Raw genomic sequence first — 1,153,433 nt, 5'->3', positions numbered from 1 at the left:
CTTTCCCGCTCACCTCTCTTGCGTCGCACTCCTCCCAAGGCAAACACGCCAAAGGTTTACATAAATCATTTTAAATTTAGCGCGTTCCACTACTTCAGGAAGGGTGTATCGATGTCAAAGCTGCCGTACGGTGAAGACGCGCGTGAATCGAGGCGCCGTACTTCAACGTTTATAAAACCGCGTTTCCCTACTCCACGTGCGTTGCAAGCAGAACGTGGAACCTATCTAGTGGAACCTTTCTTAATTGTTGTCGGTTGATTTCTTGAAATGGCGCCAGAAGCTATAGTGGGGCGGGTGACAGCAGGCGATGGCAGAGTGAATTTGTTTTCTGCGGTTAATGAAGTATTTAATTTCGCAAAAATCGAGCATGTATGATTTTTTGTAAAAGAAAACTGCAAGTATCACTTCTGTATTCATTTGTTGTCTTATAATTGCATAACGTCTTGTTCTTCTTCAAATGTGTTGACATGTAGGAACATTACACCGGACTTAAACAGGTAGATTTAGCTGTGACTATATAAGACAATTGCGCAGGCATTGTTTTACTTTGGCCGGGTGGCTGAATCGAGTCACAGACAGACAGACAGACAGACAGACCAAAATTTCTGGGTACCTCATCCTGGCGCGCACCTTGCACAAGGCAAAGCGAGAGCTTGGCGAGGCGGAGGTCCGCCGGCGCCTGAACAACAAGTACCTTCCGTCCACCCCGCCAGACTCCCTCCCGAGCTACGCGGGTGCAGCCAACGCCCGGCTCGACGTAGACATCGAGGAGTGGGAGGTCCGCGCGGTGCTTCAAACGATCAAAGGCAGGTCGGCGTCGGGGCCGGACAAGGTGTCGAACAAGGCGCTGCGCAACCTCAGCGACGCGGCGGTGACGGCGCTGACGGGGTACTACAACGGGTGCTGGCGCGCCGGCAAGCTGCCCAAGAGCTGGAAAGACGCGCGGACGGTGCTGATCCCGAAGCCGGGCAAGCCACCACATATCGAGAACCTGCGGCCGATCTAGCTGACGTCCTGCGTGGGGAACGTGCTCGAGCACGTGTTGTTCAACCACTGGCAGACGTACCTGGAGGAGGAAGGGCTGTACCCGGACACGATGCTGGGCTTCAGGGCCAAGCTAAACACGCAAGACGCGATGCTGCTGATCAAGCACGAGATGATGGACCAACCGACCCGTTCCATGGACAACCGCGCGATGCTGGGCCTGGACCTGCAGAGCGCGTTCGAAAAAGTCCACCACTCGGCGATACTCGAGCAAGTGTCCCGACTGAACATGGGAGAACGCACGTTCGCTTACGTCAAAGACTTTCTGACGGACCGTACGACAACGATCGTGGCCGGCGACATGGAGCTACCAAACAAGACGCTGGGGAGCGTGGGCACCCCGCAGGGCGCCGTGATCTCGCCGGTGCTGTTTAACATGGTAATGATCGGGGTGGCCGTGCGACTGCGGAGTCTCCCGAACGTCAAGCACACTATATACGCCGACGACGTAACACTCTGGGTGACCGGCGGCAGCGACGGCGAGATCGAGGCGTCACTGCAGCGGGCGATCGACGAGATCGAAGACCAGCTGCGGGGCACGGGGCTGGTGTGTTCGCCGGCGACCTGAGCCGGATATCAACCTGAGAACGCGGCATGGGACGGCCATGCCGCACGTGAAGACGCTACGGGTGCTGGGGCTGCACATCGATGCGATGAGGCACAACGGCCTGACAATTGCGCAGCTGGACACGAAGGTGTCTACGGCCATTCGGCTCATCAGGAAGGTGTCGACGCGGCACGCGGGAATGAAAGAAGCCAGTCTCTTGAAGCTGGTGCAGTCTTTTGCGGTCAGCCACGTGGCCTACGTCGCGGCTTTTCACGACTGGAAGGGGGCGGAGCGCCAGAAGGTGGACGCGATTATACGCAAAGCATACAAGGCGGCACTGGGGCTTGATTGATTGTAGGCTTTAAACGCGCCGACGCAACGCAGGCGATGAGGCACGCCGTAGTGGAGGGCTCCGGATTAATTTGGACCACCTGGGGATCTTTAACGTGCGCCGAAATCTCGTATACACGGGCGTTTTTGCTTTTCGCCTCCATCAGAAAAGCGGCCGCCGCGGCCGGGAATCGAACCCGCGACCTCGTGCTCAGTAGCGCAACGCCTTAGCCACGCGGCACTGGGGCTGTACACGCACACGAGCACAGAGCGACTCCTGGAGCTGGGGGTGCATAACACGCTGGATGAGATAGCTGAGGCGCGGCGAACGGCGCAGCTGGCTAGGTTAGCGAGAAAAAGGACGGGGCCTTCGATACTGGAGAGAGTGGGATACCGCGGTGGGCTGCAAGGGAGTGTGGGCCGGTCTCCGTTGCCGTGCGGGCTGCTCCGCTCGTTGCATGTGCCGCCGATCCCGAGACACATGCATCCCGAGGTGGACCGAGAGCGTCGACTGGCGAGGGCGAAAGCCCTCACGGCCACGCACGCGTCGGACAACGGAGCCTTCTACGTGGACGTGGCGAGGTACTCGGACCGCCCGGGCACGTACGCGGCGGCCGTGGTCGCGGCGACCTCCGGGGAGCTGTGCACGGCGAGCAGCGTGCGGGCGCAAAGCCCAGAGCATGCGGAGGAGCTGGCCATTGCGCTGGCGCTGACGAACCCGAGGTGTACGACGGTGATAAGCGACTCGCGGAGTGCGATCGTGAACTTTGCGACGGACAACGTGTCCCCGTGCGCGGCGAGGGTGTGCGGGGCCCTAGGACACAGAGCGGAGCCGGTGACGGTGAAATGGTTTCCGGCACACATGGGCCCGGTGAGCACGGGCGAGAACCGCAACGAGGAGGCGGACATGCGGCGGGCGCGCTCACCAGCCGCGGCGCGAGCCCGAGCCCCCGACCTGCGGAGGACAACGACGAGGTGGTGCCGATCGACTCGTACAAGGACGTGTTGGACTGGTACCGGGAGGGCAGGCGGACGTACCCGCCGCCCCACCGTAAGCTCACGAGACAGGAGGCCGTGACGCTGCGGCAGCTACAGACGCGAGCGCTGTGGACACCGGTGGTGGCGATACATGTGTGCCCGGAGGTGTACGCGAGTGACGTGTGTGCGGTGTGTGGCGAGGACCGAGCCACCATGGCGCACATGCTGTGGAACTGCAAGGTGGAGGACGGTGTTACAGACGCGCTGCCGCCGCGCCTACCGAGTGCGGTGGCGAGTGTGGACTACGACGCACATCGCGAGGCCGTCCAGCCAGCGCTTGAGGCCCTGGAGCGCCAGCGGCGGACAGCACTGTCTCCTCGGAGGCTGGGTGCGAGTAGGTAGCGAGCGCCGGGTGGCCGTCCAGCGTGACGTTTAGGCCGCGTCTTTTTGCCGGACAATAAAGATGTTGTTTCTCTCTCTCTGTTTACAGTGCCACGGAGCAGTGAAATCCAAGCGACGAAAAGGGAATCCAAACAACAAACCCAACATATTTTCTGTTCCCAAGTTTACATGGCGAAATTGCTCTAGTATCAGGCCTGCTTTCAAAACACTAGTGCTGGGCGCGCTGCTCCTCGCCGCCCAGCACCCCCTCCCCCCTAAACAGCGCTTCAGATGCGTTTAACGGCTTCAAACATATGTGCAGGTCACACCATGGCGTGGTCACACAGACCTCTCCACCACCCTGCCCAACTACAGCTGTAACTTAAAGTATCATTGTCCGTACTAGCTAAGTACCCAACCACAACGCCCCTGTATGATCAGCCCTTCAAAGCAGTACGCTGACTTCTCTCCCCGCCTTACCCCCCAAAACAAAAAAGCACTGCTTCAGGGCTTTATACACGCGTGCAGGCTGCACAGACCTCCCCACGCCCTCCGAAACAGCTGTAGTGAGTTTAACATGGCTGAAACCAGCCTCAGACCCGCTTTGTGTGCCAATTTCAGGTCAGCGGTCCGAGGCTTTTGTTCGCACGGTCGTGGTGCGACGAAACCCAGTTGACAAAAAATTACTCCCACCTCCCCTCGCGGGAACCCCTGTGTAGATGCGACGCATAGGGGGTTCCGTTGTTGTTGCCGTTAGGTTGATTCTCCCATCGCGTGAAACGTGCCGTGAACCCCCTGCCGCGGCTATGACGCAACGTGGCGCGGCTATGACGCAACACAATGCAACACAATCCACTTTAATCCAATCCAATCCAATTCAATCCAATCCAAGCCAAGTCAAGCCAATCCAATCGAATCCAATCCAATGCCCCTCGCGAGAAAGTGTTCGCTATCGGAGAGGAGAGGGGGTGAGCGGCGGGGAGCGCAGCTCGCGCGGCGAGGAGAATGGGGGAGGGGTGTGGACGGACAACGACAACGCCGTATGGAGGGACAAGGCGAGTGAATGAGATACCGTCGCATCTGAAAGCAGCTTGTCCGAGAGTTCCTATCTCGAGATGGCATTGTACGAAAAGGCCGGTGTGACGAGTTGGCTCCGGTGACGAGCGGACTTGTGACGAGCGGGCTCGTTGCCAATGAAAACACAGGCCGATTGTCTTGCTCGCCCCATCAGGCACCGGAGAAGGCCGATGCCGCGAGCAACTGAGAAACTTTATTCTGAAAGAGAAGCGTTTGTACTTCTTTTTTTCTCTGTTTATAGTGTACTGCGTGTATAGTGTATAGTGTACTGCGTACGTAGTGTACTGCTTGTGTATAGTTGCCGTACCGTATAGGCACGAATGTACACAGATTTCAGCATTGAAGACCTTGCTTTTTTTAGTTTATTTTTATTACTAATATTATTTCGTGTCCTTTTGCACTGAACAATTGCTATCGGGTAGAATAAACCGCTTCTCGTTTTTTTGTGCTTTGTTTATAGTTTTTCTGTGTGTCTCTATGCGGGTGTGCAAATGAATATGATTTTGCGTGAATGCTCTTCGAGAACTTCATGTGGCACTGTATATCTCCCTATTTGTATGTGTTGTTTAGCCTTATGTCCACCTATTTTTCGGTATTTATGTGCTCTAGCTGAATTAGCGTTACTTTGCACTGTATTGTCCTTGCATTGCAGGACATTGGCTTTCTGGGTCCGCCTCGTGGACGGCTGTTGCGTTTTACGCAGGAAAACGTTTCCGCGATTTCACTTCATGTGAACCCACGTGTCGTTTGGGGCTTTCTTCGAACCTCTTTCGTCCCCTCTTTCCACCGCTGCGGTTCCCGCGCCCCTTCCGCTCCAAAACCCCTCCTCCCTTGTCTTTCCCCCTCTTCCTTCGTTTTTTTTTTCTTTCTTTGTTAACGCTTGCACAAGGCGTCCGTAATTTACTCTGGGCTATCCCACCCTTTTCTCGTAACCAGTTAATTTCCTCTGATTCTTGGCATAGTTCTGTATTTTAAAAACTCTCGTACCTTGATACCTACATGTGGCAGCAATGTTTTCCAAAAAATAGCGGCTGGTTGCCGTACGAGGCAGCTGCCGCCAGAAGCAGGTCAAGAAACGAGCAGGAAACGAGCCCCGCCTTAGTCCCTCGCGTTCTTGCTTTCACGTGGTGACTTCAGTGTGATACAACACTTACCTGTTATCCTATAGCCTCGCCTGTCTTACATACGCCCCCTTTCCCCTCTGTTCCCCGGCACAATTCCAACTCCCTCCGCTCCCCCTCCCCCCCCTTGCGTTCTGGGGTTTCGTATGCTTCTGTGTCGCGTAAAGCCTGCGTTTTGCTTGATAAATTTTCTTGCCCAGCTTACAAATGAAATTTATTTAAACCCAACTGATCTGCATTATTCATATCTTTGAAAAAGAGCGGCCCCGGTCGAAACGTTAGAATAAATATTACGTTTTTCAATGTGTCTTCGCTATCGTACATATATATATATATATATATATATATATATATATATATATATATATATATATATATATATATATATATATATATATATATAAATATATATATATATATATATATATATATATATATATATATATATATATATATATATATATATATATATATATATAGTCGTGAACTCGAGTCCTTAGTTGCTGCAGGAATACGCACAAAGTAGAAGTACGCTCTTCGGAGACTTTATTTCCAACGTTTCGACCTGAGACAGGGAAGACCTGTCTCAGGTCGAAACGTTGGAAATAAAGTCTCCGAAGAGCGTACTTCTACTTTGTGCATATATATATATATGTATATATATATATATATATATATATATATATATATATATATATATATATATATATATATATATATATATATATATATATATATATATATATATATATATAGAGAGAGAGAGAGAGAGAGAGAGAGAGAGAGAGAGACAGAGAGAGAGAGAGACAGAGATCATGAGGTTAGATGGGCCAGTATAAAATAGTGAAAGAAGACGACTGACACGTTTCCCGTTTTTGTTGCCAACAGTTTCGGGGTTAGAAACTCCATCTTCAGGGCTAGTTTCTAACTCCGAAACTATTGGCAACAAAAACGGGAAACGTGTCAGTCGGCTTCGTTCACTATATACGGGTCACTTCCTCCGCGAGGTTTCGAACCTAGTTGTCCCACCTGGCAGTTTTCTCGTCACCATGGACGTTCATCATCATCATCATCATCATCACCAGCCTATCTACGCCCACTGCAGGGCAAAGGCCTCTCCCATTATTCTCCAATTACCTCGGTCCTGTGCCAACTGTGACCAATTTATCCCCGCAAACTTCTTGATCTCATCTGCCCATCTAACTTTCTGCCGCCCCCTGCAACGCTTGCCTTCTCTAGGGATCCACTCTGTTACTCTTAATGACCAGCGGTTATCTTGCCTTCGCATTACATGCCCTGCCCACGTCCATTTCTTCTTCTTAATTTCTACTAATATGTCTTTAACACCAGTTTGCTCTCTGACCCACTCCGCTCTCTTCTTGTCCCTTAATGTTACACCTATCATTTTCCGCTCCATTGCGCGCTGAGTCGTTCTCAATTTAAGTTGAACCCTCTTAGTGAGCCTCCAAGTTTCTGCCCCGTAGGTGAGTACCGGTAAGATGCAGCTGTCATACACTTTCTTCTTCAGCGACAATGGTAGGCTGCTATTCATTATCTGAGAATGTCTGCCGTATGCACCCCACCCCATTCTGATTCTTCTAATTATCTCTGCCTCATGGTTGGGATTGGGGGTCACAACTTGGCCTAAGTAGATATATTCGCTTACCACTTCCACTGCCTCGCCACCTATCTCAAACTGCTGTGCTGTCCCGATGTTATTGATCATTACTTTAGTTTTCTGCATATTAATTCTCAGGCCCACGGTTCTACTCTGTTCGCCCAGTGCGGAAAGCATGCTTTGCAATTCGTCCCCCGAGTTACTTAGCAAGGCAACGTCATCAGCAAATCTGAGGTTACTGAGGTATTCTCCATTAACCCTTACTCCCACCTGTTCCCAATCCAACGTTCTGAATACTTCTTGTAAGCATGCTGTGAATAACATTGGAGAGATTGTGTCTCCTTGTCTGACACCCTTCCTTATAGGTATTTTACTGCTCTCCCTATGGAGGATGATGGTAGCTGTAGACCCACTGTAGATATCCTCTAGTATTCTTACATAATGCTCATCTACCCCCTGGCTCCGTAATGCCTGAATGACTGCTAGGGTTTCGACCGAATCAAATGCTTTCTCATAATCTATGAAGGCTATATATAGGGGTTCAGTATACTCAGCGCACTTCTCTATCACCTGATTGATCGTGTGAATATGGTCCATTGTTGAATAACCTTTACGGAACCCTGCTTGTTCTTTAGGTTGACTGAAATCTAGGGTTGCAGAGATTCGGTTAGCGATTACCTTGGTAAATACCTTGTAGACGACTGACAGTAAGCTGATCGGCCTGTAATTTTTCAAGTCCTTCATGTCGCCTTTCTTATGGATTAGGATGATGTTCGCGTTCTTCCAAGATTCCGGTACCATTGCGGTCATTAGGCATTGCGTATACAGGTTTGCCAGTTTTTCAAGTACAATTTCTCCGCCATCCTTCAAGAGGTCTGCTGTTATCTGATCCTCACCAGGTGCTTTGCCCCCTTTCATTTCTTTCAAAGCCTTCCTTACTTCTTCGGTCGTTACTGGTGGGATGTCTATCTCCTCTGAACTGCTGTCTCGTTCGGCATTATCCTGTATGTCCCGGCTACTGTACAGATTCCTATAGAACTCCTCAGCCACTGTGACTATTTTATCCCTATTTGTGATGACATTGCCTTGCTTATCCTTAAGTGCATACATCTGATTTTTCCCCACGCCAAGACGTCTCTTCACTGCTTTCAGGCTACCTCCGTTCTTTACAGCGTATTCGATCCTCTCCATATTATACTTCCGTATGTCAGCTGTCTTACGCTTATTGATTAACTTCGAGAGCTCGGCTAGTTCTATTCTGTCAGCTGCGGTAGAGATTCTCATGGTTTGCCGTTTCCTGATTAGATCTTTCGTCTCCTGTGAAAGTTTACCAGTATCCTGTCTAGCCATAGTGCCCCCGACTTCTATTGCACACTCCGTGATGATGCGTGAAAGGTTATCGCTGGCTTCCTGGGTCGTAGGCTCGGCTTCCTCGTTAAGGGCGGAATATCGGTTCTGCAGCGCGATCCTGAATTCTTCTACTTTACGTCTTACTGTTAGTTCGTTTATCGGCTTCTTTCGTACTAGCTTGTTGCGGTCCCTCCTCAAATCTAGCCTAATTCGAGATCTTACCATACGGTGGTCACTACACCTTACCCTTCCGAGCACTTCCACATCCTGCACGACGCCAGGGTTATCGCATAATATGAAGTCTATTTCATTTTTGTGCTCCCCATTCGGGCTCCTCCAGGTCCACTTCCGACTCTCCCGTTTACAGAAGAAGGTATTCATTATGCGGAGGTTATTCCGTTCTGCAAACTCAACTAGTAGGTCCCCCCTGCTATTTCTACAGCCCAGACCAAAGTTCCCAACTGCCTTGTCTCCAGCCTGATTCTTGCCTACTTTAGCATTGAAGTCCCCCATAACTACGGTATACTGTGTTTTTACTTTAGCCATTGCCGATTCCAAATCTTCATAGAAGCGTTCCACTACTTGGTCGTCGTAGCTGGATGTGGGCGCGTAGCCCTGTACCACCTTGAGCTTGTACCTCTTATTGAGCCTAATTACAAGACCTGCTGCCCGTTCGTTAATGCTATAGTATTCGTCTATGTTGCCAGCTATGCTTTTATTGACTAGAAATCCAACTCCCAGTTCTCTTCTGTCCTCTAGACCACGGTAACATAGGACGTCCATTTTTCAGCACCGTAAAGGCTTCGCCTGCCCTCCTAACCTCACTAAGCCCTATTACATCCCATTTAATGCCCTCTAGTTCCTCGAACAACACCTCGAGACTTGCTTCGCTAGATAAGGTTCGTGCGTTAAACGTTGCCAGGTTCAGATTCCATTGGCGGCCTGTCCGGATCCAGGGATTCTTAGCACCCTCTGCTGCGTCACAGGTCTGACCGCCGCCGTGGTCAGTTGCTTCGCAGCCGCTGGGGACTGAGGGCCGAGGGTTAGTTGGCGTATTCATGGGAGGTTGTGGCCGTTACTACACCAGGTGTGTGGTCAGTTGCTTCGCAGCCGCTGGGGACTGAGGGCCGAGGGTTAGTTGGCGTATTCATGGGAGGTTGTGGCCGTTACTACACCAGGGTGGCCAATCCTGCTCTGGTGAGTGAGTGCATTACCGGCAATGGTCGCCGGGGTCAGGCCGCACCCCAAGCCCCTTTGTGCAATTCCATCATACGCGGATTTTCTTTTTTTTTTTTTTTTTTTAAATCCGGTGGGAATTGTCCGGCACCGGGATTCGAACCACGGTCCTTCTGCACGCGAGGCGGGTGTTCTACCTCTACGCCATCGCTGCATCCTCTTGGATGGACGTTACGTCTTCCATGGACGTTACGTCGCTCTATACTAACATTCCTCATATTGATGGCATACTGGACGCGATTTCATCTTACGGTGACTCTAATTTTTGCTTAGATGTCAGCCCTAGCACATTAGAAACCCTCCTCCGCCTAGTCCTTGAATACAATCACTTTGAATTCGACAGTGAACACTACCTTCAAATTAACGGCACAGCCATGGGGCCTAAAATGGCACCAACATATGCCAATATCTTCATGGTGTCATTGGAAACGGAATTCATTGGAAAACGCTGCCCTAAACCCGTAATTTACAAGCGCTTTCTGGATGACATCTTCTTCATTTGGGACAACGATGAGGCGAGCCTCACGGAATTCATTTTAGATATCAACTCCCTGCATCCTTCAATAAAACTAACCCACCAGATCTCAACCAAAACCATTAATTTCTTAGATGTCACGCTGCTCCTGGACAGTGGGAACATTTCAACAACATTGTACAGGAAGCCCACTGACCGCCAACAGTATCTCCACTTCTTTAGCAGCCACCCTCGCCATTGTAAAACAGGCATACCGTATTCACAGTCACACAGGTACGGTAGAATATGCTCTGGGCAGGAGGATTTCGAGAAAAATGCACGTGAACTTAAGACCTCCCTGATTGGCCAAAAATACCCAGAAGGAATAGTTGACGATGCAATTGAGCGCGCTCGCAACTTAGAAAGAGAGGACATTCTAGCTGAAAGCCGAAAAGAAAACCACCCCGAGACTAATTTGGTTCTCACCTACTCTTCCAAAATTCCTAAAGTAAATGACATCTTGAGAAGAAATTTCAATATCATGAAACAGAGCGACCGGTTGTCGGCCATTTTCCAGCAGCCCCCTGGTGTTGTGTACCGACGTGGCAAAAACTTCAGGGACCTCTTAGTCAACGCTAAAACAGAGCCACCTGAGCGAGCTCAAGGCTGCCGACCATGCGGCAAGCCGCGCTGTAAAGTCTGCACCCACATCGAGACGACTAATATTGCCCAAGCCAGCAGGTCAACCTTTAAATATGCTATCAAAGAAAATTTGAATTGCGACACCTCAAACGTAATCTATAAACTTCGTTGCTCGTTTGTAATCAGGAGTACATTGGACAGACCGAAACGCCCTTCCGCACCAGATTTAACAATCACAAGTCGCATGTAAAGGACTTCCCGGTCTTCCACTGTCCAGTCACCTCCGCTGCCCGGATCACTCCTTCGAAAGAATACAAGTAGTGTTAATTCAGTCCGGCTTCCGCAATACTTACGAGCGGGAACAGAGAGAATCGTTCTTTATACATAAATTTCGGACCCTTACTGAGGGTATAAACGAGAGCGCAGGGAGATTGGGCTGCCTACGAGACCATAAGTGAACTTTTTTTTTTATTATTATTATTATTTTTTTGGGGGGGGGGGGGCGGGGGGCGTGCGGCGAGGGAGCCAAACGAGTGCTGTTAGCAATAAATCTGCGGTTCAGACCTACTTTTCTTCTCATTATCGTTTTGCCATTTTTAACAAAATAGAGAACACGCGCCTGGCGACCACACGGTTACGAGCTTCGGGAAAACGGGGGGGGGGGGGCTAGGGGGGTGCGTTTCCGCACGGGAATGACTCCTCCGGCGACGTTTCGGCGCTCCGCTAGCGCTTCTGCACCAATAAATCTCCGTGGCGCGCCGCGCCGACTCGGGCTATCGATTACAACACGACTTCGGACCATGTTGAGTGCGCGGACCTTGCCCGACGCCGCAGCCTCCGTACTCATGTTTCCTCCGCTCCTCTCGCTATGTGTGTTTAGACCCTGTATTGGCATTCGTGAGCTACTGGGGGCCATGTGGCGCCTATCTACATTCGCAACAACGTTCTTCAAACATAATTCACTCCTAGGGGTTTTTCTTCCCTTTGTTTTTTTTTATTTTGTTTTTGTTTTTTTTTTCTTCTCTCTCTTTCTACAGTACGCGGAATGCGGCACGTCACGTCATTCTGAGCCGCTGAGCGGTCCCTCACTCTACCTTTCAAGTTTCCGCTGTTCGACCTTCGTATTCGTCAGTGTCTGCTTCTGAGAACCCCCCTTTCTTCTGCCTCTCCTTTTCTCCCCTCTTTCTCTATTTCTAATTGCCTCCTTCTTTATACTCCTTTTTTCTCCTGTTTTCCTTTTCCCCTCTCCTTGCTTTGTATCGCCGCTCGCCTAGGGAGAGACGTGTATATGTGCCGCTGAGATTATTGTACATGTTTGCTTTCATTTATTTGGTTTCTTTTCTGGCAAGAAAGAGAGGTAGAGGGCAAAATTCCCCTCTCTCGTGAAGTGTGTATCGTAGAGCATATTCAGTCACTTGTAATTTTCCCTGAAGCAGACCAGACCACTGGTCGAAACTGTCGAAATAAGGTATTTGTTAGTGTTTGCCAAGTGGTCGCACCCAAGTTTTTGAATATATATATAGATATATATATATATATATATATATATATATATATATATATATATATATATATATATATATATATATATATATATATATATATATATATATATATATATATATATATATATATATATATAGACAGAAAATAAGGGTTGGCAGTCAAGAAAACATCGGAAATCAAAGGGGAGGTTGTGGTGGGTCATAGAAAAAGATGAAGAATTTTTCGAGTCGGAAAGAAAGTTGGGAAAAAATGCCCGCCGGGTGGGATCCGAACCCACGACCTCCAGAATGCCGGTCTGGTGCGATAACCACTACCCTACCGGCGGGGCTGTTTCCCCAGCACTTTCTCGGGTATTTAGGTTAGGGTATTTTTCTTTTGCTGCATTTGGGGGTGGTAGCCAGCGCCACTCGGACTACTCGGGGTGAAGGAGACCTTCTTTTTAACCCCCGGGCCGTGACTCGAATGTCTACGACATGTCGAGAGTGGTCGACCAGCGTTGAACCCTCTTAAGCTCCCTTTGGCACCAAGACTGCCAGAACAGAGGCCCTCGCTAAGCATGTAGCGAATGAGAAAATGGGAAATGAGGGGCTCCGTGAAATAAGACAGAAAATAAGGGTTGGCAGTCAAGAAAACCTCGAAAAGCAAAGGGGAGGTTGTGGTGGGTCACAGAAAGAGATGAAGAATTTTTTTAGTCGAAAAGAGAGAGAGAGAGAGAGAACCTTTAATGAAAAGGATGACCACTGGTCACGATGGGGAAAGGAATGGGGAGGGAGGGTAAGAGAAAATAAACAAATTAATGCTGGTCGTTCTCAGTAGTCAATAACTGGGCCAGTTCTTGGAACCTGCTGCTTCATGGGCCAGTTCATGGTGATCGCAATAGGGTTTGTGCACATACACCAGTTCGTTCGGGGGAGGACCCGCTCAAACAACCCGTGCCAGACCGCTTTTGATTGAATAAACCGCTATTTCATATAATAGTTGTGCATCAGTTTGTTGTGGATCGGGATGGGGCTGAGGAGATTGAAATGTACGGTGCGTGGCGAAAGCTGGGCACCACCAAACTAGGTGTGTGAGGTCTGATGGTGTTGTGGTACGGCAGTAAGGACATCGAGGGGGCAGGTGAGGGGTATACCACTTGCGAAGCGTTTCAGGTGTGTACGCTGAATTTGCAATATATTTGTTAATAAAAATTTCGCCTGAGCGGGGAATAAGAGGTAGGCGGCTCAGGTAGCCAGCTGGAGTTAGGGCTTTTAGACGTGTGCGTCGGTCCTTCTTGTGCTGGTGAATACGCATCGCTGGGGAGGGAGAGGGGGACCGCGACGGCCTTACCCCAGGCACCAGTGGAGGATAAGAGGGAGAACTCTCCTGAGCGGCCATATGAGCCGCCTGGTTGCCTGAAGAAAATGGTTCGTGGCCAGGTACCCAGTCGACGCGGATGTTGGTGTTGTTCCGTTTGAGGAGTTGAATTTGAAATAGAATTTCGTGGACGACAGGGTGGGTCGAATCATATGATCGCAAAGCTGTGAGGGCCTCGTACGAATCTGTGAGTATACGTATGGAGGGCGGTAGAGGTGGGTCACAGTCAAAGGCGATAGCTGACACTGCGTTGTTAATAGCGTACAGCTCCGCATCGAGGCTGGAAAGTTCTTTGCCAATTATGGTAGTGTACCCTGAGAGAACCGGTGCCTCAGGGCATGTCCAAGCAAGGCCCGCGCCGTACTGGTTTACGCTTGCGTCCGTGAAAATGTCCAGTTCGTTCTGAAGGCGATCCCTTTGGAGGCGTCGGATGCGCCGCTGTCGCAATAGAGTATTAGTACGCTCTATAGGTCTGCTATGCGTAGCAGTATCAATTGCTGGTCGCTGCCAGGGTGCTATGGGGACTGGGTAATTGGAAGGTACTGGTGGTCTTCTGGCGTCCCACGCTACTAAGGCGTGTCCCTGGTGTGTAAGGGGTCTTTTGAAGTCCGCCTGGGCTTTGGCCTCCTGAATGATGGCTTCAATAGGAGGAAGAGGTACAGCTTGCTCCAGTTTACCAATGGGTGCATGCTTTGGTAAGCCAGTGACTGTCCTGAGGGTCGCCCGATGTAGCACCTGAATGGTTTTGGTGTCGGTCTTGTTGAGGTCGTAAGCCGTTGCACCGTACGTGAGGGTGCTCACAGTGACAGCCCTGGCCATATTCAAGATGGCTTTCTGCGATGCTCCACCATATTTATTCGACAATCGACGAATGGAGTGCAGTATGGCATTCCATTTCTGTTTTAATCTTTTGAGCCAGATGCCAGGACTGTTTTTTGTTCCACTGGGAAGGCCTAGGAGTGTAATGGGCTCAGTTGAAGCAGATACATCGCAGTTGACTAGGTTGACTACAATTTCTTGGGGCGGGTCAGGTGGCTTACAACCGTATACTGCCAAAAATTCGGTTTTTTCAGGTGCGAGTTGTAGACCTAGCTGAGCCAGAGTGAGCTCAAGGCTATTAGCCGCAGCCTGTAGCTCAACAACCTGGCCCTCTAAAGAATCAAAGTCGGCCGCTTCAGTCCAAACCGTGATATCATCGGCGTATATGGTGAAGCGGGCGCCTGAGTCAATTTCAAGTTGTCGAGCTACTCTGGTCATGGCCAGGTTGAAAAGTAGAGGGCCTAAAATCGACCCTTGGGGAACACCGCGGTCGAGGTAGTAAGTCGTAGGTTCCCATCCAGGGTGCGAACCGTGAAGGCGTACAGGCCGGCTTTGGAGAAATGCTCTAATCCAATTTTGCGTGCGGGCACTGGGGTAGGCGCGAGCAAGTTCCTCTAGAATGACCAGGTGGCTAACGTTGTCGAACGCCTTTCTCAGATCAACCGCCATGGTCAGGTCAGGAGTGCCGCGATGGTAGTGAGGGCGGTTAATTACCCTACGCAGAAGCCAGAGGCTATCATGCGTGCCAACATTTGGCCGGAAGCCTGTTTGGGCAGGGTGAAAATACGGTTGGACATATTCCAAATAATGTGTGAGCCGATTGTTGATAAGGCGCTCAATCAATTTGCAAATAACGGGCGTGAGGGATATCGGCCTAAGGTTCTTGATTTCACTGGAATGCTTGTTGGGTTTGGGAATAGGAAAAATAAGTGTTAGTTTAAGGTGTTCTGGCACTTCTCCGTGCTCCCAGAGGTCATTGATCTGACATAAAAGGTGTTCCAAGGCCTCAGACGGGAGGTTTCGGAGGTGCTGCCACGTGACACCGTCATGACCAGGCGCAGAATGAAGCCGTCCCTGGCGGATTGCGATGCGTAACTCGGCCATTGTAAAAGGTAGCTCCAAGTCAGGGTCAGGCTGAGGAATATCAATAATTGGAAGTGGAGCGGGGGGAGAGGTGGAAGCATGGGGAAAGAAGGTACTTATAAGTCGCTGCTCCACTGTTGATGGGTCTGCGCTGAGGGTTAGGGTAGCGAAAAGAGGGGTTCGTTTGGCAGTCTTCTGAGTGAGGCTGCGGTGCAGACGCCAAAGCGCCGGTAAGCCTCTCGCGTGACTGAGGGTGTCACATAGAGTTGTCCAATAATATTGGTTTAGCTCTTTTTGATAAGCGGTAATAAGTTGGTACTGTTTACGAATCTTTTGGAGATCTTTCTGGCATTTTCCATTAGATCTGTAGGTGCGAGTGAGCTTATGTACTTTTTTCCAAAGGTTAGCCATGTGGTTGTCCATGTGCGGTGTTTCCATAGCACATTCAATGTCCTCCTGTGCCCGGATAAATGTTGTGGTGATTAAGGAGCAGAAATCCCGTAATGAGGCTGGGGGAGATGCATTCATTATAGCCTCCCGGAAGGCATCCCAATCAATTCGCTTCATGGTCTTCCGTCGGCGGATCTTCTTCCCACGGAGATGGATAAGTATTGGGAGATGATCACTGCCCCAAGTTGTAGAGAACGGTAACCATTTGCGAGTAAGGCCAGGAGTAGCCCAGGTTAGGTCAGGGGTCGTATCTTGCTGCGAAGAATGAAGGCCAACTCGAGTGGTCATGCCTGGTTCATTAATTAAAATGAGATTTGAGGCCTCGGCGGCGTCTTCTAGCGCTTGTCCACGAGAATGAGTGTGGGCATAGCCCCATGTGGTGCTGTGTGTATTGAAGTCACCACCGAGAAGGATTGGGGTACCGGGAAATTGGGCCATGAGAGCAGGAAGCCAGGCGAAAGAGACGTTAGTTTTTGCTGAATTGACAGGTTTGTAATAGGCAGTGGCCACGATAACAGCCTTACCGCTAGGTAAGCGGGTGTGCACCGCGACGACTTCATGGTTGCTGGAGTTAAATTCGCTAGAAAAAATTTGCTGGGTACCTACGGAGGAACGCACCAGAACTGCAGCGTAACCGGGGAGAACAGAAGTGGTAAGAGAACCACGGCGGATGTGATGAGGTATAGAGGGGTTAGAAAACGTAACATACTCAGCTACGTGAGGGGTACAGCGCGTTTCTTGGAGAAGAATATAGAGTGGTTGAATTTGTTTTATTTTCTGTTTGAAGATAGTTTCTTGTTGGCAGAAGCTTCTGCAGTTCCACTGTAGGGCAGTCGCGGGTGTACCTATTGTGGCTGTTTGGTGGGTCGAGATGGGACTTTGCGAGGGGGTTCTTTGGGGGGCTCTTGCTTGGGCAGTTTCTGAATAACAGATTCAATTAGGGTTCTGATCTGGCTGAGTTGGTTGTCAAAGTTTTCCTGGTCTTTTTTTCGATCTGCCTGGCGCGCGAGACGCTCATAATGAATGTCCGTGCGGACAGCCTGGAGGGCAAGTTGAAGAGGGGAGTCGTGGGACGACTTGGAGGTTGGTGTGCGCTTGGTGCTGGGGCTACGGCTGGGTCGGTTTTGGGAGGTCAGACGGAGCTTGGAGTTAGACTTCGCGGGAGGCTTTGTTCTGTCAAGGAGGCGGCTTCTGAGCTCTTGGTTCTCTGTGCGGAGTTGGCGATTTTCAGTTCGCAGCTGTTGAATGTCGGAACGCAATGCAGCCAGTTGCGAAAGTATGGAGGCCAAAGTTGCATCCTGGGGCTTACTGGAAGAAGATGCGACGGCATCGGATTGATCCGCCGATGCTGAATTAGTTCGAATGCGGTCAGCCCAAGATACACCCCGCGATGCATCGCGTTGAGGGTTGTTGGCTGGCGGGGTAGGGATTCTGCTGGGGCATGTGGGGTTGAGGGCAATGTGTCCAAATTCCTTACAAGAAACACAGTAAATCTGAGGGCCACAACCATCATCTTCCGAGTGCGTTTTGCCGCAGGAGTTACAAACTGCCTCTGCCGGGCAGGAGCGAGCCATGTGTCCGACGTTGTGGCAGTTGTAGCAGACTAGCCTCTTGGGTTGGTACGGGGAGACTTTCACAATGGCCATATAATATTTGACTACCTTTGGTAGCGTGGGTGTATCGAATCGGAGCAAGGCACGGTTTGTGCGGCCGAGACGGGTACAAGATAGGATATTGGCCTGCTCACAGCGGAGCCACCGGAGTGTTTCTTCGTTGCTTTCATCGGGCTCTATTGTGATGATTCCTCTAGAAGTGTTGGGCTTGTAGGGAGACAGTTTGATTTCTACTGGGACATTTTGACGGGCACCTTTGAGGTCGAAATGTAGTGACGTGACGAGTAGTAGTCTCGATGCGTGCGTGTCATCATAGACTGTTATGTAAACACAGTTGCCTATGGTGTCATATTTGTGCGAGGCGAGTTCAGCTAGAAATGGTTGGGGGGCAGTTGTTCCAATGACATGTGCGAAAGTATGCTTGGGAATGTCGTTAACACTGAATCTGATGAGCGGTCGTAGCACAAGTTGAGAGCGGGGCCTACTCACCCGGTCGGTGCGAGTTACTCGATCTTCAGCTCGTATCTTGGGTCGGCACCACTGTCGCACTGGTTGCACGAAAGATTGCAGCGTCGATGGAGGAGCTGACTGCGATGGGTCAGGTTGGATGGGGTCGTCTTGGGAACGGTTCTCGTCTTGAGCCTGACCGTCTTCATCCATTGGAGTCACAGATTCCAGCTGTGATGGAGGCACAGTTCGTGAAGTAGGCACTCGATTAAGAGAGGCAGGCCGCAGTGGTGTCGAGGCTCGATTTGACGAGGTAGAGATGGGCCTCATAGAAACCGTTGTGGGCAGTGACAGCTGAGAGGCACAAAGCAAAGGTGGGGCAACACATTGAGGGGACGACGCTAAAGCTTGCGACAATGTCGACAGGGGTGGCTGCTGCAGCAACGACGGCCGCAGCACCAGGCGAGAGGCTGGTGGCGCGGACGTTGCGCTGGTGTTAGGCGTAGCGCAGACGGAAACGAGCTTTGCCCCACAGTTCCGATTGAGCTGCGTCCCCTCAAAAGTCCAGCGGCCAGATGACAGCGATGAACTTCAAGGAGCCATTGTCACCAAACAAAAGTGCAGCACATGAGTAAAACAGGTCAAAAAATCAATTAGAAAGGAGCCGTTGTGCAGCCAAAGCACGGCGACCTTCTTCTTCTTCTTCTTCCCCAGTCGAAAAGAAAGTGGTGAAAAAATGCCCGCCGGGTGGGATCCGAACCCATGACGTCCAGAATACCGGTCTGGTGCGATAACCACAACGCTACCGGCGGGGCTGTTTCCCCAGCACTTTCTCGTGTATTTAGGTTAGGGTATTTTTGTTTCCGCGTGGTCTTGTGCCCCGTACGTCACTCTAACTTTATCTTTTCGTTTTTGAGTTTCAGGACAGGCCTCTTCCAGGAATATTGCCGTGGGTGACACGTGCCATTTCAGTTGCCGGGTCATTGCTTTTTCTTTTGTGTGTGGGTTCATGTGGTTTCCCTCCCTGTTTTTTTCTCCTTTCTTTTCTTTTTTCCTTGTCCTAGTTAGTTTACCCCCGTCTCTACCTTTTCTTTTCACCTGAGGCTTGCAGATAGTTTCTGATAAGGACCCCACCCTCACCGCCTGGTCTGCTTCCGGCGGTTCTGAGATCCTTCCGTATACCCCGCGGCGGGTCAATAAACCTCCTCTCATCCTTTCTCTCCCAAAATTCCACGAATATCAACCACCAGCTGACTTCCGTGTGACCTACTTCGCGGCTTAAACTAGACAACCTTCTTGGCACCTCAATCTCTCCCCCGACATACTCCCATACCAATCAGCTTGCTCAATTTCCTTCCATCTTTCCCTCTCCTTTCACCTGGGGTCCTACCCCTATATAAACCGTGCCTGCCAGGCGAGAGATTGCCCTGAGGAAAGCAAGTGCTCTTTGCTGAAACGTAGGTCACAATCGCGCTTTTACCTTGTTCGAAGTCGTTCTTCTCTTATATATATATATATATATATATATATATATATATATATATATATATATATAGCAAGGAAATGAGGGGCTCGTTGAGGAAATACAGAGAGATACGGCAGCAGTCTACAACGCCAAAGGAGGCATAGGGGTGTGGTTAGGCTCTTTTTTCTTTTTCACTATGGTTAATGAAGTAAACATTTTTTTTAATATACAGAAGAAAGAAAGCAAGAAAAACACGCGCCCAGAGTGGGGACCGAACCCGCGCCTTTCGATTACATGTCGAATGCCTTACCAATTCGGCTATCTGGGCGACTGTGTTCTCCTTCACTTTCTGGGCTATTTATATTTACTAGAAGTGTATCTGACGCTTGAGGGTGGTAGCCAGCGCCACTCTGACTACACGGGGAGAAGGGGACCTTCTTTTCAACCCCCGGGGCGTGACTCGAGCGTCTACAGCCTGTCATGAGCGGGTAACTGGCGGGAAGCCCTCTTATGCTACCAAGGCATCAAGGCTGCCAGAGCCGAGACCCTCGCTAGGCTTTCGCAGAATAATACAGCAAGGAAATGAGTGGCTCGTTGAGGAAATACAGAGAGATACGGCCGCAGTCTACAACGCCAAAGGAGGCATAGGGGTGTGGTTAGGCTCTTTTTTCTTTTTCACTACGGTTAATGAAGTAAACATTTTTTTAATATACAGAAGAAAGAAAGAAAGAAAGAAAAACACGCGGCCAGAGTGGGGACCATGTAATCGAAAGGCGTGGGTTCGGTCCCCACTCTAGGCGCGTGTTTTTTTTTTCTTTCTTTCTTCTGTATATTAAAAAAACGTTTACTTCATTAACCGTAGTGAAAAAGAAAAAAGAGCCTAACCACACCCCTATGCCTCCTTTGGCGTTGTAGACTGCTGCCGTATCTCTCTGTATTTCCTCAACGAGCCCCTCATTTCCTTGCTGTATTATTCTGCGAAAGCCTAGCGTGGGTCTTGGCTCTGGCAGCCTTGATGCCTAGGTGCCATAAGAGGGCTTCCCGCCTGTTACCCGCACACGACAGGCTGTAGACGCTCGAGTCACGCCCCGGGGGTTGAAAAGAAGGTCCCCTTCTCCCCGTGTAGTCAGAGTGGCGCTGGCTACCACCCTCAAGCGTCAGATACACTTCTAGTAAATATAAATAGCCCAGAAAGTGAAGGAGAAGACAGTCGCCCAGATAGCCGAATTGGTATGGCATTCGACATGTAATCGAAAGGCGTGGGTTCGGTCCCCACTCTGGGCGCGTGTTTTTCTTTCTTTCTTTCTTCTGTATATTAAAACAAAATGTTTAATTCATTAACCGTAGTGAAAAAGAAAAAAAGAGCCTAACCACACCCCTATGCCTCCTTTGGCGTTGAGAAGACGAGGAAGTGGACTGTGCAGCCCAGTGCGATGGGCATCTTACACCGACGAAGACGACAACGGTTGGCGTGGGGTTATCACTCGTGCTGTGATGGCCGAATTGTAAATAGCTTGCATCTCTTTCTGTAAATAGATCGCTTCAGCATCGACCATGGTTCATGTCGTCCGTCCTACCGCCACCTAACATGTTTTGGTGGAGGTTGCGGTTCTCATCCCCTTCGTAGACCTCCAGCTACGCCCGTGTCGGTTTCTGAAGTGACCACCTCAAGGATCAAGGATCGCGTCGGTCCGCCCCAGCCCCGGTGAGCCATTGGCCTGCGAATTCCCCAGCCCTGTGTCCACTGCCAGTGATCCGACGAGACCAGCCGACCTGACTAGCCGTGACCAGACCAGAAGCCAACGACATTCCCTTGCCCAGTTCTCCGGCGCGATTCCAAGAGCTTGAGGTTCCTTCGTGGCGTCGGCGGCATCGCTGTTCTGGGGCCCATCTTCATGAACCGATCAGCGTGTGCAGTGGCGCCAAGGACTTCACTGTTTATATTCATTTCATCTTCACCGCACGGGTTCATTGACTGTGACCTAGACCGGGACGGTCGTTTTGGATGGCGGGGGGATATCTAACGAGAAGACGAGGAAGTCGACTGTGCAGCCTAGTGCAATGGGCATCTTACACCGACGAAGACGAAGACGGTTGGCGTGGGGTTATCGCTCGTGCTGTGATGGCCGAATTGTAAATAGCTTGCATCTCTTTCTGTAAATAGATCGCTTCAGCATCGACCATGGTTCATGTCGTCCGTCCTACCGCCACGTAACAATATATATATATATATCATCATCATCATCATCACCATCACCAGCCTATCTACGCCCACTGCAGGGCCAAGGCCTCTCCCATTATTCTCCAATTACCTCGGTCCTGTGCCAACTGTGACCAATTTATCACCGCAAACTTCTTGATCTCATCTGCCCATCTAACTTTCTGCCGCCCCCTGCAACGCTTGCCTTCTCTAGGGATCCACTCTGTTACCCTTAATGACCAGTGGTTATCTTGCCTTCGCATTACATGCCCTGCCCACGTCCATTTCTTCTTAATTTCTACTAATATGTCTTTAACACCAGTTTGCTCCCTGACCCACTCCGCTCTCTTCTTGTCCCTTAATGTTACACCTATCATTTTCCGCTCCATTGCCCGCTGAGTCGTTCTCAATTTAATTTGAACCCTCTTAGTGAGCCTCCAAGTTTCTGCCCCGTAGGTGAGTACCGGTAAGATGCAGCTGTCATACACTTTCTTCTTCAGCGACAATGGTATATATATATATATATATATATATATATATATATAGATATATATATACATATATATATATATATATATAAGAGAAAAAAAAACTTCGAACAAGGTAAAAGCACGATTGTGGCCCACGTTTCAGCAAAGAGAACTTGCTTTCCTCTCTACCATCTTCAAAGTTCTACTACTTCCTATATCTATATATATATATATATATATATATATATATATATAGATAGATAGATAGATAGATCGATAGATATATATAGCGAATCAGAAATGGGAAATGAGGGGCTCGGTGAATTAAGACAGAATAAAGATTGGCGGTCAAGAAAACCTCGCAAAGCAAAGGGGGGAATACGGTAGGTCATATAAACAGATGAAGAATTTTTTGAGTCAGAAATAAAGTGGTGGAAAAATGCCCGCCGGGTGGGAGCCGAACCATATATATATGAAAGATGCAGTCTTTATTGACATTGTTATCCCGCTACTTGAAGGCGCTGTATTGCGCGAATTGCGAAGATGATCATGTTTTTTTGACACTAGGGATAAAGAAATCAAAGTCGAGGACAAATCCGCCGTGATCGGAAGCAGGAATAGAAACCACGGCCTCCAGATAACGCGTGCGGTGCTCTTCCAACTGAGCGACCTGGCTACGAATTTCTTGTGGCCTTCAACGGGGTTTATATTTAGAGATGCTCAGAGTTCGGCCAACTAGCGCCACCTCTCGATCACCGCAGCAGACGTGGGCACGCCTGTCCAACGCCTGGTGCGGTTTTTCCTTTTGCGGTTTTTTGTTCATTTTGTTCTGGTCAAATCACGGTTCGACGTTCTACGGGGTCACGTACCTAATCGGCTCGCGAATCAGTTCGGTGAGTTAATGGCTTATTGGAGTACGAAACATGTCTTGTAGGTAACAGATACCATAGATAAATTCAAATCTTTTTCATTTAGAACACTGCTTTTTGTCAACAATAGTTGTACAATTTCCTAATAAATGAAGGAAGCTCACACTAACGCGTGAGACTTGATGGTAGCGAAGCTGTACGCAGCCTTCACGGCCATCACGACGGTTTAAGACCACGATACCACCTGATTTGCTTCTTATTCGCTGCCACAATGACCTTTACTCCATCATTGTTGCTATAAGTGTGAGCCTCCTTCATTTATTTGGAAGTTATAATAATTGGAAATCACCTTGGAGAGGCATACGCTATGACGTGCCTTTCTCGTTCCGAGCAAGTGTTGCCACGATTACGGTAAAAGCTGGTGTGTTTTTTTGCCAATCGATCCTACACCTGAGGCAGAACAGGACACTCTCTTAGCAGCTGCATAAAGTAATCGAAGTGTTTCAAGCGAAGCACTTGTTCTGGCTCTTCTGGAAGACTTGTGGCGCTTCAACAAGCGTTCAATGCCTATGTTGACTGGAAGCAAGCTGGTTTGGGTATAACATACGGTTCCACATCACATCGACCCGAGTACCCACAAACTATTGCGGCAATGACCTTACCTAGTGCCGGCACTTGAAGGTAGCCTTATTAGTGAACATGTCGATGACATGCTCCTCCGTGGGATCATCCGACCATCGCCTCGCAAAGCCTTTGGTCTTTAAACCGTGGGGCGTCTCGTTTTGGACAAAAAAAATGGATCCATCTGATTACACATGGGCTATCGCAGCGCTAACAAGTTTGTCAGATCAGGCGTTTATCCGTTACGTCGAATAGACGACACGCTCTAGGTTTCCATTGCGCCTAATTTTTCTCCTGCCTCAATTTACTTTTCGTCTATTACCAGGTACCGGTTGCGGAATCTGATAGACAAAACAGCTTTTGTGACCACGGACTAGGTATACCAGTTCAAAGGTGACGAAAGTCTCAAGACAGTTCGCGACAGGGCACTGCACGGCAATGAAGTTTTGCAAAAGAACTGCTGCCGGGGAACGGGAAGTGTAAAGGCACTCACAGGCTGCCTGTTACCGCAACCACCAACACAAGTCAATTCTCAAAGCCATGCACAGAGCATCGCAACTTTTCTTGGCTATCTAGTGCGAAGACATTGTCGCCAAACACAGCCAAACAACTGTTACTTACCTTTCGGTACTGCAATTGTTTCTTTGTTTGTTTCTTTATTTCTTTAGGTACTGCAATTCTTTCTTTCTACGTTTGCTGTTGTGATTTCATTTCGTAAATGCGCATATTTTGTAACCTTAATACACTGTTTTGTTGGAAAACGTTTCGTAAAATGATTAAAGGAAGTATATTCCTCCCGAAAGACCACAAATTTTATAAACGGGGTACTCAAGTTGGCGATTTGTGGACTCATAACCCCAATTTCCTTTTTTTCTTTCTTGCAGGATTGAAACAGGTTCAGGGGACATGGTTATATTGAACGACTTCGATTCAGTAAAGAAGTTTATTATAACAAGAAAGGAGATGTTATGTCGTCCACAAAACTGGATATACAGAAGCGAAAACAACTACAGGAGACATTTTCTTGCTTTTATATACTCCGCTTGTAAAGAACTCTATTGGTTATAGGTTTATCGCTCGGGACAGTATTCTTAAAATTCTGTGTTATGTTCACTTAAAGTACTTTCCTCCTTGTCCTTCTCAGAAGTATTTTGCAGCGTTCTCGTTCAACAAACAACTTGGAATCCCGTAAATAGAAATTGCAGAATTTCCGATTAGTTCGCTTTTTTCGCAGCTGCGTCGAAAAGTATTGTCCAAAAAACTGTTTTTACAATGTACGCAAATTATCAGAGCTATTGAGTGAGAAAGTTTGTGTTAAAAACCAATTAGTGTACAGGGCTAGTAAAGACTGAAAGTTCACTTCGGGAAATCTGCCAAACTTGAACGCAATGCAAGTACAAAAAACTCTTCTATGTTATCTATCTAGATTTCGAATTGTATATAAGAAATTAGAAATTAAACAATGCTAGGCTACGCGTATGGGGTATGCGCTTTGTATAACAAAATGCTAACTGGAATATGTTCACCCCACATTCGATTTAGGAAACAATATATTTATATTTGTTTCCACTATATTTCTTTCCTAAATATACAAAAAGTATATTTAGGAAACAATACAAAACTGCATCCGATTGTCTTAGCGTCAGGATTTGCGACCATTTAAGTTGAGCAACGGGACAAATTTTACCCCAGGTAGTCAATAAAAGCGCATAGCGGGTGCACCTATTAAATAGAAATACTGCAAGAAATTTCGAGGTTGACAGATAACTTGCCTAAAGCCCCACTACAAGTAAACCACAACTGAAATTCAACATTGACAGAACGGAAAGTTCGAAATAAAGTTCAAATTTTTAGTTGCTGAGTTTTCGAAAGGGGTATCGCAACTCAATATGTGAGCGATAATCATCAAACACAGTAAGCACCCAGACAGCCTATTCTTACAAAAGTGAGTCATTGTTACACATATGTTCTTCCCAAGGTCAGTCATCGCATTGTGGTTTCACAATGTTGGACAATCTTCGCGTGCACGTCTGCTTTCGGTAGGCGAAGGGTTAAAATTTTCTTTTTGTCATTGGCATTTCGGAAGAAACAGCAATTGTTTCGCGTGGTAAATCGCGTGGTAGTTATACTTCGTTTGCGTGGGAATAACCAGACGGCGATGAATTCATAACAGCTTGCCATACTTGCTTACGGTGGGGCCAAGGTTTTAGAGAAGCTTCCTCATGCGAGAGTGACCTGGTGGCTCGAGCATTGTAACAACTTCCGTCCGGAAAGACTCCCCTTCAGTAGCGTTATGAAGCCGAGGATAGCGTTCCCTGTATTATCAGCCACTCCGTATATAACCATGTTTATGGACTGACAGCGTTCACTACTTCGACATTGGAAGGGCGGTTGCAGTACTTTATGAAAGCGCTCATTTTGTGTCGATGTTTAGAAGAAGACAACTGACAGTCGTTACTAATAAATTCCCTTAGACAGTACAGACGATGGCGGAATTAAAAAAAAATTTAAATATAACACTCAAAATTACCCACCTGCAGTAGCGCACCCATTTTCTATTTGCCAGATATTCACGAATTGCAAGGCTGAGATGCTGTTAAACTGATAGCATGATAACATTAGCGTTGCTTTTGCACGAACGGTTTGAGACTACAGTTTTTCGCAGTTATTGTTGAGGGTAAGGATGAGGCATTTTGTAGTGAAATAAATATAAACGAATAGATTCAAACCGAGCCTTCTGCATTCACTCAGGAAAATCGTCAGATCTCTGCGATGTCAATTAAAGGCAGGCGAATGCTGCTGGACCCAGACAACTTGGATGTGACCAGGCCATCGTTTGTTTGCATACCTGGTATTCCAACGCCGCATGTGCACCGAGACTTCAGGTGGACGAAAAGAACGCTTTAGAGGCAGCCGAAACTAGAATTCCGCCCTATCCAGACTGTCCAGGCTATTTGCGGAACTCTAGTTCCTTCCTTCCTTCCTTCCTTCCTTCCTTCCTTCCTTCCTTCCTTCCTTCCTTCCTTCCTTCCTTCCTTCCTTCCTTCCTTCCTTCATTCATTCATTGATCTTTATTTGTGCGTTCCCACCAACAGCGCGTAGCTTTCGACAGTGGTGCATAAAATAAAAAAGGAAGACAATAAAAGAAAATACCATTGAGTTGAGAAGAAAAATTAATACCAATACATGGAATTACAGGTCTGGGTCCATAAATCAGCGGACAAACTTGGGGTTGCGCTATTAGGGATTAGTGTAAGTAACAACCTGTTTGAGAGGATGTGCACTCCGGTTATCTTCCACAAATCCAGCACTGTGGCCAAGTAAACATGGATTTAGGGTGTTTGATTATTGTCCATCGCTCACACCGTCGTTAAGCACCACATTAAAACGAACGTTCACAAGGGCCTCGGAATGGGGACCATCGGACAATGCACTGTATTGAAACTGTTTGTATTACTTTTCTCAGCGGGTTTCATAAAGGCATGGACTACACACGAAGCGTCATAACATATCAGCATGTACCTGCAAAAACTAACCTCCAAAACGTCGCGCTAGGGTAATAAGCGTTCTTGATTCGCACAATCTCCGGTGTTTGCTCTTATATCTTTCCGTTACTTCCTCCCTTTCCTCAGCAAGTATATTGGACGGGCACCGACACTTATTCATTCCAAGTTCATACATCATGAACGCTTCAATAATTTCGCATGCCTCCTCCATTTTCAATGTGCAAGCACTCTGGCCTCCTCAAACGTTGGAGTGAATACGCAATTTCCGCAGTGCGAAACTAAGCTCTCTAGGGTGTTCACCTGTGCGTACACTTACCGATTGTGCCGCAGCAGTTCACTGAATGTTCGGACTGTCCTGTCTAAGTCAGCTTTTTAGAGCGAAGCTATTTAGCAAATAGTTATTTTGTATGTCCGCAGTTAAAAATAACTAGAAAATGGCGAGCGCTTGCGTGAGCGTGCCTCAAGGTGACCCCCGAGCATACCCGGCGCAAGTTTGTCAAACCAAGCATACCCACTTAAGAAGATTGCCCAAGATTGCCCCCCCCCCCCAAAAAAAAAAAAAAAAAACTCCAGCGTTCGTCGTAATCGTGGCAACACTTGCTCGGAGCGAAAAGACACGTCATAGCGTACGCCCCTCCAGGGTGATATTCAATGATGACCATTTGGAAAAACATGAAGCACGCCCACACTCACAGCAACAATAATGGATTAAAGGTCGATGCGGCAGCGAAGAAGAACCAAATCGGCTAAAGTCTTCGACTTAAACCGTCGTGATCGTAGGGGGGGGGGGGGGGTTCACACAGATTCGCTACCTTCAAACCTTGGGCGTTAGTGTGGGCTTCCTTGATATTTTTTTTTGCTGGATCAACAATTTTTTCGCACAGCAGCTGCGCTACGTCAGTCCCCTGACCTCAAACCTCATATGAAGACCGAAAACTCAAACTTTCTTTCTCCACTATCATTTCTTATTACCTTCATTCGCACGGTCTATGGCCTTCCTACTCCTAATGAATGTTCTACTGACCCAAGCACACAACCACTTGATTTTTGCACGTACTGCACAGGGCTTCCAACAACCGCCACTGCGTCATTCAGGGATGCAGTAGTCATCAGCGAGCCAGAGGAATCGGTGTTTGCAGCATAATACCGGCAGAACGACAACGCATAGCTGTTTTGGTGTCATCTCAAATCTTTCACCACACCTTGACACACAGCAATATTTTTTGAACTTATTAGAGCCATAGCACATCGTGCAACACCTTTCACACCAATTGCAAAAATTAGCACAGTAGGTTAGGCGTATGAAGGCTTGATAAATATCAATGCTGTAGTGAACAACTTATTTCGCAGTATTTATATTGCCGCTAACCATGCATTGGATTTTTGTATTTGTGTTTTACCTTTTACCCCTCCCCCCCCCCCGGCTGCGCCAGGCTGTGTTATCTGTGCCCCAAATGAAGCTCATCTTCTTTCCTTTCTTTATTTCTTATGCCGCACGGGTTATCTCATTTGATAGGGAGAATGTTTCGCCCTAACGCCACTAGCCTAGAATAGTCTTTGTTTATCTACAGTGTTCTCGATGTAAATCGACGGTTCTAGAAACACCCACGCCGAAAGATAGATGGCCGCAGAGAAGACGCCGCGGCATTCAATTTGGCCGACACGCGCCTGCGCACGTCACTTTGTTGACTGCTGCTTCGCCGCCTGGGCGTTCTTTGAGTTGTTAGGGGGAGCACAAGTTCGCTCGAATAATCTTGTTTTTCCTTCAAGGTAGCTGCGTTGTCTTTGGCTACGTGACAATATTGAGGAATACTAAATGTCAATATAAATTCAGGGAATTCACGCTAGGTGGACCATTAAAGATAAAAGCGACCTTTTTGCAGTAAATATACTATCTGTCATGGGCTAGGTCTTAGCGTGGTTTATATCAAAATGGAGAAATAACATTTTTTCGACAACTACAAGTGATTGCCCGTTATCAAATGCACGCTTCATTCTCGGTTCGGGCCTCCCCTAGATACCGAATTCCTGCTGATTATTCAAGTGCCAGCGGTTTGGGAACAGCAATAAATGTACGGCCTGCCTTGTGGAAATAAGCGCCCGCAACGCCACGTGCTAAAAAACGCGTGCCGCCTAGATTGCCGTGGTTCGCTGCCATGATTTAGTCTCCACCTTCCCCTAGTAGACTTAAGGGCACGCAATTCATAGAAATGGGAAGAGTAGAAACGGTTTTCACCCCCGCCTGACCACACGTGCCCTCCGTGGTGCTCTTGAAGTCCTCGGCGTTGGCGGATGAGGCAAAGAGCAGCCGGAAGTGCGTACGGTCCAAGGATCCCGATCCGCCGGTAACTCCCCAGGCATCTCAACAAAACATGGCCTTCACACATTGCCTGCCTGCATGAATGCATAAGTAACGGGGTGCGAAGTCCAAGTCTGTGGAAGAAACAAAAAACCCCCGTACTAGAATCCCCAGCCAAACAGACCCTGTGTAACCACGCACATTCCGGTGGCTCTTAGGACAAATAAAGGTGAGAGAAAAATTAATACAATACAACTGCTGAGGCCTCAGTAAACGTATAGTGATATCTAGACGGCACTGCATTCCAATTACCCAGCGATCGCATTTCTCCGAGAAACCGACCTGACTAGCAAGCACACAAACTGCATAAATACGTACTTGCTTTTCAAAAAGGACACGGATGGTTTCAAATACTTTTCAGGACGGTGGCCGTCATGACCAGAAAATTCTTAGAATATTACACCATCCCCTTACAAACCGTCCTTGCAATCCTTAAAGCAATTTTCAACAGGCTAATAACAAGATGTTCCCTTTACATCATATCAAGTTTTCATTTTCTAGCTCTGATTTTGAGGCTCTGACCGATCAGTTTCACATGTACAGGACGATAAATAGCAGCACGTTAACTCAACGCCCATGACCCACTCCGGTGCTCTGCCCGCCAGGAGGGCTGGGGTCGCCTTAGCGTGCCTATTCACCAACAAATAGCTTACTTACCATATTATAGCCCAGAAGGCTTACCCACATCTCGATTGAGCTGCTGTCTGCGCTGTACCCTTTCCATCGCTATAATGGGATGTAGACATCCACCTTTACGGTAGTGACCGCTTCGAAACTACATTACCATACGTATGTAAAGGTACAGGCAGTTCACCTTAAAGGAGTACTGATACGAAATTTTCGTGTTACGTTTTTTTTTTGCTGCTATGCGTGCCTACCAGCCCACTAATCATAGAATGACAGATTAGACGGTCTAGCGCAGCGTAAACATTCATTTACGGCGTCGTTTATTCGTGCCAGTTTCGGTTTCGACTGAAAAACGCCGAGTGGCCGCCATAACAGGATGTATCACATGACGTCACCATTCTTGCCGCATCGCTGCCTCTCTGGAAGCGCGCGCGAGCGAGCGCACGCGCGCGCCCAGACCGGCCGAGGTCTTCGCCGACCCCACAGGCCCGGGCAGCATGATGTCAGTCCCAAAACCACGGAGCAAGATATAAAGAGGAGCGCCGACTGTGGCCCAGAAAAAGTCTTTTGCTCGGGCCGATAATGTCCACGCGCCGCCGGCCGCCCAGCTTTCCCTTTGCTCTCTTCCTCCTTCGTTTGCCCTCTCGTCGCTGTGCCTCTGTACATGGCTCTTCCCTTCTTCGCTCTCCCCAGAGGCGTCGTTTCTTTCGCAACGAGGTCTGTCGTATGCCTGTCCTACTATGCAGGAGGAATGCCTGCACGCGCGGAATTTAAAACACCCGTGCGCAGCCGGAATAGACGACGCAGATAATCGCACGCCACCGCATACATGGCGATCGCTTATTACCTATCGGGGGGCGTTTATTCGGACATTATGAAGACCCGCTAAAGATATTGTACTAACCCAGCAGATGTAAGACGCAACTGAACGACGACGACTTTAGAATCACCAAAGAATGAGTAAGAGTAATACAAAACGCCACAACATGCAGTCTAGCGTGATTCTGCTTACGACAAATCGATGCAGCGCAAAAATTACCCTCTGTTGTTGGCCCCCTCTCCGGCCGCCTGCTTAATTATTTATGCCGCTTCTGCGCACGAACAATGCTTACAAGGGTCGCCCGGAGTCTCCATCGGCAAACGGCAATGAGACACACATTTCTGTGCCAATGACTGAATTGGACGGCTTCCCTGTTGTAATAAGTGTACAAAAACACTGTCATCTTGATAAGGCACCCAAGAATATCAAACGCAACCTTCATTGTAACTCATACCGCAACTTACCGCCCGATGTTCACTGTCGCTCTACGGTCGTGTTATCTCGTCGATAACGCCGTGGACTCCAAATAAAATGCTGCGATTTGTATGGCTGCAATTTTGGGCCTACGAGGGTTCCCGGCGCTTTTTTTTTTTTTTTAGTGGCTGACTAGCAAAACAACCGGCTCGTCAAACCTTTTCTTTTGACGAGTCATCACCATAGAGATATAGGGTCCGGACGAATTCAAATATCGCGAAATGAAGGCTTGTGAAAAGACCGCACAGTCAGGGCCTCGATCTTGAGCAGATTGCTACGTCGCGGGCAGTCGCGGGTGATGTTATCGCGTTTCTGTTATTTTCTGATGAGCGTGTGAGTGCCGGTCCGTGTCTAGGCACACTCTGTTTTGGACTAAGTTGGAGAACGGCGAGAAAGCTGAGGCAACTTTTATAATCGCTAGTGATCAAAACCAGTAATTGCTCCTTTCGCCTTTTGTAAAACCTGTTAAAACACAGCCGAATTGGTGTTCACAAATTTACAAAACGGAGTCACATTTTCGGCAAGCACTGCGCAAAAGGTAGTGTTTGAATAGCAGCCATATGTCTATATGTGCGCTCTACATTTTGTTTTCCCGCCATGCAAACCAATCCTTAACGCATCTTTGCCGTGCCGTGCGACCACTCAATTCCTTCGGGTTCGGGTTACCCAGAAGGTGCTGTCGAACAAGTTAATGAAGCCGTGCGAAGGAGGAGCGCAATGAACGCGAAGCGGCGCCAACGCAGGCCCAAAGCACTCCGTGGGCAAAACTACCGTCGCCGAAGCAGACGACAAAAGCCGCCGACGGAATGCGTTCCGCCAACGCGCCCGCCGGCGCACGGGGAACGCCAGCCGCTTAGCCGCCGGACCATTCGCTGCGCCATCTACATTGCGCTCCGCGAGTAATGGACATTAAGAGCCCGCAGGAGAGAGCGAAGTCGGCGCTCCTGTTTATTGCTCCGTGCCCAAAACCATGACGTGTACACACGCCCGAGCAGCGCGCGCCAACCACAGCCAGCGCGTCGGCTTTGTCACGGGAGCCCCGACGTCGGCAGTTTGGGGCAAGTAGCACATGATGTCATGTCGGCCCGCTCTGGGCTTTCTCGTGCGGGCGGAGATTAAAATGAATTTTAAATATGTTTCGCTGAACTGTTGCTGTTGAAACTTGCTGGGAGATATCTCCTGATAAAAAGGAAGCGTTTTACATAGTTATCACAGCTTTGAAATTTCGTGTCAGTACTCCTTTAACATTCAATGAAGCCAGATCGAGCTTAATGCATTTACAGAAACATTTATAGGTGGCGACCCTACTTATCACACGCACGTCTTCGACGCCGCCTGAAAAGTGATTCCAAAGTTCTACGGTGTCACATGAACCCAAGTTGGCCCTGATGCAACCTGGACTATAAGAGGGTGCAACAGGAGCAGAACGAAGCTTGGGGCAACCTTTGTCGGTAGCCCGCATCAGATAACCTCTTTCCAACGGGCACAAGCTCTTGGAAAACGTGCCAGCTAGCCACGAAGACCGAGTCGACACATAGTCTGCGCCTCCTTAGCTCGACAAAGAACGCACTTGAAGACGAGGACCATGCCCTTTCACAAAAATTTAAAGGCGTGTCTAGTTCTCACTACTACGCCAACAGTTTCACGTAACATAAAATGTGTAGAAAAGAAGTCTACACAACAACAGCAAGCCAAACACCTCTTACAAGTGCAAGTTTGCGCTAATTGAGCGTAAGGCTGCTCTCAGCACACGTCAGACATCAGCTACACATTCGGGCACTATTACACGTCTTATGATACAACACCTACGTGAAGGCACTGTTGAAACGCTTTTAAAGACGATAGTCTTTTTGGGCTACTAGAACGCGGAAACTCTAGTCGGGGGAAGGGGGGGGGGGGTTCTGTACGTCTGTCCCTAAACTCAGCCGCCCGACCGACATTCGGGAAGTTCTTGAATGGGGCGTTTATATAGAACGGCCATTTATGAATATTTAAATCCGGTGGCAATGCTCATTCGTGTGAACAATGTTGAGCAAAAACAAAGCGTTACGCATATCTGAGAATAAAAATAATACATAAATGATATTTGCACTCGGCTTTAATTAAAAAATACATTAATGCTCGATTTCAGCGATGCCAAATGAAATACTAGCCCCCCTTGCAAAAATACGAACCGCGGAGCGCACCGCCGAGGGTGCTGGCAGCACCACCTACCAGTGGCCTTGGGTGTGCATACCCATGTGTTCCCCAGGGGCACTGCCAGATGGCGCCATCCGTTTCACCACTATTTTGTTCGGCGGTGCCTTCCCCACTGTGTATTTGCTTATCTATGAATTTACGCGGCGACGAACTGGTACTGAGTCGGGCATTAGTGCATACATGGTGCGCGGAGTGCACATAACTCTGGAAAGCAGGGCGTCAGGTCACGCAGTTTTCCACCCTTCAGCGACTATGGCACTGGTCATGAATTGCCAAATCTAGGCGCGAACGCATGCCGAGACAACGCAAAGAAAACACCGAAGAGGTCATTGGGACGCACAAGCGCGGGCTTGCCGACGCTCATGTAGCAGGGCTGGCCGAAGACTATCGTCTTTCGACGGCATGTACAGCGATGAAGCAGATGCACGGCATCGCGAAACGGGAGTTAATCTACACTTGTGACATAGTACTTATGTCAACGGGCATACTATCGGAATAAAAAAGATGCACGGCAACTTCTTGTGTTCGACAGACTCCTCCGTTGGTCATGCAGGTCTTGGCCAGATCAATGGAGAACAGTGGGATGACAACCGACGGTTTTGCCTTCACACGTTGAAGGACCTCGGTTACGGCAAGAACTCCATGGAACAGCACGTGAAGGTGAATATTGTCACCTTTGTGAGACAGAACATTTCCCGCTCCAGAAATATCTTGCCTGACATTAGGTGTATAACAAAAACTCGATGGTTGTGATCAAATATTTATTCGGGAATTTGTTTTGCTCATTTTAAAGCACACCGAGTTGTTCTAACAAATAGATGTCATTATAAATGGTGTCTCAGGCTACTGCACGTCAATCTCATGTGAGGCGACAGGCACTACCCAGGGTACAAAAGGGCGGGGGCAGCAGAAATAACAAAATTATGGATGAACCTCCGGATTTGTGTAATGCTTCGAACAAAGTTTGAAACCGCCATGTTGTGAAGTTAAATGTGTTTTGTTTCGTGTCGCTCACGACCGCACATGTTGCTTGCATTAGTCTGCGACACGATAAGTGCGTAACAGTGGACTACGTTCTCAACCCATTAAATATGTTAAGTGTTCTCCGCCAATTAAATGTGGTAAGTGTGTTTTGTTCTGCGACACGATAAGTGAGTAACAGTGGACTACTTTTTCCACCCATTAAATGTGTTAAATGTGCTTTGTTGTGTGTCGCGCACGACCGCACATGTTGCTTACATTAGTCTGCAACACGATAAGTGGGTAACAGTGGACTACTTTCTCTACCCATTAACTGTGTTAAATGTGTTTTGTTATGTGTCGCTCACGACCGCACATGTTGCTTACATTAGTCTGCGACACGATAAGTGGTTAACAGTGGACTACTTTCTCCACCCAATTAATGTGTTAAATGTGTTTTGTTCTGTGTCGCTCACGACCGAACATGTTGCATACATTAGTGTGCGACACGATAGGTGGGTAACAGTGGACTACTTTCTCCACCCATATTTCTCCACCCAGTTTTCCACCAACAGCTCTCAATCTACTGAGACATCAGAAGGGCAATTTCGAACGAAATCAATTTTGCATAAATGCTCCGAGTGAACGATAAAACGCTTGCTATAGAAGAACTTCTGAAGTGCAAGCAAATTCCAATACATGCATAAAATTAGTTCGAAAATTACGAAGGTATAAGGGCTGTGTACGTTTAGAGTCAATAATAGAGGCGATAAGCGGAAGCGTTAGCCCGTAGGTGGATGGCTTCTTTGGGCTGACGGTATTCTCAGTAAAGAAATTTGCAGAAAAGACATACGTTTAAGTTTTAGAATATCAGCAGTGGTAGCCTTACTTTATCATCCAAGGCGCGCTTTACAACAAAACTGCTGTGTCCACCACCGGGTCGCCCGAAGCGACAGGGCGCAGGCGACCATGACGTCATATGGGCTCCAGCGAACAAGGAACTACTCCCAACTGGTCCCAGGACCCACTTCAGACGCTCAATAAACGTATTCTCTCTCTCTCTCACTCCCGAAGCGCTAAAGGCCATCTGATAGAGCCAGCCCAGCAGCAACGGTTTTGTAGCCACCATCCACTGTACGGAGGCCACTGAAAGAACACCACTTTTTCTATAAGTTGACGCTTGAGTGTGTGCTACGGACTTATACAAGAAAGCGAATTTCTTGACACGCTATTATTTTGTGCCCGACGCCACGTGACATCGTCTTGGCGTACGCGAATTTAGGTGACCCCGCATAGGCCAACCGGAGAATAAAAACAGGTAAATTATGCACAGATGTCTATCTTTATTATACATGCATAATTTGGTTGGCCGCAACAAAACCCTGTAACGTCTTGCTAGCTTCGTCACTTGAAAGGTCGTTATTTTCTCACGGCTTTTATTACGCTGTTAAGCCTGGTTTCTTTTCAGTCCGACAGAGCCCGACATGGCCCGACTGGGCCTGTCGTGCTCAGTCGGGGAGGCCCTGTCGGACCAAGTTGGACGCCGAGGCCGAATTCGCTCGGCGAGCGAATTCATCCGGCTGAGCCGTCCGGCTGGGCCATCCGACTCGAGTTGGCTCCGCCCATCGGCCTTCGGCAACATGGCGGCGGCGAGCTGCGGGGACGGTGTACGTCGCACAACTTGATTGTGATATCAAAAACGACAACGACTTGCAGAAGTTACGACAGACCACCCCGGTCCTGAGTCGGTACTGCGATACGCGTTTATCGTTCGTCTATTTCAAATATTCGCGCTTTGTGTGGAGCCGAGGCAGAAAAGGCACCAGTACCAGCGTCTGCAGAGTGGTGCGCCGTGTTTTCGTTCTCTATCAAGTGTGTAGAGATACGCTCGTCGCGCTCATCGCTAGCGCGAGACGATTGATAAGTCCAAATTCATCGTGGCCCCGCTCTCGCGCGCTCCGAGCTGTCAAGGTCTGTCTCCGCGCTTGGATCATCGATAAAGTTCAAAATATGGTCACTGTGAGTGAAAGCCACGCGCAGTGGCGGTCAGCGCTTGTGTACAGTGCAAGTTTTTCATATCAAGTGTGTACGCCGTGCTGTTATCTGTTTGATGTGTCGAAGTTCGGCTCTCGCGATCAGCCGTGTGTGGTGCGTCGCAGTTCTCCCGGAGTTGAATGTGTGTCTGTGAAGCTGCGGCGCCGCTAGCTCCGATACTGCAAGATACACATCGCATCCGAGGGGTGCACCTTTTACATAACTTTCCCGTTGTATATCTGCGCAGTTGGTAGCGATGTGTGGCGGTGTTTGTGCGTTTTGAAATGTGAGGGTGTTCCCAGTGCTTTAGTGCCGCTGGTGGACTGCAGCGTTCCCAAACCAGTGTCGTGAGTGCTCTGCTAGTTCGCCTATTCTAGTGGCCGCGTGATGTGGTGGCAAGTGTGCTTTGTGCAGCAACTGCAGTGTGTGTCCAGGCTGTGCTTTTTACGTGATGTGTGCTTCATGCGAGATGCTGTTTCCGTTTGGGACTAGTTTTCGTGGTCATTTCACTTGCAGCTGTTGCTTGTTTACGTATGCCGCATATATGCGCTAGGTAAAGCTTCCATGCACCACTATCCGAAAAAGCACCTTTACTAATGAAGCACATGGCTATTGTAATGTAATCATGCAGTCGTGACATATTCCTGTCAGTAGTGTTTACACACCGGGTTCACAAAATGGTTTCTATCATAAACCTTTTCAAATGCCCATTTACGCTTTTGTTATAGTTGTTTGCTTTAAGCCACACCAAAGTTGGCTATGTTGTGGTCTTCCCTGAACTCTTAAAATGCCAGCACTGTCAATCATCAGTGAACACTCTTAAAGCTGAATCGGGGGTAATTCGTGTTCCGTGGGCGGCACACGTGACTTCTTTTGAGAATCCCTTTTTGCTCCCAACATATTCAGTATCGTTCAGCTTGATTAAGCTCGTCGGATATGAGGGGTCCCAATTTGCTGCTTTGTTGTTTGGTTCTAGCGATGAACTGAAAAACCCGAGCTGTGACTCTGATTAGCTTTAAGATTTTGCCGTAGTCTTCCAGATCGATCACGCCCGACTCGGTGGCGATGTTGCCGCTGGCAATGATCTTGTTTTCTTCCTTTCCCCTAGTTCGATTTCATCGTATATCGCTTTCGGAACCACTAATTCCCAATATGCATGCGGGACAAATCCACAGTGCTTTGCTCCGCTACAGTGCGTTTTTGGCCAGCTGCATGGCTGGGATGTCGCGAGCTAGATTTTCTCTTCCCGGATAATGTCTACATACGCACTTGTTCGCGAGGCGTTGAATTTTAGTGACTCAGTTGCGTGTGAACTGCTTCCAGCGGCCAACATCTTCATGAATCCAATAGAGTGCTGTTGTTGAATCTGTCCGTAGGTAGATGTTTGATGGCTGTTGCTTGAGGGCTTCCAAAATATAGCCACACAATCGACCAGCGAGCAGGCATGCCATCAGTTCCAGTTTCGCCAGTGTAATTTCCTTGCCTGGTGCAACCCTTTGTTTGCTTACCAGAGTTGTCGATCTTGTACCGTTTTCACCCTCCAGGGTGAGGTAGGCAACTGCCTCATATGGCATTGGACGGGTATCAGCAGAAATGTGAAAGCAGTCCGTCCTCCCTCCATTTGTTTGCGACCTGTAGTACCGGGGTACTTGAACCTCAGGGAGATAGGGAGTCCGTCTAGCTACCTTCCAGGCCGCCGTGCTGTTGGTAGGTAGCGTGTTGAAGTCGATGTTTTTACGCCACACTTCGTGGAACAGGACCTTGGCATGGACAATAAAAAAAAGAAAGCCCCCTCCCCCCCCCTCCTCCCCTCCCTTCCCAGTGGTTCATGTTGAACCTCAGCGCAAATGACAAGACGCAGTACGATAGCAACAGGACACACGAAGCGCTGCTTTGTCATGTCGTTTACGCTAGGGTTCAACATGCTTACCAACACTTCCAAGTTTTCACGTTGCGCCCTAGTGGGTCATATATCCACGCCTTTGTTTGTAGCATGGGCCAATTTGTGAATGGTTCTATGCCATGAATACAATCCATACATAGAGAGAATGTTAAGTGGTCGGCACACGGGTCCCACGTACGTCGCAAAACCTTCAGCACACCCGACAAATAACCGAGATGCATGGTAGCCCGGGAGTCACGTTGAAATCACTGGAATACCATTTTACTGCTTCAAACATTTCAGTGGCATTTCTGTACAGCTTCACGGAAGCATTCTCGCTTCCAGCTCCTGTGAGCACGTCATCCGTGTATGTCTCACAGTTTAAAGGTACTGCTCTTTGTTTAAGTGGTGTTGAAGCATTTCGGGAAGTAGAAATGGGTTAGCCATCACTCTGAAAGGGATGCGGGTCATACAGCAAGTCAAAACTGGTGAAAGTGGTACACCCGGTTTTGGTATTGCTTGAAACCACAGGAAACGCAATGCATCTTTGTCCACCGGTTTTATGCCAACCTTTAAGAATGTTTGTTTGATATCCGACCCCATGCGCCACTTGGTGTCTTCGGGAGTTCAGGAATAGGGTGTATGCACTCGGCTTTTGGCCGTGCAGCAATGCTACGTACACGACGGCCCCGACACCATATCCACAGTTGCATTCTGCCGTGCAGGCAGCATGTTTCCCTATGCAAAACGTGGTTTGCGGCGTGGTGTTGGTAAGAACGTTCGCGTGGGCAGTGTTTTTTGCGATTCGTGGGTTTGCGGATGCCTTGTCACAAGGAGTAGTCAGCATTGTTTTTGTTTCGAAATTTCGGACTTTGCTGTGCACACTTCTGCAACCGCAGATCCGAAAGCAGGCCGCACAACAAAAGCAAGCGTTTCGCTTTTTTTTCTGTCATGAAGCGATAGCTAGAGCAGTGCTTCAAGACGATCTGACTTCAGGCAACGAATTCACAAAGAAGCTATCGATGATGGGTTTAATCAGTACCGAATCAGGCGTGCCCATTTTATTTCAGGTGGAGACGACGGCCGTCAAAGCTTTCACCTCATACCTTGCACATGCTTGTAACACGATGTGTTAAGGTAGCCGGCATACTTTATCAATGAGGCTAACCCGACTGTGCATCCAGCCGCAGCCTTGTCTACTTCCAGTGTTTTTAGGTGAATACGTGTACATGAAATGCAACCTTTTTTTCAGGTAATTGTGGGAATCCAACTCTTTTGTCGTCTTCGAGTGCTCTTTAATGACCAAGCGCGTTCTGTGCTTATGCACTAAAGCTTGACGTTGGCTATCCAATTTGACTACTTCAAGAACAGTGCAGAGATGAAGACTTATGGATTGGCAAACTAGAGTAATATGGTTTATCGCTTGTCTCTACGCTGTTTTTGCAGTATTCAAAGCGTGTTCCATAATCTTGTTTTGCTTATAATTTCCACCTCGTCTACAATAAAAAAAGCACTTGAAAACTATCGATCGAATCTTTGTCGACGTGGCTGCACATAATTTTATATACATATGTCGCGATTGCTTCCACCCAGAACCTCTGCGTAATTGCTCACCATCATTGGGAGCTTAGGTAGACGTCAGTCATACGTTCAACACACCAGAACACTGTTCCCAGAGCACCTCACCGTCTCTCGCACTCCCCAAGAAGCGCGCAGCATGCCTGGGTGGCTCGGTAAAGCCAGTGCCTCGTCCCGCACGCCGCCACCATATCAAATATTGTTGCAGCTTTGGGTGGAAAAATTTTCCTAACTCGAGACACGGTCCTTTGAAGCAACACAAAAATAAGAAAATCAATGCATGGGGATCACACGGAGATAGTGCAAAGCGGACTACGTTATCAGCGCCTGTCCAACGGTTAGACAGGCGCGGACAGCGGTGCAGAGAGCACTGCGCAATGTTTCAAGCATGTGACAAAGTGTGAGGTGAAAGCTTCAAGGCCCGTCGTTTCCACTTGGAACGAAACAGGTGCAACAGATTCAGTACTGATTAGTCCCATTATCGATAACTTCATTGTAAATTCGTCGCATGAAGGCGGACTGTCGTCAAGCGTTGCTCTATCCTTGGCTCCGAAGCAGCAAAAAAAAAAAAAAAAAGAGCGACACGCTTGCTTTTGCCATGCGTCCTGCTTCGGATCTTCGGTTGTAGCAAGCGTGCACAGCACAGTCTGGAATTTCTACGCAAAAACAATGCTGACTACTACTTGTAACAAGGCATTCGCAAATCCACAAATCGCTCGAAAAAAAAAACGCTGTCCACATGGACGTTCTTGCCAACACCACACTGCGAACCACATTTCACATCAGGAACGCCGCGGCCCATGCGGCAAAATGCAACCGTGCAGATGGCATCGGTGCAGCTAAGCAAATAGCACCACCACGCATTCGAAAGCCCATTGCATACACCGATAGACTGACTAAATCGGAGGTCAGGTTCAGTCCACTTTCAAAGTTGTTGAAATATTTCGGTGAGTTACTGTGCGATGAAACGTTAAAAACCACCTGAAGCTTGGGTGAGTAACGTGCAACAGCCTAGTGCAGCATGTAGTAAACGGCATCAGCTTCACTCGTACTGTCCGTACGTTTTGCTATCCCTAGCTGGTCGTAGTTTCTGATCACAGCGTCGGTAGTCCTGACACAATTCTGGGGAGTTTAGAAAGTGCCTTATCAAGTGGTATAGTGACATTGGCTTCCAAGGAAGCGCCTTCTTCTAATGTCCATCCATTTCTTTGATGGTCCCGCCAAACACAGAAAAATACAATAGAGGCGTGGAAATTTCTGAAATTTCAAACACTTTGCGAATGCTATTTGCTATTCGATTTGCAGTGCACTTTTATCATTCAAAGTGCTGAATGTTTTCGAGTATTGAAAATTTGGGAATAATTGAGCAGTAAAAGTTGGCTTTGCCGCATGACATTCAAATTTTCTAGCTTCACTGCATGGCATGCCCTCTTTCGTTGACTTTTTCCATGACGCTGAAGTTGTGCAAAAAAGCTTAACAAGCGGTCATACTATCACACTTAAAAATAAATGAACAACTGTATACCAACTGGTAGAGGTTTCAGAAGTGTCAAAGGCGGTGGCGGTCAAGACCATTGCTAATGACATCGAGGTTTTCCTGGCTTTAAGACACCATTTGCTCACTTCTCATTTTTCTTCCACTCAGTTTTTATGTGTACCAACTTTCAGCCTTTTGTCCACCTGCTTGAGGGTCTAGCTTCATTCAACAGCACAAGATCAAAAAATAAACTAAAAAAATCACTCCACAAAGTGAACACCCTCTTCCAAAACGCTTATGCAGAGGCTGGACGGGCTGCAGAATGCAGAACGCCCTTACTCTATGAAAGAGAACATGTGTCATTTCTTGTGCTACTGCACGCAGCATGCAACCCAACACGAAACAGCGAAAAGAACTCTTGTGCGATTGCTACGAAAAAACTTTTCAGAACTGAATCACTTTTGTGAACTGTAGCAGTCATGCTGACACTGCGCTACGGACAAAGGCTCTAGATTGGTCGACGTTCTATAACTTTGAGATCCTGAGATCTGTTATCCTACTACTGCGATTTTTTCAAATGTTCCTGATTTATTTCATTCTCCCTCTTATTCATTGTTCCTACGTACTCCTTCCAGATTTTTTTTTTCATTTACTGTGTTCACCCTATCTGACGCAGCAAGCAACGCCATTTGTGGAGCTAATATCTTCAGTATTCATTTCCCAAATCATTTATCTAACATCACTGTCATCATCTGGAAGGCTCCCGCGCAATTACAGCTTTCAGCCCTATTTCATGCAGCAATGGCCTCGGTCTGCCTTACGTGGTTCTTCCACTACACCATCCCTGTTGCACTAAGCTCATGTGCTTGCGCTTTGTGCATAAAGTAACCGACAGGTGTCCTGAGCTCGAGAATGCCTAGATTGGGCTGTGTGTCGACCTGCCATTCCAGGTGCAGAGGCACAAATCAACGGGTGTAGCACTTTTGTCTTCTGTCTGGCGCCAAGCGTAGGGAGAAGTGGAAAAGGGCACTAGAACGGTCGGAAGCTGACTGTTTTAGCTGTGATTGTAAGAGCGTTTGATTTTATGAGGAGTACTTTGATGGTATTGGCATTATAGTAACTTGCAGCTTTATTGGCAGCGGGCATGTGTTTTTGCAAAAAGATAAAGCAAGGCGCTGCAAATGAACTGTTTTCTACCTCTCAACTGGTTACATTGATTTGATTGATTATGGGGTTTAATGCACCAAAGCTACACTTGGACTATGAGGCGCGCCGTATTAAAGTACTCTGGATTTATTTTGACCTTCTAAATATCTTTAAAATATGCCAAAATCTCGACATGAGCATTTTTGCTTTTTGCCTTTATGGTCGGGTCCCAGTCAGGCTGCTCGTGCAATCAAAGCTCCTTTGGAGTTTCTTCGAAGCACAGAACTGGACAAAGTTTTGTCATTGAAAATTTTGGCCGCATCAAAAGACATCTTTTCGTCTTCACGTTTTTTTGTTTGTTTGTTTGTTTTTCTTCTCTCATTTAGCGTAGCAAGCCAGCCCGACGGCTCGGCTAACATCGCTGGTCTCCATTAAAGTTATTCTCTCTCTCTCTCTCTAAGCCATTGTATTGGTGTTGAGTGCATAGAATTTTTACTGATTGCAAGAACATAGTGTATGTGATGATGCTCAAGTATCAATTTATATTTAAGGAACCCAGGAGAAGAAAAATATGAATGGTGCAAAATGAAAGGGTTCACCATGCATGGGACTACTTGATCATTACGAGTTGTGTGCCTATCGATGAAATGTCAATAAATGTCAATAATGACACTAAACTGCAGTTTAGTGTCATCTAGTGCTGATTTTTTTTTTCAGGTCTGCATAAACTTAACTTAATGCTGTATGTAGTGTTGTTCACTTAACCTTGTGTGTTTCAATTCTGTAATACTTAGTACATTTGGTAGCATTAAACAAAGGAACTCATTTTGTTGTCCCTTTACTTGCCTAACTTTGGCCGAAAGAGGCTTCATTTCAAAACAGAAGACCGCGTTATAAGTGGAAATTACGGAAATGAACTAGATCTTGGTAACCCATTGAGGCATCACTGCTCTTAACAAAACGTAGCCAGTTTTGTTTATAACTAAGGCTTATTAATTGATGTATCTATAAATCTCTGGGGCCTATCTGTTTTTGTACATAGCTGTTTCGTTTTGAAATAAAATTATATCGGCGAGTTTTATTTTGTGTGGGGTATACACGTCGTGTTCTACCGTGAGTCTTCTGCAATTAGTGTGAAGCCAATTTTTCTTCAGCACCTCCAGCTGCCCTTGTCACTAATTTTTTAAATTTTTATTGAAGTGCGTACTGCGAACCAGAGGCCCAAGAAGGAAGGGCATAAAGGTGTGAACAAGATCATAGATACCAGCAGTTCAGGATACAACATGTGGCAGCAATGAGAAAGAACAAAAGGTTAAAATAAACTAAACATTTGCTTCTATGTATTCAAATTAATTAAGACATATGTTCAGGCGTATTTTTCCAGTCGATAATACATGTGGGAAAAAAATTCAACCGGTGTGTAGAACGGGTGAAAGAATGAAAATGGTAATGATGAATATTATTTTGAAGTAATGTCGTGGTCTTGTATCTAGGCCAAGTTTGTAGCATAACAACAGCAAAAAATTTAAGGCATTAGGATTTCTTTTTTTCCCTAGTGTTTCAATCGCACCAGTTTGCATGAGCTCATTAACAGAATCCTTGTGCCCATAGTTAAATTCTGAACAGTGAACAAATGTAAGAAGCAAAAACTTTCTCCTTGACTAATATTCGAATCCCATAAGCTTATATGACCTCACAAAGAGAATTTGTGCAATTATATTTAGAATAAATAGTCAACAGCCTTTCTTAGAGCTTTTTCAACCAATTCGATATTATTTCCTCTATAGGGGTCTGAGACGGTGCAGGCATACTGAAGTTTCTATCAAATTAAAGTAGGGTACAAAAGTAATCTAACTTTTGCTGGAGTATCGGTGAGTTTATGCTTTATAAAACCGACTTCATGACAAGATGAGGAAACATTGGTTTTTATATGTGACCTCAGCTCAAGTTGCTAGTTTATACAATAGCTAGACGAGTACATTTCTGAGCTTCGGGCAAGTTTTCCTGAAAAAGGGTAAAAAAGTGTGAGTGGGCTCTTTTAGTTGATGATATGAAGGGAGACTGCAGTCATCCGGTTTTAACCCCGTAGCCCACACATGACTTCAGGAGGGAGGAGGGGATATTATAAGAAATAGTGAAATTGCCAGCATATAGCGAAATCTGTCTAGGCTCATTTACAATGGAAATAATTCATTACAGAAAATTTAAAGGAAAGACCAAGGGCACTACCATGGGGACCATTAGAACTAGGAGGAGAGTGTCAGCTATTCACTCCAATCCGATGAACAAGCAGTAACCCAGGCTGCAAGAAAGGAGCGGGGAGGGTGGGAGGCAGTATGTGAATTGATTTTTTGAAATTAATTTGGCCAGACGGCTGGTACCCCCAGTGAGTGCAGGTCTGCTCCTGTGAGGGATAAAAAAAAAAACTTCCATTCAGCTGTATGAATCGCTCATGCGTTCTGGTATATGGCCACCATATGCAGACGTGTACGGACGCCTGCTTTTACAAACCCCGGACCAGGTTCTAAGCCTGTGCTAATTTGCAAACAAAATCTGTAGTGTCGGAATCAGCATAATTAACTGTAAACAAATGTACTTGAAACATGCAGCAAAGCGTTAAATGTGCCTAGCTGTGTTTTCTGTGGAAGTTATTAGTAAAACTGTTGACCTGGATGGGAGCCTTCGTACAGTCGTCCAGAAAAGGTAATCTCGTTGTAGAACACAAAGGTCAAAGCCGGCATCGCCATTAAAAAAAAAAAGAAAACACTGCGGCGATGGTCGGTGGAACTATCCGGTGTTTGCCAGTTCCTAAATACGATCGCTGACTGTCGTAGTTCCACAGGCGCGTAATCGCAAAATGAGTACTTAAATATGTGTTTAAGAGATGCGGACATGATGTTAAGGTAACAACTATGCTGCCGATATTCCCATACCAAAATTTTTTACCCTGCGTCGCAGAAAATTAAAAATACCAGTGCTCATTGCAATTGACGAAAGAAGCGCTAACATTTGCCGCAACGACGCAAATAGACAGCCCGTGCGCACCGTATCAGAATGCGATGCGCTGAACGGTCGAGAGCTTGTTTCTGCGTAATCATAGAGCGCTGCTACGTACGTGGACGCATGTTACATTGCTGGGAGAGTGATTATGCTTCAAAGAACAGTCTTGCCGCATGAGATTCGGATAAACGGGAAGATTTTGCGCCGTCGCCGCTTCATAATCCAAGCCAGAGTGACCCTGCCCGAGCCAAGCTGCAGCATCGCCGCGCATGAACTGGTTTATGGGAAGCTCTCCAATACGCTTGCGTCTACATAGACGTTACGGCTGCAGGCTGATTAAGTCTAGTGAGATCAACATTCGCGCCATGCTGAGGGAAATAAACTCAAATTTTCTCAAATGACCACAATAGCAGTTTGAGCGTAAACAAAAAGTACTATAAGGTCGGACGAACCAATCACAATATTCGATTCAAGTGACATGTTTGGCCCGACACTGCTGTCGGGGTCCTGCTCCCGAACGCAGAAGAAAACGGCCGCCCGACACAAACTCGCGTGTCGGACCGACAAGTCGGACCCGACATGTTGGATCCGACTTGTCGGACTAAAAAGAAATACCCCTTTAGTCAACATGCCTGCTTTCGTGGGGATCGGTGACTTGAGGCCTGGGAAAAGTGACGGTTGAAAACTCAAACCCGGTGGTGGTGATTACGTAGATTGAATTTCATATGCTGAGGTAGCTCTAGCACGCGATCTGTTCAACAAAATTTACTTCTCAAGCCACCATGGTCTGTAAAATGTCCTTGCCGCTTTGGTGGTATTAATAAAGCTGCCGACACGCCATTTCATGCGGAAGTAATTTAATTTTGTGCAAGAGGATCTCCGAGGGAAAAACGAACATTCCTGCGTAAGCATGGCGCTAGGTAAAATTACGTACCCATTCTCTTTTTTCCGCCGTAGAAATCGTTGTGGGAGAGTTTAGCGGCGGGTCGGTTCCTGCTTTCCGCAATCCAGTTGTCACCGTGCCCCATTCAAGCTTTTTCGGGCACTCGCTTTTGGCTGCCGCCGTCACAGTTTCCCCCTTACGCCTTTCTTGGAAGCCTCATTACACGGCTAGTAACCCCGGCTGGCGACAACGATATCGGCGAACTACGTGCGCCCACTGAAAATCGCTCGAAGAACCTAGCAACTCTATCACGTTGAAACCCTGTGGAACAAAGCGAACGCATGCGCTACGAAACACTTCGAAACCCGTTGAAATTCAGCGCAGCCCAAGTGTGTTTTCGTGTTTTCGTTTTTACGTAAATGCTTCTATGAAAAGTTTCGCCGACAGTGGCAATTGAGCTACCGCCAAAAGTTCCGTGGTTTGAGGCCTTTTGTTTTTTTTACGGACGCCAGCTTAATGCGTGACCTGCTTTGGGTAGTCGGACTTGAATGTTCTACCTCAATAAGTTTCTGCAACAAACAAGACCTGGGGAGGGGGAGGAGGCGCTGTCGTTGGTCCCATCATTGCCTACAACAGCGATCACAGAGCGGCTATTACTACAATTACTCTAAGTAAAATATTTCAAACCTTAAAACCTAATCATCACACTTAATATTGCCAGGAAGAGAACTTAGTTTGGTTTATTAGGAAGACAACTAGAGAAGGCCTAGGTGAGAGGGCAGCATTCGTCATTGCAGATGTAAGCTAGAGACATGGCAGTGCAGGCCATGTGACGATGGCATATATTCTCCTGCCTTTCCATGCCGTATATGCCTATATGCCTTATATGCCGTATATGCCCAAAAACGCACACCAACCTTTTCTCGACCATTCGAGCACGCGCCGCTGTTTCTGTAGAAGGGATAATCGGGTATTTATTTCTTTTTTACGCTTTTCTCTGAAAGGTACAACATTAAAACCGCATTTGATCATGCAACCGCGAAGACTCATCTTCAACGTTTCTTACCCCACTGGTCTGTGGCGCAGGAGGAATGCCGATGCCTCGTGGAGAAAATTGCTGAGGCATGGCGGCCACATCGCCATCCAGGAATACGTCGTACCCAATATTTCCAACATCATCATGGATTTGGTGTACGGTAGACGCCTTCCCTCTGACCACCCTGACCGCCGCCGCCTTGACCAGCTATTTTGCCAGCCCATCGAGTTCGACGGTGCTGGCACGCTTGTCGAGTCCCTGCCTCCAATCCTGCGTAAAATTGTGTCTAAGCTGCCTTCCTAGCGTCGAAATGCCTACATCTCCGGAATGGGGCAGTTCATCGAATACGCCAAGTAAGACTCCTCTGAACAACACAATCGCATCTAATTGGCATTTTACCCGCGGTGGTGGCTGAGTGGCTGAGGCGTTGTGGTGCAGAGCGCAAGGACGCGGGTCCTCTATAATGCCTTCATATATAGCCTATAGCTTCCCTATATACAGCCTTCATAGATTATGAGAAAGCGGTTGGCTCTGTCGAAACCTGAGCAGTCCCTCAGGCATTTGGGAATGAGACTGTAGACGAGCATTACGTAAGAATACTAGAGGATATCTACAATGGGTCCGCAGCTACCATCGTCCTCCATAAGAAGAGCACTTAAATACCTAAAAGTAAGGACGTCAGACAAGGAGACACAATCTCGCCAATGTTATTCACAGCATGTCTACAAGAGGTATTTAAAACATTGGCTTGGGAAGAGTGTGCGCAAGGGTTAATGGAGGATACCTCAGTAACCTCAGATTTGCTGATGACGTTGCCTTGCTAAGTAATTCTGGGAACACATTACAAAGCATTATTACCACACTGGACAAGCAGAGTAGAATTGTTAGCCTGAAAATTATTATGCAGAAAACTAAAGTAAGGCTTAATAACCGTGGGAGAGCACAGCTGTTTGAGATAGGCGGCGAGGCACTGAAAGTGGTAAGCGAATATATCAACTTAGGTGAAGTTGTGACCCCGGATCCAAACCATGAGGCAGATATAATTAGAAGGATGAGGATGGGGTGGAGTACATTCGGTGGGCAATTTTAGATAATGAATGCCTGCCTACCACTCTCCCTGAAGAGGAGAGTGTATAGCAGCTGCATGTTACCGGTACTAAAATACGAGGTTGAAACCTCGAGGCTCACTAAAAGAGTTCAACTTAAATTGAGGTCGACTAAGCGAGCAACGGAATGGAAGATGATAGATGTAACATCTTGGGATAAGAGAAGAACGGAGTGGGTCAGGGAACAAACGCGTGTTAAGTATGTATTAGTAGAAATTAAGAATAATAAATAGGTGTGGGCAGGGCATGTAATGCGAAGGCAAGATAACCGTTGGTCATTCGGTTATCTTGCCTTCGCATTACATGCCCTGCCCACACCTGCAGGGCATGCAGTCAACGCATGCAGGGCAGGGCATGCAGAGACATGCCGTCAACGAGCATTCTGTGGTGGGAGGGGTCTCCACACCAGAAGCCCAGATATTTACAACAACGCTTCGCGATCACACAACCAGCTGAGGAACGACAGGCCACTTCATAGGGCAAGAATGGGTTTAGGAGGATGAACTCCCCTTGCGGTGGGATTGTACGAGCGACGAGATTAGGTCAGAATTCCACTAACGCACCAGGCTTTGCTGGTGCGACGGGTAACGAGATAATAGTAGCCACATACACAATTCGGCAGTGCGATGGAATGCCGACTGTGGCGTGCGCGCGGTTTCTGCGCTCACAAGAGACCCGACCAGCTTATCGCACGCAAAGTGCTTGTGACGTTACGTCACCATCCAGATGGCGAAGTTTCCTCTTCTGTCTTATGTTCACATCTACATATTATATTGCCTGTCTAGGGTCCGCTTGTTCACGTACCTTCCTATGTGAGATTGGTGTTTGCCTGCTCCTCTCATCATTTCTTAGGGGGTCCATGTTCCTAGAAATGTCACCCAGCAGTTCTAGCTGCCCTTAACATGAACAGCTTCTCCACAGTAGCAGACAGGACGTTTCAGGGCCATGAGGTACCACAACTAAAACTCTCCACAAGATTCAAGCACACAAGCTATGCCAGTTATTGTATTCACATACTCGCAAGAAGCATGTCGGCAAAATATACAGAACGCTAACGCAGAAGACACAGCTGTTCTATTAAATGGGCACACCAAACATACATTCGACATTACACGGACCCATGGTCACTCATGTCGGAACGCTTGAAATTGAAAGGGCAGACTCGCTGGCTCGTGAAATGACAATCCAGGCAGCAGGTATTCGGCATGCGGAGGTCTACCATTGTCCGAAAATTGTTTAAGAGGTAAAACTGAATAGAAGATAGTTTTTTATCCCACACCATCACCTAACTAGACATCAAAGCACACTACTTCATCAGCACAAACAAACAGCCTACTCATCCCGGCCAGATCACACATCCTGAACTTTCATGGGACCGAACCATCACGTTACAACTAGCGCGGTCAGTGGCGTAGCCAGAACGTTCTTCGGGTGGTGTTATACGCCGCCCGCTCAAAAGGAAAAAAAATCTATAAGAAAAGATATCCTGCGCGGAAAAACAAAATTTCATATCCCTATCTATTTTCTTATTTTGTTTTCAATATTAATCAATATACCGAAAAGAATTGCTAACGGCGTGGGCGGAAAAAAAGCAGAAATTCGGAGGGCAATGACACGCTCAGAAATTTGTGGGGGTGTTTTGACAGCGAAACACTCCGCCTGGCTACGCCCATGACCGCGGTGGTTATCCCAATATCAGCCACGTACTTCGGGAATGCCCCCGCATTGTTTCCGAGATATGTGCAGTCCACCCAAAAAGCAAAGCAGCGCAACCGTCTTATTACCGTCTGGCTGACTCAGGCTATCTCCTTGCCTTACCAGCTACCTCTGGTAACCCACATCAAGAAGGCGCGTGATTTCTGCACTTCAGAAGGCAGGTAGGACTAGGGCTGTCCGGATCACGAAAAACTGGTCCTGAATAAAGTTTACTTTCTCCCTCCCTCCCTCCCTCCCTCCCTCCCTCCCTCCCTCCCTCCCTCCCTCTCCTTCTGTCTGTGCCAGGTTTCTTTGCTGGCCAGGTAAGTTCGAGCAGACCTTCTCCGAACTCTAACAACTCTCCCGACAGTGACACATTGAGGTCCTTTGCATGCGCCCATGGCACCGTGGCAAATTTCGACACCCCACCAACGTTATTTTCGGTCGTCAACGTTGAGTCCACCCCAATTCATATTTGTTACTTGCCATGCGTTTTGTATAATCTCACACGTTTTTTAAAAATGGCCTAGACATATAATATAGCTCATGCAAAGAAACTGGTGATATTAGATAATAAAGCTCTCATGAAATAGAAAAAGGGATCAATAATGATGAGAAACCCTGCGGAACGGAGCAAACAAAAGCGTTGCGTCTGCTGAGCAACCTAAACTAAAAATTTTAAAGAGCGCGTGAATTGAACTGATCAGTTGTGTTGGGGAACGAAGTAAACGAGTGTGCATAACTTGCAGTTAAAACAGCCCGTGCATGTGTCCAGCCACAGTGTGAACCAAGTGTTTGAAATCTCAAGCTGTTACAATGTCTTCTGCTTCACATTCAGCGGTGTTTAAATAACCGACACTAGTGGGCGGGGGGTAAAAATGCCTCAAACTTATTTTATGGTGGGGGTTGTGTGGCATTTTACGTTTGTGACCACATGTCTTTCCAACGACCTTGTGCAGAAAGCAAGTGGACCAGCACAATAGAACAATAGATCCAGACGTCAACCATGACTTTATAGACGGCTACCTGAAGAAGATCAAGGAGCATGAGAGGGATCCAGATTCCAACTATTGCGTAAGTACTTCTGTTTGATTGCGTAAAGAAATATGAACAGGACGTTAAACGAGTTCCACCAGAAGAAACATTTCGGTGTAGCGTATACAGTGCGCCGCAAGTCTACGTTCGCGTGCTGAACTTTGTTTTTTATGACTCTGGAAACAATTATCTTTACTATACAAACTGAATTAAAATGCTATATACCCTCTATTGAAAGTTTAAAATTTCCGCTCGCCTCTTAAGTGGCCTGCGGTTTGACGCGAAATGTACACCACGTTGTGAAATATCTCACGTTGTCGGGTTGAAAATTACTGTCCCATCCATGCTGGTCCTCTGGAAAATTTTGCAGCATACTCGTACGAGGCTTGTTTTCGCAAGCACTATTGTTGGACAAGTCGTTTATATCCCAAAACGTTCCTAGTTACTCGCCAAATACATTCGCGCCTGTGGTGGAGTGCGGCACGTTCTCCAGTGGAACAGATGCTGATGATAGAGATCTGAATAGCGGTTGAAAATGTGAAAAATTCACAACAATAAGATTACGCCACAGTGCCAAATTTTAGCAGAGTTTTCGGTGTTTAGGAGTTTTCGGTATTAAGCCAACGGAAGACAACCTTTAACTCAAAACCACGACTCATATAAAGTTATCCAAGACACACCTAAAGAAGCATAAATTGATTTTCATCATTTTGAGGCAGTAATCAAACATTTACATTAACCTCCTAACGCGAAAACACATTCCAAATGAATTTCACCTATACAGCGTAGTTGAAGCTTTTGCGGCAAGCAAAGCTCGAGATGTCTAAGCCAGTGTCGTTACTTTTCCAGTTATCATGGGAAACCCATGGTTAAAGCCGAATTACTTCCCGGTAGCAGCCACCACATATTATATTAGAAAATAATTTTAACAAGCAACAGCTACGTCAGATCAAGCTGGATTTGGTGAGCTGTTGCTCAGCCGGGTAGTTCAATTCAATGATTTACAAATGTATTGTGTTCGCTGTTTTACCAGTGCATTACGACCACTAAGTTTACTGCACAGCCACAACATTGCGCACGTTCTCTAGTACGAAAATTTGGTTGCCATTATAGAATACCCTATTTATGTAAACCTCATGAACACACTCCCCGAATCGGTTGTTTTTGCTGTGTAATCAAGCTTGCAATATTGAATTGGCAGGAACCCCGTGGAAATGGGTAGGAGCCCCGTTCAAACTACTTTGCTGTAGCTTTTTGTTCTTGTCTAAGCATTTCTTCTACTTTGTTTTGTAAGAGGAAAAATGTGAAAAACTGATTGATTGATTGTGGAGTTTAACGCGCCGACGCAACGCAGGCGATGAGGCGCGCCGTAGTGGAGGGCTCCAGATTAATTTTGACCACCTGGGGATCTTTATCGTGCGCCGAAATCTCGTACACACGGACGTTTTTGCTTTTCGCCTCCATCAGAAAAGCGGCCGCCGTGGCCGGGAATCGAACCCGCGACCTCGTGCTCAGCAGCGCAACACCTTAGCCACTGAGCCACCGCGGCGGGTAAATGTGAAAAAATAAAGTTGAAAATAAAGTTGAAATGCGTGTCATCAAATCAGGGATTCGAAAGCCTTGAAAACTGCACGATGGGCCACCAGTTTGACAAGTTCAATGGTTCAGTTTCAGAAATCATCTTCCTTTGCGAGCAAATAACCTAAGTGTGCTTATGTGAGCATAAACCCATTATTTTCTTTTATACATACGTTGTATGGAATAAATTAAATAATTAAATATGTCATCTCGTCCTCGTAATTCGCAATGCAGTCTACCTCATGTTCGATACAGTTCAACATGCTTGTCTGCACACACACACTTATCCGCGCATGCGGTTGTAATCGCGAATTGGCTATCTTCGTTCTAACCCATTTTTGCGAAAAGGGTAGAAATGTACTAACTAAACCTTGCATAATTTGTTGCCGTTGTTCTAAGAGATGAAAAAAAGGGAAAATAAACCTGGTGTTCTCAATTCCCATTGTACTGCCGGCCCGTGGTCACAGAAGCCACAGTGCAGTTTGATGAATGGCCGCGGAACGCTGCAGCCTCGACGAGGTGCCGTATGCATTCGCAATATTCCTTGCATCGCCCTCGCAGTATACACCCCACACGTCTCTGTTTGTCACTGATGTCATTACATCCTAGAAGTGGGAAAGCTAATATATTTTTGAGGTATCTCTACTTTTATAGAGTATACAACGAAACATTCACACCAGTTAAGGCCCGACGAATACGCAGATCACGAGGCGGACAATAGGCTAAGTGCTTATTGACAGATCAGTTATTGCGCTGTCAACAAACCTTGGCACTGAACATCTTTCCGTCGTTATTGGCACTTTCATAGCAGGTAAGCCAGCATATAAGTTTATCAACTTCGCCAGCTGCTTGCATTGCTCTATGTTATAAATATGCGCCATCATACTCGACTTCAGACCCTCCAGAACGGGGCGAAACTAACATTGGCACGAAGTAGATTTAGAAGTTCTAAATCGGCTTCTCGACAACACAGAGGTCACGTGCATGATCGCGTGGTACACAAGGGGTCGAGCACCCGCGGAACCAGGGGCGCAAAGGTTGCGAATTTTGGTTTAGAGGTTACAAACTAATGGTTAAAACTATAGCGCCACAAAATAACCTTTCATTCAACGAGAGGTAAAATGGCTTGTAACGTTTATTGAATTGACTTGTAACCATTGATATAGTAGTTACAAGCATTATACGTGGCCATAAAGGTTACGGCGCTTAGAGTGTTGGGAAGGGCACCGAAAGCCACACGAGCGAGCCGAAATCAAACGTGCTATCCGTTGCGACGGTTCTTCTGGTGGTGCGGATCGCTGGACGTAAAGACCGGTCCAGTTGACGACCTTCTTCTGCATTGCATGACGGGAAAGCTGCGAAACTGGCGTGTATTCGGTAGCGTCGGTCTTGCACGGTAGAATAGTGCCGCATGTGCACTACGGCTCACGCCCGTTTAAAAGGAGAATGGAGACAGTCACACGGTTGTCTGCGTGGCCATGTTGTAACCAAAAATAACACATTGCAGTACGACGTCCCACTTCGACTAATTGGAAAGACGTGCATGGAGAGGACACCTCCAAGGCTACTGTTTAAACGTTCTGTTTGCGCCTTTGTGGTGATATGACGTGGTGCCCCGGTGAACAATACGGCATCGAGTAAGGAAGGCTTCAACAACGTTGCACTAGAAGGCTAGTGCTCGGTCGCTCAGGAGCTCTTGAGGCGCTTGATGTCAAATATCGATCAAGATGGCGGAGAAGGAACGTTACAAAGACACTAGCCGTCGCAGACGCTGGAACAGCGGTTTCGGCGTACCAGTTAGGGTGGCCCCCAGCGACTATAATACATAGGTTTCCTGCTACAGTAGGACGTAGTGGACCCTACAGGTCTATGCCAACACATTCGAAAGGTTTTCCTGGGCAGCTTCGTGGCTGCGACTGATCGGTAAAAGAGGAAGGCGGGGATTTTCAGCGTCGACATAGCGAGCACGAGCCAACGTACTTGCGCACGAAGTAATGCTGTGCCTGTAAAATCTCGGGCGGAGCCGCTCGTAAGTCTTTACTACTCCACCACGACCGCAACTGGGATCATCTTGGAAGGAGGCGCATATGTCGGTGCGCAAATAACGTGTACTGACCAGGAGCCACTTTCACCCATCGGAGGAGTAGATGCGACATTATAGCAACTCGTAACGGAGTGAGAACTTGGAGGCTTGTCTGATGAAGGCCGGGATCTTCCTCGATGTGACACACCGGAAATCAAGACAATTATAGATGCAATCCAAGGGTACGTGCGCTGCTTAGCGGACAGGTCCGTGGCAACAAAAAAAGACAAAAAAGCGTCTGTGCTGTCGAGGTAGGAACCGTCAGCAGACATGAAAAAGCTTGAGAGGGTGTCAGCATAAGACTGCTTGAAGGCTAAGCGGTAGATTACCCGAATGTCATACTCTAGCAATTGAAGAACCCACCGAACAAGGCGACCAGGTGGATCTTTAAGGGACGACAGCCAACAGAGGGCATGATGATCGGTGACAGCTTCAAATGGGCGGCCATACAAGTATGGGCGAAATTTTCCCAGCGGCCATGGGATGGAAAGCATTCTTTTTCTGTAACAGACGAGCAGGCCTCGGCTTTCGTAAGCATGCGGCTCAACTATGCTACAGTGTGCACAAATAAGGCGGACTTTTGCTGGGCGACTGTGGCCCCGGGGAGAGTTCTGCTATCTCCAGTGTGAACCTCCATTGGGGCCTACGGGATAAGCTGTCGTAAGACAGGCGGTGATAGGAAACGACGCAGTGTCGCAATCGCCTCGTCGTAGCATGGTGATATGAAAGTCCGCTGGACCTTCTGGGAACTTTCGGCTAGAGCGAACGTATCGTGACGAATTTTTGTTGAAAGGGTTGGAAGTGAGGGGAACGGCGACAAAGCTTCGAAGTGCTTTCATCGAGGTCAGCTTGGGAAACTCTGGTACGGCCCGAAGCTTCGAATCATCCGGAAGAATCCCGTGCTACGAAACCCGTTTCCCGGGATGGTGGGTTAGCGCTCGGCGACGTGGCACTTTTTAGGATGATACTAAAGTCCTGTATTCCCAAGGTATGGCATCACTTGGCTTAGGCGGGCGAGGTGCGTTTCAAAATCTTGGAGGTGAAGCACATCATCCAAATCGCACAGGCAAAGAGAGCGAGAGAGAAAACCGCTTATGAAAGCTTAAGAGGTCAACCCGACTAATGGTAGGGCTTTCTACTCCAGATGGGGTGAATACATACCGTGAGATGAAAAGGGGAAAGAGAGAGAGAGAGAAGTGAAAGAAAAGAAATAAAAATGGTAGAGGAGTGAGGGGAGATGTACACGTATATGAAATGTATTTGTTCAGAGGGTTCACAAGACCTCTTCCAGCCCTGTTTCCGCAAGAAAAGTGAACAGAGTTTTTGTCCCCAGCACTCCCTCGCCATGATCTCGCCAGGGTGCAAGGAAGTCTGACAGTTCTAGAACACTTCCATGTCGGGGTCACACACGTGCTTTCGGCGGTGTTGCCCGTTGACTACCATATCACGGGCCGCTGCATAAAATGTGCCTTATGTCCTTAGAGCACACTGAACAAAATGGCAACTCTTCCTAGCCCAGATTATACCTGAAGCTTTGGGTGCAGGCAACATTCAATCGCAACCGTGTAGCACGCCTTCAGTGAGCTTGGGCAGACCCCGCGGATACCGGAAATCTCATTTGTGGTCTGCCACATGGTGAGGCGCATACCTTCTCAGAAGATCCTTCCAAGTCGGTAGCTGGAGTTTACATCTTAGGTCAAATGCAGCTGCTTTGCTATCCTCGTTGGAGAATGGGATTCCAACGGTTAAGTTTAGGCCGTGGGCTTCTCGGGCAGCCGCATCGGAGATGATGTTGCCCGCTATACCAAAATGACCTGGTAGCCAGTAAATGCAAATTTCATATCCTTCGCGCACCGCACTTGTCTATATTTGATTAAAATCCTAGGCAAGCTGGTTGCGGCAATCAGGCGGCTTATTTAGAGGTTGAAATGCTGGCCCGGAATGGGAAAGAATTACCAACCACGGAGCAGGACTTCCGCAAATGTAGAAGAGGACTGTTTTTAAATTTTTTTTATTTATTCCGCCTACTCTTACCCTAATAAATATTGCTACAAATCAATAATCAGTCGTTATGCAGTATATTGTTAATCCACCTAGTCTCATTTTGATTGTCACCAACCCCCTTAATTCCGTCTTATGTCATGTTACCAATGGTTTAGAACAATAAGTATTAAATATTAAGTGACTTTGATAATCATATTTCATATATTATACCCGGGTGGCAGGCTTCGGTTTGTTTTTATACTTACTTGGGTTTTGTGCCGTTGTGTCAACGCTGTGGTCATTCAATGGCAAACGTCGTTCACCTCAATCAGGAGACGGTTGTCCCCAACCTGCGCGAGCAGAGAAGATGTTGAGCGGCGCTCGCATGGTTGCTGCTCTCCCGTGCCCATTTAAAGCAGAAAGTCAAAGCACATATCCTCTATCCTAGAGCAATGCCGCTGGCGCTTTAGGTACTGTGGCCTTGTCTTGGGCCACAACGGGCGTGGCGCACTGCCTTTGTTGCATCGCACGGGTTGATGATGGGTGCTCGTAGGCGATGCAGAAAAACCCGGAGAGGTGAGGACGCCCACTCGCAAAGCATGCTAAACTGAAGGAGACCGAAGAGAATGTTGAACAGTGTCCCCGTGGTTACCGCTCAATCGCTCTCACGGTGTGGCATCATCCAAAGGCGTTGCAGTAGGGTTCAGTAAAAGAGTTGCGGTATACAATAAAAGGCGCTTGTATCTCAGGTCATCCAGTGAAATCCTAAATGTGAAGGTCCTGTAAGGACCTACAATGATGAGGAAAATGCCAGCCATGTTAGCTGAAACCCATGCTGATTTATGGTATCTTTGTCTGTTTGTCTTCTTCTCTTCTGTTTGTTGGTTGTTGTTTGCTTTCCTTCTTTCTTTCCTCCCTTTAATTTTTGTCTTCTCTCTTTTTCTCTTCTTTTTCTTCTCTTTTTCTCTTTTTTTTTGTTTGCTTGTCTTTTTGTCGTTCCCTTCCTGTTCAGTTACCACTGTCAATGAGTGTTTTTTACAGAAGTGAAGGCCGTTGCTGCCGGGCGACGCCGCACAAGCCCACCTGTAGGCTTTGGCGGCCCCATTTTGCTTCTGTATGTACTCCTTGATATTAAACAATGATTGATTGAATAGACAAGACACGGAGAGTTTGTAGCCAGAGTGTGTTTGGAAGGTGCAGGAACACGGGCCGGGGTAATACTGGACAAGGCAGTGAAGGGCGCGTTGCCCTGCTGACCTTACCACCTCATTCACATTCCGCAGCACGATTCCCGGTGGGCAACGTAATAAACCTCTTCGTCGCCGGCTCGCACACCGTGGCCATCGCGATCCACTGGCACATGCTGAACTTCGCCAAGAACCCGGACACGCTGCAGGCTGGGCTGCAGCGCGAGATCGACGACGTGGTTGGCCGGGAGCGACAGCCCACGTGGGAGGACCGGAACAAGATGCCCTTCACAATGGCCTGCATGTGGGAGATGCACCGATGGAAGCCGAGCGCACTGCCCGGCGTTCCCAGGGGGTGAGTACCGGAGGGGCTGAGTCGATCCACGGGTTCGTTGGGCAGCTTTCACCCAAGAACGCGCTGTAAAGCTACCTTAGGGATCATGACGCAGCGGCAGTGAGGGTCTTTCGCAGATATTGGGTGCAGACATTTATGGCTAAATTTGAAAGGTCGCTTTTCTTCATAATCCCCACTGATTTTATTAACTTATGCTGAGATGCTAAACAAGGGGATTGCATAACCTTTTATGAAATGCTATATTTTACGCAATATGCTGCCCAATTTAGAGAAAAGTGATTCGGGCTACTCTCCAGTTCAGAATGTCCTGCTCTTGTGTGACAACATATTAATGCTTTCCTTTTTACCTGAGTGCTGGCATTTCAAGGATGCTAACAATTGTTTCCGAAATTTACGGCAAACAGGGAAGGAGCACTGCCTTCCTAAAGTCGTCCTGTAATACTTGCTCCTTACCTTTTACTTAAAGACGATAGTCTTTGTTGGGCTGCTTACACGCAGAAATTTTGGTCTGTCTGTATGTTTGTTTGTGATTCGATTCAGCCACCCGGCCAAAGTGTGTGTGGTTATATATATATATAAGTGAAGTGGGAGGAAGCCACCCGGTAACTGTCTATCTTAGGATGACACCTCAACCGGGAGGAGAATAATGAGAGGATAGGGAGGGAAGGAGGTGAGAGAGAAGTAAAGGATAGTGTATTTATAGAGGAATGAGGAGGGGGGTCGGGAGGGGGAGGGGATTAGAGGAAGGTATGAAGGGGCGTTTCGGTCAGGAAGGTAATGAGGGACCGGAGTGCTTTCTCTTGTTCTGGGGGGTGGGCCTTGGGAAATAGGAGATCCGTGGGCGTGGTGTGAGTCAGGCGTAATGAGACGAACGTTGTCAAGAGTTTGGAGCGTGGACCAGAGTATTGTGGGCATTCTAGTAGGAGATGGTGGAGCGTCTCTTCAGCTGTGCAGTTGCGACAGCTAGCCTTGTCTGCGATGCCCAGCCTGTGGAGACGGAAGGCGTCCCGATGGGAGCCAACTCGGAGACGAAGGAGGAGGCCGATTTCACGGCGGTATAGGCCCTTGTATGGTAGGGGATGGAAATAGAGGCCTGATGCGATGCGAGGGTCGGGGTGTAGGGAGCAGAGTTCTCTACGAATGTTGAGACGGGCCTCGTCAATCCGGGCTACGTCAGTGCAAGGGGTCGTGGGGGTATTGTGTCCTTCTTTGGCCAGAGTATCTGCCGCCTCGTTGCCAGGGATGCCGACGTGGGAAGGAACCCACTGGAAGGCCATGAGTTTCCCATGGTGTTTACTGAGGAGGAGGGCCTTATTGAGCAGACTTTTGATGGCTGGAGTACCTTTCCTTGTGAAGGCGAGTCTGGATAGGGCCGCCCTGGAGTCGGTGAGTATGACTGCCTTCTTGATGTCGGGGTCGTTGGAGATTAGGTCGCAGGCAAGGTGGAGTCCTGCAATTTCCGCCGTAGTGGAACATGCGTTAAATTGTAAGTGGCAGAGGCTTCTTGCTCCGGTTGAGGGGATGATGCAGGCAGCTGTGGCTGAGCATCTCCCGTCAAGAACCGAGCTGTCGGTGAAAATTTGGGTGAAACCGTTAAAGTGGTCATGAAGGCGTTCTTCGACGTCCTGGCGCAAAGCGCAGTGTGGAGCGTTGCGCTTGGAGCGACCACCTGGGAGTGACGTGTTGACCTGGATGGGTGCGGTTAAGTTGGGGGGGGGGTGGGGTCGTAGTGAACAATTGGACTAGTCTCACCGATGAGGATTTCGAATTGTGCAACTATTTCCCCCATGCGGGAGTGTGGGCGACTCCTAAGACGTGTTAGGAGGAGTGAGCCATCTGAAGTTCTGTGGAGTCTGTCAATGTGGTTTAGAGCCGTTTTAGTTGCCAGAAGCGAGAGGGGCCACGATACTGCTTCGGCGTAAGTTGGACCAATTTGTGAGCAACGGGGGAGGGCAAGACAGCGCCGGAGGACATTACGTTGAAGAACGTCGATACTGTTTCGGTGTATGCTTGAGAGGTTGACGAGGGGGAGGGCGTAGAGGAAGGCAGAGCCTGCTAGGGCTTGAAAAATTCGAACAACCCAGGGTGGAGGGCACCCTCCCGCTATGAGTTGGGAGGTTATCTTCTGAGTTCTTCGTAATGTGCTGAGGACAGCAGAGACGGCAGGGCGCCAGGAGAGGTCTTGATCGATGAGGAGACGGAGGTACTTCACCTCTCTTGCCCGGGGGACCTTTTGGCCCGAGACACAGAGGGGAGGAGGACGGTGGTGGCTGGAGAGCCTCCTCCCCAAGCGTGACACAGAACGTATTGCGGAGCTCTGTAACGCACCGATCACCCTATCGGAACTCCAAACTGCACTGAACTCCTCCAAGAGGCGTAGTGCACCTGGCCATGACGGGATTTCTTATCAGGCACTTAAAAACCTTGACACCCCTCAAGTATCCCTCCTAAGAGATGCCCTCAACAAAATCTGGCTCTCTGACACCTTACCCCCTGACTGGCTTCTCACAATCATTGTCCCAATCCTGAAGAAAGGAAAGCCACCCCACAAAATCTCCTCCTATAGACCCATAGCCCTCACATCAGCCGTTGGGAAAATTCTCGAGGCCATTATATTAAAGCGCCTGGAATGGATAGCCACCATAGCCGGGACACTACGGGAAGCAACAAACTGGCTTCCGGGAAAACAAAAGTACTGCTGACTCCATCGCTGACCTGGTGTCTACTCTCGAGGAAGGAAAACATAACTCAGAGTCAAGCATCGGCTTCCTCATGGACGTAGAGGCCGCCTTCGATTCTCTCCCACATGATACCATAATCAAGACCCTAGAACTCCTTGGCATCACCGGTCACCTTAATCATTACATTCGAAACTTTCGCGCGTTCGCACTGGCCTCGAGGCACCCGACTTGGAGCAGTGGAAAGCGGTAAATTTAAAATGACTTCAGCAAACCTCTAGCGTGTTATCTTGGGAGGAACGAGACGGGAGAGGAAAAGCATGAGAGGTGAGCGAAAAGGAGAAGGGAGGCATTTACTTGCCAGGGGCGCCAGTCGACTGTCGTCTTTCGTCGACATTTGCAACGAATGGAGCAGATGAACCTGAGGATTCAATGTGCATATTGTGGAATTGTTATATGTCTTATTTTGCATTTTATAGTGTGCATATATTTTATATTGCTTACTGTATTTCTTACAAGAAGAGGAGGACGTGGTTACACCTTATTTGTGCCATCGTTCGAATACTCTGAACTGCAACTCCTACCTAAATTTATCCGCAAAATTTCCCTTTGTTTCATTTTACCAACTTCGTCCGCCCTTATTAGCATATTGCAACCTATGGTTACTGTTTTTTGATACACCTCCTTTTGTTGTAAGTCGTTACATTGTATGTTGTAAAACCTTCATGTACCCCATACATCTTAGAGGAACGCCCAGAACTGTTAGAGAACAGGTCCAACAAATAAATCTACAGCAACTGCAACTCAATGCCCAATTTTCAATGCTCGTGAAATTTGAAGGCTTCAGCCGGAAGCGACGCAAAGCATATAAATTCTACAGAATAAATAGCGCCATAGAAGATGCCCTTAGTAATTTCCATAACACGACCACTCTGGCAGGCATGGGGCTGCTACTAACTTGCAACGCCTTTAAGGGGATGCGTGTTAACATTTAGTCATGTTTCTCATGAACTTCGAAATGCATGCTGACATCCAAGTGCCTATTCCTGAACGAGCAACAGCAAGAAGACGACAATGGCGCATATTTCGTTTTTGGGATTGCAAACTTTTAACATTCCTGAAAACGCTTTTGTTGTTGAGAGCCTTTAAACCTGAAAAAAATCTCTTTTCATGACGTAGTAACAGCATAGGACCTGAAACACGCAATAAATACTTCCATCTCTGTTTTCTGCGGGTGTAGCTCAAAACAACACTCTCCCTTCTGAACTCGTACCGGCCTAAACACCCTTAGCGCTTGACCCGTCCAGTGCCTGCCCGTTTCCAAAAGTATCTTCCCGTTTGAGCGCTTCCTGTTTGTTTCAACCCATTCCATAAATACCCTTGCTGTTTCAACCCTTTCTCAAAACTCCCTTTCCATTTCAGCGCGTAGTTTTGACCCATTCCAATTCTTGAATATATGCGCTCGCGGTATTGAAAGCGTTCAACAACATCTGCACGTAAAGGGTCATGCACTACTGTAAACTCTTCGACTACTACCGAATTTGAGCATTCGACACATATTTCCGGCGAATAAAAATGTCGGCCACCTTCGCAATTGAGACGCGAAGAATTAGGAAGCAGCGTAGGTGGTCACAAGCTTTAAATTCGCTTTTCTTAGGTCTGCCCATCTTCTCGGTCGATCGAGCACAGATGCCCCTGAGCGTACGCTGTCTCTCTCAGAGTTACGGTCTCTCTCAACTAGGAGAACACCTGCACATCAAAGCTTACGTCATCACTAGGCGCTGCAAATCCCCGACGCGCTCCTGCCCTCCTTAACATCTGAACTCAGCCAAAGTCAAAAGCCCATGCCCGCGCTACGAACCCGAAATAATTGCTGTGAGCAATGGGATAGACGGCAGTTTCATAACTGGAGGGACTCAGGTTCGATTCCCGCCACGAGAAGGGTGTTTTTTCTTAAGGTGCGCGCTCCTAACACCCGCTCGTCGGCTCCTCGCTTCCTCGCAACTTTTACTCACTCTTCTTGGCCTACGATTTCCCTCGTCTTCACTTTGCTGCGCCGAGTTTTGTGTGACGCCACGAACAGAACACCTCAAGCTTATACACCTCCGCTGGTAAATTTGTGCGAACGTCTGAAGCCGAGATTGTGCCTTGACTCAGAACTGGCAGATGCGGATATGTAGTGCAAGAAATACTTATGATCCTGAGAGGGGCCGTGCCTTCGTTTCTTCTGCACTCGGTCTACGTAGTGGGGCTGAAATGAACAACCTCTCAGGACGCGGCGGCCGCTTTTCTGGTGGAAGCGAAAAGCAAAAATGCCTGTGTGTACGAGATTTCGGCGCACGTTAAAGATCCTCACGTGGTCAAATTAATCCGGAGCCCTCTACTACGGCGTACCTCATCGCCTGAGTTGCGTCGGTGCGTTAAACCTTACAATCCATCGACAGATCAATCAATCAATCAATCAATCAATCAATCAATCAATCAATCAATCAATCAATCAATCAATCAATCAATCAATCAATCAACAGCCTCTCAGGAGCTCAATCTTTAGAGCATTACCTAGTATTTGTCTGCGAAAGGTCTATATGAGCAATTATAAAAACCAAAAGATGCAGAAATTCAAAGAATTGTCTAGTTATGGGCAGCCTTCTTACGCCACTTGTCTTCACCTGTGTGTTAGTAGCCAAGTAGGCTAGGAGCTTTCCGTTGTTTCTTTTTGCCAATGTCCAAATTCGGTTTGCTTTCGTGCTATTACAGTGATTAAATGGGATAACTCTGCCAATTATGCAAAGCAAAGCAATATACGTTTGGAAAGGTTTCCCACTTTATTGGTTTTTTTCGTCATTCTTTTCTGGGCGTTTTTATTTTTTCCTAGTTCTGGGGGCGGAGTATAATATGCCTTTCTTTGATCTCGTTAGTTGGCTTCTACATTTCTTAACTTTGTATTATTTTTCGGCTTCCAAAATTCATTTTGACCATATATCTTATTTACACTATTGTAGCCATTAAATCTGTTAACTGTTTTAATTTGACCTCTTGGTGTAATCTGTGGCTAGCGTTCCGTCCAGACGGAACGGCAACTGTCACTAAAGTTCCGTCCAGAGGAAACACAACTCGCGTTGAGAGCAGTCTTTCTTGATTTTTACCTAACCGGCCAAACCGCTACCGCTCACTGACTAGCCAGAATCACTGATAATTATTAATCATTACTAATAAGTACAGATGATACAGATCCGGACGGATCTCAAAGCCGCCACCCGACGCCTGCTTCACAACATTTCAGCGAGAGCAGTCGGTCTTGATTTTAACCTAACTGGCCAAACCGCTACCGCTCACTGACTAGCCAGAGTCACTGTTAATTATTAATCACTGGTAATAATTACAGGAGATCGGGCGTAACTGGCGATGGCTACGTCGGCCTTGGTTCCAGTGAGCGGGAGCTGTTCGGCCGCTTGAGTAAAAAACCAAGACCGACTGCTCTCATCGCGTAAATTGCAAAGCGGGCGCGGAGTATATCTATTACAAAACGCTAACCACGACAGCCAAAAAAAAAATTCCAAGAATCGAACCAGGGACTACAGCGTCCGTAGACAGCGGCGGAACCGCTACACCAAATCCCAGGATGGGACATGGCGGCTAATCGGCTGGTTTTGATTTGGCTTTCAGTCTGGACAGAACTTTAGCAGTTTTTAGTGTTCCGCCTAGACGGAACGCTAGACACTTCCTTTTGTGTAATGTATGTTGTTATACGGTTGGGGCTGTGCAGGTATTTGGTGAAGCGCGATACGCATAAGAACCAAAAAGGTACTTACCTGTGTTTATAGGAAGGGGAGCCAGTGACCACGGATACAGACAACCAAAAACGTCCTGTGCGATGGAAAGGGGTCAGTAGGCCCGGCTGTAGCAAATGAGGTGAAAGGGTGGGAGGGTCATGCTCTCCAACATTTCCAAGCGTTCGTTCTTGACCACGTGTTCCTATCTGGGCAAAAGAGTGCCTCCGTGGAGAAAAGGAGCATAGGTAACCGGTAAAAAGCGCGAAGGCTCATGGGTAGATTGTCTTCTCCCGCCACTTCCAGTTCCAGAGCCCTCTTCAACTCCCGTTTGCCTGTGGCTTTCACGCCCGTGTGTTCGTTTTGCTTACCTGTTTCCACACAAAAAAAAACGCTCATGCAACGCGCATTCAATTAATACCAACGATTAATCCTACTAGGCCTAAGCGCTATGTGACAGACAGATCTGACTGATAGCTAGGCGCTATGTGACAGATAAACAACACGCACAAACGCGTCTGAAAGCAGCCGGCGTACGGGAGGCCTGGAGAGATCCTGAACCGCATGTGGAGGGCGCAGACGACGTACCCAAAGGGGACCCTTTTCACCGGTCCCCTTTTCGTTCCCCCGTGAGTGTGTCCTTCTCATCTGCCACCATCGTGGCCAGACACTTGCCGGACGAAAGTTAGGGTACCTCGGGTGTCACTCCGTACTCAGGTCAAGGAAATCCCCGAAACGTTCCTCTTTTATTTCCCGGTGAACATTTCCAAACATATCCACAGAACAGTGCTTGGCTGAAGTAAGGGCATCTCGGTGGGCGCTTTCGCTCCCGTGATACAGCTAAAACTTCTAATGCGGAGCATTCTTTGTGAAATACCGCCCTAGCCAGTACCATGTAACGCCTTGTGTTTCCACAAAAAAGTACACATATTGTAAAAGTAACAACTGTAATCCTTATAACAACATAAATGGAGACAACTGCTCGGACACAATAGTGAATAAGCAAAAATTAAAAAAATAGAACACATATAAATTTCACAAAAATGATGTTACAAAATCAGGCATATGGATAATACATGTCCCTAAGAAACCGAGGACAAAACAGAAAAAGGCGCAAAAGAACGTTGGAAATACGAATAAAAAGTAACGTAACCGGACCAACTCTGCAGTACGCGTTGCATCTTCGGAAAAACAAAATAATTAGCGAAGTAAAGGTGCTTCCTCGCTATAATGGTGTAAATTTACATTGGCGCAAATAAACAAAAGAAATTAAGTAAAATGATTAAACTATTCCAACGTGTTCCGCTACTAATACCAATATTTGGATGTAAACGTGGCACTCTAGACAAGCGGAACAAGAATGCTATGTATTAGTAGGCAATTGTCTGAATTTCTTCAGCTTTTTAAAAACGAAATGCTGTGGCATTTTTGTTCGTCTGTCTTCTGAACAAAGGAGGAAATTTTGTTCGTCCATTCGTGGCTCTCCTCAGAAACACAACAATAGCACTCAAACAAACGCATGTGCTCAAAAGGCCTAATAAAACAAGTTCAAACGTTCATCAGCATCAAAATAAACAGGCAAACAAATCAACGAGGTAAAAACAACGTAGCCGATCGAAAATCAGCTTCATAGCCATCTTACACCTTTTTGGACTTGCCCCGAAGAACATTTTGATGAGTAGCAGTCTTTGCCGATTACCCTAACAGCCTAAATCGTGTAACGCCCTGTATTAGTACAAAAATGCATAATTTTGTATTAGTACAAAAATGCATTACCTTAAAAATTTAGTTTTATTCAGGGGTGATGGTAACTTCGTCGCTTTTTGTTCGAAAGAACTTCTAATGAACCGATATAATTGGTTCTAGCTTCGAATACTCGAGCGACTTTATGGAGTTGCATGTAAAATGGCCGGGACCAAAACATCACTTTAAAATTAATTCCAGTTAAGCGGCTTCGAATAATCGAGATTCGATTGATGAGACACTCGACGACATTGCACGTAACTCTAATTTAGTGAGTAGAACTTCTACCAAATGAAATGTTATTTTGCCATGCAGACGCACAACCGGACATGCAGAGAATCTCAAATTTTTGTGAGCTTTCAAGTGCCGATTCCTCGTCACTTATCGATTCGCTGCTGTTTTTCACCATTATTCCAGCACCTGTGAAGATACTGTTGTGGAAGAGTTCTTCATACCTAAGGGAACGACAATATTCACGAACATCTATGCGGTGCATCATGACCCGAAGCTGTGGAAGCAACCCTTCAAGTTCGACCCGTACCGATTTCTAAACAGGGACGAAACGATCATCCATCCCAATCCCTAGTACCTTATGCCTTTGTCGATTGGTAAGGCCGCACCAAATTGGTAACACTTACTCAATTAGATTCAGGCATGAGAAATGCCCGACTGATTGCGTGTATCAGCTCGCCTTCTCGATGTTTCAGTACAACTGATTTTAAGTACAGTACAGCCTGATTTTAAGGCCCGAGCCCGGCCCGAGCCCGCTTTGTGAAGCCCGAGCCCGACCCGGGCCCGTAACACCCAGCCCGGGCCCCGCCCGGGCCCGGGCATTTTTAAGCGAGTCTGGCCCGGACCCTCCCGGGCCCGTCATCTCAAGCCCTGGCCTGGCCCTGCCCGGTCATTTATTTTTGAACCTAGGGAGGGCCCCCGTGTGTGTGACCAGGCCCAGTTTTATACGCTGAAGAAAATTTGTTTATTATATTTTTCAGTGTCTTCGTAGCGGGCAATTAGACGGAGCATCTGGTCTACAAGCACGTCATCAACTGAAACGCAAAAAATAAGGATTAAAAGTGCACGTAGTTTAGCTTACGTCGTCTGCAGTTCACGCCGCATCGGCGTAATGGCTCGTATTCTTAACGAGAGACACCATCAACATTGATGACCAGACTCTTGGCAACTTTACTTGGTTTTCTGGGCCACAAGTTGGTATTGCTGAAATGTTTCGCTCCGCATTTGAATCCTCGAATGCGTACGTGCGTTAAAATATTCTACCTGCAGTGGTTGGTAAGCGGTAGTGTTTCTCTAGCACGTGAGTTTGATTCCTGGCAACGGCAGCCGCATTCCCATTGGGCGACATATAAAAGACACATGTACACAGACATAGGTGTACAGCTCCAAGTTGTCTGAAATAATGCGTTCCACGCTAGGGTATTCATTCTAATCGTGTCTTTGGTATGTTATACACCGAAATATAAAATCGTGATGCAGTGCATAAAATGTCATTAAAATTACAGTATAGTGACTATCAGACCTAGCAAAACTCGTTTTTAAAACATTTCGTACAACTAACATCAAGAAGCGCGCAAAAATAAACTCAGAATATTCATTTTAATGCTCTTTTCTACACTTCGCGTCGGAACTATAAGGGGCCGGGCCTGTGAATTCAAGCCCGAGCCCAGCCCGGGCCCACGGCGTCGAGCCCGAGCCCGGCCCGGGCCCGCGGCGTTGAGCCCGGGCCCGGCCCAGGCCCGCCGATAATCTACTTCGGGCGGCCCTGCCCCGCCCGCGGGCCGGGTCCGGCCCGGGCTTTCGGGCCGGCCTGGGCCCGTGCAGTGCTCTACTTGAAAAGTACACACAACCAAGGGCCACATGTTTTTGGCTAGTTATTTTCGGAGAAATGAGTTTTCAGTCATGAAGGCCCTAAAGTGGTGATTTGGGTGGCTGAACACGATGTCTCGGCATGGGCTTGCCACATAATTTCACTTCTTGACCAACGTTGGAAAACAGGAAGGACACACCTCTTGGTGGTGTAGCGGCTTGGGCACTCTGCTACGTAGCACGAGCGGGCCTTTTTTGGGGCGCAGGCGGTTTCCAAAGAAAGGACGGTTTCTATGGTTTTCAGATTCCGCCTCTCTATATCTTTATTGGCGGTGAGATGTTTGAGTGGCGCCCCCTGGCTCTGACGTCGGCTTAGGGATTCGCGCCGCTGTCGTCTGCTACACTCCGCTTGTGAGGGGCAGCAGTGCCTGGGCTAGAAATCACCCGCTTCGTTGCTTTAGTGCGTTAAAAAGCGTATTTCTAGCGACTAAGTTATTTTGCCAGCTTCTGACGCATCTGAATAATTTGAAGCTGTATCCCCCGCAAGTTTGCAACACACGAAGAGATAGAGAACATCTTTCTTCAAAGTATTCGTCAGAAGATCGTGTGTAACTCGTCCTTTCTTGCTTATTCGCGAGGGTCAGCGATCAGAGCTTCTCGATAAGTATTCAAAATGCGTAGGCTTCCCTGCAGTATTTTTGTGATGCTCCTATGAAGACTCAACAGTTTAATGCTACGTACCAAGCAGCGGCCTCTACACGCGCATCGCACAGCAGGAAATAAAGCGGCTTTCTTCTGTTTCTTTCGTTGTTGTCTTGTATCAGATTAATGTTTCTTGCTTTTTTTCTGCCCAACGCATTAATTTTTCTGCGCCGTCACCAACTTCTTATTGGGAGGTTTCGGGATGTTTGGGAGGCTCACAAAGGTCGTGTGGATACTTCCTTCATGTTGTATGTCATACATTCCCTTCTTCACAAATTGGCTTTCATTACGGCTGCGTGCAAGAAGGTTCATATCCGCAGCGTGCTTTGTTTATTCACATGCAAATACAATGAGAAGGTTTGTGCTACGCCACCGCGATCGCGCCCTAAACAACGTGGTCCACAGTACTCGAAGGCGGATTTTGTGCTCCGAATTTCTATCGTAATTATATCGTTACCATAACGAACTGACTCTCAACTCGAACAATGATGACATGATTACAGTGATGAAGGCATGATATACTCGCTAACTAACGTAATAAATTGTATACCTGCATATATTACAAGAATCGAAACCGAAGAGGAATTCCAAGTAGCTCTTTATTGCTTTTCAAACCCTTCCAGGCGCGAAGAACAAATCCTATTCTACTCGGGATGGCGTTCTATGATTTGAAGAAAATTGCTTTTACTCTCTTGTCCTGGGCTGAGGAATTGTTAAATAAAGTTGTTAAATAAATTGTTAAATAAAGTTTTCCCCTCCTCCCCTTGCTCCTCCTCTTGAGTGCAGTTTTCCTATAACGCATATCCGAATATCGGGAAGATATGGCTGTGCAAAATGTTCCGAAATATCCCCCCAGGTCTTAACAAACATATATGTGTTACTATAAATTTAACGAACACGTGACTCGTTTTGCTCACTAAACCCCCATACTGGTTAGATGCCTGGTATAGAATCAGCACGCGCGTATATACACACTGGGTTATTTGGAACTCAACCTACAGTTTTTGCAGTGCATGTCGGCAAATTTTCATGCCTTGACAACGTAAAGTGATGTGACAAAACACGTTCGAGCGTTCGGCAAGGTTGCAAAAACTGTTTTACCTTACATATGATTACCGGGAATCGTAATGCCTTCTGCCAAAGTCAACAGCCCTGAAGGCCTAGAATTTGTTTTGGTCTTTCATTTTCGCTGTTGTCGGTCATTAGCAGCTGACTGTTCCTTTTGTACGAATGCTTACTTGAGAAGCTGACGCCTAGCTCCGACTCTTCGCGCTCCGCTCAGGACCGGCTTCGCAAGGAATGGGGTGGCGCCGGCAATGTTTCTCCCGTAGCGGTATCCAAAACTATACTTTAATTGACACCATGAGTTAGTGTATGCGATTTTAAGCCTATTATTATGATAAAAAGTTACCCACACGCCAATTCTGGTGCGGACAAGCATCAGACGTTGACCGAGCGCAAAGAAACAGCAGGGTGAGCGAGCCTGAGTGAAGCAGACGACAAATGCGAGAATCCCTAAGCTGACGTCACGGAGGCGGGCTTCGCAGCGCCGCCTGTGTTCGCGCTCACCGCCAATAGGCCTCCTGCGCTGGAGTTTTGGCGACATGCAGCGCCCCTAGCGGCCGACGCCTCTGGGTAGTACAAAAGCAGACGACCATCGCCGCCCTCCATGTGTTTTAATTTACAAGCCAGAGTGAAAGTTGGTTGAGGCGCTTTGTGGTGTGTTTAAATGACTGCATAATGTATGAAATAGCCCTTAAAGTAGTTGCAGAGGCTAAACAAAACAATATCCGCTAAAAGAATCCGATTTGTCGGACTTCTTTTGAGCGAGCTGTCGCGGTGATCGCGGCGTGGGGCAGTATCGCCAGGTCGGGTGGTTTAACTGTTTGACGACAGTTGCAGTTTTTTCTTCTTGCGTGCGGTCCACAAAGGAAACTTCACGAGTAGCATAAACACGGAACGCTGCTCCTCCTATATCCTGAGGTAACTGCAAAAGGTTGCTTCAGGTGGAGCATGCAAGCGAACGCAAGAATTGCGCAGCCGACTCAGCTGACACTGCTGGCCTGGCACCGCCTTTGAAACAAGTGGAAATTTTGTTTTGCATTTTCGCAAACTAAATGATTCTTCCGTAACGTTTTACGCCGCACGATTTACGAACGGCAGCTGGGTACATGTATAGGTGGGGCAACAGCGCGAAATACACAAATTGAGCGCTATTAAAGGACGCAAAACATGCACCAAATCACACGCCCGCTGCCTGCAGAGATGTGTACTTCTATAACATCACATAACACAGCATAACATAACACAGCCGCATACATGGCGCGGGGCCCCGAATATTTACATATATGTATCGTATACGATCATCACTGACTGTGTTGGTTTTCTAGTACAGGGGTCGTCGAATCTGAACGCCGACACGCCAGTTTTGTCCTCAAATGGAGTTAGACAGCGAGACAAGAACAAAAAATTGGTCGCTTCCATTTGAATTGTCCCCCATCTTCACACTTCGCCAGATTATTGCCAAATATTAGTGGCCATTCGCTGAATTTTTTCGCTTTGCTTTCAAAGCCCCCCTCCCCCTCCCGCCCTATTTGGCGTCCAGCCCTCCGCCGTGTCGGCTGCATGAAACTAGCCCTACACTTCAAAACGTTGCTGACCCTCATTCTAGCCTATTAAGTGCGAACTGGGAATATATGATACAAGACCGTAATTAATTAAACTGAGCACAAACAAGGAAAGCGAGCGGCATCTCGGTTCGCCCGACCACTTTGTTTTACGGCCACTAATTTCGTAATCGCAAAACAGATTTCACGCTTCTTACGCTCGCTCAATTTTCTCACTTAGACAAGCAACAAAACGGCAAGTTAACGCTGCACCATGTATTCGTAACGGCGAGGCAAACGAGCACTGTGTAATGAAAGTGCACGCATAGTGTGCAGGTACGCAAAAGAGCGGCGCACCGCAGCAGGCGAGACTGCGGTCCGCCGGACTCGCTGGCTTTTTGAAGCGCGATCATCGCCGATTGCGTCACTCTTCTGTTTTGATCGGCTGTTCTTGAGAAGTCTTTTTCACCTAGAGTATTAGTTTAAACTAGAAATTTCACTTAAAATTTCACTTCGAACGACCATCGATCGGTGAACCCGCGAGTAGCAGACGCCATCACGGTCCCGGCACTTTCATCGGCGCTGTAAACGTGTTTAGCACTGCAAAGATTTTTCCCCTAATGCCAAGTTGATCGCTGAAATAGATCGGACGCGTCGGGGATGAGCTGGTGACCACGTCTCAAAATAATCGGGAGCGTCGAGCTCATTTTGCTTCTGTCAACACGGGATCCTATGGGACCCGCGCAGCTTTGTACTACCCGGAAGTACTGCCCTGAAGCCGCTTGCGCAGCGCCCCCTGGGCAGTGCAGGAGGCCTATAGGCGGTCAAATATAATCCGGAGCCCTCCACTACGGTGCGCCTCGCCGCCTGAAATAGTGCCGGCGCATAATGCCCCGATATTCTTTTGAAGAATTTGAGATTTCGACCCGCCTCAGAGACGGCCGGGTGCTTTAAAATATTCCGTAGCGCTGCGCCACGGCGCGTGTAATAACTAGGAGCAGCTTCGCCGGCCTGAACCCCCACAAGATATAAACGAAAGTGCATGTGCGGCTTATATCGAACAAGAGTTATCAGACCAGAGGCGTTAACATATGTGAGTTACAAGACAAACACATTGGGTACCATAACGAGTTTTCTAAATAATATGATTTGAAAAGAGGCAAGCAAGCTTCGTCATAAAAAGGTCGAAGTTGCTGAGGTTTGTTTAATTCAAAACACTCGCGCACTGCGAAAAGTCGAGCCTATTATGAACACCTGTTTTACCCCGAGACCATCGGACATTGCATGGCAGTTCCCGAGGAACTACCGTTTGCTAGGTGTCAAGCGTTTGATAAAAATGGGATGACGTTGATAACGCAGTGTTTAAAATGCAAGAAGCACGCAATTTACGCGATGCAGCACAATGTTTAGACGTAGAGTTTAGAATGCTCTTGAAATAATTTTTTATTTACCTTTATTTTCTTTGTCGCCAGGAAAACCCATGCGCCCTGGGGAGATTTTGGCAGTCGTGGAGATCTTCTTGTACATCACGTGCCTCCTCCAGAAGTATCGCATTGTGCCAGAACTGAGAAAGATTCCTGAACTCGAAGGAGAAATTCTTCTTGAGCAACTACATCAGTACAAGCTCATCTTCACCCCACGATGAACACGTTAGTCCACTATTAAGAGCACCATTTTCTTGGATGAAAGTTTCTCTAGCAACACCGGTGTCGTTATTTAGGTTCCTAATACTTGTGCCTCTACGACATCCTAAAAAAAGGATGCTGTGAAGTAGCTTACACTTTTTCCACGTGGTACGTCTCAATGGGGATTCTCGTGTTAAAAACTAAAAGTATATTTTCCGTTAGACTACGAAACAGAGATTCTTTCGATTGTCAGACAGAAAATAGTTCAAATGAAACCCAAGGCGACGCATTGCAACAGGTATTGAAGGCGGACCAGTCGGTGTAGTTTCGTGGACCTAGGGCGTCCACGATACCGCGAGTATGTGCCACGTAAATTGCTCCTTGACCAGCAGATGCCGGTCCTCAAGGATGAAGAGGGTCAATGCTCTCTTCCTAAGCGCGAGCGCGAGATAGGGCTGGGTGGTGTGAGCGTGGTTTTACGGCAGCCCCCCGCGAGGGGAAAGAGTGCTTCGGGGAGCTCGCAAAATAGCAACGGTGACGAAATGCGTGTAGGAGATAAAATGTCTATCCGCTTCGCATCAAGCAAAGCGTATTGCCTGGAGAGCGCAAACCCGTAACTGCTGCTATATCAGGAGTTGCCTCGATCAGGGGGTAAGGTCTCTTAAAGCAAAGTTTTACTATAAGCCTAGTAGAGCCGAGTTCACCGTTACCCGCAATTTGACCTTCATTTGACTTCAGATGCGCTGTAGGTTAGTCGTCTTGTGCCCTTTTTGTCGTCACTCCTCCGTTGTGTACCAACCGGCCCGACTACAATCTCTGCTGCAGAAATTTGTCCTTCTTTTGACCGCAGCTGCGCTGTTTTGGCAATGCATCAAGTGACTCGGCGCGCCGAGCTCAGCTGCCGCCACCGACGTGGCGAATGCGTTCTCCGTAGCTGGGTCGCCACCTTGCCCCGTGAGGTCTTGGATGGGGCGGAGGCCGAGCAGTCTTTCCTGAGCGTTGCGCGGGAGCTGGAGGCTTTGGCCCTGCGCCGGAAAGCGTCGTCTGACCACCCACGAATATCACCCGGCGAGCTGCTTCACTGCAGAGCATTCGGAATGCCCAGTGCGCCAACCCAGCGCCGGAGACTGAGGAAGCGGAAGAGGAAGCGGGGCTGCAACGGTTGCCTCGCATGATCGATTGCAATAGAAACATAACCCTTCTTGGCCAATCCCCCTAAGTGGGTATGCGCTATTTTTGGGCCACCACCACCACCAACGGTAGAGAAAGGCAGGCTTTGGACGACTAGTATAATATTTCCCCTAAACCAAAGGTTAACCCAGTGAAATCAAGATTTAACCAGGTTAAACTCTGCTTTCGCTTCGTATATCCAGGGTTAGCTGAGCTAAGCGGCAGCCACTTTTTTAGGGGCTAGTGTGAGTTTCTTAGTATTCAAGGGAGCGTGAGAAGAGGTCCCGCCTTCATTTATTGAAAAGGGCCGAGAGGTTAACAGAAGGCGAACAGCGGCGGAGACGAGCGAGCCAGGGCGCCGGTGCTGATCCTGCGTGGCAGAGTCGAGCTCGGTGCTGTCGGCTCGGTGTCTGGATTCCAACTCGCCAGCCGTGTGACTCGTGCCTCGTGGCTCGCGGCTCGGGACAGGATCTGCAGGCACGCGATGCACTTCTCCGCGAGCTCCCTCGGCTGCCGCAGCTGAGCTGCTAAATCTACCCCTTCCAGTGGGCTCGCGGTGGTGAGACGCGAGAAAACGAACAAACAAGCACGCTTTCATACATGTCGTAACGGGCAAATGAAACGCGATCGTGATAATAGAACCTGGGACACACAAATTCTGCGATTTCTACCTATATATTTGAAATTGAGGCGTGGCCGCCCTGACAAACTTGGAAAATGTGGCTTTCCTATTATACCAACAGTGCGCCATTTTAGCGCCTCCGCGAACAGCATTTTTTAATTTTGCGTGTTCTTGTTCATAATTTCGTGTACGCACTTCATGTGACCAAGGCTGTGCATGATCACCAAAACTGCACACAAACACCAGAGATTTCGGACAGGTAGACTGGACCAAAGGTTACTACTCGCTCCGCTGTTCTGCTCACGAATTCTTTGATCATGTCCTCTAACCTGAGGGCCGTTGTTCTTTCCTTATGCATGTGCATGCGACACCCTTTTATGAGTCATACGGTTGCGGAAATAAGTTTTTACTCAGCACAGAACACTAAAAGAGCGCTACCCAGAAGCGGCCGATGCAGGTATGGACAACAAAATCTGAACATACCGCAGGACGTGATCCATCACCTCGCGAATGTTTTCCGGTTTGCTTTGCAGCATCTTCAAAATGCCCTGAGGTGTGGTGGAATCGGCACCGTGTAGAAGAGTTGGTAGAAGGAGAAACTGCGCCGAGAACATGCAATGGTCATAATCTGCTGCATGCACTCTAACTGGAGGCGTGTCGTGGTAATGGGCAACGTCTGGAGCTCGTGTTTTACTGCAACTCCCGCTAGACATATCCTACAAAGATGCTGCGGTCAAGCTAGTGTTTCAGAGAGTAAAAACGTTTTATTGATCCGGTGAAGTGGGCGTGGTTCCTTATTCCAAGAAGGCATGTGATAAGCCGGCGACCATCGCTATGGAGGCCGAACGTGTCTGGACAACCAGATCACTGTTAGTCACCAAGCTCTCCCACAGCTCACGGGTGGGAAGGGGGAATGGAAGAGGGGGGGGATATTGGGGTTTTGCTTGCGCTCTAATATATGAGAAGAGGGCCAGGTTGTAAATAGAACTTGCATTCGGCAGGAACTCGCTTTGGGAACATACGATGGAGGTGGATTGGGTAAGGGAAGGTATTCCCAGCCATGGGAAGTGTTATCTCAGCAGGTATAAACGATGCTCAGCGGTCACAGTTCTATGATAAAGGACATGGCCTCCTACGGGAGGCGCGTGGTTGTAGAACTTGCCAAGAGATGGCGAGCGCCATCTGAATGCGGGAAAATTCAACTGAATGCCACGCCCAGGGGGAAGTAAGTTAAAATATTGAATACTTAAGACTTTAGAAATCAACTTTTTATTTCATTGTGGATTTTGATTAACATTAGCACAGCAACTCGAAATGCTTGTGTGATAACGCTATAAAAAAGCCAGCAGTGTCAGCTGAGTCGGCTGCGCAATTCTTGCGTTCGCTTGCATGCTCTCGCTGAAGCAACCTTCTGCAGTTACCTCAGGATATAGGATGAGCAGCGTTCCGTTTTTATGCTACTCGTGAACTTTGCTTTGTCGACCGCATACAAAAAGAAATCCATTTTGTAGAATTCAAATTTGGCACCCTTCGAAGACCGCCTCATAGTCTCTACAATGGCAGAAAGAGGGCGCCAGGAGTCCGCTAGAAGTAGGAGTTCCTGTATAAACATCCCCCTCGCGAGGGGCACGATCAAATGCAGAGCATTTCCGGGGGCGCACGACGTTAAGTAGTTTGCGTTACGTTAATGTTGTTGCACTTGTGGCAACTGCTGACGAGAAAGCGCTGATGACGATATAAGGCGCGTTGGTAGCGTCCGATTCCGTGTCGGCTTTGTGGCGTAGTGGGCAAGGTGATCACTAGCAGTTTTATCGTTGCAGTTTTTTGTTTGATGGTGCTTGTTTTGTGCTGAAATATTGCAATAAAAAAAAAGCTTCGTGGCATAGTGGGAAGCGCACCATGTACATTGCGTTCTGCCCGCAGGGTCGAGGGATCGAAACCGGGCGCCGGATAGCATTTTCTTTTTATATAGTAGGGAGGGGTGCGGTGCGGACTACGGACGCCAACGCGGGTGACATCGTGAGTTACTGAAATGCTCTGCATTTAAAATGAACAAAATACTCACAACAAAAAATGTCCTATGTGCACTGTACACTATATACCAGTTCATTCCAGTCAAAGTCCCAGAGGGAGTGGAATGGCATGCTGTAAACTATTTACAAGTTGTGTCCAGGTCTGGTTCGGCCGTTGAAGCTTGCCGGTGGTTTGCCGTTAGTTCGGCTGGTCTTCCCAGGGTGCTCAGCGGTGGACGAGTCACCGGTCGCAGTACTAGTTGAAGAGGGTAAGAAAGCAGGGTCTTCAGATTTGGCGGGATGTCGCACAGGAGCTCTGACGGTTCTAGGTGGAGAAAACAAAGCTGTTTGGTGGCCGAGCGGTTGCTGCACCAATAGTAGGAGGCTTCTGATCTGGGAACACGCCGATGTGGACGTCGGCAAATCTTCACTCGAGCTGCGTGTTTAGAACATTCGAAGTGGAGGGCCTTCTTTTGACCGTCGTGTCCTAGGTGGTACCGTTTGGTCAGGCGTTTGTGTTGACACTGGTGATTGTAGCCTCGTGCCGGAGGTCGTTAATGGCGGTGACCGATTGGCGGTTGGTGCGCAGTCGTGGCCATCGTTCTTACAGGCATGATAGTTGCGTCTGATATCTGAGCGTAGGGCTTGCCTTCCAGAAGGCCTGCCCCACCAGCTGCCTCTGACTGCTGAGTTGAAACTGGCGACGGGCTGCTTGTTCGTTGCGGTGATTTGCAATCACTCGGATTCGAAATGGCAGAAAATAAAAGGCCTCTCTCTTGGGTGGAGGACGTAACACGTTCTGGTGCATCAGCGCAGACTGAGTGGTCAGCGTCGCGGGCGTGGTTCCCAGTTGGCGCTGTGATCATGGTATCAGCAGGCGATGCGGAGCACAGAACTGATGGCGATGTCTTCGAAGTCGGCGAAGGGGTGCAGCCAAAAGTGAGGGAAGCACTGGGCTTGTTGTCGGATCCCAGTTGTGAGACGGGTACCGAACCTGGCTTGGTTGTTTGTCCATGTGGGGAGAGTTTAGATGGTCCAAACTCGCTCGCGGTCGCAGTCGAGGATGGGGCCGAGACATACTTGGGCATGCATGTCTGACTCACTGGTAGGACGAGGTGGAGACATCAGGGAGAATCCGCTGCTATGTCGTTACGTGTAATAAGGTGCTAGGCGAGGATAAGATCGCCGGGCCAGGTGCTGAGGTATGTTGATGGAAGCATTTTCGCGAGAGGATCACTTGCTTCAACAGGGAGTACTGGACTGACGGAGCAGACAGCAGCTTGTAGCGAATGAAGGACAGGCGATCGGTTGGCAAGGCTGGAATCACCAGTTTGCACTTAAGAACGTCACTGGGAATGCCGTCGACGGAGAAAAACTCTGCGGCCTGAGCCAGCCGTACCTCGACATCTTTGGCGTAAAATGGCTGTAGTTGTAGTTACTGGGCCTAGAAACATCAGTGTTATCATCCACAGCACGAAAAAGCTCACCGAAACTGTTGAGCTTTGTGGTGGTATCGACGGGCGTGGGCGTGGATGGCAGTCAGGTGCGTATCGGCGTCATGTGAGGCCGCAGTGTGTTCTCGCGATGCGGTGGACGGAACTGAACGTGGCGTCTCCGCAGTGGCAGTTGATGGTCCTGGGGCTGTTGCGGCAGGAGACGTTTGCTGACGATGAAAAGGGCTGTTCCAGCCGAAATGAACCAGGACTGCCTTTTTGAAGTCGTCGTACACATTGGGGCTCTGCAGTGGAAGCCCAAGTTGCGCCACGATGCGTTCTGGAACAGCCTTGCTGGCGATGTTGTAGCGCTGCGCCTGGTCGTTGATGCCTCGGATGAAAAAATGGCTCTAAAGCAGCGCGAAACACACAGGAGAGTCTTTCTCGTAAAACTCCTGTAGTCCCGGAAGCGTGAGGTTGGGCGGCTGGACGAATAGGCTTGGGAATCCAGACCGGCGTGGTAAAGCCATGGCTGACGTGTCCTAGAGCGCGGTCGCAACGCTGACGTACCGTTGGTGATGCCGCTGAGACCGTTGCCGTGAACGCCTTGAGCTGCGGTGCAGGCTCGTTTTCCGGGTCACCAATTATGAAGAGGGCGTGAGAAGAGGTCCCGCATTCATTTATTGGAGAGGGCAGAGAGGTTAGCAGAAGGCGAACAGCGGTGGAGACGGGTGAGCCATGGCACCGGTGCTGATACTGCGTAGCAGAGTCGAGCTCGGTGCTGTCGGCTCGTTGTATGAATTCCAACTCACCAGCCGCGTGACTCGTGCGTCGTGGCTCGCGGCTCGGGACAGGATCTGTAGGCACGCGGTGCACTCCTCCGCAAGCTCCCTCGGCTGCCGCGGCTGAGCTGCTACAGTATGTTATCATCTAGTGCATGCGCTGGGGCTCGTTTGCGGTAGCAGTGTCTCGTAGGAAGAGCACTTGGTCGATTGATCGATTGTAGGGTTTGACGCGCCGACGCAACGGAGGCGATGAGGCGCGCATTGGTGGAGGGCTCCGATTTAATTTCGACCACCTGGGGATCTTTACGTGCGCTGAAAACTTGTACACACGGGCGTTCTTGATTTTTGAGCCCATCAGAAAAGCGGCTGCCGCGGCCGGGAATGGAACCCGCGTGCTTGTGCTCTCCAGCGCAACGCCTTAGCTACTGAGCCACCACGGCGGGTAATAGCACTCGCTCCGTGACCGAGTTCGAGCGCAGTGTTGAAAGCTTGACTGATGACTGGAACAGGAGTCACGTGGTGTGCGTGTGAGTGCGTGCGTGCGTGCGGGCGTGCCTGCGTGCCTGCGTTCTTGCTTGGGTGCGTGCGTGTGTGTGTGTGCGTGTGTCTTTGTCTGTGCGTGCGCGCGTGTGCGTAGTGCGAGTGTTTTCTGACGCAAGAGCAACAAAGCCGTAAGAGCGCCAATACCATGGTTGAGTCGTTTATGTTCTAGTGTTATATGTAAAAAATAGTGATGTGTTGAAATAGTGTAGGGTTTATAGAACCCTTATTTAAAAGACAAACGTTTAAGTTGGCCAAATGATCAGGAGGTTAGTGTAATGAATGAAAGTTCAATGAAAGCTTTCCGCCTTTGTGACAGGCTTTGTGGTCATGTGCGTGATGAGATGCCTTTTAAAAATCCGGTATCCCCAAGGTTAGCCGCAAGACGTGTACTTAGAATAACCGGTTGACCACCTAAAAAGAATGGTCGATGAAGTGAAATAATGTGAGTGTAGCGTTCCTGAAAGTGCATTTTCTCACACTGTGGAAGTACCAATATTCAACTACTACATGCATTGCTGAAAGACGATGTCCAAACCTGTTGTATCGTGGCACTGGTGCTCCGTTTATAATATGTGGACGAGTATCATATGCATGGCATACGTATGAACGAGTATCATATGTAGGCGAGTGAACGAACCAACGAACGTGCGAGCGAGCGAGCGAACGAATGAACGAAAGAACGAAGAAGCGAACGACGCAAGGAGGGAAGGAAACCACGCGAACGCAAGGAACAAAACGTATATAAAAAATCATGATCCATTGCACTCTGCGAAGGTGGATGATCCAGAAAACTGAGGGGACAGAGAATATTAAGCAAGGAAAGTGGTGCTGCCACAATCCGGTCGTCACCGTCATTCAATTTCGCGAATCGTCTGTAATGGAGGAGCAAACGCACCCTTTTGTAGTGAAGGATAGGAAGGCCGCACCCTTAAGAAGAGAGTTTACATGTTTCACGTACTTGGATATCGTTCATATCCTCGGCGTATCTGAGTTCAAAATATACGCTCCTTACCCAATACGACCAGGCAAGAGAAGTGAAATGCAAAATTCAAAATGCCATCTTTGTAATTTCCTCTCACGTGCTCGTCCGGTAGAGTATGAAGTTCCTGTACTGGCGGATTGCCTGCTTCGGGATCAGCAGCCTCTGAGCAAGGATGCATGCAAACAAATACAAATGCTCTCCCATGAACGCCTTGCCCTTGATAACACGTGCGAACAGTTGGCTTTGCCACAAGGCGGTTTTTGAGGATGGAGAACAGGAATGCACGGGACCAAAACCATAAGCAGCTTCGATGTAAAGGAATTGGGTGCAAGTCACCTTTCCTCAAGGTCATTTGTTACTTACACGGGGCCTAGCACACCCTCCAGCCTAGATCCTCTCTGGCATAAGCACTCAGCCCATTGCAAGGGTTTAGTATCCAATATATACTTACAGTTCTTTGTAAGCTGTGCTAGTCTCATGGCCTAGCAAGTATAGCTGTAAAAAAATCTGCAGCGAAAGCTGTTTCCGACTTCATTGGAGTAACGGAAGGATGTAGTAGCAAAAGCAAAAAATTGAGCAGACAAGTTTTGCGACTGCATAATTCGTGTACCCGGGGGAAATTTTCATATCTCTGAATCCATATGAATTCTGAGTGGACCTGATTCCGTCTGAGTTCTTAATCAATTTTGGGTTCTGAGTCCATCTGAGCCTTGTGAGTTCTGAGTCGATTTGGGTTTCGAGCCCCAGTGAGTTCTGAGTCCATTTTGGGTTCTGGGCCAAAGTGAGTTCGCTGCCAATTTTGATTTCTGAGCCCAAACTAGTTCTGAGCCCGAGTAATTCTTGAGTGCATTTTGAGTTCTGAGCCCGAGTGAGTTCTGAGTCCAGTTTTCGGTCTAAGCCCAAGTTGATTCTGAGCCAGAGTAAGTCCTGAGTTTTGCGCTCGTTGTGAGTTTGAATTTGAATGAGCGTAGATGAGTTGTTCAGCACTCATTCTGAGTTTGAGTGAGTTGTGATTCCAAAAAAATCTTGTGAGTGAGTTTGAGTCACCGGGTTCAACTTGCTGAGGTATGCTCATGCAACGTAAGACTCATGCAACGAGTCTTACGCAACGGCAAGACGCCTCACACAACAACCACGGTGTACCACCCTCGAACGGGCGGGTTTCCCGAACGCCTCAACAAGCCAATCCCGTATATGCTTTCTGTATCCATCGAAGTTATGCATAGGTCGTGCGACAAAGTTTTTTTTATGTGACGTTTGCGTAAAAGCCAGCTACCCAAGAAACTACGCCAGGAGCTTGACTTCGGAAGGCATCCGACTACGAGGCTCGGCGCCATACAGCCACATTTGGAAGACGACGACGTGGACGACGGTATCCAAACGTACCTGCAAAGTTCTGAAGCGGCCCGCCAGCTTGCTTGAGTTCGTACAATGGCTCGCCATTGCAGGACGCTACAACTCTTGACACCGAGATGCTGAGGATCACCAATGTGATCTTGTGTGGCTTTGGAACCCGATTCAACGAAGCGGCATGACCGAGAAGCTACTGCGACGGTACTACCGACTCTACGGAATTCAAATACGTGTAGGCCAACTTGTCCAGGAGGTTTTTCCTGTTGGTGACTCGGTACACCACGACGACGCACGCGGCCCGAAGTCGTCCGCGTAGTAAGCCAGATGACGGACTTTTCGTTGTTTGGACTACCATTCTCGTAGTATTGGGGCGATGCAGTCTCAGAAAGTGTAATGTGGTGAAATTCCCTGTTGAGTTGTCTACTTTTGTCTTTTCACCAGCTCCTTTTCTCGGCAGGCTGTCCTGTGTTTTAGTCAAAGGACGCCTTTTTTTAAGTACTGTTGCCTTTACAAAGCCCAAGGAGCAGTTGCAAGACAAGAAGAGGTACAAGAGAAGTATACAGACTTCACTATGTGTAAAACTAAAGCAAAAAAGTGCAGAGAAAAAAACAGACAGAATATCGAAGCACCAGTAAAAATAACGTCAAAGAAAAAAAAAGACACTATCAAAGGAAAAAAACCGACGAAACGAAGGAACAACAATGCACCAATGCAGCAGACTCAGTTCGGTACAGCGTCACTTCGGAACAGATACACCACCACGTTTTCTAGTGATGAAAGTGCAGTTGCGGGCAACAAATTTCAACCTTCAATGGTGCGAGGAAACAATGAAAATTTGAAAGTGTTAGTTTCGGCAAGAAATGGGGCTAAAGAAAGGTCATGGGTGTGATGCCTTTTTCTTGTTGAAAGGGGTCTAACATACGCAGTACGTTAGATCCAATCTTAAAAAGTATGTTAAAAAAAGTAAAAAAGTAAAAAAGTACGTTAAATCCAATCCTATTTGTTAACAATTGGAGAAGGACCTTCAAGCGAAGAAATTTCCGTCTTAACTCCAGAGTAGGGATGTTATTACTCAACATAAGATTTGTAGCAGACTCGCGGTTGTATTTTGAGTTAACAAAACGTACAGAGCCCGTCTTTGGATTTTCTCGATACTATTGATGTTAGATTTGGTGTAGGGATCCCAGACTATAGAAGCATATTCTAGTTTTGGTTTAATAAAAGTGGTATAGGCGAGATATTTTACATGAGACGAACATCTTTAGGCGAGGGAATTCGGGCGTAATTTTGCGCATACACATGCAAATGAGAGACGTTGTTATTGTCGTTTAGACGGAGGCTTTATTACACAGGAGAACGATGGCTTTATGGCCCGTGAAATGCACCGTCAGTGGTTCGCGTAGCACGGGCGCGATTAAGTCCTTGCGATCAGTAAACACCAAGTCCACGCACGACCCATGGATGGTGGTGGGGTACGCAGTGTCCGAGACAAATTGGAATCCGTAGACGTCGGCCACGTGTCGCACTAACCAGTCGTCGGTCTTGACGCCGGCGTTAAAGTCACCGGCAAGCACAAACGGTCGTGCGGAGTCGTAGGTCTGTGCCACGATGGTCCCTAGCCGTTGCCGCACGTCGTCGCGCTAGAGCGAAGGCGAGACGTATACGGCGACTGTGGTGACGCCGTAGACGTCGACGACGGTGCAGCAATTCTCGCCACCTGGCATCGGGTCCCGCATCTCCGCCTTGACGCCACTCTTGACGTACGCAGCAACTCCGCCGGCGACAGTGGTGTCGTTGGACTTGGTGCGCGCTATGGCGCTGTAGCCGTTGAAGTCGGGATACGCGTTCCAGGTCTCGGTGAAGTAGAGCACGTCGGGTTTGGTCACGGCATAGAGCACGCGATCGTGCTTGATGTCCTCGACGCGTGCGTTGAGGGAACGCGTGTTGAGGACGACCACCGTGAATTGCGAGGCCGTGTCCACCCGCGTCTCGAAGGGGTGCAGGTAGCGTCGGGTGACGGTGGTTAGCCGATGCTGCTCGAGGCGCTGCATTTCGTCGACGAGCGCCTTGTCAGGGTTGGCCTTGCAGTGGTGGAAGCGGTGGTCGCCGTCTTTGTTAGTCAAGTAGAGCCGATTCACTTCTGTACACCGCGACAGCGCAACATAAACCAACTTCCGGTAGTGCTTGGCCGAGTATTCGTACAGAACCTCGCTGTACGTGCGCCCTGCGACTTGTGCACGGTGACTGCGCTCGCCTGCGCGACGGGGAACTGCGTGCGCTTACACGCCACGCCTGCCTTGCGGTCCACGGTGCGCGTGACCATGCGAATGAGGATGGGCACCCAGGCGGGGTCGACGTCGTACCCCTTGCACCTGGCCTCGGCAAAGACGTTCTTGGACCGCAGGCGAGCGATCTTTCCGGCGGCATCTTCTAAGGCGAACCACAGTCGCACCGGTATCATGTCGCCCACGGCACCATCGTCGTCCTCCAACACGCACCCGTGCTCGTCCTCGTCGCCTTCGTCGCGAGCGCGCATCAGCCGCCATTCGGCCTCTTGGCGCGGCAGCCGGTGCGCACAACTTCAACGTGCCGACCGCGCAGTTGGCGAGCCCGTCCAGAATGTCGGTATTCACCGTGATCATGCACGGTTTCTCCAACGCAAGGTTGAGTTGCTTGTGCAGGCCGCCAAACTCGGGCGGTTTGAGCGCGTCAACCTTCTGCTTGGCCGCGCGCAGCACGCCGTCCGCCTAGCAGCCCAGGAAGACGTCGTGGGCGCGCACGCACCTGACGCACTGCAACTGCGCATCTCCCTGCTTCGCGACGAACTTGTTGTTGTAATCCTCGACCTCGTCGTTGGTGAAGATGCGCGTCGCCGTCGGTGCGAGAGTGATGGACTGCTCGCGCGTCACGAAGCGGCTCTCGAGCAGGCGGACGTCGTCTTCGCCCAGCGCGCGGCCGTCGCTGATCTTGGTGAGTAGCGTGGAGAAGGTGACGTCGGCCTGCCGCAAAACCTGCACCAGCGGGAAGTAGTCGAGGTAGTGCCACGTGATGACGTCGCCAAAGAGACCGCTACCTCTGTCTCTGCACCGCTTGAAGATTTCTCTGGCGCGGACCGGCGGCAGTTGGCGCAAGTCGCCGCACATGATCACGTCTAGTCCACCGAAGGGCTCGTCGGGGCACTCGGCAATGTGTCGCAGACGAAGGTCGATGGCGTTGAGCTGTTCACCTGACATCATGCTCACTTCGTCGATTATGACGCACCGGACGTGGTGGAAGGCAACGCGGAAGGTGTTGAGTTCGCTGGGGCTGAGTCCCGCGTCGTCCGCGTGCGCGAGAGCTTCAAGGCCGCGTGAGCGGTGGTTCCGCCAACCACAGCGGCCGCCTTGTCCGTGCTAGCGCAGATGACGTACGCGTTTTGAGCAGCGGAGGAGCCGTAGTTGCAGTAGCGGTTGTACACATCCATCGCGAGCCGCAGCACGAAAGTCTTTCCGCAGCCGGCGGGTCCGGTGAAGAAGGCGCGCATCGGTTCCACACCTGGCGTGGTCACTCGATGTACGATCTCGCGGAGTACGTCGTACTGCTCGGCGTTGGTCATGCGCATGCGGGACACGTGCTCGTTGAGGCCCAGCACGCCTTCGCGCTTACGCACGGCGGTTCAAGCGCTCACTCCTCGCATGACGCGCGTCAACTGTCGACCGGGCATGATGTCGGCGTCGGCACCTTCGGGCTGGACTCGACATTCTTCGTCGTGTTCGTCTTCACCGTCTTCGCTACCGCGCTGCTGTTCGGCTTCGAGCTTCAGGCGCTTGCTGTGTTCGGCGAGCATCTTGGCAACGGCAAGATCGTCGTCGGCTGGGTTGTACTCCTTGCGCTTGCGAGTGATCATCTCAACATTGTCCGCGTACGTCTGCCGGTACTTGCAGTTGTCGAGCACGTTCACAGCTTCGTTACGGAAGGCCACGTACAGCAGCACTTTCTCGCGCACGTACCAGTCGGGAGCGTCGGACGGACTGTAGCTCCTGTAGCCGATGATCACCGGTTGGTCGCGCAGAACGTACTGATCGGAGTCGCCGGAGCCGCCGCTGCTTCTTCTATACCTACTGAAGAAGTCGGCGAGACACACGTCATCAAGCCCCTCCTTCGCCTCGTACTTCTGGACGACTTTGCGCTTCCAGACGTCGGTGGAGGAGAGGCTGAGCTTGGCGAGTTCCTACGTGGTCTTTCGCACGCGCACGCGTTCCTCCGGGAAGCAGGTTAGGATGTAAATGACGTCCCTACTCTTGTGGGACATCTCCTGCCTCAGGACGAACCACGCAGCTTCTTGCGCCGACATCTCGATCGCCTTCATCATGTTGACCGCGAGCACGTGCAGCACTTCTCTGTACTCTAAGTCGGGGTTCTCCAGCAGGATCTCCCTGACGGACCTATGTAAGCTGCTCATGCCACGGTCCGCCTTGTTGACGTAGTCGACGACGTACGTGGCACAAGCGTAATGGTCGAGGATCACCTGCAGGTCCATGTTGGAGTCGAGAACGCGACCGATCCACGGGTTGAAGACGAAGAGTGAAGACGCGGTCACATCAAGCTTCAGAATTTTCGCCTGGCACAGCACTCCTGTCCCCTCGAGGATTACCTGCAGGTCGAGAACGCGACCGATCCACGGGTTGAAGACAAAGAATGAAGACGCGGTCACATCAAGCTTCAGATTTTTCGCCTGGCACAGCGCTCCTGTCCTCTGGACGGTCGCCCAAGCTTGTCATCCTGTACATGAAGTCGCCAAGTACGGCTTTCCACCCGCGTCAAGCCTTTACGCAACTCGGAAGCGATCTTATGCCTCTAGATCCACCGCTGTGGAGCTAGGCCTAACGGCGGCTACAGCGTCAGCCGCGGTGTTCGGAACCACCTGGATGCTGCAGTAGAAACTGCTTTCCCTCATAACTTGCCATGATGAGTGCACCTCCTGAAGACGACGGTGAACAACCATGGATAGAGGTCCATCGCTCCCGACGTCCACGCCTGAACCTAAAGACGATAATCTTCCACCCCACAGGGATAAATCCATCCAAATTTGACACTTACGCCATCATCGAACTCATTACCTCTTCCGCACAACTGACCGCAAGTGAGATATCGCGCACCGTGGTGGAGCTGCTCCCTGCCAAATACCTCATCAGTGTACAAACTTTTCGGGAATCTGCAGCACCAAAGCTACTGAAGCTCACCAGCCTGCACTCAACGATACCGTTGTCAACCTTCGGCCTTACGAGGCTTCCCCAGAAAATTCATGCCGGGGTGTCATTCACGGTGTGGCACAAAATACCGCCGCGGCATCGTTGATGCGATACCTTGTCCAGACCACGCCTGCCCGCATCCTGGCCGCTCACATGATGGGCGCTACGAAGTCGGCTCTCATCACCTTTGAAGGTACTTCTTTGCCCCGCTACATCATTTACCGCTGCCGCCGATACCGATGTTACCCGCACCCGCCAAAGGCACAGTTATGTACCCGCTACCACACACTCGGCCACCGGGAGGACGTTTGCCCCTTGCCACACACCACCCGGCTCTGTCCTGTGTGCTCCTTGGACATCACCAACTTCACCCCAACGACGACGCATGACTGCGTACCGAAGTGCCGCCTTTGTAAGGGGTCACTCGCCAGCACCTCCACCGACTGCCCCACATGCTAGCAAGCAGACGCTTTCATGGCCCAACAAGCCAAGAAACGCATCCAGGCCCTCCGAACAAAGCACACTTCAGGCCACCGATCCCGTTCACGTTCCAAAGTACGTCAACACTCCTCATCCAAAGGTAGGTAAAACCTAGCGCCGCCGCCACCACCCCCTTCCAAACACAATGGTCATATCCAATGGCCGAAGCTCCCGCCGCCAGGTCAGCCAGGGACACAAGCGACGTCCCAACACACCTATTTGAGCAAGTCGCCTCCTCCCGGTTCCCATCAAGGAGCACCGACCAAACTTTCGTCATCCCCGATCACTGAATCACCCGTCTACCGCGCAGCTCTGGCAGCACCCCAGTCCATCGCCACTTGCAGCATCACTGTCCCTGCGAAAGGCCCCGAAACGGTGGCTGATTTATTTCCATTGCTAGTGGAGCTTATCCAGGCTGTTAACTCCCTAGGAGAGCGCCTGCAATGAGTGGAAGACGCCCAGTGTCGCAAGCCTGGAAAACGACCCGCGCCTCATCATAGCTCCAGCCTCGACCTACACCCCCCTAACTTGGACGGCGATTCCGGTAGCGCTGGAAAACGCCCCGCTCATCTGCAAAGCCCCAATGCCGAAACATGGATGTCGACATCAGCTCCGACGAATTTGACTAATGGGCAAGCATCCACCTCTCCCTCCCCATACTTTGTTATCTCAGTGTGGCAATGGAACTGTCGGGGTCTCAAACGGAAACTCTCTTCTCTTAGAACATTTATTCAAACTCGCCCTACCCCCCCGGACGTAATTCTCTTAAAAAGAAGCTTTCTGCCTGCCGCGAATCCCTGGGTATGCGGTGTATCACACAGGGAACTCCACGGATCCTAGCTCACTCTGCTTTATCACTCTTATAGCCTCTCACCTTCCATTTACTCCGCCTGTCGATTCCCAACCATCCTCCCCAGATTTTATGGCCCACGGGGTAGTCGTCTCATTTACTACACTTACCGCACCCATACAACTCGTTAATGTGTACCACCGTCCAGGCAAGAGGGTTCCGCCCCTAGATTCACCCACAAGCGCTCGTCAGACCCCACCACGTCTAGTCCTGGGGGACTTCAATTGCCCCCACCCCCTTTGGGGTTACCCTCGAATCGGGATTCGTGGCCGTGCTCTAGCGGAAATAGTACAGTGCAAATCGTACTCGCTCCTCACAGATCCTGATGTTCCCACACGCACTGGCCACAGTGCTGCCCGAGACACAACTCTGGACTTAGCTTTCTACATAGGCCCAGGCTGCCCAACATGGTCACACACGCATGAGTTCCATGGCAGTGACCATGCCATCTTGAAAATCACGTTATCATCCACTCGTCCACGCCGGCGAGCGCATAAGCCTACAAAATTGACAGATTGGCATGCAGTCAGACAGGCCTCTTTTCCCCCTTTCGACCCCGTGGACCCAGATTCCTGGCTTCAACCGATACAGGATCCTTGTCAGCGGCACAGTTAACGCGTCTACCCGAACACGGAGGCGCCCTACATCGACACCCACCTCCTGCACCTAAGGGATGCCCATCGTTCTCTTCTTTGGCCTTGGCGCCACTAGAAGCACAATCGGAAACTGCGCCTCCGTATAAATATCTTGACCCGCCCCAACGTATGCTAATGAACTTGTTCACTCCAACTGGTGAATCTCTGTGATGAACTTAACCCACGAATGAACACTAAACGTGCTTGGCGCCTCCTCCGTGTCCTTATTAACCGCTCCTGCCATTTTCAACCCATATCTCGTATCCTGCTCAACCCTGGGGCTTCTCCTACAGAACTCGCTAATGATCTGCAACTCCTCCACTTCCCTGCCAGTTCAGATAACCCACCTCCCGCACTTCCAATTCACACATTTCACCATCTCCTCTGGATACTCCCTTTACGTTGACCAAACTACTCAACGCTCTCGACCTTCTACGACGAGATACCGCACCGGGTGAGGATGGAATGCAATATAAGCTCCTCCGAAACTTCCCAGATGAGGGTATTAAAGATCTTCTCCGCCTTTTCAATAACATATGGGAAACTGGCCGAATTCCAGAAACTTGAAAACATTCAAAAATTGTTCTCCTTCCTAAACCTGGTAAGCCCCATACGCCCACCACCTTACGGCCCATTTCGCTTACCTCGTGTGTCGGGAAGCTGCTCGAGCGTATGGCTCTCACTCGTCTTGAGTGGCATCTCACACATCACGCTCCCTTGCCTGCCACCCAGACAGGCTTCCGAGCCAACCTCTCCACCCAAGACACCCTACTCCGCCTAAAAGAGGATGTGTACGAAATTTCGAGCTCAGCCCAACTGCGGGCTATTCTAGCCCTATACTTAAAAACAGCTTTCGATCGCGTTGCTCATGCCCCCATCCCTGACACATTGGCATCAACGGGGTGCGGCCGCTGCATGTACAATTACTTTCGAGATTTTCTCTCGAACCGCAATGCCGCTTACTCGATTCCCGGTTCACAGGCTACCCCTTTTTATCTCACATCAGCGACCCCCCAGGGCTCTATACTCTCCCCCACTCTTTTTAGACTTGCCCTGTCAGCACTGCCCTCGCGAATAGCCAGGATCCCCGGCCTCAACCATTCCATCTACGCGGATGACACCCTTTGGGTGAACTCCGGTAGTCCGGCACATATCGAGGAAACCTTACAATTGGCCTGCGACACCATTCTCGACCATGCATCTTCCATCGGGCTAAACATATCAGCATCTAAATCTGGCCTTTTAGTGGTGTCTAACCGACGAGGCCGTGACCCAGATCGCTCTTTAATACAGCTGTCGATTGGCGCAGCCTCCATACCACAAGTGGATCCACTAAAAAATTTGGGCCTCACCCTCACACGCAATAGATCTGCTGTTCCTCAACTACAAATACTCCACTCCCAGATCTCTCAGGTCTCTCATCTTCTCAAGCACACAACCGCACACAAGGCCTCAAAGAGCCTCACCTTCTCCGCATTTTGGACTCTTTCGCGACATCTCGCGTCCTGTACACTGTGCCCTACCTCCGCCTCTCACTTGCCCACACAAACCGTCTTGAAGGAGCCTTCCGTGCCCTGTACCGTTTGGCACTAGGGATACCTCATTATGCCACCACACAAGGCGTCTTAGCCCTAGACATTCATAATACCCTCGAGGAACGGATCGCATCTCACCTCCAGGCCCAGCTTGAACGCTTAAAGCTCTCGGTTTCAGGTCGGACGATTCTCACCCTCTTAAACTACCCAACAAACAGTCTTCCCCCAATCCCTGCTGAACCTCCTCCCTGGTCTTTTTTCCCAAACCTGGTAAATGAGCGTATTCCTCGCCACATGCACCCTGCTCACAACTTGGTCCGTAGGCAACAACGCACAAAAGCATTGAACAGGCGCATTAATTGGCTTAAACAGCATGGTGCGGCAATCTACTTCACGGACGCCAGTTTTGACTCCACTTCTAGAGATAGTGCTATCGCCCTCCATAGCCCTACCCGATCTGTAGACAACATTTTCAACTTAAAAAGCGCCCCAACTTGTACAACCGTCGAAGAATTCTCCATAGCCGGCGCCGTCGAATACGCTGTGAACTTTGAGCCCCCTGCCGCCCTACTTTTCGTGTTTAGTGACTCACAGGAGGCTCTACGAAATATTTCCCGGTACACAACACACCCTCATACCTCTGACACCCTCAACTGCGCCCTTCACGCCTATCCTCCCCACAAGATAACGCTGATATGGGTCCCCGGTCACGCCAACTTGGACGGCAATGCTCGAGCACATGAGCTTTCCCGAGTACTCTCCCCGGGCCCGCCCATGTTGTGGCCCTATGTGTACCACCCTGGCAATCAAAATATTTCAGAACATCAGGCACGCCGACAGCATCTCTACGCGCTACGCGCAAGCAGGCAGTGTTTCCCGGTCCCCCACCTCGCCCTCTCCCGTGAAGCCGCATCGGTGGTCCGGAAAGCACAGACCTCATCTCTTATCACTTCATCCCGTATCCAGTACACGCATGGCATCCTCTCGCATGCAACTTGCTCTACACCCAACTGCCCTTCCTGCCCATCAGTACGACACCTTTACTGGGAGTGCCATCCGCCAGACCTATCACCACACCTGCGTTCCCGCATCGCTTCCTGGGAGGACTCGTTAAACCCGGGTCCTGGAGTGTATGTCAAATCGACGCAAGAACTTCTGGCGGCCCACTGTCTTCGTGTCAGTGCGAACCTCTGGGAGTTCTACAGACAAGCCATCTCCTAATGAAGAGACTGTGGCACGACGGCCCGGACTAGGGCTGTTTAAAATATAAAGTTTTCTCTCTCTCGCTCTCTCTCTCTTTACGGGTTGAAGGGATTGATCTTCTGCTGCGGCATACGCTCGTGGAGAACGCACGGTCCAGCGAGGCCGGGGCGTAGAATCTGCAGGTATTCCTCTTCGTATGGAACGTTGAACACGCGCAGGAAGGAGTCGAGCGAGTCGAAGTCGCCAAACTGGAGCGCCTCGTGCATCTCGGTGAACTTGGCTTCAATTGGTTGGGCCGCGCTCGTTCGGCGGGATCGCAGTCGTCGGAGAGCGGAGGGAAGGGAACCACGATCCTGGTGGTCGAGCTGGGCATTAACGGCGCGCCGAATCTGCACTTGGTTCCGTTTCCCTTGTAGCAGGTGTTTGTGTGCTCGTGCTGCTGCGTTCTGGGTCGAGCCAACGTCGATGTGTCGAGCATCAGCAGCGCGTTCACCATCTTCAAGGTGTCGGTCATGTCGCCACACAGCTCCTCGTCGGGCGCGTTGTCGAGCCACAAGATGGTATGTATGTGCGCCGTGCCGCGCTGTTGGGACTCGACCCGTTTGAAGTAGTCGCGCACGACGTAGGGCTTGAAGGGCGAGCAGCGCTTGCCCGCGAGGACGTTCATGATCACGTCGAAGATGCGGGTCGCGTAAATGGCGCACGTAACCGGATCTTCGTTGACGAGCTCGGCCCGATGCAACGTGTCGCCGACGACGTCTTTCACCACGCGAACACGCGCTTCCGGTTCGACGCCCAGGCGTTCCAGCGTTTCGAGTAGGCGCTCCCAGCAGAGCTCGGAAGCCGAGAGCGTCAGGAAGGTGTGCGGCTTGCGCAGTTGACGAATCATAATGAAGAGCTCCTTCTTGCGGTGCTGCCAGTACTGAACCGTGTTGGGAACTCCCCGCATGAAGCGCAAGTCTCGGTTGAGCACGTCATCCAAGAACTCTTGACCGCCACTCTCGAGCTGCTGCCGCGTGAAGGAGCTGGTGACGGCGTTAGTTCGAAACGTCATCGTTCGCTGGGAGACATTGAACCGTATGGCCTTCAGTGCCATATAGAGCACGGGGTCGGGCTTGAGTCCGCGTCGGTCGGTCCGTCGGATCTCGCTACTCGCCTTGCTCAATGGAGTGGAACGGTGGCCCGCGAACTTGCGAGGCATGCCCAGGTAGATGGTGGGAAACGCGAGTTCCTCACCGTACGAATCGCAGAGAAGCGAGATGGGTGTTTCCCCTTCGCCCGGAGCAAGCACGAGCGGAGCCATCGCGTCGTACTCGGCTTCGTTCACCGCAGCGGGCCGTTGCCGACGTCGTCGTCGTCGTCGTTGAATTCCTTCGCCGTCGTCTTCGAATTCGCCTTCGACATCGCCTTCGCATTCGGCGACAAAGTGATTCTCGTCGAGGACCAGACTCCGACTCATGGCATTCAGGAGAAGCGCAGCTTGCTGGGGATCGTTTACGTCGATATCATCCGGGAGGACTTCACATCCATTTTCTTCTCCATCGTCAACGTTCACAGCCGCGTCAGTTGGCTCGGCAGCTTCCTCGGCAGCTTGCTGGGCAGTTGGCTCAGCAGCTTTGGCGTTGGCGTCACCGTTGTCGTCGGCGACGTCAAATTGAGCCAACCTATCCCAGTGGATGGTGAAACCCGCGTACTTGTACAGCGGCGTGTTCTCGAGGTACTTTAGCCAGGCGTGGATGTTGCGTCGCTTGACTAGACCGCGCTTGTACGAAGACTCATAGACGCGTCATCGCCTGATGTCGACGTCAATGGCGTCGTCTTCGCAGATGTTGCGGGGTAGGCACCGTACGACATTGGGGACCTTGATCGGCACGTTTACCACCTAGCCCTTGATGCCGTACTAGCCGTCCCTGCGATTCTTGGTCAGTCGGCGAATCACCATGAACGGTAGACGACGCGCGATCAGGCGTTCTTCGACGTTGTTGAATCGGGGTAGGGGTTCTGGAATCAGCGGGTAGCGGTAGCCGTTGGTCACGCTGAAGGTTGGGACCTTTAACGAGACCAACGACGACTTGCACGTCGAGCACAGCTTGTAGGCGGCGTACTTGCTGGCCGGCTCGCACTCGTCGCTACATTCGTCAAATTCGTGCGAAAGAACTTCCAGCGCGTTTCGGCAGTGCAGGTCGTTCTTGATGTCGCAGACGCGCTGGAGGTTGTTGTCGAACCACACCCGGTCGCACGCGTTGCAGTTGTGTCCGAAGATGTGGTCGAGGAAGTCGCGCTTGAACCTGGCGTCTGCGGAGGCGTACTGCTTCGCGCGCGCGGCCGCTTTCGCGGCACGCTCGCGCTCGCGGACAGTGTCGGGTGCAGACTGGCGTACGCGTCGCTTGGAGGCGACTTCCCGCTCGCGTACCGTCGTGGTTCGACGTCGGCGCATGGAGGCGGCTTCGCGTTGCCGTACCGTCGGGTTCACAACGCGCTGACGACGCATGGCAGTCGCATGCTTCTTGCGTTCTTGTTCAGCCGACGCAGGCGCAGCAGCAGCTCGTCGTTGACGTTTCCAAGCAGTGTCGCGCTGCAGGAGCTCGGCGTCGGCAGCGCGCTTCTCACGCACGGCTGTAGCTTCGCGCTGCCGGCGCTCGGCGTCGGCAGTACGCTTCTGACGCTTGGCTGTGGCTTCGCCCTGTCGGAGCTCCGCGTCAGCAGCACGCTCCTCACGCACGGATGTGGCTTCGTGCTGCAGGAGCTCGGCGTCGGCAGCACGCTTCTCACGCAACGGCTGTGGCTTCGCGCTGACGGAGCTCCGCGTCAGCAGCACGTTTGAAGCGCTTGCGTGCGGCATCACAAGCTCTTCGCAGATTCGCCCTGGCTTCTTCGTCACCATCATCGCAGAGCGTGGCGCTGCCCTGAGGGTTTGGCATGATGCTAGTTTGGCATGTCTCACTCCACCGGTGGGCGGCACAGTGCGCTGCGCGCCGCGGTGCGCGCTGCGCCACACGCTACGCCGTACAGCTGTAAATGTTGAGAGAGGCTGTTCGCTATCGGAGAGGAGAGAGGGAGAGTGGAGGAGAGACGCAGCTGTGCGGACGCCGACGACGACGACGGACGCACGCAGGAAGGACAGGGCCGCCGACAAGTGGGCGGCGCGCAGTGCGCACGCACTGCGCGCCGCCCACTTGTCGGCCGCACCCCAGCGCCGCCCACCGGCGGAGTGAGAGCGGGCTGCGCCACGCCGCACACCCACAGATGTTGAGAGAGAGTGTTCGCTCCCACCTGGGCACGCGCCGGCGCCAGTGCGTCTGCAGCGGCTATGACGCAACACAATCCAACACAATCCACTTTAATCCAATCCAATCCAAATCCAATTTAATCCAAGCCAAGCCAAGCCACGTCACGCCAAGCCAATCCATTCGAATCCAATCCAATGCCCGTCGCAAGAGAGTGTTCGCTATCGGAAAGGAGAGGAGGAGAGTGGAGGAGAGACGCAGCTGTGCGGAGGCCGACGCCGACGACGACGACAGACGCACGCACGGAGGACAGGGCCGCCAACAACATATGCTCTCAGAGTCGCATCTAATACCCCTGTCACACGGGCACTTTCAATCGCGATTGAAGTGAATCGCTACCAAGTTTTCGAGCGCGCTCGACGCACTGCCGCTGCTACACGTCCCGTTTCAATCGCGATCAAAAAGTTGCACCGGTTGCACTCGTGTACGCTAGATGGCGCTAACGTTGAACCTGCGGCCGGCGTCTGGTAACTTCTCGCGGTCGTAGGTATACGTAACTATGTAAATATTACCTCACGCTTATTAGGGTCAAGTTATTTGACACAGTTTGTGGCGTTAGTTTAAGTTTTCACCTTCTGTGTCACTACTGAGCGGGGACAAGAGTATCGCCACTTTCGTTCGATCGCGCTTGGAAGCCTCGATTGCGCTTGAGAAACCAGGATTGAGTTCGAGCGGGATCGTGCTCGATCGCGATTGAAACTGCCGCGTAGCATGCGCCCGATCCGGATTGAGCTCGATCAGGATCGACTCAATCGCGATTGAAAGTACGCGTGTCACAGGGGTATTCAACGGCCTTGCCAGGCATCGGTTGCTTCCTCGCTTCGCAGGGAATAAATTGTACTCGTTAATTACGTCCAACTACGCAAGAAGAACGACAGGGCGGGCGCGGAATCAGCTCCTATCGTTTCTCGCTGCGTTGCCGCAACATAAATTAATAAAAACTCTTTATCAGATACTTCTGCTTTACATTCTCTATATGCCATTTCTTCTGATGCTAATAATACATTCAGCGACGCCTACGCTGATGTTTTCTGACGCAAGCCTGTTGAATACTCTCCTTCATACACCTTTACTTTGTCCAAATATGAAGCACAAACCGATCACGCTCCTACGTAACGATGGGGAAATGGCCATACACACAAGCAGAACCCCTCGAAATGCGGGATGCACTGTGATATATGCACAGATTGTTCAGCTTCTGCCCGAGAGCTCAGACGGAATCTTACGTTCAATGCATATACCATATAAATCCAGGACACTTATCATTGAATTGCCCACAACACATGGCGCCAGCGCCAGAGCCGCCCCGGGATTCCGGCTGCAGATGTCGGTAAACACGCATGCCTGTGCAATATCCTGCCCCCCTGGCACCTCCCACCGTAGTTATTCGCATCACCAGGGCTACGAAACGCCTTCGGCAAACCGCGCGCGGTATGGAACCTTGGCGGGTATACCCGTCTTGCTTCGACGATTTCGCCTGCGGGTGGCACTGGCACCGGCTCTAAGGAGGACCTGGGCACCTCAGTACCATGCCCCATTTACATCGACGTGCCTACTCTGCCTAGTTCATGTCCAAAACACCACCTCAGAACACTAGGTGAGGAGATGTCCTACCGAAATATGTATTGTGTTGACAGCAAATATTTTTAGTAATAGAGATTATAATTTGGCAGGTTGTTTTCGCCAAGGATGCACCGCTGTCGTCTCCTTGCGTTCAATAGCTAATGCTAACCAACTGGAGTAATGTAGTAATGTGGAGAAACGCAGCCGGGCGACACAAAAGTCACACAAAGACTCCGTTCGCCCCAGTGTCCGATCAGCTGTTGCGCGAAAAAGTGTTCAAGGTCGAAACGCTGCTGAAAGAGAAATCCAGTGAGCTCGTAGCGAATGACGCTAAGTGGGAGAGTACCGCCAGCACCGCCGTCTCGGAGAACAAAGGGGTACCTAAACGAGATAACACACTTGCTGAGACGTCCGATAGAGGGCTGTACGAGTCCGCTGATCGCGTTGATGGGTCGGCCTCGGGTTGAGCGATCTCGGCAGAATCAACAGTATGCTCAGAATCAGAGGAGGCCTTCGAAGCTGCTTCCGTCCGGTGTGCGCGCAGTGCGGGAGATAGCGAGGTTTTGCGGGAGTGTGTGAAGGGCGAGGCAAGCCAAACGAAGCCGCACGAGCCCCGGGAAATAGAAAGTGTTCTTTCGGGTGCGAGCTCTAACTCGGGGGATGTGGTGGCAAAGCGTGCGAGCCAGACACGAAATACGCGCGAGCAACGAAGCCTGAGCGGCGAGCTGACCGAAAGCTCTGGGAGTAGTTTAGTGGAGCCGCCGACGGCCGAAGCAGAGGCGTCATCCCTATCGGCGGGGAAAATCACCTGGTCGCGCCGTGCGAGGCGAACTCGACATTGTTCCCAGTCCCGGATAGCTGGCATGCAATCAAGGTAGTGCACAGTTCTGACTTTCATCCGCATCCTACCCCAATGAAGCGAAGGCACTAAGCGCGAAAGCGAGAGTTGAGAGCTCTGTTTTGAGCAAAAACGCGATTGGGAGGCCTGCGTGCCGGCCGCTATGTTGGCCTTGAAGTCAGCTCCGCGCGACATTACGGGCGTCAGCCGTGCGAGGCTTGTATATGACCGGGAAAAGAGAACGCGTTTCGAATGACGAGACGAGCCGGGGGTTGGGGGGTGGGGGGGGGCGCAAATCGCTAGTTTTAAAGGGACACTGAAGTGAATTTGTCAAGCTCCCGTTTTTGCTTGCACTGCGTAGACTGGCTCAAATTAGCACACTTTTCATCGTTTATCCGGTCGACAAATCGGTAATTATTTTACACAGCGCGAAAGAAGAAAAACTACTATGCGCGGTTTGCGGCGGCAGCACCAACTAACGCTGTGACGTTGGGAGGAGGGAGCACCGTGATTGGACGATGCCCAAGGTTAGCAATCAAACAAGTTTCGGTTTCGGTTTCGGTTCTGTAAAACACAACCGATGGCGTTGTTGGATGGGCATTCTCAATATCTCAGCAATCATCGTACCGCGCTTCTGCCATGTTGTCAGCTGTAAAATGCGTAAGATAAGCCTCCAAGGACGGCTTGGAATCGTAGCATTCACTAGCCGACGCCTACGCAGTGCATGAACGCCCTCCGCGTCCCCGCAGACGCTCAAATGCCGTGCGCTTTTCCCCCATATTTGTAGCTTGCCTCACTCATGCCTGTATCGTAAGAAGCGTCTTCGCACCAGGCCAAGGGTCTGTTGATTCTGGCCTGTGCCCACTGCCCGCAATCAGTCGGTGCTTATGGCAACAGCACGCCAACGAGAACTCGCTAGCGCGCCAGTGCCAGCCTGCACGCGTTCTGTGAACTAGTTCGTGGAGCAATGAACGTTGCGGCCCCAAAAAAGGTGAACTCAGTATAGAAAATATCGGCAGAAAACGAAAACGTTAACTTGTAAAAAAAGAATGTACGTACCCGCGGGGATTCGAACTCGCGACTTGCAAAACACGTCCGATCACATACCTAGCGCTCCAGCCCACACGGCCACGGGGCGGGTTCTGCTGACCTTCGTAATATAAGGTATATATTGTATAACCAGTTTACACTTTTATTTAGTTTCGGCATTTCAAGCAGCTTAGGTGACTATTTGTTGTTTTGCGCTCGTGCAGTAAGCATCCCCCAAGTTTCCACAATATATCACGTTTAGCAATGGCATTTCTTAGACGTAAAAGCGTTCGCAGATGCGTAGTCGTGCTGCTGACCGCTGTGATTGTTCGTCGCCCAGCGCAAAAAAGTGCTTCCCGCACCCTAGTTTTATGCTGTACGGTAAAAATATCAGTTGATTTTATTTCCTTAGTGCCTATATTGACTTCGCTAACTCTTCTCCCGCCTTCAAGAGGCCTTACATTTTCCTACTGGCGTACCAGTCAGCGAAGCGTCGCATGTGCGCTTGTGCAGCGCTTGTGTGAAGCGACCTAGACTTGGAGCTGGATACAGTGTACAAACTAACCAAGTAAAGAAAGGCACATTCTTCCATTCACAAACGTGTCCTGGCTTCGTTTCAACTGAGCGAACGAATTGCGACGACCCGTCGGCGACCGGCGGACGAAACGCTGGGCCGACTGACTCTGTCTGAAGGCCGGGGAGCCGTGCAGTAGCGCAGCCAATTGCGAGCTCGGCTCCTCCAGACGTCACACGAAAACGCCACAGAAAATGGGCGAGCGTAAAGAGAGGAGGACAGCAATTTCGAATTAGTTTTTCTACTAAATAAAATCGCGTAAACGCGCCCAGAGTCGTCGAAACATGGCCTGGGGACTCCAGACTACAATTTGCGCTAGTAATCCCGCAATGTTTACATATCACTTCAGTGTCCCTTTAACGCTGCGTTCCTTTCCCCGTTCGGAACAGTCCATCCCGTCATGTTGAGCTGCGGTATCAAAAACGCGCCGTATTACTTCTCGAAACTAATGGATCGGGCGTTTCGTGGCCGGCCTGAGTACGCCCTCCTTTACCTCGACGATGTCGCCATCATGGGAGGAGCATGTAGAGCACTTACGAGTCTTGCTGAACAGGCTCAAAGAAGCAGGCCTATCAGTGAAACAGTCGAGTGTCACATAGGTTGCGCCGAAAGGACGTAACTAAGGCAGCTTGTGGTGGTAGCGCGGCCGACGGAGACCGTCGGAAATCAAAGTAACCGTGGTCGTGAACTATCACCGACCAACCACCAAGTCAGAAATCAGGGCTTTTTCGGGTTTGGCTGGATATTACCAGCATTATGTGAAAGATCACTCCACACTTGCCAGTGCTTTAACTGATGCTCTTAGAGAGACGGAGCCAGCAAAGGTGGAATGGGACGCAGAGAAGGAGGACGCGTTTCAAACGTTGGAACGAGCCTTGAGCGCGGAGCCAGTTCTAATGGGACCCGACTTTTCAAAAGGTTCGATATACAGTGCGATGCGGGCGATTGTTGCATAGGAGCTGTACTATGCCAAGAGGATGCGAACGGCTGGGAACGACCAGTTTTGTACTTAAGTCGCAAGCTAACTTGCAGGGAAGAGGCGTACAGTACATCCGAACAGGAATGTGGCTGTGTCGTGTGGGCAGTGCAGAAGTTTGCGTGCTTTGTATCCGGCTCCCAATTTTTTGTAGAAACTGATCATTGTCCGCTAACCTGCAGGGTAAATAAAATGTCTACCTAAAAGCGGTTATTTGCTCAGGTGGAGTATGATCCTCCAGCAGCACAATCTTGTCGTTCGCTATAAGAAAGAAAATTTGAACGCTAACGCAGACGCACTAAGCCGTGCGTTCTAAGTAATGCTGCCTTCGTCCTCCCCGTGTCTTTCGTTTCGCCTCTTTGTGAAGCTTTTAGCTTAGCAGCTAGATGGGAGCAAAATTATCGCCCTTAATTGCTGCCTAAGTTGATTATTTCCCCACCGCGTGATTTCAAGTAATTAATTTTAGTTACCATCATTTCAGATCGTGCGTTACGTTTGACACATAGTGTGAGTTCTTATTTTGAGAGTCTTGCGTCCCGTCTGGGCCTCTTGGTGCGGAGAGTCCAAATTGGGGATAGACACTTAGCAGGAGAGTTTATCACGTTTTTTTAGAGTCTGGTGCTCTGACGGAGGACAGTGGGTGCTTTCTTGCGCTGGCTGTTGCCTGTTGTCGGTCGGTTCTTTGCAAGCTGCAGAACGATGAGCGACCGGTGCTGAGAAACCAGGCCGGAAGAGCCGGGCGAAGCTGGTCGAGACACCTGGGCAGTACGGCGATGTACCTGTAATCCGGACAGGGCAGGTGGTACCTGGTCGTGAAAGGAGCGTGGAGGAGCCGCCCTTTTCCCGGGAGCACTGGAGGTGAACCTGGATGAGCCTGGCGAATGAGCGCGCCCGGCATTCGACCCACGTGTATGCAGCTCATCTTCCTGGTGAATTGTCTGGCAGCGGGGTGCTGTTCTGCCAGAGCGCCCGTCCCAAATTCGTTGCACGGGGCGGCGCGCCGACAGCGGGGGCGATTCACGACATGTCCAAACCAGACCAAACCGCCCGCGGCAGACAGGCTGAAACGAGCTGAAACATGCATCGCCGCAGAGTCGCCTCTCCTTTTTCGTCGCGGCGGCTCGGCCGAATCAGGCATCGGGTGAACGACGGGCAACTGACATGTCGCTACTCGCCTGGAGGCGGGTTCGCGGAGATGGCGTGGGCGTCCCCCTCCTTTTCCCCATCGTGGCGGCTCGGCTGACGCAACCTCTTCGCTTCCATTTGTCGGATTTCAAACTTCGGCCAGCGAGAGTCCTGATTGCAGCGATTCAAACTTCTCGGGGCTACAACGGAATTCTGGGGGTATAAAAACCCGCTCGGAAGTACTTATCGTCGGCATTCTCCGGCGGCATTCTTAGGCGGCACTTTTTGGAGGCACCGAGTTGAGAGGTGCTGTCGCTTTTGTGCGAGCCATGTAACGTTTGCTTACCCTTGTACATACTGCATATAAATGTTCCGTCAACTTTTCGTCGGCTCGAGAATTTCATCGCTCTGGTCTGCGCCACGTCGATAGCGGACGGAGCAAGGCAACGCCGCGACACCGGTGGCTGCGCTCGGATGGCCAGTCGCAACAGTGGTGGCTGCGGTGGGAGGGCACTGGTTTGGAGCACTAGTTTGAACTCGGATGGATTCGAATCTTCACAGGTTTTCCTTTACTGTGTGCGTGCCCGTGGATAGCGTTTTGTAAGAGCTATACTTAATGCCCACTTTGCGATTCACGTAGTGAGAGCAGTCGGTCTTGATTTTTACACTACTGGCCAAACCGCTATTGCTCACTGAAAGCCAAGACTGACGTAGCCATCGCTAGATTTACGTCCAATCATATGTTTTTATTATTAACAGTGGCTCAGGCTAGTCAGTGAATGGAAGCGGTTTGGCCAGTTGGGTAAAATCATGACAGACAGCTCTTGCTTTGTATTATGAAATGGCCTCAGGGTAGCAGGTTGGAGTTCCACCCGGATTAAGCCAAAGTTAGTCCAATCATTAGTAATAACAATGATAAATAATTACCAGGGGCTCTGACTAGTCAGTAAGGAGACGAATTTGGGCAGTTTGACTGAATATAAAGAAAAACTGCTGTTGCTGCATGTTGTGAAGCGGGCGTGGGGTAGCGGCTTGGAGATCCGTTTGGACTGAGCTAGAGTTAGTACAATCATCTTTACAGTTGAACCTCATTATAACAAACACTGATATAGCAAATTATCGGCTATAACGAACTAAATACAAGCTTTGGTTGGTCACGCATTATTTCAGTGCCAGAAAGTGGAACTGCAAGAGCTGCACGCGATATCGGCAGTAATGAAGGAAAAACTCGCGACGCCCAAAACTACACAACTAGAAAAAGCCCTTTCATGTGTGGTCACTGCGGAAACCTTCACCCTGTTCGGTGCTACGAAAAGTCACCGTACGAAGATCACATCCTTCTTCAAAGAAATAATAATGCAGGCCTGTTCTGTCAAATGAACTTTGTACTGTTGTAATTTCACATTCTTATGTTTGGGTCTATTTAGTTTGAAATGCAACAAGGAGACAGCTAAGGATTAACTCATTTACAGTAAGTTCAAAGCCTAGAATAGTGCGTTCTAGTGGCTAGCATTTTTCCACCAGCCAGATTACCGATTCGTTACAGCCAAGTTTTACCTCTACCATTACAAAGCCTATCGGGTTCAACAAACTTATTTACTGCCCCGGAACTACTTTGTTATAATGAGGTTCGACTGTAACTATTATTTTATTATTATTGAATAATATTTAGCAGTGGTTATGGCATGTCAGTGTTCCGAAATGGCTTGGCCGGTTGATTAAAAGCAAGAAAGACTGCTCCCACCATGCGTTGCGTTTCCCTTGGACAGAACTTTACTGACAGCTCGTGTTCTGTCAGGACATAACTGTACGGAAAGCATCGAAATGTACGAGATGATCACGTGGCATTGGAACAATTATGCCCAGGCTGGTGTCCCAAGTGGCTTAAAGCTCCTGGATCAGCTCGCTCAGGCGGAAACAATTAGTGGTTGATAATCGAAGAGGTCGAGTGCAACCCTGTGCGTCAACATACCTTTAAAAAATTTTGCCGATACGTCCGGCGTATCGCTAAGAAAATTTCCGGGTACGTCCGATGTACCTTTAGATACAGCAAAAATTAAAAAGGAGTGATAATAGAGGACGCTAATCGGTACAAACAGCATTCAGTGCTGTGCTCATGCGCATATTTGCGGATCAGCCCGCAGGTACAGTTTTGATAGGAGAGAGGCAGGTCGCTGGTCTAGGGTCCCATCCTGCAGCTCTACCAAAAAGCCTGTTTTTACGCAATGATCTGCACTTATAATACTGCCCTCTAAAAAGGAATATACAGGGTGTTGAAGTACACAGTTTATATGTTGCGACACCCTACAACATACCTGAAGGGCTGCAGCGCACATGAAAAAAAAATGTTTTCAGCAAAACCACTGCCATTATCGTGCAAATTTTGCACTAATGTCACATTGCAGTGAAATATGCTGTTGGGCTAGATGGTGCATATCGCCTGATAAAAAACACGACACAGAAACAATAACGTTTCAAATCACAACAACCATGAAGCGATCACATTTGAGATTAGTTAAGAAACAGGCCAGGCAACAGGGCCACTTGGTTGCTTCTTGGCGCCGAAAAGTCACTTTTGAAAGTGCAACGAGGATGATAAAGGCCAGACATCAGTATGCTCGAACGTTTTAAAGTGGCCATTTTAAGTTGTTTTTTTTACTTCCTTTTGTTTCTTTTTTTAACTGTCTCATTTGTCTCCAATGCCAATGCTGGGTAAAAATTATTTTTAGGAGGCATTGACATAACTTGCGTAGGCATCCGATTAGCCCACCGCGTCAACCCGGCGCATACGCGGAGAAAACGACACTCCCTGGGCACGTAACACGATCGCACACTTTAGAAGACGGAAACCTTCGCGGGACACCAAACATTGGTACCGTTCGCCGTCGTAACAAATTCACCCGGCAAACTGAGGCAGATTTCTGAGCCCAGCTTGAATGGATCACAAGTGGCGTTGCAATACAGTAACAAAGGCGCCGATACAATTAACTAATACTTACACGTTGAGGGCCATCTACAAATAATTCTTCTTTTCCTCCCCGTAGCACCTGTAGCAGCACGAACACGAGGCATCCCACACTTCCACAGGGTCGTGTGCTCGACTGCTGAACAGGCCGAACTGGCTGGACGTGTATTCCTCCTCTCCGTTTCAGTTGCGTGCGAAGTAGAAATAAAAATTGTTGGCACGCGGCATGCGAACTGGAGTGTACTAGAAGTTTTAGAGTGGCCCGACATACCGCCCAGAGAGGTGCTCGTTTCGCGCAGAAAATAGCGGCGGCGCTGTAGTCAACGCCCACTGAAAGCGGCCGCTGGCCGCGGTCACGGCCACGCGCCCCGCCGGGCCAAGAATTACAAAAGCTCCTGCTTTAAGCGCGGAGCCCTCGAAATTTGTTCTGTGGGACATCCAACTGCCTAAATATACTGTAGGTACAGTGAACTGTGGGTAACAAAGTGAGAAATAAACGCCGCGGCGCATTTTGCGTTAATTTTGCCTTTTCCACTCTACAAAACCGAAAAAAATTTTTTTTGGTGCAGCATTCTCAGCGGATTGTGAATAAAGTAATTGCAGCGACAGTTCCCCTGTTCCAACTTCCCATCAAAAAGTATTTTGCGTGAAATTGCTGATATGAACATCTTTATCATTGCTTTATGATCGTGCCCTTGTTGGGATTCTTGATGGACATAATTTGTCGGCGCAAATGACACGAAAAAATATGAGGACTGGTATCATGCATGATGGCTTCTCATGAGAATTTTTTATTGTTTCGCAATTTACGCTTGGACTGCACTTATGTGGGTTAATATCATAAGGTGCGTTTGTTTTTTTATTGCGTGAGTTCTTGTTATAGCAGTAGGCAGTGGCCCGCTTGTGATAATTAGGGATCGCCGTGGTGTTAATGCTGGCGCCTGGCCGAACAGAAAATGACACGCGCAAGCGAGATATTTTCGTAACTTAAGAGGGGTTAGCCCAGCCGTTAGCTCAGTTGTCCCAATGGCTGTCTTTCGTAGAACTATTCTACTAATCACACCATATTTCACCTTATTCAGTCAAGAAAGGAGTTGAATCAAATAAAAACAAATTTCATTCACAATTATGCTGAGATTACAATTACACGCACATACAACTAAAGGAAAACATAGATCAAAAAATATATTCACCGCGACCAAAATGAACTGTAGCAGAGGAAATCATACACAAAGTCTACTATAGAGGTAAAGGTTCAAGAACGCTATCATGGAGGTTTAAATAAACGGAACTGAAACAAAATACACATTTTGTTTTCATCTCCGATAGCCCAGCGAATTAAATTAAACGCGGGAAATCATGCACAAAGTCTACACAGGTAGAGGTTTAGCAACGCTAACATGGAGATTTAATTTGACATTTTCGGCCAACGCATATTCAAAACTCGTCCTCGATCATTAGCGACGGCTAAGTTTAAGGTGTTTCTCCCACATTTGCATGTAATCACGGAACTTATTTAAACCTTTTATATAGAAACAAATCCGTGTCATAACGTATACAGAACCCAACCAAATTTGTGGTCAAGGTCTCACTCTGCTGGTCACAATCAAACCGGTAAGGTGTTTGTTGTGAATAAGGGCCAGCATATCCATAACGCTGTCATGGAGGAGCTCCTTGTCGCTAAAGCAACCGGTAAAAACGTCCTAGAGGTCACTAATAAACTTTTAACAAATGCACGGAAGGGCTCAGAAGTCCCTCCAAATTACAAGAGGTAGTAAAGACAGCGGCATCTTCCTCGGGCATGCAGGAAGCAGCAGCTTGTCCTGCAGACTTGGCACTTCGTTTTCAGTACACACGTCCTGAATTGATTGATTGTAGGGTTTAACAAGCCGACGCAACGCAGGCGATGAGGCGCGCCGGAGGGGAAGGCTCCGGATTAATTTTGACCACTTGGGGATTTTTAACGTGCACCGAAATCTCGAATACACGGCCGTTTTTGCTTTTCGCCTCCAAGTACACACTTCCTTACCAAATGCCTGCTACATGGTAGTTTAATAAAATAAAACAGCCCACTAACGACAATACAAGCATCAACTATACGGGTATCCCAGAAGAAGGCTCTTGGTATTTTTGTTCCGAATAAGAACGTAAAACAACAGTAAACTTCTCCGCCGCTTTTGGTTCATCGCAGAGTCAAGAAGGGGAAGGGAAAAACATTACTGGTGCCTGTCCGTCAAATTAATCCCTCGTTAATTCGAACTCTGCAATCTCAAAATATCCTAAGTCGATACTTTATCTCACCGTGTATTTACCTCCCATAGGCGTTACGCATTTGCCCACACTATCCCGAAACGTTTCTTTCGGAGGACCACGGGTATCTCGAAATACTGGCAGAGAGGAAGGACACAAGGTAAAGTCCTCTACAGGTGGCTGATAAGGTCGCTGTTCGAATGCAAATAGCTCCCATTCACGACCGCGCCGAACGCGGTCGTGGAGTGCAATGTTACGCGCACTACGAACCCCCGTTACCGGAACGCTGTCTGGCACGTACATCATTGAGATAGCTGTGGACGACGCAGCTGATCATGCGGACGACGACGAGCCTCCAGAAGTGCCTAGAACGGCAGAAACAACATACATGCTCCGTCTGCTTTGTAACAAGGTAGAATGCAGTAGTGGCGACCAACAATTGATGAGATTTATTAAAAAGCTCGAGTACGCCTTTCCGGGATGCAGATGCGAATCAGGCGAACACAACACAGTTGTTTTTTCTGCAAAAATAAATGTTTTTTTTATTACAAAAATTCCCCGCATTTCCCCGAGGGGAAGAATGTGAAAGTGCGAATGCACGAGTTGAATTTGCGCGGTTCGGTAATGTTCGCGAAAGAGAGATCACACACACACACACACAACTACAAAGAAAGAAAGATGCATTTATTCACAGACACCTATTTGTGTTGTCGTTGTACTTGATTGCTAGAGCGGATCTCAGCTTTGAAATTTCGTGTCAGTACTCCTTTAAGCGGGTGCATTAGCCCTTCTCACGCCCGATTCCTGGCCAATCCCCCACGTGGGTATGTGCCATGTCAGCGGCCAGGCAGCGCGCGCCCATCTTCCCCCGTTGCCAAGGAAGACGAGGAGATTCCTGGCCAATCCCCCACGTGGGTATGTGCCATGTCAGCGGCCAGGCAGCGCGCGCCCATCTCCACCCGTTGCCAAGGAAGACGAGGAGATTCCTGGCCAATCCCCCACGTGGGTATGCTATGCGGACATCGCCGGTGGACGCAGGTTCAGGGTCGCTTAAGAAGTGCATTCGCACTTAAAAGCTCCCCTGCTGTGCAACAGTGCTTTTGTTAGCAGCACTAGCTATTATTTCAGGCACCTGGCCACAAATTTGCACATTTGACTTAACTCGAAACTCCGCCTTGTCTCAAAAGTTTCGGCTAATTTTACGACTTTGAGGAAAGGAGGGATTACTATATCAACAACATTCCCGGAAGACGCATAAAAAAATGAGCAAGTGTCGTTGGGGGGGGAAGAGGAGGGGGGCGATAATCTTATGTCGGGTCGTACTAGTTTTGAAGTTTGCTCAAGCGGAGTCATGAAGTTCTGCGTCAAATTTGTAAATCAGCTGACCAAAGACTCAGGTTCAATTCCCGGGCACGGCGGCCGCTTTTGTGGTGGAGGAGAAAAGCTAAAAACGTCTGTGTGTCCGAGATTTCGGCGCACGTTAAAGATCCCCAGGTGGTCAAAATTAATCCGGACCCTCCACTACCGCTTGCCTCATCACCTGTGTAGTGTAGGGACGTTAAACCTCATAATCCAAAATAAATCACCTGCGTAAGCGCAAAACACCGCAGCGAGCAACGTAAATCTTACCGCGCGCAGGCTGGGAGCTGGTGCCGGGGAGCGGCGGCTGTTCAGTGGTCGAGGACAGCAGCGCCGCCGCTATACCGGTATTATTTTCTGCGCGAAAGTAGACCCGGCGGCACAATGGGAGAGGCCGCCGCTCGGGCCACTCGTAAACTTCTAGCACACCCCTAAAAATAAAAATTGTTCCCACGCGGCGTGCGAATAGGGACTCAAACCGCGACTTTACAATGAATGATCATGATGATGGTGATGCTTAGCGGCTTCCCCTTTGTAACGGGGTGGCGTTGCACAGCGGCCTCAGTTGCAACTCCATAATCACCTCGCCAAAAAATACAAAAAAATAAACAAAAAATAATATAAAAAAAGAAAATACTTTTACGAAATTTTGGCGCTATTCTGACTCATTTGTTCTCATGTCTTCCCAGATTGTTCTCTGCTCTTTTCCCACCAACATTGTGACCTTCTTTTACTATCCTCTAGTGCTGTCCAATTCACTTTTCCGCTAACCTTAAAGCCAAGGGCCTCCGGAAGCTGGATGGCTCCCTCACTGAGAACTGTACGGATACTTTTGCCCTCCGTTACAATATGTCGCATGGTTTCTGGCTCCTTTCCGTAGCGTGCGCACAGTTCTTCTTGCACCGGCTCGCGGGTAAGCGTTTTTGTCCGCAAGCAACCCGTCCGGGCTTCAAAAAGCAATGCCTTTGGTATTAGGAGTTGCGTGGGCGGTGGCCCTCTTGCGGGGACTTTTATCTTGTGAGAACCTCTCTGCGCCGTGAAACCAAGAAAGCTGTATAGGGACCTCGTGGAACAATCCTCCCACCAACCATGTAACGCCTACCACCCCTTGGTTCGCTGAAAAGTGGGCGAGTACAGAAGCTCCCTATCCCAATCGGCTCTAAGGATTTCTTCTTCCGCTTTCACACGTGTGTATACTGCCTACTAAGCCAAGACAAGAGGAGCGGGGTTTCTTTCTGCCGGGAGGGGCCAACTGTCCACTGTGTGGGAGGCGGAAGACGGGCGAGATTGGTTTCGTAACACGGCATCTTCAACACTCCTTGCTCCCTTTCCAAACTTCAACAGGCACTGGAGGTCCACCTGGACGAACTTGAGGTTGTTGGATACCGCCTCAGGGTTCCCGCTTCTCCGCGACTGGGTCCATCTAATAGGGCTCCACTCGCTATGGAGGGCGAGAGTCGATGTGGTTGAATGTGCCGAATGAACCAAACCGCAGTGGCGGCATTTTGTGCGAAAGACAGAATGGGCAGTGGCCGCCCTCGACGAGCCTGATTTAGATTCCTAGCTGTGCGACGCAGTGACGAGGGGCTCGCCAGCTCTCATGCTCGCACAACAGCAGAGGAGATGGGAGGCGATTTGAGGGCTAGTTCCAGGAAACACTGGAGCCTACTTCCACCGAGAAATGGCTTTACTCAAGAGCTCCATTTTCCTCTATTCGGTGTATCCCGCTCACTTCAAACATTGTGCCACGACAGAGCTGCACTGAAGTCAATCTCTCTAGCATAAATTCCACAAACTGTACACTGCTTTGTTAGCAATACTCTCCGACTGGCCTACACTTTTCTGGCTCGCTGATCGTTCTCTCACATGATACCCGAAGATGTTTTTTTTACGTATAAGTGAACCCATGCTATACTCTGGAACCCCTGCAATCACTCGATACGGCTTTGTATCTATATTTGTAAATAAAGTTACTGTTACAAAACAAAAACACCTGGGGATTCTATTTTATTTTCTTGCCTTTCGTCGCGCTGAGTATTATCCTCGCTGAGTCCATCCGCGCACGTTAAGGAGATGCACTGAGCACGCGCTGTCACGCTCAGAAAGCAGTAGGGCAATCGGGATTTTCGTATGCGTATGCGCACCTCTTACTATATTATTTCAAAGGTACTAGTCTTTTTTGGATTCTAAAAGGCAAAAAAAAAAAAAAATTGGCGCAGCTTGCAGTAGTGGTGCAAGGCTGGAGAAACAGCTTTGCTGGGGGCCGACCTAGCTTCTTTCCCCCTTGGATCCCCTGGCAGGGGGGGGGGGGGGGGGGAACTGGAACAGCCTTGTAAAATCCGGTTAAACTTGCCCTCACCCCTCAGCGGTCATCCTAGCTTATCAAGAACATTGCAAAGCTTAGCAAACATAACTAAACTTAGCAACAGCGGAAGAAACTAGGTCGACCCCCCGCTCCGCTGTTCTCTTCTTGTAAGTGAACACCTATTTCACACCGTTTCAACAACCTACATTAAGCCAAGCTGTTGCAGTCGGCAAACACCCTTTTCGCCACACGAATATCGCCTTTTTTTGTAATTTTCAAGGTTCAAATTGGTGTTTCACGTGCCAAAGCTAAACTTGGGGAATGAGGTGCACCGCATATGGAAACGAGCGATAATTGCATACGAGCAATTTTTTTTTGCGTTTGAAAATTTCTTGCGAGTAGAGGAGTATATGAGGGGATGTCTTGTTCTTAATAGCGCTATTATGCATCCAAGCATGGCCTTATTAAATGAACAGCTGAACACCTTTTCCACACCCTTTCAACACCTTAAGAAAAACCAAGGGTGTTCAAGTTGATCAACACCCTTTTTTTCGCACAAAAAGGGTGTAGAGCTAGGAAATAGGTGTTGAGATTCAAGAAAAAGGGTGTAAAGGCCTCCCAACACCCTTTTTCCACTTATGCTACAGTCTTTTTGGCTAAAAGGGTGTAAAAAAGTTTAGTGTGTATACTCTGTAATGTATATTTCCCTGATTTTCCGTCTTTTTATCTGTGTAACAAGTGTTGGTGTTCGCCAGTATGTTGAAACTAATTATACCTGATTTTGTATCCACGTTCCTATGCGGATTTAATGTGCAATTCGGAATTCATTTATCACCCACTAAACATTTTTGCTAAACCTGTAATTCTGTTCTTTTTATGTTCATCCAAGCCTACTATTGTACTTTATGTTTATACACTGTATTCCATTCCAAATGTTTTTTTCAGGACCTCACTGAAGCTGTTATTAACAGCTTTTTGCCCAGGGGTCTCTCTTTAGCCATAGAGAAAATAAACTGAATTCAATTTATTTATCGTGTTGCATAATGCCACTTTTCAGGGACGCGGGCGAGACACGGAGGAGGGGCATTAACACTCCAGTCCGAATCAGAAGTAATGGCATGTAATTCAGTTCCAGTTGAAAAGAAGGACTTTAACAACGAAGTTGTACCCTGATGCAGATGCAAACTCACACATTGACGAAATCAACAACAGTGGAACCTCGATAAACAGAAATAGCTTGACCGAACTACCGTTTGAACGGAACACGCGCTTCACAATTGGTTGGTTTTGTATTAACGCAATGTAAAAAAAATCGTTAATCGGAACTCACATTTTCCAACCACCGCGTAAACGGAACCGGAAATAGACTCGAAACTAACTACAACTATTTTTGCAAGCACAGCGCAATCGGGGTATGCATCGCCTATTCTACCTATTCAGCTTGGCTGCATTGCTCCCCATTTCGGGTCCTTTATGTTGACGAAGCTTTAAAGGAGACATGATGACGAAATAAAACTTTGTTTTATTTGATAGAACTACACATTGGCAGCGCACTGAGCTCCATTCTAGCCACGAAACACGTTTCTTTAACTGAACAAACGCAATAAATATTGAACCCATTTCAAAGTTCGCGCCATGGTGACGTAATGTCGGCAGGAGCGATGTGTTGTTGACCAGCACTGAATCCTTTTTACTGGAATATTTGTATGAATAACAGCGCTTTACCATTCAAGTAATACGATCAAACGGAACTAGAGGCACTACTACGTGCTCCCAGTTATGTTTTTTGGCGTGGCTTAGGTCGGCAAGTGGCTAATCGCACAAACTTGATTCTGCGACGTCATGGAAATGTTGCCAGAAAGTGGCAGGGGAGTCGCCACGGTAGACTATGTTTTCTGTAATATTTGTAATATTTCTTTGAAGTTGGCGGTGAAATTGGTGCTGTTGTTACCGGGATAAAGCAACCTTAATTTTCAAATGACCCCAACTTGTACTTTGTCTTCGTGGCCCCTTTAAGCGTCTGCCAACTACCGCTGACACGCACCCTCACAGACCAGATGTATGCTCTGCGCTCCAGTTAAAGGGACCCCGCAACACTTTTTTCAAATGTCTTTGAAATCTCAAATGCTTTCAGAACGCAGTCACCCAACACACCCAGTAATTACATTAAGGGGTCGCAAAGTACCTCAGCCAAAAATTACTGTTCCATGCCCATCAGATAACTTGTAAACTCGCTCAAAACATTTTTCTCTCTTTCCCGGCGGTTCGAATTACGTCACTAAGGCCATGTAGCGGCTGTTGGCCGGTTTTCCTTCAGTTGAAGCAATGAACGCTTTTCGATAGCAACATAAATAAAGCCACAAAAAAAAAGCAAATGGAAGGCGTATCTGGTGCGATGGGCAAATCACGCAGTGCCGCTCCGTGCTGGCGATAACTACACCTTTCTCAGTGGTTCCAGACGCGAAGGAAGGAGTGAAAGCGCTTACCGAAAGTGTTTCACGCTCCCTTTGAGCTTGAGGTTCGATATGAAGAGATTCATAATTGCCCCTGTTGCGTGACAAACGGAATGAAAACCTTAAAGATAAAGAAGTCTCCTAACACGCTTCCGAACGGCGGCACCTTTGGGCGCTTAACCAGCAACGCATTCATATCCGCAACCTGATTTTAATATGTCCCTAAAAAATGCGCCCATGCACTCCGTACAGATGGCTAACCGCAGAAGCTGTGACGTAGGAACTGAATTTAATGGAATTGAGTTTATTTTACAACTGCGTTACAGGAAGACAACGGGAGAAAAGCACTGACGGTTACAATACTCCTTGATGCGAAATTTGTCGCAGCGCGAACTGCAGTCTTCTCGGTCACGGCGCATACATGCTGCCTCTCCGGAACTGATCGTGTCGTCAGCGAACTTTCAAGAGCGGCGCGCGCTACGGCGCTGCTATCTCGCACCGCGTCGCCGCAGCTGGCGGCCATGTTATTGCAAATCGTGTTTCAAACCTCCCGCGCGGACGTCACTTGGTTAGCTTGAGCGCCCAGGTTGATGCCGTCGCCGTCGCCATCGCCGCCACCAAACCGCAGTAGCAGCCGCCAGAGGGGGTGCACACTAAAAAGCCGTTCAGGCAGCTTTTTCTACCTACCTACCCTGATTGATAGGGCTTAACGCGCCGACGCAACGCAGGCGATGAGGCGCGCCGTAATGGAGGGCTCCGGATTAATTTTTACCACCTGGGGATCGTTAACGTGCGCCGAAATCTCGTGCACACGGGGGTTTTTGCTTTTCGCTTCCATCAGAAAAGCGGCCGCGGCGGCCGGTAATTGAACCCGCGTCCTCGTGCTCAGCAGCACAACGCCTTAGCCACTAAGCCACCGCGGCGGGTCACCTACCCACCCTACCTCCATACACACGGAGCAGTAAGTCAAGCATGACAGAGCAATTACAATACGCCTGGCTTCCCCATTTCGATGTAACGTGCGGCTGGTGTATTCCATTGTCCCGTTGACGTTGCTCCGCCCGTACCATATATGAGTTGTGATTCATGCACTAGCTCGCTGCGTGCGGGCTCGCTGCGAGAGGGTTAGGCCCAGCCAGACTCTCTCCGTTTACTTCTAACTGCTTTCCAACCTGTTTTTCTTTTGCGCATGCGCATAGGGATGCTCCGGAGGAGTTTTCTGCCCACACAGGAGGGCCGGAGTTTCCTTTCGCCCAGCCATATACAGCTTCGACTTAAAACAGTTACGCACAGTTTTTCAGCTCCCACTACAGCCTTTTGTGAGGAAACAGCATGCATTTCTGCTTATACAGTGTCGCCAAATACCCGAAAGAGGGCACGTGCTACTCTCTGGGTACGTGAGACTCTAGTACGCTTCAGCGTACACATAAACAATTCGGATTACGGGCACAGATCTCTTGTGGGCGATCCTCTTATCGCTCGTGCTCTAATTGATTTCATGAGCGCGTCGTGCATGGTCCCACGTCCACCAAGCCTATGAAACGTTTTGCAAAGTATCTCACCGAATATGTATCCGTACGGACAGGCTTTTGGATAGCGGCCTGCACATGCTCGGAGATTCCATGCGCCGAATTTGTTTTTTGCTTGTTTGCCTCTTTTTGTTCTTTTTGGCAGCGCTGCACAGGTTCGGGCTGCATTTGATCCTTGCTTGTCAAATTGGCCGTACTTTGTCGTCGGCTGTTTGTTCGCTGCATACATGCTTGCTCGACCTGCGATCGATGTTCTTGCTTTTTTTCTTGGTCCGTCGCACTTGGGTTTTGACAATTCTCCCTGGGGGCAGTGCACACCTACTGTGAGCTCGACAGTGGGCCTAAATGTGGCTGGAAAATGGTGCAGTACAAAGATCCGAGTGGGTAAGAACGGAGCGCTCTACGTGAGGTGGCACTGTTCGAATTGGGCAGAAAGCGCTGCGGGCGAAGTGCCTTCTTGCCGACTAAGAGCGCCGGATCGCATAGGCGACACTTTCTGGAGTTTAATTCGATTTTTTTTTCTGTGAGCACTTACCGACAACGGTGCAGAAAAGAACGCGCGACAATAAATTCAAAGTATCTTATGGAGTCCTCGCAAGAGAGGCGTGCCCTGTTTGTTCTTTTATTCCCGCGTTCCCTCGTCCCTCTCAATACGTCAAATGCAATGAACAGAAGACGGGCGGCACTGCGCAACACAGCGCCTGTGTTCTGAAGTGCGTCGTTTCAACTTGTCATTTCATTGCAACGTCGAAGAAGCCAATGGGGGAATCCGATCATGTTTACATTTTACGCTAACTTCCAAGAACGAAATAAAACGTTTTAGGATGTTGCGGCGATAGCCATTCGACCGACGGTACTGCTAACGAGTGCGTACCAGGAATTCACGAGGGCCATTTTTGCTGCTGATTTTATTATTTTCTTCATGCCCGAACACCTGCCACGTGGCTGTTTTTTGATAGGTCTAATCAGCACTTTGTTGATCACTATGCAGTGGCCCAAACCTGTGCATTAGCGCATCCAAACATTTGACGGGGCTCCAGAAGTTGACACGGTAAGAGAGTAAAGGGAAAGAAACGTGCCTTGCCAGGCATCGGTTGCTTCCTTGCTTCGCAGGCAATAAATTGCGCTCGTTAATTACGTCGAACTACGCAAGAAGGGACGACACGGCGGGCGTGGAAGCAGCTCCTGTCGTTTCTCTCTGCGTTGCCGCAACATAAATTGATAAAAACTCTTTATCAGATACTTCTGCTTTACATTCTCTATATGCATTTCTTCTGATGCTAATGATGCATTCAGCGACGCCTACGCTGATGTTTCCCGACGCAAGCCTGTTGAATACTCTCCTTCATACACCTTTAGTTTGTCCAAATATGGAGCACAAACCGATCATGCTCCTACGTCACGATGGGGAAATGGCCATCCACACAAGCAGAACCCCTCTAAATGCGGGATGCACTGTGATATATGCACTGATTGATCAGCTTCTGCCCGAGAGCTCAGACGGAATACTACGTTCAATGCATACACCATATAAATCCAGCAATTATCATTGACCTGCCCGCGATACATGGCGCCAGCGCCAGAGCCGCCCCGGGATTCCGGCTGCAGATTTCGGTAAACACGCATGCCTGTGCAATATCCTGCCCCCCTGGCACCTTCCACCGCAGTTATTCGCATCACCAGGGCTACGAAACGCCTTCGGCAAACCGCGCATGGTATCGAACCTTGGCGAGTAGCCCAGTTTTGATTCGACGACCTCGCCTGGGGGCGCTCCTCGCCCCGGCTCTAACGAGAACCTCGCCACCTCAGTACCACGCCCCATTTACATCGACGTGCCTTTTCCGCTTGGTTCATGTCCAAAAACGTCATCTCAGAACACTTGGTGAGGAGGTGTCCTGCCCAACAAAACCTACGCCTTGTGCACCTCGTCCATTGCGGCCCGCGCACGGCCGTCCGCGAGATTTGCATATTGGCCCCGAGGACCCACCATGGCGCCACCTACGAGTGACGTCACTTATAGGACGCCGGGTTATGCTGTCGTCTGCTCGAACACATTTTCTGTGCTTATGCAAGCGTACGTTTTTTGTTGTGGCCACCGTGTGCCCCCTCCTCGTGGTTTTGATGCAAATGACACAGAAGTTGCCTACAGACCAAATAATCCGGGGCAAGCAATCAACGGCTCGCTTGTTCCCGACGACACCTCCGAGGCTGGGTAGTTGCTACCATCGCCACCGACAGCTCGTACGGAGTCAGCTAACGTCAAGGACGAAACAATTGGTGCCGAGAAAAGTACGCTGTTAATTTATTATGAAATACTTGTGACGTGACATGTACGCGACTGTGTGTGCAAGAAAATAGACCTTGCAACAGCGACATGAACGTGCCGCTCGGTTGTGATCTCACCACGCGTACTACGCGCATTGCCTGGTAAATGAATGACTACGTGAGACTGAGACCGGTGAGCGGATTGCTTCACCGCACAGGCTTAACAGTGCTGGTACGCTCTGCACTTTGGCTTAAGCATTGCCAATTTCCCCTCCAATGTTTCCTTTTATATTTATGCCCTAATTTGATTACGATCACTACTACTCTGTACCACGACGTGCTCTGCACTGCTGATAGGTTTACTTTTCGCGACAACTTGTCCGCAATGTAAGAATGGTATTAACGCGAGTTTTTAAATCCTTCGAGTGAGTTATAGCTATGGTTAGTGGCTATGTTTATATTTAATTAAGACCTCTGCAACACGGGCTTTTGTCTCTTTACAATGATCCTTTGCCCTTCTTTAGCATCAAGTTCGAGAACTCACAATTGCTAACAGAAGGCGCGGTTGCGTACGACGCGAAACACGTCGTGGGGTAATGGGGAGTTTAAGAATAGGGGAACCAATCGTTGGAGGCCCCCAAGAATTTCGGGGAGCCCAAAGCAACAAGCTTGCGCTCGGCGAGTTTTAGAACTCCAAGAGCTAGCTCGCCGCCGGTTTCGGATGCGCGGAGTCCGATGTCGGGAACTTTAGCCTTAGCGTCGCGGCAGATATTTCATCGCAGCTACCGTTACAGTCGCGAATTACAGTTCCTAACACAACTTTTCACCGCACTGTCACCCCCTTTCTCGTATGTGGAAGTTTGTATCCCTGGTGACTGCCTTAAATTTAAGCGACCAATTATCAAGAGACCTGCCACGGCCTCGGCCGATTTTTGCGCGCGGGTATCGCTACCCTTCGGCCGCTCGCCGCACCGTGCGCGAACGGGCCGGCGGTGCAGGGCCGGACATCCGTGGCGGGTCGGTGTAGATCGCGGCAGATATTTGAGCATCGCCTTGAGCATCGACAGTAAAACCCGGCGTCCTATAATTGACGTCACTCGTAGGTGCTGTCGCGACCGACGTCGGTTCGAGCCGCCGGCGGGCAGGCACGGCGGACGTGTGTGCGGAGCGTTTCTGCGAGCAGTAAACGCTTCATGATTTCCTGCTTCACTTATTTCTTGAGAACGACAACCGAAATCTATAAATTTAGCTCGGTGATCGTCGTAGCCGAGCTAAATCTTTATCGGGAAAACGAGCCGCAGCTTACGCTTACACCGGATTCGGGTGCATACGTCCGCATACGCCACCACGCTCCAGTCGTTTGCGGGCAGCCTGCGACGGTTATTAGGTCCCCATGAGGTCACACTACGCTTCACGCAATGATAATTAACTTCAAACGCAGAAAATTAGCACGAAAATGCACTTACAAAGTGCGTCCTAAACGAAATGTCACTCGCTGCAAGGCAACTACGCAGCAAGGTAGGAGCGGGAATCCTACAAGTGACGTGAAAACGATCGCCGCACCGGCCTCTCCAGTGGTGGCCCTCGCGGCCAATACAGATAGTGTATTCACATCGCGGCTCCCTGCTGAGAGCTTTTCCATAACTCTATAATCGGGAGGGCTTTAATATTTGTAATTCAGTATGCCGTGTGGCAAGCTTTAGCAAAAAAAAAAGACAACTCGCCCAATGAAGCGTTGAGCAGAGCTTCACAGAGCGAGTTTTTTTTTTTTTTTTTTGCATACCTTAACGCCAAAGCTCGCTGTCGTCACGAACATTCTGTCAATGAAAAACGCGGTGACTATATTTGCAACGGCTCAGTGGCGGCATTTCGTTACTTACGCGTCAGAAATAAAAAACACGATTAATACAGTGTGGCACTAGCCGTAAAAACTGCAGCAGCGCTTTTGCCTTCCCTCTGCCGAACTGTTTCGCAATGTCAAGAAAGTTTCTTTTCTTCTCTTCTGTGTCTTCCTATAGTAAGCAGAAAAAGGTTTACAAACTGTGGCTTGGCCCATTAGGGCCCCCAAGTAGAAAAGTGTCAAATTTCAGCATGCTGAAGGATCTTGCAGAGCCTGCGATGGAAACTGCCACGTTAAGCATTTTCCCAATGGCGAGGCGAAGGTTGAAAAATACGCTCTCACATTACACCGGCAGTGCGAATAACAGGACTAACTTGCGGTTTTATGGGGGATTCCTGTGCCCGGTTAAGCCTGAAACTGGCGTTAGCGTTCTGCCGAAGCCCTCGAACTGCTGGTGGGCGCAATTTCGTTCGAATAAAAAATCCCCACTCATAGCTCTATACAAAACAAAATAAGCTGATAAGTAATAAATAAATAAATCAGCGGACAGGCTGGCCTCGACTGATTTTCTCAACACTGTTGTGCGCTCGACGTGGGTGCGTAAAAGCGACTAACACCTCTGTTGAGCACTGAGATTACGACCGACCGATAATGGCATTACATTTTCTTTTGGGTAAATAAGCATTGCACGTGAAGTTTTGCTGCACGCACTATTTGCGCCCAAAAATGAGTCACCCTCGCCTTGTACCAACGAATCGCAACGAGACAAATCCGAGGTCACAAGCGCTTTTAGGAGCTGATAATACGAAAGCATTGATATTCAAATTAACGCCGCTGGGTCTCCAGTTAAATGGGTCAGCAGAACGTTCTGCGCCGCGCACTAGCCGCCTGTCTCCCTGGTGATTGGTGCGCAGCTGGACGAGAGCAGCAGAAGCGTTCGGTCGGTGCAACGCAGTGTTGAAATCAAAGCTCGTTTAACAGGCCTGACGCCCCCTCATTTTCACGTGGCTCTGGCATGCCGAAACTCTTTGTGCTTTAAAAGGGCAGCTGTTGCTGCTGGCTGCAATGTGTGCGGTGTGCAACGTCACCAGGAAACCGGACGTCAGAGCGGGCCAGGCAGCCGGGCGATTCACGTTGTCTAACTGCTCGCCCATTCAATGCAGGTGGGCTTTTTGGACGCCTGAATTCTTTCATGGTAATCACTTAGACCGGTTGCTGGTCTGCTCTGAGAAGTTCTTGTGCCTCTGCTGTTGTAACTTGTTCTTGCATTTTAGTTGTTGCCATGGGTGATGCTCTCGCAGATTTTGCTAAGGGTTTGGCCGAAAAAAACGCCGGGCAGCATCAAGGAAATAACAAAGGTTTTGGTTGAACTGACAACTAGATTCATGGCGGCGATGGCCGACCTCAAGACTGAAGTGAAGAGTATGGACGTTTCTAACAACGCCATCAAAGCTGAGCTCGCATCAGTCATCAAATCCGTGGAATTTGTTAGCAAAAGCTTTGATGAGTTTAAAAATGACATCAAATTGTTCCGGCAAGAGGTTGCAGAATTGAAGAAACAAAGCGCAGACACTCAGGGCGCAACGCGAAGGCTCAAGAAAGAGCTCCAGGAAACCAAGAAGCAGCTACTCGATCTAAAACAGTACAGCAGAAGGAACAATATTGAGTTGAAGGGAGTTCCTGTGGTTCAGAACGAGGATCTTACAAGTGTACTTAACAAGGTCGGCTCATGCCTGAACGTACAAATTTCAGCACAAGACATACATGCTGTACACCGCGTTCCAACCAAGGGTCTCCCAAACATCGTAGTGAAATTCCTTTCAAGGTCACCTCGTGATAAAGTACTGCTTGCTGCCAAAAAAACCAGACTGAACGCGTCAATGCTGGGCTTTCAATCGGATGACCCGATTTACGTCAACGAACACCTCTGCCCTGAATATAAAGTACTTCTGGGCAAAGCTATCCAAGCGAAACGAGAAAACAACTGGAAGTTTGCCTGGGTGTGCGATGGCAGAATACTGATGCGGAAAGCGGAAAACACTAAGGTCCTTCACGTGACATGCGAAGATGATCTTGCGAAAGTCGCCTGAGTCGTACCAATCGTATCTAGTCTCCTGCATGCACCACCTCCTTCGTCATGCTCCTTACCAGTAAAAAGGCTGATAAGTTATTTAAAAGCAAAGAATTTTCCATCTTTTATTGTAATGCTCGGAGCATAAGGAAAAACCTTAACTTGTTGAACACTTATCTTTCTCAACATGAGAAAGCGTTTGACGTCATCGCGGTATCGGAAACGTGGCTGAAAGAAGGCGAAACTGTGGTCATTCCTGGCTATTCCGCATTTTCCATCGCGCGTGCCACACACAGCCGCGGCGGGGGTGTGGCAGCTTTTGTTAAAACTGTGCATACTGTTACCACCATGCCATCTGCATCCTGCAGCTGCGCAGATCTTGAGGCTATTTTTGTCAGAGTAGAATGTTCACTGACAATTGGCGTAGTCTATCGCCCTCCGAATTCCAATCTAGCTTCCAGTCTTTACAAACTTGAAACCGTTCTGTCTACGTTAACTTTAAACAACGATGCACCTGTGGTGATTGTTGGCGATTTTAATATCGACTCCTGCGGTACAACGAATCGAGATTATGAGTATTTGCTAGATTCCTATAATTTTCGAAACCTAATTACAACGCCCACGCGCATCACTAGTACGACGGCCACCCTAATTGACCATGCATTAACAAACATCCCAACTGGTGTACGAGCAAGCGTTTTTAACGAGCCTATTGCAGACCACCTTCCTCTTTTTGTAAAGCTTGAACACAGAACAGACACCCAGCACAGTTGCTTAAAACATTCAGTCCGAACTAACCACCAACAATTGCGCAAGCGTATATTGGCTATTAATGCTGCTGATATTATTAATGAGGACGTTAACATAGAGGTTGACAATTTCATTCATGCCCTTATGAATGCCCAGGCTAAAAGCAGTGGTGCCCAAACATTCATATGAGAACCCATTATGCCCCTGGATGACCAGTCAGATTCTTGAAATGCTTAAACAGAAAGATTACTGGTACAACAAATGGCGACGTAATAAAGCTAGCGAGAATAACTTACGGCAGTACAAGAATATTCGCAATATTTGTGTATCGGCACTGAGAACGCAGAAAAAACAGTACTATGCACACCTTATTCATCAAGCAGCCGGTGACACCAGGAAAATTTGGAAGATAATTAGGGAAGCCACCGGGAAAGGAACTGCGCAGCGTATTGCCCCAGCTAATATAAGTGAAAATACCGTAGAATCTTTTAACACATATTTTACAACCATAGGCTTTTTCTTGTCAAAGAATTTTCAGTTCGGTATTGATGAACCATCATTTTCAAGCAATATATCTAACAGTTTCGTAATGCAGGACATAGAAGTGCAAGAAATAACGTCTGTGGTCTCCAATATAGGTCTAAGCAAAGCGGCCGGGATAGACAACATTTCTACGCGTCTAATCAGAGATAATGTTGACGTTCTGAGCCCCATCATGTGCCATTTGTTTAACCGCTGCTTGCGAGATGGTGTCTATCCTACCTCGCTGAAGATTGCCAAGGTTACACCGATATATAATGACGGGGAAACTTCAGACACGTCAAGTTACAGGCCAATTTCAGTCTTAAGTGCGATTAATATAATTTTTGAAAAGCTTCTTGCAAAACGCATTACTTCGTTTTTTGGTAAGTACCAAATCCTTTCCCCAGAACAGCACGGGTTTCGTTCAAAGCATTCCAATTCATCTGCTATAGTCAAGCTCACTAAAAACATCAACACAGCACTAAATGGCAACAAACTTGCTACAGTCGTATTCGTAGGCTTAAAGAAGGCGTTTGATACCGTCGATCATGAAATCTTGCTAAAGAAATTACAATGCTATGGATTCAGAGATCAAATGTATTACTTCCTCTCTAGCTACCTTGAAAATCGTCAGCAAGTGGTTGTGATGGACGGTATCAGCTCAACCCCACAGCTAGTGCACATGGGCGTTCCGCAGGGCTCGGTGCTGGGGCCTATGCTATTTTCATCATTTGTAAACGACCTCCCCAAAGCACTAACGCACGCAGATTTAGTAATGTACGCAGACGACATGACGCTTGCCGTAACCGGTGATAACGAGCAGGAAATACAAGCAAGAATTAATATGGAATTAGAAAACATTGCTCAGTGGTTGTCGCTTAACAGACTTACTATCAATGCGCAAAAAACAAAATATATGATATTTCATTCTCGAAAAAAGAACGTTCGAAAAGAGCTGGTCAGAATATCAGTGAACAACTGCTTACTTGAACAGGTGGACTCAATTAAATACTTAGGAGTTACCATGGATGCTCATTTGCATTGGCAGAATCATGTCGATGCTGTCTGTGCAAAGCTAGCATCTGCTTGCTACGCATTACTGCAAGCCCGTGAGTTATTTGATAACAAAATACTAAAAACGCTTTATTACGCTTTATTCAATAGTCACCTGTCGTACTGCATGGTTTCTTGGGGTTGGACGTACAATACCTATCTTAATCCTATACGTAGACTACAAAAACGGGCTCTGAGAACAGTCACACGCTCAAGACGAGACGCACCTAGCAAACCCCTTTTTGACGCTCTTCAAGTTTTGACATTTGATCAATTACGTCTGAAAAATACAGCTGAATTGGTATACAGTATATTAAATTATAGCCATCCTTTAAACAGCTCAATATTTTATTCTTCATTGCGCCAAACAAGAAGTTCTGCTGTAGGCAACCTTAACCTGGCACCAGTTAGTAATGTGTACGGGCAGCGACTGCTACAATTCATTGGGGCCAAAATATGGAACGATATACCACTAGAAATAAAAGAATAAAAAAGGTTTAGTTACAGCTTGAAAAGACACTTGCATAACGAAACGTAGCAACAATGAGTAATAATACGAGTGTAGAGCCTATGCTACTTTACTGCTCATTCCGTCTTCTTCCCACACACTATGTATTAAATACAAGCCTTCTTAACCCACATTTATTTTATTTTGAGGCCCGTGCGAGGTTTTAGTTGGCTGTAAATATAGTGCAAATGTATTTTTATATGTACCAACATGTTTTGTTTTTTTATATTTGCAATGAATACTCTTCATAAGCACATGTTCTTCTTGTATAGTCGGTGTATTCGGTGTATAAGCCTTCCTCGCCTGTATACATGTGTGCATATATGTGTGTACGTGTGTGTATGTATATATATGTGTATATGTGTATATACATATATATGTGTATACACTTGATGTTTGTTGAACAGCTGAATTAGGAAGCTACGATTTGATGCGACCGAAGTGCCCTTGTATTTTGTTTGTGGACCCTAAAACTAGCCTCTGGCTATTGGGCCCAACACTGTTTTTGCGTATGTTGCTCTGCAAAAATAATGAATAAAGCTTTAATCAATCAATCGATCAATAGTTACTCGCACCGTTCTCCGCGCGTAAGCGCGTGCCTTACGAGGAGTTCCAGGCGTCGTCCAGTCATCCTTGTGGAGCTCGCAAAAAATACCAAAGAAAGAGTTCACGAGCGTCCGATTTTCGAGGGGGGAGCACACGTCAGCTGGCCGTACATAAGTCCAGTTTACGCAGCCGGTTGCCGCCGGTTCTAGCACATGCTGACGCGTTGCACTTTGGCAGAAATGCGAAAACCTGCGGACAAAACACTCCGGGGCCACCAGTAATGCATGAGGAAGACGACTATATAGATGGATATGACGATGACTACGACTGCCACAACGCAAAGCGACGACGAAACATGTAAAGGAACAATTTCAAACCTAATGCCGTGCTTGGTGGTGGGTCCTTCAGTGCTTACATAGAAAAAAATCCTTCAGCCTCGCTATGGTTCAAGCGTAGCGCAACTTATCAAGCATCGCCAGTTTTTTTATTTCCTTTTCGATTCAGGCGCAATGGAGCACGTCGCCGCAAATGGGAATTTAGGCGCTGTCATGTCGCCAGAGCCAGTTTTTTGCTTATTAGGCCATTTATTGATTTGAAATGAGAAATTGACTTAACGCGCACTCGAACAATATTTTCAGCATTATTCTGATATTTTGAAAAAAGTGCATGCACGTACATCGACAGGGATGTGTGTCAACGGCGACATGTATAGAACCCCTCCAAACTCAACTGCTTGAAGTTCCGAGCTATAATGCCATCTTCCCTGTAATTTTACCGACTTATCGCGAAAGCTTTTCAGCCGCTGTTTAATTAACCCGAAAGCTTGTGTGCAATAGCCCGGAAGAACATTACGACCCGAAACAAATACTATAGTCAGAGCGTCTTAAAGGGACACTGAAATGGTTTGTAAACATCGCGGGATTACGAGCGCAAATTGTAGTGTAGTGTCTCTAGGGCATGTTCCGGCCACTCTCGCCGCGTTCAGGCGACTTTATTCACTAGAAAAATCAATTCGAAAATGCTCTCCTCCTCTCTGTATCCACGTCCATTTTCTGTGGCGTCTCGTATGACAATAAAATTGACAGTTGGGCTAGTTGGTTTTGATTCATCGTAAGTAGCGCTAGAGACGGGACACAGAAGAGGAGACACACACGACGGCGCTAACTCGCAACTGACTTTATTAGGCGAAAACACGAATATATACCCAAAAGAAAGAACACGTGCCCAGGTCAAACCCGAAAATGCAGTTTGATAAACACAAAGGTCACAGGATTACGATTCGAAAAAAACACACAAGATAGTCAACACATAGTCAACACATAGTCAACATAGTGCACATAGTCAACAACCAACCAGCGAAACATCTAAGTTAATGCATTTGACAAGAACAGAAATTCCTTTTCATGAAGTGCTACCGACGCGTGGCTGATATTCTTATCCTCGTGTTTTCTTATATAAAAAGCTTCGATTACCTCGCGTGTCAATTGGTGCCTGTGTCGCCATAACACACTGGTGTTTTCAAAAAGTGGACAGCAGTGCGCCTGAGTCTTATCTTTGTGGGTCGCGCAATGTCGAGTGATATGTGCATGAGGGTTGTTTTTGAGCGAACTCCGGTGTTACATCAGACGAACATTGATGCATCTGCCTGATTGGCCGATATAAACGTTGTCACATGATAATGGCAATGAGTACACAATTCCTGTCTTGCACGGGACAAAAGGCGAAGCATGCTTAACATTGCAATATCTGTCAAACTTCTGACCGGACAACCTTCTTTCCACCATGTTACACAACTTACCAAGTTTATTCGGAGCGGAAAAAAGGACTCTAACCCCGAAACGCCCGGCAACATTCTTCAAACCATGTGATAAACGGTGGATATATGGAATCACAGCAGTTTTCATTTTTTCTGCCCCGAGCCCATCTTTTCTAGATTGCGCTGCCGCACCCACTACTTTTATTAACTTCTGGACAGTCTTGTGCATTATGTGCACCGGAAAACCGGAGGCGTCCAGCCTGGTAATTTGCGCCTGGAAACTACTTTCAGTTTTATGCAAACAGGACTTCAACACCGCAGGCCTTAACACAGAAAAGGCTATTCCACTTTTTACCAATTTGGAGTGCCCTGAACTGAAATTTAGAAGTGGTTTCGCAGATCTAGGGCAATACTCCCAGCAGACATGTCCAGGTTTCAAATGTAAGCGCAAATCAAGGAATTGTAGGCATCCCTTTGTCGGAAGCTCACACGTGAAATTAAGTCCAAGACTGTACTGTTTAAACAATTTAAGCACATCAACGGCTTGGCGCGAAACATTACAGTTCTCCACAAACACAAGAAAGTCATCCACTTATCTCACTATTTTGAAAGCCAATCCACACAGGTTTTGCTGTATATGTCTGTCAATTGCACTCAGAAAAATATTGCTGAGGACGGGAGCAACCCTGGAACCTATACATATTCCAGTTTTCTGCAAATGCAACCCCCCGTCCCACTCTACAAAGGTGGACTGTAAGTAAAAAGACAGGATTTCGAGAAAACCACTTATAGGAACAGCGCAATTACTCGCAAACCGCATTTCATCATTTTCCTCGGTAATGCACCTTTTCACACTGTTCATCAGTTCATCGTGAGGAATAGAGTAATACAAATCTTCAACATCTATGCTGAACATTTGGCACGTGCCGGGGTTGCTCGAACTCAAAAATTCTACAAGGCTGTCCGAATTCGGGATCAAAAACGGATCATCAAACCGTAGGCAGTCCAAGTGCTTTTGCAAATACCCCGACACTAACATCTGCCAGAAGCAGCTCAGAGACAATGGCTCGAAAAGGCACATCGGGCTTATGCGTTTTAACGGAAAAGAACAAATCTAGCGTCAGACCTTTTTTGATGCTTTACTTTGCCCGCAAGACGCTCAAGGTTGTGCGTATTTAGTAGGGAAATCGCCCTTTCTTTTACCTTTGAGGGCGTACAACATTTACGTACACCTCCTTCAGTGTGCTAACATTTTCTGAAAAGTAAGAATCCACTGGCCTGGCATTATCATCACTGTTTCTGACATCGATTTTGCTACGCAATATAGCATGGAGGCCGAGGAGGAAGAATACATCGTAAGCAGAACGTCAAGATGATAGCTATCGAACGCTCTAGTCAGGTCTGCCGGGAAAAAAAAGGGAGGAAAATGAGCTCCGAAACCTCTTGGCCCAGCCCACCACGGAAGAAAATAAGATGCCCGGAAGCTTCACTACGAACATCAAACGTGTCAAAATCTAAATAGAAGCCAAGGATGCCGAGAAGTATAAAGGAGCGGCAATAAGGGCGAGAGGGGAAAAGTTATTGGCGGGGGAGCAGCCCACTAAACGCGCACTGGCAGATGAGAAGAGTTAACCACGCAAGCAAGAGATAAGCCAAATAGTATATTTCAGCGGTACCGGTTGACGACGTTAGACCTTAAAAAGTAACGTCAGGCCTAATGTCATATGTTTAGGCTTAACGTTAGGTAACCTTGAAGTTGACATCACGACGTGACAAGCCAACATGGCGTTAGGCCTAACACTCACCTTTGCACAGCCGTGTGTCACTCTCCTTGACTGTGCTTTGTTGAGATTGGGCATCCCACCCCAGTCACCAACGGTTGTGACTCGCATCCCAGCTTGTCACCGATGTTGGGAATCAGCCATCCCGACGCTGTCTCCGCTGTTGGGTCTGGGCCCGCTCACCGCAGCCACCACTGTTGCGACTGGCCATCCGAGCGCAGCCACCGGTGTAGCGGCGTTACCTTGCTCCGTCCGCTTCTGACGCGCCGCAGAGCAGAGCGATGAAGTTCTCGAGCCTACGAAAAGTTGAAGTAACATTTACATACAGTATTTACAAGGGTAAGCGCGCGTTACATGGCTTCCCCAAAGGTGACAGAACCTCTCCACTCGGTGCCTCCGAAAAGTGCCGCCGAAGAATGCCGCCGGAGAGATTCCGAGAGAATGTCGCTCAAGAATGCCGACGATAAGTGCATCCGGGCGGGTTTTTATACCCCCCGAACTCCGTTGGAGCCCCGAGAAGGTGAATCGCTCCAATCAGGACTCTCGCTGGGTGAATTTTGAAACCCGACGAATGGTAGCGAAGCGGTTGAGTCAGCCGAACCACCTAGATGGGGAAAGGGAGGGCGACACCCACGCCGTCTCCGCGAGCTCGCTTCCAGGAGAGTAGCCACATGTTCGTTGCCGGTTGTTCACCCGATGCAGGATTCGGCCGCGCCGCCGCGACGCAAAAGGAGAGGCGACTCTGCGGCGGGGCAAGTCTGGGCAAGTCGGCCGCGGGCGGTTTGGTCTGGTTCGGACGAGGCGTAAATCAGCGCCGCTGTTGGCGCGCCGCCCCGTGCAGCGAATTTGGGCTGGGCGCTCTTGCACAACAGCATCAAGCTGTGCGCACGCAAGTTATAGACTAGAAAATACGGAAGGCGTCAGAAAAGACGCCTCACGAAAGAAGCTTTACGAAACAGACCTTAAGAAAGATGCTTAATGAAACAGGCTTTACGACGCCGACTTCATAAATTCCTCCATAAACCGGGAGAGGTTGGCTAATAGGTGTTCCGAATAAAAGATTAATTACGCCAGGAAGTCACCTTTTTTCGATAAAAACGGCTACCCCTGCCTCGCGGAAATGATGAATACAGGTGAGTAGGGCTCAACATTTTTTGAATTAATTTTGATGCTAGCGATCCGCACCCAGTATAAGCCCGATCCAACAACTCAATGCTCCATTGTATAGCTGCATAATCACAGAAAGTTTTCCTACCCAATTGCTTACATCAGCTTACCCGAAGCCTGTAGGCTTTTGGAAGAGGACCGACGAACGCGCGTTTTAATGAGCGGTGCTCATTAGCTACGGAAGAGAGGCCGCATTTTATGGAATGCTAGAGGTTTTGAATCCGCAGTTTTGAGAGGGAATCGAATGCCGCATGTGAAACCCAAACTGTTGCATCCGCTTTTTGTAAGGAAATCTCAGCAATTAAGAAGCGCACGTAATACAGCCCTGATGCTTCCACTAGATGCACGTACGTAAAGATGCAATTTGAAGTGCTGCATAGGAAATCAAGAACAAATGAGTGCAAACTGGTAAATAAAGCTGCTGCGGTAAATTTTGAGGAGGCACAATGTAACCTAAGTACATTCCTCTGCAAGAAGTGCGTACGTGCTCACACGTGCAAATAAACAACACAGCACATAGATGAACGAGCATCGACGGAGAGTAATCTTCCAAGTAATGCCTCCTTAAAGGCACTTCATCAAGAAAGTCTTCCTCTGAGGTTACAGCATTGGTCGCATACCGCGCAGCCACAAGTTGGAAGTCACCCTTGATGCTGCACGCTTCGGCTATACCATTGCGAAGCCATTTCAGCAACCTTCGTAATGACTTGCGGCTCAGTGGCGGCCCCATGGTAGGGCATCATGACAGGATCAACATCGTTATACTCGACGATGTACCGGCACTCTGCAATCGAGCTAACTGTGAGCTAGTATGGTCGCTGTAATACTGCGTCAGTAACGACGATATATTAGCCGGAAAGCACTGTTTCTGTTGCACGAAGTGGTGTCGTCTCAAGAAAAACGGTTCCGTTGCAAATCGAAGAGTTAGGAACTCATGCTGCAAGAGGACTTCAAAAAGAAATGGTGCGAGTAAAACTAGGCTAAAATGTAGACTAACGGCATGTTGAACACATCGCAATTTTCGCGAGACCATACATATAGCCGCACTAACCCCAGCAGGGCAAATTCAGTGACGTTTAATTCATAGACAAGACTCGACGACACAACGCAGCGAGAAGTTAAGCTCATATCAAAAGACAAACGATAGGTAGAAAAGCATTTTTTTTTTGTTTCTGGCACCTCGCAGGAGGATGCGTCCGCTGGGCCTGTAATTCATAGAAACGCCGACTTTTTCCAGGAGGAGATGCCTACACCAATTTTAAATTTCCAGTTAAATATACGTGCACACACAACAGAGTCACCGAAGGTTTTCACGTAAGCTATTCACTTTTCCCTTGAAGATCATGCAGCAATGTATGAAGCTTCACAAGCAGGGGTAAATGTCATGGGAAAATGAATGCCGGGGTTTCAAGCCTTGCAGACTGCCATGAACTCACAGTGCACAGCATACCTACAGAGCTGTATTAGATAATGATCTAGAAACCTGCTCATGAAGTCGACCATCTTAGTCAATCAGGATAGCTCCACATCAATGTTAACCACGTGGGAACTTTGACGAGTGCCGAGATACCGACACACGGGCGTTTTTGCTTTATGCCTCCATCTGAAAAAACAGCCACAACGGCCGGGGTTGAAGCCGCTTCCTAGGGCTCAGTAGTTCAACGCCTTAGCCACTGAACCACCGCGGCGAGTATCCCCAAGTCCCGACAGGTAATCTGACTCAGCCAGATGAATGTTAGCCTCAAAATGCAAGTAGCACACGACGCATGCGCCTCGTGCATGCCGATTAGTCCGTTGAAACGGCGCGTAATGAATTGTGCCAAGAATAGCGGAGGAGGGGAACGCTGAGAACTCACGCTACGGAGCCACTCGACTGGGCCTGTGCAACCGTCACGGGGAGTACAGAAAGAAGTAACAGATGCGGAAACAGCCACAGCCGTCAATAGTACAACGCGATCGACTGTTTTGTCGAGGGACCCGGTATTGGCCTGGAAGCGTAGCTATCATAAGATAAATGATATCATTGCGTTTCGAGCGGTCCCTTGGCGCAGAAAGTATTTCTTGGCGCGTTTTCCCTGGGCAAATATCGAGTCAATACTTTTTGCTTGACAGGTACCCAGATCAATGGCCCTCAGGCATGTTATTGACAAAGCCCGCTGAGAGGTGCGCCAGAGTTTGAAGCTGGAGAGCCAAGACACTTGCAAGAAACTCATCAGCACGCACGCAAGCAAAAAAAAAAGAAAACCAGATTATTGGCTTGTAAGGCACGCGCACTCGGCGCAAAGTATGTGCGAGAAAAATGGTGTGGCCACGTTGAACAAAATTGCCGCCCAGTGGGCGTGGTCTCGATTAAAACATAATGACCGAAGCCCTAGAATGCCGAAGCGGACATTTGTCACATATGCTTATGGTGCAATATCTTATGCGCTTATTACGAGAAAAAATGCCGCGGAATGCTGTTGGTTAGTGTCGTAACTAGAAGCCTTTCTGAGGTCCTGTGTGTGGGGTTTTTTTCGCGCAAAGCCCGTGTTCAATCACCAATACGCGGCTGTGCCGCGTTCATGTTTTGTTTGCGGTCTTTTTATTTCGTTAGCAATAGATTTGGCACGTGGGCAGAAGTTTTCCCTGTTGGTCTGTGGACACAGCACGCCGGAAGGGCATAGAACGAAACAGCTTGCGCGGACCGGGGTGACGACGGTGAGCTTGGCTGCGGTGTCGTTGCGCACGCGTTTCTGGCGGCTCGGCCGATGTTCCGACTTCGAGGTGGCGGCGGCTTGGGCATGGTTTGAGCTTCTCGGCGTGTTTGGCACGACGCGCGGGTTTTTCTCGCAAACGGCGTGAAACAAACGCCCCGTTCCGGTTAAGGCATAAAGTTGGGCTACTTGGTTATCTTACTGCATTTTACTAGCGAAAAATAGACGCGGACAAAAAAAAAATACACAGGACACTCGCTAGCGAGTGTCTTGTGTACTTCTTCTTCGTCCGCGTCTATTTTTCGCTAGTAAAATGCAGCCCCGTTCCAGGCTTCTGAAGCGAGAACAGTGCCTGCAGAACATCGACTCAAAAAATCCAAAAGAGGCATACATAACACAAAAAACGCATTTCTAGGCGCCAAAAATTCCATATACTCAAAATAGGCACGAAAAAACTCACATAGTCAAAATACGACTATAGGTACAATAAACTACTGCTTAAAATGCTCCCCTTCCCTTAATTCGCGCTTATATATTACATAGGCTTGATACGGACTGAAGGAAAAAATAAGCATTTTCCCTAAAGTTCCGGTCTCTAGTTATTACACATGAAGCAATCGCATTGCCTGTGGATGACGTATAGCTATTCTGGCTTGTTTGAAGTAACTTTTTTCCCACTGTCCATTATGGTTATTGATTTTCAGCAAACTGTACTCCACCTTTTGTCTCCTTCTTACGGCAAGACACACACTCACCAGAACAGGTATAACCTGTGACGTCACTTCTTAATATGAACGTTGCATATGTAAATATTCTGAACTGTCGTGGTTGCATATCAAACAGACTGAAAATATTAACATAAAACGTATTTAACTAGCACACACTGATTTCTGTATGGCTGACCATTCGTCCGATTAGAGGCTACATGTGTCCTGGCAGCGTGACGTCAACGTGTATTCCGTATAAATATATTTCATAATGTCAATCTGTGCCTATATAGAACAAATAATCAATCTTTGGGTTACACCGGCTGTGAACTTCATTTATACATACGAGTAGTGAGCCTTTAGTAAGGATGAAAGCTTCGTTACCCTTTGTGTTTACAAGTAAACCCAATATTTTTAAAATATGTGTGCAAATGATTAATTGCCACCATGGGGTTAAAACAAGTTCAGCTTATTGGGTGATTAAACTGCCGGTAATACAAAAACGGCGCTATCACTTTCGTTGTGAATAGTTTCACTGGGCCCGCCGACTTCGGTCAAGTAGTTTTTTCCCGCTTCCTGTTGCAGGGATTTAAAAAAATTACACCATCTTCCCGAGGGGAATCATGGGAGGGATGCGAAGCATCATGGGGGTTCCCTGAAGGTTCCACACCGGAGCAGACTGAACGCCGCGCAGCGCGCGCACTTGCTTTTATACAGATAGAGGAGAGGAGAATGGAGGAGAGACGCGCATGCGCAGTGGGGGTGTGGACGGCGCAACAACAAAGGAGGGACATAGCCCCGACCATGAGATGGCTGCTGGAGTGACAGTGTTGCCGGTGTCTTCCTGGGCCGGCACGAGATGAGCACGATTCCCTTTAAGGGCTCCTGGAACGACAGTGTCGCCGCTGTCTTCCTGGGCCGGCACGAGACGAGCCGAGCATGCGCAGTAGAGTGCGGACGGCGGACAAGGCAGGGAGGTACACAGCGCCGAGCATGAGATGCTCCGCATCTAAAAATAGGCTTAATTGCGTGTTTTTAGGGTTGTATTATTGGCTTCCTGGTCTTTGACGCGTGTAGATGAAAAAATAACGCCTAACAACAGCATCATAGTATATTTAATATGCCGTTTTGTGTATGTTTTGTAAAAGGGGGTTTCATGTCAAGCGTAGATGATACTTGAAGGGCGACTCGAATTCTACACTGTTTGAATAAACTTTGATTCTTGCGATCTACATCCCACATTAGCCATAAGGAGATCAGCAAAATACCCACAAGGAAGGGCGTCAGACAAGGAGACACAATCTCTCCAATGTTATTCACAGAATGTTTACAAGAAGTATTCAGAAAATTGCATTGGAAACAAGTGGGCGTAAGGGCTAGTTGAGAAAACCTCAGAAACCTCAGATTTGCTGATGACGTGGCCTTGCTAAGTAACTGGGGGTAAGAATTGCAAAGCATGATTACCGCAATGGACAGGCAGAGTAGAACCATGGGCCTGAAAATTATTATGCAGAAAACTAAAGTAATGATCAATACCCTCGGGACAGCACAGCGGTTTGAGATAGGTGGCGAGGCCGTGGAACAAGTAAGCGAATATGTATACTTAGGCCAAGTTGTGTCCCCGGATCACAACCATGAGGCAGAGATAATTAGAAGGATAAGAATGGGGTGGGGTGCATATGGCAGACATTCTCAGATAATGAATGGCAGCCTACTATTGTCCCTGAAGAGGAAAGTGTATAACAGCTCCATCTTACCGGTGCTTACCTACGGGGCAGAAACTTGGGAACTCACTAAAATGGTTCACTTAAATTGAGGACGACTCAGCGACCAATGGAACGGAAGATGATAGGTGTAACGTTAAGAGACAAGAGTGCGGAGTGGGTCAGGGAGCAAACACGCGTTAAAAACATATCAGTAGAAATATAGATAAAGAAATGGGCGTTGGCAGGGCATGTAGTGCGAAGGCAAGATAACCGTTGGTCATTAAGGGTAACAGAGTGGATCCCTAGAAAAGGCAAGCGTGGCAGTTTATCGTATGAAGTGCTGAATGCCCGACGCAACGCAGGCGATGAGGCGCGCCGTAGTGGAGGGCTCCGGATTAATTTTGACCACCTGGAGATCTATAACGTGCGCCGAAATCTCGCCCACACGGGCGTTTTTGCTTTTCGCCTCCATCAGAGAAGCGGCTGCGGCGGCCGGTAGCCGAACCCGCGCACTGAGCCACCGCAGCGGGTGCAAGCGTGGGAGGGGCCTACAGAAAGTTAGGTGGGTAGATGAGATCAAGAAGTTGGTGGGGATAAATTGGTAGCAGTTAGCACAGGGCCGGGATAATGGGAGATCTATGGGAGAGGCCTTTGCCCTCCCGTGGACGTAGACAGGCTGATGACGATGATAATGATGATATCGCATAATAGTTTAACTATAGCTTGATGTGGGCCAGTTGGTGCGACATGATCACAGGGTTTTAAGGCGCATATAACATATAACATATAAATGCTGTTTGTTTCTTAATTAAGTTTAGTTGGACGTGGCGCTTCGTATGTCCTGCTCGTTTTTTCTTCCAGTGTCCACGTTTTTCTTGCGCCTGAAAACCCTGCGAGTGTGTAACTAGTGTGCCTTATGTTTTGGCTCAAAATTGTTGTGCCCTTCAACTCCAAAATTGAATTGCCCGTTAACCGCGTTGCAGTTTCATCGCGGCGTAAATCTCTCCTTTCGCCATATTCGAATACGAGGGAGCGTTCATTACATAGTCGACAAAAATAACTGGCCCCAAAACAGCGATTTGTGGAACCGCAGTTAATATATCAGCCCGTCAAGACGTAAATGATCAATAGCAACCGACTGTATAGGTCTATCAAATAAATTGTAATGGTTCCGAGAATACAACGCAGCTGTGGTGTTTAAAAATAACGAGATATTCAGAATGTCAAAATGTTTACTTCCGAAAGGAGCTTTGCCTTAGCATGCTGCCACGAAGATACATTATAATTTGGGCAATTTAGGCAACTGCAGGTAACCACACAATATAAAACCATGTGCCTTGTTGAAGACAATTGTATTTGTGTCGAGGTATTGTTGTAATCGTGCACAATTTATTTGTCTAATATTGTATTCCTTGCTGATATTGCCGTAAGTCGGCGTTAGCTGGTTGGGTCATTAGCGTCCACGTTTGTGTATGCAAGTAACCATGGCAATATTTAGGATGTATATACTTCTCTTCATAAAATGATTTTACCTTCAAGTAAAAGGGTTATATGTCAGCATTGTTGGGGGCCTATAAGGGTATGACATCATTGCCAGATCCTTTATTACCATTCATGCTCAGAACTTCATGATGGCTCGCAACAAATTGGGAGCATCGGAACAAATGTTCCCGCAAGATTTTAAGCAGTAGAATCTGTCAGGTGTCGGCCGATATTATCAAACCTACGAATCGAAAGGTTGTGATTAGTAGCATTGTGGGTTAAGTATGAAAGGCCTCCTCCGAGGCCCGCCTACGTATTTTTTGCTCTGCCAAACATTTTTCTTTGGGTTGTCTTGTGCTAGCTCTATTTGCACAAAAAAAAGGTGGTCTTTCTTGTTTTCTGGTCATACCAACAACCAAATTCCAGAAAACTTAAATTAAGGCACATACGCAGACTCTCTCCATGGGTATTCCGCCTGTGATATTAAGGGTCTTCATTTTATATACGTATATAGAGTTGTTGAAGGATATGCTGGTAAATCATGCTTTTGTGATATTTTGCTGGTATTTTTCGCCAGTTGAGGCCCGAGCACTAACAAGATTCGAACATTCCGGTTGCATTTTGATGTTGTACATGGGAATAATATTACTTATGTTGTAATAGTTTGAGAGTATAGAGTAATTGCGACCGTTTGGGGTAAATGTGTGCATACTTTGTTCTTGCCCTCTGTGCATATCGATCCCTTGCGGTGTCCCAGCTATCATGCACCAACATCTTTAAAAAGAGAATTGGCGCTACTCGAAGAAACGTACCGTATAATGTTTCCAGTGCAGAGGAGTAGCGGCCAGCATTTTTTTGTTAATGAAAATTAATTAATTCTTTGTAATTAAATCCGCAGCGAGGCGAGCGCCCATTAGATTTATGGCTTCAAAAGCTCCGATCCGGCTCGAAGTAAACCCAAGAGCTTCTACATTATTAAACGTTTATTTCTCTCTCTCTCTCTCTTAATTGTAATCAATTATCTAACTCGAGAAGTACAGTCCTAATCATTAAAGTGTCCATGAGGCACTTGTAGGTACCCACGAGAGGAATCTAACTGCGGTATTTTCAGCGAGTAATTGCGTACTCATTTGTTCTGACTGATAAAGAAACCCCGCGAAATACGAAGAATACCATGTGACGGCGCTCCCGCCCACATCATAAATCACAAATTCTGGCTAACTTAGACGCAACCTGTTCAAGGGCACTGTTTTATGATGCGAGGGGTAGTGTCATCGCGTGGCATTTTTCATATCTCGCGTTGTTTCTTTATCAGCCAGAATAAATGAGTACGCATTAGTTCGTCACTGAAAACCCCACAGTTAGATGCCCCTCGTTGGTACCTACAAGAGTCTCATTGACACTTCAATAATTACGACAGTACTTCTCGAGTTAGATAATTATTTATAAATAAATAATTAAGTCCCATTAACGAAACAATTACTGGCCGCTACTCCACTGTACTGGAAACATTACGCGCTAGATTTTCTTCTTGTAACGCCATCGTTCTTCATAAAAATGTTGGTGCATGATAGCTGGGACACCTTGTATAGACACCAGTTCTGAAAGTAAAAAAACCTGTTGTGGTTTGCCATGATACAGTCGTGCACTCCTGAAACAGCAATGCGACTATTACTTGAAACGAAGTTGGTGGTTGGGACCGGTGTAGCTGTTCACCGCTGGTGTCCTCTCCCTCCCTTCTCTCCCCAGCCGTGATGGTTTGAATGGAGATTTCTTTATGGCAATCCCTTTTAGCGCAGATAGTTATGACGATCTGGTGCTTATGACTTTAGAATAAAATCGGCACACGTTTTGCACCACAGCCCTCACCTAAAACTAACTGCAGGGTGAGTGAAATATAATCAGCGATTGGAATGACTGCGGGCAGGCTTTGTGCGCGGATCACGGGGCTTCCCGGGAGCTGTGTTTCATACTCTCGTGTCTATCATACCTGAGCCTGGGTTGCTACGAGAGCTCACCGGTTCGAAATTCTAAGGGAACCAAAACAACGGAAAAGTGATGGTATAATGACGCAGCTTCAGTTTCTGTTCTTTCGTTGGTCGACATATCCGTTCCGGTTCATCCTAGGTGATTTTTGATGGTGTTTGGCGCTGGACGAAGGTGTGTTTGTGTGGTGATAATCGCGGGCGCAGCGCTTCGAACCAACTAATCGCCAGAATGGCGAGATTAGGAACGTGGTGAGTACTTGCAGTTTTGTGCGATTCACTGCTTTCAATAAGTGTATGCGTTCTTCTTCGTGTTCTCGCCATCGCACTGTTGTCGCGAGGGCAAATTAGACGAACATCGTAAATTTTCCACTCCTCCTCATTACTTTTGGAATTCCTAGCACTAGCTGTTGGTAGGTAGAGTCTCAGCTGTTTCGAAAACCAGCTGGCTTCGTAGCCTGAATTCAAAGAACTGATAACACAACTCAAAGATTAGGCGTATAGGAAGGAAGGAAGGCGGAGTAGAGAGCTAGCTGCCTTGACATTTAATTACAGCTAAATTATTTGCAGCGGCTTTTCCTTTAAACTGGAGAAAAATTAGCAGCATAAAAAAACTGATGAGCTGCCTGGGACGGAATTCATCCTGTTAGAACCATTTTATCTCTATGTACCTTAATGGAGGTTGCGATTGCTTTATCGTGTTGACGCAGTGCTACGACATATTCATTTGAGAGGTTTTTTTCGAGGCCCGGGTCGACGCTTGGCCAACGTCGCGACGCTTTGACCCGTAGGTTGCAGGCATTTAATAGAGTTACTCCTATCCTATCCTGTCCTTTCGATGCCCTGTCAACTGCCTGTTGCGGACTTTTCCTTGTGTGCTCTCTGTCAGCATTTCGGAATATCCGTGGTACCCCCGAAAAAACGTTCCGTGATTAAGGGGGCAAATAAATAGCACCTATGGTAATTACTAAATAGGCAGAGGGATCGAAATTTTCGATTTAACCGCTACTTCGAGATACGCAAGTTTTAGTTAACGAGGCTTTGATGTATTCTCATTGTTCGGTTAATTAAAATTACATTGCTGCTTGATTTTTGCGATAGCAAATAATTGATTGTTAGGTTTAACGCGCCGACGCAACGCAGGCGATGAGCCGCGCCGTAGTGGAGGGCTCCGGATTAATTTTGACGACCTGGAGATCTTTAACGTGCGCCTAAATCTTGTACTCGCGGGTGTTTTTGCTTTTCGCCTCCATCAGGCGATAGCAAATAAAAAAAAACGTGCCTTGAAAACATGTTCTGACCAGAAAATACAAACAGCGCTCCCGGCACTTCCTCGTGCCAGCGTTCAAAGTTCAAAAGTAACCACAGATTCCAGTAGACGGCGCGGGCAGTGGAACACGACAAAATTGATTTGGCGCAAGCTGGGATCGAACCGCTGTCTTTAAGAAGTTGTATGGAGCATAGACTTGCGATTAGGTAAGAGGAATGCCGCTTCACTGTTACCATCAGCGATCGCGACATTAAGTCAGTGAAGCTGGGCTAATGTTTTAATTGTTTTCTAATTAACTAGGTCCGTGGTATTCTTGCTCTTAGTGTTAAACAAAAAATAGATCCCCAATAGCGACCCTTGTGGACCCGCCGCGGTGGCTCAGTGGCTAAGGCGTTGCACTGCGAGCACGAGGTCGCGGGTTCGATTCCCGGCCGCAGCGGCTGCTTTTGTGATGGAGGCAAAAAGCAAAAACACCCATTTGTACGAGATTTCGGCGTACGTTAAAGAACTTGAGGTGGTCAAAATTAATCCGGAGCCCTCCACTACGGCGCGCCTCATCGCCTGCTTTGCGTCGGCGCGTTAAACCCTGTAATCAATCAAGCGACCCTTGTGTAAAGTTTAAGCGCGAACAAAAGAGCGGTTCGCTAGGGAAATTTGTTTTTAAAAGACGGCCATTTATCAATGCAACACCCTGTACCTTCAGTATCGTTATACAGATTACGGAAATATGACTATTGTGAACCAACATATAATCTTTTGCTGAATTACTCATTTAACCAAAAACAGCATGTTTCTTCATAAACTATTTGCCCTTAACCTATGGCCGTATAACCCGGAGTGACCCAAGTATCCGTGCTAAACCCAGCGTTATATTTCTCCCATATCAAGGACTTTCTTAACATCCTAACTCACTCCAAGTCAGTGTCCTTGGCCGATGGCATCGTCAAAGTTAAAAGCACTGTCTGACGTTGAACTTGTTATTAATCCAAAAATAGCACCCCTTTTTCGCTGGTGCAACGTCAATAACCTAACTCTCAATAGCGCCAAAAGTAAATGTATTCTGTTCATGAAGTAAAGACGTAAGCGATGCCAACCTGAAACGTTTGGTTGGTAACATCGATTGAGAACACATTTATACAGTAAATACCAAGGCGTTATGGTAGACGGTTACTGAAACAAGAACACTTGCATAAATAACGTATGCTCAAAACTAGCTTCTGCGTTGTATATATTGTTAAGAACTCAAATTTATTTTTATCGCAGCACGTTGAAAGTTATTTTAACGCAGCCCTCAAAGGCACACTGAAGCGATTGGAAATTAAAGTCTGGAGTACCTAGGCTAAGTTTCGGCCACTCTCGGGGGAGGTACGCAACATTATTCAGTAGAAAAACGACTCGAAAGTGCTGTCCTCCTGGAAGTGCTGAAAGTGCTGTATGCGTCTTCCTTGCCAGTTTCCTATGGAATTTCATGAGACCCTTACGCTAGGGGGCGCTTGGCTTGACTGTGCGGTCGGTGTAACCCCCCACAGAGTCAGTCTACCATCCACCGCCGTGTGCTTGCTATGCATGGGCTTCGTTAAAACTAAGCCACGAAAAGGTTTTTGCCCGGACGACTGTGTCTTTAGTTTTGTTAGGTTGTAGATGTATCAAGCTTAGTAAGGTCTATGAAGTCAAAGAAGCTCCACACAAGCGCACACGCTTAGCTTCGTTCAACTCGGTTCACTAGAGGTGTAAGCTGCATATGACTGTCCGGCTGGTGAACTAGCACAGCAGTCAGCAGCAGGACCACACATTTGCGATCTCTATTTCTACGTAAGGGATGCAGTCGCTAGTCATAAGATATTCCTGGACATTCGAGGGACGCTCACTGCACAAGCGTTGCTCAAGACATAGTCATCTAAGCTGCTGGGAAAGTTAAAATTAAAAACCTACATTTCATATTTCCTACACCGACATATACTTCATATTTCCTGGCTTGTTACGACCTAGTGTTCTGAACCACCGTATAAAGTCCGTCGCAATGAGCAACTTCCAATCCCCGAGTGCACGTGTTTTTACTGCAGCATATGTCTAACACCCCCCACCCCCTCCGCCTCCCCCTCAGTTTTCATTCCGGTGAAGACGATTTACTCAGCGCCCTTACGGTGCTCCTCTTCGCCACCGCCGACCTGTATATCACAACTTTTATTTCCCTTGCAACTGCCGATGCTTCTTTCACAAGTTTCCCAATTGCCTGATAATTGCGCCAGCACTGTTATTAGCAACTGACCTTTTAACTCGCACTGAAATGGACGCGTGTCGTTCATCGGAGGAATGTTAGCGGCAATTAAGGGACCATCTGCACGTACTGTAGCGTGAACGGACGCAGAAACAACACGCTACTGCTACTTCAAAACATGGTGAAATGGAAGGCAAAGAAACAACGACAACCAGAAGGAGAAAATACAACGGAACGGGGCGCTGCTATCAACTAAACTTCTATTTAAAAACACTAAAATATATACATGAAAATCAGCGATAACACACAAATTAAGGTACTGCATAGCTTAGGCCGAAAACCAGCTAACCTTGTTTCAAGTTGAATCCAGATACTCAACTTTAAGGTTAGACGCAGATACGAAGGGCGTATTGAGGCACTTGTCCAAGATCGCGGTGGTGCCCTACATGCATATAATTTCACAGACTGAAAAAGTGACGAAACGTCTTGATGTTGACGTATTGTTTGGTGTCCCTCGTAAGATTTCTCGTGTTTGGCGGCTCTCTAAAGAAAGGCTATGTCGTGCTCAGGGTCCGGCCTTTGTTCTATCAAACCCACTCATAAGTATGTGGCCTGCCGCGTAGCGGTGGTCTATAAGATACCGTTGAAATGCACACGTCATTATACCGGTTAAACCGGACGCTGTTTGAATATTCGGCGGCACGAGCATGAAAAGGCTCTGAACACTGATAAGCTTTCAAACCTATCTGTGTATTTCTAGTCGTGTGGATGCCATCCACTGTTCAATATAACGTCAATTTTATTTCGGCACCATAATGAACAGACACGCGAAATCGTGGAGGCAGCTCTTATCGCGAAAATGGATGACAAGTGTGTCAGTACTCCCTCGTATCTGTGTCTAACCTTGAAGTTGACTATCTGGATGCTACTCTAAGGAAGGTTCGCTTGTGTCTAGCCTAAGCTATGCAGTATGTTAGTTTGTGTGTTATCTATTTTCTTCGTGTATATATTTTCGTGTTTTCTTCATTAAAAGTTTCGTTGATGGTAGCCCTCCCTCCCTTTGTATTTGCTCCTTCTGGTTGTAGTTGTTTCTACGCGATTTGTTTCACCATTCAAACTTACGAGCTCGCCCAGCTTTTTTTGTCACACCAAACATGCACCGCGATTTTCTTCATTTCAAACGCGATTTCGTCAATCGCCGTTTCGGCGCCACTCTGGAAATTTACGATACAATATGGTTCGGTAACGACTTCATCAAAACGGGAAACGCTAAAAATTCACACGTAAAGGAGGCGGCGGTTCGGGTTCTGGTCAAACGAATCCCGCAAAGCACATCCACCGTTGAATAGTTCATGGTGTGCAGAATCTGCGAGGCCTGGGGCAGCCACAAGTCATTCGCTCCCTGAAGGAACAGCGACCATTCGATGAACAAGGCCGCGAACTTCGAAGGGAAAGTCAACGACGCCGTAGAGAACCACGAACCGACCAGGAACAGGAAGCTGAGGCAAAGCGCCGATGGTTGAGCCGTCAAGGCGACGCACAGTAACGGAGCACCGACAACGCCACGAGAATGCGCCGTTACCCCAACGCCCGGCAGGACAACGCATTCAAAAGTGCGCATTCAAAATTCAAACGCGGTTTCCTCGATCACCATTTCGATGTCAGTTGGGAAATGTGCGGTAAACTCTGGTTCGACAACGACACCCGCAAAATCGGAAACGTTAAAGATTCGGGCGGGAAGGAGGCCGCGCTTCTGGTGCTGGCCGAGAACGTCCCGCAAAGGCTTTCAACATTAAGTTGATGGTGCGCGGAATGTGCAAGGACTCCCTACTAAAGAGTGTCATTCCCAAATACGCGACCACCTTTGGCTAGGCATACTCGCCACACACGTCTCATCTCCCTCGCCAGAGCGCGGTCGAGGAGAGCCTGGTCGCACCCCGTTGGCCTTTTTTGTGCATAAGGCGTCTCTTTCACGGTCGTGGTAAGTACGGCATCTGAGGTCAGATAGTGAACGCTCCCATCGAACGATCAGGGAACCCTGAACCCTGCAGGGAACCCTGCAGTTCGTCTCTCGCCACATCTCGGACAACAGCGCTGTGGAGGTCTACATCAAGAGCCGACTCCTACACAAGCCGACTTACAAGTCTGGAGTGATTGGGCTGGGAGTGGGAAGCGGAGGGAGAGGTCTCTCACACTCATTTATAGGTTTCATGCGCTTACTGATGCTATGTCTGTTGTCTGTCGGGAGGTTCAAACTAGGGTGTCAAACGTCCCAATGCCACCTGAGCGGTGTCGTCCGTGGTCGAGCGGATTGGGTTGGCTTGTTACACAAATGTAAGATGCCTAAGACGTGGAAGGGAAGCAGACAGCTCGATGTTGGTCCGCGAGAATAAAGCTCGGGTCATTTCAAGTTGCATTCAAGTAATTGGCTCGGAAGTGTGCTCTGTAGGAAATTACAAACAAACATGTTTCGTTTCCTGCCATCCGTGGACTGCGTCCAGCTTCGCAGGTCATCCTACTTCATAGAGCGGAAGGGCCAATGTTCTGTGGTTGATTTTTTAGGTAAGGTTTTCTATACTGCATTCACCATTTTGCGCTGCTACACTCATTCCTCCACTATCGGGTTGGCAGACTGCGTGCAGACCGACAGTGGCACGCTGGCGCGTTCTCCGTGTCGTGCAGTCGATATAAGCACCCACACCTTGCGGGCAAAATGCTGAACCCGTCGACTGTTGGTCTGGTGCCAACACACCTCTTACGACACAGGGACGAGCCAGGTAGGCTCCAAAAGTGTACGGAAGTGCGTCGCAGTTGAGCCGATGATGCGGAGGGCGTTCAGCCACTGCGTACGCCTCGGCTAGAGAACAGTACGATTCTAAGCGGGGCTGGCAGGCTTATCTGAGCAATTCTAAATTCTGACTTGGCCGAACCGCGATACAGCGATTCCTGAGATATCGGAAATGCACAACCAACGGTAACGTCGGATGCCAAGCATGTTGTTTCACGAAACGGAAGATTGTCCAATCACATCGCAAGACGATTACGTGGCACTGCTGTTAGTTGTTGCGGCCACATAAATGTCACACGGTAGCTTTGTTTTCTGTAATGCGTTTTAAGTAAATGCTGCTTTATCTACCGGATACACGAGGAAACGAATGTTTATTTGAGCGAGTTTATGCAATGCAAACAAAAGAAATTGGACAAATAACTTAAATGTCGCCTTGGGTGGTCGCTCCTGCGGTTTTGCCTCGCCGTCGGCCTTCCTTTAACAGAGCGAACGATGAGGCTACCGAAAATGGAGCGAGCAGGAAAGCGGAGAAGGGAAGTTCGGAGAATGTTTGAGGAGGAAGACAGTAAGCCGAGGCCTCGCGAGGCATGTTTTGGCGAGACACATAACACCAGAATAGCGCGCACCGAGGTGTGTTCGCTGATGACGCGATCTCAGCGCTATCGCTATCGATATCGCTATCTTTCAGCACCTCGCTGACATTCAGCACGTCGCAACAATTAAGCTAAAGAAAAGAGTCTTTTGAAGAAGAAAAACCTGGACGCCGACCACACGTTATTTCTAGTTTTAAAAAATTAGCGTTTCAGCTTCGGCTTGATTGTGACCAAGGGTTTCATGTGGAAGCCCAAACATTAATTTCTTTTAAATTCGAAATAACTTGTGGTCAGCGTCCTGGTCTTTCTTCTTCAAAATGCATCCCGACCAAACGGGCTTCTGTCATACCCTTGACTTCAAGAAAAGAGACTTGCGTAGCATCACATATGCAATTCCGCACTCCCAGTTAATATGTTTTGCGACCTTCTGATCCCGCCCCTTAAGGTTAGTTTCTAAATAAAAATCGCAAATATATTCAACAAGAGTTTTCATACTAGTTACAAATTAGATTATCATTTACCTAGCCACGCAAACTATGCAAATCCTAACCTACAAATAAATCGTAATACATATGGCGTACGATTATTCGAGCACTTTGGAGCCAAAGTAAGAAATTCTATATCCCTTAAAATAAAAATGGCTAGCAATATTTTTTTCGCAAAACTATTTCCCCATTCGAACGTTGGTTTGAAAAGTCGCTCATCTTTAATACTTGGCAACCTTGTTAACACTTGGAAACCTTTCACGATGCACATAGTGTATCGTGAACGTTTCTCTTTGCTTGAGATTTCCCAGCCAGCTATTGCTTGTATTCACTGGCGAGGCACGCATGCAGGCAACCGTGTGAGTGCGCCGTCAGTCGTTACGTAGGGCTCCGCGGGAAGGCGGTACTCGTCCGTGCTAAACACATGATTGTGTCGTACGTTAACAAAATCCACCACACCCAACGCAAAGTATTGCTTCGAGTACAATGTGAGTGCGATAATAACATCTCTGTTGACATCGCCGTTGAGAATCGGGGTGAAAAGGAGAAGACGACGCACGCCGGTGTTTTCTTTTCATCGGCGTGCGGGCAAAGTGGCCCAAGCCGCGCCATGACCGTGGCGCATCGGCCATGTCTGTGCCGTTTCCATTGTTGTCAAGCGAATAAATTGACAGCTAAACGTTTCTACGAATATCACCAATATCTACTGGATGATTTGGTTCGGCTTTTCGCTTGCGCTCAAGAGTACGCACTGATAGCCCAGACGGCGCGCCATCAATGGCGAAACAGTAACCAAGCGGCGGCGAAAGATCCGTTAAACCCTCGCCGAGTCACGAGGTTTTCTTGTGCTGAAGCCCACGTGCATCCGGTGGCAAAATAAGCCGGGGCACGCAAGCACGTGGCAGAATGCGTCGCCGCGCCATCTGACGTCGAAATTCGGCTGTCGAGACACCTATGCGCGCATGCGCGTCCAGTCACGCACCCTATCATGTCTTTCCCTTCACTTCAAACGGCAAAGCTGATCACATTCAGCGTTTGGCGATAAGGAAACTTTGCTAATTTTAGCCCACTCGCAAACTCTTCGGCGGCGAACGGCGAGGGTGAAGTGGACGTTGCTGACTTTGCCCCTATCCGAGAGATAACATATCTTGCCCGTCTCGGTGACGAACTTGTGCCACATATAGTCCATCGCGTCTTTGTATGTTTTGCCTAAAACATGGTGGTCGGTAACTAAAAATGAGCAGACTGAAACGAGAAGAAATGGAGGCGACGTTTATTTTATTCGATTAAAGATTGATGACAGGTCACTTTGAACACGTACTAAAACAGGTATTGACAGGGAAAAAACGCGAGCAGATATCGACGCAGTCGTGGGTTTGACAAAACAGAACCAAAAGAAATAATAGATTGCAATTCACATTGAATTCATTGACAGACACCGACCGAAATTACCCTCTTAGACACTCGAACAAACCCTATCGCCCTAAAAACTAACATATCAAAACCTTGTTGCAGTGCCTCCTATGTCAGAGCCAGGTAGTTAGAGCAAAGAAGTGCGCCAGGGAGATGTGTTGACCATAAAAAGTTTCCCCTAGCGCCAAACCCTCAACGATTAGCGCCAAGCGCTATCAGCTTTGCCGCTTGAAGCGAAGGGAAAAAACAGGGTAGCACACAGGGGCTTTTACGCGCAAGCGCACATCGGTATCTCGACACCAGATGTGCAACGGCTGATGGCGGGGCGGTGCATTTTGCCACGCACCCGCTGATTGATTTGATTGATTGTAGGGTTTAACGCGCCGACGCAACGCAGGCGATGAGGCGCGCCGTAGTGGAGGGCTCCGAATTAATTAATTTTGGCCACCCGGGGATCTTTAACGTGCACCGAAATCTCGCACACACGGGCGTTTTTGCTTTTCGCCTCCATCAGAAAAGCGGCCGCCGCGGCCGGGAATCGAACCCGCGACCTCGTGGTCAGCAGCGCAACGCCTTAGCCACTGAGCCACCGCGGCGGGTCGCCACGCACCCGCGTGCCCCGGCTTATTTTGCCACCGGGTGTACATGCGGCCCAGCCGGCACCGAGTGACCAAGTGCACTCTAAGCATCCGTTTCACCCTCACCAATTCATCTACAGCGGTGATGCTTCAAGCGAGAAAGTGATAAGCACAGATTAGGTTTCGCGCCAAGCAGTACTTAAGTAAAATGAGATAGACAGGAGAGAGGCGCAGTAACAACTGCGATTTATGTCGCATTGAAACCGATTTTAAAGCGCGGAAAAGACATCATGGAACACCACTCCAATGACGCTTGTAAAATAATGACGGCAGCAGCACACTCAAATCATCCAGATCGTCATAGTCCATCTCGCATGAAAATAGATCCACCGCATCTAGCTCCCATCATAGATGCGTTACCACACGCTGATAAGTTCATGCGAAGCACGTAAACGTTGAAGCTTCCTCATCGAAACGCTATTAGGCGTGTTTGTGCTCCATACATCATTAGCCCTTCGTTAAAGCAACAAGGTTAATTTTTCTTGTCATATGCAAAACAGAACGGCGTTAGCACTGAAGGAACATGACAAGACTGTGACGCTCATGATACACGAAATTTACTTAGTCTTCCATCGAAGGCGGTTTCGTCACAGGGGCACCCAAAAGCAGCAATACTGCAGCTAGGACAGCTTACGTCTTCATGATTCAAAGTCCTTTGTCACCAAACAAGGACGTTGCGCATATTCTACCCGTTACGAAATTCGACGCAACGGACTTGCATTTCTTTTTTTGGTGCCTCATTAAAGAGCTAGAAGATGGTGGTCTTCCCGTGATCGCAGTCACTTCTGACAATAATTCTATGAACTGGGAAGCAATGTCCTTTTTTGTGATTCCCTCAAATGTAACATTGTCTATGCAAGCCCATCTCATCTCTCAAGACTTTTGTTATTTGTCTTGAACAGTGGTCACGTTCTGAAGTTCATACGTAACAACTGGCTTAATCAGCGTAACCCAGGGACCTGCATGGTTTTTTTTTCTGAAAACGGAACATTACAGTTGTGGGCTGGTGTTAACGGCATCATTTATTGCTTGGAGGAAGGTACATTTACAGGAATGCAGTGAGCTCTGGTGGTTGGCCCTGACATTATCCTTAAAAACATTAAATCCATCCAATTGGGAGCGGCAGAATTTCAAGCTGGTTCTGAAGATTTTCAACCTTTCCAAATATTGCAGCACTGAACAGTTCGAAATTAGCTCAACTACAAAATGCCGAATGAACAGCTGAATTTATCCGCATCATCTTGACATGGTTGAACGTTGTAATCATCAACACACCTCACAAAGGGTAGCGCATGTGTAACAGCTTTCAAGAGCCTGTCAGAAGTCTGTCTTCCCCTCAGATCGACTTCTTATCGACTTCTGGGAAAAATTACTGGTAATTTTCCATTTGTCTTTTTATTCTCTTCAAATTATTTTCTCCGCCAACACTTCATTGCGAATACACATATGAATTCCACAACCTATGCATTCTTGTGCAAACGAAGCGCGTTTCATGGTTGCCCTATTCTCACTGTTTTTTTAAGTGCGGACTGCGGAGTACCTAAGGACCACGCAATGTCCGTCCGCGTCCGTTGGCATAGCATTTGCAATCGCAAAAAATCACACAGGCACCGGCAGTGTTCGATACTGTGTATGGTAGACCAGGCAGAGTTAGTGTCAGTCATCATGCGCAGTGGGCTACGACCGCTAGTGAGTACCCGCAAGTCAAACGGATTATGGATTATTGCCTCGTCTGTAACCGTGCGGAGTACCAATGTCCGTCCGCGTCCGTCCGTGCGCACACCACCACCAAGAGAAAATCAAGCGAAGTTCTGTATGAGACGTCAGTGGCAGTTTTTTTTTAGGGAATAATCAAGGTGCAACTCACGGATCAAATCGAATGACGGTAGGGGCGCAAATCGGATGTCACCCGGGGCGCAACTTGGACGTCATTTCGAGTCCCCGTACTCCGCACCTTCGCCACCATCCACGGAGTGGAGATGCTGCCATTTTTTTATCTGTTTTTATTTTTGACTTCGTTTTATGGGACGGCGGTATCGAGGTACGTACTCTTGGCTTCATTGCTACATTTTTGTTTTCTTTTATTTTTTGATGATTGATTGATTGATTGTAGGGTTTTAACGCGTCGACGCAACGCAGGCGATGAGGCGCGCCGTAGTGGAGGGCTCCGGTGACCACCTGGGGATCTTTAACGTGCGCCGAAATCTCGTACACACGGGCGTTTTTGCTTTTCGCCTCCATCAGAAAAGCGGCCGCCGCGGCCGGGAATCGAACCCGCGACCTCGTGCTCAGCAGCGCAACGCCTTAGCCACTGAGCCACCGCGGCGGGTTTATTTATTGATGCCTATCTGGTTTTTATAATAACATATACTAGCGGCTTCTCTTTGCTTAGCTTCAGGTATCTTACTTCATACACTACTTGCGAAACCAGACAACACTGCAAAGCATTTCTCTATTGGTCACATTTGGCGTATACCTAGCATATATCAGGTATAAAATATTTAGGTGCACCACACCGATAAAAATAGCTTCCTGCGTTCCAGAAATTAAATTTTACAATTGCAACTCTGTACATTTACTCCAAAATTCAAACAGTTCCTTCTTATAATGAGGAAAACAGATAAAAGAAAGGCTACTCAATAGCCGCTGTCTCACAATGACTTTCTGACGTCACAGAGAGTAGTTTATCCGATGGCAAGCTGTCGATGGCGGCCCCAGTCAATAAACATGACTGTCGGAATCTCATCGTGTCACCGTCCATTCCGCAGTAGCCATTCATTACAATGCCGTTGGAACCACCTAAATGAGTTTGCTGCGGACATTGTGGGGAAACTGTGTAAATATTTCCACAGTTTCTGCGGGAAAACCTTTTCCAGGGACACATTGGCGTTCACCGGGTTGTGAAAGACTTCTTTGTTAAAGTGGTTTCAGGATGGCTCCTGTCGTTGTGTCAGAAACTGGTTCAGAAAGGATCCGGACGGGGCACCGGGGATCGACGTCTTTCGTGGTTGCAACGTGTGTCAATAGCTATTCATATATTGGTCTATACTCCAGTAGAAGTTAGGAACGGCATTCGCCCACGCAGAGAATCACTCCAACAATGCGATGCACTCCCGACGTAAGCTGCACCAGCATTTCAAAAAGCGATTGCGCTCAATACGTCACATCGTCTGCATTTCTCCCTGAGCTTGTCGTCGCCACAGTTACTTGCAAGCAGATTAAGAAAGATTGGTATGGTGTGCGTGAAATGACGGTCATTGTAATTGTTTCCGTATGGGGTGCATAATTTTTGAGTTGATCGATGGTACATACCTCGCCTGACGAGTTTGCGGAAGCCACGAAATGTTATTGTTGCGTAACAGGAGCTAAAATAATTGTTTATCTTGCAAAACACAGGGGCCTAAGAATTATCATGTTACAAGATAGATGCTGTTATACCTACATAAAGGAATGCCGCTGAAACTCCTGGTGAAATGTGGTGCTCATTCTTCAAGCAGCAGATATTTTTTAAGTCCTTTAAATTTCCTGCAAGGCAAATTTGACAACTTTGTTTACAAGACAACTTTGTTCTACAAGACAACTTTGTTCACATAACAAAGTTACAAATTTTAATGCATACATTAGGGCGGCTGCTGAGAACCAAACTGGCCACAGATCACTACTGGCAGCCCTGGGCACATAAAAATGAATATACAGGTATACTGACACATAAGACATTTAGGCCATCACAGAACGCGCAGGAGTAGGTATACGATGATGGAAGTATAGTTTTATGATATCACATGCCGGGTCGACCATAAAGGGCCAGGTCGGCCCCCAACTTCACATATACTTCATACACTGTAGCCGTTAACACTGCAGCGTAGTCGCGTAGTTGCCTGATTGACAGAAAAGGTAGACGTGGTGAATGAGCAGAATTTCCAGGAAGAATAGAACCGGAAGGGGGGGGGTGAGTGCAAGACGCAAGTTAAAAAAAGGCCGTGGGCCGAATAGAGATACTATTTGGCGGTTTTTGTTGTTGCTGTTGTTACGGGTATAAGGGTTAAGGTTCAATCGGTATAACAAAAGGCAATGCTGCCTGGTGCATGGCTGCACTAGTGCCACAACGCTACCAGCCTAGACACTGACGCCTGCGAACGTCCAAAGAAGCAATAAATTGACGTTGGTTTAGAACGCACTTACGTGCTCACTTACGTGCTCCTAATTACGTGCTCCTAAAACTGACAAGAAATTATTGCTTTCGTCGTATCGGCCAATTTCAATATTGTGCTCTTCAGCGAAAATCCTTGAGCACATAATTTGTAAACATTTATCTCTTTTTCTTGAAGAGCACAACCTTATAGATTCACGGCAACATAGTTTTCGACGGGGACTTTCCACGACTACGCAACTCCTGGAAACGATTCACGACTTTACGGCAGTTCTAGATCAACAGGGTCAAATCGATGTTGTTTTTTTTAGATTTTGGAAAGGTCTTTGATCGCGTTTCCCACCCTAAATTATTGCTAAAATTGCGGCCTATCCTGAAAAACGATCCATTACTTCGATGGCTACATTCCTATCTGTCTTCTCGATGCCAAAGCGTGAAAATTGACGATTTTTGCTCAAGTCCACGATCCGTACTATCAGGCATCCCTCAAGGATCTGTGCTAGGACCACTGCTTTTTCTCGTTTTTATAAATGATATCGCGCAGCAAATACCGGTAAAAATGAAGCTATTTGCAGATGACTGCATTCTGTACCACGAAATTCATAGCCCCAATGACCAAGCGGTCCTCAATTCTTCCCTTGGTAAAATCTAAAAATGGTGCGAGACGTGGCAAATGCGTATCAACCTCAAGAAGACAGTGGCAATGACGATAACTCCAAAACGGCAACCTTTAAATCTTTCATACTCTATTACTGGTCATTCCTTATCATCTGTGCAGAGCTACAAGTACTTGGGCGTTCATCTCACTTCGAATATTAAATGTAACGAGCACGTATCTTTGCTTCAGCAGAGGGCAACTCAGAAGCTTATGTATCTTAAAAGGTCATTGTCAAAAGCGACGCCGGAAATTAAACTATTAGCTTATAAAACCTTCATCCTTCCGATACTAGAATATGCGTCAGTTGTTTGGGACCCTTAGACGCAAATTAACATTAACAAACTAGAGAGCGTGCAGCGTAAGGCCATAAGATTCGTCTATGACTCGTATTGTTGGCATACATCACCCAGTGCTCTTTTGAGAAGTGCCCAATTAGAAAGCTTGCAGTTGAAACGGTACCGCGGGACAGGCTTAAATTTATGTACTTACTTTACCACAATAAATTAGGACTTCAAAAGCTTAAATACATACAACCAGTAACATTACGTCCGACACGGTCAAATCACACTAAGAAACTGATCAACGTTTCGTGCAGAACAGATGCGTTTAAAAACTCGTTTTTCCCACGAACTGTTCGAGAATGGAGCGCGCTTTGCTCCGATGTCATGGAATGTTTGACGGTAGATGCATTTATGTCATCTCTGAAAAAGGAAGCGTCGCCCTGAAGGTGTGCAAAATTGCTATGCCTTTGTTCTTTATACTTTCTCTCATTGTAGGGCATGGTTTATCTTGTCTGGTTCAGACTTCGTCTTTCTTTGTTACTTTCCCATGGGCTTCTTTTCTGCTATATTAATAACAAGACTGTTCACCGCCTGTGTCGTCATTATCAGGACGAGGCCCCGGCTCTTGTGCACACTATGTGTGTGCGCAGAAGACTGCGCACCTATTTCTTTGTATCTGTCTACCCCGTCATATCGTTCTTTTCTTGCGTGTATTATACTGCGAGCGTGAGAAACAAACATGCTGTTACGTTTCTTCTTTAGTTTTGCATTCCTGCACTGTTTTTGCTTGCAATCGCCTGGTCATTCTGCAGCTTGTGCCTAACTTGCATTACTTATCATGTTTTGACTGTATAGATTTTTCCTTTTTGTGCGTGTTACAATGTACACCCAATCCGGCCGAGGGCCTTTTGTAAGGCTGGCAGTATTCCTGAAATAAATAAATGAATAAATTTTGAGCCGATTCGTTAGTTAAATTTTCATATATTTCACGCACCTGCACGTACCAATTCCTGTCGCCGCCACGGAGGCCGGGTTGCCCTGAAAATTCAGGGTCTTCCCATTTTCGTGCAAGCATTCGGCATGGTGTGGAGGAGTAAAAATTCCACCCCATTACATCTGTTTGCTTTTCCTGCCGTGAGTAGAGTGCGGGTTCTATTAACATAATGAAAACTAAGAAATGTTACGCATGACTTCGGTGTTTAGCTTTCCAACTTGAACGGCGCGACCGCTTTGATAGTTCTGAAACGGAGTTGTAGCATTTACATTTATGCTTCTAATGGGTGGTTCCCTATGGCGAATTGCAAGAGGGTGTCTCCAAGTTCCGCTCCTTCCGTTCCTGTGTGTGGGAGAGACATGCAGTCTCAATTTGTAGGGAGGTCTACGAGGCCAGTTGTTGTCTTCGAACTTTGGTACATCATGGCGTCCGAGCATACTATGTTTTTGCGGCTTTCGGGCTACCCTCAAAAGAATTTCATCCCTTCTGGCTAGTGCCGTTCTGTCGGCTCTCATCCATGATGGTGTTTTCTTCGGTTTTCTTCTTTCGATCAGTGACACCTTTATCGTGTGGTACAGCCATATCATCTCCGGGGGTGTCTATATTGCACACATTGGCACGTCCTACTTTTTTTTCGTAACAGACGAGGCCTTCGCTTTGCAGTGGACCTAGTTAGAATGTTGATGATAAAACGCTAACTTTGTGCTAGGAAAGTGGCTTCTCAAGTATCTCTAAAGCTGATATAGAAACCCAATTTAAGGTCTTTTTCAGTGGCCGTAGAAGTTTGGACGTTCAGGTCTGTTTTATATGCATATGTTGGCCTGATAGCACTGTTTATTGGGCTTCCTGAAGTAGCAGTAAGTTCGCGGTAGCTGCAGGTTGTACAATATGCTGCTCGTGCATGGTAACTGCACGAGTTTTATGGTTTCTCCTTCACACACTCCAGCTCGTATCCTGGTCAGGCATTTTGGAATGCGCACCAGTTGGTTTGAGCATTGTTGCGTTTTGGTGGCTGCGAAACGGGCTATGCCACCTCTGAGGGGGTCAAGCCGGAGTTTTCTACTTCAAAACTCTCTAGGATAACCTCCTAACCTACTGTAGGGATGATGTTTAAACTTGGCAGGCCCGCGTCCTTCATTGTTCTTCTGACAGAGCTTGCAGCGGGGACAGTTGCAGGCGCCGGGAAATTTGCATGAGTAAAATTTACTCTTTTTGGGCGCCATTTGCGAGGGGTGTTTTAACACGAAGCTGTTTAGCAAAGCGTAATTTTTTGTGTACGCAGTTAAAAATACAAAAAATTGCCGACCACGCGCACGGAAGGGCGGGACGCGCGGTGACAGCCCGGCAGTTAGCAAAACCAAGAAAATTCCTATCGCTCGTGTGTACGTGCCTCGCGGAGACCGTGCTTCGCATTAGTTCCAATGGGAAAGGCGGTGTGGCGTGATTGCGTCAGTTTCTGTCTCCATAGCGTTTCTTGCTATATGCACTAGAGAAGATGATGGGGTGATGTTAAATGGGGTGATGTTAACATCGTGTCTTTGCGGCTGTCTGTGTCGTCATGGGCCTCCATCATGCTGCACGTTCACCTTAGCTACGGCATTGGCTTGGATTGAAACGTTTAGGTGCCCTTAAATTTATATGCAGTGCCACAAAGACGCAAAAAAGAATGTTGAATTGTACAAGTGAGAAATAAAACACGCTTTTTTAAAGGTAAGGAAATTGAAAGTAAACGGATTGCATTTATTGAGATTCTGCTGGAACAGTTGGGCCTAATACACTGCAGATGAAGTTGGAGTTAACAATCATGTAACTTTGGGTAAACCTCTGTATTGGTTCTTATTTTGCGAATATTTCAAATACTAAATTGTTTAAAAAGTTCAGAAAGGTTTTATGCTCATGCCTGTTAAAACATCACCTTCGCTGTGAACCGCTGCGCAGACCGTGTGCTAAAGTTTCGAGGCAGCAAATTACCAGCTCATACAAGATGTCTAGGCGATGTTAACATATGTACTCCTGCTGCACAAAAGTACTGGGAAGCCACCTCTCCTTGCCACAAAATAGCGTATCTGCACTGTGGGTTGGTACTGATGTAAATATGTACCGATGGCTGCTCGGCTACACTACTCCTCAAACTTGCTTATAAGGAGGCACAGCTGTCTTAGCATAAACTAATAGAACAAACGCCGTGTTTCCAAGCGAATTGATAGAAGCGAAGCAAGATTCGTCCATTAAAAAGACACTGAAGTGAATTTGTCAGGCTCCCGGTTTTGCTTGCACTGCTTAGACTGGCTCAAAATACCACTTTTCATCGTTTATCCGGTTGATAAGTCGGTAATTATTTTATAAAGCGGGAAAGAAGAAAAGCTACCATGCGCGGTCTGTGGCGGCCGCACCAACTGGAGGCTGTGACGACAGGAGGAGATGTACCTTGATTAGACGGTGTCCAAGGTAAGCATTTAAACAAGTTTCGGTTTCGGTTCTGTAAAACCACATGCTTGACATCCGACGGCATCATTGGATGGGCATTCTCGATATCCCAGTAATCGTCGTACCGCGTTTCTGCCATGTTGTCGGCTGTAAAATGCCTAAGATATGTTTCCCAGGACGGCTTTGAATCGTAACAATCACTAGCCGAGGCCTACGCAGTGGATGAACGCCCTCCACGTCACCGCAGACGCCGAAATTCCATGCGCTTTTACTGCATATTCAGAGCTTGCCTCACTCATGCCTGTATCGTTAAAAGCGTGTTCGCACCTAGCAAAGGGTCTGTTCATTCTGGCCTGTGCCCACTGCCCGCAAGTAGTCAGTGCTTGTGGCAGCAGCACGCCAACGAGAACTCGCTAGCGCGTCAGTGTCAGTCTGCGCGCGTTCTGCGAACTCGCTCGTGGAGCAGTGAACGTTACGGCTCAAAAATGGGGAACTCAGTTGAGAAAACATCGCCCGCAAACGAAAAATCAACTTACAAAAAAAGCTTGTACCCTCGGTGATTTGAACTTGCGACTTGCAAAACAATTTTTCTAGCACTTCAACCCACTCAGCCACGAGCCAGCGTTGCCGAGGTTGGGTATATATAAGTTATATAATGTACAACCAGTTTACAATTTAATTTAGTTTTACCATTTAAAGTACCTTAGGTGACTATTTGTTGTATAACAATCGTGCAGTAAGCGTTCCCCAAACTTCCACAATATCTCACGTCTAGCAATTGAATTCCTTAGACGGAAAAGCGTTCACAGATGCGTGGTCGTGCTGCTGACCGCTGTGCTTGTTCACCCAGCGCAAAAAAGAGCTTCCTGCTCCCTAGTTTTGTGCTGTACGGTAAAAGTTTCAGTTGATTTTATTTCCTTAGTATCTGGATTGACTTCACTGACTCTTCTCCCGCCTTCAAATGGCCTTAAGTTTTCCTACTAGCGTACCAGTCAGCGAAGCGTCGCATGTGCACTTGTGCAGCGCTTGTGTGGAGCGACCCGGACTCGGAGCTTGGTACAGTGTACAAACTAACAAAGTAAAGAAAGGCACAGTCTTCCATTCACAAACGTGTTGTGGCTTAGTTTCAGCTGAGCGAGCGAATTGTGACGACCCGTCGGCGGCCGGCGGACTAAACGCTGGGCCGACTGACTGTGTCGGAAGGCCGGCGAGCCGTGCAGTAGCTGAGGCAATTGCAGCCAGCTCATTTCCTCCTGACGTGACACGAAAACGCCACAGAAAATGGGCGAGCGTGCAGAGAGGAGGACAGCATTTTCGAATTGATTTTTCCATTAAACAAATTCGCGTAAACGTGCTCATAGTGGTCGAAACATCGCCTATGGACGCCGGACTACAATTTGCGCTAGTAATCCTGCAATGCTTACAAATCACTTCAGTGTTCCTTTACGTCTACCTCGTAGACATAGCGATTCATAGTGAAGAAAGCAAATGAAAAAAGACGCTCAAGAATCCGAAAGACATGCCAAGCCAGCAGCTGTGCTCTTGCAATAACTCCCCACGCCGAAATAAATTCCAAGACGCACTTTCCTCTCTGTATACATATTCACCGTTTGTGTTCTTCCTCAGCTAGTTGGTGTTCGCCTCCAGTGACCTGTAACGACGCTGTAACATCTCTGGCCCTTCAACGGTCCGACGGCAAGCGAAAGGATTACCCTTCGGTGCTTTCCTCGGCATCGGATCCCGCCCACCGTTCACTAAGGATAAGCACTCTGTCTCACAGTCACTGCGGGTGCGACACCACCCACCTATGTCATGCATGTCGCAAAAGCTCTGTGTAGGGAAATCCACTCAACCTGGGACGACGCTCGCTGCATCTGACGTCGCTTGAAACCAGGAACTGGACGACCCGCTGCCAATGGAGGTAACGCTACCGTTCCCGCTACCCCCGGCTGACCCCTCTACTTTATCGAAGAAGCCATTGGAGAAAGGTGCGGCGAAAGGAGATTATAATGTCATCCGGTAAGTGGCTTTCAAAGAACTCGGTTTTTGGGCTTTCCACATCGATGAATACCCCCTAACCTGCCGGACAAATGTCCGCAGGACACTGAATAAAACTTTTGGCAGGTCTTTCGCTGAGCGCCACACTGCCCGCATTCAGGCTAACCCCATCTATATTAACCAGTGAATCACTGTAACCATCCCGATTCCGCCTTCAATTTCTCCAATTACAAGGACGTAAAATTGAAACCCCAGGTTTTGGAGGTTCAGTTACTTTAAACATAAGTACATCATGTCTTCCTACGAAGACATGATGCAAAAGCACGCAGGTCAGATTCATATACTCTCGTCCAAGCACGCGCAGCCCGGTCGTGCCGCACGCAGAACTGAAGCCTTAAAGCTAAAAGTCTGTCACGATGCTCAAATAACATGAAACATGTGGCCTTCTTGGGGATTGGCCAAGAAGCTCGAAAAATTTTGCTCGCCCAAACCGTCAAAAAATGGAGTTCGGTCGGCACCAGAATCCCGGGACGCTCGCCGCCGAATCTGTCCACAAAGCAGACGCGTCGGCGGATTGCCTCGAAAGCGCGTCATCCCTATTTCATATTTGCCGCGCTTTCGAGGCGCTTTTTTAAAGAAAGTGCTATGAGTTGTGCCGCGCCTCCGCCAGATGCGCCACGGGTCCCGCGACCGAGAGAAGACGCAGTGAAACATCCCCCTCGCGAGGGGCACGATCAAATGCAGAGCATTTCTGGGGGCGCACAATGTTAAGTAGTTTGCGTTACGTTAATATTGTTGCACTTGTGGCAACTGCTGACGAGAAAGCGCTCGTCAGCAGTAATTTGAATGAGTCAACGATATAAGGCGCGTTCGTAGCGTCCCACTCTGAGTCGGCTTTGTGGTGCAGTGGGTAGGGCACCATGTACATTGCGTTCCGCCCGCAGGGTCGAGGGATCGAAACCGGGCGCCGGATAGTATTTTTTTATATAGTAGGGACAACGACGGTGCGGACTACGGACGTCAACGCGGGTGACATCGTGAGTGACTGAAATGCTCTGCATTTAAAACCCAGTGCTTACAAATCAACTTTGTAGCGATGCACCGATGTTTGACCATAAACGTACACTCCGCTGCACGCTGCGAAGGTCTTTTCTTGATGTCGGGGTGTTATATGGCTGTTCCCTGGTGGCCTAATTACAAACTACTTATGTTAGCAGAGCTGTTGTACAAGCCATAAGTTCGGTATCGCAGGAAAAAAAATACTAAGAAAATTCCGAGAGCTCGCAAGCGCGTATCTAGCGGCGACCGCCCAGTCCCCGGTTTGCGCAGTGGCTTTAGCAAAAAAAAACAGCGCTTTCGTCAAGCGATACCGCGCCTTATTGCCTGGCATGAGCCACACAGTGATATCTATGCATATGACGATGACTACTACTAGTACAGTGCAAAGCATCCACGGAACATGGAAATAAATAATTTCAAATTGAAGAAATGCGTGGTCACGTGTCCTTAGTGCTCACGTATAAAGAAATTCTGCAGCTTCGCTACGGATCAGGCCTTGCGCGGCTTAGTGCAAGCTACACCAATTTAGCTGGTGTAAGTCCACAATGCTGGGGATGACTTTTCATCCAGTACTAGCCGCGAAGAAGATGACAACCACTTCGATGCGTATGAAGGCGATTACTAGCACCTCAACTATGCCCAAAGATACTGAAACTTAACGTTGTGTGAGGCAATGCTCACCTGCAACAGCTTCGAATATAAGTCTTGCGCGTGACGCCAAGAGTCCCTGAGTTTTTTTTTTCATTCGAAATATTTTAACGGTACTTTTATAGGTTCTCCAGAGCTCAAAGGGTTCAACAAGAGTGAGGCTGAGTTCAGGGTAGCAGTAAATGTGCTCAGTTAGCCGCTATTAATCATGCTGGCATTTTTCAGGCGGTCATCCATATGATTTGACCATGCGACGCAGGCCTTTCGCCGCCATGCCTGCTTTGCCCGACACACTGCTTTTAGCATGTCTTGAAGCTGCGCAAAAGACATCTGACCACGCCAGAGAACATAAAACTGCAACGGGGCAAAAAATCTGGAGTGGGCACTGTTGCGACGCTGTCATCCCACCGCTGACAACCCGTTGCTGCGTACGGGAGGGCTGACCCAAGCCGAGCTCCCTCGCCTCCGACATACGTGTGGTAGCGTGGTTTGAAGAGAACGGCCAGCCAACATTGCTGCTGTGAAGAAGTTCAGAAGCCGTAGGCAAAACGTAACTCGTTTACTTCATCGCGAGAGATGAGCCGAAGCCAAAGAACAATGCCCCGACGGGCGAAGTTACAGTACAGAACTCGCGCAGAGTGACAGCATTGATTCACTGCTCAACCTGGAATGCACTAAAGAGCTGGGAGGAATCTTATTTATACCCAAAGCGCTAACGGTCGAAACAAGCGTTCCCTCTAGATTATGCACCAGACACGATCGGCACAGACACACAATACTCTTTCCAGAGTTCGTGAGCAGTCGCTAGTAGCGGCGCACGCTGAGTCTGAGAGAGGGGAGAGAAAAGGTCTCCGCAGCGGTCACGGGGCCTCTGCATTCTTGGTATTGAAGCGTGGCTCGTCTGCGAACGTCGGTTTGAATCGCGCCCATAGATAGGCGCCAGAGATCCAGGCACCTCGGAGCTTGTTGCAAGCGTGAGTCACCGACAAAGGGGGCCTGCTTGAAAGACGCACGTAGTGGAGGCGTCGCCGCACAGCGAAGGAGTATTGAAACAAAGCCCAGGGGTGGGCTCATTCGTAACAGCTCCGCCGTGGGTCCGAAATAAGGGTCTTCAACCGTTTTCCGGAGGGTTGCATTCAGAGAGAAGTGCTCGCCAGATGCTTCACTCTAGGCCTGGGCTGTACGACACCGTGCTGGAGCTTCACCGGGCCGGTCAATGGACTCCCCAAGAACGTCCCCGGCTTGGTCAGGCAAGCAACAGAACAACACAGGAAGACACAACCGCATCGCCGGTAAGTGCGAAGACAATTTCACACTGAAGCTCTACCGGACTGTTAGTTGCGATAAAATACGCTGACAACTAATTACACTAGTTATATTTTAGCTAAGCAGTACTTTAGCCAAGCACACAAACTTGAAAGGTAACATTTCGCATGTTTGAAATGTCCCACAAAAAGAAACGTAATCGTAAAGGGCGCAACCTGCGTCAGGAAAATTAAATCAAACAAGAAAATCAGGCGTCTACAGACCACATCTCGCTCTAAGAGCCGCGATTTGAGCTCTCTTCATTGCCCTGAGCTTTCCCCTTTTTTAATCGCACCTTAGGTGCGCCCGTTTTCTGAAATCTGCTGCGATCGGTCGAGAGAACATCGGGCATCATCCGGGACGTATCTCGAGCGCGCGGCGAAAACTGCTCTACTTTCCACCGCTCGAGGAAGGCGTGCGCCTTCTATCTCGGCCGCTCCGAGGTCCGCTGAGACCCGCCGCAAAGCGTGGGTGCGGCACTGCAGCTCGGCAGACCCGCATAGGAGCTCTTGTCGCATTTTTTTGCAGCACTGTCGGTAAGCGAACACCAGAGGGTGCTTTCGCTCTCCTTTCCGGCTGTCAAGGCTAATCTAGGTACGCGCGTCCTGGTCTCAACAGACGGCTCACCCTCAGGCGACACCGGAATTGTTACTGGCTGGGCTGGCCGTGGCTCGACATCGAGTATCTGAGTTGGAGGTGGAACGCTGGCGACTCGCTCAGTTGCGGCGTCGTCCAGCTTAGCTGCACCGTGAAAACCGTTCAGTGTCTCGACTGCCGGCTCCGCCCCAGCGTAGCTCAGTTCTCAACTCGCATCCGGAGGAACACCTTTCGTTTCAACGGACTCATGTTGCCTCCTTTCGCTAACGCCACGGTTTTGCCTTTCCCGCGGAACGTCAGCCTGCGAACTGCGCCCGTTCGGGTCGGTAGCCGTTTTCAAAGCCTCCCGTGAACCTGAGCACTCCGCACACGACGACGCTGACATTCTCTGCTCACAGTAGAGGCCTTACACACAGTGTGCTTACGCTTCCCTCTGTCGTGAGCCTCCGGAAATGCCCCATCCTCGCAATCTGTCTTAGTCTCGCCAGTTCTCTCAGAGGTGTCGTTACTTGAGAACTTCGCAGCGAGCGCAGCTGATTCTTTCCTCGGCAGTTTCTCGAAATTGTACCCCTTGCCGCGTAACAGCTGATCCGACCTGTTCGAGAATAGGTACCTGTATTACGGAAGAAGTTGTGCGGATACCGCCACCTGCGTGACAAGTTCACCAAACGGACCTCCGATGCGGACCTTAGCAATCGGCAGGCGCACGTTTCGTGCTGCCACGGCCTGTTTCACCCGAACACTCTGTCCCGTCAGCTGATCCGGTTCAACGTACGAAGTGTGGACCATGTCTACTGTCGCCGCAGAGCCGCGAAGAACTCGGCACGTTTTACCGTTGACCACGAGCTCACGTACGTACGGCTACAGAAAGTGCCTGCTATCCTCACTGTGGTCTAGCACGTGAAAGACGAGTTTTCCCTTGTTGCAACTCGCAGCGAAATGCGCCGTCTCGCCGCAGTTGTAACACGAGGCCTCTCTGCGCGCTTCAACAACTTTTTTTTTGCGCTGATCCTCAGCGTCTGCGCTCTTTTTGCTTTCACGGTTGGTTTAACTACCGACAGCGACTTTGCTCGCTCCACCATCATCCTGGGGAAATCTGCCTTCCGGCCCTGACTTATCAGGCCTCGGCCTGAACTCGTTTGGGCTGTATTTCGGCCCCTGCGCACCTCGTCATGCGACAAACTCGTCAGGTAACTGAGCTGCATGATCCGCAGTATTTACGCCTGGCCTCTCTTGCACCCAGAGTCTTAGGTTTTCTGATAGACGGCGGTAAAACTGCGCGAGACCGAAGCACTCAACTGCTGTGTCGTGCTCTCCGAAAGCCTTTGCCTCTTTAAGCCACTCTTCCATGTTCGCCCTCAGCTTATAGGCGAACTCCGAGTACGAATAGCCCTTAGCTTTCTCGGCTGCACGGAATTTCTGGCGAAACGCCTCTGCTGACAGCCTGTACTTGCGCAGGAGGCTCGACTTGACTTTCTTGTAGTCCTCCGCCTCCTCCTTTGGCAAGCGTGCCATCACGTCGGATGCCTCACCTGGCAAAAGCGTAAGCAGCTTATGCGGCCATGAGTCTCGGCTAAACTGGGCCCTCTCTCACGTACGCTCGAGGTTGACCAAAAAAAAGACCGATGTCTTCTCCTACCTTGTGGGGTCGCATTAGGCCACTCAATTGTAACTTAGGTCGCTCAGTCGCCGCAGGCTGCACGTTTGCGCGCTGCTGTCACTCTCATGCCTAGACCGAGATGTCTCGATCTCTGGACGCTGCCTTTCCAGCTTATGCTGTCGCTGCCGTTCTCGGTTTCTTTCCCCGCGTTCCTGTTCTTGTTTTTTCTCCTCGCGTTCCTGTTTCTGTTTTCTTTCCTCGCGTTCCTATTCTTGTTTCTGCCTTTCGAACTTCTGTTCTTGCTTTTTCTCCTCGCGTTCTGCCTCTGCAACCTGCCGTTTAGCGGTCTCCCTGCCATTGATCAGCTCAATGCATTCCGACAGCTCGTCATCGTCAGCCCCATAAACGTGTATGGCTTGTATCAGCTCCGGCTTTCTCAGCACGACCGAAACATCCAAGCGCAACTGTTTTGCAAGCTCCAACTGCAGTTTTTTCAACGCCTTCAAATTCATGGCCGGTCTAGAGTACTGCTTTCCCACTGCTCCAAAAATGTTTTGTGCAAATAACCCACGCGACAAAAACACACGCCCTACCAGCTATCCTCAGAAGCCTGGTAAAACTCATTGAAGAAAAGTCCCAAACTCACCATTGACCGCCGTGAATTCTGCGAAGTCAGAAGCCGCCTCCAAGTCCGTGCAGTTGGATCTCGCACCGCTGGCTCCAGGTGTTACGAAGTTGCCATCCGACCACTGCCAACCAGTTGTTGCGACGTTGTCATCCCACCGCTGACAAACCGTTGCTGCGTACGGGAAGGCCAACCCGAGCCGAGCTCCATCGCCTCCGTCATACGTGTGGTAGCGTAGTTTGAAGCGAACGGCCAGCCAACGTTGCAGCCGTGAAGAAGTCCAGAAGCCATAAGGAAAACGTAACTGGTTTACTTCATAGCGAGAGATGAGGCGAAGCCAAAGAACATTGCCCTGACGGGCGAAGTTGCAGTACAGAACTCGAGCAGAGTGACAGCATTGAGTTACTGCTCAAATACGAATGACCTAAAGCGCTCGGAGGGGTCTTATTTATACCCAAAACGCTAACGGTCGAAACAAGCGTTCCCTCTAGATTGTGCACCCGACAGGAACGACACAGACACACACAACACTCTTTCCAGAGTTCGTGAGCAGTCGGTAGTAGCGGCGCACGCTAAGTCCGAGAGAGTGGAGAGAGGAGATTTCCGCAGCGGTCGCACGACCTCTGCGTCCTTGGGGCAAGTTGGAGCGTGCCTCGTCTGCCAACGTTGGTTTGATTCGCACCAATATGTAGGCACCAGAGATCCAGGCACGTCGGAGCTTGCTGCAAGCGTGAGTCACCGGCAAAGGGGGCCGGCTTGTAAGGCGCACGTAGTGGAGGTTTGCCGCACAGCCGAGGAGTATTGAAACAAAGCCCTGCGGCGGGAACATTCGTAACAGCACCAACTGTTACGACTGTTGGATTACCACATACCCTTCGTTATCCGCTTTTGCAGGTCGAACTTACATTCTCGGGCCGAGCAACAGAACGCCTCTAGCCACTGGGCCACGGCGGCACAGAACAGGGGACAAGGGTGTCGATGGTGGTGACATCGCTGTTTTGCGCAAGGGCTAAGTTCTGAAAAAAGCAGGCTGATTACAGGCTAAACTAACTGGACAAGTTCGTAGCGTCTACCAGGGTGAATGTGAACTCAAGGAACGTTCAAGTACATTGTCTTCTCCGCCGTTAATAAACCAGTTCATCTTAATACATCTATAACGTTTAAATCATGCCCGCTAGAACAGACTTCAGAATACAAGTTTTTAGGGGTACTATTTCATGAAAATCTTCGGTTGTAGCGAAGACGACGGGACAATCCCTGACAGCGCCATTGCCGTGCATTATCGTGGATCATCATCACTGTCGTGCTTTTGGCACACCTCATCTATCATCATCAGAAGGAGCTTGTGAAGAAGAGGTTCAGCTGGCTCGGCATCACCCCTTGTCTACTGACTGCTTTCTCGGTGTTCCAGAGCACCAATAAACCCCTTAACAGTTTGGTGGAGGTGCGGGGTATCGATCCCCGTACCCTGGAACTTCGAAGTCGGACCATCCCTACGGCCATGCCTGACCCGCCCGTGGATCCTCCGGCCCAAACCATCATCTGTTCTGGCGCGACCCGGCAACGAGATCCTGCCAAGTTCAGCGGAGCGGAAGACCAGGATGTCGAGGACTGGTTGTCGGCGTACGAACGCGTGAGCACGTACAACAGGTGGGATGATGTGATGAAATTCAACAACGTGGGCTTCTACTTAACTTTACTCGCCGAGACGTGGTTTAATAACAACGTCGCGGGCATAGACACCTGGTCCGAGTTCAAGACGCGCTTCTTGAGAGCTTTTGGCCGTCCCGCCGTGCGCAAACTGCTCGCAGAGCAAAGCTTGCACACCCGTGCGCAGAAAACTGGTGAAACGTTTACCAGTTACATCGAGGACGTTCTGGACCTATGCAGGCGTGTCGATCCATCCATGGCCGAAGCTGATAAAATCAAGCACGTCAAGAAAGGTATAGACAACGATGCCTTTCAGATGCTCTTGGCGAGGGACCCACGTTCAATTGCTGACGTAGTAAACCTCTGACAGAGTTTCGACGAGCTTCGGCGGCAGCGAAGCCTCACGCGGCGGCCTTCAGCTCCTGACGACATTTTAGCAACTTTGATTGGTCACCCCGAAAGCCCTTCCTTGTTGTCGCGCATAAAGGAACTTGTCCGTGAGGAAGTCGCTCGTCAGCTTTCTCTGCTGCCTTGCGTTGCCGAGACTCCGTCCCCTGTTGTGCCGACACTCAGGAGGGTGATTCAGGAGCAAGTAGCTGAAGCCCTGCCGCGTACTGCCGTTGTGGATCCTCATCACATGACTGCGTTAACCGCGCCGATGACGTATGCAGAAACTGCCGCCCGGTCGCCCCCGGCGCCGATTATGACGTGTGCTGACACCATGGGAGTCCCTCCACGTCAGGCCGCACCATCTTATCAGCGCCCGGTACCACCGATGGCCCCATTTCCCCCAGTTCGGCCTCCTGCCCAGCTTAACAATGGCTGGCGAACGTGGGACAACCGCCCAATTTGTTTCCTTTGACGTTATGCCGGGCATGTCGCGAAATATTGCCGCCGCATACCGCCAGCCACTGCTGTTGTCCAACCGCCGACTTATGGTTTGTCCAACAGGCCGCCAGTCCCCCACGACGTCTCCGACGGATATCACATCAGCCCCTCACCTGCTGACCACCGCGCTTCTGGGAATCGTCGCTCGTCGTCTCCGCGTCGCCGCTCTATTTCTCCGATGCGTCGACGGCAACCCGCTTCCGAAGAGGAAAACTAGCAACCGCAGTTCCAGAGCAAGAACTGCGTTACGGTCGAACTCTTCAAGGCCTCGTTTTTCTCCCCTGAACGTTATCGACGTATTAGTAGAAGGCAGACCAACACAGGCGTTAGTCGATACAGGCGCTGCTGTGTCAGTGATTAGTGAAGACTTTTGTCGGATGATCAGAAAAGTGATGACGCCTTTGGGTGGCTTCTCGCTGCGTACTGCGAGCGCGCAACACATTCAAGCATTGGCGGCGTGCACAGCTCGTGTCACCATCCAAGGCCTCTTGTACATAATCGAACTTATCGTGCTGCCTTCGTGTTCCCATGACGTTATTCTGGGCTGGGACTTCCTCGCTCGCCACAATGCCGTCATTGACTGTGCGCGTGCGGAGGTTGAGTTTACTTCACAGTGTGACGTGTACAATGACAAAGCGAACGCCGTTAGACTTGTCGTCACCGAGGACACTACCATTCCGCCGCAGTGCTCTGTTTCCGTGCTTCTGGGCTGTGCCTCTTATACTGACGCAACTGTGCTCTTTACGCCATCTGTGCTCTTCAACCACCGCAGGCGTCTTCCGCTGCCGTCCGCTCTCTTATCGACCCACGCTGGTGCTAGCCGCATGCTGGTTACGAATTTGTACTCCCATCCGTTATCTTTGCTGCAAGGTGAAACGCTCGGCTGGATTGAACCTGTCGATCATAATGCCGTAGTTGACGTGCCCGATGATCCACCTCACCTTGATATTCTGGAGTTGAGCCCAGTGTCAGCAGAAGACGCATCTAACTCCGACGTATTTAGTAAGGCCATCGACAACGACCTCGCCCCAACTCAACGAGCTAAGCTGCTGGCACTTCTTCAACGATTTCGGTCGTCTTTTGACTGCGTGAAAGCCTCGCTCAGTCGAACATCAGCAGTGGAACACAACATAGACACTGGCTCGCACCCACCGCTACGACAACGACCCTATCGTGTTTCTCCGAAAGAGCGTCGTATTATTGATGTCCACGTGGATGACATGCTCCAACGCGACGTTATTAGGCCCTCAAACAGTCCCTGGGCGTCACCAGTCGTTCTAGTGACGAAGAAGGATGGATCTATACGCTTTTGCGTCGACTATCGCCGCCTCAACAGGATCACCAGAAAGGACGTCTACCATCTACCGCGTATTGACGACGCACTTGACTGCCTACAGGGAGCTGAGTACTTCTCGTCGCTTGATTTGCGTTCGGGATACTGGCAGGTGCCTATGGCAGAGGCTGATCGCGCAAAGACGGCATTTATAACACCCGACGGACTCTACGAGTTTAACGTCATGCCGTTCGGCCTTTGCAATGCACCTGCCACTTTCGAGCGCATGATGGACAACATTTTGCGCGGACTAAAATGGAAGATATGTCTCTGCTATTTGGACGACGTCGTAATTTTTTCCCCAGATTTCGACACCCATTTACGGCGCCTGGAGCAAGTTCTGACCTGTCTTGCCGGCGCAAAGCTACAACTAAACCTAAAGAAATGCCACTTTGCTGCACGGCAGTTAACCATACTGGGTCACGTTGTGTCGAAGGACGGTGTTCTGCCCGACGCGTCTAAGCTAAAGGCTGTTGCTGAGTTCCCCAAGCCGACCTCTATGAAGGCACTGCGAAGCTTCCTAGGCCTTTGCTCCTACTTTCGACGATTCGTCCGCAACTTTGCCACCGTTGTTGCGCCATTGACGCAGCTACTCAGTAATGCTTCCACCGATCTCTCTGCGTGGACCCCTGAATGTGAGAAGGCATTCGTGACGTTGCGGCGACTTCTTACGTCACCTCCTATTCTCCGACATTTTGACCCTGACGCGCCTACGGAGGTCCACACTGATGCCAGCGGGGTCGGCCTTGGAGCTGTACTGGCCCAGCGAAAGTCAGGCTTTGATGAATACGTCGTTGCCTACGCCAGCCGTACCCTTACCCGAGCCGAATCCAACTATTCCGTGACGGAGAAGGAGTGCTTGGCCATTGTTTGGGCGCTGGACAAGTTCCGGCCCTATTTGTACGGTCGCCCTTTCGACGTGGTCACAGACCACCACGCACTTTGTTGGCTGTCCACACTGAAAGATCCGTCAGGGCGGCTCGCACGGTGGGCTTTGCGGCTCCAGGAGTACGACATAAGGGTTGTATATCGATCCGGCCGCAAACACTCCGATGCGGTTGCCCTCTCCCGTTCTCCGATGTCAGTGTCCCACGACTCCGCGTGCCTCCGTGCTGACCACGCTGACATGTCACCACTTTCTTTCTCCGACATCCGAACAGAGCAGCGAAAAGACCCCTGGGTTGTTTCCCTCATCTCTTTGCTTTCTGGCACGTCACCCGCTCACGGATCTCGGGCTCTGCGCAGGCAAGCTTCGCACTTCACGATTCGCGACGAGTTGCTGTATCGCCGCAACTACGACAACGAAGGACGGAAGTGGCTGCTTGTCATTCCTCGTCATCTGCGCATCGACATTTGTGACACTCTTCATGCCGATCCCACCTGTGGCCATGCAGGGGTGCTCAAAACATACCAGCGTATCCGCCTGCGCTATTATTGACGAGGCATGTATAACTTTGTGCGCAAGTACATCCGATCATGTGCTACCTGCCAACGCTGCAAGTCACCGCCGTCACGTTCTATTGGTCCGCTGCAGCCCGTTCCTTGCCCGGCGAAACCATTTGACCGTGTAGGCATGGACCTGTACGGGCCTTTGCCCCACACAGCCGCCGGGAATCGATGGGTCATTGTTGCGGTCGACCATCTCACGCGCTACGCTGAAACCGCTGCACTGCCTACCGCCACAGCACGAGACGTCGCCTCCTTTCTATTACTTCGCTTCATATTGCGCCACGGAGCGCCTCGAGAACTCCTAAGTGACCGAGGACGCATCTTCTTATCCGATGTTGTCGCGAAGCTCCTCACTGAGTGCCGTATTATCCACCGCACAACAACTGCGTACCACCCGCAGACTAATGGCCGCACTGAGCGTTTTAATCGAACTCTTGGTGACATGCTGTCCGTGTACGTCTCCTCCGACCACGATGACTGGGACCTTGTGCTCCCGTATGTGACGTACGCATACAATACGGCCATACAGGCTACAACCGGCTTCTCCCCTTTCTACCTACTCTACGGACGAGAACCATCGTGCACTCTCGATACCGTGCTTCCTTATCGTCCGGATGTCTCGGAGTGCACCCCAGCATCAGAAGCCGCCAAACACGCGGAAGAGTGCCGACAACTTGCGAAAACCTTCACAGCTGAAGACCAGTGGCGGCAAAAATCTCGCCACGACGCCACAGCTGTGGCACCGACTTATTCGCCGGGGTCATTGGTTTGGCTATGGATTCCCTCGACCACCCCGGGATTGTCTACGAAGTTTCTCGCCAAGTATCATGGTCCCTACCGCATCTTGGAGCGTACGTCACCCGTCAACTACATCGTTGAGCCTATGGCCCTCTCTACGGACCTCCGCCGCCGTGGGCGTGAGACTGTCCACGTGCAGCGCTTAAAACCCTATCACGAGCCTCTGGTTTCGTCTGCTCCGTAATTCGCCGCCAGGATGGCGTCTTTTTCCACGGGGGGAAATTGTAGCGAAGACGACGGGACATTCCCTGACAGCGCCATTGCCGTGCATTATCGTGGATCATCATCACTGCCGTGCTTTTGGCACACCTCATCTATCATCATCAGAAGGAGCTTGTGAAGAAGAGGTTCAGCTGGTTCGGCATCACCCCTTGTCTACTGACTGCTTCCTCGGTGTTCCAGAGCACCAATAAACCCCTTAACACGGTGGACAAGTGACGTGAACTTCATAAAAGGTATCATTGCAAAATCACTTGGTATGCTAAATAGATTTCGGACGTTGTTACCAATACGAATAAAACGGCAACTTTATTTTAGTACAGTGCATTCCCGTATACAATATTGTTTATTAGTCTGGGGGGTTACATCGAAGTATAATTTGGAACGACTATATATAATGCAGAAAAAAGGTATACGATTCATTCAAAATCTATCTAGTCATGATCACACATTTCCATACTTTTCCCAGAACCGGATCCTTCATATAGAAATGTTGTACAAACAGCGTTTGCTGGAAATGGTTTTTCTTGAATTCAAAGCAAATCGTGAGCTCTTCTTTGACACATATACAAACAAGGAGACACCATATAATTTCAGAAATAAAAGCTTTGTCAAAATTAAGACGAGAACTAAATATGGCATGCAATTATTAAAATGGCAAATTCCGAACCTTCTGAATTGTTATCCAGCATTTCTGGATACAATAGACAGTTCTCCCTCCTTGCTTGCCTTCAGAAAACTTAGTAAAACTTATTTCCTCGAACAATCGTGACTTTTTTGTATATTTTGTTTTTCAGTCCTAAAGAACATGTTCTTCTTTTGGCCTTAATGGTTATGTGACATGTTGGTGATGTATGTGTTGACCACAAATTCTGTCATTTTTTTTCACTTATATTGCCTTATCGTGTTTGACACTCTGTATGTGTTTTTTTTATTGTATGCGCTTGATAATCTGCAATGCGTTTGAACATTTTATATTTTATTCGATGTAATGATTGATTCGATGCAATGTTTGATGTTTGATGATTTAGTGTGTTTTGAGCGTTTGAGATCCAGCAATCTGGTTTGAAGTATGTCGCGCTCATGTTGTCTGCTGCGTGTACTGTCTGGTGTCGAAGGCCCAGTCAGGTGGCTTTCAATGCCGCCTCTTGCCTTGGCACCAAGACAGACCGCTATTGAACATCGTTTTTTTTCAATAAACAATAAACAAACAAACTAAATAAATCGTGCAGTAAAAAGTAATTTCCATGCGGTAGACGCTGATCGGAACATCATCGTAACCAAGGACGTCCTGCCTAACAAAAAAATTACACCATCTTCCCGTGGGGAACCCTGATGAGGATGCGAAGCATCGTGGCGGTTCCGCGTGGTTCCATTGTGTTGCCGTTATGTTGAGTGACCTGGTTTTTACTAGCGCCAGAGGGAATTCCGCATCCGGGTCCACACCGGTGGCAATGGCACGCAAGTGCTGTTGTGTTACGGTGAGTAGGCGGTGGTTCTCGAGGCACCGAAACTCGTCCATCATGTTCTTGTCGATGTTGTCTCTGTGGTAGAATCGGTACTCTTCGTCAGCTGTGGTGAGGTAAAGGTTGTTGACATTGGTGCACCGGCTGAGAGCAATGTACACGCCCTCCTCTTCGCAGCTTTGATATCTCGTTCTTCTTCTTCGGCGGTTCCCCTACGGGAAGATGACGACGGTGGTTGAACGCGAACCTATCTCATGATGGATTCTTTGGTTGGCCAATCACTAGGGGCATCCTGCCACAATCAGCATCAGAGGCGCTGCGGACGGGGCTGGTTGAGCTGCATGGCGCGTGGCGCTTCCAGCCTCAGCTTTCCCACGGGAAATTCGGCATCCCCCTCTAAAGTTTTCAGTTCGTCGTTTCCGTTGACGTTCAGCTTCACGTGCCTTCGTTGTATCTGTAGCTTCTTGATGTAGTTTGAATGAGTCAAGGACATAAGGCACGTTCGTAGCACTTGCTCCTGTCCCGGATTTGTAGCGTAGTGGGAAGAGCACCGCGTACCTCCCGTTGCGGCCAGAGAGTCATGGGATCGAAACCGGGCGCCACTAACTATTTGGTTTTTTGTAGTGTAGTATCGCGGAGCTGTGGCTCTAAGGAGGAGAGTTGCGCAGCTGTGGGTGTAAGGAGGAAAGTTGCGGATGCGCAGTGAGCGTGTGGATGGCGCCGCCATCAACGACGGAGGACAAGGCGAGCCTAAGAAATGCTCCGCATTTAAAAGCGAAAACTGCTCGCATTTCAACAGCCACCTGGTGCGCAAAAGACTGCCCAGTTTTTTTTTCTCTGACAACTACTTAGTCAATGACGAATCAATTTCTTTGGAGGCCACAAACCAAATTTAAACTATTTGCAGCCGTGACAAGAGAATGTGTGCGATCGAGGAGCACGGAAAGCCTGTCTTAGGTGCGATAGATTGGCTTCTCTAAGAACGCATAGTATCCCGTTCCCGCAAATACTCAACTCAGCGGCAAAAAATTAGCAGTGGCTTAGCTCGGCTATGCCAGGATATACGTAGTGCGAGCTAAGGTCAGGTGGCTATTCTTAGGTTTCCTGGTTGGCTATGATTAGCTGATTATCATGCTTACTGCTGCTGAAACGATTTCCAATTCAGTCCAGTCCAATACAATCCAATTGAAACGAATCCAATCTAATCCAGTCGCGGTGGCGGCGGCGGCGGCGGCGGCGGCGGCTCCGTCGCGCCAGCTGGGGGCCGTGAGACGCCACTGCTCCTCGCGCATGCGCAGCACGGCTCTCCAGGAGCCACGCGAAACTGCTCAAGCTCGGCCAGTGTAGCTCACGCTAAAAAAAAGAAATAGTTTGCCACGAGCCTTGCCCTCGAAAAGGAAACTCCTGGCAGTGCTCTTCTTAATTAAGCAGCACACTGAGCGAACAAACGGGCATCCTGTGTAGGTTATAGAAGCGGTTCCTTCGGAAGCTTTGGAACCAGGAGTCGTTCTATACGGTGAGCCTAAACGAGGCAATAGGATAGGAAGGAAGAGAGAATTTCATTAACTAATAGTGGAAGAGCGGTTCCTCAGTCCAGAAGCCCATGTGCTGTCCGGGCTGTCGTAGCCCTAGGTGGCTTTTAGGAAACGTTCCGTCCCCACCACGAGGCGTGCTTTAGCGCGAGCATAAACTCGAAGTTCCTAAGTATACCTAGAATACTTATCTCGAACAATCCCGTGTAATTCTGGCGTACTGTGTGTCTGGCGCCTAGTTGTAATAGTCGCAGTTTGCTATGAAGAAACTTGTGAGCACAACAAAATCCTTCATTCTTGTTGGATTTTCTTGACTGTGGAATAAGCAGCATACCCACGGTACATACGAACGCACTGCAAGAAGCTTCAGAAACAACTTTCAATTTTCTCGTTGTGGGTTATCAGAAGCGTTCCGCATTTTCACCGCTTCTGTATGCGGTTACAGCTGCGTTGTTTGGCAGCATCCGTGATTACCAACTCGCCAAACTGTCCACCTCTCTACATTTGGTGCAGCAAGTTGGTGTTTTATTTTTACGTTTCCCTTTGCTGCAGCAGCTGTAAAACTGCCCTTGGAAGTGAGCAAGCTGTCCAGACCGCTTTTATTTTACGTAATGCAGGGGAATGACTGCAAGTTGAGTTTTTCGCCATTGTACAGAAGTAATAAAAAGCAATACAAGTTTGGGTTGAGAGAGTCAATTATCATTTTCGTTAAAAACCTGCTGGGTCTTGGTCAAGCGTAAATCAGTTTCGTGTATGCACCAGTGGAAATAGGGAACGAATTACAGGTTTTTATTTCTTCATATTTATTAAAAGATTATTTTCTCCGTGTCTGCAACAGCAGCAATTACCCGCGCACTTCTGAAATAAGGAGACGCCAATTAGTTTGTTTTATATTTACCGGCTTCAAGAAGACGCATATCAGATTAATTTTTTATATTTCCCGGCTCTAATATCGCTTTTTACCACCCCTGTGTTTTTTTGTTTAAAAAAGTGGTATTTAAACCTGTGGAATGGCAGCTACTAAGCGTTTCATGTGACTGAGCAGCGGCAGCAACGGAGTGGCTGAGATTCCAAGGTAGCGCGGAGGTAATGTCAGGACTGCTCACTTTGTGTGTTCGAAACACATTCATGGTAACTAGTGACGCAGTATGGTGAGACAGAGGGCAAATGGTTGCGGAAGCTAATGACGTTCCAATTCATGCTAGTTGGTATATTTAGCATCTTGTTTATTTATTGCTTTTACATTATTAGGAAAATTCTGCATTTGTGGCAAAGGTCTTGCACAAAACGCTTCTATACGAGTTGGGTTTACAGTTCACACAAAAACCGCAGACGCATGCCATTTCTTCGGAAACGGCCAAAGAAGGGGACAATGTTTTAAAGGCTAATCCTCCGACTTTCCACACTGCATAATATCCCATTTTGCACTCCTTAATGGCACTGTGCTAACCTATTTTAGATAGTGACGCATTCAGGAGCATTGAGGTGTGGCCGACGGACATTCATGGTAGGCGCATTACACAATATTCGTACGACCTGAGCTGGGCTTTTGGTTTACGGCAGTATACAGGGTAACACTCAAGCAATTTGGGCAGTTTCTTTACTCAGCACGGGCATGGGGTGCATTAAACATAAAAAAGGAGGAATCCCACGGAGTGAGTCTTTAATGCTACGAACAGTCGAGATGCTTGTAAAGTTAATTTCACTCTGCAAACTGGTACTGCTCTTTCTAACAAAAACTGGCGGTGTACAGCTGCCGTCATGAGTAATTGAAACAAGGATTTGTGAATATCACAACAGATTTGTCTTACTGGCTTTCTGACGGCTATTACCTTCTTACAGAAAGCGTTTCCCATTAAGGAGTTCTCCTTCAAATGCACACCAACGCAGCCAGGCTGTTCTGGAATGAAGAAATTCCTGTGAATTTAAGAGACCATGTGCAAAAGCTTTTGACGGCACCAGAACATGCGTACCAACTTCCATTATCACCATAGCCTTTATTCATGCAAGGTGGTTGCAAATGGTTTTTCTGGGACGCCCGCAAATGGGCTCAATCCCTACATCATTAGCGTTCAGCGAAACTTCAGACGGGAACTGGTATCACGTTATTTACTATTAAACACTAACAATATACGTACTCATGTCAGAAAAACTTTATTGAAAAAAGCCTATTTTTCAATCATTTAACACTTGCAATGGCCCATCTAAGGTTGCGGAAATCAGCGCTCGTCATAAAAAACTAATTGTGTGAGGGGCGACAATATTTCTGACGGTGCGCGGTAGATAGGCATTTTAATTTTATTTCTATTCTCTACTTCAGCAGATAAATCATTTCTTTCAATATTATCTCTTTCCGTATCTTTTCTCTACTTCAGGGAATGAATCATGTCTCTAACGATATGACATTTTGAATTACTATTTGCGGTTGATGTTTCAGGACAGACGAGAGGTGCTGCGGCAACAAAACGAAGGCATCGGATGCAGGGTTCCTGCAATCTAGTATCGCCCCACTACAACCCTTCCTTCGAGTTTAAGACGGTAAACTGGGCTTATAAATCTTACTCACTTGTAAAGGCGCAGCTTTATGACTGCTGAATAACAAAATGAAAAAAAAGTGCCAAGCTTCTGCATTATAAGAGTCGTTTCTGCGGTGCCTTGCTGTGTGCGTATATGTGTAGTAGGTATACTGTGTATTTTACCGCAATTAATATCGCACGAAAACTAAATATTTGACCACTACCACCACCTCTGTGATTGCAGTATTGGACTACTATTTACGTGGGATTGTGCGAGGCAAGTATTGCAACTATACATGGAAAATTCGCCAAGTGGTGCACTGGCATAAAGGGGAAGCCAAGCGGCCGATCTGATTGAAGGGGATTATTTCCATCGGACTTAAAAGCACAAGTGGAAAGCGAAATGTTTAGCAGCAGAGTAGAGAATAGTCCGTAGGAACTATTACTGAACGTAGGCGTCTGGGTTTAGGGAGCATGCCCATAAAACACGTCCGATGACTTGTGCTTTCAAAAAAAGCTTCTGGGTACCTAAAACCACTTGTAAACGATAACCGAATAGTACACTCTTCTTCTCTTCTCCCCCTCCATTTGCTTTTTGAAATTCCCGTGATGTGTATGTCGACTGGCCGCATTTAGCATGTGCTCTCTTTCGTCCTGGATACATGATGCATTATTGAAAATGATTATCTTACTATTATGTGTATTTTATGGGTGCAAGGACGTCTGAGGCCAAAGAGCGGCATACGATTATCTTCCTGCGTAAGACCAAGGGCTTGGCTCAGGCTAGGACCGTAAAAAAACGGGGAAACTTAACATTGGGGTACAGCGTGAAACTCCCTGGACTGACTTCGTATCAGCGCATACCGACCGCGTGCTCCTGCAGACAAAGCAAATTTGTCAAGTCACACCTGCAACAATCTCCCACGTATTCCAAGCCTGCGGTACGACGCTGAGATAAAACGGAAAACTGCGTCGAAAATAACGCTGCTAATGAATACGTCATAGTACTGCGTCAATCCAACAAAATAATTGCATTCTCAATTAAGGCACACAGCAAGAACGTGGTTCTAACCGGATGAATACCGATTCCGACAGCTCATCACTTTCCTTCATGCAAATTATTTCGCCCATATTAAAAGGAAAAGTAGCTGTAAATAATTTTGCTGTAATTGAATGTCAAGGCAGCTAGCTCTTTACTCCGTCTTCCTTCCGTCCTATCTGCCTAATCTTTGTGTTGTGTTTTCATTAGGTTACTCAGCCAGCTTATTCGGGAAACAGCTGAGATTGGATATAGTAACAGCTAGTGCTAAGAATTCCAGATGTAATGAGGCCCGCCGAAAATTTGCAATGTTCGTCTTATTAGAGAGCTTTAGCAGACCGTTTTCGACGGTCCGCTCCGGTATCGGCGGCCCGCTCAGCGCAACCGGAGCGAATGCCGTTCGCGGTCAAGCGCGCCACGCATGCTCAATGGCGCTTCCGCTTGCTATCGGAGTGGAGCGGACCGCGAAAACCGTTCAGCTAAAACTCACTATTTGCCCTCGCGACAACAGTGCGGGGCGAGAACGCGAACAAGAAAGCATAAACCTATTTAAAGTAGTGAAGCGTAACAAACTGCAAGTACTCACCCTACTTACAATCTCACATTGCTGGCGATCACTTGGTTACAACGGCTACGATCGCTATTGGAACCACACAAACAAACAAGTTTTCGGGAGCAAACACCCTCCTGAGTCGCCGATGATGAACGGGAACTGATCTGGAGGCGAAAGCACACTGCAAACAACCAAAAAACATAAACTGAAGCTGCATCATCAAGACTTTATTCACTTTTATTTTATTTGTGTTTTCTTGAAATGTCGTACCGGTAATCTATCGTGGCAACCCGGGCTCGGAAACGATAGGGGCGGTAGTGCGAAACACAGGGACATTGGCTCACGGGATGCTTCGTCATCCGCACATAAAGCCAACACCCTCTTATTTCAATCCTTCATCTTGATTGATTGATTGATTGATTGAATAATTGATTGATTGATTGATTGATTGATTGATTGATTGATTGATTGATTGATTGATTGATTGATTGATTGATTGATTGATTGATTGATTGACTGACTGATTGATTGATTGATTGATTGATTGATTGATTGATTGATTGATTGATTGATTGATTGATTGATTGATTGATTGATTGATTGTGATGTTTAACGCGCCGACGCTGCGGAGGCGATGACGCGCGGCGCAGTGGTGGGCTTCGGATTAATTTTGACAACCTAGGGATCTTTTACGTGCGCCGAAATCACGAACACACGAGCGTTTTCGCTTTTCGCCTCCATTAGAAAAGCGGCCGCCGCGTCCGGGAATCAAAATTAACTTCAATAAAGCTTGGTTTTGGGCTAGTTGGTATCGAGACATCCAACACGAAACGCTTCAACCGCTTCGTGTGTCCTTCTATACTGTGGTCGTCCTGTAATGTTCAGCGCTCTACGTTTCATCATGTCGGGAATCGAATCCACGTCCTTGGTCTCAGCAGCACAACGCCTTCGCAAAACCTTCATTTTGATTTCTTCCTCCTGCAGTCAGTTTTAAGTGACGCCCACATCATCATCATCTTCATCATATGCATCTGCGCTAAAATGTACTGCGTCAATGATTCTCCGTTGAATCCATACTAACTAGACCGGGAGCCGGGAGGAGGAACCTGAGGGGTGAGAACTCAGAGCGAAGGAGCAACGTGGCGGGGGCGGCGGAATACCGTCGTCTCTCGATGAGTTTTTGGTGGAGCTAGCGCATACGTGGCAAATTTTTTTTGCGCTGATTTTTTTTAATATAAAATACTAATATAAAAGAGATGCAGCGATGGCGTAGAGGTAGAACACCCGTCTCGCGTGCAGAAGGACCGTGGTTCGAATCCCGGCGCCGGACAATTCCCACTGCATTAAAAAAAAAAATCTGCGTATTGATGGAATTGCACAAAGGGGCTTGGGGTGCGGCCTGACCCCGGCGACCATTGCTGGTAATGCACTCCCTCACCAGAGCAGGATTGGCCACCCTGGTGTAGTAATGGCCACAACCTCCCATGAATACACCAATTAACCCTCGGCCCTCAGTCCCCAGCGGCTGCGAAGCAACTGACCACGGCGGCGGTCAGACCTGTGACGCAGCAGAGGGTGCTAAGAATCCCTGGATCTGGACAGGCCGCCAATGGAATCTGAACCTGGCAACGTTTAACGCGCGAACCTTATCTAGCGAAGCAAGTCTCGAGGTGTTGTTCGAGGAATTACAGGGCATTAAATGGGATGTAATAGGGCTTAGCGAGGTTAGGAAGGCAGGCGAAGCCCTTACGGTGCTGAAAAATGGACATGTCCTATGTTACCGTGGTCTAGAGGGCAGAAGAGAAGTGGGAGTGGGATTTCTAGTCAATAAAAGTATAGCTGGCAACATAACGAAAGGGCAGCAGGTCTTGTAATTCGGCTAAATAAGAGGTACAAGCTCAAGGTGGTGCAGGGCTACTGCGCCCACATCCAGACACGACGACCAAGTAGTGGAACGCTTCTATGAAGATGTGGAATCGGCAATGGCTAAAGTAAAAACACAGTATACCGTAGTCATGGGGGACTTCAATGCTAAAGTAGGCAAGAATCAGGCTGGAGAAAAGGCAGTTGGGAACTATGGTCTGGGCTGTAGAAATAGCAGGGGGGAACTACTAGTTGAGTTTGCAGAACGGAATATCCTACGCATAATGAATACCTTCTTCTGTAAACGGGAGGGTCGAAAGTGGACCTGGAGGAGCCCTAATGGGGAGCACAAAAATGAAATAGACTTCATATTATGCGATAACCCTGGCGTCGTGCAGGATGTCGAAGTGCTCGGAAGGGTAAGGTGTAGTGACCACCGTATGGTAAGATCTCGAATTAGGCTAGATTTGAGGAGGGACCGCAACAAGCTAGTACGAAAGAAGCCGATAAATGAGCTAACAGTAAGACGTAAAGTAGGAGAATTCAGGATCGTGCTGCAGAACCGATATTCCACTCTTAACGAGGAAGCCGAGTTTACGACACAGGAACCCAGCGACAACCTTACACGCATTATCACGGAGTGTGCAGTAGAAGTCTGGGGCACTATGGCTAGACAGGATACTGGTAAACTTTCACAGGAGACGAAAGATCTAATCAGGAAACGGCAAACCATGAGAATCTCCACCGCAGCTGACAGAATAGAACTAGCGGAGCTCACGAAGTTAATCAATAAGCGTAAGACAGCTGACATACGGAAGTATAATATGGAGAGGATCGAATACGCTGTATAAAGAAGGGAGGTAGCCTGAAAGCAGTGAAGAGACGTCTTGGCGTGAGGAAAAATCAGATGTATGCACTTAAGGATAAGCAAGGCAATGTCATCACAAATAGGGATAAAATAGTCACAGTGGCCGAGGAGTTCTATAGGGATCTGTACAGTTACAGTAGCCAGGACATACAGGATAATGCCGAACGAGACAGTAGTTCACAGGAGATAGACATCCCACCAGTAACGACCGAAGAAGTAATGAAGGCTTTGAAAGAAATGAAATGGGGCAAAGCACCTGGTGAGGATTAGATAACAGCCGACCTTTTGAAGGATGGCGGAGAAATTGTCCTTGAAAAACTGGCAAACCTGTACACGCAATGCCTAATGACCGCAATGGTACCGGAATCTTGGAAGAACGCGAACATCATCCTAATCCATAAGAAAGGCGACATGAAGGACTTGAAAAATTACAGGCCGATCAGCTTACTGTCAGTCGTCTACAAGGTATTTACCAAGGTAATCGCTAACCGAATTTCTGCAACCTTAGATTTCAGTCAACCTAAAGAACAAGCAGGGTTCCGTAAAGGTTATTCAACAATGGACCATATTCACACGATCAATCAGGTGATACAGAAGTGCGCTGAGTATACTGAACCCCTATATATAGCCTTCATAGATTATGAGAAAGCATTTGACTCGGTCGAAACCCTAGCAGTCATTCAGGCATTACGGAACCAGGGGGTAGATGAGCATTATGTAAGAATACTAGAGGATATCTACAATGGGTCTACAGCTACCATCGTTCTCCATAGGGAGAGCAGTAAAATACCTATAAGGAAGGGTGTCAGACAAGGAGACACAATCTCTCCAATGCTATTCACAGCAAAAACTATTCACGGGGCAAAAACTTGGAGGCTCACTAAGAGGGTTCAACTTAAATTGAGAACGACTCAGCTGGCAATGGAGCGGAAAATGTTAGGTGTAACATTAAGGGACAAGAAGAGAGTGGAGTGGGTCAGGGAGCAAACTGGTGTTAAAGACATATTAGTAGAAATTAAGAAGAAGAAATGGACGTGGGCAGGGCATGTAATGCGAAGGCAAGATAACCGCTGGTCAATAAAGGTAACAGTGTGGATCCCTAGAGACGGCAAGCGTTGCAAGGGGCGGCAGAAAGTTAGATGGGCAGATGAGATCAAGAAGTTTGCGGGGATAAATTGGTCACAGTTGGCACAGGACCGAGGCAATTGGAGAATAATGGGAGAGGCCTTTGCCCTGCAGTGGGCGTAGATAGGCTGGTGATGATGATGATGATGACTAATTCAAAATACTGAATTCAAAATACTAATATCAAATTATGCTTACAGTAGCTTAGCTGCTGCTCTTATTCCCAGATTTATTTGTCTTTATAGAGTGAGTTTCGTACTTCTCAGTCGATCCTTCGAAATCAAAAGAAAAAGGAGCATTAGTGGCATTAGTGAACCGTCCGTTTCACTGTTTGATAAGGAGATTGCCTACAAGACATGACTAGCTGTCGATAAATCATCGCGGCTAAAAGTGTTGTTGCCGTCTGAACAAATCTTTTGATATATTTTTCGTCAGATTTCATCTCGCGTTTCAATCGGGTTTTCTTCGCTTTTCAATATTTTCCGGCCGCAATAAAGCGCCCTCTGCTGTTCGTCAGCGCCTGAGTTGTGTGTATCTTGCTTGATTCCGTCTTCCGCGCTGTATTTTTTTTTTTTTTTGTCGCCTGAATGTGATATACGGCCCAGTGCCACTCCAGGAGTGGGGAAACGGGGACAAATGTTTTGGGAAGCCACCAAAAAAAGGGAGACCTGTTTGAAGGGGCTGCGCGTTAGCGCAGTAAGTTCGTTCCACGGCCTGTCGGTAGGGCATGCTTCGCAGATACGGTGGCCATACGTGACGGCTCACGCCATCGCACTAAAGCGCGGCTCTCCTGCCGCAACTGACGGGGGCGCCAACATTGCGTAACTTAACTAAAACGGAGATGAAAGTATTAACGCCAGGCTCTCAAAAATCAAACAAGGCCCAGATTGTGAACACAAAAAACTGAAATGTGTTCTGAAACAAATAAAAATACAACCGAGTAAATGGTGTCCAATTACAAGAATATTTAAATTACTTTTTGAATTTTTCGCTGTCTTGTCATAGCATCCAGCTCTGTGCGGTAACCGAACGATGGCGTCAAGCGACCAAATTAAAAATCATCCTTAAAATAGATCAAGACGTCAACCCAGAGAGCGGTCACGTAAGAATCCTTGACATGGCCTGAAAGCGAACCAGCAGAGCCTATTTCACAATCACCCATATGCAGAAACACCCTAATCATTTAGACCACATTTTGAAATGCATAATCAGGGGAACAGCAGGAATGAGGGAAGAAGAAACGACGAGACTTAGGTAAGAACTGATAATGAGCCGGATATTGTGCCGCCCATCGAATAGAAGCTCAAATATTATTGCACACTCAAAAGCATGTGTTGGCTCCGGGCCGAACACGTAAACGCCTGAGAAAAATCGTCACATTAACAATGAAAGCTCACATCATGTTGACACTCAGTCAAAATGGTATGAAAGCAAACGACTCCGCCGACCAAGAAGTACGCTAATTCGCATTCCGTTTGCCCCGCGACCACAAATAATACACTCCCTTATACCAAAAATATGGAGAACGTCTGCTCATTTTACGCGTATGAACACCAGCCTTCTATATGCTTCTCAACGCCAAAGAATCAAAACCACTGCGCAACACATATATCTACAAATCTATCTGGGAGACGATGTTTGGTAGGATACGTCTGACATAAACTTCAAACCGTTAAGGCACATTCCCACTGGCGATTTGTCTCGTCGCGCGACGGCGCGAGTCGCGCGATGAGGCCTTGAGGTGGTGTTCGCACTTGCGATGAGCGATATGATGCGACTGCGTTCAGCGCAGCTGCTTCCCGACTTGTGCATACGACCTCGTTGGTGCGTCAACCATTCGAAGTCAAAGAATACGCGACAAAAGCAGGTAGAAATCAAACTAAAACACATGCTACTAACCTGGAGCAATGCCGAAAGCATTTGCGGGTTGCGGGAGGAGCAGAAAATAACAAACTCACGAAGGCTCTTTTCAACATATTATTGCACGAAGAAATGCACACGGTTGTTTTTACGCCACAACACCCGCATCACGGCCCACAAATGTCGCTTCTTTTCACAGGCGCAACGTTCTGACGCCTCCGAACTCTACGCGTGTTTACCAGTCGCCGATAGACGAAGAGGCTGCAAGTCAACCTACCGTCTCGCTGTCCACCTAGCTCTATTTACAATCCATACACGCTTCTCCACACTGATGAGTTCCACGCTATTCGTTGATTAGTGCACGCGTACGCTGAAGCCACTGACCAAAGAACCGATGCACACGGGAAGTTGCTTGCCGGCCCGACCCGGCGGGTACAGCGATAGTGGGCCAAGCGCCTGGCCGCCTGGCCGAGCGAGCCAGCGGCGGTGGCGGCGCTCGCCCGCCCGCCCGCAGCGTTTGCATACCGGATGTAAAGAAACGTTTCGTTTCCGGCTACGTCAGCCTACTCCGCGGCCATGATTGGCTTACCGGTTTTGCGGGGCCGTCGCGCGACGAGGGAATTCGGACCGAGAGCGATCTACTCCGCCGTCGCAAAACTCCAAAAAGCGACGGCCGGCTCGTCGCTTTGCGACGTCGCTTTTCGTCGCGCGACGAGGCGCATCGCCAGTGGGAATGTGCCTTTAAAGTTCGGGTAAAGATCCCCTCTTCCACGCAACCCGCTCATTTCCGAGAATATGCTCAAGGGATAACCGCTTAAACATTACGTATTCCACTTCTTTCGAGAAATAAGAGGCATCGCTGACAGGTCCATTCCGACACCAAACTCCCTACAATCTGTTTAGCCCCTTTTCATGAACTGCCACCACATCCTACTCTAAGTCAATAAAGATTCCTGTTTCTGTTTCTGTCTTTCACAAAAAATTGAAAAGAAAAGTTCCGACCGGCCATGACACTATATGACACTTTGAAACATTCGCACTGTCACAGCCTCGCTCAAACTAACCAACCCCCCACAACCGGAACCTTTTACGCCCACACTTCAACACACAAGCCAAGACGGCCTCATTTTTTTACCGTTCCGCCGCGATTAAACCGTTGCGGATAGTCTTTCTTTCCTTACCGAACTACAGTGCTTGCAAAGAATAAATGGTGAATGCCCGAACACCGTTCCACAACGCTCCCGCTGCGTTTATGCAACGCGGTCGCGTCGCATATCCTAACACCACCACGTAAACGTCATCTGCAACTGTTTCCTTTTGTATTCGTCGTGTCAGAAAGGGTCCTGCGTTAAACCCAAAATTAAAAAAAAAACGTATTGTTTGGTCTTTGTGAATGTGTTATAACATTGATAAGTGCAACAATTAATGGTTTGGTAAGAGCCTAGAATAGCTCTGTAACCGCACAAAAACGCCTTTACCGAACGATCACTCAAACTGGAACCCTGCACCGTGCGAACACTAACAAAGACGCGCTAAACAAGATGCTCAAGCCATACCAGCAGAAAAAAAATTTCAAGGAAATCTGGTTTCATTTTTCAGTGAAACTCTAGGAAGTTCCAAAGCGTCTTGTCATCCATGTCCAGACACAACCACAGGGAGCTCACGCCAGTAACACTCCTGCCGTCACTAAACAGGGCCCTCGCAGTACCCAATAGCTAAATTTATAACCAGCCCTTACGGTATATATAGCTTTCTAACCTATGAAAGCTCCTACAATTTCGCATTGACCCAGCCGTGGTCAGCTTCGCGATAAACATTTTTAAAAATGTTTAACTTGTATCTAGTACCAGAGTCCTTCAATGCTTTACTTGTCACGAAACTGATCCGTAACTCAATGGGAGAGCTTCATATGCTGCGTTTGGCCGCCGCGTGGTGGCGCCACCCTCTCAGTGAGGTCACTCCTCGGCGTTGCACTGGCTCGAACAGCGGAGCCGCGGCGAGTTGTGTTTGTTTTGTCACGGCCGGACTGGAGGAGCGGCGAACGCGCACTTTCATAGTGCGCGCCCGCCGCTCCTCAAGCCCGGCCGTAGTTTTGTGCGGGAAAAACATGTAACGTGCATCTCGCGCTCTTGTGATGCGACTTAAGTAGTGCAACGACGATGCCGAACATGTGTTGCGTCCCGGAATGTCGTTCCTTGTACAACGATACCACAGAAAATGTTTCCTTGTCTGTTGACCACGCGACGGGGAGCTGCGTGAGAAATGGAGGCGCGCCATTCCAAAGCACGCAACGGGAGATTTCAGCTTCAGTTATACGTATATGACAGTGTGGGGAAACGCACTGTATGTGAGAATGGAAAAAGCAATGTACCCTTTTGAGAGCATCGTGTACGTATAATTGTAAAAGGCTAACTTAGCTAACTTAAAGCCGGATTTTGTCAAATCATTCAGGTTGTAGCGGTGCTTGATTACCTGTTTGCAAACTTGTATTATGTTGGGCTCAGGCTCGCGTGTAAAAAAGCTGTGGGACGTCCTTGTGCATTTACTTTTCATATTTCCACGAATTATCCCTTAGGATTCGTTTTGTGTGTTTTGTAACCTCACGGGGCCGATTCCGGTTTCTTACCTGGCGTTTCAACCGGAGCGCCCGTTTGCTCTTTTTGTCGTACGTCCTGTCGGACAATATTGTTTCATATGAAAAGGGTGCCACCTTGTCGCTAACTTGATTATTTATTTCTTCGACAATGTTGTCGATCCTATTTCCATAGATCGAAAATTATTAACGTTCCGAGAGTAATGTATGCCTAGCAAACGCCGGAGGGTTTTTTTTTACGGAGCACGCTGTAGATGGCGGCGAATTCACCCAGCGCGCCCCCGCGGGAAGGCACCTGTGTGCCGGTGGGCACGTCAGCGGTACGGCTTTGTCGTCTGCTTTGCCGACGGTTGTTTTGGGCCTGTTTTGGCACATATTCGCGTTGATTGCGCGCTTCCTTCGCAGGGCCTGATTAACTTGTTCGACACCACCTCCGGCGTAACCCGCACCCGACGGAATTAAGTGGTCGACCGTAAAGATACGCTAATGATCGGTTTGCAGGGCGAGAAAGCGAAATGTAGAGACCACGTACAGACATCTGGCCGCTAGAGAAACGCTACCTTTTGTGCACCGCTTGCCACGAATGGGAATCTGTTTTCTAAATTGGTGAATACCAATTCGGTTGTGTTTTACGAGTTATTGCAAAAGGTGAAAAGAGCAACTGGTTCTGAAAAATAGCGGTTATAAGAAGTTCCTCAGCTTTCTCGCAATTCTCAAACTTGCTGAACTAACTAGTTTCCATCGGTATAAATGTGAATCACTAAGCTGATAATGGCGAATTGTTTCGGTGTCTGCGCTTGTGTCGCGCAGTTGTGTAGCCCCGAGCTGGCACAACGGGATGGCTAGGTTCCGCTGTATCCCCCTTCGAAAGACACTCCTCTCCGTGTTCCTTCTGCCTACCCAAGGCTGGGCTACAGCGACACCGTCCGCCACTCTAGCAGGCCGTGGCCGATGCTGCTGCGTGCGGGACTCCGCCCCCGCGAATTCCAGGTAATGGCTGGCAGAATCTCTGGTTTAACTCTTTGTAGAGCCACGTGTGTGAATTGAAGTGACGTCGCATGGGCAATTGCTGTGGGTGGCGTTTAAAGCTTTTCTTTCCAACCACCTTCACAGCGTGGATTGAAACAAATTTCTCTCTTTCTCTCTCTCGCACTGCTGCTTTTTCCAATTTACGATGAAGTTCTACCAATTATATTCGTACCACATTAGCCATTCGAAACTGTGAAGGCAGCCTTAATCTTCAAGGTGATATCATACTAATGATGGCAAGGTCAAAAAAACAAGGAGAAAAAACATAGGCAAATGTAGAATACTATCATTCACACGTAAGTACACAGCACTACAGTTCTCCCAAAATTATCTCTCTGCCGATTGCCCAGGCAAGCAGGGACGACAAATACCACGTGCTTGGTCAGCGTCATTATTATCGGCATTGCGCAAAAACTTTCGTCAGATGCTGCACGCACCGTTTTCTCCTTGCGCCGGAACCAGAAGCTTGCTTCTGTTGGCATCAAGACGGTAGCCAAAATAACATTTCCTCGACGTAAGTTCTAATAAGCATCTTGAATTTGGCATCCAGACAAGCAGACATTACACGCAAATCTGTTTTTTTTTTGCCCGCTTTACTTGCTCACAGTACCCTACCATCATATTTGCAGCACAAAAGCAATCTCCGAAACGTATTTACTGGAGTCATGGCGGACCACATCACGACTCGGCGTTCTTCATGCCTTTGATAACCATGTGAATAAAGACAAACACTTCTAAAACCGCAAAAGCAAAACTGATCTTGTTTCAGACACAGCAGCGAAATATCCCGATCTAAAAACCGTAATTTTTCTCCGTGGAACTCAATCTTCACCGACAAATATCCACCTTAAGGAGTTTACCAGACACCATATCCTCCTGCACTGAAGGCAATTCATTAAGCGACTGTTGCACTTTTATAGTGCTCTGTAAGGGTTGCAGGCGCCAGTGGCGCGGAATGTGTCGGACGCAGGGGCAGCGGCTGTTCCGCGAATGAGGAATGAGTGGCTTTATGACAGCCAGCTTGTTAAGAGCGAACGGCCTCTGGGTCAAGCCTCTGGTGTGAGGACACAATGTCTCGGGCCTCAACCGCGTTGTCACGCTTTTCTGGTCGGCGCGCGCGGTGCGACTGTGGGAAAACATTGGTAGCCCGGCGGCATGAATGGCATTCCGGGAACTTGGCGGCAGCTGGTTCTGTGACCCGCTGTGTGTACATCTAGCGGAATGGCCGGCTGTAAAACCATTCGGCCCGTCGCGCCGCCGGAGACGGGGAGCTTGTAGCTGTCAACTGTGGTAAGACAGTGGCCGATTTATGGCGCTAGTTCTCCCTTTGTTGGCCCGTCAACGCGCACAGTGAGGGCGTGCGGGGGTGTTCCGGTAGCGGCCCGGGGTGGATGCGGAATGATGCGACGCCTGCGGCGGTCGCCGTATCCTGTATTCCCTATGCGTTGATTCTGGCACGTGGTCCAATTAACTGGGCATCATCTGTAAACGAGGGAGAATCATGGAGGCGCGCCGGGTTTTGTTAAGACGGATGGTTATGGGTTCCAGCTGGTTCCGAATGGCTGTCCGTTCTTGGACGAGAAACGCGGAAACGGGTGACGCGGGCCGCGTTCGTGGAAGCTCGTCCCTGCGCTTGCACGTGTCTCCGCGGGTTTTTTAATTGCTTCTTATGTTTGTTTGGTTTGCTTTTGATCTTTTCCTTTTTTTTCTGGTGAGCGAGAGTGACCAGCGTTTCAGGGTTACAGGTGCGTTGCCCACGATGGTTTAGGCCCAGATTTGGTAATCCATCCAATCAGGGCGCCAGGTGATACCGATTGGCCTCTGTTCCGGGGGAGGAGCCTAAGTAACCCATCAAAACCACGAGTCACGATGTTTCGGGGTCGAATCCTCAAGGTTTAATGTGCTATGCGCGGCCGGCGTATTGCCGGTCTAGCCAGGTTCGGCTAGGGAGGATCTCACCACCTGGGTAGTCTTAGGTCAAGCTCCGTCGCTGACGGAAGTGCCGCGTGCACAAAGTTTTAGCCGGCTTAAGACTCTCACTTTATTTCTTACTTTGTTAACTGTATCTTCAGTCTGTATATTCTGTGTATGTCTTGCGCTTAAATATACAGTTTGAAAAACCTTCACAAACTATCGTCGTCATGTCAACAGTGACGCAACCATCTGGCGCCAACGCAGACAATCATCAACAACAACGAACCAACATTTATTTGCTCTATCGTTTGTTTTTTCATGCTCTATTTTAGTGCACTTTATCTTGTATCCTCTCTTATACCTCCTCTTTCCTTCTTTATTTCTTTCTTTATTTCTTCCTTTCTTTCGTTCTTTCTTTTCTGCTTTTTTTTTCTTTCCTTCTTTCTCTCTTTTTGCCGGCGTCTCATTTTTGCTTTTCTTTTTTCGTTATTATGCGGTATGCGTTTCTCTACGCCCTCTATGCAATGCCGTTCGGCTTTTGGCATGAAGGTCAATGCAATGACATGTAACATATAGGTTTTGCTTATTTCGGCCTTGTTCTGACAGGCTCTTGACACGTTTATCATATGCTTTCGCAGAACCCCAGCCGCTGAGGTATTCGCTGCTTCCCTTTCTGTCGAGTGGGAACCACAGGCTCGTGAGTACAACCCCTAGGTCCGGGTAAGTATTTTTTGGAAATATGCTGTCGTTAGTTGGTAATGGTATTCGCAGAAACATTTTTTAAGTATTAAACATTTTGTTGACGATACCTTTTTAAATGCTATCCAATCCATCTAATATTCATGAAGTGGCTCAAAGAACATCTACACAAGACCTACCTTTATTTTTGTCGTGCCTTCTGCAGTATGCGACCTATTATAAACTTGTGAGAACGCATGTGTTATAGTATGGGCAACATCTGTTGACTATAAGTTCACATTTGGCTATACATAACTTTTTTTGGAATCTAGACATTTTTAATAGGTTGCAGCATGCAAATATGTTTTCGCCAATTTTACAGTAAGCTTCCTCCTCGTTTGAAAGTTTACAAGCCAGAGCTCTCCTTAAGAACACCATAATAACAGCATTAACATGTCTAATGAGAATGATGCGACTGGCGAGTAAAATATACTCCAGGTTGAGAAAATGCCACCGGCAGTAAATCTACCAACCGCTCGTTCAAAACAAGAAGTGAAAACAATGCAAGATTGTAGATGCGTCAAGTATGTTCTCATTACGTAAACCCCAGAGCCGCCCCAGTATCAAGTGCCGCTCAAATTTACACGTGGTACTTTCTGACTTTCACGGTGACCTTGTAATGAGTGTTCGTTTTCGAATACGGAGTTGGCGTTTGCGACACAATACAGCAGCGTGTTTTTTGCAAGCTTCATAACCTTGCAGCGAGTATGACACGCCGGTACATTTTAATGTAAAAACAGCCTAAAGTTTACTGCAAAACAACATTTCGCTCTTTTCAAAGTGAGGCCCAGTAGGCTCCAAATGTTGAAAACTGTTTAGATGTTGGCATGCGCCGTTTCAGGTGAAACATAATGTTCCTTAGCCTTAGTGACGTATTATAAAGTAATTCTCGTCTATTTTTCTTATTCTCTGATATTTTCGCTTACCAAGAATTAGCATACTCGTAATAACAAGTATTTCTTACATTCCTTTCAGGATCGCTACACAAATCCCAGTAAATTTTATTTTGGATGTTTCATCAGCAACTGACACGGATTGCTCTTCCGTTTGCACTTCATATTCTACAATAAGCAAGAAAAATATCGTAGACGGAGCTTTTGATTGCAACCACTCTTCTCCACCCAGTCTGCAACCACCTGGAAGAATCATGGACTGGCTGACGGTGGTTTTGAGCGGGGTTCTGGCGTCCCTGCTCTATTTCGCTGTGCATCGGTGGATCCGGCCAGAACAACGTGCCCCTCCGGGAACAAGGCTGCCCCCCGGGCCTCGTGGGTGGCCATTTGTGGGCCATCCCCAGTTCACCCGCAAGGATTTCCACACAAAGCAGGCCATACAGTGGGCGAAGCAGTATGGGCCTGTGTTCAGGTGAGCCGCCCTTGTTAACACACTCTTGGGGAGGTTCGGAATGTCTAGGAAGTTCGTAATAAGGAAAGAGACATACGTCACTACGGGAGGAAATCTGTAAAGTGCTTATCGTGAACTCACCCTCAGCTTTCTCGCTCAAAATTCCGAATTCTTAGTAACCTAATGGAACCACTGCAGGAAAGTGACAATTCGCATGGAGCAGGGAGTCGACTTGAACATGAGGAGTGTTAAAGTACTTTCCACAACTCCGAAAAGTTTTTGCCTTACTCGCCGTCAAACGTTACCACCCATAGAATTCAATGGGATAGTTTCCTTGGTTCTGGAACGTAGTAGATGTAAGCTCAAATCTTGAAACTTAGGACAATGCAAGCTGTCGAACTCGCAGCTCTGCGGCTGGCCTTGGCTTATATCATCGAGCAGCCTGCACGCGTGTGGGCCATCTTCACGGACTCTCGGGCTGCACTGCAATGTCTGGCGTCTTTCCCCAAAGATGAGCTTATGCTTGATGTACATGCTTTGCATCTTCAATCTCTGCAGGCGCGTCATCAAATAACACTCCAGTGGATTCCTGCCCATTGCGGAATAACTGGAAATGTGAAGGCGGACGCTGCTGCATTCATAGCGCATAATAAACGTGGACCACAAGTACCGGTACTATTTTCTCGGAAAGATGCTTCAGCACTTGCATCCAGTGTGGCACGGAGCATGCAGCGTTCGATTTGGACAGACGCATCCCATCATTACGCGCCCCTCCACTCTATCGACCGGCACTGTAACTTTAGCATGCCACCTGGAATATCGAAGCACGATGAAGCAGTACTCTACCGCATGCGGTTGAACATCACCTACACGCGATACTACTGCTACAAAATCAATCAGTCCACCTCGCCTCTGTGGCCACAGTGTGGTGTCCGTGAATATCTGCAACACCTCATTTGTGACTGTGCGCGATTTAGTACGCAAAGAGTGTGCCTTGCAGTGTCTCTTAGCCGGCCGCTGTCCGTAGGGCTAGAACTGAGAGACGTATTAGGTTCCTAGAATTCTTCCAAACGTGCCTTTCGTGCCACAAAAGCTTTACTGGCCTATCTAAAAGCCACAAGCCTTGATCAGACTTTGTAAATAGTTCAAATCATGTGTTCCTCTTCATCATTAAAATCATCATTGTCACAGCATTCATCTGGCGTAGCAAGCCAGGCGGTTTAGCTCGGCTGACATCGCCAGACTCATTAAAGATTGTTCTCTCTCTCTCTCTCTCGCCTTCAGTATTAGCAGTGCCCAAAGTCTTTAAATTGCGCTAAATAACTGTATAGTAGTTACGTCTGGAAGAATTGCGACGAGCCGGAAAGGTGCACATGTTATAATGTTATAGTTGGCGCCATTGGTGTTCGAAAAAACTCTTCTTAGGAGTTTTTTAGACTGTGTCTGGCCTTTCCATTATTAATCACATCATAAAACTGCACCTTATAACTTTGAATCGCAGAAAATTTTATAATATTGTGTGCAAGTTATTGCCTCCTTAGTTTAAGCGAAAGAAAACGCGCATTGTCACTCCTGCGAAGTTGAGAAGATGTTCTCGGTTTCTCGTGCAGTTAAGAAATTATCCCTTGAATCATTTTCGTCGTACGCTACTGGGCCGCCAAGCGTCTAAACTTGCAGTCCCCCCTATGCAAAGCACATAATAAGCTATCGCGAAACTTGCATACTGCTTCCAAGCTGTCGACGAAAACACTATTGCGCGATTGAACACCCGTGGATGCTTCTTCGAGTTTAGCCCTGTGGAGAATTTTTTCGGCTTTTAAACGGGAGTCTCTTGGTGTACTTGTGTGGATGGCCACGTTTCGCTACTGCCGAACTGGCGGCTGCCGAAAATGTAGCTGTTTCAGTGCCCATAGCGCTAAGGTACCAGCTGTGCCGCGTAAACTTCCCAGCGCGCTAGCAACTATTCCGACGCTGCGTGAGGTATTAATGTATTGCTGTCTGTGTGCGAAGCACTGTGTGCTTTGGAACCAACACGCAACAAAATTTTCGTGTATAAGCGTTCGCCAATAATGATTTTCGAATGTATTCTATCGCTCTTTTTTGGCTTATCCTTAGGTAGCACTAACGTTTAGTCTGACCACGTGCTAAGCAAAGTCAAACTCTCTGTTCCTCTGCGGTGGGTGCCTGTTAAAATTGTTAGTAGAACGGAAACTTGACCCATATCCAAACCGCAAACAGGCGTAACGCAAGATGTAGACAACACGAGCGCAAGAACATGAGAGCTGGAAGCGCACGTATTGTCTGCTTCTTGTGTTACGTCTGTTGTATTGCCGCTGGCGTTTATTGGGCTGCGGTGTGCGCGCGCGCGCGATATCTGATACGCCATCTGGGATCACTTGAAAGCGCCGTTGTGTCGGTGGTGTCGCCGTGGTGGTGCGAACCGTGCGATAGCCAGCTACTGTGGTTATGAAATGTTCTGTGTTCCGAGGCAGCAAGGCTGCGGCTCATAAAATGTATGTATGTATAAATCTTTATTAAGAAAAGGGGTGGCTAATGGCCTAAGAAAGGGGGGGGGGGTGTTTGGAAGGAGGTGCAACACTCCTCTAGGCCCTAAGTTAAATAAAAGTTAGAATAAGTGCCAACATGTCTCCGATATTATAACGTCTGTTGGCGCTTCAAATACACGCAAGATCTTTGCACATAAAAGCGAAATATTAAGCCTATTTAAGGAAAGTCGCGAGAAAGCGTTGCCAATGCATTCCTGTGAATATCAGGTGCGGGTTCCAGCCAAACGAAGGTTAAATGAGCCGTTTGGTTTCAACAGATGCCATACACCGGATGCCGGCTTTTTCGATCAATGCTTCATTTGCTGCTTTCGCAACGGGGTGTTTTTTACATTGTTAATTTTAAAAGAGCGAAAGTTGTAACCACTAAGTGCACACGTTCACACACATCCCTATACGTGCTGAATCATCGTAACCATGCACTTGTGCCAACATCTTCGAGCAAAACCGTTTCTTGGGATCTTCGCGTCAAACGTTCAGGTTTAAAGTGCGCGCGAGTGCGAGTGCAGTGAGTTTGTGTGAATCTGCACGTGAGTCTCAGCGAAAACTACTTTGTCCAGATATCACACGCATATCGCAGCGAGCACGCCCCGCAACTGCCCCTGCGGCGAGCGAAGGCCGAAAAGAAGGGAGACGCAGAACGCTTTGTATGCAATAACGAAGTGTGGACACCAGAGCGGTCGGGACACCGCGAAACTAGTCGTCCCTTTCTGGGGTGCTGTGCGGTACATCGTCGCCGGTATTCTCTCTCTCTCTCTCTTTCTCTCTCTCTCTGCGCTGTACTGAACAAACAGCGCTGATTGCTTGGCGTTCCTGGCTTGCTCCTGCCATTTTAAATCACTAAAGCACGTTTCCTACCTCGTTGCATTTTTGTATTTCTAAAAATATATCTGTGCAAAGAAGTCTGGTTATAAGAACAAAGCTGCGCAAAAGACACCGCTTCGATCAACTTGCGGAATCTTAAAGGCTACACTTTGAATTATCACGCAGATATTTTTTGTAACGTATTTAGAGGATTACGTCGCATTACGTCAGTGGCGGGTTGTTTATAGTGCTCGAACGTTGAGTCACTACTCCGTTCGGGCCATTAGAGAGAGACGCTTGTTCACCAAAGCCCTATGATTCGTTTGGCGACACCGGCGAAGATTGCACCTTGTTCTTACGCTTCTTGTCTTAGACCTGTGCGAGCTGGGATCGTGAGTAAATGGTTGAAGCAATTAATTAGCCCACGTCTTCAACTGACTCGATAACCTTACATAAGTTAAAAACGACACATCATTTCCCCCGAAAGTTCTGCTTTTGCCTTCATGGTATAAACTCTAAAATAGAATAAGCCATAGTTACAACGAGGTACACAGGACTGCGAAAAAAACTCGTACATGCGGTAATTCTATATATGCGACTGGTCCCGGAATTCTCGGTAAGTACAGCCGAATTAACCACGTGAACTTTCGCGGAAGTGGTCATTGCGAAATATCCAGAGAAACAAACATTCATTTGTGTTCAAATGACAGCAAAAGGGCCTGTCAGGTGCTTCTGCGCTGCGCGAGAAGCGCCTGCTTCAGCTTGTTCAGGCACACCAAGAGGTCGTGGTGGCTACACGCGCACTTGACCCTTGGGTGCGTTGCAATTTCCCCTCTAGACGGCTTCGTTGCCGTCTTCGCGGACAGCCCGCCACATTTAGCACCGTTACAATTCGAACGAACCAGTCAACGAAGACTGCTTCGAGGAGACGGCATCAAAGTCAACAACGTTGCAGGCTACTTTCCTGTATAAGCTAATAAGCGCCGCCAGTGCCACCTTTTTGCCTATTAATGTTACAACAAAAGCACTTGTTCATTTATTGAAGAATTTACTATAATTTACAAGTGGTGAAGATTACTTTGGTCAATTTTAAATTACGTAATGTTTGTAATAATAAAGGTAATATTATTTACGAAACCTGCGGCTTGTCTGCTACAAGGCTGTCGTCTGCGTTGGTGTTGCGTTTAGGCCCGCGGCACCCTTCCAGTTTTATTCCTTTAAACGTCTAGTAAGGCTGCTTTGTAACCTGTCTATCAAGCTGTCCGCGAATTGGAACGCAGCCCTTGTTGCGCCATAGAGCGGGGCTATCCAGCGTCTCCACCACAACTTTCGGAGAGCTATTCGTCTGTGGCCTCTTTTACGTCGGAGAAATCATGAACTGAGTCTACAACGTCGTAATTCTTACCTCAGGCGAACACGGCAGTGTCCTCTTGAGCCACCGCGAATGATTCAATTTGCCCTCCGCCTCTTGGCCTACGACTGTGTGCACAGCTTCGCGAATCCTGGTCATGAATGGAGAAGTCACTTCACTGGCGATGCAAAGTTGAACCGTGGGTTTCTGCGTGCGGAAAGTGTCGGCGGGTGCCAAAAATCCGGGGCGTGGAGAAAAAATCCCGGGCCATCTCCACTAACGTGAAACCTGGGGAGGGACGAAGCATGCAGTGTGTAAGTTTATTATTGACGCCTTCGCGTTTTTGCCAAGGGAGAAAAAACCATTGGGGGTACAGGTATACAGCTTTGCTGCAAAAGCCCCTTGTCTCTGAAGCACGAAGCTCTCTAGCGCCAGGTATAAACGAGTGCTTCGGTGTGTTTGTACCGTGACTAAATGAGACGACGATTACGACGACGATGACGACAGGAAACGCCAACAGCCGAAGCCCCTAAGGGGCTTCGCTCTTAAAAGGGGCCGGAAGCAGTTCGCCGGCGACGGGGATGTTCGCTGGCCAGCTATGAACGCCGTCTTGAGTAGGCGTTCGGGACGTGCAAGATTTTTCTTGGCAGAGAAAGCCATCGACATGCGTCGAGCAATCGAGTATAGATGCTATTTTACTAGGGACTGCGTGACACTTCGGTAAAAGTGATACAAGTGAGTGCTAAATTTGCTGTATCATTTATGTTGGCAATATAGGCGCAAAACGTTGAGAAAATAATGTCCCAGGTGCGTTTTAGAAATGGTGTTTCTACTGTCCATGCGGTCTGGCTTAGTTCCGCTTGCGTCACCCAGGACAATCGTACGCACTTGCTGCGAACGTCTATAGGCAAACGCAGCTAGCCGTATAATGGCGGGGAGCGGCTTGGTCGCGCTTGCGTCGCACAGGACAGCTGTGACAGGACGTCGCACAGGACGCACTCACCCCAAACGCATGCAGATCGTAGCGCAACGTCTACAGTCAACTTGCCACCATGGAATGTTTAATTAAGCAGGGTAACCTGCGCCGCAGTGACGTGTTATTAGCTCGTTTGATCGATGGCAAATGCAGCGCACTCGCATTTCGATTCCCTTTTTCACTAAAGATAACTTATTCCAGCAGTAGTGCCATGATTTGGCGACGCTAACCTGTTCGTCACGCCGCAACTGACAGCGCCGAGGACGAGCTCAGAATAATGCAACATCTCTTCCGTTCAGACTGCGCTGCAGGGGCCATAAAGTGGGCATTAGCGCTTCCATGCTCTCGTATACTTTTCGCCTTGTAAGATGTCGGAATGGCATTCCGCTTGTCGTAGGCGTCTAAAGGCATAAAAATAGCATTCTCCATGGCTTCCTCAAGATTAATGATTATGCAATGCTGGTTGGTTTCCTTTAGCGTGCAAAGGAAATGCCATTAAAGGGGTCCTGAAATGCCTTCCGCCGATGCATGGATGTACATGTAACCAAATAAAGCAATGTATTAGCAATCTCCTCCTGCAAGAATTTTGTTAAAGCGATGAGTATTAGCTGAGAAATCGTAAATCAAAAACCGCGAATTATCGTCGCGCCGTATTTCCTCCTCCTTTCAACTGTTTCTTCGCTGTTGGCCTACCCTCCCATGATGCTCCGCTCCTCAGCGGTGACGTACTTCCGCTATTGCGCTCCCACAGACTGCTGTCTGCTACGGGCCAGCTCTTTCGGCTTTTTCATCTCTGTAGACACCATGGACACAGGCTGGAAAAGCGAACGAATGACCTGGCCGCATGTGTGCGGCCTGGCCTTGCCCTTTCGCGGTGTACGTAGGTGCAGTTGGTATCGGCGGCGAACTCGCAGCCGCGTGGGGAGAATCGTGCGCTCGTTCCCTTTGGTGCACCGCGCACTGTTTATCCAAAAAGCGCGGTCTCAGATGTGGCCCCGCTGGTGCCGGGTGTTATTTTGCGGTGGTTGTAATTCCTACTACCGGCGGCATGTGAAAAAATACATTTTCAACCGACACAGAACCCGTGCACAAAACGCGCCGGATCGGATCGCTTTATCAGCGGCGATGAACGTGAAGGCGAAGAGCAAACCAACGCTGCACTCGATCAGCGAGAACCCGTGTTCTGACAAGCTGCACCCGTGTGTTGCATTCAACACTCACGGGAAAGCGTTTGTTTGCACTTGTTTGGATAGTCGTAAAATGTCCAAACACTCCGGCACTCCGCTAGCAGATCAGCCGGCGAGACATTTCGGAAAACATTTGACAGATGGCGCCGTATGCATTAGTGTGTCGCTACGCAAAACTGATGAGACGCTCTACTAAAACCCCCATCGCGGTGTCACGTAGCGGGACGCAAAAATTTAGCGTTTAGCGTATGCAAAGGCCACAAACGCTGTACTAAAACTCTATTAGCAGCAAAATAGCGTGCGTATGTGAAACCGCTTGCGTTTACAAAGCTGCACGCCGAGCGCGTACGTTTCAAACCTAGTGACATCGTTTAAATACACTGGCAAGCACAGTGTAACGTAGTTAGATATCAACCGTATGCTCAGGCGACAAGCAAGAGCTTGTTTTATGTGGGGCGGAGATTGCGCATAAAGGCCCCTTCGCACTTGCGATGAAAGCGAGTGAGAGCGGCAGGAATTCCGTCGCTTTGTCGCGCGACGATCGTTTTTGTCGAATGGTCGGGACAAATTTTGGTTGCGCGACAGAATTCCCGTCACTTTCGCTCGCTTTCGTCGCAAGCGGGAATGGAAAGTTCTGCCGCTGCCGTCTGCTACGCAGCTCGGAGGTAACCGCGCGATCTGCTCGGGCCGGATGAACGCGCACACTCCCGCACGGCAGCGCCCCAAGCGGCAGACGGCCGCGTACATCGCTCCCGGCGCCCGCCTGGAGCCCGCCCTCGGCACACTAGCCAGTATATTTCAGGCACTATAATGGAGGAAAGATTTTTTGCTTCCGATGAACCTAGTTCTTTGCCCCTGTGTTTTTAAATACGTGAAGTGGTTAGCACGTCGTCCTCACGCAGCTCTGTATCGTCGTAGCATCGCTGATTGTCCGAACGAAGCTTGCAGCTAAGCCAATGCAGCGACCGAAGCTGTGTGTGTGTGTGTGCATCGCCTCCTGTGTGTTGTGGACGCGTTCGTTTCGCGATGAAATGCGACATTGTACTTCTGCGGGTGGATAGTGCTTCCCATGGTCTGGATTATCTTTCTCGAACGACGTACCACTCAACCTCGCATGGGGTATGTGCAGTGTGCCTGGCTAAAAGCTTTCTCGCTTGCGCGCCAGAGTTGTGACTTGCTGCTCGTCCCCGCAAACCGGGTGTGAGGTGAGTGCCGAATTTACGACGGGCAGGAGGAGGCAACTCATCGTCTGTCAATCGCGGTTCAGACTTGCAACGCATGTTGTGACGTTGCGTTCGTTCGAAACGCATCTCTGGATTGTTTTGAAGTTGAATAAAATGTCCGCGTCAAACCCGGGCATTCGGCTCAGGGCGTTCTCTGCGATTGCACCAAAGAAGTGCCACGGGACTTTCTTTATGGTACATACTCACGTAAGATAAAATCCACGTCGTGTTATGGCCGTGTTGCATTCAATACAAACGGTTAGGCGTTTGTTTACACTTGTTTCGTTTGTCGTAAAATGTCAAAGCACTCCGGCACTCCGCTGGCAGATCAGCCGGCGAGCCGACGCTGAGCAGACGACTCATCTCTTTGCCGGAAGTGCGTGAAAAAGCCGCCCAATAGCAGGATGTCTAGCTCATGACGAACATCTGGGAATCGATGATGTAGACATGTGAAGATGGCGGCGTCCAAAAACACGAAGGAAAGGGTGAGAAAAAAGCGACAAACTTTGCAACAAAAGTGTGAGCTTTCCGCTGCGCGTAAAAGAGTAATACTTGGCACAGGTGACGTTGGCGACCCAATCTAGCGATTGCGCTAGTTCATTTAGTGTGCTCAAAATGCCTTTCAGGGCCCCTTTAAAGAGTGAAAAAGAAATGCACATTATACGAACACTTTTAAAATGAACGTATTGTTCTACCGCAATGATAATGGACGCGGCAAACAGCGTGACCTCCCGTGATTTTACCAATGTATATTAACGTAGAAAGATGACATCATCGAAAAATATGCGAAGAGTATGCATGGACTCCAGTACTGTGTTCACGCCAGCTCCCTTTCGTAAATCTGGTTCAAGGCATCGTGCAGAGTTCCATCTTGTAAGACCAGTCCCTGAACGATGCCTTCCGGGTGCTCTTTAAGGACCTTCGTTGCAGTTGTTTAGCGCTGTTACTTGTTCCAAAGCAATTTATACAGTCAAATCTCGATCTAACAAAACACGCTGGACCGCCCAATATCATTGGTTATTTTTAAATATCGTTGTAATGAAAAAAGTGCGGCTGTATGCCACTGCTCATACCTAGAATATACGCGTGTGCAGACAAGCAAACTCTCAAATCAAAACGTCGCACTCCCTTCAAAGCAGCCTTATTTGAATAAATCAGATATTTTCTTCTGAAGAATGCGGCACGCACGACGAATTCCACGCTACGCGATATCTCATCGGGTACATTATCGCAACGAGCGATGAAAGTGGGAAGTTTGTTCATGTGCAATAAAACATCAATTTTCGACAGTATCCAATCTCCTGTGTTCTGTGACCCACAGACGTCTTCGTTTGCGTCAAGTCTCCTTGGCTGTGTCAGTACCTGCATTCATCGTTGGATCTCGCACAAACTTCGCAGCAATATCACTCACTACAAAGAAATACGTGCAAGCAGACGTGATTACCGTGTGAAAAAACCGAATCACCAACCGGCCACCGACTGATCCATAAAGCAACGAGAAAGACAAGGGGCAAAGGCGGTTATAGGCTGTCTAGGCTACTGCACATTAAACTGCAGCTTTGTGGTGGCGCTAGCTACTGGCACTGAACATGGTGATGATGATGGCTACTCCACTTGAAGGAACACACACAGAAACCGCGGTTTCTGTTTCACGCGAGAGTGACGGCGCTGGTACTTTCGCCGAATTCGTAATGCTGATGTTCTAAGACTGAAAAGGGGAAAATAAGTTAGGTGCGTTATTCTGAAATGTGCGCTATACTAAAATTCGTAGTTTTGAATAATTTTTACATTGCAAATGTAGGTAGTCTGGCGGGGATTTCGAAAATGTGTGTAAATGTAAGAAATTCGTTAATGTGGGGCTCGTAGTAACGAGATTTGACTGAGGAAATTCACAACTCATGCACACGCACGCTTATACTGAACGTCCACCACTACTGGTTCTGCGTCCACTCTAGAGATGAGGTTCGACCTGGGCGCGAGGCGCCGCCCGTGCTTCGGTAAACGTAGCTCATTCAGATCCGGACAGCTGCATAATTCGAGAATTCTCTGCAACAAATTGTTGTAGAGGCCCCGCAGCGTTACCGCTGCGTTTGCGTCATGATTATCTGTTGGTTGTCAGCGATGTGATCTCCAAAGAAGGAAAAAAAAAAAGACGCTGAAGTTTTATACAGCCATATTACAAATTAAAAGAGGCACATAGACTAAGATCATTACAATGAGCATGTATCTCAGTGTTCTAAATAAGTTGGTTGCGTTATCCTTCACTCTAAGATCATTACAATGAGCATGTATCTCAGTGTTCTAAATAAGTTGGTTGCGTTATCCTTCACTGTCATGGTGAACTTGTTGAGTATTTCGCACTACGTCAATGCCCGCAGTGTGTACCAGCGAGCACATCGTAAGTGGGGCGTCCTTTCAGGCGCGTGCATGTGAATGCGAAATACCTCGAGCTGTCCTCATGCAACCCATAAGCGGGGCGCACGCGGGCAAAACTCACGACACACAGCACTATCAAGTGAGAAAAGATCATTACAATGAGCATGTGTCTCAGTGTTCTAAATAAGTTGGTTGCGTTATCCTTCACTGTCATGGTGAACTTGTTGAGTATTTCGCACTACGTCAATGCCCGCAGTGTGTACCAGCGAGCACATCGTAAGTGGGGCGTCCTTTCAGGCGCGTGCATGTGAATGCGAAATACCTCGAGCTGTCCTCATGCAACCCATAAGCGGGGCGCACGCGGGCAAAACTCACGACACACAGCACTATCAAGTGAGAAATGTCCGCAGTACTAGTTATAAAAAAGACTGCCTTCTCTTTAATACGGGAGGTACTTCAAGATATAAATATTTATAAATTGGTCGTCCGAATTAAAAAAATTCTGCAGAAATTCAGGGAATTATCTACTAATGCGCCGCATTCTAATGCTGCTTGTATTGAATGTGAGTTCTCGGAGTCATATTTTTTGGTTTTTCTAAATTCTGTCCGACCAATTATCTCAGTTTACGCAATTATAACGACTACAAGTGGAACATTCCCGAAACCTTCATTATTGTGGAAATGCAAGGAGTTATACTATGTGAAATTTTCCGTAATGGCTTAATCTTTTTTTTTTTTTGTAGTTTTTTCAAAAATTTTGTGCTACCAATTATTCTAATTTACACTGTATAACGATTACATTTGGAACACTCGAGAAATGTGCGTTAATATGGAAATGGAAGGCGTTGCACGGTTCGCTATTTTCTGTATTTTTTATATTTTGCTTCTTCTTATAGTGTTTCAAAACTTCTTTCGACCAATTATCTCATTTACACTAATATAACTATTATAGGTGGAACTTTCGCGAAATCGGCCTTCTGGTGGAAATGCAGGGCGTTACACGGTTCGCCATTGTTCTTAGTTGTTTTATATTTTGCTTGTTCTTTTATTTTTTCAAAATTTTGTTTGACCAATTACCTCCGTTTACGCTATTTTATCGATTACAGGTTAAACTTTCACGAAATCTGTCATATTGTGGAAATGCGATGCGTTATACGTTTTGCCATTTTCTGTAATTGTTCATATTTTTCTCATTTTCTAGTTCATGAAAATTTGTCCGACCAATTATCCCCATTTACGCTATTGTAACGATTACATTTGAAACTTTCTCGAAAAATGCAATTTTTTGTAACATTTCAAACTTCCGAACCGTGCGTACATGGATGGGAAGTTTCCGCAATTATTTTATATTTTTCTTATTTTTTAGTTGTTCAAAATTTGGTTCGACCAATGATCTCAATTTACGCTATTATAACCATTACAGGTGGAGCTTTCGCGAAATCCGCATTATTGTGGACATGCAAAACGGTACACGTTTCGCTATTTTCGGTATGTCTCGTATATTGGTACCTTATAGTTTTTTTTTCAACATTTAGTGCTACCAGTCATCTCCATTTACGCAATTATAGCGACTACAGGTAGAACTGCCGCGATATCTGCACTTTTGTGGAAAAACAGAGCGTTACATGGTCGGGGCTGTGAGGGTACTCGTCAAACAATGCTACGCATTAATAAAAGTGTCAAGTCTTGATGCCGTTTCTAGACGAAGCGAGTCAGAGTCCAGCTGCTGGCTGCGGCTAAAAAAGGGCGTCGAAACAAGCAGCCCACTCTCGCGCCAGGGACATGAGCCCGGCACATAGCGGTATGTAGCACTCCTCCCCCTGGTATTTCGAGACTCTCTATCTTGCAGGATTCGTCCGCCGTTGCAACGCTGGCTGAAAGCATGCTGCTGCGCCTTCTTCCGCGTCGACAACCGTAGTGGGCGGCGCTAGCTTTTCTCCGGAAGGGCTCCCAGCGGGTGTGCTGCCTTCATCATCACGTCTCTCGTTCAAGGTTCCTTCTACCGCTTCGGCAACCGCATTGGGCACTAGATTTTCTCCAGAGCGAATTGTCTTTGGACCCGATGTGTCCAGGGCTAACGGCATCGGTAAAGAGCGCGGCTGATTTGCATACTCGGTCCGCTTAAGGAGTAAATAGCTCAGATGTCGGCGAACCTGTACAGCAGACGACTGTACTAACCACGGGCGGTGTCCTCTTCTCTCGAGTAGCACGCCAGGAATCCATCAAGGCCCATTTTCGAAGTTTCTTACGAAAACTTGCCTTTGTGACTGCCATTACTTTTTCAAAATGTCAGACTGTTCTGTATGACGGTTGGGCTTAGTTGACACTAGCAACTGTAGATTTGTGCGGAATTCCCGACCAAACATTACTTGTGCTGGGCTTTTCCTCGTTGAGGAGCTAACAGTGGAGTGCTGTTTAAAAAGGAATCTTGCCAAGCGCAGGTTGATGTCCGTGTCCTTCTCTCGCGCCAGAGCCAACTTAAATTCATACACCATGCGTTCCTCTCGGCCGTAAGTGACCGGGTGGTATGGAGCACTTGTAATTTTCTGAATTCCGTTCTTCTGACGAAAGGTTGTCATTTCGGCTGTAACGAACGCAGTACCGTCGTCGGTGACGAGCTTTTCCGGAATTCCAAAAGTCGAAAGCAGTCGACGCAGCTCCAGGATGACCCTTGATGAAGTAGCGTTTGGGACGCATCGCACTTCTCAACCATTTGGTGTATGCGTCGACGATGACCAAGAACATTCGCCCTTCTTGCTATCCTGCAAAGTCCAAATCTAGCCTCTGCCAAGGGCGTGATCGGTCTTCGCACGTAGGCAAAGGAACTCTGGCTTCGTCCCTACGGGGCTGTTGACACTGAACATATTCAGCTACCGTTCCCTCAATTTCTCGGTCTATAGCAGGCCACCAAACGTAACTGCGTGCGACCGCCTTCATTGCGGCTACACCTCTGTGACCAGCATGGATAAGTTTCAAAACTTCAGGTCGAACCACCGTTGGTGTCACAACCCGTGACCCCAAAAGCATGCACCCACGCAGTGTCGACAGGTGTGTCCTTTTTACGAAATGCTTGGGAGGTGTCCGTAGTTAGGTCATGAATCCTACCCTTTTGGACAGCATTGTAGACTTTGCAAAGCGTCGGGTCTTGCTGCGTCAATGAGGCTATACTTTGAGCAGACAGCGGGGGATTCGGAAGTGCTTCCGTCATAAGCACGTCAGCCACCTGTGTCCAGCTGTGTTCTCAAATGCAGCCCGACAGCTGTCGCTGTACTTCCGTTTTTGAATTTGTTTCTCGAATTATGTACCTTTTTATCTTGTAGTGAATGGTTCTATATGTGCACACTTTATGTCGCAAATAATTTCACTTTCTTGAAGAAGATTTTGTAAACTTGGTAAAACTAAAAACGTCTTGTGAAATTTAGTCCACAAATTTTATTTATGTGCAACCGAGGGGAGTGATGGCTGCACACATAAATGTCATTTTCTTCTCTCGCGCAGGATACAAACCGGGTCAACGGATATGGTTATTTTAAATGACTTCGAGTCAATCAAGAAGTTTCTGACAAGGAAGGAGATGTTATGCCGGCCACAGAACTGGATGTTTCGAGCGGAAATCTACGGAGGTACGGGAGATGTTCTTCTTAATTCAAAAAGCTCAGTTTCTGAAGTGCTGCATTTCCAATGTTGGTTTATTGCTTTGAGCACGCACGTTTTACTGTTGCCTTAGCCTTACCTGAGGCATTTTCTTCCTGCCAAGTTTACAAATATGTTTCAACTCTTTTTTAGTCAATGCCACTGGCATGCCCTAAACAGAAAAGACAATTTTTTCCCATACCTTGCTTTTTTCCGTGCTGTATTGAGTGGTTTCGTCCCACACATCTATTAAAGCAGCAGCACCCCATAAAATGCAGGTGTTTGGGTCAGTGCTAGTAAAGACTGCAGAGTGGCGTAATGAACTTTCAGGGCATTAAGCGCACGACCAGGTAAGAAATCGTACCAACTAAAACATACAAACTGAATTGTAGGTACTAAACCATGATATTCAGCCTCGTGAGCTTGAACCCTGGCGTATTTTAATTGTTTATAAAGTAATATTATAAGCATTTGTTGTACCTAAAATTGGGACCAACTACGTCGAAACCTACGTTTCCGTAATTTTTCTAAGCAATGAATAGATCACACCAAGATTAAGCATTTTAGCTATTTTAATCCCCTCACTGGACATTTAGAGCCAAAATAATGCAATCGAGGGCATAGCCGGAGTAGTTTTTCTACAAGAAACACTGCGAGAAGTTGCAAGCCGAAGTTATGACATGCTTAAGAAAACTACGCAAGTAAACAGAAGCACCAAATAGGACTTGAGGTTTTGCGATCCCGCAAGAGATATTTAAATGGGAATTGCAATAGCATCAGCGAAATGCGTGAGTGACAGGGAATATTTGTAGGGATCCAATTGCCTTTGAATACAAGGGGAAGTCTTGTTTACAGATTATAACAAAAAAAGTCCTTATGCCGTGTCCAAGCTGCCCGTATTAGTTGACATGAATTCTAAGTTTCTTCTACTTTTAATGTTTGGATCAGGCGGTGGTAGCCTCGTAAAATGTCCCGAGTTTGCTCCGCCGTAGCGCTACCTCATTTAAAAAGTATGGCCTATATTATTTTAATCATACGAATTTGTGCGCTTGAACCCGTGCACCAAAGTAAACCCGGCTCTTTGGTACAAAAGTTCAGAGTCGCAAAAACAAACTATGAAGCTGGCGCAATACGTCTCCATGCGTTGTGTGATGCGCTTTTTTTAAAGATCATGCTGAGTATATGAACTCGCTGTGACGTTTGCGCCTGTCTAAGATTACGTGAAGCGCTATTTTTTGCTTACGAACTCGCGAATGCATCTCAGCGGTCGCCGAGCCTATCAGGCTTGATGCCTTCATTGGCTGCCTTTGCGACATTGGGTGCCCCGCTCAGGCTTTGCGGCGTTGACACTGCCCTGAGAAACGTACCGAGACGCTGTGCACGAGGCCCCGACGAAATCACCAACGATAAGCTCTGTGGCTTGCGTTGAGGACGCAAAATAGACCTTCTCAGACATTTTAGTCACACCTAGGTTGGGTATCCGATTCCGTTGTAGTATAGACTAGCCCGTGCGGAGCCAGTTCTCCAGCCTGTAAAAAACGAGAATACAACACATCCACAAGGGCCTTTTTCTGTCACATCACGTTGGGCAGAAATACTGGAGAACCTTATTAGTGCAAATTTAACCCGTCGGTTCGAACATTTAAAAACTGCTGTCCAGTAGGACTTCCTCGAGGCAGCGTTCAAGTGCCTAAGATGGTGTTGTATCTTATCGGCCACGCCGAACATGACCAAGCTCATGGACTGTCACATTTCGCGACTTTCACCCAGGGAAGGGGATTCCAGTACTTTATTTCAATGAGAGAAAGCATCTTTGGACTAGAGAGCAGTTCAATCTTTCTGACAGTTGTCAACTGAGACAATAAATTGTCCCAGCCAAACGCTGGTCCCTTTTTAAACAAGCGTAGCTTATATACGCTTCACACGGTATCCTTAGTTCAACGCGTATATACAGAGCGCCAACGAATCGCTGCTACATGAAATCAGCGGAAGCGTCCACTCCCACTCGAAGACGTCGTTAAGTGCTCAAGATGTGTTCCACTCTTGGGAAGCAACACTCGGAGTTATCAGAGAATACTTCATGTCAACGGCCTTTTTTTTATTTTTTGGCGTGCATGCATTAAAAAGCGGCAATTTTGTGTCCTAGTTCGTCACGCTAAACGGTAGACGCTATTGTCGATTGGCGCGATTATTTCTTAAACATACATACCCACATTAGCTACGTGGCAGAACGTCACCATTTTTTTTAGGTCAACCATTTGCGAAGTGCAGTAAACAGGCAGAATGGCCATTAAAGTGGTAGCTTTGTTTACAAGTCCCTTCGCACGAATGCCTCGTAGACGTGAAGAGCGCACACATCAAACGAAGAACGAGGGAGGACAGCAGAGATAAGCGCCTGTCCCTGTCGTCTCCTTCGTCCTTCGTGCAATTTTTGCGCTTTACATGTCAACAATGAAATAACAACGTGCCCACAAGTCCGCCCCAAGGAGGTTGTCCGCCCTAACCGCAAATGACTGTCAACCTTTAGTTGAACGCGGATTCAGACTGAAGTTTCTCGCAACAAGTGTTGCAGGGAAGACCGACGTCCGTTAGCCGATCAAATCAGGCATTTTTAGTCCGAATAAAGATGAAAATGAGAACATTCAAACTGAGCCTGGCACGCTGATGTTATGTTATTTTTACGTGGTTATTTTACTTAGTTGTGCTATCATTGCATAGTGTGCCCGCACCTTTAATTTTTGAATATCAACTATTCGGAGTAACTTGTTTGAGTGTAGTATTTATAATACATTTTATGCCTCGCTAGTGTTGCTCAAAGTGCTTTGAGGTTTCTACCAAGTGGCAACGGGTAGCCCGTATAACTACGCCGGAGAATACGCAGAAAGAAAGGCAGCTGCTCCAAGCAACTCCTTTGAGCCCTGACATTGCTCCTCTCAAAGGCACGTGCTATGCTTCTCGAAATGTCACCGCACTTTCCTCTGAACATTCGATGACACCTGTCATCAAATATATTGACCTTCTTGCGTTACCAGCTTCTTAAGCCGCATTCGAATTCATAGACAGCTTGGTAGACAGCTTAGCACACATTCTAACTAGACATCTAAATGAATAAAATTGGAAGGGCGCAGCGATCCCGAACGCAACACCAACGCAGACGGCAACCTCGTAGCACACACGTTGAGAAACGCAAGTCGCACAGTTCATGAATTATATTACGGTTATTATTACAAACATTACGTGATTTTAAGACGAAACAAAGTCATCTTCATCACGAATAAATTATACTAAATATTTCCATAAAAGAACAACTGCTTTTGTTACAACATTAATACTCAAAAAAGTGGCGCTGGCGTCACTTATTAGTTTCCTGCATCGTTGCTGACTTTGATGCCACCTCCTCGAAGCAGTCTCGTCGTTGACTGCTTCGTTCGAATTGGAACGGGGTTTAACATGGCGGGCTGTCAGCACACTCCTCTGGAATGTGCTGACCCAATTCTCTACACACCCATATTCCAATTGGATTGCATTTCGAATCCAATCCAATACAATGCTCACGCTACAAAAATTGTAGTGTAGCTCACGCTACAAAAATTGGCCGGGTGGCTCCTCATTTCGCTGCAATATTCGTCGAAAGAAGATAGCATTTTGCCGGTACTGACACGTAACTGCCACGGTTCTCTCTTCTGTCCATGGACTTTCCATCCTGTTCTCTTAACGCGTCGGTCCTCCCGTGATAAACACAATGACGTTTTGCTGAGTTCAGTGCAGTTTTCCCCCGTTTGCACTGCTGCTGTGCCATCGGGTTGGGACCTTTTGTTGTTGTTCCAAGCCACCAACCCAAGGCTGCAGCCCTAGCCTTTATTGTATTTGTGGATACAGTATTGGTTTAACGCATTTTTTTTGCGTAAGCATAAACTACGCTCACGTCTACTTCTCTTCAAATGAGCATTGGTAGTATAACTGATGTAATAACGTTTTGCTTCAAATATTTGCTTTATTTTCGCTGAAAAACATTGGCAGTATGAAGTCTGCTACCAAATTTAGTCATTTAGAAATTGTATGCCTATATGATCAGACAGACAGACAGACAGACAGACAGACAGACAGACAGACAGACAGACAGACAGACAGACAGACAGACAGACAGACAGACAGACAGACAGACAGACAGACAGACAGACAGACAGACAGACAGACAGACAGACAGACAGACAGACAGACAGACAGACCAAACGTTTCTTGCTTAGGCAGCCCAAAGAGATTAACGCCTTTAAAGACGGAAACATAAGCTAGCTAAATGCTAATTAAGCGGGCGTCACCAGCTGACGTGAGATGGGTGAGAATGTTTTCGCAGCCTGATCCCACAGTAAGGTACGAACGACTGCTGCAGCACGGAATGCAAGCCCGCTGTGTGTGTTATGACATAGCCATGCTTCCCGTTGAAATATTTAAGCAGCTTTCAGGACCTAAGCTTTCCTAACTAACCACACCTCACGGGAAACAGAGCTTCACAAAACAAAAGGTACCGTGATAGATCTAAGCACTACAGCCGGCAAAGATGCCTTATAGAAGTCCTGTATATTATTGGCGGAGAATACGCCTTCTGTTTTGTTTCATTTTCTTTTTGTCACCGTCGTCTGGTTGCGCGAAACTATATTATCTGTTTTCCAAGCAAGCAAAGTGCGTCTTCGCGGAGTTTATCTCATTTTGACAGGGACAGTGCATCGTCCTGTCGTAGCTAGCCTATAATAATCGTAAATGTTCTCGATCTAGTTCGACTGTTCCACAAATGGTTCCCAAGAAAGATAAATTCTCACCGTGGAAACTCAGCTCTCTTCGATTCGCCGACACTCACCTGTTCATGTCATGTTTCTGACTGCTTCGTCGCGCTTGTGTGCTTTGCTTGACCAAGCTTGGTCAAGTGGGTATGCTTGGCTTGACAAACGTACGCCGGAAACGCTAGGCGGTCGCCGCGAGGCATTTTCTTGATTTTTTTACGTGCCGGAAGGTCTCCGCAATCTTGGCCAATCTCCCCAAGTGGGTATTTTTGGCTTGACGAGCGTGCGCCGGGGACGCTGGGCGGTCGCCGCAAGGCATGCACACATGAGCGCGTGACATTTTCTTGGGTGTTGTAACGGCCAGGCGGTCTCCGCAAGGCACGCGCTCACGTGGGCGTGCTCACATGCGTTTACATTTTCTTGGTATTTTTAATTGCGAACACCAGGCTCTAACGATTTGCTATACAGCTTCGCTGTCAAAACGGCAACCGTGGCCCGGATCAAACCCGCGTCTTTCAGCTTAGCGGCACAACACTTTAGCCACTGAGCAAACGAGACGGGGGAACACTAGTACTTCTGGCAAATCTAAGCAAACGCCAACTATGGAACTTTGATCTTTAAAAGATCGAATGAGAATGGCCCATTGACTCTAAAGACGTTTTACATCCAAAGGCGAGGAACTTTTCTTGGGTGATCAATCGACTTTCTCGGGTGAAACAGCGCGAGAACCTGCGTGTAGCATTGTACACACCTCATCCCACCAGTGATTTTCCCTTATGCAGAATTTTTCGGAATACAGCGGACATTTTGTTGAACATGCCTCTAGAATACTTCAATGCCACAACACGAAAACATGGAGCATTTTGACCACGAAAATTGCAGCAGTCTCCTGGTGTCTTGTACCATCAATCAGGCGACTCTTTCTCGTAGCATGGTTTCTCTTAGATTTTGCAACAAAGCTGAGACGAGGAAGATAACAATCAGCCCGTTTTCAGCGATAGCTGAGAACCAAATATCGATGTGGTCACAATGTTTTCTAAGATCCCCTACTTTCTTGTACAGGTGTCGGCACACTGAACGGCCAGCCCTGGGTCGACAACCGACGGTTTTGCCTCCACACATTGCGTGACCTTGGCTATGGAAAGACCTCCATGGAGCAACACATCAAGGTGGAAGTTCACATCCTTGTGAAGCAGCACTTTTCACGCTCTAGACCACGCGCACGCGGTGGTTGTGACCAAACGCGTCGTGTGGTATTTTGTTTCTTTATTTCAGTGGGCACGCCATTTATATAAACATTACACCTACTAAGAAATCAAGTCAAAAGCTAATAGAGATTTATAAATTGTTGGGTAATATACTTATACGGAAATGAAGACCAGTTCAACAAAAGCAAACCACAGAAGTGATCAGCAATCTCTGTGTTCTTCAGTGTTTTTTATCAAAGCATGAGACCACCAGGGGCTAACGTTGAGCGCGTTGCGCGCCGCCGCTTTTCTCGGCGCAGATTACTGAATTTCTAAAACTAATGGTAAGCACACATAGCACGTTACCACTGGCCATTTTGCCTTCACTAACAGCCCTCACCATAATTTTAAATCAGAAGGTAAATATATTAAGGAAAAGTTTAAACATAAAGGCAGTGTAGGGCAAATTTGGCAGGTCATTTGAGAAGGGCGTGAGAGGTCCATGCAATATATACGCCACCTCTTCTAAAACTATTTGGAAAATATCGACACTAATAAGGGAGCCTAAGTTTTCGAGCCAAACATTTTTGTAGCGTAGCTGTCACTCCTTAAGGTCAGTGGCCCCATGCAAAAACCTTTATGTATCGAAGCGAGTGCGTGCTGTGCAGAACATGTCACCGATTTGAAATTCAGCTCGCGCAGAGTGCTTCTGTGAGTTTTATTTTTTCTGCTGCACGCGCCGCTGTGTATGGTGTTGGCTGTTTTGTAGACGCTTCTTGCGGCCGCCAGAGGGCTGCCCGCACCGCTATAATCTATACAAACCACGTCTATAATCTACACAAAGCACTGATATAACGTACACAAAATTATGGGTACCGAGAATTCGCGTGAAAGCGAGGAGCGGCAAAATGGGTTGCGATGAAAAGTTGTGATGAAACTTTTTTTTTATTTTCATTCCGAAGAGACTCAGCGCTTGGAAGACAAATATTTATCTCAGGAACCTCTGGGCAAGATACAAGCCTGGCGCGATGTTATCGCAGACCCCATCACGTTCTACTCGAGAGACCATTAAAGTAATTAGGATACCACTACTTAAGTAACAAACCATTTTAACGTCCATCAGTAAGTCTAGTGGTTCGCTTCGCAGTAGCTGCGCTTCACATCCACCTTCGAAAGCCGTAATAACGAGTCAGTTTTCGTATCGCGTATATCTCCACCCGATGGATTTGCGAAACCTGCTGGTTTCGGAGCTTCGGGGAGCAGGCACCCTGTTGAAGGAAAACGTGCACCTGAAAAAAGTTATACGTCAATCGTCGATCACCAGAACCTGGCAGATGGGCGTATATTCCATGATATTTGCCAGTTATTTACAAGTACTATTTACAGAGCATAATATGGCCGCTAAGAATTTGAGCAAAGTTCGCGCGAAAGCAAGCTTAGTCTCCCCAAAAGCACCTATCATCTTGGGGTCATCACAAAAGCCCTGCCTCCTAGTTGGCGTAAGGACCGAGAGTAATAACAAGGACGTGTTCATTAATCCACAAGAGGCCGCTGATTCGTCGCACTGACCACCAATCGCACGTGCGTGCAGAAACAGTTACGGGGCCAAGCAGTTACTCTCTCTTATGCGTGAGGTTTTCAAATTTCCTCAAAAATAAGTTAAAATGAACAAACCAACGGAAACGAAAAAAAAACTGACAACAAACTCTCAGCGCTGAGCAACATAGTTCGGTCCGTGATGTCAGTAATCCGTAAAATAAATGTCAATAATCCCACTCCGCGCCGAAATGTCTTAATTCGTTAGCGCTACTGGCCTTTCGTCAGTCCGCTACAGGCAGCCACAAAAGGAGGGTCGTCCCGGCATTGACGAGTCCCCTTCGTTCAGGCGATGGACTCAGAGGTGTAACGAAGTGGCACGCTATCTCCTAGCTTGGCCAAAATAACCGCCACAGAACCCCCGTCGCATTTCCTCATTCATACCTTCTGACCGCTCCAGGGACAAGGGGCCTAATTCTCCAAAAACGGGACGTCGCTTTGAAAGGACGCTGTAGCGCCATGCAAATTCGTGTGTTCTTGATCTGTGGCGCGCTTTGAGGGCTTCAAGAAACCATGCGAATGTCGCAGAGGAGCACCGGCAAGAGGGAGAAAAGTCGCAAGAAATATAACGGCACAGCGCGCGTCGCTTTTCGCGCTCTTGCCGGTGTTCCTCTGCGGCGTTTTATTTATTTTTGTTTTTTTTATTTATTTAATACATACTGCAGACCACAGTTATGGTCGCGGCAAGGCAAGCACTTGAATATCATAACATTGCAAAAATACCAAAAGGCACAAAAATCAAGCTGCAGACATTTCATTGGAATTGCCAATACCAATACACAAACAGCAACAACAACAACAAAAAACGGGGTTATACAGAATCTAGTCAGTATGGCTCAGTAATGGAATTCCACTCAGCCAAATTACGCGGGAAAAATGAAAACTTGCAAGTATCAGTATCCGCATGGTATGGTGTTGGCGATCGAGGGTGGTGGTTCTGCGTGTGTCTTGTAATCAGGGCGGACATATACACGGAGGGGTCGACAGCCAATTCATGGTTAGTAAGTGAGCAGACGAAATCGATACGAAGTTTCTGTCTTCTTAACTGGGGCTTGGGAATGTTATTGACAATCAATAATTCACAGCGGGAATCCGTGCGACGAAATTTTGAAAAAATGAACCTAACAGCTTTACTCTGAATCTTTTCCAATTTATCGATGTTATTTTTGGTGTACGCGTATAATACTACAGCAGCATACTCAAGTTTTGGTCTAACGTATGAATGGTAGCAAAGAAGTTTAACAGTTGGAGGCAAATTACGAAGTTTTTGTCTCAAGAAACACAGTTCTCGAAAAGCGAAGGAGCAGATGTTGTCGATGTGCAAGTTCCAGGATTGATTATTAGTAAACCTTACGCCTAAATACTTAAAGCTGTTGACGTGGTTCACAGCACACTATCACAGTGTGTACTGGAATTCGAATGGAGATTTTTGGCGCGTTATGCGGAGGGAAAGAGTTTTTTCTGCGTTGACAACCACGCCCCAATTCTTGCAGCAGCTGTATATATTGTCCAGGTTTGTGTTATGTTCTATTTGATCTGGCATGCTTGAGATTGCACAGAATAAAAAACAGCCTAATGAAAAGCAAAAGGCCGGATATGAGTGGTGGGCGCAACTACAGTGGCGATATCATTGATGTACAAAAAAAAAGCAACGGTCCCAGAACACTACCTTGGGGCACTCCGGGTGTGACGGGAAGACAGCTCGAGGCACAACCATCAACCAAAACATACTGCTCTCTATTCATCAAGTAACTAGACACTCATGCTACTAAACTTTGTGGAAGATTTAAATTTCTTAATTTTTGAATTAATTTTTCATGAGGAATTTTATCAATTGCTTTGCTAAGATCAAGAAATATTGTGTCTATCTGAACATAATTATCCAGGGCCTTCGAAAAATCACGTGTGACGGCGACCAGTTGAGTCACAGCCGAATAGCCTTTCCTAAAATTATTTTGGAAGCTTGTTACAATTGAGTGTCTTTCAAGGAATTCAATAATACGGTTGGCGGTGATATGTTCAATTAATCTGCTGCATGTTGAAGTTAAAGATATGGGACGGTAGTTATCCGGACTTAATGGATCTCCTTTTTTAAAGATTGGTATACCTCTAGCTATCCTCCAGTCATGTGGTAGTGTTTCAGTTAACAAAGACACTTGGAATATGAAAGCAAAAAAATTGGCAATGCACTCGGATTAACGCCGAAGAAACACACTCGGAAGGTCATCAGTACCGCCGCATTTTTTTTTTTTTTGCTTTCAAATTTAAAAGCATTAAGACCAAACCAGTATAAGAAATTAAATTTGCTTCGCACGGTTCAAACAAAAACGTTTCAGGCACACATACTGCTGAATTTGCATACACGCTCTAAAAATAAATGTTGAAGTCATTTGCGATGCCACTGCGGTTTGTAACTGTGCGCCCTTGACAGAAATTGTCATCACTGGCTTTTTGCTATCGGACAGATAAGTCCAGAGCTTTGTTGGGTCACTTTTAATAAAGTTTGGCATTAACGTTTTAAAGTAATAGTCTTTGGATTGTAGCACTTCACTTGCAGGGCTTCTTTGTAGCTTTCGCATCACATTTGGCTGGGCGTGCCTCTTTTTCAGTCGTTTAATTTTCCGCTTTAGATGGACGATACTCCGCGTCATCCAAGATGTGCGTTTGTTCACTTTTTTACGGTTTGTTCGATACGAAGTTCGGGATATAGTGCCGCATATTTCTAAAAACCGATCCCAACGACCACATGAGTCATTAACAACATCGGTGAAATCAACTAAGGCCGCTTCTATATGTTCAAAGAAAAATCTTTAAGAGTTTCAAGGGACGGTTTTTTATAACAAACGGATTCCAGAAGCGGAATAGAAACGCTATGATCAGATAACCCTTGTTCTACCAATGCAGTATGTTCAGAAAAGTCGCGATCCACAAACACAAGTCTAAAATAGAGCTCGACTGTCCTTGTACACGGGTGGGTTGTTCAACTAGTTGAATTAGGTCGTGTTTGAGCGTGATGTTGAAAATATATTCTTAATTTTGCTAGGCTGTGTACAAATTTGCAACCGCTCCCATACAATAATAGGCAAATTGATATCACCTATCAAAAGTATTTTTTATTAAGATACAGAACATATGTTCTTGCAACGTGATTCGATAATCTGGAGCCGAATCAGGAGACATGTAGCACGCGTACAAAAGAAAGCTGTGGCCCCAACACGTAATCTGTAGGCATAAACATTCAAGATTGCTCATATTGGCTAGAATCTTAGCCTCTCATGCATGCTTTACTAAGACGGCTACGCCCCCCCCCCCTCCTCTGGTGGCCCTGTCTGCGAAACACGTTGTAATATGGAGGGAAAACTTCATCTCCAATTTCACCTCCTAACCAAGTTTCAGTTACTACGCCAATGTGCGGATCATGTTGCAATAACTGAATTTCCAGTGAGTCGATCTTATTGTTGACACGGGATGCATTTATATTCAGTAGCCTTAGTTGTTTTTCAATTATTACATTTTTTTATGTTTGAGTGAGACGATGCGATCCTCGCAGTGAGTGAATCGGCGGAGCGTACAGTTGAGTCATTGACATGCCTTTCAATTAGCTCTGCGGTTGCCCTTGGCTTCGCGTTTTTGGGCGGTTTGACTCTGCGATTTCGTTTTTTTTGGACAGGAAATTTGTCGTTTTTCTCGTCATCCCAGACATAAGCCTTCTTGTTTATGTATAATCTATGAAAAATGAGCGAAGTTTTGTCTCCGTTATTTCGGTTTTCCTTGGGACTTTGCCAGAGCTTCCTTCTCAACTCTCTCAGTCTTTTTGAAAAATCCTCGGCTATCGAGTAATTTGTGCCTTTTAATTTTCTTCTATTTTTCAAAATGACCGCTTTATTCCTTGAGTCAAGCAGCTTTAAAATAGCTGGCCTTACGTTTCTGGGTGATGGCCTTCATAGCCTATGAATGCCCTCTATACCCACGGGACACAAAGCAAGAATGCTTAGACTGTATCTTGGTTTACAGTATGCTCCATCGTGTCGCTACTTTCGTCCTCAGCTTCAGGTAGCCCGTAAATAATGAGGTTGGACCTTCTGCTTCGATTCTCGAGGTCGTCTAGTCTGTTCTCAAGGGCATGAATTGTAGTAGACATGCAAGCAATTTCTTCCTGGCATGAGGAGACCTTGGTTTCATGTACTGTGGAGGCATCAAGTTTCCTTTCAATATATCGTACTCGAAACATTGCTGGCGCTAGGCGGGACAGGGACGACGCACTACACAGTAATGTTCCGAGTAAAAAACCAACCAGCCCCATTTCAAGCTCTGGTTAAATATATAATAGCCGTTTTTCTTTGATTTCACTAATATCATTAGCGATTAACGTTGAGTTGTTTTGCTATTTTCGCCAGGCGAGGACAGGGTTGGTATCAATATCCTCTCCTAGCAAGAGCATCTTCCGGCACGACGAAGCAACGTCATATAGCAAGCAACAAATCTCTGAACAGAAAAGCCGTGGGCACGGCAGCACCACTACAAATGGGTCGCTAGAGCAAAACCACTTTCCATAATGCTTTCTCACCTGTGTGATAAACAGGAACGGGCTAGCAGCGGTCCGCATGTTCGTGGCGCCACCGTGCCCAGTTGCATGCTTTCCTGCACCCCAAGGGGCGTCGTTTCAAAACGATGCCCCTTTTTTGGAGAAGTCGACCCCTGGTGGCCCCCGTCTCCGTACTGAGGGCGTCTATGAGACCAGCCTCACGTTCAGCCGAATTAACAACATTTTCTCAGCGCGAATACAAAAAAGGTGCCGCTCAGTCTCTTTAAAAAGAAACGCAGATTTCTACATCATCCAGACTGCGAATGGCTCTGTCGGCTACGCTTGGTCACCGCACGTCCACCCGGTCCGCGCAAAGCCGGCCGTACAACTTCGCCCTTCGGGGAAAACGACGTAAAGAGAAAAGCGTTCCCCAGGATGCGCTTCTCCTCCCTCGTACACACCACGTACCCGTCCGCCATGAAACAAAGTAACGAAACAAGGATGAACAACAACGGTAATCAATGTGCTGGCCGTGTTTATTAATAGGGTGCGCCCGCCGTTACCAGGTAACCTGCTCTTCAGGCTATGTGACCGATTCGGCAGAACCAAGAAACCTGTAGTCATGCACGCATCGCTGAAGAGGGGTTACATTGTGTTTATCTTTTGAAGAGGTTAACCGTAAAAGGAGTTTTCAACAGCAATAGGACAGGAATGTGCGCAAGTTTGTAAACATTGGCAGACTGAACAGGCAGAATGTTCACAATGAATAGCGTAGAAAGAGAAGGATGACCACGTCGTCATGTCTTCGCGTTTACTCTGTATTGCTTGCGTACAGGTTCTGTCAAAAGCAATTAGAAATACGGTCTCGTTAATTTACAGTAATTTCTTCTTCCGTAAACTGCCTCGTTGCATTGGTGTGTGTTTGAAAGAGTCTTTCCTAATAGAAAAAGCTTCCTGTAAAACGATAATGGCTGTCGTAAAGCCAGCAAGACGAATATTTATTGGTATTCACGAGTTTTTGTTCCAATTACTTATGATGGGACCTGTACATTGCGTCAAAGCTCTTAAATTTGAGGGGGCGGGGATATATTTGATTCTCAGACGGCTTGGTGAGAAGCGTTTGAAAGCACCAGACTGCGTGAACAGCTGCGAAGCTGGTTTGTGTGGGCAACGCATCACTCAGCCAGCACGCGTTGTCCTTGTAGTCCCATCAGAGTGGTTGTACTCTTGAAGTGGCGCAGGCCACTACGGAGGACAAGCTAAGCAGGGAGGACAAGCTAAGCCTACCAGAGTCGACCGACTAAAACGCATAAACAATAAAGTTGTGGCGCCCGTTAGCCGTCGCGGTGTAAACAATTGTCACGTAATCCTAACTGCCCAATGCTCCTGGCGGCGGCAGGGAACAACAGGAGAAAAGAGTGCCGATACTCTGTACCCTGTTCTTGTGACACTAGCCGACTGCAAGTGACAGGCCCTCCGAGACGACGAGGAACATTTCATAACCTCCTCCATCACCATTTGTAGTGGTTTACAACAGCTCTGCTGGATATCCACTTTTGCAGGGCGGGATGGCGAACAATTTTTTTCTTTTCACTGTTATTCTTGATACGTGGGCGGGGTATATTGCCATGTTATATTTTATTATGGGATGGCTAGGTATCTTACGAAATTAGTACTTCATCGCTCTGCTGTGCAGGATGAGTGCCGATGTCTCGTGGAGAAGGTTGCTGAAGCGCATGGCTGCCCCATCGCCATCCAAGACATTGTCTTCACTAGCATTTCCAACAACATCATGGCGCTCGTGTATGGTAGGCGCCTCCCCTCTGAACATCCTGACCGCCGCCGCCTTGACCAGCTACTCAAGCAGCACTTCGACGTCATCCGCGCTGGCGCGCTTGTCGAGTTCGTGCCTCCATTCCTGCGAAAACTTCTGTCAAAGCTGCCTTCTGCGCGTCGAAATGCCTACCTATGCGCAATGATGCAGTTCATCAAATACACCAAGTAAGCATTCTCCAAACAACATTGTATTCACGAATAAGGGTTTTACATGAAGTTGCTTAACCGTGCCGTACGCGAGCACCACACATTAGCCCGGAGTAGCAGGCACGCTTTGCGTGCGATAATATCCTCTATAGCAGACCTATTTTACCTTCGCTGATGTCAGTAATTGGCTGCTGCTTTTCGCAACGTAACTCCCGTCCTGCCACGCAGGTGAAGAATGTCTTAATCATTGAGTCAGACCAACGGCCACAGTACTAGCTGTGACCCCTTGCAATATCGGTAGCATATGCGCCAGAGAACCGCTCCTGATCTTCTAGAGTTTGGAGGGGGATCACAGTCTCTAGGTTTGGGAGGGAAAACTAGACACAAGCCTAAATTTTGGAACTGAACGTATCCGTAAACCAGACTGAACTGAGTAAAGGTTACCCATCGGAAGTTTCACCGGCGCTATTGAGAAAAAGATTTTGCGCTGTGCGGTTCACCGTGCACCTTTAATACAAACTAGGAATACTAAATAAATGCTGCGGCCCCTTAAGCATCCCAGCTGAGGCAGAAGGAAGAGAACGATGTTGGTTAGTTTTAATATGGCATCTTTTAAACAAATTTTAGTCGTTTACAGCTGGCGTAGTAGGAATGTACAGTCGTCAAAACTGTTAACAACAACAAAACACCAGGTGGCTGCCTACGCATAGAGGGGCAGTTCACGATAGCTACAGCCGCATCTTTGGCGCCTGGTTATCGGCACTCACTATGCTGCCCTACTGCACTCAGGTGCTTCAGGGCATGCGCACAGCCTGGCTTAGCAGCCCGAGCGCTATCGTAAGCTGCCGCTCTGTGCATATGCTGGCACCTCGTTCTTTGTTGTTGTTAAGAGTTTTGACGACTGTACATCGTTTACGCTGTACTCTAATTTCGCTTATACTCTTTCCCGAGTAGAATGACACTTTTAAGCAAAAGAACGTTGCGCCATTTTTTCGTTCTCCGAAAATGACGGTGAATAATTAGGACATTGTGATGCGGCCGCATTACGCCATTATTTTCTACATGGGGTTCCGGTTTTATAGCTCGCAGTGCAACGCAGTTGAGCGCAAATAGCTCGCAGAGCATACGAGAATCGTGATTTGTATTCGACTTGTTGCTCTAGTAGCCAGCACTGCAACAGCACTACCGCGTATGCCCTCATCGATGTGTTGAATAAATATTGTGAAAATTTAGGAACGAGTGTATATTTATGTTGTAGTGAGCACGCTACCGGCAAAAAGTAATAGTGTTTCAGTTACGGCTACCTAAGTAAAAAAGTAACTGCTACAGTTATAGTGACAGAGCTTCCCAAACTATAATTTGCCACTATTACAGTTACCGTGAAAGAGTCGCGTGGTTACTTTTCCACTCCTGTGTAAAACTAAGCAACAGATCAGAAACCAAATTAGAGACTTTATGCAATTGAAACATACGAGCGCATGCGGGCAATAATAATTGCACGGGGTGCAATTGCACGGGGTGCAATTACCTAGATAAAGGAAACCTGAAAGGGGGCACGCTCTAGCCCAGCACTAACAATCGTCGTGTACGCCTCATTTTTGTCGTATCAACTTTTTCGTTGGTGCATCCTTGATGTCATTATAAGGTGCACACACCGTTTAGGGTGGGCGTCTCCGCGGTGGTCTTTTTTAAAAGAGTCGGCCAGCTTTTTCCTCAGCGGAGGTCTAATTGCCAGTTTATTGTTTTTTTTTTGTTTCCGTTCGAGTCAGGATGATGGAACAGTTTAGTAAAATCACCTTGAAGACCGACCTCCTACCTCGGTCTTCCACAGTGAAACTATTCCTCTTAGCGACCTTCCTTCCTAAACTGTGAGGGGAGCCGTGTTGTGGAGAGGTAAATGACAGAGAGGGTATGGGAAAACAGAAAGTTTGAAAAAGTGGGAAGAGTGAAAAAAGTCGGCCTTTCCCGAGTGCTGCTGTCGGGTAATTTTTCGAGAGAGGGAAGTAACTGTAACGGTATTTTCTGTTACAGTGACTGTGTAAAGAGTAACACTGTTGCAGTTACAAGTTTCTCCAGCTTACAAATAACTAGTGACAGTTTTAAAAGTTACCGAAAAAGCAGCTAGTTACTGGTTTACTTTTAAAAAGTTACTTTTAACGTCAGACTGTGAGTGCTGCATTTTGTATTGCCTCGCTGAGTCTCTACTATACTTAGAAAAACACGTTTTGCTGAAAAAAAGTTTATTTTCCCAGTAAACGTAGTCTTTGTTCGAGCTGCTCACTTGTTTCACCAACATTTCGATTCGTTATTGCCGTAACGAAAGTAAGAATAATCACTAATTTCAAGTGCTGGCAACATGCGGACTGAATGGGGCACATTTATAGAAGAAACAATTTCTCCCACCTAACCAGATTTTCAAGTCTACGACCAGGAAGAAATCAGCAGGCCGAAATCTGTATTGTATGGGTGTGGAAGAGTGATTTGGCATCTAAAGTAATGCAATTCTGTCATTGCAATGGTCAGACGGTGCTGGTTCGCTTAGATAAAACTTTACTTGTGCGGCTCCCTCGGACGGTATAAAAACGAAGCTTTATGTGGATCGACATAAAAAAAAAAATCCTGTGGTTTCGTCCTTGTGGAGAAAGCTCCTCCGGCGCAACCCCATGCACATTTCCAAAACAAAAACACGTCGGAAAAAAGTTTAGGAGTAAGGAGGGAGAGATCGGCTTGACTGATAGATGTCGTAGCTGCACTCCCGCATCTACCGACACTAGTAGCAGCATAAACGGCGCATCGGCGGGAGCGAAACAAATGGCAGCATCTTCACTCCGTGGAAGATGGCGAGGGTGCGAAGTACGGGAACTCGAAATGACATCCAAGTTGCGCTCCGAGTGATATCCGATTTGCGCCCCGACTGTCATTCGATTTGAGCCGTGAGTTGCACCTTGATTATTCCCTAAACGAAACTACAACTCACGGTTCAAATCGAATTTCGCTTGATTTTCGCTTGATGGTGGTGTGCGCACGGATGGACGCGGACGGACACTGGGAGGTCCTAAGGTACTCCGCACCGTTACAGGCGAGGGAGTAAGCTTCACTCTCGGGTACTAGCTCACGGTCGTAGCGCAATGGGTAAGACGACTGATGCTAACTCTGTCCGGTCTACCAGATCCAGGCTCGAATCTTGCCGGTGCCTGCGTGATTTTTTGCTATTGTAAATGGTATACGCACGCACGCGGACGGACATTGTGCGGTCCTAAGGTACTCCACACCTAGAAGAGCCGCTCTCGCATCAGAGCAGGCGCGCAGTGGGCTTCTGCTTACAGCAAACCTCAAGCGACAACGCCGGTCAGGGGCGGAAGCGGTGCGGGTGGAGCGGGGGTCATTAGAAAGTTTTAGCGTAGCGGCTAGTGTAGGCTACGCTAGGGTCGGCGTGTACCGGCACCCGACTGCACATGTGCACGTGGGCACGGCGAAGAAGGCTATACCTCATCGGAGAGTAGGTGATGGCTCGGCAAGTAAGCCGCCCGTCCCCGTGGAAGGAATGCACACCTGCCCAGTCGGGGTCCGGTACCCGCCGACCTTAGCGTAACGTACGCTAGCCGATATGCTAAAACTGTAAATAATTTCCGCATGTTGCAGCCTCGCTGGTTAACCATCTTCACGGAGTGCGTAGCGGCAGTTGTTTAGCCTTTCTTCAAAAAAAAAAGGGAGCCCAGCAAGATTGCATAATATTCGCCAGGTCCTGCTTTGACATGTTACCAGTAGTCGACAAAGATTGTTAAAAAACTTGTGGCAGCACTTGATAGGCCAGCAAAAATGCCCGTGTTTTCCCTGGAGCGCTCTATCTTGTCGCTAATCACGCCATTGGCACTGCTTTAACGAGGATTAATATTAATTTAAAGCTACTGCTTTAAATAGTTTCATTTACGGACACAAATCGACGAAAAATCTCGCGGATTGCTTTTAAGTCTTTCCGGACGTGAAGGTATCCTTTCGACTGTACTTTGAAGCGCTCATAATAATCGAGTGACCCACGGCGCAATCATTTTTCTATATATTTCTTCGTTGTGGAGATTGTGAAGTCATTCGTTAGCAATGCGCACAGCATCGGCAAATCTCTTCAACTGGTATTCGGCGATTCCGCACATCAGTTGCATCAATTTTGACCGTGGGTAGACTCGTGATCTCAACTGGACGTTCAGCCTCTTCCTAATTTTTAGTTGCTGTACGTATAAGTGTAAATTTGTTCGCCTAAAATGGCCAATATTGACTGCGTGCGCAGAGTGTCGCTAAAGTCAGCTATGTTGGTCTGCTTTGATCTTCGGCGGCGACGTCGACTGCTTTAAAATGTATTGTAATGTGAAAAATCGCCGCTTTTCATTTTCTTGACCACCGCTTGGATGCTCGCTTCAAATATGTGTAACAAAAAATAGCAGCATGCTTATCGTTATGATTGTCCCTGAGCCAGAACAGAGAATGATATCTGGCAGCTATTGCTTCTGAACAAAGAATCTGGCGGCAGTTCACAGCAAATTAGCAGGCCTCTGAAACGAACTCCGTATATCAATCAACAGTTTCCCATCCACAAGCACACGGTTCTAACGTGCGGGCCCTGCTTAGGTAAAGTGAAATATTAGGTTAAATCGACGGAAAATGAAATACGTAACCAGAAATATTCTAATCTTCACCGTAAAAAAAAAGCTCCCTTGGTTGCTTTCGATGACATCGAGCTAAAAGCGCGATTTTAAAAAACAACTGTTTTTAAAAAAGCCGAGGTAAATCAATATAAAAGTCGCTGGCACGAACATCCGCAGGAGCGGTACCCTTGGCGCTGCCAATTCCCCGAACGGTGAATAATGTTCCACCGTTTCGATTACCTAGCCCCATTTGAGTGGGCCTGATTGATTAACCGCGAACTCTTTCGTCAATCCCCCCGAATCACGTATCTGACGTCTGTGTCACGTTCTCACAGCACTATAACTATTCAGTCGCCTACCACCGGGCGAGTACGCAAAATTGACCGCCTTTTGCGTGGCCTTGCGTACCCTTTTGTCTCTGACTCGGTCTAAGACTCAGTGGGTAGATTGTGGCTCGTTAGAACAAACTAGCGCTACCAAATCATACACGCAGGTCCACCCTGCGTGTATGATCATCCACCCGATCATACCTGATCATCCACCAGATCATCCACCCAACTTACCCACAAAAAGTTTAAAGAGACGTAACAGTCGAGGACAGGAGAGGATAGCCCTTATCCTTGTCTGTAACGTCCGCTGTCGCAAAATCTCTGCTGTTAACTGTTGCGGACCCTGGAATACCAACTGGCTCTCATCCGTTATTAGACGTTATGAAACGAGCCAACGGATCACTCATGGCGACTACCGGAACCCACTCCAGCCACCATGTATGACTCGTGTCACCTGAGGGATTCTCACAGAGCTCTATCGTAATTTTACAAAAAGCGGGCATACATTGACTCATAAGACATCGAACGCCTCAACTACGTTGGGGAACAGATATTAATATGCGCACCCGCCTGACATATCGAACGTCACGCGTCTCGTTTGTCTCGATCGCTGAGGCAAATGTGTGTTTGGAATCTCAAGCTCACTCAAACCTGCATTACATTTTTCAAGATGTAAATTCGAGGTTTTCTCTCAAGCGTGTGGAAAAACGCTGAATTTAAAGTTTCGGTGGTGGCTTTGCGGTACCGAATTTAACGTTTTAATGTCTTTTCCACTACTTCTTGCAGAGACCAAGTGGAACAGCACAAGGCCACAATGGATGAGGACGTTAACCGTGATTTCATAGACGGCTATCTAAAGAAGATCAAGGAGCACGAGACTGATCCGGATTCCAACTTTTTGCGTAAGGACTACTGTTTATTACAGAGCTTTACTAAATTACGACAGACAAAGCATGCTCCTTTTTTATGGTACAATGCCGTTGGCGTTTCGGTAGGGTTCCCTCTTCTAGGACAGCCGAGGAAATGGTGCCATTGCTACGCGGACAGAAACCGCCCAGTTGTATGGTCGTCGCTGGTAGCAAATACGCAAATGTTTCCATAAAAAGCGCAGAATGCAGGAACGACGAGGGCACGCAACAATACGCCAAGCGTACTTGAGCTGCAATAGACGGAATGGGGTCACTACCGGCATCCGCAGGGGTCACCATACCCCGCGCATAATCTGATATACTATACTCCGGGTAACTTTCCCTGGCAATGCAGTCAAGGCTGCAGACCCTAACCATGCCTTTTCGCAGCACCGCTGGAAGTAGCCCAACAAAAATAATTCGCTGGTTTTCAAAACTACATGCAGTTATTATTTTTATCATTGGCGTGACAAAGCCAGGAAATTATTGGCCAGAATATGTAAAACAGAGAGCATCATTGTTTAGTTTTTTAGGGTTTTTTTGTTGTTGTGACGTTCGCCATTGGCTTCCCATAGGCCAAAAAAAAAGTATTGAAGAACATGGCGTCCTTGTTGACTGCGCCAGCTCCCTCCGGTACCTTCGTCACTTCATTCGCCACATAGGATTTTGAAGAAGCTTCAGAACCAAAAACTGTAAAAACAAACTAATCAAATCGTCTGCAAGGTGTCCACCCAAGTAAGATTGACGCATCCAGGTGCCTCCGTCATTTCCGCATTTAGTTCTCTGAACCAGCTTACTTGCGTAATTGGGTGCACTGTCAAGGTAGTATCCTGAAGTCTTCGTTTGGTGGCTGCAAAACCACCTAAGGTTAGATAAAAGATAAAAAAAATATTTAAGGCAAGTGTGCAACTTTAAAGACAAGAGTGCAGTGGTATGAGAGTTTCACACTTCAACGCAATCAATACGATCAAAATGGAATTCCGCATCGCGTTGTGCCATTTACTCTTCCGGCACGCCGCGCTCGCGCTATATAAGCACGCTACACATGTCCGTTTTCTGCTCCAGGAAGGTTTACATATCAGTGCGCGATCTCAAGACTGCAGCGCTGACGAAATTGACGTCATTTCTGAACGATACAGGGCTGGACGGCACAGTCCGCGGTATAGTTTAGTTCAGAGTTCTCAGAGTTCAGAGTTCTCCAGTTAAAGCGCACGCTTGCGTTTAGAAACAAATGATGCGCAGAGAAGGAGACGCCAATATGCCTACAGACTCAGGGATTGTGGTTCAGCGGAGCTCATGCTAAGAAATAAACTGTTGCAAATGCCTATCTCTCACGCCAACGCCACTGAAAACGAAACCAGTTTATTGGGTACTCTGACGCAGTAACGCAATGCAGTTAGCTTCGCCTTCCCCCTGCACCTCTCTCTCCATTGCCACAGAAATGTGTCCCCGAATATACAGTGCACTACAGTGAGAAAACAGAGAAAGTGCAGTTGCAATACAAAAAACAAAAAACGCAGTCCGCAAATGACGGCTCGCAGTGAAGTTTTCAATTGCGAAATTTGTGGATTCAAGCGCGACTAGCCAAGGCGTGGATATTTACTCCCGTATTCACAGACTAAAGTACGTATGACTTTTGTCTTGCAACATATTACGGTGCTTGAAATCGTTGCAAGACTGGAACTTAAGTTGACAGCGCGTCTTTTCACAAACCGGCAAGAGAAAAATTCGCCGTTTATCCGCTTGCTTAGCGAAAATGTCGAAAGACGATAATCTTCTGCTGCCCCTGCTGCGTCAGGCCTCGTCTCTCCCCGCCCCTCCGTGATGCTCTTCGTCTACCATTTCCGTCGTGGCAATGGAGGTTTGTCTAAGAAGAGTTCATTCGCTGCGCCGGTAGGTCGTGTGTCGGTAACTTCAGTACATTTCAACGTTTGGCTCGCTCGTGGTACTTTATAGGGGCCGGACGGCCGTTGTATGGCACCACCGTAATGATTGATTTGATTTTGATTGCTATTAGTTTCCCCTTTGTAGCGGGGTGATGACATGTCATCCTACAAAAAAGGACTAATATACCTATGTTTTATACTCTTGGTTTAATACTAGCGCTGCTTAGGGCAGGCACAAAATACTGTTTTTTTTTTTCTGTTACAGGAGGTAACTGTCGTAGGCAATATTCCCCTCCCTACGTTTCGTCCACGAGCATTCTAATGTCCTTTTCGTCGCCTCGACAGCCTTGAAGTTAACTTCCTCTGTACTACCCTTAAATCCTAGGGCTCCTGGAAGCCGAAGATTTCCTTCATGTAGGTTTCAGCGAACAGCACCACCCATGGCGAACCGCTCGTCAGTGGACTGCCGGTGGCCGTCAGCGCAGCGTTGTTGTGCATGGCTTTCTGTCGTTCTGCTGCGGTGCGGCTTGCACAGCGTAGATAACCACAAGGACTTTTTTTCAGAACGGAAAATCCTGAAAGTAGAGGCCATCTTTACGAGGCATGCAATGTGCGTGTTTTATGCCCATACGCAGTAATTACAAATAGCAGAGGACGCTCAATGCGGAAAGCTGGAAGTCAAGCTGAAAGCGAAAGTCCGTTCCTTCGTGCGAATTTTTCATGCCTGCATGCAGTTTGGCGTATCCAGGAATGTATTGCAGCCAAATTCCCCTACAAAGCTGGTGTGTTCCGCCGATCCATGCAGGAATGGTGCGGAGCTGGCCTTTGACGGTTGGTGACGGAACGGCGCGTGCACAAGCGAAAGACAAAGTTGGGGGGTGCCTTCTAAGATTAACCCCAAAACAAAAATCGTGATGGAAGACGCTCCCTGGCTTCCTTATATCCGGTAGAAACGGGTTTATTTCACAGAAATACGCTTGCTAGAGTCATCGGGAATTGTTTACAGAATAAATGCCCCATTAAAGTAGAACGCTATTGCTTGAGGAAAAGCGTTGCTTTACAAGAATTGAAATGGCTGCTGGCTAGTTTGTTAACCGTTTTTCAAAAAACTGTTCCTGCGTGGATGAAGGACAAGCGAAAGGAAGGTGCCAGAAACCTGTCCTCATTTTCACAACTGAATGGTGCGGTCGTTTTACAAGCTGCCACCTACTCCTGAAAAATCATGCACTCCTCCGTCTAACGACGATGAGGGTTTATCGCAAAGCTTTCGCGTGTGGGTTTGCTTGCTTGTATTCTCGATTTAAACTTTAGCTAGTTCATCTTTGAATGTGACCAGCATGCAATTTCGTCTTTTGATCACAGCGTCATGATTTTGACCCTTTCGCATACGATTTCGCACAAAGACAGCTCTTGAGTGCGTCTTCCATTACCGTCGTTCAAGGGAGGGCTCGATGAATTTGCTGTTTAATTTTGCAGTTCCATGCACCCCTCTCCCAATCCTAACGGCTTCCAGCGGGTCCAGAATGCGTCTGTGCTGGAGGGCTGGTGCTGGTGCACCCCTATTTAAGGCTTTCAACTATATAATCGCGCGTTTTTATTTTCCTCAGCAGGCACTACACGATTTTTTAGGTACTCGGTAAAAAACACTTAGGCATTAAAAAAAACAGCCTGACGTTAACACTGCCACTTTTTAACTATCCGTGCCAGCCTTTATTCCACGCAGGTGGTAAAACGGGAATGGGAGCGGGGATGGTTTGCAGCTTGGGCTCTTGGGGGGCTGAATAACTTTAGGTCTTGATAAAATTACCCCTGCAAAGGTGGGAGTTCCGCTTCGGCTGTCAGGCTCCCATGTTGTCACAGTGTCGCTCACCAAAGCCGAAGGCACAGAAAGAAAGTGTAAACTGCCGTGATAATTGCGCGGCCACACGGCAATCGATCTCGTACGGAAGTACCTTTCTCTTCAAAACACACGTATCGAGGTGTCCCAGCGTTGAGGCTGCCGCGGAAACCGTAGACATTGAAATTAGTGAAGATAATTTAGAGTGGTAGAAATGGATATTAATATTAATAGTTTTATTCCCACTCAGATCGTGCGGAGCCAGGAGCAGAGCGCTGCAAAAAGGGCTGATGTCAATGTAGCCCGTTCCAAAACTTACAAGCGTCAAATAAGTTTACGTAGCACGTAGTGCGTTTAAGAAATGAATATTAATAATAGTATCTTTATTCGTACTCAGAACGGGTGGAGCCAAGCGTATATCGCTGCAAAAAGCGCTGATATCATTGCAGCCCATACCCAACTTTAGAAGCGTCCGACAAAGTTTGCGTAGCTGTTACTGCATCTACGAACCCAGCACATCTATCTAGACTTTGTTTCACCGCACATATCCACTCACAAAACCACCAAAAAAGTCAAAGCACCGAAGCAGACACGGACAAAACAACGAGAGGCTGCGTAGCCCAATGCAACGACTCATTCCACTAACGAGGGGAGCGCCGAGTGGTGGCACCACCCGTACAGCTGCCCGGTCCCTATAGCATTAGTTTTCGAAGATGAAGTATTTTTTAATCATGAATTTATTTATTGCGTGAAAGGGTGTCCATGTATTAATGATGCGCCAAAGTACACGCCTTGCCGCCTCCGGCGGCGCCAGGGTGTAAATGCTGCGCAGTCGCACTGGCACCACTGGCACCGTGAGTGTCACCATCACATTCCTCGTCATCCGACGCGTTTCTAGCCACGCAGAACATAGGTCTGCATACGCTGGAGTACGAGGCGTACTTCAGTGCCTCGGCGTTCTTTTATCCATGTTGAAAGACGTGGTCGAGTGTCGTTCCAAACCGGGTTGATACGAACGACATAGTAAACTATAAGTACAGTCGCGTGCGATTTGAAGGTAATCACGCGAGCGTCGACCGACCACGACGATAACGCCCCCACGCGGCTTGTTTTAGACTGCCTGGTTCCTGGTTTACGCATTCTTCTCTCCCTCGGTCGCTGTTTATTTCAGCAGCCATCACTCCAGCCGCAAAATCAAAAACCCCTTCCTCTTGTTTTATCGCGCACGCAGCGACGACGTCGCACTCGTGGTATTTTACAGCAGTTCTCGAAAAGGTGCGCAGAAACGCATTCTCTGGAAATACTGGACATTTATAACAATGGGTGCTATCGTTGCTCACGATAACCAAGAAAAAAAGGCACACGTGATTGCAACCACACAAGATCACCACAGAGCGGAAAGGGTGGTTTACTAGCAGCGGGAGGGATCACTGCTTGATGGAACAGCGACCCAGAGAGAGGAGAATGCATAAACTAGGTCCCAGTCGCTCCGAAAAAGGCCGCGCGGGGGCGTTATCGCCTTTATCGGTCGAAGCTGGCGCGATTACTTTCAAATCGCACGCGACTGTACCAAAGATAGGGCAGCGAGACCGGTGGCGCCACTGGCAGTGGCGTTAGGAGACCCACGGAGTTACCCGCCCAGCGCCACTGCCAGATGGCGCCACCATAGCCAATTAATTTGGGGCGCCGGGCGCTCCAAAGGTTATGACTGCGAGGTATCTCTCTATCTATCGGAGTGCCCCCGCGGTTTGCACTTATACCACTGCGAGCATTTCATTTGCTATCGCAACGATCAAGGAACCATGCCAGTTTTTCATAAAGGAACATTGGAAATACCACCTACTGCATTGATGTTTGGCCTCAGTAATCCGTAATGTTTTGCTCTTGCTCAACAATGTTGACAACAATGAACATTGCCCCCCGATTTAGATATTTACACACGGCTCTGGCTATATAAACGTTTTGTTCAACACATAGTTCAGAATTTTTCGCCGCTCCCTGGGAGCCGCCATTTTCCTGCGATCGGTGCGCTGCCATGCGGGTGCTTCCTCGGGGACTGCGCGAAGAGCAGCCGGATGCCGCATGCCTAGCCGCATGCCGCCGTTCGCGTTGGACTGCGTATCGGGAGGCTTATTCGGGCGCCTCATTTGGTTTGCAAATTAGTAAGTGCCTTTTATTTGCCGTTTCTGCCGTCTGCAGCTTCACCTTTCAGCAGAGAGCGCAATAAAGGCAAGCGAGAACTAATTCTATGCGAAGTTTGACGATGCTGTACAGGGAAAGCGAAAGCAATGTGCCGCGCGTTGTTCTCGCCGAAATCACGACCTTCTAGGCTCTATTTTGCCGTGCGAGGCTTTTTGCTCTCTAGTTCTGCACCCTGGTTTTTACAGTCACTAGGTTTCTTCTTAAATCGCGCGTGCAGGTCTCCCTGCCCCGTGCACGCTAGCGTCACTGCGCCGTTGTTTGCTGCATTAGGAACCCACGCACGCGCAGGATCCTGGTACAGTCGCGTGCGATTTGAAGGTAATCGATCGCGCGAGCTTCGACCGATAAAGACGATAACGCCCCCGCGCGGGATTTTTCGGCGTCCCTGGGACCTAGTTTACGCATTCTCCTCTCCATCAAATGCTGTTCCTTCAAGCAGTAATCACTCCCGCGGCCAGTAAACCACCCTTTCCGCAATGGGGTGAGTTTGTGTGGTTGTAATCGCTCGTGCGCTTTTTTCTTGGTTACGGTGAGAAGCGATACTACCGATTGTGATAAGTGCTCAGTATTTCTAGTCAATGAGTTTGCGCGCATCTTTCCGAGCCATAAAAAAAGAGGTATGCGTCACTGGTTTTGCCGTGGGAGTGATGGCTGCTTGAATAAACAGCGACCGCGGGAGAGGAGAATACGTAAGCTACGAACCAGGCCCAGTAAAACAAGCCGCGAGGGGGCGTTATCGCTGTGTTGGGTCGACGCTCGCGCGATTACCTTCAAATCGCACGCGACTGTACGAGAAATATCGCCATGAAATATGCGTATTTACGTGATAAGTGTAATCACCTAATACAACATCCTGGGTTCCAGAACACTGCCCCTAATGGATCGTCATTCTGAAGCGGAAATACTCGTAATCTAGCAGCTTTGCAAGAACTAGAGCTGTCCTACGCCGCCTTTAGAAGCCTGCTTATTGACCCCCATGGCGTTGTCTATCGGAAATTTTTTAAATGTTAGCTGTATTCATTTCATGGACGCAAGGCCAACGAAGAGCAACCCTCCACTTCTGTTGCTGGGTGCCTACGCGAGAAGGGTGAGCACAGCGCTGATTCTTCGGGTACGGGAAAGTCGGCTACAGCAATCGTACCGAAAAAGCCAGCGCGGCATAATAGAGCCTGGCAGGCCGTGATTTCTGCGAGAACAACGCACGTCAGGCTTGTAGAGAACCGAAGTCGACGATGGACAGCATCAGGGGAGTGAATAACCGGACGGCTGAAAGCCGCGTACGACCGCACTTGTTCTTGAAAGACTGCTCGATTACGAGTATTTTTGGTTCAGCAAGACGACCCATAAAGGCAGTGCTCTGGGCCTCAGACATTCTGTCAGGAGATTAGACTGTCACATGCATACACCATTTCATCGAAATATTTCTCGCATCAGGATCCAGCGTTTGCGTTGCTTCTTAGGGCAGCAAACGACGGCGCAGTGATGGTATACCTCGAACGGGTAGCTTCCATACATCGCCAATTTCACGCAGGGCACGGTGACCTGCAGGCGGGATTTAAGAAAAAAGCGAGCGGCGGTAGAAAAACCGCGTGTACAGCAATGAACCGCAAAAAGCGTCGCACGGCAAGATTGAGCCTCAAAGGTCGTGATTTCGTCGAGAACAAAGCACTACACACTGCATTCGCGATCCGTGTATACAGCCTGAGCAAACCCGGCATACAATGAGTTCTCGCTCGCCTTGAATGCGCTCTCTGCTGAAAGGTGAAGCTGCAGACGGCAGAAACGGCAAATAAAAGGCACTTACTAATTTGCAAACCAAATGAGGCGCCCGAATAAGCCTCCCGATACGCAGTCCAACGCGAACGGCGGCATGCGGTTGGGGCGGCGGCTGCTCGTCCCGCAGTCCCATTTATTTCCATTTAATTCATGTCCTCTATTGTACACACAAAAAAAACAAAAAAAAGTCAACGACAAAACCCGCACCAACAAAGCTATCGCAGATTTAAAATAATTCAAAATAAATCAAATAGGCACTAGGCCAAAAATAGTTTTAGAAAAAAGCCGATTCGATGGTGATGAAACAAACTCGACTCCACATGCTTCAAAAACATGTGTTAACACATATAATGATCTGGAAGTTCTTGCGCCGCCCGAATAGCAGGCTGTAGTGCCCTTCTACGCTTTAGCCCAACTCGATGGGAATATTGATCTATTTGTCCTCCATTCTTCGCCGCTGATGAGGAAATTCATCAGCGGCCCCAAGAAAGCACCCTCATGGTGGCGTCCCGATCGCAGAAAAGTGGCAGCGCCCTGGGAGCGCTGAAAATTACTGTGTTCGAGTTTGGCCGTGTAAACAGACAGACCAAAATTTTCACGTTCAAGTAGCTCAAGCAAGCCTGCTGTCTTCAAAAAATGAGCCGTACCTAATGTAGCTCCCGCCGTAACATAACTTTTTTTTCCCGAAAAGCCTTGCGGAGCGGTGTTTGCAGATTCGCGTGGGGTGTGCGGGAAATCGGTAAAGCTCCAAGGAATCAATCGTCCTCTACACGAAAAAATGATTCCCTCTATCGCCAGCACTTTTGACACAGAAGTGTGCACACCAGCACAGCAGCGGGGACTTGGTGTGACGCTGCAAGCGTAGGCACCATTCTGGCAGGTGCAGCTGCAGTCTTGTGCTGTTCTCCGGAATATAAGCGATGCTGACAAAAATTTCGACTTCTGGGGTTTTACATGTCGAAGTTACACCTGGACTATGAGGCGCACCGTAGTGGTCAGGTTCGGGTTAATTATGACCACCCGGGGATCTTTGCCGTGCGGCGAGTCCTCGATACGCGGCTGTTTTTGTTTTTCGACAAAAAAAAAAAAACGCCCAGCGGGGATGGCGTGGGCTCTGCAGCACAACGCCATAGCAACTGAGTCGCCGGGGCGAGTACGACAATGCGCGAAAAAAGATCGACTTCTGAGAAAAGGGGCGATATTATAGGCCTCCTGCGCTGCCCAGGGGGCGCTGCGCAAGCTGCTTCCGAGCAGTACTTCCGAGTATTACAAAGCTGCGCGGGTCCCATAGGATCGCGTTTTGACAGAAGCAAAATGAGCTCGATATTCCCGATTGTTTTGCGACATGGTCACCAGCCCGTCCCCGACGAGTCCGGTCTCCTCCGGCGACCAACTGGGCATTAGGGGGAAAAGCTTTGCAGCGCTAATACGTTTACAGCGCCGACGAAAGTGCCGGGACGATGACGGCGCTCTCCCACTCGCAGGTTCACCGACCATTTGAAGTGAAACTTCTAGTTTAAACTAATACTCTAGGCGACAAGGACTTTTCAACAACAGCCGATCAAAAAATAAGAGGGACGCAATCGGCGATGATCACGCTTTAAAAAGCCAGTGAGTCCGGCGGACCGCTGGCTCGCCTGCTGCGGTGCGCCGCTCTTTTGCGTACCTGCGCACTATGCGTGCACTTTCATTAAACAGTGGGGCTCTTCGATTTACAGTCTCAGACTCACCGCGGATAGTCCGCTGTTAGTCCGAAGATTCCCCGAAGCCATAGGGATACATGCGAAAATCGAACGCCGGGCTGCTTCTCTGGGAGTTCTCGGTGAGTCCGAGACTGTAAATCGAAGAGCCCCAGTGCTCGTTTGCGTCGCCGTTACGAATACATGGTGCAGCGTTAGCTTGCCGTTTTGTTGCGTGTCTCAGTGACAAAATGCAGCGAGCGTCAGAAGCGTGAAATATGCTTTGCGATTCCGAAATTAGTGGCGGTAAAACAAGGTGGTCGGGCGAACTGAGAGGCCGCTCGCTTTCCTTGTGTGCTCTCACTTTACTTAATTACGCTCTTGCATTATAGTATGTTCCCAGGTCGCACTTAATAGACTAGAATGATTGCAAGCAATGTTCTGAATTGCAGGGCCGTGTTGCATGCAGCCGACATGGCGGAGGGCTGGACGGCAAATGGGTGGGGTGGGAAGGGGGGCTTTGAACGCAAAAAAAAAAAAGAAATCGTGAATTGCCAATAATATTTGACAATAATCTGGCGAAGTGTGAAGATGGAGGACAATTCAACTGGAAGCGACCAATTCTCTGTTCTTGTCGCGCTGCCTCACTCCATTTTAGGACAAAACTGGCGTGTGGCCGTTCATATTGTCAGCGACGACCTGCACTAGAAGATAACCAACAGAGTCAGTGATGATCGCATGTAAATATTCCTGGCCGCGCGCCGTGTATGCAGCTGTTATGTTATGCAAATATAGAAGTACACATCTTTTCAGGCAGCGGGCGTGCGATTTGGTGCTTGTTTTGTGTCCTTTAATAGCGCTTAATTTGTTTACTTGACGCTATTGCCTCACCTACTCGCTAGTATACATGTACCCTGCCGTTCGTAAATCGTGCGGCGTAAAGCGTTACGCAAGAATTATTTAGTTTGCGAGAATAAAAAAAACTAAATTTCCACTCGTTTTCATGGCGGTGCCAGGGAACAGTGGTGTCGGCTGAGTCGGCTGCGCAATTCTTGCGTTCGCTTGCATTCTCCTGCTGAAGCAATATTTTGCAGTTTCCAGCAGGGTTCAGTGTTTATGCTACTCGTGATCTTTCCTTTGTCGACCGCACGCAAGAAGAAAGAACGGTAATGGTCGTCAAGAAGTTAGACCACCCGACCTGGCGATACTCTACCACGCCGCGACGACCGCGACAGCTCGTTTAAAAGAAAGCCGATAAATCGGCTTGTTTTAGCGGATATTATTTTGTTTAGCCTATGCAACTACTTTAAGGGCTATTTCATACAGTGTGCAGTCATTTAAACGAGCCACAAAGCGATTAAACTGAGTACAACAAACTTTCACGGTGCCTTGTAATTGAAAACACATGGAGGGCGGCGAGGGTCGTCTGCTTTTGTACTACCCAGAGTGTCGGCCACTAGGGGCGCTGCATATTGCCAAAACTCCAGCGCAGGAGGCCTATTGGCGGTGGGCGCGACCACGGGCGGCGCTGCGGAGCGCGCCTGCGCGACGTCAGCTTAGGGATTCTCGCATTTGTCGTCTGCTTCACTCGGGTTAGCTCTCCCTACTGATATTTTTTTTTTTTTTTTTTGCGCATGGTGGACATCTGATGCTTGTACGCACCAGATTTTGCGAGTGCGTAACTTTTCATCACAATAATAGACTTCAAATCGCTCACCTAGCTCAAGGCATGTGTTAAAGTAATTTTGTGGATGCCGCCACGGAAGAAACATTGCCGGCGTCGCCCCATTCCTTGCGAAGCCGGTCCTGTGTGGAGCGCGAAGGGTAGGAGCTAGACGCCAGCTTCTGTATTAAGCAATCTTTCGAGCAAAGGGAACAGTCAGCTTATAGTAACCGACAACAGGGAAAATACCAGACCCAAACGAATTCCGTGCCTTCGGGGCTGTCGGCTTTGGCAGAGGCTTTACGGCTTCACGATTTCAGGTAATCATTTTTAACCTAAAACAGTTTTTGCAACCTTGCCGAACGTTCGAAAGTATTGTTTCCCATCACTTTACGTTGTCATGGCATGAAAGTATGCCGACATGCACTATGGCGCGCAAAAAGTGTAGGTTGAGTTCCAAAAAACTCACAGTGTGTACAGACGCTTCCTGGTTTTACATCAGGCTTCAAAGCAGCATGGAGATTTATTTAGCAAAACGAGTCACGTCTACGGTCAACATACAGTAACACTATGTTTGTTCAGACCTGGAGGGATATTTCGGTACATTTTCCACACCCATGTCCTCCCAATATTCAGATATGTGTAATAGGAGAACTGCAATCCAGAGGAGGAGGAGCACGAGGAAGAAGAGAGAACTTTAATGACCAGCAAAATCGAGCTGATTAGTGGGCCGGGTCCTCAGTCATAGAAAAGTAATTTTCTTCAATTAATAGAACGCCATACCGAGAAGACCAGGATAAGTTCTTTACTCCTGGAAGGATTGCAAAACAACGAAGAGCTGCTTGGAAATATTCATCGGTTTCGATTCTTGTAGTATATGCACCTATTCATTGCGTTCGTTAGCGAGTATATCAAGCCTTGAACACCGTAATCATGTCATATTTGTTCGGGTCAACGGTGAGTTCGTTATGATAATGATAGTTACGATAGAAATTCGGGGCACAAAAGCCGCCTTCGAGTACTCTGGACAACGTTGTTTGGGGTGCGATCGCGGTGGCGTAGCACAAACCTTCTCATTGTATTTGCATGTGAATAAACAACGCACGCTGCGGATATGCACATTCTTGCACGCAGAAATAACGAAAGCCAATTTGTGAAGGGAATGTATGCTATACAGCCTGAAGAAGACATCCACACGATCTCTGTGAGCCTCCAAAACAACCCCAAACCTACTAATGAGACATTTGTGATGGTGCAGAAAAATTAATGGGTTGGGCACAGAAAAAAAAAATAAACGTTCATCTGATACAAATCAACAACAACGAAAGAAATATAAGACAGCCGCTTTATTTCCTGCTCTACGATCTGTGTGTAGGCCCTCCCTGCTTAGTACGTGGCATTAGACTGTTGAGTCTTCATAAGAGCATCTCAAAAATAGTGTAGGGAAGCCTACGAATTTTGAATATTTATCGAGGTCTGAGCGCTGAACCTCGCGAATAAGCTATAAAGGACGAGTTACACATGATCTTCTGACCGATGCTCTCTCTCTCTCCTCGTGTGTATCGAACTTGTGGGGGATACAGATTGAAATTATTGAGATGTGTCAGAAGCTGGCAAATATAACTGAATTACTAGAAATACGCCTTTTAGTGAACTAAAGCGTCAGAGCGGGCGATTTCTAGCACAGGCGCTGCTGCCCCTCACATGCGCAGTGTACCAGACGATAGCGGCGCGAGTCCCTAAGCCGCCGTCACAGCCAGGGGGCGCCACTGAAACATCTCATCGCCAATAGAGAAACCTTGCTTAAACATGCGGCGATGGTAAGCCTAAAGTGCTCAATATGCGTGGACCGGCCACGGACGGAGCTGGCTTATCGGAGTGCTTCAAAACTATCGCCACTGGGGCGTGCTTACGTATTGGAGCAAAATGCCCGCCCGCACATCGTACTTGAATCGGGGCGTCGTGCGATAGCCTCATTTGCAGTTGCTAAGTTGCTCAGAAAGAGATTCTCATAAGAGCGATAGGGAGGGTTTCGAAAACGGGGAGCGGTTTGGACAGTCTTATGAAGGCAGGTTGCTTTCTGAACGCTTATGTTAGTACACTAGGGGCTTTAAGAAGGTGCAGGAAGGTGGGAAAAGCTGTTAGCCGACAAAGCAGAGAAGCGCATGTCGCCTTTGTGAGCCCATCTTCTCATTCACGTTCCGCAGCACGATTCCTTGTGGGCAACGTGATCAACCTCTTCGTCGCCGGCTCGCACACCGTGGCCGTCGCGATCCACTGGCACATGCTACACTTGGCGAACAACGCGGAGACGTGGCAGGCTCGGCTGCAGCGCGAGATCGACGACGTTGTGGGCCGGGAGCGGCAGCCCACCTGGGAGGACCGGAACCAGATGCCCTTCACGATGGCCTGCATCTGGGAGATGCACCGATGGAAGCCGAGTGCACTGACCGGCGTTCCCAGGGGGTTAGTAGTGGTCGAACTTAGGTCCTATGCAGGTTCATGGCTAAACGTGGTCCCAGTGACGCCTTGTATACCGTATTTTCGAGCGTATAACCTGTCCCTGCATATAATTAGCACCGCCACTTTCAGCCCGTCGAAAAAAAAAATCCTCGCGTATTGCCCGCACATTTGAAAGGCTGTACCAACGCTACTACACAAGCAACATATCACATGCTATGTACACAGAAAAAAGCATGTATTTAGGAAGTAGGATACACTGCCTGCAAAGCGGAAGTCACAATTCACTGATAAAATTCAGTGCGCTCGTCCTTGTTTTTTCTTCCCGGTCCTTGTATGTTTTGCCCAGTCGCTGCCATAGAAGGCTTAGTTAGTGTTACTGCGTCGGAGCTTCCCGGCACAACGCGCATTGCCGTGAAGCTGCACTAAAGGAAATATATCAGAAGGATTCCAATTGTAAAGCAGACTAACAACTAAGCTAGACAGATGAAAAAGTCGCTACTTACCATCCACTGTTGCACTGCGATTTAAAGTATCGGACTTTCTAGGGATAGCCCTCAGATAGTCCGAGGATTATCGGGTATTGTGAGACGTAGGATACGTAACAGGAGCAGTCAATATTAAAGAATGGATTGGTACTCCACACCCTTGCCGTTTTGCAAAAGACCTCATGCTAACTCGTGTACCTAATCCGCAGGTACCCAGAATCAAGACACTTATGCTATGGGCATTGAAAAAGCCCTGTGGTTTAGCTGCATAAAGTACAGCACGTCACTTAAATCTGGCGCACAAGCCGAGATGGCTTTTAGCCACGCACACTGCACATACCCCATGCGAGGGTGAGTCATACGTCGCTCGAGAAAGATAATCCAGACCATGGGAAGCACTATCCACCCGCAGAAGCACAACGTCGCATTGCATCGCGAAACAAAGGCGTCCACAACACATACACACCATTGCCTCCTGTAATGTCAAACGTATCTCGCACTTCCCAATGGGAATGAGCGGTACGCCTGCAGTGCCCACATGTCGCGAGGTGGGGCCCCGAGCTGAACCGGATCACGCAACCGTAACTGACTTCTAGAGCGGTTTGTGCCTTGTTGCCAAGGCAACCGATGTTTGAGGTTGTCAAAGAAATGCCGCTCGCTACAGCGCTAGAAAGCTCAGAGCCGCGGCGGAGCATGTTTTGCCAACGTTGCCGCTCTCCACCACGCGTCTCCCCAAGCTGGACTAGTCACATGATTGAAGCGTTTTGTGCACGGGTTCTGTATCTATTTAAAATATCTTCTTCACATGCCGCCGGCAGGAATTACCACGGCCGCAAAATAAGACCCGGCACCAGCTGGGCCACATCTGATACGGCGCTTTTTGGATAAACAGTGGCGGTGCATCAAAGGGAACGAGCGCACGATCCTCCCCGTGCGGCTGCGAGTTCGCCGCCGATAAAAAGTCATGTGCCCCCGATAGCAACTGCATCAACGGTCACCGCGAAAGGGCAAGGCCAGGCCACCGCGCACATGCGGCCAGATTTTTCGTTCGCTTTTCCAGCCTTGAGCGGAGTGCGGAATTCATGGTGTCAACAAAACTTGCCCGTAGCAGACGGCACTCGGAGGAGCGTAATGGCGGAAGTACGTCACCGCTGAGTAGCGCAGCATCATGGGAGGGAAGGCTCGCGCGAAGTCAACCGGTTAAAAGAGGAGGAAACGCGGCGCGACGATAATGCGCGGTTTTTGATTAAAGATTTCTCAGCTAATACTCATCGCTTTAACAAAATTCTTGCGGGAGGAGATTGCTAATACATTGCTTTATTTGGTTACATGTACATCTATGCATCGGCGGAAGGTATTTCAGGACCCATTTAAGTACCAAATCAACAAAGGAATTACTTGCCGACAGGCGTAATAACACATGAAAAGAGCTGCAAGAACCCAACAACTCGGCACAACTTCACCGTCTACAATTTACACCGCCAAGATGACCGGCGCTGCAAGTCCTGCGTAATTACGCCATAGCACTGAAAGACCACATAGAGCGCATCCCTCTCGTCGTCCTAACAAACGGCCATGTAGCAGGCATAGCTCATTATAACTCCGCTAAGTGCAGTAAAGAAATGTTCGGCCAAGTAGCGTCTTCCTGTGGTTTCTACATCGGCAGAAAGAGGGAGACAGCAAAGAAAGACGTGCACCGGCGAAGCGGACGCTGCTCGCCAAGATCTGCTCACCCCCCCCCCCCCCTCTCAGGCTCAACGAGCACCCCTACTGCCGACCCTCACAAAGTGAAACGCACGCCGATCAACGAACGCCCGCGCAGCTCCCCGGCAGTGGTTTGAACCGTGGCGACACCGACCGGAGCGGGCGGAAACTATAATGGCAAACTGTTCGCATGGCGACGCAGTGAAACATCCCCCTCGCGAGGGGCACGATCAAATGCAGAGCATTTCCGGGGGCGCACGACGTTAAGTAGTTTGCGTTACGTTAATGTTGTTGCACTTGTGGCAACTGCTGACGAGAGAGCGCTTGTCAGCAGTAATTTGAATGAGTCAAGGATATAAGGCGCGTTCGTAGCCTCCCATTCTGTGTCGGCTTTGTGGCGCAGTGGGTAGAGCACCATGTACATTGCGTTCCGCCCGCAGGGTCGAGGGATCGAAACCAGGTGCCGGATAGTATTTTTTTTATATAGTGTATAGGGAGGGGTGCGGGCTACGACTACGGACGCCTACGGACGTCAACGCGGGTGACATCGTGAGTTACTGAAATGCTCTGCATTTAAACCCGCGTATTACCCGCACCCCTACTTTGGCACTGAAATTTTTGCATTTTTGGTGCGGGTTATACGCGCGAACACACGGTATTCAACATCGCCAACGTGACCGAACGGCAATGCGAGGCTTTTGTAGCAGTGGATACGTGTATGGGCACACGAACACGAAGCTGTTATTTTTCTCTTGCTATCGTGACTGACTGCATCAACTAGTACTCAGATCCCCTGGACATGCGATGACCGCAACATCTTTTAGATGACGCTATTGTACTCGTCTATGTTTAACACGACGCGGCGAGCCGTACCGCTTAGCCACAACGATGTGCCGCTCTGTGAGAAAATTGTCCAGATATGTTATAGCCGCGGACGGGTATTGCAAGTAATGGCGAACAATTTATTTCAAAAAACGTTTCTCATTCGGGGAGGAGAAGGATTCTTCTGAAGTGGTCCTGCAACTCTTGTTCATCAGTCGACTACTTCGCACTCGCAATACAAAAATCTACAAAATGGTAGTACATACCTGACGAATACGTAGTGAAATACTTGTGCGAAAAGGGAAGCGTGTCAGTAAAACTGACCGCACAGAACAAAGTTACCGGGATTTTGACACGCTAACAGTCAAATAATATTGCCGGTGCGGCGTCACGAAGCCTACCGGTGTTCCAATTAAAAAGAGTTTTTCGTCGAAGTGTGGACGGCGAAGGCGGGCTCCGACGGGTGGATCGAGGATTCTTTGCAGCGTGCGACCACGACCGTGGACGAGTACGCCAAGTCGTGCGGGTTGAGCTGCGCACCGCAGAAGTCTGAAATTTTACTCATGCAGCCGGGCAGACCCCAAGAAGGCTCCCCAACCGGCCGTCACGGTCAGAATTGACGGCATAGAGATCAGGCCTGCACAGCACTGTGGGATTCTGAGCCTGCTGCTGCAGAACAACGAGAAAGGGCACGCCGGCCTCGTTAAAACAAAAACCACCACACAACAGATAGTCGGCATGTTACGCCGGGTGTCTAACAGAAACAGAGGCCTGAAAGAGGACGACGCCATCCACCTGGTGCGGGCGTTTGTCGTGTTGATGGTCACCTACTCGGTACCGTATCTCCTGCTGAGGAAGACGCAGAGAAACACCCTCGACACGGTCATTTGCAAGGCAACGAAGCAAGCTCTGGGTGTTCCCATATACTCGTCGACCCGACGACTGCAGGACATATGGCGTCCACAACACGGTGGACGAGGTGGTTGAAGCTAAACTCTCTAATCAACGCGTCAGACTAAGTAGCACAGAACATGGACGCGCCGTCCTGCGCAAGCTGGGATGGCGGATCGAACCACTACCCACTACGACGCCCCTACCCGGGAAGTGGAAGGTGGCAATCGAAACGAAGCACCTACCCCGGAACATGACCCCGGGTAAGGATGACGGGAGGCGCGATACGTGGGCCAAGGCCCTGGCCCGACATCTGGAGGAGGATCTCCGCGTTCTATACGCGGACGCCTCGCTTAGGAAAGGCAGCGAGCGGGCGGCGGCAGTCGTTACGACCACGACCAGCTTTACTTGTTACGACGCACGACCGACTAATCGCCACAGCGTCGACGAGGACGAGAGACGCCGTGACGGTAGAGAAGAGGTGGTTGTGGCTCTGGCGCTCGTTCAACCGGGCGTCGAGGTCGTGGTCACGTACTCCAAGACTGTGTGCGGCAGCTACAGGAGGGGACGAGTTTCCTCCGCGGCATTTGCGATCTTGAACCAGGGGACACCGGGACGAGCCGTTGAGCTCGTGTGGGTCCCGGCTCACTCGGGGGTAGCAGGAAACACCATCGCTGACTACCACGCCCGCGAAATGACGTTCCGGGCAGCCACCGAGTCGCGCGATGATGCGGACACCCCGACTCCAATAACAAGCTACAGAGAGATTACTCGAGCGTACAGAGAAGAACGGCGCACCTTACCCGAACCACACCGCACTCTAACCAGGCAACAGCAAACGATCCTGAACAGAGTGCAGGCGGGCTCGCTTGCGCACCCCATTCTGCTCCATCGCATGTATCCACAGTTACGCGACGCCACCTGTGCTTCCCGCAAGCAGGCCAAAGGCACCCTGTCGCATCCCATGGCGGAATGCACGTTCCCCGAGCGTCCACTTTCCCCCACTCCCTACCCTACACCCCCCAATCCAACCTCCACTTCCCCACCTCCACTCCTTGAGCGATGAGAGACCTTGCTGTCGAGCCCCGCCCTGCCGACCCAGCTAGCCCTGACGGCCAGGGGCCAGGAGTTCTTGGGGACATATGGGTCCCGTGAATAGGGAACAACCCTGGTCTCGTGCCTGTGGGCACCACCAAATCGTTTGGGCTCAAAAATGTTGTTTCATCATCATCGAAGATGTATGCAAATTACTTAACGGCACGACATCGTAAATACACGCCATCTCCTAAGCATTTTTACCCAGAATTTGTACTTTCTCGGAGTGATTACTATTACCTTAATCTCAAAACAGCATTTAAATCATAAAGTCACCACTTTTTTTACACCTGTGAAAATGGTATGACCGTGTGAAGCACCCCGTATTAAAGCGAAGCTTGTTTTGTCTAGCTGATGGAAGTGTCGTCCCCAAAATGCACTGCACGAATGCAGAAAAAACAACTTTACACAAAGGGAGGGAACATGATGATGATGGTGATGAAAAAAACACGTTTCCCGTGGCCGGAATTCAACTTGTGCATCTCGTTTTAAGAAACCGACGTCTATCCGATTGCGCCATCATCGTATTTGGATCGCTCAGCATTTTCTTTGGGCTGTTTCACAACCGTTTTCCTTGAACTTTGAAGTTTAGCTGTTTGGATTTTGGACGAAAACGATGGTCTCACGGTGACGACAAGGGGGGGGGGGGCGGCGCTTAGTTTTCCCGAGAGGGATTCGTTTGCTTCCGTCTGAGTTTGGACTTTGACTCGCAGGCACTTAGCACTGTGACCGTTTACGTTGGACTTTGGCTCTCACACCGTTCGCACTTTGATCGTATGCACTTCGACTTTGATTTGCAGCGGCATTGACATTGGTACTCCTCCATTTGATTTTCGACCTCAAGAAAGCTTCGCGTTTCAACCATCGTCGTCGTTATACGTTGTAAATTTGAATTTTGTCCAGTTTGTAGCTCGCTTGCGCACAGGTTAATGACGGTTAGAGGGAGGGGTGGCCGCGCGTGCTTGACGGGCCGGACCCTTACAAAAATGATTATTGAGATTGAATTGAAAGTCAATCGACTTTACTCAGTACATTGTGTTGACAGTAAATTGACTTTGAATAGAAATTTTGTATTGAGTTCTCGTTGAAAATTGGCCGCCGCGTTTCAATTGAAACTCAACGCTGAGTTTCAATTGGAAGTCTATTGACTATAGTCAACATGTCTGTTGATTTCCAATTGACTTTCCGTTGACTCTCAATACACTTTTCCTGTTGAGTTCCCGTTGTGACGTGTCAATTGAAAGTCTATTGAGAAAAGTCTGTTGAGTTCCAGTTGAGTCTGTGTTGACTCTCTATTCATTCTTCTGTTGAGTTTCTGTTGAGAAATGTCAAATGAAAACCTACTGAGCATATTCCAGACAGCCCGTTTGATTTCCTGTTAGTTTTTTGTCAAGTTATTTCAACAATTGCATAGTAAAGTTCAGTTAACTGTACTAAATATATCTAAGTCTGCTTCAATATTGCAAAAACATTCTAAAAACTGTCGTCAAGGTGTGCAATAAGCAGGCGAAATAGTGAGGTGTTGCATGGCAAAGCTTGCTTTATTGCTCACGAAAGCATCATGGGAGGGCTGGAGCCTCGCAGGGTCCACTTGCCTACTTGACTGTGTAGCCTGCAAAATACAAGAAACAAACTTGTTTGTTTGCACCAGTCAAGTACGAAATGATGATTGCATCCCTTCTCATTAAGCATGCTGGTTTAAGTACCTGGCTATTTTAAAAGTTACCTGGCTTGTATGTTTGGAAAGCAGGGAGACAGCAGTTCAACAAATGTATAAGCTTTCCTCAGATTTTAATGCCGTAAGCGAAGCTAGCCCCATCAATTAATTCTACAATTGGTAGGGAGTGGAATGCCTTTAGTTGAATGCCTTCCGCATTAAGGCGCCTGAAATCTACCGGAACGACTATGTTTCAACGCGGCAGGGAGCCAAAAAATCACCCGCATGGGTCCGTAATCGTGTCTTCCACATCTTTCAGGCCCAAAAGAAATCCAAATAGGCCTATCAAGACTGGTTGAGCCACTACCTGACAGGAGAAACCCCAAACCTGTGCAAAAGCATACCTGTCAACCTGTGGATTTTGTTTTTTGAAATTTTAATGCTTGAAATCTCGTAAAACAAAATTAGAAAATTGTCAACTTGCATGAACTTGTTTACAAAACTAGCCTTGATTAAAAAAAAACTTGGATCAGATGGTACTGTAATCTAAAGTTACTACATCAGGCAATCATCGCAAATGGCTTTATGAATGGTTGAGCGCATAATACTTTGTGCTTACCGACTAGTGGAAAAAAATACATGAACCGTGATGGAAAAAAACGTGCCAAAAAGAACGTGACAGGAAAAATACATAACTTGAATTTCGCAGTCTTTTACACTCTTGTAACGCTGAAGTATGGTGTGTGCCTTGCAGTACGTTTACCAAACAAGTAGCACTAAGCAGCACCTTAAAGGGATCATATGAGACATGGGTATATCCACATTTTTGCCTTCATCATAACAATGCCAGAGGGGTATACCAGTATAACAAGGCCGTCTAATGCCAGTTTACACACAAGGAGAACACGAAACAGTTTTGTTTGGTGAGGGGAAAAACATTAGTTTCTGTAAATGAGAAATAATTTAAAAGCTTGTATCCCTTTGCTTGGCGAGATTTTCTATACACTAGCAGCACTAAAACAGTATAGTGATACCATGCCGACCAATCATTTGGGTAATTCCTAGAGGCAGAAAATCTGTCAAAACAGATTGACTAAGCCCTCGCGCAATGCCGGTGTAGCATCAGTCAGTGGCACGTCTGATGCCACATTCAGCCAAAATGTTATTCAGTGATTTTGCTATTACTCACACCACATTAAGCCCAACTTATTCAAAACTGCTCCGAGAAAGGCAGTCAGCAGGTTGTGATTAGAAGCAATGGCAAATTTCAATTTATGCTAGCAAGTCGAGCAAGTGCTTAAGTCAAAACTGGTATTCATCAGTTTGAAAGTTTGACGCCTGTGCATGTTCTAGTGCAAGCTGCCTAGCACCTGTGACAAAAATTGGCAAATGAGAAATTCACGGAAAGATACATGGAGAGAATTGGTACTTAGTGGTAAAAGACTAATATATGACAACAGTGTGCAGTCTGTTTCCAACTACTACTAACGCAGCAGGTTTTTTCTGCATTGGTTTTAAAGCCAAAGTGTCTGCTTGCCTTTAGGGTGCCGAGGTAACACATCAGACTTGTGTAAAGATGTTTTTGGTCAAACCCTACCTTCTGCGGATACATGGTCTCTATTTTCCAAAAGCAATCAATGAATTTGTTATATTCTTGGGCATTATTTTTTTAGCTGGAATGAAGTACGGTTTAGGCCACATTTGTCAGTGCTCTGCACTCAGGGAACGCTCTTTCTCCAAGCAATCGTTCAAATTAATACGCAAATATATTGCTGGCTGCCAGCACTTTAGCTTGCAAGTATATTTTACCGCCATGTCTTCTAACTGGTTGAACACACTATCCTATTTGTGACTGGTAGATCTGCCTCTCAGCCTAGCGCTGTCAGGTGTGCCTGCATGGCGCAGTATTCGTGCGTCTGTTATTGATCCGACAGGCACTTGTTCGATTCAACCTCCTTCATTTTTTTTTCATTTTCGTTAATTTCGTTCGTCAAACATTTTATTTATCTTCATCATGGTGTTCTTTCTTTTTTTATGACACTTCGTAATAGGTAATTCATGGCTGCTGCTCCGTTCTGTAGCGGCACTGCATCTGGGATTTTATTCATTCGTCAATTGCCTTCAAAGGTTTTGTTAGATCTTTAGCTTAAGATACATACAAATATAGAACACGCGAAAGCAATACAGCAGCGCGGAAGACAGCAAAACACTGATTGATGTCAAAATGTTGTGTGCCGGTACAATAGCCTTCCCCTTCAATTTTTGACACTTACGTACAGTATTTTTGAAAGGCTGAAGTGAAATCATACCCTTTAGGTCGATCTGGAGACGGCGGGAATAAAAACACTGTTCATATACCGACAAATAACCAAGTCGTGAGTATCGCCATTCAGGTAGGTCTGCACAACATTTGTCATGATGAAATGTACAGTGTGCGTCAGGCTTGTCTAGGGCAAGCGAGCGCACGGCTCCGGAGCGTGCTGGCGACATCTGCTGATAACTGCTGGGTTAGAGATAGCTTGCCATTGCGCGTGCGCGGATCTCGGACAGGGTCGGGCCGGTCGTCATTTCGCATGGGCCACTCTTATTTGCAGACGCCACCACCCACGAGGGGCACTGGTCTTCCCCAGTGCCAGCCATGAGCGGTGACTCCAGATAGACGCGCCGTTTGACGCGTTTATCGCAGGCAGTTACGTAATCGCATAAAGCAACGTGCGTCAATCTTCTGAATCTCAAGCGCACCAAACGGAAAGCACGCTACAAGAATATGCACCGCGTCAAATTACGCACTGATCTCCGGCGTCACCGCTCACGGCTGGCACGAAGAAAACAAGCACCCGTTTCGGGTGGTGGTGTCTCCAAATTTTAGAGGCCAAAGCTGAACGACGACCGGCCAGGGCCTGTCCGAGATCCACGCACGCGCAATGGCAAGCTATCTCTATCCCAGCAGCTATCAGCAGATGTCGCCAGCATGCTCCGAAGCCGCGCGCTCGCTTGCCCTTGACAAGCCTGACGCGCACTGCACAGGAGCGCTCGGAAAGAATAAACTCACCTTATAACAACGTCGCTCCCAGCGGCGCTCCCAGCGTGGTGAATTTGACGGATTCCAAAGCGTTGCTAACAGGGAAGGTAACACCTCACTTCGCAAGCTTCCTCACCGTACGATCACAGCGCACAGACACAACACGGACACAAAGGATGTTCACCGGCGGTAAAAAAGCGCATACGATGGCTTTTCCTTCAATAAATTCGATGTATCGCCAGCTGCACTGCAATGTATGACCTTTGATGCTCGTTGAAAAGATTCGCACACGGCACATAAATCGTCAACAACACGAGCAAAGCTGTAAATTTGCACAGAACAGTGAGAACGACCGCACAGCGTTGGTGCCCGCACATCCGGGACTGCGAACAAGCGACTTTGGCTTGGCTTCAAGTGGGTTTGCGATGGCTATGCCACGGCTACGCATTCTTGTGAAAAATTGAGCGTGAAAACATTGACACGAGATATTAAAAAAAGCGACGGCGGCTTGTGAGTCCTATGTTAATATTTACGATCATTGTTTATAGAATTATTACCAACCCGTCGAGCAGCAGTAATATTATTTTGCAGATAACCGAACTCCGCCGAAGTCGCGATGTTGGCTGTTAGCTCCACTGGCGGCAGTGGCAACTCCGCGTACTAGACATTCGCGGGGAATCTCGGAGGCCATGTCGCGACAGCGCGGTCACTTTAGCTTAGCGTGGGAGGATGCCAGAGGAACCAGAAGAACTGGTTATGGGCGGGTGTGGAGGTGGATGGTACGAGTCAGTAGTATTAACTCTATGGATGGTACGTCTTTTGTGTCCGGGCGCCCGCGCCCTTCCAGGTTCCCCGCCTCGGCGAATGGCAGCAGAACAGAGAATCCTTCAAAACAGCTTTGAAGTTCGTGGTCTGCTTGCGGGCGCAGGATATTTGCGAGCGCTTGTGTTTGAGAAACATTCCGCGGGCGCGTTGACATCTTTAAAATACTTTTGTTAGCGAGAGAGCGGTTCGGAGTGTAACAAGCGGCACGCCAGCTCACTAATTTGTTCGGTTTCTCTATTTTGTTTTCTTTTTTTGTAGTGACGTGCAGCAGTGTCAGGCTCGTTCTTTCTTTTTGTGTCCCTGTGCAGTAGAGATGAGTTGCTAATCAGCGCTTCAGTTTGTCTTTCTTCTCTTTTTTCTTCGTTTGTTCGTTTAGTTCGTGTGAGCGGGGGCGCCTTGTGAAAGTCTCTTCCGCTTACGAGTACAGATTTCTTTTGCCGTGAAAGAACTGTTTTCACCTGTTTTAATAGAACATAGATGCGTGTTTGCTCCTTGTGGGATTCTCTGTATTCCACACTGCAGTTCTACAGTTGTTATCGTAGACAGTTCACGGTATCCTCAAGGAAAGTTATGTATGCGGGGGATATTGATTTGTTTGACTACGAAATTTAAGGCGCCGACGCTACACTGGCGATAAGGCCCGCAGCAGTGGAGGGCCCCGGATTCACAGCCCGAGCCCGGGGCAGTCCGCGGCATCTTATAGCCTTCAACCCAGCGTCCCGCCTAATTGTGGTCGTAGCGCCAAATCCTCCCCTGGCGAGCCTGGGCGGGCAAAAGTGAGTTGTAATTGCCATAGCAACGTCACCGCCATCTTGAGCTTGGAGGCGTACTAATTGTCATGGCAACACAGCGAGGAGGCGCAAAAAAGGGGGGGGGGGCTGATGCTTTTTTCCCCCCGCTTCTTCCCGCCGCTCCGCGGCTCCGCTGCCGGCCCCGCTAGCCCCGCGCCGCCCGCTAGGAGTCGCCGAGACTGGCGCGCCTCCATGCAGGCGTACGTACGCAGCTGGGACAGTAAGACGGCAGCAGAAATCGCACTTCAACACTTTATTCATGTTACGAAAATACGACCGAGCACAAACGCAACGTGCCGTGATAAGCACTGATGTTCGACACGGCATAGCACAAGTTGACATCGAACACGGTACACGTAGTTGTACAGCTCACGACACCGCGATATCGTTCAGATTAAATTCACGCTTTAACGAGTGTCTCACCTTTTGCTAACACGAAGCAAAATCACTTCTTGCTGCGCTTCCTCCCTGTGCATGGGGCATATAACCTTCTGTGGTATTCAGAACGCTGTCACGATATTTCCGCTATGATACGACTCGCACGCGAGCCCCGCGGCTACTCTCGCGCACCGGCGCCGCTGTTGCTCCGGCAGCTGCAGCGACCGTTACCCTGCTGTCGCGCATGCGCGCCTAAAGTCGCGCCGGGAAGAGGCAGAGTGGGAAAAACAGTGAGAGAAGGAGTGTTTTGCTTGCCCCGCGCCGCTGCGACTTGGAGCGCGTAAATCAAAGAGGAACTAGCAAACAGTCACCTCGGATTGCCCGGGGTCTTAACGTGCGCCTAAATGTCGAACACATTGGCGTTTTCGCTTTTTGCCTCCAAGAGAAAAGCGGTCTCCGCGATGGGGAACTGAACTCGCGTCCTTGGGCTCAGACCACGGCGGGGTGTAGTTCTGGCTACCCTAATGAAGTTCACGAGTGAACGACGACGAGGCCAAGCTTGCGTTCGCTTGATTTGAAGGCTTGTTTTAAAAGTTCGCTGTATACAAAAATTTAATTGTTCTTTTTTCGACGTGTAGTGATTTACACCAACGTTTTGCTATTTTTTTTCTGAGTATGTATAGGCACATTTTCGTTACTGGAATATTCTTTCGCGTTTGGGTTTGTGAGATAAGTATTCATTTCTGCAAAACAGCGCTGTTATTATCGTGCCTCCACAGAAAAACACTGAATCATCGCACTAGGATGCGATGTCACATATGACTTTTGTAGATGTAGCAGATGAAATGACTTTTTAAATCTACCTCCTTCCCCCGCCCCCCCGTAACACAACGTATCACAGCATTGTATGTGTGAAAAGAGGGAGGAGGAGTTATGACTTTTTTTTTTTGTCCCCAGAACTGGGACCCGAGATGTGTAGCCCCCAGCCCCCCCGCCTTTCTGTTTTTTCCCGGCCGAGATATGCATGCTTCATGATTCCGCACCAACCTTCCCGGAAGACTGACTTCGAATATCTCCACTGCCGCTAAAGCGCCCCAAAGGGGAACCTTAGCAGTACTGGAGATTGCTCACCCATTATGTCAATGTGTGCTAAGGTATAAAGAAGAAAATCAGCTGCTATAGCAAGGAAACGTTTCCGCGGGAGTTATTGAGGAACTAGACCCGCGCCATGGCTCTGCTGAGAACACCTCTTTAATCCTCCTTCTCTTTACTATCTAATGATGATGATCTGTACATTGGCAAGGGGGCTTCTTCCTTTTCCGCAACATCCTCCCGCCCGCGACAGTGATGCAACTACGGATAAAAAGGACTTGAGTAGAAAAAACATGCCAAAAAAAAATAAAACGACGGTCAGTTCAGCAGCCTGGTTTGAATTCGTCTAGCCGTTCGGTGACCGTTAGTGAGCAGCTTAGTTTTCCATCGGTGCTTTGTCATCCGATGGTGCTTTCTAATGACGGTCTTCGTTAGGATCGGCGATGAACGTACATCAGCACTCTGTTGTGTTGCAGGGAAGAAAATTCGGGCTGGCTCGCGCCGAGCTGGTCGTTCACATCGTCTTGGTCGGGATCGCACTTTCCTCGACCGAACCTCCCGTGTCTGAACACGCCTTGTAAAGGTAGAGGCACTAGTTGCACTCCGCCTGGCGGAATTGGGTCGTAGCTTAGGCGAATGTCCACAAACTCTGCGTCTTGTCTTTAGTGAGGCAGTCCTTGTCCTTTTGCTGGGCTTGTCCCGAAGTCTTCGCTTCTTGCGCCGGTTCATGTCGGTGTTCCTGGCATCAGTGTACGTGATAAGATGCATTGAAACAACGGGCTTCTGATGATCGGGATAGGACTCTGGAGGTTGTGTTAATCGTTCTTCACTCGGTACAGAATCCATCCGTGATCCCAGCGTAGCATTTGTGGACGCACTCAAGGTTTTTACTGGCAGTGGGATGATTTCCGCCGTTGCCGTATCCGTTGTGAGTAATGGGTCTTCGCACTCAGATACTTCATTACGGGAAGCTGTAGAGGTAATCCACGACCTACATGATGTTTGGACGGGTGCGACTTGAGTGGGTTCCAAATTCGTGACGCGCTGCGTGATTATCTTTTTCCGCATCAAGCTCATCTTCGATATCTTATCAGTAAGCAGCCACTTCGCACTGAAAATCATATATAAGTACTTGTCAGATTCTTCGTAATCCTTTTCGTAATCCTCGATATCTAGGAGGTCTCGTATCTGTCTGTCAAGATTATTTATGTTTTCAAGCACTTCTGTAAGCGATTCGAGGAGGATTTTAAGCATACTAATTCTCGGAGTTGTTGATTCTACAAGGTTGTCTGTTGTTCTGACGAGTTCGGTTATCTTAGCACGGAGAGTGTCCCTCAGCTCTTTCAGTTCACTCACGGCCTCCCTGTGCTCAGTAGGCTGAAGGTCCACAGGGAGGGTCTTCTGTATAGGGTGCTGCTGCTGGACACTACCGGGTTCCCAGTGGTCGGTGCGGTGCGTGGAGCAGCCAGCCATGGGGTGCGCCGTTCGAGGGCAAGGCCCACGGGATCAGGACATCAAACGGTTTCCCGGGCCTCGCGTGCCTCGAAGTCGCTGTGCGCCGTCATCTCGTGTCCACCAGGCCGTTCCTCCCGGGTTTCACGGCACCAAAAATATTGAGGAACTAGACCCGCGCCATGGCTCTGCTGAGAACACCTCTTTAATCCTCCTTCTCTTTACTATCTAATGACGATGATCTGTACATTGGCAAGGGGGCTTCTTCCTTTTCCGCAACAGGAGTCACGTGCCAGAAGAGATGAGTCACTGGAGTTTTGTCAATGTTTATTTCATCCATTGTTTTGTGCAAACCATGTTGCGGCAGTATTTGAGGAAATGCATTCAAAAATTGTCCATTACAGTTGATTTCCCCACTTAGCAGGTATAATTATTATTTGTGCAAAGATATGCTGCTGGTAAAGGCTACTGGATTACCCTACGGAGTTTCATCAGTGTTGAAAATTAAGCGCGAACCATAAAACATGGAAAAGAAAGAAGGACACCGGTATAATTTTCAACAATGTATGTTCACCAACTAGTTCGACTCTCAATCCTACTTAGTTTTGTCAGTAGAAACTCTATTGAGTTTCAATTAAAGGAAGTCATTTGACATTCTGTTGAGGTTTGTCTATTGAAACATTGTTGACTTTTTATTGACTACACTCAATAGAAATGTCAATGTAAAATAAAAAAATCATAAAAGTAACCTAGTAGTCTTAATTCTGTAGACACAGTGGGCAGCGCTGAAAAAAATAACCCTTCAAAGTGTATGTTTGAGCCTGATGAGTTTTGTCCATTTGTTCTCCAAAGAGTTTCAATTGACTGGTGTCAATTGGTTTTGTGTTGCGTTTTCTCAATAAAAATCCTTTTGAGTTTGTACTGACACATCTCAATAGCCAATTGAGTTTGAATTAAGTTTCTGTTGATTCAATGAAAACTCAACAGGAAAAGAATTGAAACTCAAAATCCATTTTTGTAAGGGGAGTTTCGCCTGACTTCATCTTTTAATGTCTGACTTCGTCGATAGGGACCGGCAGCTCCACGCCCGACGAGTGTGGCATTTCTTGCCATGTGGTAAATTTGGCTTAAGGTTCACCTAAGATACAGCATAGGATGGCAGGCATAATGTGGAGGCTTGAGTTCCGACGTCATCAATCGGCACGCATTGAAAATAGCCCTTGTACAATATATACACAAATATTTCAAATTTAGATTATTCCAACTTCTCCATAATTCCAACAAATTGCAACATTTTGGTTGGTCCGCTATATTTGCAATGTATTTTAAAGCCGCTTAATTCAAACTGCTTAAATTACGTAAATAAGGTTAATTTTTACTTTTTGGTTGTCCATGCCGGATAATAGCTGCGGCATTTGCCGATCCGGGCTGCACATTGCCATCCTTATATAACTAACTGACCCAAGCAAAGCCGAGTGCCTCATTTACATCTCGAAGCAATGAACTTCCTGCCCTTGCTGGCATAGAAAATTGTTTCGAAATTTTATGCAAAGACAAAGCAGTCATTCATTAGTCATTTCTTCTCAGTGTGATTTGCACTCCAATAGTGCGTCCGAAAGTTGTATCAATAAATATACGTGAACGTTTCATTACAACACAAGTTTGCATGTTGCGCCGAGTCCTATTTATGAGAACTTCGGATAATTCTGGGGTCCCTTCGAGATTGATCTATCACGAGTATACGGTAGTACTCAATGGGCTTCAAACTGCATGCAACGGTTGACGAACTACAACCCCAGGTTCAAGCTCTAAAACTGCAGCGCATATCGTACAGATGATACCGTTACACAAGCAATGGGAGACATACCCAAGAACTGGCATGTACCCAGAGCGGATGGGTGAAAATCCCTCCATGAACTGCAATGTATACGGCCGCAACAAACGTTCCCGCAGATGTTGCTTGAACATTGGCGTCGAGCAGTCAACTAATAAATCAATCAAGGAATTTCCTTTGCCGCAAGCACTAACAATGTCGGACACAATTTTTTCCCCTGCTCTGAATCCGAGGCGCGTGCTCTGAATCCTAGAAATTTGTCACACACATTGAGTGCATGAAAGTTCAAAACAGTTTTCAATGCCATTATGGGCAGGCAGTTCATTGCTTTGACATGTAAATGCAGGCACTCGGCTGTATTTGGGTCTGTTAGTGATATATGGATGACAATGTGCAGCTAAATGCCGCAAACGCCGCGGATATTGCAGGCATAACGGTATGTCGATTTCGCACAATATTCCATGGTTAAAGCAGCGCCACCGTCTAATCAAACAGTTAGAGCATTTCACGATGTTTCACGTAACCCAGGAAAACACCAATAAGACTTTACTTGGCGGACAGACACAGACAGCCAAACGTAGAACTTAAGATTCCGGTACCCGTCCAAGAGTCGAATCTGCGCCCTCATCCATTCGCAACTGTTTTGTCTATTCTTCCAGCACCAGTGAAGATACCGTTGTGGGCGAGTACTTCATTCCCAAAGGAACGACAATATTCCCGAACATCTGGGCGGTGCACCACGACCCGAAGCTGTGGAAGGAGCCGCACAAGTTCGACCCGTCGCGATTCCTGAACGACGACGGAACGCTGGTTCATCCCAAGCCCGAGTACCTTATGCCCTTCTCTATCGGTAAGATAGCGCTAACCTTGCAGGCAATCACTCAATACAGTTTGAGGATAGCATAAATGCATCGCTCGGCAGGCCTCCACAACGTTTTAGAGCGCAGCTCTTAAGCGACCGCTCCTGCGGTTTCGCCTCCCCGTCAGCCTCGGTGCAACCAAGCAAACGAAGAGGACACCGAACAAACATGAGGAGGCAGAGCGAGAAGTAAAGCGGAGGAGGAAGGTGTGGCGAACGTATGAGGGGAGGGAGGTATGCCGATGCTGCGCGATACATGCTCTGCGGCGGCGACAAAACAACGCAGATCATACACACCAATGAACTATACAAGTTCACTTGTGTGTATGTTGTAAACTATACGTCGGCACGGCGCATGCGGTGAATGGATGAGCACTCCATCCTTATCATCAGGCCCATGCGAAATCGTTTTTTTTAAGAAGCGCCCTCGCCCAGAGGCGCGCGAGAACGAATCTGAAACTTAAGCCTCCGAAAGTCCACTTGTATATTTCACGGTCGATTTCTTGTGCGTTGCTTTTTTCTCTTTTTTCCGTCTCCACTGCCTACGCTTCTCCTCTTTTATTTGATTTTCTTTTCTTTTGTGGCCAGCCGCAGGAGGTGCTTTAAAGAATAAAAACTTCATAGATTGCGCCTTCCCGTTTATTTTGTGCGTCCTCGTCTCCGTCCGTGTCTCGCACAGCCTTACGGCGCAAGCGTTTTAGCATACGTTGCCGTACGTAAAAAAAGCGTTGCCACGGTGAAGATTGAACCCGCAGCCTTCGACTCAGCAGCACAACGCACACGCAACTGAGCCACCATAGGGATATCTCACGATTTGACAAAAAGGTGTACCTGCCCCTCATAGCAGTCATCGTTGCCACGATTTGACTAAACGCATCATAATGCGCCACCGCAGATATGTGTTTTTATGATAGCATACACGTACAGCCGAGCACAGGGCTTAGCTGGAGCTTAAGATTTGACTTTAGCGTAAAATATCTAAAAAATTACTAAGAAAAAGTTCTCAAACTAATGAGCAATATTTAAGTGCCCCCTTAAACTCGAAACAAATGCAAGCAATTCTTACTAGATTACCTAGCACCACAGAAGTGGGTAAAGCGTTGCTCTAGCTAAGATTGTGGATCTTTGAGTCGGTGAAGCGTTTATGCGCCCAGCTTCTTTGCGCTCCGTTTTCGTGTACGCCTTTATAGAGCTCCCGTTTTAAGTAACTTTTGTCAGGGGGCGGTATCTAAGCCTTTAAACTTGTTTCCCCGCTAAATCTTAGACTAGCGCCAAATTCCTCCCTAGCGGAGCTGGAAGGGCATAAATGAGTTGTAACTGCCATGACTACGCTGCTGCCATGCTGAGCCAGAGGTGGGGAAGGAGGCGCGGCCGTCGTCCTCTCGCGTCTCCCCGCCGCCCGCAAGGCCCGCCGAGACCCGCCCTCAGCCCTGCCGCCGTACGCCGGGTGGACAGACAGACAGACAGACAGACAGACAGACAGACAGACAGACAGACAGATTTTATTAAAGGTCCTGAGGGACTATCCTAGATGGCCGCTAAGCGTCCGGATCAGATAGTCGCTGCCCACACCCGCGTAGGAAATAAGATTTTGGTCTTCCCCCCTCTCGCAGGCCCTCTGGACAGCCAGGAGTTGTTTGCGAGGGTCGTTGCTTGAGAGAGCGTTCGTCCATTCTTGCGGGGGGTTGTAGGCCGTGGCCGTAGGTAACGCCGGACATAGCCAGATCATGTGTTTAAGATTGCAGTAAGGCTATTAGAACTTAAGACAATGAGGTTCGGTGGAAGGCGGGATCACGCTGAGCCTGCTACTAGTGGGAAACGTATTCGTCTGTAGCGCTCGGAAAGCTATAGATTGTAATGATGTGAGCTCCGGGTGAGGTTATGGAACTGTCCCACGTGATAGCTGATAGCGGGAAATGATTCCACGGAAAGTGAGTAAAGGGTCTCTGTACTCGCCAAGCCTGTCACTCGGGCTAGCGATGGGATTACGCAGTGCATTTGCTGTAATAAGGGTTTAGCGACGATAAAAGTAAGTTAATTACCGTTCAGCGTAACTCTCCCGCATGCAAAGTCGACTGCCCCAACCACGGTATACGCAGTACCTCCGGCTCAAAATCCGTAAGAACTGGCAAGCTAGCTAAAAAAAACAGCGTCGTCGTCCCATGTGCGACTCACCTGCTGAAGTAATCATGGTAACGACGACATACGCGGGTAGAAACACCGCCGTCAAAAATCGCGGACATAGAAGGGAATTCAGGCGGCCAACCATGTCTTGGACGAGGTTCGGACTTCTACGTCAGCGCAAGCCGCCGAGCCAACAAACAGTTCTGTCTCGTCTGGGTACTAACTTCTATTATCGTGAGAAAATATGCTTACTATTATTAGACCGACCTCTAAACGAACTAGGCAGTATACCTCTGACACAAAAAAACAACACTTTGAAATTCATCTCAGGAGCCCTTTAATCGAAGGGTTTATACTACAGGCAAAACTTTTTCGAACCACTAAATCTCGAAACACACGGCATACTTCTCAACATGGTTCAGGAAGAAAAAAACACTAAGCAGACTTGAGGCAAAAGGTCAATTTACAGGTGGTATTTTAAGTGTTCTTTTAAATTAATTTGCATGGCTGCTTGATTTCCCCCGTAGCAAGTAAACAAGCGTCTCCCTCAAAACAACGTTTTGACCCAAAATACAGAAAGGGGTTGCTTAAGGCTTTCTAGTAAACTGACCTGAATTATAGAGTCAACAGGTATCAGCTTTATGCCAAGGTTTTCATTGCAGAGCACAAGCAGAGAGGTCGATTGCATCTTACCTGCCAAAAATATTTCTTTAGAGGGTACATAAGTAACTCAAATTGTGATTAAGGATGAAAGCTTTTCGGCACCTTTTCCGAGCGAGCTAAGGTGTGCATGTCTTCTATAAGGAGGTTCAGTTTAGTATTTGCTTTAAATGACTCGTTTTCTTTCTTTCTTCTCTCTGTTGCCAGGAAAGCGCATGTGCCCTGGCGAGATTCTGGCCGTTGTGGAGATCTTCTTGTACATTACCTGCCTCCTACAGAAGTATCGTGTTGTACCAGAACTGGGGAAAATTCCTGAATTAGACGATGACATTCCCCTCGAGCAACTAAGTCACTACAAGCTAATGTTCACCCCACGATGAACGGCTTTGCTCACAAGAATAATGTGCCATATCCTCGGTAAACATTTTGTGTGCGAGAAACACTGAAAAAAAAAAAACAGAATAATGCCCCATATCCTCCGATAAAATTGTTGTGCGTGAAAAACAGTGAAATAAACGTGTATAACAATGCATCATATCATTCGATAAAGATCTTGTGCTTGAAAACACTGTAATAAAGAGGAGAATAAATCACCATGTCCTCCGATAGAGTTCTTGTGTACGAAAAACACTCAAATAAACAGTCGAATATTCCCCCAAATCTTCTAAAAAAAATTTTGTGTGTGAAAAACACTGAAATAAACACCAGAATAATCCTCCATTCCTCTAATAATTTTTTTTCTGAAAATACACTGAATTGAACAGTAGAACAACCAACCATATCATCCGATGAAGTTTTGCGGGTGAAAAGCAGTGAAATAAATAGTTATTCATACAATTCGTTTGCCTAAGCTACACTCTCCGGTTCTATTCACGCTCCGAAAGTTCTATCACCTAATGAACCACGTCCCTCAATGTCGTCTCTTCTGTGAAGAAAACAGAAGACACTCTGTTGAGACACACTAAGAGGTTATCAGGGAGAAACTGTTTCATTCCAATATGTACGGGGCTATTTCATGCGTAGTTTAACCACAGGGATTTGAATGAGATGTAATTTTTATTCACAGTGTCTCTGTCTTGTGGCAATAATGTCTTGCCTGTCTCAATAAAGTTTTTTACGCTGTGCAATGGTTAAAAATGAATTTCGGTACAATGCGCAGTAAGAATCACGTCTAGCTTAGCCTTTCTACGCTATCCACTCACCCTTCACAAGCTATACAACTTGAATTTCTTCCGAAATTTTGCAATAATTACAAACTGGAGTCATTGCAACATAACCTCCAATTTCTACTGAATAAATATCAATGCTCTTCTAAGTTTTCAAAACAGGAATTAAGGACGTTTTTTTGTTTGTAAACAATAAATATTTGTTGGTACGGTTACTAAAATTATATGGTTGTATTACATTTGTATAACGCTTTTCTTGTACTTCCAATGTATTGTGACGATGTTTTGTTTTTTTAGTGTGCAATCGTGATGCCTTGGTTAGGGTTCTCAGGCCCAGTCAAGCTGTTCATACTCAGCTTTTAGCCCTTGAACCCTTCCAGAGTGTATTTTTCTGGAAAAATAAAATTTGAATTGAATTGAATTAGACTGAAGGGCGGGTACAAGGCGCGCCCTCATTTACTACGTAGCATGAAGCGTTGCCTAGTCGAGCGGTGGCGACGATATGCTAGAGAGGGAGTAAACGTCTTTATCAGGTTAATGTTGGTGTTCGGGATGGTTTCGTCAGTCCAGGATGTTGAGTGTACCTTGAGCAGAGGCCGTGTCAGCTTTCCTCCCGAGCAGCTAAGGTGGTCAGTGACGGTGTTTGCGGTCGTGCCTCTATCAAAAATGTTTTGCAAGGAGGATATGGCCGAAGGGTGGGAGCGGAGTTTGGTGTAGCCGCCGTCTATTATGTGAAAGTGTGCCCCGGGGTCTTTGCTTAACCGGCACTGTGGGGTAACAGACACATTCCAGAATGTCAGTTCGCGTTGGATAGAGAAACGTGTTTGCCTAAAGGGTGAGGAAGAGTCGCTCTTGATTTCTCTCTAGTTCGTTTTCTGGGTGTATTGCAGGGTGGCGACATTCTGCGACACAAACATGGAAATATTCGTTCTAAAACAAGCCAAAAAAACAAAATGCGGCGAGGCTTATGTGAGGAAGCCCAAAACCAGCGGGAGTTCTTTAAATGCTAGCACACATAAAGGAAATTTATCAATTGTAATTTTACAAAAAAATGTCCGTCAAGTACGATTAGAAAGGGATAATTAACATAAATAAAATTATGAACGAAGGCACTTATTCAAACTATGTCATAGTCCCCTATGTAGTCCTAATTCGCCCTGTTCAATGCAGGTTTGTCAGCAATGTAATCATGCCGGTCCGTGATTGCCTTACATGTGGATACCTCAACTAAACACAGCAGTTGTCGCATGTGTTTATTTATTTATTTATACATACTGCAACCCGTAAGGGCTATGGCAGGAGTGGGGAACAGGCCGGTACAAAACAAACATGGTGTAATACTTTGCGAAGGAAAGTAAAATACAAAGTGGCAAGACATGGCATCACATGGTGGCATAATGAAGACATGGTGGCAAGGAACAGAACACAGCAAACATACTGTGCAAAACTGTGCATACTGTGCATACTGTGCATACTGTGCACAGCAAACTTAAACAGCAAAAAAACTGTCAAATGGTATTTATGGGTAACAAGAATTCGTTTAGGGCAAAGAACGTGTGTCACCGGATAAGTTATTACAAAGTTCAACAGTTCGTGGAAAGAAGCTAAATTTAAACGTGTTAGTACGGGCGTAGGATGGTGCCATATTCAAAGGATGGTAGTGGCGTGTTGAAGAAGGTCTGTAACATGTTAAGTACAGATCTTTTGAAAGTTTGCACGTCGAAAAAATTATAGAATGTAATACCTTGAGAGACTCAAAGTTCCTTCGCGATGAAAGTAGAGATGGTTCAAAGATGGTAATGCTGACGTAGGTGAAAAAGCAAAATCATATCGCCTAAAGATGAATCTAATGGCCTTTTTCTGTACCGATTCAATTTGTTTTACTTCGCACTGGTTGTAGGGGTTCCATACAGGTGACGCGTATTCGAGCACTGGGCGGATAAGGGTCCTGTACACAGTTAGTTTTGTATCGCTAGGGGCCGCAGATAGTGTAGGCCGGAGGTAACCAAGTTTTTTTAGGGCTTTAGAAGTAATGTAATCAATATGGAGGGACCAGGACAGGTTAGGAGTAAAAAGCACGCCAAGGTAATTATATTGGTAAACTCTAAGCAGGGACCGTCGATTAAATGAGTAGTTGAAATCTGAAAGAACTAATTTATTGGTAAAGGACATGAACAGTTTTTTTGTAGTTAATATTCATTTGCCAGGAACGGCACCAGTTCCAGAAAGCTGCAAATTAATCGTTGAGAAGGATGTGATCACTGGGCGAGTGAATTACATGATATAAAACACAATCATCAGCGTACAAACGAATCTTAGAGTGAACAATATCAGGCAAGTCATTAACCTAAAGCAAAAATAACAGAGGCCGGAGGACTGAGCCCTGCGGAACACCAGAAGTGATTTTGGCCGGGGAAGAAGCAACGGAATCAAAGTACACAAATTGAGATCGGTTCAAAAGAAAGCAAGAAATCCAGTGAACTAATTGTGGGTTATTGAGGATCTTATTTAATTTGTGCAAGAGCTTTGAATGAATAACAGTGTCAAAGCCTTTAGAGAAATTGATAAAGATGGCGTCAATCCGATGTCCTGCGTCAATGTTCATGGAAATGTCATGTGAAAAGGCAATAAGTTGGGTCACCGTGCTGAACCCGCGTCGAAACCCGTGTTGAAAATTGGACACAATATTATTAGACTCGAGGAAGTTCATGATATGTTTAAAGATTATGTGTTCAAGCATTTTACAAGAGTATGCGGTTAATGAAATAGGTCTATAATTGGAAAAAGAGTGCTTATCGCCAGATTTGAACAGAGGAAGAACTTTACCTATTTTCCAGGACGAGGGAAGGGTACCGGTGCGGATGGACGTGTTAAAAATAATTTCAAGGTACCGAGCACACCACTGGGAATACCGGAATAGAAATGCATTGGGAATGCAATCAGGACCACTGCATTTTTTTGCGTCCAGATTCAATATAAGGTTCAGAATGCCCTCTGCGGTAATTGTAATATTCCCAATGGAGATATTAGAAAGGCGATTTCGGAAGGGAGGGACAACGTTATTGTCAACAGAAAAATTGGAACTAAAATAGTCATTGAAGGCATTTAATATGTCAGCTGTTTCACATAACGTTTCGCCATCAGAAGTAAATGAAGACGGTAAAGTGGATTTGGGAAGGATAGAACGCCAAAACTTTTTGGGATTATTTTTAAGCAAAGTTTGAAGCTGTACACGATAATAAAAATCCCTAGCCGAGTTTGTAATCCGTCGAAGCTCTTCTTTCGCGAGTTTGAACTTGGTGATAGTGTCAGGGTTATTGTTACGTTTAGATCGCCTGAGGCGATTCACACGGCGTGATAAGTGTAGAATGTCGCGATTCATCCATGGAACACTGGGATTAGTCTTCTTCGTCTTTACTGGGATAAACTGCCGTATGCAGGAGTTAACAAGCCGCTCGAAGAATTCTACAAGGGCGTTAGTGTCACCACTGAGACTGAGCTCGTTGAACGCCTCAAAGCTATCGAACAATTCCTCGATAATAGAATTATCATCAGCGTTATTGAAGTCACGGAAAGTTGTGAACAATGAACCAGGTTTAGGCAATGAAGAAGGAAGGTTAACAACAACTGCACTGGGGTCAGATATTCCTTTAATTACCTCATGAGTGAATCCATTCTGCGCAGCACGAACACTAAGAAAATCTAAATCCAGTAGGGCGTTGGACCTTGCGGTGCCGGTAACGATCTGGAGAAGCCCAGCAGAGAGTGACAAATTTAGGAGTGCTTTGTTAATAATGGTATCGCGGCCGCTGCAGGTCATTGCCGACCAGTTAACCCCAGGTGCATTGAAATCACCCATGCAAACGAAATGAGCCGCAGAAAAGTTATGTTCAAGAATGAATTGGCTGAGGGAGTGAATGCTTTCAACCGAACAACCAGGAGGGCGATAAAATACGCCGATTACAATTGACTTTTTAGGAAGATGCAGCTTGCACCATACTGATTCAGTCGCAGCTGGAGAAGGCAACACCGAAAACTTAAGGTCAGAACGCAGTAGCAACGCAACACCACCACCTTTCATATTAGAGCGATCAGACCTAACTGCGATGAATCCTGGTGGGGTAAATTCTGAATCAAGTATGCCATCATGTAACCATGTTTCGGTGATCCCAATCACATGGGCGGAATACGAGGAGACAAGAGCAAGAAGGTATGAAAATTTATTAGCGATACCTCTGGCGTTTAGATTAAGGAGGGTGAGGTTATCTGGTAGCTTACGTGCAGGTCAGGAAGGCGACGAACAACTAGACTGAACGGATGCAGGCACAGAAGGGGGGCGGTTTACTTTATCCCGACTTTTAACTAGCATATTGAGGTTAGTGTCCCAGTCATGACGAGTGTCGTCAATGTAAACATGGTCGAAACGTATTTTAACTGTGGAACCATTGCTACGATGAGATGAGGTGGCCTCCTAAAGTTTCCTACGTAACGAACGTACTCGTGCAGAATAATCTTCAGCAATGCGGAAATCAGTACCTTTTAGCTTTGGAGCATTGCTCAGAATATCCATTTTATCTCTGAAACCCAACAGTTTGAGAATGACTGGACGTGGAAGACCATTATGCGCCGTACCGATTCGGTGACACCGCTTAGTACGAGGCACACCATTTCCAGATGCTCGGACATAAATTTCGCAACGGTAGCGAGTAAAGAAACAGTTGTTTCTTCTGATTCTTCGGGCAAACCATGGGTGATAATGTTGTTCCTTTGAGAGCGATTTTCTAGTTCGTCGTTTTTAGAAACTTCTATTTGTGATAAGTGCAAAATCTCGGAACGTTCTGGCTCAGACAAACTGTTCACGGAAGATGCCGGCTTTGATTCGAGTGCAGACACACGCGCTTCAAGAGACTCAAGACGGGCGTTGAAGGACTGCTTAATATAAGAGATATTGCGGGATTTGCTTTTGACCAGCCAGTATCTGCGAAAGAGTTTCCGCGAATGAATCAAGAACGCCCGGAAAAGGAGTGGATACCGATACATTAGAAGCTGATTTGGCGCGAGTCGATGGTCGTTTTTGTGTTATTAGTAACCTTAGGACGGGATTCCTTGAGAGGGCCCGGGTTCAGTTCAACGTCACCGCTTAGCATAAGACGATGTAAGCAAAACGCAATGTGTGAATAACAGAAAACAACACTTCGTGGACAGGCACAGAGCAGCAGAAAACGTTCATCGCTTCTAAACCACGCAGCATCTGTGAGGTAACATACCTGCAAAAGCAAGCAGCGATCAGGCATCGTGCTCACGCCGCTCCTGCCTAGCCCACTGAAGAAAATGCCGGGATGAAGTCCTTTTAAACGGGTCGAGTGTGACGTCACTGGCCAGGAGTTGGTCGCCTTCCAGGGGTCGTTGCAGGCATCCCGGCAAGGTGAGCGAGGCAGACAGCCCAAGATAGGACTATCTAGCATCACCAGTCTGCCGGGCACGTCGTCGATAAGAGATTCCGGAGGGACCGCGAAGTTCACATGCGCAGGCCAGGGTGATGGGTCAGGCACGATCCTTGGCTCAGCAGAACACGGCAGCAGGGCGGCGGACCGAAAAAATTCCCCCGCATTTCCCCGAGGGGGAGAATGTGAAAGTGCGAATGCACGGTTGTCGGCCCGCTTGCGGCGCTTGCGCTCGGCCCCCGCAGCCCACCGCCTCGCCGCCTTCTCTTCCATCTCTTCCATCGGGTTTGTAGTATCACGTGTACACCACGCAGTTATCAAGCCGCTATAACGCCGCTGAGTCGCCAACGCACGCCGCTGACGACGTAGTTTGAATGCGTTAAAGATATAAGGCGCGTTACTAACACTGATATCAGCGTCGCGTCCGTGGCTTAGTCGGTAGAGCGTCGCGCTGCGACCGCAAAGTCCTCGGATCGAAACCTGGCGCCGGATGCTGTTTTTTTTTATATAGAGAGGAGGACTGCGGACGCCGCCGCCACCGCCGACGCCGCCGCCGCCGCCGGCGGTGGAAGGTTTGGGGTCGCTTATAAAGTGCATTCGCACTTAAAAGCGAACTGCAAAAACAAGCAGCCATCAGGCATCGTGCTCACGCCGCTCCTGCCTAGCCCACCTCAACTCATCTGTAAAATCCTCATCTTCCACTTGAACGCGCGGACCTGGCGCACATGTTATGGCAATGTTGCAGGCGATCACAAATGGCCGCACAATCACCAACAGTGAGCAGTGGGCAACCTTGTTGCTCAGCTGCTGCCCGGAAGAACAACTCCTGGACGTCCAGCCGGCTGAGGACGCTGCGAGTCCAAGGGCTTACAGCCGACGCCTAAGCGACACATTTGGCAAACTGATTAAAGTTTTTCTGTCTCTCTGTCACCACTTCGGCTGAATAATGCACATCTATTTATTAGATTTCTGGCAATGGCTCCGGAAACGAAGCCACCCTGACATACTGCCATCACCACCGTCTATAGAGTTTCGTGGATGCGCCAATGAAATGACTGCTGGCAATGCGACAGTCTCAAATCGATCCGTGACAAGCATCGGCCCATGCCTGTGCTGCTCTACGAACACTGGATACGGCCACGAATCGATGCCAAAGAGAGGCGTAGTGCACTGCGGGCTTTCGCCTCGGAGGCTTCCGTGCACCCTTATCCCTCCCAGCCTTCCATTTCCCAAGTAGACCACACGCCATGCCATTTAATGAGTTATTCTACTATTACTACTACTTTCCCGCGGAAAAACTGCACCATTTTTGCTGGCCATTCGAAGCCTCGGCGGGGACACTTCGAAAATTGAGGCCATAACATGTGTACAGAATTCCGCTCCACTGTTTCGACAGCGCGACATGAAGGCGTTTATTTATTTATCTGTTTTTGGGGGGGCGCAGCTCGTTGACGCCCGTTCGTGGGCTGAGGGACGTCGCCGTCGGTGGCATCAAGCGAACAATGGCAAGTCCAAGGAAGGAAGGAAGAATGTAGAAGAAAGGCAGGAAAGTTAACCTGGCTAGAGCCTAGTTTGCTATCCTGCACGTGGGAAAGGGGAAATTGGCAAAAAAGAGAGAGAGAAAAAAAAGAGGAAAAGTTGGACCAGACACGTATGCCCAGCACTGAGGCACTGACAGTGATTGACACTGGAGGCTCCCAGTCTATAGCCTAGTGTTCAAGTTCGTCGCCCGTAGAAAACGTAATAGTCCAAAGGGTGAAAGACAGCAGGGGAGGAGACTGTCAAGAAATTGGGAGGGGAGGGCGGTTCGCCGAGGCGGCGCGAGACGCTTCTCCGAAAGTGTGCGGAGGGAGGGGGCAGTAGGCTGTGCCCGCACGAGACTCTCGACGGCGCGATGCTTGGCGGAAACGTGAGGGGGGCGTGCGCGTGACAATTGTGTGCGCTCGCTTCCTAAGCCGTAGTTTGCGGTCCCTTCCTGAGACGCACTTCGCGCCGCCGACGCAGAGGCTCATCATCGCTGCCGTCGAGAGAACCAACGAGTGAGTGCTGCCTCAGCGCACTGAATTGTGCCTTGTATTGCATTGTGACGCGTTTATGAAAGTAATAATCTAGCGTACGGTAGGTGAATAATGTGCGCCTGGATTCAGCTTCGGTTCTGTGAAGCACACTGTTTATTTATTTATTTATTTATTTATTATTTTATTTATTTATTTATTTACTTGTTTGTTAGTTAGTTTGTTTTATACCTTACGGGCTCATCGAAACGCACTCAGTAAGGATTTCTTTCAACACAGAGTGGGATAATGCAAAAACAAAAGAATGTGCCAGATAAAGAGCAATAAATGATATTCTTACTCAGTTCCTGCAACTAAAAAATTATGCGATTCAAGACGTTTCCTCTGGCAGAACATCGTGTAGACGCTTGGTTTGAACGAAATAAGTGCTCACGCGCTGATCAGAGCATATCTAACTTAATAATGCGTAGCATTCTTCGCCAAGTACCTCCACAGCCAGGACCGCGTAAGGGCCTGCATTTCCACAATAATGCAGATATCGTGGAAATTCCATATGTAGCCGTTATAATAGCGTGAATGGAGTTAAACGTTCGAAGCGTGAATGGAGCTAAATGTTCTAAGGAAATTTTGAATAACTAAATAATCGCCAAAATATGAAAAAAGTTACGACAACGGGCGAAACGTTTAACGCCCTACATTTCCACAATAATGCAGATTTTAGGAAAGTCCCACCTGTAATCGTTAAAATAGCGTAAATAGAGACATTTCGGCGAACGAAATTTAGAAAAAGTAAAAAAAAATACATAAAAAATTACTGAAAATAGCGAACCGTGCAGCGCCATACATTTCCATAATAATGCAAATTTCCTGGAAGTTCCTCCTGTAATCGTTAAAATAGAGCAAATGAAGATAATTGGTAGAACGAATTTTTTAAAAGTAATAAAGAATAATAAAAACAATTACGGAAAATGGCTAGCCGTGCAACGCACTGCGTTTCAACAATACTGCAGATTTCGCGGAAGTTCAACCTCTAATCTTTATAATAGCCAGAATGGAGGTAATTGGTCTGACGGGATTGCGAAAACAGAAAAAAATTGGCGGTAAGAAACTCACACTCAAGACAAGCGGCATAAGAATGCTACGCATTAGCAGCCAATTGTCTCAAATTTCTGCAGATTTTTATTTACGGCGGTAGCGAAAGAAATCATGACTCGTAGAGGCAACGACGAAGTTTAGATATCCGTAAACATGGTGTACGCGTAGAACTTTTACAATCCCTTGAAAAATAACGACTTGCCTTCCATCTTTCCCTCCGTTACATTTTTTTTTTTTTACTTTTTCCGTGCACTTACGTCACTGCACAAACAAGGCGCCAATGCAACTTCCTCAATACGGGACGAACGTCTCCGTGATGGTTCGCTGCACCTTTTGTTGGACCATTCAACGCTTCCCCGTATTTATTGATGTTTTTTCAAACGATTTTCCCGTTTCCCCTTGGTTGGCGGTTGTCTCATCTCGTCCGTGTCGCTATGTGGGACCCAGGCTTCCGTCCGCAACCGCTGCAAGGGCATTCTTTCTGGAAACTCCCTTTAGAAAAATAACGCCTTCTCAACAATTACCTATTTCCGTTCGCCAGTTTAGGAACTTCTACATCAACCACGGCGGCCATTACCTCGCTGCCCTAATGAGGATACGTGTACTTGTCGAAACATCAGCATGGAGCTATAGGTGCAGCCGTTGTTGTATTTTCCTTTTGCCAGTTAGAAGCCATTTCATTGTTGGCCATGTCTGATTATTGTATTTACTTTGCCTGTATCTATCCGTGTCGGTGTTTCGTTAAGCCGAATCTATAGCTGTGTAGATTGAAACCAATAAAACTATTAAATTATGTATAATTTGGGCATTTAGGATAGCTTCTTAGGATGCACACAAGAAGCACACGGAAAAGATCACCTTAATGGGATAATCTGTAAAGATTACCAGCATGGTACTTGAAGAAGAAATTCAGGAATCATACGTTAAAGATCCCCAGGTGGCCAAAATTATCCCGGAGGTCAAAATTAACACTACGGCGCGCCTCATCGCCTGTGAAGCATCGTTACACCCCACAATCAATCAATCAATCAATCAATCAATCAATCAATCAATCAATCAATCAATCAATCAATCAATCAATCAATCAATCAATCAATCAATCAATCAATCAATCAATCAATCAATGGATCAATCAATCAATCAATCAATCAATCAATTCAAGAATAATTTTAACCAAAAGGTTGAAAATAGTTAGGTATGACATGATAGGTTCATGAAATTCCAGCGACCACTTTTGTCTTGCATGAGACCGTCGAAATACGCATTTCATAAAAGAAAATATGGAACAAATAATGGTATCACTTCGGATATTAGACATTAAATTGAGCTGTAAACTTCAGAGTTCGTAAGCGATGTTCCGGGATTTTTTTTATCCTTTTACGCGCTTATTACCGGCAAAACTACGTTAGCAAGTGTGATTGCCGTGCACTTAGTTGATAGGACCGTGGAGCCGGTTTCTCGGCCCGTGCTCTTAAAGGGACACTGAAGTGATATGTAAACATTGCGGGATTACTAGCGCAAATTGTAGTCCGGAGTCCCCAGGCCATGTTTCGACCACTCTAGGCGCGTTTACGCGATTTTATTTAGTAGAAAAACTAATTCGAAAACGCTGTCCTCCTCTCTTTACGCTCGCCCATTTTCTGTGGCGTTTTCGTGTGACGTCAGGAGGGGATGAGCTGGCAATTGGCTGCGCCACGGCTGCGCTACTGCACTGACTGCACGGCTCCCCGGCCGACAGAGTCAGTCGGCCCAGCGTTTCGTCCGCCGGCCGCCGGCGGGTCGTCGCAATCAAGGAGGTTAAAAAAAAAAATTGCTTGGTCGCAATTCGTTCGCTTAATTGAAACGAAGCCAGGACACGTTTGTGAATGGAAGAATGTGCCTTTCTTTACTTGGTTTGTTTGTACACTGTATCTAGCTCCAAGTCAAGGTCGCTTCACACAAGCGCTGCACATGCGACGCTTCGCTGACTGGTACGCCAGTAGGAAAATATAAGGCCTCTTGAAGGCGGGAGAAGAGTCAGCAAAGTCAATATAGGTACTAAGCAAATAAAATCAACTGATATTTTTACCGTACAGCGTAAAACTAGGGCGCGGGAAGCACTTTTTTGCGCTGGGCGAACAAGCACAGCGGTCAGCAGCACGACTACGCATCTGCGAACGCTTTTCCGTCTACGAAATGCAATTGCTAGACGTGAGCTACTGTGGAAACTCGGGCGACGCTTACTGCACGATCGCAGTACAACAAATAGTCACCTAAGCGGCTCGAAATGCCAAAACTAAATAAAAGTGTAAACCGGTTGTACAATATATACCTTATATTAGCCAGGCTTCCGCAACCCGCTCCGTAGCCTAGCAGTCTGGGGCGCTAGGACTTCACCCTATATGTTTTGCGAGTCACGAGTTCGAATCCCCGCGGGTACGTGCTTTTTTTTTTTGTAAGTTAACTTTTTTGTTTTCCGCCGATGTTTTTTATATTGAGTTCACCTTTTTTGGGGCCGCAACGTTCATGGCTACACGAACTAGTTCACAAAACGCGCGCAGGCTGGCACTGGCGCGCTAGCGAGTTCTCGTTGGCGTGCTGTTGCCATAAGCACCGACTGCTTGCAGGCAGTGGGCACAGGCCAGAATGAACAGACCCTTGGCCTGGTGCGAGCACGCTTTTTACGATACAGGCATGAGGGAGGCAAGCTCCAAATATGGGGGAAAAGCGCATGACATTTGGGCGTCTGCGGGTACGCGGAGGGCGTTCATGCACTGCGTAGGTCTCGGCTAGTGAATGCTACGACTACAAGCCGTCCTGGGAGGCTTATCTTGTGCATTTTACAGCCGACAACATGGCAGAAGCGCGGTACGATGATTACTGATATATTGAGAATGCCCATCCAACAAAGCCATTGGTTATGTTTTACAGAACCGAAACCGAAACCGAAACTTGTGTGATTGCTAACCTTGGGCATCGTCCAATCACGGCGCCCCTCCTCTCAACGTCACAGCCTTAGTTGGTGCGGCCGCCGCAAACCGCGCATGGTAGTTTTTCTTCTTTCGCGCTTTGTAAAATAATTACCGATTTGTCAACCGGATAAACGATGAAAAGTGTGCTAATTTGAGCCAGTCTACGCAGTGCAAGCAAAAACGGGAGCTTGACAAATTCACTTCAGTGTCCCTTTAAAACAACTTCCTGGAAAAAAAAAAAAAACGGCACGGAAAACGCCACTAAAGACACAGATTGGCGGAGTGTTTGTGTATCTACGTATCTAGTATTTCATTCTTGTTTTTTTTTTTTTTTGCGCGTTGTGGGAAATTGTTTCATTTAAGTAATGAGGTCACCCTCACAAGGCCTCTGGGGTAAATGTAGATTGCTTGTATGTTTAACGTGTATAATCTTTGCGCGAATCCACAAAAACGTTAACCACAAAATGTGAGAAAAGTCAACTTTTCAAGCCTAAGTGAGCACTAAGATACGTCGTCAAGCGATGTACGAAGTTACGGCTATAGTGCAGTGGGCGTGAACGACACATGATGTATCCCTCCTTCCGCACATAACAGATAGACAACGGGTGAAGTGTTCAGCTATAACTTCCGCTAAATAAACAAAAATACACCGGCTACACCGCACCACGCCGGCCTACAAATGATTCGATATATCGATAAAAAACTTGTGTGTGTGTTCAAAGTGCAGCGCCAACCAGAATCAAAGAACGGCCGTAATTCTTCCCCGAGACTGGAGCGAAAATGTCACCCAAAATTGGGCAATACTGGACAGGGCGTTCTGTCGGAATCTTCAGATCAGACGAAAAAGAAGGGCGTGTAGTACGTTTCCTGCTGAGTTTGAAGCCCAGAACCTAGTTTGAAGCAGTCTCATTCGATTATCCTAATTAACTCCCGACTCCATCAACGTGATTGCCGGACTCACACAGAAGCGCAACAAATCCTCAGGCAATGTTCTGAAAAACTCTGCGCGTTCCTTGAACTGCTCCTAATGTACCCAAGGAACTCGGGCCACGAGCTTGCTCAAAAGGGTGTTCAAAGCGTACCAGCCGACAGGCTGTTGCGCAGTAGAGCGAGAGTAAAAAAGGCTGAGCACGAAGAGAGGGAGAGAAAGAGAGAGTGACAAAAGAAACGCGGGAGAAAGAGCGATAGAAGGAGAAGCGGTGAACGGAGGAGAAGGCTAAACGTTTTCAGCGGCCGCGCGCGCGCGCCCGCAGTCCGAACCCCGGGCGGTGCGGCGGCGGGTGTTGGAAGCTCTCCGGCTCCCGTGTTTCGCATATCGCGAGCTGTGTGCGAGAGGTGTGTGCGCATGACTCGGCCCGGCAGCGTTCGGTGTTCACCGTGCCATCGTTGCTCGATCGTCGGCAGCGGAGTTGCTACCATGGCTAACACGCACGCCATGTGCCGGACACGGGGTCTGGCGCTTTACCTGGCGCTGCTGCTGTGTTTTCTGTCGGCGTGGCTGTCTACTCGACTTAGTTTTCCCTGCGCGGGCGCTTCACCGGCTCAGGGGAGGCCGTCTCGCGATGCACGTGAGTGGAGCTCGTTTGGTCACGCTTGTCTGTTTACTCAGCGACTACGCAAATAAACAGATAGCACTTAGAGGTGACGGAAGTCGTACAATGGCACCTGAGCAGGGTACACGATTAGAGAATATTGATGGCCGAAATTTAAGCACCCGCATGCATTGCAGGTCATGACGTCGATATAACAAGACCCAAAAGATATACCGCAACATTTGTTACACACGCTGTAAATTTGATTAATACATCCGTAAAGACTGAAGTGTTACATTTCTGCTGAGTATCTATTAAAATGGGCTGACGAGTTTAAGCGAGACTATATGACGATGGGTCAAAAGGATATAAGAAGTTATTGAGTTTAAGTAGAATTCCTTCTTGCGGAGATTTTGTTAGAATTATCTCAGGAAACTTTGAATTAAACCCATGTTGAGGACACTCATGAAATTTTATTGTTCATGCCACAGGTTGGGTTTTTTTCTGTGAAGATACAAATCACTGATTTCCAAACTATTTTAATAGCCCCTCTCAATCGGGGTGGAAGCAGAACATTGTTGATTTCGGAATGACTTCCCAAACAAACGGGATTTTCCAGGTTTTCATTCAACCTTTCTCCTAGAAACCTTACCAATAAAGGTCAGTACATTAGTATAGAGTAAAACAAAAGAGAGAGAGAGAGCTTTTATTTGGACAAGGCGATATTTAGGGGAGTGGGAATCACGTCAGCCTTTTTGTGAGCTGTTGTCACTCTGGTCTCAACAATTTTCATGACTATATAATGTCACTGAGCAGCAGCTCCTGCGTTGCTGCCCGTGTTGAATATTTTCACCAACCAGAAGAAATATGTACATAAGACGTCCAATTTACAATGCACAGTGGTATCGGGAGCAGTGCAAGAAAACAAAGCTCGCTCAAGTTCATGCATACCCACACAAGCATAACTTGTTTATTTTGTCTTTGTGTATTTCAAGCGTGCCTATTTTCGAGATGTCATACATGCCTTTAAAAAGAGAGTTATGTAGGGGTACCTTAAAAACTAAACATACTTTATTACCGATCCGCAACTACGTTCCCAGCATGCCGCGCGGCGCGTTTTCTGGCATGAGGTGTCCAGCTTGTACTCGGATAGTCTCTTGGATAATAGTAAAACACGGAAAATTATTCTTCCCTTTCTTAAACAACAAAGTAAAACGCCAAGGTAGATGGTAAACACGCAATCCACAACGGCAACTGCGGCCTTCGTCGCTTGTCGGCCTCCATTCCCGCCTGATGAACTTCGGGGTCCGCACGCCGCTCACGAGCACGGTCACGATTACGCTCACAGGGAGCTTGCCAGCATAGCCAGCTGCGTTTCCTCCCACCAAATCACCCGTAGACCGGTGAACGTGAATTCAAGTCGTTGTCCTTAAGGTGGACTTTACTGTATGGCATTGCGATCAAACATTGCACGTTCAAGTGAGTTAGTTCAAGGTTCGCTTGAAAAACAGAATTTCGCATGCGCGAACAGCCTTACGCGAGGCTTAGAAGGTCGTGCAATTTTTGAAATGTTCAATCATTGAAAATTATTACAATAAACGTACAAGCTTGAACCTGTTTAGCGCTAAAAATACCTATGGGGGTATTCACGTTAGCTGTTTGAAATAAAATTGCACGAGATACAAACAAGCAAGACGAACCACTGGATTCCATGTTAAAGGAGCTGTGTCGGGAACACGCACCTGTCTCGCTAATCGTGTTCGGTAGCATGAATCGCTGACTTCGCTGAGAAATTTAGCCTTGAAAGGCGAATTTCTGGTTCTTTCTTTGATGATGTTCGCCGGTACAGAGGGAACTGTGTTCTTATAAATAGGCAGCCAAAAAGATGTGATCGGTAGGCTACGAGCAGAAACGGGTTTGGTTTAGCTCCAACCCAGAGGGCGGTACCTCAGTTCAAATGTAGTAAAATATATTGGGGCATATCACATCAGAATGTAATAGCAGAGACTTTGGTGTACGCTGAGGTTCATTTGGTGAACCGAGTTTGAATTAAACAGTCGTAGCCATCCTGAAGCGTCACACAAACAAACAAAAATACCCGTTGGCGGAAACGATATCGAGAAAACTCTAGTGCATAAAAAACATGGTGCAAAGTTTTTGAGTTTAGGGTTTTTGATACTAGATATTGTCGACATCTATGCCGTGTTTGCACTGTATATATTGCCTACGGCCTCACCACCAGAAAAGGAGGTAACTTCATATTTGAATGCTTTGATGTTCCAACCGCAAGGCCATAATAGAATATTAACATGCGATTGCGTTCTTAACCACAGCCAGTGTGCAGATGAGCGACCGTGTGGCATAACAAGAAAGCGCGGGTAACTAAAAATGAGTCGCCATGCTTTCTTCTATGTTTTCGCTTTCTAGAATTACTCTCAGCACTTTCTGTTGATATTGATATCGGCTAATGAATTGCACTTGACGCTAACACAGAAACGGATGCGATAGAAAAAGCCTGCATTCCTCGTGAAGATTGCGCTATGACAAATGTTTTATTGTAAATTGGCCAGCAACATAAAACTAACAGAAACACACAAAAAAAGGAAATTTCGATAGAATGGGAAGGCACTAATGCAATTGATATGTTACGCTTGCGAAAGGTCGTGCCGGTAGCGCGTGCTGCATTTACAACGACTCCTCTAGAGACACGATGTGACGTTTGGTGATCGCAAGAGATTGGGAGCTAATATCCTCTCGATCCTTTCTGCCTCGGTGCATAAAAAATCCTTCAAAATTTTCCGAAGTTACTTGATATTTTGATGGGAACAAATTAAGTTTTGTCAAAAGCGGCTGCATTGATGTACCTTGCTCGGTGCGCGGCACGATTTACTGCTGCGGGTAGTCGCCACACGCGACATGCCCTTTTTAGGAGAATCGTAAATTCATTACGTTGAAAGTGCGCCACCTCCGTGACATTTCGCACATGTCGCACGTCTCAGTTGCATCATTTCCTTTCCCTCCCGTCTGAATTCCTTTATATTTTTGGGTTTCTTGTATATTCTATACGTGGTTATGCCATAGTTGTAAATGCGAAGTGCTAACGATAAAAGAACACTTCTTTTTCTTGCGCATTCGTTCCTGTGTTAGCCTCAATAGCAATACTTCGAACTATGTTCCACCAACCAGCATAACACCAAGCTTTGCTTAAGTTCATAAAAGTGGCTTCGGTCACCTTCGCAATGGAGTTGCGAAGACTGGGGAAAGAGCGTAGCTGTGGGTACTCACTACCTTTAACCTGAATTTTCTTAGGTCTGCCCTTCTTATCGGTAGATCGGACACTGATTCCGGCGAACGCACGGCGTCTGTATTACAGTCAAACCCGTTTATAACGAACCCGGCTAAAGCGAATTGATGCTATATATCGAACAAAAAAAGAAACAGTTACGAAAACACATGTGAAACACATTCCTTATAACGAACGGCACATCTGATATATCGAACTCCGTCCGCCTAGAACTGCCTCCGAAGTCATGGACTCGGAGCGGCGTCATTTCGGCTGAGGAGGGAGGGCGAGCGGCGCAGCCAGGTTGTTGCCCTCTAAAGCGAGGTTTTGGCGCGACAACCTCTCTCCTACACAGACGAGCGCAAACGTTGAGAGCGGTCGTGCCGACAAGCGTCGCTCGTCCGCGCATGGGTATCACGTGATCGCGCACTGAGCCTATCCGGCCACGGCATTTCGCTTTCTTCTGCTGGAGCGCCGGGGGCACTCAGCGTCCCGTTGGTTGTGAGAGAGCACGTCTCCACTGGTTGTTCTGTGTTTCCGTGTTGCGACGCCTGATTGCGTGAGTACGAGCTTCCACGCTTCCACTGCCCTTGCAATGGCGGCGGGTAAGCAACGGTGAGTGTTGTCGCTTGCTGAGAAGATGGATGTGATCCACCGCGTGGAGAGCGGGGGAAAAAAATGGAACGTTGCCGCTGCGTTTGGTATCGCGAGGAGTAGCCTAAGCACAATCCTGAAGAACAGGTCGGCCATCGTAGAGAAGGCTCGTGAGAGGCCGAACTCAGACAACAAACGTATCCGGAAGCCGGCGTACGATGAGGTGGAAAAAACCCTCTATCAGTGGTTTTTGGATATCCGCGCACGCAACCTCCCGTCTCCGGCCCAATGCCACAGCAGAAGGCGAAGAGTTTGGCCGTCGTACTCGGAGTTGAAGATTTCACTGCAGGGACGGGCTGGCTGCAGCGGTTTAAGGACCGCTACGGGATTGTTGGGAAGGTCGTGGCCGGCGAAGGCGCTGCAGTTGACATGGACATCGTGAGCAAGTGGGTCTCAGAAAAGTGGCCGGATATCACCGCCAGGTACAATCCTAGCGATATCTTCAACACGGACGAGACCGCTCTGTTCTGGCAGCTACTGCCAAGCAGAACTCTCGCGCACCGTAATGAGAAATGTCATGGAGGCACACATAACAAGGTGCGCATTACGATCCTGCTGGCTACTAACCTGGACGGCTCGTCGAAATTACAGCCGCTTGTGATAGGAAACTTCAAGTCGCCTTTGTGCCTGCGACGGCGCGCGTATCTCCCTGTAACCTACACTTTCAATAAGAAAGCATGGATGACGCGTGCCCTGTTCGAAAACTGGCTGCGCGAGTGGGACCAGGAGCTTGCGAAGACTAGGCGCAAGGTGTGCTTGTTGCTCGACAATTGTTCGGCGCACCACTGCGGAGTATCGCTGAAGCCCATTGAGCTGTGCTTTTTCCCGCCCAACGCCACCGCAGCAGTCCAACCCCTCGACCAGTGCATCATTCGGGCTTGCAAGCACGGCTACCGAAAACGCCTCGTTGAACGGGTGCTTGCAAAGCTTCGTGTCGTCCACGAGCTGAAAATAGACCTACTGGCTGCGATTGAAATGTTGAGCAGCGCATGGAGCGACGTGAGGCCTGACACGATCCGTAACTGCTTCCGGCGTGCGGGACTCACGACGGAACCCGCCCAGGCAGCTAGCCCGGACGAAGACGACCAACATTCTAGTAACGTTGAACACGACAGCATCGGCGCACTGTGGGGAGAGCTCGCCAACGTTCCCGATGCTGGGCCGGAAGGAGTGTCCTTCGAGGATTTTCTCGGTGTTGACGACGACGTCGCAGTCACTGGGAGCCCCTCGGACGCTGACATCGTCACCGATGGGATGGCAGCTGGTGCTGCTGAAAGCACCGAAGAGGCAGAAGATGTCGCTAGCGAAAGCCGTCCAACGCTTAATGAAGCGCTTTCAGCAGTCGATGTTCTCCGCCGATATTGCTTTGAAATTGAAGGACACGGACTCGAACTGGTTGAAACGATGTCTCGTGTAGAGAATGTTGTGCTCGCTGACGCCACCAAAATGAAAGTGCAAAAAAAAAAAAGAAATCACCGCTTTCTATGCGAAGTAGGCAAATAGCTTAAGTAGCTTTATTGCTTATTAATGAATCGTTTTGTGTGTGGTAAGTGGCATACTTAATTGTGTTCGTTTCAGCACGCAGCGTTTGAAGGGGGGGGTGAGTTCCGCGTATAGCGAACTCGTAACGAAAAATTCGTTATAGGCGGGTTCGGCTATATCGAACTATTGGATATATCGAACTCATCGCGGCACATATTACATTTCGCTATAACCGGTTTTCACTGTAACTAGGAGAACACATGCGCGTCAGGGCTGTCATCACAAGGCGCAACCAATACCTGACGCGCGCCTCCCTACCCGAACATATGCGCCGCGACGGGCACTCCCCACACGTTGCCGTCGTCTCCTTTCCTCCTCGCCACTTCCCCCTCACACTTCTTAGCCATGCATTTTCTTTCTCTCCTTGTTGCTACGTCGATTTTTGAGCGACTAGCGGAACGGCTTGAGCTCAAGCTTGAAGGGACCCTGCAACACTTTTCTCAACTTTTTCTTTTGAAATATTAAATGCTTTCAGAACGTAGTCACCCAACACATCCAGTACATAGATTAGGGGATCGCAAAGTACCTCAGCCAAAAAGTACTGCTCTATGCCCATCAGGTACCTTGGAAACTCACTCAAGAGGTTTTTCTCTCTTTCTCAGTTTTGACGGTCTTCGACGGCCCGAATTACGTCACTGAGGCCATGTAGCGGCTGTTGGTCGGTTTTCCTTCTGTTGCAGCAATGAGCGCTTTTCACGGCGTTCATGAACGCAATGAACGCAAGTTTAAAAATAAAGCCAGAAAAACAAAGCAGAAATAAATGGCGTATGTGGTGCGGCGAGCAAATCACGCAGTGCCGCTCCGTACTGGCGATACTAGCTTTCGCAGTGCTTCCTGACGCGAAGGAAATAGTGAAAGCGTTCATCGAAAGTGTTGCAGGGTTTCTTTAAGAATTCCGCTGCTAAAAAAGCAAAGCAGCGTCTGTTGGTCGTTGCCGCTATAAGTTGAGCAGCATATTCACAAAAGTAATTCGAAAATAACTTTCAGCGTTGGCTGTAATTAGGCGGTTTACTGCTGAGCCGGGGATTGCTTGCTTGCTTAATCATTCCCTACCCGCCACTGTTTTGTTTATGGAAGAACAACACGACGCATGTTTCGAAATTTTGGCAAAAGTTAAGCAGCTGCAGGGGCTCTTTATTCGCCTGTAGCACTGCACCCCAGGGTTCCTCATCGGTACACTTGCTAATCAATCACAGAAAGCCGCAGAAAATTATCGCATGAAAAACTCGCTTTTTGAAATGCAGAAAAGGAACTTTGAAATCAGGGAGAAAGTTTAAAATACGGGAGAAAGACTTTAAATCCGTAGCAAACATTGATGAGCTTGGTAAACGCGTTTTGTCGGTGGTCCAATTTATTCCGAACCCAACTACTCAAAAAACTCGGACGCTTAAGAATACATTTAAACCTGGATGTAACGGAGTTGAAAAAAATTCGCAATTTATGGTTACGTGCAGGTTTGTGTTACATGCAGGTTTCGAGTTAAGGCTCCCGTAAATGAAGGAGAAACTAAATCAAAACGCTAGACATCATGGATAGTGAACTCTCCCTTTAAGAACGTATTTCACACTTTAAAAAGGCATGCTTTGCGCCTCAATTCTTCTTACCCACGAAGTTATTCAGTACACGGCACTCCAAAGAATCAAGGTCACTTGCCCATGTATTCACAAACGTAACTCAAGTATCAATTTTGCCTTTTTACACTCTTCGGTGCCTTAACTAGTTTCAAGCACCATGCGTATGCTGAAAGGGCGCCTTTTCGCGAACGTTATGCTCTTTGCCGCAGTCAGACTCTCTGAGAGGGTGTGAGCTTGGACACTGTACCGGACGACGAAATTTATCATCTTGCCAGAGGAGACGACATCTGAAATTGCGACCTTGTCTTGTAAAGACAAATCTGTTCGTTTTCTCACAGCAGAACTCGTCACTGACGAATTTGTACCTCAGAAAGCAGCGGAGACGTGTGACTACACACCGACAGGCGGACACTTAACTTGTGGTAACTACTCGACACCCCACTCACATTGGAAACGACCGGTAGTTTGCGGTGCGGGTAATGTTTGCTAAATTAGGGCCCATATCCAGCCGATTTTTCAAAGAAAGTGCAAAAAAACAATGGCTCATCAGCGAAACGAATTGGTTACATCAAGGCTAGCCGTATCCGTCGCCATGCCTTCGTTAAATAGAGGTCAGAAACACATGGTTTTTCATGGGGCTGACGATTGAGAATTTAAAAACTTCGTTAAATCCAGGAATTCGTTTCATTGAGGTCCGTTACATTCAGGTTTAAATGTACCTACGTGCGTTGCAGGCAATAGGCTTCCGGGCTAGTTCCATCGAGTGGATGAGTGAAATATGTGCGTGGGTATATTGACACCGCGGCCAGAGATCTGACGAATCGGCGTGGGCTTCTCAGTACACCTGTGGTCGTCACCGGCCAGTCCCCCGTTCCGGGGATTTGATAGTTGTGGGTGAGCACATTGACCCCGCAGCCAAATGGGAATGGGTACATGAGCGGTGAGCTTCTGACGGCAGCTGTTATCGCCGCTGGCCAATCCAACTGATTGAGTATGTTGTTAGGCCAATCTTCAGCCTTAATGTTATCTACTTTGCCAGTGCGCTTAATGACCTGCCAAGCAATTCTCGTCGCATTTCAAGCGGCGGGTGGCGGTTTGGGACGTTAGATCTGAAACAGTAACGTTATGTCTAACGCATACCCAATTGGGACATCAGGACACCGCATATTTGCGTTCTCAGATGTAATCAGATGGAATCAGAATTTGGAATTGTGGGTCGGTATGTTCGCATTTCAGCAAATCGGCATTTTGCGGCCATTGTGACCACGACAGCGCTTGAACCGGATTTTTGTAGCACAGGCCATATGAGGCTGTTGCTTTAAGATATTGAGGCTAAAAACTAATGTGTCTCAACATACGCCGAAAGTGACCGTTGTCTTCAGCGGCGTCCACCAAAACGGTGCCAAAGTTCGCGTGATCTGAGCTTCGGGAACTGCGCATTGGAGAGCACCGTGCGGTGGCGCACTGGTGCCGTTTCTCGGCTTTCTCATTCCTACACGCAAGCAAAGTTTTACGAACCCCCAGCCTCCCCCCCCCCCTCCCCCTTCCCTTCGGAGTTTTCTTCGCCCTCGCTGTTTACGGAAGAGCTTCTCAAGGTCGGTGGTTCAGGTGTGTGCTTTTAACCTTTTCTGGGATATTCCTATCCGCCCACTAACTGCCCTCTCGCATCTCTCCGGCCGAAAACAGATGATTCCCCTTTATTGTCACCTCGTACAGGAACTCGCAGAAGCTGAATGATTTTTTTCAGCGACGACATGTTATTACCGCTCTTTTTTGTCATCCTACAGCTACGCGTTGAATTTCAAACAGCGGCCTTTACGTCTGTGTTTCAGTTATCGCGCAGAAATGTTTTGGGGCATTAGAATTCTTTTTCATATGAGTACATTTTGTGAAAAAATCACTTTTTTTATGAATCAAATCCATGGATTACTGTGTGCACTTGTTTCTTTTTTTTTGTAGATATTTGAAATAAACAAAACTACTAACCCTCAGAATTTATTAAAGCAGGAAAATGGCTTCCACGTGCTCTCTTTTCAGCTGGGTGTCGAAACCAGAGCCAAACCGAACCAAAAACCCGAACGGAACCGCTATTTTTTTCGGAACTGAACCCGACCCCGACCATTACTATTTGAGCCCGCTGAACTCGAACCGGAACTGAACTGAAAAAAAGAAATAACCGTTACGAGTTCACTGCGAAACGTTGCGGCCAACCAGTTGTTGATAGTGACCGTCAATGTGATTTGGGTCCTTCTCTTTCACGCAAGATCAACTTCGTAACCTCGCATGCACTTTTCCTTTTCAAGGCAATCGCATATTTATCTACATCTCTACTAACACTCTATACGGCGATGCAAGATCGGGAATGAGACGCGCACCAGTGTTGCAGTGGTATGGTCGCGCGCAGAGTGCAAGACTGTGGGAAACAAACGACGCCCTTTCAGCACTCTGCACGCGAAATGAATCATCGACTTCACAATACCGTCGTTGTTACTCTACAGGAGCATTCAGGCTCAAGGTTGATACACTGGGCAACGGCGAAGGCCCAAACTCTAACCGTACCTCCTTGCTGGACCTCACAATTCGCTTAAAAAGAACGCATGCCTTGAAGTACACATACATGACAACTGCTATCCCCAGGTGGTAAAATTTTTTTACTGTCCTGCTAGATATGGTGCTCTTCATATCATAGGAGCGTCGGGCGCGGTAATAGTTTTCGACAAATGCGTTTTAGGGAAAAACAAAACGAAAAGGTTCACCACTTTGTGTAAGTTGTTCCCCGCAAGTTCAAACAGGAATAGTTATTGCTCTTTTTCTCTGCGTTCAGTCATTCTATCTGCGAAAAACAAAGGGGTGGATTTCTCTCTAGGCCTCCCTTGTTTTGCCCTACCTCTGACCTAACGACGCTCGTCGTCACTGCGTGTATAGCCCAATATAATTGTTGGTTTCCCAGGACGCGTAAAGTGGGCAAGTTTTTACCCCGCATTTCTCTACTTACGTTGACGTCAGGAGTTTGTTACAAACCAATCTTGCATGTGACCGCAATACAGCTAACAAACGATATTTCGTGTTTGGTAGCTGCAAAACTACGCAAGTAATGCGACACGTTTTTGAGGCATGCGATAAATAACAACCTTGGTTTCATCTTTGACAGCCGTAAAAAATTCAAGACAACTTTTTTATATCGGTTTTTAAATTAGAGCAGAAGGGCGGACTTATCTGCAGTGTTGTGAATTTTTGAAACTCACCCATTTTTGTTGCGAAACTAAAATTGGCACAAAGAATAAAAAATGAAGACGAATCTTTCTATAAATTGAACTCCCCAGATTGTTTAGATGCAGAATAACGGGTCTCAAAATTTTGGGAATTTTTGAAAATGTCATATTTGTAACTTTTTATCGGGAATAATTTCTTCGACCTCTGAGGGCCGCGAAAGTACTAGTGATCAGCAGTGGGAGACGGTACTGCTGCTCAGCTCGGACCAAGCGGATCAACTCTGGGCGGTCCAGTTAGCTGAACACGCTGCTAGGATCCTGCGGATCCTGGCTGACGACTAGATGGAGGGCTAGCCCTCCCAAACAAACTGGACGAGTAAATGTTCTTTCTTTCTCTCTCTGGAAAAAGAAACTAGATGTTACGTTAACTCATCTCATTTAGAAGTATGCAAAGCCTCAACAGAAAACAAATATGCCATGATAGCTGCAATAGCTCATGTTTTGCAGAACTGAAAATTTCTAATTTTACATGATGCCTCTAAGGCGTTTAATACGTCTGTGACACTGGCCGGCTTCGGGGTATCGTTTTAAAAAGGGAACATCTTTTCCCTGTCCATTTTCAGACATCTTATACCCTAAGCACAAGTACCTATTTACAAATTTTTCGTTCGAAATAAAAATGTCGACAAGACACACCTGTCCTACCTCTCGAGAAAACACCCCCGACTGGGATGATATCAGTGTCGCTGGGATGACATAAGGGCTGGGCAAAAGGCGGCTCATGGGCTCTCAATTCTTCGTTTGTTTTCTCTAATATCTACGATCATGGTTGTGTGTCCGATCACAGAGACGCACGAGCGAAAGCTATCTTCAAACGGTACGGTGACAACTGCAGCACTGTGTACACAGACGCAGCCACCAACCCCGGAAGGAGAGCTATGACCGCTGTTGTGACTACAGCTCAAGCCCTCCTCACAAGTGCATCAATTCCTACCGCCCATGCACTACAGGTAGAAGAAGGGCCCATAGCCCTAGCAATTGCCCAAAACCCAGCAGATATCATTATTACGGACTGCCAACGAGCGCGTAGAACTTTCTAGAGCTGCTTCATCTCACCTCCCGGCAAGCAAGTCCTACTGCAACATCCTCCACAACACCACGTACGAATTATTTGGGGTCCGCCCTATGTCGATGTTCGTGGCAACGAAGCTGCCCACCAGCATGTCCGAGATCTGACACACCGGGCTAGTCAGGAGTTCGGCGAGCAGTGGCACGTCTTTCCCCTCTTGTCCTTCAAAGATACCACGGAGCACTGCAGCCTGAAGCGAACGATATACCCTCCTCCACACAAAAACCACACAATAAGAACAAGAAAGCCACCCTCGAGGCATCGAAACCAACACCTTTCCCCACCTAACTAGAGCCCGCATTCTCGCCCCCACCCTGCATTCCTCGCAATGCCGCTTCAGCGAGGTTCGGGGCACCCTCTTCCATATTGTTTGTGGCTGGGATAAGAACCATACTTACCCCCACCCCTGCCCATCCCCGCTTTTGAGCACTGGGGGAATGAATGAATGAATGAAACCACGTTCATTCAACATTATAAATTGCGGTGGAAAGGGAGACGGTGTGATAGCAGAGGGAAAGGGTAGGCCTGCCTCCGCTTTATTGACGGACGCCTCGGAGGCAGCTAAGTGGGGGCCGCTTGAATCTTGTGGCTGTCGCGGAGCCGATCACCAACAGGCTCTGGGAGAAGGCACTGTCCAGCTCGGACCCTGACGATCAGCTTTGGCTGGTGGAGAAAGCCAAGAAGCTGGATGGTGTCAAGGGGTCCTAGAATAAGGACTCTTCCCCAAGACTAACCGCTGACGTTTATTCCCCCTCCTGCTCCCTAATATCTAGCTGAAAGGTTTAAAGTTGTTTTTAAAATTGCACCACTGTATTGGTAAAAAGCAGGATTTTCAATTTTTGTTCATAATTTTCTTTCTAGGGTCGTGTTAACCTACTAGGTATTGTCGGCTGACTTCGCCGATAAGTAAAACTCAAAACCGGTTCTCAAACCGGTTCACAGCTTCCGAACCAGTTCGCGAACCAGTTCGGTGCGTGATTTAGTCAAACCGGAACTGAACCGGAACGAAATGAACTCACCCGAACCCGAATTGTAACCGAACCGGCAATTTTACCGCTAGATACTCCTTTTCAGGATACTCGTAAACAGAATTAAATCCATTATTTATCGTCTTATCGAACATTGTGTAATAAATAAAGAGGTATTTGATCGCTTCAACCATAACGGTTCAACCACGCTGTAGGTGTAAAATTTTTACAACTTCCGCAACTCATTTTTAGACATTGGAGTTAGTAAACACAAATTAGGCAATTTACATCGATTACTTTATAACTATCAGCAGTTCTCTGCAGTTAGGAAAAACCGCTTGAAATTCAATTTACCATCCAGCCTCGCTAGGAGGGAAATTCAAATATACTGAATTTGGTTAGTTTTGAGGTATTCGTATGACCGACTTTTAGGCCCCAACTACGCTTTCAAAATTTCACTGAAGGCACGTTTGCGTCTTTTTTCACACCCCAATACATATAAAAAAAAACATTCAAGAAATCTCATCTTGTTCATCTTCCGCTCCCCGGAAAAAAATGTTCCAAGGTTATTTTTCGCGCATGCCCCTTTGTTGCAGCTGTGCTATGATAAAACAGTGAGTATTGTGTGTCTTTTTTGGCATACTTTGGAACATCGCCATGTACGGATACCAATTTGTCCACCTTGCATGACTGACAAGCTTTTCGAAAATAAGCCTCCGTTACCTGAAATTGCAGGAGAGGGGCAGTTCGTCTGCACACTTCTGTCACAATTTGAGGAACGCTAGGGCCTTGTGTAAACAGCAGTAATCAGCAATGGTGTAGGTCTCAACCTTTCTTGGAACTTTTATTGGCGTCGGAAAGCGCGGGAATATGCTCTTGCGAGCGGGAGAATTACGCGGTGTGTCGCACAGTTCTGCGTCAGCAGCAGCCCCCGACTTTTGTTTTGTAGCGTAGCCCTCGGGCGACCGTAATGCGGAAGAAAACAAGATCACGTAGGCGTACGAACTCGGTGTCACGTATACAGGCATAGCAAGGCCCTTTCAACTCCCATTCGCAGGTGAAGCATAAAAGTGCAGAGAGACAATTGAGAGTGCTTTCGTGTGGGAATGCCAAAAGCATTCCATACCCTGGTGAAAATTGTTAACAACATTGAATTAAATGTTTCTTTACAAAAGTCGACAAAAGCTACCAACATCGAGTAGACTGCCTACTTTCTGTCATTAGACTTCCTAGCAACAGCCTACCAACTTTTTGTCAACCATTGGCCACCGTGCTTTAAATGAAACATTTCTGTAAACTTTCTACAGAAAGTTTTGTGTCGACTTTATACTCAATCGATGTTGCTAACCCAAGCGTTTTTTATAAGATATTCAAAATGTGATGCAGTGGGAAAAGCCAACCATTGGTAGACCGTGCTGTCAATAGCTTAATTGAAGGTCGTCATTATTCCTCTCTAAAAGATCGTGTAGTGGCAACAAAAACGAAACAAAAGGAAACAAACAGGTTAGGTTAATCGGGTTCTTCAAGGGACAAGCGTTGATATTTTTCGGAGGCGAACATTCACACGCTAACTTTCTGAAATGTAGCATAACCTCAGAAACGTATCACAGCCGAAGAAACACAAGCGCAAACAAGCACGGCACCGCCAACGCACATTCACTAGCAGTGCACTTAATTTATATATAGCCGCCATCATAACCGCCATCGGCGGGATGGCGACGCTGCGGTGAGGCGTGTCTCTCATTGCATGTTTACAAAACTGCACGTTATTATTTCCACAATACAATACCGGGAAACACTGGGACGTAAACGATTGCACATATCTTCTTGTTTACTTTATAGTTGCAAGCTGTAACCAAACAAAACGGAAAACTGGAATGGGTTGCCTCGGGTGATTGACGCGTTTCTCCCGGAGGTACGCAAAGAGAGAGGGGCGCCGGTGGCGGTTGGTCGAGAGCAGCCAAAGCATCTGCGCCGGCCGGATTAGGTTAGCATGCGGGCGATTTTCGATTATCGCCGTTGTTATAAGCGCGTCCAGCAGTCTGTCGCGAAATATTTACGCACATAATTTGTTCCTTTCAACCATGTAGCATTTAGCTTGCGTAAATCAAAACGCAGTAACGAGCGGTTGCGCGTGGTTGATGCCGCTGGCTGGCGCTTGTTCGGAACCGCTGATTAGCCATGTTGATCACCGTGAAGAGTGAAAGCGAGCAAGTCGTGAAGGACCAATCCGTGCGGCTGAGAGACGAACTGGTTATTCCGAGGGAGAAACTGCGCGGCTCGAGGTACGAACAGTGAAAGTTGCTCCCTTTTGTTACTTCTTTTTCCCTGGAGTGCACAAGTGTGAAGATACATGCAGAGAGAGACGGAGAGAGAAAGATACGTGTGTGTGTGTGTGTGTGTGTGTATGTGTCTGCGTGTGTGTGCGCACGCGGGCGCGTGCAAGCGGGCGGGCGGGCGTGTGTGTGTGTGTGTATGTGTGTGTGTGTGTGTGTACGTGCGTGCGTGCGTTTGTGTGTGTGTGTGTGTGTTTGTGTGTGTGTGTGTTTGTTTAAAACCTGATTCGAACAAAGTAACGTAATTTGGTTAGTCAACCACCAAAAACGTTTGTCCAGAAATATTGTGAACCTGTCCAGGTATTTAAAAAAAACCAATATGAATTAATTCAAATCGGACTCCAGGATGAGGGAATCAGATGTTTGCGTTCAACTAGCGAGCGCCTCAAAAACACTTTCAGTGGTCATCCTACAGACGCTCGTCAATAGACAAATGTCAACATAAATTCGATAGACTTTCTATCTAATGTCTACGTAAATTAAGTAGACTTTCTATATACAACAGTCAATGGACGAGTGCAACATACATTCAATAGACTTTTTGCAGACAACTGTCAATAGATTGTAAGAGTATGTAGGATAGCAATAAAGTTGGTAGGATGTCAACAGAACGTCTACAGAATGTAAAGAAGGCGTTTTTGTAAAGCTAGTATTTCAAGCTAAGCGACCCCCTCTGTGTAATTACGTCACCTTCTGTTATGATTACGTCACCTTCTTCATCGTCATCAGAGGAAAATACGCGAGGTATGTAATCTTCCCGTCGCAACGCTTGACGTGGTGTCAGCTGTTGGGGGTTTTTTAGCTGCAGCGAGCGCTTGCCTCATCGTTCGCCACGCGGAATTTTTGTGTTCCAATGCATCTTCTCCTGATGTGTGCTTCCGTGAATAACCTCGTTTCCACCTCTGCCTGCCAGTGACCCTCTCTGGAAATTCCGTCTGGAGGAGGGTCTCAAAGAACCAAAGGGTCGGCAGGAGTACTCATCGTCTGCGCCTCAACGTGGCTTACACCCGAAGCTTCAAGTTCAAAATAAGCTGGGAGAATTGACCACTGTGCCGCCAGTGCGCTGTGAGCGAGACTGCCGAGCATTTGTGTATATCGTATGCCCGCGATTTGCCGCTGCGCGAGCTGTCTGTCGCGTGCATGACGTGAAGAAAGGCTTCAGTTATGTCGCTTTCTTGGATCCTGAGTGAATAATTATGACTCGTCTTTAGGCATGAAAATTTTCCCCTGTTTTTCGCGGGACTCTGGACTACAGACAACTTTATAATTCTTTAACTGTGCACTTGATTTCACATCTACGCGTTTCCTTCATCATCCACATTTCTTCCCCCTTTTTGTTATTTGGGGTTCTGAGCTTCCTCTCGCCATTAAGACAATTTTGCTTAGAGGTTAATTTCTTGCTTTTTATTGGGTGAGTTCCTTTTGCGTATTTAATTTTTTTTCTCATTGTTCTCTCCTCAATCTTCCACATCCACCTCACCGCATTTTAATCATCCCCACCTGGCGTAGCAAGCACTGCCGCTAGGAGAGCTGTCTTCTCCAGTCCACATTAGGAATTCTCCTTCTCTCCCTCGTTTCGCAACTGCCGCTGAGGTATACGCTTTATAACCCACCGCAGAAGAGGCAGATCGAACAGCAGAAACGTGTCCAGTGGTGCGGCTGCGGCCAGTCACTACCACTGCATGATTTTTACCATCGCGACCTAGCCGCTCTTTGTCCCTGCTATTTATGCCCGAGATAAATAATCAAAAAGCCGACATAAATATAAACGCCCCCTAAGTCGCTCACCATTTGACCAACTGCCCAAAGACGTCTTCATACATCCAGCGACTGCATCACCCCTTGAACCGCTAAACCGTCGGCATCTATTGGATGATCGACAAGCTGTCGAGATGTTATAGGGCTTCACAAATTCATATTATGTTCGATTCCTGAGGTGTGACTCAAGTGGCCTTTGATCTGTGCCGTTTTGCGTGATGGGTGCAAGAGCCTGCATCCCTGCGCTCCGTCATGCTCCAAGCGGTCTGCGCGATTCTCCAGGGCCCGTGTTTTTATCCTCAGCTCAAGATAAAGTGATCCTGCTGGCCCAGGGTGTTCCTGGAGCATAAGGGCTCCTGGCTGCCACACGAGAAATGATGAGTTACATACTCTCTATTTGAAAAGGATCCAAAGTGAAGTTTCTTCTCTTCTCTCCCTCGAGTCAAACTGTCGCCTGACACTAAACCTATGTTTTCTCGGTCGAGCTGTTTTCTGTGCCAATTGAAGCACTTGTCAAGCGTAGATTCTGGCATTTTTGCCGTGTGTGCGCCCGCGACTCGGTCTGGCAGTTGTGACTGGACGTTTTACGTTGGATTCCTTGACCTTTTTTATTTATAAACATTAGGATGCCTCGACTATGCCTATCTTTCTAGCGTGTACGTAATATGGCGTTCCTACAATGACATGTATTTTAAGTAGTCTGGCAAACTTAAGTACCGGAGCTTGAATTTGATTTCGATTTTTTTGCACGCTAAGCCTGCTGCTTTTTGGTATGTTTGAAGGACATTTTGTTACATGTTTGAAGGAAAACTTACATGTTTGAAAGACATTTTGTTTTTTATGACGTAATTTGCTCCCTAGCCCTTTTTTGTAGTGTTTAGACGACTTACTGCTGCGCTCCGCAGTTAGGGCACCTGGATTGGTGTGTTTTTTTTATTATCACCCTTTATTTATATACGGCATTGCCGATGCTCGTGCAACGTAAAACGTACCCGTTACCCGAATATATGCAAAATGGCATGTTCATTTAGTCCTGTAAATCGGCTTTACTCCAATATTCAATTCTGCCCTTTAGCCGCGCTCGTTTATTTTCTAATGGCTTTAAATCTGACACACCTTTCCAATACGGGTATTGTTCTACAATTTATGATTAACACCATTTTATGGTGGAGGAAAACGGAATTTTTAAAAGTATATAAAAGGATTAAAGCCCCAATTACGTTAATGGGACTCAAGCCTTATGTGTCTCATGAGGCAAAAAAATAGGGTCAGCTGGACTGGAAAAATACCTAAGCTGGAGGCCACGCGTAGGTTACGCTTGGTACGGATAAGATTAAGCGGGGTTATGCTTAAAGTCTCCATCAAGTTTTCTGCGCAGGTTTTCACATCTCTCGCAAAGTGGAATGCGTTAGCACGCGGAAGAATTGGAGGCAACCGGCTCCGCGAAGTCGGGGTCTGTAGCGCGATCTTTTGTGCGCTTCCCCCTTGAGGGGCGAGCGCACGTCAACTGGTGAGGAGAAGAGCACGAGAAAGATCCCGCCACGAACGCTGGGCAGAGTGTGCTCCAAGGTCGAGCGGTGCCGGCGCGCGTGATGACGTCATCGCTCAGTGAGGTTTTCCAGCGCACGTTTGCCGGCCTAATACCAGCCTAAACAGCATCGCTGTTAAAAACCATGGGTTGTGCGCAGCGCGTGACCACAAAATTCCACGCACGCGCATGGAACATGGCTTTGAAATAAAAAAGCGCCAAGAGGAGAAAGAAGCACAGAAACCCCGCATGAGCGCGAGCGTCTCACGACTCCACGAGCAGTCGCGATTCATGTCCTCATACGGGACGAGGTGAAGCCTTCACCACCTGGTGTTCGGCGCGGCCAAGCAGAAAAATAAAAACTACCACGAGCCCCTTGTGGTTCCACAAGCGCACGCGACTCCCGATGTCCTAGCCAAGAAGAGCCGTCAATCTACCTGGTGTTGTCAATCCGACTCACGGTGGCCCTGCACCGTGAGTGGGATTGTAAAGTGCTTTGACGTAGGCTGTGCCGCCAGATGCGTCATCGGCTAAGCGCAGCCGACCACGCAAGTACGCCAACAACATTGAAGTGCAGGAGGCGTGCAATGCCTGCAGAAGCCATAATGCTCACATGTTCAAGCCGCGTGGGCAGACCTTAACTTCCCGGGATTTTTTGCCGTTCCTAGACTAGTCACTGGCATTTATTTCCACTACTCTAAACGGAAGTACTCCGTATAGGCAGTAAATGGCTTGGCCTCTTGCGTGCTCCGTATGCGGAGTTTTGTACCCCCTATGAGGTAGTGTTTTATAAACTCCCCTAAGGGAGAAAGTTTCTTCAGTCATTTGGCGGAGCATTCTTGCTCTTTATTACTCCGCGGAGGATGGCAGCTTTTGGGGGCATTTAACACAGTATCTTGTGCTGTCCATTATACCGCTGAGGGGAGGTGTTTTTCTGGCATTTATCGAAGTAGTTCATGTCATTCAGCACCGCCTCCCCCCCCCCCCCCCCCCAACCGAAGGAGGGCATGCTTAAGCATGCGGCGGAGCATTTCATGTCCCCTACAGCTCGGCTACGAATAAGAGCTTTTTGAATGTCTAGTGAAGTATTTGGTGTTTTTAAGAACCGCGCTGAGCAGTGCAGTACCGAGACATGGAAAGACAGGGGCACGTCTACATCTACACAGAACAAAATATTTGCGTTCAAAAATACATCCCCTGATACTAAAGCATAGATGAAACGCAAATGAATTAGATTATAGAGATTAAGTCACATCGAGAAATAACTCTCATCAAACTGAAATCAGTTCAAATGAGTTGAACACGCATGAAACATGGTAGAAAACACATGCGGCTACCAGCCACGCGGTGACCCAGTAGGGTTGTGCTACTGAGCAAACGTGGATGGTTCGATCCTTGCCACATCGGGCGTTTTTTCTTATGAACGCGAGAAACAAGAATTCTCGTGTGTTGATATTGTCGCCACGTAAAAGAACCCCAGACTGGGAAAATTCTTCCATTGCGACGCACCTCATAGTCATAGTAGCTTGAGGTCTTTAAAACCCACGAGATATTTTATATGTAGCTCCAAAAGAAGTCCATCACATCTGCGCCTATTCTACTCACTCGTTAGCGTGAATTGTAATGAAGGTGACTAAACGTTATAACGTGCAAGTTAGATCTCTTCTCTATTTAAATCGTCTGGTTTATTTAAAGCAGAAATAAAATGGGAAATGAGCACCGTATTTGGCGTGTATCATTATTAAAAATTTCTTAACACAGTTTATAAGAATGATATGACTGGCCACCTCAGAAACAAGAACTACGAAAAAGCCCAGCCACCCACGTACGATGTCTCCAAAACAAACAAAAAAACGAGGACTCACCAAAAGAAAAAAAACATAAGAAGGGTATTCAGACATGCCGGAAATGTAAAAATATCAGGCAAGCCGAAGACAAGAAAGAAATGTAGCGACGAGAGTGTAAAAAAAAATGGCAGCATTGGTATGCGCGTAGTAACCTGCGTAAAGCGCCCATGTTTTCGGGGCCAGCCGACTTTGTTTGTGTGCGTGTATGCTCCTTCTTTTATTCGCTTTCTCTAAACAGCAGGGGCGCGTGGTAGTGCCTAGGTGTGCACAGTACGTCGTTCGTGAACGTTTTCCGAAAACGATGGGGCGCCGGCTGTCTCCCCGCGTGACAGGCGGCGAAGCGGGCGAAGTGCGGCTGAAGCAACACCTTCGAGGCGTGTTAACGGTGCATTTAGAGCTTTCCTGGCACTGGACACTTATGGTTATAAAGGAGGTGGGAGGACTTTAGGCTATGAAGACAAATAAAAATAAATAAACATGTATTGCTACTTTGTACAATCATGTGCTGTTTAAAAAAAGCATGTAGACTGAACACTGCAAACCATGGGGATATTGCACAAAATACCAGCTTCTCTTTGCCTGACTCTTTTCTAGTTTGAAGCAAAATTCAGCTCCTGCAATATTTATTTATTAGCAATTAAGACATTAGGCGGGTCGCTTCCAGCAAGTGACTGCCGCTAGACAAAAACACGTTCACTTTTACGCAGTGTTGTACACGTTCCTCTAAAACAGGAACGAAAGCTCGTTCCTCGTTTCTACCCAATTTTGAAACGAGTTCCCGTTACAAGTTCCTTTATTGCGAAAGGAACGTGTTCCAGTTCCTTTTCGAACATTGGAACGTGTCGCTACATTAACGTTACATTTCATTTTTAAAAATTAAAATACGGCGTCGGATACTCCTGGGTCAAAATAAACTGAAAAAATTAAAACTCACATCGAAATACTTATATTATACGAATATTAACACCACCGGCAGCAGATTATCTGGAGGTGAAAAGAGTCCAAAGAAACGCCCCGAGACGAATTTTTTCAGGGAGCACCGGACAAGCTATACATATTTCTAACTGCGCCCTGATATACAAAGTTCACATAAAAAAACAGAGAAATGCTTAAAAGATCTCAGCTATAAACATACCTAACTCACGAGGGGCCCCTCATTCACTCTTGTTCGGTCAACTGACCGGACTCAAGCTTCCCAATATCGACTTTCTAGCTCTCGCTCTGACTGTCCAAGAACACCAAAAACTTTGGTTTTATTACACACAAACCACGCCTCGAGTACCAAGTAACTAACACACACTGGGCCGCTGATTGGCCAGGTAAACAAAACCCAAAGATTTGTACACAAACAATCACGTGATCCACACACTTACTCTCACTTCCAGGTATTCATCAAAGCACAATTATAACACAGATTGAAACCGACCAACTAAAGCAACTCTGAACGCTCGCCGTCGACCTTCGGGCGGGCTTTCGCATGTGTTGTCCATACGGCGTGCGACGAAATTAGGCTCAACAGTGACGAAATTCCTGTCGTTTGTCGACACGACGCGTGCGATACAAATGGACTTGGCACTCTCGTCGACCCATTCCCGCCAGATCGGTGATAGACCGCGCCGTGACCAACTGCGCGCGTACTCTACACCTTCGAGCAGTATAACATCCCCAGATACTGCGTGGCGCCTATAACCGGTGATCCTTCGAATGACCTCAAAGGGAGCGCAACTCCCAACGCACCTGCGCCTCGCGCGCACTAATGCGGTAATTACCCCTGACAAATGCAGATACGATGGTTTCACAAGGGATCTGGGGCGCCGCTCCCCGGCAGGGAACAATTCTATCGGCCAGACATGCATCCTCGCCTCCCCAGACAAACTATGAAAGGTGAAAAGCATTCTCGTGGCTGCGCTATTCACCCGACGAACGCAGGCACGTAAGCTAAACCGGCATGAAAGCAGGCACAAGCTGCGGCCCTCTGCGTGGTCATTTTTCTGCCCTTGACCTTCGGCGAACGACGTTCCGCTGTAGGGCGGACAAATTGGCCAGCGTATAAAAAGAGATACACACTAGGGACTTGTGGATTTTTGTACTCGAGCCGTGACATCAAAAACAGCCAAATCCTAGCGACGTAATGTTTGCAGAAGGAACGCCGTTCCTGCCGTTCCATTATAAACCTAACGAGTTACGGTTGCAGCTCCACTGACACTTAATGGAACAGTGGCGTTCCTCCGTTTCTCCAAAAAGGAACTAGTTCCAGGAACGCCGTCCTTGGAGCGCTGTTCCGTACAGCACTGCTTTCACGCTACGACTACCGCGTCACAGCCCGCGACGGTTGCATCTGTAAACCAAAATTGAAATTCTAGCCTTGACAAACATCGCGGAATTAGCTGATTATATCGGGTATGCGCCTACCGAAGTACGAAGTATAGGCCAGGAAGCCTCCCTACTGTTTTCTAGATCCACCTTGCTGTGTAGGAAGATTGGTTGCTTTCACAGCGCAATACTATCATGCGGGGACAAGTTCTACGCTGGTTGTTGATCCGATCGCCACTTGAAGTATACTGTCCGTGCTCCGGCACGCACACACCGCCACACTACACCACCGCGAAGTGAACGCACGCACCACGCAGTGCGTCGGGAACAGTCTTGGTTGATCTTGCTGATACACTCCGCAGTACGGACTAAACATTTTACTGCTAAACTGAATAAAACTGTCCATCCGTGTTGTTTTCATTTACTGTGAATAAAGCCTGCAAATGCCACGTAGCTTTTTCACAACTGCCATCCTCCACGCGCCGTCGGTGTCGCTTTGCCTAGCTGAGTGCAGCTTACTTAAGACGTGTTATTCCACGAAGAGACGTTCGAACAGCAGCCGACAATCCGCAACGCCTAATAAATATGTAAAGGCCACGAGGAGTGAGGAAACGGCGCGAAAGCCGCCTAGGCTTGCAGAGAACGCGCTATCCGCTCCCGATCCTATCCTGAATCCAGGCATGAATAGAGTGCTGAATGCAAGATTCACCTATAGCTGTGCGATATAATGCCGGAAAGCTCTGGAACTGGCTGGAAAAAGGAAAAAGAGCATTACATGCTGCAGCTTTCGTACATCCTGGAGGATAAACCTACTTATTTTCGTGCAGATACGTCCTCGGCGTGGGGCTCAGGAAGCACACCGAGCTGTTTATGCCGATGTCGAGGCTTTCCCTTTCGGCTCCGCTAAGTTCGTCTCAGTAATGTCGACCACGAAAAGCATCCGCGCTATACGTAGCAAAAACTACTGTTGGCAAAAAAGATTTTGTTTACCCCGGAGTAAGCTTGCAAGACGTGTCGGGCTGCCGAGACTTAAAAGGTTTGTTGGAAACATGCAAATTTTGTGAGTGGAGCTTTTGCTTTTCTGCGGTAAATGGGAAAGGATGTTGGGAGGAAACAGCGCACTGCATTCCACACTTTCAGACTACTTGCAACTCTCAAACGCCACTACCTGACCCTTCCACCGTAGAAAAGTTGCATTGCAGCAGAGCGGAAGAAAAACTGCGCCATTTCATAGTGGAAAGGCGGACGACCAGCGAAGCTTTTAATTGCGCGACGTAGGGGTGACCCAGTCTTTATACGAAATGTATCAGCGAAAGCTACTATCCAGGGTAGAAGGCTGTCATCTCTAAAACGTTTTGCGTCTCGGACACGATACATACTTGGAACCACAGTAATGAAGTTTGCCATGGTTAAACTCGATTAAACCAAGTTTTCCGAGCGATAGTGTGGTTCTGACGAAGAAACTACCAGAGGGGCGCTTTTCAGCCAGTACCGCATTTACAACGGCACCACAGGCAACCAACGACGCTGCTTGGCGCCGGCGGCCCGAACGTATAGTGAAAGGAGCAGTGAACACGAATAGTTCGGGTTGAACCCGAGGTTTTTTGAGTGATAGCTTCGTTTTTGCGCCGAGAGAGCGCAGTGAAGGTCCAGATTTTCTCCGTGCTCCCGCTACCCTGTACCATCAGACGTTGGAATTCCAGAGAACACCGGATCTTCAACCAATCCCCAACCCCTCCATACAACAGTGGACGGCGCGGCTGACCAGCAAGGACCATAAATTCAAGCTTGACCTGGTAAAAAGGGCCCGCGCTGCCAGCCGCAGCCGCCCGGCATCCCTTCCACCTGGCGGGGCCGTTAACTTCAGCTCCTGTTGTTCTCAATTAGTATTTTATTCGTTCATTCATTCATGGCACGTGCCCTTATTTTCTCCCTATCCCCTCTCCGCACCGGCCCCCTCACCCCTTAGAACGAGCGAGCGATTAGACGCCGTCACCCCACCCAGCCGCGCGAGGCGAATGCTTGACCTTGCTGATCGTGAAGGTCAGCCGGACGTTACGAGTCATTTGCTTGATTTATGTCAGGCGAAATACGTTTCAATTAAAGCTTAATCGAAAGTAGACTTGACGCGCATAAGCGGAGTTTTGAGGGGTTTATCAGTTTGGTAGGGAACATTATTGATGCGCAGAAGAAAATATGCCCGTTGTGGAATTCTTTATTCTTACCTTTTCGTTTTTTTATTGGCTTTTACAGCAATGCAGCATATGACCCGGTTTGCCAATACATCATGTCTGAAAAAAGAATTTATTGCAAACGTAGTGTGAACCTCCATGTAGAGAGAGAGAAATGTAGAGAAATCTAGAGACAGCGAAGAGACTGACACCCGCTTTGCCTGATCGAACACCTCCTGGTTCTCGTGTTTTTTATTGCGTGCTTACGCTCCTACCCCGCTGCCCGCCCTCTTCGTACTCTTCTCTGTTTGAGCTGGAAGGCGCGTGGCGCTTCCTGCCACAGCTTTCCCACGGGAAATTGAACATCCTCCTCTAAAGTTTTCAGTTCGTCATTTCCGTTGACGTTCAGCTTCGCGTGCCTTCGTTGTATCAGTAGATTCTTGACGTAGTTTCAATGAGTGAAGGACATTAGGCGCGTTCGTAGCAGATGCTCTCGTCTCGGTTTGTAGCGCAGTGGGAAGAGCGCCACGTACCTCCCGTTGCGGCCAGGGAGTCGTGGGTGCGAAACCGGGCGCCGCCTAACTATTTCTTTTATTTATAGTGGAAGGCGCTGACGTCAGGCCAAACGCTGCCGGGGCTGAAGAGACGTGCATGTGCAGTAGAGTGCGGACGGCGGACAACAACAAGGGAGGGAGGGACGCAGCCCCGAGCATGAGATGCTTCGCATCTAAAACTAATTCCTAGCAAGCACACAAATGTCCAAAAAAAGAGTTCAGAAACTACAGTGAACCCCATAAGGAACACCTCAGTGCGGCGCCACAAACATGCTCAACGTCTTGTTCCTAACCACAACGAAACACGCCGACCTGCGTGAAAGAAAGGTTTCTTTGCCTAGAGCTGCCAACGTGTGCTACAAGTGACTCATGAGCAGCGACGGTACACGCCACAGCAGTCGAAACATCGCCCGTTACGGTCAGGCTTGATCGCACGCGGCACCACGATTTCGCCATTATACAAGGGCACCAGCAGACATCAGAAAGTTCGCCAACACTTAATTTTAACGCGTGCTCATCTGAAGCGTAAGACCGAACAGCCAGCTTACTGCAGTCCAACTGGTTGCCGCCACACGACACTGAAACAAAGCATGTCTGTATATGTCAGCGTGACTGCAGTGCGGATACCGTGGGGAATGCCCAACAATGAATTTCGCCAGATGGTCACATATCGGGGGAACTTTCCAGCGACGCGGCCATCCAAAATCCCGAAGATCAGCCGAACAGCCGCCGAAGTTAGCTGATGCCAACGGACGCCGCGTGATCTTCATATCTGTTGATTGTCTAATTGGTCCATCGCCAATTCCTCACATTATTCGTTTGCCGTACTCGCCCTTAAACTTTGGGTTGTCAAGGTAGGTTGATATTCGACTAAGGTGCATAGCGCAAGAAACAGGGGCCAGAGAAAAGAGATTGGAGAGGACAGGCACTGACTTCAATCAATCTTATTTACGAAATCATCTGGAAATATATACAAAGGACGCCAACACACACACACACACACACACACACACACACACACACACACACACACACACACACACACACACACACACACACACACACACACACACACACACACACACACACACACACACACACACACACACACACACGCACGCACGCACGCACACGCACGTACGTACGCACGCACGCACGCACGCACACACACACACACACACACAGAAAAACAACTAAATTCACTTGACTTTTCATTTTTGAGAAACTGTTCATGCTCATTTTGTTCAAGATGTTTAAGATCGTTTTGAGTAGAGGCTATCGATGGCATGCTGATACGCTGGTCATGGAAGACTTTTTCGGCCCCTGGAACAGCGGGGTTTTAAAGGAGCCATGAAGAGAAATCGTTTAATTTGAAAGAACTAGGATTCAGTATCTCACTCAGCTCCATTACAGCCACAAAAGATGTTTTTTTAACGAAAAAAAAGCAAGAAGTATTTAAAAACTTTCAAATTTTGCGCCACAGTGACGTGTTATGAGCAAGAATAACGTAATACGGGCCAACAATAAAACATAATTTTCAGTGCGTTAACTGCACGTTAGCATTAAAGTGATGCGGTCAAGTGGAACTAGAGGCCCCATTACAGACGTCCACTTATGTGTCGTCGCAACAGGTCAGTTAGGCGGCCGCCAATCGCACAAACAAGGTTCCGTGACGTCATAGAAAAGTTGCGGGAAATTGGCTAGGGGGTCGCGTCTGCTTCACACGTTTTCTTTCATATCTCCGTTATTTGTTCGAAAATTGCGATGATATTGGTATCATTGTTATCGGGACTAAGCAGTCTTTCTAATAAACCCAACTTGTATTTTCTCTTCATGGCTCCTTTAAAGCTCTTGAGCCTTTTCTCAGATACTCTGCACTCGATTCCAGTCTGTGACTGTCTCTGACTTTTTTTTTTGTTTTTTTATGTGTGTTCATTTGTCTGTCTGGTGGAGTTTATTTCGTTTTTTTTCTTTTTCTTATTTGTATTATTCATGTAGGCATATAATGCTCATCACATGCTCACCAACCATCTGAAGTAGCAAGCCCAGTATTATGGAGGGCTCACCTCTTCGGTTTCAATAAAGAATTTTCTCTGTCTCTCTCTCTCACTTGCTGCATCTTTTCCGCTTCTATGATTTCACGGGTCAGCTGTTTAGGAGGTTTAGAAAACATTTGTCTAATTCCGGTTCACAGCCAGAGTCAGGACAGTGGACGCCTTGCTGGCCTTTGCGGCTGAATATAAGTGTTCCTTCAAACATTCATATACGCATCGGCCCGTTTCTCCAGTGCCCTTTTTTTCCGCAGTACAGATCATTCATGTACCAAACACCGACTGCGCGTGTTACGAACTGCCTTTTGTGATTATAACTGCTTATATTTTGTCGTGAGGTTTAGGTGTTCGCGGGGTTACAAATCATTGATAGTTTCTCCGGAGCAGAAAAAAAAAACCACTGTGATGTTTACTGTATCGACTACCTTTTATAAGGCGTGTGAACTTTGTGCATCTACGGGAGCACCGTGAGGGAGGGGTTTCTTTTCGCCGGCTGCGCAGTCTTCGAGTGCGTTGTTTTCCTGCTTCAATTTCTTGGGAACTTTTCTATCCCAGACACCAGTACAAGCTCGGGATACCCGGCATTTGTCAGGCTGGACGCCTGCGAAAGGAGGATAAAGGGAGGGGCAGCAAGACTTATTAAAGGCATTAGTAAAGCAAAGTTAACAATGCCACGGTTTGCAAGCTTAGAATGGACGGACAAAAAAGGCAGGAGGGGGTTGTTCCCCTGTTGCTTATTCTTCCAGCACAGATGACTTCAGGAGATGGTTAGTCTCAGGTGCAAAACCCACAGCGAATGATCAACCTGCAGTTCGTGGGTGATGGCAAGTGGTGATCAGCCCTCTCTGAAAATGCCAACTACATCTGATACGGCACAATCGAAATTCTCACCGTCATAGATAAAAAAGCGAAAAGTCGCCGACAAACCGGAAAATGTTTGAAGCCACAGGGCTATCGAAGCGGCTAGCAATGCGCATTAGCTCCAGCGTCTCCTTCAAAGGGTGTGTCTAGATGATCCTTTTCTTATCCGGAGCTTGGGCAAAGTTATACAGAAGTTGGAAAAAGGAAAATGTGGCGCGGTGTATGCCTTTTTACTAGACGTGGAGAATCTACTGCAATATTCCCCGCTGTAAACTGTTCAGTGCACTATGAGACAAAATCGCAGATTATGGTGAAACAGGGTTCAGCAGGGGGCGGGAGTTTAGAGCGGTAATTTCGTGGAACTTTAGAATTTTGACATGCATTCTCCAGTGGTAAATTTTGAAAACAAGTTCTACGTTCAACAAATTTGCATTCGCAATGGTTCCTGCCTTGCTTCCCTTTTGACTGAAGTGTTTTTGAGTGCCTTTGACAAACGTCTTAGCATGTCGCTACAGATAAGTCCTTCGAGCTTACTATTTGTCGCAATGTCGACGACTATCCCGTCGTGGTGAAACAGGAGTTAGGACAGTTGCACGCCTTAGCTATTAAAGTAAAGGCTTTCGCGGACACCTTCCGTGAGTCCGCGAAAGCCCTCGAATTCACGTGGTAGCTGCCGAGTAACAATTAAATCGGCTGCTTGGATATGAAGGTAACGTTTAGAGGAGGTGCACGTGTCTGTTGGCAGTAGATATACAACCCGAGGTGAAAACAAAACAGCTTCGCACTCAAAACTAATCAGCATGGATGTGGCGATGAGGTATACTCAGGGAGCTCTCAACAAATCGTGTCCCCAAAGTAGACGGCAGTTTTACGACCAGATTACAAGGCTAAGCTAGGCGGGATTCCCTTATTTTCTTATTTCCAGGGTTTGTGAAGGTCTTTTCCACAAAATAAGGTGAAAAGAAAGCCTGAAAAGCGAGCAGATTTGAAAGAAAGTGGGTGCACGTCACGCGTTATTTACACAAAGGCTCGTGCAACGTTACAAGCGGTCGCTAACGTTGTAAGAGCAGCACGACGCTATACACCGCACAAGCGAAGCTTTGGCCCATATTTTTTGGATTATGGCATTCGCAGCCAGGCTTCAGGCGCTCAACGATGTCATTGCCAACTGTGCTGGTGGAAGATTTCAACGTTGGTATATATATCTCACTTCCCGATATGACCTGACTGCCGTATCCCATGGTCGAGCGGTCTTGGTTGTTGTGTTCACTGACAGTAAGGTGCCTACGACGCGGGAGGGAAACAGACTGCGCCATGTTTGTCCGCTGCAATAAAATTCACGTCCTTCCTATTTTTATTAAGCTAATTAGGTAAGAAGTGCCGGTTGACACGTGGTGCAAACGCGTGGGACTCATGCTATCCCGAGATAAGACAGTGTTACTTATCGTCGCCAATCGAAGGGCTCGACAAAAACTGCAAAACCCACCCATTTTACTAAATCTTGATGGCGAGCCAGTGACGAAAGTTACTTGTCACCGCATCCTTGGCCTGGACGTTGCGGCCTCCGGCTCAGCTACGCCATGGCTCCGGGAAGCTCGCCGGCGCGCCCTTCAACTGCTACATCTAGTTCGCCGGATTTCCATGAAATCGGGAGGAGCTCGCACAGAGATGGCTCGGCTTCTCGTACGTGCAATCCTGCCGCCACGTATCACGTACCAGGCTCAGTTTCAGTACATGACAAGGGCGGAATGGGATCGTCTAGAGGCCATCAATGGAGAAGCCATGAGGACTATTACCTGCCTTCCTCGCTTAACGCGCATATCCACACTACAGGAAGAAGCTGGCCTTAACACGATAGATGAGTTGGTTCACCAGCGGCGACAGGCACGATCTCTTAAAGCGCAGGTGTACACATCTGTGGCTGCTTTAAGGTGGTATATGGGCCTCCAAACTAAAACGCCGCCAGATCCCTCTCCAGAATCCCCTCCTTGGACCCGAATATTAATTACTGACTGCAAGCCTCTGGGTCGGTCAAGCCGTGTTGCACCGCAACTCTCATCCAGTGCTGGCCAAGATACGTATTACATCGACGCCAGTATTTCAGGAAGCCTTATTACCACAGCCGTCGTAAACTCAGCCATGCAGTTTTGTCAAACCTGCCATTACTACGCCCCTCAGAGGCCCCCGTCAACACTTGCTGAGCTTAAGGCGATTTTCGACGCCTTGACGACTATAGAGTTGCTGAGGCCAGACCAATCGCAACCCGTCAACATCTTTACAGATTCAATGCAAGCAGTCCGAGACCTCCGGAAAGTACTTCATCAAGTGCCCATGTCCCAAACCATCCAGGCGAAGGCTGCGGCCCTAAGTTTCAGAGTGAAGATTACTTGGGCCCAGAGGACATCGACCCCTGGACAGCAACAGGCGGATGCGGCGACCCGTATACCTCCAACGACGCATCCACTGCCCTTATTTCCAGTTGACGCAATGTCAAAGTTGGCCACCGACAAAGAAGACCTTCGGCGCTCCACACGCGCACTTATTCCACCGTGTGGATCAAACCTCCCTGGTGGGCTCACCCGCCGTGAGAAGGTGGCGCTACGAAGGATTCGCGTCGGGGCTGCTCTTACACCAGCTGTCACCCACACCTGGCCCCCGGATCGACGGGCTCCGTTTGGCCGGACATGCCCATTTTGCACCACGTCGGCATCGACCGCAGACATTCACCATCTTCTGTGGACTTGCCGTGGCCTCCAACGTTCCCGACAGCAAGTACTACATAGTGTGGGACTCAACCCAGGCCGACCTCCCGACTACAGACGCTGGCTCTTTGGGCCGTATCACCGGAGCCTTTTAGACTTTCTTAGTGAAAACTTCCTGTTTACGTACATTTAAACACACTCGCTTCCACCGTTTTATGGTGCAGAGCAAACTTTCGCAATTAAAAAAAAAATTAGGTAAGAAGTGCGCCTAATCGCGAAATTACGAGCAAACGTGTTTTGTTTCGGGCACTGGTAAGCCTGTGCCCAGCTTCGCCGATCATCCTTTACCGAGTAGAAGAGCAATTATTTGATTAACTAATCAATTAATTAATTAATAATTACATAATTACATTTTGACTAATTACTTAATATATTAATGAATTAAATATTTATTTATTTATTTAGACTAACCTAAGGGCCAAGTGCGCTTAACATGGGGGAACGCCATAAACGCCCCTGAATACCAAATGTGCCAAAAACGGAAACAGATCGAGACAACAAAACATAGTGATACACGAGTACCATAAACGTTAAAATGCACCCATAAACAACGCAATCAAAAACAAAATAAAAAAAACAAGCACCAAAAGATACGCCATTACCCAGAGGATTTCAAACGATTTTTGTTCACCCACGTGGCGCGTGCGTATTTTTTCTTCGCATGCGTGAGAGTTGATGTGCATGCATTGAACACAGGAAAGGACTTTAAGTCCCGTTATCCCAAAAGGGTCACCCGCGAAACGTCCGGTAAGAATATTAGTCAGTGTATTTCCTTTATTTTATTGTTCGTTTTCTTTGACCGCACTATATTAATTTTGTCTTTGCGCACTAGGGCCTACTGCAGAAGCAGGGGCGTACACGTGCTTCAAAGATTTCCTTGCAAAACGCGGAGGCAATAATAAGGCTGTACATTGATGATTGATACTGGTGTTAACACTCCGAGGCTACAGCTGGGGTAATAGGCGGGCCGTTGTGGAGGGCTGCCGATTAATGTTGACCACTTGGGGGACTTTCTGATTTTTATCAATGATTTTCCTCTGGTCCGAAATGTACAGTGATTCTTTATGCGGATGATTGTGTTTTTTGTACTTCCCAGTCAAGTGTGTTGATGACACCACGGTAACCAGTCTGAACACGATAAGATTGTGTCTTGGCGTGCTCCGTGGCAGATGAGTTTAAACCTAACAAAATATTGTCATGTACAATTTACTAAAAAAAAGAAAGTTGCATCCAGGCCTTATTACACACATTCTCACGCAGTACAAAAGGTAGACCGAGTTAAGTATCTTGGGGTAACATTCACGTGAAGATTCGATTGGACCAGTCACGTCGATATAATTACAGCCTAATTCATTTTTTTTTTCAAAGAAATGTCAGCTACGCACCTCAGACACTCACAGAAACCTTGTATATTGCAAATGTGCGACCGATTCTAGAGTATAGTTGTGTTGCGCGAAAAGTTGGAGAGTTGGAAAAGTTTTGAAAAAGTGCCGTGCGAAAAGTTGGAGAGGGTGCAGAAAGGGACTGCGAGGTTTGTTATAGGCAAATATGATTTTGGAATAAGGAGTTCGGAAATTACACAGCCGTCGGGATGAAAACCACTCGGTGAACGCCGGAAAGTTCAATGACTCAAATTTATTTATAATATGTGCCACGGTAAGGCTGGAATAAACAAAGACCTGTATTTAAAGACGCCTAGTTATAGGTCCGAACGGCGAGATCATATTTATAAATTTACGAATATAACTGCCTATTGAATGTACTTGAATACACTTTTTTCCCTACACTATTCACAACTGGAACGCGCTAAACATTCCAATATTCTCAGATTCTAATTTGCTAATATCCATTAAAACAGCATTTTGAGTTGATAAAATAACTCACAAATTTATAATTTTATATTCAACGTATATTTGTTTTCTGTGGTTGCTGGTGTTTATTTTACGTTATGTATTAGTGCTTTTGTTATAATTATGTGTTCTCTACGTTCCTTACAATGATGTGACGATTGTAGGGTTTAACGCGCCGACGCAACGAAGGCGGTGAGGTGCGCCGTAGTGGAGGGCTCCTGATTAATTTGGACCACCTGGGGATCTTTAACCTGCCCCGAAATCTCGTACACACGGGCGTTTTTGATTTTTGCCTCCATCATAAAAGCGGCCGCCGTGGCCGGGAAACGAACCCGTGACCTCGTGCTCAGCAGCGCAACGCCTAGCCACTGAGCCACAGCGGCGGGTCCTTACAATGATGTGCCGTAAGTGTTTGATTTATGTTGTATGCTCCTATGTGAACTGTTGTTTGGTTATAATGTGATGTTTTTTCTATGTTTTTCTACTGTAGCAACCCTGTTTGTTAATGGGCAATGCGGGTACTTTAAATAAATAAATAAATAAATAAATATTTAAATAAATAGAAAATAAATAAATAAATAAATAAATAAAAATAAATAAATAAAGTATAACGTCCGCCGAAATGTCGACACAGCGGCATTTTGACTTTTCTCCCCTATGTGCAGGCTCTACCTACCGCGTTCGCTGCTATACAAACTGCATATTCAGAACAAAGCGATTCCCAAAACGCCGCCTGCGTTTTTCCCTGGCTAATTAGCACTGCTTACTAAAACCTACGTCTTCATGTTCGCGTTCAAATGCCCTGCGTATTCGGGGTAAGCTGACGCTTGCAGTTAGGTAGGAACAGTTTCTACGCTCTTTAGCAGTAAAATGAAGCGTTGAAGTTAGTGGCGTGCGCTTACGCTGGGTCTGGATCGCAGGGACCAAGATATATTCAGAAAATGCTGAATTGAAGTCCGCTCTGGTCACGGCATCAGCGTTTGAAATGAAAAGCCGCTTTCAATGCAAACACAATGAATACAACTTAAGTACCTTGCTTGCTGGTAATAGTTCTCATTATCTGATATACTCGCATCAAACACCAGGAAGACATCGATAAAACCGCACCGATACACACTTATAGTTACTTTTTTGCACGTGTGTGGACGTTTGTAGGCACGAAATAACTTTTCATTTCACGGTTCTTTCCAGAAGATAACACTACTCAATATATCTGATTCCAGCAGCAATAAAGTAGGGTGTTTCAAACGTGAATGAAAGCTGTTTTTTAGTTTAAACTGTTGCGGAAGTCGACCATGGCTAGCATTTTCCCCACGTTCTATAGTAGGTACTCCACTTATTATTTATATGCAGGTACTGTTGGCCGATTGGGCCGTTATAGGGGTCGGGTAGAATTCTGACATAACCGCCATGTCAAGCATAAAGAATAAATGTATTGCCGACACAACAAAAGATACATCACTAAACTACATTCAACAACTTACATGCTATATTACATACATCACGAAAAATACTTCACAATGCTATATCCTACAACGCAACTGAGGCACGTTACTGCAGATACATTTAACTTCACAACAGAACAGAAAAACAATGAAGTGTTCATGAAGATTCACTCCGAAAATATTCTGGAACATTGTTTTTAAAATGTTATGCACTTGTAGAATCACGTATACCATCCGGTAATACATTCCAGTCTTTTATTGTTCTATGGAAAAAAGAGTATGCATATGTGTCCACATGACATTGAGGAACTAGATATTTTCTGGGGTGATCACTTTGTAGGCTCCGGCATTGGCGGGGCGTTAGGTAGTGCTCGGCATCGAAGTTGAATGTATTTCGGGAGAGCAAAAACAAGAATTTAAGTCTGTCCATGTGACATGAGATCCAGGAGGGGCTGCAAATTTAGTTCTTGCAGCACCGCTGTTAAAGATTCATTACGAGAATCATTTGCAAGAATAAATGTAGCCGCTCTTCTTTGTTGATGATGATTGCTATTGGTTCCCCATTGTAGCGGGGCGAAGAATTATCATCTTACCAAAATGGACTAATATACCTATGTTTTATACTCTTGGTTTAATACGAGCGCTGCTTAGGGCAGGCACAAAAAACTTATCAGACACAAAATACTTCTTTTTTTTTTGGCATTACAGGTGGTAACTCCCCTAGGCATTATTGCCCTGGGTTATTTTCGTACACCAGCATTCTAATCTTCTTTTGGTCGCCTCGACTGCCTTGAAGTTAACTTCCTCTGCGCTACCCTTAAACCCTAGGGCTTCTGAAAGCCGAATGTTCCCTTCATGTAGATTTGGATGGATATCCTCACATTCTAGCACCATGTGCCACATAGTTCCTGTTTCTTTTCCTCAGACCACGCATACCCCATCATTTTGTGAATACTTCCTTACAAAGCTCTTAGTTCGCAAGCAACCTGCTCTAGCCTCAAAAAGCAAAACACTGCCCTGGGAATTATAGTAGAAATTTTCCTTTTCTTATGTCCAATTTCTCAGCCCTGTACACCTCTAACGACGTTTTAGCTTCCATTTTTTCTCTCCATTTATCCGTTTCTATCTTGTTTGCCTCTTTTTCGGTTACTTTAGCTGGTTTCGATTCTCCACTACGCTTTCCGTATTTCATCGCTAGCCTTCTAGTCTTCCTTAACCACTGCGTGTCCATGATTTTCAAGTAAAGGTACCTAAACACTTTAGCTGCCCACCTACGTTGATCCATTGCTCTCAACCTCCTCTCAAAACATATTTTACTCTGTGCTTCTGGAGCTTCAAACGACGCCCAGCCCATGTCTCCCTGCCCTGCTTCGTTAGTTGTTTTACCATGCGCGCCTAAGGCCACACACCCTACTGTTCTCTGGTTCACTTCAAGGCCTGCTAGTACGTCTGATTTTAAGCAGAGTACAGCATTCGCAAATGTACAGCATTCGCAAATCCGCTCGAATTTTTAAATTAACCCTAGTTGATGAGGGTCCCATATCATGCTTGCGGATTCCAGCATAGGCCTTAGTATTTAAGTACGCTGTTAACTTTGGGGGGGCTGGAGCGAGTTTTAATTTACGAAGTAAGAACCATAACTTCTTTTCAGCGGTAGAGCAGATATCAGTGATATGTTGGGTCCGGTTGAGCTAATCAGATATTGTTACTCCTAATTATTTACATTTGTTAACGGTAGCTAGTGCAGTGGAACTTAGTTGATACTCAAAATGTTGGACTTGCTTTAGTTTTTTAGTAATCCGCAAAGCAACCGTTTTTTTCCCTATTTATTTGCATTTTTCAAGTTTCACCATATTTTTAATAGACGCCAATGCGTCGCTGAGCATCTTTTGATCATTATGTTGCATACTTCACGATAAAATAAACAATCATCGGCGAACATTCCCGCAGTAATGTTATGGGTAATATCGGGACAAACATCGTTGATGTTATCGAGAAATAACACTTCCGAGGATGGACCCTTGGGGAGCTCCTAAAGTTACGAGTAAACGGTCGGACTGGTAGCCATTTATGTCCACGTACTCCGTCCTACCTTTCAGATATGACCTGATCCATTCCACTATATTATTATTTATACAAAGCTGCTTCAATTTCATAATTAATTCGTTATGAGGAACGCTGTCGAAGGCTTTTTCAAAATCAAGGCATATTGCATCAAACTGTTTTCCGTTGCCTATTGATTTTGAAAATTCTTGGATGGTCTCAAGGAGCCGCATTGCGGCTGATAGCTTTTGCCGGATTAACTTTGCTTATCGCCGTGGAAGGTTCGGTAATGACCACTCAATAATGGCTTTGGTAAAGCCAACCAATATTGTTCAGCCTAACATTTTATCTGCTATGATTATTTAAGTTGTATAAATACACCGCATGCCGGAGGCACTCTTATTAAGGCCAACCTCCATGCAGCGAAATTCGATGGCGAAGTTCGCGCGGCGGCGGCCGAGAATCAACGCGTCGCGCAGTTTTCGTCGACCTAACCTCCGTGCAACTGGAAGGGGCGGACGCCGCAGAACATCGAGTTGCTTGCATTAAGATTGCCAGATGTCCAATCCAAAATACGACGCGCGTGAACATATCCCTGCTTTTAAGTGGTCTTCAATAAAAAAGCACCTACTCACTAATAAAACTCGATATCAACGACCTAATATTTGTTTCTTTGTTTATTGTAAGGGCGGTGTTCTTTTGAAATTGGCGTCATAGTTAGCACAAAGACATTGCCAACTGGCAACAATGAGCAAAACCGATTGTATTGCACGTTTTTGCTTGCTAGCTTTGCAGCTACCTTTATGTTTTTTTGCGCTGAACTTCACCGCAATGACCATCAATTGTTCCGTTTCGGCTACACTTTTACCCACCGCGCTACTGTGGCACTTTTCTGGCACTTTTCTAAACGCGGTGTTCACGAGAAAAGAGCCTTGCGCGGAAAAAGGCGGGAAAGGAGCGTCTGTTTTTTGGCTGCTGAGGGCGCAGACACTCTAAGCAAACAGGACGTAGAAATCTGCGATTGCCTGCAGCCTCAAAATACAGTTCGGCGCTTGCGGTCGTGTTTGCCGCCGCGCGTCTGGTACCCAGCCCGCGCAAATCGCAGGCGAACACCCGTTTTCACGACACCGGCGGCGCAGCGGCCACCGCCGGGTGTCGTTCGCCGCATAAAGGCCGACATTTCGCTGCATGCAGGTAAACCTTTATGAGGAAAATAACTATGCAAAAGTTTCGTAGTGGCAGCTTTCAATTTGTTATTATATCGGGTACACTTATGGTTCTTTGCCGAGTGTTTGTTCCCGTTTGGTCATGGCAGCATGCCCATCGCCATGTGCGCACTGCCGTGTGTCTATCACCGGTTTAAATGCGCATGCGCTGCCCGGCTCGGATCTTCCAAAGCCCTAGGAGTTGTGAACACGAAAGCAATAATGTCCAAATAAACGCCGAAAGTGCACCTTCAATTGGGTATGTTGACGTCACAGACAGTTTAAATCGGTGAATCTCAAATAAAGTTTACGTTCCCTCACTCCCTCGTGGCGTCCGCATTGGAAAATCCACTGCGGAAGCCATGCTGGAATGAGAGAGAATTTAATGGGTATCGAGAAAAAGGGTAATGTACTTGTGAATTATATGGTCTACAGTTTAGGGCAAGTGCTCTTCGGTGCAATCGGGCGGCAATGGGCAATAATGTGTTTGCTACCTTGCTTACGTAATGGTTTTATTACCCACTCTATACCGAGCTTCGCGTAACAATTGTCGACGTTGTTTGTAGGTCGAAGGCCACAACGCATTCTCTTCAGTCGGCTAAAACAACGTATCCCGAACTGGTGTCGGGGATGAGGGCTTGGCTCCGATTCTGGAGACCGTGGGAACGATTTCCGTGCAGTCTTTTTTCGTTTCTTCCAAAGCCTTGAAATCACTTAAATCACATATCACCTAAAGAGTGTCTTAGGGTGATCTACCAGGAGTTCGCAATGCAAAAAAAAATCTATTGAGAATGGTCTGACAGCCTTCTTGCCTCGCTGAGTCCTTTGTAAAATGTCCGCAACAAAGACAGCATCCTGCACTTAGAACAACCAGTTACGCGTTTTAGTACATACTCGTGAATTGAAAAGCTCTGTTGAAGAATCTACATAAAACATTTTGAAAGGTTAGTTGCGCTTTGTCCTCTGTTCTCGCTTGCCTTCGTATTCAATGGCACTTTCCAATTCATGGGCATTCCGACGTCTACAAAACCGTGATTATTTTGTAAGGACACGAAATAAGTTGGCAGTTTACCAAACACGCTAAAAGAAGGTGTGCGTAAAAGTTGTAAAAGGAAGTGCACCCGATTATACATTTAAAGAAAAACGTTTCAACTCGTGGGAAACGCGCATCTTATTCACTGTACTGAAGACGTACTTGTGTGGCACTGCACAGGTATGTCAAGCGATTTAAAGGCATGGGAAAGAAACGTAAATACAAGAAGCATCTTAAATAGCCTCGCGTGAAACGCTCAACCTATAGTCCACACTGGAGGAGCCCATGAGAAGCGGAGGCTGCGACTTGTGTTTTTGTGAAAAGCGTAATATATTTGGAAACCTAGGCTTTTGAGCAGACATCATGGATACAATATGTTTGGAGAAAAATTGGGGGGCACTAATTTGCAATACATTTCCCAAGAATGAATTCTGAGCACCTCGAAGGAAGAAAAACAAAGCGGAAGCAAGCAGTGAAACAAAAAGATGATTCTGCTCCAGTTGTCTGGAGTGTTTAGGTATTTTCCTCTCGCAGTTTCTGATATCGCTCAGGGATTGTGGGCGCCATCCGTTGAAGTATGCCCAAAGGAATAATTGGGGGTTGGGGGGGTGGATGGGCGAGGGGGTTAAGAAATGCGGGAGCTCTTATACTTCTCTCATGCCTGAGCATAGAATCGTTAAAGGGAAGCTGAAGCGCTTTCCAAAAAAATTGAGTTAGAGGCACGTTTAGATAGTTTCTTGCGCGCTGAATCCGAATTTAACATCGAATTTTATCGCACACGAGTCCAACCAGCATTTATTTTGCAAAACGCGCGGTCCCGTTTGAAAGACGCATGATTTTTGTCTTTTGACGCCCCTGATTGGTTGCGCCCGTCATGACGTCAAAGGAGTGACACCCTTCGGCCGCGCGGGTTGTCGGAAGCATTGGGAACGATCGCACAGCAGTGGTGCTTGCCTTTTCGGCAATTTAGCTTGCATTTTATTGTTCGCACATGACTGCAAGTTTATTTTATAACTTCCCGCGCTGTTGGACTAATTATCTTGGAGCTTAAATATGTTTTACACGACCGAGAACCCCGAAGCAGTCACTGTGGCGTCGGCTAGAGGGTTCTGTAAAAATATTTAATAATTAGGCAACCAGGATAGGGGGTTTCTATTCCTTATGTTAATATTAGGTACTGCGTGAACTGTTTGTTACTATATAAGAAACCATTTATGCCGAAGAATAAGCGGCGTTTTATAAACAATCTACCAGCAAAAAGCACGCACGTGCACTGCGCGAAAAAATAGCGTTCATGCGCTGTAAACGTATACGCGAGACATATGTTGCCGGTACACGCATAAACCAACAAGGAGATTCTGCATCCGAATTTCTTTTGTTCGTTGTCGCCCACCCGAGCCCCGTTACTCATACCAGCATTGAAGGACTCTGCTCATACCCATACACAGACCCACATGCGCGCCGGCGCGCGCGCGCGCCATTTGGGCAGCGGCGCTAAGGCGCCTCCGCGGTCTCTAGCTGCACTTCTATGAGTGGCGGCTTGCTGCTTGAGTTGCATTTATTCTGAAAACATTGAAGCATACTGGTCCCTCCGCAGCATTATCGGCTTAGGTTTTTGAACACTGTTCTAAGCCCATAGGGAAATAAAACCAACGCGTTTGACGAAACAGGTAGTTCCTGAACAAATGTGACTTTGCTTCTGGAATTGAACGAAACAGAAACATCCCGGGCCAAAGTACAGGACTATTCACCATCCTTCCCAAATCTAGCATCTAATTTGAACATTCACGTCCGTCGAACGAAAAAAGAGAAGAAAAAATAAGAAAAACGTACTGGAGGGTTTTACAAAGTATATAACGTAGTGTAGTATATTCTCTGTCATCAAGCACAGCCATCTCGGTTGTCGCTTCCGTATGTTATCAAACATCCCGGCGTGGGATTATCCTGCTTAGGAATACGGCATAATAACGTATGCGTCGTTTGGCGTTCGTGCATACTTTTTGAACACGAAAGTTCTACAAATAAGTGCTCTGAACCACAACAACAACAAGTATCATTCACAAGGAAACACGGCGAAAAGAGCATGGCAGAGGCGGCCGATCCGGCTGGAAGTCCAGGTATGACGTTTTACAGCCGGTTTTCGCCCGAGCTTTTCGGTCTTCCGGCATCGCGCGGCGAGGTGGGGGCGGGGCATCGGGCCACTTTTTTTGCGCATTGCGCCGCTTCTATTGCATGCATTGCGAAAATATTTCGTACACGGGAACTATTTAATGTGTACTTGCTGCTAGTCAACTTTTGTTTTAATGCTAAAACCGCTTCACCTTCCCTTTAATTCGTCCTAATGCCTTACAGGTGTTACATTGTTATCTTGAAACAAAAGCTGACCAGGGCTAAGGGCTAGTCGTAGACAAGGGTAAGGTGCCAAACAAGGCGCTTTGTCTGTGTCTACATGTTTCTTGTGGTCCCCGTTGTTTAGCGCCTTACATTATTCAGTTATCTTGGAAGATTTAACACTTTTTACTGAGTTTTCGCACCGTTTGTGTGTTGTTTGCCAGGTGAGCCTGAGCAAAGTGATGGACTCTTTTTCTCTGGGCTGCGAGTCAACGCAATTAACAAGTTTTAATTGCGGGATTTGCGTTTCCGTCTTAGGGCCTTTTGTATGGCCTTGTACCCAATTTCGACCTCCAACGTTAATTTCTCTCTGCTCTCTGGAGGCTTTGTACGTAATTTGGATTGGTAAGCGAAGCACAAGCTTTGAAATATCGTCCCATGCGCGAAGCAGGAGCGTAGGCCCCCGGAGCAGAGCTATTAACATCGAAAGGAAAAATTGTGACCTGTACACTTTTGACCCCGGTTGTACGTCTGCTTTGAGTCGATACACTTTCGTGGAGACGCGTAACATGCCCAAGACCGCGTATCTTCGAGTGGTTTTAAAGCTACACCTACGGAATCACCGCATCAAATATTGTTCTAGTTGATGATTGTAATTATATAGCTCGACGTCAACGGCCGTCGCAGCGGGTTGTATCCCCGTGTAACAATCCTCCGTGATTTGGCACGTAAAAGGCGGATGAATGGTTCTCCCTCAAGGGAGCTGTTTTCCCTTAGTTATGTACCACTGTCCACCATGCTGTCAGGCAAATGCTACCACATACCACAGAGCCCCAACCTTGTGACTGAGCAGGTGGGTAGCCGCGTTGCCTAGTTGGGCATGGGAAGGGCCGCGCGGTCGAGTAGACAGGGCGGCAGTGACAGGCTAAGATGGACCCCGCTCCCAGGAACTCGGCGATGTACGTTTGGCCCAGAAATAACGCTTTGAATCATAGTTGTTGTTAATGTTCCTGGTATTAATACTGCAGTCTGACTGCATACGCACAGCAGGTGTTAGGCCTGCGAATGAAATTTGTTGTAGCAGGAGCAGGCGCTTTTTTCTACGCGTTCAATCGCTGAGCCCGCAGCTGAGGCGATGTATGAAGCTATAAATAGCTCCCACTCTTGTTTCTCTGCCGCCTGTGTTCAACTAAGTGCTTTTTCTGGTTCCCAAGGTAAACACTTATCCGTGAATCCAAAGTTTACAAACGCAAACACGTCATACCATTCTCGAAATTTTCAATTTCAGCCGATGCACGGGCCCCATTTCTCCGTGTTTTTATGACGTGGCGACGATTGGCTGTAGAACCTTCTTGTTGGGGTAAAGCTTTCTCTTTTTTTGCTTTTTATTGCTCCCTTTCATTCTTTTTAGGTAAACAGCCCACTGTTTATGTTATCGCAGAAAAGACAAGAGATTCAATGTTTCCTTCTGTTATAGCTTTCTTTTTTCCTTTTCTCCTCACGAACGTTCACGGGGTTTGCTATTTGCTTTCTATTGCCCGTTTCTTGCATTTTTATTAGTATTGAAAGGTCCCATAAAACTTCGGTTGCTTTTTAAATGTGCAAAACAAATTGCATACGGTCTGGGAATCATGCGGTTCACGGATGAGGGATGGTCATGAATTTGGCGGAATGGCTAAGCAGCGCTATTTAAACGTTCCCAGTGCTAAAAACGAGTACACGAGCGACATTTTGTTGTAAACACGCAGGCGTACATATTTTTATGTAACATTTCTTTCTATCGGTGTATGTAGGGAGCAAATAAGAAGCACGCGTTCGCTACAAATAGAATTTCGGGCTTTGTGAAAGTGGATTGAGCTTTTTTATATATACAGTCCAAGGACTGTCAATGCGATACATGGAATATTTTCGCGGTGCCCGGAGGGAAAAACATCATGTTTACATTTTATACGCACCACACGGTCCGCAGGCTCTTTTGAGACAGCGGAAAATATTTGTTCAGGGAGGATGCCACGTGCGCTGTGACAACATTTCGCAGGACAAACAATTATTTGTTAGGTTTCAACGAACAGTGTGAAAAAGGAAAATGGTACTGAAGTACAGAGAACTGTCGACTACTGCGTGAGAGCTCTTCCGCCGCTTCCTTTCATCGTGAGTTTTTTGTAGCCATGTTTTGCTGTAATAGCCAAAGAGCGTGATCAACTGTTTGATGTTTTTTCTGTGCGTTCGGCTGCATTGGCCGGCATTGGGAGTGTTTTAGTTTTGTATGGTCCCGTCTTCGTTTTATTACTTTGCTTTACTAACAATTTACACTAACACTATTGCACCTATTAAATTATTTACCTTCCGCAAAAACATGTTTTTGTGCAAATAAAAAGGGTGACGCGGATGGTGCTTTTCTTGTGATTTTTGTATTGTTGTTTTTTTTTGCAAGAAGTAGATTTGTAGGCCATTCTTGGTATTTTATCTTGTCTGCTTTGTTATTTTCTGGAAGAATTATTGCTCTTTACACTATTAAAGGTAATAAATGTGCTTAGTTTGGCTATTATGAATCTTGTTCCGATACCGGGCATTACACGGTTGGTGCTCTGGAATCGCCAGCAAAGAAGGTTTGCGCATTTAAATGAGGTCTTCAGATCAGGAAGGCACAGGTATCACCCTAACGGATATGTGCTGCACCTGCTTATCCCTTGCTACCTTCTATCGCTTCAATACTTTTGATTTCTCTCTGAACCCCTATCAACTCCACACCTTGTCAGTCTCCTCCACTGCACAGTGCAATCCTCCACTTTGCCGGCATTTTTTATTCTGCCTATTTAGCATCTCGTCTCATCAGTATTTTTAAATATTGAGCAGAATTCTACACGGCAGAAAAATCAATTGAATTGCGGGCGTTTTTGACATCAGTCATATCTTAAAACAGGGACCCAGGTCTATTCCCAAATGTGTAGCAAATAGCGTAAATCAAGTGAGCCTACCTGCAATTCGCTTGGGCAGAAACGTTTAACAGAGATATTTGTGCCTTTTTCGCTAAAATTCTTGAAGTGGCTGATTTAGGGAGCCCTTTGTATTACGACGTTGGTTTGTACTAGATGTATTATGCGCTGAGCTCATCGTAAGCCGCAGACGTTTTAAAGGTGTAGCACTCAAATCATGAGTATGGCGGAGCCAGTGCCTTTCGACACCTCTTTTCGCTTCATATTAACAGCGGAGCTCTTCAGGGGCTCGGAAAGTGCGGCGAGGATGCCCGTCACGCAAGGAGAAGGTACACTGCCGGGCGGACAGTTGGTGCGACCGCCTGGACGGTCGTCCGTGCGCGATCTAATCACGCAGCGGAGATCCACCTCCCAATACATGCACCCTTACACCAGACCTCCCTGGGTGAACTTCGAGTATTTAAATACCGCGGTGAGTGGTGTTGCGAGCGATGCCCGTGTCTTTGGAAGGTGGCTGCCATTGTGCTGAAGTCAGCTCCGCTTTTACGGCAGATTTCTCACGCGTGGAACTTACTTTAGGTTCTTGTAAGTGCAGAACACTTTAGGCGCTCGCTTTGTCGTCGTAGCTCGCTCGCTGGACGCAAGTAGAGCAACAGGGCGTCCTGTGGTAACGCTGTCGTTCGCGGCGTACCCTAGAGGCTTGGAAAGCAGAGCGGTTTATATAGTCATAAGCGTTCGAAACTCGTGAACCGCTGGCGCTTGTCCTACATCTCCCCGTTGTTTAGCGAAAAAAAACACAGGTGCATTTGAGGCAGAATATACGTAATCAACAGGCAGCGCACGCGTTCCTTTAGTTAGGAACGCTCGTTGAGTTGGTTTATACGATAGTAAGCGAAAAAAGCCTCCGCGCAAGAAAGAAATGGCGCGTTCGAAATGACGCAAAAAGGCCCCAGCCGCGCTAGAAAAAAAATCTCGTGTTCGAATTTACGTAAAACAGCTCCAGCATACGTAATTAATGCAAACACAAAAAGAACAGAGCTCCCGCTGGCAGGCAAGGCGCGCGCGAGCACTGCGAAGGCGGGAAATTTGAATTGCATGATGCGGCAGCAGTGAGCGGATAACGGCGCCACAGCCCATTATGGCGAATCACTGCTCTGAACTTCCGACAGCTTTAAAATGGAGAGGAACGGCTTTAAATTGTAACATGCTATGCCTCAGTTTGCCCCTGAATTTCGATCAACGCGCAAAGGGCGTACATGCAATTCGTGTACCAACCTACGCGCCAAACGCCGTGTTTTTCTGCGTAGGCATGCGTAGAGTACATCGCCGTAAGCCCACCAAAAGAACTCTGTTGGTGATTGTCGAAGGTGCTAGTAGGTTTGACTGATGTCACACATGTTCCAGTGGGTGACTTGCAAACTTTGCGAAGGGGAAATGGGGTACTTTTCAGGCTAGAAGTTATTCCGTTTTTCCTTGAAGCAATTTAGGAAATGCGGACTTTTATTAGGCGACTGGTATTTGCATGCCAATGCTGAGACCTTTATTGAGGAAGTTTGCTATTCAGCATATCATATGTACATATGCGCTCCGAATTCCCGAAGAAATAGGAGCAGCTGTACAACACGTTTCTACCTTGCGGTTTCTTTTACGTTTCTCAATGGCCCAGTGCTACCGCCATAACATCATGCCCGACTGCGTCCAATAGTGGCCTCCTTCCCATGACGCTCTTTATTGGTACCATTGCGGAGGAACATTCTGTATCGTCCGCAAAAGTTCGTTAAATCTGGTGCAATTATTACCAGAGAAGCCAAACACCGCTCAGGGGGCGACGAATGGAGAGGGTACACAAACGCACGAGCTTTACCGATGAAAGTGTTTTATGGCCGCCCGGCAATACAAATGTTACCGCTGCTTCGCGATAACAGGAGACAATTGACTCAAAGACACAAAACATACAAAGATTCATCTGTTCTGTCTTGTTGATATGAGCCAACAAGCCCAAAAGTTTCAATTACATTCGTTGTAACTTCGAACAGACTGTTCTTCGAAACCGTGTGTTGTTCATTGGCGTGTAATTGTCTGCCACAGTGTGCTTACGTCAGTTTACTAAAAATGATCAGACACTTAAGGTTGCTTAAGTGTGGGAAAGCTGAATAATTACACTTAATTTAAAATTAAATGCGATATTCTGTTTCTCATTGTAGGGGTGCCATGATTCTCATCCAAGGTTGCGACAACGTCTTCGCCGCCACAGCGATATACTCCTGGCGTGTAATCTTCACGGTGCAATGGTTTCAATGTTGTCGGTTGGTGGTGATTTCAGATGGAGCAAATGCTTTCTTACCATGCGACATTGTACTAGCCGACAGCAGAAACATCTCCATTGGTGCGATTGTATCCTTTTATTACAAACATCAATATCCTTTAGAAATTGCCAACTTGTATTTTGTTACTACAACTGAGAGTGACCTCATATCCAACATGTTAGCCCTTCATATAAACTATTGTCGTAAACTTGCTTTGCAACTTTTTTTATTTGGTATGCTCGAATTACTCTTGTAGGCCTTCAGTGAATTCATTTTGTGTTCTTATCTCCACCTTAGATGCATATTACCAGCGAAAAAAGACAGGGACGAGGAAAGAAGCAGACGGGACACTCGCTAGACTTCAACTGAAAAGTTTACACAAGAAGCACGTAATATATGAAAAATCCAACACACAAGGATGATAGACCTTGCAAGTGATAAAAACAAACAAAAGAGATAAAACCGTCCACAATCTTAAATGCGTACGCCCCACACAACCAAATTACATCCCGCGCATGCGGCCTTGCAAAAAATTCAGCTCTTTTGCCGTCAGAGCGATGGAAGGCTTACTGATACAGTTAACTGCCTCCTTTTGAATATAGAAAGCCTCAGAAATTTCGCGCTTTGCTTGGTCGCGCCCGCTATCTAAGACACGTGTAGCGCCAAATGCTGGAACACAACCAGGACACCGCCTACAATGGTCGGCCAAGTGGCCCCCCCCAGCAAGCGATGAAACTGCAGCCCGATGCTCCCTCAGACGGTCATTTATACATCGCCCCGTCTGCCCTACATAGCATTTGCCGCAGGGCAAGGGAATGCTGTAAACAACGCCAGTTCTGCAGGGAACAAACCTGGTGGCATGCTTTATTGTGCAGCCTTGCCTCTTATCTTCATTGACAGCTGGGCACATCCGCAACAGCTTCCCAGGGGCAGTAGCCAGTACATTTACACCGCATTTTTTGCCCACTTTTTTCAAGCGGTGTGTGAGCTGATGAACATATGGTACTGCTACCCTCCGCAACCTAGGCTGGCTGTCGGCGTCTCCTTTTGGAGAACTAGTACCCGCCTTAACCTTTTTTTATGAGGCTTTCAGCCACAGAGGCAACCAGTTCACGGGGGAACCCAGAACATGTCAGGCGGGCCACCTGCGCGTCCATACTTTCAGCAACCCTGTGGCGGCATGACTTGTCCAGGGAGCCGCGCAGACAGTTCATCGCTATACCGCGCTTGACCACCTTTGAATGCGCCGAACCGTAATTTAAAATCTGCTTTTTAGATCGAGGTTGGTATGCCCAGAAAATGTGCTTATCACGCAATTGTAGGTTCACATCTAAAAACTGTATACTGCCATTCACTGGCACCTCATGAGTGAACCTTAAGCCCTTTGAGCTATTCATAAAAATTTTTAACACTCGTTCTACCACAAGCTGTCTGTCCCGACTACTGTCCCCTTTTACAAAAACAATGAAGTCGTCAACGTATCTAAAACATTTCACAATATCACGGTCAAAGCACGCTTCAATACGTTTGTCACAGGAGGCTAAAAATATTTCGCAAAGCAAAGGGGCAATGCACGAACCAATGCACACACCCTCCTTCTGCACAAAGTACCTGTCCTTAAAGGAGACAAATGTGGAATCGAGGTAGAAGGTTAAAAGGATCATAAAATCATCAATGGACAACCCGCTAGCATTCTGGAAGGCGATTGGTCCACTTTCTTCAATTAAAGCCCTCACTGTGTCAACCATTTTCCTTTGAGGCACACTGTAAAACAAATCCTCAACGTCTATAGAAAAGGCAAGATCGGCTCCAGTGCTGTCCGATTGTGTTAAAAAAATCCACTAACTCAAGCGAATTCCTGATACGAAACGGATCTTCGAAGGAGAGTCTGTTTAAATGCTTTTGAAGAAATTTAGACAAAACACCCTGCCACGACCCTTTCTCAGAAACAATGGCCCTTAGGGGCAAGCCTTCTTTGTGGGTTTTAACGGAAAAGAATATTTTTAAACAGTCCAACTTAGCATTCACTATGCCTTTCTGTAGAGGAGGCAGGTTCAATTTTTCGCACAGGTAGGCTGCGTCTTTTTTAACATGTGTCTTTCGCCGGCCGAAAACAACAAAGTTCTTATTCAAAGCTTGACTAGCTTTTTCCTCGAACACTGAAAGAGGCATAACAACAAAACCACCTTCTTTATCAACTGTGAGCAAGGCCAGTTGTTCATCTCGCAAGAAGTCAATTGCCCTTTTGACACACAATGGTTTACTTTTTGTTCCAAGTTTCTTAGCAGTAAGGCAATCAACGCCTTCAGAGATACACCGTTCTTTTTCTTCTTGCACCGCTTCATGGGCGACTTTCCTGACCATTGCGACATGACCAACTGGACCTTCATTAGGCTCAACACAGTATTTAGGACCACAACTTAAAACTTCCTTAACAAAACCAGGCAGCTCATTCTTCGCAAGGGACTTCACCTGCTGGGGCATAACATTGTCCGTCGTCATACTCTTTTTCCAGGTGCACAGGGCTGGAAGACAGTTCCGCCACAGAAACTCCGTCACAGTCGCTGCCTCTTTGGTCCACACACGAAACAGTCCCTCCATAGTCACAGCGCCCTTCGAACAGTTCGCCGCAAGCACACGAAGGCACACTTGCAGGAAACGAATCTGCCTCTGAAGCTCCGACCTGAGGATCCTGGTAATCCTTCTTGCATGGCCTGTTGACGCTTGACAAGGCAGGAACATCGCTTGTACTTCGAGGGGAACCAAGCCATTGTTCAGGGCGAACGTCAGCACTCGGGACCGACAGCTCGCAACGGCTATCAAGTTGACGTATGTAGCAGAAGGAATGGCACACAAAGAAGGCGGAATCACAGGGCCCATACAATTAGAAAGTGTTACAGTTAAGGCTGAAAGTTGGGCTAGTTGGTGTTGACTTAGATGCATATTACCAGCGAAAAAACAGACAGGGACGAGGAAAGAAGCAGACGGGACACTCGCTAGACTTCAACTGAAAAGTTTACACAAGAAACACGTAATATATGAAAAATCCAACAGACAAGGATGATAAGGTTGCGGAGGGTAGCAGTACCATATGTTCATCAGCTCACACACCGCTTGAAAAAAGTGGGCAAAAAATGCGGTGTAAATGTACTGGCTACTGCCCCTGGGAAACTGTTGCGGATGTGCCCAGCTGTCAATGAAGATAAGAGGCAAGGCTGCACAATAAAGCATGCCACCAGGTTTGTTCCCTGCAGAACTGGCGTTGTTTACAGCATTCCCTTGCCCTGCGGCAAATGCTATGTAGGGCAGACGGGGCGATGTATAAATGACCGTCTGAGGGAGCATCGGGCTGCAATTTCATCGCTTGCTTGGGGGGGGGGGGGGGGGGGCACTTGGCCGACCATTGTAGGCGGTGTCCTGGTTGTGTTCCAGCATTTGGCGCTACAGGTGTCTTAGATAGCGGGCGCGACCAAGCAAAGCGCGAAATTTCTGAGGCTTTCTATATTCAAAAGGAGGCAGTTAACTGTATCAGTAAGCCTTCCATCGCTCTGACGTCAAAAGAGCTGAATTTTTTGCAAGGCCGCATGCGCGGGATGTAATTTGGTTGTGTGGGGCGTACGCATTTAATATTGTGGACGGTTTTATCTCTTTTGTTTGTTTTTATCACTTGCTAGGTCTATCATCCTTGTCTGTTGGATTTTTCATATATTACGTGTTTCTGGTGTAAACTTTTCAGTTGAAGTCTAGCGAGTGTCCCGTCTGCTTCTTTCCTCGTCCCTGTCTGTTTTTTCGCTGGTAATATGCATCTAAGTCAACACCAACTAGCCCTACTTTCAGCCTTAACTTATCTCCACCGGCATGATTATTTTCGATTTTCATATTTTTCTTGAATTTTCTCGTTTTCTTAGTCGCCCTTGCCAGCAATACATCATCGGTACGACTGTAAACATGTTTTTTTTTACTTCGCTAATGATTGTGCTTCAGTTTTTGTTTGTACAGACCTCGGTACAACTCTCTTTTACCCGAACAACTTTCTTCTAACACTGCGCTGACCAAGTCCACCTTTAATTAGTCAGAGCCACCTGTCGTGTAAGGAATGCATCCCCGATTCGCAATACGATACCTCCTAGTCGTAATACCAGACCAAAATTTACCTATCTTCCTCTTTCAATTTTATCCTCTTTGTGCCGCAGCAAAGCTTCACAACCACCATTCATCACTCCGATGCCGCTGACGGGATTTACGCCTAATAGGGGATATAATGTTTTCACCTTAATAAAGAAAGTATTCTTGGTGACTGCTTATGTTTTCCGCTTTGGCGGCAATGAAGCTTCTGTTCAATCTCCGAAAAATTGTGACCGCGTAAAAGGGTTTATCATTGAGACCGGTGCTAAATGTTTCCGCATAGGCATCAACACCTACAGAAATACGTAGGAAAAGAATGAACGCACGGCGGCACTATTAGGTCTTTACGCCGCGCAATACGGCCATTCATTTCTTTCAAGCCTGGGAGATATAGTCCCTTTTTTAATTCATTGTTTGTATCCTATAGCAACTCATTTCTGCAATTTCTGTAAGAAGGCTAGTGCTGGAACCCTCAATATAATTCCTGAAGACTTTTACAATGCAATTATTTTTATTCACCGCTGTCTTTTTCTCCCTGTCAGGATTCGTGTTTGGACTCTCCGCACTCCATAAACAGTACTACTAAACGTATTCACCATAATTGCACCGGAGTGCCTTCACGTACATGTCTGTTTTTTTTTACCCGAACGGTCTTTTGCCTTATCGGGTTCATGCTCCAGTGCAACAACAACAAAAAAAAAACACGCAGCACGGCATTTCACGGCACGTCGCGCTGCTTTCAACTTCGTCGCTAACGTCGATGTTTTGAATCACGTGACCTGTTCACAGGCAAGACCACACCGGCGGTGAGCAGAGCCTCTGGCGCTTGTTCTGCTTCAGGTTGGACGTGTTTGCAGCCGCTCTCTAGCGATCACACGCGGCTTTCATGTTCAAGCCCTTCCAAGCTTTACCCGCACTGTCCTTTGTTCAGAGCCCTGTGATGTTCTTGTTGGTTCCACTCCCTACCGGCGACCGCATCCCAGAACACAACGTACAGTGCTACGGTGAGACGCGAAATTAAGCGACCCGCTGGTGCCTCCGGTGGCTTCTCATTTTGCTAATCATTCTTCCGTGTCACCGCGCGTGCGAATTCCTAGCGTGTTTTGGGGGCGTTGTTTCTGCAATCCTTTTTTTACACCCATTGAGGATGAAGTGTTCTGAGTGGCTTTGCATTTATCTTTTTCCCCTTTTGTAGCTGTGGTCCCTTCCACCGCGATTTAATTGTGCACTAATTACATAAAAGCCACCCGCCTCCAATGTTCGTCGCTCGTAGAAGCTGCGCTAAAGGCAGAAATAGTCGGAAGTGTGTTTTCAATTTATAAAGCATATATTAGTCAGTAGTGGGAGGGCTTGCTGCGTTGTTGGAACGTTGTTGTCTTTTTGTTTCTCTGGTCTTTATTTTGCGCTAACGTGCTTACGGTTGTAACATGGTGTAGCGTATGTATGTATATATATATATATATATATATATATATATATATATATATATATATATATATATATATATATATATATATATACATATATATATATATATATAGAAATAAGGGTTGGCAGTCGAGAAAACCTCGGAAAGCAAAGGGGAGGATGTGGTAGATCATTGAAACAGATTAAGAATTTGGAAAGAAAGAAAGAAAGTGAAGAAAAAATGCCCGCCAGGTGGGATCCGAACCCACGACCTCCAGAATACCGGTCTGGTGCGATTTAACCCCCGGGTCGAGTCACGACCCGGGGGTTAAAAAGAAGGTCCCCTTCACCCCGATTAGTCCGAATGGCGCTGGCTACCACCCCCAAGCACAGGAAACAAACATACCTAACATAAATACCCAAGAAAGTGAATGGGAAAATCGCCCCGCCGGTAGCGTAGTGGTTATCGCACCAGACCGGTATTCTGGAGGTCGTGGGTTCGGATCCCACCTGGCGGGCATTTTTTCTTCACTTTCTTTCTTTCTTTCCAAATTCTTAATCTGTTTCAATGATCTACCACATCCTCCCCTTTGCTTTCCGAGGTTTTCTCGACTGCCAACCCTTATTTCTGTGTTATTTTCAACGAGCCCCTCATTTCCTATTCTGATTCGCTACATGCATAGCGAGGGCCTCTGTTCTGGCAGTCTTGTTGCCAAAGGGAGCTTAAGAGGGTTCAAAGCTGGTCGACCACTCTGGACATGTCGTAGACACTCGAGTCACGACCCGGGGGTTAAAAAGAAGGTCCCCCTCACCCCGATTAGTCCGAATGGCGCTGGCTACCACCCCCAAGCACAGGAAACAAACATACCTAACATAAATACCCCAGAAAGTGAATGGGAAAATCGCCCCGCCGGTAGCGTAGTGGTTATCGCACCAGACCGGTATTCTGGAGGTCGTGGGTTCGGATCCCACCTGGCGGGCATTTGTTCTTCACTTTCTTTCTTTCTTTCCAAATTCTTAATCTGTTTCAATGATCTACCACATCCTCCCCTTTGCTTTCCGAGGTTTTCTCGACTGCCAACCCTTATTTCTGTGTTATTTTCAACGAGCCCCTCATTTCCTATTCTGATTCGCTATATATATGTATATGTATATGTATATGTATATGTATATATATATATATATATATATACATATATATTGTAACGAAGAAGAGAGGTCCTGGTCAAGGGATTAAAGCTCAGGCCGAAATTCAAGCTGAAGCAGGGCAATCCCCACGGACAATCCCCACGCATCAAGTGCGCAGCATACGCAGCGTGATCGAGTTCAGTTCTGGCTACCCCTGCTTCTTCGGCTCCTCGAGCTCCTTCGGTCTCCGTCGCTTCAGCCCCTCGGTTCCTTGGCTATCTAACTAAACCCCACTACAATATATATATATATATATATATATATATATATATATATATATATATATAAGGTTTGGAAATGAGGGGCTTGTTAGGAAACACAGAAAGAAATTCCGGCAGTCCACAACGCTAAGGAAGGCATAGGGGAATGGTTAGACTATTATCTACCGTTAGTGACGTTACATTATTTTTTTTATTAATTACATAAGAAAGAAAGAAAGAAAAACACGCGCCGAGAGCGGGGACCGAACCGGCGCCTTTCGATTAGATCTCGAATGCCTTACCAATTCGGCTATCTTGGCGACTGTGTTCTTCACTTTCTGGGGTATTTATATTTACTACAACTGTATTTGACGCTTGAGGATGGTAGCCAGCGCCACTCAGACTACACGGGGAGAAGGGACCTTCTTTTCAACCCCCGGGGCGTGAGGCGAACGTCTAGAGCCTGTCATAAGCGGGTAACTAGCGGGAAACCCTCTTACGCCACCTTGGCATCAAGGCTGCCAGAACCGAGGCCCTCGCTAAGCTTTCGCACGGTAATGGGGTTTGGAAATGAGGGGCTCGTTAGGAAACACAGAAAGAAATGCCGGCAGTCAACAATGCCAAGGAAGGCATAGAGAATGGTTAGACTATTATTTAGCGTTAGTAACGTTACATAATTTTTTTTATTAATTAGATAAGAAAGAAAGAAAGAAAAACACGCGCCCTGAGTGGGGACCGAACCGGCGCCTTTCGATTAGATCTCGAATGCCTTACCAATTCGGCTATCTTGGCGACTGGGTTCTCCTTCACTTTATGGGGTATTTATTTTTACTACAACTGTATCTGACGCTTGCGGAAGTAGCCAGCGCCACCCAGACTACACGTGGAGAAGGGGACCTTCTTTTCAACCCCCGGGGAGTGACGCGAATGTCTACAGCCTGTCATAAGCGGGTAACTGGCGGGAAACCCTCTTACGCCACCTTGGCATGAACGCTGGTAGAACCGAGGCCGTCGTTAAGCTTTCGCACGGTAATAGGGTTTGGAAATGAGGGGCTCGTTAGGAAACACAGAAAAAAATGCCGACAGTCCACAACGCCAAGGAAGGCATAGGGGAATGGTTAGACTATTATTTACCGTTAGTGGCGTTAGATTATTTTTTTATTGATTGCATAAGAAAGAAGGAAAGAAAAACACTTAAATATAAATACCCCAGAAACTGAAGGAGAACACAGTCGCCCAGATAGCCGAATTGTTAAGGCATTCGAGATCTAATCGAAAGGCGTGGGTTCGGTCCCCGCTCTGGGCGCGTGTTTTTCTTTGTTTCTTTCTTATGTAATTAATAAAAAAAATAATGTAACGTCACTAACGGTAAATAATAGTCTAACCATTTCCTATGCCTTCCTTGGCGTTGTGGACGGCTGGCATTTCTTTGTGTTTCCTAACGAGCCCCTCATTTCCAAACCCTATTACCGTGCGAAAGCTTAGCGAGGGCCTCGGTTCTGGCAGCCTTGATGCCAAGGTGGCGTGAGAGGGTTTCCCGCCAGTTACCCGCTTATGACAGGCTCTAGACGTTCGCCTCACGCCCCGGGGGTTGAAAAGAAGGTCCCTTCTCCCCGTGTAGTCTGAGTGGCGCTGGCTACCATCCTCAAGCGTCAAATACAGTTGTAGTAAATATAAATACCCCAGAAAGTGAAGGAGAACACTGTCGCCCAGATAGCCGAATTGGTAAGGCATTCGAGATCTAATCGAAAGGCGTGGGTTCGGTCCCCACTCTGGGCGCGTGTTTTAAGTGCGAATGCACTTCTTAAGCGACCCTGAACCTGCGTCCACCGGCAATGTCCGCATAGCATACCCACGTGGGGGATTGGCCAGGAATCTCCTCGTCTTCCTTGGCAACGGGGGGAGATGGGCGCGCGCTACCTGGCCGCTGACATGGCACATACCCACGTGGGGGATTGGCCAGGAATCGGGCGTGAGAAGGGCTAATGCACCCGCTTAAAGGAGTACTGACACGAAATTTCAAAGTTGAGATCCGCTCTAGCAATCAAGTACAACGACAACACAAATAGGTGTCTGTGAATAAATGCATCTTTCTTTCTTTTTAGTTGTGTGTGTGTGTGTGTGATCTCTCTTTCGCGAACATTACCGAACCTCGCAAATTCAACTCGTGCATTCGCACTTTCACATTCTTCCCCTCGGGGAAATGCGGGGAATTTTTTCTTTCTTTCTTTCTTATGTAATTAATAAAACAGCGCGAGCGGTTCTCGAACGTGCCGGCACCTTACTGCGCAGTCCACAAGGCGTTGTTTTTGCGGTCCCATCTCCCCGCGAGGGGGACTCGAGTAAATGCGTCGCATAGGGGGTGGGTGTATTGCGTTAACGTTTAGTGTTTGGAAAGTTGGTGGTAGTGAATTCGTTGTATCAGCAGCTTCTTGACGTAGTTTGAATGAGTCAAGGATACAAGGCGCGTTCGTAGCCTCCCATTCTGCGTCGGCTTTGTGGCGCAGTGGGTAGAGCACCATGTACATTGCGTTCCGCCCGCAGGGTCGAGGGATCGAAACCAGGCGCCGGATAGTATTTTTTTATATATAGTGTAGGGGGAGGAGTGCGGACAACGACGGTGCGGACTACGACGGACGTCAACGCGGGTGACATCGTGAGCTACTGAAATGCTCTGCATTTAAAAAAATAATGTAACGTCACTAACGGTAAATAATAGTCCAACCATTCCACTATCTTCCTTGGCGTTGTGCACTGCCGGCATTTTTTTCTGTTTCCAAACGAGCCCCTAATTTCCAAACCCTATTACCGTGCGAAAGCTTAGCGAACGCCTCGGTTCTGGCAGCCTTCGTGCCAAGTAGCGTAAGAGGGTTTCTCGCCAGTTACCCGCTTATGACAGGCTGTAGACGTTGGCGTCACGCCCGGGGGTGAAAAGAAGGTCCCCTTCTCCCCGTGTAGTCTGAGTGGCGCTGGCTACCATCCTCAAGCGTCAGATAGAGTTGTAGTAAATATAAATACCCCAGAAAGTGAAGGAGAACACAGTCGCCCAGATAGCCGAATTGGTAAGGCATTCGAGATCTAATCGAAAGGCGCCGGTTCGGTCCCCGCTCTGGGCGCGTGTTTTTCTTTCTTTCCTTCTTTCTGATGTAATTTATAAAAAAAAATAATGTAACGTCACTAACGGTAAATAATAGTCTTAACCATTCCTCTATGCCTTCCTTGGCGTTGTGGACTGCCGGCATTTCTTTCTGTGTTTCATAATGAGCCCCTCATTTCCAAACCCTATTACCGTGCGAAAGCTTAGCGAGGGCCTCGGTTCTGGCAGCCTTGATGCCAAGGTGGCGTAAGAGGGTTTCTCGCCAGTTACCCGCTTATGACAGGCTGTAGACATTCGCGTCACGCCCCGGGGGTTTTAAAGAAGGTCCCCTTCTCCCCGTGTAGTCTGAGTGGCGCTGGCTACCATCCTCAAGCGTCAGATAGAGTTGTAGTAAATATAAATACCCCAGAAAGTGAAGGGGAACAGAGTCGCCCAGACAGCCGAATTGGTAAGGCATTCGAGGTCTAATCGAAAGGCGTGGGTTCGGTCCCCGCTCTGGGCGCGTTTTTTTCTTTCTTTTTTCTTGTCTAATTAATAAAAAAAAATATTGTAACGTCACTAACGGTAAATAATAGTCTAACCATTCCCCTATGCCTTCCATGGCGTTGTGGACTGCCGGCATTTCTTTCTGTATGCAAATATATATATATAGTAGAATCTCGCTAGTACTATTATACTACGTTTTTCTGTGTAATACGTTATTCTTTTCATCCCGGCCAACGTTTCTTAGAAATAATGCAATTTCGTGCATTTATTAAGACAGAAGTTTTGCCGGAAATCAGATAATACGATCGCGAAAGCGGATCTCGACCGACGTTTCTAGTAATTCTTTGGTTAACTCGAATAACCTGCAAGTTGCAGAGACGCCGAGAGAGCGGAAGCCCTGCTTTTGTGGCAAAAACATTACTGCAATGCGTGGCCGTTCCGTACAAGGCTGGCGATATGTCAGGTGATGCACCCCGCAATGTAGCAAATCGTATCATAGTCAAGGAAGAAGGCGCGCACTGCTCGCTGCAGGCGCGACTTCCCCTTCCCGTCTTCTCCATGAGCCGTGGCTCTAGCGCAGTGATTTATTCTCTTTTTGCCTTGTTTCTATGCGCCGCCGTGTTTCAAGGCTAGTGACAACGTCAAAGAAATGCAAGGCGCAAGTGTAAATTGCACGCCAATTCGAAGAGTACGCAAAAAGGAAGCGCGTGGAATCGACAAGCGAACTCACTTTGCCAGTGTCAACGCTCAACACCATTGACGATCAGCAAGAGTAACTTCTAAAGAAGCTGGAAGTTTTTGGACCTTGTGTAAAACAAACGCGAGGTGCGAAGCATCAGAAAAAAGAAAACATCCTGCTTATATGGTTCAAGGAAGTTAGAGCGACAGGAATGAACTTGGGTGGGTTACTATTACGCCAAAAAGTTGACAACATCAGCTCTCCTTGGGCATTCAAAACTTTCAAGCATTCGAAGGCTGCCTTCAGCGATTTACGGCGCGACATGGATTGTCTGCCAAAGCAACAAATACCGGCTGCTTCTTTTTGTACGTTTTAGAAGAATTTACTCTCTGACATTTAAAAGAAAAAAGGGCAGGCAAATTAGGCAGTTAGTACAATGTTGCTCCATAAAAGTGAGTTTCTGATAGAGCATGCATATTTTTTTTCTTTTTTTAACCTTTATGAATAATTCTATTTTCGTGTTATGTTCCGGTTCCCGTGAACAACGTATGAACAAGAATTGCTGTTGTCACCTTTTCCAGGTGATTCATTGTGTGAGTTACACCTTCTGGCGTGTGACGACGCGTCGAACGCGATCCTCACTTTTATGGTAATCACTTCTCCCTGACGCATGTAGTAGAGTTTATCTGGGTTTGACGAAGGGGTTTCTACCACTTCAGCGTGTCTTGATTTGAGGTACTCTCTGATCGTGATGTCATGAATTTTGAGCAGTCCCTCATTCTTGGACAGCCTGCATAAGAGTCGTTGCAGTCTTGTGGTGGCAACGTGCTTGTTGTTAGAGAGCTTGAAGCCGTCCTTCCAGGGCTAGAGCAACCCCGTACGGCCCATCTTGGAAACGAATGGTCTTTTCGAAGCGCTGAATGGTTGTGTTTTGGTGCGTATATTCGTTGATCGACCCCGATATACCAATGTCCTCAAGCTCCCAAAATGAGCGGGCAATCTCGTCTGACTCGACAGCATGTGTTCTTAGCACGTAAACCATCACGCGCCAGGTTTGGCTGGTTGTTGCTAAAGCGGTTGTGGTACCCTGGAAGGTCCATCCGATCTTCGAATTCATTCCGATTAGGTGTTCGTTTTCATCAAATCTCGAGATTTCTCCAGTTAGCACTGTCCACATCTGGTCCGAACATATTAGCACGCTTATGCCACCTGTAGTTACGACGGTCGGCAGCATCAGTTTATCGGCAATGTTTCCCCCGGACTTTTCAAAGGTCGCAATAAAGGATGATTCCATGCAGGTCAGCTCAATGTCGTGGCAGATGTGGGGTATCACAAATGCCCGCAACACAACTTCTCTGTCCGTGAACTGGCTACCTATCCCTATTTCTACGACGCGACGTTTTGTAGGTGGTTGGGTCCTCACGTTGGCGAACGTATCCAGCGCGATCGTGGTGAAACCAATGCTCCTCGGCCGAAGATGCGCACAAAGTTCCTCCGTCACAAAGGTGCGCTGGCTGCCGCCGTCGAAAACTGCTCTGACATATCTGCAGGAATCGTCACTCACTGCCCCGGCTCGAAAGGTTTGAAGAAGAACAGAGCTCCGCTGTTCATCAACAACTCGTTTGCCACCTTGAAAGGACGCGCACACCCTCGTACTTGCATCGGTTCCCCCGGTATACCGTCGTGCTTGTGAATGGCTTCTTTCGGGATAATACATACTCGAAGCGTGGCCTCCGCGATCGGCTACCGAGCAACGGCGCACCGCCGGCAGCAAATCGCGGAGGCCACGCTCGAAGCATGACGACTGGCGCACTTGCCACATGACACTTTCCGACGACAACCTCGAGCTCTGTGCACTTTAAATCTGCAGCGGAAACATCTCATGCCCTTGGCCAAAAGTTGCTTCTTTTGCTGAAAAGAAATATCTGCGCTGCAGATTTCTGCAAGGTGTTGCGTCAACTTACAAAAGGCACAGCTTTCGGTTGTCTTGTTGGAGTGATTGTGCAATATGGGCGATGTCGCTTTGTGGTCACGGAAATATAATCATTATGACCTGGTATATCCTCGTGGCCTTTGGTGGTCTTAAAATTGCTCTTCTCAAGGCTTTCCAGCTCCATGCCCAGAAACGTCAACAGGTGGTCGAGGTCAGTCTCTTCTTGAGAGGCGTCTGTACGTTGAGCAGATACTTGAGCGGCACACGTGCGGTGGTACTGAACGACAATTTCATGGGGTAGAGCCCGCATAAGATTTTCGCCGAGCATCGATGAGAACGATGACTTCTTTACACCCAGAATCTCGATGCCTCGTTTATTGAAGAGTACATAATCGTAGACCTTGCGAAGCCCCACTGTGTCGCTGGAAGTCTTGACGGGGTTCGCCTTGCGCAGTCTTTGGAGGTACTCTTCTCAAGACGGGTCTTGTCATTAAGCGTTTTTTTAATATTTTGATACCATCCTTGTAGCAAGCTTCTTTAGTTGGTAAACCACTGACAGCTGACGCATCCTCTCCCTTCAAAAAGAGTCGAAGATAATTGAATTTCTCGGAGACAGTAAAACCGCTGTATTGGTCGATCATCTGATGAAACTGCTCCCAGAATCCGTTCCACTTGCAGAAAGCTCCGTTGAAGAGAGCAATGGTCAGTTTCGGAAGGCTTGCCCCGTTTCTTTGTGGCGCGACGACTTGAGGATTCGGGTTCTCAGCGGTCGTTGAAATGACCGTTGCAGACTGTGACAAACGAGCGGTCTTGTTTTTCAGTTCGGTAAGGATGCGTGTGGCGTGGTTTTGATGCTCAATCACGCTGTTATACTCAGCCTGGAACGCGTCGTCCTCGATATAGCTTTCGAGCTCATTGTTGATTTTGTGAAGATTGTCGTTGTCCGTTTTAGCCTTTCGCCTTGCGTATAACGACGTCAGTTGGTCTACCAAAGCGCAACTGTCCATATATATATATATATATATATATATATATATATATATATATATATATATATATATATATATATATATATATATATATATATATATATATAAATATATATATATATATATATATAAATATCAGAACCGACAGATACGGGACAAGGGACTCGGTAAGGACACATATCAAGGTTGCAGTCGTCATTGCCAGTGGTTTTCGCCTGTTTGCGACATATTAAATGATGCCGAATGACGTGTGTTTGTCATGTTTCTTTGATACAGTGATAAATAGGCGAAAATATAAGTCGAGAAAAACACCGCCGTTTTTCCTGGAGCGCGAGTCGAACCCACATCTCCGCATTACGCATGTGGTGCATTGGCCATTATGGTATCCCGTAGCGGCTTCACTCTCGACTTTCTCGCGGGGATTTATATTTACAAGTACTCTGAGGCCGGTCAACTGGCGCCGCCCCTCGACAACCGCGGAAGACGTAGAACATCTATTTTCCCAGCAGCCGCCACGTAAGGCGTGGTCGGAGGTAGGGGTTAGCAATTGGCATATCCGAACTGCTGGAGCCAAAGCCCGCGTAATGCATGTAGCAGAACAGAAAGATACGGGACGAGGGACTCGGTAAGACACACATCAAGGCTGCAGTCGTCATTGTCAGTGCTTTTCGGCTGATTCCGAAATATTTAATAGTGCCGAATGACGTGTGTTTGTCCTGTTTCTTTGATACAGTGATAAATAAGCGAAAATAGAAGTCGAGCAAACATCCGCCGTTGTTCCGGGAGCGGGAGTCGAACCCACATCTCCGCATTACGCGTGCGGTGCACTGACCAATATGCTATCCCGCATATATATATATATATATATATATATATATATATATATATATATATATATATATATACATATGTATAATGCCACGAACCATGTATTGTTTATTTATTGTTTGTTTTTACTGCCGGGCCAAGCCCGGCTGTGTTCTCTGCGTTCCAAGCTAAGCACGGTTCAATTCTTTATTTTTATGCCACACGGGCTTATCACATTCAGACAAGCAGACTGTTTCGCCCTAACGTCGCTAGCCCAGAATAATCTTCTGTGATCTACAATGTTCTGGATGTGAATCGACGGTTCCAGAAACACTTGCGCCGAAAGATAAAAGCCTGCAGAGCAGACGCCGCGGCATTCGAATCGCCGGAGCTCGCCTGCACGCGTCACTTTGTTGACTGCCGCTTCGCCGCCTCTGTATTCTTTGAGTTGTTAGGGGAGCACAAGTTCGCTCCAATAAACTTGTTTTCCTTGAAGACAACTGCCTCGTCTCTGGCGTCGTGACATCTGGTGGAGGTGCGGGGTACGCACCCTTCATGAGCTCTACAACCTCTGGAAGCCGCCAAGCTAGTCCAACAAGAGCCAGCCCCCTACTGCAAGGCCTCCCGCCCCAGTTTGGTCTCCTGCCAGACGGACCCAAAAGAACGACCGCTGCAACCACCACCACGGTACAAGAAGCAACATCACCAATCGTCCTGCAGCAGCCACGGGAACCACCATCCTTCCGAGGAGCCCCCGCAGAAGATCCAGAAGAATGGCTGGAGAAAGTGGAGCGCGTCCGGATCTTCAACAGGTGGGACGACGCAGAAACGTTCCGGCATGTTTTCTTTTACTTGGAAGATTCAGCTCGCACTTGGTTCGAGGACCACGAGAGCTCCTTGACCAACTGGGCTCGCTTCAAAAGCGAGTTCCGGAAGACCTTTACTACCGTGGTCAGAAGAACGCGCGGCACTATTGCTGGAAACTCGAACGCAGCACCCCAACGAAGGGGTCATGATCTTCGTCGAGGAGATGAAAGGACTTTTTCGCCGTGCGGACCCAGAAATGACGGAGGAAAAGAAACTACGGTTTCTTATGCGAGGCGTGAAGCAAGAGCTCTTCGCATGCCTTGTTCACAACCCCCCTTATACCGTGTTCGAATTCGCGTCTGAGGCTGCCGCAATGGAGAAGACGCTCGAAATCCGAACAAGGCAGTACGACCGCCCAATCAATGCGCTGGTTTCGGAGACAATTGGTGCCGGCGCTATTAACTCCGACTCACTACGCGACACCATCCGTGCAGTGGTGAGGAAGGAACTGCAGAAACTTTTCCCTACGACGACGCCACAACCTCACGTCGCTTCTCTGACTGACGTGATCCGTGAAGAAGTACAGCAGGCTTTGGGAACTTCTATGCCATCGACGCACCACGCGAGCCAGAGGCTATAACCTACTCCGCGGCTGTTGGTCGACCCCGCCCTGTTCCAACATGTCGTCAAGAGGCCCCGCCGTACCGCCGCCCAAAGTTGCCCGCCCGACCCCCTGTAACCCGAAACCATGCCCCAAGGAAGACCGAGGTGTGAAGAACGCCCGATAATCGCCCGCTGTGTTACCACTGCGGAGCGGCCGACCACATCTACCGTCGCTGCCCATACAAGAGACTCGGACTTCATGGTTTCTCCGACGACGCACCACGCCCCCGACCCGGCCAGCGCCCATCTGAGATTGAAGAATACCTGTCCAACACAAGCCGTGGACCTGCCCGTTTCTACCGTTCGCCGTCGCCCTACCCGTACCAGTCGCCGGACCACCGTAGCAGTGCTGACTTCGCACGTGGAAGGTCCCCTAGCCCACGCGGAGGAAACTAAAGGCAGCAACGTCTGGAGGTGAAGTTGCACAACGGCGGAAAAACGAATATGATGTGTGCCTGCCGCGAAGCGAGAATGCGAGCCGCTGTGAGTATCTACAGTCTCTGTAAAAAGAAACATCCCCCTCGCGAGGGGCACGATCAAATGCAGAGCATTTCCGCGGGGGGGGGGAAGCGCCTGCACGTCGTATGGATTACGTATTGGTTGTTGTTGTAATTGTTGTCTTCCAGCGTAGACATTGTCGATGAAGTCGATGGTGAAACGTTAAACGTGCCGTGAACCCGCTGCCGCGGCTATGACGCAACGTGTAGAGGCTATGACGCGACGTGGCGCGGCTATGACGCAGCACAATCCAACACAATCCACTTTAATTCAATCGAAACCAATCCAAGCCAAGCCAAACCAATCCAATCGAATCCAATCCAATGCCAGCGCGAACCCAACGCGGCGAGAGAGGGTGTTGCGAGCGGAGAGAAGGCGAGGATGATGCGGGGGAGAGGGCGCACCTGTGGCCGATGGTTGAATGAGTCAAGGATATAAGGCGCGTTCGTAACCTTCCGTTCTGTGTCGGCTTTGTGGCCCAGTGGGTTGAGCATCATGTACTTTGCGTTCCGCCCGCAGAGTCGTGGGATCGAAACCAGGCGCCGGATAGTATTTTTTTATATATAGTGTAGGGGGAGGAGTGCGGACAACGACGGTGCGGACTACGACGGACGTCAACGCGGGTGACATCGTGAGCTACTGAAATGCTCTGCATTTAAAAAAATAATGTAACGTCACTAACGGTAAATAATAGTCCAACCATTCCACTATCTTCCTTGGCGTTGTGCACTGCTGGCATTTTTTTCTGTTTCCAAACGAGCCCCTAATTTCCAAACCCTATTACCGTGCGAAAGCTTAGCGAACGCCTCGGTTCTGGCAGCCTTCGTGCCAAGTAGCGTAAGAGGGTTTCTCGCCAGTTACCCGCTTATGACAGGCTGTAGACGTTGGCGTCACGCCCCGGGGGTGAAAAGAAGGTCCCCTTCTCCCCGTGTAGTCTGAGTGGCGCTGGCTACCATCCTCAAGCGTCAGATAGAGTTGTAGTAAATATAAATACCCCAGAAAGTGAAGGAGAACACAGTCGCCCAGATAGCCGAATTGGTAAGGCATTCGAGATCTAATCGAAAGGCGCCGGTTCGGTCCCCGCTCTGGGCGCGTGTTTTTCTTTCTTTCCTTCTTTCTGATGTAATTTTTTTTTCACCACTTTCTTTCTGACTCAAAAAATTCTTCATCTTTCTGTCTTTATATATATATAAAGACACTTTCGGCGCAAGTGTTTCTGGAACCGTCGATTCACATCCATAACATTGTAGATCACAGAAGATTATTCTGGGCTAGCGATGTTACGGCGAAACAGTCTGCTTATCTTAATGTGATAAGCCCGTGCGGCATAAAAATGTAGAATGGCAGCCGCGCTTATCTTGGAACGCAGATAACAGCCGGGCTTGGCCCGGCAGTAAAAACAAACAATAAATAAACAATACATGGTTCGTGGCATTACCCCCCCTCTAAGAGTGCATCGACCAGATGCTAAATAAAAGACAGTCCGAATAAACAAAAAAAAGTCCGTCATCTTTCATAGTAAGGTTTCAAGCGAACCACTTGGACGACTTCGGGCCGCGTGCGTCGTCGTGATGTTCCGGAATCGCCATCGGGGATAACCTCGTAGGTAAGTTGGCCGACACGTCGTAGAATCTGGTAGGGTCCGAAATACTGTCGCAGAAGCTTCTCACTGAGTCCGCGTCGTCGGATGGGAGTCCAAACCCAAACACGGTCCCCTGGGTGGTACTCGACCTCTCGGCGTCGGAAATTGTAGCGCCCAGCATCCACGAGCTGCTGGTCCGTTGTCCGAACTCGAGCGAGCTGGCGGGCCTCCTCCGGGCACTGAAGGTATCCTTGGACGTCCGGATTCAGGTCGTCGTCTTCTACATGAGGAAGTATGGCGTCAAGCATCGTGGTCGGCCGTCTTCCGTAGACTAAGCTCGAACGGAGTCACCTGCGTAGTCTCCTGGATAGCCCGGTTGTACGCAAACGTGACATACGGGAGCACTTCGTCCCAAGTCTTATGTTCAATGTCACCGTACATTGACAGCATATCTGCGATTATCTTGTTCAGACGTTCCATTGGTCCGTTCGTTTGGGGGTGGTACGCCGTCGTTCTTCTGTGATCCGTGTTGCTGTAGCGTAATATTCCTTGCATCAGCTCCGCATCAAAGGCCGTTCCGCGGCCCGTGATTAGGACTTCAGGGGCTCCATGTCGCAGCACAACTTGGCTTATGAAGAACTTTGCGACTTCTGTGCAGTGCCCCCCGGAAGAGCGGCGGTATCTGCGTAGCGCGTCATGTAGTCTGTCGCTACGACAATCCACTTGTTCTGTGATCGTGACGTAGGGAACGGGCCTAAAAGGTCCATTCCAATCTGTTGAAATGGTCTCGAAGGGACGGCGATCGGTTGCAGAAGTCCGGCGGGTCTAGTTGGCGGCGTTTTTCGTCGCTGGCAGTCACGGAGCTTCCGGACGTAGTGGGTGACGTCAGAGGTAAGGCCAGGCCAGTAGTACCTCGCCTTGATTTTTCCAATAGTGCGGGCTGTGCCGAGATGTCCGGAAGACGGGTCGTCGTGGCACGCTTCCAAAATTTCGTCACGAAGGTCCGCGGGGATGACGAGAAGGTAATTCGCTCTTGTTCCGGGGCTGAAATTCTTCTTCACGAGGACGGAGTTTCTGAGGCTGAATGCTGGTAAGCTGCGTTTGAAGGTCCTAGGAACGGCAACGTTGCATTCCTCGAGGTACTCGATTATGACGCGGAAGTCGGGGTCGGCACGCTGCTGGGCGGCTAGGTCGCTCTCCGTCACGATCCCGAAGAACGCGCTGTCTTCATCAGCGTCTTGTGGTGGTGGGTCGACGGGGGCGCGGGACAGGCAGTCGGCGTCGGAGAGTTTCCTGCCGGATTTATAAACGACTGTAACGTCGAACTCCTGCACGCGCCAGCTCCACCGCCCAAGACGGCCAGAGGGGTCCTTCAAATTGGCGAGCCAACACAGCGCATGGTGGTCTGTTACAACCTTGAATGGCCTTCCATACACGTATGGGCGAAATTTTGAAATCGCCCATATAATAGCCAGGCACTCTTTCTCAGAGGCAGAATAGTTTTTCTCCTCCTTCGACAGACCACGGCTGGCATAGGCGATTACCCTTTCGCAGCCGCTTTGCTTTTGGGCAAGGATGGCACCCAAGCCTATTGCACTGGCGTCCGTGTGCATTTCCGTTTCGGCATTTTCGTCGAAATGAGCGAGCACGGGCGGGCTTTGCAGGCGTTTTTGCAGCTCGCAGAATGCTTTTGCTTGGTCGTTTTCCCAGCTGAAAGGGGTGCTATCTTTCGTCAAGCGCGTGAGTGGCTCTGCAATGCGTGCGAAGTTTGCGACGAAGCGCCGGTAGTATGCGCACAGCTAGAGAAATCTTCGCACGCCCTTCTTGTCTTTCGGCCTAGGGAAGTTCGCGATAGCTGAAGTTTTTGCCGGGTCAGGTAGGACTCCCGCGGCGTTGACGACGTGGCCCAAGAACTTGAGTTCCTCGTATGCGAAACGGCACTTTTCAGGCTTCAGCGTCAACCCCGACGTACGAATTGCCTCGAGTACAGACCCCAACCTTGCAAGGTGTTCGTCGAAAGTCCGGGCGAATACCACTACGTCGTCGAGGTATACGAGGCAGGTGTGCCACTTAAGGCCAGCTAGCACAGTGTCCATGACTCTTTGAAACGTCGCTGGTGCTGTGCACAGCCCAAACGGCATCACCTTGAACTCGTATAGGCCGTCTGGGGTTATAAATGCAGTCTTCTCTCGGTCTCTCTCGTCCACTTCAATTTGCCAGTAGCCCGTCTTCAGGTCCATCGATGAGACGTACTTCGCGTGGCAGAGGTGGTCGAGGGCGTCGTCGATTCGGGGGAGGGGGTACACGTCCTTTTTCGTGATTTTGTTCAGTCGCCGGTAGTCAACACAAAACCTTAATGTGCCGTCTTAATGTGACGGGCGCAGCCCAGGGGCTTTTCGATGGCTGTATAATGTCGTCGCTGAGCATGTCGTCGACTTGAGTCCGGATGGCTTCCCGTTCGTGTGAAGAGACGCGGTACGGTGACTGTCGGGTAGGTCGGGCTCCATCTTCGGTTATTATTCGGTGCTTCGCTAGAGGGGTCTGACGTAGTTTTGCGCTCGACGAAAAACATTCGCTATAGCGACGCAGCAAAGCCAATAATTTGTTCCGTTGTTCTTGCGGTATCGCCGGATTCACGTCGAAGGGCTGCGGGAGCTTGAAGGTTTCTACGGGTGTGCGTTCAAATCGGCGACCGTGATCACGTCACTTGCTTCTTGCGCTTCTTCGAGGAATGCAATTGCCGCGCCCTTGTTTAAATGCTGGTACTCCTCGGTGAAATTAGTAACCAGAATGTGGGATTGGTGTTCCTTGAAGCGCGCAATGCCTCTTGCGACCGACACACGACGGTCGAGAAGCACCCTTTGATCAGTGTCTGCTATAGCGTCGACGTCAGGAGCAGCATCTTCACAGTTGACTGCGACCATCAAGCTTGCGCGGGGTGACAGGTTGACATGATCATCGGCAATCCTTACAGCAGCCCGTCGTTCGGGGTTCTGTTCCGGCATCATGGAGTGATTGGGGGAAAAAGTTATTGACTTGGTCTGCAGATCGATTATTGCACCGTTGTCCATCAAAAAGTCCATTCCAAGAATTACTTCGCGGGAGCAGTTAGGCAGAATGACGAACGCCGCAGGGTACGTTGTGCCCTCTAATGTGACGCGCGATGTGCACGTTCCACTTGGCATCACGAGGTGGCCTCCTGCTGTGCGTATGTGCGGACCGAGACGCAAATGGCCCGCTCATTACCGAATAGTCAGCTCCCGTGTCTACGAGGGCGACTACGTCAAAGCCGTCGATGGACACCTTGACGTCAGAAGCAGTCTTCCTCGAGTTCTGGGTTCGTCGGGGCGTCGTATCTCTGCTTGTACGTGTTGACGGTCGGGCAGTGTGCATCGTCGTTGTCGTCGTCTTCTCAACGGACGTCGGTCAGGTCGGGTACGCGTCGCGCCGTGTAGCTGTCGTCGTGTTCAGGAGTCTCGTTAGGGCTAGGTCGGGTCGTCGGGATGAGGGCATGTCGTGAATGATGGTCTTCAGCGAGTCGCTGCGTCGTTGGAGGGTTTTAATTTTTCCGCCGTTGTGCAACTTTACCTCCCGAAGTTGCTGCTTTTAGTTTCCGCCGCGTGGGCTGGGGGACCTTCCACGTGAGAAGTCAGCAGTGCTGCGGCGGTTCGGTGACTGAGACGGGTAGGGCGACGGTGAACGGTTAAAGCGGGCTGGTCCTCGGTTGGTGTTGGAGAGGTATTCTTCGATCTCAGCAGGGCGCTGGCCGTATCGGGGGCGTGGGGCGTCGACGGAGAACCCTCGCAAACCGAGCCTCTTGTAGGGACAGCGACGGTAGATGTGGTCGGCCCCTCCGCAGTGGTAGCACAGCGGGCGATTGTCGGGCATTCGCCACACGTCGGTCTTCCTTGGCGTCTGGTATTGGTCTACAGGGCGTCGGGCGGGCGGCGTTGGACGGCGGTATGGCTCGGCCTCTTGACGACGGGTTGGAGCAGGGGGGGTTAACGAACAGCCGAGGAGTAGGTCATGGCTTGTGGTTCGCGGGGTGCTTCCAACGGCGTAGAAGTTCCCAGTGCGTTTTGGACTTCTTCTCGGATTTTGGACTTCTAACAAATTATTCAGGGTGACCAAATAATCCAATTCAATTTGTAGTATTTATGTGCCTGTTGTAAGATTTTTCTGTTTCTTTACAAATATAAAAAAATGTGCGCCCTTGGTATTAGGCGCTGGTATTTGAACGCGCCAGTACGCAGGCTTCAAGTTTAGCGTGATGGGCGATTCCTTAACGACGATTGCGGTTTCAACTAAAAAGCAAAGGGCAGAAAACATATCCCATCGTCATATTTCTTGGCGGTGGATTTATGAATAGTCGCTATAGCAAAAGGAATTGCAGTGGTCGGAGTAATAATATTGTGACTGAGCGTTAACTGAAGCTTACTTTTAACAAAATTGTGGCTAACACATTCGAAAAGGGAACAGCTAACAAATTATTCAGGGTGACCAAATAATCCAATTCATTTGTAGTATTTATGTGTCTGTTGTAAGATTTTCCTGTTTTGTTGCAAGTATAAAAAAATGCGCGCCATTGGTATTAGGCGCTGGTGTTTGAACGCGCCAGTACGCAGGCCTCAATTTTAGGCTTCAAGTTTAGCGTGATGGGCGATTCCTTAACGACGATTGCGGTTTCAACTAAAAAGCAAAGGGCAGAAAACATATCCCACCGTCATATTTCTTGGCGGTGGATTTATGAATAGTCCCTATAGCAAAAGGAATTGCAGTGGTCGGAGTAATAATAATGTGACTGAGCGTTAACTGAAGCTTACTTTTAACAAAAGTGTGGCTAACACATTCGAAAAGGAAACAGCTAAGAAATTATTCAGGGTGACCAAATATTCCAATTCATTGGTAATATTTATGTGCCTGTTGTAAGATTTTTCTGTTTCTTTACAAATATAAAAAATGTGCGCCCTTGGTATTAGGCGCTGGTATTTGAACGCGCCAGTACGCAGGCCTCAATTTAAGGCTTCAATGTTAGCGTCATGGGCGATTCTTCAACGACGATTGTGGTTTCAACAGAAAAGGAAAGGGCACAAAACATATCCCACCGTCATATTTCTTGGCGTTGGATTTATGAATAGTCGCTACGACAACATAAAATCTGGCGAGAAAGTAGGTGGTAAATTGTCGCCACTTCAGCTGTTTTTTTAATATCTCGTAATTGTTTAAGATTTTCTTTGCAATTACACCAGTGCCCTTGGGGAACAGAAGCATTTTTAATTTTTTTGTATTTATTTGACTGTTGTTTTCAAGTATTGAATGTGTTTTCTAATTTAAGTTATAATTCAACTCATCGAACTGGTTTGCGAACTGGTTCAAGCTCCTGAACCGGTTCGCGAACCGGCTCCGGAACTGAACCGGAACGACATTATTTCCCCTGAACCAGAGCCGTAACCAAACCGGTATATTTTTTGTTCGACACACTGATATATATATATATATATATATATATATATATATATATATATATATATATATATATATATATATATATATATTTCAGAACATAGAGATACGGGACGAGGGACTCGGTAAAGATACATATCAAGGTTGCAGTCGTCATTGCCAGCGCTATTCGGCTTTTTTTCGAAATATTTAATAGGGCCGAATGACGTGTGTTTGTCACGTTTCTTTGATTCATTGATAAATAAGCGAAAATATAAGTCGAGAAAAAATCCGCCGTTTTTCCGGGAGCGGGACTCGAACCCACATCTCCGCATAACCGGTGTGGTGCGTTCACCATTACGCTATCCCCACAGCGGCTTCTCTCTCGACTTTAAAGCGGGGGTTTATATTTACAAGAGCTCTGCGGCCGGTCAACTAGCGCCGCCCCTCGACTACCGCGGGAGACGTAGAACATCTTCTTTCCCAGCGGCCGCCACGTAGAACGTGGTCGGAGGTCGGGGTTAGCAATTGGCGGATATATTGGCGTGAAAATCGGCTGTTATTCTCACTTAGTTATCGCTGTATTAGAAGAATGGCAAGCATACCTCATTGGGCTGTATAAAAACAGTCAAAAACGCCAAATAGCCCTGGCAAACTGGACAGCAACTTTGATATATCAAAGTGGCAGTCAGAGGGATTTCGAGTTTTTTACAGTGTTTTTATAGTGCCGCATTAGGTATGATTGCCATTTTTCTAGCACTGCTATAAATAGGTGAAAATTGCTGTCGAGCAGAAATTAGCCGGTTTTCTTATTATTTCTCTTTTTTCTTTCTTTTCAAGGTTATCATGCTTTCTTACTGCCAACGTCTCAGCGGCAGAGTTGATGCTAAACTACCTTATTCTAGCGGTTATACAATATACCACACATTTTGTTTTTTAGAGTAAGACAACGCCGCATATAAAACTTTCCTTGGGCCGACTTCAACACTTAGATTTTTCTAACGAAATCTTTAGAATAGCAGTACCTTTTTTTTTTCTCAGGTTAGAAACAGCTTGCGTGACGTTATTATTGATGCTTTCCATCTCGTCGGTGCTTTGCTCAACCCAGTATTCAAGTTATCTGCTTTTCCTCTGAATGGCGCTGCTTCTTATTCTGAATCATTGGAAAGGGGTGGCTTTATCCCGCAAGTTTTATGCTCGTGGTCCGTGCGGAGATCCGAACACTCAAATATTGAGCCTTTCTTCATTTTCTCCGTCGCTTTTTGTTTAGTATTAACTTGGGCCCCGTTTGAATGACGGGATCGTTCATACATTCTTCGTTCCTCCTCTCGTTCTGCTGCTTTCTTTGTGTTCGCCCGAAGTCTTCTCGCGCTTCAGGTTTCGTCTCTGTCTGGACGTCCTTCCTGGTGTCCTGCAGTACTTTCTATTGAATGGACAGAAAATAATGAACACAGAAGGTGAGAGAGACGGCGAACTCTTTTAGGGAAACGTCCTACCCCGGTCATTAAAAGCAGAGCATAGCAGTAGGAATAGACGGATTCGCGCTTTCTTCCGGCTATATCGAAGGGCGAAAAGACGAAGCAATACCGCCGCGTTTCCCCTCGACTACGGTAAAGCAGCAAATGGCGTCGCTTGCAGACGACTGCTGAATACGGCTCCTGCTAACGAGTTCGCGAGTGAGAGGAAGCGCCGAGCGGCTTGATGAATAACTGCGGAATCTTTCTTTACGGCACCGGTTAAGATCGCGCAGTTTGTTTTTTCTTTATTTCGGCTGCGTTTTGTCTACCTTTTTCGTCTCAGCCGAACCTCACGTCACTTACCCCGTTTCTTATTTCTTTCTGCTCATTTTTTCCCTTATCCCGGCCGCTAGATTTCGTCGATGTGAGGACACCCTGAAGACGGCGTCTCATTAACGGTCCTGCTTCGGCCCGCCTTGTTCATGAGAAAAGAACGGTGGAGTGCAAGAACTGCACCTGCCTCCTCAGAGAGAGGTTTCGGTTCATTCGTTTTAAATTAAAAGATAGGTCCTATGCTCGGAGAACAGTTATTTAAATGAAAGCGTTTTATGTTTCAGGGGTAAAATCAGATTCGCTTGGGCTCTTGTTGATCGGCCACAAAAATGTCCAAAGGCGCATAGAATAAAAGCAAGCCCACAGAGCTCGGGTTCACAAAATTATCAGCGAGGCTTCCTTAAACAAAGTACATTGACGGCTTTGAAAATAACATTTAATATATTTCGGTCCAAATAGGAATCGAAACCGCGCATCCTGGGTGAGGGACGAACTATCCCGTCGCCACAGTTTCTGTTCGTTACCGTGCCTCATCGGACATTACACAAACTATGGAGGTCCTCAACCTAGTGGTGAATGTTAATAAAGCTTTTGCCCTGGCTTAAGTGGGTAGTTATTATTGGTAGAGTTTCGTCATATTTAAATCATTTGTCAGTATCTTCACACTAAAGTGCGGCATACTCCTTCCCCAGCGCTAGCGAAATATTTCTTAATGTCTTTCTGGTTCTCCATATGTAATGGAGATCAAGGAAGTTTACATGTCGTAGAGAGAGTCTCATTATCAAGTTAAAAAAAAACGCAGGCCGTTTTACGTGAAGGACACATTCTCGTAAAGGGCATCCAGGAGGTGTCTCCAAAAAACGAAAATCAAGAAATAAATGCGCGCCCATCCACCCTGCAAAGGTGGTTGGAAAGGGAAGCTGTAAACGACACCCACAACAATTACCCTTGCGACGTCACTTGAATTCACACAGGTGGCTCTACAAAAGAGTGAAACCATAGAGAAGTGCACTTAACCACACAGTTTATTACTTCAAAGATATATTCTTTCCTCAGGTAAAATCAGCTCATGATCCATGAGTGATGGTTGGATGAGTTGTATTGGTAAAGCACATGAGTGCAAACACTTTTTTATAGAATGAAAGGAAGCTCAAACCCGGTGTTACACGATCTCACTTCTCCGTTTCCGCCGCTGCCGACGGAGGCGACAAGATCGGCGGCAGAGACGGGGGAGAAGTTATATGTCATGCTGTGGTGTGAGCTTCCTTTAATATTTACAAACTCCGCTCGTGCCGCTACATGTGCCGTGGGCGGAGGGTACAGCGGCACGAGAGGTAGCGTGACGCTATCACGTGGCATTCAGCGAGAACGCAGGGGGTAAACCTGCCTTTGTGCTCGGTTAGCGCACCGTTTGCCTCCCCCGTCACCGCGCAGCTGATATTGCCGGTGCATTCCTTGCTCAATACAGCAGGTTATTTCGTGGGTCCAATATCGTGGGTCAAGCGCTTCGCTTTCATTTTCTCATTGGTGCACTTCCAAGGCTTGCGGATGATGAATGTGCAGGGGTTTCTGGCCCTATTACACTGGAAGACTTTAAGATTGCCATTTCTTCGCTTAAGGCACCCCTGGACCGGATGGACTGAGCGGGGAATTTTATCAGAAGTTTTATGATATCCTTGCTCCAGTCCTCTTGGACATATTCATAGCCGCATACGATCACAGTGTTTTCCCACCAACCTTTTACTTAGGGCACACAGTGGTAATACCCAAAACTGCGGATGAACACAAGCTGAGAGGTGTGGAGGGCCATTGGCAAATCTCCCTCTGCAATTCTGACTATAAAATATTTGCAAAAGTTTGATCTAACTTTCTTTAACAGATAATTTCATGTTTAGTTAGGTCTCACCAAACGTGCGGTATATCGAACAGAAGTATTCAAACGAATATACATATAGCTCGTTCTATATTGGAATTCTTGTCTGATTCAGTTGAACAGGTGGCCATTATCCAAATTGACATTTCAAAAGCATTTGATCGAGTGTCTCACGATTTTTTATTCGCACTTTTGGAAGCGGCTTGTGGAACCGCTTTGGTGTTATCTAACACAACACAGGCCGATCGGCGTAAGCAACGTTGGCTTACGTGACCCTGTTTGTCGGGCTTACCCCATCACAAAACTATCACTTTCTACCGTAACAAAAAAGAGGCAGGTGGAAATACTCTCAAAAACAAAGCAACAGCGGCCAGCCGTCCGTGGCTGCGTATTCCCCGCCTTTCCGGCAGTGCCTACGACGTGTTCCATGCCTGGTTGCTGTGGGTGGTGCCTGGATTCCGGTTCCTCTTTTCCCATCGCACTCATATAAAATGAAAATAAAAGTAAAACAATTAATTATCTGAAAGCTCTAACACAACCGCTCCCACTAATTGAAGTCCAGTGAACAGCAACGCCCTTTTCCAAACACGAGAGCACTGTTTCCGTACCTTCGACGCCACGTTTCTCAGCGTAGAAACTACGCCGCGAGCATACGCCTTGCGGGCGCCGGAACCCACAGAAGACGCGCCTAGCTGTTGCTATGCGACGCTGCTTATCGTTGGTCCTTTCTTTACGATGAGGAGTATATAGGATTGTCGGCCCCAGTTTTTATGGGGCGTGAGGCCGTGAGACCACTCACAGTTGGGCTCCTCACAGTACGGAGCAGCTGGTCATGATGATAACGGCCGCGCTGTGACAAATTTACATATGAACTTAGGAGTGCAATGTGGCTGCGTAACTCCTTTGTAACGTTTTCTTTGCAACTAGACTTGTTACAGCTATTAATTTTAATCAAAACTTTGGTTAAAACTACTTGAAAAAGTAGAATTCTGTAAAATGACGGCCGCCATTTCGAAATGACGGGGTACTGAGCAAGAAATGCGCGTTGCTCCGGGAGTCCCGTGAGCATGCGGGGATCAGAAGAAAATTCAGAGGTCCTGTTATGTGCGGAAGGAAAACGATGTCGCGACGATGTATGCGTCACTTCTAGCCGTCTTGCTTGTTTCGGAGGCCCAGCGGGCTTGCGCACCTTCTTGCCTGCCATCACAAGTCAGCTTGAATGAGCCGTAACAGCTGTCGTTGACGTAAGAAGGGTGAACACTCCTCCCGGACGTGAAATCCTTACGTTAATTATCAATCTTGTCCTGTCATTAAGCAATGACGCACACACCTGCACACGCACACAGACACACACGAGCGCACGCTCGCACCCTGAAACCAAGTGATGCCAAGTGGTTCCAACGTTCTCCAAGGAATTGCGCGAGTAATTCATCAAATGCAAACATTTTTTTTATTTCTAGGCGATCGTCGTATATAGACAAGTTCTGCCTGCTCTTTCTTTTTTTTTTTTCATAGGGCAAAGTACTAGCATTTAGGTATCTGCCAATTGTTCATGTCATCTTGACGAAAGTTGTATCACGAACTAGAATGTACGACTTGCTCCAGTCAATAAATTCCTCTGTATACAGAGGAACGTACGCCGGCTTACATGAATTCGGAAGCATCATGGTTTCGGTGCCGAAATTTATCAAGGAATTCTTTGCTTGTGGATTGTGCTTGGGCCTCTTTATTTGGATTCCTATCTTCGAGCATGCGCTTTTTTCACGGCATTCTTCCCCTTCTGTGCTTCGGCATTGAGGGCGTATTTGCGTGGTAGACCGCGCTTATCCTTACAGCCGTACATCTGACGTGGAAGCCGCTTCCTTATCGAAAAACCCAGCGAATTACTTCGACAGGCATGCGGCATTTCGCGCCGCTACTTTGCCAGGACCATCCTTGTCAGTGAGGCACCTGTTCTCCTCACGTGCCGTCACGTGCATGAGAACCCCACTGGCTCAGCCGACAGGCACGTGCCCCATGAGGCACACCTTCGCCAGAACCGCGAGAATGCATGACATGTCTGGGTAGCGAATGAATCTCGCTCCCAAAACTCCACGTTTGAGTTCCACCCAGCACAAATGTACCGAATTTCCCTTTCAAATATATTAGCTTGCTTTGTTTATAGGAAGCTATAGACATTTAATGTAAGTCTAAGCTTTTTTTATGTGTTTTTTGCTCTATGCCACTTATAAGTGGAATAAAGTGCTACACAGGAAGAAACCTGAACTTTTAAGACTATCTTTGAACAGCGTGGTAGAAATTACAATACCCGAAGTTAAACTTTCAGTAGTGTGTATCGGTCGCTGACGTCGATGATCGATGTTCCGATGAAACGACGATTGCGGGCTCGTTGGCCGACGGCACATAGCCGACGACGGGCTACTTCAAGCAAGCTCAAAATGAATTATATGTACACTTTATTTGCATTACGTATTTAAAACTCATGGTTCGTGATCGCATACAAGAGGGCGGGCTAGGCCCGCGTCGAGCGGGAGCTTGCCACTCTTTACCTCTCCTTTCTGTCTCTGTCCTCTGTTCCTCAGTTAAATCGCAAAAACACCAAACTCTTCGGTTTTACCACCAAAACCCCGCCACGAAAAGGGACGTCACAACATGAGAGCGATGATGGCTCATTGATTAAACCACACTATAGACCACTGATTGGCCACCGTGACCAACAAAGCTAGGTGGGTTTAAAATAGTCACGTGACCCACCTCTCGTACTCTCATACAGAAAGCCAAAGGTATTCTGCAAAACACAAATATAACAGAAATGAAAGCCAACGAACAAAAAGCAGACCTAACGACTGGAACCGGCTCTCGGCGGAACGTCTTATTGTCAAATCGTGCACGCCGGTCGCGGAAAAAATGGTCCCGGAACAAATGGCCCCGAAACAAATGGTTCCGGAACTAATTGTCCCGGAACAAATGGTCCCAACTTCAAACTAGGAAGAAATGGTCCCACTACTACTGCTCCTATGCATGAGCGCCTGTATGAAGGATGGAAGGGGGTCATTGTATTTATGTTTATATGTTTGTATTTGTGCACAATGTATTTTGCATCTGCTGAGGTATAATATATTTGCTAAGGCTGAATTTACTGGAGTGAAATGCGGTATACAAATTTTTGTCGCACATGTACGTCCTAGCATGCTTCCTTTGCTCGCCTTTTTTGTTATTCCGAAGACCAGGCAAACCAGTTGCACACATTTCAATCAAAATCAACGTGTAGTGTGCAGCTCCGGGCCGGTGTTTGAAGTGAATGCAATAACGGGCTGCCATAATTTTCTCTTGTAGTGGCTTTAAGTGCACTCGCTTCGGTAACATATTTCTTTGCTTGAAATGGCCCTCATTGCCCTCTTTAGAAGAAATTGGCCATGGTGCTGACTGTCGCGACAGCCTGGCTTGACCAGTGGCTCAGCCGACGCATGTCTTGAGACTGTGCCTGTCACCAACTTCGCTTACTAGCGGCGTCCCGCGACAAGTGCGGCTTCCTGGAACACGGCCGGACTCACAAACCATCTTGAATGGGAAGGGAGCGTGGGGTCTGGCCGTGCGTGGAAATAGTTGCGGTGACTGAGAAAACTTCCTAGGGGAGGAAGGGTGCGACAACTCACTACGCACGCACCCGTGAACTGACTTGCTCAGAAGAAACTGATGGCGCTTCTTTCTGAGGCATGCCTCTACGTCTTCTTTAAAGCATGCAGCCACATGTCTCTCACGTGGCCTCTTTATCCCCCTTGTTTGCAAGCAGCACATTTATTTGGTTATAGAGTGACAGGGCAGATAATTGAAATAACGATACTTTGATAAACCAAAAAGTAAAAAACAGAAAAAAAATGAAAACATACAAACATCAAATAACGAAAGAGAGAGATAAGTAATTAATAAGGATATCCGTCTTCACCGTGTACAAAACGCGAAGACAGAAATAAAAAGGACCGGAGGAAAACGCGGAAATACGAATAAAAAAATTCCCAAACGGGCCAACAGTGCATTGCCCTGCACTAGCAAAAAGTGCATGGTTGGCAGAAACACCGCGTTTAATCGCTATAATACTGTAAATTGAGATAACTGGTTTCACAGAATCTGAAAAACAAAGAAAACAAATAAAAAAACTCAAGAAATTATAAAACTGCACTCTAACAAGATGCAACAAATTTGAACAGAGAACCAACGTAAAGTTTTATAGAATTATTTTGCCCGAAGAGGTGACTGGGACCATTTGTTCCGGGACCATAAGTTCCGGGAACATTTGTTCCTACTTTCGAGTTGGCACTTTTTGTTCCGGAACCATAAGTTCCGGGACCATAAGTTCCGGGGCCATAAGTTCTGGGGCCATTTGTTCCGGGACCATTTGTTCCCCTACCCCGTGCACGCCTATGTTTGTGCTCCGCGCTGGCAGAATTCCTTTCCTTTGTAAACACGTGAAACGCCTAACAAAGCCTGCTCGTCTACCTATTGACGCATCCCAGCCACCGAGTCGCCAGGCTCAGGTGTGTGACGAACGGCAACTTCGCCCAGTAACTTTGAGCAGTGCAACTTTCACAGACACAATGTCTGGAGACCTCTTCCTATGTTTGACCCAAGGTTTGACTTCTTGACCGACCTTTAGCTCCTGTGCGGTTCGGAGATTCTCGTGGCGGTAATCGGGGTCGTTAAAATGTCAACGGTCCGCCTCCACCGGCTTCCCAATCGAACGCAAGAAAATCCTTTTTCAAAATCTGACATCCCTTTCAGCTATTATGGAGTGACCGACGCGTTTGTATGCATCGTCTCCGGGCCCGCTCGTCGGGTGGACACAAAAGCGCGGCGAATGAAAGAAGCCTCCGCGGTTTCTCCTTACGCCCGTCGCGCGTAACTCAACTCGGTCGGCGGGGAAACAAACACAATACAGGTAAATAATCTAACCCCAGCGAAAGATATGTAGTTGCAGGGCGGTTTTAATTAATACGCGCGGGGCCCGCACTTTACGCCCGAGTTACTGAAATTTATACCTTCTTCTTTCGAATTCGCCACGTATCGGAATAGCATAACTGGCGCGAACCTGTCGCCTGTCGTAAATAGGGTCATCCGGGACGTCCGCGTACTAAGTGAAGCTTCAATGTCCAGGGTTTTGTGTTTTTGTGATGATGAAGAATAAAATTGCGCTGTCTTTACGTTTCTTTAAAACTGTTGTATAGCGCAACTTGTTGGAAATTGAACGTCGACATTCCTGTGCTATTTGTAATGCACACGGTCACCACCAAAGTCGCATGCGGTTCACAACATGATGTGCACCCCAAGCTTAGAAGTCTCATTCTTTTGATATGCATCTGTAGTACATTAGTTAATAATACGCACGATTCTCCAGCCAAGCTGTATGCGGTTACCCCTCCCTCCCCCCCTTCTTCCGTTCCCTCCGTATTCACTGCTGTGAAGCCGCTTTACTGGCCACTGCTTATCCGCTTGTCCTAGCCACCGGGGACGCCTCTTTTGCAAGTAATATGCCCCCCCCCCCCCCCCCCCCCACCGCCGATGCCTCTTTCGCCCACACAAACAGCTGCACTTCTAAGTGGCTATGGGACGGAAACGTGTCGATCGCTTGGAGGAAGATCAGCGGGAATCAAAGCAGCGTCGGCGCGCAGAGAAAGCGCGAATTGGCGCGAAAACAACGAAAAGCCGCTGCCGCAGTACGTGGAGGCGCCGCCGTTGCCGTCTCAAGTTCCACCTCGTCGAGTAGCTCTGGACAGAAAGGAATTTTCATTTCAACCCTCTTTACATACAAAAGAACACACAACCGCCCGTGCTTCTAGGCTCCAACCCCGGCGCACATACATAGCTCGTCTACTACATTTGGAGGCTCCGTGCAGTCAAGTTTGCCGAGCGAGCGCAGCGCCACCTACCGCGCCTTCGCGCAACACTGGGTAGGCCGAGCCGCACCGTCTTGGCCGGCCGCCTGCTCTAGGCACTGTGCACGCGCACTTGCAAAGGCTTCTATCAAGTGGTTAGGTACGCTTAAGTGGCTTAAGTTTGCCGAATACGCTGCAACGGCGACAGGATGGAGTGTTATCCACCGAGAGGCTTTAAAAGAAACAAAGCACAGAAGGGAAGCTACGGCCTTCCCTGCCCTGAATCGTCGGAGTTAGGAAGGCGGGTCAGGCAACACATGTTTCCGTGAAATTTTGAGAAAATACAACGACGATTACTACAAAGCAGGATACGTGCTTCTGCCAAAGTAAAGTATATCGGTTTTCCAGCTGTTAATACTCGTGAGCTTACAATACCGCGCGCATTGGCAATATTTGCACGAAGGAATTGGTTTCTCTACATCATGCATGCATCTTTCGCGGCGTTTATAATGAAAATTCATGCGGCACGTGACACTCAGCCGTATTGTAATTGTAAGAGAAGTGATGGCTGGAGCATGTCACCCCCTTTCTGGAAAAATATGATGGTTTTTAACAAAGTAGGGTCATTTGTTTGAAAAAAAACCTGTAAAAAAATGGAAAGAAGTGCAAGGTCTAAAGGAACGCATGCGGTATTTTTGCGCTGCAAATAAATGCTGTTAAATAAAATAAATTCGTTTTAACGGAGCTCACAACAGCGACTTCAGGCAACAATAAAAAATAAAGGGAGTTTATGAAGATTCTGATATATGGAGGCCCTGCTTACCCCTTAAAAAGGAAGATTGTCTTAAATCGTTCACGGGCATTTCCTGGCGGGCTTCCAGCGAAACCCGTGTACGTTGTGAATGTATTCCCGGAAAAGCAGACGGAAGGCACAGAGGTTGCAGTCTTCCCTCGCTCCTTTTCTGCAGACTTGTTGAGGCGATACTGCTTGACCTCGTGCACGGAGCAAGAAAACATGCTCGCACCGTGATCTCGGGGTGGGACGACCTGGCACCAGCGGACACGAACTGTCAGGGGCGAGGAGCAGGACGTATTCTGGGAATGTTTGGAGATAATTCAAGCCGTGCAATTGAAAATCGTCGTCAGGTTCGTTTCCCGGCCGCAGCAGCCGCTTTTCCGATGGAGGTAAAAAGCGAAAACGTCCGTGTGCTCGAGATTTCGGCGCATGTTAAAGATCCCCAGGTGGTCGAAATTCATCCCGATCCCTCCACTACAGCGCGCCTCATCATCTGTCTGGCGTCGGAGCGTTGAACCGCAAAATCAATCAATCGAAAATCGCCGCCAGTGGGGGCGCAGTTCTCGATGCTTCCCACTCGCCTGATCCATATTGGAGCCCGCGTATTTGAGGTAATTATACTTGCTTTGAAGTCAATGCTACTAGCACGTAGCGCAGCGTAGAGTCCGCACTACACCCAAACAATCGATCCTGTGAGAAGGAGCACCGTACTCGCGAAAAAATGGCGGTCCGATTTCAAGTATGCGAACAAAACGGCTTCTTTCCAATGCTCTGAACAACTAATTAATTTCTGCTTTCTAACAGAAACATAAATTCACTGAAAAAAACTATGTGTAAACGTGAAAATGTGTGCACGAAATGCTCCACCTGCGTTCCGGCTATGCGTGCACTGGTAAGTTAATACCGCTTGCCCCCGTCCGCCGTACACGCAGTCAACAGTGCAATCCTTTAGTCTATTCCTAGGCTGGTGCAGTGGAATTACTGTAGTATGTTTTAATTAATCTAAAACCTAAAAATTTCGTACACTACGGTTCATCCGGTGCCGCCAAGCAGAAGCGCAACCGAAACCCGAGCACGCTGGCGAGCGGTGGCCGACCCAGTATTTTTCTTATTCCCCGATGGCGGCGCTGGGTGTCGCGGCTCAGTGTCGCCCTCTGTTCACTGCACTGCGCCTATAACTAGAGTCCCTCAATGCTTTTCTGGTCCCGAAATTCCTGCCGCTGTTCGTGGCCACCGCGATTTGCTGCCGGCGGCGCGCCGTTGCTCCGGCCGTCCCATTCGGCGCGGAAACAAGGGGAGCGGTGTAATTTTGCTAACTCCGACACACGCCTCGCGGCGGCGCCGTTAGCCTAAGCTTGAGGCGAGGCTCGTCTGGCCGAAGCTGCCTGCGCTTTGAGTTGTAAATCAGCCTTCGTTGTCGCGTCTTCGGGACATAAAACTCTCAATATGTGGTCTATGTATTTTGACTCGATCCTACAAGTAAAAAGTTGTTTAACGTACGTTGTTTAACACCCACGATTGCCTTTTCACGCAGCTTTAGTGGTCGTTTGCTTGAAAGGCGAATGCCATAGCCCAGGGTTCTGCCATCTCGGGCAGAGTGAATGCCCGCGTGCGGAATTCTTTTTTCGCTATTACTGCATTTTCTCGCGTTATCGCTGCGCGAAAATATGCTTTTTTCCTCTTAAGTTGTTTCGAACGCTCTGGGTATCCGTTGTGCGTGTGCGTGCGTGCGTGCGTGCGCGTGTGCGTGTGCGTGTGCGCGTGCGTGTGCGCGTGCGCGTGCGCGTGCGCGTGCGCGTGCGCGTGCGCGTGCGTGCGTGCGTGCGTGCGTGCGCGTGTGCGTGCGTGCGTGCGTGCGTGCGTGCGTGCGTGCGTGCGTGCGTGCGTGCGTGCGTGCGTGCGTGCGTGCGTGCGTGTGTGCGTGTGTGTGTGTGTGTGTGTGTGTGTGTGTGTGTGTGTGTGTGTGTGTGTGTGTGTGTGTGTGTGTGTGTGTGTGTGTGTGTGTGTGTGTGTGTGTGTGTGTGTGTGTGTGTGTGTGTGTGTGTGTGTGTGTGTGTGTGTGTGTGTGTGTGTGTGTGTGTGTGTGTGTGTGTGTGTGTGTGTGTGTGTGTGTGTGTGTGTGTGTGTGTGTGTGTGTGTGTGTGTGTGTGTGTGTGTGTGTGTGTGTGTGTGTGTGTGTGTGTGTGTGTGTGTGTGTGTGTGTGTGTGTGTGTGTGTGTGTGTGTGTGTGTGTGTGTGTGTGTGTGTGTGTGTGTGTGTGTGTGTGTGTGTGTGTGTGTGTGTGTGTGTGTGTGTGTGTGTGTGTGTGTGTGTGTGTGTGTGTGTGTGTGTGTGTGTGTGTGTGTGTGTGTGTGTGTGTGTGTGGGGGGGGGGGGGGGGCGTGGGCGTGGGCGTGCGCGTGCGCGTGCGCGTGCGAGTGCGAGTGCACGTGCGAGTGCACGTGCGCGAAAACAGCGTAATACCGATAAGTTCTCATGTATTGTTTATAGGCAGGCGACTACGATGGTCAAGTAATCTGTTAGGCTTCCACGTGTACGAATCAATCATTTTTTTGCGTTTTGTTTAATATGCTTAGGGGTTTCAAGTACTGGCGGTCACAGAATAAACCGGACCAAGCGAGCGGTGCGCGAATACTATCGGCGCGACACCTTCCGGCCCAGCGCCTGCTGTCGAGATAGCGGAGGGCGCATGCGTGTCCCTCCCTAGAGGTTGTGCATGTCAGTTTCCTTGATTTTGGCTGCAGCACTTTGATCCTCTCCAATGCGACGCGCGGCGGCGCCTTGCGCGGCGCGCCTACCGACCGGGCGTGATGCATGCCAGCAGCCGGCAGCGTGCGCCATGCGCTGATTCCGCGTAACTGTGCGTTCATCTGAGAATGTTCGTTCGGCGCTCTTTTTATCATTTTATTGACTGAAACTCAAACTGGCGTTAACGAAAGGCTGCGATAAAGATTCACACATGACTGAACCAGTGCTGGTCGTTATGCAACAAACACACAGTTGATAGAACTAAAAACAGCGATGTTTTTTTTTTAATTTCGAGTTTTTCCCGTGCGGCATATGAGAGGCGGTTTAAAGATGGGAGGAGGAAAGAAAGTGGGAAGGAAAGAGTTCATTCGCTTCAGAAAAAATAGACCGAAATGCACAGCTGTCGGTGTGAGTGAATTGCTATCGAAAAGCAATGAGACGTTTCCTTCCATGTCACCCATTGGACACTGATAGCTATGAAGCGTATAAAGCACGTAACTCGTCCTGCATGGTCATATTCGTGAAGAATGCCTTCCCGCGTCCCCATCGAGCAACGGAGGCACATCGTGCGACTTTTCATCGAAGGGACTACTCAGTGGGAAAGTTGCCACCTCACCGAGAGGTCTAGGACTTCTGTAAGCCGCATTATTCAAGCTTACCGCGATGATCAGGACAGACTCATTGACGCAGAGCGCAGCGGGCGGCCTAAAGTCACCAGTGAGGATCAGGAACTACTGATTGTCGCAGCCGCTGTGGCAGATCCCCTCCTGTCTGCAAAAGAAATTCGACAGGAGCTGTCATTGAATGTCTCTTGCGAGACAATTGGAAGACGACTTGCTGGAGCCAGTGCCTCGTAATGCATGTAGCAGAACAGAGAGATACGGGACGAGGGACTCGGTAAAGATACATATCAAGGTTGCAGTCGTCATTGCCAGTGCTATTCGGCTTTTTTTTTTTTTCCAAATATTTAATAGGGCCGAATGACGTGTGCTTGTCACGTTTCTTTTGATTCATTGATAAATAAGCGAAAATATAAGTCGAGAAAAAATCCGCCGTTTTCCGGGAGCGGGACTCGAACCCACATCTCCGCATAACCGGTGCGGTGCGTTAACCATTACGCTATCCCCACAGCGGCTTCTCTCTCGACTTTAAAGCGGGGGTTTATATTTACAAGAGCTCTGAGGCCGGTCAACTAGCGCCGCCCCTCGACTACCGCGGGAGACGTAGGACGTCTTCTTTCCCAGCGGCCGCCACGTAGAACGTGGTCGGAGGTCGGGGTTAGCAATTGGCATATCCGAACTGCTGGAGCCAGTGCCTCGTAATGCATGTAGCAGAACAGAGAGATACGGGACGAGGGACTCGGTAAAGATACATATCAAGGTTGCAGTCGTCATTGCCAGTGCTATACGGCTTTTTTTTTTTTTTTTCCAAATATTTAATATGGCCGAATGACGGGTGCTTGTCACGTTTCTTTTGATTCATTGATAAATAAGCGAAAATATAAGTCGAGAAAAAATCCGCCGTTTTCCGGGAGCGGGACTCGAACCCACATCTCCGCATAACCGGTGCGGTGCGTTAACCATTACGCTATCCCCACAGCGGCTTCTCTCTCGACTTTAAAGCGGGGGTTTATATTTACAACAGCTCTGAGGCCGGTCAACTAGCGCCGCCCCTCGACTACCGCGGGAGACGTAGAACGTCTTCTTTCCCAGCGGCCGCCACGTAGAACGTGGTCGGAGGTCGGGGTTAGCAATTGGCATATCCGAACTGCTGGAGCCAGTGCCTCGTAATGCATGTAGCAGAACAGAGAGATACGGGACGAGGGACTCGGTAAAGATACATATCAAGGTTGCAGTCGTCATTGCCAGTGCTATTCGGCTTTTTTTTTTTTTTTCCAAATATTTAATAGGGCCGAATGACGTGTGCTTGTCACGTTTCTTTTGATTCATTGATAAATAAGCGAAAATATAAGTCGAGAAAAAATCCGCCGTTTTCCGGGAGCGGGACTCGAACCCACATCTCCGCATAACCGGTGCGGTGCGTTAACCATTACGCTATCCCCACAGCGGCTTCTCTCTCGACTTTAAAGCGGGGGTTTATATTTACAAGAGCTCTGAGGCCGGTCAACTAGCGCCGCCCCTCGACTACCGCGGGAGACGTAGAACGTCTTCTTTCCCAGCGGCCGCCACGTAGAACGTGGTCGGAGGTCGGGGTTAGCAATTGGCATATCCGAACTGCTGGAGCCAGTGCCTCGTAATGCATGTAGCAGAACAGAGAGATACGGGACGAGGGACTCGGTAAAGATACATATCAAGGTTGCAGTCGTCATTGCCAGTGCTATTCGGCTTTTTTTTTTTTTTTTTTCCAAATATTTAATAGGGCCGAATGACGTGTGCTTGTCACGTTTCTTTTGATTCATTGATAAATAAGCGAAAATATAAGTCGAGAAAAAATCCGCCGTTTTCCGGGAGCGGGACTCGAACCCACATCTCCGCATAACCGGTGCGGTGCGTTAACCATTACGCTATCCCCACAGCGGCTTCTCTCTCGACTTTAAAGCGGGGGTTTATATTTACAAGAGCTCTGAGGCCGGTCAACTAGCGCCGCCCCTCGACTACCGCGGGAGACGTAGAACGTCTTCTTTCCCAGCGGCCGCCACGTAGAACGTGGTCGGAGGTCGGGGTTAGCAATTGGCATATCCGAACTGCTGGAGCCAGTGCCTCGTAATGCATGTAGCAGAACAGAGAGATACGGGACGAGGGACTCGGTAAAGATACATATCAAGGTTGCAGTCGTCATTGCCAGTGCTATTCGGCTTTTTTTTTTTTTTTTTTCCAAATATTTAATAGGGCCGAATGACGTGTGCTTGTCACGTTTCTTTTGATTCATTGATAAATAAGCGAAAATATAAGTCGAGAAAAAATCCGCCGTTTTCCGGGAGCGGGACTCGAACCCACATCTCCGCATAACCGGTGCGGTGCGTTAACCATTACGCTATCCCCACAGCGGCTGCTCTCTCGACTTTAAAGCGGGGGTTTATATTTACAAGAGCTCTGAGGCCGGTCAACTAGCGCCGCCCCTCGACTACCGCGGGAGACGTAGAACGTCTTCTTTCCCAGCGGCCGCCACGTAGAACGTGGTCGGAGGTCGGGGTTAGCAATTGGCATATCCGAACTGCTGGAGCCAGTGCCTCGTAATGCATGTAGCAGAACAGAGAGATACGGGACGAGGGACTCGGTAAAGATACATATCAAGGTTGCAGTCGTCATTGCCAGTGCTATTCGGCTTTTTTTTTTTCCAAATATTTAATAGGGCCGAATGACGTGTGCTTGTCACGTTTCTTTTGATTCATTGATAAATAAGCGAAAATATAAGTCGAGAAAAAATCCGCCGTTTTCCGGGAGCGGGACTCGAACCCACATCTCCGCATAACCGGTGCGGTGCGTTAACCATTACGCTATCCCCACAGCGGCTTCTCTCTCGACTTTAAAGCGGGGGTTTATATTTACAAGAGCTCTGAGGCCGGTCAACTAGCGCCGCCCCTCGACTACCGCGGGAGACGTAGAACGTCTTCTTTCCCAGCGGCCGCCACGTAGAACGTGGTCGGAGGTCGGGGTTAGCAATTGGCATATCCGAACTGCTGGAGCCAGTGCCTCGTAATGCATGTAGCAGAACAGAGAGATACGGGACGAGGGACTCGGTAAAGATACATATCAAGGTTGCAGTCGTCATTGCCAGTGCTATTCGGCTTTTTTTTTTTTTTTTCCAAATATTTAATAGGGCCGAATGACGTGTGCTTGTCACGTTTCTTTTGATTCATTGATAAATAAGCGAAAATATAAGTCGAGAAAAAATCCGCCGTTTTCCGGGAGCGGGACTCGAACCCACATCTCCGCATAACCGGTGCGGTGCGTTAACCATTACGCTATCCCCACAGCGGCTTCTCTCTCGACTTTAAAGCGGGGGTTTATATTTACAAGAGCTCTGAGGCCGGTCAACTAGCGCCGCCCCTCGACTACCGCGGGAGACGTAGGACGTCTTCTTTCCCAGCGGCCGCCACGTAGAACGTGGTCGGAGGTCGGGGTTAGCAATTGGCATATCCGAACTGCTGGAGCCAGTGCCTCGTAATGCATGTAGCAGAACAGAGAGATACGGGACGAGGGACTCGGTAAAGATACATATCAAGGTTGCAGTCGTCATTGCCAGTGCTATACGGCTTTTTTTTTTTTTTTCCAAATATTTAATAGGGCCGAATGACGTGTGCTTGTCACGTTTCTTTTGATTCATTGATAAATAAGCGAAAATATAAGTCGAGAAAAAATCCGCCGTTTTCCGGGAGCGGGACTCGAACCCACATCTCCGCATAACCGGTGCGGTGCGTTAACCATTACGCTATCCCCACAGCGGCTTCTCTCTCGACTTTAAAGCGGGGGTTTATATTTACAAGAGCTCTGAGGCCGGTCAACTAGCGCCGCCCCTCGACTACCGCGGGAGACGTAGAACGTCTTCTTTCCCAGCGGCCGCCACGTAGAACGTGGTCGGAGGTCGGGGTTAGCAATTGGCATATCCGAACTGCTGGAGCCAGTGCCTCGTAATGCATGTAGCAGAACAGAGAGATACGGGACGAGGGACTCGGTAAAGATACATATCAAGGTTGCAGTCGTCATTGCCAGTGCTATTCGGCTTTTTTTTTTTTTTTTCCAAATATTTAATAGGGCCGAATGACGTGTGCTTGTCACGTTTCTTTTGATTCATTGATAAATAAGCGAAAATATAAGTCGAGAAAAAATCCGCCGTTTTCCGGGAGCGGGACTCGAACCCACATCTCCGCATAACCGGTGCGGTGCGTTAACCATTACGCTATCCCCACAGCGGCTTCTCTCTCGACTTTAAAGCGGGGGTTTATATTTACAAGAGCTCTGAGGCCGGTCAACTAGCGCCGCCCCTCGACTACCGCGGGAGACGTAGAACGTCTTCTTTCCCAGCGGCCGCCACGTAGAACGTGGTCGGAGGTCGGGGTTAGCAATTGGCATATCCGAACTGCTGGAGCCAGTGCCTCGTAATGCATGTAGCAGAACAGAGAGATACGGGACGAGGGACTCGGTAAAGATACATATCAAGGTTGCAGTCGTCATTGCCAGTGCTATTCGGCTTTTTTTTTTTTTTTTTCCAAATATTTAATAGGGCCGAATGACGTGTGCTTGTCACGTTTCTTTTGATTCATTGATAAATAAGCGAAAATATAAGTCGAGAAAAAATCCGCCGTTTTCCGGGAGCGGGACTCGAACCCACATCTCCGCATAACCGGTGCGGTGCGTTAACCATTACGCTATCCCCACAGCGGCTTCTCTCTCGACTTTAAAGCGGGGGTTTATATTTACAAGAGCTCTGAGGCCGGTCAACTAGCGCCGCCCCTCGACTACCGCGGGAGACGTAGAACGTCTTCTTTCCCAGCGGCCGCCACGTAGAACGTGGTCGGAGGTCGGGGTTAGCAATTGGCATATCCGAACTGCTGGAGCCAGTGCCTCGTAATGCATGTAGCAGAACAGAGAGATACGGGACGAGGGACTCGGTAAAGATACATATCAAGGTTGCAGTCGTCATTGCCAGTGCTATTCGGCTTTTTTTTTTTTTTTTTCCAAATATTTAATAGGGCCGAATGACGTGTGCTTGTCACGTTTCTTTTGATTCATTGATAAATAAGCGAAAATATAAGTCGAGAAAAAATCCGCCGTTTTCCGGGAGCGGGACTCGAACCCACATCTCCGCATAACCGGTGCGGTGCGTTAACCATTACGCTATCCCCACAGCGGCTGCTCTCTCGACTTTAAAGCGGGGGTTTATATTTACAAGAGCTCTGAGGCCGGTCAACTAGCGCCGCCCCTCGACTACCGCGGGAGACGTAGAACGTCTTCTTTCCCAGCGGCCGCCACGTAGAACGTGGTCGGAGGTCGGGGTTAGCAATTGGCATATCCGAACTGCTGGAGCCAGTGCCTCGTAATGCATGTAGCAGAACAGAGAGATACGGGACGAGGGACTCGGTAAAGATACATATCAAGGTTGCAGTCGTCATTGCCAGTGCTATTCGGCTTTTTTTTTTTTTCCAAATATTTAATAGGGCCGAATGACGTGTGCTTGTCACGTTTCTTTTGATTCATTGATAAATAAGCGAAAATATAAGTCGAGAAAAAATCCGCCGTTTTCCGGGAGCGGGACTCGAACCCACATCTCCGCATAACCGGTGCGGTGCGTTAACCATTACGCTATCCCCACAGCGGCTTCTCTCTCGACTTTAAAGCGGGGGTTTATATTTACAAGAGCTCTGAGGCCGGTCAACTAGCGCCGCCCCTCGACTACCGCGGGAGACGTAGAACGTCTTCTTTCCCAGCGGCCGCCACGTAGAACGTGGTCGGAGGTCGGGGTTAGCAATTGGCATATCCGAACTGCTGGAGCCAGTGCCTCGTAATGCATGTAGCAGAACAGAGAGATACGGGACGAGGGACTCGGTAAAGATACATATCAAGGTTGCAGTCGTCATTGCCAGTGCTATTCGGCTTTTTTTTTTTTTTCCAAATATTTAATAGGGCCGAATGACGTGTGCTTGTCACGTTTCTTTTGATTCATTGATAAATAAGCGAAAATATAAGTCGAGAAAAAATCCGCCGTTTTCCGGGAGCGGGACTCGAACCCACATCTCCGCATAACCGGTGCGGTGCGTTAACCATTACGCTATCCCCACAGCGGCTTCTCTCTCGACTTTAAAGCGGGGGTTTATATTTACAAGAGCTCTGAGGCCGGTCAACTAGCGCCGCCCCTCGACTACCGCGGGAGACGTAGAACGTCTTCTTTCCCAGCGGCCGCCACGTAGAACGTGGTCGGAGGTCGGGGTTAGCAATTGGCATATCCGAACTGCTGGAGCCAGTGCCTCGTAATGCATGTAGCAGAACAGAGAGATACGGGACGAGGGACTCGGTAAAGATACATATCAAGGTTGCAGTCGTCATTGCCAGTGCTATTCGGCTTTTTTTTTTTTTTTTTCCAAATATTTAATAGGGCCGAATGACGTGTGCTTGTCACGTTTCTTTTGATTCATTGATAAATAAGCGAAAATATAAGTCGAGAAAAAATCCGCCGTTTTCCGGGAGCGGGACTCGAACCCACATCTCCGCATAACCGGTGCGGTGCGTTAACCATTACGCTATCCCCACAGCGGCTTCTCTCTCGACTTTAAAGCGGGGGTTTATATTTACAAGAGCTCTGAGGCCGGTCAACTAGCGCCGCCCCTCGACTACCGCGGGAGACGTAGAACGTCTTCTTTCCCAGCGGCCGCCACGTAGAACGTGGTCGGAGGTCGGGGTTAGCAATTGGCATATCCGAACTGCTGGAGCCAGTGCCTCGTAATGCATGTAGCAGAACAGAGAGATACGGGACGAGGGACTCGGTAAAGATACATATCAAGGTTGCAGTCGTCATTGCCAGTGCTATTCGGCTTTTTTTTTTTTTTCCAAATATTTAATAGGGCCGAATGACGTGTGCTTGTCACGTTTCTTTTGATTCATTGATAAATAAGCGAAAATATAAGTCGAGAAAAAATCCGCCGTTTTCCGGGAGCGGGACTCGAACCCACATCTCCGCATAACCGGTGCGGTGCGTTAACCATTACGCTATCCCCACAGCGGCTTCTCTCTCGACTTTAAAGCGGGGGTTTATATTTACAAGAGCTCTGAGGCCGGTCAACTAGCGCCGCCCCTCGACTACCGCGGGAGACGTATATATATATACATATATATATATATATATATAGAAATAAGGGTTGGCAGTCGAGAAAACCTCGGAAAGCAAAGGGGAGGATGTGGTAGATCATTGAAACAGATTAAGAATTTGGAAAGAAAGAAAGAAAGTGAAGAAAAAATGCCCGCCAGGTGGGATCCGAACCCACGACCTCCAGAATACCGGTCTGGTGCGATTTTAACCCCCGGGTCGAGTCACGACCCGGGGTTAAAAAGAAGGTCCCCTTCACCCCGATTAGTCCGAATGGCGCTGGCTACCACCCCCAAGCACAGGAAACAAACATACCTAACATAAATACCCAAGAAAGTGAATGGGAAAATCGCCCCGCCGGTAGCGTAGTGGTTATCGCACCAGACCGGTATTCTGGAGGTCGTGGGTTCGGATCCCACGTGGCGGGCATTTTTTCTTCACTTTCTTTCTTTCTTTCCAAATTCTTAATCTGTTTCAATGATCTACCACATCCTCCCCTTTGCTTTCCGAGGTTTTCTCGACTGCCAACCCTTATTTCTGTGTTATTTTCAACGAGCCCCTCATTTCCTATTCTGATTCGCTACATGCATAGCGAGGGCCTCTGTTCTGGCAGTCTTGTTGCCAAAGGGAGCTTAAGAGGGTTCAAAGCTGGTCGACCACTCTGGACATGTCGTAGACACTCGAGTCACGACCCGGGGGTTAAAAAGAAGGTCCCCCTCACCCCGATTAGTCCGAATGGCGCTGGCTACCACCCCCAAGCACAGGAAACAAACATACCTAACATAAATACCCCAGAAAGTGAATGGGAAAATCGCCCCGCCGGTAGCGTAGTGGTTATCGCACCAGACCGGTATTCTGGAGGTCGTGGGTTCGGATCCCACCTGGCGGGCATTTGTTCTTCACTTTCTTTCTTTCTTTCCAAATTCTTAATCTGTTTCAATGATCTACCACATCCTCCCCTTTGCTTTCCGAGGTTTTCTCGACTGCCAACCCTTATTTCTGTGTTATTTTCAACGAGCCCCTCATTTCCTATTCTGATTCGCTAAATATATGTATATGTATATGTATATGTATATGTATATGTATATGTATATGTATATATATATATATATATATATATATATATATATATATATATATATATATATATATATATATATACATATATATTGTAACGAAGAAGAGAGGTCCTGGTCAAGGGATTAAAGCTCAGACCGAAATTCAAGCTGAAGCAGGGCAATCCCCACGGACAATCCCCACGCATCAAGTGCGCAGCATACGCAGCGTGATCGAGTTCAGTTCTGGCTACCCCTGCTTCTTCGGCTCCTCGAGCTCCTTCGGTCTCCGTCGCTTCAGCCACTCGGTTCCTTGGCTATCTAACTAAACCCCACTACAATATATATATATATATATATATATATAAGGTTTGGAAATGAGGGGCTTGTTAGGAAACACAGAAAGAAATTCCGGCAGTCCACAACGCTAAGGAAGGCATAGGGGAATGGTTAGACTATTATCTACCGTTAGTGACGTTACATTATTTTTTTTATTAATTACATAAGAAAGAAAGAAAGAAAAACACGCGCCGAGAGCGGGGACCGAACCGGCGCCTTTCGATTAGATCTCGAATGCCTTACCAATTCGGCTATCTTGGCGACTGTGTTCTTCACTTTCTGGGGTATTTATATTTACTACAACTGTATTTGACGCTTGAGGATGGTAGCCAGCGCCACTCAGACTACACGGGGAGAAGGGACCTTCTTTTCAACCCCCGGGGCGTGAGGCGAACGTCTAGAGCCTGTCATAAGCGGGTAACTAGCGGGAAACCCTCTTACGCCACCTTGGCATCAAGGCTGCCAGAACCGAGGCCCTCGCTAAGCTTTCGCACGGTAATGGGGTTTGGAAATGAGGGGCTCGTTAGGAAACACAGAAAGAAATGCCGGCAGTCAGCAATGCCAAGGAAGGCATAGAGAATGGTTAGACTATTATTTAGCGTTAGTAACGTTACATAATTTTTTTTATTAATTAGATAAGAAAGAAAGAAAGAAAAACACGCGCCCTGAGTGGGGACCGAACCGGCGCCTTTCGATTAGATCTCGAATGCCTTACCAATTCGGCTATCTTGGCGACTGGGTTCTCCTTCACTTTATGGGGTATTTATTTTTACTACAACTGTATCTGACGCTTGCGGAAGTAGCCAGCGCCACCCAGACTACACGTGGAGAAGGGGACCTTCTTTTCAACCCCCGGGGAGTGACGCGAATGTCTACAGCCTGTCATAAGCGGGTAACTGGCGGGAAACCCTCTTACGCCACCTTGGCATGAACGCTGGTAGAACCGAGGCCGTCGTTAAGCTTTCGCACGGTAATAGGGTTTGGAAATGAGGGGCTCGTTAGGAAACACAGAAAAAAATGCCGACAGTCCACAACGCCAAGGAAGGCATAGGGGAATGGTTAGACTATTATTTACCGTTAGTGGCGTTAGATTATTTTTTAATTGATTGCATAAGAAAGAAGGAAAGAAAAACACTTAAATATAAATACCCCAGAAACTGAAGGAGAACACAGTCGCCCAGATAGCCGAATTGTTAAGGCATTCGAGATCTAATCGAAAGGCGTGGGTTCGGTCCCCGCTCTGGGCGCGTGTTTTTCTTTGTTTCTTTCTTATGTAATTAATAAAAAAAATAATGTAACGTCACTAACGGTAAATAATAGTCTAACCATTTCCTATGCCTTCCTTGGCGTTGTGGACGGCTGGCATTTCTTTGTGTTTCCTAACGAGCCCCTCATTTCCAAACCCTATTACCGTGCGAAAGCTTAGCGAGGGCCTCGGTTCTGGCAGCCTTGATGCCAAGGTGGCGTGAGAGGGTTTCCCGCCAGTTACCCGCTTATGACAGGCTCTAGACGTTCGCCTCACGCCCCGGGGGTTGAAAAGAAGGTCCCTTCTCCCCGTGTAGTCTGAGTGGCGCTGGCTACCATCCTCAAGCGTCAAATACAGTTGTAGTAAATATAAATACCCCAGAAAGTGAAGGAGAACACTGTCGCCCAGATAGCCGAATTGGTAAGGCATTCGAGATCTAATCGAAAGGCGTGGGTTCGGTCCCCACTCTGGGCGCGTGTTTTAAGTGCGAATGCACTTCTTAAGCGACCCTGAACCTGCGTCCACCGGCAATGTCCGCATAGCATACCCACGTGGGGGATTGGCCAGGAATCTCCTCGTCTTCCTTGGCAACGGGGGGAGATGGGCGCGCGCTACCTGGCCGCTGACATGGCACATACCCACGTGGGGGATTGGCCAGGAATCGGGCGTGAGAAGGGCTAATGCACCCGCTTAAAGGAGTACTGACACGAAATTTCAAAGTTGAGATCCGCTCTAGCAATCAAGTACAACGACAACACAAATAGGTGTCTGTGAATAAATGCATCTTTCTTTCTTTTTAGTTGTGTGTGTGTGTGTGTGATCTCTCTTTCGCGAACATTACCGAACCTCGCAAATTCAACTCGTGCATTCGCACTTTCACATTCTTCCCCTCGGGGAAATGCGGGGAATTTTTTCTTTCTTTCTTATGTAATTAATAAAACAGCGCGAGCGGTTCTCGAACGTGCCGGCACCTTACTGCGCAGTCCACAAGGCGTTGTTTTTGCGGTCCCATCTCCCCGCGAGGGGGACTCGAGTAAATGCGTCGCATAGGGGGTGGGTGTATTGCGTTAACGTTTAGTGTTTGGAAAGTTGGTGGTAGTGAATTCGTTGTATCAGCAGCTTCTTGACGTAGTTTGAATGAGTCAAGGATACAAGGCGCGTTCGTAGCCTCCCATTCTGCGTCGGCTTTGTGGCGCAGTGGGTAGAGCACCATGTACATTGCGTTCCGCCCGCAGGGTCGAGGGATCGAAACCAGGCGCCGGATAGTATTTTTTTATATATAGTGTAGGGGGAGGAGTGCGGACAACGACGGTGCGGACTACGACGGACGTCAACGCGGGTGACATCGTGAGCTACTGAAATGCTCTGCATTTAAAAAAATAATGTAACGTCACTAACGGTAAATAATAGTCCAACCATTCCACTATCTTCCTTGGCGTTGTGCACTGCCGGCATTTTTTTCTGTTTCCAAACGAGCCCCTAATTTCCAAACCCTATTACCGTGCGAAAGCTTAGCGAACGCCTCGGTTCTGGCAGCCTTCGTGCCAAGTAGCGTAAGAGGGTTTCTCGCCAGTTACCCGCTTATGACAGGCTGTAGACGTTGGCGTCACGCCCCGGGGGTGAAAAGAAGGTCCCCTTCTCCCCGTGTAGTCTGAGTGGCGCTGGCTACCATCCTCAAGCGTCAGATAGAGTTGTAGTAAATATAAATACCCCAGAAAGTGAAGGAGAACACAGTCGCCCAGATAGCCGAATTGGTAAGGCATTCGAGATCTAATCGAAAGGCGCCGGTTCGGTCCCCGCTCTGGGCGCGTGTTTTTCTTTCTTTCCTTCTTTCTGATGTAATTTATAAAAAAAAATAATGTAACGTCACTAACGGTAAATAATAGTCTTAACCATTCCTCTATGCCTTCCTTGGCGTTGTGGACTGCCGGCATTTCTTTCTGTGTTTCATAATGAGCCCCTCATTTCCAAACCCTATTACCGTGCGAAAGCTTAGCGAGGGCCTCGGTTCTGGCAGCCTTGATGCCAAGGTGGCGTAAGAGGGTTTCTCGCCAGTTACCCGCTTATGACAGGCTGTAGACATTCGCGTCACGCCCCGGGGGTTTTAAAGAAGGTCCCCTTCTCCCCGTGTAGTCTGAGTGGCGCTGGCTACCATCCTCAAGCGTCAGATAGAGTTGTAGTAAATATAAATACCCCAGAAAGTGAAGGGGAACAGAGTCGCCCAGACAGCCGAATTGGTAAGGCATTCGAGGTCTAATCGAAAGGCGTGGGTTCGGTCCCCGCTCTGGGCGCGTTTTTTTCTTTCTTTTTTCTTGTCTAATTAATAAAAAAAAATATTGTAACGTCACTAACGGTAAATAATAGTCTAACCATTCCCCTATGCCTTCCATGGCGTTGTGGACTGCCGGCATTTCTTTCTGTATGCAAATATATATATATAGTAGAATCTCGCTAGTACTATTATACTACGTTTTTCTGTGTAATACGTTATTCTTTTCATCCCGGCCAACGTTTCTTAGAAATAATGCAATTTCGTGCATTTATTAAGACAGAAGTTTTGCCGGAAATCAGATAATACGATCGCGAAAGCGGATCTCGACCGACGTTTCTAGTAATAGTACGTTTATTCTTTGGTTAACTCGAATAACCTGCAAGTTGCAGAGACGCCGAGAGAGCGGAAGCCCTGCTTTTGTGGCAAAAACATTACTGCAATGCGTGGCCGTTCCGTACAAGGCTGGCGATATGTCAGGTGATGCACCCCGCAATGTAGCAAATCGTATCATAGTCAAGGAAGAAGGCGCGCACTGCTCGCTGCAGGCGCGACTTCCCCTTCCCGTCTTCTCCATGAGCCGTGGCTCTAGCGCAGTGATTTATTCTCTTTTTGCCTTGTTTCTATGCGCCGCCGTGTTTCAAGGCTAGTGACAACGTCAAAGAAATGCAAGGCGCAAGTGTAAATTGCACGCCAATTCGAAGAGTACGCAAAAAGGAAGCGCGTGGAATCGACAAGCGAACTCACTTTGCCAGTGTCAACGCTCAACACCATTGACGATCAGCAAGAGTAACTTCTAAAGAAGCTGGAAGTTTTTGGACCTTGTGTAAAACAAACGCGAGGTGCGAAGCATCAGAAAAAAGAAAACATCCTGCTTATATGGTTCAAGGAAGTTAGAGCGACAGGAATGAACTTGGGTGGGTTACTATTACGCCAAAAAGTTGACAACATCAGCTCTCCTTGGGCATTCAAAACTTTCAAGCATTCGAAGGCTGCCTTCAGCGATTTACGGCGCGACATGGATTGTCTGCCAAAGCAACAAATACCGGCTGCTTCTTTTTGTACGTTTTAGAAGAATTTACTCTCTGACATTTAAAAGAAAAAAGGGCAGGCAAATTAGGCAGTTAGTACAATGTTGCTCCATAAAAGTGAGTTTCTGATAGAGCATGCATATTTTTTTTTCTTTTTTTAACCTTTATGAATAATTCTATTTTCGTGTTATGTTCCGGTTCCCGTGAACAACGTATGAACAAGAATTGCTGTTGTCACCTTTTCCAGGTGATTCATTGTGTGAGTTACACCTTCTGGCGTGTGACGACGCGTCGAACGCGATCCTCACTTTTATGGTAATCACTTCTCCCTGACGCATGTAGTAGAGTTTATCTGGGTTTGACGAAGGGGTTTCTACCACTTCAGCGTGTCTTGATTTGAGGTACTCTCTGATCGTGATGTCATGAATTTTGAGCAGTCCCTCATTCTTGGACAGCCTGCATAAGAGTCGTTGCAGTCTTGTGGTGGCAACGTGCTTGTTGTTAGAGAGCTTGAAGCCGTCCTTCCAGGGCTAGAGCAACCCCGTACGGCCCATCTTGGAAACGAATGGTCTTTTCGAAGCGCTGAGTGGTTGTGTTTTGGTGCGTATATTCGTTGATCGACCCCGATATACCAATGTCCTCAAGCTCCCAAAATGAGCGGGCAATCTCGTCTGACTCGACAGCATGTGTTCTTAGCACGTAAACCATCACGCGCCAGGTTTGGCTGGTTGTTGCTAAAGCGGTTGTGGTACCCTGGAAGGTCCATCCGATCTTCGAATTCATTCCGATTAGGTGTTCGTTTTCATCAAATCTCGAGATTTCTCCAGTTAGCACTGTCCACATCTGGTCCGAACATATTAGCACGCTTATGCCACCTGTAGTTACGACGGTCGGCAGCATCAGTTTATCGGCAATGTTTCCCCCGGACTTTTCAAAGGTCGCAATAAAGGATGATTCCATGCAGGTCAGCTCAATGTCGTGGCAGATGTGGGGTATCACAAATGCCCGCAACACAACTTCTCTGTCCGTGAACTGGCTACCTATCCCTATTTCTACGACGCGACGTTTTGTAGGTGGTTGGGTCCTCACGTTGGCGAACGTATCCAGCGCGATCGTGGTGAAACCAATGCTCCTCGGCCGAAGATGCGCACAAAGTTCCTCCGTCACAAAGGTGCGCTGGCTGCCGCCGTCGAAAACTGCTCTGACATATCTGCAGGAATCGTCACTCACTGCCCCGGCTCGAAAGGTTTGAAGAAGAACAGAGCTCCGCTGTTCATCAACAACTCGTTTGCCACCTTGAAAGGACGCGCACACCCTCGTACTTGCATCGGTTCCCCCGGTATACCGTCGTGCTTGTGAATGGCTTCTTTCGGGATAATACATACTCGAAGCGTGGCCTCCGCGATCGGCTACCGAGCAACGGCGCACCGCCGGCAGCAAATCGCGGAGGCCACGCTCGAAGCATGACGACTGGCGCACTTGCCACATGACACTTTCCGACGACAACCTCGAGCTCTGTGCACTTTAAATCTGCAGCGGAAACATCTCATGCCCTTGGCCAAAAGTTGCTTCTTTTGCTGAAAAGAAATATCTGCGCTGCAGATTTCTGCAAGGTGTTGCGTCAACTTACAAAAGGCACAGCTTTCGGTTGTCTTGTTGGAGTGATTGTGCAATATGGGCGATGTCGCTTTGTGGTCACGGAAATGGAATCATTATGACCTGGTATATCCTCGTGGCCTTTGGTGGTCTTAAAATTGCTCTTCTCAAGGCTTTCCAGCTCCATGCCCAGAAACGTCAACAGGTGGTCGAGGTCAGTCTCTTCTTGAGAGGCGTCTGTACGTTGAGCAGATACTTGAGCGGCACACGTGCGGTGGTACTGAACGACAATTTCATGGGGTAGAGCCCGCAAAAGATTTTCGCCGAGCATCGATGAGAACGATGACTTCTTTACACCCAGAATCTCGATGCCTCGTTTATTGAAGAGTACATAATCGTAGACCTTGCGAAGCCCCACTGTGTCGCTGGAAGTCTTGACGGGGTTCGCCTTGCGCAGTCTTTGGAGGTACTCTTCTCAAGACGGGTCTTGTCATTAAGCGTTTTTTTAATATTTTGATACCATCCTTGTAGCAAGCTTCTTTAGTTGGTAAACCACTGACAGCTGACGCATCCTCTCCCTTCAAAAAGAGTCGAAGATAATTGAATTTCTCGGAGACAGTAAAACCGCTGTATTGGTCGATCATCTGATGAAACTGCTCCCAGAATCCGTTCCACTTGCAGAAAGCTCCGTTGAAGAGAGCAATGGTCAGTTTCGGAAGGCTTGCCCCGTTTCTTTGTGGCGCGACGACTTGAGGATTCGGGTTCTCAGCGGTCGTTGAAATGACCGTTGCAGACTGTGACAAACGAGCGGTCTTGTTTTTCAGTTCGGTAAGGATGCGTGTGGCGTGGTTTTGATGCTCAATCACGCTGTTATACTCAGCCTGGAACGCGTCGTCCTCGATATAGCTTTCGAGCTCATTGTTGATTTTGTGAAGATTGTCGTTGTCCGTTTTAGCCTTTCGCCTTGCGTATAACGACGTCAGTTGGTCTACCAAAGCGCAACTGTCCATATATATATATATATATATATATATATATATATATATATATATATATATATATATATATATATATATATATATATATATATATATATATATATATATATATATATATAAATATATATATATATATATATATATATATATAAATATCAGAACCGACAGATACGGGACAAGGGACTCGGTAAGGACACATATCAAGGTTGCAGTCGTCATTGCCAGTGGTTTTCGCCTGTTTGCGACATATTAAATGATGCCGAATGACGTGTGTTTGTCATGTTTCTTTGATACAGTGATAAATAGGCGAAAATATAAGTCGAGAAAAACACCGCCGTTTTTCCTGGAGCGCGAGTCGAACCCACATCTCCGCATTACGCATGTGGTGCATTGGCCATTATGGTATCCCGTAGCGGCTTCACTCTCGACTTTCTCGCGGGGATTTATATTTACAAGTACTCTGAGGCCGGTCAACTGGCGCCGCCCCTCGACAACCGCGGAAGACGTAGAACATCTATTTTCCCAGCAGCCGCCACGTAAGGCGTGGTCGGAGGTAGGGGTTAGCAATTGGCATATCCGAACTGCTGGAGCCAAAGCCCGCGTAATGCATGTAGCAGAACAGAAAGATACGGGACGAGGGACTCGGTAAGACACACATCAAGGCTGCAGTCGTCATTGTCAGTGCTTTTCGGCTGATTCCGAAATATTTAATAGTGCCGAATGACGTGTGTTTGTCCTGTTTCTTTGATACAGTGATAAATAAGCGAAAATAGAAGTCGAGCAAACATCCGCCGTTGTTCCGGGAGCGGGAGTCGAACCCACATCTCCGCATTACGCGTGCGGTGCACTGACCAATATGCTATCCCGCATATATATATATATATATATATATATATATATATATATATATATATATATATATATATATACATATGTATAATGCCACGAACCATGTATTGTTTATTTATTGTTTGTTTTTACTGCCGGGCCAAGCCCGGCTGTGTTCTCTGCGTTCCAAGCTAAGCACGGTTCAATTCTTTATTTTTATGCCACACGGGCTTATCACATTCAGACAAGCAGACTGTTTCGCCCTAACGTCGCTAGCCCAGAATAATCTTCTGTGATCTACAATGTTCTGGATGTGAATCGACGGTTCCAGAAACACTTGCGCCGAAAGATAAAAGCCTGCAGAGCAGACGCCGCGGCATTCGAATCGCCGGAGCTCGCCTGCACGCGTCACTTTGTTGACTGCCGCTTCGCCGCCTCTGTATTCTTTGAGTTGTTAGGGGAGCACAAGTTCGCTCCAATAAACTTGTTTTCCTTGAAGACAACTGCCTCGTCTCTGGCGTCGTGACATCTGGTGGAGGTGCGGGGTACGCACCCTTCATGAGCTCTACAACCTCTGGAAGCCGCCAAGCTAGTCCAACAAGAGCCAGCCCCCTACTGCAAGGCCTCCCGCCCCAGTTTGGTCTCCTGCCAGACGGACCCAAAAGAACGACCGCTGCAACCACCACCACGGTACAAGAAGCAACATCACCAATCGTCCTGCAGCAGCCACGGGAACCACCATCCTTCCGAGGAGCCCCCGCAGAAGATCCAGAAGAATGGCTGGAGAAAGTGGAGCGCGTCCGGATCTTCAACAGGTGGGACGACGCAGAAACGTTCCGGCATGTTTTCTTTTACTTGGAAGATTCAGCTCGCACTTGGTTCGAGGACCACGAGAGCTCCTTGACCAACTGGGCTCGCTTCAAAAGCGAGTTCCGGAAGACCTTTACTACCGTGGTCAGAAGAACGCGCGGCACTATTGCTGGAAACTCGAACGCAGCACCCCAACGAAGGGGTCATGATCTTCGTCGAGGAGATGAAAGGACTTTTTCGCCGTGCGGACCCAGAAATGACGGAGGAAAAGAAACTACGGTTTCTTATGCGAGGCGTGAAGCAAGAGCTCTTCGCATGCCTTGTTCACAACCCCCCTTATACCGTGTTCGAATTCGCGTCTGAGGCTGCCGCAATGGAGAAGACGCTCGAAATCCGAACAAGGCAGTACGACCGCCCAATCAATGCGCTGGTTTCGGAGACAATTGGTGCCGGCGCTATTAACTCCGACTCACTACGCGACACCATCCGTGCAGTGGTGAGGAAGGAACTGCAGAAACTTTTCCCTACGACGACGCCACAACCTCACGTCGCTTCTCTGACTGACGTGATCCGTGAAGAAGTACAGCAGGCTTTGGGAACTTCTATGCCATCGACGCACCACGCGAGCCAGAGGCTATAACCTACTCCGCGGCTGTTGGTCGACCCCGCCCTGTTCCAACATGTCGTCAAGAGGCCCCGCCGTACCGCCGCCCAAAGTTGCCCGCCCGACCCCCTGTAACCCGAAACCATGCCCCAAGGAAGACCGAGGTGTGAAGAACGCCCGATAATCGCCCGCTGTGTTACCACTGCGGAGCGGCCGACCACATCTACCGTCGCTGCCCATACAAGAGACTCGGACTTCATGGTTTCTCCGACGACGCACCACGCCCCCGACCCGGCCAGCGCCCATCTGAGATTGAAGAATACCTGTCCAACACAAGCCGTGGACCTGCCCGTTTCTACCGTTCGCCGTCGCCCTACCCGTACCAGTCGCCGGACCACCGTAGCAGTGCTGACTTCGCACGTGGAAGGTCCCCTAGCCCACGCGGAGGAAACTAAAGGCAGCAACGTCTGGAGGTGAAGTTGCACAACGGCGGAAAAACGAATATGATGTGTGCCTGCCGCGAAGCGAGAATGCGAGCCGCTGTGAGTATCTACAGTCTCTGTAAAAAGAAACATCCCCCTCGCGAGGGGCACGATCAAATGCAGAGCATTTCCGCGGGGGGGGGGGGAAGCGCCTGCACGTCGTATGGATTACGTATTGGTTGTTTTTGTAATTGTTGTCTTCCAGCGTAGACATTGTCGATGAAGTCGATGGTGAAACGTTAAACGTGCCGTGAACCCGCTGCCGCGGCTATGACGCAACGTGTAGAGGCTATGACGCGACGTGGCGCGGCTATGACGCAACACAATCCAACACAATCCACTTTAATTCAATCGAAACCAATCCAAGCCAAGCCAAACCAATCCAATCGAATCCAATCCAATGCCAGCGCGAACCCAACGCGGCGAGAGAGGGTGTTGCGAGCGGAGAGAAGGCGAGGATGATGCGGGGGAGAGGGCGCACCTGTGGCCGATGGTTGAATGAGTCAAGGATATAAGGCGCGTTCGTAACCTTCCGTTCTGTGTCGGCTTTGTGGCCCAGTGGGTTGAGCATCATGTACTTTGCGTTCCGCCCGCAGAGTCGTGGGATCGAAACCAGGCGCCGGATAGTATTTTTTTATATATAGTGTAGGGGGAGGAGTGCGGACAACGACGGTGCGGACTACGACGGACGTCAACGCGGGTGACATCGTGAGCTACTGAAATGCTCTGCATTTAAAAAAATAATGTAACGTCACTAACGGTAAATAATAGTCCAACCATTCCACTATCTTCCTTGGCGTTGTGCACTGCTGGCATTTTTTTCTGTTTCCAAACGAGCCCCTAATTTCCAAACCCTATTACCGTGCGAAAGCTTAGCGAACGCCTCGGTTCTGGCAGCCTTCGTGCCAAGTAGCGTAAGAGGGTTTCTCGCCAGTTACCCGCTTATGACAGGCTGTAGACGTTGGCGTCACGCCCCGGGGGTGAAAAGAAGGTCCCCTTCTCCCCGTGTAGTCTGAGTGGCGCTGGCTACCATCCTCAAGCGTCAGATAGAGTTGTAGTAAATATAAATACCCCAGAAAGTGAAGGAGAACACAGTCGCCCAGATAGCCGAATTGGTAAGGCATTCGAGATCTAATCGAAAGGCGCCGGTTCGGTCCCCGCTCTGGGCGCGTGTTTTTCTTTCTTTCCTTCTTTCTGATGTAATTTTTTTTTCACCACTTTCTTTCTGACTCAAAAAATTCTTCATCTTTCTGTCTTTATATATATATAAAGACACTTTCGGCGCAAGTGTTTCTGGAACCGTCGATTCACATCCATAACATTGTAGATCACAGAAGATTATTCTGGGCTAGCGATGTTACGGCGAAACAGTCTGCTTATCTTAATGTGATAAGCCCGTGCGGCATAAAAATGTAGAATGGCAGCCGCGCTTATCTTGGAACGCAGATAACAGCCGGGCTTGGCCCGGCAGTAAAAACAAACAATAAATAAACAATACATGGTTCGTGGCATTACCCCCCCTCTAAGAGTGCATCGACCAGATGCTAAATAAAAGACAGTCCGAATAAACAAAAAAAAGTCCGTCATCTTTCATAGTAAGGTTTCAAGCGAACCACTTGGACGACTTCGGGCCGCGTGCGTCGTCGTGATGTTCCGGAATCGCCATCGGGGATAACCTCGTAGGTAAGTTGGCCGACACGTCGTAGAATCTGGTAGGGTCCGAAATACTGTCGCAGAAGCTTCTCACTGAGTCCGCGTCGTCGGATGGGAGTCCAAACCCAAACACGGTCCCCTGGGTGGTACTCGACCTCTCGGCGTCGGAAATTGTAGCGCCCAGCATCCACGAGCTGCTGGTCCGTTGTCCGAACTCGAGCGAGCTGGCGGGCCTCCTCCGGGCACTGAAGGTATCCTTGGACGTCCGGATTCAGGTCGTCGTCTTCTACATGAGGAAGTATGGCGTCAAGCATCGTGGTCGGCCGTCTTCCGTAGACTAAGCTCGAACGGAGTCACCTGCGTAGTCTCCTGGATAGCCCGGTTGTACGCAAACGTGACATACGGGAGCACTTCGTCCCAAGTCTTATGTTCAATGTCACCGTACATTGACAGCATATCTGCGATTATCTTGTTCAGACGTTCCATTGGTCCGTTCGTTTGGGGGTGGTACGCCGTCGTTCTTCTGTGATCCGTGTTGCTGTAGCGTAATATTCCTTGCATCAGCTCCGCATCAAAGGCCGTTCCGCGGCCCGTGATTAGGACTTCAGGGGCTCCATGTCGCAGCACAACTTGGCTTATGAAGAACTTTGCGACTTCTGTGCAGTGCCCCCCGGAAGAGCGGCGGTATCTGCGTAGCGCGTCATGTAGTCTGTCGCTACGACAATCCACTTGTTCTGTGATCGTGACGTAGGGAACGGGCCTAAAAGGTCCATTCCAATCTGTTGAAATGGTCTCGAAGGGACGGCGATCGGTTGCAGAAGTCCGGCGGGTCTAGTTGGCGGCGTTTTTCGTCGCTGGCAGTCACGGAGCTTCCGGACGTAGTGGGTGACGTCAGAGGTAAGGCCAGGCCAGTAGTACCTCGCCTTGATTTTTCCAATAGTGCGGGCTGTGCCGAGATGTCCGGAAGACGGGTCGTCGTGGCACGCTTCCAAAATTTCGTCACGAAGGTCCGCGGGGATGACGAGAAGGTAATTCGCTCTTGTTCCGGGGCTGAAATTCTTCTTCACGAGGACGGAGTTTCTGAGGCTGAATGCTGGTAAGCTGCGTTTGAAGGTCCTAGGAACGGCAACGTTGCATTCCTCGAGGTACTCGATTATGACGCGGAAGTCGGGGTCGGCACGCTGCTGGGCGGCTAGGTCGCTCTCCGTCACGATCCCGAAGAACGCGCTGTCTTCATCAGCGTCTTGTGGTGGTGGGTCGACGGGGGCGCGGGACAGGCAGTCGGCGTCGGAGAGTTTCCTGCCGGATTTATAAACGACTGTAACGTCGAACTCCTGCACGCGCCAGCTCCACCGCCCAACACGGCCAGAGGGGTCCTTCAAATTGGCGAGCCAACACAGCGCATGGTGGTCTGTTACAACCTTGAATGGCCTTCCATACACGTATGGGCGAAATTTTGAAATCGCCCATATAATAGCCAGGCACTCTTTCTCAGAGGCAGAATAGTTTTTCTCCTCCTTCGACAGACCACGGCTGGCATAGGCGATTACCCTTTCGCAGCCGCTTTGCTTTTGGGCAAGGATGGCACCCAAGCCTATTGCACTGGCGTCCGTGTGCATTTCCGTTTCGGCATTTTCGTCGAAATGAGCGAGCACGGGCGGGCTTTGCAGGCGTTTTTGCAGCTCGCAGAATGCTTTTGCTTGGTCGTTTTCCCAGCTGAAAGGGGTGCTATCTTTCGTCAAGCGCGTGAGTGGCTCTGCAATGCGTGCGAAGTTTGCGACGAAGCGCCGGTAGTATGCGCACAGCTAGAGAAATCTTCGCACGCCCTTCTTGTCTTTCGGCCTAGGGAAGTTCGCGATAGCTGAAGTTTTTGCCGGGTCAGGTAGGACTCCCGCGGCGTTGACGACGTGGCCCAAGAACTTGAGTTCCTCGTATGCGAAACGGCACTTTTCAGGCTTCAGCGTCAACCCCGACGTACGAATTGCCTCGAGTACAGACCCCAACCTTGCAAGGTGTTCGTCGAAAGTCCGGGCGAATACCACTACGTCGTCGAGGTATACGAGGCAGGTGTGCCACTTAAGGCCAGCTAGCACAGTGTCCATGACTCTTTGAAACGTCGCTGGTGCTGTGCACAGCCCAAACGGCATCACCTTGAACTCGTATAGGCCGTCTGGGGTTATAAATGCAGTCTTCTCTCGGTCTCTCTCGTCCACTTCAATTTGCCAGTAGCCCGTCTTCAGGTCCATCGATGAGACGTACTTCGCGTGGCAGAGGTGGTCGAGGGCGTCGTCGATTCGGGGGAGGGGGTACACGTCCTTTTTCGTGATTTTGTTCAGTCGCCGGTAGTCAACACAAAACCTTAATGTGCCGTCTTAATGTGACGGGCGCAGCCCAGGGGCTTTTCGATGGCTGTATAATGTCGTCGCTGAGCATGTCGTCGACTTGAGTCCGGATGGCTTCCCGTTCGTGTGAAGAGACGCGGTACGGTGACTGTCGGGTAGGTCGGGCTCCATCTTCGGTTATTATTCGGTGCTTCGCTAGAGGGGTCTGACGTAGTTTTGCGCTCGACGAAAAACATTCGCTATAGCGACGCAGCAAAGCCAATAATTTGTTCCGTTGTTCTTGCGGTATCGCCGGATTCACGTCGAAGGGCTACGGGAGCTTGAAGGTTTCTACGGGTGTGCGTTCAAGTCGGCGACCGTGATCACGTCACTTGCTTCTTGCGCTTCTTCGAGGAATGCAATTGCCGCGCCCTTGTTTAAATGCTGGTACTCCTCGGTGAAATTAGTAACCAGAATGTGGGATTGGTGTTCCTTGAAGCGCGCAATGCCTCTTGCGACCGACACACGACGGTCGAGAAGCACCCTTTGATCAGTGTCTGCTATAGCGTCGACGTCAGGAGCAGCATCTTCACAGTTGACTGCGACCATCAAGCTTGCGCGGGGTGACAGGTTGACATGATCATCGGCAATCCTTACAGCAGCCCGTCGTTCGGGGTTCTGTTCCGGCATCATGGAGTGATTGGGGGAAAAAGTTATTGACTTGGTCTGCAGATCGATTATTGCACCGTTGTCCATCAAAAAGTCCATTCCAAGAATTACTTCGCGGGAGCAGTTAGGCAGAATGACGAACGCCGCAGGGTACGTTGTGCCCTCTAATGTGACGCGCGATGTGCACGTTCCACTTGGCGTCACGAGGTGGCCTCCTGCTGTGCGTATGTGCGGACCGAGACGCAAATGGCCCGCTCATTACCGAATAGTCAGCTCCCGTGTCTACGAGGGCGACTACGTCAAAGCCGTCGATGGACACCTTGACGTCAGAAGCAGTCTTCCTCGAGTTCTGGGTTCGTCGGGGCGTCGTATCTCTGCTTGTACGTGTTGACGGTCGGGCAGTGTGCATCGTCGTTGTCGTCGTCTTCTCAACGGACGTCGGTCAGGTCGGGTACGCGTCGCGCCGTGTAGCTGTCGTCGTGTTCAGGAGTCTCGTTAGGGCTAGGTCGGGTCGTCGGGATGAGGGCATGTCGTGAATGATGGTCTTCAGCGAGTCGCTGCGTCGTTGGAGGGTTTTAATTTTTCCGCCGTTGTGCAACTTTACCTCCCGAAGTTGCTGCTTTTAGTTTCCGCCGCGTGGGCTGGGGGACCTTCCACGTGAGAAGTCAGCAGTGCTGCGGCGGTTCGGTGACTGAGACGGGTAGGGCGACGGTGAACGGTTAAAGCGGGCTGGTCCTCGGTTGGTGTTGGAAAGGTATTCTTCGATCTCAGCAGGGCGCTGGCCGTATCGGGGGCGTGGGGCGTCGACGGAGAACCCTCGCAAACCGAGCCTCTTGTAGGGACAGCGACGGTAGATGTGGTCGGCCCCTCCGCAGTGGTAGCACAGCGGGCGATTGTCGGGCATTCGCCACACGTCGGTCTTCCTTGGCGTCTGGTATTGGTCTACAGGGCGTCGGGCGGGCGGCGTTGGACGGCGGTATGGCTCGGCCTCTTGACGACGGGTTGGAGCAGGGGGGGTTAACGAACAGCCGAGGAGTAGGTCATGGCTTGTGGTTCGCGGGGTGCTTCCAACGGCGTAGAAGTTCCCAGTGCGTTTTGGACTTCTTCTCGGATTTTGGACTTCTAACAAATTATTCAGGGTGACCAAATAATCCAATTCAATTTGTAGTATTTATGTGCCTGTTGTAAGATTTTTCTGTTTCTTTACAAATATAAAAAAATGTGCGCCCTTGGTATTAGGCGCTGGTATTTGAACGCGCCAGTACGCAGGCTTCAAGTTTAGCGTGATGGGCGATTCCTTAACGACGATTGCGGTTTCAACTAAAAAGCAAAGGGCAGAAAACATATCCCATCGTCATATTTCTTGGCGGTGGATTTATGAATAGTCGCTATAGCAAAAGGAATTGCAGTGGTCGGAGTAATAATATTGTGACTGAGCGTTAACTGAAGCTTACTTTTAACAAAATTGTGGCTAACACATTCGAAAAGGGAACAGCTAACAAATTATTCAGGGTGACCAAATAATCCAATTCATTTGTAGTATTTATGTGTCTGTTGTAAGATTTTCCTGTTTTGTTACAAGTATAAAAAAATGCGCGCCATTGGTATTAGGCGCTGGTGTTTGAACGCGCCAGTACGCAGGCCTCAATTTTAGGCTTCAAGTTTAGCGTGATGGGCGATTCCTTAACGACGATTGCGGTTTCAACTAAAAAGCAAAGGGCAGAAAACATATCCCACCGTCATATTTCTTGGCGGTGGATTTATGAATAGTCCCTATAGCAAAAGGAATTGCAGTGGTCGGAGTAATAATAATGTGACTGAGCGTTAACTGAAGCTTACTTTTAACAAAAGTGTGGCTAACACATTCGAAAAGGAAACAGCTAAGAAATTATTCAGGGTGACCAAATATTCCAATTCATTGGTAATATTTATGTGCCTGTTGTAAGATTTTTCTGTTTCTTTACAAATATAAAAAATGTGCGCCCTTGGTATTAGGCGCTGGTATTTGAACGCGCCAGTACGCAGGCCTCAATTTAAGGCTTCAATGTTAGCGTCATGGGCGATTCTTCAACGACGATTATGGTTTCAACAGAAAAGGAAAGGGCACAAAACATATCCCACCGTCATATTTCTTGGCGTTGGATTTATGAATAGTCGCTACGACAACATAAAATCTGGCGAGAAAGTAGGTGGTAAATTGTCGCCACTTCAGCTGTTTTTTTAATATCTCGTAATTGTTTAAGATTTTCTTTGCAATTACACCAGTGCCCTTGGGGAACAGAAGCATTTTTAATTTTTTTGTATTTATTTGACTGTTGTTTTCAAGTATTGAATGTGTTTTCTAATTTAAGTTATAATTCAACTCATCGAACTGGTTTGCGAACTGGTTCAAGCTCCTGAACCGGTTCGCGAACCGGCTCCGGAACTGAACCGGAACGACATTATTTCCCCTGAACCAGAGCCGTAACCAAACCGGTATATTTTTTGTTCGACACACTGATATATATATATATATATATATATATATATATATATATATATATATATATATTTCAGAACATAGAGATACGGGACGAGGGACTCGGTAAAGATACATATCAAGGTTGCAGTCGTCATTGCCAGCGCTATTCGGCTTTTTTTCGAAATATTTAATAGGGCCGAATGACGTGTGTTTGTCACGTTTCTTTGATTCATTGATAAATAAGCGAAAATATAAGTCGAGAAAAAATCCGCCGTTTTTCCGGGAGCGGGACTCGAACCCACATCTCCGCATAACCGGTGTGGTGCGTTCACCATTACGCTATCCCCACAGCGGCTTCTCTCTCGACTTTAAAGCGGGGGTTTATATTTACAAGAGCTCTGCGGCCGGTCAACTAGCGCCGCCCCTCGACTACCGCGGGAGACGTAGAACATCTTCTTTCCCAGCGGCCGCCACGTAGAACGTGGTCGGAGGTCGGGGTTAGCAATTGGCGGATATATTGGCGTGAAAATCGGCTGTTATTCTCACTTAGTTATCGCTGTATTAGAAGAATGGCAAGCATACCTCATTGGGCTGTATAAAAACAGTCAAAAACGCCAAATAGCCCTGGCAAACTGGACAGCAACTTTGATATATCAAAGTGGCAGTCAGAGGGATTTCGAGTTTTTTACAGTGTTTTTATAGTGCCGCATTAGGTATGATTGCCATTTTTCTAGCACTGCTATAAATAGGTGAAAATTGCTGTCGAGCAGAAATTAGCCGGTTTTCTTATTATTTCTCTTTTTTCTTTCTTTTCAAGGTTATCATGCTTTCTTACTGCCAACGTCTCAGCGGCAGAGTTGATGCTAAACTACCTTATTCTAGCGGTTATACAATATACCACACATTTTGTTTTTTAGAGTAAGACAACGCCGCATATAAAACTTTCCTTGGGCCGACTTCAACACTTAGATTTTTCTAACGAAATCTTTAGAATAGCAGTACCTTTTTTTTTTCTCAGGTTAGAAACAGCTTGCGTGACGTTATTATTGATGCTTTCCATCTCGTCGGTGCTTTGCTCAACCCAGTATTCAAGTTATCTGCTTTTCCTCTGAATGGCGCTGCTTCTTATTCTGAATCATTGGAAAGGGGTGGCTTTATCCCGCAAGTTTTATGCTCGTGGTCCGTGCGGAGATCCGAACACTCAAATATTGAGCCTTTCTTCATTTTCTCCGTCGCTTTTTGTTTAGTATTAACTTGGGCCCCGTTTGAATGACGGGATCGTTCATACATTCTTCGTTCCTCCTCTCGTTCTGCTGCTTTCTTTGTGTTCGCCCGAAGTCTTCTCGCGCTTCAGGTTTCGTCTCTGTCTGGACGTCCTTCCTGGTGTCCTGCAGTACTTTCTATTGAATGGACAGAAAATAATGAACACAGAAGGTGAGAGAGACGGCGAACTCTTTTAGGGAAACGTCCTACCCCGGTCATTAAAAGCAGAGCATAGCAGTAGGAATAGACGGATTCGCGCTTTCTTCCGGCTATATCGAAGGGCGAAAAGACGAAGCAATACCGCCGCGTTTCCCCTCGACTACGGTAAAGCAGCAAATGGCGTCGCTTGCAGACGACTGCTGAATACGGCTCCTGCTAACGAGTTCGCGAGTGAGAGGAAGCGCCGAGCGGCTTGATGAATAACTGCGGAATCTTTCTTTACGGCACCGGTTAAGATCGCGCAGTTTGTTTTTTCTTTATTTCGGCTGCGTTTTGTCTACCTTTTTCGTCTCAGCCGAACCTCACGTCACTTACCCCGTTTCTTATTTCTTTCTGCTCATTTTTTCCCTTATCCCGGCCGCTAGATTTCGTCGATGTGAGGACACCCTGAAGACGGCGTCTCATTAACGGTCCTGCTTCGGCCCGCCTTGTTCATGAGAAAAGAACGGTGGAGTGCAAGAACTGCACCTGCCTCCTCAGAGAGAGGTTTCGGTTCATTCGTTTTAAATTAAAAGATAGGTCCTATGCTCGGAGAACAGTTATTTAAATGAAAGCGTTTTATGTTTCAGGGGTAAAATCAGATTCGCTTGGGCTCTTGTTGATCGGCCACAAAAATGTCCAAAGGCGCATAGAATAAAAGCAAGCCCACAGAGCTCGGGTTCACAAAATTATCAGCGAGGCTTCCTTAAACAAAGTACATTGACGGCTTTGAAAATAACATTTAATATATTTCGGTCCAAATAGGAATCGAAACCGCGCATCCTGGGTGAGGGACGAACTATCCCGTCGCCACAGTTTCTGTTCGTTACCGTGCCTCATCGGACATTACACAAACTATGGAGGTCCTCAACCTAGTGGTGAATGTTAATAAAGCTTTTGCCCTGGCTTAAGTGGGTAGTTATTATTGGTAGAGTTTCGTCATATTTAAATCATTTGTCAGTATCTTCACACTAAAGTGCGGCATACTCCTTCCCCAGCGCTAGCGAAATATTTCTTAATGTCTTTCTGGTTCTCCATATGTAATGGAGATCAAGGAAGTTTACATGTCGTAGAGAGAGTCTCATTATCAAGTTAAAAAAAAACGCAGGCCGTTTTACGTGAAGGACACATTCTCGTAAAGGGCATCCAGGAGGTGTCTCCAAAAAACGAAAATCAAGAAATAAATGCGCGCCCATCCACCCTGCAAAGGTGGTTGGAAAGGGAAGCTGTAAACGACACCCACAACAATTACCCTTGCGACGTCACTTGAATTCACACAGGTGGCTCTACAAAAGAGTGAAACCATAGAGAAGTGCACTTAACCACACAGTTTATTACTTCAAAGATATATTCTTTCCTCAGGTAAAATCAGCTCATGATCCATGAGTGATGGTTGGATGAGTTGTATTGGTAAAGCACATGAGTGCAAACACTTTTTTATAGAATGAAAGGAAGCTCAAACCCGGTGTTACACGATCTCACTTCTCCGTTTCCGCCGCTGCCGACGGAGGCGACAAGATCGGCGGCAGAGACGGGGGAGAAGTTATATGTCATGCTGTGGTGTGAGCTTCCTTTAATATTTACAAACTCCGCTCGTGCCGCTACATGTGCCGTGGGCGGAGGGTACAGCGGCACGAGAGGTAGCGTGACGCTATCACGTGGCATTCAGCGAGAACGCAGGGGGTAAACCTGCCTTTGTGCTCGGTTAGCGCACCGTTTGCCTCCCCCGTCACCGCGCAGCTGATATTGCCGGTGCATTCCTTGCTCAATACAGCAGGTTATTTCGTGGGTCCAATATCGTGGGTCAAGCGCTTCGCTTTCATTTTCTCATTGGTGCACTTCCAAGGCTTGCGGATGATGAATGTGCAGGGGTTTCTGGCCCTATTACACTGGAAGACTTTAAGATTGCCATTTCTTCGCTTAAGGCACCCCTGGACCGGATGGACTGAGCGGGGAATTTTATCAGAAGTTTTATGATATCCTTGCTCCAGTCCTCTTGGACATATTCATAGCCGCATACGATCACAGTGTTTTCCCACCAACCTTTTACTTAGGGCACACAGTGGTAATACCCAAAACTGCGGATGAACACAAGCTGAGAGGTGTGGAGGGCCATTGGCAAATCTCCCTCTGCAATTCTGACTATAAAATATTTGCAAAAGTTTGATCTAACTTTCTTTAACAGATAATTTCATGTTTAGTTAGGTCTCACCAAACGTGCGGTATATCGAACAGAAGTATTCAAACGAATATACATATAGCTCGTTCTATATTGGAATTCTTGTCTGATTCAGTTGAACAGGTGGCCATTATCCAAATTGACATTTCAAAAGCATTTGATCGAGTGTCTCACGATTTTTTATTCGCACTTTTGGAAGCGGCTTGTGGAACCGCTTTGGTGTTATCTAACACAACACAGGCCGATCGGCGTAAGCAACGTTGGCTTACGTGACCCTGTTTGTCGGGCTTATCCCATCACAAAACTATCACTTTCTACCGTAACAAAAAAGAGGCAGGTGGAAATACTCTCAAAAACAAAGCAACAGCGGCCAGCCGTCCGTGGCTGCGTATTCCCCGCCTTTCCGGCAGTGCCTACGACGTGTTCCATGCCTGGTTGCTGTGGGTGGTGCCTGGATTCCGGTTCCTCTTTTCCCATCGCACTCATATAAAATGAAAATAAAAGTAAAACAATTAATTATCTGAAAGCTCTAACACAACCGCTCCCACTAATTGAAGTCCAGTGAACAGCAACGCCCTTTTCCAAACACGAGAGCACTGTTTCCGTACCTTCGACGCCACGTTTCTCAGCGTAGAAACTACGCCGCGAGCATACGCCTTGCGGGCGCCGGAACCCACAGAAGACGCGCCTAGCTGTTGCTATGCGACGCTGCTTATCGTTGGTCCTTTCTTTACGATGAGGAGTATATAGGATTGTCGGCCCCAGTTTTTATGGGGCGTGAGGCCGTGAGACCACTCACAGTTGGGCTCCTCACAGTACGGAGCAGCTGGTCATGATGATAACGGCCGCGCTGTGACAAATTTACATATGAACTTAGGAGTGCAATGTGGCTGCGTAACTCCTTTGTAACGTTTTCTTTGCAACTAGACTTGTTACAGCTATTAATTTTAATCAAAACTTTGGTTAAAACTACTTGAAAAAGTAGAATTCTGTAAAATGACGGCCGCCATTTCGAAATGACGGGGTACTGAGCAAGAAATGCGCGTTGCTCCGGGAGTCCCGTGAGCATGCGGGGATCAGAAGAAAATTCAGAGGTCCTGTTATGTGCGGAAGGAAAACGATGTCGCGACGATGTATGCGTCACTTCTAGCCGTCTTGCTTGTTTCGGAGGCCCAGCGGGCTTGCGCACCTTCTTGCCTGCCATCACAAGTCAGCTTGAATGAGCCGTAACAGCTGTCGTTGACGTAAGAAGGGTGAACACTCCTCCCGGACGTGAAATCCTTACGTTAATTATCAATCTTGTCCTGTCATTAAGCAATGACGCACACACCTGCACACGCACACAGACACACACGAGCGCACGCTCGCACCCTGAAACCAAGTGATGCCAAGTGGTTCCAACGTTCTCCAAGGAATTGCGCGAGTAATTCATCAAATGCAAACATTTTTTTTATTTCTAGGCGATCGTCGTATATAGACAAGTTCTGCCTGCTCTTTCTTTTTTTTTTTTCATAGGGCAAAGTACTAGCATTTAGGTATCTGCCAATTGTTCATGTCATCTTGACGAAAGTTGTATCACGAACTAGAATGTACGACTTGCTCCAGTCAATAAATTCCTCTGTATACAGAGGAACGTACGCCGGCTTACATGAATTCGGAAGCATCATGGTTTCGGTGCCGAAATTTATCAAGGAATTCTTTGCTTGTGGATTGTGCTTGGGCCTCTTTATTTGGATTCCTATCTTCGAGCATGCGCTTTTTTCACGGCATTCTTCCCCTTCTGTGCTTCGGCATTGAGGGCGTATTTGCGTGGTAGACCGCGCTTATCCTTACAGCCGTACATCTGACGTGGAAGCCGCTTCCTTATCGAAAAACCCAGCGAATTACTTCGACAGGCATGCGGCATTTCGCGCCGCTACTTTGCCAGGACCATCCTTGTCAGTGAGGCACCTGTTCTCCTCACGTGCCGTCACGTGCATGAGAACCCCACTGGCTCAGCCGACAGGCACGTGCCCCATGAGGCACACCTTCGCCAGAACCGCGAGAATGCATGACATGTCTGGGTAGCGAATGAATCTCGCTCCCAAAACTCCACGTTTGAGTTCCACCCAGCACAAATGTACCGAATTTCCCTTTCAAATATATTAGCTTGCTTTGTTTATAGGAAGCTATAGACATTTAATGTAAGTCTAAGCTTTTTTTATGTGTTTTTTGCTCTATGCCACTTATAAGTGGAATAAAGTGCTACACAGGAAGAAACCTGAACTTTTAAGACTATCTTTGAACAGCGTGGTAGAAATTACAATACCCGAAGTTAAACTTTCAGTAGTGTGTATCGGTCGCTGACGTCGATGATCGATGTTCCGATGAAACGACGATTGCGGGCTCGTTGGCCGACGGCACATAGCCGACGACGGGCTACTTCAAGCAAGCTCAAAATGAATTATATGTACACTTTATTTGCATTACGTATTTAAAACTCATGGTTCGTGATCGCATACAAGAGGGCGGGCTAGGCCCGCGTCGAGCGGGAGCTTGCCACTCTTTACCTCTCCTTTCTGTCTCTGTCCTCTGTTCCTCAGTTAAATCGCAAAAACACCAAACTCTTCGGTTTTACCACCAAAACCCCGCCACGAAAAGGGACGTCACAACATGAGAGCGATGATGGCTCATTGATTAAACCACACTATAGACCACTGATTGGCCACCGTGACCAACAAAGCTAGGTGGGTTTAAAATAGTCACGTGACCCACCTCTCGTACTCTCATACAGAAAGCCAAAGGTATTCTGCAAAACACAAATATAACAGAAATGAAAGCCAACGAACAAAAAGCAGACCTAACGACTGGAACCGGCTCTCGGCGGAACGTCTTATTGTCAAATCGTGCACGCCGGTCGCGGAAAAAATGGTCCCGGAACAAATGGCCCCGAAACAAATGGTTCCGGAACTAATTGTCCCGGAACAAATGGTCCCAACTTCAAACTAGGAAGAAATGGTCCCACTACTACTGCTCCTATGCATGAGCGCCTGTATGAAGGATGGAAGGGGGTCATTGTATTTATGTTTATATGTTTGTATTTGTGCACAATGTATTTTGCATCTGCTGAGGTATAATATATTTGCTAAGGCTGAATTTACTGGAGTGAAATGCGGTATACAAATTTTTGTCGCACATGTACGTCCTAGCATGCTTCCTTTGCTCGCCTTTTTTGTTATTCCGAAGACCAGGCAAACCAGTTGCACACATTTCAATCAAAATCAACGTGTAGTGTGCAGCTCCGGGCCGGTGTTTGAAGTGAATGCAATAACGGGCTGCCATAATTTTCTCTTGTAGTGGCTTTAAGTGCACTCGCTTCGGTAACATATTTCTTTGCTTGAAATGGCCCTCATTGCCCTCTTTAGAAGAAATTGGCCATGGTGCTGACTGTCGCGACAGCCTGGCTTGACCAGTGGCTCAGCCGACGCATGTCTTGAGACTGTGCCTGTCACCAACTTCGCTTACTAGCGGCGTCCCGCGACAAGTGCGGCTTCCTGGAACACGGCCGGACTCACAAACCATCTTGAATGGGAAGGGAGCGTGGGGTCTGGCCGTGCGTGGAAATAGTTGCGGTGACTGAGAAAACTTCCTAGGGGAGGAAGGGTGCGACAACTCACTACGCACGCACCCGTGAACTGACTTGCTCAGAAGAAACTGATGGCGCTTCTTTCTGAGGCATGCCTCTACGTCTTCTTTAAAGCATGCAGCCACATGTCTCTCACGTGGCCTCTTTATCCCCCTTGTTTGCAAGCAGCACATTTATTTGGTTATAGAGTGACAGGGCAGATAATTGAAATAACGATACTTTGATAAACCAAAAAGTAAAAAACAGAAAAAAAATGAAAACATACAAACATCAAATAACGAAAGAGAGAGATAAGTAATTAATAAGGATATCCGTCTTCACCGTGTACAAAACGCGAAGACAGAAATAAAAAGGACCGGAGGAAAACGCGGAAATACGAATAAAAAAATTCCCAAACGGGCCAACAGTGCATTGCCCTGCACTAGCAAAAAGTGCATGGTTGGCAGAAACACCGCGTTTAATCGCTATAATACTGTAAATTGAGATAACTGGTTTCACAGAATCTGAAAAACAAAGAAAACAAATAAAAAAACTCAAGAAATTATAAAACTGCACTCTAACAAGATGCAACAAATTTGAACAGAGAACCAACGTAAAGTTTTATAGAATTATTTTGCCCGAAGAGGTGACTGGGACCATTTGTTCCGGGACCATAAGTTCCGGGAACATTTGTTCCTACTTTCGAGTTGGCACTTTTTGTTCCGGAACCATAAGTTCCGGGACCATAAGTTCCGGGGCCATAAGTTCTGGGGCCATTTGTTCCGGGACCATTTGTTCCCCTACCCCGTGCACGCCTATGTTTGTGCTCCGCGCTGGCAGAATTCCTTTCCTTTGTAAACACGTGAAACGCCTAACAAAGCCTGCTCGTCTACCTATTGACGCATCCCAGCCACCGAGTCGCCAGGCTCAGGTGTGTGACGAACGGCAACTTCGCCCAGTAACTTTGAGCAGTGCAACTTTCACAGACACAATGTCTGGAGACCTCTTCCTATGTTTGACCCAAGGTTTGACTTCTTGACCGACCTTTAGCTCCTGTGCGGTTCGGAGATTCTCGTGGCGGTAATCGGGGTCGTTAAAATGTCAACGGTCCGCCTCCACCGGCTTCCCAATCGAACGCAAGAAAATCCTTTTTCAAAATCTGACATCCCTTTCAGCTATTATGGAGTGACCGACGCGTTTGTATGCATCGTCTCCGGGCCCGCTCGTCGGGTGGACACAAAAGCGCGGCGAATGAAAGAAGCCTCCGCGGTTTCTCCTTACGCCCGTCGCGCGTAACTCAACTCGGTCGGCGGGGAAACAAACACAATACAGGTAAATAATCTAACCCCAGCGAAAGATATGTAGTTGCAGGGCGGTTTTAATTAATACGCGCGGGGCCCGCACTTTACGCCCGAGTTACTGAAATTTATACCTTCTTCTTTCGAATTCGCCACGTATCGGAATAGCATAACTGGCGCGAACCTGTCGCCTGTCGTAAATAGGGTCATCCGGGACGTCCGCGTACTAAGTGAAGCTTCAATGTCCAGGGTTTTGTGTTTTTGTGATGATGAAGAATAAAATTGCGCTGTCTTTACGTTTCTTTAAAACTGTTGTATAGCGCAACTTGTTGGAAATTGAACGTCGACATTCCTGTGCTATTTGTAATGCACACGGTCACCACCAAAGTCGCATGCGGTTCACAACATGATGTGCACCCCAAGCTTAGAAGTCTCATTCTTTTGATATGCATCTGTAGTACATTAGTTAATAATACGCACGATTCTCCAGCCAAGCTGTATGCGGTTACCCCTCCCTCCCCCCCTTCTTCCGTTCCCTCCGTATTCACTGCTGTGAAGCCGCTTTACTGGCCACTGCTTATCCGCTTGTCCTAGCCACCGGGGACGCCTCTTTTGCAAGTAATATGCCCCCCCCCCCCCCCCCCCCACCGCCGATGCCTCTTTCGCCCACACAAACAGCTGCACTTCTAAGTGGCTATGGGACGGAAACGTGTCGATCGCTTGGAGGAAGATCAGCGGGAATCAAAGCAGCGTCGGCGCGCAGAGAAAGCGCGAATTGGCGCGAAAACAACGAAAAGCCGCTGCCGCAGTACGTGGAGGCGCCGCCGTTGCCGTCTCAAGTTCCACCTCGTCGAGTAGCTCTGGACAGAAAGGAATTTTCATTTCAACCCTCTTTACATACAAAAGAACACACAACCGCCCGTGCTTCTAGGCTCCAACCCCGGCGCACATACATAGCTCGTCTACTACATTTGGAGGCTCCGTGCAGTCAAGTTTGCCGAGCGAGCGCAGCGCCACCTACCGCGCCTTCGCGCAACACTGGGTAGGCCGAGCCGCACCGTCTTGGCCGGCCGCCTGCTCTAGGCACTGTGCACGCGCACTTGCAAAGGCTTCTATCAAGTGGTTAGGTACGCTTAAGTGGCTTAAGTTTGCCGAATACGCTGCAACGGCGACAGGATGGAGTGTTATCCACCGAGAGGCTTTAAAAGAAACAAAGCACAGAAGGGAAGCTACGGCCTTCCCTGCCCTGAATCGTCGGAGTTAGGAAGGCGGGTCAGGCAACACATGTTTCCGTGAAATTTTGAGAAAATACAACGACGATTACTACAAAGCAGGATACGTGCTTCTGCCAAAGTAAAGTATATCGGTTTTCCAGCTGTTAATACTCGTGAGCTTACAATACCGCGCGCATTGGCAATATTTGCACGAAGGAATTGGTTTCTCTACATCATGCATGCATCTTTCGCGGCGTTTATAATGAAAATTCATGCGGCACGTGACACTCAGCCGTATTGTAATTGTAAGAGAAGTGATGGCTGGAGCATGTCACCCCCTTTCTGGAAAAATATGATGGTTTTTAACAAAGTAGGGTCATTTGTTTGAAAAAAAACCTGTAAAAAAATGGAAAGAAGTGCAAGGTCTAAAGGAACGCATGCGGTATTTTTGCGCTGCAAATAAATGCTGTTAAATAAAATAAATTCGTTTTAACGGAGCTCACAACAGCGACTTCAGGCAACAATAAAAAATAAAGGGAGTTTATGAAGATTCTGATATATGGAGGCCCTGCTTACCCCTTAAAAAGGAAGATTGTCTTAAATCGTTCACGGGCATTTCCTGGCGGGCTTCCAGCGAAACCCGTGTACGTTGTGAATGTATTCCCGGAAAAGCAGACGGAAGGCACAGAGGTTGCAGTCTTCCCTCGCTCCTTTTCTGCAGACTTGTTGAGGCGATACTGCTTGACCTCGTGCACGGAGCAAGAAAACATGCTCGCACCGTGATCTCGGGGTGGGACGACCTGGCACCAGCGGACACGAACTGTCAGGGGCGAGGAGCAGGACGTATTCTGGGAATGTTTGGAGATAATTCAAGCCGTGAAATTGAAAATCGTCGTCAGGTTCGTTTCCCGGCCGCAGCAGCCGCTTTTCCGATGGAGGTAAAAAGCGAAAACGTCCGTGTGCTCGAGATTTCGGCGCATGTTAAAGATCCCCAGGTGGTCGAAATTCATCCCGATCCCTCCACTACAGCGCGCCTCATCATCTGTCTGGCGTCGGAGCGTTGAACCGCAAAATCAATCAATCGAAAATCGCCGCCAGTGGGGGCGCAGTTCTCGATGCTTCCCACTCGCCTGATCCATATTGGAGCCCGCGTATTTGAGGTAATTATACTTGCTTTGAAGTCAATGCTACTAGCACGTAGCGCAGCGTAGAGTCCGCACTACACCCAAACAATCGATCCTGTGAGAAGGAGCACCGTACTCGCGAAAAAATGGCGGTCCGATTTCAAGTATGCGAACAAAACGGCTTCTTTCCAATGCTCTGAACAACTAATTAATTTCTGCTTTCTAACAGAAACATAAATTCACTGAAAAAAACTATGTGTAAACGTGAAAATGTGTGCACGAAATGCTCCACCTGCGTTCCGGCTATGCGTGCACTGGTAAGTTAATACCGCTTGCCCCCGTCCGCCGTACACGCAGTCAACAGTGCAATCCTTTAGTCTATTCCTAGGCTGGTGCAGTGGAATTACTGTAGTATGTTTTAATTAATCTAAAACCTAAAAATTTCGTACACTACGGTTCATCCGGTGCCGCCAAGCAGAAGCGCAACCGAAACCCGAGCACGCTGGCGAGCGGTGGCCGACCCAGTATTTTTCTTATTCCCCGATGGCGGCGCTGGGTGTCGCGGCTCAGTGTCGCCCTCTGTTCACTGCACTGCGCCTATAACTAGAGTCCCTCAATGCTTTTCTGGTCCCGAAATTCCTGCCGCTGTTCGTGGCCACCGCGATTTGCTGCCGGCGGCGCGCCGTTGCTCCGGCCGTCCCATTCGGCGCGGAAACAAGGGGAGCGGTGTAATTTTGCTAACTCCGACACACGCCTCGCGGCGGCGCCGTTAGCCTAAGCTTGAGGCGAGGCTCGTCTGGCCGAAGCTGCCTGCGCTTTGAGTTGTAAATCAGCCTTCGTTGTCGCGTCTTCGGGACATAAAACTCTCAATATGTGGTCTATGTATTTTGACTCGATCCTACAAGTAAAAAGTTGTTTAACGTACGTTGTTTAACACCCACGATTGCCTTTTCACGCAGCTTTAGTGGTCGTTTGCTTGAAAGGCGAATGCCATAGCCCAGGGTTCTGCCATCTCGGGCAGAGTGAATGCCCGCGTGCGGAATTCTTTTTTCGCTATTACTGCATTTTCTCGCGTTATCGCTGCGCGAAAATATGCTTTTTTCCTCTTAAGTTGTTTCGAACGCTCTGGGTATCCGTTGTGCGTGTGCGTGCGTGCGTGCGTGCGCGTGTGCGTGTGCGCGTGCGCGTGCGCGTGCGCGTGCGCGTGCGCGTGCGCGTGCGCGTGCGCGCGTGCGTGCGTGCGTGCGTGCGTGCGTGTGTGTGTGTGTGTGTGTGTGTGTGTGTGTGTGTGTGTGTGTGTGTGTGTGTGTGTGTGTGTGTGTGTGTGTGTGTGTGTGTGTGTGTGTGTGTGTGTGTGTGTGTGTGTGTGTGTGTGTGTGTGTGTGTGTGTGTGTGTGTGTGTGTGTGTGTGTGTGTGTGTGTGTGTGTGTGTGTGTGTGTGTGTGTGTGTGTGTGTGTGTGTGTGTGTGTGTGTGTGTGTGTGTGTGTGTGTGTGTGTGTGTGTGTGTGTGTGTGTGTGTGTGTGTGTGTGTGTGTGTGTGTGTGTGTGTGTGTGTGTGTGTGTGTGTGTGTGTGTGTGTGTGTGTGTGTGTGTGTGTGTGTGTGTGTGTGTGTGTGTGTGTGTGTGTGTGTGTGTGTGTGTGTGTGTGTGTGTGTGTGTGTGTGTGTGTGTGTGTGTGTGTGTGTGTGTGTGTGTGTGTGTGTGTGTGTGTGTGTGTGTGTGTGTGTGTGTGTGTGTGTGTGTGTGTGTGTGTGTGTGTGTGTGTGTGTGTGTGTGTGTGTGTGTGTGTGTGTGTGTGTGTGTGTGTGTGTGTGTGTGTGTGTGTGTGTGTGTGTGTGTGTGTGTGTGTGTGTGTGTGTGTGTGTGTGTGTGTGTGTGTGTGTGTGTGTGTGTGTGTGTGTGTGTGTGTGTGTGTGTGTGTGTGTGTGTGTGTGTGTGTGTGTGTGTGTGTGTGTGTGTGTGTGTGTGTGTGTGTGTGTGTGTGTGTGTGTGTGTGTGTGTGTGTGTGTGTGTGTGTGTGTGTGTGTGTGTGTGTGTGTGTGTGTGTGTGTGTGTGTGTGTGTGTGTGTGTGTGTGTGTGTGTGTGTGTGTGTGTGTGTGTGTGTGTGTGTGTGTGTGTGTGTGTGTGTGTGTGTGTGTGTGTGTGTGTGTGTGTGTGTGTGTGTGTGTGTGTGTGTGTGTGTGTGTGTGTGTGTGTGTGTGTGTGTGTGTGTGTGTGTGTGTGTGTGTGTGTGTGTGTGTGTGTGTGTGTGTGTGTGTGTGTGTGTGTGTGTGTGTGTGTGTGTGTGTGTGTGTGTGTGTGTGTGTGTGTGTGTGTGTGTGTGTGTGTGTGTGTGTGTGTGTGTGTGGTGTGTGTGTGTGTGTGTGTGTGTGTGTGTGTGTGTGTGTGTGTGTGTGTGTGTGTGTGTGTGTGTGTGTGTGTGTGTGTGTGTGTGTGTGTGTGTGTGTGTGTGTGTGTGTGTGTGTGTGTGTGTGTGTGTGTGTGTGTGTGTGTGTGTGTGTGTGTGTGTGTGTGTGTGTGTGTGTGTGTGTGTGTGTGTGTGTGTGTGTGTGTGTGTGTGTGTGTGTGTGTGTGTGTGTGTGTGTGTGTGTGTGTGTGTGTGTGTGTGTGTGTGTGTGTGTGTGTGTGTGTGTGTGTGTGTGTGTGTGTGTGTGTGTGTGTGTGTGTGTGTGTGTGTGTGTGTGTGTGTGTGTGTGTGTGTGTGTGTGTGTGTGTGTGTGTGTGTGTGTGTGTGTGTGTGTGTGTGTGTGTGTGTGTGTGTGTGTGTGTGTGTGTGTGTGTGTGTGTGTGTGTGTGTGTGTGTGTGTGTGTGTGTGTGTGTGTGTGTGTGTGTGTGTGTGTGTGTGTGTGTGTGTGTGTGTGTGTGTGTGTGTGTGTGTGTGTGTGTGTGTGTGTGTGTGTGTGTGTGTGTGTGTGTGTGTGTGGGGGGGGGGGGGGGGCGTGGGCGTGGGCGTGCGCGTGCGCGTGCGCGTGCGAGTGCGAGTGCACGTGCGAGTGCACGTGCGCGAAAACAGCGTAATACCGATAAGTTCTCATGTATTGTTTATAGGCAGGCGACTACGATGGTCAAGTAATCTGTTAGGCTTCCACGTGTACGAATCAATCATTTTTTTGCGTTTTGTTTAATATGCTTAGGGGTTTCAAGTACTGGCGGTCACAGAATAAACCGGACCAAGCGAGCGGTGCGCGAATACTATCGGCGCGACACCTTCCGGCCCAGCGCCTGCTGTCGAGATAGCGGAGGGCGCATGCGTGTCCCTCCCTAGAGGTTGTGCATGTCAGTTTCCTTGATTTTGGCTGCAGCACTTTGATCCTCTCCAATGCGACGCGCGGCGGCGCCTTGCGCGGCGCGCCTACCGACCGGGCGTGATGCATGCCAGCAGCCGGCAGCGTGCGCCATGCGCTGATGCCGCGTAACTGTGCGTTCATCTGAGAATGTTCGTTCGGCGCTCTTTTTATCATTTTATTGACTGAAACTCAAACTGGCGTTAACGAAAGGCTGCGATAAAGATTCACACATGACTGAACCAGTGCTGGTCGTTATGCAACAAACACACAGTTGATAGAACTAAAAACAGCGATGTTTTTTTTTTAATTTCGAGTTTTTCCCGTGCGGCATATGAGAGGCGGTTTAAAGATGGGAGGAGGAAAGAAAGTAGGAAGGAAAGAGTTCATTCGCTTCAGAAAAAATAGACCGAAATGCACAGCTGTCGGTGTGAGTGAATTGCTATCGAAAAGCAATGAGACGTTTCCTTCCATGTCACCCATTGGACACTGATAGCTATGAAGCGTATAAAGCACGTAACTCGTCCTGCATGGTCATATTCGTGAAGAATGCCTTCCCGCGTCCCCATCGAGCAACGGAGGCACATCGTGCGACTTTTCATCGAAGGGACTACTCAGTGGGAAAGTTGCCACCTCACCGAGAGGTCTAGGACTTCTGTAAGCCGCATTATTCAAGCTTACCGCGATGATCAGGACAGACTCATTGACGCAGAGCGCAGCGGGCGGCCTAAAGTCACCAGTGAGGATCAGGAACTACTGATTGTCGCAGCCGCTGTGGCAGATCCCCTCCTGTCTGCAAAAGAAATTCGACAGGAGCTGTCATTGAATGTCTCTTGCGAGACAATTGGAAGACGACTTAAGGAGGCGGGACTCGGGAGTTGCGTGGCAGCGCAGAAACCGCGCGTGACGGACCGCCAGAGGCTGGTAAGGCTGGAGTTCGCCCGGGCAGTGGAGCGGTGGACAACGGACGAGTGGAAGGAAGTTATATTCACAGACGAATAGACTTTCTCCACTCGCTGGGATCAACAGCGGCGTGTTTGGCGTCCGATGAGCTGGAGGTACGAAACTAAACTGTGAAACGTAGCTAGTAATGTGCATTCTAGATGCGATATAAACTACTACAGTCATCATCATCATCATCATCATCAGCAGCAGCAGCAGCAGCAGCAGCAGCAGCAGCAGCAGCAGCCGCAGCCTATCTACGCCCACTGCAGGGCAAAGGCCTCTCTCATTATTCTCCAATTACCTCGGTCCTGTGCCAACTGCGACCAAGTTATCCCCGCAAACTTCTTGATCTCATCTGTCCATCTAACTTTCTGCCGCCCCCTGCAACGCTTGCCTTCTCTAGGGATCCACTCTGTTACCCTTAATGACCAGCGGTTATCTTGCCTTCGCATTACATGCCCTGCCCACGTCCATTTCTTTTTCTTAAAGGGGCCCTGAAATGCCTTCCGCCGATGCATGGATGTACGTGTAACCAAATAAAGCAATGTATTAGCAATCTCCTCCTGCAAGAATTTTGTTAAAGCGATGAGTATTAGCTGAGAAATCGTAAATCAAAAACCGCGAATTATCGTCGCGCCGTATTTCCTCCTCCTTTCAACTGTTTCTTCGCTGTTGGCCTCCCCTCCCATGATGCTCCGCTCCTCAGCGGTGACGTACTTCCGCTATTGCGCTCCCACAGACTGCCGTCTGCTACGGGCCAGCTCTTTCGGCTTTTTCATCTCTGTAGACACCATGGACACAGGTTGGAAAAGCGAACGAATGACCTGGCCGCATGTGTGCGGCCTGGCCTCGCCCTTTCGCGGTGTACTACGTAGCTGTAGTTGGTATCGGCGGCGAACTCGCCGCCGCGTGGGGAGAATCGTGCGCTTGTTCCCTTTGGTGCACCGCGCACTGTTTATCCAAAAAGCGCGGTCTCAGATGTGGCCCCGCTGGTGCCGGGTGTTATTTTGCGGTGGTTGTAATTCCTACTACCGGCGGCATGTGAAAAAAGACATTTTCAACCGACACAGAACCCGTGCACAAAACGCGTCGGATCGGATCGCTTTATCAGCGGCGATGAACGTGAAGGCGAAGAGCAAACCAACGCTGCACTCGATCAGCGAGAACCCGTGTTCTGACAAGCTGCACCCATGTGTTGCATTCAACACTGACGGGAAAGCGTTTGTTTGCACTTGTTTGGATAGTCGTAAAATGTCCAAACACTCCGGCACTCCGCTAGCAGATCAGCCGGCGAGACATTTCGGAAAACATTTGACAGATGGCGCCGTATGCATTAGTGTGTCGCTACGCAAAACTGATGAGACGCTCTACTAAAACTCCCATCGCGGTGTCATGTAGCGGGACGCAAAAATTTAGCGTTTAGCGTATGCAAAGGCCACAAACGCTGTACTAAAACTCTATTAGCAGCAAAATAGCGTGCGTATGTGAAACCGCTTGCGTTTACAAAGCTGCACGCCGAGCGCGTACGTTTCGAACCTAGTGACATCGTTTAAATACACTGGCAAGCACAGTGTAACGTAGTCAGATATCAACCGTATGCTCAGGCGACAAGCAAGAGCTTGTTTTATGTGGGGCGGAGATTGCGCATAAAGGCCCGTTCGCACTTGCGACGAAAGCGAGTGAGAGCGGCAGGAATTCCGTCGCTTTGTCGCGCGACGGTCGTTTTTGTCGAATGGTCGGGACAAATTTTGGTTGCGCGACAGAATTCCCGTCGCTTTCGCTCGCTTTCGTCGCAAGCGGGAATGGAAAGTTCTGCCGCGCTGCCGTCTGCTACGCAGCTCGGAGGTAACCGCGCGATCTGCTCGGGCCGGATGAACGCGCACACTCCCGCACGACAGCGCCCCAAGCGGCAGACGGCCGCGTACATCGCTCCCGGCGCCCGCCTGGAGCCCGCCCTCGGCACACTAGCCAGTATATTTCAGGCACTATAATGGAGGAAAGATTTTTTGCTTCCGATGAACCTAGTTCTTTGCCCCTGTGTTTTTAAATACTTGAAGTGGTTAGCACGTCGTCCTCACGCAGCTCTGTATCGTCGTAGCATCGCTGATTGTCCGAACGAAGCTTGCAGCTAAGCCAATGCAGCGACCGAAGCTGTGTGTGTGTGTGTGCATCGCCTCCTGTGTGTTGTGGACGCGTTCGTTTCTCGATGAAATGCGACATTGTACTTCTGCGGGTGGATAGTGCTTCCCATGGTCTGGATTATCTTTCTCGAACGACGTACCACTCAACCTCGCATGGGGTATGTGCAGTGTGCCTGGCTAAAAGCCTTCTCGCTTGCGCGCCAGAGTTGTGACTTGCTGCTCGTCCCCGCAAACCGGGTGTGAGGTGAGTGCCGTATTTACGACGGGCAGGAGGAGGCAACCCATCGTCTGTCAATCGCGGTTCAGACTTGCAACGCATGTTGTGACGTTGCGTTCGTTCGAAACGCATCTCTGGATTGTTTTGAAGTTGAATAAAATGTACGCGTCAAACACGGGCATTCGGCTCAGGGCGTTCTCTGCGAATTGCACCAAAGAAGTGCCACGGGACTTTCTTTATGGTACGTACTCACGTAAGATAAAATCCACGTCGTGTTATGGCCGTGTTGCATTCAATACAAACGGTTAAGCGTTTGTTTACACTTGTTTCGTTTGTCGTAAAATGTCAAAGCACTCCGGCACTCCGCTGGCAGATCAGCCGGCGAGCCGACGCTGAGCAGACGACTCATCTCTTTGCCGGAAGTGCGTGAAAAAGCCGCCCAATAGCAGGATGTCTAGCTCATGACGAACATCTGGGAATCGATGATGTAGACATGTGAAGATGGCGGCGTCCAAAAACACGAAGGAAAGGGTGAGAAAAAAGCGACAAACTTTGCAACAAAAGTGTGAGCTTTCCGCTGCGCGTAAAAGAGTAATACTTGGCACAGGTGACGTTGGCGACCCAATCTAGCGATTGCGCTAGTTCATTTAGTGTGCTCAAAATGCCTTTCAGGGCCCCTTTAATCTCTACTAATATGTCCTTAACACGTGTTTGTTCCCTGACCCACTCCGCTCTCTTCTTGTCCCTTAATGTTACACCTGTCATTTTCCGCTCCATTGCACGCTGAGTCGTTCTCAATTTAATGTGTAAGAGGTCAAATCGGGAGCACGGTTTAATGTGAGAATTGGGGAGCATTCCTTCGGGGGTCCCGAGTGCAACGCTAAGCGTAATTGTTAAGTCTAGCAATGCATAACTACCTGTTAATAACTATATTTCGGAGCAACCGATATATAATGTCCCTGTAAATTTTATTCAGCTGGGTTCGTTTGAAACGTTTTAATCGTAGTTTTATAAGCACCGTTTGTTAAGCGTTTCTTGTCGCTGTTCTTTTACGAAACACTACAGGTAACCCGCACCGGCTAACGGGGCTTTTGTAATTCCTGATGTGGAAAGAGGATGAAATTGATGCATAGTTTTATACAGGATACTGTTCGCCTACGTGGCAATGGGGGTGCAGCCTCCCGCTAAAAAAAATGTGCCAGTAATTTCAATCGATGTAAACTATCAAACACGGCGAATGTCCTTTCATTGATTTATCTAGTATACCCTCCGAACATCTTCGAAGATATCTTTCCTCGGAGATATCTTTCCTGAATGTATTTCTGTATTTAGCCCGATGGTATTTAGATACCAGCCCGGCTACATCCAAAGCGTCCTTTCCAGTGGCAGGTGCTCCGTCAGTGAATGGGGCGCAATGAGTGCGGACGGCCTGGGACCCCTCGTCAGAATTTCTGGGCCATTCAATGCTTCCCAGTACTGTAACATCATTTCAACAAGTCTGGTCCCCTACGTCCTGGACGGGTGCTTCATCCTGCAACAGGACCGAACCCCTGTATTCTCAGCACGAGCCGTGAGCTCACTGCTCGAGGACCACGCGGTGCGACAGCTGCGGTGGCCTCCATGCGGGGCAGACCTAAATCCGATAGAAAATGTGTCGGGGATTATGAAGATGAATCTCGGCAAACGAAATGACTGCGGTCGCACGGCGGACGAGTTGTGGCAGGCAGTGGAAGATGAATGGGGACGCCTGCGCCCCCGTCCCGAAATCATAAAGTCGCTTTATAAGTCGCTCCCCCGACGCATTCGTGAAGTTATCAAAAACGACGGAAACTTCACACACAATTAATGAGGGGAACCACTAGGACAATCACCGATGTTTTTTTTTTTTTTTGTTCCGAAGCGAATAAACCTTCGCTGTATTCAGTTCTTGCTATCAACTGTGTTGGTCGCATAACGACCAGCACTGTTTTAGTCATGTGTGAATCTTTATCGCAGCCTTTCTTCAACGCCAGTTTGCGTTGCAGTCATTAAAATGATAAAAAGAGCGCCGAACAAACATTCTCAGACGAACGCACAGTTACGCGGCATCAGCGCATGGCGCACGCTGCCGGCTGCTGCCAAGCATCACGCCCGCTCGGTAGGCGAGCCGCGCAAGGCGCCGCCGCGCGTCGCATTCGAGAGGAACGGAGTGCTGCAGCCGCAGTCAAGGAAACTGACATGCACAAACTATAGGGAGGGACACGCATGCGCTCTCCGCTATCTCGACAGCAGGCGCTGGGCCGGAAGGTGTCGCACCGATAGCTATCGCGCGCCGCTCGCTTGGTCCGGTTTATTCTGTGGACGCCTGTACCTACTGCAATCTCGCTGCCAAATTATTTGCCGTGAGTGAAAAAAGTCATGGTATTCCGCGATGCCTTTCATACCGCTATCGACTCTACATCTGCATTTTTTCGAAAAACTGTTTCTGAATTTCTAGATCTGCTGGGGTAATATATTCTGCACATAATTTGTTGGCATGACATATTAAGGGCATTATTTTTTTCGGTGAGCAGTTAAGCTGATCACTAATATCTGTATGCACAACATCGGCTGTAAGTAAGTTGTTCCGGACATCAGTGAATAAACACATCAAGTGGAGAACTATACCAATCGTAACTCGGGTAAAGATTTTTATTACATTACTTACACCACGTCCATGTATGGTAGACTGGAAGACTTTCTGTACGTTTGTATATGCAAGCATGCATGCCAATAAACGGCACCAGCACGTTTAATCTGCCTATTGCGGAAGAAATACCGATAGCCATTTGGACAGTATACACTTCAGATACTGAAGTATACGACATCTCTGTTAATAGTATCGCCGTAAAAGTTACGCCAAACGTTTCGAGTAGTGTTGCCATGTCATCTACTTTATCTGTCAAAGACCGCACATTTAAAGGGGAAAAAAGGAAACGACATAGGGGGTATTTTCGTGTTTACTAATGGTTGGATTTCGGTCGGTTGAATTCCCATAATTTGATTCTTGCTCGGAACGCACGGAATATGCGTTCCGTGCGTTCCAAACAACATGTACGAGATTTTCAGAAATAAAACGGGAAAACGTGTTGTGTTTTGGAACCATGCGTGACTGCAAAAAAGAATACTGCTGTGCAATGAATTCACTTATGCATCACACCGGCCATAGTCTACGTCGAAAATTCAAAGGCACCAGTAACTACCCTAATGGCACCAGTAACTACTTCTACCTATCACCTGCATTGGTGTGGGGTAACTCATTTTATTGAACACAGGCTGCGAAGGCCGAGTTTTCGTCCTCTGCACCCGCCCGCGCCAGCGAAAACGACATTAGGCTACGCGCGCCGCAGTGCGGCGGAAAACGGCGAAACGGCCTCTTCGGAATTACGCTCTCTCCGGGCGATTGGGACGGCCGGAGCAACGGCGCGCCGCAGGCAGCAAATCGCGGAGGCCATGCGCAATTACATACAGGGACCGGCTGCCGCTACGCGGAGCAACTAAAACCCGCCCGCCGACCGGACGTTGTTGCCAGCATACTCGAGAAACGCGTGCTGGCAACACTGATTTGTTCCGACCGCGACCCACGCTGGACGCTGCCCCTCATGGCTGTGCTGGGAACACTTGCAACGCGCCCCGAACATTTTTTGTTCTTATTATTTTTGGCTCCGCCGCGCCACTAGGTGAGGGCGACCCGTTATAAAGGGCATAGCCACCATCACCATCACCATCAACGTCCGTGTAGCGGGCAGGTTTTAGTCGCTGCGCTATACTGTGATGCAATCCTCCCTGTTCTGTGGTGATGCTAGTATTCTAGTTCACTGTAGTGATGCTGCCCAGCACTACAGAACCTAGAACCGTGTATCGCGCATCAGCCGATCTTCCGAAGAAGCCGATCTCCACTGTGCAGCGCCGGAAATGTGCCCATCTTGCTGGTTGCTTTCATCAAACTGCCGCTGAGTGTTCTCCGTGCGATCCTTGTGTGAAGTTGGCTCATCGTGGTGCATTTGGTGCAGCACCACCACCCGTTTGTGCCAAGGAATCTGAGAGTGGAAGGCGAGCTTTACGCTCCCTGCAAGCTTTCGACATTGGTGCCTGTGCTTCTTCGTGTATTGGCCGGCGTGCTTCCGGCCGTCACTTTTATCTCGTAGTTGTGATGGAATATGTCTAGCAATAGTGACTAATTACTCAGGACTTCTATTAATAACCTAGTGTGTTTCAACACGGTCTTACAGTCTACTAGAGCCTGCAAGCTCCGCTTCGGTATGTTTGTAGTGTATCAGCTTGTCAAGTCTGTTTGAATTTGTAGTGTATTCTAGCCTGTGGGATTTTTAGTCGTTGCATAATTTGACGTGTGCCAGCATTTGTGTTCCGTTTAGAAGAATCTAAAAAAAGGATGTAATCTTAAGTTAGTGCGAAGGGTGAACAAGGAAACGGACAATGCATTTTAACTGTACATAGAAGCTCTAGTTACTGCATGTGGCTTGTGCTACCCACTATGATGCCTGCATCGCTTATTAATTTCAGCAAGGTGGGTAGAAAGGCATACACAGCAGAAAAGTGCCGCGCTCTTTTATGCTCGTATTTGGGGTTAGGATTAGGTGCTGTTTTATACCAAATCACCCAGTATTGAGCTAACAGGACGGCCGCTACTTGCAACTGATTTATTTAGGGTGTGTCCATCATGTATGAGAGAAGCAATAACAAAAGGCCCCAGGCATTCGACCAGAGCACACACAAAAAGAACTTATCTAAGACACATACCTTGGAGTAGATTGACAAAGAGGGGTCTCACTCACACATATTTTTCTCCTTCATTTGATACAAACTTAATGTGCCATTACACCCCAGCTTCCTTCCGCTATTTTTGCTTATCAATTTGGGTACACAATTACAACCTTTGCAATGAAACAGCCTGGGTAATTTTCTACCGAAAGTGCGCGTTTTCAAATGGTCCCAATACATCAGGTCATTTGGCTGATGTAAACTTTGTGTAAACTTTGTGTCAAGTCAAGCGCGTCTCATCACACACTTAACAAGGGGTTTAGCATGCTTCTTACGACAAACTGTGTGCAAGTGTGCTGAAGTATGGCACATGCTCACTCGAGGATAGGCAAGGGCAGGGTATTATTAGTGCACACGCACTAGGGAGGCTGACCACGAGATATTCATGCACGTGTCTGGTGCCTCAAAAGCCGAACCCCTCCCCCCCCCCCCCCCCCCCCCCCCCCCGTCCCCCAAGAAAAAAAAACCTAAGGAAGAGCAACTTATGCTGCGTCTCATTCAGAGACGCTAAAGGCAAGCGGGTTCCATCTGGGTCCACTTAGCAAGGGCTATAGCTGCACAGGATACACAGAGAACGACAGTAAGGAGAGCAAGGTAGAGCATATATACAGTAGACGCTCATTAAGACAAACTCGAGGAAACCGTAAAAATATGTATTACCAGAAATTTGTTTTAAGCTGAGGTTTTTGAGTTGTGGATGTTACAAGCAAGCAAAAGTGTTGTTCATCCTATTCATGGAGTTCGTCTTAACCGGAGTAGGTGGTGGTGGTGGTAAAAACATTTATTCAACAGATTTGCGCTTGAATGCGGGAGAAGCCCTCAGTCCAGGGCCCCTGCGGCGGCTGCGGTCCTGCGTGCCCGGTCCACCAACTGTCGCTGGTCCTCAGGGTCCGAACTGCACAGCGCGGCCTCCCACTGTTCGAGGGTGGGGGTGCGAATAATGGGGGCTGCTGGTGTGTTCTGGCAAGCCCACGTGGTGTGGTACAGTGTTGCATGTTCACTGCAGTGTGGGCATGTTGGTGTATATATTGTGGGGTGTATGATGTGCAGGAAGCTAAGGTGGGGGTATGTGTTGGTCTGTAGTTGCCGCCAGGCTACAGCCTCTTCTCGGGTAAGCTTCTGGTGCGGTGGTGGGTAGGCACATCTGGCAAGGCGGTGGTGTTGCAGAAGTGCACGGAACTGCTGCTGGACAGGCTCTGGGTCACGGAGCGACTGGTGCGGTGCCTGGAGGGTGCATGCTCGGGCTGTAGCGTGTGCTCGCTCGTTTCCGTCGAGCCCTGCGTGACCTGGTGTCCATATCAGTATGGTAGGGTTCAGGGTACCCTTGTGCTTTTTTAGTAATCGGAGGGCGGATGTTGAGATGCGACCGTTGCCGTAGTTCCTGCATGCCTGTTGGCAGTCCGTAATTACGTGAAGTGGTTTATTCGAAGTTGCGGACGCCATTGCCAGTGCGATGGCCGTTTCTTCGGCTTCAACGATGTTTTTGGTTTGTACGGTCGCAGTGCAAACGACGTCGCCTGAGCCGTCGATGACGCTTACTGCTGCGGCTGGATGGGTTGAATAGTGGGCCGCGTCCGTGAATCGCACATGGGGGTGGGCAGAGTACTTCCTTAGTAGGAATTGTACTCGCGCTTGTCTGCGCTGTACGTGATGCTCAGGGTGCATGTTTCGCGGGAGCGGAGCAACCCTGATCAGCGTACGGATGTCCTGTGGCACAGTTTCCGGTCGAGGGTGGCTGGCGTGGCTAAGGCAAACGTCGACTGGTCGCACGGTGCTGAGGCAACTAGGCTACCAGAAACCGGAGTAGAGGCATGAAAATTTGGGAAAAGAGAGCTGAGCGCAGCCAGTGGTCAAGTTACTAAGACAGCAAAGAGGACAGCCGCCGACTATGAGAAGCGGGGACCTCAAGCTTAGTTTTCTTACAATATATATATATATCCGGATTCCGGCCTTTGCGTCTTTATTGCCTCCTATTCGTGCAGTGCATTGGCTCTGCAAGCTAAATAGTCTCACGGGTGGACAGGCAAAGTATTTCAACTGATATCAATGCTCAGTGTCACACTCGTCAGTCTGAACAAAAAAAAATCAGAACGATAATCAAACTGTGCTTCCCCTGCTCAAGCGCTATTACTCACACACTGAAGTCAAACGACTGCCAAATTCTTTTTTCTATAATGGAGGGTATGTAATTTACAGAAAAAGCATGCTGTGGGCGCTGCTTCAGATTGGGGGGAAAAAAAACTTTCACTTCCTCCAAAGGAATTAGATTTACTACTGCTGCGATACACCTTTTTGCAGGGGTGTACAAATATCAAATTTTGTACCGCAAATCGCACATAAATAGAAAAAGTGACTGCAGATGGAATAAAATATGTTCGACTAAATGTCATTGATTTAGCGTGTTTACAGCTTTGAAAGCAGAGCTCAAAAAGACAGAAAGGATAAATTTGTTAATCACATCCTGCCGTGTAGAGTGTATGCACTGATTAAGAAATGGTACAAAAAAAAGGTGAATAAGAGACAGTGGAGCAGTGAAAAAAGTTTGGAGCATATTTTCTTGAAGATATGTGGGTTCTTCAACGTGCTCTCAATAGAAGTATATTTGACGGGCTGCAGCCCCTCCAGTCATCGAAATAAGGCCCTTGCTATGCATGCCTACTAGGACCGAGGCATAGCCAACAAGTAGTAACTCAATTTCTCGTTCATGCCATCCAATTGGCCGGACACTTCTATCCGGCTTCTTAACTTTGCACAGGTAACATTCCACTTCAGTTACTGTACACCAGAGTTACCACTCTGACTTTACTCGTGTTGCTTGCATTAGGTATCTTGCAAGGTTTAGTCGTCGCGCAGAAAAGCCGACCCAAACATGCGTTCGTTGCGGTGAAGCTTGAAGGATTGCATGTTGTATGACAGAGCAAACTTTTATAGCTCTGTTCGTAAATTTTGAATACCTAGAACGGTAAAATTGCACTTCGGATAGAAGAAGCGTACAGCATAAATCTGCCATTTGCTCTCTATAGTAGCAAAATAGCGTTAACTAAGGTATACATGCGTGGCACCTGTGATATCCAGCCGGACGTCACATTTTCAAGCTGGCTTTGCTGAATAAATGTGGCCCTGCCTGAGGCATAATCAAAATAGGGAAAATACAGCATAATTTACGCTAGGTCACTCACTTTAGAGGCGCTGTTTGAAGTTTCTAGGCTATTGCGTTCATGTGTTCCGGGGATCACATTTTCTCACTACTTACATTTTGAAAGCTCGGTCCATATAAGTTTGGATAACACATTTGCCCTAAACGTGGGTCTATATTTTGCGATCTTCTGAAAAATGTCTTTAGGATCTGCCGTGTGTTCTATAGCTTGATACAACTTAAGGAGCTGTGCGTTCTGTAGGGAACCAGCAGGTTATTGATGCAAACAAAAATTACCAAAGGAACTTTTTGTTCTGTTTTAAATTACGTTTCTGCTAACAAGAAACAGATCCAGTTTAAATTAAAACCATTATGTACTACCCTGTAACGGCCCAGCGGCTAGGATGTTTCACTGCCATGATCGAAGATGTGGGTTCAATCCCAGCCATGGCAGCCATTATAATGGTAGAGGCGAGAAAGAAAACCTGTATGTACAGATTTTGCCGCACATTTCAAGGTCCCCAAGTGGTCAAAATTGATCCATAGCCCCCAATATGGTGTGCTTCAAGGTGCATGTGCAGCTTCGGCACACAAGTTGAACAAAGCTTCTCACCCCCCCCCTCCCACACCACACACACACACACACACACACACACACACAAAAAGGGTATGTGTTTCAGCTGTTGGTGTCGCTCAATTACATAGACCAATATAGTACCTTTACTTTCAGATTTTATAATATTAAGACTCAAAAATTCACTACGGCTTTGACAGGCCAGTGTTATTTTATTGCAGCCTTTCCGAATTTGGGGTAGTTAACAGTGAGCAAACCATGCTGTACACGAGATATTGCCTTTTCAGACAAAAATAGCAGACAGGTAGGCAACGCTCTCAGTAGCAGTGCAAAGTTGTGCCATGCCAGCTCTGTAAAAATTTCGGCCGAGTTGTTGTCCCAGTCATGTTACAAATGGGAGCTCCTTCAATTTGTAATACCGCCATGGAGGCCTTTCCTGCCAGCTAATGTACACAGACCAACAGATAGTTTTTCAGTGAAAATTTTTTGTATGCACTTAGTGAAAAATACAGTAGGTTTGATGGCTTGCTTTGCTCCCATATTTTCATTTTAATCTGTTAGGCAGGACCTGGCAGTGAAGGTTACTCGTAGGACTGACACTTAGACAAGTAGATACAAACTATATTGACAAGGTGCAACACAAGAAAAGGAATCGCACTTGTAAATGAATTTTATTTACACATGCACTGTACACGCCATTTGTGTGGTTACAATCAGGTGTACAAAACAAAACTATAGGCACCAGAAAGAATAGCAATGGCCATGAGAGGTAAACACGCACCCATTCAAAATTATATTCTGGCATGCTGCAACTGCACTTCAACAACAATACAGATATAATCCATGTGGATTATGTGTATGGTCAGGTGAAGAGGATGAATGAAAGGATCTTTCCTTCTGCGCTGTTTTTTTTTTACTGCGCGCGGCTAAAACCACGGCTGGCTTCATAGATAGCGACCTTCCCATGGCAGCAGGCGACAATGAGGGCCAGCGTGCTGAATATTGCTGGGTAGGGACTGCGCACTCCATTAGGTGGTGCTAAATAATCTCCAACCTCACCAGCTTCACTTTGCTCACAGAGTGTCTGTTGGCACGAAATGCAGTGGCTGTACCAATAACAACCGACCGTTTTAGTTAGCATGTATATCACCGGTCAGCACCTAGAATACAATGGCTTGTCCAGACCTGACTCTCACCAATGGAAAAGTCAACGTATACAACTAAACCACACGGGTACCACACTTTCTGGCTGGACTACCAATATTAATTTTTGAGCATTCCCATTCATTCAAACATTCATAACCTTTACCGACGTTGGCTCCGCATAGAGAAGCTTTCTTTTGGCGTGACGGTCATTTGCGCACATGCGAAATTTGACAGGAAATGCTTGAGTTTGTGAAAAGCATTTATTTAAAGCAGGGAAATGCCGTCATTCTTGCGTGGGAGCATAACAGTTTTCCAGCTGCAGGAGCACTAGTTGATGCAAACTTCTTCAGGGGCTGTGGCTCTTTCACATAAACTGTGCCACTCGTGTAGCACCGTCCTCAAGGTGGCTCGCCAGCCCTACGAATTGCAAAGTTGGGTGTCCGAGAGTTGGCCCTGGTCAGGGCCGGCAATGCGAACCGTACACATAGTTATCTTCGTGATAACTTTTAGAGCCACACCCGTATACCAAAGTGTAAGAACTAAACAAAGAGAAAATGCGTTTGCCATGCCGCTGCTGGCCTTGCTCAGCTGTATGCAACAGTAAACCATCGGGTTGACTCAAAGTGCAACGCAAGAAAATTGCACAGGATATCATCATACTCTAACAGGATGGAGCGCGACAGCATCTTTTATGGCTCGGTTTGTTGTCGAGCGTTCCGCCAATGCCGCCTATAGCCTACAATCCCGATAGCGCACTCAGTGCAGCCACTCATTACAGAATCACTATCCATGCTGCGGCGGCACTGCCTCGACTGAAGCAGAGGGCCAACAAAGACGGCGGGAGCAATTTATTTGAATGCACATTTATTTTTGTGTTGCACGTCTTACGGAACGTGTTCCAAGGAAATCGGAATTGACCAAGCGCCAAATGTTTCTTTTTCTGCAGCAGTATATGAACAGTGCACACCAAGTGCTTCTTGTTTATTTCTTTCTGGTTCACGCCGTGGAACAAACGTCCATAGAATGCCATGAATGTGCGCACCATTCTGTGACGTGGAATGTTAGGAATGCATTAGGAAATTGTCAGCTGTTGTGGACGCTTTTTGCAGACAATATCCGCATGTGCATTCTGTGGACACCGACCGGGTGCAGGCGATTCGCAACATAGCAAGTAATATTTTCGCATTTAGAAAGCGATTCACTGAAGCACACTGTCGAGCCCACAGGTGTACTTTGCACAGTGTGAATGAGCCTATAATAAGTGCAACGAACTGCGGAGGAGGCGAAATACCATTGACAACAGGCCGGACAAATAGCTCACAATGCTTAAATGGGGATCACAAGCAGCACAAGCTGGTGCACTGGCATAGGAAAGAACTAAAAAAGGCCAAACAAGGAAAAAAAAATTTGGCATTGGCGAGCATGGTAGGTCACTGTATATAAAGTCCGTCGGAGCAAAACTGTTTTTCATAAACCCCCTCTCAATTTTTTGAAACTCATTCCTTACTCTGCTGCTGTCATTAAAAGTTTTTCTTATAAATGCAAATAAAATTGCCTTCGTGCGAAAAGTCTTAGACAACATTAATGCACCAGCTGGTTTAATTATCCGATAGTATGCAACTACGGTATGCATTAAAGCTCAAGTATGGCTTCCGTGCATTAACCTACAAATTTTAACTGCTGTAAGGAAAAGAAAGCAAGCTTCATTAAATATATGTGCTGACAGCAATGTAAACTTAAAATTCCTTATAACAGAGCTAGAAATTCTTTCAGAGCTAAAATGATAAAATTCAGTGCTGAATGATGCAAGGCACCACTAAGTACTGTCATATGTACACGCAAAGAAAAAAGGTTATCAGTGTCAGTAACTCTTCGTAAAACTTTTTTTGTGCCCTTTGGCAGGGCATGACCAACAAAATGTCACTGAATTGCTCCACAACAATCGCTTTGTTCTTGTTGCTCTGCAAGTGCCATGGCTCTAGTCCACCGCTCAAACAGATGAGACACTCTACCCCGCTGACCACGAACAGAATCTTGGCTCGATCCAGGGACACAACACCAGTGGTACCAATCTGCACCAAGTTAGTTGCTACCTGGCTTGTGGCTCCCTGCTGGCAAAAAAGAAATGTGCAGTGAGAGTTAGAAAAGGGATTCCAGGGGGAAAAAAGTCAATTTCTCCTTTTAAAGGATTGCAGGGCACACTGCGATTTCACGTATGCATTAGCATACGTGAAGCATACGTGAAACGTATGCATTAACACACATGCACTCCTTTATGGAGGCTTGATGTCAATGAGGCATGGGTGACATAACATTGCCCCTTTGGAAGGGAGGTGTGTTCTCTTCATCTTGCTGGATGGCATGGCCAGCATGACAACGATGACAAGACCGAGGGAAGGAATGATGACGTGGAACAGAAACAGTGGCATTCTACTTGTTCGTAACTGTCACACATAAAAAGCTGCACCACTTCACGACTTTCTTACATTAGTGAGGTCCACGTCTTCTTGTAAGCACAGTCGTGATCCCGCCCATTGTTCTCCACCCTCTCCTTAGCGGGGTGCGGCTCCTCCCCTAAGTCAGTGGCGGCTTTGACGGTGTGTAGTGATGCAAGTAGTACGGATAAATTTTAGCCAAGCTTGGTAGGTGCCCTACCTTATCGAATTGCATCTGTCATTTTGTCAAACTGTGGAGTCAATGGGCATGGAACAAAAAAGTGACGTGCAAGACAGAAAAAAAGAGTGTAACAATGTTAGACCACACAGAAAACACTGTGCAGTAGAAACAAAGGACAAGGTGAGGCCGTGGCATGAGCTAATTTTCGACAAATGCTTGATTGCAGGACCTGCGCTTATAAAAACATCTGGCTCATAATAGGAAAGAAAGAAAGGAAAACATCAAAACGAACAACGAAAGTTGAGACAAACACCACCCCGCGCCGCCTACGCCAAGAAATACATCTCTAGCTTTGGTAAAGCCACAGATGGTCTACTGATGCGTTGATCACCGTAATATGCTATCTCAGCTGCTTCCACAAGTTCTTTCGTCAGCCCAGACTGGTGGTAATGCAAAGCAATCATCTCATCGTGCAGAGGATAACACGGGTATTCTGATACGCACTTTTTACAATGGGCAGCCCGCTGGCCGTCAGTGGCAACGCTGCTTACTTTATTCCCGTACTCCTAAATGAACATTCAAAGATCTGCTGGCTTGGCCAGTATAGTACCTGCCATTTGATAGTGCAATTTTGTAGACAGCACGATGCCCACAGCGTACCAGCTTATAGCAGACCGGTTTCTGCGCACGCAGTAGGCAGGTTAACCTGCACGAGCCCAAAAGCCTGTTCGGGGCTGTGAAGAAGACATTGACCCCACTAACAGCCACCTGGCTGCCCATTGTAAAATGTGTGTATCAGGAAACCTTTGTTATCCCATGTACGACCAGACAATTGTTTTGCACTACCACTGCTCTGGGCTGACGAGAAACTTGTGGAAGCAAGTGAGATAGCATGTTATGGTGATCAGTGTGTCCGTAGTCTGTCTGTGGCCTTATCAAAGCCAGAGCTTGATTTGGTGTAGGCGGCATGTGGCGTGTTTCGTCTCATCTTTTCTCCTCTTACGAGCCAGATGTCTTTATTTGTGCTGGCCCTGCAATAAAGCATTTGTTGAAACCTTGCACTTGTCCCATCCTCAACTTATTCTGTTTTTACTGCGCTATGTTTCTCATGAGAGTATGAACCAACACGCGCAAACAGTTTCCCTTCTGTTAGACCGCATCCAGGGCATAACAAAAGTTCACAGATAGAAAGAATGTTAAGCGAGCAAACGAGCTTTTCTAGGCAATGCCCAGGAGCGTCGGGTATGCTAGGCACAGCAGTTGCTGCAAGAACCAATGGAGAGTGCGGCAACTGCACAGAGACGGCAGTAAGAGGAGGAGGCTAGGGGAGAGAGGCCATGTAATTCAGCTGATATTAGTGCTCATTATCATGCTCTTAGAACTTCGCAGAGTAAACAATGCCAAGGTCATCATGCAGTGTTGAACCCAGAATAGTGGCTCAACTAGTTGCACAAAACAAGCTAAGTAACAGTCACTAAGGAGTGCTTAGCATGCTACACATGCCCTAAGCAGTGCTTAGTGACTGTTCGAGCGCTACCACATCGATTCACACTAGGTTAACAAATATTTCTCATCCAGCATGCATTCCATTCTGTAAGCATATATGCTGGTGCATGTATATATGTGCCCGCATATGTTGTACAAATGCACTAGTGGCATAGGCAAGATGCATAAACTTGTGTATAGCTTCCTAGCCAATGCATTTTGGCCTTGGCCACTACAACACCACCCGAAGGTAAGACTAGCCAGATAAAATTGCGGTGGAGGAACTCCTGACGTTTTATACTGTGGATCCAGGAAAATTTTGGTATAGTCAGGCACACATTACATTTTCTGATAAAATGTGGCACTCCCCAGCATTCAGCTGAGCGACAGTGGGGTACTGGTACTGGATGAATTGCATGGACACTGGAACGTAACGAAACCCTGCAGTGTATGAGTATAGCATTCCAGGTTACTCCATGTGAAGTAATATGTTATAGCTTAAGCAAAGAGCACCATATTCGTTTGGTCGTGGAAGTCAACCAACGTTTAAGCAAGGTGCTCACTGCATGTTGCAAAACATGCAAACGTCTATTGCAATCTCGTCCTGTCTATTATGTTCGGCTATTACGCACGCTTTCAGTGTTTAATGAACTTCCTATTTTCGCTACACACGCTCATTGAACGTCCGCACCACAACCAGCTGTAGTGAGCAATTTTTGCGAGTGTCGCCTTTCCGGCATTCGATTTTCCCATGTATCCCTAGGACTTAGGAGAATCCTCGGGGTACCCGCGGACTACCCACGGTGAGTCCGAGACTGTAAACTTAAGAGCCCGAATGAAGCAACCAAGTTACAGCCACGGGACGTGCGACAACGCCGGTAAGCAGTTCGGCCTCTTCCACTGGTTAATATTAGTACTTTACACAGGTTAGCTGTACAGAACCGCTAGGCTCCGAAGCTTTTTCGACTTCGGGTGCGTCACTTAAGCTCAAAAACAGCGTAATATAGACCGTACATAATGAATAAGCGGTATTTGAGTTCGATAACTCAATTGCCGTAAACATAGATGGGCGCCGCCATCTTGAATGTTTGTTTACATCAATGTTACCAGACCAGCATCGACATTTCGCTAAATTTAGCGGCCACTTACAATTATTGCGATCTGAGTACTCGTTAAGCTTCAAAAAAAAGCAAATATGAAATGGTATTAGACAAAGCCAAAATAGCATGGTATTAATCCACAAAAAACGCGAAATCCGCTGCAGCTAATCATGGTACAATTGTAGAATGAGCTTGTAGCAGTTCCTTCAGCATGGTAGATTGGCGGCAAATTTTAAATGCATACAAGCAGATTTGTACAGTCAAACCCGTTTATAGCGAACTTCAATATGCACCGCGATTAGTTCGATATATCCAATAGTTTGATATAGCCGAACCCGCCTATAACGAGCTTATTGTGACGAGTTCGCAATCCGCTGGAGCCCCCCGCCGCCTCCAGAACTCCGCCATCCGCGTAGGCAGAAACGAACACAGTACAGTAGCCATTACCATACCAAAATAATCCATTTATTGCAAGTATCAAAGCTACTTTCCGCCTTAACTGCCCACGTTGCAAAAAAAGCCGGTGATTTTTGTTTTCAGTTTCGTTTTGGCGGCTTCAACTAGCGTAGCATTCTCTACATGAAACATTGTTTGCACCAGTTCGAGTCCGCGTCCTCAAAAATCTAAGAAGCATTGGCGGAGCACATTGACTGCCGAAAGTGCTCATTATAAGCGTCGGACGGATTTCACTCGCGACATCATCGGGAACGTTGGCGAGCTCTTCCCACCGTTCACCGATACTGCTGTCTTGGTCCGGACTCGCTGACTGGGCGGGTTCCGTCGCGAGTCCCGCGCATCGGAAAGAGTTACGGAAAGTATAGGTGTCACGTCGCTCCATGCGAGGCGCAATGTCTCAGTCGCCGCTCTTGCTCCGTGGTCGCGGCCAATCCACATCTCAATCGCCGCTCCGATATCATGCATTTCGACAGCCATTCTAGGCGCTCAGAGTTCGATATATCGGATGTGAACTTCGTTATAAGGAATATGTTTCCCATTTATTTCGGTAACTGAAATATTTTTGTTCGATATATAGCGTAATTCGCTCTATCCGGGTTCGTTATAGCCGGGTTTGACTGTATACAGTGTTTGACCTAATCTCTTGTTAATTATTATTGACAACATATTGTTATTTAGGTACGCTGTCTTTCGGTGGGTAAGCGCACTCTTTTTCCGTCATGATGCTGCTGCTGACCGTGTGGCTTGCTGCTAGTTTTCTTTCAAGAAAGCCCCGCATTTATACGTTCCTTTCTGTGCGACCAGCCATTCGTAACAGACACGTTTTCACTGTCTTTTTCATGTGGTGCAAGCTATGTTCCATCAGGTGTATGTGACACCTGAGGCAAGCTTCCACACATTTCTGCATTCTCCAAGCGGGTGAAATAGAACAAGCTATGAATCTGACAAAAAAAAAACAAGAAAAGCAGCGGGCAACCAAGAATAGCTTGTTTTTTTTTTCTTTTGGTTCAGAAACAGTGATTTCTTGCGTATGTTTGGAGCATTGTTGGAAAAATACACTGGCACATTGGAGTCCAGCCTGATGATACCTTTGCCCTCTGTGCACATAAAGCTGAAGTATCATTCGAAAACTCGGAATGCAAAATAAATGTGCTGAGTACTGTCGGCAGACCAAGTGTGTTTTGTTCTTCAATTGCAGTGAACTGTTTACGGTGTGTAATTTTGAGATTATTGGTAGCAGCATATCTGTATTGGGTGCGCTAAAAGTAAAGATGATGCACAACTAGGATACTGCAAACTTTTCTGAACACTGCGCTAGGAATAATCATCAAAGAAAAAAAGGCAGCTCAAGAACACGATACTCCCTAATGGAAAATTGGAGCGCAGTGCAAACTGCAGTCTTCTCGGTGACAGCGTGTAGCTGCTGTGTCTCAGGAAGTGATCGTGTCATCAATGAACACACGACGGCGGATGCTACTCTGGTGTTTTCTCACAGCGCCTCGGGCCACTGACCATGTCTCCCTTCACGCTTTCAGTTTACTTTCCTCCTCCACCTTCCTGCTTGCTCTATCTCATTTATCTCCAGTTCCCTCTTCTTCGTTCGGTTACAACAAAGTCGACGGCCACATAAAACCACAGGAGCGAAGCGGGCACTTAAAGGCCAACTGCATTCAAAATTTCGACCCCTTGAAAACACTATTTCCGTATAGTCTGCTGAAAAAGAAAGCAAGATGCAAAATAAAACAACTGAAATACGCATGTGGATGCCGCAAGCGGTCAGCAGAAACCGGCGATTTTAAAAACCGAAAACTAGGAGAGCGCGGCCATTAAAATGACATTGCAGCCATCCAGCGAGCAGCCGGACGGCGCACGGGGCAGCAAACGGGTTAAGTGTTCGCAGCAGAGCTTGACCGGTTCTCCAGCTGCATGGCTGGCCAGAGGAAGAAGCCACCGTCACCTGGAGCGTCACAGGTGTGTCATGGCTGTATACGCAATCTGCCGGCAGGTGCAGCGTGGTCTGCGGTGGAGCTTTTTTAAGCGCTTCTGACTGTTTAACGAGGCAGTTCACATGGCTACCACTCGTGTCCCAGCTGATTTGGTGGTACTTACTAGACGTTAAAATAAATTTTGTCGAGGTGAAATTTGAGTGCAGTTGGCCTCTTAAAAGGTGCGCTCTAAAAAAAATGGCAAGCAGATTTCCTTAGCAAGCTGCATTGCAAAGAAATTATTTCTGTAGCTGAACAATTCTGAAATTTGGTTGGTTCTGAAGTTCGTTCAATCTATCCCAGTCAGGAAGAGTATGATATACAGCTGTATAACTCCAGCCCTTTTTCATTTTTAAAACAGTTTTTTCTTGCCTGTTTTTCCTTACCTTTCTTTTCTGCTGCTGCAGCAGCGCTGGGAGCATGAGGATGCAAGACAATGTAAAAAGTGGTATTGTCACGAGACCTTTCACTTGCATTACAAATTTCCTGATCCACTTTACTCGAAGTAGTAGAATAATTAAGTGAAGCATCAGTTTTACAGTTAAAAAATGGGTAAAAGAAGTGAGTCAACCACGGGTATAAATATTTTTAAAAATGAGATGTCTATTTATATGTTATGTTAGAGGTGTGCAAAATTAAAATTCTTCATGAATAGTGTTTGCTATTCGATTCAATTTGCAATGCAGTTTACTGTTTGAAGTATTTATAATTTACAAAAATTCCTTGGGACACTTAGGTAAGTCTGCTTATGTGACTCTAAATAGCAAGCATTGTGGCTTCAGCTGGCATTATATGCCTCCTGCACTTTGGTCTTGTCCTTGTACTTGGCTGGTCGACCACAGTTAGCTGGCGCAGAATCTAGCAGTACACCCGGTGTCAAAGCACATTCCATACCGAGACACGGCGCTATACTCGGTTACAACTCAAGAACGGCACCACCTCATATAGTGTATCACTCCGCCAAAGTGCCGGACCCGTGACGTCAGTGCGCGCGCGTTTTGAAAGGGGTTTGATATAAATGCGTGATACCGTCTGCCTTGCCTCACGCAGTTTGTTTGTCGTCACTGGAGTCGTTTATAAGCATATTAGGTCCAAAAAATCACAGGAACGGCTCACGCCATGTTCAAAATATTTCCAGTAACGCCCTACTTGCGCCGCACGGAGAAACATCTAGCTACGGTGATAAGGCACAGCGGCGACTTCCGGTGCCGTTCTTAAGTTGTCACCGAGTATAGTAACTCCAATACCTTCGACAAACATCACGTAAACTGATAGGTTCGCCTGGTGCACTGTCGAGGCACGAGTCATGAGGTCCCCTGACAGCCCCGATGAATACCACGCAATCTGATGGCTTCAGCTGGGAGGCCATGGAGCCCTGCCGTCTTGTGGAGCCACCAAGGACTTGCTTTCGTTTTGTATGTTATTTCTCCTTCTAGCACACTTTCGTTTGTAAGCCATGCTCCATGTGTACCCAGGGAATATAGTGGCTCTTCACTGCTTATAACGCTATTTAGCCTCATGGAGCAGATAAGGTTTGCAGCTCATTAATACAGAAATAAAAGTTGGCTCTGCCACACAACATGCAAACTTCCAAGCTTCACTGCATTGCACTTTCTTTAGTGTTGGCTTCTTGGCACGACGTTGAAGCCATGCAAGAAAGCCTACCGCAAAATCCTTGCACAAGAGTGGAACTCTCGCAGCCAATGTTGGCTGAGGTGCAACGCTACCTGGGCAAAATTTATAAACTGGAAAGAAGTTTCCCATCAATAGGGTTGTATGAGTGAGAAATCAAGGTTTATTACTTGCTGGAAATGCTTGCATTAAAGTAAAGGCATACCAACCACTAACGTACCTAACCTCTTTTCAATGCCTGGAGCAAGCCATTCAAATGCAGTCGACTCTTGATCATCACCTAATTGGAATTTTTGGGTAATTGGAAGCAATGCTCTGGTCCCACCAATGTTACATTCAATTCAGTAGAAGAAATTGCTTGGTAATTTAAAGCTGAAACCCAATTTTTCAATTAATTGGAAGTTATTTTGAATAAATAGCATCAAGGTGAACATCACATCTTGATAAAATTGGAAATTTTTAAGTGTCAAAACACCCACCACCGTGTCCTGCAATGTTGGCACCATCACAACCGAGGCAGCGCACAGCTGATAAAGCAGCCGGTCGCTTGAGACTTGTGCCAGTGTAAGCATCTCTCTTGAGGCCCCCAACCTTCTTTGTTGTGCACAGCTCCGTGCAACAGTTTGCATGGTGAAAGCTTCAGGCTACGATTTTCACCAAAAGTCTGAACTATCACGGCAAGCTGTGTCACATTCGAATGGGCAACAAAACAAAACCAAGAAGGTGAGATTGTTGCGGACTAATGGCAGTACGCTATTGTGCCTTCTGTTTTCTTGTTGCGGACTTTGTACTAATGGTAGCTAACTGTATAATTTCTCTGGCCACAACATGTTGAGGAAACCGCATTTTCCACTGCAGGGTGTGCCAAATTTCATTCCACTGCCTTGCCATACTGTCGTAATCTTTTAAGGGGCAACCACATGCAGCGACAGCGAGAAGCGACGTGAAAACTGTAACTCAATGGGTACACCAAACAGATAGCACGAGTGACTGCGACAAGTGAAAAAACTGATCAAACTGCCGCAAATGCCCTCTGTCGTCGTCGGTCGTCGCTGCTGCTCACTTGTGGGCTGCTTCTGTCCAGCAAAAAGCTAGTGGCGGCGGCAGCCCGTAGCCTTCTGTTGTCAACTCCCTGAGCGACCTGGTTATAAATGTTTTCGCTTGTCACCGTCATCCACACTACCAATTTGCTGTACCAATTGAGTTGCGTTTTGCCGTCCCTGCATGTGGTTGCCGTTTACTTGCCATTTTTTGTACCATTTTCCTATCGATACATAAATATTCTAATGCATCAGGTCCTGACGACTGCCTAAGTTATCTTTTTTGCCACTTTGTTTTAAAACTCTATAAACAATGAAAAAGATATCTGTATTCGAATATATTTGATTCACTCAATCCAGTCAGTTTTTGCTATTTGTATTTTATGCACAGTTCGAAATTTCCTGTTTGCACATCTCTAGTTAATATGTTATGCAAGATTAAATGAATGAACAAGCTGACCAATTGTTCAAACTTTCTAAGGAACGTGAGAGCGGTTGAAAAACGAATGTACACAGAGAACGAAATCTCACTGGTAATAATTGTGTGTAGAAACCAGGGTCGGAGCAAAAAAAAGCCAAAAGCAGATATCTACCGCACAGTAAATGCCCACAACGAAGTAACTTGTGGTGCTTCTATGAGAAGGAAGAGAAAGAGCAGGCTCAGAGGAGGTTGGCACTGGACAACTTCTTCTGAGCCTGCTCTTTCTCCTCCTTCACATGAAAGCATCACAAGTTTCTCCATTGTGGGCATCACTTTCCTGACTACCTGTGATTTTGTACCCCTTCTCTCTCTTCTACCATCTTATCTTTTCTTTATATGCTGCATGGCAAAAATATGAAGTAAAAAAAAAGGTTAGCAAAGGGTGGTACATGAAAAGTCTGGTTGAAGGCTGTAGGATAAAGCGAACAGCAATAGGGCTGCTACGGTTATTGCCGTTTTAACCTCTCGTAACGGCAAACAAAAAGTCAGAAAAATCAGATGGTGAAAGGCTTCAGCATATTAAGTTTCAGACGTCGTTATACACTGGCACACTAGGGTGGACGGCAGTGCCACTGACGTGTCTGAATGATTGGACAATCTAAAAAATCAGTCAGTGACTGTGTACAGGTGCCGTCATAACTAACTGGAGCACGGGAGCTGTGGCCGAACTGTATCGGAGCGCCGTGTAGCTGCACCAGCGGTAAATGAAAGGATGAGAACACGCATGCGCGCTTGCCGACAGCGATGGCCCATTTATACCTCTCAAACCCCTTTTTAAATTTGGCTTCGAGCATTGCTCGCAGCGCAGTGCCGCACTCGGCGAAGGCGCTGATAGCAGAGACGATTATGGCAGCGTCTCTGGCGCACTTCCAGCTGCCGGAGAAGCGGCGCGCTGTCACAGGAACTTGTAGTGAGTTTTTCGTTCAAATATTTTTACACGTGTACGCTATCAGTGCCATCGTCGAGACCAGTATGCTGCGAACAATGCTTGAAGCCAAGCTACAAAAAGTAGTTTGAGAAGTATAGATGGGCTATCGCCGTCGGCAGGCGCGCATGCGTGTACTCGTGCTTTCATTTACCACCGGCGCAGCTACACGGCGCTCTGATACAATTCGGCCACAGCTCCCTTGCTCCAATTACTTATGACGGCACCTGTACGTAAAGATCGAAGTCAAACATTGCTTTCAGGATTAATTTTTGATCAAAGAATTTGGCATCACCTACTCGTTCGAAAGCACCTTTTGTCGCATGAAAGCTTGCTCACACCTATGACCATGCCACCAGGGAACGAGAGGCCCGAAGAAGACACCACTCAGTGGAGGGGTGTGAGAGAAGAAAACCCAGGGGCAACACATGGATATGGACAAAGCAAGATAGCAGTAATCGGAAATGCATCAGGCAGGCCTTTGTTCTTGTTCTACAGTGTACACAAATAGGCTCAGGACGATGACTATAGCATGAGCAATGCGAGAAAAATTCTCGTCCAGTGATGTGGGACCGGCCAAGAAGTGCCCCGTGTTAGCGAAAAGTAGCGATTGCTACCCATTCTTTGATTACCTACGAGACTCCTGCAATTTCGAAACCACACTTTTATTGCTTGACAAAATTTCTGCTGAAGTGCAATTACGTTAGTAAATTGCAATCTTTAGCAATTCAATAACCTATAAAACGACCATGCTCAGCAACCCGTGTAGTGCGATTATAGCAATTGAAAAAGAGAAGCAGCATCATTACGTACACTCTACACCAACTGTCGGGAATCAAACGTGAGTGTGCTAAGTGGGCCCATCACATGGTACACAGTATTTGTTGATTGAAAGTATCAAGTATCTCCATTGCGCTTTCCCTCCAACAGAATAAGTCATGACATGCATTCCGTGAAATCAGTTCCATCTTCCAACTCCTGCATACAAACGCTGAAAATTCTCCATTCTGTCTTCTAAAAAAATTAGAACAGTAATTGTGAGGACAGGTGCAAATTGTATCGACACACACACACAGATATATATGTGGCTACTCAACAGAAATATACTGGCACTGCACTGTCTCTACGAAAAACAGGAACGGGAGCGCAGATTTGGCGAAACACTTACATCCGCAATGAGAACAGTGGCACCCTGTATGCCAAGGCATGGACAAGCAGTCTCTTGAGGTAGGTCTGCCCCTTAGAAACGGAGCAGCTCAGCCATCAGCCACTCGTACACATGCTCGGACTGTGGTGGAAATTTTTTATCAGCCCCTGTAACGAAACCGCAGTGAGCGGCGTCTTGATGACACATGATACGAAATATCTCCGATACATTGCTTGCTTTACATTTGTGCGTGCAATCGTAAAACCCCTGTTCTGCTTACTACGGCTGTTAACGTAGTAAGCCTCCATATAATAACCGTAACTAGTGGTAAGCATAGTGACACCATAGCAGATTCTAGCCAACAGTTACGCATATGAGCCTGTAAGTTAAAAAAGAAAAACATCACGACACTAGCGTGTGTTTCGGGTGTGCTTTCGCAAGTAATGGCACGTAGCTTATCCACTTTGAAATTAGCCTACACTTCTACCACGAACACTAAAGGCAACATCACCTTGCGTGTTTTCTTCTCCGTATGAAAAGGGCGATGTGACAAGTCTAAACACTTACCTCCTCACGAGCTTGTTGCTGCCACCGACGTTGACGGCCACGAAACCGAGCTAGCGAAGTCTCCCACTTTGCGCCGTCGAAACTGAATGTGAGATGCTGAGGCGCAGACTGACGTGAGGCTCGGTAGGACCCTAGGAACTTTAGTTGGAGTAAAAGCTTCGATTCCAAACCACGAAGGCGCACAGGCCGTCCGGCCGTTCAGTCGAAACGGTGCTATAGTGCCTGGAATATACTATATTCTAGGCACTATAACGGTGCCGGAGAAGCAGGGAGAAGCACGGCTCACACTGGCCCGCGCGGACGGACAAGAAATGCGCAAAACAATGTTGTCAGCACGGCCAAAGGCCCTGGATTTTTCAGACCAAAGTTAGAGATGTTTTGAGGCAAAAACGACAGCGTTGCCAGCACAGTTTGGTGCGTTTAGGCCGATTTGGTGGCGGTCGCGGGCAGGTTTTAGTCGGATGCGCCGCTACGGTCGCCGGTGTCAGTTGGGTGAGGAGGGGAATTCCGTGCCCCGCGCCACCCGCGGCCACAGCGCTCCGTGAGGCTGCTTCCCGTTCGAGGCACTTGTTGACAGCGCAGAGAATAATCAGCTATCATTTCTGTTTAGTTTGACATAAAATCGGGTTGCTGCTTTCGCGTGTGAAAAAACGTTTCTTCGCTTACCTTTGCAAGATAAGAACGCTTCGATGGAACCAGTCGTGTCTTAGCACTGTAAATGTTGTTGCATCAGTTTTTTGGGGGCGAAGCACGTTAAGGCCGAAGCTTGTCCGACGTCCGGCGTCCGTGCCCACGGCACAGCCCAGTGTAAATCGAAGCATTTGTGAACAAATGGTTCACAAACGGTTAACAAAAACAAAATAAAAGATTCCCAATAGGTTAGAGAGATGGAGAGAGAATGTGCTCTTGGAGAGAAGTGCTCCGCATGCGCGAGGAGGATCGGGTTGGATTATATTGGATTAGAAATCGATTTAGAAGCGGGAAGCACTCTCAATGGTGATTTACGGTAAGAACGATCCCCAGTGCTTCGCCCACTCGTCATGATCCACTCCGTTGAGATGCGTGAAATTTTTTATCTCGTTTCTTGAAAATTGACAAATTCGTCTCAACAGCACGCACCCAGGATGGAGCCCAAGAACCTTTTATATAGACATGGGTGTTCCCCAGGCTTCTGTCTTAGGACCCGTTCTTTTTTAATTTTTGCATGGCACGTGTAGTCCGCAACCTGGAACGGGGCACTGCGGCTCGTTTTGCTATCTACGCTGACGACTTCACAGTGTGGGTTGAAGCCGTTGGCTACAAATGCACTGGAGACATGGCTACAGAATTCCAGGCGGAGGCAAACAGCCTCTCAACCACTTTCCCAACCCTCGGCATTGAGATGGCACCCTAGAAGACAGAATTTCTCCTGGTCCATGGTCAGCACCAACCACCCACCAACATGCCTCATACTATCTGCATCGGTGGCACACCTATTGCCTCACACTGTGACGATATCCGTGCGCTAGGTCTACCAGCCACAACAATGCTCGTCAATGGATAACTCAGCTTGCGCAAAAACCGGAAACCGATGCTTCGCCTAATCTCTCGCCTTTGCAACAAATTTGGCGGGACTAACCAATCGGCGTGTTTCACGCTCTCAAGGGCAGGAGCCGTCGGTCGTCTAACTCGGTCGTTTACACGTGTACGGTCGTTTACACGTGTACACGTGTACACGTGTACCTCTCGTCGACTCACAAGAAGCACTTAGCGGTGTTTACCGGGCCATGGTTTGTACGATCACTGGACGTTCGAGGCACACTCGCATTGACGCTCTTGAACGGGCTGCCCCGGTCCCCCCGATGGAAGAACTCCTTGCGGAAGCCGTACAAGACCATCGGCTTCGGCGGTCACTAACACAACAGGGGTCCACACTCTGTGCGTGGGACGAACATGTACCCTCAGTACTTCCGTCGGCCTCACCACCCCTTCCCCGTTATTTAAGCTCGCCTGTTACACTTGCTCACCAACGAACCGTAATTCCGCGTTCCCGTCGTACTGCTCGTGAAAAGGCCATTCAGCGCGTCCTCGCAGCGAAATTGCCGGGCGAGTTCGATAATTTTACGGATGGTAGCATCTCCCGTTCACACATGGGCATGGCCTGGCGCTGCCCATCTCGACCGGACCTGGACGGCTCCCTCACACGACACGCATTTAACTTGTCCCCCCTGGAAGCGGAACTCCAGAGCACCCTTAGAGCACTGGGTCATTTGGCCTTCACTATTGCAAATCCGCCACCTCCACGCATCCGCATTCTCACCAAGCCCTCCAAGAGCTGCGCAAGCCCTTCACTATCATTCAACAGTGCGCCGAATCCAACATATGACCATCATTCTGGCCCGTAATAGGTTCACTACCCGTTTGGCATGGGTGCCGGGTCACACGGATCGGAATGGGTGCAACCGTGCTGCACAACATGCAGCATGGGAGCATCTTGATAGTACAACTCCCCTGGTTGACAACGCGGTGCCCCTCTCCCTTTGCCGTCGTCTTCAACTTGATCACGCACGCCAGGCACGGAAGCTCCGTCTTTCTTCCGTTACCCCCCCTGGCTACCTGGCTCTCGGTCGCCCGATGCCTCACTCTTCGGACGTATTCGCCAACAAAGCTAGGGTCAATTCAGCTCTCACACCCCACATAACTAGAAAATGGATCACCCAACGGGGTCTCCACCTCCTTACTGTCCCCACTGCCGGAAGACTCTATTCGCCACCTTTGACCACCTAATCTGGCGCTGCTGCGCGTTTTCACTGTACCGGCCTAGCCTCACCAATGCTATGCCTCCCGTTGCCTCAGAAGATGATCCTCCATTTGAAGATCCAAATTTTATCAGAGCCCTTGGGCTGTTTGGCGTAGAGTGGTCTGTCAAGATTAGTGTTGACTGGGGCCTACTCCGGTCGTGAAAATCCCCTAATGGTAGATCTTAACCTTAGCCTGACCTCCGCGGTCTGAAGGAAACTCCTGTGCGGTCTTCATGGACGCATGATCTCTTTAACTGGGCTGCTCCTCCATTCCCATTTTTCCCTACCCCTCTTTTGGCGGCATGGCCTTCCCTCGAAGAATTCAAGGACAACAACAACAACACAATCTCGCGCAAGGCAGCGTATCCTTATGCTCTATTTAAGCGAAGGTTATTTACTTGGGCTTGAGATACTGGTGAAGCCTCAGATTTGAAAACTTGCGAATATAAGCCGCGCTGCGATCCCTGCGGCGACACCGCTCATGCGAGTTATATGCAGTCCGAACGTTACGCGGTCCGTGTTCGCCGTGGCTGCGGTACCAAAAACAAAGCTTTAGAGTTCCCGTGTTAACAGTTTACTGGAGTTAACTTCAGTTCTCTGTGTTTATCGGATAGAGCTTTGCCAAAATTTCAAAGCTCGAGCGATAAAGCTTTTGTCACGGGAATGTACAGGCTGATCTTTAAGACTCTGACCCAGCTTAACTTCGAGTTTGCAGCTACCTCGTGTTAACTTTCATAGAACTTCAAGATGATAATGTTACATATGCAGTGCACGAACAAAAGTATGTCTCCCGTTATATTGTGGTGCTGCTCAAGGTCATTCGGGAAGCTGCAATTTCCCAATGCGTCGCGCTCCCGGAGATGTCCCACCCTCTAGGGCAAATCCCACTACCACTTCGATGTTGTCTTGCGAAGCCGCAGTTCAGTCTGCTCTGTTTACACTTAGCGAGGGAGGCACGTTGCATTCGTTGGTAAACGGCTTAGACGACCTGTCCAGTTCGAGTACCTCAGTTAATCAATGAAGACCCCCGGTTGCTGAGTTACTGTTCCTGCTTGCCTTCTTTTTGCAAGGCGCGCTGACCTGCTGTTCGATGGGCGCTAAAAGCATCCGCGGGAGCGCTTTTCCCCTTTTATCGTTTGCCTGGGGAAGCCGGAATGCGCGTCTAGCCGATATAAATATTCCCTGTCAGGGAAAAAGAGCCAGTGTCCTTTTGCGGCGAGCCGCCCATTTGTTGTCGCTTATGGTCACTACATCCAACGAGTTAGTAGATCCAACGAGTCAGCAGATCCACTAGGTCACGTGATGCCCGAGTCACGAGATTCAATGAGTGAAGAGATCCACCCAAGTATCTAGATCCAACTCGTCAATAGATCCTCCGCGCGAGAACATCCATTCGAGTCACTACATCCAACGCGCCACGAGATACCACGAGTCAATACATATAATGAGAACCGCGCTTGTCTTTCCTGGGGCCGGGTGCGTATTGTGTTTTCGTTTTTTTTTGTATTTGGCCTAATCATGTGAGGGTGTTGCATAACACAATCCTTTTGGTTTTTTTTTGTTTGTGTTATTTTTCTGGCAGTTTTCATTTTCTTTTCTTTTTCTATTTTGCTTTGATGCAGAAGAAATCTTCTTGATTTTGTTTGTTGATATTCTCGTCTCTTGTAGTTTATTTTGTTCGCGTTTCTTTTTGCTTTACAAAAATTTTAAAGGCCGCCGCACTTACATGCCACAGCCTAACCGCGCACAAGAGGCAGGCTCGCGCGGGCCAGCGTAGTGTTGAGGTGATCATACGTTGTAGCCCCTTGGCCAGCATGAACAATAAAGTGTTTTTATTTTACTAGCCTCGACGAACAACGGGTTCACGTAGTATTTGTGCTCTTCAGTTCCCTTAATGTGAAAGCAAGAAAAAAACTCTTTTTGTACCTCAGAAACACCCGGTATTCACGCTGCGCGCAAGAAGTTTTATTTTTGTGGCTGATAGAGCATTGGTATTTAGCTTAGGCTGGCTGACCGTGAAAATCTTCTATCGCGAGGCGTTGGAAAACGAGTGCCCAGGCATTTCAGTGCAGTAACAATGCAACGATACCAAGACGAACTACAATGGTGACATGAGACGCCGACAGCCCGAGCCCCTAACGTGCTTCGCCCCTAAAAATTGACGGCAAGATTCTTTCACCATTGAAGTCTCGCTGATTTTGCACAGACCACGATACAGTCTCAACGGTGAAGTGGATAAGCATTGATCTCGCAATTAAAAAAAAACAGATTGCATACCTAAATGGTCATAATGTAGCCGTTTAAGTAATTGGTTTCCGTAATGGTGTGTTTCTATTCGTGTTGCTGGTGGTCACTGTGTTCGGTTTTCAGTGGAAGTTCGAAAGAGCCATACTATTTCTGTTATTGAAGAACACCCAATAGAAACCATGCGCATTACCAATTGGCTACGTTAATGCATTGGAATGTGTGCTAAAAGAAGTTTGCATTTAATGTGGCTATGAAGACGAAACAAACGAAAATAAATTAAAGACTCAATGAGTGATTGTTGAAGAAGTCGTTCGAAAAATACGCAGAATAATATTTGTTCGTAAAATGACCACAATAAGAACTCAGACATAGTCTTTAGAGGAATGAATGTTGGAGACCTCGATGAAAAATGAAATGAATACGCCTCGAGCCCTGCCTGCAGGGGCGCCACTGAAATCCTCCTAGCGGCCCGTTTCGAAAGCAGTCGCGGGAGTCTCCGGCCCGCTCACCACTGTCGCCGTTCCTTTTGCGGTATGTTCACGACTGATGTCTTGCGTTTGTATGCATTGGAAATGCATATTTATGAGGAGCATTCCCTGTGTTCGCAAATGTGGTGTATTTACGATAGTGTAAATCCTTGTGACGCGATCTTAGTGTGGTACATTCGGTCTTCATCAGACCCAGGTGTGTGTCACAGGCCGGCGTCGCGAAACCCGCATATGCAGGAAGCTGATTGTAAATCCACTGACCTGAAATTTACTAACAGAACCTCTGTAAGCAGCGTTCGTTCAGATGCTTATTCTGAGGCTATACTCAACAATATAAATTGGTTTCATGTACTGACATATTCTAGCGCAGCACTCATACCTGACAGCACGCTAGGTATGTGCGTCATATCTCAGTTATTGATCACTACCCTGAACAAGCCGATCTGGAACAGATTTCACGGACCTTCTACGTAGCACGTACGATACGATGGATAGTGCAAAATTGCATGCGGGATGCGGGAGTGCGCACAAAGAATTTACGGCTGCGTCATGCGGTCGCGAGGTCAGCCCTCGCAAGCAGTCATCATCTGCTACATATATACTCCGCTTATATCCGCGTCCGCGTCTAAACGCTTAATCTAAATATCGTCATATGACACAGTGAGCCTGCACAATCTAGCACAAAAGTGAAATCATAGGGCCTTAACAGATACCACACTCTTTCACGACAACTTTCATCCGTTGTGAACTGATATACGTTACTGTATACTTCAAAAAATGTGTCCACCGAGTGCTCAGCGGTTCGTTCAGTTGAAAAACAAAATAAAAGTGAATGCGCAGCTTCTGCGTGTGAATAGTAAAACGGGTCACTCCTTGACTGCGCTCCGCATTTGTACACGATAGTTAAGCGCCCCCCTCTCCCCCCTCCTTCTGTCTTAGAGAAAATTTCACATCTAGTTGGTATAGTGAGTACTACCTTTTGTTACGTTAAGACGAATGTCTTTAAGATTTCCGAAGCTGCAATGGGTTTTTTCGTTCCCCTACGAGCTATTATATCGCTTTCGGGCTTGGGGGATCATAGATTGTTTCGTGGTTTCATTAACTCTCCTTGGTCTTGCCGTAAGGTGTGAGTGGGGACATATTTAACGACCCACAGACTTGAAATACACTTAACATGTTCGCGTAGCCTCTATTCCTAAAAGGCACAAGTTATTGCCAGGTATTTGGTAATCACATCCCGAATCATACTTTTCTACGACGTGTATATTAGAAACAAAGCCGCATTCGTTGTCCGCGCTGCAAAACAAAACCAACCTCGCGCTGCGTCAGTATTAGGTCAAAACGAGGCGACAATAGAATACACTTGCGCCTGAGGTATTCAGAGGCGACAGTGGTGATATGCCGCTGCCGTCGCCCACGCCCGTACGTAAGAGCGGCGAAGAAGCGAGTAGTACCGCGTCCGCGGATAGCTCTTGTTGGCTTTCGAGCACCCTAATCAGGACGCAGCTATTTTTTGAAGTGCCCTAAACGTACTATTTGCTTACAGACATCACCATAACAAGTTGTTTAAGGCGCGGAAAGGCAAAAGGAAGCCAAAGAGAACCAAACAACTGCATGAGCCGCCATCAGCTGCGCAGCGGTAACCTGTAAGCGCCGCGGAGAAGCGACGGCAGGCGGCGCAGCGATCGCAAAAATCGAGGCGTATAAAACGGGATCAAGGAACGATTCTCAATAAATAATTACACGAGAAATCGTTCACAGTAAGCGGAGTGCATTTATAATTAAGCGTAATGAAAGGAATAACAGTACCATGGAGACCTACCCATCGTACGTCAAAGAGGCAAGCCAGATAATATCCCGAATTCTAAAAAAAAGGACATTCCGGTCACCAACAACCAACGTCAACTGTTCGGCGACGGTTGCACAAACATTAGAGCACCGTTAAAAGAGAATACGCGCTATTTGGGTGGAGTCCGCCTCTTCTTAGCGGAGCCCTAGTCAGCAGTTACTCTTTGAGAGATTAGGAAGGAAATAGAGAATAGCACTCCGCTTCATTTGCACACTATACGGCTCGGCAGAACCTGTCACAAATATGTTAATAGCATGTACTTTGGAACTGCTACAAATGCACCGAGAAAAGCAGACGTGTAAACTACTGTTTGAATTTATGAGGAAACAAATTCATGATGAAAAATAGCGCAAGAAACACAGCGACAAAAGAAGAGAGGACGACGCAGACGCTCGCACAGCGACTATGCACAGCGCTCTAGATCGTCCCCTCTTCTTTTGTCCCTGTGTTTCTTGCGCTGTTGTGCTGACCTTCTTCAGTATACGGCGCAATTGAAGATGAACGAACACGCACATATACAACCTGACCCCACACGAGGAGCTCAGCTGAATTGTAACGACCCGATAAAGCCTCATTTGGGCTCGCCTATGGGAGTAAAAACATTCCTTTTTCCGTAAGTGTGGAATGGACTTCCGGAGTACAGTGTTGCTAGGTTGATTGTTAAAGATTTTGAGCACTCGCTAGAATTGTATGACAGGAAACACGAAACCTAGAGTCTTTATATATATATTTAGAGAGAGAATGAACTAATTAATTCGAGGATATGCTTCAGAGAGGTGTCCTCATTCCAGGATGCCTTGAGCTCGGGCCGCATCGACAGCCCTTTCGATCAGGCGCAGCTGATCTTCAAGACCGGAGCTGGCCAAGGCTCTCTCCCAAAGCTCTGTTGAAAGGTAGATGTTAGGGGGGCCTAGGGAGGACTTGTCGCAGCCGCCCACTGAGATTCGCAGGCTCTCCACAGAAGCGGCAAAGTGGAGAAAAGTGTGTCCGGTCAAAGAAGTGAAGTCTGGTGGGGTGTGGGAAAGTGTTTACCCTGCGGAGCACACAATAATCTTTCTTGATCCCTCGGTGGTGATTTGTGGGATGAATAGTAGGTTTTACGGGACAGCCTATAGTGATGCCTAATTGCCTGGTACGGGACAAGTCGTTGCAAGCACTCGGGCTTGGCTTCGGCTTCATCATTGCTGGCTGGGCGGGTCCAATCTCGGGCCGCGAGGTTGGCGACCCGGTTGGCGGGGGGTTCGGCTGTGAGCTTGTGCCCATACCATCCTGACTGGTCTCGTTGGTGGTCTCTGATTGATTAGACGAATAGTTGTGACGTGCAATCGACCGTGTGCATATTTGAGGCATTCCTTCTGGGAGTCTGAGATTAAAACTTTGGCGTCGGTTTGGCTAAGCACAAGTGCTATACGCGCTTCCTCGGCTTGGAGAGGGCTGTGTAAGGGGATTGAGATACTGCACCTGCTCTGCCTATTTAAAACGACGGTAGCTGCCATGGCAGATCTTCCGCGTTAAGAGGCGTTCATGTAGGCGGTAGATGATGCATCTCCGTACAATTTAAATACTGTCCGGGCTCGGGGTTCTCTGCGATACTCGTGATTCCCAGTGTGCATATTGCGTGGTAAGACGGGCACAATTAAGTGATTTTAATGGAGTGGGGTACGTTTACAGTAAGGAGAGCTGGGTGGCTGAGTGCCTTTTGTTATAGTATACAGTTTTCTTCCTTTATACTCCTCCGTCATTCCTTCCATTGACCATGGGAACAGGTTAGGCGCCAGGCACAACTGGAGGAAGTAAAACAGACAGGAAAAGGGCGCACTAACAACTGAGCTTTATTCGTTCCGAAAGCGATTATAAAGGCACGAAAAAACACCATGTGACACTAGTTGCACCACGTGTGAAAACGATTGCAGCTGCCGCACTCGCCTAACTAATCATCCAGATAATCCACCTCACTCGAAAGAAGGTCAACTGAAGGTTTGCTGACACATCGGTCCCCCATCTTTTTTATGACGTAGGCCTCGAACACTTTCCGTTCTTCTTTTTTGCGATATGAATGCAGCACTCGGGTCATCTGTAACGCTGGTTAGCAGCCCTTTGGCTTGCAGTCAGTCTTACAGTGAAGAGCCAGATTGCTTCCTGTTCCCGTCTTCAGCATCGCCGCATGTTCACGCAACCGATCGTTCAGGCAGCGCCCCGTCTGTCCTACGTATACACGGCCACACTTCAAAGGGATCTGATATACTGCGTTTGTTAAACACTCCACAAACGCTGTGGCATGCGGCGATGCCGAAGACGGGAACAGGAAGCAATCTGGCTCTTCACTGTAAGACTGACTGCAAGCCAAAGGGCTGCTAACCAGCGTTACAGATGACCCGAGTACTGCATTCATATCGCAAAAAAGAAGAACGGGAAGTGTTCGAGGCCTACGTCATAAAAAAGATGGGGGACCGATGTGCCAGCAAACCTTCAGTTGACCTTCTTTCGAGTGAGGTGGATTATCTGGATGATTAGTTAGGCGAGTGCTGCAGCTGCAATCTTTTCCACACGTGGTGCAACTAGTGTCACATGGTGTTTTTTCGTGCCTTTATAATCGCTTTCGGAACGAATAAAGCTCAGTTGTTAGTGCACCCCTTTCCTGTCTGTTTTACTTCCTCCAGTTGTGCCTGGCGCCTAACCTGTTCCCTTGATGAAGTACCAACTAGCTCGCATCGACACATTACTTCAATTGATGTTTGGATTGTGAAATAAATAAATAAAACAGCGCAAACGTGAAGCCCAGAAATAGACCCTGCAGAAACATGGCTTCTGGTCCGTATTTCCTTTCTTGTGTTCCTGTTTTACGATGTTTTATTGACTAATTTTGGGTAACTAGTTTAGTACTGTGCAGCGTCGTACAGCAGAGAAGCGGCAAAAATACTTCTGCATTATATGGTTAAATTTCCGTGCTGTATGTTCATTCTAAAATAGCAGCGGGAAATAAATGTTTTGGCGAGCCAAAGTAATAATATATTTAATACTGGCGGAAGAGTAAAGGCCGAAATGAAAACAGACGAGCGGTGCAGCACTATACAGGTAGGCGACGGTTGAGGTTGAGGTTTCAGCCTCAACTACCTTCCTTTCTCCTCCCCCCCCTTCCACCGAGTTATTAGATCCAATGAGTCAGAACATCCGGAGAGTTAGTACATCCAACCGAGTCCAACGTGCCTCTTTAGTTTATTCCACAAGCTACGTGCAGCACTGTGGCAGCTACAGTGTTGCCAACACTCCGCTCACTGAGGGCGCCTAACCCACCGTGAAGGAAGCGACAACAGGCACCGGGGCCGTGCGGTTACTTCTGCCGGGAGGCGTATTTCCAAACGCGTCGCTGCACAGAGCACCCACGTGACATGTTTGATCGTGCGATGGAGAACAGCAATTTAACGTGGTCATTGGCTCCGCATCAAGCCTAAACCGACCTAAAACACACACACCAAATCCCCATTATTAGCAAAAACAATGCGTAGATGTCAGTTTAGAAAACAAAATTAAACTTTAACAAAATTCGGCAATGGACGAAAATCTAAAGATAGACCTGCCGGGACTCGAACCCAGGACGTCAGCGCCAGTACTCAGTATTCGATATCGAGGCCACAGAGCCCGAATGGTGGGGGCGTTTTACCTGGCGCTAAAATCAATAGCGCGCGCAGTGATATAACACATGTCACGCGGGTGCTCTGTGTAGCGAAGCGTTTCGAAATATGCCGCTGGAAGGGGACAGGGAAATTTACTTTTTAAGCCCCTTTCACGGTGAGTTAGGCGCCCTCAGTGGGTGGACTGTTGTCAACCATGTGGCCACCGCAGTGCTGCACGTAGCTTGTAAAATGAGCTATAGATCCAACGGGTGAGTACATCCAACCAAGTCACTAGATCCAACGGGTCACTAGATACAACGAGTCATTGGATCTACGAATGGATGTACAGGTGCCGTCAGAAGTATTTGGAGCATGGGAGCTATAGCCGAACCGCATAGCAGCGCCGTGTACGTGCACCGGCGGTAAACGAAAGGAGCAGAACACGCAAGCACGCCTGGCGACGGTGATAGCCTGTCTATACTGTTCAACCCACTGCTTCTAACGCGCCGCGGCTTCGAGCAAATTATTTGCATGGGGCCCTATTCTCGACTGCACAAATTGCCGGCAATTCGCCCATGTTTTTTTTGCGTAAGCACGACGTAAGCAATCAGTGAGGTGCTGCACCCATAGCTATGATGACATGCAGTGTAATTTGATGAGACACTCATAAAGATCGCTACCAAGGTATCAAATATTGTGCAAAAAAGATATAAAAACACTTTGCATGTACAATAAAAATTAAGACGGTAGCTGAGGCGGACAAGAAAAACACATTTCTGGAGGTCAAATTTGGCGTCAACACCACAAGGCGATCGAGTAACGTTGATCCAAAAGCGAGTGAAAGGCGGATGTCGAGCTAAAGAACATCACACAATTTTTTTACCGTATATAGTTATTTCTTTCAATCGCTTTTAGTGACATAGCTGGGCTCTCTGCTTCAAAGCAAGCTGTGTTGCGTTATCACCTTCCCTGCCGCCACCGCCGCCACGCCATCGTCTACTGCTATGTTACAAGTTTATGGCGTGGGGCCCTATTCTGGACTGCACAAATTGCCGGCATTTCGCCCATGTTTTTTTTGCGTAAACACGACATAAGCAATCAGTGACGTGCTGCACCTATAGCTATGACGACATGCAGTGTAATTTGACGAGTCACTCATAAAAATCGCTACCAAGGTATCAAATATTGTGGAAGAAAGATATAAAACACTTGGCATGTACTATAAAAATTAAGACGGTAGCTAAGACTGACAAAAAAAAACACATTTCTGGAGGTCAAATTTGGCGCCAACACCACAAGGCGATCGAGTAACGTTGATCCAAAAGCGAGCGAAAGGCGGATGTCGAGCTAAAGAACATCACACAATTTTTTTACGGTGTCTATTTATTTCTTTCAATCGCTTTTATTAACACAGCTGGGCTCTCTGCTTCAATGCAATCTTTGTTGCGTTATCACCTTCCCTGCCGCCACCGCCGCCACGCCATCGTCTGCTGCTATGTTACAAGTTTATGGCGTGATCACAGAAAAAGACGGCCGCGACCATCGCTTCTATGACACATAAGAGCAGCGAAGCGCTACACCTGATAACCGCGGACCGCACCGATGTCGCCGATTCACTCATTCGTCAAGCTCGACTGCAATCAGCGCTGTAATGAACCAAATAGTCACTTTTCATTGTTATTTTTCTCTTGAGTTCGATCACGTGACCCAACAGCTACTAGGACAAGTATGGACAAATGCCATGCATTGGGTTTTCTTTGTCATGGAGGGGCTTGTACTGCCCTCTTATGTTGCGGTTACGCCAAAGAAATAATTTTTATTTTATTGCCAAACATAAAAGCGAAATACTGCATGTTATTTGTATGTTCCATGATCGCTGACTTGGAAGCAGTTGAAACTATAATTTGTTTCGGTAGGAAACATGCTTTAAACAGCGCGCATGCGAAACTGCGCCTGCTGCAAATTGCCGCACATTTCGCGGCGCAGTTTAGCCGGGGGCCCTAAACGCCTCGAGATTCGCGATTGCTGCGCCGCCTGCCGCCGCTTCTCCGCGGCGTTTGCGGGATTAGCGCTGCGTGGCTGATAGGTGGTCATGCAGTGTTTTGGTTCTCTTTCGCTTCTCTTTGCCTTTCCGCGCACTAAACAACTTGTTATGGTGACGCCTGTAAGCTAACTGCACGTTTAGGGCACTTAAAAAAAACAGCTGCGTCTTGGTAGAGCGCTCTAACGCCAACAAGAGCTACCCAGGGAGGCGGTTCTGCGCGCTTCTTGGACGCTCTTGCGGGCGTCGGCGACGGCAGCAGCATATCACCGCTGCCACCTTCGAATACGTCAGCACAAGTGAATTATATGTATTGTCGCCTCGTTTAGACCTGATATTGGCACTGTAAGAGGTTGGTTCGTTTTGCAGCGCAGACAACAAATGAGGCTTTGCTTGGAATATGTACGTCGTAGAAAAATATGTTTCGGGGATGTGATAACCCAAGAGCTGACAAAAACTTGTGCCTTTTATGGGAATATAAGCCACGCGAAAATGTTAAGTACACTCAAAGGCTGTGCATTGTCAGATATATGCCCACTCATGCCTTACAGTAAGAACCAAGGTATATGTTAATGATACCACGGGAAAACGAATGGTCTGCAAGTCAGGAATAAATAGAATAGTCGTACGGGAATGAAAAAAAAAAAACGAGTGCAGCCTCTGAAATGATAAAGACGTTTGTTTGAGCAAGGTAGTATTCACCAGACCAACTAGATGCGAAATGCACTGATATTTCGCTAGACATGAGAGGGGGGGGGCGGGGGGTGAGGAGGAGGACGCTCAACTATCGTTGTTTATAAATGCGGAGCGAAATCAACGAATGAACGTCTTAGTAATCACACACACAAGCTGCGTGTTCTCTTTTCGTTTGTTTTTCGCCTTCAACGAACGGCTGATCACCCGGAGGACGCATTTTTTAAGAATACAGGGTAGGCAGTTCACAAGCGATACGAGGTGTCGTTGGAACAGTTTATTGATTGATTGCAGGGTTTAACGCGCCGACGCAACGGAGACGATGAGGCACGCCGTAGTGGAGGGCTCCGGATTAATTTTGACCACCTGGAGATCCTTAACGTGTGCCGAAATGTCCTACACACGGGCTCGTTGGAAGAGTGTCGTATCTGATAAGGGTCTCTGATTTCGGTTTAGCTAGATTCTGCAGTCTCCCTGTGTCATATGACGATGTTTCGAAGAAGAGTCTGGTCACGGACGCGGATTACTCTATAAGCCCATCTTCGCGCTTCTCGTGGAGGATAAATGCAACAGATGAATCTTTGCGAGCGCTCACCTCGGCACAAGACGACACAGCATTAAATTTGTCGTCGTGTGCTGACTGCAGAGTGCAATTTTGCATTATCCATCGTACTTCTTTGGTACAATGCTTGTGAAATTTATGCCGCATTGGCTTGTTCATGGTGCTGATCAATATCTGATACGTGATAGTGGCAGGAGTAACTTGCGCGCTGTCAGATATGAGTGCTCCGCTGGATTTTGTAAGTGCACAACGTCGATTTACATCATAGTGTGTATGGCCGCAACATGACCATCGGAGGAAACACTGCTTACGGAGACACTGCCACTAAATTTCAGGGCAGCGGAATTGCAATCAGCTGCATGCAAATGCTGGCTTCGGGACGCCGGCCTGTGACGCACGCCCGCCGCTCATATAGATCTCACTAAGATCGCGTCATAAACGTTTATACTCTCGTGAACACACCACGCTTGCAAACAGAGTGCCTGCTCCACGTTATTCGGTATTTCGAATGCGGACAAACGGTAAATCGCTGTCTTGAACGAGCCCCAAAAGCAACGGCGACAGGGGGGAGCGGGCCGGGGACTCCCGCGCCTGCTTTTGAAACGGGCCGCTAGGGGGATTTCAGTGGCGCCCCTACAGGCCGCGCTCGAGGCGTATTAGAGTGAACTAGAATATTGGAAGAGTGGCAAAAGCAAGGGCATTTTCAATGGGAGACAGTGAGGCCGAAAAACTTGAAATCCGCAAGGGGCGCTGCCATCGATTACTAGAGAGTAAATAGTGTAGTGGATACAGTCACCGCCTGCCACTCGTTGTCCCTGGGTTCGAATCCTGGCGTGTGCCATTTTTTTTTCTTTTTTCAAACCTAGGAACACGAATAAAAGCAAATGCTCTGTGCTAAACAACGACTGATTTATTGCTTGTGTTGATTATTGGCAGCGAAAAAATCTGCAGAAATTCAAAGAATTGTCTATTAATGCCTAGCGTTCTTGTGCTACTTGTGTTGAGTGTGAGTTCTTTGTAGCCAAATACGAGTATGAGTAGCGAAAGCCGTTGGTTTATTTCATTATTTTTAAGTTTTGTTTGTTTCTTTTCTCGATTAATGCAAATTTTACTATTATAGTGATGAAGCGCCTTATAGCTGGGTGATAATACCTTTATCCGAAGGTGCAAGGCGTACTGCAGTTTTTTTTTTCTTTAATACATGGAAATTTTAGAGAGAAGTCAGCCAAGACAATTGACACACAATATAAACACTAACAGACCGCAAAGGGTAAGCACGTCAGTCTAACAAAGGTCGGCACCAGTTCAAAACTCAGGCAAGCAACGCACGCATCCAAAAGATGCAGCCACTCTGGTGGATCACTCTGCGTAACGTAAACGCTCCGTACCAACGCCGCCTGTTCCCGAAAAATGACCTTGGTCGGCCTAGGGGGTTCAGCATGCCGATCAGTCATGCGGCACTTCCACAAGCTAAACAAACCTAGGAGCACAAAAACGTCATACGGCACCCGATTAACGTCCTCAAATGGCACTGCAGAGTTGGAGCGTTTACGCTATTTTTTATGAGCATTTCTGACGTTCTTTTGCGGGCTTTTTAGTTTATTATTCGGTTGTGGGAGGAAATGTATAAGATGCATATTTTTGGTTTTGTGAGATGATGTTTGTGAAAATTTTATTTTTATTTTTTTATCTTTTGTTTTTTGAAATGCTATCCGACAAATTATCCCCATTTACGCTATTGTAACAATGAAAGCTGTTTTTTTTCGACAAATCTGTATTTTGGTGGAAATGCAGGGGGTTACTCGGTCCTGGATGCGGAGGTACTCGGCAAAGAATGCTATTACATTTTGAGCATTGAGAGTCGCATAATCTTGCTCTCGGCCAAGTGGCTTAGTGGGGCGTAAGCAGATACGACGGTTGTACGCTTTCCCCAATTGCCATTGCCTCTATTCCCCTACCAATGGCGCCTACTTGTAAGAGATATGGAGTATTTGACTGAACTGTTCCCAAGCAGGTTTCGCTTCTCAAAGTTGCGCTCGGAAGAAAATTCATCCTCAAGACATCCTATGACAAGCTCTCATTCGGGATAGCCTACATTTTCTGTGGCATTCCCAATCTGTCTTCCTTCTCGCGTTGAAACAAAAATGAAGTGGAGGGAAAGGAACACTGGGCCGCGCAGCCTTTTTCGCGGCAATGGTGGCTCAGGGCACACGCACGTTCAGGCTTTTGAGCTCTTGTGACATCCCATAGCAGGCACGAGCATTTTTTTCACAAAGCATGATGAGCTCTACCTAAAATGGAGGAATAGTTTTGCAGGGGCGACGGGTCACTCTGTTTCTCGAAATTTTTGGTTTTCTCGGGGGTGGATGGAAAAATGGCACGCCCATCCTTATGACTACCGAGGCTTATTTTTATTCAAATCGATGCAGCAAAAGAGAGCTTACACTCCTACTTCCACCACAATTTGATCCGTCATCGTACAAAACGTTCTTGTTAGCGGCGCCAAGATATCTGCGCGAAGGAGCGCCAATGAACGAATCCGTGTTAAGAAAACATGACTTGAAACGCACATCGACGGCAGAGCGAAGTTTTTATCTAAGGTTTAAATTGATTTCATTTATAGTTTCGTGTTTTAATTCTGTTCAAAATTATTTCTTATTTTCTGAATCATCTTTAACCGCCCCAAGTTCTCTAAGGTTGCTTCGCGGTCTCCTTCCACCTTCCGGTTACAAATGCATTCGATCAGTCTCCTACACGCTACACCGCTGCTTGTTTCCTTAGGCCATTGCTGGGTTCAAGCACGTGTTTCAGGAAGCTTTGCGTTTCAACGCATTTGGAGCCTCTGAAATAGGCGCACAGCCATGAACTTCTCGCTTTTTTGACGCCTCGCGCATTAAAAACATGCGCATAAAGTTGGCTTTGCCGCATGGCGTCTTGATGTAAGGGCATCGAGAGAGAGAGAGGGAAAATAGGAAGAGGAAGGGGGGGGGAAGAAATTCATAGGGCCGCCGCGACATGCAGTACCCGCGACGAAGGGCATCGAAAAATGTATGAAATCGTAACGTAATACAGCTACGCTATGAAAAAGGACATATTATCCTGACCTTAAGTGTGGTTTAGGCATCTTGTTCGTGCGCCCCACGCATATGCAAAAAAAAAAACAAGTTGTCCCACACCGAGATTCGAACCCATGAATGCTGATTGGAAGGCGGACACTCTATCCACTACACTACGCCCCGTCCAGCATTCCGCAGCAGCGTTCCTAGCGAATTTCCGTATTTCTGGCTTCAATTTCCCTGTGCCGCTTTTGCCACTATCGACTGCACAAATTGCCGGCATTTCGCCCATGATTTTTTGCGTAAGCACGACGTAAGCAATCAGTGAGGTGCTGCACCCATAGCTATGACGACATGCAGTGTAATTTGACGAGTCACTCATAAAGATCGCTACCAAGGTATCAAATATTGTGCAAGAAAGATATAAAAACACTTGGCATGTACTATAAAAATTAAGACGGTAGCTGAGGCTGACAAAAAAAAAACACATTTCTAAAAGACAAATTTGGCGCCAACACCACAGGGCGATCGAGTAACGTTGATCCAAAAGCGAGCGAAAGACGGATGTCGAGCTAAAAGAACATCACACCATTTTTTTACCGTATCTATTTATTTCTTTCAATCGCTTTTATTAACATAGCTGGGCTCTCTGCTTCAATGCAAGCTTTGTTGCGTTATCACCTTTCCTGCCGCCACCGCTGTCACGCCATCGTCTGCTGCTATGTTACAAGTTATGGCGTGATCACAGAAAAAGTCGGCCGCGACCATCGCTTCTATGACACATAAGAGCAGCGAAGCGCTACGCCTGATAACCGCCGACCGCACCGATGTCGCCGATTCACTCATTCGTCAAGCTCGACTGCAATCAGCGCTGTGATGAACCAAATAGTCACTTTTCATTGTTATTTTTCTCTTGAGTTCGATCACGTGACCCAACAGCTACTAGGACAAGTATGGACAAATGCCATGCATTGGGTTTTCTTTGTCATGGAGGGGCTTGTACTGCCCTCTTATGTTGCGGTTACGCCAAAGAAATAATTTTTATTTTATTGCCAAAGATAAAAGCGAAATACTGCATGTTATTTGTATGTTCCATGATCGCTGACTTGGAAGCAGTTGAAACTATAATTTGCTTCGGTAGGAAACACGCTTTAAACAGCGCGCATGCGAAACTGCGCCTGCTGGAAATTGCCGCACATTTCGCGGCGCCGTAAGCCGGGGCGATTTTTAAGTGCAATGCACTTCTTGAGCGACCCTGAACCTGCGTCCACTGGCGATGTCCGCGCACGTGGAGATGGGCGCGCGCAGCCTGACCGCTGACATAGCACATACCCACGTGGGGGATTGGCCAGGAATCTCCTCGTCTTCCTTGGCAACGGGGGGAGATGGGCGCGCGCTGCCTGGCCGCTGACATGGCACATACCCACGTGGGGGATTGGCCAAGAATCGGGCGTGAGAAGGGCTAATGCACCTGCTTAAAGGAGTACTGACACGAAATTTCAAAGCTGAGATCCGCTCTAGCGATCAAGTACAACGACAACACAAATAGGTGTCTGTGAATAAATGCATCTTTCTTTCTTTGTAGTTGTGTGTGTGTGATCTCTCTTTCGCGAACATTACCGAACCGCGCAAATTCAACTCGTGCATTCGCACTTTCACATTCTTCCCCTCGGGGAAACGCAGGGAATTTTTTTTGCCCTATTTTGCTTGTATTTTGAGACAAAAACAGCAGCCATTTTCAAGCGGTTACGTAGCATTACGTCACTTTTACGCAGGCTGAAATTGCCAATGCATGACGTAATCATTCTCGCCAACTGTTTAAATTACGTCACGCCTTCTCAGCCAATCACAGAGGCGGTGTAAATTACAAGCAGTATTGTTGTTGAATAGCAAAGACAGGCTTATGTTGTCATGTCCGCTGCATTTAGTCAGGTTTTTCATTGCCGGCCAAGAATTATGCTCCTTTAGTAACGAGAAATAAGGCAAACTGTAGAACTGGTGTCCGTAAACTACATGAGACGTCAAAATGACGACAGCACACACAACCGCTTTGTCAACCGGAAGCACGTGACCAAAATTAAAAGCCAATCAGAAAAGACTTCCGGAAAATTGCCTGAATTGCCGGCAATTTGTGCAGTCGAGAATAGGGCCCATGGTCTCAGCGATTGTTCTGATAGCGTACCCACCTAAAAATATAAGAAAAGAAAAATTGTCACTTCAGATCCCTGCGATTGCGACGCTTCTCCAGCAGCTCGCGTGCGCTGAGCTGTGAGCGACGCGGCCAGATACCGCCTCTGCTATCGGCACCATCGCTGGGACCAGTATGCTGCGAATAATTTGCTCGAAGCCGCCTTAAAACAAGTGGGTAGAGAAGAATAGATGGGCTCATGGAGCAAGATGGGCTATCACCGTGGGCAGGCGCGCATGCGTATTCTGCTCCTTTCGTTTACCGCCGATGCAGCGTTACGGCGCTCGTATGCGGTTCGGCCACAGCTCCCTTGCTCCAATTACTTCTGACGGCACCTGTACTAACTCCTTGGATGTAGTGACGCCTTGGATCTGATTACTCGGAATCCTTTGTTGTGTTAGGCCCAAGCGGCGCCGAGGGTACGTTGCGACGCTGGGGGAAGGTCTCACTAGTCTCAGCGGTTATTCCCGCATTAAAGCGTGCAAAGCGCGGATGCGTCCTGGTCGGCGGGGTTACGCTCGCTGCAGCGACATTCGTGGGCCCAGAGATGAAGAGGGAAAGGTGCGCCGCGGCGAAGCTTCATATAGACAAAAAGAACATCCAGTGGTCCTGCCTAAGTAGAATACTCCTCTGGCGCAGCCTCGTGCGCATGCGCGATAAAACTAGGTTGGAGAGGATTTGGAAGTAAGCGGGGCGAGATCAGCTGGGTTTATAGATGGCGTACCTACATTCCCACATATACCGACACTGGGGGTGGTATTCTCGTAACTGTCCGTTTTGGAAACGTCCCATTTGCGTTCGTTGAGAAGCGGGCATTTGATAATACTGTAACTGTTATTGCAAATGCCTTTTAAATAACTAAAATCATGTCAGACAATCTTTTATGTATTTATTTGAACGTATTTTAAAAATCTAGACGTTATGGGATTTTTTTTGTTACGACGATGAAAGTTTTCACCGCAAGGGGACGAACGTCCAAAGATGGCAGCGGCAGCCAGCTGTTTCCTGTAGCAGTGAAGTGTAAGGAAAGGTACGGCTGCTCAGTATTTTTAGCTTGGACTCCCTTTTGAGGTCAGTGGCAATGCCTGTCCATCAAGATAACCTTCCCGTTTCCTATTTTGGTATCGACGCACTTGCGGCATGTTGACACGGGCTTTTGCAAGAACCTGGAATGGTGGGTTGAAAAAATGTGAAAGTGTGAAAGAATGCGTAAGTGGTGGGGATTTCCGTTTCTTAACGACGTGCTGTTGCGCATGAAGTCTACGAACGTTAATCTGGTATGTGATGCGTACAACACCAATAAAAGGTTATAAATGTCATGCCGAGTGCTTGTGTACTCTTGGTGGTCTGCTCGGCAGCTATAAAGCTCGCAGACGATCGTTTATTTCAATGTGTGATTTTGGCGGCGTAGAAGCACAGGCTCACGGAGGTCTGTAACAGCGATATTGTTTATTCGTCACCGACCTCTGAATGAAAACCACAGGTAGCGAAAAAAGACATGTTTCATTGGTTTACTCTTTCCAGAAGTGGCTAAGGTGTTGTGCTGCTGAACACGAGGACCCGGGTTCGATTCCCGTCCGTGGCGGCCGCTTTTCTGATGGAGACGAAAAGCAAAAATGCCCGTGTGTACGAGATTTCGGCGCACGATAAAGATCACCAGGGGATCAAAATTAATCCGGAGCCCTCCACTATGGCACGCCTCCTCGCGTGCGTTGCGTTGGCGCGTTAAACCCTACAATCAATCACTCATTCATCATTTTGGATCCAAAATGTAGACGAGCATTATGTACGAATACTAGAGGATATTTAAAATGGGTCCACAGCTACCATCATCCTCCATAAGGAAGCAGTAAAATACCTATAAGGAAGGGCGTCAGGCAAGGAGACACGATCTCTCCGATGTTATTCACAGCATGTGTGCAAGAAGTATTTAGAACATTGGAATGGGAACAGGTGGGGAAAGGGCTAACGGAGAATGTCTCAGTAACCTCAGATTTACTGATGATGTTGCCTTGTTAAGTAACTCGGGGGAGGAATTGCAAAGAATGCTCACCGCACTGGACAAACACAGTAGAACCGTGGGCCGGAAAATTGATATGCAAAAAGCTAAAGTAATGATCAATAACCTCGGGACAGCACAGCGGTTTGAGATAGCTGGCGAGGCCGTGGAAGTGGTAAGCGAATAATATCTACTTCGGCCAAGTTGTGACCCCAGATCCCAACCATGAGGCAGAGATAATTCGAAGGATAAGAATGTGGTGGAGTGCATTCTGCAGGCATTCTCAGATAATGAATGTCAGCTTACCATTGTCCCTTAAGAATGAAGTGTATAACAGCTGCATCTTGCCGGTACTCACCTACGGGGCAGAAACTTGGAGGCTCACTAAGAGGGTTCAACTTAAATTGAGGACGACTCAGCGAGCAATGGAACGGAATATGACAGTTGTAACATTAAGGAACAAGAGAGCGTAGTGGGTCAGGGAACAAACGTGTGTTAAGGACATATTAGTAGAAATTAAGAAGAAAAAATGAACGTGGGCAGGGCATGTAATGCGAAGGCAAGATAACCGTTGGTCATTAAGGGTAACAGAGTGGATCCCTAGAGAAGGCAAGTGTGGCAGGGGGCGGCAGAAAGTTAGATGGGCAGATGAGATCAAGAAGTTTGCGGGGATAAATTTGTCGCAGTTAGTGCAGGACCAGGGTAATTGGAGATTAATGGCAGAGGCCTTTGCCCTTCAGTGGTCGTAGATAGGCTGGTGATGATGACGATGATAATCAATCAATTAATCAATCAATCTGTTTACTCTTTGCAGCAACGGCCCTTTTTTGACCGCACAACATAAACAAGAAGAAAAACAACATCAGCAACGGGGTTTTTTTGCAAACTGGATAAATAACGGCTTTTGCCTGAAACAAAATTGAGAAATACGTACCTTCAACTGTGCACAGCGCATTGCATGGCATCTGAACAAAAATGCATAATTGACAAAGTTAGCGAATTCATTTGCTATACGCTTCGAGCGCTGCCTCTAGGGGCGCCACTGAAATCCCCCTAGCGACGGGTTTCGAAAGCAGTCGCGGGAGTCGCCGGCCCGCTCATCACTGTCGCCGTTGCTTTTACGGCACATTCGCGACTGATATTTTGCGTTTGTATGGGTTGGAAATACAGATTTATCTGGAGCAGGCACTGTGTTTGCAAATGTGGTGTATTTACGAGAGGGTAAATACTTTTGACGCGATCTTAGTGTGGCACATTCGGTCTTCATGAGACCCAGGTGTGTGTCACAAGCCGGCGTCACGAAATCGGCATATATGCATGGGGCTGATTGCAATTCCACTGCCCTGAAATTTACTAACAGTACCTCCGTAAGCAGCGTTCGTTGAGATGCTCATGCTACGGCCATGCAATATATGATATAAATCGGCTTTGTGCGTTTTCATAATCTAGCGGAGCACTCATACCTGACAGCCCGCCAGTAACGCTTCATATCTCGGATATTGATAACTACCCTGAACAAGCCCATGTGGCATGATTTTTACGGACATTCTACGCAATAAGTACGATGGATAATGCCAAATTACATGCGGGAGACAAAGAATTTACGGCTGGCTCGTCTTGTCGCGGGGTGAGCTTTCCCAAACAGTCATCAGTTACATATATCCTCCACTTATAACCGCGGCCGTGACTAACGGCTTCCTTAAAACATCCTCATATGACACAGGGAGCCGGCAGAATTTAGCCCAAAAGGGAAATCAGACGGCCTTATCAGATACCGCACTCTTCCAACGACACCTTTTATGGCTTCAGAACTTCCTTACTGTATTCCGCAAAAAAAAAAATGTGTCCTCTTACTGTATTTTGCAAACAAATGTGTCCGCCGAGTGATCAGCTGTTAAAGTCGAAAACAAAATAAAGGTGAACGCGCAACTTGAGGGTGCGATTACTAAAACGATCACTCCTTGATTTCGCTCCGCATTTGTACAAAACTATAGTTATGAGCCTCCCTCTCCTTCCTGTCTTGGAAAATATCAGGGCATTTCGCATCTAGTTGGTCTAGTGCGCTCAACCTTGCTTAAGGTAAGACGAACGCAACCTTGCTTAAGGTAAGACGAACGCCTCTAGGAATTCCGAAACTGCACTGGGTTTTTTTCATTCCCGCACGAGCTATTACATTGCTTCCGGACTTGCCAGATCATTTATTTTTCCGTGGTTTCATTAACTCTCCTTGGTCCATGCTATCAGGCGGGAGTGGGCACATATTTAACGACCCACTGAATTGGAATATACTTAACATGTTCGCGTGGTCTCCATTTCTATAAAAGGCACAAGTTATTGTCAGGTATTAGGTAATCACCTCCCCAAATGATATTTTTCTACGACAAGTACAGTCAAAACAGGCCCAATTCGCTGTCCGCGCTGCAAAAAAATTACGACCATCTTCCCGCGAGGGAACCCTGATGTGATGCGACGCATCGGGGGGTTCAATTGCCGTTTCCATTGGGTTGATTCTCTAAACCGGGTGAAACGTGTTGTGAACGTAAGCAAGTCACGCGGAGTCGAACGAGAGCGAGCGCTGAATGAACCACCGCAGCGCGCTACCCGCTTTATATTCACAGCGCCTGAAGGAGGAGAGTCGCGCATGCGCGCACTTGAGCAACGGGAGCGGAGCGAAGCGAGTGCAGCGCGCGCACACAGCTGTTGTTTATGAGAATGAGGTGGAGTGAGAGCGTTGAGCGCACAGCTGTCGGAGAGAAGACGGGAGGAGAGTCGCGTATGCGCAGCTGGCGTGCGGACGCCGGACTACGCCGACGCAGGAGGGACATGCCTCAGAGCAAGTGATGCGTCGTATCTAACAAAACCAACCTCTCACTGTGCCAATATCAGGTCTAAACGAGGCGTCAATGGAATTCACTTGCGCCTGAGATATTCGGAGGCGACAGTGGTGATATGCCGGTGCCATCGCCGACGTCCGTACGCAAGAACGGCGAAGAAGCGAGCAGTACCGCGTCCCCGGATAGCTCTTGTTGGCGTTCGAGCACCCTAATCAGGACGCAGCTGTTTTTTGAAGTGCCCTAAACGTACTATTTGCTTACAGACATCACCATAACAAGATGGTTAGGGCGCAATCAGGCAAAAAGAAGCGAAAGAGCACCAAAACACTGCATGAGCCGCTATCAGCTGCGCAGCGGACATCCCGTAAGCGTCGTGGAGAAGCGGCGACAGGCGGCGCAGCGATCGCAAAGCTCGAGGCGTATAATGGTGCAAATCTATCGATTTGATTGATCGTAGGGTTTAAGGCGATGAGGCGCGCCGTAGTGACGGCTCCGGATTGACCGCCCGGGCGTTTTCGCTTTCCTCCGCCTCCATCAGAACAGCGGCCGTCGCGGCCGGGAATCGAACCCGCGTCCTTGGGACCAGCAGGTGTAAATGTACATCACCAGCAAAAAGAAACAAATGAAAACTATACACCAATATTCTAAACCAACATATTTGGCCATTCGTAACGAAGTCTCGCGACAACAGACACTGAACGCAACCAGCGTGAGAATGCTGCGCATTAGTGGGCGATGCTCTGAATTTCTGCACGTTTTCTTTCGAACTTCGTTTTTCTCTATTTGGAAATCTGGGGTTGTGGCGTGGACTGGAAACAATGTCAATGAAACAAAGATGGACGGCGCATGCGCATTTGCAACTTCGCTTTCCTTTCGAGCCGGGAGTATCTCGAACGGTCTTATCGTGTTTTGTAGCGTCAGCTACACTGGCCGAGGTTGACCAGTTTCGTGTGGCTCCTGGAGAGCTGTGCTGCGCGTGCGCGGGGAGCAGTGACATCTCACGACGCACAGCTGGCGTGCCGTAGCCGCCGCCGCTGCGATTGGATTGGATTGGAATAAATTGGATTATATGGGATTGCATTGGATTGGAAATCGTTTTAGCAGCAGTAAGCATAATATTCGGCTAATCTGAGACAACCAGGAAATCTAAAAATAACCAGCTAAACCTTAGCTGACGCTACGTATATCCTGGCATAGCCGAGCTAAGCCACTGCTAATTTTTTTCCCGCGACGAAGAGTGCCACATGGCTAACGGCAGTGCACGGTACAGAACGCTGCTTCGAATAAACTTTTAATTATGCCGAGTACTTCTACGACCCGCACCAAGCACAACGCCGACATCGTCGTTCGGTTAAATCAGAAGACTTCCGAGGAGCTAAGATTACACAGGGGGCTTCAATTTAGATAAAACGCTTTTCTAATTAGCCTATGGCTACTGAAGAACACTGGCGGAAGAAAGCTGTATAAGCACGGCAAGAGCGCTTGGCCAGCGCTAATGCACGCCGTGTAGTCGTTTAAGTTCACAAATAAAAACGGGTACATTAAAGACACTTAGCTGCGGGAAATAATTTTCGACTCAGTAAGGGTGCACCCTGAATGAAACAGAGAGCCTTGACGAAGAGGGGGAAGCAGGCGGTCATCTTTCTTGCGTTCGTTATTATACTGTTTTACTTTTTCGTACTTCGTTCTTTTATAATACTGCTTTTTTTCGTAAATGGCAGTGCAACGCCTGCACCACGCCGGAGACGATATAATGTTTAATGAAAGTGCTTTCAAAATGACGTTTAAGATAGGATAAACATGGTGCGTGGTGTCATTTATTGTTGTCATCATCAGCTATTCTTGTAGTAACATCGTTCAGGTGATAGAATGTACCCGTTGCGGTGAATCGGCGACTACGATGCACAGGATATGAAGTTGCTGGTTAGCTATGTGTGTGTGCGTGTTTATGAAACTGAAGGTTACAAACTTACGTTTGTTTTCGGCTTCTGTGCGAGATAAAGAAATCTGTAACAATTCATTGCGACAGAACGTAGCGGTCGTTTATTCCAGAGGACGCCATTAAGAGAGACCGACGTACCTAGACGCGCACGTACCCTTCGCGTTAAGTAGAGACTGGAACTATTTCCGTGAGTGACCAGAAGAATATATGCGGGTCAGCCCTGGTCTGCGCCTGCAAGCTATAATATATCATGAGTCAATTCTAACAACCATCTTACAGCAATTAGCCCTAAAGACAGATCAACACGTAGCATTATAAAAGGGCTGAAGCGAATTGTAAGTGCTAGATGAAGAAAGACGTGCAGCGCATGACAGCGAGGAGCAATTTAAAGAAAAGCATTGCAGGTCTTATTACTCAAAACTGCTGCTTGTTGCACCGGCGTCACCGAAAGACTGTCCTAAAAATGGGCAACACTACGTAAACAGAATAAAATTGAAGAAACAAAAAGTATGGAGAGTATGGGTTGGGAATTCGACGCCGGGTCCTACAGAAGGCGACTCCAACACCCGTCCCCTGCCTCATCGCAGATCCATGGCCTTTTGTGACAAAAGCTGGGCTCATTTAATGCATTGTGGTCGTCCACTTGTAAACGGGAGACGTACTGAGACCTGCAGGAGTAATTTGAGCATGTCAGTTACGCAAGTAGCAAAAGTTTACACTGGTAACGGATATGTAATTCTTGAGCAAGGGCCGACAGGAAGAAAAGAACGTGAATTTTAGGATAGGAGATTCTGAAGCTGGTACGACACAACTGCGCCGGTAAAAGTCTGCATGAGTAGTTTTAGCGTACTAATTGCAAATTAGTTACGCTTACGCTAATAATGTATATGTAGCGCTACCAAGGGCAAGCCTCTCAGTCGTATGAATAGAGGAAGCGCAACACCGCAATATAAAAAAACATTATGACGATGGTAAGGCCAGGAAACATACGCACCACAGGACACGTTTCTCATGTTTCTGCTGCCTCTATTGAAATGGACTCCGAAGGGCGCGATGGAGTCAACGGCGCTGTGGGATTTGGGTGCCCACGCAAGTGGGCCTGAGGAGAAGACGCAGGAGACCAAAAATATGTCACACGGTGAGCAGAGGCCGGAGTTCGCTACAGCCACAACCTCCACCAGCGGACACAACCACGGCCGTTACCCCTCCAAGATTACATCCTAGATTACTATGCCTACGGTGACGAAGGTATTGTCGCAACAGGAGATGACACAATCGCAACATGCGTATATCATACCACATAGATGATCGCAGAGCTCCAAATAAAATTTAATGCTGTCGCATAAATACATGTGACGAGTCCTACGTGTTTCTCTGATGAATGTTTTTTTTTCATCCATACGTTATTTGTGCAACAGGTCTAGATGCTTCAGGGCGTCTATGCACGACCTATGTGATAGAAACTAACCTTGGCCTCAGAGGTTCTTCGACACACTTAGAGCGCTCGATGATCTAAAAATACGGCTGGTTCACTTGCTGCATTCGTGCGGTCGTTTTCTAGCGTGCCTGTCTGCAATACGCTGCAACTCATGAATTTCGAGAAAAATGAACGGACCTGTTAAAAATGCCACATTTCAGGCAGATTTTACGTAAAACGCATTTCTCAAATAATATAAACAGGCGGGCCATGTTTAAGGAAATATACGGTTCAGACTGGGGCTTTTGGGTTTGGCTGGACACTATATTCACTAACTTGTTGGACCACATGCACAGAGGAGGTTAGCCCACATAATATTGGGCTCTTACGCGTCTTGCACCTCGAATCCCCTATAGAGTACTCCGGCTGTAATCGAAACTTCCGACGTCGCGTTGTTTTTTGGCGCTGAATGCGAAGTTGCAAAAGACTTAAATAACAACCGATCATCGTCTTGTTTTTCGCGAACATGCTGCTGTCAGGATACTACCGACTCAACGCCAGTGTAATGTTCTGCGCACTCTCATTTACGTTAAGCAACAACAAAAAGGTTAACAGATTGGTTGTTAGGAATCGGAGAAACGGGGTTTTGAAACACAGTGCACTAAAACAGCTTTGATACCGAATGTGTGCGGAGTATAATGAAATATTTGACTTATGCTCTCCGTATCTGAACTCCGCCTCGCGGTTCCTAACTTCCTAGTCCTCCCTGTTGTCCCATATCGGGAAACCAAACAGTAGCTCACTTTACATACAGTTTGTGAAGTGAGGAGCGGCTGCCTGTCATCATACCAGCCTGTGTTGATGGCCTTCACAGGGGGGAGATGCCCTTCAGTCATTTGGTGTAGTCGCCAACCGAAAATGTCATTGCGCTCGCGCAGAGGCTTTTAGCGCTCGGCAACCACTTTACGACCATCGTTGGGCGAAGGGACCTACAAGGAACCACAAAAATAGCAGCCCGTGGCGGCGGCTATGTGGTCGTAATAATCTCTCCACAGGCGTAGTTATACGAGGACTGCAGGAAAGTGATAGCTCGTACTCCCGTCGTTTAGTGGATATTTGCATTTTGTTTCTTACAGAGTTGTAGCTTACTGACTTTCTAGACACGAAGCAGTTTATTATCAGCTCCGCTCAGATGACAGCAGAGAGGATGACGTGCATGTTGGCGCACTTTGCCGTAAGCAGAGATGCCAGAAGATGCGGTCTCGTAAAGGAGTTGTCTCGACGCCTGAAACGACTTCTAGGGTGTGTTTTAGAAGTCATGAGTACCATATAAACGCGCACGCTAAAACAGACGTTCGGGCGCACGCTAATAATGCCAACAGAGACACATACACGGTTTCGCGGACTACCACGCACTGACCGTTCACCACTTCGGTTGAGTGACCACTTTCGAAGCAAGGCATTCCGAAATGGAGCAAGGTATTCCGAAAGGTATGGGAGTTAGTCCTAAACGGGCTGTAATAACCAGCCGGGATACTAATACTTGTCTTGTGCGTAAGTTAAGGCTACGAAAGACCGATACGGTGGAGCAAGAAGGCGGGCCCTCTGAAAAAGTGCCCGCAAGCAGTGTTTGGCGTGAGGCTAAAGAAACGCGGGCGGTCCAAAGTTAGTGCAACGACGCCTTCACCAAGCGTTTTGTTCGAACGCCATCAATTTCACCATCACCCGGTGCGAGACATGCGACAAATGAGATTAAGTGTGGTCGACACGGTCTCAACGTTTGTTTAAATTTGCCCCAGTATAAAAGCACATCAGCTGGAGAAGCTGCTGGCCGCGTCGCTAGCCGCCATAATACGGGCGATGTTTGAGCATGAAAACAATTTGGTGCTGACCAGGCACTTGAGTGAAATCAAACGCTTACAACTTCATTAGTTGACTTAGCGCCAGACATTTCGGTGGATCCTGATGTACGTATCCGCAAACCCGACACTACCCTGTCTTTCAACAATGCAGAGCGATTTCGTATAACACGTCCGAAGTCATGTGAAAAACAAGAAATACACATGCCTGTCTGTCCGTCCGTCCATCCGTCCGTCCGTCCGTTCCTCCACTCAGCCCTCCGGCCAAAAGTTAAAATGAATTCTTGGGTCAGCCGTTTATATAAGCAAAACATTTTCAACCTAATAAATCGGGAAAGGTGCTTTACATTTGTCAACGTTGTTCAGCAAAACATAATATGCGTATTTGAGAACGAGCGTTGACACATTACTGGTGTTTGCTGTGTTCCTTTATTTAAAAGTAGATGTGCGCTCGTTTTTTGGGACAATAACATTTTTAAAAACGCGCTGAAAATATTATTTAACCATGAAATGCAGAAAGGGCTGGCGCCTCAGCTTAGCGCTCGTGGCGCGAGCGGCAAGTCCCAAGAGTCCTAACAGATTGAATTGAATTTGAATTCTTTATTATTTCCAATGGTGTTAAAATGCATTCAAGGTAGTACACAGACAACGGTACCATAGTCAAGAGGCCGCTACGGGACCCTTGAATAATCATTACAAAATAAAGAATACGCAGAAAGCAGCAAACCAAGCAAACAGTAACTGAAAACAAATAACTAAAAGAAATGAACAATAAGAAAAAGCAAACTGGAATAAACGAGCTTTAGAGCAAAAAAAAAGTGTTGCACATCATTAGCACAATACTGATTCAAACAAGGGAAAAAAGGTTGGGAGCAAAAGCAATACATGAACAAGGCACTTGCACTATACGCACAATCTAGTGGAACTGGGCAAACTTAAGCAAGGAAATGAACAGTAACATAGCAACACAGATGATAAAAATAATGGATTCATAGATTCACCAAAAACGTTTTAACAAGTGTTTGATGGAAAATAATGATGATGAAAATTGTAGTTCTGCCGAAAGACAATTCCAGTATGAGATAGCTGAAAAAGCGGATGTCATTTGGCCATAGTTTGTACGAACTGTGGGTTATAAGTATTTTTTGTTGGCTGCGAATATGGTGGAGTTGCTATTTTGTAATAGTTGTCTCTCAAGAAATTGGTACGATAAATCATTAACACGCAGCTGAAACAAAAACGTGGCTATGTTGTAATACAATAAATTTTTAACCGATAAGAGATTACTCTGTTGAAGCAAAACACAGGCTTTCGCACGGAATGAGCTGTTAGTAATGTTACGAAGAGCCTGATTTTGAACATGTTGTAACGGTCCTAGATGCAACAATACCATATGTGATATGACTATGAAATAAAGGAAAATAAAGAGACAGAAGGGGTTGGCGTGAAAAAAATGGGTGGGATTTTATGAGAGCCCGAATGCCAAAAGCCGCCTTATTCATAAGGTGATCATTGGGTTTATGAAATTTCTCATGCGAGTCGATGAACGCTCCAAGAAAAATGATAGTAAAGCAGTGAGAACGCGGCAAAATTGACCAGCGCGAACCTCCAACGGGTGGACCGAGACGGGAGGGAAAGAGCGCGAGTGGTGGGCGGATGAGACGGATGTGGCGCTTACCTGGCAGGGGCGGTGTAAGACTATGGTCTTTCAACAACATTTGCAGTGACGCGAGAAGATCCGCGGCCTATTTTGTTGTGAAGAGTTCAAATGTTTAACAGGAACAGCGAAGCTTGGCAGTGGGATGGTTGGTTATGTATCATGTCAAAGTGTGTCGGTGCTCTATTTGACAAGAAGCCGTAAGACGAACAAGAACAAACGATTCTTGTTGCTCCCGTCCGTCTTGTATACCTTCGTCCCAAACAGCGCACCTACACAAACAGCGCACCTACTCACTACAGAAGCTGAATGAAGTTAGCATGGCTGGGATCCTAAACAGATCAGCGTATTCTAATTTCGAGCATAATAAAGTTCGACAGAGTGTTAAATTTAGGGAAACTGGAGCTTGGCTAAAATTTCATCGTAGATAGCTTAGAATGCGATTAGCGTTTGATGTGACTGGGTCAATGTGCAATTTCAAGGTTGTCTTGAGATAAGGTGACGCCGAGGTAACAATAAAATGACATGTTTTAAAGTAGTACATAATTTAGTGTGTAAAATTCCGAACATCCGTCGCGTCGAGAAATATGCATAACCTTGCATTTTGGGGATTAAACTTCATTTTTCATGTTTCGCACCCAGTCACAATAGTATACAAGTCAGACTGCAGCACGCGGTTGTCGTCTTCACTTTTGATTTCACAATAAATGACGCAATCATCTGCGTACAGATGGATTGGAGAATACACACGGTTAGGTAAATCATTAACATATATTAGAAACAGTCAGAGATCTGGAACTGAGCCTCGAGGCACACCAGATGTTACCTCATGAAGTAGGGAGTCGAAACAATTCAGTGTGACATATTGAAAATGGTTGTTTAGAAAATGGTCCAACCGTATCACTAATATGGGATTAAGGTTGAAGGCAGCAAGTTTAGTCATTAGCAAAACGTGGTTCACCTAATCAAAGGCTTCCGCACAATCAAGGAAAGTACAGTCAACAAAGGAGTTGCTATCAAGATAGGTGTGGTGTGGGTGAGTAAAGTGCAGTAACTGTGTTCAGCATGAGAACGCACGCCTAAATCCATGCTGTCCGGAATTTAAAAAAAACAACTACACTCAACAAAATTACAAATGTGCGAATACAGGACGTGCTCCATAATTTAACAGGGAATGCTTGTAAGTGAAATTGGCCTGTAGTTTAGAGGTGAATGCCTGTTTCCTGGTATATGAAGCGGGACCACCTCCCCAATCATCCAGTCGCGCGGTGAAACTCCGCTGTTACGGGACTACTGGAATATGTATGCAAAAAAATGGATGAGTATTGTTTGGTTTCCTCCAGAACATTCAAGCTGATACCGTGTATTCCGCATGAAGATGTCAATTTCAAAGAATGAAATGTTTTTCCCAATTCCAAAAGAGTAAAAAACAACCGGAAACATGGCAGAAAAGTTGGTGGGCACGTCATAAGATATAGCGATAAGTACAGGTGAACAAAAAGTATGAACGAAAACATTGTATAACACGAACACGCAATTCGCGCGAGTGTCAGGCTCACCTAAATGATTGACAAGTACACTGTCGCTGTGTTAATGTTCACAATGCTCCAAAATATTATCTGGGAAGATTCTGTTCAGCAAGTGCCGTTTGGCATCTCGTACTGAGCAGGTGAATTCTGTTTCAGCAGAAGAATATGACGCCCAGTGGTCACTAGTGTTGTGAAATTTAGCTTTGCGGAATAGCGGCTTATTTGCGTTCAAAACGGGTAAATGTCCTATTGCACCACGGTGATCTTCCGTCAGAGCGAATACGCCTCAGAACGACGTGCGCATTGCTGAGCTTGGTTATTTTTTCAAGAAATAATTTCCAGTTTTCTTGCGCGCAATCGTTCTAGGTACGTATCTATATAAGAACTGAGATTCAGATTAATCACGTAAAAGTCAGCGTAACTATATGTATATACGAATACGAAGGGACGCGCTGATTGGAAACCTTGAGACGCCCGCCCTGGTTACGTGTTGAGAAAATACAGGCGACCAACCAAGAAAAAAGACAAGGCAGGAGGCGTTGATTGTGTTCGGCCGGAGCGTGTACGTGCCCTGAGCAATTTCCAGTAATACATGAACCTGGCCTTTCTTCTCTCGAATTTTTTGTTATCGAGTTAGTGCGGAACTAATATTTTCTGTGTCAAACCGAAAGGCCTTTTGCTGACTTCTTCTTCCTTCGATGTGCTTTTCTTCTTTGTTAGCAGCTCTTTTGTCCTGGATGCCCTCGTGTCCCGTTTGTAGCTTGGTATTTCTTTCCGTCCAGAAAGAACTCAGGTCATTTTGCAACAGGGTGATAGCGCCGCCACGATTGCGATTCGGCCCACGCGCGTGGGAATGGAACCTGCCATGCCTTACGCCGGCTGCCTAACGTTACCTGTCACCCCACCCCATTCAGAGTGGCAGCACTAAAAACGACTAGGGCAGTTTCAAATGCAGGCTACTAAATGTTTACTGCCTCCAAGCTGCGTCTGTGTACGACTGGCCAACACGTTGCCGGCCAAAAACCGAGAGATAACACGGGGATAATAGCTAGCCGGGCAGAGGGGGGCAGCGTAAGAAGAGTGCAGCTGTTTCGTCGTTATCGGCCTGCACGCCAAGCGAAGCGGTGTTAGAAAACCCGACCAACTTAAAGTTTGGTGCGGTGTACTCATATTCCGCGGAGACCATACATTGTAAATAAAAAAATGATTGCGGGTAGAGAGAGACAAAACTTTATTTAACCAAGGGTTAGAGCAAGTTTGGCGGCCGGAGATCGTAGTACTTCGGCGATTGTGCGGGGACTTCTGGAGATTCAGGTTTGAGCAACCCAGCGCTGCTCCGCACTGGCCAGGGATGGGATGAGAGGAAGCAGGTCATATTTGTACGCCCACATATGGTGATGTTTTTCAAGTACAATTTCCGTGACATCCTTCAAAAGGTCCGCTGTTATCTGATCTTCACCAGGCGCTTTGCCCCTTGCATTTCATTCAAAGCCTTATTTACTTCTTCTGCCATTACTAGTGGGATGTCTATCTCATCTGAACTACTTCGTCGTGCGATATTGTCCTGGACGTCCCGGCTACTGTACACATATATATGTAACTCCTCGGCTGCCATACCTATTTTATCCCAATTTGTAATAACATTGCCTTGCCTGTATTTAGGTGCATTCCTCTGATTTTTTCCAATGCCTAGACACCTCATGACTGCTTCCAGGCTGTCTTCGTTCTTTACAGCATGCTCGGTTGTCTCCATAATGTGCTTCCGTATGTCAGCTGTCTTACATTTATTGATTAACTTCGAAAGCTCTGCTAGTTCAATGCTGTCAGCTGGGGTGGAGATCGTCATGCTTTGCCGTTTCCTGATTAGATCTTTCCTCTCCTGGGAAAGTTTACTAGTATCTTGTCTAGCCATCGTTACCCCGACTTCTACTGCCCACTCCGTCATATTGCGTGCAAGGTTTTTGTTGGCTTCCTAGGTTGTAAGCTCTGCTTCCTCAGTAAGAGCTGAATAATGGTTCTGCAGTGCGATCCTGAATTATTCTACTTTACGTCTTACTGTTAGCTCATTTATCGGCTTCTTTCGTACTAGCTTGTTGCGGTCCCTCCTCAAATCTAGCCTAATTCGAGATCTTGCCATACGGTGGTCACTACACCTTACCCTTCTGAGCACTTCCACATCCTGCATGACGCCAGGGTTATCGCATAATATGAAGTCTATTTCATTTTTATGCTCCCCATTCGGGCTCCTCCAGGTCCACTTCCGACTCTCCCGTTTACAGAAGAAGGTATTCATTATGCGTAGGTTATTCCGTTCTGCAAACTCTACAAGTAGGTCCCCCCTGCTATTTCTACAGCCCAGACCATAGTTCCCAACTGACTTGTCTCCAGCCTGATTCTTGCCTACTTTATAGCATTGAAGTCCCCCATAACTAGGGTATACTGTGTTTTCACTTTAGCCATTGCCGATTCCACATCTTCATTGAAGCGTTCAACTAGTTGGTCTTCGTGGCTGGATTTAGGTGCGTAGCCCTGTACCACCTTCAATTTGTACCTCTTATTAAGCCTTATTATATGACCGGCTGCCATTTCGCTAATGCAATGTATTTGCGTATGTTTCCAACTATGTTTTTATTGACTAGAAATCCCACTCCCAGCTCTCTTCTGTCCACTACATCCCGGTAACAAGGGACGTTCCCTGTTTTTCAACACCCTAACGGCTTCAACTGTCCTCCTTTCCTCTCTAAGCCCTATGACATCCCATTTGGTGCCCTCTAATTCCTCTAATAACACCTATAGACTCGCCTCGCTCGATAAAGTTCTCGTCTTGAGTTGAAAAGTTCAGGTGCAAATGGCGGCGTGTCCGGCTCCAGGGATTCTTAGCAGCCTGTGCTGCTTCACATGTCTGACCGCCACCGTGGTTAGTTGCTGCGCAGCCACTGAAGACTGAGGGAGGCAGGTAATTGGCATATTCATGGGAGGTTGTGGCCATTACTACACCAGGGTGGCGAATCCTGCTCTGGTGAGGGAGCGCGTTACCGGGAATGGTCGTCGGCATGAGGCCGCATTACAAGCCTGATTCTGCTATTCCATCAAGACGCGGATTCATTTTACTAATTTTTTAATCCGGTGAGAAATGTGCGGCACCGAGATTCGAACCACGGTCCTTCTGCACGCGAAGTGGTTGCTCCACCTCTACAGCATGTCCTTCCAATCCCTTCCCATTAATCACCCGTTAAGAGCAATGGGAGGGTGCGCTGGGTAACTCCGACCCGGGCGTTCACATTGCCTTGGTGGAACGAGCTGCCATCGTCACCGCAGACCTCCAACTGGCGGCCACCACGCTTCCCTAACCCCAGTCGATCAATAAAAGTTTCTCTCTCTCTCTCTCTCTCTCTCTCTCTCTCTCTCTCTGTGTGTGTCTCTCTCTACCTCTACGCCACCGCTGCACCACTTGCTTGAATTCAAAGCACAGTTGGCATAGCTCTATGTACCTCGCGTTGCGGCGAGAGAATTCCTTGTTCTACAGGATCAGTAGATGGTTTTTGATTAACGATTTGGTGGGCCTGAGGCGATATCTGGCCTCTAGCACCGTTTAGAACGTCCGTATTCGTATCAGAGAATATGAATAGGGGGTTGGACAAAGCGTGAGTGCAAGTGCTATCGCCGCCTCTTCCGCCACTTGAGGGCGTCGGTTTCAAATGGTGAGGGCCCTGAGTGTGGGAGAATCCGGCCATGAGAAAACCTGTAAAGATGCTCACCACCTATGCTCAGAGGTCAGGCCCACAGAAAAAGTAGATAATAACGAAAGGCAAATAATGAAAAAGGACATGCCGGAAGTGTCCCCTTCCCACTATAAACGTTAAAATACGAAGAAATATAAGGAATATAAATATTTAGGACCTGGTATGTGTTGACCCAAGCGACAAGAAAACGAAGGGTATAATTAGTTTGAGTTGGTTAGTATTCGCCGAGCACTCGAACGAAATGAACGCTGCCGCTAGGGCCGAATGAGTCTGACAGGCGATGTACAGGCTCCAGTTTTTTTACGCCGGGAAACGGGAATAATGCACCACACAACGGTCAAGAAAACATGCAAGTGATTATTTCCTCCGAGCGGCATCTGGCGATACCGGAGAATACCTCGTGAGTGACTTTTATCCAAAGTTCGAGGACTTCGTATTACGGACGTGACGCGGCTCCACTAGGCCTGACGAGGAGTACGGCTGTGCGATACATGCACCGGCAACCGAACGAGGCTGTACTCGTACGGGGTCCTGGTGTGGACGATCGTGCTACCCTCTCCGGTTTATGCACGTACCTAAAGGTGTGAATGCGTGCTTCTGTTTATTGTGGACATAGGCCTTTTGTTGTAGCCGGTACTACTGCAGGCCCGTGGAAAGTAGCGTCGTTTTCGCCTGCCCGTGCTGAGTGACGGCTGACGGCCCTCATCGAAGTCTTCATGGTTAAAGCATGCAGTGGTTATCCCATCCCTTCCTCTCTGGCCGGCCTGAGCACAGTGGGCAGCGGGGGACTTCGTGGCTTTGCGGAGGCGGAGAAGCATGGCCGCGCGTTCCTGCAACTTTCCGTGCCTATCTGCACCCCGCATGGCTGCTCGGGCGCTCGCGAGTGCATCGTGACACACCTTCCGTGAATTTCCGAGGGGTGTCACTGCTCTCCAGCGCATCGGTGCGGATCACGTTGCGAGGAAGGCAGATCAAATGGAATACCCGTGTGGCGGATGCTAAACATTGTGCGCATTCGGCAACCATAGCCGAAGCTACTGGCCCGCGCTCGTCCGCGCACCCAGAAAAAGTGCTTTTTTATGGTTTCTCATGTGTGTGCCCTACAATTGATCACATGCCAGCCTCAAAAACACCTGGAGGCCACTCGAGAGAAATATCATTGACTACAAGCCCGCACGAACCCATCATCCAAACCAACACAGACTGTACCTCGCAACCATTCGCCTATGTTTGCGTCACATAAACACTCGGAAATGCCTGTATGCCCGTGAGCCGTGAATATCTTCCGTTCACCGAGGACCACTGTCACCTAAGGCAGCTCCACTGAGTAAACTCTGCCGCTCGAAACAACACTTTTTGTCAGCTGGCCGAAACCTGCTGAAAGCCCGATGAACGATGACACGAACGAAGGGAAAATGCAAGAAGAATGCGTTTAAAACAGGGAAAAAGCTTCACAGAAAGGAAAGTGAAGGCACACTGAGCGAATACCCGTCAGATCCCGCCTCGGACTCTGCAGAGGTTGCTAAAGAAGTGCTTCTTTCTGAGACAGACAAAGCAGAAAAACTGCAACAAGTGCAGGGATACAGAGAAGAAAGAACACTTCCCTTCACAAACGCAATCCCAACAGAGGGCTCTGCATCGGAGTGCGGCTTCCCAGTACAACAGTCGACAATGAGTAAAAGCACTGAAGGCGGTGAAGACGATTTCCCTAGACTCCAACAAGCACTCACAATTTATCCAGGCAAGGAGGATTCTCTTCTGGCCAATCTGGCGAGGAGCGATCGCAGATTCTTTAAGTCCTTGATGTCTCTTTCAAACAAGTGCCAAGAACAAGAAGTCCGCAAAGAGTTGGACTTTATACTAACAGAATAGACCAGAATAAAGGCGATTGCGCTTGAAACAAACCAAGAACTGAAAGTTGCACAAGGGAAGGTCAAGGGTCTCAGGGAGGCGCATGCCATTATCCCAGTAGCTCCCAAATTACCCAAGAAAGAATTCCTCAAGTCTAAGCCAGACAAACCTGCAACAAGGGAGAAAACAAAAACTGCATTTGCAGTGCAGTCAACCTTGCTTCCATGAAGGTAATTGAGGAAATTAAGAAGACCATTGACCCCGCGGACGTAGGCCTTAAGGATGTTAATATCAGGCCGTCAAGAGAACGGGTAGTCATCTCTTCCAGTTGCAAAACAGGAATAGACAGACTTAACGAAATTTCAAGACACATGACAGCTTGAAAAAACACTTCACGACAAAAGTTCCGAAGGCAAAGCTCCCAGAAATCAAAATTGTCGGCATAGAAGAGGACCTCGAGACAGACTCCATCCCACAACGTCTCATCAAGCAAAACCATCTCGACTGCTCGGAGGAGGATCTAAATTCGATGCATCGTGGGAAGGAAAACATGGCAAGACATTCATACTGCAAATCAAGAAAAAAGCATATAATGCCCTGCTGTGTAAAACTCATCTGAACATTTCGTGGACACGGTGTCGTTTCTTTGATAAAACATTCCTTCCACGCTGCAGAAATTGTTCTGTCTACGGCCACCTGGAGAAATACTGCAGTTCATCAGACTCAAAGTGCTCCAGGTGCAACGACGACCACCACTACGAAGGCTGCACCAGGCCTCCCTCCTGCTGGGTGTGCAAGAAGCACAACTACGACAGTGGCGGGGACATTGACACGCGCCATGCATTCTCCTCCCGTGACTGCCCGACTTACCTCCGGCGCGTCGCGGAGCAGGCTGAACGCGTCTTCTTGTCAATGTGTGAGTAGGCTCATAGTAGGGAATTTCGAACTGCCAGAGAAGAGCTTCAATCTTTGCATGTATGTACGTGCTATTGCTAAAGTGGCTATAGCTTGGATCTTTGAACAATGAAAAAGGACAGAGCGAAAGAAGCACAAAACGCGAAATATGTCGGGAAAGTGGTATTTGGGGTTCTGGTCGGGAAAGTACTGCCTGCAGTATTAGAGGCAACTTGACGAAATCCCCCTCATTACGACACTTATGGAAAGCGGTAAATCCTATTATGACACTGACAGTTTTTCCAAAGCGTTTACCGGTTGTCGTAAACTATCGTTGATGAATGTTGCCGCGAACCATGTAAGGGCTTGCTTATTTATTGTTTGTTTTTACTGCCGGGCCACGCCCGGCTGTGTTATCTGCGTTCCAAGCAAAGCGCATCTTCCATTCTTTATTTTTATGCCGCACGGGCTATCACATTCAGATAAGCAAACTGTTTCGCCCTAACGTCGATAGCCCAGAATAATCGTCTGTGATCTAGAATGTCCTGGATGTGAATCGACGGTTCCAGAAACACTCGCGCCGAAAGATAAAAAGTTTGCAGAGCAGACGCGCGGCATTCGACTCTGCGACGCTCGCCGACGCCAGTCACTTTGTTGACCGCTGCATCGCCGCCTATGTATTCTATTGAGTTGTTAGGGGAGCGCAAGTTCGCTGCAATAAACTTCTTTCTCCTTCAAGACAACTGCGGCGTCCTTGGCTTCGTGACATCTGGTGGAGGTGCGGGGTACTCACCCTTTATGCTCTCTACGACATCTGGAAGCCCGCAAGCCAGCCCAACCACAGAAAGCCGCCGACTGCAAGGATTGCTACCCCAGTTCGGTCTCATGCCAGAAGGGCCCAAGAGAAGGAACGATGCAACCAACACCATGGTGCAAGAAACAACGTTGCCAATCGTCCTGCAGCTGCCTCGAGAACCACCATCGTTCCGGGGAGTCCCCGCTGAAGACCCCGAAGAATGGTTGGAGAAGCTGGAGCGCGTCCGCATCTTCAACCGGTGGGATGACGAAGAAACTTTCCGGCATGTCTTCTTTTAATTAGAAGATGCTGCTCGAACTTGGTTCGAGAACCATGAGAGTTCTTTGACCGACTGGACTCAATTCAAAAGGGAGTTCCTTAACACCTTCACTACCGTTGTGAGAAAAGAGCGAGCTGCGCTTTTGCTTGAAACTCGAACGCAGCACCCCAACGAATGTGTCGTGGTCTTCGTTGAGGAGATTAAGCGACTTTTTCGCCATGCGGACCCCGAAATGACCTAGTAAAAGAAGCTCAGGTTTCTAATGCGAGGAGTGAAGCAAGAGCTTTTTGCTTGTCTAGTCCGTAACCCGCTGAAGACGGTGGCTTAATTCGCGTCTGAGGCGGCCGCGATGGAGAAGACGCTAGAAATTAGAACGAGGCACTACGACCGCCCTGTCAACGTGCTGTTTTCGGAGACCATCGGTGCCGCAACTGGAAGCTCCGATACATTGCGCGAGACCGTTCGAGCAGTGGTCAAGGAGGAGCTTCAGAAGCTTTTTTCCAACAACGCCGCAACCTCAAGTGGCTTCTCTGACGTCATCCGTGAAGAGGTTCAACAGGCGCTGGGAACTTCTTTGCCTTCAGAAGCAATCCCATACATGGTTCGCGGCATTCGGAAGTCGCAGAGTTCTTCATAAGCCAAGTTGTGCTGCGACATGGAGCCCCGGAAGTCCCAATCACGGACCGCGGAATGGCCTTTACTGCGAAGCTGATGCAAGGAATATTACGCTATAGCAACACGGATCACAGAAGAACGACGGCGTACCACCCCCAAACGAACGGACTAACAGAACGTCTGAACAAGACAATTGCAGATATGCTGTCAATGTACGTTGATGTTGAACATAAGACTTGGGACGAAGTGCTCCCGTATGTCATGCTTTTGTACAACACGGCTATTCAGGAGACGACGCAGCTGACGCCGTTCGAGCTTGTCTACGGAAGACGGCGAACTACGATGCTCGACGCCATGCTTCCGCACGTAGAAGACGACGGCCTCAACACCGACGTCCAAGGATACCTTCAGCGTGCGGAGGAGGCCCGCCCGCTGGCTCGAGTTCGTACAACGCGCCAGCAGCTCGTGGATGCCGGGCACTACAACCTCCGACGCCGAGACGCCGAGTACCACCCAGGGGTGTTTGGGTTTGGACTCCCATCCGACGACGCGGACTCAGTGAGAAGCTTCTGCGACGATATTTCGCACGCTACCAAATTCTACGACGTGTCGGCCAACTTACCTACGAGGTGATCCCCGATGGTGATTCCGGAACATCACGACGACGCACGCGGCCCGAAGTCGTCCACGTCGTTCGCTTGAAACCTTACTATGCAAGATGACGGACTTTCTAAAGTGCGAATGCACTTTATAAGCGACCCCAAACCATCCACCGCCGGCGGCGGCGGTGGCGGCGGCGTCGGCGTCCGCAGTGCTCCTCTATATTTAAAAAAGAAACAGCATCCGGCGCCAGGTTTCGATCCGAGGACTTTGCGGCCGCAGCGCGACGCTCTACCGACCAAGCCACGGACGCGACGCTGATATCAGTGTTAGTGACGCGCCTTATATCTTTAACGCATTCAAACTACGTCGTCAGCGGCGTGCGTTGGCGACTCAGCGGCGTTATAGCGGCTTGATAACTGCGTGGTGTACACGTGATACTACAAACCCGATGGAAGAGATGGAAGAGAAGGCGGCGAGGCGGTGGGCTGCGGGGCCGAGCGCAAGCGCCGCAAGCGGGCCGACAACCGTGCATTCGCACTTTCACATTCTCCCCCTCGGGGAAATGCGGGGGAATTTTTTTTTTGTTTCTTGTTGTTGTTTGTTCGGACTGTGTTTTATTTTAGCATGGGTCGATGCACTCTTAGAGGGGGGGGGGGTAATGCCGCGAACCATGTATGGGCTTGGTTATTTATTGTTTGTTTTTACTGCCGGGCTACGCCCGGCTGTGTTATCTGCGTTCCAAGCAAAGCGCATCTTCCATTCTTTATTTTTATGCCACACGGGCAATCACATTCAGATAAGCAAACTGTTTCGCCCTAATGTCAGTAGCCGAGAATAATCGGCTGTGATTTAGAATGTTCTGGATGTGAATCGACGGTTCCAGAAACACTCGCGCCGAAAGATAAAAAGCCTGCAGAGCAGAAGCCTCGGCATGTGATTCTGCGACGCTTGCCGACGCAAGTCACTTTGTTGACCGCTGCTTCGCCGCCTCTGTATTCTTTTGAGTTGTTAGGGGAGCACAAGTTCGCTCCAATAAACTTCTTTCTCCTTCAAGACAACTGCGTCGTCCTTGGCTTCGTGTCAATATAAATGCCAGGAGCATGAGAAACAAGCTAGATGACATTAATAACTTCTTTGAAACAATTAAACCTGAACTTGATCTGGTGTGCTTTTCGGAAACTTGGTTGACTAAAAATGATACGATCCCATTCTTTAATGGATACCAACCTAACCACCTTTTCAGACAGACCAGGAGGGGGGTGTAGTTGCAATTTGCCTTAAAATCCATACCGTTTACGGTCATTGACGACGTTTCGAGGAGTAATAACGATGTTGAGTGCTTAACAATTCGTTTGGGAAAGACCCGTGTGTCTGTGGTCTACAGACCACCAAATGGGGACAGGCAAAGCTTTGGCACTTTTCTTGAACGACTCCTTCAGTTTGGTAGCAGTAATAACAACTCTTGTATTATTAGGGGGGATATCAATATAGACATGAGTTCAGCGGATAAGTGGTCTCTGGAAATAAAAAAAAGGTACTGGCATGCCATGCATACACAAATCTCGTAGAACTACCGACTATGGTATCTTCTAGTCGGTCTATCAACATCGACGAGATTCAGGCTGGCGTGCTTTCCGCTTATCTTAGTGATCATTTACCCGTGATTTTGCCAACACGAAGGTTACTGTAAGCGGCAATACTTGGCACAGAAATTTTCGCCGTTTAATAACTAGTTCGGGACTGGAGCAGTTTAGAGACCTTGTCAGAGTTTTCGACTGGAAGGAAGTTTTCGCTCAAAACGACTTAAACAAAGCTTATGGACTATTTTTGAAGTACATACTGGCGTGCTACGACTTAGCGTTTCAACCAGTGGCACAACAAAAAAATTCCCGAAAGGTGCGAAAACCCTGGATAGATCAACAACTTCTTAAACGAATTAAAAAGAAAAAAACTCAATGTATCACTCTTTTGTGCGAACCCATGACCCTAACCTGCTTCTAGAATTCAAAAAATATATAAACAAACTGCAGAGCGACCTGAAAAGTGCCAAGCTCGGATACTATGAACCCCTCTTCGAGGATATACGTAACGATTCAAAAAAGATTTGGGAAACAGTGAATGTGATAATGGGCCGCAAGAAGAGCACGCAGTCGCATGTTGCTCGCTTGAACGGTAGACGGGTAGAATCAGCCGAAATGGCAATCGCAATGAATAGGCATTTCATCAAAGCAGGGGCTTACATTTCGGAGTTTGATGAAGATAAAAGTAGCGCTATACTGGAACAGTCACAACTTTCAAACTTTATCTTTTTAAGTCTGACAAACGCGAGTGAGGTGCAAACTTTTATTCTTAAACTTAAAAACAACATCGCATCTGGCATCGATGGTATTGCACCGCTTCCTGTTAAACACATCGCTTCTGAAATTAGTGAAGTTTCAGCTTTTATTATTAATTTGACATTACCTACTGGAGTTGTTCCTCAAAAATTGAAAGTAATACGAGTTAGGCCAATTCACAAAGGTGGTAGCGATGAACAGTTGTCCAATTACAGGCCAATCTCTGTGTTGACTGTCTTTTCAAAAATATTTGAAGATGTAATACATAATAGAATAACAAACTTTTTCAACACACACAAGTTTATTTCACCGTATCAGTACGGCTTTCAAAAAAAAAACAAGTCAACGCAGGAAGCTCTGCTTAATATTAAGGACAGTATAATAGAAAAAATAGAGGGAAAGAAATTTACACTCGGTTATTCGTGGACCCACAAAAAGCATTTGACTCTATCAATTATCAAATATTGTTAAGAAAACTAAAAAAATTACGAATGCGCGGTATAGCGGCTGACCTTTTAAGGAGCTATTTAAGTAATAGGGAGCAATTTGTTGAACCTAACGGTATTTCATCTGAGTTATTGGAAATAGAACAGGGTATTGCGCAAGGGTCAAAGCTGGGACCGTTGTTATTCTTAATTTATGTGAATGATATTCCAAACATACCTTCTATACCCAAGATAGCCATGTATGCAGATGACGCTAACATATTTTTCTCCGGCAGCAGTATAAGAGAACTCCAGTATGAAATAAATAGATATTTAGAAATGTTGTCAAAGTGGTTACAGGAAAATAACTTACAGCTAAACGCATCGAAGACTACCTATATCATTTTTAAACCAATTATTAAAAAGATAGATCAAGGCATTCACATTGCATATCGGGGCAATATGATCAACCAAGTCAAAGTAGAGAAGTTCTTAGGAGTAGGGTTTCATAAAGAATTATCCTGGCATCCTCATATAAAACACTTAGGCAATAAAATTTCAAAAATATTGGCGTTCTCTACAGATGGAGAGGCTTAAAACCGCTTTGGTTGAAAACACAGCTTTATAACACTCTTGTCTATTCTAGGTTTTGCTACGGGTTATTATCGTGGGGAACAACAAACAAAACAAATTACAAAGGGCTTATCGTCTTACAGAAAAGAGTTCTCCGTCTAAATGCCAATTTTCACGGGCACTACGCCGACTTGAGAACGGGTCCACTATTTGTTCAGTATAGTATGCTTAAGGCTGACCAAAGTTATTATATGAAGCTTTTACAAGCTATACACAAAGAAAATCTCCATGGCAAACATAACGACAATAGCAGTATATACCCTCTTATGTATGCCAAAATACATACACCGAAATTGCGAACAAACTACGGAAAGTGTGGACTGATGGGCGAGTTGGTATTTCGACATTCTTGTATTACAGCGCACTACAAACAGGACACAAGGCAGGACGCAGACACAGCGCTGACTAACAACTGAGGGGTTTATTGGGAAAGTGAACATATATACCATGCAATCAAACACAAAACCAAAATCAAGTGGGAACAAAGTATGCACTCTCATCTCATTGACGGTTGGCCAGAAATTTTGGTTCTTTTTCTGATAGGGCTACAGAAGGCATGCTGATGCACTTGTCACTCTGCCGATGAATTTCGAAGGCCTCGATGATTTCTCGGGTGATCTTATGATTTCCTGTTCCTATCAGCTTGCACTTATCGTACTGTGGTTTGCACCCGCACTGCTTACAGTGGGCGGCTAGGAGCCCTTCCGCGACAAGCTTTTCTACTTTGTTGTGATGCTCCCGAAGCCGGTCGTTGATACATCTTCCCGTTTGTCCTATGTAGCTCCTCTTGCAGTCCAAGGGCAATGAGTATACTACTTCCTCCTTGCATGCCACAAACTGATTGTGATGCCTCGTGCCACATTCCCGACGCTTCCTCTCCCTTGTGTTTACTTTTGAGCACAACCGGATAAGTTTTTCCGGTGCCGAGAACACTACATTCACGCCTGCGCGCTTGCCCGTCTTTTTTAGGTTGTGCGCAACTGCGTGGATGTACGGCACTACAACTACATTTTTTCTTTTCTCTTTTTCTTGATTTGCAGCTTGAGTATCATCTGAAACCTGCCTGCGAGCTGCTTTGAGCATGGCCTTTGCAACCGTCAATAAAAGATGCGAGGGGTACCCTGCTGAGCGAAGCCGGGTGCACTGTTGTTGAAACGCCACTTCCGTGCGATGAGCACAAGTCTCCCGCAAAGCACTTTCGAAAGATGACTTAACAATGCCTCTCTTGACAAGCTTTGAGTGCGCAGATGAAAAGGGAGGATCGGTTTCGTGATTCGTGGCTCATAGCACCAGCAAGTATGTGACTCAGAAAATTGTAACCTGAGGTCAAGAAACCTTATCGAATCCCCTTCCGGCATCTCGTACGTCACCTCAAGGGGTGCAAGGCTCTGTCTGAAAGCCTTAAGAACTTGATCAACACCGGAAAGAAACTTGTCTCCGTCACAATCTACAATCACCAAGTAGTCATCAACATATCTGAATATTTTTACAACGCTAGACCCTTGCAAGCGCATGCTCAAAATCCTATCGTGATACGCAAGACATTCTAACTTTGAAATCATTTTATAGTGCTGCCATCCATCGAGCTTTCTTCTTCCGTGAAGGTCCGTCCGTCGCAAGTAAAATTTGAAAGGGAAGGCGTTCTGACTTTATTTCCTACAATAATTGCCCAGGGGGAAATTTGTGCGGCAGTCCAGTGCTTTTTACATCAAGACAGGTTTTTTTATGTTGCCAGGAAAAAAACTTTCTAAAGACATAAACTTTATAATCCGCTGCGGCTCTCTCACCCAAATGTGATTCACGCCTGGAGTACTTCCGGGAGATGGCAAGCAAACGTCACAATTGTGTAAAATGGGGTATGCCACCCCTCCCCCCTTCATCAATAATGGTTTCCAGGAGAAACGCTGTTGTCGAGTAAGAGTGCCGCAGAATTAAGAGACACCCCACAGACCCAACGTTGCTTCTCCAGCTCTGACCACAAAGGCACAATCATTGCTGCAGTGCTTAACCGCAGGCTTGGTTGCGTACGCACTGCAAAGAAAAATATTTAATATGCTGAACCTACGGTGACCTTTCACCAGGATAGTTTACAACATAGCATAGTTTACAGCATAGTTTTTAAATAGGTAACAGGATAAAGGCGAAAAAACCCCGCAGCTGTGATATATTGCATCAATACCCTTAAGACTGCACAAGTAGTCATTGGATTCCAAGATTCTTCATACCGCAGAATTACTAGTATAAACTATAAATCTGCAAGCTACCACTTAAGTCCGAAAGGGGGTGGGACAAGGCACCCTGGCACTCGCAATTTTTGTGTTCTCGGGGTAGAGGAGATATCAATGATCGAGGCAAATAGCCCTACCTAAAGATAAATGCAGACTACTGATAATTTTTAGCGCAAACTACTCACCAAGATTACGGAGCTCTGACGTCTGCTCTCACCCGACTATAGAGCCACTTTGCGATGTCCCTACAGAACAACACACACAACCAAACACTCCAGCGGTCATGGGCAGTACGCTCAACGCAGTTTCGAGTTTCTTATTTCGACGTTTTAATCCACTCCTGTTGTACACTTGTATTTTTATTATTTTGTAGTTTGTGTTTTTAATTTCTTGCCTGCTTCGTGTTCTTCCTCTCATTTCTTTTTTCTAAGTTCCTATCCCACACTGGGGATGAAAGGCTCCGTACCGCACTGCGAGCTACCATCCATCTTACAGCTATTATAATGGGGTATATTATTTATTCAAGCACGAGAGAACGTAAGCACACGGGATTGGCGCCACAGCCGCCTGTTGGTCGTCCTCTATTTGTCTTTGCTTTTGTTACGAGGGATGTCGGCGAATATTTGCGGAAGCGGCATTCGGTTTCAGCATTCGCAATTTCAGGGCCGCTCTGTGATCTCTCTTTGTCAAATGGATGCCGTGGGTTATAGTGCGTCAGTCGTGATTGAAAGTTTTCCCCGGGGGCCTGGAAGCTACGTAAATGAATCGCGACAACGATATAGCATAGGCATGCAGCAGCGGCGAAAAATATGTAGCAGTAGCGAGCATTTCCGCCTAGTTGAAACCGGCCTAATTATCTGCTGTGGCCAAGTCAAAACCACCCCAGGGCTCAAAAGGTTTTAGATCATAGGACGCGCCAACAGAGTCGCTGCGGGCTGCGTACCAACGGGCAGTGTTTTACAGCCCCCCACCGCGGTCTCTACAGTGAAACCGCATCTATGGTACCGCAAGAACAAACCTTCTCTTATTTTACTCCACCCAGAACCCATTTTACCCAGTGAAAGCTAATCGACAAGATTTAGGGGAAATCCCCAAGGTGGACTAATGTTTCTGCATCTTTTCTTTGCAGAAACTTACTCCACCTTGGGGATTTCCCCTAAATCTGGTCGAAACCAACTCGTTTGAAACCAACTTGCTGGTTGCCTTCAGTGTTCCTTCAACATGTGCTACATAAGTGTTGATACGGAAGAAATGCCTAAACGGTGAATATAGGGAAGATTATCCTGAAGGAAAAACGAGCGCTACAAACGAGTACAGAAAAAACGGAGAACGACGAGACAGATGCGCTTCTCTCAAGCGCGAGAAAAGCGCATCTGCCTCGTCGTTCTTCGTTTCTTCTGTCCTCGTTTGTAGCGCTCGTTTTTCCTTAAGCAATGAACCAACTAGCCCAACAGCATATTTTACAAGAGTATCCTCGAAGTACGGTGTGGTTTGCAGCCCGCACTTTATTTATGGTTACAGAAAAATGAAGAAAAACGACGCCGAAAATGCATCCCCTCATTTCGCACGTCATTCCAACCTTCGGGAACACAGCTGGCGGAGGCAAAGTAATAGCGCGATGTACGGCCCTTGCCTTACGAAAGCCTTCGAATCAACTGCCCATCGAGTGGGGCATTGACCATCTATCAGGTGCACTTGTAAGTAAGTATTCTACTGTCAATCGAAAGTTACCGTCTAGCACAGGCATAAGTCTCATCTCCCGTTGGCGTTACTAAAAACTGCAAGGCACGGCTGGCATTTCTGAGTTGGCTTTAAAAATAAACAGCAGTACACTTCTCCCGCATAAACTAGACGACTCCCTGAAATATTGAAATGGTGTCCCGTTATAAGCAGCCAGTCGAATTTTATCGATATTGATGAAATTCCGGGCAGACGACTCGGTCCTATGAGTTTTTAAAGCGGTCATGCAGACAAAATACGTTTGTTTTATCATAGAGTTTTCGCTTTTTATAGTCCCCCCAGGCTTGTCCAGAAGCAAACGATGCTTTACTCTTTGCGAAATTAATCAATTTAAATTACAAATTTGATTCTCCCGCCAAATCGTGTTTTAACGACGTCTACAATGAACGGGTCTTTAAGCTGAACTTGCTCTGAAGCGGAGACGTGTTACCCTTAGTCAACCCAGATCGCGCCATCATACCGCAGTGCGGTCATGTAGACAAAATACGTTTGTTTTATCATAGAGTTTTCTGCCTTTGCTTTGTTTTTGAGCGCATTTGTACGTTGCTTGCTTTTTTTGAGGGTCAAAATTACCGTTTCGCGAAACATGGTGCTCGATCGACAAATCTGGCCACGTAAGACACCGTTGCTAGCGTCAATCGGAACGTGCCGTCTGACTGACAACCCCAAGGAGCTGCAGTGTTGTGCACCTAAAACAAGCATTGTGCGCGCAGTACCAACAGCAGTACGATCGGTACTTCCATGTTTACGTGTGCTTTCACAAATTCCATAGTTTATCTGACTACTCTTACTGTTATAAAAACAAATGTGCCCTAAATTTAAGCGCAAACAGATCGTTCGGCAAGCTTTTAAGCTCCGCCTAATTTGCTTTTGCTTTAGCCGGCCTCAGCCAATCGCAGAGCTGTCGCGTACTACCTCATAGGTTCTGTTGCGGGAAATGAGCGAGTGGGTGGCATGGCCATTAACGTTTTTCATTAATAATATAGCTTATTTCAGTGAAGTTTACATTAAGAATAGTGTCAGTATGATTCTAGCGAGGCAATCTATCCAATTAACCAAATTTGTGGTTTGTCTGCATCGCCCCTTTAAGGGATTAGATGTCAACTTAAGAGACAAATTAATAAATGACGCGCCTAGAGCATGGAACATTTGCCCGCAAGTTCAATTTTTTCAACGGGAAAGCATGACTGATACCAGTACTGCAAGCCAAGCTTCTGGTCACCCCCTTTTTAGAGTAAACCCAGATTTTCTCTTATGGCTGCACTAGTATTAATTTTTTGTTTCTCGCAAAGCCTTTCAGGTGCCAAGAACAGTGGAATTTTTGTTTCAATCCTACAACACGTAGCTTGCACAGTACGTTTAACAACACTTCGTTCAAAAGAAATTAAGAAATTGAACAAATTTGCCCAGTGGCAGCGGTCATAAATCGGGCCTTCACTATTTTCACATTACGTAACACCGTAACAAGTAACCCGGTAAGTTTCAAACAAATAATGTTGTTTAAAATATCCCTTGCATCTACTGGAGTTCAATGCAGGAGTGACCCGCCGCGGTGGCTCAGTGACTAAGGCGTTGCGCTGCTGCGCACGAGGTTCCCGGCCGCGGCGGCCGCTTTACAGATGGAGGCGAAAAGCAAAAAACGCTCGTGTGTACGAGATTTCGGCGCTCGCTAAAGATCCCCAGCTGGTCGAAAATAATCCGGAGCCAGGCACTACGGCGCGCCTCATCATCTGCGTTGCGTCGTGGCGTTAAACCCTATAATCAATCAAATCAATCAATGCAGGCGTGTTGTAAGCTCAGCTAGTTGATACTGGTCAGCGCGAAAACTGTATGAAAACACGAAAAGGTGGAGACACAAACCAGCCCTTGTTCGTCTCTCCCCCTTTTCGTTTTTTTGTCCAGTGTTCCCGCTGTTACTCGTCATGGAGTTCAATATCAGGGCTATAAAACACGCGAATGCAAGATACACTAGGTTTATTTTTTGTTCGTGCGTGTTTTCTGATAGAACAATGTAGTTTTCGGCGTCCGACTTCTACGCGCAGCGCAGAAAACGTAGGCAACGCGAGAGCAGAGCATTTGGGAGGACTGTTGCATATTATCAGAGGAGCGTGCATGCGGCCTCGAGTTACGTAAAGGTGAAAAGAGCAGCTCGAAAAGTGGGGCAGACATTGTCAACATCCGTATTTTCGGAACTCTTTCAAGGGGAATCGGGCAGGATGTTCGAGTCGTGTTTTGCAGCTCATTGCGTAAGCTGGCCGTGCTAAAAAAGAGAACCGGGTCAACGGATGCGCACTATTTCATGTGCGCTGGTAAACAACGTCTATGTGGCAGAAAAACATTATTGCGAAAATATTACCTCACTCGATTGATAAACAAAGCGGCGTTGCCGAGAGACAGTAAACACATTACCCGACGGCGTAAGCAAGTGGCCCGAGTTTACAAGTGGAGTATTAGAGTTGAAAAAAAAAATTCTGCAAATGTTGGTCCCACTGGGAATAGAACGCAGGGCCTCGGCAATGGGGGACTAGTAGGCGTCCTCTGCACCACCAAAGCTCGATGGCACTATCCGATGAAGGTGGGCTTATTGTATGTGTTGTGATGCTCGACTTAGAAACACGGGTGTAAATGACATCCATTGAGGCCTATTTATTCGCTGAAGCTTATAATATAAGTAGCAATCAGCCCTCTATCAAAGTGCGTTCACGCTAAATGTAATTTTTACTCGGCGATGCCAGCGCGGGTATTTGCAGGCAGACGCCAGTAGCACCGTAATGAGCCATTCGCTCAGACCTGGGATTGCACGACACTGTCCGGTTGAAACCCTCACATTAGGCCTTAATGCGTGCACCCGAATCGTGGCCAGCGGCTAAGGCGTAGTGCTGCTCTGCCCATAGACGTGGGTTCAGAGGCGGTCGCGCCGCGTTCGCCTCATGAAGGCGAATAGCGAAAACTCCCGTGTGTATGTATTTCGGCGCATGTTAAAGAAAAACCCACGCGAAGCTTCGGCGCGTAAAAGCCCAAGAATATGACAACGTTACGCTTTGAGCTCGAACGAGCCCGCAGCTAGTTGTATGCATGAAGTTTAAGTAAGCTTTCTCGTCGTATTGGTCATGTGTCGAATTTTCCGTCATGCTCTACCAATTCGTCCAAGCGTCCACCTAAGCATCCTCCCTTTATGATAATCACATTTGCGTCCTCTTTTCTTTTTAGATGCGACGCATCTCTTTAACTCGCCTTGTCCGCCGCAGTCGGCGTAGTCCGCACGTCTCTCCCCCATTCTCCTCGCCGCGCCAGCTGCGCGCTAACGCCGGTCTCTCACCGGAGCCCCATCTGCGTTTATTTATTTATTTATTATACCCTCAGGGCCCTAAGGTATTACAGAGGGGAGTGGGTAATACACAAATACGGTGAGTGAAATTAGAGGCAATATAAAGCAAAAAACATTTCATAATTATACAATGCTAGGTAGGTAACAAAGCAAATAAGTACCGTAAAGTACAGCGGTCGTACAGCGTAAAGTACAGCGTAAAGTACAGCGCTCGCTCGCGCTCGCTCCCGTCGCCGTGCGAGCTGTGTGTCAGCGCGCGTTAGCGCTCGGTTAAACACATGCGCATGCGCTGCTCTCTCTCATTCCGCTACATATAAACGCGGTAACTGCGCCGCTCCATTCAGTCGTTCCGCCGCCGTTCCACCGCGCCGCTCCGCCGATGACATCCGATGACCAGCGATGATTCGAATGGAGACTATGTGGGTTTCCGTTGCGTTTCTGTTATGTTAGCATGTCGATTGTTGTTATGTTTACATTTTACGCAGCGTGTCCCCCCCCCCCCCCCACGATGCGTCGCATCTACCCATGGTTCCCCTCGCGAGAAGATGGTGTAAATTTTTTTGTTCCGTTTCTACTGCTGGCAGCCGTAGCCAGTCACTGTTTTAAGGCCTCTATGTTGCCTCAGAGCAACGTTGCCCTAACGCTGAGCATCACGACCTGCCGAGCAACGTTAAACTCATTGCACGTCAAGTTTTCGGTAGTAGTTCACAATTTTAGAGCTCAAGGGGTAGTGTTAGGCTTAATAAGATCTGAAATTTGGGCCAGTGCGAATAACCTAGTATCATTTATTTTTTTACTCGTAAAGTTAAGCGTTCTTTATGCTATGAACGCAATGTTACACTAACGCCACGCCGGCCGTAACCATTTCCGACTGCTAACAAACACTTCAGGCAGTAGCTAGTATTACCCTGAGGAATAGGAACCCCATTTGCTGGTTGCCCAGTTCAGAAATATTCTGACGGAACCCTCTCACCGACGCCACAGTCACTGCTTTGGGGTTCTCTGTCGTCTAAACAAATTCATGCTCTAAGATACTTGAACCATCACCACGGGAAGTTGGAAAATGAACTTGCAGTCATGTGCGAACAATAAACTGCAAACTAAATTGCCGAAAAAGCAAGCGCCGCTGCCGTGCGATCGTTTCCTAATGCTTCCGACAACCCGCGCGGCTGAAGGGTGTCCTTCTTAGACGTCATGACGGGCGCAACCAATCAGAGGCGTCAAAGACGAAGAGCGCGAGTCTTTCAAACGGGACTCCACATTTTCTAAGATAAATTACGGTCGTACTCATTTACGATAAAATTCAATGTGATATTCGGAGTCAGCGTGCAAGAAACTATATAAACGTGCCTCTTACTCAATTTTTTGGGAAAGCGTTTCAGCTTCCCCTTCAATTATATTATCTTTTTTTATACGGTGTGACAGCCGCTGAATGCAGGGTGTCACTAACATTTCCATCCTACGCTTCCTAATCTTCTCGGATTCCAGAGATCATTTAAAAACTTTGAACGCTTCTGTGCTGTCTCCGTCTTGTTAACGCTGTTCGAAAGTATGCAACCATAACTAGCTCGGCTTTCTTTTACTGTTGCTTTCACACGGCTCAGCCAAGGTTGTCTCTTCTAAGGTGCTTTCAATTGCTTGCTGACGGTGCACCCGACTTTGTGATGCCAGTGCTTGCCGCTAGGAGAAGTGGTTCCTGATCTCGCTTTCCAAAAAACGCCGAGAGTTTTGCGTAGGACTGCGCTGCGTGCGTTCATGCATGTGGAATGCATGTTGCTGATGTAGAAGGTTGTGCACAAAGTAAACTGCTTTCGGAAGTACACAGCATCCTACGTGTTTAGCTCCCATGGAATCTGCGTGCGCTTACGGCACGCACTAGCTTCTATTTTTGGTGCCAAAGAAAGCGTTTCGTGCATTTGTGCTGGTTACGACGATGCGCAAGTTCCTGCACTGGTTCTCCGCACGCATCATTCAGGTGGTCGGGCCCTATTATCTTTGAGCTGCATGCGTGCCATGCCGGAATAGCCAAGCATCGTGAAGGCCATCTCCACGATGCTGGAGAGGGCCTTCACGATGTCAACAGAAGCACTTGTAACATACTGCGCAGCAAGTTGTCCGTGCACAATTTGTGGCTCGTTTGTATACACAGAACGCTCCGGTGAGGAACTTTACGGCACCCATGCATGTAAAATGCTCCCCACTGATTTTATTACGGTACCTGAGTGCCCTTGCGCAAGCGTCTGCAATCATCATTCACATACGCATGCTCAATTGTTCGGGCTTTTTCAACCCCTTCACTTTGTAATTTTGTTTAATGTATGGGTCAGCGCTCCCTTCAAAATACGCGCCGATCGTTGGGCACTGGTGCAGTGCAAAGGCTGCTCCAAGATATCACTTCTCACACATTCTGTCTTTGACTTCGTCATACAGGCACTCAGCAGAATCGTGAAAGGAACAGGTGCATCTCTTCGATTACATCTCTTCGGTTAGGCACCTATTGGCTTTTTTGCGCTGCGCCTTGCCTCCAGCGATGCGGCACCGAAAAAAATCGTGCGCCCCATCGCGTAACGACGACGATGATTGAGCGCGAAACTTTCTCGTGGTGGATTCATTGGTTGGCCAATCCCATACGGCGGCTATGTGCTACTCTGGGGTACTCACCACATTTCTAGATGTGCACATAAACGCTCGGGTGTGCACACCATATACTCCTAACGTTTGGGTTTGGGGTGTACTGTGCGAATCGGTGCCTACTGCTGGCCGTTCAGTGGCCACATTTTGAGTGGGTGGCCGGTTGAGGTGTTAAACCCAAAGATGCGACGTTCGGCCTACCGTTCTAAACCTCAAAAATGGAAATTTTGCCCTCACACCCGGTGGCTAGCAGCCTTATGGCAAGAAGGGCAGCGTCACTCTTCTCATGACTGATTCATCGGTTGTCATGTAAGGCACCCAAACTTGCACCATGTCGACATGGAGATATCGCATAGACGCCGGCTTCATAACGCCAGAAACCCATGTTTGATTCCCGCCACACGAAGCCTTTGTAGCAGCGAAGCAGTTTAACAAATCGTAATTTTTTGTGTCTGCAGTTAAAAATACCAATAAATTGCCGAGCGCCCGCATGGAAGCGCGGGCCTCACGGCGACCACCCCACAGTTAACAAAACCACAAAAATTCTTAGCGCTCGTGTTTGCATGCCTCGCGACAACCGTCAAGCTTCTTCTGCAGACGTTCCTCAAGCTAGCATACCCACTTAGAAAAATTGGCCAGAACAGGCAAAAAAAAAATCCACCGTTCACCGTAATTGTGGCGACACTTGCTGGTATTTCGAAACACACGTTATAACGTACGTCCCTCCAAGGTGAGTTCGAATGCTTCTTACTTCCAAAGAGAGAAAGAAGCTCGCATTTAGAGCAGCAACGATGGAGGAAAAGTCACTGCGGCATCGAAGAAGCAAGTCGGCTGCAATCGTGAACTTTATCCTTCATGATGGTGGTGAAGGTTGCGTACCGCTTCGCTACCTTCAAATGTTGGAATTTGGTGTGACCTTCCTCCATTTTTTTTTCTTTCAATTCACCCGGTATCATTCATATCACAGTCACGGAAAGTTGGCTTTTCTGCAGGGCGTATTGGTGTACGGCGGCATCAGGCAGGAGAATAAAGATTGGTTCTAAAAGGAAAAATTTACACCATCTTCCCGCGAGGGGAACCATGGGCTAGATGCGACACATCGGGGGTTGCCGTTGCGTTATTCAAATCATCAGACGATGTCATCGGAGCGCCGGCGGCGGAACGACTGAGCGGAGCGGAGCACTTACCGCGTTTATATGCAGCAGAATGAGAGAGAGCAGCGCATAGCAGCGCATAGCAGCGCATGCGCATGTGTTAACCGAGCGCAAGCGCGAGCGCAAGCTGCGCGCTAACGCACAGCTGGCACGGCGACGGGAGCGAGCTGACCGCGCAGACGCACAGATGGCGCTGCGGTGAGAGTGGAGGTAAGGTTCCTAAAATTACTAAGGTAGCGCCAACTGCTCCCTCCTTCTCCGCTGCCCTCCTCTTTTTTCTTTCCCCTCACCCGCGGCGCCGCGGTCCCTTTAACTCCGTGCCGGTGCCGCCATATTTTTTGGCCACTTGAGAGCAGACGCCCTCGCTACGCTTCAGGGCGCTCGCTGCAGTTTGCTCTTGTTTTCGCGCCGAAATCACTCTTTCGTAGCATTTATAGGATTTCTAGAGCCCCGTTTTACCAACACGCACTGAGTGATAGTGCTTTGTTTTATATTTTTGTCTACAAGGGGATATTTGCGGGGCGGATGCCGCTGGCGCATACGCACAGCGCGGTTTTTGTTTACGTGTGCGGCATTCTGCAACACCTCAGGATAGCTCGTGAATGCGAAAGGATCGAGCGTGGACATTTCAAACTGCTCTGTCACGGTAGTCCTGTTCTTGCATTCGCGTGACTGTGGTCGTGCAATCACTGCACACAGGTCTTGCGCATGGTTCGCGGCAGTATACAGAGCGCTTTATTCGCAAATGCCGTAGTTCAAGCGCTGCGCTGGCGTCCTTGCACTCCCCTTTCTTGCGATAATTGTGAATCCTCAGCGGCGATCACTTGCGCCGGCTTTTACTAACGACCTACATCCACCTTAATTCCGCGCAGTTTAGAGTGCTTTGCCGTTTTTGTAGAAATGTTTCCTTCACCTTCACGTCGTTATAGGCTCCTGTTTGTAGATTAAAAAGATACAAATGCTGTTGTGCGTGTGACGTACAGCGACGTGAAAAACCCCTGCTTCCCCGACTTCGCAGCCGGATACACTAAACTGCCCTCGCGGCCGTACGTTCATGTGCGAACCGAGTGAAAAACGCAGGCTTGTAATTCTGGGAATACGCGCCAGAGAAGACTGCGATCAATCGAGCGGGTAAACTGAAATTACAGATTTGTGGCCTCTTATTTATCATACGAACCAGAGATCGACTCCCTCTAGGTACAAATTATGTAACTGGTTACTGCAGTTAATTAATCATGCAATACGTTTTTTCACCGGGTGCGGTCGTTTACAGCCGGTATTAATGGAGGCGCCAGGACAGAATTGTTTTGTGCTGGGATATATTCTGGCATATTTGTACATTGCACTAACACAGGGATACACCCGAAAGAAATTCGGAAGAGGACCAATGTCACGATGATTATCAAGAGAAAACAATAAATCACAAAAATGAATTGGTGCCACCAAATAGATATTTTATTGGAACAAACGTCCGTAATGACGTCGTGCAGGTGGCTTGTGCTGCTGACGTGGCTTCCCGTGAGAAAAAATGTTGGGAGTGGCATTTGGGTTTAGTTTTTTTAACGCCAAGCTTCTCCAATATCCGTTGCTCAAATTTATCCGTGAAATAATCCTATTGAGAAGGGAAAAAAATGTCGCCACTGAGTTTGAGATGCGCCACAAACACACCGCAAATATAGGCAATAATGCATTGCAGAAGGGAGTTAGTGACCGTTCTGCCGTAGCATGGTCAAATTCCTGTTCGCGCATCTGCTCAGTGCCGCGTCCGCTCAACTCGCTACACTAAACCCGTTTAGCAAGCGCTTTGCTGGACAAAAATACCTCTGCTGAAAATAATATAGTCGCCCAGTGTGTTTTGGTTCAAATCGCAATGACTGGATACGCTGCGCCATTGACTACTAAGATGAAGTAAGCGCGCACACTGCAAATGTACGGCATCACGTGTAATGCAAACGCAAGTTGTAATTAACGTTCCTCTGTGGATGCACAGAAGAAAGGGCGTACAGCCGTTACGGTGCGAATATGCATTTGAAGTGCTCATTCAAACGTGCGCGGATTTAATAAAGCGATAACAGAAATTGCGAATCAAATGTACAACCGGTAAAAGGCTTGTCTATAACACAGCCTTCGTACTCTCAGCCCTATCCTGCCCCGCCGGAGCGGGATTTGAATAAAACTACTGCGGAATTATGAAGTCTTAGCCCTTCGCTTTTTCCTCCGACATGTTTGGAACGGGTATGTTTCGGCAGTTTTCGGATGTAGCTGGTTGAAGTTGAAATCGCTGTTATAGACAAGCGTTTTACCGGCTGTACGTCAACGGCGCGGTCACTATATTAGCTGGCCTTAAATTGTTTTACCTAGCCGGAATTTTTTTTCTCGCAACAGCTTCAATTTGCGCCACAGCGACCAAGCCCATATTACGCAGTAAATCACTCCAATGTCATAACAAAGGGATTATAATACCACCCGGGTCGCTAACACACAAAACATGACTTCACGCCAAAAAGAGCGTACACGCACTCGAAACGCACACGATACATGGTAAGACGCAAGCTGCCGTAGGCCAAAACAAGCATGAATTCAGGTGAACAATTCTCGCGTCACGGAAACCTTACGACAACTGAATGAACATGCTACGCCGCTGATATTGATGCTGGATGTTAAGCGCGCACATGACAAATGCACGGCCTCGTATCCAAAGCAAAGCTTACGACGGGACGAACTCGGCGCTGCGCGCAATGCCTACTCAGAACAAAGCGTGGACGACGGTCGCGAAGGGAATCCACATTTCTTCGTAAGTGACCGCTCAAGCTCGCGCAGAATTTAACAGAGCAAGAATAAACATTCAGAAACTTACCTCGCTAAAGAGTGATGGCAGCGTCGGCCTGAAGTATGCCTGTTCAAATTAATGCAACCAAACTTTTCTCCTTTCTGCATCGCGTTTCCCGGACGGAATAACGAAGTCTTGTGCCCTGCCTGACGATATTCGCGCTGCCTAAGGCACAACACATCGGCACCGAGAAGCAACATAAAACGACACCGGTGCGACATTTTTTCGAAACGAGCAGCTAATTCTTACTTTGCTATTAGCTGGCGCCTACGATAAAGCCGGTACTGAAGCTCGGTAGCTCGGAAGCCAGCAATGGCGTCGCAGCGGCGGCGTTGCGGAATGTCCCAGCCGGCGAGGTGACCCGGCGGCGGAGCAAAAAAAAAAAAAAAGAAAACCACGTGACTTTTCTCTTGGCCAATGGCGTGCGGCGTTCGCCGGCGAAAAAGAAAATGGGAAAAAAACGAAGTAGGAAAGGAGCGCGGGCGAGGGCGAAAGGCGGCGAGATCTAAAGATGGCGCTACCTTAGTAATTTTAGGGACCTTAAGTGGAGGAGCGCACAGCTTCCGCGCCGAGGATGCGGACTACGCCGCGACAACGACACGGGTCAAGGCGAGTTAAAGAGATGCGTCGCATCTAAAAGAAAAGATTTTCTGCTCGATGACTTTTTCTTCTTGAAAAGTTGCATTGGATCTCACATGCGTCGTGCTGACAGAATACTCGGTGCTCCCGTTTGTATGGTATCTCACTCTGTGCTGCTACACAGCCATTTTTAAATGAAGAAAATAATTGATGTCTTCGCAAGCGAGAACGCTGCTTCTACCTTCCCTCCGGCTTGCGCACGTTTCGAGTACAATAAAACAAGAGAGCTAATGCAATTTTGGTAACATGGTAATTACACCACTGAAATGTCGCTCGTTAGTAGTCACAGGGAAGGGGCAATATCTGCTTGTGATTGCCGAAATTATAAAAAAAGACTTTGCAAACCTAAGTCTGCTTACGTGCTTTGAAAAGGGGAAGCGTATACCCATTATCAAAGGCATCTATTGGAAGACGAATTGCCGCGCCAACTATATTCAGGCACAATTTCATAATCAAAAGGATGTGCTAACACAGATGGCTCTCCCCACCTAAGCAAAAACGCCCATGCGATATCAGTGGTGAACAATAAACTTCAGACCATAGCCACAGCCACTGTCCTTACCGCGGACACCGCCGTAGCCGACCAAGTCAATGGAAACCAAGTCATTCAGGCATAGTTTCAAATGAAGCGGCACATACCGCGGCTCGAGAAGCAGTACACAGGGTGATTGCGGACAGCTACAACCCTCTGCCAACCCCTTCACTAACTACACGCCCGAACCGCTCCTAACATACAACGACATCCTCACTCACTACCGACTATCCCGCCATCAGTTTCGTCCCCCACATAATCAACTCAACAACGAAGAAGGAGTTATACTTCGCCAGCTCCAAACTAACACCTTCCCCCACAACACGCTCCGGAACAAAATATTCCCCACCGAATACTCAACTCGGTGCATCTTCTGCCCCACACCAGGAACACTATACCACATAGTGAAGGCATGCCCCAACACCCCAGACCTCCCCCTTAATTTCAACCCTACCCCTTCACAGTGGGCGGAGACGCTGACCAGCTCCGATCCCATCTCGCAGCTTCGGCTGGTGAATAGGGCACGGAAGGCCGGCTACAACCAGGAAGTCCTAAACTGAGGACACCCATCACTGATCCGGAGTGACCGCACTCAGAACGGATCGGATAAATATAGTTTTTCCTCCTCCTCCTTACCGCTACATCGCGTAAGCCCCTTTTTCTTTGCTTTCGCGATCGTTTCTTCGTACTTGGCGCAAATTACTCCGACATGCAGACAGGCCGCTATTCACTCGTCGGCATCCCCACAGTCAGACCACTCCTCCGGTTGCACCTACGAAAGAAAATAATCTTTATTGGGCTACTTCTGTTCCTCGATTCAGCTACCCGGTCAAATTGAAACACAAACTGCATAAATACGCTTAGATACCCACAGACAAATCTAAACGTCAAAGTCCGGTGAGAATGTTTAAATTTGTTCACATTGCTGAACAAGGACAGAACAATATGCAAATATTGGTCAGAAAATCAATACATGCGTGATATTTGCAGTGTTCCTTTATTAAAAATTCATCAATGCTTGACTTTTGCGATAGAATTACTACATCTACTGCAGAAAAAAAATCACTCCGTCGCCTGCTGATCCCCGTGCCACTATAGCTCCTGGTGGCCTTTTAAAGGGACACTGAAGTGATTTGTAAACAATGCGGGATTACGAGCGCAAATTGCAGTCCGGAGTCCCTAGGCCCTGTTTCGACCACTCTCAGCGCGTTTACGCGAATTTTATTTGGTAGAAAAATCAATTCGAAAATGCTGTCCTCCTCTCTGCACTCCCGCCCATTTTCTTTGGCGTTTTCGTGTGACGTCAGCAGGAGAGGAGCTGGCAATTGGCTGCGCTACTGCACGGCTCGCCGACCTTCCGCGACCGAGTCAGTCGGCCCAACGTTTAGTCCGCCAGCCGCCGACGGGTCATGGCAATTCGCTCGATCAGTTGAAACTAAGCCACAACACGTTTGTGAATGGAAGAATGTGCCTTTCTTTACTTCGTTAGCTTGTACTCTGTATCTAGCTCCAAGTCAAGGTCGCTTCACACAAGCGCTGCACAAGCGCACATGCGACGCTTCGCTGACTGGTACGCCAGTAGGAAAATATAAGGCCTCTTGAAGGGGAAGAAGAGTCAGCGAAGTCAATATAGGTACTAAGGAAACAAAATCAACTGATATTATTACCGTACAGCGTAAACTAGGGTGCGGGAAGCACTTTTTTGCGCTGGGCGAACAAGCACAGCGGTCAGCAGCACGACTACGCATCTGCGAACGCTTTTCTGTCTAAGAAATGCAATTGGTAGACATGAGCTACTGTGAAAACTCGGAGGACGCTTAGTGCACGAGCACAATAGAACAAATAGTCACCTAAACTTTGAAATACAAAAACTAATTAAAGTGTAAACTGGTTATACATTATATACCTTATATTTCCGTTATCGGGAGCGCTCTCGTTCGTGGCCGTGTGGGGTAGTGGCAGGGGTCAACACTACCGCAGTGCAATGGCAGCGTCTCTTAGTTGATCAGGGTAACCCCGGCACCAGGTTGGCTGCCGCAAATAGAGCAACTAATCAATATGAGGGCATTTTAAATGGACAAAGTCAGCCCTGTAGTGGCTGGCAACTCCACCTCTTGTATGTGTACATATTTGCAATGTTGAGATGTAATCTGTTGTGAATTGTCAAAGACAGGCAATAAATACAAAAAAAAGTACGTGGCCGTGTGGTCTCGGGCGCTGGGTTTATCATCCCAGCTGTTTTGCCCGTTACAAGTTCGAATCCCCGTGGGTTCAAGCTTTTTTTTTTTTTTAATAAGGTCACTTTTTCGTTTTTCGCCGATGTTTTCTATACTGAGTTCACCTTTTTTTGGGCCGCAACGTTTACTGCTCCACGAACTAGTCCGCAGAACTCGCGCAGCCTGGCACTGGCACGCTAGCGAGCTCTCGTTGGAGTGCTGTTGCCATAGCACCGACTGCTTGCGGGCAGTGGGCACAGGCCAGAATCAACAGACCCTTGGCCTGGTGCGAACACGCTTTTTACGATACAGGCATGAGTGAGGCAAGCTCCAAATATGGGGGAAAAGCGCATGCATTTGTGCGTCTGCGGGGACGCGGAGGGCGTTCATGCACTGTGTAGGCCTTGGCTAGTGAATGCTACGATTCCAAGCCGTCCTGGGAGGCTTCTCTTATGCATTTTACAGCCGAAAACATGGCAGAAGCGCGGTACTACGATTACTGGGATATTGAGAATGCCCATCCAACGACGCCATCGGATGTCAAACATGTTGTTTTACAGAACCGAAACCGAAACTGAAACTTGTTTGTTTGCTAACCTTGGGCATCGTCCAATCAGGGTGCCCCCTCCTCGCAACGTCACAGCTTAGTTGGTGCGGCCGCCGCAAACCGCGCGTGGTAGTTTTTCTTCTTTCGCGCTTTGTAAAATAATTACCGATTTGTCAACCGGATAAACGATGAAAAGTGTGCTAATCTGAGCCAGTCTACACAGTGCAAGCAGAAACAGGAGCTTGACAAATTCACTTAAGTGTCCCTTTAAGAAATCAAACGCCGGCAGTAACGAAAGGCTCCACCAGATAGGTTCCACGTTATGCTTGTAATGCTCGTCGAGTATTGCAACGGGGTTATTATAAACGCGTGAGCAGGGTGCCTCGATACACGCGCGTCACCGCTGTACGGCAGCGCTAGCACTGAAGCATCCCGCCTTAAGCAGTGGAACGCGGTAAATTTCAATTGACTTGAGCAAACTTCTGGCATGTTTATCTTGGGAGGAAGAACATGGGACAGGAACAGCAGGAGAGGTGAGCTGGAAAAAGAAGGCAAAATAAATAGCAAGACAGCCGAAAAAACATTTGCTTGGCATGGGCGCCACACGACTACAGTATTTTGTCAACATTTGCAACGAAGTGCAACAGATGCGCTGCCAGTTCTCATTCAAGTGCCGTCCCGTGGATCTCTCACTTGGCACGCTTTGGGCTAATTTTCCTTCAATTCTGCAAGGATGCCGGATTAGGGGTGTGGAAACAAAAGAATTAGTGCTCCTGTTAGAGCCCTTATCTCCTGCTATTGCGACACGGGTTCAATACCCACATTAATCCAACGGTGTTTTTTTATTTATTCATTTTGACTTTGCGGGGGCGGTCATTTTGGTACCGTTCGTGTTGACGGACAACCACGAATATGACGACGACGGCTGCGGTCACTTTTCGCGTTTGGTACGGAACATATCGGTTTCGCCCTTTTATATGTAACTAACTGCTCTAACATCAGGCCCACAAATACTCTTGTAGCTGTTTCTATAACCCCTTGAGGGTGTTGGTGCCAGCCATCACCAGATTAGTGTTTCGAAATGCACAGAGGATGGTAGAATGGGGAAGAAAAACAATGGGACCAGATGAAGGCAGTTTTGATGAGGTTGCGCAAGTGTTTACTTACGGCCGTCGACAATCAGAGGAGACCAAAATGCACGTGACTGCAAGCCACCAATGTAGAGGCAGTGAGACTTGAGAACATTGATTGAGTGATTGATTGATTGTAGTGTTTAACGCGCCTACGCAGCGCAGGCGATAAGGCGCGCCGTAGTGGAGGGCTGCCGGATTAATTTTGACCACCTGGGGATCTTTAACGTGCGCCGAAATCTCGAGCACACGGGCGTTTTTGCTTTTCACCTCCACCAGAAAAGCGGACACTGCAGCCGGGAATCGTACCCGCGTCCTTGTGCTCAGCAGCCCAACGCCTTGGCCACTGAGCCACCGAGGGGAGTAGAGGTGAGAACAGGAGCCAGCACAAGCGGTGCAAATACATCCACGGAGTGGCATTCGCTCTGTTCTGCGTAATTGTAACTAATTTTGTCTGCCCAATTTTGCCCGCATGATATGCCTCACCCTGCCTTCCGGCCTTTTCGTCTATGATATGTACACACTAAAATGCAAAAAACTAAACTGCGACGAGTGTGCGCTTGTTACCAAAAATGGCTGCTGCCGAAAATAGTCACCGCTCTCGTATTTCTATGTAAATATTACAGTCAATAAAACAACTATCCCTTCGGCTTCAGTGAACTAGAACCGTAATTACAACAACGTTTAGGCTCACTCATTTTTATTTTATTTTTTTAACGGCAGCGTAAAACAGCCCCAAAAAGTATTTCTGGCTACGCCAGTGGTTGCAGGCTTTCACATGACGCCAACACGAGAAGCCACGTGCGCGACACTTAGTATACCGGACTCCCGACAGATTACAGAACATCAAAGATACTGAGGCAATGTTACACACGCGTATAGACTGACGTGAAGCCATGCAAATTAAGTCGCGTGTAACTTCGCACTTCGTATACATACGCCTCGTCCTTTTCCTGTGCAATGACGTATTACTAGCGTTCTCTTTCGTAATATCGACAGGTAGCAGATAATCTCTGGCGAAGAGCTTTTGGTGCACATTACAAAAATACAAACCCAATGACACGAGTACATGCGGGGAAACACGACCGAAGCGATCGTCTGCTATCGGAGTCCTGTATTCTGGCGCTATATCCTTCACAAAAAATCAATGTAGTCGACAACATGGTTGCACGATCGGCGGACGATACGTGAGTGCCCATCAAAGATCGCCACGTTACGTCTTACACTATACTCCCACGCGACATCCATATGGCGCCATCTCTGACAACTTCTATTTCGCCAGCGGGAGCAGTGGGTGCGCTGGAAATGTTCTCCGCTGTTGTTTTTACTGGTGTTCATGGCGGTGCCGCGTTGCGCGCACAGCTCGCGGCGGCTGTCGGCTTGACGACAAGGGCGGGCTACGACAAAGCCGTAACCAGCTCGTCGTAACGCAGAGCGCCAGCCCCGATCAACCATCGCTGCGATAAACAGCGGGGAACCAAGGAAAGAGCCTTGGCGCCCCCCTTCTTTTTCTCCTGTTCTCAACCGCAGTTCATTTTCGCTCGGCCACAACTTGTGTGCACAGAGGGTGTTGGTCGCAAGGTAATTTACTCTGGTGCCTCGAAATTGTTTCGTCCAGCCTTTCTTCTTTCCTTTTTTTGCGTTTCTCCGTGTTTAAGGCTTCCTGTTTACGGTGCTAGGCGGCTGCTTCCCGCATTTATTAGGTGTGGGTCGTTATGAACGACCAGGCGTTACTTTGCTAAAGAGAAACAGTGCTTCACACTGGCGTACAAAGACAAATATAATTTTAGGCAGCGTACACGTGGCTTTAGCGCAGTATTGTTTGTTTGATTCGTCCAGTTTCTTCTCTTGTGGGTACTGTATGTATGTATGTATGTATGTATGTATGTATGTATGTATGTATGTATGTATGTATGTATGTATGTATGTATGTATGTATGCATGTATGTATGTATGTATGTATGTATGTATGTATGTATGTATGTATGTATGTATGTATGTATGTATGTATGTATGTATGTATGTATGTGTTCGTTTTATTTGGCGCAACCCTCTGCATAGTGGCTTTTGACTGCTGTCTTGTCCATTTCTAATCTACAAGACATTATAGCTATCAGCTATACAAGAGCCTTCAGTACCAATCAGTTGCAGGTTAAAGGACTTTAAACACCTTACAACTGGAAGGTTTCGAAGATATTTTATTGCCTCACTATCCTAGATACTACGTGCAAGCATAGCTATTGTCATTCAGCACTTACGTGATCTCTCTGTTGTGTGTGTGCGTGCGTGCGTGCGCGTGCGTTTCACAACTGTTTCATGTTTTTCTCATGCAGTCTATTTGAGCCGTTGAGCCTTTTTTTAGATTTGAGCCAGATTCACCTAATGCGAATTCGAGAAACAAGCGGAAGATTGTTACCGGGACTAAATGCAACGCCGTCAAAGCTATTATGTCAGCTAAGGGAAGTTGATGGCGACAAAAACCTAAAAATTATACCGTGAATTTGAGCAATATTGGGGTTGCATGTGTAGCTTTCCCGCTCATGGCAGTCCTTTCAACCGTGATTACTCTGCAGTTATTTTGTCAAACGTAAAGTATTTTCGCTCAGCTGATATTGGGGGTGAAAACTTGCTTTGTGGGCAGTTTCAAGTCTTGCACGTTGCGCGAATAAGTTGCAGAGCCATGGAAACTATCCCATACATAAGCACGAGGTATAAGATTTGACAACGAATTACACAAAAAATATTCCTAATCCTGGAAAATTATTTTAGAGTTTTCATCTTTACGTTAACTTCTTGCTTTATACCAAAAGTCATTTCCTGAAGTGGTCTTGCTAGGTTCCTGTGAGGTCATAATTTTGAGCGAGAAATCTGGGTATGGACAAGCTTGGTTTCGGCTCGTATTGAATTTAAGCAGACAAGTTGATGCGGCATTCATTAGAACAGTTTATTTAAATTGACTGTCAAGCATGGTGTGATTGAGTTTTGGTGGAAAAGGCATTAAAAATATGCAACAGGGCTTCAAGAACAGTAGAACTACCCATGAAGAGCAGGAGATTTCTCTTGGCACTATAAGCTGCCCTTTCAGAATTCTTTCGCAGGATAATTTCCTTGGGCACTCCTGAAGGCACTCACGAAGTAACCAAACTCTTCTTTGCTTTGCCATGAATTTCCCAAACGCCTCACAGAAAGGCTTCTTGCATCTTATTCTTCACCTTAATGAAGGGGTTCTCACTCTCAGAGAGGGGAGGGAAAGGAGGTATGGGAGAGATTACCCAGGGATTGTAATCGACGGCTACCTAATTATGCTCTAAAATAGTATATGGTAGTAAAAAAATAAATGTAATCAAGGTTATTGCGTAGAGACGGGTGAGACGAAATGAAATCATTGTTTCACATCTCTTAGCTTCATTTCGTTCACTTCCTCCGTTTACTGCGTCGTTGACATCTGGGGACAGATCATTCACCGTTCTCTTAATTGCCATCTGAATTCATAATAAGCCAGCTCAGAAAAGCGAAAAAAAGGAGCTTCCGAAAACACCCACAAAATGGCCTGAACAGTCAAGCCAAAATCAAACTTTCATTGGGCAAATGAATTTCGGTCATTTTTCTCCAAAAAACAGCAGGTTCGGGCCCATTTTCGATGCTAACTACGAGATGCGTACACGTTTTCAGAGCTTTATCTCAACTAGTTTCTTGCAACCCCTATTTAATGGGAATGTTGCCGAGTATTTCTTGACACTGCAGTTTTATCCGACTTATTTCGGTTCCTGGATCTTGCTCATTTCGGTTTTCTGGATTCGGTTTCTGTATCTTCTTCTCAGTGCAGTTTTATCTGACTTATTTCGGTTTCTGGATCTTGGTCATTTCGGTTTTCTGGATTCGGTTTCTGTATCTTCTTCTCAGTGCAGTTTTATCTGATTTATTTCGGTTTCTGGATCTTGGTCATTTCGGTTTTCTGGATTCGGTTTCTGTACCTTCTTCTCACTGCAGTTTTATCCGACTTATTTCGGTTTCTGGATCTTGGTCATTTCGGTTTTCTGAATTCGGTTTCCGTATCTTCTTCTCACTGCAGTTTTATCCGGCTTATTTCAATTTCTGGATCTTGCTCATTTCATTTTTCTGGATTCGGTTCCTGTTTTTCTTCTCACTGCAGTTTTATCTCACTTCTTTCGGTTTCTGGATCTGGCTCATTTCGGTTTTCTTTCGGTTTCTGTAACGTCTTGTCACTGCAGTTTTATCCGACTTCTTTCGGGTTCTAGATCTGGCTCATTTCGGTTTTCTGGATTCGGTTTCTGTATCTTCTTGTAAATGCAGTTTTATCCGACCTCTTTCGGGTTCTGGATCTGGCTCATTTTGGCTTTCTGGATTCGGTTTCTGCATCTTCATGTCCCTGCAGTTTTATCCGACTTCTTTCGCTTTCTGGATCTGGCTCATTTCGGGTTTCTGGATTCAGTTTCCGTATCTTCTTGTCACTGCAGTTTTATTCGACTTCTTTCGGTTTCTGGATCTGGCTCATTTCGGATTCTGGATTTCGTTTCTGCATCTTCTTGTCACTGCAGTTTTATCCGACTTCTTTCAGTTCCTGGATCTGCCTCATTTCGGTTTTCTGGATTCGGCTTCAGGATCTGAATTATTTCAGTTTCCGGATCTGGTTTATATTGAATAAAAAAACGCCTTAATTGTTTTAGGGAGTGGGTCCGTGCAAAGAGCCCCTGAAATTTTGTGATTTATGTTTAGCCAGCAAATATACCACATACAATTAAAAATTTCCTTAAATTGGTGCAGGAAAATAAGCTGGTTTCTAAGACAAAAACACATGCGTCGAAGTAACCTCTCACCAATATTCTAATACCTGTGTAGGTGTTGCTGGCGCTCCACGTACAGTGTACGCACACCTTCAGATGCGGACAGCATCAGGTTAAAAACAAGTTTATGCAATGCAATGCAATGTTGAGGAGCGCAAACCGTGCTGACAGTTGTAGCACAGAGCCCGATGAAAATTACACAGGACGAACAAAGAAGAAATAATACGTTGATGCGAAACGATACAAAGAAATTATACAAAACGTGAGACAAAACACGTAAGGTTCATTCGAAGGATTGTCTCGTTAGAATCATACTGACACCGCTTTTAACACACAGGTCACTCAAACAAAGTATACAGTTAGGGAAAAAAAAGGAAATGGCTATGCAACCCACTTGCTCATTTTCCGCAATAGAACAACTGATGCCATATGTGTCCATCTGAGCGATTGGCTGAGGCCGGCAAAAGCAAACTCTAATTCGGCACGGCGTATAAGCTTGCCGAGCGAGCTATTTGCGCCTAAATGTAATGCATAATAATTTTACAGCAGTAAGAATGGTGCGGCAAACGATGAAAGTTACAAAAATGCACGTAAGTATGGAAGTAACGATGCGCAGTTCTGTTGGTACTAGACGCAATATGCTTGTTTTAGCTGCACAGCTGTCCGCCGCTTTGGAGTTGTCTGGCACGACACTGGCCGATTGCCGTAAGGGACGTTGTCTTACGTGGCCCTGTTGGTCGAGGATACCCCATGTTTCACGAAACGATTGCTTTCTACAGTAACAAAAAACAAGCCAGGTGCAAATACGGTCAGAAACAAAGCAACTGCGGACAACTGTCTGTGGTGAGTATGGTGGCGCCATCTGGGAGCACTAACGGCAAGCAAGGCTGCAGAGCCGAATAACTCCGTGGAAGTTCGTTTGAGTACGCCCACTTATTATTTCATTGCTGACATCCTGAAAACGCACGATTTTGGGGGAGAATCAAACTTTTAACCTAAATTCATTAATTTCTCAGTGAATACGGCATCATTTCTTGCCGCACAAACGCTGGGGGCAATATAGAACGCAAAATCTTCCGAATAAAACAAACTTGTATTTAGTCTCCAGGGCCCCTGTAATGTTGCATTCCGCGGAACGAAAGCGGATATTTGACTTCATTATATTGCTACGGAGATGCGATGTCCGTGTGAAGATGTATTTGTAAAATGTACAACAAAAGCGAAGGATACACGGGTAGCTGGTTGGCAGAAAGGCCGGCTTCCGAGCTTTGCCATCATTCAATTCTTTCAGCTGGTCAACCTTCTGCGCCCCAAAGACGGTAGCACTGATCCAAAGAAAGGATGGCTCTAGCTCTATAGCCGTGTATGGTTAACATTATTGTACGAACGTCTGGCGTTAGGCCGCCACCTACCAGGCCGCGAAAGAACAGGAAGGCATCCTGAGGGAACTGGAGACCAATGCCTACACAGACCCAAAACGACTACACGCCATCCATCCTACTCGCTAATATCTGCTACGTATTCAGGGTCAAGCTCCAGGCACACTGTACCATATTTTTTGGAAATGTCAGCTAAGCCCACGTCTTCCCCAATCTCTACCCTTCCCGTAAGCATTGGGAGTGTACGCTGTCCAGCTCCTGTCCTGAAACTCACATTTTTTTCCGGCAGAATGGGCAGAGACAGCCGACCTCAACAGCGAGGTCTTGGACTGAAGACCCCGACAACAGATACGTTTACTTCAACTAATTAGGGTTTATCTCTCTCTCTCTCCCTCTCTCCGCCGATTGTCCCTCACAACATACACACATCGGCTTTGGTCTGTATCGGTTCGGACGCCCTCATGCGCCTTGTTTCCACCCTCAAGCTATCGCAATGTTTACGAGCCACATGTTTCAACGTTCCGCATTTGCGCCTGCGTGTCCCGGCTAGAAACTGTCCTCTGAACAACCGAACAAGAGAGGATACGATGCGACTCGACGATCGAACCGTGAGCCTTCTGAGTTTCTGAGGTATGCGATGTAGGAATATTCCAGCGTGTTCCTGGCCATTGTTAAGCGTCGTACACCAGAGACTCGCAAAAAATGCTTCTTTCCCTCCTGTACCTTACTTAGCCTTTTTCTATTGATTTTAATGTAGCCTTCAAAGCGTCCAATGAAGGTAGGCGGGTACACGTACTGTTGTAACGAGCGCCTTTTTCAGCATGGCACACAATTATCCCCCACGGCGCTTTTGACAGCATTTTTGAAAAATCGCAAAAACCGAACGCTGGGAAAAATGATAATGCGGGAGCGGTCTGCCTTTATGCATTTGTTTTCTGGTTCTTTAACATCATTTTTCATCCTAGACGAAATAGGTAGCGCCTGCAAAATTGGGGCATACAGTTTCTTGCAAAAGGAGAAAGTGCGTGCTATATGCTAACAGCTTTCTGTGCTATATCTCTTATCACTATTTGGTTATGTTAAAATTGCCAAGCTTCCCGCTCTACGCGTGCCAAAAAGTGCCCGCGGGTCTGCTTCGTTCGCTGCAAGTTTCGTCCAAAGACGATAGCCTTCTGCGAGTCCTGCCACGTATGTACCTGCTTCTCTCTCTCCAACGTGCCTCCCGCCTCGGTCCTCCCGTGATAAACACAAGGACGGTTTGAATAATTCAATTTATATTTCCCGCTTTTGCACTGCTCCGGGACACCTGCTGGGACCTTGTGTTGTGGTTGTAAGCCACGAGTCAAGGGCTCCAGCGGGAGCTCTTTTTGCATTTTGACGTTAAAATATTGTTTTTAACAAGTTGTTTTCGGTTTTTTCGGGAAACATTACGCCCAAGTCTTTTTTTAAATTAGAAGAACACTGCAAATATGACTTATGCATTATCCTTTTGCCTCCAATATCCCTAATGATTGCTTTTTGCTGAACAATGTTGACAACTTTGAAGAATTCTTCCAGCAAATTTAGTCGCTTTAAAATGGTTTTGTATATATATTCGCCCAATTCAAGAATTCTCTTAACATCTTGCCGCACCGCGAAACATTGGGATAGGCAGATAAACACGAAAACGAAATTTTTGCGCGGTTTTTAGCTAGCATAAGAAAGACTATGCTTTCTAAAACTGACCATCATGGCAAGCACTGCGGCGCTCGCTGGCTTCTCCTTGGTGACAGGTTCGTATATGTGTTAACCGTTGGACAAAGAGGGAATGTACATACTTTTTGGTGTTTTGTTTATTCGTAGGCGGAAGGCAGCAAGAAAGGGGAGACATTATTCGCGCGGAAACTCCGCGCGGAGTAATTTAATAAAACCAAGTGGGCCTTTTCTTTGTCGTTTTCCCCTGAATCGAAAAACATTGGCGCGTTTGATGCCCCAAAACAACTTCTGTGCTTAGAGGCATACCGTATATTGCAGGCCCGCAGAGCAGCTTCGATCGCCTGGAGATCTTTACGTGCGCCGAAATCTGACGAAAAAAAAAAGTTTTTGTTCCTAACAGCGGACCTATTTTACACACGGTAAGTTCGCCGTTGCAGAAAAAGTACCAAGAAATTACTAGCGCTCGTCAGCGCGTGCCTGTCGGCGACGCCCGAGCGTCCCCGACACGCACAGTGGTATAAAAATGGCAAAAACACCCAGGAGCGACAGAATGGAAAGCGCTCGGGAGCGCGTGCCGCGCAGCGACGGCCGAGCCCCGGGCTGGCGCGGTGTCTCTGCAAATAATAAAGGCGAAAAGACGCCATTCTTGGGAGAGATCAAGGTTCCCGCTGCATTCTCTAGAAGCCTTTATAGATAATTGGACACACGGCTACCATTGTACCCGTCCTTCCAGAGACGATTTGCTGATCCCGCCACGGCTTCCTCGAGTGGGTGACGAACAGCTGGTAGAAGTCTACAATGCTGAGTATGACCTTGCATCCGCCCCTCGCCGCGAAGAAGACGACGACTTCTTCGATGCGTACGACGACGATTGCTAGCAGCGCAACAATGCGAAATAAACAATGATATTATCGCGGGTGGTAATGAGTTTCAACTAGAACCCGTGCTGTGGGGAGGCATTAACCAACCGCGCTTGTTTCCCCCCATACCCAACTTGAGGAATAGCAGCTAATAACTTGTGCAGACGAATACAGCGAAGAAAGGAAGCCGGAGAAGAATAGAAGGCAGAAGAGCTAGAAAGTTCGGGCAAGGTAGGATTTTCGCAGCTCCCTTGTCGGCACAAGGTCGCCTGTGCAAATAAACAAGTTTGCGAGTAGTTTTGTTTATACCGTGACAATATTGAAATGTAACTATGCGTTTGGCAACAGCTTCGCGATTGAAGTTTTAAGCGAGAGTGTAAGCTTCCCTAACATTTCGTGTACTTCCGAAAAAGCGGGTGGGTGGTGCGGTGACCGAACACGCATCCTTGGAGTCAGCAGTCAACGGCTCAGCCACTGAGTAGCTCCTGAGGGTCTAACTTGTCAATCACTGTATACATTCTCCAGGTGCGCCACCTTTTTTTGAGCCAATTAAGAAATGTTGCAAGCATGCATATTTGGAGTGTTAGCCTTCGCCGTAGAGCAGTGCAGCAATCCTGTGGCCGGATTGCTCTTAGCCGGTCGCAGCGAGGGAAGAGCAATGTCAATGTTCTACATCACCTGCGGGCTGCCAAAAAGTTGACATTTCGTTTGCTCAGCCTTGCACTCTGCTCGCGCTGCCAGCAGTAGCATGCCATTGCAATATTGGTGCACATATGCTGCCTGTAACGGCGATGAGAGCGTTGATGGAGTTGCGACTGATATGAAAAGTAAAGTGGGTGACAAGTTACGAAGTCGAAGGTGCGGGAAAAAAATACCCCGAAATGCCTTTACCAGGTACATTCAGCCGTGTATGGTCGAACCGTCCATCCTGAACCGGAACCCTTATTTCCTTTTTCGGTTCAGTTCCTGTTAGGGCTTAGCGGGCTCAAGAAATGGCGGTTTGGGTTCGGGTTTAGTTCCGGGATAAACACCGGTTCGGTTCCGCTTCGACACCCTGGTATAAAGTAATGTTCTTGTGACGTATATTGTACGTTTATTGTACGTATTATGTAAATATATTTATTGTTTATTGTACGTATATTGTACGTATATTGTACGTATATTGTAAATTGTACGTTTATAATAAGGCTAAGCCGCTAGCTACTTTTAAGCACTTGTCGTACATTCAATAATAAGTGGTCCCCTCAGCAGTGCTTCACTCTGGAACCTCTTTCTGCGTTACGCCATGTATTTGTATAACTTTCATAAAAATTAAAAAGAAACTGTGATTGGATTAGAAAGAAAACATCCTAGGGATATCTTAGAAACAATTAAATTTTTATTGCTGCGGCAACCGCGTATACACTTTCCTTGCACGGGCGCTGGTTTCCAACAGCAGCATAATCCGGTTGAATTTCCGGGATGATTTTAATCCTTTGTCAACTTGAAGACGTTGGCGCAAAGCAAGCGATTCTTGTCGAGATTTCACCCTAATGTCAGTCTCTGCATGCAGATGGATACAAAATGTCCCTTAATAATAACATATCCACGCATTCACACTCTTCTGTCGCATTCCATAGACGGCCTGTCATTTTAATCGAAAAAAAAACTTTTTTGTGGAAAGCATAATGGCCTGATGAGGGAAACATTTAGTCGTTGTGAGCAGCGGGTGGTGGAAAAGACCAGCGCGCATCATCTAAGAAGAAAAAAAAACTTAGTGGGGTGCGGAGATGGGAATACAGTGATGGGACATGTGCTCTGAGACACAAGTGGCTTAGGCACAACTCTGCTCTGACGAGAGGCTGCTTAGCCCGGCTTTCGGACACTTTTGAATGTCAGAGAGGGAGTATAAACCTAAATAATAGAGCAAAAAGGACGATGATGTGGACATCGCGCGTGAAGGCATCCTTCTCAGGAATTCATTGGCTTGTACTGGCTGTCCTCGATCGGGTCACCGTGTAGAGTTCGGCATCCGAGTCCGGGATTGGCAGAGAAGCCCTCACCGGATCGAAGGAGAAGTCGGAGAGTGAGGAGGAATCTGGGGTGTATTGGCGTGCCCACAGTATATTCTTGAGCGAGCTGCAGGCTCAGAACAGTGAGCACGGAAGGAAGGGTGTCCGTTGGGGAAAGTAAAATAAAGGCTGCTGCGATTGGAGTGGGTGTTCGCCTGGAGTCGCCTTCGGGTACTGCTTATTTTCGTCTCGGGATATGCGCCAGTGTAGGGGTTGGAGCCTGCATCAAGATTGTCGATAGTGCACCAGAATTGTTGCGCAGCCATTAAGCGGGTGAAGGTTGCGCAAGTCAAACTCAACATTGGGCATCAGTTTACCTTATTACGGGCCGCGGACCGTTGCGTTGCCTGTAATGGTGGCTTGTCCAGTTTAACCGAAGTGTACCAAACAGATAAAAAATTCCTTGCTGAACTTGGTGAACTTAAGCAAAAGCCTTACTTAAGCAATAGCATTGCTGTCATGCTGGTCCCATGAAGCCGCCACAATACAGATTAGTTGCTTCTTAGAATGGCGTATTGAATTGTCCGTGGCTGGTAACTGGTCAACTTAGCACAGTTTGTGGTTGGGCGAGCTGGTAACGGTAATTGATTACTTCGCGCAGCGAAAAAAACACAGGCAAGGACAGATTGAGGCGACGGGCACAATCGCGACACGAAGTCCGTTTTATGACCTCCCCTTGTCCGTTTTTTTGCGCTACACGAATACATGGGTAACAGATCGAGACAAGGAAACGAAAGCGAAGGAAGAGATGTACACACAACGAATCTGTAAAGACGTCCTTCATCAGCATCACCGGGGGAAGACCCCCGGCGTTTGCGTTCAAATCCGTAAACGAATTTTAACTTCGAAGAATTTTTTCCCCGTTTATGTCGTGTTTCTCTGTATTTCGCTGTTAGCCGAACTTTTTTTTAATTTATACGCTAAGACTCCGTTCAATGAAATGGTTATAGCGCGGGAAGAACAATGGCGGACGAAGAGAGACGTGACCTGGACAAGCGCTAACTTCCAAAGGGGGATTACACGTTTTAAGCAGTGACACAAATTCCGGCAGGCGTGAACGAGCCTGGCAACAACAGGCAATGCACATAGGGCAAAGCAAGCTATATATTTACCAAAACACACAGCATGATTTCTGCACAAGACATCATTTGTATCACTACTTGAACGTGGTTTTTCATAACACACCTTATTTGGAAGTAAGGCTACGTTCAGAATACGGGCGCAGAAGCCATATCGGGACCTATGGGCGTAAAAAAAAACGGCATGTCACGCAGTTCGGTTGGCTGAGACGTAAAATGACGTCATTCTTTAATCTTATTACGACAGTTGTGGCACCAGTGTGAACCTCGCCTTATCGGTTGTCCGTGCCACGCCTCCCTTCGTTTGCCCTTCTTCTTTCCGCGCAGTGAGCATTTCGCTCAACCGAGCTCCAACTTGACCAAACTTTTGTATTAATCCGCCACGACTCGGCTAATTAGTACGGTGGTAGTACCTCGACCTCCGCGCTAAAAGTCAGCGCAATGGTGAGAGCGGCGGCAGAGATCAACTGCATTGAATTACGGTTATCCTGTTACGTCATTAGTTTCATCGACGGAGCCGCCACCGTCGAGCTCAGGCTAGAATTTCTATATAAAGGCTTAGTTTCAAAATACGAATTGTTCACCGATTCGCTTTGAACCGATTGCCTCCCGATTGCCTCGACACTTCCTTGCTTCTTGCAGTAGTTAGGTAAATGGATTGTTCCTCGCACTCCCTTTACTGCGCCATGATTTGCCGTAACGTAGGAACCAAAACGTAAATATAGATGTATCACTTCTGTATAAATAAAAACGCGCGAGAACGAGCTTTAAAGTGTCTGGTGACATTAGGCTGCACCCATGGCACGACTCACGCGAGAGCAATAGGAATAGGGGACGCAATCTCTAAGCACGTAGCTTCGTCATTCCAAGAAACCGACGACGCGGTAGGGAAAGATGAAAGAACACGCTTTGATGCACATGAAGCGCGATTGGGAAGCTGGCCGGCTCGCCAGTGAACATCCCTATCCCGCGCTATTGAAATTTATCCACTCACGCACTGCCGCCTGGAATTTCGCTAAACAAAACAAACCATGTATGGGTTGGTTTATTTATTGTTTGTTTTTAGTGCCGGGCCACGCCCGGCTGTGTTATCTGTGTTCCCAACAAAGCGCGTCTTCCCTGCTTTATTGTTATGCCGCACGGGCTATCCCATTTACATAAGCAGACTGTTTCGCCCTAACGTCGCTAGCCCAGAATAATCTTGTGTGATCTACAATGTTCTGGATGTGAATCGACGGTTCCAGAAACACTCGCGCTGAAAGGTTAAAAGCCTGCAGACCAGACGGCGCGGCATTCGATTCGACAACACTCGCCTGTGCAAGTCCCTTTGTTGACCGCTGCTTCACCGCCTCTGTATTCTTTTGGGTTGTTAGGGGAGCACAAGTTCTCCCCAATAAACTTGTTTCTCCTTCAAGACAACTGGGTCGGTCTTGGCTTCGTGACAATAGTAATCCCAGAAATTGGTATAACACGTGTTCATTTATTTGTTAGTTATATTTGTCTAGTTCATCGTGCAGCAGTACACACTCAAGAGCTCCTACCTGCTGTCAATACATGAGGTGCAACCACAAGCGGGTCGTGGAAATGTGAAACGACTGCCGATCGTGTTTTACTGCAACTCTCGCTAAACAAATTGCACCAAGGTGGTGCGCTCGAGCGAGCGATTCAGTGAGTGGAAAACATTTTATTGAGCCGGTGAAGTGGGAGAGTTTCCCAATTTCAGAAAGCCATGGGATGAGTGGGCAGCCTTCGCACTGGAGGAAGAATTGTCGTGACATCCAGATCGCTGTTAGTCACCAGGTTCTCCCACCGCTCGTGGGCGGGAAGAGTGGATCGAAGACAGGGGAAGTTGTTTTGCTTGCACTCTTAATAAGATAACAGTAACAGTGCCAGGTTGTAAACACAAGTTGAATTTCGCAGGAGATTGTGCTAGGAATGCAAGATAGAGGCCGACTGGGGGAGGGGTACTCTTCCTTATGGGAAGTTCTATCTCAGCAGATATGAACGATGCTCATCGGTACAGTTTTATAAGTAACATGGCTCCCTACGGAAGCTGCGGGGTCGCAGGAAGTCCCAACAGATGGCGAGCGCAAATCTTTGCGCTTTTCACCGTTCTGTCTTCTCTTTGAGATTTATGATAAACGACAGGGGTCCTAGGGCAGGCGCGTGGTTGCGGAAAGTGCCAACAGATAGCGAGCGCTATGAGAACGCGTGAAAAATCAATTGAATTCCACGCCCAGAGGGGTGCAAATTAAAAAAAACCGGGCTTGCCTTTTTATCCGCTTGTTAGGACAAAATCATGAAATCGATTTCTGGGCAATTGGATGGGTAGCATTTGCAAGCAAAAACGAATGGGGTATATCAAGTGGCTGTGGGGTTATTGATGAATGTGCAAGAACACAGTGTTTTCCCGAAATCTTCCTTGCCTCTATTGGGCGGGTGTCATAGAAAAAAATTGTAGAACAGTGTTTAGATACCTGAGTAAGCTACCTATCTCAACAAAAGACAGTTCGATATCTCAAATGGCGTGCGATAAAAAAATTAATATATCAAAAACTATTTTACCAGTTTCTACTCTCCCCATTCTGGAATTTTTAAAATTTTAAGCAATATTGATCTGCAACACCGTAATAAAATTGTGCTCATGAAATCTGAAGCAGTTTGAAAGACCACTTTGGCTAGGCGCGGACATCACCTACTAGTCATTTTTGGCTCATCAGCCGTTTTATTTGTAAAAAAACAATTTGGCCCCTTTAGTGGCGTCGCAGGGCGAAATGCTTGAAGAGTGTCCTCTGCATTTGTATGAGCAACACATGTTAGCAAAAATCATTTGGATAAATCAATGGCTGAAAGATTTATTTAGGAATCTTTAGGAACACCAATTTTTTTCCCGGAATGCGGAATCTCCTCCATTGTGTTGGTTAGGGAGAAATCCAAAAACTACTTTTTAGATATTCCTAAGGGCTACATATATCAGCAAAAATCTCGTGAAAATGTGAACGGGTGAAGGAGGCAATTAGGAATGTAGGAAAACACAATTTCACTCCTTCCCTTGGTTAGCAGTACAATTTCCAAAACTCCCGCCTTAGCCAGTACTGTCCATGCTGCGCGGCTTGTGAACCGTTATCTTATTCTCCCTTTCTTCCTTTTTCTGTCCACCCTCTTTCTTTTCTATGCCCCTCCTAGACTCAGTCTTCATTGACGTGCCCTCAACCCGAGAGGCAGTTATCGGCTGAGTCAACTTTCGTTTCTCTTCTAATAAATCAACTCTCTCTCTCTCTCCACCTTAGTGAGCCTCTACGCCATGTCGCAAATGCACTCGCGATATTTCAAGTCTCTAGATGCAGCAGTTTTTGTTGGGCGTTGATGAGTAAGTCAGTCAGTCAGTGAGTCAGTCAGTCAGTCAGTCAGTCGGGCACCTCATTTTATAGGTATAGATTTCTTGTTCTGCCTTTGTTTCGCCTTTGTACATTTCTTTCTTTTCCTTGATTTTTTTTCCTTTCTTGCCAGCTTTCTTTTCCGCGGTTTCTTATATTTTTACACGGATACACTTGTTTCGTTCCATCAAGCCTTCACTTTTTTTTTCACTTTTGTATGGCCATGGATTGCGTGGCGCACACTCACGGCAACCCTATGTCACTTTGAATGCAAACTACACTTTCTAGAGACACGAGCAGGCACGATTTACAGGACCGGCTTATGTGTGTTACGCTCAGGGATCGCAAGCCTGATTATGTGAGCACTGCCATTCACAAGTGCTGGCGGGCTACTCAGCTCCCTGCATCCGACTTCAAAGTGGTACGTGGGAACCAGATATAACAGGCGACGTGTCTGTGTGACACTTCCATGCACAGCGTGGATTCAGTGCCTGTATTTGCCTTTGGGGCGTGTCAAGGCGCTCCGGCTTCCCACTAAGCCCATCCGTAGGGAGCTTGGTTAGAGGCTTAGCCAATTAATTCCTTCAGCTTACTCCCACGCAAGCGCGAATTCCTGCTGCGGCGCGCGAGTCGTGTCTGCCATTTTGGTTGGTTTGTTCTCCTGTCAAAGTCTGCCACTCGTTTAACCAAAACTTACTTGTTAGCTTGCCTTGCATTTCGTAACTAAACAACTGGTCTTTTTGTGAAACGAACTCAATCTTTCTCTGCTTTCACAATCCGGTTACCGCTTCTCATATTTCTTGGACACATTGGCGTGTTTTGAATCAGAACGGATTATGTTTTGTACGGTGTTTTTTTAGTTCTGTGATTTTCGTTTGTTGCAGCATCAGCTTTTCTGCTCTCTTGTGTCTGCGTTTGCGTCAAGACGGTATTTTTGGCCTTTTGTTCGAAGCTAGTGTATCTTGCAGTATGCTACACCTGCAGGGTTTTATAATAAAGCTTGATGGGCGAAAATGCTACGTTAAAAATCATAAGCTTTCTCATAATCACGTTATATAGTAGAGGAAAATGCACTTTGCTTTAAGCATAGCGGCGGAACTTTTCGTTGGACAGATGAACAAACGCAAGAAGCAAACTGAACGTTTAAAAAGAAATGGTACATGTTCCGAATCTCAGAACACCAGTTGCAGTACAGTGAAACTTTTGAAGCGTGCACTGATGTTTTCTTTGCGGAAAGACGTACAGTGATCTCATTGTACGCCCTGTTTCTTGATCCCACCGCCACATGAGGCATTGCTATGCACATTGATTTAATTCAAGGCCCACCAAGAGGCCATAACATTGGCTGTTTTAAGCTCTTTGGTTATAACATTACAATTTCTTTTTTCACCTTCCGCACGGGCAAAAATTTACTCCGCCACTTCGTCACGCGGTACTGATAAGCAGAGATCTCTCAAGCGAAAATACCGTAAGGCTTACAAATAAAAAAACAAGAGGAATCATATTGCCGCGGACTGTAACCTGTGCTTTGTTAAGTTGTGTTTTGTTGCCATCGTCTGGCCGTGCCCAACTGTGTTATCTAAGTTTGAAGAGAAGCGCACGTTTCCCTTTCTTTCTTTTATGTCACGCAAGCAATCTAATCTGGTAGGAAGAGTCTATAGTTTATCGTCACTAGGATAGAATATTCAGCTTTGATCGGCAATGTTCTAGATCTGATTGATTGATTGATTGATTGATTGATTGATTGATTGATTGATTGATTGATTGATTGATTGATTGATTGATTGATTGATTGATTGATTGATTGATTGATTGATTGATTGATTGATTGATTGATTTTAGGGTCTAACGTGCAGACGCTACACAGGCGATGAGGTGCGCCGCAGTGCAGGGCTCAGGATTAAGTTTGACCACCCGGGGATCTTTAACGGGCGTCGAAATCTGGAGCACACGGGCGTTTTGACTTTTCGCCTCCATCACAAAAGCAACCGCCGCGGCCGGTAATTGATCCCGCGTCCCTGTGCTAATGTTCTGCATCTGAGTCGATGGTTTTCGAAAGATATACGCCCAATAATGGATGCTCGCAAGGCAAACACCGCGGCATACAATTCACCGACAATCGCCTGCGGACGTCACTTTGTTGACTGCTTCTTCGGCCCTTGTGTATTAACCCGACAGCGTTATTAGGCTTGGTCTTCGATTTCCCCGAGGTTGCTAGCCGTCCACTATCAACTGGGTTCGTCAAGCGTCAGCGGAAACTCGTATTCGCAGCCACCCACAATCTACGACTGAGGCGGCCAGAAGGGAGAGCTCGCTTTAGTCTGGAATATGGCGCCGTGGCAACTGAAGTGTAGAAAGGAGGAGAATAATACAATGGGGAAGGCGAAAGAAAGGATATGCGCGCATTTCCAGCTAGAGCCGCGCTTGCGCAGTGAATTTTCTTATACGCCCTGTCGGTGGTAGCATACTATAGACCGATACGGTCGCCAGCCGTGCCCCAAACTGACGCCGTGTTACCAAAGTGCCTGTCCATCGAAAATTTTTCAAAATTCCGTAATGTACCTGCGAAAGCCTCACGTGGGCTGCGGAATAATGTCGTCCACCTTGGTATCTTTAACATTCACTGAAATTTTGATACACGGGTGTTTTCGCTTTGAGCTTCCATCAGGGAAACCACCGCCGCGCCGGAAATCGAACCTGCGTCCTTGGACTCAGCAGCACAACGTCTTAGCCGCTGGGCCACCGCGGCGTGTTTTCCACCAGAAGTGGTTCCGGCCCCAATATTGTAAAAGCAGGAGGCCAACGATGAACGCCAGTCTCTCAAATGTCAAGCAAAGCATAGGTTATGAGCAGAAACAAATTGAAATACAAACTATTACATTGTGGCGACAAGCGCCGTGTTCAATATCACCCTAAAAATAGGTACAGATGTCCTCCAAGAGAATAGTCTCGTCAAAATGCTCGGCCTTGCTTTAGAGCCAAGCGGTAGAGGCGATCATACACACACCAAAATATAGAAAATCATTAACCAATTACCATAATATACAACACTTAACAAAGATAAGACCAGCAATGATAGAAGAAAGAATGATGAGACTCATACAGCCACTGATCCCGAGCCGGATATCGCACAGCGTACCATACCACAAACTGACCTGCACCAAATCAATCAGACAAACACCAACATCAAGACAGCATATAAGACAGCCCTCAACCTCCCGACCTTCACCGCGAGATGGACTGACGAGCGGGTGACAACCAGAGTATTAGCATGGGTAGCCATAGATAGGTGTACAAGAAGGGGAAGGTAACTAACTTGATAGAGGGACGAAATAAAAAAATTCTGATGCAAAGAATGGACTCCGGCAGCGCAGTATAGGAGCAGAAGGAGGTCACTGGGAGACGCTCTCGTCCGGCAGTGCACCGAAATAGGCTGTTGACAATGATGAGGATGAAAAGGCCCTCAATCGTGTCCTTATCCCTCCTTAGAAGAAATCATAGTAGCCACTCTCGTAGCACCAAGAGAGGTGCTGAGAAAACAAAATCGGGACGGGCCATCGTATGAAAGACAGGCTACCCCTAAGAAACGACTCCACGCCAGGATAGACATGTCACCGATCCAGCGACTCGGCATAAAAACTCTCGTCTACCAAAAGCATGCAACCAAACCTACACAAGGATGAGCGATATGGGAGGATCAAGTTCCGTCGAGAAAAGTTGCAAAATCATGAGAACAAACTATTCACTCACCCCGGAACGTGCGAAAGTACGAGGCAGCAGTTGTCGTAGTTCACTACTCTGGCCATCATTGTTGTTGCATGACCGCCCCACATAGAGGAACAAACAAGTGGAATTTGAAGCCATCCTCGTTGCAATCCCACAAGCGGAATATGAAATACAAGCGTAAATATCATTACAGGACACGGCCACAGAAGGTCCATTCCAATCTGCTGGAAGGGCCTCGATGGGGCCGTTCCCTACGTCACGATCCGAGAACAAGTGGATTGTCGTAGCGACAAACTACATGACGCGCTACACAGAGACCGCCGCTCTTCCGAGGGGGACTGCACAGGAAGTAAAAGAGTTCTTTATAAACCAAGTTGTGCTGCGGCACGGCACCACTCAAGTCCTAATCACGGGCCGCGGAACGGCATTTACGGCGGAGCGAATGCAAGAAATCTTGCGCTACAGCAACACAGATCACCGAAGAACGACGGCGTATCACCCCAAAACGAACGGCGGAGCTCGTGAGAACATCATCTTCATCTCCTCAACGAACACTACAACACCTTCGTTGGGGTGTTGGTTTCACTTCTGCAACAACAGCTCAGCTCGTTCTTTCCGCACGACAGTTGTGAACGTTGTCAAGAATTCCGCTTTGAACATGCTCCATGATGTTAGCGAGCTCTCGCGATTTTCAAACCATTCTTGAGCCGAATCTCCGAGGTAGAAAAACACTTGACTCGGGGTTTCATCATCCCATCGGTGGGAACTTCGGACACGCTCCAGCTTCTCCAGCCCCTCTGCCGGGTTTTCAACAGGGGATCCTCGGAATGATGAGGGCTCCCGAGGTTGCTGCAGAACGACGGGAGGATTGGCTTGGCTGACTATGGTGCTGGTCGCTACGTCTTCCTTCTTTACTTTCTCCGACAGTAGACCGAGCTCGGGTGGGAGGCCTTCCTGTCGGCGGCTGGTGCGTGTGGGACTTGATTGATGACTTGAAGAGGGTTTAGGATGCATGTACCCAGCACGTCCACCACATGCCGTGAAGCCAAAGGCGACGCAGTTGTCTTCAAGGAAAACAAGTTTATTGGAGCTAACTTTTGCACCCCTAACAACTCAAAGAATACACAGGTGGTGAAGCAGCAGTCAGCAAAGTGACGTCCGCAGGCGAAAGTTGGTGGTGTCGAATGCTGCGGCGTCTGCTCTGCGGGCATTTACCTTCGGGAGCGGGTGTTTCTAGAACCGTCGAATTGCATCGAGAACACTGTAGATAAAAGAATACCGTTCTAGGCCACTGGCGTTAGTGCGAAACATTCCACCTATCAAATGAGATAATCCGCGCAGCACAAGAAAGAAAGAAGGTAACATGCGCTTCACTCGGGGCACAGATGCACAGCCTCGGCACAGCCTGGCGATAAAAGCAAAAACATAAATAAACTAATCTAGTGCATGGTTCGCGGCGATATACTCCACTTCCGTCGAGACATGAGAGGCACTTTTGACCAGCTTGTTACTTTAAGATCAGCGTGAGCGAATTCAGAGGGCAAGGGATGGAGCTGTTGCTTCTGCGGTTCTGGATTTCCAGTTCCACCTTTCAGCTCCCTACTATCTGTGTAGCCTTTTTCCTAAACCCTAACTATTCTTTCCTCCACAAAGATCTACGGACTACACCAGATTCAACACTATAATTCGACAAGCTTACAAGATCGCCTTAAGAATACCATCAAAGGCATCAACAAAAAGGTTGCTCCGACTGGGAATTCACAATATTTGGGAGGAGCAGGAGATAGATAAAGCCCACCGCACCTCTCAGCTTGACCGACTGAAGCTACCTCCCACGGGGAGGACGTTTTTACGACAGCTAGGATATTCGATGTCACCCATGCAAGAGCACAAGACACGTGTTTCATTGCAGATTGCAGAGCACATTTGAGTCCTACCGATACCAAGAAACATGCTCCCCGCTCATAACAAGGCACGCCGCATCGCTAGAGCTAAAGCCGTGAATGCCAAGTATGGAAGTAACCCAACAACAAGATGCAGTGACGCAGCTGTATATCCAAATCAACCAGCACACATCGCCTGCGTTGTTACGGCGGCGAGTCAGGAAATGGCAGCTATGACTGTACGTACAACCTCAACCGAAGCTGCAGATGAAGTTGCGATTGCCGTGGTTGCCACGACCAGCAAGGACTTTCATCGCATTACTGACTTGCAAGCGGTATGTCGAAGTTATCAGCGGGGCGCATCACTACATCAGCACTTACCATTCTGAAAACTCTTGCACAGCTATTTGAGATCGAAGTCATCCGGGTTCCTGGGTATGAATTCATTGACGGTAATGAGGCGGCTCACACCGTTGCCCAAGCGGACAAACACCATGCCATTACCCGAGACATCTCCGCTGACATCAAAACGGACCCACAATTCTCCGGTATTCAGACGTCCTGGAACATTGTAGGATTGACAGAAGAAAATTCCCAGCACCTGATCCTCGGTTAACTGAAGAACAAGCCACCACTTTTCGGCGTTTGCAGACAAATTCCTTCCCCGCAGCAACCTCCTCCATTCCATAAACCAAACTCAGTATCCCTCCCTTTGCAATTTCTATCCCACGCACGACACCTTGTATCACCAGGTATGGGAGCGCCAAACCTACCCCATATCCCCTTCCCATCTTTTGAGCAGTGGATGGCTCGTATGGTCGGTCTGGATCTTGGGAACCATCAAGAACTGGAAAAGAGGGCCTGGACGGCAAGTCGCAGCCTGGGTACCCCGGAAAAAGGGATGCCCTCCACCGGGCGAGTGCCCTGCTATGAGCACTTACGTTCAATAAATGTTTATTCTCTCTCCCTCTCTCTCTCTCGCAGCAAAAACACAAAAGCATTCAGTGCGACGAAGATATTCGAGAATAAGCACATTGAAATACTGGCACTGTTGCCTTCTTGCTCAACCTAACGAGCACACCGCTGCCGCCATCTTTCATGGTACATCTTAAACGGGCTATGTAGAAAACCCACAAGTTTGGTGCATTCGGACGATTGCTTCGATAGAATCATACTGACACCACTTTTACCGTAAACTTCGCTGAAATAGGCTATATAATTGGTAAATAAGGTAACGACCAGGCGACTCACTAACTCATTTGCCGCAATATAGCCTGCGACGTAATATGCACAAATGTGCGATTGGCTGAGGCCGGCAAAAGCAAATGCAAGTTAGGCAGGGCTAATAAGCTTGAAAAACGAGCTTTTTACGCTTAAATGTAATGCATATTCCTTGTATAGCAGCAAGAATGCGTGGTGGGGTTAACAATGGAAGTTTGGAAAGTACACGTAGACATTACAGCCCCAGTGCATGCTGCTGCTGTTACTGCGTGCACTATGCTTATAGCTGCACAGCACTGCGGCGCTTTGGGGTTGTCTCACACGACACTGGCCGATTGGCGTAAGAGACATTGTCTTAAGGGACCCTGTTGGTCGAGCATACCCGAATGTTTCACTAAATCGTTACTTTCAAACGCAACAAAACAAGTCAGCTGCAAATACGGTCACAAAAAAGCGAGGACGGACAGTGGTCCTGCACTGTTTTGTGGCGGCATCTAGGAGGACTGACGGTGAACAAGTGGTTACGGAGTCCGCTGCAGAGTAAAAGGCGTTTTGTAAACGGCGTTTTGAAGATTTGTCTTCGTTGCGTCATCGTAGTCATCACGAAACAAGATATGGTGGGATAACCGAACGTTTATCATAAATTGAATATTTTCTCAGCGAATAAAGCACCGTTTGCTGCCGCACAAGCCTTGAGGCACTATGAAACACCAGATCGTTCGAATAAAACGAACTTTTACTTTGTCTACATGGTCCCTTTAAGCCCCGGTAGCGCGGACGGCCTCTGTCTCTGCTGGACCATGGTGATTAAAAACACGTCCCGGAGTCTTTCTCTCTTCCCTGGCCTTCAGTGCTCGTGAAGCATATTTCGTAAATGCAGCAACTCCGTTCCGAAATGCTACAGGGGCGTTGAACTAACGCTGTCGCGTCGTGTGTCTTAAGATCGAAACGCAACTGTCAGCTGCAACTTTTGCTTTGAGTTCTTAGCGGGGCAAAAAATCGCTCCAATATTTTTTTTCCCTGTAGAAATGTGCGTCATCCTTGGCTACTTGACAACATCAGGGACATTTCTACAGGGAGGAATTTAATTCAGAGCCGCAGCGGAGGGACTTTTGTGTGATGGGGGGTTATGCGCAGATGACGCCCACCGTTGTAGAAGGCCCCGAATTAATTTAAACCGCCTCGGGATCTTGAGCGAGCGCCAATCTCTGGGTGGAACACCCCTGTTCCTCTAATCCGTCTCAATCAGTAGGACGACCCCCTGCTGCTGCAGCAACCTGGGAGTCGTGGTGGGGTTACGAGGCACGTGGGGTCCAGTCGGGGCTGGTGGAAGGGACGTGGATCGCAGGAAACAGACCTTGACAAAGTGATGAGAGATCCAATACGTAAGATAGGATGCAGGACCACGTGGATGCAGTGCCCACCCCCCACACTCCACGTAAACAAGAATGCCCGCCATACTGGGCCACGTGCACGCAGCCAGGAGAAGCAAGTCGACGGAAACGCCTACAATGCGCGCCATGGCTGGAGGCCGAGTATAAAAGGGGACACGGCTTAGTCGTCAGAAGGGGCAGCCCTCCAAAGCCAGTACACCCACGGTCAGCTGTAGCGCCATCGCCACAGAGGTGAGAGGGGAATGAGGCAGGGGACAGGCCATCAGCATCGAAACGCGGTGATGATACGGCGACATCTCCAATGGGGGGACTGCAAAGTGCATAGCGACGTTCCATCTCCATGCTGATCGTAATCATAAGCCCGCGGCCGAACCCGCACTGCTGGCTCAGCAGCGAAACTCCATTACCCCCGAGACGTCGCGGCGCGCTACAGAAGTGTTTTGCCTAACTAAGGGGTTATTTGCCCGATGCGAGTATATTTCTAAAGTAGCGGTTATAGGCGTTCTCACTTGTCGCCTGAAATGGTACTATTTCCTTCTTTTTTTCATCAACTTTTAACTCCGTGTTTTCTGACAACACAAGCGCTGGAAGTCCCGTTCGAGCTCACAAAGTTGTCTTATGCGCAGGGACTGCATTATTCGCTCCGCCTTCGCATTTTGCCCTCAAGGCAACATTAAGCTTCGTCATTTCTTCGAAATCTGCCGCTGGAAGATTTTGTTACGTATTAAAAAAACGGTCGCACTCTAAAAGTATAATCCGAAATTTGTTTTTTTTTCCTTCATTTAAAAGACAAATGTTAGGGAAAAACGGTAGTGGAAGAAAGATGCATATTTTGAAAACTTTCGTTCCGCAGAAAATATTTCGAGGCAGTATCGAGCGGACACTTGCCTCAAACACTCATGGAAAACGGACACTCACCTATTGAATCTGGCAATTGAAATAGTTTAAGCTATAACCACTCCTTTCGTGTTGTTCATTGAAAACCACGCCCGCAAGAGGAAAATCCAGGGCCATCTCCACTAACGTGAAACCTGGGGAGGGGCGAAGCATGCAGTGTATAAAAGTATTCATAGCGCCTCGGCATTCCTGCCCACGGAGATGAAACCGCTGGGGGGTGGAGGTATACATCTTTGCTCTAAATGTCTGGTGTCTTTGAAGCACGAGGCGTTCTAGCGCGAGGCGCTGGAAAACGGGTGTTCCCGTGTATTTTCTTAGTACGCGTTACGTTATAGCACTTGGCGTTGGAAAACGAGTGTCTCGGTGAAACTTTTAGCACCTTGGCCAGATGATAATAAGAAGACATGAGACGCCGACAGCCCCAGCCCTAAAAGAGCTTCGCCTCTCAAAAAACATTCCTGGTTAATAAAATTCACAACTTTACCGCCGATCTTAAATCGAACCCACGCCTCACTGTTCCTGAAAAAACATTATATCAGTGCGCTTTAATCTCACTCTTACCTTGTGTCCCTACTCCTTTTCGGATTTAATGCGAAATATTTCCGGCTGCAAAATCTATGTTAAATACACGTAGGGGAATCACCTTCAGTTGGCTCCCTGGCACCATGACCTGCGAGCTAACACCGATGGGTGGGTAAAGGAGAAGCCAGAAAGTGGTTATCGTTGGTTCGGAGAGCACTTGCCATTGTAAAATGACAACAGGAATAGCGTAAGAATCTAACAAGAATTTCTGTCGTACAACAAGAACTTTGTTGTGACAACACAAGCCTATTGTTACGACACTTTTTTGTCGTAACGACAAAGCTCGTATCCTCAACGACAAACATTCCTGTCGTCGCAACAGAACTGCCTGTCGCTACGACTGCCATCATGCTGTCATGAAATAGCTAGCTGCCAGAATCACGGCCCAAGAATACGACAAGACGACAGTACGATACGAAAAATACGGCAAACTACAGGAACTTTTCTTGTCGTCATTTTCGAATGAGTTCTGAGATGAATTGAAATAAAAATGGCTAGTTCCACAGTGCCTTACGCCATCGTTTAAGTGATGGTTTAGGTTGGATTATAAGCACCTCGGGGCACTGAAGAGAGTTTGTGTTATACCTACATTTGTGGGAAATATTTCGTGAAAATGATATATAGCAGAGATTTGGCATCGGGCCGGAAGGTCACAGGGATGTAATGTTGACTTCCTTTGAGCGAAACGAGCTAAGCAAGAATAACGTGACACTATAAATCACCTAGAGCGATTCTGGAGTAGCTAGAGAGTGGAAATCAGTGTTACTTGTATCTCAAACCGAAGATTGGTATTCTACCATACGTCGCACTGTACCGCTTTATAAAGCATCAATTTTACTGACTTTAGGCGCAAAAAAAGAAGCCTAAAAATGAAACAAACTATGCGATTATAATTGTTGGTGCTGTACTAAACGGGAGTATGCCAAGGAAGCTGATTCGTAATGTAAACACCCACGTACTTTTACCTCATCACTGGAAATAATCTTATCACGAAAATACGCTGATTCGTACTGATTCGTGCTGCGTAAACTTCTTATTCACTTTTACTTGTTAGCACTAAGCTTCATCGGCGAGTTACCACATCATGTAGAAGTGTTATCAAGGCCAGTTTGGAAGCAAGCAACATTGGTTTGGTTAGAGAGGCACTAAGACTTACCTTTGTGGTACAGCAGACGTCACTGGGGAAGGACCAGTTTCGAGATCACAAAGAGACATACTAGTTAGGTTTCTGTAAGAAGCATTGTATGCATTTCATTACATTCGTGTCTACGTTAACTTTACTTATCCTAGAGATAATCAGTTGATGAGAAAGTTGCCGAAATCCTTAGCAAAATCAATGAAGATGCAGTCAAGTAACAATGAATTACCTAGCGCGAAAAATAGGTCATTGGTTAGCCCTATGTCGGTAAAATACATCTAAGGAACATTGGTTGCTCCGGTGAAACCGGGAATCAGATTCGCGAAAACTAATAAGCCTGACATAGATTATGTATTCGAGCAGCCTGCCTAGAAGTTACGGTAATTGTTCTGCGGTTAGAGGGCGAATAAGCACCGCCAGACTTACACTGCAACCGCGAACGCCTCCAGTGTCAATCAGTTTAAGTGCTTCAGCGGGAAACTCATTATTTCTCTCTGTGTAAAATAAGCCAACTAGGCCGTTGTGAAGATTGATATCTATTTGTAAAGCTTTTCGTATCGGTGCCCGATGGTTTTTAAGTGCGTGGGTCGTGAAGTAGTGACTCCCATAGAAATGTTAACAGGTCAGTCATCCTTAAACAGATCATCGTTTTCACAATCGCTGTCTTCGAATTTGTTTGAGAGATTAAATAAAATATGCCCAAAAATTCGATATCTTTAGATCTTTGTGTTGCAAGGTCGCGTTGTGAGGTACACATGTCAGGCACAGAAAGAAAATTTCAGCGAGCGCCGGAGGAGGGTATAGATAGAAAGCGTAAGGGGGGGGGGGGGGGGGGGGCTCAGAATGCTGCTTTGGACGAGCCTTGCATACGTCCCAGCGTGGGCTCCGAGCTTCATACCCCATCGCTAAGAGGGACGGCGCGCCAGGCTCTAGTCGCGAACGGCCAAGACGGGGTAGGCCAAAGAGGCTCTAACAGCTCTAAATTCCCTTCGTTGCAACCGCAGTCGGGAGAAAGTGGCCATGGATGGAGCTGCGGCAGCGGCCACGCGAGAACAAATCTATCAAACGTTCATCTAAACTTTAGTTTTCTCGCTGTTAGGAAGTTCTAAATACCCCCTGTATTTTTATTTTGCACACTGAGGCCCTGAGAACATGATCCTGTAAAAACACTGCTGTCTAATTAGAGCACAGTATTTAAAACTTTTAAATACTGGGCTCTTGAGCATGTGTTTTATAATTTCCAAACATTGAATTCACTGGATGCACTCCAACCTTCACCATCTCATAAAAACGCCCAGTGCTGTTCGTACCGCGTACACAGATGCGTATGGTATATAATGCTGTGAAGTATTTTTTTGGTTATTTGATGGCTATTCAAGCTTTTCGCAGCAAAATTCGTTCCGTTTTGCTTCTCGCAGCAGTATCAACGGCCGGTGGGATTGAATGCGGCTTCGTCCATTAGTAACCTCATTACTCTGCTTTGTGTTTTATTCTCACAGCGCTTCATCTTAAATGAGGGTCCTGTTTTTTTAAGTGACTTCTACTGGTTGATTTTGTCGGGATCTCGTTATTTCATTAGGCCACCCTGATTGAAGTTCAAAGCTAATTAAATTCTCCCCGAGTGCTTTTATTGATTTGTTCTGTGTGAAGCACGCAGAAAATAGTCTTCTCTCTACACTAGGGCCTTCTTCATCCGTTAAAAATTTGAGAATTGATATTTCCTCCAAACACCAGAGACATGCGCGCACAATCCCCGTTCCCGGTCTCGCGGGCATGCGAAACCCATTTCCGGGTTTCATTAGGATTTCAAACACGCCCTAAAGCATTAAATTATTCTGTGAACAACTACCCCAACTTCCGCCTCCAAATTTACAAATCACATTTAGACAAAATTACGCTACAAGCGTTCATTTTATATGGAACGATAATGCTCACTCTAAAAGATCGGTTGTCGTAAATTGATCCCAAAAACAAACTAGATGTTTAGTTCTGTCAAACTAGTGCCTTTACTCCGTAAATTATTGCGCCAATTATGACTTCAGCTTCAAACAATTCAGCTATTGGAATTCAGATGAAGTAGTGAGGATGCACCAGCTACTTTCTCGCAAGTCCTTATGACGTCACAGTGGAACACTGGGAGTTTCAGAATAGGTGGGATGGTGAGCTCAGCGCCTGAGCAACCGCGCACCTGAAGTGCAGTGCGAAATGGTTCAAATTTTGAAGCCTGAGTTGAGCAAGTTGAAATGGATTGCATAATAAGGTAGAGGTAACGTCATAGTCCCGTGATACGATGAACATTGCTCGAGCCTGGCTCCGCACCTTTTTTTATTTTCTTACTGATTCTCCGTTATTCTGCGGTTATTGTGGTTCGTTAACTTACATTAAGTTTTCGGTTATGTAGTGGGCCATGAAGACAAATGCAAGTTCTGTTCATTGAAAAGATTTTATTGACGCAATAATAATGACACCAATGTTGACACGAACTTCAAACAAAGAATCTAGAACTTAAGCAAATAGAAGAAGCATTGGAGATCTTTCACTTTCTTTCCAGCTCTTTGTGAGGTCACAGGGACTTCTTTGTCCGAATGGTGGCCGCTGACCAAAGGCACCAATAAGGAACACGATTGCGCCATTATATTCGTGCCTTTTGTTCCGTTTGATTGCATCACTTCAACGCCAACCTGCAAAAAAAAATGCAGTGTACTTTACGGGACCGTCCTGTCGTCGTAGCCCGTCCGGTGTTACAGTATCTCGTCACGGTAGTAATGCGGCGTCAGTAACGCAGCGTTGCGCACACACCCACAAGCTTCGAAATGATCCCTGCTTACCCAAGGAAGGGTTCGAACCTAGGTCCCTCGCGTTACGAAGCCGATTTCAACCCCATTGCGCCACACGGGCACAGGTTATTCATATGCAAAGTGTTGGGGGTGACCTTTACGCTGCGCTGTTGTCACGGAGGCTGCCGTTTCTGTTACCCAAATAAGTAAGCAATGATATAACACGTGAACAAATCCGGAATTAATGTTATATATATCCCAAAAATTTATGAATTCTTAATCCAGTATCTTTTAAGGCAATTTCAGGGGCTGCAGCGTCTTCTCTAGACCACTTTCGGTATCAACGGGCAGGCTGATACTGAAGAGATTCAAGGGAGGGCGCCACAGCCTTTGTAGAGAATCACGGCTGCGCACTGCACAGCTTTCTGATTGAGTGGAACTGCTTTAATTTTTTGGTACTCCCCCAGTGACGTCACTATGAGTAGCGTGTAGAACACTTTCATGTTGTCCAAATATTTCTTTTATTTTTGCGCTTACAAGCGCCATTTCTATAGGAATTGAGTTGCGTGAGTTACAAAAGTCCATTTTTTTATATTTCACAAAAAACCATGTTTTATTTTGTCCTAGTAACCCCTCAAATAATTGTTGTTTCGGCTAAATTAACTCAATTACAATGTATTTTTCCGGCCAGACGGGATTCCCTCACTGTCTCGACTTCGTGTGGGGTGGCGTACGTGACGCACTGCTTAGAGCTTGAGTCATTTCTGTGTTTTCCACCAGTGAATGACCAGCACTGGGCGCCTAAATTAGGACTACACAAGGAGGCATGGAGCCTCGGTTAGTGTGCGCAGAGGCAGTTCCCGCGGACGCCATTTGGGAAGGTCGTTAGTGTGCGACATGGCTGTCACACGTAATGAGAATCAGCGAGAGCTTTGCCAGCTCTCCAAGCATGCAAACCTCGCGACAGGGAAAGGTGGGTGAAAAGAAAGTGAGCGAGAGAGGAGAAAGAAGGAACGAAGTGGAGAGAAGGTTAGCTTTCATTTAGAAGTTAATTCTGCTGGCAGAGGTGGTTTCGATGCGGCAGCTTCACACCTAGGGAAGCAAGTTGACGCCTCACCTGTCTCCCCCCGTTAGTAGAACACAAATCTACGTTGCGAAATCTGCGAACCTCGCAACCACGCATGGCCGCCTGGGAAAGCTATGGTTGGCTTTTTGGGCCGGGCCGGATGTAGCGGACGGAGCGTGGTGCGGCTAGGAAGTTGGAAGGGCTAACGGACCGGAGTTGTCCTCGGAAATGAATTTGGAGAACGCAGCTTCGTAACAGCCTGGATATGGCGTTTAAAGTGCTGCCAGAAACTTTCAAGGATTTACTGAATTGAACACAACTTCGGATGCAATTCGGTAGCCCAGAGAAAACTTTAAGAATGCAGGACTTTATTGAATGAAGGTGGACTTTGAGGAGATAGGCGTAACAGCCAGACATAGAAACAAGTGTCCGGCTATAGGTAGCCCAAGAAAGGCGATCGTATTTAAAATAAACGGAAATTTTGCATTAATGCGTGCGCCCGCTCCCTTGATGAAATAGTTTCCTCTTAATTCAATATGAGTGACAGGATAAAAAACATAGAAAATCAGTGAATAGGAGTAGTAGTAAGAAATTTATTATCGGAGAAGATGTCTTGCACTTGGATGGGCAACGTCGCTACTCCGGGTTGCCATGGGCCCTGGCCATCCACACCACCCTTTCCACAAGCGGGAGTTAGCCCTCAGCGTCGGGCTGGTAAGCTGAGCCTCCACTGCTCCTGGCTTGGTTGGGCAACGGGCGGACCGTCGGTTCCAGCACCCTCCCACACCACGTGGTATAGGGTGTTTGTAACGTAGAAGTACTTGCATTTTAAGTCGTAGCTACTTTGGTACATGGCATGTAACAGGCTCCATGGGGGAACTTGTTTGTCTGTAGCTGCCTGTACACGACCGCGTCTACTCTTCTGACTTTGGGATGTAGTGGTGTATACCTTCTCGTAGCCAGTTAATAGTGCTCCGTAATGTTTCTGCACCTTCTGGCGTTTGCGATAAGGCCGCCGTCGCCCGACGTGGACGCCAGGAAAGCTTGTTCTCGGGACGCGGCGTCCAGCGTGCCCTGCCAGAGACTCGTGTCCCGGCGTCGTGGTGGTGTTGACTTCTAATGGGTGCTCTATCTTCCGGAAGATATTCAGCGCCGCCATCGAAATACGCTTCATCTTGAAGTCCTTGCAGGCAGCCCGAGATTCGGTAGATACTACGACGCGCTTCCGGCCTATCGTCGCCGCCAGTGCCGGCGCCATCTTTTCCGCCGCGTCCATGTCGGCCGTCTCTACTGTCCCCGTCATCAGCTTCTTCCCGTCTCGGTTGGTCACTTTCACCCCGAGCGCCCTTCTTCTCGGGTCCTTAGCCGCATCCATGAGCCTGGCATCTTTGTGCTTGCCAAACACCCGTCTTAACGCCTTCACTCTGGCCATTCTTCTTCAGCAACGGTCTTTGCGGTGCCTGTTTCGCGATACAGCCACGACCTGAGTTGGTTCCCTGAGGTAGAACTGGATCCACTTCTCGTCTTTCACTTCTCTTTTGACCACATAGCTTAGCATTCTAAGGGTGGCTCCGCCTGCCTCCATGAGTTTTATACGCTCCATTGGCTCACCTTGTGCGCCGCCGCCAAGTCCTCCCACTTGTAGACACCTAGCTGGAGCCACTTATTGGTCGATTACGTTACCAGGGAACCCTTAGCAGTTTATACGTCCGGTTTATACGTCCAGGGAACCCATAGCCAGTTTATACACTCAGCTTTTTCTTTCATTGTTCTTCAGCCCGAAGTACACGCTGCCATACATCATCCTACTCGTCACCAAGGCCTATACAAGCGTCAGTGTGTCCTGCTCATTCAGTCAGTCCCTCTGAATTACAACTCATCAGCAGATGGGTGAAGTGGGTTACCATTTGCCGCAGCTTTTGGACAATCACTGAACCAGCCCAGCCCTCTTGCAGGGGAAGTCCCAGGACGCTCATTGTGAAGGCTATGCGTATCTTCGTGCCATTTAACTTCACTTTAGGGTTGGCGTGTCTTGCGGGAAGCTGCCCCTAGTCCTCCCCTGAGTATCAACAGTTCGAACTTCTCAGGCGAGCATGAGAGACCACAGCCAGTAAAATATTCCTGCGTTTTATCAACCACCGCCTTTTGCCTTTTCCCGGGAGACCCGAATGTTATCCGCAGTGTCAGGTCACCCGTGTAGATGGCTTGTCTGAGCCTCGGGATCCTCCTGCATGTTTCTGGTAGCTTCAGCTTAGTCGAGATGAAAAGCATGGGGGAGATCACTTAGCCCTGGAGGGTATCCTTCGAAGGTACTAAAACCTTCTCAGTCCGCAGGTGGTTCAGCCCTGCAGTCGCTGTTCTATCCGATATGAAGTCTCGGACTGAGTCGTAGGTTCTCTGGGTGCGGATTGCGTTTTGAAGGTTCCTCAACACCGCTTGCTGAGAGACGTTGTCGAAGGCCCTCTTCGCGACCCGCGCCAAGATCGCCCTCTTCTGTGCTTTAATGAGTCCGCCGATCACGTCTTGGACAGTAGATCACGTCTTGGACAGATGGGGACGAAACCTGCAAATTGTGTTCGGAACCATGTCGTTGTCTTCTAGGTACGACATGATCGAAATTGATCAAAGGTTCTGCACGTTGAGCCGCTTGCTCGGCTTCGGAATTATGGTGACGTCCGCGTGCCTCCAGGTCGTAGGTATCCTCCCGATCTCTCAGGTTTTATTGATTTTCTCAGGCAGGTACCTTGCAGTCCTGCCGCCCATGTTGTGGACGGTTTTGGTGCTAATAAGTCCCCTAGGGGCGTAGTGTTTCTTTTTAGGTTGTTCAAGGCCGCGTGTATCTTCTCCCTTGTGAAGGGGTGGTTCAACTCAGGATTAGGTACCCTGCATATTCTGGAGTAAGCTGTGGTCGTTGTAGTAGGCTGCTTGACCAAAAACGCTTCCTTGACTACTCCGAGCACGTCCGCTTCTGTACCCTGAAAGTTGTGTATCAGGCGTGCGATACGCTTACTGGCGATGGTAATTTCCTTTGTCTTGGTGATCAGGAATTGCAATATGACCCACGTTCTACGGTTCTTTATGGTCTCCTGGAAGCGGCCGCAGATCTTATTCCAATTCTGCAGCTTCACCTTGTCTGAGTATTCATCCGCCTGCTTTGACAAAGCGAAGATATGCTTCTTGAGCTGCCTATTTCTCCTCTGCTTCTACGATCTTCTGAGATGGTCTCGGTGGGTCTCCAAAGCTGAAGAAGGTGTGGGTCCATCAGCAGGTTGTGCGCACTGAGCTGAATCACCTTCGTATGTTTAAGGACCACGCCCACTATATCTTGGAAGAATAGACCAAACTCATTCATTCCACTGCAATAAATATATAGGAAATTGTTAGGCTCGATAGCTTCTGGAAAACCAGCGGCTGATGCCCTCGATAACTTCCGTAGCCGTTCTGAGCAACTTAAGTTTCGGTATAGAACCTACTGCATATCCAGAAAGCGTATTCCCGGAGACCTCGGAAAAAAACAGGGCGTTCCATGGAAGCCATGTAAGGTAGTCGTTAGCCCTACCATGTCATGGCGGCGTCGTTGCTGTTTTCGCCTATCCGCAGCTGTTCTTCCTGAAATAAAGTACTACTAAAAGCACCCACCATCCCGTGACACATTTGATAAGGCTCTGCTATTTAATTAGGCGTCTGCACCTACTGACTCTTTAAAGTCATTGGAAAATTGTATTGCTGAAAACTTCGGTCAAAGCGACTGGAGATCATCCGCCACGGGAAGCACTAAATTGTGTAAAAAGTGCAATCAATGGCGGGCACCGTTGATGTAACGGTTAACCATAATGTAAGGTTAAGGCGATCATTAATCGTTTCGGTTGCAACAAAGTTTCGTTCCTACACGTAGCCTTGAGCAGTTTGGGTAATTTATACGTGGCAGTTAACATTCCGGAGCTAAGATATGACAGAACTCTAGGTTTATAGCAAGACTCCTGTTTATTTCTTCCCAGTTTCCTACAACAGGCTTTCAGGTTGGCGGTGGGAACTGTTAATGAACTTGCTATGATTTTCCTCTTCCAGCTGTAGTGTCACGCTTTAATGACAAACCGGCTGTTGGAAAATTTTGATTTCTACACTGTATGATATAACATTTATTCTAGCAGTCTTCTTGAATAAGCGAGATGTATGTTTCGGTGAATCGTGTTTCTCTAAATTAAAAAAAAATGAACGCCTGGGCAAGCTTGTTGCCGAGCATTTATCCCGGTATTTTTAGCGTTCGCGCCACCTGAGAGGCTGGTGTATAGATGATTTTTCTCTAAATTATGTCGATTGGCCCCAATGAACCAGACTAGCGACTAGCGTGGCCAGCCTGAAAGCTACAAAGCAGGCAGTGTCCGAAACTAGGGGAAGTCGGCTGTTATCTACCTTACGCGCTACTTTCAATACAGTAGGGTTGAAGTTTAGACCAGTTGATTCGACGTGATCACGACTACATCCCGGATAAGCACACACAAGAAACAAGAAAGAAAGACATCCCCAAAGGATCAACTGACACGAATGATGCGCGAACTAAGAACTGCTATACTTATGTAACATATTCTTTTACCAAAGTAAAGACTGGGGATAGTGCGATGTACATCAAGGTACCACGGTCTGCTTTTTGGACTGAAAATATAAGGCTCAACGTACACATTGCGATCCGCGAACAACTACTTTATTTCTGGTAAACAAAGCGCTGCCTGCCAAAGCATCTTTGGCGCGGAGAATCTAGATGCGAATAAATTGATTACAGTACTTACTTAAACCTATCCCATCCCCATTTTCCTGTCCTTTCAGCTCCTCTGCGCGTGCGTGAGCATCTCGACCTCCCTATGTAAAAGGAGCACCGAACGCGTACTTAAAATTTTCAGCTTCCATAATGGCAGGGTTATCCACAATAGTACAATAGTTTTATCCGCGCACTTTTTTCGTGCGACGTGTGACCCTCATTTTCATAAAATCAATAAAATTCTGAAAATAAAATATACGTGGGGGATAACTGCCAGTAGATAACCCACCCAGAGAGGATTGATGATCATCGTCACCGGTGCATGTACGATCCTGACATCGGTAGCGCGAAGGAAAACGAGTAGAGAGGCTTATTGGAGGCCTGCATCTTGTTGAGGGCAGAAAAATGTACAAGCATGCCGTTGGTGTCCGTTACAGATAGCGATCGGTGTCGAGGTGCTCACGCAGGCGTAGAGGGGCTGAGAGGAGAGGCATTCGTGGTAGGGACGGCTTTGCATTTTCCTGTAATCAGATTCATCCTATCTAGACTAACCCCGCTAAAGATGTGTTTCGTAGATAAAATAGTGTTTTGCAGAAATAAAGGAGTAGCTAGCCCACGCACCGCCCTGTGTATGTTATTTTTTTTTTTTACAGCAAAGCTGCCTAAAGCTATAATGCATAAGATTATCTCCGACAACACAGCGATGTAGACAATAATCGCATGCGAGCGTAGGACCACCTTGCGGCGCCCACACGAACCCCCTGGGTCGTAAAACTGTGCCACACCTTCAGCGTATAGAAAAAAATCAAATATAAAAAATGCCCGTATGGCCTTTGTATATTTATATAAGACGGCTGATATTGCCCCTGTAACAATGCCTTTCCTCCAATAAATTTTTGTTTAGAGGTGCAGCCGACTATAATAGGACTGGTGTAGGCTTGTTTTTTGTAAGCTGGCTTTCTCACTTTCTGTGTTGAACAGTGAAACAGGGCCACCTACGGGAGGAATATGATTAGAAATAAACGGCTCCAACGCTTGTGTTATAAAAATATCCCGAAACCAGTCATATAACATTCAGCCACTAAGGCGGCCGTCCGATTACGCCGGGTTTCATTTACGTATTCGCCGTGAAGTTTTAAACTTTAAAGAATTACTTTCTTTTGTCAATACGAGACCATGCACTGTGCAAGTATGGTTACAGGAAACGGCTGTAACTGCTGTTCTACCAGAACTACAGGGAAACAAATTATATGACAATTAGCCACTAACATGGCCCTAATACTATGCATCATATCTTCTCTGGTCACCCGCTCTCGCAGCGTGTAAGGGCTCTGAATATTTGCACAGAACCAAAAGCAGCACATGATACCGAGAGATTCTCTTGTATACAATACAAAAACATTGGGGTGGCGACACTGCTTTAATACGAAGCCGACCACAGAAATGGTCAAATCCTACTTCAGCCACACGCTTTGAGCCTCTTTCCACGAAGCCCTTGCCTCGGCGCGGGCGCAGCCATGCATCGCACGCTCGCTACCTTACACAAACGGCTGCGGACGCAATAAATGAACCACCGAACTTGTTCCCTCACGTGGCATCACTTCAGGTGATGACTTCGTTGTTTTTCCCCGAAAATTATGTCGACGATTTTTAAATGCGAATGCATTTCTTATTCGAGCCATGTCAGGCGCCGTGCGGCGTCCACGCGCCCGCAGGTGTTATCTCTCCGCTCTCAACCCCTCTCCCATAGCAACAGCTGCGAGCGCGCGCGCTCCTCCTCTCCCCTAGCAACCGGAGCAGGTGGTGCGGGTGGATCAGCGGCGAGTGAGTGGAGAGGAGGAGCGCGCTCGGGCGTGTGAGGGCGCTCGCATCGCGGGAGCTCGCCGGAGCTCCCGCGTGTGTGGGAGAGTGTAGGCGAGGGTAGGCGCGGTGCTTCGGTGCTTCTCCTCTCGACGCTCGCCCCACTCTCCCGTTCGCTCGGTCGCAAGTATGCATTCGCATTTCCTCACGATTCCCTTCGGGGAGGTGGGGTGAATTTTTGTTTACCCACGTGCACTCTTGTTTATGCGCACGTATGTTGTTGATGTGCGTGCGTTGCGCACAGCAAGGCTCAGCGATGCGCACACCATAGCCGCAGCGATGGGTCAGAGGTACAGCACTCGCCTCGTATGCGGGAGGTGCCAGGTTCGAATCCGCGTACCGCCTGGCACCCACGGTTTTTTTAATGATTGAAAGCGTTGAAAGCGTCCACCGTGGCTGTGGAAGGCGCCATGTGCATTCGTGCACATTGGTGGCGCCGGGCACTTACCCGTAAAATAGGTACGAGAGACTCTCCGGGCTGGCCCTCGGCCCTTGTGTGGGACTACAACGCTTGGAAAGTTTACCAGGCTTGCACGGGAAATTGCCCCTGTGGGAAGGGGCGGCTGCGTAAACGCAGGAACTTTTTTTTCTTTTTTGAAGTATGCACAGTGCCAAAACTGTGACGCTTAAATATTCCACTTTTCTCTCTATTTTTTTTTTTCGTCGTCTCCCACCGCGTTTTATTAGTTCTGTTTTTGCGTGCAAGCGACGGATACCGGGACGCACGCATGATTTGAAGCGTGCCTTGCAAAACGGGGATGCAATAGTTTTGGGTGCACATGCTGCGTTCGCGTCCCCCTCAAAACTGAGGATTCGAAACACAGGGATACCCGAACCACTGCCTTTCTTTTCTCGCCGCTAATGAGCACCGGGGATTAAAACGTGCGTCCATCCACCCGCATTCAAAAGCTCAGCAAAATTCGGCATATGCTGACGTTTGCCATTAAGTAGAAAAACTTTCTCAAATTTTCTGGCTAGGTAAACAAAACCGAGCTTTGATGACGGTGGCACGCTTGTGCTTGGTGTAGATCGCAAGAATAACAATTTGTTCCGAAACAGATTAATTCGAGTGGGCTTTGCTCATGGCGCCTACCCTTGACATGAAGAACAGCTTAGACGTAAGCAAACACAAAAAAAAAAAAACTAATTAAAGTGACTTTCTTGCTGTTAGTAGTTTTTATTTTCTTTCTGTATTGTCACGTAGCAAAGACGATGCAGTTTTTTTTTAAGAGCATAAGTTTATTGGCGCCATTTTGAGGTCCCACAGGAACAGAAATACACACAATCGGCGGAGAAGCCGTAAGCAAAATGACGTGCACGGACAAGCGTCTGCAAATCGACTGTTGCTGTGTTTGTCTTACGAGCATGTATTCGGCGCCGTTAATCTTTCGAGAACCATCGAATCAGATCTAGAACATTTGCACTCAAAGACGAGCATTTTATTCTAGTTATGGCAGGCGATACACGCTTCCTATCAAACTAGATTAGGAGCGCGTGTTTCACTTCTTACTTCGATATATAGACAGCTGGGTGCAGCCAGACGCTGGGCACAAACCATACAAATAAACAAACCAGAGGGTATAGTTCGCCGCAATAGGTATACACGCATCAAAGGCTAGAAAGGCAATAATGAAACTACACAGAGATACGTACTTGACACAATGTGCGCATACCTTTGTAAGAGGTAATGAGAAAAAACTATGTAACCGATGACTGCACACGACGTACAAAGGTTCATCATCGTCTTCATAATCATCCTGGAATTTTCGTTTATCAAACATTTGTGTTCTTTCCCGGGTAAAAGCTAAAGGGATTGCATCGTATTTGTACTATCGGCAGTTTAATCAGCCAATATAGGTCAACTTATTTTAACTGCTTAGTTTCCATTTAACATATATGCACACTTATTTTAGAGAACCTGGGTTTACTTGTAAACAGAAGTAGTAGAAAGATTTATTTTTAACTAAAGGCTTAATAATAATAAGTGTAAATAAAGTTCGTAGCCGGCCTCACCCAAAATGTGATTATCTGTGCTACGTAGGGGATTCACAAATACGATATTTTTCCTAGGGTAGATGTTAACGGCACGCTGCAAATGTGTATGCAGAGTGCCAGAAGACGGACAAATATGCCGTCGTTCGCAAACCAGTGCGTGCTATCTAAAAACGTTTCAGTGAAATATTTAGACACCGTTTGATATGAAACCTCTGACCATTTCGGAGTATTTCTGTATACAACGTCTAGCCTAAGAAATAGCGCTACACGGTACATTTCCGGTTGGTGAGGATGTGAGGAAGGGGCAAAGTGCGGTGACTTACACCTTGCTCAAAATCAGTGACCCGAAATGGAGAGCGGGGAAAAAGTTACTTCAAACAAGCCACAGTAGCTACCAGTAATGCACATTCAACGTGACTGATTTGTTTTCAGTAACAACACCGAAAAATTGCCATAGGAAGTCACCTCCCAAATTCACATTCGCTACGGCATAAACTAACTCACCAAAAGGTGTGTTTTCACAACTGAACAAGTTGTGATCCTCGCGCGTGTTTTTCTTGTTACTTTGAAACAAGAGTTTTGAAAATTGTCTAAAATAAATTGAAAATTGTCTAAAGGCAGTTTTGAAAATTGTCTAAAATAAACGGATACAACAACAACAACTTGTTTCCTCTTTAAATACTGAGTTCCTGCTTTTTCACGAATAGAAGCTCATTCCAGGGAGAAACCCAGACTTTTACCAGAGCCCACTTTCATTTTATTGCTTCCGTCATTATTTTTCCAAATGATCGCCTAATGAGTACATAATTGTTGATGTCCTGGCTGACTAACTATGTGCCTTTTCTTGATATAACACAGTTATTTGCAGCAGAATTATGTATATTACGCCACTGTCACAGCTGCACGTGATTTCACTTCTGGCTATGCGCCTATTTTTGATTGATTGCGGGGTTAACGCGCTGACGCTGCACAGGCGATTAAGCGCGCTGTAGTGGAGGACTCCGTTTTAATTTTGACCACCTGGGGATCTTTCACGAGCGCCGAAGTCTCAAACGCATGGGCATTTCAGCTTTTGGCCTGCATCAGAAAAGCGGCCGCCGCGGCCGGGAATCAAAACCGCGTTCTTGGCCTCAGCAGCAGAACGCCTAATAGCCACTAAGCCACCGCGGCGGGTTCTGAGCCTATTTTTATTGTCGGGTATTGTGCGCTTGTGACTTGAATCTTCAAGCTTAACGCAACTTACACTCACACGTAAAACTGAAACTCCATTCACTAAAGGGAATGCGAGTGGTAGCACTAGACGGTTGCAAACACCACCAGTCTTCACCCATTGTGACGAAAACGCCACGACCACACTTCATACTGATGCCAGTAACGTTGGACTCGGAGCGGTTCTTATTCAATGGAAAGACGACGCCGAAATGTTGATACCGTAACAGAGCCGGACGCTGTCATCTTCAGGAAACACTACTCAGCCACCCAAAAGGCATGCTTGCCATCGTTTGTGCAGTACTTAAATTTCTACCATACCTGTGTGGCCGTCAATTTACAGTGGTCAGTGACTCTCACTCGCTCGGCTGGTTGGTGAGCCTAACAGACCCGTCTGGACGATTAGCACGGTGGAGCTTCACGACTTTGACGACGTTTTTTTTTACAATTTGTGCCAAGAGCATGTCGGCGCCGATTGTCTCTCGCTTCCCCAGCTTTTCCTGCGTCGGCGAATCACTCCACCGATGACGACGTTTTTCTTAGCGTGCTGGACGCATCCTACGTGTCGGAGCAGCAACGGGCAGACTCTGAGCTACGGCCAGTGATTTATTTCTTGTAGGGACGTTTGCCCACTGTGCCGCGGGAGTTTTCAAGAGCGCTGTCATCCTTCTGTCTCCGCGGTGGTGTCCTCTATAAAGCGAACTTTTCTCCGCGTGGCCGAAGCTATCTGATTGTTGTGCCCGCAGTACTTCGCAAAAGGTTCTGCAGGATTGCCATAATGACCCGATGGCTGGTCACTTTGGCTTCACCCGTACTCTGACTAGGATACAGCAGTCGTACTTCTGGACAAACGATCTGCACCCCGTGCGGCATTACGTGCGCACGTGTCGTGAATGCCAATGACGGACAGCCAAACCACTCCTTATGCGGGCCTTCTGCGCCCTGTACAAACCACCAGAAATCGTTTTGACAGGTCGGGATCGACCACTTCCGACGTCGTCCGTGAGAAACAAGTGGATTATAGTCGGCACCGACCACATCACTCGGTACGCGGAAACAAAAGCCCTCCAAAGGAAAACTGCATTCCAGGTTGCCGAGTTTTAAAGCAAAGCTCTACCAGCCAACGATTCCTTCGTGGCGTGCGGGACAAGAAACCCCGAACGCTGATGGAAAGGGGGACGGCGGTTTTTACTCCCGGAGCACTGTGCAGAAGGCGCAGCGATAAGGCGCTGTTACGCAGCGGTCCCCGCGCGCAGCTGCCTGCTCGCATCGGCGGGCGCCTTGGAGGGACGGCTTTGTCGTCTCCTTTAGCGACGGCTGTTTTTGGCCTGATCTGGCGTGATCCGCGTGCACTGCGCGCTTCCTTCCCAAGGCTTGACTGAGTTGTTTGACAACATCTCCTCTGTAATCCGGACCCTACAGAATTACCTGGTCGTATAGCACAGATACGTTAGGGATTTGTTTGCATGGCGGGAAAACAAAATGAAGAGACCACATACAGACATCTGGCCGCTAGAGAAACGCTACCTTTTGCGCACTGCTTGCCACGAATGGGACTCCGTTTTGTAAATTGGTGAATACCGATTCGGTTGTGTTTTAACAGGTATTACAAAAGGCGAAAGGAGCAACTGGATCTGATAAATAGCGATTATAAAATTCCCTCAGCGTTGTCGCAATTCTCAAACTTACTAAACTAACTACTTTAAATCGGTATAAATGGGAATGACTAGGTTCACATGCCAAATTGTTTCGGTGTCTCCGCCTGTGTTGCGCAGCGGTGTAGCCCCTATAGCTAGCACATCAAGATGGCTAGGTTCCGCAGTCTCATATTTCGAAAGACGATCCTCTCCGTTTTCATTCTGCCGACTCACGGCCGGGCTACAGCGGCGGCGTCCACCGCTCTAGCGCGGCCGTGGCCGACGCTACTGCTGCGTTCGGGACGCCGTCCCCGCCAATTCCAGGTAACGGCTGGTAGAACCTCTGATTTCTCTCTTTGCAGAGCAGCGTGTGTGAATTCAAGTGACGTCACATGGGCAATTGTTCTGGGTGTCGGTTAGAGCTTTGCTTTCCAATTACCTTCACAGCGTGGATGGACCCAATTTGTTTTATTAAAAACCTTGTTATCGGTCACGGTGCGCTGGCAACGGTTAATACGGACAGAGAAAAAACCTTTGCTGCTGGGCTTGTCGACGCAGTCATGCAACTCAGCGGTATTTTACGTTAGACCCATAAACGTATTACCCACCGACGAACGGATTGACTGAACGTCTCAACAAGAAAATAGCGGAGATGATGCGCATGCACACCGACGCCGAGTACAAGACCTCGGACGCCGTATTGGCATACGTCACATTCGCTTACAATACGGCTCAACAAGACACTACCCGAATTACGCCATTATGTCTGCTTTACAGGTGACCCGTGACCCCTACGTCTTACGCAATGCTGCCTCATGGCACCAGCGTCCAAATCATGCAACTAAATGGGTTTATGGAAACAGCGGACGAGGCCCGTTAACCGGCGCACTTACGAACAATGCAGCAACAGTGCTATAACACGCACCGTTGCAACCTCCGTGACAGGGCTGCCGTTTTCAAACCCCGCGAACGAGTCTGTGTATCGGCTCCTGTTCGACGTGGAGGACTCCTTGAAAAGCTCCTCAATCGCTACTTTGGTCCTTATAGAGTTTTGCGCCAGCTCAGCGACGTAACCTACGAAGTTGTGGATGACGGAATCGTTTCTCAACGCCGGCGTAACCGCCGCCCTGGCGTCGCTCATGTCGGGCGTATGAAGCCCAAACTCACACGTTGACGGACAATGCCGCAAGCGCATTCTTTTTTAAGAGCTTTGCACACATGGGGACGATGCTCTCTCGACGGGGGGCAAATGTCACGTGGATATCAGTCAAGCCGCGATCCCCTGCTTGCTGTGTGTGTGATTGCTGTGCAGTGTTCAATACCTAGTGAGGGATACGTGCCGTGCTTCTTGGCCTGCCAGTTGTTTGAAAACGAATGCGTAAATCCTTCGTCCCTGCGCTTGCGGGCCAGACTGATTCAGCCATCTTTGCTCAGATTCGCCGTCACAATACCCTTTCTGCCTGTACTCTTGGGCGTAGCGCTACACCTAATAAATACGTGCATCGCCATCCTCCGGTATACAGGTCCGTCTACTAAGACGCAACAATATTCACGTGTTTCTGTGTGCTGCCCTTGTAGACAGTGCGGGAGGGCCGGTCAACCTGCCAAGAGCAGCTTTTTTTTTCACCCCCTCTCGTCCTATTCAGAATATTAAAAAATATTGCTGTTGCGTCATCGTAGTGTAAAGGGTTTTGTTGCCGAGACAAGTTCCAAGCACGGTTTCAACCTTGTGGGGTGTCAATCGCGGTCATTGTAGCATGCATGTCCAAAGTTCTTCAAGACATGAGCCGCCAACCAATCCATATCCTGTTTTGCCGATGGTGACCACTGATGAATCTCAGCCGTGAAAGATGCTTGCACGCGGAAGTGTAGACGTCTGTATCGTTCAATATACGGCTGTTGTAAGCTGCCAAGAAAAGCATTCATAATTGGTGCTTATACGATGTGCCTCCGCGAAGTGTGTTGCGTTGTCCTATGGGTACAGTATCATTGAGTATATGCGTGGGCTGTTGCTTATGTCGGCAACATTTCGCGAATTTCGGTACTCTCACGTAATGTAAATAACCGACAAAAAAAAAGTACACGGCATTCCTGTGGCTATGCGGTATGGCTTTTGTTCGGCTTAACGTTAGGTAACACCCACGTGTAGCCGAACGTCCTGCCAAGCGACGTCAAGCTTCAGGTGCCTGTTACCGCCTTTAAACATAAAAGCGTGAAGTTAGGCGTAACGTCAGATCATTGGCCAATACTTTACGACAGGTATGTCTCATCTGTTGCGTATGTACTACCAGAGTCCCTTAATACCGCATTGAAGGACTCTGGTACTACTATATGGGTTTTGGTACGGGCACGACTGGAAAACGACTGAAAGCTATCAAATTCGCGGTAAAAGTTGCACTGAAACAGCAGCTGCTAATATTCAATACTGCTCTCATTACTAAATGGCGCATTCTTATTTGCAAGGTTCTTCCGAAAAGGAATAAAATGTTAGCTCCAGGTTCTGGAAATGCAGGCTGCTTGCTATAGCTGGCTGGCTGGCAGCCTTGCTGATTCAGAAGGTTAATTTCCTCATTTTATTTCTAAGGAAGAAAAACGATCTTTGCCCGCACGTACGCATTTAAGCCAAGTATTTACGAATAAAAAGCAGCGTGAGGAATACCTTAAGAATTCACGTAGTGTTGTTTTTTACTAAAATATAGCAGCTTTCTACCATAATTGTGGGAGAACTGGAAAAGCAAGACTCGTGTAATACGGCTAAGGAGAATTAAGTTTAAAACAATGACTGAAACCTAGGTCAATATTACACAGGTAACGTCCCGGCTCGAAACTGATCACGCTAAGGTGTTCACTTCACGCATGCGTTGTGACCGTCACGGCAACTTGAATAAAAAAGGTGGCGCTTTGCAGGGCTCCCTTCGTCAATATTTCTTTTTTTTATTCCTCTCTCAGCTGTTTTTTTCCCCGGTTTTTTATAACTTTACACCGAGGCACTTGCTTTGTTCCTTCAAGCCTTCAGTTTTATTCACGTTTGTAAACTCTGCGTGGCGCGTGCTGAACACAACCGTATGCTACTTGAAATGCAAATTACACTTTCGAAAGATACGAGCAGACACGTTCACACAACAGGCAACAGGCTTATGTTAGTTATGGTGAGGGATTGCAAGCCTGATTATGTGAACACTGCCATTGACATGTGCAGCCGCGCTTTTGAGCTCTGTGCACACGACTGAAGTTCTGCACTTGTAAACCAGAAATAGCGAAAGACATGGCTGCGTGACAATTGCAGGCAAACCGGGGATTCTATTCCGGGATTTGTCTTTTGGCCGCGTCAAGGCTTCACAATAAGCCCCTCCGTAGAGTGCTTGGTTAGCGGCTAAGCCAATTAATTCCTTCAGATGACTCAAACGCAAGCATGACTTCCCGCTGCGGCGAGCGAGTTCTGCCTGCAATTTTGGTTGGGTTGTTGTCCTGTCGAAGTTTGCCACTCGTTTAACGTAATCTGACTTGTTAAGTTGCCTTGCGTTTCGTAACCAACACCTGTTTTTTTTTTTTCTAAACAAACTTAACCTTTCTCGAGATGCTTTGTTTCAGATTTTTTTCGCCTGCCTGCGCTCGACGGAACACGCTGCTTGTATACAATCCGGTTACCAGCTCATATTTCCTGGACACATCAGATCAGACCGGATTATCTTGTGCAGGGTGGTTTTTTATTAGTTCCCAGATTTTAATTTGTTGCAGCATACACGTTTCTGCGCTCTTGAGTCTGCATTTACGTTGAAACGGTATTTTCTGCCTTGTTTTCGGAGCTAATGTCTTTTGCAGTAGGTTACACCTGAAGGATTTTATAATCAAGTTTTCTGGGCGAAAACGTTATGTTCTAAAAACCTAATGTCTTCCATAAGGTCGTTACGTAGTCGGGGAAAACACACTATGCCTGATGCATCAACTATTTCATAGAGAGATAAAGAAACGCATAATGTAAAGTAAAGCTTTCAAGAAAAAACGGGTACCGGCTTCCAGTCTTGCAAACCAAGTGGCGGCACAATGAAAGCTTATAGATATCCCTCAATGGTTTGCCTGCGGAGAGCCGTACTGCCTGCTGTTACACGTGCGGTTATTAGGAATTGTTGTGCACATTGACAGAAATTATGACTCAAAGTGCTTTTACTGCATTATTACAATTACTTAATTTTCTTTTACCTGGGAGAAAGTTACGCGCTAAATTCTACACGCTGCATTGCGTCACGCAGTACAGGCAGACGGAGATATCTCAAAGGAAGTAACAAAACACTTAAGCCTAAAAAAAGGCAAGCATATAAGCAGAATTTGTGCGAGCACGATTTCGATTGCGAGTCACGCCAGAGGGATTTTTTTGGCTATGCATATATGATGCCCGCTGTGGTAGACAGCCACGAATTAATTTCGACCAGCCTAGCATCTTTAAAGTGCCCCAAACTCTTGGAACAGGGCTGTTTTTTTGGCTCCATCAGAACAAAGATAACATGCTGCGGCACCGAATCGGCAGTAATCGCCGGGTTCCAGAGATGAACAGGGCCCTGTCATGACCTGTGGATTGGACGGGGATCAAAAGAAGGACAGCTTTGTTTAGAAGGCGAAGTGATGAGAAACTCCAGTACAAAAGATGCGACGCAGTCCCATGTGGATTCAGTCCCAACCGTTCCGCACCGCATGCAAACAAAATCACGTGCGCTATAGTGGTCCACGTGCACGCGACCACACGTAGCAAATCGGCGATGACGGTTACCACGCGGCTCAGAGACATGGTTGGATTTCGAATGTTATCATTAGGTTCATCGTGAAGCCATCACATCGTGTAGAAACACTCTCGAGGTCACTGTGGAGGCAAGCAGCATAGGTTTGGTTAGATAGGTGCTACTAATATCTGTGGTACTGCAGAAGTCACTTAGGGAGGATGAATTTCGAGACCACGAAGTTGCATACTATACTAGGAAACACCTTTCGGTGGCAATGCTGATGATGATGTTGATTTATGATTGCTATAGGTATCCCATTTGTAGCGGGGTAAGGACGTGTCATGAGTCATGCAGTCAAGGCTACGGAGCCGAACCACGCCTTTTCGCGGAGCACCTGAAAGTACTTCAACATGAATAATTCGCTGGAGGTAACATAGGCAATTCAAAAATATATACTTCTTGTGTTTTAGGCTTGGTTTAATAATGCCACCAAAGAATTAGCCATAATATGTGAAACAGAGAGCAATATGTTTTAGATTTCCGGATTTTTTGGTTGCCTTCGCTGCTGACATCGCACCGGTCCCCCTCCTAAAAAAAAGAAAATGGTGTCCTTGTCGGATTCTTTCTTCTTCTTTTTTTTTAATTGCGCAGGTACGCCCTTCGGCATTCGGCAGCTCGCCATTTTATTCACCGCGTAGGATTTTTGAGAAGCTTCGCTGTAGAAACAAACGTAGCAAGTGGTGGGCAAAGTGTACGCCCAAGTGAGGCTGATGCAACCGGGACTCTCCGCCGTTTCCGCAGTCCGTGCGGTCAGCTGGTTTGCCGGTGTAAGCGAGCGCCTGCGTAAGCACGTGTGTATTCTTCGGTATACCGGTCCTTCGGTATACCGCGCCCGCGCTATATAAGTACGTTATGCATGTCGGTGGTGCTGCACAGTTTTTAGCTCCAGAAGAGTTAAAAAGTCAGCGCATACCGTAAAAACTGCAGCGCCGACAAAATGACTTCACTTCGGAACGATGCACAATATGGCGGTATAGTTCACGGTCGGTATGAGTTCTCGAGTGAAAGCGTTGGCTTGTGTTTACAAACAAATTACGCGTGGGGAAGAAGACACCAGTATGCCTGCATTCTTGGTAATCATCATTCAGCGCACTTAACCACGGAGCTCATGCGAAGATCTGGACTTTATTAAAACCGTATCTGTCACGCCGAGACTGAAGCCAAAACCAGTTTATTGGGAACTACTGTGGCGCAGGAGCACAAAGCAGTTAGATCCCCCACACCCCATAGCTTTCTCTCCATTGCCACGAAAAGTTGTTCCCGATTATAGATACGTTTATGTAAGAAGCATTCCATGTACTTCATTACACTCCTTTCTACGTTAACTTTACTTACTCTTGAGATAATGAGTTCATGGGGCAAGTTTCCGAAAGATTTAGCACTATCGATGAAGATGCGGTTGAGCAACAATGAATAATCTAGCACGAGGAAAACGTGATTGCTAAATATACCATTACTGCGCTTCGAAGCAACAATATTTGCGGTACTCATGTTGTTCCAGTGAAAACGGGAATTAGATTCAAGAAAATAATATTCCTATTATAGATCATGTATTACATCAGCTTGAATAGATGTCAGGCTTATTGTTCTGTGGTTATACGGCCTATAAGTTACGCAAGACATTTTGCAGTGGAACCACTTTTTCATTGTTACAGTCGAAAGGAACTGCGCCACTTCGCAAAGACGGCAAAAAAGTATCAAATAAGATAACAGATTAACACGTTTCGCCCCGCACGGGGCACCTTGAGTATTCATGGTGACGGTGTTGGCGACACCGCGGACCCCGAGCCCCCAACATAAACTGTAACCTACCGTGGTGATGTGTTTAAAGGTGAAGGGTAGAAGCCTCAAACGGTGGCCGTCGGAGCCCAGGTCAAGCTCCGGCGGATGGGCTCCCTGTCTGTTTACCAGGCAGGGAGCTCCGGGACCTCTCAGGCTATCAGGGTAAGGTTTGAGAAGAAAGTACCCCCGTCCCCTGCTTTTTTCTATGCTGTATTGAAAATTCAAAACCCCCCTCGGGCCGCACCGAAGTATCTTTCCCTCCACTTTCAAGCATGAGCTTCCCAAAGCCAGACAAATACTCTCGTTTCCTTGTTATCGAATCTCTTGACTCAGCTCGCCCTCTTGCTTCACAATCAGTATTTTTTTATTACAAAATATCTTGATGGAATAATTGGGAAACCTACAATGCCAAAAAACAACGCACAGGTGAAGTCCTTGTTGAAGTAAAAAACCAGCAGCAGGCAACCACACTTCTTGGTCAGACGAAAATGGTCGATCTGGACATCAGGGTCACACCCCACCGCAGCCTGAATAGCTCGCAGGGTGTGATCTCTGAGGCAGATCTTCTTAATGAGACAGATGCCGACATTCTTGAAGGTCTAAAGGATCAGGGTGTCACAGCCGTGCGCCGCATCACGATGCGTAGAGATGATAAGGTAATCCCTACGAAACACATTATCCTGACCTTCAACTGCTCCTCACTTCCTGACCATATCAACGCAGGGTTCATCCGATGCTCCATTCGTCCTTACATTCCAAACCCGCGCCGCCGCTTTAAGTGCCAGCGGTTCGGGCACGGAACCAACTCCTGCCGTGGTCGTCTAACCTGCGCAAAGTGCGCTCAGCATGATCATCCTTCCGATAATTGTCCATCGTCAACCCTCACCTGCGCCAACTGCCAGGGACCCCATGCCGCCTACTCTCGAACGTGCGAGAAGTTTAATCAGGAGAAGGCGATCATTAATGTTAAGGTAACAGAGAACATCACCTTCCCAGAGGCGCGAAAGAGGTTCGCCTCTTTCCCCCTGGGGAGGTACGCCGACGCGGCTCGCCGGGGGGCGGAGCGGCGTCTGGTGTCCACAGGGACCCAGTTCAGCGAGTCTGATCTGGTCCCTCTCCTGCCCCCCCCCCCCCCCCTGGGGTGCCTCAGGCATCCCAATCCGTTGCCACGCCGCTTGCTGAGGCAGCAGCGGTTGTGGTGACCTCTTCTGTGGGGACCGGTGCCGCTCCCGCCTCTGCCTCCCGGTCCTCCAGTGCGTTGGAGGTTGCCGACCGGATGGACACCGGGGGCCCCGTATCGGCTCCCGCCGCCACCGCCCCTCCCGTGCCACCTCTGGTGCCCCGGACGCCCTCGGCGGTGGCGGCTCAAACGAAGGGCTCCCGAAAGGGGGCCAAGTCCGGGGGGCCTGGTCCGCCGGGCACGCTTCTGGCATCCGACGAGGAGATGGATGTCACGCCGTTCCTGCCTGCTACGCAGCGCAAGGAGCGGCCTCCGATGTCCAAGCAGACAGAAAAGCCTAAAAATCCTAGAATAACAGCCCCGAAAGACGACACATGAACAAACACACACACACACACACACACACACACACACACACACACACACACACACACACACACACACACACACACACACACACACACACACACACACACACACACACACACACGCTCCAGTTATTCTTAAACTTAAATAATGGGAACAGAAAACATCATCCAATGGAACTGCAGAGGCCTCCTTAAAAATCTCGACGATGTGTATGAGATTCTGCTTGCCAGTCAGCCAAGTATCATGTGTCTCCAGGAAACCCACCTCAATTCTAAACAAACAAATTTCTTAAATAGGTACATGGTATTCAGAAAGGACAGGGTTGGCTGCACACACTCTTCAGGAGGTGTGGCAATTGTCGCCCGGAAATCATTAGAATGCCACCCTCTCTCTTTAAACACTGTCCTCGAGGCTGTAGCGATCCGTACGATAATATTTAATAGGTTAATAACGGTATGCTCCATTTACATCTCTCCTGATTTTGCACTTCTGAGCTCTGACTTCGAGGCGCTGGTCGACCAGCTGCCCGAACCATACATCATAACAGGCGACCTTAATGCGCACTTTGGGGCTCCTCTAGAACGGATGCCCGAGGTCGCCTGATAGAGAAGTTTCTAACATCCTCCGGAGCATGCCTTTTCAACAAAAAACAGCCTGCATACCATAACTTAGGACACAATACATACTCGCATCTTGACTTGGCTATTGGTTCCGCAGTTCTCTTTCCATGCCTTGAGTGGGGTGTGGGCACGGACCCATATGGTAGTGACCATTTCCCCACTTCATTAACGTATATAGGTATAAGCCCGAGCAGTCCATCTTCCCATAAAAGGTTTAATGAATCAAAAGCAAACTGGAGCACACTCACACAAACATCTCAACTACACCACACATCCATAAAACACCTACACGTGTAGGAAGCCGCCCAACTCGTCACGGCGCACATTCTCGACGCTGCCGAAAAGTCCATTCCCCAGGCATTCAGTGGGTCCCGCACCCCAAGGAGGCCCTGGTGGAACGAGGACTGCAGGCGGGCGCGAGAGGCCCAGAACAAGGCGTGGGGTGTCCTTCGCCGGTACCCCACGTCAGATAACCTCATTTCTTTTAAACGGGCAAAGGCTTTTGGGAAGCGAGTGCGTCGTGAGGCGAAGAGGAAGAGTTGGCGCACCTTCCTCACTGCCATCAATTCATACACTGACACACACAAAGTCTGGACACGAATACGAAAACTAAAAGGACAACAGACACACAGCCTGCCCCTGGTTAGTACAACAGGGTACACACTGGAAGACCAGGCTAACACACTTGCACGACACTTCGAACACGTGTCCAGTTCAGCACACTACACCAACACTTTCATTAAACACAAAGCATCATGTGAGAAGAAGTCCTTGCGAGACACTAATAAGTCGAACTCATCCTATAACACCCCCTTTTCACTTCATGAGCTGAAGGTCGCCCTCGGTACTTCTAAACCTTCAGCTCCAGGTGCAGACAGGATTTCATACACAATGATACAACACTTACATGCAGACACACTTGAAACACTTCTTCACCTCTACAATAAAATATTTCTTTCGGGGCACTCCCCACGCTCTTGGAGGGAGGCCATAGTAGTGGCTTTCCTAAAGGAAGGGAAGGACCCTTCCTCTCCCGCCAGTTATCGCCCCATTGCCCTGACAAGCTGCCTGTGTAAGCTCTTCGAGAAGATGATAAACAGGAGACTCGTGTACTTCTTAGAGTACAACGGTCTTCTCGAGAGCTGTCAGGCAGGATTTAGGGCGGGGCGACCTACGAACGATCAACTCGTTGCGTTAGAGTCATATATGAAAGATGCTTACCTCCATAAGCAGTACTGTATGACAGTATTCTTTGATCTTGAAAAGGCGTACGACACTGCTTGGCGGTACGGCATCCTCAGCGATTTGAAGTCCTTTGGTATGTCGGGTAACATGTGGAACACGCTTGCCAGTTACCTCTCTGAAAGAACGTTTCGCGTGCGAGTTGGAACTGCACTCTCTAGAGTTCATGTGCAGGAAAACGGTGTTCCGCAAGGTGGAGTTTTGAGTTGCACGTTGTTTATTGTAAAAATGAACTCTCTTCGGAAGGCTCTGCCACCAACCATTTCCTGCTCAATCTATGTAGACGACGTGCAATTATCGTTTAAGTCTTGTAACCTGTCTATCTGCGAGCGCCAAGTCCAGCTTGGTGTTAACAAGCTAGCTGGCTGGGCAGATAGCAACGGTTTTAAATTTAATCCAGTGAAGTGTACTTGTGTTTTGTTTTCGAAAAGGCGCGGCATTCGGCCGGATCCAGACATCAAACTCAATGGTGTCTCAATTCCAGTCAGAAATGAACACAAGTTTTTAGGTGTAGTCCTTGACGAAAAGCTCTCGTTCATTCCACACATAAAACAACTAAAACATAAATGCTTAAAGGCCATGAATATACTCAAGGTTCTCTCCCATTTTTCATATGGGGCTGACAAACAACTTCTTTTACGTGTTTTTACCAGCCTGATAGGTTCACGATTAGACTATGGAAGCGTTGTTTATGGGTCAGCAAGTAAGACATCCCTCAAAATGCTGGACCCAGTGCTTCATCTGGGGCTCCGGTTGGCATGTGGCGCCTTCCGGACTAGCCCGGTCAAAAGCCTCTATGTGGAGTGTAATAAGTGGAACCTACAACGTCAGCGAGCATACACAGATCTTCTTTTTGCTTTTAAAATTTCATCTATGCCGCACCATCCTTTTAAATCGGATTTTTATGATACGTCTCAGACTGCACTACTCCTAAACCGACCATCGTTCTCTGCGCCCTTCTCTTACAGAGTTAGAGAGGAAGCGTCAGAGCTTTCTGTCTCCTTTTTAGACACCATACAAAGTTCTCAAACAGATTTTTTAGCACCATGGCATCTCCGCCCTGTATCATGCGACACATCCTTCACACATGTAGATAAAAACCGAGCTCCCACATGTGCAATTCTGCAGCACTTCTTGTATTTGCAGCAGAAGTATCAATTTTCTGAATTTTATACGGACGCCTCTAAAACTGCCACCTCTGTGTCCTGCGCGGCGCATGGGCCCGGCCTTAATGTCACTAGAACTCTTAACAGTAATACCAGTATCTTTACGGCAGAGGCTTATGGTGTACTTCTTGTTGTTAATCATATCCTTCAAAGTCACATCCCACAATCCATTATATATACAGACTCCCTCAGTGTCGTGCGGGCGTTGTCGTCAACAAAGTCTTCAAAAAATCACGTTGTAAATCTAATAGTCAAGGGTATTATGTCGGTGTATGTACGCAAATTTGAACTGGTTCTTTGCTGGTTCCCTGGCCACAGTGGTATAGCCGGGAACGAAGCAGCGGACCGAATGGCTGCTGCTGCTACACTCTCGAATACAGTAGACATAACCACATTACCCTACACCGACGTGAAACCACACATCAGACAACAACTTCGCAAAACATGGCAAACACACTGGAGTGAACAAACAGACAACAAGTTACACGTAATAAAACCACACTTGGGACCATACACCACCGACACACGTAATAGATACACTGAAGTCGCCTTGGCTAGATTACGGATAGGGCACACTCATGCAACGCACTCGCAGCTTCTCACGGGGTCTCCAAGACCTCTGTGCAGCAGGTGCGGAGAGGCCCTATCCGTGATCCACATCCTTATACAATGTAAGGCACTTGACACAACACGACACAAATACTTCCCACAACTACACACGCGACATATTCCACCACACCCGTCATACTTCTTAGGAGATGAAGCCCTGTTTTCAATCAAACGCGTTTTCGAGTTTCTTACCGACGTAAAATTTTTATATCTCATTTCTTATCAATCATATTGACAACCTGGCCCTTTACACCAGTCATCTTCATTACGTTGTGTTTTACTTTGTTTATTTTTACTGAAATGTTCTACTTTTACTTCCATGCCACTTTCATGTAATCACTATTGTTTGGCGCTCTTTGCCCTTAGTCGGCCTTGCGCCATTAAACTCCAAACATCATCATCATTAACACGTTTCGGTACCCTTCGAAAACTCATAGTCGATTTTGCCGTCACTGGAGGTTGATGGAAACTTGACTATATGAATAATCTTTGCTACATCGTCCAATTAAACTTCCATGAACTACAGTCATCCAATCAATAAGACCTAAGGAACGGAAGACATTGCCGGTATGCAAATGAGTTTGTGATAAGACAAACGGGTTAAAGGAAGCGCAACATTGGTAACGCGGGGCAACGGTACCATCCGGCAATCTTATTTGCACGTCATTCGTTTTGCGCATGTCGATCAAACTGCAAACTTTCCGTTCGTGAATATTTATTAGATTATATCACGATTGTATCTAAGGCGTATGCTTCTGACTAGAAAGAGGCAGCTTGTATTCTGACGCATGGGACAGATACTAGTATGAGTGTGTAATTAGATATGAAAAGTTATACCTGTGGAAGATGAGCTTGGTCTGAAAAGAATTGTTTATATGCCTTTAGATGAAACCATCGAAACTTGCGTTGTGACGACCGAGGAATGGAAAATATTTTTTCAGCACATTCTGAGGCACCCCCAACACTGTCTACCACATTGTGTGGGAGTGCAATGGTGCGAAGGAACTCCCGGAGTGCTGGCGCCATCGACGGAGCAATGGGGGTCCTTGCCGTCCTGCGAGGTCATGGATGACCAGCGCGGCCTGGTTATCCGGGCCAGACAAGCAGCTGAGGGCCATGGCATCCTGCACTAGGGACGCCACCCACCGTGGATTATCGACGCTACTACAATGAAGATCATCCAGCGCTCAATTTTCCTTTTTGGGAATAAATAAACATTTACTTCTTTTCCGCTCCTCACCTGATTGTGTTCTAAGTATATCCCCTATAAGCACCCGCTATTTTTGTTGCTACGCTCCCACAGTTGCGGCAAATGTACCAGGCAAGATAGCTAGCTCAGAGTTATTTCGGACAAACTTAGGATTACAGCAACCTCTAATCACTAATGGTGCTTTGGGCAACGTGTGATCGGGGAGGTATGTAGAATTTCACGACCGCATGGTCGCCCAGACCACGAAACACTCTTAATGGTGATACGAAATCATGTGCTCTATCGTTACTCGGTCCAGTATTCCTGATAAGAAAGCGGTGGTCCAGCAGTAACATGTAATAAACGGAGCTGTTTATAAGCTTGAGCTGTGTCCGTGCGGATTGTTGACGGAAAACTCTACTCGGAATGAAAAAAAACACTTGCAGAGTTGGGAATCAAACGTGGGTCACTCGCGTTATCAAACCGACGTTTATTCGATTGCGCTATCTTCACATTCTGGGCCCACACCATTTCCTTTCTGTTTGAAACTGTTTGCTTCGGACTTTGCCAGTTGGGATTTTGCAATTTAGAGGGGTGGGGTGAGGACTTAGAGTTAACTTGGCTTTCATGAAGAAAGCTTCGCTTTTTAGCCATCTTTCTGTTACGAAGGAGAAAGACCTAAAAAAAACACGTTCAAGGTAGTGAAGACCACCCGCTCCGCTGTTTCCTTCGCCTTCGCATCTCAGGTTTGTAGGTGGCTGAATACCTTTCAATTTGTGACAGATGAAAGGTTCTACACACGTCGATCAATGCTAGACACTCTGATGAACCACTTGTTACTGTTGCTTGATTGCTCAATGATATTGCGGTAAAATGAGTCTCCGAAGGTAAAACTGAAAGCAATGGGCTCAGTGTAGTTTCATGGATTTGGTTTCATGGAGTACCGGACGATGAAAAAAGAAGAGAGAAGGGAGGATCAGCAATAAATAAAAAAGTACGGAGAAATAGGAAACGAAAACAAAAACAGAAAACACACAGCAAATTAGAAATTCGGAATGTAACATTTCATTGCTTCACTCGTTTTTTTTCTTTAATTAAGGGGTTCGTGGCAAAATGAATCATCGTTGTGATGAGAGCCGCTGTCAAAGCCGCGTAAGCTTCATTATTGAATACTTGCGACCGTAAGGCAATTATCGGTAGCCACTATTTTATTAGAGGCAGAGTCAGTGGCCTCATCACGTGTTCCCCGGCACCCCTCCCCTAAAGTGTAAACATTTTGCGGTGGGCTCTGGCTCCCTCGGCATCCCCTCGCGCACGCCACTAACTTTGGATACCTTCAATAGTTTGGTCAAACAACCCGAAAAAATCATGCGCAAAATTTAGTCGCGGCATCCGGCTGATGACAGCAGACGCTGAATATCGTGACACCCGGTTTTACAATAACACAGGCTGACAGCAGAAACGCCCGTGTGTACCAGATTTCGGCGCATGTTAAGGATCCCCAGGTGGTCAAAATTAATCCAGAGCCCTCTACTGCGATACGCCTCATCGCCTGCGTTGCGCCGGCGCGTTAAACCCTACAATCAGAATGACAATCACGCTGAACGATATTTTGAAGGGTGGGAGCAAGAAAGATCATTGTGTAAGATATTGTTTTGCACTGCTATCCAAAGCTATCCGCCTATACGCTCAGAACGATTACTTCCCTACTGTTTGTAGCCTTCATTTGCACGTTAACAATTCGTAATTGGCAAATTCACTAATCATTCCAGCTATCCTTCAGCCCGGATCCACGAAGAATTAACTGACAATGGCTCGTCATCTTAACACAACTCTACTGCGAAGCCATTCACCCTGACAGTAATTGAAACTTTTTCACTTAGGTATCCTCCGAACACCGAGTTTTCGAACTCGCTTCACAATCCATCACCTTCGCGCAGAAATAATTCTTCAAGGCACACTACTGCCAACTTTTCCCCCTTTTATCTCCTTTCCCGCCGTGAATCCATTTTGCCGCTGGACACCTTACCTTCACTGATACCAGTTTGTACTTGGCATGCATCCGACGTTATTGCCCAAGCTTAATTAAGGCTAATTTCGCATGCCAGGCCTCTCGCGCCTGCCTGTCAAGGTCCCAAACATCCCAAGGCCACCTTAAGACGTGAAGTCTCGCGCCGCCCGCACTTTTCCGGAAGCCGTGGTTTTACCACCTGCCCTGCTGGATTATCTGAAAGTCTGTTGTTTATTTACGGAAACTAGAGCTTCATGCGTTATGCAACATAATATTCAAACATGTAGAAGTATCGTAGAACTTTTTTATTGTGTATTGAGGCTCTTAAACAGACTGTTTAAACAATCGATATCTTCGGACTAGTTAAAAGCTTGACTAAAATATGCGCAAATTTAAGGCCGCGCGCGTCGTTCCTGTGCCGTCGGTGTCGCTCTTCTCCCCTTGTGTAGCGTCCTGACACTGGTTCCCACTTCAAAATTTATGAACCAATTGGCCAAGATTTCTACCTTATTTAAGGTTTAGATCTTTATCTATCAAGGTATGTAAGTGAGGTACTGAAAAAAAATTAGCCCAGGTTCACTTGCATGTTGCCAATGCTGACCTTAACAGCGAGGCTGCGTGGCAGTCCATAATCGCAAGGCAAGCTTCAAAGAACTCAAAGCTATCAGATTGATTTGCCGAAGCTGATGCTGGCTGAGCGGTTATCTATCCACTTCCGCATGGCTTCGGTATCCGTCGCGCGGACTTCTGGATTCGAATGACGAGCCGTGTCCATTCGTGCTCTAACTCTCGCTGGCGCTCCCTACTGGCGGTTTCTTCTTCGGTGGAGCGGGCTAATATACCCACTTTTCGAATAGTCCAGCAACAACCGGCAAGCGCACTCGTCTATGGCTGCGTTGCCATTCGCGGACAGCTTTGCATAAAGCTTACGAAGCAGTCTAATAGGACGTCAAAAGGAAGAAGAATTGGAACGACGCAGCGTTCACCAACGCCGACGACAACCCCCTAGCAGACATGTTGAGAACCGCAAGCCGCAGGTTTCGTAAATAATATTACCGTTTTTATTACAAACATCACGTGATTAAAAATTTCTGAAAAGCATCGTAAGCACTAGTAAATTGTACTAAATAATTCAATAAAACAACGTTAGTTTCTAACAAGATTATTAGGCAAAAAGGGGGCGCTGGCGTCATTTGACGGTTTAGACAGGAAGGTAGCCTGAATCGTTGCTGACTTCAATGCTGTCTCCTGGAAGCAGCCTTCGTTGACTGCTTTGTTCGAATTGTAACGGGGCTTGACACGGCGAACGAAGCCGTCTAAAGGGTTAATTGGAACGCATCCTATATACACGCGCTCCTCCGAGCCATCTGTAGGACGCGCGCTCTCCAATTGGCCGAGTCCTCTCCTGCTCTCATGGACTCCACCGACCTGCTCTTTGACGCCCCCTCGTGCACTACGCTGCACGTATGCTTCGCGTTTGCTCTCCTCCGCGCTAGGCTACGCCCTCTCCAAATCGCTGCTCCCGCGTTACCACGCCTCGTACCATGAAAGCCTCGACGAAGAACAGCTTTGCTGATACAAGCGTTGCGCCGTGCCGAAAATCAAAGCGAGCGGCGGTAAAATGAAAATGCTGGGCTGGAGGAGAATTGTCAGATATGGTGGCGGACCTTAAAACGTTCTAGACGAGCCTTGCATATGTCGCTACGTATACTCATAGCTTTATACCACATCGCTATAAGGACGACGCCCCAGGCTGTAGTCGCGGACGGCGAGGACCGAGAAGGTACGCCATGGCGGAAGAGGCTCTGACAGCTCGAAATTCCGTCTCTTGAAACTGCCGTCGCGGGGAAGCGGCTAGGGGTGGAGCTGTGGCGCCGGCCAGACGAGAGCAACTTAAACGTTCAACAGAAAGCTAAACAGTAAGTATAGAGAAGGTTCAACTAGTCATTGCCTCCTCATTCTGCGGAAGTTCTAACAATCCCCCATATTTATTTACCCAGCATCGAGACGGGGAGAACATGATAGTTTATAACCTCTCGTCGCTATTGACCGCGCAGTGTTTAGAAGTTTTGAGTATTCGTTTTATACTTTCAGAATATTCAATTCGCGTCCCCACTCATCCTTTCCCACCGACCAAAAATGCCCAGTGCTGTTAGAGCCGAGTCATAAAGCGCATTCGGTGTTTAAAAATATCGTTTATTTAATGGTCGTTCGCTGGTCCGTTGAGCGTTTCGTGGCAAAATTCTAGCCCTTTTTTGCTTCTTCGAGGCGCTGTGAACCGACTGAGTTGGCCTAAGGGCGGATTTGTCCTTTATTAACGTCATTACATTGATTTGTGTTTTGTTCTCTGAGCGGTTCGCCTTTGATCGCTCCTGTTAAATTAGGGTACTGGTTTTCAAGTGACTCCTACTGCTGCAGGCTGTCAGAATCACGTTGGTTCATTAGCGACCGTTATTGAAGTTGGAAGCTAATTAAATACTTCCTGAGCAATTTTATTTCTTCATTCTGCACAAATACGGAGAAATTCTTTTTTCTCTACGCTTGAGTCCTATTTTTTCTTTAAATCCTCAAAATGTATGTTTCGTTTCTCATGCCAAAAAAAGCACATAAGCACAATCCCAGTTTCCGGTTTCCCGGGCACGCGGAAAGTGGTTCCGGGTTTTATTAGCATTTTAAACAACCTTTGGAGCATGAAATTATTAGGCGAACAGCTGCTCCAAAATGTGCGCCCGGACTGGCAAAGCTTCTTTCGACAAGATTAGAAGCATTCATTTTATGTCTAACGATAACGCGGACGTGAAAAGATCAGAGCTGCCTTACAATGAAAACAAAACCCAAAGTCTAGTTCGTTCAAAAGAGGGCTTTGTGGGAATAAAAATTGCACAAATTTTGACTTAGTCTTCAAACATTTAGGCTAGAACTGTTTTTTCGGACTCCGGAAATTCGGACTTGCTAGACATTCCGGACTTTCCTGAAGAACCGCCAGTTGTCCTGTAGGAGTAATGTATATGAGCAACGGATATTTTGGACAAAATAAAACCAGAATTTTGATTGTCCGGACAACGAGTTCCGCGACACAGCCATGGTGCGACTCCAGGGCGGCGCCATTTTGAATTATAAGCCACCTGGCTAGCTTCAGATTGTGTGGCGATTGGATTGACGGCCGCCGGGGTAACAACGTTGATCTTCGAGGCTAAAATTTTGCATTGGTTTGCAAAGGAAGCAATCTCGAAAGCCGCCGGAAACGGGTCGTGTTTTAGGTCGCAATTGACGATCACTTATAAGCACCATCATCATCATCAGGTTTGCCTGAACCATTTTTTTTATTGTACCCTCAAGGCCCGGGTATGGCGTTACAGAGGGGAGTGGGTGTGATGACTGCATATAAGGTACAGGAGAAAGAAATGCAACAGCAGAATGAATGATTACACGACTGAAAAGGCAAAACGCGCGCAAAATAATACAAAGCACCATGGTGCCAAAACAAACCACAACAAAAAAAGAAGGGTACGACACTGGTTGCAAAGGCATAAAAAAAGACACGCACATGCGCATAAATGAACAATTCAAAGGCCATATTAATAGACTAACAATAAAAATACACAAAATAAGAAATACGTGCTCGCGTAATACAATGAATAGCGTATTCAGGCGTAGAGACATATTATAACTGGCAAAAACAGTAACAAAAAACACACTAAACAGCCAGGACAACAATAAACAGCCAAAATGGCATGGTAAATGTACACAAAGGTGGTTGAAGCCGTTTACACAGAGAAGTGGGCGGATAAGGGCGATTTAAACAATTTATTATCAGGTATGGACACTAGTTGTTCGGGAAGGTGGTTCCAATCACTTATCATGCGAGGAAAAAATGTGTGATGAAAGGTGTTGGTGTCGCTTGCGAATGGTCTGATCTTGTGGCGATATCAAGGCGTCGGGAAATGTAGGAAGGACTGGAAAAAGAGGCATCGCGTAAAGTGGGATGATATACTCTGGAACAAGTTAAGAACGGCAATACCTCATGTACGGTATAACTCCGCCTAAGCGACGGACCCTGGTGTCAACGGGCGCGCGCGTTTTGAAAGGAGACAGCTATGAATGCGTGGTATCGTCTGCCTTTCCTCGCGTAGTTGGTTTGTCGTCACTGCAGTGCTTTATAAGCATTATAAATCCAAAAAATAACTAAAACGGCTCTTGTGGCGTTCAAAATATTCCCAGTAACGCACTCCTTGCGCCGCACTGAGTAACATCCGGCTGCGGTGATGAGGCAGAGTGACAACTTCCGTTGCCGGCAGTTCTTAAGTTGTAACCGGGTATAGTAAATTTTATGAAGCAAACATAAGCCCATCACTCTGCGACGTAGCGAGAGATGTGGTAATAGTAATGGAGATTTTATATTGGAAACAGTTGCAGTACGGTGGTAATTACATAAAATAAAACGCGCCGAGCGATTTTGTATTGCTTCAACCGCACGTGTTAGTAAATTAATACCGGGGTCCCAGATAGCGGCAGCGTACGCTAATTTTGGTCTACTTAATGTTTTGTAAAGTAGTTTTAACGATGATGGTATGTGGCGAAAGTTTCTTCTTAGGTAGCCAAGTGTTCGGTTGGCGTTAGCAGTTATGTAGTTAGTGTGCTGTTCCCAACATAGGTTGCTTGTTATATGAATGCCCGAATATTTATATGAATTCACTGATTGCAATAGGGTATTTTGAAGAGTGTAGTTAAAATTAGGAGAGCTCTTCCGGGATACATGCATTACTTTGCATTTATTAATGTTGAGGGTCATTAGCCCATCTTCGCACCATCTGGTGATGGTATCAAGTTCACTCTGAAGTAAACTAGCGTCATTAGTGTTCGAGATTTCATGGTATATAACACAAACATCGGCGTACAGATTAATTGAAGAGTGAAGCCTAGCGGGTAATCGTTTATATAAATTACAAATAAGAGTGGGCCGATCACGGAACCTTGCGGAACACCTGATAGTGCTTTGGACATAGGCGAATCAGATTGGTTAACCGTAACCAATTGCGATCGATTGGTTAAAAAATTGCGCATCCAAGTAAGGACGTAGAGATCTAGGTTAAGTTTACTTAATTTAAAAAAAACAAAAGGTTATGCTACACCCTGTCAAATGCCTTAGAGAAGTCTAGGAATGTACAATCAGCGGTTGAACCCAGGTCGAAAATGATAGGTACAGAGTATGGGTAGGAAGCCAGTTGGGTTTCACAACAGTAATGTTTGCGGAAACCACGCTGAGATGGATGACAAAATGAATTAGAATCAATATGAGCTACCATTTGAGATGATACGATGTGCTCGAGGATTTTTCAAGGAATGCTGGTTAGAGAAAGGGGGTGATAGTTGCTAATTAGTTGTGTACCATCAGATTTGTGAATCGGCACCACCTTCCCTAATTTCAAGTCACCCGGTATTTCACCGGTGCTAAGAGGCTGTTGAAATATTTTCGACAAAAAACATATGAGTACACTTTTGTATTTTATAGGAAATTGGAATTTATATTGTCGATACCTGCGGCTGAGGAAAGTTTGAACGAGTCAATAATTTTAGCAATACCAATGGGATCAATCAAAATTTCAGGCATAGGTTGAAATGATGCGTCTTTGAGTGACGGGTGTGCAACTAGTGAATCGTTCGAAAAAGATCCAGCAAAATAGTCGTTGCATGCGGAGGCAGTCTGCTTGCCGGAGAGCAGCTCACCAGCACTCGATTTAATAACTACTGTGTCGGCTTCAGGGCCTCTTACCACTTCCCAGATTTGATTGTAGGGTTTAACGTGCCGGCGCAACGCAGGCGATGAGGCGCGCCGTAGTCGAGGGCTCCGGATTAATTTTGACCACCTGGGGATCTATAACGTGCGCCGAAATCTCGTACGCACGGGCGTTTTTGCTTTTAGCCTCCATCAGAAAAGCTGCCGCCGCGGCCGGGAATCGAACCCGCGGCATCGTGCTCCGCAGCGCGCCTTAGCCGCTGAGCCACCACGGCAGGTACTTTCCAGAATTGCCGTGGGTTATTGCAGAGCAGAGAAGGAAGGGTTAGGTTATTAAAATTGTTATTTGATTTATGCAATGCTTAAATGTAAGAGGAATTAGCTAAGCGATATGCTTGTCATCGTTGCGGCTAATACTGATACCTACTGAAAACGTACTCATACCTCTTTGTGTTTAGGCATCCCCCTATGGCGTCACTGCGGGGAGCCCGTAGCACAAAATTTTGACATTTTTTTCCAGTATTCTTGTCTTTCGCCTAAAATACGTAATTTCTGTTTGGAGTTCACTTGGGTGAATTACAAAAGGCTATTGTTTTCGATATATCACTTTAAACAAAGTCGAATTTTGTCTTCATAACAATTCAAATCATTTTTTTTTCAACTAGGTAACTATTGATCTTTTTGTTGGATACATTTTCTTGTCCACCCACGACATAAATGCACTCAAAGACAGGTTAACGTTGATGCTTGGGCGAGTTGGTATTCCATATCCTTAAATTCCCAGCGCAAGCAGGTTAATCCAATTACTAATTATCTGTGGTGGCTGACTTAACGCATTGCCTGGAACTCGTGGTTTGTTAAAAGCCAATTCTGCTTTTTCCCGCAATGAGCACCGGTCTGAGGGCAGTACGATATAATCTTCCGCCTCTCCGTTACTTGCACAGAAATAGCTCCCCCGGCTGCCATTTCGCAGCTCGTTACTGAGGGAGACGATTACCATACGCAATGCGAATCCGCGATAGCTTTGCGACCCCCCAAACCGGCAATTCTCGCAAGAGAGGATGACAGGTGAGAAGAGAGCGAGAAAGATAGGGGGAAAACTGTGAAGGAACTGTAGAAACAAGGTCAGCTTCCATCTGGAAGTTAAGTCTAGTGGCAGAAGCTGTTTGAGTGCGGCGGCTTCGCCTCGCCTGTCTCCAACCTTTTCTCGAAAAAAAAAATTGACGTTGCAAAATCCGGTAACCTCGCAATGACGCGTGGCCGCATGGGAACACTTTGGTCGGCTTTTTCGGCCGGGTCGATTATAGTGGGACGAGTCTGGTGCGGCCTAGGAAACGCCGCCGCGTTTTACGTTGCTAGGATTTTTCGGGAAAAGCAGACCCTCCTCAGAAGTGGATTTGGATAACACCACATCCTTACGCTTAGGGTATGCCGGTTAAATTACTGACAGAAAACTGACAAGGATTTTTGTATATGAACACATTTTGGGATCGAATTCACTAATTTGTAGAAATAGTGAGGTATTCAGGAGTTTAACGAAGTATGACTCGGAGCGGTGCGCGGCGTTGCTGTCTATTTGCTATTGCTGTTTTCTCGTAGAAAGCGCATAAGATTTTGCACCACCTTCATATGCGATAAAACGTCCGTTTCGGCATTCTAGAACTTCCGTCATTATATTTTATCATGGCCACGTCGACTGGAAGGGAGCCTTCGTCAACGTGGCCACACCATTTTTCTCGCACATACTTTGCGATGAGCGCGTGTGCCTTACAGATCAATACTTTTTTTTTCGTGCTTATGTGTTCTTTGTGAGAGGTTTGGCCCTCTAGCTTCAAACTCTGGAGCACCTCTTACTGTGCTTTATCAATAGCGTGTCTGAGAGCTATTGATCTGCGTACCTGTCAAGCAAACAGTATTGGCCCGATATTTACCCGGAGAAAACGCAAAAAAACACTTTCTGCGTCCAGGGACCGCTAGAAATGCTCGCAGTGTCTAGAGCTACACTCCCAGGTCAATACCGGGTACCTCGACAGAACAATGGATCGCGCCATACTATTGATGGCTGTGGCTGTTTCCACTTCTGTTAGTTGTTTCTGTACTTTCCGTGATGGTTGCACAGGCCCAGTCGAGTGGCTCCGTAGCGTGACTCCGTCGAGTGGCTCCGTAAATTACGCGTGGGGAAGAAGACACCAGTATGCCTGCATTCTTGGTAATCGTCATTCAGCGCACTTAACCACGGAGCTCATGCGAAGATCTGGACTTTATTAAAACCGTATCTGTCACGCCGAGACTGAAGCCAAAACCAGTTTATTGGGAACTACTGTGGCGCAGGAGCACAAAGCAGTTAGATCCCCCACACCCCATAGCTTTCTCTCCATTGCCACGAAAAGTTGTTCCCGATTATAGGTACGTTTATGTAAGAAGCATTCCATGTACTTCATTACACTCCTTTCTACGTTAACTTTACTTACTCTTGAGATAATGAGTTCATGGGGCAAGTTTCCGAAAGATTTAGCACTATCGATGAAGATGCGGTTGAGCAACAATGAATAATCTAGCACGAGGAAAACGTGATTGCTAAATATACCATTACTGCGCTTCGAAGCAACAATATTTGCGGTACTCATGTTGTTCCAGTGAAAACGGGAATTAGATTCAAGAAAATAATATTCCTATTATAGATCATGTATTACATCAGCTTGAATAGATGTCAGGCTTATTGTTCTGTGGTTATACGGCCTATAAGTTACGCAAGACATTTTGCAGTGGAACCACTTTTTCATTGTTACAGTCGAAAGGAACTGCGCCACTTCGCAAAGACGGCAAAAAAGTATCAAATAAGATAACAGATTAACACGTTTCGCCCCGCACGGGGCACCTTGAGTATTCATGGTGACGGTGTTGGCGACACCGCGGACCCCGAGCCCCCAACATAAACTGTAACCTACCGTGGTGATGTGTTTAAAGGTGAAGGGTAGAAGCCTCAAACGGTGGCCGTCGGAGCCCAGGTCAAGCTCCGGCGGATGGGCTCCCTGTCTGTTTACCAGGCAGGGAGCTCCGGGACCTCTCAGGCTATCAGGGTAAGGTTTGAGAAGAAAGTACCCCCGTCCGCTGCTTTTTTCTATGCTGTATTGAAAATTCAAAACCCCCCTCGGGCCGCACCGAAGTATCTTTCCCTCCACTTTCAAGCATGAGCTTCCCAAAGCCAGACAAATACTCTCGTTTCCTTGTTATCGAATCTCTTGACTCAGCTCGCCCTCTTGCTTCACAATCAGTATTTTTTTATTACAAAATATCTTGATGGAATAATTGGGAAACCTACAATGCCAAAAAACAACGCACAGGTGAAGTCCTTGTTGAAGTAAAAAACCAGCAGCAGGCAACCACATTTCTTGGTCAGACGAAAATGGTCGATCTGGACATCAGGGTCACACCCCACCGCAGCCTGAACAGCTCGCAGGGTGTGATCTCTGAGGCAGATCTTCTTAATGAGACAGATGCCGACATTCTTGAAGGTCTAAAGGATCAGGGTGTCACAGCCGTGCGCCGCATCACGATGCGTAGAGATGATAAGGTAATCCCTACGAAACACATTATCCTGACCTTCAACTGCTCCTCACTTCCTGACCATATCAACGCAGGGTTCATCCGATGCTCCATTCGTCCTTACATTCCAAACCCGCGCCGCCGCTTTAAGTGCCAGCGGTTCGGGCACGGAACCAACTCCTGCCGTGGTCGTCTAACCTGCGCAAAGTGCGCTCAGCATGATCATCCTTCCGATAATTGTCCATCGTCAACCCTCACCTGCGCCAACTGCCAGGGACCCCATGCCGCCTACTCTCGAACGTGCGAGAAGTTTAAGCAGGAGAAGGCGATCATTAATGTTAAGGTAACAGAGAACATCACCTTCCCAGAGGCGCGAAAGAGGTTCGCCTCTTTCCCCCTGGGGAGGTACGCCGACGCGGCTCGCCGGGGGGCGGAGCGGCGTCTGGTGTCCACAGGGACCCAGTTCAGCGAGTCTGATCTGGTCCCTCTCCTGCCCCCCCCCCCCCTGGGGTGCCTCAGGCATCCCAATCCGTTGCCACGCCGCTTGCTGAGGCAGCAGCGGTTGTGGTGACCTCTTCTGTGGGGACCGGTGCCGCTCCCGCCTCTGCCTCCCGGTCCTCCAGTGCGTTGGAGGTTGCCGACCGGATGGACACCGGGGGCCCCGTATCGGCTCCCGCCGCCACCGCCCCTCCCGTGCCACCTCTGGTGCCCCGGACGCCCTCGGCGGTGGCGGCTCAAACGAAGGGCTCCCGAAAGGGGGCCAAGTCCGGGGGGCCTGGTCCGCCGGGCACGCTTCTGGCATCCGACGAGGAGATGGATGTCACGCCGTTCCTGCCTGCTACGCAGCGCAAGGAGCGGCCTCCGATGTCCAAGCAGACAGAAAAGCCTAAAAATCCTAGAATAACAGCCCCGAAAGACGACACATGAACAAACACAAACACACACACACACACACACACACACACACACACACACACACACACACACACACACACACACACACACACACACACACGCTCCAGTTATTCTTAAACTTAAATAATGGGAACAGAAAACATCATCCAATGGAACTGCAGAGGCCTCCTTAAAAATCTCGACGATGTGTATGAGATTCTGCTTGCCAGTCAGCCAAGTATCATGTGTCTCCAGGAAACCCACCTCAATTCTAAACAAACAAATTTCTTAAATAGGTACATGGTATTCAGAAAGGACAGGGTTGGCTGCACACACTCTTCAGGAGGTGTGGCAATTGTCGCCCGGAAATCATTAGAATGCCACCCTCTCTCTTTAAACACTGTCCTCGAGGCTGTAGCGATCCGTACGATAATATTTAATAGGTTAATAACGGTATGCTCCATTTACATCTCTCCTGATTTTGCACTTCTGAGCTCTGACTTCGAGGCGCTGGTCGACCAGCTGCCCGAACCATACATCATAACAGGCGACCTTAATGCGCACTTTGGGGCTCCTCTAGAACGGATGCCCGAGGTCGCCTGATAGAGAAGTTTCTAACATCCTCCGGAGCATGCCTTTTCAACAAAAAACAGCCTGCATACCATAACTTAGGACACAATACATACTCGCATCTTGACTTGGCTATTGGTTCCGCAGTTCTCTTTCCATGCCTTGAGTGGGGTGTGGGCACGGACCCATATGGTAGTGACCATTTCCCCACTTCATTAACGTATATAGGTATAAGCCCGAGCAGTCCATCTTCCCATAAAAGGTTTAATGAATCAAAAGCAAACTGGAGCACACTCACACAAACATCTCAACTACACCACACATCCATAAAACACCTACACGTGTAGGAAGCCGCCCAACTCGTCACGGCGCACATTCTCGACGCTGCCGAAAAGTCCATTCCCCAGGCATTCAGTGGGTCCCGCACCCCAAGGAGGCCCTGGTGGAACGAGGACTGCAGGCGGGCGCGAGAGGCCCAGAACAAGGCGTGGGGTGTCCTTCGCCGGTACCCCACGTCAGATAACCTCATTTCTTTTAAACGGGCAAAGGCTTTTGGGAAGCGAGTGCGTCGTGAGGCGAAGAGGAAGAGTTGGCGCACCTTCCTCACTGCCATCAATTCATACACTGACACACACAAAGTCTGGACACGAATACGAAAACTAAAAGGACAACAGACACACAGCCTGCCCCTGGTTAGTACAACAGGGTACACACTGGAAGACCAGGCTAACACACTTGCACGACACTTCGAACACGTGTCCAGTTCAGCACACTACACCAACACTTTCATTAAACACAAAGCATCATGTGAGAAGAAGTCCTTGCGAGACACTAATAAGTCGAACTCATCCTATAACACCCCCTTTTCACTTCATGAGCTGAAGGTCGCCCTCGGTACTTCTAAACCTTCAGCTCCAGGTGCAGACAGGATTTCATACACAATGATACAACACTTACATGCAGACACACTTGAAACACTTCTTCACCTCTACAATAAAATATTTCTTTCGGGGCACTCCCCACGCTCTTGGAGGGAGGCCATAGTAGTGGCTTTCCTAAAGGAAGGGAAGGACCCTTCCTCTCCCGCCAGTTATCGCCCCATTGCCCTGACAAGCTGCCTGTGTAAGCTCTTCGAGAAGATGATAAACAGGAGACTCGTGTACTTCTTAGAGTACAACGGTCTTCTCGAGAGCTGTCAGGCAGGATTTAGGGCGGGGCGACCTACGAACGATCAACTCGTTGCGTTAGAGTCATATATGAAAGATGCTTACCTCCATAAGCAGTACTGTATGACAGTATTCTTTGATCTTGAAAAGGCGTACGACACTGCTTGGCGGTACGGCATCCTCAGCGATTTGAAGTCCTTTGGTATGTCGGGTAACATGTGGAACACGCTTGCCAGTTACCTCTCTGAAAGAACGTTTCGCGTGCGAGTTGGAACTGCACTCTCTAGAGTTCATGTGCAGGAAAACGGTGTTCCGCAAGGTGGAGTTTTGAGTTGCACGTTGTTTATTGTAAAAATGAACTCTCTTCGGAAGGCTCTGCCACCAACCATTTCCTGCTCAATCTATGTAGACGACGTGCAATTATCGTTTAAGTCTTGTAACCTGTCTATCTGCGAGCGCCAAGTCCAGCTTGGTGTTAACAAGCTAGCTGGCTGGGCAGATAGCAACGGTTTTAAATTTAATCCAGTGAAGTGTACTTGTGTTTTGTTTTCGAAAAGGCGCGGCATTCGGCCGGATCCAGACATCAAACTCAATGGTGTCTCAATTCCAGTCAGAAATGAACACAAGTTTTTAGGTGTAGTCCTTGACGAAAAGCTCTCGTTCATTCCACACATAAAACAACTAAAACATAAATGCTTAAAGGCCATGAATATACTCAAGGTTCTCTCCCATTTTTCATATGGGGCTGACAAACAACTTCTTTTACGTGTTTTTACCAGCCTGATAGGTTCACGATTAGACTATGGAAGCGTTGTTTATGGGTCAGCAAGTAAGACATCCCTCAAAATGCTGGACCCAGTGCTTCATCTGGGGCTCCGGTTGGCATGTGGCGCCTTCCGGACTAGCCCGGTCAAAAGCCTCTATGTGGAGTGTAATAAGTGGAACCTACAACGTCAGCGAGCATACACAGATCTTCTTTTTGCTTTTAAAATTTCATCTATGCCGCACCATCCTTTTAAATCGGATTTTTATGATACGTCTCAGACTGCACTACTCCTAAACCGACCATCGTTCTCTGCGCCCTTCTCTTACAGAGTTAGAGAGGAAGCGTCAGAGCTTTCTGTCTCCTTTTTAGACACCATACAAAGTTCTCAAACAGATTTTTTAGCACCATGGCATCTCCGCCCTGTATCATGCGACACATCCTTCACACATGTAGATAAAAACCGAGCTCCCACATGTGCAATTCTGCAGCACTTCTTGTATTTGCAGCAGAAGTATCAATTTTCTGAATTTTATACGGACGCCTCTAAAACTGCCACCTCTGTGTCCTGCGCGGCGCATGGGCCCGGCCTTAATGTCACTAGAACTCTTAACAGTAATACCAGTATCTTTACGGCAGAGGCTTATGGTGTACTTCTTGTTGTTAATCATATCCTTCAAAGTCACATCCCACAATCCATTATATATACAGACTCCCTCAGTGTCGTGCGGGCGTTGTCGTCAACAAAGTCTTCAAAAAATCACGTTGTAAATCTAATAGTCAAGGGTATTATGTCGGTGTATGTACGCAAATTTGAACTGGTTCTTTGCTGGTTCCCTGGCCACAGTGGTATAGCCGGGAACGAAGCAGCGGACCGAATGGCTGCTGCTGCTACACTCTCGAATACAGTAGACATAACCACATTACCCTACACCGACGTGAAACCACACATCAGACAACAACTTCGCAAAACATGGCAAACACACTGGAGTGAACAAACAGACAACAAGTTACACGTAATAAAACCACACTTGGGACCATACACCACCGACACACGTAATAGATACACTGAAGTCGCCTTGGCTAGATTACGGATAGGGCACACTCATGCAACGCACTCGCAGCTTCTCACGGGGTCTCCAAGACCTCTGTGCAGCAGGTGCGGAGAGGCCCTATCCGTGATCCACATCCTTATACAATGTAAGGCACTTGACACAACACGACACAAATACTTCCCACAACTACACACGCGACATATTCCACCACACCCGTCATACTTCTTAGGAGATGAAGCCCTGTTTTCAATCAAACGCGTTTTCGAGTTTCTTACCGACGTAAAATTTTTATATCTCATTTCTTATCAATCATATTGACAACCTGGCCCTTTACACCAGTCATCTTCATTACGTTGTGTTTTACTTTGTTTATTTTTACTGAAATGTTCTACTTTTACTTCCATGCCACTTTCATGTAATCACTATTGTTTGGCGCTCTTTGCCCTTAGTCGGCCTTGCGCCATTAAACTCCAAACATCATCATCATTAACACGTTTCGGTACCCTTCGAAAACTCATAGTCGATTTTGCCGTCACTGGAGGTTGATGGAAACTTGACTATATGAATAATCTTTGCTACATCGTCCAATTAAACTTCCATGAACTACAGTCATCCAATCAATAAGACCTAAGGAACGGAAGACATTGCCGGTATGCAAATGAGTTTGTGATAAGACAAACGGGTTAAAGGAAGCGCAACATTGGTAACGCGGGGCAACGGTACCATCCGGCAATCTTATTTGCACGTCATTCGTTTTGCGCATGTCGATCAAACTGCAAACTTTCCGTTCGTGAATATTTATTAGATTATATCACGATTGTATCTAAGGCGTATGCTTCTGACTAGAAAGAGGCAGCTTGTATTCTGACGCATGGGACAGATACTAGTATGAGTGTGTAATTAGATATGAAAAGTTATACCTGTGGAAGATGAGCTTGGTCTGAAAAGAATTGTTTATATGCCTTTAGATGAAACCATCGAAACTTGCGTTGTGACGACCGAGGAATGGAAAATATTTTTTCAGCACATTCTGAGGCACCCCCAACACTGTCTACCACATTGTGTGGGAGTGCAATGGTGCGAAGGAACTCCCGGAGTGCTGGCGCCATCGACGGAGCAATGGGGGTCCTTGCCGTCCTGCGAGGTCATGGATGACCAGCGCGGCCTGGTTATCCGGGCCAGACAAGCAGCTGAGGGCCATGGCATCCTGCACTAGGGACGCCACCCACCGTGGATTATCGACGCTACTACAATGAAGATCATCCAGCGCTCAATTTTCCTTTTTGGGAATAAATAAACATTTACTTCTTTTCCGCTCCTCACCTGATTGTGTTCTAAGTATATCCCCTATAAGCACCCGCTATTTTTGTTGCTACGCTCCCACAGTTGCGGCAAATGTACCAGGCAAGATAGCTAGCTCAGAGTTATTTCGGACAAACTTAGGATTACAGCAACCTCTAATCACTAATGGTGCTTTGGGCAACGTGTGATCGGGGAGGTATGTAGAATTTCACGACCGCATGGTCGCCCAGACCACGAAACACTCTTAATGGTGATACGAAATCATGTGCTCTATCGTTACTCGGTCCAGTATTCCTGATAAGAAAGCGGTGGTCCAGCAGTAACATGTAATAAACGGAGCTGTTTATAAGCTTGAGCTGTGTCCGTGCGGATTGTTGACGGAAAACTCTACTCGGAATGAAAAAAAACACTTGCAGAGTTGGGAATCAAACGTGGGTCACTCGCGTTATCAAACCGACGTTTATTCGATTGCGCTATCTTCACATTCTGGGCCCACACCATTTCCTTTCTGTTTGAAACTGTTTGCTTCGGACTTTGCCAGTTGGGATTTTGCAATTTAGAGGGGTGGGGTGAGGACTTAGAGTTAACTTGGCTTTCATGAAGAAAGCTTCGCTTTTTAGCCATCTTTCTGTTACGAAGGAGAAAGACCTAAAAAAAACACGTTCAAGGTAGTGAAGACCACCCGCTCCGCTGTTTCCTTCGCCTTCGCATCTCAGGTTTGTAGGTGGCTGAATACCTTTCAATTTGTGACAGATGAAAGGTTCTACACACGTCGATCAATGCTAGACACTCTGATGAACCACTTGTTACTGTTGCTTGATTGCTCAATGATATTGCGGTAAAATGAGTCTCCGAAGGTAAAACTGAAAGCAATGGGCTCAGTGTAGTTTCATGGATTTGGTTTCATGGAGTACCGGACGATGAAAAAAGAAGAGAGAAGGGAGGATCAGCAATAAATAAAAAAGTACGGAGAAATAGGAAACGAAAACAAAAACAGAAAACACACAGCAAATTAGAAATTCGGAATGTAACATTTCATTGCTTCACTCGTTTTTTTTCTTTAATTAAGGGGTTCGTGGCAAAATGAATCATCGTTGTGATGAGAGCCGCTGTCAAAGCCGCGTAAGCTTCATTATTGAATACTTGCGACCGTAAGGCAATTATCGGTAGCCACTATTTTATTAGAGGCAGAGTCAGTGGCCTCATCACGTGTTCCCCGGCACCCCTCCCCTAAAGTGTAAACATTTTGCGGTGGGCTCTGGCTCCCTCGGCATCCCCTCGCGCACGCCACTAACTTTGGATACCTTCAATAGTTTGGTCAAACAACCCGAAAAAATCATGCGCAAAATTTAGTCGCGGCATCCGGCTGATGACAGCAGACGCTGAATATCGTGACACCCGGTTTTACAATAACACAGGCTGACAGCAGAAACGCCCGTGTGTACCAGATTTCGGCGCATGTTAAGGATCCCCAGGTGGTCAAAATTAATCCAGAGCCCTCTACTGCGATACGCCTCATCGCCTGCGTTGCGCCGGCGCGTTAAACCCTACAATCAGAATGACAATCACGCTGAACGATATTTTGAAGGGTGGGAGCAAGAAAGATCATTGTGTAAGATATTGTTTTGCACTGCTATCCAAAGCTATCCGCCTATACGCTCAGAACGATTACTTCCCTACTGTTTGTAGCCTTCATTTGCACGTTAACAATTCGTAATTGGCAAATTCACTAATCATTCCAGCTATCCTTCAGCCCGGATCCACGAAGAATTAACTGACAATGGCTCGTCATCTTAACACAACTCTACTGCGAAGCCATTCACCCTGACAGTAATCGAAACTTTTTCACTTAGGTATCCTCCGAACACCGAGTTTTCGAACTCGCTTCACAATCCATCACCTTCGCGCAGAAATAATTCTTCAAGGCACACTACTGCCAACTTTTCCCCCTTTTATCTCCTTTCCCGCCGTGAATCCATTTTGCCGCTGGACACCTTACCTTCACTGATACCAGTTTGTACTTGGCATGCATCCGACGTTATTGCCCAAGCTTAATTAAGGCTAATTTCGCATGCCAGGCCTCTCGCGCCTGCCTGTCAAGGTCCCAAACATCCCAAGGCCACCTTAAGACGTGAAGTCTCGCGCCGCCCGCACTTTTCCGGAAGCCGTGGTTTTACCACCTGCCCTGCTGGATTATCTGAAAGTCTGTTGTTTATTTACGGAAACTAGAGCTTCATGCGTTATGCAACATAATATTCAAACATGTAGAAGTATCGTAGAACTTTTTTATTGTGTATTGAGGCTCTTAAACAGACTGTTTAAACAATCGATATCTTCGGACTAGTTAAAAGCTTGACTAAAATATGCGCAAATTTAAGGCCGCGCGCGTCGTTCCTGTGCCGTCGGTGTCGCTCTTCTCCCCTTGTGTAGCGTCCTGACACTGGTTCCCACTTCAAAATTTATGAACCAATTGGCCAAGATTTCTACCTTATTTAAGGTTTAGATCTTTATCTATCAAGGTATGTAAGTGAGGTACTGAAAAAAAATTAGCCCAGGTTCACTTGCATGTTGCCAATGCTGACCTTAACAGCGAGGCTGCGTGGCAGTCCATAATCGCAAGGCAAGCTTCAAAGAACTCAAAGCTATCAGATTGATTTGCCGAAGCTGATGCTGGCTGAGCGGTTATCTATCCACTTCCGCATGGCTTCGGTATCCGTCGCGCGGACTTCTGGATTCGAATGACGAGCCGTGTCCATTCGTGCTCTAACTCTCGCTGGCGCTCCCTACTGGCGGTTTCTTCTTCGGTGGAGCGGGCTAATATACCCACTTTTCGAATAGTCCAGCAACAACCGGCAAGCGCACTCGTCTATGGCTGCGTTGCCATTCGCGGACAGCTTTGCATAAAGCTTACGAAGCAGTCTAATAGGACGTCAAAAGGAAGAAGAATTGGAACGACGCAGCGTTCACCAACGCCGACGACAACCCCCTAGCAGACATGTTGAGAACCGCAAGCCGCAGGTTTCGTAAATAATATTACCGTTTTTATTACAAACATCACGTGATTAAAAATTTCTGAAAAGCATCGTAAGCACTAGTAAATTGTACTAAATAATTCAATAAAACAACGTTAGTTTCTAACAAGATTATTAGGCAAAAAGGGGGCGCTGGCGTCATTTGACGGTTTAGACAGGAAGGTAGCCTGAATCGTTGCTGACTTCAATGCTGTCTCCTGGAAGCAGCCTTCGTTGACTGCTTTGTTCGAATTGTAACGGGGCTTGACACGGCGAACGAAGCCGTCTAAAGGGTTAATTGGAACGCATCCTATATACACGCGCTCCTCCGAGCCATCTGTAGGACGCGCGCTCTCCAATTGGCCGAGTCCTCTCCTGCTCTCATGGACTCCACCGACCTGCTCTTTGACGCCCCCTCGTGCACTACGCTGCACGTATGCTTCGCGTTTGCTCTCCTCCGCGCTAGGCTACGCCCTCTCCAAATCGCTGCTCCCGCGTTACCACGCCTCGTACCATGAAAGCCTCGACGAAGAACAGCTTTGCTGATACAAGCGTTGCGCCGTGCCGAAAATCAAAGCGAGCGGCGGTAAAATGAAAATGCTGGGCTGGAGGAGAATTGTCAGATATGGTGGCGGACCTTAAAACGTTCTAGACGAGCCTTGCATATGTCGCTACGTATACTCATAGCTTTATACCACATCGCTATAAGGACGACGCCCCAGGCTGTAGTCGCGGACGGCGAGGACCGAGAAGGTACGCCATGGCGGAAGAGGCTCTGACAGCTCGAAATTCCGTCTCTTGAAACTGCCGTCGCGGGGAAGCGGCTAGGGGTGGAGCTGTGGCGCCGGCCAGACGAGAGCAACTTAAACGTTCAACAGAAAGCTAAACAGTAAGTATAGAGAAGGTTCAACTAGTCATTGCCTCCTCATTCTGCGGAAGTTCTAACAATCCCCCATATTTATTTACCCAGCATCGAGACGGGGAGAACATGATAGTTTATAACCTCTCGTCGCTATTGACCGCGCAGTGTTTAGAAGTTTTGAGTATTCGTTTTATACTTTCAGAATATTCAATTCGCGTCCCCACTCATCCTTTCCCACCGACCAAAAATGCCCAGTGCTGTTAGAGCCGAGTCATAAAGCGCATTCGGTGTTTAAAAATATCGTTTATTTAATGGTCGTTCGCTGGTCCGTTGAGCGTTTCGTGGCAAAATTCTAGCCCTTTTTTGCTTCTTCGAGGCGCTGTGAACCGACTGAGTTGGCCTAAGGGCGGATTTGTCCTTTATTAACGTCATTACATTGATTTGTGTTTTGTTCTCTGAGCGGTTCGCCTTTGATCGCTCCTGTTAAATTAGGGTACTGGTTTTCAAGTGACTCCTACTGCTGCAGGCTGTCAGAATCACGTTGGTTCATTAGCGACCGTTATTGAAGTTGGAAGCTAATTAAATACTTCCTGAGCAATTTTATTTCTTCATTCTGCACAAATACGGAGAAATTCTTTTTTCTCTACGCTTGAGTCCTATTTTTTCTTTAAATCCTCAAAATGTATGTTTCGTTTCTCATGCCAAAAAAAGCACATAAGCACAATCCCAGTTTCCGGTTTCCCGGGCACGCGGAAAGTGGTTCCGGGTTTTATTAGCATTTTAAACAACCTTTGGAGCATGAAATTATTAGGCGAACAGCTGCTCCAAAATGTACGCCCGGACTGGCAAAGCTTCTTTCGACAAGATTAGAAGCATTCATTTTATGTCTAACGATAACGCGGACGTGAAAAGATCAGAGCTGCCTTACAATGAAAACAAAACCCAAAGTCTAGTTCGTTCAAAAGAGGGCTTTGTGGGAATAAAAATTGCACAAATTTTGACTTAGTCTTCAAACATTTAGGCTAGAACTGTTTTTTCGGACTCCGGAAATTCGGACTTGCTAGACATTCCGGACTTTCCTGAAGAACCGCCAGTTGTCCTGTAGGAGTAATGTATATGAGCAACGGATATTTTGGACAAAATAAAACCAGAATTTTGATTGTCCGGACAACGAGTTCCGCGACACAGCCATGGTGCGACTCCAGGGCGGCGCCATTTTGAATTATAAGCCACCTGGCTAGCTTCAGATTGTGTGGCGATTGGATTGACGGCCGCCGGGGTAACAACGTTGATCTTCGAGGCTAAAATTTTGCATTGGTTTGCAAAGGAAGCAATCTCGAAAGCCGCCGGAAACGGGTCGTGTTTTAGGTCGCAATTGACGATCACTTATAAGCACCATCATCATCATCAGGTTTGCCTGAACCATTTTTTTTATTGTACCCTCAAGGCCCGGGTATGGCGTTACAGAGGGGAGTGGGTGTGATGACTGCATATAAGGTACAGGAGAAAGAAATGCAACAGCAGAATGAATGATTACACGACTGAAAAGGCAAAACGCGCGCAAAATAATACAAAGCACCATGGTGCCAAAACAAACCACAACAAAAAAAGAAGGGTACGACACTGGTTGCAAAGGCATAAAAAAAGACACGCACATGCGCATAAATGAACAATTCAAAGGCCATATTAATAGACTAACAATAAAAATACACAAAATAAGAAATACGTGCTCGCGTAATACAATGAATAGCGTATTCAGGCGTAGAGACATATTATAACTGGCAAAAACAGTAACAAAAAACACACTAAACAGCCAGGACAACAATAAACAGCCAAAATGGCATGGTAAATGTACACAAAGGTGGTTGAAGCCGTTTACACAGAGAAGTGGGCGGATAAGGGCGATTTAAACAATTTATTATCAGGTATGGACACTAGTTGTTCGGGAAGGTGGTTCCAATCACTTATCATGCGAGGAAAAAATGTGTGATGAAAGGTGTTGGTGTCGCTTGCGAATGGTCTGATCTTGTGGCGATATCAAGGCGTCGGGAAATGTAGGAAGGACTGGAAAAAGAGGCATCGCGTAAAGTGGGATGATATACTCTGGAACAAGTTAAGAACGGCAATACCTCATGTACGGTATAACTCCGCCTAAGCGACGGACCCTGGTGTCAACGGGCGCGCGCGTTTTGAAAGGAGACAGCTATGAATGCGTGGTATCGTCTGCCTTTCCTCGCGTAGTTGGTTTGTCGTCACTGCAGTGCTTTATAAGCATTATAAATCCAAAAAATAACTAAAACGGCTCTTGTGGCGTTCAAAATATTCCCAGTAACGCACTCCTTGCGCCGCACTGAGTAACATCCGGCTGCGGTGATGAGGCAGAGTGACAACTTCCGTTGCCGGCAGTTCTTAAGTTGTAACCGGGTATAGTAAATTTTATGAAGCAAACATAAGCCCATCACTCTGCGACGTAGCGAGAGATGTGGTAATAGTAATGGAGATTTTATATTGGAAACAGTTGCAGTACGGTGGTAATTACATAAAATAAAACGCGCCGAGCGATTTTGTATTGCTTCAACCGCACGTGTTAGTAAATTAATACCGGGGTCCCAGATAGCGGCAGCGTACGCTAATTTTGGTCTACTTAATGTTTTGTAAAGTAGTTTTAACGATGATGGTATGTGGCGAAAGTTTCTTCTTAGGTAGCCAAGTGTTCGGTTGGCGTTAGCAGTTATGTAGTTAGTGTGCTGTTCCCAACATAGGTTGCTTGTTATATGAATGCCCGAATATTTATATGAATTCACTGATTGCAATAGGGTATTTTGAAGAGTGTAGTTAAAATTAGGAGAGCTCTTCCGGGATACATGCATTACTTTGCATTTATTAATGTTGAGGGTCATTAGCCCATCTTCGCACCATCTGGTGATGGTATCAAGTTCACTCTGAAGTAAACTAGCGTCATTAGTGTTCGAGATTTCATGGTATATAACACAAACATCGGCGTACAGATTAATTGAAGAGTGAAGCCTAGCGGGTAATCGTTTATATAAATTACAAATAAGAGTGGGCCGATCACGGAACCTTGCGGAACACCTGATAGTGCTTTGGACATAGGCGAATCAGATTGGTTAACCGTAACCAATTGCGATCGATTGGTTAAAAAATTGCGCATCCAAGTAAGGACGTAGAGATCTAGGTTAAGTTTACTTAATTTAAAAAAAACAAAAGGTTATGCTACACCCTGTCAAATGCCTTAGAGAAGTCTAGGAATGTACAATCAGCGGTTGAACCCAGGTCGAAAATGATAGGTACAGAGTATGGGTAGGAAGCCAGTTGGGTTTCACAACAGTAATGTTTGCGGAAACCACGCTGAGATGGATGACAAAATGAATTAGAATCAATATGAGCTACCATTTGAGATGATACGATGTGCTCGAGGATTTTTCAAGGAATGCTGGTTAGAGAAAGGGGGTGATAGTTGCTAATTAGTTGTGTACCATCAGATTTGTGAATCGGCACCACCTTCCCTAATTTCAAGTCACCCGGTATTTCACCGGTGCTAAGAGGCTGTTGAAATATTTTCGACAAAAAACATATGAGTACACTTTTGTATTTTATAGGAAATTGGAATTTATATTGTCGATACCTGCGGCTGAGGAAAGTTTGAACGAGTCAATAATTTTAGCAATACCAATGGGATCAATCAAAATTTCAGGCATAGGTTGAAATGATGCGTCTTTGAGTGACGGGTGTGCAACTAGTGAATCGTTCGAAAAAGATCCAGCAAAATAGTCGTTGCATGCGGAGGCAGTCTGCTTGCCGGAGAGCAGCTCACCAGCACTCGATTTAATAACTACTTTGTCGGCTTCAGGGCCTCTTACCACTTCCCAGATTTGATTGTAGGGTTTAACGTGCCGGCGCAACGCAGGCGATGAGGCGCGCCGTAGTCGAGGGCTCCGGATTAATTTTGACCACCTGGGGATCTATAACGTGCGCCGAAATCTCGTACGCACGGGCGTTTTTGCTTTTAGCCTCCATCAGAAAAGCTGCCGCCGCGGCCGGGAATCGAACCCGCGGCATCGTGCTCCGCAGCGCGCCTTAGCCGCTGAGCCACCACGGCAGGTACTTTCCAGAATTGCCGTGGGTTATTGCAGAGCAGAGAAGGAAGGGTTAGGTTATTAAAATTGTTATTTGATTTATGCAATGCCTAAATGTAAGAGGAATTAGCTAAGCGATATGCTTGTCATCGTTGCGGCTAATACTGATACGTACTGAAAACGTACTCATACCTCTTTGTGTTTAGGCATCCCCCTATGGCGTCACTGCGGGGAGCCCGTAGCACAAAATTTTGACATTTTTTTCCAGTATTCTTGTCTTTCGCCTAAAATACGTAATTTCTGTTTGGAGTTCACTTGGGTGAATTACAAAAGGCTATTGTTTTCGATATATCACTTTAAACAAAGTCGAATTTTGTCTTCATAACAATTCAAATCATTTTTTTTTCAACTAGGTAACTATTGATCTTTTTGTTGGATACATTTTCTTGTCCACCCACGACATAAATGCACTCAAAGACAGGTTAACGTTGATGCTTGGGCGAGTTGGTATTCCATATCCTTAAATTCCCAGCGCAAGCAGGTTAATCCAATTACTAATTATCTGTGGTGGCTGACTTAACGCATTGCCTGGAACTCGTGGTTTGTTAAAAGCCAATTCTGCTTTTTCCCGCAATGAGCACCGGTCTGAGGGCAGTACGATATAATCTTCCGCCTCTCCGTTACTTGCACAGAAATAGCTCCCCCGGCTGCCATTTCGCAGCTCGTTACTGAGGGAGACGATTACCATACGCAATGCGAATCCGCGATAGCTTTGCGACCCCCCAAACCGGCAATTCTCGCAAGAGAGGATGACAGGTGAGAAGAGAGCGAGAAAGATAGGGGGAAAACTGTGAAGGAACTGTAGAAACAAGGTCAGCTTCCATCTGGAAGTTAAGTCTAGTGGCAGAAGCTGTTTGAGTGCGGCGGCTTCGCCTCGCCTGTCTCCAACCTTTTCTCGAAAAAAAAAATTGACGTTGCAAAATCCGGTAACCTCGCAATGACGCGTGGCCGCATGGGAACACTTTGGTCGGCTTTTTCGGCCGGGTCGATTATAGTGGGACGAGTCTGGTGCGGCCTAGGAAACGCCGCCGCGTTTTACGTTGCTAGGATTTTTCGGGAAAAGCAGACCCTCCTCAGAAGTGGATTTGGATAACACCACATCCTTACGCTTAGGGTATGCCGGTTAAATTACTGACAGAAAACTGACAAGGATTTTTGTATATGAACACATTTTGGGATCGAATTCACTAATTTGTAGAAATATTGAGGTATTCAGGAGTTTAACGAAGTATGACTCGGAGCGGTGCGCGGCGTTGCTGTCTATTTGCTATTGCTGTTTTCTCGTAGAAAGCGCATAAGATTTTGCACCACCTTCATATGCGACAAAACGTCCGTTTCGGCATTCTAGAACTTCCGTCATTATATTTTATCATGGCCACGTCGACTGGAAGGGAGCCTTCGTCAACGTGGCCACACCATTTTTCTCGCACATACTTTGCGATGAGCGCGTGTGCCTTACAGATCAATACTTTTTTTTCGTGCTTATGTGTTCTTTGTGAGAGGTTTGGCCCTCTAGCTTCAAACTCTGGAGCACCTCTCACTGTGCTTTATCAATAGCGTGTCTGAGAGCTATTGATCTGCGTACCTGTCAAGCAAACAGTATTGGCCCGATATTTACCCGGAGAAAACGCAAAAAAACACTTTCTGCGTCCAGGGACCGCTAGAAATGCTCGCAGTGTCTAGAGCTACACTCCCAGGTCAATACCGGGTACCTCGACAAAACAATGGATCGCGCCATACTATTGATGGCTGTGGCTGTTTCCACTTCTGTTAGTTGTTTCTGTACTTTCCGTGATGGTTGCACAGGCCCAGTCGAGTGGCTCCGTAGCGTGACGTCGCTACGTTGAGCTCCCCCGCTATTCTTGGCACAATTCATTACGCGCCGTTTGCACGGACTAATCGGCATGCACGGGACGCAAGCTTCCTGCACTACTTGCGATTGCAGACTAACATGCATCTGGCTGAGTTCGATTACCTACCGGGACATGGGGGTACACGCCGTGTTGGTTGAGTGGCTGAGACGTTGAGATGCTGAGCCCAGAGACGCAGCTTCGATCCCGGCCGTAGTGGCTGCTTATCTGACGGAGTCGAAAAGCGAAAACGCCCGTGTGTCGATATCTCGGCACACGTCACAGGTCCCCAGGCGGTTAACATTGATGTGGAGCTATACGGACTGACTAAAATGATTGACTTCATGAGCAGGTTTCCAATGTCCAATGCAGCTCTGCAGGTATGTTCTACACTGTGAGCGTATGGCACTCTGCAAGGCTTGAAACCCCGGCGTTCATTTCCCCATGGCATGTGCCTCACATTGTGAAGCTTCATACATTGCTGCATGATCTTTAAGATAAAAGTTGTAGACCTACATAAAAACCTTTGTTGACTCTGTTGTGCGTGCACGTATATTTAGTTGAAAGCTATCACGTTTAAATTTTGTGCAGGCATCTCTCCCGGAAAAGGTACGCGTTTCTATGAAGTAAAGGCCCAGCGGGCACATTCTCCTTTGAGGTGCCAGAAACAATAAAATAATGCTTTGTTACCTATCATTGTCTTACGATATAAGCTTCACTTGTCGCTGAGTTGTGTAGCCGAGTCTTGTCGATGAGTTAAGCATCACTGAATTAGCCCTGCTGAGTTTAGTGCGGCTATGTGTATGGTCTCGCGAACAATGCGAAGTCGTAAAGCAGCTGTGTGTCTAACTTTTAGCCGAGTTGTATTCATTCCATTTCTTTTTGAAGTACTCTGGCAGCATGAGATCCTAGACCTTCGATTTGCGAAAGCAACATTTTTCTAGCGATGACACCTCTTTCCGTTACAGAAACAGTGCTTTCCGGCTAATATATCGTCGTTACTAACGCAGTATTAGAGCGACAATACTCACACTTACCTCGATTGCAGAGTGGCGGCTACATCATCGAATGTAGCGATCTTGATCCTGCCATCATGCCCTACCATCGGGCCGCAATTGAGCCACAAGTGATCGCGAAGGTTGTTGAAATGGCTGCGCAATAGGATAGCCGAAGCGCGTGGCATTGCGGGCGAATTCCGAGTTGTGGCAGCGCGGTAAACAACCAATGTTGTAAGCTTAGAGAAATACTGTTGATAAAGTGGCTTTAAAGGGGCCATTCAGACAAAAGGCAAATTTGGTTCATTCGAAATATTTCCTCGTTAGAATCATACTGACACCACTTCTAACACTTTCCAGAAGTAAGTTATATAATTAGGAAAAAAAGGGAATGGCAGTGCGACCCACAAGCTCATTTCCCGCAACAGAACATATGATGTCATTTGTGCCAGCTCTGCGGTTGGCTGAGGCCGGCAAAAGCAAACGCAAAGTAGTCAGGTCTTATAAGCTTGCCAAACGAGCTTTTTGCGCTTAAATGTAATGCATATTCATTTTAGTGCAGTGAGAATGGTAGGGTAAACAATGAAAGTTACGAAAATACGCGTAACCATAGACATACCGATGCGCACTGCTGTTGCCACCGGGCGCACCAGTAATTTCCCTACACCCCCCCTAGGGGGTGTGTAGACCCCCCCTAGTTTTTCTGGACACCCCCCCTTGAATCCCCAAATTTCACTCTTGTCAGTCCTTGTATGGACCTTTTCCTCCCGCACATAAACACACATATTATTTACTTTCTTCATTGATTCGATGCCGTTCTTTGTTTACAACTGTAATCTTTGCAGAAGCTCTTTCAGCATGTACAATTAAAATGGGCAATTTGGCAACGCGAAGCGCTACGGAAGCTAATCCTGGCGTTTTAATAAATCGGGAGCGTACAATCGGTGCCTGATTTATAAGTGCTGCATAATTCGTGTACTACCTAAACATTGTTTCAAGAACTCAAATTTTGTCACTGGCCCTGGTAACAAGTTCGAAAATGTCCTTATACGTTGAAAAATGGCGAGAAATTAAAAAAAAAAAACTGAATACGGACCTTTCATGGTAAAAAATGAATTTCTCTAAATTTGTTTTTTTCTTAGATTGAATAGAAAGCACCGCCTCTCAGGTGTATATATTTATATAGAAAATGAAAAACGTACATCACGGCGATGAGCGTTTGGTTAAGAGACGTCTATTATTGAACTACTGGGATAAAAACAAACAGCTTTTCTAGTTTATGACCCCCCCCCACCCCAGAGCCATTGAGACACCCCCCCTTGATTCGATACCTGCGGAAACCCCTGGGGCGCACTGTGCTTGTTTTAGCTGCACAGGCAGCAGTCCGCCGCTTTGGAGTTGTCTTACACGACAGTGGCCGACTGGCGTAAGCGACGTTGTCATACGTAACCCCTTGCTTGTCGAGCATACCCCATGCTTCATGAATCCATTACTTTCTACCTGAACAAAAACAAGCCATGGGCAAATGCGGTCAAAAACAATGCAACGGCGGACAACGCTCCGCGGCTGTCTATGGTAGCGCCATCTGGGAGAACTCACAGAAGGCAAGGCTGTGGAGCCTAGTGTCACAAGTTTGTTTGAGTACCCGCCCTTGTGACTTCATGGCAGATGGCACGAAAACAGAATTTGGCAGGAGAATCAAAATTTAATCTTAATTGAATAATTTTTCAGGGATACGGCATCGTTTGCTGCTGTACAAGCGCTGGTAGCACTATCAAACACGAAATTATTCGAATAAAACAAACGTGTACTTTGTCTGCGGTGCCCCTTCACGGAGGCATTACTTCGAAGGTTACTCTCCGGCGATGCTAGTTCATCCACTTGCTGTCTTGTGCATTCGCACGTGTGAGTATGTATACACTTCTTACAGACGAAAGTACTTAGGTAACATTGCGCCTCCTGAATTTTTTTCCGAAGGAATATTATTCAGTTTTCCCCCACTTTTTTCTTGTTTCCTACAGCACTTGAACTTGCATCTTTACCTATGAGTATCTAGTGGCAGAAGCAGGGCCGTATTATGTGCGCTTCTTAATTGCTAAGCTATGCTTACAAAACGCGAATGCAATACTTTTGGTTTCACGTGCTCCATTAAATTCCCCCTCAAAACTGCAGATTCGAAACCTCTAGCGATCCGCAATACCCAGCCTGTCTTGTTCCGCACCTAATGATCACCGCTGATTAATATGCGCGTAGATCTGTCCTCTTCCGAAATCCCTGCAGGCTTCGGGTAAGCTGGTATAAGCTATTTTGGTAGGAAAAGTTTCTGTGATTATGCAGCGCACTGGAGCATTGAGTTGTTGGCGCGCGCTTATATGCTGGGCGTGGATCGCAAGTATCAAGTTTATTTAAACATTGTTGAGTCCTACTCACCTTAATACTAGCGTCATTTCCGCGTGAGATGGAAAGCCGTTTTTATTGCAAACGCACAAAAACTAGGTAAAGTTACTTTCTTTGCCTAATTAATCTTTTATTCGCAACACCAATTAGCCAACCTTTGCCGGTTTATGAAGAAATTTGGGAAGTCGGCTTTGTTAAGTTGGAATAATGAAGCCTGTCTGTTTTGTAAAGCCTTTTTCGTGAGCAGTGTTTTCTGACGCTTTCCGTATTTTCTATCCTATAACTTTCTAGCCTGCGCAAACGTTGACGCACAGCCAAAGGGAGTGTCACATGGGTCTGCCAAGGTTAAGCGTTAGGCCTAACGCCATGCTTTGACGCGCCTTGTCACGCCGTGATGTGAACTTTAAGGTTACCTCACGATAAACCTAAGCATAGGACGTAAGGCCTAACGTCAGTCTTTACGCTCTGACGGCGTCAGCCGGTACCACTGCAAAAAGTACCACCAGAGTACCCAGGTAGGTGGTAGTGGCGGGAAATGGGGGTACACGCGCCTTGAGTGCCTCGTGAGAGGGGGGCGCCGAGCTGAGTTGGCACGGAATGTGCCTGAAGGAAAAAGGGCAGCGGGGCGGCGCTCCCACAAAGGCCTCTCTTCGAGCGGGTAATGTTCTCTACTTTTAGTCAAGTTCCGCCGTCCAGGTGCGAAAGCTCCAGGATCAAGGTGTTCAGGGTGCACCACCAGATAATAGGCTGCTTGCGTACGTGCGTCCTCAATGCAGGTGTTCGTCCGTTATCCTGCGTTTCCATGAAAAGGAAAATGGCTTATCTGTCTACGCATTTCTGTTTGAAACGTGCGCCTATATACTGGGGGGAGCCCTGTACAATATTTCTTGCAAAGGAAGGTCAACCACGTTCAGGGGCTTGTAATGATTTTGTTGTTTTTAAAGACGATAGTCTTTCTTGGGCTACTTAAACCCAGAAATTTTGGTCTGTCTGTATGTCTGTATGTCTGTCCGTCTGTCTGTCTGTGACCCGATTCAGCCACCCGGCCAAAGCAATACAATGCCTGCGCAATAGTCTTATATAGTCACAGCTAAATTTACCCGTCTATGTCCGGTGGAATGTTCATAATTGTCAACATTGTTGAAGAAGAACAAGACATTACGCAAATATGAGACAACAAATCAATACAGAAGTGATATTTGCAGTGTTCCTTTATAAAAAATCAAACATGCTTGAATTTGCGAAATTAAATACTTCATCAACTGCAGAAAAAGAATTCACTCCGCCGTCGCCTGCTGTCGCCCGCGCTACTATAGCTTCTGGGGCCATTTTAAGAAATCAACCGGCAACAGTTACGCAACGTTCCACTAGGTAGGTTCCACGTTCTGCTTGCAACGCTCGTGGAGTAGGGAAACGTGGTTCTATAAACGCTGAAGTAGGGCGCCTCGATTAACGCGCGTCTTCGCCGTACGGCAGCGTTCTCATCGAGTCACCCGGTTTGGAGCAGTGGAACGCGGTAAATTTAAAATGATTTAAGCAAACCTTTGGCGTCTTTACCTTGGGAGGAGCGCGACGCAAGAGGAACAACATGAGAGGTGAGCGGGAAAGCGAAGGGAGGCATTTACTTCGCAAAAGCGGATAAAGACTATCGTCTTTTGACGGCTTTTGCAACGAAAGGAGCAGATACGCGGCCAATTGTCTCGAAAATTACAGTTCAATTACAGCTAGCCACACAGCTAGCCACACATTTGCAGCAAATTTTGCACACAAGTTAGCCACACATCTGCAGCACAAATTCCAGCTAGCCAGAGATCTTTTTTTGTGTCGGAAACTCCAATATCATGATCGATTGAAAACTATACTTTGTGCGAATCCCCGGTCGAAAGCGTCGCCTACTAAGCAAGCAGTTGTGGGTTCTACTCCCACCAAGCCCGCCATTAAGGCGAAGCTTTCCTTGCCTCTTATACAACTTTCATGGCGCTGCTGCTGCGGTCGTGCTTACACGCATCGCTGGCTTTCCTATACTACACCGCCAACAGGCGCTCTCCTCCGGCAATCCTGTCCATCGCCCCTTCGCAGAGTATCACAGTTTGTGCGTTGCTGCGCGCTTAGAGCTGGCGTCTGAACATCGGCTTGGCCACGTGTGCGCAAGGAGCGCGTGAGCGAGCACGATGGCTCGAAAGCGTTCACAAAGCGTGTAGGATCTCCAGGGCGGAAAGCAGCGTCGCGGGCAACAGGAAAGTTTTCGCTCTGTTGGGAAGCTTGGTGCCGACCGCGAATGCGCGCTTGCTCGAGAACTTGAGGGAAGGCAACGACCCGTGGCGGCCATGAAAAACGACATGAGAAATACGCCCACAAACACCAAGCGGTATAAGTAATGAAAATCAAGCGTTTGATGTGCGGTGGTCAGTTAGCTATCGTCGGGAAAATCTGCTGACTACGAAGCCTTGTACGATCCTTAGTAGCAGATTCAGTTATCACCTGCCTTATGTGAACTAACCACAATCGAACAAAGATTCGCTCGACGCTCTACTTCGGAGAGCCTACCGCACGGCCCTGCACATTCCCCACTCTGCTTCAACAACCAGACTTGCGAACCTGGGCATTCACAATACCGTAGGCGAGATAATCGATGCCCATCGGACAGCACAGATACACAGGCTGGCGCAGACCACGACGGGCAGGTCCATACTGCAGCGGATCCAAATTCAACCGCCCAACACCGACTCCACTCCGGTCAGGATACCAAGAAACATCCGAGCCCTAATCAAAGTCAAACCTATCCCCAGAAACATGCACCCGACCATCAACGCGGGAAGAAGAGAGGCACGCGCGCAGTACCATTCGCAGCACTACCCACCAGACAAACACACCGTGTATGTGGATGCGGCACGGTACCCCGGCAGAGCAGCCTTCGCAATCGCAGGCATCGCCTCCGCCACAGAAACGCAACCAACAATCAAAGCCTCCATCTGTACGGCAAACCCCACCACTGCAGAAGAAATGGCCCTGGCTCTCGCCATAACCAAGACGCCAACACCGACCGTCGTCCTGTCAGACTCACAACAGGCGCTACGCAATTATGAGAACGGCAACATCTCAGCCTTATCCCTAAAAATTCTCGTGAAAAGACCTCCCGACCAGCCCGTGATACTGCTGTGGACCCCGGCTCACACTGGCGTGGGAACCAACGAGGTAGCTAATGAACAGGCCCGAGCATTATTACCCCGGGCGAGCACTTCTCTTGGTTCTACGCATGGATCCGCACTCGAGTTCACTGGGTACGCCCTCACCACATACCGAGACATTACACAGCACTCCCGCCTCACCCGCAGAACACTACCCCCGCCCAACGCCAAACTTACGATAGAGGAAGCACAGATATGGCGCACTCTACAAACCCATTCCTTCCCACATCGCACGCAGTTACAGCCCTCCCACCCACACCTCTTCCTCTCCGCAGAGTGTCCGAGATGCCGCAGCCTCGACACGCTATACCACTCTTTGTGCGAGTGCCCCGCAGACCCTTACCCCCCCTTCCCCACCCCCACCCACTGGGAGCAGGCCTTGGGTAGCTCTTGCCTCGTGGATCAACGGACCCTGACGCAACGGGCGCTGCAGGTCGCTTCGGTCATCTGGGCTGAGGCCACCGCCCCAACCTGAACCCGGTGTCTCACCAATAAAGTGTTTTTCTCTCTCTCTCGAGAAAATCGTCAACGTGCTGGTGGTAGTGGACCACAACGCTATGATCATTCTGCGTGACGTGTTAATAACGACGCAGTGAACTATGCACACCTTGAAAACATGTAAGCCATGGAGTCAGTGCACAAGCAGAAGTATAAAGCTTCCATTAAGTCGACTCGCACCTTGCGTGGGTGTTTTTCTGCCACCATCATGTAAAATTCAAGTTGCTTTGCCAGCATAAGCCCTAAAACCACTGGTTCACTTCTTAACACGTTCCCAATTACGTATTAGTTTCGGGTAGGGGCGTTTTTCCGGGCTATCGCACGCGAGATTTCCGGTTATTCAGACAGCGGCCGAAAAGCTTTAGAGATAAGTAGGAAAGTTGCATGTAAGACGGGACTACCTGGGAAATGCAAGGCGTTGGATTTTGAGGGGTTCAATTTATGATGCATGCACGTTTCAAATATATCATAATTACGCTCAAAATATTGACCGAAAGTGCAATAAGTCGATTTTGATGTTAAAGCAATCAATGGCCTATTAAGCGAACAGCCCGGCGCCGGCGTACATGCCAGTGCCTAAATTCCCGTTTGCGACGACGTGCTCTATTGCGCGTGCTTTGGCAATAAAATAAAAAAAATTAGCGAAGCTTGCACTAAGTCGCGCAATGCTTGAACCGTAGCGAAGTTGGATGATTTCTTTCTATGAAATCACTGAAGGACAGACCACGACGCATGGCATTGGGCATGAAATTGTTTATTTACATTTGTTGTCGTTTTTCACTGTGGTAGTAGTATAGTCATCGCCATATTCATCTACATTGTCGTCTTCTCCGACATGACTGGCGCGCCCGGATCGTTTTGTCCGCAGGCTTTCTTAGTCATCCCAAAGTGGAAAGCATCAGTACGTGCTAGAACCGGCGACAACCGGCTTCGCGATCTGTTTAGAGCGAGCTGTCCGGTGCTCCCCCATTTGAGACGCGGGGGAACGTGAGCCGTTTTCTTGGTATTTTTCGCGAGTTCCACGCCCAAGCCTGGAAGACGCCGGATGCTCCTCGTAAAACGCGTGCGCACGTCCGCGGTAAACGGAATGAGTAACTGTGACACGGCAATTTTTAGTGACGCCGCACACCGCACACATCACGGCCAGTTAACGACAGCTCCGCTGTTACAACTCGAAGAGCTCCCGCATGCCAGAACCACGTGGGAAAGAGACAGCCTGTTAAGCCAGGTTGATTTCAACACGGCGGTGGACCGTCCGGCCTCTTCAGCTGCTCTTGGTCTTGCCCATCATGAAAGCACAATGGTATGATTCGAAGCAACAAATTCGAAAACATACCTTGAGCACACCAAACTTGAAAGCACTATTTAACACAAATGTCAAGCTTGGCACAAACGGCGATCTTATCGGCTTGACTTCTCCCGAACTCGCACATTTGGAGCGTGAGCCTCCTTGCACAGGAAGCCAGCCAGTGAGCGGTTGGTTTCAGCGATAGCTTGAGCACCTATGCTGCCCATGGACGGGCAGCTGCTGGGTTCTCCCATTCACCAGGCCATGCTCCCTGCATTCAGCGTGCACGGATCGTTTCTGCGGGGTAGTAAGGTTTCTTGCACTGCCCCGCGAGAAAAATTGCAGAACAGGCTGCATGCAAGGACGGATTGCGTCGAGCGGCGCACCAGTTACCAGGGAAACAGGCGGCTAGTGCCAGGCGCAGAACGTTTTGCTGGGCCGTTTAACTCGATACCCAGCGGCGTTCATTTCGATATCAATGCCTTCATATTACAGTAAAAGCTCGTTAATTCGAAGTCGAAAGGAAACACAAAATTGTTCGAGTTAAGCGGAGTTCGAATTAGCCCGAGGGCGCTAGAATGAATAGAAATTGCGCCACACTGCACGGGCAGAACTCAAAGAAGCTGCTGTGGACTCCTTATCGCGAATAATGGGCGCTACTACACGTTTGTGGCAGGTGATCTCGTAAATAATGTGTCGTAAATAATAATGGCATTCGCGCAGAACTGGCGCCGGTGGCGGGGCGCCCTTTGTAGAAGCGAAATGATCTGTTGCAGGAGCGTTGCGCGCGCGCCGCGCTGTTGTTTTTCTGTTTCATTGTTTTGCATGTCTAGTAAATTTGCTTTGTTTTCGATTTGCAACGCATTGTCACCACTCTGGGCCAAATTTTTTGGCGAGGAGCGAAGGAAACCAGGACATCATAGTTCGAATTAACCGTTTTGCAAGCCGACGCCTTGCCATTTTCGGGAGTTTTCCCCCATTGAAATATACAGGGTTGTGCCGCGACCAGGGCGTAAGTTAGAATTAACCGCAAGTGCGAATTCACCCTTTTCGAATTAATGAGCTTGTTCTCTATCAACTCCATATTATGGTAATCATAGTTTAGTAAAGTATTATGATTTACGAAAGTAATACGATAATAATACTTTCATTATATTATCAAGTGCTTGGGACATCGGATTTGTCTCGTTGCGATTCATTGGTGCAATGCGGGAGCGCCTCATTTTTACGCGCAAATAGTGCATGCAGCGAAACTTCACGTGCAATGGTCATTTACCCAAAAGAAAGAGTAACGATGTTATCGTCGTTCGTAATCTCAGTACTCAACGGAGATGTAGTCGGGCGAGCGCACAGAAGATTGATTGTAGGGTTTAACGCGCCGACGCAACGCAGGCGATGATGCGCGCCATAGTGGAGGGCTCCGGATTAATTCTGACCACCTGGGAATCATTGACATGCGCCGAAATCTCGTACGCACGGGCGTTTTTGCTTTTCGCCTCCCTGAGAAAAGCGGCCGCGGCGGCCGGGAATCGAACCCGAGACCTCGTGATCAGCAGCGCAACGCCTTAGCCACTGAGCCACCGCGGTGGTTGAGCGCACAACAGTATAGAGAAAATCAGTCGAGGCCAGCTTTTTTGCTGATTTATTTGCATTATGATATTAGCTGATTTTTTTTTTTTTTGTATAGAGCTACGAGGGGGCTTCTTTATTCAAACGAAATTGCGCCGCAAGCAGAGCAGGGGCTCCGGCACAACGCGTATGCTGGTTTCAGGCTTAACCGTGCACAGGAATTTCCCAGAAAACCGCAGGTTAATCCTGTTCTTCACACTGTCTAGGTAATGTGACAACGTGTTTTCCCATCTCCGCCTCGTCATTCGAGTGATGCTTACCATAGCCGTTTCTATCGCAGGCTCTGAAAGATCCTTCAGCAGGCTGAAATATGACACTTTTTCTACTTGGGGGCCCTAATGGGCCAGGCCATAGTTTCTGATCCTTTTTATGCTTACTGTACGAAGGCACAGAAGAAAAGAAAACAAATTTTCTTGACATTGCCAAGCAGTTCGGAAGAGGGAAGGCAAAAGTAATGCTGCATTTTTTTACGGGTTGCCATAATGCATCAATATTTTTATCAAAGGTATAAGAAACAAAATACTGTCGCTGAGCCGTTCCAGATATAGTGACCGCGTTTTTCATAAACAGAATGTACCTACCGACAGCGAGCTTTGGCCTCAAGGTACGTCAAGAAAAGAAAACTCGCTTTGGCAAGCACTGTTCAATTAATGCTTCACAGGGCGACTTTTCTTTTTATTTGCTAAAGCTTGCCATGCGGCATAATGAATTCAACATACGAAAGCTCTCCCGAACGTAGGATTAGCGAAAGATTCTCAGAAGAGAGCCGGTTTGTGGACGCATTATCTTTATAAGGAAATCTGTCGGACGGCCGGGAGCGGGCCGCAAGGGGCGAGATGCACAAGGCGTAACTTTTGTTGGGCAGGACACCTCCTCACCAAGTATTCTGAGGTGGCGTTTTTGGACATGAACCAGGCAAAAAGGGCACGTCAATGTCATCACCATCACCAGCCTGTCTACGCCCACTGCAAGGCAAAGGCCTCTCCCATTATTCTCCAATTACCTCGGTCCTGTGCCAACTGTGACCAATTTATCCCCGCAAACTTCTTGATCTCATCTGCCCATCTAACTTTCTGCCGCCCCCTGCAGCGCTTGCCTTCTCTAGGGATCCACTCTGTTACCCTTAATGACCAGCGGTTATCTTGCCTTCGCATTACATGCCCTGCCCAAGTCCATTTCTTCTTCTTAATTTCTACTAATATGTCTTTAACACCAGTTTGCTCCCTGACCCACTCCGCTCTCTTCTTGTCCCTTAATGTTACACCTATCATTTTCCGCTCCATTGCCCGCTGAGTCGTTCTCAATTTAAGTTGAACCCTCTTAGTGAGCCTCCAAGTTTCTGCCCCGTAGGTGAGTACTGGTAAGATGCAGCTGTCATACACTTTCTTCTTCAACGACAATGGTAAGCTGCTATTCAATATCTGATAATGTCTGCCATATGCACTCCACCCCATTCTGATCCTTCTATATATCTCTGCCTCATGGTTGGGATCTGGGGTCACAACTTGGCATAAGTATATATATTCGCTTACAACTTCCACTGCCTCGCCATCTATCTCAAACTGCTGTGCTGTCCCGAGGTTATTGATCATTACTTTAGTTTTCTGCATATTAATTTTCAGGCCCACGGTTCTACTCTGTTCGCCCAGTGCGGAAAGCATGCTTTGCAATTCGTCCCCCGAGTTACTTAGCAAGGCAACGTCATCAGCAAATCTGAGGTTACTGAGGTATTCTCCATTAACCCTTACTCCCACCTGTTCCCAATCCAACGTTCTGAATACTTCTTGTAAGCATGCTGTGAATAACATTGGCGAGATTGTGTCCCCTTGTCTGACACCCTTCCTTATAGGTATTTTACTGCTCTCTTTATGGAGGATGATGGTAGCTGTAGACCCATTATAGATATCCTCTAGTATTCTTACATAATGCTCATCTACCCCCTGGTTCCGTAATGGCTGAATGACTGCTAGGGTTTCGTCAATGTAAATGGGGCATAATACTGAGGTGGCCAGATCCTTGTTGCACCCGGCATGAGTGCCACCCCGAGGCGAAGTCGGCGAAGCAAGACGGGTCAATTTGCCAAGGTTTCGTACCGTGCGCGGGTTGCGAAGGCGTTCCTTTTCTCTGGTGATGCGAATAACTGCAGTGGGAGGTGCCAGGTGGGCAGGATTATGCACACGCATGCGTGTGTACGGAAATCTGCAGCCGGCATCCCGGAGTGGCTCTGGCGCTGCCGCCATGATACGCGGACAGGCCAGGGATAAGTGTCCTGGATTTATATGGTATATGCATTGACCGTAAGATTCCACCTCAGCTCTCGGGCAGGAGCTGATGAATCAGTGAAGATATCACCGTGCATCCCGCATTCCGAGGAGCTCTGCTCGTGTGGATGGCCATTTCCCCATCGTTAGGTAGGAGTGCGTGATCGGTTCGGGCTCCATATGTGGTCAAAGTAAAAGGGTATGAAATAGTGTATTCAATAGGCTTGCGTCGGAAAACATCAGCGCAGGCATCGCTAGATGCCTCATTAGCTTAAGAAGAAGTGGCATATCAAGAATGTAAGGTATCTGATAAAACATTTTTGCTAATGTATATTAAGGCAACGCCGCGACAAACGACAGGAGTGCTTGCTCGCACACGGTCTCGTCCCTTTATGCGTTGTTAGAGGTAATTACGAGCGCAATTTATTCCTTGGGAAGCGAGGAAGCAACTGATGCCTGGCAAGGCCCTTTTCTTCCTTTCCCTTTACTCTCTTACCTTGTCAACTTCTAAAGCCTCCTACAATGCATGGATGCACTACAGCGCAGGTTTAGGCCACTGCACAGTGATCAACAAAGTGCTGATTGGAGTGCCGGAAAACAGCCAGCTGACATTTGTTTGGTCATGAAGATAATAACAATACTAGTAGCAAAAAAGTGTACGTGTGAAGTCCCCGCACGCCCGTGTTAGCTAAACCGTCTGTCAAATGGCTATCGCCGCAACATCCTAAAAAGCTTGATTTCATTCTTGGAAGTTAGTGTAAAATGGAAATATTACCGGATTCGTCGATTAGCTTCTTTGTCGTTGCAGTGAAATGACAAGATGAATCGACAGACTTCGTAACGCAGGCGCAGTAAGAGTGAACGCAGCGCCACCTGTCTTCTTCTGTTCATTGCATTTTACGTTTTGAGAGTGACAAGGAAACACTGAAATAAAAGAAAAAAACGGGGAATGTTTTTGTTCGGAAGACTCTATAAGTTTCTTTGAATGTATCCTGACACGCTCTGGGCTGCCCCGCTGTCGGTAAGTGCTCACAAAAAATCGGATTAAACGCTAAAAAGTGTCGCCAATGTGATCCGGCGCCTTCAGTCGGCAAGAAGGCATTTCGCCCGCAGCGCCCTCTATCCATTCGACCAGCGCCGCCTCAGGTAGAGCGCTCCGTTCGTCCCCACTCAGATCTTTGTAGTGCGCCCTATTACAGCCACATATAGGCACTCCTGCGAGCTCACAGTACGTGTGCAGGGAAGAGGGGGAGAAAAGGGTCCGAAACTGTCTGGCGTGGCGTTACGTGTGCACTGCCCTTAGGAGGAATTTGCAAACCCTCAGTGCAAAGTACCGAGAAAAAGACTAAAAGTACATCGGTCGCAGGCCCAGGAAGCGCGTGTGTATAGCGAACGAACAGCAGACGACAAAGTATGACCAGTTTGACAAGCGACGATCAAATTCAGCCCAAGCCTCTGAAGCGCTGTCAGAAAGAACTAAAAAAAGTCAAACAAGCAAAAAAAAAAACAAAAAACAAAATTGACGCCCGGAAGCTCCGAGCATCTGCAGGCCGCTACCAATATAGGCTGTCATGATGGATACGTATTCGGTGAGATGTGTTGCAATACGCTTTATAAGCTTGGTGCATGCGGAATAATGCTCGAAGCACTCAAAATCAATCAGTGAAATAGAGCCCGAGCGATAAGAGGATCGACCGCAAGAGATCTGTGCCCGTTATCTGAATTGTTTGTGTGTACTCTGAAGCATACTAAAGTGTCATGTGCCCGGACAGCAGCACGCGCCCTCTTTGGGGTATTGGGCAATACATTATGAGCAGAAATGCGTGCTGCTTCCCCACAAAATTCAATGGTTGGCCGCAGAAAGCTGACCATACATTTTTAAGGCGAAGCTGTATATGGCTGGGTGCAAGGAAAACCCGGCGGTCTTGTGTAGACAGAAAACTCCTCCGGAGCAACCCTACGCGCATGTGCAAAAAAAAAGAGAAACAGGTTGGCAAGCAGAACTAAGGGGAGAGAGTGTAGCTGGGCTTATTTGTCTTGCAGCAAAGCCCTCGCGCAGCGAGCTAGTGCGTGAATCACAGCTCACGCGATAACTGCGGGTGGTGCGGGCGGAGCAACGTCAACGTGCCAATGGCAAACACCGGTCGCACGTTACATCGAATGGGAAGGCCTGGCGTTTTGTATTTCCTCTCGCCATGCTTGACTTACTGCTCCGTGCGTAAGGTGGTGGCCCTTCGAGCTGTTAAACGACCTTTTTCCTGTCTTCTTGCAACGTGGTTGTGAAATAAACTCAATTCGATAAAATTCAATTCACACGTCACAGCTCCGCTGGTTAGCCGTCTGTACGGAGGGCATGGGCGCATTTTGTAGGTACATTTTAAAAATAAGATTGCGGGTATGTATGTGTTGCTGGATAAGCGCTTAAATGTGCCTCCGTTCGGAACCATGCTGGCGACTTCTTTATCTACAGTAGACTCTCGATAAACGGAACTTTAAAGGAACGAAAAAATTAGTTTCATTTAACAGGAGTTCAATTTAATGAGAAAGATGTGCAAAAGTGCAACTTTATGCGCGTACACACTCTTAAAGGAGCCATGAAGAGAAAACACAAGTTTGGTTCATTAAAAAGATTGCCTCGTTAGAATCATACTGACACCCCTTTTAACGTAAACTTCGCTCAAATAAGCTTTATAATTAGGAAAAAAGGGAATGGCCATGCGACCCACTAGCTCATTTCCAGCAACAGAACCTATGATGTCACATGAGACAGCTCTGCGATTGGCGGAGGGCGGCAAAAGCAAACGCAAATTAGGCACAGTTTATAAGCTTTCTGAACGAGCTATTTGCGCTTAAATTTAGGGCACATTCTTTTTGAAACCGTAAGAATGGTAAGTTACGAAAGCACATGTAAACATAGAAGTACCGATGCGTACTGCTGTTGGTACTGCGCGCACTATGCTTGTTTAGCTGCACAGAACTGCGGAGCTTTGGGGTCGTCTCAGACGATACTGGCCGATTGATTGACGCTACGGTGTCTTACGTGACCATGTTTGTCGAGCGAGTACTATGTTTCAGGCAACTATTTTCTCCCAGAACAAAAACAAGTCAGCTTAAAGAAGGTCAAAAACAAGCCAAAGGCACAAAACGGCATGTCACGGTATGGTGCCGCCATCTAGGTTTAACGTAAACAAACGCGTAGCACCTCGATGCCAACGCTTGTTGTGCACGCCTAGCACGCCTCTGTTTACCTCGGCCGGTTCTTCTTGGGTTCTTCTGTACTTGTTTCCTGCTGTTATGTCCGCCACTTCCGCGGATACCAATTAAGCATTCCATGAAAACGGCGTGCGACATAGTGTTGTGAACGCGCGTGCGTTTGTTTCGCTGCACCCGAGCTTACGCCGCGCGCATAGAGATACTGCCTCTAGAGGGAAAGCGCGCCGCAGAGCCAATGCATTGGAACCGTACTACACACACAGTGGCAGACAGGATACAACAGATTATCCCTATGGATACAACGATTTGAGGGTTGCCAGCTGAGCTTGTACTTTCTAAAAACGGCGAAAGCGATGCGTATTAATCTGGCAACATGCTGCTCTGGCGTTTCCGCGTCCGGCTAGCAAAGCATGCCGGGATTAATTATAACATGGCGGCCAGGCGGATTTTCTGTAGGCGGCATCGACAGGATTGCGTAGTTTATCTCGTGTGGGTAGGTAAGCAACGTGTTTTCGGTTTAGCGTGCGACTCATATGTACTGAGAGTATTTGAGCAAGACGTGGCAACACTCACCCAACACTTGCGCGCCAGCTCGAATGCGACTGAACGCATGCGCGCGAGGACGCCAAGGAATCACGTGGTCCGTACTGAGGCGCACAGAAAATGAATCTCCGTCATGATCTCCGTGCATTTTTGCGCCGTGCTGCTTTATTTGCCATTCTGTGACATTCTGCGAGGCGCTCAATGCTTTTCAAACGAAGTGAAGTGATCTGTGGCTTTAGCCGAATGTGACACCGTTATTGACACACACACACACACACACACGCACACACACACACACACACACACACACACACACACACACACACACACACACACACACACACACACACACACACACACACACACACACACACACACACACACACACACACACACACACACACACACACACACACACACACACACACACACACACACACACACACACACACACACACACACACACACACACACACACACACACACACACACACACACACACACACACACACACACACACACACACACACACACACACACACACACACACACACACACACACACACACACACACACACACACACACACACACACACACACACACACACACACACACACACACACACAAACGTTATCGCATTGCCGCTGAGTGGCGGTCCCTTTGAAGCACAGGAACTAAAGAGCGGGGTCGATCGCACGTCAACGAAGTGGCAGAATGTATGCCATGGGAGTATGCGAAATATAGTCAGTGGCGTGTCCCGTTTTCCTTTGTCTGTATTCGTCAAGTTCTTGCTGTTTTCCACCACCTCAAAGGAAAAGCTTGCGAGACTGAATGGGTGCAGCAATTTGCCGCGCAGAGCGAGAAGAGAACATTCACTCATTGTGACTGATCAAAAAGAAACCACATTTCGTTACCTATTTTGTTGTGCCGTCACGAACGTTTGCGCGAAAGATCGAATCACGGAGAGCTGTATGAAGTTCCATGAATAAAACAACCTAAACGGAATGATTAAAAGCTGATTTCATTTCTTTTCCAACGGGAACGATTGCTGGCTGCCCCTCCATAGCCTGCAGCGAACTTGAGGTAGCCAGGTTCAGATCGGAATCGCTGTTCCGGCGTCAGTTGAGGGGCAATAGATAAGTTGCTTAACCTGAAGCAAAATGACGTTCTCGAAAGCGCCCGGGGAGGCAGTTGTTCAGTGCGTGCATCCGAATTGTACACGTTTTGCACGCACGCGCATCTGAGCTGGAGACTGCACGCACACTGCGAAAGTCAGGCGCTAAGGCCTGGCCATTTTCTAGCACACTTAAAGGAAATCGAAACCAAAACTGCACTACACACTTACTCTTTTTCCCATAAATTAGAGCTTTATACCATGAAATCTTGGTAAAAGAGCTAGTATTGATTACTGAGGCAATTGTTTGTAATTATTTTGCTTCGTTTTTTTGTTTTAGATAAATAATTGCTAAACTACTTTTTAGCAGGCTGAATACAGTTGCTCTGGCAACCATCGGAATTGTATCATGTCAGCGGCCACGATTCGTACGGTCTCAGCGCTCGCTTTACCCCCCTGATGCCAACGCTGCCGTACAGGGTGGAAACACCCGTTTAACGGTCCCGTGCCGCTGCAATTGGTCAACGTGCTCAACAAGTCGTTCTTTTCGTTTCCCATGCGACCCAGCAACGCGAAACAGATAAGATGATTCAAACCTCGCCAGTTAACCGCGTTGCGGCGATAATTGTAGCGCGGTTTTGATACAATGACTTGCTTCGGCGGCGAGCGAGCGACCCAAAATGGCGGCGCCAGCGTTTACGTGTCTCCACCCTGTACGGCGGACGCGTGAACCAAGGGACCCTAGGCTGCAGGGCGGTCTGTGATGTCATTGCGGACCACAAAAACACACGATTTAGCGGGAAAATCAAACTTTTAACTTGAATTGATGATTTCTCAGTGAACAAAGCGTCGTTTGCATTCAGAGAAGCGCTGGGGAACCACAAAATCTTTCGTATAACACAAACTTGTATTTTGTCTCATTGCTCCTTTAAGGGCATTTCGTGGAACTCTAAGCACTGGAAGGTGAATGTAGCTGATAGTTTTAAAGAAAACAGGAAAACTGCCAGGGGTCTAGGCACAAGATTCACAAAGTTTATTTGGCAAGAATTAGACACTGTGCTCAAAATAAATGCACGAAAATGCATCAAAGAGCCGCTTTCAATGTTACGGATGATGTCCTTTCTTTTCTAACGGAAATGCGTAATGTACACGCCTCAGTCCTAGACTTTGCGAGTGCCTACGAGCCACCGTATTTAGAAAGGCTGTGGCTAGCGTTCCGTCCAGACGGAACGATATGCAAGTGCTAAAGTTCCGTCCAGACGGAATACAACTGAGAGCTTTGCGTTCGGTGCAGACGGAGCCGGCGTGAAATTTGTACAGTTCCGTCTAGATGAAAGCAAAACCGGCTGATTAGACGCCGTGCTCTGACTTCGGGTTTCGTGTAGGGGTTGCAGCTCGGATAATGGCAGTATTGTACCGGGTTCGATTCCCCCCGGACATGCTTGTTTTTTTTTTTTTTTGCGTGGTTGCGCCAGCGTTATGCAACAGCTAACTTCTTGCACACTTTACAATTGACACGGTGAGACCAGTCGGTCTTGAAAATGCACTCAACCGGCCGCCCCGCTACCGCTCAATAGAGCTAAGGCCGACGTGTCCATCGCCAGAATTTCAATCACCTCTAGTTCGTAATGGTGATTACTAATTAACGGTTATTCTGGCTAGTCAATGAGCGGAAGCGGTTCGTTCGACTGGGTAAATATCAATAACGACTGCCCTCGCTGCTTGTTGTGAAACGGGCGTGTTCGAGGTAGCGGCTTGGAGTTCCGTTTGACAGAGTTAAGCGTGAACCGCATGGCGCGTTTTTGCTCGCGATTCGTGCGCGTTGGCGTTCCGCGTGCGAATTTTTGACGCCCGCGTCTTCTAGCTGCCTCACTGAGAAAATGACGCGGGAGGAGCCTGCGACTTGCGCCATTGGGGAGGCGCGTGCTTCATGGCGGCAGTTTCGAAGCGCTCGAGTCAGCCGGCCGGCTCCGCCAGCATAGACCACCAGAGATGTTTAGGCCTACCACGCCGACAGATACTGCATGGGCGCTTTCACTAGCTGCGCGAATGATGTTTTGTAGTACCGTTTTCGCCCAAAATTATAAGCTCCTGTACCGCTCAAGCAACTTCATGCGTGTCTTGAGCGGCATTTTAGAGAGCGCTTAGGAGCGGTCACTCGTGCTCCCGACACCATAGAGTTTCCCGACACCACTTCGTGGCCGAAGCCGCCGCCATGTTCCCGCCACCGGCCGCGCCGCGCTCAGCGTACCGGTGGTTCCGCTGCAGCGTCAGCGCACCTGTGGCGTGCGCGGCGCGTTTTCGCGGGCAGAAAACGCTCCATCCGATCGCCTTTCTTGGGTTTAGTTGATTTTTACCCAACCGGTCAAACCGGTTCCGCTCATTGACTAGCCATAGTCACCGTTACGAATCACCGAATCACCATTACGAACTAGAGGTGATCGGAACTCTGGCGATGGACACGTCGGCCTTGGCTTTATTGAGCGGTAGCGGAGCGGCCGGTTGAGTGCGAAATCAAGACCGACTGCTCTCACCGCGTCAATTGTAAAGTGGGCAAGAAGTTAACTCTTGCAAAACGCTAACGCAACCACGCAAAAAAAAACAAACAAAAAAAACAAGCACGTCCGGGTACTATACCCGGACCCGGAGCACAATATCAAAACAAGCACCCGGTGCAATACTGTCATTGTCCGACGTGCAACCCCTACACCAAATCTGAAGACGGAGCACGGCGTCTCATCAGCGGTTTTCCTTTCTTCTAGACGGTACTGTACAAATTTCACGCCCGCTCCGTCTGGACGGAACGCTAAGCTCTCAGTTGTATTCCGTCTGGACGGAAGGATAACCCACAGCGCCCCGTTTCGTCTGGACGGAACTTTGGCACTTGTATATCGTTCCGTCTGGACGGAACGCTAGCCACAGCCATTTAGAAAACGGCAGCGCGGTAATGGAGCACGAATCGCACCACGATGGCCCGAACGAGGCGGCAGGATCTAGGCCATGTAACCTCGGCGACTTGAATCGAGACCGAATGACTTGAACAAGATTTGGATTGTTGCATTCGTCGTGCTAGCACGGCTGAATACTAACGAGACAAGGCTTACGCGAGGCCAACAAGACTGAAAAAGAGAACAAAAACTGAACAGCCCGAACAGGAAAACGCTGATGCTATATTGGCCAGGGGTTTGACAAGAAGTTCCATTTTTGGTTCCGTCTACACGGACAGGCAGAAATTTTAGTTCCAAGTACCCAAACTTTTTTTACTTTATCGGAATACAAAACAACCTACTTACAGGCTCCAGTTCTGTTAAGCGGCGACTCCGTTTAAGCGATCTCCATTTTTCGAGATTCTAATGTATAAGGTTTTCATTCTGTTTGAAAAGCAACAGGGGCAATTTAGAATGTCTCCATATCCAACTTTAAGCCTAATTCCGTCGCAGAGCATATATGTGGTCTATCGGGGTGTGCCCCGGTGGTAGTTTGCAGATGGATTCCCGCTTAAAAGGGGCCATGAAGGCAAAACACCGTGTTCGGTTCGTTAAAAAGGCTGTTTTATCCCGGTAACAATAGTGCCAATTTTATCGCCGACTTCACAGAAATGGTAGAAATATCAGAGAAAACGTATTCAACAGTGTCGACTCCCCTGCCACTTGCCGGCAATACTTCAATGACGTTCCGGGATCAAGTTTGTGCGATTGGCAGACGGCGGTCAAAGGAACGACCAGAAAACACGACTGGAAGAACGTAGTTGCGGATTCCGTTTCACCGTATTGCTTCAATGCTAAAGCGCAGATAGTCACAGGAATATTCAAGTAAAAATGATTTCGTGGTGGTCAATGACACATCGCTCCTGCAGACATTACGCCACTATGGCCCAAAATATGAAAGGGGTCGAATATTTCTTGCGTGTGTTCGGTTTAAAAAAACGTATTTCGTGGCTAGAATGTAGCTCAGTGAGCTGCCAATGTATACTTCTACCAAATAAAGTACAGTTGTATTTTGTCTTCATGTCCCCTTTAAAGCTTCTGCAACATAAAGGACCCGAAATGGGGAGCAAGGCAGTCAAGCTGGAATAGCTACAAGTCCTAAGTTATTCCGAAGTAGTCCAAACGTAATAATTATAAAATTTCCCCTCAATCAGACTCATAATTACGACCATATCCAACAGATTTTCGCATCTCATCTTCCTGTAATAAGCATGTAAAATTTGCCACCACAAGTGTCTCTAAAGGTAGGTCCGTTTCGTGCTTTAATAGACATTATTAGATTCTGTTTTTTCGAGGCCATGCCCGCTGGTCGAGAACACATGTCAAGGTGCCCTCGCCATTTGACTCGCAGATTCCTTACTGCGAGTGCAGTTACCCGCAGACGAATTTTAGGTGCGGAGTACCTTAGGGCTGCACAGGGTCCATCCGCGTCCGTGCGCATACCATTTACAATCGCAAAAAATCACACAGGCACCGGAACGATTCGAGCCTGTGACTGGTAGACCAGACAGAGGTAGTGTTAGTCGTCTTACCGATTGGGCTACGACCGTGAGTTAGTACCCGAGAGTCAAACGGGTTACTCACTCGCCTGTAACGGTGCCGAGTACCTTAGGACCTCCCAATGTCCGTCCGCGCCCATCCGCGCGCAGACCACCATCAAGCGAAAATCAAGCGAAATTCGATTTGAGCCGTGAGTTGCAGTTGCATCTAGGGAATAATCAAGGTGCAGCTCACGACTCAAATAGAATGACAGTCGGGGCGCAAATCGGATGCCCCTCGGGTCGCAACTTGGATGTCATTTCCAGTACTCCGCACTCTCGCCATCATCCACGGAGTGGAGATGTTGCCATTTTCTTGCTTCTTGCTCAGATTCTTGTGTTCGTGGCAAAAGTTTTGGTTCGTCATTTTCCAACAGTGGCGCACATGTGAGCTTGCTTTGTCAATAGTACGCTTGATTACTGTAGACAAAGGGACGAGCCGCCGAGACCCCTCCCGATGATTGCTTTAATCCTGTGAGCTCATGATGATGATTATGGGGCACGAGAGAGGCAGAGCTACCTCTTTTACAACATCCTCCCCCCGCGCAACAATGAACGAGCATAGTCCGCATCCGAAAAGTTTAGTCTGTGGAAAGTTCCTTTCAAGTCCATGCGAGCCAAATGAGTTGGACATCGTGTGGCTTCCATCTCCATCGATGATAACTATAACTTGGGGTTGCTGGGTTCATGAACCGTACTTCTGCAGCCCCTAGAAGCAGTGTTGTGGGGGGACTAGTTGAGCTTGTTTTCCCGGTCTTGGTTGCACGCATTACTTGCTGTTTCCGACCTACGTCATTTTTCTTTGTGGCAGCCGGATGCACGTGGAACGCAGTGAACGTATGCTTCCTTTCACAGAACATGAGGCGCGTCCTGGTGGCCAACTCATTTCTGTGTCTTCGTTCACGGTGGACTGTACGCCAATTCTCTGAAAGCTGCCGGTTCGCACCAGTATTCTTCCCATCCGCAACCTTTAGCTTGCGGCGCCCATACTTTCGCAGTGGGGTTGAGTTGAGATTTAAAGCAGCTTCCTGCTCCTCCATCTTCGCACGTTTCCTCTTGGCAGTTTTTGCTTTGCTAGACTTGCGCACCTTTTTCTTCGGAACCATACATGTTAACTCTTGAGGACAAAGAAGGTCGCGCCATAACAAACATTTCTTTCTGTCTTCGACGGGAGAATTGTTCAAAATCACCTTGTGGTCTCTACTCTGTCACATTTCTTCTGCGGTCACTTGAGGTGCTGGAAGACTATAATGTTCCTTGGGTTTTGCATGTGACGGCAGGTGGTCTATGGTCGAGTCGTCGCTTGTGTCATTCGCTTGCGCTTGTCCAACCGTGGGAGAAATCCGTACCGCTTCATCTGATACCTTATTGCCAGCGGTAACCCCGTTGGATTTAGTTTCTCCTCCATTAGGCACGAAATGGGCGGTTGTCGGTGTTGCTGCACCTTGCCAATTCCCGTTTGTTTTTGTCGTAACTTGGGCCTTGCAATTCACTGCTCCATTACTCTGATTCGTATCTGAAATATCGCTCTTTCTAAAGTATTCTTCCGTATTGTGTCGGTGATCCTTCAGTAATTCGTAGTTTCGACCTCTGTAGGAAGCAATTAGGTTTTGTCGGGCTCTCTGTGCGTTGAACATTTTAAACTCAGCCCTTTGCACACAAACTAATTCTTCGAACTTTAGCGCATCTTCAACCTCGGCCTCTAATTGCTCGATGTCCACGGTGTCTTGAACTCCTCGGTTAATCACTTTCAGTTTGTCACGATATTCAACCAAATTAAGAAGTTCCTTCAGCTCACTTATTGGTGGTCTTTCCATTGGGAGGAGGTCTTCAATCTTTCCGATGAAGGATGTGATACCTTGACGGACGATGCGCCGCCTCTCAAGTAGGGCCTCCATAGTCCGGTCCAGCGTCGCATATTTCCGTAAGCGCTGGCGACCGGGCTCAGAGGGCACTAGTCGGCATCGTCTCCGCATCAGTATCGGCACCGCATAGGATCATCATGTCTTGCATCGTGCAGATATCTCCTAAGGCTCTCCTTGTTCCATCCTCTTCTTCTTAGGCTGCTCCAACGTTCCTCGAATCGGCGTCTTCCATCTGTGGCTTCATTCTGGCTCCCGAGAGGTGAGAGGGCGGCCGAAGAGAAGCAAAATCCGTTCAGTGTGGCTCCCCTCTCGAGGTCCCTTGTCCCGGGTTTAACGGCACCAAAGATGTAGACAAAGGGACGAGCCGCCGAGACCACTCCCGATGATTGCTTTAATCGTGTGAACTCATGATGATGATTATTGGGCACGAGAGAGGCAGAGCTGCTTCTTTTACAACAATTACTACTCAAGGAAACAGCATTTACCCGACAGTAGCCCCAGCAAGACGCAAACCCTTTCATTCGCCAACTGTTAGTTCGCTAAATCGGCTCCCAAAGTACCGTAGAGGAGCACTTCCGGGACAACACCGGGTCTCTCGATAAAATAGCGGGTGGCGCCGTACTAAAGATGGCTGGGGTCCCTCTAACTGTTTTTCTCCTTGTCCCCGTGAGATGCTTGCACAGGCCTCCACCACGGTGCTGCGTCCCGTGAGTTGGCTACGTTCACCCGCTCCGCTATTCTTGGCAAAATTCATTACGCGCCGTCTGAGCGAATTAACAGGCCTGCACCAGCCGCGTGTGTCGTGTGCTGCGCGAGGTCGTCGGAAAGCGGGCATGTGGCTGAGTTCGAGTGCCTGGCGGGACTTCTTTATGTGATGTTTTTGCTGGGAGACAATTTGCTTGCTTAGTCTAACGCCACGTTTTAAACTATACTCCACAACACAGCGGAGCATCGTTCGTTGCACAGAGTTCCTTTAATATTTATCCTCTCCTTACTCATTTTCAGTGCGTGAGCATCACTCGCGCATCATTGGGCTCACATGTCGAAAAAGCGGCGTTTCGAAAGTAGCGTAGGCCGAACCACCACCAAATTCTTGCTGACTGCAACCGGACAACAACATACCAACTCAGCGGGACTTGGACATATGCGTGACTGAGAGAGCAGTTGTCATAAAGTCACGGTCAGTTAAAAATTCAGGTGTCGCTGCGAACGGCGATATTCCACGGCCTGACATCGTCATCAGATCACCCGACGAGGAGGAGGAGTGGAGAAAACTATTTGATCGGCCTTCAGCCCACGACTCCGTTGGTGCGGCTTGCAATCTTCGCCCTTTCAGCGAGCCAAAGCTGCTTACTTAGGTCCGCGCTGGCAAGTTCACTCTCCCACTGCTCGTATGTAGGATTGGGAATTGGTGGGAGGCCTGGGTTAGAAGGGCATGCCCAAAATATATGAAAGAGCGCTGCCGGGCTGGCACAGTGCCTGGACAGGGGGTATTATAATGTGGGGTGAATGGCGTGTAGCCGTGTAGGATGTGGGTACGTGTTTGTTTGGAGTTGTTGGAGCGCGACTTGTTCTTTTGCTAATGTTTCTGCCGGAGGCGGGAAGGTGCGTTGTCCGACGCTAGCCTTAATTTCACACCCGCAATGGTTCAATAAAGATTAAATACCAGTCTCGTTCAGTAAAAACACTACTTTGCCATGAACAAGGATACCAATTTTGGTGCCAACATCAAGTAAATAACCCAGAAACTAATGAAAACTTTAGAAGCAGTGGCGACTTCCCAGCGACTTTCCGGCGAATTTTCGCTGAAGACAGATTATGTTGTCTGTATGATTCGCGGCCGCAGACCAAAGCCATCACGAAGAAACATGACTTGACGATTGTAGGGGCGTCTCCAGTTCTGTTTGATTGCATCACTTCAACGCTAACGTTCAGCAAACGCACAAATAACTACATTTTTGTTGCTCCCACAAATATCCTCCCTCCTACTCATATTACAGTAATTTAGCGTAAAATTTAAGTGTTCCAATTCTTCTGCGCTTATTTTTTGTTTAAAAAAATCTTCGTGGCTGGAATGCAGCTGAGTGAGTTACCGAAGGCTAGTTAGTTTTACCTGAGCGGAGTTGTATTTTGTGTTTTTGTGTTTATAATGTCGACAACCGGTACCGACAGCTTGACATACAATGAGATTGACGTTGCTTAGCACGTAGTTCGGCTTAACGTTACGGTTCCCTTACACTAAATCAGTGACGCTGGTAACGAGCGTACAGTTGGTTCACCAATTTACGATTAGCTGCGACTGCAACATACAAATACACCCTTGTCACAGATCCACTCATTGGGATTTGCGGGCGACAATGAAGCAGCCGTAGAGGCTCATTTCCTACGCAATCCCGATTTCCTTCGGCCGCACTGTCAAAGTACCAACTGACGCAGATGATTTCCCAACTCAGCGTAAAGTGGGGCTCCCGCACTCTCACACCACATCAGAAAGCTTGGGTGCTACCAATATTTTTCTTCTTCAAACACTAAGTAAAAAATTCAAGGTCTCTTCACAAAGGGGACCACTGTATCTCCTGAGCGTGCTTTTTATCATTTCTACTTCATTGATTATTGAATTCTTTTTCATTTATTATCGATTGATTGTGGGGTTTAACGCGCCGACGCAACGCAGGCGATGAGGCGCGCCGTAGTGGAGGGCTCCGGATTAATTTTGACCACCTGGGGATCTTTATCGTGCGCCGAAATCTCGTACACACGGGCGTTTTTGCTTTTCGCCTCCATCAGAAAAGCGGCCGCCGCGGCCGGGAATCGAACCCGCGACCTCGTGCTCAGCAGCGCAACGCCTTAGCCACTGAGCCACCGCGGCGGGTTTCATTTATTATCAACAGTTGATTCGATGTCTACTCATTTGTCTATATTTAGCCTAATTCAAGCATACACAATTACGTGCAGTCGTAGACAAATAATACGCGATCACGCAAATGTGAACCAGAACACACAAATAACGCTATTTCTTTCCATGCAGGTAAATTGACGCGTGGCTTAATTACAGTAACAAAGCTCGTAAATATGGCTTTGCAAACCTGCCAACACCGCGTCGTTATTCTACCTGGACTAAAAGTATTTTCTAATTTCGCTTGTTCCGGTTCATATTTCCGTGAACGTATTTCTTTTGCCCATGACTGTACCTTAATTCGCCCAGCAGCCGCGCCGCTAACTCCCTTCTAGGCTCTGTGGCAAGATTTATCGCCGATATTTGTAACCCGGCTACCTCAGGCTTCCAATTTCAATCATACGCGCTCACACAATGAACCGAAAGTTCATTCGCGTATGTCAATTCGCTTGGCAGCACTTGAGCAAGGGCAGTGCCGTTTGGTGGTGCAAGACAGCAGACGACGCGCTCCCAAATATGCCCGCCTGTGGCGCCACACTGCGGTAATCCTTGGTGTTCCGTACCTACGCGTATTTCCCTTCACACACACCTATTTCTACAGCCTCGCCCTCGATTGAGAGGTACTACAATTCGGACGGTCGATGTTGTCTGGCAGTTGTCCGTCTTGGCTGTCGCTACTCATGCTGTTGGCCTAAAACACTGGCACGTTCGTTTTCCGCGGGTCCGCATCCTAAGAGTTGATTGATTGATTGATCCATTGATTGATTGATTGAGTGATTGATTGAATGATCGATTGATTGAATGATCGATCGATTGATTGATTGATTGATTGATTGATTGATTGATTGATTGATTGATTGATTGAGTGAGTGAGTGAGTGAGTGAGTGAGTGAGTGAGTGAGTGAGTGAGTGAGGGATGACTGATTGATTGATTGATTGATTGATTGGTTGATTGATTTAACTAGTTGTCTGACTTAAATAGTTGGGTTGATTAGCCATTCAAGAAAGCGTTTTCCAATACAGTTCTCCAAGTGTGTGCTGCACTCTCCGTGTATAGCTCTATGGTAGGCTCATAGGCTAACTGTTCCGAAATTTCACCTCGGCCAAACTTAGTTTGAACTTAATTGTACGTACCACCAAATCAACTGAGACATGACCAGTAGACAGTAAAATGCAGTTGTAATCAGCCAGAGGCGTTAAAAACAGCTCCGTAGGAGACGATGCGGCTACTGACACGCGCCTTGAATGGCAGGCTTTACGTGTACACCCGGAACCCGAATCTTCAATATTAAGAATGTACACACACGCTTAAAAAATGGCTGTGACTCAGCTAAGCTAACCCTGGATATGCAAAGAGACAGCTTGGCTTAGCGTGATTAAGGTATGGTACGTTCGCACACCCAGTGAGACTACGCACCATTCACCCCACGCTCTATATCCCCTGTGGAATTACTGCAGCCAACGTGCTACTCTATACCATATCGTCTGGGAGTGCCAAAATAACCCTGGCTTGAAACCAATTCCTAGTCCTACTTACGAGCAGTGGGAGAGTGAGCTCGCCAGCTCTGACCCGAATAGGAAGTTATGGTTGACCGAAAGGGCGAAGACGGCAGGTAGAACCACCGGAGTCCTGGACTAGGGAACCCGCAATCTATCAGCTCTTCAGTTGAATAAAAGTTTTCCCCCACCTCCTTTTTCTCCCCACTTCGTTAACCTTCGATTAACTATTTGACTATACCTCCAAGCCCGGCCTTTTTGTAGGGTTGTGGTCCCGCTTATTTATTTATTTATTTATTTATTTATTGACATACTGCTAGCCTGATTGCCAGGCTTTAAGCAGGAGTGGGGGAAAATGGTACAAGAATATTCACCAAAATAACAGTGAGGAGAAGGACAGGTCGCGTGATTATACAACAGACAATACTATACAATATCGACATAGTTTACACGCACACACATACACACTTGTATGCGCGGAAGAGCTAGTTACAAGCCATGATTATGACAAACTTATGGAAGCAATGTAATAGGTAAGATTACAACGTACTCGTTGGAAACTAAAACAACAGAGAAACAGACCGCAACATTTTCACCGCAATATAAACTGGAAAAACAGTTATGGCAGTTCATTGAGGAACGCAGGTACAGAGTTGGAGTCAACCGTGTTAAACGGTAAAGTATTCCAATCAGCTGCTGTGCGGGGGAAAAAGGACTGTTTGAAGGCATCTGTACGACATGAAAATTCCTTGACCTTTTTTGAGTGGTATGACCGGGTTGAGCGCGGTTGGATCGGTTCAATGTATTTAGTTTTTGGTATGCCGAGTTTATCATAATATATGAGATAGAATAGTTTTAACCTATCTCGGTAACGTCGGGCCTGCAGTTTTTCCAAGTTGGCTGACTGTAAAAGGCTCGATGGAGATGTGTGCCAGCTATAAGAGTTAAAAATAAACCTAACAGCTTTCCTCTGCACATTTTCTATCTTATCAATATTAGATTGTGTGTAGGGATCCCAAACTGCTGCTGCATATTCTAACACAGGCCTGATATATGTTTTGTATGCTAATAGCTTTATTTCGCGCGTTGATTTACCGAGGGTTCTTCTGAGGTATCCAAGTTTTTTCATTGCCTTATTCACAATGTGTGTTATGTGGTCGTTCCACCGGAAATCAGAAGTAAAGACTACGCCTAAGTATTTGTATGTAGTTACTGCCTTTATACATCGGTTATTGACATGGTATTGGAATATGAGAGGATGTTTTTTGCGAGTTACAGTCATTGCAACCGTTTTCTCAAAATTTATTGTCATTTGCCACTTTGAGCACCATTCGTGTATTTGGTTTAATGAGGAGTTTAAAGTCGTTTGGTCGCTGGAAGTTTTAATCTCATGGTATAATACGCAATCATCCGCGAATAGTTTTACTTGTATAGGCATGTTACAGGCTATATCATTGAGAAATATTAGAAAGAGAAGTGGTCCTAACACTGAACCCTGGGGGATTCCAGACTCTACATCGGCGGGTTCGGAACTTGCTTCTTCAATGCATACCACTTGGCGCCTACATGACAGATACGCTTTAATCCAAGCTATCAATGAATCATTTTTCAAGATTGATTTTAACTTAACAATGAGTTTTGCATGCGACACCCGGTCAAAGGCTTTTTCAAAGTCCAAAAAAATTACATCTACTTGACGTTGCCTGTCGATAGCGAATGCTAGATCATGGGTAGTTTCGAGCAGCTGCGTTACTGTAGAAAGGTTCCTACGGAAGCCATGCTGTCGATTGTCGAGTAGCCTATTGTTTTCGAGATAGGCTGAAATATGCTTGAATATTATGTGCTCAAATACTTTGACACACGTGCACAATATAGAAATGGGCCGATAAGCAGAGGGCAATGATTCATTTGATTTTTTTGGTATCGGGCTAATTTTAGCGTATTTCCAATCACTCGGAAATTCTGCGTGTGAGAGTGATTTCTTAAATATTAAACACAAATATTTAGCACTCCACTCAGCATACCGTACAAGAAAAGCATTCGGTATGGCATCTATTCCCGGCGACTTCTTTACGTCTAGTTTAAGAAGAAGCGAAAAGATCCCTTCCTCACTGATGTACACGTCATCGATGGGCGGGGCGCCAACACAAGGAACAAAATCAGGGATGATACCGTTATCAGAGGTAAACACTGAGCGAAAGTAACGATTGAGTGCTTCACAGATCTCTGTCTTTTCGGTAACAACAATATTATCCACCATAATGCTAGGTATCGACTTTTTTTTAGCTGAAAAGTGGCGCCAAATCTTTCCAGGGGAGGAAACCAAATAATTTTTTAAGGTAAAGCGTTGATAATATTCTTTGGCTTTCTTTATAGTTTCTTTTAGGTCCAGGCGCAGGCTCGAAAGCTTATCAGTGTAACAAGCGGTAGGATTTCGCTTGCACTTCTTTCTCGCCTTTTGAAGCTTGCGTGATAAGCGTATTATTCCCCTGTTCACCCATGGATTCGAGTTGCGCACCACCTTTCTTTTGAACGGAACAAAGGAGTTGATGGTCGTAAAAACGATATTTTTGAAGTAACGCCAAACGTAGTCCACTGAGTACTCGTCTGATTCACAGAATGAAACAAATGATGAAAAAGAGTCTTCAAGAGCATCTAATACATCTACGTCACTGGCACGCGAGAAAATCGGAATTCTGCACTCCTTATTCTTTATGACTGGAACAGATTTTGTTTCCAGCGTTAAGCATACCATTTTATGGTCCGAGATGCCCTCAAAAGTGTGTACTTTCGGTTTTCGCCGAAGGACGTGCATGTTGACCAGGAATAGATCGAGGATGGATTCTGTGGAATTCTGAATGCGTGTAGGTTGTTTGACAAGTTGCGTCAAATCGTGGAATAACACAAAATCGGCAAATGCCTCCGAGGAAGCAGAAAGAGCGCACGGGAAATCGTTGTCCCAGCTAATGCTAGGGAAATTGAAGTCTCCGGCTAGCAAGATGTTGCATGGACGGTTTCTATAAGGGCACAAAAAGGCATTAATCTTTTCAACAAACGTGTTGTCGGTGTTAGGAGGACGATAGAATCCCCCTATCAGGAGATTGCAATCGTTTAGAAAGAATTTAGCCAACACGCATTCCACTCCAGCGATGTCGGGCAGCCTTGTCGCGCGCAAAGTATTTTTAAACATAAGGGCAACTCCACCGCCACGAGAATTCCTATCTTTTCTGAATACTTCATAACCGGGCGGTAGTATTTCAGAATCACTAACATCGTGATGAAGCCATGTTTCGGTTATGATTAATATATGTGGTTTGTGTGCCAAAATTATGCTTTCCAAATCGGCGCTTTTGTTCATTACACTGCGGGCGTTGATGTTTATGCATCGGATGCTTTTATCAGTCTTTACGAGTGGTCATTCGGTCTTTTTAGGTTCATTAGTGCTTCGTGAACTGGGGACCATTTTCTTTTGATTGCTGTCCCATGCAAACATGGTTTTGTCTACTTTTATCTTGTCGTAATAAAGTTGAACTTTCGCGCCTGAATTCCTAGCGTCAGCTGTACTCTTCCAAAGGTGCCTTCTAATTTCCCTGGTGGCTGGTGAAAAATCTTCAGATATGGAAATGTCGGACCCCTTAAGGTTGAAGCAGTTCTTGAGTACTGATAATTTTTCTCTGTGGTCAATAAGCCTGAGAATAATTGGTCGTGATTTTTCAGGTTGTTTCCGGCCTATTCGATGTATCCGCTCGACGGATGACACCTTCACGTTCAATTTCGCCTGGAATATGTCGTTTTCCGAGCCGACCGGCTCGATCTTCCTCGGTCTCCGAAGCTTGGCGTTCCGATGCTTGCTCTAAGTCGCGCACTTGCCCTTCCGGACCATCTCCAGTGAAGAAGCTTCGTCTGGCGACATCCGCGGGGGGGTGGGGGGGGGGGGGGTGGGGTCAGACGCTGCTTTCCGAGGACGGCTCAAAGCCTCCAGATCCGTCGCAACGCTCAGGGGAGGCGGCCCGGCCTCACTCTCATCCATGGCCCAGCTCGCGAGTCACGTGTCCATACCCAGCTGCGAGGAGCGCATGCCCGTTACCTCAGTGGCAGCGGCTAGCGATTGCGGCCTTCGGCGGAGCTCGGCCGGGCGAGTTAAGTGATACGTTGCGAAGGATACGGCGCAGCTACGGTCAAATGAAGGGTAAATTGCCCGCGACGGAGAAACCACTAGACGAAATTAGTAAAGCTTCATGTCTGTAACTTGAGCGCACAAAAAACGAGGTAAGGGCTAGCCCGCGTTTCAGTGTTATTGGTAAGGCTTGGCTTAAGAACGCCAGCGCCCCTGCACTGCAAGCACGTATACTTGTTTGAACACCATGATATTCCAAATCGGTACCGGCCTCTCCTTGTACGAACACTCCCAATATCTATGAATTACTGCCCCGCGGGCACATACTTCTCCCTTTGGGGCTTAAAAAACTACGGGGACATTTAAACTTTAGCTTACTGTGTGAGACCCATGAGCACCATTTCTTGCTGAGTTAGGTCGTCGAATTATGCCGCTGAATTTGGCATCGCTGTGTTCTGTACTACTGAATTTATTATTGCTGAGTATATGGTGTCCCGAAACCAGTAATATGTCGACCCTTTGGCCGAGTTTTACCCGGAACACTTCCTTTTTAAAGTAGTGCTGTAGTTCGAGAACACAGCTTTTCGTTTTGCAACGGCACCCCTTTTCCAGCGACGGCGCTACTTTCCTGGAAGGGGACACTCGTTTTGCAACGGCACCCCTTTTCCAGCGACGGCGCTACTTTCCTGGAAGGGGACAATGGAGAATTTGTACTCAGACGATGATTTAGACGCTTTGTAAACTACTATTTCTGTTGTATCTTATAACTCAGGTAGAGACTATCCGCCTGAGCATGCGGCATCCAGTGAATCGCTCTCCCAAGCGATCCGCGAAAATGTACGTACGTGTAAATATACATTGGGCAAAGGGGTGGCCAGTGGCCTATGAAAGGGGGAGATTGGTTGGGAAGATTCCGAGTCAAGAGGTCCAACTTTTCAAAAAATCCAACGCGTCAAAAGGTCCACTATTGGATCTCTTGACTTGTTGGGCCTCTTCACTCACCGTGGACCTCAACGCGCCTAAGGCGAGTCAAAAGGTCCAACGAGTCAAGAGGTCCAAGCTGTAAGAAGCCACCTCAAGCCCAACGGCAAAGTAAAAGAACCAAGAACAGACAGCCAAGCTCTCCAAGAAACCAGCAACCCAAGACGCACCGCAGAGCGCCATCAGGGGCGCACCCAGACAGCGGGAGGCCTTCAACCTCACCTATGAACAGAAGCTTCCATTTGCGGCGTAATTTCTAACATCATCAACAACAGTTGAATTCATAAAGCCTCCGTGGAAATATTTGTGTACGTATGTATATAAGGTGTGTATCAGCTGCGTATATATTGCCGAGAACATTTTTTTTGCTTTTTCTAGCAATGCCTGGCCGCGCAGGACTACCTTAGCTTTTTCGAGCTGAACCGGGGTTTGATCTTTTTGTCGCGGCAACCTTGTTTAATAGGGAGAAGGTTTCCCCTGTCGTCACTCTTTCACCATTGTTGATCTAAGATTTCTCTTTGATCAACAATGTTCTTGATTTAATTCGATGGCTCGCGAGAGAATAGCGCTAAGAAATACATGCTTGCTGGGCAAACCCCACTGCATTTTGTACGACAGCGATCGGCTGTTCTTGTCGCTTTGACTGGCGCTTCTTCACCGCTTGCGCTTATTTCTTGATTGTTACGGAGACCCAGCTTCGTTCTAATAATACTTTGCTTTCTGAAAGAACCTTGCACATTTCTTGGCAACGTAACAATATACAAATATAAGTTGTGAATGTGTATAAGTTTTTTTCCGCTATGGGATTGTCCTGTTCATTGATTGAATCTTTGAACTGTGCCTTTCTGTTTCAGTAAATATTTCTCATAACACCTACTTTTGTCCAGTAAAATAACTAACATACCTTTTATACAGTACCTCCTTGACAGGATGTGTCTGCGTTGTCGGACATGCCAGGCGGAGTTTATTGGAACGAAGAAGCCCGAATTCTGTATTACGCGCTGAAAGAAGATTAATTCGGTGTGGAGACCATAGCATTCGGCATCCTTTTGGAGATGCGCTGATCGGCAGTTACTATTTCGATCGGCAGTTACTATTTCAAAAAAGAAAACCAGAGAACAAACCAGACCTGAGCACTCACCAACTTACCCAAGAAAATGTTTGCGATTAGGAATACCGAGATACATTAAACACGAGGCCAATCATGAGGTACTGATGTACTCTTCCGTAGAATTGGTTTCGAAATGTGTCCAATATTCGGGTACAACTTAAGAAGGACAACAGAAGATGTCCCTGCGCGTCATCACCGTACCCGGCTAATTCCTTCGCGCGGGGCAAAAGCGCATTACTGCGAGTATTCCGAAAGTGACCACAGACGCGTCCGGGATTTTTCGGACCTAACTACTGCAGCAACGACATCTCAACTTGGTTAGAAAAAGGAGATGAAGTCACAAACTAAGCGTTATCACCTTCCAAACGCGTGCCCGCGTCGATATCACGGGCCGGTCGTTTCAGCGGAGTAATACACTATATGAGCTATTGCCATTTTTAACTTGCTACCGCGTATAGAACACATATATACTGGAACCCAGATATTAAATTCGAAATGTTTAAAATATGTCGTTCAGGAAGTTAAGACTCGCTGCTAGAATCCATTAATAGCAATGTAACTATGCACTGTGGCAAACAGTATGTGTGTAGTTTTCACCAATGGCCATTTAGTACTTCAACTGTCCAGAATTATCAAAATATCAAAAAAGTAAATAACGGTCATGCGCAGCCATTAATCGAAATATAGAGCCGTATAAACTAAAGGACAATATATTGCTAGCACATTTCATTTGCTATAGCCGTTCTACAAAATGAGCTTAAGGGGTCGTTAAGAATGGCTGTGGGGTTACTTATAAACAGAGGAGAAAAACATGCACAGAAATTCAAAGAATTGTGACTAACACGTAGCATCCGCATGCCACTTATCTAGAGGGTGAGTTCTTCACCACCAAAATTGGCTGTTAATAGCCAAAACCTTTGGGTAATTATATTGGTTTTAAGTTTAGTTTTGTTTATTTTCGCCAACGAAGTAAAGTTATAGCAATATGCCGATTAACTGCCTTTATTTCGCCAATTATGTATTTTTTCCGGATGCAAAGCGCTCCGGACGTTCGGTTCGTTATTGCTACTTTTTAATTCGCAGTCCCAACGTTTTTTACCAAGCTTTTTTAGTTTAGACTTGGTTTTTTGGAGGACTTTATATGATGCATATGTTTTAACTTCGTGAGTCCAATTTCACAAAATCTTTATTTTTGATTTTTTTTTCAAACTTCTGTTCCATCATTCGCCTCCATTTACGCCATTAATACGATTACAACTGTTACTTCTGCCAAATCTGAATTTTTGTGGACATTTTGGGGCGTTACATGGCTTGGTTATTTTCGCTATTTTAATTTTTTTTTGGAAAGTTTATTGGGGGATCTGTTTATTTAGCCTTCGGTTTTTATAGGGAAAGTATAAGATGGGTATTTTTTATTTATTCGGGTCACTTCGTAAAAGTTTCATTTTTTTATTTTTCTATTTCTTTTTTCAAAATTCGGTTGGATCAATTTTCTCCACTTACGCTACTACAACGACGTAATGTGTTACATCCGCCAATTGCGCACTTTTGTGCGAATGCAGGGCGTTACAACGTAATGTCTGTGGGGGTACACGACAATAGGTACCCGGCAACGAGGATTAAAAAAACGCTGGTTGGACCTCTTGACGCGTTAGACCTCTTTATTCGTTGTATCTCTTGACCAGAAGTGGTTTTGGAAGGGGTGCAGGGTTCCTCCAGGACCAAAATTATTCGGGCTACGCCTGAATCGTTTGCTAACTGTCACATGTAGAGTAACGTTTTCTTGGCATTACTGGAACTATAGGGCGTCTGGGTAAATGAAATGAAATAAAACAAAATGAATCAATTCAGCCGACACCTACCACCCACTACGATTACCCACAGATTCCACAAACGCTGTTCGCTGACTACTTCCGGACACTCCTGCATTAAGCGTATCTGGACATTTCGCGTTTATCGCGAACTGAGCCAAGTAACATTTGATGCTAGCCCATTTAAAAATGACAAAAAAAACAATGCGCGAACGTAGCAGAGATCACCGTTATAACATGAATGCTATCGTATGTAAAATAAATAATAAAAAGAAAAAACTCGTAAAATTCCCCTGATCTGAGCTAATTTATACCTATTCGGCTGGGAAGCAGCTTGAACTTGGAAGAACACAAATGACAGGAAACACAGGACACTCCGCTGTGTCCTTTGTGGTGGAAAGCGGCGTATCCCTTATTTTTTGTCTTTTGTGTTCGTCCAAATTCAAGGGACCCTGGAACACTTTTTCAACTTTTTTTGAAATATTCATTGCTTACAGAACGCGTAGTAAGCCAACACATCAGTACTTAGATTAGGGGGTGGCAAAGTACCTGAGGCAAAAATTTGCCACGAACGACGACGCTTCCAGCCACCACATCCCCATTTATCCAGAGCAGAGGCGACTGCCTTTCGCCAACTTCACACAAACTCCTATCCTCATCCCACTATCCCCCATACCATGTACCCCACCCTCCACTACGCTACGTGTAATTTCTGTCAGCAACCTGGCACCCTGTACTACATGGTATGGGAGTGTCAGAAAACCACATCCCTTACCCCAAATCCTCACCCAACGTACGAGCAGTGGGCCGGTCAGCTGGCCAGCTCTGACCTCTCAATCCAGCGTAGCCTGGTGGAGAGGGTTAGGGCAGCCAGCGCGGACCAGGGCTTCCCGGGCTACAGGAGGCCCCCCACCGGGCGGGTGGCCAACCATCAGCGCCTCAGTATTATCAAAATAAAGTTTATTCAGCCACTCGCTCTATGCCCATTTGATAAAAAACTGGTTCAAGACATGTTTTCTATCTTTCGCTTCCTTGCCGTTCTGCGAGCGCTTGAATTATGTCATTCCAGCGGTGTAGCGGCAATTGGCCGGATTTCCTTCAGCTGCAGCAATTAACGTATAAAGACAGCCATAAAAGCAAAGCAGGAACGGTAGGCGTTTCTGCTGCGACGAGCATATCACGTAGTGCCGCTCCGTGCTGGCGATAGCTCTGGCTTTGTGAGGGCTTCCAGGCGTGAGCGGAAGAGTGAAAGCGTTTATCGGAAGTGTCGCAGAGTCCCTTTCAAGCTGACTCCTATCCGAGAGAAATTTGTCGCCCCACTTTCGTTGCGTTTAGTAGTGATGTCCACGCTGCCGTGCCCCTTGTAATGTGTGGGCAAACTTGTCTTCGCCCCTCGCAGCGGGTGGTGGTGGCACGACGTCCCCGGAGCGCTGCACCAACGACCAGTACCAGCGCTGCCTGGTGTCCCTGGAGAGCGTCGCCAAGGGAGAGGACATCACGCTGGTCACCAGCAAGCGGGAACTACACCACGTCTGCAGGTGCGCTCTGCCTCCACAACATGTGCGCGGGGTAAGGGAATGGGCTTGGCATTGAACCCCAGCAGCATAGGTCGGCGTACGCGCTTGTGAGTACACTCATTTGTACTCAAGCTCACAAGTGAGTACAATCATGAGTGAGTACAGACGAAGTAAAATGTTAGTACGATGATGAGTGTGTACAGAAGTGATTGCAGCAATATAGAGTACAGTACTCGTGAGTACAGTAATCGTCATTACGTACTCGTGACGCCAGTGCTGTGAGTATTGTACTCGCGGTTGCTGTAATTAAAGGTGCGTAAAAGTTCCTTCAGGGCCAGCAGACACTTTTCAACAGCAATCTTTTTGTTCATTCGATAACAAATGAGGTCGTTTTGCATTTCTGAAAGGCGATGAGGATACGCTGAAGTATAATCTTTGTTTGGGGGGGAAATAAAATTGCCACCATCAAAAATACAGCCATGGACATCTATTGTGCCGAGCACGTGTTCATTTTACGGACGAACCTTCACCACCTAAGCAAATTCTGTCCTTTAGAATTATAGCAATCTTTTCCTAGGGCTGGATTTTGTTTTGGGTAAACACTCGGTTTAGCTTGGTTATTTGCGAATTTCTCGAGGGTTTGTGCTTGGCCGTAATAATACGCATACTTACGCTAAATTTACAGAAAAAAATCGTCACAATTAAGGAAAGTGTATAATTGGTAAATCGAAATACAAATTACTCGATGCGTTTGGCTTCTGTGTGTTAGCATTCGAGACGAGACCGACACTCGTCCAAACCCAGCCAAACAAGGAAGGAAAAATCGTTTGGACGGAGGGTGCCTTGGCCCGTCATTACTGCCTGTAAGCATCAAGCCCAATAGTTCTCCGGAAATCTCACGCGAGCAAGAAAGGTGGTGCAATATTCAAATATTTAATTTGTTTTTCAAGCATTCAAAGATTTTATTTCCTCCAAAGCACGAGGACGAATTTAGCACCAAGGTAACACCAGGACAGTTAAAAAAAATTGGGCTTGCGTCAATGTGTGCTTCTGCATGCGCATCAGGGTCCAAACTCGTTATGAAACTCCTTCTTTTGAAGAACTAAATTACATGCTACTCCCTCTGATGAGGATAAGAGTGTTTATGGCCCTTCTGCCGCGGCTCCTCGGCGTCCATGACAAGTGGCATTAGACAGCAAAACTAGAAAATTCCATTTAATTCAATTTATTTTGTTGACTTCTCTAGAGGTACTTCTGGGCAAAAAGCTGTTAATGCCAGATTTACTGAGGTAAGGGAATAGATATTGGGATAGGAATACAGTGCATAAACATGAAGGTCAATAGTACGTTTGAATGCACATAAATAGAACAAAATTTAAGGGGTAGCAAAAATGTTTCCAGGATGAAAATGAATCGTACATTTCACATTAAATTCACATACGAGCATGGATAGAAAAACAGGCACAGTAATTTTCAACATATTAACAAGCAGAAACACTTGTTACAAACATGAAATGGCGCAAGATAAGAATATACATAACACAGTATAATGCAATAATTTATGCATTTGAAAACATGAGCAGTAAATTTGTAGTAATCGTTTATGAAAACCTCTTTCACGCCGTTGGTCTTAAATTCAACTCTCCAGTTGGTGTGGAGATTTGAATAAACTTTTCTGCTTTTCATCTGGCGAGTGTGACGCCAGTAAAACGCGGTATGGAACGCCGCTGTCAGCGATTAGGCACTGCATCCGGCCTTCTATGCATTCACTGTACAAACCGACACCGTAAATCACGAGAACTGAAAATCTTATAGCGCCCTGCTACTGAATCTGTCGGGATTGAACTTCATTGCAGTAACGAGGCCAAGAGGCCCCCATGTGGGATATGTGAGTAATGATAGGGGAAGATGGCTCACATGAAGCTTGTTCACGGCACTTCTATAGTTCCCTTAAGCACGTCAGGTCTGGTTACGCCCGTATTGGTACCACAGGCACGCTGGTAGAAGTGGCGAAGACGCTGCGGTAATAATGGTTCATCCGGGGATGCATAAGTGGATTTTCTGGAAGTTGCGTGCTCGTTATCCAAAAGACTGTAGATAACCCCTCGAGGCTTTCTGCCTCGAGGCTTTCTGATAACGAGCACCCCGCTTGCCGCACGCAGAGAGATGCTGCCTGCTATTTCGTTTCTGTCATGCAGAGAGTATTACGATTCCTCTTCTCAGTACACTCCTCACGTTACTGTGGACTGAGGTGACGGGTTGCCCTCTCTCACTGGCAGCGGACCTACGATGTTTCGTGGTTTTCCAAGGAGAGAGGGATGATAATATCCCTGCTTATGCTATCCCTTACGATTGTGGGAAGTAGTACGGCTTATTCTCTAAAAATCTGTGTATGAGTGTTTGGGCAACGTTCATGATAGATTCATTTTCTCTGGCCAGGTAAACATCCGATGCTGTAATGACGTTATCTTTCCTGTCACCGAGTTAGACGTATATACTTTGCCGGAATTAGCCAGGCACGGCAGGCCAAGTGCACACGTGTCAGGTGCAGCAGCCGAGTAAAATACGCACGACGGTGAACCCAGATTGCCCTACGCCTTCCCGGGAGTGAAAGCGCGTGCTCAGTCCATCTGCTTGACGGGCCCGCATGAACTCAGCGCCAATAAATGCAGCGAGACAAAAGGCAAGAAAATAAAGCAGAATCCCTTGAAGTGTCACGATAGCAAGCACGCTCACAAGGAGTGGGCCAGCAGTGGATTTTCTGTCGTTCATGCCCTTTGAAGACGACCTGTTGGGAAATGTGGTTATCTAGCAGCCTTCTGTTTATCTGTCGAACACACGTCACCGGAGGCCCTCAGCGAACAACGCGCCCCAACACACGCCCAGACTAAACTCGGGGTACAAGCCTCCACCTCACTAACGCCTCCCCCAAGTTATCCATTCCTGTGCTGCATCTTCCTTTTCCTGCTCCCATCTCACCCTGTCGTCTGCGCAAACGAGGGAATTTCTTGCATTGATCGCCTTCCGGCAATCTGCATTTCACTTTCGTGTCAGTACGAGAGTTCTAGAAGGCATCGCTTACAGAGCGCTTGTTGTCAATGTTGAGCGTTTTTCATAGCCACTAAAACCGCGACACTAGTTCTAAAGAGTGTCAGACATCCAAATTAGGGTATCATAGTTAACCTATTACGCAGAGCTGCTGATTAAGGAATGAAGCAGGAAAACATACTGCACGTATTGCGTGTAACTCCGTAAAACTTGGGGCGGATCGAAGCTTATGGGAGCTGAACAGTGGGTTGCAGAAACGTTATTGGGGAACCACAGAGGATAATGCTCCTGTAGAGGTGCACCGACGCACAATCACTTGTATTAGTGTGAAGCACAGTTGGAGTTCATTGTGTATGTGACCGTGTCGCATTTCCCGTTCCTATCGGCCTTCATATCTACTTTATTATACTTGCTTATTAGAGACATCAAAACATCCCTTCCTCTACTTCGCTTCTTCGGCGTTGATCATAGCAACAAAAAAGTAACAACATTACCACCCTTTTTAGTGTTGGAATTTTCTGACCTTACTTTAACTCCACGTGGTTCTCTGTATGGAATTTTAATGCGTCCCACATCTGGCTGTGTACCCTCACACCTCCAAACGTGCAATTTCCTGCTTTTATACACACCAAAGACAAGAAATAGAACACTAAAATATTGCTAAACAAAGTAACCGAATAAAAAATGTGTCTCACACCTCGTTATGAAACGATGACAAACAAAAAGAACCTTGAAAAAACAAACCGAGATACAAACAAAAATAGCGAGAAAAGACCCACCATGCAACGCACTAAATTTCCACCAAAATCCGTATTCGGTGAAGTTAAGTCACGTAGCGTTATAATTGCGTATATGTACTATTGGCGTCAAATGAAACGAGAAAACGAAAAATGAACCTGAACGCACAAATAGCGCGACTTCTTTCCATTCCAGCCAAAATGACGGGTGGCTTAGTTACAAAAACAAAGTTGGGAAAAGTGTATTTCTAAATATACCAATAGCATGTCATTATATGAACTCTACGAACAGTATTTGTCTATTTTACACGTTATGGTTCATATTTTCGTGTTCGCGTTACATTTGACGACGATAGTACATCATTAGACAAAAAAGAAAAAGAAAACATACCAAAAAAGGATAAAACACCGCAATGTACCTGTCACTCATAGCCAAATCTCGATATGATGAAAGCCGCCATGAAGGTAAGCCTAGCGTGCGTTAATCGAGGATTCTCTGAATTTCTGCCCGTATTTATTGTGTCGTCTGAGCACTGGAAGCCACAGGGCGAACAGTTGCATCAAAAAGTTTCAATTATAGCATTGTAAGTACCACTGGCCTACACATACTCGATTAGAGCTGTTGAACGTCCGCGCTAAACAAATTGGGAGAAATACCATAGCAACGACGATAGCTTGAATGGTTTTTAAAGTGAAAAAGTTCTATTTCTTCTCCATGGCCCCTTTAATCTCTGGTGCTGTTTAAGTCGGCAGCTTTGAAGGGACAAAAAATGATAGTGGGACCAAGATCATCGAGGGTGATAGGCAATCTCACTCTAATGCAAAAAGTCTAAAAATACTATTTTGGCTTTACGTTGAAAATATTCTGGAAGGAGGCCAAGTTTCGTTGGGTTGACGGCATAAAACTTTATTCCACTGTCCTGTGAAACTGGCGCTTTCTTTTCCATTGAACCTCGATGCTCTCTGAAGACACCACCGAGGACATCGGGAATCAGGAGGATTACAGAACATACTTCATTAGTATTCATACCAAAGGAACTCGTTTTGTTGAAAACGACTGAACTGAACGATTCCGAACAAGTAAGCTTTGCGCTGTTCAGCCAATCTACGCTTTACGTACATTATAAAGCGATCGCAGGAATTCCTCCTGTTTTCTTTTTCTTTGCTTTTTAAGTGAGGCTTATATGGCTAGTTTTGCAAATATTTTTTCGTGTTCGAGGACAAAGACTCCTAAGTCTACACTTGTTTTGCAAGCATGAGCTCTTCTGTAGGGCGAGGAGTTGGCAAATGAGCGCCCCATTGTGTGTGCTATTATCATGCGGTCGCCACCAAAGTTGCACGCCTTTCAAAAAATGATTGGGGCCTCAAGCTTATACGTCTCACCACTTGGATGTACATCTTGAGCATGTTAGTTCTCAACGGGTGCCATTTTCAAAATCAAGATTAACAATTATATTGTGCGCGTGTCTGTATGCGTCTTTCTAGGGACGACCGCCACCAATGCTCAAGAGGAAAATGTTGCTCATCATACCTTTCAACTAAACTCCGTGTCAGCTTCAAGTCGTGTGGTAAAAATCTTCGCTGGTCACCCATCTTCACAGAGTGGAAGGGCTCATAATTTTTAAATATATAAACGTAGCCGAAGTAAACTCCTAACAAACTACGCCGTTCGAATCGTGTCGCAGCAGTTGCTTAGGAAGCATTTCGCGCTGCTAGGAATGGACAACCCAGCCGATATTGCCTGCTAAGCATAGCAAATTTTGAGCATAGCAAATGGTCGCAATCCCGCCCTGCGAAAGTGGGTGTCCATCGAAGCTGTTGTAAACCACTACCAGAGTCCTTCAATGATTTTCAATTGGGGGACTCTGCCACTACACATGCTGACGGGGAAGGGTATGACATGTGTCCCGTTGTCTCGGCGGGCTTGCCGCTTGCCCTCATCTTGTCTGGCGGCAAATGCTGGGTCGTGCCTGGCCTCACGTATGCGCTCGGCGTCTTGTGAAAAAATTGCTCCATTTAGTGACACTAGTCCAGTCTAGCCTTCAAACATAATCTGCAAATATAATCTTTACCACGCAGGAACACATGGTACAGGGGGAGGGGGACTCCCGGTGTTCATATTCGCTTTATCATTCGTAATGCGATTCAGATGCTTGTTTTGAGTGTTTTTTTAATGAAGACTGAACCCTATGCTGTATGCCCGATTGGCCTGACGCATGCGCTCTGAGCCTTGTAGGCGAAAACTGCTGGGTTCTGCCTGGGTTTTTTGTTTATGACAGACAAATTTCCGACTAACTAGAGGCTAACAGCTTCGCTGTAAAACACATTCGTCAGCAAGCCCCTGAAACCGGCAGACATGACGGATGCACCTAAGCATAAATATACGAACATCATTTTACTCTCTACAATCACCACCGACATACCGTTAAGCACAGTCCTTTGACTTCGTTAACTAACAGATCGCCTGATTTTGCAGCTCTAACTGGGTTAGGTCAAATTACCTAACTTTAGCTTGGTTAATAGCGGATATGCCGATGTGTGTTTAAACGTAGGCCAAGGTTCATGTGCTCTTTTCTGCGCGCCTATTACCTGTGGAGGCCCTGTGGTCAGCGGCACCACTCCATCGTGCGGACTTGCAACGGGCGGAAAGCTATGGAAGGCAGGCGGGCATGAAAAAAAAAATTTACAGGATCTTCCCGCGAGGGGAACCATGGGGTAGATGAGACGCATCGAGGGTTTCCGTTGCGTTATTCAAATCACCGAACGATGTCATCGGAGCGCCGGCGGCGGAACGACTGAGCGGAGCGGCGCACTTACCGCGTTTATATGCAGCGGAATGAGAGAGAGCAGCGCATAGCAGCGCATAGCAGCGCATGCGCATGTGTTAACCGAGCGCAAGCGCGAGCGCAAGCTGCGCGATAACGCACAGCTGGCACGGCGACGGGAGCGAGCTGACCGCGCTGACGCACAGATGGCGCTGCGGTGAGAGCGGAGGAGCGCACAGCTGCCGCGCCGAGGATGCGGACTACGCCGGGACAACGACGCGGGACAAGACGCGTTAAAGAGATGCGTCGCATCTAAAACACAACAGTGCGCACCACAAGCAACGACGCAGTGGTCACTCCTGCGCACCGCAAAAAATCGGGGGTCGTTTCTGATGAGCACGCGATATCGTGCCGAAAATCAGTGTTGTGGCCACTTTCAAACGGCGGTGAGGCAGCATTTGCATTCCCCTCGATGATAGCAGCTGGGGCCGACCATGACACTGCATAAATCGGGGCTGCATAAATGGACTCCCACAATGAGCGAACCCGGTATAGCCGCAGGTGGACTATTCGCGTGCTCTTTATGTCATCGCATATGTTAAGCTGGGACGTCGCCTCGCGTAGAAGTTAATCTTAACTTTCATGCTGCTTTAATGAGCGTGGAATTTCTGATGAAGTGGCAAAATATAATAGAATGCCCCTGGGCACATTTTGGTTCCAGAAATTGAAATCCGATACACTCACTTAAGAATATCCGCTGATTCGTTATTATTGACGCTCACGAAAAGACAGTCTGAGTAAGTCCCAGGGGTTATCACTAGATCTAAAGTTCGTACGTAATGCCGCCACTCGTGATAGGAGACACTAACAGCGATACTAATACAGCGGCTCCATATGCAAACAAGGGTCAATGCAGCAATAACTCACAGGTGCAAAAAAACGTGAAAAACGTTGAGCATACTCCTGACTCACTGCCCCCGAGGCGAGATTCCGTTCCCATATGGGTGCAAGCCAATCACTTCCTGTATAACCTTGCGCCATCGACTAATACGCTTTGAGCATTCCCACTTTTCTTTGAGCATTCCCGCTTTTCCTTGAGGCAAGCCGCCGTTCGTCGTTTCTGGCCTCGAATTGTAGTTCCGGGTTCCAGTTTTACCCCTAGTTTTACCAATATCCTTCTTGTGAAAACGTTTTCCGACATGCGGTTGTTTTTGTTGTTTTTAATATTACGGGGCTTGGGGTTTTCATTTTGGAGAGTTTAGGTGCTGGCCGCAGCAGCTATGACCACGGGTAACGTTATGCATGGGAACAGAGCGTCACTATCTCACCTCCGCCCTAAGCCTAGTGCCGTTAATTTTACCTGCGGTGCTGTCCCCCGCGCATATTCATGTAGCGTCTATTGCCGGTGAGTGCGACCACGGGCGGCGCTGCGAAGCCCGCCTCCGTGACGTCGGCTTAGGGATTCTCTCATTTGTCGTCTGATTCACTCGGAATCGCTCTCCCTGCTGTTTCTTTGCGCTCGGTTGACGTCTGACGCGTCTACGCACAAGATTTCGCGTGTTCGTAACTTTTCATCATAATAACAGACTTAAAGCCGCATACATTATCTCGAAAAGTGATTTAAAGAAGTTTTTGGATACCGTGGCGGAAGAAACCTTGGCGGTGTCACCCCATTTTTTGCGAAGCCGGTCCTGTTCGGAGAGCGAAGAGTTAGAGCTAGGCGTCAGCTTCTGTATTAAGCAGTCTTTCGAACAAAGGGAACAGCCAGCTGCAGTAAGTGACAACAGCGAAAACACAAAAACGAAAACGAATTCCAGGCTCTCGGGGCTGTCGGCTATGACAAAAGGCATTGCTATTCCCGGTAATCAGGTAAAACAGCTTTCGGAACCTTGCGAACGCTCGAAAGTATTGCATCACTTTACTTTACGTTGTGATGCATGAAGGTATGCCGACATGCACTATGGGCTGCAAAAATTGCGGGTTGTGTTCCATGTAACTCACTGTGTGTATAGGCGCGTGGCGGCTTTATACCAGGATTCTAACCAGTAGGGACATTTATTGAGCAAAACGAGTCACGCCTACTGTAAAGATACAAAACACATTATCTTTGTTCAGGCCTGGAGGGATATTTCGGTACATTTCTCACAGAAATATCTTCCCAAATTCAGATGTGCAGAATAGGAAAAGTGCACTGAATAAGAGGCGGAGGAGAAGGAACGGGAGGAGCAAACTTTATTTAACAATAAAATCGAGCTGGTTAGTGGGCCGGATCCTCAGTCTAGAACAAAAGAGTAAGAGTTGCTTTCTTCAATTCATAGAACGCCATCCCGAGTAGACCAGGATCTGTTCTTTACGCCTCGAAGGGTACGAATACAATAAATCTGCTCGGAAATATTCATCGGTTTTGATTCTTGTGATATATGCACGTACACTATTTATAGCGTTCGTTAGCGAGTATAACAAGCCTTCAACACCGTAATCATGCCATAATTGTTCGTGTTGAGGGTAAGTTCGTTATGAAAACGATGGTTACGATAGCAATTCGGAGCACTAAGGCCGCTGGACAAAGTAACCTTCTCATTGTATTTGCATGTTAATAAATAACGCACGCTGTGAATATGCGCCTACTTTCACGCAGCCATAACGAAAGTGAATTTGTGAAGGAGCGAATGTATGCCATACAGCCTGAAGAAAATATTCACACAATCTTTGTGAGCCTCCCAAACATCGCGAAACCTCCTACAGTAAAAGTTCGTTCATTCGAACTCGAAGGAGACCATACAATTGCTCGAATTAAGCGGAGTTCCAATTACCGGGCGCGCTGTAAAATGAATAGAAATCGCGCCACCTTGCGCGCGCAGAACACAAAGAGGCCACCTCTGGACTTGTTATCGTGAATTAGACGCTACTACACGTTTGTGGCAGGTGATTTCGTAAATAATGTTTCGTAAATAATAATGGCAGCGCTGGAGAACGCCGGTGGCGCGGCGCCCTCTGTGGACGCGACATAAGCTGTTGCAGCAGCGTAGCACGCGCGCCACATGGTTGTTTTTCTGTTTCGTTGTTTTGCTTTTCTAGTAAATGTGGTTTCGTTTGGATTTGCAACACATTGTAATCACTCTGGGCCGACTGCTTCTGCCAGGAGAGATGGAAACCAGGGGATCATAGTTCGAATTAACCGTTCTGGATACCGACGCGTTCGAATTATTGGGAGTTTTCCCCCATTTAACATACAGGGCTGTGCCGGGAACAGGGCGTGAGTTCGAATTAACTGAGTTCGAATTAATGAGCTTTTACTGTAATAAGATGTTTGTGGCGCTGCAGAAGAATTAATGGGCTGGGCACAGAAAAAAAAAGACGTTCATCTGACACAAGGCAACAACAACGAAAGACATTGAAGACATCCGCTTTATTTCAAGCTCTGCCTTGCGCGTTTAGGGGAGCGCTGCTTCGTACGGGGCATTAAACTGCTTAGTCTTCATAAGAGCATCTCAAAAATACTGTAGGGAAGCCTACGCATTTTGAATACTTATCGAGGAGCTATGAGTGCTGAACCTGGCGAATTATCTAGAAAGGACAAGTTACGCACGATATTATGACCGACGCTCTGAAGAAAGTTGGTTCTCTCCTGGTGTATCGCAAACAGCTTGAAATTATTCAGATGTGTCAGAAGCTGGCAAATGTAACTAAATTACCAGAAATACGCTTTTCAATGCACTAAAGCATCAAAGAGGGCTTTTTCTAGCACACGCACTGATGCCCCTCACGAGCGGAGTGTAGACCAGACGACAGCGGCGCGAGCCCCTAAGCCGACGTCAGAGCCAGGGGGCGCCACTCAAACATCTCACAGCTAATAGGCCGGACGGAAGCCAGTTTTTCCGCGCCCAACCATTTAAGCGGAACACTGCTGTGCTGAAATATTTAAAACACATTACATGCATGAAATATGTGCTGGTTGTTTTGTAGGCACGCTTCACAAAAAGGCGCCAGGTGGGACCGGACAAGAGACGGCTTAACAAAACGACGACATCGAGCGCTATATTTCGAGTACGATTATAATTTTCAAACATGTGACATGTATACAGGCCCGTAATTGCTAATACCATGCCACGTGGCATGTCACACATTTCGCACAAAGCTACACGCACGTGGCGCACAAAGCTACACGCCACGCGCCAAGAACCTTGCACCGCAAAAACCTTGAAAGGAAGACAATGAATATTATCTGTACGGAGAGGGGATGTACAAGACTAATGATTTGTTATCGGGTTGGCAAATTCCTAGTCCGACGGAAAATTATCAGGCTGGCTCATACAACCACTGGGATTCACCCTGATTTTGAAAGCTTCCTAAATTTCACGTGAAAATGCAGCTCAGTGTTTGAAAAGGCTGTGAAATCGGCTCGCATAGACTTACAAAGATGTACCAAATATGAGCCGGCTGTTCCCTTCGCAAGGTTGGCATGCTCATTAAGGCTTAACTTCACATTCAGACGTGCCTGCCGCATGCCTGCAGTTTCATTTTAAAAACGTCTGTTAACGATGTCACAGGATGTGCGTAGTTAGGTTGGAGATTTTTAAAAAGAACCCTCCATGGCTTAGTGAGCGCCACAGTGGATTGCGATTTTTAAAACCGGCGTACATTTTCTATGCCTTAACCTTAGACTCCTCGAAGTGGATGAAGAGTACTTTGTGATTTCAAAGGACATGTTCTGAGTAAAAGCCACGACCGCACTTGAATATAACTTCAGACAGCTGGACGTCAAAAGTTCTGAAGGGAAAAAACTAATGCAAAGGCTTAGTTAAGGGATTTGAACGTGAAAGCCTTGCGCCTGTAAGAACCCTTAAATAACTGAAATAAGCCACACCATTCACCAGGAAAACGGTTATTCCATACATGGTTTTGCTAGCCATTTTCAGAGAAAAGGAAATTTATTTTATTTTTTATTTTATTGATTGTACCCTCAGGGCTAGAGGCATTTACCAGGGGAGTGGGCTATACAAATAAGCATTCAGAAAATGAATAAAGAAGAGTACAGTATTCAACGTTTTCTGAATAAAGAATTTAAATGAAAACAAATTTAAAACAGAATACTGATAAAAAGTCTATAGTGTACATATCATAAGTGTTCTTAGTATACAATGCTAGGTGGCGGAACACACATTGGAACACACACGAATAGGAACAAAAACCAGATAGGGTACACATCAGGAGTAACCTCAGTTTAGAATGTCCGCTAGAGTAGGGCGAAAAGGCTGATAATCAGTAATTGCAGCAGTCGCTCCAGGCAGCTGGTTCCATTTCTTGCTGGTGCGAGGGACAAAAGACTCGGAACACGTTCTAGTTTTGCATGCCGGTATACCAACTTTGTGAGTATGATTGAACCTATTCGAAACTGCTCATTGAGTCCCTACAAACCAGCTGATATTTGAATCTCCATTTCATGGCTACGTTCTGGTCTGTCAAAATCATCTCATTTAAAAAAAAAGCAGTGAATATTTTCTGCTCAAGAAAACCGTCTTATAAACACGCGATGTCCAGAACACGGGCTGTTTTGTGTGAAAACGAAAACACGTTTAACATGTTGGGTGCGGTGAGTGTTCCCGAACCAGAAGCAGAAAGCAGTGAGTCTGAAATAAGCAAAAATCACTGCAAATACGCGATTATCTCTTTCTATTCACACAAAAAGCCTCTAATCCTAAAAAACGTCGGTACAATGTCAGACATGATGCTGTTTTTGAAGGTAGAAACAAAATACGAAGAGCATATGCCATCGTAAAGTGCACGGCAGTCTCAATGTAACTTTAAAAGCGACAAGCTATTTTCCCCATGGACAGCTGCGCTATTGTCCGTTAAGGCGTCCCATATAGCCGCACTGTTTTGTCGCTGTGCTATTTTGTTGCTGTGCTGTTATGCCGGCTGCTGTTATGGCGATGCTTTCTTGTCGCGCTGTGTCTTCTCGTTCGTTGTCGCGCCACCTTGCGTTAAGCGCGAGACACATTGACGACTACAGGCATGCGATTGGCATGCGACTCATCGTTACGACTGTCGCCACGACTAGTCGTACGCGTGAATTTGAGACACATAGTCCTATGCGCGCGTGCAATGCGTCGTCGGCGGCGCTCCGCCCACTGTTTTTGCTCCGTGGTTGCCTCCCTGTTTAGGCGCACTCAGGCCGATTTTGATATGTGCAAGAGGAATCCGAGTGGGAAAAGAAAACGTTTATCACCTTAGAGTGAAAATGAATAGTCCTTTCACGTTATACATTGCATTTTTATATGTTCAGTACCGCGGTGTGGGAACATTTAGCACCCATGATTCCGCTCGTCCATTCTGTAGGTACCGCTGGCAATATTTGTCTACCAGGCGGAGAGAGCACTCATTGGCGGCTGCGGAGAGCTGCTCCTCACTATCGTCTTCCTCAAGTTTTCCGCTATCCGCAGGTCCGCAAGGCGCGAGTGCAGGGCACCTCACTCGATAAGTCCATAGAGAATATCTCGGAATGGGTGGCTCAGCTGCGGCAGGACGTTCAACACCACACCCGCACAAACAACAGGAAGCACAGATCCACCATGCCGACTCCCGTCTCCTACGGTTATGGGAAGCGAAATCTAGCCTCCAACGACGGTACCGTGCCTGACCGGGTAGCAAGGTGCTCTGCTGTAGAATTGTACAACTTCAATGTGAGATAAAGAAACACGCCACCCACGTAACGGCACAGAAATGGTACTCATTCTGCAAACACTTGGGGTCTAATATGAGTGCTTCACGCACTCGGCGTATACTCCGTCATCTCATTGATGACACCAAGACCAGAACGTCTCAGCAACAGGAACTCCTCAAACTCCTACACCAACACCCAGCCGACCCCCAGCAACTCCTCGCAGAGTTCCAAGCCCGCTACATTACGGAAGCACCCCCGTCGGTTTCATGCACATATCAAGGCTCTGCCAATCCGACGCTTGATGTGCCGTAGACAGAGTCTGACACCTGCAGGGCCATGGCCCAACTCTGTACGCAATCGGCGCCGTGATTCGACGGGATCACGAAAAGGATGCTTCGGAACTTGGACGACGCTTCTGTCGCGGCACTCACAGCCTACTTCAACAAATGCTGGACCGACGGGGTGGTCCCGGATGACTAGAAAACTGCCATCACCATATTTATACCGAAACCAGGAAAGCCCCTACAAATCGAGAACCTTCGTCCCATCTCAGTAACCTCATGCTTAGGGAAGTTGTTCGAGTATATGGTTCTCCACCGGCTTGCTGCATATGTGGAAACACACCAGTTACTCCCCGAAACCATGTACGGCTCCTGCCAGGGACGCTCCATGCAGGACATGTTCATACAGCTGCACCATGACATAATACTGGGCACCGGAGCCTCGCCACGAGACACCCGGACCATTCTTGGTTTAGATCTCCAGAGCGCCTTCGATAACGTAGCCCACGATGCCATCTTAAGTGGCCTCACAGACATGAACGTTGGTCCAAGAGCCTATCACTACATACAGGACTTTCTGTCCCACCGCACGGCACGCCTTGCAATCTGGGATCTGAAAATCGATCCCATCCTGCTGGGCGATGGGGGGACACCCCAAGGCGCAGTGCTCTCGCCCTTCCTATTTTACGTGGCGATGCGGGGTCTCTCGCCAGCAATAGCAGAGATACCTAATCTCCGACACAGTTTTTACGCGGACGATATCACTCTATGAGGAGCCGGGGGTAGCGACGGCGACATCCAGGACGCCCTTCAAGCCGGAATTAGAACAGTGGGACGCTATGCCAACAGCAAAGGGCTGCAGTGCTTCCAGCAGAAATACGAGCTATTATATGCCCAGGCCCTCAAACCCCTCCACCCCAGCAGAGCATTCAGTTATACTCCAACACGGGAACACCCATACCTCAGGTTTCCGTTATTCGGGTATTGGGGACGCACATTCAAGCGAATGGTCTCAAAACCGAAACCATCCGCCCAGGCGGCACAGAAAGTGTTTCCAAAGACCGGCCCATCTATTGCCGCTTTCTGGCATGCCCGGCCAGCATCCCGGTTCTGGCCGCCACTGATCATACGATGAACGGCCAACATTTGGCAACCGGCGCTTCGGTATTTCTCCAGCCGCCCGTGTTCAGACGCACAACGGCCGCTCCCCAGCTGCCAGACATACAGTTTACTTTCAGCTGCCGATTTTCAGAAAGGAAACGGCCCAAGTACGGCTTTAGGGCATCCGTTTTTCCTTCGTGAAGCGGTGTTCCGCCGAAGCACGGCAAGCGACGGGCCACAGAATGTCCATATTCTTGTGGCAGTTGGTGTTCGAAAGGAGACCGGCTGGAGCGAGACTGTCGCGCATTCGCTCTTTAAACGGTGAAGCGCGCGTCCTGTGGCAGAATATTCGTTTTCTTTGGGCAACCGGTTTTATAAAGGAGACCGGCCGACATACGACCCCAGAATGTACGTTTTTCATTCGGTTAGCGGTCCTCGGCAGAGTTGCGGCAAGCGAACGGCCGCAGAATTTTCGGCAACCGATGTTCAAACGCAGACCAGCCTACGTAGGGTCTAAGGTTATACGTCATTATTTCGGTAAACGGCATACAGCCGAACAACGGCACGCGCCTGGGGGCCGATAATTCATGCACAGACATGTTTGGAAGGAAACCCGCTGCTGTGGGGCCGTTTTTTCCCTGGGTGAAGAAAGAGCCGTTAGGGAGCCGAATGATGCAAACGCGCTCTTCATGCGCTCGGTGTTTCAACGTTTTAAATGAACAAACTTCGTTTGTCAAACAGTAACGAGTGTTCTAGATGAACAGGCAAGGTGCAAGTACTCACTGGACATTACCAGGAAACGTTTTAGGGCATCGGAATGCCATTTATTGCCACAAGAAGACTGTGCTACACGAACGCGTGAGCTAACTATCGAAAAAACTTCAAAGCGCCCATATAGACAGGGACAAAGAGGAGGGACACACACAGACGCTTACTCGCAACTGCCAGTTTTATTGAAAAATACAAATTTATACATGAACACAAAACAGATTAAACAAACATTGTGCCGATTAGAGCGTGTTCCTTCCCGTGTTCCTTTCTATTTGTGCGTTTTTAAGTTTTTTCGATATCATGCACCAACTAGCCCAACTAGCGGTATTGCGTGAGCTAAGCGTCACCAGTCTTTGCCGCTACCACGCCTCGGCCGCAGGCTTCGTCGACGCATCAGCTCGAGGCTATTCGCCCCCTCAAAAAATGTAGACTATTGGAGACATCGACCCGGCAGAGATGTCCGACCTGAGATGGCCGTGGTTCACCAAAATAAGTGGCCTTAAAGGGCGTCGAGCAAGCGGCCACCACGCAGGAGCTCAACCGGCGCCATGTCAAGGACTCCCCACCAAAGAAAGGCAAGGGGGCGAAAAAGCTTAAGTCTGCGGCTATTCTTCTTACAATAATACTGTGAAAAACAATGTTGCACTGTTTTGTTGGTGATAAACGTAGAAGAGGCTAAGCTCGTACATTGGCTGGTTCAACTTCATGCCCTGAACTAAGTTACTTCATGGGAATTTATGGCTGCCTATTTAGAAACACGTGTTAGTTTCAATTTGCCATAACAACAGAGCCTTGTGAATGACGACGCCTGGCGGTTAATTTAGTTGCGGTCTTTGAAGGTGAGCTTCGCTACACCGGGATATGACTCGTTTGGTCAAACATAATCACCAGCATCCTAGCAAACACGGATTCCGTCAGGTTTTTCTTGCTCAACGCAGCTTGTTGAGTTCACGCATGATTTGGCTCTAGCAATAGATAAGCCTAAAGTAGTTGACTGTATTTTCTTGTACTGCAAAAAAAGCATTTCGAGGTGTTCCATATCAGCTTCTTGTTAGTACATTGCGGGCTATAAACTCAATAAATCGGTTTTTGATGGATAGCCGAGTGTATCTCTCTAAGACAGCAGTCGGTCGCTCTCAATGGCTGTTCGTCCGGATATGTTCCCGTGACCTCAGGAATTCTCCAAGGCTCAGTTGCGGGCCTCTTTTCTTTCTGTTATATATAAATGTTATTACTATTGGCCTCAAATATTTGTTCAAATGTTCGCGAATGACTGTGTAGTTTACAGGACTATAGCGAATGAACGTGATTCCAAATACCAGCAGCATGATTAGAATTTAATAACATCCCGGTGTGCTGATTTAGAAAAGTCGTTGAATGTTAAAAAGTGTGTTAACGTTACCTTTAAAAACCGTCATTTTATTTGAATACGTATACCATTAATTACACTGCTTTAAGAACGGCCGGGGAATATATATAACTAGGAGATTGTTTAACGAGTGGTTAGAGGTTAAATAGGAACGTTCACAACATAAAAGTTACGGCTGCACGTGTTCTTGGCTTTCTGAGATAAAATTTTACCAACCTCCATCTAACTAACGAAAAACCGTAAACTAACTAACGAAAAACTAACGAAAAACCGTATTCCAGTCATGTGCGCTTAATGTTGGGGTACGCATGTGTTTTCTGGGATCCCTACACCAAAGAGCTGGTTGATACACTCGAAAACATACAGAACAGGGCAGTGCGATTCCTATTAGGTAATTGGCACTGTCCAATTAGCATTAGGGAGAGTAAAAGTAAACTTAAATGGTAAGGCGGGAAATATCACAGAAGAAACCTCAGGTTGAAATTTTTTCGTAATATATATCATTCGAAAACCTGGAATAGAATGGGAGAAGTATATCCATGCGCCATTCTACATATCCCAAAGTGGGACCGCTAGCTCAAAGCAAATAAATAACTTTCTTTTAAAGGTGACGCCTTGCGCGATTCATTTTATATTAGATCAATACGAGAGTGTAATTATCTTCCACTAATGATTGTATCCAATGTTTACAATTTTTATCCACTGTGTATCCAATGTTTACTTGGATGTCCCGGCTACTGTACAAATCCCTATAGAACTCCTCGGCTACTGTGGCTATTTTATCCCTATTTGTGATGACATTGCCTTGCTTGTCTTTAAGTGCATACATCTGATTGTTCCCCTCGCTAAGACGCCTCTTTACTGCTTTCAGGCTCCCTCCGTTCTTTGCATCGTATTCGATCCTCGCCATATTATACTTCCGTATGTCAGCTGTCTTACGCTTATTGATTAACTTCGAAAGCTCCGCTAGTTCTATTCTGTCAGCTGGTGTGGAGATTGACATGGCTTGCCGCATCCTAATTAGATCTTTCGTCTCCTGCGAAAGTTTACCATTATCCTGTCTGGCCATCGTGCCCACGACTTCTACTGCACACTCCGTGATAATGCGTGTAGGGTTGCCGCTGGCATCCTGTGTCGTAAGCTCTGCTTCCCGGGGAAGAGCTGAATATCGGTTCTGCAGCCCGATCCTGAACTCTTCTACCTTACGTCTTACTTTTAGCTCATTAGCTAGCGTCTTTTGTACTAGCTTGTTGCGGTCCTTCCTCAAATCTAGCCTAATTCGAGATATTACCATACAGTGGACACTACACCTTACCCTTCCGAGCACTTCCACATCTTTCACGATGCCAGGGTTATCGCATAATATAAAGTCTATTTCATTTTTATGCTCCCTATTTAGATACCTATAAAACATCCTGTAGCACACTTTTACCCCACATGGCAAGTTCGCCCTGTGCTATGCAACTTGTCATTTGTAAAACGTGGAAAAAATCGAGTTCCAAGAAGCGTAATTCTGCAGCACTTCTTGTTTTTACGGGATAAACATCCCTTAGCAGAATTTTACAGCAATCCGTCCAAAACCTCATCCGCTGTGTTATGTGCTGCGCACTGTCCCAATTCTAATGCAAGTAGAACCATGAATATATACACTAGTGTCTTTACGGTGGAGGCATATGCCATTTTTCTCGTTGGAAATCATATCATTGAACATAACATCCCTAATTCTGCCATTTATACCGACTCGTTGAGTGTGGTGCAAGCATTGTCATCCACAAAGTCATCCAAAAACTATGTCATCAATCTCGTCCTAAGGACCATTATCTCTGCATATGCCTCGAATATTGAACTGACTGTGTGTTGGGTGACTGGCCATTCTGGGATAGGCAGTAAGTACCGCGGATCAGATGGCTGCTGCTCCTGTACTTACAAATACACTGCACATAGCAACAGTACCCTACACTCACCTCAAGCCACACATCAGAAAGCACCTTCGCAAAACACGGCAAGCAGACTGGAATACACTGACAGACAACTAGTTACACCTAATAAAACCCCCCTTGGGATCACACACTGCGAACACACGCAACAGACCCGCGAAAGTCACCTTGGCCAGGTTACAAATGGGCCACACGCATGTGACGCACTCACACCTGTTCACTAGTCCTCCATGACCCATGTGTAGCAGGTGTGGGGAGGGCCTCTTCGTAGTCCACATCCTAATTACATGCAAGGCACTCGATACAGCAACACACAGACACTTCAAGGAACTATACAGACAACACATTCCGCTACCCCTTTCCTTGTTTTTGGGTGACAATGCCATGGTTTCTGTGCAACGCGTTTTTAAATATCTGTCTGATGTTAACTTTATAAACCTCATTTCCTATCACGCATAATCAAAACTGGCCCTATAAATCAGCCATCACCATTGCCATTAATTGATTTTACTTTTCTTCTGGCTTACCCATTTCAGTAGCCACTGTTTTCTATTATATACTTTTGTTTGTCGCTTTTTGGCCCGGCTGGCCTTACGCCAAAAAAATCCAAATATCACCATTATCAAGAGACAGAGGCAACCGACACCAGCCTCCAAGGGGGTTTATTCCCTAAAACCACCCTGGCGCTCCCGTGTTCCGGGTCGTAGGCGGGTCCCGCAGTGCTCGAGCGGCCGAAGTGGTTCGACTCCGCTGCTACCGCTCGACGGTTGTCGGCCCAGGGTGGAGGTGAAGTCCCAGGTCGCTTCGCCACCGCACGCCGTGATGTCCCCGCTCGGAGCAGCCCGCCGCCTCTGCCGAGCGCCGCAGCAGAAGTTCCCCGCTCGTCGCAGCTGCCTCGATCATCCCTCAAGCTCCGCGCTTCCAAGTGCGCCGTTGGCACCTTCTCACGATGCGCGAGCGAACCCCCCAATTGTTGCCATCCCATTGTGCGAGCCGAGTCGTTGTCGAAGAGCCGCGCGGGTTTCGCAGCGCTGCCGCGTACCCACTCTGGATCGCGAGTTCCCACAATTCCTGATTTTATAGCTGGTAAGCAAGTTCTTGTGTTCAGAGCCTGGCGTCCACTGCTCTTCAGTCTAGTCTCATTTTGTTGCGTACTATAGGCATGGGCATCATGGGTACTCAAGATGGATGGCATCAACATGCGGGCCGTGTTAATTCTTCCCTCTCCTCTCTCCAGGAATTCCCTAACAAGAAAAAAAAGTCTGCGCGAACTTTGTTCGATCAACGAAAGCCTGGCGCCATCACGACCATTATTTAAAGTGTGTGGCCTAGCACCCTGAGTACGTCTACAAAGATAATCCGGAGGCCAGGAATGTACAAGTGATGAGAGAAATGAACGAAGAGATTTTGGTCCCACACAGCGGCCTCACAGAAAAATCTTGCCCTTTCGGAAGGTGCTATTGAGCCAACATGGGGGCTTTAAGTGCCTTGAGGGGGATTGCTACCTTTTGCGTGTTCCTCAAATCAGCACTTCCAGCCGTACAGTGTGCGGGAGCATTCCCGTAGTCTCGCAGAAGGTGATGAAATGACGTTCACCTGTAATTCAGCTGAAGTAAGGTTATCGTGTCGAAGGGGCGTAGCCAGTAATATTTTTCGAGGGTGTTATACGTTGCCGATAAAAAAATACAAGGAAGAAGTGCCTGCGCCCAGACAATGTGGTAGTAATTTTTCTGCTTTAATAAAGCCAATGCGTTAGGTGCCTCGTTCACTCTCGCATCTACATAAAAAGAGTATGGACAGGACTCCCAGAAACCATTTTGGCCAACAAACTGACGCTGTTGTTACCTAAGTGTTAGTGTTTTAATATACCATTGCTGTGTGTAAACAGCTTGGGCGAAAAAGTTTGAAATGTGGAAGGGAGGTATGCAGCCCTCGGAAAATTTCAGGGGGTGCTTTGACAGCGAAGCACTCCCTTTACTCCCCACGCCCCGCACTGGCTACGCCCTGGGTGTGGTGTGCAAAACATGTCTATATGTGCGTTATTCCGTTAACTGTTCTGAAAACTCTACTCACGAAATGCAAGCCAGTCTGAGCTTCTCTGCGTCTTTCTTTTTTTGTATTTCTCCTTCGCTGCTTTGGAACATTTGTATATAGTGGGTCACAGTGAGGATGACTTCTTTTTAGGCATGAGGGTGATTAACGGAAAAACAGAAGACTTTAGTTAAAAAAAGTACTAAGGTTCCCGGAACGGACATCCTTCACGGCTTCCTAGACGTCCTGAAGTATGCTTTGTACTTCAGCATAGCTTACTTGTCTGTCCCCTCAGAACAGCAGCAACCTGACCCAGTGAACAGCGGTTTTGTGTCGCCAATCTATTTTCCTCCGTGTGGCTGGTCTCTCATGCGTGAATGAAAGACCAAAACGCCCTATTCAACTTAAAATAGAAAAGGGGAGTGAAGAAGGGTAGGGGAAGGTGTGTGAATGAAGAGCCTAGACCTTAGCATAACGGCTGATCTAATCGCAGAAAACTCCGCATAGGGGAGTCCTTTATTTCAATCGTAAGCACTAATTACGCCTTACGTTGCTTTAATTACGAACAGACAGCCCTCTCAGCCCATTGCTTTTCAGTGTGTAAGTTCCCGTGCTTCACTCGCATCCTGTCACTTAGATTAGTGCCGTTTGGGCAACAGTGGCTCTTTGCTTTGTCTGATGTGTGAAAATTAAATACATATTTTCTCCAAAGAACTTATGTACCCTGCAAAAGCACGGAAAGTATGGCCCTACGAATTCGGCTGAGAAAGAGAAGGAGGGAGAGAGAGAGAACAACTTTATTATCTAAGCAACCCTAGTCCAGGCCGTCGTGCCACAGTATTTTCATTGGGAGACTGCCGCTCCGCAGAACTCCCATAGTTCCTCACTAACACGAATGAAGTGGGCCGCTAGGAGTCGTTGTGTCGAGTTCACGTCCACGCCTGGACCCAGCTTGAGCCAGTCCTCCCAGGAAGCGAAGAGGCAACCGAAATGGTGCTAACATCCGATGCCGGCCTGGATCATCTAAGAAAATTTTCTGTCACTCCTGTCGTACCGAAATTTCACTTCTAAGCAACTACTATATATACAAGGAAACAGTGGCGAGCGTTCTTCAATCGAAACTAAATGACGGGGGTGCCAGTGTGCGATGCATGCGTTCCCCCGCGGTGCTCGCAGGAAGCTGAAGCGCGTGGTGGACTGCGTGGACGAGCACACGGCGCAGTGCTTCGAGACGACGCTGCAGCGCCTCTTCAACCAGGTGGTGGCCGGGGCCAAGGAGACCATCGCCGAGGTCTGCCTTCCGGGGGACACGCAGGACGGTGAGCCGGCCTTTTTCCTTTTATCACGGGCAGGCCGAAATCACTTTGACGCGGGCTTAATTCCATTTCAGCTGCACAGGAGCGGAATAAAAAATTACTGCTGCTCAGGCTTGTTGATATTGTCCAATCGTTTTGAACGTGCGCTTCCCGTGACCGCCATAGTGTGCACTTACAGCAAGCGTTCACGCTCAAGAATTGACTACGGAAAATGTAGTGGTTGGATGCCGTTAAAACGTTTTGAAAATACTGCGCCTGCGTAGCTGCGTTAACAGTCATGACGTCGACGTATTCCCATTTCAGAAAGGTAGCGAAGACAGAATGGGGTGAAACGGTCGCAGTGTAGCGGTGACAACTACAGGCATATATTTTTTACGAACGAAAGCAGCAAAACCGAAGATAACAATTAACTCCCTATAGTCACAATGACAGAGATACCGTACATGATAAAAGACGCCTGGAACTGGGCTTTCGGGTATAGAGTATTTATGCCTTCTGCTTATTACGTTTTTAAATGGGGTGGTGTGACGATAGTTCCAGCTTTTATGAATACGGCCGGCTGTAGGTACGCCACAAAAAATCTTCCGTCTTCTAAAGTCTATATTCCTTATGGAAATGTCAAAGTGGAGCAGCATAACGTGACAGATTATTAACCGCACAGCCACGTAATACAAACTTTCCCGAAACCGTGTTACATTATGCGTAAACTAAACAATCGTTTAAAAGAGAAAAAGCCTCTTTTTATTAAGCTGCAAAGCCTGCAGTTCATTATACTGCCAACGGCGAAGGCTTCTTTGCACTATGCTGAAGAAAAATGCCTCGTTATGACGTCATGCCGATGATGTAGATTATGAGCATGAGGTATTTCCGGTGCGCATAGTAAGAATAATAATATTTAGTCCATCAGTCAATAATTTATAGCAATACCCAGAAATAACTACCCAGTGTTGGTACGTGGGCACTTTTTGAAACGATTAAAGGGCACAGCTAACGCAAGGTAAGGCACATGTGTACTAAAACACACAAAAATATATTAAAATGCACTAATTGCATATAGTGCAGCAGAATAGAGTTCAGAAAATATAAATACGATGCGGCGTGATAAGATATGCCAAAGCAGAAATTTCATTATTAATCATAAGTTTATTTCACGTCGAAGGTGCGTGATCCGTGGGAGACCTGCAGAAAAAATAACCAGCCCCCTCCCCTAACGAGAATAAGGGTGCGGGCGAAGCTAGTCACCAATCAGTATCAAGCAAACGAGAACTTAAAACCCCAAACAAGCCCTTAAACCAACCCAAACCCATACTTAATCGACTCCAAGCCAAACCCTGACCTAACCATAATCAAACCCCACCGAAACCACAGGCTGATCTTGACACAATGTTGATCTTGATCTTGATCTTGATCTTGATCTTGATCTTGACACGGAAAAGCATACCTCATCACATAAAGCTCATCACATAAAGAATCACCTCATCACATGCAGATTAATTACCACTGGCGTCTCTGCATGATGTCATGCTATATTTCTCAACAACCTTCAAATCAGTGGCTCACCTCCCGGCATGCAGCGCGGCCTATAACGGCAGTGTTCGTGTAAAAGCACCGCGGTACACAGAGACATGAGTCTGCAGCACACCCATCTGAAATTAGCCGCTCATCTCCCAGCGTGCAGTGCGGTTCTGCAACGGGGGCGTCCGTGGCAACGACACAGCGCAAGGTCGACCTCCGACGCTCTGCATATATGAATGCCGTGTCGCAATGGCACAGTGCACAGTGCACAGTGCACAGATCAAATATCACGACAGGCTTACATAAAACGTAAACCTACCCTCTTTGCATAGCAAGCGAATAAGAAGTACTATGGACTGCGTTTGAACAGAAGCACTAAGGTTTCCTAAGTGTGTAAAACAAGTACATCACGACAGGCTTACATGAAACGTAAATCTACCCTCTTTGCATAACGTGTGAATAAGAAGCACTCGAACAGCAAGGTAATGGCTCGCCCATCAGCGCAGATCTTTAGAAAATGTTGCATAATTTCAAGAATATCCCCACACTCTATGCAACCGCCGAAATTACAGATCCATCTTGTCAACTTAAACCGAGTCAAACTTGCCGCCGTCTAAGTCGGCTTCCCTCGTTTCATTGTGTTTGTTTTGTTACGTCCTTTGCAAGCGCCTTCGTCTGGTTATTGGCACTGTCGCAAGTCCCAGTCGCAACTGAGTAACGAAGAACCCGTGCTCCCCGACAACGACGTCACAGTCTAACACATCACACCGCCATCTCTTGTGGTGTCACACCACCAATACCAATATGTAGCCCTTTTCCTGGGCACAACTACAAAACATAGCTCCTCTGGGAAAAATTAAATATATACTAGAAGAAGGGTTAGCGCCAATACTTTTTTTCTAAGGAGCATCACTTCGAATGTCTGTCGAGAAAGCAAAGGCTAGACTTATTTCTTTGTTTGGCAAATGCATGAGGCGCATTCAGGCGTAAAATAACGTCCATTTTGTGTTAACATTGTTCAGTATTCTGCCTTTTTTATACAAATGCCGTTAGCTGACCAGTCGGTATTCCGTCGAACTCTCGACTAGGCGTTAAAAAATGCGAAAAGACGTAATATTTTGCTTCGACAGAACATAGGTTAGCAGCAGCCATAACTCTTGCACGGTAAAATGCCTATCAGCACCAATGCCTACGTTTCTGTCACTGCTTTTCTGACTCTGCAGGCCCTGTGCCGGAATTCGGAATTCTGTTTGCACTCAGCGTAGAACCCCCCCCCCCCCTCCCCCCCGCCCGCGAGTTCAGGATTTCCCTGTCGTCCCAACAAGCGGGGCGTTATAGTGCGCCTTTTCTTGTGACGTTACATTGAAGACAACAGGAAATGTGAAACATGTATCCGAGCGCAACGACAAGGAATGGAGAATTCAGCATACGGTTATGTTTACGTTACCATTCACCGTGTTCCCTGCAGCCGGAGTTTTTGTTTACTGCTTAAAAGAATAGGATACGTTTTAACGCACCGTATGCCGTTTCTGTATTGCTGCTTACCGGCTACCGCAATGAAATAGCCTCAAAGTAAATAACACGCAACTTTGCTGTCGAGAGCTACTCGCTTCTATTCTTAATAACTTGACTCTGACTTTTTCGATTGGGGGTTTACAATACAACTTTTTAGTACAAATCCGTAACCGCTGATACGGAGATAGAAGGCATCATACACAGCCATTCACATATTCTATTATCCGAACGGATTGCATGGTTAACTTTTCCTCTTTGTTTGCTCCAGGATGCAAAAAGTGCTTGATGCTGGCTAACATTCACTTCACTTTTCGCTGTAAAACAAAGAGTAAGCACAGCTTTTGTACCTTTCCTGCCCAAACCCACTAATTTGTAAAAGTCTGCAGCCACCGGAAGCAATGCATCTGTCGCACAACGTTTAATCAGATTGCCTCGCAAGCAGCACGGGTTTAGAAATAAAGTTTACTTGTTCGTCTAGTAATGGGTGTGCGCATTACTCATAAAAAGGTCAAAAATGGGACTTCTTTTCTACTTTTGTCAGATTTTTGTTTCTTTGTTTTTCTCACCAAAACGCAAAATACTTTTATGAGAATGACAAGCAAAGAATGCGAAATCGTATGCATTCTAATCACCTTCAAAAGAACAAGCCCCAAATGCGTGGTGGCTCAAATTCGCTCCCTCGGTGAGTAACTTTTAAAGCAACGAATTTGCGCGTGGGCAGATAGCTGTCCCTCTCACAACGCATATGCCTGGGTGGGGAATATATTTACGGTCATGTGTCCCGGCAGCCCGCCCGCGAACAGCCACACTGCCCACCCTCCTGCGCTTCCATTAGTACTCAACGCTTTCCCGAGCCACCGAGCCCAACGTCAAATGTGTTTACGAAAACACTACCTTCGTTCAAACCGGTAAACCGCTAAAACTTACGTCTACCGCTTAGCGGATTCATTTAGTTTCCGATGCTCGCTACAACGCCCACCTCGTTGAATGTCACGTGCCCTGTGTCCCCTCGCCCCAGCACCAGCTTTTATGTTTATGCATCTTTTAGGTTTCTTCTTCGAGCCTCCTAGAATCAGTATCGAGTGAGGTGCCTTCAACTCGAGAGGGAGTTACCAGCTGGGTCATTTTCTCTTTTCTTTTTCCATAGAACAACACACATAGCTTTTCCAGTGTGTTCGAATAAAAAACTTTGTTGCTTCGTATTTCTTACGCTCGGTAATTGGAAAGCGTTACCTTTTACTACAAACTGTGAGTTGTGCGTCCAATGATAGATCTCTTATCATTATGTGGTCTTCTGTTGCGACAATATCTTCGTCATCGCTGAGACATTCGTCTGCCGGATAATCTTCACGTCGTAATGGGTGAAGCGGTGGCGTTGGCGGGTGGTGCTCTGAGCCGTAGCCAGAGCCTGCCTCTTCGTTCGCAGTTCGGCATTTCGTGTGGACCTTTCAACCTCTTGGGAGGAATGCTTCCGGTCGCGCCAACGTTTCATACCGGCAATTCGAAACAGACGCTTCAGGGCCATCAGGGTAGAGGCAGCGCAGACATAGATAAACGTGTCTATTGGGATGATTGTGCCTTCTCGCAACCATCGCAAGGATCGTTTCCCGCTTACGTCGTCATCTTATATTCCTTCTTACGGCTCAGAGGCTTGGAATCTTTTTTTGTAAGTTCCCCATGTACGCTAATGTCACAACCAAGCTTTGCTGCTCAAGGTGGCACTTCGCTCATTTGCATATCGAAATTACTCCTGTCGGCCTCCACTGCGGCGATGGTATCCTGTCACTGCAATCGTCTGATTTCACTTCGCTTCGTTTTCTTGTGCTCTATCGCTTTCTTCTTCGCCTATGTAATTCCTACACATACGTCTTGAGCGTAAACGTGCTTTGCTAATTTTGTAATAAGCTTGCCCAAAATACTCCTGCTGGTGGGCCACAGCGCATTCACTATAGGTCTGTTTTGTGTTAGCCAAAGCAAGGATATCAGCCATGGAGTAGAGGTACATGCTCGACTAGCACTGCGTAAACGCCTGGTTCCTTAAAGGGACACTGAAGTGATTTGTAAACAATGCGGGATTACGAGCGCTAACTGTAGTCCGGAGTCCCTGGGCCCTGTTTCGACCACTCTGTGCGCGTTTACGCGAATTTATTTAGTAGAAAAATCAATTCGAAAATGCTGTCCTCCTCTCTTTACGCTCGCCCATTTTCTGTGGCGTTTTCGTGTGACGTCAGCAGGAGAGGAGCTGACAATTGGCTGCACTACTGCACGGCTCGCCGACCTTCCGTGACCGAGTCAGTCGGCCCACCGTTTAGTCCGCCGGCCGCCAACGGGTCGTCGCAATTCGCTCGATCAGTTGAAAGTAATCCACAACACGTTTGGGAATGGAAGAATGCGCCTTTATTTACTTCGTTAGTTTGTACACTGTATCTAGCTCCAAGTCAAGGTCGCTTCACACAAGCGCTGCACAAGCGCACATGCGACTCTTCGCTGACTGGTACGCCAGTAGGAAAATATAAGGCCTCTTGAAGGGGGAGAAGAGTGAGCGAAGTCAATATAGGTACTAAGGAAATAAAATCAACTGATATTTTTACCGTACAGCGTAAAACTAGCGTGCAGGAAGCACTTTTTTGCGCTGGGCGAACAAGCAGAGCGGTCAGCAGCACGACTACGCATCTGCGAACGCTTTCCCGTCAACGAAATGCAATTGCTAGACATGAGCTATTGTGGAAACTCGGGGGACGCTTGCTGCACGAGCGCAATACAACAAATAGTCACCTAAGCTGCTTGAAATACTAAAACTAAATAAAAGTGTAAACTGGTTACACATTATATACTTTATCTTTTCCATCGCCGCCAGCGGCCCCCTGTGCCCTAGTCGTCTGGGGTGCTAGGTATGTCATCGCAAGTGTTTTGCCAGTCACAAGTTCGAATCGCCGCGGGTACATGCTTTTTTTTTATGAGTTAACTTTTTTGTTTTGCGCCGATGTTTTCTATACTGAGTTCACCTTTTTTTGAGCCGCAACGTTCATTGCTCCACAAACTAGTCCACAGAACTCGCGCAGGCTGGCACTGCCGCGCTAGCGAGTTCTCGTTGGCGTGCTGTTGCCATAAGCACCGACTGCTTGCGGGCAGTGGGCACAGGCCAGAATCAACAGACCCTTGGCCTGGTGCGAACGCGTTTTTTATGATACACGCATGCGCGAGGCAAGCTCCAAATATGGGGGAAAAGCGCATGCATTTGAGCGTCTGCGGGGACACGGAGGGCGTTCATCCACTGCGTAGGCCTCAGATAGTGAATGCTACGATTCCAAGCCGTCCTGGGAGGTTTATCTTATGCATTTTACAGCCGACAACATGGCAGAAGCGCGGTACTACGATAACTGGGATATTGAGAATGCCCATCCAACGACGCCATCGAATGTTGTTTTACAGACCGAAACCGAAACCGAAACTTGTTTGATTGCTAACCTTGGGCATCGTCCAATCACGGCGCCCCCTCCTCCCAACGTCACAGCTTAGTTTGTGCGGCCGCCGCAAACCGCGCATGGTAGTTTTTCTTCTTTCGCGCTTTGTAAAATAATTACCGATTTGTCAACCGGATAAACGATGAAAAGTGTGCTAATTTGAACCAGTCTACACAGTGCAAGCAAAAACGGGAGCTTGACAAATTCACTTCAGTGTCCCTTTAATAAAGAAAAAAGAATTGGGCGCCTGGTTCCAAATCGTACTCCCTTTGCCTCCGCTCCCCCCAAAAAATATATCGGCTGCCGTGTGCGCGGTGCGTGTTTGTACACTCTTAGGCAAAAAGGACTAAAATAGGGACTAAAATACAGCCGTTAGTCTTCGCAGGCGACCGTTCATCTTCAAGGGGAGTACCTGCGGCAGAGTACGTGCCGTGTGCATAAATGCGGACTAACTGTTCGTCCCCGCCGATCTATAAGGAGTAACGGGAAGACGAAGCGCATGCAGTTAGTCTATTTGCTGCGTCGTTAATCCCATAGAGATAATATACTGACTCTAGAGGGAAAGCGCGCCGCTGAGCCAATGCATTGGAACCGTACGACACACAGTGGCAGACATGATACAACGATTTGAGGGTTGCCAGCTGAGTTTTTGCTTACTAAAAACGGCGAAAGCGATGGGTTGTAATCTGGCAACGGGCTACTGTGGCGTTTCCGCGTCCGGCTAGCGAAGCATGCCGGGATTAATTGTAACATGGCGGACCACTGGCCAGGAGGATTTTGTGTAGGCAGCACTGCGTAGTTTATCTCCTGTGGGTAGGTAACCGACGTGTTTTCGGTTTAGCGTGTGACTTGTATGTACTGAGACTATTTGAGCAAGGTGTGGCAACGCTCACACAACACTTGCGCGTAAGCTCGAATGCGACTGGTCGCATGCGCGAGGACGTCAAGGAATCAGCTGATCCGTACTGGGGCGCACAGAAAAAATGAATCTCCGTCATGATCTCCGTACATTTTTGCGCTGTGCTGCTTTGTTTGCCATTCTGTGACATTTTGCGAGTCGCTCAATGCTTTTCAAACGACTTGAACTGAAGAACTGTGGCTTTGTAGCTGAATGTAAAACCTTTGTTGACACACACAAAAAAAGAAAAACGTTATCGCATGGGCCAACGCTGATATTGCTGGTGAGTCGCGGCCCTTTGAAGCACAGAAACGAAAGAGCGCGGTCGATCGCAGGCCAACGGAGTGGCAGAATGCATGCCAAGGGAGTATGCGAAATACAGTCAGCGGCGTGTCCCGTTTTCCTTTCCGTCTGTACGTATTCGTCAAGTTCTAGCGGCTTTCCACCACTTCAAAGGGAAAGCTCGCGGGACTGAATGGGCAGTATTGAATGGCAGTAATTTGCCGCACAGAGTGCGCGAGGAGAGAACATTGACTTGTTGACTTATTGTGATTGATAAAAAAAGAAAGCGCATTTCGTTACCTATTTTTTCGTTCTACCTTCACCTTCGCGAAAGTTCGTAAGAAGTTCCTGTAAGAAGAAAGCTGTAAGAAGTTCCATGAATAAAACAACTGGAACCGAACAATTATAAAAGTTCCTTTTATTTCTCTTTTAACGGGAACAATCGCTGGCTGCCACTCCGTAGCCTGTAGTGACCTTGCGGTAGTCAAGGTCAGATCGGAATCGCTGTTCCGGCGTCAGTTCAGGGGCAATAGATAGGGTGTTTAACGTGAAGAAACAAATGACAGCCTCGCAAGCGCCCGGGGAGGCACTTGCTCAGCGCGTGCATCCGAGTTGTATCAGTTGTACGCGTTTTGCACGCACGCAGATCTGAGCTGGATACTGCACACACACACACTGCGCAAGTCAGGCGCAACGGCCTCGCCACTTCCCAGCACACTTAAAGAAATCGAAACCAAAACTGCAGCTACGCACTGACTTTTTGTTTGCAAATTAGAGCTTAATTATACTAAAAGTTTTTTGTAGAGCTAGTTTTGATTGATTGTGGGGGTTTAACGCGCCGACGCAACGCAGGCGATGAGGCGCGCCGTAGTGGAGGGCTCCGGATTAATTTTGACCACCTGGGGATCTTTAACGTGCGCCGAAATCTCGTACACACGGGCGTTTTTGCTTTTCGCCTCCATCAGAAAAGCGGCCGCCGCGGCCGGGAATCGAACCCGCGACCTCGTGCTCAGCAGTAGAGCTAGTTTTAATTACTGAGACAATTATTTGCAACTGTTTTGCTTCAGTTCTTTGTTTTAGTTAAATAATTAACGAACAACTCTTTACAAAACTGAATACAATTGATCTGGCAACCATGGGAATTGTATCATGTCAGCGCTCACGATTCGTACGGTCTCGGAGCTCGCTTTACCCCCCTGGTTAATCCCCTAATGGCGTCGTAGTTGCCCTTTCGCGCATATGTCTGCGAACAGTTTTATATTTCCAAAACACAAGCAACTGCAGTCACTGAGTGCTCTAGATGGTGCCACGGGAGAAAATATTGATGTTAGTTCTAAGAAAATCGCCTAGGGTTAGTAGAGCGGCGGCTAATGGCAAGGAGCGGCAAAGCGCGATTGCCATACGCTTCTCGGCGAGGTTATGTTGATACGCTGTGTTGCATACGATTCGTGCGAGGTAATAACGGCCAATGATAGCTTTCAGGCGCCTTAACAGGTGACAATAGCAAAAGTGGATTCCTGAGTGTAATGAATATGTACATGTTTAACAGACGAGAAAAAGCGCATGTTGCTGATGAAAGCTGCACATAGCCTTGTGCACCAAAGCTATGACAATGCTGCAACTGCTGTAAAACCCGCTTGCATTTCCCAGTCGCAAGCGTCTAGCGACGTGAATTTGAAGAATTCAGGCTAAGCAACACCGAATTCGCTTTCGCCGATGCAGGAAAATATGGCATGTATCCTTATTCTGACACTCACACAGACGACACCTTTCACAATGAGTCGTCCGATCGCCCAGCTACCTATCTCAACTAGGCGACGACGAGTTGAATGTTATTTACGAGAAAAAAGATGTCCAATGCCATGCCACACGGTATTTGGAAACATCCCCCTCGCGAGGGGCACGATCAAATGCAGAGCATTTCCGCGGGGTGCGCGCCTGCAAGTCGTATGGATTACGTATTGGTTGTTGTTGTTGTTGTAATTGTTGTCTTCCAGCGTAGACATTGTCGATGAAGTCGATGGTGAAACGTGAAACGTGCCGTGAACCCCCTGCCGCGGCTATGACGCAACACAATCCAACACAATCCACTTTAATCCAATCCAAATCCAAACCAATCCAAGCCAAGCCAAGGCAAGCCAATCCAAGCCAATCCAATCGAATCCAATCCAATGCCCCTCGCGAGAGAGTGTTATAGCGCCGAAATCGCGCCACCACACGAACGCGTGATGTTGACGTCACGATCACGCCACAGATGTTCGCGACCGGAGAGCGCACGAACGACATATGTGGTTTAAGCGCGAACCGACCGCAGCGAGAGAGGGTGTTGCGAGCGCAGAGAAGGCGAGGAGGACGCGGGGGAGAGGGCGCACCTGTGGCCGACGGTTGAATGAGTCAAGGATATAAGGCGCGTTCGTAACCTTCTACTCTGTGTCGGCTTTGTGGCGCAGTGGTTAGAGCGACGTGCACCTTACGTTCCGCCCACAGAGTCGTGGGATCGAAACCTGGCGCCGGTAAGTATTATTTCTTTATATAGTGTAGGGGGAGCGATGCGGACCACGGACGCCAACGCGGGTGACATCGTGAGTTACTTAAATGCTCTGCATTTAAAACTATGGTTGTGAGGCTGTACTTCGAATCGAACTGAGCAATAGTCCCTAAACCTAGCAAAGCGCTAAGCGCAAGGCGCAAAACGCGGTCACGTTCGCTTGCACAGATAGAAATTCGGGCACCAGTTGCAATGGATCTGTTGCGTTATGCACGCTGTACACTTGAATATTATCTAGCGCAGCTACCATCCGGCGGCGTGGTCCAGCGGGCAGCGCGTCGGGTTCCTTGTGTAAATTTCCTGGTGTCAGGGGTTCGATCCCTGCCGATGCCCGAGTTTTTTTCTTTTTTCTGCACTCTAAGCAGTTTGTCCTTGGGGAGTGTCGGAACGGACCATCCGGGTGGGGGACTCACCGCTCGCCCCTCGCAGTTAGTCCCCAGAGGGACTAATGATTGTGGCAGAGGCCGTTAGTCCCCGAAAGGACGAACTTTCAGTCCTTTTTGCCTAAGAGTGTAGATTTAGCTGTGACTATACAAGACTATTGCGCGAGCATTGTTTCACTTTGGCCGGGTGGTTGAATCGAGCCACAGACAGACAGATATACAGACAGACCAAAATGTCTGGGTTTAAGTAGCCCAAGAAAGACTGTCGTCTTTAAGAAACTCCGCCCCCATCGAAGGGTGCATCATCGCAGATAGGGTATAGGGATAGGGTAAGGAGGCTTTCGCGACTGCTCGAGAGTGAGAACAAGGGGCGCAGGCGGATGCGAAACGCTTGCTATCCCATTTTAAAGGTGGCAGTCCTTTTTTGCCTACGAATCCGCAAAAAAAATGGCGCAGCTTGCACTAGTGGTGCAAGGCTGGAGAAACAGTGGTACTGGAGGTCGACCTAGCTCGTTTTCCCCTTGGAAAACGTTAATTCTTACGTTACGTTAATCCTTTCCGCGCCGTCGGCTAGTGTTTGAACGATCGCTGCTCTGTAACGTCGCATTTTTGCAGATCGTCACAAATTTAATACGTTCGCATTACAACTGCAATCGTGCTTTTGACATTGAAACGAAATGGAGGCAGGAATTAAGTTCGTGGCATGCCAGCGTTGCTCCGTCGCCGGGCGTCCGCCACAGTGCCTGAGCTGTCAGGCCATACTGCCGAAACAAAGTGGGCTGTCCGAAACAGCGCAAACATAACGCAAAAGAAACCAGCTTGCCAGCAGCGCAAACCTAGAACAGCCCTGTAACGCTAACCGGCAAACGCTGACCCGAGGAAAGTCACTTCCCTGTCACGTCCAGGCAGGAACTGCTTATTCCCTGAGGATGGATGGACATTGAGAAGCAAAACAGCCTCCTTCCGGAGCTTAACGACCTGGGTGTAATCAGTGTACCTGACATCAGAAAAAGATGTACGGTAAAAATTATTATCTCTCTGCAGATTGTTTTCTGAAATATGCAAAGAAGAGGTAAAAAATAACCGATGGATTTATTGGTCTGCATATGTATTCGTGTATGTGTACACTACTGGCTTGTGTCTGCATTTTGTCCGTCTCTGAGTTTGGTAAAATAATACGACGAAGAAGAAAAAGTGGTTGTTATGAATAACTGATAGGGGGACACGTGGTAAAAGATCTCATTCAGGTTCAATCTTACATGTCGACACTACATCCTGTCTTTTGCTGGTTTAGTGTCCCCCCTGTAACGCTCGCTCTGTAAAGTTCTTTGGGACCAGCAGTTAGGTAAATAAATAAATAAATAACCAAACTTAACTACAGAATGTGGACACGTCGGTCGGCTTGGGGAATAAAGGAACGAATTAATAAATAATCATGATGCCGTGGCGTCTGTAACTGCGCAAACGCGTGGAGAGGCACGTGTGCGTGCGTGCGTGTGTTTGTGCATGTGGGTATGTTGGCAAGATCTCTCTCTCTCTCTCTCTCTCTCTCTCTCTCTCTCTCTCTCTCTCTCTCTCTCTCTCTCTCTCTCTCTCTTAAAATAGGAAAACAGGAAAATATGTTATGACAGCACGCTGACTTAAATAGTGGAAATCGACTAGCACTAGCTCTTTCTGACCCGATATTCTATAATTACACAAAAATAAAAAAGAGTGTGCCCTTTCTAAGCATCTTTCCTCCCGTTTGCACCAAGAACAATTCAGTCGTCGTTGAAACACAGATTGCTTTGTTTCTGAGTTTCAACCGACCACTTGGGTTATCGTGCTCAGGGGGTAAGGTTTGTCTTCAACAAGCATCCGTACTGGCTAGAAGCCGCACAGGAAACGTTCAGGTGCCTGTACGAACCAATGGCTGTTTGGCCTCAATTTGGATTTTTCTGCCTGAGATAGGCAGAAAATAGCCACAGTGTCGCATCGGGACCGATTTCCTTTTGAAATTTTGTTATTTGTTGCATAACGTAGAATTTCTTTGAGCCGGGATAACATTGTAGGGCACTTTTTGATGTGAAAAGAAACGTGAGACAAAACTATTACAACTCTCCCTTCGGAAATCCATCAACCTGTAACAAACTGCAGCCATCGGAATCAGGGCTTGACTCGGGCGACGTTTAAGAACTTTTGTCACTTGCTAACTACGTGCTTTTGGGGAAAATGCAGTTTATTTTTATATTTCACTAGACAGAGGCATTACTGAAAAATCAGCAACGTTGCATTATTTTTACTTTCTGTACAAAAATTTCATTCTCCATTTGTATCGGTGAAACGCGATATGCTTTTTTGGTTGTGACGGGTGAAGAATGTGAAATCCTAAACGCACGCCTACCTCAGAGCAGAGAAAGGCGAAAAAAGTACGGAAGCTTATGTTCACCCGCACATTGATCCTAAGACGCACACAGGAACGATTTTGTGCTGGGGAAGCTGCCACTCGACGGACGCGCATGGCAAGGTTGGGATTGCATTTCCATGTCGCCCGTCACGTGTCCCATCCTCCTGCGAACACCAACTCTCCCGCCTTTCCGGCGCCTCTCTTCGCACACAACGCCCTTTCTACCCTCTCATCTCGCAGGAAAATATGTTTCTGAAACACCAACTTCGTTCCCACCTCTAGGTTAGTAAAATTTCCATAGCCCGCAACCTCCCCCAATATCTGCATTGATTTTCACATATTCGCGGCGAGCCCAACACCCGCGTTTCTAAAACTTCCAAATGCTTTGGACATGCCAACAAAACTAACCCAGGAGGTAATCTTCCGGCAGGCGACCGTCGATCTTTTTTCGGGTTGCGTCCGCTACTCTGGTCGAGCAGGCAGGTCGCACTGTCGCGACAAGCCACTTCGTCTGATGCCGCAAAAAAATGTAAACAAAGAAACTACTGTAATTTGGAAGTAGCGCCATTTTTCGGGTGTGTTTTGAGTAAGATGAAATGCATCAAATGACAGGAGCGGTTAATGGGAAAAAGGCAGCAAGCTGTCCCGTCTAAGCAGGAACCGCGTATTTCTTAAGAGAATCACCAGAAAAAGCTGAAGGTGCTTGCGCAAGGTCTTAGGCTGCCGCTGTAATTAGTACACATAACAGCAGAAAACTCTGTAAAAATAATTTTGTCTGTACAACTTTCTTTTAATGTGTAGAATTCTTTGCCGAGAAAACTCCCCTCCCTCCCCCCTTCCTTAGAGGACCGTGTGACGCCCTGCATTTGCACAAAAATACATATTTGGCCATAGTACACGTTTAATACTTACACAAGATTAGATGGGGAAACTTGTTCGAAGGGAATTTCGATAAACTAAAAAGTTCAACAAATGAGAAAAATAAACATTTTACGGAAATGAACTCGGTAAATCAAAATTATACATCTCAAACACCTCTCTCAGAAAGCGGATACTGGATTTTTAAAAAAGGGTCGGGAAATAAAATTAGAAACCCGAATAAAAAATAGCGAGAACAGCCACAATCGTCATGAGTAAAAGCAACAAAAGCAACCAGCTTTAATAAAGTAACCGAAACGCAATAAAATTAAGTCGTCTCGGTTAACATAACATGGAATGTACGAAAAACTCATGAAAAACATGATATCGACCGATCACATTATTATGCTATTGACATGGAGGGCAAAGAACAAAAGCATGGCACAAAAATGCAGCAATATTTGCTGTCGAAAGAAAGTTCCTGCAAAGCCGCTTTAAAGGTAATAGACCACGAGAGTTTTTTTTGTTTTTTTTTTGTCAGACCCTTATCTTTTTTGAAGAACTACGAATATTTCATTTTTCTTCGTCAATACTTGGCCCGAATTCGTGAGAGCATGTTGTTATTTTCTTCGAAATGGAAAGCGTTCCTTTCTCAAGAGAGGGGAGAACCAACCTTTATTAGAGCCTGCTGTGAAGACGCGGCTAGTACGTCGCAATAGCTGAGCCCCTGCCAGGCCTGCTCACACAACCTCCGTGGAGGCGGCGCTAGCAGGCCGTTGGCGTTCGAGACCAGCCATTGCCAGGTGGACAGCCTGGAGTTGGTCTTCGTAGTTTTCATTCTGCATGGCGTCCATGAATCTTGGCGGAATTGTAGTGTTTCTGGCTTCTTGCGGTTGATTTTCACAATCCCATAGGAAAATATGTGGGATCAAACTGCACAGTATTTTTTTTTTCTTTGAAAGAGGATGTATTGAGCGATTCTGTGTAGCGTAACTGTTCTAAGTTGAGAGCTTTGCATTTCTTTTTGAAAGGCACTGTGCTGTCATCATTTTGCATGTTTTCAACCAATACAATTGCTGTTTTTTTTTTTTTTTGCAAACCGAACAGCGTTTCTATGTTAGCGCGTCTTGTTCTTTCCCATATCAGCACAGAATAATTCAGAGTAACATGAGAAAAATTGGAGTAAAAGAAAGACAACAGACCGATTAGAAAAATAGAAAGAGAACACTAGTAGAAGAGAAAGAATAATTAAAAGAGCTAAAAAACTACCCTAAAAATGAGCGTAATGTGGAAAGTGAACAACCAGTTAACAAAGGTGTGACAAACTGAAGGAGGAGCTTAGGAAAGCAGGTAAAAGCAATAAAGCCTGACAGATATTGAGGGTGCGAGATTAAGTTCGTACGACACGAAACCAGTCAGACTGCGGGAACCATGTCCCCCCCCCCCCCCCCCCCTCCGCCTTCCCGCCGGTTTCCACGTGTGGTTGGGCGTAGCCGGTTGGGGGAAGGGTGGGGGGAATAGGGTTGTGGGCATCCTCTCCAGCGGCGTGGGGACGCGCGTGCTAGAGCCCTCGCTGGCAAAGCGTGGCACGCACGCGTACCCGCAGTACCACGGGACTTGCGGATGAGGATGCGTAAACAGGGACCAACACTGGTACACCGGTAAATTACCCCTTTCCACCGAGCCGGCTTCGGACGCATATGCCGTTTCGGCGGGGAGTCCTCTGGAAAAATCTTTCAATGTATGTCGGATCGTAGGTTCCTTCCCCCACCGCCAGCATTTTTATTTATTTATTTATTTATTTATTTATTTCCTGCAGCGGGAAGATGGCATTATAGCAGGGGGGAATTGAACATGTGGTCATATTGCCGCGAACCATACATTGGGTTTGTTTATTTGTGTTTTGCTTTTACTGCCCGGCTGCGCCGGTCTGTGTTATCTCTGCGCCAAGGGAAGCGCGTGTTCCATTCTTTATTTCTGTGCCGCATGTGTTATCTGTCGTGATAGGGAGAGCATTCCGATCTAACGTGAACAGCCCAGAATAATCTTCTTGGATCTACTATGTTCTCGATGCGAATCGACGTTTCGAGAATCACGCGCGCCGAAAGGTAAAAAGCCTGCAGTGCGGACGCCGGAGCATTCGATTCGACGACACTCGCCTGTGCAAGTCACTTTGTTGACCGCTGCTTCGCCGCCTCTGTATTATTTTGAGTTGTTAGGGGAGCACAAGTTCGCTCCAATAAACGTGTTTCTCATTCAAGAAAACTGCATCGTCCTTGTCTTCGCGACATCTGGTGGAGGTGCTGGGTACTAAGCCTTTATGCTCTCTACATCTCGAAGCCGCCAGCCAGTCCAACCAGAGAAAGCCCCCGACTGCAAGGATTGCTACCCGAGTTCAGTCTTCTGCCAGAAGGGCCCAAGAGAAGGAACGCTGCAACCAACACCATGGTGCAAGAAACAACGTCGCCAATCATCCTGCAGCAGCCCCGAGAACCGCCATCGTTCCGGGGAGCCCCCGCTGAAGACCTCGAAGAATGGTTGGAGAAACTGGAGCGCGTCCGCATCTTCAACAGGTGGGACGACGAAGAAACTTTCCGGCATGTCTTCTTTTACTTAGAAGATGCTGCTCGAACTTGGTTCGAGAACCATGAGAGCTCTTTGACCGACTGGACTCAATTCAAGAGGGAGTTCCTTAAGACCTTCACTACAGTGGTGAGAAAAGAGCGAGCTGCGCTTTTGCTTGAAACTCGAACGCAGCACCCCAACGAAGGAGTCGTGATTTTCGTTGAGGAGATGAAGCGACTTTTTCGTCGTGCGGACCCTGAAATGACCGAGGAAAAGAAGCTCAGGTTTCTAATGCGAGGAGTGAAGCAAGAGCTTTTTGCTTGTCTAGTCCGTAACCCTCCGAAGACAGTGGCGGAATTCCCGTTTGAGGCGGCCGCGATGGAGAAGACGCTAGAAATTCGAACGAGGCAGTACGACCGCCCTGTCAACGCGCTGTTCTCGGAGACCATCGGTGCCGCAAATGGAAGCTCCGATACATTGCGAGAGACCATCCGAGCAGTGGTCAGGGAGGAGCTTCGGAAGCTTTTTCCAACGACGCCGCAACCTCAAGTGGCTTCCCTGACCGACGTAATCCGAGAAGAAGTCCAAAACGCACTGGGAACTTCTACGCCGTCGGAAGCACCCCGCGAACCACAAGCCATGACCTACTCCTCGGCTGTTCGTCAACCCCGCCCTGCTCCAACCCGTCGTCAAGAGGCCGAGCCATACCGCCGTCCAACGCCGCCCGCCCGACGCCCTGTAGACCAATACCAGACGCCAAGGAAGACCGACGTGTGGCGAACGCCCGATAATCGCCCGCTGTGCTACCACTGCGGAGAGGCCGACCACATCTACCGTCGCTGTCCCTACAAGAGGCTCGGTTTGCGAGGGTTCTCCGTCGACGCCCCACGCCCCCGATACGGCCAGCGCCCTGCTGAGATCGAAGAATACCTCTCCAACACCAACCGAGGACCAGCCCGCTTCAACCGTTCACCGTCGCCCTACCCGTCTCAGTCACCGAACCGCCGCAGCACTGCTGACTTCTCACGTGGAAGGTCCCCCAGCCCACGCGGGGGAAACTAAAAGCAGCAACGTCGGGAGGTAAAGTTGCACAACGGCGGAAAAATGAAAACCCTCCAACGACGCAGCGACTCGCTGAAGACCATCATTCACGACATGCCCTCATCCCGACGACCCGACCTAGCCCTAACGAGACTCCTGAACACGACGACAGCTACACGGCGCGACACGTACCCGACCTGACCGAGACGTCCGTTGAGAAGACGACGACAACGACGATGCACACTGCCCGACCGTCAACACGTACAAGCAGAGATAAGACGCCCCGACGAACCCGGAACTCGAGGAAGATTGCATCTGACGTCAAGGTGTCCATCGACGGCTTTGACGTAGTCGCCCTCGTAGACACGGGAGCTGACTATTCGGTAATGAGCGGACCATTTGCGTCTAAACTGAAGAAAGTTATGACCAGATGGGACGGTCCGCACATACGCACAGCAGGAGGCCACCTCGTGACGCCAAGTGGAACGTGCACATCGCGCGTCACCATAGACGGCACAACGTACCCTGCGGCGTTCGTCATTCTGCCTAACTGCTCCCGCGACGTAATTCTTGGAATGGACTTTTTGATGGACAACGGTGCAATAATCGATCTGCAGACCAAGTCAATAACTTTTTCCCCCAATCACTCCATGACGCCGGAACCGAACCCCGAACGACGGGCTGCTGTAAGGATTGCCGATGATCATGTCACCCTGCCACCCCGCGCAAGCTTGATGGTCGCAGTCTACTGTGAAGATGCTTCTCCTGCCGTCGACGCTATCGTAGACACTGATCAAATGGTGCTTCTCGACCGTGGTGTGTCGGTCGCAAGAGGCATTGCGCGCTTCAAGGAACACCAATCCCACATTCTGGTTACTAATTTCACCGAGGAGTACCAGCATTTAAACAAGGGCGCGGCAATCGCATTCCTCGAAGAAGCGCAGGAAGCAAGTGACGTGATCGCGGTCGCCGACTTTGAACGCACACCCGTAGAAACCTTCAAGCTCCCACAGCCCTTCGACGTGAATCCGGCGCTACCGCAAGAACAACGGAACAAATTATTGGCTTTGCTGCGTCGCTATAGCGAATGTTTTTCGTCGAGCGCAAAACTACGTCAGACCCCTCTAGCGAAGCACCGAATAATAACCGAAGATGGAGCCCGACCTACCCGACAGTCACCGTACCGCGTCTCTTCACACGAACGGGAAGCCATCCGGACTCAAGTCGACGACATGCTCAGCGACGACATTATACAGCCATCGAAAAGCCCCTGGGCTGCGCCCGTCGTACTCGTAAAGAAAAAAGACTGCACATTAAGGTTTTGTGTTGACTACCGGCGACTGAACAAAATCCCGAAAAAGGACGTGTACCCCCTCCCCCGAATCGACGACGCCCTCGACCACCTCTGCCACGCTAAGTACTTCTCATCGATGGACCTGAAGACCGGCTACTGGCAAATTGAAGTGGACGAGAGAGACCGAGAGAAGACTGCATTTATAACCCCAGACGGCCTATACGAGTTCAAGGTGATGCCGTTTGGGCTGTGCACAGCACCAGCGACGTTTCAAAAAGTCATGGACACTGTGCTAGCTGGCCTTAAGTGGCACACCTGCCTCGTATACCTCGACGACGTAGTGGTATTCGCCCGGACTTTCGACGAACACCTTGCAAGGTTGGAGTCGGTACTCGAGGCCATTCGTACGTCGGGGTTGACGCTGAAGCCTCAAAAGTGCCGTTTCGCATGTGGGGAACTCAAGTTCTTGGGCCACGTCGTCAACGCCGCGGGAGTCCTACCTGACCCGGCAAAAACTTCAGCCATTGTGAACTTCCCAAGGCCGAAAGACAAGAAGGGCGTGCGAAGATTTCTCGGGCTGTGCGCATACTACCGGCGCTTCGTCGCAAACTTCGCACGCATTGCAGAGCCACTCACGCGCTTGACGAAAGATAGCACCCCTTTCAGCTGGGAAAACGACCAAGAAAAAGCATTCTGCGAGCTGCGAAAACGCCTGCAAAGCCCGCCCGTGCTCGCTCATTTCGACGAAAATGCCGAAACGGAAATGCACACGGACGCCAGTGATATAGGCTTGGGTGCCGTCCTTGTCCAAAAGCAAAGCGGCTGAGAAAGGGTAATCGCCTATGCCAGCCGTGGTCTGTCGAAGGAGGAGAAAAACTATTCTGCCTCTGAGAAAGAGTGCCTGGCTTTTATATGGGCGATTTCAAAGTTTCGCCCATACGTGTATGGAAGGCCATTCAAGGTTGTAACAGACCACCATGCGCTGTGTTGGCTCACCAATTTGAAGGACCCCTCTGGCCGTCTTGGGCGGTGGAGCTTGCGCCTGCAGGAGTTCGACGTTACAGTCGTTTATAAATCCGGCAGGAAACACTCCGACGCCGTCTGCCTGTCCCGTGCCCCCGTCGACCCACCACCACAAGACGCTGATGAAGACAGCGCGTTCTTCTGGATCGTGACGGAGAGCGACCTAGACGCCCAGCAGCGTGCCGACCCCGACTTACGCGTCATAATCGAGTACCTCGAGGGATGCAACGTTGCTGTTCCTAGGACCTTCAAACGCAGCTTACCAGCATTCAGCCTCAGAAACTCCGTCCTCGTGAAGAAGAATTTCAGCCCCGGCACAAGAGCGAATTACCTTCTCGTCATCCCCGAGGACCTTCGTGACGAAATTTTGGAAGCGTGCCACGACGACCCGTCCTCCGGACATCTCGGCACAGCCCGCACTATTGCAAAAATCAAGGCGAGGTACTACTGGCCCGGCCTTACCTCTGACGTCACCCACTACGTCCGGAGCTGCCGTGACTGCCAGCGACGAAAAACGCCGCCGACAAGACCCGCCGGACTTCTGCAACCGATCGCCGTCCCTTCGAGACCATTTCAACAGATTGGAATGGACCTTTTAGGCCCGTTCTCTACGTCACGATCACAGAACAAGTGGATTGTCGTAGCGACAGACTACATGACGCGCTACGCAGAGACCGCCGCTCTTCCGAGGGGGACTGCACAAGAAGTGGCAGAGTTCTTTATAAGCCAAGTTGTGCTGCGACATGGAGCCCTGGAAGTCCTAATCACCGACCGCGGAACGGCATTTACTGCGGAGCTGATGCAAGGAGTATTACGCTACAGCAACACGGATCACCGAAGAACGACGGCGTACCACCCCCAAACGAACGGACTAACAGAACGTCTGAACAAGACAATCGCAGATATGCTGTCAATGTACGTTGACGTTGAACATAAGACTTGGGACGAAGTGCTCCCGTATGTAACGTTTGCGTACAACACGGCTATCCAGGAGACGACGCAGCTGACGCCGTTCGAGCTTGTCTACGGTAGAAGGCCGACTACGATGCTCGACGCCATGCTTCCGCATGTAGAAGACGACGACCTCAACGCCGACGTCCACGGATATCTTCAACGTGCGGAGGAGGCCCGCCAGCTCGCTCGAGTTCGTATAATGGACCAGCAGCTGGTGGATGCGGGCCGCTACAACCTCCGACGCCGAGACGCCGAGTACCAACCAGGGGATCGTGTGTGGGTTTGGACTCCCATCCGACGACGTGGACTCAGTGAGAAGCTCCTGCGACGGTATTTCGGACCCTACCAGATTCTACGACGTGTCGGCCAACTTACCTACGAGGTGATCCCCGATGGTGATTCCGGAACATCACGACGACGCACGCGGCCCGAAGTCGTCCACGTGGTTCGCTTAAAACCTTTCTACGGACGATAACGAATTTTATTTTTATTTTCGGACTGTCGCTTATGTTAGCATCGGTTCGATGCACTTCTTAGAGGGGGGGTAATGCCGCGAACCATACATTGAGTTTGTTTATTTGTGTTTTGCTATTACTGCCCGGCTGCGCCGGTCTGTGTTATCTCTGCGCCAAGGGAAGCGCGTGTTCCATTCTTTATTTCTGTGCCGCATGTGTTATCTGTCGTGATAGGGAGAGCATTCCGATCTAACGTGAACAGCCCAGAATAATCTTCTTGGATCTACTATGTTCTCGATGCGAATCGACGTTTCGAGAACCACGCGCGCCGAAAGATAAAAAGCCTGCAGTGCGGACGCCGGAGCATTCGATTCGACGACACTCGCCTGTGCAAGTCACTTTGTTGACCGCTGCTTCGCCGCCTCTGTATTCCTTTGAGTTGTTAGGGGAGCACAAGTTCGCTCCAATAAACGTGTTTCTCATTCAACACAACTGCATCGTCCTTGTCTTCGCGACAATATACATGTGGCAGTCAGGCTACAACACATCGCTGAACATCGTCACAAATACAAAAATAAAAACAGAACTACAAGTCTAACAGATACTTACTAAAAAGCGCGTCAGTGGTACAATCAACTATAGCACTTGGCAACTTATTCCACAAACTAATGGTGTGAGGAAAGAACGGATCTTTGAAAACATTTGTACGGCAAGGTATTTCACAAATTTTCCAACTATGGTCACGCCGTCTAGATACGAAATGTGGGGTAAACAGAAAGATGTCAGGATCAATGCCAGTTTTTTTAAAATACATACGATAAAGCAAATTAAGTTTGACATGCTGCCTGCGTTCTTTTAGGGGTTCCCAGTTAAGCTGGTTTTTAAGTAATGAAATACTGGATCGGAAATTGTAATCACCCGTGGCAAAACGGGCGGCACGGTTCTGTACACGTTCTAACATTTCGCATAAGTACGCAAGTTGCGGGTCCCAAGCGGCGCACGCATACTCCATGATGGACCTTACGTGGGTGAAATAAAGAAGTTCTTTCAGTTTAGGAGGGGCAGCCCTGAAATTGCGCCGAAGAAAGTTAAGCGTTCGGGAGGCAGAAGAACAAACATGTTCAACCTGTCTTAGGAGATGAGAAGTAAATGCCGAGGTACTTAAAATCTGTAACTGTGTTAAGGGGCACATTGTCAAGAACATATTTCGACAAAATGGGTTCACGACTGCGCGGATATTCGAGTATAACAGAGTATGTATGACAGATGACAGATACGAGTATGACAGATATTTGAGTATAAAACATAGGCATATTAGTTTTTTTGGTAAGATGACACGTCTTCTTTCCGCTACAAAGGACATACCAATAGAAAGCATCATCAACATCGGCGCCGCTGAGACAGTGCTCGCAGACTGTATCGATATTGTGTGTCGGGGTCACTGTCCCGGCGACCTCTGAGGCAGATGTCGGAGTGCCTACGGCTGAGGGAGTGAGCGAAGTGTTTGTCTCCACCGCGAGCGACGGTCGGTGTGTAGCCTGCTAGATTATCGGCATTTACTTGGCAATGAAGCCATAACTTTGCTGCCCAACTGCGGAGTCTTACCGCTGAGCGTGAATGTCTTAAAATAAATGCCCTTGCGTGGATAATCGTATGGCTTGATAGTTCTTGCTCTAGCGTAGCTAGTCGGAGTCATCTGTTGTGCTGTACGCTAGTTCACAAGATATAGGGAAAATGTAGAGTAATTGGTAGGGAGCAAGACAGAAAAAAAAAGATAGATCAATCACCTTGCGCTCGTCTTCATGGCTCCCATCCGTTGTTGCTAACAGGCAATCAACGACGCACAGTCAAAACACGGCCTCTCTCATAGAATTGGCCCTTAATTAGCGAAATAATTTAGCAACCGCGACAGCCCAGATGTTCTTCTGCTTTTTATATTACGTCAATAATAGATTACATAAAGGCAGTTAGTACGGGTTTTGGGGAGCGTTTTTTCCGTCTCCTCCGTGTCCTGCCTCACTAAATAACCTCGTGTATTTATTGAAGTTTCCTCCCAACTAGCGACGGCAACCTGGAAATCCGTTCATGTAACTTCTGAAAGCTTTCTGGGCGTAATTTAACCGTCGTATCCGGAAGCTTCCGAAGTAGCGTTGTCCAGTTCCGCTCCCAAGACAACTCATCTGCTTTGGCTGAAAATACTGCCAACCTTAAGCTCTGCCGCCATTTCCTCGGCCGCACCACGTTCAGTCCGCCACTCGGTCCAGCCCAAAATGCTAAGCGCATCAGCCTTCCAACGCGACCAAGCTTCCAGACGAGGCTTCCGGAGTTCGCGAAAGTGGATTTTTTTTTTCATAAGAGGTGAGAAACAGGGGACACACCAACTTCTTACCGTATGACTTCTCACAGACTTCTCACGTAGGCTAGAGCTGCCGCATTACACCTCTGCCAGCAGACTTAACTTTAATTTAAAGCTCACCTCCTCTCTACTTCCCCCTTCTTTCCCTGCCTCACTCACTCTCTTTTCCCCCATCTTCCTCGGTTTCGAGAATTGCTCGCTTGGAGGGCAAGTAAAGCTCTCGCGGAGTCGCACGGAGTATGCTAATCGTCTCGAGCACTAACGAGCTCCGGAAACGGCAGAAGCGGGAACTGCCTCTGCACTGGCTCACAGGGGCCCGCAGTGTAGTGCTCGTGTAAGCTATCGCTGCTGGTCACCCACTGGCGGAAGACTAAAGCGCTGCTTTTCAAGCTGGAGTTTTAAAAAGCGAAGCTTTCAGCTTCTCGCCGATGTCGTCTGTAGTCCAACCAAAACGCACTGTCGGAAACCAACTTTCTGTGATGATGGTGCAGATGATTGTGGGTGAAATGAAGAAAATTTAAAACTCTTCTCGCGGCGGGAATCGAACCTCGGTCCCTCGCGTTATGAAGCCTTTGTCTACTCGGTTGCGCCCTTTCGTCATGGCTGGAGCAGTTCGGATTTGGAGACGGGTACACGGACTTGCAAAATTAGACAGAAAATGCCCCCTCAGTCTAACGACGACGATGGTTGAGCGCTAGGGACAGCGACGGAATCCCTGTATCAGTAGAGCCGTAGGGAGTGCAATCGCAGTGGAGTAAATCGCCCTGATAAGAAACAGGCATTCGCACACACAGCGCCCATCATGACATCGTACTCTCGACCTTCTGGGTTGATTTGTTTGGTGTTGGACTTCTAATTTTGAAACGCTAAAGCTTCGCGTTCCTCCATCGTTGTTCTTTCGAAAGAGCGGCAGTTGATTTTTTTATCTTGAATACGCCCCTTCGCGGGCTACTGCTACATTTGTCGCATCTCTATCGCATTAATTTGCACAGAGACCCGGATGTACTTGGTCACTGGAGCAACGAACCTGACAACAGATTATGCCAGGTGCTTGTAAACAAATACATAATACATAACTAAGCTTTCCGTTTTTGAGGAGCTTAAAGGGACCCTGCAACACTTTCGATATCCGCTTTCGCTCTTTCCTTTGCGTCTGGAACCACTGCGAAAGCTATAGTTATCGCCAACACAGAGCGGCACTGCGTGATTTGCTTTTCGGATTAGATAGGCCTTCCATTTCTGTTGTGTTTGTGTTGCTTTTTTTTTTCAAATTGCTATCGAAAAGCGTTCATTGGTGCAACTGAAGGAAAACCGGCCAACAGCCGCTACATGGCCTTAGTGACGTAATTCCAGCAGTCGAAGAACATCAAGACCGGAAAGACAAACCTTTTGAGCGCATTTACAAGTTATTTGATGGTCATAGATCAGTAATTTTTAGCTGAGGTACTTTGCGACACTAATTACTTTGCGAATCTAAGTACTGGGTGTGTTGGGTGACTACGTTCTGGAAGCATTTAAGATTTAAAAAAAGTTGAAGAAAGTGTTGCAGGGTCCCTTTAAGTATATAGGAAAGTATTGATTCGTTACGGTTTTGCATCTTCCTGGTGAGAAAAAATCCCGGGCCACCTCCGCTAACGTGAAACCTGGGGAGGAGCGAAGCATGCAGTGTATAAGCGTATTCAAAGATTGTAAGTCTCTCTCTTGCCAGACGGCGTGCTCTGATTGGGCGCCGGAGAAGCACCGCTGGGAGGAGCAATCGCGCGCTTGCTGAGGAGGTGGCGCCCTCTCTTGCGTTGAACCGGACTTCAGCAATTTGCATGCCCCATCTGCCCCAGTTAAAGGAATGGCAGGGGTCAACGCGAGCTCAGTGCGATGCCCGCGTCTCGCCCTCGGGGCTCCGCGTCGAGAAAGAAAATTTAATAATAGCCGATACAAAGACCCTCTGTGCTAAATAATACACGGCTCGCCTAAACCATACACACTGCATGTATCACTTCACAACTCTATCACACCACTCACTACACACACAGTTCACTCTCCAATTCTCCACAGTTTACTAGTGCACACACTACTAGAACCACTATTACACCGAAAGATCACTGTAGGTCACATCCTCGACAATTCTCGACAACACGTCACCATCAATAAAACAGTCATCAATAGGGTAGAATAGACACTTCTATTTGCTTGTTCACCACACGGAACGCGGCCCCGGCATCACGTAAGGATACCTCTCCACGCTTCGACCAACCACCAGACCTTGATCAGGCCGAGCGCCGAGAGCCGGTGGGTATCTGAGTGTAACATAAATTAAAACCCGCCTACAAACAGCTTCTTCTTGTGCTTGGCGATTGCTGAAGCGGACAGAGAACGTTCCACAAATCCTTAAATCATGTTAATTTATTTCGAACCGGTTTTGAACCAGGCGTTGGAAAAGGAGTGTCCCGGAGTTTTACTGTGACTATACGAGACGACAACGACAGAAGACGCTGACAGCCCGAGCCCCTAAGGTGCTTTGCCCCTAAAAGTGCTACGGGAACAGGTAATATAGAGTAACATAGATGGAGATGGCTGTAGAACCACTTGTGTGCGTTGGTAATTCATTACAAAATTTTCCACCCGAATAGGATGAAAGAAAAAACGAAAACTCTGGTTCGTTGACTTTCAAACATCTTTATTTGAGGAACCCTATTAGATCAAGAGTGAAAAGACGAAAAGTTCGAGGACACCTACGCACTAATTATAGGTGAATGCGAACTTCTGGGCGCATCGGATCCGCCTGGCGTTGTCGAAAGGCTTCGTAATCTTGCAAGTACAGACGTTTTTCTTCGAGTCTGTACTTTTTTCCGCGTCGGTACCTATACACCAGTCTTCATCCTCGAAGCCGTTCTATTCTGATTTGCGGTTTTTATCGTTATTCCTAACAGAAATTTTCAACAATTTTTGTTCAGCGCTCTCTGCCCCTCGCTGGCTTTGCGCCAGAAAACCAGCACTCATCATCATCATCATCACCATCTTCACGCTTTTCTACGCGATCCTCATTCACGCTTTCGAATGGCTTCCATCTGTCTTGTTATGACTGCTCGCTGATTGGGCCTGCCCAGTGACGACGGTAGTGAATTTATCTTTTTGTGCAGTGCCTCATTGGCGGCATTCTTCCGCTCTGTCCATCTGCGTTGTGCTTGTATGGACGACCACCTGCTGCTACTGCCGAGTTTGAGCTCGCTGTGTGGAACACCTCGCCATGTAACTTTTTCGAATGTTGCCAGGACATCCCAGTGGCACAAAAAACAGCGCTAACACGGTCCTACAGTGCCTGACGAAAAAGGGGAAAGGCATCCTTCATAACATCCGGCTTCTCTCTAACATATATGGAGGAGCAACTGAAGCAGCCAAGCTGACGTTAGCCAGGGACGTCACAGTGACCACAGTGAGAGAGACGTCACAGGTACGTTATGCGGCGCTGGCTTCCGACCTTAATAAAACTCACACGGAGACAATACAGGTGCTATATAGGGCCACTCTGCGTGTGATCAGCGGATTGCCTCGACCAGCCCCCGTCCACAGTTTGGAGTACTGGTCCCTATACCACGTATATCAGCAATGATTGAAGAAGCCAAAGCACGGGCATCCTTCAAGCGGCGCTGACCCACCAGGGGCCCTTACTCATTGGATGGGATGAACACAAAATCCACACAACATGCACATACCCAGTGCACATCGCACCTTCGACATGGCCAGACTGTATCACAACACCGAACTCGCACCCCATCGGACGCATAAAACGCTCAGATACGCAGACAACGCATTCTGCAGATGCAATCGGTGCAGCAGGACGGCGCAGTCGATATATACACTGATGCCAGCGCGACCCCTCAGTGTGGTCGTTGCGTGTAAGATCCCCGAAATCTCTGTTTCGTTGGGATATCGCACACTGATGGATCCCACCTTAGCAAGTTTCGAAACATATCTGCACACTTTGAGAGCCGCTGTATCATCCCCAGCTTCGCTTCTACTCATTACGGACTCTTACGAGGCCATACAGGCACTTGTTCTTATACCAACACTAACCCCATTGTATATGAAATTCGCTATCAAGTGCAAATACTTCATCAGATTAACCATATCATTGTCCGCTTTGACTGGGAACCTCGTTTAGAGCCTAAGTCGACTGGTAACCAGGCGACACATTAACTAAACTCCGGCGGTGACTGCTGAGGAACTGTCTCATTCGCCTACCCCACCTCCGTCGTCGCGGAACCGTCGTTACAAAGTGCACAGACTCTAGCGATTAAACTTTTTTCTCGTAAAGGCTAACTGAGTAACCTTCCGCACTTACCCAGTAATGGCTAGATTTTCATCAACAAACTTATCACGCACACTGCCTTTACACGAGAAACAATTCGTAATTGGCACACGCCTCACCTTCCTCTGCGATGCCCTCATTATGAATCAAGCTTCCCAGTAGAATTCTACCACTTCTGCTGAACATGCCCAACCTTCAATCGCCACCGTAATTTCACCGCGCCGCGACCTCAACCCGACCCATCTCTACTGGACACGACCTTCATCATCATCTGCCTGGTTGTGTCCACTGCAGGAAGAAGGCCTCTCCCAAAGATCTGCAGCCACGTTTATTGAGTGCTAGCTTTTCCCACCCTTTCCCACAAAATTTTCGCAGCTCATTTCTCCATCGAGTCCTCGCCCGACACCTGCCGCTATTACGGTCTATTGGCAGCCACACCTGTTGTATTTCGCCAAAGGAATGATCTCGCCTTTGGCCCTCAAAATCCTTCTTCAAAATTCTCCCACCACCCCAGTCGAGCTGGTATGGACTCCGGCCCATACGGGCGTGGGAGGGAACGAGGCAGCACACAGGGCCGCTCGAGAGCTCACCGTCCGAGCTGGTCCTGGCCTTGAGCCCTTCCACGGAGCCCTATCAGCCCGCGACAGACTTGTTACCTTCAACGACATAACCTCGCACTACCGCCTCTCCCGCCGCCAACTACCCCCAGCCGCTCCGACCTTCTCCAACGAAGAGGAACGCCTATGGCGACTCACACAGACACACGTACTCCCCTGCCGATATCGACTTCACCTAATCTACCCTTCTTTGTACCCCACCCCTTTGTGCCCCGACTGCGGGTCCCTCGACACCCAAGACCACTGCATGTGGCAGTGCCCCGAAAACCCATTCCCCCCTTTCACAGACGGAGAGCACTGGGCGAAGGCGTTGTGCAGCTCGGACCGTGAGGTCAAGGCTAAGGTCATTCAGCGAGCTGCAATGGTCACCGGCCGGTTACCACCGCCGGTCACCCGCCACCCAGACTAGCCCCATGGGGCTCAAATAAAGTTTCTCTCTCTCTCTCTCTCTCTGTTTACGGTCTACTGGCAGAGCCCTTACTTGCCAAATTGCGACGTATTCGCTTAACAGTGCCCTCGATCTGGTATGATAGCCCGCATCGGTGGCTCTCGTCCTGCGATTACTTAGCAATGGTCACAATTAAGACCCCGACCTACTAATGGACATCATCGGGACCTCAATGGGAACAAGTGCCGCAGTGAAAGCCTTTCATTTGCCTCCTTTCTTCCCTCACCGACATTCGGACTTCCGGACTCCCTGAACTAGAAGTTTTTCAATCAATCGATTTCGAAGGGGCCGCCTGTCACTATTGCCAAATTCTAGCTGTCGCTGCAGAATTGGAGCTTGAATGTTTGATACACACCCCGTAATATGGAACGTTTCCGCAAGAGCCGTGTCTGTTGCAGGTGGTAGACGCCGTCCTCCTGGCTCTATAGGGCATTTAAATCTTTCGCCTTACCAACGCGGTGTTTTTATCAGGCCGTGCTTAGCTTCAGCCCTCCGCGGTCTCTTCCTAGCTCGAAAGAAGAAAGTTCTTCACAAAACTGAAGGGCTTACCCGTTCGCAAAGTGTTCCGTTTTGTCAAAAATTCACTGATTATTCACCACTACGCCGAATGCTGTCACAAAATTCTGCATAGGAGGTTCTGCATCGCCGTTGCCTCGAACCGCTCGAGGTCCCACCCGACGTCATGCAGAACGGCTATTTCAGGTTCTTCGATCTCAGGCTTCTGCTTTCTATGGGACGCGCGTGCTGGAAGTCGAAACATGGAGCAAACAAACCGGTACTTCTTACAGGTCTCCGCACCTATAGAAACTCGGGAAGAGGACTATCACCGTCCATTTTGGGCTAATGCGCTGGAGAAATCCTGCTGTCATTCTCCGAAGAATTCCCTTCAGAAATCTAATAACTAGTAAAAATCTCGAGCTGTGAAAACAAGCGAGTTATTTCAGCGATATTAAGGTGTTTTTTTCTTCGCTCACTATGTACACGTTTCCATAAGATGAAGTTTACTGTCGCCGTGCTGATTTGCGGGCGCGTTCACACGAAAAAAAAATCATAACAACCATGGCTTTATTTCTAGTTTTGCTTTAAATTTTCGTTTTAAAGTACATTTCGCTTGGTGAAACACAATATTATTTTTCTCGCTATGAAAGGCCAAGAATGCAACATCTTATACGTTCCTAACATGTTCCATTGAATGACGAAAAAAAGTGTGGAAGTTCTTATTCGCCAAAGAGGACATCAGGAAACATAAATAGCAAAATCTTTGTGCGTGGGCGCGCTGTCCTTCGCGGTATACACGTGACAAGGTGAGGATTATATTTACCATCGAGAGTCCGGACAGCGGATGAACCGCAACTCTGCCGACCCTCCGCTCCTTCCCCTCCCCCACTAAACGTTTTCTCCAACCTCAGATCCTGCTGGAAAATATGTTTACGAAATACTAGCTCACTACGCTCCACAAAACCACTAACATTTTTAGTTAGTCCCCCCCCCCTCGTATACATTCATTTTATAATGTTCCCGACAACATCAGCATTACTGAATGTCACACGCCACGTGTCCCCTTCCCTAGCCCGCTTTCTTTCTATGCTGTTGTTATGTTTTCCCTTGCCGCGTCGGTGGAGAGTTCCATCACCTCGAACACGCGAGATGCGAACCTAATTAACGCAGACGGTAAGCTCTCGGCAGGGCAGGCTGAACGTACGCCACTGTGCTCGGGCTGTCAAACCACGCTGTCGAGGTTAAAACGTTATTTGAAACAATGAGAAAACGTACCCTAAAGGGTATTTCAATTTAGAAGCAGTGCGAATGTCCAACGGCGGTTCGTTCAGACGAAGATGTAAAAAAGGACAATAGCAGCGACCGGGGAAAAAAACGTTAGTTGACTGCCTCGTTCAGGCTGAAACTGCTCATTTCCTCAGGATTGAAGCTCCTCGACAAGCAAAGGCTGCGGGTTAATGGTGCCGCCGTAATGAGTGCACCTGTCAGTAGAAAAAGCTGTAAACAAGTATGTCCTCTGCCTCTTTTCTTTCCGAGGTTTGCAAAAAAGAGAAAGCCAGTAACGAAATGGCCTTGTGGTTCGCAAATTTGATAATGTGTTATGGTGAGGTGCAGGCCCAGTGCGTGTGCATGGTCGCCTATCCTGTGTCCACATTTTTTCTCTCTCTCTCTTTCTCTCTCTAGCTTTCTCTCTCTCTCTCTCTAGTGAGTGCGGTTAAAGATAAAATTCAGGTATGATTTCACGTACACCTGCGCTTTAAATGCCGCCGCACAAGTGGTACGTGGATTTAATAGATATGGCCGGTGATCTTTTAAATGCGTGAAAACTTGCGCCCGTGGAACCTTCCATTGCGGAGCCTTGTTTACGCTACATCTTTCATGGTCATTCGTAGCGTCGCAATGAGCTTCAGCCACCGACGCGCAAGCCGCGTCCTCCTTTCTCTGCAAGCTTCGCCTTTCTTGTCGCTTCCCTTCATTGCTTCGCCACTGCGATACCACGTGACTATGCGAGCGTGAAACAGCTTCATCACGTGTGATTGATTCGCCATCGGCGGCCGGGCCTCCTCTGCGTGCAGTTCACGTGAATACGACTATCACGTGAATCCGCCCTGTCTTGTCATCGTGCACGTCTGCTTCACGCCGCATTTTCTTTTTTTTTTAAGTATAAACTAGAACCAACTCCTTCAGCAGCAACTTTTGTTAAACTGTAGCTGAAGGTCAGTGCATTGGTTCATCACGAAGGCGACGTTTTCATAGGCACGCTCGAAAAAAACTTCTGAAACTCTTCAAACAACTTATTATTTGAAATGACGGTAAAATTACGTAAATAAGAGTGCCTAATTAGTCCCCCTCCAAATATTAACATTGTTCATAACTCAACCGTTCCGGCAAAATACGCTTACTTCCTTTTTCCTTAGCTTTAAAGCTGCCTGTTTTATTTTCCACTTACATAATTGCACACTGTTCTTCGCGTTTTTGTGGCACTTTGTTTAAATTTGAGGTAACTAAAACGTTTCAATCCAAGCCAATAATAAAACTAAGGCGAGCGCATGATGCATTGGCGCTCCATGACAGCACAGACGGCCTTAATGTGTGCCCCATTGAAGCTGGCGCCAGCGCTCCAAGTAACCCTTACTAGAGGTATACATTTTTGAATTTTTGTAACCTATAATTTATAAGGTACAAATGTAATCTATATCTTCGTAATATTTGATAGGTATACACGTAAGGGTTACTCAGTTATGGGTTACTTTGCATCTTTCAACGTGTATACCTATATATAAGTTACATCTACCGCCGTCCAAGGCCACACACCTGGAAGGTGTCATGTGTCGCGCCAGGCGTGCTTTCACCGGCGCCGCTGTGGCGACACCCAGAAGACACCTTTCCCGCTTGGTAAACAAACATAGCGTTAATGGAAGACTATATGTGCGACCATGCTGTCCATTGCGCCGTCTAATCTCGGAAAGCCGCAAGTGTCTGTTGTTCGTCCCTTGAATAAATTACCGGCCACACGGCTGTGGCTAAAAGAGAAGTTACTTTTATAATTCCTAAAATTGCGCTGCCAAAAAGCTTGAAAATGTTCTATTAAGATATATGCATTGCATTACCTGTTCAGGGAAGTGTTTTAGGCCCCCTTATGTTCAACATTTATATAAATAGCATAGTAAATATTGATGAAACGGCGAAATTCATTATTTCCGCGGATGACAGTACCATCTTACTTTCAGGTTCCGACAGCAACGATTTAGGGGTAAAATGCAATATTCTGGTTTATAAACTAATCCACTGGTCCTTATGTCATCGCATTAGTATTAACCCAGCAAAAACTAAAGTAATGGTTTTCCGAGCGAAAAATAAAATAGTCAAGTTAGACTTCCCTATTATGTGTTCAGGACAGGAAATTGAAATTGTTGAAAAATACAAAACCTTAGGTGTAACTTTTTCCTCGACGCTTGCATGGGATTCTCATGTCGAGAACCTTTGCAAACGGCTGTCTTCAGCAGCCGGCGCATTGCCACGTTGTCGTGCCCTACTTCCAACAAAAATCAAACTACAGATTTATAATGCGTTGTTCGCATCTCATGTAAACTATTGCAGTTTAGTCTGGCTAACTACTGCTAAATCAAATATCAATAAGATTTTTCTTTTACAGAAAAAGGCTGTCCGTCACATCGGTAGTCTTGATTATTTGGCCCCAACACTACAACACTTTCGCACGTATAAGATAGTCACGGCTGAGAATATGTACAATTTCCGTATCTTACGATCATTTTACAGGTCTTCACCAGCGTTCACACAGTTTTTGACAGTTTATTCCTTAATACAACGCAGCAACTATCCTGTTAACACGCGAAACAATGATATTTGGCAAATTCCTTGTTTTCGCACAGACTACAAAAATCAAATGTTGCAACATAACCTGCCTTATATTTTGAATAAATTTAGAACACTATGCAATCCTTCGTTAAGGGAACTACGGGAAATGTTTGTGAATATGTAGTTTTAATGCTTACAAAGTTTTCCTGTTTTTTTGTACTTTTTTCACTATTGTACATGGCTGTGTATTTTGCTTATGCATTTCAATTGCTATTTCTTTTTTCATCTGAAGTCCCTTTTTGTTGTTACAATGGCATACGTGCTTGTAGCGTTTTTACATTTCTCCTATCTATAACATGCATGCAATTGCCAATTGCACGCGCAGTGCTGACTGATGTACCTTTTTTTTTTTTGCTTTGCTGTCTTGTACTGGCTATCTGGGCCCCCGTCAAGCTGTTCCCGCAGCTTCTAGCCCAGGCAGCCAACCAGTATTATCTGGTGAATAAAACGAATTGAATTGAATTGAATTGAATTGATAATCTTTACGCAGGTTGTCACCCAAAAATCTCCGCGAGTATTGGCAACTCTTAAGTCTTATAAACAGGCATAACTAAATTTGATGTTTGCATCAGCTTTGCGTCGTTTAAGAAACCAGTATCAAACACACATGATAGGTCTTTTGGTAAATTGCGGGCATGAATTTGAGCTTTAGTTAAACAACATTAGGCTTTAGTGAAACGAACCTTTAGTGGAAACATTCACTTGATAGCACACTTCAAAAAGACACCAAAGTTGTGATAACATAGCCTTAAGCCAAAAAGTCTTGTCTGACAACTTAGGCCATAATTATCAAAAGAGAATTGCCGTACATGCACACATGTTTGCGCATTTAACAGGAGCGCATTTCCAGAACATTCACATTTATATTATGAAACGCCTGTGGGCTACTTAAAAAAAGCAAAGCTGCGAACCACCCCAATCTTATTATCGTTCCTTAATGAGTATTACACGAGTGCGGATTCCTGGGCGAATTGGTGTTTCCTATATTGCTTTAGACTTTCAGGTAAAATTCGGTTTATTCATATATCATTATTAAACCTATGTAATAAATGTTCCCTGAATAGCTTCACAAACAGGGCCAAATATACAGATTTTGACCTCAATATTTGCACGGATGTAAGCAAAGTATTTCGAAATGTTTGGATACTACCATTGCACAATTTCAGACGAATTCGAGTTTGAGCTACCTTTATAAGATGGTTTTCAGAGGTGCACCTTCCTAGTACAGCGTTATTGTCATGGTTTCCCAAAGAAAAAACGCAGAATGTGGGAAAGTAGACAGAACATTTATCACACATTCACTGTTTCATACAAAGCAGTGTTTATGGCTATGTTCCCTACATTCTCCGTTTCACTCAGAGTCTAATATTACACTTGGAATTCACTCGTCTTTACGAATCCATCTCTACACTTCCCTCTTAGGTGCCGTTTTACAGTTCTACCTGAGTTGTGATTCCCACGCCAGGTTATCGTTTTTTATGAAACACTAACAAGTTTCTAGGCTGATCGCAACCTGTCCTTTGGACAAACTTTTAATGGGATCTATAAAATCCTGATAAAAAAAGGAACTTGGAAAAATTCGGAGATAAGCTTCGCAATTTGTGTTGTACACAGGGCACAAAATCAGGGCACGATGAAGATTTCCTGAGGTCATCTGAATAACTTGTTCCGTGCGGCCGTAGATGGATATAGGTATATATGTGAGGGGCCGTAACTTGGATTTCCCCACCTTGAAGCACAAGCCCCTCACACCAAACCACAGGCATGTGAAGTACGAAAAATACATGGCACGAAAATGAAGGCGGAGACCAGAGTATGAAATGAAAGGCCACACCAGAGATAGAGTGATTTACGGCCTTATAAATATTTTACATCATTTCAGTAATCATTACACAGAGTAATTTGGCTGCATTATTCAGAACAACGCGATGCCACTACAGTCATACCGGCCAACCTTCCCGACGTTTGATCGTACCGCGTTCCAGTTTATCTCGCAAAATGTTTCTGCATGCTCCCCCAAAACAGGCAGAAACTTTGGGCTACGAGATAAACTGACATACATTTGCAAAAGAAAAAACAAGAACATTTCCGCGCCTTAAAGTGGAATCACTAGTCCACGCAACAGATCGAACGTCGCACTAAACCAGGAAATGTGCTTTCACGATGCTGACGCCATCTGCGTCGCATTTTTGCCTATACTTAACATCGCCCTCCCCCCCCTTGTACTGGCTGTTTCATTTTGAACAAGGATCCCACGTGGAAGCCGAAACGTTTGTCATTTCAGTAAAGTGTTCTTATCGGTGGTTTCTTCCTCTGCTGTTAGTAAAAAGGAATCGCCAACTTACATATTTTCTTCGTCCATATGTGTTGTTGGAGAGGATACATCTAGAACTTGCACCAATATTCAAGTGGCATTCCCAGGAGGTCTGTACCTGCAATGACGCTAAGGGTTATTTGTGGTAAAATGTAATATGCTTTAGAGCTGGGCAGCTGGTATACATTCATAATGAAAGAACACCTCAAACTCGACAAGACAAAAAAAGGAACACAGCACAAGCACTCACTAACAGCTGGAGCCTTCTTACAGAGCTCTTTTCGAAAAAGAGTTCTTCTTGTTGGCTCTGCAAAACCACGCATCTTATAGAATCTTTTAGAATTATAGAACCACGCATCTTATAGAACCACGCATCTTATAGAACCACGCATCTTTTCAGCATCTAGAGTTGCTGAAAAACTACAAAGCTCCATGCTGAAGAAATCGTTATGTGAATTCATAACGTTCATGTAGTAACGAACTGATAGAAAGAGTCACTAAACATGAGTTAAAATAAGATACGAAATATAACATCATAACACTTGAAGAAAGGCCTCGCATTTTTACAAGTGAATGATACTTTTGCCTGTGCAGGCCTGGGTGCCATCTTTAAAAAGAATATTTGAATGAATTTGTTTTAGCTATTGCATATTCCTACCGTTGCTTACACTCAAATCAGACTTCATTTCAACTTGTGTCATACACAGGGGAGTCCTGGTTGTCAGCTGAAGGAACGCTGCCTGCAAGAAAAAGAGTAGTGCTGATAAGTCATAGCATAGGTAGCCAGATGCAACCACACTTTTCGAACAGCCAGGAACCTATAAGGGTACAGCACCCATTTTTACACCTGCACCTGTCTCTGTGTAATTCGTCACAATTTCTGTATCGTCGAAAATCAACAATCAAGCAGCCTGCATGCTGGCTCATACGTACCACCATTCCGTAAAGTCGCTTTACTGCACTACACTAGGATCACGCGAAACAACAATTTGCCCTGCAATGCCACGTGAATAAATAAACGAGTGGTTTGTGCAAATGAGAATATTGAACCCACTTAACATGGTGAAAATGGCCCGCTGCCTCAAAATGACCAACACCAAATTTACCCACTCAAGGAAAAGAATGACAACAATGAAGTGTTGCACATATGAAAACTTTTTATTGGGCGGTAGGGCAAACTTTCGCAAAAAAAAGAGGCCTGTGCTGGACAAAAGTGAGTTTAGAAATTTCGGGCAGCATTTAGTGGACTACCTTTCTGCAGCACACACTTTGTGTTTATCCGGATATATTAGTACAAGACCAATAAACTAGACACAATTCCGAGTATATGCAGCGAGAAAGATGAACATTTTCCGATGGCTGAAACAAAGTGATAAAACCCAGACAATAACGCGATAATATAAGAGTTTAATGGGAAAAAATTCAATTATTCAAACAGAGCTACCTGACAATTACATGGGCCAATAACTTGTCAAGTGCGCCCGATGCAGCCAACAGCGTAAACAAAACGCTCAACACATGACGAAGGCGCGCAAACAGAGCAGAAAGCATGTCACGAGCGCCGTTATCTGTTACAATGTACGGGCTTTCCCGATCGTCCGCTCTAGTCTGACGCAACGAACGGAAGCCCGTGATTTCATTCAACTGCCATCGCGGACAACAGAAAACGTCCAGCCAAGCAACCAGTCAGGTAACGAAAATCCCTGTCGAATGCTGCAATTTCAAAATGAAAAGCCCCCAACAAAAAGATACATCCAATGAAAACACGGAAACCGTTACGGGAATATACTCACCGAGTTCGTTTTCACTGGTGCCGGGGCATTGGTCCAACATGCGAACTTGATGCTGGTCGTAGAAGAACGGGCCGTGTAGCGCTGCCAGCCACAAATAGGCTCGCCGCAGCCTCCGCTACTCACGCCGCCCAATAAGTCTTGTAACAGCAATCCTCGCTTCATCGTACGGGTATCACAGTGGCAAAAAGGCTCGAGTGGCGCGAAAACGCGGCCACCGGGCCTGCGGGCGACGCCATTTCTCTATATCCCGTCATGCAACGGAGAAATCAACGGTCGCCTGGAGAGAAGGCGCGACGAGCATCTCTTTAGGTTACAGGGCGTTTTATAGGTTACAACGTAAACGTTGCATGTCAGATTTTGTTGACGTAACCTATAAATCATAATTGTAACCTATAAACTGCTTTTAACTTCACGCTTGTATCCCTTAGAATGGTCTTGGAAACGAAGGGTCTCTCATGAGTTTCCCCCAAATTATTAACAGTGTTGTTAATCACCAGTTTGGCCTGCAGAATACTAAGCACAACCGTTCATGCAAAAATACGATTTACTTCCTTTTTCTATAACTCTCAAACCAGCCTGTTTTATTCCGCGCTGATATAATAACGCACTATTCTTTGCGTTTTTGTGGCGCTGTATTCGGTTATACAGCCCCCAAAAAGTTCCAATCCAAGCCAATGACGAAACTAAGGCGAGCGCACGGTAGAATGGCGGCCCATGACGACACAGACGCATAGAGTTTCTTACAACCTACACCGCAAACTGAGTTTTTGTTTAAAAGTTGCTGCCAAAGGTGCCCCTGTCAACAAATTTTATTTTGTATAAGACACTGTGTTAGAGGCCTTAGGTTGCAAAACAAATTTGGGGGTTACAAAGGGAAAAAAAAAGCAGAAGTCTTGCCTTTGCTTCACGCCGCCAGATACAGCGGGCCGTCGCGGATATATTTTTCAATTATTACATACACCAAACTAGGGGAGGTTTTCTTTGATTTTCTGTAATATTTAGTTAAAAAGAAGACAGTATCATTATCTTATGCTACGTGCTTTGGCAGGCGAAGCAGGTGCAACATAGAGATGCAAGAATGATGTAATCGCGTCGTATTTATTTGTTTTCTCCAAGCAGATATAAATAAACCCAGAGGCGCAAGTAAGTCTTCAAGCACGCGCGCAAAGTATTATGAAATTGCATGAATGCTTCAGATCGCAAATTAATACTGGCTTGTCGAGTAGGTATGTATAGTGCCTCATTGTGCCTGCCAAAGGCAGTGCATGCTTCAAGGGGTAAGTAAACGCAGCGGCGACGACGAGCGACGCGAAAATCGTAACTAATTGTGTGCAGAAAACGAATAGTGTGGGCTAGCGTAGCTTACTTAGTGGCTGCAGTGTGGGCGGCGGCGGCAAGCGATATGAAGCGGTATAACAGGCCGCGCTGGGACCCTCGCTCGCTTTTTGCCGGCCAGAAGCAGCCCACAAGCGAGCGGCAGTGACGATACACTGAACTGTAGCGACGAGCGACGACTACAGAGGACATTGGCGGCAGTGTATTAATTTTTTTCTCTTGTGGCTGTCACCAGTACACTCTGTTGTTGTACCTTTTGAGCTACGTTTTCCGCGTCGCTTGTCGCCGTCACTGCATGTGTTGACCCCTGCATCTTAAGAAATTCGCCGCTAACGCGAGCGCATGCGCTAAGTGCTAATCACGCTGTTATTTAGCCATATCTGTGATAGCCAATGAATGCCAGAAAGTGGTATCCCGAAAACAGAAAAGCATACCAAAAACAGAACTAACAAGCACTTCAGAGCCGAGATAGCCCTTTGTACTAGCCACTTGCTGCCAATCTGATTCCCACACTACCCACAATTCTCATGGCGGCGTGCGATCGCAGCGACACTTTTCACTCTAGGTGATATTGAGACACTTTATGACCGCTGTAGCCCGGCCGGGAGTCGGGAGAAAGAAAACGAAGAGGAACGTCTTTTGAAGGGGGAGATAGCGGAACCTAGCCACTCTGATGTGCTGGCGTTGGGATACACCACCACGTGATACACTGGCAGACACCGAAACCGCAGACACCGCAGACACCGAAGCTAAGTGATTCCCATTTATACTGATTTACACTAGATAGTTATGTAAGTTTGAGAACTGCGAGAAAGCTGAGGGAATTTTGATAATCGCTATTTATCAGAACCAGTTGCTACTTTCGCCTTTTGTAATACCTCTCAAAGGAGCCATGGAGACAAAATACAAGTTTATTTTATTTGAAATATTTCGTGTTTTATAGTGCCCCAAGCGCTTGTCAGGATGCAAACGATTCTTTATTCACTGAGAAATCAATCAATGTAAGCTAAAATTTTGATTTTCCCGCTAAAGCGTGTGTTTTTAGGGTCTGCAATGACATCACTGAAACCGACAGCTCTGCAGCCGATTGCGCACGGCTGGGCTAGAACAGAGGCGTTCTCGTGTTTGCTTACCCAGATGGCGGCACCACACCGTAGCAAGCCATTTTCTGCCTTGGGTCTGTCTTCGAACGTATTTAAACCTGGCTTGTTTTTGCTCCGAGAGAAAATAATTGTTTCGTATAAAATAGTGCTCGCTCGACAAACATGATTTCGTAGGACACCGCTGCTTACGACAATCGGTCAGTGTTGTCTCAGACAATCCCAAAGCCCCGGAGTGCTGTGCAGCTAAATCAAGCATAGTGCGCGCAGTACCAACAGCAGTACGTATCAGTACTTCTATGTTTACATGTGGTTTCGTAACTTCCATTGTTTTCCCGCCGTTGTTATTGCTTTAAAAAGAATGCGTCCCAAATTTAAGCACAAATAGCTCTGCAAGCTCTGCAAACCTGTCTCAACCTAATTTACGTTTGCTTTTGCCGGCCTCCGCCAATCGCAGAGCAGGGTGGTATAACATCATAGGTTCCGTTGCGCGGAATGAGGGAGTGGCTCGCATGGCCATTCCATTTTTTCCTAATTATATAGGTTATTTGAGCGAAGTTTATGTTAAAAGTGGTGTCCGTATGATTCTAACGAGTCAACCGAACTAGTGTTTTTCTTCATGGTTCATTTAAAACTCAACCGAATTAGTAATCACCAATTTAGAAAACAGAGCCCCATTCGTGGCAAGCTATGCGCAACAGGTAGTGTTTCTTTGGCCACCAGATGTGTGTGTGTGGCCTCTACATTTTGTTTTCCCGCCATGCAAACCAATCCTTGACGTATGTTTGCCGTACGACCACTTAGTTCCGTCGGGTGCGGGTTATCCTGGAGGTGCTGTCGAACAAGTTAAACAAGCGGTGCGAAGCCACCGTGCAATGAACGCGAAGCTGCACCAAAACAGGCCCAAAACAACCGTCGGTAAATCAGACGACAAAGACGTACCACCGACGCCCGCGAGTCGGAACGCTGGGTAACTTCGCCGCGCCATCTCTAGTGTGCTTCGTGAGTAAAACCCATGGAAGAAGAAAAATGTTAGGAGGGAGCATGACGTCAGGCGGCCCAGCTTCGGCAAGCCAACCTCCTCTGAAGCCGCTTTCTCCTCTCCTCGGGCTCCTCCCGCGCAATGCATTATGGAAAATCCACCATGCTCAGGCCCGCGGTAGCATTTAGTGGCTCCGGCTGGCTGCCGGTGGAGATGGAGGCGAGCGCCGTCGCCGAAGGCGCCGTACAAGATTGTCCGCCAGCGTTGCGCTCCAAGCTTCGTATCGTGGAAGTACTGCCGCTGTCGCTGTTCAAAGCAAGGCGAGACTTCGATCGCATTCTTACGAAGCACCCTCACGAGCTGCAACCCGAATTTCACTTCCGACGTTGGATCGCTCGAACGCGCCGCCGTAAACATTCACAAGCATGGAGCGGCCTACAGTTGCGCGGTGTTTGCCAGGTGTGCTGTGACGATTGCGTTTGGCATTCTGCTGAGTTATCGCGCGTAACGAATGTCGTGTCGGTGGGGAGGTGGTGAGAGTAGCTCTGGTTTCGCTCGCGCGCGCTTTTGCATACGTTCGCCTTTTCGGTGCTCTGGCGTGGTGGTACGTTTTTATCTACTTCAGTGCACAGGAAAACAAAGGGTTCAGAACCCTTATGTTGGGTGTGACCACCTCGCGTCGCAAGCAGTACGCCGGCTGTTTGTCCGCTGAGGACCGCTCGATCGGTGCGATACCCATACGGAAAAAAAAAAAAAAAAAACGAATGCTAGATTACGCCTGGGAGGGACCTTGCTGAATTGTGGACTGACTGCGCCTTGGCAATAAATGGTTAAAGAAAGGGTTGAAATGGTTGATCTTTTCAACTTTGCCTGAGATCATCTCCACTTCTGCACGCGGCGGCGGCACACAACTCGCTGACTGCGGCGTGAACTTCGTCGGGTCCGAAAGCTCAGTAAACAAAGATGTTTTCTGCCTCTCTCGTCCGACCACATTGCCCGCACGATCAGGCCGCTGCGCGTTTCGGGTTGCAGGCAGAGCTGCGCGCAACGACTCGTCGCCGAAACTCGAATACGCGGACGGCCCGGCAACCAAACGGATAGACGCACGCACGCAGCGTCGGCGAAGGGCCACATGAGGCGCAAAGAACTACCGCTTGCCGGTCACGTGAATAGAACATCTCCCATCAGTCTTTCTTTCCTTTTTATTTTTTATGACTAGGCTTCACGATTGTCACGTGACGCTCCCTCCTAAACTTTTCTTTCCTCCATGGTAAAACCCTCCACCCCCGCTCCCTCCCCCTGCCTCCGCCTCCGACGCGTTGGGAGTTTGTTTTCCCACACGCCACGAAAGAACCGTTGGCTGGGAGAGCTAGATAGCTTTGCTTTAAAAGAAAACGCGTCGTCAAACAGTCGTGGACGAAGACAAGGTAGGACGGAAACATACGCCCGTATCCGTCGTATCTTGTCTTCGTCGAAAAGCGTTTGGTTTCTATTTTTTCGTCAGCTACTACATTCGCGGTTGCATATCACCCGCTCAATCATGTTTTCCTTTGACTTCAGCAAGACCAACATGAGGTACGATCACGCACTGCCTGCTCTTTCAACAAGCACGCAGTTGCCACGGCTCACAGGCACCACAGAACAGGAATGATTTCGGCTGCTGCCTCGTAGCTCGTGTTAATGCACAGTGAAGAAAGCAAATCCCAAAAAGGGCTTAAGAATGCAATTGTCATGCAAAGCCCAAGCCAGAAACTATGTTCTTCCCATGCCCCCTCTCCCCCCCCCCCCCCCCCGCCCCGCGACGACACAGATTCCCGGTTGCAGTTTCCTCTTCAGAATACTTCCTAAGAAACTCTATGCGGATGACTGATTTTACATGAAGAAGGAAAACTAAAGAACACCTGTTGAACGCACACAAACATGCTGCTTTGATGGCCGCCTTTCTGGCACTTTGTTCCTCAGTCTCGACACAGATGCCACGTCTGCTCGACTGTCTCTTTGTGCCCGTAAAGGGAGCCAGAAAAGCTTTGTGAAGGTGGCAATCAAATGCATTCAGGTGGTAGAACACATAACGGGGGATTTTTGAGGCAAGTGTGAGCGCCATACGTTGTACGAATAATTTGTAAACAATTTTTTAAGATCGCCTTTCACAGCCGATGAGCGCGCCGCCGCAGCGAGCCGACCGCGGCTGACGCAACGGCAATCGCGGCTGACGCAACGGCGAGGCGCCCCCCTGATTGGGCCGATCGTCGGTCGCCGGCAACGTCACTGCCATTGGCTTCCGGTTGCTCTTCCTCCTCCCTGCGCGATCCCGAGGCAAAGGCGGGTCTGCAGCGATTTACTCGTGCCTAGGCGCAGGAATGTAGCTAGCGGAGAACGGAAGTCTAGCGTCGCGATGTCACATGGCTATTCCCAGTGTTTCCAGCTGCTTTAAAAGAAGCAGAGAGGGAGGAGGAATCGATCGGCAAGGGGGGATAGGTGCACTTAATTGCTTCTGGCGCAGCTAATACTGAATGTAGATCAATAATTTCAACGGCATTGCATCGCTATATTGGTACTACGCGACAATAAAGGCCTTTTGTTACTTTTACAAAAGGCTTTTCTGGCTCCCTTTAAGAATTCAGTGCAAGCGTAATGAGGAATCCCATCATACAGTAGTTGTAACTACGTGGAAGGTGGCAAACACTCAAGAAAAAGCAAACTTTCAAGAAACACAGCCTTCAAGCCTTTGTTCTCGCTTGTGATAACTAGATTTAAATCTGTTAACCATGGGCCCACTTTAGCAATTGAGCTTTTTAAACTTTACCTTGGTCCATTTCCGTTCGCCTAGAAAAGATACCAATAAATAACCGCCTCGCGCCCCGGCTACGGGCGTTGTGAGTACGCGAGCCCGGCAACGAAGTGAGACGGCGTCGTGAAATTTCCTTACTCGATCGCCAACGCGCGCCGATAGCGTATGCGTCGACCGGGTGCTGGCGGAGTGCTTGATTAGCACGGGTTGTGCTGTAAGAAAGTTTCCTATCCAGTCGTCGCCCGCGTCGACGCATTATGCAAACATCTCCCTCGCGAGGGGCACGATCAAATGCAGAGCATTTCCGCGGGGTGCGCGCCTGCAAGTCGTATGGATTACGTATTGGTTGTTGTTGTTGTTGTAATTGTTGTCTTCCAGCGTAGACATTGTCGATGAAGTCGATGGTGAAACGTGAAACGTGCCGTGAACCCCCTGCCGCGGCTATGACGCAACATGGAGCGGCTATGACGCAACACAATCCAACACAATCCACTTTAATCCAATCCAAATCCAAACCAATCCAAGCCAAGCCAATCCAAGCCAATCCAATCGAATCCAATCCAATGCCCCTCGCGAGAGAGTGTTATAGCGCCGAAATCGCGCCACCACACGAACGCGTGATGTTGACGTCACGATCACGCCACAGATGTTAGCGACCGGAGAGCGCACGAAAGACACATATGGTTTAAGGGTTTAAACGCGAACCGACCGCGGCGAGAGAGCGCGATGCGAGCGCCCCCACCTGTTCTAGCGCGCGAACCGAACGCGGCGAGAGAGGGTGTTGCGAGCGCAGAGAAGGTGAGGAGGACGCGGGGGAGAGGGCGCACCTGTGGCCGACGGTTGAATGAGTCAATGATATGAGGCGCGTTCGTAACATTCTACTCTGTGTCGGCTTTGTGGCGCAGTGGTTAGAGCGACGTGAACCTTGCGTTCCGCCCGCAGATCGTGGGATCGAAACCTGGCGCCGGTAAGTATTATTTCTTTATATAGTGTAGGGGGAGCGATGCGGACTACGGACGCCAACGCGGGTGACATCGTGAGTTACTGCAATGCTCTGCATTTAAAAAATCCCGGGCCGTCTCCACTAACGTGAAATCTGGGAAGGGGCGAAGCATGCAGGGTGCAAGTCTATTCAAAGAGTGTAAGTCTCTCTGTTGCCACACACGCGCTGATTGGGCTCCGCAGTGGCGCCGGTGGGAGAAGCAATCGCGCGCTTGCTGAGGCGGTGGCGCCCTCTCTTGCGCTGAACCAGATTTTTGCAATTTATTGAAAGATAGACTAGCTGTCAGTTGTCTTCGGGTCACACTCCGCAGCATGCTAAGAAGTATGCTTCACATAAAACTACCTGGCGTTTGAAACCAATTTTGAAAAGGAATTTAAGAAATGTCTGCTATTAATGCAATAAATACTGATTATTCTTTCTCTTCAATTAGCTTACATCATGTTTGTTTATTTTTAACGGGTTTTCTTCGTTATACACTTGTTTTTTACCATCGTTTAACGGCTTGATTTACCGTGATGACATGAGACGATGACGACAGGATACGCTCGCAGCCCGAGCCCCTAAGCTGCTTCACCCCTAAAATACCCAGTGCACGTGAGCGTGCGCCTCACGACGAGCACCCGGTATCGTCGAACTCGACTTTCGAAAGCACCCTATCCAGCGTTCCTGGCGTAATCTTTCGAGTGCTCTTCTCTTCGCCTGTTCACCGGCGCCTGAAATGGGAAGCACAGAGAAGCTCGCACTACGAAACGCCGAGCTCGCGAACCCGGTTGCGCCTATTTTAGCTCGTGCTGACGCGGTCCACTTGGGGAAGGACGTGAAGGCCGGCGGAGAAGACGATACGGTCCTGCCAGGCATGGAGAACGTTCAGAGGAAAGTTCGGAAATCGATGTGAGGTACAACAGCCGAGTCTTTGTCGAAGGGACAGTGGCCACCAGCTCTGCCTTTTCCACAGCCATGCACCGCTTTTTTAACACAAAACTGCTTTATGCCCATGCACACCAAGATCTGACCGGCGTCATATCCGTCACGGAAATGACGTCACCAGAAATAGTCCTATTGACGCCGCTGCGCTCAGATTCGAGCCACGAACTCTGTCGCCGCAACGGGAGGAACACCGCACCCTGCCCACTGCGTTACCAATTCAAGCGCAAGTAGATCTACGAATCTAGAGAATACCTACAATGGGTGCACAGCTACCATCATCCTCCATAAGGCGAGAAGTAAAATACCTATAAGGAAGGGCGTGAGGTAAGGAGATACAATCTCTCCAATGTTATTCACAGCATGTTTACAAGAAGTATTCAGAACGTTGGATTGGGAACAGGTGGGAGTAAGTGTTAATGGAGAATACCTCAGTAACCTCAGATTTGCTGATGACGTTGCCTCGCTAAGCAACTTGGGGGACGAATGGCCAAGCATGCTTTCCGAACTGGACAAAGAGAGTAGAACCGTGGGCCTGAAAATTAATATGCAGACAACCAAAGTAATGCACAATAACCTCAAGACAGCACCGCGGTTTGATATAGGTGGCGAGGCAGTGGAAGTGGTAAGCGAATATATCTACTCAGGCCAAGTTGTGACCCCGGATCTTAACCACGAGGCAGAGGTAATTAGAAGGATTAGAATAGGGCGGAGCGCATACGACAAACATTCTCAGATAACGAATGGCCGGCTACCGTTGTCCCTGAAGAAGAAAGTGTATGACAGCTGCATATTAACGGTACTCAGCTACGGGGTGGAAACTCGGAGGCTCACTAAGAGGTTTCAACTTAAATTGAGAACGACTTAAATTGAGAATGAAGTGTAACATTAAGGGACAAGAAGAGAGTGGAGTGGGTCAGGGAACAAACGCGTGTTAAGGACATCTTAGTAGAGATTAAGAAGAAATGGACGTGGGCAGGGCATGTAATGCGAAGGCAAGATAACAGTTGGTCATTAAGGTTAACAGAGTGGATCCCTAGAGAAGGCAAGCGTTGCAGGGGGCGGCAGGAAGTTAGATGGGCAGATGGGATCAAGAAGTTTGCGGGAATAAATTGGTCGCAGTTAGCACACGACCGGGGTAATTTGAGAATAATGAGAGAGGCCTTTGCCCTGCATGGGAGTAGATAGGCTGATGATGATGATTATTATGTACGAACGCGCCTTATATCTTTACCACTACTTTCTTCATTCAGATGCCGTCTAGAAGACTCTGCCGTTTAGGAGACGTGAAGCGAAGTAGTTCATCATGGCACTAATGAGCACCGACAGTTGGCGCCTCGATACCAGCGTCTTCGTGGACGCGGGTGAATTGAGGCACCCTGAGCCACCTACGGATTTCGGTTTCGGTTTCGGTTCCGTTTCATTCGCACAGTTTTGAAGGGGCTGTGGTATAAGTAGGATTTACGCAAGGTTCCGGCGCGTGCAATGCAGTGTCTAACATTGTTGCCTCTAATGATGCCATACCGACATAATATAAACAGTGATGTTCAAGCTCATATGGATGGACAATAAATGCTCCTGTGAAAGCACATTTCACGTTCGTGTTTTACCGATTCCTATAAAATCGGCATCAACCACATTTTTGTTACCCGAAGACAGCAACCGCAGCTAAGAACTGAATCAACGCCCTGTGAGCGCACATGCGTGCGCGTTCGTGGGTGTGTGGATTCATGCATCGTCGGTCGTCGGGTATATATATATAGCAGAACAGAAAAATACGGGACGAGGGACTCAGTAAGGACACATACCGAGGTTGCAGTCGTCATTGCCAGTGCTATTCGGCTGTTTCCGAGATATTTCATAGTGCCGAATGACGTGTGTTGGTCATGTTTCTTTAATACAGTGCTAAATAGGCGAAAATATAAGTCGAGAAAAAATCCGCCGTTTTTCCGGGGTCAGGAGTCGAACCCACATCTCCGCATAACGCGTGCGGTGCGTTAACCAATTACGCTACCCCGCAGCGGCTCCTCTCGACTTTTACCGGGGGGGTTTATATTTACAAGTGCTCTGAGGCCGGTCAACTAGCGCCACCCCTCGACTACCGCGGGAGACGTAGAACGTCTTTTTTCCCAGCGGCCGCAACGTAAGACGTGGTCGGAGGTCGGGGTTAGCAATGGGCATATCCTAACTGCTGGAGCCAGAGTCCTCGTAATGCATGTAGCAGAACAGAAAGATACGGGACGAGGGACTCAGTAAGGACACATATCAAGGTTGCAGTCGTCATTGCCAGTGCTATTCGGCTGTTTCCGAGATATTTAATAGTGCCGAATGACGTGTGTTTGTCATGTTTCTTTAATACAGTGCTAAATAGGCGAAAATATAAGTCGAGAAAAAATCCGCCGTTTTTCCGGGAGCGGGAGTCCAACCCACATCTCCGAATAACGCGTGAGGTGCGTTAACCAATTACGCTACCCCGCAGCGGCTCCCCTCTCGACTTTTACCGGGGAGGTTTATATTTACAAGTGCTCTGAGGCCGGTCAACTAGCGCCACCCCTCGACTACCCCGCGGAGACGTAGAACGTCTTTTTTCTCAGCGGCCGCCAGGTAAGACGTGGTCGGAGATATATATATATATATATATATATATATAGATTGTAAAGAAGATAGTCACCGAGTCAATGCAACGGACAATCTCCTGTTTGGTGGTATGCGTCAGTGCGAGGACGGTGCAACGGACAATCTTCCGTCTGTGGGCATGCACCAGGGTCAGGGCACTATCATGGTCCAGTTTTGGTCACGCCCTATCGCACCCGCTTGTCTCGTGCTCGCCCTGTTCCGACCGGCTGAAACGACCGCTTGGTTTGGCCCAGCTCATCGTCGTACCCTTATCTGCTCTCCCAATAAACACCATTTCATTTGGTGGAGTGTGCGGGTTCACCCCATCCTGACCCCAGCTTGGCACCTTCGCGGTAAACACCCCTCGATCCGCCAGCCTGGCGAAACCGGACACTACCAGCCCTCTCTGCTCCCGCCATGCCTGCTGACAGCAGAACTGCACCACCGCCTTCGCCACCGGCGACCGTTTGTTCCGGGGCGATTCGACAGCGTGATCCTGCATTCTTCAAAGGCACCGGCGACCAGGATGCCGAAGACTGACTTACCTCTTACGAAAGGGTAAGCGCGTACAACCGGTGGGATGACGCGATGAAGCGATATAACGTCGGTTTCTGCTTTCGCGAAGTCGCCGAAAGGTGGTTTAACAACAACGATGCCAAGATGAGCACGTGGGAGGCATTCAAGACCGATTTTATGGAAGTCTTTGGCCGACCAGCCCTGCGCAAACTTCTCCCACAGCAGCGCTTAGGTGAACGGGCACAACAGGCTGGCGAAACCTTCACCAGCTACATCGAGGATATTGTCGATTTGTGCAGGCGCGTCAATGACGCAATGCCCGAAAGCGAGAAGATCAGACATATCATGAAGGGAATTGAAGAAGACGCTTTCCAAATGTTGCTGAGCAAAAACCCACAAAACATCGGTGAAGTCGTCAGCTTATGTCAAAGCTGCGACGAGCTGCGAAAGCAGCGCGTCTACGCTCGCCACCGCCCAGCTGCAACCGACGCATCCCTTTCAGCGCTGTCCTTCGACGACCCTTCAGTACAAGAGAGGATTAAGGACCTCGTGCGCGAAGAGGTAGCCCGGCAACTTTCTCTTCTCTCGTGTACACTACCGAGTTCGTGTACTCAAATGCCTGGCGCGGCTTCACCGCTTCATCAGATTATTCGGGAACAAGTCGCTGAGGCTCTTCCTTCGACATGTCAGCAGACCACTGTGACGGCGCCCCTTTCTTATGCCGACGTTGCATATGCACCACGCCACCCAGGTTTCTCTGGGCCATACCCTTTGTCAACGCGTATTGCTTATGATGGATTCATCGCAAGACCTCGTTACACCGGCCCCTCTTTGGTGCGCTCTACCCCGGCCCCAGCACGTCCTCCCCTTCGAGTCACAACGACCACCAACCCTAACCCCTGGCGCACTGCGGTCAATCGCCCTATATGTTTTGCTTGCCGCATCCCGGGTCACGTTGCTCGTTTCTGCCGTCGTCGTGTTCAGCCACCCGATTACGCCTACCGAGGTCCCGCCTATGACAGCAATCCCTATGTGACGCACCAGCCCTACGCGCCCACGTCTCCCGGGCAGCCGCGTAGTTCTTTTGCTTCTGACGAAAACAGCCGCCACCGGTCGCCTTCGCCCCGTCGCCGTTCCTTGTCGCCGATGCACCGTCGTCCCAGCGCACCGCCCGAGGAAAACTGATGAGCGCAGTTCCGGAGGCAAGAACTGCGGCATCGTCGAACTACCGAAGTCCTCCTGTTTCTCCTACGAATGCGATCGAAGTCAATGTTGAGGGAGTCGTTACGTATGCCCTTGTCGATACAGGAGCTGCCGTGTCCGTCATGCATGCGAAACTCTGCCGCAAAATTCGAAAAGTAACAACTCCAGCACCTGGCCTTCGTCTGCGCACTGCCAGCGCTCAACACGTGGCTCCTTTGGCTGCCTGCACGGCCAGAGTGGTAATTCAAGACGTCCTTTACTTTGTCGAATTTTTAGTGTTGCCGTCATGTTCACATGATATCATATTGGGCTGGGACTTTTTGTCGCGTAACGAAGCCGTCATCGATTGTGCCCGCGCGGAAGTTGAACTGTTTCCCCTGTGTACTGCGCCATTGGCCGATATGCCACTTGTTCATCCTTCTAAGCTTGTCGCCGCTACATATACAGATATACCGCCTTTGTCTGCCGTTCTGGTTCCCGTGTCTTGTGCTTCTGTCCCCGACTCAACGATCCTCTTCATGCCTTCCGAACTATTCTCACGACGCAAGAATCTTACACTTCCTACTGCTGTTCTTTGCCTCAAGAATGGTTGTTCCACCTTTCCCGTCTGCAATACTTCCGTATCGCCACTGACGTTGACTGCCGGAGAGTGCCTTGGATGCGTCGCAGTTATAGACAACACTTTCATCGTGGACGTGTCTGATGATAACCCTCCGCCTGCTGTCAGCGCTCTTACTCCAACCTGTGCATCGACATCAAGCGTTTTCCTACCTTCCATCGACCCTGGCCTCTCCTCCTCGCAGTGCGATCGCCTCATCACGCTTTTGGACCCGTTCCTTGGCTCCTTCGACCATGACCAAACTTCTTTGGGCCGTTCTTCGAATGTTCGTCACCACATTGACACCGGGACCCATGCTCCTTTACGTCAGCGACCATACCGCGTCTCAGCTACTGAGCGCAATGTCATTGAAGCGCAAGTGACCGATATGCTGCAACGAAATGTTATTCAACCATCCAGCAGCCCCTGGGCATCCCCGGTTGTCCTGGTCAAAAAGAAAGACGGCTCCATTCGATTCTGCGTCGATTACCGACGCCTCAACAAAATTACCCGCAAAGACGTCTATCCCTTACCGCGTATAGACGACGCTCTGGACTGCTTGCAAGGCGCAGAGTTTTTCACATTCTTAGACCTGCGATCTGGCTACTGGCAGGTTCCTATGGCGGACGCCGATCGCCCTAAAACGGCTTTTATTACACCTGACGGATTATACGAGTTTAACGTCATGCTGTTCGGCCTCTGCAACGCTCCAGCTACATTTGAGCGGATGATGGACAGCATTTTGCGTGGGTTGAAGTGGAAAATATGTTTATGTTACTTAGACGATGTTGTCGTGTTCTCTCCCGACTTCGACACGCACCTCCAACGTCTGGAACAAGTTTTGAAATGTCTCACTTCAGCTGGGCTTCAACTTAATCTAAAGAAATGCCACTTCGCTGCCCGCAAACTTACCATCCTTGGCCATGTGGTTTCCGCGAAGTTTAAGCCGCGAAGTAGGTCACACGGAAGTCAGCTGGTGGTTGATATTCGTGGAATTTTTGGACAGACAGGATGAGAGGGTGCTTATTGACCCGCCGCAGGGTATAGGGAAGGGATCTCAGAACCGCCGGAAGCAGATCAGGCGGTTCTGAGATCCCTTCCCTATACCCTGCGGCGGGTCAATAAGTACCCTCTCATCCTGTCTGTCCAAAAATTCCACGAATATCAACCACCAGCTGACTTCCGTGTGACCTACTTCGCGGCTTAAACTAGACAACCTTCTTGGCCCCTCAATCTCTCCCCCGACGCACTCCGAAACCAATCAGCTTGCTCAATTTCCCTTCCATCTTTCCCTCTCCTTTCACCTGGGGTCCTACCCCTATATAAACCCTGCCTGCCAGGCGAGAGATTGCCCTGAGGGAAGCAAGCTCTCTTTGCTGAAACGTAGGCCACAATCGTGCTTTTACCTTGTTCGAAGTTTTTTTCTCTTATATATGTATATATATATATATATATATATATATATATATATATATATATATATAAGGGTTGGCAGTCAAGAAAACCTCGGAAAGCAAAGGGGAGGATGTGGTAGGTAATTGAAACAGATAAAGAATTTGGAAAGAAAAAAAAAGTGCCTCTGTTCTGGCAGTCTTGGTGCCATAGGGAGCTTAAGAGGGTTCAACGCTGGTCGACCACTCTCGTCATGTGGTAGACACTCGAGTCACGGCCGGGGGGTTGAAAAGAAGGTCCTTTTTACCCCGAGTAGTCAGAGTGGCGTTGGCTACCACCCTCATGCGCAGGAAACAAAAAAATACCTAACATAAATACCCAGAAAGTGGAGGGGAAATATAGCCCCGCCGGTAGCGTAGTAGTTATCGCACCAGACCGGTATTCTGGAGATCGTAGGCTCGGATCCCACCTGGCGGGCATTTTTTCTCCACTTTCTTTCTTTCCAAATTCTTTATCTGTTTCAAGTACCTACCACATCCTCCCCTTTGCTTTCCCAGGTTTTCTTGACTGCCAACCCCTATTTCTGTCTTACTTTCAACGACCCCTCATTTCCTATTCTGATGCGCTATATATATATTGTAATGAAGAGAAGTGAAATGACTAACGGATAAATATATATATATATATATATATATATATATATATATATATATATATATATATAGTAAGAAGGCGCGCAATGAAAAACATAACAAGTTTACTTCGAAAACATAACTTTACATCGATGTTTCGGACGGGGACCTTCCTTTATCAAGAGTTCTTTATATATATATATATATATATATATATATATATATATATATATATATATATATATAAAGCTCGTTGAATTAAGACAGCAATAAGGGTTGGCAGTCGAGAAAACCACTCAAAGCAAGGGGGAGAATACGGTAGGTCACAGAAACAGATAAAGAATTTTTTAGACTGAAAGAAAGTGGTGCAAAAATGCCCGCTGGGTGGGAAACGAACCCACGACCTCCAGAATACGCGTCTGGTGCGATGACCAGACGTGTATTCTGGAGGTCTACCCCTCACTGACTTACAAGGAAAGAGGACTATGGAAGCTCGCACAGACCGAATCCCTTTGCAATAGAGCCCTCCTCCATCACATACATCCCTCAGTTTATCCCTCTCCCTTTTGCCCATTACGCGGAGACAAGGCCACGGTGCAACATCACATGTGGGCCTGTCCATATGATCCCCCGGTCCCCTAATCATTTCCTCGGAGCTCTGGGAGGCAGCGCTGAGCTGCTCCAACCCGGAGAAACAAAAGATCATTGTGATGAATGGCAACGTGAGTGATTGGCCGCGACAGTGAGCCAGCAGAACGACAGCGACGATGACGAGGAAGAGGGCCGCGGGGTCGGTTTCGCGAGGGCTCGAATGACGACTTCTTAGCACATTTAGTTTTTTAGTTCCTCCCCACTTAAGAGAAATCCGCTTGATATGGGTGCCTGGGCATAAGGGTTTATATCTGAATGAAGAAGCAGACTCTTTAGCGAGGTCAGCACTAGACGGCCCTCCGATCGACGTCTGTCCATTTCCCTCCATACTGGCCGGAGCACGGATCCGACGGCATCAACATCTGGTGAGGAGGCAGGAGGATTCCATCACCTCCCTCGATGATTACGCCCATTTTAAATATGCGTGGGACTCCCGATGTTGCGAATCTCGCCAATGCGAGATTACTTTAACTAGCTTAAGTTATAGAGTTCCGCAGCTCAACTTCTACATGCACCGCGCTGGGCTCACCTCCTCTCGTCATTGTGCTCTTTGTGATGCACCCGAAATCCCTGAGCATTTTTTCTTACATTGCCGCGGCTTCTCTTCAATGAGATGAAAATACCTCGTGGAGCCAATTCACCACCTTGGACTTACCCTTTCAATGCCGGTCTTACTGTCGTTCGGTGCCATTTCGCTTGGGTTTCCCCACAGGAATTTGGTTACGGCCGTTCACACCTACGTCTCAGAGACTAGGCGCCTACCCTGTTAGCCGCTCTTCTTGTGCACAGACGAAATAAGAGCGTATTGCAAAATCCCGAATAGCCTTTTCTTGCAAATTCCTGCATAGTGCACACTTCCATTCTACAAATTCCCGTATTTGTTGGGCAATTATTCTGATGAACAATTTTTTTTTCCAAAATTTAGTCTCCTAAATCGGGCACATTAGCCCCAATATATCTCCCGATCCCGATCCTGGCCAATCCCCCAAGTGGGTATGCGCCACAAAAAAAAAGGAACAACAACAACAACGACGACGACGACGACGGCTGGAGAAGACGGAGGAGAAAACATTATTGGACAGATCCATCGAGCTTGTAAGTGGGCGGGGTCCTCAGTCCAGGACTCCGTTGGTATGGCCTGCCGTCTTCGCCCATTCAGCAAGCCAGAGCTGCTTAATTGGGTCCGAGCTGGCAAGTTCACTCTCCCACTGCTCGTATGTAGGACTGGGAATTGGTGCAAGGTCTGGGTTTGAAGGGCATGCCCAAACCATATGAAAGAGCGTTGCTGGGTTGCCGCAGTGCCGGCACAGGGGATAGTATATTGTGGGGTGAATGGCGTGTAGCCGTGTGGGATGTGGAAATGTATTTGTTTGAAGCTGTCGGAGGGTGACTTGTTGTTCTTTTGTTAATTTTTCTGCCGGTGGCGGGAAGGTGCGTCGTGTGAGCATGTAGTGTTGGGTGATGTCGTTGTATGTAATAAGTGGGTGTCTGGTCCTCTCATCGTCCTCTTGCGGTGCCCGGCGACCAATATCTCGGGCGTGAGCGTGAGCCGCTGCATTGCCGCGAAGGGATGAGTGGGCAGGCGTCCAAATGATTTTGACTGTTCTTTCAGGGGGGTTTTGGACTTGGATCCGTAGAGCTTTTGTGGAAATCCTTCCGGCTATGTACTTACGACACGCCGCTTGCGAGTCTGTAATAATAATCTTGGCTTTGGTCTGGGTTATTGCTAATGCGAGCGCCGCTTCTTCCGCTTCGAGGATGGTAGCCTGGCGAAGGGTGACACTAGTAATAAGATCAGTGGGAGTGGCAACAACCGCTGTTTTAGTATTTGCACGTGCGTAGTCCGCTGCGTCTGTGAATACTGTTGTTTTTGAGTGACAGTACAGCCGTTCAAGGGTTTGTGCCCTGGCGGTTCTTCTGCCTTCATGGTGCTGAGGGGTCATATTTCTTGGCAGGGGAGCAATTTTTAGCTTCGACCTAATTTCCGGTGGAATGTCTTCGGCATTGTCCATTTCCATTAAAGGGGAGTATCCCAGGTTCATCAGTACTTGCCGGCCTGTCGGGGTAGTGCTTAGGCGCGCTTTCTGGGCGTTCAGGTGCGCGTCTGTAAGCTCATCTATGGTATTGTGCACCCCTAGCGCCATCAAACGAGACGAAGAAGTGCTTGCCGGAAGTCCGAGGGCTTGTTTAAAGGCCTTTCGTATAATGGTATCGATCTTCCGCCTTTCTGCGGCCAGGAGGGTGGCGTAGGGGGCGACGTACGTAATTCGTGATATTACAAAAGCTTGAACAAGATTCAGCATGTCCTGTTCCTTCATTCCGTGTTTTTGGCTGGCAATGCGGCGGAGCATCCTGACGATCTGAGCGGTTGACGAGTCCAATTTCCGTATTAGTTGCGTATTTTTACAATTTCCCTGTTAGGTCATTCCCAAAATCTTGATGTTTGGAGTTGGGGAAATCATGATGCCATCCAACATGACGTGAATGTCCGTGGTGGGATCCCGGTGGCGTTTTTGAACCCAGAGAAGCTCCGATTTCTGAGGCGCGCAGGTGAGGCCGCATTGCTTTGCGTACGCATGGACAGCGTCTGCGGCCTGTTGGAGGCGGTCCTGCATGGTTCCCAGCGATCCCTTACCCACCCAAATCGTTATATCGTCGGCGTAAATGCCGTGCTTGATGTCCGGAATTTTGTTCAGTTCTTTTGGGAGGTTATTCAAGGCGATGTTGAACAGTATTGGGGACAGAACCGCGCCTTGCGGCGTACCCCTACTTCCGCACGAGAAAACGTCGGATTGTAGGTCTCCCATTTTGATGATAGCTTTGCGGTCTGTGTGAAAACAACGGACGTATTCGTACATTCTTTCGCCGCAGCCGAGGTCGTTGAGGTTCTTCATAATGGCGCTGTGAGCCACGTTGTCGAAGGCCCCCTTGAGGTCTAATGTGAGGATGGCCTTCGGCGTGGTCCTACTGGCTGCTTCGAAAATGTCGGCTTTCAGTTGAAGTAGGATGTCTTGCGTGGATAGGTGCGGGCGAAATCCGAACATGGTGTGGGGCATTTGGTCTGTAGTTTCTAAGTGCATTTGCAACCTGTATAGAACAACGTGTTCCATCACCTTCCCGATGCAGGAGGTGAGGGAAATCGGGCGGAGGTTGTCGACGCATGGCGTCTTGCCCGGTTTGGGTAGGAATCTCACTTCCGCCTCCTTCCATGAACTCGGGAGAATGCTGCTCATCCAGCAATCGTTCATGTAGGTGGACAGAGCAACGATGGAAGCGTCGTCCAGGTTTGCCAGGGCTTTGTTAGTTATTTTGTCCATGCCAGGAGACGTGTTCCGGCGGATCTTGGCCAGGGCCGCCCGCACCTCAACCGGTGTTATTGGCTGATCAAGGGTGGCATTTGGTGGTCCACTATATGTCGGTAAAAGTTCCTTGGGTGTGTCCGGGAAGTACCTGTTCTTGAGGGAACTCATGAGGTCCTCTCCAGATCCTTGATACTGGTGTATCATAGTCTGCATTGTCTTGCTAGATTCTAGCTTGCTCTTGGTAGGATCTATCAGATATCTAAGAATTTGCCATGACCTCGAAGTGCTGAGTCTTCCGTTTAGGGTGTCACATATATGTAGCCAGTTTTGGCGGCAAAGCTGCGCCGCATACTGGGCGGCTTCTGTGTTGAGTTTGGCGATTCGTAAGTGGAGCTTTCTGTTGTGTCTCTGCTTCCTCCATCTCCGCAGTAAGCTGCGCCGGGCTTCCCAGAAGTGAAGCAAGTGATTGTCTACTGCCGGTGTTTGATTGGACATTTGGATTTTCTTTGTGTTTTGTGAAATATCGTTGCAGAGGTCTTGGGTCCATGCGTTTATGTCTTCTATTGTGGTGGTGGGGTCTTGACTTCTTTTTTTCCTTATCGCGTCCCAGTTCGTAAGTTTCGCTTCTCCTAATTGCCGTCTGTATGACGGGCCATACACTTTAGTCTCGATGATCATGTGATCACTTCCTAAGCTTTCCTCACAATTCCTCCAATTAATGTTGAAGATGTTTGATGTTAAGGTAAGATCCGGACAGGTATCTCTCGTCGAACTAGTGCCGATTCTGGTTGGCGGGCATGGGTCTGTGATGAGGGTGAGGCTCTCTTCGTCGATAATGTTGGAGAGCTCTCTTCCTCGTTTGGTTTGATACATGTAGCCCCAGGCTTGGTGTGCGGCGTTTAGGTCCCCTGCGATGACAAATGGATTAGAGCCCACTATTCTTTTTGCCTGTCGAATGATATCCGCCAGTCCAGGGGCTTTGTTTTTCGGCCGGCAATAGATGTTGAGGATAAAAATGCTTCGACCTCTTTTCGTTTTTTGAGGAACTAGTTCGGTTAGAATATTATCGTGAGTGTTTGTTGTCAAGGGGTGTTGAACAGCAGTGATATCTTTCCTGATTAGGGTGCAGACATCCCTTCCGTTATTAGTGATGTGGGTTGCGTAGCCGGGGATTTTCGCGGGGTGGGCCGTTTCTTGCAGAGCTATTACATCAGGGGGATGAGATTGATTAGCAATATATTGTTGTAAGTCACCCTTCTTAAGTCTAAAGCTTCGGCAATTCCACTGCCAGATTAGTAGCGGAGATTGCGGACTCTGTCTGTAGTTAGTCTTCATTATTGGTGATGTAGCTTTCGGCCGTCGTGTCTGTCTGTCCTGGGCGGAGGTACGGTTTGTCCCTTCTTGAGTGACGGCCGGTGCTTGTCGAGTGCTGAAGTTCTAGGCGCTCGATTCTGGTTTGGGTGCTCTGCATTTGTCCCGGCAGCTGCGCCACTTGACTCCCAAGTTGCCCTAGCTGAGCGGAGATGGTCTTTAGCTGGCCCTGGACGAGAGTAGTGAGTTGCTCGAGACCGCTTTGGAATTCTTCTTTGTTTATATAACTGACGGTGTTTTCGTCCTGCATAGGTGACGCCTGTTCCAGCCTTCGTTTTTTTTCTATAGCGGGTTGTGTCAGAGGTGTCGTGATGGGCTCTTCTGAGGCATCTTCAGGGCCGCGTTGTGTTTGTGGGGTTGGCGCGGATGTTTTCTTGAGTTGTTGTGTCATGAGGGATTTGAGTGATTGAATTTCTGCCCTGAGTGTCCTGATTTCTTGTTGTAGTTTATCACATTCGCTGCACTGTGGACTGGACGGACGAGCAGTGGGAGAGAGAACGGATGCCCAGCTCACCTTGTTCCCGTCAGTGTCGTTGTCCTGCCGCCCTTGCCTCTCCTCGTGTTGTCAGGACTTTGACCGGGACCGCGAACGGTTCCCCTGGGGTGGGACGGTTGATCGTGACTTGGAGCGCCCGGCTGGCCCACTGTTCCCCCGGGTGGCACTGCGGGACCGGTGGGCGGACTCCGTCGGAGTGGAGGGGTGGTCGCGTTCCCATTTCTTCTTTCGGAGAAGGTACGGCTCCCAGAACCGCATTCTGCATTCCTTGCTGGCGGTGAGGTGGTCCCCCTGGCACAGCTCACATTTGGGGTTGCACAGGTGGTCAGGTAGTGGGTCACGGGCACCGCAGCGTTCGCATGCTATGACGTCTGGCGTTGGGCACACGTCGCAGCGGTGACCTTGCTTGAAGCACTTGAAGCAGTACGGTAGGGTTTTTTTGTACAGATAACAACGAGTTTCTACTCCTTTGTAGTATACATAGAAGGGCACTCTCTGTCCTAGGATGGTAATCACCACCGAGCCCGATTGTCCAAGTCGTCGACACGCCGCGAATTCGTATCCGGGCATCCATAAATGTTCGAGAATTTCTTGGGGGGTGTACTCGATCGGTATGTCGTGCAAGACACCTTTACTTGAATCCTGGGGGAAGAGGCCGTAATGATTGATTTTGAAACACTTGCCGTTGATGTTGAGCTGGGTGATGCTGTCAAGCTTCCTTGCTGCGAATTCCTGAGGTGTGCTCACGGTCGCGATGTTTTGGTCGTAGTCGATTCTAATCTTGATGCTTGCTTGTTTCCATGAGAGTTGAGCAGCGTTGAGTATGCCGTCGGAGATGGTTGCCGCTTGGTATTTTCGGAAGTCAAGACCCTCCGTGGGTCTGATAACCATCTTAAAGTCATCTTTCGGTAGCGGTGGCGGCTTCGGGGAGACGCGAGGCTTGTCTGCTTTTGCTTCCTGGGCTGTATTTGTAGTGGGATGAAGCTGTCTTTGGTCTCCCAGCAGTCCGTTCTTGTTCTTCTTTCTCTTCGACTTGCTAACTACCTCGATCCAGTTGCCTTGACTAGTCTCTTCGTCGTCTCTTTCCTGGTCATACTCATTCAGCTCCATGCGCGTATCTTGTGGTCGATCGTTCTCCGGCACTGTGGAAGCTACTGCGTCCACGACAGGAGCTGGCGGGGCAATCAGGAGCCGCGCCTGAGCCGGCCTGTTCCAAAGTAGGCTTAGCTCGTGGGCTCCCGCTTCGGAAGTTCAGATGGCCGTAAGTTCAGGAAATCGTGACTTACGGCAAGAATTTTGGGTTCCCCGTGGTCCTCGCGACGTTGGGCGGGTGGTCCGATTATTTTTCGGTGGAATTCAGGACTTCTTCTGTTATTTTGATGCGTTATTTGCAGAGTCTGAACAAAGCCAGATACATCGACGACGACGATGATGATGATCCACGACGGCTGCAAGGCAAGCTGCGGAACAAGCCGCGGTCTGTGGGAAACGACCCCGTGAGACGCCTCGGCCACCTTGAGCGGGACCGGCGCTACCCTCCGGCAACGCTCGGGCGCGCATCTAGGCATCGTCATCGCGGCGCTTCTGCGCCAATTGCTGACGCTCCGTTCCGGCTGTCGGGCGCTGCCGCTCCAGCTGTTTGAGCCGCTTGTATCACATCGCGACGGAACGCAAGCTGACTTGCTCATTGGGCATTGCTCGAACTTTCCGAACTGCGAGAGACTATTTCCGAACTGTTGACTGTGCTCCCATGTGACGCCCAATCCTGTCCGGTCTATAACGTCCCAGCGTCTACTGTCCTGTCCTTGTCCTTAGTCCTCTTTAATATAGTCTTCGACGTGTTAAACAGTGTTCGTCTGCCTGCCTGCGTGCCTCCGTGTAATGTCATCGCGAGTTACAGGCAGTCATTACGCGGATTAGTTGGTAACCCGCGTAGTAGCCGAACACCAGTACGCAGCTTTTGTTTGCGGGAGGCACGTGAGGGCTACTTTCCTCCCAGCGTCTCCTTTTGGATTTGCATAAGGGGAGGGGCCGGCGCGAACGCCTAACCCCACTACCAAAAATTGCATGCCCATCTGCCCCAGTTTGGGGAAGTGGCAAGCTTCAGCCGACCGCCGTGCAATGGCCGGCCTCCACTTGGTGCGCCGGCCATAGTGACCACCGGACAACCCAGCACCAGGTAAGTATGCCTGAGCAGCCCTCTTCAGCCAGACACCCCTTGCCAAGTACAATCACGTGGCGTCGGTGGGGCTGTGCCGCTAAGTTAGAAAATATCTGCAGGCATGGCAGAAATAGCGCAACGAAGGACCGCGGAAAACTTACTGCGCTCGCGTCCAAATACCTTTTAGCCGAAATGCTGCCGTTGTGAAGCGGGCACGCGTCGCAAGCGCGTTTTGCGACGTCGGCGTGTGCAGGTGGCTGGCCGCCTGGACGCACCCCCACTAACGCCATCTACTGGTTCGCTCGGACCACTCCCTCCTTTCTTTTTAGGGGCGAAGCTCTTAAAGCCATGGGTCTGTCCATCCCTTGTGTCTCGTGGTACGTGACCGCCACATGCTTTCGGAGATGTCGCAAAGTGGGCCGCGTTGCACGCGCAAGAACCGGCTGCAACCGGCAGCGCAAACTCGGCACCGGGAGCGCGAGCTTGTCTGTGTTCGCCAACGGAGGCGCGAGCGCACGTGCACTGCGAGGGGGAGATCACGCAAGAGATCACGCCACGAACGCAGGCAGTCGTTCTCGGAGATCGAACGAGACGCAAGGACCTTTGCTCGTTTCCTCTCGTCTTGTTCGGGCACAAGTTCGCCCTAAATAAACTTTCTTTACCGTTGTGTCCCATCCTACGTGACAAATTGTGGTGTAGGTGCGGGGTAGTCCGCGATGGCGCGGGGTCTTTCACCAGGTTTGGGCCTGGGAGCATTGACTCCCAAAAAAAAAGTTCATTTGTACAATGTACGCACACAGTCTTACGTCTTTCTTAGTGATGTAATGGGCGAACTTTCACGGGAGAGTTACGGTTACCCATGATCTCCCCCTCTCGAGCTTCGCCCACTTATCATCATTCATTCCGTGGATACGGCGTGATTTTTTTAGAAACTGCGAAACCATATTTTTAAATAGCCTTCTCTGTTCAGCCTCCGTGGCCTATGGATGCTAGTCATCGAATGTCACGCTGATGGCGTGCGGTTAGAGCCAAAGTGGCACGTTTTTTCGGCAGAATGGATTCTTCTTTTTCTTTTTGCTGAAACGTGTTTTCTGGGGTGAATAACACGCATTCTTGTCGGAAATAACCATAATTATGCTTTATGTCGGCCTCGCTTAACACGAACATTTTTATTACTTGTTCAATTTTTCTTGTACGACGCAAAAAACTGGCGAACTTTGGATGCGACTAGCGGCCCGGTTTGTCAAATACACGTCCAGGCGAAAATCAGGGTGGCTGCGAGAATGGAGAGAGAAAGAGAGAGAGAGAGCTTTTTTTTCTCCACGCTCCGTTTTTTGTGAGTCCTATACCAAAACTATGGAATGAAGTATGATTGATGCATTGATTGATCCCCTGTCCAGGGTGGGTCAGCCTTTCAACTGTACAGGCACCCCTAAGTGCGACTTGTGGGCGCCCATCTTTCGTGCGCAGTTATCACCGCCTGAAATGATCTTAGTGGGAGAGTAGGCATAATCAGGGAATTTCAACCGGAGGTTCTCGGTTGCGAACTTCCCATCGTGAGTTCCTATGTATCTATGCCTGCTGTATATAACGCGCACGGAAGCATTGATGGTGGGTGGCGTACGACAGACATTTTGTCCGGTTGATGGGCCGCCGCTGCCATCGATAATCCCTGTCAAGAACAGACATTGCATTTTAAACCAGTTTGTCCTTGCTGTTCTACAAAAGAAATGCACCAAACGGGCACGCGAACGTGCCCACACCCGTACCAGCTGACCTTGAGCTTTTAGTACCCAACTAGGCCCTCCAAGTTGATTTTGTTCACTGTACATCGCGGCCATCATCTGGTCATACTAATGGAAACGATGAAGTCTAATTCGAGTTGCAGCGCATACATATGCTTAACCAGGATCTCTTTTTAGCATTTCAGAATTTTTTTCGGTGTATAAAGTGAACCTGCCAAAAACAAGAATTTTCGTAAGACATACATACTATTAAGTTCAACCAAATAACACTTTCGTAGTCAATGACCCGGTTACCCATATTGTAGCGGCTTTTTAGCGGGCGGGGGTGCCTGCGCGCTTGTACTCTGATCCGACATTCCACAATTTCGTAATTTCGTAATTTTGTTTTGTATCCTCTTACTAGTGTTTCACTTTCGCTCATTCAACGCTAGACAAAATACGCTTGAATAACGGTCCCTTGTCATGGGCAGAAATTAAATGAAATTCAATGTTAAAACGTTTCAGGAAATGCCAAATGGAAATTGCAAATGAATGCTTAAGCCGCTCTGCAATACAGCACCTCTTTCAAGCCGCCCTGAGATGTACTACTGCACGCATGCATTGCTGAGAAAACATTTTTCCAGGCCCACAGTCCTTTTATTACATATTTTCATACGACCCCATCTATCCATACCGAGCGCTATTCACCCAGTAGGTTTCGGCGTTACTACTACGCATAGCACTTTGGGAAGAGTGTTTCTTCTAAGGGCAATTTAAGGATCAGGTTATAGAGGCCTTAGCGCCTTGTTATTACCGACGGACGGGCAGACGGGTTGTTATGTTGAGTCCACATGGGAATATTGTGAGGGTTTTAAAAAGACGCACTCATGATGGTCAGCGCAAACAACAACAGGGATCTGTTATCAGGGTATTTACATGCGTGACTTGGACTCGGCGGCAGACGAGATCGGCGGCGCGGGGATTTCCCTAAGCGTGAGTTTTCCGCTTCACAAGCATGGAAGCTTGCATCACGCGTAGAAGAAAGGAAAGGGGGCTTTTTAAGACCTGGTTGCCACTTGGATGTAAGAAAGCAACGCGTAATTTGTGTCAAGTGGTGCACAAAACGAAGTTTACGACGTCCAGGCGCTCTTTTCACGCTTACTACGCGTTAAAAGTTTTAGAGTGTCGGAACGACAAAAGCGCTCTCAACCAACCGAAGTTTTATTAGGCAAACGCAAGTTATGTAGGCAAAAACTGGGGTCAAATCCAGACAAAAAAAAACACGGGGCCCCCAACAAGTATCAACCTAATCTTCTCTTGGCGCATTTGAAAATTGGCTCATGCACATGTCCGCGCGTTTTATAATCTTATGCGCTTCGGGTTTTTCCCGCGTACGCTGGCTTTTTGTGCCCAATCACCACGATTGTGCGGTTGAACTCGGGAGCGCACTGCGCAGTCGCGCTTCTTGCAGTGGCCGGGCAGGTGTGAGAATGGTACGCCCTTGAGACACACATCATGTTTTCTTGAGCGGGCGTTTAAGCACTGTACCCTCTGGCAAATATACTTGCCGCCACATTTGTCCCCGCGGTGAGGGAGATGAATGGAGTATGTAACTCCATAGCCAAAACAGAATTTTTCCTCCTCTGAATGCGAAACCGTGCCACACGAAGAATGAGCCAGGTATCTAAGCCGCCAGTGTCCCACCAAGTGGACTTGCAGTGCCTTTGTGAGAACCACGAACTTTCGATCTCCTCCAGGTGGATCATCTGCGATAGCAAGATGCTCAAAAGTTTACTAAACTGCTCCTACCGACGTCATGCATTTCAACTCAAATATCCCCGAATGCGAGGCGGAGAGTTCCTTTTTTGCGACCTCTTCCCATATTTCTAGCAACAAAAAAATACGTTTCAACAACCCTCATCTACAGGCCAACGTTTACCATTGCTGCTTGTTGCAACATTGATGCTGGGTTGCTAAACAATTCCTTATGTCCTGGTGCGGGTACTCAGAGGAACGCATGGTAAGCTAGTAATCATCATCATCATCATGACCAGCCTATCTACGCCCACTGCAGGGCAAAGGCCTCTCCCATTTTATCTCCAATTATACCGGTTCTGTGCTGGGTCTGGTGCAGCGGTGGCGTAAGTATAGAGCTTCCGTCTCGCGTGTAGGAAGACCGGGATTCGAATCGCGGTGCCGGACAATTCCCACCGGATTTTAAAATCAATCCGCGTGTTGATGGAATTGCAGAATGAGGCTTCGGGTGCGGCCTGACCCCGGTGACCATTGCCGGCAACGCACTCCCTCACCAGAGCAGGATTGGCCACCCTGCTGTAGTAATGGCCACAACCTCCCATGAATATGCCAATTAGCTAGTAATAAAAATTACTAAAAACTCAGAAACGTGGCATTCGTTCTACTTCTTGTGCCAATTTTTCATTGCCTATTTCCATCGGTGATACCGAAATTTTCTTTGTTCTTTGGTTGTGACAGGCGAAGAACGTTAATTCCGAATCGCACATACCTCAGAGCAGGGAAAGCCGAAAAGAATCCAAGCCAGCTTGCACAACGGTGCAAGCCTGATTTCTCAGCAGGGCTCCCTTCTCCTCACTAAGCTAAACTCGACGGGTGCCATATACCTCACTCACAACAATTTACCCTGTGTATATATATGGCGCTCGTCACCATGCAGAAGACCAAATCAAACGCGAAGTACATTTATTTGTACAGTTCCTTCTTCAGTCTTCATATACTTCATCGACCACCGCTGCAAAGACATCGTCGAGCGTTTCCTCGCCGTTGATGACCTGCACCAGTTCTTCTTGTTCGTCTGGGCGATTGCATTCTCGCCTGCAGCGCCGCGAGCTTCTTGATAAGCCGACGCTTCTTCGGGCGTCTGGATACACTTTCTTCGCCAATAGAGCCCCTGCACTGCCCAGGGGGCGCTGCGAAACCGACTTCCGGGCAGTACTTCCGGGTATACTCGGTTACAACTTAAAAACGGCAACACCTCATGTAGTCTATCACTTCGCCGAAGCGCCGGGCCCGTGACGTCAGTGCGCGCGCGTTTTGAAAGAGGATCGCGGTAAATGCGTGACATCATCTGCTTTTCTCACCGAGTTTGTTTGTCGTCGCTGCAGTACTTTATAGGCAGATTACGTCCGAAAAGTCATGGAAATGACTCGTGTCTTGTGTGGTGATTGTGTTTGCGTGCGCTGGCGGTGATTGCTATCTGTTGTTTATCTTGCGTATATCATTTTAGAAATGATTGATTGTCCACACCTTAGCCCACCAGTTCGTGGACTGCGCATGATTTCATAATTATGACATGCGAGTAAACAAATCAATTTTAATATAGCGCGGAAAACAGCCAGTGCGTCATTAATTTGTTTAAGATTCACCATGTTACAAGGATCGATGCAGCTATACGTACGTGAAGTACGCCTGCTGAAGCATTATTTTCGCGAGGAACGCGACATTATGCGCGTTCGACGACGACGCGGAGAACAATTTTAGATTTTTAGATTATGCTGATGGGCAATAACAATGGCATCAAACACTCTTGTGTTTAGTAATGTGTGCACAAAAGCCACGTCCATCCATGGTGCACATAGGTTGCGCACTGTGTGTAAAAAAGAAAAACAATAAAAGAATTGCTCCTTTCAGATCACCGTGAAAAATAACTTCGCTTCTGCTTCGTTATTACGTGTGAGTTTATTACTTTCTTTTCCTCGTTATTGCTCCTTACATGTGCGTTGCCTAAGCACTGCCGTAATTTCTACGACTGTCCCTAATATCGCGCTGTTACGGGTTTTTCTTACGCAGTCTTGGCAAGAAAGCCTACAGTTTACAGGAAGCGACCATGAGCTGTCTGCACGTAAAAACCGTGTTTCACGGCACTGCACATTTCGGGAAAAAACGCTTTTAAGCTTAGTTCTCAAGTCTCAACGCATTGGAATTCTGATCGAGTCTACGCTGGGGTTTCCACATGGATCGTAAATTCTCTATTCCTGAAAAATGCTCTTTCGCAGCTGCCATGGCAATCGCGATGTTGAGAACACCAATATAGGTTATAACAGGCTACAGTAAAGCCCGCTTATATCGAACACGGATATATCGAATTATTGCCTATAACGAACCATTTTATAATTCTGGTAACAATTACATGCACTTAAAACTATATCGAACGCGATTTTGCTCACACTATCCATCGGACTCTCCTGCGCGGGATTTTTCGCTCTCCTTAGGCATGCGGCAGGCTTTCCCTCAATACATCGACGCGCAACGGTGACGCGGGTGTCGGTCGCGACTCCCGCGCCGGCTCGAGCGCGTCCAAACCGGCCGTGGCAGCGTGGATCAGCTCCACGCATGCATGCCGTTGGAGCCGAAAGCGCCACAGTGGGCGCTGCGGGCTGTGGTGACACCGAATTTCATGTCCGCGCCACTCGCTGCGCGCGCTTGCTCGGTTCGCTGGGTTCGCCGTTATTCGCTTGTATCCATGCTTGTCTCCGCTCTGTCGAAGACGCCGAGGACTCCGTACCGCTTCCGAGCACGAGCGAAGCCGTCGCTGCGTGGCCCTGCTACGGCGATACGCGCAGTGCTATTGAGGCCAGCGGTCTTGTGCTTGTCGACTGTTCAGATACGGTGGGGCAATCAGTCACCACCAACGCGTTCCGCTCCAAGAAGCAGGCTACACTCACGCAGTTCTTCCGCCCCAATATATTTTTGTTTTCTTTACGAGAAAGTATTGTATCAATAGTGAACTTCAGGGTGGTAGGAGCTCAGCGTTAGCTCGTGACTCCTTCGGCAAGATTTCTCTCATATAAGTTTTTTTCTTCACTTTCTATATCGAATTTTTGCTATATCGAACTATTTTACAATCCTGGCGCTGTTCGATATAAGCGGGCTTTACTGTATTTCACTTCTTTCAGATTGTTATACGCCCTAACACACGGCATGTTGGCGCGTCATTTTACGATACTGGGGAAAATGCCTGTACAGGGAAAATTTTTTGGCGTCATAGATACAGCTCACCTTTTTATGCCCATTACTTGAATTTACATCTGCTGGGGCAAGCTCAAAGAAATCGCAGTCCAAAGAGCAAAAACGTTTGCTTTTCTCTTAATTATACGTGGGGGTGAAATATTCACACATAATTTGGCTAGAGAACCGCCACTTATAAACAGCATTTGTTTTTATTCCCTTTTGCGCTGAAATGTTCACGAATGGAAAGTTGTAGTGTCTTCTTTGCAAATTCAAGTGCCAAAACAAGGGCATGATGCAGACAGTCTCACTGGCAGACATACTCATGGATACGAGCTTGAGGTACCAATTTACAAATATTAAAATGTTATTAGAACCCAGAAACCTTCGCAGGCGCCTCCGCCACCCCAACCAAAATAAATTGGGCTAAAACGTGTATTGTGGTTTTGACATAGGGCTTTGCTGAACACCAGAATGCAAAGTGCGGCAGGTGATTCTCTGCAGGCTTTCCATCTGGATTTACCACTAGGGCACTACCGCAGGTGTATGAAGACAATCACAGTGCCCGTACGCAGTTTTGTTCAATGTTTCCTCGACATTATCACAATAACGCACTGCTGAAAATCTCGATATGTCACATTTCTCTCTTAAGTATGCTTTACAGCCCAGATGTTGAAACAGCTGCTTGCACTACTGTTCAGCTGCTTATTTAAATACGTGAGGCACTTTCGACAAACTTGACGCTACGTCTTCTTTATCACATCAAAACAAAGTTGCATTCAATGACCTCCACATGCCCATAATATGACAGTCACATTTATTCGTGTGTTACAATCAGTCTGAGATTTTTATACGTGCATTCGTTATAAGCAGTGTACTCTACATGCACAAAACTCGCCACGGCTGCTTTTTTGATATCATTCAACACGACACCAAGCCAGTGATGTGTTGCTAAATTGCAACTGCACCATGAATTTTAATTTTTTTAAATTATATATTACATACATTGAATACATACTCCAAACTTTGACTTGAAATCACATACAAGCACACCTGTTGTGAGAGAAAATGTACACATCCTCAGTGAAGGAACAAAACATGCCATACGTGGTGCTGCCATGAGGAATCCATTCAAGCACACAACTAGTATATGATGCCACTTAAAACCAGGGTGTCGAACCGGTATTTTTTCCGGTTCGGTTCGGGTTGGGGTTCAAGCCTTTCGGGTTCGGTTCGGGTTCTGTTCCAGAGCACCATTCCGTTCCGGTTCGAACCGGTTTGAACCGGTTCAAATGGGTTCAAACGGGTTCGGGAAAAAAAGGCATGAGTTTTTTTTGCTTTTTTTGGTGCGCTCGGTTATCATCTCTCGGTGACGTTGGTATAAAAATGAAGTAACAATGTAGGTTTGTTTGTGTAAATGTTTTGCTTTGGCCAACTTAAAGGGACCCTAAACACATTTGTCAACTTTTTTTCTAAATCTTTAATGCTTGCAGAACGTAGACAACCAACACATCCTGTACTTATGTTACGGGGTCGCGAAGTACCTCAGCCAAAAATTACTACTCTATGCCCATCAGAGAACTTAGAAACTTGCTCAAAAATATTTATCTCTTTTTCCCAGTCTCGGCGTTCTTCAACCGCTTGAATTACTTCATTACAGGGGTGTAGCGGCTATTTGCCGGCTTTCCCTAAATTACAGCAAAGAACGTACTTGATAGCCAATTTAAAAAGAAGATCGCAAAATCAAAGCAGAAACGAAGGCGTATCCGCTGCGACGTGCAAATCACGCAGTGCCGTCCCATGCTGCCAATGGCTATAGATTTCTCAGCGCTTGCAGAAGTGACGTAAAAAGTGAAAACGTTTATAGAAAGCGTTGAAGAGTTCTGTTAGCTGTGCAATCCACTGCAAATTGTTTTCTATGGTAGGTCATCGATTACAACACTAACTGAAACGATATAAAGGGTTCGCTGGGACACCTAAGGCTGCATATGTGTGTGCAGGTGAAATGAGTAGTTTTTATGGCCGCAGGTCTATTTTTATTTATTTGGTTTCACTTATTTGTAGAACTTATTTTAACTTTATTCTTGGCTCAGAAACCCGCAGTTTCATATCCAGTAGTTTTCTTGAGGAAACAAAAAAAAGATGGCTGACAACTACGATACTCGCTAATGCGAAATTTGGGTGCGGTGCGAACTGCAGCTTCCTCGGTGACGGCGCATAGCTGCTGCGTCTCAGGAAGCCTATCGCATCATCAGCGAACGCACGACTGCGCACGCTATACTCTGTCGTTATCTCGTTGCATGTCGCCACCGGCGAGCATGTCCCTTCCCCTAACACTTTCGCCGTACTTTCATCCTCCGCTTGAATGCTTATTCTACCTTCGGTGGCCTTTTCGTTCTCTCGGTTACAACGAGGGCGACGTAAGGAAGTACGCGAAACCACAAAAGCGGGCGCTTAAAAGCTGCGCTTTAAAATGTGGCTCTACTTAGCCGTCGCTGTACCATGTTGGGATCAACTCTCCTCACCGACGATTGACGGGCCGCACCTCGTTTCCAAATGATGTATCCTTGCCTCAGTCTTCTGGAAGGCAAGCTTGTAGCCTCCTGATCAGTTGGCAGCGCCCAGGTGCCTCCTTCTCCTCCTCCTCCTTGGTGTGGCATTCTCGCCAGAACCTTCTGGCAATGCACAGCCTCCCTGCAGGATGTCCATTGCCCCGTCCGTCCACTAAGCAGACGACCAGTCCGTACACCATCGTTTTTTGGTGCCCTCGAGTGTCTCTGTGGAGCGGCTTTGCGCCCTTCCACGCCCCCCCCCCCTCCACACACACACACACTAGCCGGCGGGCCGCCCCTCGTCTCCAAATCCCCCAACCTCGCCGGAATCTCCTGGCTGGCCGGCAGGCAGGCAGACAGGTTGTTTACTGGCAAGCGGGAAGCCTCTTTTTAGGGCATGAAACTTATCTGGGTAGCAGAGAGGCTGTGCGCCCGCTGTCTATTTTGCAAACATCAGATGTCGACGCATGCAGGCGCACACGCGTAAGTATTTTCGCACGGCAAGGGAAAAAAATTCACATTTAAAATAAATTGGTTGGTCTGGTAAACTTTTTACTTACCCATAGTTTCAACGGCGTTTTAGCTTTAACACGAGATCATTAGCAGTGCTAGAAGTCGAAAAATGTCCCGCGTCGGCATCAGCCTCCACTGTACACCGTTGCAGGTGGCGTTTAAAGTGATGCCATTCTCCACAGCTTCCATCTGCTAACATGCTGGTCAGAAGGAAGGATAAGGGCTGACTGACCAGCGATTACAACTTGCTAATGATACTTCAGCCACAGGTGGCAGCGATTGGGTTCTAGGAAAGATAGTAACTTGATGAGGTCGCAAGCAGTGGTAATGGTCGCTTGTAGAGAGAGAGAGAATGAACTATAATTAAATCGAGGAAAAGTTTCAGAGAGGCGTCCTCATTCAAGGACGCCTTGATCTCGGGCCGAGTCGACAGCACTTTCGATCAAGCGCAGCTGATCTTCGGGGCCTGACCTGGCCACTGGTCTCTCCCAAAGCTCTGGAGAGAGTTGGAGGTTTTAAGGGGAGTGGGGTGGGGGGGGGGGGGGGGGGGTTCCAGGGAAGATTTGTTGCAGCCGCCCACTAGCTGTCTCAGGGTCCCAGGCACTCGACACAGCTTGGGACCCTGAGACCGCCATTTTCCTCGGCCGCCATTTTCCCATAGGCGAAAATCGTTTTTACTTATTTTCACAATAAGCAGGCAAGTGCCGTCATTGTTCCCGGTGTCAAACAAAATAGACCACAAAATGCGACCTTTGTGTGAAGTTTGAGCGTGAACCAAGCAGCAATTCACTGACGAAATTTTTTTTTATCTTTCCAATTATCGTCGTAGCACCCTGTATATTTGTTTTGAAAACAAATTAATGAGTATAAAATATGCGGTAGCTAATTATTTACTAACTTCAGTTCGAAATGTCATTCTTACACTAGAAATAATCTAACAGCGCAAAACGTGCTTAAAGAAAAGCATTTTATAGCATTCAGGTGGTCGTCACATAACTTTCCGGCTATTTTCTGCGAAACTACATTTCCTGATTGGTCGAGAAGGATACCGCCGCAATATTTACAAATACCAAGGACAACAAAGGGATCGTGGTTGGTACGACCCTCTAGTTCACCTTAACCGACCCTATAATTCCTCTAATCCAAATTAATCAACACACCAATCCCAATTCTCACTAGCCCATCCACTCATCTCACAAATCCACTCCAGTCTACCTGCTAATCCGCATTATTCGACTTTTTTTTGTGCTATCCTTAACTTTAAGGTAGAGAACACTCAAGATAATACAGACATTTGGTCGCATCTACTTTGAAAGTGGAAATTAAAAAGCCGTCCAATTTTTTTTTCAGTTATCATGCTCTCTGAGAGCAGAAGGTACACAACGGCACTCTACAAGAAAAGCTACCGATGACTTAGAGAACTGGGAGTGTTTGTCTCACCGCTGTTTTTATATAACTGCCTATTCAAACTAAAATGAGTGGAAGATAATGATTTATTGTTGATAGTATCCCTGAATGCCTTCACAGGGGGGCAGGAATGCACTCAAATTAACAACACGTTAACAAGTTTACACAATATTAAACACCAAGCCGATAGAAATCATGAGGAACGATCCATGATGTGCTCCTTCGGAATATACGTTCTAGCTTAACTTTTTCTGAATGGAAAACCAAACTTCGGTTGATAAGCAGTACCTAAAGCAAACTGATAGCATATACGGTCAACTTTACATTAAATGAGGCTATAGAAGTGTTGAGAGTTGGGCGAGTTGGTAATGATGCATCTCGAAAAAAACAAACTGCGTGCAAATTAACGGGGACAAGAACACATGAAGACGGCACATAATGAGGCTAATAATAAGCAGAGAACCTGGTGGGTTATTGTGCTACTGCAGACTATGCAAAATATTTTGTGGTGCTTTCGGACGAGTGGTAAAAATATCTTCAAACAAATGGTGGCACTATAATCGCAAATTAGAAATTACAGTTTTGACGCCCCGGAACCGGTTCGGAACGGTCACTTCAATTTGTTCTGGTTCGGATTCAGTTCCAAAATGGCGGAAAAAATATGGTTCCGGTTCAGCTCCGGTTCCGGGTGAAAATTCGGGTTCGGTTCCGGTTTTCGGTTCGGTTCCGGTTCCGGTTCGACACGCTGCTTAAAACACTACAGAGATTTCCCTTATACCTTACTTCCAAATGCTGTCGGTGCAAAGGGGCTTAGTGAGATGGTTATACAAGTCGTTTTTTGCCTCAGCAACTCTTCATTGTCAGCAGTTTCAAATGAAATAAAATCACCAAACAACGAGAAATACGATTGCAGGTAACGTAATGCTGCAAGACGATTTCACGCTTGTACTCATCAGGCACAACGCCACAAATTAGACGTAAAGAGAACAAAACGACATGAATACATTTTGTACAGCAGCTAGTTATCATAGCAGGCATTTAAAAAAATTTCTGTGCTGCCACGAGGCACAGTCTCCTTGTTGAAGCTTGTCGCTGAAAGTTTCAGACAGTCCGATAACTTAATCAGACAGCCTTGCCCTGGTGGCATTTAGCGTATCTTCTGTATTGTTGCAGCATGTTGGCATTCGTTCCAAGGGTAGAAGAGTCTATTGTATAAAGGCAGGGCGCACATGGTAGGAAGGTCGAAACATTTGTTCGTTGGGCATAAAAAATGCAGCCCACCTTGTCTTAGTGTGGTTGGGTTGCCGTATTTCATATTTTGCTTGCATTTGTAGTACCAGGTTCTTTATATCTCCAGCAACTCTGGTGTGACAGCAAAAAGGGAACGACAAGCGTGAACAGGTTTAGATTGATGGCGATTTGCATGGTCACGTTTCATGTGTTCGTTGTTCATTTGTCACCTCTGGCACCATTTCATGGCCCTTGTCACCCCCTTTGACACCATCCTGCGGATGGGTACTTCTGTTGTTCTGAAGAAAGTCCTTGAACCGTTTTAGGCTTCCGTCCCATTGCTGTAAGTGCATACAGTCACTCGCTTGGAGTAAAGCAGCATATTTTAGTTGCACCTTTATGGGATTCAGAAGCCAGTCCCATCTGCAGCACCATAAGCGTCTGTGTCTTTGATAACCAAAGTTGCGGGTGCAAATTAATCTGCTGCTGCACTTGCCTGCACTGTATTAGTGTCTGACCCATTAGCATTGAAGACCATTTATTGAATGTAAGCTGGCTAAAGTGTGCCTGTCGGCTCGAGATGTTTCTCCACAGCGCTGAACCAAGCCAGCGATGACACTCTCCCAACAAACAGTAATTTAGCCTGCTAAATGTAAGCGTGCGGGCAGAACAACCATTCTTACTAGAAAAAGAGACTTCCTTAAAATTGTTTACTGCAAGTTTGGGCAGATGGTGGTTTCTCCCTGGTCGATGCAAAAATTAGCGGGAAGTTTTGTTTACTTTGCGTGCATTCTCCCGACAAGGCGCAAGCTCGTGCTGACCTGTTTGCTTCCCCACAAACAGTACCACCTAATGTACTGGGAAATGTATTTCTTCTTTATGAGGAGATATTAACTGCGTAAAGTGTCAGTGCAGAGCCAGATACTCTCAACTTGTACGTTAATGTTCGCTTTGTGGGAGAGTGATAGAATCCAGCCGCACCGCAACACATGGCGGCATGGCAAGCCTCAAGCTCACCTGCACCGCTTCTGCCCTACCATGGGGGTTTTTGCAGTGGGTGGTTAGATACGGTGTCGTACGTCTTTTCTGACCATGGACTATGCCTGTCACCATATTAATCAGCTTGGCTCATGGGGAAAGAAAGACCAGCAATCACTGGATAACGAATCCTGACGCTGTTCACAAACCTCAACTCGTTGAAAAGGTAAACAAGACCATTGGAAACCTTGACACCAACACTGCTGACGTGGCCGCATGGAAATATTTTAAAGGGGTCCTGAAATACCTTCCGCCAATGCATGGATGTACATGTACCAAATAAAGCAATGTATTAGCAATCTCCTTCCGCAAGAACTTTGTTATAGCGATGAGTATTAGCTGAGAAATCGTAAATCAAAAACCGCGCATTACTGTCGCGCCGCGTTTCCTCCTCCTTTCGCTGTTGACGGCGCGCGAGCCTTCCCTCCCATGATGCTGCGCTCCTCAGCGGTGACGTACTTCCGCTATGGCGCTGCTCATACTGCCATCTGCTACGGGCAAGCTTTGTTGACACCATGAATCCCGCAGTCCGCTCAAGGCTGGAAAAGTGAACGAAAAATCTGGCCGCATTTGTGCGGCGGCCTGGCCTTGCCCTTTCGCGGTGTAGGTTGCTGCAGTTGCTATCGGCGGCCCGTGACTTTTAATCGGCGGCGAACTCGCAGCCGTTCGTGGAGGATCGTGCGCCCCGTCCCTTTCATGCACCGCGCACTGTTTATCCAAAAAGCGTCGTATCAGATGTGGCCCCGCTGGTGCCGGGTCTTATTTTGCAGCGGTGGTAATTCCTGCCAGCGGCATGTGAAAAAGGCATTTTAAACCGATACAGAACCCGTGCACAAAACGCTTCAATCATGTGACCAGTTCAGCTTAGGGCGACGCGTGGTGGAGAGCGGCAACGTTGGCAAAACATGCTCCGGCGTGGCTCTGAGCTTTCTAGCGCTAGAGCGCGCGCCATTTCTTTGACAATCTCAAACATCGGTTGCCTTGGCAACAAGGCACAAACCGCTCCAGAAGTCAGTTACGGTTGCGTGATCCCGGTTCAGCTCGGGACCCCACCTCGGGACATGTGGGCACTGCAGGCGTACCACTCACTCCCATTGGGAAGTGCGAGATGCGTTTGGCTATACAGGAGGCGATGGTGTGTGTGTTCTGGACGCCTTTGTTTCGCGATGAAATGCGACGTTGTGCTTCTGCGGGTGGATAGTGCTTCCCATGGTCTGGGTTATCTTTCTCGAGTGACGTACGACTCAACCTCGCATGGGGTATGTGCAGTGTGCGTGACTAAAAGCCATCTCGGCTTGTGCGCCAGAGTTAAGTGACTTGCTGTTCGTCCCCGCAAACCGCGCGCGAGGTGAGTGCCGAATTTACGACAGGCAGGAGGAGGCAACCCATCGTCTGTCAATCGCGGCTCAGACTTGCAACGCATGTTGTGATGTTGTGTTCGTTCGAAACGCATCTCTGGATTGTTTTGAAGTTGAATAAAATGTATGCGTCAAACCCGGGCATTCGCCTCAGGGCGTTCTATGCGATTGCACGAAAGAGGCTTCAACGCTTTCTTTATGGAACGTACTCAGGTAAGAGAATATCCATGTCGTGTTATGGCCGTGTTGCATTCAATATAAACGGTTAAGCGTTTCTTTACACTTGTTTCGTTTGTCGTAAAATGTCCAAGCACTCCGGCACTGCGCTGGCAGATCAGCCGGCGAGCCGCCGCTGAGCAGACGACTCATCTCGTTGCCGGAAGTGCGTGAAAAAGCCGCCCAATAGCAGGATGTCTAGCTCATGACGAACATCTGGGAATCGATGATGTAGACATGTGAAGATGGCGGCGTCCAAAAACACGAAGGAAAGGGTGAGAAAAAGGCGACAATCTTTGCAACAAAAGTGTGAGCTTTCAGCGGCGCGTAAAAGAGTAATACTTGGCACAGATGACGTTGACGACCCAATCTAACGATTGCGCTACTTCATTTAGTGTGCTCAAAACGCCTTTCAGGGCCCCTTTAAGGGTAGTTTGACGGTGAAGCCAGAAAGAAAGGCGGGAGGCAGCCGAGCATAAAGTTACAGAGCGTCACCTCAATAATACAACGTTGTCTTTTCACTATTGCAAGATTGTCTAACCATCCCCCTTACTTTTATGTTTCATGCTGCTCAGCCCTACATTGTTGACCAGCCATGTAAACAACCTTCGTATTGTTCCAGACAAAACGTTGAATTCTGCCTGCATGAAGCCAATATAGTGGAAGGATACACAGGTGGCAAGCTCGCTGTAGGGCGGACCGCTATGCACCATTTGGTGGGCGTTTAAAAGAGCCATTTGGAGCTTCGGAGCTAACGACTGCAGCATGGTAAGTGTCACTCCATTTTCTCGATGCCGGAGAGGTCGTCATCTGCACTCCCACAGCTGTCGCCGTCTTCCTCCGCGAGGCTGATGATGATCGGCTCCACATGGTCGCTGAAGTCCCGCGCCTCTCGGCACTTGTCCGCAATGCCAATGACGTGCTCAACAGCCTTGGCCCAGTTGTTTGGAGAAGCATTCTCAGCTGCTGTGATGAGGAGCTTCCGCACACTGTCAATCTTGAACTCAGTGTTCAGCCTAGCAACTTCACCTATAATCTGCGCCCAGATCAGCTCGATGGGGTTAAACTCGCAGTGGTATGGTGGCAACCTCAGAACGACGCACCCGGCCTTTTCTGCCGTGGCATCAACTCTGAATTTCACAAACTGGTCTTTCACCGGTGCCACCAGTTCAAGAAGCTGCTTCTTTGTCATCGTTGCATCACACGGATACCTTTTGATGTCAGCCAGGATAGTATGTCAGGCTTGCAGGAGGACATGGTAGGGACAGTCTCAAGGCGCCTGGAGTGGTAGGACGCGTTGTCCATGACGACAACACTACCATGGGGCAGCTTAGTGAGAACAGTCAAACCGATTGCCTCGAAATGCTCACCGTCCATTTCCTCGTTATAGTCTCCCGACTTCGTTCCTTTGAAGACGGACAGACAGCCGTCAACAAAGCCGTCCTTGTTGCCAATGTGGGTGACTATCAGCCGCGCTCCTCTTCGAGATGGCTGTTTGAGCCCAGTTGTCAAACCACGCTTGAAAGTGTCCTGAGGCGATTTCACTGTCTCGTCCCTCCAAGCCTTCGCCACGGTGTGGCCAGCGTTTACCCAAGTTTCGTCTATGTAGAACACCTTGCGGTGCTGCTGCCTGTACTCAGCGATCTGACGAAGGTACCTCTGCAGCCAAATCCGCACGTCCTGACGCTCGATCACCCTCGAGTTTCGTTCGCGTTGCTCGAAGACGAAGCTGAAGTCGCTCAGGAAGCGACGGATGGTCATCGTTCGAAGGCTGGTGAGATGCTCACTCCTCCGAAATTCTTCCGCAATCTTCTCTGTAGTAGGACGCTCGTTGCGCCGGAAGAGATCGTGCAAAATGTATCTCAGCGCGCACAAAGTGAAGCCGTCATACATCGCGGTGGGGACTCTGCGGTTCTCGCTTCCGGTCTTTTTCCGCTAAGGTGTTGTCAGCTTCCCGCCCGTCACCATCGCTTTACATTTGATGCCCAAAATCTTCCCGAAACTGACACTAGTGTACTCGTCGTGGGGCAAGTTTCTGTCACGCCAACGTGCGGGTGCACTTCTTGCAGCTTCATGTAGACGTTCATAACTGTCTGCTGAACGTGGCGACAAAGAACAATGCCGCTGCAGTTCCTCCTGTGCAGATGCTTCGGCGTTAATGGGCTCTTTGGGTGGGGTGAACTCACCCCAGACCGCAAACACTACGAAGAATCTGGAGTCGAAGAAACAGTAAGAAATGCGGCTGCAGGTGGAACTGCCTAGTCATGCTCCGCCAAAAAATCAACCTTGTACGAGACGTCCATGTTGGAGAATGAGATGGGGGAAAATGTAGGAACAAAAATGCAATGCGTGAAGCAAGAAAAGCCCCTATGCGCTAATACTTCGTAATTTCAAAGCTAGTGAATAATGCATACATGTGTAAAATACAACATGTAAGCCATAAAAAGTAAACTGAACTTTGTTATTTTTCTTAATAAGGTTCTGTTTTGTCATTTTCGCACCGGGTTTAGACTGTGAATGGCAATTTTTGATGATATTTTTACGTTTTGATAAACATTAGTTGCGGTAATGTATCTCACATTAAAATTTTAAAATCGCAAGAACATTAAGTTAATTTGTTTTGTTTTTCGGGAATATTTTATTTTGTGCTTCAAAAATATTTGCAGTAACGCACTCTTTGCGCCCAGCGGAGGAACAGCCGGTTGCAGTGATGAGGCGCAAGGGCAACTTCCGTTGCCGTTCTTAAGTTGTAACCGTGTGTTGGTGGTGAGATATTTGAGTGGCGCCCCCTGGCTATGACGTCGGCTTAGGGACTCACGCCGTTGTCGTCTGCTACACTCGCGACGCTCATGCACTCCCGCAGCTGTCGTCCGCTTGTGAGGGGCAGCCGCGCCTGTGCTCGAAATCGCCCGCTTTGATGCTGCTTTACCTTAAAAAGCGTATTTCCAGTAACTCAATTATTTTGGCAGCTTCTGACACCTCTGAATAATTTCAAGCTGTATCCCGCTCAAGTTTGCAACACACGAGGAGACAGAGAACAACTTTCTTAGAGTGTCGCTCTGAAAATCGTGTGTAACTCGTCCTTTGTAGCTTCTTTGCGAGGTACAGTGCACCGAGCTCCTCGATAAGTATTGAAAATGCGTAGGCTTCCGTAAATTATTTTTGAGGTGCTCTTATGAAGAATCAACATTGTAATGCTACGCACCAAGCATCGGGTCCTACACGCGCGCCGCACAGCCGCAAATAAAACGGCTGTCTTCTATTTTTTTCGTTGTCGTTCACTTGTATCAGATGAATGTTTTTTTTTTTCTGTGTCCAACGCATTGATTTTTCTACACCATCGCAAACGTCTTATAAGGAGGTTTGGGAGGCTCAGAACGTTCGTGTGGATATTTTATTCTGGCTGTAAGGCATACACTACCTTCTTCAGAAATTGGATTTCGTTATGGCCGCGTACAATACGGTGCATATCCGCAGCGTGCGTTGTTTATTCACATGCAAATACAATGAGAAGGTTTAAATTGTGCTACGCCACCGCGACCGCGATCGCCCGAACAATTATGACATGATTACGGCGTTGAAGGCTTAAAATACTCGCTAACGAACGCAATAAACGCGTACAGATAATACAAGAATCGAAACCGATGAATATTTCCAAGTACCCCTTTCTTGTTTTCCAACCCATCCAGGCGTAAAGAACAAATGCTGGTCTACTCGGGATGGCATTCTAGGGACTGAAGAAAATTACCCTTACTGGCTTGTTCTGGACTGAGAAACCGGTTCACTAACCAGCTCGATTTTACTGATAAATAAAGTTTTCTCCTCCTTCACCGCCTCGTCCTCCTCAGTGAACTTTTAGTATAACGCATATACTTTGATATCGCGAAGATATGGCTGTGGGAAATGTACCGAAATATCCCTCCAGGCCTGAAGAAGCATAGTGTTACCGTATTTTTATTAATGACGTGACTCATCTTGCTCAATAAGCTTCAATATTCATTTGAAGCCCGATATAAAACCAGCAAGCGCCTATACACACAGTAGGTTATTTGGACCTCAACCAACATTTTTTGCGCTCCATAGTGCATGTCGGCATACTCTAATGCGATGACAACATAAAGTTATGCGGTACAATACTTCGTAGTGTTCGGCAAGGTTGCAAAAACTCTTTTACCTTACATGCGATTATTGGGAGTCGCTAATGTCTTCTGCCAAAGCCGACAGCCCCAAGGCCTGGAATTTGTTTTGGTCTTGCGTTTTCGCTGTTGGCGGTTATAATTGTCTCTGACTGTTCCCTTTGTTCGAAAGATTGCTCGATACAGAAGCTGACACATGGCTCCGTGTCTTCACGCTCCGCACAAGACCGGCTTCGGAAGAATGGGCGACGCCGGCTATGTTTCTTCCGGAGCGGTATCAAAAACTGCACTGAAAATCACGCCTTCAGCTAGTGAAGGCGATTTTAAGTCTTTTATTACGATAAAAAGTTGCACATACAGAAAATCTGGTGCGTTCAAGCATCAAAAGTCTACCGCGCCCAAAGAAACAACAAGGAGAGCGAGTCGCAATGCAGACGACAAATGCGAGAATCGGTAAGCTGACGTCACGGAGACGTGCTTTGCAGCGCCACCCGTGGTCGCGCTCACCGCCAATAGTACAAAGCGTCGGGGGTCCCATAGGATCCCATGTTGACAGAACCAAAATGAGGTCGATACTCCCGATTGTTTTGTTACATGGTCTCCAGCCCATCCCCGACGCGTCCGATCTCGTCCGGCGATCAACATGCAATTAGGGAAGAAAGCTTTGCTGGGCTAAATACGTTTACAGTGTCGACTAAATTGCTGCTACGGTGACAGCGCTCTGCCACTCGCAGATTCACCGATCGATGGTCTTATGAAGGGAAATTTGAAGTGAAACCTTCTTGTTTGAACTAATACAATTTGTGACAAGGACGTTTCAACAACAGCCGATCAAACAGGAAGAGTAACGCAATCGGCGATGATCGTGCGTAAAAGCCGGCGAGTCTCGCGGACCGCAGGCTCGTCCGCTCCGGTGAGCCGCACGGGCTTTTTCGCACCTGCGCACTTATGCGTGCATTTTTAATAAACACTGCTTGTTTGTGTCATCGTTACGAATAGTATTTTTGGAGCGCTAGCTTGCCGTTTCTACCGTGGCTCAGTCACAAAATGCAGAGAGCGACAGAAGCGTTGAATATGTTTGTGATTCCGAAATTAGAGGTCATAAAACAAAGTGGTCGGGCGAACTGAGTGGCCGTTCCGTTTCCTTGGTGCTCTCACTTTATTTATTTTCGCTCTTGCATTATATATTCCCAGTTCGCAATTACATGGAGTCGACAAGGCGGAGGGCTGGACGGGAAATAAGGCGGGAGAGAGATGGGGGGGGGGGGGGGAGGGGGAGGAGGGGGGGTTTTGAAGGCAAATAGAAAAAAATCAGCGGATTGCCCATAATATTTGAAAATAATCTGGCGAAATGTGAACATGGCAGACAGTGCAAATTGAAGCGATGAATTCGCTGTTCTTGTCTCGCCGTCTATCCCCAATTGAGGACAGAACTGGCGTGTCGGCGTTCATACTGTTAACGACGACCCTTGCACTGAAGATATCCGAAGCAGTCAGTGATGATCGTGTGTAAAAATTTTGGGCCACGCACACTGAATGCGGCTGCGGTATGTTACATAAATATACAAGTAAACAACTAAGCAGGCAACGGACTTGCGATTCGGTGTAGATTAGCGTCCTTTAATTGCCCTCAATTTGTTTATTTGATGGTATTGCCTCACCTACTCGCTAGTATACGTCTACCCGGCCATTCGTCAACCGTCTGGCGTAAAATGTTAAGCAAGAATCATTTATTTTCCGAAAATACAAAACAAATTTTCCACTTGCTTTCGAGGCGGTGCCAGGCCAGTAGCGTCAGCTCAATCCGCTGCGCTTCTCGCGCCTGCTGGCATGCTCCCACTGAAGCAACCATTACAGTTACCTCAGGCTCAGCAACGTTCTGTTTATGCTACTTGTGAACTTTCCTTGGTCGACCACAGGCAAGAAGAACGAACGATATTTATCGTCAAAAAGTTAGACCACCCGACCTGGCGATTCCCACGCCGCAACGATTACCACAGCTCGCTCAAACAACAAACAAAAAAAGCCGATAAATCGGCTCGCTGTCGTGGATATTATTTTGTTTAGCCTCTGCAACTATTTCATTGAGTATGCAGTCATTTAAACGCGTCACAAGGTGATTGAAATAACTACAACCAACTTTCGCTCTGGCTTGTAATTGAAAACACATGGATGGCGGCGAGGGTTGTCTGCTTTTGTACTACGCAGATGCGTTGGACACAAGGGGGCGCTGCATGCGGGCGAGCTCCAGCGCAGGAGCCCCATGTGCGTGTCACAGAGTCGGAGGGAGCTCTGCTCGCCGCCGCTGCGGCCGTCGGAGTTTTATGAGCGCAGATAGTTGCCCCCAGCAACGCCGAGGCGAGTGACGTCAGGAGCACACGACAGTCGTTTTTTTCGGCGGCGCTGTTTGCTCAATAGGTTGTGATTAGATGCTCTTTCTTCATTAAAATGCTTAGGTTTCTGTTTTACAATTTTGCGTAGCGGTCTCATTATCCATCCTTACATCCGATGCCTGACCCCCCCCCCTCCCCCCCCCCCCCACCTTCCCCGCCGTGGGTACGTGCTGCCGGGCGCTCTCACGAAACGCACGCTCCCGTTCGCTCGACATTTTCTGGGCATTTTTGCTGTTCATTAGCGGCACAACCAAAAGCTTAAACAGCCCTGCTGTCCGAAAGTACGGAAGCTATATATTCGCCCACACATACAGCCGCATACATCAACCATTTTGTGCTTGGGCCGCTGCCACCCACTGAACGCGCACGGCAAGGTTGGGATTGTATTCCCATATCTACCGTCACGTGTTCCATCCGCCTGGGAACATCAACTCTCCCTCCCTTCTGGCGCTTAATTTCGCACACAGCGCTCTTTCGACCCTCTCATCTCACCAAAAAATATGTTTATGAAACGTCAGCTACGTTCCCACACCTAAGTTGGAAAAATTTCCATCGCCCGCGCCCTCCCCCAATACCTGCATTGATTTTCTCGTGTTCGAGGCAAAGCCAACACCCGCGCTCGTAAAACTTCCAAGTGCTTTTGAAATGCCGAGAAAATTAACCCCGAAGCTGAGCTCCCGGCAGCCGAGCGTCGCTCTTTTGCCGGGCTCCATCCGCTACTGTGTTCGAACAGGCAGACAGCACTGTCACGACAAGGCGCCTCGTCTGGTGCGATGAAAAAATGTACGAGAAGAAACTGCTGTAATTGGGAAGCAGCGCGAATCTTCGAGCATGGTTTGAGTAAAGCGGAAAGGCATAAAATGACATGGGTGGTTATGGGGAAAAAGTTATAAAGCTGGCACTGCGTATTTCCTGAAGAGAAGCACCCCGAGAAACAAACACTGCTTAGCAGCAGCTTTACGGTGCCGCTGTAATTGCCACACATGCCAACACAATAACCTGTAAAGGTTATCTTGCTGTCCACCTTTCTTTTAACGAGTAGCATTCTTTGCCGAGTACCCCTCCTTAGTCGTGTAACGCCCGACATCTGCACAAAGATGCGTAATTGGCGGAAGTAGTATTTACATTAAAATCTGAATTTTTGTGGAAATGCAGAGCGTTACACGGTTCGCCATTTTCCTTATTTTTTCTATTTTCTGGTTTGTCAAAATTCTGTCCGATCAATTGTCTCCACTTATGCTATTATAAAGTTTACAGGTGTCACTTACGCCAAATATGCATGTTTGTGGAAATGCAGGGTGTTACACGGCTCGCCATTTTCGCTATCTTCCTGTTTTCCTTATTATTTGGTTTTACAAAATTGTGTCCCATCAAGTATTTCCAATTACGCTATTATAACGTTTAAAGCTGTTACTTCCGCCAAATATGCATTTTGTAAAAATTCAGGCTGTTACATGGCCCTGGTTCTGGGGTACTCGGCAAAGAATGCTGCGCATTACAAAGCACACCATTAAAAATTTTACGGGAGAAAACTCAGGAAATCACGATATGTATCCAAAACAGCTCCAAGAAACGACGGCTACAATAAAGAAGTACAGAAAAGGACGATGGAAACTCTCATAAGAAATAGCAAACACAGGCACATTCCCAATGAGTAAAGGTATCAAAAGGCAACCACCTTTATTATACCAGCCGTAATGCTATAAAGTTGTCGTGTCATTTATGTAACCTGGGACGTACGCAACTCACGGAAAACAGGATACCTACCGATCACATTAATATGAGTTACAATTGCTTTCAAAGAACAAAAAATGCCATTCAAAAAAGAAGCATATATACGCAGGACTTTTGTATGCCTTGCTCCTAAGTACGACTAAGATGTGGCTATCGAATGAATAAGAGCCTTGCTCCTAAGTATGACCGAGATGTGGTGTATCAAATTGAGGAATATTTTTTAGGGGCGAAGCCCCTTATTGGTTGGGGTTGTCGTCGTCTCATGTCGTCGTAGATTCATGTAGTCACGGCACTGAAACACCGGGACAATCTTTTTCCAACGCCTTGCGTTAGAACGTTTCATCTCCATGGGAAAAACGCATACTAAAATAACACACCCGGACACTCGTTTTCGAACGCATAGCGCTAACACGCTCCGTGCTTAAAAGAGACGAGACTTTCAGCCAAGCTATATACCTGTACCCCCCCCTCCCCCAACTGTTCCATCTGCGTGGGAAAAAACGCTAAGGCGCCCATAATACACTTATACACTGCATGTTCGCCCCTCGTCAGGTTTCACGTTTGTTGAGATAGCCCGGGATTTTTGTCATTTGATTGAGGATGTACTGAGCAAGTCTGTGCTGTGTAATTGATCAAAGTTGAAAACTCGATAGATATTTTCACACGAAAGGGTTTTATTCCGGAGTACACAAACATTTGAGTGACATCATATCCGTCCCGGGAGTGACGCCAGTATAACGAAGCGAGCGGCCTGAAAAGGGTGCACCCCTGCACATAGGGTCTTCTTGCGGGGAAGCAACCTCTAGAACCAAAGAGTACGTTATACTTCCGATTGTTTGTTTTCGGGTTTTACATTTTAACACGAAAGTGTTTTATGACGAGATACACCAACATTTCAACGACGTCATATACATCACGGGAATGTCGACAGTACACCTTTGCCGAAGCGATCCGCCAGCAGGACGTCGCTCGGCAGGCGCACCCACAAGACAGCCGCCGAACCGCAAATCATGCTCATCTGCAGATTTCGCTGCACATTTCACTTTCGTGTCAAAGGATTCAACCACGATTTTTAAAAAGGCACTGTTCTATCATCATATCCTACGCTTTAAATCAATCTAATTGCTTTTTTCTGCATAACGAACAGATTTTGCAGGTTAGCACGTGTTGTTCTTCCCCGTATCAGCACACAATAATTCAGAGGAACAGAGAGAGAAATTTGTGTATAAAATTTGCGTATAAACAGATTAGAAAAATAACAAAAAAAACACTAAAATAAAAGAAAGAATTATGAACAGAGCTGAAAAACCGTTTGCAAAAGTGAAGGAAGCTCACACTAACGCGTAAGACATTTTGTTGTGAAGGTGTACGCAACCTTCACAACCATCACGATGGTTTAAGTCCATGATTTCCGCCAATTTGCTTCTTCTTCGCCGCCGCAACGGCCTTTAGTCAATCATTGTTGCTGTAAGTGTGAGCTTTCTTTATTTTTATGGAGGTGATAATTATTGGACATCACCTAAGAGGGGCGTTCGCTATGATGTGTCTTTCTCATTCCGAGCAAGTGTTGCCACGTATATGGCGAACGCTGCAGTTGTTTTCTTCGGCTGATCTTGGCCAATCTCTACACGTGGCTATGCTTGGCTTCACAAACGTGCGCCGGGGACGCTGGGCGGTTGCCTCGAGGCACGCACACAAGAGCGCTCGGCATTTTCGTGGTTCTTTTAACTGCCGGGTGGTCGCCGCAATCTTGGCCAATCTCCTTATGTGGGTATGCTTGCCTCGACAAACATGCGCAAGGGACGCAGGGGGGTCGTAGCGAGGCACGCACACACGAGCGCTAGGCATTTTCTTGGTTTTGTTAATGGCCGGGCGGTCGCCCCCAGGACCGCGGTCAATTGCGCGTGCTCGAAAACTTCTTGGTATTTATAGCTGCAGACTCAAAAAACTACGGTTTCCTAAAGAGCTTCGCTGTTAAAATGAGTGTAATGGCGACAGTGAACAACGAGTGAAAAACTGTGCTGCGTATCTGTTCGTTTCGTTGCAAATGTCGGCAAAAGAAGACATTTTCTAAGTAAATGGCTCCCGTTGATTTCACGCTCACCTCTCCTGCTGTTCCCCTTTGTCGCGCTCCTCCCAAGGTAAACACGCTAGAGGTTCGCTCAAGTCAATTTTAATTTACCGCATTCCACTTCTCCCGGTCGGGATCCTCGATGCTAGGGCTGACGTACCGCAGAGGCGCGCATGAATCGAGGGGCCCTATTTATACGTTTATAGAGCCACGTTGCGGTACTCCACGCGCTTTCCAAGCAGAAACTTGGAACCTGTCTAGTGGAACGTTTCGTACCTGTTGCCGCTTGATTTCTTAAAATTCAGCCTGAGGCTTTAGTGGCGCGGGCGACAGCAGGTGACGGAGTGATTTTTTTTCTACAGTGAATGTAGTACTTCATTTCACAAAAATCAAACATCCATACATTTTTTTTATAAAAGGACACTGTATATACAATTTATGTATTGATTTTCTGCCTTTTATTTGTGTATTGTCTTGTTCAACAATGTTAACAATTATGAACATTGACACCAGAGTTAGACGTTTAGATTCGGCTGGGGGTATATAAGACTATCGCACAGCTTTTATTTCACTTTGGCCGGGTGGCTGAATGGAGTCACAGGCTCGAAAAGTTGCTTGTGAGACGTGGAAGAGTTTGTTAGACCCGGCTGACACACGTATAGGCACAACATCAACTTTCAGGCTGTCTCTCTTTGAGAGGAGCTATATCATTAAGTGGTTCGTGTCAGCGGCTCTGTTTTACATGGCGAGGGTAGCTCGGCCACCTCGTGACATAACCCGTCGGCTGAGAATAAAATTCGGGCTCCTTTTTCTGGGCTGGCAAGACCGAGTCAGTTGCGCGTGCTCTGCTGCGTCTGCTCCGCAGCATGGGGGGCTTTAGCTTGCCATGCCTGAACATGATGCCAAGTGTTCTAGCGTTGCGCGGTGTGTGGGAACTGGTAGATGATGAGGAGTACCCAGGGCAGGCTCTGCTTCGCTACTTCTTGGGTACTGCTCGCTTTTGTTTTGTGATGAGCCACTTACCGGGCCCACAGCCGTGCAGCCACCGGTTTTCTATAGGTACGTTACTAAAACACTTAGTGGCTTTCAGTCGGGGCACCCAGATTTGGAGATTAGAGCTTCATCTGCGACTAATATATGCGAAAAATTGGCTATTGGGCAATTGGATGATCTGCGAAAAGAGAAGTCTCGTGGTGCCCGCTGGCAACAGTTAACGTCAGCAGTGCTTCCTGCAGACGTTCGTGATTTCGGGGGGCTGCGGAGCTGGAGGGCCCTGCCGACGTGTGACCGCCTTGCAGCGTTTGGTGTGGTTCGCTCTGCCCGGTGCCCGCCATTCGGATGCACTGAGACTCTAGAGCATGCTCTTTTTGAGTGTCGCGTGGCCGCCGCATTCTGGGTATTACTCAGCAGAATGTTTAAGCTTAAGCTGGGAGCCCACACGATATCTAGAGATCCGTTCGTCAGCTTTCTGCTGTGTGTGGGTGCCCTTGTTATTTGTCGCAAGCGAGGTGTAGCCGCCTTGCAGGCATGACCGCAGCGTGCCATGTATCCCCTGTTGTGGCGCGTTCGGAAAATGGCCATAGAGCATCTGCAGCATGAGCTGGTGGTGCTGGGTGAAGAATCTTTCCTCATGCGTGGGTCTACTAGCTTCATCAATGTTGCCAATAACACCGTGCAATGGTGTATCGTGCCTTATTATTAAGGTGCAACGCTTGCGTGCTGAAGGGAGTTGTATGTTAGAGGCCAAGGCGCACTTTAGGCAGCCTGACTCAACGTGCCTCGGTGTACGGACATAGACATGAGCACAGAGTATAGCATTGATGTGTGTGACCTGCTGTGGCTTTTATGTTGACTCCCACGCGTGAACTCTGGTGACTGGACCTAGTGCCGTGGCCATTATTGTAAAGAGCCTTTGGTGCGGTGGACCTTGTTTTTTTTGTGTGTGAACCTGTGTGATGTTGACTTCGTTTCCTCTGTTGCACATTGCGTATATCCTGTGTACTGTCGACCCGTGTAGTAGCTAACTAGAGCGGTTCCTAGCTGTAACTATTTTTAATAAATTCTCTTTTCGACAGACAGACAGACATATAGACAGAGCAAAATTTCTACGTTTGAGTAGCCCAAGAAATACTATCGTCTATAAAGGGGAGTGACTCACTAAAAGAGAAGCTTAAAAAAGCGGTAAAAGAATTGTTAAAGCACGACACAGCAAGTGACGGCGCCAGATAAAAGTTAGACACAAAACGAGTCAGACTATAAACACCTTCTCACCCCCCTTCCCCCCTCCGCTTCGTTTGCACGTGTGGTTGGGTGTAGCTAGCTTACTAAACAAAGGCTTTTAGAGTATCGGCACTCTTTTCTGTCATTGTTATGTGCCGCCAGGATTTTCGTTTGGTCGGTCGGCACCACGTGATATTTGTTGACAAATGGGCGCACCAATTTTGTTTCTGGGCGCCCCTCCCTCTCTCTCTCTCTCTCTCTCTTCTCTTCTCTCTCTCTCTCTCTCTCTCTCTCTCTCTCTCTCTCCTCTCTCTCCTCTCTCTCTCTCTCTCTCTCTCTCTCTCTCTCTCTCTCTCTCTGTGGTGCGGGACGCTAGAGCGGCCGGCCACACTCTGCCCGTCACAACTGGCGGCGTTTTCGTTGGGAGAGATGGCAACACTTCAATACAGAAATAAAATGGCTGGCCCGCAGACGCTTCCGGGAGCACGGAGTGGCGGTATTCTTACGCGTAGCTTATGTAGCCGCGGCTAGGCGCAGCCGCGGTCGGGGGTGGAGAAAGAGGAGGGGTCATCTTGGACAGTGGCGTGGTCAGGTGCGGGATATCGCCCTCGTTGTTCATGTCTGGCACTCCGTAACAGCGGTTCCACGTGACCTGCCAACGGGGACGCCGACGTTTGGACGCTCGTTCACTCTAAGAAAAAATGGTGTGGTACTTTCTAACTTAAGAGAGAAACAGGAATGTATTATACATTGCTGCCTAAGAGGTAGAAAGATTCTCCCATTAAGAGGGAGGAGCCCGTTTCTACCCTTGTGAGTGGAGGCACATTTCCCCCTTTCGTGAGCTAATGGCGAAACGTTCCTCCACTGGCGGCGCTAGCCGAACAATTCTTGTTATGCGAGAAAGGTCTAGCGAGCGCATCGGTTTGGCAGTCGAGGAAATACAAATAGTTACCTTACTGTGGCTGTGTTCGCTTAAAATGCAAAAAATAAAAAGAGATTATCTATCCAGCACCAGAACTGCGGTTAGCAAGACATGACGTTATCCATATGCGTGACTGCTTCCATTCGTCCCGGGAGACACTCCGCCTTAGCTTTCAGCCGGAACGAGCCACCTTTCAAAGAGCAGAAGTCACAACGGTTGTATTTAAGTCGCCTGCTTTATTTCCCAACGTATTCTAACCTCTATGTTTCCTGACCCACAAGATCACAAACATTCAATTTGGCCGTTCACAAACAACTAGTTGTTGTTGGTCCCTTCACCTCGATACGACCGATGCATCTACTCGCAGATCGTCTGCAATCGTGCACTTCTGCGCAATGCCGGCGCAAGCGGCGCGAAAAATGCGCCTGTGGCAACCGTCGGAACGACGACGCCACTACACACACGAATGCACAGATGACACTGCTCGCCAACTAGCGCGCTCGAAGTAAACCAATCGCAAATGCTTAAAATGACCAATCGATGACGCTAACAAAGGGGGAGGGGCAGCTACTAGGCATCACTACCGAAGGGCGCTTACATCAAAGCGCTTCCTCTACGGCTAACGTAGGCAACGCTGCAAAGGCTGCACATTGGCGGGCACAGCTTGCGAGGAAACATGGCACAACACGGCAACATACATTTCTTTAAAAACGTTGCCGGACGCACAATTCGTGCGATAGACAACAGTGCAAACATAATACACGTATACTTACACATTGCACATCAGATAGTACATTTTTCCCATCTCTGAAAAAAAATAAATAATGACCTATACAAAGAACTGCTTTGCCCGGGTCGCCTAAATAGTCAGGGTCGCACGGGTCGCCAACACGGGTCGCCTAAATAGAACATACCAAAAGGTCTCTCAAGCAACAAACCATACACTGCATGTATCAGTTCACAAGTCTATCACCCCACTCCCTACATACACAGTTCACTCCACAGTTCTCCACAGTTCATTGTTGAACCATAGTACGGTTGAACAGGGTGCAGACAAGCCGCGCACAGCAAGCATGCAGTGGTGTCCACAGAATGTGCGCCAAACACAAGGCTGGTGAGCAGTGTGTTTGCGTGGCCAGCACAGGGTGATAAAAAAAGAGAGTGAGAGGACAAGTAAGCAGCGCACTGTAGGGGTGGTGTTGCACGGAGTAGTCGTGTTCGCCCGATCGGCGAAAGCCGCTGTGCAACCAAGAACGGTTTCGTTACCGGCGTCGGCGCCTACGTCAGATCGCAGACGACAGGAGAGAATATTTTCCTATCTGTTTCTATGTTTGGCTGTACAGAGGGCGCTACATGCACGATTTGATCGTAGGATTTACCGCGCCGACGCGACGCAGGCGATGAGGCGCGCCGTAGTGGAGGGCTCCGGATTAATTTTGACCATTTGGGGATCTTTAACATGCGCCGAAATCGCGTACATACGGCCGTTTTTTCTTTGCGCCACGGCAGGGCATTCCTCCGTGGCGAATTCCCGCCGCGGCGGGAATCGAACACGCGTCCTCGTGCTCAGCAGCACAACGTCTTAGCCACTGAGCCACCGCGACAATGAGCTAAAGGAAGAAAGTCGCGGGGGGGGGGGGGGGGGGAGAGGGGGAAAACCTGCACTTTTCTCCCTTTTCACCCTGTTCTTTTGGAGTGTTGGTCTCGCGAACCACTGCTCTTCTTGACCCTGCCGAGCTTAAACGAGTGCGCCCCCTCGAAGAATCTTTTGGTGTTGGTTGGATCGGAGGTCCCTTCCCCACCCACAGAATGACAGATATTCGAGTTGGCACCGCTGAGACTGTGCTCCCAGATTGCGTCGATATTGGGTGTCGAGGTCCACTGCACCCGCGGCCTCTGTGGCAAATGTCTGAGTGCTTAGGGCTGATGGAGTGAGCGAAGCGTTTGTCTCCATCGTGAGAGACGGTCGGTGTGTAGCCTGGTAGATTATCGGCATTTACTTGGCACAGAAGCCATAACTTTGCTGCCGAACTGCGCAGTCTTTACGCTGAGCGTAGATAGACAGTTTTAGTTTCCCGTTCATACAGAGTACACGTACGCAAACGTGAAACATATACGCAGCCCACGCGCATGTAGTTTGAAATTCTTATATGCCCACACCCTCCGCCCATTGCCGACGACGACGACGACGACGACGACGACGACGACGATGATGATGATGATGATGATCCGTGGCCCTCATTTTGGGTCGGGACGTCGTTTGTCAGCAACCGCCTGTTTTATTCCTTTGATTGCGAGTTGTGTCCCTTATGTAACAAGCTAATGACATGTCATCTTACCAAGTAAAGTGTTATATCTGTTTTACACTCTTCGTTTAATTCCAACGCTGCTCTAAGGCCTGGCTCAAAATACGTTTTCTGTCAGAGGTGGTGGCTGTCCTAGGCAACATTCCCCTCTCTGCTTTTCATGCACCAGCATTATAATCTTCTTTTAGTCGTCTTCACAGCCTTCCAGTTAACTCCCTCTGTGATACCATTAAATCCAAGGGTTTCTGGAAGCCAAATATCTCCCTCGTTGATACACTCATAATATGGATACACTCATATTATGTGCCGCATATTTTCTGTTTATTTTCCGCAGAACACGCTTACCCCCACATTTTGTGTACACTTCCCCACAAAGCTCTTTGTTCTTAGACATCCTGCTCTAGCCTCAAAAATCGAACCGCTGCCTTTGGAATTATCGTTGAAATTTTCCTTTTTGATGTCCAGTTTCTCTTATCTGCACATCTCCAACGACGGTTTAGCTTGCATTTCTTTCTCCCCATTTATTTATTTCTATTTGTCTTCTTTCTTTTTTAGTTACTTGGGCTGTCCTTGATTCCCCACTGATCTTTCGGCATTTATTCGTTAGCCTTCTAGTCTTCCTTAGCCACTGCATGTCCACGCTTTCCATGCATAGGTACTTAAAAACTTTAGCTGCCCACCTAAGTTGATTCATTGCTTTCAACCTCCCCTCAAAACATATTTTACTCTGATCTTCTCGAACTCCACACGAAGCCCACCGCTGCTTTGTTAGTTGTTTTACCATGCGCTCCATAGCCAAAAGGCCTGCCGTTGTCTGGTTCACTTCAATGCATGATAGAGCGTCTGATTTTAAGCCGAGTACTGCATTCGCAAGTATGAAGCCCGGAGTCATTACTACTTTCAGCATTGCTCGCACTATTTCCTATTGCTATACCCACACGGAGATATGTGCTTTATTATAGCTGCGTTCCGCTTTCCTTTGTTCTTAAGTTGCTCCTCATGAGTTCTTAAGCAGCTATCCATTCCGTTTATCCACACTCCCAAATATTTATACTCCTTGACTCTGTGTAATTCGCCATGCTGGATTGAAACTGCGTCAGTGCTAGTGTCATTGAAAACCATTATTCCCGATTATTCAGTGCTAACATTTAACCCGAGGTCGGTGGCTTCCTGGCCACTAATATTTATGAGCCGTTGCATATCGCTCTGGTTATTGGGTAAAAGAACAATGTCGTCTGCGTATAGCATTCCCCGAATACATGGTTGTACCCCTTCGCGTTGCCAGGTATTCGTTAGGTTGAGCCCTAATTGTCTTTCTTCCAGTTTCTTTTATAACCCTACCATGTAAAGCTACTAAAGCTAAAGCATAAACAATATTGGGCTCAAAGGGCATCCCTGTTGCAGTACTAGGTGTATGCTGACCTGCTGTGCGCATTTCTGCCCTTTCCATGTCAGGTGCACTCTACTATCTTTATAGATTGCGGTGAGGAACGGTATTAACTCGTCACCTAAGCCCTGCAGTTTCAGCACTCCCCCCCCTCCCCCCCGAGCAGTTTTATGTTTACATTGTCGTATGCCCCTTTAATGTCTAAGAATGTCGACCAGACTTCCAACCCGACTAAGCCTTTAGGGCAGGATTCCGGAGTTCGCAAAAGTGGATCTTTTTCATAAGAGGTGAGAAACAGGAGACACATCCAGTTCTTTCCTAATGCTTTGGGCAGACTTCTCACGTACGGTAGAGCTTCTGCCTTTAAACCACCTCTTCCAGCAAACTTCTAAATGAAAGCTGACCTTTCTCCACTTCCTCTCTCCCCCTCGCTCTCTTTTCACCCATTTCGCCGGTCGCTAGAATATCTCGCTTGGAGGAGCGGAAAAGCTCTCGCTGATTCGCGCTGTGTATGCTGATTGTCTCACGCACTGATGAGTTTCGGAAATGGCAGCTAGGCGAACCGCTTCTGCACTGACTCACAGAGGCTCGCAGTATAGCCCGCATGTAAGCTATCATTGCTGGTCACCCACTCGTGGAAAACTCAGAAGTTGCTCTTAAAACGCAAACTTTAGACAATGCATGAGATATCACTCTCCATAACTTGATTATATTTTATTTTGAATGCGCATCAACGCGGAATGGTGTATCATTTTTCGCGTCTAGATCGCATTATCGTGCACAGGGAGCTTGATCTCATTAATAAATGGTGCTACGCATGGCGAATCCCCACAAGCGCAACTATAAATGCATGACACTGCTGCTTTCTCTGAAACGTCTTAACTCCTATGGACTTTTTCTTACTGCCTAAATGGCGAGGCAATAATCCCATATGGCCATATCTTCTAAATACATAGCCATAGCTTTAATTTCTAGCCTTTTATTTTTCACTAACAGCACTCTAAAAAGCAGTCAAGTTGCTACGACTTTCGCACCGTACTTTAAAAAACTCGCCAAACGCGATAGATAAATCAACGAAAACTTAGTTTGTCCACAGCTGGAATGCCCCAGGTCAGCATGATAATCTTATTATAGTTTAACAAATATACTCGAAAACAGTCGAAACAGAGCCCTTCGTTTCATTTCGGACAACTATATGAGAAATTTAGGCATAATGCAATTAAGAATCGACAGTTTACAACCCCTATGACAAATTGTGAGCAAGGTAGCCTTTGCGTATTTGGTCCTCAAATACATTTCCAGTGATAAGCCAGCCTTGTGTCCCGGCCAGCCCCAACACGCCTGTCATCACGGCTACGTGTTTAGCAGAGAATTTATGCGCGTAGGTATGTCCTCAGTTAATCTGCCTGGCTCGTGTCGTATCACATTAGAATGACCGCCTTGACGTCATTGCTGCCACGGCACACTGAAGAATGTGCCGTGAATGTGCCGTGAACAACTGCGTGCGCGTCCGTCATTCCTGATACCTTCGTTTTAAATCCATGCCGTCTACACGTTGGACATGTTCGTACAGTCCGGCTGCGGTTTCTTGCGTAACATTGCGCCTGGCACAACTCCTCTCTCCCTAATAACAACGGAAAACTAATTTCATAAGGGGTCACTAAAACACAGCAAAAAAAACTTCGTTTAACTCGCAAGAGTTAGCCTATATGGCTTAATTATTTAATTCCAGTTCCAAACAACGCCTTCAGCCGAAAAAGATGTATGCATATTTCTACTGCTCTATCTGTTTTCCTTATCGTTCGGATTATTTTTTTTTTTATGTTCGCGATTAAATTGGCCGCACTGTTACCGTGTCAGTAACGCAGGCTAGGATAATTAAAGCGGACAGTTGTACGAGTTGGTTACTGCCTAATGAACTCATACTTATAGCGAACATAAACACGGGACGAAGAAAGGAAAGTGTCTTTCATGTGTGTTTCGTCTTTTCTTTCTTCGTACTGTTTTAAAGTTCGGTAGAAGTGTGAGTTCATTAGCAGGCTAGGATTTTGTCTTCGTGGTTCTTTAAATCACTGAAAATTATAAGCTTACTTAAAGAACCATTTTTAATATATAAATGAGAAAAAAAAATTATACAAAGAAACAGCGAATCACGGTGACCCCACTCGAGCACCGCTCTTCGTATGACGAGGCTATGACGCAAGCTCTGCACCATTATGCCATGCATTCTGAAATGGCCCACTAAGCCTTAAAATATGAGTACCGTCCGGCGCCACTGTAGCCGTGGCTCGTACCATAGCCTCCATTATATAACCGACTGTGCCTGCTCTATCGCCCCGAAACCCAATGCACAGCCCGGTTACTGTGGGGGTGCCAAGTTCCCAGGTTTTTCGATGGCCATGCCGATGCGAACTGCTCTTTCAGGCGGAGGTGAGCTGAAACGCTCCTCGGCGTCATCTGTTACGCGAAGGCGTCTTTTAGCTACAAAAGTCCGCAGAACGAGGAGCTTGAACTTCATGAGCCAATATTAAAGACCAAACCTTTATGCGTGGCGTCGTAGAACTACTAAACTGCGTTCAGTGTACTGTTTCCGCCTGCACGCTCGCCCTTTTGGGCTGGCTACGGGAGTTTCCCTACAAAAGGCATACATGTCCTCCAGTAGCGGTCCCAGCAATTGTTTTTTTTTTTTTTGGGGGGGGGGGGTAGCAAATAAAAAACCGCTCCCGTCCTTGCACCAGTTCTGCGGAGGAGGTGATAACCATGCCGGCGTGTACGCGTATGCGGAGTAACCCGCTTGCGCACAAATCACTTAACGGCACAGTGGTTTTTGGCCCCCCTTAGGCGGTACAACGGCTGGCTTGAGCCCGCATTTCTGACGGTCGCCACACGTTTGCGACCTCGCACAAGCGGGATGTTTAAAATAAACAAAACAAAAAAATAAGAAGCTGGGACTTCTTTAGGGCAAGCGATCGCCCTCTCCGCACCCCCCCCCCCCCCCCCCCCTTAACTTTTCTGCCACTCTATGGGAGTTGACAAGTGAAAAATAATTATTCTTCATTCGGTGTTGAGTGATAATTTAATCATACGAATTAAATTTTCTTTAAAGAAGTCCAAACTGTTGAGCTCCACCTTTACCATTGAGCTCCCCCAGTCCATTCAGTCTCGTTCTGCCCCTAATATCCAATAACGGTCCCCGAAACGGTACGCGCCGACTCTCCTCCCCCCTTTATTTCTCCGCCGCCGATGCTCCACGAAATGGTGCCATCGCGCATGTAGTGGATATATTCACGACGCGGTAATCGGCAATGCCGGGCTGCTAAAAAAAATGACGACTTCAGGCTTTAACTGAAGGCGATAGATACTCAGTGTTTGAGGGCCCCCGTTTAAGCTGAGGATAAGCATTCAGCATGCACTAATTAAGCTTTTTTCTCTGTATACTTCTCCCCCCTACACTCATTCTTCCCTCACCAATCAGATAGCGAATAAGCTACCAACTCCCAGTGGGTCACACACCCACCAGCGAACTCACCCGTAACATTTCTGGCTGGATCGAGTGAAACGCAGAAAAAAAAACATTGTGTTAAATAATTTACGAACGAACAAGGTAGCCCAAGTAAGACCATCTCTTTTGTAATTACCGCAGTCAAGTTTTATTTGTGTGCTTCGTGAAAGGCCTCGTGAATTTGTATACTGTTGTGTTCAATAAGGAGTTGCCCGTCAGTGCTAGAGCCAGACTCACCTAATACAACGCATATGTTTTTTTGCAAAGGGCCTTGACAACTTTTTTAAAACCACTCATTGTTGCCAGGTGTGAAGACAAATTTTGACGATGCCAGGAGTGTTGCATCAGAGCCTTAATAATTTTGAATGGTGTGAGTAAGCCTGTGATTCTGCTCCGCTTTGGAGTGGTTGGGATTTATTAGATGCTTCAGTAAATGCCAGGTGCGCTTCATACTCAGGTTTCCCTGCATCTGGTTCCAAATTTCATCCCATTGATCTTACAAGGTATGTTGCAAGTTCTTATATTTGTTTTTCCGATTCGGCGAGTTTGTGCTTGAGTTTACGATTGTTTTTATGACCTCTCCACCGCTTACGAATGCTTTCTGTAACTCCCATAAATGTTTCAGATGTGAGTCTGTATAGTCAGCGGGAATTTCCGGGTATAATGTTTTTATCACCAATTCTGTGTCTTGTGTAAATTGAGTGGTCCAGCTTTGTAAATCAATAGGGTCTGCACTGTTTTGGGAGTCCTGTTTGGCGAGGCGTTGTTTCCTGAAATCATCCCAGTCTATGAGCCGTGTTTGCTTAGGTAGCCTTTTAATTTGGTACTTAAGTTCAAGATTGGTTGGAGCAATAAAGTGGTCACGGCCGAGGTTAACGTCTGTTGAAGTTCAATGTGATTTCTTTATGTGTGTAGTGAATGTAAAGTTTGGTGTAGAGTCTCGTTGAATGCTGTTTCCTATCCTGGTTGGGTTGTTCGGTTCGCTCTCGAGTGTAAGGTTATGCATTTGTGCCTGATCCCAAAGCTCCTGCCCTTTTCTCGTATTCTGGAGGTATCTCCAAGCCGCGTGTGGCGCATTAAAATTTCCAACTATGACTAGGCTATGGAGTCCAGCTTCCTTGCGGGCAAACGATAAAAGTAAGGTAAGTCTATGATCTTTTGCCTTAGGTTTACTGTATATATTAAGCAGGAAAAGTTTGGTTTGATTTCGTTTTGTGGGTAAAATAGTTGTGAAATCGTGAGGGATATCGATGGAATCAAATTGAGTCCTTCTGGCAGGAATGTTTCGCTGTATCAGTATCGCTGTGATTGGGTTCTGTTCTACTTGGTATGCTTTACAACCAGGAAGTTTTACAGATTTCCCAACTTCTTGTAGAGCTATAATGCCAGGTGGAGTATCGAAATTTTTATTATGCTGTTGTAGGACATCTTTCTTCTGTGAGAAGCCCCTGCAATTCCACTCCCAAATTCGGGGAATTTTGTTCTTGGAATCCTTGATAGGTTGCTGGGCCGAATCAAGGGATGTCGACATCTGTAATATCTACCACCGGCGCGTTTGTCGCTTCTATGCTGGTAATTATCCGTTGGATATTGTTGTGCATTTCTGCTCTAATGGTGGACTGCATGGTGCTTAGGTTTCCTATGAGGATTTGGTGTAACTGAGTGTATTCAGTTTTTTTTTCAACTAGAATCTGCTCTATTTTTCCGACACGTTGTTCCAGGATAGGGAGAGTGGATCCTTGTTCTTCGAGATTCGGCGTGCATAGTGCCTAGCGTTTTGGGGGATTAGGGGATGCTGCTTGGTCAGAACCAAGTGCGGCCGTTTGCATGCGAGCTTTGAGTAACTTATTTTCCTGCTTAAGAGGCGTGTTTTCTGCTTTGAGTGAGGAGATTTCAAGTCTAATAGGGCGCAGTTCTCGAATTATGTGTGCCATTGGATTAGGGGGAGTTACGTTAAACTGATCCTTTTGCACGTGAGCAGAGGGAGGCAATCGAGGACTGCCCACCTGCTGGTTGCGTTGTTTGGTCCCGGGGACGTTGCTCGATGTTGTCAGGCCGGCTTCTTGTTGCTTTTTGCCGCAATCTTGCTTGGGTGGTTTCAGCTTCTCCTGTCGTTGAGGTAGCGGCGGAAACTGATCCTTGTCGGGCACGGTTGAGGCTGCCATGGCGAAGATCTTGCGGAGACGAAACCGCTGCTGGCACTTGCTGGAACCGGGCACATGGCCCCCTCCACAGACGATGCACTTGGGCGTGCATGGATGCTGTTCCGGCACGTCGATGGCACCACACCGGGCGCATCTTGTTGCTGTTTTCTGCCCAGGGCAAACGTCCTGCCTGTGGCCGGTGTTCTAGCATCGTGCGCAGGCCTCAGTATTCCGCCGGAAATGTTTCCAGCGGTATGTAGCGGCGCGGTACTTGACCCGGTATGGAGCATGGGGTACATCGAAAAGTATCTGCACCATCCTGGATGTATTCAGTCTGCGAACGTCGAGAAGTTTCAGTTGGGGGTTGAAGTTTAAAATGCTTTGCGAGATCTGCTCTGCTGTGTCTGATTCAGGGACGTGGAAGATGATTCCGGTTGACGCGTTCGCTGGGGCCGATACATGCGCCACCACGTTATATCCTTTGCCGTGGATTATCAGCGTCGAGATGTTTGCGTGCCTTGTTGCTCGTGCTTCGTCCGGGGTGCTTACTACAACAAAGTTCGACTTGGCTTGAACGCGCACTTGGTCCTCGCCCTTCGGTGGAACACCCTGTTGGTGTTGAATGTGGTCGGCGAGTAGAACCAGAGGCAGCGAGGCAAGCGCGAGACTGCACAAAAGTCGGAGAACACTTCTTATGTCACCGGGCGGCAGAGGCTCAGGTGGTTGCTGGTGCGAAGGGCGCTGACCTTTCTTGCGTTGCTTGGAGGTGTCATCTGCAGTTGGCATCGTGTTGGACGGGACGCCGGGGGTGGCTTTCAGAGAGGCTTGTCGTCGCCGAATGGTGGCCCATCCGGGTTCTTCCATTTCTTCGGGAGATATATCTTCTCTGAGCACGACGGACTCCATGACGATGTATTAGCCGGCGCCGTGATCCAAAGCTCGCGCGGTCATGTTCAGCTCCGTCAGCGTCGCACGGGGCACGTGCGTTACTGGCACCGGCGAGGAAAGCCGGCGTGGCAAGCCTATGTTGGCTTAGCCAGGTGTGCGGCATGGTGGAATGTTCAACGGGTCGTCGCTGTCCTTGTGCTGCACCAAAAACAAAGAACGTGGTATCGCGAGGTTCTTTGGGCCCTCGCGGATCCCGCGGCGCTTCTCTCGTCAGCGTAGATGGGTACAGCCGGCAAACAGAAAGAAAAAACACGCAGCCGATTGCAGACGTGTGTGCATCGCTTGGCCATGAAACGTCCAGGCCATTAAGTGTGAAGGGAAGTGGCGAGGAGGAAAGGAGCCGACGAGCAGGTGTGGGGTGTACGCGGCGCGGCGCAGATGTTCGGCAAGGGAGGCGCCTGTCGGGGATTGGTTGCGCCCAGTGATGACGTAAGCTCTGACGTGCAGGTGTTATTTTTGTTGAGAGAGATGGCGTACGATCGGTGGTATTCAGGGGCCGATCTAGCGATAAAATGGGCAGACCTGAGAAAGTGATCTTCCGAGGAAGATGCGGGGTGTCGCCGAAGAAACCGGGAAGCCGATCATGAGTGTGTCAGGCTGCGTCGAGAAGACCCAGAATTCCGGGTGACAGCAAAATGCAAAGTTACAGTTATTCAAAGAGCCGAGTTAAAGCAAGTGAAGACCACCAGCTCAACTGTTTACTCAGTCTTCGGATCTCAATTTCGAAGGTGACCGAATGTTCCTTGTGTATTGGCTCATTCGGCTCCATTCTTCCGATTTATCCATCTGCGGTGTAATGGTATACGTACGACCCCCTATTACTACAGCCGAGTCTGAGCTCTCGGTGTGGAACGCCTCGTACTAGGAAACCCTTTCGAAGGGGCTGCCTCTTTAAGCTGGCGCTGTAGAGCGCCTCGTGGTATGGAACGCTTCGGAATATGGAAGGCTTCCGCAGTAGCCGCTTCTGTTACGCCCTTATCTTTCCACTTATCAACGCGGTGTTTTTATCCCATCGTGCTTAGCCTCAGCCGTCGGAGACCTGTTTCTAGATCAAACGTTGAAAGCTCTTCGCCCTACTGGAGGGCATACGTGTTCGCAGAGTGTTCCGTTTTGTCGAAAAATTGGTGATTACGTGCGACAATGCTGAATGATGTCGCAAAATGCTGTACTGGAGATATGAACTATCGCCGTTGCCTGGAACCGCTCGAGGTCTCACCCGACGTCCTTCTTAACTGCTGTTTCTAGTTCTTCGATCCTAGGCTACTGTACTAAGAACCAGTCGAGCTTGTTGGTTCATTTCAAATGTTTACAACACAGACACAAGAAACACGAAGGAGAACCCTACACCCCAAGCATTGACTTTCAACAAAATTTACTACAACAAAAAAAGCATATTATATAGATGCTTTCACGATCCTCGCTAGACACCCCATTAAAGAAAGCCGGGAGATAATGGAGGCAAGCGAAATCGCCAAGCTGCAAGATCACTGAGTAAGTGGCCTATTCATAGCGCCTTGAGAAAAAGAATTGAAGTTTGTACAGGTACCCTGCACGCGTCCATGATTATCTTCGCTAATGCTCACAGCTGACTCAGGTTTACCGGCGGTGTTCGCTGATTTTCCTATATAAGATGCTTTTTTCCTGTGATTTTTTTCTATTGAGATACTTTTTTTTTCTTGCAATAAATGTTGTTGAAAGTAAGCGAGTGGGGTGTAATGTTCCTCTTCGTCCTTTATGTGTCTACGCCGTAAAAATTTCTCTAGGCTTCTGGTTTCTATCGTGCACGTGTGCCGGAAGTTGGAGCATAGAGCAAACAAACTGATGCTTTCGAACAGGTCTGCACACTCCAAACTCGTGAAGAGGGCTGTCACCGCTCAGTCTCAGGCTAATGCACTGCGAAAATCCCACGCTCATTCTGTGTGGACTTGCCTCTGACAACAAGTCGGCTGCCTGTCGGCTGCTTGGTTCTCCTCCCACTTGATAACGTCGGTCGCGCAGCCCTTGAAGAAGGATTTGACAAATGCTCGGCCCAAATGAAAACTAATTGAAAAATTACGAAAACGCTCGTGGTTATACCGTACCTTGAAAACGTTTCCCACTGCCTAAAAAACATTGAAGGGTGTGGAAATATCAACGCAATTTTTTCTATCCCTGAACAATAATAAAAAGTGTGTCAACGTGTGAGCGAAAGCACGTGGAACAACCCTCCTGCTCAAAGAAGCACAAAAAACCCTCGGGGAGGCCCGATATTTCTGATCTGAAGGCTCTTATTTCAATTAGAAAGCCGCTGCTTTTTTGAGTTCTTTTTTGGTGCGAGTAGCGTTTTCGAATTTTCTATGTTGTGTGTTGTGTTCTTATTGAGAGGTTCCGGCTACTTTTCCGAGTATCTGCGGTAGCAGACCGGAATCTTTAGGGTGGTGTTGCTTAAAATTCAAGCACATTTTTCTCAGGCAGTGCATTCAGTGACGTCCATTAGGTATCCGCTTCCCCGATGTCTTTTATTGAGGCCACCAGGCTAACCTTACCCGTATCATAAAGACTATTCTTTCTCTCTCGATTCCCTCATCGTCTGTGGCGTAAAAGACCGCTCTTCGCGGTGGTGCCACGGATAGCAAAGCCACGAGGCACTCGTTATCCACACAGTGGGGGATAGGGGCGTTAGCACATGCACCCCCTATCGAGTTGTTCCGGAGGAAGATAAAATACTTCGAATTATGATCGATCGAGGCATTACACGTGGCTACTTCCATTAAGACTCTAAACTTCCTTTTTTTCTGTTTTTGTTATGGTTTTCCTTCGTTCATTGTTTCGATTCTAGTTTATATTCACTGTTCATCTAAGTAAACCCTGTTGGCAGTTCGCTCGCGCGAACTGCCATCTTGTTACCTTACACTGCCGGCTCGCTACCTCAAAATCAGCTAGCGCTGATCTTGAGGTAACGAATTGGTCCAACTTACCTTCCATGTCTCGATAGAAGTAGAATATACAATGTTTGAGTTGTTCTTTTCTGAGCATACCCTTGGGCATGGCTAGGTTGCGTAGAAGAGGGTGGATGTTTCCCCGATTATAGCAGAGTTTTAAGTCAATATACGATGCTCCCACGGAACTGCTTCGCCCCACGGATTTGTAGATGCTTATGTTGGTTTATACTCCTCAGAATTTGTGAGTCTTCGGCATTGAGCCCCACTTGTAGCAAGGGCTAAAATTGTTTTTCCTAGGCGTAAGATCAGAAGAAGTCCTTAGCGTTTTTCTTAGCGTAGTCGTGGTCGCAAGGAGCGCGGTATACGAGTTCACGTGCCTCCTGATCGGTGCCTCGTTCTCTTCCAGACCCTTGTGTCCGGGTTTCCAGGTGAAGTTATTAACTTTCCCAGTTGTGGAAGCGAGTGCATTACCGAAGCGTTTAGGTATTCTGCCGGCAGAAACCAGTCCAACTCTCTTTGAGAGTCTTCAATGATGTTTACGCTTCTATTCGATACTTCCGCTAGTGGGATCACTAAGAGGATGTCTCCAACTTCCGTTTTTTTTGTTCCTGTACGTAGAATGCTCATACAGCCACAAAGTTTTCCTAAGTAGTAAACCGCGACAAGTACCGCGACAATCCTAAGTAGTAAACCGCGGCCCCGAACTTGAGCCCATGCAGAAATGGGTGTACACTGTCTCATGATTTTGTAACTTTCCCCAAATTCACTTCATCCTGTGATATCAATTTTTCTTGTGCAGGTTTGGATCCACGTTTTCGGTAGAGGAGAGGTTTTATGCGGAGTCACTGGATCTGTGATGTGTCTATCATGGTGTGCAGTGGTTTCTTTTGAGAGGGAGTGCCCGTTTTCCATATGATAGCCCGTCCACATTTTGTTGTCCCAGCCGGTATGACTCCGAAATTAAAAAGAATTAAACCCTTGCTTGCTAGACAGCTAGCGCCATCTAGTGAAAACTGGATAAACCAAAATGAGTTTCTTGTTTTTTTTTATCTCAGTGCAGAAGTGATATATTTCTAAAAGAAGCAAAATAGCCCGTTGGGAAATTTTCTATGAATTTGTAAAACCTTTTGTATCGGTGCACGATGCTTATTAAGCGCCTGGGTCATAAATTAGTAGGAATTTATTAGGTGAGTACATCTTAAGTGCCCCGAGAAATTTTACTGGGGCCTTCCCTACAGGCATCTCTCTCAAAACGGGCCAGGGCGTAATGGTGTGGTACATGCAGTTGCATAATATGTATTTAATGCTCGGTGAAAATTTTTGTCCTTAATAGAAGTGCAATTTTTCAATGTGTCAAGTAACAGGAAACCCCGCTTTCACGACTAGGCGATGATTTCGCGGCTGAAATGTGCGGTGCTCGATGCGAGCAGAGAACATGACACCGAGACTCGAACTACATCTATTATCGGCTCTGCCCATGGTTGCATCTTGAGGCACATTGCACCAAAAATAAAAGTATGCACGCGAATGAACAGCTGGTAAAGCTGGACGCTTTTTAAATGAAAAGTAAATAGAACAGTAATTATCCCACTTCAAGTTGCATGTTTTAATTAGTGATCCGTGAATGAGTTAATATACGTTAGGGTTCTTCTAAAAAACTTGGCAAAACGGCTTTTAAAATAGACACAAACGAGCAGTCATATCAGAATCAGAAATAGTGTGTATTTGTTCAATGATAATGTGTGCATGAGTGACCATACAGAAGGAGGTCCCAGAGCCAAGGACTGAAAGGGGACCTCCTCTAAGTAAGCGCATAGTCATTGGTACATGAAATATTGACAGTACATCAAATAAATCCACAACATTAACACATAGTCAAGGGTACCAGAATACAGGCAGTTGCAAATGAACAAAAAAAGTTCGAATGTGGTTGTGACTACAGGTAAAATTCAAGAAGACCTGTTTTAAATACATGTAACGACGAAGACAGTGTAACGCTAGTTGGCAGGGGATTCCAAAGCACGAGATTTGTAAAGTCGGCAGTTTGTTTTCAATAATTAGTGTGGGCGATAGGTAAGAGCACATTATGATTAGAGGCAAACCTAGTGGAATTTAAGTTAACAAAACTCGACCGCGTGAAAACATTCAATGGAACCATGTTATATAATGACTTAAACAACAAGATGGTTAGGTTACATTTGAATAATTCATTGATAGATAATATATTCAACTGTCGAAGCAGTGAAAGAGCATGTGTGCGGAATAGACGACAAGTTAATATGTAAATGTCATAGCCTGGTTTTGAATTCGCTGTAATAGAATCAAGTGAGTGGGGTATGCCATGAAGATAGGCCCTACATAAAATGGCTATGAATCAAAGCATAGTAAAGGTAAAGTAAGGTGGATGCACTGAAAAAATGGCGTCCTTTCAGTAATATCCTGATGCCATGAGCAGCTTTTGTTCTTATATATGTAATGTGCTGAGTATATTTTAAATGACTATCAAGACCAACTCTAAAAACATGCATTGGTTGACTACTTGGATGGTGTAATTGCTATTACTTATTATTGGTTCATGTGTGGGTTCTGCTGAGTGGAATGGAAGATCATTAACATTATTTTATATGCGTTGATATGCAAACAGTTTTGCTGAAACCATAGCAAAATGTTGGTAATGTCAGAAGTAAGTTTTTCTGTCAGGGAATTAAGGCATTTGTCAGCAGCTAATATTATTGTATCGTCGGCGTACAAGGAAGGTTCGGAGTTAGAAACACAATTAGGCAGGTAGTTGATGTATATCAAGAGAAGGAGAGGACCAAGTATTCAGCCCTGGGGCACGCCTTTGTTTGTGGTTTTAAAGTTTGAAAGATTTCTTGATACACAGACTGCTTGCCTTCTATCAGATAAGTAGCTTTGAATTAGTAACAGAGCAGAACCAACAACGCCTATTGCAGCAAGTTTATGAAACAGAATGTTGTGATTTATTGAATCGAAAGCTTTTGTGGGATCAATGAAGATGGCTCCAGCATAATTTCCTGTATCAATTGCATATTTAATTTTGTCAGTGACAGATAGTAAAGCAAGATTGGTGGAATGACTGACGCGGAAGCCGAACTGGTGATTTGATAAGGTGCTGAACTTTTATAAATACTTGTTTAAACGCCTATCAATACATTTTTCGATTATTTTGCTAAGAAACGGAACAATTTAAATTGGTCTATAATTGAAGATTAAAGGGACACTGAAGTGAATTTGTCAAGCTCCCGTTTTTGCTTGCACTGCCTAGACTGGCTCAAATTAGCACACTTTTCATCGTTTATCCGGTTGATAAGTCGTTAATTATTTTATAAAGCGGGAAAGAAGAAAAACTACCATGCGCGGTCTGTGGCGGCCGCACGAACTAAAGCTGTGACGTCGCGAGGAGATGGCATCGTGATTGGACGATGTCCGAGGTTATCATTCAAGCAAGTTTCGGTTTCGGTTCTGCAAAACAACATGTTTGACATCCGACGGAATCGTTGGATGGGCCATCTCGATATCTCAGTAATCGCCGTATCACCCTTCTTCCATATTGTCGGCTGTAAAATGCCTGAGATAAGCCTCCCAGGACGGCTTGGAATCGTAGAAATCACTAGCCGAGGCCTACGCAGGGGATGAAGCCCTCCGCGTCACCGCTGTCGCTCAAATGCCATGCGCTTTTCCCTCATATTCGGAGTTTGCCTCACTCATGCCTGTATCGTAAAAAGCTAGTTCGCACCAGACCAAGGGTGGGCTGATTCAGGCCTGTGCCCACTACCCGCAAGCACCAGCACGCTAACGAGAACTCGCTAGAGCGTCAGGGGCAGTCTGCGCGCGTTCTGCAAACTCGCTCGTGGAACAGTGAACGTTACGGCCCAAAAATGGTGAACTCAATTTAGAAAACATCGGCCGAAAACGAAAAAATCAACTCACAAAAAAAAAACAATGCACCCTTGGGGATTCGAACTTGCGACTTGCAAAACGATAGCATTGCGCCCTAGACCACTCGGCCACGGGCCAGCTCTTTCGAGGGTGGATATCTAAGGTATATACTGTATAACCAGTTTCCACTTTTATTTAGCCTTCTCATTTGAAGTACTTTAGGTGACTATTTGTCGTATAGCGCCCTTGAAGTAAGCGTCCCCCCAAACTTCCAGAATATCTCACGTCTAGCAATTGCATTTCTTGGACGGAAAGGCGTTCGCAGATGTGCGGTCGTGCTTCTGACCGCTGTGCTTGTTCACCCAACGCAACAGATTGCTTCCTGCTCCCTAGTTTTGCGCTGTGCAGTAAAAGTTTCAGTCGATTTTATTTTCTTAGTACCAATATTGACTTCGTTGACTCTTCTCCCGCCTTCAAGTGGCCTTAGATTTTCCTACTAGCGTAAAGTCAGCGAAGCGTCGCCTGTGCCCTTGTGCAGCGCTTGTGTGAGGCGACCTTGACTCGACTTGGAGCTAGATACAGTGGACAAACTAACAAAGTAAAGAAAGGCACATTCTTTCATTCACAAACCTGTCCTGGCTTCGTTTCAACTGAGCGAACGAATTGCGACGACACGTCGGCGGCCGGCGGACGAAACGCTGGGCCGACTGACTCTGTCTGAAGGCCGGGGAGCCGTGCAGTAGCGCAGCCAATTGCGAGCTCGGCTCCTCCCGACGTCACACGAAAACGCCACAGAAAATGGGCGAGCGTAAAGAGAGGAGGACAGCATTTTCGAATTAATTTTTCTACTAAATAAAATCGCGTAAACACGCCCAGAGTGGTCGAAATATGGCCTGGGGACTCCGGACTACAATTTGCGCTAGTAATCCCGCAATGTTTACATATCACTTCAGTGTCCCTTTAAAGTTGGGCCCCCTTTTTAAACACCGGCGTGACCACAGCTCTTTTTAATTCGGCCGGAAATACACCTGTTTGGAAAAGTAAATTGATAATGCGATCAAGTGGTTCAGCTATCTGATGAACTATCCATTTAATACTTCAAGGGTTAATTGGGTCGAGGCCTACACTTGTAACTTTAGTCTCTTTTATGGTGTTGATGACTTCATCCGGGATAGTTGGGAAGAGAAAAAATGAGTGTAAAGAACGCTGGTGGTGCTGTTCGAGAATTACTGGTGAGCATGGTATGTTAAACAAAAAAATCATTTAGGGCGATGGCGATATCTAAGGGGTTATTGTATACGTACCCTGATGACTCAAGCTCAGAGATAGGTACCTCATGCTGATGATTCAGGAATGAGTTAATTACTTTCCATTGTTTCCTTACATCAGAACCGGCTTGCTCATTTTCTGGCTCTGAGTTTGATATTATACGGTTGCTTTTTAGTCTTTTTATACAAATTATATTTTTTATGCATGCTCTTAAGTAAACTAGTAGATAACCATGGATTGTGGGGATGAGGAAACTTTTTTTGGGACGTTGAAGGCACAGAGGACTCGTTTAGGCATTTATTAATTATCAATATAAGCTCACCACACGCCTCATTAGCGTCATTAGATGTTAAAAGTTTGAACCAATGTACGTTACTTACGCGGGTAAAAAACTGATCCTTATCAGTCCGCACGGTGTTAAATGATCGACTTGTGCTGTGTAGGCGACACGGATAAACGAAGAAAATTGGATGATGATCAGTGATTCTAACATCTACAACGCCAAAGTGTTGGGGTTATATGAAGTTAGAAAATATATGATCAATTAATGTACCCGCCTGGCCAGCAATGCATCTAGTGGGGAGAGTGTTTAAGGATTCGTAGCCAAATCCAAAAAAAGCAGTTGGTGTAATCAATGCATGTAGAATTATCGTCACCTCAGATATTATTATTAATATCACCCATGACAAGAGCTTTATCCTTTTCAGATGAAATGGTGCTGAGAAGGTCAGAGAAGAAAGGCGATGCAGAAGTCTGACACAGATGATGACGGTGAACGATGTATGCGACCTAACATAATTTTGCTAGCATGAGAGGGTAAAAAGCAATCTTCGAGTTCTGTCCACACCAATTCGCATTTTATCAGGGGAAGTTCTAGACAGTGTTGCCATCGCTGGGCGTCAGACATCCGCTAAAAAGCAGTGAGAAATCCGCCAGATTCCGCTAGATTCTAAAACATATCCGCTAAATTTCCCGCTAGACCCTATTTTATTTAAAAAAAACCGTGCAATTTCGTATGACAAATACCTTTATCATTCTTAAAAGCTCCCCAAAACTACGAGAGCTGAAATAACATATAAAAGAGTCTCACCGAAGAGTCTAAACTAGAGCACTTGAGGCTTCAGTGCTGCGGTGGTCGTCATTGGTCAACCTCATCACAGATGAGGGTAAAAGTTATAAATGTTCACACTGATGAAAAAAAAAGAACTCACAGTTCAACGAAAAACACATCGAGGTCTTCGTCGCCGCTGTCGTCGTCTGACACCATCTCCACAGGACCGCTGGTACTTATTGAGGGACGAGAAAGGTGACTTGTTGCACACACGTTGCAGATGTCCCGATTGCACTAACAGCTGCCGCCGGAAGTTCGAAATCAGAACAACTTTTCTGGTGTCACTTCAGTCCTGCTCTTACGACGAGGATGACGTTTGTTGTTTCACTAAATGTCATCTCTACTTCGGCATTTGAATACGGCAGCACGAGCATCGACATGGCAAATCCGGCAAGCTTGGCGAACGGGTTTTCGCCGCAGGCGTCTTTATAGGACTGAACTTCACACCAGAACGACTGCGTGGACGATATTAGCTTCCAGACCAGGAGGGTGATTTTGCTCCACTGGTTTTGAATTTTTTCGATTGCCTCAGATCCGTTTTCAAACCTCACGGATTTGTTTGTCTGAGATACGCGGAGCAAGTGAACAGGAGGAGCTCGCTCTCCTACCCTCTGAAGTTAAGCAATTGCTGCATTTTTAGAGGACACGGAAATGGTTTCTTGCAGGGCGATTTTGAACCGGTGCACTGCGTGAGGTATCCGCCAGAAATCCGCTATGTATGAAAATCGTCCGTCAAAAAATCCACTAGCCGCTAGAGGAACTTTTCCCCCGTCAGAATAAAATAAAATCCGCCAGATTTAGCGGAAAATCCGCTAAATTGGCATCACTGGTTCCAGATCAAGCCGTCTTTTGTATTTTAGGGAGGGTGAAATGAAAATAGCCGCACCCTCGTTATTGCTGTTCGAGCGATAGCAGTATTCTGATGAGTAGGATGGAGGTCTATGTAAATTTTTATCATCAGGTGAAAGCCAGGTTTCCGTCATGCAGGAACAAGAACAATTGAGTTCTGTTGTTGATAGAAAAGCGTAAATTTCATCACAGTGCTTGTTCAAACTTCGGGCATTAATGTGTATTGCTGATAGACAAGGGTTTTCATTAAAAGCTTTGAGTGTATCTGGTGAAATACATGTGGTCATGATAAAAGGGAATAGACGCTGTTATCGCGTTGTCGACGCGGTCATCCCAGCTAACGAAACACCGAGAAATGTGCCTTCGACGCAATACGAAACACCCGACTGTCATTGGTCTGTCTTGCCTTAATGTGGCCATTGTCGGTCCACGAGTGAAGCCACCCTTTCTCTTTTTTGATAGCCAGAGCCTTTGCAAAGAACTGCTTGTTATCAGGGGTTAGATGATCGTTAATGTAGACGGGGTATGTATCTGGTCCGGGGAAATCAAGGTTCTTCGTTTTAAGGCAGGCTTTCCGCGCTTTGCTTACAGATTCCTGTTTTTTTTTTCTTTTTTTGGAGCGGGAGAAAAAACGGGCAATTATGTTGTGGCTTGCTTCAGCCTTCGTAGGTACACGGTGAATGACATTTATGTCTGTATCTGAAATGGTACAGCTAACCTTTGTTCCAATGGCCTTCACAATTGCCATGCAGTCCTCTCCTTGGGTACAGGGAATTCCCTTCAGCTCTACATTGTTTATCCTAGAGTACTGCTCCATCTCAGCGACGTTTTTGTCAGTGCTTCATTCTGAGCCGCTAATGCCTTGTTAGCAGCTACAGGAGACTTGGTTTCCGCCCAAGCTTCTTCGACAAGACAGTTAAGATGGGTAACTCTAGCTGCCAGACCATCGAGATCAACCTTCATTGACGCGAGATCTGGTGCTGAAGAATCAGCATTAAGTTTTATCTTCGCGTACACCTGTTCAACCGTATCAGCCGTCTTACACTCCAAAACAGCCTCTATTTCATCAACTCTAGCAAGTTCAGCAAACGACACCATAGCGTCACTTTGAGAGGCACTCAAGACAGGTCAGTAGCAGCAGCAGTGGCGGCAGAACAATTTTGTGGAAAAGGACCCAAATGCGGACCAACCTGTAAAAGCAAAAGAGCTTGAGCCTGCGTTCCTTCCAGTTACCGCTGCTTCTGCCAAATGAGTCACGGACGATGCAGTCGCCACTTTTCACAACGCCGGGTTGATACACACCGCACACCGCGCAGCACTCGGCGCAGACAGTCCAGGCAGCGAGCGAATCCTTCGGGGTTTGCTTCGCTGGCGGGACGTTCGGTGATGGTAACCACGTACTTCATGGAGCAGACGTGCCAGTTGACGCTTCGTCCTTGCTTAGATATTACGGCGACGGCGGTATACTGCAAAAGCAAAAGAGCTTGAGCCTGCGTTCTTTTCATTCACCGCTACTGCTGCCAAAATACAAATGCATGCAGATGCATGCAGATATTTGGGGAGTTTATTTTAAGCGCCATTAACGCTATAATTACCGCTATGACGACAGGACAAAGGCCTCTCTTGCAGGAAAACTGGAGTGCTTGGCGGAAAGAGAGAGATAGACTTTTATTGTGAACTGGAAAGATCAGCTCAGCTAGCGGCAGGGCTGCCGGCGCCAGAATGGTATAATTATGATGATGTAGCTTGATTGTGTGAAGTTGTGGCACCAGAAGTCGTTGGGGATACAAAAATAAAATTTAAAAATTGGAGACGCATTAAAATTCTAGAAACAAGATTCGAAAAGAAGACTGTAAGAGAAAAGTTCACCAAAATGTAAAGGAAATGCTGCAGAGAGAATTCTAGGCGCACCTGAATTGCAAGGAAATATACAGCTTAGAGATGACAAATTACCAGGAAATTCATATATCGTGTTGTGATTACTGTTCCTACGGCCATGTTCACATAGGGGAATTGAGTTCGGTACCCATTCTCATAATACTCAAATGACAAGTTAGAATAATCATTAGGCGTGTTCATCTTTAGCGGGTGCAACCCTCTGTGCAGCTTAGGGTATTCAATAGTGTCCAACTTCACTATTCCGAGCGTGGCTTGTGATTAGAGATATTCTTCCCAACGTTGGTGCTCATTTGAGTTTCACATCATGTTAGGTGGCCGCCGTCGGCTGAGTACGTGCAAAACCAGATTTGCGCGTCTCTCTGTGCTGTCTCTCAGGCAGCTATACACGACACCTTCTGTCATGCAGATATGAGTGCTAGCTCACTTAGCTTGACCGCAAACACAGTTAAATAGCACGTTTTCTGTAGTGTAGTGGAAGGGTTGCTTCTCTGCGAGTTTTCATCACGCCACCTGATGCATGGTCAAATAATTTCTTATTTCTAATCAATTTTGGATTGAGACAACTTTCACTTTTGGTTTGTTAGCCCAAGCAGAGCAGAATATGCTTGGTTTTCAATACTATTTTTGGCGTAAGGCAGCACCACGCGTTGTCGCACGGCCAGTGCACCCTTAGCCATAACAACAAACCTTACATCCTTATAATCACACATGTGAACGTGTGTGTGTGTGAATGTGCGTGCCTGTGTGTACGTGTGAGCGCATTGCAAAATGGCAGCGTGGATGTAGGTACCTGTACGAAACCCATTGTTACGGAACCTGTAGGCTCCGTGCGACATTTGTATGCGTGCATTCAAACGCTCGTCGGGCGAGTGCTTCGCTCCATTTGAAGGACTTACGCTGCAAGGAAACATTCATCACATTCAGGGTGTGTGTAGAAAAGGAGAAATAACGCCCTCCATGCCACCGACAGCTTCGAAGCCGTTAAGGCGCGAGAGTTTGCACTAGATTGCGCCTGCTGGTTATTGCCAAAAAGTAGGCTGTGCGACGAACGAAAGCCCCTTTGGCGTAACGTTCTCGTCTAATCACAGCGCGACTTCAATAGGCCCCGCTAGACAGCCTGAACTATATGCCTGAGCGGCTACCTCTCGCGCTTAATTCAGCCGCTTTCATTTCTTTCCCTTTCAGGCTTCCTATACTTTCTAATAGGCGGTAAGAACCAAATTCACTAAACCTTTTAGCCTTTACTAACGAGTCAATCAAGCCTACAGCAGCTCATTAGTGTTATATCCTCAACGAGCTCGCATGCGCCGCGTGACATCGGTCCTTAGTTGTTCCCCCCTTCTTTCGCTTCAGAGAGAGTAATAGAATTATTGAACGACACTAGACCGTGTCGCGCACTTCAAAGTTCGTGATACCAGGCAATTTTGAGCTCGGCTTAACCTTTTTGTGCCCCTTCTCATTCTTTGGCCAGCCGGAAGCTATGTTGGGAAACTGACAGCGTAAGAGAGAAGAGGCAAAATGACGAGAACTTTGTGTTCTGCGGCTTGCTTTAATAATAAGCTTCAAAAGAGTGGCGACGAGAAGTGCAAGGTATTTCAAACTGTCGCTTGCGCATGAAAAGTCATACTTCACGCACAAAATCGGGGGGGGGGGTGATCCGCTATGTGAGGGGAAAGGCATATCTAAGCTGACGTGCTCCGAACTTCGTCCTTATGTATGGCGTGAACAGGGTTGGAGAGCAAAGCCGAACGAAGGCATGGAACAAAACACCATTCAATGGGGTGTAGTCTGAAGGAGTACACGAAACAGCACACGTTTGTTTGAAAGTTGCCATTGGGTATACTTTTTAGTTAATTGTCTGAATGAAAATGTGAAGGACTACAGTTTAATTCAAGCAGACACACATGGGGTTGCCCGTCCAACTGTATATCGTAGAAGCCCTTATTGACAGCAGACGTGAATTCTGTTAGGTCACTCTGTTAACTCACAACTTCACTTTGAATGAACTACGACCAGTGTTACATACGTGAAGACGTCCCCGAACCGGGCTCCGTCGCCTCCTTCATATGAGGTGGCGTGGTGGTCGAGCGGCTGGCAAAAGTTGCTGCCGTGGTGAAGATGACAAGAAGCCGAAGGCAAACTTCACTTGTTTAGTTCATGACGAAATATAAGCCGAGGCACTACAGGAACAATACCCTTTCGTGCGAGCTTACACTGTAACCCGACAGGGCGACAGCATGGATTCGCTGCTGCGAAACGAATCAAACTACCCGCCGAGAAGGTGGGTTTTGTACACAATGAACATAACGGCTGTGCGGCTTTCCCAGTGAAACAGCACGAAAATTGTACAGACACACATAACACTCTTTCCGAGTTCATGAGGCCAGCAGTAGCGGCACTCGTGAAGTCTGTGAGAAGGGGGAGCGGAGATCTCGGCTGCGGCGGCCGCATGGCCGCCGCAGCAAGTCACTGTAGCGACTATAGCAAGACCGCGCTATAATTTTCGCCGCAACGCAATTTACTCGTGAAGTTTGACTAATCTTATCTATTTCGCATTGCTGGGTCTTCTTAAAAACGAAAACAGCTGTGTGTTGAGCACTTTGACCGAATAGCAACGGCACGGGACCTTTTAACGGGTGTCTCCACCATGTACGGCAATGCCGCTGTTTGTTAAAGGGACACGGAAGTGAATTTGTCAAGCTCCCGGTTTTGCTTGCACTGCGTATACTGGCTCAAATAACTTACTTTTCATCGTTTATCCGGTTGATAAATCGTTAATTATTTTATATTTATTTTATAAAGCGGGAAAGAAGAAAAACTATCATGCCCGGTCTGTGGCGGCCGCACCAACTAAAGGCTGTGACGTCGGTAGGAACTGGCACCGTGATTGGACGAGGTCCAAGGTTAGCATTCAAACAAGTTTCGGTTTCGGTTCTGTAAAATAACATGCTTGACATCCGACGGCATCGTTGGATGGGCATTCTCGATATCTCAGTAATCGCCGTAGCGCGCTTCTGCCATGTTGACAACTGTCAAATGCCTAAGATAAACCTCCCAGGACGGCTTGGCATCGTAGAAATCACTAGCCGAGGCATACGCAGTGGATGAACGCCCTCGGCGTCAGCGAAGACGCTGAAATGCCATGCGCTTTTCCTGCATATTCGGAGCTTGCCTCCCTCATGCCTGTATCGTAAAAGGCGTGCTCGCACCAGGCCACGGGTGTGCTGATTCAGGCCTGTGCCCACTGCCAGCAAGCAGTCGGTGATTGTGGCAACAGCACGCCAACGAGAACTCGCTAGCGCGTCATCGTCAGTCGGCGTGCGTTCTGGGAACTCGCTCGTGGAGCAGTGAACGTTACGGTCCCAAAATGGTGAACTCAGTCTGGAAAACATCGGCTGCAAAGAAAAAATCAACTTACAAAAAAAAGCATGTACCCACGGGGATTCGAAATTGCACCTTCGAAAACAATTATCCTAGCGCCTCAGACCACTCAGCCACGAGCCAGCGCTGCCGGAATTGAATATATAAGGTATATAATGTATAACCAGTTTACACTTTTATTGAGTTTTTTATTTCAAGTATTTTATGTGACTATTTGTTGTATAGCGCTCGTGCAGTAAGCATCCTCCAAACTTCCACAATATCTCACGTCTACCAACTGCATTTCTTTGACGTAAAAGCGTTCGCAGATGTGCGGTCGTGCTGCTGACCACTGTGCTTGTTCAACCAGCGAAAAAAAGTGTTTCCTGCCCCCCTAGTTTTACGCTGTATGGTAAAAGTTTCAGTTGATTTTATTTCCTTTGTACCTATATTGACTTCACTGACTGTTCTCCCTCCTTCAAGTGGCCTTAGATTTTCCTACTAGCGTACCAGTCAGCGAAGCGTCGCATGTGCACTTGTGCAGCGCTTGTGTGGAGCGACCTTGACTCGGAGCTAGATACAGTGTACAATCTAACAAAGTAAAGAAAGGTACATTCTTCCATTCCCAAACGTGTTGTGGCTTAGTTTCAACTGAGCGAGCTAATTGCGATGATCTGTCGGCGGCCGGCGGACTAAACGCTGGGCCGACTGACTCGGTCGGGAGGTCGGCGAGCCGTGCAGTAGCGCAGCCAGTTGCCAGCTCATCTCCTCCCAACGTAACACGAAAACGCCACAGAAAATTCGCGAGGGTGCAGGGAGGAGGACAGCATTTTCGAATGGATTTTTTTACTAAATAAATTCGCGTAAACGCGCTCAGGGTGGTCGAAACATGGCCTAAGGACTCCAGACTACAATTTGCGCTAATACTCCGGCAATGTTTACAAATCACTTCAGTGTCCCTTTAATCTCCGCCTTGTACTATCGTTCGTTTCACTTGGCCTTTGCAGCTTCACACTCACCTTCCCGTTCCCAATTTGCTCGACCACATCGGTCTTATCTCGCGTGCGCACGGCGCGGGTCTGGCGGGTGATATATAGCGCCGGATGGCGCGGGTGTCGCGTGGCGCGCGGCGTTTGGCTGGCGAGCTAGCCGGACCCCATGGAGGGCAGGTGGCAAAAAATATGCGTTGCTTTTTTAAAACTAGGGATTTCAGCTAAAGGTTCGCAAATCACGCGAGGAAGCGCTAACTACAGTAGTTTAAATAGGTTCTTAGCCCACCTGTTGCGTGAGACCGTCTACTAGGCCGGAATTTACCCGCACCCCGGTCGCACGACACCCCGTTTATAGGACGCTTTCTCGTGGTCCCTTCAAAGTCGTACTATCGGGGTTTCACTGTGTATACTTTATTCGGCCCAGCGGTTTCGACGAATATTTAAACTGCCTCAAAAAGTTTCAGGTCTCCAATCGCGGTGCCGTTTGGAACGCGATATGTAATTATGCACGGAAAGGTCATATTTACAACAGTATTAGTAGTGATATACAAACATTCTAACCGCCTGCTTCAATTCCTGCAGACTTCCTCAGGCACGCACGCTGCAACCGGAACGTGACGCTGGGGGAGGACAAGTGTGCCCCGGCCTATCGGCGAACCCTGGAGCTAGCCAAGACCATAGGCCAGACGCAGGACATTGACCACGGACTCCGGAGATCGTGCTGGTAAGCACCGCTACCTTCTGGAGTCATAAATACACCAATTGCGCTACCCTGAAATTTGGACGTCGGGGAAATTTCAACACGTGACCCCCAGCTCATGATTTCTTAACACGGGACCACTAACTAAAGGGAGCAGAGGAAATAGTTTCTTCAAGGTCACTGAATATAGGGCGCCGTGTTATGCCGTCTGTTAGCTCATTCACTGTGGGTTTTCGTTCTTCTGGCAGCTCATTTTGGCGAAACAAAAATCCGCTGTAAGGGCATCATCATTCTCTGCGAACTCGCCAATCTCACAGGTCTCAAAGCCGCATGACAGAAGCTGTTGGCAGGAGATTTAGGGCGATGCCCTGGTTCTGCAGTGGAGATTACGAGGGCGATAATGATCATGATCTGCGTTCCCCAGTCTCGAAGCCACGTAATCGATAAGGCAAAAATAGTTGGAAGACCGCATGAAACAAACCAAGCAGCTTAACAAAAAACGCACAAGACGAGAAAAACCGCACAAGCGAAGTCAGAATCCGAAATGAGTGTACGGCGGTAGTAGTTCCCACTCCCTGGCTTGATGCGTTTACAACCACTTGTTCTTAGGGCAAACACTTAGAGGAATGGTGTTTTCGTGTTTTAAACCGTTATTCTGATATTTAGAGGCTCAGAGCCAAGCCTTTTATATGAGCCATGCAGGATCGACGTTTCCTTGTACAATACAATAAAGCAAGAGCAGTGCGCTACAGCACTTGAGACAGATACCTTTATTAGAGAATTCCAGTACGAATTCATCAATTCGGTGCACTAGGCAGTGTCGGTGGAGTGTGGGCTAGGGCATGCAGGTACGGCAGTAGCAAGATGCAATGAAGGTGGTTGCCCGCTTTACACGTAATAATGTGCGAGTAGCGGCCATTACGTCGCGCGAAGATTTACAGGCTAAGTAACCCAGCTCTGTCAGGAAAAGAGACTTTGATGGAAAGTAGTGGGGAGAATGAGTGCGAAGACAGGGCCAATATGTGCGTAGGATGTACTATTACGAGCAATATGAAAGGGAACAGAGGAACGCGCCGAAAACACCCTCAGACCCAGCTGTAAGTGATACGCAGCGGCCGCCGTCGGAAACAAAGTGGTAAGGGGATGCTGTTCTAACAACTGTTCCCATTCCCGCCGTTCGTCTTATCAGCTGTCGGACGATACCATATTATCCGCGAAATGACGTAAGCTGCTGCTTTGTAGAAATGCCAGCGTGGTGGGAGTGCCAACAGTTAGTGGAAGAGCGCCCTCCTTTCCCCCTTTGGTTTTCACAGCGCCATCCGCGTATCGCTCCGAGTCTGTTTCGAGGCTGTTTGCCACGCGTTCCTGTCTTCCCTTTCATATTGCTCATAATAGTACGGCTCGCCACCGCATACCTGAAAGTATCAGAGACATGGGCGGTCAAGTATTCGTTGGGGGAAAATGCCGCTTGGCAGGGAGTTAGTTTGGGCTTGACTGATCTAGGGGTCCTGGCGGCGTTTCAGATGCGGGGAAGGCGGAGGAAGAAACAAAAGGAGTGTCGGACTGCTTACACTTTATGTGGTTTATATTTCCAATGGGTAGCTGGCTCGTCTCGTGCATGATTTGTAATCCTCCGACGCAGGAAAAAGGCAGCTAGGTGAAGTGTCGCGGGCAAGGACATGAGCCCTCAAGTTTCCCTCCATACCCTGTTGGCCCGGGACGCATTCTAGAAGAGATTGAGTCGGGGGTGTTTTGGTATGTACGTGTAAGTTGTCCATACCGAATGTGTGTGGGTACCGTGTTAGCAAAATTACATAACGCACCCTGACTGTAAGCCCACACTCTATTTGTGCCTGCCTGGGGTGTGGTGTAGGATTGCCTCGGCCATCGCCAGGGACTCAGAAGAAATGGGCTTCTTGTCTGCGGGTGCCGATGAATTTAGTCATACAATTCAGGTTTCACAAGGTGTTGCCTGTATAATAAGTACCACGACCGGTGGACAGCTGCGCTTCAACTTGAAATAATGTAACTCTACGTGTGGTCGCTTGTTTTCCTGGAAGGATAATCCATTCTGAAACAGGTCTCTGGCCGTTACCGTTCTTTCTGGGTTGTTGCGCTTTCGAGCGCTTTCTGGGTTGTTGGGTCAAAGTGACATATCCAAAAGTGAAGACTGCGAATGTTCGTCTGGTCACCCGGGATAACAAGCTGTGCTCACGGTTTTCGGCCAGAAGGCAGCCGCCAGGATCGAAAGGAAACAGATGATGCGGGCAACCAAGTGCCCAGAGAACATACAGCGAATGCAGTATCACTGTCGCTGTGCTCATATCCTGTCCGTCCTCCACGAGTCCATCGATGCGCTGAAATAACAATGCTGTTTCATCGGCGGACAAGGAGACTTTACTTTGGTCGGGCGCGTAAGCGTAGCAGAAAGGCGCGTCCAACATGGAATCGTGCTCGCCAAAGAAGGGGTCGCCACCATCGAAGCAACCGTTCTGTGTCGCCGCGTGGATTCGTCGCCAACGGGATAGTATGAGAGCGGCCGCTGCTCGCCTCTGGAGTCGAACCTCGCTCACGGAGCGCCGGAGAAGCATCCGCTTCGTTATCCCCTGAAGCGGGTCTACCTTCCCCACGAATCGCGTTTTCGTTGCCGGACCCAACGCAACAGTCGGCGAATCGTAGCAGGGCTGTTGAAATGTTGCAGAAACGAGAGCTGCGTCCCCAACGAAACGATCGCAACAGGGTCGCAGGGACGCCTCCAAAGCGGGAGTTGCATCGGTGATTCCAAGGTCATGGCAAGGCCGGTGAGAGGTGCACCAGAAAATGTGTAACTAAAGAAGACCAGCGTCTGGCTGCCGATGTGGTGATCGAGTCGATTAGCGAGGCAGTCAGCCCCTTTGATCCTCCTCTTCCTCTTCCCCAACTGTCGCCCCCTGCCTGCGCTTCTTTATTTCTCAACAAGGGGTACAGCGATCGTACACCTCCAAATACTTTGATCTCACTTAACCTTCCAGTGCCCTAAACACGCAAATCGGGTTATTGTTCCCGCCGTTTCCCGGCAATATTGTCAACTTTCGGGCTGTCCTAGTGCTCGCACTGATGGTAGTGCAGTAAATCCGTGAACCATGCCAAAGTTCAGCCCGTAATTTAGCCATGTAGTGCATGTCTTCAGGGAGGTCCTTGCAAAGAAAGGCGGAGTACTGTTCCACAATGGAATACCAGAGAGGAAATCGACGAGACTGAAAGCTGCTAAAATTTTGAAGCACCCGCATTGGACAGTTTGTTGAGTTCAACGATCTAAATAATGAAGCAGTCACACGGCAGTAAAATTTCTTTATTTGAAAAGCACTCTCACTACACACTAAACTTTTTATACTCTGATTGCCTAAAAATGTGTAGTATACATGGAATAAGGGTGTTGGGAAGTCATTACTCCTTTTTTCATATGTTCCAACACCCGAACTGGTAGGGTTACACGATTTTTGTGTGGCAGAAAGGGTGTTCACCAAATGCAACACCCTCGATCTTCTGTAGGGTGTTGAAAATGTGTGAAATAGGTGTTCAGTTGCAAAAAGAAAAAAATCCGAGAACTGTGGGTCGACCTAGCTTCTTCTGGTGTTGCTATGTTTTGCTAGGTTTTGCTAGGCGTTGCTAAGTATTGTTAGGTGTTGCTATATTCTTGCTAGGCTAGGCCTCACTGCTAAGGGGTGAGGCTAAGTATAGTCGGATTTTACACGGCTGCCTCAGTGCGTCCCCCACACTGACAGCGGACCCAAGGGGAAAACGAGCTAGGTCGACCTCCAGTACCACTGTTTCTCCAGCCTTGCACCAGTAGCGCAAGCTGCGCCATTTTTTTTTTTCGGATTCGTAGGCCAAAAGGACTGCCACCTTTAAAATGCGATAGCAAGCGCTTCGCATGCGCATGCGCCCCTTGTTCTCACTCTCGAGCAGTCGCGAAAGCCCCCTTCCCAGTTATAATACCCTATCTGCGATGATGCACCCTTTGGTGACGGCGCAGTTTTTTTTTTTCTTGGTATTTTTGCTAACGCCTCAGAACCAAGCTCAAGCTTACACAGCTCTGCTGGAAATAAAATGTGTCAATCCTTATTGTTTTTAGCATCGTGAGGTACAAAAGCCCCCGCTTGTAGAAAAGGTTAAGTCCACCCATGTGAAAGGGTAGAAAATACCTGGAAAGTTGGAGGTCTTTTACAATATTTTTGTTACTTGGAGGTCTTTCACACCCTATTTAATGCGAAGAAGTATATGTCTCGTCCGCCAAGTTGTCATTCCGGCCAAGCCAGTTTACTCGGCACCGCTACGGGGCCCCTCCTCGACACTACCGACCCCTCTTTAACAACTTTTATCACAACGGTTACTCCCCTGGCCACCACCGATGCCTCCTTTAAAAGTTGCGCAGCCGGATGAAAGCGGCCGTAGCACATTTATCAGGCTATTGCGGAGAATCAAGAGCAGTGCGAATGGGTGTAAAAACGCCGGAAATCCGCCTCCGCCGCCAAGAATGTAGCCGCGGCCGTTGCCGCCTCAAATTCCACCTGGCCCTCTAGCTGCAGGTCCCTGCCGGGTGATTGCAACTTGCTGCGTTGGAACGCCAGCGTAGGCACATAATTCTTCTTTGGCTTGAAAGCCATTTTGAGCGACATGGTCGCGTCGGCGGTGCTCGTTGACCTTCTGGTCATAGTTCTTCTGGCTGAAGATGAATAACAGATCTTAATCTGGCCGCATATAAAGTCCGTCTCCCTTCCTTCGCCGGCGTATTTCACGCCTAAATATGCGTCAATCCCCAGTGGCCGGTCTAGGCGTGCACTGGCTAGGGATGCAGAGAGGGGCATGCACGCACCGCAGGGCCTAATGCCGCTATCGATGACATACCCGCTGCGGTGGTGGGAGATTTAAACGTGCGGGTCCCATGGCTCAATGCACCCTGTCAGCGGTATTCCGCAATCGGGTTATTTGGGTCTGGGTTGGTGTGTTGCACAGACAATAAGATGCGCACTACTGGGCTGCGAAAGGGATACGCAGCGTGTGTCCGCTGGAATAAAGGCCGTTGTCTTCGAGGAGTTAACTCGATGTGGGACGGATGCATGTCTCTCGTTTGGGGGAAGAAGAGCGGAAACTGAAGAAGCGTCATCCAAACAGAAGCGTTAATGGGAGGGGGGAATCCTCGGAAAGCCGCTGCCACCGCCGTTGCCGCCTCAAGTTCCAGCTGGTGGAGTAGCTGCGAATCTCACGAATGAACAGCAACACGCCCGCTTGGAACGCCTACGTGGGCGCATATCACTTGTTAAACTTGAAGGGCCTTCAGAGCGACATATTCAAATTCAAATTTATCTTTATCTTGCTCTGAAACATACAAAGAAATTAATATACAAGTGAGGGTTCCAGGGTCTGACGACTGTAAGGGGGCCATCGATGAGAAATGCACAACGCGAATATATAAGGCAGCAAAACAAACCAAATATTTATTACCACATCTGGTCAAGACAAAGAAATCCAGATATCAAAAGACATATTTCTGAGGGCCAGCAAACACTGCATTAAACAAAAAGACATAAATAAACAACGGGAAACAAAAATGAACTACAGCAATACAAAATAAAGCATACATGAACAAACACTATTGCAGAAAACCATGAAATGCAAGTAGGATTTTCTATGTTGATGACAACACAAAATCTTTGAGACGTTTTTTAAACATCGTTATCGATGATGATGGCTTTATGTAGAGAGGGAGGCCATTCCACGAAGTAAATTGCCGCAAAGCACGATGTTTTGGTGCCGTAATTAGCAGGCACAGTAGGCAATAAAAAGTTGGCATTTGCTCCAAACCTGGTGAAAAGATTTGTCTTTAACAAGCGAACAAGATCGATGGCATTGTATGAAATGTAACAGTGAAGTAACTTCTAAAAATAAATATGCCTGAGTTATAGTTAAATAATTGATTTAGTTGTAATATCTTATTCTCACGCAACAGAGGCGGACCTGAAGGACGATGTGAATAACGTGTGATGATGCGAATGGATTGATTCTGGATGTGTTGGACTGATGAGATATAGGAAGAATATGCGTTACCCAAGGAGGCGATGCCATAATTGAAATGACTTTCTATAAAAGCGAAATACAATGATAGCAGTGCATGACGAAAAAAAAACGTCCGTGCCTTCAATATTGCGCGGATTCAAAATGCTCAAGTTGTGAAAATGGAAAACAAAACGTAAGGCTAGGGTCGAGTTCGATGTCAAGAAATTATGAATGTTCGAAAGGAGAAATGGTGTGAGATCCGAGCAGGATTTCGGGGAGGGTGCTTGTCTGCCTTTTGGAAGTTCTGAAAACCATGAATTGACTTTCTTGTGGGTAACTAAGTAATTGTAGTTACACCAGTTATCGACGTTATTGAGCACACTATTCCGCTCGGAGGTAAGAGAAGTTATCGATTTATTACGTAAAGATATTGTGGTATTGCGGCATATAGGCACAATGAAAGGAATGAAGTAAATTTGGAACATCATCAATAGAGTTAAACCTGGATGTAACGAACTTCCATGTAACGAATTCCTGGATTTAAAGAAGGTTTTCAATTCTTCATTGCCAGCCCCATTGACGCCAATGTGTTTGCTATTTTATGTACCGAAGACGTTGATGAGTCACAATTTTTGGCACTTTTTGAGAAAAATCGCCCGCAGAGATGCACTAATTTAGCGAATTTCACCCGCACCGCAGAGTGTACCTTGTGTTTCTACGTCTGAGTAAAGTGCCGGTTAGGTGCTAGTCCTGCCTGTCGGCGTGTACGCGTGCGTCTCCCTCCTTGTACCTCTGGTATCGGTTCGTCGGTGAGTTGTTCTGCCAGAAAACAACTTATTTTTGTCTTTTCAAGACAAGCTGGCAATACTCCACAGGCGAGAAAGACAAACGTCACCGCCCAGCTAGCACCCCCTCAGCGATTTAAGTGCAGAAAAGAGCATCACGTTCGCGAAAAGGCGCCCATCCAAGATAACTTTCGTTCTTGAAGGGCATTTAGGCATCAAAATTCCTAAACGAAAAAGTGCGACTTGTACCTGCTACGTTTTCACATACGGGGGACAGTGACCTTGGTTATTTGGAAAGCCAGGCAGTACCAAAGCTCGTGGGAAAACAGCAGGCGGAAATGAAGCAGTTTTTCACTGCGAAATAAATCCTTGAAGAGTGAGTTTACCGAGGTCCCTGATGACTAGCATTTTGGTTTCGTCTCTGCTGAATTCCCTTGAGGTTTAACTCAAAACGGGAATGTAACGAAAACCTGCGTGTAACGAAAAATTTGAAACTTTTTTCAACGTCGATCGTTATATTCAGGTTTAACTGTGTATAAAATGAAGAGCAGTGGACCCAAAATGGAACCCTGGGGTACGCCTTGGTTAAATGTTATGGTTTCAGAGAAGGTATCAGATACACGTACAGTGTACTTCCTGTTTAGCAAATAACTTTTTAATCATGTTAGAGGTGGCCCTGTTACCCCGTAAGCGTCTAAATTCTTGAAAAAATCCCTGTGATTAATCGCATCAAATGCTTTGCTGAAATCTAAAAAAACTGAACCCACAAAATGTCCGTGTCGAGTGATTTTTTTATATAGTCGGTTACGGAAACCATGGCTACGTTAGCAGAATGCCCCAATCGGAAACCAAAGTGGCAATCACACAGGAGATTTAATTTACACAAATAGCTATTAAGGCGTTTCGCAAAAAAATTCTCAAATAATTTACTAATAGAGTGAATAATGAAGATGGTACAATAATTAAAAATAACAGCTGGTGGCCTTTTTTAAAGATGGGTATGACCTTCGCTTTTTTTGGGGGAGGAAGGACGAACATTGGTTTGAAGATAAGGTTTATTATGGGACTGAGCGTGTCGGAAATGAGATCAGCAACTAATTTTAAATGACGTGTGGATATCTTATCTAGATAAGATATCCACACGCCATTGCCAGCACGCATTTTTGAGAGCTGAAGGCGTGGCAAATACTTTTTTTGCTGTAACCGGTGAAAGAAAAAATGACTGGCTAGCACGCTGGATATTAAGACACACATTTGTATTCTGACGGTGGTGTGTGTAACAAAAGGAAACGTATTCACTGAAAGCACTAGCAATGTGACTGGGTTTATTAAAATTTATGCCATTATGGATAATTTTGGTTACAGCAGCGCTAGTTGTAGATGTGTTAAGGAAGTGGTTCAATAGATCTTGCTGCTTTTAAGGATTGTTTTTGTGTTTAGTGAATTCGCGTTCATTGCAACGCTTTTTTGCCTGTTTTAATATATTGTTTAAAGGGAACAGTACTTTTTATAACGCAGCGGAAGCTTAGTGTTAAGGGGATACCTTTTTGTTTTTGTTTTTTTCTAAAGGTTATCGTTTTTTCGCACACTTTCTAAAGCCAATTAGTCATCCGAGGGTTACCCTGGTGTTTATATTTCCTTTTACATTTGACCGTGTTTGTGATTAAAGATACCGCCGCCCTCAAAAATAACGAAGAAAACTGCTGCAGAGATTGGTAAGCATCACACAGAGAATCAACTGTCGACCACTTAATTTCTGTGATGGCTTTTATAAACTTGTCAATCAAACAGGGATGTGGAGTACAGCCTCCCGAAATTTTAATAATATAGCGCGAGCGACGACCCCTCTGCACGTCAGCGCCTTATCAGGGCGTTCACGGGCAAAATATGTGAGGATACGCGCACGCATAGAGAAGTATCTCTTGTGGGAGCGTCGTCTGCTCCGCTGTTCTTCTCAGGGCTTCTCTTATCTTGCAAGGCCATTTCGCGACCGTCAAAGCCGTCTCAAGGAAACAGTGCAGCAGACGACACTCATTCAGCAGATAGACCTATGCGCACGCGCTTACTCTCCCCTATTTCGCATCTGAACACCGTAATAACTCGCTGACATGCCGGTTGGTCGTCGCTCCCACTATATTATTAAAAAATTGGGAAGCTGTGCATAGTGTTTCTACATGGTGCTTCAGTGTCAAAGGTAAGAAAAATAGGAAAATGCTCAGTTCCGTCAACGTCCACCACGGCAGACAGGGAGGGAGGCGTTATATTACATAATGCGTGATGTATGAGTGTGCACTAACCCTGTGACGTGCATCTAGTGGGGGCAATAATCGAGGATTGAAGACCAAACCCTGAAAAGCCATTATGGTAAGCAGAGTACAAGTTGGAATCAGTGTCGAACAAGTAAGAGTGCTATCATCTAATAAAAGAATGTCCTTATTTTCAACAGTTATTTCTTTGATGGAAACATTCGTTGAAGACAACGGTGACGACAGCTATAGGTTTCGTGCCCACAGTGATGACATGTCCGTTGTGTCGGCGTGAGGTATAAACGCGGCCGTCAAACAGCCCAATACGACGGACCCGGTGTCCTCAGTGGTAGAGTGAATTGGGTTGTAATACACAAACAGTAAGATGCCTACGACGCGGAAGGGAGACAGCTCTACGTCCTTCCGCTCCGATCTTCCCAAATTTTATTCCGGTAATTGGCCAGGAAGCATGCTCAATCGTAAGTTACAAACAAACGTATTTTGTTTCACCCACTCTGCGGAGGGCGTGCAGCTCGGCAGGTCATCCTTCTTTGCAGATTGGAAGGGCACTGAATTTTTTTCTTAGTTTCCAACACCCTAATTTGTAGCTTTACAGCCATGTGGCAAAAATGGGGTTGAAATAATGAACACCCTTCTTTGTGGGCGTTGAAAAAGCGTAGAATAGGGGTTTGGTATTTAGTAAAATTTCATGACTTATTGAACATTATAATCACCTCAATATTAAAAAGCTTTATCAAATCCAAATGCTGACTGCATATGCTCACATTAAAATGAATAATTCCCAAATTACCGCTAAAATGCCTCATGTTTGCGACAAGCCCGCCTATGCTATCAGAAGACTTTCCTCTGCTGGCTATAAAATCAAGAAAAGCAGATATATTTTTAAATATTTGTGTACTCCTTCTCCCCAAGAATCCCGCTTGTTTCTTTGCTCAAGTCATTTGTGGCCCAAGTGTGACTTGTGCGTGTTGAATGTACTTGTATGTCATGCTGCGCGCTCAGGCGATCCACATTTTCACCTGTAGAGCTACGCTGCCCACACCCTTATTTTAAGGTGTTAAGAACCTCACTGCGTTATTTCACGGTGTTCACAAGCACATCCTTGCGCCCTTTCTTAGCCAACGTACCTTTTAAAGATGTGTTCCATATGATAAGATTTTGACACCCTTTTCGGCCAGAAAGGGTGCAAAAATATTTCGTGTGGAAGCTATGTTTTTTGTGCTTTTGTGAATGTAATCGCTTTATTGGTATGCATTTAGTATTTTGTGTTGTTGGCTGTTCCTTCTTTATTATTGTATTTACCTTGTACCTACCCTGCGAACGTCTCGTTAGAAACTGCAGTATCGTCAAGTAGAAATACATAAACAAAATTCACTAAAAGTGTTATTTCTCGCTAAACCCTTCTTCGCAAATTTAAAAGGCGCTGCCTACGGGCTGAGTATAAATGGAACTGGTTGACGTGAATGAAACCTACTTGCCTACCTTGATTGTTTCATCTCTCCCCCCAACTCCTCCTACAACGCAGTGCGTTCAGCGAGTTCGTGGAGTGCAAGAGCTTCCACGTGGAGCGGGAGTGCGGCGACCGGGCGAGCGCCTTCTTCGCCCGCCATATGCAGCGCATCTCGGGCCCGCTCATGGAAGACCACTGCGGGCACTACGCCCACGAGGGGGGCTGTGACAACGTCGCCTCCTCCGGCGTCGCACACTGGGCCGCCACACCGCCCACGTGCCACTACCACTGGCCACTTCTTCTGACCACCCTCCTAGTAGCCATGGTGGCACGGTTATCTCTGCAAGGGGGAAATAAGTGAAGCATGTAGTTCACACCACAGACGGCGTGGAAGACAACTCGGCGTGTTTCGTAACATTCGCCGTAGCGCTGCGTTGTCTTTCAAGTGCTGAGCATATCCTGCTCGCGTTGAACACGTGTGCGGATAACGGCGCGTTTTCGCACGCGTTTTGTCTCTCCGGAAAGCGGACCGACAGCCGTCAGAAACCCTAATGAAAAGTGCCGTGCCTGTTTTCGGAAGGGATAAAACCCGTGCGGAAATGTACATATGCAGAGGCACAAGCTCTCGGTTATTAAAGGGAGAAACACATATGCGGAGGGCGACGCGTTTTCGCGCAAATTGTTTGCCTGTACGAAACCGGTTCGCCAGCGTACAAAGAACCCGACCGCTTTCTGGAGAAGGAAAGCGCGTGCGTGTTTTACTTCACCTTATCAGCAAGTGACGGTGCATATGCCACCTGCTTTTAATCGTGGTTGTTGTGCGCTGTCTGTCACCCTTCTCACTGCGGACAGATTTGCAGATTGGTGGGATAATGCTCAAACATTTTGTCCAGCCTGACGAGGCGGGTGGGACATCACATCAAGTGACACCTTGTAAAAACGTAACGAGACCGCACTATCTGAATTTTGTTATCGGTATTCTTCTCACATCGCGCAATTGAATAACAACAGAAGCACTACGTAATGTGAACCACGGAATGCTCGCGCACGCATGTGAAGCAGGTAATTCCAAAGGTTCCATCTCAACGGAGTTGCGCCGAGTAATCGTGGCAATGTTCCATCAAGAGGTGGCAGCCATTTTATCGTGACATTTTGCATTGTCTTTCTGCCGCACTGCTGGCGCAAAGAACTAATTAGATGACGCCTAACGCCCCTATGTATGAAGGCACCGAATGCACCAGAAGGAAATTAAAATTAAGGCCCTGACATCTCCAAAGGACTTGCTTATCACGTAACGTAAAAAGCATCGTTAATTGTTTTATGGAAGAGGTTTATTGAATGATTTATTGTGGCGTTTACCGCACCGAAGCCACGCCAGGGCAATGAGGCGCGTCGCATTGTAGGGCTCCGGTATATGTAGACCACCTGGGTCCTTTACATGCACCCAAATTTGGACAAACGGGCGTTTTCGCTTTGCGCCTCCGTAAGAAACGCTGCCGCCGTGGCCGGGAGAGAACCCGCATCCTTGGGCTCAGCAGCACAACCCATTATCCACTGCTGGGCAACCGCGGCGTGTTTTTTTAAGACGTGGCAAATATCGCAGAGCATAAAGGCAGCTGATGGGTCTATTTAATACTAACAAGAACAGGGGCTGACTCGCCGTGATCCTTGTTGTGGAGAAATAACAACTCCGGTCCTCGTTTTTCGGATAACCCACCTGCACAGATAGGGTACATTATAACGCCGCTCAGGAGGCTCAAGAGCCGCCATTATCCTCCATCTTCTTATTTACCACTGCCCATTATGATTATTATTATTATTATTATTATTATTATTATTATTATTATTATTATTATGAAACTGTTTACTGTCATTTGTTCGTCTTATCATTTGTTTCTACACTCTTGCCGTTGCTTTTGTTGTATTACTGTCAAACTTTGTTGCTCTGCCTGTCGTGTGGCCTTTACGACAGGCAGAGCAACATAGGCATCGTCTTTTTTTTTATTTTTTTACCTGTACCCAGGATTCGCCTGTGCTTTATTTCTGTCATTTTCACTACTTCAATTTGTGTGTCTTGTCGCTTGTTTGTTTCTTGCTATATGTTTCTTGTATTTTGTTTTTACGTAACTATCCGTGCGCCAGCACTCAGGCCTCTGGCTGTTCCTGGGCACGTAAATAAACAATATTGATTAATTGATTGTTGTTGTTATTATTATTATTATTATTATTATTATTATTATTATTAATATTATTATTATTATTTTGGCCGGCAACCCACTTATTGGATTGGTCAAGACGAATTAGGTTTGGTCAGCGAGTATTTACTTATTTATTTATTCGCATACCCTCAGGGCCCAGGGGCATTACAGAGGGGAGTGGGGGATAACAAAATTATTGGAAGAATATACAGCAAGTAATAATATGATAACAACAGCTCTTTACACAAACAGTGCAGACACTGCGATAGTTATATTAACAGCTCCTTGCTTAAGGAAGCAGGCTTTGCACAAGTTGGCGTAAACACTCATATAACCCAGCTTTACTCCAACAGAGTCGATACTGCACAAATTTGGCTGGCGACAACACAAATACAACGGACCTTCACCTGAGAAGGCTAAATAAACAAATAAACACTGTCCAGTCAGGGAAAGTAAAAAAAACATAACGGCATACACATTCTCACTCAAACAGTCTGGAAACTGCACGCCTAAAAGCCACGACGTCCAAGATTTCAGCAACTGCATGTGGCAGTTGATTCCATTTAACAGATGTGCTCGGTACAAATGAATCGTGAAAACACTTTATATGAGAAAACGGAATGCCTACTTTGTAGCGATGATCAACGCGCGCTGACAGGTACGATGTCTTCGTTAGTAGTCTGTCCTTAAGAATGAAAGTGCCATGATATATTTTGTGAAATAGGCACAAACGCGATATTAGCCAGCGATGCTCGAGTAGCGGAAGAGATAAAATCGTTTTCTTTGTGGTGACGCTGGACGTGCGATGATAATTCGAAAGTATGAAGCGACAGGAAAGATTTTGAACCGCCTGCAATTCGTCGGCGAGCGATGCAATACCAGGATGCCAAACAGCAGCCGCATATTCCAATTTCGAAGGAACCAAAGTTTTATAGAGAATTAGTTTCAAAGAGCTAGGTGAAGAATTAAAGTTCCTACGAATATATACTAACAAACTGTTGGCATTACTTAAAACATAATCTATGTGAGGTTTCCATGATAAGTAAGAGGACACTATAACACCTACATATTTGTACGACGGCACGATTTCAAGACAAACATTGTAAAGTGAGTACTCGGGAGGTGTAGTGTTAACTCGGGAAATGCGCATGATTTTACACGTTTTAATATTAAGTTCCATTTTCCATAATTCACACCCATCTGAAATACTGTCAATATCTGATTGCAGAATTTGGACGTCGTTGTTGTTAGTTATTTGCCTGTAAATAACACAATCATCGGCAAAAAAACTGACAGATGAGCTGATGTTATTTGGAAGGTCATTTATATACATTAAAAATAAAAAAGGCCCCAGGACACATCCTAGGGGTACACCTAAATGAACTGGAGAAGGATGCGATTCTATATTGTTCACACTTACGAACTGATATCGGTTAGTCAAAAAGGAACGCAACCACGCAAGTATATTATCATCTACGTTTAGTTTAGAAAGCTTTATAAATATAGATCATGCGGAGCCGAATCAAACGCCTTAGAAAAATCTAGGAATATACAGTCTGTAAAGCATCCACGATCCAGCGCCGAGTGTACATCATGAGTGAAACAGACTAGCTGGGTCTCACAAGAATATTTTTTCTAAAACCATGCTGCGCTGGGCTGAAAAATGAATTGGACTCCAAGAAATTTACAATGTGGCTATAAATGACATGTTCCATTATTTTACACGGAATACTAGTTAATGACACAGGCCTGTAGTTACTAGGAGAACTTCGATCACCAGATTTGTAAAGCGGTGTAATTTTTCCAATTTTCCAGTCATGAGGGATGCAACTAGTCTTAAGCGACTGAGTGAAAAGTTTTGTAAAAACGATAGAACTGTAATATTTAGTGTTAATGAGGAATTTTTAGTTTATATTGTCAACACCACATGACGACGAAATTTGAAGTTTTTCTAGTATACGGGTAATACCTAGTGTCGAAAGCAATGGGTTCCATTTGACAAAAATTGAAGCATACGCTGTCTGGAAAAGTAGCCGCACAGCCGGTAAAGTGGTCAGCAGTAAATGCAGCATTGAAACAATCAGCACACTCATTAGAAGGAATTGCCACACCGGCTGTGGTCTTAACGTTTATAGTACAAGTTACACGTTTGTTTACAATATTCCAAAATTGCTTAGGGTTGTTAATTAATAAGGACGGCAAAGTTTCCGTGAAAAATAAATTCTTCGCATTTTTTAATTCAGTCCTGTAATTAGAGGCTGCTAATTTATATGCATCCCATCGAAGCGCTGAGTTTTGAGCTTTGGCTGAGCGAAACAAAAGCTTTTTCTTGTTAGACAATCTTTTTAGGTGCTTAGTAAACCAAGGGCTCTCCTTGCTAGAGGTGATAGTTATGACGGGTATAAACCATCCGATAAGAGCAACTACCTTCTCCTTGTACAAAATCCAATTTGTGTCGACTGTCCGGTTTGGGAATCTTCTCAAGTAATTGTCCAGGAATATGGAAAGTATCGAAGTCGGCTCGCTTATAGTCCCTTATTTGTTTTGCATGCGTGCGGTGGTGAAGGACAAGCATGTTTACCAAAAAATGGAGAGCCGAATAATGAAGTATAATAATAACCAAATGATGGAGTATACTTAAAGACGAAAACTGGAGAGCGGCAGGTAAGATTCAGAGCGGCCGGAAAGATTCAGTTTGAAAAGTAAAAAAGAGGAAAACGAGCTGGAATTAAAAAAAGAAATTCAAACAATCCGACCAGAGATACCGCGACCTCCCCGATCCTCCTTGTCCGCATTACTTGGAATTTTGGGTAAGCGTGGCACCCCACAGGGGTCCGTCTTATCCCTATTTCTGTTTATTGTGGCCATGATTAAATTATGTCCCCTAAAACAACACATCCCTGACGTGCATCACAGCCTCTACGCTGATGATTTAACAATCTGGACCGCCGGAACCAGGTACGCAGTGATTCAAGAAAGACTACAAGAGGCTGCCACAATTGTTAAAAACTGCGTCTCCTCACGATGACTCGCGTGTTCGCCTCAGAAATTCGACATCCCTTTCTTCAGACTCGCCGCTTCCGATCGGAGGCCGAGGAATGATCCGGATACACAAGTTCAGCTACAGGAAAGACTCATACCTCGAACAGAGTGCATCTGCATTCTCGGTGTGCGAATACAGGAAACGAGTACCAATACGGTCACTATACAGGCCCTGCAACACGGCTACCCAAATTCGCAGGCCAATAGCAAGAATAGACAAACAGACACCATGGGCTCAAAGAGGGCAGTGTCCTATGTTAGATGTTCTCCGCATGTCCTATGCAGACAAACACCAAAAAATATTTTTCTTTGTGATGACTCACGCGAGCATCAAAGTGTCGCCCTTTTACCAAAAAATCACCAAGAGAAACAGCTGGCCCGAGCCATGGCACTTGACAAGCAGTTTCACTCGAACTGAGAGGAATTATACGGTAATAATGGGCATTTCCTCAACGACGAGCGGCAGGGGCTGCAGTAAACCATCAGGAAAATACGGTCGCATCATGCTCCGTCGCAGAGAATAATCCCGAAATTGGGGAATAGGTAGACACCACTGTGGCTTTTGCGGGGACGTCGGCCACGACCATTTTCTCCGACTCCAATACCGCCCTACGAAATTATGGACGAGGAAGAATACCCAAAACTGCAGGCAAGATAATCCAAAACAACCAATCATACCCTCACGACATATTCGTTTGATATAGACACCAGCGCACTCATCTCTCCTGGGAAACGAGATGGCACACGACTCAGATACTAGGCCGACTTCGAAGACGACGACCCGTCATCGATCGGGAGGGGGGACAGGCTGCCTTCATATGAAGAAATTACCCAGAATTATAGATTGGGCCGGCGCACACGCTCAGCCGCTCATCGAACACTCAGCAGAAGGCAATCAATCGGTTACATGGCGCAGCATACAATCGAACACCTTCCCACACCCCACCCCGTGCCACCGCAACTTTCCAGATACATACACAGATCAGTGCAAATGGTGCGGCGCAGCAGCCACCACGCTTCAACACATGGTTTGAACGTGTCCCAGTAAACCAGAGACACCCACACCAGGTGTACGCATTCCAAGACACTAGGAAGAGGAGGCCGGGCTGCTTAGCTCCCAACCCGACGTCCAAACAGAAGTCGTCCACCTAGATGAAGACGCCGCCAGAGCCCATGGGTTCCTCACCGTGGTACGAAGGGCCAAGCACATTGCCACTCCCAAGCAGTGACTCCGTGTGAACAGAGACGACACTATAGTTTGTCATCATCATCATCAACCGCATGACTAGCTTAGCAGCAGCGTTGGGATAACACATTAGGCCAACTTCCGGTTTGCAAACCACAAAGGGATAACACACACAGTATGCATTGGCCTCCGGAATGGCGAAATTTGTGAGCGCACCTCACATATCAAGGGTCGCCTGTTATCGAATGGGGAAGATCGTCATTTAGCGTGGTATTTGTTTACCTGCATGCTAGGTTTATGGGTGTTTTCAGTGCGTTCTTGTTACTTGATTTGCAGTCGCTACGGATGTTAACGCCACCGCATTTTTATGACATCGTGCTATGATTAGCTATCTAATGTAGATAAAAGGCGGTTTTACTGATGATGGTTACTACTATTGGGATTCGTAACCTTACACAGAAGCTAACGAACGTGCCCATTTTCGTGTGCAGCAAGACATTCGTCATGTGCTATCCCAAATAAAAACTGTTCTGGTGTGTCTGTGCAATTAGTTTATAAATTTAGTAGAAAAAGAAACCATTCTGATGTCTGATTCCACCTGAGGGCCCAATCTACTCACCCAAAGTGGCAAGAGTGTTTACAACCAGATGAGGGTAGTTCACACAACATCGCCACTTACACCCTTTGAATGAAGCCTTCTTAGGAAAGGCTGAGTACTGTCTGCATCGCAAGATTCGGATCTTGCGTGGGCGTGCTTATGATCACGCATTGCCAGTTGGGCACAAGCTGCGATATTATAGTAAGTCATTCATATCTGCTACATATCGACCGCTTGCGAGTGACCCCGGAGCGAGCACCCATTCGGCCTGTTTTAGCGGCCGCGGCAACACTGCCGATCGCTCTAGCTGTAGGAGGAGCTCAAGCTCTGTTTAACAGACTGAACGATCTTTGAATCCAGGAGCGTTAGTAAAGCACTGGGCAAACGTTATTACGTAATATCCACGTAATAATGTTGTCCTTATTGTTAGAGCTATTTTGTGTTGAAAGGTGCAAGGTAAGTCTCGGTTCAAGTGTCTCTGTTCACTTCGTAAACACGTTGGTTTTCTTGGACAAGTGTATAGGTGTTGACTCGAAGTAACCCTGACCAATCTTCAATGACCATGAAGTCAAAATCCTTGTAGCATTTGTTTACAAAAAAAGATATGGACAAAATAAAGTCATGTGCTCAAGGTGTACGTGTTCGAAATTTCTACTATTAAACGGAAACAAAAAGAGGACATTGTAGCTTGTAGCTTTTTACTTCAATAAGCAGCAGACTGGTTGCCTCATAAAGATCAATAACCAAAATTGGAGGACGCCGAGCTTTGCCTTTACGCAGTGCTTTACTTTGTGTTCCATCGCCGGCGGCATGCGGAGATGGCCCACTGTGCCCGTGCCATGAAGACCCGTACTAACTCAAATGTATCGCCAAGGCGAAAGAATTATAAGTGCTCTGTTCTGCAAAAAAAGCATTGTTTTTGTTGGTAGCCCTTGCTGCAGTTGTTTTCCGGTCAAGAAATTGCCTGCCGCTGCAAAGAAGAAATAAAAATACACTTCTGGTACGTGGGATTTGAACCAGGGTCTGGACGCTACCAGCACGATGCTCCAACAACTTTGCCATCGGTAGTCTGGAAATATGTAGTGACGTCACCACACACTACCGCTTCTCCCGCCGGGTCGATCTACTGGCGGACCAGCAAGTGAATAACAGCAAAGCTCGCGGTTGGTGCGTACGGCAAACAACTGCTTTCCCCAACCTATCCCGCCTAACGAACGTGCACCCAAGCCTCCACCTAACCGCGACCTGCCACCTGTGGACAGAACACGGCACCCTATCCCCGCCTTCAGGATTACTTCATTCACATCACTTGTGGGCAGCTCTGGGGGAGCGCGCTCTGCTGCTCCCGTCCAGACTGTCATGACCGCTTAATCGGTAGGGCCATAGAGGTCGACGGTGAGTGGATATGCCACTGGCTTCAAACGAGACCTGAGTGGCATTAACCACAATGAAGTTTTCTCTCTCTCTCTCTCTCTCTCTCTCTCTCTCTCTCTCTCTCTCTCTCTCTCTCTCTCTCTCTCTCTCTCCCTCTATTATATATATATATATATATATATATATATATATATATATATATATATATATATCTATATATATATATATATATATATATATATATATATAGGTAGCTTAAGAGGGTTCAACGCTGGCCGACTACTATCGACATGTCGTAAGCACCCGAGTCACGGCCCGGGGGTTTAAAAGGTCCCCGTCATACCATGTAGTCCGAGTGGCACTGGCAACCACCCCCAGGTACAGGAAACAAAAAATACCTTAACATAAATAAACGAGAAACTGGTGGGGAAACAGCCCCGCCTGTAGCGTAGTGGTTATCACACCATACCGGTATTCTGGAGGTCATGGGTTTGGATCCCACCCGGCGGGCATTTTTCACCAATTTCCTTCTGACTCAGAAAATTCTAAAATTCTTCGTCTGTTTCTTTGACCCACTACAACCTCCCCTTTGCTTTCCGAGAATTTCTTGACTGCCAAACCCATATTTTCTGTATTATATATATATATATATATATATATATATAAGAGTTGGCAGTCAAGAAAACCTCGGAAAGCAAAGGGAAAGTTGTAGTGGGTTCGTATCTCGCCCGGCGGGATACGAACCCACGACCTCCAGACTACCGGTCTGATGCGATGACCACTATGCTACCGGTGGGGCTATATTCCCCTCTACTTTCTGGGGTATTCATGTTAAGGTATTTTTGTTTCCTGCGCTTAGGGGTGGTAGCCAGCGCCACTCGGACTACTCGGGGTGAAGGGGACCTTCTTTTTAACCCCCGGGCCGTGACTCGAGTGTCTACGACACGTCGAGAGCTTTCCGCCAGGACCAGAATCGCGGCCTCCTCTCCGAGCCTAATCTTTAACGTTTCTGATTTTGCGGACGTCGTTGTCTACCGCACATTTCCCAACTGACATTACAATGGCGATCGAGAAAATCACGTTTGAGTTTTGAATGCGCACCTTTCAATGCGTTGTCCTGCGTGGTGTCGTGGTAACGGTGCATTCTCGTGCCTTTGTCGGTGCTGTGTTATTGTGCGTCGTCTTGACGGCTCAGCTTCCCGCTCCTGGTCGATTCGTGATTCTCTGCGGCGTCGTTGACTTTCCCTTCGACGTTCGCGGCCTTTTTCATCGAAGGGTCTTTGTTCCTCCAGGGATCGAGCGACTCGTGGACGCCCCACGGATCGGAGATTCCGCACAGCATGGACTATTCAACGGTGGAAGTGCTTTGCGAGAATCGTTTACAAGAACCCGAACCACCGCCTCCTTCACATCTGAATTGTTAGCCTTAGCGATTTTTAGGATGTCGTTATCGAACCAGAGTGTATCGCACATTTCCAAAGTGGCGCCGAAATGGCGATCTACGAAATCGCATTTGAAGTCGAGAACATCGCGCTCCATGTTCTAGGGTAACATAGAAAGCTGGCGTATTGGTACGTTTTCATGGTGAAACAAATTGCCTAGGAACAATGACAGCCAGAACGAGCAAATACAACGGGACGGAGGGCTACTATCAACTAAACTTTTAATAAAAATACACCAAAATATATACATGAACAAAAGAGATAATACACAAAACCAGATACTGCATAACTTAGGCCAGACACAAGCGAACCTTCTTTTAAGTAGCCTCTAGATAGCCAACTTCAAGGTTAGACACAGACATGAGGGTTTACTGACACACTTGATACCTATTTTCGCGATATGAGCTGCCTCCACGATATCGGGTATCTGTTATCATGCTGTCGAAATAAAATTGAGGGTTTATTGCAGAGGCGATGGCATCCACGCGACCAGAAATGCACAGATAGGTTTGAAAGCTTATCAGTGTTCAGGGCCCTTTCATGATCGCGCCTACGAATATTCGAACAGCGTTCTGTTTGACCGATATAGGCACCGGATACTGAAGTTGACCATGATGATGATGATGCTTAGTGGCTTCCCCTTTGTAACGGGGTGGCGTTGCACAGCGGCCTTAGTCGCAACGCCACTGTACTATCACCCCGCCATAAAAATACAAACAAAAGAAATAAAAAATTAATATCAAAATAAAAAGAAAATAGTTTTATGAAATTTTTGTGCTAGTCTGACTTCTTTGTTCGCATGTCTTCCCAGATTGTTCTCTGCTCTTTTCCCACCAACATTCTAACCTTTTACTAACCTCTACTGCTGTCCAGTTAACTTTTCCGCTAACCTTAAAGCCAAGGGCTTCCGGAAGCTGGATGGCTCTATCACTGAGGACTGGACGGATACTGTTTCAATCCGTTACAATATGTCGCATGGTTGCTGGCTCATTTCCGCAGCCTGCGCATAGTTCTTCCTGTACCGGCTCGCGCATAAGCGTTTTTGTCCGCCAGCAACCCGCTCGGCCTTCAAACAGCAATTCACTCCCGTTGGTATTATCGAATAATTTTTCCGTTGTGATCTCCTGCTTCCCGATCCTGTAGATATCTAAGGACTTCTTCGCATCCATCCTCTTTTTCCCGGTCGTTGTCTCTGTTTCTTTCACTTCATTTTTTATTGCCTTGGTGGTTTCCCCTGCACTTCCAGGTTTCATATACTTTGTCCTGAGCCTTCTGGTTCTTTTCCTCCATTGTATGTCCATGCGTTTTATGTAAAGATACCGTAAAACTCTGGCCGCCCATCTCTGATCATCCATATTTCTAAGTCGTTGTTCAAAACATATTTTGCTCTGTGCTTCTCTCACTTCGAAGGATGCCCATCCCATGTCTCCCTGGGCTGCCTCATTTGTTGTTTTACTGTGTGCTCCTAATGCCAATCGACCTACGGCCCTCTGATTTACTTCTAGCCCTGATTGAATCTCTGATTTGACACACACTACTGCGTTTTAAAAGGTAAGTGCTGGTACCATTACCCTCTTCCAGGTTCCTCTCACTACTTCATATCTGTTATATCCCAAGTGCTCTGTGCTTCATGATAGAGGCGTTTCTTCTGCCTTTCATTCTGAATGCTCCTCATGAGTTTTTAGATACGCCGGACCTTCGTTTAACCATATGCGCAGATATTTCTATTGCGTTATCCACGGTATTGCTGCTTTTTGAACGAATATCGATTCGTTACGGGCGTTGTCATTAAAAACTAGAACTCCCGACTTTGCTGTGCTAAACTCTAACCCCAGTTCAGTGGCTTCTTCCCCGCAGATATCTGTGAGGTGTTGCAGACACTGTTTGCTATCTGCTAGTAGTACTATGTCATCTGCATATATCAGTCCCGGGATATGTTGTTTCACTTCCTGTCCTTTGGGCTACAACATAGATCGAAACCTGTTTTACTGCCTTCAAGCTTTCTTTCTAGTCTAGCCATGTACAGCATGAAGAGCAATGGGGAAAGAGAACAACCCTGCTTTAAACCTCTATTTGTGACAACCGGTTTCGTGCACTTTTGGTCCTCCCAGGTAATTTGCACCTCGCTCTCATTGTAAATTTCCTGCAACAGCTGTATAAAGTCGTGGGCTAATCCCTCCCGCTCAAGTATACTCCATAGAAGTTATCTATCTACGTTGTATTAGGCTCCCTTTATATCGAGAAATGCTGTCCATAGTGGTCGCTCCTGAGCCATTGACACCTCTATGCATTGGGTTAGGACAAATAAATTGTCCTCTAAGCATCTGTCTCGTCTGAAACCATTTTGTAGTTCTCCCAGTATGCTGTTTCCCTCTATCCACGCCTGTTGTTCTACCTTTATTGCTTGCATTGCCAGCCTGTATGCCACTGAGGCAACTGTAATAGGCCTGTACGAATTGGCACCATCCCTGTCTCCTTTCCCTTTATATATCATCTTCATCCTGCTCTTACGCCATTTGTCCGGTACTTGCTTAGTTTTTATCACTTTTTCGATTGCTCGAATCAGTTGTGCCTTGTTTTTTGGACCCAGTAGGTTGACCAGCCATATAGGAAATGCATCCGTCCGTGTTGCCGTATTAGCTGGAACATTTTCTTCGGCTTTTTTTAGTTCAGATTCTCCAACTTTAGCTCTTTATCTGCACGCACTTCGCTTGCCCCACTCCCTGAATGCTGTAGCCCTCTCTCCGTTCTTCTGAACTTTTCTTGTATCATTGAGCGTATGTGAAATACCGCTGCTTCCCCTTTTAGTACCTGGCCTTCGCCATTTATGACATGACGTTGTACTTCTTCGGTCTTTTTCTTTAGTTCCTTTACATGATTCCAAACCTTTCTCGGCGCGCCTTTATCCTTTGCCCGTATATTCGAGACCCATCACTCACATTCTCGTTTAAGTTTTTGCTGTACAAGTTTTTGTACTTCGTGTTTCTTAAGGCCGTACCAATTCCACTTCAAAGTTATTTCCTCTGTTTGCATTCCCACTCACTTGGCCTCGCTGTACTCTCTTGACGCTTGCTGCCTTTCTGTTATAGCTTCCTTGATTTCTTTGTTCCACCAGCTTCTAGGTTTTCTTTTTCCTTTCCAGTAGTTGCGTTCTTTCGCGTTCCTTATCTTTCCTTGAATGAAACCAATGCGTTCGCTGTATTCCCAATCTTTCGTAGGTTGTCTCTCGATTTCCGTCTCCAGGCTTTTGGCAATATTAGCCATTTGCTGATCGTTTAATTCCAAGTCGTGTGCCACCGTTTTCTGGTTTTGACCTTCCATTTTTCCAAAAGTAAATGTTATCCGTTTATGGTCGCTTCCTAAGCTCTGGGCACCTATTTCATCTATTTTCATTAGAGTCAACCTTTCATACACTCGTTCTGAAAGGAGGCTGTAGTCTATACTGGACTGCTTTTCCCCTTGTTCCCAAGTAATTTGTCCCTCACATTTATTCTCTCTGTTTACTACAATGAGATTATGTTCTTCACACATGTCTAGTAAGAGTTTGCCGTTGTGGTCTGTGTATCCATCCAGGCCCTCAATGTGGGCATTCATGTCTCCAACTAGAATCACTTCTCCCGATTGTCTCAACTGATCGAGGTCCCGCTTAATGCATCCTACTAGTTTTTTATTCTTTTCTCTATCCTTCCTGTCCTCCCCTGACCACAGATAGGCTACTCCCAACAGCGTTTCTCTTCCCGCTATCGTGCCCTTAACCCACTTATGTTCTTCGCAGTTTTCGTTTATTCTACGCCAATTGGCTCCCTCTTGAATAAGCATGCCGACCCTTCCCCCTTCTAGTACCTACCGTTCTGTTACAGTCTTGCCATATATATTCATGCATTGCTGGGGCCTCTTCTAAATCTCGAAGAAAAGTGTCTGTAAAGGCATATACTTCAGTTTTTTTTTCTAGTTGACCGCGAACCTCTAACCATTTTTCCCGTGATCTGCCACCGTGCATGTTTATGTAGTTAATCTTAGTCACCCGACGCTTTTTCATTCGGTTAAATCTTTTCCGATGTTTGGGATACGAGTCGGTCAGCGGGGGGACGTCGCTTGCCTCCTCGCTCGCCTGCAATGCTACCTCATGCCCCTTTCTAAGCTTTTGTGCGGCCTGTGTGATAACGTTGGTACTTTCATTTGCGCTGTACATTCGACTTCGATCGCAGTCACTTGTCCCTGCCGCATTTTCACTGTGCCGGTTATTTAGTCCAGCTTCCGGGATGCTCTTGGCCCCCTACAAAGCTACCGCCCGCGCAGCTGGTCGCCTCCCCACCGGCTCCGCTACGCCCTCAGTGAAATGTACTCCGTCCCTAACAAACGCCCGGCCCCGGCCCGCACGGTGCACTTCCCGGTTGAGGTCAACCACTTCAAAATTCATTGCTTTAGCGAGCGTCCAAATTTCCCTGTTGGCTTCTACCACTGCCCTTGCTACGTGGCCTCCTCTGCCCTCAACTTCCGGCACCGTGCAGACCGCGATCTAAACGTCATCCGAAATCGCCCGGAGTTCATTGACCCCCTCCGCCACCTGCTTCGCTATGCCTCGTCCTCTTCCCTGAAGCACGTCGTTTAAGCCCCCCATTATCACCACTAGGTGCTTCTCTGTCCTTGTGTCCCACACCGGCTCTTTCGCCTTCTCCATCACCACGCTAACCATCTTTCCAGGGAGCGTGCTAGCCTTAACTCTCTTGTCCTCCCCTACCCTCTTTGTAATCATCTGCTCTGCCCTGCGCATGTTCGAGTCGCCCACAATGGTGAATCGCCGCTCCCTTGGTTCTTTTGGCTGCGCAGGTGCTTTTGCCGCCGAGGCTTTCGCGCTGATTGCCTCTGAGTAGCTCTTCCCCGGCGGCGACCCCTTCCCTTCTTCCACGACAGCGTTAGGCCCCTCTTCGTGACCAGCGCTGTCATGTCCGCCCACTGCCTCATGCTCAGCTGCCCTGGCCTCCCCTTGTCTTCCCGCCTCGGAGCCAGGCACCCTCGGTGCGCTTGCCCCGTCGCGTACGCCATTCGTCGTCCCCGTCGCGTACGCCATTCGTCGTCCCCGTCGCCCCGTCGCGTACGCATCCCTCGGCACACACACGCTTGCTACCCGGGCTAGCTTCCCTTGCAGCACCTCCCACTGTTGCCTTTCGTCTTTCAGCTCCTCCACTAACCCGTCAACCTGTACCTTCAGTTGCTCCTTCTCCTGCTGTAGTCGGTCGAGGCGCGACTCCATCACACACATTCTACATATGAAGTCCCGCCCTTCCGCATCCTCAGCTGTCTCGAACCTTGTATCCTCGAGTGGATACTCCCGCTTGCACCTCATGCATGCAACGCCCGGCTTCTTCTTCTCCGGCATGTTTCGGCGCTACTTGACTGCCGTCCACGAAGTTATTACTGCCGCTTTCTCCCGCACGTGCTACGCTCGAAAAGAAAGGACCAACACCGTGCGATGCTTGCCTACACACTACTAACACTAAACGTTACTTCTATTTGCTCTACAGAATTACCTCCCTAAGAGAAAAACATAACAAAGACTTATCGCATTCGCCGTCTGGGCCGTCGTCACTGCGCTGGGAACACACGTCCGTCGTCCGCTGTGTTCGTGGTCCGCCTTAGGTGCGCACTGCCCGCAATTGCAGCGGCGCGATTGCAGCGCCGCCTCTCGCCGCCGCTTGGCAACCTTGGGTAGGTGGATGTCGCTACCGCCCTCTCAGGGCTCTTGTGCGGTTCGATGCTGTGTGGCGGACGTTTTTTAAGAAACATAATTATAATGGCAAGTTGCAGTGTCCGAAAGGATCAAAATGCTACAGGAAAGAATTCGTGGTAGCGCCGCTACTGCTGCGTGAAGGACTGCCACAATCACGAATGGCAGCTAGCTGCATCGTTCTGTGCAGGTTTCTCGGGCAGCCATGGGAGAATAAGCATCGCAAGTAAGGGATTGTGGCAGTAAGAAAAGTCAACTAAATAAGAAAGCCATAATATTTTGTATCAGTGGAAGGAGTAAAATTGCGAGTAGCGCTGACACGAAGGGCCGTAAAACTAAAACGTTTGCTTTCAGTGTTTAATACACATCGCACGCCTAAACCGGCAACAAGGGATAGGCGCCTAATTAGGCGTGAAATACACTGGCGAATGGAAAGAGAAAACCTATATGCGATCAGACTAAGATGTGTTATTATTATTCCGCCAGAAGAACTATGACAAGCTGGTCAACGAGGGCCTTCGACGCGACAATGTTGCTCGGAATGGCTTTCAAGCTAAAGAAGAATGATGTGCTCATGCCGGCGTTCCAACGGGGCAACGTGCTTACAGCCGGCACGGGCGCACAGCTCGTGGGTGAGGTGCAATGTGAAGCTGCAACGGCCGCGGCTGCATTCTCCGCGGCGGCGGTGGGGGTGGCTTTCGGGCCTCTTTACACCCATTTGCGCTGGTATTGATTCTCCGCAATCATCTCATAACGGCGCTCCGCTGTCAGCCGACTGCGCAACTTGTAAAAGAGGCGTCAGTGGTGGCAATGGGAATAATCGTTGTGATAACCGTTTTAAAAGAGGGCTCGAGTCGGCGGTGGCGGTGAGGAGCCCCGGAGCTGCGCCGAGTATATCTGCTTCACCGGAATGAAAACATTGGGGGGGGGGGGGGTTGAGACATATAATGCTTTGCAGTAAAACGAAGAGGGACACCGTCCACTTCTGTGAGTCTCACGAGCTGACAAGTTAGCCTCCTCAATCAAGATAAATAAAAGTTTACACTTCAAGAGCTTCTTCAGTGCCAAGACCCACAAGGAGTCGTGACCATTTAGGGAGATCGTCACGCAAAAAGGCAGTTGGCAGAACGCCTTTGGGTGTTTTCTTCAGAAGTCTGTGTCAACACTGCATATAGACGACCTCTTCTTGGTGCGGAACTCCCGAAAAGTCTGACTTTTTAGAGACGTAGCCCTCTGGTATTCAGAGTGGCTTATCGGCGGACCTGAAAGACATGTACTACTCACTTCCTTATGCCTTGGGTTTTGAAACGGTGAGAGAGGCCATCGACATGTTCGGGAAATCAAGATTCCAAAGTAAGTGCGGCATCGCCACGGAAGCCTTCCTTGCGGCGCTAGTATTTTACCTACAGTCAACGTTCGTAACGCACAACAATAAGCTGTTCCTCCAGAGAAAAGGAGTGCGCATAGCCTCTTCGATAGCACCCATGCTCAGCGACCTAGCGACCTTCTACTTGCCGTATTTAACAGGCGTCTGCAGTCCGTCCTTCCTGATATAGGAGCAGCGCGAATGTTACGGTATGTTGACGACTATCTTGTGCTTATCGAGCCATGTGGCGACCCGTTAGTCCAAAGAGACAAGCTTCTCGAGCCATTTTCATCTGTTCTGACGACCTTCACAGGGACCAGTGAGAGGCCAGACAAGAAGCTACGATTCCTAGACCTAGAATCAACCTTCGGCAGTCAAATGTGATGGCAATATTACCAGCCCTCAAAAAGGACTCCGGCCGTTCAGTTTGGCATGCTCGAAGAAGGTGAAGCGTGGGATATCCGTGGCTGCCTAACAAAACGCAGTGACTATGTCCTGCCTTCTCACGATGGCGAAGAGCCTGGAAGACTCAATTCGGCAGAGCACCCCACTCCATTCCTGCGCAACTCCGCGGAAGCCGTTTAGAAAAGGGTCATTTTGAACGGGACGACAAAATGTAGCAAGAGAATGTCAGGGGCCGCCTCAACGTCATCCCCTACGTGCACGGTGTTTCACACTCTTTGAAGAAGACAGGAGACAAGGCAAGTATGCGGACAGTTTTTTCAGCGCCTACCAAATTACCCACCTTGTGCGCTATTGTCGATGATGGAAAGGGTCCCAGTGTTACATGTTGGAAGAAGCACGATAAGCAGTATGTAAAATGTGTTACTCTATAGTGTACGAGATGCCACTTTCGTGCGGGCGCGTCTATGTGGGCGAGACTGGTGGGTGCCTTAACCACCGTCTTCGTGCGCAAGAATATAACATGCGCACAGGAACCGGAAGAAATGTAGCCTTACACTACAAAGATGGCAAAAATTGCTATTCCAAGCTCAACGAAACCCGCACCTTAAAGTGTCATCGTGACGCCCGATCCCGCGAAATCTACGAGGCTTCCATCATCGGCGTTAAAGGGACACTGAAGTGAATTTGTAAGCTTCCGTTTCTGCTTGCACTGCGTAGACTGGCTCAAATTAGCACACTTTTCATCGTTTATCCGGTTGACAAATCGGTAATTATTTTACAAAGCGCGAAAGAAGAAAAACTACCATGCGCGGTTTGCGGCGGCCGCGCATGGGAGGAGCTCCTCCATGACGTTGGGAGGAGCGCGGGCACCGTGATTGGACGATGCCTAAGGTGAGCAACCAAACAAGTTTCAGTTTCGGTTCTGTAAAACACAACCGGTGGCGTTGTTGGATGGGCATTCTCAATAACTCAGTAATCATCGTACCGCGCTTCTGCCATGTTGTCAGCTGTAAAAATGCATAAAGATAAGCCTCCCAGGACGGCTTGGAATCGTAGCATTCACTATCCGAGGCCTACGCAGTGCATGGACGCCCTCCGCGTACCCGCAGACGCCCAAATGTGATGCGCTTTTCCCCCATATTTGGAGCTTGCCTTACTCATGCCTGTACCGTAAAAAGCGTGTTCGCACCAGGCCAAGGGTCTGTTCATTCTGGCCTGTGCCCACTGCCCGCAAGCAGTCGGTGCTTATGGCAACAGCACGCCAACGAGAACTCGCCAGCGCGCCAGTGCCAGCCTGCGCGCGTTCTGTGAACTAGTTCGTGGAGCCATGAACGTTGCGGCCCAAAAAAAGGTGAACTCAATGTAGAAAACATCGGCAGAAAACGAAAAAGTTAACTTACAAAAAAAAAAAGCACGTACCCGCGGGGACTCCTACTCGTGACTTGCAAAAGAACTCGTGACTTGCAAAACACTTGCGGCGACATACCCAGTGCCCCAGACCACTCGGCCACGGGACGGGCTCCGCCGACCTTGGTAATATAAGGTATATATTGTATAACACGTTTACACTTTTATTTAGTTTTGGCATTTCAAGCAGCTTAGGTGACTATTTGTTGTATTGCGCTCGTGCAGTAAGCGTCCCCCGAGTTTCTACAATAGCTCACGTCTAGCAATTGCATTTCGTAGACGGAAAAGCGTTCGCAGATGCGTAGTCGTGCTGCTGACCGCTGTGCTTGTTCGCCCAGCGCAAGAAAGTGCTTCCCGCACCCTATTTTTACGCTGTACAGTAAAAATATAAGTTGATTTTATTTCCTTAGTAAATATATTGACTTCGCTGACTCTTCTCCCGCCTTCAAGAGGCCTTATATTTTCCTACTGGCGTACCAGTCAGCGAAGCGTCGCATGTGCGCTTGTGCAGCGCTTGTGTGAAGCGATCTTGACTTCGAGCTAGATACAGTGTACAAACTAACCAAGTAAAGAAAGGCCCATTCTTCCATTCACAAACGTGTCCTGGCTTCGTTTCAACTGAGCGAACGAATTGCGACGACCCGTCGGCGGCCGGCGGACGAAACGCTGGGCCGACTGACTCTGTCTGAAGGCCGGGGAGCCGTGCAGTAGCGCAGCCAATTGCGAGCTCGGCTCCTCGCGACGTCACACGAAAACGCCGCAGAAAATGGGCGAGCGTAAAGAGAGGAGGACAGCATTAATTTTTCTACTAAATAAAATCGCGTAAACGCGCCCAGAGTGGTCGTAACATGGCCTGGGGACTCCGGACTACAATTTCCGCAAGTAATCCCGCAATATTTACATATAACTTCAGTGTCCCTTTAAAGAGCAGGGATACGTGAGTTCGCCTTCCATGACACTTTTTTAGCGGGAGATTACGTATTTGCACGGATAAAACGAAAGCTTTTTTGTGTTTTTTTCGCATTTTACAGCACAGGCCGCTTTTTGTATGCTTACTTCGTCTATCTCGGTTTTCCTTCCAGCACCGGCGTATGATTACGTTAAATCCTCCTTTTATTTATTGCGAACTCTAATAAAATATCACCAGCTGTTCGTCGGCGCTCGTGTTGATTTGCCTTCTCTTTGTCAAAGTTTTCCGCGCTGTTGCGTAAGGTGGCATGTTTACCCACTAGCCCAGGGTAAAGGTTTGCACTCTAAACAAAAAGCTCGTAAAAGGGTAGTAACGACTGTATTTACTAACTCATTACGAACTTTACTACCCAGCAGAACGTACGTAGATCCTGTCACTAAGTATGGCACCGTTACTAGTATAGACGGTGCACTTAGTAACTGCTGCTTGTTAGATACTAACATTTTCTGATAGTACAAAATTCAATGAATTATTAAACATAACAACAGCTCTTTTGTTACTCCAAACCGCGATTAAAAAGTGTTTGCAAATCCACATGCTGACTTGTATATGCTCACATTAAAATGCATAGTTCTAAAGTTATCGCTAAAATATTTAATTTTTGCAACAAGTCCACCGACTCTATCAGAGGACTTTCCGCTGCTGGCTATAAAAGCAAGAAGAGCAGATGTACTTTTAAGTTCCCACTACTGTGGCGTGTCCGGTCGATTCTGATGAGTCATTTGGAGCATGGGTTGGCAGCTCTAGCGGAAGAAGCCTTCCTTTTGCCTTGGTCTACGCGCTTTATAGTGGTCAGGAGCAACATCCTGAGCGTTTCCCTAGTGCCGTACAGAGTTCAGTATAGTTTATGAACTGTTTTTTTGAACACTGGTGAACTTTGTGTGACGTGATTTCTAGTGGCTTGTTGACCACGCCAAAATATCTGTGCAGTGTGTAGAATGATTATGTTGCATGCAAACTGATTGGATAATTCATTGTTCTTCCGGCAGCGCTGTTATCACTAGTCGCTGCACCCTGATTTAATAATAATAAATAAATTCTAATAAATAATAAATAATATAATATAATAAATTCTCTTTACCCCTTGTTGGTTTTCTTGCTCAAGTTATTTATTGCTTGTCTACGCATGATATGTGCGTGTTGCGCACTCAGGATAGGCTGCGCACTTCGCATATCTACATTGTCACGCGTAGCTTTTTACTTTGTTTATGCATGACCAGTTAGTAAACAGCACTAAGTAGATAGAAGTAACTGGTTAGTGTTTTGTTAGTAAGTGCCACAACATTTTTAACAGTGTAGTAAGATATATCTGTGATCCGCCGAGGGGGTCTTTTTCAATCGCAATGAACCCAGATTCCGTGCACCCTCGTTACATGGTCCCTCCATGCGTCATGGTGTAACATGTACTACAACCAAGCGAGAGGACTTTAGATGCGTTCCACCCTGAACCAGCTCCTCGAAACCCATTGTTTTGCTCAAGCAGGCCTTCCCAAGTTCCACCCAGCCGTCCAGCGTAGCTGGTGGTATGGCTGCAAACCTAGCGCCCACGACACTGGCTCCACGCTCTCTAGGCACGTGTGCTTTGCAGGTCGCGTGTCTCCCGCATCTCAAGCGAAACACATTCCCACGCAAGGTCTGCGCCACGACTACCACGCTGTCAAGAATGCAGCGAGGGTGGAGCGCCAGCCGGTGCTGTGTCCTTGTCGGCAGCGCCCACTGCCAGGAGGTTGTATTCGTGAGCCCCTGCGTAACAGTCCACGACGTCTTGTAGAACATGAGCGTCATTTGAAACAGAGCCACTCAGAACCCTTTAACGAAGCTGTACATTAAACTAACAGATATCACGTTTTTGGCACGCCTTCGCACTAGGAGCTTTCTTCCAGTTCACTGGCAAGTGCTGTTCTCCTAAACAGCCGCGCGTAGTTAGTCCTTTCATCACTGTTCCTCGCTGACAGAACCCGATCACACATCCCCGCCATCTTTGCTCGCTTTGGCTCGTTTTATTATCACTGACGCGTCCCTGGCAAATTATTCAGGGACGGTCACACAAAGAAGGAAGCCTTCGGATTACTTGTACTACATATGACTAGCACTGCCCATGACATGCAGTTCAAATAGAGCAACCATTTAAACAGTCCTGTCCCTAAGATACACTAGCGTGCATGTGAGATGATAATGTGTATGTACGTATTGCGTATCTTGCGTGTAAGAGACAGCTGAGGAGGAACTAGGTGTGCAGCTACGGAACAAGCTCGCGGCGACGGAGCGTTGCATGGGAATGCACCGGGTGACTCCAGCCACAATCCCGACCAACAGGGCAGTCGGATTCCAGCAGCCGAGCGCCAAGCACAGCGTTCACGCTCTGTGACTATTCGATAGCTATTCCGCCGAACCGCTGGTGCCGTAAGCAATTCCGACCGCTTGAAGCCGGAAATGACAGAGTAAGATCTCAGACAGTACTACCGACTACAAAGACATTACCCTCCAGCGCACAGACAACTCCCGAGGTATTACGAAGACCTGTTTGACGCCCTTCACACATACGCTTCCCCCAACCCACCAGAAGTCGCATTCGGCTCATACCCGTTTCCTCTCACAGAATTGATTGCACGGGGCCCCCGAGACACTCTTGCACGCGGTACGTGGGTGCGACTAAACACCGCTCCAGCACTTGTATACCTATCCTACTAACAACCTTTGGGGGAGCGCCTTGGCCGGCGCCCTCCTCATGGGAAATGTTCAGCTGATCGAGAAGCCGTGGAAGGGATCTATGCTCAAAACACTCTTCAAAACCTGGACTGAAAAAGCAAGACCGAAGCCGGGCATCGGTTTCGATACAGACGTTTAGTCATATTATTCGGCCGGTAATCCACGCTAGCCTTCCCATCTTTGCGCGCTACGCTATAAATGTAGGCGATACAACCGATAACGGAAGAAGGCTACAATACACATCAGTGTGACTATGCATTGTAGAAAAAATACTTTTATGGCATTTCTTGACGTAAACAGTCTTTGCTATACCAGTTTCGAAACTATGGAATAAAAACACAGACCAGGAAAAATCACGTCTTATTCCAGACGACGCGATAAAACTATACCTACAATACGTTGCGGCAATTCATTGAAGGAAACATTTCTTTTTTCTAAATACCAATAAGGACGACTCCAGCTCACTGTGGCTTCAATAACTGCTTTCAGTTTTTTTTCCCTGAGAAAGACAACTATATAAGACGCACTCCTAAACAATGTAACCGCTTTCAGTGTTGTGCTCACGATTTAAATGCGAGAGAAACACACAAAAAAACTGAGAAGCAACCTTCAGAACAGAGTCTTCTCTGCTAAAAAAGTTTTATTGGAGAAGCTGGTGTTTTTTATGCTGGGCCAACCCACTCATCGTGGGGTAAATATGAGCTTGTAGTGATTTAGCTCCTCAAGGGGTATTTCGCCGTCGAGTTCAGGAATCTTTCCCAGTTCTGGTACAATACGGTACTTCTGGAGAAGGCACGTGATGTACAGGAAGATCTCCACGACTGCCAAAATCTCGCCAGGGCACATGCGTTTTCCTGAAAACGAAGAAAATGTAGAACGAAAAGGTATGATTTAAGCACCCACACAAACGATTACTGTGAAGTGCTTTAAAAAACGAGGTCGTCTTTGTGAACACCTTTATAATTTCCAAAATAATGTTTTGGGCACGTATAAGTTGTATGACCCTTGCTGCTCGCGTTGTGAAACGCCGCTGTTCTTTCGCTTCAAGCTACGTTGAGGCCAGCTGATCCGGTAGTTTGGGCCACTTGAGGTGAACACAAAACAAAATATACTGTGTATTACATGGGGAGATGTTCGTCATAAAATAATTAATAGGTTAGAAACACATATTCGGCACCCATTATGGAAACGTCCCGGGGCCTCTATTTTATTTGCAGAATGAAAAACGTCTGTGCATAATGCACAAAAATACTTCATGAAGGCATTGTGAACATGTCGTCACCTCACCGGCAATGTATTCAGTGAAACAACCAAGCTAGACATCGTGAAAATAAACAACCCAGACAAAACAAAACGGACAGGGGACATACCGTCTCTAAAAGGTCATTTCGCGAGCACACCCTTCGGGGTTTCTTCTACTTTCGAATGCTGTGAACTGTGAGCATCTCTAGAGCTTCCTTCATAGGTAGCGGTCTTGCACGCACGACACGAGCAATATAAAGCTGCAAGTCAGCTCCCCACGCAAAGCCAGCACAACCGTTCGAACCACCAACCCCCTCGGGTACACACATCCAAATCTTTTGGCTTGAAGCCATCGCAGAACCTCACTCCATCCCTGTCCCCCTTCTCTTCAAACGGGCTTCTCCAAAAAATGTTCCTCCTCCTTCTACCATTTGTAAACGTTTACGGCAGGTTCTTCGGCCTGCTAGTTAAGATACGTGCCCGAACGCTCGGTGCTGACAGCAAGAAAGCTTGTGCTTGTGCGCGCGGTCTTATTCCGACTGTTCGTTCCAATGAACAGCATGTCGCGGGTCATACGAAGCAGCTGGAGGGTGCCATGTCACCGTAACAAAATTTATTTATTTACCTGCTACACAAATTGCGCTTTTTTTAAACGTTGGGTGATCAACATATTCCTATATCCTTCAAAGATTTGACGCCTAGGAAATAGCAGTTCTTCAAAAACTGCTGGCACACTGCCCTATGATATCGGGTTAAAACCCGCGGTTTTTTCAAGCTATAGTTTTTAAAGCGATATTTTTTTTCTGCGCCGCAAGTGCTCCTGGCAAATGCATCGTACAGAGTGCAACCTTGTTATGACGTAGATCGCTTGCCTCCTTGCTACCCATGTCACTAGGCTCGTGTAAAAGAATTCTTGTTGCAAAACTCAGCAAAGAGCGCAACGTGTATGCCTCATTAAATACTTAACAAATGTTGGCTCAGTTCTCTGATCTCATAACGAGTGCTTGAATAAGCCGCAAGTGTCTGCGTTTCGAAATTTCGGTTATTTAACGCAACAAGCTAGAGAGTTACAACGCGCCAAAGCTACCAGACGTGTCGGAAGGCTACAGATTATTCTCAACCACCCCGAAAATCTATAGCCGGGGGCTGAAATCTTATCACCCGAGGATTTTCGTTTGTGGTCTCCAGCAGGAAAAACGGTCACTCCAGTCGGGAGCATACCGACATCTTGGAGATCAGCAGCACAGCTTCTTAGCCACCAAAGCGCGTGCCGGCTTTCAAACGACGGTCGCAGAAATGCAAGAATCTGGTATTCCCGTGCAAGAATCTCGTATACAGATACTCAAGTTGCTGAATCATTGTCACAACTGTATGGCCTTCCGCTGCCTAAAGAAGTTTCTCTAAAAAATCATTGTTAATCACAGTCGGGGCTTGTATTAATACGTCGAGGAGGCGAGCTTACAAGAGCAAACAGTCATGCATTGCTCAAACTGCGAGCTCATTCAGTGAGTGATACGCAAGCTTGGCGTGTCTTACCGATAGAGAATGGCATAAGGTACTCGGGCTTTGGATGGATGAGCGTTCCATCCACGTTTAAAAATCGAGACGGGTCGAACTTGTAGGGCTCCTTCCACAGCTTCGGGTCATGATGCACCGCGTAGATGTTCGGGAATATTGTTGTCCCTTTAGGTAGGAAGAACTCGTCTACAATGGTCTCTTCACTGGTGCTGGAACATTAGAGAAAAAAGCAGTGAATTGTTAAGAGCGCAGATTCGCCGCTTGAAAAGGCGGCAACATGGGAGGTTTCAGGTTTGGCTATTTATCTGTATGAAAATGAGTGTTAGTGACGTTTTTTCTGGGAACCTTGGTTTTGTGCTGGTGCTTCGAATGCGGTATAAATGATCTGGCAAGATTTTCTTTTGCTGCGCTAAATACGTCACATCCAGCGAAAACTGCGTTCATTTCTACTGATAAAGCGTTGTTCAACACGCGCTTGTTGGTTGGTTTTATTTGGGCTTCAAGGTAGTCTACGCTCCTAGGGTTCGGCCTGTGACTGATTGATTACTTTGGTGGTTGCTTGGTGCATCCAAACAGTACCTATAAGAACGCACGTTGCAGCAGCATATGTTTCCGTTCATAAACTGTTGTCTGTTACAACTTTTGTGGCTAAAGTATCATTTTAAGGCGTTCCTATCGTAAAAATGACGCCCACATGTATGATATTGTATGACCGCTGCCTCTGCGGGCCTATAGAAGACCTTCCGTCATCATCATGATCAGCAGCCTACTCAGGCCCCTTGCAGAGAGAAGGCCTCGCCCATTGTCCTCCGCCTGCTCCTATCGTGCGCTGCTCGAATTCACAGTTTACCCCCGACTCTTATATCATCCCTCGAATGGAATAGTGGCCTTCCCCTCCTTCTAGAACATCTCTTGGGAGAAAGAGAGAGAGAAGAGAGAAAGCTCTTTATCAGAGGAAAGCAGAGAGGTTTGCCGGCATGTTAACGCCGACATGCTACTCTGCGGGGTACGGCAGGAGGGAATAAAGTTGCAATAGGAAGAAAGGCGGAAGGGAGAGAAGAAAGAACAAAATAAAAGAAGTAAAAAAAAGAGGTAGCGTGTGCGTTGGGGACCGTCAGTGCGACACGTGAAAAGTCTATGGACGATTGTCCAGTGCAAGGATGGTCTGGTCCTATATCAGCTCAGCGACGCCGATGTCATTGAGGTATTCAAATAATGCGGTTAGCACTTTACGCTGAGAGTAGAGAGATGGCCATGGTCCCAGAAGTGCTTGTAAAGTCAAAGAACTGTGGTTGAGGCACTCGATCTTCTGTGCGAGGTTGTTCCTTGCTTGAAAGTATGTAGGGCACTCCAGTAAAATATGGTCGACGGTTTCTGGTGAACCGCAGTTGTCACAATAAGGATTCGAGGTTAGGCCAAGGCGATAGCGGCAGATGTGTGTTAGCACCACTTTGAGACGTAAGCGATGGAGCAAAGTCTCTAGCCGACGTGGAAGTCGCTCCGGTAGCCTCAGTGGCAAAGTTGGGTCGACATGATGCAGGAATGGGTGCTGATTTTCCGGGAGAGACCACAAGGTGCTTCTTTCACTGAAAACAAGCTCCTTCGCTAGTCTCGAGGCATCGTGCTTCGTGAAAAAAATGTTCCTCACGTTCCGCAGTCGTAATCCTCTCTTGGCAGCCTCATCTGCTTTTTCATTGCCCATGATGCCGCAGTGGGCAGGGATCCACTGCATGATCATGCGGTGCCGGGCGACACAGACTAGATGATTTAGGTAAGAGACATCGCGGGACATATGTTCGTGAATGCTGAAGCAGCTGGCACGTCGAAGAGTTTGCAGTGCTGTCTTCGAATCCGTGAATATTACCCACTGTGCTGGCTGCTGGCAAAGAATGTAGCGAAGTGCTTGTTTGATGGCATGAAGCTCAGCAGATGTAGATGACGTTGGGCGTTCAAGACGGTATGACAGTGCTCGGCCGGTGGATGAAATGAAGAGCCCAGAAGAACTGCAGTCAGGCGCAGATGATACATCTCTTGGTGTACACTCTGCTACCCTAATTGTCCACTGGTTGTCGGTTCGCCTTACAACATAGCCAGCCCAGGTCCATTTCGTTTTTTTTTAACTGTGATATCTCCTACTCTAGTTTTTTTTTCTGATAAGGGTAGCTTGTTTCCTGTCCCTGAGGGCTACTCCTAACATTATTCGTTCCATAGCCCGTTGAGCCTATCTAAGCTTGCTTAGATCGGCTCCGTATATCATCACCGTTTAAGCTCCGGTTCATCTCCGTATATCATCTCCGTATATCATCACCGGCGGTACGCACTGGTTGCATATATTTTCTTTTGAGTAACAGAGGTAGCTTATTTTTTCATTATTTCAGAGTGCTTGCCTAGTACTCCCTAACCCATACCTATTCTGCGCCAGATTTCTCTGTCGTGATTGAGGTCAGCACCAACCGTCTGTCCAAGGTGCTTGAATTCTTTTACTTCTTCTAGAGGTTCCTTTCTTCAGCAGAAGAGGGCGCTTACGGCATGCTTATTCTTTATTGTGTTAGATTTATTCATATTTATTTTTAGTCCCACCATGGCCATACTTTTTGATTGTAGTTCCTCAAGCATTTCTCGCAGGGGTTCTGCAGTCTCAAAAAGCGATACTGTGGCGTCTGCAAACCTCAAATGACTCAAGTATTGTCCGTTTATCCTTAATCCTGTGTTTTCGCAGTCGCTTTGCTTGTGAAGTGTTACACTGCCCGTTTATCTCTTATATATGTAGTCTAGAAGCATTTTGTAGGTTTATTCTATTATCCGGTCATTTTAATCTTTCAGCACGGCGGCGCGTTCTACTGTGTCAAATGCTTTCTCAGCGTCTATAAATGCCATCTGTCCACGGCATTAGCACGGTTTAGTGTATCCTGCGGATTTTAACGCAACGCTTTCTACCTCTACCAGCCAATGGTTCTTTCGTGGCGTGCGGGACAAGAAACCCCCACCGCGGCTATAGAGGCGGAGGGTGCTTTTCACTCACGGAGCACAATGTATATGGCGCGGCGATAGGGCGCAATTACCCGGGGTTCCCCGCGCTCACCCCGGCGGGCGCGTCGGCGGGGCCCTTCCGTCAGCTTTGTCGTCTGCTTTAGCGCCGGTGTTGGGCCTGTTTTGGCGCGGCTTCGCGTCCATTACGTGCCTACTTCGCACGGCTTGATTAACGTGTTCGACAGCACCTCCTCGGTAACGGGGACCCGACGGCATAAGTGGTCGTACGGCAAAGATACGTTAAGGATTGGTTTGCAGGGCGTAAAAACAAAATGTAGAGAGCACTTACAGACATCTGGCCGCTGGATAAACGCCCCCTTTTGCGCACTGCTTGTCACGAATGGGTCTGCAGTTTCTGAATTGCTGAATACCGATTCGGTTGTGTTTTAATAAGTATTACAAAAGACGAATGGAGCAACTGGTTCTGATGAATAGCGATTAAAAAGTTCCCTCAGCTTTCACCGATTCTTAAACTTACGAAAATATTTATTTAATTCAGTCTAAATCGAAATTCTTGAACGGGTGCATGCATGCCGCAGGATCTGGACTGCGGCATGCATGCACCCTGTCCATGATGACATCGCTACTTGCGGGCAGGGCTCTTCTCCGAAAAAACGTCATCAGCCAGAACTTTCCCTGCGGTTGAACTTTGTCAACACCGTTGCCCCATAGAAAACATTTCCCAAGAATAAAATACAGATCCGGAAAACGGTAAACCGTCGATACCTACCACTGAAGACCAGAAGCTGCACAAGAGGGTTCAAGATTGACAGGGAATGAGGGGAGGCCGTATTGCCATGTCCTAGAGTCGTGCACCATCGGCGTCGAAAGTGTGTACACCTGTGGTCTCGTCATGTGAATACCAGTACATACCCTCGGTCTTTCTTCCCATTACTACGACGCTCGGCCGCTGCAACGAAGATTGACGCACAGGTGGCAGCAAAAACTATGAGACCTACCAATGTGACATGACCGTTATGACTCGGGTCAGTAAATCAAAACGTTAGGATCACGGACTAGTTCATTTCCAATAATCTTCTCGCGGGCGGGAGTAAAAGATGTACGAGCTGGTCTGAAGTGACGGTGGGTACAGCTACCTTTGGTACCAGATGAAACATCGTCGTCAGTGGTAGCTACACCTTACTGCGCACCGACTGGAGAAGCATTTGTTTCTCCCAGTTATCGAGCCACCACACCAGGGAGTGGCCTACCACCCATCGTGCACCGACCATCATGGCCTTCTGCGGATTGCGCTGCGAGTCGAAGGGCGAAGCTGAAAAAAATGGTGTAAGTGTTCGATGACTTAGACGAAAGGGCGATATCCTACGTTAGCTACCGTCAGGCTCTGTTTGCGAAACGTGGCAGCAGAGTCGTCACAACACCAAGAAAAGCAGCAACGTCACAATTCGCTACATAAGAATAGCTGCGTGCTTCCCATCTGCTTATAGAGGACTCGCACGCTCAACTTGAAGCCGCGCCAAAGCGTCGGAGTTTCCGAAGTCCGTCAGGATCAACGCCACACCGCGTGGAGCCGAGTTTCTACTGACGTTTTCGGACAAACTGTCAACTCACTGCACTAAGGCCGTGGCGAACAGGACGTTTACAAGGAATTGCAACGCCAGAACGCTATCGAGACGCGGCAGCAGAAAAAAAGGTGTCGGACATCCAGCAAGACTAATCTCACTGTCCGTTTCATGCCTGTAGCTGTTTGTGCCATACGCATGTTGCGACGGCGTGAGTATTCTGCACGCCCTCCGTTTGGCATGTGCTATCAACATCCGCATTATAATCATTCTGTAAATCGCACTGTAATTAAAGCTGAGAACCCCGTTCTGGTCAACCATGCCACCGAACCCTGCTGCCTGTCTTCTCTTGCCCTAACACAAAGCTCACATGCCGGATTGCTTCGGTATCTGCGCTTGTGTCGCGCGGTGGTGTAGCCTCGAGCTAGCACATCAGGAAGGCTAGGTTCCGCTGTCTCACCCTGCGAAATACGCTCCTCTCCGTTTTCTTTCTTCCGACGCACGACCGGGCTACAGTGGCGGCGTCCGGCGCTCGAGCACGGCCGTGGCGGACGATGCTGTGTTGGGGACGGAGCCTCCACAAATTCCAGATAACGGCTGGCAGAATCTCTGGTTTCGTTCTTTCTAGAGCCACGTGTGTGAATTCAAGTGACGTCGCATGTGGGATAGTTCTGGGGGTCGTTCACAGCTTTGCTTTCCAATCACCTTCACAGCGTGAATTCGAGCCAATTTGTTCTATCACTTGCTTGACTACATGGGTTTGACCCATGGGCAAATATTCTTTCTTAAACCCAGCCTGATATCTGGGTTGTTGAGAATCCAGGCTGTCTCTGATGAGGTTAACTGTAACTTTGGTAAGCAGCTTGTGAACTACTGAGCGTAGGGTGATGGGTTTGTAATTCTTAAAATCTTTGGTATCTGCCTTTTTATGAATCAGAATAATGTTACGGTAGATCTGTTTATGGGTATTTATAAAAAATAAACAAACAATTTCCCTGAATATGCCTGATCTTTTATTTGAAATAAAGGATCCGCCTACGTCTAACCAGCTAGGAAGGTTTCCTTGGCTAAGCAAGGAGATGCAGGTGATTACCGCGCGTGTCACGGTGAAGATCACAACAGTGAACGGATTCTGGTGGAAACTGCTTGCACCCATTCGTTCCCACAGGCATAATCCCGCTTTCTCCTAACAAGAACTTTATTCCGTGAATAAGAGAACGAGCTTTATCACATGTTTATTTGGTCATGTCCAGAGTGTATTAAACAGCTTAATTTTAATTGCCAGAATTAGATCTCTGTTGAACGCTTGTTATATGCGATATCTACAGGCCCTTATGTTGTCCAAAGGAATAACACTAAACAATCCCATCTAAATTCATTCCCAATAATTGCTGCAACTTTGTGGCGGTTGTGATACGCACCCTCAAAGCAAGAAAGAAAACTTTTGGTTTTACATTAGAAGTCCTGACAACAATTTTATTTGGTCACCGAAGTGCTGAAGCACCAGGTACCGTAATGTTTTCTAGACCTTAATGTTTTCCTACCTGAAAAAATGTGAAATATTTTTTTTTCTATTTGAGCTCCGGCTCGTTGGGAAATACAATCCTCAATGTTGGCATGCATAGAAACATTATAAGGGAGCATGGCGAAGGCGTAACACGCGGTATCATCAATGGGTTGATGAAGCTTAGTGCCAGGCGCGTGAGTGTGCTACACTACGTTATAAGGTCCCTAGAGAAGCCCCTTTTAGCAGCAATTTAGCTTAGAAATTTTATGACGCATTTTGGTTCTAGTGAAAGCTTTCTAAACTTCCCGAGAATGAAGTTTCAGGCACTGAGGCGCTTTATACATGGCCTGTGTCTAAATTAAGTGCTGCTGTTGCTGTAGATGCTACGAAAAATGGGATGTTCGCCACAAAAGTTGCTATATGGCTGAAATGGGAAGCTATACAGACTTCCCTGAGAACTTCAGAGCTCAAAAAAACCCTTAAAGGAAGTTAGTCAATAAAAATACCTAGGTTTAACGATAACGAATAAGTTGTCTTGGAATGCACACATTGCCGATGTTTCTTCATCGGCTTTCCGTAAACTGTGTCTTTTAAAGCACAAACTCAGCGACGCCCCCTCGCAAGTGAAACTATTAGCATATAACACTTTAATACGTCCAAAGCTAGAATACGCTTGTATTGTGTGGGATCCGCATACTAAGTCTAACATATATTTCCTCGAAAAGATTCAAAGGCGAGCAGTCCGTTTTATTTTCTCGAAGTATGGTCGTGGTACATCAGTTACTAAACTAATGCGAGATAATGAATTCCCGACACTACAATCGCGACAGCACTTTCTACGTCTAAAATTCTTGTACTCACTAATTAACAACACACTTGGGCTAGACCCATCACATTACGTTACCCCAGTTTCGACCAGGCAAAAGCGTCATTCTCATGTCCTATCCTTAACTAAGTATTTTGCGCGGGCAGATTTATTTAGGTTTTCTTTTTTCCGAGAACTGTCACAGAATGGAACAACTTGCCTTCTGATTACCTCCAAACCTTAGATTTTTATGAAACAAATGTTTAATTCTGTGAATGCTGACACCCCCCCCCCTCCGATTATTGCTTGCTTTCTTTGCTGTGATGTTTTTCTTGTACTCGCTATCCTCTTAAGCAGATCTATTTTGGTCAAGCTGTGTCACCCATGCACTGATCTTGTGATTGTGTTTGTGCCCCTCCTGCTTGGGCCTTTTTGGCCTGCAGTATTTCACAAATAAATAAATAAAGAATAAATAAATTTCTCTGGGTACAAACCAGGGAACATTGATAAAGGATGGAAGACATTACACCTACTGCGCTAACCGTGAGTCTAGCTGTTTCTGGGTGGAGTGCAAAATAACCTATTATTATGCATAAGTGCGGCGTGAGCAGTTTGAAGAATATCACTCTTCCTTGTACCTATACAGCCTCCTCCCAAAGCGTATGTTTGCGTGGGTTTATAATGACAATAGACCGCTACAAGAAAAGCTTTACAATCTGCTCACAAAACTGCACAAATTCTGTGTAAGCCGCACGCTGTTCCGTTAAGTGTTCTGCATAAATCGGTAAGAGAGAACCATTTAGTTGGCGCAGAATTATTCCAGCTTCTATAGCACCTTCGATAAAACCGGTTAGGATACGACGAAAAGTGACGTTAGTGCCATTCATAAATATTTGCACTTCGCCTCAACAACTCCCCTCCACGCCCATTGCAGCATCTACCCCGTGATTCACATTTACCAGGCGTCATTGGGTGCAGGCTTACCAATGAACCCACGGATGTACTCAGTTTCTCCGCTACTCACCCCCTGGGCACGCCGGGTAGATTGCTGGGCTTCCAGCGTTGCATCTCCCACATGCAGGCCATCGTGAAGGGCATCTTGTTCCGGTCTTCCCAGGAGGGCTGTCTCTCCCTGCCCACCACGTCGTCGATCTCGCGCTGCACACGGGCCTGCACTGTGTCTGGGTTGTTGGCGAAGTTCAGCATGTGCCAGCGGATCGCGATGGCCACGGTGTGCGAGCCGCCGACGAAGAGGTTTATCACGTTTCCCACGAGAAGTTGGGCTGCGCAACACGAAAAAGACGCTTGAATCACCAGTGCGACGGCCCATGATTTTACCCAGTCTCATATCTTGCCCCATTTCAAGATCCTTAGGTGACTCTCCCTCTCTTGCCTGTGTGTAGGTCATTCCAGGACCTTCATACTTCTGATTGTAGTGCAACGCCTCAGCTACAGACTTGGCTCTTCACGTGGACCGGCAAATGTTAAATTTTGTTGATTACGTTGTCAAGATTTTAGTAGTATTATGAGCAGGATAAAATCGGCCGCCCATCTGGCCAATGGCATGGCCAATGGCATCAGCCTTTTCCGGTTCTGGCAGTTTAGTTTTGTATTCTTTTTTTCGCCTAGTTAGCCTCGGAGGCCTCGTCTCGTTATTAGTAAGACGTGTTACCGCGACGAATGCGACATTACAGTTCTTGTTCTACTCGTTCGGACTCGACTCAAATCGCGAAGGTTACATGGCTTAGTTCCTGCCTACTCGTTCGTGCCATCGTGGTGCTATTCGTGCTTCATTACCGCATTGCCATCTTCTAAATTCTGTGGCTCGTAAGCACTCATGAAGACGAAGTCTGAGGCGTTCACACCATGCGCATACGTTAGAAAAGAAAGGACATCTTTCTTGAGGTCGAAAGCGGCTCTCTGGTGCATTTTCGTGCATTTTTGAGGGCACAGTGACCAACTGTTGCCAAATGAACTTTGTGAATGTTGCGCCTAAACCACTTGTAGTTTTCTTGTTTTCTGAAAACCTATCATGCTAGTGCTTAGAGTTTTAAGAAATGGTTATAAGAGTGTGTTCAAATACAAATATCTCTCACTCAACGGAACTACTGTTTAATGGAACTAATTTTTTTGGTCCCTTCAAGTTCCGTTTATCGAGAGTCTACTATACGCGGGAACAAGTTCAGAGCGGCAATAGCTCCTGCATGGTATCACTCCGCGTGAGCAACGCACCCAGATCACAACGGGCGCGCGTTTTGAAAGAAGAGTGCTATGAATGCGTCATATCATCTGCCTTTTCTCGCGTAGTTAGCTTGTCGACGCTGCAGTAGTTTATAAGCATATCAAGTCGGAAAAATCACGGAAATGGCTCGTTCCATGCTCAAAATATTTCCGGTAACGCACTACTTGCTCCCAGCGGAATAACATCCGGCTGCGGTGATGAAGCACAGGGGCAACTTCCGTTGCCGTTCTTAAGGTGTACCCGAGTATAGTTCTTACAAACGGCGATTGTAAAAGTGACCTCAACTTTATTGCCATTTTTAAGCTGAACTTACTCATTCAAAATTGGTATGAATGCAGACCACCCCGCTCACGTGCCTAACTGTTTCGGTACCTGTGCTCGTATCTCGTGGTGGTGTAGCCCCGAGCAAGCACATCACGATCTCTATCTTCCACTGTCTTGTTTCGAGCGGCCGCATGGATTCTTTACTTCCCTTTTGAAACTGCATACGACAGTACGCATTGCATTATGTGCACTGCATACGACACTAATGTATAATGCACTGCGCTCTCGAGAACTACTTCCAAATACGGGGAGAGAGGGAGCTCCTTGCTGTAGAACGCACGTAAAACCCGCAGCGCTTTGTAAAAATGATGATTGGGGCTATGTGGGTTTGAAGGCAACACGAGATTTTAAATCACCTTAACTATCTCAACTGTGTTAAGAGCTGTTTCTTCGGAGTTTGCTCTTATTCTAAAAAGAGGGTTTTCTTTTCATCAATCCTGATTAGTTGTGAGTTATGCCGAAACAACCACGGTAGGGGCACTAAGGTGAACGTTTCCAGAAATCTTTGCGAATCACGGCGCTACACCACGCCAATATGTCCGACGCTTTTCCGACGCATCATCTGAAACCTCCACCGCTTTCTCCAACATCTGGACACGCGGGAACCCTCAACTAGATGTCCAGCTGTTAATTACGACATGCAAATACGACATGCAAGTAGCCAACTTCCGTCTATGCCACCATTAGTGACCGGCATGAATTGTAGCACATGTTACAGATCTGATGTTTTTTTTTTTCGTTTCTTTGCACACTGTTTGCGATTCTCTAATATTACCTACAGGCAATCAAAAGACACTATTTATTGATGAACGTTCATGTAGAGAAGGCTCGAAAATGTCCTTGTATTTAGACTGCAGAAATAGCTATCAAAGTTGATAAGATAGCATCCCGTGATAACATTTCCTAGTCTTGACTCCGTTTATTTGTTGTTTGTTGTTTTCATGTTTTTATATGACCAAGACTTCACAGCGTCCTCATAGTTGTTCCGTCATAGGCGGCGTTTAACCAGATGCAAAAGCAGTAATATAATAGAAAAAGCTTAGTAAGCGGCGCGTAAGCGGGTCTACTGAATTGCACCAAACCTGGTACGGTGACGGGCCCGAGCTCGCAACACCAGGTCCCTCTTGGCCCTTTACTTTAGAACATCTTTACTTTCACAAACCAAGCCATCAGAACACATTGCTCACCAATGCATCTTTCGTTATCCACTGGTGGCCTGGGCAATATTAAACGACCGCACAGTGACAGCGAACTTCGGGACGTAAGACGTGGGTTAAAATAAAGATTGGCTTAGGACATTCATGGCTTGCCTAATTACGCTAGCAGCGCCTTGCTAAATTCATTACAATATGGCTGCCGTCCCTTTTCAGCGTTTATATACAAATATGCATCATTGCCGCACGTCTATTGGGATTGCGGACGACCCTCGTAAACCTTGTATGTGTGCTTGTTAAGCACACCGAAGGATAGCGGGCGAGCAAGAAAGCGCAGTTTTTCGCTGCATCGATTCGCTGCAAGCAGAATCAGGCTAGATTGCATATGATGGTGTGTGATATTACTGTCTAATTTTTTGTTTAGGGTTTCCGAAATCGCCATCGTACGGTTTCATCTCAGATGTGCTGGGTTAGATCGCTATTTTTCAGCCGGCTTTGATAATGCCTGATTAAATGCTCCATGATAGGGAATAACAAAGATCGTGACATATGTGGCGGTGTGCGGTTAACCTCGCCTCTCATTGCACGATAATTTAGGTTCCGCGCGCGCACGCGTGTCTCGTGATTGCGCGTGCAGTTTGACGTGTTTAAATACGAATGTCGCGGTTAAAAAAACATGCCGCGGGGAGAGCGAACAAGCGCAGGACAACGAAAAAAGGCACTACGACGAAATATCGTGTGAAACAGGAAGAGAGCAAAGCGAAAGCTGGGCAGCCAGCACAGCGGGGACATCATTGGACCACACAATAGATTCTTTCTGGGCCACAGTCCTCATTCCTCTTATTTTACTCTGTGCCCAAAACTCCTCCCTGAAATGTTGCATCGGCAGGTGTCCTGTTTTTCTGTGAATTTTTTCAGGGCGTCAAACGTCTGTTCACATCACTGCCATGACCGGATGCTCAGACCTGGGAACAAGCTGCGCGCCAAGGCCAACGCGTAGATGTTTCCCCAGCAGCTTAGGAACATTCTGCTTCGAAATACTTCAAGAAAAACAATGGGTAGGAATGCAAGCCACGTACAGTGCTCACGGATTGAAACGCGATACTGCGAACGCGTGGCCGCCGGTACATGCAGCGCCGCCCGTTGACGCCCGTGGGAGCTAGGTTTTGCATTGAGGTATACCGCGAGGATGAGAGCGTGTTTACCGTAGGCTTACTGTTTCCAGTTGCCAATTGGCGGGACTGTGGTTGTCCGCAGCGACAGCGGGGCGCTGCGAGCCTGGAGTGCTGGAACGCGTTTGTGCGCCGACGGCAGTTACCCGGCTGTGCGCGCAGCCGGTTTCGCGAAATCGTGTGCGCGCGCTCATGTTACGCGTGCCCTTCCAATGCGGCACAGTAATTTTCATGTCATGCACAGTCACGTTCATCTGAATAAAAGAACCTTCTGTAGGAAAAAAACATCAAACATTATTCCAGGATGTAAACTAAAAAAAAAAGGAAAGACGCCTTTGCAGGCACGTTCGCGCGTGGTGCAGTGCATTTGTACTTCGTCGGCTCTCCTCTTTTTTTTAGTTTATATCATGGAATAAAGTCGGCTGTTCCTTAGTGCAGACGCTCGTTTTATTCAGATAAGTCTGACCGTGCCTTGCATGCACATTATCTGTGTCGCATCGGAAGGGCACGCGTAAGAAGAGTGCCCGAGCAGACGATGTCGCGAAATTGGCTGCGCGGACCGCCGGCCTGCTACCACCGGCGCACAAACCCGCTCCAGGCTCGCAGCGCACCGCTGTCGCTGTGGGGAACCACAGCCCCGCTTATTGGCAACCGGAAGCAGCAAGCCTACGGTTAAAACGCTCTCACCGTCGTTGTATACCACAACGCAAGACCTAGCTTCCACTGGCGTCCACGGGCGGCGCTGCAAAAACATGTGGATGATCAGAGATGGGCGGCCAAAGTGTTACGGTATCTTTACATGAAAAGCATGGACACACAATCGAGGACAAGAACCAGAAGGCTCAGCAAAAAGTATATGAAATCTGGAAGTGCAGGGGAAACGACCAAGCAATAAAAAATGAATTGAAAGAAACAGAAACAACGACCTGGAAAAAGAGGATAGATGCGAAGAAGTCCTTAGATATCTACAGGATCGGGAAGCAGGAGATCACGAGGGAAAAATTATTCGATAATACCAAAGGGAGTGCATTGCTTTTTGAAGCCCGAGCGGGTTGCTTGCGGACAAAAAAAGCTTATCCGCGAGTCGGTACAGGAAGAACTATGCGCAGGCTGCCGAAATGAGCCAGAAATCATGCGACACATTGTAACGGAGTGCAAAAGTATCCGTCCAGTCCTCAGTGATGGAGCCATCCAGCTTCCGGAAGCCCTTGGCTTTAAGGTTAGCGGAAAAGTGAACTGGACAGCAGTAGAGGTTAGTAAAAGAAGGTTAGAATGTTGGTGGGAAAAGAGCAGAGAACAATCTGGGAAGACATGCGAACAAAGAAGTGAGACTAGCACAAAAATTTCGTAAAAGTATTTGCTTTTTATTTTGATATTATTTTTAATTTATTTTGTTTGTATTTTTTGGCGAGGTGATTGTACAGTAGCATTGCGACTAAGGCCGCTGTACAACGCCACCCCGTTACAAAGGGGAAGCCACTAAGCATCATCAGCAGCATCATCATCATCATCAGCCACGCACTCGCAGTGTCGCGTATCAATCCGCGAGCACTGTACGTGTATAGTGTATAGTCACGTGCGATTTCAAGGTAATCGCGCGAGCTTCGACCGCCAAAGACGATAACGCCCCCGCGCGGCCTCTTGCGGTGCCTAGTTTATGCATTCGCCTCTTCGTCGGTCGCTGTTCCTTCAAGCAGTAATCATTCCCGCGGCTAGTGAATTACCGTTTCCGCTTTGTGGTGATTTTGTGTGGTGGTGAACACGCATGGGTTTTCTTCTTGGTTATTGTGAGCACCGATAGCACCCATTCTTATATACGCTCAGTATTTCCTGACAATGTATTTGTGTTCACCTTTTCGAGAACTGCTGTAAGGTACGATAAGGGAGATGTCATCGCTGCGTGCACGATAAAAAAAGAGGAAGGGGTTACTGCTTTTGCCGTGGGAGTGACGGCCGCTTGAATAAACATCAACCCAGGGCGAGAAGAATGCGTTAAAAATATTGAGGTCATTCCACTCAAAGCGAAAGCTGTCGTAAGTGCAGAGCAGTCATTCGCCATAATAGGTTGTAGCGCCGTCCTCCGCTCACTGCTGCCGCCCAACGCATTTCAGATTTCCCTCCTTCGCAGTGCTCGGGATATCCCTTCATGAAACTGCTCCAGTATGACTTCTGTTCTTTTTGTGCTTGCCTTTTTCCTCCCGCACGTGCCGGCGTTGCACTGCCACTTCTTTTCGCTTACTGTCGTAAAAGCCAACCCAACGGGCGTTCTTAAAGGAGCCATCAAGAGAAAACAAAAGTTCGTTTTATTCGAAAGATTAGGTGTTTCATGGTACCCTAAGCGCTTTCCCGGAAGCAAATGATGCGTTATTCACTGAGAAATAAGGCAATTTAAGCCAAAATTTTAAATCTCCCGCTAAATTGCACATTTCGTGACGTGAACAATGGCGTCATACGAGCTGGTCCATGAAACAGATACTTAGTATGTCGACTCAATATAGCACCCACACGCGGGAATCAAACAGGAACCGGAACTTATGCCGAAACCGAGACGGCGGCCATTTTAAAAATACTTGTAAAACCTAGTGCCCCCGCAGCCCTGATCCGGAGAACAAAACTCTCGCCAAGAAGCTCGGGCTTGCATTTAACAACCTCACACCACTTGAACGCTCAATGCTTCTAACTGCACGAGCGCAAGGAGTTGGGGGATACGCGGATGGACCGAAAAGCGACCATTCCGCGATAGCCACAACAGACGAACGCCCAGCTGTCGGCACCGCTGCCTCGTCAGCCCCGTCGCGACGGACGAATACAGACTGGTACGTATGTGCCGTATTTTTATTACGGTTAATAATAGTTCAATTTCAGTAGCAGTATCCCTTATGCCAGTTGGCCGGTGTCGTGTATTGAAAGCCATTCGCGCGAGCTCTCTTCTTCGACCAGAAAGATACGAGCGTCAATGCGCGGTGTATGCGGCATTTTTCCCCCAAGGTCAGAGCACTTTGACGGCGATTTGACGAAGTCGGCGACGAGCGCCAGCATGTCCCAGGAGTGAACTAACGTAAGGGTCCCTGCCGTAATCACTTCCTCGGAAATGAGGCGAGCACACTCGTACTTCATTTAGCTCTCTTTCTCCTCCGTTTGCAAAGTTCACAAAACGTAGCCACTTGCTTCGCCGAGGTTCGTCGTTGGGCAGCACATGAAAGGTGCGACACCGGCGGGGATGTCGCACTCCCTCGACGATTTGCCCGCACTACATGGGCATTTCAAAACGTAGCAACAAAATTTCATTGTAAAGTACTCGAACAAACTGAAGTTTTCAGTGGTCGTAAACTGGAAACGAGCTCCTAACAATAGCAGCAAGCCAACACCATTCCGAAACTGCGACGACTGTCCCTATCTCGTCGCTGCTTGCTGTTCCTTACTCCCCTCGTTTCTGTTTTTACCTTTGCTGGTTGGCGATATGATGGCCAACCTCCTGTGAAGGGATTACGATACCAAGCAAGGTCGCGGCTGTGCGTGCTGGGACGGTTCGTTGGCCCCGAAGAGCCTCGAACCCGAAAATTCTTCTGCGCGACGGTGGCGACGGCGAGGTGTCGAGTTCGGCTGGCGGTAGTTTCGTACGCATTGGCGTACACGCTTGCGTGTTTATTCGGAACTTCAACCGTTTATTCCACCGTTCTTAGTGTCATAAAAGGAATGTGCAGTATGTTTAACAGGCATATAGCTCACTATGCAAACTGGTAAGCCATGCCCATTGCGTTTGCTTTTGCCGGCCTCTGCCAATCGCAGAGCATTCTCGTGTGGCATCATAGGTTCAGTTGCGAGAAATGAGCTGGTGGGTCGCATAGTCATTCCATTTTTTCCTAATTATGTAGCTTATTTGAGCGAAGTTTGTGTTAAAAGTGGTGTCAGTATGGTTCTAACGAGGCAATCTTTCGAATGAACCAAACTTGTGTTTTCTCTTCATGGCTCTTTAACTATAGGAACGCGGGTGCTTCCGGTTTTTTACGCATATTTTGCCTCAAATGTAACTGCAGTCTCTTTTGCGCTAAGCAAAGGGGAGATGTAGGACAAGCGCCAGCGGTTAACGAGTTTCGAAAGCTTATGACTATATAAACCACTTGGCTTTCGAAGCCTCTGGGGTACGCCGTGAACGACAGCGTTACCACGGCACGCCCTGATGGTCTACTTGGGTCCAGCGAGCGAGCAACGACGACAAGGCGCGGCTGTAAAGTGCTCTGCACTTAAAAGGAGTTAGGCGCTTTAAAACAAGCGGCGCGGGGGCGTTATCGTCGTAGTCGGTCGACGTTCGCGCGATCATCTTCAAATCGTACGCGACTGTACAAGCATTACGAAGGACTAGAATCAGTTGTACGTTTCGTACGAGACAGCATTTTAACCCACATACAATGCGTAAACACTTCAGGTCATACAGTTGGAGGCAATCGGGGATCAAATTTCCTAAAAGAAATAAGCGTAAATAGCAGGTTTTTTCATTTCATACGTTAACTTTCAAACACAATTTTTTTAAGAGAGTGAGTGTTGTTTCGTACAACAACAATCATGTTGTGAGGTTAGCGTTTGCGAGCGCACGTGTGGCGCATTGTATAACTTAAATTGCAAAACAACGTTCCTAGTGGAGCTTAGATTAACACCATGCGATAAAGAGAGGTCCTTACGCGAAAAGTTGGAAGTTGGATCCGTCTCATGCTCCTTGATCTTCTTCAGGTAGCCGTCTATAAAGTCACGGTTGAAGTCCGGATCCATTGTTGACTTATGCTGTTCCATTTGTTTTCTGCGCAAGATTATTGGAAAGACATGAGGTCACAAACCTGACTTCCCTCACAACCGCCACCACAAGATTAAATTTGAGGTAGTTGTACACTTTCGCTATAGCGTTGGGTACTGAAACACGGCAGAAGGTGAAGAGAAATATATTATATAGACACGAAATTCCAAACGCCCGGTTTTCACTATGGGTCAAAGCCTATTTACACTGTTTTCAGACAGATATGGGTGCACATTTAGTTCTTTTTTTTGCCATTTTGGTTGAGACGATATAATTTTTACCAATCAATGCACCCGCGAAGCATTGGGCCTTGTTCAAGAGATGCGAAGTGTGTGTGTGTGTTCAATGACATGTAAATACTGGTCTCTTATTTCATAATGACCGTATAAACTCCAAGCGCTGGTTTGTTTCAGCGAGCCTAAATTTCGGTCTACCGAATTGTGCGCAAGTTAAGGGAGGATGCGGACGTAAGATAAGTAGAAAACATTCAAAGGAAACGAGTGCCCTCGCCTGGTGGCAGGCCACCGAAAATACCGTTGGTGCAGTGTTGTCACTGGCGACCGTGCCATGGGCCCATGAATGGGAAGGAAAAAGTGTAACTCTGGGGAGGGTGCTGCAGTTCTGCGATAGGCAGAATCGACCGTAGCTAGGCTGCGAAAACCACGGAACGCTGTTTGGCGTTTCAGCGATGGGCAAGCTCAGGGGCACCACTCATGTGCCGCTGAGCTTGCCATAATATTTAATTTGAAACTGTTTATAGGCCTACTGAGAGATTTCCAGTCGCCACTGGCCATCGGGAGCGTATTTAAAAGTATTTTGAAATTATTGGACTATATTGGTTTTTGCCGTATCTGCGGATTTCCAACTCGCCAACTGATTTAGCGGGTAGGAGTGCTATATAACCACGGGAAAACAGCATAATTTTTTGTTATTTGGGAAATTAAATGTCACCGACACTTTGGCCTTCACGCGCGAGTGGTATTGCAGCTTGTGAAGAAGATAGGGAAAGTTAGCCCATCCCATATTATCCCATCGATTGTTACTTTCACCCATAACCAATTGAGATGCATCTTAAACAATGTCATACTAAAACTAACCCAAATTCAACACAATCTCCTGCCCAAGCAAAAATATTTTCAAAAACGATAGTCTCTCCGTATTATACTGGATGTTTAACAGAATCTGTGCGAAACTCTGGGTGAAATTCTGTCGTAAGAACGGTATTGGTGACCCTTATGGGCGGGTATTGTACATCAAAAATGGAAAGGTGTTGCTGTTATCTGTCACCAACGTAGGGCCAGTGATCACCGTTTAAAACCGCCAATCAGGGGAAGCACGTCGGTGCATTTGGGAATGATGTAGCTCTAAGAACTCATAGTATCGTATACAGACATTCTCCTCCTGAGCGCTAGGATCTGGGTGTCCTTGCCACAGTTTGCGGAAGCTGGTTACTACCGTGGGCGAAATAAAATAAAGGAAAAGTTCGCAGGATACATAAGCACTTCTTTGTGGGTTGTATATGTTAAACCCCGAATGTCCAGTGCAAGGCCCCAGGCGCCTTGCTTTCGCTTCGCGTTGCCAAAGGACATTGTAACCTCGCCGCTAAGGACACTTTGCGGGCCTGCTTAATGCTTGTAAATGCGTTCGATCTATCTCCTACGCGTCACGCCGTGCTTTTCCTGTCGTTGCGAGTTGGAAACGGTGACTGCGATGATGAATTTATCCGTTTGCCATTTCGCCCGTCCCCTGCGTTCGTCCGCTCTTAGAACGTCCAATTAACTTCTGTCGACGACCATCTCTCGGTACTACGGGGTTCACCCTCGCGGTGTGAAAGGCCTAGTGCCATTGAATGACTTTGAAGAACGTCTGGTGATATGGAATGTTTCTGACGGAGGCGTTCCTGCTAGCTACGCCGGGCACTGGCTCTTTTTTTTTTTTGCTTCATGAGCCATTTAAGGGTTTGCCCTAAAAAGTTTGTTTTCAAATAGTCTGGCACACGTAAAGATATCACGCTGCTCCCAAACATTTATAGCACCCACCTACGACGCAGATAAGCTTCCGTATGTAAAATACCAATTTGTTGCCATACTGTTGTTCCAAGGATGCTTACTCGGTGTATTCGACAAACTGAAGCATTCCGGAGATCAAGGCATTTCGACGCGAGGAAGGCAGCTTGGTCAGAAAGGTTCGCAGGATCGGAGGCAGGAAATCGACGAGCGCGCCAGCACCGATGATCTCGGCGTGCCGCCTGAGTAGTTGGTCGAGGCGGCGGCGGTCAGGGTGATCAGGGGGGAGACGTCTACCGTACACGAACGCCATGATATTGTTGGAAATGCTTGGCAAAACGTATTCGTCGATGGCGATGGGGCCGCCATGCGCCTCAGCAATCTTCTCCACGAGACACTGGCACTCCTCCTGCACCATAGACCGATGGGGTAAGAAGCGTCTAAGATGAGGCCTCGTGTTTGCATGATCAAATGTACTTTGAAACTGATTAAGGCATTGCATGGTAGACGAGTAAATCACAAAAAGTACACACAAGGCGAAGTAGGACCACAGGGACAAAGGCGCCGTTCTTGTTCCTACCATTGTGTAATGGAAACGTTGACGACGATGGTGAATTTATTTGTTTGTCTATTCCCCAGTTCCCTTCATTGAAGACAACAGGGACCAGGTGCGGCGCATGCCCTGTTGTCGTCCTGCGTCCTTTGCGTCGTTTTTGCGCTTTATTTGTCTACCATGTAGCAGGAAACTTCTGCTACCCAAAAACAATTGTGAGAGAAAAAGCGTGTGAGAAAAAGCGGGACGTGCTGGAATAACAAGAAAAAAGTTATTTCGTGTTTATGGGATTAAACGGGATAGGAGTGGGCGTGGGAACAGGAGTGGGCGTGGGAACAGCGCAGAAATGCGGCACCGTAACTTTGCTCGCTTGTTCACACAGGTTGCTTCACTTCTTCACTTCTGCTCGTGGCTATCACCGACTGCTGGGCATGAGCCGCGGCCAGTGCTTCTACCTGATAGCGACCAGTTTTCGGCCAGTCCAGGATTGTGCCGGCAACACCCCTGCAACATCTTCCCGAGCCAGGCGGCCACTTCATCGGTTGTGACGTCATGGCGAGCCCAGGATAAAAACGGATGGCACCAACCTGGCCTCTTCAGTGGGCGTGGGAACAGCGCAGAAATGCGGCACCGTAACTTTGCTCGCTTGTTCACACAGGTTAGTAACAATACTTCTTTATATGCAAAGAAGTCAAACAATGCATGCTTGATGCTGTTCCCACGCCCGGGAGTCTTGTTGTCACTGTTAAGTGAATGTGTCGATGTTATAGCTATGCTTGTCTTGCTAGCTGGCGACGTTGAAGAAAACCCAGGGCCCAATAAAAAGGTTCCAGAGTCGGACGCATCCAATAGGGCTCATGAGCCAAAATTTAGTGACATGTTTGCTCTTCTGCAGAGCGTGAACTCTCGAACCGAAAAAATGGAACAGGACCAAGTAAAGTTAATATCTAGCGTGAATGAAATTAAAAATAACCAGGAAGCAATCGAGCGCAAAGTTAACGACATCGACCGTAGGCTCGCCGCTGTCGAAGCAAAAGCGTGTGACAATGCCGAGGTCGGGGATGAACTTTTGCAGCTGAGGCAGCTAACCGACCATCTGAGCAGAGAAAACGCTAGGTTACACGATGAACATTCTCAGCTTGATGATAGAATGAGACGCAGTAACCTCTTGTTTTACGGTTTGACAGACTGTCCCCAGGAGAAATGGAACCAAACTGAAGAAAAATTGGTTAAAGAGATCACTACCGTTTTTAAGTCACCAGTGCCGAGCGAAGCATTTGAGCGAGTACACAGGCTAGGAACGTACAGGCCCAACCAAAATAGGCCTGTTATGGCGAAGTTCGCATCTTTTAAGTTAAAGCAGGAATTACTATCGCTCAGCGGAAAATTCAAAGAGAATGGCATCACTGTAAGCGAGGATTATTCCCTTCAAACACGGCAGGTGCGAAAGAAGCTTGTAGAATTTGCCAAACAAAGGGACGTTTCCTTCAAGCTTCGGTATAATAAGTTGCTCATAGGTGATAAACGTTACGGTTTCAATTTTTCTGACGACAGTGTGTACGAACTTGGCGGTCCCTCTGGGGAATTCGTTAATCAGCAGCTTTCAGATGAACACTCAGTTTCCAGAGCACCGCTATCAGTTGCAAACTCACCGCAGTAGCGACACGTGAGGGGTGGGGGGCGGTGCCCGAAAAATTCGCTTTCTTTTCTTTTCACGAACATAAGGAGTGTCGTATCGAAACGCGATGAACTAAATGCGGCGGTCGACACATGTGACGCTGACGTTGTGTTGTTAACAGAAACGTGGCTTACTTCAAAAATTAACAGCAGTGAATTGTTTGACTCTACAAAGCGTTTCAATGTGTATCGTCGCGATAGAGGTGAAAGATGCGGCGGTGGTGTACTTGTCGCGGTTGTGGATAATATTTCTTCGTCTTTTGTGCCTGTTGTAACCAATTTAGAGATCGTATTTGTTGAAATTTGCACAAGTTATAAAAAGATTATTTTGGGTATCTGCTATCGTCCACCGTACTGTGATCCGGGCTTTGTAAATAGTCTTCACGATGCTGTTAACATAGTTATGGAACGTTTTCCTAATGTACCAGTCCTTTTAGCCGGAGATTTTAACTACCCAAATATATTTTGGTCCAGTGATGCACCACAGTTAAGTCCGTTTTCTACTGACAGTTCTAATTTTTTGACCTTTTGTTCTGATTTCAACTTTACGCAAATTGTTACCCAACCAACCCGCATTACACCTACTACTTCGAGCATTTTAGATCTAGTGTTAACCAACGTGCCTGACCTGTTCATGTCTCCACTTTGTTTGCCTCAACTAAGTGATCATTGTTTGCTCCATTTCACTATGAATGTTTGTGTTCCTCATCATGAAAATTATACTAAGCGCATTAGAGATTACGCTGCCGCCGATTTTGATGCCATCAATAGAGAACTTTGTTTATTTCTGGACAGCTATCTTGATGAATTCGAAGCTCGTTCCGTTAATTCGAACTGGAATTTGTTCAAAGAAAAAGTAACATACCTGACTGAAACGTTTGTTCCCCTGAGGCTAGTCACCACCAATAAGCATGCTCCCTGGTATAGCCAATCTTTGAAAAGGTTGGCTAATAAGAAAAAAAGGCTGTTTCGGTCCGCTAAAGTTTCTAACTCGCAGGCCAGATGGGATTCTTACTACGTTGCTAATGGGGAATACAAGAGGGCCACAAAAGCAGCAAAGGAAACCTATTTTAATAACACACTCCCCAATATGTTAGCCAACAACCCGAGACAATTTTGGAGGGTGGTGAATAAAAAAGATACTCGCGAAATAACACTTAAAACTTCGGACGGGTTAACCCATAAAGATGACTGCGCTGTTATTCTCTGTGACACCTTCGCGGCGGCAGTGTCGGGTTTCCTCAACAAAGGATCAAATCCTGTTTGTCAAGCTAGTGGTTATCTCCCGATGGAAGCAATTCGTTTCGACACAGCAGGCGTACAAAAAATAATAGAAAACCTTAAAGTCTCGTCTTCTTCCGGAATCGACAACATTACTTCCAAGTTTCTAATAAACACTAAAGTCTACAGCTCCATAATCTTAACAAAAATATTTGAGCAATCTCTGGAAGCAGGCTGTCTTCCGGACGATTGGAGTGTGGGAAGAATTATTCCATTCTTTAAGTCAGGTGATAAACTTTGTCCAGAAAATTATAGACCAGTATCAATCACTTCGATACCATGCAAAATAATGGAACACGTAATTAATTCGCAGCTTGTAAAATTTTTAGAGGGCAATTCTTTTTTTACTGATTCGCAGCATGGATTTCGTAAAAACTTTTCCTGTGAAACGCAACTATTATGCTTTATTCACGATTTGCATTCTATTCTTGACAACGGCACACCCATTGACTGTATCTTTTTAGATTTCTCAAAAGCGTTTGATAAAGTACCTCATGATTTACTAATTTTAAAATTACGGAGCCTCAATATAGATGATAACGTCCTCGCGTGGGTGATTGCTTTTCTCAGTAACCGTTCACAATTTGTAACTGTTAATAACTTTGACTCGCCCAGGGTCCCGGTTGGCTCTGGGGTCCCACAGGGCTCTGTGTTGGGACCATTGCTCTTTCTGGTCTATATAAACGATTTGCCTCTAAACATTACTTCTTCAGTCAGTCTTTTCGCAGATGACTGCGTAATTTATCGGGCAATTAAGGGTCATTCAGACGCTCTAGAATTGCAGGCAGATATGGATCGGGTTCAGCAATGGTGTGAGACTTGGGGCATGACGTTAAACGTTAACAAATGCAAGTACATGCACGTTAACCGTCACAGCACTAGTATCAGGGCGTATCAAATTAATAATGTTCTTCTCGAAGCAGTAACTTCGTATAAGTATCTGGGTATATACATAACTTCTACATTATCTTGGAAGACACACATTGAATATATTGCAGCTAAAGCTAATAGCACGTTGGGCTACCTTAGAAGAAATTTTAATCAGGCACCCGTTTCCTTGAAACTCTTACTTTATAAAGTATTGGTACGTAGCAAATTAGAATATGCGGCATCTGTTTGGGACCCTGGTCATGACTCTCTTATCTACGAATTAGAACGAGTCCAGAATCGGGCAGCGCGTTTCATCCTTTCTAATTACCATCGCACCTCGAGCGTCACATCAATGAAAATCACACTAGCATTACCCCTACTGTCTCTTCGCAGGAAAGTGTTTCGGCTGTGCCAATTTCATAAAATTTACTTCACCAATTCATTACTCAGAAATAGATTATTCGCCCAACCAACTTACGTTTCCACTCGCATTGATCATCGCCATAAAGTAGGACTTCCGTCAGCGCGCACCAAGTGTTTTCAGGAGTCATTTGTGCCAAAAACTTCTGTATGTTGGAATCATCTTCCTCATGATATTGTTGGTATCAAAGATGCTGCTTTATTTAAAGCTGCTGTCACTAATTTCATTTGTACTTAGCCTGAGTTCAACCCTGTAGCAAGCGATGTTACTTGATTGCAATTTTTCTGTTGTTGTATTTTGATTTGTATGCTGTACATGTATGTATGTACCCACTCCCCTCTGTAATGCCCTCGGGCCTTGAGGGTAACTGAATAAATAAATAAATAAACAGAAATTCCGTAGGAAAGGCATGAGAATGCATTGCTTCAACGCGTGGCATGCGCTTCCATGCGTCTAGTTTACATCCTCCATTACGCATTTTGCAACCTCCGTTAGGTCTTTTCAAATTACCTTGCTGGAAACCGTGCTATATTCTCTTCCTGTCACGCCATGCGATAGTTGGACACTGACAGTCAGAAGAAAAAAAGGACGAACATGACTGCTTTCAACGAATAACTTGAGCTCTTGATGGGAGTGAATTTGGTAAAGGCGTGGCCCGAGGCTTCCTGCAGGTACCACTACAGTAAAACTGGGGTGACAAGAGTATAACCAGAACGTGCGGTAGTTGAGTGGTGTATTTCCCAAACAAACCCACCCTTCGCCTGTTTGCGAATTATAGTGTCTACAGAAGACCCACGAGCAACTCATTTCAAGATGAAATATACGCTGCGTATTACAGCGCTGTACAGACGTTCCGACACAGAACAGAATGACACAGGAAACTGAGAGACGCCACGACGATTCGTATTTTTTATTGTGTTTTGCTTATTGTTAATCCCCCCCTTAGGCTCACTCAATCAGTACCAACAGCCCCGCATGCCGATGTCAATGCCGGTGAAAATTTTGTGTAGGAAGAAATATCTCCTAAGAATACGCGACACTTCGACCTATCTTGAACTCCTGTCGAGGGGATTTTATGCTGTATTTAAAACAGGCTTTGTCATTCTGCTAACACAGTGCAAAGTGTGGAGAGGGCGTTTTATAAAGTGACCTACATTTTCTTTTCTTCCAATACAGTACATACATCCACAAACGCCAAATTAATGAGGTCCCCTGAAGGCATCCAGTTCGAGTAAACATGACAAAGCACCTTCAATCCCGGCATTGTGAAAGCACACATCCAGCAAAGCCTTTGCAGAACCGCTGCACCTATTCGTGGGGTATGAGGAGTTTTATTTCGTTGCCGTAATTGCAGTGATAAGCACGTTGCTATCGCTGTGGTAGACCATAATGGAGCTGCCGACAGCCACCGGCCCGCCGGGCCTATGCATTGCACCGAGGTTTTTCTGCTACGACGTTCATGTTTCGACCACAGAGCATTGGTGTTTTACTGCCCATAGCAGTTTGCTGACCCGGCTGCAATCCGCAACGGTTGGACCAGTCCGGCGTCCACAAAAACGTCCACACAACGGCAAGAACGCGCGGTCAAGTTTAAAACCTGTGGGACAATTTTTTTAGCAGCGCGTTGACCTCAAAAATAAAGCACAGAGCCATACTTTGTGTGCGCTGAATTGTCACGTGTTTAAACAGGTTTTGCACCGCGTGTATTCACTGTAATCCACACTTTTTAAAGCGGTAATGCTACAGGCTCATTGAACGATTTTCAACCGGCACTCGTTGTTCGCAACTACCGTCGTACCGAGTCGTTCTTTTTAACCATGTAATTATACCCTCTCGAGAAAACGTTGCCACCGCCAATTTGAAACGGTTACGTGGTCACTCAAAAGCGAACGTCCGCGGAAACCTTGAATAGGATGTGGTGACTACTGGAGTCTGGAAAGTAGGAGGCGTGCAGGTAGAGCCGCCGACAGACATGCGATGAAAAAAAACTGAAAAACCGACAGACATGCGATGAAAAAGCAGAACGTGGAACCTAGCTAGTGGAGCCATTCGTTGCTGTTGCCGCGTGATTTCCCATATGACGCCAGGAGGGGGCGCGAGCAACAGCATGCGGCGGTTTTCTGCAGTTGACGTAGAATATCATTTGCTATCAAAAAACCATGACCATGAATTTTTTTAATAAAGGAACACTGTAAATATCCGTTGTGTATTAATTTTCGGTCTTATATTTGCGTAACGTCTTGTTCATGTTCAACAAAGTTGACAAGTATGAACATATATACCGGGCTTAGACGCTCACATTTGGCTGTGAGTATATAAGACTATTGCGCAGTATACGTATTACTTTGGCCGGGTGGCTGAATCGAGTCACAGACCAGACAGACAGACATACAGACAGACCAAAATTTCTAAGTTTAGTAGCCCAAGAAAGTCTATCGTCTTTGAAAGAAAAGGATACGTGATCCTACAAGCGCCACGCCTCCGCAAAGACGGTTGTGCTCCCTCGGAGGTACTCTCGCACACGAGCCTACTGTTTTCGAGTGCAGCGGCGTATAAGACACCCAGCACTTGTAATTCCCGCCTGATGAACAGTGCCGTATAACAGACAACGGTGGCGTGATTAGCCAATTAGAGTTGTTACTACAATGCAATCTACGGAGGCATCATTACCGTGGCTAAGTTATTAACGGCCACTTTTACCACGCGTCAAGCCCCCGACACAATAAAAGAAGCGTGCAGGTTAACAGTGTGGTAAAAAACGCAGAACACGGTTTTTAAGTGACGAAGGTAACAACACGTTAGCGGCTGATTTTGTTGCCAGCCAAGCGGGTCCTAAATATACACAAATAAAAGAAGAGACCATGCACAATCAGCAAAAATTTTGCTTCCCTCGTTGCCCTAGAAGAGTCGCTTAATTGCGTGTCCCCCACAACAATAACTTATAACCAGGATGATAACAAGGAAGTGAATGATAAGTGGCCAATAAGCAACAATTTTTTTTTGTTTTATGGGAGCCTTCGCCTACACTGCAGGAAGCTATATTATAAAAAGTGGTGAGATCCCAGTGACCGCTGTAAACTTCAGGGTGCCTATAAAACTGACGGTGCTGGTCTCACTTTATCAACTGTCATTCAATGGTCACGTAAGCATGGGTGGTGAACCGAGGATCTCCGTTCCACAACCCTCTTTCGGCGACGAAATAGCGGTGTCCCTTCTAATATTATAAGACGTAAATTATATATCTCCCCTACAACTTTTTTTTCACTATGGATATGGACGGCACAAAAGACTCCATCCACCTAGGCTCTTTCTCGTTGAACATTTTCGGCTCTAAACTTACCCACCCGTAGTGTGGCTGTAATTTTCGAAATTATTCATGCACACCCTTCGTCTTACTTTGACCTCGCATGCCCTCTAGAGTAAGTGTTTCATCTTTCGTTAGACAGCGTGGTCTTTTGCTAGACCGTACCATAAAACATTGCGGTTTTGATCTATAATTAGGCTGAGTGCTGTTGGTGAATTAATCCACTATTGCCAATTGACCCCGCCTCAGAATAAGCAAAAAACCAGCATTGTCAACACTGAGCGAGAAAGTGTAAAACACATTTAACGTAACCAAATCGCGGTTTCATAATTCGTGCGAAGCATTTTACAAACCCCGGGATTATGCATTACTTGCGTTATTTTATGCCTCCTGCTGCTTTCCACTCCGAGACATACATGTGGCCTCAAATTTTATAGATCTTCAGTCGCGTGAGCTACCAGTGGTAATGAGATATGTTACACGACTGTGTGTGCTATACAATTAGCAAACGAAATACCCAACAAACCATTTGGTTACAATCATAATTGTTTTGCTACAGGCTTAGCGCCATACGAGAAATGTCTAAAGCGTGAAATGTCCTGACCAATAAAGCTGATAATCCTCACCTTGACGTGTTGCTCCATGGAGGTCTTGCCGTAACCGAGGTCCCGAAGAGTGTGAAGACAAAACCGTCGGTTGTCATCCCACTGCTTGCCATTCATTTGACCGAGACCTGCGCTAGCAACAGGGGAGTGTGTCAAACAAAGCACGGACTGCTTCAAAATTTTCTCCAAGGCTTCGCTGAAGATTAATTGGTGCAAAACTCTGTTTACGGATTTATTACAAAAGTAGAAATATATGTAACTAAAACGTATTGCCCTAATGCGGCTATCACACAGGAGAACATCTTTAATTCAAAGGGGATGCCTAAAGTACGCCTGTGAAGCAGAGAGATGGGACAGAAAGATTATTGAGGAACGGGCTGCCGGAATGCAGGAATGCTAAAAAGGAGGCATAATGGAAAAGCATAACTGTGAGGTTGCTCTGTTTAACGCGGAAAGAAGATTCTCAAGCTTCGCCATCCGAAAATGTGCCCGTAAACGTGAACTGTCATAACAAAGAAAGTGCCATGAAGTGTAGGCCAGTGTGCCTTAATGTATGTTCGCGTAGAATGTATTACTTTTCTATCGTTCGGTTGAAGTCACGCGTTGAAACAATGAAGCAAATGTACTGCGGCACAGTCTCAGCACAACTTGTGCGTGTGTTCGAAATTATTGTGCAGTAATGACCAAAAACGTTCTTCATGGATTTTCTTCACGGGTCATTTCAGGCGTTATACCGGTTATACGGCCGGCGCCGGGAAAGTACCGCTCATTGCAGAATGAGTTCACGACTCCAACGTGAAATTTCTGGTTGTTTATGCACACTCGTTTGCACTTCGGGAACTGCATCATCCCCTCCAAGCGCTTTACAATGCTTCGATTGGAACACCATGATAGCGAAGGAAAGTTTGGCATCCACATAATGCAGCCAATGGCTACAAAGTAAAGCTATACAGCTTTCTCAGAAACTTCGCAGTTGAAGAAAAATTCGCCCTGGTGCCGGATTTGAACCCGGGACCACCGCTTAACCGGAGCAGTCACTCGACCAACTGAGCTAACCAGGAGGCGAGTCGTTTGTAGCGCGAGAGATACAACAACTCGAAGTGTAGCCGTTGGCTGTATTTAGGTGGATGTCAAACTTCCCTTTGCAGAAACTTCCTCCACCTTGGGGATTTCCCCAAATCTATTCGATTAACACCGTGATACCGAGTAGATGTTCCCGTTATCATGCACATTAATTCCTTTGATGTTCATAAGCAGGTGGTCTTTAGTATTCCGCGGAAGATACTCATTGCGTTCAAAGCATTGTCGTAAGGTCAAGAGCAGTTTGTTACTGATATGTATGCTGGCGATGGTCAATTTATTGGTGCAACGCAAACGTAAGTGAAATATGTCCAAAGGAAATACATTTTCACAGGACTACACACTGTCACCACTTATTACAATCCGCCCACACGGTTTCAGAACAATTTCCAGGCACCCCAAAGACAGATCCGCCGCAATCATTTGAAAAAAAAAAAGTAAAGCAAAACCAGTTTATCGATTACTTCCACTCCGTGTTTATATCCGCGAACAGCTATACCGGCACTAAGCTATTCTGCTCATCCACCTATGAAAGTCCCAAATTTAATGGCCACCGGTATTTAAAGTGTTCCCAAACGAGTTTCTGAAACGACATGCCGTATCCTGAATTATTACCTTAGGATTATATGAGGAAAATCTGGCGACTGCATAGTTACCAAATGATTAGAAAAAGCCAAAGTTCACCCATCCACAAATCCGGCGATGACACACCCTATAGTTACAGACCAACCGAAGCCAAACAGAGATTATTCTTTTAGAATTCACGAAAGCATTCGACTGTATATCCCACTTAAAGCTAATCTACAAACGGAGGACCATTACCAGGCAGAGGCCAGTTACAGCACGGATGAAAAGCTTGCTACCCCAACGATTGCGATACGCCGTTTACAATCAAGCAGCATCCATTACAGCTACCATAACCTCAGGTGCCTCCCAAGTATTAGTCTCAGGACCTCTGTTATTCTTTGTTTTTAATAACGACACCACGGGCAAGATGAAATGCAGCAATAAACTTTTTTCGGTTAATTTTATCGTATTCAAAGACATTATTGACCTGGAATACCACGCTATTCTTAATGGCTCACTTGAAAAAACTGCTAACTGGTGTATTATCTGGCATGTGTTCATTAACAAAAAATTGGGTGTGCATGACAGTTGCATAAAAATATCCCTCTAGCCTTACGTACGCTTTCGACGGCAGTGTCATACTCAAGTAAACTACCACAAATATTTAGATGCCACTCCAACATCAAACCTTCATTAAGAATCCCACATCAACATCGTCACTTCCACTGCCCTGTGCAATTACATTCTCTTCACGACGCTAGTGCCTCACATCATGGCATGCCAAATTATTAGCCTACACCCCGTTTCAGAGCCCCGTTATGGAATATACCAATGTTGTTTTGTTTCCGTACACTATGTGTGACATAAATAAATAGGAAGGGTCCAAAGAAAAGTGCCCTCAGGTTTATTTTCAGCTAATACACCCGTAACGATTCGCGCAGCAACTTATTCGCGCGGTTCTTGCGACACTATTTGCTAGAGCAAAACTAGCGCGCTCGAACTTCCTACATCAGGTACTCTACGATGTGCTGAAAATAGATTCTTCCAAGTATTCATCATTTTCCGAACATCACCTCTTACGCCACACTCTGTTATGGCACGTTTAATAAAGTATTCATGCCATAATGATACAATTGAATACTCCCTTTTTACGCTTGAAGTGAAAGCATGGAATGAACTGAACCCAATTATATCTAGCGCAGACTCCTTTCGAATTTTCGTAACTCATCGAATAATGCGTCAAACGATCATACTGGCGAACCTAAGCACGTTTAGTGTAATTAATTCCTGTATTTACTACAGAAAAGTAATTGATCTACAAGAAAGTGCCTTCATTTTCAAAGCGACATGCCTGATGTTGCTAGTTTTGTTTATTTTGTTTTTTATTTTAATCGTGCGTTTTTGTAATTACTCAGTAAACTTAACTGAGTAGACAGAGACTTCAAGGGAACTGAATGTCACGTGTCGACGTGTGGCACCTTTCTGTTGTATAGTTTTTCTGTTGCTTCGTTTTGCTGACCAGTGCTGGGCTCATTGCTGCTCTTTCTGCTGGAATTGTATAAATGCCGACCTGCTATAGTCTCGCTCTAGACCGGCACTATCGAAAATAAATAAATAAATAAATTAGATAATAGTGGTATTACGTAGAGCTAGAGAATTCAAACGTAAGAGAATTCAAAGTTTCATGGCCTAGAAGAAAGGTGTGCAATGTCAGGTGTAAAAATTTGCCTTGTGTTGAAAATTTAAAACGCACTAATAGAAGACATGGGATCCTCGCAGTGTAATGTGTTGTCCGTAAGCTCCGGGAAGTATGTGCATCGGTTTGCGACCAGTGTCTTACATCCTACTGCGATGTCAATTACTGATAGGATGCTCAACAGTAGCTGCATAGTAATCTTAGAGATCTTGCGAGCAGGTGCGAGTTCATTGCACATGTGTGACCTATTTGTAGCCTCGCTAGTAAAACTAACACGAATCTGTCGTGCGATTCAGATGCTTATCCTTCCAAATGTAGTTGTGCTAGGTGCCATTTGTTGTCTGCTGTTCACTTCACTCTGTGTGGCATTTGTTACGACGTTGTCTGATGTGCGGCCTGAGGTTGGTGTTTGCTACTTCCACTGTGCTCTGAAGTGCAGAAGCGCCAGCCAGCTAATCCGTCACCTCACTGCCGGCTATCACAGCGTGGCCTGGAAGGAACCCAATCGAAAGTTTCACGAGTTGGCGATATATTCTCGGAACAAGCGCAAAAAAGACGACTACGTAGAAAAGAACAGAGCGCACCGTCCTGTGTGTTCTTTTGAACGTAGCCTTTTTCGCGCTTCTTCCCTGGAAAGAACCGCTCAGTAGTTTGAAGTTTTTAAGTATGCGCGGAGATGATTGTTTGAAATTGCATTTACGATGTGGGTTTATCGGTCTTTTGAAATCACGATGCACGCCCAACACCCAACGATTCTCTGTAGGTTATAGAATTAGACACTTGATTTTGAACAAAGTGATCTACAATAACTTTAATTCCGAACACTGCTGTAGAAAAAAATACTGATGAGTGCACTGAAAGTTCTGCATGAATAATGTTATGCCCATGAGCCGCACAGGACACCATGGGGACATTATTAGAGGTATGAGCAATTCTAGACTCCAGCATCCTGTAGCGACAAGAAATGTTGCATGATTGCAGTTCTTGGTGCCCTGCTTATCTAAATCTTTTCAAAAGGTACATCACATGACAGAGAGCGAAGTTGCCATCGTAGCGAAATATCCATAATGAATGGTTTTTAGAAGTATTGAAAGTAGATGGCGGCACCAGAGGCTTCCTGTCTCCCTCAGAGTAACAACCGCAGAAACTGAATGGAAATTGAAAAAGATGAGGGATGTAGATGTACCTTTTAAAAAGATTTCACATTAAATTTTATAATCATATAACCAGTCTATATATATTTATTGATGCTCTAGGCACCATTTGTTTACTTCGACGTAAAGGCGCTAGAGTGGGCTAGTCTTTACACCTGCCACCAGGTGAAAACCCAACTTTAGCATTGTTGTTTTTGCTGCGCACCCATATACTACACTCCCGTATTCGAACAACAAACACCCTAACATAAGCTAGCATAAAGAAGCCCCAGAAGTTGAATGTCAGCATCATAGGGGTGATGTGACAGGACGTTGAGAATATTTTTTGTTTGATGAATATATGTCTCTGTATAAGCGTCGTAAGTATGGTGTCAATGCAGCTCTTTTCAAGAACTGCGCCTAAAAGCGTGTGCTCATCGTTGACAAAAATTGAGTGGGCGTACAATTAGATGCCAGATGTGTGATAAGTTTCAGACTGGGCTGGAGTGAATTGACAGAAAACAAGCTGCACGTTATAATTTATTTATTTATTTATTTATTTATTTATTTATTTACTTATTTATTTATTTGTTTGTTTGTTTGTTTGTTTGTTTGTTTGTTTGTTTGTTTGTTTGTTTGTTTGTTTGTACCGTCAGCCTTTTCTGAGATCAAAGCAGGTGGGCACATGAAGAGACATAGGCAATAACAGTAAGAATAATTCTGCAGATAATATAACAGTGCTGAATAAACGTTATTGCGCTGACAAAAGGAAATATTCAGGTTTTGCTACACGCTAATAAAAGCACATTTGGGATGATAGACTACTGACTCACATAATAGACACAGTGAAGTTACCTTAGATATGTTAGGGATAGACCACACACAAGTACCACACTCACACCTGCTCACTGGTTCCTCGAGACCACTGTGCTGCAGGTGTGGAGAGACCGTATTTGCAATAAACATGCTAATTCAATGCAAGCCCTCTACACAACATGACATGAACACTTTCTAGGGCTGTACAGAGGCAGCATTGAGCTGCACCTGTCATAATCTCTTGCGGAAGATCGCAGGTTTTCTGCTAACCATGTTTTTTTGGAAAACATTCAATTTTTTACACCTCCTTTAATATCGGCCGTAGTCTTAACCTGGCCCCCTACACGAGCCACCTATATTATATTTTACTCATTTTGCTTTACCTGTAGATTGGCCAGTTCTGTATTTACATTTCCATCTCTTACTTTACCACTTTTTTGGCGCCCTTTGCCTCCGTTGCCTTCGCGCAACAGAAAACAAATATCTGAATCATCGCCAGAATCACCATAATTATCATCATCATCATCATCATCGCATACCCGCCATTAGAAGGCTCTGTAGTTTTGCAGAGTTTTGCCTCTCCCTCCCGCTAGGGCAGCGAGAGCCGAGGCAGCCTTCCGCCCTGACGTAGATGCCAAGTCCTTTCCCCGAACCATGGAATTTCGTGGCGACGGCGCTGTGCCGTTCTCGGGCGAGCGCCGGTGAACGTTCGAGTTGACACATAAGACCCACCGATCCAATGGGTTTAATTTTCAATTCTACTGCCCTTTTTTCAAGTGACATGCATCTCAACTGCCTGGTCCGCCATTCGCTGCCTCTCAGGACGCGATAACGGCCACCTGGGGCGCCTCGGCCGCGCGAAACGAACTTTTTAGTTTATCATTGAACACCAAACTCGTGGACGAATAGTGAAGCCGCCTTATTTTTAACGCGTCCAATACACTGCCAGCCTATTTTACTGCCTGATCAAAAAACAACAGCTGAAAAATAGCGAGGCATTCATGCCAACTTAGAAGGGTTGTTTGCCTACGGCGCAACGACAGAGCTTTGGGAAGAAACATGCTTAGGAGTGCCTTACGTTTCCAAGTAAAGGCTGTTGAAATACTTCTTGCGTTTATTCATTATGGCTCGCCTATTCAGTTTTTTTTTCCTGTTGCAATATCCTGTTCTGGAACTCGAAACCTTACAATTTAAAGCTGTATATTGGTCCTTTCCTTCTACACTGCTCAGTTCCAGATTTTGTTTATATGTAGCGTTTTTCATCATTTGGTGTTTCGCACACGAAGTTTCCTTTAAGGACTCTTGTTGAGGAATTGTGCCCGCTATGAGCTTTTGTGGAGTAACTAGGAGGTCCCGTTGGTGATTGAAATATTTACAAAAGCGGGTTACAAAAAGTAATACAATTGAATGCATAGTTTGTACTATTTCCTACACCTACAAGGCCCTGTAGTTAGTTCAAATTTTGGGAGATATTGCAATCGTGCCTTAGATAGGCAGTAGGGTTGCATATCTTGTGCCGGCACTATGTTTAAGGTTGTCAGACAGCACGATGCGACTTTTTACTATTCGCTAGCCTCTACAATAAATTTCTTTTAAGCACGAACCGTTTTTTTTTATTCCATAGGGCCCTGCTAATTTATCCACCTCTTGATAATCGTTCTATGAGAGATGAATTTGCAATGCAGCACTGACACAACCAAAGTAAGGAAGAATTCTGCAAATACTATTCACGCGATTGCCAAGTATTTGCTTTCTGTAAAATGAGTATTGAATTTTTTTCTGAGACGTGCAAGGCCGGAAAATGGCTAAAATGAAACTGAGGCACACATTACCGATTATGCTTTCAAGTGATAAACTTATAAAGTATAAATGTAGTAGTTCGTAGGCAGAGCATATTCGAGTGAGAAAAAATCTCCAGTACCGATATACATTTGCGATGTGAAGAGCCAGTTCTGTGGGCGGCATAGCATCTCCTTCCTTGTGACGAACTTCTTTACCGACTCGAAGTCGTTCAAAACAATTACGTCCCCTGACCCAGTTTTAATTCTGCAAAAGAGAAAGATAAAAGTAGTGTTATGCGCGCAGAAATGACCCACCTCACTTTCCAAGTTATAAAATGTGTGGGCTTTCACGAGGTGCATACTTTCTTTACTTATTTTATCAAACTTTTTTCAACAATCACCTGTTAATAACACTACAAAACGTACATCTTTATGAACGCAAAGTACAAGGACATTGTATATAATTATACAAAGCCTAACTGCAGACACTAATCTACGCAAAACAGCGCGAAAAAAAGCGAAGGACGGAGAGAGATACACGACAGTGACTGCGCTGAATTCTGTGCAGTCCCTGTCGTATATCTCTCTCTTTCCATGCCACTTTAGCGCTGTTTAGTCTAGATTATGTACCAACACGCCCAGTGTACCACGTTATCCAGACACTAAAGCGCAATGATAGCAGTCTGACTGTGTTTGGCAACCCACCCTGCCTTTTCGATTGCTCTCCTAGAAGGGTTGCGCTGCTAAATGCATTTCCTTGAGAGTTTACATGCGTTGGTTGTTGCCTGCGGGAGAATTTACGCTTCCCGTTTCCCGTCTGCAATTCGTTTGCACAACATCATAGTCGTGCAGTGCCCCCAGCAAATTGTTTCGCGTCCAGCCCGCTTAGGAATCTTTCATAAGAAGCGGGTTGTCGGCGCACTTTGGCAAGTGTGCAATTTTTCAACGGTCCCCACACTAGAGATAGTACGCTTACAAACGAGAGGGTATAAAGTTAGCATGCTGATGACGCATCCTATAAAAAATATAGGACACATAATCGCTCCTTACGACGTTGTGAACGGTAAATAATTATTGTTCAGTTTCCGAGCAGTTTTGGTGGATTGGCTGTCTTCGACGCATTCGCCGCTCTTTATGCTCTTGAGCGTCGAATTACAGTAGGTGTACAGGTTTCCCTAGTGCTATTGCGGCAGAGGCCTTAAAATCTGTCCCCATTCATGCCGCACCAATGACATCTATGGAAAAAGTAATACAGTTACCGACTGTTTTGGTCTGAGCATGACGAAATCTATTGGGGCCATTTTGAAGTCGATGTCACCTTTCTTTTTCTTTCTGTAGCAGTTAAAACCACAGCGCAAGAACTTCGTGACTGCCTCTCTCCCCCCAGAAGCTTGATATGATCCCCTTTCAAGTTGAAGCAAACAAATCAACTAAATTAAATTGAAAAATTGTAAATATTAACACGTGACGGCGTGCATTCATGCCTTGCACAGTATTATTTCGTTATTAACAACAGTAATTAAGTGCAAGCCTTTTAAAATGGCACTTAAGCGGTCTCAAAATTTGCCCGTCCACATCACCACCATCGTGTAGCAAGTGTTCGCCATTGTTATGGCAGCATTTGGGTTGTGAAGATAACTGTGCTTGTAAAACGGCGTTTACCACCACACAATTGTCCAGGTTGTGCTGTACATGCATGCGTACAAATGCACCTTGAAGTGTCATCAGGGAGCGGGAAACACACACCCTCTTTAGAATAGTTGGTACCCAGACAGCGGCGCATTTCTACCGCCGAAAACTCCCAACCCGCGGACTTCTCTTACCGGGCCATTGCTCTACCTTTGGGCAGCTTTGTATGCTCCAGTGAGACTCCGTTAGCCTTGTTATGTAACCATCACGGCAGGTACAAAGTGCCCTATTGTATCACAACCGTCTTACGGCGTGTCTCACCTTGGAAGGGTGAACGGTTGCGGCTGGTAGCTTCTTAAATGCTGGTTGCAAATTTTGCAACGAATGTAAAAGAATGTGAAATTGCAAGGTCCCGCCCCTGACGCCTTGTGGCAGGTTGTGCTGTAACAACCGGGGCACCGATGCGCATACGCCGCTTGTGTTTTATAAGTCTCATTTCTCTGTGCCCGAATGCGCTAACATCGTCGAGTAGTTATAATTGGGTGAAATAATTCTGCAAATTTTATTTATTTATTTATTTCAGTATACCGTTCACAGTGGTGGTTCAAGCACGACTGGTGGAAACAATAAAATCAAATAGTACACACAGTAGGGTCCCGTTATAAATATGTACAAATGAGGACGCGGCTTCGATTCCCGGCTGCGGCGGCCGCTTTTCTGATGGAGGCGAAAAGCAAAAACACCCGTGTGTACAAGAATTTGGAGCGCGTAAAGATCCCCAGGTGATCAAAATTAATCCGGAGCCCTCCACTACGGCTCGCCTCATCGCCTGCGGTGCGTCGGCGCGTTAAACCCTACAATCAATCATAAAAATGTAGAAATGGAACACATTAATCAAAGAGTCACGAAAATAACATGCTGGAAGAAAAAAAAAACCAGACTGTTGACAACTGAACAGCAAGATTTTTCCTCTCAATGAGTAAATACCGCGAGTAAATGCCACAGTCAATACCGAACTGCTTACCACATTCATAAAAAATTAAAGTTTTGAATCCGATCGATAAATGACTGCACAGTTTCACTGTTGACAGCATTTTCAGTAATTGGTTCCAGTCACAAATGGAGGAGAGAAAAACAGAGTGCCTGTGGGTATTGTTGTGGCGAACCGGTTGTCGAATCACTTTTCGGTGGCTCGTTGTCGAAGAGTGTTTAAAGGGCTCAAGGAGATAATTGTCTCGTTGAATGTTAGAATGGCCGTGGTACGAAATATATAAATTTTAGTTTGGGAAACTCGGCTCTGTTCTTGAAATTTGTGACCTTGGTAAGCCTGGAATATTCCGAGAAAGGAAACTCAACGGCCAAGTTTTGAATCCTATCGATTTTATTTATTAAATATTGTTGATATGGGTCCCAAATGATATCTCAATGCTCTAAAGCTGGTTTTATAACGGTTTAAAAGGCAGTAGCTTGCCTTCAGGGGGCACTTTCTTCTTTAAAATGCTAGTTTTCCTTGCGCTTCAGCGCACATAACATTAGTATGCGACGTCCAAGTAAGGTTGGGCGTAGCCATTACGCCCAAATATTTTACTAGATTAGTTTTACTAATTTTAGTATTACCAAGCGTACAAGCAAAGTTCAGCGGATTTTTTTGATTAGCAAGAGTTAGGCTCACAGTTTTTTTTTTTTTTTGGCATTAAGTGTCGTTCTCCACTTTTTACACCATGCAAACAACTGCTATGATAGGTTCTGGTATGTTCAGACTACCGACGTAACAGCCATATCGTGTGATATGAACGTAAAAAAACGGCGTTTCACGCAGTTCGATTGGCTAAGACGTCAAATGACGCCATTATTTCAAGATATTACGACAGTTGCGGCAACAACCTGAACCTGGTGTTAAGCAGAATTTGGTCTTCCGTTGTGTTTAGTCTTCAGTATATGACGCAGGCATCCGCGAACACCTATAATTTAATGGAGTGTTATTGTCGAAAGGAACTTCAATTATGTAAGTGAGGAATAAAATTGGCCCCAACACCTATCCCCGGGGGACGCCCGAGAAAACATCCAAACCATCTGATACGTGATAGTTCACGGCAACGAATTGCTCGTGGTTGCGGAGATGACATTCCACCGATGAAATTTTATTACTTTCAATACCGATGGCATGCATCTTTTGGATTAGGCCACGGTAGTGTACATCAAACGCTTTTGAAAATCCATGCAAGATCGCATCTATCCACCCTGTATCGTTAATCACGTTATCACTAACACCAGTTATCTCTGCAAGCTTCGTTATGGTTGATAGACCTAATCTCAAATCAGGCTTCTGACTGTACAGTAAGTTATTTCTTTTTAAATGTGGAATTGTGGCGTTAAAATGATCTGAGACCATGTGCTCGATAATGAAACCGGACGGTAATTGCTCGCCTCGAGCCCGTAGCCGGATTTATGTATTGGAATTACTTTTGCCCATCGCCAGTCGTCAGGAATTTAAAATGTTTCTAAGGATACCCAGTACAATTTAAGCAAGTATTTACTAACCCAAACGGCATATCTGTTATAAACGTGTTTGAGATGTCATCGGGACTGGGGGACTTCTCTAAGTTAAGTTTAGTCAGATGGATCAGAAATAATTTACATGAAATGTTTTAATATAAAGAATTGGGTTTTTGTGCGGAAATGTCTGTGTATAAAGTCTAGAACGCTATCGTGACTAAAATTTTGACTATTAAGGAACCAGCGATCTGATACTTTAAAACGAACTCACGAAAAATGTAACTGTGATAAAACACCGCAACGAATTGATACCGCTTGGATTCGGGTAATGGAAGGACGCGGAGTTTATTAGGAACGTATGTTTTCTGAAGCCCAGTTTTTATCAAAAACATTATAATCAGTGCGAAACATGCGTTACGAACTTAGAATGGTTGCAATAGGCAAGTAATACGCAACAAATACCGCTGTTTTTTTTTTCAATACTGCTACGAGAGAGTGAAAGAAAACTGGTGGCCGTGTAAGTAGAGCTCTGAAGGAGAATGACGATAGAGGATGGGAAGGAGGGGGGAGAGCGAAAGAGAACTTTATTTGTCCAGAAGTAGAGAGCTTAGGGGTCCCCCATACCGAGCTGTACAGCTGGGAGGTTTTCAGTCCTATCGACCGTGTAAGCAGATCACTACGTAAGAGGCATGGAGAGGAAAGAGAAAAAGAACCTGATTTGCGAAAAATAGAGTCCCAGAGACGCGTCTGCCGCGTTAATCAACTACGATGTTTTGAGTCCTAGTGGCTTCTCCGGCCATCTGTATGAGGCGTAATTGGAGTAGAGAATCGCAGCTGCGGAGTTGTGTCACCCAGTACTTTGTGTGTTCGATGTCTGCTGGGGGCAGAGGAGTCGTGTTCGGTGGTTTTTTCGGGCATTTATGTTCGGCAGGTGTCTGCGGTGGCCGTATCTACAGGAGAATATTTATGGATGGAAGTTGCTACATGCCACCGTGTTCTGGCAGGGGTTAGGTTAGAGTTGTCTCCATGCTTTGGCCTGTGCGGCGTTCAGCGCTGCTTTCGCAGTGCTCCTACCCCCTTGACGCTTCACACCTTCTTATCCTATGCAATGCGTTCTGCTCTGTGTGCTTTGCCCCATGCTTGTCCAGAAAGCAGCTGCGATGCGTGGAAAATAATTTTCGCAGAAAAACAAGTACAGGCTGAAACGAATGTACATACATTCGCACTCGTACGCAGACACAAACTCACACCTATTTAGGAAATGGAGACGCGAATGATTTACACGGAGGACCACCACAAGCCCTCGTACTCGAAGGTATCCAGATTTTGCGCGTAGGATAATTTGTTACATATATAAATAATTTGGCAACGAACGGGCAAACCTAGCTTGACACCCTTCATGTGGAATAATCACCAAAACTTGTTCAGATGGTTTCTTTAAGAGCACTGCACGTTTTTAGCCTCATGCCGCCCTTTGCAGAAGGTGGAATATGATGCAGGGGATTCTGAACAAAGCAACTTTTTAATGTTAGAAAATCTTGCAACAAACGCTGAGCTTCGTCGTTTAATAAATTTACTTGACTTTCTAGCTTTTATAGTCACTGAAAAAGTTTATTTTATGGAAATACCGTCACCTGTTTGGTGGCATAAAACGCAAGAGCATGCTCACAATTATAGCGGCAGGTTGCTTGTGCGAAAAGGGGACTGAAAAGAAAATAATAATTGCAAAAATTGGTGTGAGTTCATTCCAATAAGCTCCGCGTCAAATAGGATATTGCGATTAACGCTTAGCAGAATAAATCCCGCAGTTTCGTACTGCTTTTGTTCATGCAAATTTCGTAAAACCGCAGGTGTCAGCAGCAAGAACGACTCACCTGAAGACAGGCCCGTACTGCCTCGCCCATTTTGCGGCCTGGTTGATGTGGAAGTCCTTGCGGGCGAACTGCGGGTGACCCACGAAAGGCCATGCGGGGGGACTGGGGGGCAGCCTCGTCCCCGGAGGGGCACGCTGCTCTGGCTGGATCCAGCGGTGCACAGCGAAATAGAGCAGCGATGCCAGCAACGCGCTCAAAACCACTGTCAGCCAATCCATGCTCCTTTGAGATGGTTAAAAATGCAGGACTGGACCGAAAAAAAGAGGTGGAGTAAGAAGGTCTGCTGCTTGCAGCAATATTTTTGTGTTTTTAAATTATTGGGAAGCGCGTAGTGAAACCAGTGCATTTTGGTAGCTCATTGGGTCACCGTGATAAAATTACCTGAGCTTAGTATACTGTTCCACATAACAATTTGAGAATTGCGCTTTTTTATTCTGAGTGCTGCAATAGTGTAGTGAGCCCAAAACTCAGGAATAAGGTAAATACAGTAAATGGAATGTATTACCGCAAGTCTTCAAACAGCACTTAATTTTGTCTGAAATAATACTTGCCCACATCAACGAAGTATACATTTACGTATTTCGCTCCCGTACGAGGAGCAGTAAAGTCCTCCTCCAAGTGAGTAGTTTACTGTTTTTATTTCAGTAATGTTCCGGTTTATCATTGCGCAATGACAGGGATAGAAACACTGTTCACATATGCCCGGTTTTGTCGTCTTAATTATGCAAATGATTGAATGGTAAGGTACACCCGGGATGCAAATCATCTGTGGACTCTTATAAAATGCCACGTGGGAAAATTTATGAAAGAGAATTCCGCAAGGGTCAACGTCAATGGAGCTGTAAATTTACTATGTAAATTTAGGCATGCAAATACTTGGGGAAGTTTTCGCGTTCTGTTGATTTAAATTGGTAGCTGAGAGAAGTACTATACGTGGTGCTTTCATATATCTTTACGTAGATTTCTGTCGCAAGTTGCCTTAATATTTCTGTACAAGTTTATGAAGAAGCAACGGTGTCGTTCAGGACCAGTTGCGATGTGTTAGCGTTAAACCAACAAGTCATTTTGTGTAAATGACGCTGACGTAAATTCTTTTAACATTTAATTTTGGAGAGATATTCCGGAAAGAATGTGTGCCTAGCCAAAAACAAGTTAGCGCGGGAAATATGGTGTCCCATACCTGCCGCTCATACGCATCTATAAACGACTACGGCGGAGGCTTCTAAGAATGCGTGATATGCTTCCAATGAAGGGTATTCGTTGAACTGGCGTTGAACTTTGTACCGAACTTTGCGGCCGCGTTCGTAGCCACTATGCACCTTCCTCAGCTCGTTCCGCTCAGTCGCCCTCACCAAGAGCTATCTGTCTGCGCAGTGGGTATTGCCCCCAATATTTTGCACGTGCGGTAGCGGCCTTCCCTCCCCCGTCGCCCTTTCTCAGAGCCCCTTTCCAATCCCCGGCTCGCACTATGCTTTTTATACGATTCTGTGTACTCCGCAACACATTTTGCATCGCCTGCGTTCCATGGAACAAAAATATAAGACCTTTGCTTTCAAAATTTACGAATCTTCTATTCTGCTAAAAGCATGTCACCGCTAACGTTCTTGTTGTTGTGCAGTGGTTTGTTAAACCATTTTATGGATATATAGATGGATAGACCCGCCGCGGTGGCTCAGTGGCTAAGGCGTTGCGCTGCTGAGCACGAGGTCGCGGGTTCGATTCCCGGCCGCGGCGGCCGCTTTTCTGATGGAGGCGAAAAGCAAAAACGCCCGTGTGTACGAGATTTCGGCGCACGATAAAGATCCCCAGGTGGTCAAAATTAATCCGGAGCCCTCCACTACGGCGCGCCTCATCGCCTGCGTTGCGTCGGCGCGTTAAACCCTACAATCAATCAATAGATGGATAGCATACATGGTATTGAAGCAATGTTAAGAGAACATTTGTTGCTGGAACAAAATATTTCCTCTTATGCCAGGAAGTACAGTTGGCCAAATCTTTAGTTGAGGTGCGCGAGCGGCGCCTTTTCATCCGTCAGCGCCGTATGACGGAAGTCAAATTACATACAGGTCGAGATTGAATGCATGTTCAGAAACCCTGTTAAGCTGGGCCCATCATCTGCTAGGCTGTTCCTTCTTAAGATGGTCATCAGACAGAAATCGGCGCTTGCGTACGCTAATTAAATATTTGGTCGACTGTGCGTACAAAAGCCTAGTACAAGAGGAAAAAAAACGTACCGAAACTGTAGTTGTTGGAGGCACGAGCCCGCAGCTGACAGCCGGCGGACACGAAAGCAGATATTGACCACAGCAGCTGCGCTTCAACGAGAGCGTACGACCACTGCATTAAGAGCTTGGCTGAACACGGCTGAGGGGCGAAGCAAAAACTCATTAAGGTTCCGTATCATTTAATCTGTTGCTATCTAGAAGGCCCAAGCGCACCAGATGCGGACGAGGGTTCACATCGACACGAAAGTTCCCGTTTGACAGCAAAGGGACATCAAAATAAAGGTAACACAAAGAAGCAAATAAAATTACAAATGTACGAAAATGGTAACAACCGACATAAAAGTGCCGTACAAAGGTTCAGTGCAAAAGTTTACAAGACATAGCAGCATAAACGTACAGCAAAATTTCGACGCAGCAAGGATTAAAAAAAACAGAACCTGATGCCAACCAGCTTCGTACACACTGGAGGTACCGCTGAAAAACTTGGCGCAGAATAATTGGCGGTGGAGGCAGGGGGCTGTAATGTTGGGTGAGTTGTTTAAGGGAATTATTGCTTGACAAAAAAATGAGTCGAGCAGTCATGAACAGCGGCCTTTTTATAGGCCGTGGTATGGATATGCTGTGGGTGAAACGGAACGAGATTTGTTAGAGCGGCTTTAACAGGGTTCTCTTGACGTCGCGGGATAATAACAGGCATAAAGAAGTCAGGTGCGAGATTTGAGTGAATATAGGGTGATTCCACGAGAAAACGAGCATGCGCGTAAACGCAATTTCTTTATTATTTTCCAAATGTTTATGAGTTATGCGCAAACCAGAGAATAGCTAAAAACAGCAATTTGTTTTCCTCTAGCGTGCGTGCTTTGAGAAAAAAATTGCAAAGGGGGCGCAGGTGACGCGCGATTTCCGGCAGCTGCAGTTTTTTCCAACTTTGGGGTCTTGCGGACGGCAAGGTTTGATCGTTCTAACTACAATTTGTATTAAAACAAAAACTACACCAAAGTGACGAACAGGTCAAAAAAATTTCATGTTCTGCCGTGACAAAAAATTTGAACAAAATTGTGAAGTCGCGCCAGACTCCAGATTATTACTACCCTTGACTTCCCCTTGCTATCTTCGTGTTGTCGACCAGATATTTGTAAACACATCTTAAACATATTGCGCGTCTAGCGATCTAGCAAAACCTAAAAAATACCCAAAAATGATTGATTGCTTTACTTTTTCTGAAAAAACCGTAGTATTAAAAATCAAAATTAAGAAAAAACGGTAACGATTTCCTTCAAAGTTGGAGGAAAAAGACTCCTCAACAGGATTAACAATGCTGATGAAAAGTATGTTTCATCATTTTGTTCGTACCGAAGTTATAAGCGGCTGAAATAACGCGTTCGAGACGCGTCTCCGTGCCGTGAGATAGGCCAATAACGCTCGTTTTCTGGCTTCGCGCTTTGATAAAAAAAAGTGTCTGTTCACCTTCTGTGACCACACCAGGGACGTTTGAACCTTTGACGTTTTTTTAAAGGAAAATACGCGTTTTTAATCTTTTCATTTGCAATGTTTCACTGAATAGGCACCAGCACAGCTACGCCTGTGGCGAAGACGCGCAAAAAGCGCGCATTTGTGAGCGTAACTTTTCTTTTAGAAAAATAAAAAGCATGGTAAAAAAAGAAAGAGTTTCCTTGGTGTGTCGATAGCCATGACTGACCTCGTGCCGGGCTATTCGTAAAGAGAGGGAATTTGCTTAAAAATGAAAAAAATCGTTTCATAAATGACAGATTTAAAAAATGCAATTGATCTCGATGTCAGAAAAACACCGATATTTACCCGGGCACGCCTATAGGAGCAAAATCCCGAAATGCAAATTATAACAGAGTTCCGGTCAGACCACGAGTAAACTGGCAGAAAAAGATGCTACAGCGAGAAATACCAACTACCAACCACCAACTACCAACTCACCCAAGTACATTTTGTTGGCAGAAAAAGTCGTGAGCGTTTTCGCAGGATTAACGTAAAGTAACGCGGACGCCCGCTAACTCGCTGGATGACGTGGCTGATATTCAGAGACATTTCTTTGTATTTTAGCCTCCCAGGCGACATGACCATAACGATAAAATTAGAGTGAAATGGTGACAACATTTTCGTGGCAATTGTGACGTCCGCACATTCAAACACAGTCCAGCAAATGTCTTGTAATGGGTATATGAAAGGTTCCCCTTGCTGTTGTGCTATGTAACCGACAAATAGACAGGGTTGCATCATAAAAACGACAAAACAAATTTTAGACAGCTTTTAATGCTGGGTCCTTTATTACAACAGACCCTTTACCTAGCCTAACGATATGTGCACGCGCTCGCGGCATGTCCCCAGATGGGCGCGTCACAGCCGCTGCTAACATCATGGTTGTCCATGCGCAGAAGCCCGCTACATTGTTGGTTCCGTGAAAAGTCGGTATATCTGTACACTCGACGAAGAGAAATGCTATTGCTATCGTTGGCATGTGCCCAACGTGCGTTCCCTGCGAAAATGGGCCTGTCGAGAAGAAACAGTGAATTTTCCCCTAGAGTTACCATTGGGAGATCAATGCACCCCCTTCTTGCACCCGCCCGGCACTGGGTCAGTTACCGCAGTCGTGACACCAAGAAAACTCTTTGTTTTGTTCACCTGCTTTTTGTTTTTTACTTTAAAACGTTGCGCTCGCAAAGGAGTGCTTTTTGTCGGGTCTTTGCAACAGGCGTTGTGATAGTGCCTATTCAGTGAAATATTGCAAATAAAAAACTATATAAAGGCGGAAAAGGCGACGCAGGTAGGAACTGTCCGACGTCCATCTCACCTTCACATATCCGGGGGATGCCCGGAGAGTCGGGCGCCCCGCACTTAGCACCCTTCCGGGTGCCCTTCATTCCAGCCGCCCCAGTCGCCGCCACAAGTGTCGGGGCAGGAGGCAACGCTACGATGGGGGGCTGCTGTGGGCTCCGGCGTGCCCGTCGCCTCAGTGTCCTCAGTGAATCGAGGCACCCGACTACAACGTTTATGGAACCACGTTGCCCTACTCCACGAGAGTTCCAAGCGGAACGCGAAACCTATCTAGTGAAACCTTTCGTTTCGTTGCCATTTGACTCTTTTAATTCCGCCAGGTAACGCGGGCAACAGCCGGCAAGGGCTTTTTCGGTTGATGAAATATTTTATTTCCTATAGCAAAAACGCAGTCATCCGTAACTTCTTTGAAATATCACATATGTGCTGATCTGCTTCGTGGTATTTGCGTAATGTCTTGTTCATGTTCAACAGTGTTGACAAGTATGAACATTAACCCCGGAATTAGACGTTTAGATGTGGCTGTGAGTATATAAGACTATTGCGCAGCACCTGCGTTGCTTTGTTAGGCTGGCTGAATCGAGTGACAGACACACATACGGAAAGACCGACCAAAATTCTTCCGTTCAAGTAGCTCGAGGAAGACTATCATCTTTATAAGCATGGTACAGGGGTTCTTCCTCCGCTCTGGTTACCCTAATACCGACGGAGGCCCTGTAGCTCCGTGCTTGGTGAACAGACAGTAACGCCATCCGACGGAGCTTCATCACGGCTCCGACGGCCACCGTTTGTGGTTTCTACCCTTCACCTTACAACTGATTACTATGGTTGGTTACAGTGTGAGTGTGGGGGCTCGGTGTCCGCGGTGTCACCAATACCATGAACACTTAAGGTGCCCCGTGCCCCGGGCAGGGACCTGCTAAGTTTTGAGGGGGTTGTATAAAGGTTAGAGTCATCTGTCAAATTTTGCTTGTTTTCGAATGAACACTTTCAGCAAGCTTGATCAAAAAGGTTGTTTTTTGCTGTGTGCTACAAAACGAAAATCCCAACTGCTCTGAGAATGAACGCTAAACTGGAACGACGCGGGAAGAATTTTAGAACTCCGGTCTAGACTCACACACTTGTAAACATATATAACTTCTCAAAACCTGTCAGTGTGCATAGTTGAAACCGTGACATTTCCCGTGTCACAATTTTAAACGCTGTTATGACGCTGCTATTTAGGCCGCTTGTATAAGCGCTTACAGTCACCTGGTGACCTCGTTTTCAACCGCTGTTGAACGCAGGAGCGACTACAATAGAGTACAAATTCAGAAACACAATAAAAAGCCATGAGTAGAGTGAAAGTTAGTTGGCCCCTCAAAATCGGACACTCCGAAGCTGTGACATCATTATCGATTTTAAATACCTGGGGGGTATATATTGTATTTATGTGCAAATGACATAGATGACGGCCACCCGCCATTTTGATTATTTTTGAAGGGTCACATTTCCTTCAGCAAGTGCTAATTTTGTTTTGTTTAAAGCGAGTAAAAAAACCATGAGCATGGGCATGTGCCGCGTTCCCATTTGTGGGCAAGAAAATGAGGCTGAGGACCGTTCGTAAATATCAGGTAATGAATATCCGGGCCGGTTCACGATATTTGATACCCAGACAAAGACCTAGAAATGCTCGAGGTGTGTAGGGGCATGCTGAGTTAGTGAGATTAAAATTATGACACAAGCAAGAGCTAGAACAACTAGTAAAGTTGAAAAGAGCCGAGAACTGGAAGACTTGGTACAGATTTATAGCGCGAACAAAATGGGACACAAAAAGGAAACAACCCTGGCGCTATCAAAACCCAGCAGTTTTCACAGTGTTCATGTTGCTGTTTCTTTTCTGTGTCTCGTTTAGTTCGCGTTGTTACAGCCCTTTTAATCTGTACCAACTCACCCAGTTCTTGACTTTGTTGAACTTTATTAGTTGTTCTTCTGGTCATGCTCATCTTTCCTTTCAAAAACAGATTTTCGATATAGCGCTTGCAGCACAAAGAGAACGCCCCAACCTTAGAACATAAAAAATAGCCCTGCTAAACGGTGCTGCGATAATAAGCATGTCAAAGACATGAATGGATGTCATTACGCTACAAGTGAAATCGAAAAAAGGCCTGTCAAAATCTTGAAAAGATAACAGAAAAGGCCGAGAATGTGCAACACCGAACGTCAGATTGCAATATGGGAATATCAAAATTTACAACTAAAACACAAAATTGGCAACTATTTTAACCAAATACTATAACACAGATATAACATACTAAGAGAACGATTGGTTCATAAACCACAAAACAAATATGATATGTGACATCACTGAGGCTTGGATTCGGAAGTGGAACATCTTGAAGATGGCGCACTTACACACGGACACTGAGAAAAGAGACGACAAACCACAGCGCTGTGTTTTGTCGTCTCTTTTCTTAGTGTCCGTGTGTAAGTGCGCTACCTTCAGGATGTTCCAAATCCAATACCAAACGGCCCAGTAGTTGTCACTTCTTCTATTGGATAACAAAGCGTCCACGTATTTTAACACACAATGCAATAGCCTGAAGTGCTCCATTAGGCGATAAAGCGCCGTTGTTGTTGTGTAGTTGTAGTAATTTTTGTGGTAGTTATCGTGTGAAGAAGATGGTCACCGAAGTAAAGTGCAAATAAAACCTATGCGCATACCTTGGCAAAACTGGGCGCCACTCATTCACACAGAAAAATATTTTTCCTCACGCACTCACACTCACGCTGACTACGCACCCTCCACCACTCGCACCCCCTCGCGCTCCCGCTCATCACTTGCCGTGACGACTCGCACTCACTCCAGCTCACGCTCACCGCTCGCCGTCACCACCCGTGCTCACTCGTGCTCACACTCACCATTCGCCTTCACCACTAACCCTCACTCGTCCTTGCGCTCACCACTCGTCGTCTCCCTTAGCACGCGAGTGTGTGCAGCAGACCCCTTATGAGTCAGGAAACCGAACAGTAAATGCGGGGTCAAAAATTGGTCCACATCACATTTCTAAGTTAACGCGCCACCACAGAGTAAATTCTAGGGTGCCCCATAGCAGGAGCTCAATGACGAAATATTTCCGAAGCTACAAGCAATCCCGCCATTACCAACCATCACACCGAGCGGCTCCTGCGACGAATAGCCTGCAGCGAGTGCAAGCGCAATAGTGGCGCTCACCGCGGTAAACCCCACAAATGGCGCGAGTGGTGTGAGTGGCACTCGCACTCGCGAGTGGTGAGCGGGGCTCCCCGCGAGTAGCGCACGCACTTGTGAGTGGTGAGCGGGGTTCGCTGCGTGTGGGGCTCATACTCACTCGCGCTTACATTCCCCAGTCCAAAATAATGGCGAGGCTCCCTCCCCACTCACTCATGAGTGGTGAGTGGTGGTGTGTGAGGGCACTCCTAAGTGAGTCTGACGACCTATGCACATAATTGATGCGACGAGATTTGAACAAGGTTTGCACAGTAGCGTTCCAGTCCTCCATGAACTGTGGTACCTCCGCATGACACCAGTGAAAAGCAAAAAGTATCCTCTGTGAGGATGCGACACATGTATATATACTTGTGGGTTTTTTTTTTTAATAAAGTCAGTTGAAAGTAAGCGCTTGCTTGTGTCTCCCCCTTCTCGTGTTTTCGTCCAGTTTCGCGCTGTTAGCCGTCATGGAAAAGCAAAAGCGTTCGTCGCTGTTGTTCCTTTCTTCGTGATCCATGTCCACCTTGGCGATCGGCCGGGAATCGGGAGCTTTGTGGGGTAAAGTGCCCGCTTCACCAAACTTAACAAAAGCATGAATTGGAAGTGTAAAAGTTGTAGAATAGTGCATGACCGTCATACCTCAACGTGATGGCAAGTGAGTAGAACAGGCACACGCCATCACCACAAGAATGCAGATTCAAGGAAGCTGAGGCATGCGCCAGTGTGCTTGCTGACGTAATTCGCGCCGTAAGACGAAGAACAAAACCAAGAAATACGCAAACATGGTAACGCAGAGACGTAGCTGGCCGGAGTATTTGGCGCGAAAGTAAAAAGAAAATAATGCGAAGAAAGGGACGCAGATATTATGCGGCAGTACAAAAGTTACGATTACGTATCGCCAAGCTTTCGCCTTCAAAGCTCGTAAGCATACTTAGGTGTCCCAAGGAATTTTGATGCAATAAAACACTAAGAAAATAGTTCAGACTATGCGCAGTAGTGTTCTGTCGTTATTTAAAGAGATAATTCCTTGTTTATTAGCGAAATAAAGCAGATAGATGGTGCTGTTTTTGAGCTTGAGTTTTGTCAATAGAATATGGCAAATTGCGCTGCCCGCTCGCCGAAGATCATCGAACCAGCCCGTAGTTTCATTCTCTGCCATGCTGATCTGACAATCTCGCTTAAAATTTCCATTTTGTCCTCCATGCACAATGAGAACCTCCGGAAACAACGGTTGGTTTGTTTGTCCAGTGTGCGTGTTTCACAGACCCAACCGCATGTAGAGTAAGTTCATCGCTTAAGGAAAAACGAGCGCTGCAAACGAGGACAGAAAAGAGATGTATAACAAGCGCCAGCGGGTTCGCCAGGTTCGAAAGGTTATGACTATTTAAACCGCGTGGTTTTCGGAGCCTCAGCGTGACCCCCTGACGACGGTATAGGAGGCTCTACTTGGGTCCGTTATCTCGCTGCGCCGCCTGATTCCGGCAGTCGCGTCGACCATTACCGAGCTACGCCGACTTAAAAAACGCGTCATCCCTATTTCATGTTTGCCGCGCTTTGGAGGCGCTTTTTCAAAGAAAGTGCTACAAGTTGTGCCGCGCCTCCGCCAGATGGCGCCATGGGTCCCGCGACCGAGAGAAGACGCAGTGAAACATCCCCCTCGCGAGGGGCACGATCAAGTGCAGAGCATTTCCGGGGGCGCACGACGTTAAGTAGTTTGCGTTACGTTAATGTTGTTGCACTTGTTGCAACTGCTGACGAGAGAGTGCTCGTCAGCAGTAATTTGATTGAGTCAACGATATAAGGCGCGTTCGTAGTGTCCCATTCTGTGTCGGCTTTGTGGCGCAGTGGGTAGAGCATCATGTACATTGTGTTCCGCCCGTAGGGTCGAGGGATCGAAACCGGGCGCCGTATAGTATTTTTTTTTATATAGTAGAGAGGGGTGCGGTGCGGACTACGGACGTCAACGCGGGTGACATCGTGAGTTACTGAAATGTTCTGCATTTAAAAGCGAAGAACGGTGAGACAGATGCGCATCTGTCTCGTCGTTCTTCGCTTTTTCTGTCCTCGTTTGTAGCCCTCGTTTTTCCTTAAGCAATGAATCAACTACCCCAACAGCATATTTTACTGAAGTAAGTTTGTCTGTGACTCAACTGCGACTCCCCTTAGTACAGGTGAACTTTGCTGTATTAATCAAAATGGGGCGACGTTTCGTTTCTCTTCATATTGCTGTTCATAATTGTTCTTCATAATGACGCAGGTGGACGAACGCTTGGAGGGGCTGTCACACAGAGTTATTTGCGACAAAGCCGCATTTTGAGTTACCGCTGTGATCGGTCAAACGTCGTTCTAGTGTCTGCTGCTCAAACATCTGCGCAAAGAGAACACCTTGGTACGGCCTAATCCAAATTGGTCATTCTGCCGTACGAGGAGTAATGTGGTTGCTGCAATTAGATTAGACCTGCAAATCGCAATAGCGGAGAATGTGATGCAAGAAGTGGTGTGCGAATGCTCTCCTTCCTTTAATTATTGCTTAATAACTTGGGAGACCACTAAAAAGAACATTGGACACCTTATAAACTTGAAAACGACAGACAATCAATGCATTGCACCCCAACACAAAGCTCTTCTAACAGCAGATGTTCACACACTGACGCTTTAAATTAGCGTCATTTGCACAAGTTGTTTCTCAAGCGCTGTATACTGTGAATCCCGAAGTCTCGCTCTCCGAATTCCAAAATTGTGAACTCATCAAAGACAGGGACATGTTTCTACCTGCCACCGCACAGATGATATTTTAAACCCACCCAACTCCAACATACCGCTACAACATACAACATAACTACAACATACCGCTGAACGCTACCGGTTCGGCCAAAAAGAAGGGCCTACCGCAGAAAATGTCTTCCCCGAAACATCGCCCACCCATTCAGGGGGGAAATATTCGATTCACTAAAAGCACCAGATATCGCTCATCCCCTCAAATCGCGCTAGCTTCGATGCCTTCGAAAGACAGGGGAGCTCCCTCCGCGAAAACGTTCCTCTGCCGCAAACACTACCGATGTCTCTATTTTGAACAAAAGAGACTGAACCTGTCAGGATTGACTGGCAACACGAGGAGGAAAGTGTAGTAGACGGAGAGAACAGAAAAGCTGGGAGATACCGTCTTGCCTTAACGCTGCGGCACCTCGACAGGCCTTGACGGTTCTGAAGACAGCGAGTTCAACCAGCGCCTGGCCTCGGCGAGCACGGAACCGGTGGGGGACCCGGAGATCGGTACAGCGTGTTGGACGACGCGCTGAATCACGTGTCCACCTCTGACGGCGGCGCATACTTCTATGCTTTTGTACAATAGTGAACACAATAAACGTGTATCACCAGCTGTAAACCGGAGGACCAGACTCTCCTGGTCACATTGGCCAAGACGGCTAGGGCAACGCATGGATTGCCGGACTAGGGTTCCACTTCCACTTTAGAACTCATTAAAAAAGTCTCTCTCTCTCTCTCTCTCTCTCTCTCTCTCTCTCTCTCTCTCTCTCTCTCTCTCTCTCTCTCTCTCTCTGTCTATTCATGTGTCAGTGCGTTCACTTATTTGTCATTTCCTCTCTTGACATGTCATTTCGCCCACCTTACATGTTTTCCTTGATATTGACGTAGTTTTGGTTGACGGTTCGGCCTTTTTTTTTTGTAGTTTTTTTCACTTGACCCGAAGGATCGCCCATCTCGTATTTCTCCCTTGATATCTCTTTATCTTTTTTGTGGGGGTTCTTTCAGAACTTTAGGGCACTATGATTTCAAACAAGAAGTAAATGTGCATAATATTCCAACTGTTCACTTATTTTGGTATGTTCAATCAGTACCTTCAACTAACTATTTCAAATTTGTAAAACCAATATTTTTTTACATTATCACTTAATATTAGTCTATGCACGGCCCACTGCATACGAATGTTCCCTCAATTTTTCTTTAATTAGGGAGGGGGGGGGGCAAAATTGTGAGGCTTATCTGTTTGAAAATAAAGTTACTTAAATTGCATGGGCACTCTGGCCGCTTGATGCGTTGATGGCTTTTAATTGCAGTGACCTTCAACATTGTAAGGGTGTCGGCAACAAATACGATTTCATTTACAAAAAAAGTCACCATGAATCACACCAGCTCTTTCACTCGATAGTAGTTTTCCATGACATTAGAAAAGAGGTACACTGAGAGAGAGAGAGAGAGAGAGAGAGAGAGAGAGAGAGAGAGAGAGAGAGAGAGAGAGAGATGACTTTATTTGATGCCCGAGATGGGTTCTGAAGGGTAGACGACTTGGACGGTCTCCCTCCCTCATCCGACAGCCAGGATTCCTTGGATCCTCGCGGCGGCTTCGGCCATCCGGACTACTGTCAGTTGTTCCTCCGGTGTGGAGCTGAGCAGAACAGTCTCCCATTGTTCTGCAGTCTTAATTTTGTAGATTCGAAGTGTATCTACATCGGATTCGCTATTATAGCCATTACTGATTTTTCTTCATTTTCGCGAGGGGCTTTAAACGCGTCATAGTTCGATTTACTACTACTAATTAATTGAAATTCCCAGACGTTTTGCGGGGGAAATTACAAAAGGGGATTAATTTGAGTTACAACAACAGATAGAAACCAATATCTAGTCGTAACAAGATATTCATACATCCGATTCGTGAGTCGCATTAGGATAACGCAAATTTTATCCAAAAATATCTAAGTAAAAGTGCATTGCGAGAGTGAAGAAACATCGAACGAGAAGTAGGATAAAAAATGAAGGAAGCTCACACCAACGTGTAATACTTGAAGGTAGCGAAGCTGTACGCAACCTGCACGACCATTACGAATGTTTAAGTCCACGACTGCAGCCGATTTGCTTCTTCTTGGCAGCCGCAACGAACTTTACTTCATCATTACCGCTATAAATACGAGTACATTTTATTTATTTATTTATTTATTTATTTATTTATTTATTTATTTATTTATCTGTTTATTTTTTTATTTATTTATTTATTTATTTATTTATTTATTTATTTATTTATTTATTTATTTATTTATTTATTTATTTATTTATTTCAGGGTGTTGAACCGCAACCGAACCGAACCAAAAACCGGAACTGAACCGGTATTTTTGCCGGAACTGACCCCGAACCCGAACCGTTATTTTTTAAGCACGCTAAACCCGAACCGGAACTGAACCGAAAAAAGAAATAACGGTTACCGGTTCATACCGAAACGGCTCAACCCTCCGCTGTTGATATTGCACAGTCAATGCAATTAAGGCCTTTTTTTTCTTTCACGTACAATCAACTTTGACAGAAACTTGGCGTATTGACAGAAACTTGGCTCCGAAGCGACATAACAGATGATAGCGTCTTCCCCGCGTCGTATCAGATAATACGCAAAGACAGGGCTTGTTCTTCTAAAGAACAACAGGCCATTTTGTTGCCTGATGTCGACGAACTTGAATGATTGTGCATAAAGGTTTTGTGTTGGGGCTACTCTTTCGTTTTTTACGCGCTTTACAGGCCTCCTGATGCCTCGAAGGAATATCTAACTAGACTTCGAGAGCACATGTCAAAATATCTGAACAGCAACATTTTTCTGATTGGGGATTTTAACCTTCCAGGGATTGACTGGAAACGACTGATGGCTGGTTCAGAATTTTTGAAACACACAAACATAGTGTTTGATATCATGCTTACACATAACTTAATACAAGTTGTAAACGAACCAACCCGTGTGCGGGGCCCCTGTAGTTCTCTTTTGGGTCTTGTATTTATTCCCCGCAATTTTGGCAAATATTCTGTTGCAATAAAACCAGGAAAATCCGGCCACCACTTAGTATGCGTAACTGTACCCCTTCTCAAGTTGAGCTCCCAAGATAAGTCCACGACACGGCGTTTCAAAGATTACTCACGAACTAATGACAAATCTGTGCTTGAACATCTAGAAATATCTCTTGCTCATTTCGACGGTGATGACGTTTGCAACCTATGGGACCAGTTTAAGGACATGTGCCAGTACTGCCTTGACAAGTTCATACCGAGAAAGCCCAAAAAAATGCACAAGCGTACACCCTGTATAACACGTAAAATCATTCATTTGAAACGCAAACTCAAAAGATAAAAGAAGAAGAATGCGCAGCCTGACGTCATCAGAGAGCTTAAAAATGCTTTGCAAAACACAGTGCGCTGCTCAAAGGACTACCACTTTCAAACGCTCATGCCAAACTTCATGAAAAATGATCCTGATAAATGTTGTCATTACATTATTTATTTATTTATTTATTTATTTATTTATTACTTCAAGAGCCCCAGTCAAGGGGTGTTACATGAGGGGTTAGACAGTTCACAAACAGATGATTTGTTCGATGGCTTTTTAAAGACGATAGTCTTTCTTGGGCTACTTAAACCCAGAAATTTTGGTCTGTCTGTATGTCTGTGTGTCTGTATGTCTGTCCGTCTGTCTGTCTGTGACTCGATTCAGCCACCCGGCCAAAGCAAAAGAATGCCTGCGCAATAGTCTTATATAGTCACAGCTAAACCTACCCGTCTTGGTCCGGTGTAATGTTCATACGTGTCAACATTGTTGAAGAAGAACAAGACATTACGCAAATATGAGACGACAAATCAATACAGAAGTGATATTTGCAGTGTTCCTTTATAAAAATTCAAACATGCTTGACTTTTGCGAAATTAAATACTTAATCAACTGCAGAAAAAGAATTCACTCCGCCGTCGCCTGCTGTCGCCAGCGCCACTATAGCTTCTGGCGCCATTTTAAGAAATCAACCGGCAACAGTTACGCAAGGTTCCACTAGATAGTTTCCACGTTCTGCTTGCAACGCACGTGGAGTAGGCAAACGCGGTTCTATAAACGTTGAAGTAGGGTGCCTCGATTAACGCGCGTCTTCGCCGTACGGCAGCGTTCGCATCGAGACACCCGGTTTGAAGCAGTGGAACGCGGGAAATTTAAAATGATTTAAGCAAACCTTTGGTGTCTTTACCTTGGGAGGAGAGAAGAGGAACAACATGAGAGGTGAGTGGTAAAGCGAAGGGAGGCATTTACTTGGCAAAAGTCGATAAAGACTATCGTCTTTTGACGACGTTTGCAACGAAAGGAGCAGATACGCGGCCAATTTTTTGAAATGGGCGATGCTGGAGTGGTGCACGATGTCAGCAGGAAGATCGTTCCATTCTGTTGATTTTTGCACAAAAAATGAAGAGTGATGGGCAGTGGTATGCTCTCGGGGTGGATAAAACGCTTTCGAATGGCTGATCCAGCATGAAAGACGATGAGCTGGAACGATAACATGGTTTAGGTGCAATACATGATAAAATTTGGCGGCGTGAAGCTAAGTTAACCAGATTAGCTTGAGATTTTAGTTCGGTGACGCTGCTTTGATAGGAGTAGTCTGAATAAATGAATCTGGCTGCGCGATTTTGGGTGGATTCAAGTGTTTTAATAAGAGTGATTTGATGGGAATCCCAGATGGCACATGCGTATTCTAGCTTCGGGCGAACTAGTGTTAGATAGGTTAAAAGTTTGAAAGAAGGCGGGGGTAGACGTACGTTTATTCGGAGATAGCCAAGAACGCGGTTGGCATCATTAGTGATGTTCATTATGTGGGACGACCAGGTCAGATCTATAGCTAGAGCGATACCGATGTATTTACATGAATTAGCTGCTGTAATTTCAGAATCAAACAGGAAAACAGAAAATTTCAAATAGTAAATTTCAGAATCAAACAGAATTAAACAGGAAAAAGCAGCCTGTAAGGGAAATGAAAGTCGATGGTGACCTACTTTTCGACCCTGGAATCATTGCTCAACATTGTAATCAATATTTTTACAGTCTATTTTCTCCTACGTGAACGTATCTACTGTTCATATCAGATCCTGGCATTTATGACGCCTATTTTGTATCTTACTCTGGTGTACTATCTATGCTGTTAAATTTGAAAGCCAAGTCTTCTTGTGGTGCAGACCAAATTCGAAACGTCTTTTTACGCAGATATGCTGAACTACTTGCTAAGTTTTTGGTTGTAATATTTCGCATTTCTTTGTCCACTGGGAAGCTACCAAGTGACTGGAAGATGGCTCTGATTGTTCCTGTTTTTAAAAAGGGCGACCGGTCTAGCTTTCAAAATTACCGTCCGATATATCTGACGTCCCAATCCTGCAAGATCATTGAACATTTTATTTCCAAACAGATTTTTGAATTTCTCGACGAAAATGCAGTTCTAACAAACTTTCTACATGGTTTTAGGAAAGGTTATTCCACGGCCACCCAATTGGTGACAATAATTCATTCCTTTCAAGCGTGTCTTGCCAACAATGGCCAAATTGGTGCAATATTTTTAGATTTCAAAAAAGATATCAAAAAAATTCACATTCCGGATATTTTTGTTTCTTAGATCGCATCCTACCTATCCAACCGCCAACAGCTTGTAAAAATTAACGACGAACAATCTCGGTGTCTTCCTGTCACCTCTGGAGTTCCACAAGGTACGGTTTTGGTGCCATTGATGATGGTTTGATTTTATTGGCGCAAGGCCGACACGGGCAAAGGCGCCAAACAGAAAGTTATTTGATGAGGAGACAACACGAAATAAAATCAGTTAAAAACTATGAGTACGGCTGGTGTAAAGGGCCAGGGTGAAGAACAAGAGTGGTTAAAAAATAAATAAGGTGGCTGGTGTATAGGACCAGGGGTAAAGCTATGGGTGGTATGAGATGAGTTGTAAAAAGTGAACTTCTGATAGGAACTTAAACGTGCGCTGAACAGAAAACATGGCATCATCTCCTAAGGAGTATGATGGGTGTGGTGGAATATATCGTGTGTGTAGTTGAGGGAAGTGTTTGCGTCGTGCACTGTCGAGTGCCTTACATTCTATGAGGATGTGGATCACGGATAGGGCCTCTCCGCACCTGCTGCACAGAGGTCTTGGAGATCCAGTGAGCAGGTGCGAGTGCGTTGCGTGAGTGTGCCCTATCCGTAATCTAGCCAAGGCGACTTCAGTGTATCTATTGCGTGTGTCGGTGGTGTATGGTCCCAAGTGTGGTTTTATTACGTGTAACTTGTTGTCGGTTTGTTCGCTCCAGTGTGTTTGCCATGTTTTGCGAAGTTGTTGTCTGATGTGTGGTTTCACGTCGGTGTAGGGTAATGTGGTTATGTCTACTGTATTCGAGAGTGTAGCAGCAGCGGCCATTCGATCCGCTGCTTCGTTCCCGGCTATACCACAGTGGCCAGGGACCCAGCAAAGGACTAGTTTAAATTTGTGGACATACACAGACATAATACCCTTGACTATTATATTAACAACGTGATTTTTTGAAGACTTTGTTGACGACAACGCCCGCACGACACTGAGGGAGTCTGTATATATAATGGATTGTGGGATGTGACTTTGAAGGATATGATTAACAACAAGAAGTACACCATAAGCCTCTGCCGTAAAGATACTGGTATTACTGTTAAGAGTTCTAGTGACATTAAGGCCGGGCCCATGCGCCCCGCAGGACACAGAGGTGGCAGTTTTAGAGGCGTCCGTATAAAATTCAGAAAATTGATACTTCTGCTGCAAATACAGGAAGTGCTGCAGAATTGCAGATGTGGGAGCTCGGTTTTTATCTACATGTGTGAAGGATGTGTCGCATGATACAGGGCGGAGATGCCATGGTGCTATAAAATCTGTTTGAGAACTTTGTATGGTGTCTAAAAAGGAGACAGAAAGCTCTGACGCTTCCTCTCTAACTCTGTAAGAGAAGGGCGCAGAGAACGATGGTCGGTTTAGGAGTAGTGCAGTCATAGACGTATCATAAAAAGCCGATTTAAAAGGATGGTGTGGCATAGATGACATTTTAAAAGCAAAAAGGAGATCTGTGTATGCTCGCTGACGTTGTAGGTTCCACTTATTACACTCCACATAGAGGCTTTCGACTGGGCTAGTCCGGAAGGCACCACATGCCAACCGGAGCCCCAGATGAAGCACTGGGTCCAGCATTTTGAGGGATGTCTTACTTGCTGACCCATAAACAACGCTTCCACAGTCTAATCGTGAACCTATCAGGCTGGTAAAAACACGTAAAAGAAGTTGTTTGTCAGCCCCATATGAAGAGTGGGAGAGAACCTTGAGTATATTCATGGCCTTTAAGCATTTATGTTTAAGTTGTTTTATGTGTGGAATGAACGAGAGCTTTTCGTCAAGGACTACACCTAAAAACTTGTGTTCATTTCTGACTGGAATTGAGACACCATTAAGTTTGATGTGTGGATCCGGCCGAATGCCGCGCCTTTTCGAAAACAGAACACAAGTACACTTCACTGGATTAAATTTAAAACCGTTGCTATCTGCCCAGCCAGCTAGCTTGTTAACACCAAGCTGGACTTGGCGCTCGAAGATAGACAGGTTACAAGACTTAAAGGATAATTGCACGTCGTCTACATAGATTGAGCAGGAAATGGTTGGTGGCAGAGCTTTCCGAAGAGAGTTCATTTTTGCAATAAACAACGTGCAACTCAAAACTCCACCTTGCGGAACACCGTTTTCCTGCACATGAACTCTAGAGAGTGCAGTTCCAACTCGCACGCGAAACGTTCTTTCAGAGAGGTAACCGGCAAGCGTGTTCCACATGTTACCCGACATACCAAAGGACTTCAAATCGCTGAGGATGCCGTACCGCCAAGCAGTGTCGTACGCCTTTTCAAGATCAAAGAATACTGTCATACAGTACTGCTTATGGAGGTAAGCATCTTTAATATATGACTCTAACGGAACGAGTTGATCGTTCGTAGATCGCCCCGCCCTAAAGCCCGCCTGGCAGCTCTCGAGAAGACCGTTGTACTCTAAGAAGTACACGAGTCTCCTGTTTATCATCTTCTCGAGGAGCTTGCACAGGCAGCTTGTGAGGGCGATGGGCCGGTAGCTAGCGGGAGAGGAAGGGTCCTTTCCTTCCTTCAGGAAAGCCACTACTATGGCCTCCCTCCAAGAGCGAGGAATGTGCCCCGAAAGCCATATGTTGTTGTATAGATGTAGGAGTGTTTCAAGAGTGTCTGGGTGTAGGTGTTGTATCATGGTGTATGTGATTTTGTCTGCACCTGGAGCTGAAGGCTTACATGTGCTCAGAGCAACCTTCAGCTCATGAATTGAAAAAGGAGAATTGTAAGAAGTGTGCGACTTGCTGTTATCACGCAGGGACTTCTTTTCTACAGATGTTCTGTGTTTCATGAAACTGTTTGTGTAGTGTGCTGAACTGAACACGTGTTCGAAGTGTTGTGCAAGTGTGTTAGCCTGGTCTTCCAGTGTGTCCCCTGTTGTACTAACCAGGGGCAGGCTGTGTGTCTGTTGTCCTTTTAGTTTTCGTATTCGTGTCCAGACTTTGTGTGTGTCAGTGTATGAGTTGATGGAAGTGAGGAAGGTGCGCCAACTCTCCCTTTTCGCCTCACGACGCACTCGCTTTCCAAAAGCCTTTGCCCGTTTAAAAGAAATGAGGTTATCTGACGTGGGGTACCGCCGAAGGACACCCCACGCCTTGTTCTGGGCCTCTCGCGCCCGCCTGCAGTCCTCGTTCCACCAGGGCCTCCTTGGGGTGCGGGACCCACTGGAGGCCTGGGGAATGGACTTTTCGGCGGCGTCGAGGATGTGCGCCGTGACGAGTTGGGCGGCTTCCTCCACGTGTATGTGTTTTATGGATGTGTGGTGTAGTTGAGATGTTTGTGTGAATGTGCTCCAGTTTGCTTTTGATTCATTAAACCTTTTATGGGAAGATGGACTGCTCGGGCCTATACCTAAATACGTTAATGAAGTGGGGAAATGGTCACTACCATATGGGTCCGTGCCCACACCCCACTCAAGACATGGAAAGAGAACTGCGGAACCAATCGCCAAGTCAAGATGAGAGTATTTATTGTGTCCTAAGTTATGGTATGTAGGCTGTTTTTTGTTGAAAAGGCATGCTCCGGATGATGTAAGAAACTTCTCTAACAGGCGACCTCGGGCATCCGTTCTGGAGGAGCCCCAAAGAGAGTTGTGCGCATTAAGGTCGCCTGTTAGTATGTATGGTTCGGGCAGCTGGTCAACCAGTGCCTCGAAATCAGAGCTCAGAAGTGCAAAATCAGAAGAGATGTAAATAGAGCATACCGTTATCAACCTATTAAATATTATGGTACGGATCGCTACAGCCTCGAGGACAGTGTTTAAAGTGACAGGGTGGCATGCTAATGATTTCCGGGCGATAATGGCCACACCTCCTGAAGAGTGGGTGCAGCCAACCCTGTCCTTTCTGAATACCATGTACCTATTTAAGAAATTTGTTTGTTTAGAGTTGAGGTGGGTTTCCTGGAGACACATAATACTTGGCTGACTGGCATGCAGAATCTCATACACATCGTCAAGATTTTTAAGGAGGCCTCTGCAGTTCCATTGGATAATATTTTCTGTTCCCATTATTTAAATTTAAGAATGACTGGAATGTGTGTGTTCGTGTGTGTTCATGTGTCGTCTTTCGGGGCTGTTACTCTTGGATTGGGCTTTTTGGGCCTTTCTGTAGGCTTCGAAGTCGGTGGCCGCTCCTTACGCTGCGTTGCAGGCAGGAACGGCCCGACGTCCATCTCGTCGTCGGATGTCCGAGGGGTGCCCGACGGACCGGGCCCCCCGGACTTGGCCCCCCTTCGGGAGCCCTTCGTTTGAGCCGCCACCGTCGGGGGCGCCAGAGGTGGCACAAGCGGTGCGGTGGCGGTGGGAGCCGGTGCGGGGCCCGTGGTGTCCATCACCTCGGTACCCTCCAACGCACTGGAGGACGGGGAGACAGAGGCGGGAGCGGCACCGGTCCCGACAGGAGTGGTTTGCGCCACAACCGCTGCTGCCTCAGCAAGCGGCGTGGTGCCGGGTTAGGCTGCGTGAGGCAACCCAGCGGGGGGCGGGGGCGGGACCAGGTCAGACTCGCTGAACTGGGTCCCTGTGGACACCAGACGCCGCTCCGCCCCCCGGCGAGCCGCATCAGCGTACCTCCCCAGAGGGAAAGAGGCGAACCTCTTTCTCGCCTCCGGGAAGGTGATGTTCTCGGTTACCTTGATGTTGATGATCTTTTTTTCGAGTGTGAACTTTTCGCACTTGCGGGAGTACGCTGCATGCGGTCCCCTGCAGTTTACACAAGTGAGGGTATCGGATTGGCAGTTGTCACTAGGATGATTGTGCGCCGCGCATTTCGCACACGTCGTTCGGCCACGGCAAGAGTTCGTACCATGCCCGAACCGCTGGCACTTAAAACAGCGCCGCGGGTTCGGGATGTACGGACGTATTGAGCACCGGATAAAACCTGCATATATATGTTGTGGGAGAACTGCGCGGTCAAAGGTCAAGATGATGTGCTTGGTGGGAATCTCCTTGTCGTCTCTACGGATAGTGATGCGTCTCACGGCAGTGACGCCCTGATCCTTCAAGCCGGCAAGGAGATCCGCATCGGTTTCGTTCAGGAGGTCTGTCTCGGATATCACACCCTGTGAGCTGTTGAGGCTCCGATGCGGTGGGACCCGGATGTCAAGATCAGCCAGTCTAGTCTGAGCTAGAAGCTTTGCAGACTGCTGCTTGTCATTTATTTCAATTAAGAGTTCACCAGACCTTTGTTTTTTGCATTTATACGATTTTCCTACTATGGCTTCAAGATACTTGGCGATCAAAAAGACTGACTGAGATGCAAGAGGGTGGGTTGGATTGAGCGATTCCATCACAAGAAATCGAGAAAAATTATCTGGTTCAGGAAATGTCAAAGATGGCAATGGGGGAACCGATACTTCGGTGCGGCCCCTTTTAGGGGGCCGATCACGGTTGGAGGGGGTTTTAGACAATACCATAAAGCATAGTATAAAAGCAGGGAGACGGGGGTACTTTCTCCTTTGACCTTACCCTGGTAGTCAAAGAGGTCCCGGAGCTCCCTGCCTGGTAGACAGGCAGGGAGCCCATCGGCCGGAGCTTGACCAAGGCTCCGACGGCCACCGTTTACGGCTTCTACCCTTCACCTTTAAACACGTCGCCACGGTTGGACACGGCTTATGTTGGGAGCTCGGGGTCCGCGGTGTCGCTGCTCACCGTCACCATGAATACTCAAGGTGCCCCGTGCGGGGGTTTTGGTGCCATTGCTTTTTTTTTCTGTTGTATATTAATGATTCAGTAACTGTTGTTGACCCTACTGTTCAAATTCGATTGTTCGCTGACGACTGTGTTTTGTTTCTGGAAGTCACAAGTACTAATAATCAGAACGAACTCAACAAAAGCATTGAAAAAGTGCGTAAGTGGTGTGTAGAATGGGAATGGAATTTACTTTGGCAAAAATATATCTTTGTGTGACAAGAAAGAAAAACCCCAGCGAACACGTGTATAAATTAGGATCGTCTTCACTCACACAGGTTGACACGCATAAGTACCTCGGCGTTACATTAACAAACAACTTATCCTGGAACTTGCACATAGATAATATTTGCTCGTCTGCCTTCCGGAAATTATGCTTCTGAAGATATAAGCTCCGAAACATAGCGATGAAAGCCTTGTGGAGAAGCTTAACACCTTGACAAGTCATCTCGAGCTACCCCAACTTGCTGAAACTGATCTACAGGCCGTCCACCAACTGCCTTCGAAATCTGAAAAAAAGGGAGGGAGCAAGGTGCCTACGGTCCTCGTACGATTTTCGTCGCATGTAACGAAAGAAGCATGGCTAGGAAAGAAAGCACAACTAAGACATGAAAAGTCTACGATTTTCTTCAACGAAAATCTGACCGCACAAAATGAGAAGCTGTTCTGGGAGATTAAAGCAAAGGCAGAGGAAAAGGAATACCGATTCGCCTGGCAAATAAGCGGGAAAATGTTTGTACGTCGCGGCCCTCGGAACCGGATAATCAGAATAAGAGAGCTGGCCGATCTTGCAAAAATAACATGAGCCCGTAGCTTGTTACCGGTTATGAAACAGCGCAGAAACCTTTCTAATGTCTAGTTATCCGGCGCAAAACAGTTATCTTGATCCCGATTATTTCAAGCGCTGTGACGCGATACGTCACAAACAGCAGTCTTCCTTGTTTCACTTGAATCCTCAAAGCCTAAAAAATAAAAAGGATTCTGTTGATATGCTCTCAAGCGCTTGATCATAATTTCGATCTCTTAGCTTTTACTGATACTTGGTTTTTAGGTGACTGCGATACTTTGCACTTTACCGGGTACAGATGTGCATCAATGTGTCGGAGCAATATGAGGGGAGGGGGCGTAGCCATTTAGTCAAAGAAAATGTACATTTTACTTTTGCCACAGAATTGTCTACTGCTAACACTCCCTACGAATCTGTCATGATCAAATGTTTGAACACTATATTTTTGCTTGTGTACAGACCCCCTCCTGGTACATTGACTGTGTTCTTGGAATTCTTAGAAAGTGTTCTTCAATACTGTGAATCTCTCCGTACGCCGGTATTCGTAACTGGCGAATGTAATGTCGATTTCTTATCCCAACAATCTTCTTCACAAAATCTTCTGGACATCTTTGTTCCCTGTGGGTATGTAAACGTCATAAATATCCCGACGCGAGTGACAGCGGTATCTCAGACATTGATTGATTTATGTTTCACAAATTACGAAACAAGCAGTTTGCAAGAAGGTGTAATAATTTCAGATGTTAGCGATCATATGCCAATCTTCCCTTTTTTCACACCATTTTCAAGTCGATACAAACAAACTGCAACACATACACCCACTATGCAAAGAACAATATTAATAATGATAATGATAATATTATTACGATATTTCAGAGATTAATGGCCGTGACCGAATGGAACCCACTTTTGCTTGCAACAAATCCTGAAGATGCCTACAACATGTTCGCAGACAAAATTTGTTACAATTATAACTTAGCATTTCCTAATGTAGAGTTAAAGAGAAACAAAAAAATAAGGAAACCATGGATTGACTGTAGTCTCCTTAAGAGAATAAAAAAATAAACTCTGCTTCGTTTATAAAGACTAGAAATCATGATTTTTTTTAATCAGTTTAAAAAAGTGAGAAACAAATTAAATTATGATATTAAAAACGCGCGTACTGCATACTTTGAAAATAAATTTGCAGCTATTTATAACGACCCCAGGAAAATCAGGAACCATATTAATTACCTCATGGCGGAAGGCGAGAGACGAGTTATTTTCGAGAATATTATTGACGGAGAACAGTGCACGGGATTTTTGCTTGCGGATAAGTTTAACAATCATTTTCTTACAATTGGGTGCCGCTACGGTTACACACACAGCTAATTGTAGTAAAAAACATTGTATTCCATCTAGTACTGGAGGCTCAATATTTTTGTTTCCCGTTGCTGAATCAGAAACTCTGAGCTTAATTCAAAAACTAAACAACAGTCGGGCTTGTGGGGTTGATGAGTTTAAAATACAGCCGATAAAAGCAGTCACGCAATAAATATGTCAGCCACTTTCACATATATGCAACCTGATACTCAATTCTGGTGATTTTCCTGATATTTCGAAAATTGCCAAAGATTCCGTAATTTTGAAAAGTGAGGATCCGAATGGCATGAAGAATAACCGACCGATTTCAGTTCTGCCCATTTTTTCAAAAGTAATAGAACAGGTAATCAATACTCGAATTATAAGCTTCTGTAAAACTAACCATATCGTCGCCGAACCACCGTATGAGTTCCAAAAACAAAAATCAACTGAAAGGGCAATATTAAATATAAAAGATAAAATTATTGGTAACATTGAACAAAAATTATTTAAAATTGGAGTGTTTCCAGATTTTAAAAAGGCATTCCATTCTATCACACACGATATTTTGTTTCAGAAACTTGAGAACTACGGAATCAGGAGAACCTGTCTCAGTCTAATCAAGAGTTACTTACATAATTACCTTCAATACATCGAAATTGGTCACGCCAGGTCCAGCTTTGCACACATTAAGTACGGTGTTCCACAAGGATCCATTCTCGGCCCACTATTATTTTCATTATACATAAATTACATTGTTAACTTGCCTTTAACCCCGGATATAATATTGTATGCAGATGATACAAACGTCTTTTTTTCTGGCAGAGATCTGGATCTGCTAGAAAGACAAATTTATTGCTTGAAAAATTGTCAATTTGGCTTAGAACAAATAAACTGAATTTAAACACACGAAAAACAAAATATATGATTTTTCGAGGTTACAACAACGTTTAGGGCAACAGGATTTCCTCAATTTCAGAGTCGAATGTATTGAACAAGTTAGTGCACACAAATTCCTTGGCATTGTGTTCGATGAAAATTTCAGTTGGTATTAGCAAACTTCGAACGGATATATCCCGGTGCATTGGTATTATTTATAAGATGGAATATTTACTACCAGCTTGGTTTAAAAGGCAACTGTACTACAGCCTAGTCCATTCTCACCTTAACTTCTGCCTTCTAGTGTGGGGTCGAACAGGAAAAACAAAGATTTAAATCCTATACCGGCTCAAAAAAAATTCCTACGCATAATTGAAAACGCACCCTACATCAGTCACAGTTCTTTATTATTTAAGAAACATCAGGTATTGACAATTACGAACATTCTAAATAAAAAAACTCTAACTATTTTTCACCACATAAGGACTGACCCTAATGCCTTTTACAGTAAATACACGTCAGGAAGACATGAATACGAGTTTAGGCAGGTAATATACACAAAGACAAGAACTCGCACAAACTACGGGCACCAGAAATTGAGCTACCAGATTCTCAACATTTTAGACAGTCATCCCGCAATTTTAACCATGGCACAAGATGCTAAATCTGAACAATGATTTAAACAGAAATTAGACATGCAGCTTTTAAAATTACAGTAAAAAACGTGTATTTTACCTTTTTGTTTCTTTCAGAAAACTTAGAGGTAATTTTTTTCGCTCTATGAAATCTTGTACTGCAATTATTGTTTTGTTATGGCAACTGAGAACTGTTTCTTCTTTCTTACTGTGAAATTTTGAATTCTATTTATTGTTTCCTGAAATCTGAAAGCTGATGTCTGTTTTTTTCTAGTGGAATTTTCAAAGTGATTATTGTGTTTTTCTGAAAACGGAAAGCTGATTTTCTATGCGTTAATTCTGTGCATTATTCTGTTATTTTTAATTGCCACAAAAGACGTGCCATTTCCCGCAGAGGCGTGCCAAAACGGGAGAGGGGGGAGAGGACGTCACCCTGTCCGGCTTTTTTTTTCTGTAGCGTTTTTGACCGTCCCCCTCGACAACTGTACAGCCATTCCTGTACATGTTGTCGCAATAAACTTTCAACAACTTTCAAATTCCCCTGCAAACGTTAAGCTTCTTAGTTATTTTTTTTCGTTAGGCCGAAGCTGGAATATAGGAGTATCGTGTGGGACCCCCATACTAAACAAAAGATAAAGAAACCTGAAAGGATTCAGCGGAAGGCCATTCGGTTTGTTTATTCTAGGTTTTTGCGCACGGACTCCCCCTCAGACCTAATGCAATCTAATAATATTCCTTCCCTTCAGGATCGTTGAAAGAAGTCCCACCTTGATTTTCTGCCTCTTTTATGTAATCGCAAACTCGCCCTTGATACAACCCATTTTCTTTCTTTCTTAAACACAAGACCGCAAGACATCACCAACGAAATGCATTAACTCCGTACTTCGAGAGAACGAACAGGTTCAAATTTTCGTTTTTTTTCCGCGCACCATTTCAGACTGAAATCAGGTAACCGCGCGAAGTACTTCCGATACTGGGTAACTGTGCATTGTTTTTTTTTGTGTATGTTTTATTGTATTGCTCTTTGCATTGTACCATGCCCTCCTGCTTGGACTGAAGTGTGCTCCGCAGTATGTTATAAAAAAATAAATAACATAAATAAATAAATAAAACTTCGTACCCGCTCGCGCACTTTCCCCTCCAGACAATTGAACACTATCACGCTCTGTGAAACAAAAGGGGAAATGAATGAGCACCAATGTAGCAATGGTCTGTTGCTGCTGGGAGCGCAAGCGTAGCGCAATCGCCCAAACAAAATGTCCATCTCCGCATCTTGCAGGGGACATAAAACGACTTTGCCCTTCCGTAGCTGCAACTTTATAAGAGAAATCAGGCTGCAGGAGTGCTCCACTGCGCAACAGCGAAAGCCCACACCCGATGTGGGTAAACTTTTTGCATTTCATAATTTGTTTAAAAGGTCCGACACCTGCTAATTGTTAATACCTGGCAATTGTGACGGCCAGAGTTGCTCAGTGGCTAAGCCGTTTGCTGCTGACCGCAAGTGGCCTCGATCTCCTTTCCCCACGACCGTGTTTCTGAAGTAGATGGAACTCTAGAACGTCCGTGCATCGAGATTTTGATCCACGTTTAATACAACCAGCTGGTTATAATAAGTCTGCCGGCCTGCAACATAAGCTGCGCCTCGGAGCAGAGATATAGCACGGGGCATCAAATGCGCGAGTTTTTTTTAATGAGTTTACACGGAAAACAACAAAAAGAAAAGGCGAATCACGTTGTTTTAAAATATTACGCAAGAAGTGAGTAAAACCGAATAAGTAAAAAAAAGCACCAAAACGTGGATGTTGCTCTATACTTTTCTTTGCCCTGCCTTTCATAACCAATCATGTCATCAATACGAAGAAAGTTACTTCCGGGGTCAGTTTTTGAGGAAAGTACAGTGGACAAGTTCTGTTTTTAAATGCAGAGCATTTCAGTAACTCACGATGTCACCCACGTTCGCGTCCGTAGTTCGCATCGCTCCCCCTACACTATATAAAAAAATAATACTTGCCAGGCGCCAGGTTTCGAACCAACGACTGCGCGGGCGGAACGCGAGGTACATGGTACTCTACCCACTGCACCACAAAGCCGACACAGAATGGAAGATTACGAACACGCCTTATATCCTTGACTCATTCAACCGTCGGCCACAGGTGCACCCACTCCCCCGCGTCCTCCTCGCCTTCTCTCCGCTCGCAACGCCTCTCTCGCCGCGTTCGGTTCGGGAGCACAACAGGTGGGGACGTGCGCAACACCCTCTCTAGCCGCCTTGGGTTCGCGCTGATCAACAATCGGTTCGCGCGCAAGAACAGGTGGGGGCCCTCGCATCGCGCTCTCTCACCGCGGTCGGTTCGCGCTTAAACCACATATGTCGTTCGCGCGTGCTCCGGTCGCTAACATCTGTGGCGTGATCGTGACGTCAACATCACGCGTTCGTGTGGTGGCGCGATTTTGGCGCTAAAACACTCTCTCGCGAGGGGCATTGGATTGGATTGGATTGGATTGGATTGGCTTGGATTGGCTTGGCTTGGCTTGGCTTGGATTTGTTTGGATTTGGATTGGATTGGATTCGATTAAAGTGGATTGTGTTGGATTGTGTCGCGTCATAGCCGCGCCACGTTGCGTCATAGCCGCTCCACGTTGCGTCATAGCCGCGGCAGGGGGTTCACGGCACGTTTCACGTTTCACCAGCGAGTTCATTGACAATGTCTACGCTGGAAGACAACAATTACAACAACAACCAATACGTAATCCATACGACTTGCAGGCGCGCCCCCCGCGGAAATGCTCTGCATTTGATCGTGCCCCTCGCGAGGGGGATGTTTTTTCGTGCCACTGGGATGTCCTGGCAACCTTCGAAAGAGTTCTGTTGTACGAGGTACTCCACACCGTGATCTAAAACTCGGCAGTAGCAGCAGGTGGTCGTCCATACAAGCACATCGCAGATGGACAGAGCAGAAGAATGCCGCCGAATGAGGCAATGCACAAAAAGGTAAATTCGCCCTGTTTCATCAACATTACACTGGGCAGGCACAATCAGCGAGCAGTCATAACAAGATAGATGGAAGCCATTGAAAGGCGTGAATGAGGATCGCGCAGAAAAGCGTGATGGTAGTTGTGATTATCACGATAAATGCCGTATTTCTGGAGCAAAGCTAGTGAAGGGCAAAGGAGCGCCCAACAAAAAGTGTTAAAAATTTGTGTTATTCATAACAATAAAAACCGCGAATAAAAATAAAACGGCTTTGAGGATGAACTGACTGGTGAATAAGTACGTACGTGGAAAAAACTACAGACGCGAAGAAAAACGTCTGTACTTGCAAGATTACGAAACCCTTCGACCACGCGAGACGGAACCGATACGCCCAGACGTTCGCATTAACCTATAATTAGTGCTTAGGTGTCCTCACACTTTTTTCTCTTCACTGTTCCAAGAGTTCCTCAAGTAAAGATGGTTGAAAGTAAACGAACCCGAGTTTTCGTTTTTTCTTTCATCCTATTCGGGGAAAAAATTGTTATGAATTACCAACGCACACAAATGGTTCTACCGCCACCTTCATCCATGTTACGCTATATTGCCTGTTCCCGTAGGGCTTTTAGGGGCGAAGCATTTTAGGGACTCGGGCTGTCAGCGTCTCCTGTCGTTATCTTCTCATGTAGTCACAGTATTAAAACACCGGCACACTCGTTTTCCAACTCCTCGCGATAGAATGTAACGCGTCCTAAAAGAAATGTGCATAATGGATAATACTGGTTCAAAATAAACTAACACGATTTAAAGATTTGTGGAACGTTCCCTGTCCGCCTCAGCAATCGCCAAGCACATGAAGAAGCTGTTTGTAGACAGGTTTTAATTTATGTTACACTCAGACACCCACCGGCTCTCGGCGCTCGGCCTGATCAAGGTCGGGTGGATCGTCGAAGCAAGGAGAGGTATACTTACATGATGCCGGGGCCGCGTTCCGTGTGGTGAACAAGCAAATAGAAATGTATATTCTACCCGATTGATGACTGTGTTATTGATGGGGACGTGTTGTGGAGAACTGTCGAGGATGTGACCTACAGTGATCTTTCGGTGTAATAGTGGTTTCAGTAGTGTGTGTACTAGTAAACTGTGGAGAATTGGAGAGTGAACTGTGTGTGTAGTGAGTGGTGTGATACAGTTGTGAAGTGATACATGCAGTGTGTATGGTTGAGGCGACCCGTGTAGTATTTAGCACAGCGGGTCTTTGTATCGGCTATTATTAAATTTTCTTTCTCGACGAGCAGCCCCCTGGCCGAGGCGCGGGCATTGCCCTGCGCTCGCGTTGACCCCTGCCGTTCCTCCAACTGGGGCAGATGGGGCATGCAAATTGCTAAAGTCCGGTTCAACGCAACAGAGGGCGCCACCGCCTCAGCAAGCGCGCGATTGCTCCTCCCAGCGGCGCTTCTCCGGCGCCCAATCAGAGCACGCCGTCTGGCAAGAGAGAGGCTTACAATCTTTGAATACACTTATACACTGCATGCTTTGCTCCTCCCCAGGTTTCAGGTTAGCGGAGGTGGCCCGGGATTTTTTACAGATACAAATAACAACCGATATGTCACGGAAAACTGTTAAGGTGCGCACTTAATTCCCTGGCCAGAAACTGCAGCCCTCGACCTTGTCTTGGAGGCAGAAGTCGTAATAAGGCCGATGACACATGCAGAAAGGCAGGCCGGTACCTCACACTGCTTCATTCGCCCAGCGATCATCTTTTCTGCTTGTTCTGCAGTTTTGACTCATTCATATCTGCTTTTTTTTCGAAGGTGCACTTGTACTGACTGCCCAACTCGCTACAGTACTTTTACTGTTACTCGTTCCGGAGGGGAGTACTGCTGTGGATGAATTAAAGAACGTCTACCTAAAAAAGTCCCATCTCATGCTCCGCGTGTTAAATTTCACTTTCACTTTGTAACAGTATAACCTGTTTTTAGATTCCGCAATGTAGCACACGGAACGATGGCCGGGAGTCAGGCGGTACGATGACATACTGATTGTAATGCACACATCCGGTATAGCTAACGCAAAATGAATTGCAGTGGTCGGAGCAATAATCCAGTGAATGAGCGTTAACTAAAGCTTACTTTTAACTAAGTGTGGCTAACACATTCGATAAGGTGACAGCTAACATATTATTCAGGGTGACCAAATAATCTAATTCATTGGTAGTATTTGTGTGTCTGTTGTAGGGTTTTTCTGTTTTGTTACAAATATAAAAAATGTGCGCTATTCGTATTAAGCACTGGTATTTGAACCCGCCAGTACGCAGTCCTAAATTTGAGGCTTCAAGGTTAGCGTGTTGGGCGATTCCATAGCGACGATTGCGATTTCAATAAAAAATGAAAGGGCAGAAAATATATCCCACCATTATATCTCTTGGCGGTGGCTTTATGAATGCTTGCTAGGACAACATAAAGTCTGGGAGAGAAAGTACGTGGTAAATCGTCGCCACTTCATCTGTTTTTCTAATGTCTCGTAATTGTTTAACGTTTGGTTTGAAATTGCGCCACTGCCCTTCGGGAACAGTAGCATTTTGAATTTTGGTTTTGTATTTTGATTTGACTATCGTTTTAAACTACTAAATTTTTTTTCTAATTTCAGTGATAATTCAACTCACCGAACCGGTTCGCGAACCGGTTCAAGCTCCCGAACCAGTTCGCGAACCGGTTCGGTGCATGATTTTGTCTAACCGGAACTGAACCGGAACGAAATCATTTCGCCTGAACCAGAACCATAACCGAACCGGCATTTTTTTTCGGTTCGACACACTGATTTATTTTTTGAAGTGATAATCATTGGACATCACCTTGGAGGGGCATACGCAAAGAAATTTCTCGTTCCGAGGAAGTCTTGGTGCTATTACGGCGAACGCTGCAGTTTTTTTTTTTTTGCTAATCATGTCCAATCCGCCTAAGTGAGTATACTTGGACCGACAAACGTGCCCGGCGACGCTGCGTAGTCGCCACGAGGCACGCACACACGAGCTCTCGGCATTTTCTTGTTTTTTTATTGGTCATGATTGGCCGCAATCGTGGCCAATCTCCCTAAGTGGAGATGCTTGGCTTGACAAACATGCGCAGGGGACGCTGGGCAGTCGTGGCGAGGCACGCACGCACGACCGCTAGGCATTTTCTTGGTCTTGTTGACTGCCGGGCGGTTGTCGCGAGGCCTGCGCTCATGTGCGCGCACTCCGCAATTTCTTGGTATTTTTAACAGCGGACCCGAAAAATTACAACTTGCTAAACAGCTTTGCTGTTAAAAAAGAAGCAATATTAGAACAGTCGGCCGAAATGAATGTAGCAAGGACGGTTGAAAACAAGATTCTGAAGCACTCGCAAGACAGTAAGAGTCTGAAGAAACGCTTTCCCGTGAGATTTTGGAGGAGATTATAGATTAGTTATTGAAAAATGTGAACAGAACTTTTGCCAGAACAAAAAAGGAGCTTTGATATCTTAGTGTAAGCAAAAACTAGGTTAATCTCATGGATAGTATTTACTTTTGCAAAAATGTCAAGTGGGAAGTACACGACCTTAATAAAACGACGCAATACTCTGATTCGTTGAATGTGTAGAAAGCTGCTCGCCAACATGAGCGGTACGGCGGCGCGCGAGCTGCTTGGGCACGTCAACGAAGCCTGGTAGAGCTCTCGGTTGCCGCGCGAGTGGAAGGAAGCAGATGTACGATTCATCCCGAAGCCCGGAAAGGCCCCCTCGATCGAAAACATGCGTCCCATATCCCTCGCGTCCTGCGTCGGAAAAGTCATGGAGCGCTTGGTGCTACGTCAGTTGCAGGGTCATCTCGAAGACACGGGCAAATGCCCGCGACGGTGTTCGGTTTCCGAAAACATCTGAGTAGCCAAGACGTCATGGTGCAGCTTCACGAGCTGGAGGTGAAAAAAGCAACGACTCCTCGTCCACGGGCGATCCTCGCTCTCGACCTGAAAGGTGCCTTCGACAACGTGACGCACGCGAGCGTGCTGTCGAATTTGAAAAAGACAAAGTGCGGCCGGAGAACTTTCGGTTACGTGAAAGACTTTTTGACCAATAGAACAGCCACCATCACAGTAGGAGGGGAGAAGTCGGATCCCATCGAGCTCGATGAGCGGGGCACCCCTCAGGGGTCTGTCCTGTCTTCCCTGCTCTTCAACCTGGCTCTCCTCCCCTTACCTCATTTACTCGAACAAATAGACAGCATTGACCACGCCCTTTATGCCGACGACATCACGGTGTGGACGGCGAAGGCCGGTTCCGACGGGTGGATCGAGGATTCCTTGCAGCGTGCGGCCACGATCGTGCACGAGTACGCGAAGTCGTGCGGGTTGAGCTGCGCACCGCAGAAGTCCGAACTTTTACTCCTAAAGCCGGGAAGACCCAAGAAGGCGCCCCATCCGGCCATCACGGTCAGAATCGACGGTATAGAGATTAAGCCGACGCAGCAGTGTAGGATACTGGGCCTGCTGCTGCAGAACTACGGGAAACAGGACGCCGCCGTCGTTAAAATGAAAACCACCACGGAACAGGTACTCGGCATGTTACGCCGGGTGTCTAACAGAAACAGAGGCCTCAAAGAGGACAACGCCATTCGTCTGGTGCGGGCGTTTGTCGTTTCGAGGGTCACCTACTCGGTCCAGTATCTCCAGCTGACGAGGACGCAGAGAAACACCCTCGACACGCTCGTTCGCAGGCAACGAAGCAAGCTCTTGGCGTTCCCATATACTCCTCGACCCGACGACTGCAGGACATGGGCGTCCACAACACGGTGGACGTGCTGGTGGAAGCTCACCTCTCTAATCAACGCGTAAGACTCAGCAGCACAGAGCACGGACGCGCCGTCCTTCGCAAGCTTGGATGGCGGATAGAACCGTTACCCACGACGGCGCCCCTACCCGAGAAGTGGAAGGAGGCAATCGAAACCAAGCCCCCACCCCGGAACATGACCCCGGGTACGGATGACGGGAGGCGCGATACGCGGGCCAAGGCCCTGGCCCGACAGCTGGAGGAGAATGCCCGGGTTCTATACGCGGACGCCTTGCTTAGGAAAGGCAGCGACCGGGCGGCGGCAGTCGTTACGACACACGACCGACTGATCGTCACAGCATCGACGAGGACGAGAGATCCCGAGACGGCAGAAGAAGTGGCTGTGGCTCTGGCGCTCGTTCAACCGGACCTCGAGGCCGTGGTCACGGACTCCAAGACTGCGTACGGCAACTACCGAAGGGGACGCGTTTCCTCCGCGGCATTTGCGATTTTGAACAAGTAGGTAACACCGGGACGAGCCGTTGAATTTGTGTGGGTCCCAGCTCACTCGGGGGTAGCAGGCAACACCATCGCCGACTACCACGCCCGCGAAATGACGCTCCGGGTAGCCACCGAGTCCCGCGATGATGCGGACACTCCGAGCCCAATGACAAGCTACAGAGAGATTACTCGAGCGTACAGGGAACAACGGCGCTCCTTACCCGAACCGCACCACTCTCTAACCAGGCAACAGCAAACGATCCTGCGCAGAGTGCTGGCGGGGTCGCTCGCGCACCCAACCCTGCTCCATCGAATGTATGCCGAGTTACACGACGCCACCTGCCCTTTCTTCAAGCAGACCGAAGGCACCCTGTCGCACGTCATGGCGGAATGCACGTTCCTCAAGAGTCCAGTTCCCCCCACTCCCTCCTCTACACCCCCCTATCCTACCTCCACTTCCCCACCCTCACTCCTTGAGCAATGGGAGACCTTGCTGTCCAGCCCCGCCCGGCCGACCCAGCTAGCCCTGGTGGCCAGGGGCCAAGATTTTTGGCGACATATGGGTCCCGTGAATAGGGAACCACCCCCGTTTGGTGCCTGTAGGCACCACCAAATCTTTTGGGCTCAATAAATGTTGTTTCATCATCATCATCAATGTGTCGAACGCATGCCAGATATGGTAAAATAGCAGCAGACGCCTTCCTGCATAATGTTCCTAAATGTTTCGTGTATGCGTGTCTCGGCCCTTCCGAGATCAATGCGGTAAGTAATAATTATGGTGGTGCACAAACGATGATAATGAGGGACGCTCCTGTGGTAATGATGATGATGATATCCCTACAGGCTTCCGAAAGCGAACTCATTCAAGACTGCTGAGCGGCTGTGTACAGTTCGTACTCCGCGTAAAATATGCGGTAGTATCCAGTGCGTGTACTAATGTTTGTTGGTTGTGATGCACAGAGTTTGCAGACGAACGTGGGCTGCAGGATTCACGCGGGAAGATTGGGATTGTGCCGGAGTGCATGGCGCTGCACTAGCCATATAGCATGCTTCAACCCCCCAAGGGCGATGGCGCCAGGGTGGACGTTGACGTGCAGGAGGTAGGTTGAAGATCCCTGCTCTATATCCAAGAACGTGCCACACTGCTGAGGTTGAAGGGGCTCTGATGCACGTAAACGTGGTCGGCATCCTGAATATCCGGCGTGATGTGAACGTGTCTCGGCTGCAAGAAATTTTGTAGGCTTAGGCTGGAGTTGCTGAAATAGTATCCACCTTCTTTGCGCCCAGTAACTTGCAGGTAATAACTACAAGGCGGATTTTTAGGCAATAAAAACGAGCGTTTTAAGCATCAAAAACAGGCATAAAAACCAATGTTTTAGGCCTCCATATTCGTAAATATGGGCGGCATAAATTTGTACACAAATGCACAAATTTCAAACAAACATCTGCGCAACATCTGTATACGTCAGAAGTACCAAAATGTTATTTTTATGATGGCGCACAGGCGCCAGCTGTGAAACATAACCGTTCCACTGTCCCATACCACTTATGGACGAATACCGATTCATTGGCCGAATTGAACATGCGCACAGATCCCATTCATGTTTAATGGCCACTCTCGCTTCCTCGAGTGCCGCATATACTAGTAAAAAAGGCATAAAAAAGAATACTTGAGAGCTGAGAATACCTATTAAAAGAAAAACACACTCAAATGATAAACTCGAGAGAAGATTAATTAAGAAATTAACGCGGTCTTACGTGAGGACTGTTCGGTGCAACTCGAGCAATTTTCCTATATACAATAATATTATCCGTCTTGTTTACGTGAGACGTGCCAAAACTGCTAAAGTCTATTCGAAAAATTTGAACAGCATTTTCAAAAGGCTTTTAGCAGCCGAACAGGTTTTTTGATGAAAATACGCATTTTAGAGCAAATTGCCGCTGTGAATTTTAAGGGGTGGGAAAATGAAGCTACGCAGTGATGTTTCGCCGTTGGCTTCTCAACATAGGACTGATTATCTATAGACTTATGTTTAGTGGTACAGTTATGTACCCGTTTTTCTTTTGCTATGTCACTCGTATTCTCTATTTTGTGCATTTCAATGGAGTTCCCGCGCACGGCTTAGGCCTTGGGAACTTCCTCTGTACTACAGCCCGACTGTAAACAAGTGTAAATTACTGCAATAAACTTGAACTTGAACTTGATCTCATAACAAAGGCATGTTCGATTCGCAACCATTGCATATAAAAAAGAGTTTCTAAAAACAAGGATGCCACTGCACATGTTCGAAGAAATATTTTCGAAGAGTACGCGAAACGTAGTCTAAGAATCTGCGTTAAAATTGTGGAAACGATAACAAACTACCACCATCTTTACACGTTTGAATTCAAAATTGTACCTGTTGTCAAGACGAATGAGCGTCCCGTTACACTGCGCTGCTGCTGGCGGATGTTTCAGAGAGCTGGCTGAAATAGAGGGCTAGATAGAATCCCATAAAGTTCCGAACAGTCGAAGCTAGCTGCTTGGTAACGAGAGTAACTATCTCAAACTTCAGTCCAAAGCGAAATTTCAATCTAAATGGTATGCATATAAGCCCAATTTTCAAATAGGCATTTATAATTTATAAGCATTTAAGCCGAAACGCCAAAATAGGCCTAGTTCCTATATATAGTGCCTATTTTACTGTGCCTAGGAAGGCACAGTAAAAACACCATAAGGGCTCTTCGTAATACAAAATTTATGCTCATATATCAAATTGTGGCTATAACAGTACAAGAAAACAATCAGGCATTCGCTTAAAAAACGGTCTAGTAATTACTAGGGAGCCCTACTGTCGAACTATCAACGCGTTTTGCACTGGAGCAGGGCATATTGGTTTTCAGGGCAGCTCTAACAGCCGAAAGAGTAATCAAAATGCGCTGCACCGGCTTCGCCTGCCTCTCCTGAGCAGTAAGAGTGGCCTTGAGGTGGCGATGGAAACGTTCCACCAGCCCGTTTGTCTGACGTGATAAGCGGCTATGCCTAACCCAGTCATTCCAGGCAAGTAAGAAACCCAGTAAATAGGCATTATTCGAACGGCCGGTCACGATCGGTGACGACAGTAGTACCCCAGGAGAACCGTTAACTTACGTAGAGATCAACACTACGGCCGGTGTGGTGGCCGTGATATCAGAAACTGGCGTTTCCCCGAGCCGTTGGGTGTGGCTGTCGGCGCACATTAACAAGTATCGGGAGCCTTGAAAACAGGGCAGTGATCCAATGATGCCAATATATGATGATGATTATTGGGGTTTCGTGTGGTAGGGCCAACGAGTGAAAAAAATGCCAAGTCATGGTTTATAAAATGACTGTAATGGTAAGCACTAACATCGATCAGTAAAAATACGTGTGAGTTGGATAGAAAGAAAATGGAGATTGCTGGTGTATGTACTGTATGATATGAGCTGTACTAATCTAATGTCAGATAAGTCCCTTACAACGCGCTTCAAAATAATATTGGGATTGTTGTAAAAAAATCGCCGCGTATCTGCTCTTTTCGTTGCAATAGTCACGAAAAAACGAAAGTCGACTGGCACCCCGGGCAAGTAAAGGCATCGCATCCCTTCTCTTTCCCTCTCGCTCACCCCTCATGCCGTTCCTTGCCGGTCTCGTTCCCCCAAGATAACACGCCAGAGCTTTGCTTAAGTCAATTTCAATTTACCGCGTTCTACTGCTACCAGTCGAGTTCGATGCCAGCGCTGCCGAACGCCGGAGACTCGCGTGAATTGAGGAACCCTGAATTGAGGAACCCTGAGGAACCCTGAATGGCTGAACAGACAGACAGACAAAACTTTCTGCGTTTTTGTAGCCCAAGAACGACTACCGTCTTTAAAAGAATGACGGGTATACTGGTATACGCTGCCTGTAGAGTTCTTGGAAATGTTGGCGTCGGGTTGTGTCGAGCATTGTACTAACATGTGAACTACGGATAGGGCCTCTCCACACATGCTACCTAAGGTCTTTAAAGACCCCGTGAGAAGATGAATGTTGTCAATATAGAGCACAGTAGAATCTTTGCTAGGCTGAAAGAAAGAGGGACTCTGGGTCTTCGACAGGGGGTGCCGTCACATGCCCAGTCTGTGATAAAAGTGTTCATGCACAGGAAAACGAAAATTGGTGAATAAAACCGCAGGCAGGGACACAGGGGCGAGGTACCGATTGAGACGGCTCGCACACGACGGTCATCCCGTCAAGTTTGACCTCCCAATTTTCAGGCATGTCAGGCATGCGCGAAAGTGGACCAGCTCGGAGTCGTCATCAGCCGCAACAAAAATTGATGCGGCTGATTGCACGGCGGAGACACAACGGCGTCGATACAACTAGAAGTTCTGCAGAAATTCAGAGAATTGTCGAGTAATGCGTACAATTTTTGTGCCGCTTGCCTACATTATGCGGTATTTCCACCCAGTTTTGGCTGAGTAGCCAATGACGTTGGTTATTTTATTGCTTTTAAGTGTTCTTTTGTTTCCTTTCACCAATTGTGTAGGTTTATACCATTATAGCAAATAAGTGCATTTACTTAGCAAATAATATATTTCTGGGAATATGCGAGGCGTAGAGCAGGGTTGCTCCATTGTCGCTATTTTGTATTCGTGTTTCTAACGCACTTTCCGCCCTTTTGAGTCCTTGTGCTTTGGAGGAGATGTACGAGACGCATATTTTTTATTTTATGAGTTGCTTTTTGGTAAAATTTGTTTTTTTTTGTTGTTGGTTAGTTTTTCGACATTCTCGTCGACCAATTAAGCTCATTTACGTTATTATAACGATTAAAGTGTTATTTCCGCAAATGTTGAAAATTAATGAAAATTCAGAGCATTACACGGTTTGCCCATTTTCCTTATTTTTTATTCGTAAGTGGCTTTTCGCGGTTATGCCCTCCTTTCGTAAAATGAACGAAAATAAATGATTTAATTGGGTTTCTTGCGTTCTTTTCAAGGCTTTCTTTATTTACTTTTCGTTTTCCTTTAGGACGTGTATAAGGTGCATATTTATGATTCTGTCAGTTCAATCTCGTAATTTTTCTTGTATTTTTCGCAGTTTTTGCGCGTTCAAAATGCTGGTAGACCAATTATCTACATTTGCTATTATAACAATTAAGTGTTTTACATCCTCCAACTCTGAATTGTTGTTGAAATGCGGAGGCAAAAAGCAAAAACGCCCGTGTGTACGACATTTCGACGCATGTTGAAGTTCCCCAGGTGGTCAAAATTAATTCGGAGTCCTCCACTACGGCGGGCCTCATCGCCTGCGTTGCGTCGGCGCATTAAACCATACAATCAATCAAATTATCGAAATACGGAGCGTTACGCGGTTTGCCCAGGTTCGCTATTTTTATTAGTATTTTTACCGTTCTTTTCCGGATTTTTTAAGGTATAAATTTCATTCTTTTGAGACGTTAAATATTATGCATGTTTTTTACTTGGTCAGCTCGTTTTTTTTAAGTTTTTATCGTTTGTATTTTTGAATTTTTCAGTTCTTCAAAGTTTCTGACAGCTGCCGCTACGTGACGGTTAGTATGGATGACCCTCACGTTGGCTCTGTGCTTTTGCCGCAATAGGTGCAGTTCAACCACCACATTGACCAACGGGTTCATCACCGCGCTTGTAAAGTGCTCCGCTATACTCAGGTTGAAGTCCCACCTCGAACGGCTCACCTGGGAACCTTGGGTGAGCTACGAAGGTCCCTTGGTAAAGCTAAGCCTACCTAGCGACACATCATATTTGCCGCCGCTGCTGCTGCGGCCATCAAAGCAGGACCGGCCGCAGGGATCTCAAGAAGGATCTACTGACACCGCTCCGAGGCGGAAGAGGAAACTTTCGCCTGAAAAGCGCATCGAAGATGTGCAAATTGGTTCGTCAGCAAGATCACTAGACTTGACCGTACGGCCCCCCGTTCCTTCCGACCAAGACACCCGGACGGACCATGATCAGCGCACTTAAGACAGCGGAGACAGTGGTGTTAGTTTTTTAGAGGAGATGTCTAAGATGCACATTTTTGGTTTCGTCAGTATATTTTTGTAAAAGTTTTAGTTTTTTTCTCTTTTGTATGCTTTGTAACTTACGAAGCTGCGGAGGTCTGCCTGCTTCGGTAGGAACCATTATCCCGAACACATAAGGGGCTACACCAGATAGGTGAAACCGCGCCAGGAAGGCTCTTTGGTACACAAACGCCAAAACCTCACCAGATAAGGACATGGCCACCCAGTTGTATTAGTTGGCTGCCACCTCCCATGGCTAGCCAACTCAACTTTCGGCCCTCAGTCCCCAGCAGCTGCAAAGCACCTGACCATGGAGGTAGTCAGGCCGGCGGTACAGCAGAGGAGGAGTGTACAAATCTCGGGGACCGTACAGGCCGCCTCTGGACCTTGAACTTGTAAATTTAAAAGTGCGAACCCTGTCTAAGGATGGAGCCTTAGCTGCACTACTAGAGGAGCTCTCGGATATTAAGTGATATATTATTGGGTTAAGTGAAGTTATAAGAACAGGAGAAGGCTTCATGGAGCTCACTAGGGGGTATATTGCGTGCTTCCGAGGACCTAAAGGACAGAAAAAGCGCGGGATGTGTTTTTTTAATCCACAGAGAAACAGCAGGAAACGTGGAGGGATTCTTCAGGATTACCGAAAGCGTAGCATTTCTTGTCATCGAGCTAAACAAGTGATGCAGGTTAAAGGATAGTACAAGCCTAGCTGTTGACGATGCCGTAGAAAGTTTATATGAGGACGTCTAATCAGCGATGAAGAAAAATACAACACAGTTCACGATTGTGACGGGAGACTTTGACGCAAAAGAAGGCACAGAGCAAATGGGATGAAGGTCAGAAGGAAAATTTTGAATAAGCAGTCGAAACAGTCGGGGAGATGCACTCGTGGGATTTGTGGAGATCTGTAACTTGAGGATAATGAATACATTCTACCACAAACGAAAAAAAAAACAGGAAATTGACATGGAGACGTCCCGACGGTTCAACAAATAATGAAATTGACTTCATTTGTAGTGACAATCCAGGAATTTTGCAGGAGGTAGACGTGCTAGGACAGATTCGCAGCAGTGATCAGAGGATGGCTAAATGCAAAGTAATGCTGAATCTCAAAAAAAAGAAGGAAACTTGTAAAAAGTACGAAACCCAGTAGCAAGTCAGTCAGTGACAGGACCCCGAGATTCAAAATAATTCTTCAAAACAAATTCGACCTTCTTAACGAGGAGATAGTGGATAGTGTAAACAGTCTAAAAGGCCACCTAACAACTGCAGTAAAGAATCTGCAGCAGATGTAGGAGAAGCAACCTATAGACAACAAACTGGAAAACTAACTCAGAAAACAAAGGACCACTTACGAAACGTAAGGACATGAAAGTTTCCATTACTGAGGATTAGAGCGAGTTAGCAGAGCTCTCTAAATTGCTTAACCGATGCCAAAGGAACGACATTTTTGCATACATTGCAGTGATAGAGGAAATTCTGGAAACAGGAAGAAGCCTAGAAGCAACCAAGAGAAAGCTAGGCATCAGTACAGACAGAATGTATGCACTTAGAGATTAACAGCGTAATATAACGCGCAGCATGGACGAGATAATGAGTTTTAGTTGACCGTTTTTGACTGTCCGCTCCGCTCCGGTAGGGAGCGGGAGTGCCATTGCGCATGCGTTGCGCGCTTCGCGGAGAACGGCATTGGCTCTGGTTGCGCCGAGCGAGCCGCCGGTACCGGAGCGGACCGTCGAAAACGCTCAGCTAAAACTCTGTAATAAAAGTAGCGGAATGGCTGTACACGAGGCTATAAGCCAGCGATGTTAGACCAGGGGGCAACTACTGACTATACAAGCTTAGCTCGGGAAGTCAAACTAATAACAATACATGAAGTCAAAAAGGTTCTCAAGCACATCAAAAAGGAAACGCTGCAAGTGGTGGCGGCATAAAGGTACATATAAACAATGGGGGACATATTGCACTAAAAACGCTTCCTGTCTCGGAATGCTTAACGACTTTAGAAGTGTCCATAGCCCGAACAAACGCCAATATAATTTTGATTCACAACAAGGCAGACAACCATGACCTAAGAATTACAGGCCCATCAGCCTACTCTCAGTTGTATACATGCTGTTTACCAAAGCATCAGTTAACCGCATAAATGACAGCCTATTTATGCAAAAAACCCAGAGAGCAGGCTTGGTTTAAAAAAGATACACAACAATAGGTCACACTGACGTCAGCAATCAAGTAGTCAAAATTCCGCACAGTACACCAAACCCGTTTACATGGAACTTATAGGCTATGAATAAGCGCTAGATTCAGTGCACACCACAGCAGGGCAAAAAGGTGACACTGAAGTGGTTTGTAAACTCTGCTTGATTACTAGTGCAAATTGTACCCTGGAGTCTCTCTCTAGGCCATGCTTCGACCACTCTCGCTGGGTTTCGCGCGACTTGTTAAGTAGAAAAATCACTTCGAAAAGCTGTCCATTCTCATTGCTGATTTCCTATGACGTTTCTTATGCCGACAAAACGAGATTGCTTGGCTTGGCGGCGCTACTGCACGGCTCGACGACCTTCCGAAAGAATTAGTCGGCACCGCGTTTAGTCGGCCGGTCGACGGCGGGTCTTCGCAATTCATTCGCTCAGTTGAAACTAAGCCACGGCATGTTTGTGCCAGGATGAATATGCCCACAGTTTAGTAGTTTGTAGACTGCATAAAGCTTTTAGCCCACGTCGCTCCACGCAAGTGCAGATGTGATGCTTCGCTGACTGGTACGCTAGCAGAAAAATCTGAGGTCAATTGAAAATGGAAGAAGAATCAGCGAAGTCAATATAGGCACTAAGGAAATAAAATCAACCGCAACGTTTACCGTACTGCGTAAAACCAAGGTGCCAGAAGCACTTTCTGCGCTTGGTGAACGAGCACAACGGTCAGCAGCACGACCACACATCTGCTAACGCTTTCCTGCCCAAGGAATGCAGTCGCTAGAGGTAAGATATTTATGAAAATGTGGAAGGCCATTACTGCACGAGCCCTATAAGAAATAGTCACCTTAGAACTAAATAAACATGTAAGCAGGCTATAAACTGTATGCTTTATATTTCCGCCCCTGAAATCGCTGCCTTATGGCCGAGTGGTCTGTTGCCCTAGGTACATTGTATTGCCATTCCCAAGTTTGAATCCCCGAAAGTGCATGTTTTCTTTAACTGATTTATTTATTTCCTCGCAATGTTTTCTACACTGATTTCACCACTTTTCCTTCTCTAACGTTCATTGTAGCGTTCACTGTAACTGTAACGTCAATGTTCACTGTAGCGTGGGGAAAATCAGATGTATGCACTTAAAGATAAGCAAGGCAATGTCATCACAACTAGGGATAACATAGTCACAGTGGCCGAGGTGTTCTATAGGGATCTGTACAGTAGCCGGGACATCCTGGATAATGCCGAACGAGACAGTAGTTCAGAGGAGATAGACATCCCACCAGTAACGACCGAAGAAGTAAGGAAGGCTTTGAAAGAAATGAAAGGGGGCAAAGCACCTGGTGAGGATCAGATAACAGCAGACCTCTTGAAGGATGGCGGAGAAATTGCACTTGAAAAACTGGCAAACCTGTATACGCAATGCCTAATTACCGCAAGCGTACCGGAATTTTGGAAGAACGGGAACATCATCCTAATTCATAAGAAAGGCGACATGAAGGAGCTGAAAAATTACAGGCCGATCAGCTTACTGTCAGTCGTCTACAAGGTACTTACCAAGGTAATCGCTAACAGAATTTCTGCAACCTTAGATTTCAGTCAACCTAAAGAACAAGCAGGGCTCCGTAAAGATTATTCAACAAGAGACCATATTCACGAAATCACTCAGGTGATAGAGAAGTGCGCGGAGTATTCTGAACCCCTATATATAGCCTTCACAGATTATAAGAAAGCATTTGACTCGGTCGAAATCCTAGCAGTTATTCAGGTATTACGGAATCAGGGGGTAGATGAGCATTAGGTAAAAATACTAGAGAATATCTACAATGGGTCCACAGCTACTATCATCCTCCATAAGGAGAGCAGTAAAATACCCATAAGGAAGGGCGTCAGACAAGGAGACACAATCTCTCCAATGCTATTCACAGCATGTTTACAAGAAGTATTCAGAACGTTGGATTGGGAACAGGTGGGAGTAAGGGTTAACGGAGACTACCTCTGTAACCTCAGATTTGCTGATGACGTTGCCTTGCTAAGTAACTCGGGGGACGAATTGCAAAGCATGCTTTCCGCACTAGACGAACAGAGTAGAACCGTGGGCCTGAAAATTAATATGCAGAAAACTAAAGTAATGATCAATAACCTCGGGACAGCACAGCAGTTTGGGATAGGGGGCAAGGTAGTGGAAGTGGTAAAAGAATATATCTACTTAGGCCAAGCTGTGACCCTAGATCCCAACCATGAGGCAGAGATAATTAGAACCAGAATGGGGTGGAGTGCATACGGCAGACATTCTCAGATAATGAATAGCAGCCTACCATTGTCCCTGAAGAAGAAAGTGTATGACAGCTGCATCTTACCGGTACTCACCTACGGGGAAGAAACTTTGAGGCTCACTAAGAGGCTTCAACTTAAATTGAGAACGACTCAAAGGGCAAATGGAGCGGAAAATGATAGGTGTAACATTAAGGGACAAGAAGAGAGCGGAGTGGGTCAGGGAACAAACGCGTGTTAAGGACATACTAGTATAAATTAAGAAGAAGAAATGGACGTGGGCAGGGCATGTAATGCGCAGGCAAGATAACCGTTGGTCATTAAGGGTAACAGAGTGGATCCCTAGAGAAGGCAAGCGTAGCAGGGGGTGGCAGAAAGTTAGATGGACGGATGAGATCAAGAAGTTTGCTGGGATAAATTGGTCACAATTGGCACAGGACCGGGGTAATTGGAGAATAATGCGAGAAGCCTTTGCCCTGCAGTGGGCGTAGATATGCTGCTGCTGCTGCTGCTGCTGCTGCTGCTGATGATGATGATGATGATGATGATGATGAACTTTCATTGCTCCACGACTGAGTACCCAGTACGCGTGCAGACGGATACTTACGCAATGGCGACTTCTCGTTGGCGTGGCGTTGAACTGCCTGCGGGCATAGTACCGAACCAGCGAACTCTCGACCTGGGTTCGCTGATTCGTTACTATCACCCGAATGGCCATGACGTCTGCTGAGAGAGATCTGTTGAGAGTCAAGTCGAGACAGGGTCAAAGAAATTCTAGCGATGGCACTCCTTACTCATTTTCAAAAAACGTTAGGGCGTGCACATAAAACCATTCCGAAAGGAGGCGAATATTCTGGTGATGTTCTTTAGGGATGATATTGTTACGAAGATATCATGGACGTAGGCAAAGACGAAGGACAGCCCACACGTTGTCGTGTTTACCCGACTCGTGCCAGCCGTGACGACTTGTCAATGCGGCCGCACAGTCAGCCAACGTCGCACGGGAAGAGAAGGGGTGGCTGAAGAAGAATGCGGGGCGATGGAGGCAATTCGATGTGATGTGACCGTAGCCTCCATGACACTGCAGCCAGGGCGGCAAGTGCATTGATAGCCGTTCTATATGCAGCCGCCAAAACCATGTGCAGCTTACTGGCAGCCACAGAAGAAAACGTTCGCACACCAACACATCGTCAAGGCATGGGTGCACGAAGACGAAGTAGTTGGCTACATCTGTGGTAACGATTGAATCGGTCCCCTGTCGCCCAGTACCTCCACAGGAAACACTTGCTGCATACTAAAGCACTCGGACGTAACAGTAGGTTTGAGCATGCAACAATAATTTGGTGGTAATATTTTTGACTGTGCACGTCGGATGGCGCCAAACAGCTGGATACCTCTGCAAGTGTTGCGCGTTACTCCCGTGCGGTGGGCCAAGCGTTGAAGTCGCCCTCAATAAGCACTGAGTGATCTTGCAGGGTCTACGTCAGGCAGTTTGCCTATGTTTTGTCGTGGCAGCAGTCCTGTGCGTGAACCTCAAATACACCGAGTCCATTGTCAACATCTTGCCACGACCTGTCTTCTCTGCGACGGATTCGTGATCCTGATCATACAGATGCATGTTATCAAGCTGAGTTTACCCTACCGACTTGGTGAGGAGAACAGCAGCTCGCCCGGTGCATGTGTCAGTGACGTGGCACCGTTGCTTCGCGCTAGGTACCTGTGTCGACTAACATATATATAGCTTAGACACATTCAACAATCACAGCTAAGTGTTAAGGGTGCTTCTCTATTGCATTAGCAGGATGTTTGGCCTCCCATTTATTTCTTAGCGTTGATGCGGCTCCACACATTTTGAAATCAGCCCACGGCCATTCCATTGCATGTGTCACAGCTTGGCTTGGCCTCTGGCGCTTACTTTTCTGGCACGTATCACGACGGTAATGACAAGTGACCCCCAAAAATGAGCTCAGTGGGTATGGTTTCGCTTGCGACAGCAACTTGCGGATCGAGACATGCTTGCAACTAGTTGGGATTGGGCTGATAATGCTTCACACCGGAGTTGAGGCAATGGTTCTACGACGACCTCCTGTATTTCTTCAGCAATAATGGTTTGAATGGTTGTTTGTATTTTGGGAAAGCTTATAGCTCTTACGTGTTTCAGTATTGTTTGGCTTAAAAGTAATTGTTGGCGACTTCGATCCACCCGAAGTGAATTAACTAACTTTGGGGTCCAGACTGTGCCATCGGTACTACTGGTGCAGATGCTTGCGGCTTCCGGCTTGTTTAAGCTCTCGTGGCATCTTTGAAGGGCCGACATATGGAATGTGCAATGTGATCTGCGGTCCTTCACTGCGACGCCGAGGTAATCATAGGATCCTAAGCTTGAATTACTGATGGTGTGGGGGCCACTCTGCTGGTACAGTGATCCTTATGCGGAAGGGATTGGTGGCAATGTCTGATAGCGATGAAGGTGTTGCACTGCGCCCTTTATGGCGTGAGCTGGAATTGGATGGTTGTCAGCTGACGTCGGCCCTATGCACTCAAGGATGCCAACCGTGTGTTCTTTGCAGCAATTGAAACAGTGTGCGCGTCGTCAATTGGAGTAGACATCCGCCTTACGCCCAATGCCATGACACGAGATGCTTCAGATGATCCCCACATGTGGCGGCCAAATAGCGATGGCTAAAATATTAGGTGCCTTCATAATACTAATGCGGTTGTCTCTTCTCTAGTCGAAATGACTAGCGGTAAAGCCTTAATGGTATCGCGGTCAGTGTCTCGTGGTGGAGGCATTCCACGTGGAATGCCTCCAAGTGGTGGAGGCAAGTCCAAGTGGTGGAGGAATTGTCGTCGCCAAGTATCAAGATGTGTCGTGGTGTCGTGCGGAGGGCGCTTTTCGTCGGAGTGGAGGGGCGTGGCGCCATTGGCTTGCCGTCTTTTTTTTTCGACGTTGAATCACGTCTATGCACTTCGTACCCGCGGGCACTCTCTACCCGCGAGCACGTGGTACGCGTGACCTTCGCCGAGCTTGCAGCTTCGGGAACACAGCGCACAGGGCTGTTTGGGTTTAGGCTTAGCATAAAACGTGCGCTTGTGGTGATGCGACGCTGATGCGCGGAAAGCCAAATTTTCTTAGATGGTTGAGTGGGTGCGGTAGAAAAAGACCCTAGCCCGGACCCTTGTGTGAAGCTTGGAGTCAACGACGTGGTAGTTAGTTGTGGTGGTGGCGACGGCGACAGTTGTTGTCGGTGGCGAAGCGGAACTAATTGCAGCACTCGGTGCTGTGGAAGTGTTCATTTCGTTTGCTTCTCCAGGCAAAAAAGACGTCGATGTTAATGCTATGGTACAGTTCCGAGGATCCATCGTGTTCTAGCACCACTGTCCCGATAGAAGGTTTGCACCGTAGTCGGCCTGGTAACGATAAAAGTACTTTTTAAATGCGGAGCATTTCTTAGGCTCGCGATGTCACTCGTCGATGTTGTCGGCGTCGTCCACACGCTCACTGCGCATGCGCGTCGCGTCGAGGCACAGGTGCGCGTCTCTCCCCCGTACCCTCCTCGCTCTCAACAACAGGTGCCGCGGTGCGGGAGGAGCGCGTGTACCCCGCGCACTCCGTCGCTCTCAACAACAGCTGCGGCGGGGCGGGGGGAGCGCGTCTGTGCGCGCATGCGTCGTAGCTACCCGTGCTCTGCGTCGCGCTCAACACTAACGGCGGCAGGGCGTGTACACGTGATAACGGCGTGGTGGGTGCGTGGAAAGTGCGCGCGCTTGTTTACGGAAGTGTGCGCATGCACGTCTCTCCCCCGTACTCCTCTCCCTCGAACGCGGGCGGTGTGTATATAAGCGGCGGAGCGCGCGTTCGGAATTCAGTCAAGGGCGTTTTTGCTTGGCTTTCGCTTGACTTGACGCTTTGCTTGACGGCACCAAGCAATGAAGACAGACTTTAACTTTACACTCCTTGCCTTCGCTTCTCCTTCGTTCAATAAATAAGAATAATAAAGACAAAATAACAATTAAGCATTCCCAAACCATACCCAATTACGCAACATTCACGCGATACCCCCACCACTCTGCGACGCATTTACTCGAGTTCCCCCCGTGGGAAGATGCGGGCGGTTTTTTTTATTGCGAAATATTGCTACCCCGTGGCAGAGAACCACTTCCATGAAATGAATAGTCGTTTCTGGGGGACCAGACTCTCGAAAATCATAAATTGACCGAAAATTTCTACCTTGATGCAAGAGCACCTTGCTCATTCAGGCCCCTTGTGACGGTCCTTAAAACATTTGGGACGTGCGTGGCCATCAAAAAAGCGTCGCTGAGCGCGCCACGCGCGTTCACCTGGCGACGCACATGAGGGGAGCGCGAGCACTCCGGCCACAAGGAACACTGATCCAAGCAAGTAGGAATGTAAAGGAAAGTAAAGTGCGTGCATGCAATGATTAGGCTAAGGTGAGGCAAAAGGCGACAAAAATTTGAAAACAGTGAATCTTTGTTATTTCATTCAATAACACAAAACGCCCACGCGGGAACTTTCTTTTGGGTGCAAGCCATGTGCAACATAAATATGGCCATGTTGCCACTGTTCAAACGTTTCTTTTAAAAAGAAATAAAAAAATTAGCAGTGGCTTAGCTCGGCTATGCCAGGGTATAAGTAGCGTGAGCTAAGGTTCATCTGGTTATTCTTAGCTTTCCTGGTTGTCTAGGATTATCTTGGTTATCATGCTTACTGCTGCTTCGATGGGCACACATGGCCTATGCATTATGTGACACATGTATATTTATCATGCGGCTCCGGCGCAACGTCACCAATCGCCCCAGAGCTAAGCTGGTTCCACAGGCGCACGCCGGTGTTGCTGCGACGCACAAGCCATCGGTTCCACCCCCGGTCACGCCTCGCATGATCATCAAGTGAACCGGGCCGCCACGTGCGGAACGGAGGTCGGCGAAGACGCTGGGCGCGTGGGGCGTGTGAAAGACGCCAGGCAGCGAGCTACATTCTGTGCGCAGTGTGACGTCACTGCTCCTCGCGCATGCCACGCACGGCTCTCCAGGACCCACGCGAAACTAGTCAACCTCGGCCAGTGCAGCTCACTCTACAAAACGCACCAAATGCCTCATTTTGCCCCAACCTGCTGGGAAAAACGAGACGCTGCGTGAGGCAAAATGAGACAGTGTGAAAAAAAAAATTTCCGCCCTTCCGTTCTTGCAGTACAAGCCCTTGAAATACACTCCATGGACCCCAACGCAGTCTTCATAAGCCCAGTTTCTGCACTCCACGCACTGAATCCGGACATACCCAGGCGCTGTGCTGCTCCAAAACTCTTTGCATATCAAACACCGCCAGTCCTTCTATGTGCTGTTGTTGTCATTTGTTGAACGCGTGAACCTCATGGGCTTATTGAACGAATGGAGGCTGGATACGTTCTCACGCATCTTCTTCGTCTTTTTTTGCCGTTATGATGGTGGTGGTGGTGGTAGCCCAAAAAAATGGCGCATACCAACTTAATGGGATTGGCCAAGAAGAGTTCTTTTTCCATTGTAACTAATTATACGATGCAAAATAATGGAGCAGAAGAAAAAATGTTGTCTGAGTTCAAGAGAGAGAGAAAAAACAAGAAAAAACCACAGGAGGCGAGTAGGAAAACTTGGCAATAAGCCTGCCTAATCGGAGTATTTTTAGCACTGCAGGCGAGCTGTCTCCGAAATAAAGAAGTGGATGGCGTTGCACACGTCCCTATGCCGTTGGCCCATCTTAGTACCCTCAAATGACAAAAGCATTGGTACAGTCAATGGCAGTCCAAGACGTCGCAGGGGAGTCTCCAGCAGCCTCCTCCGATGAATAGAAAATCGGCGGTAAGAAAGGAAGAAATGTTTTTCGGATTTAATTTAGTGGCAAACGTGGCACAAGGGGGAGGTTGCCAGATTTTCCTGATATCGGTACCGAATACGTGGAGGCACGCCGCAGCGAAAAGAAGTCAGCGTGAGGAATTGCACGGGCGTTTCGTGGTTTTCAACTTCGTCGGCCTGGTTCTGCGAGGCAATGATGGTAACGTTGTGCGAAGTTCAGATTTTGTAGCGCAAGTGTTTTTTTTATTTCGTTATTGGAGAAATGTTACTGAAACTAACTCCTGCCGCCGAAGGTTTCTCATTATCCTTGGTGTTACTCGATGAGGCTGTGCCGGTGTTCTTCTCTACAACTGTTGTTGTTGTTGCGCCTTTAGATATTTTCTCCACATCTTCTTCACGAGCGCACGAACGCACGCCAAAGTCGGGGTGATCTAAATTAGCGCGTGAAAATAACCAAACACCAAACTTTTGAAACCCAGCCGTAATGTTGCGGATGCTGGCGGATCTTTCGAAAGCCTTTGCAACTAATCCGCCAGTGTGGTCCATTGTGATTCCCTTGATACGAGACTTTCCAAGTCAATTCAATGCCTTTCCGGGCGCAGCCCTTTGGCGCCCGTCTGTGGGCTGAGCCGCGCCGCTGTCGTAACCGAGTGAACTATGGCAAGACCGAATAGTGAAAGAAAGCAATGGAGGACATTGTCGCGAAATTTCGAGACGAGGGCGGTTCGCCGTGGCGGCACGAGCGCTCCCCGAAAGTGTGCGGTGGGGAGGAACAGTATGCTGTCCCCGCACGAGACGCTCGTCCGCGCGACGATGGCAAAAACGTGAGGTGGGAGTGCGAGTGGCAATGATGTGCGTTCCCTGCCTAAGACGCGGGTCGCAGTCCCTTCCTGACGCGCACTTCGCGCCGCCGACGCAGAAGCTCACCCCCATCGCTGCCGTCGGGAGAACCCATGAGTTAGTGGTGCCTCAGCGCACTGCTACGACGCCCAAGTATCGCATCGGGAGTATGATATTCACCAGCCAATTTTTTGTCGCGTTTTGCCCCTGTCCTACGCCAGAAGTCAAAAATAATTTTCCCTTTAACCCATGGTGCCAAATGAACTAAACTTTTGGTGGCATGTAGCTAGTAGTATAGAGTAACAACATAAATACTTACGTTGCTGCGATGACGGATCCAAAAATTTAATTTCGCCCCTTTTAAGCGACTCACTAACACAGTGACATCAGCCGCACATTTTTTTTTCGCGTGAACAGTGCGAGCAATCACAAACTTTTACACCAAAAAATATGGCAACTACCGGCAGCTGTCGCTGAAAGAGAGAAAGCAGGAAAAAGTACTTTTTGTATTAGCTGAAGAGGGCGGCAAAGTCAAAATTTCGCGTTTTGCCCCGCGTCTCATTTTGCCTCGCCTTGCCCTAGTAAAAAATCCCGGTCCATCTCCACTAACGTGAAAATTGGGTATGGGCGAAGCATGCAGTGTATACGTGTGTTCTTGGCGCCTTGGCGTTTTTGCCAACGGATATAAAACTGTTGGGGGTAGAGGTATACAGCTTAGCTGTACAGGTCTCGTGTCTTAGAAGCACGAAGCGCCTAGCGCGAGGCTTTGGAAAACGACTGTCCCCGTTTTTTAGTACCGTGACTAAATGAGACGATTACGGCAGGAGACGCCGCCAGCCCGAGCCCCGAAGAGTCTTCGCCCTTAATGAAAGGATTAAGTGTGCATAAAGTCGTAGAGGAAAAAAGTGAAAAAATAATGCCAATAAATAATATGAGCAAAATTATCATAAATACGACAATAAGGCCACCTATGCACTCGTTTTGATGTAGTGATTGTAACCGCACGCGTTTCAATTTTTTCGCATCCTTCACATTTTGTGTATTTTTCTTGTTCACGGATTTCTTGGGCACGCAATTACATTCGCATCGCCAAGCAACGAGGATATTTAACAGAAACGTACTTCGGTGGTTGCCTAATTGTAATTCTGTAATTAGCACGCTCAGATTACTCATGTGGACCTCAGTATGTGTCTCTAGCACACATATACGTAAAAGGCCTATGTGATCAATATATATGTCATGATTCCGGCTACAATTCCTGGGTGTAATTGTGACGACGGAACATGCGAGGGAGAAAAGTCAAAGGTGAACGAGAAGAAGGCCATTTTAAATTGGCCGCCGAAAACTGAACGGATCCTTGAAACGCCGCAAAGGACTAAGGGGCAGCAGTATTGAATAGGGCAAAGAGAAACCACCTTTTTGCTCACGTTTGTGTGTCTCGACCAGCGGAGAGGAATGGACAGGAGAGAGGCGTTGCCGGGTTAAACAAAATAGGCATCTATTCTACACGAAAGATCACTGAAGCACACCACCTTCAAAGCAAAACAACACGGAACCATGCAAAAATGTACCTCTAACCAAAATCCGCATTAACAATCTAAACCAACTCAAATATGTAGTCTCTACACAGTTCATCCTAAGGATGGGTTAACCATACATTGCTAATGAACCTTCATATCTTAAACACAGTCCTTGTCCTACTGGTCCTTGATTAATTGTCCCTAGTGTACAGGACAACAGCTGTCATCGGTGCTGACGTGGCGATGTCACCTGCCCGTGACGCAGTGGTAGCAGTAGTCAGTTAATATCGTGCTGTCGCTGAGCCTGGCGCTTGTGGCGCTGGCGTCGTAGCTGCGCCGTTCGTCACGAGGTGGGTCCTCGACGGCTACTCCCATTGTAGCCCTGCCAGCAGGAGGCCGCCCATGTTCCCATGAGGAGGCCACCCCCGCTTCAAGACTGTCGCCATAACCCCGCGAGACACTGGATGTATAGTTCCTCTATATAGCTCCCGCGGGGAGCTAAGAGTTGCGCGATCTCTTTCCACGCGCAGCCGTGATGACGTAACACCGGTTATCCTTGCCGCGCAGAGAAGCTTCCCCTACGGCTGCGCCGCAGCCACCGACGTAGGCGGCACCGCGCCCGGCCCAGGAACAGCAGCAGCGTGAGCGACGTCGCAGGAATCCAGCGTAGCCGCCGTAAGGCACCGCCCACCGAAGCGCCCCCACTTGTCGGCCGCCATCGGAAGCGTGGCGGCGCGGCTCCTACACTCGTGACGGGCGGCTTTCCCGCAGCAATCCGGATAACAAGATTGCGGGTGGTCCCGCAACTCTTAGCTGCCTGCGGGAGCTATTTAGCGGAATTCTAACTGGATGGGTCCAGGAACCCCTGCTTGTAGGAGACGTCAAAGCGTTTGTTTGACGGGCGGCTTTCCCGCAGCAATCCGGATAACAATATTGCGGGTGGTCCCGCAACTCTTAGCTGCCTGCGGGAGCTATTTAGCGGCATTCCAACTGGATGGGTCCAGGAACCCCTGCTTGTAGGAGACGTCAAAGCGTTTGTTGCCGGGGCGTAGACGTTGCACGCAGGCGCCCGACCGCCGCCGCGGGAGCTGCGATGGGAGCGGGACTAGGCAACCGGAACAGAAGCCATGTTGCCTCGCTCTCGCCCAGGCTTGCTTGGTGAAATCGATGGCCTGACCACGTTCCCCTAGCTTGATCCTGCTCGACCTAATGCTGCTTCCACCCGCTGCGTCCTTGCGCTCGCAATCCTCGCACACTGCTGCCGGGCTTAAATTCTTTAACCTGGCTATCGCGCCGCACGCTAATGCCCCACTGGTCATTGCCTCATTCGGCACTGTTTCCCGTTAGTTTTTCGCGGCGTTACATATTTCGTCCGCTTTCTGGAGGCTATGGTATTGTTGTTGTTCCTCTATATTAATGGCACATACCCAGTCAGATGATAGACTACGTTAAATTTTACCATCTTCCTTTTCTTTTTCTGCAGCCTTGCTTTCGCGCAAGCGTCATCATCAAGATCAAATTCGAAAATCGTTCCTGGGTTGCGAAAAAAGTCAAAATTTCACTTTTTATTTATAGATTTTTTTTTCTCTCCATTGTGGATGGGTGATGGTGCTCAGCCCCAATGGAGAGAACAAAAAAATCTGGAAAGAACTTAGGAGGAACTTGTAGAGGCCAACAGGGTTAGCCAAAGTCGACGGCTGGAACTCGTAGAAACAGGTCGGGCTACTTTACGCCGTTTCGGGTATGAGGTAAACTTGGATTCCCAAACCCGAAGAAGGCGCATCCCACTTTTTCTGAGGGAGTACATCACGGTTGCCAATATCCCTCGCAACATGCACCCTCTTTACCACAAAGGAAGGAGAAATGACGGGGTAAAGGCACTGAAAAAAGCCTATGGTAATGATAGCGGAACGAGGTACGTGGACGCCGCAAAATATTCAAGAGCAAACCATGTAGCGCACACGATAACTATGACCAACATAAAAAAAAAAGAACTAAGCTCGGAAACTATCCCGACTGAAATCATTGACTCCGCAGAAGAGGCAGCGATTGTTCTCGCTACTACAAGCATCACGGAAAGCCAAGCTCTCATGATTGTAATAACAGACTCCCAAACAACCAGCAAAAATTTTCAGAAGGCTCTTATCGCCACAGTTGCGCCAGAACACACTGCAAAAAAGCTAACCCGGGTTCCCTCGCGCTATGAGGCCGACGTCTATCCAATGGTGTCATGCCTACACGGTCAAATCAGTTTGGATTCTGGACTTTCACTTTGACTCAGGTTGCATTGGATAAAGCCTCGCGTTTAACCGACTTTCTCGTGAAAAGGCGGCTTCGATTTACTGATGTGCCAATTGTTTTCCCAATTTTTCATTTGCTACTATTTATTTATTTATTTATTTATTTATTTATTTACTTATTTATGTATTTGTTTATTTATTTATTTATTTATTTACTTATTTATTTATTTATTTATTTACATACCCTCAAGGCCCCGAGGGGCCTTACATAGGGGGGAATTTACACAATCAATATTTAAAACACATGCAACAGAAGGGAGAAAAGGCATGAGCAGGAAGAGGCATATCGGGGTGAACTTGAACAATAGCATGGCGGGTTTAAAATCGGGTCAAGGTCGCGTATATTCAACCGTCCCTTTCAACATTGGACAATCGCTTACAATCGATGCACAGTTCATGGCTCGTGATAGGCAAAAAGGGTTTTCTGAAATGAAGCAGATTCCCTTATTTCCCCAATGCATCCTGGTAACGCATTCCGAAATTCTTCGTTTGACAATAAAAAAGAGGAAATTTGATGTTTGACTGTTCTTGCGAAGATGGGCGATACCTTGTGAATGTGGTCAGCACACATGGAAGTGTGATGCGCAGGAACAATGTGTGTAGCCGCGAATGAAGAATCACCAAGATATTAAGAGTGAAAAAAGGACAAACGTAAAAACTTGCGTCTAGTGCCAAGGTGTAAAAGATTGAGTCTGCGTTTTAAAAGGAAAACAGGGAGACAGGGAAAAAAATATGATTGCTTTCGACATCCGCCCTATTTGAGCGCCATCGTTAATCCGGTTGTCAGGGTGTGGAGCACTCACGAGACAGCCCACGAGATAGACGACGAAGAAGAGGAATTATACGACAGCGCCTGCAGCAGGATCTGTTCGCCTTGCTCTGCACCAACGGGGAATTTTCCACGGAGGCCCAAGCCCACCGCTTGTCCTACCTGTGGCCAGCCGATCCTCCCACCTTGCCGTATTCTTGTCGCCCAGAGGAAGCACAGCTCGCATGGCGGAAGGAAGGGGACCGGTGCCAAACCAGTACAACAGACCCGGCCTCCCCGGTAAGCGTGAGGGGATCTCCCGCAGCGGGAGTAGCGCAAACGCAGAGTCTAGAGTGCCGTCCGACGCCACTCTGGCTCAGCGCTGCAGCCATGACTAGACTGTTCTCTGACGACATTCCCATTTTTCAGACTAGGCTGTCATGCGCCATCTGCGGCACCACATCTGGCGTTGTGCCGTAAGGGTTCCGTCTTAGATTCCTGTTACCAATGGCGGTTGTACGCGTCTGGCCGTTGTCCGCTTTGTTATGTTTTTACAACTTTGTCTTTTATTATCATTTTTATGACAGGTTACTTTTCGGCATTTTAAATGATGTTTTCCTGTTCGTTAGGTTGGGTTCGGCTAGGTCACGTTATGTTACGTTAAGGCTGCGTCTAATCTCACGGCAGCCGTGAGAATTACCTCTGGGAAATTCTCACGGCAGTTTTTATAAAAAGCTGACTGGCCTAAAATTTGCTGAACAATATTAAGTCACAACGTAACCTAACAACATAACCTCACTGAACCTAGCGTAACCTAAACGAATGCATTATAACCTACCCCAATCCAGCCCAACTGCAACAAACCTAATCTAAGCCAGCCAAACGACACAGAACACAACCTATACTAAACTTAATTCAGCTCATTCTATAAGTCATGTGCGTCGATCTCTTGATAGAATAAAAACCAGAGTAAAAAAAGTATTCACGAAATCGCGATGACCAAAAAATTTTGAAGCTAAAAAAAAGGAAATTCCGATCCCCGGATTCGAACCTGAGCCGTCTCATTTTGCTAAGGACATGGCTTTTTAGGGAATATTTATTCCATAGAATCTCCGGATGGCGTGCTTCCCCAATGAGAGGCGACTGCCGTGAGAAATTTCTGACGGCGATTCTCACGGTAGCCGGGATGATAGACACTACCTTACGTTAATGGGCGGCGCAGTAGTGCCATGCGCGGCATCTTCTCATCCAAACGTCGGTGGACGTCGCTTTAGTCGATGGCTTATAGTTCCATCTGACGGCACTGTAGACTGAGGCTTGTGCAAAACGGATGCAGCAAAACGCATCAGACCGCAGTGTAGTGCAATAACATACTGTCGGTAATATTTTTTTTTTGTCTGCTCAAAGCAGTTCTGAGGAGCTCCAAGCAACTCCGTATTTTATTTGCCCATACAACTTCTATGGCGGGAGCAGCTTTGGGCTGCTTGGAGCTGCTCAGAGCTGAAAAACAAAAGAGACCTAAAGTTTTGAGGACAAAAATAGCATTTTAGTTCAGATTGGTGGCCGTAATGTTTATTTTTATTCAGCGTCGGTATGGCTCAACCTCTACTAAATGCGGTTCGCGAAATAGCTTTGCAAGTGAAACTGACAACTAAATGGAAACACTAAACAAGTGGTCACGATATAGGTCCACAATTGGCCGTATTAGGCGATGCCGCAGAGATACGATAGCGCCTGGAAGGCTCCGCCATCGAGCTGTCTAACATGCCTACCAGGATACAATTTTTGCCTGGATCCCCTTGTCCTAGGAATTGTTCGTGAAGCTGCTTCCACAAATAATTATTGGGTATCTTTTTTTCTTCGCGAGATGTCGACCCTCCCCTAATGCTCTTCCTCTGTTCTCGCGAGGAACAATACTGAGCTATTTAAAATCAATTTTCCCGCGTTTGAACTGCTCGCGTGCCTCCCGTTGGGACAGCGTGCTTAGAAGTGCCGTTTTTCTCCGCCGATTTTAACTAATTGTGTTGCATCTAAATACGTTACTCTTTCATGGGAAACTCAAACGCGAAAAGTTTGTTGTCTAACTGTTTGTCTGTCCGTCTCTCGGTTCAGCCACCCGACCAAAGGTAACCAAATTGAATAAGGAGACATTTCCAAACTACTAAACCTCGTGGCAATGTTCATACTTGTCAGCACTTTCCAACAGTATCAAAACATTGTAGTAGACGGCGCGCAGGTATTAGGACGCGGCAAAAAAAAATAGAAACTTTAGGCGTATTTGAGGCAAAACATCAATTACGTGAGTGATATTTAGGGTCTTCTAATTGTGGAATTGGCTGCTTGATTTATGCGATTGCAAAAAAAATACATCTTGACCAAAAATGTTTTAATCCAAAAACACGAAAGCGCTCGCACCACCCCTTCGGGCGGCATTCTGAGAAGTCCAAGAGTATCAAAAGATTCCAGTAGACGGCGTGCAGGTATTGGAAAGCGGCAAAATTGAATTTACTTGAGCAAGCCTTCACTGTGTTTATTGTGGGAACAGCGTCACGGGTGAGCGAAAAAAAGAAAGGCATTTACGTGGCAGGGCGCAAGGCTATCGTGGCGGAGTGTTAAGTGGCACCCTACGACCTTTGATTGATTCTGGGGTCTAACGCGCCGACGCTCAACAGGCGATGAGGCGGGCCGTGGTGCAGGGCTCCGGATTAATTTGGACGACCTGGGTTATCCTTAACGTTCGCCGAAATCTAGAACATACGGGCATTTTACAGCAAAGCTTTCTAGCTCTACCAGACAACGGTTCTTTCGTGGCGTGCGGGACAACAAACTCCCAACGCGTCGGAGGCGGTGGCGGGGGGTGGAAGGGGTGGGGGCTGGGGGGCAGAGGATTTCACTCACGGAGCATACTAGAGATGGCACGGCGAATTTACCCAGCGTTCCCCGCGCGGAAGTGCCTGCTCACCGGCGGCGGCGTCCGCGGTACGACCTTGTCGTCTGCTTCAGCGGCAGTTGTTTTGGCCCTCTTTTGGTGGATCTTCGCGTCCACTGCACGGCGCCTTCGCACGGCTCGATTAACTTTTAGATGCAGAGCATCTGATTCACTCGCCTTGTCCCTCCGGCGTCGTCGTCGTCGTTGTCGTCGGCGTTGTCCACCCCTCCCCCATTCTCCTCGCCGCGCCAGCTGCGCTCTCCGCCGCTCACCTCCTCTCCTCTCCGATAGCGAACACTCTCTCCGAGTCTCTCGCGAAGGGCATTGGATTGGATTGGATTGGATTGGATTGGATTGAATTGGCTTGGATTGGATTAGGATTGGATTGGATTGGATTAAAGTGGATTGTGTTGGATTGTGTTGCGTCATCTCCGCGGCACGTTGCGTCATAGCCGCGGAAGACGCGCTGGGGCCGGCGCATGTGCAGTACGCTCTCTTCCGCGGTTTCCTCTCCTTCGGGCGCGCTGCGCATATAACCGGTGTGCCGTTCTCGGGCGAAGCAGCATCCACGCTTGGCTCAAACACCTAGAGTCCACGCCGCTTTACAAGTACGCCAACGTCGTCATCGACTGGGACCGGCTAACGCAGTCCCCTCAACGTTATGCGCGCTATAAAACGCGGTCCCTTCGCCGCTCCGCCTATGCGTCGCATCTACACAGGGGTTCCCGTGAGGGGAGGTGGGAGTTTTTCGACAGCACCTCCAGGATAAGGCACACCCGACGGAATTAAGTGGTCGTACGGCAAACATACGTTCGGGATTGGTTTGCAGGGCTGGGAAACAAAATGTAGAGACCACATACAGACATATGGCAGCTAAAAAAACGTTACCTTTTGCGCACTGCTTGTCACGAATGGGAATACGTTTTCTAAATTGGTGATTACCAATTCGGTTGCGTTTTAAGAGGTATTACAAAAATGCGAAAGCAGCAACTGTTTCTGATAAATAGCGATTATTTAAGTTCCATCAGCTTTCACGCAATTCTCAAGCTTACTAAACTGACTAGTTTAAATCGGTATAAATAGGACTCACGTAGCTCACATGCCGAATTGCTTCGGTGTCTGCGCTTGTGACGTGCGGTAGTGGAGCCCCAAGCTGGCACATCAGGACGGCCAGTTTCCGATGTCTCACCCTTCGAAAGACGCTCCTCTGCGTTTTTAAAGACGATAGTCGTTCTTGGGCTACTTAAACCCAGAAATTTTGGTCTGTCTGTATGTCTGTCTGTCTGTCCGTCTGTCTGTCTGTGACTCGATTCAGCCACCCGGCCAAAGTAAAACAATGCCTGCGCAATAGTCTTATATAGTCACAGCTCAATCTACCAGTCTAAGTCCGGTGTAATGTTCAAACTTGTCAATATTGTTGAAGAACAACAAGACATTACGCATATATAAGGCAACAACTTAATACAGAAGTGATATTTGCAGCGTTCCTTTATAAAAAAATCGTACATGTTTGATTTTGGCGAGATTAAATACTTCATCAACTGAAGAAAAAAATATCACTCCGCCGTCGCCTGCTGTCGCCCGCGCCATATAGCTTCAGGCGGCATTTGAAGAAATCAAGTGGCAACAGTCACGAAAGGTTTCACTAGACAGATTCCACGTTCTGCTTGGAACGAACGTGGAGTAGGGAAACGCGGTTCTATAAACGTGGAAGTAGGGCGCCTCGATTCACGCGCGTCTTCCCCGTACGGCAGCGTTGGCATCGAGACACCCGGTTTGGAGCAGTGGAACGCGGGAAATTTAAAATGATTTAAGCAAACCTTTGGCGTCTTTACCTTCAGAGGAGCGCGACGCAAGAGGGACAACATGAGAAGTGAGCGGGAAAGCGAAGGCAGGCATTTACTTGGCAAAAGTCGATAAAGACTATCGTCTTTGACGACATTTGCAACAAAAGGAGCAGATACGGGGCCAATTTTTCTTTCTCCCGACTCACGGTCGGGCTACAGCGGCGTCGTCCGCTGCTCCAGCCCGGCAGTGGCCGACGCTGCTGCTGCGTTGGGGACGCCGCCCCCGCGATTTCCAGGTAAAGGCTCGCAGAATCTCTGGTTTCACTCATTGTAGAGCCACGTGTGTGAAGCATGGGAAATTATTGTGGGTGCCTTTTAAAGCTTTGCTTCCTAAACACCTTCAAAGCGTGGACTGGGGCCAATTTTTTTTTGCTTTTCGCCTCCATCAGAAAAGCGGCCGCCGCGGCCGGGAATCGAACCCACGTCCTCGTGCTCAGCAGCACAACGCCTTAGCCAGTGAGCCACCGGGGCGGTTGGCTACAACCTTTCCACGACATTTGCAGTGAAGCGAGTAGGTACGCGGTCAATTTTAATGCGTAGCATTCTTTGCCGAGTACCCCCACAGCGAGGACCGTGTAACGCCCTGCATTTCACACAAATGCAGATATCGCTGCAGTTCCACCTGTTATCGCTATAATAGCCTAAATGGAGATAACTGGTCGCACAAAATTTTGAAAAAATAAAAAGAGAAATACAAACAAATTACGAAACTGGGGAACCGTGTAATGCCCTGCATTTCCACAGCAATGCAGAACTCCAGAAAGTTTTACCTGTAATGCTATAATCGCGTAAATTGAGATAATTGGGCGGAGGAAATTTTGGAAAAGTAGATAATAAGAAAACTATAAAGTAGAAAATAATAAAACTAAAATAATACGGGAACTGGCGAACAGTGCAACGCCCGGCATTTCCACAACAACGCAGATTTCGGGAGAGTTTCAAATGTAATCGTTGTAATAACGTAAATGGGGATAATTGATCGACCGAAATTTTGAAATGAAAAAATAAGAAGAATATAAAGAAATTACGGAAAATATCAAAACGTATATCGCATGGCATTTCAACAATAATGTAGATTTCGCGGAAGTTTCACCTGCAATCGTTAAAATTGCGTAAATGGAAATAATCGGTTCAACAAAATTTTGAAAATGTAAAAAATAACAATATAAAATCATTACTTAAAATGGCGAAACGTGTAACGCGTTGCATTTCCACAATATTGCAGATTTCGCTAAAGTTCCAAATGTAATCGTTACAATACCGTAAATGGAGATAACAGGCAACTAAATTTTGAAAAAAAAGAATAATAAAAATATAAAATCATTACGGGAAATGGCAAACCATGTAACAGCCTGCATTTCCACAATAACGCAGATTTTGCGAAAGTTTCACCGGTACTCGTTATAATAGCGCAATTGGAGGTAATTGGTCTGACAGGTTTAGAAAACATCAAAAATGTAGCTGTAAAAGCTGACATTCCAGACAGGTGGCATAAGAATGCTACGCATTAGTAGATAATTCTCTAAACTTCTGCAGAAGTTTTCACAGGTTCCTGACAAGAGGTCCTATGGAAATCCTGTCTCCCATAACTTTTAAACTCTTCCATCGACACTGTTTGTCATCAAACGTTGGCAGGACTTCGACGGCTGAGCGAAAACACGATAAGGGAAAGGCGTTCTTAACGAGCTTAGTATGGCCAGATGAGTTGCTCATCAAAGGCTTGACACATCATGGCGCCAACATCCAGCAGGCATGCTCCTTTCCAAACCGAAGATAAAAATCCAGATACTGGACGCTGTTCTCTTTCGTTATTTCAATCGTGAAATTGAGTCCTAAGCCCCTTCCACTTCCGTTGTCTAAGTTCGCGCGGATTTCATCCAAGAATACGTCTTTCCACCTAGTGCAGCTTGCTACCCTTGATTGATTGCTACCTTGATTGCTTGCTACCCTTATACTACACATTGCTGAAACTGACCTGCCTAAAGTTTTCATATTTTCGGAGTTTTACACGTGTGTGGTTAGGGCAAACTGCCTTCGATTCAGCGGGCACAAAACGCTCCTAGTCAGGTGGAGGACGCATACGCGAAAGAAATTGAGTACGAGGAGCGCCAAGCAACAAAGGAAATGGGAGCGTCGCGCGAGCCGAGTCATTGCCACGTATTTGTGATGTGGTTTTCAAGCCAAAAACGGCATCATATCCACTCCGTGGATGATGGCGACGGTGCGAAGTACGGGTACTCGAAATAACATCCAAGTTGCGCTCCGAGTGACATCCGATTTGAGCCATGAGTTGCACCTTGATTATTCCCTAAGTGAAACTGCAACTCACGGCTCAAATAGAATTTCGCTTGATTTTCGCTTGATGGTGGTGTGCGCACGGATGGACGCGGACGGACATTGGGAGGTCATAAGGTACTCCGCACGATTACAGGCTAGGGAGTGAGCTGTTTGAGTCTTGGGCACGAACTCATGGTGGTAGCCCAATGGGTAAATCGACTGACACAAACTCTGTGTGGTCTACCAGACACAGGCTCGAATCCTGCCGGTGCATGCCTGTGTGATTTTTTGCGATTGTAAATGCTATGCGCACGGACGCGGACGGACATTGTGCGGTTCTAAGGTGCTCCGCACCTAAAAACGTGTGCCATTCAGCCGTGCTAAAGTAGATGCCAAGCGCAGCGGCTAAAAAATTACGCCAATCTCCCCTCGCGGGAACCCTGGTGTGATGCGACGCTGAAGGGGGTTCCATTGTGCGTTTCCGTTGGGTCGATTACTCGAATTGCGTGAGCAATCGTCGGGTAATGCGAGAGAGAGAGAGAGAGAGAGAGAAAACAAGCGTAGCGCGGACAACCGTCGACTGAGAGACCGGCCGGAGCGCGGCACTCCGCTTATATGCGCAGCGCGCCCGAAGGAGAGGAGACCGCGGAGAGAGAGGGCGCTGCACATGCGCACAGCGCGCTTGCGCCGCGCGCAGCGCCGCCCACCGGCGGAGTGAGAGTGCGCTGCGCCACGCGCCCGCAGATGTTGGGCGAGAGTGTTCGCTATCGGAGAGAGAGGAGAAGGGGTGAGCAGAGGAGAGACGCAGCTGTGCGGACGCGGACGCCGACGACGACGGACGAGGACAGGGCCGCCCGCAAGAGATGCTCCTCTCAGCGTCGCATCTAAAACCACTACACATGCTGAGGGGGAGTGGCATTAAATGCTCCTCACTGTCTCTACAGGCCTGTCGCTCCCGCTCGGCTTGTCTGGCGGCAAATTCTGGGTCATTACGCATGCGCTCGGCGTCCTGGGCGAGAACTGCTAGGTCCTGCCTAGCCTGACGCATGCGCTAGCCCTCGAATGACGTGAGCCCCTTCCCCTTTCGAGAGAACATCAAACCTCATCTTTAACAAAATACAGGGGGGGAGGGGGAAGACGGGCGACGACCCCATTGTTCACCGGCCCCTCAACATTCATCAAGTGGTTTCGATGCTTGTTTTGTGATTATTTTTTTCTTTCCACGAATAGCGAGCTCTATGCTGCATGCCTGATTAGCCTGACGCATACGCTCGGCGTCTTGGACGATACTGCTTACCCTGACGCATGTGCTAGCCCTCGAATGACGTTACTCCTTGCCCCTCGGTAGCAACGTCTAACCTAATCTTTAGCAGAACACACGGGGGGCGAGGGCCCCATTGTTCACCGGCGCCTTATCATTCATCACTGAGCTCTACGCTGCATGACTGGTTAGCCTGACGTTTTCCCTAGGCGTCTTGGCCGAGAAATGCTGGGTCCTGCCTGGGTTTTCTTTACGACACGAAATTTTCCGAGCAATGAGAGGCTAACAGTTTTGCTGTAAAATGGGAAGAAAACACTCTCGGAGGTGATTACGCGTTGGTACAAGAAACGACACCGCGAGCGTCAGCACTTCGTTCCTATCTCTGCTGTGAAGAGATACCGAGTTTCTAGGAGAGAGAATCTCATGAGTGACATATGCGTACAGTGATGTGCATAGTGGTGGCTTGGTATTTATACTCTCATTAGTTAATAAAAATCGATTGATTGATTTATTTATTTATTTATTTATTTATTTTGATTGATTGCTTGCTTGATTGATTGATTGATTGATTGATTGATTGATTGATTGATTGATTGATTGATTGATTGATTGATTGATTGATTGATTGATTGATTGATTGATTGATTGATTGATTGATTGATTGATTGATTGATTGTAGGTTTTAACGCGCCGACGCAACGCAGGAAAAGAGGCGCGCCGTAGTGGAGGGCTACGGATTAATTTGGACCACCTGGGGATCTTTAACGTGCGTCAAAATCTCGTACACATGGGCGTTTTTGCTTTTCGCCTCCATCGAAAAAGCGGCCGCCGCGGCTGGGAATCGAACCCACGACCTCGTGCTCACCAGCGCAACGCCTTAGCCACTGAGCCACCACGGCGGGCAGTTAATTAAAAATTCAGTGGTCGGTCCGCGTATCAACCGTTCGGTGTGCCCGTCATTGTGAATTTGTCTTGTAAACTTCAGCGCACTACGTTTAAACATGTTCGGATAGCAAGTAGAACAACTCGAAGCCCAAGAGATGGCGCCACATCACTCTTCACTAATTTGCAACAAACAAAATTGGCCGCGTATCTGCTGCTTTAGTTGCAAATGTCGACGAAAGACGATAGTCGACTGGCGCCCCTGCCAAGTAAATTTATCCTTCTCTTTCCCGCTCACCTCTCATGCTGTTCCTCTCCCGTATAGTTTCTCCAAGAGAAAACGCTCTAGGTTTGCTCAAGAAAGTTTAAATTTACCGCGTTCCATTGCTCCACGTCAGGTGCCCCGATGCCGCCGCTGCCATACGGCGGACACGCCCGCGAAACGAGGCACCCTACTACAACGTTTATAGAACTACGTTGCCCTACTCCGCGAGCGTTCCAAAGGGAACGTGGAAACTATCTACTGAAAACTTTCGTTACTGTTGCCGTTTGATGTTTCTAAATGCCACCGGGTAGCGCGGGCAACAGCAAGCGACGGTTTTCTGCATTTGATGTAGTATTTTAATGCGAAAGTGTTTTACGACAGGGTACAGACACCACACTGACGTCGTATCCGTCACCGAATCCGCACAATCAGAAAAAAATTGGGCCCATCTCCCCGCGAGGGGGACTCGAGTAAATGCGTCGCATAGGGGGTGGGTGTATTGCGTTAACGTTTAGTGTTTGGGGAATTGGTGGTACTGAATGCGTTGTATCAGCAGCTTCTTGACGTAGTTTGAATGAGTCAAGGATATAAGGCGCGTTCGTAGCCTCCCATTCTGTGTCGGCTTTGTGGCGCAGTGGGTAGAGCACCATGTACATTGCGTTCCGCCCGCAGAGTCGAGGGATCGAAACCAGGCGCCGGATAGTATTTCTTTATATAGTGTAGGGGGACGGGTGCGGACAAAGACGGTGCGGACTACGACGGACGTCAACGCGGGTGACATCGTGAGTTACTGAAATGCTCTGCATATCAAAGTTCCACTGAAGCGGCGGCGCTAGAATTCGAGCCCACGATCAGTCTCGCTGCAACGAGAGTTGTCAAACGCTCTGCCGACTGAACCATGAAGTCTACCCGGATAGCTGTACGAACGCGCCTCACGCCCTCCCCTCTAATGTTTCCATTTGTTTGTGCTGCCGTGAAGCGAAGCAGTGCGTCATCTCGCGAATGAGCGCCGGTAGAGCGGAAGCTGCTGTGTTATCCGCCCGCCGCCTATGTGGAATGCCACTCAGCATGTGGAACGCCGCCCCCACGTCCCAGTAGGACGTCGCTCGCGAGCACACCCACAAGACTGCTGCCGACCAGCAAATCATGCTCCTTTCGCTGTAGCGGACCGTGACTTTGCCGAACGATTCGCTGACTCCCCGTTCGGTTTCGTTCGCACGGTTTTCGAGCGCCTGGGGTTTCAATCGGATTTACGCAGTGCTCCGGCGCGTGTAATCCCGTGTCTAATGTGGATGCGTCTAATGGTGGCCTACCGAGGAAATACAAATAGCGATGTGCAAGTTCATATCGACCCACAATGAGCATTTAATGCTCCTGTGAAGGCACATTTCACTTTCGTGTTTTACCGATTCCTCTGCAAAAAGGATCAGCCACATTTTTTTATGCTATCACAAAAACCAAGCATGCTTAATTTTTTAATTTAGGAGCACTGCGAATAGCCCTCATGTGTTGATTTTCCGCCTTTTATTTGCGTAATTTCTTGTACTTGCTTAATAAAGTTGACAAGTCTGAACATTGCCACCGGTCTTAGACGTTTAGATTTGGCTGTGGGTATATAAGACTACTGCACAGTTCCTGTTTCACTTTGTGGGGGGGGGGGGGGGGGTGGATGAATCGAGTCACAGACAGACAGACGACAGACCAAAATTTCTGTTATATAGCCCAACAAAGACTACCTTCTTTATAAGGAAAGAGAGGCTCTCCCTAGTGAGTTACAGGGCGTACCTGACTCTCACCATATTTCTGACGGAAGAGACCGACATCGCGGCGCAGAATGCTGCATTTGCGACGCCTGCAGCCAGGAAGCGCAAGCGAATGCATCCGATGTCGGCAGATCGGAGACTCAAGACTAAAGAGTGCTGTGTCGGATTATAACAAGGTCTTTTCTTTCGCCGCAGCTCCGGTAGCAGCCACTCGAATGACAGCACATTGTCGCTCGGAACTTCTTCCTCTTCTGTGCTGTAGCAGACGACGCTCATCATCATCATCAGTCTCATCAGCACGAGCCGAGCGGTGGCACGCGCTCGCTGCACCCGCAGCCAGTCCCGTTAGAGCCCTAATTCTCACTAGACGCGTGCTTTCCGCTCTCTTACGACGGCTTGGCAGCCGGAGAACGTCGAGGTCCATTACAGCCGCTATCCTTAACTCAAGTTTGGGCGGCTGTTGTACTTACTATGGCATATTATTTCAAAAAGCGATCAGGCATATGATTCTCGTAATGTGACTTCGGCGATCGAGTTGATTGGCTGCATCTCCGCCTTGTGTTGTTTTGTGCCTTAGTTCTGAGAACAAGCCTGCATCAAGCAAACATTGCCCCGTTTAAATCATCAAAAATGCGCCTTCACAAAAAGGCGGAATAGTAAAGTGAGGTGACGGGTCTAGCTTCAGTACTCCGTGTGCTCAGGTAGCCAAACCCCGGATTTTCTTAATTTTGCAGGAGCAGCAGGCACGGCTTCTTCCCTTGACGAAAGCGAGTTTTTAAGCACGGAAGATGAAAGCGAGCACACCGAAAGAGACAACAGGAAGTCAACAGTTTCAGACACTGAAAACGAGGGGCGGCTTCAAGACAAGGTTGGCCAACGTGGCAGTGGCGGCAGACAACCAAAAGGAGCCGCCAGGCCAGCGGGTCAGGACAAATGGCGAAATGTTCCAGGTGGCCGTGGTCTCGGCGCTCGCGGTACGCGTGCCGCTGGGATGGCCTCCCCAAAGCGAGGCTTCAAGCCGACAACTCCAGCTCCTCCTCCTCCACGAACTGCTCCTCCAGTGTCAGCGCCGACGGGCGGCATTCCACAAGCGCAGGCTGGTCCTCGGTTCATTCTCCGCAAAGATAAGGGTCTGGTGCCGGTTGCCGCTCCCGAAGGGCAGGCCGGGTCCACTATGCCTACGGTGCCCTCAGCGCGGGCAAGAGGACGTAAGGCGTCGTTCGGGAAGTCGAAACCGGACGCTGACCAACACAGCACGACCAGCAGTACCACGCACGACACCACCACCTCGCAAAGCTCAAGCACACCTTCCGCGGTTCAGGCAGTCAAAGACAAGGGCGGGGACAGCCTCACTTCCGCGTCAGCACCCCCCGGTCAAGTTCCCTCGGAGCTCTCGGAGGCAACCGTAACTACAGCCTTAAAGGAAGACGTGTTCGATGTCACTCCGGGCACAGACACGACAGCACCGTCGCGACTCAAGGGGCAGAAGAGCATCACTCAAAAAGACAAAAACTGGTGGGATGTATTATCGGTGAGCGTTGCGCTGCTTGGGGCTCTTTCCCTGTACCCGCATGCAAGCACTGCTACACATCGTACAAGTATACAGTTGTACATTTTAGTCGCTTTTCTCGTTCATCGGGCGCTAGGGCCTGAAAAAATGGCTGGCGAAAGCGAGGTAGAAAATTCTCGCTTTAAGTTACAGGAAGGTAAATTAGACCTGAGTACTCTTAATGCGCCTGTACAAGACGACTCAAAATAAATTTTCGGGTGGACGTGGATGTGTGCTTTAACCTATTGAAATACTAATACTGCTAGAGTGCTTCTATATATTTCGCTAAAAGTGGTCGCTTCTGTTGAAATCGGGCTCCGCAACTTGTAATGGTTGCACGACAGTACCGTAGCATTGAGGTATTGCGGAATTGAAAAAAAAAATGCATTGCGTAATGAAAGGCCCCGAGAACCAACATGGTTTCCGCAACAAGCGCTACTGCAATACCCAACTATTTGAACTGTTAACTGACCTCCATAAATCCATGCATAACTCTGTTCCTGCTGATGCAATATTTATAGATCTTTCTAAGGCATTCGATCGCGTGAAACATAAACGTTTGTTAGCTGAAGTCCGTAACCTTCAAGTTGACGAGAAAACGGCACAATGGATTTCCGAGTTCCTACGCAACCGACACCAGTCAGTAAAATATAACAATATAATTTCCAGAAAAAGCCCGATCAAATCAGGTGTTCCTCAGGGATCTGTGTTTGGGCCTTTATTATTCTTGGTTTACATTAACGACATCGGATCTAACATTGCCTCTTCAACACGTCTATTCGTGGATGACTGTGTCTTATATAGGGAAATAACAGAACCAACCGACATTTCTATCCTTCAGTCAGACTTAATGAAACTCGCGGAGTGGTGCCGATTGTGACAAATGGAAATTAACATTGGAAAAACAAAACACATCAGATTTTCTTCCGGTACAACCCACCCTCCTCCCGCATATGCAGTTAATGACACTATAGTTGAGACGGTGTCATCAATAAAATACCTGGGCATTTTTCTAAGCTGTGATTTAACCTGGAACAGTCATCTTGGGTACATTACTAATAAATGCTATAAAAAACTCGGTCTCCTGAAGCGTCGTCTTAAGTGCGCAAACACGGAAACTGAACTTCAGGCATATAAAACTTTGATCAGGCCTTCCTTGGAGTACGCGTCAACAATCTGGCACCCTCATACGACAATATTGACTGATATGCTGGAACAGTCATCTTGAGTACATTACTAATAAATCCTATAAAAAACTCGGTCTCCTGAAGCGTCGTCTTAAGTGCGCAAACACGGAAACTGAACTTCAGGCATATAAAACTTTGATCAGGCCTTCCTTGAAGTACGCGTCAACAATCTGGCACCCTCATACGGCAATATTGACTGATATGCTGCAATCAGTTCGAAATAAAGCAGCCAGGTTCATCTGTTCTTGTTACTCTAGTTATCAAAGCGTCTCATTACTAAAACATTTTAAACCTTCCTTCCCTTTCCATGCACTGAAAGTTGCCTCGCCTTTCCTTTTTCCACTCTTTGTATATTAGTGCCAAAACTTTTTCCCGAAGCTTCATTCACCCTGCTCCTCACATATCTGCTCGAATCAACCATGCGCATATGATTAAACCAATATTTTCACGCACTAACAAATACCAGTTTTCAGCTCTTTCTTTGTGTATAAACGAATGGAATGCCCTACCCTCAGCCATAGTCTCCCTCACTGATCCATCGCGTTTCACATCTGCTTTATTGTCTTATTTAGAAGCCGGTAAAGATATGTTGCGACTCTTCATGTAAACAACGCGTGTCAACGCGTGTTGACAATGTGCGATCGCTTCTTTTCAAGTTTATTACATGTTGTTGCTGACTCACCACTTCTCTCACCACCTCACCACCACCACCAGTTCTCTCACGAAATGTATAATTGACACTGTTGTACCCGGTTTATGTATCCCCCCTTAAGTAATGCCCTCTGTGCGTTTAAGGTAAACAAATAAATATATTTATAGCGGTTGCGGTGCACTACTGTACCGACTTGACTTATCGCAAAATGAAAAAAGAAACTAGACTATATCGCCAAATGACGGCCTCTACTATGGGCACAGTATTCAGGTAGCCACGTCTAAATAAAGTTCCACTTTCCAGAGCCCCTACATGATAAGTACAGATTGATCTTCAAGGCCATCAGAAAAATACCATTGATGATGGGCCATTGGTTAAGGTTTCAGACTGACAGAATGGTGAGCGCATAAGAAATTTATAGTAGTTGACGTTAACCCCCCTTTCGCTTCCTTGAAATGCGTTTGATCACGTGCGTGATCTGATTCCTCTAAGTTGTGAACGTTTGGACCAAGTATCGTTTTTCCCTTTTCGACGGAGCCAAGTGCCGAGCACTGAGCTGTCGTCTTTTCTTGTATGGGGTACCGTCTAGTGTCAATTTGATCATATTACGAGTACGATCAGTGCGGGTAGCTCCACCATCCTCCAGGACGGTGTATTCCGTCTTACACGGGGAGCACAGATCAATGTCTTTTATGTATGAGATGACGAAATTGCTCCCTGTGGTTCGTGCTCATGGTGCCCTTGTCAGCCCCGATAGCGCCTCAAAGCCATATCAACGGAATAGAGGTTGAAGCGAATGACGCCGATGGTGTCCATCTTGTGGCTTGAAATTTTTGAGGACCATGTTCAAAAGAGTTGAAGAAAGAATGGAGTCTTGTGGCTCTCTTTTGCTATATCCTTTGAACTGACCTACCAAGTGGCCGTCTTCTAGGACATCCGTGGTGCGTACGCTCCAATATTTTCATACATAATTATAAAAACATTAACCGCATTGGATACTTCGGAAATTTTCCAAGTTTCCTTCATGGCTTGCGTGGTCGAATGCCTTCTATATATCGAGTACTGCAATCGTTTTTAGTTGTGCGCTGCTTTGATCATTGTAAACATCGTGCTTGACGCGCAGCAGGCAGTCATGAGTAGATACGTCCCACTAAATCCTGTCATGTCATAGTGCAGCACTGCACTGATGTTTAGCATTCACGTACACGGTCTCGAATCACCACCTCCGTGAGGTCGCGCAGCATAACGTTTGTGATATATGGTGGAGAGGCTTAAAACGGTTGGGTGGTTACCGCGGTTTAGGTGTACGCTTCATGATTTGTTCACGTTCAGGGTGTTTTCTGGCTAATTTTTGACGAGTTGATATGTGATTCGGTCGTTTCCCGGGGCCGTGTTTTCTCTGTATCTTGCTTAAGCAATTGACCAATTCTTGTCTGGAGGGCAGTGCGTTGATACCTTCATCCAGTGATTTCACTCGACTAGGGATGTAACCTTCTAGTGTTTCTGATCTGTAGCTGCCAGGGCACATCGTTCGGTGGAACTCTCTAGCCAAGTCGTCTTCGGAAAGCCCCGTGGTCATGTGCTGTTCTTCGTTGTGCGCCTTGGTCTGGCATGTCCCAACGCAGTATAAGCAGGATTTGCCATGCTTTCTTTGTCGCTATTGATTTGTTGATCTTGCTGTGGCGGAGATCCATGCATCGTTTAGCGGCGAGTTCATTTGCGTAGCGTGCCATATCCTGTGAAATGTTTCTCTCTACCTTTCTTGTTTGTCTCTCTTATTTCAGCTACACTTCTTGTATATTCTTTTATTCCGCTGGAAGATTTAACAAGTTCCAGCCTGGAACAGCTTCTTTGAATTGAGCAAAGTGAGTCTTACTGTGGTTTTCTTGAGCCTGCAGGATCTGTTGGGTAAAACCCGTCAAGCAAATTTTCGATGTCAGTGCGCTTCCTACGCCCTCTCGGAATTTTTCGCAGTTAGTGTGTTATCTTTTGGCCGTGTTCTTCGCAAGACGTATGCAGTGGTCGCTGTCCAAGGTTCCTATGGTTTTATTTCATGAGATTTGTCCTTGCCCTTTGTGCAAGGTAGGATTTAAATGAGTCTGTCTGTAAGCCGCTCCCGGATTTAATGGGCTGCATTCGGGCATCCGCAAGCCATTTATTTCGTTCTGTTCCATGGCATGTTCTAGGAGTCGCCTGAATTTGGAAGTTGAGGTATGGCCGCACGCTACGTTCGGGGTATTGAAATCTCCTGCGAAGACTACTTAGGTATTTCTATGCTTCTGTAGCAGCTAGTGAAGCCATTTTCTGAGACCACCATTGAAGCCGCATGCGTTAAATTCGGTTACATGGCAATCTGAAAGCCCGGCATGTACTTCTACGGTGACGTGCTCTTATCTGGCGTTGTTGTAATGCGTAGAATCGCACTGAAGAGCTGCCAGTGATTTTTGCACGAGGACTGCCGCACATCGACTGCTTCTAGCTCGGTGGCGTTCCATAGCGCCCGCCTTACAAATAAGGAGTGTGTACAAGTATCTGAAGGCGCGAATCCACGTGTAAAAGCGAAGAGGGCGACGGTGGCAGCAGCAGTGTTCGTATAGACCTTGTCGCTTCCATCTTCGCCCTTCGGCCACTTACGCTGCTCTCGCCTGACGGCAAGCAGTCACAAACGAGCGGAGGCGTTGTGCGCGGCAGAGAACGCTAAGCGGTGCTTGTTTAGGCAGTGTCTAACAGAAGATAATGGGAATTACGTGTGATGCAACAAATGTGTTCTTATAAGCTTTTTGCTGTTCCTTGGTTCCCTTTGTCGCACGCTGGTGTTAAGCAAAAAGGGGGGTTGTCCACGACCGCTTTTCCCGTTGCTGCTTTTTCTTTGCACTTATGACGCCGGCAAAGTTTTATTATTATTATTATTATTATTATTATTATTATTATTATTATTATTATTGTTGTTATTGTTATTGTTGTTGCTGTTGTTGTTGTTGTAGCTGTTATTATTTTATTTCTTTCATTCGGAGGACAATAATTTTCCATTTGTAACTCTTAAGAAGTGCTTAGATGTTGCAGCCACAACAGGCTGACTTCATCATTACTAGCTTCTACAAAGGATATCTCATATTTCCACAATCTCTCGTGTCTGTGTATATTTGTGTAAAAACAACACTGTTTCCTTGGCCTTGGAAAAAACCGTTGCAAATACCAGAATGCTTCAGGACATACGAAAAGGGCCGTTTTTTCTCGCATATACGAAACGTGATTTATTACCTTACCCTTTAGAAAGTCGCCCTTCCCTCCCATGTCCGACTATAGGAGGTAGCAACATCGTATGGAAGCCCCCGTGTGACTGCCCCCCCCCCATTTTTGCTCCCGGAACCACGCATGGTCCTCTTCGGACACGCATATCATTAGGTTGATGCCTATCGCCAGACATTGAACATTGTTTAAATGGAGCTGAGTTTGTATGGAACCGAGGACACGACACGTTCTTCAAAGCAGGTGCCACTTACCCCACCTATCGGACGCCTTATGAAAAAAAGTAGGCCCCGCCAGTGTCACTGTCCCTTTACAAAATGCATCTTCTCTACTGTCTGATATTTTCTTAGTCCTGTTCCGCAATATGAACTGCTGGAAGTTTATTCAAGTGACAGTGTATTTGCGAGAAAGAAAACGGTAGAAAGGACACTGATGGCGCCAACACGAAATATAAATATGCGGAACACAGCAACACTGAACTGCATGAACTATGTTAAAGGGATGTACAACAAACTTGAAGTTTAAGGCAAACGTGTCATCCGGAGTAAAGGTTTAGTTCGTTGTTTCTTGCTTCGATGCGCCGATGTTGTGGCGTGTAGAAGTCTTCCGATAGTCTGCGTTGGTACCTGATGGTTGCGGCAGTGATGACACGACGATGAGAGTTGTTGAGGGTTTTTAAAACTGTATATTTAAGCGAGAGACATATACAGGATATATACAGACTGAAGTACACAGAGTAAGAAATAAAGTGGGTTTCTAGGTCAGCTAAGACTTTGTGCCCGCGGCACCCCCGTCAGCGACGGACCCTGACCTAAGACTACCCAAGTGGTGAGATCCTCCCTAGCCTGACATGGCTAGCCCGGCAATACGCCGGCCGTGCATAGCACATTGAAACTCTGAGGATTCGACCCCGAGACCTCGTGTCTCGTGGTTTTAATGGGTCACCTAGTCTCCACCCCCGATACATAGGCCAATCAGCATCCCCTGGCGATCTGATTGGGCGGGTTACCACATCCGGGTTTAAACCGCGGTGGGCAACGCCCCCCGTAACCCTGAGACATCACCCTCTCTCACAACAGAAAGAAGGAAAATATCAACAGAAAACCAAACAAACACAACAAACACTCAAAAACCCGCGGAAACACGTGCAAGCGGCCGGGAACAAGCTTCTACGAACGCGGCCTGCGCCACCCGTTCCCACGATTCCCGTCCAAGGCCGGACAGCCACTCCACGACAGCTGAAACCCATACCATCCGTCTTAACGACCCGGTGCGTCCCCAAGATTCTACGCCGGCCGTTGACAGGCGATGCCCCGTTAATTGGACCGTGGGCCAGAAACAGCACGCTGGGACAACAGGACACGGCGGCCGGCCCAGGCGTCGCCTCTGCCGCACCCATCTCGGGCCGCTACGCGCACACCCTCAACCTTTCACTCCGCGCGCGCACGGGCCAACAAAGAGAGCACTTTCCCCTAAATCGACCGCCGTCCCGCTCCAGTTGACAGCTCCAAGCCTCCCCGTCTCCGGAGGCACAGCGGACCGAATGGTTTTACAACCTGCTAAACGAAAACGCGGTGGGCCCGGCGCCAGCTACTTCCAAGCTCCCTGAGTGCCGTTCAAGCCGCCGTACCGCCAATGTTTTCCCACGGCTACACCACACACTCCGGCCAAAACAACGCGACGACGCGGCTGCGGCCCCAGACAATGTCTCCTCACGCGAGCGGCGTGACCCAGAGGCCGCTTGCTCTTAACAAGCTGGCGGCCATAAAGCCATTCATTCCGCGTTCCCGGAACAGCCGCCCCCTCCCCCTCCCCTGCGTCTGACCCATTCCGCGTCGCTGGCGCCTGGATCCCTTACGTCTTGTAAAAAAGAACATTTTAAGAATCTAGTGAGGTCCGGTGCACAAGACCGGTTAGCGTTGACATGTTTTAAAGCTGTACCACTGAGAACACTTAATCGTCACCCCACACGATTAACTAAGTTTAACCCACCAGAGATATTTTGCTGAAAATAATCCCACAATCTATATGTACCTCCCTCGGGATCAGAAACGGTGCCGACAACAGTTAGCTATGTTAGCTCTTGGAAGTCATCTATTATGTTCACGTGAGCGTCGAAACAAATCAAAACAGCCAACTAGTACTTGGTGGGCACCTAGACGTCTTCGCTACCGAGACGGCTGCATTCAATCAGCGCAGGTCTATACCCGATGTCGAGATTCTCCCGATCCAACGAGTTAGTCAGTGCCAGACAAATTCCGCCCTGTCGGCGTCTGGCACCCAAACCCCCACCTTAACATAACTTCACGGGACTTGCGGCAACGACCATCTGCAGGACACATCTGACCTCTTTAAAATTTCGATGATTCATATCTTTTCTAATGTTTAGATTTGTCGGCACTGATAACGAACTGGTGAACACGCTCACTCGAGTCCGGTGGTATATATTGTCGCGAAGACAAGGACGATGCAGTTGTCTTGAATGAGAAACACGTTTATTGGAGCGAACTTGTGCTCCCCTAACAACTCAAAAGAATACAGAGGCGGCGAAGCAGCGGTCAACAAAGTGACTTGCACAGGCGAGTGTCGTCGAATCGAATGCTCCGGCGTCCGCACTGCAGGCTTTTTATCTTTCGGCGCGCGTGGTTCTCGAAACGTCGATTCACATCGAGAACATAGTAGATCCAAGAAGATTATTCTGGGCTGTTCGGAATGCTCTCCCTATCACGACAGGTAACACATGCGGCACAGAAAGAAAGAATGAAACACGCGCTTCCCTTGGCGCAGAGATAACACAGACCGGCGCAGCCGGGCGGTAAAAGCAAAACACAAATAAACAAACCCAATGTATGGTTCGCGGCAATATGTTGCCGCCGGGCATGCCTTGTGCAATCATCCTTCACGTAGCTAACAGATATTTAATCAAGCATCGCTTTACAGCAAGTAATCCGCAAGTACAAATGAAAGTTTATACGGAGAACTGCAAATGTTTTGGGGGTCACGCACCCATACACATTTGAACGGAACAAGGCTGCAGGTTGTTCGAGTTTTCCTCCATTTTATTGACAGTGGGCAATACGTCAATCGGCGCCGGCCTCTTTTAGAAGGAACAACCATCCACCAGCACCTCCTTACGTGCATTACACCTCAGCTGCTGAAATCATTACTAAGGATTCTTGTCTCAAAGATCCCCGCATGCTGGTGTTTTCCATTCAGTGCACGGTAAATAAGCGAACTTGTCAGTGACACCCTGAACAAACTGACTCGAGATTATACACCAAAGTATTTTCGCGCACCAAATACAAAGGGTTTACTTTTATCCCATGTTGGTTCCGTTCAAGCGCACTTCGCAGTCTTCTCCGAAAGCTCCTTCCGTTGCAAGATCTTTTCCTAGTGTTAATTAAATTGAACGTTTTTTGATACCTACCGGATTATGGTAAACTGCTACGGAGACAGCTTGCATAATTATTGTGGGGCGGAATAACCATTACTTTGGAACCCACAGTTCATGCTGCGGAGCCTTTGTTGACTGTAATGAATACTCCTTATCACAGGAACCCTTAAAGCCTATCTGGCTCCAGAATCTTTAGCCGAGCACTCGGCAACGCGGAGGGCTTGACTAGAAGTAGACACCTTTAGGGGAGAGCCCCTTAGGGGCTTAGGCTTGTTCCGTCTCCTGTCGTCGTCACAATCGTCATCTCATGTAGTCACGGTATTAAACATTGGGAAACTCGTTCACGCCTCGCGCTAGAACGTAACGCATACTAAAAATGCACCGGGACAGTACACGCGTTTACGGCTCGCGCTAGAGAGCTTCGTGCTTCAAAGACACGAGAACTTTACAGTAAATCTGTATCCGTGTACCCCCCCAATGGTTTCATATCCGTTGGCAAAAGCACCAAGGCGCCAAGAATACACTTATACACTGCATGCTTCGCCCCTCCCCAGGCTTCACATTCGTGAAGATGCCCGGTTTTTTTTTTTTGCATTGGGCAAGAGACCTAATGTGAAGGGTAACATGGGTGCGTATGCTAAAAGGTCTTAACAAATGACGTAGCAGAGCGGCGATGCTTCCTCTGGGCAATGTCAAATCATTTCTCTGATTTTCTCCAATGCTTTCAGGACCCCGGCTCCCTTCTTACATCACTGACGAGCAGGGTAATAAGCAGGCGGCCCGCCCCAGGACGCACACGCAACGTGCGCAGGATCCGACCTCCAGGCTTCTCCGATGAACTGAAGGACGTCGCCGAAATCATGGAAAGCGTCGCTGCCCTCCAAGCAGGCGCGTGAACCCTCATAGATTCTCGCTCCGTAAGGCTGAAATGAAAGTAGGTCGCAGAAATTAGCGCAAGAAAGAAGGCCCAAATGCTTTTACTGCAGTGCTGTGGCAAATAAATAAGGCAAGTGACAGTACCACAACTCTCTGAATGAAACATGAGAACAGGCAGAATCTGAGCTAGTTAGACCATCATAACTTGTATACTGGATAGCCTAAATTTAACTCAAGGCACACACACACACACACACACACACACACACACACACACTCTCTTTCCCTGAAGAAGAAAGTGTATGACAGCTGCATCTTACCGGTACTCACCTACGGGGCAGAAACTTGGAGGCTCACTAAGAGGGTTCAACTTCAATTGAGGAAGACTCAGCGAGCAACGGAATGGAAAATGATAAGTGTAACGTCAAGGGGCAAGAAGAGAGCGGAGTGGGCCAGGGAACAAACGCGTCTTAAGGACATACTAGTAGAAATTAAGAAGAAATGGACGTGGGCTGGGCATGTAATGCGGAGGCAAGAAACCGTTGGCCATTAATGGTAGCAGTAGATCTCTATAGAGAAGGCAAGCGTAGCAGGGGGCGGCAGAAAGTTAGGTGGGCAGAGGATATCAACAATTTCGCGGGGATAAATCGGTCGCTGTTTGCACAGGACCGGGATAATTGATGACTAATGGGAGAGGCCTTTGCCGTGCAGTGTGCGTAGATAGGTTGGTGGTGGTGATGATGATGATGATGATGATGATGATTATGATGATACAAACCAAAGGCGGTGCACAAGGCTGGCACTATCAAGTGAACTGAACTTTAATTCGCCTGCCCTTGTACACCTATACACCCCCTGGGCACGTGCTTATGGTACAACAGGCCGCAGAAGAAGTGTTTCTTTGTTCGTTAGAGCAACCGACGCAGTGCTGACACTCGTTCATATTTTATTCAATTGCCCTCGCTGCCGTGATTTCGCGCGCAAGCCTATCGCTGTTTTTGTGCAAGGTAATGACGCCATGGAAGTTCACTTCTTCACACTCGCCGCAGTCTCGGTGGTGCATGGCCAAGTACCCTCACGGAATGTTCTTTAATGCGGCCTTGTGCTCTGGCGCCCGGTCGTCGATACAACGGCCCGTCTGTCCAATGTAGCTTTTCTTGCACGGTAGCGGTAGCCTGCATGCACCCCCCGCTCGCATGCTGCGTACTTGGTATGGTGCTTCGTTGTGCAACGGCTCGCTGTCGCTGACTGACACGACGGAACACGGCTTACCCTTTGTTAGGGCTGAACATTCGACTCTTACCCCTGCTGCCCAGTACAGACCTGCCCAGTACAGTTGGCTCCGTCTGGTTGAGCCCGATGGGTGGACATCTGCGGCACCAGACAGGCACTCCAGACCTGAACGATATGTAAAGCGCGACTGCAGGTATAATTGCCGGAGAATGTTCAAAAGATTCACGCGTAGCGTGAGTAGTATCGTCTGCCTGTGACGAGCTTTAAGCGCCCTGCTTTAAGCTTTAAGCTGTGACGAGCTTTAAGCCCATATTTAAGCCCACTGCAGTATAAAGCGTATCTCGCCTTGACAGGAGAACTTCACAATACTTCCCTAGGGCTTCTAGATTCTGTTCCGGTGTCGGACGGTTTCATTCACCAGTTCATCAACACTTGTATTGCAACATCCCACCAACATATAGATGCAGTGTTGCTGAGGAGAAGTAATACAAGTATTTTTCTGCATTACTAAACAGTTAGCTCCTACGGCTACTTTACTATAGTTGCCCCCGTCCACAAATAGGTGTTTTTATTTAGCCGCAAAGATAGTACATTTACATCTAACCTGTAATCAATATACCTCCCACAGGTCACAGGCGAGATTTCACCATTTTCCTTCTCCTCCATTCCAGTTATCCGCACGTGCAGCTGGTGGAAATAGGGGTGATACGGATTCTGGGTTTTAAATAAGATCCTTAATTTAGCGCTGCAACATGCTTATCACTATTTCCTTTATACTAACGGTATAAACTTTACGCAGGTTTGAAACTGCTGCTGTGTTAACTACGGGTGTTAGGTCAATCAATGAAATAGCTTCCTATTTTAGTACGCGAAAGTATTCCTGCCATCACACTGCACGTGCGCAGAACTGGTAATCACCTCCATTTCTGTGCTGCCGTCGGCGCGTTGCCTAGTACGTTATCAGCTATCAAGAAGACAGTGTTTCTTTATCGTACTTATTAAGTAAAACACGAAAAGAGTTCGTAATAAATTTTGCTTTATGACGAATTTGAAAAATATTACATCATCTCCGAATACCGCGCCAACTTTACAACTTCTCTTGGGTGCAGCTTAAGGGGTACTTAAACAACAGCCTACTGCCGCTGTTTCCTATTTCAAGTATGCTACGGCGAACTAATTAACACAAGCTGTGTTAAAAACACGGGATCACTGCTCCTTTATCTCCGGCATTTGCAGCTGTAAATGCACTTCTATGCTCGCTGGAGCTCCTGCAGTCCTCCCGAACGTACGAAAAACGCGTGGGCTGAAAATTAATCCGGAGAGGAGGGGGCGAAGGCAGTGCACCCCACCATTTCTATGTCCGTTACCCTTGTGCAAGCGGCACGGGCAGAAGCGCAGCGGACTGTGAAATCATTTTGAAGATCCCGCCATTCACCAAGTCGCAGAGGCTGTAAGACGGCTGGGGTACACAAAAAAGAGACGACAGCAAGTAAGGTACGAGTGGTCGTGGGCCGTCAGCTGCGTGTTTGTGGAGCTAATTGCCACTGACCGTGCACTCAGGCCAGCGGCAATGCACAAAGCGCTGAAAACGCGACGTGTAGCTATGCGTCTCTAGGAGCCACGCCTGCATGTTCGAAGATAGACGCGGTGTTTCAACCTACGCCATGCGAGGATAATGCGGATGCTGGAGGAACACAATTCATCGGGACCACGTCATCGTAGTTGAAAAAAAAACTTGACAAATACAGACAACGACGTATTTGTCCTCCTGGGCAGTCTTGACTAAAACAATTACAAGTCAAACTCGCCAACTGGTGCTGTTGAAATCGCGACATACCTTGTGCTGCTTTTGCCAGCTTGTCTTGCTGTCTTTCTCCATGACGTGAGGCTATCGTCGGCGAATAAAGCGTGATGGTTTTGCGCCTGGTTTTTATTTCGCTGGATTTGGAGGGCACAAAAGGAAATACTTCAATTCTCTTCCGAATTCATCTTGGAGCACGAGGTCGCGGGTTCGATTCCCGGCCGCGGCGGCCGCTTTTCTGATGGAGGCGAAAAGCAAGAACGCCCGTGTGTACGAGATTTCGGCGCACGTTAAAGATCCCCAGGTGGTCACAATTAATCCGGAGCCCTCCACTACGGCGCGCATCATCGCCTGCGTTGCGTCGGCGCGTTAAACCCTACAATCAATCAAATCAATCAATCAATTCATCTTGTTTTTCCAGCGTGGTGCCATGCAGGTTGCATTTTAGATGTATTTGACGAGAATAAAATCAATCACCCTATTTTCATTCATCTGATGCTTTATCAACGTAACAACGGTTATGCAGGGGCGAAGCAATTGCCTTTCAGCAGGTTTGTCAACTTGACAGCATTAGACCTTTGTAGCTAGGCCCCTACCCAGAAGTTATCGGGGTGGCATCCACCTCGGTGGCCGGTTGGCCGTTTACGCTCGGTGGCTGTTTACGCAAAACATAAAACTACACTGCAGTATTCAATACGCTAGCGAATCAAGCTGTTTTAAAGGAGCGATAGTAAAAACCAAACCGTGGGTACACGAACATCAGACACCCCGATGCACCGCAGCACGCATATTCGTAGCTGCAGTACTTCATTTTGTCTTTCCGTGTACAAGCCACGCAGACAACCGGCGCTGGTTCGTGACAGCATGGTAAAGTACTCGCGTTTTCCAGCCTAACGTGATTTTATAAAAACCTAGATATACTGAAGGTGGGGTCACGCAAACACAATCTGATGCATCTGCTGAACCTAAACCGGAAGAAGTGTTTTTCGAGCTATAGGAAAGCTCAGCATTACACGTGTGTGTCCTTGCCAAAATTCTACACTTGGCCTTTCCTAACACCAAATCACAAAAACGTCATTTCCGGCGTGACCGTCAGGTATTGTGACCAGCTAGAAACTGGCGGACTTGTGTGACATTTATCTTTATCGGTCTAGGCTCTCCTGCTACATCGCCGATTGCCAGTGTCCCCGTCGACGTTCCCGTGGCACCCAGCGTTGCGGAGTTACCGAGCGAGCCTCCAGCAGTGGAACAAGTTACGGTTCCACAGGTGGTTGGCGACACTCTGTACATGAGCAGCCCAGGGTATGGAACTGCCTACAGCCTAGAGGTGCGTACACTCAATTGCACATGAAATATTTGTTGGAAGAGGCGGTTTGGCTGAAAGGAGTTGCGGCGATATTACTACGAGATATGTTTACCATGGCGGCTAGCGTACGCTAAGGCTACAATGGCGGGTGCCGGAATTCAACTAGGCAGGTGCGCATTCGTTCCGCGAGGACGGTCGCCTATGCCTCGCTGAGCCCTCCCATTTTTTCCACTTAGCAGCAACCTCCTCGCCCTCCCCGTGCGCGCATGCGCAGTCGGGTCTCGGTAACAGGCCGCCGTAGCGTTAACGTACGCTAGCCGCTATGCTAGAACTATCTTCTGTTACTAGGTGGTGTTCCATGTGCGTGACCGCGGTAATCAGCACATAACGTTTTTTTATTATGCCATGGCGGGAACTTTAAAATGATTCTCCAATAAAAATAAAGATTGCTTTCTTGAATACTCCTTCACCAAACTCAGCACCTTTTCCGCACCGAGTACAGTGATGATAATTACCAAAATTCAAAATATGTTGCGTCGTTTAAATATTTATTGTAAAAATTTAAACACTGATAGTCACAACATGGAGAAGAAGAAGACCCACGATCTCTTTTTTCTTGTCACTCAAGCAGATACCGAAAATAACGCTACATAGAAAATACGTCTGTCACCCAGAGCAGGTCGTTGTCCAAAGCGCGTTCAGGTAATAAAAATGGAGTCATTGTTTGTCCTGCCTTTTAGACGCCCTAACACAACGTGACATGGGAAAATGGAGTACTAAAATAACTAAAAAAAGCTCCTCAACAGATGTCGCACTGTGAAGCAACAGGAATTCCCATGGCGCATATTCATCTCCATGGAAGGCCGTAAGCTCGAACATTTCGTAGTAGGGTGGCCCTGTGAAAAAATTATATAACCCATACAAAACATTGGATATTCCACAGAGGGAGAACATAGGTCTGGTTGCGGCAAACGAATCACGGTTATTTTTATAGGCATGGTAGGTCCATAAGTTGATAGTTGGGTGGCGAACCATCCGGTCCGGCAGCACAATACAAAATATTCAGCTCGGGCCCCTGACAAGTCAGATATAAAACTGACGTTTCGGGAGCACTAAGGCTTGTTTGTTCTCAATGAAAGCAGGCACTGGAAGGTGACGATTTAAATTGCTCCCAGTACTGTTTTCAGACACTTGGTGTAGCCGTAAAGCTTGCGGTCGACAGTCCTGCTAATTGCGTACAGTGTTGTATGGGTCATCGGAGACCCTAGATTCAGGTGTGCCGATATGTTGCTCTCCGTCGTCAAAGTCTTGGCACCATCCCATTTGATCCAGTGTCCAGCCTTTTTCACGTGTTGCATTGGAGGCCGAGTTTTTTTCTCAAACACCGTACTGGTGTTGGTTGAGGAGTTAAGAAAAATTACCGGATGCGTCTATGTGTACTGCTAGGCAGTGGGCGTGAGAAATCCGATAAAGAACAAACGGACAATTTCGGGCGGAAACATCACTTTAACCAGTTGACCGCATAACCTACTTGTAGTTGCGTGCAGTTGTTACACGTTGAGTTAGCGCAAACACGTGTCAGGGCCCAAATGATTGCAGTTATAAAAGGAACCATGGCGCGTTTGGCTTGTGTATTAGAGCTGGTTACACTTCCCTCAAAGTGGGGCGCTTGGAGCCCTTCTTTTCTCAGTACTCCTCAAGAATGAACGCGGGAAGGCTCTCTAATTGAGACCATTTTCTATTACTTGTAACTTTCTCTAGAGTGCAACTTCATCGGAACAGGTTCGTCTGGCATTTGTGACAGCGACGTGGCCACTGAAGCTCACTGGTGGCTGTAGGTTACTTCTGCTTTAGATACACGATTTTATGGCTATAGAATATGCGTTCCAGTAATTTCCTGCAAGTCTATGTTAAGCATGGAGTCTGATCCACCAGATTGGAAGAAAGGCTGGGTGTACACAGATTTCTTGCCAGATGGTACACGAGTCGATTATTAACGACAATTAGAAGGCTGATGGAGTGCAATTAACCCTAATGATCTTCGGGCTGATGCTAACATGGCCCAGATTCGCAGTTAGCAGACGTCTCTCGATTCCTCGGGTGGAAGCGATTACCGCAATTGTGATTTCCCGAAACAGGTATGTTGCAGGACTCTGTGGGATCGTCAGTGCGCGTACGTAACAACCAAGACAGTACTGTTCATGCTTAAAATTTGTGTTTAAGTGTTTAATTATTATGGAAGAGCTGTTTTTAAGGCGTTCGGATGGGTTTTGTTGATTGTTTTCATCTTTAGCTTTTCCAGTTTGTATGTGTGCCTCGCAGATGAGTTTTGTGGTTTAGCCAGTTGTTCGTAGTTCTCGTTCTTGCGGTCATTTATACGCCGTGTTCTTTCGTGTTTAAATCATAAAATTTAGTTCTATCGTAAAGATTATGTTGTTATTCCCTATTTTGACTATGGTTGTTGGTAGGCCCGAACTTACAATTTCCAGGAGTTTGTTGTGAAAGTTGATCGAAACTTTCCTCAAACCCCAATTGTTAAAGTTGTATTCAAAATTGGGGGTCCTTTGTCTGTGTGACGAACGTTCTGAATTGTTTGTTTGTAGTTCGGCATGTATCAGTGAACGGAAACAAGGTGGGCGGTGAAGGAGGGTGTGGTCGCTAATTTCCTCTGATACAAAGCAAGAGGCCTGATAGGGGTGGTCGGTAAGAATGAGGTCTAGAATGCTTGCCATTTCTTTAAGCACCAATTGTGCTATGCCAAAATACTGAAACAATTTCGCAAATTTGTCTTTACTTTTCGGGTTGTGTAGTTTTGAAGCAAAGCAAGTTCAAAAACAGCGCGGAAATATGGGATCAGTGAAGAGCCCAACACACGTGGAAAACCGCAGCACCAGCGATCTTCACTTGCGCAGCGTTCACTGGACTGACCTTCATAAGAGTATGGCCCATGGTGACAACGCACTGCTCGACGTGCCGCCTTTGTCGTGCCCAGTAGTGTGACGTAACTGTTGGTCTTACTCCGGTTAATACCAGCCCGCTTGGTTAGCACACAATAAATATGGCCGTTTTGGCGATAAAAACCGGTCACTCAGTTCGTCTGCCACTGAAATCCGGCGAACTTAAACACCCGCATGTAAATTAGACAAAAACAGTAATTTTACAAGCTACTACAACTGATAGCACCAGTCACACATGCCCACATTACTGATCAAAGAAACCGTCGGTAATATTTGAGGCAAGAACGTATATACAAAAGCAGCAGTATCAGCATTATTGAAATTAGCTTATACGCTAGGTTGTCCTACAAATTCAAATAAAAAAACAACGCTTCGATGATGATACTTTTACTGGCACAGCGAATTGTCCTCAGGCCGTGCGCCTCTGAGAGGACTCCTTCGTCCAAGAATCCTTGAGCTCTGTCTTCCCGGCGTGTCCTGGCGACGATGCTCTTTTAGTCTACAAGGCTCGGCTGGTCAGCGCACTTTACCGTGGCTTTAGGTAAAAAAAGAAAGGGAGAATTGCTGTTGTGTTGCTGCACTACCACACACAAGGTGTAAGGGACACCAATGATGGGGTAGGACAAACGGCAGTCTTTGAGGTATTCAGTGGGACCGTGTTTTTCATGCTAGCGTACCATGGGGAAAGTATTGGTTTGTAGGCGACACCAGGGTGAAAATTCCTGTAGGAGAGAGGCTAGATATAAATAAACGCTAAGCCTCCAGTTTTATTGACGGGGCATAAAGAAAAAAGTAAGGGCATGGAAGTCTGGGGCCCTTTAAATATCTACAGATGGCCTTAACCCTTTGTGGAGCTTGATTCAGGCGCGCCCCATACGCCAGGCGTAGCTTCAGGACACAAAACCGAACATTGAACTTCGTTTAAACTTTAAAAAACTACTTGGGGTAACGTTTACTTTATAAACACGGAATAGGCGTTTTGTGAACGGAGTAAGTGACACATGTTCAACATGCGATACTACTAAGTAAAATACCAGTTACAAGAATTGTTTGTGAAGGTGAACTGTCCGCTCAGAACCCTACGGCTGCCAGCCCCTTTATCCTCTTGAGAAAGGGAATAAAGCAAACTGCTGTGGACGACAAGCGGTTAGGATCAGAAACTTATTCGATGGGAGGAATTCGGTGTCTCTTCCTCCCTACACCATACTGGGATGTTAGAACACCAAATATACATCGCACTCTCTGTCCATATCATCAAATTCTCCGAGAAAGTGTTGAGGTAGAAGTTTTTTTGGCGGTGTGGCCCCCAACTGGACCGAAGCTGCATTCGTATTGCTCGCATGTGCGCAACAGGAGCAGAGCCTCAACGAGGAGTTGCGCCGTGTGCGCGGTCGCCGCGAATGCTGTGGCCGCATCTTCGCCTGGTGCCAGGTGTTCGCCATGCTGATACTTGTGCCGGGCCTCCTGCTGTACGTGACGTACATATTCGGCCAGAGCCTCTACCGGGACCGGCCGGCGGGCGCCTCGAGGGCGGGAACGCGATCGACCCCGTCGACACGGTATGCCTGCGCGCGCGGAAGGGAATCAACCACAACATTTTCACATCGTTAGAAAAAACAGCGCAAGGACGCGGACGACAGAACGTAAAAAAGACAGTACAAGCGCTGACTAGCAACTGGGCGTATTTTATTGCGTTCTGCAATATATACGAGAACGCAGACGACGTCACACCTTTGCAATCAAAAAAAAGAGAAAAGGAAGAGGACAGTACAAAAAACCAGTGAAAAATGAACAATGCACACAGCACTGAGGGGAATATTTTGATGCTGTTATCTTTGACTTTCCCCGTCTACGTAGTCACGCTCCTTCTCTAGCAAAGTAACTGAGAGCTGACTCGCGCACTTGTCGCCTCTTTTCGCTATCATGTAAGCTTCGAAAATTTCGCGCGTGCGCGCTCCCAAGAAGTGCTTAAGAACCTTGGTGTTCTCAAAAAGAGGTGGTTTGCACCCACACTTCTTGCATGGGAATCCAGGTGGTTCCCGGTGCCGACGCGTAAGGCATACGCGTGCTCCCTCAGGCGCTCGTTGAGACATCTCAACGAGTGCCTGATGGAGCACGCGTATGCCTTACGCGTCGGCCCCGGGAGCCACCTGGTTTCCCACTGCAAGACGTGTGGGTGCAAACAACCTCTTTTTGAGAACACCAAGGTTCTTTAGCACTACTGGGAGCGCGCACGCGCGAAATTTTTGAAGCTTACATGATAGCAAAAAGAGGCGACAAGTGCGTGAGTCAGCCCTCACTTACTTTCTACAAAAGGAGCGTGACTACTTAGACGGGGCAAGCCAGAGGTAACAGCATCAAAATATTCCGCTCATTGCTGTGTGCATAGTTCATTTTTCACTGGTTTTTTGTACTGTCCTTTTCCTTTTCTCTTTTTTTTTGATTGATTGCAAAGGTGTGACGCCGTCTGTGTTTTTGTATATATTGCAGAACGCAATAAAATACGCCCAGTTGCTGGTCAGCGCTTGTACTGTCTTTTTTACGTTCTGTCGTACGCGTCCTTCGCTGTTTTTTCTAACGATCTATAGCCAACTAGCCCAAACCGAAGCCTTACTTATTTTCACATCCTTTGGAGTAGACATCTAAATCAGATCGAGGTAGTTTATTATGATTGCAGTGTGGTCCGGTTCCACAATGAAAGTAATCGGTGAAAGAACAATCTTTACTGCACTTCTAACTTTGGTCATGCGGGTTGTTAAAGATACCAAGACATGTGCCGCTAACTAGTCGATATAGAATCACTAATACGTAAAGGACGCAAGCTATAGTTTAATGAGCCGTGCTCAAATAGCGCAATTTCGTTCCTGCTGACGCCCGTGGCCCATACAAGGAATAATTATCTCGCCGAATGAAGCAGGAGCAAACTTCTTTCCGCATTTGTCGCGCCCTGTTCACAAAGTTCTGCTACCACGCGACCATTGTTCGAAACCGAGCTTAAAATTGTTCCTCTATACTCGGTGCCACTTCGCTGCGTGCAAAATTACACAGTATTCTTTTTAGTGAACGGAAATCTGGGTTAATATATAAAATTTTGTGCTTTTGACGTTTCACTTCCAAAGTCGCATAGTGCATAAAAAGCCGAAATGAACTGTCCGAGCAATAAGGAACTGAGCCAATAGGGACCCAAACATCGTTACATATGCATCCGATGGCGCGTGCGTTCTACCCACTGCGTAGCCGGTTTATGCGTGTTTGTAGTGGGCTCTAGCAGGCAGCCTTTCGGACATTTTCTCATGCAGTCAAGATCTTCGGGACGTTCTCGTAGTCAGACAAGGTTTATTGTAGCAAAAATGGGCTCCGCAAGAAACTACGAGACGTAATTAACATACGATCAGCAGTACAAAACAGCGACGTCCACAACAGATGGTGGGCGAATGGAATGCCTGAGTGTTAGTTTCTGCGTACGTATATCTTGGTCTGCAGTCTTTCTCAGAAAAATCTATTCAGATAAAGAATATTGTGTACCAAACCATAAAAGTGCGTGACGGACGTACCATGTGCACTTTTCCATATCAAAAGACACAGTCCGGAGTATTCAAAAGACAGAAAGAACAGTCCCACAATCCGCTTCGTACACATGATACAATAATCAAGCGCGGTGAGGCGCTGCCCATGAAACATTTATGAAACACTGCTCCACGCACTTTTCGCGACATTTAATTCTCCGGCAGCGCATCGTACCTTGAACGAAGGTAAAGAATATTAAAAAAACAATTGTATTCTCTGCTGTGGCATTGCTTCAGCCTAACCATGTAGACAACCTTGTGTGCGTCCTGTAGTGACTTCGGGTACAGTTTCGTTGAAAAGTGGCGAAACTTCGCTGAATTTCGCTGAATTTCGCTGCAGCTCTTCAGCGTGACACACTTCACATTTACCCACTGTGCAATAAACTTGAATGCTATAAAATTTGGCAATGCATACCTCAACTGTAAACAACTAATATCTTACCAAGCCGCTTTGCGTCTAGTTTAAACATTTATATAAACTTTCTGAAAAAGCGCTGTTTCATCTACATGCGCTCATGTTGCTACAGAAACATCCGCTCACGCGTATGCACAAACGCGCGCACAGACACACCCACCCACACGCACACATACACGCACCCACAAACAGTCGCAGACACACACACGCACGCCGGTCGCAACGCGATGCAGCGAATGCGGTTCTAGTTGTAACCCAGCGTCTCATCACAACTGATGCAGAAACGTGAACATCCTGACCAAGCCGAGTAGTTCAATCACCTTGGAGCCCATAACATTGCCCACACCGCCACCAACGGTGAGTAACACCAGTGCACCTTGCGAAACCGCCAAGAGCAGTGCACTGTCTTAACGCTTGTTTGTGCGTGAGGTTGAATGTACGCTTTCCACTTACATTTATCAGCGCATTCGCCTGCGGGCCCCTTCATTGCTTTTGCTGACTCGCACTTAAATATAAGCCGCCGTTAATGACGGATGCGGTGACGCGCCTGGCCTATCTTCAGAGTCTGGCTGGCAGTTGGTGGTCGCTGCCGAAATGCTTTAACATCGTGTGGAAGCAACGCTGGAAAACGTATCAAAATTCACCCACAACGAAACCAACCAGGTGCAGTGTGGTCACTGCTAAAGGAGCGATGAAGACAAAGTACAAGTTTGTTTTATTCGAAAGATTTTGTTTTCTATACTGCCCCCGCGTTTGTCCGGAAGCAAAAGATGCTTTATTCACTGCGAAATTAATTATTCTCAGCTAAAATTTTGATTCTCCCACCAAAACATGTGTTTCGACGACGTTTGCAATGGCGTCATAAGAGCAGGTCTTTCAGATAAACTTGGTGTGGAGCGGCACGGGCGGACTCGACTCTCCTCCTCCCGAGTCGTGCCCGGACGTGGGAGCGGAGACTTGCTCACTGTTAGTCAACCTAGATGGCGCCACCACACCACGGCAAGCCGTTTTCTGCATTTGGTTTGTTTGTGAACGTATTTAAACTTGGCTTGTTATGCTCATGGAGGCAATGATCGTTTCGTTAAACATAGTCCTCGCTCGACAAATACGGCCACGTAAGACACCGTCGCTTGCGTCAATTGGCCAGTGTAGTCTGCTACAACCCAGAAGCCTCGCAGTGCTGTGCATCTAAACGAAGTGAGTGCGCGCAGTTCCAACAGCAGCACGCATCGGTACTTCTATGTTTGGGTGTGCTTTCGTAACTTCCACTGTTTGCCCCGCTATTCTTACTGCTTTAAAACTATGTGCCCTAAATTTAAGCGCGAACAGCTCGTTCGGCAAGCTCATAAGCTTCGCCTAATTTTCGTTTGCTTTTTCCGGCCTCCGCCAATAGCAGAGCTGGCTGGTATGACATCATAGGTCCTGTTGCGGGAAATGAGCTAGTGGGTCGCATCACCGTTCCCTTTTTCCTTAACTATAAAGGTTATTTGAGCGAAGTTTACGTTAAAAGTGGTGTCAGCATAATTCTAACGAGGCAATATTTGAGTGAACCAAACTTGCATTTAGTCTTCATGGCTCCTTTTAAAGGAAACAGGATAGCGTGTGTCAGAGCGTCTGGTAAATCCGTCGTGCGGGTGTACAGAAAGCAGAAGGGTGCGCCCATAAAATGATGTCAACAGCCCGGCCGGAGGCACCGAATGAATGGGCGCGTGTGCTTGCTTCTGTATTTTAAAATCAATCTTTGTGTTCCAGTTAACAGCGTACCGCACTGCATCTAGTCTCATAAATTTTAAAGTTGGCACACCATGTGCCTCCCAAGCGAGGGTGTTAGCAATTACGATGGGCGCGCGTTTCGTGGTTAGCAGTCTTATCAAAGGACGTCACCGGCTACAGTTCAGGCAGAGCCACGTAATCTGCTTTTCGTAAAAGTCGTTACAATCAATTTTCATCAGCATGGGAAGGTCGATCACAGGGTTTTCTGAATGTCACTGCATACGACGTAATACGAACAATTTTTATGAACTGAAAGCACAGCCGATGGGGCGGGGAGAGAGTGATTGCATATGATCGCCGAAACGGGTATGCGTTATGAGGTTACCGATGGAGACGGGTAAAAAAGCGGTTGATTGCAGCTCATATTGGACGATAAGAAAGTTTGCGCAATTGAGCTTCAATTAGCGCTCATGTATGAAGCGCTAATAGCACTGAAAGCACAGGTTGCTACTGCATTGGGGAATTGAATGAACGGCTCCGCAATTCTGTTTATGGAGAGTACTAAAGCAGTTTTGCTCGACATCTGCTTTTTGTAGAAGCCGTTACAATCAATTTTCATCAGCATGGGAAGCAATATCAGCAGTTACCATGGGTGCTATATCAGCTACAAACAAGCCTCCGCTGTCGGTACCAATGTCATTCGCATACGAGTTAGTGGCTCGGCGTATCTGCCGGAATTTAGTTGCTCGCGCTCATTCTAAAATGTACACACACGATCAAACGTTTACGGACCACGAAAGCAGCAATATTGAGTTTTTTCTCGGCCGGACGGCAGCCCGGGGTACTATGTAACGTATTTTTCTTTACTTCAGTAACTATACGACATCTCACATGCGCACGGCAGTTTGTTGGACTGCTACCGGAAGAGAAATAACCTAAAATTGCCATTTTCCATGTCCGCGGGCTTTCGATCGTGGCTGTAACACCCCATTTGGTAAAGGCAGCTCACCTTCGGGGCCAATAAAGGCGCTTTGTTCTGTAAAAAAAAATGGGTGCCACAGTGTAAGCAGGAGCTGTCTGTGGGCTCACAAGCGTATCGTCGCAATAGTAGAAATGTTTTCCCTTCCAAGCATAATTTTTTTCGAGTTCAAGTTCTTTATTTACATCATAAAGATGTGGGTTGGCTCAGGCGAACAGGGAAAGGAGTTTCACCGCGTGTTGTCTCTGAAGCGCGCTCTCAAACATTGTGGCTATTCAATCTTTCCTGTACGTTTTCCGCTTTTGTCAACACCCCTTCCCTCAGTTGTATTGTGGTTATTCGCATAAATCAAGTTGTAATACATGCTCTGTTTCCCCGGGTATTTCGTGTTCACCATGTCGCATTGGTTTCGTAGAATAAACATAACCACCTATTTAATGTCCCCTAAACAAGAAGACTTAACCTGGTTGGATGCCACTTCCAAAGAAAAGACAACTGGTGAAGCTTGCACAAAGTCGCGCAAGGCTTGAACAATACCGAAGCTGGGGGATTCCTTTCTTTGTACTACGCGTTGTTTTAGGCTTGAAATTGTTAATTTATAGGTTCTGTCGGCGCTTCTCACTGTGGTAGTAGTAGTCACCGTTCTATCTATCTATACCGTCCTATGAATGGTGGGCCTAGGGGGCATGACTGACGGGCAAGATAGGCCTCCTGCGCTGCCCAGGGGGCGCTGCGGCAGCGGCTTCCGGGCAGTACTTCCGGGTAGTACAAAGCTGCGCGGGTCCCATAGAATCCCGTGTTGACAGAAGCAAAATGAGCTTGACGCTCCCGCTTATTTTGCGACGTGGTCACCAGCTCATCTCAGACGCGTCCGATCTATTTCGGCGATCAACTTGGCATTAGGGGAAAAAGCTTTGCACCGCTAAACACGTTTACAGCGCCGACGAAAGTGCCGGGACCGTGACAGCGTCTGCTACTCGCCGGTTCACCCACCGATCGATGGTCGTACGATGGGAAATTTTACGTGAAATTTCTAGTTTAAACTAATACTCCAGGTGACAAAGACTTCTCAAAAACAGCCGATCAAAAAAGAAAAGTGACGCAATCGGCGATGATCGCGCTTTAAAAAGCCAGCGAGTCCGGCGGACCGCAGGCTCGTCTGCTGCGGTGCGCCGCACTTTTGCTTACCTGCACACTATGCGTGCGTTTTCATTAAACAGTGCTCGTTTGCGTCGCCGTTACGAATACATGGTGCAGCGTTAGCTTGTCGTTTTGTTGCGTGTCTCAGTGACAAAATGCCGCGACCGTCAGAAGCGTGAAATCTGTTTTGCCATTCCGAAATTAGTGGCCGTAAAACAAAGTGGTCGGGCGAACTTAGAGGCTGTTCGATTTCCTTGTTTGCTCACACTTTACTTAATTACGCTCTTGCAGCATATATTCCCAGTTCGCACTTAAAGGGACACTGAAGTGAATTTGTCACGCTCCCGTTTTTGCTTGCACTGCGTAGACTGGCTCAAATTAGCACACTTTTCATCGTTTATCCGGTTGACAAATTGGTAATTATTTTACAAAGCGCGAAAGAACAAAAACTACCATGCGCGGTTTGCGGCGGCCGCACCAACTAAAGATGTGACGTTAGGAGGAGCGAGCACCGTGATTGGACGATGCCCAGGGTGAGCAACCCAACAAGTTTCGGTTTCGGTTCTGTAAAACACAACCGGTGGCGATGTTGGATGGGCATTCTCAATAACTCAATAATCATCGTACCGCGCTTCTGCCATGTTGCCAGCTGTAAAAATGCATAAAGATAGGCCTCCCAGGACGGCTTGGAATCGTAGCATTCACTAGCAGAGACCTACGCAGTACATGAACGCCCTCCGCGTACCCGCAGACGCCCAAATGTCATGCGCTTTTCCCCCATATTTGGAGCTTGCCTCCCTCATGCCTGTATCGTAAAAAGCGTGTTCGCACCAGGCCAAGGGTCTGTTCATTCTGGCCTGTGCCCACTGCCTGCAAGCAGTCGGTGCTTATGGCAACAGCACGCCAACGAGAACTCGCTAGCGCGCCAGTGCCAGCCTGCGCGCGTTCTGTGAACTAGTTCGTGGAGCCATGAACGTTGCGGCCCAAAAAAAGGTGAACTCAATGTAGAAAACATCGGCGGAAAACGAAAAAGTTAACTTACAAAAAAAAAGCACTACCCGCAGGGATTCTAACTCGTGACTTCCAAAATACTTGCGGTGACATACCTAGCACCCCAGGCCACTCAGCCACGGGCCGGGCTCTGCTGGCCTTGGTAATATAGGGTATATATTGTACAACCAGTTTACACTTTTATTTAGTTGTGGTATTTCAAGCAGCTTAGGTGACTGTTTGTTGTATTGCGCTCGTGCAGTAAGCGTCGCCCGAGTTTCCACAATAGCTCACGTCTAGCAATTGCATTTCGTACACGGAAAAGCGTTCGCAGATGCGTAGTCGTGCTGCTGACCTCTGTGCTTGTTCGCCCAGCGCAAAAAAGTGCTTCCCGCACCCTAGTTTTACGCTGTACGGTAAAACTATCAGTTGATTTTATTTCCTTAGTACCTATATTGACTTCGCTGACTCTTCTCCCGCCTTCAAGAGGCCTTATATTTTCCTACTGGCGTACCAGTCAGCGAAGCGTCGCATGAGCGCTTGTGCAGCGCTTGTGTGAAGCGACCTTCACTTGGAGCTAGATACAGTGTATAAACTAACCAAGTAAAGAAAGGCAGATTCTTCCATTCACAAACGTGTCCTGGATTCGTTTCAACTGAGCGAACGAATTGCGACGAACCGTCGGCGGCCGGCGGACGAAACGCTGGGCCGACTGACTCTGTCTGAAGGCCGGGGAGCCGTGCAGTATCGCAGCCAATTGCGAGCTCGGCTCCTCTCGACGTCACACGAAAACGCCGCTGAAAATGGGCGAGCGTAAAGAGAGGAGGACAGCATTTTCGAATTAATTTTTCTACTAAATAAAATCGCGTAAACGCGCCCAGGGTGGTCGAAACATGGCCTGGGGACTCCGGACTACAATTTGCGCAAGTAATCCCGCAATGTTTACATATCACTTCAGTGTCCCTTTAATAGCCTAGAATGAGGGTCAGCAACGGCCGCGTTCCATGCAGCCGACATGGCAGAGGGCTGGACGGCAAATGGGGTGGTAGGAGGAGGGCGGGCTTTGAATGCAAAGAGAAAAAATTCAGCGAATTTCAAATAATATTAGACAATAATCTGGCGAAGTGTAAAGATCGGGGGGGGGGGGGCAATTCAACTGGAGGACGCCATTAGAAGTCAAAACAGAGTCAGTGATGATCGTATGTAAATATTCGGGGCCCCGCGCCGTGTATGCGGCTGTATTATGTTACGCTGTGTGATATGATGTTATAGAAGTACACATCTCTGCATGCAGGCAGCGGGCGTGTGATTTGGTGCATGTTTTGCGTCCTTTATTAGCGCTTAATTTGTTTATTTGGCGCAATTGCCCCACCTACTCGCTAGTATACATGTACCCTGCCGTTCGTGAATCGTGCGGCGTAAAACGTTACGCAAGAATCATTCAGTTTGCGAAAATTCGAAACAAAATTTCCACTCGTTTCAAAGGCGGTGCCAGGCCAGGAGTGTCAGCTGAAGCGGCTGCGCAATTCTTGCATTCGCTTGCGTGCTCCCGCTGAAGCAACCGTTTGCAGTTACCTCAGGATATATGATCAGCAGCGTTCCGTGTTTATGCTACTTGTGAACTTTCCTTTGTCGACTGCACGCAAGAAGAAAAAACTGTCGTCAACAGTTAAACCACCCGACCTGGCGATACTGTCCCACGCCGCGACCACCGCGACAGCTCGCTCAAAAGAAAGCCGATACATCGGCTTGTTTTAGCGGATATTATTTTATTTAGCCTCTGCAACTACTTTAGGGCTATTTCATACAGTATGCCGTCATTTAAACACGCCACAAAGCGCCACAACCAACTTTCATTCTGGCTTGTAATTGAAAACACACGGAGGGCGGCGAGGGTCGTCTCCTTTTGTACTACCCAGAGGCGTCGGCCGCTAGGGGCGCTGCATGTCGCCAAAACTCCAGCGCAGGAGGCCTATGGGCATGTGGAGACGAGTAAAACAACTCCCAAGCTGCAGTGAAGCTCTTAGAGACGCATCGCCTTTCTCACTGCCCGAAAATTAGCAATGATTTTGGAAGCTTTGCTTTACTCGCTTCCCCATGCCCAGTTTTTGCCTGCTGTGAAGGAGCGCATTACGATTGATAACGACGAATTGGCATTAGAAATGTAAGCGGCATACATGTTCCAGATTTTATGAAACTTTGACTTTCTATTTAAGGGCACAGGGTAAGGCGAAATTTCAAAAAATGACATTTTTCTTCGCAGTTAAGAAGTTCAGTTCCTTGTGCACATTTTCCATATTCACACTTTTCTTAGAAAGTCCATATTTTTGCTCAAAAACAGTTTTTCCGTAAGCGGGTACCACGTAACCACACCCTTTTTAAGAATGTTCTCCATGTTTATTGGCATTTTTCTTATCAAGAAACTTCCAGTTTCTTGATAAGAAACTGGAAGTTTCTGGAACAAGCAGTATTATGAAATTTCGTAGCAACCATTGCATAGCTAATTTTTCAGCCACGGCAGTCAAAAGACGATGTTGCACCTTTTTTCCACATTTTTCCTTCGGAGCCGCGCACAGAAAAACGTCTTTTTTGGGCTTCAACATTCTCAAGATTGCAACATCGATGCTGTTCATTTATTCAATGATGATAGTAACGCATGAGTCAGAATTTTGAAATCATTCGGATCAAAACCTGGGCGCAACACCACCATCAAGTGGCTTACGAAGCCACTTACGAAGCCAAGCGAAGCCACTTACGAAGTGGCTTACGAAGCCAAGCGGTGATTACGAAGCTCGTGCATTTTAAATATATGGCTCCAGTGGCGTTTTTTTGGCAAGAAACTATTGTTTTTCACTGCTTTTTTGCTTTGAACTCAATTATTTCAAAACAGTGTTTTTTATTACATAGGCACCATTATTTCCTGTATCTTCCAGGGCAACCAGCTGATTGTTTTCTCCTGTAATTTACAAAACTTTTCACACCTACTGTACCAGAATTGAAAATATGCACGCTACCGTTTTCTTTTTGTTACAGAACTTTTAATACCGAAATAATGCTGAAATGTAGGTGCTAACGAACAAAAAACCATAAAAAAGTTGAATTTTTGGTGGATGTTCCTAATTCCGCTACAGTTAAAAGAGCACAAAATATGAAAAAAAATGATATCTACTTTATGTAGATATCGTAATTAGATGCCGAGAAAAATGTACCTCAAATTGGCCAAAAATGCATGGAAAGTATAGGGCTTACACTCTGCCGTTAATCTATTTGGTTATCTGCCGTGACGATGCAGTGTACATGCAGAAGTCGGGCGTTTGTATTGGCGCGAGAGTCGCTCCAATGCTAAGTGACATTTTTCTCGCCAAAGTTGATCGCTCTCTCGATAGGGACTTGAATGGTACGGCCGTAAAAGTGTTTTGCTACGGAGACGACTACCTGGTTATTTTCGAGGAAGCTTCCTGTATTAGAGCGCCCGTAGATATCTAAAAAATTTTAGATGCGACGCATCTCATTCACCCGCCTTGTCCCTGCATCCGGCGTTGTCGTCGTCGGCGTCCGCCCCTCCCCCATTCTCCTCGCCGCGCCAGCTGCGCTCTCCGCCGCTCACCCACTGTCCTCTCCGATAGCGAACACTCTCTCGCGAGGGGCATTGGATTGGATTGGCTTGGCTTGGCTTGGATTGGATTTGGATTGCATTGGATTAAAGTGGATTGTGTTGGATTGTGTCGCGTCATAGCCGCGGCAGACGCACTGGCGCCGGCGCGTCCTCTCACCGTTATGCGCGCTATAAAACGCGGTGCCTGCACCGCTCCGCTCCATCGTTCCAGCGCCGTTCCCCCTTGTCCAACGCTGCAACATGAACCCCCTATGCGTCGCATCTACACAGGGGTTCCCGCGAGGGGAGGTGGGAGTTTTTTCAGCAAATACGCTTAGGACCCAATTTTACGCTTTTAACAACGAAAGAGAACGGCATTCAGTGCTGGATTTGTATCTTCGGTTCGGAAAAGAGCATGCCTGCTGGATGCATGCGCCACGATCTGTCAAGCCTCTGATGATGAGCTACTCCTCGGACCGTACTAAGCTCGTTAATAACGTCATTGCCTTATTGTGTTCTCGCTCACCGGTTTTGAAGTCGTGCCAACGTTTGACGATAAACGGTTTCAATGGACGATTTAAAACGTTAAGGCAGACCGAATTTCCACAGAACCTCTTGTCGTGAACCTGTGAAAAACTTGTGAAAATCTTAAAAACAATATCCGGTTGCCGGGATGTAACACAGAATACACACAATCCCAAGAAAGTTGCCGTCATCTTATATATTCATACCATCAGGCACCGCCTAAGAAAGTGAGCCATCGCTATAGAGTGCAAGTCGCCACCATAGCCCGCAACAAGTTGTCTTCTGTGTGTGGCGCAGGCTTGATAGAAAGATGAAGCGAAGAAGTGATAAGCAAGGGGTTGGTTTAGGTGCTAACAAATGGTGTTGTGTATAGCATTATTTTGCCCTGTGGCCGAACTTATGCTGGACGTAGTGACCATTGTATCACTGTGAGCTGGAGAGAGCATGAATTGTCATTAAAGGGCCGCCAATCACACCGTCTTTCTTTACACTGTGCCAAGTGTAGTGGATGTACACCAAATTTTTCTGACAGGCATTTTATTTAAGCAGCGTCAACGAATTTCCCGCTAAATTATGGAAGCATTTCACAGTGCAGAAAGAGCAGAGAAGTATGTTAGCCAAGCAGGTGTGCGTCTCCATCCCAAAGAGATTGCCTATCCGCGAAGGCCTTGATTGTAGCCGGTGTTTATTTAGTTGTTTCCTCACCTTGACTTTGCAAACTTGTTTCGCTCATGCGCAGTGCTTTTTGTTGCTTTGTGTTGTATGTATAAATTCATACTTCTTGACATTAAACTTTAGTTGTTAGACCAGCGGCTGTCCTTGTGTTCAACTTCCTTTGTATTCGTTTAAGCTCACGGCGGTTCCATCCGCGATTTTTTTTTCCAACTAGCCCAGATTGCAACCGATCTGCGGTTACTCGTCGTGTATTCTAGCTCTGCATGCATTACCGCGAGGGCGCCTGCGTTTTAACTTCAGGCCATTTTGGGTATTGTTTATCAAATAGCTACTTCTGACATCAGTTCAGTAGGATTATGTGTTTTTCTGCTGCGCTATTGCACTTGCAGGAGCAGCTATACGATGACATGGACGGTCATCATCCCGACTGTACGCGGTATTTTTCCGGTTATTATGCACCATCCAACATCGACTTGAGTCCACGGACGAACACCGAAAGCAACGGAACGCAGCAACGGAAGCTACTCTGCGTTTTTGACTGGTGAAACACGTCTTAACGGTGGAAACAAATTGCACAATCTTTTTAGTAGCCATTGTGGGACAACGCTTCAGTCATTATGTATGCACGCCGAGCCACATTTAGAGTCGGTTCGCAACTATAAAGAAATGTATTGCCGGGCAGACATTTTTTGAGGCGCCACACAAGGAGTCTGATGCCAAAGTGGTAAGGCGTACAAGACCCCGAGAGCATGCATAGAAAACGCCGTATACCAGCTCGGAGTGGGCTTCCCCGGTGAACACATATGCATGGCTAGAAAGCCGCTTTTTAAGGGTATTATGTCTGGTATTGAAGAATGAACGACTTGGCCTTTAATAAAACACTGTTAGAAGAACCCCAGCCTTCCGAAATAACCCTATAAGCCGAGCCTCTTACCCTTCACCTTCGCTACAATAGTTAAACGTGTTGGTTGGAAAGGCGTTTTCAGGGCAATACAAACAATCTGATATTAAAGAAATTCATATGCCTTACATCAAGGGCCTCCCAATAAACTTTAAAGTGGGCTGTCTTACTACACATATCATTTGCTCAAGAAAAGATTTTTCCAGGAGCCATATGACGAATTCGCTTTCAAAGCATGACGGTCCCAGTGACACAGCGCTGAGTTGCCAGATGTTCAGATATCAACTAGCCTAACACCAAGCCTCAATGGTGTTATTTTCCCATCCCGCGAAATTGAGGCACATGAAGGTTACAGACAGGAGGACGGCTTTCTCAGTGTATTCCAGACACAAATGTTTGAGCACTTATTCGACAACTGATGTAATAATGGGTCCCCTGCCTGAATTTTGGGCACTTTTCTAGTGCTTAGCTCTTCTTCGCATGACTATTTTGATTGTCATTCTCGAACCATTAGGGTTGCTGCCTTCGCATTACTCGGTTTAGATAAAATACGGGGAGAAACAAGCAATCTCCAAGCTGGGCTGGAAGTGGGAGCGCACTCGATCGCGTCAACCAGTGCATGCCGCAGTGAGCATAAACCCTAGTTTCTCTCAGTTCGCAGACCATAGGTTGTTGACCCCGAACCCTCTGGTGTTGCCGACCCAACCAGTCGATATCCGAAAGAACGGCGAGGAAGCACTGGGCCTCGTCCCAGAAAAACTGTGCGGGGTGGCAATTCATGAACAAGCGTCCCGCCGTATTCACTTCAAAGACTGGAAGCAGTATTGGCGGAGGTGTTAGGTACATACAAACGGTGTTAGTACCTCTGTGGCCCTGCCAGGGGAGCCCCATGTTAAGCCCGGACCAGCGCACATTCTCAGAGACTGACATTTGCTCAAACCTTGGTTTAGCTAACGAAGCAAGAATCTACTGAATGAGTTTTGCTTTTCTACTTAGAAACGTGCGTTAGAAGCATGTAAAAAGAAAAAGCGTACAGCAGAGGTTAGAGCGTGCTAAATGTAGAATTAGACAGGTACCATATCATGGTTACCCATAGTGCGAATATGTAGGGCTTACGAGGGCTTCAGGGCTTACCTGCAGACGTACAGATAGTTTGCAGAACCCACGCGCCGCGATTCTTCCTGTCATCAAAGGAGGACATATTTCCGACTACAGCTGCAATAGGAGTGAGGCATCCTGTTGTGAAAAGCCGGAGCGCGGTGGCAGCAGGTCGAGGGATCTAGTTTTCTTTCGGATAATGTTGTTTGGCACACAATGGGTTGCCTCTGGATTGACACACTGGCATCAGGCCCCCGTGGTGGGTTATAGCATCGCATATCCACGGTTGCCACAGTACTTCATTCAATATATGACCGGAGAAGCCTTTCACCAAGCACTATGCAACGGTCAAGATCTTCATATTCGAATCAAATTGGTTGTAGAGGCATCTCCCATTAGCGTGAGTGCTGTGCAACTTATTCGCAATAAGCTAAGAAATAAGAGAGCTTAGTCGTAGTCATCGCAAAAGTTCACGTATTTGCAAAGGTGGGGTTCTTCTACCATCGACGACGCGTAGTTATATCGTGGCCTTGCGGCTTTATTCATAATACAGGTAAATTGCAGAAGGGGCCCTCCCCCCAAAATGTGTCACAGAAGTATCGGCGCTAACAATGAATGCATTGCTCTTTGCATCCCCGTGTTCAAGTCCTGTGTTACCCTCCGCGCGTTAAAAGTGGCCCCTTATCTCCCCCCCCCCCCCCCCCCAAACCACTCCTTGCATGCCGGCTGATGAAATATGCGATAAGTAACTTGTTTCGGTCGTTTACGCACTGCTTTCTCATGTTTAATCATTGCAGGGGTTTAGCGGAACGACGCCACTACTTGCTCGAGCGCCTACCCACGTCGTACTGTTCCGAATTCATCCTGTATCGTTTGCTCGAGTTGGAGGCCATGCCACCCCCACTACACATCACCCATTTTCTAAGACAAATCAGTCAATTATTGAAAGGGAGACGACACCGCGGTAAACGCGTACGACTACACATTACAATGGGCGGCTCGAGGGACGACTCCAGCGTCATCGTCTACTTACTAAAAAATCAGACTGGCCGGAACTTTCTTCTGAACTATTTGGCACAGTCAAAAAGCCTGGGAAACCTGGACGTAAGTTCATGAGTAAAAACTGGCATCCTTCCCAGCGTTAATAGAAAACTTATACAATTGTCATGTCATAGTACATCAGCAAAGTGTTATGGGCAGAATTAGGGACAGAGTTTAACATAAACAATGTTGGCTCTTTCATTGACCTTCCATATGATGGAAGCGGCGTGTCTGTCGTCACCAGACATCGGCTAGAAAGTCGAAGCCTGTCACCATCAATTTCAGCATGGCCAGTCATGTATTCATTGCAAACTGAGCAATGGAACACCGAGCAATACGGGCCCGCCAAGTTCGCTGCGATCAATTTGATGTAAAAGTTACTGTGGCAATTTTCCGCTAAAAGAAGGTCGCCAACAAGCCCAAAACATGTAGGCAAGTCTACTAACACACGCTATTCTATTTTGGGTACGACAGGAGCGAGAGAAGGGGGTCAAGAAAGAAAAAAACATGTTCAGAGCGAATATGAACTGGGCGGAATTGCTGGAGTAGGTCCGTAACCGGTCCCATTGAAGCGAAATCATACTTGCCACGAGATCAATTCAAATATTCATTTTAATCTACAACAACATATAAGCAAAACAGCTGCAGAGAAAGAAGGCTGCCCTAGGTAGCTTCACGAGACCACAGCCCTTCTTTCTGAACAGCAGCTGATCATCAGTTTTCAAACGCGATTACTGAAACAAATCAGGAATGTGTTGCCTGTGTAACTGTAGAAACCCAACATAAACAATGTAGAAGGGATACGATCATTAACATGTTTGGTAGGTTTTACACTGGTTACGACGAGTGCAGATGAATCTGCCTTGACCCGAGCATAGGTGTTTAAGGAAAAAAAATGTGCTTGATCTCTCTGTCATATGAATCGGTACAACACGAAATTGAAAAGTGTCTGCAAAGGAGCAGTTGAACGTTTATTGTGCATCGACATTAACTTGCACATTGCTATTTATATTTCATCAGTATGGCACCGATAGACGCATCAGCATGAGGCACTGGATTGCACGCGCCGGAGCATTGCGTAAATCCGACTGAAACCACAGGCGCTCGCAAACGGTGCGAACGAAACCGAACTGGCTGTCAGCGAATCTTTTGGAGAATTTACGGTACGATGCAGCGAAAAGAGCATGATTTGCCGCTCGGTGTTGTGGGTGTGCTTGGAGACCGATGTCCTGCTGGCGGGTCGCTTCGGCAAAGGTGTGGCCACTTCGGTCGTGCTCCGTGGCGTGTACGGCAGACGGTTGAATTGCGAATAGCTCAGCTTGTGAAACGCGAGAGATAGAGTTCGTGGCCCGCAGCAGTAGCGCCAATTATCGGAGCTCATTAGCATCACAACGAACTACTTCGATGCGCCTCTCCTAGACGACAGCCCCATCTCAACAGAAATTCTCATAGGAAAGGGTACAAGGCGCGTTCGTAGAGTTAAACAGGCATATGTCACAGCCCAGTCGCCAAAGCGTCCGACACCTCCCGTTGCGGCCATAGTGATCGTGCGCTCGAAACCCAGCGCCGCCGCGTCAGTGGAACTTTTTCGGGCCATGTCATTTCCGTGACAGATATGACGTCGCTGGGGTCTTGTTGTGCCCATGAATAAAACAGTTTCGTGAAAAAAATGCTATATTGCAGTCGCCAATTTGCGGTGTTCTACCGAAAGGCATGCCCTTTCCAAATCTCGCTGTATCTTTCGGAATAATTGGGTTTCTTGTCTCGTTGGTGAGCGAGATTATACATGAAATGAGTATTTTTATTTCAATTTTAAAACAACAAGTCCTCCCATGCCAATAGCAGCTATGGATGTTTATCAAAATTGTCCTATTTGTGATATGTGAACTCGGATCGGAGTACCACGAGATGCAGTATGTAAGAAATTCAACAATGCGCTGCGCTATGCATGCTCTGTAATCAGCAATATGTTGCTGTGCGCGGAATAGGTGGCAATTAGTTAAAAGTAAGTTAAAAAGTTCTATTATCAGACAATAATTTTACCGAGTTAAGAACCATCTACCTTAGACTGCATATAATTACAGTAGTTTAGCCACCTTTGTTGTAACACAGTGCACGTGACTTTCCCATTATATAGCCGACAATACCACACAGATACATTTAAGATTATCAGCAATTTCTTGACGGCTTGAGTGGAATATGATACGGCATTAGGACACCATAGATTTTTTTCGATTGAAATACGACTGCGTTTATGAGGACGAAGATGGGGTCACTGACCAAGTCAAAGTAAAAACAGAAACGTTTCGGAACCCGTACGGGTTCCTTGATCACACTAAACAGGCAAGAGCCATAAGTCGCTTCTTATTCTATAATGTGACGTAATGAACGGGTGTAGCTTGCCGGCAGATTGCCATCTGTCGTTTTGATAATGTCTTCGGTCGTCTGAATAAACACGGATTCCAAAAGTAATGTCGTGGTTGAATTCTTTTCCTTGGCTATTATAGCGGTGTTAATTGGCTGGTTCATGGGCAAAATCACTCCTGTCTTCAAAAAAGGAAAACGATCATCCCCCTTTAATTACCGTCCAATCTCTATCACGTGTATGCTCAAAAATAATGGAACATATTATTTACTCCCATGTTGCTAATTTTATATCGTCGTCAAACTTTTTTAATCCCAACCAGCATGGTTTCCGCAAAGGCCTATCCTGCGCCACTCAACTTGCTCTATTCCTTCACGACCTGCATTCGCATCTTGACCGCAACATTCCAATTGACGCCCTTTTCTTAGATTTCGAGAAAGCCTTCGATAAAGTCCCCCATTCTCGACTAATATTTAAGCTATCTCGTCTGAAGCTACATCCGTCCACGTTAAACTGGATTCACTGTTTTCTTACGCATCGTGAACAGTTTGTTTATGCCGACTCGCACTCGTCCGCCCCGTCCCCAGTTCTCTCGGGTGTCCCCCAAGGCACCGTGCTTCAGCCCCTTCTTTTTTAGTTTATATTAATGACCTGCCCGACGTTGTCTCTTCTAATATCCGCCTCTTTGCGGATGATTGTGTTGTATACCGGCCAATAATCGACTCTTCAGATGAGACTGCCCTTCAACACGATCTTCTTGCTGTTCAAGAGTACTGCAGGAAATGGCTCATGTCACTTAACGTCAGTGAAACATCTTTGATCTCTTTTCACCGTCGTTCTAATTATGCACCCCGATCGTATTACCTAAACAATACTGCGGTACCCTCCTGTACGTTAGTCAAGTACTTAGGCATCCATATAAGTCACGATTTAACTTGGTCCAACCACATCACTCATATTACTAACGCAGCAAATCGTGTTCTCGGTTATTTACGTCGCAACCTTTCCTTAGCACCATCGTCTGTTAACCTACTTGCATACAAAACACTCGGGGCCCTATTCTCGACTGCACAAATTGCTGGCAATGCTGGCAATATGCCGGAAGTCTTTTCTGATTGGCTTTCAATTTTGGTCACGTGCTTCCGGTTGACAAAGCGGTTGTGTGTGCTGTCATCATTTTGACGTTTCATGTCGTTTACGGACACCAGTTCTAAAGTTTGCCTTATTTCTCGTTACTAAAGGCGCATAATTCTTGGCCGGCAATGAAGAACCAGACTAAATGCAGCGGACATGACAACGTAAGCCTGTCTTTGCTATTCAACAACAATACTGCTTGTAATACACATCCCCTCTGTGATTAGCTGAGATGGCGTGACGTAATTTAAACAGTTGGCGGGAACGATTACGTCATGCATTGGCAACTTCAGCCTGCGTAAAAGTGACGTATTGCTACGTAACAGCTTGAAAATGGCGGCTGTTTTTGACGCAAAACACAAGCAAAATAGGGCAAAAAATTGCCCCGGCTTACGGCGCCGCGAAATGTGTGGCAATTTGCAGCAGGCGCAGTTTCGCATGCAAGCTGTTTAAAGCATGTTTCCTACCGAAACAAGTTATAGTTTCAACTGCTTCCAAATCAGCGATCATGGAGCATACAAATAACGTGCACTATTTTGCTTTTATGTTTGGCAATAAAATAAAAATTATTTGCTTGGCGTAACCGCAACATAAGAGGGCAGTACAAGCCTCTCCATGACAAAGAGAACCCAATGCATGGCATTTGTCCATACTCGCCCTAGTAAGCTGTTGGGTCACATGATCGAACTCAAGAGAAAAATAACAAAGAAAAGTGACTATTTGGTTCATTACAGCCCTGATTGAAGTCGACCTTGACGAATGAGTGAATCGGCGACATCGGTGCGCTCCGCGGTTATTAGGCGTAGCGCTTCGCTGCTCATATGTGTCATAGAAGCGATGGTCGCGGCCGTCTTTTTCTGTGATCACGCAATAAACTTGTAACATAGCAGGAGACGATGGCGTGGCGGCGGTGGCGGCAAGGAAGGTGATAACGCAACAAAGCTTGCATTGAAGCAGAGAGCCCAGCTATGTTACCAAAAGCGATTGAAATAGATACGGTAAAAAACCTGTGTCATGTTCTTCAGCTCGACATCCGCCTTTCGCTCGCTTTTGGATCAACGTTACTTGATCGCCTTGTGGTGTTGACGCCAAATTTGACCTCCAGAAATCTGTTTTTCTTGTCAGCCTCAGCTACCGTCTTAATTTTTATAGTACATGCCAAGTGTTTTTATATCTCTTGCACAATATGTGATACCTTGGTAGCGCGATCTTTATGAGTGACTCGTCAAATTACACTGCATGTCATCATATCTATAGGTGCAGCACGTCACTGATTGCTTACGTCGTGCTTACGCAAAAAAAAACATGGGCGAATTGCCGGCAATTTGTGCAGTCGAGAATAGGGCCCTCGTTCTTTCCAAACTCGATTACGGCAACGCCATCTACGACCCACACCAAGCCAACCTCTGTAACGTGCTTGAATCCGTTCAAAACCGCGCAGCCAGATTCATCCTTCCAGATTATTCGGATCACTCAAGCATCTCGGCATTAAAATCGCAACTTCTCCTCCCTCCTCTCACCTCCCGTCGACAGATAGCACGCCTGTCTCTTTATCACCGGTTCTTGTATACCTTGCCCCCAAACAATCAGTTCATCCCACCCCCTCCTAAGACATCGCGCCACAGCCATCGTAACGCTGTTTATCCACCACGCGCTCAAACTACAACTTTTCAACGTTCATTTTTTGTTCATACAGCGCATGACTGGAACAAGCTTACTGCCGACATCGCCGTTATTACTGATAGCAGTCGTTTTAGGTCTGCGATAGAAGATTTGTGTCGTGACGTGTAACCCTTATTGTTTACATCATTGCACTGTATTTTGCCTGCCTTTTTTCCTGCCCACCCCTCATGTAATGCCCCAAAAGGGCCCTTGAGGTACCAATAAATAAATAAAATAAACAATAAATGATGAAGTTGCCAGTTTCGTCGATGTAACTGCAGCTGCAGTCTGCACATGATATCTTGTAGACAACACTGGGGTATCTCTTGCTGTTCAAGCAATCATTCACGTTCACGACCTGATTCCTGAGCTTGTTGGACGGCATGTGCGCAACGCGAAGGTCATACCTTGCAAAGATACGGCTTAGAGCTTCGCTGACCCCAGGAGCGTATGGGATGCCGGCGTTTCTTCGAAAAAACTTGCTCTGGGATGGCCTGGGATTGAGGACACGATCTTCAACATTCTTAATGAACTTCTGCAGGCACCCGTTCGTCAGTAATTCTTGATGAATTGCCTGAAGTTCTTTCCTCATTTCGTCGTCACTTGAGCAAATACGTGTTGTCTGCGTCACAAGAGAAGAAACGACAGATTGCTTGTGACAGTATGGGTGGGACGAATTAAAATTCAGGTAATGTCCGCTATGCGTCGCTTTCCTGTGCACAGCAAACGAATGGCTAGTTGCGGTAAGGTTCACCTCGACATCGAGGAAAGGAAGGCTGCTGTCACACTCATATTCTGCTTGTGGACTGTATGGCGGCTTCTATAAAGTTGAGAAGAAGCACGAGCCGGGGGACACCATTACTATTGATAATGCAGAAGCAGTCGTCCATGTAGCGGACAAATATCTTGGGCATGGGAGCGAAATCTGCAAGGGCCTTCTGCTCGATTACCTCCATGACCAAATTTGTAGTAGTAACGGATATGGAAGCTCCCATGGCCGTTCCATGGATCTGCTTGTAAAACTGCTCGATGAAGGTGAAGCATGTGTTGCTTCAGCGAAATTCCAGCACCACACACGTGTTTTCCACCTCCAAAGGTTTGCGTTGCGCCAGCGTTTCGTCCGCAAGTAGTACCTCCTTGCATGTTGCTACGGTTAAGTCGACAGGAACCAAAGTGAAGAGCGACTTGACGTCGAAGGACACCATTACGTCCTCTTCATCCTGAGAAATGTCGCGCACTTTCTCCACAAAAACTGAGTAATTGGCAATGTGAGTTGCTGCTTTCCCGGCGAAGGGGCCCAACACTTGGTGTAGGTAACCCGACAGTCGGTTCTGCGGCGACCTTGTGAAGCCAACCATAGACCGTAGCGGAACGCCTGGCTTATGTACTTTCGGTAAACCGTAAATTGCAGGTGCAGACCCATTGGTACACAGGAGGCGATAGTAAAGGTGCGTCCGCTGCGGCGGTACAAACAGGAAATTATTCGAGAGTATTTTCTGCAGTTTTGCTTGTAGGTTTGTCGTGGTATCTTTCTGCGTCGCTACGTAAGTATCCCCGTCGGAGAATAAATCCATTATCTTCTGATCGTACTCATTTCTGTTGAGTATCACAATGGCGTTTCTCTTGTCCGCAGGAAGTATGTCAATGGAGATGTTGTTTCAGAGGCCCTTGATGGCTTCTTTCTCGGATGGTGAGGACCTGGCTTGAGGGCCTTGCGGCCGCCACTTCGGGAGAACACCGATAGCGCGGGTGCGAGCCTCGTCTCTTACTTGGGGAGGAAGCTGTGTGATGGCTCGCTGCACGGCGGAAACAACTCTCGTCGAGTTCGGTGAGGTGCCTGAATCCTTCGCGTACAAGTACAACTTCAGATGCAGTACGTTTGTAGAAGGACACGTTGAGAACGCCGGCTCCTGTCTGGGCATGGTACTGTGGCCTCAGTGCCTGAAGCTTGCTTTCCTGCGACTTTCTGCAGTTCTATTTCCTTAGCGTAGCCATGAAGTTGGCGTGTAGCTGCACAGCCGGTGGACGAAACACTCGCACAATGCACGCCTTTGGGGGTAGAACACGTGTGTGAGTTGCTGAAATTTTTCTTATACAAAACGTATTCACGTACCGCGAGCAGTTTTACAAGCAGATCCACAGAACTGCCATGGGAGCTTCCGTATCCTGCTGCAAATTTCTACTGCAAATTTGGTCATAGAGGTCATTGAGCAGAAGGCCCTTGCCGATTTCCCTCCCAAGCCCAAGATATTCGTCCACTAAGAGGACGACCGCTTCTTCATTATCAATAGGAATGATGCCCCACGGCTCCTGCTTCTTCTCAACTTGATAGACGCCGCCATCCAGTTCACAGCAGAATATGAGTGACAGCAGCCTTCCTTTCCTCGATGTCCAGATGAATCGTACCGCAAGTAGCCTTCCGTTTGCTGCACACAGGAAAGCGACGCATACCGGACATTACCAGAATTTTAATTCGTGCCACCCATACTGTCACAAGCAATATGTCATTTCTTCTCTTGTGACGCGGGCAACACGTTGCTCAAGTGACGACGAAATAAGGAAAGAACTTCAGATTTCTTCTCTTGTGACGCTGGCAACACGTGTTTACTCAGGTGACGACGAAATGAGGAAAGAACTTCAGACAATACATCAAGAATTTTTGAAGAACGGGTACCCGGAGAAGTTCATTAAGAATGTTGAAGATCGTGTCCTCAATCCCAGGCCATCCCAGAGCAAGCGATTTAGAAGACGTGCCGGCATCCCATACGTTCCTGTGCTCAGCGAAGCTCTAGGGCGTATCTTTGCCAGGTATGGCCTTCGCGTTGCGCACATGCCGTCCAACAAGCTGAGGAATCAGCTCGTGAACGTGAATGATTGCTTGAACAGCAAGAGATACCCCAGTGTAGTCTACAAGATACCATGTGCAGACTGCAGCTGCAGTTACATCGACGAAACTGGCAACTTCATCAGGAGAATAAAGGAACACCAAAGGGACGTGGGCAGCAACAAAAAAGCGTCAAACGCGCTGGCAGAGCACGTCGGACGGTCATTCCATCGATTGGGATAACACCGCTATAAAAGCCAAGGAAAAGAATTCAACCACGACATTACTTTCCGAATCCGTGATCATTCAGACGACCGAGGACACTATAGACCGGACAAATGCCAATCCGCCGGCAAGCTACGCCCGTTCATTACGTCACATTTTAAATAAGAAGCGACTTACGGTTCTTCCCTGCTTAGTGTGATAAAGGAATCCGGACGGGTTCCGAAATGGGTGTTTTTACCTTGACTTCGTCAGTGACCGCATCTTCGTCCTAATTATGATACCTGACCAGACGAACTGTAGTCCATTCTTTACTACAACCGCTTTAATTTTTACTTATTTTACTTATTTCTAATTAATTATAGTAGAGTTTGCGGTAGACCATTTATTTCACTTAGAGGCGCGAGGTTGCATTGGGTAATGTCTTGTTTATTGTTGCACGTAATGGAAGGCGCACGTATTAACCGCATATTTCATAAATGCATAGTTAACGAGACATTTCTGTAAGCAGTTATTATCCTTAACATCATTGAGATAAACTTCAAATTGCCAGCGTCTAAGTATATGTATTTATTAATTTATTTGAAAATTATGATACATACATCGCACTTATCGAGCATCATTCTAGCGTGGAGGATGTTAAGAAAAGGAAAGCGATGATAACTATTCAAGAGTTGATATGGTGTGATGCAAGTACACAACGTAGACATGTACTCAGTACAGCACATGGCGCATGCGCGCACAGCATCTGTGGGTTACATGACGATAGCCGAAGTAGCGGGAACAGATCAGCATCACAGACATCAATATCGTCAGAGAAATTGGCGCAATTTTATATTTCCCTTCACAGAAATGGCATCGTAGATATATATACATCAATGTAACTACGGGACAATCAAAAAGCCCTAAATGTTCAGTAGGGAAAAATAGCTGCGGCTTAGCTAGGCTTGGCCTGGTAGTGCAGACGAAAATAACCAGCTCGAAACAAATGTACCAGCGTCCTTGCTTCCTCTTTCCATCGTACAACAGTTTAACTGAAGCACTGGCCCAGATATATCGAGAGACTGCCATGCGGAAAAGAGAGCTGTGCCATCTCTTTCTTTCAAGCGCTGAGAGAATCACGCGGTTAGTCACATGGACACGGTGACGAGGTGGTGGTCCATCCATGACGACGGCGGCGCGCAGCTGCAGATGCGACGCGTCACCTGGTATAACTTTTTCATTTCAACGTCACACTGTCACTTACGGTGAAACTTGCTTGACTAGGCTAGTAAAGCTGTCGCTTTTATACCACAGGTGTGGGAAAAGCAAAATTTGAATTAGCCAGAGACGTTGCAAATTAGTTCAAAGCAGGCGACAAGATGTTCTGGTTTCAGTCGTGAAAACGTCTTCGAAAGAATGCATATTTGCGAACGTTAAGCCTGTATCAGGTCTCACGTATTTTTGTGAGGGATTTTTTCTAGCAGTGGCGTACGTTGGCTGGCTATGGCATTTTTGCCTAATCATATATGTTCTGCCTTAATATTTATTGTAAAAAACACAGTGCAAATAATTCCCCCCGGTTTCAAGTGCACACCAACCCAACTTTTTGCCAATACCTTAAGAGTTTTTTATTTTTTGTCGTCATCTCTCACCCAATCCGGACTGCGCGTTTGTATATGCTCTAGCGCATCTATGTTTCGTGTAAGGGTCCCGTGCAGAACAGCCGTATTTCAATATGACGAGCATTATTCATGTATAGGGTTTCTTTGAGTTCAACCGGAGCTTGCCAAAACTTACCTACCTGTAATAAAATTAAGTGACCTGCTTGCCTTTGAAAGTAGATAATCAATATGAATTTCCCTAGAGAGGCCACGTGTAAATTTTCCCTCAACATGTTTGTATTGAGGGGGGAAGGAGAATTTCACACCACAAAAATAACTAGTGGCCATAAGCTCTCTTCTGTTAGTAAACGTAACCAAATTACAGTTTGAAAGATTAAGGGTCATTTTCCATGTCTGACCCCAGAAAAGTATATGTGACACGATGGTAAACACAACAATCATCTGCATATAATCTTTACAGTAATGGAAGCACGTTCAGCAAGACCATAGACGTACACAGCAAAAGAGTATCCCTAGCGGACTGTTGCCAGTCACCTGATAACACTTTCACATCTGATAAAACTGCTCCGACAAGCACAACACAGCGTGCAATAAGATGCTCTCCTAACCATGTCGATAACTGAGTCGGTAATATTAAGGTAGAGAACTTTTGTAGCAACAGACTGTGCGAGACGGAATCAAAAGTTTTCTCGAAATCGAGAAACATGCTATCTAGCCGATGACCACTGTTCAGTGAGGTTGCTATGTCATGGGTAAATTCTGCTGAGTGCCGCATGAGGAGCGTCTCCGAATCCATGTTGAGCGTGGCAAAAAAGTTATTTTAAAGATGATCCATTATGTTGAAATAGATCGTATGCTCTAAGATTTTACATATTCTACACGTTATGAATACAGGACCAGTCATTTCTAGTCATTGCTTTGTCCCGTCATATATAGAACATTAGTGGAACATTTGTAACATATATACAATTATGTTACCGTATTTCCGATCAAGATGTACTATACCTTGAACAAAGGCCATTCTAAACCGAACCAGAAGGGTAGAGGCGGCTGAACTAGGGCATTTGTTTTTACAATATGATTGGGAATTCGATCATGACGAAAGGCTAAATTTATTTTAACCTTGCGCAGCAGTGACACCACTCCCTCTTGATACAATATTATATCATTCATTTGAGTGAAACAATCGGGAACTGGAGCACCGTTAATCTGGTCCGTTGGTTGTAAGAATACCGACTGAAAATACGAAATAATCTGCGGCTTCCTTTCAAACCAGCTAAGTAATTTTCATAAGGTTCATGCATTCACTGATTTAACAACTGAATGTTCATTATGTAAGTAAACATCCGCTTTTTAAGAGATAAAAAGCGAGAAACAAAGAAGAATATAATTTAGGAATCGGTGGCGGGGCCACTCGTGCCAGAATACCACGTATATATTAATATTACGTCATCATTTTCCAAACCGTGAACTCACTAAGGATGCGATATCAATACCTCAATTTTCTCATTTCATGATCATGGAATCTCCTTTTCTCAGTTTGTATGGGTGCGGTTGAGATGTTTTTACGAAACTTATGTTGAATCGGCGTGATCGATGTCTGGTTATCAACAAACATTAAAATTTTTGAGTAAAGAGTTTTGGAGGGCCCTTAGAAAAAATCAGAAGGATCTAAATAGATCTCTGAGTCGATATCTCATTACGGCCGCCCATTGTGTACGATATGGTAACTTGAAACAGGTATAATTTTCTGCAACCACTGCTCCACTTACACACGTGTCCAAAATGTCTGCAAGGATGGGTGTACTAACGCAAACAACCTGTTTCATAGGACTTACCAGAAGGTTACCAATACCGGAGCTGAGCTACTATTGTGAAAATTCGTAATAATTGATGTTACTTTTTGCACAAAAAAAAGCCTGTAGAAGCATTTATTCTGTATTTTAAGTATGCATATGAATTGCACGCTGCATGTGCTAAGTCGCCTGTAGGAGTAGCCGTAAAGAAGTTACTTCCTACCTCCCTCCCGAATAGCTGTAGATGACTGACTTGAAGATTGCGGATACAATAATCCTCCTGTTAGCGGTGCAGTAAACCAGTCTATAGATGGCATTCGCAGAAAAGTTTAGCTGTCGGTTTGTTCACTTGGCAACACTGGAAACGGCCACGGACGTGGCAGAAGTGCCACGGACATGGCGTGGCTTGTGCCACTGCGGCGGCACGCTGCATAAGAAAAACACCACCGTTTGTCGTCTGCTCCGTTTCAACCGTATTCTCAACGGTGGTGTTAACAGAGTTGTTATTAATCGCACTCACATTGGAGTCCAGGCATTACCTTTCGTTCGGTGGGGTAGAGTTTGTAACGTCCAACACACACCGAGTGCTTAACCCGGGCAAGTACCGCCCTCCCGTGGAGCCTGATGTAACAAGTGACGGCGCACTCACATGGTTGCCTGCATGCGTGCCTCGACAGTGAATACAATCTATTCGTGCTCTCACCCGATCACAGCGGCCTTGCCTAACATCTATGAAAGCAACCCATCTTGTTCTGGCTGATTGCAGCTACTTCATAGTGGACTTCCGTAGTGTAAGAATAGCCATGCGTGCATGCTTTTACGGCTGTTCTTTCGCTATAAAGCAAAATAACGCTTCCAAGCATGGCGAAATGAAGGATTTTCATCCTAAAGTTGTTCAGTTACACGAAAACTGCACTGAAGAAAGTGGTTTTAGATTATATGTATTCGCTAGCTTCTAATACTGACAATTTTTTACTCAATGGCTGCTCTGAATATAAATGTATGCTGAAGTCCGGAATTTTAGAAATGAACGATAATTGCGGTGGATTTACTGGCTTCAGAGACAAAATATGTCTTGACTGCAGCTAGGCAAGCCAATAAATTTTATTTTTGTAACAGTTGTTCGCTTTTCATATCACGCCATTGTGTTTGTTTGTTTTTGTTGTTTTTTGCGTACTCAGGGCCTAAACATCCACTGGGACCGCCCGGGCGACCAGTGCGACGACGGAACTGTGCTAACCCTGATGCAGACTTTTATAGACAGCCTCAGCGCTATGAACCTGTCTGTGATGCTCACAGTTCCTCCCGTGTTGGACCTTGTTCGCAAGTACCACCTAGGCATCGTCATCGACCGCCTTGACTACGTCATTGTCACTACGCACATGCTTCGACGCCCGGTTCGTACAGCTGCCGCCATTGATTTTAACTCGCGGCTGCAGTTTTCCCTGCTTTAAGCACGAATACCGCCCTGATAGAGAAAACTCGAATGCTTGCTGGGAAGAGGTTTCAATTCAAAACAAAACATTCAACGTAACTGGGCCAAATTTCATCCGATATCCACATTCTGACAATTTTCCACACTGTTCGAACTCGCACTTTTGCGCAGCAGAGCCTAGGTACTTAAAATTCTTTAAAAAAATCCCGGGACGTCTCTACTAACGTGAAACCTGGGAAGCGGCGAAGCATGCGGTGTATTTTTGGTGCTTTGGCGTTTTTGCCGACGAAGATGAAACCGTTCCGGAAAAGCGCTATACAGCTTTGCTGTGAAAGTCTCGTGTCTTTTAAGCACGAAGAGTTCTAGCGCGAGGCGTAAACGAGTTTCCCGGTGTTTTTTTAGTCTAGCGCGAGGCGTAAACGAGTTTCCCGGTGTTTTTTTTAGTATGCGTTACGAAGCGTTCCAGCGTGAGGCGCAAACGAGTTTCCCGGTGTTTTTTTAGTATGCGTTACGAAGCGTTCCAGCATGAGGCGTAAACGAGTTTCCCGGTGTTTTTTTTACTATGCGTTACGAAGCGTTCCAGCGTGAGGCGTAAACGGTTTTCCCGGTGTTTTTTTTAGTATGCGTTACGAAGCGTTCCAGCGTGAGGCGTAAACGAGTTTCCCGGTGTTTTTTTTTACTATGCGTTACGAAGCGTTCCAGCGTGAGGCGCAAACGAGTTTCCCGGTGTTTTTTTTGTATGCGTTACGAAGCGTTCCAGCGTGAGGCGTAAACGAGTTTCCCGGTGTTTTTTTACTATGCGTTACGAAGCGTTCCAGCGTGAGGCGTAAACGGTTTTCCCGGTGTTTTTTTTAGTATGCGTTACGAAGCGTTCCAGCGTGAGGCGCAAACGAGTTTCCCGGTGTTTTTTTAGTATGCGTTACGAAGCGTTCCAGCGTGAGGCGTAAACGGTTTTCCCGGTGTTTTTTTAGTATGCGTTACGAAGCGTTCCAGCGTGAGGCGTAAACGGTTTTCCCGGTGTTTTTTTTTACTATGCGTTACGAAGCGTTCCAGCGTGAGGCGTAAACGGTTTTCCCGGTGTTTTTTTTAGTATGCGTTACGAAGCGTTCCAGCGTGAGGCGCAAACGAGTTTCCCGGTGTTTTTTTAGTATGCGTTACGAAGCGTTCCAGCGTGAGGCGTAAACGGTTTTCCCGGTGTTTTTTTTAGTATGCGTTACGAAGCGTTCCAGCGTGAGGCGTAAACGGTTTTCCCGGTGTTTTTTTTAGTATGCGTTACGAAGCGTTCCAGCGTGAGGCGCAAACGAGTTTCCCGGTGTTTTTTTTAGTATGCGTTACGAAGCGTTCCAGCATGAGGCGTAAACGAGTTTCCCGGTGTTTTTTTTACTATGCGTTACGAAGCGTTCCAGCGTGAGGCGTAAACGGTTTTCCCGGTGTTTTTTTTAGTATGCGTTACGAAGCGTTCCAGCGTGAGGCGTAAACGAGTTTCCCGGTGTTTTTTTTTACTATGCGTTAAGAAGCGTTCCAGCGTGAGGCGTAAACGGTTTTCCCGGTGTTTTTTTTAGTATGCGTTACGAAGCGTTCCAGCGTGAGGCGTAAACGAGTTTCCCGGTGTTTTTTTAGTATGCGTTACGAAGCGTTCCAGCGCGAGGCGTAAACGAGTTTCCCGGTGTTTTTTTGTATGCGTTACGAAGCGTTCCAGCGTGAGGCGTAAACGGTTTTCCCGGTGTTTTTTTTGTATGCGTTACGAAGCGTTCCAGCGTGAGGCGTAAACGAGTTTCCCGGTGTTTTTTTAGTATGCGTTACGAAGCGTTCCAGCGCGAGGCGTAAACGAGTTTCCCGGTGTTTTTTTGTATGCGTTACGAAGCGTTCCAGCGTGAGGCGTAAACGAGTTTCACGGTGTTTTTTTTAGTATGCGTTACGAAGCGTTCCAGCGTGAGGCGTAAACGAGTTTCCCGGTGTTTTTTTAATATGCATTACGAAGCGTTCCAGTGCGAGGCGTAAACGAGTTTCCCGGTGTTTTTTTTAGTATGCGTTACGAAGCGTTCCAGCGCGAGGCGTAAACGAGTTTCCCGGTGTTTTTTTTAGTATGCGTTACGAAGCGTTCCAGCGCGAGGTGTAAACGAGTTTCCCGGTGGTTTTTTTAGTATGCGTTACGAAGCGTTCCAGCGCGAGGCGTAAACGAGTTTCCCGGTGTTTTTTTTAGTATGCGTTACGAAGCGTTCCAGCGTGAGGCGTAAACGAGTTTCCCGGTGTTTTTTTAGTATGCGTCACGAAGCGTTCCAGCGCGAGGCGTAAACGAGTTTCCCGGTGTTTTTTTTTAGTATGCGTTACGTTGAACGAGTGTCCCGGTGGTTTATTTCGCGAGTACATGAGACGACGGTTACGACGACGGCTTGAGACGCCAACAGCCCGAGCCGCGAAGGGGTTTCGCCCATGAAAACCTATAGCATTATTATATGTTGAATCCGGTGCAGTACATTTTATGTTCCCGCATGACAGCATTTATTACGTGATCAAAAAATCACCCCTGTCCGCAAAAGGTTTCAGCCGTAGCCCCGTAAAAAGAGACCAACAAAACAGCAAAGGAGGACAAAGCCGTGGTGCGGGATGCTAAGTCTGGGAGCCTCATTTTTGTAATGGAGGGGGATGAGATACTCCCGCATTGCTGCTTTGATTTTGGCGCTAAAGCTAAACCTGGGCCACGAGGCCCTTCGTAGTGGAGGGCTCCGGATTATCTTTGAACACCCGGGGATATCTTCGTGCGCCGAAATCTCGACACATGGGCTCACGGTTTGTTAAAGAACCACAGAAAAATTTGCAAAAATTTGCACTGGCAGGCCACATTTTGCAGAACATTTTCATTTTGTGTTGTTAGTAATTATTTTTCCCATTTGTGAAACGTTCGTAATGTTAAATTTCGTAGTTTTCTTTATATGTTGATCTGCGTTGAACACCTGCTCCCTCATTGACGTTTTGTAATTTTTTTTCCTATTTCTGTCTCATGTTTCTTTCCATGTAGCGTATGCATAGGTTTTGCAAGCGTTTTATTGTCTCTTGTTTGTTTCTTATGGGTTCGTAAAAAATCCTATTGGCTATCTAGGGGCAGAAAATTTTTTGAGTGATTGCATGCTCCTAATATAATAATATAATGATGATAATATTGCTGTTTTGAGTGATTGCATGCTCCTAATACTAATAATATAATGGTGATAATATTGCTGTTTCAATCCGCAATATATGTCACAATTATCATCAAGTGAGACATTTCCAGCGTCACTTCGTTACGGATCGCAAACATATCCGTTCTGGCATTGTTTTTATTCCACAGAATGTATTAGACTGCAGTGGGCGGCTCGAGTTTGTAGCTGCCTCTTTAGCCACCATCACCGACTATGTCGTCGAATTGACTAGGAATGCAGACGACGCCCAGAAGGTGGCCTACAGTATCTCGGTAAGCATCGTTGAATGATCTTCGAATCTGTGCCTTATATATTCTGATAATTGTGTGTCCCTTAGTTCCTTCAGGCTCTCAGTGGGATCAGTTAAACACGTTTTGAAATTGAGAGGACGTTAAAATGTCGAAACTTGTAGCAACAACCTCTTTTAATACATTGTAGGAGTTAGACCGCGGTACGTGCATTTTTTGCCTTTTTGGTTCTTATTGCGAGGTGTAAGTTGTGAAAAAAACGTAAACGTGCTTCGGAGACCTTTACTACCTCCCTCTAAAAATCTCACGAGTGCTAGGGAAATACAAAGGGTGCTTTCACTGCAAAAGCGTCTCCCCTCTTTCCTCCAACTGAGTTGGGAACCACTTTCACTACAAGAGGCGAGATTTGGTTTCTATATCATAAAATAGAGAAGTGAGTGCAATGCAGTTGGATTACGCGTTAGGGGACCAACAGAGCAACACGTGCTCTATCCCGGCTCCCGCACCTCGATTCGCCACCCGCAATCCAGCAGCGTCTCACCACCTCTTTTCCACAACTATTCCGGTATGATGCAAGGAATGTCGTGACATCAAATTTGGGAAGGTCTAGCAAACAGGCGAGTCGCCTTGTCCACTCCTAAACCAAGCCCTAAATTTAAGGCCAGGGAAAGCATTGGCCACACCCACGGAGCAAGAATAGCACGCCGCAGCTGCGAGCGGTGCGCGCACAACCTGCACACGAACCGCCTTCCTAGACTGCGTTCCACCAGCGGGCCGGCCACAGATCTGTAACTCGACAAAGCTACGATTAAAATTCGTCGAGCGAGGCCACACTGCAAAAAAATGTCGACGTGTCGATGCGCAGCACAATACGACGAACAAAAAACATAGAAGACCCACAGAGTCAAAGCGCTCCGTGTGCCTTCTTCTGTGTTTTTTTTATTTATTTATACACTGAAGAAGTTCCTGCATTTTTGCTGCCGCCCCTTTCCATAGGGGCGATATCCCGTGCAAGCCGGGTGAACTTCCCAATCGTTGTACTCCCACACACAACGGCGGCCGAGAGCCAGGCCGGGAAGTCGCTTGTACCTATTTTCCCGGTAGGTTCTCGGTGCCACGAAGGCACACGAATGCACATGGTGCCTTCCACAGCCATGGTGGACGCGCAACTCGCAACCTCCTGTGGCAGCACATGCCGCCAGTCTCTCTCACCCCTGGCAATGGCGCAACGCGGCATGATGGCCGGGAGCCCCGCCAGACGGACAAGGGTCATGGGCCCCTCGCAAGTGTAACGGCAGCTTTTCAGGCGTGGATTCCCCTTTGAAAGGTCCGAACTCGACCAGGGACCCCTGTACCCGTTATTGTTATTATTATCATTATTATAATTCTTTATTCGGAAGGGGAGACTCAAGGTCTAGTCAGGGATGGGGAAGGCGGTAAAGAAGGTGAGAGCGTATATATTCTCTTGTGTATCGCCGTGGTACAAGCGAAAGTCCACAGGGACATAACAGTCTCTCTTGGGTGAGCCTGGCCCAGAGGAGGCGATGCCCAATCCTGGAGGGTCTTGATGTACGGCGGAAGATAGGCTCTTCTCTCCGCCGCGAGCCCCGAGCACTCCCACAGCATGAGCTGAATTGTGGGCCTTGTTGGCACGTGACACAAGGAGCAGTTCCATAACGTTCATCTTAAGCGCAGAAAAAAACAGGGACACAGTAGACGAGGACAAGCGCTTGTCCTCGTCTACTGTGTCCCTGTTTTTTTCTGCGCTTAAGATGAACGTTATGGAATACCAACTAGCCCGAACGCAAGCCCTTCTACGAGGAGCAGGTCACGATGGTGGTCTCCCTGGAGTTCTCTAGGGGTTCTGTCAGGTGTCGTGAGTGTCAGGGAACGTATGCCCGCCACTTTGCGAGCACGTCCTCCGTAAGAGCAGCCCCTGCTCTTATTTTGTGTAGCAGGATTTGGGCCCCTCTGGAAAGTCCTCCTGGCAGTGGTCGTGGGTCATGGGGTGTAGCGGCACGGAGCTTCGCCCTGCTCTCTTGCTTGGCAGCGATTCTGTCGTCCGCAGGGTCTGGGTCGTGCCGTGCGGGAGGAACAGGGTGTAATGGGTCGGAGCGGATACTTGCTTCGTCGCTCGCCCACACGTGGGCGGCCTCGTTCCCGACGCCACCCGCGTGTCCCGGCACCCAGTCTACCCGCATGGTAATGGATTTCGTTGTGCGAAGTCTCTTCGCAATCGTCTTGATGAGGTGGCTTGTGGATCCGATGACTGGGGTGCCACCGAGTCTTGCCACCGCCTCTCTGCTGTCAGTATATATGGTAAATTGTCGGCCCCGGTGCTCCTCCGCGTGGTAGCGCTCTTGGATGTGGTTCGCCGCCAGTAGTACTGCCTCCTGCTCGCATCGCACTGTGCTTCGCGTGGTGTCAAACTGAAACGTCCGCCTCGCCCGCGCTGGCCCATCTGCACAAGCAACGGTAACGCGGTTGGTGGTCGCATCGACGGCGGCGTCCACGAATATGGCCGTTAAAGAAACCGGTAGGTGCCCGGCGGTACCAGCATTCGAACCCAGTACCTGCCGCATACGAGGCGAGTGCTGTACCTCTGAGCCATCGCTGCGGTTCAAAAGTTACGGCGCCTTCCACCGGGGCATTTCCCGACAAAATCGGGTAACTTCCCAAGCACGAGATCTCCTGTGTACGGGGGGCTTGTACCAATTTTTACTGGTTAGTGCCCAGCGGTACCGAAGTACCTCCCACATTTTCGTACCCCATGGTACAAACCGACGTGGTGGAACGGTTTCCAGTACACTGGATCCCCAGTACGGGGGGCGCCTCTCCCCATTTATTATTCTGGTGGGTGACCAGCGGCTCCTGAGGAACCTACCACGTCTGCCGCAGTGGTAGTGCGTGTCCAAGCCCTTCATCCCCCGCCGAGACAGGGGGCGCTTGTACTCTTTGAACTGGTGGGTGCCCAGCGGTTCCAGACCCCGCCCGAAGGGGTTCGAGGGACCTACCGCATGGCCTCCCATGGCTGCTTGTGGTCAAGCTCCAAGCGCTTGTTCAGCGTCGAGGCAAGCTACGGTACGGGGACGCTTGTACCCTTCAAAAAACCGGTGGGTATCCGGCGGCCAAGGATCCGAACCTGGTGCCTCCCACATACGAGACGAGTGTTTTACCAAAGCTCGACCACCGCCGTCGGTATTTATCATTTATAATTTATACACTAATCAACATTATTTCTACCTTTTGTGTTTCAAAAAATGTACTTTGAGTGAGTCAAGAGGACGGCTGGGTCAAGCCAAGTTCGAAAATCACGCATCCTCCAGGCATGGCCTCCTTCTGGGAGGAGGGGGGCGGGGTTGAAGCTATTATTCGGCGGCTCACATAGACAGCAGTGTCCCCTTCAGCGTATATCAGTATAAAACTCTATTTTCTGTGGTAGCATGCTCTGCAGATAGTCGCCAGTCATGCCCGAAACTGGCGCCATCACGATAATAGCACCTCTACACCGGTAGATAACAATTTAACTTTTCGGTAATTCCCGTGCCCAAGCCACACCCGCTCTACGAGGCGCGCAGTAGTGGAGGGCTCCAGAATAATTTTGACAACCTGGGGATCTTTAACGAAGCGCTGAAACCTAGACACACTGGCGTTTTCATTTTCTGCTTTCATCTGGAAAACTGCTGCCGCGGCCGGATATCGAACCCGCGTCTTCGGGCTCAGTGGCGCAATGCCTTACCCACTGAGCCACCACGGCGTGTTTTCCACCGTAACTGATCCGTCCCCAGTATTGGGTCACCAAACTAAAACAGGAAGCAAAGGATTAACACAAGTCACTCAGAAATCAGGCAAAGCATACAATATGATCAGAAACAGACTGGAATAAAACCCAATGTATATCGCTTAATACGTGAATTTTCCAACTATTTTCGTTATTCCCGTGGTGCTGTTTCCGGCGCAAGCTTTGTTTGACAAACGACACAAGGCACCACGGCGCAAATTAAAAGTCACCCTGAAAATAAGTTGATTTGATTTGATTGATTGTAGGGTTTAACGCGCCTACGCAGCGCAGACGATGAGACGCGCCGTAGTGGAGGGCTCCGAATTAATTTTTACCACCTGGGTATCTTTAACGTGAGCCGAAATCTCGTACACATGGGCGTTTTTGCTTTTCGACTCCATCAGAAAAGCGGCCGCCGCGTCCTGGAATCGAACCCACGACCTTGTGCTCAGCAGCAGGACGCCTTAGCCACTGAGCCACCGCGGCGGATCCCTGAAAATAAGTACAGATATCCTCCCAGAGATTAGTCACATAAGAATCCTCGGCGTACCCTAGAGTCAACAGGCAGAGCCGGTCTCACAATCACCAAAAAAAGAAGAAAATCTTCAACCACTACCCACATTATGAAACGGCTAACCAAGAAAAGAGCAAGAATGAGAGATGAAACGATGAGACTCATGAAGCGCTTGATCACAACGCGGATTTTACTGAGCATATCGAACCATTGTAACTTACCCGCAGCGAAGATCTAGTGAACGCCATCATCCCAATAGCTGAAGTAGCAAACAGAAGTGCAACATCATTATAGACTCTCAAAGGGCATTAGACTGTTCGCTGCAGAATAGGTAAAACATTTGTGAATATATTCCAGTCCGTAGTGAACAGGACGTCGCTAGGACACCCGGGCACAAGGGTTTGAAGAGATCGAGGCACCGACCAAAATGTCCGCGAACTCGTACACCGTTCTACATTCGACAACGACTACAGCACTCCCGTCCTCGAAAAAGTTTTCTCGTAATCCTACGCCTAGAAACACGATCTTTCTCCACGCCTAAGAATCGCCAACTCTGTGGTGAACAAACCAACACAAGCTGCTGCTCGAGCTGCTGCTCACAATTATACCGCGAAATTATCCCAAAACCTGTACTGTACTTTTTTTCGCAAATAATTGTTTTGTACTCCCACCCTGTAACGGCCCACTTCTGGGCTAACAGTATGAATAAATGAAACGAATGAAATGAAGTATCTACTAATAAATTTTGGATAAGGTGTTGGATGGGAACATCATCGATCAACTCAAATTACTTCGGTAATGTCCGGGAAACATTTACCCTCTTCTCCGTAACATAGGCATGTACAGCGGTATGCGCACGGGCGAACAACTCAAACATCACACATCCTACTTCCATTGAAACATTAGCGGCAGTTTTTACCAGCTCGTTATCTCAGGATCATCGCAAGCTGATTGGAAGGGCAAGAGAAGGACCTTCTAGATCCATGGCCCAAGTTCCACCTTTGAGCTCTCACATCTGTTTACCCGCTTTCCAAAAACCCCTGCAGTGTTTCTTCCGCAACAAAGATCTCACCTCTCTCTCTCTCTCTCTCTCTCTCTCTCTCTCTCTCTCTCTCTCTCTCTCTCTCTCTCTCTCTCTCTCTCTCTCTCTCTCTCTCTCTCTCTCGCTCTCTCTCTCTCTCTCACTCTCTCCCTCGCTCGCTCGCTCTCTCTCTTCGCAAAAAAGCAAAAACTTTCAGCCCGGCACAGAAATTAGAAAATAAACCCCTTGGAAGACTTACACTGCTACCTTCTCCCTCCCCTACACTGACCAAAACATCGCAGCCGCATCCTTTCGCGCTCACTTCTTAAGCCACAGAAGCGTGGAGGGTCTCAGTCTCTTCTGAGTGAACACCCTTCCTTCTGGCCCTTCTCTCTTCGCTGACCTTCAGTTCGATTTACGATACTAGCTTCTCGTCAAGCCAGCATCGTAAATGGAGAAATTTAGTTCCAAAACGCACAGTGGGAGTCGAAGTAACGCTATCGCGTCGCACATCTTAAGACACAAACGTAGATGTCCTCTGCAACTTTTTTATTCATAAGACGAGCCTGAAAGTAGAGGCAAGAAATTTTGGGGAACGAAACTGCTCCCAGGGCACTAAGTGGCTGCTCAAGAATTGAGATTACCGGTCTCTTCATTAGATATTCAGAAGGAGGAGTGTGCTTCGCGCGTGTTTCGGTTACTATTTTATTCTTTTTTAGCAATTTTCCTGCTGACGGCCCTTCCGAAAGATCTCACTAGACCGTTGCGTAATATTTTTAATATCTAGCTGCAGAAAAGTGCTGAGAGATTTGTATGTTAAAACAACGCGTTTATATTTTCCGACGATGGCTGAACGGTAAAAGTCACGACACAGTGCGAAGACCAGATGCGGACGAGTCATGAAACATCCCGAAATGAGATTCTCAGCCAAAAGGCTGCTTAGCCAATGTGTCCGTGATCGTGCGCCAAATAGTACAAGATTAGCATATGTTTCGCACACATGCCAAAAAATTCTGCAAATCCTGCCACAAGCAAATCCTGCTCCCAACCAGGCACCCTGTGCCAGCAATCCCCTACCCTCAAACCCAACCCCAACCCTACCTATGAGTGGTGGGTGGAGCTGCTGACCAGCTCCGGCCTCTCACACCAGCGACGATTGGGGGAGAGGGCATGGACGGTCAGCATATCCCTAGGCATCCCGGACTAAGGAAGCCTCCCATTGGGCGGATGCCCTAACATCAGCACCTCGACTCAAATAAAGTTTATTCATTATCATCATGCCAATTTCTATAAGTGGGTATGCTTGGCTTGACAAACGTGTGCCGGCAACGCTGAACGGTCGCCGTGAGGCACGCACACGAGAGCGCTGGGCATTTTCTTGGTTAACTGCCGGGCGGTCGCCACAATCATGGCCAATCTCTCTAAGTCAATACGCTTGGCCTGGCAAACGTGTGCAGATGGCGCTGGTTTTGGCCTGACAAACGTGCCCAGAGGACGCTGAGCGGTCGCCGCGAGGCATGTACACGCTATTGCTCGGCATTTTCGTGGTTTTTCTAACTGCCGGGCGGTCGCCACAACCCTCCCCCCCCCCCCCGCTCACGTGCGCCCGCTCGGAAATGTCTTGGCATTTTTAACTGCGGACACGAAAAATTACTTTTTAAACAACGTCACTGTTAAAGAAACACTGGACATAAAGCAACGTTTATACTCATAAGGACATAAAAAGATATCCAATAGGCCCTACATGGAGAGATAGGATGGAGTGATTTATGGATGGATTTATGGATGGATGGATGGATGGATGGATGGACGGACGGACGGACGGACGGATGGATGGATGGATGGATGGATGGATGGATGGATGGATGGATGGATGGATGGATGGATGGATGGACGGACGGACGGACGGACGGACGGATGCATGGATGGATGGACGGACGGAAGGACGGACGGACGGATGGATGGATGCACGGACGGACGTACGTAAGGACGGACGGATGGATGGATGGATGGATGGATGGATGGATGGATGGATGGATGGATGGATAGACGAACGGACGGACGGACGGACGGACAGACGGGCGGACGGACAGATGGATGCACGGACGGACGTATGCAAGGACGGGCGGACGGATGGATGCATGGATGGATGGATGGATGGATGGATGGATGGATGGATGGATGGATGGATGGATGGATTGATGGATGGATGGATGGACGGGTGCATGGATGGATGGACGAACGGACGGACGGACGGATGGATGGATGCACGGACGGACGTACAGAAGGACGGACGGACGGATGGATGGATGGATGGATGGATGGATGGATGGATGGATGAATGAATGAATGAATGAATGAATGAATGAATGAATGGATGGATGGATGGACGGACGGACGGACGGACGGACGGACGGACGGACGGACGGATGAATGGATGGATGGATGGACGGACGCACGGACGGATGAATGGACGGAAGGACAGATGGACTGACGGACAGATGGATGGCCGGAGAGATGGATGGATGGATGGATGGATGGATGGATGGATGGATGGATGGATGGATGGATGGATGGATGGACGGATGGATCAATGGACGGACGGATGGGTGGACGAACAGATGGATGGATGGATGGATGGATGGATGGATGGATGGACGGATGGACAGACGGACGGATGGATGGATGTATGGATGGACGGACGGATGGATGGGCGGATGGATGGATGAATGGACGGACGGACGGACGGACGGACGGATGGATGGATGGATGGATGGATGGATGGATGGATGGATGGATGGATGGATGGATGGATGGATGGATGGATGGACGGGCGCACGGACAGACATATGAATGGACGGACGGACGGACGGACGGACGGACGGACGGATGGATGGATGGATGGATGGATGGATGGATGGATGGATGGATGGATGGATGGATGGATGGATGGTCTATTGGTGACCGTAAGAGCTGACCTCAGGGCACTCGCCCTGTGGAGGGAATCTACCCAGTCGGCGACGGGCCGTGCAGGCCCTCTTTTCCACACAGACGCGGACGTGAAATTGCGCATGCGTAAATCTAGGGACATAGGGACTTGAAAGTTTGATGCAAGACTGCTGAAATTGCTCTTAAGAAATTTCTTCCCAGCGATGCAGTTAAGAGGTGAAGCCGGCTTTCAAAGTGTCGGTTTGCGCCTGGTCTGTGTAAGCTGGCTTTCCCACACTGCCTGTTGTGCAGTGTAGCAGCCATCTACGCAGGGAGTATGATTACAGAAAATGGCTCTAACGCTTCTGTTATCAAAAGTATCCCGAAACAATTTTCATGACAGTTACACGCTAAGACAACTCTACATACGTGGAACCGGGCCTCTGTTCTCTTAAAGCGGTGAGTTGAAGATCGCGAAAAAGGGGTGGTTATAAATAAGACAGTGCAAGCATCCATCATGAAGAAGTACAATAGTATACCTGTATCTAATAACTGACGTATCGGTATACATTTAAATCGTTCGTAGATGCATTTACTTAGTGCGCGAAAAATCATTACTCTCGCGCTTCTTTCAGCTTTCTTTGGGAAAGGATAATTTTTTTCTGTTTGGTGAAGGGTGCATTTAAGGGCGAACACATTTCAATTAGGATTCAGCGCTGGTGAATACTTTAGGCAATGCAGCTTTGTTAAGATTTATAGCTGCAAAGAATCCCATTTAAATCAAGCAAGATACACATGCTGGAGGTAAATGCATTGGTCCGTACGTTTTGCATAATACAATCGGGGTTTTAAATCATTGCCGGCATGGAGAGCACCAAATTGTTAAAAACAAAACAAAAAAGTGTGCACTGCCATACTTTCGACAGCACTTCGTACAAGAGTCATTTGTTCACATGGCCTAGCCAACCGTGCATCTTGAAGCTACCTGCTTCTGTTCGTCGGATCCCTACCAGCGTTCTTATGTTTGAACCTGCTTTCGCGCAGGTGGGCGGCAACGCCTTTCGTGCGAACTTCTCAAAAGAATCGCCACCCAAGCTCCTGGACCCGGCAAAGCTTTCGTACTCTTTCTTTGGGCCTATCATGGAGTACAAGGTCGCATACGATGCCGTGTGCAACAAGACGCAGGCTTTCGACGGCGACAGCGAATGCTCCTGGGCCCAGGGAGAAATGCTTTCAAATTCTCGAGAGGTGAAAGTGCTGTGCAATCCCTGAAAAATTAGTTATTTACCAAAAGCAAGTTTTGACAATCGCCCATATCTTAGTTTCAACCACGGCCAGGCACTCAACTGGTTCCCGCCTAGACACCAGTTTTTCACTGCAATCTGCAAAGTGACACTGAATCGACACGGCCTGGATTTCTGACATGCATCAAGTGCAGGCACACTGGAAGTAATAAATTAGGTTTTATGATTGTTCAATTCGAAATGCTGGCAGCCTAGAAGCAGCAGAACCACAAGAATCGCCAGCAAATACTCAAGTATAATTTCAGACCCTGTACGAGACAGGTTTTGGTCAATCATGTTTTAATTTTTCCACGGAAGACGCGTATGCCGCTGTGTGTCACCAATAAGTGCCAGAGCTATTTATGGTATTGCAGCATTAGGAAGCCCATGCAATTAAACAAGCTCAATTACAAGAATCTAAACAACAAACACCCTACCTGAGCAGACAAGTACTTGCGCTACTGCAGACAGAAACTACAAGCAGGCTACGGCAACACCTAAAACACTCCCTTCGCAGTAATTCTACTAACGATATACCATTGTTAGCGCGGCAGCGCACTGTGAACGCAGCCAGCATTGCGAAAGTAGTGCGAACGCAGGAGAATTGAATGGAACTTAACAAAGCCTCCATCGCCTTTATCGTCGGATGAGTAAAAGAGAAGGGAAGTATTGATGAAGCGCACTTAGTTTCCTTGGTTCTACGCCGTTCCCACATCGGTGGTAATAGTGGGGTCCTTTGTTGCCGGTTTCAGGGCGGTGCACAATCTCGGTGCACAATCTTTTAGAATACTCACACCGTGCACTATATCTCTATATATAGAGATTACGCGCCGCAAGCATACCATTCTGCGCGCCTCCGCCCGCTGTCTCGGCGGCCGGCGTTTAGCTGTCTTTGCTTATTCTGTATCTCAATTGTAGCTTCCAAAAGGCGTTCTAGTTTTGTAGCAAGAGCTACAATGGCCGTGTTCTTGCCGTTTCGCTGTGGCCGGTGGTCGCACCGCAAGCTGAACAATTGCCTAGCAACCGCCGCAGCTGACAGCGCCGCTTGCCACGCCATCTGGCATGACGTCAGATTAGGAGCCGGTGAAACCGCGTTGCAACAGAGGGGGAGCCGGCATTGCATCGTATATATAGAAGGGGTGGCTCTGTGTGATTTGTGTCAGAAATGGAAACACTCAGACGTACGAAGCTACACGACAACGATGTAACCGTACAGAGAACCAAGCTAAACAACAACATTAACCGCACTTCTCGCTATGCACACCTAAGCATAACTGAGTTAAGCCACAGCCAATGTTTTTTTTTAAACCGCGAGTGTCCTTCCACTGTTTCCCTCTCCGTCTCCCGAACGCTCCGAATTGATGTCTGACTGCTCTTTGCAGCCCGCTCGTTCCTTTCATCCCTCACTGCCGCTTAGCCGGCTTTTCCAAAGGCCTCTGGGTCGCGTGATAGAGTAAAGCTTCGCAAGGGGTCGCGTAATCCGTTAACAAAATGGCTGCGCCTTAGCTCAGCCGACCTTGGATATGCAAAGCAAAAGCTTGGCTTAGTCTGCTTCAGTCTTGGTTTGGCTTGGTTAAACCTTTGATTTAGCTGCATATTGCCGACCACGTCTGAAAGCCGCTAGGTTCCGAGCATCATTCATGGCGAACACACCACTCCTCTTCGCCGGACGCGAGACGAGTCACGTTGCCCGCAACGACCCACCGCCGCATGCATGGGAGGCAGGGGAGGTGATTGGCTGCCTCGGCCGCAGCGGCGGTGGCGACCGCTGTCGGCACCCGCAGGCCCCAACAGCGGGCCCGCCGAATCACGCGATGCGCTTCGAGGGGTGTGTCGCCAGTGAAAAGGTCATTTGCGCATCCTCCTCGAAATCTCTGGACGAAGGTAGTAAAGCTTTGCTTTAAAAACTGTGTGCGCAGCTGCTCGTTCAATAGCTCTTTACGAGCGTCGCTCTTATAGTCGGACTCTAAACTCTCATACTTAGCCACGGCGGCGGTGCCCGGCGTGCGGAGCCCGTTCTCAAGACTTTACGTCCTCTTCTGCGTCTTGCCTGGCAGGCTAAAATTTTCGTACCTTTACGCACTCTGGCTCCATGTCGAACCGCTTGGTCGCCAGTGATTTGAAGTCGGAAACTTTCGTTGCGGCAGCGACGGCTTCGTCATGCCACGCAAAGGCATACGTGGCTTCAACCAACCTGCAGCGTGCAATGCCCACAAGCTGTGCATCCGTCCATCTGCCTAAGCGGCCTACCTGCTCCAAAACGTGCAGAAAATCCCGCACGCACCCCCTGCCATCTCCTGTGAAAGAAGGGACCATTCCTCCTAGAGCCATGACATTTGTATCTAACATGTTCGCTTGGGCGTGTGTGGCCGTGATGCCTTGTGTCCCCTTTGGCGTGAGGTTGAACTCCGTGATTGAACACCGCTGCTACCATTGTGACGCCCCCAATAAGAGGATATCACGCTACCAACCAGGTGGGTCCCCCAGAGTTGAAGGGGAAAGAGGCAACGCAGGTTTAGCTATAGAAACAATTTAATTGATTGATCGTGGGCTTTAACGCGCCGACGCAAGGCAGGCGATGAGGCGCGCCGTAGTGGAGGGCTCAATTACCTTTGACCACCTGGGGATCATTAGCGTGCGCCGAAATCTCGTACACGCGGGCGTTTTTGCTTTTCGCCTCCATCAGAAAAGCGGCCGCCGCGGTCGGGAATCGAACCCGCGTCCCCGTGCTCAGCAGCACGACGCCTCAGCCACTGAGCCGGCGCAGCGGGTATAAAAACAGTTTATATATCAATGAAGTTTCGCTGGTGCCGACGCTCTCACCCGGCAAGATGATGTGACTCGTAGGAGCGGATCAAGACGGCGGCTGGCGCTGGACCTCGGAGACGGTGCCTCTCCCTGTGTGGCCGGGGTGCACGGGGAAGGTCGGGACTCTCGTTCCAGGGCCCGGCGATGTCCACACGTACTGCAGGGCAGTGGGGGTGAAAATAAAGTGCTACTGCGGGCTCGCTAGTAAGCGTAGATGGGTACGAGGGATGATCGTCGTCTCGATCTCGGCCGGGATTCGGGGGCGCTTTCGGATGTCTTCTACGGCGTCTCCGACGACGGCGGGTGGCGAGAGAGCAATCGAGGGTTGTACGGGCCTTCTTATCCCCTCCGCTGGTGCGTGGAGGGAAGGCAGAACTGGGTGCATGTTCGGGGAACTGGCGGCTGGCCGGCCGTTGCGCGCTCCGCGTGCGTAGGTGACTCCTCTACCGGGCGCCGGAGGGTGAGCATGGTGATGTCTCCCAAGAGCGGTCATTGGTCGAACTAGCGGCACTAAATGAAGATTTTTAGAGTATCGGCACTCTCTTCTCTCATTGTTATGTGCCGCCACGATTCTCATTGGCCAGGCGGCACCACGCGATATTTGCAGTGTTGTACGGAACGGCGTTACAAGGAACGGCGTTCCTGGAACTAGTTCCTTTTTGGAGGAACGGAGGAACGCCACCGTTCCATTAAGGGTCGGTGGAACTGTAACGGTAACTCGTTACGTTTTTGAAGGAACGGCAGGAACGGCGTTCCTGCCGTTACATAGCTAGGATTTGGCTGTTTTTGATGTCAAGGCTTGAGTACAAAAATCCACAAAGCGCTACTGCGTTTGTCTTCCTATAAGATGGTCACTTTGCCCGCCCTTCCGCCGTACGTGCTTCCTCGAAGGTCAAAGGCAGAAGAATAACCACGCATCAGGCAGCAGCTTGTGCTTGCTTTCATGCTGGTTGCTTACGCGGCGTTCGACGGGTGAATAGCGTAGCCACGAGAATGCTTTTATCCTTCATCGTTTGTCTGGGGAGGCCAGAATACGCGTCTGGCTGATAGAATTGTTCCCTGGCGGGGAAAAAATAGAGAGTTTCAGCAGTCCGTCCGTTCTGTCGTATGCGTTGTAACTGGGTTGACCGGGACTCGGCTGGGCGATTGGGCATTCGTCGCGGTAGGGGGATTAGTACCACGGGCCTGCCTTCGCCATGTCCGTGCCTCCACACCCTTCCTACACGCCCTCCCTCGCGCTCAGGAGCAGACCGGTCCCGGTAAACCCGGTAACAACGTAGCCAACAAAACGGACGGACTGCTAAACGAGATCCGGACATTTCGGTGTCGGACATTTGGGTGCAGGACGTTTCGGTATGGACATTTCTGTGCACGGACATTTTGGTGCACGATGTCTTGGACCAGGCATTTTGAGTGAGGGGATGTCCCAGGCATTCTTTGAACATTTTAGTTTTAATATTGTAATTTCGTGACTTGATATGATTTTACGTTCGAGACTTGTGTTTGCGCCGCCGTTCGTGGAAACGAACGCTAAACCCTGGCGGAGCATTGCCACGTGAAACCCAATTTCTGTAGCAGATGGTAAAAATTAACGTTGTTAATTTGGATCCATTCAACCATTTTTTGTTCTTTTAACATTGATGTGAACAACCCTAATACTTTAAGTGTTACCAAAGCGCTTTCCTTTCACTTCACCCAACGGTGCAAGACGCCGCTTTTTTTAGTCTATTCCTCCCCCCCCCCAGCAAAACTTCCGCGAAAAAACAACAGAAAAACGAGGCCGATTAGGCGCCTGTGCATTTCGTTTTAATTATTCTCTCAATCAATCTCGCCTTCGTTGCATTCAGTGTCAGTTCTACTTAAAACAAACAAACCAACGATCGCACTTACGGTGGCGTTACTTAGGGCAAGGGAAAGTTGAGCCCCGCCGGCAATCATCCCCCTAAGTAGAGAGAGAGGGGTGTCACTTGTCCTTCACCATTGCGTCCACTGGACTTCGAAAACTTGAAGACGACTGTTGCCGCTCTCGTCACACTAGCCTATTCATTTTTTTTTGCTCTTTATAATGGGAGGAAGCGATGCATACCTGGGGTGTCCATGATATGCGCGACTTGATGAGTTAATTCCCAAGGGAGCGACTGAAGGCGCAGAAAGAGCGAATCCTGGAGTGGGGGCACCGTCGATATGACCGCGACGCGCGGAAGGGGGTAGCCAGCAAACCGTAGTGGCCATTCCGTGTTCTCAGCGGCTCTTTGGGTGGCTTTTTTGTGTCACATTATAGACGTTTCGTGCGCCCATGGTGAATGTAAAGCTTTTTCTCTGTTTTAAACGCGAAGTGTGCTATGTCATTGTTCTGAATGTATCACCCAATTCCTGCAAAAGCCTCCACTAAGAGGCTAGCAGTATGTTCTAAATAAAAAATAAAAAAAATCTCTGCGGTGACGCTTCGGCGACCGTGAACTCCACCACGCCAGTAGGATTTTCAGGGGAAACCGAAAATAATATGGCTGAAAAAAATGTGGTCGAGATTCGAGCGTACAGGCGGGAGGTGGGAGGGGGGGGGGGGCGCTAGAACAAACAATTAAAATGTGGTAAATGTAGGCTTGTAAACATTAAACGAAGGTTGGTTGTCCCGAACACAATGGGTGGAATTTGTATGCACAACAGGTACGCGCTTAATCAGCATTTAGGACATAATAACCTGCGGCTCTTTTCCAAAAGGCCCGTTTTTCCTCCCCGACAATATCCTAGACCAGTGTTCGCGAATTCATTTTAGCAAGGCAGTCCAGTCCTTGTAATACCCTTAATGAGGTTTTCTTCATTCTGGGGGGTTAGCTAATGTTTGTTACTTTTTGGGTATTGAGAGTGTGCATGTAATTTATGTAATTTGAGGGTGTGTAATTTAAAAAAAAATACAAAAGAGGTGATCGCAAACACGGGTAATTGTCTTAGCTAAAAAAGAGCAAATATAAATTAACAACCCGTCATAAATGAAAAAAAAACGTGTGCTAAAGACTTCAATCGGCACCATAACAGGTGTCCCCACGAAGAGGTATAAAAATTTTTATAAATGTAGAATTTCCAAAAATACCTGGAAAAGGTCGAACATGGCATCAATCAAAAAACTAAATTGATGGCTCCAGATTGTTGTCCATAACCCACGTTAAGCGGAAATAAAAACATAACGGCTGTCGCAAACAGGCAAGCACCGGATAATTTGGTCGCCGAAATGTCCGTACACCGAAATGTGCGTGCACCGAAACGCCCGTACACCGATATGTCCGTACACCGAAATTTCCGCACCGAAATATCCTGCACCGAAATGTCCCAGAGCCGTTTCGAGTTTGTCCGGTGCTCCATGAAAAAATTCGCCTAGGAGCGTTTCTTTTGATTATCATTATCTCCAGATAATCTGCTGCCGGTGGTGTTAATATTCGTATAATATAAGTAGTTTGATGTGATGTTTTAAATGTTTCACTTAATTTAGACCCAGGATTATCCTACACTATATTTTAATTTAAAACCTAATTGTAACGTTAATGCAACGACACGTTCCAAATTTCGAAGTGGAACTGGAACGCGTTCCTTTCGCAATAAAGGAACTTGTAACGGGAACTCGTTTCAAAATTGGCATGGAACGAGGAACGAGCTTTCGTTCCTATTTTGGAGGAACGTGTACAACACTGGATATTTGTTTACATATGGGCGCAGCCATTTTGTTTCTGGGCGCCTCTCCTCTCTCTCTGCTGCGCGGACGCTAAAGCGGCCGGTCACACTCTGCCCGTCACAACCGGCGGCGGTTTCGTTGGAGAGATGGCAACACTGCAAGCCAGAAACAAAATGGCCCCCTGACGCTTCCGGGTGGACGAAGTGGCGGTACTCGCAAGCGTAACTTATTTAGTGACGCTAGCTCGAACGCAGTCTGGGACGCGCGTCGGCTCTTCCGGGTTTCGGTGTATGCCGTCGGCTGCCGGTATCAATGCCCCAACGTCAAACAGGTATCCTAAAAAGTGGTGCTCAAATTGGCCGGTATATCGGCGATGCCGTAGGACCGAGTTTCATTAACTTGTCATAATCATTTCACAGTGAAGTCGTAAAAGTTCCAGAATTCGTGTCTGCAGTTAATACACGGCCGTTAATACAAGGCCGTTACAGTTAATACAGTTAATACACGGCCGTTACAGTTACAGAGACAGGCTGCAAGTTTTTTTTTTTTTTTTTGCTGACAAACTGTCCCGAAAGAGACTACCTGAGAAATTTTCAAATTAATTTTAGGCAAGTAATATATATGTTTCGCTATTGTATCAATGTACAGTAAAAGCTCGTTAATTCGAACTCGAAGGGGACCATAAGATTGTTTGAATTAATCGGAGCTCGAATTACCGGGCGGGCGCTAAAATGAATGGACGTCGAGCCACACTGCGCGGGCAGAACACCAAGAAGCCACCTCTGGACTCGTTATAGCCAATTAGGCGCTACTATACGTTGGTTGCACACGCCCCATGATAGCAGGCCCAAATCAGCGACCGCGGCAGAAAGAAAACCAACAACGGCACGGCCCGTAGCTGCGAAATAAGCTGTCGCAGCAGCGTAGCGCGCGCTACGCTGTTGTTGCTTTTTGTTTTGTTGTTTTTCATCTCTAGTACATTTGATTTGGTTTGGAGTTGCAACACATTGCAATCACTCTAGGCCGACTTCCTCTGCGAGGAGCGATGGAAACCAGGGGATCCCAGTTCGAATTAAAGGTTCTGGATACCGACGCGTTCGAATTATTAGGAGTATCCCCCGCTGAAATACCCAGGACTGTGCGGGGACCAGGGCGTCAGTTGGAATTAACTGCGTTAGAATTAACGAGCTTTTACTGTAGTAAGCCACCATACAGAGTTCTAGGTACTTATACTTCAACACAGCCTCGCTGGCTTTCCATCTTCTGATTAGAGGAGGAGCTGTAGATTTCTTGTTCGAAGATTTTCTCTGCGTGCCATTCGGTGTACGCCAGCTTCGTGCGAGCTTTCGGCAAACTGTCCAGGTAACATTTTACCACTGGGAGAAACAATGACAACGTTTGAAAATATTTTTTTTTAATTTTTCAATGCCCGGATCGGCAGAACGCACCATGGAGAAAACGTTCAGCCCCGTATAATTTGAGTGGGACAGGCTCTGTCGAAATGTCGTCTCGGTGGCGCTTAGTAAACAATCGAGCTTGAAAATACATGCAAAAAAATAGCAGTGGCTTAGCCCGGTATGCGAGGATATACGTAGCGTGAGCTAAGGTTCAGCTGGTTATTCTTAGGTTTCCTGGTTGTCTAGGATTAGGTGATTATCATGCTTACTGCTGCTAAAACTATTTCCAATCCAATCCAATCCAGTCCCGTTCAGTCACTGCTCCTCGCGCATGCGCAGCATGGCTCTCCAGGAGCCACGCGAAACGGCTATCAAGCGGCTCCGGCGCACCGTCAGACTTGGTTACTGCACAACGGAGGCGCACAGCTGGGCACGCGCCGGCGCCAGTGCGTATGTCGCGGCTATGACGTCACTCCTCTGGAATGCGCAGACCCAATTCTCTGTACACCCGTACTCCAATTGGATTGGATTTCCTATCCAATCCAATACAATCCAATTTAATCCAATTCATATCCAATCCAATCCAATGCTCCTCGCGCTTGCGCAGCATGGCCCTTAAAGGTCCACCCGAAACTGCTCAACTTCGGCCAGTGTAGCTTACGCTACAAAAGTGGCACAACCACCTTACAAAAAATTCCCCCGCATTTCCCCGAGGGGGAGAATGTGAAAGTGCGAATGCACGGTTGTCGGCCCGCTTGCGGCGCTTGCGCTCGGCCCCCGCAGCCCACCGCCTCGCCGCCTTCTCTTCCATCTCTTCCATCGGGTTTGTAGTATCACGTGTACACCACGCAGTTATCAAGCCGCTATAACGCCGCTGAGTCGCCAACGCACGCCGCTGACGACGTAGTTTGAATGCGTTAAAGATATAAGGCGCGTCACTAACACTGATATCACCGTCGCGTCCGTGGCTTGGTCGGTAGAGCGTCGCGCTGCGGCCGCAAAGTCCTCGGATCGAAACCTGGCGCCGGATGCTGTTTCTTTTTTAAATATAGAGGAGCACTGCGGACGCCGCCGCCGCCGCCGGCGGTGGATGGTTTGGGGTCGCTTATAAAGTGCATTCGCACTTAAAACAGCGCGTTGCAAAAGTGCGCGTGCTTAATTTCATTTGGGGGGTGGGGGTCAACGCGCCGGCGCTGCACCTGGGGCTACAAGGCGCGCATCAGTGAATAGATCCGGATTCAATTTGAACATATGGGGATCTTTAAGGTGCACCGAAATGGGAACTCCAAGGCGTTTACGCTTTTTGCCACCCCTTTCTCCTCTAATCTTTACATGGCCCTCCACCTCCTCCCCACCGCACTGGGTTGTATGCCGGTGAGCCCCCAGTTGGGCTCAATAATATCCCCAGTGCACTTCCTTTCCTTTCCACCCGAACCACACCTACGCTTTTTGCCACCATCTGAAAAGCGGTTACCGCCGCTGGGATTTAACCTTCTTCCTTGGACTCAGCAGCACAACACCTTAGCCACTAAGGCACCGAGGCAGGTACGTGTTTAGATTTAGACGCAGCGATAAGGCGACACTAAATACAGAACTGAGAAACGGAAAACTTCGAGCCATCCTCCCCGTTTCTTTATCAGATAATGGGGGAGGAACTGCGACGTTGAACAGACGGTCCACGCGGAGCACGCAACAGGGCTCTGCGTGACCCGGCGACTTAGTCACTAATTCCTACATTTGGTTCTTTTCAGGTCGCGATCTTCGCAGGACCCGAGGAACTGGCGTCGTGGATGGGAAGGTCGTATCAATTGGGCCTGGGCGATTCACCTGTGGTGGCTTACGACATTCTGCTGGACGACTATGACGGCCTATGCGAGCCACAAAGACCTTCCCCTTTAGTAGCTGCCATTGCTGAGACGGGGGTATTTAGCGCAGGCTGATGCTGCAATACTGCACACGGACTTCCAGCCCACCCCTAGGGCGACACTGCATGGGAGAACCCGTGGGTGGCTATTCTGTGGTTGAACTATGTGCTGTTTTGAACCACTCAATCTAACGTAGAATAGATCTGACCATACCGGTATCCATTCCACATCTTTCTTTGGCAGCAGTGCGCCTTTGTGGTTTTATTTTCGCACATTTCTTGTGTGCAGAATATAGTTTAAGTAGTTGATGCCAACAGAAACGTCTTCAATGAAGATTATCAACGTGCATAAGAATTACTACAATAAAGCCAAATTTCTGTTTACCACGTTGTCCAAAAATCCTGATGCCTTTTGCGTGGCAGTAACACTGAACATGTATAAGCGCAATATGGAGGTTGGGACGGTGTGGTCTGCTACTTTGTTCTAGGAGGCTGCCAATCCGAGCTGTTTCAGGGCTGCTTTCAGGGATTCAAGAGGAGCACGGGGCCTCCCCCGGGCCATGTGAAACTGAGGGTGTGGGTTGTACGTGGACAAGAGTGACCCTAAAGCGAAGGTGCTGGAGGGGACGCTGCCGCACTGAAGTACGGAGTCGTAGATGGACTGCTATATCAGGCTGCCGCTTAAGCGAGTTTACAGTCATTTCGTTCAAACAGCAGGTCACCGAACGGGGACAAAAGGCGGGGCACACACAACAGAACAGCGCCTGTCCTGCGTTCCTCTCTTGTCTCGCTTCTATCTATTAACGCATTCTTCAAAAAGAAGCGGGGAAAGCTAGGTGAGGATGGCGAGGATATAATGGTGCCCGGTTTGGACTCAGTGCCAGATGTGTGCCTCATTACTTAAATGAAAGGAACCGGGGTAAGGTACCAGTTCCTGGATTACGCTTTGGCAGCACCCCAGCCCCTTGGATCGTGTGCTGCAGCAGGCAGACATCCTGCGAGAGCGATGGCGCCGGGAATGAACAACCACCGATGAGTGCTGGCCGCGAGCCACGCGTGCGGGACTAGCCACGAAGTGTAAAGAAACGATGACTCCAGATGGGATTCACGGCGCGGTAGCGTTCGGACGTTGTCTAAAGCCACTTGTATGTAGAGGGCTAGGGTGGAGCTTCATTAGGTTTGTTTTGCTGAGGTGATTAATGATGTTTGTTTTCAATCGTAGGTGCACGCATTGAGCAGGCAGATGTGCCCGAAAGGCGAACATAGCGCTTGGAAAGCGTCCAGAATCTCCTGGGAGTTCGGTAAGGCGGCGACCGAAAAAATGTTTGTAGAGTTTACCCATAGCGTCCTCGATAAACACGCGCCGGTGCTGCCCCCAAAACCTGCGCGTTGCACAGCGCCCAACGACGGTGCGCACCGGCACGGAGCGTTGATTGAGGACAAACGGAGTGGTTCTACCCAAGCGCACTCCCTTAACTCATGCCAGGATTTCCTTCCTGCACAGGTCAAACTGCAAATTTACAACGCACTATTTCCATCGCATGTTAACTATTGTAGTCTAGTGTGGGCTACGACAAATAAAACAAATGAAATAAAAATTCTGTGGTTGCAAAAGAGAATGATTCGAAATATCGCCAATATTCCGTATTTGGCATCAACACAAAATGCTTTCGCAAAATACAACATTATCAAAGTAAACCACTTGTACAGGTTTCGTATTTTAAGTGCATTTGTTTCTGCATCAAACGTACTAAAAGCGTTTTAATATCACTCTCATTTCTAACAGCAAGGGATGCCGATTCACGCACGCGCAGCACAGAACAATGGGTAGTGCCGCGATTCCGCACTAATTATAAATATCAGGCTCTGCACTTCAACATTCCCACCATTCTAAATGAACATAGTCATACACATTGCTTTTCCCGCAGACAATTGCGGCAATACTTCGTAAACTTGTAGTTTCCATCACTGTTGCAATCATTGCTGGTGTTTTGTATTTATGTGCTATTGCTGTTGCTTCGTGTATTCCTGTGTATAGAACAGTATTTTTGTGTTAATTTGTACGAATTGCGAATTTTGAAACCATACTTCTTGTATAACTTTTCGAATTCAGCTTATTGTGAACTACGTACGAAGGATGCATACTCTGTCAATTGCTTTCGTTATGAGTGATTTTTTTTCCTTTCTTGAACCCTGCCAAGTGAGGGTTTCCAGGGCCACTGTCAAGCTGTCTTTAGCAGCTTTTAGCCCGGACGACCTTCCAGTTTCTTCTGGAGAAATAAAGATTATCTTATCTTATCTTATCTATAAAGACGTTCAGAAGTGGCAATACAGCACTATAATTAGACACTGCGCTATTAGAAAGTGTTATTCATTGAAGTCCACCGCTTATATGTACATACAACTGATATCCGTCACACGTGCGCGACAACGTACCTCTACCGCTTCCACAGAACAGCTACACACAAGCTGCTTCTCATCTTCGTTTGAGCCATAATGCGAGTGCCTGTTTTGTTCCGCTCTTCTGCTGCAGCAACGCAAGTAAGTCTACATGGTCTAGGCACTCCATTGACAGTTCATGATATTTCAATAGAACGAAACGAAGGCCAATCCCCAACTGGCTAGCAATGCATGCAGCCTTCTTTAGAGTTCACGAAGTTCGCGTCCTCATTTACAATCTCTGGCCGTTGTTACCGCCCGTTCGGAGCCTGTCCACCGTTGCCCGATGAATTCGCTAGCAATCCATCCTTGTCAGCAACAATATACACCTCCTTCCGCCTTGACACGAGTGCATCGATGCGCCGTCGCCGCAGCAGACGGCGAAGGAAGACGCTTCCCCGGCGTCGTTCGCGATGTGTCTTGGGATTGCACCACGCCGCCCCGTCGACTCTCTCGGTGCGCGGCGGTGCTATACTCGGTGACAACTCAAGAACGGCACCGGAAGTTGCCGTGTGCCTTATCACCGTAGCCGGATGTTTCTCCGCGCGGCGCAAGTAGGGCGTTACTTAGAATATTTTGAACATGGCGTGAGCAGTTTCCGTGATTTTTTGGACTTAAAATGCTTTTAAACTACTCCAGTGACGACAAACAAACTGCGTGAGACAAGGCAGATGATATCACGCATCGATAGCAAACCCCTTTCAAAACGCGCGCGCACTGACGTCACAGGTCCGGCGCTTTGGTGGAGTGATACACTACATGAGGTGGTGCCGTTCTTGAGTTGTAACCGAGTATACCATAAATTGCCCCGGTCTATTGAGCACAGACGGTTCATACCGGTGCAGCTTATCCAGGATAAAAAGGCGCGCCGGTGCGCCCCGTCGTGCACCGGTGTGGTTTATTGAAGATGCTATCACACATTAGGTTAGGTATATGGGTCGAAGGTAGTCCAAGACATAGGGCTGGTTTGGTTTTGGTAGTAAGGTAACGTCAGAGCGTCCCCACTTCGAGAGTAATGGTACTACTCCCTCTTGCCTATTGTAGCGGTCGAGGAGGGAATCCATATGCCTGTCGTTTAGGTTTCTTAGTAGCTGCTACGTAGGTTGGTCGTGCCCCAGCCCAGAGCTTCGTGTAAACCTTTCGAGTGCTGGTAAGAGTTCATCGTGTGTGCGGCTCCTAAAGGTTGGGGTTAGCAGCCGCTCGGTAATCAGTAGAGACAAGATTTTACGCAAATGCGTATTTTGTTCCTTGCGCTCCTATCGCCCCACTTCGATATTTGAGGATAAATTAGAGGTTAAAAAGGGCTTTTATGGTGTTTCATAGTGCTAATAAACGCCTGGCTATTTTGGCGTCTATGCCCTAAATGCCTATAAATCTTATTTTCCGAATCGGCGCCTATGAGCACATTATTTTTCCTCAATTTGCGCTTTCGAGTGCGGCTTCAGATCATTATTTATGTTACTCGCAACATTGAGTGTTCTCAACTCTTACGTGCTTCAACCTAGTCCTCTACGTAGCTCAACCAACTCGCGGAATACTACCGCTAGAAGCACCGGCATTGGACACTCATTCTCAGTGACAAGAATCACAATATTGAATATACACATTTGAAGACGGAGGTAGTTTGCCAATGTTTCCACAATTTGTACGGGGATATTTTGGCAGGGAGATTTTCCGCGTGCTCTCTAAACATTTTCCTTCAATCATGTGCAGTTGCATCCTCGTTTCTAGTCATACTCAAATCGAGCTCTATTTTCAACGAAACGGTCGAGCATCGAACACGCCTGTGTTGGCAGATAATTCCTATAGTGCAAAGCCAATGACGAAACATCACTGCGCAACCGCATTTCCTTACGCCTTCAAATTCACACTTACAGTGGGCGATAGGCTTTAAAATATCATTTGCCATCAAGGGTCTCGTTGTCTGCTCAACAGCTTTGATTGATTGTGATTTAACGCGCGGACGCAAGGCAGGCGATGAGGCGCGCCGTAGTGGAGGGCTCCGGATTAATTTTGTCCACCTGGGGATCTTTAACGTGCGCTGAAATCTCGAACACACGGGCGTTTTTGCTTTTCGCCTCCATCAGAAAAGCGGCCGCCGCGGCCGGGAATCGAACCGGCGACCTCGTGCTCATCAGCGCAACGCCTTAGCCCCTGAGCCACTGCGGCGGGTTCAACACATTCAACAAAGTGCGGTTTACATGTATGTAAGTATATTTGGCAGTGTTGTAACCCATTGTTTGTACGATCTGATTAATATTGCCACGAAGCGAAAGGTCACGCAGTGGGCTTGAAGGAAAAACAAGTTTATTGGAGCGAACTTGTGCTCTCCTAACGAAACAAACAAACCCAATGTCGTTGTATATGAAGAAACTGTCAGAGTTGCAACGAACACTTCTCATGTAGTGATATGCAAATTAATAAACGCTTGAGCAAGTGACAATATAACATGAATATTGGCCGTGCGCCAATGGATTGCCTCCAGCAGTATTATGGGAGTATTGAACAGCTATGTTCAATCATTGGCGACTTGGCGCCATCATAAACAATCACATTTTAGTTTTCCTGTCGTGGATACAGGTCGCGCATGTCTGAAATTATTTGCATTTATGCAATTATTTACATGGAACCTATATTTACGACGTCGGCGGCCTAAAACGTTTTTGGGCTGCGCATTTGTGGCGCCTGAAAAAGATATTTTGATGATGATGATGATGATGATGATGATTAGTGGCTTTCCCTTTGAATCGGGGCGTCGGCTGTCAGCAACCGACTTGCCTCTTTTATTACGTTTACTTGCCCTACTCCCATCTAACCTATAGATTTGCTTCCTCCCTCCCATCTCTCCCTCTTTTCTGTTTTGAAGTCATCGCCCCCACCCCCCTTTTTTATCCCCTCGCTGTTTTAAATTCTCGTCTGCAAGATCACTCCGCCTGCGTACCCATCCCTTCCCTACTTTTCCTCCACCACCACTCCAGTCGCCTCTTCGTCCCTCTATGGCCTTGAAGTTGAGGTTCCCCCTCGCCCCAAATCCCAAAGCCTCCGCCAGCGTCGTTTCCCCCTCACCGCGCGGTGGCCGTATCTCTGTGCAGCTCCTGACAATATGGTCTATAGTTTCCCGATCACTGCCGCAGCATGCACACGTTTCATCCTGCTGCCTGTAGCTACCCGTGTATGCCCGGGTTCTCAGGCACCCTGCCCGTGCCTCGAAGAGCAACGCACTGCCTTTCGTATTGCCATAGAATCCATCCTTCTTAATTTCCCGTTTCTCTGCCCTATAAGTCTCCAGGGTTTTTTTCGCTTCCATTCTTTGTGCCCACTTCGTCGTCTCTGCTGCCTTTACCTGCTTTTTAACTGTTGTGTAAACCCCGCTTTCCCCTACCGACTTTCCGTACCGCTTGGTCAGCTGTCTGGTCCTCCGTCTCCACCGCGTGTCCACGCTCCTCAAATACAGGAACTTAAACACCCTCGCGGCCCATGTTTCGTCCTCCATGTCACGAAGTCGCTCCTCAAACTTTATCTTGCTCTGCGCCTCCCTCGCCTCGAATGACGACCAGCCCATGTCCCCTTGTACCGCTTCATTTGTAGTTTTACTGTGGGCCCTAGGGCCAATCTGCCTACCGCCCTCTGATTTACTTCCAGGCCCGCTTGGGTCTCTGGCTTCATGCACAGAACCGAATTAGTGAAAGTCAATCCTCGTACCATGACCCCTTTCCAGACTCCCCTTACCACCTCGTATTTGCTGTATCCCCAGAGGGCTCTATGCTTCATTATAGCCGCGTTCCGTCTTCCTTTCGTCTTAAGGTGAGCCTCATGCGTCTGCGTGTAATCTTCACTGTTGTTCAGCCATACTCCTAAATATTTATACTCTTTCAATTTTTAAGGCCTAAAAATCCGTCCTCTGGGTTTGAGAGTGATTGCGTATGAGGCGGGCGATGTGTTGAGTAGTAGCGGTTTTGGGAGGATATTGCCCAAAAGGTGCCAAAATAAGTTTTGCTCTTTCTTAGCTATCGGAGACTCGTTCAGTTGGTCGCAAAACATGCGCCAGTTTTCCTGTCGGAGATGTTAGGTACAAGTGAGCTGCCTCCTGCGTTAATTTGGCAATGCGCCATCAAGCGTGCGATTATGCTTTTTTGCGACGCCATCGACTGCAACAACTTCGGCGGACTGCCCACAGATGGTCAAGGTGGGTATCGACTGCTGGAAGGTCCTGCGGGAAAGTGAAGATGTCTTCCATGGGTACAGTTGAGAGAAGAGGAGCTTCCCGGGGGGCCTGACAGTCGGTTAGTCGGGCCACTTCCTTGCGGTGCGGGAGAGCGTCACTGGAGATGCATAGGGAAAAGGTGGAGTAAACTTTATTTAGGCGAGCCTTAGGTATAGTGAACTGGAATACTTGGGTAGCGGAAAAAGCGGCCGCCTCCGAGTGAGGCACTTAGTGTCAACCCCACGCGGTGGCGCTCGCGTGCCCCGCCCGAGCGCTTTTTCGCCATGTTAAGCGCCGGGCAGGCGTGCGTCGGAGCGGTCTCCGAGGCTCTACAGCGAAAAATAGTAGAAAACGCTATTATTGTACCAAGGTTTTTACTGGAAAGGTACCTACGTCGTGTATTTACTGTTTGCTATTTTTTTCGTCGCAGTTGGCCAATGGAGCAGACCGCGCACGCCGTGTTTTAGCAGTCGAGGCTAGCGTGGGGATACTTTTTTCTTGATTTCTTTGATGATTTTTCTATCGTGTTGTGTCAACAGAGGGGTGAGCGGCGTGCTTTAGGCTGGCCAGCGTACGTCAATGTCTGTGCTTTTGTCTTCATTTTTGCTGATTTTTCTATCAAGTTTTGCATACTGAGCAAACAGCGTCGTGCGCACGCAAAAGTTTACGTTGTCTTTTTCCAAATATTACCCACGCAGAACACATGACAGATGTCTTAAAACTTCCGTCAAGTCACCGAAAAGCGTTCAAATACAGGATTGGCGACCGCAATTCTCAGAAAAGCCCCAAGCGTGCACACGGCAACATTTTACTGCGCGACCATGTTAAAACTGCAGACTTTTCTGCACAGTGAACACCCATAAACATAAAATAATTACATATTATTGATATTTAATAAGTTGCATCCACGTTACAAACAATTAAAGCAAAGAACCAAGAACATTCAAACAACTGTGGTTCCTGCTAGGCTCCTCTTACAATTCACAAACCAAGATCATGTGCGGCGGCTAGCTGGTTTCGATTTCCTGTAAGGATCATGAGCAGTGGCTCAACAGCGGGGAGACAACGTCATTGTGTCATATGTTTATTGTAGGTGTCGCTTTCCGAACAGTAAATAATTACCAGTGTGTGTGCCCCCACCCACGCACATTGCACGCACAACGAACGTGCGGAGCGCCAAACTATAGCAGACTAGGAGCACGAAGGCAGAAGCAGAAGCGAAACCACATGTGAGAGTCGAAATGCAAAAGCGAAAGAAAGGTCGGTGAGCTTGAAGCAAGAACAGGTACGGAGAAGAATAATCAGTACCACACGAAAGCGTCAACTCACCGGAGCGCGCGAGCAACGCCGAACGGGTCCTGGTAATGCGCGCAAACGTCGCGCGTGGGAGAAACACACAAAACACAAAAAACCAAAGAGAAAGAAAGCAAAATTATAACGCAACCCGCAGCGTTCGTTGTGGACTCTATTGGAGGGGCAGTAGTTTTAATTTAGTGTAAATTCCTCCCTGGTGGGGCGAATGCGCGTTGCAACAGCTTTGTGAATGCTATTAGTAATATATCAAGGCTCTTATGGGAAAAGTGCAGCTATGTCGTGCGCATGTACTGTTCATTTTTTCAAGCAATTTTGCAAACCAAGCAGACCGCGTGTGTCGTTCTTTAGTGATCAAGGCTAACGTGTGCTGTGTTTGCTAACGTTTCTGTCGTGTTGTGTCAGCCGAGGAAACAGCGTGGTGCGTTTTTCCCGGTTTTTTAAGTGCGAATGCACTTTATAAGCGACCCCAAACTATCCACCGCCGGCGGCGGCGGCGTCCGCAGTGCTCCTCTATATTTAAAAAAGAAACAGCATCCGGCGCCAGGTTTCGATCCGAGGACTTTGCGGCCGCAGCGCGACGCTCTACCGACCAAGCCACGGACGCGACGCTGATATCAGTGTTAGTGACGCGCCTTATATCTTTAACGCATTCAAACTACGTCGTCAGCGGCGTGCGTTGGCGACTCAGCGGCGTTATAGCGGCTTGATAACTGCGTGGTGTACACGTGATACTACAAACCCGATGGAAGAGATGGAAGAGAAGGCGGCGAGGCGGTGGGCTGCGGGGGCCGAGCGCAAGCGCCGCAAGCGGGCCGACAACCGTGCATTCGCACTTTCACATTCTCCCCCTCGGGGAAATGCGGGGGAATTTTTTTTTTTTTTTTTTCAAATTTCATGCACGCTAGAGCACTGCACAGGCCGCAGCTCCCAGGCCCCGCCCGAGCCAAACAATTTTTTTGAATATAAGGCCGAGCCCCGCCCCCACCCGACAAAATTTATTAAAATAAACCTGCAACCGTCGAACTGTTTTTGTCGGGTGTATAGCCCGTGTCCGGTAGACTATGAGTACGAAAACATTTCGTGTTTTCAATCTGAAAACGTAACATAGAGCGAGTATATTGGACTTAAAATGTTTAAACTTCGACGGGGCTTTGTAAGTATATATACGGACACAGAAAAGGAATTTCAGGAGTATCGGCGAAATATACTTTCATTGGAGCTGAGTGACGTCCCACTTCGATTTTTTTTTTCATTTAACCTCGTTCAATGAGCAAACTTTTTGGTATCAACAATCATGAATTTGCGGCACACGACTGCCGGGCCTCAGACACTGCATGCATGCGCGCAGGCCAGCCCGGCCTGAAAAAAAAAAAAATCGTTGAACGCCGATCCCCGACCGGGCCTGAGAAAATGCGTGACACTTGGGCCGGGTCCTTGCAGTGCACTAATCCACACAACACACATGGTATGTTTTTAATAACTTCACTCGAGCGAAAAGCATCAACATTCGCAACTGTAATTCTCAGAAAAGCACCATACGGCACACTTTACAGCGCGATCATTTTAAAACTGCACAGTTCACCGGTACACTGGCCATCCATCTGCCCAGGTATGGCGGACGTAAGATAGTATGAAACAGTTAGTGATTTAACTAATAAAGGCAGGCTAAAACAAATCGCAAATATAAAATCTTTGTACCCATCACATAAATTTATTAGTGGTACAGTCCCACAACACACTAATGCCCTATACCTTTTCAAACTGCATGGGCCATGGCCCTCCGCAAGCATATGACCACCGCTAGCATATGCACTCCCCAAATTACAAACGAAAGAACGAATCAAGAACGTTTAAAGATCAGCGTAATGCCGGCTAGGCTGCTCTTGCAATTACACACACAAAAATATCGTGCGCAGCGGCTTAAGCAACATCAAAACCGAGCGCGGATCGCTCAACAGCAGCATAGCGGCAACGCGCGCCGCATCGGGATCTCCTCGGGCGCGGAACACCAGCGCCACGCGCGGCGGTTAACATGTTCGGCTTCAAGGGCGCTGTGGGGAGAAGGCCCCGCTTTTTCCACTACCTGAGTATTCTAGCTTACTATACCTTAGGTGCTGATGTCCGGAGAGAGAGAGAGAGAGAGAGAGAGAGAGAGAGAGAGAGAGAGAGAGAGAGAGAGAGAGATGAAACATTTATTGAGCTGTAAAGGTAGCAGTGGATCCTCAGTTCAGGAAGCCATGTGTTACAAGGAGGGCTTCGTACTCTATGGGTGACCGCTAGTCAACAGTATCTCCCTCTGCTCAGCGGAAAGGGCATTTGGAAGGGGTGGTAGGTCGGGGTTTTCCTTGCAGTCCACAATGATATGGCGGAGCGTACCTTAATTGATTGCAGAATTTGCATTCGGCTGCGTAGTGTGTCTGACACCACCTGGTGGCGGGTGTCGTCTAGCCCGGGATGCCCTGGCCTGCGCTGGCCGCCTAGACAATGAAGAAGTTGTCACTGGCCCGAGTGTGGGGTTTCCTCTGCCAATCTACTTGTGGGACGTGCCACGTAAACGTGAGATCGGGGGCGGAATCTCGCGTTACGCGGTTGTTGGGCCGGTTAGACTGCGTGAGGTCATTTTGCACGATGAAATGTTAATGTCGCGTAGCCCGAAGGCACGCCGTTCCTTTCTTAAATGTCCCACGTAACATGGGGTGTGTTGAAATCCCCGAGGAGTATGCATGGAGTGTTTCCAGTAAGTCGGGCCACTGTGTGAAGTAGCTGTTCTATGGCCGTGAGTGGCTGTAGAGGTCCAGGATAAAGAAATTGTTCCCACTTGTTGTCAGGGATGAGCTGCATTAAAACTTGATCATGGGGAACGGCGCAGGTATCAGTACACTTGACAATTATGGCCGTGCTTTCGTTAAGTGGATTGCTGTAGGTGTTGTGATCGCCCAGCGTGTGAGATGAGTGTCCATTACGTCATGGGGGTTGGTGGCCTTGAAAAGTTCAAGGGGGGCGGCTTGCTTTTTTTTTCAATTGATTCGCGGATCGATTGGTATATATTTACAGGAGATGCATAGGGAGTTTGAGTGATTATGAGGTTTAAGGCGCCGACGCAACGCAGGCGACGAGGCGCGCCTTAGTGGAGGGCTCCGGATTAAATTCAGACCACCTGGGGATCTCTGACATGTGCCGAAATCTCGTACACACGGGCGTTTTTGCTTTTCGCCTCCATCTGAAAAGCGGCTGCCGCGGCCGGGAATCGAACCCGCGTCCTTGTGCTCAGCAGCGCAACGCCTTAGCCACTGAGCCGCCGTGGCGGCTACCGGTGTATTTACAAAGATCGCGCCCGCCCTTACGCCCGTTTGTTAGGGGAAAATACTGAAACCTGTTTTCGGGCATATGTGTTGATAAAATTTGTAACAAAACACAATTTGGGTATATCAATGGGTTGAAAACTGAACAATTCATCATCATCATCATCATCATCATCATCACCAGCCTATCTACGCCCACTGCAGGGCAAAGGCCTCTCCCATTATTCTCCAATTACCTCGGTCCTGTGCCAACTGTGACCAATTTATCCCCGCAAACTTCTTCATCTACCCGCCGCGGTTGCTCAGTGGCTAAGGCGTTGCGCTGCTGAGCACAAGGTCGCGGGTTCGATTCCCGGCCGCGGCGGCTTTTCTGATGGAGGCGAAAAGCAAAAACGCCCGTGTGTACGAGATTTCGGCGCACGATAAAGATCCCCAGGTGGTCAAAAGTAATCCGGAGCCCTCCACTACGGCACGCCTCATCGCCTGCGTTGCGTCGGCGCGTTAAACCCCACAATCAATCAATCAACTTCTTCATCTCATCTGCCCATCTAACTTTCTGCCGCCCCCTGCAACGCTTGCCTTCTCTAGGGATCCACTCAGTTACCCTTAATGACCAGCGGTTATCGTGCCTTCGCATTACATGCCCTGCCCACGTCCATTTCTTCTTCTTAATTTCTACTAATATGTCTTTAACACCAGTTTGCTCTCTGACCCACTCCGCTCTCTTCTTGTCCCTTAATGTTACACCTATCATTTTCCGCTCAATTGCCCGCTGAGTCATTCTCAATTTAAGTTGAACCCTCTTAGTGAGCCTCCAAGTTTCTGCCCCGTAGGTGAGTACCGGTAAGATGCAGCTGTCATACACTTTCTTCTTCAGCGACAATGGTAGGCTGCTATTCAATATCTGAGAATGTCTGCCATATGCACCCCACCCCATTCTGATCCTTCTAATTATCTCTGCCTCATGGTTGGGATCTGGGGTCACAACTTGGCCTAAGTAGATATATTCGCTTACCACTTCCACTGCCTCGCCACCTATCTCAAACTGCTGTGCTGTCCCGAGGTTATTGATCATTACTTTAGTTTTCTGCATATTAATTTTCAGGCCCACGGTTCTACTCTGATCGCCCAGTGCGGAAAGCATGCTTTGCAATTCGTCCCCCGAGTTACTTAGCAAGGCAACGCCAACTGAACAATTAAGCTACAACAAATAAAAATTAGTCGTATTAGCGGTGGGTTAGCCAAAATACCGTAAGGCACATTTTAGGCATTCGAATGGGTTACGCTTGTACAAGCAATACCCAATTCGATATCTGAACGGGCCTTCACCGCGTGCGGCTAAATGTCGCTTACACAAGTTATTTTCGATTCAAGATGAAACAGGCCGCTTCCCCCTTCTGCACTCTTTGTGACGTGCGCGAGGACTTGAACCACGTATTATGTGAGTGTACGCGGTATAGAGCAGCTAGAACTTCCCTTCTAGTGTCCTTGGGTCGACCGCTTTCTAGAGGACTAACTCTAAGTGACGTGCTAGGCCCTTGGTCGAACGCCAAACGAGCATCTCGGGCGACAAAAGCTCTATTGTCTTTCCTGCGAAGCACAGGACTTGATCAGACTCTTTATACAGGACTCTAGTAATGAGCGCGTCATCTTCATCACAGTCATTATCATCATCTGTTCATTGATATCATTTTTTCATACATCTGGTGTAGCAAGCTAGGCGCCTTGGCCAGGCTAACCTCACCAGTATCATTAAAGACTATTCTCTCTCTCTCTTTCTCCCCGAAATAATCAGAATTAATTAAAAATATTTAGACCCTTTTCTTCCCTCATGGTTGCAAATTTAACACATCCAAAATTGCGTCAGATAACCACGCACTCCCGAAACTTCTAGCCTCTAAGACCAGTAGTGTGGCTGGGCGTTGGTATTATGCGTCAAGCCTTACCAGCTACGATGGGAATCAGCTTGAATAACAACGAACACAAGGAAGGAGATACGCGACGCACTGCTGGTCGTGTACCTCTGGTATCATGTATCGCGCATACACGACACACTACTCATGATGCACGACACAGCGTGTGTCGTGTATCTCCTTTCTTGTGTTCGTTGTTATTCAAGCTGATTCCCATCGAAGATGTACAAACTAGCACAGACTAGAGCCATTCTGCCTTACCAGCTAGTTAGGTTGTACTTTCAAAAATAAATTCTTTATCGCTTAGTTTTTCTTGAAAAACATGTTACTGCTTCCTGGGAAGCTACTCCCAAGCCCTCTAATACAAGCCCTATTGACTGAGAAATACGTTTTTGTATCCAGGGTCTTTCGTGATATAAAAAACAGAATATTGCCAAACCTGAAACAAAACAGAGGATAGCTGTTGGATTCATCTGTAACAGATACAGGAGAACAGGTAGTGTTACAGAAATGGTTAGCTTTCTTTTCTTGAGTCGCTTCAGTCTAGGCGGGCCCAATTAATGTTTAAGCTGTTATCTAAGCTATAATGACGTCTCACCAATTTATTTGTAAATAACCGTTGTGTCCGCGCGAACACTCCTTTCAATAACGGCAAGGAGCTCGAACTATATCGGCAAATATTGGTATGTTCAAGTTTTTACCTCTCCCGGCACCATAGCAGCCTGGAATCACTTACCAAAGAGTGTTGTTGATAGTGCTAATTCTGAAGCGTTCCCCGCAAAATTGAAAGCTATGCCCGAATGAAGTATCTTTTAGGGGCGAAGTCCCTTAGCGGTTCGGACTGTCATCGTCTCCTGTCGTCGTCTCATGTCGTCGACTCATATCGTCGTAGTATCATGTAGTCCCGGTAATAAAACACCGGCCGCGCCCCAAGAGAAATCCCAACAGACATTCAGGCTGTTGGACCGACAGCCAATCCGGAAATTCGGCATATCGGTCTGTCGGTCTGATGGCACCCTGTTGGCCTGATGGCAGTCTGTCGGTCTGATGGCAGTCTGTCGGTCTGATGGCAGTCTGTCGGTCTGATGGCAGTCTGTCGGTCTGAATGCAGTCTGTTGGTCTGAATGCAGTCTGTTGGTGAAGCTATAGGTCCGATGACGAGATTAACTTAGGACACATGCTGTGAGGTGTGGAACTGGTTTACAAGTTTGGCAAGTATGTAGGCCTTTTAGCAAAATAAAAATAGAGAAGTTCATTTTGTGCTGCTCACTCATTTATTTGCGCTGCATGTCGCCGTGCTTTTGCGAAAGGTGCTTTCGCACCACCTTTAGCCTGGCTTCAGTGGGCTCCGCAGACGCAGCCTGGCCACATAGATCTGAAAAAGAGCTGTAGATAGAGAGAATTAAGGGTTCAATGACCTTGTGAACAAAAGACCATGTGGTAAAAGGGTAACAAATATTGCCAAACAGGTTGCCAGTAAAAAGCAACACTTTGGGGAATAAACTAATACCCTGTAGCATTTTTTCTTGCAAGCTAACCCATGCTGGGCCCGCAGCAAACCATTATTCATGAATGGCATTCAGGCACAATAGAGAGTTTTAGCAGTCCGTCGTTCCGTTGGTTACGTTGTTACAGGGTTGCCGGAACCGGTCTGCGCCTGTGCGCGCGGAAGGGCGAGGAGGCACGGACATGGCGAAGGCAGGCGTGCGGAACTTGATTGATTGATTGATTGATTGGGTTTAACGCGACGACGCAACGCAGGCGATAAGGCGCGCCGTAGTGGAGGGCTCCGGATTAATTTTGACCACCTGGGGATCTTTAACGTGCGCCGAAATCTCGTACATACGGGCGTTTTTGCTTTTCGCCTCCATCAGAAAAGCGGCCGCCGCGGCCGGCGTGCGGCCGCGGCGGCCGCACGCTGTGAAGAATGCCTAAGTGCCCAGACGGGTCCCGGTAAACACGCTAGCTACGTACGTGACGGAACAGACGGACTGCTAAAACTCTCACATGTGAGACCATTTATTGTGCCAGAAGTTTCATATTAGGGGATGCTTGCTTTTGCGAAATTATGAGTTAGCTATGAGTTCTGATGCCAGATATCACATGCAATACCTTTCAGGGATGTGACCTCTGGTGTCAGGGCTGGTTTGGGCTTCGTTTTTGCATGGCCCTTGTTCACTACGTTCCGGTGCTACATTAATCTTCTGTGCAGATTGCCTGTTTCGCCAATGTACACTGATTTGCATTCGGCGCACGGAATCTAATAAACAACACCTGGAAGCTTGAAGCGTGAGAGGGGGTCTTTCACGCTGACAATGTCAGAACGTAGCTTGCTAGTGGGCACGTGCACGATGTGCACACTGTGTTTCTTGAAAATGCGTGCAAAAGCTTGATTGATGTGTAGGACGAGAATTGCAGCACGTTTTGACACAGGCCTTGTGGACGCTTCTGCCTGCTAATGTCAATGCGGATTCCTGCTATTCGCCCTCTTAGCTTCTTTTTGAATACAATGCTTTAGGCAGCCACAAGGACTGCATCCAAACGTGCAGTAATTACCTACGTCCCACACATCAGTGAAACTCCCGCACGCATTTTCAAGAAACGCAGTGCATACATCGTGCATGTGCCCACTAGCAAGCTGCGTTCTGACATTGTCAGCGTGAAGGACCCCCTCTCACATTCCAAGCTTCCGGGTGTTGTTTATTAGATTCCATGCGCTGAATGCAAATCAGTGTACATTGGCGAAACAGGCAATCTGCACAGAAGATTAACGCAGCACTGAAACGAAGTGAACAAGGGCCATGCAAAAACAAGTGCACTGGCAGAGCACCGTGAGAGGACGGGACACGTGGTCGACTGGAACAAGGCGAAATTACTGACAACTGAGTGCAATCTATCTTCTCGATTACTGGTCGAGTCCCTCATCGTTCAGACGACGCCCAACATTATCAATATAATGGATGGCAATCCACACCATATCTATGCAAACTTATTGCACTGCGTAATGCCAAATATATAGCTTCGTTTTCCACGACACATGCTCACCGTGAACAAGCACCAAACCGTTAAATGGGTTTTTTGACTTGGTCAGTGACCTACGTTTCATCATTGCAATAATGCTTTTACCTGCCTACACGGCATTTTGTCAAACACTGGACTACACTACATGAGCCATTGCCGTTCTTAAACGAGCCATGAAGAGAAAACACAAGTTTGGTTCATTCAAAAGATTGTCTCGTTTTAATCATACTGACACCACTTTTAACGTAAACTTCGCTCAAATAAGCTACATAATTAGGAAAAACGGGAATGGTCATGCGACCCACCAGCTCATTTCCCGCAACAGAACCTATGTCTTCACATGAGCAAAGCTCTGCGATTGGCGGAGGCTGGCAGAAGCAGACGCAAATTAGGTAGAACTTACAAACTAGACGAACGAGCGATTTGCGCTTAAATTTAGGGCACATTCTTTACAAAGCAATAAGAATGATGGGACAAACAGTGAAAGTTACGAAAGCACATGTAAACATAGAAGTACTGATGCGTTCTGCTGTACGTACTGCGCACAGCATGCTTGGTTTCGCTGAACAGCACTACGGGGCTTGGGGTTGTCTCAGACGACACTGGCCGATTGACGCAAGCAACGGTGTCTTACGTGACCCCATTTGTCGAGCGAGCACTGTTTCAGGGAACGAATATTGTCTCCCAGAACAAAAACAAGCCAGGTTTAAATGCGGGCAAAAACAAACCAAACGCTTGCCACGGTATGGTGGCGCCATCTAGGTTACGGAACGTAAAGAAACGCGGGAACAAAGCAACACCGCTGTACAGGGTGGAGACAACCTTCGAACGGTCCCGTGCCGCCGCAATTTGGCCAACGGACTCAGGGCGTTATTCTTTTCGTTTCCCACGAGACCTAGCAACGCGAAACAGACAATATGATTCAAACTTCTTCAGCAAACCGCGTTGCGGCGATAATTTTAGCGCGGTTTTGACACAATGACTTGCTTCGGCGGCGAGCGAGCAACCAAAAATGGCGGCGCCAGCGTATACATGTCTCTATCCTGTACGGCGGATGCGTGAATGAAGGTACTCTAGGCTGCAGAGCGGTCGGTTTCAGTGATGTCACTTGGGACCACGAAAACGCACGATTGAGCGGGAAAATCAAAATTTTAACCTAAATTGTTTAATTTCTCAGTGAATAAAGCACCGTTTGTATCCGGACAAGCGCTGGGGGCACTATAAAACACGAAATCTTTCGAATAAAACCAACTTGCATTTTCTCTTCATGGCTCCTTTAACCTGCACCAGAGTATATAACCTTTCACTACTGCTATGAGATAGACCCATAAACGCACTTCAATATGGCCTTTATATTTAGCTCTTGGAAACATGCATAATTTCACCTTTATGTTGCACCTGCTACAGCAGCAGGTAATATTCCAAAAACATGAAGAAAGAAAAAAACGGTGGTTTAACACGCCAAAGCTACACTCGGGATATGGGGAGCACTGTAGGGGAAGGCTTCGCATTAATTTTGACCACCTGGGTATTTTTGTGCGAACCGAAATATCAAAACACGGGCGTCTTAACAAGTTGCCTCCATCTGAAAAGCGGCCACACCAAGCGGTATCTAACCAACATTCGCCTCCACAGGACACCACCCTAGCCACTGCAGTCAGTTAAACATATGAAATAAAGCAAGCTTTGGAGTGCAAATGAAAATATTAATCACACGTCTTATTTTCCCAATTGATCTACCTTTTGAAATCCACCATGCAACCCCCCTCCCCTACCGGCCTACCAAAACACCTTTGTCTCAAGAGGTAACCAGGCTGTTGTTAATGAAGTAAGTATTTACAATTCGAGACTTGCAACCGTTAAAGTCATGCACTTTGTTTTAGAGATAAGCGACATTAGCTATTTGCAGCACCAGGAGTTAAAATTGTGTTAAGATCTGATTGAAAGCATTGACGGTAGTAGTTGAAAGAAATTGTGTGATAAATTACAACATCATCTGCAAATAGACCTACATGGGAGGATATGCAACATGGAAGATAGACAGGACCAAGCAACCTGCCTGGGGGGACAACAAAGTGGCACGACCAAAAGTATACAGTTACAGTTATTAGGAGAAGTAAACTGCATTTGAGAAGAATGAAAATCTTTCGCTCAAGTGAGGACATTAGGGTGAAGTTTGAAAAGTAGTCTGTGGTGTGCAATGCGATTGAATGCTTTACAAAAATCGAGAAAAACTACCGCAGTTTGTAAGCCTGCGTCAATGGATCAATGTCGATCGTGAACAAATCCTAAAAGTTGTGTTTCTCAAGTAACCCTTGTGAAAACCGTGGTGATATTCGAATGTGATATTGTGATTTTATAAATAATTAGCCACCTGAGAGTGGATGAAACGCTCCCCGACCTTGCATATGGTGCTTGTTAGGGAAATTTAATGGTGAAGTACAGTCTCCTGATTTAAAGATTGGTGCTACCTCGACTATCTTCAAATTATTGAGAATAGTGCCTGTCATGAGAGACTGCGAAAAAAGCGCTGTCGGAATTCTACAGACTGCGGGATGTACTTTTCGGTATAGTATGATTAATACCAGTATGATCTGAAGTAAATAAAATTGTTAGTTTACTTAAAATGGAAAGTAGTTCCACACGAGTTTTTGTTGCAAGTTCAAAACCATATCGAAAGATCCTAAATGTTTGCTTGGCTTGATTACATACGAATACTTGCTTCAAAGTCAGTTCAATTTCTTTTTTTGCCCTTTAGTCATCGGCCCCAGATTCTCTTCAATATCTCTGCTAAGCAATGACACGCTCCATACGCACAGCACTGCTTCATGAAAATGTTTCAAATAATCAGAGGCCACAGCTCTGCTAACAGGTATACATCATGGCAGGTTCCACAACATGCAATAACTAACCTGAAAGTACATAATCGGTGGGTGCACCGGTATGGCAGCAGTGCCTGGACCGATGTGTCGAGCAAATGCGCTGGCTTCTGAACGGGTGGTCCAAGCGGCCAGATGATGGATGAAGGAATGACCATTCCTGGCAGCAAAGCGTACAGAGCACCAACGAAAGGCCAGGCAGTACTTGGGTACAGCAGGTGCAGTGTCGGTTGGCGAAGGGAGGCCCTGGCAAAGCTTTTGAAACTGGATTGGAAGGCAGCCGACCCAGGACAGCCAGCCGCAGCACCTGCAGGTGCATAATCTGAGTGTGCTGACACTTGTTGAAATACAAGAAGAGCACACACAAAGCACGAATGCTTACATCAAGTAGATTTTTAATCGCTTAAAGACAGTAACCTCCAAGGCACTAATAAGAACAATCCCGGAACACCCCAAGTGAAATTTAGGTCACAGTAACAAGGTATTTAATAGACCCGCAGGTACTGTGAGTGGGGTATGCATGATATATGCAAAGCTCACTGCTGAGCTAATTTGCATGGAACGCATGCTAGCAGCTAATCTGCATCCCTTGCTTTCAATAGGTTCTGGTGTGTGATAGTTGAGGCTCCTCCATTTCAATGTCTGACTTGTATCTGCACGTTCAATTCTCAAATATAAATCGAGTTGAGTGAGTGCCTACAGCTTTCTTGTTAGTCTCTGTATGGCCTGCGGTTTTGCGAAAATGAGAACTTGCGAATTCGCTCAATTTTCTGCACTAATTTAAACATTAAATATGCCTCTGATATCAAGCCCCAGACTTCCCGAGAGCTACTCTGACGGAATCGGCAGGCGCCTCGTAGGCGTGGTGAAATCTCCCCCACTACCCCGAGACTATGCTAGCTCCCTGCGAGGCCACATGCGCGCATTTCACCTTCAATTTGCACGTATGTGAATTCTATACCTCTATGAACTCTCAGACGGGCGTCGTCATATTCGTGCCGGACTCGTGAAGCTCGGCAACTTCAGGCGTCGTGAAATCGCCGCACTCGCTCGCTGGCGCGCGGCCCGAACTCTCACCGTTTCCTGCCTTTGCATACTATTTTCTCTCACTTGCACTTTGTAAATTCTCATCTGTTTAACTACACCTCCTGCGTCCTCATCTCTTGCCTGCTTTTCTTCCAGCACAACTCCGCCAGCACCCGGTCGACGCGTACTCTGTCGGGGTGCGTTGGTGAGCGATTTCACGACGCTGTGGCCGAGTGTCACGAGAACAGCACGCATATCGCGGCCCGAAGAGCGCAAGGTCGCAACGGCGGCAGCCGGTCTCGCGAGCGCAATAGCTGCGAAGCGCAGTGCACGGAATTCGGGTAGGGGGGGAGACTTCACACCACCTACGAGACGCCAGCCAAAGAATCAAGTGTACGCTTTCTTTTTTTTTTTAGCAGCCGTGTACTACAGCGCGAGCATCGTAGCCAAGGTCTAGCTTCAGCGTAAATTGATGCTGACTTCTGCGGAAACGGTGGACTGAGCGCGAAACAAGTATGCTAAACACCTAGGCTCTCAGAGTAAATGAGATGGGGGTCTAGTGAACCACTGAACTCGTTCCAACCAAATACAGAATAATAAAAAATGCATACTTACCCTAGCAAAAACGATGTTTCCAACGTACAATTCTCCTTCACTGTCGTCTTCATCTCGCGGACACGAACAGGCAGCAGGCTTTGTTCGAACGCAATGTCATCCACTTTTGACGCGCACTATTTTATGCGGCGATGATCGGTCTTCCCGGGTCTCCATGTTCGACACACGCGTAGGTTGGAAGGGTAGACATCACCCATAAAGCTTTTATAACTATGATTTAAGCTTGAAATAGATAAAACTGAACCAGCAACCACCCGGCACAACACCCCATGAACAAACTCATGAACAAACTCACAAAAAGTGAGAGATAGTTGCCAGACTTCAATAGCAGCACCTTTATGTTTGACAGAAATTGTGTTAGTGCTGTAATATTGGTAACTATCTTTCTGATTTCAAAGTCTGAAAGGTGTTTATAACTTGAATTTGAGGTTTTTAAACGCAAAAGGGAATACACATATAGTAACTGACATATATACTGATATTGTAAAGAAGTTTCGACGTTTGTTTTGGTTTTGTTTTCACGGCGGACTTCTCAAGGGAGAAGGGGCGAGACAACAAGCTACTTTGGGTTTAGGAAAAGGGTGGTAAATGTCGGCGTGATGGAAAGCAAGCAACAGGCGCTTACCCTGGTCTTAAAAAAAAAGCTAATAAAATCCTCGCCCGAAAAAAAAAAAAAAAAAAGCGAGGTTCGACGAGGAATCGAACCACGGACCTTCAAAACAGTAAGCGGACGCGCTACCACTGAGCTATCCTGACAAGCGGTCGGGGCCCGCCTAAGACAACTGTATACTTACGTAAGTTGTCAACGAATCTTGTCGTTTGTGTTTAGTTTATGCTGCATTTTTGAAATTCTGGCTCTCCTAACGCTTATTTCTCACGCACCGATCTTGCAGACGAGGCCACATTGCTAGCACTGCAAGCGATTGAGCCAAAGCTCCCTTATTAGCCTCAAGAAAAGCTATCGCAGGTCAACCCGACCTTTTCTTCGCAAGCCACGGTAGCCACGAATGAAATGGAATGTGCCGCTAGAATTCTGGCGTTGATAACGCTTGTTTGTTCGGCACCGTCTTGCAGACAAGCATCGTCGCGCTAATACTACAAGCGATGTCACTCCGGGCATGTCAGGCGCATCAAACCCGTCGTGTAAAACGACTGCTAACAGTGCGAAAAACTCTGAATTTGTAACAAGTGGGGATAATGCAAGGCAATACATAATAGGTACAGCAAACAGGTACCGTGGACGGCAGCGACGAGCGAAAAAGATTTTACAGGGGCCGCCCCGGGCGGCCTGCGCAAAAAAGGAAGATAGAACCCCTGCATACACCCCCTCGAAGAAAGCTGTACAGCCGATTCAGTTTGTTCTTGACGAAGGGCAACCGAGGCTGCAAACAAACTATTGTGCTTGCCGTGGTATGAGCCAAAGCATATCTTGACATCGTTATGTTATCGTCCGTCTGACTGTTCATATTGAAGGGAAAAAATCAGAACACAAACGTTGACGTTTAGCGTCTATGCCAGACAGCCGCTGCTGTTTAGGCCCTAAAAACACCTTCAGGGCGTCTGTCGGTTCTGTCTGATGGCGCGCTCGCGCCGCTGATTACCAACAAGGCGTCTGTTGGCGTTCACTGATCGTGTTGGCGAGCCGGTAAACGCCATCACGGTTGAACTCCCTGTCGGAAGACTACGCTGTTGGGACGATAGAGTGCCGACAGAGCTTCTTATTGGCCCCACAAACGCCATCAAGGTTAAGCTCCCTGTTGGAAGACTAGGCTATTGGAACGATAGAGTGCCGACAGAATTTCTTATTGGCCCCACAGGCGTGCTGTCAGCCCAACAGGAAAGTCTTGTTGGACTTTTTGTCCGGGGGGAGACTCGTTTTCCAACTGCTCGCGCTAGAACTCTTCGTGCTACAAAGACACGAGACTTTTTCAGCAAAGCTGTATACCTCTACCCCCCAAATACTTGTACCCCCCAACGGTTTCATGTCCAAGGTGCCAAAGTTACACTTATACACTGCATGCTTCGCCCATTCCCAGGCTTCACGTTAGTGGAAATGGCCCTGGAGTTTTTATTCTTTCCGTACCTTAGTAGTGAATTTCTAATGTGCTTTTCGCATTGTGTGTTCTCACTTCTGCCTGGACTCAAGAGGGTCTGCAGGATTGCAAAATAAGTATATAAAATCAACAATAAAATAGAAAATTACATTTCCGTGAGTGCATCTCAAAATGCCGAGAAACTTGGGATAGTAGTTACTTTCGGAATCTCACCATTAGCGTTTCTTCCATTGGTTTTTGGTTTCACGCCCACTTTATGGCAAATTTTTCAGAAAATCATTTAGATTTGTGTGGAGTGCGATTCTATGTTAATGAAACACGCATACTGTCCTATTAGATGTCTGTTATTTTGGCAATAGCTATTCTTCACTAGATTCCATGAGAACGATCTACGACTGGCATAGTTTCGAGGGAATACTGGGCTCAGGAACAATTGCACCGCGCAATGTCTACCTTAGCTCTCTATCAGAGCTGCAATTCGATTGGGCATTCCAAATCTGCCTGCCCTGCGTCCCCAACGCTGATACAGTAAAAGCTCGTTAATTGGACTCGGTTAATTCGAACTCACAGTTGATTGGAACTGACGCCCAGGTCCCGGCACTGCCCTGTATTTTTCAATGGGATAAAACTCCCGATAATTTGAACTCGGTGGTATCCAGAACGGTTCATTCGGACTGGGATCCCTTAGTTTCCATCGCTCCTCGCATAATACGTCGGCCCAAAGTGATTACAATGTGTCGCAAGTCCAAAACAAACCAAATTTACTAGAGGTGCAACACAATGAAACAGAAAAAAATTAACAGTGGCTTAGCTCGGCTATGCCAGGATATACGTAGCGTGAGCTAAGGTTCAGCTGGTTATTCTTAGCTTTCCTGGTTGTCTAGGATTAGCTTGATTATCATGCTCACTGCTGCTTCAATGACACACATACGGTATACGCATTATGTGACACATGTATATTTATCAAGCGGCTCCGGCGCAGCGTCACCAATCGCCCCAGGGCTAAGCTGGTTCCACAGGCGCACGCCGGTGTTGCTGCGACGCACGAGCCATCGGTTCCACACCCGGCCACCCCTCGCATGATCAAGTGGACCGGGCCGCCACCGTCCGAAGCGGAGGTCGGTGAAGACGCTAGGAGCGTGGGGTGTGAGAGAGACGCCGGGCAGCGAGCAACGTTCTGTGCGCCGTGTGATGTCACTGCTGTTCGCGCGTGCGCAGCACGGCTCTCCAGGAGCCACGCAAAACTGCTCAACCTCGGCCCGTGTAGCTCACGCTACAAAAAAAAAACAGCGTAGCGTGCTCGCTACGCTGCTGCGATAGCTTATTTCGCTGCTACGGGGCATGCCGTTGTTGGTTTTCTTTCTGCCGCGGTCGCTGGTTTGGGCCTGCGATCATGGGGCGTGTGCAACCAACATATAGTAGCGCCTACTTGGCTATAACGAGTCCAGAAGTGGCTTCTTTGTGTTCTGCCCGCGCAGTGTGGCTCGACGTCCATTCATTTTAACGCCCGACCGCTAATTCGACCCCCGCTTAATTCGAACAATTTTATCGTCCCCTTCAAGTTCGAATTAACGAGTTTTTACTGTATTTGGTATCTCGACCCTGCCCATCCAGCTATGCTCACACTTTGCGAAGAGTGCGTGCATAAAATAGATGGCTAGAATAGTTGCCTTTGCAATCCGCGGCATCGGACAATGACGGAATCGAGCTCCGCTTCTACGGATCAATTTATATATCTTCTTAATAGGGCTCGGTGCCAATAAACTTCGTCGCGGTGCAACGTATCGAAATCAGTCAATATTTTTTTGCTGCACCTACAAATAAACCTTCTTAATAGGGCTCGGTGCCAATAAACTTCGTCGCTGTGCCACGTATCGAAATCAGTCGATAATTTTTTTTCTGTACCTACAAACAAACATTCCCGGATGCGGGCCTTGTAACATATCATGTACTCAGCGAGCTACGACCTGGAATGCAAGTACTGCTCCGTTCCTAACACTTTACACCATACAGTGGCAGTGTGCGGGAACCGCCGTACCACCCGTTGCCAAACCAAGCGAGGTTCAGCGGGAGACCAAGCTTACCGGCCCTGATCCTGAGAAGCAACTCTGGCTTGTGGAAAGAGTGAGGCGGACTGCCGGGGCCCTTGGCATCCCGGACTAGGGATACCATCCACCCAGGACGGGATGCACGTCGTCTGCTCCAATGAAGTCTATTACTACTACTGCCGCTCCATTGCCGCCGCTTCTCGTGAACAGGTGGTTACTTTAGGCAATATTTCGTTTCCTAGACGTTACAGCAGTCGGACTTCCGGCAAGTACATACCACCGAATACAGATTCGCTTTGAATACAAGCCACATTGTGACATCCGTTTGACCAGACGCTAAACACGACCCTCCAAGGCTTTCAGGTATAGTCCGTGCTTTTAACTGGAAGAGCCTCGGTTCGACCGCAGGCAATCTTAAGTGTGTTTTTCAGTCGTCAATCTTGAATGTAAAGGCGTATTCAGCCATTTGTACACACATCTCTTTTAATAAGGTGGGGGGTTAGGTATCGCTCACGTTGCTTCAAAGGAAGGGGATAGATTATCAGGCTTTTTGTTTGAAGCTTTTCCCCGTCCCGGTATGTGCCTGTCGGGTCCTCTTTAGTAAATGGAATGCGGGTGCTTTTGGAGCAGCCGATTTCGCTTATCGTGCTCACAAACCCTACGAAACACTGTGTTTCTTTTCCACAACACGCTCTGGCACAAAATATTCCCCACCCAATCCTCCCCTCAGTGCATCTTCTGCCCCACACCAGGAGCACTATACCACATAGTGTGGAAATGCCCAAAAATACCAGGCCTTCCTCCCAATCCCAACCCTACCCCTTCACAGCGGGTGGCGACGCTGACCAGCTCCGACCATTGCTCCCAGCTTCTGCTGGTGAATAGGGCACGGAAGGCCGGCTACAGCCAGGGAGTCCTGGACTGAGGACACCCCTCACTGGTCCTGAGTGACTGCACTCACAACGGATTGGATAAATAAAGTTTTTCCTCCTGCTCCTACTCGGCCCGCGAATGTCTGTAAAGAAACAAGGTTATTTGTAATTTTGTTAAAGCCAATTTATGAGCGACTAATTGCTGGGACCACTAAGGAAGCCACAAATATAGGCTAATTCGGGCTCTCATCTTCTCAGGTTCATTTTTCTCAAGTTCACTATTTTTCTTCGTAAAAAATAAATCAAACGAAGCTAAAAACACCTGCCGAAGCACAACCAACGCTTAAGCCGCGGCCAATCCTCTCTTGTGGGTTCGTGCCAACCCATCGAGGGCATCTTCATCATCGTCATCATCGGTCATCGCAGAGGAGACCAGACTCGTCACGCCGAAGAGATCTGTTCCCCTACGCTCGAGTCCGACTGCATTCAGTACCGGTATGCCCCATTTTGCCATACTCAATGTAATGATCGCAGTCAATGTAGCTATCCAGAATTTCCCATGTTGATTACGGCTGAGCTGCGGATGCGGATTTCGTTAAAATGAATGCCTTCAACCACTGACGCACGCATAGGGGGGTGAAGGAGCCATGGCACCGGCTCCCTGCGAAGTTGTTATCCCGCGGGGCGGGGGGGGGGGGGGTGTGGTCTATCATCCAATAACGACTTTGTGGTGCAAGCTGCGCTCCTATCATATATAACTTCTATAAATGCTCTCAGCCCGACGATCAGCCATTTTACCCACCGCGGTCGCTCAGTGGCTAAGGCGTTGTGCTGCTGAGCACAAGCACTCGGGTTAGATTCTGGACCGCGCCGGCCGCTTTTCTAATAGAGGCGAAACGCAAAAAACGTCCGTGTGTTCGAGATTTTGGTGAACGCTAAGATCCCCAGGTGGCCAAAATTAATCCGGAGCCATCCATTACGGCGCGCTTCATCGCCTGCGTAGCGTCCGCGATTTAAACCATATTACCAAAATCAAACGATCAGTCATTCTGAAGCATTACTGGGGGTTGGGGGTATTTTTAAAAAAGGAAGAAACAATAGGAAAGTTATGTTGCGTTGGGCACCATCACGACTATTTTTACTTTGATCTGAGTAACATTTTTCATTTTGCCCTTGTGCTTTTCTTGCTTTGTTTTTTATTACATTTCCCCTTTTCATTTTTTCATATGGCCTTTTTTTGTGGGTGAGGGCGCCCCCCCTCCCCCAATGAAATCCACGACAGAGTCATTTCGGCAGTTCAGTTCTTAACAGAACGCGTTCGCATAACTCAGACCGTAAAATACAACCGCTGTGTCTGTACTGCCTGTTTCATTTTCTAACAGCTAAATGAAGCACACAGGGCTCACACCTGTATAGACGTTGTCTTAAGTCGTTCCTGCTTTGGGGCATTACAAAAAAGCGGCGGTAAATACTACATTAAAAAGATTAGGTCTTTAAAAGCTCAACCTATTTCCCGGAATCACTCGCAGCGCCTTCTTTTGGGATGCCGTACATCAAGCTTCAAGGTTCCGACGGAGGCGTTTTCAACGTCGACGTGAACATTGCGAAAACATGCGCTACCCTCAAGATCATGCTGGAAGACTTAGGAACAGATGAAGACGAAGGCGAAGCGGTGGAACTGCCGAACGTGAAGAGCGAAATATTGGGCAAGGTCATCGAATGGGCCACCCACCACAAGGACGACACGCCGCGACCCGAAGACGACGACGAGTCGCCGACTCAAATCTCCGCTTGGGACAAGCAGTTCTTGGACGTGGACAAGAGCACTCTGTTCGACCTCATGCTCGCGGCCAACTACCTGCATCTTCCGAGCCTGCTGGACGCCGCCTCCAAGATGGTTGCGGACATGATGAAGGGAAAAACAGTGGCCGAGATCCGCGCCACCTTCAACATCATCAACGACTTTCCCGTGCATCCAGCGGAATTGGCGGCGAAGAGACGAAAAATAGAGGACGCCTTCGGATGCTAAGTGAGGACTTCGTTTCTTGTCCAAATGACATTAAAAGTACAAACATTTTTTATGGCTACGTATTTTAAGCACTAAGCTGAGTTGCTCGTGTTTAGAGCACAACAAAACACCTCAGATAGAATGGAACGTTTTAGATGCGACTGCATCTCATTCACTCGCCTTGTCCCTCCATACGGCGTTGTCCGTCCACACCCCTCCTCCTACACTATAAAAAAGAATAATAGTTAGCGGCGCCCGGTTTCGATCCCACGACCCTGTGGGCGGAACGTGAGGTACATGGTGCTCTTCCCACTGCGCCACAAAACCGAGACAGAATCAAATGCTACGAACGCGCCTTATATCCTTGACTCATTCAAAATACGTCAAGAAGCTACTGATAGAACGCATGATGGGGCAATGATAACCACTTGCAATAAAAGAAAAGACGCTCCCACTTACAGCAACAATGATGGAGTAACGGTCGTTGCGACAGCGAAGCCCCAAGCATACCACTTAGAGGGATTGACCAAGATTGGCCAATAAAACATAATAATAATCATAAAACATAATAATCATACGCGTTCCCGACACGTTTCACGCGATTTCAGATTCAATCCAACGGAAACACCAAGTGAACCCCACGATGCGTCGCATCTACACAGGGTTCCCCTCGCGGGGAGGTGGGCGCAATTTTTTTTAATGGCACTTAACTAGTCAACGGCGTCATCACACTAATTATATCGAAAAACGGCACCTCTGAAGATTTTGGGCAAATGATGATCATTGATAATCTTCATGCTACAATTACGTTACCTAATGAACTCCAACACCTATGCGCCTTATAAGCAAGCGCACTGCGTGTTTTGTCAGACATCTGCACGGAGGCAACACCCATACAATAAACATCTCAGCCAGTGCACTAGACTACGATTTAAACCGTTGGATGGTTTAGGGTCGAATGGCAGTCGAAGCAGGCTTCCTAAATTTCCGGACGCAGATGTGCGGGTACAACGCCAAGGGACGTCGCTATAGTTGCTGAGTCGATGTTTTCACGAGGACGAGTATTTTTACGTAGAAAGTCGGTAAGTTCCATTTTAAAGCTCTTGGCGCGGAGTCATTTTGCCCTTTGAGGCGGTCCATCCTTGCTCACCACTCGGTTCTGCACACTGCCGCGCGGCTAAGTGAGTCTCCGTCACGAGCTAGAAAACGTACGAAATAGCCCACCTATAAAACTACGCCGTCGTCTCGACCCCGGTTCACACCTGTTTGTGGTCAATGAGGCAGCACACAACACACAACGAGCAATTACTGTACGGGCTGCGTATTTGACAAACCTGTAGCCGTGACGCACCACACGTTCGTCTCCTTGAATCTTATCGAACAATCCTGTGCATTCGACCAGAATGCGCCGAAAAAACCTAAGAGAAGGTGTTGCAACAAAATAATGTGCGGAGTTCATTTTTACGAAAAAAATTAAAAACCACTGGGTCTCAAACCCAGGCCTTTGGCGTGGTAACATAAGACTCTTCCCATAGGCCAATGAAGCCGAACAGAGAAGCATCTTTAGAAAAGTTCCTTAAAAAATAATAAACAGTGTTCCAAGCGTACCAGTAGACCGTGCTACTGGGGGTGCGTCTGGCCGCCAGGTTTGCCTATAGCGCATCTGGGATTGTTGCCCTTTTGTCCCCTACCACGGCGCCGGGTCAGCCAGGGAGCCGTTAACCGTGTACCATGGCATAACTGGGCTTATCAGATGGGCTGCTTGGTCAGCTAAACACTACTGAATTGCCTGCCGAATACTTCTTCAACGCATTCACCCCTTCCAATTCCCCTACCAGAATTGTTCACGTTGTGGGAACCCAGCTATACTTCTTCACTCAATGTTGGTTGCCCCCAAGGTTCCTTTCCCTCCGTAGTTAATGAAGAACAGTGAGGAACGCTAGGCAACTCGTATCCAGAAGTCTACGCACTTAACTGGTCACCCGCGCTGCCAACGTCGCCGCGGGCCCAAGCCGACGGCCATCCAGCTCCTGAAAACAGCCGAAGGATCAACAAAGGGACATTTTCTTTCAATACCAGTAGTTGTTGTACCCTCACAATTGGTACATACAAAACTATGGAATCGGCAAATGATCACTTGTTGGAGAAAGAGAAAACAGGGCTTTTATCTCAAAGAAATTTAGGACGATTTAAAGCATGCTGAAACCATAAAGGAGATGGTAGAAGTAAAAAAAAAATACGGTGCATGCCTGCAAGTTGCTATGTATGGGACGTTCTGTTCACCTGCTCTTGACCTTTATCTTCAAATTTCGGCCGCACTCGTCACCGCTTGACGAACCCTTGATAACAGCACCCTGCGAAGTTCGGCCAGGTAACGTGTGAGCTACTTCACTTCGCTAGAAGTGGCAGGCAGTGATGTGAAAAATAACTGACAGCGTCCTTTTGAAGACGAAAGTTCTTTCTGGGCTACTTAAACTCGGCAAGTTTGCTCCATCTGTCTGTAAGTATGTCTGCCTGTCTGTCTTCCTCTATTCAGCCTTTCGGCCAAAAGTTAAAAGAATTCTTGAACCACAGTATACTTGAACCGCATTCCCCTCAGCTCGAGTCCGGCACCAGATGGCATTAGCAGTACGAAGATTTTGAAAATCACCGCTCACATGCCGGCCGCTCAATTATTGCGAATTTTTTAACAGACATACGACCAAAGTAGCATAGCAGATGATTGGCAAAACGCGCATGTATAACCTGTGCTTAAGGGAGGGGCTAGAACTATATCCAAACAATCTTTGACCAATTTCCCGAAATTCAGTTCACTGAAATATACTGATTATATTGTCATGGCGCATTTAAGCGTAAGTAATCTACTATTGAAAAATCAACATGCATTAAGATATAAGCGACCATTCCAAACCCAACTGTTCGAACTGGTACCCGACCTTCATAGATCTATACCCGTGTCCCTTTACACAGACGCAATAGTCATATTTTTTAAAGCTTTTGATCGCGTGCCCCACAATCAACTTCTTATCATACACGCAATTGCCCGGCCTGAATTTCTTTCTTCCAGCCACTTCATTGACTAGGAGACTGACTTTTCTGCTGTAAATAAAGAAGTCATAAAGACACAAATCGCGTACCTGTTCTGGAACGATACTTGATATACTGTCCTGATACTGGTGCTTATTCCTTGCTCATGATGATTGCCTGTATGAGCCTTATCGATTCTTATTGCCTAATTCCTGCTTCTCCCGGGTTAGGCGGTTTATATTGTGGACGAAGTGGTTAAACAATTTGTGCATTTAGTGATCGGGAGGTCAGTGCCGCCTTTTTTCAGTGGAGGCATACTCAAAATTTAAGTGACTGTCTTTTGGAATACCATTTTTACCAACTTTTGTGCGATTTGTTTAACTTGGCGTTGTGCTACCCAACGCTGGAAGTTCGAAAGGTAATGTAAAACTTAATGGTTTAAACGGTGAAATTGTTTGTGGGAAACTTGCATGTACAGAAGACGTACGCGAACATATATTTCAGTGGTTAATGTAAAGTTGAACACACCTAGGCAGGTTCACAACTGCATATTTTCACAGACATTGGCCACCTTCCCGAGAAACTTACACGGAGCATACCCGCATATCCATGTGGCCAATCTCTCCCTATCTGGCTGTGTGCTCCGGTGGAAAGACGCTGGTAGACGACCAACGGAATGAAGAGAAAGTAGACGAAGTCCGAGCTCCGGCTGGACTGGGTTTGCGCCATCAATCCGCCGCTCTCCCGGTAACTACGGTGTCTTTTGTAAATACAACTTCTTCTTGACTACCTATCTCTGCGTTGTCACGTGACATCTTTGGTGAGGTGCTGGACTTTCTGTTTCTTGTACCTCTTGCCAGCGAGGCTTCATACCAACACGGAACTTCGGAGTGGGCGCAACGCTCCCGGCCACGCGATGCCTACCAATGAGCCCGGATCCCCTTCACCGTTCATCGTTGTGTCCCACCCTCGGGACCCCGGCGACTTCACTGGGACGGACGACGCTGATGTAGAAGATTGGCTCCGCATGTTCGAACGTTTGAGTGCTCACAACAGATGGGACGACACGCTTAAGCTCGCCAACGCTGCTTTTAAATGCAGAGCATTTCTTTAACTCACATGTAGCGTCCGCCGTCCGTCCGCAACAGCTCAGCGCGCAGGTGCGCCCTCTCCCCCACTCCTCCTCTCCCGCATCACGCTACCCTCCTCGCTCTCAACAACAGGTCCGTACCCCTCCCCCTACACTATATAAAAAAATAACACTTACCGGCGCCTGGTTTCGATCCCACGACCCTGCGGGCGGAACGCAAGGTACAGGGTGCACTACCCACTGCGCCACAAAGCCGACACAGATTCAAAGGCTACGAACGCGCCTTATATCCTTGACTCATTCAAACTACGTCAAGAAGCTGCTGATACATGGCAGCAGTTGCATCGATCTCGTCTTCACCAGTTCCTGCAACCCACGACCACTGCTTAAAGACCCCTTAACAGTACACTTTAGCGACCACGAAGCCGTCGTTCTCAGCATCCAATATAACGACAACAGCAACAAATTAATAAATAACAACTTACAACAACCTACTCCTTGCCTTCACTTCTTGCGTCACAAAAAAAAAGAAAAACCCATCTCTCCAAGAGGGGGGACTCGAGTCGCAAAATCACGAAAGTAATAATTAATATATGAAAGAAATAATAATAATTAATAGTAATAAGCAATAATAGTTAACACTTTCACTACCACCCCACCACCACCCCCCAAACACTAACGTTAATGCAATACACCCACCCCCTACGCGACGCATTTACTTGAGTCCCCCCTCGTGGGGAGATGGGCCCAATTTTTTTGCCTTAAACAAACGGCTGAGAAATGGTTTGAAACGAATGAAGCGAGATTAACCAGTTGGGATGTTTCCAAAGAAGAGCTTCGGAAGGTGTTCGGGAAGCCCGTTGGTCGCCAGCTTGCAGCAAAGCAAGAGCTCTCAACACGTCCTCAAACATCTACTGAATGTTACGCCACCGAAATCCACGACGTTTTGGCCCTATGCTCCAAAGTTGATGCAGGAATGTCGGAAACGGACAAGGTTGGCCCTATCCCCAAGGGCGTCGCCGACGACGCCTCTCACCTGCTCATTGGTAAGGATTGTGCCACCGTTGATTCCATCATCAAGGAGTGTCGGCGATTTGAGCAGGCCAAGGAACGCCGTATAGCTGACCAATTTGCCCGCTTGACTAGGTTCGCGCCACCAACCCGGCTCTGTCCCGGTGACTACGGTCTCTTTTGTAAATACACCTTCTTCCTCACAACCTATCCCTGCGTTGTCACGGGACAATATGGTTGCTCAGCCACATCATGACCATGACCGGAATAAGAACTCGGTCGCGAGAGTGGCATTCTCCCGCCTTAGTCTGGTATAAAAATATATATAGTCCCTACACATGGAACTACATTGAAAGTATTGTTAGCACGAGTGCTCGTGGGTTGCGCGTCTGCAGGGCAGAGTGCTTATTTGGCTGGCTGCCTGACTGGTTGGCTGGCCGGCTGCCTGGCCGGCTGGTTGGCCGTTGGCTGGACGGCTGGCTGTGAACGCTAGCTGGCTGTGAAAGCTAGCTAAACAGTTAAAGACAAATGGTTAGACAAAAGCTAAATGGGTAAACCATGTGTATTGAGCGGTCGGGGGGTCTGCGTGGCCTTGTTTCAGTAGAGTCACTTAAAAATTTAAGTGACTGTCTTTTGGAATACCATTGTTACCAATTTTATGCAGAAATGCATTATAGTCGGGGGTTGTTGTAGTATTCGGGGTTTTCAGTTTCGGTTTTGGTTTGACGTCGACCGATTCTACCACCAGGGGGCTAACCCTGGGTATATATTTCACGTGACTAAATAAACTGTTCTCTTTTGGCTTGACTCTTTCACCAGGCCTCTCAAGCTTGGACGTTCCTTGGTTTCCCTATAGGCGGCGTAAAAATCGACACCAACCTACAGCGGCAGTTTTCTTAATCAAGTCCACCAGACGGCGCAACCGAGAGGTTACTTTTGGTAGAGAATACAAAACATTCATTCCGTGACTCAGAGAGCCAACAAAGTTCGCTTACAATGTGTTGTTTCAAAAGATGATTAACAAGTTCCGCATCAAACATCTGTTGAGCAAAATGTACGCAACTTTTTACGAACAGCCGACTGGTGCACCACCTCGCTTGTGAATTCGCAACCACAAAGCCGCCAATTCGCAACCACAAAGCCAAGCTAAGCCAAGCTGGATTGCGGTTAACTTATTCTCTGTGGTCTTGTCAAATCTAGTTTTCTTGAGTATTTCTGCGCTGTGAACATGCAGTAAGTGTGATACGTGCCACCGGGAAGGCTCAGCCACCCGCGTGAGCCTGTTGGAGCCCGTGTTAGCGGGGCCGCTGTACCGCCGCATCGACTTGTTGTGATGGCGCATCTAGGCCTATAGCCAGGCTGCGACTCCTCTTGCTATTGGCATCACTCTTCGTTTTACGGACTCGCCTCGGTCCAGACCTCGCCAAACGTACGTGTTGCTCCTCACGACGGATGCGCCCGTCTGAGCGTGCTCGCCACTACAAGTCTGTCTCGCGCGCTGTGCACGGAGTTGGTTCCCACCACCTCGCTGAAGCATCGCCCCAAGGTATGCCGCCACATGTGCGCACCCCTTCCTGGCCGCCCGACAGTCACGTTGTGCCTCTTGCTCGCTGGAGACATTGCGATGAATCCCGGCCCCAAGCGCACGTCGTCACGTCCTACTTGCAGCCGCTGCGAAAAGGTTGTGTATGACAACGTCGCCGCTCTCCAATGTGATGGATGCGGAAGGTGGGCACATCGCACGTGCGAATTGATGACGCTCGCTGTATACCGCCGCCTTTCATCGTCGACTGAGTGCTGGTTGTGTGCCCTTCGTTCGAAATCTTAGCGCAAGTGAACAAGTTGTTATGGCAAAAAAAAAAGTCACGAAAGCGACGTACAATTGCAGCGATCGAAATTAAATGATGTCCTGGCCCCTGTAAACTTGCGGATGTCAATAAACGATTTGTTCTCACTTGCTGCTCACTGTGGTCTGTGTCAGTCGAGGCCATCTGGTCACCTGGCGTAAGATCACTTCACTAGCGCGGCGCAAGTAAACACGCGGCCAGCGTGCCAGCCAGCAACCAGCAGGAGCAGCGAGCCGGCGGCTGCCGTGCGAGAGCAGCCATGTTATTAAGGAGCTCAAGCGGCCTGTGCAAAAAGCATCCGCCATGTTTACAAAGCCTTGTTTCAGCGGCACCAAGCGGGCTCCCACGGTAGTTCACGACGCCGCCGCTACGATTTTTCTGGCACTACAGGCAAAGCTAGACCTTTGCTTCTCTAAAATCCTCCCTGTTCTGTGCTTTCACCGGGCGTTTGTCTCCTGCTTCGCCCTTCGGGGCCGTCGCCGACGCGACACTACAATGGCGCAGCCGACTCTTGAACCTGCAAAAATGTAAGCACCCCACATCTCTTGAGTAATATATAAGCCGCCGTACTGGCCGCAAGTTTTTCATGTCCTTATTTCGGCTGAAATGTTCAGTTAAGTCCGGTAGAGCGTTAGGCTTACGCGGTCGACCGCATCGGGAAGAAGACGGCGGCCGGCGGCATCGGTTCGAAATCAATCTTCATCAAGCGCTACACAGCAAATCCATCCAATAATATGTAAGCAACAGGTAATATTTCAAGATATCGCCAAGGGGCACGAGGTAGTTATTACACCAGGATTATATCAACATCAAGAAGAGAAGTAAAGCGGTACCAATTCGTTCACTATCTTGACAACATGGCTGACATAGCCGCAAAGCCACCTCCCTTTCTGCCGGACCCGGGGAGGCCGGCCATCCCATGGCGCGACTGGCATCGCTCGTTTGAGACATATCTTCTCGCAGCAGGCTGCGACGAATTCACGCCGAAACGCAAGGCAGCACTCTTAAAGACCTTTTTGGGGTCGGAAGCAGACCGCATCGCCCACATCATCGAGTCAGCCAAGCCGGCAGGCGCCAGCGATGAAGACGAGTACAAGTACCTTGTGCAGGGCCTCGCGGCTCATTTCGACGGCTCTACCTCGCAACGAGCCAACCGTATACAGTTCCGAAACATACGTCAAGCAGAAGCAGAATCAGCACTCCACTTCGCGCGCCGGGTGCAATATGTGGGTCGGCAGTGCAATTTCGGCGCAGACGAGACATCCTCATTAGTCGACCAACTCATCGTCGGACTGGCGTCCGAACGCACCAGGGAACGTTTGCTAGTAGAAGGCCCGGCTCTGACATTTGATAAAGCCATTCAAATTATACAAAGCATAGCAGAAGTACAAGACCTACTCCAACAATATCGGGAAACCAAGGAAGACGTCGTTCAAGTCACCGATGGGACGCAACAGCGCCCCACCCGGTTCCCACGTCGGGAGTTCCGCCCCACAATCGTCAGAAACCGAAGTTCATCACCGTCCCGTTCGGGGCTTGCTTTCGCCCGGACCAGTGATCGACGCTCTCCTCCTCCAACGTGCGGCCGCTGTGGTACGACTTGGCACCCCCTTCGACAGTGTCCCGCTCTGGGAAAAATGTGTTTCCGGTGCGGCAAAAGCGGCCACTTCGGAAATGTCTGCCGCACCTCACATCCTGCACCTACCAATCCGCCGTCAACTCGTGCCACACGCCTCTCCCGTCCACCAGTACGAAACATCCAGGCCCCACCCGACGACGAGGAGGATATAGTAGTCGTCAACCAGCTGGGGCAACACGCGACTCCAACACGTCAAGGGTTTTACGCCGATATCAAGGTGAATGGCACCTTACTTTCCCTGCTCGTAGACACGGGCTCAGCTGTCTCGATTTTATCAGAGGAAATTTTTCAACGTCATTTTGCATCGCAAATAGCACTAGAAACTCCACCTCGAATTCTTAAAGATTATTCAGGCGGTATCATACCTATGTCAGGATGTTTCACAGCGACTGCTGAGTTCAAAAATATTCAGCAACCTCTATTATTTTATGTTGTTCCAAGAGGCAGGTCTTTACTAGGCATAGACGCCACTTATGCTCTTCGTTTAATTCTCGCAGGGGATCAGCTCGGATGCTGGCGAACCACTGCAACTCCTCTGAGTCACGCCATACCCCCACCTTCATGTAATCTTCCAGACCGCTTCAAAGAATTCCTACAGCTGTTCACACCAGGACTGGGCCACGTTAAGAACTATATACATAAAGTCAAGGTACGCTCTTCTATTATGCCCAATCTTGCTTGTTAACAGCGCAAATAAAACAGGACACAAAAGGAAGAAGGAACGGACACAGCGCTGTGTCCGTTCCTTCTTTTTGTGTCCTGTTTTATTTGCGCTGTTAACAAGCAAGACTATGTACCAACTCGCCCAGTCGTCAGTTTTGGCTATTATGCCCAAGCAACTCAAGTTGCGTCGTTTACCACTAGCGTTACGAGAACCAGTGTCCAAAGAAATTGACAAACTTCTTCAAGATGACGTTATTGAGCGCATTTCTGCTTCAGAGTGGGTATCCCCCATAGTAGTCGTTCGAAAGCCGGATGGTTCAATCAGGATGTGTATCGATTTGCGAGAACCAAATCAAGCAGTTGTCATTGACAGTTTTCCTTTGCCGCACATAGAAGAAATTCTGCAGTCGCTCCAGGGAGCCACACACTTCTCTAAACTGGATTTAGCATCCGCCTATCATCAAGTTCCTTTACATGTCGACAGTCGAGATCTCACGGCGTTCATAAACCATGAAGGTCTATTTCGTTTTAAACGAGTTTGTTTTGGCTTAGCGTCCGCACCAGCGGCCTTTCAACAAATGATGCATATCATCCTTCAAGGTTGCACCGGAGTGCAATGTTATATTGATGCTATCATCGTATATGGCAGCTCTCAGGAAGAGCATGATCACAATCTGCGTCAAGTGCTGCAGCGCATTTCACAAGCAGGCATGAAGCCTAATGGCAAGTGTCTTTTTGATGTTCATGAACTTTCATTTCTTGGTCATGTAGTATCTGCAAACGGCATCCAGCCTATTAGCCAAAATCTCAAGCAGATTGACTCATTCGCACAACCGTCCAATGTCTCTCAGCTCCGCTCGTTCCTGGGACTCGTCGAGTATTACTCCAAGTTCATACCTCACTTAGCAGATATTGTTGAACCCATGCGGAAACTTCTCAGAAAAAATCATCCATTTGTGTGGGATAAGGAAATAGAGGATAGTTTTCAGAGGGTCAAAGCACTCCTCCATACGGCACCAGTCTTGTCTCTTTTCGACCCGAACCTTCCAGTTATAGTAGCTACAGATGCATCTGATTATGGCATTGGAGCTGTCCTTCAACAACAAGATGGACATATTACCCGTACAATTCAATATGCCTTTCGAACACTTACGCCAGCTGAACGTAAATATTCAGCTGGCGAAAAAGAAGCGCTTGCATGTCTGTGGGCCTGCGAAAAATGGCACTCGTATCTGTGGGGTCGACGGTTCACATTAACTACCGATCACCAGGTCCTCGTCACACTCTTGTCATCCAAAGGGTCAGGACGCCGCCCATTACGTATCGGGCGTTGGTCAGCGAGGTTCTTAAACTATACATTTGATGTCCAGTACCGGAAAGGAGACAACAATAAGGTTGCCGATGCGCTCTCACGAAATCCCCAAACTACTCAGATAGAAGAAACATCTTTCGAAGAACAGGTCATAGCGACAGTCGACTCGTTTATCTCGAAAGAAGAAGTCCAAGAGGGTACAGCCCAAAATCCAGTATTATCAGAGGTTACATCGTATTTGACTCACCAGTGGCCCCCCAAAAGGCAACTTTCGCAAAGTGTTCGCCCGTACTTCGAAGTCAGGCATGAGCTCTCCTTAGTGGAGAATATCATTTGTCGGGGTGAACAAGTCGTGCCCCCGTCCAGTCTGCGCAAACGCATCTTGACGCTCGCCCACCAAGGACACCCAGGCATTACTCGGATGCAAGCATCCCTTAAGACGGAATACTGGTGGCCGGGCCTTCGCCATGATGTCGAGCAGGTAGTTACCCAGTGTACTACATGTCACTCCGTTGACAAGTCGGCAAAAATACAACACGGTCCATTACAACCTGTTCAATATCCTGATAAACCTTGGTCAAAGCTAGGGATTGACATCATAGGTCCTTTCGTGACAGCGCCAGCAAACTGCCGCTACATTATAGTGCCCGTCGATTATTTCTCCAAGTGGCCAGAAATATGTTTCACAACATCCATTTCCTCCTCCACCATCCTAAAATTTTTGGCCGACGTTTTCGCCCGAGAAGGTCTTCCGGACGAGCTGGTATCTGATAACGGAACCCAATTCACTTCTTCCGAATTTGAAGCGTACTTGCGCCTTAAAGGCATCAAACATATCAAGTCGTCCCTTTACTACCCACAGGCTAACGGTCAGGTAGAAAGGTTCAATAGAGTGCTTAAGGGCTTCATTCAGTGTGCCATTGCCGAAAAGAAACCTCTCCAAACAACAGTCAATGAATACATTTCCATATATAAAACTACACCCCACACAACCACCAAGCAGTCTCCTTTTTTCCTCCTTAGAGGTCGTATTCCCCGAACCAGGTTGTCGATTGTAGTGTTCTATGCACAGCGCTTTCATGAAAATCCATATAAGGAATGGTCAGAACTGCGTCGAAATGTTGAGCTCCAACATGCTCGTATGAAAAGAGACTATGATCGTCGACATGCCGCTTCGGACAAAGTGTTCCACCCTCAGGATCTGGTACGCATAAGACTTCCGATTGCCTCCAAAACAAACTCCAGGTACTCATTACCCAGGCGCATTCGCCGTAAAGTCGCTGAGAACACGTACGAAATGGAAGACGGAACTCGTTGGAACGCGTCCAAATTAACCAGGACACGCATGCAAGCAGTCCCGCACCTCTTCGAGGAACGATATCCTTTCCCTATCGTAGACCTTCAACAAAATGCAAATGAAACAAATAATTCAGGCACATTCGAGCCACAAGAGTTACACTCCTCGCCACAACCTTCAACTACCTACGACACCAACGAGCCGACCACATCACCGAGGTCACCATCACCACCCGCAGCCACAAGACAAGCAACGGCTTCACACCACCTGTCGCAATCATCACATAGTGAGGCAACGACTTCCAACCGTCCACAAAGGACTAGCAAACTTCCCTCGCATCTTCAAGACTACGTTGTGCCTACGTCTAAGAAAACGTCTAAACAGTCAAAACAAATGTAACCGGTGGTTCAGCAACAGTGGTTCCTCTGCGTCTATCGTCAAAGTGAAAGTGCAAGTGAAAGTGAAAGTTGCTGTTTTCTTTCCCTCTTCCTTTCCCTGGACACATGTCCTCGGTGTTAAACAATTTTTTTTTCTTCATGTGAACTCTTAGTAGAACAACATCGCCGTCAACCTGGCCTCTCTACGTCTGGTCTCAAATGCGAACAAGACGTTTGCAACGTGACACTACTTCCAGGACCACTCCCTCAATGTCGACTTTCCGTGAATTCGTAGGTGAAGTCACTGCACTGCGCTTAGAGGTACTTATTATATGTGCATTGTGGTTCCCGTATAGGTGGTGCTATTTTACAAACGTCATGACACAACATTCGTAGATACACGTAATATCATCTTTACAGAGGGTCGTTATAAATGGGTAAACGCAGACATTCAACTGCTTATCCTTCGTTCCCAGCACAGTTTCCACGAACAGTAAGTGGATTCCATGTGTCACAACGGCCACAAGTTCTTGGTGATGAACTCCGGTGGCTAGCTCTAAATGAGTGTCGCCCCGCAACATGGCTATTCCCCGACACCCTTGATGTTGATGAATCTCGGGTGACTCATGGAACTGGAACCAATTTTGTGCATTTGGTGTCTACGTGTATAAGGTACTAGAGTAAGAGTGGCATATTGCCACATTTCTTCAGTGTTTTCTGGTTTGTATCTCGGGAGGTCATAAGCTACTCGAAATAGTCATTTTTTCCCCCGAAGATGTGTCGGGTACCATGTCGCTTTACCCTGTCTCCGACTGTGTACATGTCTGCCCTCATGGCACTTTGGGTGTAAGTTACTGAGCGTACGTTTGAGCGTAAGCTCACCTTCAGCCAACGCTGCATTGTTTGCTGAGCTGCTGGGCGAAGTTGTGCGACCGTGACTTGGTCAACGCGAGTGCCTGTTGTGTTTTGTCGACGTTTTGCGGTGTGGTTCTGCCCTGACACTTGTCTTGCTACGTTCGTTGCCATGCGCAGGGTCCCCAGGTTTCTCATTACTTTCGTCACTGTATCTGGGGTCATAGAGACTCATTGGTAGTAGAGTGTTGTTACTGTGGATGTTATGTTAGGGCCCTCTCGTTTTTTTTTCTTTTTTTCTCTTTCTTAAGGGAGGGAAAAGGTGTGCATCTGCCCTGACACTTGTCTTGCTACGTTCGTTGCCATGTGCAGGGTCCCCAGGTATCTCATTACTTTTGTCATTGCATTAGCTGCGCCTGCTCGGCCATCAGACGAGACTCCAACTCCAGCTGTGCGAACTTCGAAGCCTGCTCGTCGAACATCTGTCAGAGAGCAGCGTGAGCCAAAGGATCACCAGAGCTCCGGGGGCTTGCGTTCTGTTATATCAGCTGTAGTGGAGGCGGTGCGCCTCTTCCTCGCCCCCCTTTCATCACCGGTAGCCGTGGCCATCTTGACACTCCTGGACTATGTTTCACCTTTACTTATGCAATGGCGTTAACTGCAACTGCTGGTGCAATCACCGTTCCCAGAGTACAAGAAATTCGAGATAAAGCTACAATCTTACAGTGGAACGCCTGCGGCCTCAAGCAGCGTCTTCCGGACCTACGCCAATTCACACGCAAACATCGTTTTCCCGTGATCGCTATTTCTGAATCACGGCTGATGGAAGACATACGCCTTTCGGGATACACAGTTCTGCGGTCGCTGACTGGCGTAGAAATGTCAAGAGTTTTAATGGCCGTTAGAAATGACCTCACCATAATAGAGCATGGTCTATCACCGGATGCACGAAACGAATACGTGGCAGCCACAGTTCGCGGCGCTGGGTTGTCCTTCACCATAATCGCCGCCTATATTCCACCTCGTGTAGCACTGGACTTAAATCGCTTAGAAGGCATCATCAATACTACACCAGCCCCGCACATCTTGACCGGTGACTTCAACGCCCATCATCCCATCTGGGGAAGTAGGAAAACGACGGCTAAAGGGAGGCACCTTCTGGACATTGCTCACCGGCAGGGTATGTGCGTTGTCAATTCTGGAGAGCCCACCTTCTACCGGGGAAAGATGTCCAGCGCCCTCGACGTCACGTTTGTTTCGTCACAACTCCTCCCTAGGACGAGCTGGGCAGTGGACATTGAACTGCATGGCAGCGATCATGCGCAACTTATATTGCAGTAGATGGTCTCTCGGGCTCTCGTCCACAGCGTGTGATTCGCTCCTCTGACTGGGAGGCATTTAGGACTGTGGTGGAGGAAGCCGTGGACTCGGTGAGCTCATATGAAGCCTTCGTGGACACGATGTCAAGAGCTCGAAAGTCAAGCAGCAAAGTCCTGCGTCTTCCGCATAGATACACCACCGCCGACTCAGAGTATGAGAGGCTTCGCGCAGTGCGTCGAAGAGCAGAAAGACGAGCGCGCCGGACACAAGCACCTGAAGATATCCGTGCGTCAAGACGAGCCCAGAAGGCGATTCGAAGGCATATGATTAAGCTCGCCAAGCGTGAGTGGGAATCCTTCTGCTCCAAGCTGGACCCCCGGAAGCCGCTCTCCAGAATATGGCTCTTGCTCCGAAGTTTGCGGACTCCGCAAATTCAACTGCACCCGTTCAAATCCATCTCACTGAGCACGAACACCAGTGACCTCCAAGTCGCTGACGCCTTCTGCAGGAGAATTACTGCAGCGCCAGCAGCTCTTCTTCCGCCACACTCTCCCACCAACGAGGGATGCTCAGACCCGGTGTCCCCAATGGACGAGCCATTCTCCATGGCAGAGTTGCTCGCTGCACTGGCTTCTGTCAAGAAATCCAGCTGCCCAGGCCCGGATGACATCACCTACACAACCATCTCGCATCTAGGTGAAAAGGGAAGAAGTTGCCTCCTGCATGCCTTCAATCTTTCGTGGGAAACTGGTCGTCTAGAGCCAAGGTGGAAACACGCTCGCCTTGTCCCAGTCCTAAAGCCAGGTAAAGTTCCAACCGCCATCGAGTCTTACCGACCCATAGCGCTCCTGAGTTGTGTCGGGAAACTGATGGAAAAGATGGTGCTGCTCGGCTTGGACTGGGATTTGACCATCCGAAATATATACCCGGCACAGATGTCTGGTTTCCGCAAGGGTCGTAGCAGCCTCGACAACGTCATCGCCCTTGTAAATAGCATAAGAGAAGCAAAGTGTCGGCGGAACATTGCTGTTGCCGTGTTCCTCGACATCAAGTCTGCGTATGACTGCGTCGAGCATGAAGCCATCCGCTCAGCGCTGAAGTCTTTAGGCATTAGGGGCCGCATGTACGCATGGCTATCGGACTACCTCTCCGATAGGTATGTGTACATGTCTACCGACATGGGCGACTCATCGCTACATCAGGTGACCCGAGGTGTTCCCCAGGGTGGGGTGCTGAGCCCTACACTCTTCAACATTGCCATAGTTGGCCTGGAGAAATGCGTGCCAAAGTCGGTAGAAATCTCCCTGTACGCCGACGACATCTGCATATGGAGTTCTGGCCGCAATAGGCGAGTGTTACGGTCAAGACTGCAGCGGGCAATTGACTCTATTGCGGCATTTCTGGCAACTAGAGGATTAGTGATTTCAGGGAATAAGTGTGCTGCGATGGCCTTCACAAAGCGTGACCTTACGCGCTACGGCCTCACTGTTGGAGGGATCGCAATTCCATACGTCCGGACCCACAAGTTCTTGGGAGTGACATTTGATAGTAATCTCACCTGGTCGCCTCATGTTCGCCTCCTCAAGGACAAGATAACTTCGTTCGCCCGCATATTCCGCATGCTCTCCACCAACACTGGCGGTTGTTCAGTCAATTCTCTTCTACGGGTATACAAAGCGCTTTGCGTTGGCCTGATGAGTTACAGCATCCCTGCTTTGGTCCCTCTATCAAAAGGTACTGTCAAAGCGCTAGAGAGCATGCAAGCACAAGTCCTGCGGGTCTGCATTGGCGTTCCAAAGACAACCTCTACCATCGGAACGCTGACAGAATGCAGGCAGCTCTCACCACTCGCTCTAAGCACGCAGGAGTTGCTTCGTACGCGTCTGCGGATTGTGGCAAGACAGCGGGGCCATCCTCTAGCGACAAGCTGGGCCAAAGAAGTGCGTGAATTTCTGCCGAAGGTGTATCAAGAGCCTTCTCTTCCTGAGCACCCGCCCTGGATGTTCCCGCCCATACCAGTCACGACTACTGTGCCCGGTATCACGAGGAAGGAGTATATTCCGGCTCCCGCACTGAAGTTCCTCGCCCTGGACTACATGTCGCGGATATACAGAAACCACACTCATGTGTACACTGATGGGTCGGTGTCGTCAACATCATCCACTATCGGGGTGTGGATACCGTCATCCCGTACTACCATCAGTGTCATGCTCAGCCACAGAACGTCAACTACGGCTACCGAACTTGCAGCTCTGAGGGTGGCTTTCGCTCATATCGTCAAGCAACCCGCTCGAGAGTGGGCCATTTTCACAGACTCAAGGGCTGCCCTTCAATGTCTAGCATCTTTTCCAAAAGACCAGCTGGTGTGTGACATACACGCTTTAAATCTCCAAGCTCTCCAAGCGCACCATCACATTGCACTTCAGTGGATTCCAGCCCATTGTGGGATAACTGGCAATGTGAAGGCGGACATTGCTGCATCCGTTGCGCATAAGCATAATGGATCGGCAATAGCTATACCATTCTCCAGGAAAGATGCATCTATACTTGCATCCAGCGTGGCATGGAATATGCAGCGTGCAGCCTGGGATGACGTATCACGTCATTATGCGCCGTTATATTTCATAGATCCCAACTGCAAATTTAAAATGCCACCAGGACTCCCCAAGCGGGTACAAGCAATTCTACATCGCATGCGGTTGAATGTCGCATACACGCGCAACTTCCTCTTCAAGATAAAACAGGTTACGTCGCCACTCTGCCCACACTGTGATGTGCGAGAAACCCTGCAGCACCTGCTCTGTGAATGTGCTCGATTCAGTGCTCAAAGAGTATCCCTCGCAGTGACTTTGGGACTGCCGCTTTCCGTGGACATGCAGCTAAAGGACGTTTTAGGACCATGGGCTTGTCCCAAACGTGCTTTAAGGGCTACCAAAGCTCTGATAGAGTACCTGCAACACACAGGTCTAGACCAGTCACTGTAAATTACTCGCCGTATCTGTACGCATCAACTTCTTGAACATCATCGCCATCATCTTCATCCCGTCATCAACTGGCGTAGCAAGTTAGGCATTTTAGCCCAGCTAACATCGCCAGACTTCATTAAAGATCGCTCTCTCTCTCTCTCTGGTGTCATAGATTCATTGGTAGTAGTGTGTTCTGATTGTGGATGTTATGTAAAGGTCTTTGTTTCTTCTTTTTCTTTTTTTTTCTTTCTTAAGGGAGGGAAAATGTAGTATTCGGGGTTTTCAGTTTCGGTTTTGGTTTGACGTCGACCGATTCTACCACCAGGGGGCTAACCCTGGGTATATATTTCACGTGACTAAATAAACTGCTCTCTTTTGGCTTGGCTCTTTCACCGGGCGTTTGTCTCCTGCTTCGCCCTTCGGGGCCGTCGCCGACGCGACACTACAGTTGTCGTGCGTCCCTTGGCGGGCGTCCGCAGCGCGTCTGATGATGATTGTGGCATGATGCCCCAAGGAATCGGCCAACCAAACAATCCATCACGAGATAGCTTCGCGTTCAACCACCATCGTCATCTTCCCGTAGGGGAACCGCTGAAGAAGAAGAAGGAGAAGAAGACAAAGCTGCGAAGAGGAGGGCTGCGTGAGTTTTGGCTACCGTTATCCTCCTCGGCCGGCGCATCTTCCCGATCTGAACCCGGTCGAAGAGCGGCGCAGCGCGTCTGATGATGATTGTGGCATGATGCCCCTAGGGATTGGCCAACCAAACAATCCATCACGAGATAGCTTCGCGTTCAACCACCATCGTCATCTTCCCGTAGGAGAACCGCTGAAGAAGAAGAAGGAGAAGAAGACAAAGCTGCGAAGAGGAGGGCTGCGTGAGTTTTGGCTACCGTTATCCTCCTCGGCCGGCGCATCTTCCCGATCTGAACCCGGTCGAAGAGCGGCGCAGCGCGTCTGATGATGATTGTGGCATGATGCCCCTAGGGATTGGCCAACCAAACAATACATCACGAGATAGCTTCGCGTTCAACCACCATCGTCATCTTCCCGTAGGGGAACCGCTGAAGAAGAAGGAGAAGAAGACAAAGCTGCGAAGAGGAGGGCTGCGTGAGTTTTGGCTACCGTTATCCTCCTCGGCCGGCGCATCTTCCCGATCTGAACCCGGTCGAAGAGCGGCTCATCGCGCCTCGACTCCCCTTCATGAGCATCAGGCGGCTGACTCGAGGCAACGGGCAGTTTGGAATCAAGGGACAGGCGGTGAACGTGCCCATCGACGTATCGAAGGTTGTGCGGTGCCTTCCTCGCATGGTACCCGAGGACGTTGCGTTCGACGTTCACATCAAGCGGAGGCTGATGAGTCCGGCAACGTACAAGCGCGGGTTCGTGAAGCGCGGCAACATCCTGGCTTGGCTCAAGCACTTGGAACACACCCCGCTGTATCGCGCCATCAACGTTCGGGTCGATTGGAGCCGGCTCGATCACTTCGATGACGGCGGCGAACGAGACGAACCGCAGGAAGACGACGTCGATGATGCTGACGGTGAGTTCGAAACGATTCCCGACGACTTTGACGTGAACGATCCTCTGCAGTTGGCGGTTGCGCTCAACGCGGTCTCGAAGACGCTTCTCTATAACGAAGCGGAAATTACGGGTGTGGGAAAAGAAAAAAATAAATGATTACGCTCACACTCTCGCCTCTCTCTTCGCCATTAATCGCATCACACTCATCAGTGCACCCAATGCATTTCTGCATCCTCACAATCCCCCTCGGGGAGGTGCGGGGGAATTTTTTTGACCGATTTCGTAACTTGTTGGCGTTGTGCCCCCTATCGCTAGAAGTTGGAAAGGTAATGTAAAACCTAATGGTTCGAACGCTGAAATTGTTTGTGAGAAACTTGCATGTACAGAAGACGTACACGAACATATATTTGAGTGTTTAATGTAAAGTTTAACACACCTAGCCAGGTTCACAAGTACATACGGCTGCTCAGCCACATTCTGAACAGGACTCGGTCGCGGAAGAACTCCGTCGTGAGAGGGAAATTCTCCCTCCTTAGTATGGTATACAAATATATATAGTTCCTGCACCTAGTACTACATTGCAAGCACGGTTAGCACAAGCGCTCGTGCTGTGCTCACACGTGCAGGGCATAGTGCGGCTTTGGCTGCCTGGCTGCACGGCTGGCCCGCTGGCTGGCCGCAAACTGGCTGGCCGGCTGGCTAGCTGGCTGTGCAAGCTAGCTTCACAAGGTAGCTTCCACGGCATGCTCTCGAGATGCATCCCGGAATTAACAGCAAATTCAGGGGTCATGTAGTTCCTTGGAGTTATTTGGCAACACATGGAATCTGTAACGTCACGCAACTATTGGAGCTGAGGTCTCTACCATCTTTCAGCAAACAGAGGTGCGAGGATATGGGGAATGCTGGATTCCTGACTTCGAATGAAGGCGTTCCGCCAATGCGAAGAACAGAGAAACAGGGGTGTAGACGTTCACGTCTATGCCCCTGCGGCCACCGACAGATCACTGGTGGTTCGAAGCATAGGAATCTGAGCGTGTCGTGTCTATTCTTCACTTTGTAGGAAACTTCATTGAGGCGGACGCATGTTTGCACTCGAGTAAACTTCAATCGGGGATGACTTCAAACCCCTAAAGAACGTTTGGAGTTCCTTCTCGTTCCATCGTCGCTTGGAGTTCCGTCTCGGGTTCGGGCTGCTGCTTGACGAACAAAGACTTTTCACCTTCAACCAAACCTTCTTGCCAGAGCCCCTCAACATATACATGTGCTGAACAAGTAACTAAATAGGGAAGTCGTGGTCTGAATGTTGACCATGTCTGTTGGCGCACCCTTCTGAATATGGGTCTAATTGCGACTACTATCACGCCGCTACAGCGTTACACAGTTGTGGCAGCACGAAGCAATGAAAACGGCGAGCCACAGAAACACGCATATATTGAGAACACAGGTCAGGAGCTGGCGGGCCAGCGGCAGCTATGTCTGGCTGAAGCCACAGAGTTCCTGGGAACACTTGCCTGCATGCGCCACGGGGCTCGTGCAGCGAGCCTCAGAGTGGTTCTTCTTCGTCTTCGGCAGTGCTGCTACAGGAGGCCCTCCCCCAAGGGGTGGAGCCATGGAGTAAGCTTGAAGGATACTTTTGGGGGCCGTGTTGTGGGTTTTGGCGGCTGTTGGCTGGGGAGGGTGAACCGGAATTAGTCCGTCGTAGTGGTTTCGGCACCGCGTCAAGGCCGACAAAAACGTAGGGCGACGTCGCCAGCTCGATGGGAACATGGGGATCTGCACGTTGTTGGCAGCGTGGTGCGGGTGCACGGACTGAGCGAAACGAATCTCGCAGTTTGGTCACGTAGTCGGTGGGATCAGGGCACGGTGGTGATTCCGAAGCAGTTAAAAAGGCTTCTGGCAGGCGCAGCGGGGCACCAAAGACCATCTCTGCGGGTGTGCAGTGCAGATCCGGCTGCAAAGCAGCCCGCAGACTTAGCGGAACCAACGGAAGGGAGCTGGACCAATGGGCAGCGTCCGGCTGTGCCCTGAGTGCAGTCCTGAGGGAGTGGTGAAAACGCTCAACAAGCCCGTCGGCGATGGGTGGTACGCTGTGGTGCGGATTCGGGAAGTGCCAAGAAGGGCCAGCAGGTTGTTGAAGAATGCCGACTCAAACTGGCGACCTCGGTCGGTGGTGATAGTTGATGACACACCATAGCGGGAAACCCAGCCCGCAACGAATGCGTTGGCGATGGTTTGACTACGCATGTCGGGAAGAGAAAACGCTTCGGGCCAACGCGTGAAACGATCGACGCAAGTTAGTAGGTAGGTGTTCCCTTTTCAAGGAGGCTAGGGCCCCGAATATCTACGTGCACCCTGTCGAATCGCTCAGTTGGTGCCGTATACGAAACGAAAGGGGCCTTGGTGTGGCGGTTATCCTTTGACTTCTGGCATACGAGACAGCAGCGCATCCACTCACGTATGTCCTTATTGATGCCGGGCAAGACGAAACGCTACGTCAGAAGGCGTTGCATGGCTCGTCCAGGGTATGATAGTCTATGGAAGGCATCGAAAACAATCCGCCGGAAACTCGCCGGGGCGATTGGGCGCAAGGAGGACGTGAAAACGCCGCAAAGCACGGGGACAGCACACGATGGAATGGGTACTTCACGAAGGTGCAGCGTGCCCGGATTTTCGCAAAGCGCTATTATTTCGCCGTCATCTCGTTGCGCTGATGCCAGTAACGTGAAGTCAATGCCAGCCGAGTTGTGGGAACTGGAGATAGAAGCGGTGACACGTGAGAGCGCATCCGCGGCAGTATTCTCCTGCCCTTGCACGTGCCGTATGTCCGTTGTGAATTCTGCGACAAAGGACAGGTGGCGGGTTTCACGAGGTGAAAGTTTAGTGGAGGTCGACCGGATGGTGGAGGTCAGAGGTTTGTGGTCCGTCTGGATGTGGAACTCTCGACCCTCCAAGAAGTGCCTGACGTCACGTACAGCCATGTACACTTCAAGACGTTCTCTTCCGAAAGTGCTGTAACGTGACTCCGCGGGTGACAACTTGCGGGAAAAGGAAGCAAGGGGCTGCCAGGCATCGTCCACCAACTGTTGCAGGACAGCTCCGACCTCAGCGTCAGATACATGAATCACTAGGAACAGCGGAATTCCCGGTCTCGGATGGACAAGAAGGGTTGCCTGGGACATCTTGGTAATGACATTCTCGAAAGCGGTTAGTGCTTCTGTAGAACAAGTGAGTGGAAATGCTTTTAGTTTGTTTCCCTTGAGCATGTCTGTCCACGGCAGGAGGAATGCGGCGCAGTTCGAGATGAAATGGCGGTAAACATTTAGGAGGCCAAGAAACTTTCGGAGCTTGCGTATGGAAGATGGCTGCGGAAAGTCTTGGGTGGCTTGTACTTTTGAAGGCAAGGGGCGAATGCCATTCTTGTCTACATAGTGACCGATGAAGTCCAGCTTGTGAACACCGAACTCGCACTTGGTTCTATTTACGATAATGCCATATTCGGCAAGGCGACTGAAGAGCTGGCGAAGGTGGTGAATGGGTTATTCTGCGTCCCTACAGAACACAAGCAAGTCATCGATATAAGCGAAGCAGAAAGCTAATCCTCGGATGCCGGTGTCAATGAAGCGTTGGAAAGTTTGTGCAGCCGAAAGGCATGCACACGTACTCAAAAAGTCCGGACGGCGTGATGACTGCTGTTTTCGGAATATCCGCCGGCTCCACAGGAATCTGATGGTAGGCCTTAACAAGGTCGATCTTAGAAAAAGCCGTCGCCCCATGCAGTGTTGCTGAGAAGTCTGTGATGTGCGGAAGGGGGTAACGATCAGGAACAGTGGCGTTGTTAAGACACCGGTAGTATCCGCAGGGACGCCAGTATCCAGGTGACGGCTTTGGCGCCATGTGCAGCGGGGACGTGCAGCGGGGGATGAAAATGCCGAGCCACAGAAACATCTTATATTTAGAGCACAAATGAGGAGCTGACGGGCCAGTGGCAGCTGTGCCTGGCCGAACGCTCGGAGTTCCTGGGAGCACTTGGCTGCACGCGCCACGGGGCTCGCGTAGCGAGCCTCAGAGTGGTTCTTCGTCGTCTTGGGCAGTGCTGCTACACAGTGTTTTTACACTGTAGCTGTTCTATGGCTGAGCTTCACGCCATTCGGCTGTGGTATCGAGTTAAGGCCATTGCGGAGCAGGTCTTTCCGCCAAAAAAAGTCCGGTTCTCTGTACAAAAAAAATGTAATACACTTAAAAAGAGTACTGGAGCTTTGTTAGTTTACTACGATTTGCGTTCGGAACTTTCTTTGCAATATTGACACAGACGCTTGAGAAAGGCACATTATCATCATAATCATCATTATAATCATCAGTAACTCCTAAGAAGAACGGGACGCACCATTCACTCCGAGTTCGTACAAAGAACAACAGAGCTGCAACCAGCTGAGCACGAGGTCGCGGGTTCGATTCTCGGCCGCGGCCGCCGCTTTTCTGATGGAGGCGAAAAGCAAAAACGCCCGTGTGTACGAGATTTCGGCGCACGTTAAAGATCCCCAGGTGGTAAAAATTAATCCGGAGCCCTCCACTACGGCGCGCCTCATCGCCTGCGTTGCGTCGGCGCGTTAAACCCTACAATCAGAGCTGCAACCAGAACAACGCAAAGCTCTTAAAATTTCACCCATTTCAAAGAAAATGAGCCCCCTCTACAACAAAGGTAGAAGACAAGCAATGATGAACTATATAAGAAGCACATACGGGAAAAATCCAGATGCAGTATACACCGATGCCGCCACCAACCACCACGAAATATCATCAGCCGTAGTTGTGGATGCACGGGGCAAACTCCTGGACTTTCTCATAAGCAGAAAACAAACATCAAGAGGCTGAAACCACAGTCATACTACTCGCTGTAAGATGGGGAGAATATAACAACAAAAACCTCGCCATCATCACTGACTCCACAAGAGCCATTATAAATCTAATATGCGGCCTTATTCCCACAGAAGCCAGGAAGATTCTACCAGCCGAACCAAAAGGCCAACATAGAATATTATGGAGCCCAGCCAGGCGCGTAACCAGGAATTTTTTTCAGGGGGGGGGGGTGGGGGGGGGGCGCGGTCGACCAAAAGATGTTGACGGGGAAATATGTAGGCATGGCTTCTTGCGCGTTGTTTTTCAAATGAAGCTCGAAATAACTGACTTTAACATGCGATTTCGCTATGCTGAACGCTAACAGTAAAGCCCACCTTAAGGAGCTTAGATGATGCTGATGATGATAATGATTATGATGACCTAAATTCCCGTTCGCCGGTCTATGGGTAGGCCATGAGTGATTGGTTCGTCCGTAGAGCCGGCGGGTATGGGGGCACGCGCTCGTGAGCGTGATCATAAGTGTGCCCATGAGTGGCGCGTGGTCCCCGAAGTTCGTCAGGTGGAAGTGGAGGCCAACACTGGGTGTTTACTATCAAGATTCGCGTGTTCTAGGTTTTCCTTTAGGAAAGGGACTAATACGTTTTCGTTATCAGCTATGAAGTACAGTCGAGCACGATTTGAAGGTTATTGCGCCAGCATCGAGCGGCCACGCGTGCGACCGTCCTACGGTTTCTTTTCGAAACCATAAAAATCAAGATTTCACACTGTTCTCTCCCTTGCTGGCTGGTCCATGCTACAACAATGTCCCGCACGACTGACTTGCCACCCTTTGGGTTTCAAGCTTTACATTCGTTGTTATCAAGCACCGACTTGGTTGCCTTTTATGTACGCCGACGATAACGAAACTGGCATGGAAGATTTGCTAAAGCTGGTGTTCTGCCTGCTTCATTTGAAGGAGTAGCTTTCCCGCGATAACCTTCGAATCGCAGTGGACTGTACGTGCGGCACATTCGTATATTATGGTGGTGAAGCTAGCAAACGTACGTCTTCGTCATTAAGTAATCGCCTTGTTGTTATTTTTTGTACTAGTAACGTAAACTTACGCTTAGCGGAACACCTTGTTGCACTGCTGTGTGCTGTTAAATGTTGAGCTTGTTGCACGTTTCTTAAATTTCATTCTATTTCTATCCGTTAAATAGAACAGACATGGCTTCAGTAAAATTCCGGTTAAGCAAATACAGAATGCTGATTATAACCAAGAGGGAGGTCACGGAAACAATGAAATAGTGCCAAAAAGAAAAACCGGTTTTGCTGATGTGGAGGAATTACAAGATGGGCAGAGCAATGCTTTTCATACAGCAGAAATATGGAACTGCAATAGTCAATGAGATGCGATGTCGGTAGAAAAATAAACATATCAAAGATTGATAGTTGACTGAACAAAATACAGTGACATGCTCGGTCGTGTGGTTATACTTTGTGCCAGTGTTAAGACAAGGAATGACACGCTAAAGTCCAGACCGCACGTATGCGTATATGAGGTTTTTTCTGGTGTTCCGCCATTTCCTGGCCGTGCTGTTCCGCCAGCGAAACAGCGGGACTGCCTTGGTGGGCTCGCGGCAGGTTCCCGGCGCTGCTCGGTGTACCCGGCACCAAATGTAGCCGGGCTGTTTATGTTGACATTTACAGCATCTGGAGCAGGCACAGGGATCATATGAGCACAGAGCTTTATATGAGCAAGAATGTCCTTAAACTGCAGGTTCCGCGCCTGCAGGTGACTTCAGGCGGTTGTTCAGGCTAAACCGCACCCCAGCCTGGCACGAAACATTTTTTTTTGGGGGGGGGGGGAGGGGCGGCAGGAGCACGGGCTCGGTATGCCTCCCCCCCCCCCCCCCCCCTGGCTACGCCCCTGAGCCCAGCACAGGAAGGCCTTGAAGGAAATGAGAGAGCCGACTCCCTAGCGAGGCAAGTCAACAGCCGCAGGGAAACGGACCACTCTTACACCCTCCCTCCCTTCATGTCGCTTAATGAAAGGCTTTACACTCAACGGCAAGCGACAAAGACCATGCCCGCACCGCATCACACGTTAGATTCCAAAGAAGCACGAAACATAAGAAAACTACAAACCAACGTTTTCCCACACAAATCCAAACTGTCTGTCATGTTCCGAGAGAGATATAACGAAGAATGCAACAAATGCAAATTAAGAGCAGACTTATTATACACAGTCTGGAACTGCCCTATAATTTGGCAACAGAACACCTACCAAACCTCTAGAGAATCCTGGGATTTAGCACTGTCCAGCTCGGACCTTTCGGCACAGCGTGAGCTGCTAGAGAGAGCCAATCTGGGAGCCTTTGCTACTGGAGTCCTGGAAAGAGGACTTCACCCATAACTCTTTCCACATTCCCTTCTCCCTATTTTCAAAAAAGTTTACTCTCTCTTTCTCTCTCTCTCTTGTCTACGCCCAGTGCAGGGCAAAGGGCTCTCCCATGGATCTTGAATTATCCCGGTCCTGTGCTAACTGCGGCCAATTTATCCCCGCAAAATTCTTCATCTCATCTGCCTACCTCACTTTCTGCTCCCCCTGCCACTCTTGCCTTCTCTAGGGATCCACTCTGTTACCCTTAATCACCAACGGTTATCTTTCCTTGACAGTGCATGCCCAGCCCACACCCATTTCTTCCTAATTTCCACTATGTCCTTAACACACCTTTGTTCTCGGACCCACTAAGCTCTCTTCTTGTTCCATAACGTTACACCTATCATCTCCCATTCAATTACTCGCTGAGTCGTCCTCAATGTAAGTTGAACCCGTTTTGTAATCCACCAAGTTTCTGCCTCGTAGGCGAGTAGCCGTAAGATGCAGCTATTATAACTTTCCTCTTCAGGGACAGGGAAACCGCTGTACTCTCCAGAGGCTATTGAGCTTTACTTTAGTTTTCTTTATTTAATATTCAGGCCCATGATTATACTTTGCCTATCCAGTGTGGTAATCATGCTTTGTAATTCGTCCCCCGAGTACTCAGCAAGGCAATGTCATCAACAAATATGAGGTTACTGAGGTTTTCAATTTTTTTTCAATTCAATTCAATTTGTTTATTTTTTACCAAAATCAATACACCAGGTGAAAAATGGTGAAAAAAAAATGGCGGCCGAAAAAAAACTGCAATAAAGCAGTTTGACAGAGCTCCGGCCACCGTCAACTAGCAGCAAAGAAGTGCAAATACAATACATACATACATACTGTTGGATGATTCATTTTCTACTGGGTAACATTTCACACAGAAAAAAAAAAAAAACTAGATAGCTGAGGAAACACGGTAAAACGCAATTAGAAACAGTATTTGTTCACTTTAGAAAAAACTAAATGAAGGCGTGCACCGTAAAAACGAGGTAAAAGCAACGTGAATATTCAGCAATGTAGCGCTTGTCACAGGTAAAAACAAGTACATAAAATGCAAACAGGCAACGAGGTAAAATTGCAGGACATGGTATTCTCCAATAACCCTTACGCCAACCCCTTCAAAACTCAATTTTCTTAATACCTCTTGTAAACGTGCTTTATAGGTGTTTTACTGCTCTCCTTGTGGAGGACTATCGTAGCTGTTGACTCCTTGTAGATATCCTCTAGTATTCTTAGGTAATGGTCATATACAGCCTGATTCCACAATACCTGCATGACTGCTGAGGTTTCGACCGAGAAAAATGCTTTCTCATAAACAATGAAGGCTATATATAGGGGTTCAGTATACTCCGCACATTTCTCTATTATCTGACTGATCGTGTGAATGTGGTCTATGTTTGAATAGCCTTTACGAAATCCTGCTTATTTATTAGGTTGACTGAAATCTAAGGTGGCTGAAATCCTGCTAGCGATTACCTTGCTATGTGCCTTGTATCCGATTGACAGTAAGCTGAACGGCCTGTAATTTTTTAAGTCCTTCATGTCAGGAGGAGGAGGAATGCCTTTAATGAATGAAGAGAAGTCAGCCTGGCAGCGAGCTTGGCTTGCTACTCCACATGAACATGAGATGTGCGAAAGTGAAGGGAAACGAAAATACAAAAACTCACACAGACACTACAAAAGCAAATAAGCACACAAACTGACAAATGCAGGATCACGCACACGGCGCACAAACAGAAGTGAAGTTAAGGCACACATTCACAGAGTTTCGTTCAGGCCGGAGTCACGGAGAAATGACACCAATGCCCGTGTACTCCGTGTTGCCGCGGCAGTTGAGTGCCAAGGACCAATGGCGTCAGAAAGCTTCAATGGTGCATCAGCACGCAGTCCCAAAGTTGTCTTCCAGGTTAGCCGCGGAGTGTCATAACGGGGACACACACACAGAACATGTTCTATGTCCTCACGGACACTGCATACTTGACAGTGAGGGGAGGCAACCCGGCGCGTCTTGTGCAGGTAGTGGCTGGTAAAAGCGACGTTGAGGCGAATGCGGTGAACGACTGCTTCGTCGCGCTTTCCCAGGCCACACGGCATTCGAAAAGTGCAGGTGGGATCGATTCTGTATAGTGGCTGATAATTTTTTGTCCCGTCCGTCCATGTGGAGAGTTGTGACTGCCGCGCCACGGAGTACGCAAGTGTCGCGGCGTCACGTCTAGAGAAAGGAATCGGGATGATGACACTAGATTGTGTGTGGGCCGCGCAAGCTGTTTCGTCGGCCACCACATTCCCATTCACCCCACAATGTCCAGGTAGCCACTGTAACACTACCTCGTGAAGCATTCTGGCAGCTTGTGTATGCAGGGTGTGTATTTCGTGGGCCAGTTGCTCGCGCGGGAATGATGCTAGTTGCTGTAGCGCCGCCCGTGAATCTGTGAAAATCACCCACACAGAAGCTTCTCGCCCAAGAATGTACTGCAAAGCGGAGCGCAAGGCAGCAAGTTCTGAGGTCGTCGACGTTGTTTTGTGGCTTAACCTGGCCGCAATTGTGGTGCGCGTTGATGGAACCCAGATTCCGACAGCAGATGATGTGGCCGTCACCGATCCATCAGTGTAGATATGCTTGTGGTTAGGGTAGCAATTCCACATGTGCTCTAGAGTGAAGTACTTTAGGGCTGGAATTGGCAACCTTGATTTACTGCTGATGCCCGGTATTGTGGTGACGATTCGCCAGGGGGAGTACAACCAGGGCGGGAGATGAAGCGGCGCAGGGCACTTCTGACACAAGGGTGGTAGAGTGTCTTGTACCTCTAAAGCAGAGCTAGAACTCAGCGGATGTCCATGGGCCCTAGTCGCCAGCCGCAGATGTAGGCGAAGCTGCTCCTCTTTCACCAGTACACTGGGTAAGAAGCGCCTAGACTCTCGTATGGTCCCCAGCGTAGAAGTTGTCTTCGGAAGACCCAGACAAAACCGCAGAGCTCGGGCCTGCATACTTTCTAACAGCCTTGTGTTGGTCTTGGAAAGAGGGCCGAGTACTGGGAGGCTGTATCGGAGCAGTCCTTCACAGAGTGCCGTGTAGAGACGTAGGAGGGGCCCAGCAGAACAACCTCCTGAGCCGCTGGTCAGCATGCGTAGCACCTGAGCAAAGGAGCCCAGTTTCTCCTTCAGGAGACGAACGTGGGGGGACCACGTCATCGACCTGTCAAGTGTTACGCCCAGGAATCGGTGTGAGTCCACAAAGGGTATGGGGACCCCTGCCGCTGAAAGATGATAGCGGGAGACATCACGCCTGGTGAAGGCTATTGCCGCACATTTCCTAGCCGAGATTTCGAGGCCACGTCTCGTCAAGAAGTCCGCTATAGAATTGATGGCTTTTTGAAGGCGAGCTTGTAAAACTCGCCTGTTGCGGCCAGAGCTCCAGATGCAGATATCGTCAGCATAGAGCGATATTTCGACAGTGTGTGGCACGCACTTCTCAATTCCAATGAGGCTGATATTAAAGAGGGTTGGGCTTAAAATGCCGCCCTGTGGCACACCTCGCGTGACATTGTGAGGGGCTGTTTCGCCGTCTTTCGTGGACATAAAGACGGATCTGTCAGACAGATAATCGGATATCCACGCATACATGCGACCTCCGATGCCTACCGACTCCAATGCAGATCTTATTGCCTCATGTGCCACACAGTCAAAGGCTGCTTTAATGTCAATGAACACTGCTAGAGTGATGCGACGCTGGGCTTTCGCACTCTTAACGTCATTGACAAGGGCAAGCACGTTGTCGATGCTGCTGCGGGACTGTCTGAATCCAGTCATCTGTGGGGCATACACGTTCCGCTCTGTCAAGTCCCAGTCTAGGCGAGCAAGGACCATCTTCTCCATCAGCTTCCCCACGCAGCTCAGGAGTGCAATGGGGCGGTAAGACTCAATTTCCGTAGGGATTTTGCCGGGTTTGAGCACGGGAACAAGGCGACCGCGCTTCCAGCCCGGTTCGAGGCGGCCCGTTTCCCAGCTGTGGTTGTATGTGCCGAGAAGGAAGCGCTTAGCTTTGTCTCCAAGGTGTGACAAAGCTGCATAGCTTATGCCATCTGGGCCCGGTGCAGAAGCCTTGTTTACGGAAGACAAGGCAGCAAATAGTTCTGCCATTGTAAATGGCTTGTCCATGACGGTTACACTTGCAGAGGGCGGAGAGACATCGGTCAATCTGGCAGGTAAGACTGGAGCCGAGAAGGCTGTGACCTTGGCGCAGAAATCTTCAGCGACGTCTAGATCACGGCGGTTCTGTCGCAAAGCGATAGAGAGGAAAGGATGCAGAGCAGTAGGTGGTGCACGTAGGCTGCGTACTAAGCTCCAAATTCTCGTAAGAGGTTTTCGGGGGTCTAATTTTGAGCAGAACGACTGCCATTCCCGCTTAGCCAGTTTCTTCATATGTCGCTGTACGTGCCTCTGTGCTCGTCTAGCGGCTTGCATATCTTCAGATGTTCGTGTTTTGCGAGCACGCCTTTCAGCCCTGCGACGCACCGCGCGGAGCCTTTGGTACTCCGCATCGGCCACAGAGAACCTCGAGGGTATACGGAAAAACTTCATACAGGAGCTTCTCGCCCGTGTCATGGCGTCTATTAGGTCGCTGTACGATTCAAAATTCCCATCGAGCTCCTCAATAAGAGCAGAATACAGAGACCAATCCAGGCAACGATTTTCTCGATTGAAGGGCCCTCCACAGAGACCATCCAGCAAGATATATGTAGGCAGGTGATCGCTCCCATGTGACTCGATGTCGACGTACCACTGGGCCCTACGTGATAGTCCGAGGGAGACCATGGTGACATCTAGTGTGCTCGATACTGCGCCTCGGCTGAACGTGGGTTCGCCGGTATTAATGACAGCCAAGCCGTTACGGCAAGCCGCGTCGAAAAGGCGTCTGCCTCTAATTGTGGTCTTAATGCTGCCCCAGGAGGGATGGTGCGCGTGAAAATCTCCAGTTAGCACGTGCGGTGCCGGCGTCGTGCGTACAATGTGCTGCAGCCTATCCACGTTAAATGCCGCATCAGGTGGAATGTATGCCGCTATAAGGGTAAACTGCTGCGCAGAACTTTTAATAGTCGCTGTGACGTACTCGTTTGTGTCGTCTGGAGGCAAGGTATGCTCCATGTACGTCAGGTCGTTCCTGATCGCGAGCAGAACTCTTGAAAGAGCCTCACCTGTTCTAGACTGCAAAACAGTGTAGCCAGAGAGCCGAATGTTTGCGCGTAACCGCGTCTCTGATATTGCGATAATTGGAAAGCGGTGTTGCTGTATGAACCGTCGGAAGTCCGGAAGGCGGCTCCGAAGACCGCATGCGTTCCATTGAAATACAGTGGCCACCTTTCTTATGGGTTAGGGTGATGTTTGCCTTCTTCCAAGATTCCGGTGCACTCGCGGTCATTGGGAATTGCGTATACAGGTTTGCCAGTTTTTCTAGTACAATGTGCCCGCCATCCTTCAAGAGGTCTCCTGTTATCTGATCCTTACAAGGGGCTTCAACCCCTTGCATTTCTTTCAACGCCTTCTTTACTTCTGTCGTTACTGATGCGGTGCCTACCTTCTCTGAACTACTAATTCATTCTGTATTATCCTTATTGTTACGGCTGCTGTACAGCTCTCTATATAACTTCTCGGCCACTGTGACTATTTTATCCCTATTTGTGAAGACATTGCCTTGGTTGTCTTTAAGTGGACACATCTGAATTTTCCCACGCCTAGACACCTCTTCACTGCTTTCAGGCTGCCTCCGTTCTGTACGGCACGCTCAGTTCTGTCCATGTACTTCCTTATGTAAGCTGTCTCACGCTTATTGATTCACTTCGAAAGCTCCGCTAGTTCTGTTCTGTCAGCTGGGGTGGAGCTGGCATGCTTTGCCATTTCGTAATTAAACCGTTCGACCCCTGGGAAAGCTTACCAGTATACTGACTACCGATCTTACCTCCTAATTCTATTGTACGCTCCATGATAAAGCGTGCAAGATTGTTGCTCGCTTCCTTGGTCGTAAACACTGCTTCCTTGGTTAGAGCGGAATATCGGTGCTGCAGCGCGATCCTGAATTCTTCAACTACCCGTCTTACTGTTAGCTCATTGATTCGCATCTTTCGTACTAGCTTGTTACGGTCCCTCCTAATCCTACACTAATTCGAGATCCGGAGGTGCAAAGTACATATAAGATGGCATTTATCACCACTTGACAAGCTAATAGGGCGTACGGTACAATGCAAGAACACGGTAATAAACTACACCCAAAACGTTCACAAATTTCGACGAATGCGACAAAAACTCTCACCTTCGAGTTTAGTTCAGGAAGAAACGTGTAATAAAAAGTGGCCCAACTGCTGTGGCGCACCCGATGCGAAACCATTCAAACAACCTCGTCGTCGCCGACGACTCGTAGCTCGGAGCCGTATCACCACATCGCACAATCGAGGCCGGCAATTCAACGGGCGGCGGTCGAGCAGCTCGTAGATAAAGATTGGAACTGCAGCCGGGCAGAGTTTCTGGGCGTCATAACGACGGCCTCAAGATCACAAAGCTACCGCATCATTGCAGGCAGCCTTCCGAACACTTTCCCCTTCCATTTCGCCATTCTTCGTCACAAAATACGAACATCACATGCCCTTCTTCGTCTTCTGCCATTTTTGAAAGCAAAGCTTTACTAATTTTGTCCGGCGATTTCACCGTCATGGAGTAAATGACCTACATTTGACCGCCGCTGCGGCGTACGTGACTCAACGAGCAAAGGTCTGCCATCAACAGCGTTTGCTAGCCGCCGCCAGTACAGGGTAGAGTTCCTCTATATAGCTCCCGCAGAGAGCTATATATATAGCTTCCTGCGGGATCTATATAGAGGAACTCTAGTACAGGGTTGGCGCATGCGCCTTTTGCAGCTGGTTCACCGCCTGCCCACGTGACTTACTGCGTGGATGCGACTTTGTCCATGAATGACAGCGGTGCCGGGCCGTCTTCTCTTCTCTGATCATTGAGCGGGAGCTGGAGGCTTTAAGCCGCCGGCGAAAAGTGGCGTCTTATCACCCCTCGCACATCGCCAGGCGTGCTGCTTCACTGAAGGAATGCCAAGCCCGTGAAGCTGGCGTCAAAGCCTCAGAAGGAGCGAGCCGTTTGGTTCGAAAAATGCCGAAACCGGAACCACACCTGTAGACAAAGGCTGCCTTTGGAGGAATAGTACACTAGTAACGCACCACGTTACGTACCATAAATATCTTGGAGCTCTAAGCTATCGACGTTGCGATTTTCTAAAAAGGATTGCATATTCGACGTTGCTACAACTACGAAATTCACATCCAAACATCAAACCATTGTAGAATGGACGTGTCACGGTACTTTTATGAGCTGTTTATAGGATTTTAACTCAGTCGTACATCATATGTATATTGTAGGGTCACGTATGCAAGAGATATAGGTACGTCAGTCCTACATCTTTTTTATTTCCTTGGCACAAACAAATTTTTTGTATCTACATCTAGCCTACAGTACCATGATTTTGCTGGGAGAGGGAAGTATGCATTAAATTTACGTTCTTTAGAGGTTACCAAGAACCTCGGCCAGTTACGTCGGGCAAGGCTGACATTGTGTTGCGGGCAGTAGAATTTGCAATAAAGCACTGGCGGTTTATTCCCCTTGCTTCATTCGTCTCCATTAGCAGTGACATCAGGTGCCCCCAGGAAAGTGTGCGGGGGCCCCTGCTTTTTTTGTTGTGTGGTAATGACTTAGTCTCTGTGGTGGTGATACAGTGTATACATCGGAATGTTCGCGGATGATATCATAATCTATTCAAAAATGCAGTCTGCTACCGACCAAGACCGACTAAATAAGGCTTTATGTGACATTTCCTCTTGGTGTGACAAATGGGGCGTGAAAATTAGCACTAAGAAACAGTTCTTTTACGCATAACCAAAAACCAAAACCTCCTGATTTTCAGGTACACAATTAAAAACGCCTTCATCATGGAGGTTACCTAGTAAGTTTAAATACTGCTGTGTTGTATTAAACTCTAGATTACATTGGAATGAACACATTCAGCATGGAACTTCATTAGCGCTAAAAAAACTTGATCTTTTAGGCATAAGCTTCGAGGTGTACCTAGTAACGTTGAGCTTTTAGCATACAATTCCATAATTAGGCCTAAACTAGAGTATGCAGTGGTTGTTTGGGACCCGTACACAAACGAAAACATTAACGAATTAGAGAAGGTGCAAAGGAGGGGTGTTCGTTTTATTTACACTAAACATAAAAGAACTGGTTCTCCGTCATGTATCATGGCACTAAACAGAATCCAACCGCTACATATTAGACGCCAAATTGTCCACTTAGCTTTTCTAGAAACTCTAATTAGGTGTAGGACTGGATTATCACCCACACCATTCATAATTCCGTTAGCCTCGAGAAAAACACGGCATACACAAAGCCATAGTTTATCCCCACACTTTGCCCGAACAAATACTTTTAAGTTTTCATACTTTCATCGAACAATGGAAGATTGGAACAGTTTGCCAGAAAGCATTTTTAGTGGAAATTTCGCAAAAGCCTTACAAGAATATTTCATCAACTTTTAATTAGTGACGTTTGTTATTTTAACGCCGCTTTAGGTTGTTCTTGATTACCATGCTTTTTAGTTTTATTTGGATTGCAAACCCTGTTATGCCTGTACTGAAATATACATTTCACCTTGGAATATTTATTTCGTATGTCTCCATGCGAGTGTTGTGTTAATGTTACTCAGTTGTCTTTATTGCATTGTATAGTATCGCATTGTATGTGCATGTACATTTTTTCATGTTTTGCCCGTCCTGCTTGGACCCATTCACTTGGTGGGCATTATTAAGCATATAAAAATAAATAAATCTTGGATGCTAATTGTTCCAGTAGCGAGCTTCAATTCCTTAATGGTATGCTGGGGTGTTAAGCGATAACTATCCACGCTTGTGTGCTCGATTCCACGCGCTCATGTACGATGTGTCACATCATGACGAGTCAATACAAGGCACAAGTTGAAGCATGTTCTCAAAGCTATGAGATTGCCAGATATTTGGGTTGGCACTGGAAGCCGCTTTCCGGCCGGGACCAATCAGAGCCGCTTTCATTGCATCATTTCATCATTCATTCCATCGCTAATACAGCCGCTGCTTGACAGAAAAGTCAAGCCGACCACAACACACTCACAGATGAACCGAAGAAAGTCTTCAAATGAAAACGTCACACCAGAAATAGGCGCGAATAAGTTACAGCAAGCCTGCACTGACCAGCTTTAGTGCCATTGACACAATGGAAACCTTACCACCATTATTCCCCTAAGAAATTGGTCCAGGACACACGGCTGCACTGGCCCTTCTGAAAACAATTTACCAAATATGCCATTAAAAACGAAAACCATAAAACAGAAATGACACTGCCTATTATTGAGGACATCAAGAGGATTCAAAGATCATAATACACAAGTTCAAGTAAGCCGGTATAGTAGGGACCGGGCGGCCATTGTATGGCCCCACCGTCGCTTCAGCGAACAGCGCCGCCAATGGCGAAGCACTCGTCAGTGGAATGCCGAGCGGTCAGCGCGTCGTGCTTGTGCCTGGCTTTCTGTCGTGCTGCTGTGCGGCTTGAAAATCCTAGATAATGAAAAGGAGTTTTTCAGATCGGTCCATCTTGGGTCGATGCGACGTTCACGAGGCATGTCATGCGTATGATTTACACTAATGCTATGTAATTGCAAATCGCAGGCAACGCTCAGTGCCCCAGCTGGAAGTCGAGGTTGAAGTGCCAGTCCGTCTCTTGGTGCAACTTTTTCGTCCAGTATTGTTGCCTGCGTGCAGCTTGGCTGATGAAGGAATACATTGCCGCTAAGTGCTCCTGCGAACCGGTGGTGGACAGCCGATTAAAATATGCTGTGGCGCTGCCCTTTAGCAGTTGATGAAAAAACGGCGTGGCGTACGAGCGAAAAACAACGTTTCGGGGTACTTTTTAATATTTACCTCCCCTAAAAATGCTGAGGGGCTGCGCCACGTAACCTCGTTATTTACGGTAGAAATGCAGTTGCTATCACAGAAATACTTGGCAACAGAAATAGGGAAGCGTTTCCAGAATAAATAGGCATGACAGTAGAAAGTTATTGCTTGGCGTTACAGCTTTTTGCCTGTAATAAGCGTCTGATTCACACGTCAGACGTTTTGATGGCAGTAATATCAGGTAATTAAAAGTAAAATGGTGACAATGGCAGTACCTTTCCCCTTCCCCATAAGTCCATGTGTGTGTGTCGTGGAACACATCTTTATAACACACATTTTTATGCCGTATTGTACCTCTCACCGTGAAGCCAGCACTGCTGAGAAAACTGGAGACCGAGCACAGGAATGCTTTTCTGGCCCGTGTTGCCTTAGCACGCTCGTTTCAATCTGCAAGCAGTGTCGCTAGACCCGGAGCCTAGCCCCAGCACTTTGCGCCCTACAGCAAGTCCTCAATCCCATCCGACGGCTCCATAAGGCACCACATAGAGGCGTGCGGCCCTCCTCTCACGGCTGCTTCAACTACCTCACTTCCGAATGGGCAAGATTATTTATTATTTCCAAACGGTGAACAGTCTGTTCCGATGGATCCCATCATGCCTCTTTTACCCCACCTGACAATTGAGGTCACCATATCTGGCACCCTGCCTCACGTGGCATTAAAAAGCATCACTCCACCGTGTGAAATAAGGCATGAAACAGCAGCCTGCTTGGAGAATATTTATCGACACGCGCTGGTATTTACCTATGGATCCGTACTGCCAGGAACAGGAACCTACAACTCCGTCGCGCCTGCCTACCCTTCAGTCGGGCAATGCCGCCTGCCCGTGGTCAGCAGCTCCACAACGGGCGAAATTCCGGGCCTTGGCTTGGCTGCGGATACGATAAAGATTTTGGGGAAAATCTCGTCTAATGGAAAGTAGCTATACTTTCAGATTCACAATCTTCCCTACCCCAGCTAGGCGTGCGCCCACCGTAGCGGTCTCGCCGTGAAATATCTCGCCTTCAAGCTGCACAGCCTCAGCACAAAAGGCCTCAGCAGCGGTGCGCAGTCACGCCCTGCTAACCTAGGCATCAAGGGAAATGAGGAGGTTGATCGTCTGGCAAAAAAAAAAGTGCGTCACTCATGCACTTAGAAGAGTGAGGCGATTAGGCCCATGGACGTGGCGCGGTACCTTATCCCAAGGGGCATCAAAACCATGCATCCTTAACCACCGAGTTGCACCCGGCATTTTAGCTCACCGGGCTGACCGCGCTCTCCTACTTCGTCTGCGTATCGGCTGTCACCGCTGTGCAGAAAGACGCCACAGGCGTGGCATCGATAGTTCACCTACCTGCCCACACTGTCCTGCAATAGAGACACTCACACTTGCACTGTGAGAATGTCGGCAAGATTTGCAGGCTCGAAACTATCTTAATGCGTCATGCGGGACACTCGGACTGCCTTCATGCGCCTCTCCGAACCTGCATGCTGTTCAAGGACGGTTATGCATGCTTCAAATGAATCAAATCGCAAAAAAAAAAACGCGTTCTGTGCCGCGCTGAACTTTTAAAAGAACACAGCACTCTCGGACCGACTATGATGCTGCCGGTGCTCTCCGTGCTGCGTGGCTTGCAATCCATTATCTCTTCTTCTCCCATTCTATCCTCATCGCTGTCCCCCCCCCTCAAAGACCCAGACATGACTGAGGTGCCTTAAACCGAAGGACACTTATCCGCTAGGTCTTGTTCACCTTGCTGTTTCAATAAAGCAACATACACACTGGCCAACACATTGTTACAAATAAAATAAGCTTTTATAATTGTACCTTTTATTCATCGCCTTAGGTTTATCGTTGATCATAAGAAGTGTCCTCACCAATTCTGTAACCAAAAGCGGACTTCAATGTTTATAGGTTTGGAGATATCGGTTAGGTAAATTAGCCTACTTGAAATTATCGGTTATTATATGGTGTATACAGTAAGCGGGTGATAATTTAGGCGTTCATGCGCTTTCGTTTAAGATATATTTATGGACTCCATGGCTACAAGACTATGTGGCCCCACATTGTTCACGGCTACGCTAAGTCTTCGGAGGAGAGCGCGAAAATGGCCTCTATTTATCGTATTGTCACGTCTCCACATGCATGTGAACGGACTTTTAATTTGTGGCATCATAGCCAAGACAAGGACGACGAACGAGTGCTACCCGGAATGCATCTTCATCAGTGGCCGTCTCTGGCAGCTCGAGCGCTTCTCGGTCCACAGCGTTCTTCTCTGCCGCTTCTTCTGTTAGCAAAGCCTAAGTAAAGCTTGCGATCACCCCCAAACGCGCATTTGTTGTACTCCTCACTGGTGAAGGTGCGGGGTACAATTACCCGATGTACAGGACCCCACCTGGAAGCCCAGTACGGCCCTGGCCTGTTGAAACACCGGTTCATCGGAGCAGCCGCCGCCAATTCGGCCTGTCTCCTGAGTATGGGCTACTTCCGAGTGACGCGCCAAGACGCCAAGCACTTCAACCGCAAGTAAGTGCGCAGACTGTTGCCTCTCAGGTAATGTTCCAACAACAGCGCACTTCCCCCACGTTCCGTGGTGAGGTCTTTGAGGGTGCCGAAGACCGGCTAAGGCAGTTTGATCGTGTAGCATCATTTAAGCAGTGGGATTCTCATCAAAATATGTAAAATGTGTACTTTTCGCTGGACGAGGGTGCTAGGATGTGGTTTGAAAATCGCATTCGTCTTGGGAGCAATTTTTCCAGCAGCTGCAAGAGTCGTTCGCCAGCACCGACAGCCGTGACCGCACTCAGCGCCTTTTGGTGTCTCGCATCCAAAACCGGAATAAGACGGTCGCGATGCTTGCAGATGACATGGCACGCCTCTTCCCGAGAGCCGACCCCGAAATGTCAGCAGAAGAAATTACGGCATCTAATGCATGGTCTCAAGGAATGATGACGATGATGATGGTTGGTGTTTAATGGCGGAAGGCCGACGAGGGCAAAGAGCGCCAGAGAAGTTATTTAATGAAAAGAAGTGATTCCCACAAAAGGTATGTATAAAACGTGTAAACTGGACATAGTAAGATCAATAAAGATAATGGTGATGGCTGGTGTATAGGGCCAGATTTGATTATGCATGATTGGAAATGAGGTTTAAAAACTTAACGTCTGACAAATACTTAAGCACGCGTTTCACAGAACCCATGGCATCGTCCCCCAGAAACAACGATTGGTGTAGGGGAATATGTTGTCTGTAGAGTTCTCTGAAGTGTATGTGTCGTGTTGTGTCAAGTGCCTTGCATTGTATGAGTATATGGAGCACGGATAGGCCCTCCCCACCCCTGCTACACAGGGGTCTCGGAGATCCCGTGAGCAGGTGCGAGTGCGTTACCTGTGTATGCCCTATTCGTAATCTAGCTAGGGTAACTTCAATATGCCTGTCGTGTGAGTCAGTAGTGTATTGTCCCAAGTGTAGTTTGTTGTCTGTCTGTTCGCTCCAGTCTGCTTGCCAAGTTTTACAGAGTTGCTGTCTTATGTGTGGCTTGAGGTCTGTGTAAGGTAGTGTTGTTATGTTTACTGTATTTCGGAGTGCAGCATTGGCGGCCATTTCATCCGCCAGTTCATTTCCGCCGATGCCAAAGTGGCACCCAACACACAGTCAGCTCAAGGTTTGGAGAATACGCCACTAGAGTGATTTCAAGACAAGGTTAACTGCATGGTTTTTCGATTACTTTCCGGATGACTATGCATGGACGACGCTTAGCGAATCTGTATGGATGACGGATTTAGGAATATGATGTTCAACTATCTCACTTACAACCAGAAAAATGCCATATGCTTCTGCCGTAAAAATACTTGCATTAACATTCATGGTTCTATATGCTTCAAAATTGGGTCCATGCGCAGCACAAGACGCCACAGTGAACGTTTTAGATGCATCGCTGAAAAACTCTGCAGCCCTCTATTTATCCTGCAGATACATGAAATGCTGCAAAATCCCACTTCTTGGTGTCTTGTTTTTATTGTATCTTATGAAAGACAGGTCACATGACACAGGACGGAGATGCCATGGTGCTAAGAGATCAGTGTGGGATGATTTGAATGTGTCTAAGAAGGAGACGCCATGAATAGTCCCCTCGTCCCTCACTCTCTGCGAGAAGGGAACAGAAATTGATGGGCGGTTTAAAAAGAGCTTAGTTGTGGACGTATCATTAAAAACCGGTTTAAAGGGATGGTTATTCATTGATGAGATTTTGGAGGCATATAGAAGATCAACATAAATTCGCTGGTACGCTAAGCACCATTTGTCGCACTCAGCATAAAGACTGGACAGGACTGGTACGGAATGCCCCACAAGACAGGCGAAGCCCCAAGTGAAGCACTGGGTCGAGCATTTCAAGTGCTGTTTTTGTGGCTGACCCATACACAACACTTCCGTAGTCCAACCGTGACCCCACCAACGCGGCATAAAGTCTAAGCAAAAGTTGTTTGTCTGCACCGTATGATTGGTGAGATAAGACTTTCAGAATATTCATTCTTTTGAGGCATTTTTGTTTGAGTCGTTTTATGTGAGGGATGAATGTGAGTTTCTCGTCAAACACCACACCCAAAAACTTGTGTTCTCTTTTTACTGGAATTGGGTTACCAAAGAGCTTTACGTCTGGATAGGGCAGGATGCCCCGCCTTTTTGAGAATACAACACAGGTACTTTTAGAGGGATTAAGTTTGAATCCATTTTCATCTGCCCAGCAGGAAAGTTTGTTTTCCCCAAGCTGGACCTGACGTTCACAAATGGATATGTTACATGATTTGAAAGATGTTTAAACGTCATTTACATACATCAAGCAGGATATGATTGGCGGCATTGCCTTTCGGAGAGAGTTCATCTTAACTATAAACAAGGTGCAGCTCAATACGCCAGCTTGAGGCAGGCCATTCTCCTGCACGTGAACGTTTGAAAGTGTCGAACCGACCCTGACATGAAATGTTCGTTCAGACACGTAACTGGAAAGAGTATTCAGCTTGTTACCTGTTACACCATAGGATTTTAAGTCTGCAAGAATGCCATAACGCCATGCCGTATCATAGGTTTTCTCGATATCAAAAAATACGGTCATGCAGTACTGTTTGTGTATAAAGGCATCCTAATGTAAGATTCCAGTGCAACTAATTGATCGTTTGTTGATCGCCCTGCCCGGAAGCCTGCCTGGCAGCTCTCGAAAAGACCATTGTACTCAAGAAAGTACACGAGCCTACGGTTTATCATCTTCTCGAGGAGCTTGCACAGGCCGCTTGTCAAAGCAATGGGCCGGTAACTGGCAGGAGAGCAAGGGTCCTTCCCTTCTATCAGGAAAGCCACTACTATGGCCTCCCTCCAAGAGCGAGGAATGTGCCCCGAAAGCGATGTAGAAGTGTTTCAAGTGTGTCTGGGTGTAGGTGTTGTATCATGGTGCACGTGATTTTGTCTGCACCTGGCGCTGAAGGCTTACATTTGGTCAGGGTTGCCTTCAGCTCATGAATTGAAAAAGGAGAATTTTAAGAAGTGTGCGACTTGTTGTTATCACGCAGGGACTTCTTTTCTACAGATGTTTTGTGTTTCATGAAAGTGTTTGTGTAGTGTGCTGAGCTGTACACGTGTTGGAAGTGTTGTGCGAGTGTGTTAGCCTGGTCTTCCACTGTGTCTCCTGTTGTACAGACCAGGGGCAGGCTGTGTGTCTGTTGTCCTTTGAGTTTGCGTATACGTGTCCATACTTTTCGTGTCTCTGTGTAGGAGTTAATTGATCTTATGAATGTACACCAACTCTCTCGTTTTGCCTCACGGCGCACACGTTTTCCGAACGCCTTGGGCCGCTTGAACAAAATGAGGTTACCCGACGTGGGGTACCGACGGAGGATACCCCACGCCTTGTTTTGGGCCTCTCGCGCTCGCCTACAGGCCTCATTCCACCACGGCCTCCTCTGGTTGCGCAGGGCACCAGAGCCGGTGGGAATGTACTTTTCAGCGGCGTCGAGGATGTGCGCCGTGAGCAGTTGGGTAGCTTCTTCAACGTGTAGGTGTCCCATGGATGTGTGGTATAGTTTGGATGTCTCTGTAAATGTATTCCAGTTAGCTCTTGCTTCATTGAACCTGTTTTGGGAAGATGGACTGCATGGGCCTTTACCTATATATGTTAGTGAGGTAGGGAAGTGGTCACTGCCGTAAGGGTCAGTGCCCATACCCCACTCGAGAAGAGGAAAGATAACTGCGGAGCCAATCGCCAAGTCAAGATTTGAGTATGTGTTGTGTCGTATGTTATGGTATGTAGGCTGTTTATTGTTGAAAAGGCATGCTCCGGAAGATGTAAGGAATTTCTCTATCAGGCGACCTCGAGCATCCGTGCGAGAAGAGCCCCAAAGAGAGTTGTGAGCATTAAGGTCGCCTGTAAGATGTATGGTTTGGGCAGCTGGTCAACCAGCGCCTCGAAGTCAGAGCTTGAAAGTGCAACATCAGGAGGAATGTATATAGAGCATACCGTTATCAACCTATTAAATATTATTGTTCGAATTGCCACAGCCTCACGGACAGTGTTCAGAGTGACAGGGTGGCATGCAAAGGATTTCCGGGCGATTATGGCCACACCCCCAAAAGAGTGCGTGCCGCCATCCCTGTCCTTTCTGTATACCAAGTAACTGTTCAAGAAATTTGTGTGTTTAGAATTCAAATGTGTTTCCTGAACACACATTACACTTGGCTGATAAGCATGCAGTATTTCGTATACACCGTCAAGATTATTCAAAAGGTCTCTGCAGTTCCATTGTATTATGCTTTCTCTTCCGATTATGATGTGTTTGGAGTTACTGGAGTGTGACTATTTATGTAGGGTCTTTCGGGGCTTGGACTCTTGGAAGGGGTTTTCTGGCCTTCTCTACTGACCTGGACGTCGCAGCCCGTTCTTTCCGCTGCGATGAAAGCCCGAAGGGCTCGACGTCCATGTCGTCATCTGAAGGCAAGGGGGTGCAACGGACTGGGCCCCCTTGACTTGGTACCCCTTCGGGTGTTCTTTGCCTGCGCTGCGGGCGGGGCAGGCGGTGGAGCTTGGTTTGGCGCTGCTGTGGGCCCTCCCGTCTCCATCTCCGTGCCCTCAGGTGTCCCTAGGGTCGGTGGAGAGGAAACAGTGAGAGCGGCACAGCTCCCAGCGGCGATTACAATCGCCACATTCGCTGGAGTCGCCACACTAGACGATTCCTGACACAGCTGGACTACCGAAGGCAGTCCGGCAAGAGACGGGGCCCCCGCAGCCTCTACAGGTGTTGTAGAGGCAGCAGGTGGCTGCTCAGCTGGGGGCTGGGACAGCAACACATCAGCAGCAAGGCTGCACTGTGTCGCTGTACTGACCAATCGCCGCCCCAGCCCTCGGCGGGCAGCGTCTGGATAAGATGTGGCCCAAAGCAGCTTGTGCTTTTGGCGTGCCTCAGCAAAGTGATGTTTTCTGTGACTTTCATTTGTAGAATTTCTTTTTCTGCTTTGAATATTGGGCAGGTTCGCGAATAAGCAGCGTGTGGGCCACTGCAATTGTGCTGTTTCGACAGTCATCCGACCAATGGTCAGACTCTGAACATTTAGGACAAGTCAGCTTTCCTCGACATGATAAAGTTCCGTGGCCGTATCGTTGGCATTTAAAGCATCGCCTGGGATTAGGGACATATGGTCGTACATTGCAGCTTAGGAAGCCCACTGTGACCTTTTCGGGTGGGGTTGTGAAATCAAATGTTAGGACAAGATGCTTTGTTGGGATTTCTTCGTTTGCTCTACAGATTACAATTCGTTTGACAGAAGTTATTCCTTGAGGTTGAAGCGCCTGAAGAAGTTCCACCTCTGTCTCAGACTGTAATTCCTTTTCTGAGATTACATGTTGAGAGGAGTTGAGGGTTCTGTGTGGAGTCACAGTAACAGACAGGTCAGCCAACGTGGTCTGTTTCAGGGGGTTTTCGCTTTGATTTTTTCTTTTTGCTTGAACAAGTTGGTCACCGAATGAAAGCATCTTAGCATCATAGTCTGAGCCGACAACAGACTCAATGCATTTGATCAAAAGAATGACGGACTTCTTGCCAACAGGGGGGTCCCCTGTGAAATAAACTACAAGACGTTTATAGAAATGTTCTGTCTTCTCTTTAGCAAGTACTTCGTTGCGGACTCTTTTGTGAGGCCGATCATTGGAGGGGGGGTTTGAGAAAATACCATACAGCATGTATAAAAACTGGGAGACGGGGGTACTTGCTCCTTTGACGTTACCCTGGTGGTCAAAGAGGTCCCGGAGCTCCCTGCCTGGTAGACAGGCAGGGAGCCCATCGGCCGGAGCTTGACTAAGGCTTCGACGGCCACCGTTAGAGGTTTCTACCCTTCAACTTAAAACTGATTGCCACAGTCGGTTACAACGTGAGTATGGGGGCTCGGGGTCCGCGGTGTCACCAACACCGTCACCAAGATTGATCAAGGTGCCCCGTGCGGGGTGGTGTCAAGGAACAACTGTTCGCTAGCCTCATACGAAATCCTCCCCTTCCAGTGAGGAAGAAAGGTCCTGCGGCTACGTCGGTACCACTCCAGGATCTCCCTGTATGTGGTGAGTGGTGTCGTTTCTTCAGGCACCTGCAACCCGGGTGGGAGGCTCGGACTCTCGGACGCTTCGCGGCTGGTAAGCGCGTTTGCAGTCCGGTCCGCCTCCTCGTTGCGGTTGCTGTGCCCTTCTCGTGAGTTCAATGGGCCCACGTGTGCCGGGAACCATCTTATAGTCACTGGTGCCGACCGGGGGGGGGGGGTAGGGTACCGCACACCCTCACAACACTGGGGGTCACACTGTTTGTAGCATAACTGGTGATCGCTGAGCGAGAGTCACTTAACACCGTGGAGCATTTCGGATTAGTGAACGCCAAGGCGATGGCCATTTCTTCAGCGTTTTTCGTGTCTTTGGCTTTGATGCTGCCCGCCATGTATAGGTCGCCAGTGGTGGCGGCTATCACCACTGCGGTGTAGGTGTCTGGTCGACCTGGGTGTTGAGCGACGTCGACGTAGAAGGCTCCTGTGTGCGTGGCGTGAGTGGCGGTTAGGGCCTTGGCTCTCGCGATAGCCGCAGGACCTTTCCCCCACCCCATCCCAAATTAACAAGGAAAGAGTCAGTGGTATATAGACAATTGCAGACGAACTCTCTACTGACCCCAGTGATAGCTAAGCATATATGTCCAGAAGTGTATACCAGTGATCTGTGCAAACTGTGTAATAGAGACAGAGCCACGGAGGCCCATGTCTTATGGGACTGCCGAACTCATCCAGAAGAAGCGAAAGGCACCACGCTCCCGCCGCAGCTTACAGCAGCAGCGAGAGATGTCAATTACAACTCACAACTCCAGGCCGTCCAGCTGGTGGTGGCTGCCCTGAACCGTCAACGGCCTGAAAGTGCTCCTCCAACAGAGGACGCGCAAGTAAGCCTTGACAGGGGCCCAGCTATCACGACGTCCTAGGCCGCGTCCCCGCAGCAGGTGTTTTCCCAATAAAGTTGTTTCCTCCTCCTCCTCCGTCCAGTGAGGGATATCATTAAGGAGGCCACTGTAATGAATGTTGGGCCGAGCCGCATAGAAAGTCACGAGACTTGACTACTGTGTTCTCGCACACGCACACACAACATTATATTAGCTGGATAATGGAGAAAGCCGGAACAGACACTGTAGCACACGAGCGAACTAGATGCGGGAACATTCAAGTGCAGAAGACAGTAAACAAAGTCATGAAGAAAGTCGCGCTCACAGACGCCGATCGCTGATGCGACGACGCAGAGACGTACTTCTCTGGATGCCGACGGGGCAGACTAGTGAAGTCGATGAGGAGTTGCCCTCTCGCTGGCAGGGACGTGACGGTGGCCGATGGCTAGCGGCGGGACGGAAGTGCTGAGGCCTGCGCCATGGCGAGGCCTCGCTGCCCGCGCTCCATGCCACCAGAACACCGCTCACGCTGACTGGCGCAACACCTTCTTGTGGTCTCGTCGGCCGTCGTCTCGTTGACAGCGCGGGCGGTGGCTCACACGGGAGAGCCAGCGACGGTCCTCGGGCCTACACCGCGAGGGTGGCCGTCTTGCTGCCTCCGAAACGAAGAGCGTCCGACGTCCTTCCTCCTCTTCCCTGCTTCCTCGATGCTGCTTTCTCTAGCGCGCACGTTACGCCACCGGTACCGGCGGATTGGCCCCCACTCTGCACGGCCCCTTCACTACAGCCACATATATCTAGAGTGCCCTGCAAGAGAGATGCTGGCGGTAAGATCGTGCTACCGGCGGGTGTCCAAGCACTACGACTGCAGCGACCGCATCCAGTGACAGAGCACTCCGTGAGCTCGTGGGATCGCTAGTTATAGCTGAGGAACTACACCTGCACGGGATAGGCTCTTTGGAAATTTCGCATGTTTCTATCGTCGACGTCGTGCGTGAGGACATCTGGCAAGTCTTGGCTATTCTGGAGAACCAGCCACAACATATCCAACCAAGTTACGTGTCGGTTGACCGTCGTCACCCACCAATACCGACTATTCCAGTGCCTCAACGGGGGCCTCCGACTGATCCCTGGCCTGAGGGTGAGCACACTATCCAGGATCGTCGGACTCAAATGCAGACTTCAGCTGGGCGACAGGTGCTGCTTGGCCTTGGCAGTTTCCCACTCGCCTTTTCCCCTCTCAATTTGGTCGACCACGTCGGCCTTTATCTCGCGGGCGCGAGGCGTGGGGCTGGCGGGCTACTTGGACGCCGTGGAGGGAAGGGGGACATAAAATAAGCGTCTCTTTTTTTAAACGGGATTTTAGTTAAATGTTCGCAAATTACGCGAGAACGCTCTAAATATAGTAGTTTAAATAGCTTCTTAGCCCACCTGTCGCGTAAGACCGTCTACTAGGCTGGCATTTACCCGCACCCCGGTCATACGACCCCCGGTCATACGGCGCTTTTGCGCGGTCACTTGAAAGTCATATTATCGGGGTTCCACTGTATATATATATTGTAAGGCAACGGAAGACGCTGCACTAGTCGGGAGCAGTACCAGTGTACTTGGTTTTATTGGCCCATCCGTGACTCAACAGAACAAGCCACTCGTGATGGTGATTATGTACAGATGATGATTTTAATGGGTATGCACAAATAAGAGATTGGCCCCACTAACTGACGGCGATTGGCCACAGCCAAAAGTGTCCTACAACGCAACAATTACCCATAATATTGAATGCGCTCACACACGCTCACACTATATATATATATATATATATATATAGAGAGAGAGAGAGAGAGCGAGAGAGAGATTTTAAGTTTTTATGTATTTGCAGTTTTTTTATAAATAATGAGAGTAGCCTCCGATAGTCATTTTATGTGGCAAGCTTCGAGCCAAGCTTACACGACTTCGAGGTCTGCTAGCTCTAATTACAACGATCAGTCATTTTGAAATACCCGGAAAGTAGCAGCTGTAATATCCGTAACTCTTTTATTGCTTATGAATGCCTAGAGGCAGTTTGGGGCAGAGGTGTGCACGGGCTCGGGCTTACGCGAAAGCCCGTGCCCGGCCGGCCCGCGGGCCGGGCTCGGGCCACCCAACTTACTTTCACCCGGGCCCGGGCTGGACTCAGGCCGAAATGTAAATGCTTCAGACGGGCCAGGCCGTCCTCACGGCCCGGGTTGGCCCGGCACAGTAAAGAAATACTTAGGTTTTCTATGATATCATAAAAACTACACGTTGCTGACGCGGTAAAAGCACGGGTCAGGTTTCTTTTTACATTCCACGGGACTTATCGTTAGGCCCTGAGGCACATGTGGGCGTATGGCAAGCCGGTAAGTGTGAGAGATCTGCAACTGCATGTCTTGGGATGAACTGAGAAACACATGCGGCTCAGCGAAACACCGCCTAGGGAAGTACAACGAATGACAATTCAGAGTTACTAGTTTCCACCTCTAAGTTCGGGCTAAGGCAAATTTTGAAGATGGAACACTTTGAACTGCAAACACTGCTAGAGAAACCTGCGTCTCCATCTGTTTTCTGTAGCAGTGACATATTCAGAGTTGCGTTTCCTTCTCTGAGCCAACAAAAGTGAAGCTGTCAAAGACTGAGGTGACAATTCAACTTTAGTTTTGCTCTTTGTTTCGGCGGGAAAACTTCGTGGCGAGCGTAGCTGGTGGTAGGAGGTGGCCTGCGCCTTCGGGCGTCGTGGCTGGCAGACGAAGACGAAAGGAAAACCGCAACAGGGGAGTAGGGTGGTTTAAATGCGCCAACAGCTGCCTAAACAGTAACACTTAGTATGATTGAAACTTTATAGATAAGCGATATGAGTCGGTATAGAACGTAGTGAAGCGGCAACAATAAAATGTGCATAAATGCACGCGTGTACTTTACGTCTCGATAAAAAGAAGGGACCGAGTCCGACAGCCCTATATCCTCTTGAGAAAAGGAAACGTATACGGACGAAACAACAAAGCAAGTACACACCCTGTTTAAACAAACACGAACCGACTGTCCCCTGGCATACAGGTTCCATTTCTAGATAGCAATCGCAAGAATCAGTTTCAAATGTCCAAGGTGCCATTATATTTGAATTGCTTGTTTTAATTCATTTATGGTACATTACGAAATTCTACACAAAATACCGGGTGGTTTTTTTTCCTATAGGTGAGCTCCACCTCTCTTTTTTTTACTTTTCAGTGGTTGGGCCATTTCGGTTTCGGCTACTTTTCTTGAATATTTTTCAATATTACCATGAATTTGTCCGTGGTGGGGGGGGGGGGAGGGGGGGGGGGGTTTGGCTCATCTTTTTTTTTAGGTTGGGCGGTTCGGTCACCTTTATGTCGGTTTCAATGCTTTCGTATGTAGCTGAACGAAGGACAGCTGCGGTGGGGATATGTGCATGGTTGTTATGTTTAATTGGGGTTGTTTTGCCCGTTTGATGTTGGTTTTGCCTGTTATCATTTCCCTTACGACGAATTTTATCGTCTTTAGGTAGTTTTCGCTTCCAAACGTGCCCCAATCAGGCGCGGGCCCCTACGGTATTTGGGTTCGAAACACGCAGCCGGGCCGGGCCGGGCCGGGCCCGGGCCATAAGGTTAAGGTCTCGGGCCGGGCCGGGCCGGCCCGTCGGCCTTCTTCGTGAGGTCGGGCCAGGCCTACTGCGATAAACACCGGGCCCGGGCTGGGCTCGGGCCCATATTTTCGGCCCATGCGCAGCCGACGGGAATTCAGCGTCTGCTGAGGACTTGGCCGCTTCGCAGCGACCAGAGTCGACCTCAGCTACACTGTCCGTGATGACTATGATGATGATGACACTGGACCTTTATGGCGCAAGGATGACTAAGAGCAAGGAACTGTCCGTACTGGCCACTTTTCATAGAATACCATCATGTGCACACGAGCTTTGTTCATGCAATAATATTCTGGACTGGAGTGCTTGTTAGTGCCGCTGAAAAAAAATGAACAAAATGACCTTCCAGCACAGTATATGCGCACTAGTTGAACTGGACGTTGTTGTTAAAGCTGTTGGTTGTTTCTTCTTTTCTTTCTTTTTGTTTGATTTATTTTTTGCGTCCTTTCATGCTCCCTTTCTCTCTTTTTTGCAGTCCACTCCCTTCCCCTCGAAATGAAATACACTGTATGCTAATTGTTCAACCGCAGGTCAGTGCAGTCCTTAAGGACGCGTTCAAGTACGCGTAAAACGAAGACATATCCATATTTCCAATGCGTTCTGCTGATTATGGGTGATTTTCATTCAGTGGTAGGAAGCTCTAGGGGCGATTTCACGTGCAACAGATGCCGCAGAAATGCTTGAAACCGTTTAACATGTCGCTAACAGGAGATGTGGAAATTCCCCGAAACGCGTTTCGGTACCAGTACAGGCGGCTTAACGGCCAGACACACCTTTACCACCCATGCCAAAATGGATTTCGTCCCCACTTTGGTGCGGAGGATGGTCTGGGTCACCTCTCCGAGATTATCCTCATTGGCGCCCGATCAAACAGGGTTCGTTCTGTACTAAGCATGGGCGTCCGCAAAGCGTATATGATCACCTTGGTCGTGCCGCCATCATTGCGGTACTTCATCTCCTTCACCTGCCCTATGTGATTTCATTTCTTCCTACCTACGAAACTGCACCTTCTCCATTCGTCTCAACGGATCTCCCGTCGGTTCTTTCCAGCCCCACCATGGTGTGCCTCAGGGATCTGTCCTGACCGCTTCGGTTTTTAATATGGCCATCTTCCACACGTTCCGTTCCCTGCTTTTTCTTAATTTCGATTAGTAGAAAAAATAATAAAATGCAATGGACGTGGGCAGGGCATGTAATCAGAAGGCAAGATTACCGTTGGTCATTAAGGGTAACAAAGTGGATCCCTATAGACAAGGCAAGAGGGGCAGGGGGCTGCAGAAAGTTAGATGGTCAGATGAGATCAGGAAGTTTGCCGGGCATCAATTGGTCACAGTTAGCACAGGACCGGGATGATTGGAGAATAACGGGAGAGGCCTTTACCCTGCAGTGGGTGTAGATAGGCTGGTGATGATGATGATGATGGTGTTTCGCACATCTGTAGTATCATCTATGGTACGACATCCTAGTATGGTCTCTTCACCAGGACCATCACGTCAAAAGTGTCAGCCTGCAACAGGCTCTTGATGAAAACAATTCTTGGTGCAGGTATCTTGGCCTCACACTCTCTCCTACCAAAACAGCACTTCTCATCGTGGCCAACACATGGGACTGTCAGCGCTTGGCAACCTCCCCTATCCGTCTTTCTGTTCAAAACAGCGTCTACTCTACGGGTGCTGGGCTTGGATATTACGGCCACCGGTTCTGCAAAACTTTGGATTCTCCCTGCAAAGCATCAGGCTTTACAATCGATGCTTGTAATCCCTGCCCTGCCCACGTCCTGCCCTGCCAGGGCCCTGCCATGCCCTGCCACGTCCATTTCTCAAAAAGCCGGCAGTGCGGCATCCAAGATGACCTGCATGCTCGTCCGAGCCATTCTTCAGCCTCGCATAGTTAATCAAGCTCAATCCATTTTATCACAAAGTGAGACTGGGCGCTGCTCGAATAAATAAACAATTCGGATATGCCAGCAATAAATAGCCGGCCTTCTATCCCTCCCCCCTCCCAATTCTCCGACAGGAAGCACAGCTGAACACATTTGATCAGCTAGTCCTTCAGCGTCGAAAAGCCCGCCTCCAAAAACAAGCCCTCGACACAGATGCCGCATGACCAACCTACTTGAAGCCTACATGACCAACTCACCAGACCCAAAGTTATCTAACCCCACTATAAGACCACTATGGAAGTTCTATCGATTAATAGATACGCGACGTGTTTCCCGAATACATCCCCGAACGGTTGGTGCTCCGATTCCACTTTCTATGGGCAGCGCTTCAAATTCGTCGGCGATGGTGTTTGTCGACGCCAGCGCATTACCTATCATCTCTATAGGTGACCGGTAAAAAGCGCAAAGGCTCACGGGTACGTCGTCTGCTCCCGCGACTTCAGGTTCGAGATCTCTCCTGCCCTCCCGTACGCCGGCGGCTTTCTGGCGCATGTGTGCGTGTCACAGGGTACTTACCTGTGAATTTAGATGGGCAGATGAGATCAAGTAGTTTGCGGAGATAAATTGGTCGCAGTTAGCACGGGACCGAGGTAATTGGAGATTAATGGGAGAGGCGCCTTTGCCCTGCAGTGGGCGTAGATGGCTTTTGATGATAATGACTTACCTGTCAGATAAGCCCCTAGTAGGCTCAATCGTTGTTATTTATGGAATTCCCGATGCATGAGCGTTTTTTGCCGCGGTGGAAACAGATAAACAAGCACACACCCGCGTGAAATGTGACGGTGTACGGGAGGTCACGAGAGCTCCCGAACCAGAAGTGGATGCACTCTGCAGATGAAAACAATTTACCGATGAGCATTTGCGCTTTTTACCGGTCAATATGGCCTCGAGGACATACCGTGGCGCCACCTACGAGTGACGTCACTTGTAGGACGCCGGGTTATGTTTTCGTCTGCTAGAACACATTTTCTGTGCTTATGCGACCGCACGTTTTTACAGACGATACTCTTTCTTGGGCTACTTAAACCCAGAAATTTTGGTCTGTCTGTCGGTCTGTCTGTAACTCGATTCAGCCACCCGGCCAAAGTAAAATGCTTACTGCGCAATAGTCCTATATACTCACCGCCAAATGTAAACGTCTAAGCCCAGTTTATATGTTCATACTTGTCAACTTTGTTGAACAAGAACAAGACAGTACGCGAATATAAGACAGGAAATTAGTACACAAGGGATATTGACAGTGTTCCTTTAATAAAATTCCTGGATACTTGGTTTTTCGATAGCAAATGATATTCTACATCTACTGAAGAACAACGCGTACCGCCTGCTGTTGTCCGCGCCACCTCCGGGCGGCATATGAGAAATCACGCGGCAACAGCAAAGAAAGGTTCCACTAGCTAGATTTCACGTCCTGCTTGGAACGCACATGGAGCACGGCAACGCGGTTCTATAAACCTTGAAGTCGGCCGCCTCGATTCAGGCGCGTCTCCGCCGTAATGCAGCGCTGGCATCGAGGAACCCCGTTTGTAGCAGTGGAACGCGGTAAATTGATCGGGGAAAGGAGCCGCAGCTTACGCTTACACCAGGTTCGGTCGCATACGTCCGCATACACCACCACGCTCAAGTACCCTTCCCGGGAGAACTGGGAGGCAGCCCTGCCCGGCTGCTCGGACCTGACGGCCCAACGGGCCCTGGTCGGGCGGGCCCGGGCCCCACACCCCCTAAGCAGAGGCGCAGCCAATGAGGTTAAATAATTGCAATTTTTTAACCTCCTTGGACGCAGCACCGTGACGTCTCTACCTATATGTGCGCGACTTCATGCGAGGTGGATTTGTTTTTTTTCTCCCTCCCCTCGTTGCGACTGCTTGGCAGGTGGCCGACGGTTTCGCTCCGTGGGCGGGGCTGGCCTGCGGCGCTGGGGAACCTGACGCACATGTGGCAGAAGCTAACCTTTTGTACCTCAGCCCCTGATCTCTCCGCGCTCTTCTTGCGCACCTGCAAGTTGACGCTAACCTCCGATCGTGTTCCTAGATAAACGCTTGACTCGGTGCTCGAAGTGCGCGAGCGCGGATGGACGCTTTCACGCTCATGTGGCATACACGTTCTGGAAAGCAAACACCCTCATGGAAAACTCATCCTACAGCACACAGAAGGGTATACAATTGAGTTGGGTGCTCTTTCACTATATACACACCTCAAAACACGATTCGGTGCTGCAGGTAAGGATTACAGGAAAGGCCGCCAATTACCCATGACTACATTTACAAACTGTCCTACTCTTGCGAAATATTACAGCTGCATGAGCTGCTACATTTTGACACTTTCATAAGCACTATTACATTGAATTTCGTTAACATTAACTTCATTGCATTATTCTTTATCAGGAACAGTGCCACTAAGGAAAACATTGACATTTTGTTAACAGCAATGGAAGGTGTGAATCGTTCTTGCAAGGGTGATACGTTGATAAGAAAGACACCAGCTCAAACGTACACGTTTTACACTCGGTCATAAATTCTGCATAATTTGCACTGCTGGTCATAACAATTTAGGGAAACAATATCGAAAATTTATACCAACCAAGAGCAAAGTAATAGTTGGATTGTAGAGCAACTTAAGTACTCGAGGAGTTTGATATAGTCTTCTGTACAGGGCTATTGACCACAGTCTCTTCATTGAAGCCATCAGGCCGAGTTTGATATCAGTAATCATGCGTGCTACCACTGACACGGTTGCGAATGTCGATTAGTTATTTTTAACAATTTGTGCTTCATGCTTCAGGTGTGTATATAGTGAAAGAGCACCCAACTCAATTGTATACCCTTCTGTGTGCTGTAGGATGAGCTTTCCATGAGGGTGTTTGCTTTCCGGAACGTGTATAATTGCCACATGAGCGTGAAAGCGTCCATCCGCGCTCGCGCACTTCGAGCACCGAGTCGAGCGTTTATCTAGGAACACGATCGGAGGTCAGCATCAACTTGCAGGTGCGCAAGAAGAGCGCGGAGAGATCAGGGGCTCAGGTCCAAAAGGTTAGCTTCTGCCACATGTGCGTCAGCTTCCCCAGCGCCGCAGGCCAGCCCCGCCCACGGAGCGAAACCGTCGGCCGCCTGCCAAGCAGCCGAAACGAGGGGAGGGGGGAAAAAGAAAAAATCCACCTCGCATGAAGTCGCGCACATACAGGTAGAGACGTCACGGTGCTGCGTCCAAGGAGGTTAAAAAATTGTAATTTTTTTTAACCTCATTGGCTGCGCCCCCGCTCAGGGGGTGTGGTCGGCCTGGTCCCCTACGGGATATGGTTTGGGAATACGCTGCCCGGCCTGGGGGCTGCGGAAGACCACGAGGGCCTCCTCCAGCTCTGCCTGGAGACGTGGGCCGAAGGTCACGCCCTGCTCGTCTTCTGCCCTACCCGCCGATAGTGTGGGGCCCTGGCCACCTACCTCGCACGGTGCGTGCGACAGCTTTCCCAGGACAAGCAGGCAGGCAGGTGGCACGTCTGGCACGCTTCAGCCGGCATGGACACTAATACCCGTACCCCACGTACGCGAAAAATGACATTAAGTGTTTAAGGCCTTAAGATACCGAGTGACATTGATTGGGCAGGCCGGGCTACACGCGATAACGTAAAGGCATTAAATGTGTTAGGCATGATGGTGGCAATGACCAGAAGGAGAAATGCACTCATATATTAGAAGTTTTTAAAAACTAGAAAAAAACGTCTTACGAGGGGTAAAAATGTGTGTTGTGAAAGAAAACGTTTTGGGAAATAGTGTTTTCTAAAAAATGGTGTGAGCCGTTTCTAAAAGTGGCTTCAGCAGCTGCTGTCGCCTGCAAGCGGTAGCCAAATCCGAAAAATTTAACACGACGAGTAACACGATGTGTTGTCTTTTGCCGCTGTTTTAGTGAACTTTGTCTTCTTCAAAACTTCGCCACCAAGAGTGCACAAAAAATCGTCTTATTTCGAAGTGTCAGCTATGTTTCCGCGTGAATACTCTGGTGCTGAGAGTTTCGTTGGTTTCATTCGGTGCTCAATGCGTTCGAGAGTGGACAGATTCAAGGCGTCCGTGAAGGTGAATGGATTGTGAGGAACTCCTTAAACCAAAAATGACGTCGGAGCAAATGGCATTACATTTCTGCGTATAGCAGCGAATTAATGGCATTAAAACTGAAGGCATAATGCACTTAATGTCATTTTTCGTGTACGTGTGGCACGGGTAGGTATTAGAGGAAGCTTCAAATGTCAACAACTCCGAATGAATGAAGGGACGAAGAAGCTGCTTCGTTGTTTGGAGCATCCACAAAACAGACACAGTCATGGAACAGGATACTGAACTGGAGAAGCACATATCCAAGCTACCGTACCGTATGATTTGAGGCTGTCTTTCCAGCACCTCCTGCGGTGCCTTGTATGTGCCAACTAAGTTGCTTATGGCTTCCGCAGGTGGTGTGTAAAAAATCACCTAGCACTTCAAAGTGGTGGCTGTGCCTTGGGTTCATCTGAGCTTGAGGTTCCTTCGTGCAATACCATCATCAACACCAATTTTCACGCAATACAAACCTTTACACAATACCATCACCATTATCGATCATGAGCATCAGATTCTAGATAAAGAGCAATGTAGACCCAATGTACACCTACGCATGTACAGCTACGGCCATGTAGACATACGAGCCGATTTTAAGCTCGTTGCATTCATTACATAACTACACTGCAGACCATTTATAACGTTATAACGTCTGTCCTGGGAGCCACAAAAATCCACATTATAAGCGGTACTGCACCATGAACAAAACATGCTTGAATTCAACGACATCGCATATTACCTTTCAATTAGCCTTTGTTTATCATCTCTCAAGGAAAGGCATCTTAAAAATAGAGGAATTGCCTTTTATTTCTTTTTTTTTCACATCAGCCGCTGCTGCATGGTCTTACAAACCGCCAGTGCAGCTTTAAGTTCCTTTGTTCTTGTGTTTTGAGGGTGCATGGCTTCATTTCTTAGCGTCTATGAACGGATGTGGTGGGACAACGTGATAACGCAAGGTTTTTTTTTTAATCCCCATGATTTCACGATACTGAAGGCGGTTGCTTATCAGCACAACGTACAGGTAGTGCAGACCGCTGGCATCCTGGCTCACTATCTGCAGATGTTTGAAAAGGAAAAAGGCACTTGCCTATCTGCACAGTGTTCTAATAAAAACAACTTACCCCATGTGGGGGGGGGGGGAGGGGGGGCTTGCTATCTGACGCCGTTATGGTTATCACTTGAGTACAGACAGAACACGTGAACTAAAGGGTGCCGATTTTTTTTCTTTTGTGTGCCGAAGTTAGAGGACAGCACGGAGTGCATGCTGCGTCACATGGCTGGTTGTTTTTGTTTTGTTTTGTTTTGTTTTTCTCGCGAGCCTAAAACGATGCCCCAGCCACACCTGTCAATCAGCACTCCTGCCGAAAACCCGCCCTATAAATGGTATTGCACTTCAGGCAACTGCGTTTTAAGCGGTATGTGTATACATTGAGTTCTACGGGAGGCACACTGGGGGTCACAAAAACCCGCGTTACATCCAGCCCTGCACTATAAGCAGTTACGTTATAAATGGTCTCCACTGTGTTTCAGTAAACGAGGGTAGGGAACCCACACACCAGTTTCTAGCATTTTTTCAGCTATCAGTGTCCTTTAAAACACTAGTACTGAGTTGCAGATGGCTTCTGTAGGCTATGCGTAAAGATCACCTAGTGTGTCAGAGGGGTGTATCTTATTTGTGCAGCTAGCAGAGCGGCCCTCTGTGTCCTGAAACATGACATATGTCTCCACCTCCTTTCTGCTTGCAACAGAATGGTAGGGCATAGTTTTGTATGTTGAGTGACCGACCTATGATCTTAACCCCCCTACTCTGCCCCCCTAAAGGTGAACATGAGTCCGAGATGGTGGCCAGACTGCGCTCCCAGATGAGCACAGAAACAGGGCGTCGCCTGGTGGAGCGCCTCCGGTCCACCCCGGGTGCCACCGACCCTGCTCTGGCGTCCTGCCTCTCAACACAAGTGGCCTTCCACCATGCAGGTCAGCAGGGCACCTTCCTCTGGTGGCCTTTTCCTGCTGGGTTAACTCTTTTCTGTCCTTTTTTGCTTTTATTCTGTTTTGTTGACATTTCTCGTGCGGAGACGACGCCGAGAGTGAAATTTAAACCCGCAATAAAGGTGAGTTGTGTGAAACAGCCTCCGCTATTATCTTCATCTGGATCAGTTAAAAAATGCAAGCTGTCTGCTCCACACTTTCTGTAAACTGACTGTTATACCAGGCACCATGGCACTCGCTGCATTGACCATGATGACATGTTTGGATTTGTTAAAGGTTGGGCAAAGGAAGGGATGTCTGGAGGAAAATCTACCTTTGGGTGTTTCGCTTATTCAATGCCTGAACGCGGCAAAAAAGTGCAGAAATTGTTCATGCGGGAACATGGCATGGAATACCGTATTTACTCGCATAATTAACCCACTATTTTTTCAGAAAATTCGGCATTAATTTGAGGCGGGTTCATTATGCGGGCAAAAAATTGCAACAGATTTTTAAAAGTTGAAAGTTCATACAATAAAGTTGCTAAGAAAGCGCTGTCAGAGCCTTACCATTTCCGGAAAAACACGTAGGTAATTATATAATAAAATTTATATTTTATTTGCAACTCGCCATCGTCCCCCTTCGCCATGGAGCTTCCCTCCGCACTGGAGTGGCTTGCGGCCGCACTTTGTTGTCGGTACCATCTTCCGTGTCGTCAAGGCACTCCAAAATTTCTTTTCCGACACTGGCAAACTTCCGTTCTTTGGGCCCACGAAACACACGGTGACCCCTGTTCACCGCCCGAAAACCTCTCGTTTTCGCCCATAGCCTACACGCACTCGGTCAACACTGAAGCGCCACACAGTTGCGCCATTTCCATGTGCAACGCATGCTCCACCACCGTAGTTTAAAACGCTGCGCATCAGGAGCACAAAAAAAAATTGGGCCCATCTCCCCGCGAGGGGGACTCGAGTAAATGCGTCGCATAGGGGGTGTATGTATTGCGTTAACGTTTAGTGTTTGGGGAGTTGGTGGTAGTGAATGCGTTGTATCAGCAGCTTCTTGACGTAGTTTGAATGAGTCAAGGATATAAGGTGCCTTCGTAGCCTCCCATTTTGTGTCGGCTTTGTGGCGCAGTGGGTAGAGCACCATGTACATTGCGTTCCGCCCGCAGGGTCGAGGGATCGAAACCCGGCGCCGGATAGTATTTTTTTTATATAGTGTAGGGGGAGGGGTGCGGACTACGACTACGGACGTCAACACGGGTGACATCGTGAGTTACTGAAATGCTCTGCATTTAAAAGGTTGGAACACAGCTCAACAACACAACCACGGAGCGTAATGGCGAAGTCACGTAACAGCAGGAGCAGAGGAGTGCGGAGTATGTTTAGTGCTTTGTTCGCACGCCGGCGGAACCAGCCCAACTAGCAAAGAGCAGGAAAGGAGTACGGAGTACGTTTTGTGCTTTGTTCGCACACCGCAACGTTTTTATGGCGCAAGAAGGTTTGTTTTGCATTCAACAGGTGGCGCACCGCAAGCGCGATTTTTAAATTGTATACCATGGAATTCGCGCTCACATCTCGCAAAAATGCATTCTTGGAATGCATTGTTAGCATTTCTGCGCATACTGTAGCGCGATGTCAAGTTACTGTGATCGCCTACAGCATCAGCAACCATGCTGAAATAAAAAAATATTTCCGCTGCATTTTTTATTCAAAGTGAAAAAAAGTAAATTCTCAACAAGTTGGGGGAGGGGTCTACGTGAGTGGGTTCATTACGCGAGTAAACACGGTACTTTAAAAGCACGAGATGGACCCATGGAAACACACATGCCGAGTAATGAGATGGATTTTAAATCCATGCTGAGATGGATTTCAAAGTGTTTTTGTTTGTGTCAGAAAACTACTCTACAGTTCTTGTAGAAACCAGTCCAAAAATGGTAATCATATTCGCTCACGCTAACAAAAGTTATTACCCCGACGAGACAGAACTATTTGTTGGCTCGGCGGGTTGCGATGACGACATAGTCCGACCTCGTCCGAGGCGAAGCACTCATTTCATGGTTGGCCGCCGGAATGTCAGCGATTTTTGGCGGCGGTGGTCGTTGGTTTACAGCGTCGTTGTTACCATGGTTACTTCAGCGAGTGGGTCGCACATAAGACGACGACGCCCTTTTTTTTTTTGCTACCTTTTCAGTCCTTACGGACTTTGAGCAGGAGATACTGGTGATTGCGGAAGTCCACCTTGCATGCGCGAGAGTTTCCAAGGTAAATATAAATGGTAGCGAAGGTTCGGGCAAAAAGCGGTTCAGAACCTATTGCCAGTGACATCAGCATGGGGGCTTATGGGAGTGGCGATTGAAGCGCGACTAGGTGAGGAGGGAACAAACACTAGTAACAAAAAACCAAGTTTTGTTCAACAATAAAAAATCAATTATATTTTACGAACTATATTTATTTCTGAATCTCATTTATTTAGGCACAGTGTATAAATAATTTATGAAAATGCCGTTCATTCTCAAAAACCTTTTTTGTAGCGCCCTCTGAAGAATGGCACATGTCATTGCTTTGTGATGCAGTCCTTGTAGTGATCGGAAAGGCGCTCCTAAAGTTCGTCTGCTAGGAAACGCCCCTGGCGTGTTTTGGTGGTGCGCATTTGCATTCTTTTTCCTTGTTAATTTCGTGTGCACCTAATTTTTGCTGTGCGTGGAGTTGCGAGGTGCGTTGTATCGTCGGTGAACACGTGTAGTACCGTGCCCGGCAGGCACGGTGAACTACGGGACGATGCTGCCAACGGTTGGAGCGGAGCGCTTTCGTCGGTACCTACAGAAACGATGTGCTGTACAAGTTGCAACAGCAACTCCCGTACACCTGGCGTTTTACTGCACCATTTTCCTCTCATTTCCACAGGTAACGCGAAACTATTGTACTGTTAATATGTGCACGGGGGTTGTGTAAGGGGACGTGGTGGTGCTTCGAAAAAAAAATGGGTCTAAAGCTTTGTTATGTCACAGTTATCTCTTGATTTCACCTCAGGCTGGCTCAGAGAAAGTTGTGTCAATTACTCTAGGACTTCTCGGCGTAATACCACTCGAATTTAAACGAGTCGCTTTAATTGTCTATCTCAGTGTCTTCTCTATTGCATTACAACGGCTTGTGGTGCTCGTTGCTTCCCGCACTTCTATGCGCAAGCATTATTTCCATCGCAGTACTGTGTTGTGCTGCTCCGTGCTGCGCTGCTGCCAGATCTTTCCTGCTATGTGCTTTTACATACTGCCGTCACTTTTGTTTGCATTGATCCATTTTTCCTCTTTTTACTTATCTGTTGCGACACTTGCCTAATAATGCAACCAGGAAATTGCAGGCGTGAATGCTGAGTGAACTTCTGTAGAAACCCTTGTCTACTTGATAAGACGCCGGGACAGCTGCAGTGTGCTCGCTGCACTTTCGTGAATCGGCATTCCTGCGGCCCGGTTTTCTACGTCAAGATGCAGTGCCTAGTTCTTTTCTCTTGTTTCGAAGTAGTTCTGCTGTTGACGCTTTCATTGCTCATAATGCTATGTGTTACGGGTAAAGTCAATTTTTCGGCGCGTAAGGAAAATCATAATGCATGTAGCGCCCACGAACATTTTGTACTTATTGTATACGTGCTCATTTTGTGCAGTGTGGTAAATTTGTTTTATGTTCATCCTGGAATAAAATTAAAATGTCTTGATTATAGCATGACTTTGCGTTATTTCTTCTCTTAGAACAGAAGTACACAAACTGAGCAAGCATTATATAACCTTTATCTATACTTAAGGCACGCATGCCTACCTGCGTATGTGCGACGCAATTAAACTTAGCAGTGGCGTTGGTAGAAATTTGTATCGGGGTAAGGAGTGGGCACGTTCTTTATATAAATGGGGGGCCGGGGAGAGTGGTCAATTGTCATTTTGGGCTCTGTATCCCAACGCAGAAAAAAAATTCCGGTTGGTGGGGGGGGGGGGTGTACGTTTGCCACCCGCTGCAATCAAAATCAACAACTGATTGCTTTTATACAGCAGTGGAAGGCATTAATACAGAATAAAGGTTCAGAGAAGATGCAAGATGCTTTTATAAACACCGAGGCGAATCATACGACAGTATGCTAAAGTGCGTTTCTCTAGTCACGAGTATAAGCTGGCGTTGACTTGAAGCACACACGCCAAGGGCTCGCCAACTTGCGTCAGATGGCAATGACATGAGCACTCAGCGATCAGAGTCCTGCTAAGGCTATTTTGAAGTCAAATTTTCCCGCTAATTCCACCAAAATGACGTCCCTTTCTGACCGGATCTTGCGTCACATCCTGTTTATTTTTTGTTCCGCCGGAAGAGTTCCCTCCTCACACAGATGGCGCTAAGCCCCATGAGCAGCTTAAGAGCCGCCATTTTCTGAACGTATGGGCTTCTATGGAAGCTTCGCTACCAGTTGAGTTTCCGTGAACGGTAACTTATTTGTACCGTCGCTACATAGCGATACAGAGGCTAGAATTTCTAGCGACTGTAGTAGCCAGCTCCCTGCGCCGGCGAAATGTACGCTCGCGTCTTGATTAGATTACCGGAAAGTTCCGAGTGAACGCCCTCCCCCGAAACATCGCCCACCCCCTTTTACGGGTGAAATATTCAATTTACTTGGAAGGATATTTCTTTACATGTCTTGCAGCGATGTCTTCCGATTATTCAGATATGCGTTATAGTAAAACTGCACTCAAGAGGAGGAGGAGACGGAGGAGCAAAAAACTTTATTTCACAGTAAAATCCAGCTGGTTGGGCGGACTCCTCAGTCCAGGACAAGAGAGTAAGAATAATTTTCTTCAATTCGTCGAACATCATCCCGAGTATGCCATGATTTTTTCATTACGCCTGAAGGGGTTGGAAAACAATAAAGAGCTTCTAGGGCATATTCAACTGTTTCCATTCTTGTTATACTGAAAACCGGCACGTATACTATTTATTGCGTTCGTTAGCGAGCATATCAAACATTCAATACCGTACGATGGTTACGATAGACCTTGGGGTCACAAAAGCCGCCTTCGCGTACTATGAACGATCGCGGCGTACTATGAGCGCATCGGCGAAGGAGTTCCAGAGGCTGAGAAAGTGGACCGCGTAGCGCGGCAAATGCACCCGCAGCTGCAGGGCTTGGTGGAGGGGAGGAGTTTCGCGACTCTTGCGGAGCTGGCCAAGGAGGCCGACGAGCTCACGGAGCGAGCCTGGCGCCGATACCAGTACAGGCCGCCACCTCCACCAGGCAGTCGCCCGGGACCTGGCCTTCTGCCCTACCGCGAGCAACGCATGTGGCCGAACTCCCCCGGCCCCCTTCACCGCTTCGGCGTCCGCGATTCCCATGTCGCTGGCGCAGCCAACGGGCCACGGCAGGCCGCTTCACCCAGCAGCGCTCCAGCCGTCGTACCTCCGCGACCAGTTTCGTGGGAGCGCTGCGTTGTCGACGCTAGCGGCACCGTTTTAAATGCAGAGCATTTCAGTAACTCACGATGTCACCCGCGTTGGCGTCCGTAGTCCGCACGCTCACTGCGCATGCGCGTCGAGTCGAGGCGATAGCGGACACTCTCTCGCGAGGGGCATTGGATTGGATTCGAACACTCTCTCGCGAGGGGCATTGGATTGGATACGATTGGATTGGCTTGGATTGGATTGGCTTGGCTTGGCTTGACCTGGATTGGATTTGGCTTGGATTGGATTAAAGTGGATTGTGTTGGATTGTGTTGCGTCATAGCCGCGGCACGTTGCGTCATAGCCGCGGCAGACGCACTGGGGCCGGCGCATGTGCAGTACTCTCTCATGCACTCTCTCATGTGCAGTACTCTCTTCTTCGAGCGCGCTGCGCATACAACCGGTGTGCCGTTCTCCGGTGAAGCAGCATCCGCGCTTGACTCAAACACCTAGAGTCCACGCCGCTTTACAAGTACTCCAACGTCGTCGACTGGGACCGGCTTACGCAGTCCCCTCAACGTAATAAGCGGCGGAGCGCGCGTTCGGAATTCAGTCAAGGGCGTCTTTGCTTGGCTTTCGCTTGACGTGACGCTTTGCTTGACTCGAGTAGATGCGACGCATTTACTCGAGTTCCTCCCGTGGGAAGATGCGGGCGGCTTTTTCTCCACACCGCAATGGCGACCACAAAGTGGACTTCCCACGCAATGTCATCGCTGCGGGGGATTCGGGCATATCGCTCGCAACTGCGCAACCGACCGCCGGCTGGGGCCTCCGCCGCTGTGCTTCCGATGCCGGCAGCCGGGACATTTTCAAGCTCAGTGCCCGGGAAACGGCGGGCGGTAGGTGCTGGCCCGGCGAGCATCTACAAAGGCGCGCTACAGGTAGCGACAACAGCCGTCAGTAGGGAACCCCTGTTGGACGCCCGTATAGGGTCTACTACCTTCCAGGCGCTCCTCGACACGGGCTCTAGTGTCAGTCTCCTGGGCTCCACTGCGACGGCGTCGGCACAAGCTTCCGGCGCCAAGACGAATATGGAACTGCACACGCTGCGGCTGGCCTCATCCTCTTTGAAGATTAAGGCGGATTTCTGGGCAAGTTGGTATTCCATTGCAAGACCGTTCAAAGCGCAAAACGTAAAACGAGGGACGACGAGAAGCACAGGGACACGCGCTACTTCCAACTAAGATTTATTAGGAAAAGAAGGCAAATATATACACAGAAATTGTGCGCACACCGGTACATTCTTGAGGTCACGCCACGCACACCCAAGACACGCATGATAAAATCGGAATACGGTAAAACAACGATAAGACAAAATCACGAAAACCGAAAAACGATAAAAATATTTGTTCGACAGCAGCTTGTGCGACACGTGCATTCAGATTCGTATGTTCAGATACGAAAGTTCCTTTTGTGATAGAGTCACAGATGGCTTGCTCACGCATGCATCCCCTCCGAGGCGGGCCATTTCAGAAGCTTCGATAAGTTCCCTTGTTAACTGGCTGTGATGTCTTGCTATTGTTACAGTCTGATTGAAGTCAGGTTTACTTTCTTTACATTTTATACAATCTCGGCAGTGCGCACTAAGGTGCCCCGTGTTTCCACGCTCTACATTCCATTTGTGCTCCCGCAGTCGATCATTTAAACACGGGGATGTCTGGCCCACGTATTTGCGACCACAGGAGAGGGGAATCACATACACCACATTTTTGGTACACGCAACGAACTTGTTCTTGTGTTTGACCTTGCAGGTCCTTTTCTGCTTCTGTCCTGGGGAAGTTTCTTTACAAAGCCTTGAAAGCTTTTCAGGAGCGGAAAAAACTACCTTTACATTGCTGCGGGCACCGATCTGCTTGAGCCTATGGGAAAGGTAGTGTACGTACGGGACAACTGCGGTTTTCCCCTTGGCCTGGTCCCTCACGTCAGCCTCGGGCGGTTCGTTTCTGAGGGAACGTTTGACGTCTCCCAGGAGCTTATTTGCCACAGAGGTAACAAGCGCCAGTGGGTATCCCGCCTTGCCTAGACGATCCACTTGCGCCAACAGACTGTGCTCGCACTTATGAAAGCAAGATTTGTTAAGCGCGTTTTTCAGGCAAAGGTTAGCGATGCCACGTTTAACGAGTTTTGAGTGGCCCGAAGAGTGGGGAAGCAGCGGCTTCCCCACGATCAATGAAGCCGCTGCACGTCCTGCATGTTGAAGAGGTGCTACGTCGCATCAAAGCCGCAGGGCTTACCATCAACCCGGCCAAGGTGCAGGTCTGTCGGCAGTCGTTGAATTTCCTGGGTCATATGATCTCACCGGGCCAATGAAGGCCTGATGAGAAAAAGGTACTTGCAGTCCTGGCGAACCCGCAGCCTCAGACCATCAAGCAGCTCCAGGCCTTCCTGGGGCTGGTCGGGTACTACCGTGCCTTCATTCCTCGATTCTCCATCACTGCCCGCCCACTCACAAACCTCCTGAACAAGGGCAAACAGTGGAAGTGGACTCATGAGCAGGCTGAGGCATTTATGGCTGCCTGGCCAACGATGTGGTGGTGAGTTTGCCGGACCTGAACAGACCCTTCGTGGTTGAAACACGTGCTAGCCAGGCAGGCATAGCAGCGGTCCTTCTGCAAACAGCCGAGAACTCTGACGAGCTACAACCAGTGTCCTTCATAAAGAGCGTTTTGACGGAGGCTGCGTGGCGGTATATGGTTCAAGAATGGGAGTGCCTGGCAGTTGTGTAGGCAGTCGACAAATTCAGGCCTTCTTTGGATTTTACGCACTTCGAAGCGTACTGCGACCATTCCTCGCTGTCGTGGATGTTCAGCACCGACCAGGCGTCCCCTAGAGTCAAGCGCTGGGTTCTGCGACTGCAGGGTTTTAACTGCAAGATTCGCCACCGGTGAGGGCTGGCAAACATCCCAGCCGATGCTCTTAGCAGGGCACCCGCCGAATACCCAGATGCCCTAGTCCCATCTCTGGCAGAGCAACTGTTCCCCATTGCCGCACGGGAACCCGAGCCTCAGATCAGCTTCGAGGAATCTGTGATAGTGACCGCAACAGCCGACGGTGTCCAGCTCAGTGATGCAGACCACCTTTTTCAGGAACAGGCCAGGGACCTCATGTTGGCTGACCTGAAGATGGCGGTGCAGAGTAACGCTTTCCCTGACGATGCAGAGCACCGGCGCCTTATTGAGGACTTGGCGTAATCTACAGAATTGGAGACAAACGGATTGCTAGTGCAACTGAGACGCAATATGACGGTACCGTGGCTGCCCACTTCCCTCCACCAGATGGCACTCAAGATGGCCCATGACCACCCGACTAGTGGCCATGCAGGGTTTTTCAAGACACTCCAGCGCGTGTCTGCACGCTTTGTCTGGCTGGGTATGCGGGCCGATGTGTCCCGATAAGTGAGGTGTTGCCCTGTCTGCCAGCGCACAAAGGCCTGCCGTCAGAAACCGGGGGCCTTATGAGCAGCCAGTGGGCCACCGCACCTACGGAGGAGCTCAGTGTGGACATCATAGGACCCTTGCCACCTACGCCTCGCCGGCACAAGTACCTGCTGGTGGTCATTGACAAGTTCACCAAATTCATTGAGCTTTTCCCTCTACGTGCGGCCACCGGCCAACAAGTGGTGGAATGCATGGTGCAAGTTTTTTGCAGGCACGGCATACCAGTCGCCATTTCCAGCGACAACGCCAAACCCTTTGTGTGCAACCTCTGGCGAGGTCATCTGAAGCACTGGGGCATCACAGACCGCCACACGGTGCCCTATCGCCCGGCCGGACAAATGGTGGAGCGCCACAACGGAACCGTCAAGGAGTGCCTCCGGGCCTACTGCTCTGACCATAAACACTGGGACCGCCACATTCCGGAGATCGCTTTCGCCATACGCACAGCGGAAAGCGTCGTCACGGGGTACACCCCAGCATTCCTGTGCTGTGGCCTTGAATTGCGGACACCATGGCAGCAAGCTTAAGCAAAGGACGACACCGAACCACCAGCATCAGCTCATCGTGCCTTTGCTGCTGAGGTCACCAAGAGCCTTACGGAAGTTCTCGAGTTCAATAGAGTTCGCCTAAGACGCTGCAAGGCAGGCCCAAAAGAGGAACTACGACTGCCACAGGAAGCACATCACAATACAGGAGGGTGATCTTGTGCTCCGCAACAACCATGTCTTGAGTAATGCAGCCACGGGCTTCTCGGCCAAACTCGCGCCTCGAAGGTTGGGGCATTCCGCGTTGCGAAATGCGTGGGTGCAAATGACGCGAATGAACTCTCATTGCCCAGAGGTTCACGTTTTAGGAGGGGGAGACCTGTTAGGACATGGCCTCCGCAATCGGCTGCCGGCGGCGCGCCGTTGCTCGGCGCGCCGCCGGCAGCCGATCGCGGAGGCCACGGTTAGGAGCAAGTAGTGCTACGGAGCGCGGAGAGATGGCGCTAGGTGCGCGGGGAAGTGGGCGAAGCGGGACGCTAGAGTGAGGAGTGGGGACGAGGAGAGGTGCGGAATAAATAGTGGACGGTCAGCCAGGATTTGGTGTGCGTGTGCGTTCGCTCCGAACCCTGACAACTAAACAACTAGAAAGCAAACTTAGCTCGGCTCAACGGGCCGTGGAACGAATAATGTTAGGAATAACACTCAGGGACAGGAAACGGGTTGTCTGGATCAGACAAACTAGAGTAGAAGATACCATAGTTCAAAAAAAGAAAAAGAGATGGACTTGGGCTGGCCGTGTAGGGAGACGAACCGACAGCCGGTAGTCAGTTTGGGTACCAGAGTGCATACCAAGATACCAAGACGTTGGACTAGGCTACTTGGTACATGTTTGAATGGAATAAAAGCCAGCGGTAATACTAGGTCTAGAAGAAGTCGAAGGCCATTAGCCCGATGGAGGGATAAAATAAAGAAATTCGAGGGTAAATTGTGGGCTCGAGTGAGGTTGGAGCTCAGTGGGAGAGGCCTTTGTCCTGCTGTGGACATGAGGAGGTTGATGATGTTGGTGATGAACTTTCTTCAAAATTCTTAGTGAGCATGGTTGTAACAACCTGTTGCGTGTGCGTCAAGTTTGAATAGAGTTTCTGACGGGTTTTCGTTAAATGTATCTGAATAAGATTTCTACAAAAGTCTTTCTTGTCCAGGTCATAACATTGTTTTGCATATGAGCTGATGAGCTATGTTTGAATAGAATATCGGATGAGTTTTATTAAATTTACATCAATTACCTTTTTATGAAAATAATATTGAATATAGTCGTAAGATGCTGTTGCTTGTGAGTCAGGTTTAAATAGAGTTTGTGGCGAGTTTTAACAGCGGAGTATTTTAGGGGCTCGCGATGTCCGGCGGTGATGTTCATCACCCCAGGCGCCACCGCTCCCAAGTGCGCCCAAGACGAAGTGACGGCTGTCCATCGCGCGATCACGGTTCATGCGCCGTGGCACACGGCGCAGTAGAATCCCACATGTATGCACCAATAAACTCCCAGACCTCCGTAGGTCACCTATAGAAACGCAAAGCAGAGTATAATAAATCTCAACGTATTGAAGGCACTGAGATGCGTGCTGGGTGTTTGTACTAAAAGGTTTATTGCCTGTCTAATGACCACAGTCTACAAATTAAAAGTTCGATTGACCCCATAGAAACGCAATACATATTCTGTAAAACTCAATCTGCATAAGGCCATAGCTTATTTCGTTTTTGTAATAAACAATTATTGGGGCGAAGACCCTTAGGGGCTCGGGCTGTCGACGTTTCATGTCGTCGTCGTCGTTCGTCGTCCTATTCTCATGTGATGACGATACTAAAACACAGGGGTATTCATTTTCCGACGCTTCGCGCTAGAACGTTTCATCTTCAAGGGCAAATACGTGTACCAAAACAACACATTGGCCGGGACACTCGTTTTTCGCTCGGGCTTCCTTGCTTGCTTCTATTTCGCTCCGCAGTCACTTTAACTTTAAAATTTGCAGTTCTCCATTTCGTATTTCACTTTTCCTCCGTGTGCGCAATAGGGATGTCGCGTATATCAGCACACGCTGTGTGGCAAGAGAGAGACTTACAATCTTTGAATGCACTTAGACACAGCATGCTTCGGCCCTCCCCAGGTTTTACGTTAGTGGAGATGGCCGGGCTTTTCACCTTCTATTGCCGCAGTTTATGAGATGGTACTTTTGGTTCACTCTATATAAACGCAATACGATCGGTTTTTTGACTCAATATCTTGAACGCAATCAAATGTCGTTTGGGTTTGTGCAACTAAAAGTTTATTGACTTCCCTATGCTTCCAGTGCATAAAATATGAGTTCAAGTGACTTTTTATTACTTCTATAGAACCTCAATATAGAGATTATAAAACTCAGAGTCCATTTTCGTGAGAGAAGACTCCTGTTGACCTGCTGTTGGCCTTTCTGTTGGACTTTGCGGCCGCGCCTGTCACCCCTTGACCTGCCCCCTGGACAGCACCTCGGAAGCTCATTCCGCTCGCTATCCACAGCCAGGAACATTCTTGTCGCCCCGTCGTCACACCTTTGCCTCTCAAGAACGCTCGTATTGCGCGTGCAGAAGGGGCCTACCCTCCTTTGGCACAGGTGCTTCACCTTTCCGGGCGCGAGCTGCTGTGCCCTTTCGCAGAGCCCTCTCGGAGGCCCCTCCCGCACTACCTTTTCCCGGCACACGATCCCGGGCTCACGCTCCCCGGTTCGCGCAACTTCAATGTTTTGGACGATTATGTGTACTTCGCAGCAATTTTTCGTACCTCACGTGTTCCATACGAAGAGCCGATACGAAGAGAGCACAACAGAAACAGTCAACCTTCCCTCTCTTTCCCACCCGAAGTATCCTGCGACTGTGCTGCGCGTGAGTGCCAGTGGGACATCATCCTCAGTCAGAGCCCGGTCGAGAATATGCGATGAGGTTGCATTAAAGCACGCACTATCGTCGATTTGAAATTGTGCCCGCATAGTCACAAGTAATCTCATCCCAATATCGCACAGCTTCGCAATCTATCACTCTTAGAAAAAGGTAGCGGCACTTACTAACAGAACACTAAACAGTTACTTGTACCAGTATAAACTAGGTCCTTCAGTGCTTTTACTAACTGGCCATGCATAACCTAGCAAAAAACTGCGCGTGGCAACGTGGATCGACTGAGCGCGCAGCACGACATAGACACATTCAACACGCGCATATCTCTCTTAGACAACAAATAAATTAAACAAGAAAACTAACGACATGCACGGGGAGAGCGAGTATAACTTAGTTACCGTAGAAGTGCATCTGCTCTTCTTGCTTTTACTCCCAGCAGCGGCGGAAAGTCCTTTGATAGAGTCGGTGGGCTTGTTGCAGAAATCACATATTTGAGCGATAATTTTAGAATAACGCATTTTAATGTGAGCGTATACAATTCAGGATGTGGATTTGCAAAAAAAAACTTTTAAATCGTTATTTGGAGTGAGGAAAGTGCTGTAGTTATTACGTTCAATAATTCATAGAATTTTGCTACTATCAGTGCTAAGTACACGGTCTAGACTAGTAATGATAGCATTTAGGTTCCTTACTTAGTGGCACAGCCTACGTAACGTTCTGCGGGGAAGTAAAGTTCGTCAGGAGTTAGTGAATACAGCCGTTACTACCCTTTTACGAGCGTTTTTTTCCAAATCACTTAGAGCGTTCACTAGACCCGCTCGCGTCGCTTGTACGAGCGCGTATGCTCCCTCTCCCACTTGATCGAGCAGGCTCTCAATCGGATCTGCTAAAGCGCACTCCACAAATGAAATAAATAAGTCCTACCAAGAGGTGGGTGTGCTTGTCTGCGGCAAAAATTTGACAGTGTGTTTGCCAAAACAACGAGACAGCTCCGGCACAGAGAACATTGACTGCACCAGGAATGCGCGTCCCTATCATGGCAGGAACGCATGTACGCGTCATTTAACCTGACTGGAATATGCGATAAGGTTGCATTAAGGGCGCGCTGTCCTCGATTTGACGTTGTGCCCGCACAAAGCAATCTCATCCACATGTCACACAGCTTCGCGATCTATTCAGGAAATTTTTGTTTCACAACTGCGAGAGGCATGGAATGACGTCATGCCACAACACGGCATCGCGGTCAGTACGAGGAAGTTAGCCTGATTCGGGCCCTTTGCGACAATACAGCTGCCTTGTCTGGGCTTCTGACTCGGTTTAAAAAAAGATATTGCTGGGTCGCCGCATCGTCCGCAATTAAACAAGGTTACGACATCACAGATTTGGAAATTCCATCCGCGCGCGTTTGACCCAAACGTACACACTATGGTGGAGTATTCTTGATATATAAATTGTTGAACTAGAACAAGAACCTGCGTACGAAATAAAAAATTTGGCCGCAACGGGGGTAGCACAAAAGGCTTAAACTGCGAGGCTCATGCCTGAATAGCTCGCGCAATTTCGTAATTCAAAGAAAACACACTAAAATTACACTTACAGAGAAGGGCATTCGGTAATCGTGCAAACAAAGGGGCCATGTAAGAACCTTTTCTTTTTTTTCCCCTTTCTTTTAATCACCTTTCGTACTGGGTAATCCAGTATAGGGACACAAAAGCGGCGGTCCCAATTTTCTACATGTCCAACACCTGTCAGAAATCCGCAAATTCCACGAGAGCAGGACCGGAATGGCGAGCAGGTTGACGCGCGTTGTGCGATGTGGGTCAAGGCAAGGCAGCTCTGATGGGATGACAAGTCTCCTCCTCGGGACCCCAGGCTGCACACGTTGTGGCAAAGATCCTGCGCCAGCTTACTTTGTTAACAAAGCACCCATTCCAGGGTATCTACTTCCCCATGTGTTCTCGTTCTCCCAATGCTTCTACTACTAACGTTGACCCTCTCGTCGCTAACGTCTTACACGATATCCTAATACCTTTGCAAAGCAATACCAGAAGTCACATCGCTTTTAAGTCTGTTAAAGTGGATGAGGTTATTGGATAGTGCAGAACAGTTTCTCATCTTTTTGTGCATCTTTTTTATTCCTGCTAACCGCTTTACGCAGGCAACTGATTGACTGATTCTGCACACCATGTGGGACCTCGTCATTGCAACCGTTACTCTCATCCTTCTACGCTGGCTCATGTAAGTTTTCCTAACCCGCAACAGTGGCTGCTTGGGCGATTTGGCATTACATCATGGTTCTGGAAAGCGCGAAATATCGACAGGGACTGAAGGAAAAGAACACGACGACACTGCTGCTAACAACTTTTTATTTCGAGACAACACAACGTATATGCACTAGCATGGCCACTGTAAACAGGAACAATGTCAGAAAGCCCTGAAAGATACTGCCATCTGGAACGCCGAGCTATTGTATATCAGGCCGAAATAACCTCAACGCTATGACTTAATGCGAGAAATATGATTTGCTTTTCGCAGCTAGTTCTTGTTATAGCGGAAGTCGTTTTGCTTCTGTAAACCTTCCCAGGAAACGAAGAGGCCACTTCCAGTTTTTCAAAAAGTTGGGTATACCTGGACCAGCACCAAACATTTTGTTTGGTAACATGTTGGAAATGTTCAGGAAGGTGAGCCTTTCTATATTTTTATTGCTTCTGCAACCACCGCAGCAAACCGCTGTTTTAGACGTTACACATGTCCGTTCATGCGGTTCAAGAACTTGCGTAGAAAGCTACTTTTGATTGAATACCGTTAAAAGTTCATATTTGAAAGTCCGCACTAGTTGAACCTTTCGTTGCTATTGCCGTTTGATTTCTCAAACGCCGCCAAGAGGTAGCGCAGGCAACAGCAGACGACGGTTTTCTGCAGTTGATGTGGTATTTCATTTGCTATCGCAAAAACCAAGCATCCGTGATTTTTTAAATAAAGGAGCACTGCAAACATCACTGATGTATTGATTTTGTGCCTTATATGTGCGTAATTTCCTGTTCTTGTTCAACAATTTTGACAAATCTGAACACTGACACCGGACTTAGACGTTTAGATTTGGCTGTGGGTACACGAGACTATTGCGGAGTTTCTGTTTCACTTTGGCCGGGTGGCTGAGTCGAGCTCTGTTGCGGCGAATCGGTCAAGTGAGTTTAATTCGTTTTCTTGTGGGTCGACCCTTCGGTTTGCGTTGGGTAGCCCCCACCCCTTGTGTCTGTGGACGCTATCCGCCATCTGAGTGCTCGTCTCGCCGTCCAAGATGGCCTCTACTCATCCTTCTCCCGTGAAATACCGGCTGCCAGTTCCCAAGTCTAAATTCTTCAAGCTTGATGCCTCCAAGGATGCTTCTGTTGACGACATCATTGATGCAATCGAAGACGTCTTTGGCCCCCACGGCCTCAAGGACCTCCAGCACCAAGGAGGCATGAAGTTTTGTGCCGCGGTCTCGTCCGCTGCTGCAGCTAACACCCTCGACGAGCGTGGTGCCATTGTCGTGAATGGCACTTCGTGCCCCGTTACCTGCATCGGTCCCCAGATAATCTACGTCACCGTGAATGGTATATGAACGACCAAGACCTGGGTGCAGCCCTTTCGCCTTACGGCAGGGTGCTTAGCGTTCACTACCCGAGCTTCAACGGTAGGCTGCGCATTGAGAACGGCGTGCGCCTCGTCCGCATCGAAATGAAGTTTCCCGTCCCAAAAATTCCTGTCGGCCCGAGGATACAAGGACCGGTGCGAGTACCGGAGCGTGAAGAGAGTGTGCTCTCGATGCGAGCGAGAGGGCCACAACCGCTCCGACTGCAAGACGCCATGGTATTCTCGGTGCGAGACCTTTGGACACGAGTTCGAAAGATGCTGCAATGGAGACCACGCCACGGCAGACTGCCTGCGACCTCGTTCTTATGCGGCCGCAGCAAGTGAATTCCCTGAACACTCTCGGAACACCAACGAGATTCCGCAGGTGACTGTGGCCCGGTGGCAGACTCCGCCAGACGACATCCCCAGTAGCGCTTCGTCTTCCAGCGATGGCGATTCGCAAGCCACCAAAATCATCGACGAGACGCTGATAGAAGATATGACAACCACGCCGACGCCTGCGAAGGACTACGTCATCATCCGACGAGCTTACTAGTCAGCCCAATGAACAGACGGTGGACGACTCATATTCTTCATCCAACGAAGCGTCTCTTTCGCCCGCCAGCTCCACAGACATCGACACGGAAAAAAGTGGCTCAGCGGATTCTCGTAGACAGCTCCCGTCGTCCAACCCAGTAGACCCTGCCCCTGATCCAGCGAAAAAGCCCCGAGGTGCCCACAACCGCGGACTCCGCGGCTCCTTCATCGACGAAGACGCCAAACTAGTCCACCGAGAGGCGTCCAAACCTTACCCTCGTGACGCGACCGCGGCAGGACCCCCCTGGAGGGCCCTTACGGCACCTGGACGACGTCTCACTCCCGATCAACCTACCGAACTCGAACGAACCTGCTTGTCCAACGCAAGCTAAAAATCCACGTCTGGTCAACCCGATCAACCAGGTTGCGGACTTGATGGACACCTCACGTGTGGAAAGCAAACGCGTGTTATCGTCATCAGCCGACTCGGACGACGGTGTCTGCCTGCCCCAAGCACTAGTCCGGATTTGTGAAATTAGAGTAGCACCAATGGGCTTCTCTGTCTTCATTATCTTCTTTATTTGCCTGATGCCGCACTTATTCTCAGTCGCTGGTGAGTACTCTCGCTGGTGGGGGAGACGGCAGACGTTCCATCGAATGCCGACGCGAAAGCCCATTGATGCATCAATGTTGCTTCCTGCTATGTTTGGTTTCGTACTAGCATGGCGGCCATTGTGTGCTCCCTCCAGCTCATTGCTTTGTCCCGAGGTCACGTGACAGCGTGCCACGCTGCACACGGCTCCTGTCTGGGCCCGTTGTTGCTGCGTTCCAGATGCCCGTGCCTTTCACTGGGGATACCTTTATTTTGTAGGGTAAGCTACACTGGCCGAGGTTGAGCAGTTTCGCGTGTGCCGTGAAGGGCCCTTCGGCGCAAGCGCGAGGAGCATTGGATTCCTTTGGATCGGATTGGCTTGGATTGGTTGGCTTGAATTGGATTGGATTAAAGTGGATTGGGTTGGATTGAAATCCAATCCAATTGGAGTTCGGGTGTGCAGAGAATTGAGTCTGCACATTCGCTGGTCTGCGCATTCCAGAGGAGTGACGTCATAGCCGCGGCAGACGCACTGGCGCCTGCGCGTGCCTAGCTTTGCGCCTCCGTTGCGCATTAGACAAGTCTGACGCTGCGCCGGAGCCGCTTGATAGCCGTTTCGCGTGGCTTCTGGAGAGCCGTGCATCGGGAGGAGCCATTCGCGACGAGCAGTGACTGGACTGGAGTGGACCGGACTGGTCTGGACTGGACTTGACTGGATTGGATTGGATTGGTTTGGAAATCGTTTTAGCAACAGTAAGCATGATAATCAGCTAAGCCTAGACAACTAGGAAACTTAAGAATAACCAGCTGAACCTTAGCCCACGCTACGTATATCCTGGCATAGCCGAGCTAAGCCACTGCTAAGTTTTTTATTGGTTTTTTGGAGGGCTGCGCGTGGTCTTCGCGTTCACCCAACCTCCACGTTCCAGGCCCGTGCGATGTTTCACGGCGTTTGTTGAAGCTCGCGTATTTTTTTTAATTTTTATGGCTAGTGCAGTACGTGCTAGCGTTTTATTTATTATCATTAAGCTAGAATATTAACCCTAAATGTCCAAGGGTTTAAAAACAGTGAAATGTTCAAGGGTTTAAAAACAGAGAAAATTTTGTAGATCATGGTCTTCGTCCAAGAAGTGAACTTTTTTTCCAATTGAAGGCGTCAGAACGTTTCAGCAGAACTTTAATATCCCGTATAATTTTTCTTTGGTGTCTAACCACTGCTGTGTGGTGGGCGTCCTAATCTTCAACCACACCATCCTTTGCTCCAGTTTTAGTTCGACAGATAGTGAGGGAAGATTGCTAGTCTTGAAATTTTCTCTTTCTGGTACCCGCTTTAAAATCATTAACGTGTGTGCTCCTGCACGCGCCACAGCTACAATTAGATTGGATTGAAGTAAACTTCATTTGCGCCTGCAGATCGGCGTTTTTGCGCGCAGTGACGCGGGCCCGGCGTCGTCCTAGGGGTTAGCCGTTACTCGGCCGAGCCATCCGCTCGCCGTTGACGGCTCACGAGTCTCGTGCCTTTCGAGTGCCCTCAGGACCTGCTGGACGGCCCAGAGTTGATGTTCGCTGTCGTAGCTCTTCGCGGCTTCTTTCAGCCGTGGCGGGATGGTTCTCGATGCCGCTTCCTCCGGTTGTTTTGGGCAGTCCCACAGGATGTGGTACTGGTCGGCCGTCTCCCTACGACACACCTTGCACCTGTCGGTCGGGTACGCTTCTGGGTACATACGATGCATCAAGGCCGGGGTGGGTAGCGACCCGGTCTGTAGCTGTCTTAGAAGTACGGCCTCCGCCCGGCTCAGCCCCGGGTGCGGGGGTGGGAGAGCTCTGCGAGCCAGGCGGTAGGCCTTCGTGATCTCGCCGTAGTCCGTCATGCGGTCTTTGGCTCCGAACCACGCGGGACGGTCGGTCGCGGGGGCGCGGTTGGTTAGAGCTCGTGCCGCCACGTGTGCCGTATCGTTGTGGTTCGCGTTTGTCGCCGACGCGCACTCGCCCGCATGCGCCGGGAACCACTTGATCCTCATTCTTTTTTCTTGCAATTTCACTCCGCGCAGCACGCGCGTGGCCTCTTCACAGCTGCGTCCCTTGGCGTAGTTGCGCACCGCCGTTCTCTAATCGCTCAGCACCGTGCGGCAGTCTGTGTCGGCGATGGCCAGGGCGATGGCGCCCTCCTCCGCGCATTCCGCCTTGGTGCATCTGACGCTCGCCGCCGTCCTCACGGCACCCGTGGACGCTTCGATGACAGCTGCGGCGAAAGCCTCTCGTTGATATTCGGCCGCGTCCACGTACCGCGGGTGTCCGTCTTTACCAGTATCCGAAACCGTTGAGACGAGGGGGATTAGTACCTATGTAGGCTGGGCAGGGTCTCTTGAGTACTCGGGGGACTTGGTGGGTGCTAGCTGGGGGGCTGGTTGTGAAAGGGGTCCAGAGACTAGGTGTCGTCACTCCGTCCAAGGTTCTCCCTGTTCTTCGATGTCGGAGCTCAGATGTTTGGAACCTATAGTGGGGTCCGCTGAATTCCAATTGGCACCGTCTGACGCTCATCCTGAGTTTTCAGGCCTATTTTAGGAGTCAGACATCTAAGTATTAGAACAAAAACCTCGCTGTCCCCATTCCCACCCTCTTTCCCATAACCCATTCCTTATCACCACTATCCACACCCCTTATCCCAACCTTTCCTGCTACCATCCCAGGGGAGATCAGGGGAGTCTCCCCGGGCCCGCTCTCCTGGCTGTGGTGTCGCTGTGTAGCATTTTTCCCTTTTATTTTCCACTTCGGTGGGTATTTCCTTCTCGTCAAAACTCTAGTTGACCTCGGTCCAGTTTGTTTATTTTTAATTGGCGTCACCCGTGATACGTATGTGGTACGGGGTGGGCTTTTATTTTATATTATAGCCCTTTAGCTTTATGTCCGTCTTTGGCGTGTAGGTGGCTGTCGCATTCCTTCTTCCCATGTTGTATTCCGGGTTCATGTTTCTCGGTAAGGGGTCTACCCTGATCTTGCTCCGGATCTCGTCGGGGATGGAGAGTTTGGCATTCTCCTCGTTCTGACGTCTGGGACCCAGGTCTTCGAGTATCTTCCTCCCGGCCTTGGTTGTTGACAGGCGCTCGAGCTGAGCCGTTCGTTGCGCCTCCGCAATCTCTTCAAGCGTATTGTGTACCCCTAGCTTCAAGAATCGGGGCGTGCTCGTGGACTCGAACAAGCCGAGCACCGACTTGTATGCTTTTCGGATGATGGCGTTCATCTTGTTCCGTTCGTGTTGCAGCCAGTTGTGGTAGGCCGCTACGTACGCAATGTGGCTGACGACAAATGACTGGACGAGCCTGATCAGGCTGTCCTCCTTCATGACGGCTTTGCGGGACGTGATTCTCCTGACGAGACGCATCGCATCGGCCGCCTTGGCAGTGAGACGGGCGAAGGTCTCGCCGTTTCTTCTGTGCTTCTCGATGACCATGCCCAGGACTCTGATCTTGCTGACCTCGGGGATCGTCTGCCCGGACCGCGTTACGATCTTGATCTTCTCGTGCTCTCGCCGCTGACTGTTTTTGGCGTTGCCTCTTCGTGGTGGTATTATCAGGAGCTCCGACTTACTTGGCGAGCAGACGAGGCTGGAGCCGTCGAGATGGTCTTCGATGGCGTTGACGGCCTCTTGCAGCTTGGCCTCGATCTGGGAGTCGCTGCCGCCGGTCGTCCATATCGTTATGTCGTCGGCGTAGATGGTGTGCCGGACCCCACTTTCGCGAGCCTCTCGGCCACTCCTATCATTACCAAGTTGAAAAGTAGCGGCGAGATCACGGACCCTTGCGGTGTGCCGGTGCTCCCGAGCTTCTTGTCTTGAAGTAGTATGTCGCCAGCCCGCAGCTCGGCGGTCCTGTCCGTCAGGAAGTCCTTGATGTAACTCATTTCGCCCATGTTGAGCTTGGAGACTTGGGACAGAATCGCCGAGTGTTTCACTTTATCAAAAGCGCTTTGTAGGTCGAGCCCCAGGATGGTCTTGTTGTTTCGCGATATGCCGGTGTCGTCCACGATTTTGTTCTTGAGCTACAGCATCGCATCTTGTGTGCTCAGGCGCTGTCTGAAGCCAATCATCGTGGCGGGGTACAGTCCTTCCCTCTCCAGGTAGTCCTGCCACCGGTTCATCAAAACGTGCTCCAGCACCTTGTCCACGCAAGACGTTAGCGAAATGGGCCGGAGGTTGTCCGTGCCGGGTGGCTTGCCCGGCTTTGGGATCAGGATGGTCTTGGCCTTCTTCCAATGCTGCGGCAGCGTCCCCGTTTTCTAGCATTTATTGTAGTAGCCCGTTAGGCTTTCGACGGATTTGTCGTCGAGGTTCTTCAGTGACTTGTTGGTGATGCGGTCCGGTCCTGCCACCGACCTGCTGTTGAGGCCCTGCAGCGCCGTGCGAACCTATTCTACGTCGATGTCTCTGTCGAGGCGCCCGTTGGGTAGCCCCCCGTACGCCCCGTGGTGCTCCGTGGACGTAGTCGGCAGGTATCTGTCGCTGATGCTGTTCATCACCGTGTCGGCTCCGTGTTTCGTGACTTCCCGATGGATGAGTTTCGCCAGTCGGTCCCTCTGGTGCGACTTAGTCTTAGTTTCGTCGAGCAGATGCTTAAGCAAGTTCCATGTTTTCCCATTGTGCATCTGGTCATCGGCAGCGTTGCATATCTCGTTCCACTGCTGCGCGCATAGCATGTGACAGTGTTCCTCGATTGCTTTGTTGAGTTCTGAGACTTTTTTCCGTAGCCTACGATTGAGGCGTTGCTTTTTCCATCTGTTGAGAATGGACTGCTTGGCCTCGATGAGGTGGGCCAGCCGGCTGTCCGTTCTGTTCGTTTCAAGGTCTGTTTCTATGCTCTAGGTTGAGTTCCGAACATCTTGTAGAACCTTGTAGGTCCACATTTCGATGTCGTCGATTTCTGTGTTTTCTTCCTCCTCCTGATTTGTGGTGTCTCTGAAAGCGGTCCAATCTATCCAATCAATCGTTATTACTGTTCTGCTCCGGTACGACGATTTCCACGATCATATGGTCGCTGCCGAGGTCCACCCCCGTGTTCCTCCATGTGATCGTGATCGGTTCATTGTTCTTGACGAACGTTAGGTCGGGGTTGGTATCTCGGGAAACGGAGTTACCAAGTCTCGTTGGGTGAGCCGGGTCGGTTATGAGAACATAGCCGAGTTCCGCCGCGTCTTGGGATAGGTTTCTACCTTTCGCATTGCTTTTGACGTAGCCCCACGCCGTATCCATCGCGTTAAAGTCACCGCACGCAATCAGCGTGCTCTGGCCGGCCATCGTGCTTGCCTTGTGAAGAATGGATTTGAACTTCTTCAGTATCTGCGATGGATTACTGTAGATGTTGAAAATGAAGATGCTGTTTCTTCTTTGCTACAAACAACTTCTTTCGTTGCCTAGGGGTTTATCTTTTGGAGCGTGTGCCCACAATTCTTTGCGGAGATTTCATCTGCGTCCTTGATAGTATACGTGATGTACGCGGGCCGGGTCAGGGACGACCGACGTGGAACGCACGCGCAGTCGGGTTCTTAGTGCAAGATTTTCACCTGGAGGATGTATGGCTGCTCCATTGCGAAAATTATTTCTCTCCCACGTGGAAGCGCGGTTCCTCATGTCCCGACTAGGCAAGCTTTATATAACTCCAGACCTAATCACCGCTGTGCCAAACATAGAAGTAAATCAATTCCCTAGTATGGCTGGTTACATTTCCGACCATTACCCAGTGCTCCCGTCCCTATTTACAGGTTACAGTAGATTTGATGGCGCCTGACCCTGGAAGCTTGATACTAGAATATTGCAAGATGACGTTGCTTTATTGTCATTAAAAACAGATATTTCTTCTTCCCTACCGGTCGAAGTTAGCATACAACAGTGGGACAGTTTAAAATCCATATGGAGGCAACTTGCTCAAACAGCTGGTCAACAAAAAAAGGTTCGTGACACAGCTGAGCTTAACAACACGCCTAAGCGAATCCGAATAGTTATAAATGATAAAGAGCTAACTCTTTTAATGAGTGAATATCTTGGCATCCTTAGGGACCGGTACAAACGCCAACTGAATGAAATAATTTAGCCATCCGCTGCCTACAATATTCATGGTCCTTGCAATGGTAGTTTAGAAATTCAAAAATTTTTGGCGACGCGTCAAACTCCAAACATTATAGAGTGTGTGCGCTGCCCGGATAACACCATCTCCACAGACCCATCAGCTATAAAATCAGTGTGGCGACGCGTCAAACTCCAAACATTATAGAGTGTGTGCGCTGCCAGGATAACACCATCTCCACAGACCCATCAGCTATAAAATCAGTGTTTCTTTCTTTTCTGAGGTCTTTGCAGGATATTCGCTCGAGGTAGATGAGAGGCACGTAGTAGCACAACTATGTTCTGCTTCAACTTTCCTGCCTCAGGCTCCAGAAAGCATACACTCCCAAATACTGAAAGACGTTACCTATTCCGAGCTATACGACATTTTAAGAAAAATTAAAACCAGATCGGAGCCTGGTCCGGATGGTTTGCCAACGGAATTCTACAAGCGCTGCTGGGCAGAATTAGGCTCTTCCTTAGTGAAACTTATAAATTTAATCCTATAGCGGCTTCCAAACACGTTTAAGAGAGGCCGTCTAATCTTACTTTTGAAAGATGGAAAAGACCCCTCTCTCCTGAGTTCTTACAGACCAATAACCGTTTTGATTGCGGACTACAAGATTTTAACTTCCCTTTTGGTGTCCAGAATTAAAGCTATTTCGCCGGACCTCCTCTCACTCCAACAGGTTGGCTCGGTCCCATACAGAATTTTTTTTCGGCACTTAGCCTAACTCGAGACATACTAGCCTTTACGCACCAAACTGGTATTGCCGGCCTGTGGGTCTCTTTAACCAAAAACAGGCATTTGATAGGGTCAATCATTCATACCTGCTTGCCATATATCAGGCATATGGGTTTCCCTCTGAATTTGTTCAGCTTCTCCAAGAATTGTATGATAATTTATCCAGTGACCTGGTCATTATTGGTGTGGTACAGGGTGAAATTGCACTTCATAGAGGTGTCAGAGAAGGATGCCCCTCGTCGCTGCTTGTTTTTGTCTTATGTCTAGACCCCTTCATCAGAAAACTCGTTGATAACCCCAAAATTAGGGGTCTCCCCTTGCCCAGACAAGGCTCAGTTAAAGTGTCTGCGTACGCAGATGACGTCACTATTTTTATGCGGGAAACTGGTAGACTCACGGCTGTTTTAGGGGACTTCGAGTGTAATGCTCAACTTTCAAGTGCCGAGTGAAATGTCACAAAAAGTGCTGTCCTCCCTCCGGGAAACGCTACACTCGCCCCCATTCATAACTTTAAAATAGTTCGAGACCTGAAGATTCTCGGCGTCAAATTTACCGAAGAAGGTGTTTCTCCAGACATGTGGCCCCAGTTAGTTGATAATACTCAAAAGAATGTTGCCCGGGCTAGATCTTTCAACTTCTCTTTTTCGGAGAAATCGTATTTGATTAAATGCGTTTTTCTTGCTAAATTCTTTTTTGTCTCCAGGATTATGCTGTCTCCCATTCATGTTACGCACAAAGTGTCCCGCGACATTTTTTCTTTCTTTTGGGATGGAAGCACGGAGCGTTTAGCGAGAGATGCCCTGCGCCTCCCACGCCGCTCTGGGGGTTATGGTCTCCCTTGCATCGACCTCATGGGCCAGTTGTTGGCCCTTAGAGTCGTCTCTACACTTCTCAGTGACGTAGAAGCTCCGGGAAGACCTTTGATCCTGTACTTTCCCGGTCCGTCTAGGCCGGTTCTTTGTCCAACTATGGCCAGAAACCTACACCCCAGTGCAGCTACCCCGTCGAGACTCTTCAAGGCCGTCATTACTTTAGCTAAGGAAATTCGTGCCCTGGATGCTGATCTCGATTTTGTGAATGAACAAACTGCCAGGCTGTGTGAAAAAATAGTTACTGCAAGGCCGGGAAGTCGTGTGGATCCACCAGATTTTCCCTGGTTACGGCTGACTTTATGTAGGCTGCCAGAGGACGCCTAAAACATCCAGTGGCAACAAGCGTGGTGAATTCTTCACACAAAAGACAGAATATTTCACTGGGGAGTAACACAGAACTCTTCCTGTCCCAACTGCGGTCAACCAGAATCGACGGCACACACTTTCTCAAGCTGCACTGTTGCGCGTTGCTTTTGGCGCATCATACACCGTGCCGCTCCAAGTTTGGGGCTTACCCGCCGCGGTGGCTCAGTGGCTAAGGCGTTGCGCTGCTGAGCCCGAGGTCGCGGGTTCGATTCCCGGCCGCGGCGGCCGCTTTTCTGATGGAGGCGAAAAGCAAAAACGCCCGTGTGCACGAGATTTCGGTGCACGTTAAAGATCCCCAGGTGGTCAAAATTAATCCGGAGCCCTCCACTACGGCGCGCCTCATCGCCTGCGTTGCGTCGGCGCGTTAAACCCTACAATCAATCAAGTTTGGGGCTTGCACGGTATCAACTGAGAGGACAGTGCCCTGCCACTCCCCTAGGCAAACTATTCGTAGTAATTGGCGATTATATATACTATGGCGTAATCGCTGCAGGGCCGTTGCACAGAATCGCAGGCTACGTATGCAGTGGCCCTTGCTTTCCTTTTTAAGACAACACCTCGTGACCTTTCTGGAAGGCGAGTTGGCCCTTTTGGGTGAGGAAGAGTTTCTGCGACATTGGTCTTCCCGATCAACTGAGGTTTCGAACAAAAGGGCTATTATTCATACCAGTTTTCCAGACCTGTGTCATTTGGGATTTTCGTTGTAACAATTGATTTTGGTGTTAGAATTGTGTGTTAGCGCGCTACAGTATCCGTCGTGACATTAACACCAACCCTGTTCTGTATATTGCTGTATTCTTGAAGTGAATGTTTTTGTATCCTTGTTTCCCTCGCATGTTAATCTTTTGGTTGTAAGCAACTCTGAATTGTTTGTATGTTAATCTTTTGTCGACAATCAACTTGAAGCTGTTTCTGTGTTTCTGCAGGTGTCTGTAACTGGCAGACTTCGGGCTCTATTAGTTTTGTAGCAACAGCCGCTGCACTTGTTTAATTGTTTCTGGTTGTTACGTTATATCATTGATACCAGGATTTTTTATAATAAATTTATCCTTTCAAGACAGACAGACAGACAGACAGACAGACCAAAATTTTGGCGTTTTAGTAGCCCAAGAAATATTATCGTCTTTAAAACAGGTCTTAGAAAAGCTGCTTTGAGTGTGTTTGCCTACCTAGTCACCCAGTCCCTCTTTTTTTTCAGTTTCAAAAATTAACCAATTTCAACTAGTCAGGCTTTCGGCAGTAAGGTGTGTACACTTGAGCCAACTACGCCATCGTTTAAGGGGAAAGCCCTGAATCTCCGCGCTGCAAGCGCGTGCGTTAGAGGCACAAAAAATAGGTGATACAAAAAAGGTTGAATTTGCTCTAGCTGAGCTGGGGTGCGCGAGCCGGGACGAAATTTTTTTATGTCTGAGCATCGAAAAAGAGTATGATTCCGCTCTTAAGATACTTGAATAGTAGTAAACCTTTATTTGAGCAAAAGGGAAAGGAAAAAGGGTGGTGGTGAAGCGTCCATAGTCCAGGATGCCTCTTGACAGGGCCGACTCAATGGCCCGAGAAACCAAGGCCCTCTGGCGGGCCGGGTCCAGGCTGGTCAGCTCAGTTTCCCACTGCTCCGGGGTGGGGACGATGGGTGGGTTAGGGGAGTGGGGACAGGAGTATACGAGGTGGAATGTGGTGAGTGGGGTGTCGCAGTGTTGGCATTGACGGGAGCAGATAGTGGGTGCGATCTGGTGGAGGATGACGTGATTGTAAAAGGTACTGGTCTGGAGGCGCGATAGATTACGGCTTTCTGGTTGGTTAGTGAGTGGTGTGGAGGGGGGTAGACCCGGCGGGTGAGGGTGCAGTGGGACAGAAGGGCATTGTACGTATTATCAATAGGAATTTGGAGGAGGTTGTGGTCGTTCGTGCGGGGTGATGGGATCACTTGACCATCGGTGGAGAATGCCCGGAAGTGCAGAGCTCGGGCGACGGCGTGGGCCGCTTCATTCCGCGGAAGGCCGGAGTGCCCGGGAGTGCAGACGATCGTAATGGTGGTCTCGCCAGGTAGACGCTGGAGGAGTGGAATGGCCTGGGGTGGGGCTAGACCTGCCTGGTAGAGGCGGCATGCCTGCTGTGAGTCGGAGACTACAGTGATGTGCGGATGCTTGGCGTGGGTGGCGGCTGCGAAGGCGATTGCCAGAGCTTCTGCCGTCTGTATTGTGTTGGTGTGCGTGGTGGCAGCCGTGGAGATTCGGCCGGCGTGATTTAGGGTGACCAAAGGTGTGCGTCGGGTGCAGGAGTCATAGGCGACGTCAGTATAACCGACCCGTAAGTCATCCGCTAGATTCTTCATGAGATAGCGGACCGGCGCTTCCCGACGGCCTCGGTTAAAGGTGGGATGCATATGGCGCGGTATGGGGGAAACGTGGATACGGTGCTTGATTGTAGTTCGGAGGCGTTGTGGTCGGTCTTGATATAGCGGCGTATTGTAGCCGAGCATGCGGAGAACGGAATGGCCAGTTGGCGTGAAGCTGAGGCGTTGAAGTTGGGAGTTTTTCTGAGCCTCCGCCAGCTCTCCAAAGACATTTTGTATTCCCAGGTTGAGCCGTTTGTCCGTAGAGGTGTAAATGGGGAGGCCAAGAGCCGTTTTCTATGCTTTACGAATGAGGGCTTCAATTTTAGCGGTTTCTTGTGGTCGTAGATTGAGGTACGGTGTGGCATAGGTGATTTTGCCGATCAGGAGAGCTTGGACCAGACGACAAATTTCCGATTCTGTGAGGTCGTGATGTCGGCTGCGGATTCTGCGGATAAGATGGGTTAGGCGAGTAATGGATGTCTGGAGTTGCGGAAGGAGGCTGTACCCGTGCCGTCCTGATGGAAGGGGACGCCGAGGACGCGGAGGGTGGTCACCGAGGGGATAAGTTTGCCTTGAATCGACACTTCAGGATCAGGTGTTGGAGGAGGACGACTGATTTGGCAGGTTCACAGGTGAGGCCCCCTGGGACGCAGGTAGTGAACGGTGGTGTCTACAGCTTTTTGGAGGGCGTCTTGCTGTTCTCCACTGAAACCAAAGGTAGTCCAGAAAGCAATGTCGTCGGCGTATATAGCATACTCCAGGTTGGGTATTTTGTTCAGAAGAAAAGGTAGTTCAAGTAATGCGATATTGAAAAGTAGGGGAGATATTACAGATCCTTGCGGTGTGCCTTTAGGGGGTGTTCTGATGATGGGCGAGGTTAGACTTCCGAGCTTGATAGTAGGCGTGCGCTCTCGGAGAAACGCTGCAACGTAGTTGAAGGTGCGAGACCCGCAGTGGGTGGCGTTGAGGTTGTCTAGACTCGCTTGGTGAGTAACGTTGTCAAATACTTGAGTCAGATGGCTAAAGGCACCCATTCCCGAATCGGCATAAACCCTAAGAGAAGCCATGAACCTGTCGTCAAAATTCCCATTGGCGGCGAACACGGTTGTGCACCGGGCTAACGCCCCGCTGGCTGCGGCACGTCAAGCGGCTGCGAAAGCAGCTGTGCGCCGGATTCATAGCCAAATTAATTGCGAACACAAGTACGAACCAGCCTGACGTACTATTGGAGAGTTATAGCAGAGCGGAGAAGCGCTCCCGACACGGTACCAGGTAGGCGACAAGAGCTACTGCGTGTGCGCAGCAGCATAAACACTGGTTGCGCGCATGCGCAGGTGTCCCGGGCGTCGTACCGGGACCGGTTCTCCGCTCTGCTACAACTCTCTATTGAGATGCGATGCATGGTGTGGCTCAGGAAGAAAGTGTGATTCTGGAAACGCAAAAAAAATCTGCAGAAATTCAGAGAATGCGTAGCATTCTCTAAGGCGTAGCATTCTAATGCGTAGCATTCTTACACCGCTTGATTGTCTTGAGTGTGAGTTTCTACAGTCAAAGTTTTTTTGTTTTTCTTAATCCTGTCCGACCAATTATCTCCCTGTACGCTATTATAAGGATTCGAAGTGGAACATTCGCGAAATCTGCATTATTGTTGAAATGCAGGTCGTTATACGGTTTTCGATTTTCAGTATTTTTTTTTCGTAGTTCTGTTATTTAATATTTTTTCAAAATTTCGTTCGGCCAATATCTCCATTTACGCATTTATAACGATTACACGTGGAACTTTCGCGATATCTGCGTTATTGTGGAAATGCAGGGCGTTACACGTTTCGCCACTTTCCGTAATTTTTTTTGTATATTTCTTATTTTTTAGTTTTTCAAAATTTCGTGCGACCAGTTATCTCCATTTGCGCTGTTATAGCGATTACAGGTGGAACTTCCGCGGTATCCTAATTTTTGTGGAAATGCAGGGCGTTACCCGGTGCTGGCTGTGGGGGTACTCTGCAACGAATGCTACGCATTGATGTAATCAATGAAACTGCTGGCGCAGCGGCGAGCGGGGTAACACGTGTATATGCGACGGCCCAACGTTAGGCCTACCATCACGTCCTGAAAGTCAACCCCATCAACCAGTACTCGCGTGCTCGCATCCACGGGCACACCTCGGAACGGCGGCATGCTTGCGTCGGGAAATTCTCAAGCACAACAGGGAGGTCAGACAATCGTATCCCGGCCTCCATCAGTCCCTCGATAGAAAACAGGCTGCAGCATTGCGACTACTGCAGACCGATTCCTTTCCAAGCCCAGCCTTGTATCACCAAATGTACCCCGATCTATACGAACCAAAATGTAGATTTTGTTCGTGGTGGGCTCCACTCTCACACAGCATGTGGAAGTGCCCGCACATTACTACAAACCCAGAGGAACACAGCACACATTTACTAGACATTTATTTGTATTTATTTTTTAGAATAAATAAATAGAGAAACATAGAAACATGGGAACATAGAAATATAGAAACAAACATACATACAAATTTAGAAACATACACTACGACGTGCAACGCGCTGCACAGCTCCACCGCGGCAGATCAACAGGCCCTACTCCGAATAGCAAGAGAGGCCGCTGATTCCCATGGGGTCGGCCGAGCCCTTGCAAGAAGGAAAACGTAAGACGAGTCTTCATTTGGGCCCAATAAAACATTTTCTGTCTCTCTGTATCGACGTGAGATTTGCTTGCCACGTCATTCGCCTCGGCGTTACGGTTACCTAACGCCATGCCTGGACGGACGCATCACAACGGCGATGAGACAGATCACTTAGTCGTACTAACGGTGAGCAGAAGACACAGCTGCGAAGGAAACAGGTGGAAGGACAAAAGATGAGCGTGAAAAAGTCGAAAAATGGCCCGTCTGCCATCTTGTGTCTTTCGCGACGTTGTACGCTGAGGAAGACTAAACTCTGCAGTACAAAACTAGGCGACACTAAACTATGCGATTTAACTCGGCGACGCCGCCCAGCAAAAAGCGATGCGCAGCGCCGTAGTTTTCTCAAATATGGAAGGTTGTCCCTACAGTATTTATTCGAGCTACCTAGTGATAGATACTGTAATCGTTGAGTCTGTTTTAACAACAAACAAAAAGTATGAAATCTATGTACATACACCTTGCTCGCATAATGAACATTGTGCTCACTCATTGATGTTTTTTCTTGTTCGTGCTTTTGCCACTTCACCCCAGAGGCACGCTAGAATGTTTGGCGGCATTCGCAAAATGGGAGCTTTGAAGGTGTTTGTAACAATTAATTCGGCATTGTGAGGTGGTGCAGACTTGGCCAATACCAGAGTAGGTTTAGGTGGGAAGTGGAGGGCGCGCCTCAGCACAAATATATCAGGAAGTGGCACTCTGGCTCGCATGAGTTAACCATGTATTATATACTATTCAAAGCACAAGAAAATTCATTACGTCGTTACGTTAGCCAACCAAAAATTGCCGAAGCTTGCACTAAGTCGCACAAGCCTTCGACCGTAGCGAAGCTGGAGGATTTTTTTTTTCTATGTAAGCACTGAAGGGCATTAGGTTTGAAATTGACTGGCGGGCCCGGATCGTTCTGTCCGCAGGCTTTAACATTTTTTTTCAAAGTGGAACGTTTCAGCACGCGCTCGGCGGCAACCGGCTTGCGAACTGGGCGTCTATAACGCGAGCTGTCTTGTGCGCCTCCATTAAGGCGCGGACGCACGTGCACTGTTTTCTTAGTATTGTTGCGAGCTCAGCGCAAGCCTGGCCGACTGCGGGCGCTCCTCGTAAAACGCATGCTAACGTGCGCGGTAAACAGCAAGAGTAACTATAACCCAGTTTTATGGTGATGCCGCACACTGCACGCATTACGGCCAACAACAACAGCTTTGCAGTTAATATAAGTTGACTGATAAACAATAATTTATGTAATAAAGAAACCGATCTAAAATTACGTTTTCAAGCAATTATTTCTGCGCGGTAGAACTGATTTACAATTTACAGAGGGTTGCCGCCGTGGAATCGCTTCTCTTATTGGGGCCACGCGGGACAATAAATTGGTGTTAGTACATTTGACACGAATGAAGAGAGACAAAGAGAGAGAGAGAGAGAGAGAGAGAGAGAGAGAGAGAGAGAGAGAGAGAGAGAGAGAGAGAGAGAGAGCTCTTTGATGTGAGCTGGAGATGTCAGCCCAGCTAACGGCAGGGATTTCCACAGCAAAATGGAGAGACGAGCTAGTTGGTGAACATCCACGAGCGATTCTTAAGCACAAACTGACTCAGGGATGTTTCAATGTCGTTTCTCTTTCTCGTCCCTGTGTCAGATTGCGCTTAAGTTTCACTCATGAATTGCTACGGTACGTGGCCGATGATTGCATTGAATTGGGAAATTTTGGAGACAACAGTGAAAGAGAAAACAGAAATTATGAAAGCGGTACTACAATGCACGACGCGAGGGGCAAGCTCGCACTACGGGGCTTGATAGGTTCCCGCCAGCGCACGCACGCTGTGACAACGACACATTGACGGACAACGTAAGGTACAGCCAGCATAGACAGGTCTCGCTGGCCTTTATATACTTTGCCGCATCCCTCCGCTTTAACAGCTGTGCTAAGTCGTCCCCCGCCAAGCATTCTGCGCTGTGATTGCATGTCATGACAATGTGCTTAGCTTTGTTTCACACCGTATGCCCTTTCAGAATAATATATACCGCAGCAGTGAAACTCCGTTTCATTTGGTGCCAAACTAGGTTGGGCTACTGGCAAAACGTATCTTCATTGTGCGCTGTATTGCAATACCTAATAAAAACCACCAGATTCATCTGCGTTCAAATGCCTCCTCAAAGCCCGTATAGATATACCCCCGTCAAGCCTTAGTTTCTGTAACCACATCAAGCTTTTGCACCGCAAGACGTTTCGGCGAAAAGAGATTCACGCAAAACAAAATGTTGGCCGTAAGAAGCTCCGCCGCAAGACATCTAGACAACCGGTATGGCAAGTGTTTTCGCAAGTAAACTACGAAGAAAATAAATGGCAGGGTGCAATTTCCCCTCGGCGTCACTGTCAGCATTCGCCATGCGAAGCACTTCATCGCCATAAGAGCAAGACAAAAACAGGCAGCGCACTCATCATTTGCACTACCTGCATATCCCACGACCCTAATGTAGCGTACGACAGTCCAAATCATTATAAAAAGTATTCTCCCTACGCCGAAAGTTGCAGCGACGCAGTTGAGCTGGCATGCGGAAATATTTCATTCCTCAGTGGGAGCATATTGCATTTTTCTCTTTCGCTTATGGTTTGGTAACGTTTGATCCTCCTGTTTAATTGACATGTATTTATTTTATCTTTCAACAGTCCCCAGTGAAGTGTTACCGTGAGTGGATTGACAAGTACGGCGACTTTGTTGGGTATGAACCTCTGCGGTCTTCTTCGTCGTTATTTGGTCATGTGTCCTTCATTTGCAGGATTTTCATGTTACATTCTCGGTACGTAAGCCTGGCCTGTAAGAGTGCATATGTGACTGCCTTGCTTGCTTATTTAGTGCACGGTAAATTAATGTTACCTAAAGGGGTAGACTGCACATACAATCATATTAAGTCTACAAAAGCGTAATAACCGCTGCTCAGAAGTAGGTAAAAAATGAAATGTTTGTTACCAATGTCACGGAAAATTTGCTATCCACCTGAGATGCAGCCGTATGGCTAGAAGGAGAAGCTATTCAGCGTTCGCTGAGACTTCCCGGTTCAAAAAATAATTTATCCTGCTCCAGGATTTTCTTTTTTTGCTGAAAGGTTTCTGAGGAAGCTGTATAGCTTTCCTTTCTATCAGTGCGGCTACATTTCAGGTCAATGCCAATTTTTTTCCTCCGCAGAAACTTACTACCCCGTCGGGGATTCCGCGAAACGGGTAGTCCCATATTCGTCAGTATATCAAAAGGCTTTCGCTAGCAATAAATGCAATATCCTGTCCCGCTACGAACAATATGTTTTGGTAATACAAAGCCGAAGTCGAAAGCGTATCCTCTTTTACAAACTATCACGTGCCGATGCTTCAAAATATTGATATACAGTCTTGGAGCACTCAAACGCTAACACGAGGTTGGGGACTCATGCGGTGTTCTTCTTGTTGCAGATATTTCGACGGCTATCGCCCTGTCCTTTTGGTGGCGGATCTTGATCTGCTTAGGCAAATTCAGATTAAGGACTTCCAAGATTTCACCGACAGGGCGGTGAGTGCTTTATACAACTGCAGTCATATGTGTGTGAACTCTTTGTCTATGAAAGGACGCACTCACACAGGAGTAACTTAGTCTTCTACGTGATGGTCATAGGAGATGAGAACCGCCAGGTAAGCTTGGGGTGATTGAGTTCACACATAATTTTTTTGGTAAAGTTGACGCTGCACAATTTCCCGCATTAGCATCTAAAGTCGTTTTGTTTTGCCTTGTACTGAACTCATCGAACAGCGCATATAACTTATCTAATGGTAAGGTGACGTTATGTGAAGAGACTTGAGAACCTTACCGCATGTTGCAAGTTCCTAAGTTTGCTACGGCTTGGTGCATCATTTAAGCGGATCTAAACAAGTACATTCTGCACGGTTCTGTTTGGTCGAAAATGTGACTCGCAGCCCCAGCGCCTAAACAGACCGATCGACAAAAACAAATACCTTTATCATTTTCCGCGTCAACATTCAAACATGTAGCCTGGATAATTAAATATTCACTTTTGTACTCATAACACCCAAGTGAAAAGAAGGACAGGAATAGAGAAAGTTTGTAGTGTTACAGCACTCGGAAGATGCAGCAGCAATAGCGTGACGTCATCGCTTTTTTTCTGCAAAATATTTTCGCGGCGTTTGCGTCCTTATAAATGGCCGCCTGTACACCAATTCATTAATTTTATGGACAACGTGCAGGCCAAACCAACACCTTTAAATGCGGCCTTTCCGGTAGTGCCCCCCCCCCCCCCCCCTAAAGGAGCGAGCTCTTCCTGAATTGATTTGGTTCTCTAACCATTCTTCAACGTGATAGATAATGGTGCTGGCTACAATGTTTTGGGTGGGTAAAAAGTCAGCAAGGCGTAACAATGAAAAACCAGAGGTTGGTGATAACACAGCGATGGCGGCGCCAAAATTTTTGTATTTCCTTGTGAATAATAGTGATGTGGCGTCGCCAGTGTCGGATTTAGTTTGATTTATTTGCAGGAGGGGGTATTGAGGTGCATTCCTTGCAGCCTAGTAAGAAGGATAATAGCAGGCACTCTCCGTATGGTACCTCTACATTCGAGAGCATTTGGGAGGGAAGGAGGGAGGTTCCCCCTACCCATGCCTACCCACTACTTTCCCGTAGATTCATCTTTAGGTATAATATCGAGGCCGCACAGCATAGCTTAGCGAAGTGGATGCACTGAACAGTGTCATTGACGTTGCACATAAAATGGGTGAAATAATAACAAATCCGTGCGCGTTTTTGTCAGAAAAAGGTGTCAACATAAATTGCTTTCCTACATTGTCTAAGGGTTCCAACTTGCTTTTGTGAAATTCAACCTTTTGAACCTTCTTGTTGCTGGTGATCAACTACTTTTGTCGCAATAAATTTTGGTTCGCGCGTGAGACTACAATGTGATCACGCGAAATGAAGGAGATATTTAAATAATAATGCATATAATTTCAGCACCTACAATTCAAGACTAGGGTACCTTTCGAATAACCATGGTTTCAGCGAAAAGTGAATTCTCGTTTGTATTCTTTACAATGCTTAGGTTATATACGTCATCGTTGCGTTTGTTGTGAGGCAAAAAGAAAAATTGCTCACAAAATAGTAGCCGCATTGCCGACAATAACGTTAGTTTCGAATTTTGCAACGGAAGCTTCGATCACAACGAAAGTAAAGCTGGACCTTTTCCCCCTGATCGCGACTCATGAAGCTCTGATACCCCATTTGAGGACTGCGGTGCCGCTTCACTGACAGTCGACTGGAAACGTATGCTTGTGATAGCGACGGAAAAATATCCAACCTCACCCTTTTGTCAGAGACAGCTCCTCAAACAGACGGTGGAGCACACACTTAGTGGCTACGCCATAAATCTGCCTGCAGTTAACGCGACGCGCTTTGGCACCGCCGTGGGCCGTATACTTAAGACAACCACTTTCTCATTTACTTTGAATGTTACCAGGGCACACGTGGAAGAACCGAAACGTTGGTAATTCCCACTTGGAAGCCAGAATCTTGACATTTTTTATCAAAAGCAACCATGCCGATTCGCAATAAGTAATCCTCCGATTCTTTCTAGAAGTCTAGTATTGTGATGCTATATTTTCTGAGACGCTCACGGGATCACACTTTAGCCCCGATGTGTATTATCCTGCTCAAATCTACCATTCCGAGGACATCCTCATCTAGAAGTGGACATAACTAGCCTGAGGCATCAATGAATGAATCTGATGCTTGAATAGGCGACGCCGTTTAGCACCAGGGAGTTAGGTCTTGTAGAGTGAATGGGTAAAACCAGAGTCCTTCAATGCTTTACTGGTCACGAAACTTCGGCGCTCGCTTCATATAGGGACCGCGCGCGCCACTAGAGGCGCCACCGCCGCACGAAGGTCATCCAGCCGCCGCGCGTGCGGCGTATTGGCCAGCTCTTGGCGTGCAAACGCTTGCTGCTTTTGGTGTCTTCGCGCTGATTAGGTGTGTTTTTTTTTCGTAGTAGTTAGCGATGAATAGTCCAGTTATTGTGTTTATCACCTGCCTTCAATGGGGTCTTATTTTTCGAAGAAAGTTACCGTAGACTTCGGCCGCGAACGGCAACGGCTTCTGTGTGTTCTGGCAAAAGCGCTGCGCCGTCGTGTTTACGGATTTTTAAATCTATATTGCTTCTTTTCTTAAAGCAAAGTTGTAAATACTACACACACGGTAGCTGTGTAGTCACAGACTGCTGCGGCCCTATCGATAATACAATCAAAAACTGAAAGAAACCAAGTACGCGTCGTTCAGACTACGCTTAATGAATCCGTTGATTGCTCTGGAATGCACAGAACGCTAAAAGAGATAGCCCAATAGTGCTGTCGTTTCGATGAGTGGGCACATACTTGAGAATATCTAAAAACGCTGCAGAAACACGAAGGATCAAAACACGAAGAGATATATGTTGCACCATGTGTCTTTCTGCTTCCACGCTTTGCAATCCTTGCAAAAACAGGAAGCAAAAAAAGAACAATGAAACTGATTTTATCACACGCAACAAAAAATTTCAATGTTACGAAGGGAGACAAAAGAGCGTGGTCCAGCGCACAAAAATTTATTTTTTCTCGCTGCGATGTGCAGCACACGGAGGAAACGGAATATTGCCACGTAGCCAAGAACGACGCAAAGCTTCTCTGAACGCAGTGACCTAGGGATCTCCTGCACTACAAAAGACTAGAATGAAACACAAACGTCTAAGAAGCAGTCCGCAGTGTGACGTGAACAGATGAACCTCGAAAGTCAGTTGCGCGGCGTTTGCTATGCATGCATTACTCTTGGTACGTTATTAATTTCAGATCCATGGAAACATGATCGAGAACAGTGTCGAAGAAACAAAAATTCCCCGCATTTCCCCGAGGGGAAGAATGCGAAAGTGCGAATGCACGAGTTGAATTTGCGCGGTTCGGTAATGTTCGCGAAAGAGAGATCACACACACACAGACAACTACAAAGAAAGAAAGATGCATTTATTCACAGACACCTATTTGTGTTGTCGTTGTACTTGATTGCTAGAGCGGATCTCAGCTTTGAAATTTCGTGTCAGTACTCCTTTAAGCGGGTGCATTAGCGCTTCTCACGCCCGATTCCTGGCCAATCCCCCACGTGGGTATGTGCCATGTCAGCGGCCAGGCAGCGCGCGCCCATCTCCCCCCGTTGCTAAGGAAGACGAGGAGCGCGCGCACCCGCAGCTGTTGCTATGCGGACTACGGTGGCGGACGATTCAGGCTCGCTTAAGAGTGCATTCGCACTTAAAAATCAAGTTAGCGACAAGGTGGCACCCTTTCCATATCAAACAATATTTCCCGACGGGACGTACGACAAAAAGAGAAAACGGGCGCTCCGGTTGAAAAGCCAGATAAGAAAATTAATTTCAGATCCATGGAAACAGGATCGAGAACAGTGTCGAAGAAACAAAAAATTAAGTTACCGACAAGGTGGCACCCTTTCCATATCAAACAATACAGTCAAACCCGTTTATAGCGAACTGCAATATGCACCGCGATTAGTTCGATATATCCAATAGTTCGATATAGCCGAACCCGCCTATAACGAGCTTATCGTTACGAGTTCGCAATTCGCGGGAGCCCACCGCCCCCTCCCCAACTCCGCCATCCGCGTATGCAGAAACGAACACAGTAGAGTAGCCATTACCAGACCAAAATAACCCATTTATTATCAAAGCTACTTTCCGCGTTAACTGTCCACGTTGCAAAAAAAAACGGTGATTTTTGTTTTCACTTTCGTTTTAGCGGCATTCTCTACACGAAACATTGTTTGCACCAGTTCGAGTCCGTCTCCTCAAAAATCTAAGAAGCATTGGCGGAGCACATGGACGGCCGAAAGCGCTTCATTATAAGCGTCGGACGGATTTCACTAGCGACATCATCGGGAACGTTGGCGAGCGCTTCCCACAGTTCACCGATGCTGCTGTTTTGGTCCGCACTCACTGACTGGGCGAGTTCCGTCGCGAGTCCCGCGCATCGGAAACAGTTCCAGAAAGTATTGGGCGTCACGTCGCTCCGTGCGAGGCACAATGTCTCAGTCGCGGCCAATCCACATCTCAATCGCCGCTCCGAGATCATGCATTTTGGCGGCCATTCTAGGCGCCCAGAGTTCGATATATCGGATGTGAACTTCCTTATAAGGAATATGTTTCCCATGTATTTCCGTAACTGAATTATTTTTGTTCGATATATAGCATAATTCGCTCTATCCGGGTTCGTTATAGCCGGGTTTGACTGTATTGCCCGACGGGACGTACGACAAAAAGAGAAAACGGGCGCTCCGGTTGAAACGCCAGATAAGAAACCGGAATCGGCCACGCGCGATTACAAAACAAACAAAACGAACCCTAAGGGATAATTCGCGGAAATATGAAAATTAAAAGCACAAAGACGTCCCAAAGCTTTTTTTACACGCGAGCCTGAGCGCAAGGTAATACAAGTTTGCAAACAGGTAATGAAGCACCGCTACAAACTGACTGATATGGCAAAAAAATTCCCCCGCATTTCCCCGAGGGGGAGAATGTGAAAGTGCGAATGCACGGTTGTCGGCCCGCTTGCGGCGCTTGCGCTCGGCCCCCGCAGCCCACCGCCTCGCCGCCTTCTCTTCCATCTCTTCCATCGGGTTTGTAGTATCACGTGTACACCACGCAGTTATCAAGCCGCTATAACGCCGCTGAGTCGCCAACGCACGCCGCTGACGACGTAGTTTGAATGCTTTAAAGATATAAGGCGCGTCACTAACACTGATATCAGCGTCGCGTCCGTGGCTTGGTCGGTAGAGCGTCGCGCTGCGGCCGCAAAGTCCTCGGATCGAAACCTGGCGCCGGATGCTGTTTCTTTTTTAAATATAGAGGAGCACTGCGGACGCCGACGCCGCCGCCGCCGCCGCCGGCGGTGGATGGTTTGGGGTCGCTTATAAAGTGCATTCGCACTTAAAATCAGGATTTAAGATAGCCTTGTACAATTCTAGGTCCACGATGCTCTCAAAAGGGTACATTGCTTTTTCCATTCTCACACACAGTGCATTTCCACACTGCGGCACACTTATAATCGAAGCTGAAATCTCCCGTTGCTTGCCTTGGAATGACGCCCCTCCATTTATCACACAGCTGCCCATCGCTCGGTCAACAGAACAAGGAAACATTTTCTGTGGTATCGTTGTACAAGGAACGACATCCCGGGACGCAACACATGTTCGGCATCGTCGTTGTACTACTTAAGTCGCATCGCAAGAGCGCGATATGCACGATACATTTTTTTTTCCCGCACAAAACAAACACAACTCGCCGCGGCTCCGCCGTTCGAGTCAGCGCAACGCCGCCCGAGGAGTGACCTCAGTGAGAGGGTGGCGCCACGGCGCGACGGACAAACGCAGCATATGAAGCTCTCCCATTGACTTACGGGGGAGTTTCGTGACCAGTAAAGCATCGAAGGACTCTGGTAAAACTTTACGCAGCCCAGTAAAAATAAAGATAAAAACAAAAAGGTGAGTGAATCGTACTCAGCATAGAAAGCTGCGAGCTCTACCCGCTGCTCGGGACTGTGAGATCAAATGTACTTGAAATTTATGCTGCGAGCTGCTCAGTTCGCACTCCGTCTGATCCGGGGATGGGAAGGACTAGACGTTGGGTGGCAGGGGCATTCCCATACAAGTTGGTATGTGTAAACAAAAAGATTATTCGCTTACAGATATTTTGCTGCAAAAAAAAAACATCCAGCCTTCCAGCTCCGTAATTCCAGTTCCCTAATTATTGGCTAACCTATGGCGGGTCAATCTGTCGCAGTGTTGTACGGAACGGCGTTCCAAGGAACGGCGTTCCTGAAACCAGTTCCTTTAGGGAGGAACGGAGGAACGCCACCGTTCCATTAGGAGTGAGTGGAACTGTAACGGTAACTCGTTACGTTTACAAAGGAAGCGCAGAGGGAACGGCGTTTCTTCTGTAAACGTCCCATCGCAAGGATTTGGCTGTTTTTTGATGCCAAGGCTTTAGGGCGCTGAAGTTAGTACAAAAACAACAGGCCACTACTGCGTGTATTTTCCTATAAGCTGCCCAATTTGCCCGCCCTTCCGCATAACGTGCTTCCTCGAAGGTCAAAGACAGAAGAATAACCACGCAGCGGGCCAGAGACGGTCGGGCAGGCTGCACCGGGTGCGCATGGCCTTGTCGCTACATCGGTTGCAGATGGGCATGAGACAGGTGCTTCAGAGCCCCTTTTATTCGTCTTCTGCCGTGACCTGTTATGTTGTGAATGAGTGGAATGCGAAAGCCGAACAGAATAAGGCTTGACGGTACCGTTTTCATCGCACACGTGCTATCTACAGTACAGGAAGCCGTGCCAGCCGAAGGGACGTACGAGGCTTCTCTGCTGTTTGTCAATGGACACCTGGGTCGCCGGGGTTGCGCTCACCACGTGTAAAAACTAGGCGTGAAGTTATCCGCCTAAGATTCTTGGAATATTTCCGCTGCCGCCCAAAGTGGGGCGAGAGCTATCTGATCTCATGCGCAACAGCAACAATCCCTGACAGCTGCGAGCCGAATATGACCTCAGGCGTTCTATCGCCCTACGACACGGACATGGCGCTCGAACGCCCCGCCGTGAACTTCCTCACGCACCCAGCGGACCATCGGTTTCGTGATGTGCCCACTGCCAGGTTTGCTTTGGCCATTGGTTTTCGCATTTTGCTGGGAGTTATTCCGCCACCTTTCCTTCGCATCATAGCAGTGCGACGACTGTGGTGTATTGTTACAGACCGGTTCCGACCAGTGCTTCAGCCGTGCACCGATGGCGAGCCGAGTAGCGTATACACACGTAGGGTTACCATTCCGCCCCGGATTAATCGGGACTGTCCGGACTTTTAGTACAATGTCCCGAGTCCCACGCCGTCCCTGTCAGGACAGCGTGGGACTCGGACATATTGCCCGGATTTGTTCCGGACCACCCAGTTAGGATTTTTTTGTGATCCAAAGCATGCTCAACAAGGCGCATTATGCTCAGGAACACAAAGTTAGCGCGAACTTCTCCATGCAGAGCTTCAGGTAAAGCTAAACTTCCACGTGAAGTTCGAAACATTTACGAGTATATTCTCCAGCAAGGGCAAGTGTTTCGAGCAGTATGTAGCCAGACGAAGTACCACTTCAAAAGGCTGCAACAATAGAGAAAGAATGAATTTGTCTAGAAGATACCGCCTAAAGAAAACTGATTTAGTTGCCTCCCTAAGTTAGGTTACGCTACACCACCTCCCCCCGTCCCGACTTCCTTCATTGAAGAGTTGGTAACCCTAAGCTGGTGGTTGCTGCCGTGCGCAGGGTTCTTCCGTTCCGACAACAAGAAGTCGGAGGCTAAACTTAAAAACTGTAGCATAAAGTTACAGCAGACAAGGCTGCGGCAAAACGGCAACCATGAACTCTCAATCCGGCAACGGTGTCTTCGAATCCGTGAATATAGCCCATTCTGCTGATGGCTGACGAAGAATGTAGCGGAGGGTTTGCTTAATTGCATGAAGCTCGGCCGACGTGGATGACGTTGCACGTTCAAGGCGGTAGGACAGCGCTTGGCCGGTTGACGAAACGTAGACGCCCGATGCACTACTGTGAGGTGTAGATCAAACGGCCCGCCAGTTGCTTCAGCCTTCACGACCATTTATCCCGCGAAGTCACCTACCTGCACCATGTAGCCTACGTCAGGGGGATCGTGTGACCTTGCAATGAATACCCGCACATTGTGGCATTCTGGGCAACGAGAAGCCAGATGAGGCGGCTCGCAGAGGGCTACAACTGCGCAATGTAAGGAAAATTTTCTTTACAAAGCACGAGGCTGCAGCGCTAGCGAAGCAGCTTGCCTTGGAGGAACGAAACCGCCTCTGGTCTTTCCCCAAAACTCATCACCCCCTTCTGCACCATATAGACTCTGACCTGAGAATGAGGCTCCCAGAGCGAATCCCACGTCGACTTGAGACGCTCTACCATCAGTTGCGCCAGGAAAAGACCCACCTCGCCAAGAAGATCGAGTGCCTCAACAACGGTCTTTTATCATTGAGAGATCTTCTTGCACCATGATCATCTCCATCATGCCAGCGAAAAGTGTTATATGGACTGTTTGATTATTTACACGACATTGGCGTCGCAGAGACAATGTAGAACTATGCGTCGTCATCCTGTGAGAGCACCTGGATTTCTACGTGCCTAGATCTACTAGATTTCTACGACCAGCTCCGACCTTCCACACCAGCGACGATTGGTGGAGAGGGCACGGATGGCCAGCATAGCCCAAGGCATCCCGGACTAAGGAAGCCTCCCACCGGGCGGGTGCCCTAACATCAGCACCTGGTCTCCAATAAAGTTTATTCATCATCATTTCATCATCATTCCTTTTTTCCCCTCTCTTTCGCCCTGATTCCTTTAGGGCCTTTATTCATTTCACCCCATCCCCGCAGAGTAGCATGTAGGCGAATACATGCCTGCAGACCTCTCTGCTTTCTTCTAATAAAGAGCTCTCTCTCTCAATCCGGCAAAGTAACACTCTGAAGCTCTGTTGTTGACGCACTGGCTCCGATGCTCGCGCGTGCGAGAATTGAAGGAGCAAATCGCAACGGTCAAAGTTATGCGAACGGCACCACAGAGTGTTTTAACAGCCTTAAAACAAAATATACACAAAACAACCACTGTCCGTGGAGAGCGCGGGCTGTATGCTAGCACAAGCATATGAGCGCATGCGGACGCAGTCTGCTGAGCCTGAGGGACTGAACCAACGTATCCTCAAGTACAACACGCTAGTTCTTTCAAGAGCGTTGGTAGTACGGCTCTTCAACATTGCCAACGAGGTGTTGACGAAACAAACGGGTTCGTCTGTCCATCGAGATGCAGCTCTTGCTTAGTTTAAACAAACGACTCTACTAAGTTGCGAATATCTATTCTGGGCGTTATTTTTTTACTCATACTCCAATATTGAATCAGCATTCATTAAACGCCTGTGTACTCTCCTTTCGATGCGCTTTCTTGTGTAAGACATTGATGTTCGTGCAAGTGAGTAACTTTCTATTTGACCATCTGAAGCGCAGTATCCGGACTGCGCCTTTGAAGACCCAAGTGGAAACCGCCATGTGTGTTGCGCTTCTAATAGACGAGCACCACACTTGCAGTTAAAAATGTCTGGAATATGTCCGGTGCTACGTGAAAAAATTTGTCTAGGAGCGCTGTGTCGAATTCTTTTCATCTCCAGATAATCTGCTGTCGGCGGTGTTCATATCCGTATAATATCCGTAGTTTGATGTTAGTGTTAAATTGCTCACTTCCTTTCGCCTCAGGATTATCCGACACCACATTTTAACTGTTAATGTAACGTAAACGTTAATGTAACGACACGTTACAATGTTCGAAAACGCGTTCCTTGCTAAATATAGGAACTTGTAACGGGAACTCGTTTCAAAATTGGGAAGGAACGAGGAACGAGCTTTCGTTCCTATTCAAGAAGAACGTGTACAACACTGATCTGTTGGCATCTAAAATATATATCAATCTGTTGGCATATGTTGCATCAATCTGTTTGATCCATCTGTTGGCATATAAAATACGGGATCACATTTACTTGATGACAATGACCGCCTCAACAGCTGTCTTTACGGACACGGTGTTGCAGCTTCTTGCACGCTGAAGCAAATCAAAAATACTTCATGTGTTAGCCCATCAGCATACTCGTCGTTTTTGAGAAGGTTTCGATCCAGTGCCCCGCTGTAATTGCGCTTTGCTGTTCGGTACTTCTAGCTTCTGTTCCAAGCCGGTCGACCCGAGAGCCCGCACGACAAGAGCATCATTCAACTCACCTCGGCGCGGTGGAAGGAAGTGAGGAGTGTCCTCACCCCATCGTTCACCACAAACAAGCTTAAAATGGTGCGTGACAATCCACAGCTTCCGAACCATCTTTGCTGGCAGTAATGCGTCCGAATGCTGTTCAGAACTGAGTATCGGCGGCAATACCATGGGAAGGGAACCTGGGCCTACGACTATGTTCATTACTTCGAAAGGAAAGCCCTGTGTGTGTCATTGGAAGGTTGACCTCCAGTTACCCCGACGTCGACAGCCTAAATAAACCAAGAAAGGCCAGAAGCGAACCAGGGCATTGCAGCCGTGTATCAGAGAGGTCTAAAGATTGATTTGTGATCAATAGTAATAATTCTGATGGTAGAATTAGGGTGAGATAAGAATAATAAGAATGTGCTAAGATGAATTAAAGCGGAATAAGTTGGATTATCATGGCTTATCGTATGTGTGCATAGGAAGTAAAGTACAAAGCTGTTAGCCGGTTTAGCGTAGATTAAGGCATATTAAGACTAATTGAGGTAGATTAAGATGGATTACGGTCAGGCTAAGACTGATTGAGAAGTATTATGATGGATTCATATCGATTAAGATAAAATAAGGTGGGTCAAGTTCTATTAAGATAGATTTAGGTAGTGCAGGATAGATTAAGGTATAGAAAGGTGGGTTAAGGACTTAAGATAGAGGGGCTGCTGTGTGGACGTGTGGACGTGTATATAAGAGGTGCGCGTGACAATGGTATGTCAGATAAAATTATGGAACAACGATGCTGTGGGGTGGTGTCGCCCTGACTTCGATCAAGTTGGAAGGCCATGGGAGGAGCCTTTGTCCCGCACTAGAGGTAAACAGGCTGATGATAAGTGTTGAGTAACAGCCCGTTGATCGCATTGGCTAGGCACGAAAATATTTTTCTGCCGTGTCCTAAACGGCGCAAATGGTAACCATTGAACTTCGTAACTAATATGCATATAAGTATTACGTTAGTAGCCTCAATTGTGCAACTGCTAGTTTTGCGAGTCCAATCTAACAAAAGCTTCGACAACAGTGTTTTGTATCTTTGATTTATGAGCAATTGCGCTGCCCACAGATGTCCCCGGGCGTCATTGGAGCTGTGGAAAAGTTGGTGTCGAAGATCGACCGAAAGGCGGAAAGCGGAGACGAGTGTGAAGCTTCTGAGATGTACGCTGCGCTAGCGCTGGACGTCATCTGCAAGACCGCGATGGGCATCGACTACAACCTCCAGGACCATCCCGAGCATCCATTCCTCATTTGCTGCCGGAAAATGTTCGGATGCGCCGCCTCATTTATCATCGCCCTCCTAAGTGAGTGTGATGTCATGGTGTTGTTGCCTACAGTGTACTTGTTTGAGGCTCTGAATAGACACTTCAGTAGCGCATCCTACTGGACAACAACCAGTAGCTCAAGAAACTTCAGGTTTCTACGAGTACATGAGGAGTTAAGAAAACGAATGCCGCCTCATTCGTCTAACGACAGCGATGGTTTAAATGTTCAGCTTCCTCGTGAAGTATTCGTTCGCTATTCTCGGAGCTGTAGAGGTTCACAGAGTTCTGGTGACGGAACGGCCACCATCAGGGAGACCAAGGAAGCTTCGCTGTCCCAGTCAAAAAACACAACAAAAATACGACAGGATTATCCTGTAAGGGAATGAGACATTCTGTCGTTTGTACAACAGAAATGTCTCGTGCGACAGATGTTCTCTAGTTATACTACAGAGATCCGTGTCGCGCAAGAGACCATCCTGTGCTTGCAACAGAGACAGGTTTGCTACAACAGGTATTCCTGTTGTACAAAAGAAATGTCTGTTGTACGACAGACATTTCTGTTGTGTTTTTCGACTGCGTACATCCGAACTGCTTCGGCCGTGTCGGAATAGCGCAGTAAGATAGACGTCGGCTAGATAATGCGAGGGACCTGTGTTGGATTCTGACCACGAGAAGCGTTTCTTTTTCTTGAGGCGCATGATGTGCCATCACTTATCATCATAATCGTTTTGTGAAGCCCGTTGTGTGAAATTGGCTTTCCTGCAGTGCGTTTTCGTGACGGAACGTTCGCCATCAGTGAGGCTGAGAAAAGCTTCGTTTTAATAATTCCCAAATTCGTGACGAAACATTCACCGGTATACTCGAGATTGTTTCTTCGTGCGGTTTCAAAAGTACGTTGTATTTTATTTGTAGCAAGTGAGCATCAGGCCAGTGCTCATGTCTTGACGACGTCTGTACGACTGCGCAAATCGTTCTGTATAACAGCACCAGACATCACTTCCAGTGCCTTTTTACTCTGTCTGGCAGAGTATGACGTGCCTTTATCTTTTTTAATCATTTAGTCTATGTTCAGAAAAAATTTCTAGGGTAGTAGTTTGCTTTACTTAAAGATTATTACTTTGGGCTTAATTTTGTTTACCTGTAAGGCAATGGCACAGAACAGCACTCACCTATACAGTGTACTTTGCAGCGTACGGACCGGCGTATGGGAGGCTAGGAAAACGGAACATTATTTTGAAACATGCACAGGAAGAATCTGTGCACTCTGTAGAGTAGCAGGGAATCTTGGTTTATTCACCCGCCGCGGTGGCTCAGTGGCTAAGGTGTTGCGCTGCTGAGCACGAGGTCGCGGGTTCGTTTCCCGGCCGCGGCGGCCGCTTTTCTGATGGAGGCGAAAAGCAAAAACGCCCGTGTGTACGAGATTTCGGCGCACGTTAAAGATCCCCAGGTGGTCAAAATTAATCCGGAGCCCTCCACTACGGCGCGCCTCATCGCCTGCGTTGCGTCGGCGCGTTAAACCCTACAATCAATCTTGGTTTAATCGATTTTATCAATGCAACAACAAAATGATGGTCGGCGAAATTTATGTACGCAGCTGTCAAGGAGTGAATATTTCTGTGCAATGCGGCCGGTACTGGCTCCACGAATAGTTGTGTTTTGGAAGGTGATAAACTAAATTGCGATCAATGTCTTATCTTACTATCTCACCTTTAATCTGGCACATGCGTTGTTCTTGATTAGAAATGGGTGTGCTGCTTCTGGCATGCATTCCTCTTCAACCTCATTTTGAAATTTTTATGGCATGGTATTATAAATGCACTTACTGTCCAAACTAAACAAATAAATTATGCCGTAAATAACCAAGTTTTGCAAACACGCATTAGCGTGCTTCGTAAATCTAAGCATCGCAGTCTTCCAGACGAGATGCACACTGGTGCTTTCAACAGGGGCGTAGATTGATTTGGCTTCAAGGCCGCAAACCGGCCAATAAGAGTGGTCGCTTTAATGAGTACCTCGTGCCTGACTTCGTTTCTTTTCTCAGCCACGTTTCCTGGCGCCGTGTCTGTGCTCAAGTTCATCAACAGTCGGATTCTCAGGTACCAGAACAACGGCAAGCATCCTTTCATCGTGGTCCAGGAGAAGTGCAAACTAATAGTGCAACAACGACAGCAGGATGCTTCGGTAAGGGCATCCGCTTCCCGACAGCCCTTTGAAAGCAAACGTCAAATCTCCACCCCCTTCCGCATTTGTGCAAGCCCAAATTACGGGAACTTTAAAATGAGAACGCTGCGTAAAAATAAATGCAGTCGAGGTCCACTGAAACTCGTAAAATGACTAAATTCAAAACAATGCTGTGGCGCAGGAGGGAGTTCTCACTCTGCTTAAGCAAAATGTTTTCAAACTTTGAAAGCCCCTTTTGGCGCAGACTTGTTTTTTATTGTTTTGAAAAAAAAAAGATATTCGCGTACGATCTAAATGCACCAGTTATCGTGCTAAAACAGTCTGAACTGACGCGCATCGACACAAACACTAAGCGGGGGTTTTCGTTGGAAAATCAACTAGTAGCAAAAAATGGCCCCCATCTGCCGACACCGTACACGAAAAAAACGGCATTAACAGACAAATTTGTGAAATCTGTTGGCATAGACCCAGGATGCACGAAATTATATATTAAGTATATTAAGTGATGCTAAAGTGCCAAAACTAGTTGGCCTCTATCGGTACCTTAGACCAATCTAGTAACGTTGCCCTAGACCACCGTGGAATCAATATACAACTCAGGGCAACAATAGTTGCTCAGTATTTCATAAAAATCCAAAAGCGTTTTGAATCGTCAGACAGCATTGGAGGACCTTCTCTGTGCATTATTTGAAAGCAACATGAAGCCAGGTGCATGCAACGTAATATAAACGTACACGAGCTCTCCCGGTGGTCAGATGTCTGTAACAAAGGCACGAAATTCAGCTCTTAAGCATTATTAGGCAGGCTCTTGTACTACAACTGCTGGTAATACTGCTCTCAGTTTCGATTTAAGGCTCATGTTTTAATTGCGTAGCCGTACAAGTACAGTCAAAAGACTTACGCCAGTGAACACAAGAACTGTTGCCCCTTTATATTGCCCCATGTCTATTGGTGTACGGAAAGCAGCGGCAAAACTCTGAAATTACTCGCGAACCAGCAGAGGGACCTGTCTGGCCGTGAGCCGCCGTGCTGGGACAACGCTCGAGTAGTCTCTACTTCTCGTAGCCGGAAGCACCGGCATTGCTAGAAATGCCTTGAACGATTTTTGAGGAAGTCCCTCTTCGCTGCCTCTGTTGTACTGTGTTGTGACCCAGAAAAACGAGTCAAACAAAGCAGCATTTGCCGCTGAACAAAAGCCGAAAGAGGCACATTCTGATCTTTTTTTCAAATTCTGATCTTTCAGTTGAAGCAAGAATGACCCCAGCCTTTAGCGCTCCTCTAAAACCTGATTTGCACCATTTTGCGTGCTTAACCAGTTTCGAGATGAGCGTATTCTGAATGGCTAGCTGGTCGAATAGAATAGTGCCGATTGCGCTATGTTGGCGCGATGGTGCATCGTACGCAAGCTCCTGGACAAAATCTTTCTTTCACCGAAGCGACATATTGTGATCGTAATATTATCGCTTTTACGCCAATGTTATGCCACAGCAGCAATGTTTTGTGCATTATTTTGAAGCGAAGCTTATATGACTAGGTTTCAATGTATTTCTCGTTCCCGAGAACAAAAACGCATGAGGCTCCACGTGTTTCTGAAGCGCGAGGCGTTGAAAAACGAACGTCCCGGTATGCGTGCTATTAGCACACGGTCACCGCCAAAGTCGCACGCCATTCAAAACATAATTTCGACAAAAAGCTCAATGTCTTATCACATGGATATGCATCTATAGTGGATTAGTAATAATAAGCAGCATTTGCAATACCAAAACATAACTTAGACGTCAAGCTTATACGTCTCACCACTTCGGTAGGCATTTTCAGTATATTAGTTATCAATAGGCGCCATTTTAATATTAGTAGAGCCAAAATGAAAGTGTGCGTGTGTATGCATCAGTCTTTCTGAGGGATTACCGCCATCGACGCTCATGATATACTCACACCTTTAACCTAAATCCTGGGCCACCTCTATGTAGCGTGCTAAAAAGCTTATTCATAAAGAGGAACGGCTGAGGATTTTCTTGGCAGATAACATTTACAAGAACTAGAAATTATTTGTCATTTAACACGTGATAAAATGACGTAAATTATGACTTCGACAACTTCCCATTGAATGAAATTTTCAGCGTCGTTGGCTGTGGACATTAACGCGTGCAGTTGCCCAGAGCCAAATATAACACGCCCTAAAAGGCGTATGCACAGCAGTTAAAGACAGATTTTTGTGCTTCTTAAGACAAAAAAAACACCGCAGTACCTGAGAAACAAATGCGGACAGCGCCCCGATTCGCTCTAGAAGCAAAACAAGAGCGAGCACTAGTGCGTTCGCTCGTACCTGGTTTATAATAGAATTCCAAAAGTGTCTGGAACGTCTTCAATGGCGAGTTGAACCTCACTCGGGCACCCAGGAAAGGCGACATTTTATTTTTCTGGCAGCATTGCGTTCAGGGATTTCGTGCGGTGACGCGTGCCGTCCTATCCTCTTTGCAGCTCCGCCAAAAAGATTTGCTCCAGCTGATGATAGACACGAAGCAGACGCGCGTGGACATCAACTCGGTCACGTCCGACCAGCTAACCGCCACCGAAGACAACGAGCGGGAACTGGCAACCGGACCAATTAATGGTGAGCAGATAATAACCTTTATACTTAATTCTTATTGATTGGAACAAAAAGCTCTACTATGCTGCATGCTTTGAAGTCATACATCGCGTCGCGAAGGGTTTTCAGCAGCCAGCGCAGCAAGCTCCACCGTTTTTAGTATCGCTTAGCTCGCACGCTGCCTTGATGGCAGGGTACCACGTGACTACGCAAGCTGAAGTGGCTACTTCGCATGCGCTTGATCGCTCAGCTTCCTGATCCGTCTGTGCGTGCGCTACACCGCAAGCGGACCACGTGACTAGGCAAGCATTTAACACCTGCTTTGCCACTACTTGGTCCCTCAATCTCGACAACGACGGCACGCTGGCTAGGCTGTCTGTGTGTGTCCTTCAGCGCAAGCGAAACGCCGAATCGAACCATCCAGTGATATAGAGATACGGCAGTCTGCGATATCGTAAGTGAAGGCAACCATTAACGATACTGCTGTGTCGCGGACGGTGGCCGACGAGAAGGGCCCGGCGACTGGAGCGAGACGCTACGGGTGCCGGCACAGTCCGCGGCACGAGCTGGGAGTACGAGTCCTGTCCCGCTGGAGCCCGAACAACGACTGAGCCGACAAGCGGCCATTTATTCCCGATGACCCACAGAGACACGCGTACACGCGGGATTGGCTAGCTTCAATCACGTGTGTCGTAAGAACGACATTTATCAAACGCTCTCCACACAGAGGCGCACCCAGTGCGCGTGCGCTCCGCAGGATGGCGCCCCTGACACACCACAGATACACTTCGAGCGTAGCCTTTGTCTTTGCTCATGATAAGGGTGTTTGGAAGTGTTAAACCTGAGCCATTTTTTATACGAGCTATGCTGAAAAAAATTACGCCCTGGCAGGAATGTGTACAATTATTACAGTGCCAATAAACTGTGTATGGCGTCTACATTTTTCGGAAGCCTTTCTATTACGCGGTCAGCCTTATAAACATTCTAAGCGAAACTGTGCATTTCATACCCAGAAACTAGTTAAATATTGCTTCAGAGTCAGTGTTCACATTTTATTTTATTTTTTGGTATAGTGTTCTTGCCGTATGGCAAATGTCTAATGCAGAAAACTGTACCTGCAATCTTCCCGCTTCCAAGAAGGCTCCCATGGACGACGATGACATCACGCAGAATGCCTTCTTAATCTTCGTGGCTGGGTGAGCGAAGATATCTATATTAATAAACAGAAATGCCTGTACGACCGCCCGACCAACTGTCTAATTCATCAAGGCCCAGCCGATACTGCTGGCCCCAGAGACGTGAACTTTTTGGGGTGCATTCTAATCATGGCGTAGGGTGTGTATACTTGCTGATAACGATGGATATTTCAAGCAGATAAGGTTGGGCTGACTGGAGCTGAATATGAAGCTGAAAGGGAGTTTAAAAGAGAGAACTTCTTTTCGCCAATTTCTGGTTGTCATGCAGGCCAGTTAATATACCAATCGCGTGTTTGCTAATATATATAGTAGCTGCACGGCTTTGTCCCAACCGGCCCCTGGGAAACGGGCGGGCGCATCTGGTTTTAGGGGCAAATTGCGTGTTTTTACCATTCATCAACGTATCTTGGAGTCGTTGTTACATCAAATGGGTTTTTGCTGAAAAGTGTTACCTGCACAATTGCACAAAAAGAAACTTAAGGATTTCGCCGTAAGTATCTCATTAAAGGGAGAGCGGGACTTTTTGCAATAACGTCCCTAACGGAGTCCAAAAGCCTAACATGCGAAATCGACGGAGTGGTAAACCCTGGACGTAACGACTCAAAATTTCTGCAGTCATTCCTATCATGACGCGTAGCTCACAATGGCTGTTTTTCTTTAATTACACACCTAACAGGTTAAAAAGGGGGAAAATGTTTTTAGATGTTTTCCATTATCTCGCAGTCCCATTCAGATATCAGCCACCAAATAGGCAACCAAAAATAATGCGGCTAAAATAGTTTTTACAGGATTTCTGGCTATGAATTGCTGTATCAGTGCGAATTCGCACGTGTGCATCGTCATTGGTACCCTGTCGCTCTTTAACGCGTGTCGTTGCCGCTCGTGCTGGCAACTTGTTTTATGCCGACGGGTGCTATTACAACCGGGCGGTCATACCGGGCGTTACGAGGTCGCACCGTTACATATAAAGGGTCAAGACAGAGCGCACTTTCAGCCTGAAACACGTGCCTTTAATAACAATAAAAAATGATCAATCTAATCCGTGGTTCAACAGACAACTCAGAAACATGCGAAACAAAAAGAAACGATTGTATAAGAGTGCTAAATCTACTTCCAGTGCGTCGTCATGGGCCAAATATAAGGAATTTCTGAGAACTTTTAACTCTGCAGTACACAGTGCCAAACAAAAATACTTTTCTGAGGATTTACCTTCGCTGTTAAAAAATAACCCCAGAAAGTTTTGGAAGACAATTTCAAACAATCGTTCTAATAATGACATTGTAATACATGGTGACAACGGTGTTCCCCTTCAGGAACATGCGTGTACGCATGCATTCAACCATTTCTTCTCATCGGTATTCACCCAGGAAGATCATTCCACCATACCCATGGTTCCCGAATACGATTACAGATATATGCAGCCAATTAATATTACTCCTGAAGGCATCGCTTCACTAATTGGCAGTCTTAAAGTTTCCACTTCATCTGGTGTCGATAACATCAATTCAAAAATATAAAGAACACTGTGCACATCTCTAGTCAAATTCTGTTCCATATTTTCAGTAAATCATTGACATCAGGTCTGTTACCTGCCGACTGGAAAATCGCCAAGGTTGTTCCCATTTTCAAATCCAATAACAAACATGCACCCGAAAATTATCGCCCGATTTCTTTGACGTGCATATGCTGTAAACTACTTGAGCACATTATTGCATCTAACGTGTATAAACACCTCGAATCCAACAACTTTTTTTTCGTCCATCAGCATGGTTTCAGAAAAGGCCTGTCATGTGATACACAACTGCTGGAATTTACAACCGACCTACACTCTAACATGAATGCCAACCAACAAACAGACTGCATTTTCCTTGATTTTTCAAAAGCGTTCGACCGTGTTGCTCATTCCCGCCTCATTACAAAACTATCAGCCCTTTGCCTGGATTCTTTAACTTTATCATGGATTCGGAACTTTCTGTCTATGCGCCAACAATTTACCGTGGTCAACAACTTTTCTTCACACCTCGCTGATGTCACTTCTGGAGTCCCCCAGGGGAGCGTCCTGGGCCCGTTACTGTTCCTGATCTACATAAATGACTTGCCCCTCAACATCTCACCACGGATACGACTCTTTGCTGACGATTGTATTATATATCGTACGATCACTAGCGTTAACGACCACCTTTCCTTACAAAATGACTTAAACATAATCTACAAGTGGTGTAATACATGGCAAATGTCACTTAATTTGAGTAAATGCAAAGTAATGTCTTTTAGTCGGAAACACGATAATTCAGATTTTCTTTATTCCATCAACCACAGTGCAGTTTCGCAAGCCGCTTCCTATAAATATCTTGGTGTTCAACTAACACCTAATCTCTCTTGGAGTACCCACATTTCCGCCATCTGCGCAAAGGCTTCTAAATCGCTCGGTTATCTGCGACGAAATTTACGATGCGCACCAGCCCTTGTCCGCAAACATGCGTATCTAACCTTTATTCGTTCGCAGCTAGAATTCGCGTCGGCGATCTGGTCCCCTCACCAAAACTACCTAATCGTCCAGCTGGAATCTATTCAAAACAGAGCCGCCAGATTTATTACACGCAAGTACGACCGTCATCTTAGCGTTACCCAAATCAAACAAGAGTTATCACTTCAGCCGCTAGATACCCGTCGCACTATCGCGCTATTATGCCTTTTTCATAAATACATAGTTCGCGTCACACCTAACCCACTTCCTCTTAACGCCCCAGTACGTACGTCACGCCGCCTTCATAATAGTCATAGTTTCACGCGAATTTTTGGCAAGACGCTTGCTTTCAATTCATCTGCATTGCCTCGAGCAATCATGCACTGGAATGATCTTCCTGACCAAATTGCATCCATACTTAGTCAGGATGGCTTTAGCGATAATCTGCACCGACATTTTTCTAGTAATTGTGTAATGATGAATTGCTAGAATAATATTGTTACTGTTTATGGGTGTTTCCCCCTTTGTATTTGTGTTTTTGTGATGTTTTTTATTCCACAAAAACCCTGTGCGTTTGTGATAATTGTCTGTTAGAAACGTGTATGACGTGTTTCATTTACGTCTGTAAGCCGATTACCCAAACTCTATATTGTGTACTTGTCTTTTCTTCTTTTTCCCCACTATTTTTTTTGTGTTCTTTCAAAAATGTAACCCCCCTTACTCAATGCTCTTCAGTGGGCCTGTAAGGTATAATAAATAAATAAATAAATGAAATTGTTTACTCGGAATTGTACATAAAGTCCCTGAATATTAACCTAATAAAAAGTTAAAATATGGTTACAACTTTCTTAAATGTGCATTCAAAACCTCGGTTTCGGTATTTCGGCAATTGTTATTTTTGCTTGATGACTACTTTCATTTATTCCTTTTGTTTTTGGAACATTGGGGGAGCAGGTTTGAGACAACGGGCAACACAATGGCTTTGATGACGCACTTTCTGAGCCACTACCCGGCAGTTCAGGAGAGAGTGAGAGAAGAGCTGTTTGCCGTCCTGGGACCTGACGTGAGTCGTTCACCCGTTACCTCCACCGCGTGCAATGACTGTGTGGCAGAGAGATGCACACGTTTTAGGCATTAGCAGATGTAAAATAAACGACTAAAACAATCAGCGTTAGGCAAAGCGACTTTTGGTACAATCAAGCGAATTTATTGGGGGTTTTTTTTCAAAAAAACAGCAGAGGACTCGCCGCTGTAGCTGACTCGCTAATACGTTGCGCTGCTGAACCCAAGTACGCACGATTGACCCCGGCCGCGGCAGACATTTTTTTAATGGAGCCGAAAAGCGAAAACACCTGTGTGTCCAGATTTCGGCGAGGTTTCCAAGTGGTGAAAATTATCCGGAGCACTTTAGTACCGCGTCTCATAGACCAGGTTTTTCTAAGGCACGCCAAAATTTCTCATTTGCGATTACCATGGATTGTTTTTAGAATAATTCCGGATGATAAAAGAGACCCCACAATTTTGATAATAGTCAACAAAAATGTTAATGTTATTAACTGGGCCCTACACGGGGGAAGAATTCTCAAGATCTAAAAGGACGAATCCTTCTTAGAGCAAAATCCTTCTGGAGCCACCCCTTGAAAGATTCTCTGCAACATTAACAAGTCGCCCAAATCTGTTCCCTACACTATACCAAGTTCAATTCAGGGTTCAGTCAGCAGGATTGTGCACATCCGGATCCTTTTTCGAAGCAATCAGTCAACCAGGAACTTTTGGGCATTATGTAATTTGGTGAAAAAAAAACGTAGCAAGGGTTTCATGTTTTGGTGTGATTATACTTATATGCAATTAGTAATGTGATTTATGATTCTCGTCTATTAAAACGAGGCGTTACTTGCATCTTGCTTTCAGGAGCCGATCACGTATAACACCATTCAGAAGCTCACCTACATGCACTGTGTTATCCAAGAAACAATGCGGATGTACCCCCCGGTCTACGCGTGAGTATTGGCAACTCCAAGATCGTGGCGGAGTCTGGCAACAATGTGCAAAAACAAAATGCCCGATGCGTGGAAGTTAACAGCGCCACTAAAGTTCGCAGTAGCACAACTTCTCCTCTCCCGGGTTGAATTTCCACGTTCAGCTTAAGTGGTGTTCCGTAGAAATACAGTGTATTATTGATAGTGATAATGCACTCTGCAAAAATGAAATGCTTAATTATCTGAAGGCTTCAAGCACCGCACCAGCGACAGCGGCGAAATTGTCGTTTAGCGGTAGTAGACGTCCTCGCGGTTGCTGAGAGCTCATATGCGTTCTTCCAGTGAGTGAGTCTGAGATTGCGGAACTGCAAGCACTTGCGCAGGCGCGCTGTTTAAGAGGAACAATCACGTCTCCACGCCGCTCATGCAGTGCTTCAAGTAAGAACTAGCGGAGCTTACGAAGTTAATCAATAAGCGTAAGACAGCTGACATACGGAAGTATAATACGAAGAGGATCGCATATGCTGTAAAGAACGGAGGAAGCCTGAAAGCAGTGAAGAGGTGTCTTGGCGTGCGGAAAAATAAGATGTATGCACTTAAAGACAAGCAAGGCAATGTCATCACAAATAAGGATAAAATAGTCTCAGTAGCCGAGGAGTTCTATAGGGATCTGTACAGTAACCGGGACATCCAGGAAAATGCCGAACGAGAAAGTAGTTCATAGGAGATAGACATCCCATCAGTAACGACCGAAGAAGTAAGGAAGGCTTTGAAAGAAATGAAAGGGGGCCAAGCACCTGGTGAAAATCAGATAACAGCAGACCTCTTGAAGGATGGCGGAGAAATTGTACTGGTAAAGCTGGCAAGCCTGTACACGCAATGCCTTATGACCGCGAGTGTACCGAAATCGTGGAAGAATGCAAACATCATCCTAATCCATAAGAAAGGTGACATGAAGGACTTGAAAAAATCACACGCCGATTAGCTTACTGTCAGTTGTCTACAAGGTACTTACCAAAGTAATCACTAACATAATTTCTGAAGCCTTAGATTTCAGTCAATATAAAAAGAAGCATGGTTTCGTAAAGACTATTCAACAATGGACCATATTCACACGATCAATCAGGTGGTACTGAACCGAGTATACTGAACCCCTATATATCGCCTTCATAGATTATGAGGAAGCATTTGACTCAGTCGAAACCTCAGCACATTCAGGCATTATGGAACCAGGGTGTACACGAGCACTATTTATGAATACTAGAGGATATTTACAATGGGTCCACAGCTACCATCATCCTCCATAAGGAGAGCAGTAAAATACCTGTAAGGAAGGGTGTCAGACAATAAGACACAATCTCTCCAATGTTATTCACAGCGTGTTTACAAGAAGTATTCAGGACTTGGATAGGGAACAGGTGGTAGTAAGGGTTAATGGAGAATACCTCAGTAACCTCAGATTTGCTGATGGCGTTGCCTTGCTAAGTAACTCGGGGGAAGGATTGCAAAGCATGCTTACCGCACTGAACAAACAGGGCAGAACCGTGGGCCTGAAAATTAATATGCAGAAAACTAAGGTGATTTGATTGTGGGGGTTTAACGCGCCGACGCAACGCAGGTGATGAGGCGCGCCGTAGTGGAGGGCTCCGAATTAATTTTGACCACCTGGGGATCTTTAACGTGCGCCGAAATCTCGTACACACGGGCGTTTTTGCTTTTCGCCTCCATCAGAAAAGCGGCCGCCGCGGCCGGGAATCGAACCCGCGACCTCGTGCTCAGCAGCGCAACGCCTTAGCCACTGAGCTACCGCGGCGGGTAGAAAACTAAGGTAATGATCAATAACCTCGGGAGGGCACAGCGGTTTGAGATGGGTGGCGAGGCAGTGCAAGTGGTAAGCGAATAGATCTACTTAGGCCAAGTTGTGACCCCGGATCCCAACCATGAGGCAAAGATAATTACAAGGATAAGAATGTGGTGGAGTGCATTCGGCAGGCATTCTCAGATAATGAAAGGCAGCCTACCACTGTCCCTGAAGAAGAAGGTGTATGACAGCTGCATCTTACCGGTACTCACCTACGGGGCAGAAACTTGGAGGCTAAGAGGGTTCAACTTAAATTGAGGACGACTCAGCGAGCAATCCAACGGAAGATGATAGGTGTAACATTAAGGGACAAGAAGAGAGCGGAGTGGGTCATGGAACAAACTCGTGTTACGGACTTATTAGTAGATATTAAGAAGAAATGGACGTGGGCAGGGCATGTAATGCGAAGGCAAGATAACCGTTGGTCATTAAGGGTAACAGAGTGGATCCCTAGAGAAGGCAAGCGTGGCAGGGGGTGGCAGAAAGTTAGATGGGCAGATGATATCAAGAAGTTTGCAGGGATAAATTGGTCGCAGTTAACACAGGACCGGGATAATTGGAGATTAATGGGAGAGGCCTTTGCCCTGAAATGGGCTGGTGATGATGACGATGAAGTAAAACTGTACAAGCCACTGTTTCATACCCCGACACAGGTTCGTGACTCGGGAGGCAACGACGGACAAGCAATACGGCAAGATCCGCATCCCTGCTGGAACTGCAGTGATGGCTGCGGCAGAGTACATCCAACGGGACCCTCGGCACTGGGAAAAGCCAGACTCATTCGACCCGGACAGGTACACTGCTAAGCTCTTTCACCCTTTCCCTGTCAATTTCACCTAAACAATCTGAGAGGATACTTTCATCCACCTAAAGTGTACGTTCGACGAAGAACTGCAGTTCTTTGCGTCCTGGGAAATTTACAGAGAATCAGGCATCGTAAAAGAGACCTGGAAAGTTTTCCCTTAGTAAAAGAAAGCGAACAAAAGTGGGAAAAGAACTCATGAACACGACGAAACCACTCCGACACGAAGACACAATTACGTTTACAGTATGGACATATTAAATTGTTGATAAATTTCTGAGTTCCAGTCGACGTGTAGTCGGGTCGGCGGTGTTCCATTTGTGCACCGTAATTGAGATACAAAGACACGACGGGTTTTTTTTTTTTTTTTGCGATCTCATCCTGTGCACAAAAAATATTCATCGACTGGTATTAGAACAAGCGCCTACGCAGGCAGATCATATGCACGAGGAACGAGGCTGCAACATTGCCTTCGTCAGCCGTTAGTGGGCGCTGCTGGGAAATAGCTTTAACTCTTTCGGGACCGCCGGAAAAAGTGATGAGAAAGGGAGGTCTCGGTACAAATTTTTTTTTACATAAAGCAAAGGTACCATCCTGCCTTAGCATATACCAAAATGCAGCTAATTATATGTTCTTTTACATACAATACCAAGTTTTACTTCAACACTGACGATAGAACCATGAAAAAATCTGAAAGTAAGAACTTCGTAAGAAAACTAAAGAAAAATATGGAAAAAAGCGTAAATATAAAAATATTAAAAAAGAATAAAATTATTTCAGGATATACAAAATCTAACAAAATGCTTTGTTTCTTCATTGAAAAAGTTTGATGCGACTAGGTGTGACTGGTTTTTTGTTTTGTGTGTGATCTCTTTGGCACTAGGGCCATGGCTACGTCGTCACCCAGGTACACGCCGGGCTCTTGTCTTGGAGAAAACTTGATCCGTTTCTGCGCTGGTGGCAGGAGATCACCACCATAGGTAGTTAACACCCTAGCGAATAAATATAAACCAGCCAGAACATAGTTTGAGCGCACATACCTACTCCAGAGCCAATTGAAACCGAAACCGACACCCACCTTTGAGCGCGATTTGATGTTCCAGGCTGATCGACACCCGAATCCTCACTCGAGCTGAAATCCGATCTCTAAAGCCGCATTTCGACTCTTCACTGCCACTCTCATCGTTAAAATCCACAGTAGAAGGCGAAGATATGCGAGCTGAGAAGAGGCGGACTTCTTATCGCGCTCGCACGAGTATGACGCCATGTTTGTTTACATTTGAAACGAGTGCCCGTCAGAATAAAATATCTGATGCGTTGCCGCCTGGCGATAAAAAAAGAAACTTCACAAAAGAGAAAACTCCAGTTTTCAAACTATCTCCTAGATGTCGCTAGGTGTTCCATCGAGCGAAAATTTGTATTCTGCAGGCTCGCGAAATCATCGATCATATGTGATCGATGGCCTATGGAGCGGTCCCGAAAGAGTTAAAAGAGTGTCGCTTAAGCGCTACCACTTTCAGTTCATTCGCTTTTGCTGAGTGGTTGTACTCGCTTTTCTTTGTGTGCGTCATTTCCACCTTGCATAAAATAGCGATGGTAAAAGCATACGCTAAACTATTCAGTTGGTTGCGATATCGTCATGAAATGAAAAGCACTTCATATATGACCACATATTCTATACCGTTATATGACTTACCTATATATACCTGTATGTGACTTATACCTATATATATTTGTAATGCCTATGACGTATACCTATATGAACTTATGACGTATATGACCTATATGAGGTAAGGTGCCTGGTTTCCTAAGAGCTCTTTTGCACAAAGCTTAAAAATTGGTACAAAAACGATGAATTCTTTCATATATTACTCTATTGCGACCAGCTGAAAAATAATTTGAACTAAAAAGGCGTATGACCTCTTATTACTTATCTTTACAATTCACAACGTTTTTACACTTTCCGAAAAAATAAGTGTTAACGCTGTTTCTCTGCCTTCAAATGGTGAAAAAGGAAAGTTGTTGCACATTGAAGGGCAAGGATGTCGGACAAACAACGCAGGAAAGGCGACAACGAAATTTTTCTTATGACAAAACAAGACAACATGAGCTCTTGCATATTGCATCTGGGCGGAATCAGTTATTGGCAAAGACACAATCTATGAGTAGTGTACCTTTGACACTGATAAAATGGTGTTGCAGCAAAGCTGACCAACTTTTCAAGGACAGCTGTAATCGTCCTTGGCCAATCCTCCTTCGTAGGTGTACACACTAATAGAGGGTGTCTGTGCTATTCTCCCTATCCTCACATTTGACAAACTTTGCGGGCGTAACCCGACAATTGTTTGTTACGGCGGCAGCGGCACATTCACTGCCAGGGCTCTGAAGAACGATACTAGCCAAAATGTCCTGCCTATGACTCACAACTCGCACACTCAAATCTGGACAAAATTTCCGGGATTAGCGGTTGCATTCTTTCTTCATCAAGCAGTTAGTCACCCGTGCGTTGAAGGGGCGTGCTTGCATGCACTACCGAAGAAGGCTTGAATTTCCACTAACATCAACCTCAAGAACAGTTACCGGGGCACCTCCGGGGAAGTATCAGAATTGCCCCTCTTGAAGTCTTGAACGTCATTGATGTCCTCGTTGACTTCAACTTTTGACGGCAGCTGCCACTGCCTGCTGCCAATCCCCCTGAGTGGGTGTTGTACGGACGTGTCCCCTTACTAATGTACGAGGCAACTGAGTAGTCTCACTCCATTTGAGGCTAGAATTTTGCGTGACCTCATCACCGATGACAGAAATACTTCCTTCCACCTCGCTTCGCCTATACCGTTCACAGTAGGCGGGGGAAAGGGCCATTAACCGCCTTCCGAGAAACCATTAACTCTTGCAACTTCGGGTGCCAGCCGCCATAGTCATGGATCACTCCTCTTGGGTCTGCGAATTCTGGAAGAGGCTTTTGATGACGATCTCCACACACCGCGGGCACGAAAGATCCCGGCGAATGCGACATTACGACCTTTCCTCGAAGAGGGTGTGTTGCCATTTTATAGCTACGTCCCGGGCGACTTTCACGTGACCAATCCAAACCCGTTCAAGAGATGTCCAGTAATATCCTGCTTGTGGCCAGGCGTACTTGACAAGGCTTAAACGCCCAATTTCTCCTTCCGACTCACATCGAGGTAAACATGAAATGGACGTAATGCCTTCACATCTAAATAATGGAGAACCGAGTTTACTCAGAAAGAATGATATTTACAGCCTCGAACTATTACGGGCTTCACATGTCTGCACTATGGGGTTTACTCACCCATGGGTTGGTTCCCGAGGACGAATATTGTTGGCGTGCATGGCTGGTCTCTACAGGCTTTTGTTTCTGAACGGAAAAGTCACTACGGCGCTAATTTGGACGAGTTGGTTACTAACTAAGGAATTCATCGTACTAGCGAACATTAACGCAGAGACAAAGGTAAAGGGGAGACGAAACACACGCTGGAATCAAGAGTCGCTTTCTATGGAGCAGCTATGAATGGGCAGCGGTTTAATCACGTTTGCGGCAATCTTTATGTTCGAAGCTGCTGCTTCTGGTGCGTCTTTCTGAGCGCCGAGACCGGTCGCTACCTGTGCAACATACGCGCTCTGAAGGCCGATGCAAGTCAGTGTTGAAACCAAGGACGCGGGTTCAATTCCCGGCCGCGGCGGCTGCTTTTGTGATGGAGGCGAAAAGCGAAAACGCCTGTCTGTTCGAGATTTCGGCGCACGTTAAAGATCCCCAGGTGGTCAAAATTAATCCTGAGCCCTCCACTACGGCGCGCTTTATCGGCTGTGTCGCGTCGGCGTGTTAGACCTCATAATCAATGAAATCAATCGATGCAGTCAATGTTCCACAGATGGTGCTTATGCTGTACTATTGTGACAGTGGCACTACTTCCACGGCGTTGCAATTTCGGCAGCATTTCTTATCAGACCAGTTCTTCTTCTGAGGCGCTTTAACGCAGCAATGCTTTTTATTGTTCAACATAAATTATAACCGGCATTTGTAGGGCCAAAATAACCTTGTCGGGCCACAAAATTTTGCGTAGGTCGGTTTCAACCCCTTTGGTTTTAAAATTAATGTTAGCTTTGCTTATTATTTTAAATATTGCGGTTTCTAGAGCAGTTGGCCCTACTGCTCATCGAAAGCGCAGTGTAAACTTATACCTTGGGTTTCTCTATCCCTTTGTGCTGTAGGTTCCTACCGGAGAACAAGTCACGGATAAACAGCATGGCCATGCAAGCCTTCGGACAGGGCCCGCGCAACTGCATCGGCATGCGGTTCGCATTTATGGAAATAAAGTACACGTTCGCGCACATCCTCCGCAAGTACAGATTTGTGAAGACTCCGAATACTGACAAGGTAAGTGCGAACATTGCGCGTAAAAGCGATTTCCGGCACGCTTTTTCACGTCAGTTCGAATAACTGCAATGCACTGCGTTTAAACGAAACTCGGTAAGACAACACCGAATAACTAGAATGGACAGACGAAGGTTTAAATTCACTGTTTTTTGAGGTATCCTCATCTCGCAACAACCTTTTAGAAGGTGGGAAATCTGAGCACGGTCACGCGAAAACCTTCGCAAAAAAAGGCTTATTGTTATTTCAGCGCCCTTTTGTGGCGCTGGGAGGATCGTGTTAAGCTGTTCCTAGCAAAAGAAAGGTTGGTAAAAAAAAAGAAAAATGTCCGAATGCGACTTGCGAGATTCAGAAATTCCTTTTATCGCTTTTCATTTGTTTCGTGCATGACGTAACTTTGAGCTAAATACGACACCCATAAAATTGAGATTACGATGCGAACAAAGAATGAAGAAATCAAGAGATTATATTTTGTGGAGGTAGGAGATCAGTGAAGCTGTTTAAAATCAAGAATTGGGCGGAAGCCTGTCTGGTAGAGAAAACATGTGGCAAAAATTAAAAATGGACCATGAAAGTTTGCCAAAACTCCCCGTACGGCTCCCCCGTACAAGACTCTCATATGGGAGCACAGACTTTTTTTATACAAACTTTCATGGTCGGAGTCCGTTTTGAAAGTTGTCCAGGCGAAGCTGCTCGCAAACTATACAGAAGGGGCAGAGAATCCGAGCAGCCCACCGCGTATTCAGACTTTCGAGGCACATGAACAAAAGTTGTGCCGCATCACATGCGGCAAAACTGGCGTCACCTTTTGCATCAAAATAGCGAGAGACAAATGACATGGATGCCTCTAAAGCTTTGAGCAAATTTTAAACTTGGGACATCGCAGATGAGCGATATCTTGTCGGACCATGCAGAACTTGCCACAAATGGTCTTGCCACTTGCCACTTGCCACTATGAAACGACACCCCTTGACTTTGCTGACAAAATGATTTTTGAAGGGCCGGGGAAACATTTTTGCAACAATTATTTTCTTCCTTCGTGTTATCTGAATGTCTGCATTTCTGGCAGTCCCGAGTGTAGATTCAAAGATGCCATTTCGGCCACCAATTCTTGTGTGATTACAAGAGCAACCCATCGCTTATGTGATTCATACCATGCATTTTGATAATCGATGCCACCAAAACCGAAACGAGTAGGGCGAGGGGCAGGCCGATGAAAATTACCGCTGGTGGCATCGTGGTATTCCCACCTGCGTGCTCTGTTGTATAAATGGTAAACGAAACTTTGATGCAAGTGGTTTTCGGCATTCGGAGCCCGAGGCTAAACGTTCAGCACACTCTTTGCAAGCCCGTTTCTAGAGGGCAAGGGGACGTAACAATAAAATTATCACCGCTGTAAAGACCAGATTAAAAACACATTAAAGTTCGCATGAAATACCTGTTTGTCCAAAGTTGGGTTCCAGTCCGCTACCACTGCGTCATCTCCACACGCTTTCATCCGCGAAAAAAGCTGTTCCTTACTTCGTGGCACATATAGCGCCCTGTCCCTCCAGGCTACTGAGGATACCGAACCGTCTGTCCCTCTACTGACTTTTCAAGACATCACTCAATATTACCGGTTCGAACGACAGCACTTCCCTCCTCCGCATCCTAAACTCTCAAAAGATGAAGAATCCCTACTTCGCCGACTGCAGAGCAATACCTTCCCTCACCCAGTCCGCTTCCATCGCATGTTTCCAACGCAATTCCCGGCCGCATGCAAGTTCTGCTTACAACACGGTACTCTTCCCCACATCATATTAGAGTGCAAGCACAACCCCAACCTCCCCCCTCTTCCATCCCCCCTTCCCACCCCTGAGCTGTGGGAGAACCTGGTGACCAGCAGCGATCTGGACGTCCAGACACTTTTGACCTCCAGAGCGAAGGCTGCCGGCTCATCGCGTGGCTTCCTGGAATAAGGAACCACTCCCACTTCACCGGCTCAATAAAATGTTTCTCACTCACTCACTCCACATAGCGGATTGGCCAGGAATCAGAATCTTTGAGGGGCTAATGTAGCGCTAAACAAAATTACGAATTGGAAGAGTAAACATGTGAACGTGATGGCACGTAAGAGGAACAGGCGCACACCGGCCGCGCAGTACTGATACAAGGGAAGCTATGGCATGTGCCATTCTACTTGCTGCAATTCGCGCCAGAAAACGCGGAAACGAAAGCTAATAACAGGACATGGAAACGAAAGCGAGCAAAGAGACGAAAATATGGTGCAGAAACAAAAAAGTAATTGATAAGTATCACCAGGCTCTCGCCTTCAAAGCGCGTAAGTAGAGTTAAGTGCCGAAAACTTTTATGCCTGGACCAACGTATATGGCGAAGTGGTGTCTGCGTGTGGAGCGAATACACAGAAAATCTAACCTAATTTTCAACTGCTTGTTTTTCAGAACCCCCCGAACATTGAGAAGAGTCCGGTCATACTGAAGATCAAGAAAGGCGTGTTCGTAAAGGCTGTGCCACTGTAATATCTAGAGCTCTAAGTACTAATAAATTCGGTAGAATTTTGTACTGTGTTGCTCGCATATACTCGAGTGTATGTTTTTACGCGCTGTCGGCTTTAACCGGATAATACAGTCCTGAACAGGCAACCAGCGTGAGCTGTCAGCGCATTCCCTTTAGAAACTGCTCGTCATGGTAAATATAGATGCGCGATCCTAGTACCTCGGACTCTTGTTGAACAAGTACTCCTGTAATACTCGCAAGTAGTGCGATTTGTTTTTCAACTATACGTCCATGCATCGTATTTACCTTTCCTGCACCTTACGAACTTTCAAGCATGCTCTAGATGGCTGGCACAATATCGTTGACGATATAATGAACTTGGTAAATGAATGTACATTATACACTTTCCATAGCGCCGCGCAATGATTGAACACATATAGATGGTATAGGCACTCACTTCTTTATAGAAGAACTGCCGCGCCATTTTTGGCAAGCTTGCTCAACAACACTGCGCAATTCCTACTCAGTAATGCTCAGTTGAGTGAGAAATGCACGATTCTGGCTGGTTTGCAGGAATAAGTTCGCAAGCGCAGGAACCAACAGCAGAGATAGAAGCGTGGAGAACTCAGACCGTTCAAGAAGCAGCGGGTAGCGCAAGCGATGCATGCCCCACTACGTACCTTTCACGGTTTTCTGTTAAATCTGGTCAGCAAATATATTCGAGAGCACCTGCCGGCAAAGTTACATTTCCGAAAAAAAAGTTTTGGGTTACGGCCACACAGGGCTGCAAATATACACCTAAATAGCGAATCAGATCATTTGAAGCGTTGTACTTGAGACTTTTCACAGAAACGGACACAAGAAAGTGTAGGTTTTTTTTTGTGAAGATGGCGACATCATCATTAGCCTCTTCAAGTCCATTGCAGGACGAAGGTGTCTCCCATTGACGTCCAACCCCTCCTGTCCGGCGTTGCCCGAGTCCAATCTTTGCCACCGAATTTCCGCATTTCATCCCTCCATCGTGTTATTCGCTTTTCCCTTTTTCTAGACCCGTCCCTTGGTATCCACTTTGTTACCCTAATTGTCCGCTGGTTGTAGTTTCGCCTCACTACATGCCCTGCCCAAGTCCGTTTTTTTTTTTTTTTTCTTAATTTGGAATATGATACGATCTACTCGAGTTTGCTCCCTTATCCAGGAAGCTCGTTTCCTGTTCCTGAGCATTACTCCTATCATCCTTCGTTCCGTGGCACGCTGAGCCGACCCAAGTTTTCTCTCTAGTTGTTCGGTAAGGCGCCTAAGTTTCTGCCCCGTATGTCATCACCGGCAGCACGCATTTGCTGTATATTTTTCTTTTCAGTGACAGAGGTAGCTTAATTTTTATTTTTTGGTAGTGCTTTCCGAGTGAACCCCCCCCCCCCCATACCTATTCTGCGCTGGATTTCTTTCTCGTGGTTTGGATCAGCACTGACGGCCTGTCCAGTGTAACTATACTCTTCTACTTCTAGCACCGATTTACGTAGGCTGAGTTACACAGGCTGACAAGACGGCGACGAAGTTTCACTTTTTATGTTCGTGTCTGTGTAAAGTCCCTAGCACAAACCTTCCAAACGATGTTGTAGAAACTATAGCCCTACACCAAGCTTTAATAAAGCGAATCGGAATCGAGAAAAAAATCTTCCCGTTCAGCAGACATTCTAACCGCACTAATGTGAAACGACGTCACTCGCAACTTGAAAAATATGTCAAGCACGATTTTAGCCGCTGTATTCCTGGAAATAGCGTGCTTGCATTGCTGCCAGCCTGTAATTTTAGCCCGAACAGCATCGAGCATGTATTATAGGATTCCGCGAGAATCGAAAACCCCACAACACTGAAAGTTTCCTTTGAGACAGGTGAGAACCTTTTTATTTTATTTCAACCTTCAGAGTGTAAATTGGCGGGAGAAAACGTATAACCCGTACCATATTTTGTGGCGACATTGTGGCCCAGCTTTGTATGACTAACCAAGACCATCGGTAACATTATCACACTCAGATTGTCTCTGTTCTCCTCCTTTGTATGTGTTGCCTCAAAGAAAAAGCAGCACTTAGAGCTCCCGCTGTTTTTACAATAGAGCTGTACATGGCTAGGGTCCAGCAGATGATCTCCGCAACCATTGAGCAACCATTTTATTCCTCGACTCCGCCGAGGGCTCTTTAACAAGTGATAAGAATTCTGAAATGAAAATTGTATACAGGCAAAACTTTTCCAAACCATTAAACCTGGTTCCATACTTCTCAACATTGTTCAGCAAAAAGAAATCATTCAGCCTATTTGAGGCAAATCATCAACACACAAGGTATGCGCTTGAATTTCGCGGCAGGGAACACGAAAAAAAGGAACTGAAAACATTATTTGGACGCGAAATACAAAAAGGCTCCCTCCTGAGCCTAGAGCTCCTGCACCTTCTCGTTACACGCCGCCCAACATAAATAAAAGCTTCGAATAGATGGCGCGTGGGATGTGGAATGCGGAAAAATTTAAATTTAGCAAAGATCCACCGTGTTTACCGTGGAAGGAGCTAAACGGGATGGTGAGAGCGGGATAGGTGGACGGGGGGAAGAAGCGAGACATTTACGTGGCAGCGGTGGTGGAATAATGTCAGTGTAGACGGCGTTTGCAGCAACGTGAGCAGACGCCTGTCATTCGCCCGGAGGAAGACGTGCGGCAATCGAAGGAGCATGGCTGTTCTGTTTGATATAGTAGGCGGAGGGGCACTGGGCACTGGAAAGCCCACCAAAGCTACAGCTTCGCTGGCTTCAACCCCCACACAGTGGAAGGGCTCCGAGTTTTACAGCGAAGCTGCGTATGGCCAGGACCCAGTAGATCGTCTCCGCGGATGTAGACCAGCAATTTGGCTCAAGGTGTTCGATGTGTGTTATGCAGTTTTCCACTAACGTATACTACTTTGTTGTATTCTAAGACCGTTCGAAGCAATGAAAAGAACTGAAATTGAAACGAATCAGACACCGCCACGCTGCGGCATCAAACGTTTCCGATTATTTACAGAAGCTCTGAGAGGCCCACTCGTTGTTAGTCGAGTTCTTTTTTATGCGCATGCAGTTATCTTTTTAGCACAAAAGTGTTTTATTCCGGGATTCACGAAGATTTCACTTACGTCATATCCGTCACGGAAATGACGCCAGTACAACGAAGCAAGCGCCCCGTAGAGGGTGCACCCCTGCACCCAGAATCTTCTTGCGGGGAAGCAACCTTTAGTACTTAAGAGGACGTTATACTTAGGGTTGTTCGTTTTCGGGTTTTATATTTTAGCACGAAGGTTTTTTATGCAGGGATACACCAACATTTCACTGACGTCATATCCGTCACGGAAGTGCCGCCAGTACACCTTTGCCGAAGCGACCCGCCAGCAGGACGTCGCTCGCCAAGCACACCCACAAGACAGCCACCGACCCGCAAAGCATGATCAGCTGCAGATTTTGCTGCACATTTCACTTTAGTGTTTTGCCTATTTTTAGGACAGAGAAATCAACCACAGTTTTGTTTTTTTGCTAAAGCACACTGCACATGCATGTGTGGGTGCTTTCATTACTTCTGCTGGCCCCCGCTTCTTTGCAAGAGGGCAGAATATGGACGCTCTGCGCAGGTAGTGTAGGGAGTCAGTCCGACGCTCGGTGGCATTGGCTTGCCACTGAAAGGTCATCATTCGATCAAACGCGTCACTGCGCAATGTTTAAAAAGTCAGAAGAACAGGATGTCGGCAACGTTCGCGCAGAACTGTAGCTTGATACTAAGGCGGGGTTCAGACTGTTGCCGCAACTGTCATAATAACTTTAAAGAATGACGTCATTTCACGTCTCAGCCAACCGAACTGCGTGACGCGCCGATTTTTTTTTTTATGTCCGTAGATCACGATATGGCTTTTGCGTCGGTAGTCTAAACATGGTGCAACAAAGTTAATATAAGGTCTGCTGGGGTATCTTTAAAAATGCGTGAGCATCTCATCCCTCTCCGCGAATTTGAGGATCGAAGCGCACCCCTTGCTCCGGTGGCGGGTCTCGGGAGGCGTCGAGACGGCGCAAAGGCAGGTCACGCGCCGTGCTTTGACTTTTTTTTTATTTATTTATTTATACTGTCAACCCTCACTTGATGGTCATTACAGAGAAGGAAGCATACGATACGGAAAGCACATACAGGCATTGATACCTTCAGCAACTTGGAACAATAACACAATCGCATATTCATTGCTCGGCGAAGTAAACATCAATAGCACATTCAAATTTCTTAACGTCAGAACTTTTAACAATGTGTCGCGGCAATTTGTTCTATGCTTCTATAACATCAGGAAAAAAAGAAAGACGTCCGTGCGAGCACCGAAGGGGCGAACTGTCGCGTCATGGTTGATCCGGCTGCTGAGCTTATTCGGGGAGTGTACGTAATTCTTCCATCTATTTTTATTTGACCTTGCAATATCTGAAAGAATACTTTTAAGCGCTGCTTTTCTCGTCCAGTTTCTAGAGATTCCAAACCGCTTAGTTTTAACATCTCGGTAACCGAATCCGTTCTTGTATACTTCGAACATATAAATCGTTCGGAAAGTCTCTGAATTCGTTCCAGTTTACCTATTAAATCCTTTTGGTGGGGACTCCAGGCAGCACAAGCATACTCCAAAACAGGGCGCACAAATGTTTTATATGCAAGCAGCTTTCGCAGCATTCGGTAATTTAGCACGCGAGAAACGCAGTTTTCTGTAAGAGGCACAGCATACTTTCTCGACATGTGCATGCCATTTCAAGTCATTTGCAATATGCACTCCCAAATATTTAAATGCACACACCTGCGATAAATAATTAGGTCAATGCTGTAGGTAAATGGTAGAACGTGTTTCTTGTTAGTTATGTGCGTATATGTTGTCTTAGAATAATTTATTTTTATCTTCCATTTTGAAAATGTTTGAAAACCCTCGAGGCAATCATTAATTACATTTTGGTCATTCGCACACGTCACTAGGGCATAGATTAAACAGTCATCGGCAAACAATTTAATTTTTACAGGAGGGTAAAACAACGTCAACAACATCATTTATATAGACCAAGAACCGCAGTGGGTCCAACACGGACCCTTGTGGGACACCGGAATAAACATCAAGAGATTCAGACTCAAACCCATAAATTCGCACCAACTGCTTGCGTTTCGTTAAGTATGCCTCAATCTACTTTAAGATATTTTCGTTTACGCCTGTTTGTTTGAGCTTAAAGAGCAATTTATGGTGCGAGACCTTATCGAAGACTTTTGCAAAGTCTATGCATATCACGTCGACTCGTTCCTTGTTATCTACAGCAGCGGTAAAATCGTGGAGAGTTTGAACCAGTTGGGATAGCGTGGAAAGCCCTTGCCTGAACCCGTACTATTGCCTACATATCAGCCATTTGTCTCCAAGAAAGAATTTGTCTCACGATACTCTGGCAATTCTCCGCAGCGTTGCGAAGGCAGCTCTCTCGATGTATTCTCTCCACGCTGTCCCTCTCTCCACACATCTTTCTGTGTACGTATGTCGCTCACTCTGTTGACGGATCGACGTGGAGCGAAGCGAAAACTTTCCCGACGTGCCCCACCTATTCCTCGCGCAGAGAAAAAGCAATCTGCCCCGAAAGCGCCAGGGCTGGACCGTCATCAATATAGACGAGACAAAACAAGTCAAGACAACTTGAGAAGCCAGCAATTCACTTTCAACAATGACCGCTACGGGCGCTTTTTAAGGTATTTGAAAGTGAATGGGCTTTTTCCACACCCTTTACCCCCGCATGTGTCTTCAGAACGCTTGCATTGCCTTCGGTAGCTCCCGCTTCCCCGCTTTTGGCTTGTGCTTGGCATGACAATTGTATTCTTAAGCGGTTTTTGGGATTTGCTTTCTTTACTGTGCATTAACACGTCTACGAGCTACGAGGAAGCCGAAATCCTCTCTGTTCTGTGGTAGCCGTGTTCGGTGAAATAGCAGGCAGTGCGTGATCGTACCTGACGTTGGTCATGCCGCAGTCGAAGGGCGTATGACTGAGCGGGTAATATGCCGTCGCGAAGTTTGTAGCTCACGAAAAAAAGAAACAAAACGTACTTCGACGAAGACAAGACATGACAGATACGGGAGCCTGTATCCGTCCTATCTCGTCATCGTCTCCTCCTGTTTAACTTCACGTTTTCTTTTTTCTTCAAGTATAAACCAACTCTCTCAGCAGCAAAGTTTTGTTAAACTATAGCTCACGGTCGGTGCACCGGTTCACCACGAAGGCGACGTTTTTATAGGCACACTCAAAAAACTTTCCGAACTCTTCAAACAACTTATTATTTGATATAATGGAAAAATTATAAAAATAAGAGTCTCTAATGAGTTTTCCCCCCAAATATTAACATTGTTCGTAACTACCATTTTGGCCGCAAAATAGCAGGAACAACCGTTCCGGCCTAAATAGGCTTTACTTCCTTTTTTTTAAATGCAGAGCATTTCAGTAACTCACGATGTCACCCGCGTTGACGTCCGTAGTCGTAGTCCGCACCCCTCCCCCTACACTATATAAAAAAATACTATCCGGCGCCTGGTTTCGACCCCTCGACCCTGCGGGCGGAACGCAATGTACATGGTGCTCTACCCACTGCGCCACAAAGCCGACACAGAATGGGAGGCTACGAACGCGCCTTATATCCTTGACTCATTCAAACTACGTCAAGAAGCTGCTGATACAACGCATTCACTACCACCAACTCCCCAAACACTAAACGTTAACGCAATACACCCACCCCCTATGCGACGCATTTACTCGAGTCCCCCTCGCGGGGAGATGGGCCCAATTTTTTTCTTAGTTTTAAAACAGCCTGTCTTATTTTCCACCTACATAATTGAACACTATTCTTCGAATTTTTGCGGCACTTTGTTTAAATTTGCGGTCACTAAAGCGTTTCAATCCAAGCCAATGACGAAACTAAGGCGAGCGCTTGATGTAATGGCGGCCCATGACGACAGAGACGGCCTTGATGTGAGACGCATAGACGCTAGCGCCAGATTCCTCTCTGGTGTATATTGTAAGAAACTCTGTGGTATAAACCAACTCGCTCAGCAACAAGCTTTATTACACTGTAACTGACGGTCGGTACACCGGTTCACCACGAAGGCGACGTTTTCGTATGCACGCTCATCCCCAAGCTCTTCAAACAACGTAGTGTTTGAAATAATGGCAAAATTTATAAAATAAGAGTCTCTATTGAGTTTCCTTAAAAACATTAACATTGTTGTTACCTACCAGCTTGGCCTCCAGAATAGTAGGCACAATCGTTCCGGCAAAAATACGTTTTATTTTTTTTTTCTTAGCTTTAAAACAGCCTGTTTTATTTTCCATTTATATAATAACACACCATTATTTGCGTTCTTGTGGCAGTGTGTTCGAATATACGGCCACTAAAACGTTTCAATGAAATCGAATGACGGAACTTAGGCGAGCGCACAGTGTAATTGGCTACCCATGACTACACAGACGGCCTTGATATGAGCCGCATAGACGCTAGCGCCAGATTCCTCTCTAGTGTATATAGTAAGAAACTCTATGGGCACGCCGGGCACAACTTGAATCATCATCTGGGCCTTTATGGCTGGCATTCGGTAGCCGCTGCCAAAGCGCAAAGTCACCGAATGGTCATTCACTGCCATTAGGAAACGAATTTGAACTCCTCAACAACGTACCCAAGCCACGACTTTCACGCGCGAGGTAAAGAAAGTGAAAGGCTTGCAGGCCACGCAAGCCCATTATCCCCCCCTTGGGAACACCTTGTGATTAGCAATATAGGACAATGGCGTTACCGGCCACCGTCTTCCAAAGAGACACCAATTGTGTTTATCATAATCGCGGCCACTAGCGCGTCTTTTGGTGCGGGGAAGGTCCAGTCGCGGTGTGTGTAGACTTTATGCAAAATTAGGGCAATCCTTGCTTATCGTGGCGATTACCGCCAATGCTATCGAATTGTACCACAATTTTCTCATGAACACTGAGCGACGTCTATTACTGCATCACACAGAACGTAAACGTTTGCGCAATAGGTGCATTGGTGGAGTTTAGAAATTTTGTGGATTCTCACCTGCACCAAGGTGAGAACATTTTTCTCCCGAGTTAATTCATTTACGTCGGATCGATTGCTTTGTCCTCCCTTTCAACCGATAGAAGACGCCAGTTGTGAACGCCTACTATAGAGCTTGCGTTGTGTTATGACCTAATCAAGGTGGTAGAGGATGCGAAATACCGCGTATGCGTAACAACGTCCACAACGCTTGATTTGGTTTTTCGATCGTCATGCCGATACCTTCTCTTGTTTGTTATGAGGTTGTATATATCTCGGCTGGCTATAACATGTCTCTGTTATCTTTAAACTTAACTGCAGGCACATCTCTTTCTGCTTCGCAAAGTTCGTTGCAGATTTCAAATTCCTAATGACACTAAGCAGTTGACTTCATAAAATAGTCCTTCGACCAATTTTTAACACTTCATCAGTCTGGAGCCAATACGGACCTTTTGTGTTCGAGCACTGCCGAACAGTAATCGCAATGTGTCCCTCAACACCGCAAATCTGTCGCGAAGACAGCCAACACTCGGGATGGTGAGATAAATCATAACCACAAAAATGAATACGACATGGAAACCCAAAGCCTTTTCACGAGCCACACCTTACAATATAATGAATTCATTCAATACTTATGTGAACAATTAAAGTTAAAAGCTGCAGGGAGTACAGAGGTTTTATAGCACTGCACTAATAAATTTCCTACAGAAAACCCGGAAATTGTTGGCGCTAAGTTAATTTATTGGCAAGGTACAACTCGTCAATGTGGATTAGAATATCAATATTACGGTAGACAGCTTCAACGACATTGTATCGTCCGTCTTTAAGACGCTAATGGTACAGTTTCGCACCTTTATATACCTCTGATATCCCCCAATGAAGGACATTTAACTTACTGAGGAAGAAATTCTAAACTTGCTTCTCAACAATAATACAAAGAAATCATTTGGGATAGATGGAATCCTTAATGATCATACGCAGGTATGCGGAGCTTACTACCAAATATCTTGCCATAATATTTCAGTCATCTGTTACCTGACTGTTTTCCCACTGCATGAAAGCGCGCAGAAATTGCACGTATAAACAAACGCGGAACTACAGCAGACGTTACTACTCATCGACCAGCTTCCGTATACACCATATCGCATAGCTCTTGTTCGAAGTGATGTGTTGCTTAGCAACAGTGATAAAAGCATGTCAGCAAGGAGACGATGCAGTGCGTGTGTGGTGTATGACACGTGTGTTACGCATACGGGCGCGCAGAAAGATTTGGTTTGATTCAAGGCGTACGAGTTTTTCGTACCCCTTGCAATGCATCCAAGTCTGCGGTCAGCCAACGCGCATCTTCATCGCGACAGGCCCGTGTGCGCTACAGTCTGGCCCGCATGAGAAGGAAGTGCAAGCCATCAGCAGCAGTAGAAGCACCCTCCCAAATTTTGTAGCGGAAGCTACACTACGCTACGTCAGGCAGTATTCCCGGGGTGACCAGTTTTGCCCTTGAGCGCTAGAGGTCAAAAAACACCCCTTTCCGCAAGCGCCCGGCCCAAAGCAGCAGCCCGATAACGGGGAGAGATAGGCAACGGGGGAAAGATAGGCGAGGAGGAAAAAGAGACGTGCCGGGGACCCGTGCGCGGGATGTAGCGAAGGAAGGCGAGGAGGCCGCCGCCGCAGCGATAAGCGCGCGCCACGGAGGAAGGCCACGAGGCCACGTGCGGCGCAGAACCGTGTGCGATAGAGTAATACATTCCTGCTGTGGTCCTTCGAACAGCGGCGAGACTTAAACAACGCCGTGAGGCGAAAAACAGGAAAAACGCTACTGCTGCGTACAGCTTCGCTACTTTCAAGTCTTACGCATTAGTACGAGCTTCCTTCATTTATTTTAAAATATCACGGGAGCGACAACCGATCGGCATGCCAGCGCCTTATCACGGTGCGCAGCAGCGAAATAGGCAAGCGTACGCGCAGGCGGCCTCTTTCCTGTGCAAGCATCGCCTCCAAGACTGTTTCCTTGAGAGCGATGTACCCCCAACCTGGCTCTTCTGCGCGACTTTACTTATGAGGAACCAGGGCTATTTGAAGCACATGCGCATCTCCAATGCGCACTCGATTTTTCTTGCGTATCATTTACCCGGCGAGTGCGTCAGGCGCGTTTACGCTCCTTCGCTACCTTTGGTGGCTAGCGAAGCGGCTTTCGCGGATAAGGAAAGCAGGGGGTGTGCTGCTCTAAGGAGAACAGCCTATCAGAACACTCATGCAGCAGCCAGTTCTATGCGCGTGCCCCTGCGCTCACCTACTTCACCGCTGGACACCGTGATAAGGCACTGGCATGCCGATCGGTCGCCGCTCCCGTGATATTATTAAAAATTTGGAAGGGTGTACGACTTCCTTACGACTGCTTTTAGAAAAAGAAACACGCTTGCGGCTCCGCAAAAACAACGCGCTTTCGTGGCCCATTTTGCTTTGCCTCGACAAATGCATCCCCACTTTGTTCCCGTGCATCCGTCATTAATTCAACGAGGTCTCCAGCAAGTCGCACCATGAAGCTCGCCGGACGTCCCAAAAGCACGGACAGGGACTTCCCCGACCAGCACAAGTCACCGGCCTCGCCACCGTTTGAGCCGCTGACTCATCGCCAAACGCAAGCATATATCAACTACTTGCGGATGCCCTACGAGCCATACGGACCAGACCTGTTCACGCTGAACGCGCTTATCACCGCGCACGTTGAAAGAGTCCCATTCGAGAACCTCGACCAACTACTGGTTCGCGACGTCGACCTGGACGCTGACGTCGTGTTTTCCAAGGTAGTGGAGCACGGCCGAGGTGGGTTCTGTTTTGAGCTCAACTCTCTCTTTGGTCGTCTGCTATTAGCTCTAGGCTACCGCCTGCAACTGCGACTAGCACGTGTGCGAACTGGCGGTCCAGCCACGACACCACTGCTGGCAACCATGGACCAGCACCTCGTCCTGTTCGTGCTTCTTCAAGAAGGCACCTTCCTCGTAGACGTTGCGTTCCTGGTACAAGTCCCACACGCCGTCTCTACAGCCAGCAGCACCGTCGATGCCGACTTCGCGCAACTGCGACCCCTAGGCGACAGCGGGGTCCTCGAGCTATCTGTCCCCCATTCCCGCGTAGGACGCTCCGTACTCTACCACGTGGAACCGCGTCCGATAGCGTGGATTGACTGCGCACCGATCTGCTGGTATCTCACCACGCACCTGGCGAGCGAGCTTTGCACCAAGCTGATGGTCGCACGCTCGGAAGGGGACGCCTGGATGACACTAAACAACGGCCGTTTCACGATTAGGAGGAATGGCAAGGTGGTGCGCGCGTATAACTTCCACGACGCGGACCTTCTTCTGGACATGCTTCAAGATGAGTTTGCCATTCACCTGTGCCCAAGGGCTGATATGTTACAAGTTTGGCGACGTCTGCAAGCATTTGTGGGCTGAATTCGACAGTTAGAAGATAAACGCATGCACACAAGACAAACAAACTTCGGCGCTTCCAAGATTGAGACATGGCATGTACTAAGCTTGATTCAAAGGACTTTTTTAATTAACAACGCACTTTGTTAGTTCTATACTTTTTATAAGGATCTCTATAGTTCCAATTGTTTTACGCATATTTCAAAGTAACCTAGTCAGGATTTGGGTTCATACAGGTGTTTTCGACCAGAAGCTACGTGCCACTGATATATTTGGAGAACGGTCTTGATACCTGTACGCTCACTTATTGCGGCCTTTTATTTTTAGCGATTTTCTCTCGTTATAACCAAAAGGGACATTAGCTGCGACACACGGTGCAAGACGAAACAGCCACAGGTCACGCTAGGCGCTAATGCACGGAAATTTCATTCAGCCTTCGAGAAGCACCCTTCTCGTGTGCCCGTATTTTTATGGCGGTGCAATAAAAGGCATGGTTTTTACGCTTTTATCTGCTTTTGTATGGTTGCTGACTGTTATCGTCTGAGCAGTTGTTCGATCGAAGTGCGCGTCCCTCACGATGTTCTTACTGTCGTTCAATCTTTCCTTCGCGCCTTTTTTTTTTCTTCACCGTCATAAAGTATTCAGATGTGAGAAATGTGTTCAACCGGTTACGAAGACTAACTTAGACTTAAAGACTATCGAGAGCCGCATGCAAATCATTACGGTAGTGTCAGTGTTAGGGTTAAAGGATGGAAAACTCCCATCGGTGGTGACGCTGCTGTCGCTTTTGTGGTGTACACACCTCCGCTCTTTTTAGCGCTCGATGAATGAAGACCACGACCGACTTCATAGATAGCGACCTGCAATGGAAACTAGCAAGCCAAAAAATTGCTGCGTAGAAGCGGCGCATTTACGCATGTGGTGCCTAAATTAATCCTCAATCTTCAACGCAACAAGCGTCAGCGCACCCTCCATCACCCTCACGGGTAAGGAAACGGTATTTATTGATGGCTAGATAACATTTTTCGCATGGTACAGCTTTTAATGTGTGGGAGAATGCGCCTTCGGATTTGCTCGGCAATGCCGATAACTCCGTTTCTGTTATTGTAGTTTCCAGTTTATTCCTATTTATTGTATTTTTAAAAAAAAAAGTTTTGTAAAGCTTTGTAGAGTCTGAAATGTCACCTGTTCTTTCCCATTTGTTGCTTGTAAAGCGATCATATATTTGTTTTTTTTTCCGAGCGTTTATTTTTATTTCTTCGTCAGTGTTGTGACCCTGTGCTCTTCTGGCGGTCTGTACCTTTCGTGCTGTAGAAGTGACAACTGGGGTAGTTGGTATATTTGGGACATCTTCATGGTAACGCACTTAAACACGGACAGTTTCAAGTACTTTTCTGGAGATTTTGTCCGTTTACCTGAACTCTACGTTTGTGTACTGAAAAGGAAGATTGTTCCTTCAACTCTCTGGTGCGTGTACTGGGTCGAGAGTTGCACCTGCACTGAGCAACATTTTCCTAGGAAGAGCAGACAAATGCACCCAAAGTAACGCCAGCAGCCTAGTCACAAACGTGTTCAGATTTGTGGATGAGTTTCTTGTTTTCGTTCAACCCCGTGATATGGATAAAACCAATAAAACTGTTGTGGATACTTGTGGAAACTAGTATATTGTTCAGGACACCGGAAAGTGATCAAGAACGGCATTACTTTTCTTGTTTGCGGTCGGCACCCTTTAAGTCCTGTTCTGAAACGATTCGCACTGGTTTTTCTAATCAGCTACAAAGGTTAAAAGACGCCAGTTTTCCAAGTGACGTCATTCGTCTGACGATACAGAAGCTGATAAAACGGGCAAAGATGGGCACATGCGCAATGCGTGACGATAGAGCACCGGCGGAGAAGAAACTTCCAGCGGTACTTGATTATGTTCACAGATAGTTCCACGGCCTAATATTGTTAAAAACGTTGAAAACAGCGCGAATTAAGGGTACGCAGAGTAGAAGACACACACACGGCACTGACTAACAACCAAACTTTTATTGCTTGCAGGCGGGTTAAGTAAACATCTGCAAAGCAACGGAAAGGGAAAGGAAAAAAAGGAGAAAGAACACAATATGAACAAAGATTCTTGTCAAATAAAGCGTTCACATTGATCGATAAATAAATCCCAGTTATTGATGCGAAAGATTCATGGTTTCATTTTCACACAGTAACACAGACGGTTTGCTTACACACTTGTCGGCTATCTTGCTGGCATATCTTCGTATGATTTGACACTGGTCAAATCATTCGAAGATTTGCCGGCAAACGCACGCGTGAAATCTATGAAGCTTTCTGCATCATTCAGAGGGGCGAGAAGTGCGTAAGGAAACCGTATGTGTTATTGTATGAAAATGAAACCATGTATCTTTCGCATCGATAATTGGGATTTATTTATCGATCAATGTGAACGCTTCATTTGACAAGAACCTTTGTTCATTTTGTATTCTTTCGCCTCTTTTTCCTTTCCCTTTCCATTGCTTTGTAGATGTTTACTTAAGCCGCCTGAAAGCAATAAAAGTTTGGTTGTTAGTCAGCGCCGTCTGTGTGTCTTCTACTCTGCGTCCCGTTAATTCGCGCTGTTTTCCACGTTCTTAACATGCACCAACCAGCCCACTTACTTCCCGTCCTAACATACATTTAAGAATGATGCGGGTCGCTTTGGTGTGGAGGTTATCTTTTCAGCACTCAACAGACTGAGCAAAATTTGTGGATCTGTAGATAGAAAGCTCGAAGGCTTGTCGCGTGGCGCCGGAAAGAATTGCGGGTTGAAGCATGTGTCTCCTTTTGTACCGTGCAAAAAGTGTGTTGTCTACCTTACACCATTTGCATGTAGTCATGTGTATATAGGGCAGAAAAGTAGGTGTATTAATGTTAGGTTGTTAAAACATAAACGGTCTTTAGGAGGAAACACATGCTCGCACGTGGCTCAGCGCGTTTCAGAGTGCAAATTCGGGCCTGCGTTCCAGAAAATAGTGATAATATCTGTGCACAGGGACAAGTTGACAAGCGAAATTATCGAGGCATATAATACAAGTGTTTACGACACAGGAAGCCAGCGACAACCTTACACTCATTATCATGGAGTGTGCAGTACAAGTCGGTGGCAGATGGCCAGACAGGATACTGGTAAACTTTCCCAGGAGACGAAAGATCTAATTAGGAAATGGCAAACCATGACAATCTCCACCCCAGCTCGCAGAATAAAACTAGCGGAGCTTTCGAAGTTAATCAATAAGCGTAAGACAGCTGACATACGGAAGTATAATATCGAGACGATCGAACACGCTGTAAAGAACGGAGGCAGCCTGAAAGCAGTGAAGAGGCGTCTTGGCGTGGGGAAAAATCAGATGTATGCACTTAAAGACAAGCAAGGCAATGTCATCACCAATAAGGATGAAATAGTCTCAGTAGCCAAAGAGTTCTATAGGGATCTGTACAGTAACCGGGACATTCAGGATAATGCCGAACGAGAAAGTAGTTCATAGGAGATAGACATCCCACCAGTAACGACCGAAGAAGTAAGGAAGGCTTTGAAAGAAATGAAAGGGGGCAAAGCACCTGGTGAGAATCAGATAACAGCAGACCTCTTGAAGGATTGGGAAGAAATTGTACTTGAAAAACTGGCAAACCTGTATACGCAATGCCTAATGACCGCAAGTGTACCGGAATCTTGGAAGAACGTGAACATCATCCTTATTCATAAGAAAGGTGACATGAAGGACTTGAAAAATTACAGGCCGATCAGCTTACTGTCAGTCGTCTACAAGGTACTTACCAAGATAATCGCTAGCAGAATTTCTGCAACCTTAGGTTTCAGTCAACCTAAAGAACAAGCAGAGTTCCGTAAAGGCTATTCAACAATGGACCATATTCACGCGATCAATCAGGTGATACTGAACCGAGTATGCTGAACCCCTATATATAGCCTTCATAGATTATGAGAAAGCATTTGACTCGGTCGAAACCCTAGCAGTCATTCAGGCATTACGGAACCAGGGGGTAGATGAGCATTATGTAAGAATACTAGAGGATATCTACAATGGGTCCACAGCTATCATCATCCTCCATAAGGAGAGCAGTAAAATACCTATAAGGAAGGGCGTAAGACAAGGAGGCACAATCTCTCTAATGTTATTCACAGCATGTTCACAAGAAGTATTCAGAACGTTGGATTGGGAACAGGTGGGAGTAAAGGTTAACGGAGAATACCTCAGCAAACTCAGATTTGCTGATGACGTTGCCTTGCTAAGTAACTAGGGGTTGCGAATTGCAAAGCATGCTTTCCGCACTGGACAAACAGAGTAGAACCGTGGGCCTGAAAATTAATATGCAGAAAACCAAAGTAATGATCAATAACTTCGGGACAGCACAGCGGTTTGAGATAGGTGGCAGGGCAGTGGAAATGGTATTTGATAATATCTACTTAGGCCAAGTTGTGACTCCGAATCGCAACCATGAGGCAGAGATAATTAGAAGGATCAGAATGGGGTGGGGTGCATATGGCAGACATTCTCAGATAATGAATAGCAGACTACCATTGTCGCTGAAGAAGAAAGTGTACGACAGCTGCATCTTACCGGTACTCACCTACGGGGCAGAAACTTGGAGGCTCACTAAGAGGGTTCAACTTAAATTGAGAACGACTCAGCGGGCAATGGAGCGGAACATGATAAATGTAACATTAAGGGACAAGAAGAAAGCGGAGCGGGTCAGGGAACAAACGCGTGTTAAGGACATATTAGTAGAAATTAAGAAGAAATGGACGTGGGCGGCCATTTAATGCGAAGGCAAGATAACCGTTGGTCATTAAGGGTAACAGAGTGGATCCCTAGAGAAGGCAAGCGTTGCAGGGGGTGGCAGAAAGTTAGATGGGCAGATGAGATCAAGAAGCTTGCGGGGATAAATTGGTCGCAGTTAGCACAGGACCGGGGTAATTGGAGATTAATGGGAGAGGCCTTTGCCCTGCAGTGGGCGTAGATAGGCTCGTGATGATGATGATGATAATACAAGAAAAAGGGAGTGGGGTGCTTTAGCGTGCGTTGGATGCACTTACATGAAAGGGAGGTTGAATTTTTTTAAATCGCTCTCTACCGTAACGATAAAACTCGCTTTAATCGACGCAATTTGTTCTTTCCTGTCACGTTATTGAAAAACACAATTGATTTTGACGTATGTATGATGTGTGGTCGCATGGGTTTTAGGTTGTAGTACTTAAATGTGTGTGTGTTCTACTAAAAATTCAGTTGCGAGTCAGCGCCGTGGTTTGTCCGTGTTTAATTGCGCTAGTATCGAGATGTTCCTATCTTTTGCGCTGCTTCTCGCTTAGACACCAACGAACCCGCGCTGAATCCGTGTGGCAGACTCAATTTCTTTAAATAAGTCCAGGCCAAGGCGTGCATTCACAATAGGCTCGGAAGATTACTCCATGGCTTAAGCAAAGGGAAGGGGGCGGGAAGCTCCCCGCTCGCAGAATATTTGCAGCTCAAATGCGGGCTAGGGGTACGGGAGAGGCCGCTAACCCTTATGAAATAATGAGAATTATTTTTAAACACTTTGACTAACAGATTATTTCTAAGTATATATATGGTAATGAGGTAACGCGCGCTGCAATAATTAGAAACTGCGGACAATCCCTTGTAATGGCTATGTGTCATCGGTCATCGCCATGTTGCTAGCAGACAACCAGCCGCTCGTGTGAACGAAGAAGAAGCTCGGTCTCCGCGGCTTTGGGTGTGAGCGTTCGTCGGATCTCTCGCTCTCTGTGGTTCTGGACCTCTTCGACCGTCTGCATCTACCAGCCAATAAACCCCCTTTCATTTTGGTGGAGGTTGCGGTTCTTCAGCTGCGCCCGTCTGGGTTCTTGAAGCAATCCCCTCAAGGCTCAAGTATCGCGTCGGTCCGCGTCGGTCGGCGTCCCTGACCAAGCCCTGGAACTACGCAGCCGCACCATACGAACGGCCATGCCTGGCGGTAACGACACGCCCCATGTGCCTCCGAGCCCCGCTATCATCTGCGCTGGCGCTCTCCATGAACGTGAACCTGCCAAGTTCAACGGCAATGAGGAGCAAGACGTTGAGGACTGCTTGGCGTCCTTCGAACGTGTGAGTACGCATAACAGATGGGATAACGCCACGAAACTCAATAACGTCAGCTTTCCTTCACCGGTCTCGCCGAAGTGTAGTTCAACAACCACGGATTGGGCATAACCGCGTGGCCGGCCTTCAAGATGGAATTGCTGCTTTTGGCCGTCCCGCTGTGCGGAAACTGCTCGCCGAACAACGCTTGCACGGCCGCGTCCAGAAGACCGGCGAGACGTTCACGAGCTACATCGAGGATGTTTTGGACCTCTGCAAGCGTCTGAATCCATCTATGACAGAACCTGAGAAAATCAAGCACGTAATGAAAGGCATCGACCAGGGTGCCTTCCAGATGCTCTTGGCGAGAGGCCCGGGCTCCATTGCTGAACTGGTGAACCTTTGCCAGAGTTACGACGAGCTTCGTCGCCAGCGAGTGAGCACACGATGCACCTCTGTCCAACACAAAGCAATAGCGAGCTTGGTTCGTGACCCCGACAACTCCTCTCTGCTGTTGCAGATCAAGCAGATAGTGCGGGAAGAAGTCGCCCGTCAGCTCTTCCTGCTGCCATACACCCCGGAGCCTTCCTCTACTTTGGCGCCAACACTCCGCAGTGTAATTCGAGTGAAAGTCGCTGACGCCAATTCGAGAGAAAGTCGCTGACTGCGCCTCCTCGTCATAACTTGAGCGTTACCACCCCGCTGCCGTATGCCGAAAGCGTCGCAAGGACTCCGGTACCGATCGTCACGTACGCTGACGCCATGGGCGTCCCCCCTCAGCGGGTCCCCATGTCTTACCAACACCCTGTACCGATGAGGCCACCGCCCTTGTCTCGGCCTCCGCCGCAATCCAGCAGTGCCTGGCGAACGTGGGACAACCGTCCCATCTGTTTCAATTGCCGTTATGCCGGACATGTCGCCCGATACCGCCGCCGACGCCTGACGCCCACCAACGACGATATCGGAGCCCCTACTTATGGCCCTCGCAGCCAATCGCCACGCGAAATCTCCTACAGGTCGGACTTCACCGCTGCACCTTCTGACTCCCGCACTTTCGCTACCCGTCGCTCGTCCTCCCCTCGTCGTCGGTCTCTTTCTCCCATGCGTCGCCGACCAACCGTGACCGAAGAGGAAAACTAGTTGACGCAGTTAAGGAGGCAAGAACTGCGTTACCAGCGAACTGTCCAAGGCCTCATTTTTCGCCCTCAAATCTTAGACATATTTGTGGAAGATCGACGTGCATTGGCGTTAGTCGACACGGGCGCTGATGTTTCAGTAATTCATGCCGACCTTTGCCGTGTCCTTAGAAAAGTGACGACGCCGTTGGATGGCTTTGCGCTACGTACTGCAAACGCACAGCACGTCCATGCGTCTGCAGCGTGCACGGCGCGAGTGACGATCGAGGATGTTTTGTACATTGTAGAGTTCATCGTGCTTCGTACTTGTTCCCATGACCTCATATTGGGTTGGGAGTTTCTCGTTCGTCACCACGCTGTCATCGATTGTGCGCGTGCGGAAGTTGAATTTGCACCAGATTGCGACCCGCACCATAATGAGGCAACTGCTGCTAAATTGGTCGTCAGCGAAGATGCAAAAATTTCGCCGCACTGCTCGGTTTCCGTGCCCCTGTGCTGTGCGTGCACTGCTGACACAACCGTGCTTTTTACGCCGTCCAACCTCTTCATCCGACGGAGACGTCTTCCGCTGCCGTCCGCTCTGTTAACGACCCATGCTGGTACGAGCCGCAAGATTGTTAGTAACTGGTCCTCGGATGAAATTTCGCTGCTACAGGGCGAGACTATCGGGTGGATTGAGCCTGTCGAGCCAAGTGCTGTCAACGATGTTCCCGACAATACTCCCATTATCACTCATGTCGCAGAATTGAGTGCTACATCCGAAGCAGAGGTTTTACCATCCGACGTTTTCAATCAGGCTATCGATGGAGATCTCACGCCCACACAACGAGATCAACTGCTGGCCCTCCTCCATCGGTTTCGCTTGTCTTTTGACTGCTTGAAAGCTCCGCTAAGTCAAACATCAACAGTCGAACACACGATTGACAATGGCTCGCACCCGCCGCTACGACAACGACCTTATCGCGTTTCCCACAAAGAACGACGTGCTATCGATGAAAACGTGGACGAGATGCTCGAGCGAGGCGTCATTAGGCCCTCCAACAGTCCCTGAGCGTCTCCCGTAGACCTTGTGACCAAGAAGGACGGTTCGATACGCTTTTTCGTCGACTATCGGCGCCTCAATAAGATAACTAGAAAGGATGTCTACCCTCTCCCGCGTATAGATGACGCCCTCGACTGTCTGCAGGGTACCGAATATTTCTCGTCACTCGACTTGCGCTCTGGGTACTGGCAGGTACCTATGGCCGAGGCTGATCGCGCAAAGACGGCTTTCATAACACCTGACGGCCTGTATGAGTTTAATGTGATGCCGTTCGGCCTTTGTAATGCGCCTGCCACTTTCGAGCGCATGATGGACAGCATTTTGCGTAAACTAAAATGGAAAGCATGCATGTGCTACCTTGACAACATCGTCGGTTTTTCTCCGGATTTCGAGACACATCTACGCCGATTAGAACAAGTTTTAACTTGTCTTGCCGACGCAAAACTGCAGCTCAACCTCAAGAAATGTCGCTTCGCCGCTCGAAAGCTCACTATTTTGGGCCACGTCGTTTCGAAGGATGGAGTTCTACCCGACACGTCTAAGCTGAAGGCAGTAGCGGAGTTCCCGAAGCCGACATCTATGAAGGCCCTCAGGAGCTTCCTCGGACTGTGTTCTTACTCCAGGCACTTCGTCCGCAACTTTGCGACTATCGTTGCACCATTGACGCAGCTTCTGTCCGGTACCTCTAAAGACCTCACTTCGTGGTCCCCTGCTTGTGAAAACGCGTTCGCGACATTGCGGAAGCTTCTTACGTCGCCACCTATCCTGCGGCATTTCGACCCGAACGCCCCCACTGAGGTTCACACTGATGCCAGCGGCGTTGGTCTTGGGGCTGTGCTTGCTCAGCGAAAATCGGGTTTTGACAAGTACGTTGTCACCTACGCTAGCCGTACCCTTTCAAAGGCTGAGGAAAACTACTCCGTCACGGAAAAAGAGTGTTTGGCCATAGTTTGGGCACTAGATAAGTTCCGACCTTACTTGTACGGATGCCCTTTCGATGTCGTCACAGACCATCATGCGCTATGGTTGTCCACACTAAAAGATCCGTCTGGACGGCTAGCTAGCTGGGCTTTACGGCTACAAGAGTACGACATACGTGTCATATATCGGTCTGGCCGCAAACATTCCGACGCTGATGCCTTATCCCGTTCTCCAATGTCACCAGAGAATGCCTGCATCCTGCCTGACGACGCTGTTGTGTCCTCTCTCTTTCACTGACATGCCCTCTGAACTACGCAAGGACCCATGGATTGCTTCGCTCATCTCCTTGCTCTCGGACGTCTCCCGTACTGAACAACCTCGGGCCCTGCGCAGACAAGCTATGCATTTCATGCTTCGTGACGGGTTGCTCTAGCGGCGGAATTACCTCAACGAAGGGCGGAAGTGGCTGCTCGTAATTCCTCGGCACCTTCGCACCGACATTTGCGCATCGCTTCATGCCGACCCGACGTGTGCCCGCGCTGACTTGTAAAAAACATACCACCGTGTCCGTCTCCGCTATTACTGGCGAGGCATGCAAACCTTTGTGCGCAAGTACGTTAGGTCATGCACTACCTGCCAGCGTCGCAAGTCTTCGCCTCCCAGCTCGGTGGGTCCACTGCAGCCGCTTCCTTGCCCGGAGAAACCATTTGACCGTGTTGGTATAGACCTGTATGGACCTTTGCCCACCACAGTCTCCGGCAACCGATGGGTTATCGTCGCCGTCGATCACCTGACGCGCTATGCCGAAACTGCAGCTCTGCCTACCGCCACAGCACGAGACGTCGCCTCTTTCATCATACGGCGCTTCATTCTGCGGCATGGGGCGCCTCGTGAGCTCCTCAGCGACAGGGGACGTGTGTTTCTGTCAGACGTCATTCGTGCCCTCATCCCTGAGTGCCGTGTTGTCCATCGAACAAGTACAGCGTACCATCCGCAGACAAACGGCCTCACTGAGCGCTTCAACCGCCCCTCGGCGACATGCTGTCGTTGTACATCTCAGCGGATCACGATGACTGGGACCTTGTGCTGCCCTACGTGACCTATGCGTACAATACAGCCATTCAGGCCCCAACAGGTTTCTAGCCCTTTTTTCTCCTGTATGGTCGCGAGCCGTCATGTACCCTCGATACGGTTCTCCCCTACCGACCGGATCGCTGCGAGTGCTCCCCAGCTTCTGAAGCTGCCAAGTACGCGGAAGAATGCCGCCAGCTTGCAAGGTCCTTTACGACTGAAGATCAGTTGCATCAAAAATCTCGGCACGACGACACAGCTACCCACCCGACGTATTCTCCAGGATCTCTGGTGTGGCTCTGGATTCCCTCCACCACACCAGGATTGTGTAGCAAGCTTCTTTCTCGGTTTCACGGACCCTACCGTGTCCTCGAACGGACGTCACCGGTGAACTACGTCATAGAGCCCATGACACCTTCCTCAGACCTCCGTCGCCGCGGGAAGGAGACTGTTCATGTCCAGCGTTTGAAGCCGTATTATGATCCCCTAGTGTCGTGTGCCCCGTGACACGCGCTTTATTCCCCGGGGGGTAGTTGTAATGAGGTAACGCGCGCTGCAATAATTAGGAACTGCGGACAATCCCTTGTAATGGCTATGTGCCATCGGTCATCGCCATGTTGCTAGCAGACAACCAGCCGCTCGTGTGAACGAAGAAGAAGCTCCGTCGGCGCGGCTTTGGGTGTGAGCGTTCGTCGGCTCTCTCGCTTTCTGTGGTTCTGGACCTCTGCGACCGTCTGCATCTACCAGCCAATAAACCCCCTTTCAATATATATTGTTACGAGGCAGATGCGAATAAGCTGTCTGTTTACAGATAATTACAGCTGAAGGCCAAGAGACCCAAGCCAAGGAATCTAATGCAGCTCGTGCCAGTCCGTTTCTGCTCGATCTCTTCTTCGTCTCTCGGCTTGCTGTACGCGCCCACTGATGAGGCACATACCCATAGGTGAAGTGTATGATGGATTGACCACCTGGTGGTCCAGTCCAACGCTATGTGAAATGTTCCGGGTGTTACGTAGCATGACCCCCCACCTCCGGCGGGGTAAGCACCGTCTCGGTACACATTTGAAATTAGGCTCAGGGAGCAGGTGGGGCCGTTTAGAAATATGGCTTGAGGCGGCCGACGTGGACTAGTTGAGCTGCAGGGTCCAGGGACGGTGAGGACGAAGCAACAGGAACGATTTCGTAGGTGGCCGGTGTGACCATGCGCCTATTGCGTGAGGGGCCTTTGAAGCGAGGCTGCAGTTTTTCGGAAAGTCCAATTCGGCGGCATCGCGTACTGACCAGGACCAAGGAGCCGGGCGTAAAATGGGCGGTGCGATGTTGCTGGTCATAGCGGTGCTTCTGAGCGGACTGGGAAGCCGAGAGCTTGGCACGGGCAACCTGGCGGGCCACATCAGCGTGAGCGACAGCATCACGAGCATATTCTGTAGCTAGAGGTGTCGCATCAGGAAGGAGGGTATCCAATGGAAGAGTGGGTTCGCGGCCGTAGAGAAGAAAGAAGGAAGAATAGCCGGCGGTGTCATGGCGGGATGAGTTATACGCGAACGTAACAAATGGCAAAGTGACGTCCCAATCCAGATGATCCGCGAAGACGTACATTGCGAGCATGTCGGTGATGGTCTTGTTCAATCTTTCAGTCAATCCATTAGTCTGGGGATGGTAGGCGGTGGTTAGCTTGTGCTTTGTGCGACAAGAGCGGAGGAGGTCGTCAACAACCCGAGACAGGAAGTACCGGCCACGGTCGGTGAGGAGCTGACGAGGAGCACCGTGGAGTAGGATAACGTCTTGAAGCAGGAAATCAGCAATGTCTGTGGCACAACTGGTGGGAAGGGCACGCGTAATAGTGTAGCGGGTCGCATAATCGGTCGCGACAGCAATCCAGTGTTTTCCTGAACGGGACAGAGGAAAAGGACCGAGTAGGTCCAAACCCACACGAAAGAAAGGTTCGGAAGGAATCTCTATGGGTTGGAGCGGTCCGGCTGGGCACAAGGAAGGGCGTTTCCGGCGCTGGCACAGGTCGCATGCCGTGACGTAGCGGCGGACTGAGCGGTAGAGTGCAGGCCAATAAAAGCGCTTCCGCACACGGTCATAAGTTCGAGCGATGCCAAGGTGGCCCGCCGTCGGTTCGTCGTGCAGCTGGTGAAGGATGTCAGGCCGGAGGTGCTCAGGCACAGCGAGAAGCTCGGCAGGGCCATCTGCGCGAAAGTTGCGGCGGAATAGTACGCCGTCACGGAGCAAAAATGCGTTTAATGTAAAGTCTGACGGGATGTTAGTGAGACGGTCAATGATCGACCGCAATGGTTTGTCGCGGCGCTGGTGGTCGACGATGTTGGCAAAGTCGGATAGTGCAAGGACGCAAGAATCGATGTCGTGGTAAGCTGTGTCCGGTTGGTCGACTGGTTGACATGACAGGCAGTCGGCGTCGCTGTGGAGCCTGCCAGACTTGTAGGTTACGGAGTAGTCATACTCCTGAAAGCGCAAAGTCCAGCGGCCAAGACGGCCTGTAGGATCGTTTAAGGAAGCCCGCCAGCATAGGGCATGGTGGTCGGTGACCGCGGAAAAAGGACGTCCGTATAAACATGGGCGAAATTTGTTGACGGCCCATACAAGAGCCAGGCATTCCCATTCGGTAATTGAATAGTTTCGCTCGGAAGGTGACAAAAGGCGACTGGCGTACGCTATTACTCGTTCAAGGCCAGCGTGCTTCTGAACCAGTACGGCACCGATGCCGTGGCCACTCGCGTCTGTGTTGACTTCGGTCGGAGCGGAACCGTCAAAGTGCGCCAGAATAGGTGGATTTGTGAGACGGTCGACGAGGGTGTAAAAAGCGGCAGCTTGATCAGGGTCCCAAGAAAACAGGGTATCGTGCTTAAGCAACTCCGTGAGTGGTCTGGTAATTGCAGCGAAGGTCTTGACGAAGCGGCGAAAGTAGGAGCAGAGCCCTACAAAGCTGCGAACGTCTTTCACAGATCGAGGAACATGAAATTCTTTTACCGCGCGGATTTTGTCTGGATCAGGTTGAACTCCGGTAGCGTCGACGAGGTGCCCAAGGATCTTGATTTGACGTCAGCCGAAGTGGAATTTTGTCGAATTGAGCTGAAGTCCAGCTCTGCGAAAAACTTCCAGGACGTCAGAGAGGCGATGTAGGTGGGTCTCAAACGTGGGAGAAAAGACGCTAACGTCGTCGAGATAGCATAGGCATGTCGTCCATTTAAATCCATGAAGAAGCGAGTCCATCATTCTTTCGAATGTGGCTGGCGCATTGCACAGACCAAACGGCATGACCTTGAATTGGTACAGTCCGTCTGGTGTCACAAAAGCGGTCTTTTCTCGGTCCATGGCGTCGACTGCGATTTACCAGTATCCGGATCTAAGGTGAATGGACGAGAAATACGACGCGCCATGCAGGCAATCGAGGGCGTCGTCAATGCGAGGAAGTGGGTAAACGTCCTTTTTGGTTATTTTGTTCAAATGTTTGTAATCGACACAAAATCGCCATGAGCCGTCTTTCTTTTTAACCAATACGACTGGTGACGCCCAGGGACTCGAAGATGGCTGAATAACATCTTTTTTCAACATCTCTACTTCCTGTTGAATGACGGTACGTTCGGCGTGGGACACACGATATGGACGGCGGCGAATAGGGGTCGCGTCACCAGTGTTAATGCGATGTGTTACACTAGACGTCTGGCCGAAAGGGTGGTTGTCCAAGTCGAAAATGTCCCGATAGGACGCTAAAAGACATTGGAGCTCATGGGCTTGCGGATGTGGAAGGTCCGACGCTATCATCTTCATAAAATCACTGGTAGTCGATGAAATGTCCCGTTGGCCGTTCCGTTCGCCGTCAGAGGCGTCAGTGGTAACAGCGGAAAGCTCGCATTCGGCCAGGGGGATGAGTATAGCCAGCGACATTCCCCAGGGAAGAACTTGGGTGGAGAAACCGAAGTTCAAAAATGAGAGGCCTATTTCGTTCGTCTCGACCGTCACAACTGTGTAAGGAAGAGTCATGTTACGTTCGAGGAGTACATCGGTGACGGGAGAGACGAGGTATTCACCATCTGGGACTGGCGGGCGCGACGATAAAGGTACGTAGGTCATGGTCTTCGGTGTTAATCGAGCATGCTCGGTGCAGCAAAGCCGTTAAACAGGCTTGGTCTCATCAAGGGGCATGGTTGGCAGCTCAAGAGGTAAAACCCTCGCGGCGCAATCAATGAGGGCGGCGTGGTCAGTCAGAAATTCTAGTCCGATTATAATGTCGTAAGGGCATGCGTCCAAGACTGTGAACAAGACAGGGATGTCTTTTCCGGCAATTACGACGCGGGCGGTGCACATTCCGGCTACGGTGGTCGTTCCTCCGTCGGCGACTCGTACGGTGCGGCATACAGCAGGCGTCATAACTTTGCGAAGAGTGCGGCGAAGGTTCGAACTCATTACCGAAATATTGGCGCCTGTGTCGACTAGCGCGCTAACGCGAACACCGTCAATGTGAACGTCTATCAAATTGGGTTTTGTAATCGTAGCCAACAGAGGATTTTCAGGCCGGGTCATTAATGCAGCATCACCTTCGGGAGCTGCACTGGCTAGTTTTCCGAGACAGAGGTCGAGAAAGTAGGCGGCGGGGTTTGGCGGCGGTGCTGCGGCGAACGCGACTGGCGACGCTGAGGTGATGGCGAGCGGCTAGTGCTGTTGCGCCTTGTGTTGTCGGCTGCGAAGGGCTGCTGAGGACCGGGAGGAAATCGTCGAGGGTGGTAGTCGGAGTATCGGTTGTCGAAGAACCGTGGACGTGGAGATGACGACCAGCTGCTACGGCAGTAACGGGCGACATGGACAACGCGATGGCAGTTGAAACAAATGGGACGGTCATCGGCTGTTCTCCATTCGCCAGGGCTGCGCCGTCGGAACCGTGCACATGTGGAACATCGTAGCGCGGCGGGACATCAATACGAGTAGAGGGTGCGCGGACCCCGTCGCAGGGATCGTAGCGTCCCAAGGCACAAACCGATTGAAGGCCCAGAGCGGCGATCTCGTCTCTAACGACGGCTTGAATGAGGGAAATCGTGGGGGCGGTCCGGTCATGCGTGTAAGGAGAAGCAGCGACTGGGGTTATAGCCTCGATCTCCCGGCGCACTATTTTGGTCAGGCTCTCAGTCTGAGCCGCCGTGTTTGGCGCCAGTGGTGTGCGCGATGGCAGCGTCACATGTTGACAAGACGAAGTTGCCGCCGTGTGAGGCAGTCGAGCAAACTGGTAGGCAATGCGACGACATTTTGCCTCCTCAAACCGTCGGCATTCCTTAAGGATGGCATCAACGGTAGTGCAATCCTTACAGATCAGCAGATCGAAGGCGTCATCTGCAATGCCTTTGAGTACGTGGCCCACCTTATCGGCTTCGGACATTTGCGAATCTACCTTTGAACAGAGGCCCAAAACATCTTGTATGTACGTGATGTAGGATTCGGTTGTCGACTGAGCACGGGATGCGAGATGTTGCTTTGCGGCGAGCTGGAGTTCGACGGGTCGGCGGAATACTTCGCGCAACTTCGCTTTGCACGCGTCCCAGCTGGTCCATGTGTGCTCATTTGTCTCAAACCAGGTGTTGGCCGTTTTTCTCAGAAGATAAGGCAGATTAGCCAGCATGATTGTGTCATCCCACCTGTTATGGGCGCTGGCACGTTCAAACATGCGGATCCATTCGTCCACGTCAGCACCATCCTCACCGGTAAAAAACCCTGGGTCACGGGACTGGGAAACGTTGATGACTGGCGCGGTGGGTGACATCCCGGGGGGAGGAGACATCGTTCGTCGACGAATGTGTCGCCCACTCCGAAGCGTCGTGGTAGGGTGTAGCTGCGCTGGTGACAGGCACAGGAAGGGAAGTCGGCAACCTCCACCAAAAAGATGTTACGAGGCAGATGCGAATAAGCTGTCTATTTACAGATAATTACAGCTGAAGGACAAGAGACCAAAGCCAAGGAATCCAATGCAGCTCGTGCCAGTCCGTTTCTGCTCGGTCTCTTCTTCGTCTCTCGGCTTGCTGTACGCGCCCACTGATGAGGCACATACCCATAGGTGAAGTGTACGATGGATTGACCACCTGGTGGTCCAGTCCAATGCTATGTGAAATGTTCCAGGTGTTACGTAGCAATATATATATATATATATATATATATATATATATATATATATATATATATATATAGGCAGTAGAAGAAACTTCTCCAGGAGCCAGAAGAAATGTTTGAGAAAATGGTTGACTCACGATTAAAACCAAAAACAGTGTTTTACTGACGTTTCGACTGGAGGACAAGTCCTCCAGTCGAAACGTCAGTAAACCACTGTTTTGTTTTTAATCGCGAGTTAACCATTTTATCAAATATATATACAGTAGAACCCTGATGATACGTCCCCCGGACTTACGACGACCCGCTTCTTACGACGGATCACCGCGGTCCCGGCAAACTCCCCATAGAAACAATGCATTAGAAACCCCGATGATATGACGCTCGGTTGCACAAGGTCCGCTTCATACGACGGACTCTGGCGGGTAAACCGGCGTTTTTCCCATCTCTTAGACCGCTTCGCCGCCTCGTCTCGACCTTTCTTGTTTCTTAATCCCCGTTTGACGCTGCTTGATGTTCAAAGGTTGGCAGGAGCGCCAGACGACTTGATTAACAGACGCAAGCAAGCAGGAGGGTACTCGCGAACGGGAGTTAACCTTCGACGGCCACACGCGGCAGCCGCACGCCAACGCGCCAACCGCGTTAAGTCAACGTTCAGGTGGCTGGCGGACTGAATTTGAAGCTCCCATGGAGCCGCCGACGAACGCTAAACCACGTACGACGGAACCCCACGGCGATGGCGGAACACCCGCTTTCCTCACACGCTAGATCCAAGTTTCTTCCTTTATGATGCTCTCTCTCCCCCTCTCACTGCGCTCTTCTTATCAGTGTTTTTCAAAGCGGATGGTGTGCCGGCCACAAAAGCATGTTCGTCGCAACACACGCAGTCTCGAGAGGAAACGAGAGCCACCATGCCCGCTACCGACGCACCAACGTAGTTGCAGCGACTAGAGCAAGCCCAACAACACCAGGTGCAGGCTCTGCAACAACAGATGCAAGAAATAGTCCAGCAGCAGATTCAGGCCCAGCAGCTGCAGACGCAACAGCTGATACTGCAGATGCAACAGCAGACGACAGCCATCCTACAGCAGATGATGCAAGCCATCGTACAGATACCGCTGCAAAAATAGCGGTGACGGCGGCAAGACCACAGGACGCGCAGGCGCAGAACCTCCCGCACCAACATGGACAGGAGCAGCCCACCTACGCCTAAAGCCCCGGACGTCCTGCAGTGGAATTGCCGCTCTCTTCGGGGACGTGTGATGCAGCTCGGTGAGCTCTTCCGCGTCGCCGGCGGACCGGCAGTGCTACTGCTGCAGGAGACTAGACGTGAAACACCCGGAATATCTGGATACTTCGGATACTTCCAACCCACCATCGAACATAGAATGCCACGGGGGTCAAGCGAAACAAGGACGGAGGCCCAAGCCGCGGTTTTCGTGCGGCGGGACATCCCACATGCCTACATAGACACTTCCGAACACTGCACCATACTCCAAGAAATAGTGGCAGTTCGTGCAACGCTAGGAGCTAGGCCGTCAGAATGTGATTTTGGTATCGTACTACGCTCGCCCTGACTCCAGCTGCGGAGGCCGCAGAGATGTTCCGGGTGGCGGGGTGACGCACAAATGGATCCTAGACCTTCGAAGACGCTACCCGGCAGATAAGATGTTGATCGCTGGAGACTTTAACGCGCACCACCCCGACTGGGGACACCGCCAGGCAGATTAACGGGGTTCAAAGCTCCTGGAGACGACGGAGGCAGCACGCCTGAGGCTCACCAATGACCTCGAGTACCCAACAAGACACGGGTTACACGCCGGACAGCAAAACACACCGTTCGACCTAACATGGGCAGACCAGGGAACTGTGCGGGAGTGGCGGTGTGGCGTGGATCCCATGGGCTCCGACCATTGCCCAATCTGGATCTGTGTGGACAGTGGAGCTAAAAACAAGCGGAGACGCATAGCGCGTGCCGTCGACTGGGGTGCCTTTCGAGAGGCCGTACGCAAGTGCGAGCGAAGCCTACCCATCACGCAGAAGCCGCGCCGAGCGGTGGAGACTGCCATTCGAAAGACCGAAGTGAACGAAGACTGGCCCACGCCGGACAAGCATCTTGCCAACCTCTGGGAGACCCGCGATCAGCTGCGCATGCGCTACATCACAAACGGGAAGAGATATGAAGATCTTGTTCGTGTGCGCAACAAGACGGCCCAGGTGAGACGCTACGCTAAGTACCTGGCGAGCTCTTGCTGGATGGAACACTGCCCGTCTTTCGACGAGAAAACCGGCAGCCATCGAATGTGGCGCAGGTACCGTGCTATGTTCGGTAAAACAAAGGCACCAAACACCCCCAAGACCATAAGGCTGGCCACGTGCTTGGGGGTCGAGGAGTTTGAGAAAGAGGCGGCCGAAACCTTCTTCCCACAACCACAGACACCGCCAAATCCCAGCGTATACGAACCAGAGCCAGTGACGAACGAACTAGACCAGAACGCTCTCTTCACGCTACAGGAGCTGTCTGTGGCGTTGGAGGCGGTAAACGTCCGCAGCGCCCCAGGCAAGGACGGTATAACGGGGCAAATGCTGCGGAACCTAAACGAAGAGGGCCGTACACAGCTCCTGGACGAGTTGAACACTCTGTGGCAATCTGGAGAACTGCCCGCAGAGTGCCGCCATTCCATCGTATGCCCAATTCCTAAACCCGGGAAGAGACCTGACAGAGTGCAGAACCTCCGACCCATTTCGCTTACGTCCACACTATGTAAGCTGTTACAACGCATGGTGCTGGCGCGATTGACCTACATAGTAGAGCACCAACAGGATACCTGCGGCCTACGCATATACACTTCAATGTACTTTTTTATACACTTCAATGTACTTTTTTTTGCCCACCTGCTATGATCTCTCACGAGATTGGCAGTATCTCTAAATAAAATAAAATACCGGGTTTCGACCAGGGCTCTGTACGCACGATAGTCTCCGAATGCTCCGCCGCACGGTGGGGCGCCGTCGCAGCCCCACCAAGACTCCAGCCATCGTTGTAGCCGTAGACCTGAAGAAGGCTTTTGACACGGTCAACCATACCCGGATCGTGGAAGTACTTCGCGAGTATGGAGCTGGCCCACGCATTACCAATTTTGTGAAATGATTCCTAAAAGACCGGACATTCGAGATTAACACCGACAGCCACCAACCACAGACCTTCAACAATGTAGTCGGGGTGCCAAAGGGGGCGATGCTGACCACCTGAAGCACGCAGTATACGCGGACGATATTACGATATGGACTGATGGCTCGACCGACGTCAAGACGGCCTCTGCGGCGGTGCAGCGTGGACTCGACGCCATTGAACGGGGCTCACGGCTACAGGCATGCGCGCCTCTTCAGAGAAGACCCAGTACATTGTTCTAGGTGGTGCGGAGCAGACTGAGGAGGCCATCGACATCAGGCTAGGCGGTCGCCGCATCGAGCGGGCTGCTTCCCGTTGGATCCGGATCCTAGGGGTCCCACTGCACGAACAGGGTGGGGCCGACGAGTGGGTCCGACAGCTGAAGGCTACGTGGCGGCAACAGCTCCATATCATCCGACGGATGGGCAACCGCTTCGGCGGTGCGGCGACGCAGGCTATACGTACGCTGACCCAGGCGGTGCTTACATCGAAGGCATGCTACGGGGCGGTTTGCTTCGAGGTCACCCAAGCGCAACACGCGCCACTAGAAACGCTGCACCGCGAGTGCCGGCGAGCTATCATGGGTCTGCCCAGGCACACCAGAACCAAGGAACTCTACCGTTTGCGAGGCTTCCTCCGCTACGCCACATCATAGAGGAGCGGTACAAAGGGCACACAACGAAACGGGCTACCACCAATTCCGGGGCATACATCCAGCGTCTCATCAACGACACGGCGAGCGACGAGTCGCCGATTTTTCTACCGCCAAATCCAATCCCCCCGTGGGAGGACGAGCTTATCCGCACCCCCAAACTCATGTCGAGGTCTGCAGGAAGGACCACCACAGAGAGGATCGCGCCGCCGCCGCGGCGCGAGCCGACCTGCAAGAAAGTGCCATATTCGTGGACAACGCCGTCGATGCGACCACCAACCGCGTTACCGTTGCTTGTGCAGATGGCCAACGCGGGCGAGGCGGACGTTTCAGTTTGACACCCCGCCCAGCACAGTGCGATGCGAGCTGGAGGCGGTACTGCTGATGGCGAACCACATCGAAGAGCGCTACCAGGCGGATGAGCACCAGGGCTGGCAATTTACCATATATACTGACAGCAGAGAGGCGGTGGCAAGACTCGGTGGCACCCCAGTCATCGGATCCACAAGCCACCTCATCAAGACGATTGCGAAGAGACTTCGCACAACGAAATCCATTGCCGTGCGGGTGGACTGGGTGCCGGGACACGCGGGTGGCGTCGGGAACGAGGCCGCCCACGCGTAGGCGAGCGACGAAGCAAGTATCCGCTCCGACCCATTACACCCTGTTCCCCCAGCACGGCACGACCCAGACCCGGCGGACGACAGAGCCTCTGCCAAGCAAGAGAGTAGGGCGAAGCTCCGTGCCGCTACACCCCATGAACCACGACCACTGCCAGGAGGACTTCCCAGGGGGGCCCAAGTCCTGCTACACAAAATAAGAGCAGGGGCTGCTCTTACGGAGGACGTGCTCGCAAAGTGGCGGGCATACGTTCCCTGACGCTCACACCTGAGAGAACCCCGCGAGAACTCCAGGGAGACTACCATCGTGACCTGATCCTCGTGTGACGCGCCAACAAGGCCCACAATGCAGCACATGCTGTGGGAGTGCTCGGGGCTCGCGGCGGAGGGAAGAGCCCGTCTTCCGCCGTACATTAAGACCCTCCAGGAGTGGGCATCGCCTCCTCTGGGCCGGGCTCACCCAAGAGAGACCGTTATGTCCCTGTGGACTTTCGCTTGTACCACGGGGATACACACGAGAATGTAGACGCAATCACCTTCTTTACCGCCTTCCCCATCGCTGACTATACCTTGAATCTCCCCTTCCGAATAAAGAATTATAATAATAATAATAAAGTGTAGACGCCACACCGATCCTTTTTTGCCGCTTTCTTTCCATCGCCGTTCGTTTCGCCGGGTGCGGAAATCGACATCTGGTGCACAAAGGACAACCGGCCACTGTTTTCACTGCGGCGAAGCGTGCAGGTGATATCTGCCGCCGCTGTCCGTACCGCGAAATCGGGCTTCCCGGATTCAGCCCCACGGCTCCGCGCCCTAGCGTTGGCCAAACACCCCCTTCTATCGATGATTACATCGCTGCGAGACGAGACCTTTCGCCAAACCGTCGAATACGCTCACCGTCCGCAGCGAACGATGTTTCACCTAACCGTCGGAATTTCGGTGGCATACTGCGAGGCAGATCCCCCAGGCCCTGAAGAGGAAACTAAAAGCAGCAACTTGTGGAGTTCGGATTGCTGGTAACATACCTACGCAAGACCTTCACAACCCCTTGACGTCTCCGGCGGAAAAGGATACCACGAATGTCTCTCGCCGAAGCTGGAAGCGCCGACCTTGTAATTTGTATTGGCGGTGAGCGCGAACACAGGCGGCGCTGCGACGCGCGCCTCCGTGACGTCAGCTTAGGGATTCCCGCATTTGTCGTCTGCTTCACTCAGGATCGCTCTCCCTGCTGTTTCTTTGCGCTCGGTCTGATGCTTGTCCACACCAGAATTGGCGTGTGGGTAACTTTTTATCATAATAATAGGCTTAAAATCGCATACACTAGCTCATGGTGTCAATTAAAGTATAGTTTTGGATACCGCTACGGGAGAAACATTGCCGGCGCCACCCCATTCCTTGCGAAGCCGGTCCTGTGCGGAGCGTGAAGAGTCGGAGCTAGGCGTCAGCTTCTCATGTAAGCATTCCAACAAAAGGAACAGTCAGCTGCTAATAACCGAGAACAGCGAAAATGGAAGACCAAAACAAATTCTAGGCTTTCAGGGCTTTCAGGGCTGTCGGCTTTGGCAGAAGGCATCACGATTCCCGGTAATCATATGTAAGGTAAAAAGGTAAAACAGTATTTGCAACCTTGCCGAATGCTCGTACGCGTTTTGTCACATCACTTTACGTTCTCAAGGAATGAAAGTTTGCCGACATGCACTATAGACTGCAAAAACTGTAGGTTGAGTTCCAAATAACCCAGTGTGTATATACGCGCGTGCTGATTCTATACCAGGCATCTAACCAGTATGGATGTTTATTGAGCAAAACGAGTCACGTCTTCGTTAAATTTATAGTAACACATTTATGTTTGTTAAGACCTGGAGGGATATTTCGGAACATTTTACACAGCCATATCTTCCCGATATTCGGATGTGCGTTATAGGAAAACTGCACTCAAGAGGAGGAGGAGGAGGATGAAGGGGAGGAGGGGAAAACTTTGTTTAACAATTAAATCGATCTGGTAAGTGGGCCGGGTCCTCAGTACAGGACAAAAGAGTAAAAGTAAGTTTCTTCAAATCACAGAACGCCATCCCGAGTAGAATAGGATTTGTTCTTCGCTCCTGGAAGGGTTTAAAAGCAATAAAGAGCTACTTGGAATTCTTCTTCGGTTTCGAGTCTTGTAATATATGCAGGTATACTATTTATTACGTTAGTTAGCGAGTATATCATGCCTTCAACACCGTAATCATGTCATCATTGTTCGACTTGAGAGTCAGTACGTTATGATAACGATATAATTACGATAGAAATTCGGAGCACAAAAGCCGCCTTCGAGTTCTGTGGACCACGTTGTTTAGGGCGCGATCGCGGTGGCGTAGCACAAACCTTCTCATTGTATTTGCATGTGAATAAACAAAGCACGCTGCGGATATGCACCTTCTTGCACGCAGCCCTAATGAAAGCCTATTTGTGAAGAAGGGAATGTATGCCATACAAAATGAAGGAAATATCCACACGACCTTTGTGAGGCTCCCAAACATCCCGAAACCTCCTAATAAGAAGTTGGTGACGGCGCAGAAAAATTAATGCGTTGGGCAGAAAAAAAAAGCAAGAAACATTAATCCGATACAAGACAACAACGAAAGAAACAGAAGAAAGCCGCTTTATTTCCTGCTGTGCGATGAGCGTGTAGAGGCCGCTGCTTGGTACGTAGTATTAGACTGTTGAGTCTTCATAGGAGCATCTCAAAAATACTGCAGGGAAGCCTACGCATTTTGAATACTTATCGAGAAGTTCTGATCGCTTCCTCGCGAATAAGCAAGAAAGGACGTGTTACACACGATCTTCTGACCGATACTCTGAAGAAAGTTGTTCTCTATCTCTTCGTGTGTTGCAAACTTGTGGGGGATACAGCTTCAAATTATTCAGATGCGTCAGAAGCTGGCAAAATAACTGAGTCGCCAGAAATACGCTTTTAACGCACTATAGCAACGAAGCGGGCGATTTCTAGCCCAGGCACTGTTGCCCCTCACAAGCGGAGTGTAGCAGACGACAGCGGCGCGAATCCCTAAGCCGACGTCAGAGCCAGGGGGCGCCACTCAAAGATCTCACCGCCAATAGATGGACATGAAGTGGTTTCTCTCACTAAGCAGCAATTCTGCACGGCCATCGGTTACGTGCAACACGCCTCGAGCAAGTGCGATACCGTGACGGAATAAAAGTTCACCGATTCGGTCTGCTATGCCGTCAACAGTGGTACACATGTCGCAGTGAACGGAAACTCGCATGCAGGACCGCGGTGGTATGTTGACGCCCTCGTCGATGACACGCAACGGCGCGCGGCAGGCCGTGAGTTCTGGTAGGCGGTGGCTCGACGAGAGTGTTATTAGGCGTTCTCCAACGTCAATGACAGCGTTGGACTCCTTTAAAAAGTCCCTCCCTAGAATGAGAACCTTGCAGCACTCTGCGAGGACCACGAAACTGACTACGAAATCAGCGTCAGCCATGGTGATTCTGGCGGTGCACTTTCCCACTGGAGTCATTAAATGGCCTTCAGCAGATCGAATCTAAAGCCCGGACCACGGCTTTTTCACTTCTTTTAGCCGATCGGCGAGGGTCTGACTAATTATGGAGTAATCTACACCGATGTCAGTAAGAGAAACCACTTCATGTCCATCTATACAAATTACAAGGTAGGCGCTTCCAGCTTCGGCGAGAGACATTCTCGTGGTATCCTTTTCCGCCGGAGACGTCAAGGGGTTGTGAAGGTCTTGCGCAGGTATGTTACGAGCAACCCTAACCCCACAGGTTGCTGCTTTTAATTTCCTCATCAGGGCTTGGGGATCTGCCTCGCAGTATGCCTCCGAAGTTCCGACGGTTAGGGGAAACGTCGTTCGCTGCGGACCGTGAACGTGGTCGACGGTTGGGCGAAAGAACTCCTTTCGCAGCGAGGTAATCATCGAAAGAAGGGGGTCTTTGGCCAGAGCCAGAGCGCGGAGCCGTGGGGCTGAATCCGAGAAGCCCAATTTCGCGGTAAGGACAGCGGCGGCAGATATCGCCTACATGCTTCGCCGCAGTGAAAACATAGTGGCTGGTTGTCCTTTGTACACCACACGTCAGATGTCCGCACCTGTCATCCAGCTGAAGTCTCCATTGTAGTCCGACGATGCGGGATGGTGGGCTCACTCTCAGGCCAGGGATCAGTCGGAGGCCCCCGTTGAGGCACTGGAATAGTCGGTAGAGGTGGGTGACGACGGACAACCGACACGTAACTTGGTTGGAGATGTGGCTGGTTCTCCGGAACGGCCAAGACTTGCCAGATGTCCTCACGCACGACGTCGACGACAGAAACATGCGAAAGTTCCGAAGAGCCTATCCCGTGCAGGTGTAGTTCCTCAGCTATAACTATCGATCCCACGAGCTCCCGCAGTGATGTCACTGGATGCAGTCGTTGCAGCGGTAGCGCTTGGACACCCGCCGGTACGATCTTACCGCCGGCATCTCTCCTGCAAAGCACGCTCGATATATGTGGCCTCCTTAATGATATCCCTCACTGTACGGGCAGGATTTCGTACGAGGAACAGTTGTTCCTTGACTCCATGCATTAGATGCCGTAATTTCTGCGGCTCTGACATTTCGGGGTCGGCTCTCCGGAAGAGGCGTGCCATGTCATCTGCAAACATCGCGACCGTCTTGTTCCGGTTTTGGATGCGAGATACCAAAAGGCGCTGAGCGCGGTCACGGCGGTCGGTGCTGGCGAACGACCCTTGCAGCTGCTGGCGAAATTGCTCCCAAGACAACAGGCTGGCCTCGCGATTTTCAAGCCACATCCTAGCACCCTCGTCCAGCGAAAAGTACATACTTTACATATTTTGTTGAGAATCCCAATGATGCGACGCGCTCAAACTGCTCTAGATAGTCTTCGGCACCCTCAAAGACCTCACCACGGAACGTGGGAGGAGTGCGCTGTTGCTGGAACGTTACCTGAGAGGCAACAGTCTGCGCACTTACTTGCGGTTGAAGTGCTTGGCGTCTTGGCGCGTCGCACGGAAGTAGCCCGCGCTCAGAAGACAGGCCGAGTTGGCAGCGGCTGCTCCGATGAACCGGTGTTTCAACAGGGCAGGGCCGTACTGGGCTTCCAGGTGGGGTCCTGTACATCGGGTAGTCGTACCCCGCACCTCACCAGTGAGGCGTGCAGCAAATGCGCGTTTGGGGGTGATCGGAAGCTTTACTTAGGCTTTGCTAATAGAAGAAGCGGCAGAGAGAGAGAGAAACACTTTATTGAGCGTTCTGTGTTGTCTAAGGGTCTGTAGTGGCCCCCAGCTTAAGCCGAGTGGCGACTTCGGTAGCTCTGTTGACCACAGCGGTTTGCACCTCTTGGTCTGAGTTCCCCGGCACCTTCTCCCACTGCTCTCCACAGGTAATTGAAGGAAACGGGTCCTTAGCACATCTCCACAGGATGTGAGGAAGGGGGGCGAGGGCACCGCATGCAGGGAATTCTGGGAAGGGGTATAAAGAAGCATGGATAAGGTTCAGTTTTGCGGGATTAGGAAAAGTGTTCGTCTGCAGAAGACGTCACGCGTCTTCTTGGGAAAGGTCGAGTTGGATATGGGCGGGAGGGTATCTACGGCGGAAGAGGCTGTGATGGGTAGTAATTGCATTATACATGACTAGTCGGTCCCTGGCAGATCTGGCCCCGTGGTAGGGAACGTGACTGGCCCTGGCTCGGATCGTAAGCCCTCGAGCCGCATTGTGGGCAGCCGAGGCTGTGATGGGTAGTAATTTCATTGTACGTGACTAGTCGGTCCCTGGAAAATCTGGCCCCGTGGTATGGAACGTGACTGGCCCTGGCTCGGATCGTAAGCCCTCGAGCCGCATTGTGGGCAGCCTCATTTCCCTCGAGACCAGCGTGTGCCGGAGTCAGATAAGCTCTAATGGGGAATTGGGTGGATTTTGTTGCAGAATTTTGGAGGCCAGCGTTGATATTAGGCTACAAGCGAAATTGTGAACGGCCGCTTTAGAATCAGAGATTATGATTTATGGGGTCGGCCTCATTGAGAGTGCTAACGCAATGGCCGCCTCCACCGCCGTGGCTGGGTGGGGAGAGTGAACGGTCAGGGAGGTGAGTGGAGGGTTATCGGGGTGGGGGGTTACAGCGAAGGCGTAGGCATTGTAGTGCCTATGTACAGCAGCATCCACATACACTACATCGGGTCGTACCGGGATACGTTTTCGTAGAGCTCGTACCCTTTGTTCTCTACAGCCCACGTTGTGAATAGGATGCATGTTGCGAGGGATTGGTCTGATGATGAGATTGGAGTGAATGTCGCTAAAGAGGGGAGATTTTGCTTCAAGGTCGTCGAGAGTGGTTATTCGATGCCCAGTGGGAGTTTTCGATAGGTGGACCACCTGATTGGATAAATGGGCTTCGATGAGCTCCTCTGCAGTGCTATGTATCCCAAGTCCCTCGAGTCTGGCAGTAGACGTATTAAGAGGGAGGTGAAGGGCAGCTTTGTATGCCCCGCGGATGAGGTGATTGACTTTCTCTAATTCACTTTTACTGGGGTTTACGTACGGGAGTGAGTAAGTTATCCTACTGATAACAAACGCCTGGTTCAGTCGGATCCTCTCCGCCTCCATGAGCCCCTTGCCACGGTTAGAGATACGCCTAATGATCCCAATAGTTTGGTTGACATGCTGTTCCAATTTATGGATAAATTCTGTATTGGCTCGATTTCGCTGAATTGTTATCCCCAATATTTTAAGTACAGGGACCTCTGGGATCGGCTTCTTCGCTATCTTAATTTTGATGTCCGGAGAAACTTCACAATTTCTTTTGGGGGGTAATAGGAGCGGTTCTTACTTATTAGAGGAGCAGGAAAGCCCTGAACGTCCAGCTTCTTCTACTACGACCTGAGCACCTGCCTGCAGAATCTCCTCTATGTGCGAATCACTGCCGCCCCGTGACCCATAAGGTGATGTCATCGGCATATAGACTGAACCTGAGGTCGGGAATTTGTTCTAATCGATTGTGAATGTTTAGTATGGCCAAGTTGAATAGTAGAGGAGAGAGCACCGCTCCTTGAGGGGTTCCTTTAGATGGAAGTTCAACCGTGTCAGAGGTAATGCCCCCAATTTGGATAATTGCAGTTCGACCGGACAGAAAGCCGCGTATGTGGTTATACGTGCAGGTTCCCGGATTAATAGACTGCAGTCCGTTCATTATGGCTTCGTGGGATACATTGTCGAATGCCTTAGTTATATCTAAGGCAAGAATATCTGCCGTGTCCAGGTTAGTTCGTGGTGTTATTTCTCGTGAAATTTGGAGGAGGACAGGCCAGCCCGGAACCCTATCATGGAGTGTGGGAGAGACTGGGAGCGTCGAAGGTTGGGAGACTAGCCACGTGAGGATAATGTGTTTAAAGAGCTTCCCCAAACAGGATGTAAGGGAAATTGGTCGAAGATGTTCTAATGCCAATGGTTTTCCGGGTTTGGGAATATAAGTAATTTTAGCATATGTTTCCACGATTGCGGTAGGGAGCCTTGTTGCAAATAATCGTTAAAGAATCCTGTGAGAAAGGTGATAGATCTGTCATCTAGATTCCTGGGCATTTTAGGGGCGAACCTCCTAAAGCCATGGGTCTGTCCATCCCTTGTGCCTCGTGGTACGTGACCGCCGCATGCTTTCGGAGATGTCGCAAAGTGGGCCGCGTTGCACGCGCAAGAACCGGCTGCAACCGGCAGCGCAAACTTGGCACCGGGAGCGCGAGCTTGTCTGTGTTCGCCAACGGAGGCGCGAGCGCACGTGCACTGCGAGGGGGAGATCACGCAAGAGATCACGCCACGAACGCAGGCAGTCGTTCTCGGAGATCGAACGTGACTCAAGGACCTTTGCTCGTTTCCTCTCGTCTTGTTCGGGCACAAGTTCGCCCTAAATAAAAGTTCTTTCTTTACCGTTGTGTCCCATCCTACGTGACAAATTGTGGTCGAGGTGCGGGGTAGTCCTCGATGGCGCGGGGTCTTTCACCAGGTCTGGGCCTGGGAGCATTGACTCCGAAAATAAAAGTTGATTTGTACAATGTACGCACACAGTATCACGTCTTTCTTAATGATGTAATGGGCGAACTTTCACGGGAGAGTTACGGTTACCGATGATCTCCCCCTCTCGAGCTTCGCCCCACTTATCACCATTCATTCCGTGGATATGGCGTGATTTTTTATTGGTTACCTAGTCTAAGCCTGGTGCTGACCATGGCCGAAGCTTTAGTAGGGCTCCTCTGACCTCTGCCTCGGATATATCGCCGTCCATAGTAGCGTTAGCTAATCCTGTGTATGGGGGAAGGGGAATGCAAGCGCCTCGGGGCAGGTAAATATCCTTGACTTTGTCAATAAGGCCTAAGTTCCAACCTGGAAAATTTTGGATGATGCTAGTGAGGCGATGCACCAGTTCCATTTTTGAGTGGTTTGGGTTCAAATGATGCTTCAAAAGCTGCCAGGTGCGTCTCTTGCCCAGGTTACCCCGCATCTGTTCGCAGATTTGGCCCCATTGATCCTGGGAAAGTCGGTGAGTGTAATTTTCAATTTTATGCTATAGACCTGACAGTTTACGGCCTAGTTTGTGCTTGTGTTTAGCTCTCCTCCATCGTTTTTGAATGCTTTTGTATGCCTCCCACAGGTGCTGTAGGTGCGGGTCTATGACTTCCGAAGGTATCTCTGGGTCTATTGTTTTGGTTGCGGCTCGTGTGTCTGCAAGCAGCTGTTGAACCCAAGCATCGAGATTGGATAGGATTGGCTTATCTAATGTTTCACCATGCAGTACTCGGAAATTCCTGAACTCATCCAAGTTTATGAGATGCTGTTGTCGAAGATGTGCTTTGACGGAGTGAGTGAGGGTAATGTCTGTTTGGATAATGAAGTGATCACTCCCAAGGGAGGTGTCAGTGACCGTCCATTGAGTGTCCTTGACGTGAAGCGTAAATGTGAGATCCGAGATGGAATCTCTTTGAACACTGTTACCGATCCTAGTAGGTGTGTTGGGTTCTGATTCTAACGTGAGATGATGAATTTGCACGTGGTCCCAGAGGTCCCGTCCCTTTTTTGTGCAGCTGAGGTAGCCCCACGCTGTGTGAGGTGCATTGAAATCACCTACAACTAAAGCACGTGGGCCAGCCTCTTTCCGAGCAAGGGAGAATAAAAGGTTGAATTTATGGTTTTGCGCTTTGGGGTTAGTATATACGTTTAGAACAAAAAGCTTGGAGGTTCCTTTTCTCGTGGGAAAAATCGTGATTAGGTCATGGGGAATTTCTACGCTTCCGAATTGGGTCCTTTGTGCTGGGATGTTACGTTGGATTAGTACGGCTGTTTTGGGCTCAGTATCTCCCTGCAGGGTTTTTGTATCAGGGAAGCTTAACGATTGTGCCCGTTTTATGTAAGGCTATGACATCTGGGGGAGAGACAACCGACTGAATGAGTAGCTGCAGGTTGCTACGCTTTTTTTCGAAAGCCCCTGCAGTTCCACTGCCAGACCCTGACGGTCTTGGTACTCTTATTGATGGGCAGGCTCATAGTGAGTAGTTACTGAGGGGTTGTATCCCATTGGGTTACATTTATGCAGCTGAGGACGTCTTTCATGTAAGTGTGCATTTCGGTGCGGAGTTCCTCAATGCTTGATGCCAAGCTCGATTGACGGGTCGCTAAATTTGCCTGCAGCGCTTGATAGAGTCCTAGGTATTCGTTCTTTTGTTCTACTAGAGTTTGCCTGTAGGATACCGCATTCTGCTCGAGGGCGGCGAACTGTTGTCTATCTGCTCGTCCCGTGTGCTTTTCTCAGCTGCCGTTTCGGGAGCGTCGGGGGTTGCTCTGCGTTTGGGCGTAGGAGGATTCGGAGCGGGGACTTCGCGAGTACGGTTCTCGATCTGAAGTTTGAGAGACCTGTTCTCTTACCGCAAGGAGGCATTCTTTGCCTGAGCAGGGTGATTTCAGCCCTGATATTAGCTAGTTCCTTAAGTATATCCGGGGAGATAGATAGAGGGGGTTGTTGGGTTTGAGCCGAGCAGTGTGAGTTGGTGCTGGGGCCGCTCACCTTTTTTTCCACCGCTTGCCGTAGTATTCTTCGGTGGTTGCATAGGTTGCTGCTTGTTTGACTTCTGCCACCCGGGTGGGGGCTTCTTCGTTCCGCCTTCAGTCTGGGTGGGTTTTCGGATGCTGGTGCCTGGATGTGCCTCTTGTCTGGCGCCCACGGTTTGGAGAGCCTGGGTTTCACTTTGGTCTTGTCCAGAAGCAGCTACCTGGGCGTAGGTTTGATGTTTGCGGGGTTGAAAGCGGCGTGGACAGTCTGACGAGCCCGTGAGGTGCGGGCCATCGCACACAATGCACTTGGAATTGCAGCAATGGGGTTTAGCGGGATTGGGGGTCCCGCATTTGGAGCATCTTGGGGTCGAATCCGCGGTAGGGCAAACGTCCTAGCGATGTCCGGGTTGCCAGCATGACGTGCAGGCTTCGGTCTCGCGGCGAAAGGGCTTGCAACGGTACGTTGCTGCCCTATATCGGATCCAGTAGGGGACTCGTGGGCCCAGGGGTTTATGCAGAATTTCGATTTTGGGGGTGGGGGGGTGTTGTATCCCTAGGCACGGTGCTTGTGGTTGTGGAATCTTTTTGGGGGAGTGTCGAAGTCCTTCTGGGGGGGGTCTTGGGGGGGGGGGGGGTTTAGGGGGGGGTGTATAAATCCCTGCGTGGGCCATCGAATAGGATTTGGGCCATGTTCGAGGTGCCAAGTCGTTTCGCCGAAAGGATCCGTACATCAGGGTTGTAGTCGATAATGCTGCGGTATATTTCATCGGGTGTGTCGTCTTCAGGTATGTTAAAGATGACTCCTGTAGCCGTATTAGCTGGAGCGGAGACGTGTGCGACGACTTCGTACAGGCGACCTTTCAGAGACAGGGACTGGATGGCAGAGTATTTTCGAGCCCGTTCTTCTGAGGGGGTGCTGATGAGCAGGAAGTTGGCCACATGCTGGACCCGTATTTGATCGGTCGAGTTTTGTTGGATGTTGGCTTGTCGAAAAACAGCGTCCGCAAGGGAGGCCTGAGCCACTGACCTGAGATCGAGTCCTCCGCGTGGTCAGAGGACGACCTTGATATCAGCTTCAGGGAGTGGCGTAGCAGGTGGGCCGCGCCTATAGTGTAGTGGCTGCGCTTGATTCGATGCAGTTGGTTGCTCGTGGCTGGCGATGCTGAGAGGTTATTTGCACCGTTGAGAAATGTACGCTGCGGGTGACGTATAGTTGCCCATTCCGGTTTGTTAAGTTCAGCAGAGTCGATGCTTTCTCCGGCTACGATCATAGCTGGGAGGCTCAGTTCGTCTCGCGCATTGGCAGCGATCATAGGCGCGCGCCCAGAGCGCAGTGCAGCCAAGGCTATGAGGCCTGAGCAGGCCTAGCAAAGGGGCCGAAATGGAACAGACTTCAGGTGGCGATTACTGACCGCAGGGTAGGCCAACCCCTTCGATGTTGGTGTCGGATTGATCCGCTTGGCGTAGCGAATCGTACGGTACCGGTGTAATCAGTCTGAGGTGGTAGTAACCGGCCAACTTCGCTTCCGAGTCGGGAGCCGGAGTGCAGTGCTTGTGCATGCCGTGGCCACCTGGCGGGAGTTCCCCAGCAGAGAAGAACGCTCTTGACCGAGAAGCGCTCGAGCTGCCAGAGAGGGCACGCTCTTGCCCGAGAAGCGCTCGAGCTGCCAGAGAGGGTCACTGATTAAGATGCATTCCGGGTAGCACTCGTTGGTCGTCGTTGTCTTGGCTGCGATGCCACAAATTAAAAGTCCGTTCACATGCATGTGGAGACGTGGCAATACGATAAATAGAGGCCATTTTCGCGCTCTCCTCCGAAGACTTAGCGTAGCCGTGAACAATGTGGGGCCACATAGTCTTGTAGCCATGGAGTCCATAAATATATCTTAAACGAAAACGCATGAACGCCTAAATTATCACCCGCTTACTGTATGCACCATATAATAACCGATTATTTCAAGTAGGCTCAATTTACCTAACCTATATCTCCAAACCTATAAACATTGAAGTCCGCTTTTGGTTACAGAATTGGTGAGGACACTTCTTATGATCAACGCTAAACCTGAGGCAATGAATAAATGGTAGTTATAAAAGCTTATTTTACTTGTAACGATGTGTTGGCGTGTGTGTGGGCTGCTTTATTGAAACAGCAAGGTGAACATGACCCAGCCGATAAGCGTCCTTCGGTTTAAGGCACCTGTCATGTCTGGGTCTTGGAGGAGGAGAGACAGCGATAGAAAGGGAGAAGAAGAGATAATGGATTGCAAGCCACGCAGCACGGAGAGCACCGGCAGCATCATAGTCGGTCCGAGAGTGCTGTGTTCTTTTAAAAGTTCAGCGCGGCACAGAACGCGTTTTTTTTTTTTTTTTTTTTTGCGATTTGATTCATCCGAAGCATGCATAACCGTCCTTGAACAGCATGCAGGTTCGGAGAGGCGCATGAAGGCAGTCCGAGTGTCCCGCATGACGCATTAAGATAGTTTCGAGCCTGCAAATCTTGCCGACATTCTCACAGCGCAAGTGTGAGTGTCTCTATTGCAGGACAGCGTGGGCAGGTAGGTGAACTATCGATGCCACGCCTGTGGCGTCTTTCTGCACAGCGGTGACAGCCGATACGCAGACGAAGTAGGAGAGCGCGGTCAGCCCGGTGAGCTAAAATGCCGGGTGCAACTCGGTGGTTAAGGATGCATGGTTTTGATGCCCCTTGGGATAAGGTACCGCGCCACGTCCATGGGCCTAATCGCCTCACTCTTCTAAGTGCATGAGTGACGCATTTTTTTTTGCCAGACGATCAACCTCCTCATTTCCCTTGATGCCTAGGTTAGCAGGGCGTGACTGCGCACCGCTGCTGAGGCCTTTTGTGCTAAGGCTGTGCAGCTTGAAGGCGAGATATTTCACGGCGAGACTGCTACGGTGGGCGCACGCCTAGCTGGGGTAGGGAAGATTGTGAATCTGAAAGTATAGCTACTTTCCATTAGACGAGATTTTCCCCAAAATTTTTATCGTATCCGCAGCCAAGCCAAGGCCCGGAATTTCGCCCGTTGTGGAGCTGCTGACCACGGGCAGGCGGCATTGCCTGACTGAAGGGTAGGCAGGCGCGACGGAGTTGTAGGTTCCTGTTCCTGGTAGTACGGATCCATAGGTAAATACCAGCGCGTGTCGATAAATATTCTCCAAGCAGGCTGCTGTTTCATGCCTTATTTCACACGGTGGAGTGATGCTTTTTAATGCCACGTGAGGCAGGGTGCCGGATATGGTGACCTCAATTGTCAGGTGGGGTAAAAGAGGCATGATGGGATCCATCGGAGCAGACTGTTCACCGTTTGGAAATAATAATCTTGCCCATTCGGAAGTGAGGTAGTTGAAGCAGCCGTGAGAGGAGGGCTGCGCGCCTCTATGTGGTGCCTTATGGAGCCGTCGGATGGGATTGAGGGCTTGCTGTAGGGCGCAAAGTGCTGGGGCTAGGCTCCGGGTCTAGCGACACTGCTTGCAGTAGTAGTAGTAGTAGTAACTTTATTTGAGCGCGAGGCGTTTTCAGACGCCAGACGGAGCGGTTCCCAGGTCGCGGGAACCGTAACACGCTCCCGCGACCTGGGAACCGTAACACGCACGCTCGTTGCAGATTGCAACGAGCGTGCTAAGGCAACACGGGCCCGAAGTGCATTCCTGTGCTCGGTCTCCAGTTTCCTCAGCCGTGCTGGCTTCACGGTGAGAGGTACAATACGGCGGGAAAATGCGTGTTATAAAGATGTGTTGCAAGACACACACACATTGATTTATGGGGAAGGGGGAAGGTACTGCCATTGCCGCCATTTTACTTTTCATTACCTGGCATTACTGCCATCAAAACGTCTGACGTGTTAATAAAACGCTTATTGCGCTGTAATTTAGCTGTAACGTCAAGCAATAACTTTCTACTGTCATGCGCTATTTATTCTGGAAACGATTCCCTATTGCTGTTGCCAAGTATTTCTGTGAAAGCAACTGCGTTTCTACCGTAAGCAACAAGGTTACGTGGCGCAGCCCCTCAGCATTTTTTTTTTAGGGGCGAGAGACAAGCCAAGAACGACCTGATAGGAAGAAGAGGCCACCTGAAAGGTTCTTCCTCTGTGATTTAATAGCTCAACGTGCTGCGAATGTCGTAATACACCGAAGGGCTCGCCGCGGAAGTGCGCGCCTGGGGATTACAAGGTGACTACTTGTGAGCTCGCCAAGAGTTTTACCGCTCGACATTGTTGCCCGAAACTTCAGAGTCCCCAGAAACCAGGAGTCCAAACAGACAACAACGGCGACCACGCGTGTCCGGAAAGGCCCATCTTCCTCGTGGAAGGCATAACCGTGGTTGAAGGATACGTGGTCGAGAAGAAACTAGGCTTCAAGAGACACAAGAAGCAACACGGCTATCGTCCAGAGGTCACTGGTTGCAGACGGCTGTCTGAGCGGGGGGACCAGCCAAGTGCTTCTTATGGATGGCACAGTCCAGAGCCTGCAGGAGGCGGTAATCCACATTGACGCGCCCTACTTTAGCGGAGGAATAACCGCTGCCTGCATGGACAAGACTATTTACAGTCTAGTCCTCGGCAATATCCCAGGTGTGAGTGCGCCTCGGAATCAAAATTCATGCCGGGACGAGAGCGGCACCGGATTCAACAAGCCAGGGAAAGCTAAGGCTGCCCAACTATACACGTCTAAGACAACCCTTAGTTTCGGCCGTCGCCAAAGTGAAGAGCTACCTTGCGCATTCAAAAGTGACAGCAATAGGATGCTTCGACGTCTCCAAGGATCAACTCGCAAAGAAACAGTGCAAGCATGGCACCCTGAAATGTTGTTTCAGAAATATGCACACACTTTTCCTCGTGGAACGGCAACCGCTGCACTTTCTTTCACGACGCCAACATTGCGTTCCTGCAATATGAATTCACATTCCTCAGGGAATGGCACCCGCTGGACTGTCTTTAAAGAAGCCAACGTTTCATACCGCCAATGTGAATTCGCGACCGGACGAACGGTCAAACTAGTTGTCCCTAAACCCTACCAGGATGACATCCTTATTGCGGCT

General features: G+C 47.7%; 5 protein-coding genes, 2 non-coding genes and 2 pseudogenes across 11 annotated transcripts; 5 read left to right on the top strand and 4 right to left on the bottom strand.

Moving 5' to 3' along the window:
• Positions 1–12,536: 12,536 nt before the first annotated feature.
• Positions 12,537–12,609, bottom strand: Trnaa-ggc (transfer RNA alanine (anticodon GGC)). The gene has a single exon. It is a non-coding gene; the product is annotated as a tRNA-Ala (tRNA).
• Positions 12,610–185,863: 173,254 nt separating this feature from the next.
• LOC144175901 (cytochrome P450 2C28-like) lies at positions 185,864–258,803 on the top strand. Of its 2 annotated transcripts, XM_077704967.1 has the most exons (10): positions 185,864–186,033; positions 188,625–188,706; positions 189,850–190,089; positions 204,048–204,172; positions 210,023–210,129; positions 217,965–218,269; positions 224,007–224,122; positions 237,379–237,637; positions 254,342–254,532; positions 257,533–258,803. In XM_077704967.1, the coding sequence occupies exons 3-10, from the start codon at positions 189,872–189,874 to the stop codon at positions 257,703–257,705; spliced, it is 1,494 nt and encodes a 497-aa protein (XP_077561093.1). In that variant the 5' UTR covers positions 185,864–186,033; positions 188,625–188,706; positions 189,850–189,871; the 3' UTR covers positions 257,706–258,803. The 2 variants fall into 2 exon arrangements, with proteins under 2 accessions (XP_077561093.1, XP_077561094.1); XM_077704968.1 differs by lacking the exon at positions 185,864–186,033 and having other exon boundaries at positions 188,378–188,706.
• A 12,462-nt stretch (positions 258,804–271,265) lies between these two features.
• Positions 271,266–754,486, top strand: LOC144173629 (uncharacterized). Its single transcript, XM_077701972.1, has 5 exons — positions 271,266–271,564; positions 603,361–603,499; positions 625,359–625,501; positions 741,631–741,772; positions 752,362–754,486. The coding sequence occupies exons 1-5, from the start codon at positions 271,342–271,344 to the stop codon at positions 752,645–752,647; spliced, it is 933 nt and encodes a 310-aa protein (XP_077558098.1). The 5' UTR covers positions 271,266–271,341; the 3' UTR covers positions 752,648–754,486.
• LOC144176076 (U1 spliceosomal RNA) lies at positions 685,828–685,989 on the bottom strand. Its single transcript, XR_013323775.1, has one exon. It is a non-coding gene; the product is annotated as a U1 spliceosomal RNA (small nuclear RNA).
• Positions 754,487–775,331: 20,845 nt separating the features above from the next.
• LOC144175899 (cytochrome P450 2C28-like) lies at positions 775,332–823,140 on the bottom strand. 4 transcript variants are annotated; one of them, XM_077704964.1, is made up of 10 exons: positions 822,856–823,140; positions 820,041–820,170; positions 817,807–818,053; positions 811,948–812,072; positions 804,756–804,862; positions 796,128–796,432; positions 793,908–794,023; positions 785,361–785,619; positions 777,490–777,680; positions 775,332–775,565 (listed from the first exon to the last, which is right to left on the bottom strand). In XM_077704964.1, exons 3-10 carry the CDS (start codon positions 818,022–818,024, stop codon positions 775,393–775,395), a joined length of 1,494 nt encoding a protein of 497 aa, XP_077561090.1. In that variant the 5' UTR covers positions 818,025–818,053; positions 820,041–820,170; positions 822,856–823,140; the 3' UTR covers positions 775,332–775,392. The 4 variants fall into 4 exon arrangements, with proteins under 4 accessions (XP_077561090.1, XP_077561091.1, XP_077561089.1 ...); XM_077704965.1 differs by having other exon boundaries at positions 820,041–820,121; XM_077704963.1 differs by having other exon boundaries at positions 820,041–820,116.
• Positions 823,141–982,862: 159,722 nt separating this feature from the next.
• Positions 982,863–983,348, top strand: LOC144175608 (S-phase kinase-associated protein 1 pseudogene; annotated as a pseudogene).
• Positions 983,349–1,054,788: 71,440 nt separating this feature from the next.
• On the top strand, positions 1,054,789–1,106,021 carry LOC144173627 (thromboxane-A synthase-like). Its single transcript, XM_077701970.1, has 15 exons — positions 1,054,789–1,054,905; positions 1,055,128–1,055,207; positions 1,055,554–1,055,650; positions 1,073,495–1,073,547; positions 1,074,272–1,074,368; positions 1,084,651–1,084,776; positions 1,085,792–1,086,026; positions 1,088,029–1,088,168; positions 1,090,650–1,090,782; positions 1,091,864–1,091,954; positions 1,095,376–1,095,484; positions 1,096,333–1,096,421; positions 1,098,915–1,099,055; positions 1,103,297–1,103,462; positions 1,105,901–1,106,021. Exons 2-15 carry the CDS (start codon positions 1,055,155–1,055,157, stop codon positions 1,105,976–1,105,978), a joined length of 1,608 nt encoding a protein of 535 aa, XP_077558096.1. The 5' UTR covers positions 1,054,789–1,054,905; positions 1,055,128–1,055,154; the 3' UTR covers positions 1,105,979–1,106,021.
• LOC144173760 (uncharacterized) lies at positions 1,059,171–1,061,763 on the bottom strand (annotated as a pseudogene).
• A 10,571-nt stretch (positions 1,106,022–1,116,592) lies between the features above and the next one.
• LOC144175607 (arylamine N-acetyltransferase-like) lies at positions 1,116,593–1,117,507 on the top strand. Its single transcript, XM_077704664.1, has 2 exons — positions 1,116,593–1,116,878; positions 1,116,927–1,117,507. Exons 1-2 carry the CDS (start codon positions 1,116,593–1,116,595, stop codon positions 1,117,505–1,117,507), a joined length of 867 nt encoding a protein of 288 aa, XP_077560790.1.
• The last annotated feature ends 35,926 nt before the right edge of the window (positions 1,117,508–1,153,433 follow it).

Source organism: Haemaphysalis longicornis, unplaced genomic scaffold, assembly GCF_048455015.1.
Source record: "Haemaphysalis longicornis isolate Haplotype H1 unplaced genomic scaffold, Haemaphysalis longicornis Haplotype H1 scaffold_3, whole genome shotgun sequence".
Taxonomy (NCBI): Eukaryota; Metazoa; Arthropoda; class Arachnida; order Ixodida; family Ixodidae; genus Haemaphysalis; species Haemaphysalis longicornis.
The sequence above is the reverse complement of the archived record's forward strand: the minus strand, read 5'-3'. Positions and strand labels throughout refer to the sequence as shown.

Bases quoted from the DNA above. Each gene is read 5' to 3' on its own strand.
- LOC144175901 (XM_077704967.1), top strand. From the start codon at position 189,872: ATGGACTGGCTGACGGTGGTTTTGAGCGGGGTTCTGGCGTCCCTGCTC. The intron at 210,130-217,964 runs GTGGAAGTTCAC...TCTGCTGTGCAG, and splicing joins CCATGGAGCAACACATCAAG to GATGAGTGCCGATGTCTCGT. The intron at 224,123-237,378 runs GTAAGGACTACT...CACGTTCCGCAG, and splicing joins TCCGGATTCCAACTTTTTGC to CACGATTCCTTGTGGGCAAC.
- LOC144173629 (XM_077701972.1), top strand. From the start codon at position 271,342: ATGACTCGGCCCGGCAGCGTTCGGTGTTCACCGTGCCATCGTTGCTCG. The intron at 603,500-625,358 runs GTGCGCTCTGCC...CGGTGCTCGCAG, and splicing joins GAACTACACCACGTCTGCAG to GAAGCTGAAGCGCGTGGTGG. The intron at 625,502-741,630 runs GTGAGCCGGCCT...CAATTCCTGCAG, and splicing joins TCCGGGGGACACGCAGGACG to ACTTCCTCAGGCACGCACGC.
- LOC144175899 (XM_077704964.1), bottom strand. From the start codon at position 818,024: ATGGATTGGCTGACAGTGGTTTTGAGCGCGTTGCTGGCATCGCTGCTC. The intron at 812,073-817,806 runs GTGAGTCGTTCT...TCTCTTTTGCAG, and splicing joins CAGTACGGGCCTGTCTTCAG to AATTAAAACTGGGTCAGGGG. The intron at 804,863-811,947 runs GTACTGGAGATT...TTGCTAGCGCAG, and splicing joins CACATCGCAAATGTATATCG to GTCTCGGTCAAATGAATGGC.
- LOC144175607 (XM_077704664.1), top strand. From the start codon at position 1,116,593: ATGAAGCTCGCCGGACGTCCCAAAAGCACGGACAGGGACTTCCCCGAC. The intron at 1,116,879-1,116,926 runs GTGGGTTCTGTT...GTCTGCTATTAG, and splicing joins GGTAGTGGAGCACGGCCGAG to CTCTAGGCTACCGCCTGCAA.
- LOC144173627 (XM_077701970.1), top strand. From the start codon at position 1,055,155: ATGTGGGACCTCGTCATTGCAACCGTTACTCTCATCCTTCTACGCTGG. The intron at 1,074,369-1,084,650 runs GTGAGTGCTTTA...CGGTACTTCTAG, and splicing joins AAGATTTCACCGACAGGGCG to CTTCTGTTCCAAGCCGGTCG. The intron at 1,088,169-1,090,649 runs GTAAGGGCATCC...TCCTCTTTGCAG, and splicing joins AACGACAGCAGGATGCTTCG to CTCCGCCAAAAAGATTTGCT.